At 43.3% G+C, this 1,104,584-nt stretch overlaps 9 protein-coding genes and 6 long non-coding RNA genes across 43 annotated transcripts; 9 read left to right on the top strand and 6 right to left on the bottom strand.

The window, feature by feature from the left end:
• Positions 1-93,557: 93,557 nt before the first annotated feature.
• TRH (thyrotropin releasing hormone) lies at positions 93,558-98,596 on the top strand. The gene is made up of 3 exons (XM_079964602.1): positions 93,558-93,704; positions 95,221-95,435; positions 97,720-98,596. The coding sequence occupies exons 2-3, from the start codon at positions 95,237-95,239 to the stop codon at positions 98,232-98,234; spliced, it is 714 nt and encodes a 237-aa protein (XP_079820728.1). The 5' UTR covers positions 93,558-93,704; positions 95,221-95,236; the 3' UTR covers positions 98,235-98,596.
• Positions 98,597-114,709: 16,113 nt separating this feature from the next.
• Positions 114,710-134,598, top strand: RBSN (rabenosyn, RAB effector). 3 transcript variants are annotated; one of them, XM_079964512.1, is made up of 12 exons: positions 114,710-114,843; positions 118,600-118,902; positions 120,264-120,404; positions 121,324-121,424; positions 122,023-122,068; positions 122,147-122,308; positions 122,740-122,981; positions 123,759-123,829; positions 125,137-125,223; positions 125,790-125,892; positions 127,472-127,576; positions 130,618-134,598. In XM_079964512.1, exons 2-12 carry the CDS (start codon positions 118,740-118,742, stop codon positions 131,770-131,772), a joined length of 2,376 nt encoding a protein of 791 aa, XP_079820638.1. In that variant the 5' UTR covers positions 114,710-114,843; positions 118,600-118,739; the 3' UTR covers positions 131,773-134,598. The 3 variants fall into 3 exon arrangements, with proteins under 3 accessions (XP_079820638.1, XP_079820636.1, XP_079820637.1); XM_079964510.1 differs by having other exon boundaries at positions 122,023-122,308; XM_079964511.1 differs by having other exon boundaries at positions 114,801-114,945; positions 122,023-122,308.
• A 1,241-nt stretch (positions 134,599-135,839) lies between these two features.
• Positions 135,840-142,534, bottom strand: MRPS25 (mitochondrial ribosomal protein S25). The gene is made up of 4 exons (XM_079964603.1): positions 142,307-142,534; positions 140,840-140,946; positions 140,551-140,638; positions 135,840-136,212 (listed from the first exon to the last, which is right to left on the bottom strand). The coding sequence occupies exons 1-4, from the start codon at positions 142,438-142,440 to the stop codon at positions 136,020-136,022; spliced, it is 522 nt and encodes a 173-aa protein (XP_079820729.1). The 5' UTR covers positions 142,441-142,534; the 3' UTR covers positions 135,840-136,019.
• Positions 142,535-144,163: 1,629 nt separating this feature from the next.
• On the bottom strand, positions 144,164-186,366 carry NR2C2 (nuclear receptor subfamily 2 group C member 2). 6 transcript variants are annotated; one of them, XM_079964544.1, is made up of 17 exons: positions 185,890-186,356; positions 182,992-183,075; positions 172,311-172,421; positions 168,752-168,952; positions 167,070-167,172; positions 164,986-165,165; positions 163,502-163,649; positions 162,430-162,523; positions 161,928-162,061; positions 160,231-160,408; positions 159,317-159,438; positions 157,835-157,974; positions 155,157-155,294; positions 153,500-153,605; positions 150,855-152,084; positions 149,415-150,772; positions 144,164-149,314 (listed from the first exon to the last, which is right to left on the bottom strand). In XM_079964544.1, the coding sequence occupies exons 2-15, from the start codon at positions 183,049-183,051 to the stop codon at positions 151,910-151,912; spliced, it is 1,890 nt and encodes a 629-aa protein (XP_079820670.1). In that variant the 5' UTR covers positions 183,052-183,075; positions 185,890-186,356; the 3' UTR covers positions 144,164-149,314; positions 149,415-150,772; positions 150,855-151,909. The 6 variants fall into 6 exon arrangements, with proteins under 6 accessions (XP_079820670.1, XP_079820669.1, XP_079820671.1 ...); XM_079964543.1 differs by having other exon boundaries at positions 144,164-150,772; XM_079964545.1 differs by lacking the exon at positions 155,157-155,294 and having other exon boundaries at positions 144,164-150,772; positions 185,890-186,366.
• On the top strand, positions 153,405-350,815 carry LOC307209504. The gene is made up of 2 exons (XR_013835623.1): positions 153,405-153,479; positions 350,499-350,815. It is a non-coding gene; the product is annotated as an uncharacterized lncRNA (long non-coding RNA).
• LOC307209489 lies at positions 187,697-189,797 on the top strand. The gene is made up of 2 exons (XR_013835606.1): positions 187,697-187,796; positions 187,944-189,797. It is a non-coding gene; the product is annotated as an uncharacterized lncRNA (long non-coding RNA).
• Positions 190,276-194,737, top strand: LOC307209482. The gene is made up of 2 exons (XR_013835598.1): positions 190,276-191,335; positions 191,713-194,737. It is a non-coding gene; the product is annotated as an uncharacterized lncRNA (long non-coding RNA).
• Positions 194,574-329,469, bottom strand: FGD5 (FYVE, RhoGEF and PH domain containing 5). 4 transcript variants are annotated; one of them, XM_079964490.1, is made up of 21 exons: positions 329,347-329,469; positions 308,972-311,936; positions 267,395-267,524; positions 253,088-253,146; positions 252,948-252,978; positions 239,177-239,328; positions 237,304-237,460; positions 230,758-230,845; positions 226,602-226,652; positions 225,044-225,102; positions 218,881-218,952; positions 217,643-217,711; positions 210,896-210,979; positions 209,154-209,233; positions 202,847-202,946; positions 200,453-200,590; positions 199,741-199,843; positions 198,936-199,066; positions 196,733-196,861; positions 196,216-196,364; positions 194,574-194,904 (listed from the first exon to the last, which is right to left on the bottom strand). In XM_079964490.1, the coding sequence occupies exons 2-21, from the start codon at positions 311,815-311,817 to the stop codon at positions 194,868-194,870; spliced, it is 4,665 nt and encodes a 1,554-aa protein (XP_079820616.1). In that variant the 5' UTR covers positions 311,818-311,936; positions 329,347-329,469; the 3' UTR covers positions 194,574-194,867. The 4 variants fall into 4 exon arrangements, with proteins under 4 accessions (XP_079820616.1, XP_079820615.1, XP_079820614.1 ...); XM_079964489.1 differs by lacking the exon at positions 329,347-329,469 and adding an exon at positions 327,468-327,849 and having other exon boundaries at positions 230,758-230,842; XM_079964488.1 differs by lacking the exon at positions 329,347-329,469 and adding an exon at positions 327,468-327,847.
• An 88,071-nt stretch (positions 350,816-438,886) lies between the features above and the next one.
• On the bottom strand, positions 438,887-487,719 carry LOC307209446 (uncharacterized protein C3orf20 homolog; the record flags this gene model as incomplete). 2 transcript variants are annotated; one of them, XM_079964508.1, is made up of 15 exons in its annotated part: positions 438,887-439,121; positions 442,777-442,824; positions 456,635-456,777; positions 465,842-465,949; positions 467,708-468,029; positions 471,398-471,599; positions 473,659-473,782; positions 476,817-476,948; positions 477,849-477,969; positions 480,461-480,613; positions 483,197-483,388; positions 484,672-484,744; positions 485,323-485,451; positions 486,285-486,395; positions 487,179-487,719. In XM_079964508.1, the coding sequence occupies 15 exons, from the start codon at positions 487,717-487,719 to the stop codon at positions 439,025-439,027; spliced, it is 2,496 nt and encodes an 831-aa protein (XP_079820634.1). In that variant the 3' UTR covers positions 438,887-439,024. The 2 variants fall into 2 exon arrangements, with proteins under 2 accessions (XP_079820634.1, XP_079820635.1); XM_079964509.1 differs by having other exon boundaries at positions 467,708-467,900.
• LOC307209481 lies at positions 469,496-501,496 on the top strand. Of its 3 annotated transcripts, XR_013835595.1 has the most exons (9): positions 469,496-469,613; positions 471,016-471,199; positions 473,730-473,787; positions 486,297-486,428; positions 493,687-493,769; positions 496,283-496,382; positions 496,593-496,736; positions 499,033-499,093; positions 501,094-501,496. It is a non-coding gene; the product is annotated as an uncharacterized lncRNA (long non-coding RNA). The 3 variants fall into 3 exon arrangements; XR_013835597.1 differs by lacking the exons at positions 471,016-471,199; positions 496,283-496,382 and having other exon boundaries at positions 469,503-469,613; XR_013835596.1 differs by lacking the exons at positions 471,016-471,199; positions 493,687-493,769; positions 496,283-496,382 and having other exon boundaries at positions 469,503-469,613.
• CCDC174 (coiled-coil domain containing 174) lies at positions 492,202-504,741 on the bottom strand. Of its 2 annotated transcripts, none has more exons than XM_079964570.1 (11): positions 504,581-504,741; positions 502,388-502,492; positions 501,516-501,616; positions 500,291-500,349; positions 499,898-500,078; positions 498,274-498,369; positions 496,751-496,887; positions 495,808-495,902; positions 495,507-495,630; positions 493,814-493,966; positions 492,202-493,235 (listed from the first exon to the last, which is right to left on the bottom strand). In XM_079964570.1, exons 1-11 carry the CDS (start codon positions 504,620-504,622, stop codon positions 492,910-492,912), a joined length of 1,419 nt encoding a protein of 472 aa, XP_079820696.1. In that variant the 5' UTR covers positions 504,623-504,741; the 3' UTR covers positions 492,202-492,909. The 2 variants fall into 2 exon arrangements, with proteins under 2 accessions (XP_079820696.1, XP_079820697.1); XM_079964571.1 differs by having other exon boundaries at positions 493,814-493,963.
• Positions 504,742-533,024: 28,283 nt separating this feature from the next.
• Positions 533,025-918,917, top strand: GRIP2 (glutamate receptor interacting protein 2). Of its 7 annotated transcripts, none has more exons than XM_079964500.1 (24): positions 533,025-533,655; positions 850,345-850,425; positions 851,926-852,061; positions 852,474-852,619; positions 853,858-853,944; positions 854,443-854,518; positions 855,547-855,692; positions 869,408-869,555; positions 871,921-872,090; positions 875,330-875,455; positions 876,179-876,331; positions 877,695-877,881; positions 886,516-886,661; positions 887,359-887,439; positions 896,047-896,110; positions 897,457-897,602; positions 898,688-898,832; positions 902,244-902,383; positions 907,089-907,265; positions 907,658-907,814; positions 910,763-910,883; positions 912,543-912,782; positions 914,331-914,477; positions 917,542-918,917. In XM_079964500.1, the coding sequence occupies exons 1-24, from the start codon at positions 533,601-533,603 to the stop codon at positions 917,731-917,733; spliced, it is 3,267 nt and encodes a 1,088-aa protein (XP_079820626.1). In that variant the 5' UTR covers positions 533,025-533,600; the 3' UTR covers positions 917,734-918,917. The 7 variants fall into 7 exon arrangements, with proteins under 7 accessions (XP_079820626.1, XP_079820629.1, XP_079820624.1 ...); XM_079964498.1 differs by lacking the exon at positions 533,025-533,655 and adding an exon at positions 718,088-718,256 and having other exon boundaries at positions 851,929-852,061; XM_079964497.1 differs by lacking the exon at positions 533,025-533,655 and adding an exon at positions 718,088-718,256.
• A 5,543-nt stretch (positions 918,918-924,460) lies between these two features.
• SLC6A6 (solute carrier family 6 member 6) lies at positions 924,461-983,072 on the bottom strand. 9 transcript variants are annotated; one of them, XM_079964514.1, is made up of 17 exons: positions 982,901-983,005; positions 973,821-973,856; positions 969,404-969,469; positions 956,075-956,314; positions 955,298-955,432; positions 951,838-952,072; positions 949,485-949,617; positions 946,432-946,566; positions 944,647-944,750; positions 944,410-944,534; positions 940,962-941,074; positions 939,395-939,532; positions 937,932-938,034; positions 936,189-936,289; positions 934,078-934,248; positions 930,123-930,259; positions 924,461-928,788 (listed from the first exon to the last, which is right to left on the bottom strand). In XM_079964514.1, the coding sequence occupies exons 3-17, from the start codon at positions 969,456-969,458 to the stop codon at positions 928,704-928,706; spliced, it is 2,010 nt and encodes a 669-aa protein (XP_079820640.1). In that variant the 5' UTR covers positions 969,459-969,469; positions 973,821-973,856; positions 982,901-983,005; the 3' UTR covers positions 924,461-928,703. The 9 variants fall into 9 exon arrangements, with proteins under 9 accessions (XP_079820640.1, XP_079820642.1, XP_079820648.1 ...); XM_079964516.1 differs by lacking the exon at positions 969,404-969,469 and having other exon boundaries at positions 982,901-983,006; XM_079964522.1 differs by having other exon boundaries at positions 924,461-930,259; positions 982,901-982,917.
• A 10,567-nt stretch (positions 983,073-993,639) lies between these two features.
• Positions 993,640-997,035, top strand: LOC307209496. The gene is made up of 3 exons (XR_013835614.1): positions 993,640-994,689; positions 994,798-995,054; positions 996,989-997,035. It is a non-coding gene; the product is annotated as an uncharacterized lncRNA (long non-coding RNA).
• Positions 997,036-1,003,170: 6,135 nt separating this feature from the next.
• On the top strand, positions 1,003,171-1,023,003 carry LOC307209756. The gene is made up of 3 exons (XR_013835750.1): positions 1,003,171-1,003,264; positions 1,004,212-1,004,339; positions 1,021,904-1,023,003. It is a non-coding gene; the product is annotated as an uncharacterized lncRNA (long non-coding RNA).
• Positions 1,023,004-1,104,584: the final 81,581 nt, after the last annotated feature.

Raw genomic sequence — 1,104,584 nt, 5'->3', positions numbered from 1 at the left:
AAAATGGATGCCAAGAAGGGGGGAGCCCTGCCTTCTCCACCCCTCCTGACCAATGACAATTATGCATCTTGGTCTATTAAGATGAAGGCCCTGCTGCAGAATCAGAGACTGTTTGGGGTGATTGAGAACCCCATCCCTGCAGCACCAACGCGTGCTTGGGAGTCACAGGATGTGAAGGCCAGAACGGCTATAATTCTGTGTGTGTCAGACTCTCAGCTTATCCATATACAGAATTTACAGCACGCGAAAGACGTTTGGGACACGCTGAGAAGGACACATCAGAGAGATGCAGGTTCTTCAGCGTTGCTGTATTTTGAAAAGCTGACCAACCTGAGGCTTGCGCCTGATGGAGATGTTCAAGCGCACCTGACGGAAATGAAATTTCTGCGCCAACAGATGGTGGAACGCAATTTCCGTCTGCAGGAGGAAGTGTTTTGCTTCATGGTGATAAACAGCCTGAATCGGACTTACAAATCCGTTGCCAGTCAGCTGGGGTCCCTCCCAGCAGCTCAGTTGACTTCGGAGAGGGTCTTTGCCGTGGTTCTGAATGAACAGGACAGACTTGCTGCACTGCAGGTCAAGGACAGGGGGAGGGAAGAACGGAGTTCTAACGCCCCCACTGCTGTAGCTACTGGAGAAAACGCTGTAGCTTTGAACGTTGTCCAATGTTACAATTGTGGACAGACTGGGCATCTTCAGCGGAACTGCAAGAAGCCACGTCAGAACAAAGGTGCCAAGGGAAGCTCCACGAAGTCTGAGGCACCAGGCAAAAGTCATACCAAGTCACAGGCGAAGCCTGCAAAGGCTTTGATGTCGAAAGGAACCACGCCAGAAGTGGAGAACGCTTTTGTCATTGATACGGGGTGTACATTTCACATGACAGCTCGCAGGGATCTATTTTCGTCGTTTAAGAAGCAAAGCTTCGTTGTTCAACAGGCCAACGGTCAGGAACTGAAAGCCACCGGAATTGGGACTGTGTACCTTGAAAGTCTGAACTTGACTATAAACAATGTTTATTTGGTTCCAGAGTTGAAGTACAATCTGCTCAGCATATCGCAGATTGCTAAGAAGGGACTAAAACTGTCCTATGATCATGAGTGCTGCGAAATCTACAAAGATGGAGAGTTGTATCTTTCTGCCAAAGAGAAAGATGGACTGTATTTGTTGACTTTTGATCAAAGTGATTACATGAATTGTAATTCTAACATGATCTCTTTTGCAGGTGTAGCCAAGAAGAACACCAAGCAGGTCACCTCGAGGGTCGACAGGGCATTTCAGTGGGTGTATGCTGATGTGATTGGTCCTCTAGCACCATCTAGAGGCAATGCAAAATATTACCTAATATGTGTTGATTCTTTCACAGGTTTTGTCTGGATTTATCTTTTGGAGAGACCAAAAGACGCCTTAGAAAGGTTTAAAGAGTTTTGTGACAAGGTTAAAAATATGCATGATGCTGACATAGGTTGTCTTTGCACAGATGAGAAGCCAATTTTTCTCTTACAGGATTTCCAGAGGTTCCTGAAGAAGAAAGGGATAAGACACAAAATTGCTACTTCTGAAGAAGCTTGGAAGAGATGTGTCTGTGTTAGGGTGAACAAAGAATTGCAAAAGGGAATGGAGGCGCAAGTGCTAAGTTCACATCTGCCACATGAGTACTGGGCTGAGTCGCTAATGTATTGTTATACGTGGTTGAGAAAATTTTCAAAAGAGTTGGGAAGTTCTCCTTTTGAGAAACTGTTCCACAGAAAACCTTCTGTTGCCCATTTCAGGGTTTTTGGGTCTCATGTGAGGACAGAAGCTCCGGGTGGAGTAAAGAATGCCAGAGGAATTTTTGTGGGTTATGAAAAGGGTCTCTACAGAGTGATTTTGTCTGAATCTGGTCAGGTGATTCTCACAAAATTTCTAGAGAGTGCTCCTGAATAGGAGAGAGTGATTGTTCACACATTTCCCACAGGAGATGATGATTCTGATGATGATGATGATGATGTTGATTTTATTGAATTCAGTAGTACAGATGATGATGACAGCGATAGCTCAGACAGCTCAGTTGTCACAGTCATTGAGAGGAAGTCTCACATAATGACTAGACCCTCAGAAGAGGAGGATGAACCACTGATTACGCTTAGTACTGGTTCTCCAGAGAGTCCAAAGGCTGAACCAGAAAGCAGAGAAGAGCAGCACCTCTTACGTAGGTCTGAGAGAGCAACGAAGGGTGTACCACCCAAGAGGTATTCAAAGGAGTTTGCCAACTTAGCTATTGCATGTGTTGCTGTTGTAAACGACAAAGGTCAAATTGAAGCTGTGTCTGAGTCAGAGACAAAGGCACAACAGAGAGTTGCTAACCAAGGTAATGCAGATGCACTCATTCCTTGGAAGTCACACAATCAGAGAGGTACATTGGTAAAACCAGTGGTGGGTAGTTCCAAGGGTGGAACTGAAACAACAGGGGAATGTTATACATATAACAACTCTTTGTTTTCTTCTCTGGATCAAGCATTACACGCTGCACGCATTGATTCTTTAGGGGGAGGATGTTACTATAAAGAAGCAATGCAGAAGAAAGAAGCAGCAGCTAAGCTAGCTGCTGGAGGCTGGAAAGCCAGACAGGATGTTTGTGACTGTTACCATGGCAATAAAGGGGCAGTCCATTCTCCGTGTTGAGCACAGGATGTGAGCTCAGTGTGTGACTTATGACCTGTACAGGATGTACAAGGGTGGAGTTATGATTCTCTCTGTTGTTTGTGAAAGGTGCAGACATCTTTATCTGTATGGCTGCTAAAGACAGGAATAAAGACATGTAAATACGTTTCTGTCTGAGTCTGATTCCCCTCCCTGGGGAGCAGGGAGGAGGGAGAACCAGTGGTGTGTTTTTCTCACAGTCTGAGAAGAATCGCCGATACAGACCTCGCATGTTTACCTGCCGGGAGTCGCAGGGGGAGGTCAAAAGGAATTCAGCCGGTGCCTGAGAAATGGTAGGCACATTCCTCTGACCGAGGCAGAATTCCAACACTTCTATACCTGTAATAGCAGCTTAATGATCAGATATTAAGGAAGCGAAACTGTTTCCTATCATGGAGAGAAGTAGCAGAGACGGCTTCATCTAGAATGATTCTTGATGGCTGCTGTCAGGGACAGACTTTGGGCTTTCAAATTTCATCGGCGGCCTGTCTGAGATCGACCCTTCTCTGCCCACTTGTGGCCCTCTGTGGCGATCACACAGGGTCCCCGGACATTTGACAGTCTATTGATCCCTGTGCCACCACTGTGATTGCTTCCCCGCTGCCACCAACCCGTTCCTCTCAGGTACACATGGAGTCCAGACAGTTGTTAACATTAAATAAGCGAGTTTATTTTATAAGCATTAACAAGGTTATGGTTTCAGATAATTTTTCTTGTCAGTTTCTTAATCTTAGTTTCTTTACTGACCTATACCTTCCTAATATGGGACGCGGGTGGCACTGTGTGTTAAACCACAGAGTGTAGGACTTGCCGATCAGAAGGTTGGCGGTTCAAATCCCCACGACGGGGTGAGCTCCCGTTGCTCAGTCCCTGCTCCTGCCAACCTAGCAGTTCAAAAGCATGTCAAAGTGCAAGCAGATAAATAGGTACCGCTCAGGTGGGAAGGTAAACAGCGTTTCCGTGCGCTGCTCTGGTTTGCCAGAAGCAGCTTAGTCATGCTGGCCACATGATCTGTCTGTACACTGGCTCCCTCGGCCAATAAGGCGAGATGAGCGCCACAACCCTAAAGTCGGTCACGACTGGACCTAATGGTCAGGGGTGCCTTTACCTTTTTTACCTTCCTAATAACTCCTAATGGGACACAGGTGGCGCTGTGGGTAAAACCTCAGGTTCTAGGACTCGCCGATCGTATGGTCAGCAGTTTGAATCCCCGCGGCGGGGTGAGCTCCCGTCTTTCGGTCCCAGCTCCTGCCCACCTAGCAGTTCGAAAGCACCCCTAAGTGCAAGTAGATAAATAGGTACCGCTTTATAGCGGGAAGGTAAACGGCGTTTCCGTGTGCTGCGCTAGTGCTGGCTCACCAGATGCAGCTTCGTCACGCTGGCCACGTGACCCGGAAGTGTCTCCGGACAGCGCTGGCTCCCGGCCTCTTAAGTGAGATGGGCGCACAACCCTAGAGTCGGACATGACTGGCCCGTACGGGCAGGGGTACCTCTACCTTTAATAACTCCTAACTGATTATCCCAACTGTCTATCTGACTCCTCCTAACAGTTTCTCTCACTCTCTCACAACAAAACTTGACCAACCCACAGACATATCCTCCCTCTTCCTTCTCCAACTCCCAACTCTCAACTAACTTCCCAACAACTCCAACTCTAACTCCTCCCCTTGGGTTCCCACTGGCCAATCACTTCACACTCATTTAGGAAGGCAAACCACACACCCTCTTCCCCAGAGGCTTGGGGGTTGAAAGGGTTAAATTAACAGGATCCCTCCCTGTTTTTTCACTGGAATTGCAGTTGTCTTCTCAATTAGTAAGTTGAAGTTAATTGCATCCATTGCCTCTGAGGGATGAGGGTCACTTTTTCTAAGGACTCACAGTTTTAGGAGGAGAGAATAAGGTACAGAGGGAGGAGAGGTACTTAACCCCTTCCCACCCTCTTTTTCCAGTGCAACCATGGCATAATACAAAAAGCTTTAAGTTTTGTAGCAATAAGTCTGGCCTTTTGTTTATATAATAAAGGCGGCTAAAGAACAGAATGCTACCATATATATTATGCCAGAATGTAATAGGTTATGTAATCCCAAAGACTTGAAAGAGTTTGTGAGATTTTCCAAACAAGGCACTAAAGATAGCAATAATGAGTCATGCTTATCACCTAATTACATGGAGATCAGCTCATAAAACATGCAATATGTTAATTGGCATGCACCAAGTCATCTTAAGCATACCATGTTTTGTGGATTTGCAGATTCAAAGCGAGATTGCAAAAAGAGACTTTCATTTTGTTCCAGATCAAGTCAGAAGTCGGCTGCAACAACTGTTATCATCTCAAGCTTACTCAGAAGACAATCATTCTGGCCACCAGAAAAAATTAAGAACGCACATTTTAGATTTCCTTCTGAATTGTTTGGCCAGGTTCATTGTTGCAAATAGCTTTGCCTTTGTTCTAACACGGATTCTGATCTTCAAGAGCCAGATGGGTGGGGCATGTATGTATGTATATACCGTATGTATAAATAAATAAATAAAATTAAAATGATACACTTGCTCAGCACTATTTGGCATCTGTCTGTTTTGGAAGACAATGGTGGAATGTGCCTTTGGGGGTGAAGTCAAACTGTTGGACGGTTGCAGCACCTGCTGTCTGAAAAGCTGTATGAAATTGAACTTTGACTATCATACAGCCATTTAATGGCACAAAACCTCTGTCTCAGTGCTTTTCCTCTAGAAATAAAGGGTGCTGGTACTGTGTACCCTTGAGAACCCACAGAAAATAAGCACTGCTCTGCGTTCAGTTACAGCAAGCCTAGAAGAATGTGAAATTGTGAGTGCTTTGTCGTAAACAGAGGTCTCTTAATGTTTAACCAAAATTAGGAGAAAGCCATATTCCTAAGGACTCCAGTGGATGAACTACCATTGGCATTTGTCATGACAAGGATTCCAATACAGGGCTACATGTTTTTTTATTTTAAAATGGTGCGTTTTAAGAAGAAATGTTTTAACCAAGCTGTACGGTTTAATGGGAAGAGAAGAAATCCAAGGGACACTTAGTAGCCTCGTTACCGTTAGATCAACTTACTGATACTTTTGCAGGAAATGTATAATTGATATCAAGAGCTCAGGAAGTCAAGCAAGTTATTTAGTTTCCACAGAAAGCAGACATGACAACTGAAGAACAGTCCTACTAATGAGCCAGTTCAGAAGTACTCTGTCATAGATTTAAGTATTATAAGCCCAGCATGTTCCCCAATATAACAACACTGCAATATGAAAGGTTCAAACTAACCTTACAATTCGAGCAGCCACACCCAGCCACACAATGCAGCTACTGGTAGCGATCTCCATTGGAGGCTCAGTCTTAATTATATAGCTTTCCCCATTCAGCATTCTTCCCAGCAAACCAATTAGCTTTCACTAACCTCTTCTAAAGGCTCTTTCTAGAAAAATACTTGCAGCCGCCCTCCTTTCTCTAAAATGTTCTCTACTTGTACCACAAAATTACTATAGAAGAAATAAAAAGCCAGATTATCTCTGGAGTTAATTATTATATGCAAAAGGTAAGCTAAGGGTTTAAGGAAATGAGTATAATATTAATGCAGCCTAAAAAAATTAAAACCTTCCCACATATTTCTGCATAATTAGTTGTACAGAAAGAGCTTGTTAACTGCAGCTTTTTGGTATTTATTAATTCACCGCTAGGTACGTGGTTTTGAAATCTTTTATATGGACCAGTCCAATGGACTTCTGTGGAAAGGCCTTTAAACTGTCATGTACACTTATGGCTTTGTTTAGAAACAAAGTGCACACATGAACATGGATTTGTGTAAAAAGCTCCTGTTTCATGTGAGATCTGTCATCTTAGTAATAAAGAACAATTGCCCCACTCTGCATCCCACTGGAAAACTACATTTAAGCAAACCAGCATTCTTCCCTGGTCTTTAATCACTATAGAAACCATCACTGGGTAACAGTTGGGATATGGATTCAATGCTTCCAAGCAGCGTCATCTGTACAGCTGAAAGTGGTGACTCAGATGCCGTTTGCTTCATGGGGTATCTGAGCAGAGCTGGTGTACAGTGCAAAAAAGGAGGAGTTGTTCTCATTGCACCAAGGTTGGCAATTCTAAACATGACATTCAAAGCATGAGCTACTTCCAACCGCAGGTATAGTCTATTCAGTGCCATTTTTAGTTGCTTGAGATGCACGTACAGTGGTGCCTTGGTTCTCAAACTTAATCCGTTCCGGAAGTCCGTTCAAAAACCAAGCCATGCCTTCCCATAGAAAGTAATGCAAAATGGATTAATCTGTTCCAGACTTTTAAAAACAACCCCTAAAACAGCAATTTAACATGAATTTCACTATCTAACGAGACCACTGGTCCATAAAATGATAGCAATAAACAATGTACTGCAGTCACACCATCAGTCAGTAGCTGAACTGGGTTCTACACAGTCACAAAAACAAATTAACCGAAAAAGCCTCAAAAACAAAAACGCAAAATAAATAGCAGAAAGAAAAGCCCCAAACATAATCTGTTTCAGAAGTCTGTTTGACTTCCCAAATGTTCAAAAACCAAGGCGCAGCTTCTGATTGGTGCAGGCGCCCCAGAAACAATAGCCGACAGCTTCTCCAGATGTTTGGCTTCTGAGAAACATTCAAAAACTGGAACACTTACTTCTGGGTTTTCAGCGTTTGGGAACCAAGGCATTTGAATATCAAGGCATTTGAGAACCAAGGTACCACTGTATTTGGGAAATGTGGGTGGCATTCAGCCAAGGCCATGTTCATACCGTATATTTAGAGCAGTATCTTGCTGCTTTAAAAAATCATGACTTTGCCCAAGGAATTATCGGGGCTGTTAAGAGGACGGAGAGTTGTTAGGAGACCCCTATTCCCTGCCTAGATGTACTGGAGAGGTTTAACAATCCATCCCTCTTCACAGATGACTCCAGTGGGGTCTCCAGAAGTTCCCTGCGATGAGGGCGAAGTCAATATTTTTAAAAGTGATTAGAAAAAACATCTCCCCTCAGTACAAAAGCTCTTCCTCTACTTTCTTGTATTTGAACTGTTACCACGATGCACTTGGTAAGCAACTATGCTGGAGTGACCAAAGAATCACACTAGGTTTCTTCAAAGGTGTGGATTTCGTGCAAGTATGTTTAGGCAGAAATACGCTCTTTATATTCACGTTGGGAAGCAAGGGGAATTATCAGTGCTTTTTTTCTTCTAAAAAAATGTTTAGGGGTACTCTCATTTTGATTTGAGAAAATCGCCATTTTATAGTTCAAATAGGGAAAAATAAAGACAGTAAATGGACAGAAGTACAAAGATTCGCAAAATGTTTAGGGGTATGCGTACCCTTGCGTCCCCCCCCCAGGAAAAAAAGCACTGGGAGTTATGATGTTAACTCTTCATTCCTTCATTTATATTTTTGCATCTGGCAAATCTGTATGTGAATTATATTTGTTTAAGGAAATGCTTACTTGCATCGAAAATACTTTAATTGTTTTGTCTTCTCCTTCTGGATCTTAGGTTATTACTACTACTACTACCACCACCATACCCCCCCCCCCCCAACATTTCTCCAATGAAACAGAGACATTCTCTTCCATAATAAAATAAATAAATAATTCCGCACTTTTCCATGTATAAGATTATGTTTTTCCCCCTTAGAAATCAAGCTAAAAACATGGGGTCGTCTTATACATGGGTAGTGCATAGGGTGGACGTTTGATTGGTTGCTGCCGTGGCTGTCAGCGGCTATTGTGCGTGTCATGGGTTGCTGCGTCAATGGGTGGTGTTGATCGGCTGACACTGCGGCAATTGGGTGGACGACTGGCAGCTTCTGCCGGCGAGGGGACTGTTAGGTTGTGGGCGAACATAGCAGACGACACAGCGATTTCTCCAGAGCAGCTCTTTATTTGTACGCTGGACAGAACTGAACAGCAAACAGCTCAGCCAGCCTGCTTTTATAGGCAGCCGGCTGTCAACATTGTAGCAACAACAACCCAGGGTTTCCCGCCTAAAATAACTGACGTGGACCTGAGTGAAAACTATCTACAGTATCCCCCTGCTGACCCAGGGTGAGAACTTCAGTACATAACACCCCTCCCCACCGAGATAAGGCGTTAGTTACAATCGTAATGGTTTCCTTATATACAGCACTACACGTAATGGTCCAATTAGGCACACAAGCATATTGGTTACATTTCCCATACTTAGACCAACAGTGATACATGTCCAACAACATAGTCCTTTAAATAAGTTGGGCTCTTGGAAACTCTGCCAGACTGCCGGGGACTGGTAGCTAAGTCCAGGGGGCCACACAATTCTTGCTGAGGCTGTGGTGCGACCCTAGGTGGCGTTGAAACCAAATCCCCTGGATCCGCTGCTGTGGGTGGAGCCTCCTCAAGTGGGGTGGTCTGAGTCTGTGGTAAGTCTGGCAGACCCTCTGAAGCGGCTTGGTTCGGCTCCACGCTGGCAGTTTGCGAGGGAGGTGTAGGTGGGGCCTCGCCATCTGTAAGTGTCTCTTCTGGAGCCACAAGTGCAGTTGGGGGGACCACGGTAGTGTCCAAGTCCCCAACCCTGCACCTAAGCTGGTCTATGTGCCGGCGCCACAAGTGTCCGTCTTCGAGTGCCACCTGGTACGAGTGAGGTCCAGTGACTCCCACCACTGTGGCTGGCACCCAAGGAATGTCCCCCACATAGTTCCGGGCAAAGACCTGGTTTCCTGGAACAAATGACCGTGGCGCGTTGGCACAGCCTGGGGGTTCGGCCACGGCAAAGTCCGGGTGCAGCCGGTCGAGCGGTGACCTGAGGCGGCGGCCCATAAGCAGGACTCCGCCCTGTGGCCGCATGAGGGGTGATGTGTTGCATGAACAAGTATTCAGCGACCCGCTCGTGCCAGTCTCCCCGGTCCAGGCGTGCCAGTGCCTCTTTTGCCGAGCACACCATTCTCTCTGCTTGCCCGTTGCTGGATGGATGAAAAGGTGCCGTTAGGGCATGGCGGATGCCCAGTCCCAAAAGATACCGCTCAAAAGTGCCTGACGTGAACTGCGGTCCGTTGTCGGAGACAAGGACATCAGGACACCCATGCGTCGCAAACAGGCCTCGCAGCACCCGGATGACGGTAGTGGTGGAGGGCATCAGGGCCACCTCCAGCCATTTGGAATAGGCGTCCACCACTACCATAAAGGTCCGGCCGTGAAAGGGGCCAGCCAGATCGATGTGCACCCTCAACCAGGGTGTCTTGGCGTCTCCCAGGTGTGTCCCTTAGCTGCCGGTGGTGCAGGCCTTGACTCTTGGCATGCTCGACAGGCGGACACCCAGGCAGTGATGGCATCGTCCATGTTAGGCCACCAGACGTAACACTGAGCCAACGCCTTCATTTTGACAATTCCCGGGTGGCCAACGTGCAGAGTCTCCCCACAGCAGACTGCCGCGATGAGCTGAGAGTTCATGTTGTCTGGTTGCAAAGGGCTGGAACTCCGATGCAAAAGGCCCTTGTGGCCACCCCCTCCACACCCAGTTGAGCACCTGGCTGATGGTGCGATCCTGGGCAGATGCGGAGGCCACAGTGGCAGCCGATACAGGCGCTGCCGGAAGATCCTCAATCAGGAGGAGCGATGAAGCTGGAGCCGGGTCTTCCACAAATGCTGGAAGAGGGCAACGGCTGAGGGCGTTGGCATGGCCCATCGATTTCCCCGGGCGATGGACGAGCCGGTAGTGGTAGGCAGCCAGGAAAACAGTCCATCGCAGCATGCATGGCGAGAGGACCGGTGGAGTTGGACGATCACCGGCGAGGAGGCCCAGGAGCGGCTTGTGGTCAGTGATGAGGTCAAAAGTCCTGCCATAGAGGTATTCATGGAACCTCTTCACTCCAGCCACAAGTGCCAGTGCCTCCTTGTCGAGCTGGCTGTAATTCCGTTCCGTCGGAGATAGCGTCCTGGAAAAGTAGGCGAGCGGTGCTTCTCTTCCGTCTGGAAAACGGTGACTAAGGACAGCACTGATGCCAAAAGGTGAGGTGTCACAGGCAAGGACCAGTGGCCTGGATTCACTGTACTGTACCAGCACACGGTCCGATGAAAGGAGAGCCTTGACCGCATTGAAGGCTGCCGTCTCCCGATGACCCTAGGACCAAGGCATCTTTGTGCTGAGGAGTCGGTGAAGAGGCTCAGCCACCGTGGCTTTGTGGGGCAGGAACATGTTATAAAAGTTCAGCAGCCCCAGGAACACCTGCAACTCTGTCTTGTTCTTTGGGATGGGGGCCTGCTGAATAGCGCGGATCTTGGATGTGGTCGGGTGAAGGCCGGAGGCGTCGATAAGATAGCCCAGGAACTCTACCTGTGGAACGGCGATCTGGCACTTCTCCCTCTTTACCTTGAGCCTGGCCTCTTGGAACCCGGTCAGCACGGAACGGAGGCGCTCAAATAGCTGCTGGTGTGAGTCTGCGGACACCAAGACGTCATCAAAATATGGTACCACGCCCGGAAGCCCTTGCAGGAGACGCTCCATAAGGCTTTGGAAGATGCCACACTCACCCCGAACTGCAACCGGCGGCAACGGAATGCCCCTCGGTGGGTGACGATCGTCTGGGCTTCAGCAGTGGCATCATCGGCGGGCAGTTGTTGATAGGCTTGGGCAAGGTCCAGCTTAGCGAAGACCTTACCCTCACCCAGGGAATGCAGCAAGTGTTGGACAATAGGAACTGGATAAGCGTGCTGCTGAAGTGCCTTGTTGATCGTGCACTTGTAGTCAGCACAGATTCTCACCGACCTGTCTGGCTTGACAGGCGTGACAATGGGGGTTTCCCACTTGGCGTGGTCAACCGGCTCCAAAACTCCTTGGGCGATCAGCTTGTCCAGTTGTTCGTCCACCTTAGCCTTGAGAGCAAAGGGAACCCGGCGTGGCTTTAGCTTGATTGGGGCGACTTGTGGATCAAGGCTAAAGGAGATGGGCGTACCTGTATATTGCCCCAAAGTGCCGTTAAAAACCTCGGCAAAGTCTTTAACCGGACTCTCAGTCTCTGCATTAGAGATGCAGCTGATGCCGGTGACTTCCAGGCCGAGGGCATCAAACCAGTCTAGCCCTAGGAGGCTTGGCCGCTGACCTTCGACCACCACCAACTGGAGCAGGCCCAAAAAATCCTTGAAGGCGATCCGGAACCGGCCAACGCCTACCACAGGTATGTTGTTTCCCTGGTAGTCTCTCAGGTGTACGTGATGAGAATCGAGTTGCCTTTTGGACACTCTGGGTACCAGTCTTTTGATGGTGCTCCAAGACATGATGGACAGGGCAGACCCGGTGTCAATCTCCATATCACATGGAGCTACTTCAATGAGCACCGTGACGTTCAGCTTGAGTCGCGTAGGTGAGTCGGTTTGGCCAATCGTGGTTCCAGACGGGCAGCGGCAGTTGGTGAGAGCGAAACGGCTTTCCTTGGCAGACTGGAGTGAAGACTTGGACTTGCGAGTCGGTGAAGGGGGGGTGTCAGAGGGAGCCGATCGGCAGACCTTAGTGATGTGGCCCCTTCTGGAACACTTCCTACAGATGGCATCTCTGAATTGACACTTGGCACGGGAATGGTTGCCTCTGCAGCCGGCACATTCCGGTTGGCCCTTGGACTTCTGTTGGAACTTCCTGCGCTCCCGCTTTGTCTGGTGCACATCATCGTCTTCACTGGAGGATGCCTCATCACTGCTGGCCTCTTCATGATGCACTGGAAATCGCTTCCTAGCAAGACGCGGGCTGCTGGACTTGCGGATCTCCTGGGCGGAGCGTTCAGCAGCTTCTGAGGCCACAGCCTCCTCAATGGCTTTCTGTAGCATGAGGTCTGGCTTGGCGAGGAGATGCCGTTGCAGATGGATGTCCCGGACCCCGCAGACGATTCGATCCATCAGGGCATCGTCTAAGTCTCGGAACTCGCAGTGCATTGCAGCCTGTCGCAGGGTGGTGGTGTAGTTGTTGATTGACTCCCCCTCTGCCTGGTTCCGGTGGTAGAACGCATGGCGGGCAGCAATCTTGGACGGCTTTGGTGCGTAGTGGTTGCAGAGCTTCTCTTGGATCGTGTTCCACGGTGTTGCCTGGACTGCTTCAGGCGCAACCAATGCTCGGGCCGTCTCAAACACCTCAGGCCCACAGAGGCTGAGGAATAGGCCCCGCTTACGTTCCTGTGATACTTGCGTCAGCTCGTTGGCTTGGAAGTAGCAGTCAAACCGAGCGAGGTAGGAGTCCCATGATTCAGAGGCTGGCGCAAAAGGCAGTAGAGGCACAAGTGAAGCCATGATTCCGATGCCGTGCTCTAGCCAGAACAGTCAGCTCTGAATTGGTTCTGTTCAGTGATTTTGCTCAGTGATTCAGCTCAGTGATTCAGCTCTGCTCAGAGGTGGCTGCATCTGGCTGTGCTCTGATGTCCATCGATCCCATCCTCGTCGCCAGTGTTAGGTTGTGGGCGAACATAGCAGACGACACAGCGATTTCTCCAGAGCAGCTCTTTAATTGTATGCTGGACAGAACTGAACAGCAAACAGCTCATCCGGCCAGCTTTTATAGGCAGCCGGCTGTCAACAATGTAGCAATAACAACCCAGGGTTTCCTACTTAAAATAACTGATGTGGACCTGAGTGAAAACTATCTACAGCATCCCCCCGCTGGCCCAGGGTGAAAACTTCAGTACATAACAGGGACAGTGGGGGTGAGCGATTTTCAGCACCTCCCCTAAAAAAAGCTCAACAACCCTCGGTAACCCCCCTGCCAAAAAAAGCTGTGCAACTCTGTGCAATCCCCTGCAAAAAAAAAGCTCAACAACTTTGTGCCATCTTCCCCCATTTTCTTAAATTTTAGTCCCCCCAAATATGGCGCATTTATACATGGGGGTATCTTATAGATGGGAAAATATGGTATATTAGACATCTTCTTTCACCGCAGGCAACTCTAAGTGTCTTTACAAAAAGAGAACATATTAGAAAGCACATGGTTGACTCTATGCACAATATTTTGCTACTCTCACAATATGGAGAATTAGGAATCATACGTTTGGTGGACACATATAGGGGTTTCTGTGGACGCATGTAACAGTGCCCCTCCCTCAGCTAGGAGGCAAGCCATCCTTTGAAATGTAATTTTACTTTTCTTGTCATGTAACAGTGCTTCAAGGCTGAGAAAAGCGATGCTGGAATTCTGCCTTCTGCACAGCTATTATAGGTGAGGAGCCCCCCCGGTTATTTATTTCCATTTAGTCATCCTGGGAAGCAAAGTAAAGTGATGTCTCTCTCAAGATTAATGGCAAGCTGCTTTGTGAAGTGCTTGCAAAGGCACAATCTGTCCACCTTCGAGGTATTAAGAACACGTCATCACCACTGAGAGTGTGTCGCAACAACAAGTCCCCAGTAGGGTTTTAGTAGAAGCTGTAATTTGATTTGCTAACTCCTGTGAATAAATTGAAGCAGATATCTATTTGTGGTTCAGATAGCCTAGTAAACCAGCAATGAAATTATAGCCTGTAATGCCTGGAAGGGTTCACTTTACTCGGCAGGTAATGCCGTTAGATTCTGCAAATGCGGTCCCTTCTGTGAGCACATTAGTGCTGCCATTAAAGCTACTAAAATAAAACACACAGTCTCCAACGCAGGAAAATATTCTATTCCCAACAGAATATGAAGTGCCTAATTTGATATTCCATGAAGGAAGCTATGGAGCAAACACAGGATCACATCCTTTTTCGAATGCAATACAACCGGAACCTGCATTACTTCAGCAGCTCTCTTGTTTGATCTTTGGATTAGTTTTGCCCAAACACAGGAGAAAATTCCGCCTCTAGTTAGCCTGGAGTTAAAACACAGCTCTTCAGTGATATCTTTGTGGGATAGGCAAGGCTGGATTTAGGTTTGATGAGGCCGTAAGCTATTGAAGGTAATGGGTTTAAGGATCATACAAATACAGTGGTACCTCAGGTTATGAACTTATTTCGTTCTGGAGGTCCGTTCTTAACCTGAAACCGTTCTTATCCTGAGGCACCACTTTAGCTAATGGGGCCTCCTGCTGCCGCTGTGCCGCCAGCACACGTTTTCCGTTCTCATCCTGGGGCAAAGTTCTTAACCTAAGGTACTACTTCCGGGTTAGCGGAGTTTGTAACCTGAAGTGTTTGTAACCCAAAATGTTTGTAACCTGAAGCATTTGTAACCTGAGGTACCACTGTAGTAAATGTTACAAATAAATAGACCAAGTCTTCTCATGTCATTTGCATATTGCAAAATAGCACAACACACTTGCAGTAATATCTACACCATACGGTTCATTATTAGTGGCCTTTGTAAAAGTTCTTAGTTCATAAATTGGTAGAGTTTAAGCGGTCATCTTCTTTCTTTCATGGCCATTCTCCCCCAGGGGCACTTTCTTCTGAGCAAATATGCACAGGCTTGCACTGTAGATGTTAACTGTGCTGGTCCGGGGGGAGGTTACCGTGAGGCGTGGTCAGGGGCCTGGGTCGAGGGTCTGTAGACTGTCCTCCAAGGGTGAAGCGGGGTCCAAAGTGAGGAGCCGGGAAAGGACGGGAACTCTGGGGGAAACAGGACTGGATGCTGGTCGAAACAGGTCTTCAACGACGTTGCTCCCGCAACCTGGGACCGGGCTGACTGGCCTTTATCTTCTCTGAGGCCAGGGGCGGTCCCGGCCCCCAGGAGACCTGCCTCTCCTGGCCTTAAGGCGAGCACTCCTCCTGGGAGAAACCAGTTCCCTTCGCCTCTCTGCCCTGAGCCTCTGCAGTTCAGGAGAGGCTGAAGGGTTACTGGGCCCAGGGGGAGACTCACCTGTAGGCACTGAGTCCTCAACCACCTCCGGAGCCAGAGTGGATTCACCTGGTTCCTGCTCCTGAGGATCCGGCACAGGTGCAGGCACTTCAGATTCAAGGCCCTGCCTTAATTCAGCCGGCCCTGGAGGCGGGGACTCCTGTGCAGGCTGGGATTCCTCCGGTTCAGCCTCTGAATCGGATTCCCAGGCCATCACATTAACATTTGTATAAACCCTCAAATCCATTTACTGGTAGTAAGACCTAAACTCTTGAGTGTACTCCTAAGTGGACCTACCTGATGAGCCTAGGGTTGCAGCCCCAAGTTGTATCTTGGGAAGTGAAAAGGATGTAATGTATCTTCATCTTACTTTGATTTGACACGGCTGCACATGAATATTCCCAGAAGAAAATGTGATAAATATAGATTTGAAAACATAGACCCCAAATCATGGGCGCCAACTCTATGGGGCCAAGGATACCTCAGCCCCCCAAGTATGTGGGGATGGGACTGAGCCCCCCAATATTGAGGGGCAGGGCCTCTCTGGGCCTCTCTGTGTTGGTGGCAGGTGCGGCCTCCTCCCGACGTGTGTGATGTCACACATGTGTCATACAAGGGATGTCATGCACACGCAACAAGCCCTCCCCCTGTAATGTTGGGTGAAACTCGGTGCCTCTGCCCCAAATGTACCAGTTAGTGTCAGACGAGGACCGGCACACCCAAACTCGGTCCTCCAGGTGTTTTGGGACTACAATTCCCATCATCCCTGACCACTGATCCTGTTAGCTAGGGATGATGGGAGTTGTAGTCCCAAAACATATGGAAGGCCAAGTTTGGGGATGCCTGGACTAGGATATGGTTAAAAGGGGTGTTTGACAAGCATTTGTTTTGTGCATCCCGAATTTCACCCAGAGAGAGTTATCATTCCATGTCGCAAGCAATGCAAAAAACACAAGGGGCACAATTCTTGAAAATTCTCGGTTAACTTTATTACAGTGGTGCCCCGCAAGACGAATGCCTCGCAAGACGAAAAACCCGCTAGACGAAAGGGTTTTCCGTTTTGGAGGTGCTTCGCAAGACGAATTTCCCTATGGGCTTGCTTCGCAAGATGAAAATGTCTTGCGAGTTTTTCCGACTTTTTCCCCTCCCCCCCTTTTTCTAAGCCGCTAAGCCGCTTATCCGCTAAGCCGCTAAAAGCCGCTAAAAGCCGCTAAAAGCCGCTAAGCCGCTAATAGCGCTAATCCGCTAAGCCGCTAATGGGCTTGCTTCACAAGACGAAGAAACCGCTAGACGAAGAGACTCGCGGAACGGATTCTTTTCGTCTTGCGTGGCACCACTGTATTTCTGCTCTTAGCCCAAATAGTCAGACTGTGTAGATCTATGCATGCTGGGAGTAAGTCCTATTAAATTTGGTGAGATTTGTGACCAGGTAAATATGCATAGGGTCACGCTATCACTGCATATTTCTAATAAATTTTCAAGACACTCTCTTTGAGGGCACACATTACGTTAAGTATGATACACATGTAAGAAGGACACTCTCGGCTCAAAGGATATCAGAAGTATCTCCTCTGTGCTAAGTCAAATTGTAATCGGAAAGAAACAGGTCAGTTGTCAAAGTGAAGGATTATCGTCTTCGCTGTGAGCATTCCACAAGTAAGGAACACATATATCATACGCTTTCTCCTTCATCTACCCGGTACTTTAAATAGGTTACAGTCTGCGTTCCAGTGAGCATAATTTGCTATTGTAATACTTTTGACTTTTGTAGCATTATGGTGGTTGCAAATTCAGCCCAGCATGTCCTGTATTTTTAGAACGCTGGTGTGTGCCTCAAAAGAATTGTACCTGCAAGACACCTTGCTGCTAACTAGGTCACAGTTAGAGGAGGCTGCTCATCAAATAGTTCTTCCTAGAGAGGTTGTATGTGGCTGACCGCATGGAGTGGTGGTCAGCCATTGGTGACTGAACCAGTTCCAGCTATATGACTGGTAGCACCAAACACAGATGTCACCTTAAGTACAATCTGAATCCACATGGCAATGCGGATTTGCATCTTCTTTTACTTCAGGTGTGAATCTTTACTGCTAGATTGGAGCAAATTTTGTTGCTGTTTAGTTGTGGCCGACTCTTCGTGACCCCATGGACCAGAGCACGCCAGGCACTTCTGTCTTCCACTGCCTCCCGCAGTTTGGTCAGACTCATGTTTGTAGCTTCGAGAACATTATCCAACCATCTCATCCTCTGTTGTCCCCTTCTCCTTGTGCCCTCCATCTTTCCCAACATCAGGGTCTTTTCCAGGGAGTCTTCTCTTCTCATGAGGTGGCCAAAGTATTGGAGTCTCAGCTTCACGATCTGTCCTTCCAGTGAGCACTCAGGGCTGATTTCCTTAAGAATGGAGAAGTTTGATCTTCTTGCAGTCCATGGGACTCTCATCATCCCTTATTGTACCTTGCTTTCTTCTCCTTCTTCTCCTTCTCCTTCTCCTTCTCCTTCTCCTTCTTCGTCTTCGTCTTCGTCTTCGTCTTCTTCTTCTATAAAGATCTCAATAAAAAAAGGCTTTCTCAGCTCAGGAATTTATTTTCATTGCCAGAACCAAGCTCACATTCCTGTCACCCCCAAAATCCATTCCTGGTCTTCCCCCAAGCTTTCTTGGTTTGAATAGCTTAAAATGGGCAAAACTTTGTTGCAATTTGTTATAGGTCTACTGGAAATCACTGGTGGATCGGGTCAAAGACTCGTCTAGTCTAGCATCCTGTCCTCTCAGCAGAAGCTTGCAAACATAACCTGAGCTCAACAGCACTGTTTCCTCCTGTGATTTCCAGCAAATGGTATTCAGAAGCATACCGACTCAAGACAATGAAGGCTGAACAGCCGCCCAGAGTGGCTGGGGAAACCCAGCCAGATGGGCGGGGTATAAATAAATAAATCATCATCATCATACTTGGCATATTAGAATTGCACTATTAAGGATTTAACAGTAGAGTTTTTATATTTGATATTCATTTAATTGTAATAAAGCACTTTGTGCCTCCCCCTGTTTAACTCAGTTTTTTGTCCCATCCCCCCACATTTCCCACCATTAATAGCTGTACAACAGAGACTATAGTCTGGGTTTGCCTTAGAATTTGGATCAGATTTAAACCCATTTAGGATTTTCCCTTTCGCGTGGAGCTGGCAAGAATGGATGTCTTTGCTGCACATCTCATCTAGGGCAGGCATAGGCAAACTCGGCTCTCCAGATGTTTTGGGACCACAATTCCCATCATCCCTGACCACCAGTCCTGTTAGCTAGAAATGTTGGGAGTTGTAGTCCCAAAACATCTGGAGGGCCGAGTTTGGCCATGCCTGATCTAGGGGGTAACTAAAATCAAACTGAATGTGATGCTAATGCATCATTGGAAAGCACGTCCAAGTTTTAAACACTTAACAACAGACATGGAAGAAAGATTTTCATTGGGCCCAGAGCATGTGGAAAGGGGAGATTAACCCTCTCCTTCCCATTTAGGAGCCCAGGTAGAATCCATCCCCCATGGCCACATGGTGGGTAGGGCCTTTTATGGCTAGGAAGTTTTAAACCGCCCCTTTCCGTAAGCTGTAATCCCAGTAAATATTTTTCCAAGCCTCCTATTATTATATTTAAAAATCCCAGCTGACTTTCAAATGGCACACTAGTGTTACATCTAATTTAGCCTTTAAGTGAATACACCATATAGGAATGTCTCCAAACCTGACCTTTCTGTAGGCAACTCCAACATCAACTATGGGGCATTCAGCAACTTCACATCTTACAAACTCTCCAAATCTCTTAGTTCATTGGTGGCGGAGATCAAGAGCTTCTCTGCTTGCAAACAGCCTTAATGATTAAACATTTTTGCTTCCGATTATCATTACAATTAGTTGAAATCCCAGCGATAGAGCATCACGCCGAGTTTCCTAATGAACACCATGTGGCTTTCCTTGCAGTTGTAATAACTTAATTAGAAACCTGGAGAAGAGAATGTGCTTGGGAGGGTACGAAGGAAGTCCGTTCCATTTTCAGCTGAAGCAGGAAGCAGCAGTTGCAGCATGCATGCCTCACGCAGTACGACTTAACCAGGAATATTGCCAATACTGTGGAACCTTGGTTTTTGAAAGTAATCCATTCCAGAAGACCACCTGACATCTGAAACATTCGAAAACAGAAAACTGAAAGTGGACGCCTCAATACAATAGGGAAACTCAAAACGGAAGCCATGTAGCATGTTTGGATTCTGAAAATTGTTCGAAAACCAGAGCAGTTACTTCCGGGTTTTTGGCGTTTGGGAGCCAAAACATATGACAACGGAGGCATTCGACAACTGGGGTTCCACTGTATTTACCAATAAAGTCGTACCTCGGAATTCGAATGGAATCCATTCCGGAAGTCCGTTCAATTTCCAAAATGTTTGGAAACCAAGGCGCGGCTTCCGATTGGCTGCAGGAAGTTCCTGCAGCCAATCGGTAGCCGTGGAACCTGTGTCAGACGTTCCGCTTCCAAAAGAACATTTGCAAACTAGAATACTCACTTCCGGGTTTGTGGTGTTCAGGAGCCAAGACGTTCGAGTTGCAAGGCGTTCGATTTCCAAGGTACGACTTTACTTCTGAAAATATGGATCTGGGAAGCATTTTAACCAGCTTCATCTACATTTGTCCATGCAATACCCAAAGGGGGTGGGGAATTAAATCTTACAATTCAAGGTTTTCGGGAATGAACGTTGCCAAGAGTCAATTCACAGACACTTTGCTTGAGGATTACCACTTTTTCTCTTACCTGAACTGTTGCACGAGTGCAGTGAACAAACTACCTCAAGAAGCCATAGCTTTGGGAAATGTAAAGAACATGAGGGAACATTCTTTCACCTCTGGTGGACCTGCCCTAAAGTGAAGGCCTTCTGGGAAATGATATATAATGAGCTGAAGAAGGTATTTAGGTATACCTTTACTAAGAAACCAGAGGCCTTCCTTCTGGGTATTGTCGGCCAGAAGGTGTTAAAGAAGGACCAAACATTTTTTATGTATGCAACAACGGCAGCAAGGATACTCATCGCTAAGAATTGGAAAACTCAAGATCTACCCACACTGGAAGAGTGGCAGATGCAGCTGATAGACTATATGCAACTGGCCGAGATGACTGGCAGGATCTGAGACCTGGGAGAAGAGAGGGTTGAGGAGGACTGGGGGAAATTTAAGACTTATTTACAGAAATACTGTAATTTGGTTGAATGCTAAGAAGGATGCTAGATCATAAATAATTGCCTACCACTGAATTAGATCTGATTTTGATGATAAGTGAGAAATAAGGAAAATATAAATTTATTTTGGAGAATTGTTAGATTTTATCTAAATGAGCGGTGATAAATATTGTAAACAAGTGGGTAATTTGCTTGGAAAAAATCTTTTGTAACGATGTAAGTGGAAGCGGGAGATGAGAGGGAGTCCAAAGAAGAGACGAAATTATGTTATGATATAAGTAACTTTTATTTATGCATTTGTATTCAAAAATCTTAATAAATATGAAATTAAAAAAAAAAGAAGAAGCCATAGCTTTGCACACCACAGCCATCCTTACACAATGCGCTTAGCAGCTATTGGCCTGTGCCTGTGACGTTCAGTGAGGATAATTCATTTACTGTGGGAATGGGTCAGTCCTGAGTGCAGTGGGGAGGAGGAAGCAATTAAAGTTCTTGCTTTTCTGATTGGCTTACTTGACTGATTTATACAGTCCGTATGTGTAGTGTGTGCGCACACGTCCATGTGCCTACATTGGCCCTACTCACCCATATGACCCTCAGATGGATGGCTGAAAAAAGGTTAGTAACCTCTGATTTATTTAGTAAATGGTCCTAAAATTTAACTGCTGTTTATACATTGAGGAGGCAATTGGAAAATTGTGACAACTCTCCAGATCCTGAATCATCACGATTAGCCAAGAGTCCACTTTTGGTCTTAAAACTCTAATATATGAAAGGGAAAGTGGTTTATAATCTTTTTTCTTTTTTTTTTAAGTTTCAGCCTTCAAAGAGGATTTGCCCGGAATTGGGGCAAAACCATTTAAAAATGAATGGAATGTAAGTAATGTTGCTGGATTATCCAAGGACCGCTGAGCTGCAAACACTTTAGGATTACGATAATAAGGAGGAAATGTAGTAACTAGAGATTAAGTGACAGGTTATGGAAAGGAAGGTGTCACTGCTCGCTCGGTCTAAAATGAACGATTCTATATATCAATACCGTATGCATCAATAACTATTAAAGCAAGTGAACAAGTTTTGACACCCTTGCCGTTTGTCCCTCTGGCCAATTCAGTCGGAAAATGCAGACAGGGAAGAATTGCACTGGTTTATTCAAAACCAAATACAGATTCATTGATGTGTGAAGTGCACCATAACAAGGGAACACACATTTTGCCACTGAAAAATTCAAGAAAAGAAAGCACTAGCTGACAAATTGGGAGTGGGATCAATTATTTATCCTATAGTGCCACCTGGTGGAGTAAACCTGCTAATGTTTTCTAACACGCTTTTCTAAATGTCCAGCTCAAGAAATACTATTGTCAGGGAATACTTGTATTACAGGGCACCTCAGAATTCTAAGAACCAGAAAATAAAAAGGGATGCAGTGAAAGACACAGCCCAACCCTATGCACGTTTCCATGGCACACTCTGATATAGACTTGACAATGCAGTCGTGCTTATTCTCATTCCTAAAGTACCTTAGAGCTCTGCTTGGCCTTCTGGAAGTTGCCTTTGCAAGTAAACATTCTTAAAGTTAGACTGATTGAGGTTATGGGATAGTCATGTGTCTCCAGGTGTGTCAGACTCCAGGGATTCTCTCCCCCCCCCCCCCCGCCCAGCCTCCAGGATCAAAGAAGAAACAAGAAAGTTCGAATTTATGGTTTTATTCAGGGAGCAAGACGAGGGGTCTAGTCCTGGATGCCATCATGACGTTGCTCACACTGAATCCCTCCTTTTCCTTCCCCAACAACACACCGTGTCCCTACGGAAAGTCTCAAGGATCTTTGCATTCTTTCCTCTTGAATCCGAATTGACTGGTGCGTCCTTGGAGAAGGAGGAGTTCCTAGGTTCTCCAAGGATGTGTCTGCTATCTGTTCTCCAACCCCCCTCCTTCTCCCAATACCTCGAAACTTGGCAGTTCTCTGTCCTATCATAAATCTAGTCCTGTCTCTGTCTCTTCTTGCAGCTACTGGAGAATGGGGGGGGGGTTCTTCCCACTCCCCCTCCTCCTCCAAAAGAGGCAGAGGGGAAGGACGGGGCATTCCCCAGCCCTCCTGTTCAGACCAATCCCTGACAAGATGTGATAATACCTAATTATAGTGGTACCTCGGGTTAAGAACTTAATTCGTTCCAGAGGTCCGTTCTTAACCTGAAAATGTTCTTAACCTGAGGTACCGCTTTAGCTAATGGGGCCTCTTGCTACTGCCGCCGCACAATTTCTGTTCTCATCCTGAAGCAAAGTTATTAACCCGAGGTACTGTTTCTGGGTTAGCGGAGTCTGTAACCTGAAGCATATGTAACCTGAAGCATCTGTAAGCTGAAGTGTCTGTAACCCAAGGTACCACTGTATTTAAACAGGCTCAGTACATGGGTTGTATCCAGAGTTAGTCGTTACTGGGTGCTGACCCAACTGAAGTTAATAGGCACAACTAACTTAGGTTCATTCATTTCAGTGGCCCTACGAACTTAGTTGGATACAGCCTCCTGTTGTAAATGCAAGAGATGAAAGGAGAGGCATGAGTAACAAGAGATAACCGAATCATAGAATTGTAGAGTTGGGAGAAACCTTGAAGGTTATTGGCTCCAATTCCCTGAAATGCAGGACTCTCAGCTAAAGCATTCATGACAGATGGACACCCAGCTTCTGCTTAAAAACCTCTAAGGAGGGTGAGTCCACCATCAAGGGACTCAGTAGCACTGTCAAAACAGCTTTTACTGCCAGAAAGTTCTTCCTGGTGTTGACTCAGAATCTCCTTTCTTATAACTTGGAGCCACTGATTTTTGTCCTACCCTATGTATGGAGCAGGAGAAAATAAACTTGCTCCATCTTCCATGTAACAGCCCTTGAGATATTTGAAGATGCCTATCACATCCTCATACGGCTTGACTTCCAGAACCTTCATCATCTTGGTTGCCCTCCTCTGCACACGTTCCAGCTTGTTCATACCCTCAGCACACCAGTAACATTTAATATATGTATTGGGACAACAATAGCAGTTAAATAAGCACAACAGTGTTTGTAATTAAAGGCCTTCAAATCAGATATGGTTGCCCTTTGCAACCACTGGGAGGCAGCAGCAGCCAAGGTTTGATTTCTTTGCATAGACACACTTGTGCCTATATCAAACCACAGACGCTCAGGTGTGCTAGGGATGGGTATGTCAATTGCAATTTCTTTCAGCTTCTCAGTTTTCCAATAAAAAATTCAGTTCTCCACATCAGTTTGCATTTGTTTTTTAAATGTCATCATGAAAATTCACCAGCTTTTGTGTGCAGTTTTCTTCTTCTTCCCCCTAAAACAATTCATTTTTGTATGTCATTTTCACCCATATATGGATAATTTACCCCAGCACATGCATTTTTTGCATCCATTACATGGCTGGAGAGCTGCCCTGCAAAATTCAGAGGTGTGAATTTTGAAGGATGGCTCTGTTCAGACTCTCATATCATTTCAGAAAGTGTGGATTAGGTGAGTTCACCTTTAAATGTGAGCCATATTGAATTTCTCCCCTCCATCCCCAGCTGTGTCTCCATCATTAATTGCTGCAGGTAATTCAGCCAAGCGAAAAGCTGGAGGGGGGAAGCTGGCAATGGTTAGGCCTCTGCTCATGTCCTGGAAGAATAATTCATTCTTGTCCCCAAATACAGAGATCGTCCCATCCTCCAATTCATCCAAAATGAAGTGGTGTGTCTCTATGTCTGCTTATATGATTGCAGACACTCACAGGTGGAGAAATGGTTCATCGCTATTTACAGTGTCATCTTCATTTTGTGGCACAAGGAGTCAGTGCATCTGGCTGTTATCCAGAAGGTTGGTGGTTCAAATTCATCCAGGGACAGCTGTGGACAGGACTCCTGCATTTCAGGAGCCTGGACCAGATGACCCTTCCATCTCTACAATTCCATGATTCTAACCCTGCTCCTGTGTCTTTAACAACAGCCTAAGATGCTGAACGCAGGTGGCGCTGTGGGTTAAAGCCTCAGCGCCTAGGACTTGCCGATCGAAAGGTCGGCGGTTCGAATCCCTGCGGCGGGGTGCGCTCCCGCTGCTCAGTCCCAGCGCCTGCCAACCTAGCAGTTCGAAAGCACCTCCGGGTACAAGTAGATAAATAGGGACCGCTTACCAGCGGGAAGGTAAACGGCGTTTCCGTGTGCGGCTCTGGCTCTGGCTCTGGCTCTGGCCAGAGCAGCGATGTCACACTGGCCACGTGACCCGGAAGTGTCTCCGGACAGCGCTGGCCCCTGGCCTCTTAAGTGAGATGGGCGCACAACCCCAGAGTCTGTCAAGACTGGCCCGTACGGGCAGGGGTACCTTTGCCTTTACCAATCTACCTACTTAATAGCCTTGTTCCCTGCTTAGAAACAGGGCTAGAAAGAAGATGCCAGCCTTAATTATATCATGTCTGTTCTCATGGGAGATGACACCTTTTGAACAACTCTTGTTCCTTTACCAGACATTCTACCGGTTTACTTTTTACCAAGCAAAGGTGCTCTAATGGGGTGGCACTGCGGTCTAAACCACTGAGCCTCTTGGGCTTGCTGATCGGAACATTGGTGGTTCGAATCCACATGATAGGGTGAGCTCCCGTTGCTCTGTCCCAGCTCCTGCCAACCTAGCAGTTCGAAAGCACACCAGTGCAAGTAGATAAATAGGTACCGCTGTGGCAGGAAGGTAAATGGCATTTGCCTGCACTCTGGCTTCCATCACAGTGTTCCGTTGTGCCAGAAGTGGTTTAGTCATGCTGGCCACATGACCTGGAAAGCTGTCTGTGGACAAACACCGGTTCCCTTGGCCTGATGAGTGCCACAACCCCATAGTCGCCTTTGACTGGACTTAACCGTCCGGGGGTCCTTTACCTTTTACCTAACGGTGGGAAAGTGCACTGTTGCCTGTCATGCATCTATTAAAACCACACAGCCCCTGTCAGAAATGGGGTGGAACCTGCAATACTTTGTGATGGCCATCAGAAAGCAGGAGGGATGACAGATGCATCAGACAACAATACTGATACAATGGAGAGCCAGCCACCTTTTGCACGAACGTGGGCCTGAAATTCCACAGAGAGTTGTTGTTCTCCGTGCTCCTCCTGGGAGTCTCTTGAATCAAAGTTTTCTGCAGACTTGAAGTGAATTGTCAGGAAATGACAGCATAATGAATAGCCTAGCGTAGCTGAGGGGAAACTTTGGCTTCTGTAATTGGGAATGTGAGATATAGAGATGCTGTTGGAAAGGAAATATTCTCGCAGCTCCTACCATTCCAAATGAAGAACACTGCTGAACTCAAAACAGCACTGGACCTGTAGTTTGGCAATTTGTCATGCGGAAGGATCTTTTGGAATATGCACGGAAAGGTCACTCATCCTTCTGAAATTGTTCAGCCACAAATACAGGATGTAGTTTGGGGTGGGGGGAGAGATAAATCCAGATCGCTTGCCTTTCAGTGTATTTTCTCCCATGTATTTCCTTTTTAAAATGCTTATGAGTTTGGAGTCTTTGGTGGATCTGCATGTCACTTTTAGGTGCGCTGTCTCTCTCTCTTTTGCATAGGAAGCAGCAAATGAAGGACATGGATAATCCTAGTAATGTCTCAAAGAAAAAATGGGCCACTTTTGACCATGCCTCAGATCTTCATCCCCTCAGTGCGTTGTTCTCTCTTTCTCCCCCTCCCCCTACATTTCATCTTCACAACTACAATGTGAGGTAGGTCAGGCTAAGAGATAATGGCTGGCCCATGGTCTTTCCGTGAGTGTCATGGCTGAGGAGAGATTTGAACCCGGATCTGTATATCTTTTGCTGCTTTGCAGGGAGTTGGACTAGATGATCCTTTGGGTCCCTTCCAACTACAGTGGTACCTCGGGTTACATACGCTTCAGGTTACAGACGCTTTAGGTTACAGACTCTGCTAACCCAGAAATAGTACCTCAGGTTAAGAACTTTGCTTCAGGATGAGAACAGAAATCATGCTCCAGCGGCGCGGCAGCAGCAGGAGGCCCCATTAGCTAAAGTGGTGCTTCAGGTTAAGAACAGTTTCAGGTTAAGAACAGACCTCCAGAACGAATTAAGTACTTAACCCGAGGTACCACTGTATACAGGTCTATGATTAAGCATCAGACTTAGTGCCTAAACTGTTGAAACATACAGGAGGACAGAGGCTTGTGTAGGGGTAAAGTTTGTGCCATGTCTGCAAATCAATTTCTTGCTTTTTTGTAATTCAGAAGCAGAGCACTTGCCAGCAACTTGCCAGTGTTAGTACCCATGGCTTATTCTGGAAGGCTGCTGGTGTCCACATGCCACACACAAAAAATCACCTTTTTTACAGTTCACTTTTCGAAATCTGCGTCCCCTGCCTTAATATAAACCTGCTTCTTTCTTTGGAGACTATTTCCACCGCCTTTCTGCAGTAGCTGAATAGAAGCGTCCCCCTCGCAACCATGCATGGCTAGTTCACAAAAACAACATTCGCGAGATGAAGCGGAAAATCGAGTCTAGTCTCCTGTGCTAATGATACATATACATTTAAAAATAAGAATCTTGCGTTTCTCAGACATGTAGTCAAAGCAGCAGAAAACTGCTCCAAAGCCTATGAAAAACCATATTATATAACCTCTGTAATTAGGCTGCCTTTAATTACACTGGTCCCTTTCCCTGATCAATTTGTGACTTTTAGGTCTGTAATTAATCTTTCAGAATGTCAGACAGCTCACAGCACATTTATCTCTTTGTCACAAGGCACACCCCTGCCAGTATTTCCCTGTGTCCTCTATGTAGGCTTCATTATTTTAAACTCAGCCTGTGTGCCTCTCAAAGTTTTGTTGTTGTTCTTAGTATTATACGGCTATATATTTTCTAAAAGTGTTTGTCCACTATGCGTTTGGACACCTGCTATGATATTGTAACCAAATTTTGCATGATTTCCCCTGAGAACTGGATTTTGCCTATGTTTGGGTGCCATTTTGAATCAAGATGGCGGATGGAACATTCCCAAACTGCACTGGTCTCAATCCCTGATTTCAAAACAGATCTGAATTGCTGGTTTCTTGGAATCCCTGAGGCACACTGTGCACGAGGCTGCCAGTACATTATAAAAGGAACTGCTAGAGATGCTGTCCTCTGAATTGAGTGCAAATGCTGCGGACAATTGGGAATTTGGGGAATGTTTCTTTACTGAAATGTACAGTTACTTTGACATGCCCCCTAAAGCCTTGGCAAGAATGGGAGCTGCTGCTTCTTTTTAAGTGCATGGGGGAGGGTGGGGCTGAGGGAGGGAGGCAGCTGAGGTGTGAAATGAGGGAGGGAGGAGAAAGGGAGAATCAAAAAGCAGAAGAGAAGGGGAGAAAGGGAAGGGAATGGCCGAGGGGTGTGTATGGATGGGGATGCCTGAATGGATAGGTGTGTGTACCTGGAAGAAAGAAAGAGAGAGATTGTGTGATGGCTCTGCCCCTGCCCACTTTTGGTTTTGCCCCACCAACTGTGGCTTTTGGATGACTCCCCATTTAGGGTGCTTCCAGACAACCTGTTTATTGAGCATTCATCCTGATTGGTTTGAAGGGAGGCTAGACAAAAGTGCATTAAAGCAAGCGTAATCTCCACCACCAGAGAGGAATGGCAAATTAAGCTGTTAGAAAATGCCGAAATGGCAAGACTGACCACAAAGCTCAGGAACCAAGAAGATAACAGCTTCAAGAAAGAACAGGGAAAATTTGTAACTTATTTGGGAGACCACTGTAAGCAGATGAAAACATTAACAGGATTTTAGTAACACTTGTAATGTAATGGACAACATGGAAAGATACAACATATGGATTAGGTAATAATATGCGGTTGAAAATGTTGACAATAGGACCCATGGAGGGGAAGTTGAGGGATTCAGAGAAATCTCTAAATGTGGATATCTATTTTGCATTGTTGTAGCTTTGCACTTGTAAAAATTATTTCAAAATAAAATAAAATAAAATAAACAAGCATTATCTCATACTTCCCAGTGCATTTCCTGATCACAAAAAGTCTGATCTTTTGGGGGAAGTGGGTTCATTCTACAAGACCTCTCCGTTTGCTACGATCACAAAACTGGATTTGCTGGCATGTGGCTGCAATCCATCCAAAAACAGCAAAAGTCATACGCACGCCTCAGGCTGAAAAGGTTTCTCTGCACTAAGGCCAAAGCAGTTGCTTTAGTTAGTTGTAATACGTGATCATTTCACTGAGTGGTGCTGTTAACCCTGTACTTTGGGGCATAAGGTCACCCCTTGGCACAGAGTGGGCCCTCCTAAATGGCCTGCAGTCTGGTGGCAGCTGTGGTAGGCCAGCAGCTTCATTAGGAAACCCTGCACAGGTAGCTGATACTGCACACCTGTGTTTTATTTCAACTTGCTTTCCCAAAGTGACTATGGTGAGATTGGCAGTGGGTTCAGGCACTGATGCCACCATGGGGATTTGGGGCGTGAATAAGGCATTGGAGCACTCCAGGGAGGTTGAGTTTCCCTCCTGTAGCAGCCACCTGTGCCCTCACACTGTTCCAGAGAGTTCTTCCATCATCAGGAAAGTTTTTGGGGGCCCACAGGGAAAGGAGTACAGAGGAGGAACTAGGAAAGTCCTTTTGTGTTTGTGGAACTGGGCTCACACTTCCTGGATCCAATCCATTACAGTGGTGCCCCGCAAGACGAATGCCTCGCAAGACGAAAAACCCGCTAGACGAAAGGGTTTTCCGTTTTTCGAGGCGCTTCGCAAGACGAATTTCCCTATGGGCTTGCTTCGCAAGACGAAAACGTCTTGCAAGTCTTGCGAGTTTTTCCCCTCCCCCCTTTTTCTAAGCCGCTAAGCCGCTAATAGCCACTAAGCCGCTAATAGTGCTAATCCGCTAATCCGCTAATAGGGATGCTTCGCAAGACGAAAAAACTGCTAGACGAAGAGACTCGCGGAACGGATTATTTTCGTCATGCGAGGCACCACTGTATTTCTATTGTTGCACTTATTCTTTCGGTTTGTTGTGCTTCTGAAAAAGCAAGATCTCTAAGAGCCATTGATAACAACATGATAGAGTATCTAAGAAGTGTTCTTACTTGGTTTATTTTCTAGGGCCAAAAGGAGGAAACTTCAGCAGAAAATGATTAGCAGAAGAGCATAATTAAAGGGAAGAAGTGATTTACAAGGATGGTGACAATCGATAGTAAGGGAAGAACACAGCAGAAATGATTGCTTGAGAAGGGAAGACAGAGAGAAATCGAAAAGTTAAGTAGCAGTGGGCACTGCGAGTTGTGATATTTCAATCAAACTGGATCATGATGAAATTTTGGATCTGTGGTTACATACCAAACTTTCAGAATGATCAAGTGAATGTTTGGAATAATTTCTTTTATGTAAATGACAGATGGAAAACCAGAAGTCCTTTTTACTTTTCTTTATTTTCCATTTTTCTTCTTTCTTCTTTCTTCTCTTTCCTTTGGTGTCCTCTGCTCTGGGGTCCGAGGATTTCACACACATGAAGGTGATGGTTGGTTGGTGAAGGACCTTGAGTGAGAGGCAGAGTAGAGAGGATATCCCAGGGTGAGAGACTGAGAGAAGAAAGGGAAGCTCCCAGGTGAGGGCTGCTGGGAGGGTCGACTCCTTTCTGGGTTAAGAGCTATCCTTGAGAGAGGACTCTGCATTTTCTTTTCTCTTTATCTCTCTGTTTTTGTTTCTATTTACACTATTTTATTTTATTTTATTTTATTTTATTTTATTTTATTTTATTTTATTGCAGTATGGAAAAGCTTTAATAAAATCTTATGGGGGAAAAAGAATGATCAGATCTAAGATCTGGGTTTTAGATGACCACACAGAATATTAGCAAGGTCAGCTTGTGCAATGGGAGAATGTATGAAGAATGGAGTCAGATTTACCCTTCTTGAGTTCCATCTACCAAAGAGAGTTGACTTCTTGGTTTCCCTCCCCTCTTCCACACCAGCACTTTATTAAGATGTTCATTATCTCTAACAATGCATCATAAAAGGAGGCACAATCCTGACATCTCCTGTACACGGCCATTGTTTCCCCTGTGCTGTCCCAACAACACCATCCTTCCTACTAGAAAATGGCATACCTGGTCCCTTTTCAGACATCCATTGTATGCTGTCAGGGATCCTTTCTCTCTTTTTTGGCAGAGTCCCTGATTGCATATATAGAATCTACATGTACACAGTTGAATACATGCAGCCTTTATTTACTTTCAGATGTATGTGCAGAATTTTGGAGGGGGAACAGGGAACATGATCCCAATCACACACCCACACCCTGCTGCCTGAAACCATATTTTCCATTTACGTGTTTGCATGTGATCAGTCTTTACTGAGCATTTCTCCTCCTCCTCCTCCTCCTTCTTTCAGGGCAGTTATATGAAAATGAGCATTCATCCAGCGGCCTCTATCATGAATTGCTTGTGGAATGTTTACCTGTCTCCCCACCGTTCACTCATCCGACACTTTTCAGTGCATTTCCATGTCACTTTGCAAACATCAAGAAATCAGATTCTTGTTCGAGGTAGATCTGTTATGCTAAGGTGACAGCATGCTCTAATCTGCTTTAATAGCATAAACTCAGCGTTCTGGTATATACTGGTATAAAAAGGTAAAGGGACCCCTGACCATTAGGTCCAGTCGCGACCGACTCTGGGGTTGCAGCGCTCATCTCGCTTTATTGGCCGAGAGAACTGGCGTACAGCTTCCGGGTCATGTGGCCAGCATGACTAATCCACTTCTGGCAAACCAGAGCAGCGCACGGAAACGCCATTCACCTTCCCACTGGAGCGGTACCTATTTATCTGCTTGCACTTTGACGTGCTTTTGAACTGCTAGGTGGGCAGGAACAGGGACCGAGCAATGGGAGCTCACTCCGTCGCGGGGATTTGAACCGCCGACCTTCTGATCAGCAAGTCCTAGGCTCTGTGGTTTAACTCACAGAGCCACCCACGTCCCCTATACTGGTATACACCCTCACTAAACACCTGAAAAGGTCTAGAGGTAGGCAAGGATTATAATTGACTTGTTTATAATCCTCTGGTTTGGAAAACCTGGTTTTCCTCCTAAGATGTTTTGGGCTGGCATATATAATGTTAAACATTCACACACATACACACACACACACACACACACACACACCTCTCTTTCCAAAAGCTGTTTAAGAAAATGACGGTCATATCGCTGTTAGACTGCCTTATTTTCACCCAACAAATGGAAATCTTGGTTCTGCGCCATTTAAATGGAGAGAGGAGGTGGCGGTGGGCTGGCGCTCTCTCTTAAATTGCACCTTAATTACAGAAACCTGCCACAATCGAAGGCGGTTACAGTTCTCTCATACAAAATCAGCTTCCCTGCTCGGTAAACACCTTCTCAGTTTTGCATGTCTTTCAGGATGACATGAAGAGAAAAAACCTTCCCATCTAAACATAGAGGACCATGAGAAGTTGATAATGGCTTTCATTATGGATGAAGATTGGGTCCAGATCATGCTGGGGCCCAGCTGAGACTTAAATGAAAGGCAGGCTGTTGGCAGCATACTCAGCGCTGCTGTAGATCATCTGCCTCTCTCTCCTGTTTCTGTCCCAAAGTTCTTGACAAACAGAAGTTGACCAGGGGGTGCTGAGGCATCGCAAAGCCTACAAGGGAGAACTGAATGCTGGAAGGCATGGATAGCAGAGTTACCAGGACAACTGTCAGGGACTGGGCAAGGGAAGAATGGGGAAGACTGCCTCCTCAGCCTGACCCTTTCAGAGAAGAAGAAGACAGTTCAGAATTACAACAGGGGTTTGAGGGAGGTCACAGCTCAGAGGACGATGAGGGGAAAAGTTGGGAAATAATGGGAGAGGAGGAGGAGGCAGTGCCAGAGCAGCTGGCTGACACGTTATCACTAGAAAGCATTCCAGAATCACCATCTCCCAGAACCTGGCAAGCCTTAAAAGTAGGAGAGCAAAGGGCTCGGAGACAGATGGCCCTAAGCTGCAACCATAAAGGGGTGTGTGTGCTGTTGATGAATGAGGAAGTGGGAGAAAAGGGGTGTGGAGATTTACTTGGGACAATGCCATTATTCCAAGAGGCTGCATTTCTAAGCCTCTCTCTGTGAATATTGAATAAAAAGCAGTTGGTAGGAACTTTCCTTGTCTTATCCGTTCCTGGCAACCTACTGGGGGGGGGCAGGGTTGGATCCTCTGATGCCTGACAACAACTGTATATGCATATTTTGATTATTTTGGATCAAGGGATCCGTGTAAATGTACATGAATGGGAAATGTGGCAGTGACTATTATTGCCCCAGCTTTGTCTTGCCGTGGTAGCAACATGAAGCTTACAGTGCAATTCTAAACATGTTTACTCTAAAGAAAGTCTCATTGAGGGTTCTTACTCCCTTGAGCTTAGGATGGCAGCCTTGTTTTCTCATTTTCTGTACAATCTTGTTTTATGTATATATGGCATACATACATAAAGAGGGGGTCGTTGTTAATTGTGCAATGCCTCAAGAATCGTAGGCATATATATATATATATATATATATATATATATATATATATATGCAGAACTGTCAGGACATAATCAAATCACAGTTAAATACTTCTAAGTCCTGTGATGGGTGAATAATAAGGGGAAATGTCTTGGGTCTGTGTTGGAGAGATCAACAAAAACATTGAGGCAGTGGGCAACTGCTATGTGATAAATATGAATTCTGTGCCAGGGATCTTTTTGGCAGGGTTGAAATTAAAACAACCAGCAGGGAGGGCCCTAGACATTTTGACACCTAAGGCAACCCCAACATGGTTATTTTTCCCTGCCGGGGAAGAAGGGGTGAGTGAAGATCTACATCAGGAACAAGTGGGGAAGACATTGGGATCCGCTGCACCTAGAGATTTTGCTGTCTGAGGCCATCACCTCACCTGGCCTCATGGGTGGGCTGGCCATGACTGCCAGTACTGTAACACCCTTATGCTAACCTGTGGTGCAACCACACTTGGCATACAGTGTATGGTTCTGGTCACCACACCTCAAAGGGGGCATTGCAAAAGTGGTACAGAAAAGCGCAACTTTGTTGTGAGAAATGACCACAACACCATTTGGAGCTTTTAAGTTTTCAAAATAAGTTCTACAAGAGGGAACCTGACAAGAGCAACTTCAGTCTCTCTATCATGTTCATACCAGTAGGTGTTCCCTTTTACGTTTGTCCCTGCCTTCTGGTTTGTTGTTTCTATTATGCCAATTCAGTACCAACAGGGCATGCACACAGAAAACTGTATGTGTGCATCCGTTTTTTTGAAAGCTCCCTGCCCAAAAGCACACAGTTGGGCAATTGTCAATTTGCTTGTGTGGTTTTCTGTTTTTGTGCAAATCTGAAGGATCAAAAGTGCCCAGGGAGGGGGAAGTTTCCTTTATTCAAGAGCACAGGTGAAATAGCTAAGGGTAATTTCATGTGGACTCTGCAAATTAAAAGGGAATGCAGGCAGCTGCAAACACACAGTAAACTCCAGTGTGGACAAGCCCAAAATGTGGTGACGGCTTTGAAAGGGGATTAGATAAATTCAAGGAGGATGAGCTTATCAATGCCTGTTAGCCATGATGGCTGTGCAGAGCCTCCAGGTTCGGAACTATTATGCAGAAAAAGGAAAAGGAAAAGCTTTTTCTCTTGTTATGATGTTTGATCAAATCAATATCAACCCATCTTTCTTGGCTTAACTATTGAGGCAGATCAGTAGTGTTCTTGCAAAGTAGGAAGTTTGTTCATATGTGCCTATTAAAGCAGAAAGGCATTGTGATCTATTCTTTACTGGGGTCTGCTAGGTCACAGCTAGCAGATACAAAGTGCCACGAATGGGGCTATTTAATTGGGCTTTTACAATGTAACATTTAAAGCACCTCATATTCAGCCCAAGTGTACTTTTCATTTGGCGGCAAGAAAGTGCATTAATTAAGCATGTTCTGCTTTCTTGATCAATAAAAGACATAAACAGGTTGTGTGCACCATGTTCTTTACATTGTTATGACTACTGCAAACCTAGTTTTCAGAAAGGCACAGTTTTCTTCTTATGAATGATCACCAGTTTGCATTTTTAGATAGCGCAGAAGTAGAGCTCAGTTGATCAGATTGCTAGACTGTTTGGCAGTTAGACTTCTTCCATCCACACACAAGCAGCATTCATAGGAAATAGGAACTCTATGGATTTATGTTCTTCATGAGTGAAAGATGCCAGCTGGTTTGGGGAGCAGCCCATTATCCCGGACCAGGAGACAGTCTTTTTAAGATCTTCCAGAGAACCTGGGTCTCCCCTAATCCTGAGCTCCAGTGTTATTTCCAACCAAGCTGGCTATGCCCAGGTCTACCATGAAAACTGGAATCTTTTGATGTGAGTGTTGTTGCTCCTCTCCAGAATGTCCTCAGCCTAGGACAGCAAAGGAGGCTGAGGGGGAATTCACTATATAAGTATCTGCTAGCCACGATGGCTGTGCTCTACCTCCACTGAATATTAGTTTCTGGGAATTGCAAGTGGGGAATTACAAGTCCACATGACCCGCTTGCAAGTTTTCAGTAGAAATCTAAAGTAGACTACACAGCCTCTTAGATATCTGAGAAAATGCATTGCTGTAGACCCAACTCTATGGAACTCCTTCCCACAAGAAGTTAAATAAGCACTGTCCCGACTGAGTTTCAGATGCCTAGTCAAAGCTGCTTTATTTCAGAAAGCTTTTGCACTTTGGAGGCTTCTCAGGTGTTTTATTTTCTTCAATTTTTTAAAAAAGGGATTCTAAATTCTTTACATTTCAGAGGTTTAATTCATGTTTTAAACTTTGTGTGTTGTACATTTAGCTGTTGAAAGCTGCTTTGAGACCTACATAGTGAAAAGCAGGATAGAATATTTTCAATAAATAAATAAAATAAATTGCTGTTGGCATCTGTCGGTCTCAAGAGAAAACGGAAGAATGTGTCTTCAGGGGTAAAATCAAGCCGTTGGAGAGTCGCAGTGCCTGCTGTGGCTGTAGAGACCAATATGAGAGAGACACGTTTTGTTGCAGCTGGGGCAGACGAAGGCATTCAGTTTCATTGGTGCAGATGCACCATGGCATTTCTTCTCTCTGTGATCCTCCCAGTGATCATTCCTCATCTTGTCACTGCTATGGATGCAAGACCTGACTGTCTATCTCCAGGCACTGCAGTTGTCTGCAAGGGTGGGGTTGATGTTGCCAGCCTCCATGTCACGTTTGCAGACATCTTTGTAACACAGAGTTGGTCTGCCAACAGGCCTGGTGCCTTAGACCAGCTCCTCATGAAGCACATCCTTGGGGATCCTGCCATCTTTCATGCTATGTACATAGATGTCGTAAGAATTTTTAAAAGTAAATTGTTCCCCATTAATAAAGATAATGCAGGACGGTTGTGTTTGTTTGTTTTTTTTAAAAAAGTTGATAGAACTTTTTTTTTATTCTTCTGCGCTAAATAATCTTTTCAGAGTGAAGCAGTGACTTCCTAGAAATTATCGCCGCTAACAATTAACTGCTTCTTTGTTTTCTGTTCCAAGACAAAGGCTGCCCCTTGCATGTCGCGTTTATATGAGCCCTATTAGATGCGGGACTCGCTACCCATCTGCCTCCAAATAGAAATTCTTTGCCTGCGCTGCATTTCCATTGCAAATGGAGAAGACTATTATCAAAGGTAAGGCGCAGAAATCAAAGAAAGGAATGCAGGCTCTCATCGAATGAAAGAGAAAATGGCAGGAGCAAAAGAGCACACAGGGAATGGAGAGAAAGAGACCACCTGCAGGTTCTCTGATGTCTAGATGACCTCTTTGCCTCTTGTGCATCATTACCATGCTCCCAGACACTACTCATTAACACGCCAATGACCCTTATTGATTATATGTAAGGTGATCGTTTTTACTAAATATTTTGAAGATGAAAAGCAAGAAGAAATGTCGAATAATTCCAAATGGACGTGTGCACTTGAAAATAATAATGAAATGCATATATTACAGCTAGGAATTGTTTCCTTTGCATAGAAGCAGGTTTTCAGTCATGTGTAGTCCATTGATTCAACTGCAGGATGGCTTTATGTTGAAGAGCTATTGTCTTTAAAGGCCTAAATGGCTTGGAACCAGGCTGTACTTAAAAACACTGCTTCTTCCAATGTGAGCCTGCTCATCTACATAGGAGAGACCTGCCTGAGTGTCTCATCACCACCAGATGTACGGCTGGTAGGAAGGCACAAAGGGAAGGCCTTGGTAGCGTCCATGTTGTGGAACTTCCTGTCCAGGAAAATTCACTTGGCAGCTCCTTTAATGGCTTTTTGATGCCGCTTAGGGTGACCACTTACACAACCATAAGTGGTTCCACCATATGTGGAAATTCATATGGGTGACCACTTACACAACACCATAAGTGGTCACCCATATGAATTTCCACATATGGAATTTCCACGTCCACTGTATAAAATATGCCAGCGACAGTTAATTAAATAAATGGTTGGAAGCTGCGTTTTTTTTCTTCTTCTTGTTAACAAATATTAATTCCTGCATTAATTAAGACATGCTTATAAAACACAATTAATTTAAAAGATGGATTCGGTGCATGCACCAGAGCGTTATGAGAGATACACCACTGAGGTTCATCCATAGTTCCAGCAGATTCATTCCAGTTAGCACCAGACACCCTGCCACATCCTTATTGTCCATTTGTACAATGAAAAGAAGACAGAGCTCCACTGGGGATCTTCTGCATTCCTAGATGAGCCTCATAATTTACCCCTGCTGAAATGGATGCATATTTATTTATCTACTTACTCACCATACTTTTCTGTGTATAAGATAGGTGTTTTTTTTACTCTAAAATAAGCTTAGAAATCGGATAGTGCATATGCTCCATTTTCTTAAATTGGAGTCCCCCAAAGTAGGGGGCCTTATACATGGGGGCGTCTTATACACAAAAAAATATGGCATTTGCTTCCGTTTATGAATCACTTCCTATGAAAGGCCTCAAAGCAATAAAAGCATATGTAAAAAACAATTCCATAATATATAAAAAAAATACAATTAGCAAATAAGCCCACTTGGAAATTAAAAGGGCTTGAGGAAGTAGGGTGTGTTTAGCCTGGGAAAGAGAAAACCGAGAGGAGATATGATTTGTTGTTGTTGTTTAGTCGTTTAGTCGTGTCTGACTCTTCGTGACCCCATGGACCAGAGCATGCCAGGCCCTCCTGTCTTCCACTGCCTCCCGCAGTTTGGTCAAACTCATGTTTGTAGCTTCGAGAACACTGCCCAACCATCTCGTCCTCTGTCGTCCTTGTGCCTTCCATCTTTCCCAACATCAGGGAGTCTTCTCTTCTCATGAGGTGGCCAAAGTATTCAGGATCTGTCCTTCCAGTCTTCAAATATCTAAAGGGCTGTCACATAGAAGATGGAGCAAGCTTGTTTTCTCCTGCTCCGGAGGCTACAACCTGAACCAATGACTTCAAGTTACACTCAGGGTCCCTTCCAAATCTATGATTCTATGAGGGTATCATCATAAATTCATCTCAGCTGCAAATGTACATCTTTGTTCCTGGAACAATAAGCTAAGTCCTTTAAAAGGCATTCATCCTAGAGAATAACATCATAGTTAAATGCAAAGTTGTTAAAGGACGGCAGGCATTAATGGATTCCCCCGCCCACCCCTTTCAAGCTATATGACTCTTGTCTTTGTCTAATTTACTCATTCACACCCCCCAGGAGCATTGCAACACTTCTCTGACTACAGATCAGAAGAACTATAAAGTGATATTTGTGTGAATAACACGTGTGTGAATAACACGTGTTGGGTGACCACTTACACAACACCATAAGTGGTTCCACCATATGTGGAAATTCATATGCAAAATTAGAAATAGTTACTCTAACTTAAACAGAAATACAACACCCCTCACCATAGTGGGGAAGACTAATGAGACGACCTGTGTGCTTGCTCAGCGTGATGTTACCAGGTGCTGATTGTTGGCGGGAAACTTCAAGGGGTCTTATCTTCCTTGCTATGGTATGTTTGTCTTTAAAAGAGACTAGGTCTGGCAATAGAAGATGTCTTCTAGTCAGGGGTGTACCTGGGCTGCCTTGAACCCTTGGCAACCTCGGGTTAGCGCGATCCGGTTAATGGCGGATTCCCTCCGAGCTCCGGAGGGAATCGGCTCTGTTGCAGACGGGTCTCACCGCGACGGCGACGCGGGGACCCTCAGAAACCGCAGGCGCGGAAGCCTGCGGACTTGGTGACTCGGCGGGCACCTAAAGCGCCCCCCCGACCCACGAAGAGCCTTTTTAAAGGCTACAGAGAGGGGAGCGGCGTGGTGCTGTGAGTAGACCGCTACTGCAGCGGAGCGAAGCCGCGAGCCATGGCCGGAGACCGCTGACTTTCTTCCCTGAAATTCGGACTTTAATTAATCCGTGAGTAGATTGGAATTTGGACTTTAAAATTTTTATTCTTGAATTCGGCACGATCGGGGGATGTGCTAAAGGGAAGTCCGCACCCCCCTGCTTACAGAAAATTTAAAGCAAGGATCGGAGAACTAAGGTGGAGAGTTTTTTCTTTGGTGTTTTGTAAAAGATAATATTTGCACGAATTTGACAGAAGAAGATTTGTGCTGGAGAGTAAGAGTGGAATTTTAGAAGCTTTTGTTTAAACCTCCCCAGACCCAGGAGTGTCCTCTATGTGAGCTGTAGAGAAAGGAACGAGGAGTTTGACAGCTGTCAAAGGAGCTGTCAAACGGGCAGCGAAAGTTAAAAACCTTATTATTTAACACCTTTCTGGACTTAATTTGCTATATTTGAACTAAAGTGGTTGGAAACAAAGTAGGGAAATAACAAGGTAACGGACTATTGGGAAAAGACTAATAAGTAACCAGAATCCCCCTAGGTGAAACATTGAAACACTACAATGGCTGCAGATGGAAAATTACAGGCAGAGATAGAAAGAATGTTTTTTCTTGTGGGAAAGCTGCAGGAGCAGACTACGGCTATGAGTAAACAACTTATAACCTTGAACTCTAAAATAAGTGACTCTGCTGAAGGCACAATGGACTTGACTGGGAAAAAATCTGCAGCTGAATCAGAAGAGATAACTTCGGAACAGGGGGAGAGTGAACAAGGGCCAGTACAGATGGAGAGTACCAACCACAAGCCTACATTGTCAGAATACAAAGAAGAAGACCCTTGGATTACAAATCTGCGAAAGATGTGAAAGAGGAGGGAGGAAGCCCCTGGAACATTTAGAATATTTGAATTTAAAAGAAACAAGAAATATGACTGGGGCTTCCTCTTTGAGTATGGATTAGCTGACCTTCCGCAGCAGCTGGTACTAAGTACTTTGGATGGAAGAAATTCTGATGAGACTGAGCTAGAACTCCCTCGAGACCCGAGGACCAACAAAGAGGGCTACCAACAAAATCGGCAAAGAGAGACTGACAGGGACTTAAAGGCCTCAGATGTGAGGAATCCAGGCTAAAAACTGTTTTTGTGGACATGGGGACATTGGGAAGGGACAGAAACCGGGGCTGGGGGGGGGGAGGAGAAAAAGAATTTTTAAAAAATGTTTATGACCTTTGTGTTTGATTATTATGACCTATTTTTAAGATAAAAGGGAAATTCGTGGAAGGAACTCGAGTCAACCTTAGAAAAGGTTTTAATATTTATAAGAAAACTGGATAAGTAAAATTTGGCCAAGTAAAAGGTTCTTTAAAAATATATATATACAATAATAATATGTAAAGGATGAGAGATATGAACTTGCTGAGTTAATTTAATTGAATTAGGATGTATGAAGGGGGGGTGGGGGGAGGTCAAGAACTGGGGATAGGAAAGTAAGGATATGAAACTTCATATGTGTTGTCTTTGTCTATATGTGAAAATTTAATAAAAAATTTTATATATAAAAAAAATGAACCCTTGGCAAGGAGCTGTATTGGCATCCCCTGTCCCTTTGCCCACCCCCGAGCAGAAGAGGAGAGGCTCAAGGAGCTCACAGATGGGTGGCTGGGGTCCTAGTCACCCTGAGAGCCAGTGTGGTGTAGTGGTTAAGAGCGGTAGACTCGTAATCTGGGGAACCGGGTTCACATCTCTGCTCCTCCACATGCAGCTGCTGGGTGACCTTGGGCCAGTCACGCTTCTTTGAAGTCTCTCAGCCCCACTCACCTCACAGAGTGTTTGTTGTGGGGGAGGAAGGGAAAGGAGAATGTTAGCCACTTTGAGACTCCTTCAGGTAGTGATAAAGCGGGATATCAAATCCAAACTCTTCTTCTTCCGAGCCAGAGTGGGGGTGCCAACCCCTAGGTAAGCCCCTGCTTCTACTAGATTACTGTCCTGTGATAGTTCTTAAAATAGACGACTGCAAAGTATGAGACTTGTCCACATCCTAGACTTGCCCTGCATTTTGTCTTTCATTTAAAAAAGACATTTATATGCCACTCAACAACATATGCATCATAAGCGCCCTCAGAGTGAGATGGCTAAGTTGTTGAAGTGGCACCAAATTTAGCTCCTAATTAGTGAAATCTTTTTTGACATACAGTGGCACCTCTGGTTACAAACTTAATTCGTTCCAGAGGTCCGTTCTTAAGCCGAAACCGTTCTTATCCTGAGATGTGCTTTTGCTGCGTGTGCGCCTCTGTCACACAATTTCCTTTCGCCTCCTGGGGCAAAGTTTGCAGCCAGGAGCAGCTACTTCCGGGTTAGCGGAGCTCGTAACCTGTAGCGTTCCTAACCAGAGGTACCACTGTACTAAGCACGACAACAAAAACAACCAATCACTTGCGCTGCAAATGTATCAGATTAGCAAATAGTACTTTTGTCCTCACATTAATAAGCAATCAACACATGATCACATTAACACGTGTATCAGATAAACATTGTTTCGTTCCTGGCACTTTTGTTCAATGGCAGGACTAGTTTGGAATCTGGGAGATGTTCTTTCAAGGGTGCCATGGGAAAGAAGATATCCTATGAAGCACCAGGGTGGGGAAAACTGCTGGTGCATGTTTTTCTATTTGCAAAGAATGTCACTTATCTAAATTAAATTCAAAGGCGTTAATGAAGGAATAATATTTATTATACACTTCATTACCCCCTCCGGTTAACTATAATTGAATTATGTACTTTGTCACTAAAAAAGGCTGGTGAAGAATGTCACAAAATTAGACCTATTTTACCAACCACGTCCACTGTATAAAATACGCCAGCGACAGTTAATTAAATAAATGGTTGGAAGCTGCGTTTTTTTTCTTCTTCTTGTTAACAAATATTAATTCCTGCATTAATTAAGACATGCTTACAAAACACAATTAATTTAAAAGATGGATTCGGTGCATGCACCAGAGCATTATGAGAGATACACCACTGAGGTTCATTCATAGTTCCAGCAGATTCATTCCAGTTAGCACCAGACACCCTGCCACATCCTTATTGTCCATTTGTACAATGAAAAGAAGACAGAGCTCCACTGGGGATCTTCTGCATTCCTAGATGAGCCTCATAATTTACCCCTGCTGAAATGGATGCATATTTATTTATCTACTTACTCACCATACTTTTCTGTGTATAAGATAGGTGTTTTTTTTACTCTAAAATAAGCTTAGAAATCGGATAGTGCATATGCTCCATTTTCTTAAATTGGAGTCCCCCAAAGTAGGGGGCCTTATACATGGGGGCGTCTTATACACAAAAAAATATGGCATTTGCTTCCGTTTATGAATCACTTCCTATGAAAGGCCTCAAAGCAATAAAAGCATATGTAAAAAACAATTCCATAATATATAAAAAAAATACAATTAGCAAATAAGCCCACTTGGAAATTAAAAGGGCTTGAGGAAGTAGGGTGTGTTTAGCCTGGGAAAGAGAAAACCGAGAGGAGATATGATTTGTTGTTGTTGTTTAGTCGTTTAGTCGTGTCTGACTCTTCGTGACCCCATGGACCAGAGCATGCCAGGCCCTCCTGTCTTCCACTGCCTCCCGCAGTTTGGTCAAACTCATGTTTGTAGCTTCGAGAACACTGCCCAACCATCTCGTCCTCTGTCGTCCTTGTGCCTTCCATCTTTCCCAACATCAGGGAGTCTTCTCTTCTCATGAGGTGGCCAAAGTATTCAGGATCTGTCCTTCCAGTCTTCAAATATCTAAAGGGCTGTCACATAGAAGATGGAGCAAGCTTGTTTTCTCCTGCTCCGGAGGCTACAACCTGAACCAATGACTTCAAGTTACACTCAGGGTCCCTTCCAAATCTATGATTCTATGAGGGTATCATCATAAATTCATCTCAGCTGCAAATGTACATCTTTGTTCCTGGAACAATAAGCTAAGTCCTTTAAAAGGCATTCATCCTAGAGAATAACATCATAGTTAAATGCAAAGTTGTTAAAGGACGGCAGGCATTAATGGATTCCCCCGCCCACCCCTTTCAAGCTATATGACTCTTGTCTTTGTCTAATTTACTCATTCACACCCCCCAGGAGCATTGCAACACTTCTCTGACTACAGATCAGAAGAACTATAAAGTGATATTTGTGTGAATAACACGTCCTTTATAATGCGCCGCCAATATCTCTCTTAACTCTCCTGTTCATAGAATCATAAGAACTGTCGAGTTTTGGGTATCTTTTGTGTGCTGGTCTGACAGACAGTGGGGAGATAAATTATGGTGATGCCTTCCATTTGACTAATGACTAGTTGTTTAGATTTTTGAGCTTTCAAGCACCTTGTTTTTGAAGGTGTATCTGATACGGAACAAAACATGTTGTGGGTTTCCATGTCCAGGATTGGAATTTTTGTCATAAGGTTGCATTGAGAGACTAAGCTACTTTTTGCTACTGTCTTCTAGAGAACTCCATGTGAGGCACTAGGAGCTGACACAGAATCCACACATCCCTCCCTCCCTCTCCAGCACAATGCAGTGAGTGTGTTTATAACCCCCAGAGGGAAAACCCAGAGAAATATTCATAAAAAAGAAATATGATATTCAAGACCACTTCTTGACAGCATATAATTTTGTGTAGGCTACACTCAGTTCTTCAAGTGTAACAATCCAATGTCTTTGGGACTGTTTTATTTTGCAGTAGTACAGTTACACTGCTGATGTATATAACAAATGATTTTTTAACTTTTAAACATTTGCACTTTGTTTTCTTTTCAAAATTGCTGAACCACAGTCTCAGCATGAAGAGGGGTTTGTGGGGGGATATGTTTAAAGAGGAATGTCTGTTTTACAATTCTCGGCAGTTTGTTTTCAGCACCATGTCACTGCTTTTCTCGTTTCGAAGACGGGAAGGATTAATGATTGTGTGAGAGCCTCGAATCAGAGTTGTCCTGTTTTCCCCATGAATAGACTGCGAGAGGATGCTATGGCTGCAGTCCTACGCACACTTGCAAACAACCAAGCCCCACTGAACACAGTAGGATTTGCTTCTGAGTGAATATGATGAAGGTTGTGCTGTAACTCTCCAACACTCACCTGCCATTGCTGCTTTTGATGGGTAAAGGAAATATGTCTTCTTAATGCTTGCAGACGTATTTTGAATGCCTGGGCTCAGCCCTGGTGTATGCAAAGCACTGATTGATTTATTAATTTAAAAACGTATCTTCCACTGCATGACACAATGATGCCTTTGTGATGGCCAGCAGCAATAGTAGGGTTGCCATATGCTCTCTTTTTCCAGGACACGTCCTCTTTTTCATGGGTAGTCATCATAGCGACCCATAGTTAAAAGTAGAAGTTGGCAAATGTGTCCTCGTTTTTTGCTCTTCTAAATATGGCAGCCCTAAAACATCCTTATATCAGTTGCACAAAAACATAATTTGATATATTCAAATCACAATGTAGAAGCTGGTGGGGGCCAGTTGCTCCAACCTCTAGATGCGACTCTGCTTAGCTCCACATTTTTCTAACATTTTCCTGCTTGTTCCAGGGCCTTTGTAACCCAGTTTGTAATTTTCCTTCTTTTTGAAAGAAGAGATGTGTGAAACTGTCCCTTCTTCAGATTTGAAGCTGTTTGAAACCAGTCTTCTCTAAGTCAGTTGCTTAGGACTGGGGCTTTGGCCCCAAAGCAACACTGAATATATTTTGATTTTTGCTTGTTCCCAGATGAAATTTATACACACCAATTTATTTTTTCAACCTCTGGATCCTACACATAGACTCTTGCATTGATCTTTCAATGCCACCCACAGAATCTGATTCCTTTTAATCCATTCATGGATAGAGAGCTAAGATATTCTTTCTTTCCTCTTCTCTTAATATTCTCTGGACTGGGGGAAGATTTAGGGAGGCAATAAAAGCAAAGCTGTATAATAGTTTAACATTATTATTGGTTTTGCATGCCATACTTATTGTTCGTAAATGTTAATTTGCATATTGTTCCTCTGAGTAAAGTTTAATAGTTGAGTTTCATATTCATGTTCTATTTTGCTCTTCCACATAATCGCTGTTTGAAGAGATGGTTCCTTGCTTTCCCCATCCCCCAGATTCGTTCACGTATAATGTGCTGTTGTTTTCTCTTTGATACTATTATGCTCATAGCTTTCATAAGCTGGAATGCACTCACTGATCTTCTGCTGATGTATTTAAAACCAAGCTTTCCAGATTTTAGCCTCTCAGGTTTTTATTTATTTGGCCACTACACCTTTGCCCATTGGGGCAAATTAAGAACCTCCCTCCCTTCTGAATGGCAGCAGGAGCAGTAGGCTGGAAGAAAGTTTAAATTCTACCCCAGTTCCCCCCTCTTCGCCCTATGGTGGTTGTTGTGCAGCAATGGTTTCAAGCCAGTTGCCAGGAGCACTGCAAAATATAATCTCCCCAGAAGTTGCCCTCTGGCTGTAGCACTGGGAAAATTTCATTTCTCAGCACTGTTACAGCTGTCTCTGCATGCCAGGCAGCAAGAGTGAGTCCCCATTTCTCTTTTTACATTCCACTGTCACCCCTGGAAGAGCAAGCCAGGTAAGCCGCCAGCTGCCTAAGTTGGTAGATGTGGTGGTTGGAGGCTCACCAAGGTGAGTGGGGGACATGATCAGACCCTATTATGTTCCCAGTGACACCAATAAAACTTCAGGTAAATCTGCTTTTACTTGGATTTCGGTTTGGGATAAATTGGGCTATATATTTTTCAATATTTTTTTTTGTCTGGGAATAGTTTGATAATCAGGGGTCAGCAAACTTTTTCATCAGGGGGCCAGTCCACTGTCCCTCAGACCTTGTGGGGGGGGGCAGACTATATTTTGGAAAAAATAATAATAATGAACGAATTCCTATGCCCCACAAATAACCCAAAGATGTATTTTAAATAAAAGGACACATTCTACTCATGTAAAAACACACTGATTCCTGGACCGTCCGCGGGCCGTATTTAGAAGGTGATTGGGCCAGATCCGACCCCCGGGCCTTAGTTTGCCTACCCATGGTTTGATTCAACAAGCCCAGTCCAGAGGCTGGTGGGTTTTCCCTACTGCTATTTAAATGACCAGCCCACTCCCACTATTGTCACATACACCTCCCCTGCCAGCTCAGAGAATGGTCTGAACACAGCACTCAATTCTTTCCATAAAGCCAAGGGGACGGGTGGTTGCTCAGGAACCATACATCAGCCGCACAGAGCTCCTCGATGGAAACAGGAGGCTATAAGTGCAATAAGTACCTTTCCAAAAATCTAGCCTAGATAACTGCAACTCCAGCAGCATTTGCCACCTGGGAGGGATCTCCCGGTGTTTTCAGCCTTAGCCAGAAGAAACCCAGCCATTTTTCTCTTGTGAAAGTATCAGTCCATTTTAATCAACTTAATTAGGCAGAGTGATGCAATCATCTTAAGCAGCTGATGCAGAGTGTCATAAAAGGTCAGCAAATTTATTGATAGTTTTATTTATTAGCATTGGCAGGGCCGTTACTACCGGGGAGGGGGGAAATGAATTTGTGGGGTTTGCTGCTTCAGGTGTCAAAATAGCACACAGTGCCAAAATAGCAAACTGTCTTAGGCTAACTCAGATTTGATTCTATTTTATTTTTATTTGTTCATTTGTTTTTGAAGTCATTCTGATGGCTAGGTTAAAGCCTAGATGACTATTGTTTGGACCCAAACCATCGTCCTTATTACGTTTGCCTTGATCCTGAAAAATATAACATAGTTGTGTGTTTTTTGAGCTAATGTTCCTGTGCTTGGGAAGATCCTAGATTATTCTCCAACCCACTTTTTGATGGAGACATCAGATGGGGTCTCTGATATTCCTTGTTCTGTGTGAGCTGATCTATACCTTTATTGCCGGGGTGGTAATTCAATGGCTTTGGCACTTCATTTTCATATGAGACAGATGCCAGGCAAAATCTTTAAAACCAACAGTTCCTCTGATATGCTAACATTGGAGACTTTAGTGTAAGGGGTATTTCGGACAAGTCTCCACTCTGTCCCAGCTTTCTTGCAATCCATTCTAACTCAGGTTAGAAATCTATTGAAAAGTCAATTAATTGACAAACCCATGCTTATAAAATAGCTTAAGCCGACTCCTGCATCCTTCCATTTAGCTGCTGTGTCCTATCTTAATTTTAACCAAGACTGAAGTCTTGGAATAGGCTGGAATTGTACCATTCACTATGGAGGTCTAAGTGCTTTTCGGGTAAATAACTGATTTGTTTGATGTGTTTTCAAGCATGCTAGTGATTAGGTGAACATGTGACCTTCTGCACAAGGGGAAGGAATGGTAGAACTTGCAGGCAATTGATGATGCTGAAAGCCAAGTACGGTTGTCACTCAATGCACAGGCAAATTTATACTTCAGGACAGCCTAGCCAGAGGAGGAAAAATGCCTATACTTTTGAAATAATGACTCACTCAGTTTGATAGAAGAGTTTGCATTTATCAGAAGCCAATGCCTGGTTGCATTTATTTCGTTTAGGTTCCTTTCTCACAACAGCACCCCAAACACCAGTCTGACAAATATGAGCAGGGCATGTCAAAGGTTTTCCTTCTTCAGCTATGGGCTCGTTTTGGAGCGGGCGCTTGGCACAGCTGTAATTCTCAGCAGTGTTTTTAATTTGCCAACATTGTGTGGGAGACTAGCAGCCAAACCTAACATATTCTTGCTAGTTAGCATGAGAAGGGCCTAAGTCCACAGTGCTGTATTGCTGATAGGCAGATACCTAGACCATAGAAATCAATTGGTGGAGAGGACTCTGTGTGATGTCACTTCCTGTATTTGGTGCATATAGTACTTCCTGTTCCTCTCCCCCCCCCTTCCTTTGACTAGCATTGGGTGCAGACATGCCTCTGCTTGCTCCAGCTTCTGGCACATACTGGTTATACTGTAAATATAAGTCTAGTGCCTGCATAGTGGTTACTGCTACTGTTGCTGTGAACCATTGCAGGATTATAAAGGAAGTGAATATTATTTTAAAACTTAATTCTCATGTTGTTGCCTGATTCTTTGTTAAGTGGGGTAAGAAAGAGGAGCTAGCTTACTTTATAGCTGGAGCTGCTCAAAGCAAGGCTTTACATCCCAATTCCTATACTTTTAATTTTGCTGCCAAGGATGAGATTTTGAAACTCTGCTCAACCCACACATGTGGGCTTCTGGAGGGACAAATTGCATTTAATACATATATCGCCTTCTACCTATGAAAACCCATCCCACACACTGTAAATTAATTCATACAGTTCACCAATTTATACTCTGGCTTCTCCTCAGAGCGTACAAATCTTTCTCCTTTTACCAATTTTAAAAAAGAGAAAGAAATAGCAGTGGAACCAAGGAGAGTCAGGTGGAGGGATGCTTCTGCCACATCCAAACCTCCTTTGGTGTAGCAGATTGGAGGTGGGGGTTCAATTGCTTGTTGATTAGTGATTGCAGGACCAGGCATTGGACTTCCCATACCCCAACGTGTATACAGTGGTACCTCCGGCTATGAACTTCATTCTGGAGGTCCGTTCTTCACCTGAAACCGTTCTTAACCTGAGGTACCACTTTAGCTAATGGGGCCTCCCTCTGCCGCCGCGCAACCGCCGCACGATTTCTGTTCTCATCCTGAGGTAAAGTTCTTAACACGAGGTAGAACTTCTGGGTTAGCGGAGTCTGTAACCCGAAGTGTTTGTAACCTGAGGTGATTGTAATCCAAGGTACCACTGTAATAAGAGAACAATAAGACTGGTTTTTGGTCAAAACAGGCCACAACTTTATTGAATACAGATGAAAGAGGTTTGGCTTGGGTATGGGGCAATCAAAATACTTCCAGCCCGCCTGCCAGAAGTGACGCGTTGTCAATCCAGGCGGGGGTTCCTAAGACTTACATCCAATAGGGTGACCCCTGCAGGGACAGCTGTCTGGAGGAGTGCCTTTGGCTCTGCCCCCCCCCCCCCCCGGGCATGCGGACATGGCCACTCCCCCCAGATCCTGTTAACAGGATACCCTAGTGTTTGGAGGGGCAGGCGGAGACTGCAACCACCCCTCCATCTATAAAAAGGATTGCCCCAATGCCCAACCAGTTGTGACGATTGCTATGAGGTAGGCAAAACCACCAGGTCAGTGCCAATTAGCCCAGTGGACAAATTCCTACCCGGCCCCTTGAAGGACGGCAACCACAGTAGCCGCAGCAAAGTCATTGACCATCAGCTTAAACCAAGGGTGGGTGGGTGAGGAAACCCGGTGCAGGAGCAAACAGGCTGAGCCCCAGGTGCTGGCTGCTTAAATGGGCATGGGGCGGATCCAAAGAAAGCCCTCCGTCGGCTCCATCGGTGCTGCCCCCGGCACAGCCCAAGTCCCAGCCTGCAGCCCCATTTGCCAAAGCAGGGTGCAGGCTAGGATTCGGTTCCTGATAGGCAGAGGGGGTTCATGCCCCCTCCACCTATCAGGAAGGGCACAGCAATTTGAATTCCCATGTTGGGGCCCCAGTGAAGCCTCCTCCGTCCCGCAATGCTGCCACATGCAAAGGGGTGAGCAGGCTTGTTAAACAGTGGAATGGGGGGGGGGGAATTAAGCAGAGGTTGGCTGGCAATTGGTCACATTTGATTCCTGCATCGCAGGGGATTGGACTTGGGGTCCCTTTCAACACTTGGCACAAGGGACCAGTGCATGGATAATAGAATCAGAAAATTCTGAATCAGAAAATGTCCCCAAAGGGCTGGGGGGAGAACCCTAACCCTAGAGAAAATGGCTTGGATGTTGTGAAATATTCCACTCCACCTGAAACAGTGAATGGCTTTTCTGGCTAACACCAATGAAAGAGAAGTTGACATTTCCCCCCTGAAACTTGAAGGATAATAAGCCTGGGGGAAGATTTGGCAGACACAGCTCAAGACAGTGACTGATTTCTGTTAACAAACTCCATGCTACTTCTTCCTCACCAAATAACCACCTCCTGGGTGATGTCACAGGATGGAACACAGTTTTGTTTCATCCTTTGGGAACGAGGAGGAAAGTAATATCTTTTGCTCCACTTGAAGCTCTTCTCAATTTAGAAATTTGCAGAAATGAAGAGATAGTTGCTCCCCCCCCCTCCTCCAGTCCCCTTCTCCCTCAGTTGCCTTGCGCCTGCAGTAAAAAATAAGAGACAAACACTCCAAGGCCATTCAGTATAAAAATTGGTTTTGAAGGTGTGAGGGTATTGTATTATTTCATTAAATTAAATAATATATTGAATATGCGAAATGCTTTGTAGCCCATAACATTCACTCATACAATAACCCTATGCCTGTTTTACAGATGGAAAACTGAGGCTGTGAGATGCCAAAATGTTTCCAAGGCACAGCTGGGGTATAAATACAGGGTTGTATCCAACTCATTTCTGCATAAAGTACACCCATTGAAATTAATAAACCCAAGTTCATAATGCCCATTAACTTCAATGGATCTTCTCTGAATAGGTAAAAAATGTAAGGTAAAGGACCCTTGGATGGTTAAGTCCAGTCAAAGGCAACTATGGGATTATGGCGCTCATCTCGCTTTCAGGCCAAGGGAGCCGGCGTTTGTCCAGTCAGCTTTCCAGTTCATGTGGCCAGCATGACTAAACTGCTTCTGGTGCAATGGAACACCGTGATGGAAACCAGAGCGCACGGAAATTCTGTTTACCTTCCCACCATAGCGGTAGGTACTTGCACTGGTGTGATTTTGAACTGCTAGGTTGGCAGGAGCTGGGACCGAACAACAGGAGCTCACCCTGTCGTGGGGATTTGAACCACCAACCTTCTGATCAGCAAGCCCTAGGCTCTGTGGTTTAGACCACAGCACACTGGAGACAACCTACAGATGCAAGCATGATGCTCTATCCATTGAACAACACTGAGGGCAATCTGTGGCCCTCAGCCTAATTTCATGCAGATGGGCAGGAGGGAAAGGGACAGGGCATACCTGCAGAAATGTGCATGTGTGCGCACGCAAAAATCCCTCCCAGTTTGTGAAATGCTTTCCCTTGGTTAGATGTATCTATCTCCCTCATTATTAAATTTCAGGAGGAATCTCAAAACATTCCTGTTTACCCAGGCAACCTTGAAATTATTAGTTGTGCGATGGTGTGGTCTTTTAAAAAGTTTTCAGATTTTTTCATTTTTTAAAAAAGGTTTCAATTTGTTTTGATTTTGTTTTTAATTGTTTTGTTTTATCCGTTTTGTGTTTCCTGCCCTTGGCAGGGTGGGATAAAAATCAAACCAACCCATCAAAAAACTTTACAGAATGCAATAAAAGGCATGTTCTGTGGGGCTTCCAGCCATAAAGTTTCCTTCTGTTAGTGATTTTCCAGATTTGTCATTTCCAGAGTTCCTTCCCCACATCTATAAGTTTATACAACTTAAAATACAACTTACACATGAATAGGAGTCATCGGTGTAGGATTAATCCAGTTAATGAGTGAGTCAATGCATCTTCTGAATGAATTGTTTATGACTGACTAGGCCATGCATGTTGTGCAGTGCGCTGATGTGATTCAGATGCTTACAAAAGATGGGAACTTTAAAAAACAACAACAGGGAACCTTATGCCTAAATGACACGGTAGTCCCTCTGTAGTTTGTTAACCGCTACTGAAATCTGTGGAGTTACAATAGCTTTATGATCAGGCCATAAAATTCAGTGAGCAGGGCTTTTGTCATGTTATAAATGAGAATTCAGTGATCTAGACAGTGAACCCCATAGAGAGAACCACATGACCATAAGTAGCTGGGACATCTATATCATCCTGTGTAGCAGGAGGCATCTAAGGGGAGATGCGTGATTTACCATATATTAAATAGTTATCTACATCCATTTGGTGCCTGTTGTGTTTTTTTCTGCTGAGGAAGTGAGCAAGAGCAAGAAATGAACTTTCATTGAAGTTCCTTTCAACAGCAATAACAACACACCATGGCCAGATAACAGCCTAGATGCCCATGAGTCACCTCATCTATTAGTGTTACTTTTCGTTAGGACTTAATCAGTAACACTCTGCCGGGTGGTTGAGTTGGGTCACCAGCCCAAAGCTGCATAAACAGGGGCTTGGGACTGAGTCATAGCGCCTGAATCACAACGCTGCACACTTTGATAAAAGGATATCTAGAAATATCTTTACCTACATCCAGGATGGCCAACAACTTCAGCTTGGGGCATATGTCAATTTCACCCAGGCAAACGTATTGGGGTTCAGACACCTCACCCCTTTACGATATTGTCATTTTACTGAATGCAGTAAGTTGATGGTGTCGTGATCCCTGGACCCAGCCCCTCACACTACCCTGAGGAAGAAAGAGGAAATACAGACTGAGCCAACTAGGAAGTGATGCTCAGCAGCTCCCCTCGGTCCCTCCTAGCCTAAGGACGTAGCCCCCCTGCCTGCCTTGAACTCAATGGATGAGCCCTCCTGATCCCTTCCACAGTGTAAAAATTAGCTCCTGTAGAGGTGGACAAGGACCCATTAAGTCAGCCATCTCCTTAAAGAGAGAGGGCCAACTGCTGCACAGACCTTGCCATCCTAGGTTAGGTTTCAGATAGTCCCCATCTCTTAGCTGGGGAAACATCTTCCAAACCTTGACCAGCAGAGCTTTTGGAGACATGCCTTGACCTTTTCATTGCCTCCACTTTCCCAGTGAACCTGAAGCCCCACAGTAGAGCAGCATAGGTTGCTCAGCTGAGAAGAGCCCAGAGCTCTCAGGTTAAAGAACCTATTCATTTTTGTCCTGGTGATTTTATTGCCACTCAGAAAATGCGAAATTTGTGTGTGTGCATCATTTGACCCCAATCCAAAACAGCAACATGCTGCTTTCAAGATTCATCAGCTAAAGAACTGATACTGGTACAAGTTCTAGTCTAATAACATTTGGTTCTGAATTACACCCTGGTTCAAGACCACATTTCTCCAGGAAATCCCATACATAGGAAAAAAAAATCTGTGGAAATGAGTGTCTTATATGAGAACTGCCTCACTGTGCAAGTTAGTTGTGGGTATGTCACGCCTCTAGTCGTGGCTGAGAATGTTTTGGCCAAGGAACTGAAACAGTTACAAAGCCTTCCCATAATGCTCGAATCCTCCTATGAACTATTCATAGTAATGTGAGAAGCAATTCTTCTTTGGGGCAGTCATTCGTACACTCGGTTTGAGTTGCCGAAGAAATCAGCACTCTGGACAGCACCTGTTACATTTTAACAAGCACTTAGGAGAGAACCTTGTTAAGACCCAGTTTTGTAGGGAATGCTTCTGGCAACGCATTTAGAGCAAAACTCTTGTTAAATCTTGTGATGAAACAAGACAAATTACAAGAATGGTTTCAGGTTACATTGGCCATACTTGAGCAAGACAAATGAGTCTATTAAAAGCCACCTGCACTTTGGGAGAGGGGTAGAGACATGTAAAGCCTGTTATCAGGGCTGGCCCAAAATATTTTTGCTGTCTGAGACTGAGCAACAACTAGCATCCTCCACCCTACAAAGTGAAGGTCTACTCTACAGCATCAAAGGCACCTGAGGCATAAAATCTCAGAAGCCCCTCTTTCCTCCTTGGCAGCAAATATAGAATAAGAAAGGTAAAGGTAAAGGGACCCCTGACTCTTAAGTCCAGTCACGGACGACTCTGGGGTTGCAGTGCTCATCTCACTTTACTGGCTGAGGGAGCCGGCATTTGTCTTAGACAGCTTCCGGGTCATGTGGTCAGCATGACTGACAAACCAGAGCTGTGCACGGAAACACCGTTTACCTTCCTGCCAGACCAGTACCTATTTATCTACTTGCACTTTTTGGTGCATTCGAACTGCTAGGTTGGCAGGAGCTGGGACCGAACAATGAGAGCTCACCCCATCGTGGGGATTCGAACCGCCGACCTTCTGATCAACAAGCCCTAAGCTCTGTGGTTTAGACCACAGCGCCACCCGTGTCCCTATTGAATAATAGTAACTAGTGATTTTTGTACAGTACATACACATCATATATGCCTTTCCAGTTGGTGAAAACTACTGGTGTACTTTATTCAAGCTTTTTTATGAAGGCATACTTTCATTAGTTTGGTGAAAATCTGAGCAGCACTTTGAAAGTTATGAAGCTTTCTTTCCCCATTAAAGCCTATGGCAGCAGCTATGAGCAAAATAATACAATGTGTCCACAGTTTAATATTTGATCTGGACTGAAATGTGACTTTGGCATGACTGCACCTGATTTTTGGTATGTTGGGCCCAAACTCTAAAATTATACTATCCATTTATTATTATTTTTGTTTCTAAGAAATCCCAGGCAGCACCAGCCATTTCCTGCTAGTCCAGGCACAGGCAAATTCCAGCTCTCCAGATGTTTGTGACTACAATTCCCATCATTCCTGAGCACTGGTCCTGTTAGCTAGGGATGATGGGAATTGTAGTCCCAAACATCTGGAGGGCCGGAGTTTGCCTATGCCTGTGCTAGCCCTTAATATATCAAGGATATGCTTAATGGAGAGCTAAACAGCCTAAGGAGACTCTCACTGACTACTGAAGGATGGGATATGTAAGTTATATAGCATATTGTGTGTGTGTCAGAAAAAATATGGCACCTGTCTTTGCCTGAACTCACAAAGCAGAGTAATTCAGGTGACACAAAAAATACACACACATAAAAACATACTGCAGCTAAGGCTGGCATGGTGGGGCAGAAATTTCCCAATTACTGGCAGCAGAATTCATGCTGGCTAAGAAATGTTCCTCAGATGACTGCTGTGACTTCCTTCCTCCAGCCAGGATGACAGCATCTTGAAATGAAGTACAGCTGGACAGAAATGTTCTGTCTGAGAGAACATCTCATACTGAACACTGAGAAAAGAATGAGCAGAAATGAATGCCTGGTGAGCCATTTGCACTGGTGACGAAAGAGGGGATCCAGCCTAAGTAAGTTGAACTTAGGTACCATTTGAATCAATGGGATGAGTTAGTCAGTGGAAATTCAGTTCAGCCAGTGACCCAGCACAGAAAGACATTGAAACTCAAATCATTTATTTAGGTGTTTCTTTAATAAGTCCCAAATCCTGTTCATTGCCTCCTAAAAAGAAGAAGATGACATTTTGGATAGAGAAAACAAATCTAATTAAATCTGAACATATAACATGGAGGGGGGCGGGGTGGAGAGCCAAACAGTAATAACCTGAAAAGATGGACTGCCTGATACTTGTTGCATAGTCATTTGCTCCTAAGGTGTGCATTGGAGATGGACCCTTGGGGAAGCAGAATACATATTTATTTTAGGAAAATTGTGCAAGGGAAAGATTAACTCTCCAGATCCAATCCACCCCACTCAGTGACTGCTTTGAAAGAAGCTAAAAACAAGCAAACAGGTGAGACATCTGAGCACAGACCTCCACTGTCTCATCTAATTTGGCTACTAAGAGTAAATAGAACAATGGTTTGATTTTGTGTTAAGCAGCTTCATATAATCCTATGGAAGCCTTTCCATGTGTGAAAGTTGCCTGAACCCCTCCTTGTAAATCTTTGCAGATGGGTGAAAACAATATAATAACCAGTCATTTCACCAGCCACTCATCTCTCATTTTATCAATATGTCAGCCAGTTCCCCAAGTTGCTGCTGTCAAACAGATAGGATTGACCATGCCAGTCATTTTTGTCGGAACTTGCATTTGGCCGAGCTACTCCTCTGGTCGAGCCCTCCAACGGTGAGCCTTTGATGAGGCTCCAGGCACGTTCCCTCATTATGCAGTGTCCAAGCAGCAGAAGAGGATGAGAAATATGAGCTACATTGCTAAGAGTTTTATTTCTAACTACGCAGACAGAAAAGAAACATACATCCTCTTTCTGTGAAAGCAGAGAGGCAACTGGAACAAAGGAACAGGAAACCAGTAATATCAACATCCGTCTCCCATGAGACTTCCAACCGTCTGGAATATCTGGAATGTAAACAGAGTCTTGTGACTCCAAGCACTGCACAGTGGCACAAATAGAAACCTAACAATTTTAGCCATCCACTTATTTTCATGCTCTTTCTTCCCCCTTTTTAAAGTGAACAGAGATGTTTATTAAAATGAGGTTTAAATGCTGCTTGTCAATTAAACAAAATTGTGAAAACGTTACACAGCGCAGAACAAAACAAAACAAGGCAGCCTGCACTATAATAGGATTTTTGTATACCATTTCAATGGCACCTATTGCATATTCAGGCACTGTGGGGTTTCAGTCCTTGAGGGAGACACTGTCCCACTTTTCAAAATGAAGTTAAAGACCAATGAAGAAACGGGGGGGGGGATGTCAAGCACAATTAACCCCCCGAAAAGGAATGGAAAATCTATCCCAAATGGATCTTCAAGGCAAGATTTAGAAACCAGCACGTAATACTGTGGATCTGTAATAACATGAGATGCTAAAGGGCCAAGCAATCCTAAATGGGTAGGAGCAAAGCAGTGGATTCATTGCTCCATCCTCAACTCTGATGGGTGGTGTTCTTGGGTGGTTTTTAAAAAAATGTGTTTAAGGCATCATCTCCAGATTGGGATAGCTGAGGGGCCAGAGGAATTGACAAGCACCACTGGATTTACCCCATATTTTCCCGAGGTAGGACAGAGATAAGAATTTGACCTGTGTCAAAGGTTGAAATTGTTATTACAAGTAGAGTGCATCTGGTTTCTTTTGAAAATGAGAACTGCTTGTGGTTTTAGTCTTTTAGTTAAATCGAATGAACAGTTTATTAAGGTCACTTTGAAATGAGAGAAGGCCATCAACTTCTTAATAAATGACAAAATGAAACCATGGGTAGCAGGCAGTTGTTGTTGTTTTTAAAAAAATGCCGAGTAGACCCATTGAAATTAATGAACATGACTACGTTAGGTCCATTAATTTCAACAAGGTTGCTCTGAGTAAAACCTTGCTGAGGACCACTCCATTTCTATCAGGATAAGGGGAGGAAAAGTGGCCCCTAGACGACCTGTCTGCTATCCTCTGTCTGTTCCTGTCCCTTGTAAATTTTACATAAATTTTACACATGACATAATACTTTCTGTGCAAACATCAATACACAAAAATAACATGAAATAAAAATATGCAAATCATGGTGATATACCAAACTCGACTCACAAAGACACTCTTAAAAGCAATTTTCTGCCTTTCTTAAAATTATGTCCATGTGGACTGCACTAACATAGACCATCACATCACTGTTCATTCAAGCCATTTAAACATTGGGCATCTTGCCCAAATGTACCACTGTTATTAGCCAGAACTATGCTAGATTTTACACCTGCAATATTACTTCTGCATTCATTAGTTTACTTCTGAACCATTTGGCTTACCTATTCCTTCACCCCAGACCCTAATTCTTAGTACAAGGTTTTTAAGACACGGAACTTGTGACAAAACACAGTAGTAACAAACAGGAATGTCTTTATAGGAAGGGACCACACACTCAGAGACAGAGGAGACCCCAGATTCCATTCGCAGCATCTGCAGGTAGGGTTGGGAATGCTGCCAGTCACTATAGACAGTGCTGAACTAGGTGGACTATACCAGTGGCCATATCAGTGGGGTGTCTACAGCTCAGTGGTGGAGTGCATGCTATGCTTGCAGAAAGTACCAGATTTGATTCTTGGCCTATCCAGTTAAAAGGATCCAATAGCAGACGATGTGAAAGATAGCGATGGAACTGGTATAAGACTTCTCCTAGTATTGACCTGAGTGTCTGCAGAATGCCTCCAAGCCCGCTACATATCCACCTGAGGACTTAGGTCCCGCACACATTTCGGACAAGGGCTTCTTGTTTAGAAGAGCTGAAGTTTAATGAATAAATAAATCAGCAAATAAATTGACAGGCACAGAAGTGACATGAAATTATTTTAACCTTACTCCGGGATTGATTTTAACAATTTCAGTTGATTTATTAAGTAGCTATAATAAATCAGACTTTATTTCATACACTGCATCTAAGGAATGTGGCTTTTGATCACCTACTGTTCACGGAAATCTATGGAAAAGTACAGTGGTATAAAAGGAGGAGAAGGAGAAAAAGGTTACTAGATACTTTTTGTCTTAAGGTGGGGTGGGGAGACAAGTTAGGGAGTGGATATGTTTGTCTGTATAGTTTTGGCTCTATAAAAAGAACAATAACCATAGGGGGTTTTTTTGAGGGGGAGTGTAAATAAATGAAATAAAGAGATAAATAAATAAGCAATTACACGATGGCCTGTATGGGTTTTCCTATTCCCACTTTGTCCAGCGTAAGTGGACCACACAAAATCACTGTTTCTCCTTAACATTTGAAATAGCTTCGAGCCACTCTAATGCTCGGAAATAAACCAGCAAATAAAGCCTCATTTAACTTTTTCTCCCTGCGTTATCTTGCCCACTTGAGATGTTGTTCATCAAATCACCTCAGGCCCTTTACTTCTGAAGCACTGGGGGGAAACTGAAACCAAGTGAAATGAAATTAGGGAATTGTCTCTAGTTCCAGGGCATCCACTTGAGGGAGGTGGGAAGACCTTCTTGTACTGGAGGTCAATGAATAATGAGAAGTGATGTTTAAATGTCTAAACTCCCTTTGCACTTAATGAGACTTAATACGTAAGTGGGCGAGTTTATAAATTTCTTTTCCCCACTGGCTGGTAAAGGGTTTTTTAACTACAGCTAGAAAATTGGCTGTGATGGTCCCTCAAAGCACTTGCCACATGAACCAGAGATGGTTCGATAATCTATTACTTTCAAACAGTGCTGAACAAAATTCTCCTCCTTTCTGTTTGAGACTCAGTCCGGGATAAATAACACCCGTAATTGACTACATTAGTGAGCTATGGAAGAGGCTTTACTCTGGAATGATGGTGGCAAGTCAAAAGATATTTGAGACCAGTGAGGCAAGAGCTTCTGACATTTCCTTTGGGCACAATTCACAATCCCCCTGTGCAAGGTTGTGTTAAAAATGCCACAAAAGCCCCTCCAGGGCTGGGAACCCCCTATTGTACCTGGAGTCTAGTCATTGCATGGCTAAACAGCATCCTTTCATACCCCTTTGAGTGGTCCGAAGAGGCAGCAGGGAAAGACCCACAAGGGCTGTTTAGTTATTTAATTGGTTGGGCAGAATTTGTATACCGCTTAACGGTGAATTAAACCTTTCAGCAAGCTTCGCATATCTGCCTGGGAATTGCACCTCCTCCCAGCCAGAGAAAGTAAAGAAGTAAAGTGGTTTTTGCAGAATGACTTTCCCTCTCACTCTGCCATCTCTGTGCTTTTCTTTCTTTCCTGTTTTTGTACATTCAGATTTAAGTTCAAATTCTGCCCATCCTAAGAAGCTGCAGTGCCTTCCCTCTTTGCAGCTTTAGTAACAGAACACAGACACATATTGGGCAATCGGAATTCTTTGGATGTTGGAAGGGAACAATTTAATTAGCAGTGCTAGAAAGAGAAAGTATTGAAGCAGGTGGAAATCAGGAAGTGGCCATAAAGAACACCTGCCCTGCTTTTTCTTCAATCCCCCCTGCCCTGCCTTTTCTTTTTCTTTTAAAGTTGGATATTCTGCAGGGTGGGGGCAGGAAACATAAAAAATGGTGGTAAAACTCAGGCTGGTCACATAAGGTTGGTGAAACATCTGTGGGACTGTTGAGGGTGGCAGGAAAGGATATATTGTTTATTAATATCCTTCCTAACTTGCGCTAGCAAGTTCCTTCACTTAGCAGAGTGCATTCCCCTTCTTATGCAGCAGAAAGCTGGTTGCAAACTCGTGCGAGTTTCTTAAGACAACAAGCAATTCAATCTGGCTTGTCCAGATTGAGATATGTTCTAATATTCCTGGTAAGACCTCTTTTGAATCCCTTCTAAGAGAATAAAGACACCACAGTTTTGTTCATAAGTAACAAAAAGTAGTTTTACTCATGATCAGGCAGAGCACAGTGTGATCCCTGAAGGCAGGCTTTAGGCTTAAAATCACAAACATGTAGAAACAGGTTTACCCCATATGGGAGATAACCTGGGGGACTGCTGTGGCAGCCAGAAGTACAGGTGATGCAGGAAGCAGACAGGATGAACAGCAAAGTCGGGGGGGGGGGGGAAGGAAGGTAGCAGCGTGACTTGGCCTTTTACCGGGTGTGGGAAGGTCATGCCCAACTACTAGTCACATGTAAGGAAGGATGCTCCAGGCCAGGAGGAATGGGAAGTTTTGACTGGCTGGACCAAAAATTCCCTTGCACGTCTCTCTCCTCAGTTCCCTTTTCCTGAGTCTGGCCATTAGTGAGAGTAAAATGGCTCTATCCTTCCCACCATCCCTTACCTGAAGGAGACTCCATTGGAATTCCTTAAGGTGAGGGGTCAAGGAGGTCACCAGGGTATGGGTTATCCGTCGCAGGGAGCAGACATTGGCAATTTAAGGTCATTCCAACAGCTACTCTTCCTCTTTCTGCCCTGCAGTGCAAAGGGTGAAGGTGGAAGGCTTAGGTGAATCCTACCAATGGGGCTTTTTCCTCCATGTGGCTTTCTAGTAGCAGGGAAACTTTCTTCCCAGGCTTTTGAGTCTTTTCCAGATGCATGGGTGAAATATGCATCCCTGAACTCTGTTTGATGTTCAGTTCAGAACTTTTACAGTGTCAGCTCAAGGAGGTCCAGCTGAAATTCATGGGTGGCTGTGAACCACAAGAGAACCCTGAAGCTTCCTGAATGTTTTCAAACTAGTCAATGCAGTTTTCTTGAAACAACATGGCTTTTCTCATTTGGGGGAAATGGGCCAGCCTTGTTCTAATTCTCGCTATGATGTTGATGGATTGAAAATGGTCCTGCCAGAAGTGACAAAGCCACTGGGAGGAATGAAAGGTACATTTTTAATTCCATCTTGTTCAGCTGTGTGCCATTTCGCACCATGGAACACCAGATTTGCAGAGTTAGCAGCGGTTGGGATATTGCAGGAAGGAAGTGGGGGTGGGAAGTGACAACTTAGTGCTGCAAACTGGCAATTAGCCTTAAACCATAGCTCTGTTTCCATTCTTGTGGGGGTGATATCTTCTTCCTTTAATTGAGTCCATAAAAAGAAGTGCATGTAGTGCAAGCATAGTTTTTAATATTTGTACACCTGTGGACATAGGAACTCACTTTATCTGAAGCAATCAGACACGGAAAAGATGTTTGGTGTAGTTCAGCCCACAGCATGCTCTCTCTCAGCCCCTGCCCTTCATGGGTAATTTGAGCTAGCTGAGTAGGGTCAACTTGGTGGACCCAGAAAGTGCTAAACGTGTCTTTCCATAGTGGTGCCTGTCTTGATGGAGGTGGTTATGCAACCATTCCCAAATAAAACCCATTCTGCGTTAGAACCAGGAACCTTTGGTTCTGTGTGCAGTTGCCCCATATGCTGAACAACCAGAACTGCAGGGTGGAACATCTTCCAGGAAGTGAAATATTTGCAGAGTTTGGATTGTTCTGCCCACCTAGGCGAGATGTTGGTTTCTCCCGGACAGGAAGCTGTAAAGACCTCCTGTTTGAGCTGGGACCTACTTGAGCAACAAGGTTTTGTAGCCCTCGTGTGCTTAGGTCTGGCTCCCTGGTTCATCTCATGCTGACTCATCTGTGTACACACAACATTTTATTCAAGAATCCTTTGATAAGTAATTGGTTTTTTCCTACGTAGCGTGCACACAATCTATTGTATACTTTTGGCGCCCCTGAAAAGCATGTCTCAATAAACGGGTTTTGTTCTGAAAATAAAAGCTAATTGCAAATTGATTCCGCATTACCCTGCAGTGTGTCCATTCGAAAACAGATGTAGGCGGTCCTGGCAATGGCTATTGTCTCCACACCTACCCAATGACATGAGCTGACGCACACCAAGATTGCAATACCACTTCTTCCTTCATTCACTGGGGCATCTATAGGGGAGGGGGTTGTGGCTAACCTAACCAAAGGGCGGGTTTTAAAATGAGTATTAAGTAACTACATCTTTCCTTATGGGCAGCAAGATCAGGAATAAATCTAGACTGAAAGCAGCATGTTGACGACAAGCATGAATGATTCTCTCCTGGGAAAAACTATGTGTTCAGCAAGTGTGTACACACCCCATGGCCATACCTTATCAGACTGTAAAGGTAAAGGGACCTCTGACCATTAGGTCCAGTCGTGGCCGACTCTGGGGTTGCAGTGCTCATCTCGCTTTATTGGCTGAGGGAGCTGGCGTACAGCTTCCGGGTCATGTGGCCAGCATGACTAAGCCGCTTCTGGCGAACCAGAGCAGCGCACGGAAACACCGTTTACCTTCCTGCCAGAGCGGTATCTATTTATCTACTTGCACTTTGACGTGCTTTCGAACTGCTAGGTTGGCAGGAGCAGGGACCGAGCAACAGGAGCTCACCCCATCGCGGGGATTCGAACCGCCGACCTTATGATCGGCAAGTCCTAGGCTCTGTGCCACCCGCGTCCCGCTGTAGTCTTGTTTAATTATTTGAAAGTGTCCTGTGGGGAGAAAGAGCAGCTTCTCGTGGTAGTAAGCTGTGAACTGAACAATTGCAAATGATTCTGTTGCCAGTTTGTTTAAACTGATGATCAATTTTCTTTTGGAAGGGAAAAAATACATAAAGCTACTGTATAAAGTCAGTGGGTAACTAACAACCCCCCCCCCCCCCGCCATACTGTTAGACAAACAAAGGCACATTCTTATAAATCACAGCAAAAATGTCACCTTTGCCATCCATTTTCCTTCAAAGCATCTATATCTCATAATCTCTAAAAGTAAAAAATGGTTTAATGCTCAAAAGTCTTAAACAGAATAGTAGTCTCAATTGAACCGCATTGTCTTTCTGAGTAATTTCTGTGGAAACGTAGGAACTGAATTGCCTGTGCATGTATGCTGTGAGGAGAGCAATAAAAAGCACTCTTGGCAGTAGTCTGGTACAAATAATAGACTGGTGTTGAAAGTCTATTAAGTAAAATGGGAGATAATATAGTCAACAAATGGCACAGTGCTTTGAGGTACACGGCAATTTCGGGTAATAAAATTGCCTCGGCTTGCACATGGGAACTGTTGCAGGGGGTGCATGTATAGATTTCCATTTCTTTAGATGAGAGGCACAGGGACTGATATTTAGAGTAAGGCAGGATGATGCTGGACTCCAGCTTCCATCACTCCAAGCCAACTTGGTCAATGGTTGGATGGGAACTGTAGTTTAACCCTTAGAGAGCCACAGGTTCCACAGCCCCAACAATGAGGAAGCTAAGGCAGCACAATTGCTCTCTTTCTCTCTCACCCCCCCCCCCACACCGGTCAAACATTTTGGAGAAGCTTTATTTCTATTTTTATGCTTATTTTTCTTTTAAAAAATTACCTTTACAAAATCACCTTTTAAAAATTGCCTTTGACTTTACCTTTGAAACCTTCATAGACATGAAGAGTTCTGTCATCTGCTAGGTTTGGAGAAAGGCTGTCATTTTAACCATCCTTGACCGTTCAAGATATCATGAAAATGGCAATTGCAGAATAAGAAGGCCCATTACATGCAAGCATCTGCTGTGAAATTTAGAAGATGCAACAAGTAACCTGTCCTCAGTTGTTGTTGTTTTGTTATGATTTGTCAATGATTGTTGAATTGCATGAGTTGCTTTTTAATTTGTTAAAATTATTCCTGGATTCTTCCCAACGTGCCACTGATGCATGAAATGGGATGGGGATTCCACCATTTCCTTTATATTTCATTTATTGGTGCATTCAGTCGCTGCCATTAGTTTCGAATCACTGATTTTGGCCAAAGTTAAGAAGTCCCATTGTTGCAGTGGGGCAATGAAATGAAATGGAGGTGTGCTTAACCTTTACAGAATCATGCCTATTTCCCCGGTTGTTTTCCCTTTCCTTGTTTTTAACCTTAGCTTTTATTATGTAAGTTACTTAGTTGGCTTATTGCATTTAAGAACATAAGACAACCCTGTTTGATCCGACCAGTGGCATACTCTGCCCTTCCCTCAAGGAGCTTTGGGTGATGCAGGTAGTTCTCTTTTGACTTTTATCCTTGTAACAACTCAGCCAAGCTGAGAAGCGCCCCTCATGTCTTGCAGGTATAGGGCAGTATATAAATTGAAATAATAATAATAATAATAATAATAATAATAATAATAATAATGCATGTTGAGTAGGCCTTTGTGCAGCCACTGCAGGTACAGTGTTCCCTCTGTTGCCCAGAAAGTCTTCATGGAGATGTTTCACGTAATGGGGGGATGGCAGGGAGCATGTCTGGGGGGTCTGGGGAGGGCTGACAGGGACAGTGGGTACATTTTTGCAAGCGTTGAAGCCAAGTTGTTTCTGGAAATAATTCAACTCATTTCCAAGTCAATCCAAGATGATCTAGGGTGAGGTCACCCACCGCTACCCATAACCTCCAACAGTTTTGTCCCCAAAATCAGGACATCAGCAGGGTCACGAACGAGCACTGGATCAAAGAAGGGGGGCATATTCTGGGATGCAAACAGAAGCTGGGATTGGATTCTGCAATTCCGAGATGTCTCACTTAAAACGGGACAGTTGACTGGTATGCCCTATCTACCTCACTTTGGCACACAGGTCTGCCACTGTTGGGTTTGTAGACTGTGTGGAACAAGGGAGCCATGAGCTCACTATGTATCATTAATCAAGCCACCATCTCACCTCCAGTTCTGTAATATGAAGGTATGTTACAGGGTTGCTGTAATGATATATTTGGTGGCCTGAACACTTTAGGAAAAGTGCTATATGAAAAGTAAGCAATGCTCCGTGCACGAAATAAGGCAAGCAAGCATTATCAAAATAAGACAAGCAAGTATTATCAAAATGTTATTTATAGATTTAACTTCTTGTCCGCTATCACTGTAATTTGCTGTATGAATGGTGACAGCGATGTTCTTCTGACTCACTAAATAATTTGCTGTGCTAAATAACGGGACGTTAAATTGTCAGATGTGGGAACCGATGTTGTCAAATGCGATCCTTACCTCTTTCTGTTTTCTGGTGATTCTTCTTTACTGTGGTTGAAATACGAAAGAATCTAAACAATGTGACAAAATTTGAGTAGAAGAAAAATAAAAGCTTAATAGGCTTGTGAAAAGCTGCTTGTAAGACTTAAGAACAGCCAAAGATACATGATGGACACATTTCTTTTTCTTATCTTTTCCCCAAAGAAATAACAGTATGAAATTATCTGCAATTTCTCCTCACCCCCTTTTTTTGACTTTTCAATCTTTATTTCATTTAATTGTTATAACATGAAATATGTACTCTAAGGCATACAGAATATACAGTGTAAATTATTACATTGATAAAATCCCTGTTTCCCATTCTGTGTCTATCTCATTCTATTTTTGTGACTTCCCTCCACCACAACACAACATCCTTTAATATATTTTGAACTTATCATTGTGTTATATATATATTAGTTACTTTGGCCCCCAGAACAATCTTACAATATTTTTTTCCACTCCTTTATGAAATTAGTCCGTGCATTTCAATAAATTTGTTTTGGAATGATGTCTTGTCATATATTCTTCTAAGCAGTTCCATCCCTTCTTGAGTTTTTGATTCAGCTGAAGTCTAATGGCTGCTATCATTTTAGCCAACTCTGTGAATACACATTATTTGTTTAACCAATCCTCTATTGAGGGGACGTTGTCCCCTTTCCAATTTTTAGCTATCAACAACCTGGCAGCAGCTGTGGTATATAAAAATATTCTTTTCTTATCATTAGGGATGTCTTTAGTAATGATACCTATTAGGAAGGCTTCTAGCCTTTTCTCAAAAGATGTTTTAAACATCTTTTTTAGCTCTTCGTGGATCGAACTCCAGATTTTTTTAATTTCTCGCATCCCCACTTGTTCCTTCTGCTGTGTTATCTGCAATTTCTTAACACGCCATTTGCAAATCTTCAGTCTTCAAGTTTATTCTAGAATGTAAAGAATGAATAGCAAGATTTGCTGTGCAATCCTATACACATCTTCTTAAAAGAAACTCCTAATGGTTTAAATGTCCAGCTAAGTGCAGATTGGATTGATATGGGAGGTAAAAAAAGAAAAGAAGGGCAAGCACCATGGCCCCCAGGAAACTGAATGGACACTCCCATATTATCTGCCTGCCCTGCATGTAGTATGGGAAGTGAAAGCCATCTCAGTCACAACAGTATATGCACATTTAATGGGTCAGAAAATGTGCAGGGGACAATGGCGGAATCTAGTAGAGAGCTTCCCCATTTTGCTTTTGAGGTTGAAAACAGACATTTGCAGCAGGGAGTGAATGAAACACATACCCTCCAACATTTCTCCAATGAAAATAGGGATGCCCTATTCAATAATAGTAATAGTAATAATAGTGATGATGATGATAATGATGATGATGATGATGATAATGATAATAATAATAATAATAATAATAATAATAATAATAATAATAATAATATACCCCATCCATCTGAAGGGGTTGCCCCATCACTCTGTGTGGCTTCCAACTTATATAAAAACATAACAAAACATTAAACATTAATAACTTCCCTATACAGGGCTGCCTTCAGATGTCTTCTAACCTAGGGTTGCCATATTTCAAAAAGTGAAAATCTGGACGCAAAATCTCCTCAAAAATGTTTTTAAACTATTTGTGGGGACGGGATTCGCAAAAAAGACAACAATTCTGGATGTATGACAGCCCTGTCTAAACGTTGTATAGTTACTTATCTCCTTGGCTCGAAGGTTGCATAACTCCATACCCTCCAACATTTTGCCGATAAAAATAGGGATATCCTAAGGAAAAGAGGGACATTCTGGGATCAATTCAGAAACTGGGATGGCTTCTGTAAGTCTGGCACTTGGAGGGTTTGGTACACATAATACACTTATAGCACATAACTTCCTCCTAAAGAATCCTGGGAACTGTTGTTTGTTGAGGGTGCTGGGAATTGCAGCTCTGTGAGGGATAAACTGCAGTTCCCAGGATCTCATGGGAGAAATCATGTGCTTTGAACAAATGGTGTGTACAGAGTCTCAGTCTCCAGGGCAGACAACCACATGATAGTTGGGTTCTATTGACCTCCATAACTTCACCAGCAAATTCATATTAGTTGACTGCATTCTTATCCTTCTTTTCCTCCAATAATGGCCTTACCATTAGACAGAATGAAGCAACTGCCTTGGGCAGATGTTGGGGAGGAGTAGTAGCAGCTCCCTGGCTGTTTCTCCTGAGCCCCCATGCCTGGTTATTCAGAGCTGTGTCAGCCACAGCTTCTGTTCTGGACCCCTGCTGTACCAGGTGCAATGGAGGATTCAGTTGCCAGTTCAGGTGGTTTTTGTATATGGGGAATGGGCAGGCAGACACCATCTTGCCCTTTGCCTCAGACAGCACAATGTCTCAGACTGGTCTTGCCTTCATCTGAGAACCTGAGGGTGTCATCCATGGTTTTCCGTTCCCATTTTGTAAAATGAAAATACTTAAGTACGATGGTTGCCTCATGATTTTGCAGAGATGCAGGGAGACAGCAGCGAGGACAGTGTGTGTCTCCTCTTTAACCAGAAAGCCGGCAATCGCCTCACTTGCACGTCAATATATTCTGAAGTTACTCAAGTGACGCTCGCAGACTCCCAAAAGAGTTTCAGAAAATGTTTCTTCATCAGTGCTGAACACGTTTGCTCCCTTTATTTCAGGACCTTAATCAACACCTTAGTTCTATTTACTCTGATTAACACAAAGCATGACTTTCATTACCTAAGAGGGAAAACAAACAAGAAAACAAAAAGTATTTTGTACAGAACTGTTTGTTACTGCATTACTGTTTTATGTGGGAAGAGACTGGTTGGTCGTAAGGGTGACAGAGGGAGAGTGGAGTGCAAAGGAACCTCCTCAGATTTCCTTACAATGGAAAGGGCAGAATTTGAGGCCTTGAATTTTGAGCAGTGCCGGATTTATGTATAAGCTAAACAAGCTGTAGCTTAGGGCCCCACTCTCTTGGGGCCCCCAAAAAAATTAAAGAAAAAAAATGTACATTTTCAATATATAAGTTAAAAAACAAATAAAATAAAACCTACATGCAGCAACAGTGGCAAATGGCTTCAGATACCTGTTAGGACCATAAATTGCCATATAGCATATATTAAACACAAAAAAACAGTGACAATTTGTTGTTGACAAAGGACAGCTGGACATATAAAGGACCTCATTACCTTCAGTGGTTTAGGGCCTCATCAAACCTAAATCTGGCCCTGATTTTGAGGATCATTCAGTTTATTTCTTGTACGTTTCAAATGCTTACTTTGAGGCTGCTCCAGAGACTATTTTACTAATGCTCCGTAAACAGACAGCATTATAGAAACACCCTGCAAACAAACCAAGACAAATGCTCAGTAAACTGGTAGTGGGGAAAAAAGGATATCCGTCTCTGATTCTAGATTTTATTATATATTGCTAAATATCATAAGGATTTGACACAGATTTTAATCTGAAAGTTTTCAATTGAAGCAGAACGTATTAGAGCAACTTTGATATATGGCTGCAAGCTGATTATCAGCACTTGGGAAGTACTTTGTTCTGGGCGTTCCCAGCAGCAATGACCAGCTGCTTGTCAGTGCTCGGGAGGCACTGCACACACTTTTCTGCCCATGTGGTTTGATTTGAAACCATGTGGGCAAAAATGGGTCACCTGGGGTCACTGTGATGTCAGATGATTGACAGGTGGGTGGCTCCACTCACCTGGCAAGTTTGGCCCATGGGATGTGCAAGGATGAGGATCAGGGCCAGATGCTATTTTGCACCCCTTAGACAATACTGAGCAAGATAGACTAAGGTTACCAGACGTCCCTGTTTCCCAGGGACAGTCCCTGGATTTACAAATCACTCTCCTGACAAAATCCATCTATTTAGTAGGAAGTTGAAAAGTGTCCCCGGATTCATTGGAAAAAATCTGGTAACCTTAAGATAGACCAATGGTCTGCCTCAGAAGAAGGCAGCTCCCTGTGTTGCTATGCACGGCTGAACTTGGTTTAAACCCACATGGGAAGGTGTTCACAAGATTTAATTTTCTTGGCAGAACTGAAGTTATACCCAGTGTTAATGTGACATACTGTATAAAGGAGGTCTCAGTGGAAATACAAAAGTGATCAAGCCATATTGGCTGGGGCAACTGAGTCAGATGGGTGGGGTAAAAATAATAAAATAATAAAGATTAATATTATGATATTAAAGGATTTCTTTTTGCCTCCAAAATTTTTATTTATGTCAATAATAAAAAATGCTAGCAAATCCGAAGATTTCAATGCCACCAATTCTTTCTTCTTCTGAGTTATGAGTTCAATGGTGCTAATAAAATACCAGGACTGGGCACAAGTGATTTCAAAACATCATTAATGCTCGTGTAAATGTGATGAGTTTCTGCATTTTGCAGGTTAATTTTATTTGTGAGTTCAGATTTATCCTACCGGTTTCTTAAATGCACAACGCCACTTGCAATTCTATTTAGTATGCTAATGTTTCTTTAAAAGCCAGAAACTAACACCATCAAGGGGGTTTGCCATTATCACCATGTAGCACCCTGCTTGTGGTTAACGCTTAGCTGGAATGAAATATTCAACGCAGCAATAGAGAAATTAAAATAATAATTTATTTGTCGGACAAATAAATATGAGGCACAGTGGTATATGGTTACCAAGCTCTGGCCTGGCCTCCTGCCATTCTGGCCAGCACTTATATTTCCTTAATCCAGCCCCCTTGCTCCTCCTGTGGCTGCCTCTGTCCAATCAGCCTGGTTGAAATTCCTATTGGCTGTTTGCTAGAACCAATCACAAAAGATACACCCATTTCCTCATGCCCTTTTATGGGAAACAAAAAGATATATATTCTTCTATCTATAAATGACAAATAAGTAGTAATATATCTTACATGTGTCTCAACAAGGAACCTTAATTACCAGCTCACCTCGCCCTATTGCCCTCCAAAACAGATGGTTAATCTTAAATTTTTATCTTAAACAGATGTCAAGGATCATCATTGAAAGATCTCCTTCTCTTGAAGGTCTTTTAAACAAAGGCCTGACAACCAGTGCTCTAATGATGTTTCCTGCTTGGCAGGGGGGCTGGGCTGGTGGCTGATGGCCCCTGTGATCTCTCCCAACTATATGAAATAAGAATCTAGCATAAGGATTTAACATTTCTTAGCTTCTAATTCCTTTGCATAATTACATTTAAGCCAATATATTTAATACATAACATAGATAGCTTTTTAGAAGAATAAACCTTTTCAAAGTAAGGAACAGTTTCCAGCCTCAAAAATAGAAAGAAAGAAAACCTATCTTCTCCAGCCAAGCCAGTTGCCTTTTTCACTGCTCTTGACCTTTCAACCTTAGGAAAATATGGCTCAAGTTGAATGGGAGGCACATGGTTTTATTTTACTATTTACCCACTCTTAATTATGTTTTTCTCTGCTTTTTTATCTTCTGTAATATGTAGGGTCAGTGTAACCTTGGCTGTCAGCCTGTAATTCCCTTTGACTTTGAGAATTGTTTTCTGCTATAAATCAGGGGGCCCCCTTATCCAGGAGAATAAACATCTTGCCAAGGTTCTTAGGCAGCTGGTCTTCTGCCTGGCATGAACATTTGAAAATCTTTAAGCTCATTTTAAAATACAGGCCCTGATCAAGCCTCAATAAAAATGCAGGCTTATGATTAGATGCCTCAACCACAAAAAGCACATTTAAAATGTAGAAGGAAGGATTTTAAACAAACCTTAGACTTTTCTCAGAAGAGCTGAAGCGTGGAGCATAGCAAAAGCAGGGGAAGAGTTGCGAGCCAAGGCAGATTAGGTGTTTCATGCAGAGGAATCAAAATAAGCAGATGGATTTTCAAAACAACCATTTGGAGAAGCATAGCACAGGGTCAGGAATAATCTGGACTGGGTGTCTGGAAACTTGGTGTGTGAGAGAGGGGGTGGGGTGGGGAATAGTTTTCCTTTCCTGATCCTTATAGTGCGGTTCTTTCCAGGGCAGTGTCTCTAAATCAGGGTTAGCAAAGGGGTTGTTTTTCAGTTCCAGTTTCCTGCAACCATAGTCAGCATAGCTAGAGACCGAGGATAATGGGAGTTGCACTCCATAAACATCTTGAAGGCCTAATATTAGCCCCCATCCCCACTGCTATTCTAAATCCACTCATCCTTCTACAATCTCCGTAATGACCTCTGCTTCCTTCCAGGGCACTTGCAAACAACTGATCTTCCACAGATTTCCATCCCCAAGCCAATGCAACCTCTCTCCCTTTAAAACTGAAAGACTATCTAATTTATAAGGTTCTTTCTCTGTAAAAAATTTCCATGGAGTTTCTTTGTTTTCAACAGGTCGCAGTAGTGGAAGCTATGCTATAGTATAGTTAATCTGATAAAGTCGGTGCTTCTTTCTAAAAGAAATGTTTAGAGGTATTCTCATTTTGACTCAAGGAAATCACTATTTTTTAGTTCAAATTGGGAAAAATAAATACAGTAAATGGACAAAAGTTCCAATATTCACAAAATGTTTAGGGGTATGCGTCCCCCCAGAAAAAAAGCACTGGATGAAGTTGATAGTTTTTACTTAGACTTTGCTATTTTAACTCATTCTATGCACCTATCTTATAGGTTTGTTTTTCATTCTTCAATTTTTGTCTATTGTTATAATTCTCTCTGTGTTAAATACATTATAAAATGAAATTATAACAATATACATTACATGCATACACACACACACACACACAGAGAGAGAGAGAGAGAGAGAGAGAGAGAAAGCTATGAAAATGGACTACTTCCTGTCTATAGGCATATTCTACTCGCCAAAACTCACGTGAAAGGGACAGACCTGTTCAGGGGTCTCTTGAATTTTATTATGTTATTGTTCATTGTTTATTTATTAAATTTATTCTTCATCCATCTCAGGGCAGTTCTTTTTAATTCATTCATTACTTGAATGTCTCCATTTTCCACAGCCCTACAGTAAAAAAAAAAGGGGGGGCAGAGAGGAAGCACTTCATTGTTTCCTTACTATCTTGCAGTTTCTTCCAAAGGCATTCAATACAGGTAGGTGATGTCCTGGGCTTTGAAGGACCATTTGTAGGACTCAGTAAGCCTTTTCTTCCTCTGAAGAGCTAAATGGATTTAACTTCAGGGATTAATTTGTCTTTTTAGCATACAAAGCACAAACAAACAGGGGCGTAGGAAGGGGGTGCAGCGGGTGCGGTCTGCCCCGAGTGTCATCCCTGAGGGGGTGACAAAATGGCACACTGTGGGGGGGGGGCACTTCCCACGGGGCCTGGCCTGCAGTGCGCCCGAACCACACATCTCTCCTGCGAGTGATGTAGTGGCTCGAGGCCCCCACACTGCCCAAAATGGCACTGTGGGGCTTGCGTCCGCCAGGCGGACTCCGTGGGCAGCTCACCGCGTCGCCCCCCTGAGCGGATCGCCACGGTGCCCCCGTGGGCAGCTCACCCCGCCACTCCAGGTGCTGGAGCAGCTAGCTATGTCCCTGCAAACAGAGCGAGGGTTTCAACTTTGTATGCATTGCTACCTAGACCATTGTTTCTCTCAAAGAGTTATAAGCCCACCATCTAGTCAAGCAATTTCCCCTCATACAAATTCATGGCTTTATGTTCTGTAATTTGCTATTTTACAATAGATCCATGGAAGAGCTCCGTGTGTAATATCCCAAGGGAGTCTTGTTTTGAACGTTGGGAGCAGAATAATGAATTTTAAAACAAGTCTTTAAATCTGCAGCCATCGTTATTCGCTAGAAAAAGAGAAGGAGATTTCTTGAGCCTTGGGCTATATTTTGTATTAAATCCTATGTTGAATGAGCTGCTGGGTCTGGGCAGACCCCACTTATATGACCAGAGAGAACACTGAGCCTTGGAGTCTTTGCTCTGGTCCATGCCATAAGCCATGCCCCTAGCTTGCCTGCTATTGGCTAAATTGCAGACAAGCTCTGGCAGCCCATGCGGCCAGCAGAGGGGGAAATGATGGCCCCCGCAGCCACACAGGAATCAGATGGCCACTTCCGCCCAGCCATGGCCACACCAGGCTGCGTCACCGCTCCCACCATGGAGACAGTAAGCGGTCCTTTCTTTCATACAGATTCATGGCTTTATGTTCTGTAATTTGCTATTTTACAAAAGATCCATGGAAGAGCTCTGCATATAATATCCCAATGGAGTCCTCTTTTGAACGTTGGGAGCAGAATAATGAATTTTAAACCATGTCTTTAAATCCGCAGCCATCCCTAGGGAAAAAGAAGGAGATTTCTTCTGCCTTAGGCTACAATTTGCATGATCTGGCACTCAGCTTTCCCTTAAGGGATTTGTGTTCTGTGATTTTTAATCATGAGTGCACCTAGTCACAGGTGTGTTTCTTTTCCTGGTGCAAATTGTAGCTTCCGTATTTTCTTTGTTGCCTTCGTAGGCTGGAGTCTGATGTATCCGGCTAGGTCTGCAAAGTTCCCAGTTCATTCAGCTAAATCTCTGCACTTCACTCCCAAAGGTGCTCTCCTCCATTGTCTCCTGAGACAGATGGATGCCAACAGTATTCTGCTTCAACAACCTAATTGGTGTGTCATTGATTCTCAAGTCCCTATGGGATTTCTGCAGCCTGTCCCACATACCAAGATAGAAACTTTGCTGATTTTGCCATTCTCAGGGGCTCTTTAGATAATCTCTCTTATACTCCTACGTGGCTGGGAGAACATTGAAATGATCTAACCCTGTGGGAAGTAGCTAATTGCACAGCCTTTCCCATGGAATCAACACCCTCTCCCCTGTCACAAGGCTGGCTCAGTGTGAAAGACCAAGCTGACTGCTCCCCACCCACTTGGCTTGGTCATTCAGATGATCTACTTCCTAAAGGCTGCTTCAGATATGAGCTCCCATGCAGCTGGGAAAATATCTGAAGTCCGCTGTGCAACAGAGGGGATTTGCCTCACTGCTACTACATGTTTCTCTCTTACAAATGATACCACTAAACATTCTATAAAATGAATGGTGCAAAAACCTTCAACGGCAAGGACATTAGCATGTCCTAACCCATCTGCTCTGAACCTCATCCAGTTGTTTAGAAGGCCACAAGACTGGCAATGCCACTTTCTCAACTAATCATAGTGCCAGCATGAATTTAATGGTATGCATGGGAATGGGCTGTTTGCATGACATAGCAGAAAGAAAAGCACATCAGATTTATTAAGAAAAATACAATGTAGCATTTCTGCAAAATTTCACAGAGCTCACTTTCCACAAAGATTATTCTTATCCCTTTGATGAGGGGGAAAACAAGACATATAATTTAGTTTCTACAGAGAGTTTCTTTTTCCAACTACAGTCTTACTTTTTTATGTTGTGATAAATAATTGCTCCACTTGATCCAAAACCTCAAAACCAAAGAGAAATTATTCCAGTAAATAGGGAGTTATTGCTGTCCCAAAAAGCTAACTACAGCTAATCTAATATGGACAATTGGATTTCTTCCACCAGTGGACTAAAGATAATTTGTTTCCCCACTGACATACATTGAGAAATGTCAATGAACACCAGTGCCATCTGTTTACAAGGTAATCTCCACATTTCCATAATGTCGTCTTGCAATAAAATTTGTCTTCTGCTGGTTGTTACTCAAACAAACCAAGACTCAAAAGCCTAAACTATTGTTGTGAAGAGCTCCCTGATGCTATTTTATAAACAGTCTGTGACAGCCTGCTTCTAATGATGGGATTTTTTTGAGAAATGTTGTGATACATGTCTTCCCATAAGTAGCTACAGAAATGGCAAGAAGGAAAGATTTAACCCCTGTAAATTTGCTTCTAACACTCCCAGGTCCTTAAATGGGATTGGATTGCATGGTACTGGGAGACAGAGCCAACAAGCCTGAAACATTACAAGACTTGGAAAGCGAGGCTCCTTGGCCTTCTCCACAAGAAGAAGCGTGTACTAGTTGTCTGAGTGCTGTATGGACCAGCTTTGCTAATATAAAAAGTCACAAGAGAGAAATGAGTTTTATGTGAAAACATACCCCATCTGTATACTTTGTTGTACCTTGCTTACTGAATTCAGACTCAAGTGTTGACGACTTAGTGTGGATTGAGAAGGAGGTCTGTCCATGGAAAGGAGAGTCATCTGCAGAGGAAAGCTCTGCCACTACAGCTGCCCTGTTGGTAGTGTTCCAGGGGTGGTAAGGGTGAAAAGGTCAGGGGTCAAGGGAGGCTTTGGGTCCAACAGATCTAAAAGCTCTTCATTTCCTGGATCCACCACTAAAATGTGTGTGTGTGTGTGTGTGTGAGAGAGAGAGAGAGAGAATTTGCCAGCCCTGGAGCTAATGCCATTATTTAAAAAAGAAAAGGAAAACAGCAAGGAAAAGTGAGGAGGTAAAAAGCTTCTGTCCTTGTCAGTGTAAACTCAGCAGGGCAACTGAAGGAGGAGAGTGAAGAAAGAGCTATGGGTGGAGGGGGACCCTTTCCCCATCCTCTGAGAAACTCAGCAAATTGGGTGTGGAGAGTGCAGCTGAATGGGACACAGCTGTGGGCAGCCTGAGGAAATAGCATCAAACATAGAGTGAGCGACCAGGGTGATGTTTATTGTTTCCAGGAATTTTTCTCACTCTGAGACATTTGTGGGTGAGATGAGCTAAAGGCTGATAAGAAAGGTATGTCAGAAGGAAAATGAAAGGAGATATAGATATATAGATATATACAGTATTTTTCTGTGTATAAGATGCTTTTTGCTATAAAAAATTAGGCGAAAATTGGGTGTCATCTTATACACAGATAGTGAATGTAGAGGGAGGACATGTGATTAATGGCAACAGCAAACAGGAGATTGGCAGCAGCAATTGGGTGAGTGATTGGTGGATGTGTCGAGGCCTGCTGGCAATTGGCTGTGGTTGCAGCAATTGGGAAGGCGATTGGCAGCTGCGGCAAGTGTGTGTGTGGGCTGTTTGTGGTGGCGAGCAGGCAGACAATTGGCGGCTGCGGCGAGTTGTGCGATCGGCAGTGGCTGTGGCAAGCGATCAGTAGTAGTGGGCAGGCGGGTGAGCGATTGGCGGAAGTGACCTCCCCTCCCTCAAAAAAGCTAAATAACTTACCGTAATTTCTTAATTTTGAGTTAAAAAAATAGGGGTCGGCTTATACATGGGGGCGTCTTATACACGGAAAAATATGGTAGATATATAGATATATAGATATAGATATATAGATATACATCTATATCTCCTTTCATTTTCTTATGACAAACCTTCCTTCTCTCTAAAGTAACTTTGTATTAATGCAACATTTTTATATGTAACTGTGTATTCTTTGTATTATTTCATTTAAGCTGTCTGCTGTTGCTTCAGTTTTTTTGCACACTGCTTAGAGATACTTTTAATATAGCGGGGTTGCAGCAGGTTTTACAGAAGAGAGAGTGGAGGCTAGGTTGTATGGGGCAGTGCACAGGCAAATCATCCCACCTGAAAACAATACCCTGTTCTTCTTTGCTTCTAGTCTGTCTCCATGAGCCGCCTCCTGTTCTATTTAGCATATCAGCACTATAGTTTACTCCCCAAATATATCTGTTGGTTTAATGAAGTCACTAATTGTAAGCAAGGCTTTCCAGTTCTAGCCCTTTGGGGGTGTTTGGGATACTTTAGAAGTGGAATCATTGTAATTACTGCTCATAAAAAAGGCTGCAAGATTAGCCTGACTCCTGGTTGCATCTTTTACTCCTACTGTGCATAAATGGACAGTTTTGTCCTTTGGGCAAAGTGGAGCATCCTAGCTGATAGGGACAATTAAAGTTAAGTATGCAGTGAGCTGCATAAAGTGTTCCTTGAAACATTTGTCTCTAGTTACTTCACACGTATATATCTTCTCCGTAAGTCATGCTTACCTGTTTTAATCTGCTGAGAAGGGCTCAGATGTTCAAACAAACCAGCCTCTGGCTAAGCAAAGGCAGAGGTGGACGAAGGGGTGTGTGGTAGGTGCGGTCTGCCCTGGGTGTCACTTCTGAGGGGGGTGACAAAATGCTGGGCGGCACTCACCGTAGGGCCTGCAGCGCACCCTAGCCATGTGTCTCGGGCGCGCACAGACTTCCCGCTGGCCAAACGGTCTGCCCGCTGCCTCCCCCCCAGCTGTAGAGCGGCTGAGTGGGAGGAGGCAGGCAGACTCCAGAGGCCCCCCAGGTGTGCCCCGCCCCCATGGGCGCTACACCCCACCCCTGGGTGCGCCACCCCAGGCACCCAAGCAACTTCCTCCGCTGCTGAGCAAAGGATTGCTGAATGTTCCATGTGAACCAGACGTTGGTTTTTAAAATGTTTGTTCTAGCTCCCATCCTCAGACACAGTACTCAGATTCTTGGCTCAAGGAAACCCAACAGTTTTATTAAAGAAATCAACACATGGTCTCAGCATCAGCTTAAGGTATAAAAGGTAAAGGGACCCCTGACCATTAGGTCCAGTTGCTGATGGGTTGCGGCGCTCATCTCGCTTTACTGGCCGAAGGAGCTGGCGTACAGCTTCCGGGCCATGTGGCCAGCATGACTAAGCCGCTTCTGGCGAACCAGAGCAGTGCATGGAAATGCCGTTTACCTTCCTGCTGAAGTGGTACCTATTTATCTACTTGCACTTTGACGTGCTTTCAAACTGCTAGGTGGACAGGAGCAGGGACTGAGCAATGAAAGCTCACCCCGTCATGGGGATTTGAACTGCCGACCTTCTGATTGGCAAGTCCTAGGCTCTGTAGTTTAACCCACAGCGCCACCCATCCAAGCACAGCGCCACCCTTCAAGGTATAGGAACACAGAATTCTATGGCCTACAGGCAGATTTCTAAGGTACATGGCTAGACAATAGCAGAGAGGTTGTCCCAACACTTCACATGTTCCTCCTGCTCTGCTTTTAAAGAGTAGGGAAGGACCAGTCATTTGTGCGTGCATGCAGTTCACCTCCCAAGTTAAAGACTACAGGTATGCTTGCAAGCATGCGCTCCTGTGGGGAAGGGAGGCAAGCCAGGTATATCTGTGCTGGAGCAGGTGGCAGCATCTCCTTGGTGACCACACCTGAGTCCAACTCTCTGACTCCCTCCGCCTCCAATTTGGCCAGACCTGCTGGTTCGTCATCCATCTCCTCAGCTACCACAGGAACTCCACTCTCAGAGGGTGGAGCTGAAACTGAATCAGGCAGTTCCCCTTCTGCGACATCTGGCAACAATGGGGCAAACCCCTCTTCCAAGTCACTGCCTGAGCTCTCCCCACTTCCAACTTCAGCTTCTCCGCCACATCTTGCCACCCCTGCTCTATCCCAGCCGATGCCGTGGGACTCATGACAATACTGTCCTTCTAATCCTTTTTAAAACATTAAAAAAAATTCAATCAAATAATAATGTACATTTATTTCAGTAATGCAGCATACAAACAAAGAAGTGTCCATGCATGTTGTTTCTGTGAAGATCTGATAAGATCTTAATTGCACTGGCCAGCTAATTGCTTTATGGCCCCAATTAGCCCCAGCATAATGCGGTCCGGCACGCTTCCCAGCCAAGCTGCGCTCAGACCTTCTTCTTCTCCGGTTTCGCCTTGCAGAGTAAAAACACAGCGGATCAAAACCGTTGCAGTCTGCTTCTGATCCAAACACACCAAGCACTGTGTATGTCCAAATTCATCAGTTCTTTATTGCAGCAAATATTTACAGCTCAGCATTTCCCAAATTCTCCTGGACTGCTAGCATTCATGGCGTCCTCTCTCAGAGACACAGAGAGAACAAAAAGTAGAGCTCCTCCCTCCTTTCAAACGTCAGAATGGGAGGCACACCTCAGAACAAAACTTAACCCAGTAAGTTCTGAATCCCAACACCCCCTCTTGTCGAGCATTCTGACAAGACCTGTGGATGTACCTTTGCAGACCTCTGTGAGATCAATCCCTTCCCCAATGCCTTGCGCCCTCTCCTGGCGTTCCTGTCAGGCATCTGTGGAACATCCTCACAACTCTCAGATTCGCACTGTGCGAAACTTACCCACGCACCTGTGGCCTGATACCTCTCAGGTGGAATTCCCTTCGTTGTGCGACTGGACCTCCTGGGCACAAACTCAGGCACTTCCTCTGACTCACTGTGGTCAGCAGGTGTGTCCCTTGCATCCTGGGATTCCCCCTCTGACTTAACACGTCTTCGAACCCTTGGAATTGCCCTCACAGGAGAACTAGGCTCACTCTTGGGCTCTCTTTTTACAACTTGCGGAGATGCCCCATCCTGCTCCTGACTTTGGTCAGTGAGCTGATCGTCATCAGCAGACTCAGCCCCTGGCTCTCCTTCCTCCTCATCAGAACCTTCCTGCTCTGAATCGGAAAGACATTCTGAAAGAATATCGCGTCTGGCAGGGGTCTTTGACTTTTCCTCCTGCTTACAGAACTCAGCGTGTTTACTGATCAGCAGCTTACTCTGATCACCTGACGGGTACGCAAACCTCCATGCACGAGCCGTTGGCTCGTACCCACAGAAGATCATTTTCTGGAACTTGGGTTCACCTGGCCCTCGCAAAGCTTCAGGCACCGGCAGCAAGGCCGTTGATCCGAACTCACGGAGGAAATGTACCTGCGGCTTCCTCCCGTGAAGCATGAAAAACGGTGTGTCTCCTACCACTGAATTGTAGGACCTATTCCAGGTGAAGCTCACATATTTAACTGCCTCCATCCAAAACCTCGGAGGTAACCCAGAATCTGACAGCATCACCTGTGCAGCTTTAACCAGAGCCTCACTTCTGAGCTCTGCCACCCCCCTCTTTTGAGGAGAAGTCACTGTGTGACTTATCCCTTTCTTGTGAAAGAACTTCTGCAAAGCAGACCCAGTAAACTGTGAACCTCTGTCACTAGCAATTTCCCTGACTCTGGTGGAGAACATTAGTTCCACCTCCTCAATCCAACACCTAATCAGCTGTGCTGCATCTTCCTTGGATTTGAGACCATGTGTCCAGGTGTTCTGCGAAAAATCATCCTGCATCGTCAGCAGAAACCTGGCCCCTCCCAAACTTGGTTCCTTCATGGGACCCAACAGATCTATGTGCACAAGATCAAAAGGTTTTGTGGTTACCCTCTCCACGCTGGGGTAACTGCACCCTCTTACCTTTGCCTGTCTGCAAGCCTGACAATCTAGGACTCTTGCACATTCTTCAATTCTACAGCCTTTGGAAACCTCAGGTAGCACCTGTAGTTCTTCAAGACAAGCATGAGCTGTCTTCTTATGCCACACACAAGAACATGAAACATGAGTGGGAACTGTAGCACGCAGGGCTTGTGCTTTCTCAACCTTCCCCTCACCCTCCAGAGACGTTTTAAGAATGAAGAGATCATTCTGCCCCTTTGCAACTCTGACCAGTTGCTTCCCTCCTTTGGAGATTGTACAAACATCGTGTTCAAAGCAAACCTTAAACCCCTTTTTCAACAAATAAGGCACAGATAAAATACAGTGTTGCACTCCTGGCACAATGCAAACTTCCATCTGCTCCTGCAAAACAGAAAACAATACATTTGCAATGTTATTTACATTTTTCTTTTCCCCACTTGCAAACTGAACAGTTTTCCCAGCCGGAATTGCCTTGCAATTCCACATCTCGACTGCAGGGGTCTCTGGGATCAGGTTGCAGTTAGCTGCTGAGTCGATTAGAAAACGAAAATCAGTGTGTCCCTCAGAGCTGTCCTCAAACAAAGCCATGCTGGCAACAAACGTATCGCTGCCCCCTCTCTCTGGGCTTCTGCAGCAGTTCTGTCTGGTTGTCTTGGCAACCAACTCCCCCTTGCTCAGGACCTTGGCAGCTTCCGTAGAAGTAGCCTCCTCCGTTGCCTTGGAGACCGGCCTGGCCTCTGCGTTCCCACGCGACTCTTTAGGCCTTATCTTCACTTTGTCCAGGTGGCCGACCTTGAAACGTCTAGCTCTCCGCCGCCTTCCAGACTTTGCCCGACGACAATCCCCAGTGGAAAAATACTGCCCAGGGCTCCTTTCAGCTGGCCTGGCCCCCCTTCTTCCGGAAGAGCACTCTGTGCCAGCCCTGCCCTCGCTGAAACTGCGTTCCACTTCAGCACTCACAGTGGAAAACTTTTGAAACTTGCCTTTGGAATTCTCAGCCCCCCCGACTTGCACCTCAGGGACTGGGGCTTCAGCCATTTCCATGCTTTTCATGACTCCTCCAGGGCTCTGGCATCCTGCTGAAGTTTCACACAAACTTCTCAGCACCTCCCAGGCAGCCCTTGCTGACTTTACGCCCTCCAAACTGGGCAAAAGTGATGCGTGTACGCATGCTTTTAGCATAGCAAGCTCTCTTTGCATTCTCTGCTGGCTATCTTCAGGCAACGCAGCCTCAAAGCCTGTAATGTCTGTCCCTTCAGGACCTGGATTCAGGGGAAGTGGTTCTCTCTGGCTTACATCCCAAAGCCCAGTAACCAGAAACCAACCCCTTACTCTTCTGGACCAGGTTGCCCAACTTCTTAAAGTGAGCTTCTCAAGCGGAACGTCCTCAAAGACCTGGCTGTCTGCCATTCTCTCCTCTTTCCCGGGGCCCCAGCTGCTGTACTCACGTTTCCCCAGTCAGCCCTCCGGCACCCGATTCCTCAGCTGCTTTCCCAGCTCTCTGCCTCAGCAACTCTTGCCTCTCTGCAGCAGGCAAAACACAGAACGCAGACCTCTGCCGCTTCAGTAGCGTCTTCCAGCTATTGCCAAGCTGACTTCAAACTTCAAAGCTCACCGGCAGACTCTTAGCAACAGTTTTATTAGCGCTAATTAGGTCCTCCATAACCTGTGACGAAACTGTGATAAGATCTTAATTGCACTGGCCAGCTAATTGCTTTATGGCCCCAATTAGCCCCAGCATAATGCGGTCCGGCACGCTTCCCAGCCAAGCTGCGCTCAGACCTTCTTCTTCTCCGGTTTCGCCTTGCAGAGTAAAAACACAGCGGATCAAAACCGTTGCAGTCTGCTTCTGATCCAAACACACCAAGCACTGTGTATGTCCAAATTCATCAGTTCTTTATTGCAGCAAATATTTACAGCTCAGCATTTCCCAAATTCTCCTGGACTGCTAGCATTCATGGCGTCCTCTCTCAGAGACACAGAGAGAACAAAAAGTAGAGCTCCTCCCTCCTTTCAAACGTCAGAATGGGAGGCACACCTCAGAACAAAACTTAACCCAGTAAGTTCTGAATCCCAACAGTTTCCATACCCCTAAGCATTATAAACAATGCAAAGGTGATACCCTGAACATATCAGATATTATCCCGGAATTTGCTGTATTACAGATTGATGGGATGAGATTCAGGTGACCTTCTATTCTGCAGATCATTGTTCATGAACAATATGATAAACAAGCCTGTAATGTAGTATTAACGCTATCAACTATACTATTGCACCATCTTTTCTCTGATCCTAGCAGACTGAATCTACTTTACTGAACACTCTGTCCACAAAATGCAACTTAATGAAGCCATCCTGCTTTTTCTTAGGGTGCCTCTCTGGCACAACGAGCTTGAAAACCCATGCGAACGACTGTGTATAAATATGGCATGTTTAACAATGGGATACAGAAACCTTTCAGTGAGCTCTGCCAAGATACTTAATTCTGAAGCAAACGGTGAGTTAGGCTGACTTTTAAGCAAACAATTAAGCATGCCAAGTGCCAACTTTGTAATTTGCCGTTTACCTACGGAGAAGTCTGTCAGGGAAGTGATATGGAGGATTAATGCTGTAGTATATTGGTTATTCTTCCTCATTAGCTCATGAATCAGTTTAGTTTTCTTAAATGACATGCCAGTGAATAAAGGAAGTTTCACTGACAGATTGTACAGATGTTCACACACACACACACTCTTGAGTATAACAGCCTGGTCTGCACTTTGTATGGATGTAAACAGCTCAGCCGATTTTGTTGTGCTCTGTGAAGAATTTGCTCCTTAATTCTATTAAGAGCTCCCTTGCTCATAAAATTAATGCCCTCATCTCATTCAGTAACAGTCCTCCTATTCATTATCAGAGAAAGGATATCTACTGCCTTTGAAGATTAAGTTTTCTCAGAGGGTTTCCTATTATTTTCAAGAAACTCAAGACATTAAAAGATTTGCACTTCTATGTTTGCAAAGCTACTGAATTGGATTATTTGCCGAACTGTGCTGTTCCTGTGAACTGCAAGGAGAGCAGAGCAGCAACTCGGAATTAGGTGGGTTGAGGGTGTTGGATTTATTTTTGCATACCATGTGATATTCGGAGTGAAATTAAAATTCAGTTCAAAACATCAGAATCAGAAAACAAAATGGAAAGTCCTAGGATTCTGGGACATACCAAAAGGCGTATCTATGGAATTATTTTTAATATGTGACATTTTAGTGTATTTTTCATCTTTGTTGGAAGCCGCCCAGAGTGGCTGGGGAAACCCAGCCAGATGGGCGGGGTACAAATAAATTATTATTATTATTATTATTATTATTATTATTATTATTATTATTTCATACGACTATGGCCTGGAATATTGCATATTTGGGTGACTTAAAATGGCTGGTGGGAACTGCGGATGTGACTTGAGCTTGGCTATCATTCAAAGGCAGCATCACCACCTGCTGCGGAAAGGCACCCTGGTGTTCAGCAGGGAGGGTGCCAAATGGAGACACAGCTGGGTGGGGCCAGTGAGGAGCCCTTCCAAGCCCCTGGGGACTTCAGCCAGTGTTCCTGACAAGAGCAACCTCTCGGGGGGGGGGGCAGGCCTGTCCCCAATAAGTTGCCTCCTGATCCTGAACTATGTCGTTCCCATCTTTTACAATAACTAAAAAAACAACAACCCAGAATCTGAGCCCAGCTATCTTCTCCAAAGACTGAAAAATGAGGTCATCAAGTACAGGCCATCAAAGGTCTTGGGTTTGATTGTTAAAATTTGGATCTGAAGGGGGGTTATTGGTTTGTTTTTGTTTTATTATGTATTTTGCGTTCTCATTTTATATTTTTATGTTGTGAACCAACCTGTGATCTTTGGATGAAGGGGGTATACTAGATGATAGATGATAGATAGATAGATAGATAGATAGATAGATAGATAGATAGATAGATAGACAGATGATAGATATGTAGATAGCCCAATCTTGAGGGAGATCAGTTACCGTATTTTTCGCTCTATAACACACACCCGACCATAACACGCACGTAGTTTTTAGAGGAGGAAAACAAGAAAAAAAATATTCTAAACGAAACAGTGGATGTATGATTTTTGTGGTTCATGCTGTGGCCACAGACATGTGATCTGACAGTGAGTTTGGGGTAGCCCAATGCAAAAATCCTGAGGATCCATGTGGATCCATGCTTTGTAACCACGTTTTTGCACCACTGTGGCCCCAGGCTACAGTGGGTGCGTGATTTTTTTGGTGCAAGATGTAGCCATGGACATGCTATGTGATCCGATGGTGAATTTGGGGTGACCCAGTGCAAAAATCCTGAGGATCCATGTGGATCCGTGCTTTGTAACCACGTTTTAAGTGGGGAGGGAAGGAAAAGCACTCAAGGGACAAGGAGCATGCGTGGAGTGTGTGGAGAAGGATGCTGCTAATAATGCAGAAAAGGGGTTTAAGGGGAGAAGGAACACACGTGGGGTGTGTGGAGAAGGATGCTGCTAATAATGCAGGAGAGGGGTAAAAGGGGAGAAGGCTCCTCTCCTCTCCCACTTTGCTCCTTTAAAGCAAGCGGGCTCTGCTTTTCTCCCTCCTCCCCGCTCATCCCCGGCTTAGCAAGCTGAAAAACTTTGCTGCTATGTAGCGAACTGAGTGGGGAGGAGAGAGGGACAGAGAGCCTGCTTGCTTTAAAGGAACCAACCGGACAGGAGCCGCTTACACTCGTGTAAGCGGCTCCTCTCCTCTCCCGATTTGCTCCTTTAAAGAAGCAGGCTCTCTGTCCCTCTCTCCTCCCCACTCAGAGGCTCTTCTCCCGCTTTGCTGTTTCAAAGCGATCCACGGAGGAGGGAAGGAAGGGGAACCATGGAACCTCTGCTCACGACTGCAGATCCCCCCCGCCACCTGTAGGCATTCCCTCCATAACATGCACAGACATTTCCCCTTACTTTCTAGGAGGGAAAAAGTGAGTGTTATGGTGCAAAAAATACGGTATATCCCCCGACTTATCTTCTGAGGAGATCATTGTTGAGGAAGAAGAGCAGCAGTATTTATTGCTCTATGGGAGTAAGGTAGTAGGGTTTCAGTAGGCGCTGAGGACTGAGGCATCAGTCAGTTGAGCAATGTGGTGTTCTAGGGGAAACTGCTTCTACAGGAAACTACTTTACATCTGGTGTTAAGTCTGTTTACCGTGGAGCAATTTTATTTCCATGTACATGAGAGTGAGAGAGCTGTCCACCCACTATGAATAAATACAGCCTTCCACATTGTCCCCCTGATTGGCCCCATGCAAGGAGAAAATTAGTAGGAAGAATGTAAATTACAAACCTTTTCACATCCTCCTGGCAGTGTGAAGAATCCTGATGCTTCAAACTTGTAGTAATCCCATGGATTTACATAAAATTTATGTGAAGGAGAGTATCAAACTCATTCCCATGAATTGGTGAAATACCAATAAAGAAATCAAACATGTGAACATTTTAATGTGGGCATACTACCGTATTTTTCACTCAGTTTATATCTAGCCCTTTATCCCAAAAGGAGCCAAAGGTGGCGAACACATAATTAAAACAACAAAAATTAAAATGTTATTTAAACAGTTTAAAATGTTTTTAAAACAATCACATTTTCTTGGGAACAGTGTTTTTCAGCCATCAAATGCCTTGTTAAACAGAATTTTTTTTTTTATGTTTCTCATGAAAGTCAAAAACAATGAGGACAGACACAGCTCATCAGGTAGGACGTTCCACAAACAGGGAACCACCACCAAAAAGGCCCTGTCACAGGTCAACATCAACTGGGCAGCAGCCAGGTGAAGCCATCCCCAACAAGACTTCACTTTGACTTTTACTAACACCTTCAATTGGGCCTGACAGCTCACAGTGCAGCTCTTTCAAGACAGGTGACACATGGTCACACAGATACATGAATATGAAGTTGACTTGTAGGGACTAAAACTTTGTTTCTATCTAGCTCAGTGACGGTAGCTTTCCAGAGTCTCAGCCTGGAGACTTTTCCAACCTTCCTCTTTTGAAGTGTCTTATGGGATTGACCAAAAGTTTCCAGTGATTGACCCTAGCATCCTCTGTAGCCAATCCATCAGAGGTCGGCAACCTAAGGCCATGGGCTGGAAGTGGCCCACGAGGGTCGCTTATCTGGCCCATGAGCCGTCCCCGAACCGAGCTGCCTGCTCAGTGAGTCCCTGTGTGCTGAGCTAAACTGGCACAGCGCAGTGCAGGGACTCTTTTCTGCGGCTCCGGAAATTGCTTCTGCACTTGCCCAGATGCCAGAAATCATGTCTGCGCATGTCTGTGGAGCCGAAAATTGCTTCTGCGCAGGTGTGATTTTCAGCATCTGGACATGCGTAAAAGCAATTTCCAGCGCTGCAGATATGCGCAGACGCACTGCACTGGCCCGGCCCACAGAGGATCTCTCTGGGAGTGATCCAGCCCATGCCCGGTAAGCCTTGCCGACCCCTGCAATACATGTATGCCACCACCAAGATATGCCCCCTCACTATTTAAAACAATAGAAGAAGTAGATTTCACACGTTGACACATTGAGCTATTTTGGGGCATTGTTGCCCCTGTGCTTAGGATTCTTCCCGTAAATATTTTTTTTGTACATCTGCAAACATGGGGGCTGTTAGTAAGTAAAGGTAAAAGGTAAAGGACCCCTGGATGCTTAAGTCCAGTCAAAGGCGACTATGAGGTGCAGTGCTCATCTCACTTTCAGGCCGAGGGAGCTGGCGTATGTCCAGAGACAGCTTTCGGGATCATGTGGCCAGCATAACTAGATGGCTTCTGGTGCAACAGAACACCGTGATGGAAACCAGAGCGCACGGAGACGCCAGCAACGGGAGCTCACCCTGTTGTGGGGATTCAAACCACCGACCTTCTGATCAGCAAGCCCAAGAGGCTCAGTGGTTTAGACTACAGCGCCACTCACGTCCCTAGGGCTGTAAGTAAAAAAAACTTAAATAACAGAGATGGAATCCAGAATGAGAATCAATCCCGACATTTTACTGAGAAAACTGAAAACCCTCCCCCAGTGTATAACAGAAACAAACAGAAAGCTTTTGTCTTTCTTACATGAGGCCTTGTACATAGTAGGGAGACATTCAACCACATATACAGAGGACGAACTCCTTTAGAACTACACAGCCAATCAAGGTACCCATTACCTCAGCAAACATAATTCAACACTGCCTGGCTGCTAATCAATACCTCCACTCCATAACTCCCTTGATTTACTGATAACAGAACTGACCCGTAAGTTACAAATGGAATTATTCTTGCTTTTGCACTTCTATCAGGGGGTGCCCCAAGCCCAATGATTCTTCCCTCTTGCTGTTTTGGTTACAGAAGGAGATATATTAAGAGAATAAGTATATAGGATGATATTCAAAGAGTGTTTACTTAAAAGTTCATGTACAAATAAGGAAGATGTGTATTTTTATCCACCCTCTCCGTTTATGTGAAACGTAAAGTATTTTTTCCCTCTTAACTTTTGCATGATTGCTGCAACCCTGGAGTGGCCAGACTGGTGCCGTAATGCCAACTGCCCCCCCCCCCCCCGTGGTGTTGCTCCTACTTATTGGGATGACGGGGGCACAGCAGCACCCAATGGGAGCAATGGATCATATCTGCTGGCGTGCTTGCACAGACCTGACCTCCCCCCTGCACTGTTCCAGTAAGTGGCAGTGATGCTGCCGTCAGGACGGTGGCAGTGCAGTAAAGCCATACCATGCCTGTATATAACTCCCAAGGAAGTTGGGAATTAGAGACTTAGTTGTTGCCCATCACTTTTAAGTGAAATGTCTTTCTGCACAATGCCCTGTGGGACTCCTCACGAACCCAGCCCATTACAAACAATATCATTCCAAAAGCTTGTGTACAAAACTGCTTACGAGAAATTAGTCACAGAGTGGGAAGAAAAGTGAGTTGTATATTAGTAAAATAATGGACCAGAGCACACCAGGCACTCCTGTCTTCCACTTCTTCCCGCAGTTTGGTCAAACTCATGCTGGTAGCTTTGAGAACACTGTCCAACCATCTCGTCCTCTGTCGTCCCCTTCTCCTTGTGCCCTCCATCTTTCCCAACATCAGGGTCCTTTCCAGGGAGTCTTCTCTTCTCATGAGGTGACCAAAGTATATAGGATGATATACTTCAGCTTCAGGATCTGTCCTTCTAGTGAGCACTCAGGGCTGATTTCCTTCAGAATGGATAGGTTTGATCTTCTTGCAGTCCATGGGACTCTCAAGAGTCTCCTCCAGCACCATAATTCAAAAGCATCAATTCTTTGGTGATCAGCTTTCTTGATGGTCCAGCTCTCACTTCCATACATCACTACTGGAGAAACCTTACCACCTCCTATACTCCTTACCACCTCCTATACTCATAGATCTCAAGGCAGTTCAAAACATAAAACTACAATACATAAAACACAAAATACATTATAAAAACAAAAAAACAAAGAGCACCCAATTATTTCCCCCTTCCACAACACATTTAAAAGGGCATGATTTTAAAAATATCTTAGGTGGGTGGGGCTGCCCACCTGTCAATCACCTAATGCATGGGTAAGCAAGCTAAGGCCCAATCCGGATCCGGCCCAATCGCCTTCTCAATCAGGCCCACGGATGGTCCAGGAATCAGCATGTTTTTACATGAGTAGAATGTGTCCTTTTATTTAAAATGCATCTCTGGGTTATTTGTGGGGCCTGCCTGACATTTTTACATGAGTAGAATGTGTGCTTTTATTTAAAATGCATCTTTGGGTTATTTGTGGGGCATAGGAATTCGTTCATATTTTTTTTCAAAATATAGTTTGGCTCCCCACAAGGTCTGAGGGACAGTGGACCAGCCCGCTGCTGAAAAAGTTTGCTGACCCCTGACCTAATATTACAATGATGTCATGTGACCTGTTTTCCTTTTGCCCCTGTAGCTTGAAATCAAACTAAGCTGGCAAAGGCACAGTGCTTTGTTAGTTCTGATGATCACAGATCCCTCCCCTGTGACTGACAAGCTAGTGCTACTCAGTGCTACTGACTAGTGCTCCAATCTAAGTGCTTGAGAGCAGAAATCCAGAAGACTCAGGGTGCCTGAGGTTGTGGTTGAAGGTACATAGGTTAACACTGTGATTCCACTGGTTCCTCCAGGCATACAGCGCATGTGTAGTGGAGATCTGAACTCTTAAGCTGATACAATATTGGTGGAGTTCTGTTAGAACCACTGGAACTAATTGTTTACATCAGTAAAGGATCTGGCTTTCTCTCTGTAGCATGCTGTGTTTTTCTTCTCCGGAAACCCCTTGTTCTCGGCCAGCATCTACTTGGGCTGCCAGCTCCTTAACAATTTTTAATGGCATGCACTTCCTAGAACTTTTTGCAGTCAATAGATTGGCTCCCACTGGAAAAAGCACTAGCTGGAAGTGCTTGGCACTGCTCGGGAATTCAAAAAAACATTAAAAGCATTTTTTTAAAAAATGGATAGCATAATAGCTATATTTTTACCTGACACACCAAAGATTGGACAAAGTCGCATTTTGGTCTGCCGGCTTGATTCAAAATGGTGCTCAGCACCCAAACATTTACCAAGATCACTGCTGCCACCTCAGGATTCCTCATGGAAAGTTTGGTGATGATATCTCAAAAGGTAACCAAAGCGATGCCAAAAAAATGTGTGAAGTCTTGCGAAAGTGAAGTTTCAGCCTGCCATATTGATTCAAAATGGCACATGGCACCCAAACATCAGTGAATATTCCCACCCCAAACCCAGGAACCTTTGTGCCAAGTTTGGTGATTATATCTCAATAGGGAGCCAAATCTATAGAAAATGGATAAATGGATGGATGGACAAACAAGTTGTTTTCCAAAATATATAGTAGATGGGTTTTCCGCCCCTATATTATCAACCCGTTGCAGTCTGATGAGCAGCTCTCTTGTGTTCTTCCAGGACAATCTTAAAATTACAACACAGCCCCAGTTCCCAATTCAGAAGTTCAGTTGTCACCTGAATTATTCTGTGTCAACCCCTCTTTTGTCTCAGTGGTGTGTGTCTCTTTCTAATTACTGGCCCACTAGAGTAAACTAAGTTGCAGATGCCCAAATCCAATTTTCTAGCAACGCAGACCCTGAGGATCTTGGGCCCTGATGTCTAAGGTCGTAAACAATAGTGACAGAGACTTTGATTAAAGTTGACAGGATCCTTATAAAGCCGTGAAGCTGTTGTGCTCCTATTTTCACCACCCTTCAAGTTTCCTTAGTTTAAAAAAGGAAGAGAAGATTTGAATCCCACTCAAAAGACCAAAAACATCTTTTTGTATGACAGCTTTAGAAACAATTTGTCTCTTCAGTGTAAGACTATGTCATGCTTGAAAATACAGCAGTTGCTTTCAGTCACTGGGTATACAATGAAGGCCTTGAAAGTTCACACACGCATGGACATCAATTGATCTCTCCCAGTTCATTTTTTCAATTTTGGGGGCCCAGTTTGCCCGCTCATTGATGCTACAGTCTAGTATGTATAATGGGGCCCTACTAGCACACATACTCCTTCTCCCCAATCTGCATCAATTAGGACTTGCTGATTAGAAGGTCGGCGGTTCGAATCCCTGCAATGGGGTGAGCTCCCGTTGCTCTGTCCCAGCACCTGCCAACCTAGCAGTTTGAAAGCACGTCAAAGTGCAAGTAGATAAATAGGTACCACTCTGGCGGGAAGGTAAATGGTGTTTCCGTGCACTGCTCTGGTTCGCCAGAAGCGGTTTAGTCATGCTGGCCACATGACCCGGAAGCTGTACGCTGGCTCCCTCGGCCAATAAAGCGAGATGGCGCCGCAACCCCAGAGTCGGCCACGACTGGACCTAATGGTCAGGGGTCCCTTTATCTTTTACAGGGCATATGGCCAATCTTGAGGGCCCTTCCATCTAAAAAAAAAAGTGAAAAGGACCATGGAACTGGACTTTAATACGAACATATGTAACATCCACACTGGACAATATACCATATCACCGGTGCTCAACCATGCACTGACATGATCGCTGAATTTGTGAGCATGTAAACTAGATCTTGAAGACTTGATGGTGAATGTGTGGACTGCTTCTTTTATTATTTTGGAAGGTATTGTTTTTAGGTGATGCAAAACATCTATCTGTGTTTTTTTAGGCAGTGATGGCACATTCACACATGTAGGTCATCACTTAATCTTGCAATTTATAATCAAGTGATATACAAGTATGTATGAAGAGGACTTAACAGGGCACTTCCATTGAATGCATTCCTTGTAGGACTGACAAATGGAAGGAAAGGTAAGGCTGATCACCAACAAAATAAAATCCAAATTCTGCATCAAGGTAGCTCAAATCTCCTCTCAAGATAAATGATTCAGCTAATAATGTGTATGTAATTTTGCATTGTTGAATGATCTGCATCCATAGCATTTGAGTTTGTGTCGCTTCTGGGGCAGGGGGCACAGAGTGGATGATAGATAACAAAAGGAGATATTATTGCCTCTGGATTTCTACTGTAGTCTGCAGTGAAACAAAAAATGAAATGGATACACTTGACAACCCACTCTCTATGGTCACAGCTATTTCTTTCTCTTCACACAGTGGAACATGAACTGCCACTTTTTAATTGTCTCATTGTCAGCATATAGTCCAAGAGAATTTAAAAAAATGCAGCAAAATTTTCTAATAAAAGCTTTACTGGAGATGCGTAGGCCAGATAAAGAAACTGCATGGGTTAAAACAACAGCTAGAAAAGCTTTGATTTTATTCAAGATATTCTGTGGTTTGGGGTGAGGGTGGGGCTTGTTAATATAATCACTGTACTTCAATTCAAAATGTATATTGGGTGGCGTTTTCTCAACCCTTGGTACAGAGTGTGCATTGCACATCGATGGACTGCAGGAAACTGCCTCCTTGCATGTGGATGATTTCACTTTCCACAGGAAGCAGAACCGAAAATCTGCCCATGAGATGGCCTCACATCAATACATTATAAACCTATCGTTTCTACGCCATATTTTTTTTTAGTTTGCTTTTCACTTATTAGAAGAGGCTGCTGGATCAGGCAAGTGGCCCACCCTGCATCTTGTTCTCACAGTTCTCACAGTGGCTAACCAAATGCCTGTAGGAAGCCCATAAGCAGGTTCTGGGCGCAAGAACACTCTCCCCACCTGTGGTTCCCCCAGCAACTGATTTTGGAAATATTACTGCCTCCAGCTGTGGAGGGAGATCATAACAGACATCATTGTTAGTGGCCATTGATAGCCTTATTCTCAATGAATTTGTCCAATCCACTTTTAAAGCCATCTAAGTTGGTGGCCAAGGGAAGCGGGTGGCACTGTGGGTTAAACCACAGAGCCTAGGACTTGCCGATCAGAAGGTCGGCAGTTCAAATTCCCATGACAGGGTGAGCTCCCATTGCTCGGTCCCTGCTCCTGCCAACCTAGCAGTTCGAAAGCACGTCAAAGTGCAAGTAGATAAATAGGTACCGCTCTGGCGGGAAGGTAAACGGTGTTTCTGTGTGCTGCTCTGGTTTGGCAGAAGCGGCTTAGTCATGCTGGCCACATGACCCGGAAGCTGTACGCTGGCTCCCTCGGCCAATAAAGTGAGATGAGCGCAGCAACCCCAGAGTCGGCCACAACTGGACCTAATGGTCAGGGGTCCCTTTACCTTTAAGTTGGTGGCCATCACTGCCTGCTGGCGGTGCAAGTTCCCTAGCTGAACTATGCACTGCATGAAGAAATCCTTTATCAGTCCTGAATCCACAGCAGTGTCCAAAGAAGGGATGATCACTGGGAAGAATGCAGAGGGAGGAACTCTATGGTGCACCTGTAGCAGCAAAACCAGACACCTTCATCTGCCTCAGCTGCAATAAAACATGTCTCTCCTGTATCGGTCTCTACAGCCACAGCAGGCACTGTAAGTCTCCAACCACTGAACTTCGCTCCGAAGGTGCACTCTTCCACGGTCACCCAAGACAGATGGATGCCAACAAAGGTTTTTTGTCCCAACACGCATCATTTTACACTTGTTTGCATTGCATGTTGAATTGAGCCCTTTAGACGTGACTCATAACCCTTCTCTAACATGAAGCTCATGAGCCTTTTATATAAGACACAAACTCCCCCCCCCCTCATTTAATGCTGTTTTCCAAAACAAAAGAAGAAACAAAAAAAGTAGCATCGTGAGGTCACTTAATAACTGTAGGAATTTTAATGTGCATTCAAATTTCAGATCACTGACATCAATGAAAGGGGAAGGGTGTATGTGGGGGAGACACACAACGCATCACATACGTTAGTTCCCTCACGGCTATTTGCATAATGTGTCTGGAGACAGCACTGTATAAGAAGGAAAGAGCTAACCCACCAAAGAGAACTCAGGGGCAGTTCTATTGGAGAGCTGATGTGATTCAAAGGAGAAAGGACAGTTTCAAAGCTCAGACGAGTGAATAGCTGCAGAAATACAGTGATCTCGGAAAAAACTCTTTGGTAACCTCAGCAAAGGAATAAAGCACTGGGGCAGAAGGTAATTTTCATTTAGATTTATTTGCTAGGCTGTCTGGCTAAAGTTCTTCCTTCTGATGAAGGCTGAAACTAAACAACACCTCACAAGTCTGTACGCTAAGATACAGATTTTCTTCAGTTATGATCTTCATTGTTATATATATATATTTGCTATTTATTTAAGGGAAATGCCTGCTCTGAATTTGAGTTATAGCTTTATAAAACTTTAAAGAAGAATGCATATATTTCATTTACTAGCAAAGCATTCTGTTGTTGTTTTTTAAAGTAACTCTGATTTGATTAAAGTGGGTGCCTTAAAATAATCATTGATAGTTTGCCAGATACCAGATTTAGAAATATAAAACAGTTGGCATTACATTAAAAGCAATCACATTATGTTTTTGTTACATTTTCCAGCATGCTAAAATGCATTTCATTAAGTTATTAGACAAAATATAAAATAACATCAAGGTGTAGTTTTTATTCAAGCTTTTAACGTTGCTTCATTAAAAAATGTTTTGAGGGCTGTTAGAAAATAAATGGCAAAAAGCCGAAATAAAAATGGATTTTCATTAAAGCTAGAACATTATACTGGTTTAAAACAGTCCTTTAAGAAAGAAATTTTATGCAAGCTATAATAATTATATGCTGATAATTGTATTTTAAACATTTTTGCATTTTTAAATATATACTACAAAACAAAATCTAAGCCACTGCTTGGAAGCAAAGGTTTTATATATAACTTTGGATAAGTGTAGGCAGTACTTTTTTCTGGGGGGACGCAGGGGTATGCATACCCCTGAATATTTTGTGAATCTTTTTACTTTTGTCCATTTACTGTGTTTATTTTTCCTGATTTGGAGTATAAAATGGTGATTTTCTTGAGTCAAAATGAAAGTATCATTTGGGGAGGGGAAACACTGTGTGTACGTTACATCGAGTTAGCTCTTTGGCCACTTAAAAATCTCATTGCTGGGGGATGAGAGAGAGAGAGAGGTGTGTGTGTGTGTTTTCCATCATTAAATGAATACAGTGGTACCTTGGGTTACAGACACTTCAGGTTACAGACTCCGCTAACCCAGAAATAGTGCTTCAGGTTAAGAACTTTGCTTCAGGATGAGAACAGAAATCGTGCTCCGGCAGGCAGCGGGAGGCCCCATTAGCTAAAGTGGTACTTCATGTTAAGAACAGTTTCAGGTTAAGAACGCACCTCCAGAATGAATTAAGTTCTTAACCCGAGGTACCACTGTATGTTAAAATACTGTACCACCAGTATTTGCTTTCATATTGAGTCAGTCCTTGTGTTTGCTCAAAGGCAAACATCCAAATTCATTTGAAGATCTTCGAGTAAAGTGAGAGTGCATCTAGAATATTTAAAGGGACAAGCACCCATTTCCATGGGCAACTTCAAGAGACCTGGATGACGGCAGGAAAGCTTACATTTAGCTCCCGGACATTCCATGTTTCTTTGCATTATCAGGAATGCTGCATTTCTTTCCATATTTGCTCCATTCTCTGCCACCCTATTTTACCTGCAGGAGCTTCCGTCCCACGATGACATCGGTCCAGCGGCTCCTGATGCTGCTCTCCTTGGCTTTTGCCAGCGTCTGTGTCAACGTGGGGCAGCCGTTTCCAGAGGGAATGGAGAACGAGGGAAAGAGCAATCTGGATGGCATCCTCCAAAGGGCAGAAAACATCATCTTGAAATCCATTTTGAAGAAGGTGGACGATGACAAAGAAGATCCCAACAAAGGTAAATGGTGTACCTTGTCAGTAGCTGAAGTTCATGGCTGTATTTGTTTATATGCCACTTCCCTGTCTGTAAAGGGCCTCAAAGGTGTGTGTGTGTGTGTGTGTTGAGGTTTAGGGAATTTAATGACAGTTGTTAGGAAGAAGAGGCACCTTCCTCAGTTGCTGCATGCTGAGAGAGAGCGATTCATTATTAAATCACATTTTTGCTCCCTTATCCACTCAGTTCCATTTCAGACTGGCCTCTCTAGGGAAGAGGCACTATTCCTTTCAGTATGTGCACGCTGCTCTCTGGTTCAATCTATGGCATATCTAGGTATGGCTGACAAAACCCTGGAGAGCCACTGACAGTCAGTAGAGACCAGGGGTGTGCAGTTAGTCGGCTGGGATCAACTGCACAGTCAACAATATATATGGTGACACAGGGAGACCTGCAGAAGATAAGGGCAAACTGACGGTTAAGAAAGGGCTTTTGGATGCTGCAACTGTATTTAGCTTGTTGTGTTAACGTTGTTGCTCACAGTGTCAGGGTAAACCCCTTGTTCTTTTCAAACAGTTGCCTTCCCGTCTTCCTATGCACTAACTAAATCATATTGCACATTGGATCATCAAGGAGTTCTGCCTCCATTTTTTTCTTCAAAATAGCAAGAACAAAAAGCCTCCCCTTCTAGCTTAGGCTGTGTTCAGGTGAAAGGAGGTTTTGAGAGTGTGTGGCACCAGAGATGGACTTTTGGAATAAGAAGACTGCTATCAGAAGTTTGATACTGAAAACAGATTCCTGTGCTGAGAGGGATGCTTCTTCTTTCTTCTGTGTTATCACACCCCCACATGACCACTATCACTGTTTTGCACCTGGATCTGGTTGGTTCTAGTAAAAAAACAAAGTAGATCCTGCCCACCTGAAACCTGCCCACCTCTGGTGTAAATACTACTGAGCTAGAGGAACTGATGGTCCGACAGTATAAAGCTGCATCCTATGTTCCTGGGAGAACATGAGTTAGCCTGCCTATGCCTGAGAGACTGCTCTGTTCTGGGGCTGCATCTGACTGCAACTTTCCAAATATGTTCTCTCAACAATGAACATTGGGCAGGCACCCATGCTATACTATTTTAAAAAGCCTTCCAAACACTTTATTATTTCAGCTAGCCTATCCAGACACTAGTATTGTATACTTGCTTTTAGTGTTTGCTGATTGGGGGTGTGTATTATTAATAATAGTTTTATATTGTTCAACGGACACTGCATAGATTTTTTGTTTTTTGGTCACTTAAGCAAGAACACCAGTTGGATCCAGCTAAGAGAAGGATCTTAACCACGGGGAAAGATGTTACTTCCACTTTAATTCCATTCCCAGATAATTGTGAAAAGGGAATATCTCAGGGAGCTTCCAGATGGGTGATTATTGTGGAATGAGTGCTCCTTGTGCATGCATGGTTTTTGCAGAATCCGTATAATGTGTCCCCAAGGTGTCATTCACACATACAAGAAGTCACCATGGGTTAGGTCTAAAGAAATGCAGAAGGATTATTCAGACAACACACTGGAACGACAATGGATCGTTTGGGAGCACTGAGAGAGAAAAGGGACAATTCAATTCACATTTACAGGCTAACTTAACATTTGCAGGTTCTGAATACAAGAACTGAAACACAACCATCCTTCAAATTTTCCCATTGTAGAATTTTGCAGTGCAGTTCTTCAGCCAAGTAATGTGTACACAAATGCATATACAAGGGGGTAATGTGTGCATTTAAATGCATACATTAGTGAAAACAGCATACAAAATGCATTACATAAGGGAAAATAACTTGGCAAAAGTGTGCATATTGTGGAAAGCTGCATATAAAAATGTGTATAGTAGGAAAAATATAGTAGACATCCCCAGATGCATATAAATTATATTAGATACATATAAATTAGCATATGCACATTGCAGGCAAATTTGCTGAATGTTTCGGGATTGTCTGACCCCCAAAATATCCACTTCACAGCTTTTGGGCAAGTCCATCCAGATATGTAGAATGCTAACATGCATTTTAATTTTCTAAGCATACTGTTGGTTTTAATTACCTTTTGAATGTTTTGAATACCTGTTTTTAACTGTATGTTATTGACACAGTTAATTTAATTGGTGTTAAATGAACGGTGTGGGCTTTTTTGAAAACTGTTTAGAGGTTTTATCACATTCAGGTGGCATCTAATAGGTGTTAAATAAATAAATGTTCCCTTTCAATCAAGAACAACTTTATTCTTGGAGTGTTTTAATGCTGTTCATTTCCTTGGGCAGAGCCAGGAGCTTTTCAGCCAGACTGGATCTTGAAAAGGCAGCACCCTGGAAAGAGATCTCTCTACGAACTAGAAAAGAAGCAGCATCCCGGGAAAAGGGAAGATGTGGATGAGGAATCTTACGGAGAACCTGTGAAGCGTCAGCACCCTGGGAAAAGAGAGGAAGAGGATGAATTTGATCCCTACTTGGAAGTGCCGAAGAGGCAGCACCCAGGCAGGAGGTACCTGACTTACAGCAAACGACAGCACCCTGGCAAGAGGAGCTGGGAGGAGGAGATCGATGAGGGTGAGCAGAACCTGGAGAAACGACAGCATCCGGGCAAGAGGTACCTGGTGGATGCAGAGAACCCAGACTACACTACTGTCCCCTGCGAGCCCCAGGATTCCTTTGAATGTAGCAAAGGCAGTTTGCTGCTAGAGTTGCTCGATAACGTAAGCAAGGGCCGCGGCAACGAGAAGCGGCAACATCCCGGAAGAAGGTCTTCATGGGATGGTGCGTTGGAGGAAGAGGAATAAGAGGTGGCTAGGGGGTGTGCTTTCTCGTTGTTTTCATTCCTCCGAGCGATTTCTCCCAACCATTCAATGTTCCATCCATAACCCTTTTTTCTTCTTCCTTCCTTTCTGCTTGCTGAACCTACTTTGCAGGTGATTCTTTATAGTGTGCTCCTTCCTGGTGGGCTATGGTCCAGATTTAGCAATGCATGGACATACGGATTTCATTTTAAGCATGGCCACCCCTTGAGAGGCACGTGGCCAGACTCACCCCCACATGCTTAAAATGGAACATGTTAGTAAAGGATGATTCCAATGTTTCATTTCTTGTGTGGGCCATAAGTTAATACGGGATGAAACCCATTCAAACGCAAGGGTAGTCAGATGTCAGTCTTCTTGATACTTGCAACTGGCATTCCAGCTCCAAAGAGTTTGCAAATAGCACGCTTCATACTCATCTCTGAGTATGTTGTTTGCCGTTTTTGTCTAGCATTTCCTTCGATGGGGCTTCAGTCAGAGAAACACAGTGCCAGAATCAGCTGCAGGTCCCTTTTAATCCTGAAAACTGGGAAGTGCTTCCATCAAACATTCGCCAATGGCCGTGCCCATGTGGAAGTTAACGTGAAAGCCTGTGGATAAAGGAGGGAGGGCTTAGAGCAGGACTCAGGCCACATGGACAGCTTAGCTTGTGTGAGCCTGCAGTAGACAGAGTGGTTTGCTTTTTCTTCTAAAAGGGAAACCATTTTATGCACTGACGAGATGACTTGTCATGCAGGCAGCAAGGACCATGACGGTCCAAACACTATTCTCCATGTGGCAATGCTGCTTTTAAGTGGTCTTGATGATAGGGGATTGTGAACAGCCACTGCCTTCTCTATTCTGCCAAAGGTGGATTGGACTGATATCTTGCTAATGAACAGGATTAATGTGCATAGAGAAATGGCATGCCTGTTTAGCAAATCTGACATTTGCTATTATCCTTTGCCCTAAAAGTGACTCATAGTAGTGCACGGTTTTGTTTGGAAAATCCACAGATGAGAATCCTCACAGGGCCTGGGTTCCAGTATGCTGTCTTTGAATCAATGCCTCACTTTGTTTCCAAATAAGGATTAATTACAATAAATATTTTAAATTGCAGCAAGCAGGCGTCTTTGTCTCATTATGTGGATTTTCATTTGTAAAATATGGAAAAGTTTGTCTGTTGTCCCAAAAAGGAATGTTTTCAATTTCTGTAGACAAATGGTGTTTATTTACCATAAACAAATCAATAAATATCCATCATTAACAGTGCTCCCCTGTTCAATTATCCCTTTTGGTCATACGAAAGCAAATAAACAATGTGCCAAATGATCAATGCCCTCCTGAATTAAAAAAAGAGAAAAAAATCAACCCAAACTGTGATGGAGGAAAACAGAATTTTTTTAAGTCAAAACTTGTGTATGGTGATGACTACATGTTTGTATATAGCAGTGGTTTATTATTGGTGTGGAAGGTTGCTTTGTGTAGAAATAGAGTTTTCTGAAACTTTCTGCTTGTGTATGATGAATAAAAAAAATCAGAATGAACATACGTAAACTAGTTAGCATCCTCCTTAAAAGAAATAATCAACATTGGTTGGGGGGGGGGTCAAAGCTTTTGAGAAGAAGGATGTTTTGCGGGTGGGGCCTTGTTATTATAGAGATACATAGATGTGTCTTTGTGAATATAATCCTTTGATTCACATCTGAGCTGCTGAACAAGGCAGAGGCCAATTAATGGGTTGTATCCAGTGCTGCATGAGTCGACTTCTGCTTGCTTCCCCTTCCTTTCCTCTCCCTGTGAGCCCCCAGATTCTGCTCCAGGATTTTCTGTGTGTGTGTGTGTGTGTGTGTGTGTGTGAGAGAGAGAGAGAGAGAGAGAGAGAGAGAGAGAGAGAGAGAGAGAGAGGGACTCCCTCAGTGAAGATGGGAGTGTGGCAACATGACTAAGTCTGAGGTGATTTCCCCTTGATCACTCCTTTCTAAAGCCACTGAGAATTCAGGGATTCTCTATATGTGGTAGCATAGAATGTAAACCTGCAGCAAGGACTTTTCATATTAAAGGTAAAGGTAAAGGTACCCCTGCCCGTACGGGCCAGTCTTGACAGACTCTGGGGTTGTGTGCCCATCTCACTTAAGAGGCCAGGGGCCAGCGCTGTCCGGAGACACTTCCGGGTCACGTGGCCAGCGTGACATCGCTGCTTTGGCGAGCCAGAGCCGCACACGGAAACGCCGTTTACCTTCCCGCTGGTAAGCGGTCCCTATTTATCTACTTGCACCCGGAGGTGCTTTTGAACTGCTAGGTTGGCAGGCGCTGGGACCGAGCAGCGGGAGCGCACCCCGCCGCAGGGATTCGAACTGCCGACCTTTCGATCGGCAAGTCCTAGGCGCTGAGGCTTTAACCCACAGCGCCACCTGCGTCCCCCAACCACTTTTAGCTTTCTTGTTAAAGCACCTCTAGCCCCTTTCTAGGTCCTTTCCCTCCACCTGAGGAAATTACGTAAACAGATTTGTTCTGCCTGACAAAGCCACTCTCGACCTAAAGGGCGGGGGTTGCGGGCTCACGCCCCCGCCTACATTCTCGCGGGGCTGGCGACAGCTCCACGGGACTCAGGGATTCCCCAGTCTCATTAGTATTCATCACCCTCGGGCCAGCCAATCAGCTGGCGGTAGGGGCGGGCTTACCTAGGTGCTCTTAAGGTCGGGGCAGCTCCGGCTTGCCCCTTTTCTTCTCTACAGCAGCAGCGGTCTTTCCCTCCACCTGAGGAAATTACGTAAACAGATTTGTTCTGCCTGACAAACCCTTAAGCACAACTAGCTACTTCTGTAGCCAGCCCTCACCTGCCTGTTAAACTGTCAAAATCTCCATTTACATCTTCACTCTCTCCTGATTTTCCATTTCTCCTCCCTGCCATGATTGGCTAAGGGTCTCCAGGATGATGACCCAGTGGTCTGTCCGTCACAGGGGATGCAGGAGAGAGGAGAGGAAAGTTCTGTTGTGCAAACGGAGAGCTACTGTGTGTGTGTGGCATGACGTTGCTGAATACAACCCAGCATCTCTGATTTGTCAGTAATTAATCTATTCCAAGAGGCAGCCTGATCTACGAGTAATGTCAATGCAGTTGGGGGGTGGTGGTGGTGACTTACGACTGGTTTTGATATTCTCCAAACACACACACACCACTGCTTTTCAGAGCAAAGCCACACACCTTTCCTGGTAACAGACATCCTTTGGAAATAAGAGGCTTGTATGCAGGTATGCGTCCTAAGGGACGCAGGTGGCTAAGGGACGCAGGTGTCGCTGTGGGTTAAAGCCTCAGCGCCTAGGGCTTGCCGATCGAAAGGTCGGCGGTTCGAATCCCTGCGGCGGGGTGCGCTCCCGCTGCTCGGTCCCAGCGCCTGCCAACCTAGCAGTTCGAAAGCACCTCCGGGTGCAAGTAGATAAATAGGGACCGCTTACCAGCGGGAAGGTAAACGGCGTTTCCATGTGCGGCTCTGGCTCTGGCTCTGGCTCTGGCTCTGGCTCTGGCCAGAGCAGCGATGTCACGCTGGCCACGTGACCCGGAAGTGTCTCCGGACAGCGCTGGCCCCTGGCCTCTTAAGTGAGATGGGCGCACAACCCCAGAGTCTGTCAAGACTGGCCCCTACGGGCAGGGGTACCTTTACCTTTACCTTTTATGCAGGTATACTCATATTTGCAGCTTAAAACAGAATGAAGTCCACTCCTCTTCTGCTGCATTTCAAGCTACATTTGCGCAGTCTTGCTCATATCAGAGAGGGGGAGAGGTGGGTGGGGGTGTCTTCACCTGACGTTCATGACCGTTTTGGTTTCTTTGACCATGCTACTATTCATGAAGTAATCTGCAATGTACACTCATCTGTGCATGTGTGAAGGCTCTCTCAAATGTTGACACCGTTCTGAAACATGCATCAAACGGCAGTATTTGTCGAGAAACTACAGGATCAATATGGATTGTGTATATCGTCGTGCGAATGAGGCTTCAAGAACTAGCACTGGGAATGCACAGGATGCATCATAGAAGAGGAGAAGGAATTTCAACATGTAGAGCTTTTCACATCCATTAAGCATGATGGAGGCACAAGTTGGAGGCCAGCTTTGATTTTTCTATGTGGGGGGAGGGGGCAGTGGGAGAAGCACACACACATACACACACACACACACACACACGTGGATAGAAGCTTGTAATTGAATAAATCCATGCCTTTTTTCTTTGGGCCAAAACCAGGTAAATATGCACAGAACCTTTACGTGCAACAATTATAAACATCACAGGAAGATAATGAAGTAATGCATAACCAAAGTGGCTTTCAAAAGACTCTTTCATGCAGGGATGGGTTGCTAATTAGAGGGAGATTAAAGACTTTCTTTGCTTTATTTTAGGCATTTAAATGTCCCAAGTCACAGAATTCTCCCCAGGCGGTGCAGTGCTTTTTTCTCTGTCCTCCCCACATTCTTAGAGGTCCATAGAGACGGAGAGCCACCCCCACACTGTTCTGAAATCCATCAGTGTGCAAAGGAGCATGGCTGTTCTCTTAGCGCCCCGGAAGACTGCTTCCATGCAGATAAGAACATGGCCACCCCACAGATTATGGCACCAGCTTTTTATTCACATGCTAAGGGCAACAGTCCTCCTTGCTGAACTGTGAAAAGTTTTAAAAGAAGTTAATGCTGAACTTAGCGTGTTGAAATTTGCCTATTTCAATTTCTCTCTGTTTCTCATTTCCCCCCAATCTTAAATTCAGTTGTCCAAATCGGTTTGCAATATATTTATATATTTAAATCTTCATGAAAATTTGTAAGCATTTTAGTGCAATTTTCTCCTAATATACACATTTTTGCGAAGCATTTCCCACTAATATTGTGCATTTTTGTTTCCTATTTCCACTAATATATGTATTTGTATGCACACTTTACCGTAGTATATGCATTTTTGTGCACATTACTTTGCTGGGAAAGTGCTTTGCAAAATTCAGAGAAGTGCCATTCTTCAAGGATCACTGTATTTTGGTTTGTGTATTGCTTTGGAAAGACAGAATTAAGTTGATTCACCTTTAAATGCAAACTGAATTTAATTTATTCCCCACCCCTAGATGAAACTCACCACGCAGGGTTAGGTAGGTAGCTGTGATCTCTAGAATGCTTGCCAGTCTCAGGTGACCTAGATTACTTCCCAAAATAGCCATCTCCCCAGCTTTTCTGCTGTTCTGCTCTGTAGCTTGCGTAGCATTTTGATTGATCCAATAGCACCATACAAGACCACCTGAAGTGGTCCACCTGAAGCATGCCTGAAGTTAGTTAACACTTCTGGACCCAGGCAGATGGGCTCTCATCCCCATCACCTCTCCTTCAAAATGGCTGATTCAACTGGTGATTGCCAACAGGACTGTAGCCCCCAAATGCCACCGAGAAACACACAGCAGGTATCAACATGCTTGGGAGATTTCAAGGGAACCCTCCTGCAAAAACAGCCCAAGGAGTGGTTCAAGTGGCTACCGCTGAAGGGGTTAAAGCAGAAAACCAGAGGTGAGGAGGAACAGAATGCAGCATTTTGGAAGAAGACCTGGCTGGCTCACTAGAACCCGGAACAGGAACATTCCACACTGCAACATTTTGTTGCAGGGCCTGCACAAAGAATGAAAATGATTCTGGGTCTTACTGGAAAGAAGATCCAGTAAGGATCTTCATAGGAATAATAGTTTCATAGGAAGCTATTCGGTTTTTTTGGGAACATAATTTTGTTAATCTAGATTTTCAAGATAGCCTACAAAAGAGAACCATAAACAAATATAAAACAGATCAAAAACATCAGAAACAAAAGCATTTATCGTAGCAACAGTAAAAAATACAAAAAGCAGTAGGTATAAAATCAGTTAAAATCCTGGGCAATCTTTCCCCCCGAAAATGTCTAAAACGTGGCTCTCTGGGCAACCTAGTCACATCGTGGCTTATAAATAATAGTAATTATTATTAAGAAATGCTACAGAGTGGCAGGGATATTTAGAGAAGGACCTCTGGTGTCAGACTTAACAAACAGGTAGGTTCCCTTTTAAAAAAAGAAAAGAAAAAATTAACATTTTAAATGAATATATCCCCTTTATAGATGATGTGATGATGATGATGATGATGTGATGATGATAGCATTCAAATATTCTGTTCTTCTTCAATAAAAGAGAAAAAGGGAGACCAAAGGTATTTTGGGGGGAGATGCCCTTGATTAGTCGCCAATGGTATGTGAGGTGTTCTGATAGAACAATACTCCAGATACTATTAACCCAAGCCTCTACTGGTATATTAGAGGTTATAGGAAGCAATTCATAAATGAACAATGGAGTGTGTTGTTAACTAAAGAACACAACATTTTGGCCTTCAAACTGTGTAGATATCGAGTGGGGAGGCCTTGCATGTTATAAAACTAAGATATACTAATTTAGTTCTAGTCTCCACTGACCACAAATGCCCTGAGATCAGCCTGGTACAAGGAAGGCACACCGATTGCATGAAAATATTCCATGTGATCTGAAAGAATCAAGTAATAAACCAAACGACACATTGCAGCCCCATTATAGTCAAGCTGCTACCTAGAAGCTGTTGCCAGCTGGCAACCTAAACCCCCAGAAAATAGAGGTGGGACAGTCTTAATCCATTCCGTTCCAATGCCTAATTAGTGTAATTGCATGATAATGGTTAAACATGTGCTCAGGAGCTGCAGACCTCTGTTTTCCGTTTATTAAATTGCCAACCTTCCACTGTAGGGGAAAGCAATGTCTTGAAGAAAAAAGATACTATGGCAACACCACAGCATAAGTGCATGCTGCTTTATTTATTTGTATTATTAACAGCCCGCAGGGGTGCATCTGTATATATAGAATAGCTAGGTCTGTTCCATCACCGGTGTTTTGAGCCATCACATTCAGAGAACATCAAAGAAGCAGGGCATTGAAAATTGGCTTGGAGGAGGCAATTCACCAAAGGTGTGTTGTGTCCTGTCTTGGCTATGATGAGAGTCCAAAGGCACTCGGGGCACCTTGAAAAGGGCTGACCTCTGAAGCAGACTACAGAGAACCGCAGGGGTGCAGACATGAGGCAGCAGGTTCACCAAGATCTGGGGATGGTCCCAGGCAAGACGTAAGAACCCAAGAAGAATCTTGCTGGACCACACCAGCCCAGCTTTAGCAATCAGATTTCAATTGAGCTGCTAATTTATGAAGCAGGCCTAGAAGCACCAGCCTTGCTCCTCAGGTGAATGAACTGAAAGGAATGGAATACTTGCTTGATACCACTGAATGGAAACCAGACATGTCCTCTGCCATAGAAGCCAACTCCTAGGGACTGAGGTCCTTTCAGCCCCCTCTATAAAATATTTGAGGGGACTGTCCTCCCCCAAGTTGATAGGCATTGCCATTCAAAAGTGTGTGTGTGTGTGCCATGTCTTGTGATGCAGGTTGGGGCTTACCCCCCCTCCCAATATTTTATTCAAGTTGGCACCCTGGAGAGCATGGAGGAGTGGACCCAAGTGGTTGATGAGCAGTCAGAGCTGTGGAAGCAGAATCCCCAGCCTCAGAGGGAACAACACAGTAATTAGCTATGGTAGATAAATGGAACTTCCAAACTGAGAGGCAATGTACTTTGGAATGGTAGATGATGTTGTAAGCTTCTCAGAAGCAACTGGTTGTCCACTCTTGAAAAGAGAATTGGAGAACCATCCAAGAATTGTTGGACTCCGTATCCCATCAACCCCAGCCAGCAACAATGACCAATGGCTGGAGGGGTGATTGGAGTTGTAGTCCAACAGCTTCTGGAGGGCCATAGATTCCTCCCTCCTGTATCAAGTGGGTGTTTGGTGCAACCCAGCAAGGCTCTCTTGATGTAGAGTCAGCTGTCAAGTCTTCTTCAGGATGGACCATGAGTTGCTCTTTCTCCCAGACTCTTAGCAGTCCTGGGAGAATGTAGGCTGCCTGGGACAAACTGTTGCTTTCTGTCATTCGTAGAGACTGCCACAGCCTCAGCTGCCATTGTCTGAAAACTGGGATGTAACAAACCTGGGCCCTAAACAGAGGTGGGTGGTGTCCACAGGGACTCATAGGGCAAAAGGCAGAGAGGCCAACAGGAGCCGGAACCAGAGCCAATCACAGAGAGAGCCAACTAATTCCCCACCCCTCTCCCTGCAAGGGCAACAATGAGGAGGAGGAAGGCAACAGACAGGGCTACCCTTGGACTGGGCATTTAGTGGGAGCAGACAGAGGTTTGTGAGGCAGTGCCCTATTTGGGCCAACCCCCACTAGATCTAAAGAAGCTGAAAACTTCTTGCTTGTGTCCTGATGTCAGACACAGCAAAAAGTGCCTCTGGGAAGAGGGGAGAAGGCGCTGGCTCCCATGTCAGTGTTGCCATGAAGAGAGGCAGCTGGGAAGATAGGAGAGGGACGAAGAACCTTGCCCCAGTCAGCACACTTTTGAGACACATAAATTATGGCATTAAAGGCACATGGAGTCCACTCAGCTGTTATGTTCCAACATTAATAAGTCCCAACCATACTCCTTCAGTCATGAACTTTGTTTCCAAAGAAGTTTTACTAATAGAAATTCCAGCAAAGGAAGCACTAAATAGTTAGGTTTCTTCACAGTGACCTTTATACATTTCTCCAAGCTCCCTGTTCCCCAGTTTGGTTAAGAAGACAGGGACAAGCTGTATAATTAGCACCTCTTGCAACTCACTTGAAACCAATCTTATCACTGAAATTGTGCCCCCACACAGGAAGATGCTGTCCTCCATGTTAAATCATTATAATTAGTATGGGCTGCACCTTCTTTAGGGTTGTGCCGCACTGAGTAACCCTTTATTATTATTATTTTAATGACTCATCATCTGAAGGAGTTTAGCAGAAATAAAACCCTAAAGCCTCCATTTCAGTTTATTATCACGGAGAGAAATAATTCTCCATGTGTGTACATGTGTAGAATTCCCAGAGTACCTCCAGAAGTCAGTTAAGGGTGAGGATACCATATTATGTGAGTTCTGACCACGATTGCAATGCATGCCTGTTAGCTTCCCAAGAATAAAAAAATAAGACATAGAACTTATAGCAGTGAACTTCAGGGCATTCCCCAGCTTCTCTTTGTCAGCCAGCTGCAAGAATTTAGCCTTGTTTCTCCTTTACCAGCTTTGCTTGGCTGGTACATGATACTCCAGACTGGATTACTGCAATGTACTCTTTGTGGGGCTGACCTTGGAGACAACTTGGAAACTTTTACTGGTCCAAAATGCAGCAGCCAAAATGCTAGCTGGAGTTCCTTTTAGAACTCCTAAAACAGCATTGGTTGCCTGTTTGTTTCTGGTACCAGTTCAATAGATTTGTGTTTAAAGCCCTGAACGATTTATGCCCAATATCTGAAAGATCCCCTTGTTCCCTGCAGACTCTCTTGGGTGTTAAGATCAGCTCTCCCAGGGCTCTCAGCAGTTTGGGGTGCATGTGCTTAACTCAGAAGAAGGCGTTGACTGTGGCAGCTCCTACATTGTAGATTTTTTTTCCTCCCAGAGGTTTCTGGCAGCTTCATTACACAGTTTTCATCATATCCTGAAGATGCACCTCTTTTCCCTGGTTTATTAACAACTTGGGGCCAGTTTACCTGTGGGATTGTCTTACCCCAAATATGCCCATTCAGAGGATCTACGGAACTGGCACTGTTACAGGTGCTACATAATCAGCAGTGGAGCAAGCTAATCGGGTGCGTGGGGCAGCGCACATGCCCTGCACCCTGGAGTGGGGCTAGCCACCCATGGAGCGGGGCCAGTCACCCGTGGGGGCGGGGCCAGCCAGGGCAGGGCATTCCACTGGGCCTCCAAGGAGTCTGCCTGCCTCCTCCCACTCAGCTGCCCTACAGCTGAGGGGGAGGCGGTGGACAGACTGTTTGGGGCAGTGCAGAGCCTGCAGGCCCCCAAGTCACCACGTCACTCCCAGGAGAGATGCGTGCCTCAGGTGCACTGCAGGCCCCGCGGTGAGTGCCGCCCGCCATTTTGTTAACCCCCTCAGTGGTGACACCCGCCCCTGTACATAATACTCATTCTGCATTTGTAAGAAATCAATCTTTCAGTGTGGCAGCACTTACACTTTGGAACTCTCTGCCTATTGACATCAGGCAGGCACTTTCACTGTACTTTTCCGGTGCCTGCGCAAAACTTTTTTGTTTTGGGAAGCCTATTCAGGTAACTTAGAATGCTGGAGCTTGTTTCAAGCTGTTTTTCAACTTACCATTCATTTTAATTATGTTTGAATATTTTAAATAGTTGCTTTTACTGAAAATCTCATTGTTTTTATTCATTTTGTAAACCACTTTGAGGTTGGGGGTTGGTTGGTTTTTTTTTTTTTACAATCGAGTGACATATCAGTTTTATTAAATGATGTTATTCTTATTTAAAAAAACAAAAATGAAACTTGATGGACTTCCCAAGAATGGTGTGCGTAAGCTGGCTGCTGATGCAAGGACTAAAAGGATTGCCCTGCCTGCCTCTGGTTCATTAGGGCGACCAGATCAAGAATTTGAAAATATTTGTTGGTTCATGCTCCATCATATACTTATTGCTAGAAAGTGAACTATGGATGGAGTAAGGACCCATGCATTATTTCCATTTGTTTGTTTAACAAACCTTGTGCAAAATCCCCAAAATGTTTTTGCAGCTTGGGAAGTTTAAATAGCCATTTTTAAGTTTACAAGAGTGGCTTTCCAAGACAGAATTCCTCTTATGTTCTCTTCAAATTGGCTGTAGCAATGGCCCTGGGGACAGAGGAAATGGAGGCAGTTTGGACATCTCGCATTCTGTGCTTTCCAAGCTTCAAGGGGCCCCCACACCACAGTCCTCAATCAACTTCTTCAAACCAACGTGGGACTGAAAGCCTGACAAATGCTGCAATAGAAACTTGAAGGCTTTTTAAGTGAACGTCCAGAGAAGCTGCAAGAGTCAAAGGCTTTTGTTGTGATCATGAAAAGTAGCAGAGTTGGAATGAGTCACACACACAATCTCTGAAATGCCAAAAATCACTGTTGCAGTTAATAGACAAATAATTTGAAAAGCACTTGACAAGTTCTCATTTGCAGTGCCTATAAATCTCCATAACGTGTCATTTTGACAGATGAGTCTGAAAACAAGACAGCTAAATCAAATGGGAGTTCTCCCCCGCCTTCTGAACGTGCAGTTACTTTGCCAAAATATTTAATATCAACAGGTACTTCTGGCACAGGTGTATTTTTATTTATAAGTCACAGGATCACTAGGCAGGTTCTGAGTTTAGAGGAGCATGTCAATTTCAGATGTAAACATACTGGCCATGCAGCAAGAGTCCTTGTGAATTAGCATTTCATAAGCCACCAACAGAAAAGCAGGATGTACAGCCGAGTGCTGGACTAGATGGGTCCTTGGCCTGATTGAATAGGACTCTTCTAATGTTCTAATGACACGTGTGGCGCTGTGGGTTAAACCACAGAGCCTAGGACTTGCCGATCAGATGGTTGGCGGTTCGAATCCCCATGACAGGGTGAGCTCCCGTTGCTCGGTCCCAGCTCCTGCCAACCTAGCAGTTCAAAAGCATGTCAAAGTGCAAGTAGATAAAATAGGTACTGCTCCGGCGGGAAGGTAAACGGCGTTTCCGTGTGCTGCTCTGGTTCGCCAGAAGTGGCTTAGTCATGCTGGCCACATGACCCGGAAGCTGAACGCCGGCTCCCTCGGCCAATAAAGTGAGATGAGCGCCACAACCCCAGAGTCAGTCACGACTGGACCTAATGGTCAGGGGTCCCTTTACCTTTACCTAGTGTTCTTATGATGCACTTTGCAGAGACACTCAGAGGAGCGGAGGAAGCTGGCTTATATCAAATCTGACCAGTGGTCCATTTTGCTCAGTATTGTATTGGATCAATCAAAATACTCAGTATTGTCTACACTGTCTGGCAGCAGCTATCCACGATTTCAGAGCTAGCTGCATATGCAAACATATCACAGCTCCTTTATCAGTTCAGGAATGTTGGATTCCCTAAAACTTTTTATCCAGCTCCCTAGATAGCTTTCCAAATTGCTTTTTCCTTCCACCCTGTCCTTAGCTTAGCACGTCACCTTATTGCTTCCACATTCCCATCTCCCTTCACTCCCGATTCATGTTTATGTATTTTAGCTGTCAATTCATGTTCATATTATTTATTTGGTTATTCATGTTGACATTTTGCACAAGACTGCTCTTGCACAAAACCTCTGTATTATTATTTTAATTAAAAGCTTGATGTATGTTCTGCAAATGTACCCTCAACATGCAGCAATTAGAAATAGCCACGCTTCTCGGGCTTTTGGCTCCAATCAGGTGTGGTATCTGTTCTTATCAGTTTAATATCTGATATGTCCTCTATTTGAGGACTATATATTTAATGGATTTTTTGAGCTGGGAGATGGAATAGGGGCTTGCTCCATCCACTCCATGCATCAACCTGGTATTGCAATACCTCTAGGACGGTGCATCCACACACAAAAAGTGCTCGCTTCGATAGAACATATACTACAATTGGAATGATACAGGGAAATAGCCACACCTGGAAATAAGCATTTATTCATTTTGACCACCAAAAGCTTCCCGAAGGGCCAATTTAATTTTTAATTTTAATACAGCTGTTTTTTGCACAAGAGCAGTTTGGCACAAAACAGCTGTTTTTGAAATTGAAAGTGTATCTACCGCAAATGTGCCCTGAGCAACAACTGGTAAAAATAGGCATGCTGCATCCTTTGCTTTGGGCTGGTGGAAAGAAAATGACTTGCGTTATGCTCAGGTGAACTGAAGTAGGGGACATGGCAGTAGATGGTACACAGAGAAATGTGACCACGTTAAAAAACAACTCTTTCACACAACACAAATATATTTGACATGCAAATATATATTGGATTGTCTTTCCTTAGCAGATTTTCTATGGACTGGGAAAATCTGGATTAATGGGGGGGGGGGGAGATAGGACACCTTTTCGTTTTTTTTCCTGGGAAGGAAAACATTTTTGTTCTTCTAACTTTCACTAATTAAAAATCCAAACAAAACTGTTTTCCTCTCCAAATTTCTAAGCAACTTGGGTTTTCTTTTGTTTGCCACTGTGAGTTTCTGCAGGACTAGCACTTTCTGACACTGTATTTCAAATAGATTCATAAAAAACACTCTTTGTTGTTAAATGATAATTATAGGAGGCAGACAATATTAGAACAGGTGGTTTACTTGTGTGTTCCAGACTGTTACGCAGGCCCCAACTCTGTCCCCTCCCCTCAAAAAGAGCAAGGTAAGTTTTCTCAAGCATCTCATTTCTTCACAATAAGTGCTCCAAGGCCTTTTGTTCATCTCCGGAAGAAAAAGAATTCTTATTTTAGATGAGCAAAATGCACCATCTAGTGGCATTTTCAGATTATATTTCCATGGGTTTCTACTTGTGCAATCACAATGTATTATTAAAGTATTGTTAACTTGTATTCAAGTTAGGTAGCTTTTACTCCGATTGAAAATACCACTGCGGACCTAGGGAAGCCTACAGAATTGTTTGGAATATTATTTCAAAGTGCAATGGTTTGTTGGCTTTGACTTTGTGGACTTGGACTTTGTTTTGACTTAGTATTTCTGTCTCTTTTGCTCCCTAATTCAGGCATTGCCCATGTATAAATGTCCCTGACATTAACAGCAAAACATGGGTTCTTTTTGCAAAAGAAAGGTTTGACAACCAATTACACTTCACATATCAATTTACATAGCTTAATGAGAGTTGCACAATTTCATGGAAGAATTCTCTCATTAAGGAAAGTGATCTAAAACCCTTTTCAGTGAGAAAATGAACATTCTGTGTGTTTGACAAAAAAATCTGACTGAATTTACATAGAACATTACTTTACTTATTCAGTGATTCACACTGTGGATGAACACTTTGTGCTGGCTGGGAAACATTTCAATAATAACACTATTCAGTCCCCTTGGGAGAGTGACAGTCAAATATCTACTTCATCAGAATATTTAAACTCTGGTGAATAATGCTTCTCCTCACTTAAGTATTCCTTATGAGGTTACATTCTACTGGAACAAACGGCTGCCCAGGTTCATTAGTATCTTTCACAGAGAACAATGGACTAGTTCATTGTCTCAGAGGTGCTTCTTTTATCCATCAATTCAACACAATGATTAAGGCTGCTTTTTATGCTTTATTCATCTTGTTTTCTTGCACTAAGTTCTATAGCACACATTTACTCCTAAATGTTAGGTTTGGTTACAAAATGGGATTACAGTCATACGCTTCAGGTTGCGTTTTTTTTTATTACGGACGCGCCAAAACCCGGAAGTACTGGAATGGGTTACTTCCGGGTTTCGGCGGTCACGCGCTTTGCACACGTGCAGAAGTGCCGAATTGCACCCTGCACGTGCGCAGACGCGGCACTGCAGGTTGCGAACACTGCAGGTTGCGAATGTGTCTCCCGCACGGATCATGTTTGCAACCCAAGCGTCCACTGTATTCGTATTGTCAACATGACAGAGTGAGCTCAGGCTTGCCAGAGATGTTAAAAATAATTTTAAAAGGTTTCTTCAGCTACCTTTGAAGCAAGAGGAGGAACAGGGAAGTAGTAGGTCCTCTGTATAGAGAAGAGAGAGAAATGCTATTGGGTGACAGAGAGAAGGCAGAACTGCTCAAAACTTACTTTGCCTCTGTATTCACCCAAAAGGAAAGCAGCACCCAACTTAGCGATAACAGAATAAATGATACAAAGAGGGAACTGCAGCCCAAGATGAGCTGTGGGGAGACACTGCAGAAAAGGCCAGCTGTCCTGTTGCCAGACTCCAGACCAGGGGTGGTAACTTGAATAAAATATTGGGGAGGGGGGCGGTAAGCCCTGCCTCACAACATTGATCACAAAACATGGTGCTCACAGACTATTTGAATGGCAATGCCCATGAAGTCTGGACCTCTTGTGGAGGAGGCACACAAAGGATAATAGAATCTTAGAGTTGGAAGGGACCCAAGGGTCATCTAGTCCAACCCCTGCAATGCAGGAATCCCAGCTAAAGCAATCCTGACAGATGGCCACCCAACCTCTGCTTAGAAACCTCCATGGAAGGAGAGCCCACCACTTCTTGTGGGAGTCTCTTCCACTGCCACACAGCTCTTACTGTCAGAAAGTTTTTCCTGATGTTTAGTCAGAATCTCCTTTCTTGTAACTTGAAGCCCTCGCCCTCGAGTCCTACCCTCCAGAACAGGAGAAAACAGAAGGGCCTCAGATGATCATCGCAGGGTCCAGGGTAGTTCATGTGGAGAGAGGCGGTCCTTGAGGTATTGCGGTCCTGAGCTGTTTAAGGCTTTATAGGTCAAAACCAGCACTTTGAATTGAGCCCAGAAACTAACCAGCAGCCACAGCCATCAGGCCAGGATGGGTGCAACATGCACTGGCGTAGCCCAGGGGAGCACCTGCCCGCCACCCCAATCAAATAATGATAATCTGCAGTGCCGGATTTACGTATAAACTAAACAAGCTATTGATTAGGGCCCACTCTCTTGGGGACCCCCCAAAAAATTAAAGGAGAAAAAAAACCTAGTTGTACATTTCCAAAATATAATATAAAAAACAAATAAAATAAAACTTACATACAGCAACAGTATTTTGTGTTGTGTATGCTCCTAGTAATGGGCCCCACCTGCTAGCTTGCTCCCTAAAATATCACTGGCTTGCTCATTTCTATATATAAGGTGCCTACATTCTGCTATTTATAATTATTAGTAGTTTGCATCGTATATTCACACCTGTTATTATTACATGTTATAGCAAGTTTCTAGAAACTAGATTATGAGTCTTCGTAAATTGTGTTTCTTAAGGAACTTTCGTTATTGCCAAATGCCAATGTGTTTGCATTATTTTGTTATGAATAAAAAATCATTGTAAGTTAGAGCTTAATAATTATTTCACTATTCATATACTTCTGCTTGATTGTATTTCAGTTCAAGAATTACTTTGATAAAATACATATTTTGTTATGTTCAAATGGCTTTAGGTCCATAAATGACCATATAGCATATATTCAACACAAAAAACAGCGATAATTTGTTGTTGACAAAGGACAGCTGGACATATAAAGGGCCCCATTACCTTCAGTAGCTTAGGGCCTCATCTAACCTAAACCCGGCCCTGCCCAGGGGAGTACCTGCCCGCCCACCCCAATCAGCTAAGAAGCTGCAAACCGGCTGCACCCCGTTTCCTCCTACAGAGCAGCTGTTCCAGCGCCAACAGCTCCTCCCCGCTGCCCTTTCCTAGCTCTACTATTTCTCTATCCTGAAAGCGGGGAGGAGTCTGCACGTTGCCCGTCATCAGCTCGGAAGGAGATGTCGCAACGGCCCTCTCGCGCCGCGTAGCTCCTCCCTCCCTCTCTCGCGCCTGCCGCGGAGCGATCCGGAGCCCCTCCCTTTCCCCCTCTCATCCATTGCTCGGCGCTCGGCACCCCCAGCCGCCTGGCCGCCGCCTCGGCGGAGAGCCGCCCCTCCCACCCGCGCCATCGGTGCCTCGGCGCTCGCCCAGCTGCCGCCCGCGCGAGGAGGAGGCCCCCTCTCCCCTCAGGTCAGTCGGGGCGGGATTCGGCCCTTCAGGTGCCGTCACTGAGGCCGCCTCCTCCTCGGGCGGGGAGGGAAACCGCCGCTGCCGCCCCTGCCCCTCGCGCAGGTGTGAGGTGGCCTCCTCCGTCCCACTTGGGGGGATGTCGCGGGGGGTCTCTGCGGTGCCGGGGTGGGTCGGGCGAGGCGGCTCCCGGGGTTGTGTGTGTGTGTGTGTAGACGTCGCTTTGGGTCCCCCGCCCTGCCTTCCCATACAGTAGTTCTCGTCCGTATTCCTGGGGTTGCCTCTTCATGGGGAGCGGCGGGTGTGTTTGTTTGGGGGTGAAGACGCCCCCCTCCCCCAGCAAGGCCACGGCAGCAGCTGGAGTTCCTCCTCAGGATAAGGATTTCGGTCGCCCCCCCCCCAAAAAAAAACTCCCAAAAGCAGCGAGCCCCTCTTTCCTGCCCCGCATTGGCTCCTTTCCACTCGTTTTTTTTAACGTCTGGGGTTAGATAAGAGCGGCGCTGGTTGGTCCCAAGGGATGCCGCTCCTTTCCCTGACAGGTTGGCATGTGTGTGTTCGCCTTTCACAGCTGTGTGATGCGAAGAGATTAAGGAGATTAAAAAAACCAAACCACCCCAACCTCTTTCTGCATCACCTGCCAGGCAGCTGTTGTTGCCTGTGCAGGAATCCTGCTTGAACAAACCTCCCCGCCTGCTGTTTCTTGAGAGGTGCCTGGGTCAGCTGTGTGGGTGTGTGGCCTGATTCGCATGCCCAAACCAGGAGGGAACAGCATTTCGGGCCTCGCCCACAAGGAGCAGGTTTGAGGTGGTGGCGTGCCAAGGTGGAATGCACCACTTCAGTTGGCGGGTGAAGGATTGGGTTTTTGGATGCTCCCCGGTGGGAAAAGGCCCTTCCAAATAGAAGACCAATCTAACAAGCAAAGGGTTGTCCTAAAACCTTTCCCCCTGATGTGATAGGTTTCTGTTTACACGGAGTCTTTTTAAACCGAGTGTTTGCCTGCAGTCCAAAGTGGTACAGGCTATTATACTGCAGGTGTAAACTCAACCCTTTCTCTTTTGTTCTGATGATTTGTATGGGGGAAGTAATTGGGAGATTCCAACTGGCTTGTAACAAACATGTCACAGGGGGCTGGATTATAACAATGATCTGAAGAAAATGGAATGTGCGCCGTGATTTGTGTGATAGCCCAATTACACAGAATGCTAAGTTGATGAGGGAGTCGGTGTTTGTGTGTTGAAGTATTAATGGATCTCTCTTAGTTGAACTATTCTTGTCTTACAGGCTATGATTCCTTTGAAACAGTGAATTGGTATCTTGCCTTAATATCTAGTTCTGTCAATGTGCATTTTTAATTTTATTTAAGTCATTTCTATACTGCTTTATATTTATTTTTGAAACAATCTTAAAGTGGTGTAAAACTTACCTTAAAGCATCAAATAGAACATTTCAAATTAAAACATTGCAAATTAAAGTCAAGTGCAGAATACACATTTAAAGCAGCATGATTAACAGGAAAACAAAACCTTCCCTTAAATTAACAAAACCCATTACAAAAAAATGCAGTAATACAATAAAACTCCATATATACAGCATCATTAGCAACTAAACAAAATAATTGAAACGAAATCTGCACCTATGCTTCCCCTGCCTCAGTAACCACTCAGAAGGACATCCATAGCAATTTTCTTTGGCAAGCCTCACTCTGCATTCCTACCAACCATACAGATAGCACAGCTAACCCTTAGCCAACCTTTTCTCACCAAGCGAACACCTTGTAGCAGATTATACCTTTTTACTTTGAGCTAATCAAACCTGGATGTTCCTTATACCACCCTGGTTTTTTCTCCACCATATCCCTTTTCTTGTGTTCAACACATGTAGAGAGAAGCATGATGAAAGAGGATGTGGGGCTTTTTGTTTAGCCTTGTCTCAAAGTCACACTGCTGTTCTGCCCCCACTGCTGCCACGTTACGCATAACCTCTACTCCATGGGTGCAATAAGTCTGTCATTCTGTCATTTCTGCTTGCCAGATGGAACAATCTCCCTTCTCTTCCCCTTGCATGCTGTTCTTGGAGTTCTCCCATCCACAGCAGATTTGGTGAGGGACCAGGAAGAGAGAGAGGAAAGTCTCATTGTGCTAGTGGGTGGGTTGCTGGGGTGAAGGATGACTTAAGCACAGCCCAAATTTACAGAGTACGAATATGTTTATTGATAAAGCAGTCAAATATTGTGCAAATACTTTGCTTTGGAGAACAACCTATAAGCTTGTACACAGCCCACCCCCTTCTTCCTCTCCTTTGCATTCCTTTCCTTTTGCACTTGCCAATCTTCCCCACCCTAATTGCCTTGTTTGTCTTGTCTAGTTAATGGCCTGGATGGAGCAGTTCAAACGTGCTGAATGCTTACTACACAAAGACAAAATGTTAACCTCATCCCAAACATCTTTGAGGAGGCTCACTTGGCTTATACACATGGGTTTCTTTTAATTGGCTTCCCCATCCTGCCCCATGCTTCACATTTTATCTAAGGGAAGCAAAGTTCTGGCAAAAATGTGTGTGTATTGCCTTCTTATTTCACAGTCATTTAGGCTGTGTACACTTGAGAGAAAATGTCATTGAATTCACTGGGACGTTCTTCTCTGTTAAAGCTCCCACATACAACACACACACATAGGATTACACTGTAAAGTTTTAGGAAGGTTTAGGCTGGTCACATGGGATTTTAGTGAGCCTTCTAAAAGCCCCCATAAAGGTTGCTGTTAAAAACTGGTTAATGGATTCAAGGCCACAAACAAAAAGAAGGAAGCAATTAAAAAACAAAACAAAAAGGAAAATCAATATCCAGAAGCCAACAGTATCAATGCCCAACGCATTTCTGCCCATTTTGCTTTGCAGTGATTTCTGAAATTGTTTTTGAATTCTACCAAGGAAACAGAAAACCTCCCAGGAAAGCCTATTTGGGCTGAAACACAATGGGTGTTAACAAAAAAGTGCATTACTCTTGAGATAGCTCTTCCTTTTTTGTCTTTAGAGTTGATTCAAAATAATAAAAAGAGACATGAAATAAAATTCCATGGGTCGTATCCAGCAAATAGAATGAGGTCCTCCTGTGCAATTTAACTTCCACTTCCTCTTTCCCCCCCAATGTTAGTCCACACACCCAAATCAGCTCAGGGTTTTAGCCCAACTCTCTGGAGCAGATTTGGGCATAGGGGGAGGAGAAAGGAATTATAATTGTGCAAGCAGCAGTTATTCTGCTCATGCAATGACTTAGCTGGATTCAACTCCATAGCAGTAGCTTTCTTGGTCTACTAAAGAAAAAAGTGTACCGTTAAAGTATTACTAAAATATCTGTTTGTTCATATGTATTATGATCGGTTTTATATGAGGATTAGTTTTTTTAAATTGTGGACGTTGATAATTTGAAAGAAACAAGATTTGCATTTTGAATGCAATATACTCTACATTAGGCTTGTTTAATAGACTTAGATGGAATTTTCACTTTCATAAGGTATTTCTAGAGCATCCTAATTACTGCCAGTGTTTATTAATTTTTTAAGCTGACATACTTATCAAATGTACATGACTTATTTATTTATGAAATGGATATGATACATGGTGATTTTTAATTATGTTACCGTTGGGTGTATATGCTAAATTTATAAATAAAGGAAGTACATAAGACTTAATAAAATATTAGAGAAAGTTACTGAGTTAAACAGGTCATCTTATTTAAAACTGTTCCTGGATCTCTTTCAGGGCAATGTTTTGCACAAGCAACAGGAGCAAAAGCTACTTTCTTGCTATTAGCCTACTTCTCTAGTGATGAATGGCATGCCATTGTTCCACTGCTGCTGAGACCTGGAGTGTGTCAGTATCTTTGGAGTCCTTGGACCACTATGGCAACAAGCTACACACCTCCATTTGATGACCCCGGGGAGGTGAGAGAGGGTTTTCTATGCCCCCTTTGTCTGAAGGATCTGCAATCGTTTTATCAGCTTCAGTCTCATTATGAAGAAGAACATTCAAGTGAAGACAAAGATGTTAAAGGACAACTTAAAAGTAAGGAAGGCAGTAGCTGCTGACTGTTATGATGTAAAATATAACTATCCACCATATTTATCATTTGACTTGCATAATTAGTAATATATTTTCTCAGAAAATATTATATGTAGAAGTGTATGTGTTTCTGAGTTACACAAAACTTCATTAGGAAGAATAGAAATGCAAATAATGTTCGGTTACACAAAGTAGAAAGTTGGTTACAAATGCAGAATTTTCATTCATTTCTGATAGCACAACTGTCTTTAGGCTGATATAGGGTTCCAAAATCTTGAAATGTTTTAGCTATTCAAAACTTTGGAGAACTTTTCCTTCATTAAAAGAATTTAATTAGCATTTACTAAGGATTAAATACATCTTGATGTCATAATTTGGATTTGATTTTAGTGTACAATTCCTTATAGAAGGCTTTACAGATCAATGTTATTATGGTCTTGCTGGTGTTAGCAACTGTTTCTTACTTAGGAAAAAAAGCTGTACCTTAAGGGTTTGCACATATTTCTGCCCCCAAGGACATATACGCAGCCATATTGCTTCTAGTTCAGGAGTACTCCTGATTGTCATAGTGATTTTGACGTATTCACCTTTGCTCAATGATGCTTTCAAACACTGAGATTGTCTTTTGGGAATGGCATGGGAACTAGAGCTTAGTAATCGTACCATTTCAGCCATTGAATATACAAATTAGTAGCAAGAGCTGAATAATAGCTTAAACTATAAAAATACAAAAGAAATGTAACGTGTTCAATCACTAATTATGGGGTACTTTTTCCTGTTTAAATAGCCAAGAACTCTGTAGTCAGTTCACAGTGAATTGCAAAAGCAAGCAGTTGTCTTGAAGTGCTAATTTTCCTCACTTGTTACAAGTTGTTTCCCAGTTCTTTGATGGGTTATTAAATGCGTCATTGTTCTACCTTTATAAAGTGCTCTTGTATTTCACTTTGTCCGGTGTTCTGTTACACAAATTGCTTTCCAAATTAAGGCTGTCTCTGGATACAGAACATTCCTTTGAGGTGCCAATAATTGGACTGACTGATTAACTAGCACATTTGTATTCTCGTCAGGTTGGGCCAGGTAGAAGTATTTTATTGGGATTGTATTCTTATGTGAAGCATTTACACAGGTCTTCTCACCTTCAGGACTTCCCCCCACCAAACTTGTAATTGCATTCCTCTGAGAAGGTAAAACATGATTCTGGTGGTCAACAGATGCAGGAGGTGGGAGGCAGAATGGTCAATTATATTGCTCAAAGTCTTAGAGGCAAATACCTCAAGGAAGTTGGGAAGAAGATGTAACTCTTACAAGGATGCTTAAATAAGTGTTTGTGTGTGTGTAATATGTAGCATTTGATCTTCTTTCAGATCTGGTCCAAAAAGCTAAAAAAGCAAAGAATAAATTGTTGAGACGAGAAGATGACCGAACTGATGGAGGGCCTCAGGAACGATATGAGTCTTACAGCTATGGTGGAGTGGATCCATATATGTGGGAGCCCCAAGAATTAGGTAAACAGTCAAGAATGATGCAAATAATGCACAACTTTCACTGGGAAGCCCCTTGATCTCCACTGGAATCTATGCATAATGATGCAAAGTTGTCAGGAATTAATAGATCTTTTAAATAGAAGATATAGGTGAAACACTAGGGCCACAATCCAGTGCAAAACTATACGCACACTTAAGTTCTATTGCTTAATTGCTTGCTTTGTTCTTAAACATTTTTGCTTAGTTTTGTATTTGATTGAAACCTAGGATTACATTGCAGTGCAAATAGAAAATATGTAATAGTGTTGTGCCATTGATTGTTTAAATGTAAGAAGCTCCACCATGACTGCAAGAACTTGTGGCATGCTAGTATGTGAAAAAATATATTTTTAGTAAGTTGGGCTTGACCAGTAATTGAGAGATGAAGACTGTAATCCTGTACCCACTTACCGTATTTTTCGTCCCATAGGACGCTCCGTCCCACCGACCCCTCTCGCTCTCCAAGCTTCAGTGAAAGCCTGTATTCACCCCATAGGACGCACACAGATTTCCCCTTCATTTTTGGAGGGGAAAAAGTGCGTCCTATAGGGCGAAAAATACGGTACCTTGGAGTAAGCCTGATTGAACTCAGTAGGACTTGCTTCTAACTAAATATGTATGGGATTGTACTCTAGTAGCTTGTAGTAGCCAGGGAATGTTTTTGCTGTTGTCTTCTGAAATCATATAGGCAGAAATAAAGAGCAGTATTTCATCAATAAAGATCACAACAGAATGTAGTTACACATGTGCACAGAACACTATGATGAAAACGTATTTCATTTTTTAACATTGAATTTCAGCCAAAGAGTGAGAGAGGAATAACAACATGTTAAACTGCCTTTTAACTAAGAATATAGAGTTGAATGACTTTGGCAAGTTTTCTAACAGTGTTTCTTACCAGGTGCTACGAAGAGCCATCTTTCTGATTTTAAGAGACACAGAGCAGCCAGAATTGATCACTATGTTGTGGAAGTCAATAAATTAATAATCAGGTTAGAAAAGGTAAATGGGTTACTCTTGCATTTTTCACATAAATGTGTGGAAGTTCATTTTAAACTATATGCTACTATAGTATTGCTTCTGATGTGTGGAGAATAGTTTTGTTTGGTTCACAATTTCAAGTGAACTGACTAATTGGATTAGAATCCTTTGGATTCCACATGTCTTCAAATATTGCTTGGTTGTAGCCTTGAAACTGCCTTGGTCGCTCTGGTAGAAGACATTTTTGGAAGAGAGATGGCTGGGGAGTGACCCCTGTTTGCTTGCCTTGGTCTCTTTGCAACTTTTGATACTGTTGACCACAGTATCCTTTTAAAGTAGTTGTGGGAGGTGGGGGATTAGGGACACTGTATTATAGGCATTCAGCTCTGAATTTTGAGGCTTCTTTTTAATTTTTTACTTCTCTGTTAGAAGGACAATAACATCTGCCCAATACCAAGATAAGTGACATAAAGGAATGCTCAGAGAAAGATACTGATTTTAGCGAAATAAACTTAGGAAAGCAGACTCTGTAATATTTTTGAGTCCTGTGCTGAACTGTTGTAAAGAGCTTTCTAGTAGAAAACTTGTATTAAGACCTCTGGTTTTAATATTTTTACAGCTTACATCCTTTGACCGAACCAATACAGAATCTGCAAAGATAAGAGGTAGGTGCAAGCATGTTCGACCTTTGCTAATTTGGATTTCATTAGTGATGTTTGATAGATTTTCTCATTCTATTCCAGCAATAGAGAAGTCTGTTGTGCCTTGGGTTAATGATCAGGATGTGCCATTTTGTCCAGACTGTGGTAACAAGTTCAGCATAAGGAACAGACGTCACCACTGCCGCCTTTGTGGGTCTATCATGTGCAAGAAATGCATGGAACTGGTCAGCCTCCCATTTGCAAGTGAGTACAGTGGTATAGATGTCTTGGACCCGAGTTTCTGATGCCGGAAATAACTTTCTCAGGTTGGGGGGGGGGTCTGTGGAGCTGAGAAGCATGGGGTGGGGGCAGGCCCACTCAGCATCAGCTTCAGGCAGGTAGGCATGGTTGTAGGGGGTTTTCTGGAAATCCTGGATTTACAGTTTTTCTTATAAATGGCTATCTAGGACATAAACCTCACTTAAGGGCTCTAAAGGCTAAAGATGGTGATGCAAGGGTCCTGATTTTGTTCTTTCTAGCAACTGTGCTATAAAATTGGCACTTGATAGTTCCTTTTTATGATGCGTTACTGTAGTTGAGCTGAACTGAATTTTTGAACCCATGTTCAAGACTAGTGTTCTGTTGATTGGACCACTGGCTTGTGACCATTATATCTTCTGAATGTATCATTCCAGGCAAACTCACCACTGCTAGCAAGGAAGCCTTGGCCTCTCATACTAGCCCAAACTGCTCACCTAACAGCATTCAGGGCTCTCGCCGTGGCAGCATCAGTAGTGTGAGCAGTGTGAGCTCTGTCTTGGATGAAAAGGATGACGATCGCATCCGCTGTTGTAGACATTGTAAAGATACTCTGCTTAAAAGAGAGCAACAGATTGATGAGAAAGAGTACACACCAGACATCGTGAAACTTTATGAGGTAAAATGACACTAAATAAACAAGAACTCGAAGTGAAGTGGGATTTTCCAGTTATCAATAACTTAAGCAGTATTATTATTATCACTATTATGATTATTGTACAATATACTAGGTGCTGTTCACTTTAAAAACAAGATAGCTAACTTCTGAGGAATAGAAAAGAGGAAGTAAGTTTAACTTTATAGTTTTAAAGAAAGTTTTAACCTGGTATTTTTAAGTGGGTTTCTTTTGAAGTTGGGTTGGCTGAGAAAAGATGTATTAAAAAATTATAACTGAAACTGCTTACTCTGATGCAGCCCAGATCCAGTTCTGGTCCTGGCGATTAACAATACAACTTACTCATCTAAGCATGCCAATAAATTGATTAAAACATTCCAGTTGCCTTATAGCCTCAGAGTAAACTGGTTTTGTAACTTTTCAGAAGAGAGACCAGTTATTGACAATGTTACCTTAACAGAGGTGCAATCTGAACCATATTTACTTGTAAGTAAGTCCTACTGAATTCAGTGGATCTTACTTCCAGGTAAGTGGGCAAAAATAGCTGTCTTGGAGATCTTAATTAGAAATGGTTTCAAAATCTGGAGTTCCACATTTAAAATCTGAGACCTGGTCTCCCGAAAGAATAGATCTTGATTCTCTGGGTAGCAACTACTACCAAATATTAAGGTGTTACACACAGAGGACAGGAAAAAATGAAGGCATGTGAAGCAATTGTGTATCTGATTTGTTGCTATAAATAACTTTATTTTAATCTATTAATTTTATTGATTAAAAAAGAAACTCCGACTTTGCATGGAAAAGGTTGACCAGAAAGCCCCAGAATACATAAAGATGGCGGAATCATTAAAGTAAGCCTCTTCATTTTTAATAAATATGTCTTTAATATTTAATGTTCAAGAAGAAAGAAGCTTGTGTTGTCTATACACACACACACACACACACACACTTCATTAAAGCCTGGTTGTAGTTTCATATTAATGGATGGATATAAAGAAAAAGGAAATTGTGAGGGGTGGGAGGATGCTTGTGGGCATGATGTATAAACTCCAGTCAGCAGATTAGAAAAATCAATATTTTTTTATTCCCCTCCACATTACGCTCAAGATGCATTCTAAAGTATTCAGGCAAACTTGAAAGCTCGCTCGCTACTTCGACATCTCAGTACATCATCCCCCCCCCCCCATTGGATCAAATTGGCTACCTAGAATTTTTGTCATATTAACAGTCTATGATCCAACACAGATGTCACTTCCAGATTTTGTGAAGTCCTTCTGAGGTTATTTTTAACCTCACCAACTTTGTGTGATGCATACACAAATGTATTGTCTGAATTTGCCCTTATCATGTGCTCCTACTTTTTCTCTGTGCTAAACTGACTTTTTTGTTTTATAATTTTATATTGGAAACCACCCTTTGATCCTTGGACAAAGGATAGAATTTTAATAAAATACATAAAATTCAGTGCAAAGTCCAGTGCTCAATAGTTTGATCTGAGATGGGACCAGTAACAGGTCTTTTAACATGATAAATTGTTCACTTGCAAGTTACTCATCACACGAAACTGATATGTAAAATTGTTGTTATGTAAGCAATTTTTACATTATCCAAAAGTATGAACTGCCCTTCAGATAATAAATGTAAAAAGGTATTGTTAATGCTTCCTGTGTTAGCACTGTCAGAAGAATATTTCCACATTTCTGAGTTAGTAAAGATGCTACATAGGGTTTTTCTCTGTGCTTTAACTTTGTTTTTTTTTGTAAAGTGTGTTTGTGTGTGTGTTGGATGTTGTGAGACAATGGTGTTGGCGGGCCTGATTAACATGAGGCAATTTTGCTTGCTATCAGATAAGGTTCTGCACATGCAACATTCCCTTTGTTGCCCCCAAAGAAGAGCCTTTGAAATAAATCTGTCCCAAGCTCCTGAGGTTTCATCTTCTTGTTAACTATGAACAATACATTTTCAACTTCTTGTGCTTAAAGTGTCATACCTAGAAAGTGCCACCTTGGCAAGCTTTTAACGTAGGGCCTTGGCTCAGTTTTGGTGATGGAACTCTGCCTCGTTTCTAAACACATTTGCTGAAACTGGTGCACTGGTGTAGGCTTCAGCAAAATCACTTGCCAAGGTAATCGTGGTAACAATGCATGTTTTCTTCCAGTGTTGGGGAGACAACTTACAGTCTGGAACATGCTAACAGTCTTAGGATGGAGGTGCAAAAAATGTATGAGTTAATAGATGCTCTAAGGTAAGTGACGGAACTCAAAAGAGGGGATTTCTGCATTTGTATTTTGATTTTTGTGCTTAATCTTTTTATATTGTTGCAGACTGCCTTGAAATCAATTTTGAAGGTGGTGGTGTATAAGTAAATTAATATGAATTGCCTTAGACCAAGCATACTTAAAGACAAAAAATTTCAGTCAATAAATTTTGAATGTAGTTTGTATTGTGATCTTAGTTGGGAAATATATGGCTCAAAGACTTAGTACGTTTTAATCAGTCAGTGCCCAAAAGAAGTAAAACTTATTTGATTGGGCTACTTTGGAAAACGCTTCAGTGTGCATTTTTTTCTGTGCGTGCGCATGACAATACAGTCCCGTTGTTGGAGAGTTCATGAATGTCAGTGACAAAATACTGTGATGAAGTGTGTACTGCAAGCAATGCTAATCTGTCCATTTAAAAAAAAATTACCAACAGTTTATATTATTGTAACGGGGACAACATAATTAGGAAGACTATTTCATATGCCTACATATTGCTCATAGTTGACTGTTAAGTTCATATTGCTGATACACTTGTGGTTTTTGGGTTCAGCAAGAAGATTTTGACTCTGGGACTGAATGAAGAACCACAACCTCATCCGCGAACGTTGCAGCTTCAGAGAATGATCAGATATTCAGCCACACTTTTTGTTCAGGTAGGTCATCTAGGAGGGAGGAGTAGCTCTTAGGTATACAGGACACAATATGACATACAAATGTTGCAGATAAATATTTTCAGGATGGTCTAAGTTAGGGGTGGGAAACTTAAGGCCTGGAGGCCAAATGCCTCTCTCTGTGGCCTTTGGAGTCTCACCAGGCTGCACTCTTTACCAGCCTTGTTCCACATTCTCAAGTTCTGTTGCTCTACTGGAATGTATTCTTTAACTTTGATAATTCCTTTTGCTTACCAGGATAGAGATAATCTTGCTTGCTTGCCAGGCAGCTAGCTTTACTTTTAGCTAACTAAAAGTATTTGAAAGTTACTTGAGTCACAGTGATTGAAACACTGGTACTTTATGTAAGATTGAAGCTGATCTAAACTTCACCCATGTTGCATTTGGGCTTTAGAGAGACACAGACAAACAAACCCATGACTTAACCCAATGCATAATTAAGGCTGCAATCTTATACACTTGTGCCTGGGAGTAAAGCAGATTTTGCTCTGAGGCTTACTTCTGAGTAGACGTGCATAGGATTGCACTGTAAGCTTCACAGCTCAGTGACCCAGATCAGTGATAGTAGGAACATCAGAGATGGTGAGTCTTTAACATCTTCTTTGACTGCTCCAGTTTTTAATAGATGAGCCAGGATCCACATTCCATCTAGCATGTGCAAAGGAGAAGCCACACTCCCTAGTGAAAAGTTGCTTTTGGTGCTGCCTGGGAGCACATATACTGGGAAGGGGCTGCACCCCCCCCCCCCGAGCTCAGTGGTAAGGACAGTGGTAGCAGGAACCCCAGAACTAAGCAGAAGTGTAATATGTCATTCTTTTCCTCTTGCCTCTTAGCTGTCACACCACTGTGTTAATATTGACTTGTAAGTCACATTGGGGATTTTTTAGGTCGAAAGGTGATATTTTATATTTATTTTTTTACAAAAGCAAGCTAAGATAATTAGGAGCTTCACTCCAGGTGCCTCTACCCTAAGAGATTTGGTGGGTGTAAGAGGCAGAGCTTCTTTACAATATCCTCCCCAGATACCTTTTTTCTGGCACTTAAGCTTTTGTCTTTTAGGTCTCAGATACTATTATATTTTTAAAAACTTTTTAGCTGAGTTGATTTATTAATTTTAATGCTTTTGGTCCAGAGATGGGCTGAATGAGTGGAAAAGTTGCATGGGAGACAGCCCTGCTGAATTCCTCCAAATTTCACATCATGCTGCTGACCTCACCCACACCCCATCCTGTACCATCCCAGAAGCCCCTCAATGTTCAGAAGCAGCCTTTTTTGCAGAGGGGGAGCACAGGGAGCTGTAATGTATAGGGGAAGCAGGTATGCCCTGTTTCCTGAAAATAATTCTACTCGACTTGTTTTTGATCCAACTTCTTGTATTGTAAGCTGCCTTCACCATATTTGATGGAGAAGTGTTTAATTTGCCCCCCCAACCCCCCAAACCAAATGTAAGTATAACTATGATATATTATGTGTTTTGTGCAGCTTCCTGTTTCTGAATAAACTTGAGAGCTTTATAGCCCATCCCCTTTTAAAAAACAATATTTTGAAAACATTTCCTCAGGAAAAATTGCTTGGTCTGATGTCGTTACCAACCCAGGAGCAATATGAAGAATTGAAAGAGAAAAGGAAACAAGAACTGGATAGAAAACTTCAGATGGAGAGACAGGTGAATATTTCAGTCAGTACTGAGACACCTTTCTAAGAGTTGTTTTATATCTGTATGTCGATTAAAACTAGTGCCTCTTTAATATCCTGTCTTGTATGCCATGTTCAATGAAGTTAGTGGGGCATACTTCCATATACAGTGGTATGGTACCTGGGGTTGCATACGCTTCAGGTTACATACGTTTCAGGTTACAGACTCCGCTAACCCAGAAATAGTACCTCGGGTTAAGAGCTTTGCTTCAGGATGAGAACAGAAATCGTGCTCCGGCAGTGCAGCAGCAGCAGGAGGCCCATTAGCTAAAGTAGTGCTTCAGGTTAAGAACAGTTTCAGGTTAAGAACAGACCTCCGTTAAAAAATCAAAATTTAACATAGAGATAATAGAAGGTAAAAACAAAATATTGTCCAGAATCTATGATATGTTACTAGAGTGGCATACAAAAGACGAGGAGGTGAAGGAGGCGATGATTAAATGGGCAATTGACTTTGGCTATAATATTGACTTCGAAAGGTGGTCGGAATTGTGGAATAGCAATATAAAGTTTACGGCCTGTATGACACTGAAGATGCTATACAGATGGTACCATACACCGGTGAAATTGGCCAAAATGTATAGATTAAAGGATAAGAAATGCTGGAAATGTGGTGAGGTGGAGGGTGACCTCTACCATATGTGGTGGACATGTAAAAAGGCGAAAGGCTTTTGGGAATCAATCTACAATGAGCTTAAAAAAATATTTAAATATACCTTTCCCAAAAGACCTGAAGCCTTTTTGCTGGGAATGATGGGTAAAGTAATTAAAAAAGAAGACAGGACGATATTTCTTTATGCCACCACGGCAGCAAGAATTATGTGGGCACAATACTGGAAAGTGGAAACCATTCCCAGCATAAATGATTGGCAGATTAAAATGGTAAACTATGCAGAACTTGATAGACTAACAGGCAGAATACGAGATCAAGATGAACAGAAATTCCAGAAAAATTGGAGTAAATATTGGAATTATATTGGAACAAATTCATAAAGTGAACTGGCGGGGTTAGAACAATTCTATCAGCGAGTGAATTTAAGACTTAAAGATTAAAAATCAAGTACGTAACAGAGGAAATATTTTCCTTTTTTTTTTTTATAAATACATTTTTATTAAAGTTTTGCATAAACAGATATACATCAAAAGGAAAAATACACAAAAGGTCATAACAATATGGGTACATAGGCTCTGGCTCTGGCTCTGGCCAGAGCAGCGATGTCACGCTGGCCACGTGACCCGGAAGTGTCTCCGGACAGCGCTGGCCCCTGGCCTCTTAAGTGAGATGGGCGCACAACCCCAGAGTCTGTCAAGACTGGCCCGTACGGGCAGGGGTACCTTTACCTTTACCTTAAAAGGGTGGAAGGGAGTCTAGGGCTCGGTTGAGCCCAAAACATTGTGGTTTTTTGTTTTTGTTTTTTCCTCTTTTTTTTTTCTTTCTTTCCTTTTTGACGATTTCATTTTACTTTATTCTTTTTTATATATAGTTGGGAGAAAGGAAATGTTAGCCTATGTACCCATATTGTTATGACCTTTTGTGTATTTTTCCTTTTGATGTATATCTGTTTATGCAAAACTTTAATAAAAATGTATTTATAAAAAAAAAAAAAAAGAACGGACCTCCGGAACAAATTAAGTACTTAACCCGAGGAATCAGCGAGTGAATTTAAGACTTAAAGATTAAAAATCAAGTACGTAACAGAGGAAATATTTTCCTTTTTTTTTTTTTTTTATAAATACATTTTTATTAAAGTTTTGCATAAACAGATATACATCAAAAGGAAAAATACACAAAAGGTCATAACAATATGGGTACATAGGCTCTGGCTCTGGCTCTGGCCAGAGCAGCGATGTCACGCTGGCCACGTGACCCGGAAGTGTCTCCGGACAGCGCTGGCCCCTGGCCTCTTAAGTGAGATGGGCGCACAACCCCAGAGTCTGTCAAGACTGGCCCGTACGGGCAGGGGTACCTTTACCTTTACCTTAAAAGGGTGGAAGGGAGTCTAGGGCTCGGTTGAGCCCAAAACATTGTGGTTTTTTGTTTTTGTTTTTTCCTCTTTTTTTTTTCTTTCTTTCCTTTTTGACGATTTCATTTTACTTTATTCTTTTTTATATATAGTTGGGAGAAAGGAAATGTTAGCCTATGTACCCATATTGTTATGACCTTTTGTGTATTTTTCCTTTTGATGTATATCTGTTTATGCAAAACTTTAATAAAAATGTATTTATAAAAAAAAAAAAAAAGAACGGACCTCCGGAACAAATTAAGTACTTAACCCGAGGAATCAGCGAGTGAATTTAAGACTTAAAGATTAAAAATCAAGTACGTAACAGAGGAAATATTTTCCTTTTTTTTTTTTTTTTATAAATACATTTTTATTAAAGTTTTGCATAAACAGATATACATCAAAAGGAAAAATACACAAAAGGTCATAACAATATGGGTACATAGGCTCTGGCTCTGGCTCTGGCCAGAGCAGCGATGTCACGCTGGCCACGTGACCCGGAAGTGTCTCCGGACAGCGCTGGCCCCTGGCCTCTTAAGTGAGATGGGCGCACAACCCCAGAGTCTGTCAAGACTGGCCCGTACGGGCAGGGGTACCTTTACCTTTACCTTAAAAGGGTGGAAGGGAGTCTAGGGCTCGGTTGAGCCCAAAACATTGTGGTTTTTTGTTTTTGTTTTTTCCTCTTTTTTTTTTCTTTCTTTCCTTTTTGACGATTTCATTTTACTTTATTCTTTTTTATATATAGTTGGGAGAAAGGAAATGTTAGCCTATGTACCCATATTGTTATGACCTTTTGTGTATTTTTCCTTTTGATGTATATCTGTTTATGCAAAACTTTAATAAAAATGTATTTATAAAAAAAAAAAAAAGAACGGACCTCCGGAACAAATTAAGTACTTAACCCGAGGAACCACTGTAATGCAAATAGGAGCAAACTAATCCTTTGCAACTTTAGATGTTATTTCCACACCTGCTTTATTTATTGGTTTGTTTGTTTACTTGTGACTAGGCAACACTTGAAACACAGAGGCGACTGGAGGAGAAGCACATGGACTATGCTTCCAGATCTTTGGTAGCATCTAACGGTGAGGTGTCCCGGCCAAAACGGGTTGCAGTAAAGAAAGCTGAAGGTTGGCTGCCCACTGCGAACTTATCTCGCCAGCAGGAACTCACAGACCCACTTCTGCAGCAGATTGACAATATAACATCCTTTATTAAACAAGCCAAAGAAGCAAATCGTCTCGATGAGGTCCAGATGTTGCAGGAAAACCTGCGACAACTTCAGGATGAATACGATCAACAGCAAACTGACAGAGCCATTGAGCTTTCTAGAAGGCAAGCCGAGATGGAGGAGATGGAGAGGGAACAATTGCAGATCCTTTGTGAAAAGGAATGGGAGAGGGAACATAAAAAACGAATGTCTCAGCACTCACGGACACGTTCCCTGGATTTCAGAGAAGTGAAGCACAGTAAGTTAGAGATTGGGAAGGAGAGCATAAACCAAATAGCACAGGCCTTGGACCTTGATACTACTCAGAATGCAAGTATCCCAGCCTCTAAAGCATCTTCACCATGTGGTGGTGACAAGCTCCAAGCGCAAGAGAGCCCAGTCTTTCCCGGGCAATTTCTAGAGATCCAAGAGCATGACAGCGTAATAGAGCAAAATAAAAATGTTCCCATAAACCCTTTTGAAGATGAGCCAGTAATTAGCACTCTAAAGAGGGAACCCGATAATCCCTTTGCTGAAGATTCCTCCACAGTGGCTTCCTTGCCCACCCAAACCTTGCACAGAGATAAAAAAGAATATAACCCATTTGAAGACGATGAGGATTGTCATCAAGCAAATGGAGTAGCTGTCAGTGCTCCGAATCCCTTTAAAGATGCTGTTGGAAATCCATTTCGTGTGCTCACAGATCGTCAGGAATCTGGAAATCCATTTGAGGAAATGTCTTCCTCCACGAATCCTTTTGAAGAGGATGATGATAATGAAGTGTCAAGGGAAGACATCATAGAAGAGGAGCTACTGCTCCAACAGATAGATAATATAAAAGCTTATATTTTTGATGCCAAACATAGCGGGCGGATGGATGAGGTTGAGGTGCTGACTGAGAATTTGAAAGAACTGAAACGCACACTAGCAAAACAGAAGGAGAAATCCAGCTAGTTGCTGTTTCCATGCACATACAACTTTACAGTTCTCTGACTGTCCCAGAGGCAAAGGCGGGCAGGTGGAATTAAAATGCAAGAGGGAATTTTGGGATTGACTCCAATTGTCTGCACTTTGGCGTGGGTATTTCCACTATTATTCAGACTTTGCTAATACTGTCCACACTATTATGATTTTGTAATAACCTAAAACTGTGTCACGGAACATTTACAAATCTAAAACGTATCACAACCAGTTTTTATCACAACCCTAACCTCTTAACATTGTCATGCTTCTTGGCATTCCTTTTATTTCAGATGTAAACTCTGTAGGCTAATACGGAAACAGATGCTTTAAGGTGCAGGAAAATACAATCCTTCCCTCTGTGTTTGGTTGTTGCAGTATTACAGACTGGCCTTCTAAAGCTGGCTTTTCCACTAATAAGGGATCCAGAGTGTCTGGTAAATTCTGTGTCAAGCATGAAATAAGATGGTGCCTTTAGCAAATGTGTGTAACTGCCATATATGCTAAGGGCAAGTGTTAAAAAGCAGGTTGCTGAGATGCAATGTGACCTGCACAGTACCAAGGCCAATGATCTGACTGTGCAATACAAAAGATAATATAAAGGGATTTTAAAGTATATTTGGGTAGATGTGATGTTATAGACATAATATCTGTTTTAGAAAATGTAAACTGCAACGAACTTCTGTTCCCTCCATCATCTGTTTTTCAGGGCTTTTTTTATTTTAATAGCTTTCTCTAGCGAACCCTGGGAACAGCACCTTTTGTTGAGGGTGCTGATTTTTCTTGTTGCTTTCTCTCAGAAGTTCTCAAAATTCCCTGGCTAGCGGAAATGCTATGACTGTTAAAATGATAACTGCAGCATATGCATGCAAAGTGTGTGTGGTGGGGGAGAAAGCACCAGTTATATACTATAAGGGAGGAAGTCTGATTTCAATGGAAAAGCAAACTGTTAGCCAACTATGATCTGATCATGTGAAGATGGCCTTCCCTCAGTTTTTAAACACCACCTAGCTACCTCTCTCAAGGTTTGACACCTGTTTTGAATATAAAATATACTGTTCCCTTTATAAATTCAGAATGGGATCATGGTGTGTGCTCCAGGAGAGCACAAAGCTCAGATGTTTGGGAGCTGAATCTACCAGCCATTGTTGCTGTGTAGTTTCTATTACTGCTGTGGAGGGTCTGTGCAAGCCCATACCCTGTCAAACTAGAAGCTGCGAAGCAGCATAGCTTGGGATTGGGTGGTTAATTTTTCCATATAAAAAACTGGTTAATTATGTCCTTTGGATATTTCTTTACTCACTGGATATTTCCAGTTCAAAATATGAACTGGAATTTTTGGGGAAAGTATAAAAATAATTGTATGTAACTGAAGGGCTATCAAACAATTTCTGGTTTCAGTTCTGCTGAATGAACATGATTTGGTTGCATTTGATTATTTTTTTAAGAATGAAGAGCAATTTGAATGTCACACATGGGGGCTGACTCCTGAGGATTATTATGGACTTCTAGAAATCAAATTTTGCTTCATTCATGAGTGGGGGAAAGGCCCAGCAGTTGGGACCTGAGTTAGCTTTGCTGTGTAAAAAAAATGTAGATTTTCACACATTCAAAAGCGTTGGCTTAAATACTACAAACAGAAACAAGGGATTAATCCAGGAGTAGCAAGACACTAATAGCTGGTTCAGGATTTCTAAACCTGAGCAGTAATTCAAACTGTTGGGATTCCAGAAAAAATGTTTACAGAGATGTGTTGTTCCTTGGGGGGTGCTTAATATGGTCAAGAGTTAAAGTAGCACTTTACGGAATCAATTCTATATATCTTCTTTATTTGGGGCATGGCTTTAGGCGATTTAGAAAAAACCCCATTCCTTCTAGTTTCCCTTTCATTTGATTTTTCTGTCTGCTGGGAGGAATGTGCTCAGTTACATAACTAATTTAATATACTTAGTATTGACTAAAACTGTTTCAGTGGTAGCTTTGGTGGGGCAGGGTAGGAGGAAAATGATCTCTGCTTCAAAATTAATTTGATTTACAAAGTATTGACTAAAACTATGCCAGCTTGTTTAAAAAGCACTCAGAATTGTGTTGAGCCATCCTGTGGAAACAGACCTGAAGATGGCACTTAGGGCAAGAGTAGTAAGGGCAGATGACCTAAGAATTTAAGGTCATCTTTTTCTTTTTCCTAATTGGAAATAACTGGGATTGGGCTTGCAGAACAGGTGCACCTAACAAATCTAACAGGACAGGCGAATATCGGGTAACCAGACATGTAGTAAAATGCAGTAAATAAAGAAATTTATGTATATAGCTAAAGTAAGCAAGCACCACAGCTTTTATGTGACTACCAGCTAAGGAGCAGTGGTTTGTCTAAAACAAAACCATTTATATACTTTATTCTAGGCAGCAAGACACCAGACTTAACTGGAATACTTTGTATATCCCAGCCAAAATGAATGTTTCAGTGGCTTTTTTTTTTACATTTAAAATATGTTTCCTTGTTACATCAATTCTGCCTTGTTTTTAGGTACTCTGTAGTCTAATACTCTTTAAAGACATAGTATTGATGTATTTTTACTAGTAACTATGTTGGTTTGTAGCTCCATGACTGCAAGTCAATGTGAAATGTAACTAGCCTTCTTGATAGAATGGTGGTAGACTCACATTTTGACAGCCTTCCATTTGTACTACTGAATTTACACTATGAAACAGAACAAAACCATGCCATTGTGAGAATTAACATTAAAGACATCCGTTTATACACTTGCATGCACTACTCTTAATTTGCAAGCTTTGAAGAAATAAAATAACATATTGGTTTGTATGTGTGATTTATTTCTCGTGTTAAATAAGAGGCCCAAGTCAGTTGCTGCACTCTCAATAGGTCCCTTCCCTTTGAGGTTTCAGCATCTTCTGTGGCCAGTGTGTGTATATGGGCCTCACTGGGCTATGGGGAGTCCTCTCCTGAGGATTTCCCCTGAGAACAAAATTAATACTTTTGTAAACTTATGCATGGTGCCATTTTAGCTACATAGCAACAGCAATTATAACTTGAACATTGCAAATAGAGGGAAGGGTGTGTAGCATCGCCTGCTTATAAGTTGGCAACCTACCTCTGAACTGGTTGTTGGCTGAAGATAAAGCTTCTTCGTAATCAACATATTTACACCAGCTTGAAATGATACTTTTTTCTTGTACAAACATAAAGTAACAAAATACAGAATGGTTCTTATTTACAAACGGGCCTCTTCATAGTATAGGCGATACATCTACCTATTGAGATTTAGCAAGGAGCCAAGAACAGCCTTAGCCAAAACTGGGGGAGAAATGCAGTAAATTTTAATGTCAAGTTTTCTCAAGGCCTTATGGTTTTGAATAGAAAAGAATATATTTTGACTAAACTGCCTCCACCCAGTAGCTCTTGCGTTTTTCATATGGGGCAGCTCAATCTATTGCCAGCAAAAGCAGTTTGGGAGCTGGTTCAGTTTTGTTACTTCACTCTAAACTTTAATTTCCATGCCGTGGCAATTTAATTCCTGCCACATGTACATTACACAAACCTGCCTCATTCATGCTAGTTGGATAGACAGGCAAGGAGAATGACCAGCCCTGAAGTCTAGCTAACCATTGGAGATCTTTTTAGCTACCTTTGTTGCCTGGGACTTTAGCAGGCATTATTCACTCTTTAAAGCATGTATTTGCATTTATAAACACTGAAAGCTTGTTTCTTTTAAAGACATCCTGTTTCAAGCTGGCACCCAATACAACCCATACCCTGCCCTCTTCCACTGCTCCTACAGATCTGCAGCATACCCAAAACCTGTGCATAATCCAGAGATTTGTTAAATCCAGAGTCTCCACCACTAAGAGCAGCTATTTGAGTGAAGGGGGGGGGGCTGTCCTCCCAAGACCAGGCACATATCATATAGACAGGATTCTGTATTTGAATGGTTGTATGTTGCACAAAAAAAGCACATGATTCATTAAACCAGGGTTCGACCAAGATGTGTTCTCCTTTGATTTAAAAACAAATGGCAAACATATATTCACAATCCAGTCCATCACAAGAACAATTCCAGAATTTATTTAAAAGATTCATCCTTACTTGTTTTAAGTAAGTCCAGATATTTTTCTGTTACTTAAATGGTGGTTTGTAAAAAGACCAATGTGTTGTCATCGGTGTTAAGATGCCCGCTTTCTTGGCATTCTGAATGCTTTACTCCCTGCTGTAGAAAGCTGGCTTAGGAAGCAGCACTCTCTTTCATGGCAGTTCTATATTTCCCAGTCATCTCCTTTGGTAATGGCACTTTACCAGGGCAGGGAATTTGGCCTTCAATTTCACACATGCATTCCCGCAAGTGGTACTTTCTGGGGCCAAACGTTGCGGGATGCCGTAGCTTCATTTTCTCTTGTGCTTCTCCCTGCAGTGTTTCCCTACAAAAGAAAAAGAAAACAAGAAAGAAATTTGGTGTAAGGACAAGAAGTGCTAGATAGTGATCAATGCATCACAACAATCAAACTAGTTGACACATAATTCTTGAAAGTACAGTTGAGGCACCTGTGTTCCTCCAGATGTTGGGAGTGCAACTCTCTTCACCAAACTGGCTATGGCTATTAGAAGTCCCCAAACCTGGAAAGCCAATGGTTCTTCCTCTCCTCTCATGCATTTAATAAGGTAAAGGTAAAGGTAAAGGTACCCCTGCCCGTACGGGCCAGTCTTGACAGACTCTGGGGTTGTGCGCCCATCTCACTTAAGAGGCCAGGGGCCAGCGCTGTCCGGAGACACTTCCGGGTCACGTGGCCAGCGTGACATCGCTGCTCTGGCCAGAGCCAGAGCCAGAGCCGCACACGGAAACGCCGTTTACCTTCCCGCTGGTAAGCGGTCCCTATTTATCTACTTGCACCCGGAGGTGCTTTCGAACTGCTAGGTTGGCAGGCGCTGGGACCGAGCAGCGGGAGCGCACCTCGCCGCAGGGATTCGAACCGCCGACCTTTCGATCGGCAAGCCCTAGGCGCTGAGGCTTTAACCCACAGCGCCACCTGCGTCCCCCTCATGCATTTAATAGCAAATTATAATTGCTAACAGTGACTTCCTCTATCACAGATGATGGTTTGGTGTTTGACATGCTGCCTCGCTTCATTTCATGTTTTATGTCAAAACTGCTGGGAACACATAACTGCTGTAATAATAGTTCTGCCCTTGAGTGCTTAGGGCGTCTCTCGGTATTAAAGCTGCTCTAAGTCTGCTGTGCTACTCATCTAGCCTCACAGGGCTGTGTAACCCTAGGACTGTATGGTCTGGTCCTGACCGGATGGATACTAGAATCAGCAAGGGATACCCACATGGCCTGAAGGTGCTGCTGTGCGGTGCCAGGTCAATGATTCATAAGACCACTGCCATCCATGACTTGATCATGGATGGAGGACTTGACCTGGCATGTGTAACAGAGACTTGGTTGGATGAAGCAGATGGGCCTGTCCTTGCCACTGCTTGTACACCAGGTTTCTCTTACGCACAGCAACCCAGGTCATGTGGGCGGGGAGGGGGGTTGCAGTGATTTTTAGGAAGTCATTAGTTTGCACCAGGCGTCCTATTGGGAAGACCCAGTTTTCCGAGTGCATGTTCTGGAAGTTGGGCAATAGGGGCAGTACAGGATTCCTTTTGGTGTACTGACCTCCCCGCTGCACCAAGAATTCCCTGCCCAAGCTGCTTCAGGTCGTGGCGGATGTTCTCCTGGAGACACCTAGTTTGGTCGTCCTAGGGAATTTTAACATCCATGCCGACACAACCTTACAAGGGGCCGTTCGGGACCTCGTGGAAAGCATGGCCTCCATGGGGTTGTCGCTGAATAAGTATGGCCCAACCCATAGCCGCGGACATGCCTTGGACCTGATGTTTACCTCTATGGATGTTGGTGATCTGACACTAAGTAAAAACGAAACGAAAGAAGTGCCATGGTCAGATCACTTCCTGGTGCAACTGGACTTCTCTGCGACCCATCCCCTCTGCAGGGAGGTGGAACCAATTCGGATGGTCCGCCCCCACCACTTAATGGATCCAAATGGTTTCCAGAGAGTGGTAGGGGATGCTTTATCCCATGTTGATGGCCTTTCAGCAGATTCCCTGGTGGCCCGCTGGAATGTGGAGTTAACCAGGGCTATTGACTGTTTGGCTCCGAAGCGCCCTCTCCGATTGCATGGAGCCCGGACAGCCCCGTGGTTTTCCATAGATCTGAGGGCAATGAAACAATCATTGAGACGGCTAGAGCGCCGGTGGCGGATAACTCATTCCGAATCTGACCGGACACAGGTTAGAGCTCAACGTCGAGCCTACCAAGTGGCGATAGCGACAGCGAAGAAGACTTTCTTCACCGCCTCTATTGCATCTGCAGAAAACAGCAACAGGAGACTTTTTCAGGTGGTTCACAATTTAGCGGAACCACCTGCAACATCGGGGCCCAGTACGGGCCACATGATCTCCTGCAATGATTTTGCAAAGTTTTTTGCAGATAAAATCGCTCAGATTCGGGAAGAAGTAGACTCCACCGTGGGAGCAGGGCCGGGGCAGGAGTGCTAGAGTTTTGTCTAGTCAAGTTGCGTGGGATCAATTCCAATCTGTTACCTCCGAGGATGTGGACAGGCTGCTTGGACGAGTGAAACCAACCACCTGTCTCCTGGATCCTTGCCCATCCTGGCTTATAAAAGCTAGCCGGGAAGGACTGGGTGATGGGCTTCGTGGGGTGGTGAATGCTTCCCTCCGTGAGGGAGCCTTCCCAGACCCGCTGAAAGAGGCAGTTATTAAACCGCTTCTTAAAAAACCATCTTTAGATGCGGCCACGATGGCCAAATATCGCCCAGTCTCAAATCTTCCATTCTTGGGCAAGGTGATAGAGCGAGCGGTTGCCGAACAACTCCAGGCACGCCTGGAAGAAGCGGACTATTTGGATCCCTTCCAGCCGGGATTCAGGCCTCATCACGGGACTGAAACTGCCTTGGTCGCACTGGTTGATGATCTCCGGCGGGCTAGGGACAAAGGTGAGAGCTGTTTCCTAGTTCTGCTGGATCTCTCAGCGGCGTTTGATACCATCAACCATAACATCCTTCTGGACCGTCTTGAGGGGCTGGGAGCTGGGGGCACTGTCATACAGTGGTTCCGCTCCTTCCTCCTGGGCCGTGTTCAGAAAGTGGTGGTGGGGGATGAGTGTTCAGACCCCTGGGCTCTCACTTGTGGGGTGCCTCAGGGTTCTGTTCTCTCCCCCATGCTTTTCAACATTTACATGCAGCCACTGGGAGAGATCATCAGGAGGTTTGGGCTGGGTATTCATCAGTATGCGGATGATACCCAGCTCTACCTCTCTATTAAATCAGAACCAGTGAAGGCGGTGAAGGTCCTGTGTGAGTGTCTAGAGGCGGTTGGAGGATGGATGGTGGCTAACAGATTGAGGTTGAATCCTGACAAGACAGAAGTACTGTTTTTGGGGGACAGGAGGTGGGCAGGTGTGGAGGATTCCCTGGTCCTGAATGGGGTAACTGTGCCCCTGAAGGACCAGGTGCGCAGCCTGGGAGTCATTTTGGACTCACAGCTTTCCATGGAGGCACAGGTCAAATCTGTGTCCAGGGCAGCTGTTTACCAGCTCCATCTGGCTGAGACCCTATCTGCCTGCGGACTGTCTCGCCAGAGTGGTGCATGCTCTGGTTATCTCCCGCTTGGACTACTGCAATGCGCTCTACATGGGGCAACCTTTGAAGGTGACTCAGAAACTACAACTAATCCAGAATGCGGCAGCTAGACTGGTGACTGGAAGCAGCTGCCGAGACCTTATAACACCTGTCTTGAAAGACCTACATTGGCTCCCAGTACGTTTCCGAGCACAATTCAAAGTGTTGGTGCTGACCTTTAAAGTCCTAAACGGCCTCGGTCCAGTATACCTGAAGGAGCGTCTCCACCCCCATCGTTCTGCCCGGACGCTGAGGTCCAGCGCCGAGGGCCTTCTGGTGGTTCCCTCATTGCGAGAAGCAAAACTACAGGGAACCAGGCAGAGGGCCTTCTCGGTAGTGGTGCCCGCCCTGTGGAATGCCATTCCAGCAGATGTCAAAGCGATAAACAACTACCTGACATTCAGAAGACATCTTAAGGCAGCCCTGTTCAGGGAAGTTTTTAACGTGTGATATTTTAGTGTATTTTTGGTTTCTATGGAAGCCGCCCAGAGTGGCTGGGGAGGCCCAGCCAGATGGGCGGGGTATAAATAATAATAATAATAATAATAATAATTATTATTATTATTATTATTATTATTATTATTATTATTATTATAACATTAATTGCTGCTCAGCTTGACTATTCTCTAAGCTCCCCAGTATTTGAACACTTTGGGAAGTGCTGCAAAACCTTTATCCGCAATAAGCATCTAATGTAAGCTTGTAATTAGCAGATTACCTGGAACAAGTAAGCATTGCCTCCTGGTGACCAGGCTTTTGTAAATTTAAAGAATGAAGGTGTTTTTTTCCAGCTTTCTCGGGCCATCAAGTGGTGCCCATAAATGACATAAAAATGACATTTATGACAAAGGATATGTGGGCTACATACCAGAAAGCTTATTTTAAGGTGCAGAACTCAAGCCTGCAGGAGGATGGAGTTTTAATAGCATGTTTGTGTGCATTTAAAACATTGCCCTTATCTTAGTCCAATTGAATGGGGTAGACTCAAAAGTTTGGTTCTACAGCCAAAAACAAGCAGAGCCATATATGTATTTATGTGCGTGTTTTACTTACTCGCTTTTACCAAGAACTTTCTTAACATGTTCTGCGATCTCTTTGTTAGTCTTCTCTTCCACATCAACCAGGACTTGCTCTCCAGTATCTGCAGAGGAGAGAGCATGACAGGGTATCTACAGGCAGGGGTCTCAACCAGGATGCTCTGAAGACATCGTCTCCTTTGGAGAGTGGCACTACCCATTATTTGCCCACCTGTCACCTGTCAGTCTTGGGAAGTCTTTGTCTAAGCAGAGGGTATTCCAATGCACTTCAACAAAAGTTAAACAAAACCATGCATGTTACTTACCTAAATAGAATTTTAAGAATGGCGATGGTGTCATGTTCTTAAACATCACAATCTGAAGCCAAGGGTTTTTGTACTGAATCTGAGGTATGTTGAAGAACACAAATTTTCTGTGGAAAGAGCAGGAGAAAAGTAAGGAAGACAGTGGATGCACTCGGCCTTTTAGAATATGAATTCAGTGAAACTTAAGACTCTTGCCAAAGAAAAGGAGAAAAAGGCAGCTCTGTGTGTGAGAGAGAAAAGGCATCAGATTCAGGAGGCAGAAACCCAAGCTCAGAGGTAGTTTCCCTAACCCTCCAGTATGTCTCATAGCAGATATATCCACATAAGCAATGCTAAAACAGTGGGCATATTAATCAGTTGCTGAAAAACCAAAATGTCCATGAACACTGAGGAAGAGTAACAAATTTACTGTGGTGTAAATAAAAGCCACAGGGAGCCAATATGATGCAGTGGTTATATTGAGCTAGGATGACAGCCCTGGTTCAAAGCCATGCTCAACCCTTTGAGGCTTTCGAGATGGTAACTGGCTCAAGTTACTTCAAAGGGTTGTTGTGAAGATAAATGGAAGGGTGAACTGCATGCACCACATTAAGGCCTTGGAAAGAAAGATGGGCTGGGCATTATTTTATTTATTCATTTCATAAAATGTATACACCACTCAATTGCTAAAAAATAACATCATCAAAGAGGTTCACAAAAAGGAATAACAATAACAACAACAACAGCAGCAAGCTGTTACTTCATCTGACTGTATGAGGAAACTGTGCAGTCTCAAAGCAGGCCGAGAAACATTAAAGGAACATTAAAGGTAAAGGTAAAGGACAGGTAAAGGTAAAGGTAAAGGACCCCTGACAGTTGAGTCCAGTCGCAAACAACTCTGGGGTTGCGGCGCTCATCTCGCTTTACTGGCCAAGGGAGCCAATGTCCGCAGACAGTTTTCCTGGGTCATGTGGCCAGCATGACTAAGCCGCTTCTGGCGAAACCAGAGCAGCGCACGGAAACGCCGTTTACCTTCCCGCCGGAGTGGTACCTATTTATCTACTTGCACTCTGACATGATTTTGAAGTGCTAGGTGGGCAGCAGCTGCCCAGAAAGCAGGACTAGATCTAATGAGCTTGAACTACAGGAAGGCAGATTTCAGTTGACCATTGGAAGAAACTTGTTGGTATCAGAGGAGCTAGGCAATGGAGTGGGTGGGTGGGTACACATCTCTGGAGGTCTTCCTGTTCCAGAATTATCCTGCAGCGGAGCAGGCCATGGACGTGGACGGCCTGCTCAGGACCAACTCCAATCCTGTATCTAGCAGTTCCCCTACGCCAGGGGGGCAGCTCGGCTTGCCTTGGGGCTCCTTCCCCAGTCCCTGCACGAAGCGCACGACGAGCGCTTCAGCAGCGTGGCGAGAGCGGAGAGATGCGCCACAATCCCTGGGACGGAGGGAGGCTCCTTGCTCGAGGGGTGCCTGCTCACCTGGCTCCTTCGCTGAGAGGCCCCCTCGTGTTGTAGTTCACCGTCATCACCTTCACGGCGTCCTTGAAGATGATGTCGCCCTGGCTCAGGTACTGCAGCGTCCTGCGGATGGGGAAGCGGCCTTTCATCGGCATGGCGGCGGCAGCAGGCGGCAGCCCCGCGCGCACCGCGAAGCCAAAGGCAGCGGCACGGGTCGGCGGCGCAACTTCCTTGCTCCCGGGCGGGAGAGGAATCGGAGCGCCGATCGCAAGGGGATGCGGGAAGTGTAGTTTCCGGGAGAGCGGAGGAGGCGGGACGACTCGGAGGGCATGGGATCGGAAGAGGAAGTGCAAGCATCGGGGGTCCGTTTACACTGCGATCCGAGAGAATAGTGAGAGCGAGATACCTAGAACTGCGCAAACGGAGAGGCATTCAGTAAAATGCACAAACGCGCATTCCAGACGTTCGGCTGGCGGTGCTGATTTGCAACCACCGGCATATACTATTTGAGTGCATGGGAAAGTTACGCAGGCTGTTCTCACAACTTTGCGCTGCACGAGATCCTGTTCTGCTGCTGCTGCGAGGAAACGCCGCCGGTGGAATGTCGAAATGCTTCGGCTCGTTTGTAAAGTTTGAAGCGGCGGCTTCAGTACAAGGCCGAGTTTCCAGAATTGAAGTAAATGAACTAGGAGGGCAAAGCTTTGATTTCCAAAAAAATCTAGTACCAAATTGAGTATGGCATCTTTCCCTTATGGAACCACGTTTTTTTCCTTAAGCATACACTAAAAAATATATATATATATATATAATAATAATAATAATAATGATAATTTATTATTTATACCCCGCCCATGTTGCTGGGCCTCCCCAGCCACTCTGGGCGGCTTCCATAGAAAGCAAAAATACAATAAAATATCACACATATGACCCTGATCATATGTGGAGTGAAGAAAGCCAGCTTCTGTTAAAATAAAAATCCAAAAAGCAAGGTTCTCAAAATATGGAAAAAAGGAAATGCATCTCACACAGCTCAGCACTCAGAAATGTTCAAATGCTTCCTTCCTGGCCAACAGGAATTGTATTGAACACAGTATTTTCACCATGTGGAGCTTCTTCCATTCTTGTTAAATATGTATCCCGCTGCTCCACCAAATGATAGTCAAAGCAACTAACACCACAAAATATACTTAAAAATAATCAAATATAATCAAATAACAAAACAGGTGTAAAAAGTCAACATATTTTCAATTCAGCCAATGGACCAAATTCTAAATAAAATTATTTATTTGCTGACTGTAGGTCATCAGAGATGCTCCTTTTGCAAGGAGTTAGAGACTGGCGTTGGCAACTAAGGCCCTCTCCCGCATTCCAACTGAATGCCCTTCAGAAGTAGGCAGGAAAGAAGGATCCTATGAGAACCAGCAGAGAGAAAGTGGTTGGTTTTTCAAATAACTCAGAAGTCAAATGGGGCTTTGTAGGTCGCAAGCAGTCAAGAAAACGGTGTTTTTCTCCATACAGTTAAAACTGCTCCAGTACTCTGGCCAGTATCCAAAGAGCTATTTCAGGCATGCCCAATGGAGATTTTTGATTTCCTCCACTTTTAGGCAGAAGCCAACCCCAACTACCGCAAACTGCTTTTAAAATCCTCCTTGTCTGAAAAGTCATTTCCCTATGGCAAGGATGGGAAAACATTCTTATGTTGAAGAAACACTTGGATAAAACCCTATTAGGCAGGCAAAATTACCGGTAGATGAACAATTCTTTGGAGCCTAACATTACTCTCAAGGCATTCTCAAAGAATATTGTGAACCCATTCAAAAAATTTTTAGTTATGCCATAATTACCTGCTCTGAAAAAAGAACTCAGAGGCCATAAAAGGGTCTTTATTTATTTTAATAGTATAAACCTTCTGTAGGCAGAAATATTAAGCCACAACAATATAATGCCACATTTAGACAGCATTTAATAAAATGCATAAGCATGCACTGCAATACTCTATATACACACACAACAATGCAAATTTCTCTTCATGACTGAAGACATTGATTAGATATAAAAATTCAGATAAAAAAGAACATGCTATTTTAAATGCTATCACATTTACAAAGCTGATTTCACAAAATAAACTGTGAGGAAGCAACAGCTTTTGTCAGGTTTTAAACCTTGTATTTAAAAAAGAAGATACAGAGACAATGGACAATGAAAAGCACAGGGTTACAAAAGATACCCCAGGGAATTATCACCTATTTTGTGGCAAATAGGTTAGCTTTAATAAGAGCTTAGCACTTGAAGGGTTTTCCAAATACATACAACAATTATATAATGGATAAATATGAGCAGTTGTTTTGTTACAAAACTATTGGGAACAATGGTGTTATTTAGAATTAGTGGTTAGTCACAGAAGTCTTTTCGGCATATGAGTTTCATAGATACTGCAAGTAAATATACTGTATTTTGCTCAACAGACTACTCAAAACTCCTCCAGCCTTATGGTAAGATTTCCATTTTTCACACCCCTGCCCCTCCAAATGTGGTACAGAAAGCAAAAGTAACATACTTGTTTCCAGAAACAGCTTAAATAATCCATTTACCAGAATCAGAAATCAGGTTAGTACCTCTATTACAGGGGATTGTACCTTTTAAGGAACAATAAAAAATGGGGAAATCATTTTATGATAGAAGTCTTCTATTCAAGAAAACTTCACTTTAATTAAAGCAAACAGAGTACCGATTGTCATAACACTAAATCAATGGAGCTTCCTGCCAAAAATGTTTCAAAAACATCCACAGCTGAAATATCTTTTTTTAAAAAAAACAAACAAACCCCCACTATGTACATTTATTAAGCAGCAGGTCAGGAAATGGAAGCTGGGCAGAAATGCTTCTCCAAGGATTGCGTGCCCAATATAAAGGAGCATTTATGAACTTTACAGTCAGAACTCAAATCCTGCAAGTGCAAGACTAGATGCAGGAGCTAGATTGTATGCAACTACTAGGAGCACTCCTTAGTTCACCAAAACTTTTAAAAGATCAGACCTAGAGCACTGACCAGTAGGAAAATGTGTGGAGATCAGGTCTTAGACTGTATAGGCATCAGGAGGATTGTTAAGGTGGTGAAGAGAACAGAAAGCTTCATTTTCCAAGAATTAACTTTGGGCATAGTTCTTCCTAATGTTAGTATAATACAGTTGTACCTTGGAAGCTGAATGCCTTGGCTCCCGAACAAATTGGCTCCTGAACGATCAAAACCCGGAAGTGAGTGTTCCGGTTTTCGGAAGCCAAATGTCCAGCACGGCTTCTGATTGGCTGCAGGACACTCCTGCAGCCAATTGGAAGCTGCGCTTTGGTTTTCGAATGGTTCTGGGAGTCGAATGAACTCCCAGAATGTATTCTGTTCAAAAACCAAGGTAACTGTATGTGCAGTGATCCTCACAAGAGACCAATTTCTCTTTCCCTTTCTGGATGTGGAAGGATGTGGATAGGGTGCCAAGGCACTGTGGAAAAAGCAAAGTGTGTAACACCTCCCAAGTCCTCCATCAATCTCCTGCCGCCCTCCATACTAAGCATGTTACTTCAATTCCAAAGAAAGCGAAGATTGGATGATGACATGGGAGGCACACACAACCTGCCATAGCCTATAATATCTTGGCTTCCCGCTTGGGTGTATGGCTCTCATCCACACATGCCAAAAGAGGAAAGGGAGAAATGTCTCTTTCTTGGAATGTTGACGGAGATCTTTCAATGTACCAGGAAGCATCTTGTCCTTTGTTTACTTCACAGATCTACTACTCTTTCATTAAAAGAAAGCGTCTCCCTTAAAATATGTTCAAAATTATCTCAGACCACATTCTATATGACTCGTGCATGCTCAGCTAGCTGTCATTCTTGACCAACTGTTTCTATCTGAAACCAAAGTTTCTTCCATGGGAAAAGAAGGAAAGAATGCCTAAGCAAGCCAGAGTAACTATATAAACAGGTTTTAGGGAAGGTAGGACAGTAAGAAATATTGTCTGTAACACACACACTATTTTCCTGCACAGGTTATCTGGAAACCTTCCATAGACTTTCACTAGTAGCATAAGACAATTCCTAAAAGCTTGTTTTTTTTAAAAAAAAATATTCCTTTTAGTGGTCTGTCTCTAAAAAGAAATGTATTTATTTTCCAGGAAAGATATGGTGCCATGTATCAGTTTGCCTTATGCTCAGTTACACAAGATGGTTGTCAATACAAAACTACACACATCTGTTATGCAGCAACCTTGTTCCTTCTCATTAGCAACTTCAAGGGACGTACAAACACAGTGATGAAGCTTTACATGCTTTAGAAAAGACTCTATACATCTATATTTTAAAAAAGCCAAACCTTTCAGAAGAGTTTTAAAAGCCCCCTTTGCATGTGTCAATAACATAGAAATGTTTATGGTCCACAGATGCAATTCACCAAACACTATCACTGCACAACCTCATTTCTTTTCAACAGGGCTTGGGTATATTTAGAAATAACATGTGGAACTATTAAATAGTTTCAGTATTTAAGAAAAAGTGCAAATACATCCTGGGTTTAGAAACAGGTACCTACTCTACCAAGGAAGGTGAGATGCAAATGATCATACCAGGACTGAGCTTTGAGCAAGAAATAAAATTTAGGAAGCTCAATCTTTGCAATGCATTTATAAATCTTTTTTTTGTTAACATATAGAAATCTGATATATATGATTACATGACTGTACATAGTTCTATATACATACATACACACTTTATATTACACTGTACATAATATACCAGACTAAGTTAGATACAAGCACATAAAACATCATACACACAAATAAATATGGCCGGGATCCAAAGCACTTCTTTAGGGGAGCTCAAGAGCTTGGGTAGACCTTATTTGACTCCTCCCCCATCAAAGGCATATTCTTCCTCCCTCCAATGTTACATCACAAGTTGGTTCTGAAGAAATAGGAACACCTACAGACACATACTTTTTAAATTATGACTCTCCTTTCACAGGAACTATTTGCAGAACTCAGAACCCCTGTAACTCATGGCAAGTGAAGCTTTGGGGGAGAACATGATGTTAGTTAGCTTGCCACATAAACTCTCCTATAATCCACTGAGGCTGCAGACTAATAGACATGCATGTCTAAGTCCCTCTGAAATCAATTAAACTCAAGATTGCCATCTTATTTAACAATTGGCAGGGCACACAGTAAATTTGTTTTAAATGCTTACGTTTCCAATCTTGTAGATAGATAAATACATGTATCTTACTGATCTCAAAACGAAGTTGCTTCCAAGGATGCTTACTAAGTAACCCTAGAGACAATCTGAACTATAATCAACAATGAGCAATTACATACACTTTTTTTCTTAAGAATATGCAAGCTAGGCTAGATGGGAAACAGTGAATGACAAAACTAGTGCCTTTTAGCAAAAAATTAAATATTGAAATATTTCATAGCAGTCATTAAATGACACTATTTAAAAACAGTACTTCAGCTGGATCCAAAATAAAGCAGAACTAAATTAATTTAAGGTTTGTGGATCCAGCTGTGCAAACCTGCAACACACAGATTTCAGTGTAGCAGACATCACTTTTAAAAGTATATGCTCCTCTGAGTTTCATTTTTGGTCTCAAAATTGTACTAAAATTATTTTTAGGATATTTGATCATGTAAATTACAAATTTCTTCATTAAAAGTGCACACTCAAGTCTTGACACTATACATACTCTAAAATATATGATTATATCTTAATTTGTTTATACCACAATAGTATAGTAGGTTCATCGTGTTGTGTCTTTTGTCATTTAAGACAAGAGTTGATTAATTTTAATCATGATTTTGACATTGTATTTTCTTTACTGAAAGATGTTTAGTGCTCACAGTACTATTGACTGCAAGTGCATAAATTATTTTAGGAATAAAGTCAGAGCTAAACAGTAAGTCAAGGAAACACAACACTGCTTCACTTCCTCTGAAGCAGTTCTTGTGTGAATTAAAGGAAGTGACACCCAATGTTGTCTGTCCACTTACGCAATAGAAATCTGCTTGCACAAGGGTGCTTCTGGATTCTCTTCTCTACCCTCCAGCCCCCTGTGCCCCCATAAAAACTGCTCCAGAGGGCCTCCCAATTCTCAAAAACAAGTTTTGGAGGTTCGGAATGGGGGAAAGGAAGAAATAGCCCACTGTGCAGGCCACTTGCATTACATTGTATCTCCCCCTGTTTTTTAAACATTTTTAAAAGTAGGAAGTGTAATTGATTTGGATACACCCAGGAGCTTACTAAGCGAATCATCATTTAGAGTAGTGTAGTTTAATGATCTCCGGGGCTATGCCAGCTTAAGTAATCACTGAATTCCTTCCTGAAATGTAGGTTATAAATGAAGATTCTTATGAATGGGGGTAAATAGGTGACTGAACTGTGCCTGGTCCTGTAAGACATCCCTCCAACATTCCACCAGAGAGCTTAACTAGAAAGACAAAAAACAACCTTGTTGGAATATGATCTCAAATGAAGAGAAATCTGAGAAGTTGTTTTCGTGTGATTAACAACACATTATCTTAAAAATAAAGCAACACAGATCAAACAGAAAATGTCCAGCCCTTGGAAGCATTTTGACAGGTTATGACACATTTCTTAGTACTCCAAACTTTAAAAAGAATCCACAAAATTATGTTATGGGAGCAGGGAGTCCCTTCATGCATGATACTTTTCCTATATAGAGGTAAGATCTGTATGGAAATATATTTCCATGAGCCTTGCAAAGTGGGGAAATCATTGAAATGTCTATTTTGTCAAGAGTTATTTATGTGTGTTTGGATACAGTAGAACAAAGCACACCTTAACAGATGCAAGCATGTGGTAATGGGCAGCTGTATGATACGCATGCAGCTGACTGCACACTTTTTGCTACAGAATTATGCCCAGGTATAGAAAATGCCATGCGCAAAGTGGCTCAGAATATAATATGCTGTATTGCAAGTGGAGGTTGGAAAATGGCAAACAGTGCAATTCAAACCAAAGATTCTCCAGGATGAGAGAGTTGGCTTTCCTAGTTGAGTGGCTAAACCAGCATAAGTCCCCCACTCTGGCTCAGCCGGGGCTCAACTATCATAAGTCCCCCCACCAAAAGGGACATGGCAGAGCAAGGGGAGACCTATTCTAACCCCCTTTCAACTGGGCCATGTGACCTAGCAACCTGGCATAATGTGACAAGTGAAAAAGGTGGCGTCAGTTGAATTCCTCCTGAAAGGAGTTTGGGATGGGGAAACTCAAGCTGTTTTAAGTTACACTGACTTACCATAGCTAGGGATTGCTCAGAGCAGCTATAATCCTGGGAGTAAGTTTCACTGAACCCAGTGGAACTTTCTCCTGAGTAGACACATATAGGATCTGGACCGTAAAAGAGAGTTTCCAAACTTTAAGAAAAAGACTAAGCCTCAAATTCTGAAGTAACCACAGTACTGGACAATGTGATATGCCAAAATAGTATTCTCAAGTGTCAGACAGAATGAATGAGTTTGAAATTATAATGTACTAAAGGACACATTTGCTGCTTTTGAAACTGATAGCATCCTCATCACTTAGCGACTGATGCAGCACAATAAAAAGGCATCTTATGCTACAGCATTTATAAGTAAACAGCACCAGGCTCGAAAATCTCAATGGTTACCCTTTACAAAGCCAAGAAGTTAGAATGCTCTTTTCTAGTGTGAATAACTTCTACGGCATCTTACTCAGCTGACAGCAAAGCCATAAAACTTGTGTCACTTATGCTGTAAACATTTAGTAAAGTTTAACTTCAAATAGTATAGAAATCTCATGGAAAGGATCACATTATTAATAAACACATACAATTGAAATTTTGTAGCATAAATGATTGTCTCCCACAGCTCTTCCATGTTTTCACAGAAATCACTAGCATATGACTGCATTTAAAACACAATTATTCATTTACCCTGAATGCTATTAATCACTTACCTTGCTCATACAAGCAAGAGGATGACAAAATCATAGCTTTAACAAGAAGTGCTTTGAAAGTGCTGATAATGACTACATCCTGGTAATTTTAAAATATAAATTAAAATATATAAAATATGGGCTTGGATACAAAGAACCCTTAATCAAGTGGAAAGCACTCCTGCTTGCTCAAGGGTGAGTGTGTTGACGGTTTTCTCTGCCAGCTGCCACCTTCCATGCGGCACTGCATAACACTCTGGAGTGTGACCTGACCCATAGGCAGTAGCAGCCCATGTGGTGGCATAGGTAAGGACACTACTGCTCTCCTGGCTTCTGAACACAGCGCATCACTGACGATTACTTGGGGGGTTTATTTATTTATATTATTAAATTTATTTATATTATTAAATCTATATACAGCCCTTCATCTGAAGATCTCAGGGCTGTTCACAAGATAAAAATGCAGGATAAAAACACAAAAATAAATAGTTGAGAAGAAAACAATAACTCCATCTCCCACAAATACTATTTTTGGAACTATTTTTGGAAGCCAAACGTCTGGCAGGGCTTCTGCAGCTTCCAATTGGCTGCAGGAGCTTCCTGCAACCAATCAAAAGGCCACAGAATATTGATTAGCCAAAGGCCTGATTGAAGAGGAACACTTTCACCTGGTGCCTAAAAATGTATAATGAAGGTGCCAGATGGATCTCCCTGGGGAGAGCAGTCCACAAACAGGAAGCCACTGCAGAAAAGGCCCGTTCTCGGGTTGCCACCCTCTGCAACACTCATGGAGAAGGCACATGAAGCAGCGCCTGAGATGATGATTGAGGAGTCCAGGTTGGTTTATATGGAGAGAGGCAGTCCTTGAGGTATTGTGGTCCTGAGCCGTTTAAGGCTTTATAGATCAAAACCAGCACTTTAATTGGGCCTGGAAACTAATTGGCAGCCAGTGCAATTGGGCCAGGATGCAGTTGGGCTCAAACCGTCTTGCCCCGGTGAGCAATTTGGGGCTGGGTGGTATGATAGAACCAATCAGACTTGCCAATCAGATTTGCATGGTATGACAGAGCCAAACACATGCCCTCCTGTGCCTACACAGCCCTGAGCTCCTCACCCCTCTCCATCCTGTGGAGAATAGAGAGTGTGCCAGTGGCATACTGTGTCTGAAAATCAAGAGCAGTGGTGCCCCACCTACACTGCTGCATTGGTTGTTACTGCTTACGAGTGACTTGGCGTGGCTGCATGAAGGAAGAGGGATTAAGAGAGAGACTCATTTCATGAGCAGAACTCCACCTGCAGTTCTTTGGATCCAAGCCAGCATTCTTACTTAAGTACTTTTTAATAAGTATTCTGATATTATAGAAGCTATTTTTGCTCACAGATAATTTCCAAATAAAAATCTTGCTCAGCAATTCCCTGTAACCCTTTCATCAAAAGGCATTAAAGTATTTCTTCTGGCAGAAGTGAATCCTAGAAAAAGCGTTTTTTGCAGGTTTTAAAATCTTGTTTTTCAATGTTGATAGGAATAAGTTGTTCTTTCAGTGTGGAAAAGAATAAATTTAACAAGAAAAGGGAACATAATCAAAATATTTATACACAATGCCAAGGTTAATCAGTGACTTATGATTACTTGGTTGATCTGTGAAGACGCACTGATCTCTTCTAGGAAGATGAGCCTGTTATTTGGCCATTATATTCTGCTGTCTCCATTTTCAATATGTAAGGGATGATACTGTCTATTGGAACATTTCCAATGAGCCCAGTAAAAAAGAGTTCTTCAGTAATGCTAGAGCTCATCAGTCTAAGTGCTGGCAGGCGAACTAGAATCCGGGCTAGTCTGAAATAAGAAGACAGTAGAATATGAAAAGGTATACATCAGGTTACCAGTTTGGCATCCACTTATAGCAACTTGATTAGGTGAAAAAAGAACAGAAGAAGAGCTTGCTGAGTCAGGCCAATGGACCATCTAGTCCAGCATTCTAGAACTCTGTGTTTTGTAACAGGGTTTTTTTCCAGGGGATGTGGGGACACACACACAGGAATGTACAGATATATTTATTTACAACCCCCCAAAATAGAATTTATGATACAGGCAAAGTGCTGTTTCCCTATCTTATCTTGAGAAGTTGCTTGAAACAGAATTAGCATAGACAGTTAGTTGTTTCACTGTTTCATTCATTTCTGTAGAAATAAATAGGATCCCTGGTAGCTTAGTAAATTAAATGCAATTTTTAAAAACGTAGATGAAGCACCACGGGGCAACTGATCCCATAACTATCGAAGAGCAGATGGATTATGAAATGATTCAAGTTTGCCAACATGTTTTTACAAATATTTTTAAACAGTTCACAGCAACCCCACTGGCTTGGGAGAGTTCAAATAATTTTTAATCCAATTTTGTATTTTCATACCTATCTGACTGTTTTTTGTTTTTGTTTTTTTTTTACAAATAGAGAATAACCTCATAAATGTATGAGGTTCTAAATGTAACTATTTACAAGAGCTTAAAACCATATTCTGCTTTTATATATGTAGCAATAAGACCATTATTTTTAATCTAAGTTTTCAGAGTTTTAACAGCTTGTATATATTATTATTACTCACAAATCCTCTAGCTAACAACACTAAATGTTGTTACACTTTACTTGTGGATTTTATCATCACTGGACACCTAAGCCAATTCAGGTCCCAATGGGTAACAGAGGGGGGAAAGAATACAACTCAGCACACATCTACTTGGAAACAACAGGAATTACCGTATTTTTCGTCCCATAGGACGCTCCATCCCATAGGACGCACCTAGTTTTTTGCAGGGGAAATAAAGGAAAAAATGTTTTCCTTTATTTCTCCCCCAAAACCAGGTCGGGGAAGAGCGGGATGGCGGCGCTGCGCCTCCCCGCTGTCCCCCGAGCTTGTGGGGCTGGCCGATGTCTGCCCGGCGCGAGGGGCGCTCTGCTTCAGGGCGCGCCGCGCGGCAGGCTACTATCCACAGCGTGGGGAGCCCTGCGGGACCTCCCAGCGCGAGGGGCGCTCTGCTTCAGGGCTGCCTAGGCTGCGGATGTCTTCCTGAAGCCTGGAGAGCGAGAGGGGTCAGTGCGCACCGACCCCTCTCGCTCTCCAAGCTTCAGCAAAAGCCTGCATTCGCCCCATAGGACGCACCCAGATTTCCCCTTCATTTTTGGAGGGGAAAAAGTGCGTCCTATGGGGCGAAAAATATGGTACTTCCAGGTAAGTGTGTGAGAGATAAAATACCTGTAAGTATCTTCTGGATACGTTTTTTGAACATAGTCTTGTAACTCCATCTGAGCTTTCTCCTGGAATTTTTCTATTTGGCTGGAGCTTGTGAGACCAGGGTGATCTAAAGAAAACACAAACATGTCATTGTGCATTTACTTGTATCAAAAACATGACATTTATTTTTAGAAAGAATCTTCTGGTGAAATACTTCCAAAGGCAATATATGCTATCGCATGACTTTCTGCTTTCCACAGAAAATAAGCAGGTTGGCCTCTACACAAAATAAATGGATACAAATCTGACATTAGAAATAGTAATATTTCAGTCTCTTGGGACACTCAAATGTTTGTGTGCCATTTATACATTCTTTTAAAGTTATTTCAAAATATTTATATACTGCCTGTCATATAAACATTATCAGGTAATATACAAAAGTAAAAAAAATGAAAATATAAAAAGGTAAAGGGACCCCTGACCATCAGGTCAAGTCGTGACCGACTCTAGGGTTGCGGTGCTCATCTCGCTTTATTGGCCGAGGGAACTGGCGTACAGCTTCTGGGTCATGTGGCCAGCATGACTAAGCCGCTTCTGGTGAACCAGAGCAGTGCACGGAAACGCCGTTTACCTTCCCGCCGGAGCGGTACCTATTTATCTACTTGCACTTTGACGTGCTTTCGAACTGCTAGGTTGGCAGGAGCTGGGACCAAGCAACGGGAGCTCACCCCGTCGCGGGAATTCGAACCACCGACCTTCTGATCAGCACGTCCTAGGCTCTGTGGTTTAACCCACAGCGCCACCTGCGTCCCGAATGAAAATATACAGTAGACTAAAAACACAAAAATATTTAATATTCTTCACTCTAAAGTCTATTCAAGATAAAAAATGATTACTATACATGAAACTGGGAGACAAATTACAGAGTTAAATATTAGGAGATGGCTGCACTGTTAATTTGCTTCTTAAACAGTACAAATTTATTGTAAGTGGGTGTAATAGGTAATAGCACTTTCCTTTATAATTTTTAAAATTAAAAGCTACCAGACATATTTCTGTTAATATTCCACATCCAATACAAAACATTGTCAGCTTTGCAAACAAAGCCTTCTCCCAAACTTTAGATGTCCCGCACAATTCAGCTCTTTACTCAAAATCAACAGCGGAGGGACAGTTTTGTCATCAAGTATTTCTTCTGGCACAAGGACAGGTAATGTCTCTGCAGACTGCATCCCACGCTATTAATGCTTCCTCCTGGAAAGCCTAAGTTAGCACAAGTGGTGTGCAGGCTGTGGAGAAACTGTAGCAGACTGGTTGCAATCCACCAGTCTTACACTGTCTGCTTTAGGGTTATCCTCAAGTGTATTACTGAGTATTTCATGCTGCTGAGGTTATTCCAGATGTGGACAGATGAAATAGCAGCAAAAGGGTGGATTGATGATATAGCTTTTAAGAAAGCATCTGGCTAATACCTTGATATTAAAGATAAGTAAATCCCAATAAAACCAAAAGGAAAAATAAACAAAAATATGTCAGTTAATTGAACTATATTATGAAGTACCTTCATTTGTAGCATTTTCTTCAGCATTGGATTTAACTGGTGTCAGAGTATTACCCTCTTGTAAATTGAGCACCAAAACAGAATTTAAGAGAAGGGAATAATTACCAAATGCCTTACCAGGACTAAAGAGGACTATAGCTTTAAGGTAAGCATATTCATATCCATCAATATCAAGCTTAGCCATGCTATTACAGAACTCCTGAAGCTTCCAGATGTGTTCCATCACTTGTTTTATTCGGTCTCCGGAAAGTTTATCTACAAGTAGACATTACACATTCTCTTAACAGAGCGCAAAACTGTAAGTCCACCAACTATCTAGACTTTTTCAGATGACAACCAGTTTTAAACTGTTCAAACGTATGCAGCCTTTCATGGAAAAATGTATCAAACTGCTACATTTTTTACACATGTCTGGTTACTCAGTGAGTTTTAATTTGTAAACCAGAAGCTTCCATATGTACTGAATTACAGAGGCTTTGGAATATAACCAAATGTTCACTGGAGACCTAAGTGACTGCCAAGTAACCTAAAATGCATTACCCAGACAGGTATGTTATCTAGTTATTTGAAAGACAAAGCTTAATGTAATGATGACTGACAGTTTCCCTCTATAAATGCATATTTAGAAATATATGCTTTATCTTGCAGACTGGAATCAGCAGCTTACCCTCATCTTTTTAATGCTTCATAGATTTAATTGAATGTTTCTATACTTTCCTCCATATGCCAGAAACTTACCCCTTGCTATTTTGTTAACAGTGTAGAAAATCTGAAAATTAATGAAGCAGTGTATGAGGTAAGGAGGTGGTTCTAGTTGGGAAACTATAGAATTGGTGCCAGGCTGAAGTGTGTCGGGGGAAAGATGGCATGGGTGTGATAACATTTCAAGACTGTCCACTCCTTCGTGCTATTTTCAATTCCTTCTTAAAATGATTGAGGAAAATCCAATCTTTGTTGTAATTTATCAGAATTTAAGAGCACTTGACATTTTTCTTTAGATGATAGGTATGTCAGGGAGTTTAAATTGTAAAGGTTTGTGGAATGATTCCTTCTCAGTATGAGGCATTTTTTTTTGTTCTTTATACTGTAACATTTGCATTTATGCAAGTCAATGCAGGAGAACAGATGCCTTTTGTAGAAAAAGATTCTGAACAGAAAGTTGCCATTCAAGAACTAGTTCCCCATTTTCCTCTGTTAAGAACTGCATGCTGCATGACCTATATATTAAAAAAGCAAAGTTCACTATGACTTAAATATTTTCCTTGGCCTGTGTTGGTAATAACTGTAGATATTTATGACTCTTCTGCCACCATATTGAAAACCTTTAATCTACATTTGTTAAACATTGCACAAATAGAAGGCTGCAAGTTGTTCTTTTCTCTTGATCAAAGAATAGCAATGATCTTGCTGTTTAATCTAACCTACACCCCAAACCTTGGGGCAAGAAACTTTGCTTTAATTATTCTATCTATCCATGGCCTTCAAAAATTGGTTTAAATCAAAAGGCTACAACCATACAGTTGCAGCAAGCTCTCTTATCTACTGTGATCCTTTGCTTTCCACGAGGCCAGTAATTTCACTGTGCCTGTTCTTTCCACAAATCTGGGATGCTGGAAAATCTTATAGCCCTACACTTAATCAAACGTAGGGCACCTACCTCTCCATGGCCTCTGAATATCCTGCCTCTTTCCTTGCCCAGAGGAACTACATCAGTTCTGTTGTTTTTGAGGGCTTTGCTTGGGGGCGGAACCTGCCTATTATAATTAAGTTTGAAAGGATTTAACAAATTAAATCAGTAAATGTTGGTAACTGCTAACTTTATTTTTCTAGACCCATAACAAGCACAACAAGACAGCCAAAACCAAACCCATCGTACTAAAAAGTTCTCCTGTAGATACATGAGCCTGCAACTTAGTAATATAGTATTACTGTTCTAGCAGATGGTTTTTGTACAACAACTGATATGTCTGTTATCTGCTGGACAAAGGCAGCATTCTTGGGACAGACTCTGCTATATCCAGAAATGAAAGTAGGCAAGAACAGAAAGGTATGGAATTCCAGATGTACATTTTACTCATGTTTATTACTAAACATTGACCTTTTTTTTGCAAACCATGTAAGGTATTCCACAGTTCAGAATCTCTACATCCAGTAGATACTTTCCAACTGGTACCTGTTCTCTTTGGAAAGAATTAAGCCAAAATTCATGCATGACACTGTTGTTTCTCAGATAGTTTTCTAGTGCAGTTAAGTGGCTATTCATTGGCTTTCATACAGTAATTGTTACTATCAACTGCCTATTAAATAGGCTACAATCATTGTTCCACATTTAGAGCTGCATTTAAAACTTCTGCCTATAATTTTAAAAATAAACACAAAAAAGCCAAAGGACTCTTGTGTTTTTCTGAAGAACTATTTGATTTGGTTTCATAAATCTACTATGAAAATCAGTAAATTCTTCAAGGAAACTTTTATGACAGAAAACAAATATGTGCACAAGAGAATAAATATTACAGTGGTTGGTGTATTCCCCTCTGCCTTGCTAAGTGGGCAAGGTTTCCTCGTCAACCACAATGTAGCAGCTGAATATACAACCCAACACATGTGCTCCATGCCTTGTTGTTGGTGAAACGTTTTTTCTAGAAACAACTTGGTAAAATTTTTATTCCCACCCAACAGATGCTTTTAGCACCTAGATTCTATACACATATACTTGGAAAGCAAGTCCTAATGACATGATTACAACTTATTAACTGTGCTTAGAATCACAGCCTTAAAAAATAAGCCACACATACCTTCCTGTATGCTGTTCTGTAGATGGTTGACAATGGCTGCCAGAATAGTTGACAAGCTCATCACCTGTGCACATTGTGCAAGGCCTAAAGTAAACAGTTCATTCCAGCATGCACGCACGAGGCTTGTATTACAGTCCTGCCTAAAGGTGCAAAAGCAAATAAATATAGTAAGATTTATCAGTATCATTTTTTCTGCATAGATTATAATTCTTTTTTGTAACTACTGAACATTAGGGCTCCATTAGGATTTTATTGTAGGTAAGTTTATTTTATGCAATAGTATTACATGTAATGTTTGACTGGCTCGTGTTGCTGTGCTGAAAAGAATGGTGGAATTTGTGTTAGCTTGTAAGAGGGCAAATGCTCCCATTCAAAAAACAGTTACAGCTGGAAGAAAAACTGTCCTGAAAAATGGACAATATGGCAGCTGCTTACAAAGTCCTTTGCTTGCTCCCCTCATTCCAAATATTTTTTGAGATCCCACCCCCATCTTGGTAGTCTCCATGCTGAACAGCAACACAGAAAATGTAATGTTACATACGAACTTACAGTTAAGAAAGAACCATAGAATCAAGAGAGGGAGAAAAGCAGTCACAGGCAAAATATCTGACAAACAGAATATCAGCAGTTATGCAATACACTACTTCATAGCCTGTGCCAAAATGCAATGTTCTCAAGTTCTACAGAAATCTTCAAAACACGATAAAAAGTCAGTAGAATCTTGATTACAGAAAGAAAACTGTAGAACCCTTATTTAAAGATAATGTGCTGGTTACTTTGAACTGCTTAAGCTCCCTCCCACAATAGACATAAAATATTCTAGCAAAATACACAATAGGATCTGTGTAAGATTTTCTGATGGTTTAACTGAAATTGATAGCCGTGTTAGGTCAGTTCTAAAGTGTGCATATAGATACTTTCTCGTCTGTGTGTGATTAGGAGGGGTGGCACCCCTAGCACTTGCTCAGAAATGTACCCATGGGTATAAAAATATTGGCAACCTTGGATTAGCACAGTGTTCATGAATCTAGCCTCTTACGGCTGGCACTTTCCCCTCCTCTCTTTTTTTCCAGTGGAGCTGGAAGGAGGACACTGGAAACCTTTATTTAGCTTTCCCTTCAGCTCAGCATATTGTTGCATCTGAATTTGGGGTTGTGGTTTAACAAATAATTTGTTTCAGCAAGCCAGCTTCATAACCCAGAAGCACATGCACCAATAACAAAATAAGGGTGCAAGGAATATGGGGTGTTGGAAAGGCTTTGGTACGAAGGGGAAACAGAGACTGGGATATATAAGGAGATGGAAAAGATTGAGTTGAGTCTAGTGAGAACTAAGTGGGGACATGGAAGAGTCAGGAGTCTGACAGGTGGAAGAGTAAGGTGTCATTTGATGTGTGATAATTTCATTCTTCACAGCTAGTTTAGATTGAGAAGATCCCTCGAATTCCTTATGTAAAAAATTAAAAATAAATCATCTGCTCACCCTAGTGCTTGAAAAGCAGGAATGGATCTAGCCCAGTGCATGGAAAGAAAAAGTAAGCGGGATGCTGACTCACAAATGTAATGCACATTCAGATACTCTGGCATTGGGCTTGGCATGGTTAACTGTAAGAGAACAGAAATGTACATGTATAAAAGCCCATTTTCATCAATTCTTTTAAAAATCATTAATAGATGCGTTTTGGATACAGAACATGTTCAGAGCCTTTTGTTATAGAACCATAAATATACATATGCCTTTATACTTTATAGTGTTAATTCTTTAAACATTCAAACTCTGTAACAGTTTAATCCAGCTATCTTAATACAAAGTCTGCCCCATTAAAATGACAGCTCAAATGAAGCCACACTTTGTATTCAGAAAGAATTGGTTTGAATTTAAAATAGGGTCTGCAATACAGTTAGGGATAACACTTCAAGACTGTGAATATAGAGTAACTCAGGTACAATGCATAAAACTATTAGCAATTTGAAAAGTCTGAAATTTACACATATATTGTGAATTCATTTTTGTACTTTACAGATGTGTGGCATTTGGTACATAGTCACAAAACTCTTCCAGTTTATAGTCAAGTAATGTGTCCTGCTCTCAAATTTTATGAAGCTGGAGAACTTTTTCAGTCAAAAGACTTCATTCGGTGCCAGAAAGCACGTGTGGTCACATGTATTTAATTTACCATTGGGGTTTAAGGGGTAACCCATTGCTCCCTCCTTTATAAATTGTAATATGGGCATCAGCTGAAGAAATTCCAATGAAATAGTTAACTCTCAAGGAAAAAAGACAGCATGGGAAGTGAAGATGATGTTCACTGACTTATTTTTGCTTGTTAAAAGTCGTGGGTTTTTTTTAGTGCTTCTTGGCATATTTGCCCAAATAAATTAAGGGAACACACACACCTTAAATGTCACATGAGTATCTGTAAGGAGGGGTCCTTCAACTTCAATGATTGGCGTAGACTGATCCCTACTGATTACATGAATGTTCCCACCACCTGTGGGATCCATCCCATCTGCCAGATTCTGAGGTGTTGCTCCATCTGTGGTGTTAAGTGCTTTAGCCAAAGTATCAAATGCACTGCAAATAAGAGTAAGTCTATTAAAACATAATGTCACTTATACTTCTGTACACAGATACATATCATATGTATCAATAGTGAATTAATTATCTGGCCTGGTTAACATGTCATGCATGGTGATCCAAACTATAGTTACCAGGGCTGTGCAAATGTGTGGGTTCCCAAGGAGAAACTTGCAGCTGCATTTCTCCTTCCTCTTTTTTTTTAATTATTATTCTTTTGTGGTGCTGAGCTGAACCAAAGGTTGGCTTAGTGTGTTATCTGAATGTACGCTCATGGTCAAGCTGTTTCCTCACTACTGAAGAACTATAGTCAAGATTTATTCAGGCAACACAGCAAGCCACAGGTTGGGTTGGGTTGGCTTAGCTCAGTGCAGCAATAAAAAAGTCCAGGAAGGAGCAAAGCAGCTCCAAGTTCCTCTTCAGGAGCCCACATAAGAACATAAGAAGAGCCGGCTGGATCAGGCCAACGACCCATCTAGTGGGCAAATGCCTGTGGGAAAGAAGGATTCAAGCACAAGAGCATTATCCCTTCCTGTTGCTTCCAGCAACCGGTTTTCAGAAGCACTACTGTCGCCAATTGTGGAGGCCAAATATAGCCATCACGGATAGTGGCCATTGATAATCCCTCTTCTCCTGTCTAATTCGTTTTTACAGCCACATAGGTTGGTGGTCATCACTGCCTGCTGGGGAGCGAGTTCCAGAGTTGAACTATGTGCTGCATGAAGAAGTACTTCTTTTAACTATTCTGAATCTTCCAATGTTCAACTTCAGAGGATCCCCACAAGGTTCAAGTGTGCCCTTTTCTGAACCTTTTCTAATTTCACAATACCCTTTTTGAGATGAGTCAACTAGAATGGTACACAGTATTCCAAGTGAGGTCACACCACAGCTTTGTATAATGGCATTATGATGTCAGTTTTATTTTCGGTGTGGTCCTGGTAACCCATAGTTCGGCTTACTGTGACATGCGAACCAGGCCACTAAGTATGTAGCCTTTCGTTACCAAAATGGCAACTTCTACACACAAAAGGGAGGTATAAAAACTCCAAGGGCTGAATTCCCCACCCCCACTTTCCAAAGACTGAACGTTGTCAGTGAATGAAATGAAACAAAATGGCTGAAACTCTGAATAGAAGCATTCCACACTGAAAGTTTTTGTTCTAGGTCACACTTGTATCCATTACAAACTTAAAAAGAGTCTCTGTAGTAGAATCCCATGACTAGAAAACAGCAAATTAGAAATAGTTTAATAGAAAATCCCTTCACTGTCATAGTATCTTCACAGCAGCATTCTGTTATCTTGCTATTTATAACCCATTCCCTGAAATGCTAAACAGAGTAATTAAAGTTATGCAGGTTGATGACAGAATCTAAATATAGAACTTGACAGTGATGCTTTAATATAAGACATTGCCTATTATCCATAGCCTGGCATGCTGCTGCTCTAGTTTATTCAGTTAACTAACTACATATAATGGACTGGGAGATAAGTAAGTTTTTAATATGAAGTACCTACCGAGTGATCTCACTTGCAGATTGGTCTTCTTGTGGAATTTCAGAAGTGTCTCCATTATTAAGCGACTCGTTGAGACTGGCAAGTGAAGTTACAACATTTGCTAGCGTCCCCAAGGCACCTTGGCTTGTCTCAGCCTACAAAAGAATATATATATATATATATATATATATATATATATATATATATATATATATATATTACGTGTTAAGTAAACTTATTTATTAAAACCATTATGCCACTTTCCCAACATGGCAATGGAGAGAAAATCAATTTAAAACTACATTGAAAAAGAAAAAATAAACAAAATATAAATTGGCCAATTGATTGAGCCAAGTCTTTTTTCTTCATTGCTGGGATATGCTCTACTCCACACAATCATCCTTCAATAGTTTTACTGAGCTGTGCTCCTTGTGAGGAATGATGTATTCATATATATCTGCACAGAAAGCACCTTATGGAAGCAACAAAATATGGACTGTACAGTGAAATCTACGGAAGATACCTTGGAATCTGTAGCCAGGAGAACTGTACCATCTTCTCTTATTAGCGGCTGCTGAATATTCACAAGCATCCCTGAATCAAGAAGGCCAGCTGATCTGTTCAAAAAAGGGGAGCATGAGTAATAATCTATTATTAAAGAACCACACCATTTCCCTTTCAGATAATCAAAAGTAGTGCCATGCCTTTCAGTTTTGATAGATTTCTCTATCAAAGTATCTTCAAGTTTGAAAGCAGGATAGCTAATCCATGGCACTCCAGATATTGTTAGAAGCCAATTCCTGTCAGCCCCAGCCAGGGATGACTGGAGTTGTCATGCAACAACATCTTGAGGGCCACAGGTTAGTCACCTCTGATTTAAAATGTGAATATTGGCTATTTTCCTATAGACAGGTAAACACTTTAGGACTTGGACCCAGATATCCTGTAAGCAGAACTCCACTCATGCAATGGCCACACTGCTGGGAAGGAGTAGAACGATTTTTACCAATTCATCCTCTACCCTGTATGCCCCCCCCCCCAATGTGGACTAGACGTTTAGGGGATCTTTCTGTTACAGGGTGAGTGGCTACTTGGGAGGGAGACTGCAGAAGGAAGAGGAAATTCAGCAGAAATCACTTCCCCACTTGCTCCAGCAAGAGCCTTTACTGGATCACAAAGCCTTCTGTGAAAGAAAGAGGCCCTTTCATTTTGCATGATACAACAGAGATGAGCACATGACAAGTCTTTGTCTCAGGGAGTTTACAATATCAGAGCCTCATTTCAGCCTGAACAGTACAAATCCTTTGAGGCAAGGTTCTGTCATACATTAAGCTGTATTGTGTCCTTTATAATAAGAATAAGAAGCTAAATTTCTTATTAACATCATGACTTAAGACAGGTAGTATCCAAGTAAGTATGGAAAGTTCCATACTGATACATTATAATAGCATTTGAACTCACAAGAAAGAACCATCTCAAAACTAGGGACTAATTAGAAACCAATTGAGTCACGTTTTAAATGCTATCCTCTATTTCTGTGACTTTGAAAGAGCTCAGAATTACATACACCTCAGTAAGATTCATTTGTCACATACCTAGCCCCATCTTTATCTGCTACAAAAGTTGGGGTTGCTATTAGAGGACTTCTCAAGTCCTTTCTGATATAGATTTTTTCTGTTGAAGCAGCACAGTTCGTTGGCTTCTCACGTTGCACATCAAATGGCTTCCTTTCACTCTGTACAGCTAAATCACATAAAGATACAGAGCTTTAAAAGTAAATCATTCATTTAAAGACTTGTAAAACATGTAAATTCTTAAAGCAGGACTTTAGCTTACATACAGTCTTAGCTCAATTTGGTTCAGTGAAAGTGAATGCTTTGCACCAGTTCCAGTTCTACCCAATAGTTCAATCTCAGAAATGTGGAGATGGCTGATTACTGGTGGCACTGTGGTCTAAACCACGGAGCCTCTTGAGCTTGCTGATTGGAAGGCTGGTGGTTTGAATCTGTGCAACGGGGTGAACTCCTGTTGCTTTGCCCCAGCTAGCCGTTCTGCCAACCTAGCAGTTCGAAAGCATGCCAGTGCAAGCAGATAAATAGGTACCACTGTGGTGTGAAGGTAAACGGCATTTCTGTGTGCTTTGGCACTATGAATCATACCTAAAGCAGGACTGGATACCTGCAGACATGGCAGCATTATTAAGCATAATAGCTACCTAAAAGCAGCTTCTATTCAGTTAAGAGTGACCTCATTGCTTCTACCATCGTATAACTTTCATGCCCATCCTAGACATTACTCATCACTCTCAAGTCATGCCATCTTACTTAGTAGTGTTCCAATGTTCTGCCTAGTTGTACTGTCAGGCTACTGGATCTCATGCCCTGTGGCTATTTTCTTATTTCTTATCATACTGCCATTTTTCAAGGTATCTGACCTTTAGATACATCTTTCACTATGAATAGCATCTTAGCTACAGTGGTGCCTCGCAAGACGAAATTAATCCGTTCCGCGAGTCTCTTCGTCTAGCGGTTTTTTCGTCTTGCGAAGCAAGCCCATTGGCGGCTTAGCGGATTAGCGCCTTTTAGCGGCTTATCGGCCTAGCGGATCAGCTGATAAGCGGCTTATCGGCTTAGAAAAAGGGGGGGGAGGGGGAAAAAACTGCAGGAACTCGCAAGACATTTTCGTCTTGCGAAGCAAGCTCATAGGGAAATTCGTTTTGTGAAGCGCCTCCAAAACGGAAAACCCTTTCGTCTAGCGGGTTTTCCGTCTTGCGAGGCGTTCGTCTTGCGGGGCACCACTGTATTTTTGTGATTGGAATATTATCAAACCTCAACCACTGCTGCTACATGGTTGAAGTAACAAAAAACATTATAAGTCAGTTAATGCTTATTTCTAACATTCACAATGCAAATGATCCCAAAACTAGGACTTAGAATATAAAACAGTAAATAAATTTTTATTTTGGATAGAAATTGATTTAACCACAAGCCTCTAAACTACACTTGACAGAACAGGCTGTTTGTCTATGCATATCTATCACTTGATAGACAAAGAACCACTCTGTGTATTTTAGACTCACATTCCATTTTCATTCCCATCTCAAGGCATTTTTTTAGCCGACAAAACTGGCAGCGATTCCGATGGTGTTTATTGATGATACAGTCCTGGTTGCTACGGCAACTATAGGTCAGATTTTTCCTCACACTCCTTTTAAAGAAGCCTTTGCATCCTTCACAACTGATAGCACCATAGTGACGACCTAAAAAAACCCAGAAATTAAAAATATACAACTAATGTGACAGGAAGATGGATTTTAGAACTACTTTTATAATATGCAGAGTACTTTGTTCAGATGTTGCTGTGGTTTGCTTTTCCGTTTTTTCACATTTTTAATATGCATTGTATTCCAATTAGAAGAAAATCCGCAACTATTTGCATGCATTTTCAGGTTTCACACATACACACAAAAGTCTCATGCTATTCTGTTAGTTAGACTGGGGTGTATTTTGTGCTTAAACCCATCAGTGATGTACTAGTATGGTTCTAAAATGGTTACTCATAGCATTTATTTTATTTAGAATATTTCTTATCTAGCTTTTCAGCCTGAAGGCAGACCAACTAACAGCATTCAAAACACCAAAAAACAAGGTTTAAAAGTAGAAAACACAGAACAGTTAAATATATGCCAGTGTAGGGCCAGTTTAACTCATAATCTAAGTCATGGGCAAATGAAACACATCAGACTCAGTACCAAGAGCACCACAGCTATAAGCCCAATCTCCTTGCCAGGGTGGAAGACTTGAAAAGGGGCCTCTGAGGATGATTGTAACATTGAGGCAGATTCATGAGGGAGAAACAGGTCCTTTACCCTGGTATTTGAGGCATCTATAGTTAATAAGCTGTGGGTTTCTTGTAAGCAAAAAGTCTTCACCATATAACCTTAAAGGTTACATCAATATTTTCAACTGTGACCAGAAACAGTTGATCAGGGCTCTAAGATTGGCATGATGTATGCTGCATTTGTCTGGCTCCCAGTCAGCAATTTAGCCACTGAATTTTGTGCAGGAGTGGCTGACATGGCAGAAGGGGGCTACAGCGCCCCTTGATGGCAGCAACCCTAAAGGGTGGGGCAGAGTGGTGGTCAGGTTGGGGCTGCACAGGTGCACTGATGCATCCAAGCAGTCTTGACCTTGCCAATGACCTTTCACCCCTGTCTAGGTAAAGAGCAGTGATGCTGCTGTTGGGTGAATGCCTACACAGCACCACCTCACCATGTTGGCCGCTCCTGATTTTGTGTCAGCATTAGGAGTCCTCATGTTGCATGGCACAAATTAACCATTAATAAGAAAAAACTTCTCTTAGGGGGATAATGCTGTTTGGCATGAGTTTTTGGTGCTGTGTCTTCAAACAATGTCCCTCCTATGATTGTTAGGCAGCAATGAATTGACTTAAACAAGCTGGACAGCTGAAGTAGCATTAATGCTGAATTCTGCATTAAAAAAATGAAAACTTAGCCCTATGCCAGATTTTCAATTTATGTATCTACCCACAGATATTCAGAAAGCAGAAAATGCTAACTATGGTTTCATTCAGCTCAGGAAACAAGAATGGCCTTGCTATTGCGTTTCTGTTGCTAACTGGTGTGATGTATGTAGGAGCGTCAAAATACTGGAATTTGAAGTTAAAGTAGTTGAGCAGACTATATTTGCAATAATCCCCAGGTTTACGCTGATGGTGATAAATACTTTATTTTCTGCGGGTTGTATATTTGGATTGCAAGCTTGAGTTTTGCTTGCATAAGGATCAAGATGTATAACAGCTCTTAGGGGTTGATTTTAAACTTCCATCTGTTGTGAAGCTGCTATGCCAGGCACACCCAAATGTGGCCAGGCAATTCATGTCATCAATCAGAAGCTTCCTCAACACCACCTATGCCATGTAGCAGCTTATTCTTCTCCAGGCCCTCAGAATATTGCTACTTACTCTCAGGAGAAAGTGGAATAGAACTACACTGCTGGGCAATATCTAGCTTGAGTTGTTTTGCCAGAACAATGTTCTAGAATCAAATTCATCTGTTTAACGATCCACAAGTGCCATTTTTTGACATCAGTGAGCACAGTCAATTTCTTGCACCACATCTAATAATTCTCCTACAGAACATACCTGATGCCTTGTCTCCACAGACAACACAATATTCTACTACTTGGGGTCGCTGGACATCAGTTTTAGCCAACAAACGTTCCACAGAGGCAGAGTCAGTCACAATCTAAAATGAAATATTTAGAAGGCTTACAGTGCCACTCTCCATCTCAAATTAAATAAAAAAGGAGCTGCCTAAATATTTTAAACACAGTTGTATCAGAAGAAGTCCCATTCAAGTTAACATAGAAGAAAAGTGAAAGTAATGACAGGATTTTAGGTACTTTGCAAGGAAAGAAAGGGGGGAAGTATGGAGACTCTGGAAAGGGAGATGTTCCATGCAGAAGTAGCAGCAGTGAGTAAGTAACAAAAATGCAGAAAAGTTGAGATTTAAAAAATAATGAAATGGACAAATATGAATACTGTGAGAAAAAAGGGGGAAAGGATGCAGAGGTGCAGGTGTGGTTTGAAGACAACGTGAAAAACCTTATATTGGATTAACAACAGGCCAATGGAAAGAGAAAAATCACATTAGTGGCAGCTCAACAACTAAATGTTTTCTGGCTGGCATCATATGGCAGGCTTGCTCCATACATTCATAATCAAGCCAAAAGTCTTGCAGACCGGCATGCCCTTGAGGCAATCTTCTAGAGGCAATTTTTATAACTCAGTTCTATATCTTATTGCCATCTCCTTCTGGAGAGCTGCTCAATTGGTGTTTGAAGTCAGTGATGGACTGACTAGCCTGAAATTAAATCTGGACAAGGCAAAGGTACTATCAACCAGTAGGCCTACTAGAATAGGGATAAAATATCAGTCTATTATGGACAGGATGCACTCCTCTTAAGATCAGGCTTGTGGCCTAGGAGTACTTCTGGATCTGATCTTGTTACAATACGTTCAAGTGGCCTGCAGTACTTTTGTGTGCAGCTTCAGCTGGTGTGCCAGCTGTGCCCATTACTGGTGCAGTCAGACCAACCATTGGTCCAACATGCATTAGTCGCATATTGACTGGACTACTGTAACATGCTCTATGTGGAGCTACCCTTGAAAAATTCAATTCAATTTAATTGGTGCTGAATGCTGCCAATAAAATATTTGCTTGTTACTTAATTTAATTTATTTATTGTTCTGGTTCTCATTGCTCTTGTTCTCTCAAGCTGCCTTTTGTCTTAGTTTTTTGGTAACTTGTTTTAATTATGGTTTGTTTTATTATTGTGTTTGTTTTTATATTTTGTTAGCCACTTTGAATGAAGAAGCAGGATATAAATTATTGTATAATTAAGTAAATAACCCTGCGAGGAGCTGATCAGTAGCCACCTCAACTGTGGCAGCACTTACATTTTTTTTCAGATAAAACAAGCAATCCTTCAATGGTAAATCATTTTATATGAATCAGATTGTAACAAGACATGTTATAACTGACCATTAAGCATATCCATTGAATCAGTATATATAACAATCCAGGAAAAACTATATACCTTCTGCCTCATATAACACATAATTCATTCTCAGAAACAATTATTTTTGTTTAGCATTCGTATTTATTTATTGTGTTGAATATGATTACTTTTGTTTCACGTGTACATCTTATACTCGCTGCATATATCATCCCATGAAACAAACATTTTATTTTTAATAAGCTATGTAATGTTTCCTTTTATTAATGGCTGACACATATACCCTTATTTAATTGCTGTGTTTACCTGTATTCTGCCTGGCACAATGTTATCTGTGGTGGTAAAGATAAGTTGCTTGGTATTAGAAGCCTCAGGTGCAGCCAATATCACTTTCCCTGTTCCTGTTCCGTCTGGACTAGCCAATATAAACTGCTGCTTTGGGGAGACTGATGAGTCCACTGCTGTTACTATTTGGATTTTCTGCCCTGTTTGCTGATCTGTGACAATCTATAACAAAAATGGAAATATTTTATCATGTGAGATTTAACAATTTAGTAGAATCATATTTTATAACTTCATAAAGTGATGCTTTCCCTCCATTGCTAGGTTATATGTGCAGTTAAGCCACAAAAGGGTATAGAAGAAGTAAAAAACTTTTATGTACATTTTATGTATGTGACAACTCAGAATGCAAATCAGTATGGAATATGAATTGGCTACATCCAATTGGTGCATTTGCACAAGTGCAAAGACTTCTGATCCAGTAAGAAGTGGATCAGTAGAAGAGACTATTTTTGTATGTTTTCTCTCCCCACTACAGCCCACAATTCCCCCTGAAATTTTGTTTTGAATGGTCCCCAAACCCTCCAAAACATTTTTTTTAGGGGGGTGCTGGACTGCAATAGAAAGGAGGAAACTGGCCTCCCCATCTTCATTAGCAGATGCCTCCTTTGGAACAACAGTGCTAGAAGGACCAACTGGATTCCACCCAGTGCACACAACCATCCACAGTGCACAAATAAGCAAGAATAATTTCTGTGGCAAGATGTAAACATAAAATACAGTTCCAATAATGAAACAAAATCTGGCAGTTGTTAAGTAATAACTATTAGTAATAATACTGTCTTCTCACTAAGGATGAAACTGAACACATAGAAGAAAGATCAAGGACCAAGAGACATGGATGGCAAGAAAGCTGCTGCAGTGGCCTGCAACATCTGTGCCATGCTTGTCTTCCTGCCTGAGAATGTGCAAAACTACACCTGAACTAAGAAAACTCATACCGGCAGAGATACTGTAACTCACACTTGAGTTATTGGGCAAGATGAGGATTTTCTTGATAGAGCAGAGTGGACTGTCCTGGAACAGTAATGCAGTGAGGGGTGCCCCTAGGAAGAATAAGACGAACCACTGGAGGAATAGGACATACAGAAGCAGGACTATCAGGAGCTATGCTCTGTCACTGGAGCTGCAAAATTGATTACATGCCCCCATCTCGGACACTGATTCTCGACCAGAGGAGCAAGGAGAGCAGTCACAGACCTCAGTACTTGAGGTGGCTATGTAAGGTACAATGTACAGAAGAATTCCTGTCACTCCTCAGATGAGGAAGAGAGATGTAATGGTGATTCCCTACTGAAGGGGACTGAGACAGTAGTGTGCGGAGCTAACAGGAGGTGTGCTGTCTTTCAGATGCAAAGATTCACGATACGACAGAGACGTCTTATAAAGCCTACTGACCTCAACCCTTTCCTGATGACTCATGTGGGTAAAAACAATACTGCTAGTATCAACACACCCTTGATGTATAACAAGGGACTAAGGGACTCTGGGTAGAAAGCTGACGGGCCTTGGGGCTCAGGTGTTTTTTCTGGTTTTCCTTCCTGTTGAAGGTTGTGGACCAGTAAGAGAAAGGAAAAAACTGGAAGTAAACCACTGGCTGCACATGTGGTGTCATCAAGAAAGGTTTGAATTCTTGTACCATGGTCTCCACTTTGTTGAAGGAGGACTTCCGGCAAGAGATGGATTGCACCTTATAGTGGTTGGCAAGAATGTGCTTGCTAAGAATCTTGCGAATCTGATCAGGAGAGATTTAAACTAAAACTTGAGAGGGAGGGAGACAATAGTACAGACAACAGGAGAACAGCTGGTATTGGGGATAGCAGCTTCACTGATGCACAGGAAACTGAGGTGGTGCTATAGCAACCTGTCAAAGGGCAGGAAACTATAAGAAGAAAACAGCTGGAGGGAATGACGCATGTCTCTAGACTACTGCACAGAGAATGGGAAGCAAGGTGAATTTGAGCTCTTAATACAGGATGGCAAATATGAGCTAATAAACATTAGTGAAACCTAGTGGGATGAGACACTTGGCTGGAATGCAGAAATTGAGGGGTATAAGCTATTCAAAAGGAATAGACCAAATAGGAAGGGATGAGGGGTAGCATTTTGTGTAAAGGATGTGTGCACTTGTGAAGAAATCCATTACTTGGAACATGCAAGGTGGATTGAGAGCATATGGGTAAAAAAATGTAGGGGCGGGGAAACAACAACAGTGACATTACTGTTAATGACCTCAAAGCTAAACTGAAGACATCTGACAAAGTCCCACATGATATTCTTGTGGAGAAGCTGATAAAATGTGGGCTGGACAAGGTTACTGTTAGGTGGATTTGTAGCTGGTTGACTGACCAAACTCAAAGAATGCTCATTGGTGGCTTCTCATCATCCTGGAAAAAAGTAACAAGTGGGAGCCACAGGATTCTGTCCTGGGCCCATTGTTGTTTAATGTCTTTATAAATGACTTGGATGAAGGAATTGAGGGGATGTCCATCAAATTTGCAGATGACACCAAACTGGGAGGGGTAGCAAATGCTGCAGAAGACAGAACTGGGATTCAAGATGACCTCAACAGATTGGATAACTGGGCCCAAACTAACAAAATGAATTCCAAAATGGACAAATGTAAGGTTCTGCACTTAGGAAGAAAGAACCAGCTGCACAAAAATAGGGGACACCTGGCTTGCCATGTGGAAAGGATCTAGGGGGGTCTTAGTAGACCACAAGCCTAACACAAGTCAACAGTGTGATGCAGCAGCAAAAAAAAAAAAAAAAAAAAAGGAAGGAAGGAAGGAAGGAAGGAAGGAAGGAAGGAAAGAAAGAAAGAAAGAAAAGAAAAGAAAAGAAAAGAAAAGAAAAGAAAAGAAAAGAAAAGGCTAATGCTATTCTAGGTTGCATCAACAGAAGTCTAGCTCCAGATCAAGGGAAGTCATAGTAACACTCTATACTGCCTTGGTCAGACCACATCTAGAAAACTTTGTCCAGTTCTGGACACCACAATTTAAGAAGGATATTGACAAGCTTGTAACAAGTGTAGAGGAGGGCAACCAAGATGATCAAAGTCTGGAAACCAAGTATGCTCAGCTGGAATAGGAGGCATCTGAGAGGAGACATGATAGCCATCTTCAAATATCTAAAGGGCTGTCACATGGAAGTTGGAGTAAGCTTGTTTTCTCCTGTTCCGGAGACTAGGACCCGAAACAATGGCTTCAAGTTACAAATAAGGAGATTGTGATTACATATCAGGAAGAACTTTCTGATGGTGAAAGCTGTTTGACAGTGGAACTGAGTCTTTTGGAAGGTGGTGGACCTTCACTGGAGGTTTATAAGCAGAGGTTGGATGGCTATCTGTCATGGATGCTTCAGCTGAGATTCCTGCATTGTTGGGGGTTGATGACCCTCAAGATCCCTTCCTACTATGATTCTTTTAAAATAAAATTGTTTTATGATTGAAAATACAGTTTTAGCAGCTAGAGAGAAAAGTCAGATGATATAACCAAATTCACAGGTGGGAAAACTCTTATACCTGAATGCGCTGTGGTGAAGCTACTGAAGAATCTGTGGAGATTATCTGGATGCGTTGGGAAGGGCTGGTCATCACTGGAGATTCAGATAATGTTGTCTGTACGGTTTGCACCTATATTGAATAATTTAAAAACTGATTTAATGCATGGCAAACAAAATTGTGAAAATGGTTAAAACTCAAATACTAAGTACTTCCAGCATGTTTATCTGAAATGTTTATCCGAAACAATTCACTATTACTCCCATACCCAAAGGACTAACACTTCCTCTAACAAGGATGATCAGCCATGAAATCGGATTTCCCAGTTTAGGACTATAGATAAGATGCTACTTGTCTAGTGTTAAGGTAGTAAGTGTTGCACTGATCACCAGAAATCATATACAGAATTAAATATGGGGTGGCACTGATTGTTTGGGCATTTAAAAAAAGACATTCACAGGCATTTCCATTTTTGAAAGGAAAGTTAGAAGTTTCCTTCTACAACCAACCAAATATTGAGTCATCATGATCACACTCTGTAACAGTGAACTCAGACGCTCGAGTGCCTGAAAATGAAATAGGGTCATTTAAAAATAAAGGAGTGGTTTCTAGATGAGGGCTTCCTGGGTATGCAGAAGTTTGTTTGTCTATTTATTTGAAGTAACAAAAATGCCTGCAAGGTTACAAAATGCAAACAACAGTTTGTATCAACAGAAGGGGGAGAAGGGAGGAGCAACGGAACCAGAAGTTACTGAGACTGTGTTGGAAGCAGTTAAGACATAGAATGTTGGAACATCAGTTGTTTGTGGGAGAAGAGGAAAGAAAACAGAGGTTCAGATTTGGAGCAGGCGACTCTGTATATGGAGTATTTGGAGAAGGCCTTGAGGAGGCCCTTTCCTACCCCTGAGCTCTTTGCCCAAGAGACCTGAAGAGGACTGCGAGACTCTTGTTCCTGGCTGTATATGGAGCCCAGGACAGCAGCACTCCACTTAGGAGGTAAGGATAGATTGCGGCACTGTGTTGCAAATCCACTTGTTTCTTCTAATACTGAACTTGGGACTGAACTTTTGGCAATGAATTGGGGCATATAAAAATAACAACAATGGTTCTGCATACTCAGGGGGCTCTTTGAGTATGTAGAATTATATAAAACATTATTCTGATTCTCCAGATGATACACCAGGAGCCTAAATGGTCTATGTCTACTTCCTTCCAGAACCCTGAGCTCATTTGAATGGCATATGGATGTTGTCAGCTGAGGCGAAAAAAAGAAAAGGAATGGGAGGAGGAATTGGCCAGGTTGTGATGCAAACAGCTTATAGGACTCTGAAGGTGGGGATTAGGTTTTCATGAATGTGTGTTGTGGCATTAAAATAAATCCCCCTCCCACCACAATATGGGGAGGTATTAGGAGTGGTGGAAGGAAAATGGCTACCAGTTTCCAGAAACATCCTGCTCACCTTATATAGCTATAAAATGCTTAGGTTCAGGGCTGGAAGTCAGCCTTAACCCTGTTCCTTTTAACACTATAGAGTCCAGCAGGGAAAGGAACAAGGACTTGAAGCCTCCCTCTCTGAAGATTGACAGGGACAACACTCCTTCCCTCCCCCAGTTATTCTCTCCACCCCACAAGCTAAATATGGTCAAATTCAAAACAAGGCAACTTAGAACTATGCTTCTTCCTGCTTGTGCAAGTTTTGCTAAATCAGTGTGTGACATGCAAACACAGCCACTGCACCTTACAGGTTGGCATGTTTCTGTCACTGAAATCTACCTCTTTTTTCTTACAATTACACACCTATGACCTGGGTTATAAATCTGAGTTATCTGCATTTTGATTTGTTTATTTGGTCCTTTGCCTCAGAGGACCTGCTGCCTGGCAACTGCCAGCAAGGGAAGACTGCTTCCATTACAATCCAGTTGCTCAGCTTGCCCGCCTTGCCTCAGAGGATTTCGGTGGGGCTGTTACCATATACAACATGGAAGAACTAGTTTGATGGCAGGAAATGTTGCCTGAATTAGCCTGGCTCCATTAGGATAATTTTTGTATCCGTACAGTACTAGATTTTTTTGTTTCAGTACTAGATTTTTTTGGTAGCCTCTTCAACAGCCTCTCAGGACTACTAATTGGATGTGGAAAAGAGGGCCCTTGCATAGCTTCAGGAGATGTACCAACTGTGCCCTTTTCTGTAAAAAGCAGATCTAACGTTGGTCACATAAACTCTATAGAAAGTTGCTTCTGAAAACTATTCAGGAACTTCAGCTGATACAAAATTTGGAAGCCAGAGTTTTGCTGCAGGCTTGTTTTTCAGAACAAATACTTTTCATACTGTTCAATCAGCATGGAGTACCAGTTCATTTCTGAGCACAATTCAAAGTGCTGGTTATCACTTGGCTGAGGCTGGAGTAGCATAGTGTGGAAAAGGGAGGATTAACCCATTGCTCCTCAACTGCTACCCACGAAATCCCTGTTTGCAGCAATTTAGTGGGGAAAGGCCCTTTTGTGCAAATGATGCTCCACAAGCATAATTTCCTTGTTGGAAATGGGCGAGATTGAAAAGGGGCCAGGGATTCCCCACCTGTGTCCCCAATGGTTGAAACCAAGATACATGAAGGATAGTTTAGTTCCAACATGAGCCTGCTTGCCATATTCATCAGAGGCCCTGCTTTCCATCCAATTGCCACTGAAGACTAAGTGGTCAGGGCATGAGAGGGGCCTTTTCAACTGCACAGCTGGGCTGTGCAACTCCCAGTTCCAGGAGGCTCACACTGCCCCATCTTTACCAGTGTTTTGGTGTGCTGCAAATTTTTGTTTTGCTGTATTTTTAGTTTGATTTAGTTTCTTTCTGCCTTCTATGAATTTAGCTGCTATTTTGTTCACTTGTTTAATTATTCTACAAACTGTATATTGCCTTAACTGATGTTTGGGAGCCACCATAGGCAGGATATTAGTGGGGGGGGGGCGGTTAAATAAAAAGAGTTCAGTATGCAGTTGTTAATTTTTGTCTTAATTTAAAATAGAAGCATAAGTATAATGTGGGGCAGGCATAGAAAAAGTCAAATATTTGAGTGATACCTGAGATGTATGTATGAAAGACCTCTCTATGGGATCTCTGTCAGTGAAGGACAGGCCATTCACCATCACATTGGTGTGCAATTGCAGCAGTTTACTCCTGCTCTGCTAGGCACTAATGGCAGTCATTCACTTTTATGGGAGAAAGAAAAAATGGATACTAAGGGCTATTGCTTAGGTTGTGCAAACAAGCCGCTGGTAAATGTAGCTTCTGGCATCAGTGATGGGTCCAACCCTTCACCCATCTGTAGTTGCCGCCTGCTTTCTTTCACCATACGAAAGTAATTGAGCCTCAGAATCATGCACTCCCTCCTCCACAACATGCTCAGATTCTTTCCATTGCCTGCTTAGTTCAGATGTTCACGGCAAACTATAGTTTGTCATGACTAATAGCACACTCCTGTACAGATGTATTCAGGAGTAAATCTCATTGAGTTCAATGAGGTTTATTCCCAAAGAAGTGGGTATAGATAGGACTGCAGCCAAAGTCGAGGATAGCATAAGGAGAAGGGAGCATGCAAGACCAAGACTAGTGTATATAATGCCAAACAACAACTTGGTACTGCATCTGAACCGAGCCATTGTGAAAGAACTATTTTTTCTATGTAAGAGAATCTAGGGCAAAAGAAAGAATGAGAGAGAGACACAGAGAGACTCCTCAGACAGACATGTCTTACAAATATGACAATATAAAGCATTTTGTAGCTATTATTTTGCAAATTCGGAATATGCATCTAGCAGTCAACCAAACAGAAAGTTCTGGCCACTTGTCATCAAATAAGTGATCTTGCTCAGTGTCCTTTCACACACAAGACAAACAGAAATTCTTACGTTCACAATTGTTCCCTTAAGCAAATATAAATTCTACAGAACGAAAAGCATGTAAAGACAAAACAATCCCTATTCAGGCTCAAGGTTCTTGTGTTAATTTACAATGCCCTTAATACCTTGGGTCCAGGATATCTCAAGGACCACCTGATCCGTTATTTCTTGAAGACACCACTAAGGTCTTTGGGGGAGTCACTGCCAGTGATTCACCATGGCTTTTATACACAGCTTGTATCTACCAGCAGCCATGCATTCAGAATTGTGGTCCCATTTTATGGAACTCCCTTCCAACTGAGGTAAGACAGATTACCTCCCTTCTGAACTTCCAGTGCCTACTGGAGGCTTTTCTTTTTGTACCTGGAAGGTATTCTGAATTAATTTTATTTTTATAGTTTTAACCAATGTTTATTTATATAGTATTGTGTTCCTTTTACACCACATTGAGACTATTGTAATTAAACAGTGTATAAATAAAAATAAATACAAAGGAATGATATTTAACACATGCAACAGCATTATCTGGTTACTAATTATTTTTTACATTAAGAACACAATTAACTAATTATTATTTCCCAAGAAAAATATCCTCAGAATGTCACTTGTAGTCTTACAGCTACAGGGAGTATCATGGGGAAAGCACACAAAGCCACCATATTAAAATTTTATGCAAAATGTGTTAATTAGGTAAACACAAATGAAATATACAAGTGGTTTGCAGCTCCTTAGCTTGGTCCTTGGTGCTGTACTGCCTACAGATCTTAGATGAAACAGACCAGCTATGTAAATAAACAGGTGATATCCAATAATGTCATACTCAGAACAGGCCCCCCAGTAATCAATGTTACTCTGTCTATGACTAACATTAGCTATCACCCACACAATAAAATGGTATAAGACTCGCAGAATGCTATTGTTATCCATAAGGAAAGAACATATGCTGAAAGTTCAAAAGCACAATGCAAGAGCTTTCTGTTTAAAAGCTAACTTTGCATTTTTGACACTGACAAAATATAGCAACCGCTGAGAAGATGCTGCATTATGTTAAAAAAAAAATAGGACATTTAACTTTAAATATTTAACTCCACTTTTAAAGCTACCCAACATGTTCTAACTAATTTATTTTGAATCCTATATATCTGTAGTTCTACAACTATTACAGTCAGTACCCATCGGTTTCTCTTTAAATCTCACCTTTATACACAGGTCAGAAAAAGGTTAGTCATCTGCAGCATTTGGCAATTGGTAGGTAAACAGTTTACTTGGTATCAGATTTATTCCTACTCTGAAATTTTAACCTGTAATAACTCTTAATTTCTGTTGAGCAAAAGGCTGTATATTCTAGTTTATCAGGAAATACAAACTAAATCTTAATACGCTTGTTGTAGAAACTGCTATAAACTGTGGATTAAAATTCTGTGCTAAAATACTGTACATACTATCTAAAGAGAACAAGTAGTGCTAATTATTCAAACTATTAATTAGAAGTCAGCTTCCAGATAAATGGCCATTACTGTGAAATTAGAATATTCTGAATTTTAAATCAATTTAAACTAGGAGCAGTATTAGCAATATACTCTTAGTTAAAATTGCTGTTAAGTTAAAACATTTACAAGGATTAGATAAGCAAAGTGAACGGACTATACATTTAACATAAATGTTTCTTCTTAAAAATAACAACACTCCCATCTTCAATAACCTTTGAATCATTTGCTTCCTGGAGCCTCTCGCCTGATACTGTACAGACTCTAGTACTTACAGTGTCAAATCCTTCTGCAGCTTTATTTACATTTTTCTTCAGCAAAGATCTTTGGCCAAAACAATCGAAGAGAAACGAAGAGATCAGTTTTAGTCTGTTCCCAAATGTTTGTATCCGAGCTCCATTTATAAAGATTCCAATCACAAAACCAGACAGAATTGTTTAAAAATGCCCTCTCTATGACCCTGCTCCTCTGAAGGTCAAGTACACTATCACTCCCTGTAACCAAGGAAGCAGAATCGACGTGTTCCTGCTGTTTTGCCAGCTGCTGAAGCAGTTTGTCTAATAATACAATTAATTTCACTGGGGGAGATGTACCCAGGTTACAAAGCTTTTCCTTCTCTTTGTCTCCCCTGTGCCCAACTACTACTGCTCAATAAAAACTACAAGGTAGCAAAATTCAAGAGAAAATAATTTGTCCAGCTCTTGAATAATTTTCAGACCAGTAAAATGAAAAAAGGAAACTATTTTGTTCCCTATGGGACTTATTTTATCTTTACAGTTCATTAACTTAATATAGCTAAACAAACACTACATTCTTGTGCACCCATCAAATATTTTGCGCTGGAATCAGTTTTATTGCACATAATGATAAATCCATTAATTTCATGGTATGTGTTAGAAGAATTAAGGCTACCATTTTAATTCTCTGGAGGAGCAACAACAACAACAACAACTAGATAACTATAAGTCTTGTAAATTAACACAACACACTAAAATTTCCGAAAATCACAGAAACTTCTGAAAAGGTGGGCGGGGACCACATTATGTTGATTCAGCTTTTTTAAAGTGCTGAAACCATGACATTACAAAAAATTATATGCAATATACTTTCACTGCATAAATTTATGCATAGCGTCAGGTTATTATTGTTCAGAAAGTGGTTAAATTAAAGATGGCACTTTCAGTGACATGCTTTGTGCTGAACTGCAATGCTTCCCCCCAGAACTGGGCGAATTACTGTATTATTAGACCAACTACGGTACTTCAGCAGCTAACAAGACCATCCTTTCCAAGCAAAACCCCAATCCACGTAACGTTTATGCTCATTTGTGTCTGAGTCTGTCCGCCTTCCTATTTTCAAGCACCTTACTGGTAGTTGGGATAGGCATAGTTTGGAAACTGACAGGAAGGGAAAGGTCATAGATCACCATTGGTGACAATCCTTCTCCCACATGCTCAATGCAAAACTCCAAGTTCCCTGCATCTTTTCAAGGGGTGTATTTCACTGTGCCAACCGAGAAACCAACCTCTTGCCCCTCTTCCGCACCCTGGATTAAAAAGAAGATTCAGGGGAGAGAAGCGTTTGGCTTCTGACTCCATATTTTAACTTGATAACAAAGATTCTCACTGCTCATGCCCCTTCCAAAGACCAAAGCACTGAGAGACAACCACTCCCCTGATTTTTCTATGTGTGCCAGAGGACTCAAGGGAAGAAAGAGGAGTATGGCAACCACAAATAATGGCAGACTATGTGAAGCCAATATATGTTGCCTCTTTAGCCATGGGATATATAGAGGTTTGAGTACAATATTTCACCTAGGAATAGAGGGTCCTTGTTACATGAGGAGTAAGTAGATAAATCTGTTCTCACCCTAAAGGTTAACATTTTCTTTCTCTTCAAATGAATGGAATACAACAACATTCACCTGGTGGTGTCCTAGTGCCCACTCAACGTCAGTCTCCTCCACTAATGCAAATAAGCAAATATAACATACATTCCATAATTTCATGGGCATTTTGCTAATCAGAAAAAATAATGTATATAGATGGATTTGGTTATTCTGAACTGAAGACTATTTCAGAATTAACTCAGTTAACTGGACAGCTTGGCTAGTGATATTGAAGAGTAAAAATGTAGAAACAACAAATGCACTACTGTACATGACAATGTTAAGCACAAGACAGAAAACCCAAATGTAAAAGTAGATGTTGCAATGCTACTGACAAAACAAAGGACTACAATAACTATATTGTGCAACAGAGGAAACTATTTGAACAATGTTACTTCAAGGAACATTTCATTAAATTTTAACAAACCTTAATTTCAAATGCAGATTTAAAAAAACTGGGATATAACCTTTATTAATAAACAGTCTTTTAGCCTTAAGATATGGTCACTGGATTTAAATCTGAGAAAAATGAACACAGTATTTTCTCTAGATGATGATGGTGAGAAGGCTCCTGGCCATTTTAAAAAGATAGAGTAAGCCCACAACCTACACACATTCAACTTCTGTGCATTCACCTTTATGTGCATGGCATGCATGCATGCATGCATAAATAAATAAATAAATAAATGGGGCAGGGTTCCAGGGAAAATGACTTTGGCAATCCTACCCGCCATTGAACCTAATGGGTTTTGACTATACACAATGTTGGCTTTAGGCACGATCCCCAGAACATAACCCCCACATAAGTTGAGGGCTTACTGCAAAGGATGCATAAATGAAATAGAACCCTACAATGCAGGTTTAAAACAGATAATGGGCAACTACTTATCAACAGCATAATCGATGACCTCCTTGACAGAAATACACAATCACTTAACACCCATTCTGTAAACAGTTCCTATATGTTATTATATGTTAGAAGCCTGGTGCGGAAATAAAAAATGTGTTGGCTGGGACGGTACAAGTGGATGATATGAGATTAGACTAATCAGAAAAACATAGATTAGTTCACAGCTAACAGCAAGGCGGGAAGGTAAACGGCGTTTCCGTGCGCTGCTCTGGTTCGCCAGAAGTGGCTCAGTCATGCTGGCCACATGACCCGGAAGCTGTACCACAGTTCCCTCATCCAATAAAGCAAGATGAGTGCCATAACCCCAGAGTCGGTCGCAACTGGACCTAATGGTCAGGAGTCCATTACCTTTACCTAACAGCAAATAGGTAAAGGTAAAGGTACCCCTGCCCGTACGGGCCAGTCTTGACAGACTCTGGGGTTGTGCGCCCATCTCACTTAAGAGGCCAGGGGCCAGCGCTGTCCGGAGACACTTCCGGGTCACGTGGCCAGCGTGACATCGCTGCTCTGGCCAGAGCCAGAGCCAGAGCCAGAGCCGCACACGGAAACGCCGTTTACCTTCCCGCTGGTAAGCGGTCCCTATTTATCTACTTGCACCCGGAGGTGCTTTCGAACTGCTAGGTTGGCAGGCGCTGGGACCGAGCAGCGGGAGCGCACCCCGCCGCAGGGATTCGAACCGCCGACCTTTCGATCGGCAAGCCCTAGGCGCTGAGGCTTTAACCCACAGCGCCACCTGCGTCCCTTATGCTTTTAAGCAAATAGATCTGCTTAAAAGCATAAGAAATATCTATATGGATGAAGCAGCAGAAGCCACACTGGACATGTTCAAAGACTTGCACATGCCTACAGGTCTCATCTAGGCCCTTCAGCCAGGCTGCTAGGAATATGCAGGATATAGGGGAATGGTTGCAGAATTAAGTGCGGCCCCACATTTTTTTCACCCAGCAGCACTGTATGACAAGCTGTCATTAGAAGGTGGAGAAGGGCATTACCCTCTGCTCTCCTGGTGGACATATTGTTATATACAAATGAAGTTCAGTACAAAACATGGGGATTGAAAAATATCGCTTTATATTTTCAAGTGGAATAACCAGCATTTTATGAAAAAAATCCACTTTAGATCTGACCATCTGTAAACAATAGACAATTACCGTATTTTTCCTTCTATAACACACAGATTTTTTCTTCTAAAAAGGAAGGGGAAATGTCTGTGCGTGTTATTGAGCGAATGTGTGGTCCCTGGAGGCAAATGGTGCAAGGGGAGGCAAAAAAAAGCAGGCAAAAATCAAACCGCGCGTCTCCTAGAAGGGAAACATGAAAAGAGGAAGCGGCTGCTTTCCTGCATTCTGCCTCAGGGTCTTACTGCCCACCCACCTCTGTTTCCTTGCTGTGTTTGCTCAAACGGAACAAAGAGCAGGGAAAGCCCCTCCCCTCCAGGCAAGCAGAGGGGAAAGCTGAAAACATGCAGGAGGGAGAGAGAGAGAGCGCGCGCCAGCTGGCTGGCTTGGGTGGGTGAGGGAAAACTTTTGCCTTCCTTTCCTCCCTCCCAGTTATACCCCTCTCCTGCATTCTTAGCCAGCTGCTTCTCTGCACACCCCTCTCGTGCTCCTTGTCCGTTCTGCGTTTTTCCTTCCCTCCCCACTTAAAATGTGGTTAAAAAGCATGGATCCACATGGATCCTCAGGATCTTTGCATTGGGTCACCCCAAATTCACCATAAGATCACATAGCATGTCCATGGCTACAGCCTGCCCCCCAAAAATCACGCACCCACTGTTGCCTGGGGCTGCAATGGTGCAAAAATGTGGTTAAAAAGCATGGATCCACATGGATCCTCAGGATCTGTGCATTGGGTCAGCCCAAATTCACCATCAGATCACATAGCATGTCCATGGCTACAGCCTGCCCCCCAAAAATCACGCACCCACTGTTGCCTGGGGCTGCAATGGTGCAAAAATGTGGTTAAAAGCATGGATCCACAGAATCTTTGCATTGGGTCACCCCAAATTCACCATAAGATCACATAGCATGTCCATGGCTACAGCCTGCCCCCCAAAAATCACGCACCCACTGTTGCCTGGGGCTGCAATGGTGCAAAAACGTGGTTAAAAAGCATGGATCTACATGGATCCTCAGGATCTTTGCATTAGGTCAGCCCAAATTCACCATCAGAGCACATAGCATGTCCATGGCTACAGCCTGCCCCCCAAAAATCACGCACCCACTGTTGCCTGGGGCTGCAATGGTGCAAAAACGTGGTTACAAACCATGGATGCACAGGGATTCTCAGGATTTTTGCATTGGGTCACCCCAAATTCACCATCAGATCACATGTCTGTGGCCACAGCATGAAGCACAAAAATGATACATCCACTGTTTCATTCAGAATGTTTTTTCCTTTGTTTTCCTCCTCTAAAAACGATGTGCGTGTTATGGTCAGGTGCGTGTTATAGAGCGAAAAATACGGTATATTTTCTTTTTAAAAACCAGTCAAGAGTTACTGTAATATCATCCTTCACTCACCTCAGCCACCTGCTGTGTCTCCACTATCTGCTGAGCCAGCACCTCCATATTGGTTGTCATGGTGAAGGAGGATCATTAGAGAACCTTTTTGGAGAGATGCCAATAACTTCTATCAGCAACAGAAAAATTAAAGCTTTTGCCATTTTATTACTAAGAACAATTAAATATAGTACAGTATACAGTCCCGTGCCAGTACTGAACACAGTTTCAAACGTTTCATTATAAAACAGTGATATTATGTTACAATCATTAAATTGCTTTATTCATGAAAAAAGTAAAAATAACATTTTTAAAAATAAAAGAGGCACTGAGCTCCATATATGCCATCACCAGACTGCCAAAAGGACCAGGAATCTCTTATTAGTAACTGTATTTGTGGATGAGCACAACATGGAGAGGCCCCTCATCTCTTTCAAGTTCTTCACACATTGCAGATATGTCTCTTATGCCAAGCAAGAGACAGACCCCTGACAGATTCACAGCTCATGCCACCATGGGAGACACTCACATCTGTTTAGAAATATTATCTCGTCCATTGAGTATCTCCCAGCTCATTCAGATGCCAAAGCACCAGTGCTGTGACCATTGCTGAATTGTAGCCACCACCACCTCTTTAGGATGTCCTCTTCCACTGCGCTGTGTCGCTGCCAGGAGTGATGAAAGCAACACAACCACCTCCCACCGAAGAAGAGGTATAGTGCAAGAAGGACAGGTGGCACAGGACAGCAGCATAATAATGTAGACTGGTAAACATCACCACATCTTCTTGTGCACATTCTCTTGGTACAATCCTCCCTGCAGCAGCTGTGCTGGCAAGGAGTTGGACCAAATTCTCCCCATCACCCCAGAGAGAAAGGATGCAAACAAAACAGAGCAACCATAATCTGAAGAAACAGTCACATTCTTCTCCTCTTGCTATCATTCCATCTAGGCAATGCAACAGGGAGAAATGGGTCCAGCAGGACTAAGAGCAATTTTCCCTTTAAAAACCTCATTTATTTTATTTGTTTATTTATTGAATTTATTTATATACCACCCTATACATTTATATACCGCCCTACACCTGGAGGTCTCAGGGCAGTTCACATACATTCTGAAATATGGCAACCCTAGTAGTGTCATCACTAATGGAACTGGGAAACAAATTTTAGTAATAGTAATGATCTAAACTTACAAATTACATTTGGTTGAAGTAGGGATAGCCAATGTTGTACCCCCAGATATTGATGGACCAACACTCCCATACTGGCTGGGGCTGATGGGAGCTATATGGAGGAAACTATGTTGGCTACACCTGGGTTAAAGGAATAAAGCACATTCAGTCTATAGTTGTGGCCCATGAGCTCCTCAAGATGATCTGTTTACTGAGCATTCATCCTCATTTGATTACACAGTTTATTTGTAAGTAAGGTCTATTCATTAAGCAGTTGCTCAGGTTTGTTTGCTGAAAAGTTTTAAGACTACAGTACGAGTCTTCATTCTGATTTGCTTGTAAGGTTACACATCAACAATTTACCCCACACTTCTTAGTGCATCTCCGTGTCACTTTTCTAACTGCAAAAAACAAGGGTTTTAAAAGTACATTTGTTGTGTCTGAGAGCTTTAATCCACTTTAATTGTGTAAACCCAAATGTCCAGTGACTGGATCCCTCACGCTAAATATTGACAGCCTAGGTTGACCTGTTTTTAAACTAGTGACAGGTTACCTTTTGTGGAACGTATGTTCTGCATCAGTTTTCCTGAATTTTTCTGTGGTTTTGTGCGACATACTAAAATCATTTTCAAAATATATATTTGAAACATATTTGCAACAAAGTATTCTTTTTAAGTCACAGGCTTCATTTTGTGACAATTTATACATTCCAGAAACACAGATGCAAAATTTGGTAAATTTCTGTTAGTGGGGACAGGCTAAGACCACAATCCTACTCAGAAGCAAGTCCAGCTGAATTCAGTAGCGCTTGCTTGTAGGTAAGCGAGATTACGATTGCAGTTTTAGCTCTGACACGCAATTAAAACGGTGTTCTTGAATTTGCTAAAGGCAAGAGAAACATTCCTAAACCTTGCGTTCCCACAGGATACTGTTGTTCAACGTTTTTGTGAAAAACGGGGATTAATTCAGCCAGGAACTACGATGGCAGGAACGAAAGCTTTGACGAAGGGTATAGCGTCGCCCTCCACAGAACCCCTTTTCGCGCATTCTCCCGGCCCAACCAATCGGCTCTCGTCACCAGCGGAAAGGAAAGCCCGCCCTCCCACCGCCTCAACGGGTATAATTGGCTAATGCGACCGCCCTTCAGGCCACTTCCCCCCTCCGCCCCCCAATTAAAGTTGCGGGGGGGGGGGGAGGAGAGATAAGGAGAAAAAGGCACTTGAAGCACAAGATGGCGGAGTTGGCAGGTAGCCAAGTCCAAAAGCTCCGCCATTAGTCTCCCCGCCTTCCCTAACGTTCCTTCGCCCGTAACTGGTCGGGCCCGGTGGCGGGCACCCAGAGCGTGGCGAGCGGCAGCCCAGAGCGGGAGAGAAGCGGGTGGTGGTAGTAGGGTGGGGGGAAGAGTCCGCTTAAGATGGCGACGGGCTGCCCCGTATGCAAAATACCCGCCGCCCCCTCCCCTCCGCCCTCCCGGTGGCAAAGGTAAAAGGGTCGGGTTCAAGCCACTGCCTCCGCCCGCTCAGACTCCATCTTCTTTTCTCCCTCACTCGGAGCCGGTGCAGTTTTCGCGGCATCGCGGCCACGGCAGACCCCGGGAAAGGAAAAGGCGCAGCGCCCGAAGCCCGCCGATCTCCGCCAGCACCCCCCCACACCCGTTTCGCGCCACCCTCTCTGCCTCGAGAGCACCGTCGCCCCTCCGAGCCCGAAGCGCGCCGCGACCCGCTAGAATAAGGAAGCTCATTTACCTCAGGGTTTGGCGCCAAGCAAGCCCGGCGGCGGCTGCCTCGCAACGGGTCTCTGGCCAGGCCTGGGGTGCCCCCCTCACCTTGCGGGCCCGGTGAGGGGGGGAATAAAGGCAGACGGAGGCAGCGGCACCGGATGGGTTAACGTCTTGCCCTGCACGGAGCAGAGAAGCGGGGGGGAGGAAAGGAGAGCCGCTCTGTTGTTATTATTATTATTGTTGTTTTCTGGGCGGGGGGGGGGGTGAACGGGAGTCTTGTGCCGAAAGGTCAGAGTTCGTGACCCCGCCGGGCGCCGCTGCCGCCGCCTCTGCCGCCTGGGAGCGTCCCCTCGTTTCCTCTTCCCAGCATTACGCCGGCCGCGGCCCCCTCCATCTCTTCCCCCCACCGCCACCCCCTCCGCCTAATGAGGCGGGGCCGGAGCTGGGGAAGCGGCAGAGAAGAGGGAGGGGCTACCTGTGGTGGCGGCTTCGAGCGCCCGCGTGCCTCCTGTCCCATCCCACACAGCTTCCTTCTCTCTCCCCCCCCCCCTTCCAGCTCTGCGATCCTTAAGGCGCAGCTGGCGGCGTCCGGGTTCCATGTGCGCGGCCTGTGCTTTGCAAACCGGGGTAACGGACTCCGGGCAGGGCTCTCGCGCGCCGCCTGGGACGCCGCAGGCGGAAGAGCCTTAACCCGCCGGGCGGCGCCCGCGCCATCCTCGGCAGCGGTATCTCGCGGCTGTTTGAATGCGGCCTCTCAAGGGGCAGAAGTTCCCCTCGGGGGCATCCTGATCTCAGGCATGCGAGAGGTAATCTCTTCAGGTATCCTGTCCTCGAGCATTGCTTAGAGCAGTGGTTCCCAAGTACGGCAGTCCCCGTGTTTTTCAAAACCCAAAGCCGTGGACTTTTGAAAAGTTCGATATCTCTGTGGTGCTTTTTCTTGTGTGAATGGTTTCACAGACGACCAGTTGGGAAGCAGTGGCGTAGCGTGGGTTATCAGCACCCGGGGCAAGGCAAGTAATTTGCGCCCCCTAACCCATGGATTTGCGCCCCCTAACCCGTGGATTTGCGCCCCCTAACCCATGGATTTGCGCCCCCTAACCCGTGGATTTCCCTAACCCCCAGATGTTGCGCCCGGTGCGGCCGGCCCCCCCCTGCACCCCCCACGCTACGCCACTGTTGGGAAGTGCTGACTTAGAGCTTTAAAAGTTAACAGCAGGGCTTTAAATTGGCCCTGGAAACTGACTGTAAGCCTGTACAGATGGCAAAGTAATAGCTTGATTGTATTGCCCAGTCCAGGTAAACAAGCTTGCCCCATTTTGGATCAGCTGAAGTTTTCTGCATCTTAGATGGGCCCATTAAAAGTACTGCCATGTTTTTTACTATGTCTGAAACCTTTTTAAATGCTTTTTTTGCAAAACTAAGGAGAGACCAATTTAGTAAGCTTCTTAATAAAAGTTTTGAGAGCACTTAGAGGTGTGGCTACCAGGACATTTAAGAGGGCACCTAAGATTTGTGCTTGGCTATGCTGTCTTCTTTATCTGTCGATCTGTAATGTGGTTTCCTATGCAGCATATCTATAGAAATTATCGTTAGTGTCCTGCCTCTTTCCTGTCTGTCAGTAGGTGAGAGGCATGCATGTGATTTTTAATGTACATTTTGAATAAACAAGTTTTAAGTTTTAAAATCTAGTAGTGGACACCACTGAATTCTACCATTGGGGAAAAATGTTTCCCTATATTACCTATTTCTCTCTATTGCTTTCTTTGGAAAGTTTTGTGTACATTATGTCTTTTTTCCCACCTAAAAATTATTTTCTGGTGTGGGGTTGTGTTGTCCTAACATAACATTTCTGTGAATGATTGATTTTTGAATTATATTTGCTGTAATATAGGCCCTTCAAAATAGATACATGATAAATGGCATGAGGTTATAGTTTTTTAAAGAAAGCCTTACTTCTCTGATAGCTTACTTACTTTTAAAAAAGCCTTACTTCTCTGATACCAATCTGAAGAAGTGTGCATGCACACGAAAGCTCATACCAAGAACTAACTTAGTTGGTCTTTAAGGTGCTACTAGAAGGAATTTTTTTATTTTGTTTTTTCTCTGATAGCATTCTCAATAGATCTGATCTACCCAATGGAGTTGAAAATTGCCAAGCTTTATACTTTTTCTAGAAAACTAGTATTCTTGGAGTTCAAACAGAGCCTAATCTGGGGGCTGCTTGTGTATATTCTCTTCAAGAGAACATCCCTCCCTCCACCTAGCTCACAAGGATAATTTTAAGTTTCCATTCTTGTTATTAACAGACATAAGTTTGCTGCTGTTCCTGAACTTGGCAAATGATGGATTGCTATTAAGCCAAGATATCAAACAATTATCCTAGAAACCAAGAACCCACTTCAATGAGAGTTCTTACAAATAGCACTCTAATCTAAAATTGATATTCTGCAGCAAAGATAGGCCACCAAATAGAAACAAATGCCAGCATTGTTTCCCTCAGATAATATCTGCTACACTATTAGCTCATTCACCTGCTTGTGTCCAAGTTGATATAGGCCATAACCTGCCAACAGTTCCTTTCTGCTCCCTACCTATGACAAACAAGTTTGTCTCTGAAAGAAAACATGGGCATACAATTGATATAAAAGATGGCAATATTCAGAAATCGCAACATTTCAGTGTCCCAAGACCCTCTGCCACTGATCTCAAGTCACCATTCTCCAACAAAAGAACAACAAAGGGACACTCAGGTGTGAAATTGCTGAACTAGAATTTATTGGTGAGTTTCATTCTACTGGTTTAGGACTCTTCTGAAACCAATAAGTCGTCTCTTCCAGCAGAATGAAACTTTTTCAAACCTCGTTGTAGGGAAAAGGGAATGGTTAACCCACTCTCCCCAGCTGCATTATCCAGGAAGAGCCCCTTCCTGCCAGCAGTTAGGCTGGAAAAAAGTTAACATTGTGTTTTCAAGCTCCATTGCCTGGAGGGGAGTGTGTGTACATGTGTGTGGTGTGTGCATACACTTAATATGTGTGTGATTTGTGTGGTGCATGACCACCACTAGATGCAGCCCCCAGAGGGTTGCCAAAGAGGGCTGCTCTAGCTGAAAAAGCTCCCTAGCCCATGTCCAGCAACCAGAAAGTTGCATTTTTGTCTAAATCTGGGTGTTAGATTGAACTTGTGTCAAGATGATAACTGACTGAAGCAGTTCAAGTTGTTATATTGGATGTAGTAAAAACAGGACAATGTGAAACATATTAAAAATCCAAACAGTAGCCTGTTTGGCCTTTGTGTCACCAGAGGTTGGCACAAATGAAAAGCTCTGTAGACTGTCTATGGTGCATGCACATGGTGTGCTGAGGGCTTTTAAGGAAGAACATAATCGTGGAAGTAAAGGGCATATAACATACCTGATTTGTGTGGTATGATTCACACCAGATAGACAACTTGTTGTATGATTACTTCCAACTGGTTGAGCTGTGCTTTATAAAGCTTTCAAAAGATGTTTAACCAACTCTTCATGGTAGAGGATCCTACAAGTATGAGGGGATAAAAATGCCTCTTGATAACTAATTCTGGCTTATGCATGGAGGATGCATGGCTGAACTTAGATTTAGAGATGAAATATTGATCCTGTTTCTTATAGTAATTTGGAAATATAGTTTGGGGTGGTTGAGAGAGCTGTAAGAACACACATTAAATGTGTTTTAGCAGGCACCTTCACTGTTCTCTTTTTGGCACCTGCTAAAAACATTCCTGTTTAGAGACCCAGATCTATTTTAGTATTTTAACTTTGTATGTTTTAAAGTAGTGTTGTATTTTTTTCTTGATTCTACTGTTTTATCTTTTGTAAACTACTTTGAGGTTTGTTTTTACAATCAAGTGGCATGTAAATGTTATGAAATAATAAACAATGAATAATGATAATAAATAGCCACAATGCATGGAGAGACATTCAACAGGATAGGGCTCATTCATGAGGTGAGTTCTTTGTGTCCATGTCTATATGAATACAGGCATCTCAACTTACCCAAGGGTTATGTTCTGGGGAGAACACATAAAGACAAAATCACATATAGTCAAAAGACATTCATTTGGTTCAGTGGCGGGTAGAATTGCCAAAGGTTCCCCCCCCCCCCGGGATGCCAGCCACCTTTATGTTCCCCCGCCCTTTATTTCAAATTGCTAAGTGCATAAAGCTGAATGCACACAAGTTAAATGTGCGTAAGTTGCAAATTACCTGTAGTATATAGCAGCCCAAATCATACAAGCTGCTGCTGATAGTAGTCTCATATTAAGGGGGTTTTATGCTACAACCAGCCCTTTGAAATATATACAGAATACACATAGAATCATAGAATTGTATGGTTGAAAGGGATCCCGGGGTCATCTAGTTCAACCCAGGAATGCAGGAATCTCAACTAAAGCATCCATGACAGATGGCTGTCCAACCTCTGCTTCAAAACATTCAATGAAGGAGAGTCCACCCCCTTCCGAGGGCGTCTGTTCCACTGCCAAACAGCTCTTGCCATCGGAAAGTTCTTCCTGATGTTAGTTGGAATCTCCTTTCTGGTAACTTGAAGCCATTGGTCTGGGGCCTAGTCTCCAGAGCAGGAGAAAACACGCTTGCTCCATCTTCCCATGTGACAGCCCTTAAGATATTTGAAGATGACATATCTCCTCTTTTCCAGGCACATGTTGGATCCCTGATATTTTAGACTTAAGCTTATACCAATCTGCACACAGCAAATATTGGCAGCAAAGGCATGCATGACCAATCAGTCCAGTGCCCATTTGCTAGACAGTATTGTGGCTTTCTCATTAGGTAGATGGAGAGTGCCACCACAGCAAACCAACATTTATAATGCAGAAAGAAGTTAAGCTTTTTATTTATATACAGTCTTTTATTTATATACAGCTATAGATTTCTTGTCTAGCTAGGCTGAGTCTCTTGCTCCTGGTAATTCAGGCATAGTGGAGCATGCATACATACATACATGCATGCATGCTTGCAGGGTGTTGGTTGGCTAAATGCCCCTGCTCCAAAAGAAGAGAGAGGGGGTATTTTCCCTGGGAAGTTTAGAATTCATTGCAAAGAGTATCTGCCAATTTTATAGGATCAGGATCAGGATTAATTTATGTAAATACTGATTTCCAAACCAAGAAGAAATGGCAACAAATTCCTAGGGACCTGGTATTTTCTCGTTTTATTTTTCCATGTTTCTTAAAACAAGAACTAAATAATTACTGTATTTTTACAAAGAAATTTGAGTAGTTGTTTGTTCTTTTGCGGACTTCATACAACAGTAGTTAAATGCTAGCACCAAAATATCATAATACTGTTATTCTGTAGTGCATTTAAAAACCAAAAAAACCAAAGCAAAAACATTTAGTTACTTACAGTGCAATCCTATATCTGTCTACTCAGAAGTAAGCCCCACTAAGTTCAGTAGGGCTTATTACCAAGTACAGTGGTACCTCGCAAGACGAAATTAATTCGTTCTGCGAGTTTTTTTGTCTTGTGATTTTTTCGTCTTGCGAAGCACGGATTTTGGAAAAACTTCAAAAATCACCAAAGTCTTCAAAAACCTCAAAAAAGGCTACCACACCGCGTGCTATGAGTTGCTCCTCGAAGTCAAGTCGCAACTGCACCCCCTGAATGCACGGTTTTAAGAAAAAGGAAACAAACTTGCAAGACAAAGGAAACAAAGTTGCAAGATGTTTTCGTCTTGCGAAGCAAGCCCATAAGGAAATTCGTCTTGCGAAGCAACTCAAAAAACGAAAAACTCTTTCATCTTGTGAGTTTTTCGTCTTACGAGGCATTCGTCTTGCGAGGTACCACTGTAAGTTGCAGTGTTAACCTGGGAGTCAATCCCACTGAACTGGCTTAGTTCTGAGTAGACAGGGTTGCACTGTTAGTGTGTTACATTTGGCATTTAACATTCTGTTCCTGTCAGTGCAATTTTTTCCCCTTCTGCGCTTCCACTTCATAATAGTATGATTTTAGCAAAGCCAAATTTGAAACCGGAAATGTGACTGAAAGTTAACTTATTTGAAGGTAATGTGAAAGTTGTGTTTTCATAATTCATTTTTATATACTATCTGCTTTATGAAATAGAAAACTTGATAGTGAAGTAACAAATCCATGCTACTGTGTTTATTTCCTCCCCTAAGACACATAGATTATAGAAACACAACAAATAATTGTGTGTTTGAATTGGTGTGAACCTTTATACAAATGGGGGAAGATCAAACCCAGTCAAAAATCTAATTAGGAGTTCAGGTCAGAGAACATAATATAAATACTAAGGTTATTATTATTATTATTATTATTATTTAACAAAAATTATTTTACTGTACATCTGAAATTTTTGATGGTAACTTTAAAAATGAATGAAAATCTGCTTTGCTGAAAGATACCACAATATACTGATGCTGTGTGTCACAAAGACTGCCACTAAGGTACCAGTCCTACTCGGATTTGCTTGCCTAGAAGATCTCAAAATAAGCATTTGGGATAAAGGTCTGGCACAGAAATGTGCAGCAGTGTATTGGTCTATGGTGGAACTGATAGTATTGACATTGCAATATCCACATGGATTATGATATTTGATTAACACAATGCTTAAAATCCCCAACCTAAACAGTTATTTGGTAATGCAGCATTAGCCTATGTCACTTTAGTGCAATACTATGCCTTTCCCTCTCCATTACTTGGGTATAAAACACAGCTTTTCAAGCAAAATAGTGCACAAACCCTTTGGATCAATGGGTACCATACTTAAAACATGGCTTCGCTCCGGTAGTCTCAGTGGCTTAAAACTGAGGCCCATCCTCATAAAAACCCTTGAAAGAGCAATCCAGTGTTAATATGCTCTGCCACTGGAGTTCTAAAATGCTTCTCTAGGCTTTAAGAGAGTGCTTTTCTAAAAGCAGTGTGGAGATGTTTATTTGTGTTACTGGCCCTATTACCTGACTTTATGACATCACATCAGCCTCTTCTGTGGGTCCTGCTACCATCACCTACTGATGCACTCTGATTGAAAGAATGGACCAAAGCCCAGATTTGCAAGTGAGCATTGAGGAAGACAGTATCTCATCCTGATAACCAGCTGCTACATTGTGTGAAATCCACTTACATTTTCATTTACTTAATTTCTTGTTATGTTTATACCCCTCTTTTCCTCCAGGGAGCTGAAGGTGGCATATATGCTTCACTCCCCCAGTTTTATCCTCACAACAACCCTGTGAGGTAGGTGAGGCTAAGAAAGACGGTGAGCATCATGCCTGAGTGGGATTTTGAATCCTGGTCCTAGTGCAATATGCTAACCATTATACCACATTGGCTATTTAAATACTTCCCGTCAGAGCCTGATTCAAGGTAGCTTGCAAACCCATGGAGCAGTATGAGTATGTGCACCCACTGGAGATACACTGTGAGGTGTAATGACTGCTACACATCTTCGTAATCCTTTGCTAGACAAGGAAGCATTAGTGGCAATGGCCACAGTATGCTTACATTTGCTCCGTTGGCAGAATACAGTGGAATACCAGCCACCATTCTTGAAGTGAGTGGCACAATTAAAGAGTGTAGTTGCGTATATTTCCTTGGATGAAGCAATAGCCCCACTAAGGCACTCAGATGCACATAGCTGCCATCATATGAACAGCGGTTGGCCCTGCTCTTGTGCTTGCTGCTTTCCCCCACCCTACACATTGCAGGAAATGTCTTAAGCAGGGAGCCTGCTTTAGGCTTGTAGGTTCCTAGATGTTTTACGTGATCAGGCTTCTAACTTGGCCAAGGAACCTATGCACATACAACAGGTTTGTGCCTTAAGACCTTCATGTATTGAAGATGGGGATGTAAGAGATTGCCACTCATGTTTAAAGTACTCCTGCACCACTGTAATAGTCATGGCTTCCCCCAAAGAAACCCGGCAAAGGGTTGTTACGAAACCCTTCACTAAGCAACAGTTCGCAATGCTCAAACTACACTTCCCAGGATCCTTGGGGGGGGGGGAGCCACAGCCATCAAAGTGGTGCAAGAGTGCTTTCATTGTATGGTGTGGGTGCAGCCTGAGTGCCGGAATAGAGCTGGTGTAAACTGTGAATGGAATATTTCTCCCAGCTTTCCTTATCTTTCCACCAAAACAGTTAAATGTTTTTCTGCCTTTGGAGTTAAGTGCTGCTGACACTAGATTTGGATTATGAATCTTATTACTATATTACTACTAAAAATCCGATGCCCTCAGCAATTAAAACAGTATAATAATTCTAGATATAGACAACCTTATGTGAAGGTTTGCAATTAATTAACATCCTCTGGAGTGGAGATGGATGTATTCTTCAGTAGAATCGGGTTGGGACTTGCAGAGGACTGATGAAACAGGTAAGAAAGAAGACTTACCACCATCTATGTAAATGCCAAGTTGAATTAACCTTTTTGTTCCTTACCATTGAAATGGTTTACCATTGTGTGGTTTGCGCACATTTTCTTTGGCAGGAATTCCAATAAGCATGACACAGTTTCACCCAGGCACTGTAAATGGATTAGTGGTATGTCAGTCCAGAATTCTTTAGATAAGAAGCTGTAATCTGAATAAAATTTAGGACACCATACTTCAGCTTCATGGCTGACAGAGAAACAAGCTGATGATACTCTCTAAGTAAATAGGACTGAACCAGTTGCTATGAGTGACTAAGCGTATCTTTTTGAAATAATGCATACATTTATTCTAAATCTTGAAAATATGCAACTGTATTATATGGGAGCGGAGTACAGCGAAGGATGAACTTGCAGAGATAGAAAAAAGGACCATAAATATTCCTTGTTTTAAAGGTTTCCACCTGTAAGGGAATAAGCTTGAGGAAGGAACAAAATAGTCTTATACAAGTTCTCTCCTGTGTGTTTAGCCACATAGGGATATATACAGTTTCTTCCAACAGAAGGGTGCTGTTGCAAATATAAATGTGTTCATTCAAAGTCCACTTGGTTGATAACTGCTATAATACAGATGCTTCCTCCATGGCTTCAATCCATCTAAGAAAAAAAAAAAGAGTAGAATCATAATCATCTTATTGCATGTCTCTGTTCAAAAACTCATGCAAGAATTAACACGCATATGCAGAATGATGCATAGCCTAGACTTGATTTTTGGAGTTACAGGAACATTGTTCAGTTTGCAACACTGGCTTTTCATCACCTGTACTATAGCTAGGATGCCAGATACCTTCCGCACTTCCCTGTTTGCATGGAAGATGGTTGCTATAATGTATGGACGGCTGTAGATACAAATAGGTTTCAGATTTGCAATCTTATACACACCTTGAACTCAGTGGTCCTTACTTCCAAGTAGATATGTGTAGGATTGTGCCGTAAACCTCCTGCTTGTATGTTCCATTGCTCCATTATTATTATTATTATTATTATTTTGAAAAACATAATATGCCACACAGGTGAAATTTGGAAAATACTAGAATGAGTTGCCTGATGCATTTTTCACCACAAGATCACTTATTCACACTATCCCTTATTTGTATAAACATTCACTTGTGTTTGCATAAGTGCATAGCTTCCATATCAACCTATGGCTGGCTACAATTACAGGTAAATGTAAGCTGGAGAAAGCACCATTGGACTTGCCTGCTAACAAACATGCATAGATCTGCACTGTAAATTACAAGCATTCATGGTTTGGTAGGAAACAAACCTACCCTAACAGAATATCATGTATTCCCATGTATGTTCAAGCACAGCAATTACAGGAGCATTCTAAGACCAATACATAACACTCATTGGCCCCGAGTAACATGGTATGCTTGGACTGAGCAACTCCCAATTACAGTGGTACCTCGGGTTAAGTACTTAATTCGTTCCGGAGGTCCGTTCTTAACCTGACACTGTTCTTAACCTGAAACACCACTTTAGCTAATGGGGCCTTCTGCTGCCGCCGCGCCGCTGGAGCACTTCTGTTCTCATCCTGAAGCAAAGTTCTTAACCTGAAGCATTATTTCTGGGTTAGCGGAGTCTGTAACCTGAAATGTATGTAACCTGAGGTACCACTGTATTACACCAGAAATTCATTTGTCTTCACAGAGCTTCCCTATCTGCATCAATCCAAACCATCTCAGACCCTTTGCCAATTCTGTTGTTGGGTTAATGCTTGCTGGACTGTTTGTGTTAACAGATTGCACTATGTAAAGCTAATGCAAAAGCAGTTGTGCGTATTTAGCAGCATTCAAAGAGCTTCAAAAAGGAAGTGAGAGCACATTAGAAGAGCTAGAAGCATTGCAAACAGTGTTTCCCCCCACAGGTTAGTATGTTATCGTGGGCAGATCAAACACTCAGTACCTCTGTGCTGAATTGTTATCCTCTGCTCGGAAGCTATAAAACAGAGTTTGCTTGTGGTAAAGATGGAAAACTGCATTCACATTTCCGCCTTCCTTTTCTGGGGCAATTGTGAAACCCAGCAAAGGCAAACTCTCTGTGGCGACTTTATCCTGAAATCAGTGCAGAAGGGGAGATGGGCTTTAGAGGGAGGGAGCGCTACACACAGAGATCTGAGCTCTGAGAAAGAGAGTAGGCCCGTTTCTCATTGTACAAGTGAGTATGCCCTGGGGCCTCCGCAAAATATAAACAAAGCTGGCTTCCAGATAACCATCTTCGGAAATCTCCCACTTGACGATCATAGCGAAGTTCAGTGGCACATTTTAACGATCCTGAAGTGTCCTACAGGTTTAAAATAACCATTTTATGCCGGTGGGGGATAAGAGTTATCAGTGCCAGATACACTTTCCAGTTCTGTGCATGTAATGTGCAGTACATGATAGATAGCCTAAGAATGATCTCAAATGACAGCAGACCTTACCTCACTCGCTGTGTAGGTGTAGAGCACTTTCCCTTTAATGACAAACCACAGCTTTTTCCAGTGCCTCTTCCCCTTCTTACATCTGCTGAGATAGCCACTGATAGAAGAACCCTCTCCTGAAGCTGCCACCTGTAAATGGGCAAGAACCAAACCATTCATGACAACAAATGCCTTGGAAAGGAACAGATTAATTTGAAGGACCAAGAATGTGCCCCTCCCCTCTGATTTAAATAGCTTTCCATTCAGATATGTACATACCTCTGAAACAAATTAAACAGATTAATTTGAAGGACCAAGAATGTGCCCCTCCCCTCTGATTTAAATAGCTTTTCATTCAGATATGTACATACCTCTGAAACAAACATCCAGCAGCAAGAATATTAAAAGCATACCGCTTTGCAACCAAATGGACCCTTTGCACAACCTAGGTGTGTGTTCCCAAATCTTTGGCCATGTTGCCCATTTATACTACTAGATTATGTCTACCTGGACAAGGGACAGTAGTTCTGAATAATGATGCACATGATGGGGTTTTGGTGTCCAGAACATTGTAGAAAGCACAGACCAATATTTACTTGGCAAAACAGCATTTTCCAGTGAGGTGGAAAGTAAGGTTGATGCTGCTAGATTAGGACAGTTCTAACTACTAATAATTTGAAACACAAAATGCTGTGGCACTCAGGTAGTTGGAAGGTACAAAACTGGAGTACAAGACCATTCTTGTGGATTATCCTAGTGATATTCACAGTGGCATCTCTTGAATCCTAGTGTCTGTTAGTCCCTATTTCTGGCAGGAACCCCCACATTAAGCAAAACGGCATATGACATTTATAATGCTGCACCTTGGATATTTTTCAAAGTGCATAGAGAGGCTGTAGTTCACATGTATTTTGCCACTGTACTGCAGTCCTTTGTTGAGGGGAGTTTGTTAATTGAAGAGATGCAAAGGGGTGCTTTGGTCTTTATTAGCATTGCAGGGATGAGCGTTCACAAGCCTTAACCTAGTGCACTTCCGTCACCCCTCTCTTCTTCTGTTGCAGCCACAATGAGGTCAGAACCAGCTGATTCCCATTTTTAAACCACAGCTCACTGTGGTTAGCTTAAACCCTGGTAAGTGAACAAGCAAGGGTGATAAAGCCACAGTTTGAACTAACCACAGTTCCCATGAGTTTGAATATAATGGAGCTGTGGTTAGTTTAAAACTAGAAGCAGATGCTTCTGATCTCACAACTGCACCAGATGAGGAGGTGGGGCAAGCTCATTCACTAACAGTAAACCATAGTTTAATGCTGCATCTGAAAATGGACTACTTACAGTTTATTTTTATTTACGCATTGAAATGTGTTTTCAATTCCTTAAAGCTACACTGCTGTGCTTATTTTATTTTAAAAGGCTTCCAACTGAATTAAAGGTAAATATGTCCATATATCTGAATTTTATTTGCTTTTATTGCAATCGGATAAGTTTAGCAGTGTGAATCTAGAAGTTAGTAAGGCCAACACATATTTATTTATTTGTTACATTTATATCTCCTTATTTCACAAAAATAAGAAATGCTCAAGGCAGCCAATGACACTAAAGTCCACTGCAGAGTCCATATATTCTTTTGACTGTGAGAAACTAACAGTGGGAAACTGTTTCAAGTGAGAAACCCTTGATCTGGGCTAGCTGGTCTTGCTTCTGCTTCACCCTCTGGGATTGTTGGGTGTAACTACTAATAAAATGCAGTACTGTTTTGATACCAGCTTTGGTTTCAAAATGGACAGAGTTTTGTCCCTAGAAGATTGTGGCAAGGTAACCTGTGACATTTCAATCTGTTCATGCTGCCCTCATTTTTATACATCTCAGTTGTGATCAATTTGACAAGGAAGCGTGTTGGCAAGAAAGTGAATAAAATATGGTTCCATATTGGGTGTTTGTGTGTGTGTGTGTATGTATGTGAAGTCTGTTTAAAAATGCTTTTAATTGTTTTTTTCAGATGGAAACATGAGAATTCTCCCCCCCACACACACACATTTTATATGTTTCCATTCTAGAATACCCCTTGGTACAACAGCATATCCCAGTAGACGCTCACAGTGACACAAGTGATGTGCAGAGCAGGCTAATTCTGCAATGGAGAAAATTACATATACTAATCATAGAACATGAGCATTCCTGTCTTTTAGTTTCCTTGCCTTTTCGCAGGCATCCTTGATCCTACCTCCAAAAGAGCTGAAGGGATTTTCTTTTGTCTTTTGAAGGATGAGTAGTGAATATTGTGGAAGACAGAAGAGAAGGCACTGCCTGAAAACCTGGATGAACTTGTAGGGAAGCTCACACTTAGTGGCCGCTCTGCAATAGTAGATACAGGAAGAAGGGGAAATAATTATTTGCTGTGTGGGCCGACCCTGTTCTGTATTCAAGTAACAGATCCAGTCTCAAAGCACTTCATTATTATTTCTTGCAGCTGTTTCCCACCCTTTCTCCAGAGTGATTAGGACAGCATGCACAGATTTCCTTACTTCATCTTCCCAATGGCCCTGTTAGGTAGGCTAGATTGCAAGACTGAATATAGCTGAGCTTAGGCTTTTCGGTTCAAGTCAAACACTCATCCTACACCACCAAATTGGATCTCTAAACTCTACACACGAAAGCCCATTGGTCTGACTAGGATGTGGCAACAGTGCATAAAAACACCCCTCAGTAATTAACGGCATTTCACACAAGTCAAAACTTCTAGGATATTCTTCTCTGGGAACAAATGTGATCTTTGTGTACTGACTGACCCTACATCAAGCACAGTATAATGTTTTCCCTCCAGGAGTGGCAGGGTATAGCTAATTGCTCCAAAGAGAACTGGTGCAGTAACCAGCTCATGCCTGCTGCCTGAATCACAATCTTGCTGAATGGCTGGTGAACACAAAATTAGTTCTGTGTCATGGGCCATAGGAAAGTATAATCAAAAAGTGCTGCTTTCCAGGAAGCCTTTTGCTTTTGGTATGTGAGGAGAGACAGAGGGGACTCACCTCTCCTCCTCAGTTCAGTGTAGCAGCCATCACAGACTTTTGCAAGCCGATCTTTGAGGTACTTCAGAGGATACTTGTTTCTTGAGCAATTTCGGCATATAATCTACAAGAACAGAAGATGTGGTATGTATGCATTCTGCAGACCAGTGAGACATGAGTAGAAAGCAACCAAAAGAGACTCAAAAGCTAATCCAGTCCAGGAACCATTCAGTCTCATCACTGTCACCACTGCATATTCATCCAACACTCAATGCAATTTGCCCTGAAGCAGAAACCAGGTACATTAAGCAGAGGACAGGATAGAGAGCTTGAGATGACTCATGTAATGAAACAAGTCTCTTTAATTCTATTTCCTGGATATAACCACATTGTTTGTCATCTTCCACTTATGTGTGGCCGTCATTCTTTATAGTAAAGCTACATCCTGCCCATCATCTTCTGAAATGAGTAACAGCAGCATCAGCACCATGTCAGGGATCAACCTCCACAGGCCTTCTGGAAGCACTGTAAAACTGATCTGTGCTTGACTACAGTCCCAGCTGTGTTCATGAAGCACAGGGCAATGCTGTTATGAAATCGTATGTGTAGAAACGGCATCTCCACTTTTGTCATAAGCTGCCAGAAAGTCCTACTTGGTGCAATGAAGATATTTTGAGCAGAGTGCTCTTAGTTGCTAAGATATGTGAAAACAGCCAGATTTAACACGAATTACCTTCCCACATGCATGGCAATGATGACGTCTCAGCGTGAGCTTGAAGTCACAACCGCAGTTCATGCACATCATTACGTGAGACACGGGTACCAGGGTTGGAGGTCTCTCACCCAAAGACATTCCCAGCCTTTCCCGAAGCTGAAAATATAATGCAAAAATGCACTGGCTTTATTCTTAGCTCTGCCATGTAGTACAGGCTATGCTTCACCTGAACTACTCACTGGCAGGTATGTGCATTGGGATTCAGTGCTAGCCCCAGTTTTTTCACCGTTCAGCATGAAAAGTGCAACCCACAAAAACCTGATCTGGTGGGTCCTGCTTCCTGATCTCTCTTGCAATGGCAGTAGAGGGGGTAGGCAGTGCCTCCAAGGCAGTGCTTTGCATGTGCATTATGTGCAGACTTCTAAAGAGTGGTTGCATTTGGGACGATGCCATCTCAAAGAACGGCAGTAGATGCAGACAGTGATGCAATAGATACAGACAGTGATGCCTTGGAGACATTCCCCCCCCCCCCAACATTCTGAGGATCAGTCAAGAGGGTGCCATTCCTCCAGTAAATGGAACATGCATGCGCAACACCATCTTTGAGTCACTTCCTCTTTTCTAGCACCATTGTAACAAGAGACCGAAGTCTGCTACCCTAGCATATTCCCAAAGCTTCCAAATGAAGCATGAAATGGCTGCATGTAGGGAGCTGGCTCTGGATTCACCCTAAAGATCCAGACGGAGTCTAGAACTGCTCACAGCAGGCGACTACCACAGGATTTAATTGAATGGAAAAGAACATTTTATTGCTCAGTCCCAGACAAGTATACTTTTGATGATTGCCTAAAAGAAAATAATGCATATGTTGTAAAGCTACACTTAGGCCAGATACACACTATTGTTTATCATGAATGAATGCATATCCATTTTGCTATATGTGCAAATAAAGAGGTGAATTCAGCACACATTTGTGTCTATATGCACAAAACTTACATCTAGGTAGGAAATTGTATGTGAAGCAGGCTTAAACTATCACTTTACGATGTCTTAGGACATCTAACAAATTGTATATAGATTTAATTTCATTAACAACCCCAAATCTAGTGTTCAGTCTGGATTTTTACTGAATGCATTGGTTCTTATTCCAAATCTTTATCTGTCCTCAAAAAAACGGAAGGGGATTTTTTTTTTAAAGAAGAAATGTTCCCAAGGTGCTAGTTTGCTTTCAGTTTGTACAATAGTGTGCATACAGGTAGATTCATCTGGAAAGGGGGATACTTACCGTATGTGGGAAGAAATATAGAATTGCACTGGAATTTTTTTTACTTATGTCCTTGCAAAACATTTTTCAAGCCAACTTTTATTTACAAGTTACAGTACAGAGAATCTTGTATTGTTCTTTTGTTCTCTATTTCTTGTTTTATGTGATTTTTGGTTTAATATTATCGCAGTGTCTGTTACCCTTGCATGTTATAAATATTTAAATTAAAACAAAACACATTCAAGCACAGAGAACCAGGGTTGAAAATAATCAAAAGTGCAGCCTCAGCAGGACCACCCACCCACCAATTCTAACATGAGTCCGAATCCTGGACTACTACATAATAGTGCTTTGCAAAAATAAAACACCAACTAATTCTAGCCTCATTACAGCAAGATACCTGCTCTGTATCTCATTGCACAACAATAAAACTGGAAAGAATTTTAAAATTCCAGGAGCAACCGCATGATGGATGAATATTAAACACACATGCTTTGGTGACCTTTGCTGTCTAGCCTTGGCAGGGCAATTTACATGAAAATAATCCAAATGCCTGGCCATAGGGGACTCTTCCTTGTTGTCGTTGGCATCCCTCTGTCTCCATAAATAATGGAGTACACCTGCAGGGGTGAAGTAAAACCGCTGCATTAGCAGCACCAAAGTGACCTCCCTGGGGCAGGAGCCTGGGCAGTGTGTATGAAGGTCCTGGGCTGCCCAGACGACAAGACCCCCCTCCCCTTTTGGCCTCACTGATGTGCTCCAAAGGAAGGCAGAGCAATAAGTTTGACACCAGCTTGGCTGCAGGAGTTGACAGAAGGAGGCGTACAAGGCACCATCCAGCCATTTTAGGGACTGCACTCCGAATTTGTGTAGGGTTTACGCTCCCAAAGATAACCTGCAAGGTTGAGCATCAAAGTTTTCCTTGTCCTAGGTGGGCTACCTTCCCAGGTTGACAAGCCCCATCTGCCTCTCACTTCTCTCTACAGTACATGCAGAAAACTTCCTTCTTGACCATTGGACCCACTATTGGTCTTGTCCACTCAATCTGCTGGAGCCTTTCTTCACATGCAAGGGAAGTCCCTAGCTCATGGAGGGTCTTCTTAAACCTACTCAAATAGGTCAGACAAGCCACTGGAACATGCTCTTACTTCAACACTGTTGTGAAAGGCAGCTGTAGTGTGAACTCTGTAGTCATCCGGGATACATCTACTGATGCAGCTGTACCACTCGTCCCTTTCAGAGCATGAGCTGTGGAGAGAAATGCAAGCAACTTGGTCAGAGTTGGGCATCCTGTTTCTTAACGGCAGGATTTTGTCCTTAAGATTCCTTTCCCCTTGCTCTTCTTCTGGCTGTCCATGGAGGTCATGCAAAGCCCTCCCATTCATGGCAGTCTGTCCATGTGCCCTTCAGCAGAGGAAATCTGCATTGAACTGGGGTGCTTCAAAATGAGTCTTAATTTGCAATGGGTTATGGAGATGTCACAAACGAGTCAATTAAAAAACAACAACAACAGAGTAGTAGAAGACACGTTTGTTTTACAAAAATACTTGCTGGATTTCCCTTGGGAAAAATACATTTCTGATGCCAACGACATGTCAAGGCTGCAAAAAATGACAACCCCAAAACTTGCATGCAAGAGCAGTAAGCCCATACTTCTGCAGGCTGATCATTAGAGGTCGCTGTTGCACTATGAAAAGCTTTCAAAGAGCAATTCTTAGGGAGTTAAAACTATTCCACCTGCTTTGCCAGGACTTCAGTAGGAATTGGCCCTCTGCAACTGGTATATGGGTATCTGTATGTTTCCCCTCATAGGGCAAATAGCAGCTGCAGGCAGGTAGGGTGTGAAGAAATAGATTTAGAGCACCAAAAATATGTGCAAGTAAGGGCTTGTCCACGCTTCTGCATGTCTCATGCCTAGAAAGCACAGGTCTTTGCAGTTTTGCACCCAAGTGGCTTTGCCTTTGTCCTGCTGCTTTCCCCCAGAAAACCTGCTCTTTGGTGCTAAATTGGAACAAATGACAAGCTGTGGAAACTTGATTGCTGTTGGTTCCAATTCAGTGCTAAACCGGGGGTTTTCCTGGATAAGCCCTAAGGACCCCTCACCTCCATTGTCGGGGATCAGAGCTGAATCCCCTTCCCAGCAAAACTGCATTTGCTTTTTCCCAAAAACATGGGAGATCTAATTACAAGTTTCCTGCCCTCTCATCTAGTTGTGAGAAAATGGCTCAGTGGTCACAAAACCCTGCTCCATTGGAAGTTTTGTCTTGCTGGTGCTCTAAACCTCTCTCTGTCTTGAAGCTGAGAGAGAGCAAGTGCCTGAAGCAGAAACTGCAGCTTGTAGGCTGAGCAGCCTTACGAAAGTTAAGAGTGGGCGAGGGTTAAAGGAGAGCCAAGATAGCAAGCTGAAGATCCCCTGATCCCTCCTGCGTTGCATTCCAGCTTCTTTCTAGTCTCATGTGAAATGCCATTTGAAGAGTTCTGCATTTCAGTCAGTTAGAAGTCCTAGATTTTATAAAGTATTGCTGGGTTGCATGATACTAATGTTGCAGGTTGGTTGGTGTAACCACTGGCAGGGAATGAGACCAATGGTTATTACAAGAAGCTAAATTAAGTTCCCCTTTGCAAAAAGACATTAGTTCCAAATTTAGACTGAGGGAATTTTGTATCAAAAGCATGCAGGATGCTGGTGACTTTGCTCCTCCATGAGTGTGCAGCTCCGAGCTCTCTGAACTTTACAAAGAATTGACACTTGAGATATATGTATTTTAGGACCCACCCTGGTCTTGTGACTGTAATCCGTTTTGCACTGGTTTTAATGCTGTGCTTTAAATTGCTGTAACCAACCCTGCAAATTTGTGGTGGGCATGGACAAAAATTAGAAATTAACAGGAGCAGCAGCAACATCTTAATGTGACCTGCTTTTTAGTTTCTGTATAAAATCACCACTAGCATCAGTGCTGGGCCTGCAGCATTGCCCCTGTTATCTCTCCAGCCTGTGCTCTTGTGTGCGGTATCAGGCAAAGACATCTGAGACTAGTTTATCTTTTGTGAAAGAAAACCAGAAGCTGATCAATGGTGCTTGACTGAGGCTGAATCCCCACACCCCCATGAGCACTTAACTGTGAAAAACATCAGCTGCTATAAAACTCAATTACCCTGCTGGTGAGAAGAAGGCCCAGGACAGAGGCATAATGAGATGAGATACCTTGCGTCACCTTGTGTCTGTGCCTCCCAGCTTTATTTACTCTCCACGTGCTTCCTGCACCCAAGTCCTTACTTGCAAGATGGCTTCCATCTATTAAAGACCTCTGACGTTTGCATTGCCAATCTTAGAGTTGAAAGGAGTCCAATGGCCATCTAGTCCAACCCGCCTACAATGCAGGAATCTCAGCTAAAACATCCAAGAGAGATGGCTATCCAACCTCTGCTTAAAAACCTCCAAGGAAGGAGAGTCCACCACCTCTCGTGGAAGTCTATTCCACTGCCGAACAGCTCTTACTGTCAGAAAGCTTTTTCCAATTGTAACTTATTTCCAGCAGGACTTTTGTGCCTTTATTAACAAACAAAAATTTCCCTCTGCCCCAGTACCGCGTCTGAATGCTAGGGAGAGCTTCATGCAGCTGATAAAGGCACAAGACCCCTCCCAACCCACCTGAAATGCTAAATCAAGTCTAGCCGAAATCTCTGGATATATACATGCATTTTGGAAATAATGGGAAGAATTCAGTGTAGCACTAAGGAGATTGCTCTGTCAGGCAAGCAATGCTTCTCTGATGGAATGATTCCCCCCCCCCAATATGCTGTACTGGGGTTTCTCTCAATCTTCTAAACCAATTAGGGGGGCACAGGAGATAGGTAGCCCTGTTGCACTAGCAAAAGCCCTTGCACTAACAGAAGACTGGCCCACAATCACAGTGTTCATTTACGACAGGGAGTAAATGAAAGAGGATTTGAAAAGAATTGCAGGTGAAAGCAGCAATGTGGATGGCTCTTTAGCTATCACTATTGTATATTGTTAGACAGGAGTGTCAATTGGATAAGATGCCTGTGTCTGTCTGTACAAAACATTTACTTGTTGCAAGGTGAACGACTTCCAACTACTGTCATACTTCTCACTTTTTATTATTCTTATTATTCTTATTTATTAAATTCATATGGCCCCCTTCACAGGATGGTTTTGATGCATGTGTGCCAGATATGCTCAGCATGAAATATGGGGCATCCCTCACATATATGCATAGACAAACTGCAGCATAGAATCACCCGCCACGAAGTTCAAAGCATCTTTGAGAAAGAGGGAAGAATGAACCCACAAACCAACAGTGTGCACTACAGCAAAGTTAGCCAGAACATCTGATCAGGGATTATATGCCAACAAAAGCCTGATCTTCCACAGACACTTTCCATCTGCTTTCTGCTCCATTAAACTGCTTCTGGACTGATATATTGCTTAAGTGAGGAGAGAACACTTGGCTGCTGCTTTGTTAATTGGCACTGATCTTTTCTGTGTAAGTAGCTTGCTGGGGATGAAGAAGGGCACACAGCTCTGGATGCACAAGCCAAAACTACCAAAAGTACCACCCAAGGTATCTTGCTTCTGATCTGTAAGCTGTCTTGAGTCCCACCAGGAAAACAGGCGGGGTAAAAATAAATGTATTGTTATCATAATCATCATCATCATCATCTTGTTGTGGCCTCCTGGGCTCTCAATGTGAAAGCTGGTTTGTTTTTAACTGTGCATATCAAGTGATGTGGGACGCAGGTGGCGCTGTGGGTTAAAGTCTCAGCACCTAGGGCTTGCCGATCGAAAGGTTGGCGGTTCGAATCCCTGCGGCGGGGTGCGCTCCCGCTGCTCGGTCCCAGCGCCTGCCAACCTAGCAGTTCGAAAGCACCTCCGGGTGCAAGTAGATAAATAGGGACCGCTTACCAGCGGGAAGGTAAACGGCGTTTCCGTGTGCGGCTCTGGCTCGCCAGAGCAGCGATGTCACGCTGGCCACGTGACCCGGAAGTGTCTGCGGACAGCGCTGGCCCCTGGCCTCTTAAGTGAGATGGGCGCACAACCCCAGAGTCTGTCAAGACTGGCCCGTACGGGCAGGGGTACCTTTACCTTTACCTTTATCAAGTGATGAGCAAACTGAAATATTTGTTTTTTTTTTAGCAGAACCCTGTTTCACCAAGTGCAAAAGAGATACACTTAGAATTCAGTAATGCTCAGCCCAGGAATTTGTTTTTTTTCGAGGACCAGAACTGAACTAAGCTTACAGTCCTTTCACACACAAAAATCACTCCTGGTTACCTCTTCACCCCTACCCCCAATTTCAACAGTATAATTACAGAGGGGGAGTCATACTGCTGTGGTCTTGTTCAACAGTTTGGGAGCCAGAAATCCTTGCCTATTCACTTCAAATTACCCAGAGATCCAACAGTTGATCTTGATTTATTTTGCCAATTCCTGGTTTAAGAACAGTGGAAACACGGACCCTGATTGCTACTGCACTGTGGCAGGCAGCAAGGAACATCAGTGCAGCATGGGAACTAGCCACGAGGAAGACCCTACAAATCTCAATGCTAAACAGGGTTTCACAGCAGCCTAAAGATAATTTTGCTGAATAGCCTCCTACAAGACTATCTAAAGTCCCGTTGTTACAGGGGCACTGCCTGGTTGGGCTTGTGTGTCTGACAGACACATAAAGCACAAAGAATCTCATTTGCAGTCTGCATAAGAGCTAACTCCAGCCAGCTACACAACAAAGATAAGAGAGATCTCAAGGCCAGATATACCACTAGCTCTGCCTACAGATTTCCCCTCTGATTTCTTAAAAGTTGCTTCTAATGGGTCCCTACGACCCATGCATTGATACAATTCTAATCTTTTGTCTATTTCCTTCTCATAGTGCTTAATTGCAACTCATGCATCTTATTCATTCCTACCGTATTTTTCACTCTATAGGACACACTTTTTCCCCTCCAAAAATTAAAAGGAAATGTGTGTGCGTCCTATAGAGCGAATGCAGGATGCGCGGCTAAGCCCAAAGCCAGAACAGGGAGACGGAGCGCTGCGCAGCACTCTGTCTCGCTGATCTAGCTTGGGGTTAGCTGTGCAAAGCCTCCGCAGGGCAGCGGGGTGAAGGCACCCCGCTGCCCTGCGGAGGCTACAAAGGCTGTCCCTGAAGTCAGAACAGTGAGACGGAGAGCTCTGTCTCGCTGTTCTAGCATGGGGATGGCTGCGCAAAGCCTCCGCAGGGCAGTGGGGTGCCTTCACCCCGCTGCTCTGCAGAGGCTTCAAAGGCTGCGCTCCGGGGGCTTCAGGCAGCTATCTGCAAGCCTTCCAAGCACAGGAGTTCCCGCTGCACTCAGATGGCTTGCGGATAGCTGCCTGAAGCCTGGAGAGCGAAAGGGGTCGGTGCACACCGATCCCTCTAGCTCTCCAGGCTTCGCTTCGCTGGAGAGGCACTGCATAGTTTTCCCTCTCTGTGCAGCGCCCCTTCAGTGAAGTGGGAGGAGAATGGAAGGCGCTCCGTTTCTCCTGCCGCTTCGCTGAAGGGGCACTGAGAAGAGAGGGGCAGAATTTTCCCCCCTCTGTTCTCCCCCTCCTATGGTCCGGTGCGTCCTATAGAGTGAAAAATACAGTACTTCATGAGAATGAACTGCTCAAAGGTAGGGAAAAAATAACTTTGATGAACGTGTGGTTCTAAACATGTGCTCTTCTGATTCCTACCTGAACTGCTGCTCTTTGCCAACTGAGGTAAAGGGAGCTAGTGGACAGGGTATAAAGGCAAAACCCTATGAATGTAGTTTTTTCTAAGACCTAAACTTTTCTTCGCTGAGCCCAGATGCAGTAATAGCAGCAAGGGTCCATTTGTGCTGCCGGCAATCCTGTGATCTCAATGCACTTTTTGGTTTTAATAGTTGTTAATTCATTAGGAAGGTTCCTTGTAAACAGAGACCTCCATTACGTTGTCAGTATTTTTTTAAAAAATAATCTTTCCTCTTTCATTTAAGCGCTATAAAATGCCCTAAAACCCACCAGGCAGAATTAGGTAATTATGACTTTTTATTAGCCCACCAGTTACCTCAGGGACATGACAAGTGAAGTTATAAGAAGCGAAAGAGGCAAAGCGTGACAGCAGGGAAGTTACGAAAGATCAAGAGACAGACCACAAGTCTATTAGAAATAGATTTTCTGCTCTCCGCTCTCTGTCTAAGATCTTCTGAAGTGCTGAGCTAAAGCCTTCGGCTCATTATAAGTGCTGAGACAGTTATGTCTTCTGAGCTATACGTTCAAAATGAATGCCTTCTTTATAGTTGAACACTTGCCCATTATCCACTAGGACACCATGGATATGAATGGAGTTTAAATATAGTGAGATGCCAGCTAAGTCTTGGGATGCAGTTGCACTCGTCCAGGGAGTCATTTTTTTTCAGAAAAACGAATAGTGCTATGATATTGCCTACCTTGCCGACAGAGTTAAGCAATTTTCAGCGTATTCAATCTTCAAGACATTTTGTGCCTTTTCTGTCACTGGACGGCTAACCTAAAAACAAATGACATTTGTCTGTAGGTAGGAAGGAAATCTGTTAAAAACCATCCATGCCCAGAGCATGTAGACACTTAAATCCCTTTTGTCATAGAGCTGGGGCAACGTGGTGGCCTCTGGTTCCCAAGAAGGTCTCAAAGCGTCCATCAACACAGACAGGCTTTCTTAGGTGTTCACATAATATAAAACTAAGTGATGGATTTTCCAAGGTGATTTTCCAAGTGAAATATACTCAAGAGAACAGCCATAGGTTTCATGGTGTTTATTTCAGTGTGCTGGTAAAAACAGTCAGTCATTGGCTGTGTTGCCTCCCAAACCCAGGCTATATATCCTTTATTCACACCTGATAGGCTAGTTCAAACTTCCCTTCTGAAGCCAGATTGGACGGCTCCAGCGGCCAATCAGATGCTACATTATAAAACCCTCCCTGCCTATTATTCAAGGATCCCAACTCCAGACATAACACCGAGTAAACACAGGAGGAAGGCCAGCCGAATGAGTGGAAGCCTTTGTACCCTGTTGGGAGCAATGCATCACCTCAGGCAGCTGCAGGGCCAGACCAAGACATTTTGGCACCTGAGGCAAACCTCAAAATGGCTTTGTGAGTGAAGGTCTACATCAGGAACAAAGGGGGATGGCGGGAATAAAGATCTACAAGTGTGAGAGGAGACCAGCAATGCTTCATATTCACCAAGAGGCCTCTGTAGAGGCAGAATCGGGGGGGGGGGGTGTTATGGGGGAGGCAGCAGATCAAGCCTCCAAAGAGTATGCTAGCAGATCTTTATTCCCATGTTATGAATGGGAAACTGAAGCTGAGAAACAAAGGGTTGAATTCTATTTTAGTCACACTGAAATCAGCACCATTGTAATTTAAATAGGTAGAGTAGAACTTAGTCGGCTACAATGCCAGGTCAAGACCACCTGGCCCACTGGATCCCACTCTCTGGAACTGAGATGGTGGAAAAGTGAATGTTCTTGAAGGATGAAAAAGAATAATAGACATTTAAAGGTTTGGATCCTTTCAGCAAGGCTTCGGACAGCAGCTTTCTAGGCAGTGTGGAGAAATTAAGCTAAACCGATATCGCAGGACTTTCCCTGTTGTTTAAATTTAAAATGTTCTGAATATTTCACAAATCAGGCATATACTCTGCCCTCTCACCTATCTCTTAAAGAAAAATTTTTGGCGAGGCACAGGTGCAATGAATAATTTTCACATTCTTCAGAAACATATTAATTTAAATTGATCCAAAACTTCTTACACTGCCACGTCCAACAGCACATTGCTTCATTACTTGTTGATGTGAAGGAGGGCGTCTTGTTAGTGCTCCAACATTAACCCCTAGCTAAAGCAACTCTCAGTAGCTGCAAAGAGAACCAAAGGGAATCCTGACTAGATAGTAAATCAATTTTGATTTACATTATTCAGGACCAGCCTCTTTGGAAACTGCCTCATTAGGACTTTATTAACATCCTTGCCCACTGCTGCTGAACTTGTTCTAAATTCCTGCGCTTCAAATACTTTTCTCATTTTATCTCCTGTAGCAAACAAAGGTAACCTGAAGATAAAACACCTCTCCTTCCTTCCAGCCAAAGAGAACTAAAAGGCTTCCAGCTGGATGAAAACGCGGTGCTAAACAAAAGAGAGGGTGTTCACGTTACCCTCATGCCAGACACAGCCAAGGTGTTCTTCAGGCGATACTTGCCATCCTTCTGGGGATACGTATACAGCAGAACATCATTCATCTGTACAAAGAGAAAGACAAAATCAATTACTTGCAACATACCTCACAAGTCTCACTGGCATTCTAGGTCCACTACAAGGAGCAACTTGATGAACTATCTGGGGAACGGTCTGATTGCCAAATTCCTGAAAGGACCAAATGGAAGTGTTTCAGATGTGGGTGGGAGGATTTGTCATGTGACAGAGTGGCTGAGTGGCGGCTTTACCACTCGCCTGCTTCGTAACCCGACTCACATTAGCCAAACACTGCGTAACTTCTACCAAGTGGGTCAAATGATATGGGGCATTTTCAGATTATCTGTTTATAATGCAATGAGCAGACAGTTCTTCTGGAAATTTTGTTGTGGGAATAGACATTTCCCCAGCATAATTAAATATGCAATATTTTGGGAATCTGTAACAGGGGTGGGGGAGAAATAGGCTGTAACCAGCCAGGAAAGCTACTGAATGTTTGCACCACAGGGGAAAGGTGTGCCACTGTTCTATTGTGTGTGTGTGTGTGTGTGTGTGTGTGTGTGTGTGTGTGTGTTTTAAAATCAAATGGGGAAACGGAAGCTGAACATGGAAAACATGAGAGGAGTATGTTGTGATTATGATGTTACACAGATACCCTGTAAAACTGAATAAAGCACAGCTATTTCACAGTAAGCAGTGACACTCAGCTGAAATCCTGAACTGCTGTTTGTAGCTTTTATATAACAGCACACACCTTTCTAAGTGCTGAATGTCACAAGTTAGCCAACTGTACCACTGTGTCCTTAATGATTCTATCTAAACGGGCTTGTTTTTAGTGTGCTTTAGCCAGTATTCACAATACATTTCCTTACTGTTATTACTTTTCTTGCTTCTTAATACTTTTCTATATAACTTTTGATAGTTAATAGGATTCGTGCTCTTGCTGGGTGAGGCTACTGTGTGAAACCATGGCTTCATACCCCACACTGGGATTTATCAGGTGTTAAGGGCCAAATGGCGGAAGATGCAGAAGATCTCTCTTTTAAAGTATAATCTGCTATAGGGGGAGAAGGCAAATCAGGGCCTTCCTCCCCCTGTACATTTTTTCAGGCTATCATTATTCCCTGAATAGTATCTGTATGATTCCACTCCATGAATCTCCATAGGGTCAAAACTTTTTTAAAAAATAAGCAACAATCCACTACTATGCCACTACTGCCGGATTATTTAATCAGGCTGCCAGAACGTCTTAATAAAATATCTGTATAAAAAATGAACCTCATTATTATATTGGGATAAGCCATATAAGCAAGAACCCGAAGAGGCACATGGATAGACAAATACTGAAGACTGAAAAGCACAAGTCACAGAACTGATATTAAAAAGGGTCTTTGTTCTGTCTGAGTTCTGTCAACTTTTAACAGCAGTTTGCCTTCTTAACCATAAAACATGCAGTCCTTTAACTGGAGGTATTAGGCATGCAACCTGGGACCTTACACCTGGCAAAACATGCACCATAGCTCTGAACATTGGAAAATAGAATTGGAATGCTCGAATCCTGATCATTAGTTCCTTCCATGCTATACACTCACCCTGCTCCCTGGGCATTATTCTTCGTCTATCAGATTTATTATGGCACAAGGAGAAATATATTCTTTTCTTATCCCTTTAAAGAGCCCATGTTTGCTTCTCAAACAGCCTCAACAGCAGACTTTCCATATGACAAGGTGACAAATGGCTTGTCAGGGAAGTTTTTGTATCATTTACTTATTGCTTCATAAATTACCCACCCTGCCAGCATTAATCTAATCATCTTGGTGACCCCCACGTTGTTGTGATCTCATTAGGTATCCCTGTTTAACAAGGGCTAAACATACCCACCGAGACAAATTCATTACAGCCTCTTGGAAATTGGGGATTGGTGAGGTTAGTAGAGGAAAAGCCTCAGCTATTAAGAAATGGTTCACTGAAATGAATTTGACTGTGGTTATTTATTTATTTCAAAAACAGATTAAATATGGGAACTAATGCCACAGGAAGAGTATCAAGAGAAATTAATTTTGTTACTAAGCCACAAAAATGCTCTTGGTTCATGCAGCTGGTAACTCAACCTCCCAAATGAAATGGTGCCGGTGCAAAAAATAAATTAAGAGAATTGGGCTGCAGCATCCTTTGCATATTCAAAGTTTGCTTAATTACAGAGAAGGCCATACATACACTTTCTTTGCCTGTAATGCTGCCACATTGTTCAGGGTCATTCCAAGTCTCAGAAAAGACAGCTAATGAAGGGCACCCCGCCAACAAAAAAAATATGAGTTCATGTGAGGCATTGTCAGGCTCTTCCCAGCATGCACTGCTACACCCCTTGGCTACAAATTCTGCTTATTTTATTTATGAGAAATATTTCCACGAAACCAAAGACACTGTATGGTTGGTGATGATTAAGGAAGCCACCCTAGCGCACTGTTGCTATGGCAGCCATGATTAGTATCCCTCAGTTTTATTAAACTTTAATGGTGGTTGTGTTTTGTTAATTGCCCATTAGAGTTATTTCCCATCTGTTTTGTCTTTACATTCAAGGAAATGTGTCTGCAGTCTCTTCTAAGGCCTCACTGGCCATGACTTGCCACTATGAAATTCAAATTAATGCTTCTCAGCTTACCAGGAGGGGGATGGTAATGCTAAATATCCATGCAGGGTCTGAATATCTGTATAAAAGAGCAGTATGAATGAGATTACGCTGGTGTAAGTACCTAACCGGCACTACGTACCAGCCATTTTTTCCCCATTGCTATTTCATTGCTACCATTATAGCAATATTTTAGCCAGTTCTTAACGGACTGAAAATGCTTCTAGGCATCCTTAATCTGCAGAGATACCAAGGCAGCATACAAATATATAGAAGGGGAAACCCAGATAATACCATTAAGGATTAGCTAACTAAGTGATGCTCAGACTTAAGTAATTTTGTAAGCGCCTATCAAAATGTTTTCCCTTTTCCCAATTTATAAGACAAAGGAGAGGCAATGTTTTCCTAAATAATGTCTGGCACGATGGCATTGTATCTGAAGTAAATCAGTAAGCATGTACACATGGTAAAGGTTAACTTCAGAATGGGCTGGTTGATAGCATTTCTGGGAAGGACCCTATACCTCATCTATGCTATTATATGTGGATGGGATCAATTAAAAAAGTTATTTCCATGAGATAAAACAAAACAAAACAAATTTACAGTGAGCTTTACTATCTGTCCAGTCAGATCTGCCAGGAAAACCAAGACATGGATTTAGCCTTTTTGTATAGATGAAAAGATTGGAATCGCTGCAAATACAGAAGATAGTCCGACAGGGTGTATATTGGTGTGTAGGTGTCTGCATGTGTGAAGAAGTATGCATGCACACGAAAGCTTATACCCAGAACAAACTTAGTCGGTCTCTAAGGTGCTACTGGACAATTTTTTATTTTTAAAAATTTACTGTGAAAAAGAAGTTATTTAGGATAAAGATGACAATATATTTGTACAGTATCTTCTCATGACTAAATTTAGGTTGGACATCAGACTTCTGGAGCAGTCTTCCTAGAGAAAGTGTGGGAAAGAACCTCAACAATTTTGAGATGTTCAAACGAGCTGCAGAAGAACTGTGGAAGAAGCGTGAATGATTATTTCCACGCTGTAATAAAAGCAGGGACTCATGCATTTCCTCTGATGCAAAGTCCAAAAAGAACAAGGAAACAGGAAACATAAATCACTTGGTGCTTCCTCTGTCACTGCTTGCTTCTTTCATCTGTGACCAGTTGTATCTAGTTCTTCAGATGAGGCCCTCTTCAGTTTCATCTGCAAAATGCAGCCTTAAAGGACACTGCCTTCTTGGTGGTGATCTCCCAGCGATGGAATGCCCCCCTCCTCCGCCCCCAGTCAGACTGGCACAGACATTGTATTCTTTTTGGTTTCCAGTGCCAGGTTAGGACATTTTTTATGTGCCCAGGATTTTTAATCCTGCCTGCTTGTAGTGCTCTGTGATATGAATTATATGCATGAGCTTAGTTTGTGCCTCTCAACATTTGAAGTTGGGCTTCATTCTAAGGTTATGCTCACTTTTCGGTGCTGGATTTTTGGGGTGGATGCAAATGTATCTCTTCCTCTAGTGTGTAGGGATCTCTGCATATTCACAAATCAGCATACAACCCACAAGTAGCCACCACATACACACAAACTTCTTAAGGGTTCGTTCCCATTCAATCTATCCAGGTACAAGCTTCTGAGAGATCAAGGTGCAGCCTGACTCATAATCTTGCACCCTGGAACTTGTGCCTCCTCCTCCAAATGTTCCAGCACCTTCAAATTTGATTCCAACCCCACAACTTGAGAACTACTTCATTAACTGGTAAGGGGAATAATGAATGGGGGAAACCTATGCTACGCTGGGAGCCTGGGTAGTTTTGTAGCCACAAAGTTGTGCAGTATTGTTGAATTTGGTGCATCCTGGCAGGATGTTTGTTTGCTCTGTTTCACTGGATGCCTGCCTGTTTCCTGAGTCCAATGACTGTTTACAGAGATGCTGGATCCTCTTTTCAAAGATCACCAGGGTACGCTGCTGAATTGACACTCTCTACCCCTCCAAGCTTAAACACCTTTGGAATATTCTGTAAGCATTGAACTGTCAGCCAATTTACCTGTGGGGCATGGAATGAAACCTGCATATGGATCACCAAATTATTTCAAATATAATAAAAAACTGTCTGTTTGCTGTGCAAAATGTGATTTCTAAAGGACCATCTTTCTGCCCCTGAAGATCCAGAAATGCCTTTTGGTCAGCAGCCCTTTATGTAAGGAAGTAAGTCCCACTGAACTCAATGTTACCTCCTTCCAAGCACACATTTACTCAGACTGTTTCAGTCCCACGCTAGAAAATATCACTGGGGAAGTTCTACTTTTAACGTAGACGCACAATACATGGACGCACAATCTACATATGTTGGCTCCGTTTGCACAGCAGGCTTCCACTTGCACAAAGGAACTTCCCTGTCTTCTTCCTTGCTCCTGCATCCCCACGCAAAGCCTCAAAATCTGGTAGAAACATCACAATCTGATAGCATCTCCATTCTTTACTACTCATGCAATGAAGCTTCCCCATCATCTCCTCTGCAGCTGCCTCCCAACCTCAAACTCCAGATTGTGATATTCCTACCAGAACCACTGATGGCTTTCAGTTCAATCGATAGTGTTGAGAAGTACATCACAGGTTTCTCAGGCTTTTATTTTCCTGGATTGTCCTAGAAATCTTTCCCTTTAAAAAAAAAATCACAAAAAACTACCAAAAATGGGGCTGCATGGCCCAGATGTTTCACTTTTTAAAATTGGTTGATCCCTATTCTTCCTTTTCAATCTAAACTCCAGCAGTTTTGTCTTTCGTGATACTACACATGCATGACCATATCATTCATTTCTGGCAGGCAAGCATTAAAAAAAAAAAAAAAAAAGAGTCACTGGTATGTCTGTTAAATCCCACAAGAATGAGCTCGTGCAGTATCTCCATATGCCAAGGGATTATTATTATCCCCCCCCCGCAGTGAGCAGCCAGTTTTACCCCATTCAACACAACGTTTAACAGAAGCCTAAACTCATGTCTCATGGAGAAATTGCCACTCCATAGCCCTTTAATGGTAAATTTACTCTCATTTCAATGCACACTTTGTTTCAACTATAACATTGCCTCTGTCTCTGCAACTTTTTATGATGAGGACAACTCTGAAAAGCATAATTGAAGCCGAGGCTGTGCTTACATCTCCCACTGCCTCTTCAGCATTGCAGCAAGAAGGGCGAAGGAACACTACTGCAAGGAACTATCCTGGTCCCTGGAAGATCTGCCTGCTAAAACTACAGCAGTGGCTAGCTGAAGCTCCTTAGTAACCAAAGGAAGGCACACTTCTCCCGCTCAGAGGCACCTCAGCCTTGGATATTACTTTGCATGCTCCAGAGCTAAGCACACAGGAAAATAGGTTTTAGTGAAAATAAGGTGTCAGCCTGATCTTATATAGTATTGGAAGCAAGATGGACATGATGTTGAATGTGCGTGATTGCATTTTACCTGTCTAGTTTTGTTTTGTTTTCCAAATAAGAGCCACAGCAGGACCAGGGACACCAGGGTTAGGACAGTAGCAGAGGTGGTACTGGACCTCTCCCCCAACAGTCCTGACAGAAATCCTCCTGCCCAGCAAATTTCTATTTGCTCCCAACAGAGGCACTTACATCAGCATCAAAGGAAGCTAATATATACCTAAATACATTGAAATCAATGGGTTGAGGGGGCATACCTAACTAACGCTGCATAGGATATAGCTGTAAAAAATAAATCCTGCTACAAATTAAAATATTGTCATTCCTTGTACTAAATAAACCATGAGACCAAAAGGGTGGCTTCTATTGGCCCATTGTTAGGGTATAATGGTTATGAGACAATTAATATACAGAGTCATATACTATGCCTGTTTATGCAGAAGTCTGCTAAGCAGATTGGGAATTACTTCAAAGTGGGTGCATGGAATTGCAGCTTTGCAGTGCCGTCCTAACCATGTTTGCTCAGAAGCAAATCCCACTGCATTCATTGTAGCTGGCCTCCTAGCTGGGATGTTTAGATCACAAGCCTCAGTCACCAAGACCCACTTGTCTGCATGTGTCCGCAGAGTGAAAGAGATTAAAGTATTCTTACCAAGAACAAATGTCGAGGGTGCCTATTTTTTCCACACACTTTCATCAGCGTCCCTTCTTTAAGAAACACCTGAGGAGGAAAACAGAGCCTTCAGTCAGTACCTCCTGCCTTTGAAGATGGGACTGCAGGCGGCAGCTAGCGCTGAATGTGGCAGCTAGGTTGCTTGTGGGGGGCAAATCACAACTAGCATATAGCACCTGGTTGCAGGATTTGCACTGCCTGCCAATCTGCTAGTAGGCCAAATTCAAGGTTTTGGTGTTGACATGTAGGGCCCTGTACAGCTCAGGACCAGGTTACTTGAGAAACCACTTTATCCCTGATATAGGTCACTGCGTTCTCCTGCAGAGTTTCTTCTTAAGGTCTCCAAAATATCACAACTCAGTTCCACAGTAACTTGGGGTAGGGCTTTTAGTGTCAAAACCCCTGTTCTATGGAGCAGCAATCCTGTTGAGATACAACAGACGTCCACTATCTGTACTTTCCAGAAACAACCAAAGACATTTTTGTTTTGACAAGCTTTCCCAGCTGCATGAAAAGATCTCTGCCTTAGGTGTTTGTCTTGTATTTTCTTTAAACCCATTTTGGGTTTGATTGTTTTTTTGGAATGTTTTTTAAAAAGAGAATTTTGCCTGTTTTTATGACATGCATATAAATTGCTTTGAGACTTTTATGTAAATGGTGATTCCTAAACAATTTAGTGGGAGTAGGAGTAGTCATTAAGCCTGGGTGAATTCAAAGTGTTTTTTGCTTTCTGCCTAGAAGTTGAAAATGTTGTGGGCAAGGGAAGCCTCTCCAACTATGGTACTCCATAACTGAGATGCTATGGCTGAAAAGACCTTCTCCCTCACCACTGAAGGAGGCCTTTGGAGAAGAGTGTCAGCAGAAGAGCTTAAAAGCACCAGCAGCTTTTTTCTTTGGGGTGATAACCAGTTCTAGCACAGGAAGCAGTCCTTGAGGTGATGGGGCTGGGGTGTTGCAGGGTGGAATTGAGGTTGTGCCTGCAAGGATGTGCTGCCAGACCCCCTGCTGATCCGTCTGTGTGTGTGTGGGGGGGGGGCATCCTTGCCACCACTCTACCCCATCCCAGGCCTGTTCTGCTAAGCTGCAGGGATGCAAGTGTCCAGAGGGCAGTTCAAGACTTACCATATAAGCTGCTAAAGATAATAGCTACTGGGGCCTTGACAGAAAAAAGGATGGCAACCTTACAGTAAGTGGAACCGAACGCAGGTGGAACTCACCCTTCCTGGTCGAAGGAGGTTGCTCTGCCCCTTGACACTGTGCTCTATATGTACCAGCTTCTGCAAATTTTCCTGTGGCAGAGAAAGGACCAAAAACAAGCAAGAAAGGTTTAGCTTTCGATTCTTAGAAGGTGATCAAAACATTCCCTTTTCAGTTCAAAATGCACCAAGACAGGGCATTTTGCTACCTGAGGCAGAACAGCAAATGGCACTCTCTTCCCTACAAGTCAAGGTAAATAATTTCCAAACCTCGCCAAATTATTTGGGCAGTTGAAGCAGGAAATGCCACAAACATCTCTGTCTAGCAGTTATAAAGAAACAAAGACTTAAGTCACAGTTTGCTGCCCTTTCATGACCCCCTAACCATTTTTATCCTGAAGCAGCTGTTTTGCTCTGCCTAATAATAGGGCCGGCTCTACACCTGGATTTCACTAACCAGCTGGGCCGAAGGTGGCCTTCCCATTAGAAAGCGTTATCATTGCTGAGGCATTAATCTTCTGAAGTGTGCTAGAAGCAGAATTAACATGGAGGCTCCAGACAAGCACATCAAAAAAAATTTCATTTATTTTCAAATATTTCTACCCTGCTCTCCAACTCCAAAAGAGGTTCCAAAGTGGCCAGCAACTGAGAACCAATAAATTTAAAGCAACTTTACAGAGCATTAACAATAGCAGGGATGTGAAAGGCAATTGACAGCTGCACAACTGTTAGTAGTCACACAACAGGTGTGGCACGGGTGGATTTGAGCAGAGAGTCACTAAACCCTGGAACACCTCAGTGTGGTCTTGTGAACCAGCCTTTATACAAGAAGCACTGTATTGCCCAGAAGTTAATGTGATCTAGATCATCTTATGATGATTAATCAAGAGGAAGCAGCATTCCACAAAGGTTCACTGCAACATGAATTAAAAAGTTTTTTTTCCCTTTTGGGTGCAGTATGTAGTCTGCAAACTATCCCTTTGAACAGCTTAAGTGCCTCAGTTTCCATTTCCAGTGTCACACCTACACTATACTTTTAAAGCACATGACTTCCCCCAAAGAATTCTGGGTACTATAGTTTACCCCTCTCAGAGCTATAATTTCCAGCACCCTCAACAAACAAAAGTTCTCAGGATTACCTGGGGGAAGCCATGTGCTTTTAATGTATGGTGCAGCTATGAACTATGTGTAGAAAGGAGAAGAGAATTGGTAATTTATGTTTTTATTCAGAAATTTGTGTATTAAAAAACAAGACAAAAATAATGAAAGGAAACTGCTAATTGTTTCTCCCACTTCAGAAACAGACATTTCTGCTGTTCAAGGGGAAAGCAATATGTAATTTTGTCACTCAGCTATCCTCATTGTGAAACAGTAAAACCTGCTGAATCTGCAAACAGGAAGTGTTTAATTAAAGACTCAGGAGCCCTTAGAAACCACAACAGAAGTTTGCCTGCCCACAGTAGACAGGATGGAGCGGCATCAGCATTTTATTGGGGGTGGAGATGTACCACAAATCAGGTCTGAAAAAGCAAATGCAAACAATACAGAAAATAATGGAATGCAACATCTGCCTTTTCCATAAAAAGTGAACAGAGAATGGTAATTCCAGAGAAAAGGGTTGTTGTGGAAGTAGCCTAAGGCCCCTATAAAGGAGTGTTGCCATATTTTTATGGAAGAAGAACTATATCTTAGGAACTGCATCAACAGAAGCTCAACATGTGAAACATTTCCTGGCATTGAGATGCAGTAATGAGAAATCAGCTATTCACTCACTGCCTGCCATCACAAAGACACACAACAACATCAGTATAGTTAACTGTTTTGTCTCTGTGGACAAACATTTCTTCCCTGGATATTTAGTTCTGTAACAGGGGCAAGGGATCTTTATGAGAGAATTTGCTGTCTACAGCATCACCAGACTACCATCCCAAAGTCTGCTTCGGAGACCAGGAGTATAAAATTACTTATATGCAGTCACAATATTTGCCACGTATCTGAAATGGTGGGAAGTAGTCTAGTCCATTTCAGATCTCCTCTAGGTCATATACATCACACAATCCATAGTTCATAGACTTTAAGTGGTTTAGTGCATTACATTTGTTATTACCGTAACTGAATTTTAAATAGGATATTTTATACTGGGGTGTTTTATTTTATTGCAGCTTTTCCTGAGCTGCTTTGGTCTGGGTTAGTAGATAAAAGGGAGTTTTAAATAAATAAATAAATAAATATTATGCAAATTCTTAAAAAAAACAAACACCTCAACAACAACCCACATTTGAATGTCATAGACTTGTTGACAGGATTATTTGTGATGCTTCACCTTCAGTAGCAATAGATATGTAGCTGTGGTCTTTACAAGCAAGGTTAAGTATTAAGTGAGTAATGAAATCTGGTGTCCTTTGCAGAGATTAGAGAACTCATTAACGGAGTCTGACCCTATTAACTGCCTACCTGCATTGAAGAGCTTGGACACAATCAATGAGTCCTGGCAAGTTGTGTAATCTTCCACAGTATGGTATTTAAAATGAATCTAATGAGACCTTTGTTCCCATTACAGTGACAATACTGGATGGCACTTCAGTACGAAAGGGATGAGTTTTTAATGAATTGCTCTCATTACATCCGCAGCATTGGTGTGTTTGGTCTCCTAACATCTTGGTCTGCATGTCTCCATTGCAGTGATGTTTTCTTGTTCCCATGAAACATTTTAATTGGGCAGATGGTTTGTTGAGGCTGCAAGCCTATATATGCTTACTCCGGTGTTAACTGCTTTTGAAGACACTGGGTCTTATTCCCAACTTAACACACACAGGATTGAGCTATGAAGGAGACTTGGAAAGGAAAAGAACAGTGCTAGTTAAGTTTTGCCCGGTGCCAATAATTATGGCTGAATTAATTGACTAATTGGTATGATGAATTGATTAATCAAAAATTAAAGGAGTGGACTGAATTTTAATCAGGACCCTGTCTGGGGAAATGGAAGTCCTATTCACAGGTGATGCTATGTCTCATGATACAATCAATGCTTTTAAAAGCATTTTCTTCACAATGCATCTTTTTTCGGGGTGGGTATTAGCTGAGAAAATTTGCTAGCTTCATTAAACAACAGAAAAATATCAACTGAATTGGGAGTAATTATTATTTTAATAGGTTAATTAAACAGCCAGTTAGTAAAAAGCAAGATATATAATTTATTTTAAAAGCCTTTCATTCAACCAAAAGTAATGTTAGGAAGTGAAGCGTCATTCATTTTTATTGCATTTTTCATTGTTGCTTTGGTATATATTAAATTTTACTTTTGAAAGAGATCCAAACACCTTGATTAGTGACCATAAAGCTTCATAAAGCAGTTTCAGAGTTGGAGGGCAGAAGATAAATACGTGGGTATGTTTAAGGGGAGACGGCCACTGGTAGACTTAGTTCATCTCTCCACTTCCCCTTTAGGCAGTTTTCATAGAGTTTGATAACAATAATAATCAGTTGATGGACCGGAGGGTTTCATGGAGGCAACTGATGAAAGGAAAATGGATGGCATAGCCACAGACTTCTAGATCATGAGCCTAGTCTTATTCTGAAAGGAATTAGATTTCTTGTCTAACATTTATTTTCAGGAAATGCTTAATAGCGATTCAGCTCCTGTGGGCAAAGTTAATGCAAAAAGAGTGAGACCCTTGGCTTTTCAGGATTTGTATCTTCAGCTCTTTAGAAAGTTGCCAGCTTTTCTGTTGTCCTCCCTCTTGGGCCTTTCACAGCAGTTGGATGTGCAAAAATTAAACATTCCCCCCAGCACGTCTATCACTATGCCAGGGGAAATTTCACCTTCAAAATTTATGTGTGCCAACCTTCAGAGAAAGGCACAGGAGCCGAGCCAGAAAGATGGCGGTGGGGAGGAAGAGGTAATCCTGCTTGCAGGTGGTAATGCACCCAGCCCCGCCAAATACATTTTCTTCCTCTTTAATGAAGTGGAAATGGCAGTGTGCAAATGCCTACAGACTTCGCAGTGCAAAGACCCATCTGTTTTTTGTCCACAAGGAAAACTGTTTCTGAAACCTGGACAGTAAAACAGACCATGAAAATGTTGGCCGTGCTCAGTCTTGGCACATGTTTCAGAGACATGGATTTTAAATCCCACAATCGGAGATTCCCAGCTGTGTGGAAATGGGGGAACATTTTTGGCCATATTTTAAGCAGCTGCTTTGACTTTCCATCTTGACAAAGCACATGGCTTCCTTTTTTAAATATATTTTTTAAAAAGTGGAAGCTTCGTTTCCTCTTCACAGGCACACAGCAGTCCTAAATTTCTGTAAAGAGAAGGTGGGCTGCATCTGACCAGGCGGAAGCTGTCGGGTGGATCTGGCTCACAGACACTTGGCAAGCTACCCTCCCCAGACGCTTCCGCCTTTCAAAAGCATAACAAGATTCCTTGCACAATCCCCCAGCAGCATATAAGAGCAGGTGAATTAGTATAACAGTCCCCACCATGTGGTTCCACGGAAGTGTCGGAAGTCCATGAATTTCCTATCTAAAAGCCATAGTTAAGAAGTGAATTAGTTTCTTTGGTGGTCATCTACTGTAGGGTTTTAAAAGCATGCAAGTCTCAAGGCACCTGTCCACAGGCACTTGTAAGAGTTGCCTCTATATCTTAGGATGCAAGAAATGTCAGTACAGTGGTACCTCTGGTTGTGAACGGGATCCGTTCCAGAGACCTGTTCGCAACCTGAAAAGAGCACAACCTGAAGCACCCTATCTGCGCAGGTGAGTGGTGCAATTTGGCACTTGTGCACATGCGCAAAGCACAATTTAGCGCTTTTGCACATGCACAAGTGGTGAAACCCAGAAGTAACCCTTTCCGGTACTTCCAAGTCACCACGGGATGCAACCTGAAAACATGAGGTATGACTGTATTTTCATCCCTCCCATTGCAAGGATCACCTGATCATCTTGTTTTACTTTCATACTGTGAGAAAGGAGGGGGCAGAAGCTACTTCAAGACTTCCATCTCTAGTACTGTTGCACTATTTTTTCCTTTGAACTGTCCTGCGACAGGATGGCTGCATGAGAGCTGCTCCTCTCGTACATGTTTGTTACATTCTTTCATTTCTTTAATTAGTAAACAGCTTTGCTTCCGTTTACTCTTCATTTGGGTGCTCACAAGAGCAGATGTGAGTCCACAGCACCAGGACCGATTCCTTGGAATGCTGCGTTGGTGTTCCTGTGTTCCTGTGATCGGAAGGTTGGAGAAGCTGCTCCCATCACCCAGCCCATGCAGGCGCTGAAGACGTGGGCTGAACATGGGTGTACGGAAAAGAAAATGTGTGCTGCCAAGTTGCAACCGTAGATCAGTTTTCTTGAAACAGCAAACTTTCATAGGAACACAGGATGGTGCCTGACACTGAGTGAGACCAATGGTCGATGTAGCTCAGGACAGTCCCACACTGACTTGCAGAGACTTCCTAAGGTTTCACAGTTTCCAGCCCAACTGAAGTTGCATGGGATTGAACCTGGGACTTTCTGTGTGCAAAACAGATGCTCTACTGCAGGTATTGTTTCTTTTTGGTCCCAACACTGGCTTCCATTTCCTGCCTGCTGAGAAACACCCCTGGAGCTCTGTTTGCTAGAACAGGTGGGGGAAGGAAGTGGCACAAGGGAAAGAAAAACTGCTACATTATGGAATTAAAAATTGCGATGTAGGTTTCCAGGTTGAACTCTATTTGTGTGGGAGCCAAACTAGATGTGACACAGCAGATCAATTGTTAGATCTCTGGAAATGTTTCAAAAGCAGCTGCCACGGAGACTTTGATGCCCTGGTGTTGGAAGTGTTTAACCTGAATTTGCATAGCTATTTTGTCTATTTATAAGCAATCCCCATATTATGTCAAACCACCTAGCTCAGGCATAGTCATATTTTGTTTTAACACTGGAATGTTTCATCGTTGCTTTAGAGCACAGTCGTACACATGTTTACCCAGAAGTAAGCTTGCAATACTAACCCCGCTTACCAGGGAGTAAACCCCACTGAATTCAATAGTACTTGCTTCTGCGTGGGCATTGGGGAGCTACCCTGTGCGGTAAGTTTTACACATTAATATTTATTTCTGACAGATAATTAAAAATACATGTTGATTTGAGATATATCTGAACTGGTAGCACTTAGGAGGCATCAGGGCAAGGTGGAACTCACCCCTTGCTGCATGCTGTCATTGGCTCGGTCCGCAACTTCGGAGACAATGAGCAAGGCAGCTGCGGTGGAAGAAAGCAGAACACGTTAACTGAGGTTCAGAAAGAAAAGATGTGCAGATTTTTAGGAGGAAGAATATATATCCTTCTTAGGTATGGAGTCTCGCTAAGACCAAAGTAAGTTGTACTGCCTAGGAATTAATGCTGTTCAAGAAATACATGTTCAAATTCCTGTTCAACCATTACTTGGTCTGGGAGCCTTAGACAAGTTGCTACAGCTCAGCCTCACTTCTACAAAATGAAAGCAACATTCCTATTGAACAGGGGGCTATTGCACACTTGTCTCAGTTACAGTTATTGCAAATATACATTATATGTAAGGTAAAGGTAAAGGGCCCCTGGATGGTTTAGTCCAGTCAAAGGTGACTATGGGATCTTGCTTTTCAGGCCAAGGGAGCTGGCATTTGTCCACAGACAGCTTTCCTGGTCATGTGGCCAGCATGACTAAACCGCTTCTGGTGCAACAGGACAACATGACAGAAGCCAGAGCGCACGGAAGCGCTGTTTACCTTCCCGCCGCAGCAGTACCTATTTGTCTACTTGCACTGGTGTGCATTCGAACTGCTAGGTTGGCAGAAACTGGTGTCGATAAACTGGATAAATTTACTTGAATAAATGTGAGTTAGTGAACAAATGCAATGGTAGAGTTCAGACTTTGGTGGGGTTTTTAAATATATATATATATATATATATATATATATATATAGCAGAATATTGTGTTTGCCTCTGCTCAAACAACGCATTTTGGAACCCTCTAGGTTTTGGATCTGGCCACAATCTGGTATATGTAACTGGCTATACTTTGCACAAATCCAGAAGACAAAACATATACACTTTGGTTGCAAGGCATTAAGAATGCTTCAAATGAGAACACTGCACAGTAAAATCCCTTTCATGGATTCAGTTTTCCATATAAATCAAACTGCGTAGTAACAAGCAGTTCTTGACCATGAATATAAAGCCAACTGCTTTTCAAAGTTGCTTTGAAAAGTCGCATTGAGTTGCCTGCAGCAAGAAAAAGCGACTAATAAATTTAACAAATAATAATAAATTATTACGAGGGCCATTTGCAATGCAAGCCTATACACATATACAGACAAATAAGCCCCACTGAGCACATTGGGACTTATTCACACTTAAGTGTATATAGGATAGCAGCCTGACAATTCAAGGTGTTGTCACTACTCACGATCAAAGTTTCAGATAGTAAAATTGTTTCATGTTAAGTATTTGGTAATCGCATACATTGTTCATTCTAAATATCTAATATGACCTATTTTGAGATCACAAGAAACTTAAAAATCAGAGAACAGTACATGTTTTGATGAGTGAGTGGCCCCAAATGACATGAACAAGAGAGGTAATTTATCTTAAAATCAAGCTGAGATCTGAGTACAGTGATGTTGTTTGTTCACAGACTTCTTCCTGGACAAGTAGAGACACTAGCTATTTATTAGGCAAAATAAATAGTTATTATTATCATTTTTTAAATTCTGAACTACCTTGTGTTTCTTCATACTCAGCGGAATCAGGACAAAGGTTATTCAAGTAATCTGTGGGGAATCAGATATAAAGCAGGTAGTAAGTCTCAAATAAATTCCTTTTGATCCACTCTAAACACTAAACCCTTAATCTCGGTGGGTTTTCAGCCCAGATCTCAGACTGGTGGAACGGATTCTGTCGCGCTGAAGGCAGCCAGCCTCAGGCTGCAATCCATTGCACATTAACCTGAGACTAAGCCTAAGGAACATAGTAGGATCTACCTCCGAGTTAACATATACAGGATTGTAAACCACACTAAACCTAAGGTTTAAGATCAGGTTTTCAGCTTAGGCGTGTTCTGGGAACATAAGAAGAGCCTGTTGGGTCAGGCTAATGGTCCATCCAATCCAGCAACCTGTTCTCACAGTAGCAACCAAGATGCCCGTGGGAAACCTCAAGCAGGATCCAAGCATATGAGTGCTCTCCCCTTCTGTTGTTTCCAGTAACTAGTCTTCAGAAGTGTAGAAGCACAACATAGCCTTCATAGCTAGTAACCATTGGCAGCCTTCTCCATGAATTCCTCCAATCCTCTCTGAAAGCTGTCCATCTCAGTGACTACTATGGTCTCCTACCCCATATTTTACCACTTGTAGACCTCAGTTTTCTGTTCCCAGGCAAAATGCTATCAAAGAGGGGGCCTGGCAGATTTCCCTAGGCAGAGAAGTTCTGCATCCTATGTCCCATAACAAAGATGGCCCCATTGCACTTCAGAAAGCAGCAGGAAATACGAAAAGGGTTCTTCAGCTGATCTAAGTGGATGGACAGGATCACATGGGATGAGATGCTCTTTGAAGTAGTGGAGAAACAGAATGCATGAGGACATGCATCATTCCCTATACATAAGAAGGTTGGAAGTTTCAGTTCATTCAAGAAGATACCAGTGCTAGGGTAAGAGTCAAAAGAATGGGATTTTTAATTGCAAAATTCCAAACTGCCTAAGATAATGGAACAATTTACCCCCGCTGACGCTCCCCCCCCGGATTAATTATATTCTAGTTTAGTTACAGTGGATACTCCTATGAAGGATTAAAAATAGATAAACACAAACTTATTCCAAATTGAGAAATTATGTTTAACTGAGTAAAGCAATATTTAATTCTTGACTGCATGCGACTTGATACAGATTACAACTGCGCTGAATTGATGAATATGAGTTGCGTTACTGATAGAAGTTTATACAAGAAGATGAGGGAATCTGTTATTTCTGGATCTCCCTGGACTAAGGGAAGAGCTGTTGCAATCACCACTTTGCAATATCTGTGTAGGCTATACGCAAAAGCTGTCGCTGGGGACTTGAGGCATTGCTTATCCCTGCCGGATGAATCATTGTGGTCTACAGTAATTTTTCCCAAATGTGTATGGGAAGGCAGAAGCACTGCAGCTGTAGTGCTTTGGCTGGTCCTCCTAAGTGTATCCTGCAATGAATTTTATTACTCTTGTTTGGTAATACGAATGAGAGCAACAAGGCTGGAATGATGGGCCCCTGTCAGGAGGAGATGCAACAGTCCTTTAAGTGGGGGAAAGGGGTCCTCTGAGCCCTTTTCAGCAAACAAACATTCATCTCCCTACTTGGAAAAAGAGAATTAAAGCAAGAGAATGTGGCTGCAAGCCACTAGCCAGTTACACATGCTTAAAGTAAATGGGGCATAAGGATCAATAGCAGATTGTACAGATGAGGAAGGTGTGGATCCAAACAACTGCAGAGTTCAAGACATTTGCTTGACAGGAGCAAGGGCAGCAGGTTGGATCCAGAGTCACAGAAGGAACTACAATCCAGCTGAGGTTCCCACCAGAAGGAGGAGGGGAGGCAATTTTTGTCTCCTTTTCACTGCAGTCCCCATACCATCTCCTACACTTGAGGATCTCAAAGCACTCTTCAGCAGCTTTTCAGAGAGCAGAGAGAGGCTACAGGGGAAAGGAACAAGCAGCAAATATCAGCCACCTCTCCCTCCAGCAGTACAGTTCCATGAGTGGTTCTAAGTCAATGATTTTTGAGGTCATTTGGGGTCATTGTTATGTTCTCTGGAAAGTTGACTAGGGATCAACCAACTAACAGTCTTCCCACTTACAGAGCACATGCACTCCAGAGTATCTGCATTTCTTGCTACCTGAAAACCTTTCCCCTCCCTTTTCCTAGCAAATGAAATTGACAGAAAACTTCTCATTGTAGTTGAATTAAAGTTGGACAGGGCAACGTAACATTGAACTAGTCCCCAAAGAATGATCCTTTTTTTTAGATCAGTGCAGACAAAGGAAAACCTTGTTAACACCCAGTGTCAGACCTGTCCATGTAAGCTGTACTGCTGCTCAGATCAGGAAGACATCTTATAGTATCTGGTAGCTAATGGGAGTGTGACATTCACAGGCAAGCTGTTTACAGGCATGCTATATGCCAGGGGTGGCTAGCCAGTGGCTCTCATTGGACCCTATTTCCCATCAGCCCTAGCACTGACCGATAATGATGAGAGTTCTGGTCCAGCAACCATTGGAGGGTCACAGTTTAACCACCCCTGCTATATGTGAATACACCAAAGTCATCTCACTACTACTATTACTAATTTTATTATTTATACCCCGCCCATCTGGCTGGGTTTCCCCAGCCACTCTGGCTGGCTTACAACATAATTTTACAGCAAACAAATCTGTTTAATGTACGAAACAGATGCATGGACCTATTAAGATAGTTGTAGTGAACTAACACCCTCTTGCTTAGCATCTGTGGAGGAAACCAAATCACCCAGCAAAATCACGCATTGGCATCTGGTAGTCACTTGTGCTGCTGTTCTTGCAAAAACAAAAAACCCCCCACAAAAAACAGGAACCACTGGGAAGACGGCATTTCTTTGGACTTATGATCAATGTTCTTGGACCAAGATGAAAGTACTTCTAATCAGTGCTGTGAAGTTCTCTTCGGGAAGTTCCCTTTGTTCTAGTCCATTGATTTCAGTTCTTTCTAATATGTTCTGAAGCTTTTTTTACCACTTGCTGAATATGGGTGGGATTTCTTCCCATTGCCCGCCCCCTGCAAACTTCATCGTATGTCACTCTCCACCAAAAGACATGGGCCACCCCCGCCACCTTCCCATCTTTATGCCTGAAATGCTCCATAGCTGGAATTCCTGTGGACTCATCTAACATGCTTTGCTTTGGGATGAGGTTGCTTTCAACCCAGCCTGCCAGGCTTTTCACTTTTCTATTCTTTTCTGCTATCCTGGTGGCTTCCAGGCTTCCAGCAGTGATAATGAAGGTGACATTTGGCAGGCAGAAACAATGGGGTTACAAATACAGCTTGACACAAAACAAGGGATGCTGAACATTCATGGGGAGGAGCGGAAGCATAGGATCAGGCCTTGTTCCTGACATACATGTGTTTAGTAGACTTTGGGAACAGATCCTATGCATAAGCAAGTGGCTTCTGATCTTGTATACAGAGCCTAGCCCATGTGCACAAGGTCTGTTCTCAGAGTCCATTGGGGATGAGATCAGCTACCACATTCTGTTTCCTTCCAATGCATGTTGGCTGCCCCTACATTTGTCTGAGAAGGAAGGGATATAGAGTTTAATACAGTATTTTCTGATTGGCATAAACTCTACAACATCTCAGAAGAAAGACTATCCTCACACTCCTGCAACCCGAGGCCTTTTAAAGTGGAGAAGACAATAATCTTACGTGTTGGAAAGTATGTTCTCTGCCACAGAGCTACAGACTCTCCACTCCATTTTTCAGTGGAGTTGCTGTCACTGAGAGAAATCCACGATAACATTGAAAACAAAAGGTTGAAATGTTTAAGTCAAGTGTGCTATGAGTCACAAGTTACTGGGATTCTCTCAGAGTGTATGGGATTCCTGCTCTAATTCATTCTGCCTCTGCCTCTTCAGATTCATTAGTATTGCTCTGTCAATGTTTTGTGGAAAATCCAAATTGTTATTTGCACCGACTGAGCACTAAAAAGCGGTTTTCCCTGGAGGAAGACAGTGGGACAAGAGGATGTGCGGATAAGCTCTAGGTTGACTTTCAAGGGCGATAATGCCTGAGAATGACTATAAGCTAGGAACAAACCAGGCAAAAGGAGGAGCCTCCTATCATGGGAGTGGCATGTTTTATATCTTGCTTACCTGTGAGGAGCACATGGTACTGGAATATGCGCTGCACCACTTTCAAGAGCTGATGTTTCACATTCAAGGGACTCCCACCACGAAACTGCTGTCCTCAAGAGAAGGAAAATAAGAAGGGTGAAGGTCAGAGCTCAGACATCCACAATCAGAAAATAATCAGTCATCCATCCAGGTTCACATGACTGGCAAGAGAGACATTTAAAGCGCTGTCAGAGAGAAGATGTGCCCAGGTAGTCTCGAGGAGCTGACCTTTTGTCCACAATGTTTCAAAATGAAACTAAAACCCAATATTAAATTTTCATGATTATTTATATTTTGGTCGATAGTCAAAATAGACTTCAGAATTCAGACTCCATGCGACTACAGATTTCAAGTGACCCTTGTATATTTTTGTGGCTACAGCTGGTTGACTGGAGCCAGCTGGAGGGTTCCTGCCACAAGCAGCTTGATATTTATAATGCATGAGTATCTCAAGGCTAATATAAAATCCAAGAACTTTCCCAGAAGAAGTTGACATTAGTGCTGTGCGCAATCCACAGGGCAAGTGTCTCTTCACTTGGGCTAAAAGGTCGTGAGTATACAGTGGGGGCCTGACATGAGCTCAGTAGCTAATCATAGGGCTAGCAGAGAAAATAGATGTGCCTTCATGACTATTTGACACATCTGGCGAGATATGGCCCATTGACCTCAACACTGTTCTTCTCTATTGTGACATGCTCACAAATGGTATTAAAAAGTGAAAGGACCACTTTCCTCTGGAAAAGCAGGCGGGGATTACCGAGGTAAACACAGAGCAGAAAGCAGGCTGCTCTTTTCCTTTTAATACAGAATTCCTGGCAGAAGTTTTAAGATGTATTAGCAAATGAAAATTGTTTCATTTCCCCCAAACAGCAGCTCTGAATATAACCAACTGCATGAAAAAGTATACACAGTCTTGGCTGGGGGAAAAACTAGACTTGCCATTGCATGGTTCAATTAGTAGAAAGTATTTTGTCACAGAGCTGAGTCAAGGTGAGGGGAGTTGTGTAAGGTATCACTAGCAGAGACTCAAAACTGATGGCAAGTGCCATATTTGAATTATCTTATTGTCTCGGGAGGGGGCGCGCTGTTTCTGCTCCTATTTTTTCTAATGTAATTTATCTTCTTTTTTGAAAACTATTTTGAAAATGTTTTTTGTAGACAAAGAAACAAATAATACATCGGAAAGCAGTGACATGCTCAAGAGCTCTACATATGGGCAGATTCATATAGGAGGAGATGGTCCCACAAGTGGCTTGGTCCCAAGCAATCCACGGCTATGAAGCTAACAATGAGCAACTTAAATTGCACTTAGAGCTGAACCAACAGTTAGTGTAGCAGGTACAACAATGGGGTCACATGATTCTGCACTGACTGAAGCTTCCAGCAGCCTGTTACAGTTGCCCAGTCATTGATGCAACACATGCATCTATCACTCATGGTAATATATGAGAGGGCTTTTTCTGTGAGGGCAGCACTCACTGCTCCAAGAGCTTGGATTAGCTCTTTCTCTGTGTACTTAGGTTCCACCAGCAGTTGAATCGTTTTTCAACAAGCCTTTGATCCCTGCCGCTGCTAAAATTATTAGATGTTTGTTCTGGCTCTCTGGATTGTTTTTCTACATTTAATTTTGGTCATGTGTTTATTATCTTAGGGTTGAGTTTGTGTGTTTTTGGATCCTCAGTGTTCTTTAATTGTACTTGTCTCGCTACGTTGTGGGTTGTTTTGTAAAGTCTCATGCCTTGAAAACGGAATGGAAATATCTCGACAGGGAAACAAACAAGTAACGTAGAAATAAGCATCTTGTTACTGCGACTCCTCCTCCTCCTGTTTCCAAGTCTGAGAACAAACTTCAGTCAAAAGTTAACAAGGGTCATCTGGCAATGGTGAACTATGAAACAGGTTGCGACAATCCAGGCTGCCTTGGCCGGCCCTGGAGCCATTAAAAATGAATAGCCATGTCTCTGATGGGACGTCGTTGCCACAACTTACTGTCTCATCCATTTGCTACTTTCCACCTAAGTTTCCATAGCAGCTTCAACAAAGAAAACGAAGGAGAAAGCCAGGGAGTTTGCGTTAGGAACCTTCAAAAGCCGCCTTATACTGAAATGAGACCACTGATTCATCTGAAGGAGCGTCTGCGCGCCCATCGTTCTGCCCGGACGCTAAGTTACAGCGCAGAGGGCCTTCTGGAGGTTCCCTCACTGCGAGAAGCAAAGTTACAAGGAACAAGGCAGAGGGCCTTCTCGGTAGTGGCACCCTCCCTGTGGAACACCCTCCCATCAGATGCCAAGGAAATAAGCAACTATCTTACTTTTAAAAGACATCTGAAGGCAGCCCTGTTTAGGGAAGTTTTTAATGACTGATGTTTTAATGTATTTTTAATCTCCTCTCGGAAGCCGCTCAGAGTGACTGGGGAAACCCAGCCAGATGGGCAGGGTATAAGTAATAAAGTAATAAATTATTATTATTATTATTATTATTATTATTATTATTATTATTAAAGTCAGTATTGTCTATAGTAAATGGCAGTGGCTCGCCAGAACTTCAGGCAGGACTTTGTCTCAGTTCTACCTGGAGATGCTGGGGATTGAAGCTGGGACATTCTGCATGCATAGCAGATGCTCCACCACTGAGCTGCAGTCCTTCCCTGAGATTTCCACCTGCTGCTGCTGCTGCTTTTCTTGTCATGGATTTGCGGTGAAAGGGGAAGCGGCGTCTGTTCAGTTTCTGATCCTCACCATCATCATGCAGTGATGGCCGCTTCAACACAGCTGTCTATTGTCCACTCGGTGCTATTCGTGCATGGAGGATCTTCTCAGCATGCACACAATGCTGTCCTCATCAAAATGTCACTCCATATTTTCCCCCACCTCATTTCATCCATATTTGCAAGTTTTGCAGATTTCTCTCCCCCCCCCCCCCCCCGGTCAAATTTTCAGTGGAAATGGCAAATACGGAGGAAAAGAAGGGGGAAAGGGGGTGTCATTTTGATGACGGTGTGGATGCTATGCAAAACTTCCATGCGTGAGCAGCACCAAGTCCCCCAAAAACCTGCCATATGGAGGCACCCTAATTACTAAAGATGCTGTAGGCAACCCTTTTTACTGACCAAGCCTTTGGCACCCCCATATTCAAACATTTCCAACTTTGTACACACACAAATATCCGAACAGGATCAGGATCAGTTTCAAAAGTGATACAGTGGTACCTCTGGTTACAAACTTAATTTGTTCCAGAGGTCCGTTCTTAACCTGAAACTGTTCTTAACCTAGGTACCACTTTAGCTAATGGGGCCTCCCGCTGCCACCGCACTGCCATTTCTGTTCTCATCCTGGGCCAAAGTTCTTAACCCGAGGTTAAGCAGAGCCTGTAACCCGAAGTGTTTGTAACCTGAGGTGCTTGTAACCCGAGGTACCACTGTACAGGAGAGATTTGCCTTTCTTCCATCACCATCCCTCGAAGTTACTGAGTGGTATTCCTATTTGGATACTGTTGTGAGTGGGGAGAAGATCAAGGATACAAAAACGCGAAGCAAAACCCAAACCCACAGGAAGCTTCTGAGTTCAGATTTACGACTCCAATAAAAATCCCATTAACTCCAATTGTAGCGGAACTGAGGGGCAACACACCAAGCTGAGATAAAAGCATTAACACGGCAACTTTTATCCCTTACTTAATAGTAGGATCTGTGACGTTCCTGTGAAATACATTCTGACCCTGCTTCCTGGGGCATTGCGAGGGAGATGGGGAAAGGGCAGAGTAAGAACCATTGATCTGAAACACACCAAAGGCATCTTCAGAAGAGCTGTACTGATTTATGTGCCAGACAAGAAGAGCAGGATTAAGGCAAGACTTTGCATTAGTCCCAAGGGAATAGAGCACATTCAACTGCCAAGCATAAACTCAAAGAGAGTCGGGACCTTTCTGGATATAGGGTCAAGCACTAATTTACCTCTGAATTGGTGAACTGGGAGGACAGTTTAGACATACATATCAGAATTAGGGAAGGCAGAATCTGAGAGTATATAACTGGGGCTAAGATCAAATCTCTCCCCACCCCCAAAAATGTATGTGGTGAAAATTGGGGGGTTGATCCCAGAAACAGTTAAATCTTCCTTTTTTATTTTTACCTTTTCCCCTATTTTTCCATTGCTGCCTATGGGGACATTAAAAATTGAACTTTTTTAAAGAGAGAGAGAGAGAGAGAGAGAGAGAGAGAGAGAGAGAGAGAGCCCACATTAGTTTTCTGGATCTCAGCATGCCCCAAACACAACATTCTTCTGGAGCATGGTGGTGGTAGTGAGGAAAATGGCTGCTGCTAAAAAAAATATGGCTGCTGCTATCTTTTTGTGGTGACAGCCATTTTCCTTCCACAGTGCCCCAGAATGCTGCTGTATCTAGGGTATTCTGAGGCCACAAAATGGCAGTGGATTGGTTGCTGAAGGAAATATGTTACTTTTGGCTGGTGACAAGAAAAGGAAGAACAAAAACAAAGACCCTACTACTAAAGGAGAGCAGCTCCCTGAATTTGACTCCTATTCAGGGTCATAATTTGCACCTGCTACCAGCATTAGGGTTTCCAAAATGATAATTACATCAATCCTGACCTAAGCTCTGGTATCTACAATACAAATTTATATAGGATTTATACCCTTCTAATTGTTATGGTTTCCACCAAAAAATGCTTTGAATTTTAGTTAGTGAAGGGCAGAGACAGAGAGCCATGCACCTGTCAGTCAGCTAATGTCATATGATTTAAATCACAACAGGTGAGTTAAACTTCTGGGAAGAACTCTATACATGCTCCCAATGCGTCCTTTGCAAGTCTCCCTTGAATGCAGCCGCAGCTGTAAAGGAAGATTGATTCCTCAAATTGAAATTGGCACCATATGACACTAGATGATGGACATGGTGGGCCAAACCATGTCCTAGGCCAAATGGGGAGGCCTGGCAGCCCCAATGAGGCCCATGGGTCAGACATTCCCCACTGCTGGTAAACGGACTGACAATTTTCTGTTACAGTAAAGGCGGACAGACTTAGTGGAATAGAAGTGTTTGGAACACATATTCTCTGCCCTGCAAACATTACCTTAGAAAATGTGTTTTCAAGTAAGAATCTATGTCTAGAAGGCTTTCAGATGAACCAACCCCATATGTTGCTGTAAGTGTAGAATCCCATAGTCTTCTCATAGTCAATGAATATGCAGCCCCTGAAGGAGCAGAACTAAGCCAGGTGCTGTTAGCACATCTAAACCTCCTTCCTGTCTTTATTCTAACAGAGAGTTCTCAGTTTCTTCCACTTTACCCCCTCACAAAATTATAGCTTACAAGGTTCTCTGGGGAAAGAGAGTAAGTATTAAACCAGATAAATTCTGTGGTATGAATATCAAACACACAGAGATGGGTTTTGTGAATATATCCCTGCTGGTGAGAATACTGTCATTGCCTTTGAGACAAGCAGTTTTTGACTCTAGTACATTGAACACCTGGGCAACAAGGAAGCACAGCCCACAGGATAACCAAGTTTGAGATAAGCCCCCCAAAACAATTATTGCAATTAGAAGTCTGCCTTTCCGATCAAAGCCTTCAGAGCAGCATTCTTAGACTCCATTTTTATATTTTTGGCCTCAAGGGTTCAGACAGTGAAATATCCACAGGCAAATGTTGACAAACGGTCATTTTAATGAATTATCATTATTAATATTTCAGATGTGCTGCAGAGGGAGACATAATCCATATCTCAAGGGCCTGACAGCCCAAGCCACATTAAAAATACAGCAGCCCATTTATCCTCGTAACCTTTTCTGTCAGATAAGTAAATATTACTACCTCTCCTCCCCTACCCTTTACAAATGGAGAAATGGATATATATTAAGGCTGACATTGTGTGCATCACCACCAGAAGAAGAAGTGTCACTGTGGCAGGAAGCAGAAGAGAGGGACAAAGTTTGCATTAGTCCCGTTCAGGGATTCTAAATTCCTTCTACACTGAGCATGAGCACACTAGCCCTATGGTTTTCCCTGTGACGGCTGGAAAGATAACCTCTGAGACTGTTGGCAAGTTAGCGAAGGCCAGGTTGCAGTAATGTGCAGGACAGAGGATGAAGGAATTACTTAGTTCCCATACATTTGGTGTCAGGTATGGAGTGCTCAGTAACAAGACAATCCCTGACCTAGAATTCTTGCTGCTTCCATCTCCCATAGCTGCCCACAGTTATGCGAGAATGGATGATCACACATTCATTGTTGTTGTTGTTTTATTATAGCAGCCCTTGCGTTCCATACATAAGGGCACAAGCAACCCCAATTCTTCTCACTTGAGGGTGTGCAAGTGGATCTAATAGGTACTCCTCCAGACTTAACCCTCCTCCAAAGCTATCCCTGAACTGAGTCATCATTAATACCCCCCTACATGACCCTTTCTGAGCTCTGAAGGGAGGGCACACAAGGAAGGAAGGAGAGAGTGATAAAGAGAACTACAGGACAGCCCTAAAGCAGTGTGAGGAAAGGACTGAGGGCCCTTACCTCAAATTCCCGAACGACAGTATCCAGCTGGGAAGTTTTAAGGCGGGCTTCATCCAGCAAAGCCAAATTCCTATCAAACTGCATAATATAAGCCGTGTGGTGAATGAACCTTGATTCCCTGGAGAGGAAAATGTCAGCCACTTTCTGGTGATCTTCCCTAAAGCCACATCAGGATAAACAAACAAACAAACAAATGAAAAGGTTACGACATTTGGGGCTTTTTCATTTAGGAAACAGGGAAGTAAGAGAGGTCATGATAGAGCAGGCATAGGCAAACTCCGGCCCTCCAGATGTTTGGGACTACAACTCCCATCATCCCTGACCACTGGTCCTGTTTGCTAGGGATGATGAGAATTGTAATCCCAAACATCTGGTGGGCCAGAGTTTGCCTATGCCTGTGATACAGGCATACGAAGATTATGCATGGTGCGGAGACAGTGGACCGGGAGGTGTTTTTCTCCCTCTCTCATCACGCTAGAACCCAGGGTCATCCAGTGATGTCGCATGGTGGAAGACTAGTGTGCAGACAAACGGAACACACACACATGGAATTCACTGCCACAAGATGTGGCTGCCATCTTGAGTGTTGTTGTTGTTGTTGTTTAAAAAGGGATTAGACAAATTCATGGAGGATAAGGCTGTCATTGGCTACTAGTCATGGTGACTGTATACCCTGTCTCCAGAACTGAAAGCAATATGTCTCTAACTGCCAGTTGCTGGGTAACATGAGCAGGAGGGTGCTATTGCCCTCATCTCCTATTCTTCGCTTCCCAAGGAAGCCATATTAGCCACTGTGGGAAACAGCCGAGGGGGTCTTTGGTTTGGATTTTTCCCACCTCTACTGGATGCTGCCCACAGCCATTCCCATTTATCAGCCCTGAGCTGCTTTGTGAAGAACAGGCCTTTTTAATACTCCAGGTCCACACATGATGCAACACACCTATCTGAAGACAATCCACTGGCCACATCTGGTGGCCCAGCAGAACCTCAACAAACCTCCTGTTCGGGGAGCTGGCCTAGGACTGTGAAAACAAGGATTTCGTCAAACGTCCCACAAGCACAATATATGGTTGGTGGGCTATTATTTGTCTTGAATGCAAATAAATAGGTTCTATATATTTAAAATGTTGATATCCCACCCTATCCATTCAGGCTCAGTGTGGCTTTTGCACATCTCTTTTCACTTACACAAATACTGCAGACGGTATCTGTGACTTACTATCTTGTTATCGGGATCCCAACCTTCCAGCAAAATGTACTTTAAGACAGAGGCCTGTAAGACAGAGTTGTTCCGCCTGGCCTTTGGCTTGGAGCCAGTTTGATTCCCTCCCTCCCTCTCTCTCTCTCTATTTTTTTTCTTTTCCTTCTCCTCCTGCGATGAGGCTACATTTTAATATTTTAATGTTCCATTATTTTAATGTTGTATTTTATTTTTGTTTTTAAGTTTGTAATCATTCATCTTGTTTTTATTATTGCTTGTAAGCCGCTCTGAGCCTGGCCTTGGCTGGGGAGGGCGGGGTATAAATAAAAAATTATTATTATTAAACAATGGTAGAGGAAACATATCTGGAATCTATTGAAAATTAGGTCATTCAGTAGTCAGATATATAATGCCTGAGTGCATAACATCTGGAGTTCTTACAGATCATGCTACCATGTTCTTGTAACAGATATAATGTAAAATCTCAGGGTGGAGGATAACCTCTTAGCATTCAGGGCGAGGCCATCACAGAGGCAAGCTGTCTCACATTCAGTTACTTTTGATTCTCCCTCTATTCAAAAGAAATAGGTGCTTGGTTTTCCTAAAGATTTCAGGATGTCGGGAAATGGATGCCGTCCTGAGATGGTATAAAGGCCTTGCTAAATCACTTACCAATTGAGAACTTTTTCTTCCAGCTCTTCCAGTATTTCTTGGTGTAGTTTGTAGATTTCTGGGATCTCATTCAATCCTTCCTTGAGCTTTGCTTCTTCATGGTCATTGTTATCTTCATCTCCCAGCACTTTTAAGACAGCTTCATAGAAATCCTGTGTACATACAATTCAGAATATCATCTGTAGGCTGTTGCCCAATCCTACTCACATGTTCCTGACTACCATATTCAAAACCTGTCATTCAGTGCCAAATTTCTTGTCTGTGCCTTGGTCATTTCTCTTCCTGACTAGCCATTTGCTTTCCTTACCTCTTGTTGCCTCACTTTTCTTCAACTAAGTTAAGGTTGACCCAAACCATAATTTTCTGATGCCACACAGTCCTCTTGTGGGATTCAAGCGCTCCCTTGTCAAGAGCTTGAAAACCTTTCAGAAAGACCCTTGAAACAGGGTGTGAATTTGACACAGAGGCACTGTGTGAAATCTGAGATGTCACAAATGAGAGAACTAGACCAGCCAGACAATGATTGTCTCCTTGTTTGTTGGTTTGAACCAATTTTTACAATACTAAAGAAAATCTTTCCCCATGAAAACAACTTGTCTAGTTTTGTATCACCACAATAACATTACCAAAACCTATGTACTAGTTTCCTTAATTTTATGCATCAATAAGAACCCTAGTCTTCATATTTAAAGACTTCCTACTGTTCTGCTCCAAGCTACATTTCAATTCCATCTTTCCCTTAATCCCCTTTGTAAAAAACAAACAAAAAACCTAATGCATTATGGTCACCCTTTGTTCACCTCACTGACACGCCCTTTTATACTTTCCTCAGTACTGCTTCCTTGCCTTACAACATCTGCCTTCGCTAAATAAACCCTTCCTCAAAACAGACTTCATTATAGTGTTGTTTTTCAAGATAACAAATTCCTTGCACATCCATGTGGAAAACTGGAATTTCAGTTCTGTCTGCCCTTATGCAATAGTCAAGGCACTTCAAAAAAACCACAAAACCCCTCCACTAAAAATTATGATAGTTATGCACTCCCCTTCGCCCCAATCATAGAGACGTAGAGGCAGCACTACTGGATTTAAGCTGCAATCATATTCCTGCTTACCTGGAAGTAAGTCCCTTTGGACTAATTGGGGCTTACTTCTGAGTAAACATGTACAGGATTGCACTGTTAAGGTCCCTAGCATGAGATGGAATCTCTTGGAACTGAACAGTGTCACTGTCAACACCACCAGCAAACACATCTGGAAAGGCACAAAGCAGAATGCATGCTATGTTAAAAGAGTGTGAAAGGCATGCAGCAGTTTGCTCCCCAGACTTTCAGAGCCCAGGGATCTGAGTCATCTTTTCACAGATGATTGTACGGTTTCTGCAGAGACCCGCAGGCTAGTGTCTATTGGAAAATATATAGCTCCAAGGCATTTCAATGGAACCAAATCATAAATCACTGTTCATCTGTCCTTTTTGTAATAAGCTTCTTGCCTCACTGCTAGCCCTTGTTAGTAGGGCTTGTGTTGTCGCACATCAGCAGGTCCATTTATTCCACAAAAGTCAGCAGCAAAAACAAGGCAAATGGGGGGAATGGTGCCCATCAACAATAACCCATAGCAATTGTTTTGTCATTGTTGATTTTTAAATTTATGTCAAATGGGACCGTGTTCAAGTTGTGCATGTCCTTTCATTGTGGTAGGTAAACGTAAAGGGACCCCTGACCATTAGGTCCAGTCGTGACTGACTCTGGGGTTGCGGCGCTCATCTCGCTTTATTGGCCGAGGGAACCGGCGTACAGCTTCCGGGTCATGTGGCCAGCATGACTAATCTGCTTCTGGTGAACCAGAGCAGCGCACGGAAACGCTGTTCACCTTCCCACCGGAGCGGTACCTATTTATCTACTTGCACTTTGACATACTTTCGAACTGCTAGGTTGGCAGGAGCAGGGACCGAGCAACGGGAGCTCACCCCGTTGTGGGGATTCGAACCACCGACCTTCTGATTGGCAAGTCCTAGGCTCTGTGGTTTAACCCACAGCACCACCCACGTCCCTATGCTGTGCATACATCTATATTAAATTGCTGTGCCTAAGTGCCCATGGACTTGATGTCCAAAACTGATCTCTGCTCCTCCTCTGGTATCCTGCATCATCCCATAAGCCTATGCCCTTCTGACAGTAACAAAACATGGCAGGGTTTGTGCAGAGAAGCTAGCCGAGTATTTCTACTGTGCCTGGCAAGTATCCTGAAGTATCCTATTCATGGGTATAAATCTTTCTCTTTATTCCCCTGAAGCGGATACACTTAGAGAGGAGTCTGAGCCAGGCAGCTGGGTGTTCCTCATTCTGGCCTGCGCTAAGGCTCTTGCAGGCAAAATGTCTTCCTTTCTGCCAATCTAATCTTTATGGGAAAAATAACTGGATCTTTCGTTGTCTACAAAAGTAAATGCACACCGGAGGGAACTGGAAGCAAACTGTAAGCTTCTGCTAGCAGTGGAGGACCATATGGAATCACTTAGAAAAACATCCAGCGCTTTCCCAATTCCTCCTCTGCATCCCAATAAACCATGGAAGTGCCTGGAGATTTTAATTGCACAAGAAAGAGGAAGGAATGGAGGAAGAACGAGCAACCGAGAGAGGAAGAGTGGGACCCATCGACTGGAAAGCCAGCATGAAAGAGATGTCCTCTGAAAATTGCAGAGTTTGAAAGCTCCCTGGGGTTCTTCGTTGATAGCAGCCGCAGCAGATGGGGATGTTACAAAGCTTCTTGGTTTCATTTTTTAAAAAAAGTTTTATCTGTCCTGATCTGACCTTCCTTTGCTGTTTCTACACACCAATAACTCTTGCAACAGACAAAAACTACCTGGAATATCACAATGACACTGTAGCTATTGCTAATACAGTCGTATCTCTGCTTACGTATCCCTCTGGATACGTAAACTTCGGGTTGCGAACGCAGCCAACCCGGAAGTGTATACTTCTGGGCTTTGCCACACGCACATGCACAGAAGTGCTCTGCGTGCAGCACGCATGCGCAGAAGCGCTCAATCGCGCTGCGTGCGTACGCAGAAGGGTGCCTCCAGTTACAGACTTTTCGGGATACAGCCAGGCCTCCAGAACGGATCCCGTCCGTAACCAGAGGTACCACTGTACCAGGAATATGCCTGGTAAGAGACATAGTTGGATTATGGGTGACAGGAATTCCAGCTGATCAAAGGATATCCTGTGACACACATACACACACAAGAACACAATGTTCTTGCACCTGGAACTTCCTCTCTTTCCCTCAGTGTCACTGTTTTCATGTGTCATAGCATTTTTATCCTGTATGTAGGTCTACACCAGGCATAGGCAAACTCAGCCCTACAGATGTTTTGGGACTACAACTCCCATCATCCCTGGCCACTGGTCCTGTTAGCTAGGGATGATGGGAGTGCAGTCCCAAAACATCTGAAAGGCCGAATTTGCCTATGCCTGGTCTACACAGTTGCTTGTACACTAGCCTTTTTCTCCAGAACTGATGTCCTCCCTTCCCTTACGTATTGGAATCCACACACAGCATCACTGTCCTCCCATGTTTTGTTTTGTTACAACATTCAACTGCAGCAAAGCACTTTTAGGGCTTCTGAGGGGAATTGTTCCTTGGAACTAAAAGTTACCTGTTTGCAGGCTCAAATTGTTTTACTGGTAGCCCAGCCAGCATGAATGACTTGCCACACAGTTTAAAATTAAGGCTGTAATCCCAGCCCTGCCTAATCAGAAGTAAATCCTAGAGAATTCAGTTGTTGCTGTTGTGTTCAAATCCTGCTTGCTGGTTTCCCATAGGCATCTTCTCAGCCCCTGTGAGAACAGGATGCCGAACTAGATGGACCATTGACCTGATACAGCAGGTCTCTTCTTATGTCCTTATGTTATGTCCAATGAACAAGGAGTTCCTGTTCACATAAATGCTAACCAGATTATTTATTTTAAATTATCAATTTTTTTAAAAAAAACAATTAACACAGCTGAAGCTAACTAAGCAGCAAAACCTAGCCAGAAATTAAACTTAAAACAGCCCACACTTCTGAAATAAAACCACCTTTGCCTGGCTCCTGAAAGCTGAGAGAGATGAAACACCGCTGTGAGGGCCTGTTCCCAAGGAATTTCCCATTCAGTCTCAGATGGGGAAGGCCACACACAGGCCGGGCCCCTGGAGAAAGATCTGAATATATGAATAAGTTCATATTATAGAAAGTGATCCTTGATGTGTCATGGACTGAGCTGATTTTGAGCTTCAAATGTCATGCTGAGTGCTTTGAATTAAACTAGGAAGCCATCTGGATCCAGTGAAGATGTTGTCAACACCAACATTATACTGGATGACAAACATGGATGGAAGTTCACTTGGTGCCTTTACCAGCCTGTGTATGATCCTCAACCCAGTGTTTACTCACTGGGCCAAACCCTAGTAAGACCCAAAGGGTTTATATTACAATTCTAGCCATGTGTACTAAGAAGTGATTCTTACTGAATTTAGTGGGGTTCCGGTGAAGATGAGGGAGAAAATCAATTCAGTTCCCATTTAAAGACAAATCTATTGAATTCACACTTTGTAAAACAATTATGAGAACCAAAATGTAGCCATCCATTGAAATTCACACTTATCCAAATATTGTGATGCAGGCCTCCAAACAAACAACGTTCACAAAAGTGAATACATGAGGTAAAAGCATGCATTAAAAATGACTATCTTAGTGAAAACAACGTACATTAGGAAAAAATTCTTGGGAAAATGTGTCTATGAGTCAAAACTGTAAGCAAAAAAATATGTTTATTAGGAGAAAGTCACGCTAAAATGCTGATGGATTTTCATGAGGATATTTTTAAAGTTGCTGATTGCTGCAGGAATATGGAGAGCTGAATTTAAGATGGGAAAAAGGAGAAACTGAGAGAATCAAAATGGACAGGTCTTTCCATCTCTACTCTCAGCTGAGTGGAGTTAGAATTGCAGCCTTAAACATTGCTTTTAATATCATTACACTTTTAAACTTGAGACAGGATATTCCATGTCCAGACATTTTGGATAAGTCCTGGTGAGAGTTTGTGTTTTTACAGACTACTGTACACAGAACAAGCAAAAATTTAGAATGTTACCAGCCAGAGTGGAGTACCAGGCAGAGTGGAGTGCAGCTGTTTTAACAATCCACCAAAAGCAAAGATTCAGCAGAGTTAATAGAAATAGCAGCCACCATCCTCCCAAAATTGTGAATGACCATTTCCCAGCCACACTGCATGCAGTATGGCAAAACATGCTATGAGAGTGCAAGAGAGTGCTTTAATAGGAAACTACCATGGCCATATATCTCATCCAAGGATGCCATTCATACATCATGCATTTAGGTACCTCTATAGATCGGGTTAGATGGAATGCAAAATCAAACACTCATGGTTTCAGTGAAGAAACTCGAAATTTTATGGCTGCTTTCAAAAACTATGTTGACTTTCCCCAGCAAGCACAAAGTAAAAGTGAAGTTTACACAGCACAGCCATTCTACTGCTACACCTTTACCACTGCTGGTAAATTAGCTCCGAAAGCTTGGCACATTATCTCCCTCCATCATTAATACTAGCACTGTATCACTTTGCCACTTTCCATTTCCACTCATGAAGAACTACACAGATACTCAAAAAATGTATAGGCACTTTCGAGCTTTTCCTCTTGAATTAATCTGGAACTTTTAGTATTTTCACCTCAAATTAATCGGGACTGTTACTCAGTCCCATGAAACACACCATACCAATCTAAGAGAGCATTGATTATTCGTCTTTCAAGCTCTGAACTAAAGGGATTGTATCCAACTAAGATCCACTGAAATGAAAGGACCCAAATTAGTCATGCCCATGAATTTCAAAGGGTATACTCTACTCTGAGTAAAACTAATGTTAGATACAACCCATGGTGTCCTGAAAATCTGCCTCCCCTTTTTTTGGGGTGGCGGTAAGGATCCATTCTATCCCTGAAAAAGTGGAGGTAGATTTTCTGATGGTTTGCGGGGTGGGATTAGGATAAATTCTGAGAAATATTTGAGGGTGGGTGTGTTTGGCTAACCCAAGTTAGACAAGGTGGTTGAGGGCTTTTTTTAAAAAAAATATCCCCCCTTAAAGAAAGATTTGGGGGGTGGGGGTGGGTAGAGACCAGTGCGGCTGCTGTGAGCAGCCACATAACCAACCAGGGTTTCTATGCTCTGTGCTTCCTGGAGCCTGGGACAGACTTATCATGGAATTCACTATGTGACATGATGCGATGTAGTTTAACTCCCATTGTAATTCTGTCACAGGCTACAGAACATGCAGTGGGGTGGCTGTGGAGTTGTACAGCAGCTGCAAACAGCTGTTTGGTCGTGTTTTTTAAATTGATAATGATAATCTATAAAAATGAAAACAATTTTGGCCATCTCATCTAACTAAGGAAACATTTTTTAATGCTGTATTGTTTTTAATACTCAATTGGGAGCCACCCACTGTAGCTGAGGAAACTCAGCCAGATGGGCGGGGTATAAATAATAAATTATTATAATATTATTATTATTATTTCTCAGAATTCCCCCTCCTGTGTTTTTTTTTTTTGGGGGGGGGTATTTTTGCCCCACATGAACTGAAAAAAATGGCCTAGCCCTATCCCAAATGGTCCCAGACATACGGTAATTACTTTAAGGGCTGTCTGCTTCTATATTGACCTGCTTGGGCTTTAATATCTGCTTTGTCCTCCTTGCCATCAACTCGGTGTATTAAAAAAGTGAGCATTTTCAATGATGGTGTCAAGGCTCTGGAATACTCTCCAAGTGGAGACAAGTCAGCTTCCTCCTTATTGTGTTTTCGAAATAGGCTTTCATGTATGAATCTGCTGCTCTTGATTTTAAAAGTGACTGCTGCTTTTAGATATTTAATGTGTATGTTTGTAATTGTATTATTTTCCTTTAATCTGAAATGTATTTTTTCTTTCTTTCTAACACAAACTACTCTACCTGAAAAAGAGCAAGATTTATCTAACAGGAGAATTTTCCAAAACATGTACCACTCTCCATGTGGGCTGGTGTTTGGTGGTTGAGGATTAAGGCTGATGTTCACGAGTCTATGTCAGAGATGCACTAAAAATTTTCAAATGTCAAGGTTCACTTTGAAAGCAACGCATTCAGCTGAACGAATCCTAGGTGGGAAAAATGCTCACCAAACATTCTCACTGCTTCAGTGCTATTTGGTGTCCTTTTTTGTCTTTCTGGCTGACACTGGTGCTTCTCAGCTGCATTTTCACTCCTCTCACAGTCCTCATTTGCCCACACTTCTGCCTTACTGACTGTGGTGACCCAGAAACTTTGATAATTTTCATCCATGATACCATCGCATTACACAATGTGTTGTGGTGTCACTGAACAGATCAAGTGGGTTATTAAAGCCACTGGTAACAAATGTGGACATGTGGACATGTGGAACCACATTGTGGACATGGCAATGTGGACATGTGGAACCACATTGTGGTGAAGAAGATTTAAGCAAAAAGAAAATGTTGCTGTAAAGAACACCACCGAAACACAGATGTGATCACAGGTGCTGAATATAGCAGGAAATGGAAGGTGATTGTGAACACTCACAAAAATGAGCATGAAATGAGGCAAGTAGTGTTGGCTCATTTATCTTCTCTTCTATTTGTCTTTTTTAAAAAAGCAGAAGGAACATTTGCACTGTGTGATACATCTGTTGCTGCCCTTTACCATTTCAGTTTAAAGGTTGACAGTATTGAGAAATCCAAGAATTTCTCTAGATTATTTCCCCCTGAGAGTTCACTACACATCATCACACTATAGCAGCCAAAGCTATGCCTCAAATCTGTAAAAAAAAAAAAAATCACTTAACGAAACTCAAGTTTTTCTTTTCTCATGGATTTCAAGCAAATGTTACTATATTATTAATTGCCTCAATAGATGTGTGATTATAATTAATTCTCAGACAAATGAATTAATTCCAGCAGCCAGGATGGCTAGCCTCGCAATGATTAATTCTGCAAAACCAAAGCCTAATAGTAATGCTGTAAGCATCCATAAAAAGAAAAAAAAATGCTGTTGCCTAAAGTGCTGAAAGCCTGGGAAACCATTAATCACAGGTAAAGTACTTTTGCAGTCTCAATAACTCTGATCAATCACAGTACCCGAAAGGTCTCCAAATTCATCATCTGAAAAACACAGTCCAAGAAAGAAGAGGGAAAAGGTACCAAATATTTTTTAGTTCATACAATTCCCTGCTAGATTCAGAACTGAGGAAAGAACTAGAGCCATCCAATTACATTCTAAGTGACTCGTGAGGCTCAAACCGGAGTGTATGCTCCTGGCACTATTTCTGCCATTAGAAAAATTGCAACTGTTATTTCACATTCACAGAGCGCCAGCTATTTTCTAGACACTGTGTAGAACATAAATGTGACATAGTCCTGAGACCTAAGCAAGAGAATTTGAATCCCAGCATTTTGTAGCTCTCTGTCTCTCTCATGAATGCTGGAAGTGTCAATTAGTCAATGGCAGCATTCAGATGTAAAAATAAACTATGGCTTATTACACTAATGAGCTTGGGACTTGTAAGCTCTCTCTTCCTCTTCCCTCCACCTGTGCAGCTGCACAATTGAAAAGTAGTGCAGCATTATGTCTGAACCTTAAATGCTGGTTAATCGCAACCAGGGCCAGCCCAACCTGAGGTGAACCACAAAATGGCACACATACTCCACCAGGGAAGAAGAGGTAAGTGAAGATCTACACCAGGAATGGGGGAGGGGGGATAAATGGTGGGATGAGATCAACAACACCTATTTGCCAAGAGGCTGCTGTGGAAGTGGCATTGCGGAGCTGGGGGGCTGCCAAGGAGAAAACAGGAGACCATGCTATCAGTATGGTCAGCTAACCAGAAAGCCTGATGTCTTCCTCATGTCATATGTACTTGGTGCACTGATTCAGCAATTTGCGCTGTTCTTAGCAGATTTAAGAGACCATGATGGCACACAGAGTACAAGACAGTCTCTAAGGTGAGCAAGGACCAAGCTACCACAGTCTGTGCTTTGAGCTAAGCTGAGGCATTTCTGAGGGTGCAGAATGAGTGGCCTTGCACGGCAGAGAACAGCAACGCTCTGAAATCTTTTCATTGCCCACCCCTGTTTTTCCAGTTGAAGATGAGCTGCAGTAAATTCTAACACAGCAGACACAATTTGCCTACTATCCTTCAACTGCTGGGTGGAAATTAGGTCATGGATTGTGAACTCAGTACATGCACTCACTCATTCACTCACAAACTTGCGCACACACCAAAATCAAATGAGGCTAAGCACTGGCAAACTGTACAATGCACGTTTCAAATACTGTACCAGTAGGCTGTTTGCAAAGTACTTGGCCAAAGGCCAAGAAGGGCTGGCACACATTCTCTCTCTATGTGTGTGTGTGCGTTTAAAGGAGGGACACTAAGTAGTTGAACAGCCATTTTGGCTTCCTGTTCCCTCTGTAAAGACCCATGAAGAGTTATTTTCCCACCTGCTGACTAGGAAAAAATGAAGACGCAGAAGAATAAATGAATCAGCCAATTGCAGCTGAAAACAGCCTATTGTTCTCAGATGTTATATCCCTCTAAGCTTTTGTCAAGTGCTTTGGGCACTGTAACATTCAACGTATTTTTTTCATTAAGACAGACTTCTCCCATTCATTGGGAGATTTCATTAGCAAAACAAGCACTTGATTAGTCCAACAGGACTTTCAATGCTGTCCAAGAAACCCAAGGCAGAAGAAAGTGTGCTTTGGCTCATTGCTCACTAGCGCTCCTAATCATTTCCAGTTAATTATTACTGGCTCAAATCTCATGATGTTTGCAACACATGTAGCATTGTATAGCTATATTCATTTTGGTCTTCATGCTTAGTGTCTAACCTATTTCTGTCTTTCTAGCAAACCACTGATGCAAAAGCAAAATGACAAATGGAAGGACTTATGATGGTACTGAAAAAAATCTTCTTGACAAAGAAGTTTCAGCTCAAATTCTGAGCCACAGTGGGGTTGAGGGGTGCAAGGGGGGAATCACCCGGCAAATTCCATGGGTGGGAGGAGAAATCTGTGGGAAGCTGAACCTCCCACCACTTCTGGAGCTTATCTCCCAGCAAAATTTCTTGGGCTTGCCCTGTTTGAAGTGGTGCCTAGTGACAGTGCAAGTTCTCTCTATGGTGTTTGCTTTCTAGTGGCATATATGTGAGTCAGCACTTGATTCTGCAGTCATCATATGATGAACATGGTATGGATAAACTCTCCACTTAGTTTTCCTCTTAATTTTGCCCAATCTCCTTTCCCCACAATTTGTTGAACTTCTTACTAATACACTGTGATCAAAGCTGGATGAAGAGCAGCTACACTTCCAGATTAACATCATACACTTTATTTTTGAGCCACACCAGCTAATATAAAGTTTGAGCTCACACAATGTTTCCACTCTTTCGGTTGAATAGCAGAGTGAGTATATGGAAATGTCATCATTTTGGCAATCAATCAAACTATTAAGGTCCCTGCTGAAAGGCCAAACTGATTCAGTTCTGCTGAATGGAGTGGGGCTCTGCTCCGATTTGCGGGGGTGGGGGGGGGTGGGGAGGGTGTCAGAGAAAAGATAGTGTTCCTGAGACTTTAAGGAAATAAAAAGGTTTTTTCTTTTTCTAAATGAAGGTTTGGTGCACTTTTGTTTGCTCTCTTGAGATGTAACAGAAGACACAAAGTGGTTTTTTTAAAAAAAAGAAGTGTCCCCCCCCCCCCCCAGAATGTTGAATTGACAGGAACAGTGATGATGAATCAGAAATAAGGGTGTCTAAGAGTGTGCCTGGGGACGCGGGTGGTGCTGTGGTCTAAACCACAGAGCCTAGGGCTTGCTGATCGGAAGGTCGGCAGTTCGAATCCCCGTGCAAGTAGATAAATAGGTACCGCTTTGGCGGTAAGGTAAACGGCGTTTCCATGTGCTGCTCTGGTTTCGCCAGAAGCAGCTTAGTCATGCTGGCCACATGACCCGGAAAAACTGTCTGCGGACAAACGCCGGCTCCCTCGACCTAACGGTCAGGTGTACCTTTACCTTTTAAGAGTGTGCCTAGTAAGGACAAAACTACCTATGTTAAAATAGCTGACAAGAAGAAGAAGGAATCCTAGGGGTGTCAATCCCCCCTCGATATGATACGATACAATAATCTTTATTGTCATTCCTCCCATACACAAAAACGAAATTGAAAAAATCTACACCAGACATTCAAAAACCAACAAGCCTGCTATCCCAGCTATCCCAGCCTGGATATCGCATTTGGATAGAAACTATTTCTCAGGTGGCTAGTCCTAGTCTTTATAACCCTGTACTTTCTTCCAGAAGGCAGAAACTGAAAGCGATCATTTCCAGGTTGCGCACTATCCTGCACTATCTCTGCAGCTTTCTTATGACACCTGGAAGCATAGATTTGATCCAAGGTGGGAAGAGTGCACCCAATTATTCTCTCCACAGTCTTTACAACCCTGGACAGCATTGTTTTCCCCCTGACCGTGCAGCTCCCAAACCACACAGAGACCATAAGTTAATACACTCTCAACAGTACAATGGTAAAATGCCATCAACAGGTCCTTTGAGAGATTATTTTTCTGGAGAATTCTCAGAAAATGTGTTCCTGTGCTCCTGTGTTCTTAATATCAATAAAATTGGGGTGTATGGGGTGAGGAAAGGGGTAGCACCTTTGGTGGGGGAACATTTCATTTCATGCTCCTTCTGGGATAGTTTGTCCACCTTTGGTTCTCACCCTGCGCTCAACTTTCACCTGTGGCTCCTAGAAGCTGTCAGTATGCTACAGCGGCCAAACCCCGGGAAACAGCTTTGACTGGCCAGCTAAAACAGATGAAGGTAGCCAATGGGTATCAAACCCTCAGTGACTTAGGGACATCCCCTGCATGCAAAGACAGGCTCCAGCAGATGGAGCAGACGAGACAAATAGTGGGTCCAATGGTCAAAGAAGGCGGTTTCTGCAAGTGCTGTGAAGTGAGGGGCAGATGGGGTTCATCCACTTGGGAAGGTAGCCCATCTAGCAGAAAGAAAACTCTGATCCTAGATCTCTGCTGCCTTGCAGAATATCGTCAGAAGCATACCCTGCCTACACAAATCCAGAGCAGTGTCCCTAAAACAGTTGGATGGCGTCTTGTACGCCTCCTTCCAGCAACGCCTGCAGCCAAGCAGGATGTGGTTTCCTTTGGACCACATTAGTGAGGCCGAGAAGGGGGTCTTGTGGTCTGAGCAGCCCAGGACCTCGATACACACTGCCCAGGCATGCACCCTGAGGAGGTCACTTTGGTGCTGCTAATGCAGCAGTTTGACTTCACCCCTGGATGCACACTCCATTGTCTCTTGAGACAGACCAATGCCAACAATGGAAAAAATAAAAAGCAGATGAGGCTTTTTTAACATCCCTTTCCCCTGCATATCAATCACAGGCTCTTAAGCCCAGGACAAGCCCTAACAGCAATGTTGATTGGAGAAAAGTATTGTGTAAGAAGTACGTGAAAAGGGAGAAAAATGAAACAGTCAGCTGACATCCCTGGCAGTGGGAAATAAGTAGCATGCTCTTCTAGCCTATCATTCCCCCCCCCCCTTTTCCTTGAGCTATGTGACATCTGGTCAACCCCATATTACACAAAGATTTCTGGAAAGTTCGTGAATTAAACAAGGCAGAAGTGAAGGAAGTGAGTGGTGAATATCATCAGCTCAGACTCAGACTTTCCACCAGAAGGACTTACACCACAACAGGTGGGGATTGTTTTGCGCAGAATGGTTGATAAGATAACAGGTTGAGGGAGGCCAGAGCATTACCAGACCACCTAGCCACTAGTTAATAGGTGCTTGTTCCAGACACTGGTACTTTAGGGTGACCTCACAGAGATTCACCCATTATTTCCCATAATGCCATCTCCAGTGAGAACTCCATGCCATTTACGTACAGTGCAATTCTAAGCTTGTCTATGCAGAAGGCAGTCCCAATCAACTCAACGGGGCTTATAGCCTAGAAAGTGTGATTAGGACTGCAGCAGTGGTCAGTTAATTAACTGACTTATTGGTTAACAACGAGCTATTCGACCTTGTAATTATAAATTTCCCCCACACAAAATGATTCATACAATAAATTCCCACTAGTGCAAAAATGAGAAAATGTCTTTTAGATTAAGAGATGATTTATGCTTTTGGCTCCACAACAGACCTGTGAACTGCAAAGGTCTGAGATCCAAGTGGGAGCTGACTGTATTTCTCAACCATACAAAATATTTGTTTGCACAGAGATAGGGGAAGAATTCGCTGGAGCCATCCCATGCTGACGAAAGCAGCTCTAAAGAATTATTCCTTCTTCCCATCCCAAAGTTGTAAGGAAATACTCATACAATGCCTCCAAATTTCTTTCTCTTCTGTCCATGAAATGGATTTCAAGAAAAAGTATGTCGTTTTAGACAAATCATCCTACCAAGCTGTTCGGTCAAAGTTCTATTCCGACTGATGAGGAACTCGAGAGTCTACACGTCTGGCACATACAGAGCAGCATAGCTTTTATCACAAGACAGATTCCTTTGCAATGGTCCAATGAGCATTTCTGCATGACAAGCCACTCCTGACAGAGTTCACCTCAGCCTCTTCAACTGCCCTTTCTGTCTCCTAAATTATACCTAAGTAAGAGAGCAATTAGGTTTTGACAATTAAAATGATTTACTTACCATATGTAACAGCCGGAGCATCTCCACATATCTGTGGAAAGAGACAGTTTTATTAATTGTCAACCAGCTACCGCTGAATAAATCAATGTGCAATGCACAGCCCAGCTTACTGCAAACCAAATTTTAGCTGGTGGACTTACTCTTTCTCTGAAGACACAAGCTCCTGGGCAATGAGGTGGGCTCTGGATTGTCCTTCTTTCTGTACAAAACAAAATAAACAAAGGTCAAAAATTCTCCATAACAGAGAATGTAAAATAACAGAGAATCCTCTCAGTCTGAACACTCTTTGGACCTGGTAGTCAAAGAACATCAAAGTACTGTGGAGGCGAATCTTAAACTTCAATACACACCTGCAAACCAACACAACATATACACCCCATCATAGTATCTGTCAGGTAGAGGAATGTGCAAGATCTTTCAACCATTTAATATGAAAAGGTTGGTTAATCTTTTCCATATGGGGCAAGCAGGCACAACTGATGGGCCACATCCTAGCTTCTGTCTGCTAAGAGAATGAAAAAGGTATTTCATCCATTTAATGCAAAATGTTGATTAGGTGTTCATCTTTTCCCATATGTGAGACACACGTCCAAGGGGATGACATACAGGAGAATGACTGCAGGAAATATAAAGTATGGTGTATAAATTATGCTTTGCACTTCTGATTTGCTTTTTCAAGGAATGTTAATTTCTAAAGATTACATGGAGCTGGTTCTCTGTACGATAATTACTGCAAGGGTGACATTTGAGAGCTATTGGGAAATTCAAAATAATCTATTAAAACAGCATGGTTAATTTAGCTATAGATTATTACTCTATACGTAAGGAACAAAGAATGCTCCAACTACCGCACAACTGCACTCATTTCACACGCTAGCAAGGTTATGCTTAAAATTCTACAAGGCAGGCTTAAGCAGTATGTGGACCGAGAACTCCCAGAAGTGCAAGCTGGATTTCAAAGGGGCAGAGGAACCAGAGACCAAATTGCAAACATGCGCTGGATTATGGAGAAAGCTAGAGAGCTCCAGAAAGACATCTACTTCTGCTTCATTGACTATGCAAAAGCCTTTGACTGTGTCGACCACAGCAAACTATGGCAAGTTCTTAAAGAAATGGGAGTGCCTGATCACCTCATCTGTCTCCTGAGAAATCTCTATGTGGGACAAGAAGCTACAGTTAGAACTGGATATGGAACAACTGATTGGTTCAAAATTGGGAAAGGAGTACGACAAGGCTGTATATTGTTCCCCTGCTTATTTAACTTATATGCAGAATTCATCATGCGAAAGGCTGGGCTGGATGAATCCCAAGTCGGAATTAAGATCGCCGGAAGAAATATCAACAACCTCAGATATGCAGATGACACAACCTTGATGGCAGAAAGTGAGGAGGAATTAAAGAACCTTTTAATAAGGGTGAAAGAGGAGAGCGCAAAATATGGTCTGAAGCTCAACATCAAAAAAAATGAAGATCATGGCCACTGGTCCCATCACCTCCTGGCAAATAGAAGGGGAAGAAATAGAGGCAGTGAGAGATTTTACTTTCTTGGGCTCCATGATCACTGCAGATGGTGACAGCAGTCACGAAATTAAAAGATGACTGCTCCTTGGAAGAAAGGCAATGGCAAACCTAGACAGCATCTTAAAAAGCAGAGACATCACCTTACCAACAAAGGTCTGTATAGTTAAAGCCATGGTTTTCCCAGTAGTGATGTATGGAAGTGAGAGCTGGACCATAAAGAGGGCTGGTCGCCGAAGAATTGATGCTTTTGAATTATGGTGCTGGAGGAGACTCTTGAGAGTCCCATGGACTGCAAGAAGATCAAACGTATCCATTCTTAAGGAAATCAGCCCTGAGTGATCACTGGAAGGATAGATCGTGAAGCTGAGGCTCCAATACTTTGGCCACCTCACGAGAAGAGAAGACTCCCTGGAAAAGACCCTGATGTTGGGAAAGATGGAGGGCACAAGGAGAAGGGGACGGCAGAGGACGAGATGGTTGGACAGTGTTCTCGAAGCTACAAACATGAGTCTGACCAAACTGCGGGGGGCAGTGGAGGACAGAAGTGCCTGGCGTGCTCTGGTCCATGGGGTCACGAAGAGTCGGAAATGACTAAACGACTAAACAACAACAACAACAACAAGGAACAAAGAAGGAAGGCAGAAATGGATAATTTCAGAAAGAACAGGAGCCCCTTCTTAGACAAAAATTGTTCCAAGTTCTAGCTATTTCTTAATTTACTATATGACAGAACAAACTAAGTTTATGATGTTTATTGTAACATATACAGAGGGTCAGCTCCGGAAAAGATGGGTAAAGTTATTGCCACCACATTCCTTGCTTTTGTGAGACATAGCATTCCCCTAGAATCTCTAGGGTAGGGTTCCCCAAACTTGGATCTCCAGCTGTTTTTGGACTACAATTCCCATCACCCCTGACCACTGGTCCTCCTAGTTAGGGATGATGGGATGGTGCCAATGTCACCAAAAGTCAAGGAAACACACACTAAAAAGGAAATAAACAGACTCTACTGACATCGCAAAATGCTACAGTGGCATAAGCTTTCTTGAAAGAGTGATGGGCAGGCAGACAGAGAGGGGCACATATGTATATAAATAATGCACACATCCACTTGGGTACAGAGGAAGTTGCTAAACAGCAGCGCCAGAAAGCCCTGAAATGCACCCTGGCCACTCGGCACGTCCTCTACTGATGGGCTTGGCTCCGATATGCCAAGAAGCGGAGCATATTTCACTACTGACCAAGGCCCCCTCTCTCTTCTTGTATACAGTTTGTCACAGTCAGCCATTCTATTAGTGATTGATTTGTCTTGAGCCAAAAGCCAAAACACTGGTACCCCTGGTGTCACATGGCCTGTCTAGGGCGAGTTCTGAGACAGTGTCTCTAGGCGTTGCCCCGTCTTGTGTTATTTAATTGCTGTTTGTTTAACCAGGAAATGAACTCTGAGATTGACGACAGTGTCCGGAGACAGACTTCTGGGAACAGGGAGATGTAGGGAGCTCAGGTCCTTCAACTATCAGGTTCCTAACACTGAACCCAAGCGGTGGTGAAAATACGAAGATCTGCCATTTCATTTTAGAGAACTTTGCCAGCTGCTTGCTTTCTAGCCTAGAAGTAAGTGCTTTGAATGTACGCTTCCTTCCCAGACTCGTGTTTCCCAGTAGCTGCAGAGACTCCAGCCCCTGCTGTTAACTTTGGTGAGGGAAGCAATGGATTTGACACAAAGTTCTGGCTTCTTGCCTAGTCAAGCCCTGTTGCTTTTAATAGCCTTATCTTTCTCAAGATCTAAGGGCCTTTCCAGATTTCCCCTCCCTCCAAATACTTTTACCTTTAGCATGATATTTGCAACGGCTGTGCCATTAATCCAATAAGGGATAAGGAGATAAGTCCACAGAGAAGGAAAATAGTACTGGTGGTGGTGATATAATATCAGAGGAGATATGGATTTTAGCATTGGGGAGGTGACATACCAAGACTTCCAGGGGGTGGGAATTGTTTAAAAGGAACAAGCGCAAAATGTGGGACATCGGGAGGTGGTGGTATGTGCTATCCATGACAGGTTGTTTGTGTTGTTTTGTGTTGTTTTGTTTTGTTTCCAAAAAGTAAAAATCCTGCTGACCCCTCATCAGCAGTTATGATGAAAGAGGAAAGTTGAAGATAGGGGGAGAGCTTCCCCTTCTGGAATTTGCTGCTAAAATGGTTGGTTATTATTGGTTAAAGATGGAGCCAGTTCAGAAGAGGTGGGTAGACTTTGTTATGTTAGCCACCTTCTTTGAAAGGATTTGAGGAGCAAGAGAGTGCTCAGCCTTTCTAAAATAAAATGTTATTTAAAAAGGTTTAAGTTTCAGTAAATGGTGTAGCCATGAATGCATGAGATACCGGTACCTTTGTGAAGTCAAAACTGCACTGCCGAATACACTGAACAACCACCAAAACATCAGTTGGTTCATAGAGAAACATAACTTGCAACTAGAAATTTATACTCTCTTAGCCCAAGTCCTATTTACATTTAGTTAGAACCAGAAGCGTTTGAGTAAAGAACAGGCTTAAGTGTGCATAAATCTCTTCATATATGCTATATGAGAGAAGCATGTGGTGGAAATTTCATGCCCGTGTCAGCCAGCACAACGTCCCTCTCAAGGCTGTTTTTCCCTTCCCTTTGTCTTCATCTCTGTATGCTCAGGTGACACCCCAAGCAGATAAGACAGGAAAAGGCACAGACAGCATGGCTATAACAGAGACTTGCCCCTATATATGAAACACATGTGTCTTATTGATATTGTGCCACTGTCTGCCAAAGGGATGAATAACAGAATAAATATCAAGGAAATGCAGGCTAGGGTCTGATGTGAAGCATTAGCAAGAGCAAATGTGTTTCAGGAGGCCATTAACGCTTTGCAAGCAGCTCTTCATTCATTCATGAGGTGCTTACCCTTTCTAGTACAGGCACTTTTATGGATAACATCCGTTCATCATTCTTGGGACAGGAGAGCCTTAGCTCACTAGTGACACAGCTTCCTGTTTTCCTATTCCAGCCTGTTCCAGGTAGCCATGTCTGAGGCAGCTACTATTTTCAGCTGCTTACTGATTTGATAAGAACCTGGAAAGCCACCTGCTCTGATGGGCAGCAGTTTTCCAGGGTTTCAGGCAATGCTCTTTCCCACCACCTGCTACCTGGAGGTACCAAAGATCAAAGCTCCAGCATGCAAAGCAAGTGCTCTGCCTCTGAGAGTTACTGTCACTCACCTAAAGATGATGTACATGCTAGGGAGGCGGCTTGCAATTCTGAAACAGTGCAATGCCTTAAACCAGCCTGTTCCAGTTGCCTTTTTGGTTTAATAGACCTGACATATGCATGACGGAAAATAAGAAGGTAAAAGTGCACAGCTCTCAGGGGCACCAGGCTGAGAGTCTGGGGCCCGAGAGTTGAGTCCGGGGAAGAGCCTGCCCATCGGTCGGAGCGCCGCAACGGGCTCTTCTGCTGCAGGTGGCTCTGCGCCACAAGTTCGGGGGCAACCGAGCCAGCAAGATGCTGAGGTGGCCAGCCGGCTCTGCCCTCCTACGCACCTGGGACTGGGCAACCGGGGGGGGGGCGATCTTTGCACCCTGGCGCCGCATGTGCTTAAGACAGCCCTGTGATCAGCCCTGCAATCAAATATAGGACCTGTACTTAGCCAAGTTATAGCAGGATGGGAGAGAGAGAGAGAGAGAGAGAGAGAGAGAGAGAGAGAGAGACTTCACAAACCTGTAAGTTTATATTGGGCAGTACGACAGTTTGGGAAACCCTCCATTTCTCGAGGAGTTAAAGCAAAGACAGCAAATTTCTGGAAGTAATACGCTTGGCTGTAGTTTTTTCTTGCCACTGAATCCAAGAGAGATAGGTAACCCTACCACTACCATTGGCCTCAATGCCTCTTCTGACCCCGAAAGACTGCAGCACTTTGATTTGGTGGCCACTGGACAAATATAATTATTAGAGGCCTGTATTTTATAAAAAGACATGCAACCAACCTACTCCACATATAGTAAATTTGCTATTTGTGTGGGTTTGGAGTCAAAAATGGCAGGGGACAAATCTCCAGAAGTTTCTTGTTTTATTGTAATGGGCGAGGGCATATAATGCTGGTGAGCCAATACCTGCAGTATTTCCACTGACCTTTGTACCTGCTCTACCACTCTAGATATCACAGTAGTGCTTTGAAGGCAGTGGTAGCATTATTTCTCTGGGTGCCATTACCCCAAGCCTGCTATCCACTGGTGGATTTAGGCTATGAAACAAGTAGTATTCAGAGGGAACAATTCAACATGGCACTATGGCAATTGTTCCTTCAGTCCAAGCCCTGTTGTGCTGGTGGAAGTCCTTGCATGGGCTTCATCTAGCGAGACTAGTTCGTTCAATCCCACTCGGAGAATTAGTTCACTATGGCAATACAGGATGGGAAATAATATCAGGACAGTAGTGCTGAATCACAGAAGGGTCAGTTGAACCTAAAACCTATGTGCCTCAAAGTTAAAAATTAAAAAATGCAAACTGGAAAATTATGTCTCCTGCTCCCTTTCTTGGAGGGAGGTATATCACACCATCTCCTGGGAAATCTGTTTAATTATACACATCCTCTTTGTGGGGTGGAGTAGGGGGAGAGAAGCTTTCTAAATCTGTCTCTTCCTTAAAGGGACGCAAAACAGTCACTCCCCAAATACATAGCTTATGCTCGAGGTTTTCTTTTTTGGATTTTTTAAAAGTATGTGGGCTTGCTTCATTATACGAAGGTTAAAGGTTTGCAAAACAGAATGATTAATGGAGCCTGGAAACCAATCCCACCCAGTAGAAAGATAAGAAACGGCAAAGACAATTTGACGTGCTGCAACAGTGAGGCTGTTGCTGCTTGGCTCTCTGCAAAATCTCTGTGGCCTAGCCTGCTATTTCCTCTATTTGCAGACAGATCTGTTCTGCATGCTGCAATTGTTCACCATCCTGTTCCTTGCTCTGTGTTGTTGCCATACATTTCTGGCAACTCACTAGGGCAGGGTGGGGGTTATGGTGTCTCATTCCCACTGATGACCACGTATCAAAGATGTGAAATTCTGAAGACCCCTCTATGCCTATTAAACCGTTGTTGCACCCAGGTACATTAAGGTTTTCTAAAATGTAGAGGTTTTCCTTCCTAGACAGAAGGACCCACCAAGAGGGGACACTAGTCTCAGGCTTTATTTTTAAAATATTTGGCACCAGCTTGTCACATTGTAAAGACTTTTCCAAATTTGAAGCCAACACAGCAGATAAGATGTTGACTGCCTTTCCCTGTAGAGAGACAGGAGAAGTTGCGAAAGGGAGCCTGTTCTTGCATTTTCAAGACTTTATTAAGAAGCCCTACAGCAGCATTTTCAAAGCTTTCCTTGGGAGGTGGACTAAGAGTGGTTTAAACGAACGGCAAGAGAATTGCCACTTGGCAAGTTTTAAATTAGCCTCGCTGGGTTTATTTTATTTCTTTTGTCTCTAAACCCATTAAACAGTTTGGCCTCAGCACTAGGAGGACAGCAATTGCAGATCAACATGCATTTAAATTAATTAGTATAGGTAAATGAGCATGCAGATAATAAGGGCCAGTATCTATTTTTCCCCCTAGCAGAGAGAAGTAGAAATAATATGATTTGAGGTGCACAGGGGTAGCACATGGATTAAAATGTACAGGACTTGAGGGGACAGCAGGCTTGTGTTTGCTGGCCCTGGCCCTGCTACTGCCAAGACCTCTACATACTGTATTTTTCCATGTGTAAGACTAGGTTTCCCCCCTAAAAAAATAATGTCCAAAATTTGGGGGCATCTTACACATGGGGGCCATCTCCCTCATTTTCTTAAATCAGATGGGGGTTGTCTTATACATGTGGGCATCTTATAAATGGAAAAATACAGTAATCAGGATTCTCAGTAATAGTGGGAACCTACATGCAGACCTTGCCTAGGGACGGCCCACCCATGAGGTGAGGTATGGCAGTAGCCTCAGGTGGCAGATCTGGCCTCAGAGAGCACATTGATCCCTGCTGCAGCTTTCTCTGTTGCCACCTGCTGTGGACTCTCTGGCCTCCTTTTGTTCCCCCACCACCTTCAGCAAAGTGGGGTGTGTGTGTGTGTGTGTGTGTGTGTGTGGAAGACGCACTGGGAGATGTGGTGAGGGATGTGGAGGAAGAAGAGGAGAAGGCATGCACCTCCCAAATAAGTTGATTAACTGGTACATAAAGGTACAGACAGGTTGCATCTTACATTAAGTTCATGTGGATCACTGAAAATTTAGAAATAAATAAAACTGAAGCTGAGGCTCCAATACTTTGGCCACCTCATGAGAAGAGAAGACTCCCTGGAAAAGACCCTGATGTTGGGAAAGATGGAGGGTACAAGGAGAAGGGGACGACAGAGGACGAGATGGTTGGACAGTGTTCTCGAAGCTACCAGCATGAGTTTGACCAAACTGCGGGAGGCAGTGGAAAACAGGAGTGCCTGGCGTGCTCTGGTCCATGGGGTCACAAAGAGTTGGACACGACTAAACAACAACAAAACAGGGCAGGAGAGCAAGAACCCCCCACCCCAGGAAGGTCCATCTGAGATCTCGGGGGAGCCCTCAAGGAAGCCCACACACAACTTTTCCATAGCTGGGTCTCTGCCTCGTGGGGCAGGGTGGAGGGCAAGGTGTGCTCAGCGCCAGTTTTGGACAGGTAGAGATGGTTGTGTGGGGCCCTTCCCAGGTTTTACGTGATTTTACTTATACACGTGATAGCCAGGAACATAACCCCCGAGTAAAATGAGGTCTACCTATACAGGCAGTGCTGGATTTACGTAGAAGCTAAACAAGCTATAGCTTAGGGCACCACTCTCTTGGGGGTTCCCAAAAAAATTAAAGAAAAAAAAATCTGGATGCACATTTCCAGAATATAAGATAACAAAACAAATAAACTTTGATAAAATACATATTTTGTTATGTGCAAATGGCTTTAGATACCTATTAGGTCCATAAATGGTCATATAGCATATATTCAACACAAAAAACAGCACAATTTGTTGTTGACAAAGGACAGCGGGACATATAAAAGGCCCCATTACCTTCAGTAGCTATGGGCCTCATCAAACCTGTATACAGGTGCTGATCTGAATTTAGGCTTCCCACAGTCTTTTGTTCAAACGGAGCAGCCTTTGCTGAAGGCCTTGAATTAACAAAGCTCCATGTTTGGGAAGTATGTTTATGGGGTTTGTAGATTATATGAGTAAAATTGAAATGGAATGTGCAAGTCAGATGCAGCTCTCCAACGCCTAAGGGTCCCTGAGGGTGAGAAATTTCTGGTGCTTGTAGGTGATAGTTACCCCACTGAAACCATTTGTGTGTCTACAATATACTCAAATGGGTATAAAGAGACACACAGGGAAGGATCTTAATGCTCCCCCCGCATTTTTTTGTTTTTTACTCTTAACATAAATGGGGCTTCCCCTTGGAGAAGAATCAAGCTGAGTAGACATGCAAGGGAAAACATGTGCTGCTCCTAGCTCCACATTTCACATTAACTTTTTGCCTTGAAACCCCAGGCAGCAGTTAAGTATAATGAATGTGACTTTTTTTTTATTTCTCCTGCACTGAGACTAAATGGCAGGCAGGGCCATCCTACAGCTGCAAACGACTTTCTATAAATCCAAAATCACGCTTAATTGCCTCTATTATGACCTTTAAACATCTGTATCCTGAGTTTTGTCTTTGTAAACATTAGCATTACTGCTGAGATCACATTAATCCGCTTTAATCTTTACCGTGAAATCGTTTTGCTTCCCATATATAATTTTCAGCTGCTCGTACAAATGTATGCATCTATTTTCTCCCAGATACAATGGAGCAGCCATGCCAGTTTTTATGCCTTCCCTGTTCACTGAGGATAAGAACATGTCACTTGTTGGACCAAACTAAGCTCAGATGTTTGCTGCTTGGTTGGGGGTGATTTGTGGCATTGACTGCATGCGAGGAGTAGATTTAGCTTGCCCCTGGTTACTATTGTCCATGTGCTTGGCACCTGAAATGACGAGGCAGCCCTCCCGCAAAGGGCTCTCCTTATCTCAGGCTGAAATGGTAATTTAATGAGAATTTCAGGGAAAGGAGGTGTTTTTGTGCCCCAATCTGATGCTTGCTTCCAGCAAGCTTTTTCTTGAACAAGCTGGAAAAAGGCAAGGTCACCTTTGCTCAGAGCAATGGAATAAATATATAAAAGAGACACACATGTGAAGAACGGCCTCAATATGCCTCTTAGGTAGTTTTTAGCTGGGTAAAAATCAGCTATAGGGGTCTATGTGAAGGGCACCCCTTTCTCCAAGGAGTAGCACGGCAATTTTAAAAAATGACAGCGTCCTGTTGGAAATTTGCTAGCCCAACACCAGCTGCCAGGGATTCTCCCCCTCCACCATGGATCCAACCTTGTTAAGAAGATGCAGTTTTAAACAAAAAACCTCCCCTAGAATACAATGTGACTCTGGGGGTGGGATGGGGGGGGGACACACACTATATATTATATAAGACAAACTACATATTATTATGGGGAAAATCCATGACGTTCTGGATGTCCCAGAATATTCCTTCTTTTTTAAAAACAAAAATGTTCTGCACGAATTTGCCAGGTTGATTGGAGTGATGGGGCTGCAAAATGAGAGGGGGCCCAATCCTTGCCCCAGCATCAGGTCTGGGATCAAAACTGCTCCCTGCAATCTGCTGTTTTATACCACAGGGGGAAATATTTCTTCTTTGCTTGTACAGTGGTACCTCGGGTTAAGTACTTAATTCATTCCGGAGGTCCGTTCTTAACCTGAAACTGTTCTTAACCTGAAGCACCACTTTAGCTAATGGGGCCTCCCGCTGCTGCTGCGCTGCTGGAGCACAATTTCTGTTCTCACCCTAAAGCAAAGTTCTTAACCTGAGGTAATATTTCTGGGTTAGCGGAGTCTGTAACCTGAAGCGTATGAAACCTGAAGCATATGTAACCTGAGGTACCACTGTATGTATGTATTAGCTGCCTTTAAACATAACAATGGTGTGCTGCATGCTTCATTTCAAAGAGGTTAGCTCAGAAGAGCAGAGATCCACAAGATGTAACCCAAATGTACACTCCAGACTAAGAATCAGCGGCAGAGCAAGCCAATCGGGCACCTGGGGTGGCGCACGGGCCCTACACCTAGGGGCGGGGCCAGCCGGGGCAGGACACTCCATGGGGCCTCTGAGGAGTCTGCCTGCCTCCTCTCACTCAGCCGCCCTACAGCTAAGGGGGAGGCAGCGGGCGGACCATTTGGAGCAGTGCAGAGGATGCAGGCGCCCAAGCCACCACATCACTCCCAGGAGAGACGCATAGCTTAGGCGCAGGCCCACAGTGAGTCCCGCCTGGCATTTTGTCCATGGTGATACCCTGGGCGGACCGCCCCCCCTTCCTCCACCCCTGCTAAGAATGTTGGGGTTTTCTTCATTTTTTAAAGTGTGATCAAGAGCCAAATTATGTCCCCAAATTTGCAGAGAGGTCATGCCTAGGGTGGCATAGTCAGAAGTGGCTGTTGCTTTGGAACAGTGTAGTGATTCTATGAAAACACAAAGGCACTATTCAGCCAAATTTAAGGGATGGTGCTTAAGTCTCTCCCATTCAGTGAGACGAAATTAAGTACGTTTCACCTGATTGTGCCTTTGGCTACTTTTAATATATATGCTTAGTTGTTTTTATTTTTAACAGCCCCATTCTAACCAGTATAAAATTACATGCAGAGACATAAGGGAATCTAAGCTCACAAAACTGAAGAGCAAGAATCTCTTGTATAGCAGATCCTTCCCACCCTCAGTAGAAGCACTGTTAATAAAAAAAAGTACACTTTCTGGATAAAACCATAGATCTTATCTGCTAGGTGATCTCATGCCTTTATTCAGACTGATTTTCCCCTGGGAGATGGAAACCATAGACTAACAAGCAAAACATTAAAAAAGAAAACCAAAAACTTACTCTTGCTTCCAGACCAGCCCAAATACTGTTTTCACAAGATTAGCTCACTTCCAAATCCTTGATACTATTTTTGGCATCCAAACCTACTCAAGTCTGCCAATTCTCTCTAAGTGACAGTGCACTGAAATTTGCTCTTGTTTTACAACTGCTTCATCTTGCGCTAAGGATTTCCCTACAAGAGAGAGACAGTACTTTTGCTGGGTACTTAGATTATTTACTTGCACTTCATCACTCAGACATGGCTTTTTGATAAAATGGCTAATATTGCAATCCTTCTTTACATGTGAACGCAGAAGGAAGTTCCACTTAGTTCAATGGAACCTTTTCTGAGCTAAGTATATATGGGACGGAAGCCTAAAATTCTCTCAGAGGGATGAGAGTTTTTTGTGTGAGAGCCTCAGAAAGTTGTAATATATAACCAACTATGACAAGCGCTACGTTATGGTATCAGTGACATGCCATCCTTCTTGTTCACTCCTGTCAGGAGTGTCTCTGACAGCATTCATCTTGGGAATTTAGAGAATGCTAAATTTTATCAGTAATTCTTAAGAACTGAAAGGTCTAGGAGGAAGTGTCAGAAAATTTGTGGTGGTGGTGGTTGTTAAAATTTGTATACCGCCCTTCATCTACAGATCTTGGGGCAGAATTATCACACTGACCAGAATTTCTCCAGTATTTTCCAATCCATGTCCATAACTTGTCTGAAACCTTAGGGGAGGCTGTCTCCATACAGACACATAAATACTAGACTAGCGAATGACAGTGTCTGGGCATGCTTCCTCCTCCAGCAGTGAGTGACACTGCAAGAGTCTTCAGGGTGAAAGCCTAAGGTGATCTCACATTGCGAGCAATTGATAGGGAGCATAGCAACCATGAGCAATGAAGGGGGTGTTTTTCAATTGTTGATGAGCAGTTTAATGGAAAAGATGGTTAGGCGCTCCTATTCTCTGCTATCCTTTTTTTAATGACGCCTGACATAAATAGTTAAATAAGACATTTTGCTGCCTGAGGGAGGCCACTCTGTTGGATAGCCTGGAATGCCAACTGGACATGCAGCTGAATCTTACTTCTACATCAGCAATGGGACAGCAACCTTCACCACACTTGTGGGCAGCAGGCTAGTTCAGGGGGTACTGGGCTGGCTCTGTGCCTGACGCACACAACTCTGTCTTCTAAAACTGAGGAATGCCTAAGCAGGGCTCAGAAGGAATGGCCAGGAGGCTGCTGCCATTGCTCCTCAATCTAGAATCTGTTGTCTGAAGTGGCTGCCTCACTCTTCTAATGCAGGGATAGCCAAGCTAATACCTTCTGGGTGTTACTGAACATCCATGGCCATTTGACTTGCTGTATGGGACTGATGGGAGTCTAATAATATCTGAAGGGCACCACCTTGTGCCTAAAGAAAAGGCTGGCCCTGCCAACTACCTGAAACCTCAGCCTAACAATGAACTAATTTCTGTTTTCCTGGTTCCTTTTCACTGCAGAAAATTGTATTTTGACTCACGTTGAACTTCTGCCTTTGCCTAAAGCAGAACAGTCATATATTTGGCCCAGGCATAAGACTCAAACTTCCAACATCTGCAGCTAATTTTCATTCAGCATCATATGTTTCAGCAATATCTTGCTTTCTACATGATTCCGTAACTGGGCTGAATGCAACAAAGGGAGATCAAAATTAAAATGGCAGGGGCACTTTACAAACGCTTCCCCTGTATTCTCTCTGTATGTCAGCCATCTGACGGCCTACTCAGTAGTGGCACCCTGGCTGTGAAATGCTCTTCACAGGAATGCTCACTTTGCCCCTACTCAGATTTCATTAAAGTGCCAGGCAGAAGCATTTTATTTTCCTAGGCTTTTTTTTTAAAAAAAAATCTTTACATTGTTCTCATTCTACTTTGTTTTATTGCTCCCAATGGCTTTTATACTGTAAAACCATCAGCTTTTACAATATGTTTTATTGCAATCTTAACTTTTTGCAGGCCACATAGTGAAGACAAAGAAGTAAAATGCGGGCATGAGTGGAAGAGCGAGTGGGAAAGATAGAAGGGGGCAGGCATACCCTCCAACATTTCTCCGAGGAAAATAGGGACTCCCATTCCAAAATGAAAATTTTACTATTTATGCCCCACACTTCTTATTGGGTTGCCCCAGCCACCCTGGGCAGCTCCCAACATACATGAAAACATAATAAAACATTAAACATATTTTTTTAAAAACCCTTCCCTATACAGGATTGCCTTCAGATGGCTCAGGAGTTGGATAGCTCCATACCCTCCAACATTTCTCCAATGAAAATAGGGACATCCTAAGGAAAAGTGGGACATTCTGGGATAAAATCAGACACTAGGATGGCTTCTCTAAATCAGGGACATCCCTGGAAAACAGGGACACTTGGAGGGTCTGAGCAGGCAGGACAATCAAGAAGGCTTCTTCCTTATCTTGCCTCCTTCATGTATACATCTGCCTTTCTCCTCCATCTAAAATACCTGTGGATGAATGGAGATCTGGTACCTGTGGTGCTGTGCAGGGCAGATGGCAGCTCCCAGGAGTCCAGCTTTGCCTCAGGGGTTGCCAGTTGCTATCAGTTACTTTCACAGCCCTGCTTTTGGCAGAACTGAGAGTACGATAGAGTGCAACTGCTTATAATGGGAAAGACACTGTCCAGTGCGTCTTCTGACCATGTAATACTGACACGCCGCTTGATCATTGATCCTGGCTGCAAGTTCAGACAAATGTGATGTGGGCACATCGTATGTTGTTGGTGTCCTGCAGGCAGTAGCTGAATCCAGTCAGTGAGCAGGGGCAGGGGTGGAATCTATTGCAGAAATGGCTCAAGACACCTCACAAGATCTATTGGATTTGTTGCAAGACCAGCCTCCAAAATTTTATTTACACACACAGCTTTAAAAATGGTGTTTTACCTTATGGAGGAGGTTGGACTCTCCCTGGTTCCCATCCTCATCTCCAGAACTTTTCTGTTCCTCATCTGATGTGACGTCTTCAATAGGAATCACAGAGATAGGGCACACCTTGTAAGGTTCTGTGTAGGCACTGTGGACAGAGGAAAGCAAGTTATTCTATCAGTGGATGATAACAAGAGAGGCTACATGCAACAGATGCTAGATTCTGGTCCTCTATCAGTATGCTGGGTCTGAATGCTAGGAGCTTTGTGCCATATTGTAAACAGCATCATCCTGCTAGATTCTACAACCTACAAATTCATATTTCATGTCAGTCATTTTGGTGTTGTAGAGAAGTTTGATGTCAAGCAGGTCCCGGTGTGTGTGTGTGTGTGTGTGTGTGTGTGTGTGTGTGTTTTAACAGTGAACGGCAGAGGAAAAGTAGACTATTCCACCTTCTTCATAAAGCAGTGAGGCATTCACAAAACAACCACTTTGAGTCCTACATTGTAGGGGGTTGAGGTCCCTTCCAGCTCTCGAGTTCTGACTCTATGAACCACAGAAGTGGGAAAGCATGACTGGCAGGAAAGAAAGAAAGAAAGAAAGAAAGAAAGAAAGAAAGAAAGAAAGAAAGAAAGAAAGAAAGAAACTGGTTTATGCACCTCATGAGGAAGGATTCTTTCAAAATGCACCAGATCTTACATCAAATCTTACTTCAAGTAACTGGAATTCATCCCCCCACCCCTAGCCTCCAGATCACTTGATGGGAGGAATTCGAGTGCATCTTGGAAATTGAGATTTTCATAGTTCAAAGAGCTCTGTCACCCTAAAATCCCTATCTATCTATCTATCTATCTATCTATCTATCTATCTATCATCTATCATCTATCTATCATCTATCTATCATCTATCTATCATCTATCTATCTGTCTGTCTGTCTGTCTGTCTATCATCTAATCTATCTATCTATCTATCTATCTATCTATCTCTATCTACCTACCTATCTATCTACCTACCTACCTATCTATATCTATCATCTATCTATCTATCTATCTATCTATCTATCTATCTATCTATCTATCTATCTATCTCTATCTATCTATCTATCTATCTATCATCTATCTATCTATCTATCATCTATCTATCTATCATCTATCTAAATCTATCCATCTATCTAGCTATCTATCATCTATCTAGCTATCTATCATCTATCTATCTCTATCATCTATCTATCTATTTACTTTTTGATGCAACAGTGAAATGCAGTGAAAAATATGGTATGGACAAATGATTAAGAAGAACACATTCAAAAAATACTCACTAAGGAAATCGGGATGAATGCTCGTTGTCATATAACCTCCCCACATACAAGTCAGAATAAAGTCTCAATGATCTTACTTCTGGTAAGGTTTTGTGAAAGCAGATCAGGATAAATGTTCAATAAACAGGTCACCTATGGAAGCCCAGTATTTTCTGAAGAGGTATTAGAGATATGGTGAGGAGAGAAGTCTTGATCATCAACCTTTGCTCTGCATTCAGCTATTGAAGGTACATAACAAATAATGGCTAGCGTCCTGACCTCTCCCTTTCAGATGATATTTTCCCAACTATATAAATGCATCTTTACCACACGTGTCTACTTTCTATGCTTTTAGTCTTGTTTTAAATGTATTTGTTGTTTTTGTGTTTTTAACTGCTTTTAATTATCTTCAGTGTAAAATTGCCTTGAGATGCTTGCTTAGAAGGCAATAAATCAATCAGTGAAGATGAGAATATGTTCATAGTGCTGCTGCCTTAAGATGTTTATCTCTGAGAAACGGTTAAATGTTATTGGAATGAAGAAGTTAATCTAATGTAACAGAATCTGGATTTTCTATTATTATTATTATTATTATTATTATTATTATTATTATTATTATTAGTTCATTACACATTAGCAAAATCTGATTAATTATTGTGAATTATATATGTATCCTAGCCTCCCTCCACATAATTAAGTGTAACCTGCATGTGAGTTATGTCATTTTTCTCATATGAATAACATAATGAACAAAGGAAAATGAGTTAAACCAGTTGGCTGTCTTACCAGTTGACTGTTTAGAGTGTTAAGGGAGGGGTAAGACCTTTGGCAAAAATGTTCCTCTTCAACCAGGCCTTTGGCTGATTAACATCCTATACCCTTTTTAATATGGAAGAGGAGGGTTATTGTTTTGTTCTTGTTTTTACTATGTTTTTTGTGTTTTCATCTTGCATTTTCATGCTGTGAACCACCGTGATATCTACAGATGAAGGGCAATATACAAATTTAGGAAATAATAAAAATTAAAATGAATGCAATATATTTCTTCTACCACTGGGTTATAAGCACTATCCATTCTTCACAACTATATGAAGTAACTTACATGGCTTAAAAGGTAAAGGTAAAGGGACCCCTGACCATTAGGTTCAGTCGTGACCGACTCTGGGGTTGCGGCGCTCATCTCGCTTTATTGGCCGAGGGAGCCGGCGTACAGCTTCCGAGTCATGTGGCCAGCATGACTAAGCCGCTTCTGGCAAACCAGAACAGCACACGGAAATGCCATTTATCTTCCCGCCAGAGCAGTACCTATTTATCTACTTGCACTTTGACGTGCTTTCGAACTGCTAGGTTGGCAGGAGCAGGGACCGAGCAACAGGAGCTCACCCCGTCGCAGGGATTCGAACTGCTGACCTTCTGATCAGCAAGTCCTAGGCTCTATGGTTTAACCCACAGTGCCACCCGCGTCCCACCCCTGGCAAATTGGTAGTAAATATGCTGCATACATATATGAGAAGACAATGTTTTGTGATCCTTGTATCTCTCCTGAATAATAGTTCTACTGACTCCAAGAGGCTAATAGGATTTGGTGCCTAAGCCAAGTGAGATCTGTCTATCCTGATTTTCAACTGTTGGCACCTGCTGTTGGAGCCCACATTCTGGTACTGCAGGGGTAACCAACATGGTGCTTCCATTTGCTGTTGGACTCCAGCCAGCACGGTCAATGGTCAGGAATGATGGGAAATAGAGTCCAATAGCATCTAGAGGATACCACACTGGGTATTCCTGCAGCAGTGTAGCTCAATCCCGTATTCCAAATTATGGTCCTATGATACCTCGCCTGTTCCAGTTATGAGGGAAATCAGTATTACTTTTTTTATTATTTACGTTATGACCGTAGCATGAGTTGACCTGTCCTGGATGCTGGGATGGGGCACAGCAACTGTGCCCCATGCCAACATTTGTCAGTATTACAACTAGGCATGCTTTGGAAAAGTTCTGCAGGAAGACTCAGCCATGATCATTCACAATATTAACATTCAGAAGACTTTTTTTTTTGCTTTTTTGGCCATATGTACTGAGATTGTCCCCAAAATGTATACAGCCTTGTATACATAGAAGCTGGGCTGGAAGAGCATGTGACTGATATTTCTTTTATCTCATTCCAAGCAGGCTCTAGACTAATCATCTAATACCTCCGATAACAGCACATAACAATTGTTAATAATGTCTGGTGTACACGATGAGGCCATAATGGCTTTAAAATGAACAGCGACTGCTTAAGGAAGAAACCTGTGGCACATTTTCACAGGCAGCTATGCAAATGCAAGTCATTATGATTCCCCTAAGCACTGCAATAGGAAACTCATCACCTTTATGATTCCCCCACTGCCCCCTCCCCGCTATTAGATATTTATAGCCTTTAATTCAGTAAATAGCTCCAGGCACAAGAACAGCCAAACTTTCCTTCACGTCATTGGGACCTTACGTGCATGGGCTGAGAACCATCGCTCATATACTATCAATTATGTGGTTGCCGTAAGCATTTTGCATTACTTGGTCGAAGTTTCTCACAGTTGCTTTTGACAAAAGAGACCCCTTTGTTTTCCCAAAGACCCAGAATTTTTCAGTCACTTTTTCTTGGTAACCATTTACCCTAAATGCTGCAGCAACCCAATTACACAAAAACAAAGCCCAGAGCTACACATTTTCATGCTTTTGTGTATTCATAGCCCATTTCTGGGCAATATATTTTTGGTGGTCAACCACAGATGTAACCTCATATGGTTCTCTACAGCCTTTCTGTATCCCCTCTAAATCCACTCACCACTGTTCATTTCCCTCCACTGTCACCACTTCCATAATTTTCAAGTCACCATAGTTTGGGGAAGCGGGATGATGGCAGCAGGTTGCACCTTGACTTATAAAGGCCTCCACACAAACAACCAAACACATAGAGGGTTCTCTACACCAGACCTATTGACAGTAAGAGCAGTTTGGCAATGGAACCGAGTACCTAGAGGGGTGGTGGGTTCTTCAAGGCTGTGAGTCCTCAAGCAGAGACTGGGCAGCCATTTGTTGGAGGTTCTCTAGATTTTCTGCTGCGTCAGAAGGCCTACAAGGCCCTCTCCAATTCTACGATTCTATGACTCTATGACTGACAGGCCTCGAAAAGCAACTGGATATATAGGCGCTCTGTAGATGTTGTAATTAATGTGTCAATGGGAAGAACCTGCAAAAAAACAACATGAGAGCCTGCCGGGTGGCCAACCAGTTGCCTATGGGGAGCCCTCAATCCTCCTCCCCACTCCCAGTTTATGTATTAGTATGTCTGAAAGGGGGAGATGTGGTCATGTAAGGATGGCGCAAGGTGATGCAAGGTGAATACATTTTGGGATTTCATTTTCTATCACAAAAGAAAGTTCATGAACAAAGAAACACGAAGGGAAAGTTAAAAAAAAACCCAAAATATAAAGATAAAACTAAATATAAAAATGGAGCACCATTCAAGTTTGGATCACTGAATCTGAATGGTTTTGTGAAAATTTATAAAACACAACAAGCATGAAGTGCAACCTTTTCATTGTGTCTTTTCTAACTCTGCATTATTATTTCTGATGAGACTGAGGCTGTGTGGGCTCAGGATCATTTATGCCAGTGGTTCCCGAAATGAATGATACCAGCAGAGGGGGCAGTGGGATTACCGGGGGGGGGGTGTTAAGAGGGTGGCAAGGGGCACTAAAGTTGAGCAAAGGAGCAATTAATTGTTACGATTGTGAATTTTATTCTTAATCGTGAAAACCATGATTCTGAACAATGTTTTTTATAGGGTAGGGAGCACTGGGGATGAGTTTATGGAACCAAGAGGACGGTGGCCCAAAAATGTTTGGGAACCACTGATTGACACCACTCAACACATGGCAAAATTAAAAATGTGTTAGGAGGATGATCAGCATGGCAAATTTCAAAAGGGGAAAAATACAGTTGTTTAAAAAGCAGCATCACACATAATATAAGAACTAGCCAAGCAAGGTTCCTGAGAAGAAAGGAAACCTGGTATTCTAACAGTTTCCTAAGGATTATAATGAAAGATGCATAGATCACATTAATTCTGTCAATACATTTTTAAATGGCATGTGATTTAGTAAGACCATCTCTCTGAATGGTCTTGGAATGAGATATGATATTTCATGGCATAGATATTCGGTGCACACAAAGTATATGATTGCAAATGCATCCCCTTTGCAAGCATTCATCTTCACCCTTGATTATTTATGATGGGCAATCTCTTCTCCACGTTGGAAGGCTATTATTCTTTACAATACAAGAATTTTAAGCAAGACCCCTTTCCAGAAAGGGCAGTAGAACTTGTCAACAGGCTATGAATTCCATTTGGCTGAAGGAGGGACAGAGTAAAAGCAGCTCTAGGCCACTGGTGCAGTTCAGAGATGCTTGGAGGAACAGAGCAGCCTTCTTTAGCTCTTCCAAAGAAAGTAGGGAGGGGTATGCATTCAGGCCCTCCACCTAATGCCCCTGCCTGTGTGAGCTCCTCTCCTGTGCATTGAGCATGAAATGAAAGTCTGTTAGAAGATTCTAACTACTGTATGTTCTGTAGAACATGGTTAGAATCCCCCTTGCAATGAGGAACCCTAAGCAATCAGGGTTCCCAACTGAAGAGAGGATTCTAACCACATGCAGCTGGACGTGGTTAATATCTCCCTGCAAGCCTTCTACACAAAGCTTGGTAGAAAAGTCCCTCAGGTGTTCAATGAAGAGGGATAATGTTGATGCTATTGCAGAACTTCAGGATTTGGCAACTGCTTCCACCTCAACTCTTAAAACAACAGCAGGCCTAATGTATGCTGCAGTCCTGGACTCTGGGGTGTAATAAATTCATTGCAATCTCTGGACCATGTATGGTATGATCTAAGTTTGGGAGATATGAAGTGGGAGCTACGGTCTGAAAATTCTGTGGCGCTCCAGTTACGTCAACAGGAATCTAACAGGGCTTTCAATGTGGAAAAAGGTGAGCTTTTAATTATAGATTTGACTTTTGGGGAAACAGTTTGGTTTGCAGAGCCCAAATACCAACTGAAGACCTAGGTGAGCTCACCCTTTCCAAGGGTTCCGCATATATGTCATGTATTGTTGCCCAAGACAGGAATAGGGTTTCAAAGGACTTGTGAGGGAGTTACACTGGGAAGAAGCTGGTGAGCTGCAGAAGACGTTGCCAGCAGTAGTGGACAATAGAGCCACAGCAGAAGCATCCTGACATTGGTCCCACTGCATAATACTTGGAAGGGGCTGGGGTAGGGTAGGGTGATGGTAAGGCCAGGGCTGTGTAGACACTGTGGTGGACCCAATTTGTCAGCTGCACTGTTTGTTGCATCCATCCAGTCAAATCAATCTAGGACAGTCCTAGAGTGGAAGAACACCAAGTGTATCTCCATGGAGGGGAGAACCCAGTTGCATTTAACATACCAGCACTTCAAAGGCAGGCGCTTTCTCTCGATACATGGGCTAAGTTCCTACAAGGACCGTGTTTATATGCAGCCCTCTATTTACCCAGAAGGACTCTACCACCTGCTTTTCACAAATGTGCATGTCTCCTCTTTATCCTATCCTAAGACAAAATCCCTGAGAAGATACTATCTGCTTAATGAGCCCGATCGTTACTTAGGGTTTCCCATGAAACAACACCATCACAAATGCCAAAATAACTTTTTGATGATACATTGCAGTGGGTTTCATGGCAAAAACAGAGCGGAATGACTTTATAGCATTGCCTTAGATTGCTCATAAAGGAACTTAAAAGTACACTCTGTTGTTGCTCTCTCAGTATCTCTGCTGATAACTTAATGAGCTCCAGTGGGACAGGAACTAGCTGTTCCCGCATTTAGAGGTAATGATGATGAATTATCTTTCAGCTTGTGTCTCTGAAAGTGGTACCAGTGTTGGTACAGCGATCTCAAGCAAAGCTCCATTTCGGAGCTCCTTATTAATGTGATCAGCAGTTTTGTGCCATGAAGTCATGACATTTGTCAAACACAGCAAGTATTCTGCATATTTCAAGAGGGGTTTGGGGGGGGCGCAGGGGTTGTGTGTGTTGCTGCTGATAAACAAAGACAAGAGTGCGAGAGAGGAACTGAGGCCAGAGTGTGCTTCTCTCCAGCTCTGCAGTCCCAGGGCAACACTATTTAAGAACAGTATCGAAAGATCCAAATGATTTCAGTAATTGCACAACTGCAAAAAGACAGCCAGTTCCTTTTTCTATCAACCCACTGAAAAGGAGAGCTGGTGCAGAACCAGAAACATATATGCTCCATCTCCTATCACAATGACACACTCTCCACAGGGAAAGCGAGGGGAGAGTCAGACAGAATATTATAAGGGCTCCTTCTAGCTCCATAGCTGGAAGACAGGTCTGTATGCCAAAAAGCTGAATCAGTTTTGCTCCTGTCCTTCAATGGCCACTACTACTCACACCATATTCTGCTCTTTTCTGGCTGGGAAAAGCATCCTCAGCTTGGCCCCTAAGAAAGGAGGAGGCTGCACCACTCATTCCAGTGATATGATGGGGCATGAGCAGAGCCATCTTTCCTATTGGGCATAGTGGTGCATTGCGCCAGGGCGCTCGCTTCTCAGGAGCGCCCCAGTGAATGGGGGAGCTACGCAGCTTTGCCGGTGGCCTCCCCTTTCCCTGCACGTCCGCCAGCTATGCCCCATCAACCATATGGCTGGCGGGCGTACAGCTTGCCTCCCAAGCCTCCGCGGGAGGAGAGCGATCCCTGCAGAGGCTTGAGGAAAGGTTGGCAACTCTGGGAAAGGGGAGGGGACACCAGAGGGATCTTTGCACCATGGCACCGGATATGCTTAAGACGGCCCTGGGCATGAGAGGCAATTTTAAGAGACAAGGTCTTCTTGTCTTCTCATCTGCCACTTGGCTGAAGGATGCTTCATTGATTGCCCTGCTTGCTGCCATCTTCTCCTCTGGTTGGGGTAGACAAGCAAGTGGTGACAAGGCTGACAAAGCAATACACAGCGCACGCCTGCCTTTCCCACTGCAAAGCCCTGAACACACCCCCTGTTCACTTATCCACCTCCCACACAGAGCAGGATAGTGCCTGCTGACTTTGCTCCAAACCTACACAGACACATTCAGTGGAAGGACCACGTAGGCATGTTCACACATAAGGTTTCCCACCTGATCCTGATCACATGTAAGAGATTATTTTTAAAACAAAAATCGAAGCCAGAATGCTCTCAAGAATGCAGCATGGGTTTAATTTAGGGGAATGGTGATTGCTGATTGGTGAATGATGGTTGGATGGTGAACGGTGATTGTTCATAAATCAGAAAATCTGGATATTTTCTGATGCCCTAAGGCAAGTGTCATGTCTACTCCTCTTTTTTTTTCCTGTAGGTGTCTGTAAACATTCCCTGTAAGCATGTAAGTTGTATATAAATGAGTTGGCATCCTGGGTGCTACAACCAAGAAGACCCTGTCTCTCACACCCTAGCCAACCATAGTTCCTATGGCAATGGAATGCAGAGCAAAACCTCAGTGACTTTTTCAGTGGGCAGGCAGGCTCCTGTGGAAGAAGATGATATCCCAATTCCAAGCTATGTAGGGCAGGGATAGACTCCAACCCCCATGAGCCCCAGGCAGCACAGTCAGGGATGATAGTTGTGGTCCAAAATATCTGGAGGGCCACAAGTTCCCAACTCCTGGTTTAGGACATTATAAGTAAACTGCTTTGAGGTTTTATTACAATCAAGAGGTATATAAATCTTGTGAAATAACTAATTAAATCAATAAATAATAAATAGGTAATGACATTTTCAGCAAATAGCGCCTCTGGAGTGCGGGTGGGAGAGGAATAAAAGCTTGGTGGGAGTAATTTTTGGTGAAAATGTGCATGGGAGGAACAGGTTAATACCTTCCTGTGTGCCACAGTTCTGTTCTGGATCAGGACCCTATACAACTGTCTTTATTTTCTGGGGGGGAAATGAATTGGTCCCTGCTGAGCACTCTTCAGTCTATTGATTGGTTGATCAATTTATCTCTATCACTGTGTAGATAGCAAACAACTAAAGCACCCCCAAAAGAATCATGGGAACTGTAGTTCACCCATCAAAGAGTTGCAATACTCAGCACCCTTAGCAAACTACAGTTCCCTTGATTCTTTGCCGGTGGTGGGGGTTGTTTGAAATGTATAGTGTGTATGCAGAGCCATCTATTAAATGCAATGTGTAGTTTGACCTTAACACTAAATATAAAATGCAGTGTGTAGTTTGACCCTTCCTATAAACGCTCAAGGACCAAGCCCTTCAAGGACCGATAGCACTTCATCCAGAGAGTAACTCTGGAATGGCTGCTTTTATAGCCATTCTGGGATGTGAGCAGCGCTGTGCATTCAGGACTTGCTTCCCTGGTTCCTTGCTCACCTCCCCACTTCACACCTGCATAAATTCTCCAGGCCAATAATGCACAAGCTATATTGCAAGCAGGGGAGAAGGAACGCCTAGAGGGAAGGTTGCTACAGCAGAGAAGTCAGCAGGATTCAGTGGAGGAGAACAGGGAAGAGCCCTGGGGAAAGCAGAGCACTTCCAAAGGATCTGGAGGGCAGGCAAAGATAAACGCTTTCCGAGAGAACAGAAATGCCAGTTTTCTCCTCTGGCCACCTCTGCACTCACAGTTCTAAAACGTGTTTTCTTTTCATCTGACGCAACTGCAGAAGACCATAAACAGACCTGCACATCTTAATAATAAATAACTACCATGTGAGAATTAACCGAATTTTGCTCAGTGAATCGATACTGGCACACAATCAGCCTTTTGTTTAATTAACACCCATATAACTTCAATGCAATAAAAATTTCATCATCACTTATTCTATGTTCCATGTTCAAGTCCAGGAAGGCACTAGCGCAGGAAAGGGGAACTAGCCACCCTCCAGCCATTTTTGACAGATGGGCAGGGCCTGGTGCAATAGAGCCTCCTTCCTTGCTCCTGTTGCAGTTCTTGCTCTCTTGGTTGCAATTTAATTGTTCTTAATATTGTATTTTTAAATGCTTGTAACCTACCCTGGAGCCTCACTGTGAAGGGCATGTAAGAAATCTAAAAACCAAGCATTTATAATAATCACTATATCAATAATATAGCTGATACTGTTCACATGGGATGCATGGCTAGGCATTTGCAAGCCACCATGGAAGTCTAGAGACAAGATTGGTCTTGACCGATGGGAGCTGTACATATAAAAAAGGCCTCCAGTTGAAAGAGAAAACCATGACGAGAGATAACATCAAAAGATAGAGGGCAGGGATGGGGAAACTGTGGTCCTCCATTTGTTGTTGGACTCCAACTCCCATCAGCCCTAGCCAGCACGACCAATGTCAGGGATGATGGGGGTTGTAGTCCCCCCAACATCTGAAGGGTCACAGCTTTCTCATCCCAATATAGGAGGAGCAAAAAGTTCTAGTTACTAGATCACAATCACTGGAAATGGGAGGTATATGGAGTTGTCAACACGGGGAGGATAGCTCTGTTGCAGAGCCACCCCAGCTTTCCCCATCCCCTACCTTTCCCCCCTGTAGTGAGATTGAACAAAATAGCATTTAGTTGCCCAGAAATGGGGGGGGGGGTTTGCTCTTCTCTACCAGATATGCCCAGTGAAACCCCCCCCCCAATTTTTTAAATAAAAAATGGCTTGGGCCTTCAAGCAGTGAAGATGCATTTGGAGATATTTTTTATGCAGGCACTTTCCTTGAGCTACTAGATGGCGGAGTTGTGGAGGAGCAGATTTTGCTAGCTCCCATAGCTTTCTCCTTATTTCATAGCTGTGCAAGAAATCAACCAATGGCAGGAGAGCACTGCATGTGTCCTCCTTCAGCTTTGATTCTCTCTTGTGACATGTTTTGTTTTTCTTAGGCTGCAGCATTCTCAGCCTTCCTCCAGCCCCTCTTTGTACTTAATGTACAAAAGCCACACGCCTGCCTTCACCAACATGGTGCCACCAGATGTTTTAGATTACAGCTCCCATCAGCCCTGGAGTTATGGTCCAAAACATCTGGAGGGCACCACGTTGGCAAAGGCTGCCAGTACATTACACATGCAAGCAATTTCGTAGCATATTCCTACTTGGATCAAACAAAAACCGACCATCTGATGCCATTCCGAGAGTGTATGTAATAATGATGACTAATGATCGTAAAATGATGTTCACCTCCTTCTGTTATCTTTCCCCATTAGAAGCTCATCAAAAGGAGACACGTTCGGAAAGTACCCAAGAGGCTGCAAAGTGGCAGAGCAAAAAATATGAGCCGCTTGCTCAGCACAGGCAAAAGCAGCAGCAGCAGCGAAACAGACTCCGGGAACCGATTGAGAGCCATTGCAACAGCTTTGCTGGTCTCTCCAGGAAAGTGCCTTTTTTTGCCATTTGTAACGGATTGTCCTAGCAGATGCCGAATTAGGTTTCTCTCTTTTGTTCCAAGACAAATGGCTGCATTGCACTTATGTAGAAGCACTTTCTAATCTGGGGAGAATGTCTCAAGTGTATTACGGCACTAATTATTCTGAATGGCGCTATTAATGACTGGTACAGTAGCAACACTTGCAGAAATGCCTTTCTACGGTGCTGGGTCTCGTTTTTGGGCGCAGCTCCATCGGACAGTGGTGGTTTGTCTTCACAGGGCTGGCAGTGTTGCTCACAGTATTTCCATGGCTCTCGGTCTACCCTCCAGATGACCTCCTTTCTTTCTAAGCCATTCAAAAAAAGCTTTTCTCTTCCAACAGATTAAGTCAGATCGCTGTCAGAGGGTGGTGACCTTGCGTGCTTCCAAAATGGGAGTTTATCGTGAGATTGGTACTCCCTATTCAAGGAAGTATTTTGTACCAACCAATATTACGTAACCCCCCCCCCCCATTTAATCCAGATGTCTCTGTTCCAAGGAAAATCTGATAAACAAGAAAGCCTGGCAAGCATGCCACATTCCAGGTACAAATGTTTCAGCACTAGCAATGGGACAGCACCCTTCACTGCACCTGAGGGCAGCAGGATAGCTTAGAGCAGTGTTTTTCAACCTTTTTTGGGCACACTTGTTTCATGAAAAAAATCACGAGGCACACCACCATTAGAAAATGTTTAATATTTTTTTCTTTAATGGCAAACAAAAACGTTGCGGACCGTTCTCTGCTCAGCGGGGATCGATCCGCTGATCCCCGCTGAGCCAGCGGATGACAGCTCCGTCTCCACACTGTGTGCGGAGAGGGAGATGTCAGAGCCCCGCTGCTCTCTATGGGGAATCGGATGAGAGCGGACCGATCCCATCCAATCTGATCCCCACCCAGGACGGATGGAAAATAGGGTGGACACAGTCCGGCGCCTGCATAGTGGGCAAAAATTTGACATTTTTTTAAAATCTTTTGAATTTTTCAATTTTTTCCACGGCACACCAGGCAACATCTCTGGCTTAGAGGAGCCTTTCTCAACCTTGGATGCCCAGACGTTGTTGGACTACAACTACCATCATCCCTACTGATGGTACTGCAAGCTAGGGATGATGGGAGTTGTAGTCCAACCATATCTGGGCACCCAAGGTTGAGAAGGCTGGCTTAGAGGGTGCAAGGCAGGCTATGTGATGCTCGCAGCTCTTGCCATCTCTCTCTCCATACCTAAGCATCTGCCACTCTGTATGACCACCTCATTCTGTCTCATAGCTGGGTCACAATAATTGCCGTGGGACTTGGGAAAGTTTCTGATGGGCTGACCTTGGACTGTTTGGATGAAATGAGAAAGCATCCTCAGTAATATTGGAAACTTCCTACTTGTAACCCAATTTGTCAAAGATCAGCTGTGCAAAATCCTGGTTATCAAAAATTCCAGTTTCTTCCCTGTGTCCTGAATAGACACAGTCTTATGAATTCTTTTCCATTTTAAATCACTTGCTTGTTTGTTTTCCAATTTCTCCAATATTCTTCACAGCATTTGCAGCATTAGGCACTTTTTAAAAAATTAACAAAATTTATATACCGCTTGATTGCTGCAAAACCTTTAACTAGTTTATAAGAAATGTTAAAATTATCAATAAAGATAGTTGAAAACAAGTAACTGCAATCGTTTTTTTAAAAAAATAAAATAAAATTAGCAGTAAACTAAAGAGAGATTAAAACGCATCAACTTCTATGTTTCTGGATAAAAGGAAAAGGTAAAGGCCCGCTGATAGTTAAGTCCAGTCGCAGACGACTCTGGGGTTGCAGTGCTCATCTTGCTTTACAGGCCAAGGGACCCGGTGTTTGTCCGCAGCCAGCATGACTAAGCCGCTTCTGGCGAAACCAGAGCAGTGCATGAAAACACTGTTTACCTTACCGCTGGAGCAGTACCTATTTATCTACTTGCACTTTGACGTGCTTTCGAACTGCTAGGTTGGCAGGAGTTGGGACCAAGCAACGGGAGCTCACTCCATTGCGGAGATTCGAACCGCCAATCTTCTGATGGGCAAGCTCAGTGGTTTAGACCACAGTGCCACCTGCGCCCCTCAAGTGTTTCTGCATAGGCTGGCCTAAATAAAAATATTTTAAGCAGACACTGAAAAGAATACAGCAACAGCATCTGCCTAATGCCAATAGGCAGGGAGCTCCAAAGTGTGAGAGCTACTAAAAGAATAATTTCTTACAAGTGTGGAATGAATATTGTGCCAATGCCGGTTCTTCAGATTGAAGCAACCAAGCGGGCATATATGGGGTAAGGTGAACCCACAAATAAACTGATCCCAAGCTATTAAGGGCTTTATATACCACCAGTAACACCTTGAACTTGGCCTGAAGCAGTATCAGGCAGTGCCCTGATATTTGCAGACTGTAATGACACAAAACTATTTGAAAGATAGCATTGTATAAAAACTCAATTGACATATGGCAAGGAAAAGAAAAATCTGTTGAATTGAGACATTTAAAGGGTCCCTCATGGTATAATATCTTCCTAGCCCAAACACTTTTTCAAAGGTCAGCATCGGTGATGTGAAGCCAGGTTAAAGCTGAGAATTGAAAAGACACCCTTAGGAGTTTAACTCCAGCAACATTTCCAGTGAGACTTCTTGGCAAAGCTTGGCCTTTGCAAAAGGTTCTGCAGCAATTTTCTCAAAAGAGACCTCTCAATTTCAAAATGAAAGCTGTTCAGAAATGATGGTGGTGCCCTGGGAAACTTCCTTCAAATTCTTAGACTAGGACTTGGTGATATGCATGTCAATGGGACTGACACCTCCACTCCCGTCCCAGTCCTTCCAGGAAGCTCATTTTCCTTGTGTGTAATCAAGGCCTTGCTGGGTAGGACTCTTTTATGGTCACAATATCTGTGCAAGGCAGATGAGAGAAAGGTAAATAATAATAATAATAATAATAATAATAATAATAATAATAATAATAATTTTATTTATACTCTGCCTTGCCCGGCCAGGGCTGGGCTCAGGGCAGCTAACACCAAACATAAATTACAATAAGTAATAGAAAAAATGGAGGGGGGAAAGTTAATTAAAATATGGCTTAAAGCATCCATATAAGCATCCATCTCCCTTTTTCGGGTTTACTGAATTTACAAATCACTCCCCACAAAAAAATAAAGTCCCAAAACAACTTACAAGAAGAAGAAAAGTACAGTAATGGACATACATAAATGTATTAAAAACATAGATTAAAAAAACCCAATCCCTGGGTGGAACAGAATGCAATCATTCCACTCTCTGGAAAAAAAATCAGTATAGGACTAAACAGCTTCCCACTCATCCCAAGACTGGACAGAAAAGCACTTAAGGGATTCATTAAAAAGAAGCACTTCCCACTACCCACTAGGAAGGGTATTTCTGGGAGCATGACACAGGCAGAATGCTTTAGACGCCTCTGAGAAGTTCTGGCAAACACCGTTAAATAAACAGAATTCCTGATTATGCACATCCAATGTGCTGTATGAGCACTCCAGTTTCCCAAACCCTTCCAGCAACTTATGCAGCCAATTCTTTAAGTGTATATAAAATGTGGCCACTTCAAAGTCATTATCTTAAACTACCGCTGCAACAAGGCTCAGATTTTCTATAAAATTAACCATTATAGGCTCATAAAACGCTGGAAGCCTATGCAAAAAGGGGAGTTGTGTTTCTTAATTCAGCTAAATGATATTCTTCCTTAGATCGTTAAAATCACTGCTAAGTAAAACTTACTGCAAGCAATAAACTTTAATGCAGCAGCCAAAGAGAGAGAGAGAGAGAATATGCCAGTAAAAGTGTATATGGGAAGGTGGGAAGAGATGGGACGAGAAAGACGCATAGCTGACAGCATCGCCGTAGACTCTCTAATCCTCAACTAATTTCCCTGCTTGTAGCAATGATATGGCTGAATGAGAGCAGATTGCAGACATTTTATCCCCTGCTCTTCTGATGATTGCTGGCAATCATTCCAAGAGTTAGCCAGCGCACCAGAGGAAGCAATAGGCCTTCTGGGACAAGCTAACCTCAAGCTGACTGAATCAGTACAAGTGGAGGCAGAGCAATGAAAACAATTATTTAGCAGTGCTTCCAGTATAACTAGTTATTTGGCAACATGAGGTAAGAAGAACCTCAACATGTCTGCTAACATCTGCTTATCAAAGAGACATTGCACTGGTTCACCGATAACTACAAACTCTTGTTTCTCTATCCTCAGGCTTGCATGCCCTCTCCTTCCTCTGGTCATTGTGCCCTCCCAATTGATTCTTCTCCTTGTTAAGGTAAGACAAACCATTGTTTCTTGAATTAGAAAACTGTGGCTTGCATTTGCCCTCCAAACCAGAACAGGAAACCACAAGCTGAAGTGGGCTTCCAATTCTGATTTCAAGGGTAAACACAACCATTCTTGTACAGTGGTACCTCAGGTTAAGTACTTAATTCATTCTGGAGGTCTGTTCTTAACCTGAAACTGTTCTTAACCTGAAGCACCACTTTAGCTAATGGGGCCTCTTGCTGCTGCTGCGCCGCCAGAGCACGATTACTGTTCTCATCCTGAAGCAAAGTTCTTAACCTGAGGTACTATTTCTGGGTTAGCGGAGTCTGTAACCTGAAGCGTATGTAACCTGAAACGTATATAACCCGAGGTTACCACTGTATAGCAAATAATGGCATGCCCCAAATCAGAGGTGAGAGAGCATATGAGGGAAGGATGAAATACATGGGTCCAAGGCTCAGACCCAGCAGACAAACCATGGTTGCTAAGGTTACATCCAAACAAGTCCAGGTTAGCAGGTCTCCTCCCTGATGTAAACAAGGAGTATTTCCTCAAAGAAAACTGGTTTTCAGTGATGCTATGCACCAGCCATATTTACTTGATTGCCTTGTGACATCTTATCTTGTCCTATCATTTTCCACTAACACAAACTGCCTACTTGAATTTGTACATTGCCAAATGGATGATTGCCTACTGATATCAACCATTCAGGGTGGTAGAAGGTGATTATTACTTTTTCTACCTGTGTAAGAGGTTAGGGGAAGAACTGGCCAGTTAGTAGCATTCATAAACTTTTTATATCCCTTATTTATTCTGCTAGTTAGTAGATTTAAAAAAATAATTATTAATGATTAAATGTTTTCACAATCTGCTACACTCTACAGCTGGATAAATATGGCTCATCTTATAAATCACTTGCAAAATTCCACTGCATCAATTGTTTAATAGATGAATATATGATTTAGGTTTATCTTTAATTATTTCAGCCAGCTCTGGCTAATAAATATGAGTAGGGCTTGCGTTATCAAAACATTAGCAAGAGCGAAATAAACCAGCAAATTAATTATGATGTAATTTGTAGGAAGTCAGAACTGAGAAAACTAGGAGTTCAATAAAGAATGAGCCAAGTGAAGGCAGGCACTCACAGCTGGAATATTTCCTCATAGCAGCCAACTCCTAGAGGTCACAGTCCCATGGGCCCCCCCAATAAAATATTTGATGGGGCCAGGCCCTCACAAACTTGTTATTCAAATGGTGTGCATGCACCACGTCTAATCTGCAGGGTGGGACTTACTTGCCCCATATTTTGTTCAAGTTGGCACCCCTGGCCTGAAGTGTACATTTCAAGAAGTATTCTGATTAGGGTATTATAAAATTAAGGGGATGACTAGAGTGGTGACAGCAATGATGACTAGAACCAAAAGCTCGGTCTAGCTTAAGCTGGTTGTGATTTAGCCTGCAACTGCAAGTTAATTCCCACACAGACTATCTAGATAAGAAGTCTCATTAAGCTGCATGATCTTTTAAGTCAAGGATGGTTAGCCTGTAGCGCTCCAGATGTTGCTGGACTCCCAACTCCCATTGTTGTTGTTGTTGTTTAGTCGTTTAGTCATGTCCAACTCTTCGTGACCCCATGGACCAGAGCACACCAGGCACTCCTGTCTTCCACTGCCTCCTGCAGTTTGGTCAAACTTATGCTGGTAGCTTCGAGAACACTGTCCAACCATCTCATCCTCTGTCGTCCCCTTCTCCTTGTGCCCTCCATCTTTCCCAACATCAGGGTCTTTTCCAGGGACTCTTCTCTTCTCACGAGGTGGCCAAAGTATTGGAGCCTCAGCTTCACGATCTGTCCTTCCAGTGAGCACTCAGGGCTGATTTCCTTAAGAATGGATACGTTTGATCTTCTTGCAGTCCATGGGACTCCAGGACCATAATTCAAAAGCATCCATTCTTCAGCAATCAGCCTTCTTTATGGTCCAGCTCTCACTTCCATACATCACTACTGGGAAAACCATAGCTTTAACCCAACTCCCATTAGACCCAGCCAATGTGACTGGTGATTAGGAGATGTTGGGAGATGGGAGTCCAAACCTATCTGGAGGACCGCAGTTTCCCAATCCCTGTTCTAAATGAACATGCTTTGAATGGCACTGCACATCTTACTGAAACCAAGAGTACAGATTCTTGACTAACTAAAGTCTCATTGCTTTTAATGACTTAGCCACAGCTATCTAAATTTCTAGACAGACAAGAAAAGCAGCTTAGGTCTCCTACCATATTTCTAGCTGTGTTATGATATACCCCACATCCCATTAGTGAATGGTTTTCTTGCATTCCTCCATTACATTTCACCAGCATCTTTAAAAATAATTGCAAAAGCAAATTCAGTGACGCTAATAATGTGAGTGATGTCAGCAACCCTGCAAGATGGGCTATTCTAAATATACACTGAATGCAGCCAACTCTTGGAATGAAAAACAAAGCCCACAGGCATTGCCAGAAGTATTAAGAAAAAGGAAAAACCAGGCACAATCTTGACTGGTTTCAGCTGCCCAGGATAATACATGGGATTCGTTGAGCCTTTATAGTTATGGCATATCTTATCAGCTAGCAAAGGACGTTCATCTTGCTTGTTTTCTGCTCTATGACTCCTGCTCCTACCACTCCTAGCCTGATACTTCCATCTGATAATGTCTTTGTAATACACCCTTCATGACCTCAGTTATGTTTTATGATGCATCTGAAGCATATAGCCTCTCCATCAAGAAGAAGAAAAGTCATAGAGAACGGGATGGTAACTGACTGTCAAAATGGAAAAAGCCCATTAGCTCTGTTATCTTAGTGCCAGCTTTTTCAAGGGTGTCCAGGCTGCAAGTGCCAGTATTGCTGCTGCTGCTGCTGCTGCTGCTGTACTTGCAAGCTGTAACACACAGCAATTTGAAATTAAATCAGTCCATGAGTGGGATGTCTGCAATCCATTTGAGCTTTCTGGGCCAAACCCAGGCAAATGTTAAGGTAGCTATCAGGCGAAGGAATTGTTCAAGCCAGGAGAAAAGGCAGACCTGGCACGACCCAGTGGTTAATAGATTTAACAACTGCAAGAATCTGATCAGGCTCCATAATGAAGAGGAGAACCTTTCATTTAGCTCTGCCAACTGGATTGTGGCTTCCTGGTACACATTCTGGCAGGCAGGAGATTCCTTCATCTCTTTCATGGAAAATGGATTATTACAGGAGGGCTGGGGAAGCCTCTGACCACATGGCCAGGGTTCTTGAAAAGTGAGGAACTGAGCCAAGCGTCAACTCTGGACAATTCACAGGGATCCTCTTCCAAATTTTTTCTTAGGCCGCTGTGTTTGGGACATGCACAACCACTGTTCCTTTAGCAGAGAGGCAGGCTGATGAAAATATTAAGAAGAGCAGGAAAGCAAACACCCAAGACTGAGAAAGTTCAGAGTCACTCCAGGAAGCAGTGGGGTTGATATGGCCCCAAGATACAAGGAGGTGGATACAGAGGAATGCTTTATACACCCTGTCCAAAGTTACAATTAGCAGTTTAGGGGTTACCTGCACATTGCATGCAAACAGATGTAGCAGAGCTCTAAAACAATTTATTGGAGGGATTCTGGAGTGGTGACATGGCAGAGAAGGTGGGCCTTAACTGTTTTCCACACTCATCACTTCTCTGTTCTAAACCCCATCCACCCCAAATCTACTTTTCTTGCAGTGGCAATCCAAACATGGGGCTGAAATGCATCTCTCTGAAGCTCCAAGCAAGTACTATGGTGACTTGCGTTTATAAAATTTTGGGTTTTCAACATGAAAGAAGGGAGGTTTGGGAAAGAAGCATCTCAAAGCATTCTGTACTTGGGACTCCTGGGATCTGCCTCCGTTCAATCAAAAGCTTTTACAAGCTTTTTACATCTCACTTTGCAGTTCGGCTTGCTGTCTGGGCCCCCGTCCTGCATTTCCTGTAAACAGGGAACACTTCCTCCCTGGAGATGACCTGGCAATGAACTAGCAATAGTTGATGTTGGATGCACCACACCCAGAACCTTGCTGTGCTGGAAGGTACAATTGGTGACTGTTAACATATAATAAGTTACTAAAAGCTCACTGAGCCTGTTATAGGATTTTCTGTATCCAGCACTGACAATGCTGGAAATGTTCATTCGTGCCATAAATGTGGTTTTATTCTAACAAAACAAAATGGCGGAAACACGATCAACTTAGGCTTTCTAGTTGTTTCAACGCTACCTTTTCACTGTGATGATATCTCCTGAACATATCATTCTGCTTAAGTATCAAGCTTAGACCAATAAATTCATATCCCTTCACACAGGGAACCTGTGCGCCCCCGCCCCTGAGGTTGCTTGACTACACCTCCCTTAATCCCTCAGCTCCATGCTAACTGGGACTGATAGGGCTTGGAGGGCCACAGGTTCCCTGTCTCTGATCTATGGGCATGCCTGCACTAGATACTTCAAGTGGTTTAACAGGTCTTCCATTTTCTCGGAAAACAGTGGGAATTGCAGTTCTTGGAGGGAAATTTAGGGATCTCTTTCAGAATTATCAGCACCTCACTAATCTACAAAGAACCAGGATACTTTGAGGGAAGCCATGCTAGTTAAAATGGTATGAAACCAATAGAAGCTTGGAAGGGAGGACAAAACAGAAGTTGGCAGCATAGTTTGGGGGGCAGTTAGTATAAATTGTAGAATGAATGTTTATGATGCTGCATTGGTAGTAGAGATTGGGAGGGGGGATTTGATTCATTTCACATTTAAAAGTGAACCTACATAATTCATGCATTTCAAAACAATATGATAACCCAAACACATTCCTCCTTTAAAAATTGAACTTATCCCCCCCCACCCAGTGCTGTTCTCCAGTCAAGTAATGTGTAAAAAAATGTATATTCTATGGTAAAGTATGCATAGGAAAGTATATATTAGTGAGAATAACATGCATTTTACTGGGGGAAATTGCTTTGCAAAAGTGCATTTGATAAAATTGCATTCAAACATATGTATATGAGAAATTCATTCCCGAAGGCTGGTAAATTTTCAAGAGGCTTTTAAAAAAATCGCACACTGACGTGGATGTGTGGAGAACTGAACTTATGTTTGTGAAAATTAGAAACTGAGAGAACCAACACTGTTAGATTCACCCATCTCTAATTAGCAGTGAACTACTAGATAAATCAACACTCCGCCCCACCCCGTTCCTTGGCTTTTATTATGTATCCTCTTCAGAATCTATTCTTCTCTGCCTTTTGTAGTTACACTATGTCAAATAAAGCAATGCAAACATTTCTAGGGTTATTACTGCACATCTCCTAGCCAACTGGAAAAATAATTCATACATTTACACGTTTTATTAGGATCCCACCCTATTTTATGGATGCTTAAGCCAGTGCAGGGGGCTGGGCAATTAATAGAAATTCAGTGGTGAAATGCTGCATGGACAGATCTAGAGCAGATCTTGTTGTAGAGTAATACCAGAACATTTCACCCACCTTCCTCAATAAATAGGCCCATATGGGCTTAAGACTAGAAATTCTGGGGAAATGGGGATACAACTCTCATTGCTGTAAGCAGCCCAAGGGCAAAAGCAGTTATCATGAAGCTTAAGCTGAGCACCACACAGGTTCAAGCCATCACTCACCCAAAACACTGGATGTGTAAACACCACCTTTTCTGCCCGTCTGTCAGAGATGCAAGAAAATTGTCTGGATATATTGCAGCAAAATTGGCTAACCTTCTTGAGCCTTTCTCCCACCCTACCCCCTTAGTTTTACAGTCGAGACTCCTTCCAAGCAGGCATTTGTCCTGATGGTTTCTGTACAAATACACACACCAGACAAGGGCAGCAACCTTGGAAGATTTATCTAGTGCTGCTTCCCACAGAATTGCAACTTGGGGGAGGGGGAGGGGAGACACAGAGAGAGAAAAGTAGTGAGGCATCTCAGTGAATACTAGAAAAGCATAATAATCTTGAGAAAGTGTCACCAGGCCACAAAGCCAGACAGACTGGAGCTGTGTTAATGGCACATACTGGAGATTGTTTTCACTGCTCAGGACTTAGAAGAGAATCCAATCATGAACTGTACTGCACTAAGTTATTATCATTCTGCGGGTCTACTATATACAGTACGTGCGAGGTACTTAAGATTTATAAAGTGTCAATGGAGGCTTAAATTTAGGGACTGCTTACGTATACATGCATAACACTCATGTACACACTTACCAAAAAGAGAAAACACTGAATAGCATTCAGCGGAAGTTCTACTCAAATTAGCCCAAAGGAAATTAATGAACCTAAGTTAGACCACAGTTACTCCATACGTTTAAAGCACACTGATACCACTTTCATGAGTTCCCACAAATTATGAGTTCCCACAAAGAATTCTGGGAGCTGTAGTGTCATACCCCCCAACATTTCTCCAATGAAAATAGGGACGTCCCATTCCATAATGATAATTTTACTATTTATACCCCACACATCTTAGTGGGTTGTCCTAGCCACTCTGGGCAGCTTCTAACATATATAAAAATATAATAAAATGCTAAACATTTTTTTTTAAAAAACCTCCACACAGGATTGCCTTCAGACAGCTCGGGAGCTGGATAACTCCATGCTTTTCTCCAGTGAAAATAGGGACATCCTAAGGAAAAGCAGGAAATCCTAGGATCAAATCTGAAACCGGGGCGACTTCTCTAAATCAGGGCCATCCCTGGAAAATAGGGACACTAGGAGTGTCTGTAGTTTGTTAAGGATGCTGAGAGTTGTTAGGAGGCCCCTACTCCCCTCAGAGAGCTAGAATATTCTGAGTGGTTTAACAATAAATCCCTCTTCAGAGGACACTGTGGGAATTGTAGCTACTGGGGGCGAATAAGCGTCTTGCTTACCAGACCCAGACCTGCTTGGTTTCAACAAGGTGGCAACTTCATGTGCTTTCAGACCAGCAAAAGATGGATCCCTGACCATTTTCAGGGCAGTTCCACATAAAACGGGCCACAGTAGTACGTAAGTTAAGTAAGGCATAAGGCTTGAGAAAACATTAGCAGAACTTTTTGACATTTCACACATTTCATAGGGCAGCAAGTAGGTAAGGCTGATCTGATCACAAAACCATAGAACAAATGAATATATTTCACATTATGGCCCCATATACAATAACCAGCAGAATTCCCCCATAACTCATCTCTCTGGAGAAAACAAGATCAAGGACGCCAGCTTAGAAACCAACCAGTTCACACCTAAGTCTCAAACAACAATTTCGGATAGTCATTTTTCAGTGACCTCCTTATTAATAGACTTTCCTGCCAACTAATCCCTGAGGCTTCAGGCAATGGCTTCGCTGGCTGAAGATGGAAGAACAATTTTACAGCAAAAGATGGTTTCTTTTATTTTTCTGTAACTGCTGGGAAACTTGCCAGTGAAGAGTTGCAAAGGTAATGCTCTGAACACCCTTACAAAATTGCTGCCGCTGGTGAATTTCAGCTGTTTTCAAGATCTCTACTCCAAATATGTTTGATGTTATAAGGGTAAATTAAAGGAAATTATTACTCAAAGTAAATAGAACCATAACTCCATTACATAGGATTTGTTTACTTTCTGAGATCCAAACCCAATCAAGGCTTCAATCAATCATGTTATTTGTATGCTGCCTTTCCAAAGTTAAAATCATGCTCAAAGTGGCTTACAACATGTAAAAAATTACATCACTGCAAACGTAACAAAAGTAGTCAAAAACAATAAGCAAAATATCAAAAGTACACAACCAAATTGAACTACAGTGGACGCTCGGGTTGCGAACATGATCTGTGCAGGATGCACGTTCGCAACCTGCATCTGCGCATGCGCAGGTTGCAATTCAGTGCTTCTGCGCATGCACAAAGTGCAATTTAGTGCTTCTGCACATGCACGGCTGGTGAAACCCAGAAGTAACCCGTTCCAGTACTTCTGGGTTTCGGTGGTCCGTAACCTGAAGAAACACAACCTGAAGTGTCTGAAACCCAAGGTATGACTGTGTTTCCACATAAATCAAAAGATCCAAAATAAAAATACAAAAAACCCAGCAACAACCTCATCCCAACCCTGCCTCCTAAACAACACCCCAGCCCAAGGTTCTGTTCAGCAGCCTCAGCTTTTGTAGCTGGCGTCTGCCCTCCCAGGCCAAGTGAAAAAAGGGCTGCAAGGCAGACAGCAGGTCTTCCACAGCTCGCAGCTCAGACGCAGCATGTTCACATGGTGCACTCATAGTCACAGTTTCTGTTTGGTGGACTTCTAAAATTACTGATCATCCAGAATGCAGACAATGTGAAAATTGCAAATCAGTCTGTGTGAGGGTGAATCATAATCAAATAACTAATGCAAAGCATTATCGCAAAAAAAAAAAAATATTGATTTCATTTCCCCTTCAGCCATGTGTAAAAAGGGACTAAAAACAGATAAAAAGCAGGAGAAGATAAGATATGGAGAAACGGAATCGGATCTGGATCTCTGAGAGAATGATTAAAAGGAAGCAAGAAATCCTTAGTTTGCTCTTTGCTGTTCAGTAAGGGAGATGAAGTGTGTGATAGACACTTCCTTCAAAGCAATAACAATGCCCAGAGCCCATGATTCTCACTTACACAGCACTTTTTAGTATTCAGAGCACTGTACGACTTTTTTCTCTCATCCAGCCTCAAAATGTCCCTATGAGCAAATAGCATTCTTGCAGCTTTGTTGCGGACAACAGACAAAGCAAAAGAGAAAGGGCTGGCCCAGAGGCAGTGTAGTGTAGTGGTTAGAGGACTGAGGAAACCCATGTTTGGCTCCACACTCTGGTATGAAGCTCACTGTATACCCACCCATGTATAACTCACATGGAGTTTACTGCAAATAAGAACAGTGTGCATGTGACGGCTGTTTTTAAAGGTGAAATGAACGCTGTTCAGTGTGCAACTACTGCGATGAAATAGGCTGTGGCTCATCCCTGCCTGCAATTTGGGTCATGTGATGCAAAAGCCACAATCCTCCTAGTCTTGGAAATGTTGGGTGAATGTCATGGACTGGCTGGGTGCAGAGGAATGGTGGGGAAACCCAGCCAGGGAACCCTCAAGGGAAGAAGGCTCAGAGCCCAGGGAGTGATGGTAGGGTGACAAAGAGTGGTCAGGGGGGAAAGAGACAGACGATTCGGAGGAGGACATGTCAGAAACTGAAGAGGTAACATGGCTTAGTGAGTTTGGAGAAATGGAAGTAGGAGAGTGGAGTGAGGGACGTCGACAAGCTCCCCTCCCCGCTGGTCTCCCAGAACCAGAAGAGGTATGAAAAGGGTGGAGGAGAAGTTAGCTTTTCAGAAGTGCAGTCTCAGATTGCTTGGGAAAGGCCCTGGGAAGGAGAAGACTTAGGCAGATGTGGAAAGGCAGATGTGGAAAGGCCATCTCCGCAACTGCCTCATAGGGGCAAGACCTACAGAAGAAGAGTTGCTGTGCTCATTTGGCCTGGCACTCGTATGCAGATCCTGTTTTTGCTAATGAAGGCTTGACTTCATTTATTCCATGTGATTTACTGCTGGCTCGCTCCTGGCAGTGAGAGAGCTGAAGTACTCCCAGTAAACTCTGTATATAACCAGAATCTTTCTTCTCTGTATTATTTCTTCACTTAATCCAGCCTGACCCCTAATACCTGAAGGAGCGTCTCTCCCTATACTTGCCTGCCTGTGTCTTAAGATCTTCTGCTGCAGTCCTACTCCAGCTGCCTTCCTTAGTGTTATGGAATCGCAAAGAGGAGGGCCTTCTCAGTGGCAGCACTATTCCAGCTTTGAAATACCTTACCTAAAGAGACTTGCCTAGCTGGCACCTGCTTTTTGCTCTTTTCAGTACTGGGTTAAGATGTTTTTATTTACCCAGGCATTGCATGATCCCTCAGTCTACCCTGTAATTCTGCTGTCTTTTATTATGGTTGTCACTGTTAGTATTTTATTGTGCTGTGTTAGGTTTTTGCACTTGGAATCTGAAGTGATGAAGGTGGTACAGAAATATTTTAAGCATTTTTTAAAAGGTTTTAGATGTGGATTTCCCCCCCCCCCCAAAAAAAAAAAACCCCACCTGGTTTTAAACTATATTTCCTTGTTTCTGATCCACTGGATTTATTCTTAAAGTGTAGCTTGCAGCCATTCAGTGACCTCGACTGTCTTCATAACGGGGAATTCCACACAAAGAATAATACAATTCATATACTGGGTGGAACAAAACATGGAATTTTCCCTGGCAGGGGGTGAACAACTTGTTGATATAAATTTGCAGACCAATTGGATGGAGAGTATAAAAAGGACAATTGTTTTGCTAAGATTATTTCCAGATTTTCCAGGCTGTTATGGGCCAACACAACAATCAAGAGCTGGCTATTCATAATAGGAAAAAAACATAGAATGAAAGAGAGCGATTCACAGATCAGTTACAAAGGCATCAGCCTACTGAAGCCAATAGCATTGCACTGGTGTGACATGGCGTGTGGAGGGTGTGCCTTGTTAATAGGTTTGCTGTTTCCTCTTCAGCAGAATTTCACATATAATGATTTCACATGTTTCGTGATAAATTGCTTGACTTTTAAGGAGATTTACAGAACAATGAAATTCTATACTGCTCATGTGGTACCATAAGAGGCAGCAAAGAAACAACAAGAAGTAGCAATATTAAGAATGAGAACTGATACTCAATAGATATAATTCTGCCACTGATTTTAACTCTCAAAGCCTGAATATAGTCTTTATTTAAAATAGATTTTTCTAGCATTCAGTTTTCTGACTATAAGCTCACTCTGAGTTATTGCTGAACTCATAACCCAGGAGTGAACAAATGAAGACAAAAAACTCTCATATGGACTGGTAACACTGTACGTATTGTAGAACCAGGACTGTAAGCATGGTCCTAATTTGTCTACATTTCCCCTTCTCACGTTCCCTTTTCTTTCATTTTAAAGCCAAATTATTACTTTTCCTTTATTTGTGTTCGGCAACATGACTTAATCATGAAACTTGAATCAAGGATCTTTACATTTTAGTTTGAATTTCTTGCCAGTCCATTGTTTCCATGGAATTCCTCACAATAAGGACAAGGAACAAGTTTCTAAACAAATACAGCACAGGAGAGAACAAGTTGGCTTTTCGATTTGCGGAATCCATGAGAGGACACTACCCAGTGGTACAGTACATGCTTAAAGGCTCAGGTGGAACCGTTGGAATCTCCACTAAAAAGCAGGGATGGGGAACCTGTGGCCTTCAGAGGTGTTGTTGGACTCCAACTTCCATGAGCCACAGTCAACATGGCCAACAAATAGTCAGGGATGATAAGAGCTGGAATCCAACATCTGGAAGGCCACAGATTTCCCAGCCGTAACTTGAAAACATATGAGTACAGAGCTGGGAAAGCCTTCCACTTGAGCCACAGCCAATCTTAACAGATAGACAATATTGATCCAGGTGGGCAAACAGTCCCACAGTTTTATATGTCGACAGTTGGAAAACGTTTGTACTTTGGAAATGTGATAACAAGTCAAAGAGTGGTGCATTGCCACCTACAGAACAGATCAAATGATGTACTAATGTACTAATGCAAAACGTGCCAAAGAATAGGAAGCTATCTCCCAGTACACATTTTCTGAGCCCGTCACTCCAGTTATTTGACTCCATGGTGAAGAACCAATATTTTGGACAGTGTATCTGAAAGCGATGTCCAATGGCAGAATAGCCACTGGCAGAGAGGCTGAGGAAATTCACCTGTACTAGCAGCACATATCATTGCCTCATCCCTTTCATGACACATTGCTTCAAGCTCTTCTCTGCAATGGCCTGTCCAGCACTGGCTTCACTATTCCCTCAAAAGGAAAATAAGGACAAAACTGGGAGAGTGCTTTACCAGGAACAGGCACCACTCCTTGAACAGGGTCTGTCCCTGATAAACAGGGGAAATTGGAACATCTGGAAATGGCATGGCGTAAAGTGAACTGAGCTTCAAGAAAGCTACTGAGGCCTAGTCATGGGATCTACTTCCTGCATTGGTAGACGGTCTCCACTAGAGAGAGCAAAGGAAACAAAGATGCAAGAAGGAACTATTCTTGCAATATGCTGTTGCTTTGATTATGTCCTACAGTATGTGTGGTGATGCCCCAGTGACAAACCCAGTCCAAGCTGATAGAAGTTGAGCTTGTGGCCTGTAGATCATGGAAAGGTGTTTGGTGGTGATAGGTCTAATTATGCTTACTTTAGGCCTTTGAAGAGATACCCCCCTAATTAATCCGACCAATTACCCAAGCGAAAGGGTCCTTTTATTGGCTCTTTAAGAGGGGTCCTGGCAAAGCAGACCGTGCCTCTTAAATACATTCTCCCATCCATTAACTCTAATTGGTCCATTAAGATAAAATTAATTGTTGCGTGCCAGTGAAAAGCCAATATTAAGGGGCTTTACATTAAACCCCCATGGGTCCCATCAAAGCACAGTTCTTGCAGGATAATTAAAAGTGGACTGTATGCTATAAATAACTGTGTCGGATTGAACAACAGACCATAAACTATTGAATTAGATTTGTAACAACTGCAACTACAACACCCAAAAGCAATTGCATTTTTAATGCTATGGGATATAGGCACTGTGTATCATTAAGTAGCAAGGAAAAGAAGATTCACGGGCTGCCTCAGAGTGGTAATGCACCATGCCTCATCCAATAAATCTTTGCAATAAGAGTCGGCAAACAGCATATAGAGAAGATAATGCATTCCTATGCAGGATAGAAGAGGAGTTGGTGATTTCTAATGTGAACATACGCTGGCCATATTCTCATTCTTCTTCCCATTACAGGCAATACCGGACTAGTTTTGCAGGCTGATGAACTCCTTTCCTATCTGTAACAATTTTTGCACTCTGGTGACGGGAGCAGAAGAGACAAATATTATAGCCAAGGTAGTATACAGTCAGTGTTGCTAATGGCACCAGGAAGGAATAAGCGATAATATGCTGTAGTAGTTACAGTTGCTGTTGTATACGGCAGTGTTTTGCTTGGATACCACTGGTTGTGATAAAGGAACAGCATCACGTACACAACTAATTGCTACTGGCACATCATGCTACCTTAGGCATTAGCTGGTAAAGGGGAATCCACACAGACATGTCTCTGATTATTACTGCCAGTATACCAATAATGGTGATGGAGTTACAATTTAGCTGGTGTGATCCCGTGAATGCACATACAGTGGTACCTCGGGTTACATATGCTTCAGGTTACAGACTCCGCTAACCCAGAAATATTACCTCAGGTTAAGAACTTTGCTTCAGGATGAGAACGGAAATTGTGCTCCAGCGACGCAGCAGCAGCAGGAGGCCCCATTAGCTAAAGTGGTGCTTCAGGTTTTAAGAACAGTTTCAGGTTAAGAAGTTTCAGGTTAACAGTTTCAGGTTAAGAACGGACCTCTGGAACGAATTAAGTATTTAACCCGAGGTGGGGGCCACTAGGTGGCGCATCGGAAGATGGCTGACAATAACATCTCTCCGACCCACACGAGGTAATTTGGAAGCTATGATGGGGGTAATTAGCCTCCTTAACCCCCCCAGGATTATGGGGGGGGGGCGGCCCTTGCCTGCTGTGCCCTATACCACCCCCGAATTTGTGGGGGTGGGGGCACTAGGCACAAAGCCCTCCTGTGGGATTTTCGGCACTCCTCGACGCCGTCCCCGATTCGCGCCGCTGGTTGCAATGATCTTTAAAAGAAATAATTTGGACATGATTAATTGCACATACATCAAGGAAAAAGGGGAGTAAATACTGCTGACAGAAGAGATCTCTGATAACAAGACAACAATAAAATATGAGAAGAACGTCAAGATACGGTAATGACTGAGGGGGGAGGGGGGGAAAAACCTGCCTCTACCTTTTTATGTGATTTAACAAGAATCCCCCCCCCCTAATGAGTCAGAAATTAAGGACTTAAGCTGTGGATTTAAGGCTGTGCGGAGATAAACTTTCGATCCAAAGCAATGTTTCAAGATGAAGCTGGAAAGCTAAGAGTTTTGGAATGACGCAGTCAGGAAAAAATGCCGTTCGCCATTTTGTGAGGCATTGTGGGAGCTCTTGGGTCTGGGAGGAGAAAGAGAGAAATAGAGTTGTTTACATATCGTGAATCAACTCCTCGGTGGGACTTAAGAGCGACAAATGCCAAAATTTACGATGGAAAAAGTGATGTTATCTACGAAGCAGATATATGGAAACCATCTGGACTTAGTGGAGGAACGGGAAATCCACACAGGATTATTACACTTGCTATCGGCTTAAGGAGACTAACAGAAGAGATCGTAAAGGAAAAAGAGAAATTATACGAACAAGATATGAACAAGATGTGGCAACACCAAGATAAGACTGGATAGAATTATGAACTTTGTTTGGACTGATTGGGACTGATTTGGACATTAACGCAGTAATAAGAAGATGATCTGAATTCCCCTTTGGATCTTGAAGTATGGGTTCCCCCAACAAAATTTAAAAATTTGGCTTTGTAATTCGGAATTTATATGATGTGATTTAATTTGATGTGATTGGCCAGTTAATAAAAATTAAAAAAAAAAAAGTATTTAACCCGAGGTACCACTGTACATATATACATAGTGCTAAACTTTTAAGAAACTACTGCATGAGGGGGTTAAGACTATAGGGTAAGCTGTCTTGTCAGGCTTAGCACCTTGAGAGGAAGGATTACCACTTGGTTCTCTCACTTCCACCATGTGAACCCTACCAGCAAGGAGGTCCAAGCAAATTACCGTGTTCTTCGCTCTATAAGACGCACCAGACCACAAGACGCACCTAGTTTTTGGAGGAGGAAAACAAGAAAAAATATATTCTGAATCTCAGAAGCCAGAACAGCAAGAGGAATTGCTGCGCAGTGAAAGCAGCAATCCCTCTTGCTGTTCTGGCTTCTGGAATAGATGCGCAGCCTGCATTCGCTCCATAAGACGCACACACATTTCCCCTTACTTTTTAGGAGGGAGAAAGTGAGTCTTATAGAGCAAAAAAATACGGTACTTAGAAACTCTTACCATTTCGGCACCTATGTTATATTGCCTGTCTCTTCTTTTTGCTATATTAGGGTATGAAACTTAATTTTTGCAAATTTATTCAGTGATGGGACTTAAAATAAGTATTTTGGGTGTGAGAAATTCAAATCTGCTATTATTTTTGTGATTTAACTTGGTAAATCTATGTTTGATGAAGAAGCACATAAACTGCTTTTGGAAAACCATGGAATTTTAATTTTACCTTCTGAAAGGTGATGCTAAATATTAAGAATAAGAATATATAATATAACTGCATGTACTTGGCAATCATTTTTAATTATTTCTATGCAATTTTACACACATTTTACCTACCAAGTAAGACAAAATTATATTAATTTAACCAAAATATATTTTGTATTTCCAAGTACTGTGGAATGCCCTCCCATCATACGTCAAACAGATAAATAACTATATGACTTAAGGAATGCATCTGAAAACAGCCCTGTACAGTTAAGTTTTTAATAGTTGATGTTTTGTTGTGTTTTTAATATTATGTTGGTAGCTGCCCAGAGTGGCTGGGGCAACCCAGTCAGATGGGTGGTATATAAAAAATAAAATGATTATTACTGTTATTATAAGTTGTGTTACAACTTTTAGCACCCCTCATTTTTGGAACCTGAAAGTTGAAAAATTCAACACGCCCTACTGTGTCCTGCCTTTGAAGCATTTGTAAGTAAACCATTTTTTAACTTACCAAACATGTGGTCTTTTTCTATGCTAAGGGAAGTGAAGAATTTAGAAGCAACTTAGAAGGAGATATTTTAAAAGTCTAACAGCCTATATTTCCATGCTTTACTTTGCTGCATGTTTCGCGATTTTAAATCTCTGCTGGGATTTTAAATCTCTCACCAATGAGTACTTACCCCAAACCTGGATCCAGGCTTTCAGGGAATATTATTTTTCTTTTACCACATCCAGTATCCATTATTCAACCAAACCGAATTAACCAGCACAACATTCAGTGGTATTTTTCTAGAAAAAGAAGTGCTGGGACTCACCATGAACTCCTCCCTTGTTCTCTTATAATGTCAATGGCGCCTACCTGAGATGTGAGGAAACTAAGTTCTGTCAGTTCCAGATGAAAAAAAGTCCTGACTCTATAATTCAACAATGTTCCGCCCTGAATATTGTTCATCTTTCAGTCTTCGGTTTCCTGATTTTATAAGGTAGGCTTCCCTTGCAACGTTCCTTATGATCACAGGATAAACACTGGGCGAGGTATTTTGCTCCAAGAAAGCTTTCTGCCTAAATTGTACTTACTCATGGATAAATTGGCTCATGTTTTATGCCCCAGTCTGACGTTTCAAGTGGCAAGCTGACAGCAAATGCCCTCAGCCAGGAAATCAGCTTGAAAGGGAGGAATTCAGCCAACAATTCCCACGCTGGCACTCGGCCTTGCTAGGCAATCCTGGCAGGCTGCCTTCTGGTCTAGTTATAAGAGGAACCCTGTGGATCCGACCAAAGAGGCATCTAGTCCAGCTTTCTGCTTCCACACTGGCTGACCAGAAACATCTGGGAAGTCCACAGTCAAAATATGTAAGCAATAGCAGCACTCTCCCATTCTTGTGTCCCAGCCTTTGATATTTGGATGTAGAATGCATTTGAGCCTAAAAATCCATCACAATCTTTTCCTTCATTAATTTGTGTAGCCCCCTTTTAAAGTCTTGTAATTCGCAAGAGCAAATTTGTACAAATTTGCCCTAAATCCCCATCTACTTTAATGGGATCAGTCCAAATTCTAGTATGATGTGCTGTGGGGTGCGGGTGGGACGGCGTCTCTCTGTCTATTTTCTGTACACTATGTATTATTTTATAAGCATCTGCCATGGCACCTACTTACTGTACTTCTATCCCCCCCACCACAAGCCAAATGTGTCTCCTTTACAGCCAAAGAGCTGATAAGACACAGCCCTGCTGCAGCACACTCCAAATGATCACTCTTAGTGCAAATCTATATCTTAATATTCAACATGGGGAAGGTGCTGAAAATGGCATATCCGCGTCAAATTGTCTCTCACTCTTCTGTAACATGGAGCACTCCCCGCACGAGCTGACAACCATCACAACCTGTGCATTTCCTACCCTTATTAGTTGTAGGCAATGGTGTGCAGTGGGGGAGAGGAAAACACACCAGACCATTATCTCATTATGATACAGGAGGGGGTGAAAGAGGATACCATTCTTGGCAACAGACCCATGGCCAGTGTCATGCATATCTCTGCCCTTAGGCAGGTTTCTTCCACACTACAGAAGAAGAGAAGAGGAGGCCAGTGTCATGCATATCTCTGCCCTTAGGCAGGTTTCTTCCACACTACAGAAGAAGAGAAGAGGAGGAGTTTGGATTTGATATCCCGCTTTATCACAACCCGAAGGAGTCTCAAAGCGGCTAACATTCTCCTTTCCCATCCTCCCCCACAACAAACACTCTGTGAGGTGAGTGGGGCTGAGAGACTTCAGAGAAGTGTGACTGGCCCAAGGTCACCCAGCAGCTGCATGTGGAGGAGCGGGGAAGCGAACCCGGTTCCCCAGATTATGAGTCCACTGTTTTTAACCACTACACCACACTGGCTCTCTACAGACCTTTTGTGGTGCATTATTTTTTCCAAAACCAGCTGGAAGTGGAATTAAACCAGAGGTTCCACACAGCACATAAAAGACCACTATATTATCCGAGAGTGCCCTTTGTCCCACTGCCAAAACCCTTCAGTAATGTCTGCTCAACAGTAAGTTGCAACCTGTTTTATTGCTTTCTGATAAGCTTAGGTAGGGGATTAGCAATGAATGGCCTGTTAATTACTTCTTGACTAACCTCTCTAGGACTTCCAGGTGGGAACTTTTCTCTTTTATTTTTTATGTCTTTTTTATAGCAAAATAATGCTATTTCTCTATTACGGGGGGACGGGGGGATGGACCTAAGTGATGTAAGGAAACTATTAATTAAAGTCACCTCTTTTTCCAGCAACAGTAACTGACAGTGGGGCAATTAACAGAGGCTATACAGAGGTTGAATCTGTAAACAGGAAATGTTTAATCAAATGTGCAGGAGCCCTTAAAAACCTCAGTAGTGTTTTGCTTATCTACACTAGACAGGACGGTGCTGCAATGAAGTATAACTACCCCTCCTTTTGCCACAATTCAGATATTAAAAACCAAAGGAGGACAGCACAGAAAACCATTTGAATGCAATGGAAGGACGACATCATCAGAATGCTCTGTAAACACTTAATGAATGAAGTTTTTCAAAAAGTGAAGAAACTTAGGAAGCCAATTTCAAAGGAAAGGGCTAGTGCGGAAACAACCATAGCATGCAGACCAGGACTTAACAGAGCTGTACAGCCAGGGCAGGCGAGATCCTACAGCAACATGCATCAGATACTGCATTGTCAAGGGGAAATGTAATATATTCATTCTCTGCTTCTATTAACTCAATTTCCATTCCACTACATGGCCCATTTGAGCTCTCAGGGTGGCTAACCATAATAAACAGACAATAAAACAACAATAAAAACCAACAAAATAAAATACCAATTAAAAGAAGTGTTGCCAAGATAATAGTAAGACAGATTTGCAGTCACAAATAGATAGTACTGAGCTGTGGAATGTAAAGCTCAGACCTAAGGAAAGTCAAGAGTGACTTGCATCAGAAAGCTCTTTCACGAAAGCTTGAAAAGTGCACATACAATATGCTCACAGCTGAAACTCCCTCATGCTGCTAGAAAGAGGGTATCAATCTGGGCCCCATGTTTTTATGCATCATCTGCTCCACACCTCTAGGTAGTTAAGGAGCCTGGTGGTAAAGATGGGAAAAGGGCTAGTTCTGCTCAAGAGAAGACCCACTGAAATGAATGAATCCCAATGAGATATGCCCATTAATGTCATTGGGTCAACTGAGTAGGGCAAACATTTGAATTAGTCCACCATTTGCACCTTTTTGTGTGTTTGTTATACATTGTGTGAGTTATGAAGCATTTCATAACTAATAATAATAATAATAATAATAATAATAATAATAATAATTTATTATTTGTACCCTGCCCATCTGGGCGGCTTCCAACAAAGATTAAAAATACATTAAAATGTCACACATTAAAAACTTCCCTAAACAGGGCTGCCTTCGGATGTCTTCTAAATGTCAGAAAGTAGTTTATTTCCTTGTCATCTGATGGGAAGGTGTTCCACAGGATGGGAGCCACTACTGGGAAGGCCCTCTGCCTGGTTCCCTGTGACCTCACTTTTCACAGTGAGGGAACCGCCAGAAGACCCACAGAGCTGGACCTCAGTGTCCGGACTGAACAATGGGGGTGGAGACGCTCCTTCGGGTATACTGGGCTGAGGCCGTTTAGGGCTTTAAAGGTCAGCACCAACACTTTGAATTGTGCTCGGAAACATAGACAGCACATCTGGCACAGTGGTTAGGGAATTGGACTGAGACCTGGGAGACTGAGGCTCTAGCCTTCACTCAGCCATGATGGTCAGGGGCCTGTGGATTTTTCTTAGCCTAAGCCTACCTCACAGGGTTGTTGTAAGGTTATAAAGGGGAGTGTAAGACTCATGTCTGCCACTCTGAGCTTCTTGGAATGAAAGTGGGATACAGACAACAGCTTTCAGTCAGTTTGTTTAACTTTGATCGCAATGATTGCCATTGCTGCAAATTAGTCCCTTTCAGAATAAGTACAAGTCCTGAATATCACCTCTCTTTTTTTTTTTACTTTGAAACCAATTAGCTTCTAGTGACAGCTGACAATCATCTCTGATTGTGCTGACAACTGTATAATAGGAGCCATAAACACAATTGGCTATTTGAAAACATTAAAGCAGTACAGTTTTCAGCTTGTTAAAACTGCCCAGCGCTCTCATCTACCTAATATTTGGAACGGCCTCATCATCATCCCCAGAATTCTGATCTCTTATTCAATACTCTTACACCTTTACCCACAGAAGAACTATCTCACCCCCTGCACCAGACTATTGGGAATTCAGTGCTAACTAGTGTTATAGATCCCAGGAAGCGTTGTCTTCTGTTTTGAAACATAGGAGTTACTCCCATAGTTCTGATGTTCAGAGGTCACCATCTATGGAGAATGGGGAGATATCAGCAGGTGGGGGGACCCCAAGGTTTACAGAAATACAAGCAATATTTTCTGGGGGGATACGTAGGTGGGAACCCAGCCCCCAAACAGGACCAGGATGAATGCTCAATAGATGCAGAATGCAGACTGCCAGGGGCAGGGCAGAAAATCAGGAGGGAGGGACAAGGGGATAAAATAACCTGAACAGGAAAATTCTACATTGCAACATTTTGTTCAGGTTCCACATGCACAGACTATAATCCATACAAGACTGTGTGACTTTTCAGAGACAATGGACAAAAACCTTCATCCATCACCACCACGCCTTGCCACTGGAGAGAACCAAGCGCTGACTGTGCAAGGAACAGAAGGAAATGACCTTGTACTAAATCTAAAAAACACTCCATCTAGTTCAGTATTTTCTGCCCAAACTGGCAGCAGCTGCCCAGGATTTGAGGCAAGCGCTACCTGAAGACCCTCTCTCCTGAAATTCCCGACAGTGAGTCAGGTTACTCGTGGGGAGGCCATTACAACAGAGGTATTTGTCTTTCTTTCTGAACACACTGCTTCCCATAATGTTGGGATTTCCCTGGGAAAATATAAAGTCTAGAATGATACTCCAAAAACAAGAGGTGAAAGGCAATATGCTGCTAGGCCACATCATGCAGCAGAAAACTCATCACTGTGGGGCCCATAGGCCTTCTCCACACAATATGACTAACTACTTTTCACGGAAAGAACAACCTTAACGGCATTTCTAATGCTGCATTACCAAATTATATTTTAATTATTAATGCTAGTTGGCTAAATTTTGGGTAACGCTGGAAACTGCCCTTCAGGGGACAATGTTCCAGTTACTAAGCCCCACGTCAGTAATTGAAAGGAAAGATTATCTCTTGCATGCTTTCATTACCGAGTTCTTTCACTATCAGTTTGATGGAATCTAATTAAAAAATATTAGCCAAGATATACCACACCCACCCGCACAAAGGCCTTTATCTCCCTTTTCTTTTCTGAAGAAAAGAAATTAAAAACCGAAATTTTCTCTCTGGTCAGTTGCAATAAACCCCTGCAAACACTGGGGCTTCCGAGGCATCTAAATGGTGTTGTAATTTGTTAGTGTTTTTTGAATTCTATTCATGTACCTCAATACAGAAAAACCATCGTAATGAATACTAGAGCTGGTGCAGTACAGAGGCAGGTAAGAGACTGAGGTGCAAATCAGGAAGTCCCCAGATCACATTCTGTCTCTAGTATGAACTCGCTGGTTGACCTTAGACAAACCTCTCACTCCTAGTCTTCATTTCCCAATTATAATACTGCCTCACCCTACAGGAGAGATGAAGATCCCACAAGCCTCCTGATGTTAATGCATTATATTAAAGAAAGTGTGTATAGAAGTGAAAACAATGTACAAAAGCATAATACAAAATTTCTTTCAATATTAGGCATAATTGCATACAAAACTGGATATATCTCGAAGAATGAAAGAAAATGTGGGAAGATGGGAGTCAGCAACATCTGGAGGGCCACCAGATCCACACTGCAGCATTACATAATGCTGTAAGGCTTGCAACCCAATAATATAAAGTGCTATACAAAGGGAAGTGCTTTGAACACTTGAAAGCGCTATACAAATGTTAAGTATTAAATATATGTTTGCAGTCATTATTTCATTCCACATCCTGATATCTTAAGAATCCCTTAAAGCCTACATTTCCCATCACTTATTACAAGAAGTGAACATTGGCTGGTGGCCACCATTTCAACACACAGCCTGGAAGAAATATGGGCGTGATGCCACACGATCATGTATTATGTTAGTCCCAAAGAACCTTTAGTGGGGAGACTGTCCTGGACACCCAAACAATGTACTGTACTGGACACCCAGCTCTGTACTGCCTACACCAGTGATGGCCAAACTTGGCCCTCCAGCTGTTTTGGGACTACAACTCCCATCATCCCTAGCTAACAGGACCAGTGGTTAGGGATGATGGGAATTGTAGTCCCAAAACAACTGGAGGGCCAAGTTCGGCCATCACTGGCCTACACTGACTGCCAACCACTCTTGAGGGTTTTGAGCAGCGTTCTGTCCCAGCCCTACCTGCAGAAGCTGGGGGCCCAACCTGGGATCTTCTACGTATGAGGCAGATGGTCTACCGCTGAGATGTAGCCCTTCCTCATTGATTTCAGTGGGTCTACTCTAAGCATGACTAAGTCTGGACCCAACCCACAATGCTTTAATTGTAGCAGGGTTTTCCAGAACCATAGAGGAAATCATTGTCTCTTGTCTTCTTTTTATAAAATGGGTGGTTTCATCCAGTGCTTTTTTTCTTTAAAAAATGTTTAGGGGTACTCTCATTTTCCTACTCATATTGAACTACTGCTCCTCAATGAGGCCAAACTTAGATTCACAAAATGTTTAGGGGTATGCGTACCCCTGCATCCTCCAAGAAAAAAACCAGCACTGGTTTCATCTGTTAAGTCTTTTTTATTAAAAAAAATCAAAAAATCAAAAGCAGCTGTCATTTTTTCCCAGAGTACCGCATACTTAGAAGCAGCCTTGAATACTGTGCTGAAACTTCCTAAACCAGTTTTGATTGGCTTCCCCTTAACAGACCCATGCTTCCATGGGAAGTTCATAAATGTGTCACAGCCATTTGTGTTGTTCCATATTTTTAACTTTTATCCGCAAGGAACACTCTGAAATTGCACTTCACTTGACAACAACAACAACAACAACAACAAGACATATCAGTTTTCTCAGTCCAGATGCAACCACCGAAAGTGCCAGAGATAAACACCTATAAAGCCATGTGTGTGTGTTCAGATATGAATTCATTTCTCTGTCTATATACTGCTGCCCAACCAAGGCTACCAGGCTGATAATAATGAAAAAACAGAATGGTGCATCCATTGACAAGTGAATCTAACTAGTATGATTCTTAAGATTTTTCTTTGGTCAGGACCCCAGAAAAACATGTTAAAATTTATGCAAAAAATTAAGGATTCAAATTTAGCTCTTGGAAGGCAAGACAGTTTTCACCCACATCCAAGGATAAACTACATGTGCACGATGTCTTCTATTAGTACTTATTTATTTATTGAATTTGTATACCACCCTTCATTTGAAAATCTCAGGGCGGTTCACAGCATAAAAACACAAGAGAAACACACACAAAATGCATAATAAAAACAAGGGCAAGAACAAAACAATAACCCCCTTTCCACAAACACATTTAAAAGGATATAGGATCCTTGATGTTACATGGATGTGGAAACTGGTCCTCCAGATGCTGCTAGACTACAACTCCCATCATCCCTAATTATTTACCATGCTGGCGGGGGTTGATGGGAGTTGGAGTCCAACAACACATCAAGCAGTGCTTTTTCTCAGGGGGCACTCAAGGGCACGCAGTACCGGCACCTCTTTTTGTTATTGTTAAAAAAGGTGGCATTTACTGTAACAACTTCATGGTGTGTATCAGCACCTATTTTTCTAGAAAAAAAGCAGTGGCCTTAAGGTTCACCAGTTCCCCTTTCTAGCTTTATTATGTCAGAGTATTAAAGCGTTCTAGTTTAGCTGTGCATAGTTCAGCTGCTAACTAAAGCCGTGACCCAAGATTATGGGCAACGTACAACAAATGGTAAATAAAGTGAAAATCCCATTCTTTCTTTTTTTTTATAGAAATGTGTGTGCATGTGTCACTGGCTGGTTGACTTGACTGCCACCAAATATAATGATGAGTTTGGCTAGCCCATAATAGCTAAGGATATAGATGCTTCTTTCCCACACAGTTGTCCTTTCCTCTTTTTCTGCCTTGACTGGTATGGGGACAGATTTGCTTTCAAGTTGACTGGTGTTTCCTCTGAGTTATAAACCTGCGTGGGATTGTTAAGATGGAATGTCAAAGCAAAAGAAATCTTTGCTTCGATAAGAGAAAACTAGTGAAATTAAAGGTTAGATCAAGATAGGGGTCCCCCCTCCAAATGATCAGAAAGAAAAAAGCCTCACTGATGTCTCAGATCTCACAGCTTTGGATGTGTTTTTCAAATGATTCGAAAACTGTCCCAAACATTGATCATGACAGACTTTGGTAAAAACAGTGAACTTCATATAGTTTGTAATGGCTGAGTTTGGGGGAAGTCTACAGATTAATCCTTTAACTTTTGGGAGCCAAAACTGACCCTTAGAGGAGCAGACGAGAATAAGGAGTGGCATAAAAGCAGGTAATGTAGAATGCAGTGTGGGAGCTAAGGAGGCAGGTCATGGATGAGCCACAAGCCCCACTGAAATGACAGCATCTAAATCAAACAAGCATGCAGACACATTATCCAGAATAAAAACAAGCAAGATTCAATCTAATCTCTGTCAAAGTTAAGAAGTTCCTTAAAGTGTGTTATGAGAAAAAAACTGCTCCTTTTCCCTTGTGGGGTACCCAAGAGCCCATATAGAGTCCTTTTGTAGGTTCTCTATCGGTAGGAGAAAATAACAGAGACCAACCAGAGACTATTGAAAAGCAAAGCAGCTAGTAAGCCTGATCTTTATTAAAGCTGTTGCAACAGGGTGTTTTCCCCCCCCTACACAAACACAGGAGGGGAGGAGGGACCCCAAGCCATGCGCGCAAGCCCTTATATAGACATTTTAAATTGCCCGCCCAGGAGTCCAAGACCATCCCCAGAAACATCATACATCCATCACAGAAGGGGTGTAGCCCAAGACCACCCCCTTAATACATCAGAGAAGGGGCGGAAATCGGGGTGTTTTGTTTCTTCCTGTCTGCCAGGTTCCCTGATTGGATTACCTGGGCGTCCTGGCCACTCGTTTGTTATGATAACTACTCAATTCCTAAATCCAGATCACAGGTCACAGGCTCACACCCTATGCATATCTTAAATGTGCCCTTAAGACAGGAAAGAGACAGTGGGGAGATTTCCCATTTCCTTCAAGCTTGCAGGGAAATATTTGAGGTCATTTTGGGAGAGAGAAAATGGTTTCAGGACTTTTCTGTGGGTTTCAGACATGTGCTTTACATATTTGTATGTGTTTGGTTGGTACATTTATGAACAACTATTTTATATATATATAAGACCATTATAAAACTCTTATAACACTAAGCTTTGGTTTTTCCAGTGCTTCTATATATGGGGATCTACAAACCAAGCATTTAGATTAGGGGACACTGAAACTTTCTAGTGACTCGCTTTTAAAAATATATACTATGCCTTTAAAAAATACTGTATTCTTCCCACTCTTCTATAGAGAGCATTTCCTGAAAAAGGGAGATAAGCCCAGCAAAGTTGAGAATAAGCCTACAACTCCCAATACACAGGAAGCCTAGCTTCTCCGGTCAAGGCTAGCAGGCCTTACATAAATATGTGTTACAATACCTTTCAGTTTCCTGGCTGGTAGGTTGCTGCTTGTTGTTCTCAAAGGCTGTAAAACTGCTCATATCCACATAGCCGTCATTCTCGTTTGCGGCAGATAATGCCCTGCTAGGATCTTCAAAAAATTCAGTAAAGGTCCCAGCCCTAGTTGGCCTTCGTGGGGGTATTTGTATGTTTTCATAATCAGAGTTCATAGCTGGGATGTTCTCATAGTCAGACGTATCAGCATTAGGAAATGAAATAGACCTGGGCTTAGTTAAAGGAAGGGGCATGAAAGGAGGCCTGGAGCGATCCTCAAAAGACTCCACCCGTGACACACTCCTACTAAAGGTTTTGGGCGTCCCTTTTCTTTTGCCGTCCTTGTAGAAGAGAACAGTTGGAGACTCAGATGCCCTCAGCTTGCCGGTCCGTGATATCAGCTGAGGGGAGCTACTCAAACTCCTCCTGTCGAGTTCCATGAGTCTGGAAGGCCCATGATAACTAGACTCTGAGGAGGACCTTGAAGAAGAAACATGAACGTCCACGTGGACTTTATTTTCCGTCTTCTTCTTGAACTTTAAGGTGAGGAACTTCTTGAAAGAGGACTTCTTTTTCTTGCAGTACTTATCAGGAGAGTCATTCTCAATTAAAAGTGAAGGCGAACTTTTCGTTATTGGCTTCTTGGTGATACAGGCTAGTTCAAAGGGAGGTGGAATATCCACAACTGAGGACGGGGTGGAGACCCCACTGGACGGAAGGTGATTCCTCTGGGAAAAACTACCTGAGGAACCAATGACGCAAGGCAAAGAGAGGTCTTCTGTTCTGTTTATTCTATTGTAATCCAACATGGAGGTCTCACTTTCTCTATATACAGAGACAGGGATATCTCTGCCTTCTACTGAAAAAGATCGAGGGTATAAAACAAAGCGCCTTGGCTTTGCAGGTAGGGCTCTATTCATTTCCATTGTCTTTCCTTCTGACAGAGAGAAGCTATGCCTTACATCTTCAGACATAGTGGAAGCAGAGGCTGAGGACTGCAGTTCAGTGTCTGGGCCTGTTTCTTCTGGAACTGTTTCTGGCACATACCCAGGCACTTTCCCGGAGAGGGACCTTGTTCTAGTAACAATGCTTTTCCGATCAATGGAGAGCAAGTGGTTTTCGCTGTCCATTCCCCCTCCCTCTCTGAAATCACTTGAACTATCTTGAACACAAGCCTCCCCCATTTCTTTTCCAGCACAGAGGATTTCATTTGCTGAAGGCAAGCTGTCTCCCAATACGTATGGGTCATCTAGGGAGTCACTGCTGATTTCTCCATCATTATCAGGAACAACCACCACTTCAGGGACTGCTGAAGTTCCATCAATCACATATTCACTGCCTGAGTCTATTTCCGTTTTTCCAGGGTGGCAAACATCCAGTTCTCCTGTGGACTGCCAGGTACCTTCAGCTGTACCTTCATCAGGTGTACTTGGGGCAGTATCTTCAACACTGCTGTGATCCACCGCAAGCATTTGGTTATCTGATTGTGTATCTTCCAAAGCACACCCACTTATGCTGTGATCTCCAGGTAAAACATCTGACTTGGATCTTTCTGCCAGCTGCGAGTCAGATTCGAGCTCATTAACTTCTTGAAGGCTGATGGGCTGGTTATCACTGTTCATTTCAGTCCCTTCTAATGGCAAATCTTCTTCAGAAGAGTCAGGAGCATCCTCACTGCACTCTTTTTCAAAGGGAATGATCTGGCAGCTGTCGTCCATGGTCTCTGTGTCTACCACTTCATCCTTTTGTTCTTTGGAGTCTTCCCTTGTATCACACGCTGCCTCTGATGTTTCCTCCTCGCTCTTCATCTCAGTGGTTTGGTAGCCATCATCTGTATTTTCTTCCTGTTCTACGATTGTTTCACATTCATCCTCTGGGTCTAGTTCCTCCTCCTTTTCAGCACCGGCTTCATTTGTGGCCTCCCCCAAAGCCTCTTCAGGATCAGGACCAGCTTCATGTAGTTCTAATCCAGTATCTACTTCTTCAGAATCATTAGCAAGGGGGTCGCTTAGGCTTGCACAAGCATCCTCTGCAAACTCTGTTTCTATATTTGAGGCTGATTCATCCCCATCATTATCCATTGGGCCCATTTCTGCATCAGCATTAGACTGCTCCTCTTCTAAAACCTGAGATAGACCTTCCTCTCCTGGAGCCTCATAAATTGGTGACTGATCCTCTGAAGATGATGTTGGCACCTCTAAATGCTGTAAAATAATATCTTCACATATGGCATCATTCAAAGCCTCATCTCCATTCAAAATCTTATTGTCCACATTAAACTCATTATTATCCTTTACCAGATGTGGTTCTTGGAGTGCTTCATCAGACTCATCTGCACAGTTCATCTTCTCGTTGGCATCAGTTTCACAATCCACCTTGTCATATCCACCCTCAGAAGCATCCTCCTTTTCAAGGGCTTCAGCGTTGCCAAGAGCTTGAATTTCGGATGGTTCAGTTTCATTGCTCTCCAATAAATTTATTTCAAGATCACTGATGTCATTGCTGTGGGTACAGCCATCCTCTTCTTCATGTGCTTCCACAGGAGTGTGCAAGATCTCGTTCTCTGCTGATTCGTGCTCATGTTCAAAGTCATAAACTTTATCAATCAATTCGTCTTCAGAAATCACTATATATTCATCATCGGCTTCTGATCCTAAGAACTCTGTGTTGTTGCACTGATTTCCTTCATAAAGCTCTCCCTCCAGTTTTCCATTGGTACATTTGTTCAAGGTATTGTTGGCATGAACACTGGATCGCTGTAGAATTGATGGATCGTTGTCAGCAGAGATTTTTGGCTTGGGAGCAATGGGTGGTTTTGGACCTCTAGACATAGAGTTTGAATTGTTAAGTGTGCCAGACCTTGATAGCGACGGAGGAAATTTGGAAGCAGCTATGGAAGCGAGATGACTGAGAATCTTTGGTTTTGGTGCTAATGGTGGCTTTGTAAGATCTGGAGAAGGAAGGAAGAACAGGAAAAGCTATATTAGCAAGCTTCGATATATATATTGAGTTGTTAGTACTACAGTACTTAAAATATGGAGATACAAAGTCACTGATACATCAGTTTAGATTGGTGGAGAAAAAATTGCCCACATCCCCCAAAAGGCATATGGTTGATCATCGTGGGAAACTGGACACTGGACAATATATCCAACAGGGCTCTGCTTAACTTATGACCCATCCAAGCTGAATGCAATTGCCCAGCCATATACTTTGCCACATGCTTGGAAACCCCATCTTTGTTTGATAACAAAGCTGTGTGATATTCATTTGAATGAGTTACAAATTAGATAAGCCTTATAGTTCATATATTTATATTTATAGATATAGATATAGTGACTGAATGTGGCAATAAAACTATGACAGCAGCATTCCCTGGATAACAATGACCTGTTTTATACACAGCACTAAACTGTGGTTTGTTTGATGATCTGAACCCTATCCAGACTTAACTATGGTTCACGTACTGCCAACAAACCATGACCTGAAGCCATAGTGGGCTGTTGGGTTACAAATCTTCTTTGTTTTAACTGTGGTTTGTGCAAATTCAGCAACCTTTCATAACCATGACTTGGCCGCTCCCAACCCTCATCCCTGATAATCAGTAAGCTACAGAGACATGTAGTAAGAGCATCGGGGGATGGACGGGGACCAAGCCTTTACAAAACAAGCCATGGCTTATTTGGCTGTCCGTGGGAATTGTGGTTAGCTCATGATTTATTAAACAAGCCATGGCTTTGTGTTCCATGAGAACCATGCCTATAAGATTACCCTGTTGGCAAGGTTATTTTTACAGTTATCTTTAAACAATGAACACAAATTTGGTTCAACTGATGAACCAAAACTCTTACTTCCACTGACTACCATAGCAAACAAATCCAAAGATATTCCAGTGGCAAGTCAGTCAATAAAGAATAATTGTCAATAAATTGTGGGCGTTTCATTAAAGAACTGCTCTCCTGGGGAAAGTGATGGAACTTAAAAGTGCTCGACTTTGGCTAAATGAAGCACCTCCCAATGGCTATGAAGTGGGCAATATTTGTGATCAAGACATGAGGCTGGAAATGGTGTCAACACAAGTTCACCTTCCCCAAATAATTCCTTCCGTTGTTTTGCTTCTTCTAAAGAGCAACACAATAAGGGTAAGTCTCCTTGGCAAGCAGCTTTCATTTGCTTTAAAGTTACTGTTGGTGCTCACAAAAGCTTTATGATGGATAGTCTTGGTGGCTATTGACTCTGTTTTAGTTGCAGAAGAGGAGGGAATAGTAGCTTTCTTTGCCACACCCCAGAGCAGGATATCACAACAAGACTTGTTTGCTTTCTGCCAGCTTGAGATATACAAGAGTATTCCTGCTGTTCCTGAACCTTGTTTATTATCCCAAATCACAATTTGGTGTGTGTTTCTCTTGCATTGCCGTAATGCCACATAAACAAAAATCCAGTTTATGACGGCTTTTGATTGTTCAAACACACTTGGGGAGTGCATGCCATTAAACCCTCCATCCCATCAACTCAGTTAAATACAACTAGACCCGTTTTAACAACAGCTTAAGAGATTTGTAATGCTTGGGGGAGGATGAGGAAAGGGTTAAATAAAGGGGAAATAATCTCTCCCAACTTGCCCAACACATTTTGCTTACTTTCTGAGGCTGGTAGTTCTCCATGACTATCCCTTAAAAAAAAACCACACCCTTTCTTTAAACAATATAGATTATGGGAAGGGTTTTTAGGAAAAGGTTTTCCCCAAACTATCTACAACAAGACAACCATCTCTTTGCTGGATCATGTAGCCAAAGAGATGCCTCTAGGAAGCTCAAAAAACAGCCTTCTCTTGCCATTTGTGCCCATTTTTCACATAAAGGCTGTCTCTAAGTTCTATTTTGATATCATTCTACTCATGTAAAAACACACTGATTCCCGTACCATCCGCGGGCCAGATTTAGAAAGCGATTGGGCTGGATTTGGCCCCCGGGCCTTAGTTTGCCTATCCATGTCATAGATGATAACAGCTATGGATCCTCCACAAATTTGTCTAGAACTTTTGTGATCTCAGTAGCTGGAATACAATGCCTTTATCCATTACTGTTTCTCTTTTCAATTTACAAATGTATAGATGAAGTCGCCAATACATAAGTGGGCACTGCTGTCTAGGAAAGAGATCCATGAACTGGAATGCATCCAGAGGGGTGTGCCAAAGATAGTTAGAAACCTAGGGACTAAATCCTACAAGGAAAAAAGGTGTAAGGAGTTGGAAAGCATGTTGAACCTGGAGAAGAGACAGGGCAGGTGGTAATCCTTCAGGTTTTTTAAGATAGTTGTGTAGAAATTGCTCCATCTACTACAAAACAGCCATGTTTAAATATCCAAAGGACTCTCAGCTGCCTCTTCTCTATCTTCTCCAGATGGAGTGAATTTTTCCTCAACTGATTTGGGTCCTACCTTATGAAGCAACAAGGTTGAAGTGACAAAGGAGATTTTGGCCATATGGTTGACAGTGGCCTTGCCTTCACTAGAAGATTTTAGACAGAGGCTGGATGTCCACCAACCAGGGATGATGTAAGAGTAGGTTTCCTGCATCAGGAAGGATGGATTAGATTACCTTTGAGGTCCCTTCCAATTCTACTATTTTAATTACCAAATAGGATTTAAGCTTTTGACTCATCTTTACGAGACGTATGGGAAATGAGCAGCTTGCCACAAGAACTTTATCAAAGGTTTGAACCAGATGGTACGAAAGAAGGGAGCCTTTGGGGAGCCATATGCAGCCAGATTCACAGTGTCTCACTGGCATTATCCAATATTCCACGTTCTAATATTTCTAAGAGTGCCATCTTCCCACGATTGCAAGATCTTTAATTGTTATGACCTGCTATTGACTAAGCTCATTTTAACCACTTTCCCATTTCTTCTGAGTACCAGTGATCAGGGTGTGCATGTGTAAGGTAAGCAATCAAGTAATAATAATCATAATAATCATAATCATAATCATAATCATAATATTTCTCCCAGGACAAAGTATCTCAGTGGCACTTTTGTCGGGGGCAGTTTCACCCCCAATACGTTTCTACCTCCGTTGCAGCTGGCCAATGCAGAGGTTTTCCACTGTGACTTTGTGAAGGACAAAATATACAGCACCATGAGAAGCATGGCTTTTAAAATGGTAAACATGCCTGTTTGTTTCAAAGATCTGTCACTGGGCTGCTGGGTTGAGAAGGGGGGTGGATCAGATCAGAGAAGAAAAAGACACCCTGTACCTATGGAAAACTGTTTTGGATCAGACAGTTTTTCTTGTGTTTCTCCTCCCCTTATTGTTTGAGGTTTCCTTGTCGGCATCTGTTTCTTCCTCTGCTTGTCCACTTTCCTCTGGGTGAGACTCTGTTCCAGCAGAGCTACATCCCTTTTCAGAAAGTCCATTCAACTGCAATTTCAGAGCCTCAAAGAAATTCTCTAATGAAGAGGCAAGCAATTCCCTGCCTTCCCCGCCCCCCAAAAAGGTTGAAGTGATAATGTTAGGATTTTATTTCTTTATTCTTCCTCATATGGGGCTCATCCAGACTTACTACTGTGCCAAGTTTCTAGTCTATGCTTTAAAGCGCCATGTCCAGACCCTTTTTTTTAAAAAAAATAAAATTGGTCCTGGTGTTTTCCCCATGAAAACTCTCTCTTTTACCGCTGCATTGGTGCAAACAGCAATTCATGGAAAACCTGAATTGCTATTTGTTCTGATTCAGTCTTAAAGAGTGGGTTTTCATGGGGAAAGCACTGGAGCAAAACAAAAAATATAAAAAGGCACTCAGACCCAGTGCTTTAAAGTGAGGGCCTTTGCCTAGGAAGTGTAGGGCAAAAGTTAAGTGTACATAAGCCCATGGTGGTAAGACCTCTGTTGCACAAATTCACATCATGGATCTGCACAATTATGCAAGGAACAGATCTGCAAAGCAGTGCCCGGACTCTAAAGTAGTCATATCTCAGAATGCAAACCCTGTTTGTGTCGTTCTGAATGTGGAAACACAGCAGAGGGAAAGTACACAGGACTTTAGGAGAACAGAGCAGCTCAATCATCACAAATGCAATCACTTTCAGGATATCCACAAGTCAATTGCCTTTGCATAGTGCTCGATTCATCTTGAAAATGTGCCCTAGGAACCAACCCAAGTATGACTATTGTGGCTATGCATTGTAGGGGAAGATCCAGTGCCATTGGGCAAGTTGTCTTTCAGGTAACCCTGGAACACAGTTGGAAAACCACCACTCTATAAATCATAAAAAGAGCAACCTCTTACATCTATCTGTCACATGGAAGAGGGAACAAGCTTGTTTTCTCCTGCTCTGGAGGGCAGCACTTGAACCAATGGCTACAAGTTACAAGAACAAACATCAGGAAGAACTTTATGACAGTAAGGATTGTTCGACAGGGGACTCCCTTGGGAGGTTGTGAGCTCTCCTTCCTTGGAGGTTTTTAAGCAAAGATTGGATGGCCATCTGTCATAGATGCTGTGACGGACAGCAGAGCTGGACTAGGGTCTGGTGATGCAGTCCCCCTGAAACTCCACCAGAGTGCTGGAGCCTCTCGCTGATGGGCTACAGAGTCAGCTAGCCACAGAGTGGGGAGGAACAGCACTTTAGGGGGAGGGGAATAAAAGGAGCAGTTTCTGAGGGAGAGAGTTAGATAGGGCTGCATTTAAGATGAGATATAGGGCTGGATTTGAGAAGAGGATTAGGATTTGATTTGAGATGTTTAGAAAGGTTTCAGGTTGGGAGATAGGGAGTGAAATAGGGAGAAATGGTTCTGAGTTGTACCATTTGGAATACCTCAGGTGTGGGATTGTGAAGAGAGTGGGTAACTGCGGAGAAGTGCCCCTCGCTCATGAACCAAAGTATTAAGTTGTGAAGGAAGCAGTATGGTGCTGAAAGTATTTAATTGTAGTATCTAAGTGACAGAAACTGAACTGAGCATTTTACCATCTATTCCAGAAAAACGAACATCTACCACCTGAAGTGTAACAACTGAAGTTTAAGAAGAGCTGTGCCCATAGTGTTGCATTTAAGCCTGAAACATCTTAGAGCTAGTTAAAGTAAACAAGTTAACTTCTACCTGAAGGAACTCATTTCCTGACCCACTTTGTTTCATACTTTTTGTTGTTGTTTAATAAAACTTTTCCTATTTGTTTGATTATTTTCTGCCTCAGACTCTAATCATCAAGTTTTCCCTCACACAAGTCCCCCACTAGACAATCTGTGGTAAATTGTAGAAATTGGTGTAATTGGTGTTCCTTGAGGTGGGTGCACTATAATTAATTGGGGGCAGTTAGCAGGAGTAGATCCGCCGTATTATTAATGGGTGGTATTAATTGGGAGGATTCGCTACAGATGCTTTAGCTGAGATTCCTGCATTGTAGGGGAGGTGGGGATTGGACTAGATGACCTAACTGTACAATTCTATGATCCTAAAGACTATAGCTGCAATCAAGTGCATTATTAGGAATACTTGAGTCACATTGACTTAAGTCTGAACCTCTCCTATGATCCCAAACCAAAGGTCCACTCTAAATGGGCTAACATATTCAATTTGTTCCTGTGGGTGGTTTATAGAGGCATTAGAACCAAAGAGTCTCTGAATTACTATGCATAGGCACAATCCATAAAAATTAAGATGTGACTAAGTCCCAGCGGGTGCCGCTTTGGGGCAAACCACTGTGTCGCTTGCGCTTGCCGATCAGAAGGTCGGCGGTTCGAATCCCCACGACAGGGTGAGCTCCCATTGCTCGGTCCCTGCTCCTGCCAACCTAGCAGTTTCAAAGCACGTCAAAGTGCAAGTAGATAAATAGGTACCGCTCTGGCGGGAAGGTAAACGGCGTTTCCATGCGCTGCTCTGGTTTCGCCAGAAGCGGCTTAGTCATGCTGGCCACATGACCTGGGAAAAAACTGCCTGCGGAAGTGGACAAATGCCGGCTCCCTTGGCCTTTAAAGTGAGATGAGCGCTGCAACCCCAGAGTTGTTCGCGACTGGACTTCATTGTCGGGGTCCCTTTACCTTTAAGTCCCATTAAAAATCATGGGCCTTTAGTAGGGCTGGCATCAGGGGTAGTCACCTGCCAATGCACTAGGAATCTGCCAAACAACTCACACCTACAGGGCAATTACTGCTAACCTCTGGCTTTGCTCCTCCTCCCGCCTGCCCTTTCTGAGCATGTAAACAGTGCTCAGAGTGAGGAGACAGAGAAGCATCCTCTATTTGCTTTCTGCTTTACCTCTGGGTGCTTGTGCAGACTAGGCCTGGAAGCGGAGGGCAAGGAAATTTCCAGAGGTGACAGTGAGAAGGAGGTAGGCTCTCTCAGACAGAGGAAGCACCCACTGTGAGGACACCTTGCCCAATGCCACACCCAAACCACCAGGAACCAGCAATGGTCTGCAGCAGGAGTTCCCAGACTATCGTCTGTGGACCGCCAGTAGTACGTGAGCTTCATTCAGGTGATCTATGGCATGTCTGTGGATTTATGTTTGAAGACAGGAGATAGCACATCCATTGCATCAAATATTCATATTGATTTTAATTGCATTCTCATTGCTTCTTTTATTTCTTGTATTGTATTTTACTGCATTGCAATCGGAATTCTACAGAATTCAAATTGTAATACAATAAAATACAATATACAAGAAATAAAAGAAGCAATAAAAATACAATTAAAAAGCATACAGCATCTAGCACAGGGCATTACAACAGGCATAAAAGCCATTACGTGGTCCACCAAGACCTTCAGCAATTTCCTAACACTATCAGTAAAGCTAAAACCAAAGGCTTGGCAATCCACTATTACTGACTATAATAATAAAAGATGAATATTTTTTTATCCTCATTTATTTTAGTTCATTTCAGAAGTGCTGCACTGAGATGAAGTCTACAAATGCTAATTTCTGCTCCTCAGGCTATCTTAACCACCCAATAAACCACAGTTTAATAGGGCTGTGCTGATAAGCCATATTATCATTTTTTCCCTCAGAATTTAGATAAATCTGGAGCATATGCTTTGTGACCTGATTCCCATATGTTATAGAGATTGTTAAATTGATGGGTTGGAGTGATTTACAAGGAAATAATTCCAGCAAGAGGAGCTCCGCTGACGTTATAAACCATCTGAGCTGTCATCAACGGTAACGCGGAATGAAACTGTAAATAATTTCAAGACGTCATGGATTTCACACCCCTGGGGTTTCGCTCTTTTTCATGAGTTGTGTCTATATATGAGGTCCAAGCTAGGTATCATAATTATGAGGGATGTGTGTACAACCAAACGTATCCATTCTTAAGGAAATCAACCCTGAGTGCTCACTGGAAGGACAGCTCCTGAAGCTGAGGCTCCAATACTTTGGCCACCTCATGAGAAGAGAAGACTCCCTGGAAAAGACCCTGATGTTTGGAAAGATGGAGGGCACAAGGAGAAGGGGACGACAGAGGACGAGATGGTTGGTCAGTGTTCTCGAAGCTACCAGCATGAGTCTGACCAAACTGTGGGAGGCAGTGGAAGACAGGAGTGCCTGGCGTGCTCTGGTCCATGGGGTCACGAAGAGTCGGACACGACTAAACGACTAAACAACAACAACGTGTACAACCCCACATCTCCCCAGCAACTTCAGCCACCATTGCTTCCTCAGAATTTCACCACCACTGCTCAGCATGCTTTCTGAAGAACAGGGGCAGGGCAGACGCTGGTCTTTCAAATTTCAGCAGCACCAAAAATCAGCAGTGAGGCATCCTTCATCTTTTACCTTCCATTCTGCTCAATTCACTACATCATAGTTATGATCACACTGCCCTAAATCCGACTCTGACAAGGGTTGGGGAACCATTCTCAGCCTGGGGGCTGCATTTCCTTCTGGGTAACTTTCTGAGGGTCAGAGGCCAAAGGAGGTGAAATAATGAATGATGATTCCCCCTTTGTACAGTGGGCTTACTTTTTACACACATTTACACACCCATCTGTATCCTCCACTCATGGAAGCAAGAGGCATTGTTAGAGTTCAAAAACATATTCTGGACAAAAATACTTGGCGTGTGAAGTAAGGGAGGGGGTAGCTGGATGGAGAGGCTTGCAGAAGTGGCAAACTTTGGGCTTTCATATCTTGGCAGCGCCCTGTGCAACACTAAAATTTAGCGCCCCCTGCTTCTCGCACTCTGTTCCACAGCACTGTTTTGGTGACCCCTGCAGGGAAGCATCCAGTGTGACCGCACCAGTCATGCCATGCTAAAACCGCCTCTGCTTGGAAGGCTACATTTGGCCCTCAGGCTTGAAGTTTCCCACTCCTGCTGCTGAGGGTGGCAAAACTTAGCAGACTTCATCACATTCTGTACTAAACTTCCTTTACTGGGAGGATTCAGGGAGGAGAGGTGTGGCTGCCAGTGGCACCATTAGTGCAGTATTTTGGGGTAGAAGCTGTAGGCCCCAATCAGCGAAATGAGTAGGAAGGCCAGCAAGTACAGCAGGGCTGGCTTTCCGTATTCTGAAGAGAAACACTACACATTATTGTCTAAAGGAGCCCATCTTCATCCCATGGCATCTAGAGGAGTTGGTCTTGAAAGGCCATTAAAATCCAAGCAGGTCTGGCCCTGCTATAGGGCAGAGTGAAGCAGTCACCTCAGGCAGCAGGTGGTGGTGGTACAGTGAGCAGTGGCAAAGGAATATTGTTTGTGTGTGTGCGCGCGCGCACACACACACACCTGGGAACCTGTCCTGAACCCCTTAGCTAGCTTGCTGTCCTCAGGTTCAGTGGAAGATCCTGCCCCAATAGCAGTGCTGAAGTAAAATTCAGCTGCAAATCTTACTAGTTTCTGTAAAATGCATGGGAGGGGCAACACGTCCCTTGCTTCAGAGAGGAAATTGACTTAGGCCAAGCCTAAGTGCCTCACTAGAGGCTGCTGTGGTACCCATAATGTCCCTCATAATGTGGTACCCTCATAATGTCTAGAAGTAGATATTAGATGGACCTTGAGAGATATCACAGGATTTTTACCTAAAGCAAAACAAAAACAAAGTGAACTTAGAGGTTTTCCCTCAGGTGAAATGAAGAGAGTTTAAATATGACTAATGCAGTTCCTCATGATGACATTTCTACCAAAACAAAACAAAAAATGCTATTGGATTTTGCCTCAAAACAAATTGTGCATCTAAATAATGTAGAAGGCATCTAAAATGGTGTGAATAACACTAACGGAATTAGTCAGGGGGTGGACTGGCTTTATAAGCTTCCTAGATGGTAGACCTCCAGAAAAACCTGCTGTAAAGTCTACAAGGGAAGAGCAGTGAAGAAGAATAAATGAATAATACATTTTGATCCCTTAGATCTTCAGTGGAGGCATTTCTTCTGTGCGAGCACGACTCAAGGCTACCTTGGAAACCATAATGGCAAGTCCTTCTTTGTGGTGATGCCATAATTATGAAAAGCTCTTTTTCACTTGATCCACTTAATCCAGTTTAGGGAAACTTTAGGAAAGCTACTGTTAGTGACTGTTTGGCAGGTGCAGTTGTGAAACAAGCACAAAAACTAGGGTAGCACCACTGACCAGCAAAAAATAAAAGGAAAAAGGAATCCCAGTTGTTATAAATATAGTTTATTCTTGGTCCAACATGAAAACTTAACAGTGTGTTCTGTATCTAATTTTTTGTATTGGGTTTTATAGACAAGAATAATGTTATACAAATAAGTACAGTGGTGCCCCACAAGACGAACGCCTCGCAAGACGGAAAACCCGCTAGACGAAAGGGTTTTCCGTTTTGGAGGCGCTTCGCAAAACGAATTTCCCTATGGGCTTGCTTCGCAAGACGAAAATGTCTTGCGAGTTCCGGCGGGGGGTTTTTCCTTCCCCCCCTTTTTCTAAGCTGCTAAGCCGCTTATCAGCTGATCCGCTAAGCCGATAAGCCGCTAAAAGCCACTAAAAGCCACTAAAAGCCACTAAACCGCTAATAGCGCTAATCCGCTAAGCTGTCAATGGGCTTGCTTCGCAAGACGAAAAAACCGCTAGACGAAGAGAATCGCGGAACGGATTCTTTTCGTCTTGCGAGGCACCACTGTATAACAAGTTTTCTCATGTCATTTGTATATGACAAAAATAGCATAATAAATGTGGAAAAATATCTGCAACATATGTTTCCTTATTAGTGGTCAATGTATAAGTTCTTGGTTCATGAATTGGTTTAAACAATTAGGAAGAAGGGAAAAAAGAAAAGGGGGAGAGAGAATGGTGAGTGGGGTGGGGTGGGGTGGGGTGGTTACGCTTCTATTATTCTACTTGGGGGGGGGGTTGTGTCAGTGCTATTCACTTGTATTTCCTTGGTGGTGAGAGAGGCCGGGGGTGGCTTAGGGTGTGGTTGGTTGGCTGTAGTGAGAATTGTTTTTGTATGTGAGTGGGGTGTGAGTGTGTATTTTTGAATCAGGTTAGCCAGATTAATTTGTACGCTGTCGTGTAATTCTTGTTGTCTTGTTGGGCTGTATATGTGATAAAGGGGAACCAAATTGGGGTGAAGGCGTCTTCTATTTGTCCCCGTGTCAGTTTCAGTTTATTGGTTAGTTTTGCTAATAAGGCTGTTTCCCATACTCTTTGATACCATTGGTCCATGCTTACTCCTAACAGGTCTCTCCAGTGTCTGGCTATGATGTTTCTGGCTGCTAAGGGGAGGTGGGTTCTTATCAGTGTATTCTTAGCAGTGTGTTCTAATGACAGTTCTCAAGTCCAAGATAAACTGCAGCAACTCCTGCACAATTGTGAACCCTAGTTTGGTTTAGCAAATGGATGGCGTTGGGACATAAGAATGGATGGATAGATGGATGGGTGGCTACTAATATGTTTATACCAATTAGTATAAACACTGACAACTGGGAAACACTGACCTGCGAGCAATCCAGTTGGAGAACAGCCTTTACCAAAGGTGTCATGGGCTTTAAAGACACTCAAACTCAGGACGCAAGGGAGAAACGTGCTAAAGAGGAAGGCACGCTTGGCAAATCCGCACCATGAACATCTCCTGCCAGGGAACCAATGTCCCCACTGTGGAAGGACGTGTGGATCCAGAATTGGCCTCCACAGTCACTTAGGGACTCATTGTTAAAACCATGTTTATGGAAGACAATCTTACTCGGCTACAAGTGATTGCCAAAGAAAGAAGACTAATTTGTTCCCCTCTCTCTATCCTTTCCCCTCCTTTCTTACATGCAATCAATGGTTCTTCTGCCTATTTCATTCTACTCTTTTTAAAAAACAGAAAGTGTTCCACTCATGTCAAAGATCCTTTGGTCAATCTCGAGTTTAATTTTCTGCTTTGTTCCTAAATACTCATTTGAAAGATTTGGCCAAGCATTAAAAAAAAGAAGAAGAGAGTAACAGCTTTACTGTAAAATTTTATGGGGAATTTGGACAGGAATGTCAGAGCAGGAAGTCACTTTGCAGAGATAAAATGAACTACAATGTAATAATTCAAATTACTCCCCCTTCACCTCACCAGATGAAACCAGTAGCCCAGAGCTACTGGGATGCCCAATCAATAGGTCAGAATTTTTACTGTATAAGTTTTGTTATCAGCCATAAATGTAATTCAGTAAAGTAATATCTGGCAGACATTGGCATGAGAGGATAGGACCTGGCCCAGTGTGTAGGAAGTGACAGTGGTTGACTCAAATCTGAGCGCCCAAAGTTCAATTACCTCGATCCAGCTAGGTCCATCTATTTAGAAGCCTTCTCTCCCTCTCTCTCCCTCTCCTCCCACCCCCCACAAACACACAAGCCCATGTAATTCCCTGCTGGGACCCTGCCCAGATAATGCTACTAAGATGCTCAACAATTACACTGATCAGCTGTTCATGAGATGGACAGATATCTGAGAATACGTGTCTACTATGGGCGTGATCTAACTAAAACACTCTTGTTCTACTAAAAAAAAAAAAAAGGAAATCTTGCAAGCCAGATGTATGTCTGCCCCTGCTGTAAAACTCTATTCTGAAAATCATCAAGCCTTAGAATTCAGCACCTGTCACATATCTGAAGGTTATCTACTCCCGCCTTTGTTTGCATTCAGTCATTCCCCTATGGTTGCCATTCAAAGCATTGCAGAAAGGCAAGGCAAATTTCGATCCATTTCCTTCAGAGCACAATGAAGCATTTAAAAAGAAAAAGAAAGAAAAAGTGTTGACTATCTGGAGACTGAATCAAAGTCAAGCAAAAGTGGCAGGACAGTTTGGAGAACGGAAGGGAGGGTACAAGTTGAAAGAGAAAAGTACCTGAGCCCATGACATAAGCTTCAAGGAAAGAGAAGGAACTATGCCCAAAAGCTCTTCCCATCTCAAGCCAATAAAGGACAATGACTTTGCATATAGGAACATAGGAAGCTGCCTTATACTGAGTCAGATGATTCTAGCCCAGTATTTTCCACACTGACTGACAGCAGCTCTCCAGGCTATCAGGGCAGGAGTCTCTCCCTGTCTTACCCGGAGATGCTGGGGACTGAGCTTAGGACTTCTGCAGACAAACCTTCTGTCACTGAGCTCCGTCCTTCCCTTTTAAGGTATATCTTGCATAAACCAAAGCAATCACCCACAAAAGTGTGGCAATTGAGAGCATCTCCCATTCCCCCAATACAAAAGCAGGAACAGCTAAAGACAGGGATGAACCCCCATAAGCCCCAGCTAGCAAGGCCAGCAGTCAGAGATGATGGGAGTTGTAGTCTACCAAAGTCCACATGTTTCCCATCCCTGCTTTGAGAGCAGCCAGAACAGGTTTTTTTTTTTTTTTAAATAGCAATAGCTATAACAAGCAGCAATTGGGTTCTGCTACAGAGAAATTCCATCAGTTACTAAGTTGATCTTAATATTTCAGAGATTACTTTTTTCTCTTTGTCTGTATGCTGCAGTTTCTTTCCCCTGAACATATTCTACAGTCTCCTTTCCTGGATCTCACCTTGGGGAACATACACGCACAAACACCACCAATTATGGCAAAGGTTAAGAGGTTCTTGGAGGACCCTGTCTTCAAGGAAAGCCTCTCTAGCCAATTATTTCTACTCTGGAGGATAAAGGTCTTTTACTCAAAAGCCTAGAACTATCATTTTTTGTTCCGCTTTCACACGAATGATTGAAATAGCTGCAATAACTTCATAACTCAGTCTTTATGAGCAGCACTGCTGGGGGAATCCCTGCAGCATGAATCCTATGGAAGCACTGCCTTTCCCCCCTGCCCCCCCCCCACTGGCAGTCCATCCGACATTTCCTCAGGGATGTATTATCATCAATCTATCAGGTGCCACACAGAAAAGCATTTGGAAGTGGGAAGGGGAGCAAGGAAAACCTGCAATCATAACTTAAGGAAGGACCTTATGGGGAGTACAGTGGTACCTCGGGTTACATATGCTTCAGGTTACAGACTCCACTAACCCAGAAATAGTGCTTCAGGTTAAGAACTTTGCTTCAGGATGAGATCAGAAATCGGGCTCTGGCGGCATGGCAGCAGCAGGAGGCCCCATTAGCTAAAGTGGTGCTTCAGGTTAAGAACAGTTTCAGGTTAAGAACAGACTTCCGGAACGAATTAAGTACTTAACCTGAGGTACCACTGTACTATGTTGCTCAATGGTAGAACATCTGCTTCACACACAGACTCCATGGTTTATGCATTCTCTTTGGTTCGTGAGAGTCTTTCACAGTCCCAGGTTCAATTTGCGGCATCCCCAAGCAGGGCTGGGAAAAGCTCCTGGAGAGTCACTGCCAGTCAGAGTAGGCAATACAGAGCTAGGTCTGACTCTGTACAAAGCAGCTTCCTACATATCCCAGAAGCAGCAAATGGTGCAGGTATTGCAATAATCATAGTGTTGCCCTCTGCTGGAAAGGGCCCAATGGGTCAAGTGATGAAAACCAGAGAAATAATAAGAGGCCATTGATCTTTGAATCCTGGCTATTGGAATATGGCACTTTGGCCCTCCAAATGTTGTGGGGAGTCCACCTCCCATCAACACCAAGTCAGCATTGGCAACGAATTCCTTTATTCATAGAATTATAGAGTTGGAAGGGACCACAAGGGTCATCCAGTCCAACTCCCTGCAATGCAGCAAAACGGGACTTGAACCCACAACCCTGAGACTAAGAGTCTCATGCTCTACCAAGGGAGACCATCCACATCTGGAAGGCCACATAAGAAGAGCCCCTGCTGGATCAGGCCGGAGGCCCAGCCAGCCCAACATCCTGTTTCTGGCAGCGGCCAAGCGGTTACCCACGGAAAGCTCGCAAAGAGGACTTGAGTGCAAGAGCTTGCTCCTCGTTCCCACGCATTGGAAAAACTCCTTCACACGGGCAGTTTTAACCTTTTGCCTGCCTGCCTGCCTTCCTCCCGCGTCGATTAAGCCTCTTTCGCTCTGCGGAGCCCGCCCTCGGCTGCCCAAGGCCGGCGAGTGCAAAGGAAGCGCCACCCCACTCCCCAATTAACCTCCGCCGCGAATGCGCTCCCCGGGCGCACTGCAACGCACACACACACATACACAAACTGCAGCGAGACAGCCTCAGCATAACAAACAGCGCACTGTGTGTCACCCGGGTCCTCCAAAGCTGCTGGCTCCTCGCCGGACCGGCAGGGCTGTGCCAGCCGCGGAGAGATCCGTTCAACCGGGTTGTGTGGAGAGGGAGAGAAAATAGGGGGGGAAGTTGGCACAGCCGATCCTTCGGGTCAGAGACGGAGCCCGGGGAGCCCATCATCCCTCTGGCGGGTCAGCTTGGGAAGATGGCCAAGCACACACCCCTCGACACACACACACACACACACACACACACACACGAATCCTGGGAACTTTAGTTCCTCCCCTCACAGAGCTGTAATTCCCAGCACCTCTAGCAAACTACAGTTCCAAAAAATCTTTGGGTTGGGGAGCTGGACGCTCTCTAGACGCCCGGTGCGTGTCTGTCCAGCCCAGGCTGGGAAGGGGAAAGTCTCCAGAGAACCACAAACTCTCAGCTCCATAAAATTAGCAGGTCGTTAAGAAGAGGACACTTCGGGCGCGGAGGACTCGGGGGACCTGGCGAGGCTCCGCTTCCCGCTCTTGTGTGCGCGCCCGGGGCGCGGGCGGAGAAGAAAAGAGGGTCTTTCCTCGCCAGGGCAAGAGATTCAGCTCCGCTCTCGCCGACCCTCCCCTCTCTCGATTCTGCGAAAGAAACGACGGACGGACTGGAATCGATTACCAAACCGGGTAGCGGGATCGATCGATCGATCGGATATAACCCTGGCGGGGTGGGTGGGAGAGGAAGAGTAAACGCCTCCCGCAGGAATGAGAAAAAGGCAAACTCTGCTTGAGGAATCCCTGTCCCTCAGCACTTCTGTTTCGGAAGGGAGTCCCCCGGTCCCCGCCAGAGTTTTCCCCGGGCTCCTCGACTCGCGCCGGGCCAGGAAGTATTCCTCAGGCGCCGGGGTCGCCCTCGGGAGCCCCTTCTCCTCTCCGGGTCGCGTTCCAGGTCCTTACCTGCGTGGCTCATCTTCCGGAGTCTCCGCCAAAGCGCTCGACTGGCTGCGTCCCACTTGGCCGCCTCCCCGGCTTCAAATCATGTTCTCCGCCTGGCAGGCGCTCAGGGTTGCTCCCTAAGCCGGAGCCCCCGGGCTGCTAAAGTTCAGGTCGGGGCATGGAGGGACTGGGGAAAGGGGGCGGGGAGGAGATCTCTCCAGCCAAGTTGCAAGCGACGGGAGGGGATGCGAGGAGAGAAAGAGACGCGAGTTGCAACAGCAGAAATCTCTCCCCCTCTGTCTCCAAAAGTGTCCGGACGGAGCCTCTTGGACAGGGATTAGGTGTGGGAGGGATCAGTGCCTCGGGGAGCCGTGGTGGCCCTGCCCCATCGCCGCTCTCAGCTCGCTGCAAGTGGACGGTCCTTGGTCGCTGCGCGCCGTGCGATGCCCAGGGCTGCTGCTGCTGCTGCTGCTCTTGCTGGTCTCCCCCTGCTGCTGCTGCTGTTGCTGTTGCTGCTGCTCCGGCCGGCAGGCATTTCCCTTCCTTCCCTGCAGAGGAAGCCCTTTTGCTCACGCAGAGATTGAAAGGCAGCAAAGAAACAGAGGCGGCGGCGGGCGGGGGAGAAGAGCGCGGGTGCCAAAACAAGCGGAGATTTAAAGAGACCGCGGAGATTAAAAAAACACACCAAAACCCACGAGGAGAGGGAGAGAATAGGAGGAAACGACAACGCCGCCGCCGTCCCACTGCTAAACAGACGCTGGGCAGGTTCAAAGCAAGCGGAGAGGAATTGTGCGCGTTCCCAGTCCCGGCGACTGTCTCGGGTTGCTCCGCGGAACTCCCCGCGACAGGATTGTCGATTACTATTGCTAAGGAAGCAATATTTGGGAGGGGGGACTAGGGGTGGTCATTGGCTACTGGCAGCAACTCCGTCTTCAGATTAGACAAGACGTTCGTGTTCATCTGACAAAGAACCCTGTGTGTGAATATGTAGGTGCATAGGCACACTAATATATTTTTATCTTCTTATTCTCCGCCACCCCACCAAAAAAACACCTGAGGAGCTATCTGTGATGTCACCCCCTGCGCGCGCACACACATTTCCAAATACACTCGTACTGACCAATTTTAGTACATAGTATACTGGCGGAAGAACATTTTTGCAGGATTTCCAATAATCCCCAAAAGTCGCGGCCGTGAAATCCCCAAGCCCACTCAGGAACGTTGCGGCTCGCCTTTGCGATCCTAGAAGCGCGCTGTGCTGCGATCCTCAAACGTCCTGTTCTAGATGCGCCCCGTTCCGCCACCGTGGCTTGTAGGCTGCTCAACCGCGGTCCCGAAGCCAACTAAGCTGCTCTCACCGGGTCCCTGATGGACTCCTAGGAGCCGCATTCCATCTAGTTCTTCGATTTCCTCACCCAAAGACGCGCAATCCCGTGTGAACGCGTTTGCTCCTTTTCTTTTTACAGACGCGCTCCTTTAAAACAAGCCGCCTGCATTGATCCCGATCCTGTCCTCGTCAACACCGAAAGTCACCAGGCTCAAGCCTAACACGCCTACTCTGAAGTAAACCCTACTGATTTCACTTACTCCCGTAAGGTCTCCCATAAGGTCAGTTCCTTATTTCAGTGAGATATTGCCTCCTGGGGCAATATGTACAGGATTACAGCCTTAAGCGCCTCTAGGATCGCAGCCTACAACCGAAGTGTAAAAAGCCGAAGGGACGTGACAGTCGTCTGAATTGTTCCCCAACCGCATCCCTTAATAGTAGGAGGCGCAGGCCCAGGGACATAAGCCGGAGGTGCTTTTGCGCTGGTGGAAGTGGGAAGGGCAAGGGCAGCCGCCCTCTACGCCAGAGGAGAGCATCTCCGTTGGGAAAAGGAGGGGAGACAGCGGGATTTACCTGGAAGCCGATCTCTCCTGCCACAGCTCCCGGGGCGGGGTGAGGAGAGGAGAAGGACTGGAAACAAGTGCGCAAAGTGAAGCGTCTCTCTTGGAGAGGAGCTGTTCCTTGCGCCCCATCAGCCCCGGGAAGGGCGAGCGAAGCGTTTTAAAGCGCGCTTTGGGGCCGTCGCCGCCCCCACCCGTTTCGCGCACTCCTGTTCTTCCCGAGGATGACATAATTTCCTCCTCCTCCCATCACCATCCAGCCTCATTGACAAATCCCGACTGTCAATCTGGCTCCTGCCCATTTCACAGAAATTTTGGAGAAATTTCGCCAGAGGCTAAGGGCGCTTCCAGACTCTCGGATTATTGACTATAGCTCCATCCTGATTCCTTTCGAAGGAGAAGGCTGTTGGCTTGCTGACCACTCATAGAATCAGAACTGTCGAGTTGGAAGGGACCCGACGGGTCAACTAGTCTAGCCTCCTACAGTGCAGGAATCACAGCTAAATCACATTCACTCTGATTTGTTTGCGGAGAGGCTAGACGGCTTAACTGTTCGATGAGCATCAGCTGTGATTTCTTTGCCCCATCTCCACTATAAAGTAGTAGCACAGCACAGTCATGACTTCTCCCCAAGAATCCTGGGAACTGTAGTTTGCAAAGGGTGCTGAGAGTTGTTAGGACGCCCCCCCCCTCATTCCCCTCTCTCACAGAAGAGCTACAATTGCCAGAGCTGTTTAAGGATCAATCCCTCTTGCTAGGGAACTTTGGGAACTGTGGTTTTCCGAGAGGAACAGGAACCTGCAACTTCTGAAGTGTGGGGAAGCAGTAATTTAAGAGAGGCAGCAACCACACAAAGCACAAATACATTCCATCAAGCATCACCTGCTAGTGTGGACAGGAAATGCCATACAGATTTTAATGGAAAGTGCTCATGTGTGGACAAAAGTGCACACAGAAAAATAACTCAGAAGAAGAAATAATTTATATGCCACCCATCTGGCTGGGTTGCCCCAGCCATCCTGGGCAGTTTCCAACACACAAAACCTTTTAAACCTCCCTGTACAGGGCTGCCTTCAGATGTCTTCTAAAGGTTATACGGTTACTCATCTCCATGACATCTGATGGGAGGGTGTTCCACAGGACAGGTGCCCCCACTGAGAAGGCTCTCTGCCTGGTTCCCTGTAACTTCACTTCTTGCAGTGAGGGAACCGCCAGAAGGCCTCAGAGTTGGACTTAAGGGTCTGGGCTGAATGCTGGGAATGGAGACGCTCCTTCAGGTATTCGTGGCCAAAGTTGTTTAGGGCTTTAAAGGCCAGCTCCATCACTTGATGTGCGAGTGTACTGGGAGCATACACATCCTCTCAGTGAGAGGCCAATAGTGGGCAGGGCACCATTATTGATCAGCTGTTCACTCATGGGGGCAAACCACTAATGTCCAGTCTCAGTTCCCCATCTTAAAATGGGATTAATCATGCCAATAGTGAAGGTAAACAGAACAAGAATCCTAAGGAACCAATGGCAATACACTTTGAGGGAATGACTGCTATTGGGAGTCACCAATTTGATTGTTGTCTTTGTCCATGGAGTTTTCTTGGCAGGGATACTGGAGTGGCTTGCCGGTTCCTGCTCCAGGTGGATCACGTTTGGCCAAAACTCTTCACTATGACCTGTCCATCTTGTGAGCCCTGCATGGCATAGCTCGCATGAGTTTGACCAAACTGCGGGAGGCAGTGGAAGACAGGAGTGCCTGGCGTGCTCTGGTCCATTGGGTCACAAAGAGTCGGACACAACTAAACAACAAACAACAATTTGATTGTGGGAAACAGCTTAAGACCACTTGCTATGCATTAGATTTCAGAAGTATGGAAGTTTCTTTGAGTGTTTTCTAATTATAATGATTTGGGATTCCCCATTCATTCCCTTCTGTTCTTTTCCTCAATTTGCATGCTTGCTTAACAAAACTTCAAGGGGGGGACACTTTCATTTTGTCTAAGGATTGCTCATGCGAATAAGGACCTTCCTATGCAACTGGTTCTAGCACAATAAGTGCTCATTTCTTGGGTACAGTCTATGTGGTTTCCTAAAGGATATGCTTCTGTTAGCACATCCTTTTTTAAAAAATAAAATGTGATCACTAGATGGAATGTGGTTGTGGGAGGCTAACAGGAACCTACTGAATACCATTTCCAAGGCAATTAGTGATCAAGTACTTCTCCCCCACCCCTGTCCCTGCACCATTGTTGAAATGAAACTCTTTATTAATATATATATATATATATATATATATATATATATATTTGCAGGCTGTTTTCCATTTTCCTAGCCCCAAGTGACAGATTTCCTGTTTGCCTATTCAGATTTTGGTCAGTGTCATTTGCATTGCTGTTTCTCAGAGGTGCCAGTCGCTTCCTTCAGTTAGACTCTATATAAGCATTTTTCATCCATTTGTATTTTGCTCACAGCAACCCTGCATTATGGTTTCTATAGTCTTAAGGTTGTATAAACAGCTACTTGTTGTGCATGCATGAGTCATCTGTGAGTACGAAGACATTTTAATACAAAAATATTGAAATGCTATGAAAATGCTGATATAGCGAGAACACACCATGCACGTTCATGTCAGCAGACGCATTAAAAATGGCAGGTGTCAGAAAAACTGCCAGAATGTGTGGATCAGGATCCTAAAGTGATGAAACTTTGACTTGCATTCCTTTTTTCAATGCCAATGTCTATTGGGTTTGTGAATTATATTTGTAGTTTTAAAATTTGCTTTTCACCTTGGGTGCCTTTGGCTACCAGTGGCTTCCTTTTAAAAGGTGTGGGGGTTGGAAAGGACAACTTCCCACACTTGAGTAAGAACAGCAGGAAGTGGAAGAAGGTTGTGCCTGTCAATCTAGAAAGGGAAATTTATTATAAGGACCAATGAGTCATTTGGGAGCATCTGATGCTGAGCAGAAAATCAACTAGGAAACTCCATAAGAGTAGGATACAAGCAGAAAGAGATGCTCACTTTAGACGTAATTCTAACAGAATGGGCATGGCATGGCTGCAGCTTCCCAAGGGCTTTGGCTCATACTGTACCTCTCATAGGAAGAACTATGCACATTCAGAAAGCAGAGGTCCTAATACTGATCGCGGGGGAACTCCCAACTTTTAAACCTGCTCATAAATGATCTAGGTGTGGGCACTGAGGTATCCTAGTTTGCAGATGATACCAAATTGTTCAATGTGTTTAATAATAATAAAAATATTCATTCATTCATTCATTCATTCATTCATACATACACTGCCCATCTGGCTGGGTTTCCCCAGCCACTCTGGGCAGCTTCCAACAAAATACAAACAAAAATGCAATAATCCTTTAATACAAAGGATTGTGAAGAGTTCCTAAAGGATATCGTCAATTCAGTGTGAGCAAATGTAAAGTGACACATATTGAGGCCCAAGAAAAATCACATATGTGATCATTTTTGTTGGGAAAATGAGTTGAATTTTTGCGAATGTCCATGTCAAGACTTTTTTTGGGCAGGCCTTCACCTCAAAGGAAATGATCAAAGCACCATCATTTTCCCACAGAGATGATTAGACTGGTGATCCCAGGCCCATTCCTAATGACGAAACACACTTTAACAGCATCACTGGAATGCCCACGACCAGTTCCCTCCGCCCCTTCACTAAGGTATGTAAATGGATCCTTGAGAGACGTAAAGGGGGCAGGAAGCAGTGGTTGGCGCTTGCAGATTCAAAAGCAAGCCTGCTCTCCTAAGATCTGTTCACAAGCCTTCAAACATGGGTGCTCTTCCTTCTATCTCAACATCCATAAACCTAAATATGTTAACTTAGAACTATGTCCGATTAATGTCAATGAGGCTTACACACCAGTAAAAACCAGTGTGGTGCAGTGACCAGAGTGTTGGACTAGGCCTTGGGAGACACAAGCTCTAAATGTACTCCCAGCCTTGAAGTTCACTCGGGGACGTTGGGCTGGGCATAGTCTCTCAGCCATACCTGCCTTACAGGGTTGTGAGGGAAGATGAGCTGCAACTATAACAAAATAAGTGTGCTTTGGAACTCGGCCTAAATTTCCAGAACAGGCTGGGATGAAACCACTTTGGAAAATGAAATATTATTTTGAAGAATGGAGGATGAAGTTAATGGACTATGCAGAATTGGATAAACTAACAGGAAGGATTTGAAACCGGTGGGACCAGAAGTTCACCAAAGACTGGAGTAAATTTACGGATTATTTGAAAAGTATTTGTGAAGACCTGATGACGTTTGTAGGTTTTCAAGAAGTTTTGTGGAAGTATTACAAAAATGGAGAAGGAGGGATGATATGTTAAGAGAGGTAAAGGCAATATAAAGTTAAGAAATGCATAAGAAGTGGTTAAGAGATGGAGGATCATCAGAGGTGCTGATGGACGTCCAATAAGATTGTATAAGTGATAAATTGTGTGGTACGTTTTATAATTTGTATGTTAAAATCAATAAAAAATTATATATATATATAAAAGGGAAATGAAATATTTTTTTTTTCTTACCTAACTTTCAGAAATGGAGCTTTTGATAGCTTGAGAGATGGTGCTATTTCATTTGTTTCATGAAGGCAGAATCAAGTGAGGGCGCTCGCATGGGGCTAGATATGTGTCTTCTGTAACACAAACGCTTTAAAGAGCCCATTCTGCTCACAAAAAGCCCTACAGCAGGTGGTTTGGCCCAGGAGTTAGTTGGCTCTCCACTTGCTTTATTGAGGTGCTGAATATGCAGGCGGAGGGTTTGCTTTCCTTGATCGCAATTCCACCGACAACAACCGAGTTTACACAGAGCTGTTAGAGGTTCAAAGAAGCCCTGTAAATATTTTATGTGCCTGGAGATTATTTGTGTTTGGCGGATTACGCGCAAGGTGATAAGAATCGCTAATAAGGAGAAAATTCTTCGGCAAGGTGAAAATGTAGCGCAGCCCTGCTTCTCTCGGCAATATTTCATGTTTATTTCATTCTAAAATACGGAAAAAGCATGCTTGTCGCCAGCCCATTTACAGCGCAGGGGCAAAGGAAGAAAGACCATATAAAACTATTCATTGTGCTGCTTTCATTATAATCCTGATTAACAGCGTTTTATGGAGAGATGGGAAAACCAGGGAGATGAAGGCAAAAACATAGAGCTGGGACACAGATAATTGAACTCCATATGTTATATTTTTAAAGCTCGCAGGTGGAACCACCAAAGCCTGTTTAACAATGAGGGTTTTTATTCTGTGGGTCTTTGTGGCACCTGGCTGCAGGTCTTCCTGTTGCCATTACTTGATAGCACAGGGTTCTCTCTCTCTCTGCCTGTCTCATTTCTCATACTGATAATCTTAATGCAAAAACCTTCATCAACTAGAATGTGCTTTTGACTGTAGCCCTGCTCAGGTGTTCACCTGTACATGGATTGTGTTATGCCAGAGGTTGGGATAGGGGCATGCATGCAAGTCCTAGCCCCTATGTCTCCAGGCACACAGGCTCCTCCGTAGACCTCCATGTGTTTAGTGTGAAAGTCTGCATGGTCTATGTTTTACTGTGGACTCAGCTATACAGCTGCTATATATGTGTGTGTGTGTGTGTGTGTGTGTGTGTGTGTGCGCGCGCAATATATAAATGTGGCACTAGATGGCGATGGTGAGCTATGGCAAATTCAATATATATTTTTCGAAACGGTTTTTTAAAAAGCATTTTCACAGCGTTTTTTATATGTGTGTATATTCCACCTATGTCTATATATATTGTCATTCTTACATGCATAATTCAAAAAAGGTCTCCTCCTATATAAGCATTGTGAGGATGTTAAGGAAGGTAGGAGAGGATATATTGTTTTGTTATTATCCCTCCTCACTCACGCTAGTGAGTAAACAGCAAAGCACATTCCCTTTGCAACTTATTAGAGGCAAGTTGATGATCGTTAGATAATCCTTTAATTTAAGGTTACCAGATTTTTTTCAGTGAATCCGGGGACACTTCAGTTGGAATGATTTGTAAATCTGGGGACTGTCCCCAGGAAATGGGGACGTCTGGTAACCTTACTTTAATTAAGCAATCCCGTCCGCTTGTCCATTCTGGATTGTTCCTGGTAAGTTTCCCCTTTATTTTCCTCTTAAAGCAAGAATGGATTTTTACTCACATTTAGTTCACAGCAGTAATCTGAAGGCAGGCTTTACCTTGTGTTTACAGTGGAAAGGAGTCTGAGCTACACCTCAGACTTTCTGCTTGAGGGCTCCATCCTATGTGAAGGTTGAGCCATGTGCTGGCTAAGAACCAGGAGAGCCCAAGAGTAAGAGAGTAAGAGTCCAAGAGATATATGGTTGCATGGCCAACCCTTTTATCTGGTCAGCTAGGGTCACGCCTGGTCACACACAGGGGGAGGAAGCTCCAGAGCAGGTATAACAGGAAGTCCTCCCTGTCTGAAGCCACATTCCCCTGGGTATCCATTCTAGGCAACAGGAAAATGTACTTGACTGCTCAAGCAATAATACAGTGGTACCTCAGGTTACATACGCTTCAGGTTGCATACGCTTCAGGTTACAGACTCCACTAACCCAGAAATAGTGCTTCAGGTTAAGAACTTTGCTTCAGGATGAGAACAGAAATCGTGCTCCAGCAGCGCGGTGGCAGCGGGAGGCCCCATTAGCTAAAGTGGTGCTTTTGGTTAAGAACAGTTTCAGGTTAAGAACGGACCTCCGGAATGAATTAAGTACTTAACCCGAGGTACCACTGTATTCCCACAAGCTATATCATCTATATCTATATCTATCTTCATACTTATTTTTACATCCTTAAAATCTTCCTTGCCACTCCTGCTTCTGCCAGAAGGCTGGTGCTTTGAGCCACTTCAGTGTAAAAACCCTCTCAGGTTAAAAAACATGTGGCATCATGACAAGACTTGGGCTGAGGGGAAGGGAAGCTGTTTGAGGCGGCAATTCAGCACACTTCCCTGGGAGTAAATGCCATTGAGCTCAATGGGGCTTGCTTCTGACTGGACATGAATTGGATTGCATGGCATTGTGACGTAAGCCCAGGGTTTCTGGGTTAATCAAGACAAAACCTTGACTTCTGACGAAACTTGCTTTCAGTTCTTCCTCATATTGACCCTTAAAATCGGCATCAGAAGTGCCAAATTAAATGAAATGTGGGTGACCACATTCTCCACTCCCTTCTTAAAAAGGAGTTGTCAGCAAGTGTGTTTGTTACTTGTTTTAGAATGAAATAGACATGAAATATCTCACCCCCTTGAACCAGTGGATTGGAGGTATGATTCTGGGGAAGGGTCAGTTAACCCCTCCAATGCTTTATTTTAAAAATTGAGCTTAATTTCCAAACACTGCTGTTTGTCCCACTGTAAAAAAAAAATACAAAAAATACAGCCATGCTCATAAGGTTTCTCGAGCTGAATTTTGCAAGTAATTACAGCTGACAGATTCTAAATCTTAACACAGAGAAAGAAAAACTGCAGATAGCGTAAAAAATCTGAGGCAGCCCACAGACTGTATTTACTGGGTACCCATTCATACATTCTTTAATCCAATGCAACGCTATCTAACTGAGACAGTTTGCTGATGTTCAGGCACTTCATTAGGCTGGTTATGAGATTTCATTTGTCCATGCTTTTTAATTAATTTAGGAGCCATATTCTCTTTTATTGTTATTTCCCCCCTCCAAGTATTCATGCAAAGGGAATTTGTTCCTACTCTGAGCAGAGGGGGTTTTATAGGTTGTTACATACTAATGTGGCTCTTCATATCCCCATGTTTATTCTTTATAGCAGGCGTCCAATAAAGGAAACTTGGCTGCAGCTAGACTGGGGATAAGGGCATCCCACACAGCAAAGATGATCATAAGCAGAGCTGGCGGTGGCAGAAAAATCATAACAAGTTTCCTGCCCCCCCAAAAAACCCAACAACTGTAATATCCCTTGCATAAAATACTCCTCTAATATAATTTTATTATCTTTGTCCACGGCGCCCAGTACTTTTGTGCTATATTGGTATGTAGCTAATGATTTTCTACATGACAAAGAAAAACAGTTGCGGTTCATAATTCTGTTCAAGGTTTCATTTTTGTTTTGCTGGTTTTCAGTGTGTGGAATGTATATCATTGCTTTAAATGTCTACCCTCCCCCGTCAATATACAGCGGTACCTCAGGTTAAGAACTTAATTCGTTCTGGAGGTCTGTTCTTAACCTGAAACTGTTCTTAACCTGAATCACCACTTTAGCTAATGGGGCCTTCCGCTGCCGCCGCACGATTTCTGTTCTCATCCTGAAGCAAAGTTCTTAGCCCAAGGTACCATTTCTGGGTTAGCGGAGTCTGTAACCTGAAGTGTCTGTAACCCGAGGTACCACTGTATAGAATTTCAGTTTGCAAGGACTGGACAGAGTCTCTTTTCCTAACAACTCTGTTTGGGAAATGGTGGTTGCTCTTTGGCAGCCTGGCAGCCATTTGCCCAGGGCCACCACATACACGTGCGAACCTAGAAAGCTTGCAGTTCTGAATCATGATCTTCACCCAGTGGTCCCTAGTGATCATTTCCATAATGGAATGGCCTGAAAAGGGATAGCTGAAAGGTCTGTTCGTACAAGAAGGGGCAGGGGAAATGTGAGTGCACCAGCTAGTGCCAGGTTAAGCTTAGACGAGAATAGTTGCAGTCATGGTCTGCTCAAAGAACAGACCTCAAAGAATAGACCCCAAAGACCCAGTACTATTGTACTGTGAGCCTTAGGAGAGCAATCCTAATGGGCCCCACAATGCCGACCTGTCAGGCTGAACAGTGTGGCAGGGTCACTGCTGCGTCTGCAGCCCTGCCACTCATGGTGACCTGGGTGGAAGGTGGATGCGCAGTGCAGGGAGCAGGAGCCGGTGTGGTGACTGGACCCCTGTTGGGCCCCGTGCCACTGGAAGAAGGTAGCCAGGCCAACTCAAGAGTCAATGGCTCCTAGGCTGACTCAACCCCTCTCTGCTCTTGGAATGCCCTGGGGCTTTCCACTAGCAGCTGGTGGGGATCCAGCCAGTGTCACTTCCATTGGGCAGGCAGAAAGGAAGCACCACAATGGTGGAATGGGGCTGGTGTCACTCTGAAGGCAACTGCTGGTGAGACTCTAGTGGCAGCTGGCAGTGCTGGGCAGGGCAGAGGACATTTCATCCCATCCATATGCACACACCCCAGCCTGGCACAAATGACTCTGGATTGCTCTGCCAGTTTGAACCCTGCACACCAACCAGACATGGATATCAGCTTTCTGTCAACATTTCCCCCGAAGTTTTCAAAGGTTTTTATTTTAATTTGAAGCCCCAGAAATGTAAGCCTTAAAAATCACCCAGGCATTTAATGGGTACTGATGTCTGAGTCAGTACTTGTGCGTTTTAGCTTCCTTTTCGTAATATGAGACAATATAGACATACAGATATAATTTCATATATTTCCATACCACCCTTCACTAAAATGGTCACAGGCAGTTTACATCAGAATAACGCAATGCAACATGCAATCAACTAAGGCATTGAAACAATTCTCATAAGTATAAAATCAGCAGCACCAAAAACTCGGAAATGACTCACTCTGACAAAAAGCCACTACTTATTTAATACATCTATACCACCTTCCAAGAATAAAGTTCTTCCCAAGGCCAGACTTAGATAGGACTGACCTTGTGCAAGAATTATTCATCACAAGGAAGCAGCTAGTGGCTTCTAGGAAGCAACTCAATCACTCAAGATTCCAGATTGCTCATGTGAAATACACAATGATTACATAGTTTAAACCTGTATCTAAAGTGTCATTCTGGAATATTCTAGGTTCTAAAAGCACAATCTTAAGCATGTCTACTCACAGTCAGAAGAGCAGCCTCTTGAAAATAATGGGGCTTACTCCCAGGTAAATGGGATTTGGGTTATAACCTAAATTCTCACATTGATCAATATTAAAACAGTGGGTTCTTTTCTTAAAGTGAGTAATACACTTTTAAAAACCAGCACCTTTCTCTTTTTCAAAGCCACCTACACTGAGATTTGAGTAACATGAAAATGTAAGTAAATCCTATTAAATGGTGACAAATTATTTATGTTTAACTTTCTGAGGCTGCAATCCTAGGCCGTTTTTTGGAGTAAACCTCACTGAATGCAATGGGGCTTACTTATGAATAGATATGCATAAGATTGCCCTGCTGGCAGTCCTATTGACATCAGTATGGAAGCTCTGCTACTGGGCTTTAATTCAACAAATGTTTAAAATAGTTTTCCTTGGCTCTCTTCCATTTAACAGAACTAGCGCTCACTTTTTAAAACCACTGTCACATCAGTATAACACATTTACCATTTTAATGAACGTCTAAAGCCTTCACCAGTCTTCATCATTAATAGCTTTTCTTTGAAACATGTGCTTACTTTTGCTGATTGAGTAGTTTAAGATGACGTCTGCCTCATTACAAATAGGTCTACAGTTCTTGAACAACACTCTCCCACACTGCTGATTAGACTTTTTGGACGTCTGCATCAAATGCTGCTCAAAGTTAAAACATAAACCAGCCTCTAAAAAAGAACAAAAGGAAGCTATATGGCACCAGAACACAACATCTTGAATATTTCATTTACTGATTTCCCATTTCTTCCTGGATAAGCTTTTGAGTCCATTACTGCCCCGTCAATCTGAGTTTTGGGCGGCATGAAAAATGTGGGAGGCAGGACCCCATATCTTGTTTTGTCCAAAGGAAAAACAGGAGTGATTAAGGGGGACAAATGATTTCTTTTTAAACCGTGAAACGCTGGTCAAAAAACGGGAGGGAGCAATAATGAAAAAGGAGCCTCAGTGAAAGGAAAATCAGAAGAAATGCATAGGAAAGCAGTTCACCATCACAGTGTCATGTTGAGCTGCAGAAGATAAAGTCTATTTGTGTCAGCCTTACTCTGACTTCCCTGGGTGTGATACATTTCTGTGTGAGTTACATCTGTGGAAGATGGAGGGGGGGGGATCCCACTTCCACATGATGTTCAGCTGTGTCTCTGCCTTGTGTTGCTGTTGTTTTGTAGTCACTGTCCTTCCCTTAACCACTGTGTAACCCACATATGCCTCCTGATTTAGGTGTTGCAAATGCTGTGATTATTTATTACAAAAGTTTAAAGATAGAGTGAGCAAAGAAAGAAGAAAGAAACATCACTTAATATGCCCTTGGCAGCTGTGTTCTCCATTTCCAGTTCACAAATCTGCTTTCTGATTGGAGAAAAACAGCCCTTAAGCCTTCTTGAAAACAGGAAACTGCTCCCCCTGCTTCCTGAAGTACAGGAACAGTTTCCTTGGCAACCTCTGGACAAAGAGAGCTCCTGTTAACCACTGGGGTGCCATAACAGATACAATGGGAAGGCGATAAATTACATGGCATTCCTATCTTGAAGGATTGAATAGCTTTTTTTGTGTACTCGCCAGTTGTTTTTTGCGGTCCTAGTTCACTTTTATTTGCTAGCAGCTATTTAGAAGTCAAAGGTGTTGAAATGTACTTTTGTTCTAGTTTATGAAACCTCCATGTCCTTTCACCCCACAGAAATAAAACATTATCTGTGTGCATGGCACATTGCAGACAGATGCATGTCCCAAGGAGCTTACATTTTCCTCCCATCATGTTTGGTGCTTCCTCTAGATGTTGCTGTTCTGCTGCTATTCCCCCCTCTTTCTTACTACTTCTATATCCTACCTTAATTAGTCACAATGCTGATCCCAGTGAAACGGAGATCATATGAGGAACATGATTATTCCAGAATGGGAATGATGCCAGACTCAAATGTGGTGACATGATGGTATCTCTGAAAAAGTGGGGAATTCTTCTGAATGAGGCACATGGATGATCCTAGCCAATTGGGTATCATAAAGGGAGCAAAATAGCATATCCATACCGCATAGCCAATCTGTTTTGGATACGTGTTAAAAGCACTGAGAGTAAACAAAATTGTGAGGGATGGCAGTGGGTAGGCAAGGGCAAATTAGTCAACTTAGGTTTCTCTCAGCTTCTTATTTTACTAATCTTAAATTCAGTTCTTCACATCACCACGTGAGGTGGTGGGTTTTTTTAAAGTCCTCATGAAAATGCATAAGCATTTTAATATGAATTTTCCCTAATATATGCACATTTGTATGCAATTTTGCCTAATGTATACATTTTTTGCAAAGCAGTTTCCCCTAATATACAGTACAATAATGCATTTTGTATGTTATTTTCACCAATATATGCACTTTTATGCACACGTTACCCTAGTATATACGTTTTAGTTCATGTTGGAGATCTGCATTGCAAAATTCAGAGAAACGCGAATTTTGAAAGATGGTTGTGTTTTAGTTCTCACATTGGTTTGGAAAATCTGAATTGGGTAGTTTTAGCTTTAAATGCAGACTGAGCTGAATTTCTTCCCCATCTGCATCAGGGGTAGAGGACATACAAGACAGGGCATGACTGTGTATTATCAATGAATAGGCAAACATCTTCCAGGCATGTCCAAAATATTGTCAGAAGCATATTTGGACATTGCTGATAATGCACCTGAAAAACAGGTATAATCTGACCAGGATCCAAAACGACAAAGCTTGCCATGCAACAGCAGCCCTGACAGCACTGATATAATCATGAGGGAAGAAATGGGTATGCAGAGCCCTTTTCTCACATCCTGTATATTCTTGGAACTGACAGTGATGAAAATATCTTAGGTTAGGTGCTCCACATCAACCTGTCAGTGTGTAGCCATATTTATTCTGTAACAAATACCTAGTGTTTCAAATCTTAAAAAACAAAAACAAATCAAAATTTAATTAAGATACGCACTAAACTGACAACTTAACTCTCTTGGTTTCCTCTTGGTATAGTTATGTTTTATTTTCACTCTGAAGGGAAACTATTCTCAGAATTTGTTCCTTGTCCTGCCAGTGACCTGTCTAACACTTCACATTAACTTCCCAACAATGATCAATCTGTTGGTACTGATGATGTCGCTGGTACCAGCAGCACCCATCCCTTTCCTTCCTGTGTTCTGACCAGCCAATGGCTTTTCCAGCATCTCTCTGTACTTCCAAACCAGTCATGATGATGTCATTTGTTCCAGCACATACCCCTTCCTTTTCTGTGTTCTGGTTAGCCAATGGACACCTCGTACTTGTTTGCGGCAACGGATGTTCCATTGGCATTCAGTAGTAGCAACACCTATGCATTTCTTTCTGGGAGTCAAGTTCCTTCTGTCCATCTCAGCCTGAAATCCCATTAACACTGAGAGCAGGTCCTATTGAACTCACATGGGCTTACTTATAAGTAAACATACCTAGGACTGGACTCTGAGATTTGCTTTGTCAGTGCACCTGTCTGTACGACATAAAACAAGAAGCCTTAAGAAATTATGGTTAAAATCTATATAACCTGTTGGGAACAGCTGTACATGCAAATGGGTAGCAATGTGGAGACATTCTCATCCAGGGGCCACCACTGGCTGTACATAGGGAGCAAGCCTGATATCAACATTCCATTGTAACTAATGGCAGGATCCAGTGATAGCAAGGTTCGAGTTGCCTTAATTATTTCAGATGCAGACTGGCTTATCAGACGCAGGGCTATCAGAGGATGCAATCAGCCACCCAAAAAATGTGCAAGCAAGAATACATGCCACATTTTAATTATTTTAAGGTGAGAGAGGGAGAGAGAAATCCCTGTTCTTCCCTCTTCATAAGGGATTATGGAGGGAAGTGAATCCCATTTACTTGCCCCACAAAAAGCTCCTGGACCCATTTGTTTGCAATTTGGTAGGCTTAGCACATTCTGGAGGAGGTCCTGTGCTTGCAAATTTCATCCACTTTGGCTAAAAGGTGAGGAGGGAGGTATAGTCCTTTTTAGATTCCCCATTATGGTTAATGGGGAAAGAGAGCTTTGTTTTATACAAAACAGTTCAAACCCAAAACACAGATTGAAGTGGAGAGATTTTTAAAAAGCTGAATTTTGGGGCCCCTGCTCACTCATACCATTGACTACCCCACCACTGGGACAGCTCTGGGAACTAACTCTATTATCCTTTCACCTTGAAACTTACTCACTATGCTTTCTTCCCATCTGTTGCTTCCCCTATACAGTGGCACTCTTCAATACCCACCTAATAACATCTCACAGCAATGTTGGCCAAAACATGTCATGCAAAGAAGACACATTGTAAAAGAAAACTTTAAACGCTCATTAAAGGTCCCTTTGGTCTTAAGGGTTGGTTTTGTTTAACTTGGATTTTAAATGTGCAACTTTAAATTCAGTTTTGGACAGTAATGGGTTTCCTGCCATTGCATCCTGCCCTATTTGTTTGTTATCAGCTACACCTTAAAAATCACTGGTTTGTATTGAGTTAATAATGGGTTGAGTCACATCACTGCCCAGTGCATGACTGTTAAGTGGGGAAGCTACTGAGGAAGGGTGTGAAATGTTATAAGAATGTCGACTCCCTCCTTACTGCACTTGATAACACCGATGTTTTGCCACCCCCTCCTCACCAAATTGCTCTTGGCACTGATAATTAATTAATTCGTGTAAACGTTGACCAAGTCATGCAGAGTAAATGGAGAAAATTTTATGGGACCAATGCCAGCCCTCCCTTATAAACCTCTTGAGCACCAGCAAATTGTTCTATTCTGCACAGAGAACGCACCATCTCAACTTCCAGCCATTCATAGTTCCTCAGCTACTCCTAAGGCATACCATTCAAATTCTAGCAGAACTGAAGTCCCTTGATTCAGAGAAAGATGCCTGTTGATTGGCTGGGAGCAACTCTCAATAAACATATGGCATCAGGTGTGGGGTAGGAGGATTATGTTGGGGGGAAATGGCACCACGGGCCAAATTAGGGCCACGAGCCAGATAGTCCCCAGCACTGCCTTAGATTGTGTCATCTGGACATGTGCGCATGCAGATAACCTTCTCTCTGTTCCTTTATTTTAAAATTTATTGGCATTATCATCTAAAGCCAGAAGTACGTTGGACACTGGGTGTAAGGGGAGGGGGCAATTTAATCAAGCAATATTGATAAAGGCCATTTAATTTCTGTGAGTGTTTCTATTTACCAGAAGACGAGATGACCACCCTAACCCCTAATTATTGATGTCCTGAAGTGTTGAAGACTTAGCTCTCTTTTCATATGCCAATTAATAAATTGTACCTAATAAACTGTGGGCTCCCGTACTTAGCAAGGGCAACATACATCTCCCGGTGCTGCAGCACAATCCTTTCAGCCCTCATCACTTTATGGGGAAAAGATTGCAAGATGACTGTCACCAGGACCATCAGTTGTAACAACCATTCACAATCCACAAGTGAATAAGACAGTGCATTCAGTTCAGCTTCACAAGAACTTAAGCTTACTGTTGTTTGCTTCTTGCATGACTAATCAAATAGACCCTGGTTGTACGTGTAGCAAACTCCAGACGTGCTTTTCCTGTCTGTAGTGTGACTTCCAAAACTTGCATCAGCAAATATCTCAAGACCTCCAGACTTCTGATTGTTAAATCTCAGTCTGTAGTGCATAGTGCCTATCAAATAGCGTGTTATGCATTTCCAAGCTTTCCAATCCTTAACAGTAGGATTGCTGACATGTCTGCTTAGCAAATTAGGCAAAAGATTCCTGCATTGCAGGGGGTCGGACTAGATGACCCTTGTGGCCTCTTCCAACTCCACAATTGTATGAATCTACAGTGTATGATCCCTTCCATTGCCTCAGTGAAGAGTGAACAGCTTCCACCATCCATTGTAGGGAAGGGTGACGAGGTCCCCATCCAAACTACAGCCAATCAGGAAGCTGCAATGGCCCCCTGCATTCACATTGCCTTATGAATAGCTTCCTTTTGAATTGCCAGTCTTTGCTCACCCAGAACATTTGGTTGGGGTCATAGAGGAGAGGGTAGTCACTGGTCCCTCAAACCATCTGGGCCATGGCCCAGTGTCCCTTGGGGTGGGGTGGGGGGCTCTTGGCACCGACCTGTTCCAGCCCCAGGCATCATATGAGGCAGAATAAAGGGGGGGGGGTGGCTCACTAAGAATAGCTTTCCGGACCAACCTCTGAGGCTTGGCAGACCTCATTAGGCCCATGGGGCAGATGTTGAAGAACAGCGTGCTATCGGCTGGCTGGAGAAAAGTCTGTGGTTTGTTTGTTTTTTTAAAAAAATGTTAATGTCAATCTAGAAAGCCCTTTTCATATTTGCGGAAATGCAAAACATCTGTTTGTTTTAATACTGCAGAACTCTAAAGGCTGCAAATTTTGCAAAATATTCGGCAAATAAGGACAAATGGATGATTATCAATCTTCATTCATTGCTTTCAGTCCTAGTAGAGAAAAAGCATTGGGCAGAAGCCAGAATAAGAAGAGGAGGCTTTAATGCTATCTCTCTAAATAGCTCTAGCTGGCCGATACAGTGGTTTCTTTTTATCTGTTTTACCACTTAGCTAATCTCTTTTTTGCCAAAGCCATTAAAATGCTGGGCATGGCAGCCCTGGCTGGGAGATTTAAGTCGTCCTATCCCTGCTTTTCATGTTCAGAAAGAGTTTATTCTCTCCTGCAGAGCGAAGTACTCTCCAAAGTCTCGAGGAAAGCGGTAATTTCAGAATAATGGACCCTTAAGGCAGCAAATTGGCAGTGGGAACAGAAACACAGAGCTGGTTTTGCTATCCTATGTCAACGTCACCAAGAGTCAATAGTAAGGAGAGTTTGTGACTGCTTTGATATGGGAGGTGGGATTCAGCTAAAGTGTCCTGCCAGTGGAAGGGTTTCCGCTTGTATAATGGGGCTTTCCTCCTTCTCTTTCCCCTGCATGCATGCTGCACCTCCAAAAAAATATGGCTGGGGGGGTGTCAAGAGAACCCCAGAACAGTGTATGCAGGGAGGAGGGGATACTGTTCCATCTGGCAAGCTGAAATGCTTCCACTGATGGAAGATTCAGAAGAGCACAATGTTGAATTCCTCCCACGCTCTTTAGGAAACATTTACAGTGCATTTGCATTCTTTCATCCAAATTTGTATTCTTTCCTCCCTGTGCAACCCCAGTCACACTTTAAGAAAGTACACTTCTGCATGACTAGCGGCACCCGAATGGTGGTGGGGATACAAAATTAAATGGATGTCCTGTTGAAAAACGCACGCTGTATGGATGAGCAGCAATGACACTCCAGGGCAGTTTTGGACTTTGCCACCATCTATGGGCCAGAAGACCAGTAGTGATGTATGGAAGTGAAAGCTGGACCATAAAGAAGGCTGATCACCGAAGAATTGATGCTTTTGAATTATGGTGCTGGAGGAGACTCTTGAGAGTCCCATGGACTGCAAGAAGATCAAACCTCTCCATTCTTAAGGAAATGAGCCCAGAGTGCTCACAGGAAGGACAGATCATGAAGCTGAGGCTTCAATACTTTGGCCACCTCATCAGAAGAGAAGACTCCCTGGAAAAGACCCTGATGATGGGAAAGAAGGAGAAGGGGACGACAGAGGACAAGATGGTTGGACAGTGTTCTCAAAGCTACAAACATGAATCTGACCAAACTGCGGGAGGCAGTGGAAGACAGGAGTGCCTGGCGTGCTCTGGTCCATGGGGTCACGAAGAGTCGGACACGACTAAATGACTAAACAACAACAACAGCAACAACATGGGCCAGAAGAAGTATGCCTGGCCCAAATGAGCAGTGTGCAGGGTTCAGATTTTATGCCTACATATGGGATGCTGCTTGAGGCCATGTAGCTTCTTGGCTGCATCAAGGAAATTGGGAAAGGGAAGTCAGGAAGTGCACCTGCTTCACTGAGACATGGGCAAAGAAAGAAGGCAAATCTTTCCTGCAGGGTGAGAAGGTGAGGAAAGAAGTGGCGTTTATACCTGGGTTTTGCATTGATATGGCAACAAACGATACACAGAGCAAAGCAGAAGAAAACCGAAGAGCTAAACTGATGGAAAATCAAATGTCACTGAGACATTTATCAGAAACATCAGTGGGCTTAACAAGTGGTTAGACTGGACTGTGCTGGACTGTGGTTCTCCTGTTTAGATCAAGGGGAAACACATTCCTCCTTAGTTCTTTAGAACCTATGGTCCGTAGTTGTGCTCTTCTGAATACCCGATTTCAAACTGAAATGCAATATGTAAGAACATCAGTGGCTTTCAGCAATGATTGACATTGAGGAATCTTAAGTTGGTTGCATTTTAAAATTAATAACTGTAGAATTGGCTGCCAACATTGCTAACTGCCAGTGTCCACTTACAGCGACCTGACTTCCATTTAGATTGTACAAGCTATAGGTGTAGCAATAACATTAACGTGTAACTCCAATGAATCTTTAATTCTGGAGGATTGCCCAGGCTATAAATCTAGATCTGTGAACTGCACATCTTGCAGGCTGTAAAGTAATGAATTAGTCATCATAAATGGGCATCATTGCCACCTACTGGACAGCACTGGGAACAGATGTAATCTAACATGGGTGCTCCAGTGAGGTTGACTGCAGAAGGTGTTCCATGGATACAAGCAATAATGGTGTCTGCTTTCTTTTAGAGAATCAGGAAGCTATGACTTGTGATGTCATTGTTACCCAACAGCAATGTAGGAACTAATGACCAATGTGAGATAATAGGCAGATGTGCATTTGATGCAATAATACATAAAGTAAAATGGGTTTCAGCCACCTCTAAAATGCAGGAAGTATTAAACCATATTACAGTAATACAGAATTTGCTTTGGGCATTATATTTTTAATCTCAGGGTCAAGGGTTCAAGCCACATACTGGGCAAAAGATTCCTCGATTGCAGAGGGTTGGACGAGATGACTCTCGTGATCCCTTCCAACTCTACAATTCTACGATTCTATGATTCTAATCTAACCCAGAAGTTATTAGAATCTGCCCTCGGAAGTTCAGGTTAGAGATTAAAGCCAAGGAAAACTATCTGTCTTTGTGTTAATATAGTCATGCCTCTCATTTTTTGTAATTCCACAGTTTGGCTTTACCTGAAGGAATGCTTCATCAAAATCTGCTTTCCATCATGATCACAGCAGATGCATTTATCTTAGCTTTGAGGGTTACAGTGGAGTAGTTCTTGCTACAGTATAATTAGTTTCTAGCCAATTTCTCTCTTTCTGAGTCACCTGGGTTATTAAAGAGCTCACTTCATGCTCCGAAAGAATATTTAAATTCACTCCATTTAGTTTTATTCAAAAACAGCAAACTCAAAAACATCTGTCAGTTGTTAATTCAGAAAACAGGATTATATTTGATGCTCAGAGCTTTCATTCTGTCGCTGTTGCATCCAGATCTATGCTCCAAATCCTGGCAGCTTGAATTTTGCAAATGTTCAGACTGGGAGACACAGTTTCATCCCCTGTTCCCTCTAAATGTATCTGATATATGATGATTTGGTTCTGCTGGGGGAAAACTGGTGGTGGGATAAAAACTTTTTAACACTCCCAGCTTGCTGTTGCAAACAGGTGGGGATGATGTCCATCAAACATGGTGTTTCACAGAAGCCTCCCCCAAACCCCAACCAAGCATCATGCTTCTACACTCAGATGCAAAATAAAAGTGATGTTGCTTCATATGCATTGCCCCAGTGATCCTCAGTAGTCAGGGAGAAGGAATAAGCTTTTATGGCATGCACCTATTAGATAGGTTGAGCCACAACTCATGGATTGTGACTTTGATCAAGCTTAAGAAGTGATGAGAAATACCAGTGTTGCAATGCTATACATAGGGCCAACAGACCCCCACTTTCATATATTTCATGGAAAGCAGACAGCTAGTCTCACTACCAATACGGTTGCATAGCATCTCTACCTAAGAAGAAAGGGATATTGTCTTGTGCAACTGGCTTATTGGAATCCCTGGACTCAGCCACATTAATAAACATGCAACACCAGATGGTGCTGGAGAGCAAAAAAAATAAAATTGTGATTTTCCATAGCATTTTTTTCTTTTGTCATAACCATTTAATTTCTGACTTTTTTATAGTGATTCTCCCCCCCCCCCCCCCCCCGTGTGCCCTAGATAGCAGTGAGTTACTTGAGCTGGAGACTGTCTTAATAGTGTGCTATCAAACTGCCAATGTTGATGTTTTCTTGATAGATTGTTTGGGGTTCTGTGCGCTAGTCAGCCCATTCACTTGTTGTGGCCAAGCACACATGGATCCCAACCAGGCATTTGTACAACACAACTGTCTTTCTTCCTGGTTGTAGATATGTCGGGGAAACCAGTCATGTGGCCTTAATTCACATCGTGTCCATGGCTCTACCAGCAGTTTGGATTGGTTGGTTGACCAAAAGTTAAGAAACAATTTAGCTACTGCAATGGATGTCAATAGTTCAATAGAGGCTTCCTCTCTGGATAGCTACTGTGCTGGTTAGATAAAAAGAACTGATGCATTGTAGTATTAATAGGGTCTCAGCTACCTGATAACAGAACTGGGAAGCAGAAAAATAGCTTCCATAACCTTTAGCAAGAGGAAAATAGATGAAAAAACCGAGCAAATCCAAAACATGTTTTTGCTGCGAAAATGGCAAATATCCGATGTTTTGGGAAACGTGGGCATACTTGTTTTCCTTTTCTCCTTTATGGTTTTGGTGTTTTTGTAACAACTTATAAATATTCCTATGGCAAGATTTTCAAAGCAAAACATGTTTTCCAGCCTGCAATAGCCTTCCTCTTCCTTATTTTATTTTATTTTTCATAGGACATAGGAAAGTGTAGGGGTATGGCGCCGAGTCCCTTAATGATATTTTTCCCCAGTCCAATTTGCTTACTGATTATAAGACAAGGCAAAACATGTTTTCTCCCTGTGCAATGAAAGGAAACTAGATTGGTTGTTTTCTGACTTCTTAAAAACAAAACTACTCTCCCGTCCTGGAAATTTCCTTGAAGGCCAGCTGGTTCATAGGATATGCAATGTAAAAGCAGCTCCATGTGATGTGTTTATACTTAGCAGGTAAAATCTTGCTCTCTCTTGTGGCATTGCAAACTCATGGACTTTCAGGAGAATCCATTTAAACACAGTGATGCCTTGGTTCTCAAACTTAATCTGTTCCGGAAGTCCATTCCAAAACCAAAGCATTCCAAAACCAAGGTGCGTTTTCCCATAGAAAATAATGCAAAATGAATTAATACGTTCCAGACTTTTAAAAACAACCCCCAAAACAGCAATTTAAGATGAATTTTACTATCTAATGAGACCATTGATCCATAAAATGAAAGCAATAATCAATGTACTGTACTATAAAATAAATAAGACAGTGTTGTAGATGATAAAAATTAAAATTATTATTATTTTTTTACCTGCGCTGATGATAGTCATTGTTTGGATGGGGGGCTTTTATCCATTTCCGCAGTCACACAATCAATCAATCAATCAATCAATCAGTAGCTGAACTGGGTTCCACACAGTCACAAAAACAAATTAATTGAAAAAGCCTCAAAAACAAAAATATAAAATAAAGCGCCAAACTTAATCAGTTCTGGAAGTCCATTTGACTTCTGAAATGTTTAAAAACCAAGGTACAACTTCCGAGTGGTGCAGGTGCCCTGGAAACAATATCTGACAGCCATATCGGATGCTCGGCTTCCGAAAAACATTTGAAAACCAGAACACTTACTTCTGGGTTTTCGGTGTTTGAGAACCAAGGCGTTTGAGAACCAAGCTACCACTGTACTCATGAAACTGAATGCAGAATTCATATTCATACACACTCACTGTTTCCTATAGAAAGTATGTGGAATTTCAAGAAGGGAGGCTTATTAATGCCAGTTCTGGTCCTTGCAATCACAGGGAGCCACTGCTGGGCAGACGGGGAGGGAGCGCTATTTAATGCCATCATTTGGAATCTTCCACAACTGCTGTGTGGATGCCTACATTTGTGGGTGGAAGCCTAGAACAGGGATGGAGAGCCTTTGCCCTCCTGATGTTGTTGGACTCCCAACTCCTGTCATCACTAACCTTTGGTCATGTTTGCTGATGGGGGCTGGAGTCCAATAATATCAGGAGAGCCACAGGTTCCCCATCCCTGCCTTGGAATATCAATTGTTTATGCATAAGCAGATAGATGGATATTGGTTTATTGATATCCATCATTCTACCTTTGTATGCATGTACGTGCAAAATTATTATTATTTGTCATTATCTACAACTAAACCAGATGTACACGATAAAGGTAATCAAATATGCTAACATTTAACCAGATCTTAAGGATGCAAACATCTAGGGTGGCATTCAGCTAAGCTTTACTCAGAGTAAACCCACTGAAATGAATGAACATGACCAAGTTAAGAGCCATTGATTCCATGGGTTTACTTTGTGTAAAACTCAGCTGAATATCAACCATATAAATTTATTTTCACAGGTGTTGTGCTTGAACTTGTTTATTTTTATAGCCATGTTTTGCTTGCAATTTTGATTTTAAAAACCATTAAATTTAATAAACAAAGATGGTCGTTTATTAAATTTCATAGAATCATAGAATCATAGAATCATAGAATCATAGAGTTGGAAGAGACCACAAGGGCCATCGAGTCCAACCCCCTGCCAAGCAGGAAACACCATCAGAGCACTCCTGACATATGGTTGTCAAGCCTCTGCTTAAAGACCTCCAAAGAAGGAGACTCCACCACACTCCTTGGCAGCAAATTCCACTGTCAAACAGCTCTTACTGTCAGGAAGTTCTTCCTAATGTTTAGGTGGAATCTTTTTTCTTGTAGTTTGGAACCATTGCTCCGTGTCCGCTTCTCTGGAGCAGCAGAAAACAACCTTTCTCCCTCCTGTATGTGACATCCTTTTATATATTTGAACATGGCTATCATATCACCCCTTAACCTCCTCTTCTCTTAATGGTTTACTACTACTACTACTAATACCTTCCTTCAGGATCTTCATAAGGCATATCCACTGAAGATAAACACAATCCTAGTAGCATTACTATATATTTATGGGTCTCTGGGCACACTGAAGATTGCACACAAATGACTCAAGAACATTGAAAATAAAACAAAACGTTCTGGCGACAAGAAATTTGGGATTATCAGAATGTGGACTGTACTGTGTATGAACAACTTAACATGCTGTAGTAAAGCAGAGGCTAACATTTCAAGTTTATGCAGCAGATGCCGTGAGAAAAGATCTTTTCCTGTGCAAATAATTCACAGTGTGTACATGTGTCTTCCCTTTGCCACTTGACCTATTGTCTTCCACTTCCACCAGAATTAACAGATAGTATTTACTTGTAGTTAACTCTTTGTAGTCCAGTGTGAAAACATAATTCCAAAGCTGAGAACTCATGAGTCTGACTGTCTGAATCCATTGCATTTATCACATCCAAACTTATTTCCCCCCAGTCATGCTGCTTTGATTGGTGATAATGTGTTAGTACAAGCCCTAAATTGAAAGTGGCACTAATTGCATTTTACTCTGCTCATTATCCTGCCTTCACAGAATACTTGTTCACTGTTCACCTGCTTCCCATTTATTAACCTGTGAATTGTGTTCTACAATCCCAGCTACTGAGTGGCTCTTGCTTGGAGTGATTCCTGAGCCTTGGCATGTGAGCCATAGCTGTCAACATTTTCCCTTTTTTAAGGGAAATTCCCTTATTCCAAATAGGATTCCTCACAAGAAAAGGGAAAAGTTGACAGCTATGATGTGTGCAAGCAGGTTGTGTGACAAGCCACACATACAGTCTGCCTTCTGATTAGCCCATGACTTGCAAGTTAGGACAACAGAACCATCAAGAAGGAAACTCCCTGAACTAAGGTTCTGACAGTTGACTGAAGGTTGAGGAAGAACCGAGACATTTCAGGTATTAACCAGTTTTACTGGTTGCAAACAATTATTAATGGCGGGAGAGAGGTCAGATAAGAGAGATCTTTCGAGAGAACTGAATAGTTATGGTTTTGCCACCTGCTGTGCTACCAGACTATGGTTTTCTTGATGTCTTCATAGGAGCAATATTTTTTCTCATCCTTGTCATTAATTAATCAACTAGTCACATGTTATGTTCCTTCACAGAGTCCTCTGACAACCCTGCAGATTGAAGGCATTGGCCCCTCTACCCTCTGGCCACCTGCCTGGATGGCATGAAGCACAGGAGAGAAAAAGGTGAACATCTCCCTCTTCTGCCAAGCTAACAAGTAGTACCAAGAGTAAGGCACCTGTATCCTGCTACTGCCAGAGTCCCCAGCCACTGTAGGCCACATGGCCTCCAATGAAAAAGTGACCATAGTTGTCACAGGTAATAGCTATAGTGTCTCTGACTCTGCTCTGCTCAGAGTTGCTCAGTGATGAATCTATCTGCATTTTTTGGAGAAGAGTATAAACCCAATATTGTGGGCCATTTCCTCTAAAAAAAATTTAGACACCTCCCATGATACGTTCTTTAGAAGGTATATAATATTATAAGAATTTTAAGCTCATATATCTCTCTCTCTATATAGATAGATATCTATATCTATATCTATCTATCATCTATCTATCTATCTATCTATCTATCATCTATCTATCTATCTATCATCATCATCTATCTATCTATCTATCTATCATCTATCTATCTATCTATCTATCTATCTATCTATCTATCATCTATCTATATCTATCTATATCTATCATCTATCTATCTATCTATCTATCTATCTATCTATCTATCTATCTATCATCATCTATCTATCATCTATATATATATATTAGAAGTTCATAAATGTACCAAACACATACAAATATGTAAACCACATGTCTGAAACCCACAGAAAAGTCCCGAAACCATTTTCTCTCTCCCAAATGACCTCAAATATTTCTCTGCAAGGTTGAAGGAAATGGGAAATCTCCCCATTGTCTCTTTCACAAATCCCGTCTTAAGGGCACATTTAAGATATGAATAGGGTGTGAGCTACACCCCTTCTGTGATGGATGAATGATGTTTCTGGGGGTGGTCTTGGACTCCAGGTTGAGCAATTTAAAATGTCTATATAAGGGCTTGCGCATGGCTCGCCCCCCCCTCCTGTGTGTGTGTCTGGGGGGAGCACCCGGTTGCAACAGCTTTAATAAAGATCAGGCTTACTAACTGCTTTGCTTCTCAATATTCTCTGGTTGGTCTTTGTTATTTTCTCCTACCGATAGAGAACCTACAAAAGGACTCTATATGGGCTCTTGGGTACCCCATAAGGGAAATGGAGCAGTTTCCCCCCTCATAACAATAACAAGCCCATGCAAACTGATGTAAATATTGTCAGCCGTCAGAGGCTGTCTCACAACAGGCCTGCTGTGCAGGTTTTTATTCTTAGCCACATGTTACAGGAAAGAGGTGGCACTCAAAAATGAGAACCTGTGTACACCTTCTCCCCTCTTTGTGCTGGATGATCTACTTTTGGGATGAACTTCTTACCCATTTGGGGGTTCTGTACAATTTGTGCTAGCAGCCGAGAGAAACAGAAGTTTTGAAGTATTTTTAGACCTCTGGCACATGACCATTTCTGCTGGCTGCTCTCCTTTAAGCTTAAGGTACAAATGCAGCTGCTGTTTACCTTCTCGTTGTTGTTTCTCAATAGAAGCACCCAGAACACAGAGCTTCTAAGGACTTGGGCTTGGCGACTCAGGGAATTTCCATTATGCTTCTCAACTCTCCACACACACACACCCGGGGTTGGCCTCTGGAAACACACTCATTGTGTTGTTTTGACGCAATTTCAAGCAAATATTTTGCCACCAAGAGGCAGTGCTGGGTCACGGAGGTCCCGAAGACTTTAGTATCTCGCTCCACTCGAGTAAACAATGGTCTATAACTCATTAAAACTCCCTCTTGATTACCTTTTCCTGTTTCTGATTGTTTTGGAGCGGCAGAGATGGATTCCGTAACTCAACACACTTCCCCCACCCCACTACTAAATTTAAAGTGCCTTAAGAGTAAAAGAAGGCTTTGGGCTGAATAGACTTTGTTGTCAAGACTGCACAAACCGAAATTAAAAGTGTAAACAAAGGCAGTTCTGAGAGGGAGCCTGCATCAGACACAGCAGTTAATCCAAGACGTGCTTTTTGCCTCAACTACAGTCTTGGCACCAGGATTTAAGTGCCCCAAGCGATAGAAAAGGGGCATAAATTAAATTCAGATTGTGTTTATAGGTGAATTTACCTCATTCATACTTTCCAAAACAATATGTGGACCAAAATGCAGCCATCCTTTGAATGCAGTTCTTCACCCTTTCCATGGTTCTTCCTTGTCACTTTTATCTTCAGAACAACCCTGTGAGGTAGGTTAGACTGAGAGATAGTAACTGGCCTAAGGTCACCCAAGTATAGCTCTATGGCTGAGTGGGGACTTTGACCTGGGTCTCAGCCCTACCCTGATACAATGCACTGCTGCATCCACACAACCTTATTGTGTTCAGGCAACATTGCACCTGGCCTGACCACATCAGGAAATATGTGAACATGCATGGCAGTGAGAGCCTGTATGTAGCTGGACAATACAGGTCTGTCCACCCCTAGGTAGTTGCTCTCGATTTTAAAATATTGGAATACCTGTGTGAACATCATTTGACTTCTCATCACTTGATTACTTAGCACTTGAGGATGAATAGCTGCCGAATGTGTCAACTGACCCCAAGGAAGAGGATTGCATTTTAAGTGAAGTGAACAGCCCACTGTTGGGGCGGGGAGCATCTCCGAGATTTGTAAGAGGGAATGCATGAAAATAAGGAACTGGCATTGAAACAAATTGCACAGACTCTGTTTTCCTCTGTACACTAGTAAAGTATTAAGACACAAACAGCTCAGCAAACTCTGTGCTGTGTTGCAGGTATGCCTGGCATAAAAATAAAAATAAAAGGCTGTGATACCTTCCCTGAGGTCTCAGGATTCAAGAATAATTGACATTGCAATGCTGGGTAATAATATCAACTCTGCTCTTTGCAGACATTGCCCATAAACCTCCCATCCCATTATGGAAGCACAGGAAAATGAATGCGAGTGTAAATTCATTCTAGAAGCCAGAGGGTGTGATTGACTCTACCAGTGACCCTTAGACAAAGAAATTTGTGATCCCGCTGACATAATGGAACATCTTCATCCTTGGTGTAACCCCGCTCACGCTGGTGTAATTACACCAGGCATAAACTGATCCTAGTGTGCACTGTTGTATTATCACCTTTCAGTTCAATGGCTCTGTAATTGAATAATGTTGAGTGGCACCCTCAGTTTATTGAATTAAAGTGAATTGGTCAGTTGATTGCCCATTTGATTGATTATTACATTAAAGCCAATGGTTCTGCTTGCACTTAAGCAATAGTCTCAGCCAATACCTACCTGATCTCCCATAAACATGTCTGAAACTCATTTATGTTTCTAAACACATAAAAATTAACTTTCATCCAAGAATGAAAATGTCATTATTATTATTATTATTATTATTATTATTATTATTATTATGCATTTTATTAAGAATGACTCGCATGTTTTGGTGGAACAGATATTGTTTTTAAAACATCAGAAGTGAGAGATTAATGCAGCAATTAAGTCAAAAACTTTTTTTCCAACATGACACCATGGAAAGAAAGCGAAGAACAAGAGCTGAAACACAAGGCAGAAATAATGTTTTTCCCCCCACTTGCTAGACCTCTCCTCCCTATTTGCATTTTCTATTTTGATTGGAGACAGGACTATTCTGAACACTGCTTGACTTGTTAAAGATAGCCGGGCACTTCCTAAATGTCTTGGCAGCATCTCTGGCTGTGTATAAAGGTGACCTTCTCAGCTGCTTGATCCAGATGTGAAGGTCAAACATGTTTTGAATTTTTTTTAAAAGGTTGCAGTGTTTGCGTCTTTCTCTAGTTTCCTGTTGGCTTTTCACCTAGATGGATGACTCTAGACTTCTCTATTATGGGGCTTAACGATAAAAGCTTTCTACAGCTGGAAAGAACTTTGCTTGTATCGTTTATTTCAAACAGCCGAGTTCATGGTTTGCAGGTCTAATTCATGATTCTCATGCCTCTTAGCAGTCTTTTGGGTTCCTGATCATGGCAGGTTTGGGTACAGGTGAAATAAAATCATAAACTGCCTTGCACTTTCCCATATTCTGTAAACATGGCAACTAGTTTGAAATATTTGATTTGATGGACTGGATCGCTTTAAATTGATTCACATCCAAATTTCACCATCCACAAGAAGGTGCTATGGACAGGAAAGTAGCCATAACCAAGCTGAGCAGAATACAGCTCACGACAATGAAGCATTAACAAATAAGGGAAACACTTCCTAATATAGAAAAAGAACACAATGAAGATACAATATATATAATAAATGAATCAAAACTGTATAAATCACAAATTATGAATCAATCAATCCTGCAACAAAAAGCCAAACAAGTCACCCACACATCTCACCCACGATGCACAAATTCGCTTTCCCACCTTTCACCTGGGGGTGAACAGGTGTCACAAACAGGCTCTTACCCTGGGGTACGAAACCAGTTCTCTGAGAGCAGCCAGGAGACAAAACATTCACCAATCACACATTGTAACAACCAGGGTTGGGAGAGAGAATTTGATGCTGGTAATAGTTTTCGTTAGTTAACTCAAACAACTTCCTTATTGTTTGGACAATCACCTTGAGCACATCAACTGCATGATGAGAGGTAGATGGATGGTTTAAATTGCAGCAGTTCTGCCATACCTTCTCATAAGGGACAGCTCAGATTATAACTGGCTCAGTAATAACCCACATACTAATCTGTAGGAGGTGAGTTAACCAATGTTTACAGCTTTATATACCTGGTATATATTTGTGGTTCTGATTATGTTATTCCCCACCCCCTGCCCCCAAATTTTGGTCACTGTTTTGTGGGAAAGTGGTACATATTTCAAATGAAATATATAAAATGAAACTGCCTTGAGGTCCAACTGCCTCAATTTAGCCGGGAAGGCTACAATTTTCACCTGCAATTGTCGGGGGGAGGGGGAAATCCCACCTTCCAATTTTCCTTGTTTTAAAAGAGGAGGCTGTTTATCTTTCTCTCTGTATTATACATGCCTATGCCTGGCGTGCTCTGGTCCATGGGGTCACGAACCTGAAACTGTTCTTAACCTGAAACTGTTCTTAACCTGAGGTACCACTTTAGCTAATGGGGCCTCCCACTGCAGCTGCACGATTTCTGTTCTCATCCTGAAGCAAAGTTCTTAACCCGAGGTACTATTTCTGGGTTAGCGGAGTCTGTAGCCTGAAGCGTATGTAACCTGAAGCCTCTGTAACCTGAGGTACCACTGTAAAAGGAGAAGCTGCTCTTGTAAGGGAGGGGCAAAGGATTGGTGAACATTTTTTCTCCAAGAGCAAGTGCACAGGAATGGACTTTTCTCCTATATAATTATCTCTCATTAATCTGAAACTACTTTCCATACTGTGCTGGTGCCCGTCATCGTATGCAACACAGAGAGGAATGATTAGTAAAAAGTCTTCTTCACCCTACTTTCTCCCCATTTCATGTTATTAATTAAAATGACTGTGAGAACAGCAAATAACATAAAGTAAAACAATAATTTAAATGAAGATTAAAAAGAGAGAGAGTGCCACTTCCCACAGCTAACAATTTAAAGGGTTCTAATTAACAAAGTCATACTCAGAGCAGACCCATTGAAATGAATGAACCTAAATTAGTAATGTCCATTAACTGCAATGGATCTACTTTGAGGAGGACCAGCATTGAATGCCACTTGAAATCTATACATTGCACCTCTTGAATGGTATGCTATTGGTTGTTCATCCCTTCAGCAATACTTGTTCTTTACAGACCCACTCACACATTAGCAATTTGTTTTGTACACTTTACTATTTAAATTTGTTTCTGATTCTTGACTATCTATTTCTCTGTCTCACATACTGCCTTTTAAGTTTTCAATTACCAGCATGCATTCATTTAATTCTTCTGCAACGACCCCATCCACAATGAGTTATCATTTGACTCTGGTTATTTACCAAGCAGTTTAATTTAATTCTTCTTCTTCCACATCTTTAATAATTTAGTTCTCACACGTATATCTAAGGAATATGGAAGAAAAATGGAAATCTCTTTTGCTCTTGTAGCTTAGAATGTCTTAAGCCAGGCATAGGCAAACTCGGCCCTCCAGCTGTTTTGGGACTACAACTCCCACTATCCCTAGCTAACAGGGATGATGGAAATTGTAGTCTAAAAACATCTGGCGGGTCTATGTCTGCCTTAAGCTATCCACCAGGAATTTAAAATCTCTCCTTTTTGTGTGAAGTGACTGGTTATGTCAGATTAAAAAATATGAATCTACCTTAATTCCTAGATTCCCCCCAACTACATACATTGTTTATACGAGGTTGAATCCAGACTAGGGATGCACATGAAGTTCACAGTTTTTGAAATTATTTACAAAATATCACACAATTTCCTATTTCATTCCATCTTTGAAGCAAGTGCACACTGAATATGACCCCATGAGTGTTTGTGGGGTTATGGTGCCCTGGACTGTCCTTGCCTGAAATTTTCATAAATATTACCTTCAGAAAGGATGGGAAAGTTGAAAAGTGTTCCTCCGCTCTCATTTCTGCCCTGCTGGTGAAAGTGCAGCAGGGCTTTGGGTGGCTGGTTCAACCATCTTTTGCTTCTCCCTCTCCTCCCCGCTCCACTGTAGGATTGTGTGGCTGCATTTGGTTACACTTAGGTCCTATTGAAGTCCACGTGAAAATGTATCATGGCACAAGAACCACTTGTTTCAATGCAACGTAAGTTCAGTTAACATAGTCTAGATCCAACCCGTGTTCTGTATTTCAGATATAACCTGAGAAGCAACCATTATACCCTTCATTGTTTTCTTCCCCATGGCCAATTATACAATAATTCTACATGAAATGTTAATTGACTCATCAGAATCTGATTCCCAAACTGGTTGTTAAAAAAAACAACACAACGAAATGTCACTTTGTGCTTTGCTCTTCAAGCCTCAATGTTTTTTTTTTTTAATATTGGACTTCTTGCTGTTGTTGTCAAGGGTTTCCTCTTCAGTTTTAAATGAAGATTGCCCATATTCATTTTTAGAAACAGCTAACACATCCATCTGGAATCTGTATTAGCTATAGGACTGCGTTCCTTCAGAAAGATCCTGCTTTCAGGGGACAAAGAATACTTTTTTTTTTTTTTGCAGAGATTTTAACAAAGACATTATTGTCACTGCTTTAACTGTAGAGTCACTAAATATAGCTGATGGCTGTCTGGAAAGAGAAAATCTGTGTTAGTAATCACTAGTGTCATATAAAACTTGGATGAATGCATGCTGTAAACCATGTTGTAGCCATTCCAGCCCAACCAGAGCAGCCAAATTTCACTTGCAGGAGCCAGAATAAAGTGTATGTATACTCCATTGTATAGCAGGGGATTCCTTGGCATTACGTGACTGCAGCAAATTTGTTTGAACCAGCACCTCAGTGGGATTTTGCTAATTTCAGCCTCGCCAACTGGCTCCACGAATCTAATTAAGACATGGCTTGGACAGCATGGCGATTGTGCTGATTATATTTATTGACTTCTGCAAGCCAAGGACAGAAAGTATCATTGCAAAAGATGAAATGTTAAAAGAATCATCTCTTTAAAAGAAGGCTTTAATAGTATTCTGCACAGTGTGACGAAGATAATTAGGTTATCTTTCCAGATATTTTTGTCCCTGCTAAATTTGTGAGTTTCTGCTCATTCTGCAGCACTATGTTGTCCAGAACATTTTGCATCAGTTTCTACAAGACTTTAGTGTGTGTGGAAAGAATACATTTACAGTGGTACCTCGGGTTACATACGCTTCGGGTTACATACGCTTCAGGTTACAGACTCTGCTAACCCAGAAATAGTATCTTGGGTTAAGAACTTTGCTTCAGGATGAGAACAGAAATCGTGCTCCGGCGGCGCAGCAAGAGGCCCCATTAGCTAAAGTGGTACCTCAGGTTAAGAACAGTTTCAGGTTAAGAACGGACCGGAACAAATTAAGTACTTAACCTGAGGTACCACTGTATAAATATGGGGGCTTCCTGCATTTTTTTAAAAAAATAAACACAATGCAAGCAAACATTGTAGTGTGCATGGTTGCAGCCATGAATGATAATGCTTCCATATCTGGTGAGGCATAATCACTTGACCGGTCAAAAAGATTTAAGCATTATATTGGATGGGAAACTGGTTCAACGAACCTACCAGGATTATAAGGCTGATCCAGCTTCGCTCATACTTGGTTGTAAGTGAGTAGTGACTTGGGTTGGGGGGGTGTGTTCTTTCATCCCCATATCCACCAAGTGCAGTACAGATTGTGTGGGCATCACATTAAATGTTGCGTTTCTGCCTCCAGATGCCCTTCCACATCAGCTACATGGGAACTAATCTTTGCTGGAGCAGATTTCTGTCCAAGGAAATTGCAACACATCATTCCTCTGCAACAATAAATGGGTACCATTATTTTCTCCCGTTTAGTGGTTGAGTGTTACTGACATCTTACTGGAGTTTGAAAAATTCTAGACAGGTGGTAGCCTAAACGTTCAAGATCAGGAACAAAGGTTTTTGACTTTCCCAGCTTCCAGCTTCTCTCCATCTGTTCGATGGATGGTGTTTTACCTCTTGCATACTCTGTATGTCCAAAGAATAACTGGTACAAAGCCTGTGGTTCCTCATTGTGTACATCAGGAGCATCATATATCCAGGTAGCAATGTTGGCAAACGGCCAGATGGTCGCAAATGGGAAAGCTGATGATTGAATCAGTGGTCAAATTAGTGCCGGTTTTGAGAAGAGGCTTATATTAGAAATGTCTCCATCTGCCTAATTTAGGTTGATCTGAATCTTACATGAAGCTATGTGTGCACATAGAGGACCATTTCTGCCTTTTCTTTATGGTACTCCATCAATTGTCATCTGCACTAATAGTGGTAGGAAAAGAGTGAATCAATAATCATAATTTTGCACCAAAGAGCAGGGCTGCGACAGTTTTCTGGATGATGTTCCGTGCCATTTCCAGCTGCAAGGCAGCTCCATCCTGGAGAAAGCACCGCCAAATGAATTTCTGCAGCTGTCCAAGGCACACAACATCTGTCAACGGTAATAAGAACTAGAAACCCTACCATTTCCTCCCCACAGGAAGCTTGTTCTGCTGTCCAGCTGGAACCAAGCATTTACACAACGTTACATTTATATATCCCCTTTCCTCCCAGTGAGCTCAAGATGGAGCACATGGTTCTCCTCTTCCCCATTTCATCCTCACAACAACCCTGTGAGGCAGGTTAGGCTGAGAGATAGTGACTGGCCCAAGGGCACCCAGTGAGCTTCCTGGCTGAGTGGGGATTCGAACCTTGGTCTCCCAGGTCATAGTCCAATGCTCTAACCACGATGCCACACTGGAAGGGTAGTGATGGCGGAAGCTGGCGTTCCCATGGGCTTCCCGCATTGCAAAGAAATAGAGCATTTTTGAATTATGGTGCTGGAGGAGACTCTTGAGAGTCCCGTGGACTGCAAGAAGTTCAAACCTCTCCATTCTGAAGGAAATCAGCCCTGAGTGCTCCCTGGAAGGACAGATCATGAAGCTGAGGCTCCAATACTTTGGCCACCTCATGAGAAGAGAAGACTCCCTGGAAAAGACCCTGGTGTTGGGAAAGATGGAGGGCACAAGGAGAAGGGGACGACAGAGGACGAGATGGTTGGTCAGTGTTCTTGAAGCTACCAGCATGAGTTTGACCAAACTGCGGGAGGCAGTGGAAGACAGGAGTGCCTGGCGTGCTCTGGTCCATGGGGTCACGAAGAGTCGGACACGACTAAACGACTCAACAACAACAGGACACTTTTCTGGTGTGAGATGCCTCCGAAGAAGAGCTGCAGCAACAATTGTGGAGCAACAATAGTACCAGTTGTAATGGACCTAGAGAGAATTAGCACTGGATCACTTCCTGCTTTGACAGGTGCCAGCCTGGCTTTGCCAAATCTGTGCTGATAATTATCCCCCCAAAAGCCATTAGGCAACTAGCATGGATAAGCTATAACCCAGGAATGACAATAATTCAGGGGACTTTTGTTCCGGCATCTCATTTGGTAGATGCATCACATATGCTTTTAGCAGTTCTTTGCTGAAGAAATGTGCTTGTAACAGAGAGGAAATCATTTCATGGATATTTTAGTAAGGGGTGGGGGTTGGAATCTTTCAGTTCTCTGGCCTGGCTTTTTCTCCATCCTCTCATAAACCTTGCTCCCGTGTCCAGATATGCTAGGGAAGAGAACGAGAGAGATTGCAACACTTTCGCCTTTCCTCATCTTCTTCTTGCCTAACAGCCTTGGGTTTTTACCCTTAGCCATCAGAAAAAAACCAGCTGCAGGGGTCTTGCGATCTTCTTGTTCCTGGCAGCTGGATTTTTATTTCAGGCCCTGAAACCCCAGGCACCTATTCAGATTATGCAGCTGTTTCACCTGTAGCTCTTTCCCTTTCTTACCAAGGCCCGAGCATCATATTTTGGGGTCCACGATAAGCATGTAGCATGGGGCCCCTCCCACACGCATACCACAATCCTACCTCCTATGATCTTAAAAGCCATGTAAGAAAAGTTTCCATCTTAATTCTGAAATTACATTTTCTACATTTCTCAAATTATACCATGACTCACAATGGGGTTTTTCTTTTTATTCCATACAACACCACTTACCAGCATCTCAAACTACAGTTCCCAGGATTCTTGGGATGGGGCATGTGCTTTAAATGTCTGGCGTGTGCACAATCTTAGACTGTTGCAATGCACTATACTTGGGGCTTCCTTTAAAGATTGCCCCAAAGCAGTGTACAGTTCTCATCATAAACCATCCTCTCAAAAGTCTTATGAAACAGAGCCGTGTTACTCTCATTTTGCAGATGGGGAACTGAAGTTTTAAAAAAGCGGTGCATCATGCAGTCTCATCACAGAACCTCAGTTTCCCCAAACCAACAGTTTTTTTCTGCTGGATTGATGTCGGATTTATTTGTGTTCAATGGCACAAATATTGCTACAATGCATCTAAGGAGCAAAATTACCTGTTCAGCACTCAGATGGTAATCCTCTAACAACATTGTACTTGTCCTTTGTCCAATTATTCAGCCAAGGGCTCAAGTCAATTAGCTAATCAATTGACTTTTGAAATAGAATTAACTTACATACGAAGAGCTCAAGATCTCCCAGGATGCAACAATGGAATTCCACTGATGTCGCTGTGGCTCCTGTCAGCACCACACAGGGACAACCTTAGCAAGCCCTTCCTACTCCAGAGGGTCCATTATCTGTGACATAATTCAAGTTGCTGGATTTCTTGTCAAGTAAAAGCATTAGCCAATTCATCAGTGCAATTAACCTATTAGGGGCCTGATTGCATATAAATAGCCATCTATCAGCATTTCTCCATTGTCAAGAGATCTAACTGGCTCCTTTACTATCTCTTCTTCTCTGCTCTTTCAGGTGCATGAGGAATCTTATCACAAACCCCGTGGGGTAAATGAAAGGAGAAGGAGCAAAGGGGCAAGGGAATTTACCTGGAGAACCATAACCTTCTCACTTGTGTACTTGCATACTGATATTGTCTTAAACATAGTGTACAAATATCTCTTTCATAACACTAGAACTTGTGGACATCCAATGAAGCTGAATGTTGGAAGGTTCTGGAAAAACTTGTGTCTTCTTCACACAGTGCATTTCCAAACTATGGAATGTTGGGAATCTCAGGTGAGATCCCCATGCAGTGGAAGTTGCTCCCAGTAGAGGTCACCACACAGAAGCAGAGAAAGGTTCAAATAGGTTACTGGTGCAGAAGATAAGGCTAAGCAAAACAGCTGTGGACATAGATATATACAGCTTTTGCAGATACAGATACGTACAGATGCATACAAGGACAAAGTATCTCTGTTGCTCTAAATAAGTTCAGCAATCCAAGGCATAGCACTGGACAAGAAACTCTGGCTAACAGACAGACAGACTAGCTGCAGACAACAGTCTACTGAGCTGACATACATTAATCACATATATAGTCTGGGCACTGGGCTGTTGTCATAGTAACTGGCTTGGCTGTCCTTGCACCTTCAATTAGATCATCCATGGGATGATGTATGTTCATGAAGGAAACTAACCCCTTCTCATGTCCAGTTACTCTAACAGGAACTCACTCCCACAGAAGGCAGTAATGGCCACTTCCTGGGCTAGCCAGTGTGGTGTAGTGGTTAAGAGCGGTAGTCTCGTAATCCTGGGGAACCAGGTTCGCGTCTCCGCTCCTCCACATGCAGCTGCTGGGTGACCTTGGGCTAGTCACACTTCCTTGAAGTCTCTCAGCCCCACTCACCTCACAGAGTGTTTGTTGTGGGGGGGGGGAAGGGAAAGGAGAATGTTAGCCGCTTTGAGACTCCTTAAAGGGAGTGAAAGGCGGGATATCAAATCCAAACTCTTCTTCTTCTTCTTCTCTACCCTGCCCAAGCTTCTGAGGGCAGAGGAACTACCAAGAGGCCCCCTTCTGCCAATCTTAACAACTGAGATGGTATGTAAGGAAGGAGGCAGTCTTTCAGATATTTGGGGCCTAGTTTAAACAACACCTTGAATTCAGTCCAGAAACGAACTGGCAACCAACTATGAGGGTATACCACACTTAATTTAACATACCTCTATGTATGAGCAAAGCACAGTGGGTGCCTGCACAAAATAGCTGCTATGAGCAGTCAAAAAAGAGACAATGGCACTCCAAGTTCCCCATCCCCTTACCTACCTTATCTTCCTAAATGAAATAATCCCAAGCATTGTAGTCTCTTCCAGTAGGGGAGTAAATGCCTGATCATTTAGGCTGCCATTTTATGCATGTTTTTTTTTTTTATAGCTCTATATGTTTCTTTGTTTTGTTTTGTTTTAGATGCAGTGACTAGGACTGGAGATAGTGTTTCAAGGATGGTCACAGGATAGATTTGTATAAAAGTATTAGCATAAAGACTATCGGCATGTCTCTGTTGTGGTTAATTTGACATTTTGCCTTTTCATCTCGAGAGATGAATACATTTTACCTTGCTCTTGAAGAAAGAGGGGTTACCCTGATGACAACCTGCCTACTTATTCCTTAATGGTGACTGAAATGTCACCCTGATACTGCTCCTGTTTCTGAGATGCTGTTCATCCAGATACAAACTGTGCCCCCTATTAATGTCAGCTGTTCTTTCTTTCTTTCTTTCTTTCTTTCTTTCTTTCTTTCTTTCACCAGCTCTTTATCTTTCACTGCATGTCTCTCTGATTCTTTCTGTTTTTAGCCATAATATACCGCTAAATACACAACTAATAAGTAGCCCCCTGAAGTCTACTGCTGCACTGTAAATATAATGTTAGAATTTGGTGTAATAGGTGATGGATGAGAATTAGCTGGGCTTCTTGGGCAAGGTTCTTGAGCATGTGGTTGCAGGCCTGATCCAGGCTCTCTTGAATGAAATCAATTTTCTAGATCTATTTCAACTGAGGTATAGGCCCATTTTTGGCCTAGAAACTGCCTGAATGATGGACACTTTGTATGTTGGCCTTTGTTGGGAGAGGGAAAGGGGGACTGTGTCTCTACTAATACTCATTGATCTCTCAGTGGCTTTCAATCCCATCAAACATGGAATTTTTCTGGACAGACTGTTTGCGTTGGGAGTGGCACTGCTTTGTGCTGGTTCTAGTCCTACTTTGATGACCATCTTCAAGGCCTTGAGTAGTTTTGCTTGGCCCCATGGAACCTTCAGTGTGAGGTGCTGCAGGGTTTGATTTTATTTTCCATGCTGTTTAACATTTATATAAAACCACTGAGTGGGGTCATCCAGCATTTTGTAGTGATAATAATAATAATAATAATAATAATAATAATAATAATAATAATTTATACACCACCCATCTGTCTGGGCTTCCCCAGCCACTCTGGGCGGCTTCCAACAGACTATTAAAATACAGTAATCCATCAAACATTAAAAGCTTCCCTAAACAGGGCTGCCTTCAGATGTCTTCTAAAAGTCTGTTAGTTGTTGTTCTCTTGGGCATCTGGTGGGAGGGCGTTCCACAGGGTGGGTGCCACTACCGAGAAGGCCATCTGCCTGGTTTCTGTAACTTGGCTTCTCGCAGTGAGGGAACCACCAGAAAGCCCTCGGCACTGGACCTCAGTGTCCACGTAGAACAATGGGGGTGGAGACGCTCCTTCAGATATACAGTGGTACCTCGGGTTAAGAACTTAATTCGTTCTGGAGATCTGTTTTTAACCTGAAACTGTTCTTAACCTGAAGCACCACTTTAGCTAATGGGGCTTCCTGCTGCTGCTGCGCCGCCGCTGCACAATTTCTGTTCTCATCCTGAAGCAAAGTTCTTAACCCGAGGTAATATTTCTGGGTTAGCAGAGTCTGTAACCTGAAGTGTATGTAACTTGAAGTGTATGTAACCTGACGTACCACTGTACTGGACCAAGGCCATTTAGGGCTTTAAAGGTCAGCACCAACACTTTGAATTGTGCTCGGAAACATACTGGGAGCCAATGTAGGTCTTTCAAGACCGGTGTTATGTGGTCTTGGCGGCCGCTGCCAGTCACCAGTCTAGCTGCCGCATTCTGGATTAGTTGTAGTTTCCGGGTCATTTCAAAGGTAGCCCCACGTAGAACGCATTGCAGTAGTCCAAGCAAGAGATAACCAGAGCATGCACCACTCTGGCAAGACAGTCTGTGGGCAGATAGGGTCTCAAATGGAGCTGGTAAACAGCTGCCCTGGACACAGAATTGACCTGCACCTCCATGGACAGCTGTGAGTCCAGAATGACTCCCAGGCTGCGCACCTGGTCCTTCAGGGGCACAGTTACCCCATTCAGGACCAGGGAGTCCTCCACACCCACCTGCCTCCTGTCCCCCAAGAACAGTACTTCTGTCTTGTCAGGATTCAACCTCAATCTGTTAGCCACCATCCATCCTCCAACTGCCTCCAGGCACTCACACAGGACCTTCACCGCCTTCACTGGTTCTGATTTGAAAGAGAGGTAGAGCTGCCAATGATGAATATTGTTGAGTGCAGAACTACCCTGGAAATGAATGGAATGTTTTACTCTGGGTAGATTGTTCCTCATATTGATGCAAATAGCATTTAACACAGGCAGATTCCCCTGACTTCAGTGGACAGCAATGTGTTGTGACGCCAGGGTTGGATCCCACAAAGTCTTAACAATTTCCACCTCTTCCTCTCACTATGCTTATTATTTGGCTGTTTAGTAGCTCTGTTGCTGAGGCAAATTTCCATTCAGGCTCTTTCCAGACTAGCTGATTCTGAATTTATTTACCAAGGTCTCCTGTCTCTTGTGTTGACAGTAAAAATAATGAATTACTCTATCGGTGAATTAGAAAAACAGCAGCTGTCCTCATTAAAAGTTAGTAAGGCAAGGGAGCAAGTGCAAAATGGTTTTCTAAACTAGAAAAAAATAAACTAGTAAACAGCAACTAGAGATATAAAATGTGGAGATATTGGAGCCAATGTGGTCAGGCTGACATAGGGTTGGTGCCTTATAAAAGACAATTCTCACCATAATTTGTATTTGATGGTCATTTTATCCCATTTTATGTGTTCTTTCTGTTCCTGCTTGCATATAATGAGAGGAAGCCAGATTTGATTCTCTGTGATACCACCATTTTCTCTGACAGGGACTCAAGGCAGATTTACAGCTAAGATAGAAGCTGCTAAAAACATTGGGTGTGTGTGTGATAAAGCATTAAAACACACACACACACAAACACACATATATGTGAGAATAATAATAATAATAATAATAATAATAATAATAATAATAATTTATTTATACCCCGCCCATCTGGCTGGGTTTCCCCAGCCACTCTGGGTGGCTCCCAACAGAATAATAATAATAATAATAATAATAATAATAATAATAGAGTGATAAAACATCAAACATTAAACACTTCCCTATATAGGGCTGCCTTCGGATGTCTTCTAAAAGCCTGATAGTTGTTTATTTCCTTGACATCTGATGGGAGGGCGTTCCACAGGATGGGCACCACTACCGATAAGCCCCTCTGCCTGATTCCCTGTAACCTCACTTCTTGCAGGGAAGGAACCACCAGAAGGCCCTCGAAGCTGGACCTCAGTGTCCAGGCAGAATGATGGGGGTGGATCCTATGTTAACCTATACCGATCCTATGTTAAGTTTTGCCTATACTTGTTGATTTGTCCAGGTCTGATGTATATTTGCTGCACTACAAAGTCAAGGTAACCTTTATCATTTCCTTTAGAGACTGACATTTTGTGACACCAGAAAGTCTGATCACTCCCCCTCCCACATCCCCCCTACCCCAAAATCGCTATTTGAAATCCACAGAACATGTTCACCAATCAATCAAGACAGACATTATTCCAAAATCTAATGATCTGATTAATTTCTCCAACATGTGTTTCTCAAACAGGGGTGTGAGAAATTAGTCTAGTGTGAGAATCTGAGATAGTTGTCTTGTGCTACTAGTTATCTTTCTATACATTACCCTTTTTTCTGTACTGTATACATAATATAGTTTAGGTTTTCACCTAAAAATGTAGATGTGATAGATGCCCATTTGCACACACTTGCACCACTAGGGATGGAGGAGAGATTCAATTCAGTTCACATTTAATGCTGAATTGATCAGATTCACACTTTCTGAAAAAAACACAGCTATTCTTTTCATTTTGCACTTAACTGAATTATACAACGTAACACACACACAGAGAGAGACACGTTAAATTTTTTTTTATTAGAAAAACAAATATATTGGGGAAAGGGTGCATAAAATCAAATATTTTAAAGAAAATGCCATGCCAAAACGCATTATATGAGGGGAAATCGTTTGCAAAGATGTGTACATTAGTCAAAACTGCATATAAAAATGTATTTATCCAGAGAAATTTGCACTAAAACATTGGTGAATTTTCAAAAGTATTTTTAAGAAATAGTCACAAATTGCTGCAAAATGTTGGGAATGAATTTAGAATTGGGAAAATTTAAGCCCCTGTTCATACATTCAGCCACAGGCTGTGCTGAAATATTGTGGTGAATGAAAAGCTGACAGCACTGTGCTCTCTACCATGCAGATAGCTTCCAGTGTGAATTGGGTTCACCAGGTGCACATATGATTGCATGGTAGTCTGGTGTGCATAGGTTCTTTTCCTCAGTGAAACTAAAACACAAAAACAAAACTCAGCTGATCCATGTAACATGTATAAATGCTTTGCACATCTGAAAGAATGGGCTGTGATCTTTGAGAAATTATGCAACAACAAACCTGTCGGTGGCCTCAGGACACTTTATTGGTAAGTACTGGGATAGTTTCTGGAGACTTTGAGTTCAGCCTATCCAACTTACCATGAGTTTATCCAATTTCTAAATCAGGATTTTACCCGCTAAGTTGAAGGAGCCATACTCTGGCCACATTGCCCCATCTTGTACCCCACAGAAACTGCTGATGATCTGGAAAGTGCCTTAGGTGTTGGACACACCTTGACTGTCTGGTCCAATTGGTGAACGACCCAACCCAGGCTTTACTGAGTGTCTGAGCTAGAGGATTTCCTAAACTTTTATAGAGTGTTTGAGCAGCATTTCCTTAGGATTAAGGGTCACTCAGTAATTCCATTATAAACAGTGCTTTCTTAAGAGTTTACAATTTAGTTGTAAAAATGTGATTCAGACCTAAATTTGGAATATGTAATCATGGCACAGCAGAAGAGCTATAATCCTGTTTTGGAAAGTCACCTTGGTTGTCCTTGAAAGGTAGAAAAGAAGGCAGGAAGGCTAGTGGACTTCCTGGAATGTGGCAGAGCCAACATTCAACATCATTAAACAGCAAAACAAATTTGATCGCATACCTATAACTCCAGAGCTCTACCGCATAAGTCACAGTCACACCAAACACACACATTTAAACGCACATTTAAAGCACAGTTTCCCTGAAATAATCCTGGGAACTGTAGGCTCTTAAGGGTGCTGAGAATTGTAACTCTGTGATATACAGTTCCTCGGATTCTTTGGGGGAATCCATATGCTTTAAATATGTGCTAGATGGGCTTTAAATGCATGTTGTGGATAGGACCATATTTTTCTTCCCAACTGTCCACTCCTATCGATTTTTATCACAACTCGCTGTTTTCACACATCATGAACCCTGTGATAACTGTGAGAGGTTGGGAGATGAGTATGCATGATTTTGTTTGTTTGGTTGGTTTCCATACCAACTTCATATTCATTATTAAATGCAACATGTCTCTTTTTTTTGTAGAAATCACATCGGTTGTTATCCACATCCATCTTTGTTGTTATTCTTGTCTATACTGTGGCAGTGGTAGCAGCACAGCTAAGTTCAGTGGGCCATTTTCAATCCAAGTCATTGGCAGTGGTGGGGAGAGGGGATGGCAGCCATTACCACAAAATGGCAGCCTCCACTCGTGGCGGCTTTTCTGCCTGTGGAATCAGGATTAAGATTTAATTTTGATAGAGGACTTTGCAATCTCCTTTTCCTCCCCCCCTCATTCTTTTCTTCTTTATTCTCTTCCTTTCCTCATCTTTTTTATCCTTTCTATTTTTCTTTCTTAGATTGTTAGTGTGATTTTTATTGTATCTTATGTGGAAAACTTTTTTTGATAGAAATTGAATATAAAAAGACCCACTGAAATGAATGATCATGACTAACACGGGTCCATTGTTTTTCAAGGGTTTACTCTTAAGTAGAACTTAGGTGGATTCAATCCCCAGGATCCTGTCGGTGAGACAGAAGACTCTTCTTATGTTGGGCTTAGTAGTTCTGTTTATTTAGGTTCTCATACCAGCATAGTAAGAAAATCTGCACAGAGTTTATATACACTTTAAGTGTCCGTGCCCTATGGATGTGCTTAAAATTATTAGATCCTGTGCTGTGAATGTGCCATGTTGGCTGCTGAAACCACCTTTTTTTCCCTCCTCCTTGAAGAATTATGGAGCCATGGGATCATTCTGTACTGGAAATGCCCTCAAGTAACTTAAATACTACTTTTGTATCCTTTCCCGTTTTCTCACTCTCTTTGGTACAAAAGCAGTCTGGCCAGCTTTTCGAACGCCATATAATCTGTCTTGTCTCACTCTGACCTTGCAATGTGAACAGGCTTGGACTACCTCTATAAAGATCTTTAGGGCGAAGAGTTCCCCGGGGGGGGGGGGGTGAGAGCCCATCTACATAATCTGCAATCTATGCATTGTGTATACAAGCTGTCAGATGTCTTTAATGCTTTGAAGAATAATGTTCCTATGGATTTTCTGTAGAGTATACTAGGAATCCAGGTGCCTAATGCAGTCAGCAGCTATGGCATTTATGGCAGGCACCTTCAGACTTCATCTGATGGGGAAGCCAAACTGGCAAGTTGTTGAGCACAACAAATGCAGTGCTGATCTTTAATATGGACACACCTCGTGCTAGGAGGTTACAACAATAGCACAGTGTATGGTTCAACCTTAAGAAGGTAAGAAGCTTAAGATGGTTTGCATCAGGCCAACGGCCTTCCTAGTTTCATCATTCTGTTTCCACAGTGCCCAGACAGATGCCAATGCTGTATCTTCTGTAACTCAAGCATTGTGACCTTAAGCATGTTTAGTCAAAGTCCCACTAAATTCATCAGGAGTTATACCTAGCAGTGCATTTAGGATTGCACTAAATTTGTTAGTGTGCCCAAAGCAGCACTCTGGATTATGGCTGTTGCTGCTGCTGTTGTTTTAAACACTGGTGGATGGAATGAGTAAAACAGAATACCTCTATTCCAAAACTGTTTAAATGGACTATGGAACTGACTCCATGAGCTTGTTCTTACAGCATCTACTGAACAGAGTATATGAATGGTTGTGATTGGAATTCATTTCTTTCATAAGTCTCCAGAAAGGTGTTGAGAATGGCTGTTGTAGTGTTTTGACCCTCATGACCCGCCATACAAGGAATGGCCCAGGTCACAGAATCATAGAGTAGAGTTGGAAGGGATCCCAAGGGTCACAAGCTCTCAGATATTGTCCTTTCAGTTTCGGTTCTGTGTTATAAGCAGCAGCATCCTGCATGGTCTCCCCCTCCATTTTGCATTAAAATTGTTTCCGTTGTGTATGCTCTTTACAGCCTACTGTTCTTCATGATGCTTTTCAGCCATATATAGTGAAACATCCTGGCCTAAAGGCATGGCACAGAAGTTCTTTATGAATTCCTTTACTGGCCGCTTCCTAGAAAACGCAGCTTTGCCACCCACCGCCATGTGGATGGAAAGATGAGGGTGGAGAGAAGCCAAGCTGCTCAAGCGCCCAAGCAACAATAACTGGGACGACTTTTCTCATTTCCAAGATCTGAATCTATCTGCATTCGGCCGTGTTCCTAACTGCTTTATGAGGCATCTCAAGCTGTGTAAACAGTAATGCAATAATGGCAGATCACAATGCACTTATCACAGCCGATGACGAATGGCCTACCAGCCAAGCAATATGCTCTCTCTAAACGATATAATGCCTCTTGCCGACAGGAATATTAATCACCTTGGGAACTGACAGGATCTGATGGAGCAGACTGTTATTAATACTATCTCCCCTGGAAGCATTTGCAATGGTAATAGTGATTTTAATAATGCCAAGGCAAAATAATCTGGGCTGGGCTCTTTCGTGGCCAATGCGAGGGAGGGCAGTTATAAGAGAGGTAATACATAAATACAATGACTAATTCATAGAGGGGATGGTCTAGAGATCTCTCTTCAGGCATTGCTGCAGGCTGGGGAGGCGGGGAGATTTTCTTTCAAAGGCCAGAGGTGTTCCATCAATCGTCAAAATCTTGTTAAAAGTATAATTCAGTTATCATCCTTACGATGCCGTCCAAGGACTGGATGTATTAGACAGACTTTATATACAAATCTTGCCTTGGGCAATTTACTATTATTTTATTATTCTAATTTTCCTGGTTCCCATGGAGCCTCCAAGAGCAAATCATATCAAAGGCAGATGAATATTAACAGTGCCTCAAAACACACTCGCCGTCCCTGGAGGCCTAATAAAAAAAAGCACAAAGTAGGTCAATGCAGAGTCTTTGGAAATGGCCACTGCAACATCAGCATAGTTATTATTACCATGATCATTGCTTTATTTATTTTGTGGCACTGGAACAAATATGGGGGCTCTAAGAGATGCCTATGAGGATTATGCTCTGACCTCAAGATAATAAGCTGTATGTCACAACTGTGTGAGCTAACTAACGAGGACCATCATGGGGGAGAGAGAAGGAGATTTTTTTTCACCTGGCATGTCATAGATCTTAACACACCCGAGGAACTGGATAAAATTCTCACTTGCAACATACACATTCTGAGCCACACAATTCAGAACTGTAGTTTGGATGATAATAGTGATGATCATGTTCACTGAGTTAGACATCAATAGACTATAAACTACCATTTTAACATCTGCCAGATTATGGAAAGTTGTTGGTTAACTGGCTTTAGAGTAGTAATTCAATTAATGTAACTATCACAGTATTTGCAAGTTTGAAATCAGATGGGTAATTAACATAACAATCTTCCCGTGTCAATACTGTGCTACAAAAATGCAGTTTCATAAATTATGTCAAAATGCATTGCTTGCATTAACAGCAGTACATATATATGAATCTGTGTCCTCAGTAATGAACCTCTTCAGGGGGAGGTTCATTTTAAAATCTGATCAAAACACCTTATTTTAAATCTCTAGTTAGTGAATGAATGAATTCATGGAGTTAATCAGTCATTCAACTCTGCCATTTTAATCATTGTTTCACTAAACCTTCTATGGATTTGACCACCACTAGCTGCATATTTGATGGGAGGTTCACATTAATTCATTAATGCCAATGTTAAACATTTTAGAGGTGTGGAACATGCACACTGCACCCCTTTCATCAATGTTGCGCAGCATAAGTACATGTAAATCCACTAGCTTAGCTCTAAAGGGGTGTGGTGAGATTCCTATTTAATTTCTTCCTTGTTAAGACTCTGAAATGGGATTCCTGAAAATTCCTGTCTTGTCAAGCAGTACTATCACCACCTAAATGTTAAATATAATGGCTGTCACTGACATGTTGTAACTATTTCCCCTGTGTGTGGTCTTATGTCCATTAAAAAGCAGTGGATTCCAGTGAATAATATTCCATATGTTCCAACAACAGAGCTGAAACAAATTTAGAGTGGAATTCTCTTTTAAGTCTTCCAATATTCCTCTTTAAATATAATAATCTGAGTTTTGGAATTCAAATTTGAAAATGACATTTGGAGGCAATTTGGGTGTCTTGTGTGACCAATGACCACTCCACTTGAGTTGCATTCTTGGGATAATACTGACAAAACCATAACCAGAAATTTGTCAAAAATGTATCTATGTGTCATGACCCAGGTCTCAGATTCACCATCCTAAGGCCATGAGTTCAGAGGACATCTTGGATTGGGAGGGAAATGTGCCCTCTGAACCAACCTTGGAAGGTCTACCACCAGAGGAGACCATAATGTCAGCACCTCTTTGGCATTACTATCAATCAGCCTCCAGGTTGGAAGCCATAATAGACCACAGCCTCCCCACACCACAGGAGTCCAGTGCTCTTCAAACAGGTTGGACTTCTCTTAGTACTCTTTCAAACTCCATTAAGCAGAAGCAGAGCTAGCTGCTCAAAGGAAGCTGCAGGCCAGTCTAAGATTGCTGGTTTTTTGGAGCAATGCTCAAGCTTGCCTTGTCTGATGAACAGCCCAGGTGCCACTTATTTTTAAATACTAAGGGTGGAATGCAACGTGACACTAAGTGTGGTATATGCAAACAGAATGAGAAGCCCTGTTGCATGAGTAGACCTTGTTTTGTGCATATGATAGCTTAGTTAAATCCCACCTTTATAAACTTCTTGCATTATACATTTTCAAAGTAGTATACAGAAAACCAAAAAGAAATATTAAATATATGCCAGTAAAAATAACAGTAGAACACCATAAGATGACCAAAATATTACACACACACACACACACACACACAGAGAGAGAGAGAGAGAGAGAGAGAGAGAGAGAGAGAGTCAGAAATAAGAAAGTTTTAAGCATGGAGCTGAAAGAGTAGATTGTTGGAGCAGAAGTTAATGATCTCCACTTTGAAAGAGCCACTACTACTGGTCTCATCCAGGAGATGCCCTCTTCTTGCTTCTTTGCTTGTCTATCTGGATTCACCCTCTGCTGTGTTGTTGTTGTTCCTACCTTGCCTTCACCTATACTTGACCTTACTCTGCTTCATGGATTTGGAACTGGTAGTAGTTGTATGTGATCTGGGGTTCCTGGACTCTATGCTGAGTACAATCCCCCACTTGGCTGAAATCTTGTCCCCTAGCTAGAACCACTGTCTGGGACACAACACTATGAAGTCTGGGGTGAAATTCTGAAGCCTTTCTTTCTGTCAGTGCTCAAACATTGCTTGAGACTTAGCTCACAAAAGTGTGGCTTCAGTTTGGATTGAAAGATTGGTGTTTTTGATTCCCAACTTCTCTCTACCATCTGAACTGAGGCAGGTAATAATCCAGAAAGGGCTTTCTAGTCTCAGCGCCACATCTGTGGAATGCCCTCTACTTCTCCACAGAGGCTTGTCTGATGCCAGCTTTGATATTGTTCTGTAACAGGCAGAGCTCTTTTTATTTGCCTGGGCATTTTGGCATATGTGCAAGTCACAACAATCATAGCATTATTTGTTCTGTGGAAGAGTATGTCTTTGTTTTAATCTCTTCACCAGCTGGCTTATTCTTTGTCATTATTTTATATATTTGTTGTTTATATCGATTGTACTGCACACAGAGTTTTCAAAAGAAGAGTGGTGTAGAAATTTCCAGGTGTCTGACTGCAGGCCTACTTAAAATTGAAGACCCAAGAAAATTTTGGCTGAAAGCAAAACAAGACTTACACCAGCCATGACTAACTTTAGTCCATTTATTTCAGTGGGTCTACTCTATGTATTACTTAGTCAGTTGCAACCCACTGCAATAGATAAGAAAAACTGAATCGCAGCTACTGAATGATTTAAATACACAAAACTGGTGCATTCACTACACTGCAGAACTGTCAAAATGATACAATTGTGCATTATCCAACAGCATAATACAGATAAGAAATAAAAAGAGAGTACACTATTTTCTTTTGAGTCTCAAAATGCTTTCCAAACAAATCAGTTAGAAGGCATGCTACATATTTTCTAGGCAAAGGCTATCAACCTGCAGAAGGAGCATAAAGAAAACAATGTGCTATTCAAAAAGCAAACATCTGAACTCCAGGCATCCAATCCATCAGCATGGAAATCACCAGCTGATCATTCGCACCATTTCTGATGTTCAGCTTGTGAGTGCCATTTCATATCCAAAATGGCACCCATCCTCACATGAGGGAGTATCAGCAGACTCAGGCTGCATGAATACAAAGAATCATTAGGGGACGTCTTCGGTGGGGGGATCCCCCAAAGAGTTCAATGAGGCCTGAACATCTTCCAATAAGGAAAATTGAGGGAAGGAGGGTGGAATGGAATGGATTGGCTGGAATCCTGAACAAATATGAGTAAATAAATCTAAGTAACTACTGGCCAGTTGCTAATCTCCCCTTCTTGGGCAAGGTTCTTGAGTGAGTAGTCGTAGGCCAGATTCAGGAGCTCTTGGAGGAAACTGATTTTCTAGATCCATTTCAATCCTGGTTTAGTGATTCCAATTAGCTTCAGCTGATGGCCGAGCTGCACCCCTATCTGGACACGGATAGCCTAACTACTATTGCCTATGCACTGGTAACCTCTAAGTTAGATTGCTACAATGTGTTGTATGCAGGGCTGTCTCTGAAGACAGTATAGAAACTTCAGGTGGTGCAGAATTCAGTGGCCAGGTTGCTCACCAGGGCAAGATGGTTTAAGCATCTTAGTTTCTGGGCCCGATTCAAAGTGCTGATGGAAAGAAGATATATTCCGTACCAGAGAACAATGGCAGATCAAGTTGCTAGATTATGCCGAAATGGCTAAAATGACTGGAAGAATCAAAAATCAGGAAGACCAAAATCTTAATAAGGAATGGGGAAATTTTATAACTTATCTTAAAGACAGTTAAAATTGTTAGTAGGATTGGAATATCACTTGTGGTTTAATGGTGAATTCTGGATACAATGGAGATATAAAAGATTCAGATTATTATAAAAGATGCATGAGGAAATGATTAACAATAGGACCCACAAAGGGAAGGAGGGAAGTCCAAGAGATTCATTGGAATCTTGTTTTTATGTTGTTTGTGGGACATGTGATTATAAATTTTTAATCTGAAAAATGAAATAAGTATTTTTTTTAAATAAGAACAACAACAAAGTGCTGATTTTGAACTATAGAGCCTTCAATGGCTCAGGACCACAATATTTCAAGGACCAGCTCTCTCCATATGAACCTGCCCAGACCCCGAGATCATCTTCTGAGGCCCTTCTTTTGTATGCCCTCTCCATGAGAGGTCCAGAGGATGGCAACGGAAGAAAGGGCCTTTTCTGCAGTGGCCCCCCATTTGTGGAATGCTCTCTTCTTGGAGATTCATGTGATGCCTTCTTCATACACCTTTAGGAGCCAGGTGAAAATGTTCTTCTTCAACTGGGCCTTTGGCCTACGCTCAATGTTCTGTCTGTCCAGAGCACAAGCAATCTTTAAAAAAGTGAGGTTCCAACTGAAAATGCACCAGGCTCCATGAGGTTCCCCTGTACATTCAATATTTACCTGTTGTTTGTCCCCATCCAGGCAATGAAGTTGGAGAGGAGGCAGCAGCAATAAAGTGGGGGAAGAGATGGGAGGCTGCTGCTAAGTCTGCTCCTGCCACAGGGATGCAAAGGGGAGATGAAGCCCACACTGTGGCCAAGTGCGCCCATTTAAAACCTATTGATTCTAATGCGTCCAGACACTTGGCCATTTGAAGAGCAAGGAGGCTGTGTAATTGGCTTGCGCATCAAAACCATCAAACTAGATTATTTGTGCTGCAGCTTGTCTCCTCTGCAGTGACATAGAACCTTGGGAGTGTCATAGCCTAGCTTCTCCTGTATGAAGGTTAGGGACAGGGGAGCAGCAAGTTGGCCTTTTTCAGCACTGCCTTGTGTCAAGAGCCTCTGCAAACAGATAAGCTTCCTGCATATGAGGGACTTGGTGCACACACTGCAGTATTTTCCTACCTCTTCTCTTCTACTATGAGCCATCCTGATGTGCAGTGGTGCTCAGAGAGGCACAGCATTAGTCTTGCCAAACATCCTTTGCCTCTACATGTGCCTTTTGAATAATAAGTGGGAACTACTAGAAATCCACAGGCAGCATGCCTCAGTGCTGGTGGCTGCTGTCATCTCTCAGTGAATTAGTCACAGCTAATTTACCAGCACTTAGAAGCTGCAAAAGGGATTGGTGCATGCTGGAAATAAGTCAGAAATTGATACCTTCACATCACATTGTCATTGTGCACGTTATATTGTAAATGTGCAACTGCCGGCATTTCTTCAACATTCAAAGAGCACACATGGCCTCTTTACATAAACCATGCACATTTGGAGTTTTTAGGAGACCTGAAGCCAAAGATTCATATTATTTTCACTTTTTATTCACACATCTGTACTGCTGGGGAAGGTAACAGTGCTAGAGGTTTGTAGCTTCACTTCTTTTGCGTTTTCAGAACCATTACAGTTCATAGCAGCATCAGGATAAATTAGCTTTTTGAACAGAATAGATCCGTGGTTGTTTTTTTTAAAAAAGCTATTTTTATTAAAGCTTGAGAAACAAACAAAGAGCAACATACAGAAGTCAAAATCAAGTACCAAGCATTTTTAAGCATAAAAATAAAAAATAAAGAAAAAGTTGAAAAGCAAAACTCTGACTCCACAAGAACATCCAATTCTTCTACTTTCTGTAAATCAACCTTTTTTTTAGTCTTCCAACCCAGATATCACAAGCTCATTTTCTTTTTCATGCAAAAAAAGAGTTTCCAATCATTAATAAATGTCAACAATGATTTTTTTTTTCTTATTAAACACATCAAGCAATTGTTTTTGAACATTCAAACTTAAGAGAACTCTTCCTGCATTTATGGCTGAACCTCAGTGCTTGTTCGAGATTGCACACGTTCAGTTCCCATGATGTACTAGAAAGGTTTATTAGGCCTTGTCATTGTCCCACAAGAATGGAGAGTGTGCCCTACCTCTGTGCAACATCCAACTTCTGTGGTTGAACATTGCTGGAGAAGACTGGTAGTGATGAGCAAGTTTTTTTCCAGGGAATTTTGTCTATTACTGATCATGTACACATAACAAACTGGAGCAACCAGCTCAAACCGTTCTCCTTTCAGTCTACCTGAGAAGCTCAAGGTATTTCTCAGGTAGACTGAAAGGAGAACAAAAGCTTGTTTACCTAGTTTCCCACAAGGTGAGGGGAAGTGGATTTAGCTAAGCCTGGCAGGACAGCTTATTCTATGGTATTAACCCCTTCATGCATTAATTAGACTTAAGCATGTTGGCTATACGAGGCTGCTTATCCCACAACATCAGCTACAGCCAGTGTAGCCAGTGCTTGGAGATGGCTGCACTTTCCAACCTTTTAATTTTATAATAATAATAATAATAATAATAATAATAATAATAATAATGCCATGCACATAAAGCTGAATACACACAGGTTAAATGTGCACAAGTTGCGACCTTACTGTAGTAGATAACTCCTCCTATTTATGGTCTTACCACAGCAGGTGATGTTACTAGCTTTTAAGAAGCACAATGTTGTCTAGTGTTCGTAATGAATGAGCTAACTGATCTCTTGAAGCAACAGTTAACAGATACCACAGGTAGTCTTAAAGAGACATCTGCAATGATAGAGCCGACTACAGAACTAGGATTAACATTTCAGAGTGAAGTCTGTAGTAGACTTTGCACTTAATATTGAGGAAATTAAGAAGAAAGAATCAGTACTTTCTTGGGTTTCCAGAAACATTTGTTTAGCTAATTTGATTACTGGTTACTGCATTGAATGCACTTTAGTAGAAGGTAGAATTGGATTGGCTGCAGAACATGGACACGATATTGAGGCTAAAGATGGTACATGTCCTGTCAAGTTGCAGGAGTATTGGCCCACATTGACTGCTGGTTAGAGAGTTTAAAAACCTGTAGGCCTTGTTTCACTCAGTTCCTCATGACCTGCTGCATAGGGAAAACAGAGAGAGAGAGAGAGAGAGAGAGAGAGAGAGAGAGAGAGACTTTCTCATATAAAGCAGACTTCCTGAGTGTCTGTTAGCTGTCCAATCTACAATGCCCACATTTGCCTCTTAGCAGAGTGTAAGGGATTTTTTTATTTATTTGTACTTTGCATGTCTCTCATTCTTTATCCTGGGGCGCCAGAATGACAAGTTCAGACAAGGAATGTAAAAGCAGCAAACTTGGCAGAAAATGAGAGCATTTTCCTTATTGATCTGTTGTAATGTATTTCCCCCCCGCCTCTTAAACACAATTGCCTCATTGGGAGTTTCTGTCTTCCGAATGAGAGATGCAGTTTAATTAGCACCCCCTGCTAGAGTGCCATGTAAATTATCTTTTGGCAGGATCGGAAGACATGCAAGGCAGCTTATATACGGAAATGAACTGGAAGAATAACACTGAAGAAGTCTGGGCCAGTTTGTGGGTCAGTCTGCTTTGTTGAGTTACCTTTGTTGTTTAGTTGATTAGTCATGTCTGACTCTTCGTGACCCCATGGACCAGAGCATGCCAGGCACTCCTGTTTTCCACTGCCTCCCGCAGTTTGGTCAAACTCATGTTGGTAGCTTTGAGAACACTGTCCAACCATCTCATCTTCTGTCGTCCCCTTCTCCTTGTGCCCTCAAACTTTCCCAACATCAGGGTCTTTTCCAGGGAGTCTTCTCTTCTTATGAGGTGGCCAAAGTATTGGAGCCTCAGCTTCAGGATCTGTCCTTCCAGTGAGCACTCAGGGCTGATTTCCTTCAGAATGGATAGGTTTGATCTTCTTGCAGTCCAGGGGACTCTCAAGAGTCTCCTCCAGCACCATAATTCAAAAGCATCAATTCTTTGGCGATCAGCCTTCTTTATGGTCCAGCTCTCACTTCCATACATCACTACTGGGAAAACCATAGCTTTAACTATACGGACCTTTGTTGGCAAGGTGATGTCTCTGCTTTTTGAGATGCTGTCTAGGTTTATCATCACTTTTCCCCCAAGAAGCAGGAGTCTTTTAATTTTGTGACTGCTGTCACTATCTGCCATGATCATGGAGCCCAAGAAGGTAAAATCTGCCACTGCTTCCATTTCTTCCCCTTCTGTTTGCCAGGAGGTGATGGGAACACGCTTAGAGAGAAATGGACGTGCACTCACAGTCTTGTGAGTTTGCTTAGAGCGCCGAAAGGAGGAGTGCAGGAAAGAGATTTTCTCAGCATTGAATTACGGTATTGTCATAAGAAACTTGGCAGGAGAGGTGGAGATGGGCAAAATGAGAGATGCCCAGTTCTTCCACATCACCACCTGAAGACTGGTTTTTGGCCTTCCCAGGCATGAAGGTATATATAAGGTTTTCTTTGTGGGTGGTGTTTTTGCCTGAACAACCATAGAATTTCTGGCGCTGGTTGGTTTCTGTTTGTTTTCTGTCTCCTTGCCACCTGCACCTCCAGCACAATCACTTGGCCTTAGCCCCTCAGCATGGTCTCTTAATTTTGGCTCCCCAACTCTTGAGCCCTTCAAATAGCTCACCTGGAGTTCATTCCTGACTTCTGACATTTATTGTAGAATTACCAGTGTGCTGGGCACTGTACATGGTAGAGAAATTGCATTGTTCCTCTTTAGTTCCTGCAACTTAGAAAGGACAAAGATGAGCAAAACAAAAAAAGAAAACGGCTTGGATTAGACAATGGAAGGAAGGATGGGGGTGAAAAGCACAGGAAGCAGGCAGCACAGAATGCTGCTCTGCAGCAGAAGAGGGTTTTCAATGAGAAAAATGTGTGATGTTGCACAAAAGTTGCAAGCTGTGGAACTGAGTCAGAGTACGTAACAGATTCTATGGATAAAGTTGCTGGCACCATGGCTAGACCACAGGCACCCCCAATTTGTCATGCTTAGGCTACCTGCTCAGCCTGCACCACCCATTGCTGCCTCCATGGACAAACACAAGCAGACAGCGAATATTGCTGCCTTCCCGACTGGTTCCAACACTCAGAAATCCCATTCATTCAAAAATGAATAGAGACTTCTGTGTCAACAACCATTGCAGGAGTAGCTCTGGCATTGTTGACAAGTTATTAATGTATGTATTAAGAGATTGTTGCTGCATAAATAAGAGCAATAAGTCTGGGGAGCTGAGAGTTTGTCCCTACCTTGCAGTAATTTATTATCCTATTATCACTCCTTGCAAACCGCCTGCGCTCAGCACTTCCTCCCTTGTAGCTGGCTCTGAAATACTGCGGCACTTTTGCAAAGCTTAACCAATGGCAATAAACTGCTGCGTGCACTAACGTGGAATTAAAGCCTTTATTTTGGGTGATTTATGTTAGCCACACATATGACAGGGGAGGCAATAAAAATCACCATCAGCTTGATTTTATTTTCTTCTCCTTCTGTAACACTTGCAGTTATTAGCTGGCATATTAAATAGGAGACTTTATAATTTGGGTATTCGCCACAAACAAAAATCCCACCAACAACCTAATAAAAACTGATAATGTAAATAACTGTCAAAGTTATTACAGCCAACGTTTAAGTCAACAACAGGCTGTTTAATTGGCCGGAAGCTTATTGTTGCTTCACACCTGGGGTAATGAGGAGGTGGTTGTTGGGTATGCCAGTTGTTCATACCAAAGGAATGAATACAGAGAAAGGTTGGCCACCCAAATGGAAATGAAGAAAATGTGGTGCAAAGAAATCACAGAAGTTCAAGGCATTTAGGTCAACATTTCCAGCCCAAAAGCAGACACCAGGCAAAATACCTTGACTAGAAGGAAAATGTGAAGATAGGGATACAGATTAAAATAGTACTTCCCTACCTGAAGCACTGGATCCAGTTCTGGGCACCACGGTTTATTGAAAAGCTGGAACAAGAAGTCAAAGGATCTGGAAACCAAGCTTTATGAGGAATGTTTGTGGGAGCAGAGTATGTTTAGCCTGGAGAAGAGAAGACTGAGAAGTACCTCAACTATCTAAAGGGCTGTCACATGGAAGATGGAGAAAGCTTGTTTTCTGCTGCTCTGGAAGAAGAAGAGAAGAGTTTGGATTTGATATTCCACTTTATCACTACCCAAAGGAGTCTCAAAGTGGCTAACATTCTCCTTTCCCTTTCTCCCCCACAACAAACACTCTGTGAGGTGAGTGGGGCTGAGAGACTTCAAAGAAGTGTGACTAGCCCAAGGTCACCCAGCAGCTGCATGTGGAGGAGCGGAGACGTGAACCCGGTTCACCAGATTACGAGTCCACTGCTCTTAACCACTACACCACACTGGCTCTGGAAGGTAGGACCCAAACCAATGGATTCAGGTTACAAGAAAGGGAAATCCAACTAAACACTAGGAAGAACTTTCTGACTATAAGAGCTGTTAGACAGTGGAATGGACTCCTTCAGGAGCATAGCTGTCAAGCGTCCCTTATTTGGAGGGACAGTGCCTTATTCCAGCGCCATGTCCCGCTGCTGTCCCTTATTGATGGATGTCCCTTAAATGTCCCTTAAATGATGTCCCTTAAATTTCAAAGGAAGCAGCTCCTCTCCCTCCCTCCCTGCTGGGCAGGGAGGAGGGAGGCTCCAATTGTGTTGCTTGGCTGTGTTGCTCACCCAATAAGAAGTCTAAGAAAGTCTGGGGGGTGGAGCTTGCATGCCTTGTGTGTGGCTAGTTAATGCAAGCTGAGGGGTTTTTTGAATGCTGGACGCCATTTTGTTGCACGTGCTGCTGCAAACTTTGCAGTGCAAAGCCAGGCCGAAGAGCCATCTTAAGTTGAGGCTGCATAGGCCTAGTGGTGCATGTGATTCAGATTCTATTCAGTTGAACCTCTGGTTACAAAGTTGGTTGGACAGTGTTCTCGAAGCTACCCAGCATGAGTTTGACCAAACTGCAGGAGGACAGGAAGACTGGAGTGACTGGAACGGGTGAGGCTGCTGGTCCCTTATTTTGGCTGCTGGTCACTTATTTTCAAATCTGTAAGTTGACAGCTATGCTCAGGAGGTGGTGGAGGTTTCTAAACAGAGTTTGGATAGCCATCTGTAAGGGATTCCTTAGTTGTGCTTCCTACATTGCCAGGGATTGGTGTAGATGGCTCTTGGGGCACCTTTGAATTTTACAATTCTATGATTCCATTATTCTAATAGACAGGAATAGCAGGAAAAGCTGTATTCAGGAACTTCAGCTGGCTATACCACACTTATCATTAGCCATAGAAGTGTAAGCATTAAACCTGAAATTTGATTGCCTTCACGCTACGTGGGCTCAGTAAGTGCTGGGATCCCTGGTCTGGTATTCCACAGTGATCCAGGAATCACAGCAAGGGTTGCACTAACCATTTCATTGAGCCCTATTAGCCCTGTCTTCCCTTTGTGTTGCTAATGTTCCCGCTGCTAGATAGCAGGTTCCTTGCAGTCAGGAAGAAGGAAAGCCAGAGAGGGAGACACGAAGGGGAGATTTATTATCTTTTTTCTTTTTTTCTTTTTTGCAGCAAGTTCATTTTTTTTCATTTATAAATAATATTTATTAAAATTTTAAAGGTTACAAAAAGAAAGAGTAAAAACACCATATCAAACAAGAACAAAACAACGCATCACAATAAGAAAGAAGAAGAAGAAGAAGAAAAAAACACAGCTAATCTTCCCATAACTTGTCTTTCATTTGCTTGTTTCCTTGACCTCCTCACACCTCCCTTTTTTGTATTCTAGTTCAGTTAACTATTTCAGCAAATCCTTTCCATCTTTTCCACTTTTTGTTCTGTAATTTATCTTAATATAATGTAACTTTACTTTCCCTCCTTTCACCAATTAACAGTCTATTTTTTCCTAAACCCTTATAACATTTCTGCTAAAACCACATAACTTCATTCCAACATCCTTCTAACATTCATTAATTTTACAATGTTTCTGTAGATAGTCTTTAAACTTCTTCCAATCTTCCTCCACCGACTCTTCTCCCTGGTCTCGGATTCTGCCGGTCATTTCCGCCAGTTCCATGTAGTCCATCACCTTCATCTGCCATTCTTCCTGGGTGGGTAGATCTTGTGTCTTCCAGTACTTTGCAATAAGTATTCTTGCTGCTGTTGTAGCATACATAAAGAAGTTCTATCCTTCTTTGACACCAATTGGCCGACCATGCCCAGGAGAAAGGCCTCTGGTTTCTTCAGAAAGGTATATTTAAATACCTTTTTTAGTTCATTATAGAGCATTTCCCAGAAGGCCTTAACTTTTGGGCATGTCCACCAAAGGTGAAAGAATGTTCCCTCAGTTTCTTTACATTTCCAGCATTTGTTATCAGGCAGGTGATAAATTTTTGCAAGCTTGACTGGGGTCATGTACCATCTATAGATCATTTTCATAATATTTTCTCTTAAGGCATTGCATGCCGTAAATTTCATACCTGTGGTCCATAACTGTTCCCAGTCAGCCATCATAATATTATGTCTGACATCTTGTGCCCATTTAATCATAGCAGATTTCACCGTTTCATCCTGAGTGTTCCATTTCAACAGCAAGTTATACATTCTTGACAAGTTCTTAATTTTAGGATCTAACAGTTCCGTTTCCAATTTTGATTTTTCCGCGGAAAAAGCGATCGACTCTCAGCACCGCGCCAGACTTCCGTTGAGCTCCGGAGCCCCTTCGCAAGTCCGGGGGGCGCTACCGGTGCCCGCCGAGTCCCACGGTCACAGGCTCCTTCTGCCTCTGATTTTTTTGCAAGGGTCTCCGCTTCGCTGTAGCGGACGACCCGTTTCCGCGGAGCTTCCCCTCCAGAATTAGAAGGAGACCGCCATTGCCGCTGGCGCCGCCTCCGTTTCGTTTCCAATTTTGATTTTTCCACCTGGAAGCCAATTTTCTTGTCCAAATTGTAAGCCTCCATTATTTGATAATAATGAAGCCAGTCTCGCACTTTGTTTTTTAGTTTTTCAAAACTCTTCGGCCATTTGGCCTCCATATTGAGCTTTTTCTGAGCCTTCGCTTCCATTGGTGACAACCACCTTGGAGTTTTGTTTTCAAGCAAGTCCTTATATCTTATCCAGACATTAAACAGTGCTTTCCTGACAATATGGTTTTTAAACGCTTTATGTGCTTTGACCTTATCATACCACAAATATGCATGCCACCCAAATACGTTATTAAAACCTTCTAAGTCCAGAATGTCAGTGTTTTCAAGAAGCAGCCATTCTCTCAGCCAACGAAATGCGGCTGATTCATAATTAAGCTTAAGGTCTGGCAGGGCAAATCCACCTCTTTCTTTAGCATCAGTTAATATCTTAAATTTTATTTGAGGCTTCTTGCCCTGCCAGACAAATCTAGAAATATCTCTCTGCCACTTCTTGAAACATTCCATTTTATCCAAAATTTGCAATGTTTGAAACAAAAACAGCATCCTTGGCAATACATTCATTTTTATCACAGCAATTCGGCCTAGCAATGATAACTTCAAATTTGACCATATTTCTAAATCCTTTTTCACTTCCATCCAACATTTTTCATAATTGTCTTTAAATAAATTCACATTCTTAGCAGTCATATTAACCCCTAGGTATTTCACTTTCTTAACCAGTGTTAATCCTGTCTCCTTCTGAAACCTCTCTCTCTCAGTCACTGTTAGGTTTTTCTCTAAAACCTTAGTTTTCATCTTGTTCAACTTAAAACCCGCTACCTGACCAAATTCTTGAATTAGTTCCAATACTCTTTTAGTACTAGATTCTGGCTCCTGTAATGTCAATACCAGTTCAATTTGTACTGTTTAGCTCCGACTTGTATACCTTTAACCAATTCGTCCCTTCTAATCATGTTTAAAAGGACCTCCAGGACTGATATAAAAAGCAATGGAGAGATTGGGCAACCTTGTCGTGTTCCTTTCTCTATCTTAAATTCTTCCGTCACTACATTGTTCACAATTAATTTTGCCTTTTGTTCTGAGTAAATTGCACCTATACCATTTTTGAACCCTTGACCAACCCCCATCCCTTGTAAATTTTTCTTCATAAAACTCCAAGAAATGTTGTCAAAGGCTTTCTCGGTGTCCACAAATATCAGAACTGCTTTGGTGTTAATATTCACTTGTAGTTTTTCTAAAATGTTAATTATGTTCCTCGTATTGTCAGACAAATGTCTGCCCGGGAGAAAGCCCGCTTGGTCTTTATGAATTTCTTCTACTTGTACCTTTTTTAATCTTTTTGCCAAAATATCTGCAAAAATTTTGTAATCCACAGTAAGCAAAGAAATGGGGTGGTAGTTCTTAAGCTGTGTCTTCTCAGACTCTATTTTCGGTATAAGTGTGATATAAGCATCCTTCCACCACTCTGGTGCCCTTTTCCCTTCCAATATTTCATTACAGACTTCCTTTAAAGGTTGTACTAACCAGTCTTTCAGGGATCTATAATATCTTGAAGTCAAACCATCCGGTCCTGGAGATTTACCTAGTTGCATGTTCTGAATGGCCCCTTCTACCTCCTGTCCCGTTATTTTGTAATTCAACATTAGCTTATTTTCTTGAGAGATTTTTTGTAGTCCATTTGTTTTCAAAAAACAGTCAATGTCCATTTCTTTCTGCATCTCCTGTGTATATAATTGTTTAAAATACCTCTGGAAGCACTTTCTAATCTCCACTGGATTCTGTATATTCTTTCCTTCCACTTCCAGATTCAATATGGTATTAAGTTTTTGTCTTTTTTTCATTTGCCAAGCCAGCAGTTTTCCGCATTTATTTGCCGATTCAAATGTCTTTTGTCTCATCTGTTTAATTTTCCATTCTATTTCCTGGTTCATCATTTTCATATATTGTACTTGATATAACTTTATCTCTTTCAAAATCTCCTGCGACTTTGGTTTCAGTCTCAGTTTCTTCTCTCCTTCCTTTATTTTCTCCAAAATCGTATCCTTTTTTTCATTTTGAGCTCTCTTTTTAATTGCGTTCTGTTGTATCAAAAATCCTCTCATAACTGCTTTACTTGCGTCCCATATTACTCTTTTTTCAACAGTGGTGTTCATATTTGTCTCAAAATAGTCTCTCAAGGTTTTTTGGGCCTTCTTAGTCACTTCTTTGTTCCTAAACAAAGTGTCATTCATCCTCCATCTAAAGGAACCAATTGGTGTTCGTTTCATTTCCATCTTCACAGCATTATGGTCGGAGCAAGTTTTAGGGCAGATTTCCACTTTTCTAGTCTTCGGAGCCAGCCCTCTAGTTACCCAAATTTGGTCAATTCTTGTCCATGTCATTTTGGCCTCAGAGAAGAAAGTTCCCTCTCTTCCCAAGGGGTTCTTTGTTCTCCAAATGTCAACTAAATCCATATTGTCAGTCATGTCAAAAAAAGCTTTTGGTAGTCTACCATCCTTAGTAACTACCTGTCCGTGTGCCTTGTCCATATTTGTAGACACCACTCAATTCATGTCCCCCAACAAAATCATATTATATTCCATATAATCCAACAGAGTCTCATGTAACTTCTTAAAAAATTCTGATTTTCCCTTGTTTGGTGCATAGATGCCTACTATCAAAAATTTCTCTCCTTGTAATTGAATTTCAATTGCAACAAATCTTCCCTGGTCATCTTTAAATATAAATTTCAGTGATAGGCTCTCCTTTGCATAAATTACTACTCCTCTTTTTTTAACTTTGTCTGATGAAATAAATTCATGGCCCAGTCTTTTATTACTCAATACCTTCCTATGTAGCCTTATCACATGTGTTTCTTGTAGACAAATCAAGTCCAATTGTTCTTTTTTTAATAGATGAAAGACTCTTTTCCTTTTTTGTGGGGAGTTCAGTCCATTAACATTCCAGCTTAATACTTGCAGTGTCATGATGTAGTTACTCTGATTTTCCTCCAACAGCACCCAATGCTTGTTCTTGTTCTGTCGGTGGTGTTGGTATCACTTTCTCTGGACGGTCCAGTCCAAAAGGTAGTCTTGCTATGTCCAGTATTCCTCTTTTTGGTGATCTTCTGCCCAGTGAAGGGGAGATTTATTATCCAAGTGCTGCCCTCCCAAGTCGTTCTGCTAGAATTGTTGGTTGAAGGGGAATAAGGATTGTCACATCATGAAGCTTAAAAAAACCCCCACAACCCAACACCCTTTTTGTCTGCCTCTAGTCAGTAGTATTGATGGAGAAGCCTTTGGGGGGGCAGGGATTGGGTACAAATCACAAATTCTGTAGAGCAGAGATTGAGAACCTGTGCCCTTCCAGATGTTGTTGGACTTTTAGTCAGCACTTCCATCAGCCCGAGCCAGCAAAGTCAGTTATTATAGATGATGGAAGATGGATGGACTACACCAACATCGGAAAGGTCCTAGATTCCCCATCCTTGTTTCTGAATACCAGTTGCTGGAAACCACAGGAGGAGATAATGCTGTTGCACTTAGTAAATATTTCTGAATTATTTGTAAAGAAACACAAAGATTGCTTGCTTAAGCGACGTGGTCTAAGCTTGGAGCATCTAGCTTAGACCTCCTTTAGTGGTAGAGTTCACATGGTAGAAGGAGAGAGAAAACAAAGAGTTTGGTATCCCTTGTTCCCCATGTGAGAGTGTGTGACCTAGCTAAGCATGACAGGACAGCTTACTCTATGGTCTTAACCCCTCCCTTCATTAATTAGAATTAAGCATGTTGGTTAGATGAGGCTAATTTACCCCACACAGGGTGAGTAAATGCAGCATATCTCCTAAAGCAAGGAGGCTGGCAGGTCTACTCTCCAAATTATGACATTAATTTTTACATACCACCCTCCCCAACCTGGTAGCATCACTGTCCAACTAAAAAGCAAACCACCCTTCCTGAATTTTGTCAAAATCTTCCTTAGAGAATGAAGTAATAATCTGAAAAGCCATTATTATTATTAGCCATTATTATTTTAGCCATTGGTTATATTTTAGTTCAGTTCTGCATTTTAAATAATTTTAGCAAAATTCATCTTTGAAAAAGTGTGCATCTACAGATGAAAAACATCGAATCCTTGAATACTTAATCCTGGTGTTCTCTGATAATTTCCCCTTATTTGACATACATACCATTCTGAGTTTGTCTTCCTCTGCAGGTGTGAACTGTTATCTCCATACATGAGCAAGAGGAAGGTCAGAAGAATGCGAGGGCTCTCTAACGAAGGTAGCAGCTTTGGCAATCAGAGCAAATAGCATCGGTGCTGACTTCAGTTTTCATAACGCTTGCTTTGATATATGGATGTGTTTATGCTGTGGAGATATAGCTGAATGCCATGAAGGACAGCAGTCAGGGCTTCAGGCATTTGGCCATGAGCCTTGAAATAAGACAAAGAAGCTTTAATGAAAGTACAAGCAAACTTGGGGGGGGGGGTTGAAATCACTAGTCCACTCTCTAGGCCATTGGCTTGAATCCAGTGGTGCACTAAATACATTGGCTCTTTGGGGAAGGAGGGAGAGATAAAAATAAGTAAGTAAGTAAGTAAGTAAGTAAAGTAGCCATCCCATCAGTGCAAGGATTTTCACTTGTGCAATAGAATTTTGTCTCCCTGTCCTCTCCACATGCACCCTTTAAATCTGTTCTCGGTTTTCCTCAACCCCCTAGAGCAGATTTGGGAAGTGTAAGGGTTACATGCTGAAGGGCAGGGGATGTTGTGTTGTGCAAATGGAAATCCACGCACTGACAGAATGGTTGCTTAGCACAGCAGTGTTTAAAAGCTATCATTATCACTATTTAGTTCACATATAAGGTCCTCTGCTTCAAGAAACTGATTATTTAATTGTTGTTATTTCATTTGGGTTTAGGATGTCGCACTGTACCTAACCTTTGTAGGTTAGGCTGAGAAATGTCTTACCAAAGCCCATCCAGTGAGACGAGCATGGATTCACATTCAACATTTTGGTTTTGGTTTTCCAGTTCTCAGCGTTTCTTCCATCACCTTCAGTTGCTGCTCCTTAACATAATCCAAAGATCTGCTGCACCAGTACTGAAATATTTAACATGGGATACATGAACAGCTCCACCTGTGCAGTAGCATGAAACCTGATCATATGCTGGCACTAGAGGCAAATATGCCAGCAAAAATGTTTAGGGTTGAAAATGGAAATTTCTTCTCTGGAGTGTCTCTGCAGAGGCTAAAAACTTTTAAACAAAACCTCTGAGCTATTCTTCTTCCAGCCTCAACATTTTCCAAAAGGATCATTTCATAAAGATGCTTTGCACAGGAGCATCTGTTATGCAGGGTTGCTTCAATAAACTCTGCCATAATTCAGGCTGCAAATGTTTTTCATTTACTGGGTAGGCTACTAGTGCACCAGACAGTAGCATAAATCCTGCTATCATTTTGCATAGTAGAGCAAATGAATTCCTCTTGCTTTGCAAATTAGCTTAAAGATGGGAGGTATCAGTAATTGATATTTATTGATACTTATTTATCAAGCCCTCCCAGAATGTTGACTGCATATCACTATGCAAATCTCGCACTTAGGAACAGCAATTATATTTCATAATTATTCTTTTACCTCCTTCGTATTCAGAGAAACCTTATCGGATAGAATCCCCCCCTTCTTTTAACACAGAGGAAAAACTCACATGGTATTGCACCTTACATCTCAATCCCACTGCTCTGCATTATTACATATGAAACTCTGAGAGGAAAAAGAAGTGATGATTATTGTCCTTCCAGAAAGAGAACTCATTGTGAAGCGTTGTCAGTATAGGGAGACAATTAATATTATTTTTGATAGTGAAATGGCAGGTGTTTTTGAAACTGTTGATAAGCATTAATTAGGAAAATGAGCAAATATCCTAATGAGCAAATACCAGGGAGTCTTTCTTGAGACATGAGGCGTAGACATCTGGTAATCATCAAGCCCATGGTTCTTTCAAAGCCTTGGAAAAGAAATTGCTCCTTAGTCTGAAGAGACCCTAATTGTTCTGGAGCTACCAAAGCTAGATTAAGGGACCCATAGCTTGGTACACAATTGCCTTTTTAGGTGAGCCCTCAGAATTATAGGTTGGGATATCTGCCTAATTGGCAAAGGGTTCCCTGGTCTTGAAGTGTCTCCACCCACCTAGGCTGGCCATTGGTTCACCTCAACAGGAAAGGCTATAAAAACCTTCTGCCATGGCTTGGACATTGGACATCTTTACTGACACTGGCTTGTTCCATCCTTTTGCTTGGTCTCTGGCTCTAACCGTTCCTGACTCTACTCCTGCTCCTGCCATAATTCCTATGGTTCCGTTCTGACACATGAAGAGACAAGCAGCAATGTAAAGGATTGGAAATGTTATTCCAGAATTCTAAGTTGAGGGATGAAGTATTTTACTTGTATCACAAACCTGCCAGTTCCTGTCTACTTGGAGTATTGACAGATCCACTGTTTCTAGTGAAAGCTGTGATTGTACAGGAGGTCTTTATTATGTAGTAAGCATAGGGCTTAAAACCAGAATAGGTACCGTTGCCAGCCGTATCTGCAGAAATAGTAGCTTTACGGTCATGATTTATGCTTTTGCAGAGCTCCTGCTCATTTTAATAGGGCTTGCTCGGGAAAGCATCCTGCTGGATTGTACCCTTAGGTTGTAAACAGCCCACTTTGCTCACTATATAGCTAGTAAACACAGTACCTATTTTTATTTCTGCTGGAAATTGTACCCATACAATGTTCAGTGTCCAAATACAACCTTGTTCAAATACAGCCTTGAAGGAATTTGAGTGCTCTGTTAAAGAGTTATACAGAAATAGATGATTGCTGGAATGGGAAATGCAGAGGGTTGTTTCTTAGAAGAATGCTGAAGGAAACTTAAGCATTTATATCCCAGCTTGTCACTGGGATATAAGGAGGAGCCAGCCGACCTCAGCTAAAAGCCAGGCATTTGGTATCACCTATCTCATGCTGTGTGCAATGCTCTTCCAGCAGAGATTCAGCAGGTGTTCTTGCTTTTGACTTTCATCACCATAGTCTATTTCCACAATATTGCAGTGCTCATGGAAGGACAATTACATTGCTACACTATTCAAGAACTATCCCATAAGTATCCAGGTTGGGAGTGGTTTCTTAAGGGATTGTTTTGAGAGATGGACTAAAGTGCAGATACCCATGCATAAAAAGCATATGCTGCCCATCTACTATGTATTTATGAATTTAGGATACACTCCCCTTTAAATACTATTGTTATGGGATGGTGTAACACAATTGAGGCATTATAAAAACATTCATTACTCCCAGAGTAATGCTTTTTAAAAAAGAAGCCTTTGGCATACTTGATGAAATCGATGAGACTTAAGTGCACACTTAAGTTCTTCAGATTTTATCGATTTCTATGGAACCTTCTGGGTCATTGTGCTCAAGCTTTTGGGTTACATTAAAAGTTTAAGTCCTATTGGGCTTACTGAACTTCTAATCAGTATTTAAAAATGACAGTACTTCGAACAGCAATTTGATCCTACCTTTCTCCACTCTGTGTTTAAGGTGGCTAACAATACTAAAGTTAAGGGCATCTTCTTCACACAGGTTGACCACCAGCCTTTAAAAATTCACCAAGGGTATCCTGTCAGGTTCCCCAAAGCCACAGGGAATTCCAGCCCCCACCTGCTACAGAGTGCAAAGTCTATTATTGACTTTCTTCCATGTGAAATCTGACACTGATGACAAAAGCTCCTGTAGAGCATTTACAGTTGATCTTTCACACATCACTAAAGCCATTTCCCAACAACCTTACTTCTTTGGCTAGGCGGATTTATGGCATGCTGCAAGCTATGTTTGCCTGCATCATAAGTGCTACATTTGGATGATGAAAAGCTAAAGCAGGTGGAGTGTCATTAATTGGTCTGAGCAAGTTGTTTACATGGGTATGGAACCATGTCCATAATCATCTTGGACACACAGCATTCAATTCATTGTTAAATATTGACCCAGGGCTGTATCCTTGCAGATACAGGGTGAGTGGGGAAGGGATGCTGAGTACTATCAAAGGGGGGGGGGAGGTCGTACATTGGTGGCCACAATTCTCAGGCAGGAAAGGCTAAGGCAGGGGTAAAGAACCTAGGTCACTCTAGATCAGGGCTGGGGAACCTTTGGCCCTCCAGATGTTGTGGAACCCCAACTTGTGGAATATTCAAAGGCCAGTCAAACCAACGTTCCATGTTTGCTAGATTGGCACATGATAGAAGCTGAAGCTCACAGAGTTTCCCTGTAAGATTGCTAGAGAGCCACTCCCACTGTGCCCTGACAGAGGGAGGGCTAGCCACATATAATCTCCTCACCTGTCTGAGTATTTCCTCTCTGCTCTTTGCTCTTTTGCCTCTTCATCTCATCACCAAGCCAGAAATATGAAGAACAATCTGTTCCATCTGAGCTCCAGTGCTCAGACTCTATCTTAAGCTAGACTTAAGCATGTCTTTGTAACTGAATTATGATTTTAAGCCCGCCTGAACAAAGCTGCTGTATCTGATATTCTGCAACAGAAACGCTGAGTGAGTAAATGTTATTTTTACCTTTTACAAGACTGTGTGTGTGATTGTTGATTTAAGGGGAAGAATCGGGGAAAATACCAGGAGAATCCAGTCTGCCTTCCAGATTTCTAAATTAATTAAACTAAAAACGTTAAAACTAGCATATCTAAGTTCCCATTTAAGCTGCCAAGGGATGCCCTCTGTTGAACTCACAAACACAAGGAAGAAAGGATAATATCTAACAAATATATCCTTTCTTAGCATCTATACACATCCCTACACAACTCTCATTAGTCCCAGCCAGGACAGCCAATGATGGGAGTTGTGGCTCAGAAATATCTGGAGGGCCAACATTTCCCCAGCCCTGATCTAGAGGTTGCTGGGCCACAGCTTCCATCTTCCCTGACCATTGGCCATGTTGACTGGGGCTGATGGAAGGTGGAAGTCTAACATCATCTGGAGGGACACATATTCCCCACTCCTTGTTAAGTCAAGATGGAGGAATCCAATGAACGTAGGATGATGTTTCCAGCTTTTTCTTATAATTCTCTTCCACACGGGCTGTGTCGCAAGGCATAAAAAATACAAAGGCTGAATAGTAAATTCCCTTCTGAGCTGTCCCTAGAAAGGTCATTCATTGCATAAATGCTTAGCACTCCAGATCTGCCAGTCCGTCACCAGTTCCCCCCATCCCTCCCCACCCCCCCATCCCCGCATCTAACTCACATTGACCGGATGCTGTTTTCAGCCAAAGCACATAAAGCCTCCTATGAAATTTTAATGAGCATGGATCACTGAGGAGAAGACGACGAGGAGGAAGAAAAAGGAATAAACTTGATGAATGTGTCCCTTTCCAGCTGATGCAGTTTAAAGTGGAAAAGGTTTGTATGTTTTCATGCTGGAGTGCTATTGGAGATCTCCTCCACAACTCGGTGTTCATCATAGCAAGCACAGGCAGAGGCAAGGCAAACACGGCTACTGTGAATGAGCCCTCGGGCACGGGGAGATTGCTTGTCCCTTGCTTGTAGCCAGCAAATGACCTCAGATGGAGCAGCTATTGGAAAGTTCTCCTGTGTGTGTTTTGTCACTGAATCTGATGTGAAAACCTCAGGCATTCTAAGAGCAGGCGTGAGGACCTCATCAAAGAGGTACTGGCCATTATGCTGCAGAGAGGGATAGGGGTGAAATTCAATTCACATTCAGTTCACACTTATGGGCAAACCTACATGATTTCTGAAACAATGTGGGAACCATACAGCCATCCTTCAGAATTTGCACTTCTCCAAATGTCTGGGATGCAGTTTCTCCAGCCAAGGAACGGGTACCCACGTTTATGTAGTAGGGCAAAGTGTGTGTAAAAATGCACATTGGTGGAAATAACGTACAACATTGCATTCAGGGAAATGGCTTTGCACAAATGTGGAAAAGTTGGGCAAAATCACGTAGAAAAATGCTTATATTAGGAGAACTCTGCCCTGAAGTGCTGATGGATTCTCATGAGGCAAATAAAACAGAATGGCAAACTGATGCGGAAATGTGGAGAATGGAAGTGCTCAGATCCTGCTTGCGGTTTCCCCACAGGGATATGGTTGGCCATACTGAGAACAAGATGCTGGACTAAATGGGCCATTGGCCTGATCCAGCGGGCTCTTCTTATGTTCTTAAGACAAACTAAATTTGACAGATTTGCCCATAGCTGTGGTTCATCCTGTATTATTCAACCCCCACACTGCACTGCTTCTCAAACTTCTGATAGCGAAGATCACACATTCCCCTGAATTAAAACTGGAAGTCCAGCTATCACATGGCAAAAGTTTTGCTTTTGGGGTCCAAAAGACAGGTGGTGGGATCTCCTTCCTTGGAGGGTTTTAAGCAAAGGTTGGGTGGCCATCTGTCAGGCATGATTTAGCTGAAACTCCTGCATTGCAAGGGGTTGGCCCTAGATGACTCTCAGGGCCCCCTTCCAACTCTACTATTCTATGATACTATAGGAAGTTGTTTTATACCCAATATGACCATTTGACCCATCTTCCACAGTATTGTCTACACCGACTAGCAGTAGCACTTTTCAGATGGTGGACATCCCCAGCCCTACCTGGAGATGTCAAAGATTGAACCCAGGAGCTAATACATGCAAAGCAGATGCTCCACCACTGAGCTATGGCCCTTCTAAAAGAGGACCCATCGCCTCTCTCTGCATAGGTCTCTGATCTGGGCATACTTTTCCATTTTAATTTAGGAAGGCAATCTCCACTGATTGTTAGGGGTGGCCTCAGGAAGTGACAGAGGTGGGGGAGCCCTAGGTCTTTTGCACTATTTTCTGGATCTCCTGCCCCTCTCGCTCTCTTTTTAAAAACTTAACAAAAATATATGTTTTTTAATTCTTTGCTTACAGGGCAGCTGGGCATACTGCAGAAGCACATCTTTATCTGCCCAGAGGCATATCTCTCTATAATCCATCCATCTGTCTATCTATCTATCATCTATCTATCATCTATCTATCTATCTATCTATCTATCTATCTATCTATCTATCTATCTAATCTATCTCTATCTATCTATCTATCTATCTATCTATCTATCTATCATCTATATCTATCTATCTATCTATCATCTATCTATCTATCTATCTATCGTCTATCTATCTATCATCTATCTATCTATCTATCTATCTATCTATCTATCTATCTATCTATCGTCTATCTATCTATCTATCATCTATCTATCTATCTATCTATCTATCTATCATCTATCATCTATCATCTATCATCTATCTATCTATCATCTATCTATCTATCATCTATCTATCTATCTATCATCTATCTATCTATCTATCATCTCTATCTATCTATCTATCTATCTATCTATCTATCTATCTATATCTATCTATCATCTATCTCTATCTATCTATCATCTATCTATCTATCTATCTATCTATCTATCATCTATCATCTATCTATCTATATCTATATCTATCTATCTATCTATCTATCTATCTATCTAATCTATCTCTATCTATCTATCTATCATCTATATCTATCTATCTATCATCTATCTATCTATCTATCTATCATTTATCTATCTATATCTATAATCTATATCTATCTATCTATCTATCTATCATCTATCTATCTATCTATCTATCTATCTATCTATCTATCTATCTATATCTATCTAATCTATCATCTATCTATCTGTCTATCTATCTATCTAATCTATCATCTATCTATCTATATCTATCTATCTATCTATATCTATCTATCTATCTATCTATCTAATCTATCTATCATCTATCTATCATCTATCTATCATCTAATATAGCAATGCATACTACATGCACATTTGCATCATGGGCCTGTGGTTAGGTACACGATATCATCATCACCATCGTGATCATCCTAATATATTTTCACCTATTGTTTTGATGACCAAAGTTGTGGGCCAGCAACTGGGGAAAGCTGCACGCTGTAGAAAATCACAAAGAGCAGGATGGGCAAAATGACCAGTAAGAAAAAGAGAAGGGGCAGAACTGACTTTGAAACATCAAAGAACTCATGAACAACTTGACCCAGCACTTTCCTGCTGCTAAATATGCTTGGCACTGCTCATACACTCCGTGCAGAATCCTATTCCTCGTCAGCACTGGCCTCCCAAGTGAGATGAAGACAGTTGCCCTTTGGGGGCCTGGCATTATAATGCACTTGTAATTAAAACATGAGTCGAATGATAATGTGGCTAACGTGGCCCACTGATTGAAAAGTTGTGGGTTTTTTTGGAGTAATATGCCAAAAGTGCATTTTCCTTGCCCTCTTCACCCTAGTCCAACCTATTTCTAGGCAATTGGCATTTGTATTTCAGAGAGAAGGAAGAGAGATCTCAGATCAATAGGTCTGCAATCTCTGTGCCAAATTATGGATGATGAATATGGAAAAATGCAAAACGAAACACCCCAAGCTCTTGATGCATAAGGTAGTGTGTTTATTGAGCTGCTAATGTGAGTGATACTAGCAGTTCTTTAGGGTTTCCAGAGGGGTGGCTGTGTCAGTCCATTTCACTGCAAAAACATCAAAGGGTTGTATCCAACTAAATTCTGCTCAGAGCACACCCACTGAAATTGATGGAGGTAAGCTGCTCATGCTCCTTATTTTCAATACAATCCAAAGAGTCTCAGAGTATCCTAAAAACTTATACATTTGTTATAGTATAAGATTTTGTGGACCACTTCCTATACATCACAAGCCTAATTTGACATTAAGTGCCATATAAATTAATAACTAAACTATGGCTTTGGAGGTTGGGGGGGGGCTGAGAATCTTGGGAGGACTATGCCCTACTTTGCCCAACAGAGAAGCAGGTAACCCTTGCCAGGGCAATGAAATCTCCATTTGCTCCCTGGCTGTTCCTGTAGTTGCAAGGGAGCCTTCATTCATTCTCAATGAGACTACATTCGCACCGTACATTTAAAGCACTATGATATGACTTTAAAGAGTCATGCCTTCCCCCAAAGAATTCTGGGAGCTGTGGTTTGTTAACTGAGAGTTGCTAGGAAGCCATGTTCCCTTCACAGAGCTACAATTCACAGAATGGTTTAACAGCCAATCCCTCTTCCCAGGGAACTCCATACCTTCTAACATGACATGGCCCCAATCCAGGATGCCATCATCTGGGTCCACACTCCTAAGCGAGCCACATGACTCATGTGAGATCGTGCCCCCCCAAAAAAACACCTTTTATGGTCACAGTGCTCCAAAACACATGTTTGGGGGCACCATGCCCCAAAGAAGTGAGAGCTGAAATCGTGCCAGACTGCGGCAGCCATTTTGGCTCTTGTCCTCTTGTGAGAAAAAACCGAGCATCCTGTTTCCCCCCCAGGGAAGTTGCTGGGTATGAAACTCTGGGAACCATGGTTCTTTGAGGGGAATAAGGGTTCTCAGAATTCTTTGGGGGAAACCATGACTCTTTAAAGCAGCATCCTAGTACTTTAAATGTGTGGTGTGAATATGGCCTGAGGCAACCAGCCTGCCGCCTCTCATTTCACCACATGGCAATGGCTGCTTGTCTCCTTCGTGCTCTCGACTATTGGGCCTGATTGTGCTTCTTCTTGCTCCACGGTCATGCACAGTGTCTTTGTTTCATCATGGCTCTCCTACCCACCCCACATCTCTGCCTCTTGCCACCCCCCTTGCCACTCCCAGGCTGACAGATGTGCTCTTTGTGGTGAGGCTTCACTGCCACAGGCGCAGTACGATAGCAGAGTTTCAACTGGTTCACTTGATTTGTCATAGATCATCAAGCACGCCGGTTTCAGGATTTTGTTCATTTCCTCACAATGAGGGAAATGGAAGAGATCTGTCTACACATGCTATCAAACTCTTGTTGCCTGAAAAGCATTTTGAGAGACCTGGATGGGAAAAGATGGTATATAAACAAGCTTCTTTTATGTTGGCATTAAAATAAACAAACCTGGCGAAAAGGCCTATGCTGGGCTTGAGCAGCATTTAAGAAAGGTGAGTGACTAGGTTAGCATATTGCATAACTTTAAGTGAAGCAAGCATTTGCCGCTTCAGCCTCTCAAAACATCCTAGCTCACTCCCATGGCATTCAGGGACACACAATGACTCTCATTGGCTGGGATTAAAATTTCAAGGGAAATATTACATTGGCAAGGTGACACGTTACCTCGGTGACTTTCTACTCGTTGGGAAGCCCAATACTGGCGAATGTGCCTCCCTTCTGGAGGCCTTTTCAGCTTTGGCCCAGGAGCTGGGAGTTCCCCTCGGTGACTTTCTACTCGTTGGGAAGCCCAATACTGGTGAATGTGCCTCCCTTCTGGAGGCCTTTTCAGCTTTGGCCCAGGAGCTGGGAGTTCCCCTCACAGCAGATAAGGCGGACCATCAACGGATCTTACTTGCCTGGGTATAGAGCTTGACACAGCAGCTCAATCCGCCCGCCTGCCAGTGGGGAAAATGGTTGCCCTTAAGGAAACAATTCGTCAAACCCTTCCTGAAATAATAATAATAATAATAATAATAATAATAATAATAATAATAAAAAGTCGCTCTTAGACAGGTCCAGTCCTTGCTAGATCATGTCAACTTCGCATGTAGAGTAGTTTCACCAGGCCGCCCATTTCGCTCCCGCTTAGCCAGGTTGTCAGCGGGCCTCAAGCATCCGCACCATAGAGTAAGACTTCTCAAGTCGGTCAAGGCGGATTTTGAGACGGGGATCAGATTTCTGGAACACCACAACGGAGTCTCCCTATGGCTGGAAATCCTTAATTTAGCCTCTGATTTCCAGGCCCACTCCAATGCGCCTTCTGTGCCCGCCTAGCCAGGCTGTCAGTGGTCTTAGACACCCGCACCACGGGGTCTGCTTCCCCAGGTCGGTCAAGGCAGATCTGGAGGTATGGACGACTTTTCTGTAGAACTACAATGGGGTATCTCTATGGCAGGATGTCTTGAATCTGTCATCAGACTTCCAGGTCCAATCGGACGCGGCTGGGTCCTTAGGCTTTGGCTTGTACTTCAAGGGGCGCTGGTGTGCACTACGATGGCCGACGGCATGGCAAGGTCAGGCCATCACGCGGGATCTCACCTTTCTTGAGTTCTTTCCAATAGTGGTGGCCGTTCACATCTGGACGGAAGATTTTCGAGATCACCGCGTGTGCTTCTGGACCGACAACCTGGTGGTTGTGAACATTCTAGCCAGGCAGTCATCTCGGTCTGAGAGGATCTCCTCCCTTTTGCGGGCATTCGTCCTCCGGTGCCTTGAGTACAACATAATACTTAAAGCCAAATTCGTACCCGGAGCCAATAATGACATAGCCGATGCCTTGTCTCGATTTCCGATACCTCGCTTCCGGTTGCTTGCACCTGGAGCACAACTGTTGCCTTTCCAGAGCACCTGTGGAACGTGGGAGACGCTAAGTGATACAGGGAGTATTGGCGTCCGTGGCACCCTCCACTCTCAGGTCCTACAAGGAGGCCTGGTGTGATTTCCTTGGTTTCAGGTCTGGGTTATCTGGGCTCTCACATGACGTACCTCCTACCACTGACGCTGTCTTGCAGTACCTTTCCCATCTCTATGATCTGGGACATGCTCCTAAAACCTTAAATATTCACGTAGCCGCCATCAGCTTCTTTTCAAAAGCTACATTTGCTCATGACCCGGGTAGCGACTTCTTGATCCATAGAGCCATTGAGGGTTGGGGCAGGTTACAACCTCACAGGGCCGAGGGCCGTAAGCCGATTTCTTCCGAGTTGTTATCACAGATACACATAAAACACAGGTCAATTTGCTACGCTATCGCCTTTTTGGCACGCTTAGAGTTGGTGAGGTGGTGTTTGAAGTTAGTGCACAAGGTTCAACACGCGGCCTCCTGTGCGAGGACGTGCAGTTGTCCGATTCTAACATGATAGTGCGTATATGTCAGTCCAAGACTGATCAGGCTAGTAAAGGTGTCCTAGTTAAGCTCACAGCGTCGGCACAGCAGGGCCCATGCTCGGTAGAGGACACTAGGCGGTACCTCTACCTCAGACCGCCCAGCCCGGGTCCGTTTCTGGTCCATGAAGATGGGTCACCCTTGTTGAGGCATCAATTCACCAGAGTACTTCGCAAGGCTATTGAGGCTTGTGGTCTATTCTCCCAGGAGTACGCTGCACATTCATTTAGGATTGGCGCTGCAACCACGGCCTGGGTTGCACCTGGGGCTACTGGCGGACAGGATCAAAGAAATGGGCCGGTGGGAAATCCAATGCTTATAAGTCTAATATGCGACTTGCAGCTTTACCCTACTTATCCGCCTTTTCTTTTCTGTCTTTTAACCCCAGCTATGCTCAGGAGAAGCGTGTGGATTTGCGGCCACAGTATAGTTCATTGGGCCCGCGTACAAGCGATGAGCTGCGGCCTTGCACACAATCTTGGCCTTCCACATGGTGTTCGAGTTTCCTGGTTTTCGACAAGAGGCATGTGTTGGGAGGAGCTTATGCCATTGCTGTGGGAGAAAGTAGCCAAGTTCGGCCCTCCCGACATCCTTGCAATTCATTTGGGGAGAATGACCTCGCTAACAGAAGGAGTGTGGACTTGTTGTGGAGCATAAAAAGAGACTTGAATGCATTTGCAGCCTTGTGTCCCAGAACAACGGTGTTCTGGTCCTCCTTCTTGAAAAGAACTGTTTGGTATGGCCATTATAAGAACCAGGAAACTCGTAAATCGGGCGGTAGCCCGTTGGGTGCGCTTTATGTATGGCCGAGTCATTTATCATGACCGTATCCGGATCGGCGACCAAGCTTCATACCGGAATGACGGCATCCACTTATCGGATCTGGGGAACGACATTTGGTTAGCTAGTGTCAGCAAAAGCATCTGGGATTGGTTGCAGCTTTGAAGGTATTGGCGGCGAGCCTTTAGCTCGGGTGGCGGTTAGGCATTGGAATAATGTGTTGTGGTGTGTCGAAGTGCTAGGTGTGGCCATCGCCTATGCCTTCAATTTCTAGGGGTATTCCGTTAATGGAATCTGGCGGTCGTGTATTCTGTCCGAAGCCTGCTTGGCGGGAGGCCATGGCACGACCCTCGGTGACATCAGGGGTGAGCCTATAGTTGGATTAGCATCAACAGGTGATGAACCCCTGGTGAATAAACCCACTTGTTTCGCGATCCAATGCCTAAGCCAATACCTTTTCATTGCTGTAATCAATAAAGTTGTGGCCTTTTCTAGCCCATTAACCTTATATCACGTGTCCCTGTGTCTTCATTTTACTTCGCGGGGGTCGGGTCCTCGAACCACAAGCTTCTTTTATGTTGGCATTAAAATAAACAAACCTGGCGAAAAGGCCTATGCTGGGCTTGAGCAGCATTTAAGAAAGGTGAGTGACTAGGTTAGCATATTGCATAACTTTAAGTGAAGCAAGCATTTGCCGCTTCAGCCTCTCAAAACATCCTAGCTCACTCCCATGGCATTCAGGGACACACACACACAAAGTATTGAGAATACATGCAGTGGCTCGAGGTAAAGGAATATTCAGCCACAGAGACACCCTTAGCTGAGTGTAGTGCCTTAAATATTTCACTGCTCACTTGGTATTATGCATTCAGCTCACATTGCAAAAGAGGGTAGGATCAGTTGCAACAAGCAACTTCTGGCTTGTTTTCTGGTGCCTTTCTTTTCTGATCTCATATTCATGAGCAGGCTAATGCGATGCAATGGGCTCACTTAGAGAAGGTGAATTGTGCTGAGAATGTATAAAGGTGCTTGCGGGGCAAGCAGGGGCATTGTGTGTTTTAAACATGTGATTTAAAATTCAACTGGGAAGACGGAGGAAGAGACCTTTAACTAGGAACGAGAAAAATCTGTCAATTTTGGTCTCTCCCAGTTTCACAATTTTCCAGGCTTAAATTCAGTTCTCTACATTTCTGCAGCAATTTGCATTATTATTATTATTATTATTATTATTATTATTATTATTATTACTACAGTGGTACCTCCGGTTGTGAACAGGATCCGTTCCAGAGGTCTGGCTGCATCCTGAGGAATTCACAACCGGAGGACCGCTTCTGTGCATGTGCGCAGTGTGATTTAGCACTTCTGCATATGCGCATGGCACGTAGAGCATTTCTACGTATGTGCACGCAATGAAACCCAGAAAAATACTTCTAGGTTTGCCGCATTTGCATCCCAAAGTTTTCATATCCAGAGGGATACGTAAGCAGAGGTACGACTGTATTATTATTATTATTCCTCGCAGTTTCAACAAATACATACATTTTTCAAAGCAGTTTCCCCAACTATGTGCACTTTCTGCACGTTAGTTTCTCTAATGTTTTTGTCCACTTTGTTTGGCAAAGTCCATCGCAAAATTCGGAGAAGGGTTAATTTCAGAGCATACCTCGGTTTCCATTTGCCTACTTCTGTTTCCCATAGGTGTCTGGGTGGCCACTGTGAAAATAGGATGCTGGACTAGATGGGTCATGGGCCTGATCCAGCAGGCTCGTGTAATGTTCTTACTGGTTTGAGAAGTGCAAATTAGGTAATTTCTCATTAAAATGCAAACAAAATCGAATTTTTCCCTCATCCCTAGCCTTCTATACATGGGTGTCATTTCAGATTTTAAAGGGGACAGAGGAGCTGCATTTTAGCAGAGAGGCAAGAGTTAGCAAGGTCTTGTGATCTGCTATATTTAAGGCTAGATTGGAGAAGCCGTGTATTTTAAAAGAATTTGTTATCACTTTCTTTGACATAGTTCATGATAACTCGAGAGCAATGAACAAAATGGGACAAGTACCCTTAGTTTATATGCAGAAGTATTTCTGAGTTTGATAATCATACCTAAAATCTAGCACCATCTATAGCGCAATGCTGTTCATGTCTATGCAGAAGTAAGTCCCATTGAGTTCAGTGGAGCTTCAAAGGTAAAGGGTAAAGGGACCCCTGACCATTAGGTCCAGTCGTGGCTGACTCTGGGGTTGCGGTGCTCATCTCGCTTTATTGGCTGAGGGAGCCGGCGTACAGCATCCGGGTCATGTGGCCAGCATGACTTAGTCGCTTCTGGCGAACCAGAGCAGCGCACGGAAACGCCGTTTACCTTCCCATTGGAGCGGTACCTATTTATCTACTTGCACTTTGACATGCTTTCGAACTGCTAGGTTGGCAGAAGCTGGGACTGAGCAACGGGAGCTCACCCTGTTGCGGGGATTCAAACCACCGACCTTTTGATTGGCAAGTCCTAGGCTCTGTGGTTTAACCCACAGCGCCACCCACGTCCCTTCAGTGGAGCTTACTCCCAGGTAATTGTGTATATTAGTAGTAGTAGTAATAGTAGTAGTAATACCTCTCTTCATCCATAGATCTCAGGGTGGTACACAGCCAAGAACTGAAGGATACATATTTGTGCAGATCAAACTATGCTAGCCATTGTGAAACCAATTCCATGGTATTATATGATACAGTTAATCATGATTATGAGAACGATCTAGTGGAATTTAGTAAGTATCCAATTAGGAGAGCATTGGCACTTCTTTCCACAGATGCTGTCTGCTGCTTTAGATGGACATTCAGTCTGAGACATTGTCTAACTGGTGAAGGTGTAATGGATGATATTCTTTCATTTTCATTTCATTTTATTTTTGTTGTTGTAATGATCAGTCTACAAGGGGATTAGACACAAATCTACTGACTATTGTTTTTATTTGTTTGTTTTAGTATTGAATCGTGGTCTATGCAGCAGAAAATATAGAACTTTTTCTAAGGAATATTACCCCAAAGGTTGCTTTTTATGTTTTGTGTCACTGAAATTTTTAAACTATGGATGGAGTAGATTGTTTCAATGATAGGTAATTGCATATTTTATGACACATATGTTATGTGTTTTTATACCGTAAACAGCCCTGTGATCCTTGGATGATGATATAATAATAATAATAATAATAATAATAATAATAATAATAATAATTCTATGGTTCATGGCAGGGTACCTAAAGTGGTGTTATAGCTTAACAGGCTCAACAGATAAAAGTTTTCATTTATTTGTTCAAAGGAGTGCAGGGGTTATTTCCCCCCAGTTTTCAAATTCAAGAGCACATGTGATTTTTTCCAGCATGGTGTCTTATTTTAAAAGGGGGGAGAGAAGAAACATTGCCATTGTAGAACGAAAGAATGACGGGTTAGAAGTCATTAAAATTCACAGACACCTCACATCCAATTTCAGAAGGCTTCTGTCATTATTATATATACCTACATATACTGCTGTTGTTGGGACTGTTTCATTTCCTACTGCTTTGATCTACTGGGAGATGCAGTGATTATCCACAGATACAGGAACATGCTGACACCTTGCTTGTTTTAAATGCTGTTGTGTGCAGCCCAGACTGAGAATTTTAACCCTTATGGAGGCAGGAGGACTTGGCATAAAATGTGGCTATGGGCAAAAATGCAGTAAAGTTTGATGGTGGTATTGGGGTGACTAAAAGATCAAATTGGTGAAATTACAATGTAACACCCAATGCATGGCTAACCCTCTAAGTAAGCGCACAAGACCTCATTGGGTAGAGGGTTCTTGAGCACCAGCTTATCCACAGCAATACCTGACAGAGAGATGCCAATATGGTTCAGTGCAAGCCATTTGTTGTTGTTGTTTAGTCGTTTAGTCATGTCCGACTCTGCGTAACCCCATGGACCAGAGCACGCCAGGCACTCCTGTCTTCCACTGCCTCCCGCAGTTTGGCCAAACTCATGCTGGTAGCTTCGAGAACACTGTCCAACCATCTCATCCTCTGTCGTCCCCTTCTCCTTGTTCCCTCCATCTTTCCCATCATCAGGGTCTTTTCCAGGGAGTCTTCTCTTCTTATGAGGTGGCCCAAGTATTGGAACCTCAGCTTCAGGATCTGTCCTTCCAGTGAGCACTCAAGGCTGATTTCCTTAAGAATGGAGAGGTTTGATCTTCTTGCAGTCCATGGGACTCTCAAAAGTCTCCTCCAACACCATAATTCAAAAGCATCAATTCTTTGGCGATCAGCCTTCTTTATGGTCCAGCTCTCACTTCCATACATCACCCCTGGGAAAACCATAGCTTTAACTATACGGACCTTTGTTGGCAAGGTGATTTCTCTGCTTTTGTGCCACATCCTATAGAAGAGAGCGCTGATCAACGTCTACGGAGGGCAGATTTCCTGTACTTCTAACAATTTTGTAGAAGAGAGAACGTTAGCAGATTCATCTTATATTACAGGGATAATAAAATCTTCCCCTCCTAAAATATCCTCTTCTATGTACAGCTTTTAAAAGATACAGGAACCCCGTCTTCCTTTGTATCTGATCACTCTGGCAATATGATATAGGAAAAGACCCTCCCCTACTCTAAACTGTGTTTGACATGTTTGTTAGTCCTTCACTTGACTTCATCTATTTCCGTTTTTTCCAGTCCTTTTCCATAATAACTCCTTAGTTTGCACCTCCTCTGTCTACATTTACATTTGCATTCTAGCATTCTTCATATCTTTGCATATGCAAATGGAAGTGAGGGGAGATGGAAAGCTTTTAAAATGCAACTACCACATCACAGACATTGAATTCCTTGTGGACAAAGGAGCTCTGACTGGCAGAGTGAATTTCCCCAAACTCAAGGGGTTTCTCCTTTATACACAAAAAGATGCCCCTCCACTGAAGTAAATAAGGAGGAGGCATGTTTTGTGCATTCGTGGAGCTCTGAACTGGCCGTGAAATAGCTAGTTGCCTTGTGTGTATATAAGCAGATGGGCTGCAGTTGTCCACACAGCCTCAGCTCTATCCCATGGCTAAGTCAAATGGTCAGAACACACAGCTCTCTGGTGGACACTCCTTCCTTGGAATTTTTGAAGCGGAGGTTAGTTAGCCATCTTTGATGGATTGTTTTGCTGTGATTCCTGCATTGTGTGGAATATGACCATGATTAGATGACCCTTGGGGTCCCTTCCAACTTTACAAGTCTATGATTCCATGAAAGTGATGAGAACTTCCAGTGTCAGTCCTATCTGGGTTTGGTTTCCTTTCAAAGAGAGGTCACAGGAGGCTCATGGCTTCTGTAACAGTTCGTTGTTCTTGTTTGCAAATACAGTGGTACCTCGGGTTAAGAATTTAATTCGTTCTGGAGGTCCGTTCTTAACCTGAAACTGTTCTTAATCTGAGGTACCACTTTAGCTAATGGGGCCTCCCACTGCCGCTGTGCCGCCACCGTACGATTTCTGTTCTCATCCTGAAGCAAAGTTCTTAACCCGAGGTACTATTTCTGGGTTAGCGCAGTCTGTAACCTGAAGCATCTGTAACTTGAGGTACTACTGTATACCACTAACAAAAATTGGAGGCAAGCGGCATTCACACTCTTGTCAAATCCACTAAAGGTAAAGGTAAAGGTACCCCTGCCCGTACGGGCCAGTCTTGACAGACTCTGGGGTTGTGCACCCATCTCACTTAAGAGGCCAGGGGCCAGCGCTGTCCGGAGACACTTCCGGGTCACGTGGCCAGCGTGACAAAGCTGCATCTGGCGAGCCAGAGCTGCACACGGAAACGCTGTTTACCTTCCCGCTGGTAAGCGGTCCCTATTTATCTACTTGCACCCGGAGGTGCTTTCGAACTGCTAGGTTGGCAGGCGCTGGGACCGAGCAGCGGGAGCGCACCCCGCCGCAGGGATTCGAACCGCCGACCTTTCAATCGGCAAGTCCTAGGCGCTGAGGCTTTAACCCACAGCGCCACCTGCGTCCCATGTCAAATCCACTATCTCACATCATATCCCTTGAGAGAGGTATTAGCCCACCAAGTGCCTTCAGGTCACAACTCACCATTTGCCTCTTCCTCTTTCTGTTTTGTAGACTGCTTCATAGAGTTGGAAGGTACTATAGATGCCATCTAGTCCAACCTCTTGCCAACACAGGAAACCTACTGCTAGAGCATCCAGCTTCTGCTGAAAAGGATCAGCAATGGAAAGTCCATCACCTCCCAAAGCAATCAGAAATCCAAGGCACTCTGTTCTATTGTCCCCACATGTGCACCACCATAACCATTACACAGTTGTGGGGGCTATCCCCTTCTCAAGTGGATTACTTTCTCTTTTCAGTGAGATTTCTGCAGTAGGAAACCATGCTCTAACAATCTGTTCCCATTCAGAGATATTCCCCTCGTCTTTAGTTGCTGCTGTGAAAGCAACAACCACCCATCCCTAACCATTCATTTCCTTTGTCTGATCCCGGCTAGTGATTCAGCATTGCTTCTGAGCAAACCCAAGTGATAATTTCACTCAAAGGGGAGAAGGGACTCAATTCTACCTGCTCCACCTTCCTGCTATAGAAGAGAAGAAGAACCCCCTGAAATGCAGGAATCTCAGCTAAAGCATCCATGACAGATTACAGATGGCAAGGTCAAACCACTGGGGAATCCAGCATGAGAACTGAATTTCAGACTTTTTCTTTTTTAAGCAGACTAACTGTTCCATCTTACCACTAAACTTCACTTGGCTTTAACTCTGCGGTGATTGCAAAAGGGGGGCCACTAGGTGGCGCATCGGAAGATGGCTGACAATAACATCTCTCCGACCCACACGAGGTAATTTGGAGGCTATGATGGGGGTAATTAGCCTCCTTAAACCCCCCCCCCAGGATTATGGGGGGGACGGCCCTTGCCTGCTGTGCCCTATACCACCCCTGAATTTGTGGGGGTGGGGGCACTAGGCACAAAGCCCTCCTGTGGGATTTTCGGCACTCCTCGACGCCGTCCCCGATTCGCGCCGCTGGTTGCAATGATCTTTAAAAGAAATAATTTGGACATGATTAATTGCACATACATCAAGGAAAAAGGGGAGTAAATACTGCTGACAGAAGAGATCTCTGATAACAAGACAACAATAAAATACGAGAAGAACGTCAAGATACGGTAATGACTGAGGGGGGAGGGGGGAAAAAACCTGCCTCTACCTTTTTATGTGATTTAACAAGAATCCCCCTCCCCTAATGAGTCAGAAATCAAGGACTTAAGCTGTGGATTTAAGGCTGTGTGGAGATAAACTTTCGATCCAAAGCAATGTTTTAAGATGAAGCTGGAAAGCTAAGAGTTTTGGAGTGACGCAGTCAGGAAAAAATGCCGTTCGCCATTTTGTGAGGCATTGTGGGAGCTCTTGGGTCTGGGAGGAGAAAGAGAGAAATAGAGTTGTTTACATATCGTGAATCAACTCCTCGGTGGGACTTAAGAGCGACAAATGCCAAAATTTATGATGGATAAAGTGATGTTATCTACGAAGGAGATATATGGAAACCATCTGGACTTAGTGGAGGAACGGGAAATCCACACAGGATTATTACACTTGCTATCGGCTTAAGGAGACTAACAGAAGAGATCGTAAAGGAAAAAGAGAAATTATACGAACAAGATATGATGTGGCAACACCAAGATAAGACTGGATAGAATTATGAACTTTGTTTGGACTGATTGGGACTGATTTGGACATTAACGCAGTAATAAGAAGATGATCTGAATTCCCCTTTGGATCTTGAAGTATGGGTTCCCCCAACAAAATTTTAAAATTTGGCTTTGTAATTCGGAATTTATATGATGTGATTTAATTTGATGTGATTGGCCAGTTAATAAAAATTATTTAAAAAAAAAAAGCAAAAGGTCACTGTGGAGTGAGAAAATTTGTTTTCTGAATCCACCTGTCAGAAACCCCATGGAGCATCAGTCTGTGATTAATAGGTCACGCGTACATCTTAAAAAAACAACAACACCTTGCACCACATTGAATATCTAATGAAGAACTTTATCCTCGCTTGTTGGCAGTTGAGAACAGTTACTATGATCTAGGAGGCCTTTTCGATCTCTGATATCTCTTATCTGGCAATTTTCCTGGGAAGGGTTGGATGGCTTCTGAGTAGAAGCCATTACATGCTGCCTATGAGGCCAGCAATAACCAGGAGTTTATTCATGACAGAGTGGGGGAAAACACCAAAGTAATAGCTGTGACTTTGAAATATGCCAAATGATGCTCTGTATGGAAGCTTCAGGTAGTAACAAACTGCAGGGTTTGAATTTGCCTTGAATTCCAATGTAATTTTCATTATTAGCATTATAAACAAGTTCATGAAAAACCCAGAGAAACACCTTTCCAATAAGCATGATAGGCTTTGATGTCTGTTGTTGTTGTTCTTTAGTTGTTTAGTCGTGTCTGACTCTTCGTGACTGCATGGACCAGAGCACGCCAGGCACTCCTGTCTTCCACTGCCTCCCGCAGTTTGTTCAAACTCATGCTGGTAGCTTCAAGAACACTGTCTCGTCCTCTGTCAACAACAACAACTTTATTATTGCATTAGCCGTGTGGCCATAGCATAATATACATAGAAATAACAGCATAAAATAGGGGGGGAGGTAAAGGTAGATATCGTCCAAGGCGAATACGAGGATAACAAAAGTGACAGGGGATTTAAAACATCGAGTGACAGAGAATGCAAAAACAGGTCCGATTGTGCGGCATATCGACTACGGCTGTGGTGTTAAAGAAGAAGTTGGTGCCGCTTTCCTCTTCATCACACTAAGCAGGAAGTTAGCTGTCATCTCGGTAATCCAACAGTCTGAATCCTGCAGAAGAAGGGACACTATCCAGGGCTGGATTGGGAGATGAAGCTTGTTCACGAGAGGAATTAGAAACCGAGATCTTTCATCTGTCCAGTTGGTACAGAAGAGCATTACATGTTCCATAGTCTCCAGAGCCGTGTCGTTGCAGGTGCATGTTCTATTTGCGATGGGAGCTCTGGAATAGCGACCCGACAAAACTGCTGTAGGGAAACAGTTGAGACGGGCACAGGTGAAGGCCCTTCGCTTAGCCTCCGAAGGAATTGTAAAGCAGTATGGAGGGATCCCTTCAGGGGGTGGAATAGCTAGGGCTAAGCCTGAACACGGCCCTCTTGCATGGGAAGCTGTGTTAGAGAAATCAAGTTGCTGTAACTTCTTTTTGATTGAAGGTAGGGCCGCCGGGCTAATACACTCTAAGTTAAAAACAGTTTTGCGGGTCAGATTGAGAAGAGAGCGGAATTTGAGATTAATTGTAGTTTTCCAAGGAGAATTATGAATATCTCTTAGGATCAGGTTGGAGAAACCACCTCTAATTCGAGCATCCGATGCTAATAGAAATGGCTCGACTCCATGCTCGTTTTTCAATTGAGGGCTGGGCAAACTCAAGTCATAGAGCTGCACCTGAGACACATCTCGGGACACAGGAAAGAGATCTCAAAAACATGTGAAGTGGGCGATCCAAGTTACCTGATATTGCTGTAGTCCATACTTCGCAGCCATATAGTAATTTAGGGACAACTTTAGCATTAAATATTTGAATTGCTGCTGGAAGGTGTTTGCCGCCCTTCTGGTGGTAAAATCGGACAATGGCATTAGAGGTCGTGGTTGCAGCAAGAGAGGCAGATTGTAGATGGGTGGTCCAGGAGAGATTATAGGTAAATATAGTCCTCTGTCCTCCCCTTCTCCTTGTGCCCTCAATCTTTCCCAACATCAGGGTCTTTTCCAGGGAGTCTTCTCTTCTCATGAGGTGGCCAAAGTATTGGAGCCTCAGCTTCAGGAGCTGTCTTTCCACCCCCAATTCCATTTCCTGTGGAGCATGATCAGAAAGTGATAATAACATGGGAATAAAAGCCGACAGCAAGCGATCAAACCAACAGTAATTATATACAAATGGCTAGATGCTTTGATTCTTCACTGTGGTTTGATCTCACAACAACCCTATGTAGCAGGGCATGCTCTCACCCCCATTTTACAGCTGGAGATTTGAGGCAGGGCTACCTTATAAGGCAGAAAATAGGCTCTGTTTGGCAACCAAGGGACGTGGTTCAGGGAGAAGTGCTACGGCATGATCCAAAAGCCCATTTAAATGGGGTGTGCTACAGATTGTGTTTTTAACTGCAGCCTTAGTTAAGAGTTGACATGAGCACTATTTTACGGAGCACAGTTCTCTATTTGACGTTGTCCTCTGTTTGAAAGCACCATATGAAGGGAGAGCAGAGACCTTGAACTTGCAACTCAACTGTTGCCCATCAGTTTTTAGCGCATGGTTTACACATTGCCACAACCAGTGCCCAATGATTCTGTCTGCATCAGCTTGCCCTGCAATTCTCTGCAACTGAGATCCTCCATACACGTGATGGTGCATGAAAGTTTGCATGGAGAGAGTTGCAGAAAACCAAGCGGCTTTCCTCGAATGCATTATACTGACCTCAAACAGAAGCGAGGTCATTGAGAAGATAATTTTTCACCATCATCCTACAAGCCATTTCCTCCCATATAAATTAGGCAGCTTGTTGGCAGCCTGACTCCTGGCTATTGTCCAACACATCAAATTAGAATGCAGTGATTTGTAAAACAGAATGCTTTCTAGTCATACAAATGGAAAGCCACACTAGCCTGTGGTGTTCACTCTGCGTGGGCCGGGTGCCTTGCTTATTGACAGGGCAGAGGGCAAGCAAATAAATATACTTTATTGCTCTGGATGGATGCAACATGCATCATTAATTCAGGACTTGCCAACTTAATTAGCAAGCGGTAATGACCGCACAAGGACAGATATCTGCCACGTCCATGGAAAATGCCCTTCATATTTCCTTGAAGCATCCCAAGTTTCACACAAAGAAATACTTGCAAACTAGTTTATTATTATGGTTATGGTTATTATTAGGAATCCACAAGATAGGTTTATTGTGGGCTTGGTGCTGCTCATGCCAGCAGGTTTGGCACAGGGGCCACACAATGTCATCCTCATCAGAACGCCAACCAATATTATTATTTTTGCCATTCAACCTGAATTAACCCTTTCCATGGAAAAATCCGAGGAGTGAGAAAGAAAATGTGGGGAAATTGGAAGGTGGTGGAGATATGGGATGGGAATTTGATGATGATGTCTCATGTGGATGCTGCAAACAAATATGCATTTTAACCTGTTGTAACTCTTATGTATACCAGTGACTGCTATGTTTCGGTGCAATGTTTTTGGACCTCTTGAGCTCCAGTAGTTTGTATACCACAGAGCTCCAGGGTACAGTTTCATTTCCAGTCTTGTTTTGTAGCAGCAGGAGGACTGTTGCGTTTGAGAGGCCTGCTTCCTCCTGATAGGTTTTCCTTCTATCCCAAGACAACCATAAACCATTCTGGGACCTTAGGGCAGGTAACAAATTGAAAGAATAAGAATAATAAGCACCAAATCCACAGAAAACTGGAAGAGCCCACCCAGTCCAAACAGAAGCAATATTAAAACTTATGGTTGCACATGACCACCTTTTCAGCTGTGTTGCTTTGGCAAAACATTTCAATTCACTTAGAGGAGCATATTCGAGTTTTGCATGAGAAAGTTGCTGCATAATTTCCTAAAGGATACATGAGCCCAAGAGGTAGAAGGTAGAAGACAAATTGAGGAAAAACAGACAAAAATACACTTTATGTTTATTGTACAAGAGTAAAAAATTTCCTGGCTCCTTCTAGAAAGTTTTTGTAAGTATGGCTGCAATCCTACACACAGTTTCTTGGTAGTAGCAGCACAATAGAATGCAATGAGACTTAGGCCCTCTCTGCACTACACATTTAAATCTGCATCATACCTGTCAGGGAACTGCCATCGGAGCCAGAGGTGGAGGCAAGGCTCCAGAGGGATGCCGGAGAGGGTCCCAGTAGGGAGAGAGGCAGCCCATCCGCTGGGGAAGGAAATCAGCGTAGCACCAGTGGAGGAGGGGGGCAGATGGGGGAATCGGAGAGAAGGCTCCAGGACTCCTCGCAGGAGACCAGCGGGCAGAGCACGGGTCCTCCGCTGCCCACACCCTCCCTGCGCAGAAGACTTCCGCGCAGGGAGAGTAGGAGGAGACTGGGCGTCAAAGAACTTCTTTGCTGGAAGAAGTTCAAGAAACGCCCACTGATGGATTCTGCCAGCAATTGAGACAGCCACGGATGGGTGGCTGTCCAGACAGAAAGGGTTCACCCAGGTAACCCAGCCAGGTGTGGCGCCAACTTACGCACGAGCAACCCCCTAGAACCATTACAGCACCATATTCCCCTAACAATTTAACAGTCAATGTTCCTGCTGCTCCCGAGGAACTCTCTGAATTGTAGTTCTGTGAGGGGAATAGGGTTCTCCGAACACCTCTTAACAAGCAACAGTTCCCAGGATCCTCTGGGGGAAGCCATGACTGTTTAAAGTGGTATGCTACTGTTTTAAATGTACAGTGCAGGTGGGGCCTCCGTGTAGAGTGAACATACATAGGGTTGTGCTGCAAATGAATTGTTCAGGATTAAGCATAAGCGACTATTCCACACCTGGGATGGCATCACTGAGGATGCTGAGTCGCTTAAAACCACCCGCCTCACTTCATTTGTAGCAAGGCCTCTGAAGAGGATCTCAGCTGGATGATTTTCCAGTTTACTATTGAAAGGATACTGTCTGCATGTGAACATATTTAAAGGAATGATAGGAGGTGGAGAGGGCCAAAAAATCTGATTGTCAGGGGAAGGATGGGAGGGAGATCCATATCCTGTAGACTGCTGTAATGAGAAGATGCTGTGGGTTAAAATTTTGAGAAGAGCTAGAATGAACAGATTCTGCTCTTTGCTCATTGGCTATGTAGCAATCTGGCCAAGCAGAGTTTTGCCTCTGCAGAGGACAGAGTCTTGAGGGAAAGATATTCAGCCTGAGAAAAAAACAGAGGAAGTGGGAGCGGAGAAACAGGAGCAAGAGATGATATCAGCCTTTATTCTCTCATATGAAGATGAGCTCCAAGCTTCTTTCCCTTCAGAAAGACACCATCAAAACATTGGGGAGGGGGGAGTAGAGAAGGGGGGGGGAGATGCTCCAATTTCAGATCAAAAGATTTAAGCGAGGAAATTATTTCCTGCAGAGCAATCAGATATCAAGCCTTTTACCCAGATGGTTATGAATATTAACCACTGCTTTTGTCACATTTGAGCTATGCCAGCTCAGCTTCACATTCCCTGTACAACCCAAGGAATCACAGCAAGTCATAAACCAATGGCACATGCCGCTGATTAATTCCCTTCCTTACAGTTCATACTGCCTGCATTCTTTTCTTTCTTTACATTTGCTGTAGGATGTCACCAAGAATAAAACATGTCTGACACTCAAGAAGATCCCATGTCCTTCATTGTGGCACCTGTGAGAGAAGGAGGGGGGAATGGCAGCTTTGATGTGATTATCGTTACGGAGACAGAGCAATTAATTGTTTCATCTGTCAGCTCTGCCTCAAAATTAAATAACCTGACCATCTTCGTGACAGATTTTCTGATGGATTTTAGTGTGTGTTGTTCATAATGGTGCAATCATAGTAAATATTATACATATTAATAAGATCAGCAGCACTGGCGTACCCATAATGTTTTTTTCATTACTATAGGCAGCATTCAAATTGCATTACCGGGAAGCAAAGGACTCCACTTGGCTTTCTAGTCTTTGTTGCCCATAGAAATCAAGCCACATTTTGTATCTAATTTATATCTTGCATCTGGAAATATAATCAGCCAGAAAGAGTTCTGCCAGTATATCTTGTTAAAGCATTATTGTGAATGGGCCGATCACTATGATTTTTTTAAAAAATGATCTGTACCTTGATTGTAGACAAAAGATTTTAAAATGGTCCATGATTGCTGGAAGTCTCTTTCCAGCCTTTGAAGTGTCAGATTCTTTAGCTATTTGGAGGAGCAAAGAAACAATTTCATTCCACTTTAAATTTTAGTGGAGAATGAGTCAGACAGTGAACATGGAGTTTAGCTCTAGTTAGCTAAACTTGAAGCAGCTTTGTAGTTAATGCTTTTGTTCTTTAAGAATCAAATACTCAATAAGCAGTTATGCTGCCTGATTAAGGAGTTTGCAGACTTCCAATATGCTTTGTGGTTCGAGGACCCGACCCCGTGAAGTGAAATGAAGACACAAGGACACGTGATATAAGGTTAATGGGCTAGAAAAGGCCACAACTTTATTGATTACAGCAATGAAAAGGTATTGGCTTAGGCATTGGATCGAAATAAGTGGGTTTATTCACCAGTAGGTGGAGCCTGTTGATGCTGATCCAACTATAGGCTCACCTCCTGCTGTCACCGAGGGTCGTGCCATGGCCTCCCGCCAAGCAGGCATCGGACAGAATACACGACCGCCAGATTCCTTTAATGGAATACCCCTAAACATTGAAGGCATAGGCGATGGCCACACCTAGCACTTCGACACACCACAGCACATTATTCCAATGCCTAACCTACCCACCAATACCACAAAAGTTGTGACGATTGCTACGAGGTAGGCGAAAAAACCCAAAAGCCTAATGCCAAATGGAAAAACTCCTACCAGGCCCCCCGGACAACCAGGGTGACCAACCTAAGGTCCATAGCAAGGCCAATGACCTAGGCCCTAACTAAAAGGGAGTGGAGGGTGGGTGACTCGCAACGGGACGACGAGGAATGAGGCCAGGGAAAGGCTGGCGATGCAGCAAAAGGCTGCTGAACACGCCCCCTCCATGGCACCTGGTTGGATGGCCACAGGGGGGGCGTGAGCGCCAGCCAGGTGAGCTGGAGGCAGGGGGCAAATGCCCCCTGCTGGGCGGTGCTCGGGCTCCCGCCCACAACCACTCCCCTCTCTTTCAGGGAGGAGAGGCTTTGCCTGAATATTTGTGAATATAAACAGATATTATTCATTATTCCATATTATTGTGTTATTTTAGGGGTGAAGCTTAATTTATGCAAATTTCTTCAGTGAAGTATGAGGAATTCCAATCTGTTGTTGTTTTTATGATTGGACAGCATTTAGCTTGGTAAATGTACGTTTGATGAAGAAGCACATAAACAGATTTTGGAAAAGCAAATAATTTTAATTTTACGTTCAGGTAATGCCAAATAATAATAAATAAAAATAATGTTGCTATATAATATAACTCAAGGTACTTGGCAATCATTTTTAATGATTTCTGTGCAGTTTTACACACATTTAACTTAGCAAGCAAAACTAAATTATATTAATTTAACTAAAATTAATTGGCTCCCAGTACGTTTCTGAGCACAATTCAAAGTGTTGGTGTTGACCTTTAAAGCCCTAAACGGCCTCGGCCCAGTATACCTGAAGGAGCACCCCCATCGTTCTGCCTGGACGCTGAGGTCCAGCACTGAGGGCCTTCTGGCGGTTCCCACATTGCGAGAAGCAAAGCTACAGGGAACCAGGCAGAGGGCCTTCTCGGTAGTGGCGCCCGCCCTGTGGAATGCCCTCCCATTAGATGTCAAAGAGATAAACAACTACCTGACATTCAGAAGACATCTTAAGGCAGCCCTGTTCAGGGAAGTTTTTAATGTGTGATATCTTAGTGTATTTTTGATCTGTGTGGAAGCCGCCCAGAGTGGCTGGGGAAACCCAGCCAGATGGGCGGGGTACAAATAAATTATTATTATTATTATTATTATTATTATTATTATTATTATTATTATTATTAAAATACCTTTTGAATTCCCAGGTCATGTTGCAACTTTTTAGCACCCCTCATTTTTGAAATTTGAAAAATTCAACATGCCCTATTAAGTATTCTGTGTGGTCTCCCATTACAAGAAGAAAGATCCTGTATAGAGTGCATTTCAGAACATCCTTCTTGATGAAATGGAGTGAGCCTATGCATAACAATATACATTTCTAGTTTTGATGAAGTAGGATAGCATCTGTGGAGGTTCATGCCTCAGTTAATCAGTCTAGTCTCTGAGGTGCTACACCACTTTTTGTCTCATTTATTTTACTGCAGTCCTTATTGCCATAAAAAAAAACATATAATTAATTGGGATTTTAATGTATGTGATTATTTCTGCTGCTATCTTCAAACTATAGAACATATAAAGTATTCCCTGCAAGATTCCTTGGAGCCTGGAAGAGAATGTCCAACTGTCATTCACTAGAAATAACAGACTTGCCTGTTGTAAGATTCTTATATAAATTAGCTGGTTTTGATCTAAAGAAGAGATTATCTGTCGGGGCCCCATGCCAACTCTGGGCAGAGCAGATCTTTCTGCCATGCATATCTCTCTCTCTCTCTCTCTCTCTCTCTCTCTCTCTCTCTCTCTCTCTCTCTCTCCCTCCCTCCCTCCCTCCCTCCCTCTATGCTGGAAGAGAGACACGTTGTTGTTGCCAGAGATCTAAACTGATTGCTATCAGAAGGCTACAGAACTGGGCAAAGGGCTGCAAGATTGCAGTTGGAAGTGTGGAACTGGAGTGGATTTCTGGTTCTAGTGCATAGATATGTGGAACATAAAGGAAGACAGACATTTTAACTTCCCTTTCACCCAAACAATTAGACTCTAATAATCAGAATCTAATACAGGTGTGGGGAATCTTCATATCTCCAAATTGGCCATGCTTGTTGGGGCTGATGGGAGTTGTAGGTCAGCAATATCTGGACCAAAGGTTCCCTACAGCTCATCTAATGTAGCAGAAATCATGTTCAGAAACATGCCCCATTGCATGGAGCAATGCATATCCCAGTATCTATTTGTCTCTCACTCGCACACCCTTGTATGTTGTTGAACATACACAAATTCTATACAGATGACCAATAAGAGGTCTTATCCCAGGGCATTTTCGTCACCTTCTAGCAAACATATTACGGCACTCTGCACCATCCTACCTAGTGGTAAGGAGAACTTTATCCCAAATCAGGTGCTGATGTGCACTCCATGTGTGGCAGAACAGCAGTCTGCATAGACTCATGCACAATTTGGTTTCTGCCACTAACCTACACAGGTTAATTATCCTCAAATCACATGGGAAGTTCAATTGGCTCTAAAAATAAAATGCAAGGGAATGTGTTTAAGCTTCCCTTACTGTTGCTTGTACAGAGTGCGGCAAGATAGTGCATTGTAATGTGGAATGCATTGATTTGCTGTTAAAAAGACTTACAAGAAACTTTTGAATGAAGTGTAAGCTTAATGAACTGAAGCTGGTTTAATGGTGGACACAGAACCGTGAGCAGACTGCATTCAGAAAGAGTATTGCAAGTTTCGTGTTCACAGGATCAATAGATCATAATGGGGAATGGGGTAATGGGGAGAACGTTCCACAGAGTATTAATATAGTTAATTAAAGATGGCTGTCAAACTTAAACATTTATGTAATGAGGAACCATCTCCAGTACAGATACGAACAATTTTAAATTGTATTTATATATAGTTAATACTTCAGGTTCTGTCTTATGAATGGTGAACCATAAATATTTTCAGTGGAAAGAGAGGTGTCATTTAATGAAGATGGCGCCATCTTTGCCTCTGAATGAGGGAGAAACTTCATTCAGTTCATATTTTGAAGTGAATGTTCCTCATTCACAATTTTCAAAGTGATATGCAAACTGAAGCATGGGCATACTTCAGAATTTTTTACCCATCCCCATTTTGCAATGCCATGTGCTACTCCTGCTAAGTAATGTGTAGAAAAATGCATATGCTACTTAAAATATAGGGACGCGGGTGGCGCTGTGGGTTAAACCATTGTGCCGCTTGGGCTTGCCGATCGAAAGGTCCACGGTTCGAATCCCCATGACAGGGTGAGCTCCGATTGTTCGGTCCCAGCTCCTGCCAACCTAGCAGTTCGAAAGCACGTCAGTGCAACTAGATAAATAGGTACCGCTCCAGCAGGAAGGTAAACGGCGTTCCTGTGCGCTGCTCTGGTTCACCAGAAGTGGCTTAGTCATGCTGGCCGCATGACCCAGAAAGCTGTCTGAGGACCAACGCCAGCTCCCTCGGCCTGTAAAGCAAGATGAGCGCCACAACCTCAGAGTCGTCTGCGACTGGGCTTAATTGTCAGGGGTCCCTTTACCTTACTTAAAATATGCATAAAATGCATATATTAGTAAAAATAAATACACAAAATAATATATAAAAATGTAATATATTCAGGGAAAATGAATGTTAGGCAAAAAGTGTATTAAAATGCGTATCTTGGGTGATATTTGTACTAAAATGCAAATGAGGATCTTTTTGGAAAAATCATAAACTGATTTGCATCTAATTTGCCAAATTAGCTCACACTGGGTTTAGGGGGATACTTCAGGCCTTAAGTGGGATTATGAGAGCAAAGGAAAGGAAGATTGGGGATTTGGTAGTTTATAGTCAGGTTTTGGAAGTCACTGAGTTGAAATCCGAGCCATCCTTAGTTATAAATAGTTTCAAATGAAGCAGCATGGGAGGGTAAGTGAAACTGTCCATTTGGGTCTCTTTCAGGTTCCATACCCCCCCCCCCAATCTTAAATTCAGTTCTCATCAGTTTGCAAAGTTCAGCTCACCAACCCCACACCGCAGCCTCAATTTACTTCAGGCAGCGTTTCCCTTCCTGGGACAATATTGTCACCCCTCTTCCTGCCTCAGTTTACCCCCGGGACCACCTTCTGTCTCCATGCCTTAGTTTCCCTTCCCAAAACTACGATGCCTTTATTCCTCAGTTTCCCCACCCCCATGTTAACCCTCTTTCCTACCCACAGCTTCTCCCTCAAAGAGCAACAATATCTCCTCTTGTCACTGCTCCACTTCTGTCTCTCTTTCTTCCTTTCTTCCTTCCTTTCTCTCTATCCCTCTCACACACAGACACACACCCATGCCACAGTGCCTTCGTTGTGAGTGTGGGGACATGGTCACAGAGCGAGCGAAGTGTGTATAGACCGGCCAGCCGCAGTTTGGATTCTCTCTCCCCTTAGCTGCTGTGGCAGCCAGACAAACAACCAACAACAAAGCACCCTGGATCACAAAAACCTTTGCCTGACCAACATCAGGTAATTGGAATTACAGAGGTGGCTTTTTCCTTTTTTGCAAAGTAGGCAGAGACAATACACAGATGCAACCATTCCTCCTTGCTTTGTTGCTGCTACTGTTGCTGTTGTTGTTCAAGTTATCTTTGCTTGCTAGTACAAATATTGATAAGGGGAAAAGAACGAAAAGCCTGCTGAATCTGCTAAGCAGCTCCCTGAATCCTGCAGACCTCAACACCTTGCAAGCACTTAATCTCACCCCATCAACAACGGCAAAGAAAAAACCACCTTCAGCAGAGGATTCATTGCTGCAATTTCCCAGCAACTTGGATAAAGGGGACTCAGCTTTCTTATCAAGGTGACACAAACTGACCACAGTGGAATAGTTAGATGTGCCCCCTGCCCATCACGCCTTTACAATGCGCATAAGCTGCCATCTGCCAGGTTGATCCCTTAGTGGCAGATTGCATAGCAGGGAATGCGCTGTGCTTGCCTCCCCCTGCTCACCTCCTACTGAGACATTATTTCTGATGGTCTCCCCTTTCCCCCACCCTCACCACTTCTGTGAATGTCACTGAGGTTGGGATTGTGCGTAGGAAACAGCGCAGCTCAAGGAGCAGTAAATAACCACGGGGATATTTGCCTAACTGGAGCAGAAACATGTGGCAACAGGGGCGGCAGGAATCATGAGAGAAGCAATGACCGGCTTCACTCCCCCCCCCCCATCATGATTGTTTACGTAGCACACTCACACGTGGCGATTTGCGATTTATTGCCATGTTGAATATTATGAAATGGTTACCATGATGTGGACTTCAAACCGATTTCAGATGATGTACAGTGGTACCTCTGGATGCAAACGGGATCTGTTCTGGAGCCCCGTTCACATCCTGAAGCGAACGCAATCCACGCCTGCGCATGCGTGGGTTGTGATTCACCACTTCTGCGTATGACATCATTTTGAGCGTCTGTGCATGCGCAAGAGACGAAACCCAGAAGTAACGTGTTCCGTTACTTCCGGGTTGCCGTGGAGCATAACCTGAAAACGCTCAAACTGAAACATATTTAACCCGAGGTATGACTGTATTAGGGACGCGGGTGGCGCTGTGGGTTAAACCACTGAGCCTCTTGGGCTTGCCGATCAGAAGGTCGGTGGTTTGAATCCCGGCGACGGGGTGAGCTCCCGTTGCTCGGTCCCTGCTCCTGCCAACCTAGCAGTTCAAAAGCACGTCAAAGTGCAAGTAGACAAATAGGTACAGCTCCTGCGGGCAGGTAAACGGTGTTTCCGTGTGCTGCTCTGGTTTGCCAGAAGTGGCTTAGTCATGCTGGCCACATGACCCGGAAGCTGTAAACCAGCTCCCTCAGCCAATAAAGCGAGATGAGCAAAGCAACCCCAGAGTTGGTCACAACTGGACCTAATGGCAACATTACCAAATTACCTTTACCTTATGACTGTATTGATACATCGCTCAGACCTAGTGCCATGGTAATGGTAAGAGCATATGAAAAACCTGCTAGGTCAAGGCCCCTCTAGTCCAGCATCCTGTTCTCACAATGGCCAACCAGATGCCTGTGGGAAAGCAGAATCTGAACACAAGAGCACTCTCTCACCCTGTGGTTTCCAGCACCTGATATTCAGAAGCATTAATGCCTCCATCTGTGGAAGTGGAGCTTAGTCTTCATGGCTAGTAGCCATCAGTAGCCCTCTCCTCATTTAACAAACAGTGGTTGAGAATGCCTGAAGACAGCTGACATTTGTCCATTATTTCCAGCAACTCCCCAACCATGTAGCACCCCATAAAAGAGACACAATGTCTCCTAAGTGTTCCTTTTTCATTGAAAAGTTTGATCCGGCAGTTCTGTCTGGGGCTGTTAGGTTTTGTGGCTATTAGTAATAGCACATATAACCAATTGACTCCACTTCTGTGCTTGCCAGCTGCACAAATCCTGGGCTCCTCCCCAGAGCTGCCACGGTGTTTGCTTGGAACATTCCTCTCGTTTTTTCTCTCCCCTCATATGTGTGCAGATGAAGTGAGCCCTATAATAAAAATAAAGATTTATTAGCCTTTCCCCCCGTGTCCCCAAGGCTCAAGAGAGATGAGATTATTGGAGCTACCACATCAGACAGTCAATGTTCTTGCAACAGTCATAAAACTTCCATTAGATGCTGAGAGGAGGAGGGAGGTTGGGGAAAGATATTTACTCCTGCAACCGCTGCAAAAGCCTGGAGTCAAATCCAGAGATATTGGCTCACTTCACAGTGCTTTGATTCGACAGTGTATGAAATAAATAATGTAGAATTAAAGTGAATCCCAATAAAAAAACATACGATGCCCAGGATATTGACGATCCTATTTCTCAAATGGCAGGTTATTGAACGTACAGGGTCTGCTACACACACAAAGAAGAACACGCTGTCGACTCCCCCCCCCCTTTTTAATTTGGTCTATTTGCACGGAGCGGATGTTTTCAGGCGGAGATGAATTTAATATGTTATTTATATGGTTTATTATCTAAACAGCTGGGTCTTTTGCAATGATGCTCATCTTTGTAATCATCTCCTGCACTTACTAAATGCCCCATCTGACTCCCCACCCGGCGAGGGCTATGTTGCTGATTTAAAAGATGCAGGATCAGTTCTTTAATCAGAATCAGGGCTCATATTCAGAATTGCTGGAAGTGAAGGCTGGAGAACATAGAAGTAAGCAAAACGATTAGCGTGAATATGAACAAATCCACCTGTTGTGTCCTATTATGGCAAGAGAACAGCAAAAATCATGTAGAGTGGTAAGGATTTTCTTTGCCTTATACTTTGTATAACCATATATTACAGACTTTGTTTTTTAAAAGTGGAATAGGCATTCACTGGCCCAAGAGAGCCTCAGAATTTTTCACCAAGCAACAAAGATTTATGTAACGCCCCCATCCAGCACCCACTCTTATGCACTATACCAGCCCTACCCAACATGGTGCCCTCTAGAAGTTTTGGACTACAATTCCTATCAGCGTGGCCAATGGCCAGGAATTATGGGAACTGTAGTGCAATTTATCTGGCAGGCACCACAATGGTTAAGACTGTGCTATATCGCCAAACAAGTGTATTCTCATTTTGGGGAGACACTGTTTTTGGGCCACTAAAGCAGGCATCCCAGGCACACTTAAGGGCCCATTAAACACTATAGGGATTACTTTGCATTAAACATGCATAGGGCTTGGCTGTATTGATGGATACTTAGCCTTTTCAACAGGAACAGAAGGTGACAGTGGCTTATGCACTTGCAATTGGGACCATATTGGCCTTCTCAATCTCTCCACCAACCACTGGCTCCCTGAAGGGCGGATTTGGACAGCAGGACTAAGCGAGGCTGACCAGAGGTCTTTAAGCAGAGGCTTGACAACCATATGTCAGGAGTGCTCTGATGGTGTTTCCTGCTTGGCAGGGGGTTGGACTCGATGGCCCTTGTGGTCTCTTCCAGCTCTATGATTCTATGATTCTAAGAAAGGAAACTTCCTGATGATCTGCACCTGCTATATTTCAGTGCTGGCTCTATTGGGCTACCCAGTTGCCTTCCTCAAAAGAAACATCCAACATCTATTATGCTTAAAACCTCCACACTCAATCTGATTAATCGGATCATCATCCCCCATGGGGATGGCTGAATTGGTAGAAGCACACCAGACCAAGAAAGCTGGTCAAGACCCATAAAAACAGAAGAACAGAGGCATTAAAAATGGTTATATTGAGCGATTCAGGGGCAGATTCATTATAGGTTGACGACTGTTTTGTGCTCTTCCCGGGATACGGCACAGTCATAAACCAGGGTTAACATGCCAATTAAACTGGGATTTCTGATGCTTTACTTTGTCAGCATCACCAGTAGAATGATGTGATGGGGCTCTAGAGTAGAATATGACATGTACCACATAGCCTTAATGCCGGCTCAAAATGCATTCAATTTCATTAATGGAAGTTGTTGACACTGTGATTAGATCATAGCTGTCAACTTGCAGATTTGAAAATAAGGGACTAGCAGCCAAAATAAGGGACCTGCAGCCTCACCTGTTCCAGGCACTCCAGTCTTCCTGTCCTCCTGCATTCTGGTCAAACTCATGCTGGGTAGCTTTGAGAACACTGTCCAACCAACTTTGTAACCAGAGGTTCAACTGAATAGAATCTGAATCACATGCACCACTAGGCCTATGTAGCCTCAACTTAAGATGGCTCCCCAGCCTGGCTTTGCACTGCAAAGTTTGCAGCAGCACGTGCAACAAAATGGCATCCAGCATTCAAAAAACCCCTCAGCTTGCATTAACTAGCCACACACAAGGCATGCAAGCTCCACCCCCCAGTCGTTCTTAGACTTCTTATTGGGTGAGCAACACAGCTAAGCAACACAGTTGGAGCCTCCTTCCTCCCTGGCTGGCAGGGAGGGAGGGAGAAAAGCTGCTTTCTTTGAAATTTAAGGGACATCATTTAAGGGACATTTAAGGGACATTTAAGGGACAGCAGCGGGACATGGTGCTGGAATAAGGGACTGTCCCTTCAAATAAGGGACACTTGACAGCTATGGATTAGATATATGGGAATCTGTTTCTGCTGGACTAGAAGCAAATGCATGCAGTTTGTTGAGAGAGAGGTGGAGTCGTTTCTCAGTAGCAATGTTAGCATTTAGAAACCTAATTCCCAATTGATTTTTCAATAGAAATTCATCACCCTATAGCCAGATTACATTTCATCTGCAGAAGAAGGTCTGTAAGGCATTTTTTTTAAAGGTTACATCAGAACTGGGCAGGTGGTTTTTGCCTCTGGGTAGACTGTTACAAAGGGCTATACAATGTACTGCCCTTCAGATGTTGCTGGATACTAGCTCCCATCAGCCCCTGTCAGGATGACCAAATGCCAAGAAAGATGGGAGTTGTAGTCCAACAATATCTGAAAGGACACAGGTTAGCTGCCCCTGCTGAAATCAGTTCTGGGATTGCTGAGGCAAATGGGAGGAGCATCTTCTTGAATGTGATGGTGGTTGCTCAGAACTGTAAGCCACTTTGAAGACCTCTGGGTGGAAAGGCAACGTATAAATGTTTTTAAAATAAATAAATAAGCTGAACCTGAATGTTTGAGGAATCCTAACGTTCTCACCTTAGGGATGTGGGTGGCGCTGTGATCTAAACCACTGAGCCTCTTGGGCTTGCCGTTCAGAAGGCTGGTGGTTCAAATCCCCATGACAGGGAGAGCTCCTGTTGCTCGGTCCCAGCTCCTGCCAAAAACATGCCCAAAAGTGCAAGTAGATAAATAGGTACCGCTGCAGCAGGAAGGTAAACGGCATTTCCGGGCACTGCTCTGTTTTGGTGTTCCCTTGCGCCAGAAGCTGCTTAATCATGCTGGCCACATGACCCGGAAAAACTGTCTGCGGACAAACACCGGCGTCCTCGGCCTGTAAAGCGAGATGAGCGCCGCAACCCCATAGTCGTTCGCAACTGGACATAACTGTCAGGGGTCCTTTACCTTTTTAAAAACCTTTTATTAACGTTCTCACCTTACATATCCGAAATTCAAACTCCATCAGAGCTGCAGCTGAGAAGCAGATAGGAGCAGGAAAATGGTGGTGGATCAGCATCTCTCCATATTTGGTTCCAACTCAGGCACCTAGTATGAATGCATCCTTGATTGATTCAGTTGCCCCAGACTGGGAACTCCCCATTACTAGGCATGTTGGAAGAACCAGCGAACCAGCAGAAATGTTTTTTTTTCCTCTTGAGAAAGAAAAACAATAGGATTTTAATGTGACAATTATTCTGGTAACACTTTACTCGTGTGAGATATATATATATATATATATATATATATATATATATATATATATATATATGGCTGTTCATTACTGCTTCTGAACACCTTTCATAATTATTGACCTGACCTGAATCAACCTATTGGATTTCCTCCACAGATCTGAATTTATTATGTGCATCATTATCATAAACATTAATGGCTGGTTGGAGTGGCTGGGAGAGCAGCCTGCAAATTGGCACCAGCAACCTCCATGCATCTATCATTAAAGGGACAGACGTCTCAGCCATTCACATTTATTCCTGTTCATAATGCATGACACATGTGTACTAGACAACCAATGCAGACAGTTAATTCAACACGAAGCTTCATGGGCAATTCTCAGTGACACGGAGAGTTGCCATCCAAAACGTGTGGAGAGCAGTAGGTTAGGGAAGGCGGCATTAACATGCAAGCTTGCATTATGAAAACTTACGAATGTGCACTGGTGAAAAAACAAGAAGTGGTAGCCCAGGAAGGAAAGAGAGTAACACTTCCTTGAGCTTTGTTTCCAGTGAAGAAGAAGACTCGAGAATCAAGAAGGTAATATTTCACAAGTCAGCAAAGTCGCAAGTCAGTTGGTCGCAAACCTTGTTGCATTTGCCATAAATGGGACCATGGGAACTGGCCCTAAATGACAAATGAGACAAATAGGCTGTGGGATCCCTGCCTACAATGTCTGTGTGGGCCAGCCATGCCCTGAGCCTTTGTGATCAGTCTGGCTCCTGGCTGAGACATCGAGGAGCAGCGATACGCTGGCAGAGGCAGCAGCTGTGACTCGACTGCCTTTCGGGATGACATTCTAATCTATAAATCCAAATAGATAGCTTCCTCCACAGCTGCTACAGGAACCATGTGTTTGTGATTAATGAATCTTTTTTTAACTGTCCACTATTAATTTTTCCCAGCCTTATTATAGCTAGTAAATCTGTATGGCGTTTTTGTATTCCCCCTCCCCCACCCCGGTCTCAGTCCAATCTTATTGCATTCAGTAAATCTTTTTACTTTTTTCCTTACCTTGTGGTTGCACAATTCTGCATACACAGATGAGGAGTCATTGTTCACCACATCTTTTTCTATTGGGTTAATGTCTCCAGCTTCACATGGATCATCCATCACTTGGGCATTATTGCCCTTGAACCACAGCACTTGCTTTCCCTTTCCTTTTTAACATGCACAAATAAAAAGCTTTGGTCTGATGTCTCCAAGGCACAAGTTCACAACTGATTCCCCAAAGTGCAAAGCCCTCTTGTCCTGCTAGACCCATCATGTTTTGATTGGGTTTGGGGCTTTGCATTGCAGATGTGTTCCAGATGTACTGCAGCATTGAAAAACAACAAGATACATACATTCAAAACTCATGGAGACATTCTGAGACTGAAATGCATTTGATATGTAACACCTGAATTTGCCTGCTTCAAAATTCTGCCTGAGGACACCTCCCATCACCCCTGACCATTGACCATGTTTGAAGGAGCAGTTGGGAGTCGTAGTTCAGTAATAGCTGGAAGGCCAAAAGGTTCCTCACACCTAGTTTGCACGTATTCACATCAAGTATTTCTGCTGTGGTCTGTGTATGGTGTTTTCCACTGAGAACTCCATAAAGAATGATTTGGATGTGTGTTTCTGTCAACACACAGGGATACAGGCTGGAGACAAGATGGGGAGCCACAGTTATGCATAAGCTCACAACATGTTCACTGATATGCACCATCCCTGCAAACATTTGTTTCCTCTTCACGCTTTATGCTGCCTGTTTATTCATCTACTATTTTATTTATTTACTGCACCTGTATCCCACCTTTCGTGAAGGTGGCATAGGTGCTTCTCCCATCTGTGTTTTATCCTTCCAATAACCCTGTAAGCTAAGAGATAGTGACTGGCCAAGGGTCACCCATTGAATGTTATGGCTGAGGTTTTGAACCCAGGCCTCCCAGGTCCTACTACCCTACACTTCTTCAGGAGACACACACAGCCAATTCACCTATTTCCTGAACCATGAGTTTGTTCTTTGTTAGATGTCAGATAACTGTGAGTTTAAATACAATATGCAGTTTAAAGTCAGTAGATCTGGGGAATGGTTGTCTTCAAGTGACGGCAGAATGCCAATACTGGTGTGGCCTCTTGTATTTCAGCAGGGAATGTATTCCACCACACTGGTTCCACCAGTAAAAAAAGCCTGCTCCTGTGTTGCCACAAGCTGATGATAATCACCAGGCAGCGGCAAAACTAACCGGATTCCATTTGTTGATCTTAATGCCCCTACAGACAATGGAGGGGAAGACAACATTTCAGGTAAACTACTCCAGAGTTGTTCAGTGCTGCATATGTAAGTAGCAGGACCTTAAAAATGGTTTGTTAGTTAATAGGCAGCCAGCTACTTATAATCAATATACAATCAATAACTAAATTATAGCTCTGAGTAGGCTTGCTGAAATACTGTAGGGCAGTGAATAAACAAATGCAGGAGGAGGAGGATATGAAACATCTGCCTAAATCATGCCCGTGTCTTTTGAGAAATGCCTGAGTTCATGTTTGACTGAATAAACCCTCACTTCCACACTGTCCTTTATATGAATAGGGAACTGATTCCTTGAGAATGTGCATCCTTATGTAGACAAGGCAGCACAATCCACACCCAAAAATGAGGTATCAGCACCAATTCCAATGTGTGCAGAAGTACAAAAAATATTTTTGGGGGGAGGGAAACACCAGGAAGGGGTAGCCCACCACAACAGCTTAGTGAGGGTTTATTCAGTCAAACATGAACCCAAGCATTTCGCAAAAGACATACTTAGTGGGTATGGAATGCTGACTGATTATTTGGACAGCGCAGGGATAGAACGGAGTCTCTTGGAGGAAGGCATGGCTGGCTGGCACTTTCAACCAATGGCCTCCACAACACAAGATTTCTGTTGCAGGTCTCATGTACAGAGACTTAGTAAGCACATTTGAGATTCTGGCCCTGTTATGGTAAATGGCAGCTAAAATTTGTTATACACCAAAGATTTATCAAGATAAATTAATCTTCTCTTTGTAGAGAACATATGGCCAGGACAGGAACCAGATGGGTTTGAGCTGCTGAGGCGGTAAGTTACATTCTCCCTGCCGGAATTAGGTCCCGTTTACAAGGAGCAGATTACCAGGTAGCACAGATTGCAGGTGTCCCTGTTTGGGAGAGGTGATGTAGCATGCCATGGTCATAGACGATGTGTTTTCCCACCAGCACATTGGCACGTGGACATTTTTAATGGTTCCCTCTTGATTCCTGCTTCCGGAGCTCTTTCTGTTCAGTTTCAGCTGTTTTAAAGGACTTTTTTATTTTTAAAAATCAGGGATTTTGATTGCCTTTCTTAACCAGAGCAGTTCAACCAGACAGGCAGGTGAGGGATTGCCTAGGGCAGGGGTCTGCAACCTTTAAGACAAAAAGAGCCACTTGGACCCGTTTCCGAAGAAAACAAAAAAAACTGGGAGCTGCAAAACTCGTCATTATAAAAATAACTTTTTTGTCACTTTTTAATTATTTCTTTGTTTGACCCCTCAGAATTACTCCTCCTCATAGAAATAAACGTTAAATTAACAAGTTACCTTTTTTTTGTGTGTGTGTGTTCTTCACTCCCCTTCAAAACAGTGACCAGCGTACATGCCCCCTTTCAATGCAGTGACCAGCATACATGCCCCTTACAATGTAGCGGGCGGGCAGGAAGGTGATGTCGGGACGGTACGTGACTAACGCACGCACTGCCCCCATGCGACGTCACAGCCAGTACAGCGCCCGCCACAGTGGGGAGTGTCGGGGCGCACAATGCACCTCCTCCCCTCGCTAGTATCCGCCCCGGAGCCGCGGCAAAGGTGTAAAAGAGCCACATGCGGCTCCGGAGCCGCGGGTTGCAGACCCCTGGCCTAGGGCCACACAGTTCAAGGGGTGACAGATAGCCAGAAGCATCAAACGACTTTTACCCTTTCAAGTACGTACTTTCTACCATGGACAGCTCCCCATTCCATTCTTGCAATATTGTTTGTGCAAGAGAGATTGAGGCACATTGCCCGGTCACTTTCCAGCCCACCAAAGGTGGTAAATCATCAACATCCTAATAATAGATAACCAATACAAGCCACTCAGACTGATCTGGAAAACAAGCAACTTGCAAGGAGAAGAAATGTACACATACAAAAGTCTATTTGATGTGAACATAGCGAAGATTGATGGGACCTGTCTGTTCCTGAGTTATGTAATGCACAGGTCAGGCACTCATATTTCTCAGCCAGAGCCATTTCCACATTTTTTAGGTTATATTTTGGGAGGTTTGGAGACACAGAAATTGGCACAGCTGATGCAAAGCTTCCCTGGAGCATCCAGATGGCCACAGTTATAGGCAGAGAGCCGGTCTAGACTGACGCTTGGTCTAATCCAGCAGGACAGTTCTTAGGCTGAAACCAAGTGTGTCTTTGTAGTTTGCTTCATAAATTTTTTTGGATTCAGTAGTGACAGGCTCTTAAGAGAAAGGAAACGAGAGCAAAAGAACAACACTTATTCCCATATGACCCAATAAAACCATCGCCATCTAGTCTTCTTGCTAATGTTCTTCTTGTACAGAATTCATATGACATGATTTATGTCAAATTCATGCAGTGTCTTCTAGATAATGGGAATGAGTCTGCACGGGAAAGACAGGCAGCAAGCCTAATAAAATGTCACTTTGACTATGGCAATTTTCAAACCCATATTAATTTATTGCAGCCTCTGGGGGACACTTTGTTCCAAAGCTATTACATCCAACACTTGCCCATTTTATTGAAAGGTGATGAACCAAAAACAAAAAGTCTACAAAACACACACAAATTCCCAGGCTTGGTAGGGGGATATTAGAACTTTGTTTCACAATCTCAGTAAATTATCCTATACATATCACAAAAATGTATACATAAAAGCAGTATATTATAACTATGGTAGAGATGTAATTTTGCTGCATGATAATTTTGCAGACATTTTGATTGTGAGAACCATCATCTTGATTGTAAAACCTGCTTACAGTTAAAAAAAATGCACATAAAAGTACGAAATCCTATATACTTTTAGTCAAATGTAAGTCCCATAGAGTTGAGTGGCGTTTGCTCCAACATAACTAAGTTTAGGACTCCAGCTTGGCATATGATGTGGGCTTGTCCAGTATGAAGTTGTTATCTGCATAAATTTTGTATTGGTGAAATTGATATTTACACATGTTTATGCACTTTTAAATTATATTCCTGTAGTATGGGGATTAACAGCAGGACAACTCTTTGGCCACTGTGACAATAGGATGCTGGACTAGACAGGTCATTGGCCTCATCCAGCAGGCTCGTCTTATGTTCTTGGGTACTTACAACCAAAGTGGACTTTGATCCTTTGGTTGGATAAAGAGCTAAAAGCAGTGCTTTTTTCTGGAGGTACGGAGGGGTACCTTTCCCGCCCCGACCTGGCCACAGTGATCCATGCGACGGTCACCTCCAGGCTTGACTACTGTAATTCGCTCTACGCGGGGCTGCCCTTGAAGCTGTCCCAGAAACTCCAGCGGGTGCAGAATGCTGCAGCGAGGCTCCTCACGGGGTCTCTGCCATGGGAGCATATTCACCCAGTGCTTTTCAAGCTGCACTGGCTCCCGGTGGAGTACAGGGTCAGATTTAAGGTGCTGCTTTTGACCTTTAAAGCCCTTCACGACCTAGGACCCTCGTACCTACGGGACCGCCTCTCCCAGTATGCCCCACGGAGAGCCTCAAAGTCCATAAATAGCAACACCCTAGTGATCCCGGGCCCTAAGGAAGTTAGATTGGCTTCAACCAGAGCCAGGGCCTCTTCAACTCTGACTCCGGCCTGGTGGAACTCTCTGCCTCATGAGACCAGGGCCCTGCAGGATCTGATTTCTTTCTGCAGGGCCTGTAAGACAGAGTTGTTCCGCCTGGCCTTTGGCTTGGAGCCAGTTTGATTCCCTCCCTCTCTTTCTTTTTTCTTTTCCTTCTCCTCCTGCAATGAGGCTACATTTTAATATTTTAATGTTTCAATATTTTAATGTTGTATTTTAATTTTGTTTTTAAGTTGTAATCATTCAACTTGTTTTTATTATTACTTGTAAGCTGCTCTGAGCTCAGCCTTGGCTGGGGAGGGCGGGGTATAAATAAAAATTATTATTATTATTATTAAATATTTTGTGAATCTTTGTACTTTTGTCCATTTACTGTATTTAATTTTCCCAATTTGAACTATAAAATAGTGATTTTCTTGAGTCAAAATGAGAGTACCCCTAATCATCTTTTTTTTTAATAATAATAAAAAAGCACTGGCTAAAAGACATTGAAAGATAAACACCCACTGTCTATTATACAACGGTCTGAAGACCTCACTGCCCTGGCTACATCTTAATTTCATGAGAATACCTACTGGATAATTGGAGGGCTTGTGTTAACCAATAAATGTAACTTACAATACATGTACTGATGGATACTTCCTTAAACTTCTGGTATCCATGTGAATTGCTGCTGGTTTTTTGTTACTATTAGTATTATTTGTATTGTATTTATTTTCCTCTATATTATGTTTCATTTGTTTCCTCCCATAATTTTTGTTAACTTTTTGAATAAATGAATCTTTCAAAAGGATTGCAACTCTTCTTTCTGAATATATCAAACCAATTACAACAGATTTATATGGAATTTATAGTTCCATTTTGATTGGTTTTGTTTTATGATTGGAATGGTTTCCTCTATTTTTATCCTCTTCTTCTATCATTCAATAGTCTATTGTTTTAACATGGGACCTTAGGGTGAAGGATGGGCAAGAAATTTATACCTTTCACTTGGAATTGAAATTTAAACTTTTCTGTTAGGTGATCTGAATGGCAACATTTGGACTCATAAGATTCTTGAGAAGTCCCATTCCTTTCTGGTTACCTCAGTAAGTTCACCGTTAGCTCTGGAACCTCAATGGTCCTAAAAATCAATAAATTGTTGATATGAGGTCATGTCTCACTCTACTTTAAAGAACATTTTGACTTAGTAACAGATTGGTCTTCCTAAGGTGTTAGCTGTGACTGATTCTTTGAGCAACCTCCAGCATATACGTCTCCACAGGCTGGGAAGCTGACCTTTCACTTTCTTCTCTTTGAGGATTTGGATAAGCCAATACAGTGGTGCCTCTGGTTGCGGACACAATCCGTTCTGGGGTGCCGTTTGCACCCCAAAAAGTCTGTAACCAGAGTGGCGCTTCTCCACATGTGCGAAGCGCGATAGAGCACTTCTGCGCATGCGCGAACCACGCAGTACGCTTCTGTGCATGTGGCAAAACCCGGAAGTAAACACTTCTGTGTTTGCTGTGTTCTTAACCCGAAAAAAACGCAACATGAAGCGTTCGCAAGACGAGGTATGACTGTATATGCCTTCTGTGGATTTTAAGAGCATTTTCACATAAAGCTTATGTGAAAGTATCTGGGGTGCTATTTGTGTCATGTGGCAATGTTTTTGACATGAGACAGGGTGTAGAGAAGAAATTGTATGTACATTTAACCCAGAAGAGGTTTTTTAGTCATAGCTGGCATTTTGTGTATGTACTTCCTACATAAGAACAGCCTGCTGGGTCAGGCCAAGGGCCCATCTAGTACAGCACCCTGTTCTCACAGTGGCCAACCAGATGCCTGTGGGAAACCTGGAAGCAGAACATGAGCACTCTCCTCTCCCGTGGTTTCCAGCAACAAGTATTTGGAAGCATGGTTGCCTCCAACTTTGAAGTCATCATAGCTAGTAGCCTGCCAGGTCTCAGGGAAACCAACCCCCACAGCAGGGTGCCAGGAACGGTTAAGACAAGGAAAAATCCTTACCATCTGCTTTTATTAAATATTTACAGAGAGAGGCTTGGGAATGCAGCCTCTTGGAATAACGGTGTTGCCTCAGGTAAATCTACACCCTTCTCTCCCACTTCCTCATTCACCATCTATTCTACAGGTGGCACTGAGGGCCTTTTGCTTCTGAGTCCTTTTCTCTCCTACTTTTAAAGCTCGCCAGGTTCTGGGAGGGGGGCTCTGGAATGCTTTCTAGTGTCAGCCAGCTGCTCCATGGAAAGGCGGTCTCCACCATTCTTCCTCTGTCCAGTCCCTGACATAGCCTTTGATAGCCCTCTCCTCCATAAATTTCTCTAATCCTCTTTTAAAGCCCTCGATGTCAGTGGCCATCACTGCTTCCTGGGAGAATGAGTTCCATAGTCTGACTATAGTCTGCGTGGAGAAGGCTTTTAAGTGTCCTACATCTTCAAACATTCAGCTTCATTGGATATCCATGAGTTGTAGAGTTGTGAGAAAACCTTTCTCTAACCACTTTCTTCACACCATGCATAATTTAATAAACTTCTGTCATGTCACCTCTTGCTCACCTTTTCTCTAAACTAAAAAGTCTCAGCCAATGCAACCTTTCTTCATAGGCTATCAGAACTGTACACAGTACTAATTTCAGTTCCTTTCCTAAAGACCCCTAGCCTGTAATGTGACTTTTTCATGGCAGCCACAAACTACATCAGCATCTTCATTCAGCGATCTACTATGACCCCAAGGCCTCACTCCTGGTCCATTCCCTCTAGTGCAGACCCCATGAATGTGATGTGAATTTAAGATTTTTTGATCCAACATGCATCACTTTACACTTGTTTTCATTGAATTGCATTTGCCATTTTACTGCTCATTCACTCAGTTTGGAGAACTACCACCAGTTATTGAAGGTCTGGTGTAGCCAATACAATTCCAAGATTAGGAAGAACTTTCTGGTGGTAGCTGTTGTTTGACAGTGGAACAGACTGCATCAAAAGGTAGTGGTCGCTCCTTCATTGGAGATTTTTAAACAGAGGCTGGATGGCCATCTTTCAGGGATTCTTCAGGTGTGATTAATGCATTTCTGGGGCTGGACTAGATGACCATTTTGGGTCCCTTCCAACTCTACAATTCTATGATACTATGGTTGCAGCTCCAGGCTGAAAGGCACCTGACCTAGTCTCTCTCATGACTCTCAAGGGTTTTCAGAAGCTCTGGCCTCCCAATGATGCTTCCACCCACTTGATAAACATGTCACTTTTAATATAATGCAGGAAAGAGGTTATAGGCAACTAAGAAGTTTACAGACATATGACAATTCTACTCCATGCTGTTGTGTTTCCACAGGAATCCTTCTGTCGTTTCTCAAATGAGCTTGGTCTAAGCACAGCTTATTCTCATTTGCCATCTGAGAGCCACATGCAAGTGGAACATTCAGAGCAGAATTGAGTGATAATATTTCCCCCTAAATTGTAACATTTTAGGCTGTGACAGGGAAGGTGGTGGAGGGGAGCTCATGTCTGAATGCTTTGGGGGTGGGGAAGAGAGGGACCCTCATGGCACACAGAAGAATAGCATGTGGGGGAGGATACTAACCCTGATATCTTCTTGTGAAAATGAATACCGGACCCTAAATTTCAGCTGGGCCAAGTCCACACTATTGCAGTTCTTTCTTCCTCACATGTAAATGGAAAACTAAGAAGGTAAATTCACGTCTAGCTAACATTAAAACTGATATCTCATTTTCCTGGTTTTGGCTCATCTTCTCCATTCCCTTGTCATCCTGAGGAACCCGCCCTCCTGTCTTACATATTCCAAATTTGGATGATACCACTCTGACTTTGCTTCTATTTCAAAATGTTAGGACTTTGGTACCCCGGGAAACCAGACATTTGATGCAAATGATTACTACAAGAACTCTCACTGCAAGTTTGGAGAAGTGATTTCCATATGTTTTAGAAAAGCAACCTTCTATATGGAATGAAAGAAACCAAGGCTGTCCATTGTGGGCTCTTTCTTCATAATGAATAAAATATAGTTAGCTGCATCTATATGGGTACATTAAGTGTGTGTGATACTATATATATCTATATACACAATGTCAACAACAACAAAAAATCTTTCCAGTCTCAGTATGCTATTTCTTTGATTTTTTCTTTCCACGTTTTGACTTCTCTGTCTCTTTCTGCTGCTCGTGAACGGGCTCTTCCAGAGGCAAAGGCTCACTATAAAAACTATATATAGGGGAAAAGAAAGTGAGAAGTTTGCAGTGTGAGTTGTATCATAAGGCCAACTGAAAACCACACACAATGGGAACCATAATCATCTTGCAGGTAGTGTTAGGTGTTAAGCGTCATGTTGCAACATTCATGATAAGCTTGTGAACTCTGGTTTCTATTTCAAGGCAATATAATATATCAATCTGGCAGCATGTTCCGAATGCCACTATGGTGAATTCACATGTGCCTCACTGTGTGATCATCCCATCACTGTGCAAAGGTTCTGTTCTAATGCAGCTGTGTTAATGGTAAGAAACTGATAAAAGAGCATTAATACAGCAGACCCAATGTGTTTTTAGCCAAAAACTTGTCGCAGCAGCATTTGCGAGAAGCAAAGCTACAGGGAACCAGGCAGAGGGCCTTCTCGGTAGTGGCGCCTGCCCTGTGGAACGCCCTTCCAGCAGATGTCAAAGCAATAAACAACTACCTGACATTCAGAAGACATCTTAAGGCAGCCCTGTTCAGGGAAGTTTTTAACGTGTGATATTTTACTGTATTTTTGGTTTCTATGGAAGCCGCCCAGAGTTGTTGTTGTTGTTATTATTATTATTATTATTATTATTATTATTATTATTATTATTATTATTACAAACCAGAATCCTGCATATTTATCATGTCTGCCAACACTTCATTCAGGTATGGAATATAGAACATAATTTGGCACCTTGAGAATATCGGGTAGTATGCAATACTAGTCCTACTCAAGAGTAGACACATTGAAGTTAATGGACACGACTAAGGTCACATTCACACCATACAGCTGAAGCATTATAGGTTCAAAAAATTCAGTGGGTCTACTCTGAGTTGGACTAGCTGACTACAACCAATCAAACCGATCTTTTAAAAAGTAAGTTCCTGGCAGAGAAAGAACAGAAATGTGCAAGCAATGATTTGTGAAGGTTAAAACAATGGAACCTCAGTGGGTTGGATTTCTGTTAACAAGTGAGTAAAATAATAATGCCCTGAAGCCCATAGCTGCACTATTCTGCAGTCGTCGTCCCCCTGCTCTACTCTATAGTATTCATATTATTCTTTCCTGTTTGCACTCTGACAGCCGTCTTGTAAAGAAAAAAGGAAACCTGTCTTGAAAGCAGAATATATTATGCAAAGTATATACAGTATATGTAAATTTAATTTGCATAATTTATTAAGGATGCATAATACGGTTTTTGCTAGGCTGTGGTATATAAGTCTTTAAATAACTCTAGTAAGACATCCAATTCAGAAGAGATTCTGCAGATTTAGGCTCAGTCCCATACATTAACCTGTGACTCCCATGCTCTTATTTTAGAATATCTCACATCCTAACCATGTCTACTCTGAAGTAAGTCCCATTGCAATCAATGGGACTTACTCCCAAGTAAATGTGTGGGGATTGCAGCCTTGGCAGATGTAAGAGAATGTAATGTAATTCTGGTGGCAAGTATCACAGGCAGCGTTTCTCTGCCTGAGATCTTTTAACTGGAAATTTCAGGGACTGAATGTGAGCCTTCATATATACAGAGAACGTGCTCTGATATTAAGCTTGCTTCCTCCAAAGGAAGCACAGGAAACCTGCCTCCAGATATTTTTGACCAAAGATCCCTTCAGGCCTGACCGTTGGCAGTATTAGTTGTGGCTGAAGGGAGTTGGAATCCAACAGCTTTTGGGAGACTGCAAGGTTCCCATGTCTGGTTTAGAGCATCATAATTGCTTTGCATATCAGGCTAAAGTCAGCATCCTCTAGTTTTTAAACATGACCTGATGGGCACATTCAGCACCAAACACATGTCCTAGTAATGGGAAATGGCCTTTTAGACTCTCTGCATCAATTTTATTTATGTCAGAGGCGGATTTAGAGGAGTGTGACTGGTTCAGTCACACCGTGCGCCTCAGAGGCACTGCTGGGGACGCCACAACTATACTTTAGAATAGAATACAAGAGGGACGCTGAACTTTGGTGTTGAACAGGGCACCGCTGAAATTTGAGACCCCAAGATCTGCCACTGTTTATGTACTACATTTTAATTTTGGGAAAAAAATACAAAGCAGATTATACTAAGATGGGACAGGTAGAGCTTTAGATTCTGGGTTTTGTTTTGTTTTTAAAGGTAGATTCCAAAGCCTGTAGAGAGACAATGACAGGCCCAACTAAACTTCATGCCTGAATGAATGTGGGTGTCCCTGGTCTAAGTGCAACATGGCAGCTGCCACACTATGTGGTCTCTCATTCAATCCTTTTGTACCTTCAAAGGATGCTTTAATTGCCTCTAGTGTTTTACGGACATGCCCCAGCGTAAAACGGTTACTGCATCACAGGAAAAAGACACGGGAAAGACTCCATACTCCCACTCCCATTCTGTCATTGAGGATTACTCTTCTGCAGAATCTCAACCAGCCTTCCCCTTTACCAGGTAAAGTGAAATGGCTACAGGGGTGGAATTAGCATAGCCTAAATGAAATTAGCATGCTCCTGACAAGCTGAGAATTTCAGGTGTGTCCTAACGATAAACTGTAAAGCTGTCAAAGCAGCCAGGTACAGTTTAGTCGAGGAAATGAGCCCATTAACTTGGCATCCTTGTTAGGAGTTTGCTTATAAGCGTATCCTGGGTTGGTATAACTGTCCCCCCCCCCCCAAAAAAAAAAAACACCAGCCAATAATCATCATATAGAGCTATGAGAATCTACAAACTTAGAAATCTCTCTGACAGTGAGCAATTAACAAGGGATTAGCTCACAAGTTATGACATCCACATAAGTAATAGTTTCCCACTTCCTGATTCAGGAAGCCATCATGGATTATTGCCCCCTGTCATATCAGCCTATCGCTCAACAGCAGGAACTCTGAGCAAGTTAGCCATTGGCTAAATTGCTCAAAATGTGAATTCACCATAAGTTGGACAAAAACTGGGCACTGAGATACGATGGCAGGAAATCAGTTAGTCAGATGATCACCCTGGGTGCTTCCAAACAGTGACAAAAGTAATGTAAATACATTGGCGGGGGGGGGGGGGGGGTTAATGGTATGCTAACACTAGCTCTGTTCTGTGGTTATTGCAGCTTTATCTTGTTTCCATGTGGGAAAGCAGCAAAGAAAGGACCAAAAAGGGAAATGGAAGCTGTCAGATCAATAATTATTTGAGCAAAAGTTGTGATTTTACTGGATACTAGGGATGACCAGTAACAGGAAGAGGGTGCTGTAGCCTCCCAGCCTCCCAGTCTTTCTCTTAGTACCAGGTTTTTAAAAACAAGAAAAGGTGTGCCAGTCTTGAAAGCGGGTGCTTTGGGGAGGGAGCAGTGTTGACACAACTTGCTTTTAGGTGCCAGGTGCAGCATTTAGTGGCCGCCATCTTCTTTCCCCAAAATACCTCTGGCTCCCTGTATAGCTTCACAGCCAGCGTAGCTTTGCTGGGACCCAGTGGCATCGAGGGTGGCGGATGGCAGTCATCGCAGCTGTGCCAGGCCTGCCCTTCTCCTCTGAGTGCTGCACCCTTGCAACTTGACAAAATGATTAACAATAAAATACTCCTAGCATCAATCACCCCAGCATTTGCCCCACCATGCCAGGTTCTGATGTCGGGCTTGGTTTTTATTATCATAGCCCCAAATCCCACCATTTAAAAACACAAACCTTTCCAAGGCAGGGACAGAGAACTTCTTTGGATCTTCGAAAGTGGGACTGGCAGGAGAAATGAAAGAAGTTTGTGTCAATAAACACATGTAGGTATTCTGCACCACCTCTTATGCACATTTTTAATAGAAAGTTTGAATTTCTTCTCTTTTTTTATCTTAAGCCAATGTTGCAAATGTCTGCTCATCTGGTGTCAGTTGTGAATTCCTCCTGGTTAACCAATTACTCACTCCATTGCTTTGAGGCCCATATATACACACATGTCCAGAGGAGGAAAGTAAAGTTTCTGAGGGCTATTGCATGGTTTATTTACCAAAAAACCCCACAAAAAAACAGGATTGAGCTATTTTAGACTGTGTATGTATAATACATGCCAAAACCATTTTATGAAATAAATTGGATTTAATGACTCAATTAATTCTTCATGACAAGTTCCACTTCCCTATTACTAGTTGCAATTATTATTTACTACATTTTTATTTTTGTTTATTAAATTTATATACCGCCCTTCATCCAAGATGGTTTACAGTATTAAAAAAAATACGCTGCCTTTTGTGTATAACAAACAAGCAAACAAACAAACCAATACACACACACACACCGTTTAAAAAATCATAGATTGTTTACTTAATCAAAGGTCTTGGAGAATAAGACTGTTTTCACTTGGCGTCTGAAGATATGTAATGAAGACATCAGGCAAGCATGCCTGGGGAAAGCATTCCACAAATAGGGAGCCCCTGCAGAGGAGGCCCTGTTTATCCCACCCTTCCCCCAAGGAAATCAGGGTGGCATATATTTTCCTGCTTTTTCATCTCAGAAACCCTATATGGTAGCTTAGGCTGAGAGTAGGTGACTAACACAACTTTACTCAATGAGTTTCATGGAGATTTGAACTCTGAGAGTCCAACACTCTCACCACAAAATGACATTGACTCTCTTTTTAAATGGCAGGCATATGCAACCTGCAGACCTATCATGTGTGTCTTAATCAACTCGTTTGGCACCACATCTGGGACTATACAAACTATGGAAGTTGTTAAGCACCTGCATGCCACAAAAGGGAAAGCTGGTGTGTTGTGTCCAGCTTGCTGGGTCTCCAGTTTTGCAGGCCTGATTTAATGCTTGCTGCTCTCAGTTGACAAAGTCATTGTCAGGGATATCAAGACATTAGATCAATTTCATCACCTGACCCAGCCAGAACTCCCCCAGTGTCACAAGTAAAGGGAGAAAGATCAGAAGATCTTCCACTCAAAAGGAAGTGTTGCATAAATCTCATGAATGCAAATGAGTAATAATCTTAAGAGGTTTCTCGTGTTTGGGGGCACAGGAATCCTGTAACTAATTCAGCAAATGTGAGTCAAGTTGATTCCAGCAATATTGGAATCCATGCTTCAGATTGGTTTAAGGCACCATGTACAAAGGTAAGAGGTACAAAAAGCTAGCCTACAATGAGATACATGTACCTCGGCAAATATCGCTTATTAACTGCTAAGGTCTATGGAGAAATGTAAGAGCTTTAGAACATGCAAGCTACAGCTTGTTCACTTAATTATTATTTCTTAATTTGAGAATTCAATCAACACAAGAAGCAGGAAACAGATGCACATACTGTACTGATTAGTTGGTGATGATGGATGGGGAAAAGTCATTGCTATTCCTCCCCCTGGGAGGAGTCAGAAGCTTGTACCTCCCGTTGTACATCTTGAGCTTTTCTAAACAGGCCTGCCCAACACTCTGAAACCCCCTGCCCCTAAAATTAGCACTCTGCTACAGTCTGAACCACCATGATAGTGTACATACACCAGCTGCTATTAGGCTTGGACCTTCCAAGTTCTTAAGCAGTGTACTGCTTGGCAAAAGTAGTTTCTTTCTAAAGTACAGTACCATATTTTTTCATGTATAAGATGCCCCCTATTTTGGGGGACTCCAAATTAAGGAAATGGGGGGAGATTGCCCAGAGTTGCTGAGCTTTGTTTGGGAAGGATTGCCCATGGTTATTGAGCTTTTTTTTTAGGGGGGATTGCCGGAAATCGCTCACCCGCCTGACCTATGCTCCTGTTCCCTCACCAGCAGAAGCCACCAATCACCCAATTGCCGCAGCGACAGGCGATCATCACCAGCCCTTGCCGCAGCCACCAATAACATGCTCAATGACCACTGATAATCTCTGGCTCATGGCAGCAACCTATCCCATGTCCCCCCCATGCACTATCCATGTATAAGACGACCCACAATTTTTAAATTTAAAAAACCCTTGTCATATACAGAGAATAGTATGATAGGTTTTATCTTAAACAATTGCAAACACAATAAAAAAAGAGTTCAATTGTAATATGATATATTACATCAGTGTTTCAGTGCTCATTTCTTCTCCTTCCAAAATAGATTTTATCTTGAACAATTGCAAACACAGTAATAAAGAGTCCACTTGTGATATACCCGTGGTTCAGTGCTCGGACGTCATTCCGGTAATCAGGCATTTTGTCACTAAAGAGCTTAGTCATTGAGCTTTGTGGTAAATAATATACAAGAAAAGACAATATTTAAATGACTATATCTGTCCCCATCTGCATGTTTCCATCAGGAGGAGCATAGAAAGAGGACAATGTTAAACCTCCTAGGAGGTTTAAGAAACTGAAGGACATCATTTATAGGCTGCCCAGAAGCTTCTGGTTGGCCACTGTGGAAAATGGAACGCTGGTCTAGTTGGACTTTTGGACCAGGCCTATCCCGGAAAAGTAGTGGGTAGGTTCAGTCTATCTGGGGCCATCCTGAAAGGAAGAGACCATAGCTTTGCAGGCAGAATATCATAGGTTCAATCCTCAATATTTCCAGGTAGTCTGGAATAGACTCTCTGGAGCTCTCTAAAGGGTAGTAGGCAGTAAGCAGCTAGATGGACCATTGGGCAGCCTCAGTATAAAGCAGCTTCCTGTGTTCCTAATCTCTGCCAAAGCTAAACTGGAAGCAGTAATGGACAGAGACTGCCAGATTCAAAAGGTGACGCCTCTCCTGTATAGCTAAGGAGCCTACACAATGCAAATTTTATTCGGCGCCAGCTACTTCCATCACAGAGCAGTAATGATGGCAGAAGGCATGCTGGTTGACATCCTTCCTTGTATGCAGTTGTGAAGATGGTATTGCCTGCATTTCATCCGGTTAATTTGTATTTAATCTTCCACTGATTCATGGAAGGTCTTGAAGCCTCTCATAACTACCTGCACTTTAGGAAAGCTCCTCTTAGACTTTGGTCCTCACAGCTAAAGTCATATACCCAACAGAATCCACACCTTTTAAAGAGAGAAAGATTACAGCAATGACTCTTGTTTTCTTTCGAACTTGTGCTCCTTTGCTTGCAAGTTGTCTACCAAATAAAGGCAAGGGATTGCATCTTGATCTAAAGGGACACCATTAATTTCTTTTTTCTTATCCCTGCACAAAGTCTAAGAAAGATTCCGTTTACAATTGGGTTAGATAAGAACCAGCAGAAATCCCAAGAGGGTCAGCAAAGTAATTCACTCCTGTGACCCATCCTTCTCTGAAGCCTGGGGCCTTGGTGTACAAAAGAAAATGTCTATTGCAAAAGGCTAGTTCTACCGATGTTTAGTTTAAGTGGGGTTATGGGTACAGAGGCAATAATTTATGGCGCTAAAGAGATAGGTCTTTTAATTTTGAGAGAGAAGGTGACACAGAAATATATTTTGGCAAAAATTCATCTTTATGTTACTCTAATATGTTAACTTAGCTCATCGCCTTAACAACAGGGCCAGTCTGAAGACCAGTGATAGAGGGACAAAGAAAGCTATTAGCACCAAAATGAACTGGATATTCCAAATTTACCCATTTATTTATTTGTATTGTGACCTGGATCTGTAAGAAGGTAGGGATGCTATAGTTCAATGTTTGCCAGGACGCCACATTTCTAATCTGTTTAATTTAATATATGTCACCACCTATGTTTTACATTTTTTTTCTGGCTTTTCACAAGTTTGTCTATTATTACAGGGCACCAAATGTGCACCACACACATCTGGATGCCGCACACAGAAGTGAACAACATCTGTTCAAAAATGCAATGTCAGACTTGGCAAGCACCATGGGATGGATTTGTTTGCTAGTGTGACTGGTTATGAGTGTTAGCAGCTAGATTTGCAGTCACTAAACACCTGTCACAGACTTTGAAAGTGTTCGAACTCAGGATGAAAGGGAGGAATGTGCTAAGAGGAAGGCATGCTTGGCAAACCCTCACCATGATCAACTCCTGCTCGGAAACCTATGTCCCCACATTGGAAGGACGTGTGGATCCAGAATTGGCCTCCACAGTCATCTATGGACACACTGTTAAGACTGTGTTCATGGAAGACAAATGAATGATCACCAAAGAAGAAGAAGATTGACTCTTCCATCCAGCATTACTTGTAAGTTTCCCCTAGCAATTCTTCTATAATCAGGGAAATTAGTTTTCTGCAAGTCACCAATAAAAATTCTCCAAACAATTTTTTAATGCTTGATATGAACAGAATGAATTCCGCTACTGGTTTGGGATCATCTGATTTAAACAGGAGCCCCATGCTTAATATAACCTGGTGGATTTGCTCAATATCCTACTGGGAACAAGGCTCCACGATTCATAGTATAAAAGCAGTGGTGACTAAAGTTCCTGGATTCTGAATTTCTGTTGTACTTGTTACAGCTGTACTGGGAAGGAAGTTCCTCCATAGGACAGTATTAGTTGAAAGGTACATTAAAGGGGCAGTGGAAATAAAGCTTATAAAAAATAGGACTGCTGAAACAAGTGAGTCAGCCCAGTACCCATGAACCTTAGCAATTTCCCTAACTACCTTCTTTTACAGCTCTTACTTTCTCTTTACACTGCTTCTCACCTCAAGATAAGGCAGTGTGGCTTTACAAGAAAATTAATTTTGAAACGGCAAAAGCAATACGGAAAAATTCTTTATAGCAAACTGGGGTGATGGCTCTACATAACGAAGTGCTCAGCAGAGCCTGTTAAAAGGCCCACCTGCACACAGATCTCTTGCTAAGCCTGAAAGTTGGCTCATAATTCTCTTATATTAGCTCCATCATTTTTCATTCTCAAATATTTTTGGTGGAGAGATACATTTAAACCATAAACTTGACTGCTTGCTGAAGCCCAGCAGATTACAGCTGTAAGGCAGCTACTAGAAAACAGCTAACAGGGATCATATATATCCAAAGTACATCAGTGAATAGAGTGATATAGTTGTATTGGCAGCAGAACAGGCTCATATAAATGTGCATCAACCGGTAGCAATTTAATGAGCGAGGGACCATTCCCAGTTGAGTTGGGTGAAATCTTTGAGGTCTGGAAAGCTGCACATACACTACACACACACCACACACACACACTGCTTCTCCATCCCAAATCCACCTCTTGAAGCTGCCTCTTGGACTTTTGTTAGATGTATATTCACACAGTGTGTTCTTCCACCCTGAGATATGATTCTGAAATTGTATTTTGGTCTTTCTATAGCTCTCCCTCTTTCTTAAAAAAGAATAAGATCTGATTTTAGTGCAATTGATTTCCCAAGCCCTTGGGAAAAAGTGAGCTAGAAAATCCAGCTAAGTAAATACCATTGCTTGAAAGGTTTAGTGATGGAGTGATAAAGTGTGGCTAAGAAATGAGTGCCATAATGAAAAGATTAACCCTCTCTGGTTTTTTCAAAGGATATTTGAAAAGCCTAGGACCACAGTCCTTTCAATTTGTTTCAGTGGCAGAAATAATGATGGGCTGCTGATCCTATACTCGGAACCTCTCCTCTGGACCAGCTCCGTCACATATACTGCACTGAAAGGACAGGAATAGTCCAGCTCCTCTCCCCACCTACACTAGAGATGCAATCTGACTGCATGATATGTGGGCTGAGACGGGAGCATCAGTGCAACAGCACCAGAGGAAGTCAATACCTGAGGTTGTGGGCTTGAGTCCTAGCACTGGTGCAGGAGGAATAATAAATTGTGCCTTCACAGTGCTGCCAAGATCTTTGTGCAGAATCTCCTACTAGCAACTCAGAGTACAGGTTTCAAGTGCTGCTCTTTATTTCGAAGGGATGGAGGGGGTTCATGCTGGGGAACTCCACAAAAGCAATATATGTCAAGGGCTGTTTGTAAAAACTTCCAAACAGGCAGCAGCAAAGGTTCAAATGCCTTGGGATCTGGACATGATTTACAGGCCGTTTCCTTGTTTCTTCCATTACTTGATTTAATTCAAAAATCATTTTAACTATTAGCAAAGTTCCAGTGTGTGTCACTGCGCTCAATTATTCACAGCAATGGACAGAGACGTTGACCAACTGCACAAGCGTGAATGCAATTTAGGAATGGGGACTTGTGGCTCCCCGATAATTTATTACGGCCGATTATGCAGACCAGGAGAAAGGCAGGGGCTTACTTACAATAAATGTGCAATCCACAATCCATCACAAACTGAAAGACACACTGAATACCCAGGTTCCTTAGCCTCCTCTGGATTTAAGGCCTTATTAGCAAGGCAATTTTGTTCTTGTTACATTCTGTTGTCCGGGATGCTTAAGACAGCCAAATGCATTACACATCTTCCTATTGGACCGTACGGACATACAGCAAGCTGGGCATTAGCAGACCCAGGAGGCACATTCAGCCTCCATTACAACATTTGTTCATAGCCCACAGCTATCAAAGTTAATCTTGAGCAGGTTTCTAACTGTCTCGCTTGCAGAAAACAAAATGTAAGGAAAAAGCAGAGGGGCATCTCATAGGACACTCAAATGCACATTCTCCAAATTGCTATATTTGCAGCACATTTCTAAAGGGAGTATGCTGCAATGATAGAAGTGGATAAAATTATGCATGGTGTGAAGAAAGTGGTTAGAGAAAGGTTTTTCTCCCTCTCGGGAGCATCCATTGAATATGAATGTTGGAAGATTCAGGACAGACCTTTTCATAATCAAACTATGGAACTCGCTCCCAAAGGAAGCAATGATTGCTACCAACACAGATGGCTTCAGAAGAGGATTAGACAAACTCATGGAGGATGAGGTAGCTTCTGACTCTGGTGACTATGTTCTACCTCCACTGTTGTGCTCAGGTCCTCTTTGTGGGCTTCACATAGGCATCTGATTGGCCACTATGAGAGGAGGACACTGGAAAAGATGAGTCACTGGCCTGCTCCTCTTATGTTCCTATGATATAGCAGATGCTAAGCCTGATGGCACCAGGCAGCATTGCAGGGCAGCTACCAACAACCTTGTACCACCTCCCTGCCGCCCTCCTCACCTTGCTAGCCATGCCACAGCTTCTGCTTCCTCCACCCATGGCACTGGTTTTGTTACTACAGTTTCCTCTCCTTGCCCACTGTGGGTGGGGCTGTCCCGCCCTGCTTGCCTTTCCACCAGTAGCAGACATAAGGCAGAGGATGGGAGGGCAAGAGGAGCCAGAGCTGTCCACCCTGCGGGCCCATGCCAACCTGGAGCTGGCCTAGACAAAGACCATGTGCCAATCACAGAGCCAAGGCAATGGGTACAGTTTTGTCTCACCATGTCAGTCAAGAAACTAATTAGGCAGGAGGCAGCTGCCCACATCCTGTATGTTGTATTCTTTCAGGGAATTACTGTATTTTTCGCCCCATAGGATGCACTTTTCCCCCTCCAAAAATGAAGGGGAAACATGTGTGCGTCCTATGGGGTGAATGCAGGCTTTCGCTGAAGCCTGGAGAGTGAGAGGGGTCAGTGCGCACCGACCCCTCTCGCTCTCCAGGCTTTGCGCAGATCTCCGCAAGCTGTGGGAGCCCGCGCCGGGCTCCCATGGCTTGCGGAGAGTTGCCTGCATGCCGAAGGCTGGTCGTGCTGAGCTCAGCACGTCCAGACTTCGCGCAGCTCTCGGCAAGGCGCGGGAGCCCGGCACTGGGCTCCCGCGCCTTGCGGAGAGTTGCCTGCATGCCAAAGGCTGGGTGCGCTGAGCTCAGCGCGCCCAGGCTTCACGCAGCTCTCCGCAAGGCGCGGGAGGCTGGGGCCGGGCTCCCACGGCTTGCGGAGAGTTGCCTGTTCTGGGGGCTGGGGTCGGGGGAAGCTTGGGCTTCCCCCGCCCCAGCCCGCGCCTGGGGGGGAAATAATTTTTCCCCCCTTTATTTCCCCCCCAAAAAACTAGGTGCGCCTTATGGGACGGTGCGTCCTATAGGGCGAAAAATACGGTAACTGTTCGCTGTTCACTTAAGCGCAAACAAAACTCTTCCTTCTTTCACTTCCCTTGGACTAGCAGAAACTTTGCAGAATTAACAGACCTATCAGGGTGCTCTATATAACCCTGTTGTTTAACTTGTATATATAACCTGCATGGAGTCTGAACCAGCAATCAAGGTTCAACATATAACACATTGTGCTCCACTTGTCCCAGGCCTACTCCTGTGCCCCTCTTCCAGCTTCTGCCACCAATTCACCCCTTGTCTGCTCCAGTTACTGGCTTTTTTAACACTAGAAGATAGGAATGGGGAGAAATTGTGTTCCAGTTCACATATAAAGGGGAAAATCTCCCTAACTCACTGTTCCCCAAACAATATGCAAATCATAATCTACTCTTCTTTGAATTTTGCAGTGGAGTTCTCCAATCAGTAATGTTTATTAAAGATGAATTCACTAGGGTAAAATGTGCATTAAAATGCATATAAGTGAAAATAACATTAAAATGCATAATGTTAGAGGAAAATGCTTTGCAAGAATGTGTGGATTAGGATAAATCTGCTGGTGAATTTTCATGAGGGTTTAAAATTGCAAACAGATATGGAAATATGGAGAACTGAATTTAAGGTTGGAAACATGAGAAACAGAGATAAACCAATATTGACAGGCTTGTCTATCCCTACTAGAAGGGGGAGGGCCACGTGTGCAACCCCCATAGCTCTGCATTTAATGCACAGCAGTACTATGAAGACTGCATGAACAAGACTCTCTTGTGTTAAAGAGCAGTTTCTGCACTCCTACTCTTCACTTTGTGGTACAGAGGTCTGGCGCATGAATCATGAGCCAGGTGGAACCCTGAACAGATACAGGAACACTCCCGACTGTAACATTTTGTTGCTGGTCTCACTTGTTTTGCCTGTTTGTCTTTTGATGGAGTGTTTTGTGTGTAACTTCCTCTCACTCCTATGAACTGCCTTGTTTTAGCAAGAAATATATTGATTATTCACTATAAACACTTAGTCATCTGAGCAGAGGACAGAATGTGGTATGTGTGTGTTTTTTTAAAAATGGTGCTCCTTGTAACAAATTCAGCTACCTTCAACTTTTCCTGAAAGCCAGTGCCAGAGTTTTGTCTTGCTGACCTTTGAACAACAGACTTTCCTTTCTGCTGCTTTCTAGCATTCCTTTGCTATGTCGAATGCATCCTATTTGACAGGCCATCAGCCTGCTTACCTGCCCCCAGCCCTGAGCAGTTCATAGTGGCAGGCACAAAAAAGAACACAGCTGCTATGTTTTCATATATCTGTGAGTCATTGGTTGGACTCAGATCATTGCCCTGCTTAGGGTAAACTGTACAATAATAAATAGCATCAACTCAACAATATCTGCAAGTTGCTAACTTGTTGCCCTTACTCTCACTCCTCTTAGTTTCCGGACATGATCATTTGACTGTTGTTGGTTTGTTTGTTTTAATGCAACTCCTCTCATTGACTGTTCACACACCTGCAGTTATTTTTGACCCTCAACTCAACAAAAGTGTTAATTGCCAAAATATGTTTGGCAAGAATTAAAGTTAAGTCATGCTCATCATGTGCTATTGCTCCCCCACTGCCAGTTCATCCACATTAATGCCTATACGAAAGAGGAAAGTGCAGTTGGCCATAGCCTTCTCCATTTTCACATCTTTGCCCAAATGGCCGCCAGTTCTTCCTTATCCATTGATCTTCCTCTCCACTTGTTAATATTTGTGATCCTCTCTAATTTACACCCAGCTGATTGACTTCCTGGACTCCAGTCCATATACATGTCTACCCTCCCTGAAGCTGGTTTCTCATTTTCCCCCGCCATGGGTGCTGCATGGGTGGTATCAATGGCACTGGTCTAAAGGGTCACTCAGTAGAGCATGAAACTATTAATCTCAGGGCCATAGGTTCAAGCCCCACATTGGGGAAAAGATTCCTGCATGATCCTCATAGTCCCTTCCAACTATGAGTCTATGAACTCCATCCCTTGTCCTGACATCAGGAGTTCTGAATAAGGCTGCAGAAAGGGCTCATTTCAAGCCGGTAGATGAAATACAGTTTCGGCACTTTGCTATGAACAGAGAGCAGGTTTTGCTGTACTATCAAGCAAAGTGCAATACAGTAGTAGATTCCCTTAGCACTGGCTGTCTTGAGATGGATGAGCTGAGAATTTAGACCTGTAATACAAAGGTTTTTTGGGGGCAGGACTTGGTATGTTACCGTTACAGAGTTTCAATAAAAAGAGAGGCTATCACATGTTTTCTCTATATTACTGAAAGTGCTAGTAGAGAATTCTGATACAATATTGTTCAATGACAGCTCAGGTGGTCTGTAGATATCAGATCTCTTAAAATAAGGAATGTCTATAACTACCACCTCTTGGAAAATATTGCCAAGACTTGATTGAAGAATGTGTATATGATATATGAATATATGTGGATCATATGTGGATACATGAATGAGTATAGTCTATATGAATATATTAAATATTACTGTGCTTCTAGAGATAGGATTAGATTCATTGGTCAGTGATTGTAAAAATTAACCAAGCAAACAGGACCTTGATCCTACAAATGTTCATGGAATGTTCATGGAAGAAGTCATGAAGGAAAACATTGCACTGAAAGCATCAAATCCCACTTCCTTTCTTTCGATATTTCGATTATTTTGCAGAGAGAACAGATATTTGCAAACAGGGTGAAAATGCTTCCTGACTTCCCCTCTTATCTTTACTTCATTCTTCAGTGTATGTTAGTTAAGATCACAAGCAAGCTCCAGTGACGCATAAAGGGTTTCCTAATCCCTCCAGTTCACACAGAGGCATCTTGTTATCAGCAAGGAATGGATCAGTTCCTAGACTCCACAGCCACAATCCATCAAAACATTAGTCATCATGACTAAATCCCAGTGAAAGTGATGATGGGATGGACATGACTTGAGTCCCATTTATTTCAACAGGGCTTAACAATGGGTTGTGCCTGCTTTCTTTAAAGACTCTGAGATGCCTGGCACTGTGTGTATGTGTGCTTCGAAGCACTTCAAAGTAGAGGGAACACAACAGTGGTGCCATATATTTAGGATGTGAAATATCTCACCCTTAGAATTCCTACACACAAAGACAATGAGTTTCTAGCAAAGTCAGAGTCCACAGCCCTTGGTCTAGGAATCTGACACTGCGCTATAGTTTAAATTCCAACAGCAGCTAGTTTATGGGGTGGAGGGAGGAACAGAATGAAGTCATGTTGCTCCCAGATATCAGTGTTGCTCCAGTAACAAGACTCTAGCCTTCTTGAACGTGACTGCGGAGAATACCACAGGAATGAACAGCCATTAGTCACCCCTGGCAAATGGTTTAACAGACTGTAGTGGAGCTGATGCTATATCCATCCATTGAGCACATGCTTTGAATGGACTTTCTTCCTCCAGTCTCCTGAGCTGCTAAAAACAGACTGTAAATCTTGCTCGGCGCGGGAGTTGCTGCTAAAGGCGCCCACATGACATAAAATAATACGCACCAAAGCACAGGACTGGCAGGTAGGGACAGCCTCACATCGCTGATGGATAATCAAGGCCGCGTCACTAGTTCCAGAATAAATTCCAGGGGTGGGGTGGAGAGGCAGTTCAAAATGAATTAAGCACATTTGGGGAACATGTGTCCATTTGATGCATTTGTGTCTTTCGTTCAGTTTCCTCAATTTGGGCTGTCCATAGAGTATAGGACACGCAACTGGAATACAGAGTAGGATGGAGGAGAAGGAAAATACGCAGCACGGCATAGTCATACAGAGATGGGCTGGGAATAATAGAAAGGAAAGGGAACAAGATGGGGACAGACAGCTCCCCCTCAAACATCAACAACAGACTCTCAAGAGGGCTGCGGAAGCCCCATTCTGCGAACATGCACTGTCTCTTTTGTGCAAGGGAAGTTAGGCTCCAAAGCCACATTAAGGATGAAAAGGGGATGAGAAGGCAGAAGGAGTAGAAAGTGAAAGGGGCTATAAGAAAGAATGGATGGAACTTGTCTTGTAATTCAGTCTGTTACATTGACATTGACCCCTACAAGTTTAAGAGATATGTAAGGGGTATGGATGGGCAAATCTCAAATTTATTTTTCTCTCTGCTTATTTTCCAAAGGTCCATCAAGTGGCGAACTAGATGCTTTGCAATGGCAAACTAGATACCTTCAGGAAGCCCACAAGCAGAACCTGAGTGCAATAGAACTCCCCACCACCACCACCTTATGATTCCCAGCACTAGCATTCAAAAGCATAATGTATCCAATAGTGGAGTTATAATGCAGACATCATGGCCACTGGCAGCATTATCCTACACAAATTTGAATTCGTCTAATCCTCTTTTAAAGCCATCCAGGTTGGTGGCTCCTTACTACAGCCCATGATAGCACTTTCTCCACACTTAATGATCTTATATTCCTCTACATAAATGCCTGCTTTGCTTGTTCCATAGGGCTTGCTCATGTTCGTTGCCCCTTTCTGAACCTTTTCCAGCTTTACAATATCCTTTTGGAAGTGAGGCAATCAGAACTGTACCCAGTATTCCAAGTATGGTCTCACCACAGACTTATATAATAGCATTATAACACTGACAGTTTTATTTTCATTTCATTTCCAAATGATCCCTGACATGGAACTCACCCTTTTCACAGCCACCACACATTAGGTTGACATCTTCATTGACCTATCCATTTTGACCCCAAGGTCTCATTCCAGGTCAGTCATCACCTGCTTAGGCTCTATTAGTGCACTTGTGAAATAAGGAAAAAAAATTGCCCCAATGTGGCACACATGCATACACTGAACTGCATTTGCCATTTGGGTGAAAAGGAAAATGATGGTGCCCTTTCCTAAGTGATGCAAGTCTATTAACCCAAAAGTTCATTTCTCTCATTCTTAATGGAAACTTCAACAGGCTAAAAAATGAGTCTCTATTAAAGATTTGGTAATATGCAGATTTATATAAACATAATCCATTGATTACATGTCAGTTGAATAAGCAACAACAAGTATCCAACTGACTTTCAAGTTCTACTGAAAGTAGACTAATTGAAATTAAGAAACCTAAGTTATTCATGCCCACTAACATAATGGGCTAACAAACACTAACTCTGAGAACTAGCTTTGGATACAACTCTAAAAACTTAATCAGTCAACAGGCTTAATGTTAGGAACCTGAAACACAGCAAGGAAGAATTTAGAATTCAACCTTTTTTCTTTTTTAAAATTATCCATCTTGTTCATCAGTTGCCAACATGGTAGCCCTGGGTGTTCTTTAACTACAACTCCCATCATCCCTGACGATTGGCCAAGTTGGCTGAGACTAATGGGTGTTGTAGTCCAAGAACATCCTGTCAGTTGGATTTTTACAATCAAGTGGTTTATAAATTTTATGAAATACATAAATAACATCTGGGTGGTATCCAGTGGCTACCCCTGCTCTATGTATATACTTAGCAGCAAGAACAGCTAACAATGGAGTTTATGGGCACTTCGTACTTCTTATAACAGCTCATCTCTGGTCACAGTGCACCAGTTCGTCCAGTTCTTGTTGCAAACACAGACCTCTGCATGACACTGCCTCCCCTGTCCCCATTCCCATCTTCCCCTTCCCTTGGACTTCCTGTTTTACCTAAATTTGAAGCTCTGTGGCAGGAAGTGACCCATCTTGCAGTCAAGGCAAACTTGGTTGATCTGCTTCAGCAGGTCTTTCTTGCTGAAGCTGTATCCGTTGAAAACACAGCCCCCAAAGACTGGCTTCCCTCCAGCATACATCTGTTGACAAACAGGCAGGAAGGAGGGGAACAAAAATGCTTTGCAACAATATATATATATATAAGCGAGTTGGAAGGCTTGGACCAAATGGTTTCCTTTTCCTGTTATGCACAGGAGGCTTAAATGTTTTCACCCAGACATGAAGGGGCTTTGACAGCTCCCTCCCTCTCTCTCTCTCTCTCTCTCTCTCTCTCTCTCTCTCTCTCTCTCTCTCTTCTCTCCACACACACACACACACACACACACACTTCCTGCACATCACTTAACACTCCTGATGTTGAATGAAACATCATTCACTTTGGGAAAGCAGAAACAGTACAGGTCTTACAGCCTGACCACAGAAAGGCTTACTGCAAACCCTTTTCGGCTGTTGTGTCCCTCGCAGGCAGTGCCTGCTGACCACACCCCTATTCCCCACAAATCACAGGAGGTTACCAGCTCCTTTTTGTGTGTGCCAGATATCAAGACAGCGACATATTTTCACATTTCTGTAGGTGTGTGTGGTTGCAGCAAAGTTCAGTGGCTCGCTCTTGGATATATAGAAGATTAAATTGCCAAAAGTCCTGTATTTTAAAACTATTTGGTGTGTGTTTGTGTGTTGGGGGAGCATTATTGCCTAAAAGAACTACTGTACAGAAATATTGCTACCACAAGGCAAAGAGTCCACTTTTCTTTTCTTTTTTAAAGGAGGGTTTGTTGTAATTAATTTTAAAATTTATGGTGGGCATGCCTCCCTACTACCTAGGGCCAGTTAAAAAACTTGTTTTGTTTTTGTAATAGATTCATGTACACAAATAAATAATATTTCTATTCAATGTACAGCAATAGCAATATGTAATGTACATATCTGCAGGCAATGTGCTATTGGATAGGGGGCTCTTATTACAAAAGGGTGTCAAAACTATTATGGAACTTGAGCTTTCTGGGCAGCAGGGGAGCACAGAGGAGAAGAGAATTTGTTTGTGCAGCAGAATGTCCTTCGGCCTCCAGACTGGAGAGGAGTGTAGCCCTTCAGAGTAAATAAGCTGGCCTTACCTTACTACTAATGCAGTACAGTAGTTTATTTTTTATTTTTTTAAAAAAAGCGTACACTGTAAAGGAAAATTCATTGGGCAAGAATAAGATTACAGAATATGGACATATCATGCTGGATAGAAAAGGCTCAAAAGCAGGTGGAGGTCAAAGACAGGACACTGCAAGTGCCTTACTGATGTTCATATGGGGCAAATGAATCCATGATAGGGGAGCAGCAAAAGTAGCCAAGTTGCTGTCCTCCAGATGTTATTGGACTACAACACCCATCATCCCTGACCTTGCTTGCTGGGATTTATAGGAGCTAAAGTCCAACAACATGTGAAGGGCACCACCTTGGCTATCCTTGCTGTTTGCTCAGAAGCATCAGCTTTCCTGAGTTCTCTACATCTCTCGTTATATGTATGGGGGCATATCAGTACTGGTTAAAATGAATGCATGTAGGTTAGGATGGAGCAATGATGCTTTTGCCAGCTCCCCACATTCATTCACTTAATGGATTCCATTTACCTGAAATAAACATGTAAAAGGTAAGTATCCCTAGACTTAAGACAGGACAGGGGGTGGTGTGTGCAAGGCACAACACCACTAGGCAGATAAGTGGAACAGCAAGAGATGGGCAGTGAGGCTAGGTGGAGTGCTCATGGAGAAGAAGGAGGGGGTGCATTGCAGGGGTTGGACTAGATGGCCCTTGAGTCCCTTTCAACTCTAAGATTCTATGATTCTAAGTCAGAGCAAGAAAGGAAAGTCTCAAAAGGCTGACTGGCCAGGAAGGGGTGAAGAGGGTAAGAGAGGAAAGAGACGTGGGTGGGAGAGAAAGCGTGGCAGGCCACAGAAACAGGCACATGAGCCAGGAGAGAAGGCATAATGTGGAATTGCACAGGAGAACTAGGAGGGGCCACGGAGAGAACAAGGGGTGTGGGTGGAAGGCCTGAGGAGGCAAGGATATGAGATCAGGGAGGTGGGACGGAGGGGCTCGGAAATGGTAAGGGTCCCTATAGGAAATGGGTGGCTGGCAACCACATGCTCGCCCTGTGTGATTTAGCGTTGCTTCCGTGCAAGGAACAAAGCGTTCATTGTGAAGCCAAAGTTCTTTGGCAGCTGTAAGTTGCAGCCTCTTCTCTTCCCAGCTCTGCCTATTCAGAGCATCAGCAGTTCCCTCTAGTGGGCTACTGCTTCAAGTGCCATAGAAAGCACGGTATTACTAAGTTTTAAAAGTCAACTTTACGTAGGAAGTAATGAAGTTTCAGGTGGTATTCACTATTTTCCTTTTTTAAAAAAACAAATACCCAGCTGGACAGATGGGAGTTGTTGCTGTCATTGATATTGTTTGTTATCTTTATTTTAGATTTATGCAGAAATTGTTGTGTACTTTTTGATTAATTTGGTCATGTGCTATATTTTTATGATTATTTTGTTTGTAATTATGTAATTTCTTATATGTTGTAAGCCGCCTTGAGCATGGTTTTACCTTTGGGAAGCGGTATACAAATAAAATGATTGATTGATTGATTGATTGATTGATTGATTGATTGAACTACAGTTCCCTGGATTCTTTGGGATAAACCATGACTGCTTTAAATGTATATTACAGATGGGGCCTTAGTCTGAATATGTAGTCGGCACCAGAATGATTCATTAACCCTGTGAATGTCACAGCCATAAGATATCGACAAGGCAGTCTCAAATACACCTGCTGGGCTTGCCCATTTTTATCTAGAGAAGAAAAATAGTCTCTATGCACTCATTAATTTACCTCTGTATATTATGGCTGACAGTGCATAGATGGTCTATGGCCATGGGTTGCAATTTACAATTTCTTTCAGGTTGGAAGAACAAATCCTTGTGTGTTCAACAAATCTTTCCAGCTGATAAAAACACCCCAGATATTACTGTTCTTCTAAGTCATTTTATAATCCGGTTTTTGCCCCCTGTGTACAGACTAAGATGGCCAAATAAATATTCTATGCTTGATTCTTCATATGGAGTCAGCCTGCAAGAGTACAAGAACCCTTGTATTCGCTCTTCAATAGGCAATATTTCGATACAAAGAAACAATCCTTTTCAGGATAAAGGCATGGATCTATTTATTTTTACTTATAAAAATATTTATAGGCTACCCCATCACATAAAATATCAGGGCAGTATACAAGTACAATAAAATGTGACATAAAAAAGATACAAAACAATCATAAAAATAGCTGGTTCATCTTGGAATAGTTTGAACAACTGAACAGACCTGTCAGTATAAAGAGGTCTTCAAGAGATGTCTGAAAACTAGCTGTGAGGATGTGTGCTGAATTTCTGCTGGAAGTAGGGCTGTCATATATCTGGATTTTCCCAGATATGTCCAGGAATTGGAGTGTCAAAATAGCATTTGGGTGGATTATTGATGAATCAGCAAATATCTGGGGAAACCTAGACATATGACAACTAGGGCGAAAATGCTTTAAAAATCCCTTTCAAGAAAAGCTCAACAACTTCCCCCCCCCAAAGAAAAAAAAAGGTCAACAACTTTGTCCAGATTTTCCCCTTTGGGAATATGGCAAGTCTAGCTAGAAGAGTATTCCTCAGCAATGAACTAGTGAGAATAAATGTCTGACTTCTAGTTGAAGCTTCTTCTGGCCGAAGACCTTTTGGCACCTGAGGTGAACCACAAAATGAGACTCCCTTCCCCACCAGGGAAGAAGCGTTGAGTGAAGATCTGCATCAGGAACAAAGGGGCGAGTGAAGATCTACATCAGGATCTGCTGCCCCCCGTAGATCCTGCTGCCTGAGGCGGTCACCTCACCCTGCCTCATGGGTGGGCCAGGTCTGCAGGGGAGGGGGCAGCTAACAGTGCTCCTCTGGATGATCTCAGTGACTGAGCTAGATTCTAAAGGCTCAGGTGGTCCTTAAGGACTCAACTTGTTCAGGGCTTTGCTTATGAATACAAGAAAGTTGAACCCGGTCTAGTAGCATATAGGCAGCCAGTGAGGGTATTTTAGCAGAGATGCCATATGCTGTTGGCCACCTGCCCCTGCCAACAGTCTTGTTGCTTCTTGCTGCACTTAACTGGAGCTTCTGGACCAGGCCCAAGGATAGTGCCACACACAGCACAGAGCAGTATTCCCAAGGTTAGCAATGCATAGACTACAGTGGATGCTACCGACTGAGTTTTTAATAGTATTTCAATTCAGTTTTTTAAATTAATTTGTTATCATTTCATTGCTTTATACGGTAGCTTAGTGTTGCATTTTATTTAATTTTTTGCTTTGCGAGCCACTCAGAGAAGTCATCACAAGACGGCTATATTAATGCAGTAAATAAATAAAATAATCCAAGGGAATGCTCACCAGATGCTGCTGCCTGGCACCCATCCATATTCAGCCAGTTATTATGTAGATTATTTGCACATGTCACATGCAAATATTATAGTTGCAATTCTAAACATATTTGCTTGGAAGTAATAGCATTTGCTTGGAAGTAATTAGCATGCCCCTTCATGGATCACTGCCTTGCCGTGGCGAAGGGGCTTGAAGAACTCAAAGAAGCTATGAACTATGCCGAGCAGGGCACCCAAGATGAACAGGTCATAGTGGAGAGTTTTGACCAAACGTGATCCACCTGGAGGAGGAACCAGCAAGCCACTCCAGTATCCCTGCCAAGAAAACTCCATGGACAAAGACAACAGGCATATAAAAGTTATGACGCTGGAAGATGAGCCCCTCAGGTCGGAAGGCGTCCAACATGCTACTGGGGAAGAGCGGAGGACAAGTACAAGTAGATCCAGAGCTGATGAAGCGGCTGGGCTAAAGCCGAAAGGACGTTCAGTTGCGGATATGCCTGGAAGCGAAAGGAAAGTCCAATGCTGTAAAGAAAAATATTGCATAGGAACCTGGAATGTAAGAACCATGAACCTGGGTAAGTTGGATGTGGTCAAAAATGAGGTGGCAAGAATAAATATTGACATCCTGGGCATCAGTGAACTAAAATGGATGGGAATGGGTGAATTCAGTTCGGATGACCATCATATCTACTACTGTGGGCAAGAAACCCGCAAAAGAAATGGAGTGGCCCTCATAGTCAACAAAAGAGTGGCGAAAGCAGTACTGGGATGCAATCTCAAAAATGATAGAATGATCTCGATACGAATCCAAGGCAGACCTTTTAACATAACAGTAATCCAAGTTTATGCACCAACTACTGGTGCTGAAGAAACTGAAATTGACCACTTCTATGAAGACTTACAACACCTTATAGAAGTGACACCAAAGAAGGATGTTCTTCTCATTATAGGGGATTGGAATGCTAAAGTAGGGAATCAAGAGATAAAAGGAACAACTGGCAAGTTTGGCCTTGGAGAGCAAAATGAAGCAGGGCAAAGGCTAATAGAGTTCTGTCAAGAGAACAAGCTGGTCATCACAAACACGCTTTTCCAACAACACAAGAGATGACTCTACACGTGGACATCACCAGATGGGCAGCATCGAAATCAGATTGATTATATTCTCTGCAGCCAAAGATGGAGAAGCTCAATACAGTCAGCAAAAACAAGACCTGGAGCTGACTGTGGCTCAGATCATCAGCTTCTTATAGCAAAATTCAAGCTTAAACTGAAGAAAGTAGGAAAAACCACTGGGCCAGTAAGATACAATCTAAATCAAATCCCTTATGAATACACAGTGGAAGTGAGGAACAGGTTTAAGGATTTAGATTTGCTAGACAGAGTGCTTGCAACATTATACAGGAGGCAGCAACGAAAACCATCCCAATGAAAAGGAAATGCAAGAAAGCAAAGTGGCTGTCCAATGAGGCCTTACAAATAGCAGGGGAGAGAAGGCAAGCAAAATGTGAGGGAGATAGAGAAAGATACAGGAAACTGAATGCAGATTTCCAAAAAATAGCAAGGAGAGATAAGAAGGCCTTCTTAAACGAGCAATGCAAAGAAATAGAGGAAAACAACAGAATGGGAAGAACCAGAGATCTGTTCAAGAAAATTGGAGATATGAAAGGAACATTTCGTTCAAAGATTGCCATAATAAAGGACAAAAGTGGTAAGGACCTAACAGAAGCAGAAGACATCAAGAAGAGGTGGCAAGAATACACAGAGGAATTATACCAGAAAGATATGGATGTCTCGTACACCCCAGGTAGTGTGGTTGCTGACCTTGAGCCAGACATCCTGGAGAGTGAAGTCAAATGGGCCTTAGAAAGCACTGCAAATAACAAGGCCAGTGGAAGTGATGGTATTCCAGCTGAACTATTTAAAATTTTAAAAGATGATGCTGTTAAGGTGCTACACTCAATATGCCAGCAAATTTGGGAAACTCAGCAGTGGCCAGAGGATTGGAGAAGATCAGTCTACATCCCAATCCCAAAGAAGGGCAGTGCTAAAGAATGCTCCAACTACCGCACAATTGCACTCATTTCACACGCTAGCAAGGTTATGCTTAAAATTCTACAAGGAAGGCTCAAGCAGTATGTGGACCGAGAACTCCCAGAAGTGCAAGCTGGATTTAGAAGAGGCACAGAGGAACCAGAGACCAAATTGCAAACATGCGCTGGATTATGGAGAAAGCTAGAGAGTTCCAGAAAGACATCTACTTCTGTTTCATTGACTATGCAAAAGCCTTTGACTGTGTCGACCACAGCAAACTATGGCAAGTTCTTAAAGAAATGGGAGAGCCTGATCACCTCATCAGTCTCCTGAGAAATCTCTATGTGGGACAAAAAGCTACAGTTAGAACTGGATATGGAACAACTGATTGGTTCAAAATTGGGAAAGGAGTACGACAAGGCTGCATTTTGTCTCCCTGCTTATTTAACTTATATGCAGAATTCATCATGCAAAAGGCTGGGCTGGATGAATCCCTAGCCGGAATTAAGATTGCCAGAAGAAATATCAACAATGTCAGATATGCAGATGACACAACCTTGATGGCAGAAAGTGAGGAGGAATTAAAGAACGTTTTATGGAGGGTGAAAGAGGAGAGCGCAAAATATGGTCTGAAGCTCAAAATCAAAAAAACGAAGATCATGGCCACTGGGCCCATCACCTCCTGGCAAATAGAAGGAGAAGAAATGGAGGCAGTGAGAGATTTTACTTTCTTGGGCTCCATGATCACTGCAGATGGTGACAGCAGCCACAAAATTAAGAGACGCCTGCTTCTTGGGAGGAAAGCAATGACCAACCTAGACAGCATCTTAAAAAGTAGAGACATCACCTTGCCCACAAAGGTCCGTATAGTAAAAGCTTATGGTTTTCCCAGTAGTGATGTATGGAAGTGAGAGCTGGACCATAAAGAAGGCTGATTGCCGAAGAATTGATGCTTTTGAATTATGGTGCTGGAGGAGACTCTTGAGAGTCCCATGGACTGCAAGAAGATCAAACCTATCTATTCTCAGGGAAATCAGCCCTGAGTGCTCACTGGAAGGACAGATCGTGAAGCTGAGGCTCCAATACTTTGGCCACCTCGTGAGAAGAGAAGACTCCCTGGAAAAGACTCTGATGTTGGGAAAGATGGAGGGCACAAGGAGAAGGGGACGACAGAGGATGAGATGGTTGGATAGTGTCTTCAAATCTACAAACATGAGTCTGACCAAACTGCGGGAGGCAGTGGAAGACAGAAGTGCCTGGCGTGCTCTGGTCCATGGGGTCACGAAGAGTCGGACACGACTAAACGACTAAACAACAACAACAATAGCATTTACTCCCAAGCAGACATGCATAGGATCTAGCTCTTTTAAAAGGGTCTTGGTGCTTAAATTTCTGGTGAACTCAGAGCTAACTAAATTAAATCTGGGGTATAAAGGATAATATACATCTATGAAAAAGTTGAAAAGAGTAGATTAATTATGTCAGTACTAATTATGATCACAACAATATTGTGGAAGAGGGGAGAAAGTTATCTTATTTTCCCACTATTTCTTTTAACTATTTCTTCCCATGTGAATAATCTTGGGTGCCAGCCTTCTGCTGAGATGAATCAAAGTTCTTACCAGTGACCCACACCCCACCTCTGATTCACTTCCACCCCCATTTTTATGCAGTTAAAATATTCTCTCCTGCTATTAGAATCAATGTTGCCTGTACTTCAAAGTGGTATATAATATGATTAACTGCACTGGGACAGAGCAAGGGTGAAGTCAGCCAATAGATTCTTCTGTGCTGAAGGGAATGAATAATATCCTCCAAATCCTTTGAAACTCTGAACTTGACTACCCAGTGTGTTAGACTTCCATGGTCAGCGGTTTACAAGCATTTAATAGAGCACAGAAAGGCTTTCATTATCTGATTTGGCGCCTCTGTCAATGGGTCTAAATAAAAAACATCTCTCCTTATGTGCTTAAGGCTCCCAAGAAGAGAGCAATATACTGTAGGAATAACTAGAGTGGGAGCCCCAGTCATTCAACACAGTAGCACATTTTCTGTACAAAACATGAGGTTTGGGGGAGTCAACTGAATTCCAAGCTCTATTGCTCACTTGTTATATATAGACAGATATTAAAACAGATCATGATGCTGAGTTCACAGGTCAGATGATGAGATTAAATCAAGCGGAAAGAGTGCTTTTAAATCTTCTGTTGGAAAAGAAACCAAAGAGAGGAGACAGGTATTTTACAGTGTATTTATAGGGATTGAGAATACAGTGCATAATCATTATGTAACTAGGACTACAACCCTAAACATACTAGGGAGTTCTGTGAAAGTCAACCAAGAGTCTCGTCAGCACTGGATATAGGGTACTTCCCCTGCACAGGGTGCTGAGCTAAGGAGCCACATAATCAGCTATATTTATATGGGTACCTACTGAAAAGATCAACTGTACCAAAAGGAATTACTATGAAAAGAAATATTTGGGGGCCCACCCAATTTTGTCCTTGTTCAGGGCACCATATTACCAAAATCCACCCCTGGTCTAGTGGCACCTTATAATAAATTTATAACAGCAAAAGCATTAGTGAACTCCTCAAAAGGTAGCGGAGTCTCATTTATTAGAAGTTTGTGTGTCTGTGAATTTTTGCTAGAAGAAAAAGACCAGATACTTACTACCACCATTCCAGGAACAACGGCATGCTTCTGCACCAGCAAAGGAGGATTTTTGTTTAGAGGGCACTCAAGATCATATCTCAGGAAGCGGAAGGGATCATGCTTGCACTGGGAATGGAACAAGTGATACTGTCAGTATATTGGAAAGGTACTGGGGGTTTCTGTTCTAACCAATCAAATATGTGTAACGTTTCTGATGCTAGGAAGCAGAAACAGTCTAGCACAGGAACTAAATATTGCCAACTCCAGCAGGCAGGCAAATGAAGTGGAGACAGTGAGGGCTCTAGCAGACCTCTCTGTTTTCCTTGCATATGAGTAGGGTGTTTTTCGTTCTCTTTTCCCACCCACTGTTTGAAAACCTGACTGAAAGCAGGGAGAACCTGTAGCAGAGACTTATTCCAGCCATTGGCCATATGAAACTGCTAAGAGACTATGAGAAAGGCTGAGATTATCAGCTTCACCGTAGAGCCCACTGAACCCACATCTCTCTTCCCCAAGGATTGATTTGCCATACATTGCTTCCTTCATTCCAAAGTCACCAAAGCCAGTTTGAGACTGATATCTATCTACTGCAGGCACCTCAACTGTTGCCATGCCCTGGTAGCTTAAACTGAGGCAAAGTCCAACAGCAACAGTGCTCTAAGGAGTACTAGGTTTCTGAATCTAGCCTCCATTTTGATTTCTCACAATGTGCTGATGTAGCGTTAATGTGGCACATTGTGGGGAATTAAAATGGCAGCAAGATCCAACCATTGTGTACTGGTCAAACAAACATTTTAAGGCGAGTCCAGGGCAGACATCAGCAATGAGCCCTGCTGAGATGCTGTGGTCCTGGCAACTGCCCATGGATGACAGATACTGGCACAGGCCCTGAAAATGAATGTGTTGCAAAACGATATCACAGCCTGGAGGGATCATTGTGGGGAGGGAAAATGTTGTGGCTGGAGTTCCTGTGCCTGTAACAAAATATAAAGCCCTCTAACCTCTGTGTACATTTTTCTTGAGGGATACGAGAAATTCACAGAAGATAAATACATAACAGTCACATTGCTAAATTGCTATTCGATATTCAGAGGAAATAAATACCACTAAATACCAAATTCTGAGGACAACTGGTGGGGGATCTGTTTTTCACCTTCTTGCCCTGCCTGTGGGCCACAAGATGGCTGCCGTGGGAAGCAGAATAGTAGACCAGATGGGCCTTGGCAGTCTGTTCTAGCAAGGCATGTTCTCATCAGGCAATATGTGTCTGTGTGCGCATGAGCTGCCTAAATGACATGGAGCCTGTCCAATACCTTTAGTGAAAAGAAGCCAAGTAAACAGGGCCTCATATCTAAGGTGTGTATATGCTTCACCAAAATCCAGTTTAAGTACCAAAGTAGTCCTATTCTTATGACAAGGAAAGACTGGTAGGGTGTTGTGAATCAAATATGGAAATAAGCAGAAGCTGTTTATGTGTATGACTTTAATTTACAGTGTAATTCTATGGATGTTTTGCAGTTCCATTGTGCCTATTGGGGATTAGAAAGTGGGCATAACATTGCAGCTTTATCTATTTTGAGAGGAGTGACAAAGAGCTTTTGGTGCAGAGAATAGAAGGGGTCACCCAACCATTGGAAGGTCTCCTTTTGGCTTCCACCCTCATGTTCCAGAGTTTATCTTATTCTCAGCTTCTATACGCTCCAGAAACATGCTTTTAAACTTAATTAAAATGAACAGGAAGAAGACTTCTGTGTCAGATATCAAATCCTATGCTCACAAAATACAAACACAGATGTACAACCAAAACAACATGTCTGTGTGTGTGTGCCTGCGCGCGCGCCCGCGCGCATGCGCACACACGCACATGTTTAGCAGCTAGCTTACCTGAATACAAGGTGAGGGACGGCCGTGTTGCATTTGTATGTACAGATTTTCGATGGACCACTCAAAGAAAGGGGAGTAGGAATGATCTTGAGGCGAGATCACACAGATCACAATGACCTGATCAGGGTCTCTTGGGGCAGTAATAAACTTTTCAAATTCCAAGTCTGTAATCAACGGGATCTTCACCACACACCTGCAGCATAAATCATCTCCATCTTTAGACATAATTTTGTGTAGCACGACTGGACAGTCAGCAAGAGAAATTGCCCAAGGTTCTGGTGGACGAACTGCATCCTTAGCTGCAGACACCTCTGCTTTGCTCCTGTGAGAAGCACGTGATGCGGTTGTGAGAGAAAGAGAGGTAATTGTGTGGGTGGGGGGCAGAGAAAGCAAAGTAAAGTTGCGACTTGAACCCTAGTCAGAGGTTGGTTAGTTATTTTAAGCATTTTCATACTGCTCTTCAATTGTATTCACGAGGGTGGCATACTAAAAGCACAGAACCATTAAAACATAAATAAAATAATAATCTAAAAGACACAGAATTAAAAGAAGTAGCATAAAACAGCCAGCAGCATTTAAACTGTATCTTCCAACATGGGGATATAAAAAGTTATTTCTGCCTGGGACTGAAAGGACAATGAAGTTGGTACATATGGAAACAGGTGGTCCTTGGGATGCTGTCTTGTATTGAGTCAGGCCAACTGTCCACTGAGCTCAGTGGTGTTTACACAGACTGGCAGCAGCTCTCTGGGATTTCATAGAGGGCTTTCTCCCAACCCTACCTGCAGATGCTGAGAACTGAACTTGCAGCCCTTTGCACACAAAGCAGATGCTTTACCATAGAGATGTGTCCTTCTCAAGTACAGTCCTGTTATGGTCCATCAAGGGCAAAATGCCAAACATGATAGAAAGCAGGCTACATAGTTGAAGACCTGGTCAGCAACTAGTTAAGGAGATGAAGGAATGAGTGGTGGGCCGCAGCTCCAATCAAGTCTATCATCTTGCCAAGTGGCTTGCCAACAATCTCTCTTTCCATAGCCCTTATCCCAGTTAATGCCTCTTTAATTTTGGGGCTAGCTAAGGAGGGGCAAGGGAGAAGCTGGGTTTGGTTTTGAACTTCCCAAAACAAAATGTGAACCAAAAAGCAGCAATCTTTTGAAATCTGCAGTTTTCTGAATTTTGTGGTGCAGTTCTCCAGGCCCCCTCCCCCCAATGTTTATTAGGGGAAAGCGTGGACAAAACTGTGAACACACAAAACTACATTATAGCAGGGAAAACAACATGCAAGCCCATTAGGATAAATGCACACTAAAATGCTGGTGAATTTTGTGAGGGCTTCTTTTGAAAATAATCAATCAGTCAATCACAAGCTGGGGTAAAGGTGTAGTGAACTAAAGATTGGAAAAAGGAGAAACTGAGAGAAACCAAAATGGACAGATTTGTCCAGGGTTGGTAAAACAGGTACTGGGTTTTCTACAGATTGGTGTTTGTCAGCAGTAAAGAGAAGGTTTTGCTGGGGAAAATGGCCTGACACAACAACAAGAACACTCCAGCCCATGCTGAGAATCCACAAGCAGAAATCTGTATGAGGAGTAATTCTCCCTATAGTTTCTCTCCTGTTTACGTTTTTTGCTCTTTTAGTGCTCCAGGGAACATTTAGTACAGCAGTTGTCAATTTAGTGACCTTCTGATGTTTTGGACTAAGGCTCTGTGATGGACAGAGCTTTGGTCAGCCTCCTGAAGACTTCAGAAGCCAATCAATGAAGAGGGAGTGAAGAGTTCAAAATTTGAACCTGACAGTTAAACTGTCAGATTGGGATGCACTATAAAATAGGAATCAGGCTGGGAAGGGAAGGGCTGAGTTAGGGCTGAGACAGAGATAAATGATTTTTAATAGATTTTAAAAGTATGTGATACTGTGTTTTAGTATTAATGTTGTGTTTTTATTGTTGTAAACAGCCCTGGGACCTTAGGGTGAAGGGCAGGAATAAATTGTAGTAGTAACAACAACAACGATAATAAATTGTCAGATGGGAATCAGACTGGGATTAAATTAGAGCCTGGAAAGGGATTAGCTAGGCAGGGCAATCCTGATTATTTCCCTGAGGGGAAGGTAAAGCTTTTCCCAAAAGGGCCTGGGTGTGTTTTATTGGCTTAGTAGAACAAAATAGCCATCCTAGGAGGAATCAGTTTATTCAGAAACAAGTTAAAGTGAGAGTTTTACGTAAAGTTCTTAACTATCTCTATAAAGAGCTTTTGACTGAAACGAAGGGTTGTGCCTTATCAAAGTAACCATTACACTATAACCCTTATCAAGAGTGTATAAATGAAATTCCAGTTCAGTTTACAAAGTGCCTCATCGTTACTTGGATCCTCTAGTTGAGGGATAACTGGCCACAGGTTTTCTCTTCACATTATTAAAAATCCTTGCGGCTGGATATTAGGAAACACTACCACATACAGATAACATCAGACCTCTCAAATCTTACTGACGACAGGGAGTGTCTAAATTTCAAAGAACCCAAATCTGGTCACATTACCTCACTCTCATCTTTATCAAGGGAGGTTGCCACAATGCCACAGGCTCCATTCAGCCCCGGCCAGGTAGAAGTGGAAGTCCAAAACCATCAGGTGGGCACAGGGCCAGATTTAGGTTTGATGAGGCCCTAAGCTACTGAAGGTAATGGGGCCCTTTATATGTCCAGCTGTCCTCTGTCAACAACAAATTGTCTCTGTTTTTAGTGTTGAATATATGCTATATGCAAAACAAAATAAAAGAAAAAAAATTCCTTCCAGTAGCACCTTAAAGACCAACTAAGTTAGTTCTAGGTATGAGCTTTCGTGTGCTTGCACACTTCTTCAGAGCACACGAAAGCTCATACCTAGAACTAACTTAGTTGGTCTTTAAGGTGCTACTGGAAGGAATTTTTTTTCTTTTATTTTGTTTTGACTATGGCAGACCAACACGGCTACCTACCTGTAACTGGAAATATGCTATATGGTAATTTATGGACCTCATAGGTATCTAAAGCCACATAACAAATAGGAGCCTACACAACACAAAACACTGTTGCTGTATGTAGGTTTTATTTTATTTGTTTTTTATCTTATATTCTGGAAATGTACATCCAGGTTTTTTCCCCTTTAAATTTTTGGGGGGGCACCCAAGAGAGCAAGGTCTCAAGCTACAGCTTGTTTAACTTATACGTAAATCTGGCACTGGGCGGGCACCAAGTTGGCAAAGACCGATTTAGCATCCGTGTTCATGAAAATGCACCCATTATGGCAGCTTTTTTTTCCTACTACAGGATGCTTGCCAATTTGGGCATTCTTTAGTGCACCTGAGACCAAGCATCTCTGCATCCTGCACCTTCTGCATCCATTTCATGCCTCTGATGCAATGTGCCATGGCCTACAAGTCAGAAGCAGCCTGCAGGGCAGTGTTGTCCATCCAGTTTCCCACTGCTGCCAGCTGAGAGGCAGATTGGCACAGTAAGGGTGCATGAAGGGAGCATCAGAATGGCTCTAGCGCTGCACCCACACCACACCTTGCCCCTCTGTCCTGATTACTGCTGCCCACTGAAATGCCTGCTTACAAGGATCATATCTGCAGCTGGCTAACCCACATGATTAGTCCTGCTTTTCTATAGAAACTAAGACACTTCCCCCACAAAAGATAACCTCACTGACCTTGAAGAAGGCCTATATTTCCCCCTGAAAGGCTTATCAAAGGCAAGATTCCGTGTAAGATATGGCTTGACGACTGATCTCCGTTTAGCAGCCAAAGGTCTGGTATCAACTCGATCCCAGGCCAGAAGTACTGGGTCCTTTATCAAAAACTTCACTTGCTTTGAAGGGGCAAGGTCAATTGGATAGTCTACACAACATATCCCTGCCATAGAAACCAGAAGACAATTGTCAGTTATTTTTGGCAAGGCAGGCCCATTGGAGCTACTGGGGCACAGCTCTCCCAATGAGAATGTCACACTTTAAGAAGAAGAAGAAGAAGAAGAAGAAGAAGAAGAAGAAGAAGAAGAAGAAGAAGAAGAAGAATTTATTATTTATACCCCGCCCATCTGGCTGGGCCTCCCCAGCCACTCTGGGCGGCTTCCATAAAAACCAAAAATACAGTAAAATATCACACGTTAAAAACTTCCCTGAACAGGGCTGCCTTAAGATGTCTTCTGAATGTCAGGTAGTTTTTTATCGCTTTGACATCTGCTGGAAGGGCGTTCCACAGGGCGGGGGCCACTACCGAGAAGGCCCTCTGCCTGGTTCTTTGTAGCTTTGCTTCTCGCAATGAGGGAACCGCCAGAAGGCCCTCGGCGCTGGACCTCAGCGTCCAGGCAGAATGATGGGGGTGGAGATGCTCCTTCAGGTATACTGGACCGAGGCCGTTTAGGGCTTTAAAGGTCCGCACCAACACTTTGAATTGTGCTCGGAAACATTATTATTATTATTATTATTATTATTATTATTATTATTATTATTATTATTTACACACAAGCACCTGTGCAGATATGGCGCTTCAGGTTGCAGGCTTTTCATGTTGCAAATGGGCCTCCGGAATGGATCCCATTCGTAACCAGAGGTACCACTGTACATGAATTTTGAGTATCAAGACTGCCAGCTTTTCAGTCCCAGTTGTGAAGGTTACCCCTCCCTCTTGTTGTTACGAGGGCAATTCCAGCACCTGTATAGGGCAACAGAGGGCTGATTGAAGAGCAGTCCTTCTTGCCTTCTGAGCATGCTCAGAGCTATTTCTTTGAAGACCCCATCTCCAAACAGTGCAAAGCACTTTATACTAGTCAGAAGAAAAATGTGGTTGCTAGCTTGAGCTATCTTTTTGACTAAGAGAGTGCAATGGGAGACACAGTGTGAGTCTCTTTTGATAATAAATATCAATAATTCTTATTTAGGTTTTAAAATGCTTTGTGTGTGTGTGTGTGTGAGAGAGAGAGAGAGAGAGAGAGAGAGAGAGAGAGAGAGAGAGAGTTTGGTAGGCTACTGCAAGAACAGGATGTTGGTCTTTGGTCTGATCCAACAGGATATTCTGCTGTGGGGATTCTATTTGTACAAAGGATACATGTTGTAATATCGCCAAATTAAATACAAAGAGCTTTCTCACTGGTGAGGCACTCTGTGCATGCTCATTTCATTTATTTCGGAGTCTCATAGTGCCTAAACAGGTTGTGGTTTGTGGGGCACTAACATCACACTTTGATTGAGTTAGCTATTGTCTACACACTTTCCTTCTCAGTAAGCCAAAAATGGTAAGAGCCTCATTGTCGTTAAAAAACAACAAGCACACCAGTTTCTTGAGTCTTTCCTTTTTAGGTTATGCTTTCTTTTGTTCATTATTCCAAACGTGGTCCCCTTCACTCAATACAAAATTGGGGCAGGCAAACTGGACAGAGACTGTTTTTTTTAAATTATTTATCGGTTTATATCCATTCTACTTTTCCTCTGAGGAGCTCAAGGTGGCATTCATGAGTCTCCTTTTCCCCAAGTTATCCTCACAGCAACCCTGTGGAGCAAGTTAGGCTGAGAGCCAGATGGGCCAAAGGCCACACAGTGAGTTTCATGGCTGATTCTAACACTGCAGATATGAATATAAGCACAAAACCTTTTAAAAAAAATAAAAAATCTGGTTCCACATTCTGAATTTTATACTTTTTAATGTTTAGATTTTGAACTTTTAGTGGAACAAGTGAGAATCAAGAATTTGGCCACACCAAGATTCAGCCTTTACTGGATGAAAGACCATTTCATTCATTCATGGGGTGTGTGTGTGTGAAGCTTGTACAATAATTCATTTGAGTTTTAATTTGTATCATCATGGTGGGTGTGGGTTGGTTTAGGTGTGTAAGAGAGATAGAGAGACCTCATGATGCAAATTAAATTACATGCAATATGAATACCACATGACCAATAAGAATTACTATACCTACCTGAGACCATCAAAATGCCATTTATAAATTGTCTCACTATCTTCTCAAACCTCTTCTTAATCTCTGTTAAGGCTCTGACCCATTGTCCTTCCTGGTCACCACTATCTGTGCTTTTCCCAGTCGGCTGCGGTAAGTAAAGAGAAAAGGAATTATTATTATTATATTTGGGCAAATGGAAATTTATCCATGGGAGAAGTGGCCCTTGCTGCACTTTGTGCTATTAGGAAATAAGGCAATATCCCCTGCTAAAACCCACAATACCAGCGTGCACAGTTCAGCACCTAACCTTCCCCTGAATGCACAAGGCACTGCAGTTACAAATTCTAGCAAATTTTACAAATATGGATTTGAAATTTTTTTTTGTTTTCCTAACACATACATCAACAGTTTTGCTCTCAACGAGAAAAGGGAATTTAAAATATACATACATATCTATATATCTATATATTGTACACACAGACACAGACACACACACACACACACACACACACATACACACACACTGTATTTAAGAAGTGGAAGCAGTAGGGGGGAATGCCAGCTGGGACAACAATGAATTCTTAATCTAAAGAATGGCCCAATTAACACCAAGTGGCTGAGAAATATGTCATTCAGCCAGCCTATGAAGGCAGCCTGTGGGGTAATAAAGCATTTTAATGCAAAGGCTGTCTTTCCACAAAAGTGCATTCTCAAAATAAATATTTAGAAGAAAGACCAGGAAATAGGCTCTTAAAGAAAGAAGGTTGCCTTTAATGCAGGTTTCAGTGCCGTTCCTGAGGGCTACTCTTCAAAGGTCAATGGCACTCCAGGGAAACAATTTGAAAAGAGTCAAATGTGGCATACCTTCTTTTTATTATTATTAAGAAAGAGGCAAGCATAGTTTGCTTACTCGCCTTCATAGAAGAGTTAGCTTTTGCTGATAAGCATAAAACCCGGCTACAGGGATGTGTTAGCTAAAGGGCACAGCACTCTAATGTGTGAGGCTTAAGGCAATGTGCTGGAAAACTTAGGACCAAATAATGCATGAAACCAAATGTGCTGTTAGGAATCACATTGGTGGAAGCGTATGCACAGTCTGGTCACCTCACCTCAGAAAGATTGATGCAGAGCTAAAAAGGGCTCAAAAAGGGGCAACCAAAATGATAGAGGTGGTTACTGCTGAGATCTGTGATACAAGCATGAGGCATCCCTTGTGATGAGACATCGCTAGCAGTACAATGTGCGATAGCGTAACACAAAAATATCACCGCAAATGTTAAACTCTGCCTTTTCTTATCCGGAATGGAAACAACCAGACTAAAATGATACTCCTTAGGCTTCCTGTTTCCAGCGGTGAGAAATGTCTGACTCCCACACGATCGGACCCCAGCCATGCGGGTAATTCAGGGTTAATATGGGGGTAATTAGCCCTGGCAGACTCCCGAGGGTGGGAGAGGACTGTCTCGTAGACCCACAGACCATCCGAGATTGTCAGCTTGCATCAAGGTGCAAGCGGCAGGACGCTGGGTCCCACAGCACGACATGGCTGGCACTCTCCGAAGTCACTCTCATAAGCCGGAAATATCTATTTGATAAAATTATTAGATTTGGACAATAAACAGACATAGTTTGGACCGAAGAAAATTGAGAAAAACCTGCAGAACTGTACAGTCCCTGGTGTTTAAGCTCAGACTTCAAAGAGATTCTCATCATGGCATTTGGATTATGGAGGTGATTGGTATGTCCTTTTTTCTCTTCTCAATATCTACAATTGGTTTTCTATGCCAAGCCTCATCAAGAAACCTTTTTTTTTTAAAGTACAGATGGACTTCTATTTATAATTAAGTATTTAATTGCACAGCTTTACTTAGACTTGAAAGACTTGATAAAGATAAAAGAAGAAACAAGATGGCGCTTGTTAATATGACACAGCACGGAAATATAAGAATTCCTCCCTTTTGTGAGGGAAGTAGGAAATATTTGCTAGCTGACTTTATAAAGACTTGAGACAATAATTTGGGATAACATACAGTGCATCTGTGTGCAGAATTTCTTCATTATGAGCGAGAGAGAAGGCCAAATGGATGTCTCACAACCCCCCTTCTAGGGCCCAGAGGGGGGATTGTGTGGTCTCCGGGAAGACTGATCGATCATCAAATGACTTATATCTGTGGAATACAGTTCATTTACATTGCAACATTGCAAACATTATGCTCAACAATTTAACAATTAACCACATGGAAGTTACTTCGTCATCAAATTTCAAATGACAAACTTGGACAACAGCCTGGATTGGACTGATTTAACAACTTGGAAGTTGCTGCATCATTAAACTTCAAATGATAGACTTGGACAACAGCCCAGATTGGAAGACTGGAATGAAATCAGGAAAAGCTGCGCTGGCAAATCGATAGTTGAAAAAATATATATACATAAACAAAGCTGAACTCAACGGATGAAAGGATATATGATTTCTGACATGACTGAGAATCGCATAGCGAGGGACGGAGAACTTTAAAGCGTTAAGATCGGAATGTGGAAAATATGAGAACAACAAGAAGAAGGCAGGAACGAAGATATTGTAGATATACTTCAGAGGTCCAGACTATGGGAAGCCCAGAAAAAATTAATAATTAGGACTGTAATTTGGTTGTTTTTTATTGGATTATAATTGGATTGTGATTATGATTTGATGGATATGTTAATTGGCTGTTTTTATTGGAAAATTAATAAAAAATATTTTTTAAAAAATGATACTCCTTCATCGAGTGGATTGTAGTGGTAGCTATGCAGTTTGTTGTATGCTATCTTAAATGACTATTCCATTTTTAATGCTTTGTGAGAATTTACTATGTATATGTGATTTGTATGTAAGCTGCCTTAGGAACTTACGTTGAGGGATGATCTGATAGATAGATAGATAGATAGATAGATAGATAGATAGATAGATAGATAGATTCTATCACAATCTACAGTGTACGGAGGTAAGACTTTTGTATCCCAAAAAGAGAGATAACAGAAGAGGGATTGCTGTACTAGAGAAAATTAGACCTAGGACACGTTTTCAAATGTTACTTCTAGAAATTTCCCTCAGGGTTATGAAAAAGTCAATTGACCCACAGTTACTGGATATCCTATTGTTATTTGCAGCACGTGGTTTCCATGCTGTCATTTCTTACCTGCCTATCAGATTTGGATCTATGTGTGCATCCATCTCTTACCAAAGACAAGGTGATGCTTTCACTTTGTTCGGTGAAAGTAATTGTCATTGAATTTTGATTAAGAACCTTGAGTTTTAGCTGTTCATTTATCTAAGGAATAAATGAAGATAATGAAAGTCTTAGGGTCTGATTCACACAATTGGCATTTGCCACTGTCATCATGCTTACAGGATTGTATCCAGGGTCAGTCCTACTCAGAGCAGTCCCATTAGTGGACATGACAGACTTAATTTCAATGAGTCTTACCTGAGTATAATTTAGTTGGGTGCAGTGCAAAGTGTAAAAGCCTTCTTTCCCACATCTAAAAGTTCCCTCAACTAGTGGTGATGAATTTGTGGGGAAATGTTGCCCAAATTTGGGGTGCAGGCTCCAAATTGTTTAGGCTTCACGTTACTGTGATTCTGATGGGGAGTTCATTATAGTACTTTATGTCCACAGCAAACTCAAGTCTTGGACAAATGGGGCATTTGAGTTCCAAGCTAGATGACATTAGTTGTGTGAGTGCACTCAACACGCCATGAGCTAAGCCATGGCCTGGCTAAGTGTGTTATCCAAACCTAACCTCATGGATTCTCATCCAGACAACTCACAAACAAATCTTGATTACAGCTCATGGTTTATCTGGAGCAAGACAAACCACAAACCAGGGTTGAGATGACATACTAAGCCAAACCAAACCATGTATTAGCCCCCAGCAGCACAGCAGAGGGAGGACCAAGGGAGAAGTTCAGCAGCTGTGATCTTGTCTCTGGGAACCCTCACACAAGTGAGTTTGTGGCAACTAGCCCAATGCCTGCTGGCAGTTCTGGGATTTTTAAAATGTGACTCTGGAAACCAGCAGGAACAAAGCATAATCTGGAATCTCTGCCTAGAATTTCTCTCAGCTAGAAGAGCACACTTTTAGAGATATTTGTAGAATTCTAGAGAGACAGCTATTCCAAAAATGTGAGATGTTAGTGGATTCTTTGGTCTGAGAGTTTCATTTGATACCTGATAGTCCAACGACTGCAGAACCTGGTTTTTGGAATACCAGCTCCAGTGCTGGGTTAAATAGCCATCCTTGTCTCTAATGCTCCCTCCTTCATTATTCATCATCAGTGCTATTGAACAGCTGGGTGAGAGGAAAAACAGTTAAACTATGCAATTTAATACTAAGGGAGAAGTTGGTGGGAATACATACATAATAAAGATTCTGACTGTAGCGATTGCAGTAATATTGGGAAATTCATAACAAGGAACTCAGTGGCCCAGTTTTTTAATATCTTGAACTGATGTGATTGAACCATGATATCCGTAGCCCACAATAGATGTTATAATACTGTTGCACACCTCCCCAGTCTCCAAGCAGTGTGAGATTCCAGAGGTTCCAGGCACTTACCCAGGGTTCATGTTTCTTTGCGAATGAGGCACAGCAGAGATTGTGGCACCTTTATGATAGAGGGTTTATTTGCATATATATATAGCCTGAGCCTACAATGGAGGAGTTCACAGCATCAACACCCTAAAGGGTCTTGTTTCTCCCATAGCCAGAGCCTTAGATTCAAACAAAAGCTTGCTGCTTTACTTCTAAGTCACATCACTGCCAACTCTCAACTCTCACATTTGTCTTTTTTCTAACTACCAGCCAGCTGGGCCATTACTTTTCTCTGGTGTGGAACCTAAGTCCTTGCAGGCTTTCAGAAATTACCATATTAAAACTGACTAGTTGCATGCATTTACATCATTGCGTGAAGTCAGGTGGTCAGTCTAATGATCCCTTTCCTCATTCCCACAGGCACACCAGTTGGTCTCCCCCTTTTTAGGGGTCCCTACTTTCTTATGGACAGAAGGGCCTGCCAGATCAGACTAGTTAGCCCATCTAGTCCAGCACCCTGCTCTCACAGAGGCCACCCAGATGCCTGGGCGAAATCCTCAAGCAGCACCCAAGCACAAGAACACACTCCCCTCCTGTGGTTTTCAGCAACTGGTATTCAAATGCATTGCTGCCTCCAGCCATGGCCTCTTTAACCCTGGCCTCTCAGTTTCCTCAGATCTCTCTATAGCTGCTGTGCTTTTGTTCTGGTTGCTCTTTACTCCCCAGGAAATATCAGCCTGCCCCTGTCTGGCTGCAGAACCATGTTAGCCCCCCTCTTTCCAATCCCCTTTCCAAATCCTCATCACTCCAATGACCTTTTTCTCCCTGAGCAATGCCATGTAGCGTAACCATTAGTTACACCCAGTGGGGTTATGCTTTTAACATCTGCCATTAGCAGCTTCCTATATCACACGCTTTAAAGACTGAGAAGTGAGATAATTAATTAATCCTCCCATATAAAAGGAATGATGGATGCAAATCATGACAATAAATGACCAGTAGCAGATCTACACTACTTGGTTTTAAAAGTCTACCATGAACGATAAGGCACATTTGATTTAATTGGGGTTATGGCCCTTGGCTTTTCCATCCATGTCACTGGCTAGTTATGTGACCTTGAGCTTTCCCTGTGTTTCTTGTTTATTCATCTGTAAAATTGAGATAATGCCTCTCTCACATGATACCTAAGAGGTCCAGGAAATGAAGGCATTTCTATAAGCACTCATTAATATCTTTATAATCCTGAAGTTACTACCACCACCCAGTCAGCAGAGTTTAATGTTCTGAGCCTATGAGACACTTGCAGGTATCAATATAAACAGTTTCTTCTAGCATGGCTGGGGTCAGGATTACGGTACCCATGTGTGCTACTTTACAGAGGACAGTCCTCTCTTTGAAGGGCTTTCACAGGATGATGGTCCTCTACTAAAAGTAGTCTTCTGTTTGGGCCGTTTGGTTCAAGTCCAGTTTAAAGAAAAGCAAGCCATAAGAAGGGAGAGCAGCGGCCTTGAAACTACCCATCAGCAGTGAGCCCCTGAACAGCAGTCTGAACAGGTACCCAGGTGAGCTGGCCACAGCCTCGCCCACAATGGTGAGATGGATTGTGGCTAACATGTGCACCTCCAGATGTTGTTATACTACAACCTCCACCATCCCTGATCATTGGCCATGGAGACTGGAGCCAGTTAGCGCTGGGGTCCAACAATGTTTGGAGGACTGCAGGTTCCCCATCCCTGATTATAGTAAATTATAGTAATGAGTTCTAAATTCGCATCTATACATGTGTAAATTATATGCACATTTGCGACCTTTCTGGTGATGCCCATCATTTTTGGCCTAAGCAGTGATGCCCATGTGGTGGAGCAGTAGTGACGTCGGGGCATGCATGTGCACCAGTGGGAGTGCCAGATCAGCAGTGTCAGCCCCACCCATTCACCCGCACAGCCCCAAGACTTTTCTAGGTAAGCAGAAGCAATGCCAGTGCCAGTTGTGAACAACTGAGCCAAGGTCAGTATAATTCAATGTGGGCTTTTTTAAAAAAACAAGTAATCTCTCAGTATGCTTTCACCACTGTTTTGAAGGTGTTGCTCCCTTCTTGTTTAGACATTTGGAAATAAGGAGAGTCCTACTGGATCAGGCCAATGGCCCATCTAACATCAGTACCCAGAATCCACTGGGTACTCAGCTGTTGCACTTTTCCCCACTCCGCCCCCTGACCAAACATTTAGGATCAATAAGGGACACTCACCTGGCCTTAAAGCAATAGCGTATCCACGAATGGCCCTGAGACGTAATTGTACCTAGAAGCGTTTGACTAGGAGCATCCTGAAACAGAAGGGTGATGGTTTTTCCTATACAGCATATGGGAAACTGGTAGACGGCAACACTTCCTGATGGGTAACTTTGACATGGGTCAAGTAATATCACACTTTTTTAGAAAGAAAAAGAAAAGAAAGGCATTTATCTAGTTATCCGTTGTGGGAACTTGTATTATTACAAGTTCACTCAGCTGGATCTTTGATGAGGGCTGTTTCCAGTGTTACAACCAAGACAAACTTGAGCAATAAACTGTAGGAACTGCCTTAAGGCAAGTCCTCAAATTACCAGCTTCTTAATACTAAGGTCATATCCAGTGCTTTTAAAATAAAACTAAAAAATAAATAAGGTGTCAGCACTCACCATGAAGTTGTTACAGTAACTGCACACTTTTAACATTGGGTGTGTGTGATGGTACTACGTGCCTTTGAGTACCCCTTGGGGAAAAAACACTGGGCATATCTCTGAATTATAAGGTCTATGGTTCTGATTTACTCTTGAGTCCTGACTACTGGCTTCCTCCTCTAACCAGCTCCTTGTTTCCTGCAACTGATTCACCCCAGACTCTTGCCCATGGCCTGGTAGTGGAGGGCAAGGGCACCGGGGGGGGGGGGGGAGGAACCACTTTAAAGTCCCTGCAAGTGCAAAACTAACACAATTAATTAGCCTCGTCTGATGCACTAGCTTTCCCCATGAAGGGAGATTAGCAAGTGCGTACTCTATATCTGAAATCATTGTCCTCATCATTCTAGGGCTTTTTGCCTTCTTGTATCATTTTCATATGCAGATCCTTGCCAAATTGCCAGTGGTGAAGTTTTATTCAAGGCTTCTGAGTGTCTGATGGAGCATAAGGTGCCTCTGTCTGTGAAGCAATCTGCCTCAGAGGAGTTATTTCCCTGACATGTTCATAAGCAGCACAGCAAGGAAAAGAATCTATTAGCCAAAGTGATCAGCTAGAAAAAAGGGGGTATGTAAAGGTCTCAAAATGAGGCTTTTGTGTTTAACGCACTGTGTTAGAAAACGGAGACTGACAAACGGAGTCAATTGAACTACAGAAGTGATCTGAAAGCCTGCACTGTCAGAGTCTTTCATTCTTAATTCCCAGTTTGGTGGAAAGATCAAATGGAGCATGTGCTTCTGTGAAACAACTCCAAATGAACTGCAGCCAAGGGGCTGTCAAGGAAGTTTGGGGAGGGAGGGAGAGAAGAGAAAGCAAATAGCTTAGCTCTGTGCTCTTGCAATGCAAGCAGAGAGGCTTCAGCAGCACCAGCTAAGCTAGCAGTACTTGAATTACATCACCCCCTTGCTTTTTTGTGCCATTGCTCCCTTAGCTACTGATCTTAGAAGGCTACAGTGCAGCCATTATTTGGCTGGCATTGGGGGGGGGAGGTTCTTGGAGTGTGGCTGTAGATCTCATTAAGGCTCTCTCCTCTGACCACTTTTCCTGCCCCCAAATTTGGGGTATGGTAAATTGACATCCTACAGAAAGTGAGTCCATGTCCTCTGCAAGCCCTCACACAACGGTGAGGAGGGGATTTCTGATAGTTTATCATTCTGTGGGTTTGCTCTCTCCTAAATTCTACAGCTCTCAGATGCCAACTTCACTAGGAATCTCAAATTAATTTCAGAACTGGAACGGGCACACTTTGCTGCATCTTTTCTTCCATTCACTCATTTGCATCCTTACATCCACAAGTGCAATGAAATTCCCCCTTCCCTCCCCCTTTGTGCAGCCCCCACCGCCAAATCTACTCTGGGTTCCCCCCAAGTGGTGCCTGGTGCCTATTGGTGCTGGTAGGGTAGAAGGCAAGGAGAACAAAAGCAGGTGGCGGTAGAGACAATGACAGGCAGAGCCACCCCTGACTCATTGATTGTAACAAGGCAAGCAAACAAGGGCAGACTCAGGTTGGTGGGGCACCGCCTCATTGGACCTAATGGAGCATCCTCCACTGGCTTCCCCCATCACTCTTTGGAGGAAGCCCTGCCCCATTTGTCCTGCGAGGCCAAGCCATGTCCACCTACTCTGTGCCTGATGTCACATACAGTGGTGTCATGTGTGACGCAACTTAAGATGTAGTGTGCCAAAGCGTGAGGGTTGCAGGCACCGCTGATCAACTGGTCAGTGGCCCTTGCAAAGCCCAGTGCATCACACTACATCTTTGCAGCAAGCCCCACAATCAGCTGACCTTTAAACATTCCACTCCAGCACAGGAGGTTTGGCTTACAGAGATAAACTGAACAGTCCAGACCCATTAAAAGTCTGAAAAAACTGCTAATCAAGAAGTCACACTGAATTTTGTAGCTGCACTCAGAAGGAGGAGGAGAAGAAGAAGAAGAAGAAGAGGAGGAGGAGGAGGAGTTTGGATTTCATATCCCGCTACCCTAAGGAGTCTCAAAGCAGCTAACATTCTCCTTTTCCTTCTACCCCCACAACAAACACTCTGTGAGGTGAATGGGGCTGAGAGACTTCAAAGAAGTGTAACTAGCCCAAGGTCACCCAGCAGCTGCATGTGGAGGAGCAGAGACACGAACACGGTTCACCAGATTACGAGTCCACCACTCTTAACCACTACACCACACTGGCTCTAATCCCTGTACAGTAGGGATGGAAAAGAACAACAACCAATCCTATTTCCCAAACTCGCTCCCCATACATTCCTAAGGATACAACATCAGGGATGTTCCATCAGGAAAGGAAAAGAATAATTTCTTCCCTTTCATACGCCGGACCTCGGTAGCTATTAGGGACACTGAAGCCCTTTTCAAGGCCTGAGACGGTGATCTGTGGACTGTCATGTAATTTCTCAGGATTAGGGGCCTTGTATGGCCTTTTGTTATGGCTGCATTCCTCTCTTCTGCTCTAAAAGGAACGGAAACAACAGCAGTGTCTCTTATTAGATACCTGTGTGTCAGCAGAGTTGGAACTTCAGTAGGTTTTTTTAGTTAGTTAGTTAGTTAGTTAGTTTACCACCTTTCATCCAAAGATCACGGGGCGAGGGGGGGGGATAAAAAAACAAAATGAAATCACAAAATACATAATAAAACAAAAACAAACTGATGTCATTCTCAGGATTATTTTTTTCAATAGCTCTCATGTTCGGGCTGCCAGCAACTTTACAGAGCAAAATAAATGAAAGGGGCTGAAACTTAGAATTAATTCACACATACGTAAGTGCCACTTGGGAGAGGGAGTCTGAACAGAAGGAGCAGGAGGGGACCCCAACACAGCAGGGCTGGCTGGCTACATTTTCAAGAAAAGGCAACATCCACACAATCCATTTAAAGCACTATCATACCACTTTATCACTCATGACTTCCCACAAAGAATCCTGGGAAATGTAGTTTGTTAAGGGTGCTGAAGGTTGTTAGGAGACCCTGTTCCCATCACAGAGCTACAATTCCCAGAAGGGTTTAACAGCCAAAGACTTTTATGAGTGAACTCTAGGAACTGTAGCTCTGTGAGGGAAACGGGTCTCCTAACAACTCTGGGCACCGTTAACAAACTACACTTCCCAATATCCTTTGAGGGAAGGCATGAGGCCTGTGACTGTTTAAGTGGAATGCAAGTGAACATAAGAAGAACCTGCTAGATCAGGCCACGGGCCCATCTAGTCCAGGATACTGTTCTCATAGTGGCCAACCAGATGGCTGTGGGAAACCCTCAAGTAGGAACCCAGCAACTGGTATTCAGATGCATTACTGCACTTGGTAACTAGTGGTGTGGATGGGGCCTAACTGAGTAATACACATTTCCATCTGAAGATGATGTAGCCCTAAGACCATTCCAGAGTCAGTAATGGCCAAAATGTTTTGAGCTAGGTTTGAGTTAGGTTTGAGCTACATTGTTGGCTACCGGTGCAAATCCCCAGTTTTGTATGTATAAAACCCACTGATCAATCCCTGTCCTCTTCAAGTAAGTCTCTCATAGTGCAGGGTAAGGAAAGGCCAGTTCCTGGGACTCTGGAGAGCTACTGCCAACCAGAGAACCAATTACATGCCTAGATGGACTCTATATAAAACATCGGTCTACATATCACCCCACTGCAGATGTGGGGTTGCGCGCTGAGCTTTCAACCTATTAAAATAACCCGTGAGATTACCCTATAAAGGCGTGTTGTATCCTAAACATTTGAAGATGCTTACATAGTCCGGCAAATTTCTCGGAGCAACTCCCTAGCTTCAGGACACGGGTCAAGTCTCTCATCATAAGCTTTACCTGGAAAACATACATACATACATATATATATATGGAAAGAGCTCTCCTAAAGTCTTCCTGTAAATCCGTCAAATATTAAATTTTATTCAACACAACCTACTGGATACTTTTGACATTTCCACATGGTGTTTTTGTAAGTTGCAAATAGCCTTTTGTACGTTATACTTCACATCACTTTATCAAAACTGGAAGTCAAAATTCATTATTAAATTCTTTGCACTCACCAGTAAATCTCTCTCTCTCTCTCTCTCTCTCTCTCTCTCTCTCTCACACACACACACACACACACACACACACAAAACCTCTCTGTTTGTTTATAGGTAAATAGTCACGTGGATAGCCCTGCTGTACCAGCTCAATAGCCCAGTTACACTAATGACTGCTACACCATGGTTATGTTGGCATATTATAGTCATGATCCTGTGCTCCTCCAGCAGTAAAGTCAAATGCAAAATGCTACCAGTATCTACAAGGGCTAACACAGCAACAGCATTGCAACATGGGCTCCCACAGCATCTGTGGAAACTCTGCCCTACGGAGCATTTAGTATTCTCTCATTTTCTAGAAATTGTATCTACCTGTGCTCTTTTGCTGCTTGGTGTCTTTCATAGACAACTGAAAGCAAAGACAGTTCATTGACATTTGCTGTATAAGTTGGGTGGTGGAAGAAATAGGAATCGCTGGAAGTATTGGTGCCATACCACGTCCTGCGCCAATAAAACACAAACTGATGAGTTAAGAATTCCTTTCAATTTCAGATTGTTTAAAAAATCAAAACACTCTGGAGAGCAGGAAGTAAAATACCTCAGAGGTACCACATCTGTGAAGAAAACCTGAAATGGCAACCGAAATGGGCAGCCTGATGGAGCAGCTGCTTCAGGAGGAAAGCTTACAATGTTTGGGGCTTTTTAGTTCAGAGCAGAGACATGATAGAAATTATGTATATACAGAAAATGGAAAGAGAAAGGTTCTTCTCCCTCTCCTCACATACGAACTCAGGGGCGTTCAGTAAAGCTGAATGTTGGAAGATTCAACTCACACAAAACAAAGTACATCTTCACACACTGCAAAATAAAACTGTTAAGGGTGCAGAAAGTTATTAGGAGATCCTCATTCTCTTCACAGAGCTACAATTCTCAGAGTGGTTTAACAATCTAGTTATATGGTGGAATTGTTCTATCATGCATTTCAATTACGAGTGGATATTTTATAATTGATTTTGTCCTTAAGAAGCCATTTTGTCATGTAAGTAGTATATATATATATAAACTAATAAATAAGAATAAAATAATGTAAGAATAAAATATGCTGGCCTGGACTCTGCCACTCATTCGCATCTTGTTCTGGTGCATGCATACACCGAGGCCGAGGCCCAAGTGTTCTTGCTACCATACCCACTTGTTGGCCCATCTTCTTGACACATGCAAAACTCCTGGGAACAAAAGCATTTCCAGCTGCAAAGGAGACTAGAGTATAAACAGTTAAAGGAGCGGTGCTATCACAGAGTCCAAACACCTGACAACACTGTTTCTTCCCCAACCTCTCCTCCTAGGTTCTTTGGGTGTGAATTCAGCTGCATCTTCGCGTGTTTTCGGGATCAGATTTTGGCCACCTTCCAAAAACCTCCTTGCAATCTCCTCAACACTGGGGCCTGGGAAGGAGACATGATGGTTAGAAATTAAAGGTAATATCTGAACAATTGGGGTGTACATTTAGATAGATATAGATATTACAGCAGCTACCATGCATAAAATAAGAAAAGTGTGTGTTCATAGCGGCAGCGGAATGTAATTTCCCATTAACCAGTGTGATTAACTGCAGATAAAAAATGCTGCCGAGTGAAACCATTGGTCCCACTACCTTGGTGTTGTTTAAGTGGAAGCAGTTTCCCAAGGTTTCTGTTATTATTACCAAGCACTTGTTATTATTAGTGGGAGAGACCAGAGATTGAACCTAGAACCTCAAAGCAAGAATGAAAGCACTAGCCCAAACAAATCTGGACTCTTTACAGTCCCATGTCAAAAAATTGCATATAATTCATGAATGCTAACTCAACCTCTGAGTGCTAGCTCAGCCCAACTCAGATCTTACAGATTTCATCCTGTACACTCAAATATAAGGCAAAAGCTGACATGGTCTGCCCATGCAACACACATGTTCAATCAGATATTTGCAACGTGCCTACATTCACACAAGGGTACATGAGAAGGCAATAATCCACATCACCAGGAACCCTGGTTTTTGGTGTTTCCAACTGCAGGGACCATAGCATGTGCTGGTAAGCACATGACAGATATGTGCTGCCTTCCACAACACTCAGTTTCATCCTGCAGGATGGTGCCTACTTGTCTGATAAGGTTCAGGATTTCCAAAGAGATTACTAAATTCTGTGTAAATTGAAGCTGGCAGGAACACTTAGTTTAGATTATCTCACCAGCAGCTGCTTCAATCATTAGTTTCATCTTCATCTTCAAGAGTTCAGTGAGGAGATGGACAGACCGTTTTTGGAATTTGAGAAGCATCTGTTGGTCTTCAGATGAAGGGGTCACATAATTCGCTTTTAACCTTGAGGGTGTTGGACCCACCTTCTGAGCTCTTGAAGTAGGAGTGGAGGAAATATCAGCGTCCTCCGTGGAAGCAAACTTGACCACAGGACAATATAAACCAGCAAATGATTTTCTCGGTGGTGTCACCAGGAGCTCATCCCATGTAAACTCAAAGATATTCTTGACCCCTCGTGGCACATGGAAGCCCATTTTCCGCCAAAGGATAAGCATTTGTACCATGTCTGCCAGAACTCTTGGTGCCTTGGCTTTGATTTGTGCATAGTCTACACTTTTCACTGGGGAGGCCCTTGGGCTGGGCTTCTGGTCAGCCTTTTGGTCACCCTTGTGATCAGTCTTTTGGTCTCCTTTGGAGCTACCCTTTGAGTCGCCTCTTTGGTCAGTCTTTGTGTCTGGTTTTGGGTCATTCATATCACCACTTCACCTATTCCATGGGCTAGAGTTGATGTGAGGAGATCTTTAAAAAAATGTGGTGGAGAAGAATGTGTTATTGTGTTATGAATGCCTTCTACAACTAGCACTAACACTACTTCACTCATATTTATTTCATTTATATCCCGCCTTCCTCCCAGAGAGCTCAGGGAAGCATGCCTAGCGTTCCCAGATGGTAATTCTATTCACATCAGCCAGATTTGCTTCCACAAGATTTCTGCATCTTTAAGAGCACACCCTGGGACCCACATGGAGCTTGGTCCTTTTCCAGAGGACCTGCACTCTACAATAGCTAAACAAAAAAATGTGGTGGACAAGAAGAGGTTAGGGTTTGCCAAATGGATATTAGGGACAGGACATGGAAGAATCAGGTGACAGAAGGGGCATAAACTAGATTTGGATCATCAAGAAATGGTTTGCTAGAGGAGGGAAATATGTTGATTGACAAAGAGAAGTGCATTCTAGACAGATAAACAAATATAAATGTTTTGATTAGGGGTGTGTGTTCTTTGAGATTTTATTCAGCTTCGGTCAAACCAACCTAGACTGTAATCTTTACAGGACTCTTACAAAGTGGAAGCCTTTCTGAATCATTTGCTTTTTAATCCTGGGAAGACTATGCAACTATCCCCAGCCCAACCAGGTTATTTGTCAATACTGCGGACTCATTTCGAGAAAATGCTTTCTTCCCCTATGCTTTTAAATCACCATATTCACCACTCTTGGAGGATGAGCAGGAAACACATGCATAAGAGAGAGCTAGATAAAATATGTGTGTGAGGGGGGTGGGAGCTCAAATTTGGCCATGTCTCCTAGAGTCAAGCTACCCCTCTGCAGCAAGGCTTCCACCATATGGAGGTAGGAATGCTGCTTTGGAAGGCCCCAAGCACAAATGCCTCATGCTTAAAGAAAGCCTGCTGTGATAGCTCAGATGGTAGAGCATGAGACTCTTAATCTCAGGGTCCTGGGTTCAAACCTCATGTTTGGCAATAGATTGCTGCATTGCAGGGGGTTAGACTAAAATGATCCTCATGGTCCCTTAAGATTCTATGATTCTGTGCATGGTGAAAACGATTCACAGGCTTTGGTGGTTTGGTTCCATCTGCAGCCCTCATACCAGTCATACTCTTTTTGCTGCGACGGAGAGATTAACCAGTAGATTAAGCACACACAATCTTTTCTGTTTCACTTAGCTCTTTCTTCAGCAGTCAACAGGTATATTAAAGCTCAGCTCCAGGTTACAGTTTGAACACTGTGACATGAAATGAACCAGCTGTAACGAAGGAGAACAGGATGTGCATCTCTTCTGCTTCCTTAAAATTTAATCTAGAGATATGTATAAACTGTGGGTCCAATTCAGTCAAGCCACACTTAGAACCACTTTGTTCTGGTACTCTTAGAAATACATCTTAAAAGAAACTGACTGCAGTGGCCTAAAGACAGAAGCTGGCACAATAGGCTTGAAGGACAAAAAATGAACTGAGTTATCATGTATAATTGAAAAGGCTATGAGAATTAAAACATGGAATTCAAGAGACATTAAAACTTCCCAGCATAATCAGGCAGCCATGCTTGTTTTTATTGCCCCTATGTTCACCAATGAGAAGTCCAAAAATAGTCCCAGGCATTTCAAGTGTGACAGATAAATTACCCTTGATTTAATTAGAAAATGCATCTGAAGCACTTTCTTAATTACAAAGTAAACTTTCAGCTGGAACTAATAAACTGTCAGTCTAAGTTTTATGGAAGTTGAGGTTTCTACGGCTAGCTAGAGGCTAATACCCTCTACGGAGGAATGGCTAATTAAGTTCAGCCTCCTTCTCACACAAGTCAGCTCAGTAGAGACTTCTCTGCACTCATTTAGGGCTTGCTTTGCGATCTCAAATGGAAAGAAGCAACCAACATATTAGACGGGCTGTCCAGTCCACCCACCTGGACCACGAGAAAACAACATAGTTCCCTCCAGATGTTGTGGACTACAACCATAATAATTTTATTATTTGTACCCCACCCCATCTGAATGGGTTGCCCCAGCCACTCTGGGTAGCTTCCAACTGATATAAAAGCACAATCAAACATCAAACATTAAAAACTTCCCTTTACAGGGCTGCCTTCAGGTGTCTTCTAAAAGTTATGTAGTTATTTATCTACTCTGCTTCTTATATACAACTCTCATCATCCCTGGTCAGCATGAAGAAAGTCTTCTCAGTGGTGGGTCTTCACCATTGTAATGCACTCTCTAGGAAGGCCCACCTGGTACCCTCACTTCTCCCATTCAGACACCAGGCAAAAACAGGGGACGCTGGTCCATTAGGGAAATGGATTGCTGTCCCAACCTCCATCTGCACTTAGCCAGACCCCACCTGCTTTCCTACTTATGAGTCCAGGTGGTGTCACTGTCATCTTCTTCCTACTTAGCCTCAGTGTTGCTGTTGTAGAACTCAGGAGGGAGATGGCAGCAGCCAAAACTGGAATTAGCTAGCTATCCTTGTGAGTGGCTCAGGCTCCATCTACTGTTGGTCTCCCTGCTTTCTGCTCCCCTCCAACAGCCCTAATTTACCATCTCTGATTGGACAGTTGCTGTGTCAGCACAGGGATCATAAATTTATGGTGAAGGTGTGGGATGGAAATGTTGTAAACAAGCTAATAAATGCTATTGTCCTTTAAAAAAAACCAAAATATTGCCCCCCCCTCCATACCTGATAAGCACAACTACTGCTTTTTTAAGAGTGTGCCATCTGCCCAGTCCCTACAGTTAGACTGGGAAGAACCACATGGTCAGTTCTACTTCTGACTAGGGATAAGCATGCAGGAAGCCAGCATAATTTGTATTTTATTTTTAAAATGCATTTGTATCCCACCCTTCCTCAAAAGGAGGTCAAAGTGGTGTATATAGTTCTCCTTCTCCCCCATTTTATCCACACAGCAACCCTGTGAAGCAGACTAGGCTGAGAGAGAGCGATTGGCCCAAGGTCACCCAGTGAGCTTTGCGGCCGAGTGGGGATTTTAACCCTGGTCTCTCAGGTCTTATTCTGATGGGCCCTAGATGGTTTGGAATGAGAGAGAGAGAGAGAGAGAGAGAGAGAATGAACTGCAATGCTTTCAGTGAAATGCTTTGGATTACCTACTGTTAACCACAGATGTTCCAAGAGTTGCAGCAGCAGCAGTTGAAAGTTGTGTGGCCATGCTGCACATTCCATATGACATGCCCATTCTTGCATCATAATAGGAGAGAGCACCGTTATGTAGATTCTCACAGTGAGGTTCAGGCCACTTACGCAAGGCCACACTCTAGGCAAGAATGAGCTGAAGAAGCTCAACTTATTGTTTCTAGAACACAATGGACACTTACCCTTCCCAGGTGGGTGGCAGTTACAGCCCCTCACTCTGCTGCCATTCCGTCAGACAGCTCTAACATGGTGGCTGGCCATTTGAGAATTCCCCCGGCTGGCGTGATCTCAGGGCGGGGCTTCCCGATTGAACACCAGCTTCAAACGGACCAATCAGAGGCCCCACCTGATGGGCAGTGCCTTGCTGGCAGGCCAGGCATTGGCTACTGCCTGCTGCCATGCGCGGTCAGGCAGCAACGCTTTAAAAGGCCAACTGCGCTTACCTTCCGCAGTGCTGTTGGCTGAAGTGCTTTTATACTGAAAATGTCAGAAGTGAAATTGAGAAGCATCATGAGATGGGGAAGGGCCAGAGCTCAGTGGCAGAGCATGTGATGATATGCATGAAAAAAATATCCCACATCTTGTGCTTGCCATCTTCATGCTGGTTGGGAAGGGCTTCTGCCTAAAACCCTAGAGAGCAGCAAGCCTGTGTATACATTACTGAGCAACACCCCACATACAACTATGCTAGAAACTGAAGCCTGCAAACCATTATATATTCCTAGCAATGCTATAAGCCACAGGGTGCCAGCTGCTGGAGTCAGAGTATGCTCTCATATTCCAGGGTTTCTAAAGAGATTTGTCTTTAGATTGGTCTATGTTTTTCTAACACCCCTTCAACCTATTAAAGCTCCTCTTAAGTACTAGAAATCAACAGTTGATTAAACTTTTGGGTACATAAAACAGTTGTCTGACCCTTGTGCATAGCTTGTTAATATTTTAGTAGTCTGTTGCCATCTAGTGGGCTGTAGCTTTGTTAAGTCTCAGGAATGCTTTGGAGGATAGAAGTTGCCACCGTTCATTGGGCTTACCTCTTGAAGAGAAATGTGATCTTGAGACACATGGAATTGCTGTTCCCTTCCACCAACACACACACATTTGCACCCACTCACCCCGCTTGTTGGCTGCATCCAATGTAACACTGTTGTTCCTGTTTATATCACTGAGATAAGTAAATCAGGAAAGGGAATACACAAGTGTTGCCTTATTTTTTAAAGCAATTGCAAATCTATGTGCCCCCCCCAGATCCTACATCAACTGTATAGCTCAAACTAAAATAGACACTGTAGAATTGGAAAACCCATCCAGTTTTATTTTACTGCCAGTTGTCATCCTAATCACTCTGCATCAGTGAAAGGGACAGCTTTAAATATTTAAGTAACACAAAACAACTGTTCGGGTTAGGGAGATGGGTGGAAAAAACCCACTGAATCTTTCCATTATATTAAAATAGCAGCTTCTGGTAACACTCACCCACATGAACTGCTTGCTTTGTCAGCACTGTCAGAAATCCAGATGATTAATGGGATAGCAGAACCAGCACCATACTAATCTTAAGAGGCTTCCATTCAACGCACTATTTTGCTTGGTATGTGAACAAAGGCCAGCTGCCACGGGGTGAACATGGTTTATAATTTAGAAGACCTTTCATGGAATGCTGTTTACTATACCCTACAAGTTGGCACTAAATTACTCTTAATGCTGGGATGCAAAGGCCTGGACAACTAATTCTGCATGCCAAACGGTGTGCTGTGTTTCTCAAAGAATAGCCTGTCATGCTAAATAATAAACTATATTTCAAAAACTAAGGGGATTTTCAAAAGCAGTTTGCAAAATAGCATGGTGACAGAAGTAGCACAAGGGCTGCAGTAAGATGCATACATGACAAAAGACATGTGATACCTATCCTACCAAGGTACCTTTTCTCTTGAGCTTAAAACTAAATGAAAAGTGAGAATCCCAAACACTGTTTTCTGATTAATCTCAAAACATCTAAAGCTCATGTTACTTGTTTATAGTATGAAAGCATGTCATCTAAAGTTTGGTAAGCTGGCTGTTGATTTTGCAGTTCACTGTCATGTTCCTGAGAGGGGGGGAACTGATTGCTCTGCGAGCTGCTACTGTAAGGTTCAGTTGATGGGGGTGGCAGGTTTCTTGTCAGGGTTTCTGTTTTTTCATATGAGGTTCCAGGCTTGTTCCAATTCTGGCTTCTAAAGTCATGTGTTCTCTTTTGACCCATAAAATAAGCAGAGGGAGGTGCAAATTCCGGGTCTCGTTCATTTCTGAGATCTTCCTGCTTCTTTGACCACAGTCCAAAAGTGAATTCTATTAACGGGAAGGAGGGAAAAAAGAGCAAGCTCAATTTTATTTTATTTTTTTACATACTATGCTTAACCATCAAACTCTTCCATTAATCCAATCTTGGTCACACTGTCGGATGGCCACAATAAACCAGAGAGGCAGAACTAAGGAAGAAAACACATTTTAACACTATGAATGTGTCAACATTCCTCTTGCATGGTGTGCCCTCTAGTGGCTTTGGTAGGGAATAAATATCTTGAGAACAAAGTCACCGGTTGAAATAAGTTCTTTTTTCAGGTGACAATTTTTCACTAAAAAGTCCTCAGGGGAATCAAGGAGCACAACAGAGAGAAGGTAAGGCTAAAATGTTTTCCATTTTTGCCTAATGAATAGAGAGGTAGCATAGCCTTCTCCCCAAACACCTGAGATTCAAATCCACAGGAAATATGGTGCCTTCTTTTTCCCCCCTATGCAGGACTATTACAACATGAAATTCCTTCACCAGCCCACCGAAGCAGAGATTATACTGACACAGTATGAGCAGCTCACCATTCAAAGGTTTTTTATACCATGCTAAGCTGATGCACATTTCAAATCTTTACCTTTGCCTCTATCCCACTCTCGGACATAGGGCACGCCAGGCTTTGTATCTTTCCTTTCCTGAATGATCACTTCCACTTTTCTATTTTCCACGGAAACCCTTGGCACTTCAATGGGCTTGGATTCAGCTGCTGCTGGCATAGAAACTTCTTCTTCTGTTTTAGTGGAGAATAAAAATTATTAAAACAAATGTTACTCTGAGCCAGGAGATAATTCAACAAGCTACTGCCATGCTACAAGTTGAAACTCAGAAGCATTACCTAATCGGGGGGCGGGGGGGGGAGCATCTCACTGGGACGTTCACTCCCCACCCCGCAAAGAAAACTGCTATAGATAAAATCACGACAAAGCAAGAAATTGAAGAAAAAATAAATTAAACCCCTAGCATTTCAATAGATAGCTCAAATGTTACTTAGCAATGTATCTTTTAAAGGCTGCATTGGAATAACAAGGGGGCGGGACTAAGCAAGACTGAAAATATTTCACTATAGTTTCCTAGACTTCAGATAACTTTTGGCCCTGCAGATGTTGCTGAACTACAGCTTCTAACAGCCATAGCAAGCATGGCTAATGGTCAGGGAATTGTAGTTCAGCAGCATCTGCTGAGTCAAAGGTTCCTTCTTACCCCAATTGTTTTATATCACAGGTGGGGAACTTCCAGTCCATGGGCCCTTCTTGGCCTGCCATGCCCTGTCCCCATAACTACGCCCACCCATCAGCATGACAGTGTTGAATCCTGAATAGGTTCCACGGCCCTGTTCCCAGGTTCAAGCACCATCATGCAGCAGGATTTAATATGCTGAAGAGCAGAGATTAAAGCCCTTTCCTTTCTCCTTCAAGCAGGGAGCGAAGGGGCATTACTGCTACTGCCCGCCCACTTAAAGGAGTAGAACAAAACACCACTTCAACCAGGAGGGGAGAGACTGATTCAAATAGCACTTTGAAAAGCTGCAGAGGGGATTTTGATGGGTGGTCAGTTTTGTGTACCTGTCAAATTTTACTCACAAGGTTGATACTGATAAAAATCTGGACCATGGAGCCAAAAAGGTTCTCCACCTGGTTCTATATTGAGCATGCATCATGACCTTCACTTTTCTAGGCTTCACTAGTCTTACAGAAGCCAATTAACATTGGCAGCAGAAAGTGCCTTGAAGTAGGTGGAAATAATCCCAATAATCTTAATGAAGACTAACAAAGGCTTCTGAATATCTGACAAATGAGAAAGTTTGGAGACTAGGCACAGATGGCATATATGAGCTCTGAATTGGGAAAAAAAAATTAAGTTTAGCCGTATCAGTACGTCCCACAATCCTCTGATTCCCAACTACTTCCCCCTCTCTAACATGCATTCTCTAAGTGAACATCTTTCTCTGCTCTTCTCAAAAGCTGCAACATCATATTGGATTCAAGGTTTTATCTGAGCAAGCCATACTCTGAGAAGTCCCACAATGAAATCAAGGCTAACTTAAGTCAATTTATTTCAATGGGTCTTCTCGGAGTGTTACTTAGTCAGATATAACCCTCAGAAAATGGATTCTGAATACCATCTGGGGGGAAAATGCAATACAATAGAGATGAAATATTGGTCTTATGATCAGCGCTTAACGAGGTCCTCATTAACAGTTCAGTTTTATGAATACAAATGTGGATCCTTTGTTCTCTGCATTTAAGGAAAGTAATTTATAGAGAAAGTACCTCCATTTTCCTTTGTGTCACCGTCTTTCAATCGCTTTTTCGCTCGAAGCTTGGACAGCCTGGCTTCCAGAACAGCCTTACGTTTCTCTGCTAAATGTTCACGTTTTGCTCTCTGGTCTGTAGTCTGAGAACAGTCAATGACAATTGATTTATGTAGTCAGTAGCAAGTGATTTATGTTGCTATTTCCAATAATTCACTGCTTACAATCACACACAGACACTACTTAACAGCCATGTAATTTATTTCAACCCATCTCCCCCCCCCCATATTTTTCAAATTGTGAACACTTAAACTTCATACCTGTTCTCTTAGCATTTCTAAGGTTTCCATTTGCTTTCTCCTCAAAGCTTGATCACGGGCAAAGGCAAAGTAACCAACACCAAGCTGCCTGGCCTCTGAAAGGAAGATTTTTTTGTACAGTGTTATGAATTCATCCTACATTAAACTACAGGGATATTGGGACACAGAGTTGCCTCTTAGGATGATATTCAACACTAGTCACAGGAACACAGAAGAGTACTGAATCAGATGACCAATCCATCTAGCTCTGTTTTACCTAGAGTGATCTGCCGTTCTCCAGGGCTGCAGATAGGAGCCTTTCCTATCCCTACCTGGAGATGCCAGGGAATTAAGCAGGGATCTTTTGAAAAAAGAAAGCATGTGTTCTACCACTGACCTACAGCCCTCCCTAGGCAAAGGAAGACAGTGCTTGCTTAAGTCAGTTTTTAATGAAGCGGAATAGTAACCTGTTTATTACACCTCTAAATACACACAGATCACTCACATCACAACCATCTTAACCATCTTTTTTCAATGGATTTTCCCCACTTTCAACAGATGAAGAATGGGGACAGAGAATTTCTACTCTTCTGACAGTAGTCACTCTGGATTGAGTTTAAACTTTTTATGATTTTATTGTATGGCTTTATGTTTTTATATATTGTTGTAAACTGCTGTGATATATTTTATGATACAGCAATATATAAACATTTTAATCACTAATTAGGTAAAGGTGCGTGATGCATTATTATTATATGTGGTATAAGTTCACTGGACTTCCTAATTTCCCCCACATTTAATTATAGCATCCTCTGAATTCTGCACGCTGATGATCACCTTGCTAAAAAAATCAGGATATGGCCTTGATCGAGGAGATATCCTGAACTGAATCTATTTATGCAATGGAAGTAGAAGCGCATCTCATTTCTCAAGGCAGATCTGCATGCACAGTAAGAATACACACCATTTTCTCTAATGTCCTCATAATGCATTGGTCCCATAGGTTTCTTTAGGGCTTCTTCTTCTTCCCTTTCCCACTGCTGACGCTGAAGCTCCTTTCTCATATCTTCAGACAACAAAGTCTTCTCTTCTGTCATTTGCCTAAGGGGGGAGGGGAAGCATCCCTTAAGAGTTTGTGAGTGAGAAATGGTTGTAATCCTACCAGTCCCAAAACCAATTAAGTATATCCTATCTAAAAGCACAATGCTATATAACAGCAGCTCTCTAAGAGCCTTAGAGCACCTCTGGGTAGATATTCTGCTGAACTGCCAAGACACGTTCAGAGCAGCCACCAAAAAGCATTTCTCTACATGTCCTTTGAGTTGTACATTCTACAATATAAATGGATTGTAATTACTCGATGCTGTAAATTGATATATAGCTTTCAGAAACTATTTCGAGGGAGCAATGCGCTGCTGACACAGTACTGTAAAGTCCTGCCTTAAAAAGCATTTCATTCGTTATCTAAAAAATAAAAAATAAAATGTTAAGAGAAAAAACTGGAAAATTCCTAAAAATATAAGAAATAGCTCCTCCCACTGCCAAGTGTTCACATTTCTCTGCAGAAGGCATTCTCTTGATGGGAAGCAAAGACGGAAAAAAAAGAAGATAAAGCAATTGGCAAGCTACCCTCATCAGATCAACAGACTTACATTTCAAGATCTTTTTATTTTTCCTACTTAGCTATGGAAAAAAATGAATGAGCCAATTACTTAATAACTCATGCGATTAGTTTCCCTAAAATGCCCATTTTGCCCGGTTATCATAAGACTTAATAGTGGAAAAACAAATCAAGTTCTACTTAATAGAACATTATGTCCTTGACTTGATCAAGAAGCTTTGAAATGCATTTATCCAAGAACAGAAAATGCCAGACTCCTCTAGGTTTCATTAGGACACATTAAAATTCAATTTTATTGCCTGTGGACTGTCTTACCAGAGTGGTGCATGCTCTGGTTATCTCCCGCTTGGACTACTGCAATGCACTCTATGTGGTGCTACCTTTGAAGGTGACCCGGAAACTACAACTACTCCAGAATGTGACAGCTAGGGAGTGGCCGCAGAGACCATATGACACCGGTCCTGAAATACCTACATTGGCTCCCAGTACATTTCCAGCCAAAAAATTAGTCACCTCTGATTTCCCCAAGCTGATCATTGACAAGAAGCATTATAATATTGCTAACTTGACTGCAAACACAGATTTGACCAGAAGGCACAGACAAATTTGTCAACTTGCTCATCTCCTAGAAGCTTTTTCATGTATTTATGTAGAATTTGTTCTCTACAAAAAAAATCAAATGTCCTCTTAGCTCAAACAAAACAAGATTCTTCAGGAACCTGTGCCGGGCTTAGGACATGGGGAAAAGAAGCAGCTGGATGTACTCTTCTGTGAACATAGAACATTTTCCATCAGAGTCCAACTGGCCAAGTACCATTCCATATGTGAAAGAAAACAACAGCTATTTAATTTAGTACAAGCATCACCTCTTCCCCTGAAGCTCTTTATCCATTTGAAGCAGATGTGGCAAATCTTTCTTCATACAGCGTCTAGAACGGCCCAAGGAATCCACATAATCTACCCTAGAATTAAATGGAAAATCAGCTTTATACAAAATTAACAGTCTGATTTATAACTTAGAAAATAATGAAACAAATACATACAAAGTTACCTCACCATAAATGTTAGCAGTCACAAATTTAACAGAGCGTCATTTCCTTTTTTTTCAGCATTCCCAACATTTATGAGAGTCACCATTTATAAAACTCACTGTAATTCAGCTGCTAGCTTTTGTGATAAGGTAGTTAAGAGAACCATTAGAAATGTACAATAGCATGCATCTAAACTGGCACACTGTGCCTGCTCCCTGTGGCGAAAATAATGATGCAGCATTGACTTCCCACACAAGTATTAAATTTGAAACAATATTTTTCAAGACTCATTTAATGATCGCTTCTGCATTTGTTCCACTATTTTAATGAAAGCTGAACACAAATGCAAAGCAGAAGGTCTGTCAATGTTCTTTTTATGTAAAACGGTTTCTCGGTTACTTCTCTTATCGAAAACTGTTCAAGATCCAGACAAGTACAGTAGCAGCAAATGCTGCCCATTAAGAGTGGCAGTAATATTTGGTATTTAATGCTCCAAATTATTTAGAGTGCACAGACCCATAGCTGTCCAAAGTGCTGATGTGCCAATTATTAGCTATCAATGAGTTATGCTTTCATTATGTTGCTTTTTCCAAGAATGCCAAGGACCCAGGAGTAGCTCTCTCTATCTCTATCCACCCCCCAGGAGCACCTACTGGTAGGTATCCAATTCCTGTTTATCAGAGTTTTTTTCAACTCTGGGGGCCGATTTTTTTGGGGGGGGGGAGAGAAACCTTGCAGCATCTCAACACTTTTCTTACACATTCACTGACTGTCCAGAAAACAATTTATGAGTTGTTTGTAGTACTAAGATGACTGTTTGCAAGATGCATGCTTTTACAACTAAAGTAAATTTAAATATCTAGAAATTTAACTTCTGTAACACAAGCTTAAATACAGCAGCTCCAGGCAAGCCAGGAAAATAGCAGTTGTGATCTTATGGGCCAACAAGTTCACAGAAGTCTTAAGAGAGACTGACAAATATCAATGCATTTAAAAAGTATGCACTTTGGTTTTATGAAAATATTGCTACTAAAAAGGGAAAGGCGGCTGTTTATCTAAGAGATGTGTGTACATCTGATAGGAGAGCAGTGAACAGAATTTCAGCTGGTTGATTTAATGGCTTCTGCATATGAATCAAACTTAAAAATGTTGTTCAAAACAATATTATGACTGAACTCTATTCTAAATGGAGGAGAGGGTGAAATTCATACAATATCTAACCAAGGAAAACATATAACTGAATCACCCTTAATATGAAAAAGCATAGTCTACTGGAAATTATTTTGCAAGGAAAACTCATGGAATACTGTTTCCTTATAGGTAAGAAAGTTAACTATAGATTAGTAGTATCCTTCACTTAAGAGATGTTCTCTGTGTGGGAGGTCGTATGGGAATGATGGAAGTAATTGCAGAGAAATCATATAAAACAAGATTGAACCACCACAATGCTACCACAAACCATTCTTCAGTGGGGTCCTGAGGAGGTGGAATTTCTGCTTCAGAAAGTCTCTCTTCCTCCCTGTTTGCCTTCTCTGCTGCCTTTCTAGCAGCTTCATTTGCACACAGCTCCTGTACTTCTCTCCGTTTGTCTATAATCTTCTGGGTGAAATCCACAAGGTACAAATCCTCAGTTTCTTCATCTAAAACAGAAAAATCAATCTGTAAATGACAGATATCAAAAGGACCCAGCCGAGAGAGGAGTCAATATAAAATTGCAGCAATCAGCTCTACCGCTGCCAACAATGCCCTTGACTACGCTACATGACAATGCGCAGAAAACAGAGTCTGACAAGCAATCCTAGGGAGATAGTTGCCAATTTTGCTGTACATAAAGAAGAAGGCTTTCACTCACCTGGAAAGTCTCCTTTTGTCATCTTCTCATAGAGCTGTGCTTTCTCTTCTAGTTTTTGCCTACAAAACACAGCAAAACATCCCTTTCAGTTAACCATGAGAAAGCAAGAAGTCTTTTGCTATTACGGATATGGGAGAAAGATTTCATTTCTTACATCTTTGCCTACAGTCAAGGCTGCTTCCTCTTAAGGCAGCCTATGCGACCTAAACTAGCAGCAACAGGGGCATTTTTGATTCCCAAGCGTGGAATGCTGAGAACACTGGATCACTACTGCTGTAGCTGTGGACAGAACAGCAACATCCTCCACGCAATCATGGGCATGCATATATACAAGGACCTCTCAGGAGGAATCACATGGAGGCAATTTTACTTCTTTTAAAAAGAGGCTATAGTGCTTTCCTAGAGGCCCAGAAGGCAATAATCAAAGCCATGGGCACTATCAATATGTAGCAATCCTAGGGAGAAACTTTGTTCAGTTTAATAAAGCAACTTATTTTGGTACAAACAACTGGAGCCCTAGCTGAAAGCACAATTCTCTCTTCTCTGTGCACATTGCTTCCTTCTTTGTTCCTTCCTTTTCTGTAATGCCAGTTTTTAATGAATTTGCCTGTGCGTTCCAAGCCATTTGTTCCTTAGCACCCCCAGGAACAAGGAGATGGGAAAAGAGGGATACTACTAGTTCCAGTTGGAAAGACACCAAACCTCCAAGAATGTGATGCTGTACATAATTGTCGAAATGCAAAGAGTGTTACCCTCCCCTCACATGGAGAATGAAGGACATTACTTATTCTTCTTATTTGCAGATAGACTTCAATCCTGAGCACTTCCTAGGGACGAATGACCCACTGAAGTGAACTAAGACTTCTGAGCAAAAATGCTTATGAGCATCCTACAAAGTTGGGGATGTATTTCAAGGGAGCATATGCCTGAATCTGAACTCTCTCATGTGCAAACTGTCTGATAAATCACACCCTTAGAAATGGACTTCAGATGTATTTTAACAGACAACCTGTGGCATCAGATGCACAAATGGTTACACACTTGGTGTCAGATAAATTATTGTCTGTAGCACAGGCATTCAGGCCTGGGGCTGCAAAAGTTCAGAACTAATTTCAGAAGCAGAAACTGAGCAGCAGCTCTGAAGCACACAGTCCTATTTTACATTTGTTCAGTGTATAATATGTAACCAGACTAATAAAATTTTATGTCTTCTCAGAAGTATTACCTTGATTTGTCCAATGTTTGTTGCTCTTCTATCTTTTGTTCAGCATCTTTCTCAGATCGATCTGAAACACCTTTATTCTGTTTAGTCCAAATGCTCGGCTTCTGCAATATTAAATTTTCAAAACGAAACATAAATACTATACCAGAGTTCAGTTATCACAAATAGTCGTAGAACATCCAGCACCTCCACTGTCAGAGGCAGCATGCTTTTGAACACGAGTCGCTGAAAACTGCAAGAGGGGAGTGTGATGTTCTACTCAGATTCTACTTGTGTGCTTCCCAAAGGCATCTGGTTGGCTACTGTGAGAACAGGATGCTGGACTAGATGGACTTTTGACCTGATCCAGCAGGCTTTTATTTTTTTGTTTTTAAAAAAGATAGATCTTTCCATCATCTAGGCTCCAGTACTGGCCAGTTCTAAATCCATCAGAGCTCAGGTGTGTGACATAAGGCCCCTAGCCTATATCCAGTGCACCAAAGCTTTCCATCCCTACAAAACTCTTCCTAAATGTAATAAATGGTTTGCAAGTAAGTTGCCTAACAGTAGCATGGGGTTCTACAGGCCCTCCTTCTTAAAACAAGAAGGTCTATTCTGTAGTATAGAGAACTACAGAATTATTGAATGTCAGTTTACACAATTCTTCAGATTGCGTCTTTTTTGCCCATTAGCCTTGAGCCTGTTACATTTCTGGAAACTACTGTTCAGAATTTCAGGCAGCTGTTCAAGGAGAAGATCCCTCTTGAATTAGGGTCCCACTGAATTCAACAAGATTATTAAGTTGTAGGCTGCAATCCTATGTACAATTCCCATTGAATTCAGCAAACCTATTTATGAGCAGATAGTTATAGGACTGAATTGTAAACAAACTCTACCTTGTTTGTTGCTTTAGGTTTTACAGGGACTCCAGCATCTTTCAGAAGTTTTTCTTTTTTGAATTCTTCCTGTTTTCTGAAAAGTTCAGCTTTCAAGTCTATGAGCTACATCAAGCACAGTGAGAAAGAAAGACAATTTTCCATTTAGCAAGACAATAAAGAACTTTAAATGAGTCTCGGTGGAAAAGAACATAAATTTGCAACTACTGTATAGTCCAGCAACTGAAATACTTACAACCTTGAGAAATTAAAATACTGGTAAGGTGACCAGCGCAAATGCATATAAAGTGAAGGTTGACAAAACTTTACCCCATACGATGTTTGGTTAGAAATATACCGAATATAATATAGGAGTAATAAGCAGTTCTAGATTCAGATGTTCTTTAATCTATAGCCTTACAAAAAGACAAGGACTGGTATTTGATTACCTCAGATAAAACTTGATTATTTTGAAAACTCAATTGATATGCCACACTTGCATTGACTGGGATCATTCTTGGCAGCAAAGGAAAAATGGGTCACCTGATGTTATTTCCCTCCTATCACAGTGGTTCTTGGGGGAGGGGGGGGAGGATGTAAGAACACAACTTACCAAGCTGAAAAGGTTTCCAACCTCCAATTTAAAACTTTAATTTAAATTGTAACAGTTTATTTTATGGAGCATTATAGCGTACACTGTCATTTTTAATCAGTCATTTTAAAAAGATTTGCACAGGGGATTGATGATTGTCAGTCCCAGCTCACTCACCCAATCAATATACTTGATCAAGCAGAATATTTATACTCCTAAGAGAATATCCAACATCATCTTATCAGACATTGAACATTCCTACCCAAGTGTTTATTTTATGAAAAAAACCCAACAAATGTGAATAAAAATTTAACCGAGCATTCTGCAACGCAGCAGTGGGATAGCCCAGATGTCTGACCAACTGCTCAGAATTTTCATGTATAATAATTATTATTATTATTTTTATACCCCACCCATCTGACTGGGTTTCCCCAGCCACTCTGGGTGGCTTCCAGCAAAATATTAAAATACAATAATTCATCAAATATTAAAGCTTCCCTAAACAGGGCTGCTTTCGGATGTCTTCTGAAAGTCAGATAGTTGTTTATTTCTTTGACATCTGATAGGAGGGCGTTCCACAGGGTGGGCGCAACTACTGAAAAGGCCATCTGCCTGGTTCCCTGTAGCTTCGCTTCTCGCAGGGAGGGAACCGCCAGAAGGTCCTCAGCTCTGGACCTCAAGAATAATGGGGGTGGAGACACTCCTTCAGGTATACTGGGCCAAGGCCGTTTAGGTCAGCACCAACACTTTGAATTGTGCCCAGAAACGTACCGGGAGCCAATGGTGGGATCACTTCTAAAAACACTGGTCTGTACTTCACTTAAGAGTAGTACATTCTGGTTGGATTGAATGAACAGGTCCGATAGCTGTCTACATCAACGGCATAAAAATCTTATTGTACTCTGGGTAGCTAAAACATTTTTAAATGAAGGAGTGAGCTAGACCTAAAAATGATCCTAAAACCTAATTGGGTTTCCACTCCCCTTAACAATGCTTTCTGAAATATTTGAATTATCAGGACACGGAAAGAGCTGGAAAATTACATTCTCATCAGGACCTCTTTGCATTTAAAGAGCCCAGGAACTGTCAAGATGGCCTTGACAATCTGAAAGGTTCGCCTTCAAGAGAGGCCCTTGGGATTAGCAGAGGAGCTGAGGTGTATGAGAAAAGGTGCTTAACTTGTACCTGGTGCTCAACCCTAATGTCGAAAGGTAGATATTCTTACTACACTCCCCCCTTCAACCCTAAGGTCCCGAGGCAGGTTACAGCATTAAAACCACAATATTAACAACAATCTAAAGCAACTTATAACCATAAAAATTAAAAAAGACAAGTAAATTAGAGCTTAAGGGCGCATGTAAAGTAGCACAAAGAAACCATTTGTTTCCCACAGCTAAGCCAGGCTGGCTCACAATCTGTGCAAGGGCGGCAACTTCTTCTGTCATGCCAAAGGTAGTAATGCTGGGTTTTCCAAGTACCCCCGAGCATGTGCAGAGCGGCCCCCTTCCAGCAGACGTTGGGCCTTCCAGCTCAGCCCCTTTGCAGGGGAAGAAGGGCAAAGGCGGCGGGGTGCGTGTGCCCCCCCGGGACCCTATGGGCTCCCTCCCCGCTTCGCCACTCACCGAGGAAACCGTAACATCCAGCGGCTTCTTCTTCCTGTCCATGCCGCCGCCGGCCGCCCCAGCGACAGCCGAGAACAAGCGACGCGGAGACAGTAAACAAAGCGAAACGAAACCCGGTCTCCCGATACTTCCGGCTACAGGCGCGACGTAAAGCGCGAACCCGACTTCCGGGATGGAGACGGCTGCTTTAGTACCGCCGCTTACGACAGTGTCGTAATGGGGCAGACAGGCTTTGCGGCGCGAGGTGTAGAACGTTGCGGGAGGTGCGCTAAGGGAGCAGCGCGGAGCAGAGAGGTTGGGTGGCCAGGGAAGGAAAACTAAGGCTTGTTAACATAAGAAGTAGCTCTGGTGGGTTCATTCAAAGGAATGTCCAGCTGACTATAATCAGTTGCCTCTGCAGGGTCCAAAAGCCTGGCATGGAGGCAACAGCCCTGTTGTACCTCTTGTTGCTTCCAGCAGGTGGTACTTGCAGGTTACACCGCCGCTGAACCTGGTAGTAGCGTATAGCGCAGAAGGCAGGTGGGGGCGCTCTTGGACAGGTTGCGGGGTTATCTACAGTAGAGGCTTTCTTCTGGCTCCTAATTATTTAACAATAACTGTAGCGGAGAGTGCACGGTAATTAAACCATAGGAAACTCACCTTGTTCGTAGCATAGACAGAAGCAATAAACAGGACCTGATGTTCAGAGGACGAGGATAATTGCTTGCGGAGCCAAAAGGGCACCCCTCGCGTACAAGGGAGAGATAATCAGCAGGCTTGGGGAAGCATCGTATGCAAAAAAATCCTTAAAGCGGAAAAGGTCTTAAGCGGGAGGGGATATAGTTCCCTGAAAAAAAAAGTCCAAAGGAGCGAGTGTGCTTAGTAGTCATAGTATACTTACTTACTATTAGGGGAGAAAGGCAAGGAATAGCCCTGTTCAGATAGTCTTATATTTGTATGTGTGCAGGGGGTGCATGGATATGTGTGCTGGCACATCCTCCTGTCCTTTTAGTACTGAGAGGAAAGGTCTGAAGGCAGACTCTTAAGTGTGTTTGGCTGAAATGACAGTCTTCTTCATGCTCCAAATTCCTGATAGTAATCATGTAGGGAGGTTATGGTGAGGTAGTCATGCTCCCCTGCACATCACCTCCATGTGCAGAATTTAAGAATGCCAAAGGTAAAGGGACCCCTGACCATTAGGTCCAGTCGTGGCTGACTCTGGGGTTGTGGCACTCATCTCGTTTTATTGGCCAGGGGAGCTTCCAGGTCGTGGCCAGCATGACTAAGCCGCTTCTGGCGAACCAGAGCAGCGCATGGAAATGCCGTATTCCGGCCGGAGCGGTACCTATTTATCTACTTGCACTTTGACATGCTTTCGAACTGCTAGGTTGGCAGGAGCAGGGACCGAGCAACGGGAGCTCACCCCATCACGGGGATTCGAACCGCCAACCTTCTGATTGGCAAGTCCTAGGCTCTGTGGTTTAACCCACAGCGCCACCCACACCCCTTTTAAGAATGCCTAAATAGGGCTAAATAGAGAAACTTCCCTTCTCTACAAAGATCCTCATGACTCCCTATTATAAGAAAAGTAGCATGTCTTTGGTAAATCTTCCAGCTTCTAATTTTCCCATAATTAGGGTTACTCTGAGTCTACATTAATTTGTTAGTAGGGTTTGAGGTTTGATCAAATGAGCCCTTGATGGACTTATTGATAAACTGAGCTAGGGTGGCATAGTGGCTAAGAGCCTGAACCAAGAGCCAGGGAGTACCTTGTCCATATATAACACCTACCTTGAATGTCTTGCGTAGCTGTAGCCTCTCATTCCACCCACCCCAAGGCTGACTGCAGCACAATGCTTCTAACTAAACTGCCCAAAGTGGAGGAAAAGCAATGTTACAGAGATGCCAATTTGAATGGAAGTTCCAACTATCCTATGAGGTTAGAATTAATTGGCGTAATAGACTGTTACTTAAGCTCTGATTTGGCTGGGAAGCCACACTGGCTCAGGCTCACGCTTCTATTCTCTCAGATGTGTATGAGTCATTTTAATAAAGGAGAAATGCGCCTTGGTTTGACATGTTTGAAATGTGGTGTGTAACCAGTCAGTCAGTTTCACACTGTGATATTGCATAATTTATGGGCTCAAGCCACGAGCGTAACCTTTCGCTGGCATTCCCTTCCTCAATTAAGAGAAAGAGAGCAACAGGCAGTAATGAAAACCTGTTCAGTTGATGAGCAAGCGGGGGCTATGGAAATCAGACTCAGCCCCTCACCCCACCCCTGTTCCTTGATCTGCTATTGGCGTGTGATTCACTGCTCTGAAGAGTGGCCGAGACAGATAGTTTCAAAGGCTTTCCGTTCATATCAGTCCAGTACTGTCTAAGGAGTGACAAGCTTTTAACGTACGGTTCCATCAAGGAGGGCTGTGCCTAACACAAGTACTGCAGATTTGCTTCGCTTTGTAAAAGCGCCATGCAATTGATCAAAGTATTTTAATGATCAGAGGTATAGAGTTCTGGAAAAGCCTCTCTGGAACATGCCTAGCCTACTAAAATTGGAAAGGTGCACACTCCTCTAGCATGGAGTGTTGGATTTCCCTTGCCTGTTCTAGCACAGGGTGGAAAACCTATGTTGCTGGACTACAGTTCCCATCGTGCCTGACCATTGGCCATGCTGGTTGGGGATGATGGGAGTTGGAGTCCAACAACAATAAGTGGAGGTCCACAGGCTGTGGAACTCCTGTTCATTATCCTAGCTTACATTATAAAGTGGATATTATAATACACCTGACCAGGCTCTTTACTTAACAAAGAAACTGGATCGAACTTTTTAGTGGTCTGTTTTTCTGTAAAATCCAACTTTAGCAATATAAAAGCAAAGGATTGGAGGGGTTTATAAGAACTCATTAAGTTCAATCTCATTACATTCATTCACACAGAAAGTTGGCCTCAGTGAATGGATTTTAGTGACAGGGTTTATTGGGCAAAAATTTTCTGCCACCTTATGTTTGCTAGATAACCTTGAAGGTCTTCCTTTTGCTACTGGGTATGGCTTGATGGTTTGTACTTTAGACCACATTGAAAGCAACCCCCCCCCCCCAAAAAAAAACACCAATTCAGGGCACCAATGTTTGTTAAAGCTTGCTGTGAATTGTAACTCTGTGAGGGGTAATCTATACTGCCCAGAATTCTTGGAGGGAAGGAACGTGCTAACCGTGTGCTTTAAGGGTGCAACGTGTATGCAAGCCTTTCTTGAAATACCTGGGAGCATTTGCTTGGTAGTAACCTTTTATATTGTGCACATGAATTTCAGATGATGCTCTGCTGCAGTCTGTAGATTTGATTGACCTTAAAACAGTAATATTGATTGATCTGATGAGTGCATGGCCCTGCTTATGAGGAATCAGTTGACTAAATGACCTTAGCCCCCCAAGATTCTACCTGCCCATTAGGGTAATGAGCCTAAAATAAGAAGCACTCTTGCTTGATCAGAACATAAGGCCAGATTCTCCAGCATATTTTATGCCTGGCAGCAGGCAAGCAGGTATCAGTCGGACTGCAGAAGCAAGGCAGCAAGGTATGTCCTCAGGAACTGGTAGTTAATTAGAGGCACACTGTTCTGAGCAAATATCTATGGTGCTGTCTAATCAGATGGATAATCTTTTTCCTTCTGAAGGCCATCCCCATACGGGTAATCTAGGAGCCTCATGCTGACAGTGGACAGGGCCACAGCCAGTGGTGGGCAGGGCCAAAGTGGGCAGGGATGCCCTTTCTCTTTTTGCCATTCCTTTCTCTCCACCCCCCATCCCCTACTGAGAAGGCTGCTTGGGAAGGGATATCTTGCCAGAGATCTGATCATTTGCAGAGAACGCCTCTTTCCATCACTCCATCCATTTTGTCCATTTCTCCCCTTCCTCCTCTCCCTCTGGGCTCCCCTGTCACATGCATTTAATTAGGCTGAGCCCTCTGGCTGCAGGCTTCTCACCCTTGATGCAAATCACAATCTGATGAGCCAGTATAATTAAAAAGAAAGGAAAACAATGTTATTAACTTTTCAGCTTGCATATAGCTGTCATTAAGTGTGTGTAATATACTTTATTAGAGATCCGTGAATGCTAAGTAAGCCATTGTGTTTCTAATCTAATGTCGCTGATAACTTAGGAATAATTGATTCAGTACTTCTCACTAATATGCTCTAGGTTTTAGCACAAAATTGTCTGGATAAAACACATGCACACACACACACAATTATCACCTAACATTTATTAAAGGAAATAAGTTAAGGAAATTGTCCCCAAGATTAGGAGGTATTAGGTTCCTATCATCTGATAGACCTGAAATATCACAAATATGTCATTATGAGGCAATTTCTCAAGATGAGATATGTGGAAAATCACAGACATACATCATAAACCCCTGCTTCCAAAAAAAGGGAGGGAAGAAGAGAAGAAGAAGAAGAAGAAGAGTTTGGATTTGATATCCCGCCTTTCACTCCCTTTAAGGAGTCTCAAAGCGGCTAACATTCTCCTTTCCCTTCCTCCCCCACAACAAACACTCTGTGAGGTGAGTGGGGCTGAGAGACTTCAAAGAAGTATGACTGGCCCAAGGTCACCCAGCAGCTGCATGTGGAGGAGCGGAGACGCGAACCCGGTTCCCCAGATTACGTGACTACCGCTCTTAACCACTACACCACACTGGCTCTCACACTGGGAACACCATTGCCTTGGAAGAGGTGACTTTTAAGAAATAATTTTAGCAAACTAATTTGATGGACTTGCTATTTTGAGAATAATTCTTGTGTTCTTTGTAAGAAAAAAACCTAAAAATAGAGCCTCTCAGTCTTTTGGTGTGACATTGCTTCAGAGAGAGAGAGAGAGAGAGAAGAAGAAGAAGAAGAAGAAGAAGAAGAAGAAGAAGAAGAAGAAGAAGAAGAAGATGCAAGCCTACAAGCAGATGTTTCAGCCTTACAGACAGCATGTGGACTGATAGAACAAACCCTTGGAACAAATATCACAGGAAGGGAGGAATTATGCTTCAGAAAATTCATCTACCCCTTTTAAGCATTTGCCTTAAAGATGCCCACAATAAGTACTATATCCCTAACAAACAGCAACTGCTTGCATGCTAATAGTTTCAGATTGCCTTCGGCATATAAATTTATTTGCAGTGCAAAGGAACGATGTATCTGATTAGTACAAGGTGCAGGAATATAAATGTAGCAGATACAAAGCATTTGAATTTTCCACAACTGAGGAAAGATTTAGTAATAGCCTGGTTCAATCAGTCCAAATACCTATAAAGTCGAGCCTTCTGTTCCCTGCAGTTGCCGCATGCAGACATGAGCGCAATAGCCCCTCTTCAGTATCAGAGGCCGTATGCTGATAAACATTAGTTGCTGAGGAACAGGAGCAAGACAGTGCTATTGTGAGACTTGTGGGCTTCCTTATAGGCATCTGTTTAAAAAGGTAAAGGGACCCCTGACCGTTAGGTCCAGTCATGACCGACTCTGGGGTTGCAGCGCTCATCTCACTTTATTGGCCGTGGGAGCCGGCGTACAGCTTCCAGGTCATGTGGCCAGCATGACTAAGCCACTTCTGGCGAACCAGAGCAGCGCACAGAAACGCCGTTTACCTTCCCGCCAGAGCAGCACCTATTTATCTACTTGCATTTTTGATGTGCTTTCGAACTGCTAGGTTGGCAGGAGCCGGGACTGAGCATTGGGAGCTCACCCAGTCGCGGGGATTCGAACCGCCGACCTTTTGATCGGCAAGTCCTAGGCTCTGTGGTTTAACCCACAGCGCCACCCGCGTCCCTAGGCATCTGTTTAACCACTGTGAAAATCAGGATGGTAGAACAGATGAGACTTTGGCCTGATCCAGCACAGCATGTCTTATTTCTTATGTTTTAAAAACTATGCATTGTGATTTTGAACCAAAGGAACCTAATAAAGACCATATTAAGCTGCAGTTTCCAACAGCAAAAACAAGTGCAGCATGTAACTGGAAGTCTGGCAAGCAAATCTCTAAACTATTTTGAGGTGTGTGAGAGACAGCTGTGTGTGAATCTTTTCCCCAAGATTAACTGTACCACAAACCCACCCATTATGTACTAAGTGCTGCAATCATTTCCTTTTCCTTTTTGTCTTTTAATTAGTGGTTATATTGTATTTTTATTTGATGTTCTTGCTTTTGTTCAGTTTTTTAGTTTATTCCAAAATAAAAAGAACTCAAGTATTTTCCTTTTAAGGGCCCCATACTAGCTTCATTAAGCTTGATGGTGCTTCAGTTGCAATCAAAAATAAGTTTGATCATGAAGCCAGAGGAGACACAATTAGAAAGTTATGTGTATGTGTATGTATTTTCACTCTTATGAGGAGAGTGAGGTGAGAAGTATTGGATTAGTAAGTGGTTCATGTAGTTGATGGGCCAGAAAAAATCTTATCTTTTGTTGATCACAGAGAACCAGAAGTTAAGGTAATACTTTTCGTTTTAATTTGGCAAGGATGACTTGTGAGAAATCTTTTTGAGTAAATCAGTGAAATATTATCCTACACATGGGGCTTACAGAAGAATAAATGGTTGGCTTGTTTGGTAAAGGCTAGGATTACAAACTGGAGAAGGGGAAATCCCAATTGAGGGGTGGGTGAAGCAGAGGAAAGGTTTAAATCTATTACACAAGCCTCTGTTTACTCCCTGATTCTGGGCAGAAAGACAAAAAATCTCTTTCAAAATGGCACATGGGAATTGATTGTCTAATATCTATTTCGGGGTTTATCAAATCTCTTCCCCTGAGGGTTGATACCCCATCTGTACACACACACACACACACACACACACACACTTTCAGAATTTAAATAGGGCTGAAAAGGAAGTATATTTGTGAAAACAGAACTTGCCACTTAGGACTCAGGGGCAATGTAGTCCATCGCACCCTCTCTTCTACCCCCGCCAAATAACTAGTTTCTAATCAATTGACAGGAAATGTTTGCCTTGACTATCAATCCTAATGTCCATCTTCTGTGAAATTTTATCTCCCCCCTTCTCCGCCCCCAATTCACTGTAGCTGATCTTAAAAAATGAAAGGTGCATGTTGCTTTTTTGCAAACTGAGTAGTGAGGAATTGAAAGGTGATGATTTAGCCCTGAGAGATTCCATTTTATTAGGAACTACTTCATTACTGAGCACTTACTTTGCGGAATGTTATAGTGCACTCCGTTAGCATAAGCACCAGGCATCAGTAAGAAGATGTTCTGCCATATTTTCACTTCTTGAAGATTTTATCAAGAAGATCTTTGGAGTATGTTGTAAACTGCCCACACATTAAGATGTCTATTGCGGAACTCAGCTACAACCAAAAAGCACCTTAAAATTGCACTGCACAACAGTTTTGACAACGATTATTATTATTTTAAAAAATCATATCCGATACACATCGATAGAATTTCTATCAAAACTGAAGAACACTAAAGCAAATTCCATGAAATGTTGCATTGTTTGTTGGGTATAATAGGAGGGGAAATATTAAAAGCTGACCAGAAATAGTTTATGTATGACACTACGGCAGCTAGAACTTTATTAGTCCAAAAGTGGAAACAGAAAGAATTACCGACGATGGAAGAATGGCAGACGAAGATGCTGGACTATGCGGAATTAGCAAAGCTGACAGAAAATCCGAAACCAGAGTGACCAAGCGTTTCAGAGCGAGTGGAGTAAATTTTTCAATATATAGACAATTATTGTAAACATATAAAAACACTAGCAAAACTGTGATAAATCTTGCAATGTTTATTAGATGGAATTTTCTACATGTGCTTAAAGTTTAAAAGAACATTAAGAAAAAATGTAGAATTGTGAAGGTATAAAGGTGTGGAATTATGATGTAGTTATTTTAAAAAAAAACACCAGATGAGATGGAGGGAAGTCCAGTGGCTCAGTAGAGCTAAAATATGTAAAAGGAAATAAGAGGTTATATTAATGTTAAAAATGGAAAATTAATTTTAAAAAATTTAAAAAATGAAATATTGGGTTGTGTGTTTCTACAAGTATTCAGTGACGACGTCTTGAATCTACATCTGGCTCCTAAATATTTTAAAAATACAACTATAAAATTCTATGCACCTCTACTCAGAAGTAAGATTTATTATGTTTAATAGGATTTAATCCCAGTTCAGAACATAAGAAGCACCTGCAGGATTAGCTCAATGGCCCATCCAGTCCCACATCCTGTTCTCACAGTGGCCAACCAGATGCCTGTGGGAGGCCTGCAAGCCGGACAGCGCTCCTGCGATTCCCACAAACTGGCTTTCTGAGGCATACAGGCGGTGACCATTTTGTGTGGGGATTCTGTTCCCAGCCCCTGTGCCTGTGGCGGAGCACACATGCCCTGCCCTGTTATGGTCCTGTTAGAACCTCTTCCGTATCCAAAAGGACCCTTGCATCTGCAATCACACATCAATTGGAGGCGCCTAAAATGTCTGCCGCCTGTACTGTCTCCAACAATGGAGGCTGATCACAGCCATTGTGGCTGTTAGCAGTTGATAGCTTTATCCTCCATTAATTTCTCTAATCTTCAGGTTGGTAAGGATGCATAGACGTGCAACATGCATCTCAGTTACATGCTCAGTAACATGAAATAAATTTATTTCGTGTGCTTGTAGCCCTTGTTGGAGTTGAAGACACGGGCCACTTGTTTCAAGTGCCATTCAAGTTTAGCAACTAAAGGAAAACTTATGTTTGTGACATGCAGGACAATTTTTTTATTCATGTATTTAAATTTATACTGCATCCAACGCCACAGGCTCAGAGTGGCCTACATTTTGCGTATTTGTGTGAATGCTTCTCTTGTCTTTCTTGCATCTTTTCCCCACTCTCCGTAAACCTGATGACATGTGCTGGGTTTTTATGTTTTATTTGTTTTGAAACATCATTTCATGTGCACTTCCTTCTCTGTGTGTGATAAAATGCAGGGCAAAAAAGCAAAACAAAAACCTGTGATTTTCCTATAAAATAAATAGAACTTGGCCAAGTTGAACGTTTTCCAAAAGGGACTTGAATATAGTAAATACTAAAATACTAAAGTCCCCTTCATGGATCACTGCCTTGCCGTGGCGAAGGGGCTTGAAGAACTCAGAGAAGCTATGAACTATGCCGAGCAGGGCACCCAAGATGAACAGGTCATAGTGGAGAGTTTTGACCAAACGTGATCCACCTGGAGGAGGAACCGGCAAGCCACTCCAGTATCCCTGCCAAGAAAACTCCATGGACAAAGACAGCAGGCATATAAAAGTTATGACACTGGAAGATGAGCCCCTCAGGTCAGAAGGCATCCAACATGCTACTGGGGAAGAGCGGAGGGCAAGTACAAGTAGATCCAGAGCTGATGAAGCGGCTGGGCCAAAGCCGAAAGGACGCTCAGTTGCGGATATGCCTGGAAGCGAAAGGAAAGTCCAATGCTGTAAAGAAAAATATTGCATAGGAACCTGGAATGTAAGAACCATGAACATGGGTAAGTTGGAGGTGGTCAAAAATGAGATGGCAAGAATAAATATTGACATCCTGGGCATCAGTGAACTAAAATGGACGGGAATGGGTGAATTCAGTTCGGATGACCATCATATCTACTACTGTGGGCAAGAAACCCGTAAAAGAAATGGAGTGGCCCTCATAGTCAACAAAAGAGTGGCAAAAGCTGTACTGGGATGCAATCTCAAAAATGATAGAATGATCTCGATACGAATCCAAGGCAGACCTTTTAACATCACAGTAATCCAAGTTTATGCACCAACTACTGGTGCTGAAGAAACTGAAAGTGACCAATTCTATGAAGACTTACAACACCTTATAGAAGTGACACCAAAGAAGGATGTTCTTCTCATTATAGGGGATTGGAATGCTAAAGTAGGGAGTCAAGAGATAAAAGGAACAACTGGCAAGTTTGGCCTTGGAGATCAAAACGAAGCAGGGCAAAGGCTAATAGAGTTCTGTCAAGAGAACAAGCTGGTCATCACAAACACGCTTTTCCAACAACACAAGAGACGACTCTACACATGGACATCACCAGATGGGCAGCATCGAAATCAGATTGATTATATTCTCTGCAGCCAAAGATGGAGAAGCTCTATACAGTCAGCAAAAACAAGACCTGGAGCTGACTGTGGCTCAGATCATCAGCTTCTTATAGCAAAATTCAAGCTTAAACTGAAGAAAGTAGGAAAAACCACTGGGCCGGTAAGATACAATCTAAGTCAAATCCCTTATGAATACACAGTGGAAGTGAGGAACAGGTTTAAGGATTTAGATTTGGTGGACAGAGTGCCTGAAGAACTATGGATGGAGGCTCGTAACATTATACAGGAGGCAGCAACGAAAACCATCCCAATGAAAAGGAAATGCAAGAAAGCAAAGTGGCTGTCCAATGAGGCCTTACAAATAGCGGGGGAGAGAAGGCAAGCAAAATGCAAGGGAGATCGTGAAACATACAGGAAATTGAATGCAGATTTCCAAAGAATAGCAAGGAGAGACAAGAAGACCTTCTTAAACAAGCAATGCAAAGAAATAGAGGAAAGCAATAGAATGGGAAGAACCAGAGATCTGTTCAAGAAAATTGGAGATATGAAAGGAACATTTCGTACAAAGATTTCCATAATAAAGGACAAAAGTGGAAAGGACCTAACAGAAGCAGAAGACATCAAGAAGAGGTGGCAAGAATACACAGAGGAATTATACCAGAAAGAAACGGATGTCTCATATACCCCAGGTAGTGTGGTTGCTGACCTTGAGCCAGACATCCTGGAGAGTGAAGTCAAATGGGCCTTAGAAAGCACTGCAAATAACAAGGCCAGTGGAAGTGATGGTATTCCAGCTGAACTATTTAAAATTTTAAAAGATGATGCTGTTAAGGTGCTACACTCAATATGCCAGCAAGTTTGGAAAACTCAGCAGTGGCCAGAAGACTGGAGAAGATCAGTCTACATCCCAATCCCAAAGAAGGGCAGTGCCAAAGAATGCTCCAACTATCGCACAATTGCACTAATTTCTCACGCTAGCAAGGTTATGCTTAAAATTCTACAAGGAAGGCTCAAGCAGTATGTGGACCGAGAACTCCCAGAAGTGCAAGCTGGATTTAGAAGAGGCAGAGGAACCAGAGACCAAATTGCAAACATGCGCTGGATTATGGAGAAAGCTAGAGAGTTCCAGAAAGACATTTACTTCTGCTTCATTGACTATGCAAAAGCCTTTGACTGTGTCGACCATGGCAAACTATGGCAAGTTCTTAAAGAAATGGGAGTGCCTGATCACCTCATCTGTCTCCTGAGAAATCTCTATATGGGACAAGAAGCTACAGTTAGAACTGGATATGGAACAAGTGACTGGTTCAAAATTGGGAAAGGAGTACGACAAGGCTGCATTTTGTCTCCCTGCTTATTTAACTTATATGCAGAATTCATCATGCGAAAGGCTGGGCTGGATGAATCCCTAGCCGGAATTAAGATTGCCGGAAGAAATATCAACAACCTCAGATATGCAGATGACACAACCTTGATGGCAGAAAGTGAGGAGGAATTAAAGAACCTTTTATTGAGGGTGAAAGAGGAGAGTGCAAAATATGGTCTGAAGCTCAACATCAAAGAAACGAAGATCATGGCTACTGGTCCCATCACCTCCCGGCAAATAGAAGGGGAAGAAATGGAGGCAGTGAGAGATTTTACTTTCTTGGGCTCCATGATCACTGCAGATGGTGACAGCAGCCACGAAATTAAAAGACGCCTGCTTCTTGGGAGAAGGGCAATGACAGGCCTAGACAGCATCTTGAGAAGTAGAGACATCACCTTGCCAACAAAGGTCCGTATAGTTAAAGCTATGGTTTTCCCAGTAGTGATGTATGGAAGTGAGAGCTGGACCATAAAGAAGGCTGGTCGCCGAAGAATTGATGCTTTTGAATTATGGTGCTGGAGGAGACTCTTGAGAGTCCCATGGACTGCAAGAAGATCAAACCTCTCCATTCTTCAGGAAATCAGCCCTGAGTGCTCACTGGAAGGACAGATTGTGAAGCTGAGGCTCCAGTACTTTGGCCACTTCATGAGAAGAGAAGACTCCCTGGAGAAGACCCTGATGTTGGGAAAGATGGAGGGCACAAGGAGAAGGGGGCGACAGAGGACGAGATGGTTGGATAGTGTTTTCGAGGTTACCAGCATGAGTCTGACCAAGCTGCGGGGGGCAGTGGAGGACAGGAGTGCCTGGCGTTCTCTGGTCCATGGGGTCACGAAGAGTCGGACACGACTAAACGACTAAACAACAACAACAACAAAATACTAAAGTGACTAGAATGTATTATTAAGGCAATGTGGTATACATTATTGTGTATAATGCATCCTGCAAATGTAAGCCAGTTGGCAAGTACATTATTATCATGTATCTCTCTGCAGTAGAAATTACCGAAAGGTAAGCCAGCTCTTTAAGGAACAGCATGGAAGAGCCTTGCAATTTGCCCTTCCACCTCTTCAAACCTTCCCTTCCACTCCCAGCCATCTGTTTCTTTTTGCTGTGAGCATGTGAGATTGCTCTATGCTGACAGCAAAATTAGGTCCTGACTGATGCTTTGCAACGAGGTTTTCACATAGTGTAAACCAGAGTTGTGGATTTTTCTCCCCGTCTTAGGGACCATTTATGGAGCTGCCTCAAGTGTCTAGATAGAACTGTCAATCCATAGAAACCAAGGTGGATTACAATTTCTACTGCGCATATACAGACCCCTCCAAGAGGCTGACAACTTGCAGTTTCTTTGTCTCTCTCCAGCGCCAGAATGCCATGTTGGAAGAATAGTCTTGCTTTTTGTCTGCAGGGATTGCAGGATAGAGGTAAGGCTGGAGGCATATATCATATGGGAGCGGTGGATTAAAAATATTTGACGGCAATGGAGGTAAAATCGGACTCTGTCCTCCCAGATTTCCTCCTGTATTCATTGCTAGAGAAAGGGAAAAGGGTATACAACCCATTTTTTAAAAAAATGTATAAATGTGGTGCAACCTAACACCTGACAGAGGAAAATAAGAATATTCATTGTTTCATCCCCACTAATGGGAATGAGGCTTATAGAATGGCAGCATGCAGGTCAAATGTGTGAATCACTTCCACGAAGCCTGTTGGCACAAACTCGGCAAAGATTTGCCAAAATAGTCAATGAAGGGGTCAACAGCTGGTAACCCTCAGACTAAAGCAGGCTTCTGGAATGGTGCAGGCTAGCTTTCACCCCAGGTGAAAGTGAGATGTGGTAGGAACAGTGGCTGAAAAAAGAATGGGTAAGGCACTTGGCCCATCAATGTCCACCTTCACAGAATGGGGCACTCAGCAAAAAGTCATTGGCTACAGGGTACTCAAAAATTCCCAACCACCAAATGCAGTTGCATATTATATCCTAAACCATATCAGATAGTACTGTGCCAGCCAAAATAGGTATGTTTAGAAGGAAAGCTGTGGTATTTACTACATGCTCAGAAACTACAAGCCAGCAGCCTGTATACATAGTGAAATAATAGCTTTGGTGTTAAATTTCTATTATGCATCAATTAAATAAGTACAGCTGGAAGGTAAGATTGAGTAGTCTCACTGCCACTATTCAGATCTCTATTTATTCAGACTTTAAATGCCTACTGATATCTGCCCTCTTCTCTCGTGTTTTTCTCCCGTGGAATTGTACCTAAAGGGTTTACTTTTGATCTTAGCAAAGAGGTTATTTCCTTGTCTCAAAACATTTCAGCTCAGCTCTTTGTGTTCCTTCAGAGTCAGTTGATGTCACAAAACTGTACATGTCTCTAGCACTGTTTGCAGAATTATTCTGTTTGCATCCCACTGTGTTTGAGATGAATTATTTTTAAACCTGCCAGCTGATAGCAGCTGGCACGAGAGCTCAGAGCACCCGTTCAAAATGGCGGAAACATTTGCTCCCGCACAGATTGAAAATGGTGTACAAGCTAAAACATGATGAATGTGGGAAATGTGGGAATAAAGGAAGTAACTTAGTCCAGATTTGAAGGCATTTTACACAACTGTATTGCTTTACAACATTGACACTGTTAAGAAAACTGCTAGATAGGATATTCCATTAGACCCTGTATTTTTCTAGTTTCCATGGGAAGAAAGGGAAAGATAAAAATACAATATGGAGTTTATTTCTAATCTATTACTTGTGGCAAAGTTGTCTGCTGAGGGTAACGGAAATACAGTGCTTCACCAGATTGTTTTCACTGAAACCAGATTTAGAATATAGTGACTGTAACAGAACTGACTGAATTTTCAGTCCTAAGCATATTTATTTACTTGCAAGCAAATCCCGTTTAAATAAATTGGGGTAACTTCCAGGTAAATATGTTTACCACTGAGCTGTAATTTTGTACAAGTGAGAGAAGGCAGACAAATATTGAATAAATTTACAGAGAATTGGGTATTATTTGTTCAGTAATTGAATAGGGAATGCAATTATCTCAAACTATTTACAGTGTTTTCCTCCTATCTGATTTTCAGTCAGTTACTCTCAAGATGGGGCCTGCTTGTTAATGAGTGTTAATGTGTTAGTACCTCTTGCTTAATTGTGATCCTGTTTGTTAGAATAATTGCTAGGATAAGATGAATAAAATATTTTATTAAAGAAAAATAGGTCGGAAAGAGGGGCATGGGTTTGATTCCTAACTGATCCACCATGAATGGAAGGGCTGCTACTGTTACTGGAAGGGACTGGGACCCAGTAGAGCTTCCACTGGAGTACTGGCATGGGGTGGTGTATTTTTGCTTATCTCTCATTCCCCCTTAAGCCCCCTGCCCTGCCTCTCATGCTGCTCCAGAGGGTCCCTCAACCCTCCACAGCAGATTTTAGAGGGGCAAATGGGCTACAAGAAGAAAGGGACATTGGGGAAAAATGCTGCCACACTTCCACTGGTGAGAACATCCTATTGGTGGAGGCAGTTGAAGGAAGGAATGCCGCTGAATACCAGTTACTGGAAGCCACAGGAGGGGATAATACTCTTGTGCTCAGGTCCTGCTAGCCAGATTCCCACAGACACCTGGCTGGCCATGGTGAGAACAGGATAACGGACTGCATAGGTCATTGGCCTCATCCAGCAGGGCTGTTTTTATGTCCATATAAAATGCCACTCACTGAAAGCTCCCAAGAGCATAACCTAGAAACAAAGCCATTATCTGTTTCAGCAAGCTTCCTTCCTGTAAGCTCCTATCTTGCTGTTGTTTCCTGAAACACTAGGTTTAAGTTTTGTTCTGTTATTTAATTGTATTGCTTTTCCTACTTCGATGGTGGGATAGAAATTTAATAAAATCAATTAATTGGAAACCAATACTTGCTTCCATGGATGTTCGTGCCAAGAAAACAATGGAGCAGCGCTGCTGCTAAGGATGCTGTTTTTATTGAGCAGTAGCTAATCAAGTCACATGTGGAGCCCTTGCCTGAGCAATTATGCCAGCCCACCTCCAGTTCACTGAACTGCAACAACCTGTAAGAAACAAAAAATAATGGGCAGAATACATAGGTGTTTGTACTGTCTAGGCATGGATTGTTTCAGGGATAGGTGATGTCACTGACATCTTTGTGCTTACTGTTTACTTTTTTTTTATTTGCATGTGACCCTTCAGTAGAAATATCCCCAGGTAGAGAGGCCAAAGTACATAACCTGTCAGTACAGGGCTGACAGTAGGTTTATTTTATTTTATTTATTTTATTTTATTTACATATATTAAGATCAAAAGGATCAGAAAATAATTAATAATGTCAAGCATTTTCACCAGAAATAATTGCTGCTGCTGTTTGTTGTTGTTATTTTGAATGCCCCATGTTTGCATTTTGAGGTCATATCTTGCCTGCATTGCACATGCCCAGACATTTACTCACTTTATCTCCTATATTTTGTTGTTCTTTAGTTGTTTAGTCGTGTCCGACTCTTCGTGACCCCATGGACCAGAGCACACCAGGCACCCCTGTCTTCCACTGCCTCCCGCAGTTTGGTCAGACTCATGTTTGTCACTTCAAGAACACTGTCCAACCATCTCATCCTCTGTCCTCCCCTTCTCCTTGTGCCCTCCATCTTTCCCAACATCAGGGTCTTTTCCAGGGAGTCTTCTCTTCTCATGAGGTGGCCAAAGTACTGGAGCCTCAGCTTCACAATCTGTCCTTCCAGTGAGCACCCAGGGCTAATTTCCTTAAGAATATCTCCTATATTTAGTGTGGGATTATTCATGCCCCCAGAAGAAAAGCGCGGATTTCTGAAAATTATGGCAGGTTGCCAAACTATAACGGTATGTAGGGTTCTCAAGTGTTTTTACTAGCCTTTTTACTGGCCTTGCTCCTGTCTTGTTGACAGAAGCTTGTTGTTTAGTCGTTTAGTTGTGTCCCAACTCTTCGTGAGCCCATAGACCAGAGCACCCCAGGCACTCCTGTCTTCCACTGCCTCCCACAGTTTGGTCAAACTCATGTTAGTAGCTTCAAGAACACTGTTCAACCATCTCGTCCTCTGTCATCCCCTTCTCCTTGTGCGCTCAATCTTTCCCAGCATCAGGGTCTTTTCCAGGGAGTCTTCTCTTCTCATGAGGTGGCCAAAGAAGCTTAGCATGCAACAATTATGCAGATGATGCTGTTCATAGCTTGCAGATAAATGGATGAGGAAAGCTTCGTGGGTTTTGTTTCTGTGGTTAAAGGCCCCAAGCAGAGAGCCATCAGCAGCGTTGGCAAACCTAGCAAGGAGCATAGGAATGATTTTGCTGAATAGAAGAGTATACTTCTTCAGGAGGGTGTAAAAGTTCTTTTTGAATAGGGATGGGCAAATCCATTAATTTCAGTTTCTTGGATTTTTACCATTAATTTTATATTATGTATTTTCATATCGGTTTGTGAATGTGTACTTTTGTTTTTTGAAAGCCCCTCATGAAAATTCATCAACACTTTACTGCAAATTTTTCCAATATGCACATTTTTGCATGCAATCTTGCCTAATTACACAAATCTGCAAAGCAATTTCCCGTAATATAATGCTTTTTGGGGGGTATATTATTTTCACCGATGTATGCATTTTATGTACATTTTACCCGGCCTAGTGTATTCATTTCTGTACACATTACTTGGCTGATGAACTGCTTTGCAGAGATGTGTGAATTTTGAAGGATAGTTATGCTTCAGTTCATATATTATTTCAGAAAGTGTGAATTAGGTTAAGTTTGCCTTTGAGGGTTAACTGAATCAAATCCCCCCCATCCCTATTCTTGAATGACCCCAAATGGCAACAAATATTTCCTGCTACCCTATTCACTCCTCTAGGTTTTACCATATTAAGGCACCATATTGTATAAGTACAGGGTGAATCTTTTAAAAGAGGCCAATGGAACATGTGTACTCTGTATCCACGGGGCCTCTTTTAAAGGACTCACCCTGTATAATGTTGCCATAAACTAGATTTTATGGAATCTGTGTGGCCTACAGTAGCCCCCGTCAATAAGGGCTGAGTGAGCATGCTGTGGCTATGGGAACTGCCAATACTGACCTCCTCCCCATTCTTGGGAATTCTGGCATAAGAATGTGCAGAGGGTGTGTTCTTCTGGTTTCTTTCTAGCCCTGTAATAATACGGCATTCACCTTTGCTACTTGGAATTGGTACTTTCTCAGTAGATGGCAGTAAAAGACTGTCGCTGGAGATTCACAGTTCAGATGGCTCAGCAGGGTGGCAATCGTTTAGCAAAACATGCGGCTTATTAATGAGAACATCTTTCTACCCCTGTAGCCCTATCCTCTCTTTAAATTGCTATACTGTATTGTGAGAATTAAATTGGTTTTTGTAGTTTTATTTTCAGAGTGCCGGAGGCATAGTTTCACCTCGCATTTAACAAAGAGAGCCACCTATTCATGCCAAAATGGAAGGGATGAAAGGCAAGAATTGCCAGTCTCACAGGGGCTGGCCCCAGCTGCGAGTTCAAATCCATGCTCAGGGATGGGGTAGAGGAGAGAGGTGAACGTATCACATTCTGATCCTTCTGTTCCTGAACTGATGCAACTGACCAGAAGATATTACGAATAATACATGAAATCAGCAGCAGTGGATGCACAGTTACCATTGACTTATTCAAGAAAGGCATTCTTAGCAGTGAGGTGAACCCTGTGTTTGGAATGAAAACTTCCCCCTCTTTGAGGAAGCCCATTGAATAAAAGTAAACAATATAGTTGGGTGCAGCTTATTGTACTGCTGCCTCAGCCATTCCTAGATCTGGGTGCGTCTCTGATTTCAGTCATTTTTGGTTTTCCAGATCTCATGGCTGAGAAGGTTCCTGGGTCTTTTAGGTATTGCACATCACATCACTTTAGCATTTCCTATCACTGCAGATCAATGCTGGCCCAAGACATTTTGTCACCTGAAGTGAATCAGAAAATGGAGGCCCCTCCAGGAATTGTAGTTTCTTTATTCCTTTTTTAAGAATACAGGAGGTGGGACTGAACTGGGGGCAGAGCATATGGGTCCCCCCACACCAAAATGAGTCAAGCATTGGCTACAGCAGAAAGAAAGCAGCCTTAGCCACATCAGTGAGGCAACTCCCAACTCGCCTGGCTCCTCTCCCCAGCCCTTCAAACAGAAGACTTCCTTCAAATAGAGGACTACCCTCAGTAAAATAGGACACATTGCGCTACCCTAGTCTTCTACTACCTCTGTATATGCAGACCAGGCCTATGTGATGCTCTCTTTGTGTAGAACATGCCCCAGAAAGTTGGTGTTTCTCACATAGCGGAGAGGCACCACAGCTGGGAGTGGGAATTGGTCTAACTGATGAGGAGAAAAATGCACATCAAGTGTTAAAAGCAATACTGAAGCTACCATGAAGATCAAGAACACTTGACTGGTGGTCCCATGTGGTAATATGGCAAGAGAAGGGAATCAATAATCATAACTGTCAGAATACTAGAATTTTAGGCGTATACCAGGCTTCCTCAAACTTGGCCCTCCAGATGTTTTGAGACTACAATTCCCATCATCCCTGACCACGGGTCCTGCTGGCTAGGGATCATGGGAGTTGTAGGCCAAAAACATCTGGAGGGCCAAGTTTGAGGAAGCTTGGCATATAGAAAAGGCTGGACAGGGTTAAAAATGTATTTGATAAATTATTTTTCCTGGATTAAGGACCAGAAAAAGACACATTATCTGATTAACAAAAGGTAAATAACAATTTTGCAATTAAGAAATGTATGGAGTTTTCTTTTCATACTGAGGATTATACAGCAGCACACAATTCCTTGTGAAGTCAATAGCAAACTTGGCAAGGTACAGAATGCACTTAACACACACGCCACTGGGTTTTAATGAAGTCCCCAGAGCAAGCCTGTACACACACAAAGCGTGGAAGGACTTGCTTACATTACACACCAAGTTTGCAGATCAGCCCCAGATGCCATTGTATTGAAATGCCAGCAAGATTTAAGCAACTGCTGAAAACACCTGCACTTGATAAAGCAACAGTATACACCAGAGATGTGCAATAAATGCTGTATGTTAGTCACAGGTTAGCAGCACAGACAAGGGGGAAATAAACACCAGCCATGACTGCCCAGAAAACTTGACTTGAAATAGAAAATTAGTTGGTCGGTTGAGAGAAAGAAAGGCACCTTAAATTTTCTGGGAGGTTTTTCTCATTTTTTGCAGGTAGGGACTTTGTGCAATTTAATTGCCCTCTCCATCTTAGTGCTCCCAAGTGATAAAACGAATAAACAAATTGAGGTCGAGGTTTAATTTCAAAGATAAAACAATGGAAATTGCTCATGCCATGTATGTATGTGAGTTATATTTCCTGTACTGGAAACTTGCATGGGATATATGTATGTCACATCCAAGGAATCTGTATTTGAAACTTTCAGTTGTATCCTATGTTAGTCCTCCTCAAGGTAGACCCATTGAAATTAATGGGCATGGCTAACTTAGGTTAGTAATTTCCTTGGGTTTACTTTTAAGTAAGACTACCATTTAATTCCCATGTGAAATTTAACATGGAACTGAAGTTTTTGGGGGTGGGGGGTGGGAAGAATGATGAACAAACTGGGTCTTGTCTTGAGCTTCATTAGCTGGATTTGTTCAAGAAAATTAGGACACCAAGATTTATGGGGTTCTTGGTGGAAATTTGCAGAGGAGCAAATTTACTCAATCTGAACGATGGTAAAAATGTTTCCAGTTGCCCCACAAAGGGCTCCGCTGCTATGCTGCTGAATAAATCTAGGCTAAATTAGCCGTGGAAGACATTGCATCACATCTGCGGCGTACCCACGACTGAGATGCCAACTGCCAAGATTTTGGAACTCAAAATTGATCCAGTCGGAATGAATGGCGGAACAGCTGTTGTCTCCTGCGTTACACAATTACAAGCACAAGTTAATAGCATGAAGCAATTGTGGAAAAGGAGCTTGTGCTCCTTTGCTGACAACTTGGAATAGGAGACTATGCAGGGTCGCATGGTAACGTGGTCAGTTGTACCAGTAGATTGAATTACGAGCCAAAGATTCCATCAGCGGATCAGAAATCGATACGCGGCAGCGGCTGTGGAACTTGAAAGCAATCCTCTGAGAAATACTAGAATGTGAGAAAGGGGGCAATGAGGCACAGTAGGGCTGCCTTTGGAAGCTTAGGTGGTGGAATGCTTTTTACCAGATTTGGCTGGTACGCTAGCTGCACCCTATCCTGGGGAAGTCAGACCTAGCCAATATGGTGCTGCAGTTAGAATGTTGGACTAGGAGCCAGGAGACCAAGGTTCAAGCCTCTACTTGCCTCTGAAGCTCACTGGGTGACTTCACTGGCCATATACTGTCTCTTAACCTAACTTCCTTCACAAGGCTGTTGTGGGGATTAAAAGAGATGGGAGGAGAACCATGCAAGCTATCTTGAGCTCCTTGGAGACAAAGGTGGGATATAAATGCAAGCAATGAATGAATGAATGTTGGTCTACCTCCACTGTTAATATGCCTCTGAGTGCACGTTGCTGGTAAAAGCAGGTAGAAGGGAGCACTCAGGATCTGCTCAAGTTTCCCATAGGCACCTGATTTGCTCTTTGGCCTGATCCAGCAGAGCTCTTCTTATGTTCTTTAGTAACCTTCAGACTGGAGTACTCTAACGTGTTCTGTGTGGGTCTCCCCTTCAAAAGCACCTGCAAATTTCAACTGGGGTGCTGCTGCCAGAATGTCGACTGAGATCAGCCATCTGGAGTGTATGACCCCAGGTGTTGTTCAATCTGCAGCTATTATGTTATCTGAATCAACATCTGAGATTTGCATACCCAGCCCCCATGACATAGAGCAAGTGGCTCCATGGAACAGGGGTCTTTTATATCATCAGTGTTTGTAGTTCTAGAGGGGGGAAATACCTGGTATTCAGACTTTTGAGAAGTGGGGAAGGAACAACCTGATCCAACCCTTTTGTTATATACAGAAGTTTGCAAATCCAGGGAATTTAAATGTGGAAATACTGTTAAAGCATTCAATACTGCTCCTCTGAAGTTGCTAGCTACCCCATAATCAAATTAATACACTATCTTTTATCAGTGCTGCTCTTAAGACTGTGTCCTTTGACAATGCTGATTCCTGACATCAAAGGAAAAGTCCAAACTATTATTTATTATTAATAGAAATATGTTGAATTACTCTTTGCAAAGGTGAAATGTACATGCCATTTATAGGACTGATGGTCATCCGCTACCTTTATACTACAATGAGCAGCCCTTGCAATTACTCACAACTAGCTTTAAAACAGAAATCATTTCCTCTAATACAAAATTCCAGTGGTGACTGCTGACAGACATAAAGATAAAATGGGGTCACTGAGGGCCAAACTCATGTGGCACAATTCATATTATTTGGCCTTCCACTGTTGTTTTAAAACTAAATAGCTGTCATGACCCCAGGATCAGATTCTCTTTCTTCAGGGAATGAGGTAGAGGATTTGAGTCAGAAAGCTGGGACAGATGAAGCTGTAATCTATTATCACATCCACATCATACATTTAAAGCATATTGCTCCCCCCCCCTGCAAGAATTCTGGCACACCCCCTGACAGGACTGCAGTTCCCAGCACTCTTAATAAACTACAGTTCCCAGGATTCTTGGGGGAGGGAAGTCATGTGATTGAAAACGTACTTTAAGTCTGTGAATATGACTCTGTGGTGCGAATATGACCCACAACATTTAGAGAGCACCATGTTGACTACTCCTGGTGACAAAACAGGATGGGCCATCCCTGAGAACTTTACTCATAAAACACTGCTATCGCACCAACTGCCAATTGAAAAAGAGGGGTGGGACTTCCTACAGGCCATTCTGTGTTTGAGAGTTGGTGGTGGTGCCTTCACCAACTCCTTCTACTTTCTCAAAGTGGCCATGGGATGCAACTATCCAGTAGCTCTGGACCAGGGTACCTGAAATATTGACTTCCCTTTCATTGCTCAGTACCAGCATTATGATAAGCAAACGGAACCAGGTTACTCCTGCCACAGCCTAATGCTGATTAGTTGGCAGAGGTGGGCCTTTTTGCTAGTGGTCCCTGTCCTATGAAGTCTGCTCCCTGCTGAAATACAGGAGGCCCCAGCTTTACTGATGTTCCATCAGCTTTTGAAGATGCACATGTTTACACGAGCATTCTCTTGATCTCTAGCCTGAGCCTCTTGTTTTAATTACCATGTCAATTTAATGGGGTTGTGTTCTTGCATATTTTAATTACAGATGCATGTATTTGACTGGGATTGTTTTACTGTGTGTTGTAATTATGGATGTTTAAATTTTAATGCTTGTGTAATTGGTTTTTATACTTGTACACCACTTGGAATCCTACCTGGGTACTGAGTGGTATATAAATTAATTAACAGAAACAGAAACAACTACGGGATGAAAAATGTGCCAGCTGTCCAGTGGTTATGGGGAAAGTGTCTGCAGCAAAACTTGGCCAATCTGCTGCACACTTTTTGCTGGTATGAGAGTGAGAGTTTACTCTGCAACCTCATAAAGGTTATCTCTCGCTGCCGACAATGTAATCAATCCTACAATAGAGAGAGATCCATATTGAGACCTACCGGTCTGCTAATAAAGGCCTGGCAAAGTACAGGAAGATCTGCCAGTCACTGCTAAGAAATGTCGTCCTCCAGGAAATTAAAAAACCCTGCAAACTTTGTGTCATGCACGTCTCCTTTGTTATCCTTATGTTATGGCTCTGCTGAATACTGTGAAATCAGTGAGATATTTTTGAGGCCATAGGCATAGATTCTTAACTCTTTGTGAGCAGTCATTTAAAATGAAAAGAAAAAAACCCTATAAAACTTAGACTGAGTTCTGCCACCTTATTCACACAAGTGTGTATGTGTCATCGAGACTGGAGACAAAACTACTTTGCTCACCTAATTGCGTACTTAGAAAGGCAACCAACTGCCAAATACACTCAGTGAAAAAAATATTTTATGATCCTTTATTCTTCCCACCACCATGTGTCTGTTTCCTTGTCTGTTTCCTTCTTTCGGCTTGGACCATGAAAACCAATGATGCGTGCTTTACTTCTGCCTACAGACAGCTTGACTTCAGGCTCCCAGTTATGGCTGAAATATGTTTACTTGCTGAAAACTAAGTCATCCGTATCAGCCAAACTTTTGAAAAAAGGCCAGATCATGGAAGATCTCCTTTGGTTCTAGGTCATCCAGTCTGAAAGCAGGAAAAAGCCATCTTTAGAGGTCACACATAGTCTATGACCATTAAAAAATAGTGAATGGCATTACTGGTTCCATTGGTGCAATGGGTCAAGTGCATGTGGCTGTTAACTAGAAGGTTGGTGGTTCAAGCCCACCCAGGAGTCACTGTGGGCAGGATTCCTGTGTCGCAGGGACTAGATCCCTCCCAATTCAATGATTCTATGAAGGGGAGAGCAAAACAAGCAAAGATGCTATCTTGTGATGTGCATATGGCCTTGATGGACCATAGCTGGAACACATGATGTGCAGTCAACAGATGTGTGTGTGTGTGTGTGTGTGTGTGTGTGTGTTTAAACTTACTAGATTTTCTGTTGTTGTTGTTTTAAAAAATCCAGATTAAATGAGGCTGACATTTTGATGCTGATGATGAACTTATTAAGTGCCCTGTTGGATCAGTCCAAAGGTCCATCTAGTCAAGCATTCTTTTTTCACAGTGGCCAACCAGATTTCTGTGGGAAGCCCACAAGCAAGACATGAGTTCAACAGTGCTTTCCCCATGTGTGATTCCTAGCAACTGATATGGCAGAACCTTGGCATATGGCAGAACTTTGCCATTGTGGCTAGTAGCTATTAATTGATTTATTGTCCATTAAAACTGTCAAATCCTTTTTTTAAAAAATAATATTTATTAAAGTTTTGAAAGTTCCTTTTTTAATGCAGTCCAAGTTGGTGGTCATCACTACATCGTGTGATAATGACTTCTATAGTTTAACTGTGGAAAAGGACTCGCGCTCTTGATTTCCAGCATTCAGTTTCACTGAGTAACCCCAGGTTCTAGCTTTGTGAAGAAGAAAAACTTCTCTCCACCCCCCCTCCACATTGTGCATAATTTTAAATACCTCTGCCATGTCCCCTAATACTTGCCTTTTGTTTTAACTAAAAAGCACCTTTCTTCATAGGCAAGTTCCTCTACCCACTTGATCATTTTGGTTTCTTTTCTGCACCTTTTCCAAATCTACTGTATTCTTTGAGGTGAGGCAATCAGAACTGTACAGAGTATTCCAAGTGTGGTGGAAGCATAGATTTGTATAATGATATTGGCAGCCCCCCCCCCCCAGTCCCTTTCCTAATTATCCCAAGCACAAAATATGCCTTTTTCACACTGGGTTGACATCTTCATTGAGCTATTCACTACAACTCCTACATCTCCTTCCTGGTCTCACCTCCAGTTCAAACCCCCCATCTATGTATAAGTGACATTAGGATTTTATTTTTGCCCCCATGGGACCACTTTATACTTTCTTCCATTGAGTAAGATGTGCCCATGAGGAAGATGGACATCACCCCCCCCCTTGCTCCCTTGGCCATAGAAGGAATAACAAACAAATCTGTATGATCAGGGGTGTAGGAAAGGGGGGAGGGGTGGGGGTCCGGCCCAGGTGCCATCATAGAGGGGGGTGACAAATTATCAAGGAACAATTACTGCCCTACTAGGGTGGTTCATGTGACGTGTGTGGCACTGTGGGTTAAACCACAGAGCCTAGGACTTGCTGATCAGAAGGTTGGCGGTTCGAATCCCCGCGACGGGGTGAGCTCCCGTTGCTCGGTCCCTGCTCCTGCCAACCTAGCAGTTCGAAAGCACATCAAAGTGCAAGTAGATAAATAGGTACCGCTCCAGCAGGAAGGTAAACGGCATTTCCGTGCGTTGCTCTGGTTTGCCAGAAGCGGCTTAGTCATGCTGGCCACATGACCCGGAAGCTGTACGCTGGCTCCCTCGGCCAATAAATTGAGATGAGCGCCGCAACTCCAGAGTTGGTCATGACTGGACCTAATGGTCAGGGGTCCCTTTACCTTTACCTCGGGCAGTTCATAAAAAACTTTTTTTTTAAAAAAAATGCCTGCTCCAAAGGTCTTCTCTTACTGCACTAGGGATTATATAGCTATATATGAAATTTCATGCATATCAGTTAATATCTTGACCCTCCTCCACAAAAATAGCTGTTTACTTGGCCGTTTTCCTATGTTGTGAAGGCTGAAATTTCAATTCAGTGGAGCAGGGTCAAGATATTAACTGATATGCATGAAATTTCAGGTATAGCTATATAGCCCCTAGTTTAGTAAGATAAGACCTTTGGAGCAGGCATTAAAAAAAAAATTATGAACCACCCTACTACCTTACACTCTGCTGGGCTTCCCGGGTCCTGGAAAGTCAGCCTATGTGAAGAAAATGAGTCTAGGCCGAGTAGATTAGGCCTTGCCTTGCCTTTGCCCCGCCCCCTGCAACAGCCGATTTTTCTTGATTTTACTGCTGTGGTGTTTTTTTGTTTTTTGTTTTGGTAAACCAGTTTGCAGGTTTTTAAAAATAAATTTTATTAAATAAATAAACAAACAATAACTATAAATAAAATAACGCAAGCCAAAACATAATCAATCCTGTAGATTTAAGTATCTGTCCATAGTAGCCTACTTGTTATCAGAGGCCCAGAATCCACATTCCTTTGTAAGAAAATATGAAATAAGGAAAAACAATTTTTGCAGGCCAAAAAAAAAGAAAAAATATCAATGTGTGTGGGGGTGTGTGACAAAAAATTCTCCGTACTGACCTTCCTACACCTCTGTGTATGATACAGTGTAGCAGCCTTGGAAAAACTGTGGAAACAAGTCAGGGGGAATGCTTAATAAATACATCACCTGAAAGTGAACTCTATGACTCTGAATCACACATCTACCTTGCAAATCAATATTGCCATATATGTAGCCTTCCCTGAACAGGAGTTCTGCGCCTCTTCAAGTTTGTATCCCTCTTTGGCAAAAGTAGGTGGTCCATCCATTTATACTGGTAACTTGGTCATTCTTCCCGCCACTTAAAGTAGCATCACCAAGAGCACAGACCACACACCTTTTCTATCCCCTCATGCTCTCTTTCAAATAACCTTCCTTCAGCAATAAGGCATGTGCACCGGCAGCAATGCAACAGATGTGGATTTAGGAGGCACAACCAGTACAGCTGCACTGGGCACAGAGTCTTGGGGGGGGGGGAAGGGCCACCGCAGCTATGATACAGAATGGAAGGGGAGAGGCAGGGGGTGCTGAATTTTTGCATCGCAGAGGGTGCCACTGAAATTTGACACACCAAACACACCTATTGACTGAGGCATTTGCTGGCTGCTGATGTGGGCCAACTGCCATAACTTTTAAAGTTACAGTAATTTTTGTAGGGATTAGATCCAGGTAGGTAGCCGTGTTGGTCTAACGCAGCCAAAATATATAAAAAATTTAAAAAATTGTCCAGTAGCACCTTAGAGACCAACTAAATTTGTTCTGGGTATAAGCTTTCGTGTGCATTCTTCAGGTATCTGAAGAAGTGTGCATGCACACGAAAGCTTATACCCAGAACAAACTTAGTTGGTCTCTAACGTGCTACTGGAGAATTCTTTTATTTTTGTAGGGACTGCTACACTCTGCTAAATTTCTTTTGTTGTCTTTGTAGTACAGTGGTACCTCTGGTTGCGAACGGGATCTGTTCTGGAGCCCTGTTCGCAACATGAGCAGAATGGAACCCACATCTGTGGGTTGCAATTCGCCACTTCTGCACACGTGCATGACATCATTTTGCGTGTCTGTGCGAGTGGTGAAACCTGGAAGTAACCCTTTCTGGTACTTCTGGGTTGCTGCGGGACGCAACCTGAAAACGTGCAACCTGCAGCAAAGCAACAAGAGGTATGACTGTACCTCTAACCAGGGCTCTTTTCAGCTCAGCCAGAACTCACCAGAACTCAGTTCCGGCACCTCTTAGGGGGGCGCCATTGCCATTGTAAGAGAGCATGGTTTATGGTGAGTTCTGGCACTTCTTTTTCTAGAAAAATATATAGCACCGCCTCTAATGGATTTTGTTTTAAACGGCCGTGAGATGGGTTTCCCTAAGAAGCAGCACATAGACATTTTAAATAAGTTTGAAAAGGGGAAAGAAAGTGGAAGTGTGCAGGGGGCGGTTGGCGGGGAAAGTGAGGTGTGCGCGCGCGCGCCAGACGCGTCTCGAGCTTCGCGCAGCTCGCCTGTGTGGGCTGCTGAAGAGCCGGCCTTCCGCCCCCTTCGCGGACCCGGCGTCGCTCGCACCTCCTAGGGGGGTGGAAGTGGAGGCGCAGGCAGCCGCCCAGCCATTAACAAGCGCTCCCCTTCGACGTGTTGGCTAGCGCCGTCCCCCCGCGCGCCTCTTCCTTCTCCGTTGCAGAAGCGTACCCTAACATACCCTCAACCCAAACAGGGAAAGCGCGGAGGGTGGGGGGGAGGCCGCCGGCCTCCTTTCGGACAGCCTTGCTGGGGTGAGGCGCCCCGAGCTGGGAGGCAAGGAGTGCGCGTGGCTGCCCCCCCCCGCCTCCCATGTGCTGCCTAGCGAGACGGGCAAGCGTCGCCTCTCGCCTCAGCTACTTTCCCTTCCTCCTTCTGGACCGCGGGGGTCGCCGGAGAGACTCCCACCACGTGCGAGGAGCGGCGGCTGAGGCGGAAAAGGTCGAAAGCGCGGGAAGGCGGCGGCGGCGGCGGCGGCGAGCGAACCAGCTGCTTCTCGCTGTCGCCGGAGGAGCCCTTCTCCTCCCGCTCACCTGCGCCGAGAGAGGATGCCGACCGAGCGCGAGCAGAGCCGGAGCGCGCGGCTGAAGCCTGAGCCGGCGGCCTGCACTCCCTCGGCCGGCGGCGCCTGCAGGGAATGAGGCGCGAGCGCCCGGAAAGAAGGGAAGGCGCGCGCTAGAGACCTGGGCGCTCGCGGAAGCCCAGAAGCCCGCGGCGGGATCCTTCCGGACGTCGAAAGATTGGACTGGGAGGCGAACTCCCCTCCTTTCCCTCCGCCTCCGCCTCCTCCTCCTCCCCTGGCTTCTCTTGTCACATAGTACGGTCCCCACACATTAAGAGCTGCGGCTGCTGTGGACGTACCTCACTCACTCCAGGGCAGGCGGGAAAGGTTCGGGGGCGCCGCTAGTTCCCGCGCACCTTCTGTATCTCGAGCTATACACGGGGCCCTTCCGCGCACTCGCCTCCTCGGCCCATTCCCCGCCCGCTCCCCTCCTTCCTTCCTTCCTGCCGGCCCCAAACCCAGATGGAGCACGCGGCGCGAATCCCTGCCTAGCGGGGCCGAGCAGGCAGCCTGGCTCCCCCAGCGCCTCGCTGCCCGCGCTCGCCTCTCTGCGAGCCACAACACTTTCGGCGTGCTGTGCTGGGCGGGGGTGGCGTGGGGAACTCTCCGCTTAGCCTTATTCTACTACCCAGGAGGGGAAGCCTGCCGCCGCCGCCGCCGCCGCCGCCACCACCACCACCTACGGGGCTTGTGCACAAGCGCGAGCAGGTTGACCCTGTGCCGGGATGCCGGGCTGGAGGAAGAACCTGACTCTGTGTCTGCAGAGGATGCAGGATGACGGTAAGGCTCGCTGGCTGGCTGCAGGAGCCCCTCCGGGGCAAACGCTACCGCCGGAGGGCATGCGCCTGCTGTTGGCTTGGGAAAGCGCCCGGGAGCTGCCTTCGCATTGGGTTGTTTTTTTTTTTTTTGTCTGTTTCTCTTGTCCCTGGTGGGGGGCATGCTTGGAAATGCAAGCCGTCTTCTGAGGCCCCCTGCTGAAGCTCTTTATGTTATTATTGTTGTGCATTTATTGTGTGCATAATGATTTTAAATAAAGTACAACGCTCTTTCAAAATGATTTATGTATCAGGAATGGAAGTCACCTTTCTAAACTGGGGGCGGGGAGGAGGTGGAGGGAATCCTCTTTGCAACACAATCGGCAGCATCGTGAGCTTTGAATGCTCTTTCTTGGTCGATGATGGGAAGAGGATTGTTGAAGTGCCTGATGTGGTTTTACCCTCTTGTCAGAAAATGTGGGGGGGCATATGTGGAGAGGTGGAGGAATAGAGGCAAGGACCTAGAAAAAGCTAAAAGCTTCATTGTTGATGTTTCAGCTGGCAGGGGTCTTTTTTTGGGGGGGGGGATGTAGACTAAAGTTCATGTGTGTGATTTTATGCTGGTCCTGTGAGATTTCCTGCTCTCCTGTTAGATCTCAGAGGTAGGGGATGAAGATGTTTGCAAGATCTGCAGGGGAGGGACAGTAAATGAGTGCTGCACCCGGAGCTCATAAAAGTTTGAGGAAATGTCCCACCAGGTGGCGGAACATGAAGGATATGGGAAATCTTGCACGTTTGCTGGTTTCGCTTCATGTGCTTAAGAGGCTGAAAAACTGCACTCCTTTAAATCACCAGCCCCCCTTCTTTTACTTAAGTAGCAAAGTCTCAACTGATAGACATGGATTTCATCATGCGTATGTGTGTTTGTCTGATGGAGAGTTTATCTGCCTTTGCCTCATGCTTGATGTGACTTGAGAGTTCCTCCAACATGCATCCTTTTATGTGCCAACTTTGCCACTGAAAACATGGTAACTCCTAAGAGGGATTAAGAATTGTGGTTAGTCAACCATTTGCACACTTTCCAACTAGCAACAAATTAGGCAAACAACTTTCTGCTTTCCACACTGTATGCATTAGATAAGGTTTGTGTAAATAAATAAACCAATGGTGTCAGGAAGTCCCATTTTTCCTGTGGGTTTCCACCCCATAAGCCACTGGGTTACTGCCTATGTCTGAGCCACACATTATGATTAGTTATTAAATTTGTATACCAGCCTTGCCATCTGAAGATCACAGACAGTTCACAACATAAAAATACAAAACGAGGACACAAAATAAATAATAAAACTAAAACAAACGAATAAAAACAAAACAAAAAGAAACAGCCTAACTAGCTCAGTTGGTTAGAGCGTGATGCTGATAATACCAAGGTCGCAGGTTTGATCCCCATATGGGACATCTGCATATTCCTGCATTGCAGGGGGTTAGACTAGATGATCCTCAGTGTCCCTTCCAACTCTACAATTCTATGATTCAATAACCCCCCTCCAACAAACACATTTATAAGGCCATAGAATGTTAATCAGCCAGCGGCCGAGATGCTATGGCCTGGTGCCTAAAGACATGTAATGAAGGTGCCAGGTGAGCCTCACTGGGGAGAGCATGCCACAAATGGGGAGCCACCGCAGAAAAGGCCCGTTCTCATGTTGCCACCCTGTGGACCAGACCCCTCGAGGAGGCACACAAAGAAGGGCCTCAGATGATGGTGTCAGTGGGTGCCACAGCTTCTTCCCTGCATTTTAAACTGAAGGAGCGTCTCCTCCCCCATCGTTCTGCCCGGACACTGAGGTCCAGCGCCAAGGGCCTTCTGGTGGTTCCCTCACTGCGAGAGGCCAAGTTACAGGGAACCAGGCAGAGGGCCTTCTCGGTAGTGGCGCCCGCCCTGTGGAACGCCCTCCCATCAGATGTCAAAGCGATAAACAACTACCTGACATTCAGAAGGCAGCCCTGTTCAGGGAAGTTTTTAATATGTAATATTTTAGTGTACTTTTCATCTTTGTTGGAAGCCGCCCAGAGTGGCTGGGGAAACCCAGCCAGATGGGCAGGGTACAAATAATAAATTATTATTATTATTATTATTATTATTATTATTAACACAGGAATTGAATACTTTCGAGAGAGATAAATGCTGCTGAAATGCTTTTGTTTGAAAGCATCCTATTTCACATTGGTATTCTAGCTATGTTCAACTTGTTTCTCTCGCCAAGATGCAACCTATGTGCCATCGTCCACTGTGAGTTGGGCAGCAAGTCCGGTGACTTCAAGTTGTATACAGACATTGGCAGTTTTGAGCCATTTCCTGAACTCAAGTGTGGCATTAGTGGTCTTCGCTTGTGTTTTTGTTTAAGGTTTTCCTCCATGACTTTCCCAGCAAAGCAGCTTCCTTTTAATTTAATCTCTTTGTCTTTCGATGAACAGTAAGTAGTTGGGCTATCGGTTGGCCATGTATTGTGCTTGCTACTCCAGTTTGCACAGGATGTGCCCAGAAGCCAAATAAATAATGACACAATTATTAAAGGATCTAAAATGGGCTGTAGACCTTTTCTTTAGCTGTTAGGAAATTGAATTGGAGGAGTAGGGGAGCAGATTATCTGGCATCTGGTAAAGAGCTGGCAGATGTTGCTTATTTTGACTTGCTGTCCATTGATTCCAGAACTTCGCAGGCTCAGAGGACGTGATCGGCATATTGGGAACATTGCATTGTTATACTTGATAGAACAAGCTCTTGCACTGCTTCCTGATATTGAAATTTTGATCTTGTGGTTCTATAGTGGCTACTGTCATGCAACCAGAATTAAATGAATTACAGAATGGCAAAAACAAGGCAGTTTCTACACTGTTCTTTTTATTTCTCCTGATAACATTGTCGTTTCCAAAGAGTGCTCTCCAGAGAAATAAGCCTAACCAATTATATGGTCATTTCCAATGCTTTAGCTGTGTATGAAAATTGGAAGAATATCTTGCATAAGAGATTCCTAGATTTGGGGCCCCCCATAATGATTACCTAAAGTTAGAAGACAATATGAATTATGTGCTGAATCTCAGGAGAAGGGATTCCCTCTCATCTTTTGAAATTACATCCTTCTTTCTTCTTCACAAAAAAGCACTAAGCAATAATGTTTTTATATTACAGACAGAGACGGTGCCTTTCCACTGGGAAAACAAGAGATAGCCCATCAGTATTGCACTGAGAGTACATTGTTCAGCTAGGCTTCAGAAAAAACTTTCTGCGTCTTGTCCTGATATAATGGCATCACAAACTTGCAACATAGCTTTGTTCAGATATTTCTTTTGAAAGCCCAGCTCTAAATACAGTCTTCTTAATGACTGTTTCCAATTTTCTTTGATGCCTGTTGTCACTGTGTGATGGAGGAAAAAGATGGCATTCCTAGTTCAGTTATCCATGGCTTGAAGCCATTAGACTAAAAAAAAACAAACCCCAAAACCTTTTGGTGAAGAGAAAGTGTACATTATGCTATAAGTGAACGTGGCTTACTGGGCTTATTTCTGTCTGCAGAGCATTCGTGTGTCAGTGGCATGTGTTTAAAGGAGTTAAATGTGCCAATTTCTGGTGGGATGCTTGAAGATGTCACCCTAGTGAAAACAGGGAAAACACCAATTTTGCAGATGTAAAGTCATCAGTACATCACAATACTGTGCATACTTACTCAAAAGGAAGTCCCACTTAGTTCAGTGATACTTACTTCCAGGTAAATAGGATTGCAGCCTTGCAGCCTAACCTAAGTGTCTTTGCTAAGAAGTAAGTCTTCCTGTATTTAGTGCAGCCTTCTCACCTAGTAATTGTGTTTAGGGTTGCAGCGTTAGTGGTGTATGTTATATTATTTTACATGTTACGTTATTATATTATATTATATTATATTATATTATATTATATTATATTATATTATATTATATTTTATTTTATTTTATTTTATTTTATTTTATTTTATTTTATTTTATTTTATTTTATTTTATATTATGAACCACAGTTTCTAGTTTCTGAAGTAAGTGTTTTGGAAACCTCAGTCTACTTAGGAAGCACACCATCTTGGTTACTGGAGAGTCTTGTGATCAATAACATTTAGTATATAGTCACTCTTCATTTTGGCACATCACAAAGATGCTGCCCCTTTCTGGGAAAGATCCTTGAGAGGGTGGTTGCCAGCCAGATCCAGGTACTATTGGAAGAGACAGATTTTCTAGATCCATTTCGTTTTGGATTCAGGCCTGATTTTGGCACAGAAGCTGCTTTGGTTGTCCTGTGGTGGGAGAGACCTGGGGGTGCATGTGATCCTTTTGATCCTCCTTGATGTCTCATTGGCTTTTGATACCATCAACCATGGTATCCTTCTGGAGCTGCTATCTGTATTGGGGGTACTGCACTGCAGTTATTCCACTCCTGATTGCATGTCTGACTCCAGAAGGTGGTTCTTGGGCATCAAGTAAAACCTTACATTTCCCCCAGGAAATTTATGGACTGAGTGGGCTGCTAAATCTTTCCACCATTCTTGGGAGGGACTGTTTTGAATTATAAAAACATTAATGTTTCATATAAATTTATTTGTCCCCCCCATTTCATTTATAGTATAATGTATTTGCGTTTATGTTTTTACAGGTTAAGTTGCTTTTACGTCAGTGATGGGTGGGGGTGCTGGGGTTGTAGACTCAATGCTTGTAGGTCATCATGGGGTAAGTTCATACATAGCATTCCATATCTATGGGATGATAGAGTGGTGGAATTTCCTATTAATTTAACACACCGAATTCCTTTGATAAATAAACTGTGATTTTTGGAAAGGGTGCCCAATTTGGTGCTCACTTTGTTATAGAAAAAACTAAAGTGTTCACATACATTTTTGTGAGGCACAATGAGGGTTATGAACCATGAACATTCAGTCAATGGTTAAGTAGTAACACTGCTTCTTCTCTGTACCCCCAAGCCCATGCTGTGGTTCCTGTTATTCCCTATCTAAACCACTTTGGGGAGGGCTAGGATAGCCTTACAAGGCATAATCGAAATGCACAGTGAAGCATTTCGGACTGGAGCAGCGGACTGGAGGAAGGGGTGTAGTTCAGGGGTTAAGCCTTACATGCTGAAGGTTCCAGGTTCAGTCTCTGGCATCTCCAAGTAGGATGAGGAGTGATTTCTGCCTGACAACAGTCATGAGCTAGATGGACCCATGGTCTGTCTTGGTATAAGGCAGCTTCCTGTTCTGTTGGCTGCTAGGCTGTGGTAGCTCTCAACAAGTGGCACGCATGAAACATATTGATGTCATGTTTTCATGTATAGTCATCTGCAGGAAAATCATCCTGGTGTCAGCCTGTCAGGGCAAAAGATTCCATGTCAACCAGCCAACAGTTTCTGCTGAGCAGCGTAGCCTCAGGGCAGCTCCCATCCAATGTCCTCATGCCTGCCTTCCTGCCTGCCTGCCTGCCAGTGAATTGGGCTTCTTCCAGGTTCTCTCAGCCACTGCAATCACATGAGTGGACTTCTCTGCATTCACTTCACCTCAGAGATACTGTGTGATATTCGGCAATGGCACACAGCCCTTCCCTAACTCCTCTTGTGATGATGCTGAACAAATAGAAGCGTTAGGGGGAGCACAGATCCCTCAACTTTGTGAATAACTTTCTCTGCATGAATCAGCTTGGGAAGGGGGGTGGGCGGGCGGTGGAATCGTACCAAGTGAAAGCTGTTCTTTAAAAGCAGAGATATTGTAGGATTAGGTTGCTGCTGCATTGTTCCTTTCTTTCCGCTGCGTCTATCCAGTTTATATGGTTCTGTGGTGGTTACCTAGGAAACAGCTGTAGGAGTGTACAATGGAATTTTATTGGCTGTGTCATTAGGCTGACTGTTAAGGTTGTGGGCAGAGGTTCCTATTGGTAGGTCTGAGCAAGTGAATCCCTGATATTGTTTTGGTTTGTAAGATGAAAGAATGTGGCTAGGTCTTTAATAAGCTATACCAATAACCCATCTTTTCACTGTGTAATGCATGGCCTACCTTAAGCAACCAAACTGGGAGGGGGGCAGTATTTAAATATAAATTAAGTTGATGATTGATTGTTTTTTTGAAAAGGTTCTCACTTATATCCCATGTATGGTTCTAATATTGAACTGCTTTTCATCTGCGGTTCAGGTTTTTTTGAAATTTGATTACAGACAACATAATTTCTTTAATTACACACTTACTTGTGGGCATAATTCCAATCATTTCCCCCTTACTACTTGTTTAATATGTTGTCTGTGAAAGAAGAACAATGACTTAATGCTGGTATAGATTTCACTTTTTGAAAATGCAATACTTTTTCAAAATGCATTTGATAAGATGCTTGTGTTGAAGGTGCTGGAGCAAAGGTAGATGAAAGTGCATGAGCAAAAAACAACAACCCATGGGTTGTATTGTACCCAAAGTTTAAATTCTGCTTGCACAACAGACTTCCCCTCCTGCCCCTCCCATTCTACCCCCTCTTTCCCCATGCACCTTCAAAATCTGCTCCAGAGGGTTGGGGACTCACCAGAGCAGATGGGGGGGGGGGCATGCAAGAAGCAGAGAGGAAGGGGAGATTCCATTGTGCAGATGGAATGTCACTCACACAGCATTGTATATAACCCAGTATCTTTGGTTCACTGAACTGAGCTGCTTTCCTGCTAATTCCTCTCTCTAAAAATGTGGAGCCAATTTCTAACATTATTTGTTGTTCATATTCAAAGTCCTGGCTTTTTCCTGGTGCATGCACTTGCAGGAAAACAAAGTGGGCATTTTCTGTTGATATTGACCTTTTTTTGTAAACCGCTTTTACAGAGGTGTATAAATGTTGCTAAATAATAAAAAGGGTGCTTTCACGTTTCAATTTATTGTGCACTTGGTGCTGCTCATACTTGGAGGTTTTCCACAGTGTCCACATGGCCGTGTCTTTATCAAAATGCCAATCTGTACTTTTTCTTCATAAAATTGGGATTTTCCCTCTCTGCAGTAAACCAGCTAAATAAAAATAGCCCGCAATACACCTGCAGTCTGTCATTCCCAATGCAGAAGCTCCTTGGGTGGTTTGATGTGTTGTGACATTTCAGTGGGTAGCCTCTATTGCCACACTCCTAACAAGAAGATCCGTGGAAAACTTGTAATAATAGAAACAAATGTTTTGGGCTGCTTAATGCTCTGGATGGAGATAGGCATGTGTGTGTCAGTCTTTCTGCAAATCGGGATAATTCCTCTCTCCTAATCTTTTCCTACTCACAGCCAGCTTCAGCATAAAGCACCCAGGAGCTGTGTTGTGGAGAGGCAGGAGGGGAATCAGTTGAGTCTTGGGGTTCTTCTCACTGTTCCCCCCCCCCAAGCTTCTCCACACATCTCCTGAGATGGGAGAAAAGCGTTGTGCCTGGATATAGCATGGGGAGATGCAGTGGGAAAAGGAAAGCATCTCCATGGAGCAAGAAGCCCCCTCACTTTCCGCGCTCCCCCACAAACCTCCCTAATACTGAAGGGGACTCCTGGAGAGGCTTGAAAAAAAGTTGGGAAGAGGCTTAAGACTGACTTTGCACAATCCTGTAAAATCACGATTGTCCAAAAAAGATGAGGCAAACTTCTTTTTAATTCTCTAGGTTAAGTGGTAGAGGAGAGAGGAGTGATTCTGGGTGGGGATGGAAAAAATTAACACCCATAATATTTTTCGTCAAGCTGAGCCTACTGGGGTGGATGGCAAGAAATGGAATAGCAATGAATGTGGTGGTTGAAAAAAATGGAAGTGGGTGGATCCTAATCTGCCAGTTGCACACACAGGAAACTTGGGTGGGAATGACCAGTTTACGAGATGACACCTCTCATATATGTGATTACCTGGGCCATACATTACACATTATGTTTGCCCATAGATGTGTGTAGCTCAGGAAAAGCAATGCACATGAGTAATAGATGTAATATGTAAATCAGCCTGTAGAAATCGAAACTATTAGAAATGTGGCAGTATATTTTAAAAGGGATATGCTCCATTGTAGTTAAACAGATGAGCAAATATTTGCAGGATCAAGTCAGGGATGTTAATAAGCCACGTGCCCATTAAAGGCATACTCAGGCATCAGCTATTTTGGAAAACTTAGATCTGAGCTATGGCAGTCGCATTTAGCCACTAGGGCCAAATGCTAACTTAAATCCTAGAAATTTTTGCCTTAACTGGTTTGGTTGATTAGATTGCTAGTTTATTCATGAACTTTAATGAGATCCTTTTATCCATTACCCTGAAGTCTCAAGTGGATGTTATAAAGTACTACTTTACCGTTAGCCAATAATGACCTGGCTTGCTTTTAACCAACCAATCAATTAATTAACTGATTAAAATAAATTGCACCATATCTCAACATAGTGGTATACTTGGAGGACATTTAATGAAGGCAACAGTTTATCTTGATTACATAACACATAGATAACAATTTTGTCAGAATTTCTCAAAGTGGGGGCTGAACTGTTGGTGTCAGTTTCTAGACTTCCCAGAAGGAAACTCAGTGTGGAGCCTGACTTCCTCAAAGAGGTGCTTGGCCAAGATCTACTTTGGACGGTCATAGTCAAAGCTAAGCACCCTCAGGTCCTATTGATTTCAGAGGGAAGAAATCTAAACGTAGGTCATGCTCATTGATGGCAAGCAATTTCCCAAAGCACAGCTTTCATTAAAATCTAGTTGAAATTCATGTTCTGAATCAGACCAAGGGCCCATCTGCATTTCCAGTTGTGGGCATATGGTCAGCCCCATAAAGCAGGGCATGAATGCCAAAACCCTTCTCTCTTGTATGCCCCAAGCACCCTATATTCAGAGATACACTCCCACTGAGCATGGAGGTTTATTTCACTCTCATGGATAATAGCCACTGATAAACTTCTCCTCTGTGAAATGGTCTAATCTAGAAGGACTCTGAGGGATATTTTGTAAGTCACACTGGCTGTTCGAGGTGGGTGAGCGACAATGCTATCTTGAGCTAAATTGTCCCTTTTCTAATTAAAAGCCATCACTTCTATTTTGTTCCAGTTCAATGTATAGCCTGAAATTTTTCTGTAGATCTTTATGCATCGTTAAAGAGCTTTTCTGGAACTGACTGGATTAGTTAAATAAAGAATATTGTCATCCACATAAAGGCTTATTTTCCATTGAGAGTCTTTCATCTTTATGCCTGCTATTTCATTACGTCGTCTGAAAATAGCTAGTGATACAATAGAGGTGGGAAAGCAGACAGCCCTGTCTTATCAAGCTTGCTTTGCTGGGGAGTGTTGTCACAAGCTTTTTTCGATGTCCAAATCTATAATGCAGTCTTTTCCAAACTTGCATACCCAGATTTTGTCTGATTTCAGCCCCTGTCATCTTCAGCCAGCATGGCCAGTGGTCAGGGATGATGGGAGCAGCAGTCAAACAACACTGAGGTACCAGATGTTGGGAAAGATTGCTCTGATGTCTACTAGACAGACCTATTTATAGGCTTGCATATGTCTCTTGGCATAAGCCTTGCTGGTTTATCATCAGCATGGCTTATTCTTCTATGCACTTAACAACTTTACCTTTAATAACACTGCCTTTGAAATTACCTTGGACAGACATTAGGTTGGTAGATGTGTAATTTCCCAGATTCTCCTTGGCATGTAATCTTTCTCTCTCTCTTTTTAAAAAAGGTCATTATTTGGCTTCCAGTATGGGTATTTTTCTTTTGTTTTTTAAAGTTTAGCTCTTTCACATCTGAGAACTTTAAAAAACTCTTGGGTGAATGCCATCTGGCCCTGGTGATGTGTTAATTTGTAAATTGTCAATTAGCTCTCATCTTTATCCTTTGCCACCACAGCTTGACATAGGTCCTCAGATCCCCCCCCCCCCCCGAAAACAATAGCTCAGATATGGGCAACTCTCCAACACCTTCCATGGTGAAGGCACAGTGCAAAGAATTTATCTCGCCTTTCTTCAGTCTTCCTGCAGTTAAGGAATTTACTGATTAATAGCAGCAGTTATTCAGTGTTTTACCTTTGGCACTCATTACCTTGGGGCATCCAGTATACAGTAGCTGGCACAGCACTTTTTGCTCGGAAATACAGGGTTGCTGTTGTTTAATGTTACACACAGCTGGGCCAGGAGTGGTGGTGTTCACTGCCTGCCTGCCTGCCTGCCTGCCTAAAGGAGGGATTGGTAAGGCCACTCCTTAAGGCACACTTCACAGAGCTGGAATATCTAAGTAATGGTCAGCTGCTATTGTTCCCTTCTTGGGCAAGGTTCTTGAGCATGTGGTTGTGAGCCACGCCCAGGCTCTTTTGTTGGGGTTTAGGCCTAGGTTTGGCACAGAAACTGCCTCAGTTGTCCTGAATGATGATCTTTTTGGAAGAGATCTTCCCAGGTGTTTCAGTGGCTGCCGGTGCCATTGTCCATGCTGCTCTTCTGGAGTGCTTATCCAGCTTGATGGTGGGCAGCGTTGCTTTGCATTGGTTCTGATCCTACCTGGATGACTGGCTGCAGAAGGTGGTCCTTCAGGCTGCTACATTCACACTGAGACTTCCTGCAGTGTATGACCTGCACCTGCATTATTCACAGACTCCTGTGTGAAGTAGCCCCAAAGTCATTTCCAAAATAGCCAGTATTATAGCGGTCTCTCAGTTAAGGCAGCAGAAATAACTGAAGGGAGAAATGCTACTCCAGATTTATGCTTCTATGTGAGAGGTGAGAATTTGTTACAGTCTTGCCCAAGGCTTATGATGCAAAATACTCCGAAGGGCTGCATTTTGCACTAATGCTCTAATCCTTATAGAGAGTGATGAGTTTCCTCCTCAATAGTGATTGATTTCGTTGAATTACAAGCTACAGTAAAAAGAAAAAGAAAGAAAGAAAGAAAGAAAGAAAGAAAGAAGATTGCATTTTTTGTTCAATTTTTTAAATGCTTTTCTGGACACATTTTATGAGAAGGAAGAGCAATGAAACTTTCTTTTTAGAATTCAAGAGTCATATCCTTCCCACCCTCGGCACCATTCCTCTCCCTTCCAGTCTCCTATATATCCTCCTTCTTCTGAAGGTGACGGTGCTGAAATAGGATAAATGCCACATCCTCAAAATTGTAGGTTTTATGATGATTCCCATTTTGCTTGACTTTTTCTTTCATTAACATTAGATGTTTTTGGCAGCCTGTAATTACCAGCTTTGGATCTGTAGCCAGAGCTGTCTTCAGCTCAAGCAAAATTCACTGATTCCAATGACAGTGTTTAAAACATTGCCTTCCACTGGGGAATTCATTCAGTCAAACACACTCTGCTCTGACACATTTAGCTCCAGGTACTCTGCATTCTGACCGCATGGGATGTAAGCAGAAGGGGGCCACAGTGCACCCTGCGAAGTTCAAAGGACTTTCCCCCCCTTGGATCAGGCAGCGATTAAGTTGATGCATTAAGTGAGAGATGTTGCTGACCTTGCCAAGTGAATAGCTGCCTTCTGGCTAGCAGAGGGCAAAGGTGATATTGTGAAGACACACACTGCCTTCCAAAGGCTTGCAAAACAATTTCTCTCACAAATCTCTCACACTGGCAGGAGTCGTACTGTTAATAGAACCATAGAGTGTTAGAGTTGGAAGAGACCCTGAGGGTCATCTAGTCCAGCCCCCTACAATACAATCTCAGCCGAAACATCAGTGACAGATGGCCATCCAGCCTCTGCTTAAAAAGCTCCAAGGAAGGAGAGTCCATCATCACCTCTCGTGGGAGTCTGTTCCTCTGTTAAACAGTCCCTGTAGAATTTCATTTTGTTAGTTTGGGCCCAGCTCTCCAATCTGTTAAGGTCATCTGGAACCCCGATTCTGTCTTCTGCAGCATTAGCTACCCCTCCCAGTTTGGTGTCATCTGCAAATTTGATAAACATCCCCTCAATTTATTCATCCAAGTCATTTATAAATACATTGAGCAACAATGGGCCCAGGACAGAAGCCTGTAGCACACCACTTGTCACTTTTTTCCAGGATGATGTGGAACCATTAATGAGCACTCTTTGGGTTCGGTCTGTCAGCCAGCTACAAATCCATCTAACAGCATGCAGATCTTTTGGAGAATCAAGACTTGAGAGGTACATTTAGACATTGTATTTTAGCCCAGTTTCTTGGTTTTCATATTGCTGATCAGTTCTTTGAATTGCAGAGCATCATATATTTATGCAGCTGCAAAGCTGGAGAGCAATATGACCACATTCCAATTTAGTGTAAGTTAGTAGAAGTTGTGAAGGGATGCTCAGTGAACACTGGTGCCCATTTACGTCAGTGCTTAAGAGATGCAAGCAAAGTCAATCAGAGAGCATTCAGGACCTTGAACAGCTCCAGGGGACTCTATTATAGCAGTTAAAGACATTCTGTCTGTACAGAGAGCTAGAGACATTAGAAGTCCTATGTAGGCTGACAGGGAGCATAGCAGACTCTACCTCCATAAAGGAGCTGCCTGGCTGGGTAAAGGGTAGTATTTAGCTTCTATGAAGAGAGCATGGCTGGTTGGTTGGAACAGGAACATTCAACAATGCAACATTTTGTTGCAGATCCCGTTTGTTATTCTGTGAAATAGAGCAGAGTTCTCTCCACGCATAGCAATCCAGTGGAGCCCTGGGGTTCAATCAGCCATTCTTACTGTTTCCGTTTTCCTTACGAAACCTCTTCTTAAAGGGGTTCATGAGATCTTTCTGCAGCAAAATGATTTGCAACCAACTCAAACTCAGGATATCTTCTTAGTTTACGTATATTCCATCCTAAATGCTTATCAAAATGTGTGAGAATTGATAACTGGCAGAAACTAAGTCTGCTTTACTCGTTCGTGCTCTCAAAGTGCTGTGTGGATAATTTGCTTAGCCCCCCAACAAAAGCTCATTTAAGGAAAAACAAGTATCATTCACATCTCTGTATTTGGATCATCTTTGAAAGCTGCATCGGTCCATGTTTTGGTGTGTCAAAAACTGGGCACACTGAATCATTCAGTACTAGGCTTGTGCATGCAAATTCCCTGAAAAAGTCAATCCATGTTTCCTTCCAACACATTTTTTAGAACGGTTGTAAGAAACAACCTCGAGGCCTGAGTGTTTGTTTCCTTTCGAGTAGCATTTATTAAAAGCAGGACCTAGAAGAAAGCATAACCAAGAGCTAATATTTGTCCCAACAAATAGAAATGAATAATTGTGAAAGCTTTCCCCACTGAATCAGGATGAAAGACAACTGTCATTTCAGCCTTGTAATGCAGAAATAAGTAGCAGCGGCTGGAAAATGAAGATTTTTTTTTAAAAAAAAAGTTTAGGTTTTCAGCTTTTCTTTGTTGGAAAAATATGTATATAAGCCTTGTTTCAGCCTGCTTTTAGCAAAGGTAGCAAGATTATGGTCCTGTCAAATACTAGTGTTGTAGACTCTTGAGCCTCGAGCTCTGTGTCTGAATGCAGACATCACATATCATTGCAGTGCTGAAGCAGCATCTTGCCCTGGTGCTTTGGAGGCTGGGAACTGCAGGTTGCTTGCATGAGCACCAAAGTTCCCAGAAGGGCGAAAAATATTTAGGGGAAAAACTCTCAAAGACACAGCACTCCAAAGTATGCCCCAGATTGATCCGAGACTGCATTTGCATCTGTGCCAGTGTATTCATTATCAAGAAGGGTTCACTTCATCTTCTTGGAGTTGGTTTAATTCTTCTGTTCAGAGTGTTTTGAAGCATTTGTGACACTCTTGCAGTTGCCATCTCTTATTGTGTGATATCTTCTGCTGCTTCTTGTTTACTACATGGACCACAAAGACATGGTACCATGCAGCCACAAACCATAAGCCTTGGTGTGATTTCTTATTGTGAGATAAGTATGAGTCTCCTTTCCATTCATGCTTACTGACTTTCACATCATTCAAAAACTATTGTGCAGAGGACTGTCTTGAGATTAATTTTTCAAAGAACCTGGCCATCACAATGTTATGATCAGCGATGAAGTTTTCTGTAAGCTCTGTCATTATACATGATCAAAATGAGCCTTAGGTGAGCTTCATGCTAAATAAATATTAAAAATCATATTAAAGTTATTACATTAGTTTTTAGTTATCATTTTAATAGCAATACAATTATTTATTATTAGAGTTATATTCCATCTTTCCTTTGGATATTTCAGGGTGGCATAAAGGGTTCTTCTCCTTGTTATTTTATCATTACAGCAACCCTGCAAGGAAGTTTAGGTTGAAAGAGTGTGACTGGTTCCAGGTCACCCAGTGAGCTTCATGGCTGTGTGAAGATTTGAATTGTGGCCTCCCAGGTCCTAGTCCCACACCTTAAGCACCCTAAGCACCCTCCTGAAATTTTGTGAAACACACTTTGCTACTGCAATGAACTGCTTGCTTGCCAACTTGCTTCATTTACATGCAACCTGTATTGCTAATATTATTTGTGTTGGGGGTGGTTGGAGTGGCACAATGATGATCCAATTTTATTTCATTTGTTTTTTCTCTCCATTAACTCCTGCCAGAAATAGCCAGCATTTATAAAGACAGTTTCTGACAGTCTGTTAATAGTTTGGTTTTTTAACTGGCCTACATGCTGCTGATTGCATGTCATTTTTGAACATCCCCAGATTTATGGAGGAAATTGTGGAGAGCCAAGAGCAGAAGGGGATGCCAAAGAATTTACAATGCAGAAATCAGAATGTAACCAGAGAGTCTCTCCCTCACTTCTGTTACAGATCTTGACAGCCAACAAATGGCCATTCTCTTGTTGGCTTCTTGTGTTTGCGCCTCTTTGGTCTTTCCTGGTGGCTACAAACTCCAGATGCTTTCCTTGCCCTGATTGTTTTACATGGGCAGCCAATTGCTTCACTTCTTTGTTGAGTGTGTGGCATTTGCCAGAGACCATGTGCTGCAGGGTTGAAAGGCAGACGTTAACAAAACATCAGTGAATGATAGGCTTTTAGTGGTTTTTAAATAATTAAAGGAAAAGAGGAATTTAGCCTTGAACAGGGAAGGGAGTTGGGTTGGTTTTGTTTTGTGGCTTTGTTGTGTTTTGTTTAGCCATCCCATCTGCCATCTCAGATGCTAACTGCCATCAGCATCATTGCTGAGAGAGCAGCTGTGGCCAGTCGTATGCACATTGCAGTAGAATCCTCTTCCACTGAAGAGGGCTGCCAAAAGCATGTTTGCTGCTCCAGGTGAAACAGCATCCCTTTCTCTCCTTTTTCTGTCCTTCTTAAATCTGGTGGCCTTTCAGGTCTGGCCCAAGAGCGTTTTGCTGCCCACAGCAGAGCCAGTACGTGGACCAAAGCACGACTATCATTAAAAAAAACAATTCTTTGAATTTTGCAGTGAGTTCTGCAACGAAACAAAATGCATGTACAAAATATGCAAAAATACATATACTAGGGTGACATTTTCATTAAAATGCTTAGATTAGTAAAAATAACATACAAAAATGCATTATATGCAGGGAAATTCCTTGCAAAAGTGTATATGTGTGTTTGAGAAGAAATTCACACTAAAATGCTCACACATTTTCCTTATAACAGAGAGAGAGAGAGAGAGATATCATTGCAGAAATGTGGAGAACTGAATTTCAGATTGGGGCAGGGGGAGGAATGTGCAAGGGGCAAAGGCTGAAGGGGACCAGGCCCAGAAATAGAAGGGCTCAACTGAGAATCTGAATTCTTATCTGAAAATGTCTTCTGTTCATGGGGCTCTGTCCAGGGTCCTGAAAGACCTGCATTTGACTGTGCTTTCTCATTTCTTGAATCATCCAACATTCAGTTTCATTGGATGTGAGTTCTAGAGAGAGGGAGAAAAACCTCCCCAAATATAGTGCACATTCTTTGTTTGATTTGCTCCAGGAAAAATATTCAGGCCTGGATGTTGGATGCCTCAGAATACTTTGGAATGGGTAAATTTTCCAAAGACAAAACAAACCCAAACATGAGAGTCTGTCACTTCCACACTATTTGTTGCTTTTGAAAAATCTCCCCCATAGATTTTCTGCATCTTCAGTCAATCATCTCCTTCATGTGAGATTCTAAGCATGCATATTTCTTTCTAGCTGCATCTAAAACACAATTTTAAGTAGTTATGGTTTTCTCCCCAATAATACTGGGAACTCTGGTTTGTCAAGGGTGCTAAGAGTTGTTAAAGGTAATGGGACCCCTGACCATTAGGTCCAGTCGTGACCGACTCTGGAGTTGCAGCACTCATCTCGCTTTATTGGCCGAGGGAGCCGGCGTACAGCTTCCGGGTCATGTGGCCAGCATGACTAAGCCACTTCTGACGAACCAGAGCAGAGCACGGAAACACCGTTTACCTTCCCGCCCAAGCGGTACCTATTTATCTACTTGCACTTTGATGTGCTTTCAAACTTCTAGGTTGGCAGGAGCAGGGACCGAGCAACGGGAGCTCACCTCATCGCGGGGATTCGAACCGCCGACCTTCTGATCGGCAAGTCCTAGGCTCTGTAGTTTAACCCACAGTGCCACCAGCGTCCCTAAGAGTTGTTAGAAGGCCCCTATTTTCCCCCACAGAGCTGCAGATCTCAGAGTAGTTTGACAATGAATCCCTCTTCCCAGGGAGCTTTGGAAATTGTAGCTCTATGAGCGGAATAGGGGCCTCCTTAACAACTCTCAGCACTCTTTAAAAATTATAGGTCCCAGGATTATTTTGGGGAAACCATAGTGGTATCAAAGTGCTTTAAATGTATGGTGTAAATGTGGCCTGTCTCCCCCCCCCTCCCTGTTTGTGGTTACCAATGTCTGACATTTTTTACTGTTTCCCATTTCTTACAAACCCATTCCCTTCTACTAGCTGAAGCAGCAAAGTGTTGACTGGATTTTCAGGGCTTGGGAAGCTATACCGAAGTGAATTTACTTTCTGAAAGAATGTTACAGAAATATTCTGGCACTTTTACAACTCTCTGCTGGATAACAGCATGAGAGTGTTCGCTTTACAAATTCCAGTTAGGAAATAATACATTTTATCCCAATAGATCTATTCTGTGGCATCCATTTTCCATTGAAATAAGTAAACAGTTCTGCCCATTTCCTGTCTACACTGTTATTTATTCTAGGTACATAAAATGAAGCCCAGCAAGCAGGTAGTCTTCTGAAGTACGCATCTCTAATTTACAGCTTCTGTTCCAAGTGAAATGGAGACCTAAACATCCCATTTTGGGTCTGTAATATATGTTTTCAAAATATTTACAGTTGTTATAATTCAGGGCTTTTATGAAGTCCTGAAAGTGGAGCTGCTTGGCTTTAGTTATTTTTTAAATATTGGCTCGCCCTCTAGAAGTACAAGTGAGATTATAAATTACTAGAAGCCTCCTTTTTTAATACCGTACTTGCTGCCATCTTAGTATCTATTGAGATTGTAGGCATGCCGTGCACTTCTCTGTGCTAAGATTCAGATATTGATATCAGATGCTTTAATTTTCTACAACAAATCCTCTTAAAATTTCCCTCACTTCCAGAAAGAAAAAGATGTCCAGGTGCTAGCAAAATAATACTAATTATTTCTGCCACCATCAAAGCAGAATGCATTGCAAGCTTTTTGATTTCATGCTTCTGACCAAAGATGCTGACCAACTAGAACAAGGTGATCCAATGCAAGGCCCTTGTAGTGTTTTTGGTGGCCCTCAGCAACATCTGAGCCCCCCTCCCAGCCTTCACACTGCCTTACCAAAGCCAGGTAAATGAGGTGCTGGGCTTTGTGAAGGAGGCATGAGGGCTCTGACAGGTCCTAGAGTCCTCTCACTTCCTTCCTAAATCCTAGTTAACTCTTTCCCATCTTTGGGAAGGAGGTGGGAAGGCTATAGGACCCTGCCAGAGCCTCACACCTAATTCCCAAAGCCCAACACCTCGCTTTACCTGCCTTTGGGAAGGCAGCACAAGAGCAGGGTGGGGGTCGTCAAATTCTGGGCTCCCCATCCCCATGCAACACGGCAGTGTGCAGCCTGCAGGTTCCATGTCAAAATACTCTTGCTATGAAAAGTTGGGCCACCTTGAACTAGATGTACATTCCACTTGAATACAAACAATTACTGTTCAAGCATCTTTTTCAAACTTGGGCAATATCCTCCTTTTATTTTGATTACCTGCATCAGTTTTCCTCTCCCATAATGAAGTTTAAAGATCTAATAGATTTTGTCTTTGGCTTCACTGTTCTTCCTACAGGTAGGTGTGTGTGTGTGTGTGTGTGTTTTCTCACAGAATTTCACAAAAAGCTTGGACAGTCAGAATGTTTCCTATTTTGAAGAATCAGTGTGTTGTTGTTTTTTGGCGGTGGGTGAAAATTAAAAACCTAGCTTGCACATTGAGTTCACTGTGCATGGACCTAATGTGTGGAATTGTTATTTCCAGATTTTCAGTGGAAATGGTCATGCCAGTGGTGGCTGATGCCCATTGGCCCTAGTGGGGCAGAGTGCTGGGAGATGGACAGGAGGTAGAGCCTGTGCCAATGATAGGCAAAGATAATTAATTCTAGTTTTGTCTCCATCCTTTTCCATGTTGAGTTATGCAAAGGCAACACTGAGACTCAGGGGGAGGAAGCTGGCAAGCAGTGCCACCCCTGTAAGTAAGAAGGCAGACAGGTGGGGACTGGCCGAGGACAAACTGAGGTTGGTGGGACAGTGCCCCGTTTGCCCTAAAGGATCAACCTCCACTGGGCTATGCATCATTAAGGCTTCATGCATTGGACCCTCTTTGCCTGTGAACCAGTTAGATGTCACATGCAGTGTGTAAAGGCAAGCCATGCCTGTAGCAAGGCCAGGTGGGCACTACCTGTTGCCCTGCTATTGCTTCACTGTGTATTAAATTCATGGCAAGTACAAAAGTGTAAGCAGATGTGTCGGGCCTATGGCTGATACAACCTTCTCCTCACTTCTGTGCTTTAGTTTGAAATCCACAGCTGGCTGCTAATTCCCAAAGAGATGCTGCTGCTTATTGTTATGCCTGCTCAGAAGTAAATCCCACTGACTTCAGTGGAACTTAGTCCCAGATAAGTGGGCATCGGATTGCAGCCTTAATTACATTCGTAATTATTCTGATTCCCATCTCGCCTTCAAGAATACCTCTCTATGTACTATTTGAGTCTGTATTTGCAGTTGGAAAGCTTTCCCCAAAGGCTTCCCTCGGTTCACAGTGGGGCTTACTTCTGAGTAAATGTGCATGCATGGCCATCTTTGTGAAGCTTACTGAGCCATCTCTCAGTTTATTCAGCCTCACAGGGCTGTTGTGAAGCTCAGACACTTTTTGACATTGTTGTAGGAAGGTCAATACAAGCAATACAAAAAACATTAAAACTTTCCCTGATTTCATTAAATTTATTATGGGCCATACAGATCCAAGTAAACAAATTCTAATATTTTGTATTTGGTCATTCCTTCCATTCCATTCCCATTCCCCAGTCTTGTTGTAGGGCATTTATGCCACCATGTTGTGTGGAGTGTGGTTGTGTAGAGAGAAAATGAATGAGTGTATATATTTGAGGAAATCAGCTGGCCTGGATTTATTGGCCTGACAACACTCCTTAAACCTTCCCTCTCCTCTCTGTTTCCAGAGGTCCTGTTACACCATGTTACCTTCTGTGCATATTTTCCTCCAATATGCTGCAAGCATCAGTTTAATTAGAAATAAAAATTGATGAGGGTATTCTCAGTGGTTCTGTTAGATTTTGGCAGCAAATGCAAATAGCATGTGTGAAGCTGTTTACTGAAGCAGGGAAAAGAAGTGTTATCCCCTTTAAAAATTGATCAGCACCAGTTCTGCCTATTGATCTGCACAGCCTGAGCTAGCAGTTGTGATGCCAACCCATTAGGGGCAGGAGGAAAGGTGGTGAATAGGCTGGCAAGCAAGACTCAGGGAGGAGGGTTGGCTTAGTGACAGCATGGCTGTCTAAAATATTTCTCAAAACCATCAAACAGAATAACTCTCACAGTTTGATTTAAACAAAAAACAAAAATGTAGTCACATGATCTATTTGCTTACAGTATTTATATAAAGAAATAAAATGATAGGTACGTGTTTTATTTGTCCACGGGAAGCATGGCAAAATCTGTGCCAGCTCCTGTACAGCTAAGAGATGGACAGCTGTCTTACACACAGTCGAGTTCATCTATCCCAGTATTTGGGGAAGGGCCTTAGCTCAGTGCTACAGCATCAGCTTGGCATGTAGTAGGTTCAAAGTTCAATCCCAGACTGGAAATGTCTCCTGTCTGAAACCCTGGAGAGCTGTCAGTCATTGTAGACAACACTGACTCGCCTGAGTCTGCATAAGAGAGCTTTTTGTTCCTGTTGTGTATATTGGCTTGCAGCTGCTCTTTGAGCGCTCAGGCAGAGGCCTGCCATGTTTGCCTGCTATTTGAAATCTTTTACTTTGAGTGAACCCGGGACCTTCTGCATGTAAACAAGTGCTTCACCCCTGAGCTGTAGTGGAATGTTTTTCTCCTCACTTCTCAGACGTATTGTTGAGCTGGGGTAGTCAGTGGATAAAAGTGTTGGATGTCAACCGGCAGATGAGGAATGGAGTTCACAGGGCAAGTAACAATCTCTCTTGCCAAACGGGGGTGAACTATTAGGATAAAGTTCCACATATACTACCCTGTGCTCCTTAGGGAAAGGGTGGGACACAGCTGCAGTAAATAGGTAAATCAATAGTGGTCAGATGGACTTGCTGATTATGCTGCTGAATTGACCATGCCCATTCTTTTGAGATAACGGATGGAGGTGTTCTTTTTTAAAATGTACTGAGCATATGTCTTGGCCTGGAATACAGCAATAAGTGGTAACATCACACCTGCAGCATGTCCCCTGACTTTTTCATTCCTTTAATTAATTGTTGCCCTTTACTGAGCCACAGTTTCAGGAAGCTCGGAAAGTAACATCCCAGTCCAGTTTGGCAGCTGCAAGCACCAAGTTACAGATATGATTACTACTTTTTCCATCGCAGGCAGAAATGCTCAGTGCAAATGGCTGACTGTCAGCTTTTGGCTACAGCCTCTTCCTACTTGCGTGGAATTCTCAGTGATGATGTTGATAATGATAATAATAACAACCACAGAGACCTCATTCAACCTTATGGACTTAGAAAGTGTGAACAGATTCTAAAGAGGAGCAGAAGAATGGGATAGACGGAGGTTTCATGTCACATTTCATTCAGGCAATGCCATTGCTCAATGGTAGAGCATCTGTTTTTCATGCAGAATGTCCCCAGTTCATTCCCCAGCACCTATAGCTAGGGCTGAACATGCCCTCTGTATTATGAAACCCGGGAGAGCTATACCAGTCATTGTAGACCAGTGGTAGCCAATGTGTTTCCTAGATTAGGAAGTAAGAGCTATTCAACAGTGGAATGGACTCCCTCAAAAGGTGGTGGACTATCCTTCATTGGAGGTTTTTAAGCAGAGGCTGGGTGGCTATCTGTCAGAGATTCTCCAACTGTGATTCCTGCATTGCAGAGAGTTTTGGTCCCTTCCAATACTACAAATCTATGATTCAATGAAGATGAGTTGGTAGAGGTGGTAAAGTTTCATTGCTTGTTCACATTAAAATGAAAAGAAAAGTAAAAAAACCCCACAAAGCTGCAAGTTGAATGAACAAGCATAGCCGTGAGAGATCTCAAAACAAAATAAATTTTTTTCCTTCCAGCAGCACCTTAAAGACCAACTAAGTTAGTTCTTGGTATGAGCTTTCGTGTGCATGCACACTTCTTCAGATACCATCCATCTCAACCTCACCAAGAAACTTGCACAGGTATCTGAAGAAGTGTGCATACACACGAAAGCTCATACCAAGAACTAACTTAGTTGGTCTTTAAGGTGCTACTGGAAGGAAAAAATTTTTATTTTGTTTTGACTATGGCAGACCAACATGGCTACCTATCTGTGAGAGATCTCATTAGAATTTTTCTTTGTATGCTAGCTTTCTACTTGCAGGGAGCTTAAAAATAAAATAAAATCTGAGAAGCAGGCAAAATAGAACCACCCCACCTGCAGTCTGAAGTTGTGCTCCATGAGCCTCAGATTTCTGCTAGCTCGTTTTGCTGCAGATGTAGATCTTACTTTACATTCAAAGTATAGCATTTTCATGGAATGAAAAAGATGGCTGGGACATCTGCAGCCACACGTGTCTCTTTAAGGCACTTAGGTAAGTGGAGATCTTTATCCTTTATTCAGCATAGGAATCCATCACTTTATGCATACATAGTGGCAACCTTATACTGTCTCTTTTCCTGGACCATTTAGATTAAAGCAGCCCACAAAATGAGAAAAACTGATAAAAATGAATGTTAGTCTTCAACCTGCATAAAATAGCACAGAACCCCACATGTGTCTCGCCTTTGACCAATATTTTTATGGCCTCTCTGCTTGGACCAGCCAGACTCCTTTCTATAGCTTGATAGGGTCAACCCTCTTATTTTAGGTTTTTGTCCTGTGAACTGATGCACAACACCAGATGGAGCAGTTAGCTGCTCATTTCTGTTCTTTGCATAGTGATACTGATGCCTCCTATTCCTTGGCAGGATCCATTTGCAATAACATTGATAGGGCTGAATGTTGGAATTGCTAAATCCTTTTTAGCAGTAACATCCTTTGCTACCCATTTCACTGCATCATTCTTTTTTATCTTTTTTCTTTTTAGTTTCAGGATGCCCATAATGATAAAGCAGACAGATATATTTTCCCCTTCTTCCTCTCTCACTCTCTTTGGATTTTAAAAGGATGGTGGTGAATTTAAGAGTTAGGAAACAAGATATGCAGTTTTTTTAGACTCCTATGCTGACGGTATGTCACTCACTAGGCTAAACAGAGGTTGATTAAGACCAAAGATGAATTTTGCCATGCAGAGTGATGCTACATACCAGAAATCTGATGCTGTGGGAGTTAGGGAATTTCCAGAAGCTTTGGACTCTTAACTCCCAATGTCTCCCATCATTCCCAACAGCCATGGCTAATGGCTGGGGATGATGGAAGTTGTAGTTCTGCAACATCTGGAGGACCACAGATTCCCCACACCCGATCTAGAGACCAAGAGGTTCCCAGTGTCTGTAGTAGGGTGTTGTGGGCTAGGGAGAAGAATGCAGAGATAAAACCAGTACATGTGCATGCACACACAAAGAGAGAGGGAGAGAGGGCAATTAATCAAGAGGCAGTTGGACATGCCTTCTTGTATCTCTTCATGACAATACTGGGGCTTTTGTAGTGCAGTTGCTGAGCACTTGACTGGTGCCCTGATGCTGTCTGGAAGCAACCTCCTGTACTCATATTTTTCCTGCTGCCTTCATTCCACTGCAACATATGTTCCTGCACATACTTGGTACCCGCCCCATGCCACCACCTCATCAGACTGCTTTGGGAATGCACACCTATGGCAGCAGAAAAAGGGCACATGCATTGTATACCAAACAGCCAAGAGTTTCATGAAGTCAGCTGTTTGAATGGCAGGATAAGAACCTGCAACGCATCTGTGGGGCAGGCTTACCGCCCACATTGGTGAAAGGCAACACAGGTCAGGTAAGTTATGGCGGGAAGTAGAGCAGGATGTGAATCCACAGCTGACACCATCCAGCAGAAAGGGCTGGTTGAGTACTTCTTCTGTCTCTCTATGGTTGCACCCAGAATTAACAGAAGGGCAGTGGTGGCTGGTGCCTGTTGGAACTGGTGTGGTGAAAACAGGGTACCAAGGGTTGCTGCAGCCAGAGCCTATGACAGGCAGAGCCTGCTAATTTTAATTGCATCATCAACCTCTTCTCTGCTGAGTCCTGCAAGGGGCAACAATGAAAAAAGCTGCTTCTGGAAATCTAGAGGGATATAATAGAAGTTTAGTGCTCGTTTACATGTTGATTCCAGGAAAAAATCCATTTGCAACCCCATCGACCCAGAAGATCACAGAAGTAAAGTGACAAGATTTGGGGATGTATACAGTTCTTTCCTGCCATTTTCATGGATGAATTATGGAGTAGCAGAAGCAGATGTGTGGAAAGGGTGGAAGACAGCCACATTGTGCAGTGGCATTCGTTGTTGGGCTACATCACTCCCATTGGTGTGAAATAAATTTAGTGTGCCATGCTGGTATATTGGTGAAAAAGCCACTGCTCTGTAATGCAACAGGTACTGCAGTTTGAAAGGAATGTTAGAAAATGGGACACCATAAGCATGGAAACTTTCAGTATTCCCCATGTCTTGAATGCACCCTAAGCTGATACGCAGGGCCACCCTCTGGACTGGAAGGCAGGTGGGGGCTAGCTGGGAGCATACTGAGGTTGGTGGGGCAGTGCCGCATTCTCGGACCTGCCTTTGCTGCAGTAGGGTGTAATACCTGTATGAAGATACTTAAAATGCCACCAAGTGGTGAGTGAGCTATTTGAGTTCTCCAGCTGGAGGCTCTTGTGGTTATGGCTCCCGATCATGAATCCATCTCCCTTTCAGCATATTCTCTGAGCTGGACTATACAGATGGCTCTCTCTAGAAGCAAAAAGGTACCCCTGCACCTTTTATGGCCAACCCATAATGCTAATGGCCGTCGTAAGATCAGAGGAATCAAGCTGGCTTCATCCTTGGCAGACACGGGATTGTAAAGCTAGTTTATAACAGTTTATATAAAAAAGTATTATTAAATTTGCCATCAATCAGCAGCATCTGTGTCTGTGGGCATGAAAATGCAGACATTTATTTGGGGATGTGTCTGTTCTAAGGACAAAGTGTTTGCTCTCAAGGGCCACTTCAGGCTCATTTTTTATTCACCAAGAACTGGAGCGTATTTAAAACAAAACAGATCAATTCCAGGCTGACAATCTCAATAAGAAACATAGGTAAGTACTAAGTGGGGAGTTGAATGATACACAGAGCATTTATAGATCTTTGGAAGTGACAACAGGATGCCTTTTTTTTTTTTTTTTTGAGGGAGGATGCTTGCAGCCCTCTGTCTCCTGAAATGTAGAAAATGCTCAGTACTGTATTGAGAATCAGGCAATAGGAGCACCCATCCTGGTATGGAACAATCAGGATAGGGGAGCAAAACAGGCATATAATTCAATGTTGCACTATTATGAACATCTTGTGAACACAAACATTTCAGCTTTCCAGAAAGAACAATTCCCCTTCTCCTCCCTTTGCTTCCTGTTCTGGGGGAGTCCTCCTGATTTCCCCTGAGACAATTCTGGGGGCACACAGGATAAGGAGAGAGAGGAAATCCCCACTGCACAATTGGAAGTCCTTCTGTGAGGCTTCTGCTGACAGGCTCCTTTGATGAATTCTGGCCCATGTTTTTCCACCTGAACCATTTATGTCAAATGCGAAGCTTGGGTGATAGTTGTAGGTTGGATCCACGGCTTCCATAGAAGTGGCTAGTCAATGTAAAAGAGATCACCTTGCAAAAGTTGCCTATGAAAAACTTGCAATTCTTTATCTGGGGACTGTGTGTGTTCCCTGTTGTCCTGAAAATCTGACAGTACTAAAAGCTCCCAATTAGAATTAAACATGCACACAGAGCTGCAAGTTAATTTGAGGTAAGTTATTTAATGCTCACCAAACCACAGCACTTTTAATCATCCCCACAAACTATCAGCTGTGCTTCTCCCCTCCTCCCGACCCCTGAATCAGTCAGTCTGCAGCTGTGTGGCGGAGGATGACTTTCTGAAATCATGACCTAGAGCCAGTTGACTCTGAATGTACTGATCAAAAGGAGAAATGTCAATTGTGCCGCGAACCTTGTTGGGCATGCATTTTTTAAAAGGGGAAATCACAGATAAAAACTGATTGCATGTGACAAAGTAAGAAGTTTGACTACAGCACATACATGAAAAAGGCAGGTTTTAAACGTCAAATTGGGGAAAGGGCTAGATACCAGTTTTCAGCCAAAATTGGGAGACTTTCTTGAAACAATTCAGATGTCCTCCCTTTGGGGCACAGGGAGACAGGCAGGACAATGACAGAAGAGATAATTTTCTTTCTTAAGCCAATCTGTTACCCCACTCTGGAGGCAGAGGACCTCAGCTTGAGCTCCTTGAGTTCTGTCAGCAAATAAATGATCTCACCTCATCTGGTCAGGGAGAGCAACACACTTTTCTCAGAGGTGTCTATGAGATAGAGGAAGATCACCATGAAGTACTTTCTCCTCTAGGCAGAGAGAGAGAGAGAGAGAGAGAGAGAGAGAGATGTTGAGCAAGTCTAGACTGCTTGATTTTCTCCCACCAAGATGAATACCTGAGACCTGAAAACCGAGTCGTTTGCTATGGCCTCATCTTACCTTCCGAACACTGCTTCAGCAGCCAACATCACATGAATGGGAATGTTTCTGAACTGGCAGGCACCATTTTGAAGGCACAAGATTCAATATGCCTTTGAGTCCCTGTGTGGGGCCCAGGAAACCATGGCTAAACAGAAGGACAAAAAGCAGAGTGATCATAAAGGCTAAAGCCAGATGACTTGGCCCATTTTTCCTTCTTTCCCTCTTGGGTACTTTCACTGCAAATGCAAGGGATTAAGCAGAGCAGAGTTATCATGGCTGGTTGCCTTACTTTTCATAAATTTGTCCAATCCTCTTTTAAAGCCATCCAAGTTGTTGGCCATCCCTTTCTCCTCTGGGAACAAGTTCCATAGTTTATCTATGCACTGGACGAAGAAGTACTTCCTTTAATCTGTCCTTATTCTTCCAACATTCAGCTCCATTGGATGTCAGTGAGTGCAAGTATTATGAGAGAGGGAGAAGAGCCTTTCTGTATCCACTTTCTCCATGACATGTATACTTTTATAAACTTCTGTCATGTCACCACTTAAAAATTGGAATGATGCAAACAAACCTGACTGTACCAGTTACAATTCTGGCAGCCGAATTCTGCACTAATTGAATCTCCTGAATTGCCTTCAAGTTAAAAAGTCCTCATGAAAATTTGTCAGCAATTTAGAACAAATTTCTCCTAATGTTCACATTTTCTTTGGATGCATTTTTGCCTGATGTGCACACATCATTTTTGCAAGCAATCACCCTAATATAATACATTTTATATGTTGTTTTCATGAATGCTTTTGAATGTACACTATACTCTAGTATACACATTATTGTAACACATTATTTGGTTGGAGAACTGCATCACAAAATTGGGAGAAGTGCAGATTTTGAAGGACACCTGTGTTTGTGTCCGCATGCTATCCATCAACCCAACAAGTGGAAAGCTATGTCCCTCTTTGGGAATGATGGTGCAAATGTAATCTAAGATGTGTTGTAAAGATAATTAAATGGAGGAGAAGCATCCTATGTGGCCATTTCTGTGGCATTTTAATATTATGTGCAATTATAAATCTCCCTGGCTAGCTATGCTGAATTAAATTATCCTATGGAAAAGTAAATTGGTTTGAGTATTGCTGGTAAATCTAAGCTAATGACCACGTCTTTCTTCCAGTATGTTTAGTTACTCCTCATTATATTTGCATTTAGAGGATCCTGTACAGTACACTATGGAGTTTCTTTACTGCCCTTACAGTGAAATCCGTCACCTGAAGCTCAGGTGAAATGGCCACTGCTGCCCAATCTCAGGACTGTGGCAGGGACTTGACAGAACACAGTCAGTGGATCTTATTGGAAGATCCAGTACAGTGAATGTTGGACATGGGCTGAGGATCCGTGGGTTCAGAAGCCTGGTTGGGCATGTTTGATGTTAAGCCAGTCAATACTGTCTAGTCTCATCCAGGTGTAGCAAATGGGGTGCCCTTCAGATGTTGGACTACAACTCCCATCATCCCTGTTTTGGGAGTTGCTGAGTCCAACAGTATGTGGAAGGCACCACGTTCATCACAAATAACTACCTGACATTCAGAAGACATCTTAAGGCAGCCCTGTTCAGGGAAGTTTTTAATGTGTGATATTTTAGTGTATTTTTGGTTTCTATGGAAGCCGCCCAGAGTGGCTGGGGAAACCCAGCCAGATGGGCGGGGTACAAATAATAAATTATTATTATTATTATTATTATTATTATTATTATTATTATCATCATCATCACCCCTGGTCTAACCTATCCATAGGTACATTCATTCTTTCTTTACCCTGGTTCTTGACGCTTGAGATGTATGTTTGAGGGACCCACTTTATTTAAGTGATTGTAAGTTGTTTTAAACTATTTTTGATATTGTGTTTTAATAGTAATGTTGCGTTTTGCCGATCAGAAGGTCAGTGGTGCGAATTCATGCAATGGGGTGAGCTCCCATTGCTCTGTCCCAGCTTCTGCCAACCTAGCAGTTTGAAAGCATGCCTGTACAAGCGGATAAATAGGTACCACTGCGGTGGGAAGGTAAACGATGTTTCTGTGCACTCTGGCACTCATCATGGTCCTCCATATGCCAGTAGCGGTTTAGTAATGCTGGCCACATGACCCGGAAAGCTGTGTTTGAACAAACGCCAGCTCCCTCAGCCTGAAATTCTGAGATGAGTGCTGCACCCCATTTGACTGGACTTAACCATCCAGGGGTCATTTATCTCTTACCTTAATAATAATAATAATATTTGCAGCAGAGGGTCAACCAGGATAACCCCATGTAGGCTTCTCTAAGCTCCTTGGAGAAAGTGTAGGATACATACGTAATAAGTGGGATCAGAGAGTTAGAGACGTCTTTGGAAGCCATCTGGAGCAAAGCCCTGTTTGATGCAGGAATTGCAGTGCTGCAGCATCCCCAACAGATGGCTATCCAGACTTTGCTTGAAGCTACCTTCCATTCTTTAGTGATGGGCTCGCAGTTCTGTTCATGCATTTAACACTACATTATCAGCAGGAGCAGATCACCAGGTGTGGGTGGAGCTGCAGTCATCTCCTGTTGGCAGAAGCATTACTGAGAGAAGGGAAGGGAGGTCTTAAGTCAGGGCTGCACAAGCATGCTGGTGGAGCAAATCCAGCATGCTTGCTACTACGCCAGTGTAACCCAACCTCACCACTGCCTTACCTCTCCCCCTCCCAGTCTGTGGCAGTGATACTTCTACTGGGAGGTTCTTGCTCTGCTGTTCCACCCACCAGGTGAGTTCTTGATTAATTGTCCCCAAAGACAAAGTTCACACTGTTCGCATTGGACCATTAAAGCTGCCTTTGTTGCTGAAAGAGCAAAATTAGATGTGATGTGCTTGCTGTGCCAGGTTGATGTTCCGACATTGCTGCTTGCCAGTTTGCCCTACCTGGGATAAAGTCTCCCTCTGGGCCCTGAGCGCAGTGAAAAATGTAGATTGTCTGTGAAATGCTGCCGTCCTTCAGGAGCTCCAAAGTGCACCACCAGCACATTCTAGCGCAAAAGCAGATCTGGACTGTGTGTCAGACTCACTGGTAGTCAGAAATGGCTACAGATCAGGATTTCTCATGAGGACTGTTATCTCCCAAGGAGCAAAATACTTATGTCAAAAAACTGTTGACTGCCATGCTTTGCAAGTGGACTGCTAACCTTTTCTTCTGTTCCAGAGTAAGCTCTTGCCTGCTGGTGGGGTCCCTGTGGGCTTTTCCTCCGCAGTGATAATTGACCCTGGCAAGTTTTGCTTTTGCTGCAGGGCCCACCTTCACTCTGAAGGGATTTCCCCTGACATATTTTGAAAGAGCGAGAACCAAGTTGTTATTTGTTTGCTAAATGCAAACTGAAACCTAGCAAATTTCATTGAATTCTGTTGGGGGGGGGGACTTCCTTCCATCTTCCCACAGCTGTTTTGCCTGAGCAGAACTTTGAACGTTTGCCTCAAATGCCAGTTTAAGTGGCAGCTTGAGTTGTAAGCATGCATGTTTGGGCAGCTGGGTTGGCAATGCATTTGTCTGATCAGATGAATGCTTTTCTTTCTAGACTGAGCCTAGATGGAGCAGTTTCAGTGGTCCCTGTGATAGGTTGCTTCCATTCCAGCGCCTAGGGCTTGCCGATCGTATGGTCGGCGGTTCGAATCCCTGTGGCGGTGTGAGCTCCCGTCGTTCGGTCCTAGCTCCTGCCCACCTAGCAGTTCGAAAGCACTCTTAAGTGCAAGTAGATAAATAGTGGGAAGGTAAACTTTATAGTGGGAAGGTAAACGGCATTTCCGTGTGCTGCGCTGGTGCTGGCTCGCCAGCTGCAGCTTCGTCACGCTGGCCACGTGACCCGGAAGTGTCTTTGGACAGCGCCGGCTCATGGCCTCTAGAGCGCGATGAGCACGCAACCCTAGAGTCGGACACGACTGGCCCGTACGGGCAGGGGTACCTTTACCTTTACCTTACAGCCCATAAATTGGGTGGATTCCAAGGGTGCCCATGAACTCACGTGGCCTCTGTCCACCACTGTAAAGGGTGAGGAGACTCTTTTTGAGTCCCACTGTGCAAGAAGAGTCCCATGCTCTTCTGGTTTTCATGGGGCACCAGGAGGAAGAAGGACCTGTCAAAATTTTCTCCCCTCCTCACCCTCCATTGGGGGGGGGTGGTACCAAGAACTCTGCTTAGGATCTTAGGATCCAACTCATTGTGTTTCTACAGCACTTGCCCCTAGATTGTTTATATTTTAGTTTGCCATCTACCCCCACATTGTCTTTATACTAGAGACAGACTAGAACAACTATCCATGGGCTATTGTTTACCTCTCTTGAATTTCTTTCCTTGAATTGCTAGGGTTAAGCAACCAAAGATTAAATATAATGGGTGTGATCCAGGAAGGAGCATAGTTTTTAATGTTTCATGTTGTATTATGTTTTTACATGTGTTGGAAGCTGCCCAGAGTGGCTGGGGCAACCCAATCATAGGGGTGGGGCATAAATTATTATTATTAGTAGTACTAGTACTAGTACTAGTAGTAGTACTCATTTGTATAGCAGCTGCTTGGCATGCAAAGGTCCCAGGATCAATTATTGGCCTCTCCAGTTAGCTCTGGGGTTGTCCCCTGTCTCTAGAGTTGGTCTGAGTTTATATTATACACTGGTACCTCGGGTTAAGTACTTAATTCGTTCCGGAGGTCCGTTCTTAACTTGAAACACCACTTTAGCTTAACATCTTAAGGCAGCCCTGTTCAGGGAAGTTTTTAATGTGTGATTTTTTAGTGTTTTTTTTGGTTTCTATGGAAGCCGCCCAGAGTGGCTGGGGAAACCCAGCCAGATGGGCGGGGTACAAATAATAAATTATTATTATTATTATTATTATTATTATTATTATTATTATTATTATAGCTAATGGGGCCTCCTGCTGCCACTGCGCCGCTGCTGCATGATTTCTGTTCTCATCCTGGAGCAAAGTTCTTAACCCGAGGTACTATTTCTGGGTTAGCGGAGTCTGTAACCTGAAGCGTATGTAACCCAAGGTACCACAGTATTTCTAAAGCTCTAGTCACTGTGCATATTTGAGTTCCATGGGAAAAGGGTTATACCTTCCTTCTTCTACTGTACTCAACCCACTGTAGAGTTCCCACTGAACCCATGGAGAACTCCTGTCTTAAAAACAGGGCAGTTCCCCGATACACACAACTTCCTGTGGGCACTGGAGACCCTGCATGTGCACCAAAGCTGCTAACTCACAGCCACAAGCACGTAGAGACGACCCAAAAGTTGGAAACTTACCTGAAAAAGGACATTGGTTTGCATAGGGGGTACTGACAAGTTTCTAACTGCTGTGTTGCAGTGCCTGGACCAGGTAAGTAGCTGCTTTTTCTGGGTAGGAAGCCTAGAATCACAACATTTGAGGAGGAGTAGGGTATAAATTCAGTACATCTGCTCTCATTCTATGTGAACAGGTTATCTTTGCTGGCAGAGATACCTTTGTAAATGAAAGAGCTACTGAGACAGAAAGAAAAGATGCTGGTTTATCCTGGCAGATTTGTCTCCTGCCGTGTCATTGGATTGCTCGCCTGGTGTTGAAGCGGGGAGGAAGGGAGAGAAGGAGAAAAGTGTACAGACGTCAACCCTACAGGCTGTGGGGCAGAGAGGTGGGCAGGGAAAACAGCTACATGTCTCCTTTCTTCAGCAGTATGTTTCCAGTTCAATTCCTGCATTAAGAATACATTAATAGTCCCTGATGATGGTTTCACGCTCTGTTTGGATTCTTTCTAACAAGTTCCTTTCATGTTTTTCTTTTTTTATGGGAATATTTTCTCGGGGGGGGGGAGTGCCATCTGCAGACGAGCTGCTAAATTGCTGCCAAAGAAATGCAACATGAAAACCTCTCTCTGGGATCAACGCCAGTGTCCTTTTGCCACATGCGCTGGTCTCTCGAGAGCCCAAGGGCACCCAAAGAGGAGAGAGAGAAATGCCTTTTATATCAAGACATTAGTGGAAATGAAGAACTGCTCGTGGTCAGTGACGATCCAGCATGGAACGAGGCCATCCAGTGTGAGATTTAGAGCAGAAAAAAGAAAACACGTCTTCACATGTGGCACATAGTTAGACTGTGGATTTTGCTCCCACAAGAGGCCGTAATGGCCAGCAGCTTGGATGGCTTTGAAAGGGGATTAGACTAATTCATGGAGGATAAGATTACTGACTAGAATGACTATGTTCTCCCTCCGCTGTTGGAGGCAATATGCCTTTGATTACCAGTTGCTGGGAATCCCAAGTGGGGAGAGTGCTGTTGCCCTCAAGTCCTGTTGCTTGTGGGGTTCCCATTGGGATAGGCCACTGCAAGAAGAGGATAGTGGACTAGATGGGCTCTTCTGGTGTTCCTATGTAGGCTGGAAGCGGACACCACTACAGAAGCGCTTGCACTTGTTTTGATGTTACATTGGCAGGAGAAAAAAGTGTGACTACAGTGTTAGAAGTAGATCAAGGAGTCCTGCGTTCAAATCTGCACTCCTCTACAAAGCTTGCAAAATGACTGGCCCAACATCATTATCTCATAGCGTGGCTTACTTTACATAGTTATTATAAGGATAAATGTGTGTGTGGAACAGTGAGTTCCTTTGAGAAAGAGTCTGCCTTGACATCCAAGAAATTTAGACAGCCTTATCAAGACTCCTTCGGCTTTCCTTGAATTCTTTTGAGGTTTGGCCTAAGAGGAATCTGGAGGTAGACATTTAATTTTGCTGCCAGGAAAATCAGTGGCAGCTGGGGACAACGTTTATTTTTCCTTCTCTAGAAAATGTTTAGGTGCTTCGATTGAGGAGGAGCCTCCAAGTTCACTTTGAATTGGCAAATGAAGCCAGAGACAACCTGGAGCCTTCTGATAAAATATATTTGGTGTACATTGGAATCCTTCAAGTGTTTTGCCCTGATGTATCTTACAGATCCATTCCAAAGGGCTGTATCTTAGCAGGAGAGCAGATGCAGAAGGTCCCAGGTTAAATCTCTGGTATATCCAGGTAGGGCTAGGAATGTCACTGCCAGTAAGCATAGAGACTATCCTGCAGACAATACTGAGCTAGATGGAAAAGTGGCTTGACTTGGTGTAAGACAGTTCACTTACAGTAGTCAACAACTTTGGCTCCCCCTCCCTCAAAACAGCTCAACAACTCTGGTCAATCCAATGGGTAGATCACTGCCCGTTTATAGTGGGAGTAGATCGCTGTCTTTTGGAAGTTGGACGTGCCTAAGGTAAAGGTAAAGGTACCCCTGCCCGTACGGGCCAGTCTTGACAGACTCTGGGGTTGTGCGCCCATCTCACTTAAGAGGCCAGGGGCCAGCGCTGTCCGGAGACACTTCCGGGTCACGTGGCCAGCGTGACATCACTGCTCTGGCCAGAGCCAGAGGCAGAGCCAGAGCCGCACACGGAAACGCCGTTTACCTTCCCGCTGGTAAGCGGTCCCTATTTATCTACTTGCACCCGGAGGTGCTTTCGAACTGCTAGGTTGGCAGGCGCTGGGACCGAGCAGCGGGAGCGCACCCTGCCGCAGTGATTCGAACCGCCGACCTTTCGATCGGCAAGCCCTAGGCGCTGAGGCTTTAACCCACAGCGCCACCTGCGTCCTTTGGACGTGCCTAGAGTATTGCAATGAATTTCAGACTCCCAAGACTTAAAGCTGAGAAATTGTGCACACAGGTTTATGGAGCAACTTGATGTCGGAGTCTGTCTCATCTGTCGGTAGCTGTGATTTCTTCAAGTCTGGGATTTTGCCCTGCTGTTCATGCCTGCCTGGAGAGCTGGTGCATCCTAATGACTGCAAATGCGAACTGTGAATTAGAAAGCTCCCAGTTCATAGCTCACCCCTGAGGATGGTGATTCAGATGCCTCAAGGAAGGAACCAGAATCCCCATCACTAGCAGCGCACCACATCCACTTACTCCTCTGAAGGCTGCCAGCAGAGAAAAGAAAATGCACTCAGAGGCAGCCCAGTGAATCCAGAATGTATCTGCTATCTGTCAGCTGAGACTTTGGGCGTTGGTAGGTCTGCTTCCATTCTGCTTCCATTCTGCTTCCATTCTGAAGGAAATCAGGAAATCAGCCCTGAGTGCTCACTGGAAGGACAGATTGTGAAGCTGAGGCTCCAGTACTTTGGCCACCTCATGAGAAGAGAAGACTCCCTGGAGAAGACCCTGATGTTGGGAAAGATGGAGGGCACAAGGAGAAGGGGGCGACAGAGGACGAGATGGTTGGATAGTGTTTTCGAGGTTACCAGCATGAGTCTGACCAAGCTGCGGGGGGCAGTGGAGGACAGGAGTGCCTGGCGTTCTCTGGTCCATGGGGTCACAAAGAGTCGGACACGACTAAACGACTAAACAACAACAGGTCTGCTTCACTTTTGGGACTCAGGGTTTACCACACTTATCTTTCCTCTGCTCTTTCCAGGCACAGTCTATGATTTAAAGCTCTGTTTCCGAGCACCTCCCCCCCCCCCGGAGTTTCCCTACAAAACCTGCTCTTTAAAGCACAATCGGAACAAACTGCAATCCATGGAAAGCCCAAACTGATGCTTGCTCTGAGCTCTAAAGAGGGGGTTTTCGTAGGGGAAGTTCTGGGGCAAAAAGCAAGAATGGGGCAAAGGGTAAGTGTGGATAAGCCATCAGTTATGTGCAGATGACTTGTCAATGCAAGGTGTGCTTGCTGTGAGCTTTCCATGGTTCTAAAGAACCTGGTCCTGCTCTGTTATCCAGATTTTGCCCTTTGCAACCTGCTAGCCTGACACAACACATGGTACATATCTGTTAACTGGAACCAGGCAAGCTGATGACTAATCAAACCTTGCTTCATGAGCAGGGAGGTCTCTGACTGGCTTGTGCAGGACAGTTTTATGGGCAGCTGCTTCTGCTTCTGTTGTAGCATAACATTCAGTGCCCAGTTACAATGCATTTTGCAGCCCAGCTGGAGATTTTAAAATGTTTAGATAAAATTTTTTTGGGGGGATAGCCATTCTTATTTGAGAGGTCATTAGGGCTTGGTTAAGTAGCAGCTGGTGTCGTGGAGCAGAGCCACAGAGCTCATCTTCCACCAGTAGGGTTGCTGTAGCTTACCAGAATAGGGCAGGGGAGGTCGACGCTGTACCAGAGCCCATCCAGTGCTCCCACTTTTGCATCTGTGCAGCCCTGACCTCACTGCCACGCCACCTCCATCTCAGTCTAGGTGAGCTGTAGAGTCGCCAGTGACAGGAGGGCAGCTCCACAGTTCTGCTCTACCAAACCTTCTGCTGCAGGTTAATTCCCAAAGAGGATCGCACTAGTTCTGGATTCAACTCCCCTTCACTGTCCAGATGCAGTAATTCAGGTCCATCCCTCAAGGGCTCCTTGGCCCCTGTCTTGGCTGGCACCACTATAATTTTTGAGCCACCGGCACTGCAAGCTAATCCCAGGAATATGTGTGCATATATGAAAATGGATGTCATATGAAGAATGGTCACAGTGGCTCCTAATGCACAGTATCATGCTAAAGTGTGTCCATCCCTCCAGGGCAAATAGACAGGGAGGAAGACAGATAAGCCTTTGAAAGATCTGTTTCAAGAGGCCAGGTTCACAGAATAGGCACACAGTGACTATTGTGTATAGAGGGGGAAATAAGGGAAAATAAAAAGGTTCTTTGCTGTATTGTTCATCAAAAAGGACAAGGGGCAGATGCCAGGAACAGATTTTTCTAGGGCATGATTGAGTTAGTGAAGGAAATTAGGGTCAGGCTGGAACAGCTGATCACAACAGCCAAATGTTTGAAGGCTGCAGGGGGTGGAGGAGAAACCTAGATAGCTGAACAATGTAGAAAAGAAAAGAAAAGAAAAGAAAAGAAAAGAAAAGAAAAGAAAAGAAAAGAAAAGAAAAGGGAGCTCCTGGCAGATGTATGCTGTGAGGAAAGATCTGGAGTTGGTCCAGGCATGCATGGACTGCATTGAAGCTGGATAGAGAATGGCTAGAAAGAGGGAAAAGAAATCTAAAAACCTGCAAGCAAAATTTAATGAGAAAGAATGTGTGTGTGTCTGAGAAATGTTCCTAGAGCCTGCAAATTTCTGCAGGTTAAATATTCCAGGGCTGTTGATATAGTCTGATGGAAGCAGAGGTAAAATAAACTCTGTCCAATTCAAATATGAGGCTTTTGGAACCTGTAACCAAGATCATATGTGCCGTGGCTCATAAGGGCTCAAGCCTTTTATTTTGAACAGCTTGACTTACGTCTAGGACATGTCTACAAAAAGAAAAGAAAAAGTGTGTTACCTGTAGGTGCCCAAGACGCAATGCAGAACCACTGGGTAACCAAAGCCAGAGACTATATGCAGCTAGGAATTAAATAAAAGGGCTTCCAAGTTAAATAATGTGTCTTCTTGTGAAGTCTTAGCAGTATCTTTTTTCTTTTAACATAAATTGAGTAATGCAATCTCTATTCCAGACAATCTAGTTAAGGGACGTTGCTTCTGGGGACAAATGATATTCCTAGAGAATTCAGTTTGTACTTTCTGTGGCAAAAGAGTTTCTGTGCATTCTGTGTCTGCCAGGATTTCAAGGATCAGGAAGGCCACGTGAAAGAATTCCAACTGGGCAGGAGATAATTAGCTGGAAATGTATGCACGATTGTGTGTGTACACACACACACGCACACGCACACGCACACGTACACGTACACGTAAAGGAGCAAGTAGGCATACAGAAGCAATTGAGTTTTAGATGCAATTTTCATTCCATTAAGTGTAAAGACTGTCTGCTTTACATTCCTCAGCTACAGAAGGTCTGTGCAGGAGGCATTTTCCTATTTTGATGCTTGGTAGACTATGAAATGTACTTAGTCACACTGCTCTGTCGTTGATCACAAAAATTGCTCTGATCTCCCACTAATAAAAGCTCCTTAAAGACAACATCTTAATTCTTTTCAGAACATGAATACCTCTTTTCTCTTTTGCACATTTTTGATGCTCCTGAATGCAATCATTTTTTAGGAGATGTGATGTTGTTGCTGTTGTTGTTGTTGTTACAGTCTTTTCAGCTACTATATTTACTTTGTGGGTGTTACTAGCCAGCAAGGGGTTCTGTGCCCAACATCTCTGTACACCATGATTACCATTTCATAATTGATTTGCCTGGTGTTTTGCATGCTAAAAACTATATACCATAGGTTTATAAAGGAGGAATGGCATTGGTGTATGTGATCTGATTATGGACCTCCTTTCCAAGGGAGATCTACCTGGTTCCTTCTTTATTTTTTATTTGTTTTAAAGCAGCAAGTGATTTATCCTCTTAACATAAGTGACTGGTGGGTGATTTGTTTATATTGCTTGACTCTGCTTTCACTAGACTGGTCTACTTGGTTTAGTTAATTAACTTTGCTTTCTTGCTGTTAGGTTTTTCTGGCTGTTGGTTCATTTGTTGCAGTTTATTTTAAGTCTGCTTACCTTAACTGGTGGGAGGCTTTGTGGCCGGGCCACAGGCCCTGCAGTTATCCAGTGAGGGGCCAGAGTGTGGCTGCCTGCCTCCTGGTGATTGGCCAGGGCAGCATGCTTTGGGCGTGTATGGATGGTATTGTGTTCTAACTGTCTTTCTTAGGGTACATTAGAAATGAGGATCTATGATGGGTCTGGACTTTGACTGTTCAAAGTGGTGTTGTGTGGTTATCCATACAGTGCAAGTATGATCAATAAAACTAATAGCTAGTGACCAGTCAAGCACCAGCGCTTTGATTTAAAGTGCTCCCTGGTTGCCATGGCAATAGGTTAGGTGGTAGACACCTGCACAATCTGACGTAGCCCAATTTTATAGGCATAGAGTGGTACCTTGGTTTATGAACTTAATCCGTTCCGGAAGTCCGTTCTTATCCCAAAACCGTAGTGAAACCGAGGTGCGCTTTCCCTAATGAGGCCTCCCACCGCCTGTGCCCTTCCACCGTTCAGATTCCATTCTTAAACAGAGGTAAAGTTCTCAAACCAAGACACTATTTCCAGTTTTGCGGAGTTTGTAAACCAAATTGTCTTATACCGAGGTACTACTGTAGTCTCTTCTCAAGAACGCTCAAGTCTCGCACCTGATGTGTGAAGCTCATGCATATTCAGCCTCTCTCTGAGTTTCCTGAACATTTCCTACTCACTGATAGTAGAGGCAGGTGACAAACTGTGGCACAAGATCAACCAAACAGATGCAGATGCATTCCTCTCCATTTTCCATCTCACTGCAAAAAAAAAACAACACAAAAAAAACATGCTGTCATCACATAAGGTGGGTGCTTGTTGGTAGTTACATTTAAATCTGCCTTGCTTAGGACTCAGCTAAAGGTAAAGGTAAAGGTACCCCTGCCCGTACGGGCCAGTCTTCCCAGACTCTAGGGTTGTGCGCTCATCTCACTCTATAGGCCGGGAACCAGCGCTGTCCACAGACACTTCCAGGTCATGTGGCCAGCGTGACAAGCTGCATCTGGCGAGCCAGCGCAGCACACGGAACGCCGTTTACCTTCCCACTGGTAAGCGGTCCCTATTTATCTACTTGCACCCGGGGGTGCTTTCAAACTGCTCGGTGGGCAGGCGCTGGGACCAAACGCTGCAAATAAAAGGTTTTAAGTTTGTTTCAAGTGCAATATACAATGTGACACTAGATGGCGATGCATTTTTAAAACTGCTTTTTAAACAAAGCATTCCAGAACGGCTTTTATATGTATGTAGATTCCACCTTAATCTCAGTTTATTTACCCTTGATGTCTCTGAGCATAGGAGGCATAGAAGACCAGAGTGGCAAGACTGAGAACTACAGGGATGTATTCCCCCCCCCCCCCCCGAAGATATCCCAAGTCGAAAGGAGTCATATGTGGCTGAAGGGAAGGGAATTAGAGGGCATCCCTGGAGGTGGGATGTAGTGTGCCTGTGGTAGATCATGGCTCTCACCACTCGTGTGACTGGTGACAAAGATGCATGGAGCCTCTGGGGTGTGAGGGTGACATTTGTTTGATGTGGTAGATTAAAACCGGATTTATGTCTCAATTATGAATACTCTTAGGTGTCAAGCAGCTCATCAGTTCTCCCCCAACTCATGCAATAGGGGGATAATAACGTTGGCTTGCCTTACAGAGCTTCTATGATTGCTGGGATAACGACCTAGCTTGCATATAGTGCTAAGCTAAACCATGACATCGCAGTCACCTTGCTCCTCCTCTGGACTTTCTGCAACAGTGCTGCTGTGAGCTAAGCCATGCTTTGGCTTGGTGAGTTGTCTGAACCTGGGCTCATGGTTTACAGCTGGGTATAACAGCTTGTGCTTGTGGTTTACAGTTTGTGGAAGACAAACCATGAGTGTAGTTTGCAGCAGCAGCAGGACCAGGAGCAGAGGAGGGACAAAGTGGCTACAACCTCTTCTCCAGGAAGCCGAATGCCTGTGCATTCACACTAAGTTACGTGCAAACCAACCATATGTACATGAAGAAATCCCAACAGTTGAAAAGTGTATAGAAATGTCATGAAAACGATATTTGTATTTTGCATGTGTGAAATAACACTGGTCAGCAATTCCTTCCTCTGAAGCCCTATCTTTAGACCCTTACTGGGAGAAATATGCATTTGTCTCTTATGCAGAGGTCGGAACAGACCATTGTGTGTGCAGAGAGTAATAGAGTGTGGAGTTCCATGTCCTAAAGCGAGAAGCTGTAATCATTCTGTCGCTTGCATTAAAGGGCATCTTCTGCCTCACACAAGGCCTGGCAGGCTAGGAGCAGAAAGGTTGAGAGTCCTTGCTGCAGACTTCCCCGCTCAAAATTAGAATCTCCAGCGCAGCCATTTAACCTTCAGGCAGAAACTTAGCTATGAAGGATGTCTTCCCCCTATTACAGTTGATGCCTCTGGTTTTTAATTTCACTCCCCACAGAGGTCGCAGAACCGATCAAGTTGTGTCTGCCGCTCCCTCCTTGGGGAACGTAATTACTTTGGGAGGGTTGGTGATGGGCAGGGAAGACAGAAGGCAAAAAAAGTGCTGCTTAGCTTTAAGGCTAGGGAGAGCGACACATGCATCGTACTCTTGTTTTAATCCATCTCTGCATCTCTGCAGGCTCGCCACTGTCTGTCCAAAGCTAAGGCCAAAGGAGGAAGGAGATTTTATCACAACCGTATCTCTCCTAGGGACCTGGCGGGGGAGCTGGGGGAGTCTTTTTTAAATGCAAAGACATGACCTTACAAAGAAAAATGTTGCTGCTGGTGAAATTTGGGGGCAACTCTGATAGGGATTCTGGGGGTTAGAAAGTGCTGAGGATCTGCTAAAGTCTTTTGGGGGGTCAAGTTGCGGATATGAGAGGAAAGGTACCAAGAAAGTGAGGTGGGATTTTCAGACCAATTTATGTAACTTGCTGTGTACTAATAATTGCATCATTTGTTGGCCTTTGGGAAAGGTTCTGAGGCACTTTTCTTCCATCTGGCTGTTTGTCCAGTGGGCTAGGCTGTTGCATTTTGGGGTGGGGGTATTGTTAGCAACTTCTGTCTTACTGTCCTTGTTTTTATTGCATCTGTAAAGCCTCCCTTGAGCTATGACTATGACTTTTTTTCTGGATATTTTGACTTTTTTAAATGGACTTCCCACACATGATGAAGTGCCATGTGTTGGGCAAACTGGCTTTTACGTGGCTATATTGACAGATCTCTCCGTGGTTTTTAAGACAGCAGCTTTATTTATACACATACCCAGGAGTAAATCCCATTGATCTCAGTGGTCTTACTTCTGCATTGACATGCATAGAACTGCACAAGTCGGGAGCAATTGAGACACAAGATCCATTGGGAGGAATGAGTTTACTAACCACTGCTGGGGAGAACAGGTTGTGGTCCTGCAGTATTTCTGGCATCCACAGACTCCGTGGGGTTCTGACATTGGTGGTTTAAGTATTTCTTTAGTGCTTACTTTTTGTTTTTGAATTGGTTTTAAATTCAATGTCAAAGACGCTCTGAGCCCTTGGGTAAAGTTAAACTCCTGTTTTCGAGATTTATTTGCCAGTCGCATTTACGGAACAATTTCCAGAAAGGTCTGTAGAGTTGACAATACAAATCAAGAATCTGGTGTGGAAACGTAGCAAGGTTTAGAGTCTGTAGGCCTTCATCCTGTGAGGACAACTGCTTTTAATTGCTCTGCTACAAGATGATTCAGTTAATAGGCTCAGCAAAGTAAAGACAGGCACAGCTGCTGAAACTCCTCACTGCTTTCATCCATTCTTTATTTTCCCCTCCTCAAAATCCTTTTCCAAAACACTATTCCGGTGTTTGCACTGTGTTAATTATGCAGTCCTTTACAATTCTCAACAGCCCTTTAATACCACATGTTTTCATCCAATGTTCTTATGCCTCCCCTGTCTTCTTAACACCAACAGATGTAATCTGCTGTTAGGCTTTGCCCTCTCTCTTGATTCTGACTTTTCTCCTCTCTGATCTCATCAAAGGTGCCTTGATTGGCAGTAGGAGATTGTGCAGCCAGTGCTACTGGGACAGTACTTACTGGGCCATCTTCCATCACTTTCAGTATGTTACTTCTAGGTTATCTAAGACAGGTTTGGGGGACCTGTGATCCTCCATATGTTCCTGGATTCCATATCTCATCAGCCCCAGCTAGTGTGGCCATGTGAGGTCTGACTGGCTCAGTAAGTGCTCACCTTTGGTTGAGGAGGGAAAATGGCTATTAAGTAAGCCTTTTGGAAGAAGTTGCTATTTGGCTGCTGCTGAATATAGGGTGGAATCCAATGCAGTGTTAAGTCTCTCACTCCAGCAATGCAAACATTTCTCCCCTCACAATGGAATTTGTTGTTGTTTAGTTGTTTAGTCATGTCCTACTCTTCGTTACCCCTTGGACCAGAGCACGCCAGACACTCCTGTCTTCCACTGCCTCCCGCAGTTTGGTCAAACTCCTGTTGGTAGCTTCGAGAACACTGTCCAACCATCTCGTCCTCTGTCTTCCCCTTCTCCATGTGCCCTCCGTCTTTCCCAACATCAGGGTCTTTTACAGGGAGTCTTCTCTTCTCATGAGGTGGCCAAAGTATTGGAGCCTCAGCTTCACGATCTGGAATATTCTCCTTCTTTTGCCTTTGCCCCTCCCCCATATCTGTTACTGGAGCAGATTGGGGAAGGGTGTGGGGTGTGTGCAGGTGGAGGAGAAGGGGGCAGTCCCCTTGCACAAATGGAAATCCTTGCACTGATGGAACACGGTAGTTGAATACCACCTACAGTTCCCAGTGTTTATTATCTTATTGTGTTGTAGCATGTTTAGGTTTGGTTGCTGTTGTTATTTTGCTTGCTGGGGGTGGGTTAAGTTGGCTTGGTGAGTTCTTTTGGGAGTCCCTAAAACGCAAGAAATGAAATAGCTTGCAGCCATTCACATCAACCTAGAAATTTATGGCTAATGGCCACAGGAGCTGATCCACTTCTTTAAATGGATATATTCTTTAAATTGCATATATTGCATATATATTGCATATATATATATATATTGCATATATTGCATATATATTGCATATATAAATTGCATATATTCCAACGCTAACCTACCATTGCAGTCTGAGGAAGGGTCAGAAAAATATTTCAAATCCCAAAGCATCTGCAACAGATTGAAACTAGCTTCAACATTTTTAAAGTCTAGTACTCTGAAAGACCCAGCTAACTACCAGGTATTTTTCCATCTGCGGCCTTAAGGCAGCATCCATCTCCTGATGCGATTATCAGTATTCATTCATTCAGAAGATTTGTGTCCTGCCCTTCCAATGCATTTGCATTGCTTAGAGTGGCCTATGACAACAGAGAGGCAACTATTGTATAATAATATACAACATGAAAACAAAATAGGCTCAGTAGAAGCAAGCTCAGAAGCTAAAAGACAAAAATAGAGCCCATCAAGACAAAAAGCCATCTATGCCTTGAATTCCCCACCGCAGTGCCCTTAGGCACCCACCAAGGTTCCCTGTCCTCCAAATCTCAGGAAAATGGTGGGGTGGTGTTTTTTTTAACTTGTTCTACTTGTTTCTGTGCAACACCAGTGCCTCTTCTGTGAAATGGGTATTTCACAGTGAAATGGTATATTTCCAAACATGTCCTAGGGCCCCCAAAGGTTAGGGAGCCCTGCTTCCCATTTCTAAACGTAGGCAATGTTTTTCATGGAATCTCCTGTCTTCCTGCGGGCACTTTCTATTTCCCAGTGGATAGGAAAAGGCACATTTAGCTGCAAGATAAGAAATTGAGCAGGTGCGGCTATTACTGGTATGACAATACAGCAACGTGAGAAAACCATGCCTGATGAATTTCTGTCTTTCATAAACCTGTTGAAGCTGTTGCTTCCATGCTTCCTGTGATCATGTGTAGGGGCAGAGCAGGGTCATGCCTGCTAGCCTCGCCAGCTCAGCCTCCCCCCCATGCATTGAGAAGGGGGTTACAGTGGTACCTCGGGTTAAGAACTTAATTCGTTCTGGAGGTCCTTTCTTAACCCGAAACTGTTCTTAACCTGAGGCACCACTTTAGCTAATGGGGCCTCCCACTGGCACTGCACGATTTCTGTTCTCATCCTGAAGCAAAGTTATTAATGCGAGGTACTATTTCTGGGTAAGCGGTGTCTGTAACCTGAAGCATCTGTAACCCGAGGTACCACCGTATTTGTAAAAAGATTCTAGCTTCCAATCCTAGGAGAAACCTATGTGCATACTGTATACTCCCCTTGACAGAGTTACCTATTTACAACATTTATACTTTCCCCTTTATCAAAAAAGGCTCTTATAATGGCCTTTAAAAATTAGTTTTAAGATGGTCCCTGCCCTCCGGTACACAATCTAAAAAGATACAAATATGGCTGATGCAGTGAGTCAGGGTATTTGAATACTTTAATTACTTCTCCTTGGTATAACAGGTTCTGTGTTTTGTAACCCATTTTTGTTTAACCATTATGTCTGTGCTATAAATACTTCCAGTCACTGCCTCCTATGCATTCGCGTACCTGTGGTTTATCTATTTTTGTTTTATGTCTGCTTTTGTTCAACAGTGATCTACAATTGTGCATGGAATATGTATATTGCCATCATATCCTGTCTGATAACACTTTTGTAGAAATTGGTATAACCTTTAAAAAAAGAAAAACAAAAACAAAGATACACAACACATGAGGAAAAATGAATGGGAGGGAGGAAGAAAAATAATAATGCCCAAGTACAAGTTCTTAAAGTTACAATTCTTAAGGGTACAGCCAGTGCCAGTGGTGGTTCTGGCAGTCGTGACAAGATGCCCTCCCTCAAGTACAAGTTCTTAAAGTTACAATTCTTAAGGGTACAGCCAGTGCCAGTGGTGGTTCTGGCAGTCGTGACAAGATGCCCTCCCTCAAACAAATGGACTGTGAGGGATAGGACAAGCAAAGATCTGATGTGGGTATAGCCCCGCTCTTCCCTGCCATGCAGTTGCAAGTGCAGTGGACGAACACCTGAGTAGGGCTAGTTTGATTTGTATTTGTATTGCCATTTGCACTAATGGCCTGCTAAGGTAATTTTGCAAATATAGAGAGAGCCCCCCAGGATTCAGGCAGCAGAGAAGCACCCCTTCTCATTTAAAAACGAAACAAAAGCAAATGGCTCTTACTAATGACATGAAAAGCAAACCAAGGTCCTAAGATGAGCCATTGGAATACCTTGCTTTGGTCCTGCGTATGTGTGTGGATGCTTTATGAAGTACCCAGAGGCAGGTTTGGGGGCTGGTATCCCGTATTAGCAGTGGGTGAGCTTATGCATAGATCACTGGGCAGATCAGGCGGAGCTAACCTTTTCGTGCCAGCTTTTCCAAAGGAGGAGAAATGCTAAGAAGAGCTTTGCAAGATCTGCATGTGGCGTAATGAGACTTGGACAGCCCTTGCTGTTGCCTCCAGAACTATGGGTGAGTTTGCCGCTCCAGATAAATGAATATAATTACATCACTGCAGACTGTGGCAGAAATCAAGACCAGCTCCTAGCCTGCTCCAGAATGATAAAAGAGCAAGACATTAATAGTTCCCCATCTTAACTTCAGATAGACCATATTAATTAGGGGGAGAAAGGCAATGGGGGATTTGAACTGAAGGCTGCTGGCTCTCACTAATGGAAGCTTTAATGTGTAAGTTCAAGGCAGGACCGAAGCAAAAAATTTCCTCGTTTCTTGTGCCAACTCATTTTCATGGCAGGTACTCATACTGAAGGGAGCCGTTGTGTGATTAAATTGAAAGGGTCTTCAAACTCAATTTCCCTCAGAATGGCAACACATTATTTATCCCAAACAGGGGTAGCCAGTGTGATACTACTCCAGATGTGGTTGGCCTTCACCTCCCATCATGCTTCACCATCGACTGCTTTGGCTGGGGCTGATGGTATTTGTCGCCTGAAACATCAGGAGGGCGACATGATTGCTACTCCTGATCTAAACATTTATGCCCCTTGCGTACCACTTGCATGATGTGCAACTTGCAGCAGTTAAAAACCACTATATGAACTGTAAAACACATTGTTATTTGAAGTCTGTGAAATCAGAACCACTTAAGTTGTGGTTCCATCACATGGTCAGAAGATGCCCAAGGCTACCGATTTGCTGAAGCTAAGCAGGACCAAGTCTTGTCAGTGCCTGGACGAGAGTCTGGCTGAAAACCTCAGCTTGGCCTGCTATTTTCACTACAAGAATCCACACCTCGGTGTAAAATGTGATAAAACAGTTTTCTGGCAGTGCCATTAGTATTTGGCACGTGTAACTCTGCGGTGCTCGGAGAACGGGGAAGAAAACGATGAGGTTGTCATCAACTCCCAGCAGTGACAAAGCCCTTAGGAGCAACATGTTGAATTCTAAGAGCCGAGCTATTTCCAAGACTCAGCAACAAACAAACAAAGATCCCCTGGCATATGAATGTGCCCAATAAATTTTTTTGTGCCATCTCTGCATGTTGCCATTTCAGACACCAAAGCTTGCAACTTGTTCTTATTATTTTTTTAACTCAGAAAAGAAGAGGACCAATTTATCCTGTAAGTAATTTCCATTTAAAGCTGTAATAACACTGCAGGTGAGTTTCACATACAAGTGCTTTTTTTCCTTTTCCTTTTTTGCATGTGAATGTTTGGAGAATCATTTTTAGATCTCCAGGAAGAATCTCTTGAGAACTCCTGTAAACAGAAATCTCCTGGGCATGGTGTAACCACTTCAGAGAAATGCCATCCCAACACGTCGGTTCCTGGAAAGGGCAAAAGTAGTTTCCCAGGTCACTGACTGTTTGTTGTTAGGTTGCTATGAAAACTCAACTTGTGACCAGTCTAGATGTTCCTGGGTGCTGAACTCTGCTTGAGGTGACATTGTTTATGGACAACTACATCCCCCAGAATGCTCAGCATGAGCAAGCTAGCAAGTTATGTGTGTGTGTGTGTGTGTGTGTGTGTGTGTGTGTGAAGTGCAGAAAAGAACAACAGCGGTGGCAGTGGTAGACTCACAGCTGTTGTGGCCTCAGAGTTTAATGCTTCCACTGGGATGCTTGATCGATAACTGAAATCACAAGAGAAGCATAATAACACTTGAAATTCATGCAGTTAACTTTATTGGAGGTCCTTGTCATTCAGGGGTAATTCTGAAATCAATACTAATGTGACTTTGCTGCAGCATACAGACAATTCAAGTAGGTCTGGCCATCCGTGCTTTTTGTACTTAAATGCATTCCACTCTGCAGTGGGAAATCATTATTTCCCACCAACCTCAGCAGTGGGTGGCTGAACACCAGCCAAACTGAACAATCCCTTTCCCCTCAAAGTAAGCAAAGGAAGTATCTGCCCTGCTTCTTCACCCTGTTGCTCAGCTTCCTGTGCTGCATAAAAGTGCCAATCTATATTGGTGGCACTGCACAGCACTGTTATCTCTGACATGGCTTCTAGCGACATGGATCATCCTAAGAACCTCAGTTTTCATTAAGAAGATCAAGTCTCCAGCATGCTTGGCTTGGAATCAGAGACTGGCTCAGCATTAAGAAACCAAAGGGAAATTAGAAAGCTACCTGGTTATACAGGGCACTGTTTGCTGCACAGGGTCTTGTCTTCCTCCACAGTATCCAACCCTATCCTCCTGGCTTTATGAGCTGTAGCTCAGTGGAAGAACATCTACTTTGCATTCAAAAGGTTGCAGGTTCAATCCATGGCATTTCCAGGTAGGGATGGGAATTGTTTGAAACCCTGCTGTTGGTCAGCATAGTCAAAACTCTGCTAGGTTATCCAATGGTTATCTAATGCTCAGTATTAGGCAGTTCTCTATGTTCAGATTGCCCTGGGCATCTTTTTCCTTTTCCTAAGCCAAAGTCTGGAGGCAGATAGTAGTTTTTAGGAAAGCCTAATAATGGTTTGATGGAGCCATAGCAGCATGCAGTTGGACACAGGCTTCCCCTATGTGAAGGAAGGACCACTGCTTTGCACTGAGAAGGCCTCAGGTTCATTTTCCACCATATCAAGACGTGGCTGGGAAAGGCCCCCGTCTGAAACCCTGGAGAGCAGCAGCCAGTCTACGTGGAGCCAGGTTGGAGTTAGCACAAGGCAGCTTCCCACGTTCCTTGCACAACGTTCTCTCTCCTCAAGCAGACTTGGCAGGTTTTATGGAAGTGCTATACAGCTTGTAAGCAGAGACAATAGGCGCATGAACCTGGATCCATCACAGCACCTGCAGTTCTTGAGAGATGGCGGGCTTGCCTCTCTCTAATCAACATGGATAGGCGAAGAAGACATCTTGCTGCCTGAGGGAGAGCAGCAAATGATGTCCCCTCCAAGTCAAGATGCATAGCACTCAAGGGCTTGTCAAGCTCTTTCAGCACTTGAGGCAGAAAATCCCATAAGCGCCTTTCCTGCTGCCTGGGTGCGCGCGCGCGCACACACACACACACAATAATAACAGTACATTAAATAACTAGCAATTTTCTACCCTCCCATGACATCCAGCTGTATTCCACGACCCCTTCAAGTGCAGTAAGACCAGCATTAGCAGCTGGGAAATTGGAGAGGCTGGGGAAGAAGGCTTGCCATCAATGCCAGACCCCAGTGCTTTCATTTTTTACTTCTGCCTGCCTCCTCTGGGGGAGAGATGAGGAATTCAGCTGTGAACCATCCATCCCAGTGAAATGAACCTCTCTCCTTCAAACTGTGGGAATGTTCTGGGGTGCAGGAGAGGATATATTGACTAATTATATCCTTATCCAACTTGTGCTAACAAGTTCCCAAAATATCAGCAGAGTTTATAGACATTCCCCTTTAAGTTCGCAATGGTAACGTGTGCACAGGTTCGCTAGAACCTCTATAATAATTACTCTGGTAATTTCCCCTTTTGTTCCCTCTTAAAATACAAGACACGACACAGTCTTCATAAAAGTATAAAAGAGTTTACTCACGTTCTGTTCACAATATGATCCCAGAAGGCATACAGCTTTAAAAAGGTTACATACACTTAGAATCTATCTTGTAGGAAGATAGTACTGTCCTCTCTTGGCTGAGAGCCAAGAGGGCATGTTGCTCCTTCAGAAGATGAAGATGAGAGAGAGGCAAGAGAGAGAATGGCTTCCTGCCCTGTGCTTTTATCATTACCTGCACAGGTGAGACCACACCCACCTCTGGTCACATGCGGAGGAAATCCGTCCCCAGGAAGTTTACCTGCTTGCTGGACAGACATCCCTCCCCATGTTCTAACATGTACACTCTAGGAATGTTGTCATTGACTGCTCCTGTGTTTACATACCACACAAACCATATATAAGCCATGGCTGTTGTGGCTTCTTAAGGGCAGCAAGACTAGAATTAGCAGTGCGGGTCATTTCTTTATTTAGTGCCTGGTTAATTTTGATTTTATTCTGTCCTGTGGAGTCTAGAGTCATAGTAATAGCTGAATTTATCCTACTTTTATTGAGTTTACAATTTTGTCACCATTTGATAAGCTAGGTAGGGTGGAATTCAGCGTGATGCTAAAATGATGGTTCTTTCGGCGCAGGCATAAATTGTGTTCCATCAAGAGCAGAAATACATTCCACCAACCTTCTGTAATGGCTTCTTGTGTTCTGATTGCAAGAGGCTCACTCTGTTGGCATATTTACCCTATGGCCATTCAGTCCAATTCTATGTAGAATCATAGAGTTGGAAGGGACCATGAGGGTCATCTCATCCAACCCCCTGCGATGCAGGAATCTTCTGCCCAACGTGGGGCTCAAACTCACAACCTTGAGATTAAGAGTCTCATGCTCACCTGAGCTCTCCAGAGCTTCAAAGCCCTATACGGCCTAGGACCCTTGTACCTACGGGACCGCCTCTCCTGGTATGCCCCACAGAGGAACTTACGGTCTTCAAATAAAAACATCTTGAAGGTCCCAGGCCACAGAGAGGTTAGGCTGGCCTCAACTAGAGCCAGGGCTTTTTCGGCTGCGGCTCCAACCTGGAACGCTCTGTCACAAGAGACAAGGGCCCTGCAGGACTTGACATCTTTCCGCAGGGCCTGCAAGACAGAGCTGTTCCACCAGGCCTTTGGTCAGGGTGCAGCCTGACTCCTTCCTTTGGCAATCTTTACAAAACTTTAGTTTATGGTTGCCATCAATTTTTATTTTAATTAATTTTTATAATGTTTTTATAATGTTGCACTGTTTTAGTGTTGTTAGTCCGTCTTCGGCTGGGGAGGGTGGGATATAAATAAAATTATTTATTATTATTATTATTATTATTATTATTATTATTATTATTACTTTGGTTTATGAACTTAATCCGTTCTGGAAGTCCATTCTTAAACCAAAGCCGTTCTTAAACCAAGGTGCACTTTCCCTAATGAGGCCTCCCACCACTGGTGCCCTTCCACCGTTCGGCTTCCGTTCGTAGACCGAGGTAAAGTTTGCTAACCAGAACACTACTTCCGGTTTTGTGGAGTTCGTATACCAAATAGTTTGTAAACAGGGCTGTTCTTAAACCAAGGTACCTACCACTGTATGTCTGAAGATGTACATTTCCCCAGGGGTTTGTCCTACTGAATCCAGGGTGCATAGGTGAGCAACAAGTTTGACAGTCATTCCCTCTCTTGAGGCAAATGGTGGGGGTGCAGTTCTGTGGTGGGCATTAGGGATCTCTAATTGACAGTGCCCACAGGATTATTTGGGAGAGGCCATGGATGTGAAAATTGCATGAAACCAGTTGTATAAATAGAGCAGGGGTCAGCAAACCTTTTCAGCAGGGGGCTGGTCCACTGTCCCTCAGACGTTGTGAGGGGGGCTGGACTATATTTTGGAGAGGGAAAAAAATTGAACGAATTCCTATGCCCCACAAATAACCTAGAGATGCATTTTAAATAAAAGGACACATTCTACTCATATAAAAACACTGATTCCTGGACTGTCCGCAGGCCAGATTTAGAAGGCAATTGGGCCGGATCTGGCCCCTGTTTGCCTAGCCATGAATAAAGCCTTCTGTATGTCAGGTGTGTGCTCAGAGAGTTTTCAGTCAGTGGGGTTGATCAATGACCAGCCTTCTTCATGCGACCCAGGTGTCATCTGTGAATTTAGAGCCCCAAGGCATAACTTGCAAGTCAAAGTCTTTTTCACCCAGGCATATTTCTCTCAATCTGTGCTGTGTCTTACAATGTCACCACCATCTCCAGGAACTGGCAGCAGCCTGGTCTGCACTATGTGGTCCTGTATTAATTGTCACCAAAGTAAAAAAACTTATTAGGCATTCAGGATATAAATGTGAAAGGCATGCCATTGTTCTTAAATCTGGCTATACATTATTAAATTAAGAGAGCAGAAGAATGTGTATGGTATTCACAAAGGAACGGTTCAAACCAGACTCTTATCTGAAGGGGATTCTACAAGGAATGAATGGGGGGGGGGGGAACCATCTGTAGTGGCTGTTAATTAAAAGTATTTGTGTAAGTTAGCACTCAATTCATTGTGGATGAACGCATGCTGGGAAATAGTCATTGGTTAAGGTTGGAACAGCAAGAGCCCTGCTTTGCTTTATAAAATAGGATGTGGGAAGGAGAATTGCCCAGGTGCTTTTAAACAAACTCATACCAGCACTGATAACATTGGCTCCAGAAGGAATATTCTAGGGCCAGCGGGTATGAGAATCAGAGTAATTTAGCACACTGCAAAGTAGCAAATCTTGCTAGGCTACAAATAGAGCCACGCTCATTTATTAAATTGAGCAAGCCTGAAGAAAGGTATGAGAGATGACAGAGGTAGCACACTTGGGGTGGAAGAAAAAGAAGAAGAAGAAAGGACTAATCAGATCAGGTACTTTCTGCGCATAGGATGTTCTTGCAAGTGGAACTACCTGTGTGGAGCTCTGCGTTTGTTTTGCCATCTGTTTCCAGCTAAATGGGATTTATGCACATACTGTCAACAACCAAAATTGGATTAGGAAAAAAATAATTGTCGGTGACCCTCGCTTCCAAAAGGGACCTGAACCACTTCAACTTGGCAAAGCAGAAACGGATGAGGTAATGCTTATCCTCAGCAATAGCTGTAGTTCTCCGGTCAAAAGTTCCTCTCTCCCAATTTACTAGAGGATCGAGATAAACTTGGTGCTTTCAAGATTGTAGTAACTGAAAAGTGAAATTAAAACTTGTCACGCTCCAGTCAGGTATATATTAACGGACCTCTCATTTCCACTGGGGTCCTGCTGTGGACCCAAACCCTGAAGCTTTAATGTTTTACATTCATGTGTCAATGACCTCAGTGAGAGTTCCAGTGAAGTTAAATTATCCTAGGCTATGATGTGGATTTGTTCAATAGGTGCTTGATTTAGTTGAACTATATAGCACAATGAAATCCATTGTGTGGTTATTTGTTTAGCTAGCAACAAAGGAGAACTCCTGCTCTTACTTTATTTTGCCATATTCGGAATTCTGATTGAAGGAACACAAGATCTGGTGTAGGACTGGTACATTTCCCCCCTGTTTTCTGAACCTTTAGCTGCAGCATGACTGGCAGAAATTTAACAGGTTCATAATTTCCCACCTTTAAAGGTAAAGGACCCTAACCGCTAAGTCCAGTCGCGAATGACTCTGGGGTTGCAGCGCTCATCTCGCTTTACTGGCCGAGGGAGCCGACGTTTGTCCACCCGCAGACAGTTTTTCTGGGTCATGCGGCCAGCATGACTAAGCTGCTTCTGGCAAAACCAGAGCAGCGCACAGAAATGCCGTTTACCTTCCCACCGGAGCAGTACCTATTTATCTACTTGCACTTTGACGTGCTTTCGAACTGCTAGGTTGGCAGGAGCTGGGACCAAGCAACAGGAGCTCACCCTGTCACGGGGATTTGAACCGCCGACCTTCCTACCAGCAAGCCCTAGGCTCAGTGGTTTACACCACAGCGCCACCTGCGTCCCTTAGAGGTGCACTAATGAGGAATGCCCTGCCAAATGCCTGAAAGGCCACTTCCTTCCCTACAGACAACCTCGGGTGTTGCGATGGGCAAAGCAGACCCTATTGGCTGTTCTACCACCCTCAGAAGTTCCCTTTTGGTGGGAGTTGGAGTCTGACATCTAGAGAGTGTAGTAGGTTGGGAGAGCTGCCTTAAATTGTAGAGCTGGGTTAAAGATAATTCTGGGAGTTCCTCTTCCCTAGCTGTTGATCTCTTGCCCTTGTATCAAGGGAGAGAGGCCCCAGGAAGGAGTAGACAACAGAAGAATTGGACCATGTGCACTGCAACTTCAGACTTCCTTGACACTAGAACAAGGATAGTGAATTTGCGGCTGTCTAGATATTGTCATTGGACTGCCACTCCCATCAGCCCCAGCCTGCGTGGTCAATGGCCAGGATTGATGAAGGGAGTTGGGAGTCTAACAACAGCGGGAGGTGCATGAGAGTGGTGTTTTGTTTTTGCACTGGATATTGCTGAGTGGCAACTTGAGTTCCCTCAGTTGTAGAAGTGCAGCTGAAGTTCATTTGCAGGTGCGGTGACTAATTAGTGCAATTGAAGCTGCCTGCTGCAGGAAAGTGGGGGAGGGGGCTCCCAATGCAGCAGAGCCTTGTTAGTGAGTCACCAGTGCAGTTCCATCTAATGAAATTCAGAAAGAGCAGGTTGAATTAGATTAGCTAATAGAATTCTTCACTTCTCAATTGAGAGGGTTTCTGTGCAGTGCTTATTAATTTGCTGGGGAAATGACAGCTTGTTTGAGATGGAACCCAAGCACAATACACAGCATTTCACTAAAGCCCTGGAACTTTGAGGGAGCTTTCTCACTGAACATTTTAGTAGGAATGCTTCCCCCCCCCTTTGACATATTGAAATGGTGCCCCTTGGTCCCAAGAGATCTGCTGGATATAGTAGTACCACTGCTCCCCTCCCCACAATAGAGCTAGTGGAACTGTGCTGGGGTCTCCCTTACCTGACTCTACCTATTGTTGGGATTCTTAGCTCTCGCCTTTACTGCCATCCTGCCAACTTTTTAAAACCAGTCCTTCCTCTTGTACTTTTACAACTGGTTTGTTCTGCAGACTCTTGCATGTACTCATGTAAATGTCACAGAAATCTTTCAGCAGATTACACTGCTAAAGGCACATGAACAAACAGGGCAATTTTTATAATGATAAGTTGGCAGTCCTACGATTTGGTGATTCCTAAATCAGGATGTTTTCGAGGTTACCAGCATGAGTCTGACCAAGCTGCGGGGGGCAGTGGAGGACAGGAGTGCCTGGCGTTCTCTGGTCCATGGGGTCACGAAGAGTCGGACACGACTAAACGACTAAACAACAACAACAACAAATCAGGATGGACTCTTTCTGCTTGCCTATTCTTCACATTTGGCGAAGTGTATGTCAAGGGCAGAGCTTCTCTAAGATTCTTCAAGTGATGAAAGGACATCGTTGCAAGAGCAGATCATAGAATCGTAGAGTTTGAAGGGATCCAAAGGTCATCTACTCCACCTCCCTACAATGCAGGAATCTCAGCTGAAGCATCCATGACAGATGGCCACCCAATCTCTGCTTAAAAACCTCCCAGGAAGGAAAGCCCACTGAAAGAAAATCTACTATCTACTGCCTTCCAATTTATCATGCATTAGGTACAACACCACATATTGTTGACCTAAAGGAAACTCTGAACGATGACTCATTTGACGATGAAGTTGCTGAAAAATAATATGTACAACAGTGTCGTGTGTGTTCTGAGCTAATTACTCAGGGTGGGCAGATGGAAGAGAGAACAGGGCTTCTGTACCTTTTAACAGTTGTATAGAAGAGGAAATTGCAACAGGGGTAGCTTCTCTACACAGCTGTCCCCTCTTCTATACAACTAAACATCTTCATGCCATTTCTGCTGTAAAAGGAAGAGAAGGCCACTTTGGGTCAGGAGCTGTGATTCCTTGCACTTTCCCCATCCCCTCCAGATCTGAAATAGCTTGCATGTAATTACTTGTCAAATGCCATCAAATTACTGCTTATTTGACAAAAGTCTGTAGGAAAATTGAGAATGGGTACTGAGAATCAGAGGACTGCTTTGATTCACTTGCTTTCAGGGTAACCTTATTTTAAGAGAAGTGGTTGATTCGTTCTTGACAAGTTATTTTGCTTAAATGTTAGCATTCCCTAGGGGTGGAGGATGTGATCGGATTACCATTCCATTGCAAGAAACTGGTGGCCTGCTCACCAGATGCTGGGTGGTTCGGTGAGAAAATGGGAATGAGGGTGAGAATGATAAAAATAATAGCTTTAAAAAATATAGCAAAATGGAGAGATGCCCCTGTCCCTGATTGATTGCAGACAGTGTATGCTGTCATTAAAAGGCCATCACTGCCTCAGCCTGTACTGCTGTCCATAGCCATTGGGGAAGTTGTGAAGTCTTGTAATATCTTTGACAGCCACCTGCATCCCAAAGGGTGATTCTCAAAGTTTGGCAGCTTAAGAACTTTGAATGTAGGAAGCTGCCTTTACTGAGTCTATCTGGCTCAGTACCACCGACACTGACAAACTCTCTAGGGTTTCAGACAGGGAATTATCCAGTCCTTCCTAGAGATGGCAAGGACTTGCACATGCAAAGCATATGCTCTAACACTGAGCTATGGCTCTTCCCTTTGTTCTTCCCAACAGTTCACTAACTCGTCTGTTTACTTGGTTGAACTTTCTCTTGTCGACAGCTTGATATTTAAGCCAAGCAGAGCTGCCATCTGCCTAAGGGAAGGAAATCACCCAGTGCTAACATGCATATGTTTGAATGCTAATGTCTGTAAATGTAGAGACAGGGATGGTTCCAGGTTTTTTTGTGGGCCTTCAAGGAAGGAGGGCATCAAGGGGAGGATGGAAACCTTGTGTGTATTTCTGTGTAGCATTTATTCACCACAGTTGGCTCTAGGGTGGCTTACACAATTAATATCTCACAAAAGTAAAATCTTTGCAGAACACATAATAAAACAAACCAGTAGATAAAAACAGAACAATGGGCAAGATTTTGAAATGGCTAAAATACTTTAAAAACCTTGGATTTGTTTAAAAGGTTTGTGCCTGGCACTTCTCAGAAAGCAACATTGGCACTAGGTGAGCTGATCTGCATGGAGAATGGGGATGTATGTTTCCTGAGTGTGAGTGAGAAAGTGTGTGTGTGTCAGTAGGGGGATGCCTATGCCACTGCTGGTATTCATTCCCTGTAGGGTTGGCCAAGGGTGAATGCAGCCCTCGAGTCACAAAACATTAGCTCCTCCTCCTTCAGAAACTCTCCTGCACAGAAGGGTTGAAAGTACAAGGCAGTGTTTTGCATACAAAGGTCTAATGTTCAGCCATTTAAGTTCCGCCATTAACCAGAAGTCTGCTCTCTTTCTGAATGGCCAAAAAGTTGGAAAGGGTTTGAAAATGTATATTAGCTGGGCTAAAAGATCCAGTAGTTAGTTAAACAGACGGAAGAAAATGTGGAGTGAGAAACTAGAAGAGTGGAGACAAAGGGCTGAAATGCTCTTAAGTGCTGGAACACTGAAACAATAAGATGAATGGAGGGATGCAAATGGATAAGCAGTCTTTTGGGTAGAGAAACAGCCAGAAAGAGGTATAGCTAGATGCTTTTATCTCTGTTTTTAAAACTTTACTTTTATAGATAACTATACAAACCGTAAAGTTAGCTTCCCTCCCTAAAACCAGTCTCTTAAAAACTGTTTTACTTAAGGTTTTAGTAAAGCAAGTTAAAGTATTGTTTGTTTTGGGGGGGGGAATAGTCTGAGGCCTTGTTATTCACCCCATGGCTAAGTGCCATACCTCTTTATCCAACAGAGGGAGTAGGCAGGGCAGTTAAAGGGCTGTTTAGTGGAGGCAGCCAAAGAAAATAATTATCTCCAGTTGGTGGAATCAAGGAAGTTCATGAGAAGGAAGGGGTGGTTCAGCTGGTTTGTTTGCATCCCTTTCCTCTTGTGGTGCTGGCAGTAGCCGGTGCCATCACATCAACATTTAGGTATGGGAAGGAAATATCCTGCTGTTACCTGACAAAATGTCCACGGGTAAAAACTGAGGATGGGTCTAATTTTAAAATGCCCACAGTCACATACCTCATGATACAGTGCTATTTGAATTGCATGATAAAGAATGATGTTCAAATGGAACCCATCACAATTCTAATTAGGACCTGGCAAAAAAGTGAGAGAAAAGCGTACGAAGTGCAACTGCAAAAATGATTTTTTCCAGCGAGCTTTACACAGGTCCACTGAAAAGCAACTCCACGTTTTATGTTGGTTGCAGCAACAACAAAAAACCTTGGAGCAACACCAGTCATGGCAAAGCAGTTAAAATGATCTCTCTGCCATTATCTTTTCTGTAATCAGCAAGGAAGATGGCAAGATGGAGTGAAAGGTCTCCCAGCTACCCATCACCAGCTCAGTAACACACTGTGCCAATGGGAGACAATGAAACATCACAGAGATTTATCAGGGATGGCAGGCTACCAAAACCTTGCTGGGGCTTGTCGTGCTGACTAATGACCCATAGTTCATGGCTGCTGTTAATCTCAAAACGAACAGAACACTTGTGAGGGGGTTGTTGCATCATCCCGTCGTGGAAATCACCGAGGCTGCCTCTTTATTACTTATAAAGCAAACAATGTGATGGGGACAGATTTGTGATTAAATCTAGAAACCTCATGTTTACAGAAAGATTGAAGAGAGTGTTTTGCTAGGCTTCCCAACCTCTTTAACCAGCCTCTCTTCTACACTTTAAACCACAGTAAATCCAACACAGGAAAAAATTAAGCAGGTGGTGTTTTTTCTTAGTGTGTTGACATGCAGCACAAACCTATACATATCTGCTCAGAAGTGTGTGTGTGTGTCTGGCCCTGTTCCACCCCACTATACCACCTTTAAGCTCTAAAAATGGCATGTGCGTGCCTCAAACATGCATGAGTGGGTAGTTGCCTGTATTGTAAACCATCCTGTGAAGGATGGTATAGAAATTTTAATAATAATAATAACAGTAGTACTGCGAAACAAAATAAAAAAATTCCTTCCAGTAGCACCTTAGAGACCAACTAAGTTTGTTATTGGTATGAGCTTTCGTGTGCATGCACACTTCTTCAGATATGCGGTAGTACTGTGAGTTGCATATGTGCACCTGTGGTGCATAACATTGACCTGCTCAAGTTCAGACTGTTTCTCATCCTTTAGAGCTTGTTGAAAGTCTTAAAAGGTTAATGAGTTTTCTTATTGGCTGTGTAGTTCGAGGGAGTTTTGCTCTGTGTGTTTAGTTGCATGCCTCCCTTCTATGTGCTTGAAGTAAGAAAGATGAAATCTTTCTGCTCCTTTCTCCTCAAATCATAGACTGTTTTTGTGTAAAGTGCTGTATTGTTATAGGTATGTAGGTGCTAAATGCTAGGGTTTAATAAATGTTGGGATTTCATTAGAACAGGGATGTGAAAATGGCATGTCAGACCATTGTGTCTTAGGATGTGTGTATTATAGGTTCTGTAGGCACACTTCGAACCTCCTGAAATTAGCATGTGAAAAGACTAATTAAAGAAGACCCAGTGTGCTGAGTAGGTGCCAGTCATGGCTAATCCCATATAATCAACAAGTGTAAAAGTTAATTAACTCAGGTAATTTCCTTGTGAGGTGACCGCCTGGGGATAAGCCATTTAGGCGACACAAAGGGGTGAAAGGTCATATCTCATTTGCAAATATGTGGGTTTCCTCCCTCTCTCAATTGAGGATTGAGATTAAAAGACTACAACCAGTGTTTTTCAGGGTTAGTTTTAGAAGGGGAGTTAGGTTAGAGTTTAGTGCAGGGGTGATGTAGTCAGGAAGCAGGGGGGAAACAGTGACACTTGGGTGTGCTCTGTAGAGCAAGAGAAGCTGCAGAGAAAAGATGCTGATTCTGCTACTATGGAATAAGCTTGTGTGTTGTTGTTTTTTTTGGGGGGGGGGCTGCTGCTGCTAATTTCCTCCATTGTAGACTCCAGGTTGTAGATATGTGTAAATAAACCATATCATGAAGATACTGCAGTCTCCTCTGTGCCTGATTTTCCAAAGGGAACAAACCCTGGGTGAGCTCCTGGAATCTCTGAAGTCTCACACACCTCTTGGCGGAGATCAGGGTGGCATTTGGCAGAATCCTTGGGATTTTTCTCTCAGTTTGTGTAATTTAGGTACCTTTGCTAACACCCCCAACATCCTATCACTCTCTAAGGTTGCTAAGGATCAAAATCTAGCACTGGCTTGGGCAGAAATGGAAGGTGTGGTCCCCTAACTGGTTCCACAGAAGTAAGGAGCAGACTTTTCTCTTAATCCAGCAGCGTCCCTCACTGCAGACCTTTTAATTTCACACTTCCATGAAGAAACATAACACATGGTTCTCGAGAACACAGTTGTGGGGTGGGCAGCACCAATTTTGAAACCCTTTGACACTAAGTGGCCCAGCCTTAATTTATGGGATTCCTTGGGGTATGGGAGTAGTGGTTCAATGTATGTGGTGGCGAGGACCCACAAAGACTCACTGCATTCATGCTCTCCAATGATCTTTATGGTGCCCAAGCCCTTCTTCTACACTTGAGGGCATTTTGTGAATGCAGTTTAATCTAGCAGGCTGTAGCAGGCTGGTGAGATTAGGAATTGATACTCCTATCTGAGCTTTGCCTTCTTAGTTGTCAATGCCCTTGTGAGTAAGATAACGGTTTGCAGTGCTTCAGTGAGTATAGTGAGGAAAATGTCTTGAACAGATCTCGAGAATGTGTAGCCTAGGGAAATTAAATTCTTCCTTCCCCTGAATGGAGTAAGGCTTCCAGGGGTTTTTTATGTATATACCTTTTAAGGCAGAGCGGTGTGTTGTTTTACAGATGAACCTGTGATCTGTTTCCTTTTTCTCCGCTGTACAGACACAGTGACAATGTCCTCTTCATTTTTTCAAGTGCCTAGAAACCCGGCTTCAATGTTATTCAGTTACACCTCACACAAAGCCAACCAATAAATAGTTGCTGAATTCAAGGATCAGTCTGTAAATGTGCATTCGGTGAAAGGCTATCCATTCTCATAAATCCTGTGATCAAGGTTGCTGCTGTGAAAAGGTGTTTTTTCTCTCCTCTTGGTGTGTTTCTTTGTACTTCATGTTTTGAGTGGAAGAGGAAACAGCTTCTGAACATTTGCTCCTTTTATACACCAGAGAAGTGGGAAACACATTTCTACTACTACTATGAAAACACTGGATGGTATCCAATGCTGCTGTTCTGCTTGCACAGCAGACTTCCATTTGCACAATGGGATTTCCATCTTCTGTCTCCTACAGACTCCTGTACCCCCTCAAGATCTGCACCAGAGGGATGGAAGACCCTCAGGAGCAGATTGTGGGGTGTGGGGAGAAGGCAACGGCTCATCCAACCCATAAAATGGTAGTAAAAGAGATACATAGAGAAGGGCACAGCTCTTTCTCGCGTAATGACCACATGATGTTTTTTCTGGATACAACCTCCTCCCCAAAAAGAATAAAAGAGGGAAACATGCTGTAGAAGGGAAGTTTTATTCTCAAAAATGGTCCAAAAATGCTACCAAAATGCTATCTGGTATTGCCCAGTTGGGCAATACCAGATGAATCATTAAGTGTCAGTAGTAATCCAGGTCTTGGGCATGAGACAGTCTTTTGCTTCCACTCCTCATCTCTTCAGTCCTTTCCAATTGCCACCAGGTAATGCCCTCTAAATTTTGTGTTGTTTAAGTTGACTTCCAACTTGGTCCGCATCCTTTTCCTGTCACTGATTTTTTTGCATTTCTGGAGTGTCAGATTAATATACATTTTCTCTGCCCCCCAGGTTCATCCCATTTGCCTGCCTTCCAAAAGGACGCTGGCACATCCCATCTATAGCAACCCCTAATTTGAAACTCCTTTTCAGGCATCTCTCCCATAGCCAGCATGCTTTGATCGTTCTTGCTCAGATGGGGTTGGGGTGACTATTTGAGAGATTATTGTGAATCCTCAGTTAGCTCAGCCAGAAGGGCCATGATCTCCTGCAGAAAAAATATATGGCTCATTGCCACCAAGGAGCAACGTAAATAGCTGGTGTTTTCCATTCCACCTTGCATTCATTGCATGCATCACTGTTTCCATTCCACAGCAGTTCTGCCAAAACCGACATTGTTCATTTTGCTGTCCACTGTGGTGTAATTATGTAACATATTTAATTAATTACATATGTTACATTGTCATAACATTATTCCTTGTGCAAATGAAATATAGTGCAAATGGGGGCAGGAAACCTCAATTACATATCAGTTGCGGGCTGAAAACAACAGCAACAACAGATACCAATATTTGCTGGTTTGATTTCCATTCCAGACTTGGGGTGAATAAGCAAGCATTGTCAATTTCTGCTCCCATTTCTGTTTTCGTTGGAGTTCTCCAACTTCCCTCCTGCCAGTTATCCCCTCCCACGTTCCCTTTCTGCATGATTAGGGCCAACGCTACCATTAGGCATACAGTGGTGCCTCGCAAGACGAAAAGAATCCGTTCCGCGAGTCTCTTCGTCTAGCGGTTTTTTCGTCTTGCGAAGCAACCCTCTTAGCGGCTTAGCGGCTTAGCGCTATTAGCAGCTTAGCTGCTATTAGCGGCTTAGCGGCTAAGCAGCTAAGCGGCTATTAGCGGCTTAGTGGCTTAGAAAAAGGGGGGGGGAAGCGGAAAAAAATTGCAAGACCCGCAAGACGTTTTCGTCTTGCGAAGCAAGCCCATAGGGAAATTCGTCTTGCGAAGCGCCTCAAAAACGGAAAACCCTTTCGTCTAGCGGGTTTTTCGTCTTGTGAGGCATTCGTCTTGCAGGGCACCACTGTAGTAAGATGACAGACTCGGGTTGCAGATGCTGTGGGGGCAGCAGTGGCATCCCCCTGACTTCTTCTGTACTCCCTGGCTGTACTGTTCCATTGGAAGACATCTCTATGTGTCATGTGTCCTCTCCTGCACTCCCATAACAATCTTACTGTCCTCAGGTGGAGGGCACTCTCCTGTTCTTCTACTGAAATAAGATTTGGCTGCCAATCCAGTTGGCTTGGGTATAGGGGAATGCCACCCTGTCCTTTGCCTCAGGAGCAAAGCATCTTGGGATGTCCATGGTAAAGCTTTGGGACATCTTGGGATGTCCCTACCTTGTAGCTAAAGGCTACAGTGGGACTTATGAGTATTTATTTTGAACACTCATAAATCCTACCTTAATTTTGTGGGAAGCAGGAGGGGGCAAGCGACAACTTTAGTCATTATGTGTCCTCCCCGCCCCCGCTTGACTGAGTCTGAAGCCAGTTCATCTCATCAGTGTTTTGAGCATTTCTCATTCATTCTGGGGGGTGGGGGGTGGGAACCCCCTCTGATTCCCAACTTGTATCTGTCTTTCTTTACAAACATCCATATACATGCAGCAATTTTCTGCAAGAGCCATCTGGGTATGACAGATGCCTCAGTCTTTTTCTAGGCCTATTGTTAAAGGGAGGGAATACTGTGAATTGGAGGAAATAGCTTTTGATAGCCGTCTGCAATTGCATGGGCTATGAAGGAGCTGCCTCCCTTTCAGTCAATTGCCATCAGCTCCATTCATTGCAATCTGCATTTACTAGATGGGAAGCTTTCCCTTTCGCTCGACAACTGTGCTTTGGAGATTCCATGTTCCTTAAGGAAGCGTTTACGCTTATTACAGATGTTGTGTGCCTGCATCAGGGTTATATTGTGCAGAATTCTCTGCACCGTGCCCTAAAAGCAGTGCAAGAATAATTTGTGTGTGTGTGTGTGTGTGTGTGTATACACTACAGTTGGTTCTTCAAGGCTGCCTGCTCTAGAGTTCTGCACTAAAATGCCCAAATTCTGTGACCTGACCAAACACCATCTCCAAATCATATGATGGAACAAATTGTTTTCTCAATTGGCCTTTATGTAATTTGCATAGACCTGATTGCAGTCTAGGGTTTTATGAGGAGCACATGACTTTTTCCAGCTCAGTGAATATCAAATCAAACAATTTTCGTATCAGAAGAGGCCTCGGAGGTCGTGTAGTCCAATCTGCTGCTCAGTACGCAACCTTATAGCACTCCTGGTGGATGGCCATCCAGCCTCTGCTTGAGCACATCCAGCATAGGACAGACTACTACTTCCAAAGGTGGTTTGTTCCATGGTTTAGCAGCTCCTAGTGTTGCAAAGTTTCTCCCACATATTTAGAGGAAATCTTACTCTTTTCCATTTTCATCAATTGATTGTAGCCTTTACCCTCTGGAGCAACAGAAGAACAAGTCTTCATCCTGGCAACCTTGCTTGGTTTATTTGTTTATTTACTTGAATCATTTGTATACACTCAATTAACAGTGTGCTTTGGCTATTTAACTATAAAAGTTATGAGTTAAGTGAAAGACAGGTTAATGAGGAATAAGGGATGGGGGAGAGATTCGGTTCCATTTGCACTGAAAGGTGAACTTTCCTTCAAAATTCACAGTTCTCCAAATTTTGCTATTCAGTTCTCCAGCTAGGTAATGTGTTCAAAAATGCATATATTAGCATAAAGTGTGCATTAAAAAACTCACAAACCTTGATATGCAAAAAGGCATATTATATTATGGTAAAGTATGGTAATACTGGTTGTTTACTTTTGTGTGGAGGGGGGATCCTTTTTGGTTTTGGTATGTAAGATTCTTCCCACTCCCTGCACCATTCAAGCAAATAGTTAATGTAGCAGAGCTGACTGTTATTTAAGACCATATTCAAAATTAAACACTTCAATGTCTGACTTAGCGGTTTTTAAATGAACATACTTAAAAAGCCACTGTCTGCATGAAAGAGATGATACTCAAAACCACAAGGCCTTTGCCTACCATAAAGGTCACACACCAGAAGTTTCTGCCAAGGAATACACAAACAAGACAATTGGAAGAGGTAATTAAGGTATCATATACAGATGGACTTTAAAGGAGCAAGAACCACCAGCTACTATGGGAAATAATAGCAAAGGAAGATCAGTCCTCCATATTAAATAGCACCACACATGTAAAATGAAATGTCAGACTGAAGACCTCTAGCCAAGCTGATGTATTAGTTTTGCATGTGCATCGATTATTATCTTTTCACGGGGAAACATCCAGCCATTTCTCTGGTTCTTTAGATTTCTGATCAGCTGTAGAAGTGTGCTTTAAAAGGTTGGTTTCCTCTGGGTAGGGCAATTCAATTGACCAGACTGCCAAATGATAATGTGTACCCCATTGTAAGCTATGACTCAGTAAAAGCTCAGCTGTCCTCATTCACCTGCATATCTTATCACATACTACATTTCTAAAATGTTGGGATTTTAATATATTCTATAAGGAAGGATCATACTGGTTAAGCCTTGCCAGAGCTATTGATGACCTGGTAACATTCAGACTTCCAAGTCTGCAATGCTTTGCAGATGCGGTTGCCTTTCAAGGACTTCTCAAACCTCTTCAAAATATGGTGACCAGGCTAGTGGCTGGATCTGGCCGGTAGGAATATATTTTGCCGCTAATAAAGCATCTCCACTGTGTTCCAGTTTGTTTCCAGGCACACATTAAGGTGCTGGTTTTGATCTAAAGTTCCTCAGCTATTTGGGATAAGACAATCTGTATAAAGCTGTCTGTCCTTTACCATTTGCCTCTGCCTTTGGAGGTTAAGTAGTTGGCAGCCTGCGTTTGGGCCATTTTGGTGGTTGTACCACATTTGTGGGATACAACAATTGCCTACTTTGTGAGCTTTTGTTCACCAGTGGAAGACCATTTTATTCCTGCGAGCTTTTTAATGGATGATGTTGTAACTCTGCCTTTGCTATTTTATTGCTGCTGATTGCTCTTATTGTTGCTTTTATAGCTTGTGTTATTTTTACAGTTTGTGTTTTCTGCTTGGAAGTTTTTTTTTTTTCTGTTTGAAAGGCAGGATAAAACTGTGTTGCATATCATTCGCATTTTAGTTCCTTTGCACCTGATTGTCAGGGAGCAGCTTTAGGAGGAGGATCTGAGGAGCCCTGGCAGGAAGCAACCAAATATCTAGTTGCTTCCCTCTCCACTTTGGTGGGATTTGCTACTTTTGTGTTTAGGAATTCATCACCTTGAAAGGAAAAACAAATTGGAAAAAGGCCACTGAGTTGCAATGAATCATAGTTACAAAACTTTCTGATCACTTTGACGTCCCATACATCATCCTGACACAATATAATACATAAAATCAAGTTTATATTCATTTGAATAAATGGTGCTTGTCGGCTTGCTGCTTAACTTCTATCTCTCGCTTAACCGAAAGCACCAAGTTGCCCTTGTGTTATTTAGCTTCTTTGATAAGACATGGAAAGGACACAGTTTCTTGGACTCTCCACACACTAGTATTAGGGGGTTGGGACTGGAATTTGGGATCAGTAGGAAGTGAGAGCTGGACCATAAAGAAGGCTGATCGCCGAAGAATTGATGCTTTTGAATTATGGTGCTGGAGGAGACTCTTGAGAGTCCCATGGACTGCAAGAAGAACAAACCTATCCATTCTTAAGGAAATCAGCCCTGAGTGCTCACTGGAAGGACAGGTCGTGAAGCTGAGGCTCCAATACTTTGGCCACCTCATGAGAAGAGAAGACTCCCTGGAAAAGACCCTGATGTTGGGAAAGATGGAGGGCACAAGGAGAAGGGGACGACAGAGGACGAGATGGTTGGATAGTGTTCTCGAAGCTACCAGCATGAGTTTGACCAAACTGCGGGAGGCATTGGAAGACAGGAGTGCCTGGCGTGCTCTGGTCCATGGGGTCACGAAGAGTCGGACACGACTAAACGACTAAACAACAACAAGTAGTAGTAGTAACCCCACGACTTGCTCAGGAATTGTGTTTCAGGGATCGCGCCTAAAGCCAAAATCACATTTGGTGCAACCTGCCCTTTTCCTACCCCTTTCTAATTTGCTTATTTCTTTTATTGCCAAGCGCATAAAGTTGAATGCACACAAGTTAAATGCTCATACAGTTGCTGGAAGCCACAGAAGAGTAATGTGCTCTTCTGCTTTAATCCTGCTTGCCGATTTCCCACAGGCATCTGATTGGCCACTGTGAAAATAGGATGCTGGACTAGATGGGCCATTGGCCTGATCCAGCAGGCTCTTCTTATGTCCTTACTTTTAAGCACAAGTCACACACACACACAGCAGATGGTTGGAACTGACTCTGTTGACATTGTGGCTTTCTCTTGATCGCCTCAGCTTTTCATCTTTCTTCCATAACTTTGATCAATGCTGAGAGCAAACAACTCTTTTCTAAGACTTATTCCCCCCCCCATGCCCCATGTTTGTCAAATATGTATACTTGCATTCACCCTGCCCTCTTGACCTGCCCTCTCTCTGCTTAACATCCTTAGTTCTTAAGCTTCAATCACATCCACTCATTCTGAAAAGAATGGATGCTGTCTGGCTGAAAATGAGCAATATAATTACTGTATAATTTTAGCTCTGATTTGATCCCCCTTTTTGCACAGCAGATATCAGATGGCCAGCAGATTTTCCAAGCTGTCTATCAAATGCCATGTGTTTTTATTTATTTTCAGATGCACACACATATATTTGCCCACGCTTTTAAAGCCTGCATGAAATCTCACTGTCAAAATCAATGGCTGCTGCATGCAGTGTAAATCCATGAGGCGATGCCGGATAAACTGAATGTGTTTATTCTACGCTCCAGAATAAATTGTCTAGAACACGCATAGGCAAACACGGCCCTCCAGATGTTTTGGGACTACAACTCCCATCATCCCTGACCACTGGTCCTGTTAGCTAGGGATGATGGGAGTTGTAGTCCCAAAGCATCTGGAGGGCGAGTTTGCCTATGCCTCGTCTAGAATCTAGAGAGAAGTAACAGTTGAGAGAAGGGAGGCAACTGGAGTCTTAAAAAATATTTGAAAAGTTGCTCTTAAGAGATACTCTTCTCTGGGGAATATTTCCATTCTGCTCTTGTGTAAAGGGCAATACAAAATGTTTTTAAGTTGCAGCAGAGTAGATTTAAGGCCGGGCATTATGGGAGAATTTTTTTTTGTACTTGTTCCATGTATTGTGTTTAGAGTGTCATCATATAGTTTGGTTGCTGGATGGCACTGGCTGTAATTATAGTTGGGTGGAGTCAGGCATTTTCTGGCACTGGTCCATTCTTGTCTGAGAGAGAGAGAAAGACCATAAAGTTTTTGTGTAGCTTCCCGACTACTGTGTCCCCCAAGCCTTCCACAACACCTGTTACTATGAAGGACAACATTCTGTGGTTTAGTGTGTGCACTCACAAGTTCCTTTTTATCCATTTCAGAAATAATAATAATAATAATAATAATAATAATAATAATAATAAACCTTTATTGTCACTACACCACCTGTGTGCAGTGAAATTAAACGAGCCCCCCCCCCCCATACACTCAGTCTTGTTCACGCTCTGTGTGCTTGTCGGAAGTCAATTACACCACTATTTTTTCCATTCTTCAGCCCAACAGCCCATAGATAAAAACTGTTCTTTAACCTGTTGGTGCGGCTGACTATGCTTCTGTATCTCCTGCCCAAAGGTAGGAGATTAAAGAAGTGCTGGCCAGGGTGTGAGTCGTCCCTAAGAATTTCCCTCGCTCTCCTGAGGCAGTGGTCTCCCGCGATGTCATCTAGCGAACTCCGAGGACAGCCCATGATGTCATGTGCTGATGTGTCCTCTCAGATAGGAGTACCTTCTTCCCAGAGGGGAAAGATTTGCTGCCATGGGTTCTTCCTTGAAAACCTATCATTCCACTCACCACCATCAACATTATTACCCCAGTATACACCCCTCCCTTCTGTTCATAATTAAGAAATGCTGCTTCGTGTGCTAGTTTTAAGCGTGCATTTAATAGGGTTCAATGTAAGACCCTTGTGGGTTAGATTCTGGATCCCTGCCTCCTGTGCCACTAGGCATCCTAGTCTGAAGAGGACACTTCAGGCAGCTCAAGCCTAGATGCTGTCATGGCTGTGTGCACTCTCCACTCCCAGTTCCAAGCACAGCAGATTTGTTGAGGTTCCCAGGGGGTCCAGAAATGGGGAAAGGCCTCCTTCCACTCAAAGCTCTTTCTTCACCATCTGTCCTCTCCTCCTCCTCCTCCTCCTCCTCCTCCATCTTCCTAGATGCTGGCTGCTGCTGTGACACATACATGCATCACAGCCAAGATGGTCTACTTTGGCTCTGAGATCCTCCCCCAAAGCCTACCTCCTCCCTATGGCTCTGGGTTGTAAAAGTCTCATTTTTTCGTTGCCTCTTGCTCTGCAGTAGTAGAGCTCTGGTTCAGACACTTGCTGCATCCCTTGGGAAATAAGTTTTGATTTTGTAGCATTCCTGCAAAGGGCAAAAAGAAAGCAAACGGGAACAGAGAGGGAATGCACTTTGTACAAAGAATTTCTCACATTTCCTGGTCTATATACATATAAAATATAATTTAAGGCAAGCCTATGTCCCTTAAGGTCACACTCTTCCTTTCTGTCTCTGTCTCTTCCAAACACATCCAGCCATCTGTGATAGTCCCTGCAGCCTGGACTTACAAGTTTACACGGGCTTTCTTGGGAAACAGCTTGAGGGTGGGTGGCCTTCTTTCTACTATGAATACCCAGTACTGTAGCATTGGTAAAACCAGGTGGTTTTGGACCTGGTTAGTTCTAGAGTTGGAATGCCATAAAAGCTACTGTAGATTTATGCAAAAAATAACACTGGATCTTAAAAATCTATCTTGAAATGCCTCTGCCAATTGTAGCCGCCACCAAGTATTTTCAGATATGCAAATGCTCTCTAAACATTATTGAAGAATATTGAACCATTCAATTATGGTGGAAGGTATGAGGATCTATATTTTCTCTAATATGTGAATTGGCCCTTGGAGATCAGTCCGTATGGCTTTTATTGCATCAAGTGATGCATGGGAATCACAATGTTTGGTTGCAGCAAATTGGAATTCTGTGTTTCTGCATCAGCTCAAAGCTTTTAAGTTTACACACACACAGGAATAATTGATTGTTGATGTTCAGAAAATGCAAACTAAATAACTATATTTCACAGCTACAAAGAACAGTGTTTAATAATTGTTTTTAAAAACTCTTATACATAAGGCCCTAAACTGCCATGCTGCTTCCTTCTACCCATTTAGAGGCTGCCTCCCATTGGAAAGACCCCAAAAGTCCATCTCTGATGGGATGGCCAGGGAAAGTTTGGGAGGACGTTAGTTAGAGGCCAAACTAAACACAGTCATTTTGACGAGATATGGTCCCCATATAATAGCAATGTAAATAGAAGCCACGTTAATGTTATACCTCCAGCCACTCATCCTTCCATATAGTGAGGCTATGTCACGGGTAACGAAGCCTTGGCGATGCAGTCAGTGATTCTATTATTTGACAGTGTCCCTGCTCAATTTGTCTTTTCATATGTGATCGATATATGTGTGTAGGTTTTGTAGGAACTGATCAAAGTTACCTTACTATGAAATTAATAAAATATTCTAAAAAAGAGAAACCTCTAGGATTAAACCTGTTTCTCAGACTACCATCATTTTGCATAATTCTCAGTCTGTAGATATTGAGGAGCTGCTCCAAATGGTAATATTATTATTATTATTATTATTATTATTATTATTATTTAGATTTATATACTGTCCTTCCTTGAAATATCTCAGGACAGTTCACACGATAAAATATGGGACAAAGTCCATCTTAAGAACATAATTTCATTGGTTTCCCATCTTAAGAACATACAGATAAACCCACTGGATTAGACCAGTGGCCCATTTAGTCTAACATTCTGTTCTCACAGTGGTGACTAGATGCTTGTGGAAAGCCTTCAAGCTGGACATGAACATGTTAAGGGTGTTGGGAAATAGAGCTCTATGAGGGGTAAACTACAGTTCCCAGGATTCTTTGGCATTAAAATGTGCTTTAAATGTAGGGTGTGCATACAGCTGCACTGAAACCAATGAACATATTAATGCTTAATGGTCAGTAAACTTTATTCATAATGGAAGGTATTAAGCTGATCTATTCTGAATATGACTAAGGCTGGATATTGCCCATTTTTGTGTTTGCAGCTTAATCTGTTTGTGCCAGCAGAAATTGCCTGAAAGGTCAGTACCCTAACTGTGTGAGTTTTGGCTGATCAGAGCTCCGATTCAGAAATTCAATCATTCAATGTCTGGATACGTTATAATTTCTTATAGAGTCACCTGAGTGTTCAGAGATTGCTCTTTTTGGGCTGAAGGTGTAAACATGTTGGTCCTGTTGTGGGGAGGCCAGTGGCGGAGCTTCATACTCCAGCACCGGGGGGGGGGGCAGAGAGCAGGTGGGGGCTGGCGCACGTCCCAGGGGCGTGGCACGCCGCCTGTAGGGGCGTGGCTCCCAGCGTGGACGGGGGGGCAGCTGCGATAGCACCCCACCGGGATCGTGCTGCCAGGGGTGGTGCGCTCCCCCCCCACTCCTCTTCCTCTGCCAGTGGGGGAGGCACAGATTCAAATCTCTTCGATGGACTTCATTGCATGCCCTTACGTTGCATGCTTGCTGCCTGTGAAATAGGAATAATGGCTTACAGTCATCTGACTGACGTAAGAAAATGTTATTTCTCTCATTTCAAGCCTATATGAATTTTGAAAGAGTAAGTTATTAAGAAGAGATGCCTGGTAAAGGGTATTGTTTTGTTTTCACCCTGTTGCACTTTCAATGTCTGATAAATAATTGTGTAAAAAAAGATTAGATAAATAACGAAGACCCACACACCCTCAGGAAAAGTCAGAGGGAATGTTGGATATTTTGAAATGTCATGTTTTGTTTTGTGGGGTTTTTCTTGCATTAGTAATAGGAAGTAGACCTGGCCTGTTCATGTCAGTAAAGAAAACGGGTTCTGAAACATGCAGGAAAGAAGAAAAAAGTTTTGATTCTAAGGACTCTTCCTTAGAAATAAGAACCATTGGGCTGGCTCAGATGTAATGTTCTTGGCTTCATAAACCCATGTTTATGATGCTGGCAATGAGCCCTGGGCCTCTGTGCACTCGTGCACGAGCTTCAGTGTGCAAATCCTGATTCTGGGAACTCTGATTCAGTGTAGATTTACTATCCAGAATATTAAATCGGGATTTTGCATCTTTCAGCATCTCTTCAATGCAAGAGTCATAGGACGGGGAAGCGCTTATTTCCATGGGCAACATGCTGCCTTCTACTGCGGCTCCCATAAGCCCCAGCCAGCATAGCCAATGGTCAGATTTGATGGGAGTTTGTATCCAATAACATCTGGAAAGCTGCAGGTTCGCTGGCCCTGCTATCTGTGCTGAGCAGGAAAATTGATGGGACATGAGCAGGTAGCCAGAGGTATTGTTCAGGTGCAGTTTGTCTTGAGGGGTGGGAAAAGCTTCCCCTGCTAAAATTCCTTCTCCTGATTGACTGCGAAAGGGTCATCAGCATCCTTACCTTCCTTTTTGCCTGGGCAAACTTCACAGAGGCATGCAAGAACACACTTCAGATAGAACCCCCCATAAACTTTTATTCCGCCTCCGTTGGATGTGATGGATAAATCACAGCAGAAACAGCACCCTCTCTAAAAGCCAAACAAAAAAAAAAGGAAGGGGAAAAAAAACCTATCGTGATCTGACTGATAAGTCAGCTGCAGCTTTTCTGTTTACAGTTTAATTAATTACTTTCCCTCTTTGCACAGTGTTCCTTAAGATGAGTTCAGTGACTTTCTTCTTCAAGTGTAACAAAACAAGAGAAATGTGTGCCTGTTGTAGAGGAGGCAATCTGGTATTCTTGGCTGTGCTAAATAGCCTACTGTTATGATTGATTATGATGGAACTGGGTGGAATAACCCCTCTAGACACTGATGCTTGGCAATAAAGAAAACAGACTTTGGGCATCACATAAATCTTATCACTTCTGAGCAGCAACAAAAGTAATATCTTGGGATAGCCCAGTAATGGGAAACTTCTCTTAGAAGCTTTAATTCAGGAGTGGGGAAACCCTTTGTCCCTTCAAGTGTAGCTGGGCTATAACGCCCATCACTCTCTGACCATTGGTCATGCTGGTGGGTGTACATAGGAGCTGGAGTCAAGAAACATCTGGGATTTTAGTAAGATTAGTTAGTAGTGTACCTTTATTGAAATACACTGGCAATCTGCCTTGGGACAGTATGAAAATGTTCTGCATGAATACATTGGTACCTCAGGTTAAGTACTTAATTCATTCCGGAGGTCCGTTCTTAACCTGAAACTGTTCTTAACCTGAAGCACCACTTTAGCTAATGGGGCGTCTTTCTGCCGCTGCGCTGCCGGAGCACAATTTCTGTTCTCATCCTGAAGCAAAGTTCTTAACCTGAAGCACTGTTTCTGGGTTAGTGGAGTCTGTAACCTGAAGCATATGTAACCTGAAGCGTGTGTAACCCGAGGTACCACTGTACATAAAAAACCTGCTACTTCTAAACTTTCTATTTCTCTATATATAAGCTAAGCACACGGCACTTCTTGTAAGTTGTAAAATGAATAAATGGCATTAGGCCCTGTGCATCAAGCCAGAGACACAGATGGATGGAATGAAGGAGTCATGAATTGCCACTTGGCTGTTCTGACATGGGCCCATGCCTCCACTTCCTTCACAAAAGCTTATGCAAATGATGGCACTGATGCGATCTGATGCAGTCGCCCTGACTCCACCATCACACACCTACTCCCAATTCTTCAATTCATCCCCCACCCCACTTGAACCATCTTTTGTTGCATCCTTGATGCCCAACCCCTCTCAGGTCACAGGAGATACTGTACCACTTTACAGCGGATGGATTTTCTCCATTGGAAATTGAGTGGGGGGAAGTCACTTCAGGAATGATTAGGTGACTTGGCTCAGGAGAGGACGATCTTTGGTTGATGATATCACTGGGCTTTGGTGCAACAGCAGTAGTTTCCATGAGTGCTCCCATGAGGCCTTTCTTCAAATATATGAGGTCATAGGGGGCTCCGAGGCATTTTATGGAGTTGGACTTCACACTAAGGGCTGTACTACCCTTAGTTTATGGCATCTCTGGATGCTGCTACTGTTGCATGTCCTAAGGACCCAGTTGCTGTAGACCCAGTTGGAAGTTCAGATTAATATTTAGAACATCCAGCAGATGGTAATTGATACAAGCTGTTTATTTTAAAGTTTTTGCGACTTACTGTATTGGATCAGATTGTTATTATGTGTGTGATCTTTACCGTCTGCTGTGTTGTTTCTTCAGCTTGTGTATAGTCATATAGAAAGGCGGCACACAAATTAAAAGTGAAATGAAAATGAAATGAAATAACCCATTTCCCCCCAAATTATTTCTGGAGTGCATTGGGACAGGCAGCCCATTTCCGGCATCTGTGTTTGTACTCCTTATCACAAAACAGGCTGAGTTGTTAATCTGTGTAGGAATTGCATAGCTTAACATGTGAAACATAGTTGTTTCCTACATGAAGGAGCATACACACGCATGTTAGAGATCAGCTTCTCTGGGGAATAAGCACATAACAATGCTTGCCATTTTGTTATAGTTCATTGTAAATGAGTGGGAAACCTTCATCCCTTGGTTTTTTGTTTTTTTTAAAGAAAACCCTTTATCTGGTTTCAGCCCAAAACATAAATGCACACACTCCTCTTGCTGATGACATTTGGAAATCAGGATGAGCTTTTCCTAGTTTTCGCCAGAGGCTCCACTGCTGTGTGTTTTGACTTGGTACAGTAAGCAACCACGAAATTGCTCTGCAGAGATTTGGTTGGAATCCTCTGCTGACAGTATAAGCCCTCCTCCGCTGCTTTTATTCTTGGCCAAGCAAAATTAATGTAAAGAGGCAAATCATCTGGCATTAAACCCAGAAGGCTCCTCATGTTGTTCCTCCCTGGAAGCCTTTGAAGGTACTGGTTATTTGAAGGTAATGTTTGCCTTAGAATATTGTCAAAATGAACTAGGAAGCTTGGCGGATGCTACTGCTCTAGACACACAGTGAGCAGAAATAAGGTCCCTCCCTCTCCTTGCTTTTGAAGGAGCTTCCTTTTCATGGACGAGGCTGGGTGGCCACGTGTCCTATTTTACAGAGGAAAGCCCTCTGTTTCGAGGCATCCCTTATTTGAAGGGTTGCTCAGTCCAAGTCCTGTTTAAAGATAAATAAACCACAGGAAGGGAGAGCAGGGGCCTTGAGGTCGCCCATCAACCACACATCACCTGGTCACAGCATTTCACACTACGGTGAGGTGAATCTTGCATTTCCTTTTAAATTATAGTCTTCGTTTCTAAATTTCTGTCTACACATATAAATTAGCACATGCATGTTTTGTGCAAATTCGGGTCCTCCTTTGTTCTTTTGTTTGTAGGGATAGTGTAATGGTTCTAGGGGTTGCTCGTGCGTAAACCGGCGCCACACCTGGCTGGGTTGCCTGAGTGAACCTTTTCTGTCCGGACAGCCACTTGCCCGTGGCTGTCTCAATCGCTGGCAGAATCCGTCAGTGGGCGTTTCTTGAACTTCTTCCAGCAAAGAAGCTCTTTGACGCCTAGTCTCCACCTACTCTCCCTGCGCAGAAGCCTTCTGCGCAAGGAGGGTGTGGGCAGCGGAGGACCCTTACTCTCCCCGCTGGTCCCCGGCGAGGAGTCATGGGACCGCCTCGCCAATTCCCCCATCTGCCCCCCTTCTCCACTGGTGCTACGCTGATTCCCTTCCCCAGAAGATGGGCTGCCTCTCCCCATCCCGGGACGCTCTCTGGAATCCCTCTGGAGCCCGCTCTCTCCCTCTGGCCCTGATGGCAGTTCCCTGACAGATAGGGATGGTGATGCATAAGCAGCTAATCTTTTGTTACAACTACCCAACTGGGTGAGCCACTCCTGGTTCTTGAGAAGGAATTCAGTGTAGCACTATGGTAATCATTCCATTTGGTTTGCCAGATGGAACTATCCCCGCTCTCCCTCTGTAGGTGCTGGTAGTTCTCCTGACCCTTCCAAGAGCAAATTTCTGGATGTGTGGATGGCACAGAGGGAGGAAAGCCTCATTAGGCTAGCAGGAGCACTTGCACTTGTTTCCGTCAGCAATACTCATTGATGGAATCCTGCTCTGTTCAACTCCTGAAACTGTTTGAAAACTGTCAGGGAACTGCCATCGGAAGGACAGGTGGTGAGAAGGCTTCAGGAGAATAGGAGAGACACTTCTTCAGCTGAAGAGGGAACCAGTAGGGGGAGTGCGGGAGCTCCAAAGGAAAGGGAGTCGGAGGGGAGGCTCTGGGATACTTCCAGTGAGAACAGTGAGGAGGTAGCAGGGCAGCCTTTAAGGACCCCCACCCCCCGCCGGAAACTGTCACGCAGGGAATCCAGGAGGCGCATGTCCGTGAAACAGCTTTTATGTTGGAAACGTTTCCGCAAACGCCCACTGTCAGATTCTACCAGCGACTGACGGAGCCATGCTGAAGGGCTCCGCTCAAGGCAGGGCTTCACTACACTGAGTGAGCTCTGAGGGATCCAGTTTCAACGCACAAGCAGCTCATTATCCCACCACAGCAATCTGACAGTCCCCGAAAGCAGCTTGTGCAAAGAGAGGCATCATGAGCAACCCAGCCGGAGCCGGAGATGGGGGAGCAGCTGCAGCCGGTCCTAGCCTGGAAGAAAGGTACAGGATGTTGGAGGTACAGTTAGCTCTGCAAACGGCGAGGCTGGAGGAGAGGAGGGCTCATGATGCAGAAAAGGGGAAAGCCGCCCAGCTCTCGAGGAAAGTGCCTGGACTGGTGCAGAAGTTTGGGGGTGATCCCAGGAATTATCAAGCCTTCAGGACAGAGATGCAATATGCCCTCAATCTGCAGTTTGATGATTTTCCTGATGAGGAATCGAGGGTTGCTTATGTGATTGGGCATCTCGAAGGCGGGGCAAAGCATTGGGTGAGGCCACTAATGGCAGCCAATAATGAAGCCCTAAGGGACACAAGGAAGTTTTTTCGCGCCATGGATCTGATGTTTTCCAGCGAGATTGAGCAGGGAGTGGCGCGCAGGCAGTTAATGGCGTGTAAACAAGGGAACCGATCTGTCCGTGAGTACTGGACTGAGTTCACCATGTTGATCCATAAATTAGGTTGGGATTTGTCAGCGGAACCGATACAAATGCTGTTCGAAGAAGGACTATCTTCGGCAGTGAAAGACGAACTTTCCCGGGGGCCCAGGGCGGAGTCTATGGACCATCTGACTAAATCAGCGCTGGCCATAGGATCACGCCAGGAGGCCAGAGCCTTGGAGAAGCGGGAAGGGAAAGGGGAGAGTTGGAGGGATTTCCGCATTCCAGAGATGCCAGAGCAGCCTTCTCTGCCAGCAGAGCCGATGGAAATCGGAACAGCGTGCGCGCGCGCAATTTCAAACCCCAGTGAAGGGCGGAAGAAGGAGGGAAAAGGCGCCAAGAAATGTTTTCTCTGCCAACAGCCAGGTCACTTTGCCAGAGTTTGTCCGCAAAGAAAGGAATGGCAAGGAATGGCGGGAGCTGTTGGGGAGGAGGGAGAAGGAGCAAGTAAAAGCCAACGCCTGGCTGCCACCGACGGGGCACAGCAGCCAGGCCAAGGAACAGTAAATGTGCCCACGCCAGAACCCCCAAGACCAGCTCTTGTAATAGAGGTATTGCTGGAGCTGGCAAACGGACACCCACTAAAAGTGAAGGCGCTATTAGACTCAGGCAGCTCCTGCAACTTTATGAGTAAGGAGTTTGCAGCCGCACATCAGATACAGACCATCCCTTTAAAAAATCCCCTGCAGGTGACCACGATTGATGGGAGGGCGCTGTTGGGGGGAGAAGTAGACCAGCAGACTGTCCCCATGACAATGCGGGTGGCGAGACACACGGAACGAATAGCGTTTAATATAGCCACGTTGGGAGGAGCGCCCATCATTTTGGGGATGAGCTGGCTAGCGCTGCATGATCCGCTTGTGGGATGGCATCAGAGAGTGGTTTCCTTTGGGTCAGCACATTGTATGGGACACTGCACAGAAAAAGGGGGCCAAGTAGGCACTCAGGCCACGTTAGCAAAGATAGAAGCAATGGATCAAGGTAGGGTACCACGACAATATGCAGATTTTGCCGACGTCTTCAGCGAAAGGGAAGCAGATAAACTACCCCCGCACAGACCCTTTGACTGCCAAATCAACTTACTCCCAGGAGCGCAATTGCCAGTGGGCAAGGTGTATGCAATGTCTGACAGGGAGATGCAGGAGCTAAGGGAGTTTATTGACAAAAACCTCAAGCGTGGGTTCATCAGGGAGTCACGAGCGGTGGGGGGTAGCCCAGTGTTCTTTGTGGACAAAAAAAACTCGGACAAACCGAGATTAATTGTGGATTTCCGGGCCCTGAACGCAGTGTCCGAACCCGTGACTTTCCCTATGCCCAGAATCGATGACATTCTGACCCGGGTGAGAAAAGGGAAGATTTTTACCAAGCTGGACCTGAGGGGGGCGTATAACCTGATACGTATGAGAAAGGGAGATGAGTGGAAAACCACTATGTTCACCCCCTTGGGGGCATTTGAGTACTGCGTTATGCCTTTCGGCCTCCAGGCGGGATCAGCAGTATTTCAATCATTCATGAATCACGTACTAGGACCATTGCTGTACAAGAACTGCGCTGCGTTCTTGGACGATGTACTGGTGTACTCAGAGGATGAAGAGCAGCATGTGCGAGATGTGCGAGAGGTACTGAGCAAACTGCAAGAAAACCAGCTGTGGGTGAAACTGGAGAAGTGTCAGTTTCACACCAGGGAGGTGGAATTCCTTGGGTACCGGTTGTCGGACAAGGGGCTGGCCATGGATCCTAGCAAGGTGCAAGCGGTGCTGGAATGGAGGCCACCGAAAACTAAGAAAGATGTGCAGAGGTTTTTGGGGTTCGGAAACTTCTATCGGAAGTTCATCAAGAACTTCGCCCATTTAACAGCCCCCATCACGGATTGTCTCAGCAGTAAGAAGAAATTTGTCTGGACGGAAGAAGCGCAGCGAGCTTTCGAAAGTTTAAAGAGGGCGTTTGCTTCGGAAGAACAACTCTTACACGTGGATCTGCAGCAGCTGATGAGGGTGGAAACCGACGCGTCTGACAGAGCGGTGGGCGCCGTGCTCCTGCAGCCAGGAGCGAATACGTCAGAATGGAGACCGTGTGCCTTCTTCTCGAGGAAATTGAACAAGTCTGAGAGGAATTATACAGTGTACGACAGAGAATTACTCGCCGTCCACGAAGCGTTCAAGAGATGGAGACACCTGTTGATTGGGGCGCAACACAAGGTTCAAGTGCGGACAGACCACAAAAATCTAGAATACTGGAGAACAGCCCGAGTATTGAACCAGAGACAAGTAAGATGGGCGCAAGAGTTCTCCAAGTTCAATTTTGAAATTCGCTACGTGCCAGGGGCTGAGAATGTCAGGGCGGACGCTCTCTCCAGAAAACCTGAGTACTTGGAGGGGGAAGGAGGGGCGGAAGAAAGACATATCATCTCAGAGGACCACTGGGTTTGTGGGGCGGCATTGGTGGGGCAAAGAGAACTGGTAGAGGGTATTGAAAACGATGAATACGCCCAAGAAAAACTTAGGGAACTCAGGGAGACAGGTGAGAACGCAGGGGGGTTTGAGGAAAAGAACGGAAAACTATATTACAAAGGGGCGCTCTACATACCAGATGGGGAACTAAGAGGGCGGGTGCTTAAACAGTTGCATGACAGCCCCACGGCGGGGCACTTCGGGCAGCACAAGACCATGTGGTTGGTTACCAGGGAGTTTTGGTGGCCCAAGGTGCGGGAAGACGTGCGGGAGTATGTCAGGGGATGCGACAGGTGCCAAAGAGCAAAGGGAGAGAGGTTGGCGCCAGCAGGGTTATTAGAACCCTTACCCACCCCAGAAAGGCCATGGGAGATGGTATCCATAGACTTCATGACCGATCTACCGAGATCCAAAGGGAAAACCGCGGTCATGGTGGTGGTAGATCTACTAACTAAGATGTGCCACTTTATAGCTTGTTCACATGCAGTGACAGCGGAAGAAACCGCAAGGTTGTTTGTGGAGCACATTTTTAGGTTGCATGGCGCCCCCTTGAGGGTTTTGAGCGACAGAGGAAAACAATTTACTTCTAGGTTCTGGAGGAAACTAATGAGCATGTTGCATGTGGAGGTAAGTTTTTCCACCGCCAGGCACCCAGAAACAAATGGGCAAGCAGAAAGGGCAAACGGGGTTTTGCAACAATATCTGAGGTGTTATGTAAAGGACAGAGAAACTGATTGGGTAGACTGGTTACCTCTGGCAGAATTTGCCTACAACAACGCGGAGAACGTGTCCACAGGGATGAGTCCCTTTCTAGCCAATTATGGGTGTCATCCTCGGGCGTTTCCAGGAGAGGGCGGGGGAAGGTGGAGTGTACCTGCAGCGGAAAATTTTGTTGAAGAGATGGAAGCGATCCACCGTCAGCTCCAACTCAACTTAGAGAAAGCCAAAGAAGAATATAAGAAGCAAGCAGACAGAAATAGGAGGGAAGGCGAAACCATAAGGGTGGGTAACCGGGTGTGGCTATCCACCCAAGGACTGCCGTTCAAGGGAGGGTGTAAGAAATTGAGACCCAAACGGTTGGGACCCTTTGAGGTCATACAGCAGGTCAACCCAGTAGCATTCAAACTCCGATTGCCCAGTCACATGAAATTGCACCCAGTATTTCACAGGTCATTACTGTCGCCGTACAGAGAGGGATGTGAGTGGGGGGAACATGAGAGGGAGGTCACCCGGACACCCGTCATAGAAGAGAGAGAACACAACATGAATGTGGCAGGGATCATCGATTCCAGGTGGAAGGGGAATCAGGTGGAATACTTGGTAGAATGGGAGGGGGAGGAAGAGTCAGAAAACACATGGGTACCGGCAGAGGAAGTCAAAGACGAGATTTTAATAGAAACGTTTCATCGGCGTTTCCCAAGGAAACCACAACCAGTGGCAAGATTTAGGAGGGAACACTTCGGGACTACAGATGAGGAAGGAGAGTTTGAAGGGTTCCCAGAGTCGGGAGTGGAGGTGGAAACAGATTCCGACGAAGGAGAGGAAGAGGGGGAAAGAGACGGAAGGCCGTGGTTAGAAGTGTTTGAATCCTCGGAGGATGAGGGGAGTTCCTTCCAGGGATTTCCGTCCTCGCCGCCAGTAAGAGAAGAGGCGGGAGGGGGTGAAGGGGGCCCTGGGGGGGAGGTGGATGTCAGGGAACTGCCATCGGAAGGACAGGTGGTGAGAAGGCTTCAGGAGAATAGGAGAGACACTTCTTCAGCTGAAGAGGGAACCAGTAGGGGGAGTGCGGGAGCTCCAAAGGAAAGGGAGTCGGAGGGGAGGCTCTGGGATACTTCCAGTGAGAACAGTGAGGAGGTAGCAGGGCAGCCTTTAAGGACCCCCACCCCCCGCCGGAAACTGTCACGCAGGGAATCCAGGAGGCGCATGTCCGTGAAACAGCTTTTATGTTGGAAACGTTTCCGCAAACGCCCACTGTCAGATTCTACCAGCGACTGACGGAGCCATGCTGAAGGGCTCCGCTCAAGGCAGGGCTTCACTACACTGAGTGAGCTCTGAGGGATCCAGTTTCAACGCACAAGCAGCTCATTATCCCACCACAAAAACCAAGGCGCGGCTTCTGATTGGCTGCAGCAGCTTCTTGCACTTAATCGGAAGCCACGTTTCCGAAAAACATTCTCAAACCGGAACACTCACTTCTGGGTTTATGGCGTTTGGGAGCGGATTTGTTTGGGAGACAAGCCATTTGACTACCAAGGTACCACAGTAAAGAGAAGATGGGACTGGGGCATTGTAGAAAAGCCCCAATATGGAAAGTGCAATTTCAGAATTAAGACAGAAACTTGCTCATGGCTCATGAGACTGAATGTATGGGATTATTATAGTAGATCATTATATAGTAGATCAGATGATCATTATTATTATTATTATTATTATTATTATTATTAAACTAAATTTATATACTGCTTGCATGTAAAAAGAATCTCTGGATTACAAAAACAAAACACCAGAACAGACATTAAACTTGTCAAAGAAAGACAAAATTAAAAACAGGCATTTAAAAAAAATTAAATCAAAATATAATTTAAATCAACAGTAAGATAAAAACAGGTTAAAATATATGCCAGCTGCTGCATGTCTACATATTCTTGCCTAAACAAAAATGTTTTCAGTATCCCCACTGAAAAGTGTTCAGGTGCCAGGCTGATGTCAATAGGCAGGGAGTTCCAAAGCAGCATCAATATAATGTGGCGCCTGTAATGGTGGCAGTTCCGCAGATCAAAGTGGCTGAGTGGGCATATATGGGGTAATGTGATCCTTCAAATAAAGCTGATCCTTCACTTAGGGATGTAAGGCGAGGCAACCATTCAAGTGATGTGTACATAGGAGAGGTCCCAAATTACAAGTTTGTATCAAATGATGCTTAGGCCCTGAACAACCCTGCTTGAATACATTTGTGGCCCATCCTATTACTGAAAAGCACCTTTTCCAGGAACAATTCCAATACTGTACAAATACATTGGAAAGTGAATTTATGGATTGTATACTGTTGAAAGAGAATTATATGAAAATGATGTATAGGTGTTATATTGCATCATTAAAATTGCCCAAAATGTACAAAACAGAACAAAAGAATTGTTGGAGATGTAAAGAAGGGGAGGGTACATTTTATCATATGTGGTGGGATTGCCAGATTATTTTAAAAAATTGGGAAATGATATATAATGAATTAAAAAAATGTTTAAAATAACTTTTGTGAAAAAAATAGAAGCTTTTTTGTTAGGTATTTTGGGGCAAGAATTGCCAGAGAAAAATCGGACATTATTTATGTATGCTACTACAGCAGCAAGAATCCTAATAGTACAAAATGGGAAGACTGGAGAAATACCATCTAAAGAACAATGACAAGAAAAATTGATGAACTGTGCATAGTTGGCAGAGTTAACAGACGAACTGTGTGAAAAGGACAATAGTGATTTTGAAAAAGAATGGGAACCTTTTACAACTTATTTGCAGAAACAAAAAAAAACCATGGACTCGTTGGCAGGATTTAAATAAACATTTACAACTTTATTTACAGAGAACAAGAAATCTAACAGTGATAACAGAACATTATGCATAAACAGCAGAATGTAACATTTGGTGTAACAAACCAGAAATGGAAGTTGGGGGAAGTCAACAGGGAGGGGGGAGACTAGAAAATGATGTTAAATGATGATATTGAATATTTGTTATGAGAAAAGAAAATTAATAAAAAATATTTTTTAAAAAACAAAACAAATACACATTTGATTTCTCATCACAACACCCACTACAACCCCTGAAAGAGCCTTCAAGCAAAATCACTCTGCTTATGCCAAAAAATAGATAATTCTCCAAACATGGTTGTTTGATGGGAAAGCGAGGGACAGTGGTGTAGCGTGGGTTATCAGCACCCGGGGCAAGGCAAGTAGTTTGCGCCCCCTAACCCGTGGATTTGCGCTCCCTAACCCGTGCATTTCCCTAACCCCCAGATATTACGCCCGGTGCGGCCGGCCCCCCCTGCACCCCCCACGCTACGCCACTGGCGAGGGAAGTAGAAGGGGTGGGAAGGAAGAGGAAGGAAGAGTATACAGAACCGAAGAAAATTGGCACTGCTATTCCAGCAGTCCTGGTGGATCTCAAGAAATACGGCCTGTGATCTTATCTCTTAATGAACTAGAGGATTATATTGTGCATTCTTGGCAGCAAGGGCGTTTGATAAGATTTAGCACTGTGATTCCTGCTTGGCCCCAATGAAAATTGGAATAGCTTGCCAGTAACACGAGTGTCAACATCTTATGGAAATTCCACGGGTAAAAATACAGCCACTGCTCTGTGAAGGGTGTTGAAGAATCTAAAAGACCTTGGGCCATCCCTGTTCTGTAGAGTAATACAACCGGGCTGCTGATTTGAAGCAGCAAACTTCCCCACCTAAGAAAAGGAAGTGGAATCCTCTGCCACCTCCTCTCATAAACGTAAGCTTCCTGCCCTCAGAAACAACTCCCTTCCCCCATAATGCAGTTTATCATTTGCCCATTTTGCAAAAGTATCTGGTGGACACTTCTGTGCAGCACTAGATCAACCAATGATCCACATGGTTTCCTGCATGGTCCCACTGAATCAAATGTTTGCCACTACATCGGGTGGTCAAACACTTCAAGCTTTATACATCATTATAACCAGTATAACCATTATGGCTTGCCCCCTCCCTGCCCAAGAAACTCAGGGTTGTGGTTTGGTGAACATTCTGTGAGTTCTCTTCTTAGGGAGCCCTGAGCCACCCTTGCAAAACGGCAGAGCCCAAGGTTTTCTGGGAAGAGGGTAAGACCGCTGAACCAGTTTAAACATCTTAAGTGTGGATATGACCCAAGCAGTCAATGTAGTGGTTACCACTTGGTCCTCCAGCCAAGGGGCAAAGCAGGATGTGCTTTTAGATTTGCATCCAGCACACATAAGAAGTCTACAGACACGATTGCTGTGGCGGTATGTCCGATAATGGTGCCTGCCTACACTCACTGACTGTTCCAAAACCTCACGTCACAGCTTTGCTTATTTAGCAAGGCATAGATGTGGCTCCTCAAGCCATTTCCCCCCTCATCATATTTGCAAGCACAGCAGAGCTAGTGTGAGCAGGAAAAAGAGGTGTCGCTGCATTTTGTTTGAACTTCTCTCAGGGCCTGGATTTTCTCAGTTCATCTTAATGGCTGCTCTGTTCCAGAAGCACTTGTCCTGTCATTGCCTCAGCGGCTTAGAAAGCTTTTCATTTTAAAAGCCTAGTACCAGTCTGTGGCCCAGTCTATGGCCACCAAGAAGGCCCTCAATATTCAAGGGACATTCCAGCCAGGCAAAATTACTCAGGGTGCAAAGCAGGGTGCAAAGAGTTTTGGGGGGAATGAGGTTCCGAATTCTTGAAATAAATTATAGGCTTACCATTGATCTTTCATGGTACAGTGGTACCTCGGGTTACATATGCTTCAGGTTACATACGCTGCAGGTTACAGACTCTGCTAACCCAGAAATAGTGCTTCAGGTTAAGAACTTTGCTTCAGGATGAGAACAGAAATCTTGCTCCAGCAGCACAGCGGCAGCAGCAGGAGGCCCCATTAGCTTAAGTGGTGCTTCAGGTTAAGAACAGTTTCAGGTTAAGAACGGACCTCCAGAACGAATTAAGTACTTAACCCCCGAGGTACCACTGTACTTTGATTTCAGACAATTCTTCATGAGATCAGCTTAATATTCAGACATGTCTACCCATCCTGCCCTCTCCTCTTCCTACCCCAGCCTACATTACCCTTCAGTTGTATTGGAATAACTCCAAAGTCATGTTCACCAAAGGCTCTAAGATGACAGGTGGGGGCCCTGTTGCCCTGTGGGTTTTGATATACTTCAACTCCCATCATCCCTGACCATTGGCCACACTGACTGGGGCTGATGGGACCTGGAGTCCAACAACATTTAAGGGGCCACAGGTTCCTCACTAAGATAAACCAAGCCAAGCACAGTGGTGTACCAAGGAGCAGAAAACAGCAAAGCATAGTTTTGGACAGGGGTTTTACCCTCCTAAAACTCACTGGCTGGAGAGAGAGAAACAGCCTATTGAAGTGGCAGAGGAGGAGAACTCTTTACTTACTTTTTAAATTATTATTAAAGGAGGGCAGATGGGTTGTGTGGTACTTCCTGAGCACTCAGGAAATTTAATGGAAAGTAATATTGAGTATTGCGTTGGATGAAATTTATGAAAAGATGTTTCAGTAACTTGGAAATTAATTATTGGATTTTTGTGCACTGGTAGGCGTTTCATCATGACAGGCCCAGGGATCGTCTGTGCTGATCCATTGGAATACATTTCTTGAAGGGAAGCAAGGTTAAAGAGCTGCAAGTTAATAGCCACCTGTTCCTTACTTGCCTAGCAGATTGTGGGGCAGCAGCCTGTAGAGATTTTGGATCTGGCAAGACTGGAGTCACAACTGTAAATGAAATCAATCTAGGTGCAAGTGCATGAGGCTATTATTGTTTAGGAAGTGTTTTCAAATCTTCCTTCATAATATCATTTGAAGAGTGGGAAAACTGAACTGCAGGAGTGACACATCATAACTGAAGTAAAGGTCTATCAGCTGAAGGCCGAAATTTGCTCTTGTGGCACTGATGGTCTCTCCTTCCACCAGCCATATTGTCTGCCCACCTCTAGCTGCATTTGTTTGTTTGTTTACCCAGCTTTCCTCCAAGAAGCTCAAGTGGCATATTTATATGCTGTCCAGTAACAACATATGCTCTCTGAGTGGCACACAGGAGATTAAATGAACAAAATACAATATCCAATCCGTAAAAAGCAAAATAACCACTGTTCTTTCTATCTATCTATTATCTATCTATGGATCTCTTTCCACACACACACGTCTCAAGGCAATGTACAAAATACAACAAGCATAGCTAAAGTGCATTTAAAAACAACACAGAAAATAGCAGTGGATAAACAGAAAAAAGTAGACACCCATGGCGGAGACCTATTCATCCAGCTGGAAAAGCCTGTCAACAAAAATGACTCCAATTGCATCTGGAAAGTGCAGATAGTAGGCACTGTATGTTGCATTAAGTATGTAGCAGCTGCTAGGTATTGAAAATACAATATCAGAACAATAGAAAGTTGTATAGAATTGCTGGTAAAGAAAGAAATACAACCATTATTAAATGTGGATAGGCAATAAGAGTCAAACAGTAGTTTGAAGCTTAGATTGCTTTTTGTTGCTGTTGTTTGCATGACTTTATTGAGCAAAAAGAATGTGTTCACCTGGCAGCAAAAGTCTATAGACAGGACAAAATGAACTGAGTAAGCTGTTCCATAGTCAAGGGGCCACCACTAAGAAGGCACCACAAAGAAGGTATACGACCAGGACTTTTTTCAGCTAGAACTCACTAGAACTGGATTCCAGCACCTCTCAGGTGGGCACCATTGCCATTATAAGAGAACAAGGGAAGCATTCATGGTGAGTTCCGGCTCCACTTTTCCTAGAAAAATAGCACTGTTTACGACACTTTCATGACTTACTGCAGCTTGCACAATGGAACTTTCTCGTCCTTCCCTTCACCCCTTCTGGCAGCCCCCTGCATATGCTCAAAATCTGCTCCAAAGGATTGAAGACCCTCTGAGGCAGATTTGGGGGCGGGTGGAACATGGGGGAGAAGACGCAAAAGTCCCACTGCACAGCCAGAACTCCACTCACACAGCTCTCTCTCTTTAATAGTCACCTTCCTCATGTCCTTTGATGTGGGCACCAGGTCTTCCTTACTTGCCTAGCAGATTGTGGGGAGAGGTTCCCAAAGAATGGGAAAAGCATATGGAGGAGAAGCTGATCTGCGAGGTAGTTCACAGGTGGATGAAGTGTGTGCACTTCTGAGTAATTTTCTTAGAGCTGACTTAATTTTTGGCAGAAGCAGTTTGTGGGCATGTTTTATTTTTGATATAGATATACGGTAGATATTTTAAACGTTAGCAAGCTTGTGTGCAGACCAGTTCTTAGAAAGTAGAGGTTTAACTCTGACCCACTAGATGTCACTGTTGCTCAAAAGACACATGATTGACACTATACTGTTCTGGCAGCCAACAAATGTGGTCACCTTATGTAAACAATTTTGCACATAGTGGGCCTTTATGATCCCTCAGTTTGTGGTATGGCAAATCACTGTGGTTGCTAGTTCACAGCTCCTGTCATAGTCAACACTGGCCTTGATGTGTGCTAAAGAGCAGCAGTTGCAATGCTGGTTGCATTCCTAGTGGAAGCAAAAGTCCAGTGAAAATTTAAGGAGATTATTTGGGGGCTCTCTGTTATGACACCCTCATTGGGCCCCCTAACCTAGAAGGGAATCTTTGGTAGCATCTAATCACTTTGAACTGTGTCTTCTTGTAATCTCAGTTACTGTTTGCTGGGTTCCTACTTGTTTGTGAGACCACAAGTCAACTGAAGCGGATTGGTATGCAAGTGTGCTGATTTGGGCCACAGTCCTATGTGCATTTACAAGGGAGAAAACCTCATTGAAATCTCGCTGTTAAGAGGTTCCTGGATCCAGTCTTTGACCAATCATTCAGACTGAAGTTTGCAATCAGGACGGGTCAGATCTCATTGCATCTCAATAAGTAATGAACAAATCCCCAACATGGAACATTAATCATTGAGGAAATGTGGCACTCTGCTTTTATTATTCATTTTATATTATCACCAATAGAGCTTTGGGTAATGCAAGGCAATACAGAGCATTTGCCTCAAAGTAATCTTGATCCTTGCTTCTGATTAGCCAGGTCTTCTTCAAGGTGTTAATAATCAACTACCCTGTTTAGGAAAGACATGTGAAGGTGTGTCTGCATGAGTGTGTGTATGTATTCTTAAAACATCTCAGAATTTGCCTGGTTGTGGTGATGGAGTTTCATGAATCTGGCAGGAGCAAACTGCAGACGAACAGCCTGTCGAATTAGGCAGGGGCACAGAAATGAGCAGACAATGACAGTGTGATTAAGCATCCCTGCTCTCATGGAAGTTTCTATTGAACCTTCTGAGCGCAGTAGGTAGCTCATTGGGCAAAAGCTGTATTCTAGCTTAGGTTCAAATCACTTGACATCATAGGACATTGGGTGGCTGATACAGGTTGGCTGATACAGTTGGGCTCTGCCCAAAATGGCTCTCAGTAGGTGGGCCAGTACTGGATCTTGGCCTTCCTTCTGGATCCAGTTCCCTGCTCCTGTAATAAAACAACCACCGAAGAAACAACCTCAACCCAAAGCCAGCAAAAACACATGGGACTTTCAGGCTCTCCTCCATGCTTAGTGATTAGGAATGATGACTGTCCCCTTCAAGCAATGCATTCCAGAGGTGCCAAGCATATTATTAAAATGTGATAACCGAAGAAAGGCATTTCAAACGTTGTGAATTATTAGGTTGGTTGTTTTTGCTGCATCACTATAATGGGCCAGTTATGGTTTGGAATAGAAGTGGGATGGCAAATGAGTAGGTCGCCAGGTGTTGTTGGCCTCCAATTGCATTTGGCCTCAGCCAGCACTGCCAATATCCAGGGAGGATGGGAATTGTAGTCCAAGCAGGGTCAGATTACCAAATAGGCAAAGTAGGCACCAGCTTATGGGCCCCACACCTTTTAGGGACCACACGACAGTGGATCAAAATAATATTGATTTGATCTTGAAATAAAATTGGTTCAGTAAAATGGTTGGTTGATAAAAAAAAAATGTATTAGGAGATAATTTCTGAGCCCCCCCCCCCGAGACTTTGACTTTCTAGGGGCCTCCGCAGGGTTTAATCCAGCACCTGGCCAGTGTTTAACCACCCCTGGCAAGGGTTCTTCCAATTGCACACACAGGGGATGCACCTCTCTTTCCCTGGTGATCCCATGGCAGTTTCTTTGCTAGTTGTTGTTTTTTCCCTCCATATTTTTCCTGAATCCTTTTTTCCTATCTGGAGAGAGAGTGTGTGTCTAACAGATTGGTATCTGACAGTTGTTCCTCAGCTTTTGTTCTATTTTTGTCTTGTTTGAAAAGCAATCAAGCATGATGCTGATATCTATTGTGGGCAATGTTACACGGCAAGCTATTCCTTCAGTCAGGGAAACGAGTGCTCATTATTGAGAACCAACCATTATTGGTCATCACACTTTTGTTAATAGGTGCCTCTTGTAGGTGAGGGGAGCAGCTTGTTGCGTGGGAGACCTGGATTTGATTTCAAGCTCTAGTAAGCTCTCTGGAGAACCTTTTGACATGCTGCTTAATTTCTCAATTAATTTCTAGCTGGTGCTTCCCTGACATTTAGGGGTGATGTTGCCATAAAGCCAATAATGGGAGATGATCAGGTGCTATTGAGTCAATGGCCATCTTGGGAGGGGGGAAATAGCTAAATGCCAGAGCAGTTACCAGAACTGAATATCAACCTTAAGGCACTGGTTTCATTGTGAAAAGGTGAATAGCTTAGGCCAGTTCCTTTAAAAAATTTCTGTCTCCAGGGAGCTTTTTTCTCCATTTCCCTAGATTAGGAAGACTGGAGCTCAGAGATATTGCTTCAGCAATAGAGAGATATTTCTTCAGCAATGGAGCAACTGAGGCTGGGAGTTTGTACAGGAGCCAGAGGGGCAGTAGGGAACCTGTTTCTGCCAAACGGCTGCATTGTCTCCTGGGCCACCTACCAATGGTCACATGCCAGTAGTGAGTCCAGAAGCAAAAACAGGCAGTGCAGTGGGTGTACATTTTACCTGTGTACAGCAAGCAAGTTTCTACACATCCCTCTCATTCCGCCATCCAGATAAGCAAGAAATATTGTAAAACTTCAAGGACGCATTCCAGCCAAGGAAAACAACAACAGCAATAACTCACAGGTGAGAGGGTATGCCAAGGGCTGCATTTGGCCCTCAAGCCTCAGGTTCCCCACCCCTGAGCTAGAACCTCAATGCCTTCCCAGCTCTCAGCCAGGTCCCTGACCCAGGAAGGTGCTTCCAAGTGCTCCCTTCTTAACAACAGCTCCACCGCCTACTGGTCTGTTTCTAGGCACAATTGGAAAATGACCCACAAAGCTTTACATGCTGCCAGAGGTTACTGTATGGGAACCACCATTAGTTTGAACTGACCCATCGTTCATAGATTCGCTCCTTCCTCCACCCTTGACTCATGCTCAGTCTCCATGTTTTCAGTATATCAGGGGGCATGTGTACAATATTTATACAGGGGGCTTCCTCCACACAGTTGAGAATTACGTTTACTTGCTTGCTTGTTTGTTTTTCTAAAAAGTGATAGATTCAAAGCTGATGGGAGAAACATTAACTTTTGAGGAGGATGCAAAAACTGGAAACGTGAGGCGAGGAAGGTGTTTTGTGTAATATTTGTGCCTTTGGATCTGGATGTTTGGGGCAGTGTCTGTGGAGGTTTCAGAAGCTATGGACAGGATTAATTCAGGAGAAATCCACTGCAAGGCCCTGAGTTGTATGCGAAGTGACCCTGTAAGCAAGCAGGTCACAGTAGCAGTGTTCTACTCTGATCGCTTCAGCTCCAAATGGTTAGGAGAAGATGGAAGCAGCACAGAGAAAATGACTGGGCGTGTGGTATTATTTCCACGCTTGGAGGAGCTAAGAATGTAAAGACAAGCTTAGAATGAAGAGACCAAGGGGGAGAGGAGAGTGGAGGGGGGGGGCAGGGGGAGAAGAAGCAATAAACAGCTTAGGACTCAAGACACTGAGAAAGTTCAGTATGAAACTATTATTTTACTTTTTCCACAATATTAAAGCATAATCCCAAGAAATTGGCAATGTGAGATATTTCATTTCATTTTTTTTTTGTTTTTAATCTTTTTCACATGCTGTGGCGCTAATTGCTGTTGAGACTGAGGGAAGATTAATAACCTAGCAGGGTTTAAGAAGAGATAAAGGCAAAGTTGTGAGGGAGAGGTGGGCAGGTGATGTCACCTTACACTCTGAATGTCCCTAAAAGTATTAGACGGTGGGAGGACAGGAGTGTGTATGTGTGTGTGAATTATAAATGTAATAGAACTGATAATTTTAGCAAGGTTCATTCCCTTTCCTCCCTCCCCTTAAAATCAAATAACAGGCAGGATTTAGCCCGCTCTCCACAGAATTAGAAATATTATTCTCAGACTCACTTGCTGGACCTGTTAAAAGATCAGGTGTGTCATCTCTGCTGTCGTCAGGATCTGGCATCTCTGTATATTGATACGTTAATTCCTAGTCACGGCCCATTTAAATATGCAGCCTGCTTCTAACAATGTTCTTTTGAAAGTCTCCCAGAACACCCCGTGTTTAGCACTGATGGAGACAGTGAGTAAGACCATCAGTCTCTTGGGGAATATTGATGTTGGTCTGTAGAGCCCCCGTCCCCACGCTCTGTTACATGGCAACAGTGCCTGCCACAATCAGCTTCTCAATCTATAGGGAAATGCTTTGAGGGAGAAAGCAGTGGCAATCCGACATGAGGGTTTTTTTTTCCCAGAAGGTGGATGTTGAGCTACCCATGCTGAGCTACTTCAAGCTACCCATGAGTGCTGCAAAGTAACAAAATAACAAACTGGATCAAAGCCACAACACATATCCTGGAGGGGGTGTGAAAAAGTAATGAGAAACAGAATTATGGTATTCTGTAAAATGTTAAACTTGTGCTTAAATTCTCCAGGCTCAGATAAATTAGCATTACTTACATGCACTCTCTCTAACCTCCTCAAGAGAAAGCATTACTGGATCGGACTGTGAGGTTGTGAATATTGCTGGTATTAGTCACAGTCTTACTCATCTTAAAATCACCCATCAGCTACCCTCTCTTCCTCACAAAGGTAGCTAAGTAGTCTAAGGAACTTTGTCCCTTAGAAGTCAGCTCTACTTTGCCACCAACCCTTGGCTATTTTTCTGTCCCAAATCGCCATCCTCACGCTCCTTTTTCACCTTTAGAGATAAACACTCAGGAAAGTTGTGGAAATTCCACCTCTCTCTCCTCACCTGAAGTTGGAACAGCCAGCTTCTGAGTGGGCAACTGAGCAGAAATGTTAAGATGCCACTAAATTTTGCAGATGATGTAGATTAAGAAAGAATCTCAGAACTCCATGTGACATGCTGTTTGAGACTTATTCAGAAGAAATTGCTTTCTCCTGTTTGGCCCAGGAAAGGAATGGATTTCTGAATGCTCAGTACTCTCCCTGTTGCTTTCAATCAATTATTTACTCCACAAAACTAGAATCACTTTGAATTTCCTTTTTATTATGAAAATGATTGTTGTGGTGTGTGGTTTTCTTTTCTTTACTGAAGCAATTTAGCATAATGACTTTTTCAAGATTATTCCCCAGGGACAGGATCACTTTGTTTTCTCTTTCATGCTCTCCATTCTTCTCTCTCTCTCTCTCTCTCTCTCTCTCTCTCTCTCTCTCTCTTTTCCCCTCTTCTCCTTTCTTCTTTTCGAAATGATGATAATTTTCCAAGCAGTGAATGGCTGCTTTCTTGCTGTATTGAGGCTGCTGATGGGACTGTCAATAACAGTGTGTGATATGAGATACAGTGAAGGGGAAAGTTTGGTTTTGTGAATGGAATCCATTCCTGGAAATTGATAAAATTACATGGGTGCTATTTGACAAAACATCACTGAGAGAAAAGTTCTTTTTGTCCTGGATTTGTATTCCATGAAGCATCTTTGTAAAAAAATAATAATAATCCTGAACTTGAACAGCATGAATCTTAACCTCTGGAACTCCATGAGAGGGAATGTAAGAGCATTGCATATCTGCAGAAAAACAGGCACTGAGGGGGATGCTGTGCAAACTTTCTGCCTTCAGAGAACCATTTCTATTCTGGCTTAGCTGCTTTGAACTGCAGGCAGTTATATCTAAATTAGGAAAGTATAAAGCTTTTTAAACAATGGTTTAGAACTCAATTTGGGTGGAATGTTGTCAAAAGGTTCTGTATGTTTTAAGGAGGCTGGGGTGCCTTACGTTCCATGATAAATTGAATGTGCCAGTCTTTTGTAACAGCTAACAAACTATATAACTAACAAACTAACAAATTATATAGATTAATTTGTTAAGTACAGCCCTATTTGGGTGTTCAGGGAACATATATGTGTGTGGGATAAAGCATGCATGAGTTCGCACTTGCTGGCCGTACTCCCAAATTTCCTCTGTGTGCCAGCACCACCAGCTCCACCCCTGAGCTTCTTGCATTGAAGGGGAAAATCTGAAGGGGGAATTCCAGCCTCTCTGGAAGGATTCTTAAGTATACAGGAATAATTCCCCCTTCATACCTTCTGCCCAGTGTGCAAAGGTCTGAGACTGCAGCCAGCAGGGACAGGAACATTGGGAGTGGGGCTGGCATGAACAGCCAACAGGTTTTCAGGTGAACACTTGATTAGGCCTTATGTTTAAAAATGTTTCAGTAAAGTAGAAACTTAAGTTGTTCTACAGCAGGGGTCCTCAAACTTTTAAAACAGGGGGCCAGTTCACTGTCCCTCAGACACTGTCAGGGGCCGGACAGGAAGTTTTGGAGAGTGGGCTGGCACACTCGCTGGAGCTGGGTGCCTCAGAAGCCGGGAGCCTGCAGGAGCTGCCCAGTGCACCTCTTCAAGGAGCACAGAGATGGAGACAAGGACCAGCTGGTGCCTCATCTGCAGCTGCCGCCCCACCCCTTCATCCTCCTGCTCCCCGGAGGTGAAGGCTGCTGCCTGGGCCACTTCGCTGCCAGCTTCATCTTCCTCTACCATCATGTCGACCGCTAATATGAGTGCGACCACGGTGGCTCCGCCGAGCCCTAGCCCAGACTGGCTGTCCTCCTCCAGGAACGCTGCTGCTGCCCCCCTCACATAGACGAAGAGTGGCAGCAGCTACAGGAGCACCAGGGCGGTGAATGTGATGGGAGGAAGAGGCCGAGTGGTGGCGGCTCTGCCAATCAACCGCCGCACCTGGATTACCTCAGCGCAGTGTGGCTTTTGATTGGCAGAGACATCCCTGTGCTGAGGTAAACCAGGCATGGTGTTTGATTGGCAGAGCCGCCGCTGCTCGGCCTCTTTCTCTCATCGCCATCTCTGGGAGTCTCAGCTTCATGGTGGGTTCTTAAATGGCTGGGCGGGCCGGATTTAGAACCCTGGTAGGCCTGATCTGGCCCGGGGACCGTAGTGTGCCGTCCCCTGTTCTACAGGGTGAACCTTTCAATTTCGGTTTCTCTCCATTTCTAGTTTCTCCAATCTTCCCACGTTTCTGCATCAGTTAAGAAAAGGCTTTTCTAAAAAACACAAAAAACAATCAGTCCCATGAAAATTCACCATCCTTTCTGTGCACATTTCTCCTAATATACCCATTTTTGTGTGTGATTTTGCCCACTATACACAAGACACCATCCAACTGTCTCAGGATTTGTGTAGGGTTTGTTCCTTAGCCCTTTCTTCTCCCAAATATATCCCACAAGGCAGTGGGAATTTAGGGACCAGAGTTTTCCTTCTCCTGGATGGGCTACCTTCTGAGGCTGAGGAGCTCCATCTGTCCTTCACTTTCCTCTACAGCACGTGTAGGAACTGCCCCCTTTAGCATTGGACCCACTATTGCTCTTGTCTGCTGAATCTGCCAGAGCCTGTCTTCACATGCAGATACAAAAAGTACACACAGGTGAACAATTATGTTACAAGAAATTACAGGAAGCGCTTGATCTCAATGTGCAAGGAACTGCAAGGTGAAAATTTGGCAGTGGAATAACAAGGATGCAGCCAACAATTTGCTGCAGCATCCTCCCTATGACCACATTTGGAGGGGTTTACCTGCCTGTTTTGGCTGTCAGGTTTTTGAGGGGAAGCGTGGGAATAATACATGAGAGGTATCACTGATCCAGAAAGCTTATTCAGGGTCACAGAAGAAAGGGAGAAGCTTTGGCATAGGTGGACTGAAGCAGACAGCAGGCAATTTATTTCTTTCCTCTTCTGATAAATATGCATGTCACATAAATAATATATCAAGCATAACCTTGTAGCTAAATAAATAATGGTCTACGTACAACATGAAGAGGTATGTGAGCTGATCTGCTTTCCCCCCTCCCCATTGAACTGCAAGGAGAATTGATGAGCACGGTTCAGTTTGCTCTTATCCACTTGGCAATGCAAATCTCTTGTAGTCATACTCTGTGTTCACAAAGGAGCCACCTCACTTACTATGCATATGTATGTATATAAAGGCAGTAGCCCATGTAGCCTGGAGCTCTGCTTTCTGCATGAAAATCATTCCACAAGGAAGGCACTCAAAATGTTTGGCATTTACCCTAAAATAATAGATGCATTTGGTGAGGTGGGGGTGAATATTATTTTTGTACTAGGACACCATAGTCCTGCTTCTGTTTCATATTATGGTATACTAGTGAAATGGATATTATTATGGAATAACTGTGTTAGCTGTTTCTCAGCACTATATATTCATTCTTGACCCTTTGCTTCTGAAGGCTTGCCAAGGATGGCAGTGTTTTGTATGTTTCCTTAGATGATCAGGTATGGTGGTTTCTGGACATGCAAATCCCCAGATGATGGTGGTAAAAGGTACCCCTGCCCGTATGGGCCAGTCTTGCCAGACTCTAGGGTTGTGCGCCCATCTCACTTAAGAGGCCAGGAGCCAGCGCTGTCCGCAGACACTTCCAGGTCACGTGGCCAGCGTGACAAGCTGCATCTGGCGAGCCAGCGCAGCACACGGAACGCCGTTTACCTTCCCGCTGGTAAGCGGTCCCTATTTATCTACTTGCACCCGAGGGTGCTTTCGAACTGCTAGGTTGGCAGGCGCTGGGACCGAGCGATGGGAGCGCACCCCGCCGCGGGGATTCGAACCGCCGACCTTTCGATCGGCAAGTCCTAGGCGCTGAGGCTTTAACCCACAGTGCCACCCGCGTCCCAATTGCTGTAATAGACAGACTTGCTGATTATGGCATGGTTTCCACATCACACTATACCAAACCATGAGCAATGTGGGTCCCTGGATATAAGATTATGGCCCTTACATCCCTCCTCTGGTCCTTGTGCTGCTGTTCTGACATAAGCTAAGCCATTGTTTAGTCAATGTGTTCTCCAGATCTGGTAACCAAGGTTCGTTCTTGGGTTCACATCACATGATTTGTCTGGAATGGACAATCCACAAGCCTGGCTTCAGATGAGAGGCTAACTGAACTATGGATTAGTTTGCAGTGGCACAATGACCAGGGGAGGACTGGCGTGGTCATGATCTCATGGCGCAGAGTGTGAACCACCCCAATGTCTCTCTGTAGGGCACTGTTATGGAATAAATTTTAGAAAATGCTCCAGGTCTATTTATCCTTGTAAGAGGTGGACCAATCATTGCACTGACTCCCCACTTCCATGTGGCACAGCAAACACACTTGGGAGCCAAAGTATCTCCAGTTCACAGTTGGAAGCAAATCTCACAGGGAAGGCAGGGAATTTATTTTAGTTATTCCTAATTTCTAAACTGTTTGGGGCTACATTGCAGCTTGCTCTAACTTCTAAGACTGGCTGAACAGCTTCTATTGTCATGTAACAAAATGGGTACCAATTTCAGTCACAATCTGTAGCTCCAAATAACCAATGTGAGCTAGATAGACCTACCAAATTTGACAGCCATTTGCAGTTTTTAATGGGTTTGGGAGGGGACATAACTGAATCTGTTTTAGAAAGATATGGAGGGGAATTTTGTTCAGTTCACATTTTAAATGAAAGTGACCTAATTTGTAGCTCACAGACTTATAGCCTTATTAGAACACAGCTGACAATTGAATTATACACTTCTCCAAATTTTGCAGTAGGTCTAAAGTGTGTACAAATGTATACAATTTAAATGAAAAAAATAATGCATTTTCTTTTCTTTCCTTTTTTTAAAAAGAAGGTGGAAAAAGGGCAGAACAGACTTATGATGGAACACATAAAGTAACATGGACAGAAACAGGCTGGCCATCCATCCCTAAGTTTAGGGTCCTAAAGTATCTGGAGGTGTTCTAATAGCTGGTTGACAGGTTACAGAGCAGCTGATCCACTAAAACTATTGAATACCCCAAACAAGAAGAAAATAGAAATGAATTCCTTAGTTGCCCAACACTTTGCACTCAGGTTCCACAGGTGGGAGATTTGATTCCCACTGTAACTGATCTCTGTACATGTTGATGAACATTAGTCTGAATGTTCCATTGTTCAACCCTTAATAAAAAATGTGAACACATCACAGCTCTAGGGTACAATCTCTATTTTCATGAGTGGATACTGAGGTCAGTAAACTTGTGTACTTTAATCCAAGGTACTAAGATTATATGGCTAGAGCGTGATAGCAGTAGCTGTAGATAAATATATAGATATCTACTGCCTGACCCTAGCCCCCTAAATCCATTCTTGGCATGAAAATAAATGGCTAAGTTTGTGAAAGTGCTGAATACACATTTGTGACCACTGAAGTCAATGGAATCTATTGGCTACTCAGAACATTTAAACTAAGCACTTATTTAGGCTCTTGATGATGTTTACGAGAGCCTGATTTTTATTAGATGAGGGCTTTGGTCCTATGCACATTTCCCTGAGTATGCACCAATGAAGTCTGTCCAACTTACTTCCAAGTAAACATGTTAAGGATTGCACTGCATGCTTGTCTTGTAGTTAGGTTTGGGGGAGAAATTAATTTTTTTATTTAAAGACGAACCTGCCTAATTCTGTGCTTTCTGAAAGAATACAGAAACCGAAACGGAGACATCCTTCGAGATGCAGCTTATATGATTATTGCAATTCGGTTCTCCAGTTGAGTAATAGGTACAAAAATACATATATTAGGATGAAGTGCGTATACAAATGCATATTATAGTGAAAATAGTGTTGAGAATGCATTTTTTGGATGAATTGCCTGTAAAACTGTGTTGTTGTTGTTGTTGAAGTAGTAGTAGTAATATTTATACCCCACCCATCTGGCTAGGTTTCCTCAGCCACTCTGGGCAGCTTCCAGCATCATAATGAGATGTGTATTTTAGGCAAAGCAGAGTCTATGCTGTACATCACCCAGAAATCAGTACCCAAAAGGCACCAATCTACCTTCTGTTTACCCCTGGTTTAGAGTGGCCCATGACCATATTGCGGTCCTTCTTAGAGCAGCTCTTTTAAGGCAGATCAGTTTTATCCTTCCCATGTTTCAGACTGGGAGTGGCTGCTGAGAGAGCAGTTTGCCTAACATAATTGCCATGCCTGTGAAAAACTGTGATAAGTACATATGTATAGCTGCCTAAGTTAACAGAAGTCCTTCCCCTGAAATCCTCCTAAAGAATGAGAGCCATGACGAAATCAAAGGCGGAAATCTGGGCCTGCTCATAAATTCACAAAGCAGAATGACGCCTCCCTACATCAAATCCATTGTGCTGCAGAAACGTTGCTGGTTTCCCCCGTCATTTTTTTTAAAAAAACCTTCCCCGGGTCTTAGATCTCCTTTCAAATTTGCTTTCACGCGTCTTTACTGTACTATCTGCCTTACATCCAGGGCTGACGGCACTAACAGATGTTTTAAATATTAATGCCTTTTAAAAAACTAATCACATTAGTAATACCATCCCTGCTACTTAGGAGTAATCTTGCCATCGTGGCCAAGCAAGATACATTAGGGTTCCCCGTGGAAAGCAGTAATTCTTTAAAGAAGCATGGACAATATGTTGCGCTTGTCTGCTATCTCCTAGCAAATGTTCTCTGCTGATGACTGTGCTTTGGGGAAATTGAAAGGACATTTCCCCCCCTAGGAAATATATAAAGTGCCTGTCTATTAAGGACGTGCCGAGAATTTGACAGACCTGCAAGAAATTTACTATCCTACCTACAGCATCTGCTTGAACTGTGGCTGTAGTGGATGGTGCCTGTCTTCTTTCAGGGAATCTTTCCACATTCAGAAATCTGCTGGAGAAGCCATCAGATTCTGGAACATGATGCAATGTTGACAATCAGCTCACACATTATATTGGCCAAGCCCTACTGGGTTTCATTATTTGTTTGTTTACTAAAATATCCATGTTCCACCTTTCTGTCCATCCCTCCAAAGGGAAACCTCAATGTGCTTATCAACCACCATCTCCTAGAAAGCTGTAATTAGTTTTATGAACCCCAATAAAAAGCAGCAGTAGCAGGGCTGACACCACCATTAGGCAGAGTGAAAGCAAGCATCTCAAGCTGTTTCTCCTGAAGCCCCTGAGTTGGTCCATCTGGCTCAGCAATGGCCTCACTGACTGGCAGTGGTTCTCCAGGATTTCAGCAGGAGTCTCTCCCAGTCTCTCCTTACCTTGAGATCCCAAGGATTGAACCTATCACCTTCTGCATACAAAGCAGATGCTTTGCCATGGGAGGACAGAGCTATGTGTGCTGTGTGTCCTGTCTTGCACTCATAACTAGCTTAGTACCCTCTGCAGCAGTGCAGGACACCCTCCTGCTCCAGTGTTGAAATATTAATTCAGCAACCAGACCAGTTGGCTTCTGTACACAACTCAGGCAGCAAAATGTCTTAGACCAGCTCTGAGCAGCAGTGATAATAAATCAAGAACAGGTAAGGCAATTTTTCCAAGGAAGTCTTTCTGAGAAGCATGTTGAAACAATATTGGTTTTAATTGACGTCTAAGGGCACAGAGAAAGGGAGCCACCAGGACTGTCTCATTCCAAGGTGGAAGATGCAGAACCTAAACTTATTACAGGAGAGCCCATGGATGATTCAGGAGGCAGCTGTACCTCTGCTGGTTGTAAGACGCAGAGCAGGACCTATTTGAAGTCCAAAGTTCATGGACAGCTTCATATGGGTAGAGGTGCACTTTTTAGAATGACTTTAGAGGGTGTCTAAACACGATTAATAAGAAGGTGCCAAATGGATGCATATTGATTAATTAATTGAAATCCTGTTCCCCCAAAATAGTCTCCCCCTGCAGAAAGATGGGCTAATTTTCTGCTGCTTTCTTGGATGTGGGATTTCTCTGAATAATAATAATAAGAAGAAGAAGAAGAAGAAGAAGGCTGGCTTTCAACAAAACACTAAAATACAATAACCTATTAAACATCAAAACCTTTTCTAAACAGGGCTGCCTTTAGATGTCTTCTAAAAGTTTAAACAAAATAAAAAAATTCCTTCCAGTAGCACCCTAAAGACCAACTAAGTTAGTTCTTGGTATGAGCTTTCGTGTGCATGCACACTTCTTCAGATACACTGAAACAGAAGTCACCAGACCCTTCTATATAGTGAGAAGGTGGGGAGGGGTATTACTCAGAAGGGTGGTGGGATTGGGTGATTGGCAGATAGCTGTGATGAGCCTGTTGATGACTCTTAACGACAGCAATAGGTCTTACAGGAAAAAGCAAGGGGTGAGAAGGTGAAAAATGGCTTTGTCATGTATAATGAGATAAGAATCCAATGTCTTTGTTCAGACCAGGTCTCTCCATGGTTTTAAGTTTGGTAATAAGTTGCAATTCAGCAGCTTCTCTTTCCAGTCTGTTTCTGAAATTCCTTTGTAATAGAACAGCTACTTTAAGATCTTGTATAGAATGTCCTGGGAGATTGAAGTGTTCTCCTACTGGTTTCTCTGTCTTGTGGTTCCTGATGTCAGATTTATGTCCGTTTATTCTTTGGCGTAAGGTTTGGCCTGTTTGTCCAATATAGAGAGCTGAAGGACACTGTTGGCATTTGATGGCATACACAATGTTAGACGATGAGCAATTAAATAGTCCCGAGATGGTATGTGTGATGTTGTTGGGGCCAGTAATGGTGTTGTCCGGGTGTATGTGGCAGCAAAGTTGGCATCTGGGTTTATTGCAGGCTCTGGTGCCAGTGTCCGTGTTAAGTCTGGTTGTAGTATTATTGTGGGTTAGGAGTTGTTTAAGATTGGGTGGCTGTCTGTAGGCAATGAAAGGTCTTCCTCCCAGAGCTTGAGAAAGAGAACTGTCATTGTCCAGGAGAGGTTGTAGATCTCTGATGATGCGTTGTACTGTTTTAACTTGGGAGCTGTATGTGATGACTAGAGGTGTTCTGTTATTTTCTTTTTTGGGTCTGTCTTGCAGCAAGTTCTCTCTGGGTATCAGTCTGGCTCTGTTGATCTGTTGTCTAACTTCATCTGCTGGGTATTTTAGTTCTAAAAAGGTTTGCTGTAGATCTCTTAGGTGAGAGTCTCTGTCTGTAGAATTGGAACAGATGTGGCTGTAACGTAGTGCCTGGCTATATACAATGGACTGTTTGGTATGTTTGGGATGGTAGCTAGAGGCATGTAGATGTTTGTCGGTCAGTTGGTTTACGGTATAAGGTGGTGTCTATGCGCCCATCCTGTATTTTTATAGTAGTGTCCAAAAAATGTATTTCTTGCATAGATTGATTCATTGTTAGGTTGATTGTGGGGTGAAAATCATTGAATTTCTGATGGAAGGTGTCCAGGGTCTGTTGACCATGTGTCATCTGAAGAAGTGTGCATGCACACGAAAGCTCATACCAAGAACTAACGTAGTTGGTCTTTAAGGTGCTACTGGAAGGAATTTTTTTATTTTGTTTTGACTATGGCAGACCAACACGGCTACCTATCTGTTCTAAAAGTTTGGTAGTTATTTTTCTCTTTGACATCTGGTGGGAGGGCGTTCCACAGGGCGGGTGCCACTATCGAGAAGGCCCTCTGCCTGGTTCCCTGTAACTTGGCTTCTCGCAGCGAGGGAACCGCCAGAAGGCCCTCGGCACTGGACTTCAGTGTCCGGGCAGAACAATGGAGGTGGAGACGCTTCTTCAGGTATACTGGACAAAGATGGTTGTCACTTCCTTTACAGGGTCTTAGCAGGAAATATGGCTAGTGGTAAGGTATGGACAGAGCCCCACGCCACTTCATGCCAGTCACATCACTTCCAAGATATTCTAGGTGGTGCAGCTGACAGGAATCTGTGAAGAGAGCCTCACAGGTCTAAAAACTAGAAAACCTTGGCCACCTCCTCTGGTAAAAGCAACTCTCTCCTGAAAACTTATCTCCCTCTCCCTTGGGTTGCCTGTACCCAGCCTGAGTGGCTCAGCTCCACTGGGAGCTGTCCATGGTCCTGCTTCTTTGCCTGAACTCTTTGCTCTGCTTTCCCAATTCTCTCTGTGGCTTCAGCTTGGATCCCAGATGTCAATTCAATATAGAATGCTCCGAAAGAAACTCTGTGTTCTTTGGAATGACTGTTTAAAGACAAGAAATGATCAAGGGACTGGAAGCACATCATCATCATCATCATCATCATCATCATCATCATCCCCACACGAACAGAGCCTTTTGAAAATGACAGGGACTCTACCAACCTATGTTTAAGGAATGTAACAGAAGGATTTATTGCATGATGTTGCATGCTCAGATGTCCTATACCTTATCAGTACCAAATAGCATGGAGAGAAAATTCTGAGAGATTAGGAAAAACCTTTTTGTGTTGCCTGCCTCTGCCTATTGTGAGGTTTGTGACTTTCTTTACCTACGACTGCTTTGATTTTCAGCTCCAATTATTGCTTGTTTTCCCTCATTCAGCTCATCACAGACATTGTAAACCTACACTATATAAAACATCAGATCACACTGCTGTCTGGCATGAAGAAACATCCTGCCACTACCATTAGCATCCTGAGGGGGGGAAACAGAGTGTACAAACAAAGGCAATGAATTTTTTAACAGAGGCCTTGACTTGATCTTTCAGTCGTCTGTCCCTCAGGCAAAGGGGCTCTCCGTTCAGTAGCCTAGCAACAAATCCCTTACTTTCTCAGGCATTTCCAACATTGGCTTGGATGAAAGTGCACCTGTATATGTCAGCAGCGACAGATCAGATCTACAAACTCCTAAGACATTTCACCCAGAAAGGAGAGCCAGACAGATAAATGGCACAATGTTTTAATAGCCTTTGGAAACCCTATTTAGAAGCCTGTGAGGGTTGATGTGGCATTGTAGGCAGCTCTTATTGGAGGTTGGTGGTCTTGGCCACACACAATCTAATTTTCGTGGTAAAGAATTTATAGTATAAGCTATGAAGATAAAACAAGCTAAGGCTCCAGTATCATCAAAAGAGGGATTCTTGCCATGTTATTGAAGTGTGTTCCCTTTCATTCCTAGGCACTGGGAGCTTAAAACCTGCATTAATCTGTCCTGTGGGAAAACCAAGATGTAGAAGTAATACACGGCCTGATCCAAATAAACCCTTTTATCTCGGTAGGATTTGGATCAAGGCCAGGGTTTAATTTGAAGCAAGGGAGGATCACCAGAATGTAGCTCCAGAACCTGTTTTCATTTTGAGGACTATGCTCTGAAGTTTATCAAATTGTTTTTCTTAAGCAGGGGAGGGGGGAAGAGACTTTGATTAGAGTCCTTTCTCTCACCTCCTGGTTTCCAAAATGTGCGAGGATCCTCCAGAGATCTAAAAGGCACCCTACTGCAAAAAGTTGCTTTCCAACTTGTGGAAAGCAATTAAAAAGGAGGATGGAGGTGCAGAATTTATAAACTTGTCCTCATGCCCCCCCAATGTGATAAATTCCATTTTCTCTAACTCCTGAGCTCTCACATAAGAGAGAAAATACTCACTTAGGAGAGAAAATGTGGAGGGATTTTGTCAGAAACTAAGTGTGGTCTATTGTGAGCCTGATGAAGGTGGAACAAGTGTGATGACGATCCAGAGATGAATAAGAAGAACTAAAGTGGTAGGACAATAATCTGAAGAAGTTTATTGTCACAGAAGTCTAGTCAAGAAGAATGGAATAATTGGTAGTTGAAGGTTGTAGAAGGGTCAAGAAGAAAAGGAAGGAAGGAAGGAAGGTTGAATTTGGTGCAAAGAGAGACCATTGGCTCATGGTCTTTATAGTCTGTGCCTGGTATTTTTGTCTGTTGAGATAACCGATCAAAACATTTGGGAATATAAAAGCCACATTTTCACAAGAGACACTAGAGGCCGCATCTGCGTGAGCTCATTGGTTTCATGAGAATGAGGAAGAAGAACTTCACAGTCCATGTCCCATTTCACAGGCTTCCTTGCCCGCTTCCCCCCAGACAGATAAACCTTTGTATGGTGTGCTGGATGCATTTGAATGTCAAATGGCTGCGCTGTAAGCAACTACTGCAGCTGTATCGATCAGTTGTTTGAGAATGTGCATGGCTTACTGAACCGAAGTGACACAGAAAATAAAACTTTTGATTGAACAACAAGCTGTGAGAAATAAACATCTCTCCCAGTGGAAATCAGAAATGAGTAATTCAAGACCCTAAGAACCTGCTGATGGCATGCCTCCAAGACCCTAGCTAGAATAGGCTTGCGAAAGCAGAGGAGCTCCTGGGAGCCTCTCTGGGCCCACAAACCAAATTAGTATTTTTCTTTGGCAGATGAAGATGTTATAATTTATTTGTGCAAACAGCCTTAATCCTGAAGATGGGCACTGGGCTTACCCTATTCAAGGGAAATTTCACCTGTAACAAAAAAGAATGGCAGATTTGTTCTTTGTGTTTGTTTGTTTGTTTGTTTGTCTACCTGTTTAACAATTAATGCTGCAGTCTTAAACTGATTGATCAGGTCGTTAGTTAAAGCAACCTTTTTCCACCTAATAATACAGCCCAGATTAACCAAGTTGCATGTTTTTGAAAAGTTGTATATTTTTCTAATTCTGTGAGAGAAAAGGGTAGATAAAAGTTACAAGTAAAATACATAAAAATTAATGCAAATACTGATAAACACTGGAAGGTGGAAGGTATAGTCATAGAGTGCTTCCAGGCAGCGGCTTAATTTGCAAATGGTTTGTTGAGATGTTCTTTTTTCTTTTCTTTTTGCTGGAGGTGCTGTTGTCCAGAAAGGGTAAATCTGGATTAAATGGGGGAAGATACTGCATGGCCTCTTGATGGCAATGATACTGTGTGAATGCCACAAAAAAGCTACATGCATGAGGGCCACCAGTCCCACAATAAGCACCCAGCTGGAAGCACCCTTAGAAGAGGCATCTACCAGAGGGAATGCCTTTCCTCATCATCTCAAAGTTGTAGTTGCCAGAGGAGCAGGGCAGGATTGTCCACCTGCCTTTCCCAATGCTGAGCATTGCCTGCCAGAGTTAGGGGTGGGGGACATGGTGTGACTATACTTGCACCATACTGAGCTTTAGGAGAGCAACAACACTTGACATTGGGAAGGCAGAAAGATGCTGTAGAAAAGTAAGTGCTTCAAATTTGTGTGCAGCAGCTGAGTTGGCAGCCTGGCCGCCATTTTGAATCTCCCATCAGTCAAAGATTTTCACAATTGGGAAGCTTTCGTAAAGCAGGCAGCTTGAATGCACTTGGATGTAATGTGTCTATCTGTTTAATCTCATTTGTAAACTAATTATCCAGTTCCTTTCTCTTGCATTAATATTTTGAAAAACAAGTCCATCATTAATAAACTGAGGGCCAAAGTGGCTTAACTGAACAAAAACAGGAGCTCCAATTGCCAGCCAGAGAGATATTTGGCTGCCAGGATGAGGGAGGGAATTTCCTCTATAAGTGCTAAATCATAGAATCATAGAATCATAGAGATGGAAGAGACCACAAGGGCCATCGAGTCCAACCCCCTGCCAAGCAGGAAACACCATCAGAGCACTCCTGACATATGGTTGTCAAGCCTCTGCTTAAAGACCTCCAAAGAAGGAGACTCCACCACACTCCTTGGCAGCAAATTCCACTGTCAAACAGCTCTTACTGTCAGGAAGTTCTTCCTAATGTTTAGGTGGAATCCTTTTTCTTGTAGTTTGGAACCATTGCTCCGTGTCCGCTTCTCTGGAGCAGCAGAAAACAACCTTTCTCCCTCCTCTATGTGACATCCTTTTATATATTTGAACATGGCTATCATATCACCCCTTAACCTCCTCTTCTCCAGGCTAAACATGCCCAGCTCCCTTAGCCGTTCCTCATAAGGCATCGTTTCCAGGCCTTTGACCATTTTGGTTGCCCTCCTCTGGACACGTTCCAGTTTGTCAGTGTCCTTCTTGAACTGTGGTGCCAAATCATTGGTCATATGTTTCACTGTGTGTGTATATATATATATATATATATATATATATATATATATATGTCTGCAAGAGCATTCTGATACTTTGTCCATCTTTGCTCTCAGTAGACCCATCATCCCAGTTAGCCTCTCCTGCTATTTGGCCCGCCAGTTCCACAAAGCAAATGTATACAGCTGTCCAGTGGAATAGGCTAAGGGAATGCTAAGCATTTCATGGCCACATATTCATTCATGGCCAAAGACAGTGGAGAAATTGGAAGAACCTGCAATGCTCATCACTTCCAGATAACCTGTTTACTAAGCATTAATTCTTATTTGTTTTCAGGGAAGCTAGATAGCACTGCATCAAGCAAGCATTATTCCACACTTTGCAGCACATTTTCCTGTCACTTTCCTTATTGCAAAATGTATTGGGGGGCAGTGGGTTTGTTGCAGAAGGCTGCCAAAGCAACTTTAATTGTGCAACATGTATCACACACAATATTTGATTGAATCCCACCTGCAAATAGTAAAAGTCAGGAGTGCTCATTGTCCATTATCATTAAAGGAGGATGCTGCCTTCCCTTGTCTGCCTTTCTTGCTCCTTTTGTGGTGGGGGGCTTCAGGGTCATGACTGGGCCTTATCCAAGAACGCCCTTCTCTTTGGGCAAGTAGTGCATTTCATTATGGCTTATATTCCTTTTTTCCGCCTTCTCAAGGGACAGCCAAAGCTTCTAACAGCACAATGGAAAACAAAAATATCAGAAAGACAGTCAATATAGCAAAGCATAGTATATACCGAAATATAAAACAAATCTGAGTTAAATTAATGCCAAAGCATTCTCAAACATATATACAGTGGTATCTTGGGTTTACAGACGCTTCAGGTTACAGACTCTGTTAACCCAGAAATAGTGCTTCAGGTTAAGAACTTTGCTTCAGGATGAGAACAGAAATCTTGCTCCGGTGGCTCAGCAGCAGCAGCAGGAGGCCCCATTAGCTAAAGTGATGTTTCAGGTTAAGAACAGTTTCATGTTAAGAACGGACCTCCAGAACGAATTAAGTTCTTAACCATAGGTACCACTGTAGTGCACCTGTTAGAGCTGCAAGAATTTATTCACCAAAGATCTTCCTTCTGACTCTAAGGTCCATGATGCCATGCTTGGCCTCCTTTGTTCAGTGATGGGAGCTGCTTCTTCCTTCTCCTCTTCATTCAGGTTTACATGCCAGTACATGCTGTGGTTCAAGATTTGCAGTTGCACCTCCACTTAAATAGAAAAAAAGAGAGAGTTTAAAATAAAAACCAGGCTCCTACCAAAACCCAGCATCAGCATTTGTGATCTGTATGCTGTGCCCATGAAAGCGAGGGGAAATGTGAATTGCCCTGATAACACAGCTTTGGCATCCTTTCATTAGAGTGAATGCAGTCTATAAAACCATAAAGAGATCATCAGGGCAGGTTTAATGCCATAAAAGCTTTCACGCTGCCATTGTAATAGCATCAAATCTGAATATATGTGTTTATATCCGTACCGGCTTTGAGGCTCATAAGTTGTTGCTGCAAGGAATGCAAAAGCAGGGAAAAGGAAAATGTTGAAAGCTCTGCCCAGAAATGAGATTGCTAACATTTTAAGATCTGTACATCCTTGTCTCTTCTGCATGCAAAAGAGGTGTGAATTCCCAAGAAAAAAAATGTGTGTAGGGCATATTCTACAAGTGAGGCCAGCGGTACCATGTTAACTTAGGAACAGACAACCTGTAGCCCTGGCCCTGCAGATGTTGTTCCTCCTTGACCATTGGCAGTGCTGACTGGGGCTTTTAGCAGCTGGAGTTCAGCATCATTGGAGGAGGGGGGCACAATTTCCTCTTGTTTTCTTTAAAAATATATCATTGCCCTGAGGTACTGGATCCCAGAAACAGAGCATTTAAAAATTGTGTTACACAATCCATAATGCCCTATAGTTTAAAAGTATTTTTTTTTGCAGTTGATCTGAAAATTATTAATGTATGAGGATTTTTGTATTTGTGGTTGGGTTTTTTTGGTTTTAAATTGTTTTGGTTCTGCCATAGTACCCTGGGACCCCAAAGGCCGGGTAATGAACCTAAGGCTTGGAGTATAGGACATTTTAGCTAGCTATATATCTTATTCAGTAGTTTCTACACCAGTCTAAGTACAGTGGTACCTTGGGTTAAGTATTTAATTCATTCTGGAGGTCCATTCTTAACCTGAAACTGTTCTTAACCTGAAGCACCACTTTAGCTAATGGGGCTTCTTGCTGCTATCGCGCCGCCGGAGTATGATTTCTGTTCTCATCCTGAAGCAAAGTTATTAACCTGAAGCACTATTTCTGGGTTAGCGGAGTCTGTAACCTGAAGCGTATGTAACCTGAAGCGTATGTAACCCAAGGCACCACTGTATTTGACTGGCTAGTCTGGATCTGTTAATATTAGGAGGATTCTTATATTCTGGCAGGGTTTTAGGGAACAGATCGCTCCTATGCACCACCGGAAAATCCATTCTTGCGATGTCTGCTCAGAATGTTTATTACAGATTTATAATAATATTGATGCAGCCCATTTCAAGTGTTCAGAGTACTTTTCCATTCGTTCTTAGCAGGATTTGAATCAGGCCAATATATTTATTCACATATTGCAGGCAGGGACAAGAGCCACATCAAACATCTGGCTACGTTCTGGCAGCCAGATTTTTCTAATGGGCAGAATGACATCTTTCAGCTTTGGGGGCTTGGTTTCAGTTCCCATCTCTGTCATGAAAATACTTGGTGGCCTTGGAGGAGTCAACTTCTACCAGTATCAATTCCCTTCCTGCAAAATGGGGATAATAATGACTCATCTTGCCAAGCTATTGCCTCCTGACTGAAACCCTGGAGAGCCACTGCCTGCCAATGTTGACAATGCTGGGCTAGATGGATGTATGGTCTGGCTTCGTATAAGGCAGCCTCCTGTGTCTCTAATGAATTTTCCTACTTAAAAAAGGCATAAAAATCATAGTATTTGAGTTTGGCCATGCAGCACCTCTGCATTACATTATTTGCAAGTGCTGTTGTCTTTGCAACAGCCTTCTCTGACAAAGAACCCTGCTAAAATTATACTTAATACTGCAAAGTCTGGATCAATGCAAGTTTTTTTCATTTTCCAATTATTTATCACCAAACAGCATGGGCAGAAGCCAAGCACAAGTGCTCCTACTAAAGCAACAGGTCTTTCCCCCTCTGTGCCCCCTATACACCTCTGTGCCTCACTCATATCTGTTCTGGAGGGTTGGGGGGACCCCCAGAACAGTGGAGTGGGGAAGGAGAGGGGAGATTGTTTTATCCGGCAAGCGGAAATGCTCGTACTGGTGGAACAGCTGCTTTAGCAAGACATGGAATGTCACCCATTGCTTTAAAGATGGCCTGTCCGTAGCTGGGAACAATCAATGGATTTAAAAAGACCTGAAGATGATGTAACAGAGGCATAATTTCCTGTAGTATATTAGAAGCCCGCATGAAGAAGGCCATGGCAACTTCAGGTGAGGCTGAAGCAAACTCCTATCTGAAATGCTATAGAGAGGCTGTCAATAGGTGGAGACAAGGCTGAGCTGGAATGACTCCTTCTGACAATGTAAAGCAGCTTCCCATGTTCCTCCTTATACTCTGAGTGCTTCTGTTTCATTGTTGTCTGTAGTCAAACAAGCTTTGCAGGTTTTTAGAGTAGTATCAAGACCTGTAGCACCTGTGAAATAACAATGGGATGTAATTCCACACAATTATTATTACCGTTATTATGAAAGTTATGGTGCATGTCCCGCCTTTCCCCCAGACAGGGACTCAAGGAGACCTACACAAAATAAAACAGCACAGACCAGATACAGACATTTAAAAACGTATAATTGTTAAAAAGTAACCGAGCCCTAAAAGAAAATGATAACAAATCTATTAAAATACAGATAGTATTTCCTTCAAGAAGTTACCAAAAGCCTGTCAGAATAAACAAGTCTTCATCTGCTGGCAGATGGGCAACAAGGAAGGAGCCAGTCTACCTTCTCTAGGGAGGGAGTTCCAAAGTCTGGGAGCAGCCACCAATAAGGCCCTCTCCTGCATCCCCATGAAATGTGCCTGAGAGGGTGGCAGGACTGAGAGAAGAGCCTCCTTTGAAGATTTCGGAGATGAGGCAGGGACAATATGATCCTTCAGATAGCCTGGGCCTAAGCTGTATAGGGCTTTAACCCTATACAACACCTTGAGTTGTGCCCAGAAGGCAGCTTGTGGGTTTGCCATTTGTTGGGCTGCTGATCAGCAGTGTCTATCTGTTGGCCACTAAATAATAACACACTATTCATTTTGATCACGGCAAGTTGCACAAGCCCAATGGGGAAGGCTGGATTAGAGGAGGGCCTGACCAACATGGTAATCGGTCACCTTGGATCTTGATGCCAGAAAGAGTAGATTGATGTGTGGTGCAGATATATTGAGCTGCCTAGTTTCATTCCATTCATTTAATGGTGAAATCATTTCACAGGCTCTCATTGAGATGCCAACCAGGCAGAGAGTTCCAGCCCACTGTGCTTTGCTTTTTCTTGCACCACAATTATAGACTGAAACTGCCCGTTCTCATTAGTGGAGCCGGCATTAAGATGTATGGCTAAATTCCCTGCCTAGATCTTGGTCAATTTATGCCTCTTAAGCATGCTGTTGACTTCAAGGTTGCCATTTTAACTACACCGACCACATTGCACCCGAGCTTCTGATGGGGCCAGTGGGTGACATTGACTTAATGCTGCAAGACTGACTGTTAGGATTAGGCTGTGAGCAAACGTTTATGAGAAGCAGATTTATGGGCGCTGAGCTGTGCTTGGGAAATGGCTTTTGCTGCATTTCAATCGGCATTGGCTTGACAGTTTGGAAGGGCTTTGCTTATCCTTCAGTGAATAAGGGAAGGATCAATGTACAGCTGCAGTCAGGCACGTTAGAGGGAGAGGCAGGCGCAGCTGAGTCAGCCGTTCAGTCATTGTTTGAATTGGGCAGAAACCAATGACCCAGGGATAACACTGACATGCGCTGACTTAGAACATGGCGTTTTACTGTGGACTCAGAGCCAAAGTTTGGCAGCAGTGCACACAGGCTGCCCAGTGGCAAGGAACACGGAATAATATTACTGTTTCTTTTCTAATCTAAATTTTCGCTGCTGACTTAATCTAGGCTCTGGCTGCCCTCAAGACCCCACCCCTTCTGATCTCATCATCATCATCAACAACATTTTGATTTATTTGTCTCTTTCTTTCTTTCTTTCTTTCTTTCTTTCTTTCTTTCTTTCTTTCTCTCTCTCTTTTTATGGAACTGACACTGTTGCAAGTGCCACATAATGCCCATGCCTCATTTGTAAGAAGTAGATCCTTTAGTGCGGCAGTTGTTGTTTTCACTTTTCCTGAAAGTTTTATTGTTTTATTCTGTCTGTAAACCGACAGCGTTGTTGTTTTTATTTTACAATCAAGGAGTATCTAAATTTTATGAAATAAATAATAATTAATAGAAGTGGCCCAAAGCAACATTAAAAATAATACAAACATTAAAACCAAATATTCATTGACTCCCTGTCCTCATTTGCATTGAGCACTGACTCCTCTTGCAGGGGCAAAACTATGGTTTATTTCACCTGAGTCAAAGACCCAGTTGGAGCGCCTACCATGCTCATTTGTGTACACACACACACACACACACACAGAGAGAGAGAGAGAGAGAGAGAGAGAGAGAGACTGGAAGCCTCAATTGCACCCCTCTGAAAGCCAGGCCCCCCCCCCACAACTTTTCATTGCGTTCAAAGGCATTTCATTGTACTGGTTGAGGGCTTAACTACATTAGAGGGGCTCCAGTAACAGAGGACAGTTCTCTGTTTGAAGTAATCAGAACGTCGGAGGCTGCCTTATGCTGAGGCAGATTCTCCCATAGGAAGCAGTGGATGGCTTTCAAATAGGATTAGACCATGCACGTCCAAGAGGTAGATCGTGATCTACTGGTAGATCACTGGACGTCTGTGGTAGATCACTGGTAGAACACTGCTCCCCCCCAAAGAATCTCAACAAGCTTGGCTCCCCTGAAAAAAGCTCAACAAAATAGGACTTTCCCCCCAAAATAGGACTTTCCTTCCTAAAAAAAGTTTGACCTGAACCCCAAAAAAGGGGTTCTTTAACTCTGTGAGTAGATCGCAGTCTCTTGGGAGTTGGCCACCCCTGGATTAGACAAAGTCACATAGGAGAGGACTATCAATGGCTACTAGCCACAATGGCTATGCTCTGCCTCCACAGTTCGAGGCAGCAATGCTTCTGAATTCCAGTTGCTGGAAACTACAGAAGGGTAGAGTGCTCTTGTGCTTGAATCCTGCTTCCTGGTTTCCCACTGGCAGCTGATCAACCACTGTGAGAACAGGATGCTGGACTAGATGGGCCACTGGCCCTGTTCTAGCAGACCCTTCCTATGTTCTTACCGCTGAGCTATGGTCCCTCCCAACCAGGTCCAGTTTAAAGATAAAATGTCCATAGGAAGGGAGACCTGGAAGTTGCCCACCAACAGTTTGCACTTTGGACAGAAGACTGAGCAAGGAGACAGGTTACCTAGTCACTATCTTCCCTACTATGGTGAGATGTCATGCATTTAAATTGTAGTATTTATATCTAAATGTGCATTTAGTTATATGAACTAGCACATGCAGATTTTATGCAAATCAGTGCCCTTTTTTGTCCTCTTTGATTATGCATCTCATCTTTTCTTGGCTACCCTAAACTACATACATAACAATCTCCCTTACTATAGCCCCTATTTCTAAGCCAAGCCCCTATTGGGAGGGTGATTTGGGACAGAGGGAAGGGAGTGCTTAATTATTTTCCTGCCTGCCATTTCTCTGCTCTAAACGGTGCTGCTTTAGCTTGGAAATAGTGGCTGCCAGGAGGTTGGCTCGGCCCAGAAATGTTACTGTTTTCTAGCTCCCGTAACATTTGTTCTTCTCATTTCTCATAAGCATTTTGGAAATGTGCTATGCCAGATGTTCAACACACTGGGGGATGGTGTCAATGTGAATTAAGTGGATGTGTCTGGCTAAACCCAGTTCATTCCAGCCTTTTCCATTGGCTGACCAGATCTAGCAGAGGACAGGACTTGAGCACAACAAATTCTTATAAAGAGGTGAGGCATGTATCAGAGATGCAGTCGTATTCCTTCCCTCCCCCACTCCCCACTCCGTCCTCTCAGTGGGGAAGTAGAGCCTAATGGCAGTAAGAGACTGTCTGGGTTCCCAGCTTGGGTTGCAAGTGGGAATTGCAGGAAGTGGAGAGTGGAATTTAGACTAGGGCAAGGAACCTCACATTCACAGATCTGCACTGAAATTCAGCTACAGGGAAGGAAAGACAGTTTAGCACTAGAGGCTAAGTGAGTGCTGGTTGTTTGCCAGCAGTGGCTACTGGCCGTATGAGTCCATTCCAATGATTGCTTTCTACAAAAGCAGGACATCAACTCAAAACACACCCCGTTGTCAATTTTGAATGGAGCAAAAGTTTCATGGTAAGGGTGCTCCGTTCTTTATTATGAGAGCTTGTTATGCTTTTACAACACTATAATAAAAACAGGTGTTGTAGCTCCCCCACCCCCTCAGGTTTATCAGCATTATGTGTCATGCAATGTGTGGGATGGACAAGGTTCCATTTGGGCAGGGGAGAGAGAATGCCAGTGGTCAGAGGCCATTGCACTTCCTGAAGTCTCCCACTTGCTTCTGCTCATTGTTCCAGCTTTCCAGGAGGGTCTTTGAAGGTCTCAGTAGTGGTAGCCTGGGTTGCCTCACTCATCCCAACTGCCACAAGTGTCACATGCTTCCCCCAAACACCTCCCATCCCTTCATCTCGCCTTGTGGTTCCATGGACCAAGCTGCGCTGGGTGGAGGGGACTCTGCAGGGCAAGAGAGTCAATGATGGTGTGAAGATTTTTGCCCAGTAAGCGTAAGTCTGGTGTAGGGAGGAAGAGTGGAATTCTTTTTTTTCTTTTTTTTTTGAAGAATAAGTAAATCTGGACTGCCATACCAACAAATATTTCTCAGGTTATTTATATCCAACAGGCTTGATACACTTCAAACAAGGCTCAAGAACCCTAAGTTGCAGGAGGCACAGGTGGCCTTTAAGATGCTGAAATTATTTTCCAGCCTTGACTATACATTATCGGACATTTTACTGGATAGCTTGTGGATAAAGAAAGGGACATTGCTACCGCCTCACAAATGAGTTTGTAGCAGCTTCTCCTTGAAGTGCAAGCAGATATGAACCACAGTAAACTGCTTCAGAGCTGCCTGTCTGGTGCATATTTTTCTTAAGATTTTAATTGAAGTGTAGTTCAGAATACAGTTGTAAGTTTTGCATATTTTGATGTTTAGATTTCATTACACCAACTCATTCCATGAAATCCTGTCCCTCGAGGGACGTGTAGATAAAGTTAATTAATGAGATTTCTGGTTTAGAGATACTATTGTTTCCCCCCAAGATTGAATTTCTTTCTTTCTTCTCTTCTGTTGTACATTAGGCATCCTGAACTTCAAACACTCTGTCAGTGCAAACCCCACTAAAATTTAATTTTACTTGCGTCAGTAGGGAGTGTGAGGATCTTGGTCTTATTATCAGGACTCTCTCCCTCCCTCCCTCTCAAACATATGTGGTGCCACCTCTCTTCCTTCCTCTTCCCCAAACCTACTTTTTTTGCATGGTGACGGACTTTTTCTCCAAATCGGCACCCCCAGCTGTAACCAAGTTTTAAGCACATGTGGTGGCATTTCCCCACATTAGCCTTTTCCTTCCTTCTCTCCCTCTCTTGCTTTCTTCATTGTCTGTTTTAGGCTGTACATTCTCAGGGACAGAGACTTGTCCGTCTTTTCGCCTCTGTAACTCTGGTTGGTACTGGATCAGCAACAGCCCAGAATGCCTTATGAATAAATATGTTTGCTATACCAAGAGGGGCGTGGTGCACTGGGTTTATATGAGAGGTGGGTGAACCCAAGCAGTCTTTTACTGCCCTTAGGCTTTAATTCCACAACTGGAAGGGCTAAGTGGGGAGTGGGAGAGGCATAAAACTGCATCTCTGATCCATGCCTCCTTTCTTTATAAGAATCTGATACCCACAAGTCATGTCCTCTACTTGATCTGGTCAACCTATAGGAAATTTTCAAAAGAACTGGGGCCATAAAGGTTATGGGTTTAGCTAGACATGTCCACTTAATTCACATTGATCCAAAATCCCAGTGTGTTGAAACTTTGGGAATAGCACATTTCCAAAATGCTTATGGACAGATGTAATGAGAGATGGGAAATGTAGTATTTTGGGGACTCAGTAGCTCTCTGGTACGGAGGAGATGATTTCTCCTAATCCAAGTCCAGGCTGGTGCTCACAGTGGGATCGGACACTACTTGCCTCTGACCCTGTTGGATAAGACAGCTGGCTCACCACCACCTGAACCCAGGCCCTTGGCAGACTCCAACAGCTTCACATAGAATGAGGCAGCTTCACATGTTCAAAGTCAGACCATTGGTCCATCAAGTCCAGTACTGTTGGATGGACTGGGGCTGTCCAAGGCATCAGAGGCACTTCCTAGCATTGTTGCCTTAGATCCTTTTAACTGGAGATGCCAAGGATTGAACCTGGCACTGTGCTTTACCCCTAAGCTTTGGCTAACCAGAGCTATGGTGAATTGTGTGCCATTTACAGCCCCCCCCCCCGATGTGCACATATTCCTCCAACCCAGGATTTCTTGGCTTGTTATTACATTATTTTATATCCCCATGCTTCCTCCACTCAAGTGATAAAAAATGCATTTTTTAAATAAATAAAAAACATTGAAAAACTCATTAACGCTTCATACGTCTGATGAAGTGGACTGTTGTCCACAAAATGTGTGACGTTTTCTTGTGACACTGTGCTGCTTTTGCTGCAACAGACTTAAAACACACATCTGCCCCTCTGGAAATTACATTCAAAACTGAGTTTGCAGCCAAACTGTCTATCTATAACATCCATCCATACCCATAAGCTTGAGTGAATTATTATGTGCATAATTTGTAAACCAATCCACACTCTTGTGTGAAACAGAGTTGTTGATAACTGCCAGGTTTTGTTTGCTTTCGCCTTTTCTCTCGCTCTTCCTTTTGCATAATGAATCGAATTATGCCTTTCCTTAGAAACTCCTTCTCAAGTGATATGTGATGGTAAATCCATGTGTGCAGGGAAAGACTTGCCAGGAGGGAAGACTTCTGTTGCTCACATGCACTGGGTTTATGGGGAGAGATGGCAGCTGATGGCATGAATGAAACATGGCTCTGTGATTCTTCTCAACAGTTGAGATCACAAGCAGAACATCTTTTTTTTGGGGGGGGGGGAGCAAAATATCTCTTTACCACTCATCACTCATTTTTCTGACTCTCTTAGGAAGAATCTTTCAAATATATTAAATGCCTGTTCTGAAGGCATCCTCTCAGAGGTGTGTTCCTTATCATAAAGGCCAAACGTTTCTGTTTTCATTCAAAAGACAACCCACAGACTTGGCTGCTCATGCTGTTGGCGAAGGCACCAAGAATTGGTAGTACAGTGGTACCTCAGGTTACAAACACCTCCGGTTACAAACACTTTGGGTTACACACTCCGCTAACCCGGAAGTAGTACCTCGGGCTAAGAACTTTGCCCCAGGATGAGAACAGAAATCGTGCAGCGGCAGCAGGAGGCCCCATTAGCTAAAGTGGTACTTCAGGTTAAGAAGGGACCTCCAGAACGAATTGAGTTCATAGCCAGAGATACCACTGTAGTTGGATGCATGCCATCTAGAGGTGGGGCTAGGTAGTGCAAGGCGTGCTGCTGGGGGCACTGTAATATTTTTGCCAGAATAATGTCCTGCAATGGTAGGATTTCTTGCAGTTCTCTCTTCTCCACAAACCACTGTTGGGCATTCAGGACCATGTAGCTATATCTTCATGAGCCCCACCCCTACCCTTCCCCCATTACTGTCCATGAGTGTGCTCAAGGTTAAAGTTTATGGGGACAACCTGTGTGTATTTAGCAGACTGTCCCACTATAGAATGCCCCCAGTGTTGTCCTACATGCCCAAATAGGCCTCTGGTTGGCCATTTTGAGAACAGGATGGTGCACATGACAGACCTTTGTTCTGATCCAGCTGGGCTGTTTTTACAATGTGCTCATACTCTTATTTCACATACAGTATTCCAGTTATTCTCGCAAACAGGCCTAGGAAAGAGGATAAGATATTTTCCCACCATTTTCTCATTTTGACCACTACAAAACAAGAGGTCTGGAAATAAGCCAATGAATACAGGAGCATCAACCAATCTCTGTCAGTCCAAAGATGCTATTAGCTAGGGATAGCACCCCTGCTGTGATTAATGTAGTCACCCACCCACCCCAGTAAATGTGGTTATTTCCTTCCAATGCTAAGAGATGAAGAACTGGACTGAAAAGGAATTTTTGAATACTGATAGATGTAATGTTCTAATGTTCTGGGTGATAAACCTTTTGCCTTTTTAAAATAACACAGCTTTTGAGCTGAATGTACTTCTTAATGTAAGCATTAATATTGCATAATTTGGATTTGAAAATGCCATTTGGCCAAGTGAAAACCCCATCTTCTCTGCAAGCTCCAACTGTCCCCTCTGAGAGTCCAAACATTAGACTACCCATGCAAATATTTTGGGTTTATTATAGATGTTTCAGGTGGACTGCACCATCTGCTAAAATAGCGAGGGAGGGGAGCTGATCCATTTATTCTTGCACTGTTCATTTGGCAGGCATCTGCAGCATGTACAGGCAACACTTCACTCAAGTCACCTCTGCAAAAGAGAATAAGGAGGCACCCCAAAGTGTAACGGTAAAGGAACCCCTGACCATTAGGTCCAGTCGTGGCTGACTCTGGGGTTGTGGCGCTCATCTCGCTTTATTGGCCGAGGGAGCTGGCGTACAGCTTCCGGGTCATGTGACCAGCATGACTAAGCCGCTTCTGGCAAACCAGAGCAGCGCACGGAAACACTGTTTACCTTTCCACCAGAGCGGTACCTATTTATCTACTTGCACTGGCATGCTTTTGAACTGCTAGGTTGGCAGGAGCAGGGACCGAGCAACGGGAGCTCACCCCGTCACAGGGATTCGAACCGCCAACCTTCTGATTGGCAAGCCCTAGGCTCTGTGGTTTAACCCACAGCGCCACCCACATCCCTAAATACACCCCAAAGTGTAGGGGTGCATTAATATGGTGCAAACATTCACAGGGGCATTTCTGTAGCTGTAACAAGCACAGTTGCCACAACATGTGGGGGCGGTTCTGTGGAGACAGAGTGTGTGGCAATGTAATGCACCTGTAGTTCTGAGAAACCTGGCCTTAAATTGCCTGTGTGGTGGCTGAATGGCAAAGAGGTGCCATAAAGCTGTCTCTGTTTGTTTTATGGACCTAAAGCCAGTAAAAAAGGCAGCAAAAAGGGGGGGGGGGAGAATTCACTGTGCAGAATTTAGTATTATTGAATTGATGCCACAGACTGAGCTCGCATATGGTCCCAGAGCAACTTTGGCCAGGATTTCCAACTGGGGAGTGTGGGTGGGACTATCATTCATGCAGTAGTGTGGCTTTATAGTGAGATTTGAGGCAGACCAAGAGCGTCGTTTTCTGCTTTGAGGCCCCAAGGATGAGCTTGTTAATGATTAACCCCTGAAATAAATCTGTACTTCTTTCCCCAATATAAAATTCACGATTTCACCCAGGCTTCAATAATCTCCGTTTGGCACAGGCCGCTTACCAGAGGCGGGGAAGTTCCAGCGAGAATGAGACAGCTTAGTTCACTATCCGCGACACTTCCCAAATGAAATAAATCATGTTGCAAAGGTTCATTGAGAAACTCAATTCAAACAGCTCCCAAGAACAGCAGCGGAATGTAACACAGACCAAAAGTCAGCAGTGCGTGCTGCCTGAGAGAAAAGTTGCCGGGCTGGGGAGTAAATGCACCTAAGAACAGATCCACTCAATGTTTATTCTCTTTTATTTTGCACAAGGAACAAAAGAACATATGAAGCTGCCTTAAACCAAGTCAGACCGTTGGTCCATCTAGCTAAATATTGTCTACACTGATTGGCAGTAGCTCTCCATGCTGTTACTCAACATGCCACATAGCATGACTGACTCTTGCCACGTTTGCAGACATTTTGAAAGATGCTGATTGGCCTAAAGGTTAGGGCTAGAAGAAGCTGTGAATGCTCATATCAGGAAACATGTTCAGCAGAAACAAAAGAATTTTATTTCTAAGGTGGGGAAATTGTTCTGGCCTGCCTTGAATCCACAAGATCCCACCACTTTTCACAGTATTTACCCAAGTGGTGTGAGACAATAAAATCAACCACATTCAACTCTCATAAATATATAGTGGTACCTCAGGTTAAGTACTTAATTCGTTCCGGAGGTCCGTTCTTAACCTGAAACTGTTCTTAACCTGAAGCACCACTTTAGCTAATGGGGCCTCTTGCTGCTGTTGTGCTGCCGGAGGACGATTTCTGTTCTTATCCTGAAGCAAAGTTCTTAACCCGAGGTAATATTTATGGGTTAGCGGAGTCTGTAACCTGAAACGTATGTAACCTGAAGCATATGTAACCCGAGGTACCACTGTACAGGGATCTTGGGGATTCAAGGCAGGCCATAACATTTTCACCACCTCTGGCTAGCAACAACAACAAGGCCAATTGCTTAGCATAGAGATAAAGGGACAGGCTATGCTGCTGAATATTGGGATTAAGTGCACCTTCTTCATAGCTTTGCATTTTTTTTATTTATTTTAAGATGGAATAATTAAAGTCCCCCTCCTCTTGGCTTTCTGATGAAATCATTATTGGATTTACTTAAGTTGGCTTGTTGATATGGGGTGGCTGTGCTGAAGCATGTCATTTTGGGAGTCTTTTCATCATCAAACAATTTGTGGATGATAAGAGCTTAAACAGAGGGAATCAAGGAAACAATAGTGAATTGTTTATCTTCCATGGGAAGTGCTCTCTGTTTCCAAGGGCAAAGTAAGGTACAATTAAAGTAATAGCATCTGACACATAAATGGAGGGACGCAAAGGTTTCTGAAGCAGTGGAAGTAATTGCTTTGACTCCTGTGCTGAAGAGCCAAAGGAGCTGAAGCACTGAATGATGTCTCCCGCCCCCATACTTGCCTTCTCATCCGGTTGTGTTATATAACACCAAGGGTCACCCTTCTCATCAGAAATGAGGTTTGAGAACTGTGGTGTGTTGTCTCTTGACCATTGGCCTGAAACAGCTCAACTCATTTAGTCATTCTTCTGAGGGGGAATCAGTTGACTGAAGACCATGTGGCCCCTTCTCTGTGTCAAAGACTTTGATGAGCATCCAAATTTCCTATAATATGTTTGGGAATGTGCTAAAGTGGGAACCCTGAAGCTGCCTCTTGCCACGTCAGACCAGTTAAGTTTTCTTTATATTGAAATGAATGTAAATTACAGAAATAGTTATGTAAAGTGTATAACTTACATTAAGTAGCAGACAGCAAGACAAATGACGTAGAACTGGGCAGAAACTGAACTGCAGCCAAATGGAAACAGCGCTGATTGTGATGAATGCAGGTTGGAACAGAAATGACTATCTTCTTTCATCTCTAGTTGTAGTCCAGCTGGAGGGCATCATATTGGCTAATCCATAACTAACAGGGAGTGATACAGATTGAACCTTGAACCATCTTCTTGGGTTTTTTTGTTTTGTTTTACCCCCACTGTGTAATGCTCACTCTCTTGAGCCATATGGTGATGCACCTACAATTTGAAGAATACCCCTTTATTTAGCTCAGTTGGCTGTTTTTTGTATAGGAAACCCATGGCAATAAAAAATGATGGATTAAGGATTTCCCTTAAGTTGCTGATTAGGCACACAGTGATGTTTTGCATTGTCTACCAGTCCCACAGAGTGAAAATAATAATACATTATTCTGCATTTTGTTGGTGTGTTTGTGAAGAGACTGTGCCAGATAGATTAAAAAGAGGAACAGGAAGCTTTTCATTTTGTGTCCAGTTAGCTTTACTGTAAGTATTGCCATGAATTGTGACTTGTGTATTCAGACACATCTTCTTGGGGCTGAATTTAAATGCTTCCATCATGTGTGTTTCAGTTGGGTGGTATTGTGCACAAGTGGTATTATTTTCTTGGTGACATCCTGAATTCACTTTAGGAAGCCAGTATGCAGAATCCCAACCATTGGTCTCTGGTATCCATGTGGCCAACCACTGTTGATGTTCTTCAGAATGATTTTAAAGTTTGAATATTTCCTATGTCTACAACATAAAGAAACTTGCCTTGTAGTTCTTGGATTACAGTGGAGTCCAGTGCCTGTACATATCTGCAGTATTGCAAGCAAAGCTTCCCATTGCGTAGCAGAGCAAGGCATTTTCCTATATAGCCTCTGCGAGAGAATATTTCATTTCTGGCAGATTAAAAGGCTTCATCCAAATAAATATACAGCCCGCTTCTACAAATCATCACAGTCTGGGCTAAATAACCTCTGACTAATGGAGGAAGCAGACAGAACCCACAAATACTCAGATCTGTAGACTGACCAAAAGCTGAATCACGCACAACCTTCCCAGCATTTCTTAAATAAGATGCTGTGCTGGGCAAATTTGGGTGGAAGTTAGGGAGTTGTGGAAGTTAGGGAATTATATCTGATTTTGTCTATGCAGCTGAAACTACTAAATCTACCCACCCACCTCGGATATTGTGGTTTGACCTGTTGAGGTGTTTCTGTTATAATATGGAATGAATGGGCTACAGTCTCTGCTATGTGGGTTTGTAAGAACAGTGCTCTAAGGTGTATTTTAAGAGATGATTGTTGCTTTTCCCTTTAATTAATTAATCTATCTATCTATTCATGCCTGCCCAACCCTTCCCCCCAGGGACCGCAGGATGATACAGATGGGGTTATCTCAAATACTATTAGAGAGCAAATTTCATGTGCTGAAAAATGCTTTGTTGTTCTGTTACTCTGAAGCAAAGTGTTTGGATGCCTATTTTTAATTATAGTACTGGGGTGTCAGACAATGTTATCTAGTTTAAACAGGAAGCTTTAGAAGAAGAAGCCGATTTTACAAGCACATCAGCCCTGGGTGAAAGATATTAGGAAGCCCTCGATTCATTCTGAACACAAGTCTTAGTTTTATGATAAAGAAACACATAGGCGATGATTATCCAGATTATAGAATCCCACAGAGAGCAAGGGAGGCCACTATGCCAGACATGGAATATGTTTTCTAAAACAAATTCACATGGTACAAGCAATTGTTCCTTGAGAATAGATTTAGAGGAAAATTCCTCTTCGAGTCCTTTTTTTATTTTGGTGCTTAATTAGACCCTAAGAACACAGAAATTTCCTTGCTTGATCAGACTGTAGCCAGTACCAATCTAGCATTTTGTTTCCAGCTCTGATGAGCTATGACCACCATGACAAGAGAAGACTAACAAGGAAGAAAAGAACTGCACAGCTGCATGATGGAGTGGCCTGTGGAGGGGTGCTGGCAAGCAGGCCCCACTTAACTAAGTGAGACTTCAGTAGTTGTATATGTTTATCCACTATCATAAGACATGGGCCTTTATTACTCCCATTTTACAGATAAGAGAACTGTGGGCAACGAGTACTGTTAATGAAGTCCTGGGTCACATTAATAGAAGCATATTATCCAGAGCATGAGAAGTAACTGTTCCAACCTCTTCTACAGAGGTCAGGATATCTCTGGAATACCGTGTCCTGTTCTGGGCATCACTATTTTAAGCAGGTTGCAGACAAACTAGAAAATGCCCAGAGGAGCGTGACCAGGATTCTGAATAATGGTTGGCATAGCCAGGGTATGGTTAGTGTGAAGAGGTTTAATGGAAAACATAATAGCTGTCTTCAAGTACCTGAAGGGTTGTCACAGAGAAGATGTGAATAGACTTGCTCTCTGTTGCTCAAAAGGTTAGAACTAAAAGTAATGGCTTGAAATTGCAGAGAAGCAAATTTTTGGCTAAACTTTTCGAGAAAGTTCAAATGAAAAGAACTTTTTGATGGTGGAACAGTCCTCTAAAGCTTTGGGGCAGAATTAGGCAATATGGTGCTCTCCAGATGTTTGGGACTATGAGATGGGTAAATTTGACTTCTACCTCCTAATTATATTGGGCATATCCTTCTTATTCTTCTTGACCTTATACAATATGCTGCAGGGGCCTTTCTTTGGCTGAAGAAGAGTGTAAAAATCCTTCAAATAAACAGAGCAGCAAGCAAAAGTAACAAAGGTGTCTAGGCGCACATTTTAGTTGACATAAATTCACCATTAAAAGGTGCTCTGATAATGAAGAAGTGTGCAGTAGGATAAGACTGGGGTGGAAAACTTTATCTGACTCTCGGGCTGCATTCCCTGTTAGCTGAGTTGTAATTGAAACCAAGGTGTCCTAGAATGCATATTCTGCTCACAACTAGTGAACCCTTCTCTTTTCAGTTGCGGGGGCAGTATAGAGCTTTCCAAGTTCCCTGCAATATGGATTCTATTGTCATAAGCATTCCTTAGTAATCATTAGCAGGTGATGAATGAAACAGGAAACATGATGTACCAGCGAAATAAGCTGTGGCCTCGCAGGTTGGATACCAAAGCTGGGAGACCTCTGTGGTCTCCGCTATCAAATGTGCTGCAGTGGCAAAAGAACAGATTTATCTGGCTTCAGAGTCATCTTCAGGGGGACAGATGAATCAGCTATGCCAAGGTGTGGATTTCCTGTGTCTGTTTTTAGGACTGATGATTTAATTCATTGTGATTGAACCCCAGAGGGACGCTTGCATTTTATGTTAACAAGCTTATAATCTATAGTGACACCACTGAAGGTCTGGCCCATTTTTAACACCAGCCAGAATTATTCCTGGCAGGGTTTTTCCTCCTTTTCTTTTCCTGGCAGGAGGGTGGATACAGAATTCCATAGAGTTGATTATTCTGATGCCAAAATCTATTCTTACTGTGGTGATTGGTGTCGCTACTCAGTACAGAGGTATGCCCCATTGAGTTCCAAGTGACTTCCTCTTAAGTAAGTGAGAATAGGATTGCAACTCTGTGTACATGGCTCTTTGCAAAGAACAGGTCTGACAGCTCCCTGTCTCAGGGGGCTTACAATCTAAGAAAATGTCCTGTCCTGCAAAACCAAGCCAGCAGCTACAGGAAGATGTCCTGGCTCAGTGACAGAGCATCTGCTTTGCTTGCAAAAGGTCCCAGGTTCAGTCCATGGCAACTGAAGGTAGGTCCAGGAACGTTCCTCATCTGAAACTTTGAAAAGCTGCTGGTGGTCAATGTGGAGAATACTCAGCTAGATGGACCAGTGGCCTGACTCAGTCAATGGAAGCTTCCTGTGTTCCCATGTAACAGGTGAATTTTGATGCTTCCCATCCAGAGTGTTGAGCCTTGACTATACTGATTGCCATGCTATGAGAAGCCAGCTCTGCTTAATTCTAATTCATCATCCAGGAGGAATAAACATTAGCTGCTCACCATCTGACTTCCCCTTGACTGGCAGGAGTTTGAAAGAATAGCTGCTTAGAAGCATTATCCTGCCTCGAACAGTGCCTCGATGCTGCCTCGATGCTGCCAGTCCCAGAAATTTTGAAAGCCATAAATCAAAACAGCTGCGGATGCACCACCAGCTCTCTTTCTGGATTAACGTCTGTCTCTAGCATACTAGCAAACTGAATGCTCATATGTCATTCTTCCCCTTCCCTGTTTTGCTCAGACTTCAAGCAGGGAAACAAAGCGCCCTTATCTGAGAGACGTTGTTTGCAGATGACACTGCCTTGACAGCATACTTCGAAGAAGCTCTACTACAGAGTCTCATCAACAGGCCCAAGCCTGTATAAAGTTCGGCCTTACCATCAGCCTGGGGGGGGGGGAGAGGATCCCAGAGTTTTTTCATAGCCCTGTGCCAATCCTTTGAACTGGAGATACCATGCATAGTATCTGGAATTTCTGTTTGCAGAGCATGATGTCTACCAGTGAGCCACTGCTCCACAAAATAAGGTACAATGTCAGACAGTGCAATTTGGATTATTTTCAAGTATAGATTGCTCCTCTCTGAGCCTTTCTAGGACAAACTGGGAGAGCATTAGAGCCCAATCCCAGGAATTTCCCAGTCCCTAACTGCATTCTAATGGATTTTGTCTCAAAACATGTGCAGTTCATTTAACGGTTATTCATGCTCAAGACCCAGCAAGCAACACTTAGGCGTTTGCTGTTGGATGCAAGAGTTCTAAATTAAATTAGACACTGTGTCCCCTCTTTGACTTATTGCATGGAATCCTCACATTAGCACTTACTACTTTGCTTCCCAGCTTTGGGGAATCGCTTGAACTGTGTTGTGGCATGTGAAAGGACAACCTAGGGTCACTGCAAATCCCTAATGTCTTTTCCAGCAGAATATGAACACAGAAAGTTTGCCAAGAAGCTTGTGGCTCAAGCAGAGAATTACTTCTGAATGCCTGGCTTCTCTTTTTGCTGCTGATGTGCTCTCTGTGAGCTTACTTAACCTCGATTCCCCTAGCTATAAAATGTGGGTAATGTTGTGTTTCTTCCCAGGATGCAAGTAATTAATTTTTTGATCCTTGGATGAACACCGCTACAAGCACTGGCGTTTTCGTTTTCATTTCAGATTCATAGTGAAACAAAAAGATTATTTCAAAGGCAGTTGAACTAAATCTGGCTTCGTTGTGGAGGGCCAGGTCTGATAGAAATTGTGTTTGTCAGGTTAAGATGTTTTTGATGCAGGCAGGCAGACAAGGCTAACATTTTGCATGGTGTGTTAGAAGTCACTCTGTTTTTCTTGGGGGCATTGATCTGTAAAGTTATTTCTAGAAGGAGTGACAGCAGTAGACAAGGTGTTGCTTTGACCTCAACATGTGTGGACTTTTGAGAGTGACCAGACTGAAAATATGGAGCGTTTTAAACCCTGAACCTTTATTTCTACTTTTAAATTATAAATTTAAATGTTTACATTAAATACTGTAAGAATTGTGGGTTTAAAAAAACACACAACCCCCCACCACTTTTATAAACACAGCATGTACCTTTTATAGCCTGCTGGAAATTTGCATTAATTTAGCATGCATGGATATGTGCAAAGAGGAGCTTTTTCATTACTTATCACATTTATATCCTGCCTTTCTTCTGTGGAACTCAAGGTGGCATACATAAGTTTTCCAGGGAGTCTTGCACTTCGGAATTGAACACACTAAAACTGCAGGAGACCTTCTTGTGAAATGATTGCATCGTATGCTTTCAGACCATGCACACAGGAGTAAATCAATCTACGTCTGGTCCAAGTCACTTTCACAAGCTTTCATTTATAAATTTATTTCTTCTCATTTCTGCATTGCGCTCTCTCTCTCTCTCTCTCACTCTCTCTCTCTCTGTGTGTGTGTGTACACACACACATCTGCACCAAAATTTGCATTTGAACACACATTATTTATCCCTCAAAACATGCATTTTAACTTATTAAAAAGGTAAAGGTACCCCTGCCCGTACGGGCCAGTCTTGACAGACTCTGGGGTTGTGCGCCCATCTCACTTAAGAGGCCGGGGGCCAGCGCTGTCCGGAGACACTTCCGGGTCACGTGGCCAGCGTGACATCGCTGCTCTGGCGAGCCAGAGCCGCACACGGAAACGCCGTTTACCTTCCCACTGGTAAGCGGTCCCTATTTATCTACTTGCACCCGGAGGTGCTTTCGAACTGCTAGGTTGGCAGGCGCTGGGACCGAGCAGCGGGAGCGCACCCCGCCGCAGGGATTCGAACCGCCGACCTTTCGATCGGCAAGCCCTAGGCGCTGAGGCTTTAACCCACAGCGCCACCTGCGTCCCTGACACTTTATTTGAACAGAGAACTTTCTGAACACTTCAAAGAGTTAAATAGCTCACATTTGATGCGGATGCTGGGTTAGGGAAATCTCTGTGGATGTGTTCAGAGAACACTGCTTGGTCTGACTTTCTGGGATGTGCTGCAGTTGTTGCAGCCTGATGGTTTTGGCCAAGCTCCTATTTTCTTGATGCTTGCCCATTATGAGAGGTGACCAGTGCCACCTCCCCTGTTGAGACCACTACAGTGGTACCTCTGGATGCGAACGGGATCTGTTCCGGAGCCCGGTTCGCATCCTGAGTAGAACGTAACACGCAACTGCACATCTGTGCATGCGCGGGTCATGTTTTGCCACTTCCACGCATGCGTGTGACATCATTTTGAGTGTCTGTGCATGCGCAAGCAGCTAACGCGTTCCGTTACTTCTGGGTCACCACGGAGTGTAACCTGAAAATGCTCAACCTGAAGCATATTTAACCCGAGGTATGACTGTACTGTTATGACAATTGACATAACAAGATTTCAGCAGACTGTAATTCCAGAAGCCATGAAACCTACCTTCAGATTAACTAGTCCCCAGAGAACAATAGGCGCAAAGGCAGATCTTTTTCTCTTACGTATGCACCTGTCTTATACTGAGACAGGCTGTTTCTTAAGCCCATGATCGACTGCTCCAATAGGCAGTGGCTCTCCAGGATCTCAGAAAGTTCTTTCCCAAGTGAGGTAACAGAGACCTTCTTAACCACAGATATCAGGATTGAACCTGGGGACATCCTGCAATGCAATCCATATGTTAATACTATTGAGTTACTCTCCCTTTATAGGAGGAGAGGATGCTTATGCATTAAAAGCCTGTCCCACTGATGGGGGTGGGGGGCTGCACCATTTTGTGGCCCTATCTCTTCTGCTGCTTTTTCAGAGGTGGCAGCCATTTTGTGTTATGTCACACCCCCAAGGCAGCCATTTTGTGTCTTGCACACTCAAGACTGCCACAAAATTCTGCATGTGCCCACTGGCCCCCCAAAAGTTTCATTTTTCAGCACAATTCCCTACTCATCCCCAAAATCCCCATTATCCTTTTTCCAACCATGGTCACATTTTTGATACTTCAATGGGTTCACCCATGTTGGGGGTGAGGGTCAACCTTGGGCTCAAAACTAACTTCTTACCTAGTTGCCTCTGACCATTTAAGAACCAACCACAGGAGGCTTAAGCAGGACGGAATTTTGAAAGTGGAAGGTTATTGGTTTTCTCCCCCCCCCTCCCCGCCACCTTTTAGTTACTATGCCATAAACGGCTAACAAAAGCACATGTAACCTAGTGAGAATACTTTTGTGAGTGGCTTAACTTTTTGTGAATTTATTTGCAGCCCAAGAAAAGCAGGGAATGGGAGGGGAGAATTTGAGACACATCCAGTTAAAGGATGTGAAAGTTCCCGAAATTATCAGCTTGATTTGCTGAAACATTCATTATAGGTGCATTCATCATGATAGGTGACTTGAATCAGATCCCAATACGAGCTCCCCCATTCCTCCTTCCTCTCCCCCTCTCTGTTGAACTGGCTTTTTATTTGCCCGCCTTATTTTTATGCCTGCGTTGCGGCACTTCAGATCGCTTTAGAAAAGCATCCTTGTTTAATCTGACTGCTGGTGCCATGTGCATCTTGTTGATTAGAGGCCTTTTTAAGACACCGTTCATGAGTGACTCTTTGCATGCCTCCCTGTCAGCAGCTTTTTGCTTCTCTTAAGCCTCTTGAACGTCTTGCTTGCCAGATTACAAAACCTTTTCAGCAGAAACAGTGTGATGACTGAATGGCTGTGAACTTTACTCTGGAAGTGCCAGTCACGTAGGGGGTGGAGGAGGGGGTGGGAGACAAAAAGGACACCTGTATTTTGTCACAAGAGGCCATCTGGAGATGCTGTAAAAGAAATGCATTACTTATATAATGCCTGCCAATCAATGGGAGAATCCAGTGCTGGAGGGTGGAGATTATCGTGGCTAATATTCATTTTAAGACAAAAAAATTCCTTCCAGTAGCACCTTAAAGACCAACTAAGTCAGTTCTTGGTATTCATTTTAAGAAAGGAGAGGGAGGGAGGAAATCAAAAGTAACCTGATTACTAAGCACCCCTCCTTATGGGTGGTTTGTTCCATTCCCAATCGCAAGCTGCAGATATGGTGAAATGGAAGGGCTTTCAGTCAGTGGAGGAGGATGAAAGAAGCTGATTGGTTGTCTTCTATGAATCATCAGTGAAGGATGGAAATAGTTTTGCATCGCTCAGCCAGAGTGTCCTGAGGGTGAAAATATCCTCTGTGTTCATTGCATATTATACTTGCTTTGACATCAGTGTGTGTGAGAGAGAGTTTGTGTGTGTTTTCCTGCTTGCATTTTAAAATTGCATTTCAGAAAATGTGTGATTACAAAGTGACCAAATCTGCATGTCTTTTAAAAACTGGAAATGTCTGAGCACCAGATGTGTGAGCTGCAAAGAAGTGCTATTTTATTTAAAATATTTTTAGACCACTTTTAAAAAAAGAATTAGCTTTGCCTAGCTCTTTACCACCACTGAGCACAATACAGTGCCTCTTTGTGATGTGAATCTAGTGGTGTGAGGTGAGAATGTTCTCCATAGAATATTCTCCAAGAACTGTAAATTCTCATGTAAGAACCAGTTTTACACTTCACATTTTAAAAATCTAGTAAATAATCAGTCAAGCTGTGATATTGCCAGTGTAAGTAATGAATCATGATTTTTTTTGATCCAGTTACATTACCGGGCATTGTGTCATTCACCATTGGCAGTTCTGAAATGTGAGCTACAGAAAACATTTTTCTTTTTACTTTAAAAAATGCTATTCATTTAATTTAATGAACATCTGAATTTGTATGTATTTCAACTATATTTAATAGCATTTTCTTCTATTTTGGTGTGACCTTATTCTTAGCAATTCTATACCCTTGGCCATACAGTGTGATTTTTAAAAAAGAAAGTAGCTTTAATGCTTTATACACTAAAAGTACCTAGGCCTATACAATTAGGTGTAACAGCGTGTGAGGTGGCCTTGATTTAAACAGTTGACATTTCTATATTTTATTTTATTTTATTAGTCTTGCGGTGAAAATACTGTACTATGCTTATTATAAATACATGCTTATTAAAGAACGTATTCATGTAGCGGACCTGAGTTATATATATATATATTCCTTTTACTTTAAAAGATACATTACATACATACACAACATAACTAGAATTCAAAGTTGATGGTAAATATATGGTTAGTGGCAGGCTTAGTGATTAACATGAGTCATTCACGTTGAATTTTCAATTTCAGATTTGGTGCAAAAAATCAAAGAATGGGAATTCACTGCATTGCCCCATTGAATAAAAGTATCTGTACAGTTTTTGGTTGCCATCTGAACAAGTTTACCCATGAATAAACATGTATATCAACTAATTCTATCATTTTCAATGCATTAAAATTATTTCATTTTCAATGCTTTAAAATGAATATTCTCCTATTTTAAATGAAAATTCTCTAATATTCTCATTATTTGAGAATATTTTCCAAAAGATTATTCTCAAGAATTTAACACCACTATGTGGTGAGCCATTTGGAGTGATGGAGTAGAAGGCAAAGCTCTGCCTGGCCCTTCAGATTCTTCCCATGACAAAACCTTTCTCTAGCCACACACCTTCATTGGTCCTCCTCTAGCGTTTGTGACTGACTGGGATGTTTCCTTGAACTCTGATAATGCCTTTTGCTTACCTGGATGCAGGATAGAGTGTGTGCAAAAACTAATCTATTGCAGGAAGGCACAGTCTCCCCCCCCCCTTCCACTTTTGCCTCTGTCCTCATGTACCACTGTCATGTGGCTCTCAGAAGGTTTCCCAGAGGGGAATGTGGCCTCAACCTGACACATTGAATAGTGATGCCTGCCAAATGAAGCTTTTCCCACTTCTTTTTTCTGCATAGTGGGAAATCTCATGCTTGTCAAATATCAGTAAAATGTCCAGAAGCCTAGCCAGAACAAAAATAGGAGCCCACATGGATCTTATAGTCACATTTGCAACAGAAGGTTGTCCCTTTGCCCATCTTCTGGCATCTTCTATACATGCCCCCCCCATGCAATAAAGGGAATATATTCTTAAGAGTGACCCGCACTCTGAGGGACTATGGTACCAGAATGCAGCAGCTAATAACTAAACACTGCTGGAGAAAACTAAACGTCTAGCATAGAGAATTAGCACCAGCAGCAGAGGTTGGTTTCTTCTTTTTTAAAATCAAGTCTGTTTATTTATTTCCAATATTTGGCATGCCACTCTTTAGTCTCCCCAAGCAGTTTAGATAAACATTATGCAATGAGCGATAGGATGATAAATAAAACAAGAACAGCAGCAGTAAACCAAATAACAGCAGAGGTTCAAAATAAGGAGGCATTGCTCTAGAGAAGCCAGAGGAAATTAAAAGTTCTCCACATGACACCAAAAAGCCAAACAAACCATCCTGCTTGGTGCTAGATAAGCCTCCTAGGAGAGAGCATTCTAGAGGTGGGGGCGCCACAATGAAGAAGGCTCTCCACCCGCTCCCCCATCTGGGGACCCAAAGAAGGACCTCAGAGGAAGGTTTTAATGCTCAGGCTCATGTAGGGCAAGGGCTGCAAAGCAGTGGGCAATCTATAGTCCTCAGTCTGTATGTGGACCCTGGCCTATTGTCAGGTGGGTTGCAAAGAAGCAGGAAAGGGGTATGCAGAGAGGGCAAAAGGAGTGACAGAAAGAGAGCGAGGGAGAGAAAGAGAATGATAATAACTCCCATTTGATATTTGAGTTCGTAAGTGACTGTGGAGGCCAATCCTGGACCCACACGTCCCCACTTCCATAGTGGGGACATTGGTTTCCGGGTGGGAATTGATCACAGTGTGGATTTGCCAAGCGTGCCTTCTTCTTAGCACATTTCTCCCTTGTGTCCTGAGTTCGAGTGTCTTCAAAGCCCATTACACCTTTGGTAAAGGCTGTTCTCCAACTGGAGTGCTCACAGGCCAGTGTTTCCCAGTTGTCAGTGTTTACACTACATTTCTTTAGATTTGCCTTGAGACAGTCTTTAACCTCTTTTGTTAACCACCAGCATTACACTTTCCATTTTTAAGTTTGGAATAGAGTCCTCGCTTTGGAAGACGATATTCAGGCATCCGCACAACATGACCAGTCCAATGAAGTTGATGTTGAAGAATCATTGCTTCGACACTGGTGATCTTTGCTGCTTCCAGTACACAGATATTAGTTCACCTGTCTTCCCAAGTGATGTGTAAAAATTTATGGAGACACCATTGATGGAATCTTTCGAGGAGCTAGAGATGGCATTTATAAGTGGTCCATGTTTCACAAGCATATAGTAAGGTTGGTAGTACAACAGCTTTGTAAACAAGCATTTTGCTTTCCCTGTGAATGTCCTGGCCCTCAAACACTCTGCACTTCAATTGGGAGAAAGCTGCACTCGCAGAGCTCAGGCGATGCTGGATTTTGGCATCTTTACCTTTGGCACAGAGATAAAGTGGATGGTGCTTGATTTCTAGAGGCCGGTACTGTTCGCAACTGATCCAGCTTGAGAAACCTTGCTTGCGTGGATTGCAGGCTTCAGCAGCTCTGTATCTCTGTGTTAGGCTGCTGTTAAATGCACAGGAATAAATTATCTACTTTAGCTCAGCTGCTGAATGCTGAGGTAGCCCAAGTGGTACCCTACAGCTACTTTGAACCAAAACTAGCATGGCCATCGGTCAGAGATTATAAGAGTTTTAGTCCACAGAGCACTGAGGGTACCACATCCCTTATCTCTGAATTTCTGTCTTTAATGCTCTTTAAAAACCAGGCTGAAACTCTGGGTTAACCACCACAGCCCTAACCAGGTAGGGTGTGCTATTGTGCTTATGCTTATCACTAGATTGATACAAGCCAGGGTGGATTTTCTACACAAGCCTTTCTTGGGGAAAGTCTGCACTGGTGATTTTTGCTGCAGCAGTCTCTCTGCATGACGGTGTTTCATCTCCCCCCACTTACACAATTTCCTAGAGGCTCTTGTGTTCAGAGCTGATCCAGTCTGAGAGCATTGCTTGCATAGACTGTAGGCTTCAGCAGATGGCGTAAAAGCCCTGAGCAAAGGTAGCGGGAGAAAAATGAACCAGGAAGGAAACTGATGCAATTTAGATTAGCAAGTAAGTAAGCTAAGTACTAATGAATACCAGATGCAGTCTGGAATGCAATATTATCCCTTATTTCTGAAGTTTGGCATAGGAACAAGCAGGTGGCTTTAATGGTGTTGTGCACAAAGGAATGCAAACAAGTTTTTTTTTAAAAAAACAAACAAAAAACAAAATTGCATTCTGTTATATTATATAACTGAGGAACTTCAGATGCAGCTCAGCTCATAAATGAAAGCTAGTGTCTACAAATTCCTTAGGTTTCAATCACTTTGCACAAACAGAATATTCCTATTCATAGCTTACTCATGTAGAGCAGGGTTCCCCAACCTTTTTGGACCCAGGGGCATATTTGGAAATCTAAGAAATGGTTGTGGGTACTGCAAAATATCCATTTCACAGAAAAAAAACTGGCGATGCTCAGAATACCTACCCCTCCAAAAAAACCAGGCAAATCACCTATAAATATCCTAAAGCAGGAAGCCCTTTGCTCCCCCCAAAAAAACCTCTTCCAAATTGTCAAAGTGAGAACAAGTTAGCGTTGAATTTGAATCTGTAGACAGTGCAGCTCTTCATCACAAGTGTTACGTGTGCACAGTAGAAAATCCCACAGGCCAACCCTTGCTACTATTGCATTCTGTGCCGGCTGTAGCTTCCAAACCAATCCTAAGGGCATCCTTAGTTGAGATTCCTGCATTTCAGGGGGGTGGACTCTATGATCCACGGAGTCCCTTCAACTCTGTAACTCTATGATTCTCACATGAAGTGCATTATGGTTGGTGATCCAATGGTGAGTTTGCCAGTGCAGTGGCTAGGGTATCCATGCCCAGGATTGGTTGTAGCAGATGCATCTGCCAAGGCTAGCAATAGGTGTACCTTGCTCCCAAGGTAACGTCATGCCACTGTTGGCTAGGATGGATTCAATAGCACATCCAAGCTCCACTCTTTTTCCTTCAGAGAAGGAGTGCAACCCCACCCAGAAGCTGGTAAATTGCCAGATTATCAGACTTATTCCAACAGGTGACATCTGGTAATAATGCAGAGATCTAGGCCTTGGTTAGCCAGTGGTGTACCAAGAATTCCCTGTGGGAGATCCTTTAGCCTCTTGTAGAACTACAATTCTTAGTGTTCGCTAGGATAGACTGCCATATATCAATTACATATGTAAACTGTATTCGCACTGAGGAGATACTATGCGAAAGGAAGGCGTGTCATAGGGAAACCTCCTTTCTCATTTATTTTTATTTTCCTTTGCTGTGGCCTGAAAAAGGTTTGTGTGTCTACACCCAGTCTTTGCCCTTGCATATATGAAAGGGTCATTCCCATGTCCCGGGATGTTTACAGGCTTTCTGCCTTTAAGATAAACCAAGGCAGAAATTCTGTAAAATCCCTTAATCAGTGAAGCCAGTGTCACTATTTAAGTGTACAGCCATGCCACAAAACTGGTAAGAAGCATTTTCAGAGGAACCCAACTCTGACTATTAGAGTGAAAAACAACTCCAGATAAGGTAAAAGGAGGGCTCTGCACATACAGTAAAAAAAAGGGGGGGGAGGCTGAGAAATTGTTCTCAAGGGCTGTGGTTGGATGAGAGATGGTGCTGGGGTGACAGAAGCTGAAGGGCTCGACAAGAAACCACCTAGATGGCATTTCTTTCCAATATAGGGTGTGTGCTAATGCTCTCACAGACTCTTTTGAACTTTGCCCAGTAATGCATTACAGTGGTACCTTGGGTTACAAACACTTTGGGTTACAAACTCCGCTAACCCGGAAGTAGTACCTCGGGTTAAGAACTTTACCTCAGGATGAGAACAGAAATTGCGCACCGGTGGTGCAGCGGGAGGCCCCATTAGCTAAAGTGGCACCTCAGGTTAAGAACAGTTTCAGGTTAAGAATGGACCTCCGAAACGATTTAAGTTTGTAACCAGAGGTACCACTGTACTGAATAAGGAGTGAGCCCACAAAGGGAATTTTCTCCCACAGTACCCAATACTGAAGAACACCTCCCTGGTTCTCCTCTCGACACACATTTGTTTCTGGTGGTCCAGAATTTTTTATCCTAGGAACTGGGTCTGACAACTTGCTAGCATGAACTGATTTATTTATTTTTTACATTCTGAAGTACGGTACTGTAAGGGTATTGGGGGTTACTCGAGAGCAATCAGGCAAATGCCTCCCTGGTCTGTTGTAAAGCCTTGTTATTGGTGAAAAAAAAACCTTCACCATGCAGAGCGCCATTATTCCGTGGCTCGCTCATTCACTGGCAGAATCTGTGAGTGGGCGGTCCTTAAACCTTCCCCAGCAGAGTAGTTTCTGCACCTCCCCTCTCGGCGCGGAAGCCTACTGTACAGGGAGGGTGTGGGTAACGGAGGACCTCTCTCCTCCCCGCTTTGCCCAGGCAAGGTGTCCTGGCACCGCCTTGCATCCTCCGAGCCCTGAAGCTCCTCTCCACTGGAGGCGTGTCTACTCTCCTCCGCTGAGGAGGTGCTGCTTCCCACAATCTTTGGGGGCTCTCTGTAATCCATCCGGCTTTTCCCCTCTCGCTCCTGAGCTGATGGCAGTTCCCTGACAGGTACTTTTGGAATGAGCAATGTGTTGCAAAATGACAACTGTGCCCACGTATGTTACCTGTGCACTGCTTCCAGGCTGAAAATGCATGCCTGGAGGTTTATGTTTTGCCAGAGCCCATGGACCGTTCTGTCATCTCCTTCTACACTTAATTTAGCTGTTAACCTCATCTGTTGTTTGAAGAGGTTGTAAGTGGCTCAGTCTCTTCATTACATGCCACACATGTTTGTTCAGTTTCTTCGTCAAAACGAGTTGACAGAATTGTGACTTATGCAAGCACAAGTTCTTTTCCCATTATTCTAATCATATATCAATCGTTGGATTTTCTGGTAGTTATAGAGTAGATGTCACTCGGAGAGGATGGGAATTATGCAGACAGGGTGTACATCTCGCACCAGGGAAGAAGCCCGCCTAGTGCACTGCAGATAGCTTGCTTATAACACATGCTGATCCTATCCAATGGGCTACTCTGCATGGTGACATTCCCCTCCCCCTTTTGCTGGATCTCTTCACAATTACTCTAGTGTCCCATAGGAGCATAGGAAGTGCCCTAAACCAAGTCAGACCATCTAGGTCTGTATTGTCTACACAGACTGGCAGCAAGCCTCCAGGGTTTCAGACAGGATACATCCCCATCCCTACTTGCAGATGCTAGAGATTGAACTGGGAATCTTCTGTATGCAAAGCAGATGCTCTACTAATGAGCTACAGCCCTTTCTCTCTCTCTCTCTCTCTCTCTCTCTCTCTCTCTCTCTCTCTCTCTCACACACACACACACACACACACACTCACACACACTCCAGGGACATCTTGCATTTCTACTTTGCGTCTAGTGCTTGGAATGGTAAAGGAAGGTCCATCTAGTCTAGCATTCTGTCCCCAGCAGCAGTAGGCAGTCAAATGCCCTTGGGAAACTTCCAGGCTTGGCCACGTGGGAGAACCTGTAATGCAGATAAATGGTGGTTTGGAGCATAGAGCAGGAGCGGGTAACCTTTTGCAGCCCAAGGGCCAGATTCCCTCAAGGGCCACATTCCACATGGGTCACATGGGCAGAGCATGGTAACAGCTGGTGGGGTGGGGCAGCTTTGATCACCAGCCGCCATCTGTCTTAATGTCTCCTGCAGGATCTTCTCCTAAAGAAGACATTTGCTTGGAGTTTCTGCTGCCTCTAGTATTTTATCCCACTTCTGTCAGCAGAGGCATTCTCTTGTTTTTATGTTGATGGTAGTATGCATGGAAGTGGATGATCATTGGTATGTGACTGTAATGGTTCTAGGGGGTTGCTCATGCGTAAGTTGCCTCCACTCTTGGCTTGGTTGCCTGGTTGAACCCTTTCTGTCTGGACAGCCCTTCACTGCGTGGCTGTCTCAGTCGCTGGCAGAATCCATCAGTGGGCGTTTCTTAAACTTCTTCCAGCAAAAAAGTTCTTTGATGCCAAGTCTCCTCCTACTCTCCCTGCGCGGAAGTCTTCTGCGCAGGGAGGGTGTGGGCAGCGGAGCACCTGTGCTCTCCCCACTAGTCTCCGTTGAAGAGTCCTGGAGCCTTTTCTCCGATTCCCCCATCTGCCCCCCTTCTCTCCTGGTGTTACGTTGATTTCCTTCCCCAGCAGCTGGGCTGCCTCTCTCCCTGCTGAGACCCTCTCCGGCATCGTTCTGGAGCCTTCCTTCCACCTCTGTCTCTGATGGCAGTTCCCTGACAGTGACAAACCAGTATAACACAGTATCACTCAGAAGGCTACAGCGCATTTAGGTTGGTTGAAATTGTCTTCAGTCAATTGCAATTGTCTTGCAAATGTCTTAACACACCCAAGCTGTTGGTTTAAGTTTTAGTTGTCGTCGTTCTCTGAAACTTTCTTTCTTTTGCCTTGGACATAACTTATTCAAAAGTGCTCCCTTTCCTCTTTGCATAGTGCAAAGTCAGCTCAAAGTTACCTGTCTTAATCTTCACCAGTAATTAGAAAAGGTAAAAGACTGCTATGTTTTTGGAAGGATGCGTGCATGCTTAACAGCAAGCTGAAGAGATTGGTCTGTCTGTCTCTCTGTCTTTCTCTCCCCAATTCAGCAATTGATTTGAATGGTGAAAAATAGTGTCTGGGGAGAAATAAAAGTGGAGCCAGGAGTGATGCTGAATGATATAGAAGATGTCCTGTAAGCAGAATGCCCAAAGTTGGGCTGTGCCTTCTGATTCAATTAGTTCAGTATTTTGGAGCCAGTTGTCACTTGACACCTTGCAAAACAACACAAAAGATCCTCATGGAATGGCAGAGTCTAGAATTGGTCGTGACCAGCTACTTTCTGCTTGGGGATCTCAGTCTGCATAGGATTGTGCCGTTCTTATCTAGCCCCATTTCTGAGTGGCCATTCATCACTCTTATCCTGCCAAAAGCTAATTAAAACAGTGGCCTGCAGGTGAGAGTTTTAAATGAGCCATTTAGGCTTGAATGGAAAAGCTTCCAAAACAAATCCTCCACACAGGACGAAACCTGGGGTTGGAATGTAACTTTTTAAACAGATTTAACATACAGTAAAAGCAGGCAATTTGGACCATGGGCTTCTTCGATCTGAGCTTCTGGAAAGGGCTTATCTAAGAGCATACCTTCCAGATAAATATATGTGGCAAATGAGAGAGAGGGACAGGCCTGGTTCCACTTTCCATTGCAAGGCTGTCCAGGTGCAGCTGCAGCCAAATGCATCGCTTGGGGTGGTCCCAAGCAGAGTGGGGCAAACAAGGAGCCTGGGTGGATGATGGAGTGTGATAGTCAAGAGAGCAGGCCAGCAAAGGAAGCAGAAATCTGGCCTCTGCCCACCTAGAGGGAACGGAGACTTAAAACCTAAGAAAAGACAAGTAGGCATCTGGTGCTAAGCTTTACCTGAGGAAAAGGGCCATAGCTCAGTTGTAGAATATCTGCTTTGCATGCAGAAGTTCCCAGGTTCAATTCCCACCATCTCCAAGTAGGGCTGAGAGAATCTCCTGCCTGAAACCCTTAAGAGCCACCGTTGGGCTGCGTAAACAATGCTGAGTTATGAACTTATGAGTCTGGTTCGGAAGAAGGCAGCTCTCTATGTTCCTAAGGTCCATGAAAAGCCAGCTTTTATTTATTTATTTAGATTCATATATCACCCTTTGCACGAGGCAGTTTACAACTAAATCAAATCCGATGAAAAGAATGAATAAAACAACACAACCCTTAAAAATTACCAGCGCAATAACTTGAAACAGTTCACTAAATGACAGTTACTAATAACACCAGCAACTAATCTGTTGTCTTGTCTCCTTTAACCATCCACCCCCCAAAATATGTCTTGTAACCAGCCACCTTAAAACTATTAAGAGATGGGGTCAGGTGCAGCTCAGCAGGGAGAGAGTTCTGCATGTGAGAGATGCCACTGAAAAGATGCTTCCCTGGTGGCCCCATCAAATACTGCAGCCTATGTAGGGACCACCAATAGAGCCTCATGTGTTTTATCTTAAAGCACATGCAGGTGGATATGGAAGGAGGCGTTCTTGCAGATATTTTACCTGCAAACAGCAGCGTCCAAGCCATACCTGGAATGAATCCCAATCCCCAGGTATAGTTCAGAATTATTTCCAAGAGTAGCCCAAAGTTGATAGAGAGGCCACTGAAGTTGAGTGGTTGGGGGACCAGGGACTCATTCTCCTAAGGAAAGGGGACACAACACAGAAACCTGTGAGAGTACCTGTAATTTCTTTGCAGGAAGGAGTTGCAATCTGCTGCCTATCTTGAGCTAGATTGTTTAAGGAGACTGGTGACTGACACCAGCTGGCATCATGACCCAAGGATACCAGCATGCACCATACTAGTGGAGCAGCCAAAGTTTCTGAAGGTCAATAATCTCCTGCAGCTGAGACAGTGCAGAACCTTCCCTGGACCACATCCAGGCTATTTTCCTCTCGAGAACTTTCTTTTGTAGTATATATGTTGCATTATGTTTATGCTTTAGGGTTGCTTCAAGGGATGCGAGTTAAACCTTAATGAGTTTCTGTCCACGAGGCATCAGGAAAATAAATGCCGTTCCACCTCCTTTCTCTCTCTCTCTCCTCACTGTGCTCTTGCTCCCTCCGCCTACCTTTCATCTGAGCAATCATATAATCATATGTTACTGAGTAAACAACAAGGCCTTAATGTTCTAAATGGGGTTTAAATGAAACCATAATGACAAACAACACAGATTTCCCCCCTTTTGCAATAAACAAATGTTTGCAGAGAGCTGTATTCATTTGTTAAGAGAGGTGGAACAGCAATCCCACTTGACAATTTAGCTTGATGGTGTTTCATTGCGTGTCAAGGCTTCCACTATAGGGTGGTGGGCAAAGGAGTGATTTTCCTCTCCTTAAGGTCTCCAGTGTGTCCATTGCATTTGAGTTGGTGAAAAGGCTCCACAGCGCTATGGGAGTGCAAATGCTTTACATGCAGAAGGTGCCAAGAGTCAGTCCCTGGGAATACTAAGTAAGGTGGGAAAAGTCCTTTTGTAAAACCCTAGAGAGCAGCTGCTAGTCAAGAGTGGAAAATATTAAGTCTGATGGACGAATGGTCAGACTCAATGTAAAAAGCAGCTTCCTAAGTCCCTTCCTTATCTGGCTGCCTATCCCAAACCCTAAGGCAAAGTAAGGAGTGTTGCCTAATAGTGATTGCACAGTTTCAGCATTCTGCATGCCATTTCAGAGAACAAGCAGCCCCAGAGGCAACTGTTTTTTCTTTCAGCATGCACAGTATAACTTTTTTGAGCCCGTAAGAGTGTTTCTGGAGCGTTCTCTCTGCAGAGATAAGAAGTGCTGCCATGGAACTTAAAAAGACTGCAGTGAAAACCTATGGAGTATTTATAGCTCACAATTGGTTCCTGCCTGTCTAAATGGCTGACAAGTTATGGCACAGGTTCACAGTGGGCTATGCATATGTTCCCCAGGGAACACAGGGGTCTCTTAGTGCAAGCCGAGGATTACTTAGGTGTTCCACTAGTTTAGTATGTTTACAACAGAAATGTTGATATTTGGGGGTGCTGATTTATTATTTCATATTACCACATATTTTAAAAACGCTGTGGTGGTTCCTATGGGAGGGAGGGAGTTGGAAAGAGAAAAAAGACTTCAGATTTTAAAGGGAATATCTAAATTCAGAGTACAAGAACATAGGAAGAACCTCCTGGATCAGGCCCCAGTAGCCCTCCTAGTCCAGCATCCTGCTTTCAGAGTGACCAACCAGATGCCTTCAGGAAACCAGGAAACAGGACCCGAGCATAAGGACACTTTCCCCTCTTGCAGTTTCCCGGACGTGGTACTAGAGGCATATGCTGCCTCTGACAGTGGAGGTAGAACATAGCCATCATCTCTAGTAGCCACTGATAGCCTTGCCCTCCATTTAAAGTCATTTGTGTTGGTGGCCATCGCTCCCTATTGTATGACTAGGTGCAACTATGCATTATGTTAAGAAGAAATACTTTCTTTTGTCTGTCCTGAATCTTCCGACATCCAGCCACACTGTAGATCCAGCCAGGCAGCAAATGTACATGTAGAACCGCCCTGAAATGGCACAGGTGGGATTGGCGGGTGAATGCTGCCTGACACCAGGTTAGACTATTTGCTCACGCAGCTCAATATCCTGACTGGCAATGACTCTCCAGGGTCCAAGGCAGAGGAAATCTTTCCCTGCCACAGTGATTGATCCTTGGACCTTCTGCATCAAAGCATGAACTCTATCACTGAGCCATCTCCTAATGGTGAAATCCAATCCTCTGAATCACCCCCTTCACTCCAATTCTCCCATTCTCCTCATTAGGGGGTCCAGCCTTCTCCCCATGAAATATGTTTGTGGCCTGCTGATGAGTGCAATGCAGGCAAGTGGGGAAGGATTACCGGCTTTCATGAGTTTTTCCAAGGGGAAAGAGTGGGCAGCCTTCTTAAAGACTGATTGGCTAGCCAGAAAGCTCTCTTTTTCAAACTCTGTGGCTTGAGGTTTTCCAATACATTTGTGGCCAACGATTGCAGTTTGATTTATAAGAGGTTGAGAAATGGTCAATACAAGAGCAGACATTTACTAAATTATCATGGGTTTCATTTTTTAAAAAGAGCCTAAGACTTCCGCAAGTTGCTTTTAACCATTATTTATAGCCATAAGTAAACACCTCACATTGATACTCTTAACCTATCTTTAATATTTGATTGGGATTTCTCTGCTTGCCTGCCCACTTGCCTGTCTCCTTGCTTAGGTTTAGATTTATTAAATAAACAAAGTCCCAATGTGATTTACAACTAGTATTAAAAAGCAAGTAAAGCATCAACATATTAAAAGTATAATCAAAATTCTAATGTTCAATCAGTTGTGTTGCCCAAATGCTCAGGGGGCAGGGGACTTCATTGCTTGGCACCAAAAGGATAACAATATTGGGGCTAGGTGGGCTTCCCTGGGGAGAGCATTCAGTAGATAGTGAGCTACTACAGAAAAGCCTGTACTCTCATCACCGCCCTCTGGCTCTCCTTCAGAGGTGCGTGCCCATTATTCTTCCTATTCTATCCTATTCTTATTCAAGAGCATGCCCCTTCAGTCCTATTTCTAGAAGATCCTGGCCTGTAGTTGCCTTGGGCTCTGGATTCAGCCATCTTGTGGTTCTGCCCCAGAAATTCATCCAACTCTTTCCCCTCCTGGGACTCTGCTCTTCACATGCTCAGCTGTCTACATCCCAAATGCTAACAGCCAGGAAGAGCTGAGAGCATCTCACCATCTGTTTTGTATTTAGCTTCCTTTAATGTCTGCTGAGGCCTCTTCTTTGAAAGGATTGTCCCTTGTTACAAAACATCACAGGTCTATGGAACATAATGGCTGTCATTTAACTTCAGACCAGCACAAAACAGAGACCACAGCTTTGTCTTGTTTGCTTTTGAAATATGTATAGATCTGCCAGATCAGTTATTCCCCAGCACTTGTAAGATTTCAAGTTGTTGCCTTTGATTTCCAATATGTTCCCTGGCTGGTAGAGATGGAGGGGAAAAAATTAGTTATCAAATGGGTTTAATCCTGCTTTATCCCTCCACTCAGAGCACATGAATGTATGAAATGTTTTATAGTCCTAATGACTCTGAAGGAAAATATAAATTTTAACTTTCCAAATCAATCATATTTCCTAGATTGATTTCCATTCTAGACACGAGAAGAATATGCGAACATTGGCTTATTTCATTCTCGTTTCTGTTTTCATCAGAATTCACTGGCATCCCTAGTTAAGTACCAAGCAAATTGAAGGTGGGAGGAAGAAACAGTTTGGTTCAGTGCCCTGTTCAGTGCCCAGCTTGACCTTACAGTTTGGAATCCTGTTTTGTTGTTGCCACCCGTCTTTCTTGAGAGACAATGGGATGTGCCTCCAAGAGTGAAGTCAAACTGCTGTAGCAAGCTTGAGCAGTGTGTGTGGAGGTCCTGGGCTGTCCAGATGACAGGAACCCCCTCTCAGTCTCACTGATGTGCTCCAAAGGAAAGCAGAGCAATAGCTTTGGCACTAGCTTGGCTGCAGGAATTGCTGGAAGGAGGCATACAAGGCGCTATACAACTGTCTTAGGGACTCCACTCCAGATTTGTGTATGGTTTACTCCTTAGCCTTTTCTTTTTCCAAAGATATCCTGCAAGGCAGTGGAGGTTTAGGGCTAGAGTTTTACTGCTCCTAGATGAGCTACCTTCTCAGGTTGACAAGCCCCATTTGTCCCTCACTTCTACAGCATGTACAGAACTCACCTTCTTGACCATTGGACTCACTATTGCTCTTGCCCTCCATTCTACCAGAGCCTTTCTTCACATGCATGGGAAATCTCAAAGAGTCTGAGGCCCATTGGCTACCCTCACCTGGTTTAGCTGGCCAGTCAAAGCTGTTTTAAGGGGTGTGGTTGCTGTTCATAGAATCATAGAATTATAGAGTTGGAAGAGACCACAAGGGCCATCGAGTCCAACCCCCTGCCAAGCAGGAAACACCATCAGAGCACTCCTGAGATATGGTTGTCAAGCCTCTGCTTAAAGACCTCCAAAGAAGGCGACTCCACCACACTCCCAGGCAGCAAATTCCACTGTTGAACAGCTCTTACTGTCAGGAAGTTCTTCCTAATGTTTAGGTGGAATCTTCTTTCTTGTAGTTTGGAACCATTGCTCCGTGTCCGCTTCTCTGGAGCAGCAGAAAACAACCTTTCTCCCTCCTCCATGTGACATCCTTTTATATATTTGAACATGGCTATCATATCACCCCTTAACCTCCTCTTCTCCAGGCTAAACATGCCCAGCTCCCTTAGCCGTTCCTCATAAGGCATCGTTTCCAGGCCTTTGTCCATTTTGGTTGCCCTCCTCTGGACCCGTTCCAGTTTGTCAGTGTCCTTCTTGAACTGTGGTGCCCAGAACTGGACACAGTACTCCAGGTGAGGTCTGACCAGAGCAGAATACAGTGGCACTATTACTTCCCTTGATCTAGATGCTATACTCCTATTGATGCAGCCCAGAATTGCATTGGCTTTTTTAGCTGCTGCGTCACACTGTTGGCTCATGTCAAGTTTGTGGTCAACCAAGACTCCTAGATCCTTTTCACATGTACTGCTCTCAAGCCAGGTGTCACCCATCTTGTATTTGTGCCTCTCATTTTTTTTTGCCCAAGTGCAATACTTTACATTTCTCCCTGTTAAAATTCATCTTGTTTGTTTTGGCCCAGTTCTCTAATCTGTCAAGGTCGTTTTGAAGTGTGATCCTGTCCTCTGGGGTGTTAGCCACCCCTCCCAGTTTAGTGTCATCTGCAAATTTGATCAGGATGCCCTTGAGTCCATCATCCTAGTCGTTGATAAAGATGTTGAATAAGACCGGGCCCAAGACAGAACCCTGTGGCACCCCACTAGTCACTCTTCTCCAGGATGAAGAGGAACCATTGATGAGCACCCTTTGGGTTCAGTCAGTCAGCCAGTTACAAATCCACTGAGTGGTAGCATAGTCAAGACCGCATTTTACCAGCTTCTTTACAAGAATATCATGGGGCACCTTGTCAAATGCCTTGTTGAAATCAAGGTAGGCTACATCCACTGTGTTCCCTTCATCTACCAGGCTTGTAATTCTGTCAAAAAACGAGATCAGGTTAGTCTGACACGACTTATTTTTCAGAAATCCATGCTGACTATTGGTGATCACAGCATTCCTTTCTAGGTGCTCACAGACTGTTTGCTTAATGATCTGCTCCAGAATCTTCCCTGGTATTGATGTCAGACTGACTGGGCGGTAATTATTTGGGTCCTCTCTTTTCCCCTTTTTGAAAATAGGGACAACATTTGCCCTCCTCCAGTCTGCCGGGACTTCGCCTGTTCTCCAGGAATTCTCAAAGATGACTGCCAGTGGTTCTGAGATCACATCAGCCAGTTCTTTTAATACTCTTGGATGCAGTTCATCCGGCCCTGGAGACTTGAATACATCTAAACTAGCCAAGTATTCTTGTACTATCTCCTTAGTTATTCTGGGCTGTGTTTCCTCTGCTGAATCATTTGCTCCAAATTCTTGAGGTCGGGCATTGTTTTCTTTATCGGAGAAGACTGAGGCAAAGAAGGCATTGAGGAGTTCAGCCCTTTCTGTGATCCCTGTTTGCATTTCACCATCTTCTCCTCTGAGTGACCCCACTGTTTCTTTGTTCTTCCTTTTGCTACGAACATACCCATAAAAGCCTTTTTTGTTGCTTTTAACTTCTCTAGCAAGCCTGAGTTCATTCTGTGCTTTAGCTTTTCTGACTTTGTGTCTACACGTGCTGGCTATTTGTTTGAATTCCTCTTTGGTGGTTTCCCCCCTTTTCCATTTTTTGTACACATCCTTTTTTAATCTTAACTCAGTTAAAAGTTCTTTAGATAGCCACCCTGGCTTCTTTAGGCACCTTCCATGTTACCGTCTCATTGGTATCGCCTGAAGTTGTGCTTTTACTATCTCCTTCTTAACAAACTCCCAACCATCATGAACTCCCTTTCCTTTTAGTGTTACTGTCCATGGGATCTCACCCAGCACTTCCCTAAGTTTTATGAAGTCGGCTTTCTTAAAGTCAAGAAATTGAGTCCTAGTATGCTTGGCTGCTCCTTTCCGCTGTATAGTAAACTTCAGAAGAGCATGATCACTCGCGCCTAATGATCCTTCCACTTCTACCCCACTAACCAGGTCATCAACATTGGTTAGGACCAGATCTAAAATGGCTGTTCCTCTTGTTGCTTCTCCCACTTTCTGGACAATGAAGTTGTCTGCAAGGCCAGTGAGGAATCTGTTTGACCTTATGCTCTTGGCTGAGTTTGACGTCCAGCAAATATCTGGGTAATTGAAGTCCCCCATTACTACTATCTCCCTTCCTTTTGCATGCTTGGCCATCTGTTCCAGGAAGGCATCATCTATGTCCTCCGTTTGGCTTGGGGATCTATAGTAAACTCCCACAATGAGGTCACTGTTATTCTTCTCTCCCTTAATTTTGACCCAAATGCTCTCACTTTGGCTTTGAGGTTCTGAATCATGGATCTCATCACAGGTATACACATCCCTGACATATAACGCCACTCCTCCTCCTTTCTTGTCTGGTCTGTTTCTCTGAAATAGATTGTATCCCTCCATTATTACATTCCAGTCGTGGGACTTATCCCACCAGGTTTCAGTGATGCCTATTATGTCATATTTAGTTTGCTGTACCAAGAGCTCAAGCTCATCTTGTTTATTTCCCATGCTTTGCGCATTAGTGTACAGACATTGAAGTCCATTAATCATTCCCCCGTGTCTCTTATTTAAGGATTTTTTCCTCCCACCACTAGGTCTGCGTGCTGTTTGCTCCATTTGGTCTATGACATTTGGATGATCATCTTCATCAATTGATAGACTCCTACCTTCAGGAGCACTGTCTCCCTCCCCCACATTAGTCAGTTTAAAGCCCTCCTGATGAGGTTTCTGAGATTTTTGGCAAAAACATTCCTCCCAACCGTTGTGAGGTGCAGCCCATCGCTTGCCAGAAGTCCATCTTCAAGAAACTGCAGTCCGTGATCTAAGAATCCAAACCGTTCCTGTTTACACCATTTGCGAAGCCAGCTGTTCACTTCCACTATTTTTCCCTCTCTCCCTGGGCCACGTCGTTCAACTGGGAGGACAGATGAGATGACAATTTGTGCATTTAATTGCTTCAATTTCCTGCCCAGAGCCTCATAGTCTCTTTTGATCTTCTGGAGGCTATTGCTTGCAGTGTCATTGGTTCCCACATGAACCAAGAGGAAGGGGTATTTGTCAGTGGGTTTTATGATTCCTTGCAGTCGTTCAGTTACATCTTGGATCCTAGCCCCGGGGAGACAGCACACTTCCCGAGACATTTTGTCAGGCCCACAGATCACTGCTTCTGTTCCCCTCAGTAGGGAATCCCCTATCACCACTACACGCCTCCTCTTAGGTTTCGTTGGGGTTCTTCCGTGAGCTGTCCGTTCCAAGGTCGCCTGCACATTCCCTGAGGACTGACTTTGCTGCTCATCTTCATATACCTGATCGACTGTAATGAGGGAGAGATCCTCAAATGGAGTCTGCTCTTCGTCTTCCATGCTAGGGGAGAGGACCTCAAAGCGATTGTGTAATTCTAAACAATCAGAGTGAACCCTGGGCCTCCTACTTCTTTGAGTCACGTTTCTCCATATATCTGGCTCCTGTGTTGGTGAACTAGCCTCCTTCTCAGGGGAGTCCCCTGTCTCCTCTTTGGTGGAGACGGTGTGTTCTGTTGCTTCCAAGAAGAGCTCCAGCTCTCTAATTCTTTGGAGCGTAGCTACACGTTCCTCCAGTTGCTGGACTTTGTCTTTTAAGAGGGCAACCAACATGCAATTGCTGCAGGTAAAGCTGCCTGCAACCTTTGGCAAGATGGCAGACATTGTGCAGGAACCGCAGGCGACTGCAGCTGTTCCCTCACTCTCCATCTTGAGAACCTGTCGTTGGGGGTGGCTACAGTGGTCCTCCATCATAAGAAGCGTGCAGACAGGACAAATAACTCTCCCCCCAAAAAAACCCTAGGTCTCACCCAACAAACGTTTGAGACTAGCTCCCCTAAATCTAAAAGATGGATTAAACTGTGCGCGCCGCTAGGCGCGTGCCGCTGCCCTGCAAGCTCTGATAAGCTCCTCCCACAGGTAATCACCTACCTCAACAGAAACCCTGCCCCCTCTGACTTTGCACAGGGAGAGCAACTAATCAGCCACAAGAAACACACACAAGAAAACCCCTTTTTTGCTCCTTCTTCAGCTGCTGCCCTGCAAGCTCTGAAGCTCTGATGCTGTTGCATGCTGGCAAATTCTAGCAGCCACAGGTGAGAACCCGGTGCAGGTGGGGACCAAAGGTGGGCAAACTACCACAAAAGGAGCACAACAAGAGGTACTACCTCTCCCCTAACACCCCGTACACTCAGCAGCAGGAAATATAAATATGAAAAATATCTACATGTAAGCCCGATACACAATCATTTGACTCCTTGGACCTCTGTGGCTGCAATCCTACTGCTTTAAAAATAAAAACAGAGATAGCCTAATGATTTCATTAGGCTCTTTACTTCTTCACTGCTAATGGTTATTGGGTTAAAGACTTGTGCCAAATAGATACTTTATTCTAGATGAGCATTATGAAGCAAATACAAAGCTAGAATATTTTTATCTTCAAATATCTGAATACATGTGACTAAACTGTCACATCTGCAAGATCTCTGCTGTTACAGCCTACAGATGAAGTCACCCAGAAACCCAGCCATGGAAAACCCAAACAAGTTAAGCGCACCCTAAGAATTCACTGAGGCTGGATGAAGAGAAAGCCTGCAAAATAAATGGACCTACCTGACGGCTATACGGCTTGTGTGTTGATTGAGCAATAAAGAAATAAAGAATTTTCCTAACCAATAAAAATACAGGCACTTTAATAATCCACAGTGAAATTGCTTTGAATCCCAGAGCACTTTCTGCACACTGTGTGTCTCCGGAGAACCCATACGTTATTCTGTCAGATTGAGTGATACCCTATTTTGGTAATAACAACAAGAGTCATTCATTACTTGTGGAGTTATTTCACTGCTGGAAATATGGCAATGTGAATTTACAACACCCTCCTCCCCACCCCTACACAAAAAGACTGAGATTAACTTTATGAGGGGTAGAAGATGCAGGTGAGAGGAACAAAGGAATGAGAGAAAGACTCTTGGTTTGGTAAAGTCGCTTTCAGATTTGTTTGTGCAAGTGTGGCCACATCCACACCATACATTTACAGCACTATGATAGCACTTTAAATAGCCATAGCTCCCCCCAAAGAATCCTGGGAGTTGTAGTTTGTTGAGGGTGCTTAGAGTTGTTAGGAGACCCCTATTCTCCTCACAGAGCTGCAATGATCTGAGGAGTTTAATGATCAATCCTTTTCTCAGAGAAATCTGGGGACCGAAACTGAAGAAGCAAGGGAAAGAAGGCAGACCTCTGCCACCATCCAAGGGCCACCAAATCTTGGTTGTACTTTTAATCTGTTGTAAGCCTCTTTAGAGAGTATCAGGAGGGCAAGGTAATAAATAGGGGGAGGTGGAATACTGTTGAGGAGGAGGCATTGGGTTGTATTCAATAAATCATTGCAAAAACAGAACGACCTTCTGCTCATGCAACATGAATTCCCCTCCCTCTCCTCCTCCACATGCTGCCCAAATTCCCTCAAGCTTATGCCATGGATGCTTTAGTTGAGATTCCTACATTGCAGTGGGTTAGACTTGATGAGCCTTGGGGATACCTTCCAAGTCTATGATTCCATAAGTCTATGAAGAAGAGTGAGGGGAAAGTTCCATTGCACAAATGGAAGACATTCTGCATGTGACTACATTGGATTCAACCCGTTAGTTTTAAAATAGATGGGTAAAACTAAACCGTCTGCACAGGACACTGGTTTATCCATCTCTTACTCAAAAATAATCTTTAAAAGTGTGAGGCAAGATTTACAACATAATATAGTCCTATCACAGAGTGTAACATTAATAAAGATAAAACTGATATGCCAGGAATAAATATAGATAAAAGGTTAAAAGGGCTGAAACAAAATGAAACTGTTTGTGGAAGGAGAAGCCAGATAATGCTAACTAGGAGCATGAATGATTTGTATAAATATAATTATGTGCTATTTTTATATAAGTGTTCATCATTAATACAGATGTGAGGAAAGAAGTAGATTTGGGCCTTTCTTGATAGAATTTCAGCAGTGGAAATATTGTTGCTGCCTGAACTAAATTTTCTTTTTCTGTTTTCCCAATTAATTTGAAAGATGAATGGGTTTTTTTAAAAATGGCAAAGGCTAACAGTAAAGTATATCTGGAAAAATAAAAGACCACAGTTGAATCAATAGTTCTTCGAGAAGATGAAAAGGAATCATCACTTTTCCAAATATTAAGATATATTATTGGAGCTGTATCAACTTGATGGATCATGGATTGGATTTGATAATTATCAAGAAACATCCGTCTGTACAAATGAACAAGAAATCAGTGGTCTCCTGCTGCTAGCCATGTTAGTGGGTAAATAGCAGTGTATGCTGAAAAAGATTAATGATCTGCTTTCAATTCTGTTTAGAAAATCTGGCAAGGTTAAAAGCTACCAATTGCCTCACAAAATTTAGTTTTAAAAGCAGAACAAATACATCTTAAAATATAAAGCAGATTGGAAGTATATGAGCTTTGATCTCACCCCCTTCTTCATTTGCAGGTGGCAAAATGGGTCTTTTCCTTTCCTTTTCTGTTTTACTGGCAGGGATGGGGGTGGATTTTGTTTGATGAGCACTAGGATATCATAATATAATGTTGAAGGGCTGAATTCAACTAAAATCTTATATCCATATTCAAAGAGAATCAGGTACAGTAGGTATATTACTTCTCTCAACTTGAGCCCATTTTAACATTTTATCATACGTGTGTGCATATAGATAAGGGTTGCATTCACAAATGGAGTTTATTCTGTCCGTTTTGCTGATTATAAGGCTAGCGCTTCCGTCCCGTTTCTTAACATTCACACTGCAAGACCTCTGCACTGTGTGTCATATTCAGTTTCATTCAGGCTAGCAGCCTGTACTGCAGTGTGAAAGGATGGTTAGAAATCAGGTTTCCAGCCTCAGCTCAGCAGGCTCAACTGTGGAGGAGAGGAGCAGATCCTGGGGTGTGTGGTGCTCCACAAGCAGCTTTCTCTCAGGGTAGCCATTCATGGAAACTCACCCAGAACCTGCAGGATCATCCCTCCCCTGAACAGGATCCTGAGGGTGGAGTGAGGCTTACCTGGATCCGGCAGGTGAGAATAGATGGACGGAAAGGAAACGCGAAGGGTGATATCTTTGCCTCCACTGGTGGTGCTGGTGGACAGGATGGTAGGTCCCCAACTGCTGCTCCCCATTGCCCATCCTCAGCTGGAGAGGAGAAGCAGCCGACATGGTGAGATGATTGGCAGGTGCAAGGCTCCAGTAAGCCCAATGTCTGCTGCTCTGCTTGACAGCTGCATAAGACAGCAAGGAGAGTCCAAAGTTCTCCTGGACCCTGCACAGCTCTGCCAAAAACTGCCAGGCTTGCAAATGGATCCCAGGCCTTGGAAACAGATTCTCCCCTCCCCACCCCACTCCCCGCCAAAGCAAATCATATGGAAATGAGTGTTAAACTTGCCCTTTATTCCACTAGATTTCCAGATGTAGCTTTTATGTTATGTGAAAGCTCAAGCATAACGCAGAAATCAACCGATAGGGAAATGGATAAAACTGCAGTGTGATATAGTTACCCATAGTTAGAGGTAATATTTGTACACATATTTGTATACTGAAGTTAAGCAGGTCTCGGACTAGTCAGTGCCTGGATGGGAAGCACATCACAGAAGAAAATTAGAATATAAATGTTAGAAAATTTATAAAACAAATGCCCTGATTTTATTTTTAAGCACATAGCAGCTTACGTTACAAGGAAGCGGATTTATTGGGGTGGAAGGAGGTTGGATTTCAAGCCCTCTCCTCTTGAACACTTTCCCCATCCATGTTTAATTAGCCCTGTTAGAACATAGGTTGCAGGCCTTCGTGATGCCACAGCTGCACTCTCCAAATATCTTGCACATGCAACTATATGAATGTTATAAATATGATATACTACTGTATTTTTCCATGTATAAGATTTATACATGGGGGCATCTTATACATGGAAAAATACAGAGGACTTCCGGGTTGGCGCCTCCAGCAATGGCTGAATTCCTCTGATCGGGAGGAATTTGCTTCGTGGAAATTAGGGTCTGGCCACCACGGCGAAGGTGGGTGACCCACCAAAAATCACAGGCGGGAGAAGCCTGTGAACATGGGATTCGGCTGGCACCTTTTGCGCCTCCCCTACTCGCGGGGAAACCCAGTTTCGGGGATCTGGAGCGATGTGGGGTGAGTGGTGTGGTGCTTCGAATTGACTGCTTCTTTCACGGAGTGAAGCCGCATAGCTGTTGTCGGAGAGCGCTGACTTTTTCCTGTGGACAATTTGATCTTAAAACAACTACCCGTGAGTAGAACGGAAAATTGGATTTTTAAACATCTTAATTTGGCACCGAAACGGGGAGATTTAAAACAGGAAGTCCGCCTTCCCCTTTTGTAAATAGACTGAAGCAAAGAGGCTGCAAGCTAAAGTCTTGGAAAGTCTTCTGTAAAGGATTAAACCTCCATCGGTTAAAATCATTAACCCCCCCCCCCTTGGAAGCAGGAGAAGAGGGGGGGAAATTTTGGATCGTGTAAGCCTGCAGGAGAGCGAGCGAAGAAAGATAAATTACCACCGCTTTGAACCTGGAAAAGGGCTGCTAGTAAGACTGACGTCTTGGGAAAATTCATTGACTGTGAATAAAACGTATGTGGACAGATAGCTAAATAAGAGAAATATATTGTTTCCATTGTTTCCTTCTGCGTTTAAAAAGGAGTAAAAGTAACCAAAAATTGAAACTAATTTTGTTGCTTGAACTGTGTTTAAAAGGATTGATACAAATAGAAATTGTTTCCCTCTAGAGGGAGCCTTTGAAACTGTTACAGGAGTGGAGCTGGGGAGATTACCAGCTGCAGAGATAAAAAACTGTGAGAACCAGGGATTGACCTTGGATTGGTAAGAATGTCGACAGAAGAAGCCTTGGTGATTGCATTATGCAAGATAAGTGCCTCATTGGAACAGCTTCATAAGAAGACGGATGTGATGACTATCAAAATTGACATTTTGGGACAAAAAGTGACTGATTTGGGACAAAAAGTGAACATCTATACAGAAACTATTCAGGAATTGTTTCAGGAATCTACTTTGACATGGCAAATTGTTGAGAAGGCAAGGGAGAAAGTTGTTGTTGAACCTAAAGTAATACAAGTGGAGAGAGTCCCAGTCTTACAGAGGCAATTTGATGAATATAAGTTGTTGCCTTCTATGACTGAATAAGGAGTTAAGTATAAATAAGTATTATGGTATTAATGGAAGATAAGGTTAAAAGGAAGATAAGGTTAGGGGCGCAGGTGGCGCAGGGGCGCAGGTGGCGCTGTGGGTTAAAGCCTCAGCGCCTAGGGCTTGCTGATTGAAAGGTCGGCGGTTCGAATCCCTGCGGCGGGGTGCGCTCCCGCTGCTCGGTCCCAGCGCCTGCCAACCTAGCAGTTCGAAAGCACCTCCGGGTGCAAGTAGATAAATAGGGACCGCTTACCAGCGGGAAGGTAAACGGCGTTTCCGTGTGCGGCTCTGGCTCGTCAGAGCAGCGATGTCACGCTGGCCACGTGACCCGGAAGTGTCTCCGGACAGCGCTGGCCCCTGGCCTCTTAAGTGAGATGGGCGCACAACCCCAGAGTCTGTCAAGACTGGCCCGTACGGGCAGGGGTACCTTTACCTTTACCTTTAAGGTTAAAATAAGTTAAGATAATTATATGACAGAAAATAGAGAAAGAGGGAAAGGAATTGCTGAAATAATTAATAGAAGTGGAATACAAAAAGGGAGGTGAGAGGAGGTCGATGAAACGAGGGAATGAAAGATAGGGCATTGAAACGGTATGATGTATGTTTTTTAAATTTTTTTATGTTTAGTTTAATGTGTTAATGTTGTGTTGTGCATTGTGTATTGTATTGTATTGTATTTCTTTTGCCTTTTTTCCTCTTTTTTCTTCTTTTTTTTGTAAGATTTAAAAGTAATAAATATTATTTTTTTTAAAAAAATCTTATACATGGAAAAATACGACCCCTATTTTTAGAGCCCAAAATAAAAAAATTAAAAATTGCAACATTCTCTGTATAAGAAGACCCCCCCCCCCAATTTTAAACTTTAAAAATTTGGGGGAAAATATAGTCTTATACATGGAAAAAATACGGTATCTTGTCAACAAGTTGCAATGGCAGCCCACCTAATCCAGGAAGGTTTCTGGGCAAATTTAAAAGCAAACTCTTCTATGAAATCTACATCTTAGAGCGATACACAATGAACCAACAAACCTACGAGAGAGCACTTTGACCTTCCTGGCCATTCTTATCAAGGCCCTGAAAGTAACCATCCCCAAGCAAATCAATTAGGGCTGAAGGATGGAACACAAGGAGATGGAACGAGAACTGATACAAAAAAACTGAACTGCACAAACCAAGGTTTTAACAGGGACTATGAATTCCTCACTCGCTATAAAATTTGATAGAAGAAATAAAGGCCTATCTCTTAAAGAGGAAGATTGCATAGAGGTGCTTCCTTTCAAAAGGAAAGCTTGTGAAAGTTTGTGCTCTCAGACACATTAGGTTGCAGTCTAAACCCCACTTACCCAGGAGTGATTCCCATTGAATTTAGTGGACTCATTTCTAGGTAGAAATGGTTACGACTGCAGCTTTTGACTTAAGACCCAATCCTTCTGCACTGGATAGATTAAGGAGGGTAGTCTTGATGCTGTTCACTGTTCTCCCCACATCTTGCCGAAGATATTGAAAAAGTGTTATAAAATGAGACCATAAATTGGTGAGATGTTATATGGAGGGGGAAAGATTTTCTGTACTTTTGCCACTTTCAAAAAATACAAATAAAAAGCAGGAAGGAAGACCATATGGGCGTTCCCTGTAGCAATTATAGAACAGAGGAAATTGCAGCCACCAAAAACATTTTAAAAATGAAAAACAACAACTTGAAAACATGTTCACAAAATGGTGAAAGCACCGAGGTGGGTAGGAGGTTATATAGCATATTCACAAATCATGTCACAAAATGTATCTGACAGGTGTTCATAACATCCTCTAATAATCACATTAGCAGTGAATACTGAAATTGCAGAAATATAACATTTTCCCAAGAATAAAAACATTGCCGTTTAAGTGTTGGGAAAATATGCTCTCCTCATAATAAAAGCAATATCAGAAACTGTACCCAAAACCAGTACTTTTTCTATATAAGAAACAAGCATTCTTTTGTACAGTGGTACCTCAGGTTACAGACGCTTCAGGTTACAGACTCCGCTAACCCAGAAATAGTACCTTGGGTTAAGAACTTTGCTTCAGGATGAGAACAGAAATCGTGCGGTGGCAATGGGAGGCCCCATTAGTTAAAGTGGTATCTCAGATTAAGAACAGTTTCAGGTTAAGAATGGACCTCCAGGACGAATTAAGTTCTTAACCCGAGGTACCACGGTAGTTCAGAAATGATTTCATGGGAAAGTCCTAATATTGCATGCTGGTGATAATTGTGCTGCAACAGCTGTGTTTGCATCTACACTAGCTGTTTCCCCTAAGTTATGTAAGGAACAGATGGTGCAGTCTAGCACATCTCGTAGGTGGTGTGCCAGTGGCTGGAATCTAGGTTCAGGTAGCTTCTCTTCAATGGACGAACTTCAGCAGACCACAGAGAAAAGGATAAAGATGGGCCAGTATCATTGGCTCATATTGGGCAGCAGTCGCTGGAAAACCCATTTCCATATATTCTTCTGTTGATGAAACATCTGAATCATCCCTGCAGATGCTACTCTCATCCACAGCCTCCTAACCAGCAAACAATGGCATGGGAATTTCCTGAGACAAGAAGTTGCAAATGGAAAAAGAAAAGTGATAATGATATTTGATAAGGATACGCCACATGCTGACTTTTCTTTTTCTATCCCACACCATATAATCTAATTAGCTATGCACTTCTAGTTGCGCAAAAACGAATTCAACAATTTGCAGTGAAATCCTATACATGTCTACTTAGAAGGAAGTCCCATTGATTACAGACTTAATTTACAAAACTCAATAATCAGGATGTCTAATTTCTAAAGCCCTACAAAGTGCTATGCTTTTGAAGCTAGTACTATTATTGATTCTCAAGACAACAATAGTATTTGCTATTTTGAGGAAGAACCGGAACCGGAACCCAGCTGTTTTCATCTACCTAATGAGAGGCATCCTAATTCTCCTTCCCCTCTCCATGTAGAGTTTGTGATTTGTTTTTAGAAATAAAATGCCTTGTTTGTCCCTGAATTGGGCCTAGTTTTGAAATGTCAAGCTAGCTAAGACTGGTAGAAGAATATAATTTAGTAGGATACATTGACATGATGTATCGTAAACACTTAATTTACCTGTCATGATAGGGGAGGCGGCGGGGGGGGTGCACTTAAGAATTTTGTAAGGTATCTTGTATTGCCTGCAGCTGATGTCGGTTTCTATCTTTATTCGATAAAAAAATAACTGCTCCTTGGTTAGGAGTGAATGAACTTTGAAATGTCACATCAAGAATCTATGAACATCCAGAGAGCTGAAGGCTTACCTAAATTTTTATTTCACCCTCCCTGACAAAGAACACATGGGAAACTTCAAACCCAAAGAAATCCTTACTAAACTAGAAAGGACTGCTCTTAACATAGTGGGAGGGAAACTTTTGGAAACTCTTAACAGAGCAATCCTATGATTGCCCGAGAGGCAGGGATTCTGGGAAGCCACTTCCAAACTCCTGCAGCAGTTTCTGCTTTTCAAATTCACTGGTAAAATGAAAAAAAAACCACACAACTGTAGATTACAAATAAAATGGAGCCAAGTGCCAAACAAAATTAAAAATTAAAGAAAGCTTTGTTCATAGGGAACATAGTTCGTAGGGAAAGGAGGGAGAGGTTTTTTCTTATGGTTTTCCAGATTAAAGCAGCCAGAGTTAAGTTCATGTGCAGCATCCGTGTTTTTGTTAAGTTTAATTTGTATTACTTTTCTCTCTGTTCTTATTGAACTGAACACTGAGTAGTTTTGTCACATTTATTTCTGAAAACCCCTCTGGAAATGTAAGACCATATCATAGCTGCTTCCCTCAGGCACCATCAGATAGAGAGGAGAATGAAAATGCAATATATCAGATCCTTCTTTACACTGGAGCAGAAATCCCACACAATTTTTTTTTTTAACAAAAAGAAACACGGATCAATCATGCCATTATATTGCATTCTATAATCATTTACTACAGCAAGGATTAGGGAATATGTGATTGAGCCTTGTGCTACATAAGAGGACTGAAGTAATCCTTCAGATGCATCACACCTGTGTACAAAAACAGTTGAGTTGTGCACTTGTACAGTCTGTACACCTATATACACAATAGTTGAGTTGTGCAACTCTGCAAGTGTATACCGTTTCACACAAATACTTGTACATGAGTAGAGCCAGCCCACAATCGGCTTCTTTGCACATTACACTGAAGTGATAGCTTGTACCTGTGTTCAGTGTAGTGTGTGAACAAGCCAATTGTGAGCTTTAGGGGTGGGAAGTGTGTGATTTTGCTCCACAAAATTGCACCACAAAATTCAGATCAGCATGAATTTTGAAGGATGGCTATGTTTCGGTTTGCATGTTTCTTCGGAAAACAAGTACCGTATTTTTCGCTCTATAGGATGCACCCGACCATAAGACGCACCTAGTTTTAGAGGGGGAGAACAAGAAAATAACACTATCCCTCTCTGCGCAGCGCCCCTTCAGGGAAGCGGCAGGAGAAACTGAGCCCCTGCCATTTCTCTTCCCGCTTCACTGAAGGGGCGCTGCACAGAGAGGAAAAACTGTGCAGCGCCTCTCCAGTGAAGCAAAGCCTGGAGAGCAAGAGGGATCGGTGTGCACCTACCCATCTCGCTCTCCTGGCTTCAGCGAAAGGTTGGTGCACTCCAACCCCTCTCACTCTCCAGGCTTCAGGGATAGCCGCCTGAAGCCTCCCGAGCATGGCGGGAGCGCTCCCACTGCGCTTCAGAGGCTTCGTGTTGCTTTTGCTGAAGCCATGGAGCCTGTATTCGCTCCATAAGATGCACACACATTTCCCCTTAATTTTTGGAGGGGAAAAGTGTGTCTTATAGAGCAAAAAATACGGTATTTGATAGACTCTTATCTAAATGTGAGCTGGTTCCTATTCCCCCCCCCCACCCCTAGTTCAAGCCTTGAAATTCACAAGTTCAGCAATGGAATCGAAATTGTATGTGGGTGGGGGGGGGTGCTGCCTCCTTCCTTTGCCCCCAACCACCACACATTCAGCCAAAGGTGAGAATGAGCTTCATACACACATAACTAAGTATATGCATGTAGTATCTTTAGATGTACTTGGGGAACCTTCAGGGCCTGATCTGATTTCCTGGTTGTATATACAGATCATACGGGTATGTCGCCTGTTCTCTTGCTCCCTCACAGATATGTATTGAAGGAGAGGAGAGGAACAGGTATGATCTTGCTTTCTCCCCATGCATTCACTCAGTGTGTGGATACAAATAAGAACTGGGCTATAGCCATTTCCTTTTATGCTGCTATTCTGCAGTTGTTAGAATGCCAGCTGTCTAAGTGAGTAGACATGCAACATGTATGGGTATATAGACCGGTGGTGTCACCTGGTGAGAAGCGAGCCATGGAGAAGTTTGTAGTAGTCAGGGCAGTTGTTGATCAGGCCATTTGACAAGAGGAAGGGTTATATTTTCCCAATGCTCCTGAGGAAGAAGCAACATGATTTGGCGACAGACTGAATATCTGGGACAAAATAAGAGTCAAGGAGGGGACTAATAGTGCCATCTACATGCACAACACTTGGCAGGGGACAAGAGGACCGAGCCCTGCCCTGAGAAGCTTCCAAAATAAATATCATCACAGGGTTACAAAAGAAGGGGAAGGAAGCAGAGGCAGGTGTGAGCAGAGGAGCATTGTGTGTTTGTTTCAGGAGCACATGCTTAGTGTTGCTTATAGACTCAGTTGTAGGAGGGCATGAGAACTAATGGGATGAGCCAAAGGCTCCACAGAAAAGACGGAGAAGAGAAAAACAAGGCTTCTTGTGTTATTAGGCATCTGAAGAGTGCTCTCCACTGAACACCAAAATGAAATTAAAGGGATGGATTTCCCCCCTAAAGGAATGAACTGGAGCACACTATTTGCTAAGCACCAAGGGCTCCTCCTTCTAACCTGTTTATTGAGCATTCATCCTGATTTGCTGGCAGAAAGCTTACACAGAGGTCAGACTATACACAGTCTTTATTGACCATTTGTTCTGATATGTCTGCCGGGTGGTTATAGAGCATTCATCCTGTATTCATCATGATTTGCTTCTGGGGTTTTTCTGTGCCTTCCTGTTAGTTTTCCATTCGTCCCACAATTTTCAACGCATTTCCCCATCACTTTCCAAAACTGTAAAAAAAAACTGATTCCTTTGGGTTTGCTACACTAGGGCAACAGAGTCCTTTAATTCACTTCAGTTGCACAATCCTAAATGCACTTGAATCCCTCCCATAGAATAATGGCAGTCTCCAAGCATCCCAGATACTTTAATGAGGACACCATGCCATATATTGATATAGATTTAGATGAAGAAGAGACCTGCCCTGATGTAGGAGTAATGTGGTTAAGTAGCCCTTCAAAAAAGCAAAACATTATTCAGGTAGAATAATAAAGAAGTGACTAAGAAGAAGTGGGAGAGAGTCAAGGTTGATGTGGCAGGTTCACTGATTTCCTTCACACCAGCTGGAAGATTCATGTTCAGCTCTTCTGCCTTCTGAAATCACGATGGTGAATGTTCCACACAATCCCCTCACTGATTTCACAAAGGCAATGGATAGGGTTACCAGATGGCATCAGACATTGATGGGGACGTCTGACAGGTGTTCGTAGTCACTGGCTGTATTGATGGAAACCAAGGTGTTTAGAATGGCATGAAGCACTTAAAGTAATGGGTACTTAGAAACTGGCACTAGCCAACTGTTTTCATGTCTGTAGCAGAAGAGAAAAAGCAGAGCTCCGGATTGTTTACGTTAATTAAAATTGTAGGACTTTCCTAGACTAGTTTGTTGAAATGCATTATCTTTTAATCACTTCTGCGTGCAGAAAGTCATAGCCTTAGGTCATAAACTGAAAATGTGTGTTCTCTTGTCCTGACATCACTGAGCCATGAAGAAAGACAATGCCTTCAAGGAGCAAGATCCTGGCCTGAAACTCTGACCCATGAAGTTAGTTGTGCAGTAAGGCAGCTCAGTATGACTGACAAAACAGATTAGTTCTGATTATTTCCCCCTATCAACATACAGTGGTACCTCGGGTTAAGAACTTAATTTGTTCTGGAGGTCCGTTCTTAACCTGAAACTGTTCTTAACCTGGAGTACCACTTTAGCTAATGAGGCCTCCCGCCACCGCACGATTTCTTTTCTTATCCTGAAGCAAAGTTCTTAACCCAAGGTACTATTTCTGGGTTAGCAGAGTCTGTAACCTGAAGCATCTGTAACCCGAGGTACCACTGTATTCTTGTACTTATCACTCTGTACAGGTATGTTCAGATATTCCCCACTTCCCTTTCATCCTCCATTCCTATGTAGTTCATTATTACCTGGTTTAATCAAATGACTGTTAGCTGTTACATACAGCTTGGTATCATGGACTTTGAAAACACTCGAACTCATAACGCAAGGGAGAAACGTGCTAAGAGGAAGGCATGCCTGGCAAATCCACACCATGATCAACTCCCACCCGGGAACCAATGTCCCCACTGTGGAAGGACGTGCGGGTCCAGAATTGGCCTCCACAGTCACTTATGGACTCATAGTTAAAACCGTGTTTATGGAAGACAATCTTACTCAGCTACAAGTGATCACCAAAGAAGAAGAAGAAGAAGAAGAAGAAGAAGAAGAAGAAGAAGAAGAAGACAGGTTGGTAAACTATGGTTTGAGTGAGAGAATGGTTCAGGTTGATTCTAGTTTGCAATCCTGGTTGTAAAAGGTAAAGGTAAAGGTACCCCTGCCCGTACGGGCCAGTCTTGACAGACTCTGGGGTTGTGCGCCCATCTCACTTAAGAGGCCAGGGGCCAGCGCTGTCCGGAGACACTTCCGGGTCACGTGGCCAGCGTGACATCGCTGCTCTGGCCAGAGCCAGAGCCAGAGCCGCACACGGAAACGCCGTTTACCTTCCCGCTGGTAAGCGGTCCCTATTTATCTACTTGCACCCGGAGGTGCTTTCAAACTGATGCTGCAAGTGTTGCTGGAGCCATAACTTTGCAAATTCAGTAACTATGTTTTGTTTGAATCAGCAAAAGGGATGACTTACACCCCACATGCGAGAAGAGGAGGGAAATGGGAAGGAAAGGAAGGATGGAGCATGTGAGCAAATGAGAATTCATAACATAGCTGGGAGGACTGTTTGTATTCAACCATCAGGCATTGGAAATTTTCCCAATGTACTATAGGCATATAGTGCATGCATGCAAATGGACATTATTTAGTGTTCTTAAACCAAGTTCAGGCCCACAGTCCTGAAAGAAAGAACTGTCTATGTGGCATTTACAAGAAATGCACAGAGATTAGTACTGGGGCAAGCAGGGATGAACTGAAATTTTAAAAGAAATGGAAAAGTCCTTGGTGCAAATACACACTTACAATAAACATGTAATACTATCAGTGGCCTTGAACCTCCATGCTGTGTGTCTCAGAAGGGCATGTGGTGGCCCACTGGAAACTCCTGCTATAGAGTGCTGCAAGAGATTGATAGCATAAAGGGTCTGGCTGAGGATCAAATATGCTTTCTTGGCAACTACAACATTAGTCCTCCCATATTTCTCTCACTCAACCATTTCATTCCATTTTAAAGTTATTTCCCCTTTCCTGATCGCATTTGCATGCCCTACTTTGCTCCCTAACTCTTCCTGAAGGTGACGTTCTATGGACCGTCCCTTGTTTCAAAGGTTCTACCTTGGGTGAATATTTCTCTGCAACCACAGCACCCAGCAATGAAATAGATTGCAAGGGCTTTTCTTTTCAGCATCCTAAATCAATTTTGACTAGCAGGCTCCGCCATGGCCAAGAACAACAAAATGGCCATGAGCAGCAAGGAACCAATTAGGTATAATTTAGAAATACAGTCGCATGGAAGTCTTGACACCTATTTTTGGGAGTGACATCTCTGGAGGAGAGAAGGGCACAATTCGGAGAGAGGCTGGTGGGGAAAACAAGATAATCCTCACATGGCTTGTGGCTTCACACCCTCTCCACTCTTGCCTAATTAGGTTGTTGCAGCTAGCATGGATTATTTGCAAATTTGGTATTTCTGTTGTTTTAATATTCCTTCTGGGTGATTAATTAGAATCCTTCTTTTCTCTGTGGTTCTCGTATCATTCTTTCTGCCATTTTTTGCAGATTTCGGCAGGCAGCAAAATGATATTCATTTCCTCCCACATCGTCCAACTCTTTGTGATGCTCCTCTACTCCCAGCATTTAAAATAACTATTATAATGGCTTATGTGTAAAAAGCAATTGTCCTTCCCCCCTCCTTTTTACTACCTCCAATCTGATTCCCTGGCTGGTTTGCAGCCAGGACTTTATAATGTCCATCTGAAGCTGCTGTAATAATTTCACAGCTTTTTTTTTTTTTTAACATACCAATGCGACACATCTCTCCCTTAGCCTCATTCTCAAAAATAGCTATTCCAGGTTAGCTGAACTTTAAAAGGAAAGTTTAGCCGGAGGCAGCTGCCGACACAATGAATTTATGTTGAAAACTATTAAAGTTATATCTGAAAGTTGGGTATTATAAAGAAACACATTACGGTAAATTATAGGTTTTGGTATCAGCCCTGCATCTAATCTGCCATCATTGTATTTTGCATGTATTTTGTTCACTCGGGGGAGCGGGGAGACCGCTGTAAGCTTTCCCTGCTGTCCAATCCCAGTCATCATTCAGGAGTTGGAGAGCAAACTTCTCAATCAGTGAGCTCCTTGTTCTGCTAGGCTGAGGCTCCCTGCATATGAATGGGCCACATATTTGCCATAATATACGCAGAAACAGTGTGACTATCGGGTATCAACTTCTAGGTATGTGGCAGTAAAATCTATGAAAAATGCATGTGTCATTCAGAGTTGATGCACCATCATGGTGTGTGTATTTTGCAGTTATGTATTTCAGCTGGCCCCTTGGTGGCACTGGAAGATTTTCTCCCAATACTACAAATACTGCCTTTGTAGTATTTATTTGAATTGATTATTTAATTTCTATACCACTTAATATGTTTAAAATATCTCTAAGCGGTGTACAAAAAACTGAAGCAACAACAGACAACTTAAACAAAATATTACAAGAAAATTCACAGTTAGTTACTGTCAGGGGCTCAGGAGCAGAGGCACAGGGAAGAGAGGAGATGGAGAGCGAAGGGGAAGAATCCGAGGGGAGCGTAGGAGAAGAGGACAGTGGACCGAGGGATTCCATGAGCCTCTCCAGCGGAAGATTCACAGAAGGGGGCACCGGTGGCCAGGGCAAGGGGGGTCCCAAGGGGGACACCCCAGAAGCAAGGGGCCAGCGGGGACTCCCAGAGCAGCAGTTGGAAATCAGGACCAGCTTCCCCACCAGAGCATAGTGGGGGGGAAGAGTCACAGGTATCGGGAGTAGCGTCTCCCCCAGCAGGGAGAGGAGAGGAGTCAGGGCTGACCACGCCTCCATCGGAGAGTCAGACAACGGAGGGGAGGTCAGGTCCGGCTAGCATCCCGGAAGAGGGAAGCAGTGACAGAAGTAGTGTAACGGTCAGGAGGAAGGTCACTGGGTTGGTGCGAGAGGCAAGTTCAAATGTACAGGAGCGTGGGACAGCAGAGAATGAGGATTGGGAACCGGGTCCTAAAGCCCGCCGGAGGCAGGGGGAGGAGCTAAGCGACTCAGCGTCAGAGGAGTCCAGAAAGGGGAATGCCCCAGCGGGCAGGAGGACCCAGAGGAGAAGAGAGCAGCGGAAAAGGTGGAGCAGGGCTAGGATCTTAAACTGGTGTCAGAGGGGAGGAGATTCAGACGGGACTTCGCCGATCTAGGGTTTAAGACGTAGGGCTGCGCGCTGCGGCTTTGAAATGGAAATTGAACTTCAATAAAGACTTTTGTACATTACGACAGCCTAGCGTTGGTCCTCTGTGAGCTGGGACCTAGAGGCAGCTCTGACAGTTACGTATAAAAATGTTACATTAATACAAAGGTACTAATACATACAAATCAGTATCAATTCATTTTCCTTCTGACGCACCCTCCCTCTCAGCCTCCACATTCTCCACAAACAAACGCTCAGCTCAACCACATATGTCTCACAGTGAGAAGAATTTCTGGAAACAGCAGACATCACCCTAGTCTCTCACTTTAGGCTTGCTTTTTATGGGCAGAAATCAAGGTGGATGCTACTTCCTCAGGCTGCCCACACCTGTATCCCATTCATCTGCACTCTCCACACCCAGTTCCAGGTACAGCAGGTTTGCTAGGTTTCCTGGGGAATCCAAAGGATGGGGAAAGGGCCCTCTTCTTTCTTCACCCTCTGTCCTCTCCTCCTCCTCCAGATGCATATTTATCTCTTCTATATTCTAACTCTATATTGCTCTATATTCTAGAGCAAGGCCTAGAAAAGTTGCCTGATCCATCCTGTGTAATTCTGCGAATGCTGTGTACGTCCCTTGGAGTAACCCTTTAATGTGGCAAATTGAGACTGCCCTCTTAATAGACGGATTTAATGAAAAATAGAAGGGGTTTTGAAAAGCATAACGGGGGCCTGTCTTAAATGGCTGGGGGGTATAGAGTTCAGTAGTTTTACAAACATGAACATGCTTGGTAGAGCCTACTACCTGGATATAGTCACAGGTTTCTGGTACTTGAATCTCAGGTGCTCTCTTAGGAGTTTCTTCACAGCTCAAAGAAGCTTGTAAGATTGCATCAGCCATGAGCCAAGGCTGCATATTATTTTGTGTGTGCATTGATGAGCCGTAAACACATCTTTTATTCCTAAGCAATGAAAATTTCTGAGTGAAGATAAAAAGGCTTTTCTAGCTATCCCTTGAGGTTCACATTGGAATTAATCTTCAGTTGAATTAGCTGGATGTACAGTATGTAAATGGAATCACACCCTTAACTGGTGTGTGTGTGTGTGTGCCTATGCACATACACATATGTTCAGAATGTGTTTCCTAAACAGATTTGCTAGGGAATAAGTCCCAATGTGGAACTAGCAACTGAGTAGGCAGTCTTAGGACTGGGATGTCAGCTAGGTTCTTGGCAGATTGATTGACCTACCATAGGGCAAAATGGTTCATACACAATACTCCGATCAACTGTCTGCCTACAGCTTTGTCTCAAAACTATTTCTCTGTTGCCTCCAGCCCTCTAGTCATCTCACATTTAAATCAGCTCTGTTTCTGTGAGACTCAAGTGTGTGTGTGTGTGTGTGTGTGTGTCTGTCATTCAGTGAAATGCAAGACTTGTGAAATCTTTGCAACATGTCAAAAATGGTATGTTTGCTCTTAATTTTAAAAATACACATAGGAGGGCGGTCCTTGATGTCATCCCAAAGCTAAATATGCAGCAACTGTTCTGTGGAGTCTGTCATAAGCTTGGAAAGCAGGTTGGTCTGATTCTGGCTGCTGCTTCTTCCCAATGTCCATCACTCACACCTTTCTGTAACAGAAGGGTTAACACATTGAGAGTGCAACACCATGCATTATTATGATTATTAAAATTTCTATGCCACCCTTCATCCAAGGATCAGGGCAGTTTACAATATAAAAACACAAAAATACATAGCATAGGAACAAAACAATAATATCTCTTCTCTCCCCACCCCCCCATTATGAAAGGCCAGACACTGTAGATTGTTTGCTTGGGAGGGTACCCTGGCAAAAACAAAGCCAAAAAATAAATAAAATGGAAATCTATTCATTTTATTATTATTATTATTATTAGTAGTAGTAGTAGTAGTATTTCCCTGATGTCACTATCATAGACTTTATACTCTTTTCTCTCTTTTTTCTTTTTTTGCTCTGGGAGCCTCTCGACTGTAGGCTGAATCATTTTGTACTGTGTATATTAACTGAAAACAGGGGACGTCTCGGCAGACTCTGGAACAGATGCCAAATGTCAGACTTGAAGGGTGATGTTTAATTGCTTCTCACCCATGTGTTGTTGCTCCAGAAGTGCTTTCCTGACTGTGCAAAATGCCCTTTCTCTGTCAAACATCAGTACAGACATCCAGCCAGGGGCTCTGCTGGACACTGGAACAAGTCATCAACAAGATCATAACATACATGGAAGCATGGCAGAATAACTGGATGAAATTTTATATTTTGTTTTAGCATTCAGTTTTGTTTAGGGCCACTTTGTTTTCTGTCTCTGCTTTGTTGAAGGTCAGTTTTTGTCCAGCTTTTGATATTAACTCAGTAAAATCCAATTACCAAAACATAAGGACCTAATAATATTAGGATGCATGTTTACCTATATGGGCAGTGACTGTTTTAGGTGTGTCCAATATGTGTGTGACCTCACCAAACTTGGAAGTGACTCAAAAACATCACCCAAAGGGGTGGAGCAGGGGGGGAACAGGGTATTTGCAGACTTTTACAATGGTGTTTCCAATATATGCATTTTCACTTAAACATGTGGTACCTTGGAACATAACCCACATGCAAATTTGTAGTTGCCTGTATCTGTCGAAGCTTTTATTGGTAACCAGGTGAGGAATGGGGCTTTGGCTCTGAGCTACTACTGATTGGTCTCTGTTCTGCAGATGGAAGAGATGGCTGCAAATGAGGGAGATGTGATTTGGAGAGAGGCCTGTGGAAGTGTGAGTGATGTCTGCTGAAGCGTGTAGGCTCTAGAACAGGCATCCCAAAACTCAACCCTCCAGATGTTTTGGGACTACAACTCCCATCATCCCTAGCTAACAGGACCAGTGGTCAGCGATGATGGGAATTGTAGTCCCAAAACATCTGGAGGGCCGAGTGTTAAGTTGTGGGTGAAAATATCAGACAACACAGCGATTCTTCAAACAGTTCTTGTTTATTCACAGGCCAGAATAGAACTGAGCTGAAGGGTTCAGCCAGCCTGCTTATACAGAGCTCCAGTACAATGCAACTGTAACAACTTTCCGTAACTATCCAATCACTGAAGGTCACTTTCAATCCCTTATTTGCATATGTGGACCTTAGTGAAAACTATCTACAGTATCCCCCTGCTGGCCCAGGGTGAGAACTTCAGTACATAACACCGAGTTTGGGGGTGTCTGCTCTAGAAGGTATTGCAACTGGCTTCCTATGGTTTGGAGTACCAGACCTTTGCTATCTCTAAAGTCCCCTTTCTGGACTGGTCTAGGTTCAGATGATCCTCCAAACCATGTGCCACCTGGAGAAAGCTCTGTCACAAGTAGTAGAAGAGACTTCCACTAGAAATGGACCTCTCTTTTCCTCCATTCGGCAGATTTGCAAGGATTGTTGCAGGGCAGGCAGGGGCACTATCTGAGGGGGCAGGGGCCAAGGGTCCCAAAAAAATTTCAAGCAAGGGCCTGGGTCCCCTCAAAAATCCATGACATCTGTGCATGCCTGCTGCATGATGTGCTCACCTCACTCATGCACACTGCAGGATGTGCTGACATCATTTGCACAAGCCGCATGGTGTGTGCACAACTCATCAGCATGCCCCACGTCAGTGTGGCATGTGGTCCTCACCCCCTCAATCACGGGGACAAGCCAGAGGACTTAGTTGCAGTTCCACCAGCTAGGGAGATCTCAGTTTCAAGTGAACGGCTCGAGCCTTTCTAAACAGATTTTATAGCTGAAACCAGTGCCTTTCTGCAGGGGCACTCAAGGCACGCAGTACCATCGCCTCTTTTTGTTGTTGTTAAAAAGTGTGGCACTTATGATAACAACATGGTGAGTACCGGCACATATTTTTATGGGGGGGGGGACACTGGCTGAAACTATTAGTTTGGCATGAATTGGGGGGTGAAGTTATGGAGTATCTCATTTATATTTTCATGTTCATTGGAACTCCTGCATTCTGGGAGCTTTCCAGTCTGAGTTTCCCCAAGGACAGTTCTTCAACATAGACCTCTAGACAAAAAAGGGGGGGGGAGAGAGAATGTTTCTCTTACTTTTCTAGAGGACTCCCCCATGGTGGACCCTTAGGCTAATTGGCTTCCTGGGGGGGGGGTTGGCTCCCACCACCACCTCAGTTTTCTCAGGGTCAGCTGGGAAGTCTTCTCTAACTCAGATTTTAATCCAAGCTAATAGAAGAATTTAGCACACCTGATGCTCTTCTCTCCTGGGGTCACTACCTTTAGCCTTCAGCATAGTGAGGTCAGGTGGAATGTTGATTCAGTTAAGAGCATAAGAAGAACCCTCTTGGGCTAGCCCAGTGGCCCCTCTGGTCCAGTATACTTGTTCTCACAGTGGTGAATGAGATGCCCACAACCAGGACCTGAGTACAGCAGTCTCACAGAGTGAGCCAGCAGTGAATTACACCATTTTGTTTTATTAGCAAAAACACGATCTTCACATACTTGGCTGGGTGTCAGGCCTAATGCACACAGCAGCTCACCCACGGTAGGTCTTAACACATGAATCAGTTGCCGAGACTGAATGTCCCCTTCCCCACAGCCATCTAAGTCACCTCCTCGCCAGAGCTTTTTCCAAGCAATCAGACTGCACCTGTGTGCAACCTGTCACTGCCTCACCCATTTCAGCCCTCTTCTGGTTCTGAGAGACATCGGGGAGGGGAGTTTGTTGCAGCAGGAGGGGGAGACAGCCTAACTCATCACTGCCTCTTGGCCTCCCTCCTCTCCTGCTTCTGCTTCTACTTCTTTTTCTGGACTTCTCTCTGCCACAGACTCTCCCAGCTCATTAAGCCCTGCTACCTCTTCAGTTTCTGACAACTCCTCTTCCCCATCTTCTCCCTCTGACCACTCATTGTTGTTCCATCATCAGTCTGTGGGCTCTGAACCTTCTTTCCCCTGCTAGTTCCTCCCACCATTTCTCTGCATCCAACCAGTCCAGGACTCTCTGCCCTGGTGACTCCCAGCCACTGGCTGATCCCCAGCAACAGGCTTTCAGTTCAGGCAGAGCATGCTATGTTTTTATACTTAACCATCTGAGGATCAGAAGTGTTGTCTTGCTTTTTATACTCGAGCTATGGCCGGTCTTGTTAGTAACAGGGCATTGGCCAAGGCAGGACCTGTCAGTGGCAGGGCCTTGCCCTGTCATATTATGATCTGAAGTGGCTGTCCAAATCCCCCACCTGGGAATGAAATTTCAGTTCAGGTGTTTCCTCCCACTGGGCCTTTTAATGTTTAGAACATTTGCCATCCCTTCTCTAGAAATAAACCATAGACTGTTTTGCTTTGATGTGTAAAGAGTGAATTAATTAAACGACTGAATTAGCTCTCAGAGCCTCTTGAGAAGGAGAGCCCGGGGGAGCCAATTGGCCTATATTTCATGAGAGCAATTGAGCCTGGGGCTGCAGGTAGTTTTTTCTCCCTTTCCTTTTGTGTGTATGTGTATGTTTTTGCAGGCTCTCAGCCACTCTTCCCTGCACACATTTGCATTTCTGCTCCCTCCTCCAAACAAATCACAATTAATTATAGTTCTGGCAGATCAAGCTCTCGACCACCTTTTGCAGTGTTTTTGCTGCCTGGCTTCCTGTATGAAGGTTGGTCCCTGGTGTATTTAATATGGGCAGATGACACAGAAGGCACAACTTCCTAGTCCTAAGACATAAGCCCACAAAATAGGATCTTCAGTTGCTGTTGGAAGGTTGCCTACATGTCTATATTGCTAAACACCCTTGATGCAGCTCCTGTGTAGAGAGATGTGGTTCCTATAAATAATGGAGACAGGCCGCCCCCACCCCGAAAAGAAATATTAGTGATTTAGTTGGGTACAGGCTGAGGGAACCTGCAGCTCATGTCATATACAGTTCCTGACTCATCTATACCCCTTGTAGCTTTTAATATTTTTCCTGATATTTCTCCTGGGTAATTGAAACTCCTGGACTGTAACAGACAACAATTCCTTACACAAAAATACATTTTTAAGATCTCTCTTATAGGACAAATGTGTATGATATTCTGAGCCAGAATGTGAAAATGTCAGTTGCTCTCAGTTTCTCATTTTTCTAATCTTAAATTCAGTTCTCCACATTTCTGAAGCAATCAATGGAAATTAGCGTGCATGGGGTTTTGCAAGTACTGCTGGTCAACTGATCGCTGGGTTGTGTGAATTGCTGGGCCTTTTCCATAGTGGCCTCCTGGTTCGAGAACACCACCAGCCCCCTCCAGGGTATCCTTTAGGCATTTTTATTTCTGGCTGCTTTTTATGAGGATGTGCAAAATGTAGAAAGCTCTGTTTTTACTGGACTGGCTGGCTGATGGAATTAGATTAGAAAAGTGAAATATTTTACTGCCACTATTACTATTGTCTTCTTTGATCCCTTCCTCCCGCCACTGGTTTTAAATTGTTTTTATATGCTGTGAGTTGCCATGGTAAGATTTTGACTAGCAGAACTAAAATTCATTAAATAAATAATAATACACATATGAATGTATCCATTTCCCGCTTTTCAGAATATAAATCATTACCAAGGGGGGGATTATAATGATGAAATCCAACAGCAGCAGCAGCAGCTGCATTGAGAGTCCCATGTCATAACTCTCACTAGGACCTGGCTAATGAAAGAGGACTGTGTTGCCTTACTGCCAAGCAATACAATCCATGAAACTGACCAAGGTGTCAGGATCCTTCTCTCTGGCAACAACACCATTCCTCAGGAGGTTATTATAATCAGGGGATAATCACACACTGGAAGGATCAGAGGCACTTGCCTGAACCTTGTGCTTCAAAATACCCCAGAGATGCAATTAGCTTATGGCTCCCATTCTCTCTGACAGACCTTATTACTTAAATATCTCACACATGGATATACAAAAATATTAAATATTCATTTGATGTTCCTGTTGCCTGTAAAGCTGTAATTTTGTGTTTGGAGTAACTTCTGTGTCAATCAAATCTCCAGTTATGGGTACAGCTGGCCGTAAAGTTGAAGTATATGCAACTCCACCCACCATTTTCCCTGACTGCCATTAACTTTAATGGCTTGAGGCTTATCCAGATGCATGGCCCAGCCACATGATAGATGATGTGATAGCCCTGCAAATCTTTCATCCAGATCTATTTCATTAGATTAAAGCGCTTGCAGACACAAGACCAGAGGCGACACTACACCGTGTTTCAACTATGCTCTGATATGTTTGTCCCCACCCAGCAGCCTAAGGCCAAAGTCCATGAGACTTTCCTGCCCAAGACCTCCTATTCCTTTCCCCCAACTACTCCCCTCTCTAGAAATTGAGCCTCATTTCCTAAGAACTGTATCTCACAGGTGGAGCATCCCTATGTTCAGTCCCTGGAATCTCCAGGTTGAACTGGGAACACCCCCTACTGAGCCCCCTACTGAGGTCAGTAATATAAGAAAGAAAGAAAGAAAGAAAGAAAGAAAGAAAGAAAGAAAGAAAGAAAGTGTGTTGACTGCACAGTGACCATTTTGCCGTAACACTGACATCATGGTCTCACTACGATCTATACTTTATATTTCAAATATTACCCTTGCCTTCAGTATACTCTGGGCCTACACTGCCCCACATCCTAGAGGTGGCTAACAATAATTAAAACCAAGCATAATATGTCATATTCTCCCCCAAATACATAATAAAAATAGAAAAACGCAGAAGAAGTTTTAGGTGTTAACTTAAACAGAGCTGGGATTTTTTTCTCAAGTGACCTCTTGGTCCCATTAGTTTCAGTCTCCCTGCTGCTTTTACTACAATTTCCATTTGCTGTGGTGAACCTGTGAAGAAAGCTAGCAAAGTTCAAATCAATCATCAGTGCCAGCCCAAAATGGCACATCTCAAGGGCACTCTGTGATTTGGCTGTCAAAACTGTCCACAAACGGAGCAATTAAAGACAATCTTTCAGTGATAAACCATGAAGGACTTTACCTCATGACTGCTTTCAACAAGACCTGTGCAAGGCTCACCACCGCTGCTTTGAAGCCAAGAAGAGAAAAATGGGAGCTGGGGGAAGAATGGAGAATAACTGCTGGTGAAGCGCTTTTGAGCAGCCTGGCTTGGAAATGTTCTTTTAGGGCTCCAGAAGCTGACCTCAAACAAGAGGTGAGCTTTTAAATCCCTCATTTTTTTCTCAAGCTCTGGTTGAGTCTGAGGCAGACAAGAATTCCCAGTTGCCCAGCAACCCTCCCTGATCTGCCACCTCCAAACACACTCCCAGGGGAAAATTGGTAAGGGCAGACGGGCTGGTTTTCATGAAACACTGAGCCCCTGATACCCTCCTATTAGGGTCACAGCTTTTTACATGAGAACTCTGCCACCACCTCCCTTGTTGTGCTCCATCTCAGGGCTTTGAACTTTGAAAAATTGACCTGTAAGACATAACTCTGACTTTTATTGTGGTTTCAGCTCTGGTGGAGGTAAAAATTGGATTGTTCTGTTGCTACTGTTTTGAATGGGCTACCCACTGAAAATGTGCTTAGGGCTGATCTACAGGTTTTTTTTTAAAAAAAGCATGTGGTGTAGCCCACCTGAAAGTATGCTGTTCTGAAATGCTGGCAAGCCTGAGTCCTTCTCCCTGATATATTTACTTTCAACAGGCAATAGTTTAGTTTTAACACAGAAGAGAACTCCGTCATATGATCTCCTCTGTATAAATATTGCACGCTGGCACTGTCCTAGTTGAGGAGTATGTGTGTTTCTGAACATGCAGATCAGTCCTGAATTCTGTTCTAAGCTGTGATGAAGTTGGCTGCATCAGAGGGGAGAATGTTCCTTGGCTGACTGCCATTTGCTGAGCTTTTCAGCAACAGCAAGAGTGGTAAAATAAAGGGTTAAAGATGTAGATTTTGCTGGATTCCAGTTCGCTTCAGGCTTCACTATTGGCCATGTGGACTAGGGCCAATGGCAGCTGGAGTCTACCGACAGGTGGACAACCACAGATTCCCCAGCCACGGTGTAGAGGATTGAGTTAACATTTTGTGGGATCTGCATCCCTCTTGCTGCTTTATCTGGAGATGTCAGCTACTGCGAGCATTTGGTGCAAGGCAGTCATCATCACTAATTGCTGTGCTGTTTTGACATTAAATTCATGACATTACCCTTGAGGTCCCTAGTCAAACAAATAGAACCCAGAGCAGAGCTGAACTGAATCTTCAAAGCAAATTTACCAATATTAAAGTTCACGTCTGTCAAATCTAGCCATTTCAAATGCCCCCAAGTTCAGACACAAGTCTCCTGATGTCTGCTGTAATTTTAAACATGTTTACTCAGAAGTAAGTCTCAACAGAAAGTTCAGTACTATGTCATTTGGTAGGACTGTTATGTGGTTGTTTGGGTAGTGATTCTCTGTTTTGGCCACAGGATTGGCATGCATGCTGAAATCCAAGATCAGAAATTTAGAAGCTGCTGTGGGTTTCATTTTTCTGAACCTTGAATCCCGTAGTGGAACAGAACCAATCTAGACTTAATGTTAGGTGACAATACACTGAAATCATGTGCACTCAGAAGTTCAGTAGGACATACTCCTGGATAAATGTGTATAGGAATGCAGTCTGAAGCACACATTGGTGTATGATTCCATTCTTAGCTTACTTGGCCAAAGCTTTATTAGGCTTTACAAGTATAGACCATCATAAAACATTCATAAATAACAAAATTTAAAATATATACAAATAAACAGCCATGTAAAATATATAATAATGAGGATTTTCATTGGGATTTCTTCCTGCTAAATAGTGCCATTCACCACTCTTAAGAGATACTATTGACAAAAACTCAGCCACCCTTGCAGTCACTTCTGGGTTAGCTCTGAGGGCTCTAGGAGGTGGAACTTTGGTTTACGAACTTAATCCGTTCCGGAGGTCCATTCTTAAACCAAAGTATTCTTAAACCAAGGCCTGCTTTCCCATAGCAGCGGGGGACTCAATTTACAAATGGAACACACTCAACAGGAAGCGAAACATGTTCTTATTCCAAGACAAAGTTCACAAACACCTACTTCCAGGTTTGCAGTGTTCTTAATCCAAGTTGTTCATAAACTAAGCTGTTCTTAAACCAAGGTACCACTCTATTGCTTTGTACCCTAACCCTAAGCTACATAGTAGACTAAAGAGCATGGAGAAGGTGGATAGAAAAGGGTTTTTATCCCTCCCTAACGCAGGTGGCGCTGTGGGTTAAAGCCTCAGCGCCTAGGGCTTGCCGATCGAAAGGTCGGCGGTTCGAATCCCTGCGGCGGGGTGCGCTCCCGCTGCTCGGTCCCAGCGCCTGCCAACCTAGCAGCTCGAAAGCACCTCCGGGTGCAAGTAGATAAATAGGGACCGCTTACCAGCGGGAAGGTAAACGGCGTTTCCGTGTGCGGCTCTGGCTCGCCAGAGCAGCGATGTCACGCTGGCCACGTGACCCGGAAGTGTCTCCGGACAGCGCTGGCCCCTGGCCTCTTAAGTGAGATGGGCGCACAACCCCAGAGTCTGTCAAGACTGGCCCGTACGGGCAGGGGTACCTTTACCTTTACCTTTAATAATACTAGAGCTCATAGACATCCAAGGGAGCTGAATGTTGGAAGGTGCAGGACAGATAAAAGAAAGGGCTTCTTCACACAGTGCATAGTCCAGCTGTGGAACTTGCTCCCCGAGGATGCGGTGATGGCCACCAACTTGGATGGCTTTAAAAGATGGTTGGACATACTCGTGGAGGAGAAGACTATGAATGGCTACTAACCATGATGACTCTGCTCTGCTTCCACAGTTAGAGGCAACAATACTTCCAAATACCAATTATTAGAGACCATGGGAGGGAAATGTGCTCTTGTGCTCAGTTCCTGCTTTAGGCTTTGCCACAGGTATCTAGTTGGCCATGGTGAGAACAGGATGCTGGACTAGATGGGCCATTGGCCTGATCCAGCAGGTTATTCATATATTCTTAAACCGAGAAAAGGGAAAGTGGCAACCTATTTTTAATCAGTATTCCCACAGTCCTCTTTGATTGCACCAGCCATATTGCTAAATAAGGCGTTGTACCAGTTTAAACTGGAGCCCAGTTTAGCCCAGTTCCTCCAGCTTTGCTTTCTTCTCTTCATAAGGTGTTTGTTGCTTTAATAGTCCATTCTGAAAGGGGAAAGATGCTGTGGAAGTCATAACTGGAAAGATTTGAAGTGCGTGACCCCGTTTTGCAGCCTCATCTTCTTCTCATTATTATAAAAAGAAAATCCCATCAGCTCCAAACCTAGAGAGCAGAGCTTCTGATCGCTTGCATTAAGCAGCCACATTCATCTCCTAATGTTCTCTCCTACGAACGTTAATAGCAGCACGGTGTTTTACTGTGGTGAACAGGCAATATCCCAGCTGCAAGATGTGGGCTTTGGCATTCAGGCAGTGTGTTAATTAATGGGAAGTGGCAAACCAGCTGGAAATCATGCAGCTCTAAAGGAAGACAGTTTGATTAACAGAAAGGAGAAGAATTGCTACAGAATAGGACCACACATTTTTTTTAGCTACTGATCTCTTGGAAATCAGTGGTTTGTCATAAATCTTTTTCTCACTGTGATTGCTCTTTCATATTATTTACAAAGACAGTTCCCATTTCCACTACAGTTTCAAGTTTGTTTATTTATTTCAGTCATCTGATGAAAACAGGTTGCCATGTTGGCTGCCAATGCAAGTGGCAGCTAAATTCTTTCAGAATAGCAGCAGAAAGCAGGCATAAAGATCATTATTAGCTCTTTGGTTCCATAGCAAGGTGCAGCAGGCCCTGGGACTGGGGGTTGAGAGTTGGAGCTGACCCATGCTTCCTGGTTCCACCCCTTCTTTTGAATCACTGACACTAGCCCCTCTCACCCTCCATGCTTTGGGGATTGCCCTTCTGCCATGAGATACGGCCTTCTCTGTGGTGGCACTCCAGCTATGGAACTCCATAGCCTGGCAGTTGTTGCTTACACCACTAACATGCTTCCCCCCTGCAGCTGAAGAACCATCTGTTAATCCAGGCCTTTGAGGAAGCATGAATGCCACTGAAGACCCGTTGTTCCTTGTCTGCTGTACTCTGAATTCCATCTTATATTATTCTGTACGGCGCTTTAAAGTTTTTGAACTGGTTGGTATTCTGTTAGCCACCTTGGACTCCTAAGAGAGGAGATGTAATAAATAAATAAATAAATGCTAAATAAATAAGATTGATTGGAGAGTAATGAAAAGAGAGTTGATCTGAAGTCTTTGTGCACAGATTAGTATGCTTTAAAATTAATCAGCAGATGTTCTCTTCAGCTGTTGTGCGTCTCCGCTGTTTTTCATTTTGGACGCCAGGCACAGATGCCCTGTACACTTGTGCAATTGTCCCTGTATGTTGTCCCACCATTGGAATTAATATTCTGCAGAGCCCCAGAGTAGGAAGAATTTTCCATGTTCTATAAAGAGGCTTATTTGTATACCTGCATTGCTCAGTGAACATGTCCCTGTTCCCCTTGCTGCTGGTTTATTCCCAGCTCTGGTGAATCCTGCTCCCAAGGTGATAGTCAAGGAGTCAAGATATTTCTCTGCTCTGGACAGGAAAGGTTAGTCAACTGACGTACTCTGCGGGAGGAAGAAACTGTGGAATCTGCAGCAGGCCAAGTATTGATTATATGCTTTCATATTTCTTTTTACTCCCCTGACAAGTAGGGGCTAGTCTTTCAAGGAACAAATCCCCCATTGGGCTTATTCATAGTAAGAACCACTCAGAGGAATTATTGCCTTCCTCTGCCTTGTGCTAATACAGGAACAACAGCAACAAAAATTGCAGGAGAGGCAAGCTAGACTGAATTTGTGTCATTCCTTGATGGAGTTATCGGAACTACCTGCTCTGATGTCACTTTTGGTGCCTACCCTTCTTGGTTGTGCATCAGGATGAAATTTAAAGACTATAAGAAGAGCCTGCTAGGTCAGGCCACTGGTCCATCTAGTCCAGCACCACTGTTCTCACAGTGGCCACCCAGATGTCTGTGGGAAACCTGCAAGCAGGAATCAAGCAGAAGAGCGCTCTGACCTCCTGTGGTTTCCAGCAACTAGTGTTCAAAAGCATTACCGCCTCTGACTGTGGAGGCAAAGCATAGCCATAATTGCTAGTGATTGTGCTGATCCTGGGGGGCAGGTTACCGTAGGCGTAGTCAGAGTCCGGTCCTGGGTCACTAGCCTGGAATCAGTCCACAAGGAGCGGGGCGAGGTCCGAAACAGGAAGCCGGGCGGGGACAGGAGCACTGAAGAGTCAGGCCTGGGTCCAGGCATGGACAGGAACTCAACAACGACGTTGCTCCCACAACCTGGGACCGGGCCGACTGGCCTTTATCTGTTCTGAGGCCAGGGGCGGTCCCAGCCCCCAGGAGACCCGCCTCTCTTGGCCTTAAGGCGAGCACTCCTCCTGGGAGCAACCAGTTCCCTTTGCCTCTCTGCCCTGAGTCTCTGCAGTTCAGGAGAGGCTAAAGGGTTACTGGGCCCAGGGGGAGACTCACCTGTAGGCACTGAGTCCTCAACCACCTCTGGAGCCAGAGTGGGATCACCTGGTGCCTGCTCCTGAGGCTCCGACACAGGTGCAGGCGCTTCAGCATCAAGGCCCTGCCCCAATTCAGCCGGCCCTGGAGGCGGGGACTCCTGTGCAGGCTGGGATTCCTCTGGTTCAGCCTCTGAATCGGAATCCCAGGCCATCACAGTGATTTTCCGAAGATCTCAGCGTTGGTTGATCTCCTTGATCTTGATGAGAAGTGAGTTATTTTTTTAAACCAGTTCTAAAATTAACAAAAAAATATTGCCTATTATTTGCATTATTCTACACCCATTGTTATATGCCATTTATGTGCACTGCAGATCCATACAACAATGCATACACTGTACAATTAGAAAAAAAGATAATGGAACTTTGTTCCAATATATGATTATGGCAGTGAGACTTTTATATATATAAAGATGGAAAGGCTCATCACTAACAACAATGGTGGAATGGTTTTTTAAATTATTGGACTTAGCTGAGATGGAGAAATTGACATGTTTAATTAGAGAAAAGTCATTGTTAACATTTACTAAAGATTGGAAACTTTTTGCATGAAAATGAAGTAATGTCATTTGGATTTGAAGGCTAAAGATAATGTTGGTTTATAGAAAGTAGTCTTGCTGGGTGTTATATTGGAGTGGATGAGTTGAATAATGTTTATATATAGCTGATAGATGAAAAATTGAAAGTTCTTTCATTTCTTAACTTTAATTGTCTTTTTCTCTCTCTTTCAATGTTTTTTCTATCTATATCTCTGCCTCCTATCACTTTTTTCTATTTTCTGTCTTTCTTTTTTCCTCTGGTTCAGAGTGTTTATCTAGATTAACATTTTAGTTTGTATAAAAAATATATTTGATAATAATCTTTATTTCTCTTTTTAAAATCTAATAAAATTTATTCAAAAATAGAAGTAGGCTTGTTGGTAGGGACGTGACCTCGAGGTAATAATATCAATAAACAAAACAGAGAGCTCATTTTGTTTGAAGGCCATCATGTTGGAAGTCCTCTCTTATTAGGTAAGAAGGAGAGGACCTTTTTGATAAGGCCACTTTGACTCTGGAAGACGTACTCCAAAGATGTATTTCTGGTACTGATGCAGAAACACATGTAAGAATTCTCCCACTTCCCCTCCCCCCATTGAATTCTCAGAGTAACCAGAAGTTGAACACACTCTCTACCAGATGCTGAGCCAACCCTGCTGCCATCATGGGATAGCAGTGGACCTGATCTGGGTTTCTCTGTTGCACCTAGCAGCTGGCATAGCATAATGGCATTTTCCCTGAGTAGTGTGCTTTACTCCTTCCACACTGGCTGGTACAAGTGGTGGAGCTGTGGTTGCAGCAGTGGCTATTCTGCTTCCTTAAGCCCATGGCCAGGACTTGTTCTGCCCCTCAAATAAAGAGCATTGAGCATCACATTGAGACATGCATTGACTTTCTGGCATACAGAACCCTTTCAGGCACTGCCAAAGCCCTTTTAGTAAATATAGAACCTTCTCTAAGGAGAGTAGGGGGGAGTTATACATTTTTGCTGCAAGAATAATCATTAACTCTCCGCCTTGTCAGGCAAAAGCCTACCCTACAATCTAGTGACTCACATCATGGCGTTTGTGTCAGTGCTGTTCCTTTATAATTTAACCCCAAAATAAACAAGTTAAATTGAGAGTAACATGATAAGTGAATGGTTTGCTTAAAAAGCAAAAAGCAAAAGGGGCTCAACTACATGGTCTGTTCACTTCAGATGATGATGGAGGTTTTCAGGAAAATTAGGCACAACCAAACTCCTCTATACCACAATTTTCTACCTATCCAGATGTACTCTGCTCTTCCTTTAATCTTATATCCAAAGTTGAACTCAGCCAGACGTCCCTTCAAAGCATTCACATAGGGGAGGATGTCAAGAGAGTCAGTGTGATGTACAGTGGTACCTCGGGTTACATACGCTTCAGGTTACATACACTTCAGGTTACAGACTCCGCTAACCCAGAAATGGTCTTCAGGTTAAAAACTTTGCTTCAGGATGAGAACAGAAATCGTGCTCCAGCGGCGCGGCGGCAGGAGGAGGCCCCATTATCTAAAGTGGTGCTTCAGGTTAAGAACAGTTTCAGGTTAAGTACGGACCTTCAGAACGAATTAAGTACTTAACCTGAGGTACCACTGTAGTGGTCAGATTGCTGGACTATGCCCTGGGAGGCCAAGGTTCCAATCCCTGCACACCCATGCGACTCACTGGGCGACAGCCACATTCTCCCAGCCTAACCTACCTCACAGGGTTGTTGTGAGGATAAAATTGGGAGGGAGTGAACCATGTATGCTGCCTTGAGCTCCTTGAAGGAAAGGTGGGCTATGAATGTGATAGACATAGAGATATATCTTACCAAATGAAAGTGAACTTCCATCAGGGAAAAACAAGCAAACAGAAACAACACAGAGGATCAGCAAAGCAAGCTTTCTGACCAATGCTGGAGGGGACAATTAGAAAGCTCTGAAATTCATGGAACAGCTAAACCAGCCTTCAGCAGCCTGGTGCCTTCCAGTTGTTGTGGACTGCAAGTCCCATCAGTCCCAGCCAGCAGCGACTGGGAGTGATGGGAGTTGTAGTCCGGGACAGGAGAGGAGGCACCCAGTTAGTGAAGATTGTGATAAACTAGAAGAGAGCTGCACTTACTGAAACCTCAGTATTATTGGGGAGGCAGGATCTTTCCTTGCTGGCATTCCTGATGACTGCTTACAGCACAGCATGATTTTGTTTCTTGTGCTGCAGATTCCTAGAGTCTTGCAGCCTCGTTCTTTACTAAGGCTGGGGAATTCTCTGCTACTTCCTGCCCTTCCATTACACAAGCTGTGATTACAACCCTGCAACACGATATTTATATCCATGGAATAAGCAGCCACAAACTGAGCATGAATCATGCACGTAAATGAGGGGAACTTCAGTGCTGCCCTAATTCCATTGCAGGAGATCTGTTATGAGGAGATGGGCAGGCCTCCAGCACACCCAGAGACACAAATCCAAGCTGCGGCTTAATGGACTGCAAACAATCAGTTTCAGAAAGCAAATACATTCTGGAACCAGGAGTTTATGGTGGAAGAAACCCAGGAATTGTCTCAGTGATGCAAACCAACCAAGACTGGTGCTTGTGCATAGATAGCTGCCTTCTGTTGACTCATAATATTGGTTCATCTAGCTCCATATTGTCTACAGCAGCTAGCAGTACCTTTCCAGGGTTTTCTGGCCCTGGCAGAAGATGCAGGGGACTGAACCCAGGGGTCTTTCCTTCACAAAGCATGCTCTTATCATTAAGCTGCAGTTCTTCCTCAAATACAGCAGATGCATTTCTACATAGCGCAACTCATACTATTACTTAACACTTATTTAATGCCAACGCTGGCTTAGACAAGCTGGTGAGATTATTCAGGGTAAATAAAATGGCCTGACCCTTGACATGATCTGCTGAGCAGAGATGGTTTTAGGGTAGCTCAACCAGTTTGGCCACACTGGGCACCGGCACCGCAGGGGGTGCCACAACAATGATGCAGAACAGAGCAGAAGAGACTGGGTGTGTGGGTGTGTGCTGAATTTTAGTGTCGCACAGGGCACTGCTGAAATTTGAGAGCCCAAAGTCTGCCACTATGGTGAGGCCTCGCTCCTTGTTTCTCTGCCATTGGCTGGTGTTCGCCATAGTGGCTCTGCTGATCTAAGGAAGTTTGCCTGGCGTGATCACAGCTTGTCTTTCCACAGGTAGCTAGGATTTACCTCTTTCAGCACTCTTTTTTCCCAGGTTTAATTACTTGAATCCTTTGCGTTATATTGATTGCAATTTTTATTACGCTTTTTTATCATAAGTCATTGAATTCGGATATATCATTTTTAAATAGTACTGTTATTTGGACTGCCAGATTGACTATATTTTTTCATAAAAAGATGGGCTAGAGCGGGTGGAAGTATCTAAATAAAATAATGTGGGAAAGAGACAGGCAGGTGGGTGTTGCCGTTCCTGACAACACAGCCTTATCCGACTAGCACTCCCAGCTTTCAGTAGTGTGTGGATAGAGTGTTCTAGTGTGTTTGAAATACTTTGCAAAGTAGTGTCAGTTATAATTTTCACAACAAGTCTGTAAGTCAGTGTTATTTTTTCCTATATTGTAGTGGCTGAGAGACAGCACTTTATCTCAGGTCACCTACTCCATGGTATAGTGGTAAAATTTCTAGTGCAAGAGAAATCATGGCAAGACCCCATAGCAATACACAGGCTATGGGTCCAAAATGCAGGCAGCTGATAAACAGAGAAAGAGGGAGAGGGCGAGAGAGCAACAGTAAACGGTATAAAATCCATTTTATTAGGCTCACCAGACAGTCACAGAGTAGTGAGCTGTCAAAGGGTGGTGCAATGCAGGGTTGGGGAACTACATAAGGCTGGGGGGGGGGGTCCTTTCCTCCACCCAAGCAGGCCAGTGATGTCACATAACCATGTTACTTTGCCCATGTCATTTGAAATAATCACTTGCGAAACCTGATGCCTTGCAGGTGCTGCCATGTTCATTAGTGCATGTAAAGTACAGGGCTTTGCAGCCTCCAGCAGTCAGTCAACTGATGGTGCTTACAACGTGCTGTACCTCCTTAGCTACATTAAGGAGCATACAGTGCTGGAATAATCAGGAGTGTGGGGCATGTGGGCGTGGCTTGGAAAACAGCCTCATGGGACCCATGCTGGAGCTAATTGTACTTGTGAGTTGGAGTCCCCTATTCCTGGTGTATTTGTGTCATGTTCTGGCTCCATGTGTCATGTTGCTGGCAAGGGGAAGGGGACAAGGGGACAAAGGGAAGGAGACAAGGCTGATCGAAGGTTGTTTCTTGGACCATGGACAGCTCCGAGGAAGCAACTTGCTCTGACAAAAATTGGGAGCAGCCTGAGGGCCTTCAGAAACCACAAATTGGCAATTGTGACCAAAAAGTGGAGCAACCTGTAGCCAAACACTGATTCTAAGAACCTGTTGAACATATCAGTAAGTGCAGATTTCAAAGGATAGCTGTGTTTCAGTTTCTATATTCCTTCAGGAGGTGCAAATTTGGTATGTGCTAACTGATCCAGTTTCCTCCTCCATCCCTGATTTGCTGTTCTCGGTTTAGTCTCTTAGCCACTAGACTACAGCAGCATAAAGAAAGCAATTGAAAATTTCAATATCTCCCATAATAATATGATCCCTGATTGACAGTTGCCGTCTTTTCATGAGATATTTCATCTCAGGCTGTGGCATGCCTGGGGTTTTTTTGACAGGTCATATCACTGCCATGTTCCACAAAGCTCTCTTGCCTAATATTTTATCCTGTGACAGCCCCTGACCTTCAACAGACACCTGTAGAACAGCTTGCTCCTTACTTTGTATATGCATATTCACTTGCTCCACCATGCAAAGACTGGAGATCCTTCTAGGTAAGAGGAGAACGATTGACAGAGCAGGATCCAGAGCTGACCCTACAGTCTGGATTTTCTATTTCAACCGGCTCAGCCATGACAAAGGAGATGGTTTGTGTGTGTGGAAAAGCAGACGGATTCCAACCACTTTTTGAAAGTTCATCAGTTTTAAGTGCTTGTACCACCACCACCCACCTCCTGGAGGAATGAAAAATTTGGTGTTGTCCCACAGGAAGCAGGAAGAGAGGGTCAGCAACAGAACCAAGGTTGACTCCAGAAGGTAGGACAACCAGGCAGAGGCCTGGAGTCCACAAGTGAACGGGATTACTTTGGGTAAATGTGGTTAGCTCCATCCACGTAAGCAAAATGCTTAACTGTAGAGTGAGTGTGATGGTCTCCAGTCCAAGGACCAGAAAAACTTGGTTCCAGTTTTTACAGGACCAGAGAGGAAGAGAATATAGGAGCCTTATGCCTCTTACCCTACTAAAGTGGGCAACTTTCAAATAGTTGGAACCTTCAGGCACCCTCTCAGGTGTTTAGTATTTCCTTGGGATTGGATGGTGAACGTGCCAGCATTGCAATAATATTCATTATGAGTGGAGCTGCTCCTTCAGGCATATCCCCTCCTGCCCCCAGTTGGAGAAGGAAATTCCTGCCCTGCTGCAGCTCCCCAGGTCAGCTTTCGTTACACATGGAAAGTGCTGCTGCTGCTGCTTGGGCTCAGCTAGTGGCAACATGAATTGATTATGTCAGCTCTGACTAATGAAGCCGGAAGCTGATAAAACGACTATTACATTGGTTTGGCATTATTAGACTCATTGCTAATTATGTCGACACAACGGCACTACTAGCTTTAGAAATAACCATCAAAATAAAGTGGAGTTGTACTCATAAATCTTATTGATGGGGAATTTATGAAGGATTATAGGGAGCCAAAAAAAGAAAGCCAACCAAAACATTGGTACGTATGGAAGGGACATTTTGAATCGATGTGTAGGAGAGGAGATTTTGGCACTTGTGACGTTGGCTTCCAGTCTGTTCCCAAGCACAGTTCAGAGCAGTGGTGCTTTCCTTTCAAGCCCCTGATAAATGTGTATGGGACTGCACCCTGAATTGCTTCGTCTTAAAGATGTCCCATGGAACTGAAAACCGGAAACCACATAAAGGTCCAACCCTATAGAAAAATGTTACATCTTTTCCCCAGAATGCCTGCACAACCCTAATCTCACTGCTACCTGCCCCACTCTCTGTCAGGGTCTGGATGGACGGAGAGATAGCCAAACATGGATGAGTGGGCACTAGAAGGAGGGTTGGAGGCTGACTTGGAAGAAAAGATTGGTGATCTGGGTGAACTTGTAACAGGTTTGAAAAGCACAACCCAAAGGCCAAGGGGCCAAACGCAAGAGTTACCTTCTAAGACCTCTCCACAAGACTGGGCTGGAGGCACTGCACACTGGTTCAGAACATTACCATGATGGATGGTATTAAAAGCCACTGAGAGGCCCAGCAGAAGCAGCACCCACCCATCTAGCTCCCCGTGAAGATAATCTAGTAACTAGGGCAACCAAGGCTTAAAGCTATATCATGATGGGCCCAGATAAGCAGCTCCACCCACACATTCTTAGCCCTGCCACCACACACACAAAACACCTTACCCAAAAATGGAATGTATGACATTGGCCAGAAATTATCCAACATATTAATGTCCAATTCTAAAGGGCCCATTGACCTTACCACAGAAAAAGATAAACAAAATAAATGTTTAAGGTTAGAAACAAAAACCAAAAAAAGGTTTGTTGCTAGAGATAAAGAAACCTACTTGGAAGCTTTTCTCGGGTTCCGTACTGGCTATTTCTGATCCTTCAAGCCAATGTTGTGTTTTGAAGAGTCACTGCTCTTTCTTCACCAGTGTTGACACTCTTTGCCCGGAGAGCATTTCAGATCTGCCAGAATGCATCTAGCATTGAGAACAGAAATTGGAAACCTTGTAAAACGAGCTGCTGCCCTTCTGAGTTATTTGCTTGCACAAGTTGCCAGAGATGAGCTCTCTGTGTGTGCATGTGCGTGTGTGTGTCTGCTCACACTTTTGAGAGCACCACGTACAGGCTGTGGTTTCATGCCTTCCACCTTTTCTTCCTCCTCCCTACATGCAGGGAAGGTTTTGTTTTATTTTTACAACCACACCAGCACTTGTGGGTGTTGCTGAAGGACCTGGTATATATATATATATCCGTTCTTCTTTCAAATGAAGAAGCTAGGATTGCTCAAATACAGGAGTTCAAAGGATTTGTAGACCTTGCACTTTCTCTTCTACCCTTTCTCCTTGGTGGTGCAGAGAAAATGAAGAAAGTTATCAAGGTTTTCCAGATGGTTAAAAAATCTTCAAGAAGGAGGAGGAGATGGAAAGAGGATTTCAGGGTGGAGGAGGAGATGGAAAGCCAGGGATCCTGTGACCACCACATTGGCTTATGCAATCTGCATCTCTGTGTAAGGGGTAAGGAGACTGTGTGAATGAGATTGCTATGTGCCAGGAGCTGAGGGGAGGAAAGGAGGGACTAAGGATTGTTCAGTAGCCAGATGGTCATCTTTGCTATCTATGCTTTCTAGGGACATTCATACAGACATTGCTTAAATCCAGCTTTGCAGTTTGGTTTTGGGTTACATTACATTTCCCACCTCTGTAATTTGAATGTGAAAATGTCAGTCTGATTCAATCATTCAAAACATGTTCAGGGAACAAATGTGGGTGGGAGGAGCATTGTGTTGGCTCAATCTGTCTAGGAATTGGCAAACCTGTTGATTTCAGTTTCTCCCAGTTTCTCTTTCCCCCAATCTTAAATTCTGTTCGCCACAGTTTCTGAATTTTTCTTAAGGTTCTCATGAAAATTCACCACTAGGGAATAGTTCTCCTAATAGATTAAAATTTGCATGCAATTTTGTATGCACTCCCCCCCCTTGCAATTTTGCCTAAGATTCTAATATAATGTATTTTTGTAGAGGTTTTTTTATACTAATATGTAGATTTGTGCATCCTTTTCTTTGGTACCTGCATTTTAGTTCCCATTATTTGGGTGGAGAATTGCATCTCAAAATGTGTATTGAAGAACAAATGTTTTGAAGAACAAATGTTTTTCATTTCACATATTGTTTCAGGCAGTGTGAATTAGGAAGGTGGGCCTTTAAATGTGAACTAATCAAATTTGTATCCCATCTTTAATAATTTCACAGCCTATGCACATTCATTCAACAGAGCCCACACCTAATAATAATAATAATAATAATAACCACAAAAACAGAACAAAAAGAACAGAGCCTACATCTGTACAGTTGTATGCACAACAGGCTCTGCACACACTACCAAGAACCCTTTCATGCACCTGCTTAAATGTTTCCACTGGTGAATGTGCTTTGCAAAACAGAAAAAATAGAACTGAGTCTACAGTATCCATGCAGTGCTAGCTCCAAGTTTGTTTTTGTGTGTGTGGGGGGGGTGTCCTTGGGTGAGATGTTGTCAGTCGGACCCCCTTTCTGAGTGCGCCCACTTCTTTCTTGTCTAATATCACTGCACTCCATTCACTTGCAGTGTCTCTCTGTTCCCAATCCACACAACCACCCAGAAGAGAAGTGCAAGGTGACAAGACAGTGCTGCTGCATCTTTTCAATGATTTTGTGCTTAAAGGGGGCAAGTTAACACATGGCAACCACAAGGAAGAGGAGCAGGAGGCTCTGGTGATCAGCAGTGGATCTCCGAAAGGAGTACAGTGGTACCTCGGGTTAAGTACTTACATAATTCGTTCCGGAGGTCCGTACTGAACCTGAAACTGTTCTTAACCTGAAGCACCACTTTAGCTAATGGGGCCTCCTGCTGCCGCCGCGCTGCCAGAGCACAATTTCTGTTCTCATCCTGAAGCAAAGTTCTTAACCTGAAGCACTATTTCTGGGTTAGCGGAATCTGTAACCTGAACCATATGTAACCTGAAGCGTATGTAACCTGAGGTACCACTGTATAGGCACCGGCAGATGTCTGATAATGCCGACCCCTGACGCTGACCCTGCTTCCATGTATGGTTTCAGTTTTGTTGCAGAGTACAATCATGCATTTTGTGGCAATTGTTATGCTGGGGACGTTTGCCCATGCTTGTTTGTAATCTGAATGGAGCAGCCGTCACTGCCATCAGCGCATAAATTATGCACTTACACTAAAGCATGCTGATGTGAGTGCAGCATGCCTTGTGCTTGTTTCTGATTTATTTGGACTCCCTGTGCTGATGTTCACTGACATAGTAATGTCATGGGTCACCAGGCAACACCACACCATCTTCTGTGTCTTACCTGATTGGTTGTGTGGATCTATGAGACTCCATGTAAGGGAGGAAATTGATTGTGGCAGGAAATGTGATTTAAAACTGATACCATGTGATGTCAAGGAAAAGGACGAAATCTGATGAAAGACCACAAAACCCCCATTCAAATGAAAAACAGCTGTTGTTGTTTTCTAAAGGGATGGCATATATGGCCCCCAAAAGGTAAGCTCTTTGAATAAGTTAAAGATCAAGAGCTATGGAGAAACGTCCAGTCTCTTTGATGGGAACAATTTATACCATTAAATGAATGTTTTCTCTAAATTACATATTGAGTGATAAAAATACCTATGCATGTTCAACCCATTACTCTAGTAAATGTGGGTATTAGATTTCATATGGGCCCAAAAATCTCCTAGTGAGGCCACAAACGTATGATATAAAGAAAGTGAGATCCATTTGTTTGGGATGTGGTGCAACCATTGGCATGTTAGTAGTAGTAGTAGTAGTAGTAGTAGTAGTAGTAGTAGTTCCTTTATTGAATATGAGACTATGCAAGGAGATAAAAGACGAGTTCCAGGCCATTGCAGATCTGTTTGGCTCTTTTAGGTATGTGATAGGTGCACACATTGAATCCCTTTTCTTTAATCTGTCTCTTCCTGCTGTGACCAAGTATTTTGAATATGCTTTGGATGTGCTAGTGCAATTAAGCTCTCTGGGGAAGGGATGTGAGAAGGTCTGTGGTTACTAAGTGGAAGGGCGGCTGATGTTTTTGAGTTCAGAATACAGTATGTTTTTATTCTGTATATTGTTTGTGTTTGTTCTGAAACTCATTACTATATATATATATATTCAACTCCCTTCCCCAGTACCCAATAAAAAGCAAAACCAGGAGGCATTGGTGTGCCAAATATATTCAGAAGTGGCTCGTTAGGTGGAGCGGAGCCACTACACTAGCTTACTGGTAGGAAGAGGGGTGAGGTGGTGGTTATGGTATGGTATAAGCACACTGGCAGAGCTGATCCAGTTCTCCTTGGCAGTATGTTTGCATCCCTGTCACCTCACCCTTCCCCGTCTCCCTTCTGGCAAGCAACAACAACCCTCATATTAGAAAGTTAGTGTACTGACTTCACCTCATCTGCTGAGTCACTTCTGCTGTTACCAAGCTGCAAGAATAGCTTTTATGAAAGGATGGCAGTACCCAGATGACACAATAAGAGCAGAAGTTAAAATGGTGAATGAGCACCTTAAAAGTATGCTGTGGTTTAAAGAAGCAAATTGGATGGAGGCAATTAAAAATCGCCATCAGTACAAGCATCCCTGGAGGTTTGATATTAAATCAAAGGAAAGCTATATCCATGACTCTCGTCCCAAATCTCCCCTTTTTAATAATGCATTTTTATCTTATGCCTCTGGGATGACTGGTGACTTATCTATATGGCACTCATTGTGTCTGGATTCTATCAACGGTTTAATGAATTGGTGGGATATTATGACGGTTGAAGAAGTGGTGGAGGCATTGGATGACATGGCCATTTTTATTCCAGTACTTTCCAGCAAGAGGAGCAGTAAGTGCTCTGATTAGAAAATATGGATAAATTATAAAAGAAAACGAGCGCAAGAAATTTCTCCACTCTACCAGCTTTTAAAATATAGGCCAGAATCCAATGAAGTACTTCCACTAGTGCAAGGATATTGGTTTGTGCAACAGAAACTGCCCTCTCTTGCCTCTTCCCATGTGCCCTCCCCAAATCTGCTGTGGAGGGTTGGAGGAAACTTAGAGCAGATTGGGGAGAAGCACATAGGGAGTGTGGAAGGGGGGGGGAGGTTGCGTGGCGAGTTCCCGCCTCCCACCAGTATGAATAAAGACACCAGACACCATTATTTTAGGTTAATGGGCTAAAATTGGCCACAACTTTATTGGTTACAAGTAAAGAACGGTATTGGCTTAGGCATTGGTTCTATCCGACTATCCGGCTTCAGCCTGTTTGCTTGAAGACCGGGAAGGGTTAACACCAGCAGGGGGAGCCCTGCTGATGCACATCAACTAGGTACACCCCCGGGGTCACCGCTCGGGGGGGCGCTTTAGGCCCTGACCTCCATAGGCTTCGGATGAGGCCATGCCCCCCGGAATCCTTTACCGGACTACCCTTCAATATTTGGGGGAGGTTATGGCGCTCCCCCCCAACATATCTACATAACAATACCCCTACCAATGCCTAACCACCAAAACCAACGGAGTTGTGACGATTTGCTAAGAGGTAGGCGAAAAACCAAATGGCCGGTGCCAAGTGTAAAAAATTCCTACCAGCCCTCTTAACGGCGACCAACCGAGGTCCATAGCAAGGTCAGAAGGGGAACCTTAAAGGGTGGGTGGGTGGGAAGCCGAAGCAGCTGCGCGGTCCAAAGAGGGAGATCCCGGGGCTGCGCTTGCCTTAAATGAGGCAAGCCACACCCGCTGAGCCAGCCGATTGGCTGGCTCAGGGGATGACATGGCCCAAGGATTCCCCAGATCGCATGGGGGCTGGAAGCCAGCCACCACGCTTGTGTTGGGGGTGTGAAGACCGCAACACCACCTCCTCCTGAGGTCGGAAGTGGCTTTCCATCGCACAGACAAATGTCTTGCATTAGCATAATTATGCAAAACCTCACAAGCAGACTTTATTCATATATTTTGTAGTTGTCCAATAATTAAAACATTATTATTAGGATACTAAAACTAATGGGGCTCAGGGTAGGCATTGCTGTCTGCAAGTATGACTTCCCACAGGGAGTTCCAAGATGCCATGGCTGTCGTAGAGTCAACCATATTAATTATTATTGTTATGTATTTATTTATACCCTGAAAGGACTTGAGGCAGCTTACAGATAAAAACAAGAACCACCAAAAACAGAAAAATCAATCATCAAGATACAATTAAGCGTTGATAGAATTGAAACTATTAACTACATATGTTAAGGGACATAAGTTGAGTGTTGTACTTCAGTTAGGGTGGAAGATTGGGGTGGGAGTGAGAAAAATGTTTAGAGAACTGCAGCCTCTCTAAAGCATGATGGACGAAAACCAAGGAGACAAAGGAAGACAGGCTGTTTTAGTTTTTTGTTTTGTTTTTTAATTTTTTATTAAATTTTGACATAAATATATTTCACAAACATACAAAAGACAAAATGAAAAAGAAAAAACAGAAAAAGAGAAAAAAACAAACAAACAAAACATGAAATACATACAACTTTGATGACATTGATCGACTTCCCTTTATCTCGATTTCGGAAATTATTATCTTGTTTATCTATCTGCTGTGTCTATTCCTTAATAAAACTTTTTACGTAGTAAGCGTTATCTCATGCCTACTGTGATTTCTATAAGTACATATGTGTTTCTGATCAACATTTTAATTTTCCCCTTGTCTCTATTTCCATATATATCCTAAATTTATCCCATTCATTGTTAAATTTTGCACTTCTTTGATTTCTTATTTTCTGTGTCAATTTAGCCAGCTCCAAATAATCGGATAATTTAAGTTGCCACTCCTTTAGTGTTGGGATTTTTGGTGTTTTCCAGTACTGTGCTATGAGGGTTCTGGCGGCCACCGTTGCATATTGAAAAAAGGTTCTATCTTCTTCTTTGATATCCTTACCAATTATCCCCAGCAGGAAGGCTTCGGGTTTTTTAACAAACGTGTATTTAAGAATTTTTTTTAATTCATTATAGATGGATTCCCAAATTTTTTTGAGAATCTCGCACGTCCACCACATATGAATGAATTCGCCCTCCTTGCTCTTACATTTCCAACACAGTTTATCGCCCGTTCCATACATTTTATGTAGTTTTACCGGCGTTATGTACAGGCTGTTTTAGGATGCAGTGTGCAGCACATGCAACTCTGTCCTTATTCCACCACCTCCCTGTATCCAGTAGTGAGCAGTGTGGTGGGGCAGAGGTGCTTTCCTGACCTCCCAACAGTGGAGTCACTGCTGCTTACAGGGAAGGGACAAGGCTGTGGTGAGGCTGGTGTGGTGCAAACTCAGCAGCAGAGCTAATCTGGTGCTTCTGCTGGTGTGTTTGCACTATACTGCCCTCTCCACTGCCTCCCACTCTCCCTCCTGGTATTCAGCAGCAGCAACTGTGCCAGGAGGTCAGGTAACCATCTCCACCCCTCCATGGAGTCTGTATCCCAGGGCTGGCAAGACAGATTCACAGTGCAGTACTATGCAGTCCGAAGTCCCTTTGAGATCAATTAGACTTGCTTCACTGGGAGAGCAGGGGGAGTTAGCAAACAGGTCTGTCTGCGGCTTTTCCTTCTTCCATTCAGCAAGGATATTAGTGGGTCAGGCAAAATTTAGCTACAGACACAATGCAGAGGAAATTGCAACTGTTCCTGATATGTAGGTCATTGCTCCTTTCAGCATTCACATTTAATGGTGTGCTTTGTAAAGCTTTATATGCTAGCTTATTTCCACACACGCCCCTTATTATGCAGGGAATGTCTTCATGCAGATCTTCCCTATGTACCCGTTATCTACATAATTAGCTCTGGCCATATTTATTGCCCTGGAATCTTATCATACTCGGGAACGTGCACATACTAATGCACATTGTTGTACAATATCCGTTTTGACACCAGGTAATATGGTTGCCTTCATTTCACGGGGAAGCAACGGAGGCATAGAGACGATAGAAATTGTTGATATGGATATTGTCAGGCAAATGTGGGGCTGCTGTCAGGAGTCCTGTGGATCAGACACTTTCTGCTTGCTCCTTCTGCAAGTGGGGCTGCGGGTGAGAGACGAGACCTATAAGCAGTTTCATGTGCAAGAGCTATGCAGTGCTTCATAATCCTCCTGGCCTGGAGAATCCAGGTGTTGAAGGGCCAAGCTAGTACCAATGGCTGATGTATAGCCCGCCTCATGTGTTATCTCCCTTCAGTCTAAACAGTGACTTGCTGCTGAGGGAGGCCACCAGAGAGGTCTTCCCTCTTTGCTACTGCTCTTTCACCTGCCTGCAGCCAACTGTCACAAGGGATTCACTCAATCTTGAGCCTGAGCAACTGAGGTATATGAGCTTCTGGGTGCCTCACCTTCTCTCCTCTTCCCCCAAGTGCTGTACATATTGATACTAGGTTGAATCCAGACTAAGTTACTTGCACTTAGTTCCCATGGATATCCATGGGACTTGTGCCATGATTGAATCTGCATTGACACCATACATCTAAAGCACTATAACCCCACTTTAAACAGTTGTGGCTTCCACCAAAGAATTATTGGAGCTGTAATTTGTCAAGGGTGCCGAGAGTTATTAGGAGACACCCTGCTTCCCTCGCAGAGCTACAATTCTCAGAGTGGTTTAACAATCAATCCCTCGTCACAGGGAACTCTGGGAATTGTAGTTCTGTGAGGGGAATAAGAGTCTCTTAATAACTCTCATCTCACTGCACAAACAACAACTCCCATAATTCTTTGGGAGAAGCTACGACTGTTTAAGGTGGGGTCATCATGCTTGAAATGTATAGTGTCAATGTATCCTATCTTGTTGCACTGATTTCAATGAGACCTCAGTTCATTTAATGTATGATGAATCCAATCAATTATCAACTTGAAGAATATTGCACAGGCAACTTAACTTCTGTATATCCTGATTTGGAGTGTTCCAGTCTATATGACTACAAGACCGCATGCACAATAATCAGAGATTAGTTTCTACTTCTAGAAGCCAAATGCCCCAAACATACAAAGAAAATGTATCAGAAGTTACTGTAGTTTTCCTCTAGCTTAACAAGTGGACAGATGGAAACCACAGGCAGCAGCATCATTGTTCTAATTATTATAATTATTACATACAGAGAAAAAAAATCATTATCTGTCAAAGTGCAATCGAAGTGACACAAGGTCAGCAGTAATATAGATGAAATTTTATCAAGAGGTCACAAAAATTAATTAAATGAATCAAAATGATGAATAATGCATCATGTGCGAGTCGTCATTTCTGCAAAATTATGTTGGCCATTGGGATATCATTTCTTATGAGGAATAACGTGGCAAAAAATATATATGGACTAAGTCCATTCATAATAATGTTTCTACTGATCATTACGACTGCCATCCATTAATGAAACATATTATTTCATTGTGAAACTCCTGATATTCTGTCACAAATAGGGATGGGAGGGGGGGAGATTCAGTTCCGCTCATATTTAAAGCCGAATCTATCAAATCTGCACTTTCCAAAGCAATATGAGAACTGAAACACATCCATCCTCCAACATCTGTGCTCATCCAAATTTTGTGATGCTGTTCCGTAACCAAACAGCTTTTACAAAAATGCATATATTAGGGGAAAGTGTGCATAAGAATGAATATACGGTATGCATGAAAATAACATACAAAAATGCATTACATTAGGAGGAATTTATTGCCAAAAAAATGAGTACATTAGTGAAAACTGCACATAAAAATGTGTTCATTATGAGAAACTCACACTACGGGAGCAATCCTATACACAAGAATCTGGCATATAAAGCAACTCTGGCATAAGTTAAGTTGGCATGAAGTACACCACCAGATCTAAAACCCATTCAGGAGTGGGGCTATCGCTGAATGAACCGGCCTAAGCCTGGCAGAGGGAAAACAAACCTTTAAAATAGTGTTCAAGTTTCACCACCCTTTTTACCGACTTAACTTATGTCATGTTGGTAGGTCATGTGGCAGAGCTGATCCAGCCCAAGTCCTGCCTCTCTGGTCCTGCCTCCACCACACCCCAAGAAGGGATCTTTTTCTCTTTTTTAAAAAATAATATTTATTAAGATTTTTAAGGGTTACAAAAAACAAAAATAAAAGTAATAACACCATATTAAACAAAAACAAAACAACACATCACAATAGGGGGGGGAACACACACACAAAAACAAAAACAAAAAACACAACTAATCTTCCCAACTTATCTTTCATTTGCTTGTTTCTTTGACCTCCTCACACCTCCCTTTTTTGTATTCTAATTCAATTAACTATTTCAGCAAATCCTTTCCATCTTTTCCAATTTTTGTTCTGTATTTTATCTCAATATAATGTAACTTTACTTTCCCTTCTTTCACCAATTTTTTTAACCTTATTTTAACATTAAAACTAAAATACTTATATATGCTTAACTCCTTATAACATTTCTGCTAAATCCATAAAATATCAATCCACCATTTTTCTATCATTCATTAATTTTGCGGTATTTCTATATATAAACTTTAAATTTTCCAATCTTCTTCCATCAACTCCTCTCCCTGGTTTCGGATTCTGCCAGTCCTTTCCGTCAATTCCATATAGTCCATCAACCTGGAGATCTTATGTCCGAGGCTCTTAACTCTTTTCCAGGTCGCTTCTGCAGATCTTCTTCATATTCTTTAATGCTAGAAAGCAAATCTCGAGAGAACTCCATCCTAACATTACTTTTATTCCTTCTGGACAGTTTGACCAAATTTCCATAGTTGAAGCTAGAGTCTATACAGTGTTTCAGGACGTATTTCCAAATCCAAAGGCCCCCAAAACTTCAGTCTCCTTCAAATCCAAGTCCATGTCCCAAAAGTCAATTAATCCCTTAATAGAGAGATCTTTCCAACTTTCCTTCTTCAGTCCAAGCCGGGATCCAATCCTTAAAATCTGGCTTTTTCTAAATTCAATCATAAAAGGCCTCAATTTATAGCCCTCAATTTGCTTCTGTAGAACTAAGGGTCCCGCTTGTGTTATTTTAGGTTCAAAAACAACGACTTTCTCCTTTTCCTCCACCATTTGTTCTGCCAAGGTAGGTTCCTGTGCCAAGTCCTGAATTATTTCTGTGTTGGTGCTCGCTTTTTGTCTCATATTAGTCACTTTCTGTTCCAAATTATCAGTTTTAAAAGTCATGTCATCCATCTTTTTATGAATCTCTTCCAGCAAATAGTTTGTCTTACATAATGCAGTCAAAATAACTTCTCCTATCAACATTTTGAATAGTCCAAGGTCAATCTCTGGTTCTCAGAATCCTTATCTTGCAGCTGGAGACCTCCCAGTTACACTCCTATAACAATTTCAAAGGCTCCCTCTAGAGGGAAACAGTCTCCACTTGTATCAGTTCTTTCAAGCACAACTCAGGCATTAAACATAGTTTCGATTTTCAGTTACTTTTCCCTCCATCTTAAATGTAGAAGAGGACAATGGAAACAGTATCTTGCTCTTATTTTTTTGTAATGATATTTATTGAAGTTTCCATTAAAACACAAAAATACACAAACACAAACAGACAAAATACAAGTATAATTTCAATCCTTTTTTTCTCTTAAACCTTATTTCCTCGACCTCCTCACACCTCCCCCTTCTGTATTATAATTTCATTACTATCCACTTGACAAGTTCTTATCTTATTTCTCAACCTAAACTTAACAATTTGTTATGTCATGCTATTATTTTCATTTCCTTCTTTCTTTCATTCCTCAATTTATTTTTAAAACCTTATATCTATTTAAATTTTTTTAAAAAACCAATTTTAACTTAATCTTAAACCTTTTTCCTCAAGTCGGCCCAAATTTCCCTTCCACGATTTCTCCACATTCCCTAAAAGTTATAAATAAAGAAATAAACATATAAACAAGATCTAAGCAGATTATATCACCCTTCGGATTTTCCTTTCCCACCCTCCCTTTCCCGGTTTTGATCCCCAAACCAGTGTCCATAAATGCGTCCATTTCTCAGCCTGGATCCCAAACACCTGAGGCTTTTAAACCTCTCTCAGTTTCTCTGCCGGTCTTTTTGACAGTCCTTTGTTTCCAACACCCACTCTCGAAGAAGCTCTGTCCCAATAATGTCCATTTTTCTTCCCAGCAGGCCTCTATATTAAAAAATGGAGCTCAAATTTTGTTTCTTAAGTCTTTTAAATCTATATGTCCCAAAAGCTCCAATTTCCATCTCAATCAAATTTATGCTACCAGGCCTCTGGTCCAGCTTTGTCTTTTGCAACATTGTGGCTTCATCTTTAATTTCCAGCAAGTCCTCATATGTCTCTTGGGATTTTTCAAACTTCGTTTCCCCAGCTGCTGCAGTTTCTGTTTCAACTTCAAGGGCTATTGGTTCAGAGATGAAAACTTGTGTCAAGTCTCTTCCTGTTCCCACAAGATTGTTTACTGTATCATTCAGTGCTGTTGCCCTTGTTGTTAAGATGTTGCTCTGCTCCTGGAACTTTCCCAGGAGATAAAAAGTCCTGTTCAGCTCAGCGAGTATTTTTCCACTTACAGCCATTTCTTGCAGTATTCCAAAACTCCCCTCTAGGGGGATTCTGTTTACTTAGTGTCTTTAAAATTTCAATCCAATAGACCAAAATATAACTTATTTTCCTTTGCTTCCGACAATTAAATCCAAATCTGAGAAAATCTAGCCAGCAGAATCACCAAAAGCAACGTTTCCTTTTATTTCCCAACTTTGACAGCTAGTTTGACAGCTGTCAAAGTCCGTATCTTTCCAGCAGGCTCTTTCACAGATCGCACCTGGGTCCCGGGGGGTTGCACTTTAATTTAAACCAATTCTTTTTTTTTATAATATTTATTAAATTTTAGTTTAACAATAAAATACATAGGTAATAACACAATCTTTTCCCAAATTCCACATTTCATATTCATCTTTGGACTTCCTCACAACCCTTGTTCCTGCTTTCCAAACTCATAAATTTTACCAGCAAATTATTAACTTAATTTAATTCATATAACATAATTTTTCAATATTAATATCTCAAATTTTAAGATTTAACATACTCTTATCGAAACTTAATTATAAAATGTTACTTGTCCAAAATTTATCTTTTCATCTTCCAATTAGATTTAAATTTATATTCTTTATAACTAGTTTGTTGAAGCCATGTTTTTGCTAATCTTACATCTTTCTTAACAATCATACAATTTACAATATTTTTGTAGATAGTCCTTTAAACCAATTCTTATCCTCCAGCAAAATCAAATATACTGTCCAATCGCGAAGATAGTAATTTTTCTTCCAAAAAGGCAACTTTTTCTCCCAACTTTAGTTGGCTGGTCCTTGCTTTAGATTATCTACAAGGCGGGGGGGGGGGGCGGACTTCCTTTTTACACTTCCCCCGATCGTGCCGAATTTTGAGAAAGAATTTCCCTTTTAAGTCCAATTTCCATATTACTCACGGGTTGTTGCTTTTAGTCCGAATATTGAAGGAAAAAGTCAGCGCTCTCCATCCATGGCATGCGGCTTCGCTCAGCAGGGGAAGCAGAAGACTCTCAGCACCGCGCCGCTCCCCGCCTCCGTTCTGCAGCCTTTAAAAAGGCTACTTTGTGGGTCGGGGGGTGCTAATGGTGCCCGCTGAGTCACCACGTCCACAGGCATCCGCACCTGTGGTTTTTTAGGGTCCCCGCGTCGCCGTCGCGGCAGAACCCGATCCCTACTGAGCCGATTCCCTCCGGAGATCGGAGGGAATCCGCCATTACATGTTGGCGCTAACCCGGAAGTTCAGTTACTTTTCCCTCCATCTTAAATGCAGAAGAGGACAATGGAAACAGTATCTTGCTCTTATTTTAGCTAGCTGTCAAATCCGTTCTGTCAATAAACTTTCCCCAAGCATCATCTGGCCTGTTCCCAGGTTCAGAGCTGTGGTAATTTGATCTTCCCCTCACTCCTGCAGGCTTACTAAGTTCAAAATTCAAAATTCCCCCCCTCCAAGGGGGGTTTTGTATTTTTAACCAATGGTTTATCAAAAACTTTCAAAGACTTTAGCTTGTAACGTCTTTGCTTCAGTCTATTTACAAAAGCGGAAGGCGGACTTCCTGTTTATGACCTTCCCGCTTTCAGCGCCAAATTAAGGTACTTAAAGATCCAATTTTCTGTTCTACTCACGGGTAGTTGTTTAAAATCCAATTGTCCACAGGAGAAAGTTAGCGCTCTCCAGCAACAGCAATGCGGCTTCACTCCGTGAAAGAAGCAGTCGATTCAAAGCACCGCGCCGCTCACCCCACGTTGCTCCGGATCCCCAAAACAGGGTTTCCCCGCGAGTAGGGGAGGCGCAAAAGGTGCTAGCTGAATCCCAGGTTCACAGGCTTCTTTCCGCCTGTGATTTCAGTGGGTCTCCGCCTTTGCCGTGGCGGTCAGACCCTATTTTCCACAGAGTAAGTTCCTCCCGATTGGAGGAGCTCAGCCATTGCTGGAGGCGCCAACCCGGAAGTCCCAGACGGGATCTTTTTCAGGGCTCATGCCAGTTTAAGGGCTCACACCATCTTAAGATCCACCAGGCTCAACTCAGCCAGCCAGTTCTGAGCCAGGATGGGGGCAATACATTGGCATATCTCCAGCTGACCAAGGACAAAGGTGTTAAGCCAGAGTAGCCTGTGTGTGCCAGGAACCTTGCAGCTCACCTGGAGATTGGCTGGATCTTAACCCCACAGTTCCTGCTGGATCTTGCTATAGAATTCTGCTCTAAAATGCTAATAAACTTCCATGAGAATTTCTTTTAAAAATGCAAATTGTTGCAGAAATGTATAGAACTGAATTTATGATTGGGAAACTAAGATATTGAGAGGACTTTAATTGACAGATCCATCCATCCCCACAAAGCATTTAGCTGTGATGAGGTTTGGCAGCCAGAATTTCAGTAAGTAACTGTATAAGAAATATTTAAAACAACAAACAACAAAAAAACTGTATTATTGACCACACATCTTTTGTCAATTATTTAAACCGATATATCAATTCCAAGCTGCAGCTAGAGATAGGTTTAGTCTGTTTCCAGACTTTGCTGGAATTTTGCACATATTTATCCCATTCCATCCTCTTTCCTCTTCCCACAATCTGCGGGGGGCTTTTTAAGTCTACACACACAAAATCTTATTTATATACATACTTAAATATGTATTCCATTGCAAAATGTTATTTAAATTCACATTTTATCTCAATATACACATTTCTGAATGTATTTTATCCTAAAATACACTTCGGGTTTTTAAATACATATTTGGGTCCTTTCTTGAGGCAAGAACCATATCACAAAATTCAGAGAGGTGCAAAATCCAAAGGATAATTACATCCCCAAACCATGTATTCGTTTGGGAGGTGCAAATCAGTTCGCTGTGGCCCAAACAACATTCTCCTCCATCCCTAGTTTTCCGCCCTATTTATTTTTCGCCTGGCTCCTGAAATATGAATAATCTATACAAATTTTGAATTGGTGACCATGCATCATATTCTTCCATAAGATACTGCTGCTGAAAGCCCTGGGTTACACCACAAATGCCCGCTTCTTCTCATTTCAGTCCATCTCTGATATATTCATGGCTCCTTTGGCCATGGTCTACAGGCAAGAAGAGGATGGTAGTCTCTATGCCTCCACCCCCCAATCCCTTAAGATGCTTCAAACAATCCAGGAGAACTCTGGAGGGGCTGTGGAGGTATTTATTTTTTAAAAGTGAGCTAAGGAGTGATTTCGTGCACCCTGCTGCTTCCCAGATTATGAAAATGATAAAGAGGAAGTGCCGTGTAGGCAGCAGCTAAAGCACATGGGAAGAGAACAGCAGCATCTATGCCTTTGCATTCATGGAGCAGAGTTATTGTAGCCAGCTGAATCTGGCAAATAAAATGTAAATTAATGCAAAAATGTATTTTGCAGCCCAGAGGCCTGGTGGTGTGAAAAGATAAGGCTGCATTTCCCCATTGTCTGCATAATAGAGGTGCCTCTTCGGCATCTGCCTGGCAGATAGCTTGCAAGCATTTAAATATTACTTTTTTTATTTAAAAAAAAGCATATAAGGAAGGATAATGTTTTGCTGCAGATTAGCATGGCATCTACATAAATGTCAGTTCTCCAGTGTCTCTGCCTTCATATAGTTTCTTCAGGAGCAACACACACACAAAACCCCCCCAATTTAATTGAATGGGTACGGTTTGGAGGGAATAGTGCATAAGGAAGTGAAAGTGAGGTCAGGACATGATGAAACCCTATTCATACAGCCAAGCAAACTAGGTGTAGTGATGCGCCCCACCCTCCACAAATGAATTGATGCTTTTGAATTATGGTGCTGGAGGAGACTCTTGAGAGTCCCATGGACTGCAAGAAGATCAAACCTCTCCATTCTGAAGGAAATCAGCCCTGAGCGCTCACTGGAAGGACAGATTGTGAGAAGAGAAGACTCCCTGGAGAAGACCCTGATGTTGGGAAAGATGGAGGGCACAAGGAGAAGGGGGCGACAGAGGACGAGATGGTTGGATAGTGTTTTCGAGGTTACCAGCATGAGTCTGACCAAGCTGCGGGGGGCAGTGGAGGACAGGAGTGCCTGGCGTTCTCTGGTCCATGGGGTCACGAAGAGTCGGACACGACTAAACGACTAAACAACAACAACAGAATTATGATAAATTAGGGAAGTGGCTGTAACTCAGAGCACGGTCTTCACATGCAAAAGATTCTAGATTCCGTCTTTGGCACCTCCAGTTAATGGTGGGGGAGACCAACACCTGAACACCTGGAAAGGCACTGCCATTCAACGTCCAACCTAGTGCCATCCAGATGTTTTGGACTACAACTTCAACCTGCCCCAATGGCCAGGGATGACAGAAACATAGGAAGACAGACCATTGGTCCATTTAGCCCAGTATAGTCTACTGGTAGCAGCTTTCCAGCATTTATGGTAGGGTTCTCTGTCCCAGCCCTACCTGGAGATGCTGGGGACTGAACCAGGGACCCTACTGCAAACAAAGCAGATGTTTTACCACTGAGCTAAGGCCCTTCCCCATCTTCTAACGATTGGAGCCGCAATGAAAAATATATAGGTTAGGGGAAACTGATGTAGACAGTACTGGCCTGGATGGATCAGTGGACAGATTTGGTTCAGTACAGCTTCCTGTATCTTCATAGACTCAGAGTTGGAAGTCACCCTGAGGATCATCTAGTCCAATCCTCTGCAATGCAGGAATATGCAGCTGGGATCAAACCTTGGCGCTATCAGCACCACGCTCTAACCAACGGAGCTATCCTCTTTCTGTTTTATTTCCAGTGCCTTTTGCAATAATTCCTCACCATGAATCTGCTTTTTCTACTGCTGCGGTGATGACCGTTTCAGTGAGTGTTCAGCTATTATTCCAAGATCTCTTTCTTGGATAATCATAGCCAGATAAAAGACACCATCAGCTTATATGTGAAGTTAAGATTTGTATTTTTGTCCCTAAGTGTATCTCTTTGTAATGCAATCTCCCCACTCCACCCCCAGCTCCATTTCTCCATTACTCTGTTTGGAGAGATAGATCTTTCACAGAATGTCTGTGGATTTTCCACCACTATATTGTTATAAACCTGGGGGTTGAATTGGATGACCTCAGGGTCCCCTCCAACTTGCTGTGTGTATGATTCTCAAATTGAGGTCTAGCCAAGAGCTTGCTAAAGTGGTCCAACCAATTGGAAAGTTGGTTACACTAATGGGTGTAGCAAGTACCTCCTTTGTTGGGGAGATTGGCTGATTGCTATCAACAGCAGACCTTTTGGATTTAAGATACTAGGAAATGTGTAAAGCACAGACTGAGAAAGGACAGTCAGAGAGCTGAGTTTGGGTCTTGAAAAAGCACCTTGGGATCCTAGCTGTCTCCCTAAGCTCTGAGAAGTGAATTTGGGGTGTTCTGTTGCTTTGTTTAGCTATACCTCTATCTACTTGCAATCTGTGTATTTGTAAATAAATGCAAATATTGCTAAAAATAATAATACTGCAAGCCTCATTTGATCTCTTTACAAGGAAGAACCAACCCTCAGTAAGCACGTTGCCCCTGGAACTTATCCCCACTTGGATAATTGGCACGGATGCAGTAATAGAGTTCTAAAATAAATTCCTTGTGTGCAGATGACCTAAGAGCTCAAATTAAATGGTGGTGGAGTGGAGGTAGGAGTGTGTCTCTGGTATTAAGGGAAAAAATATTTGCAGGAAAATATTGGGGCAACCTCCTGCCTCCCCATCCCCACAAAATAAACTTTAGATGCATTTAACGTCATGTCTAGGTTGGCTCTGATTTTCCTGTAACACTAGTTAGGCTGACAGGTCTGTAAGATAGGCAATCTTCCCTGGATTTCTCTCCCCTCCCCAAAATACCTTAGAAGGTGGTGGGGTTTCCTTCACTAGAAGTTTTAAAACAGAGGTTGGATGGCCATCTGCCAGGGAGTCTTTAGCAGTGATTCCTGCACTGCACGAGGCTGTACTAGATTACCCTTTGGGTCCCTTCCATCTCTACGATTCTATCACCCTATAGTCTGGTTGAGCAAATGGACTGCAGCTCCTGCAGTGTTAACCAAAGCCTTGCAATGCACTTCAGACCCCTGCTACCTATAGCAAGAGAAATTAGCTGTTCTAGCAGGTTGTTCCATTGGCTGCTTTCTTATGTGCCTGCTTGTGGGTCTTTCAGTCAGTTTCTTCCAATAAAACATTCTGTGTGGCTAATTGAGTTTTGCCCCTGGGTGATTTAAGATGTTCTGACCTACTTCTTACATTGCATAAGCCTAACTACTGCTGGTTTAAGTGTGATACTTGACAACTATCGTGTATTTGAAAGGTGGATGTCAGTGGGGGAAGGCAAGACCCACTGAGGAAAAAGAGGGTGCAGTGAATTCCCATACCAGTTCCAGTTTCCTTGTTTTCAGGTCTTCCCATCTTAGTTATAAACATGGTGTAGATATTGGCAGTTAATAATTGATTTAAAACTGGTCAACACACTGGCTAATGAATGGAGGAGGCATAGCAGCCGGAAGGAGTCTGGACATTTGCTGGAATCCATCTGTCTCAAGAGACTATGGAAGAGTGTACTATTGGGGGTAAAGTCAAATCATTGGAGAGTTACAGCACCAGTTGTGGCTGTAGAAACCAATATGTGAGAGATATGTTTTATTGCAGATAGGGTAGATGTACCATGTCTGTCTATGTTCCTCTAAGCAGTCATTTCTCCACTGGCCACTGCTGTGGATACATGACTTGACTGTCTGTTTATTATGAATCAGCAGCTTTCTGCTGGTTGAAGGACTGGCTGCTTCTTGAGAACACAGACATTTTAGATTTGGAAGGCTTTAATAATTTTTTTGGGTGGCATGCATATTTGTGGTATGACAAGGTTAAGGTTCATAAAGGCTTTAAAAACCATATTGTCAGGAAAGCATTGTATAATGTTTGGATTAAATACAAAGATTTGTTGGAGAACAAAACTCCTAGGTGGCTGTCACCAATGGAGGCAAAGGCATTGAAAAAACTTAACACGGAATCTAAATGGCCAAAATACTGTGAAATCTTAGAACAGGAGGGTGATAAGTGGAAATTGCAGACTTTTGAGAATCTAAAAGACAAAGTCCGAGATTGGCTTCACTATTATCAAATAATGCAGGTTTACAAGCTGGATAGGAAAATTGGTTTCCAGGTGGAGAAGTCAAAATTGGAAACAGAATTGCTAGAATCCAATACTAAAAATTTGTCAAAAATGTATAACTTGCTGTTGAAATGGAATACGCAGGATGAAACGGTTAAATCAGCTATGATTAAGTGGGCGCAAGATATTGGACACAATATTATGTTTGCTGACTGGGAAAAGTTGTGGACCACCGGTATGAAATTCACGGCGTGTAACGCCTTGAGAGAAAATATTATGAAAATGATTTATAGGTGGTACATGACCCCAGTCAAGCTTGCAAAAATTTACCACTTATCAGATAACAAATGTTGGAAGTGTAAAGAAAATGAAGGTTCATTCTTTCACCTCTGGTGGACGTGCCCAAAGATTAAGGCTTTCTGGGAAATGATATATAATGAAATGAAAAAGGTATTTAAATATACCTTCTTGAAGAAACCAGAGGCCTTTCTCCTGGGTATGGTTAGCCATGTGGTGTTAAAGAAGGATAGAACTTTGTTTTTGTATGCCACAACAGCAGCAAGGATCCTTATTGCAAAGTATTGGAAGACACCAGATCTACCCACCTTGGAAGAATGGCAGATGAAAATGACAGACTACATGGGACTGGCGGAGATGACGGGCAGAATCCGTGACCAGGAGAAGGAGACAGTGGAAGAAGATTGGAAGAAATTCAAAGACTATCTTAATAAATACTATAAGATTAATGAATGTTAGATTGACAGGGGACAAAAAATAATGTGGTTTTCAGAGATCTCGATTAAGAAAAGGAATCTAATTAGTAAAAAACCTTTGGGAAATAAGGGAATGGATTTGCTGATTAAATAATGAAATTAGAATACAATACGGGGAGGTACGAGGAAGTCGGGGAAAATAGGTTGAGAAAATAAGATTTGAAATTATACTTGTTTTGTTTTGGTTTGTTTGTTTTGTCTTTATTGTTGTTGTCTGTATTGGTATTTGTATGTTTTTATTGGAAACTTTAATAAATATCATTTAAAAAAAAAAAAGATTGTCTCAGCGAGTGACTACAATCTGTTAAGAACTACACAGGCAAAGGTTTTCTCCTCAGTACTCTGCAGGGAGATGCCACTGTAGTTGTTACAGTCATGGCATAGAGTTCTTGTAGAGGTTCACAATGCTGGAGTCGTGTGTGTCTTGTGGCATGAATCATGTTTCCCAACATTTCAAGGAAAGGCCATGGAGGTGCATCATGAGGCCAGCTTTCAGCACTTCTGTTGGAATTATGTCCTGTCCTGGGGATTTCTCAAATGCCTGAAAGTTGATAGCATTCTTCAGCTCATCAAGGGAGTGAGGGACATCCAGTTCTTTAAAGACAGGCACAGTCAGTAGCAATTTTGCTATACAAAGTCCTGGTCTGGGTCAATATCCCTCCTACATCTTCTGCTTAAGACTGGTGCAAAGAATAGATTTAACTTCATACTTTTTGTCATTTGTTTGTTTGTTTGTTTGTTTGTTTGTTTGTTTGAAGTATACTGACCCTGCTCTACAGCCTTTCATCTAAAGGTCCCATTGCCACCAGGGCTGTGTTCCTGCTTCTGATATACTTAGAGCAACACAACTACAGGTAGCTCCTACGGCTCTTTCTTTCTCACTGTCCCACCACCAGCAAATGTCCCCAGAAGAATTAGGGAATAGTCTAAAAGAAAGCCAGAAAGGCAAATGAGCAACTTTTGAGCAACACTTCCTGTTCTCATTTCTCAGGGAAATGTTTATGTGTTTCCCCCCTTCTATGCTTTAAAAAATTGACAGGTGAGATTTAATGCCTTGCCTTGGTTCTTCCCTCTGTTTAGATCACATTTGTCTTTTTTGGGTTGTGGCTGATTACAGGAAAGTTGATAGCTTTGCTTCAGACTATAAATCAAGACTTTGGGGGAAAGATAGGTTCTTTTGTTCTAAGCCAGCCTGCCATTTAAAATTGTGTGCATCATTCTGTAAACAATCATCCCTAAGTAGTCAACTGTGTGACCAATACATAATAGCATCAATCTTAATTGGATGTCTTTTCTGCCATAAGCCCTCAAGAGTGGTTTGTGAAATGGTAGGGTAGGTCTTCCCCCAACAATTGACCTACAACTGCCCCCTCATATATGGGTTCTCACTTATACTTGAATCCTGCTCCTCACTCGCTTATCAAAATGTTGAAATAAACATTTATTTCAGCAGCCTTTTAAACTGAACTCTGATTTTATAGTTTTAACACATTTTTAGTCATTCTGTTTTGGGTCTCTTGTCGGCTGCTTAGAGACGACTGGGGCTAAGCAGTATGCAAACTGTTGAAATGAAAAACAAAATATGTGTACTGTGATACTGATCACCCCACCATTTGGACATGATACCACTTGCTGGTGTCCTAGCTCAATAGTCAACGAAGCTGAATGCTGGAAGATTCAGGATGGGCAAAAAAGAAAGTACTTCTTCACACAGCACATAGTTAAATGATAGAATTCACTCCGCAAGAAGTAGTGATGTCCACTAATTTGGAGAGTTTTTAAGGAGAATGAGACAAACCCATGGAGGATAAGGCTATCAGTGACTACTAGTGGTGTTGTTCTGCCTCTACTGTTGGAAACTGTACGCTTCTGAATACCAGTTGCTGGAAACTGATGGAGAGAGAGTGTGCTGTTGCATTCAGATCCTGATTCCATGCTTCCAATAGGCATCTCACTGGCCGCTGTGAGAACCCGATGTTGGACTAGTTGGGGCATTGTCTTGATCCACAAGGGGTTTCTTACGTTGCTAATAAGGGCTTGAACAAGAAAGGAAGATATGCACAAAAATGCGGGGGGTAGAAAATATGGCAAGATTCCCTAAGTATAAAAAAATATGAATCCTTTTATTTGGCTGCAGTCGTCCTGATGCTTAAGTATGAGTCTCTTGCTCTGTCCTCCAGGCCCGGAGGGGAAAGAAGGAAGATCCTTCTTTCAGTGTCCCGAAGATGAAGGATTGCCATAAAACTGAGTTTGGAAAGATTGTGCCAAATGAGTTTTGTTGAATTGTGTCCTTCCACTGATTGAACATTATTTTATACAGTGGAGGCTTCCAAAAATGTAAAAGGGAGAGAAGATGATTTCCATAAATTTCCCATTTTTCCAGAAACCCCCTGTGCCACCTCCCATGCTTTCTGAAAGGGTGCCCTATCCCTATGGAGCATACTTAGGAGCAGAGGTACTTTCAGGGACTGCTGCAGGAAGAAAGAATCCATGCAAACCACCTCCCTCTCCTTTCTGCCCATAGAAGCCACTGCTGGATCAAAGAGACTTTCAACAATTGAGGGACACAACTGCATGTAACTCAAAGATGTTCAGTTCCAAAGAGAAGGTTTTTGGGAGAGGGGGCTGCAATGTTCTCCAAAACCTTTGCTTTTTTACACCTATTTTCTGCTGTAATTTTTGGCTGCGTCTTGCTCTAAGTGTGATTGATCCTAGCCAATCAAGGATCTTGTAGTGGATTGGTCTTCAACTGGTGGGTCAGAACCCACTAGTTGGTCACAGCCTGATTTGAGTACTACCACCACGCAAATATATGATAAAAGATTAAGAAATGGGTCCCCAAATGCAGGTCTGGGTAAAAGTGGATCCTGGGTCTGAAAAGGTTGCAGAGATCTGAGATAGTGAATGTGATCATTGTAATGCCATGTAACCAATCTGTAATATCACTGAAGGCAAACCAAGTCAATATGGAGTTAGGGCAATGGTTCCTGAACAGGTGAACAATTTTGAAGCAATTACCAACAAATTGTGGGAGGATTCCCCCCCCCCACTTTTTCCCCTTTCCATGAAATAAATTTTTTTTTGAGCCCCAATTTCAGCAAATATACTGCAACTGAGAGAGATCAAGGCAGTTCTGTTAGTGGAGCAGCTGCTAAGGGAAAGAGGAAAACTGCAAGAAAGAAAACAGATCAGAGAACCAACGTATTCCATGAAGATAGATGCACGCAACATGGTTTCCCCCCCCCCCACCTGAATGTCTGTACTGTGAATTTTCTTTTTAAAGAGTTGGATTCATGTCACAAAATGTTAGCTGAACCAGAAAAAGTTGGCTGCATCAGCTCTTCCAAAATGATTTCCCTTGTGGCCAATGGAAAGAGAAAACATTTCCTTAACAAATCATGGCGCTCTTTCCAAAACCCAAACCACTTAGCTCTCCCTCTTGAGATGTTTGAGCACTAGGTTATTTACAGGTCCTTGTGGGGCTACTACTCCCATGCCCATAGCCGCTGCTGTTGCCAAGAACAAATGGCAAGCGCGTGCTAGAGAACACAGGGATTTGAAAGCTCACTGCCACCTGCAGTATTGGCAGCTTCCGCACGAGAGATAACAATTGTACCAACAAAGCTGTTGATCCAACACAGGCTGTCATAGCACAGGGCAGATTTTGTTTTGAAAATATTCTCCAGCTTTATATTTCCTGCAGTGCAGCTCTTCAGGTTGTACCCTACATAGTGGCAGGGAATAATCATCACATGCCACTTCCAGGTGAAATACAGCAGGACTTTTTATTGTCTTTGATTAAAGCTAGTATTTGCTAGAAGAGCACAACAGTTTGATCCTTAGCAGTTTCCTTACTGAGTTGAAAGATCTCCTTTTTGGATCATTACTGTTGCACCATGTTGTTAAGGAAGGATTGGCCTTCTTTGCCAACCACACCGCATGCCAAAGCACCTTCTTCTACGTGTTCCTGAAATTATCTCCAAAGATAGAAAAAGGCACTTCATAAAATTCAGCAGCTTGCCACAAGAACAATATAAATCTCAGTGTGAGCCAAGTTTATAAATGATTAACATGCAAACCTGTGGCATGGCACTTGGTTGCCAAGTGGGAAGTTTAAAAGGCTTTCCCCAGTTAAACACAGAAGCAATTGCTGGCTTTGGTTCACTGCAGGGAACGGAGAACAAGAGCTTCAATAATACTTCAAGCAGTTTAAATGAGCACTAGGAAGCAGTGCTGTAAGACTTTCCCCCACCTTCCGCCTCCATATATATCGCAAGACAAAAGAAACTTAGTTTTCAATACTGCCAGTTTGCTTGGCACAGCATGGAGATAGTCCATGGCAGATGCCTCCTGAGAATGACACCTACCCAGACCAGTGAGCTCATTGGTCACCTGGGCTTAATTGGCCGGGGAGGGGCAGTTTCCATTGGAAAAATAATGTGGGGATTGACTCTCCACTGTTCCCTAATAGCTGCTTTGAAGAGGAATTTAATGGAGAGTTTAAGATTCACAATCTCTCATGTGTCTTATCATTAGAGACATAATACATTATTCTGCACAGTGCTATTAATATCAATTAGTTACCAGTGTTTGCCCAGTATAACAGCTACTTCAAAATAGACACATTTTAAGAAGGATATTGACAAACTGGAATGTGTGCAGAGGAGGGCAACCAGTATGATCAAGGGTCTGGAAACCAAGCCTTAAGATGAATGGTTGAGGGAGCTGGGTATGTTTACCCGGGGGGGAAAGGAGACTGAGAGGAGATATGATAGCCATCTTCAAATATCTCAAGGGCTGTCATGTGGAAGATGGAGCAAGCTTGTTTTCTCCTGCTCTAGGGCTCTAAGCAATGGCTTCAAATTACAAGAAAGGAGATACTGACTAAACATCAGGAAGACCTTTCTGACAGTAAGAGCTGTGGAATGGTCTCCCTTGGGAGGTGGTGGACTCTCTTTCCTTGGAGGCTTTTAAGCAAAAGTTGGATGGCCATCAGTCATGGATGCTTTAGCTTAGATTCCTGCCTTGCAGGGGGCTGGATTAGATGACCCTTTGGGTCCCTTTCAACTCTACAATTCTATGCGCAGTATAAATTAAACATGCAGTAAGGCACTGTAGGTGCATCTGACTTGAAGGGGGAAATATCTTCCCATTCCTTCTAAAAATAGCAAATCTGTCTGACCCAGATTATGCAAGTATAGCACATGAAACAATCTCCCATCCATTCTTCCATTGTACTCCAGTACCAGGCTCCCGTCAGTCTTGCCTTGGAGCTTCAGAAGCAAGGAGTTTCAGACCACAGAGAGAAAAATATTCCATTCATAACATTTCTTTAATGTTTTAAATCAAAGAATCATGGCTTTTCTATATTTAGATGCCTCTACCAATGACAGTCTTAACTCTTCTCTACATCCAGTGAGTTACTATGGAAAGGGTTGCAGGCATATCTGACCTGATTCCATTTTTGACTCTTTCATTTCCTCAAAACTAGAGATGGGGGAGAAATTCATTCCAGTTTGCATTTAAAGGCTGGCCAACTGAATTCATACTTTCTGAAACAATAAATGAATGGAAACACAGCCATCCTTCAAAATTCACCCTTCTCTGAATTTTGCAATACAGTTCTCTAGTAATGTGTATAGAATGCATATACAAGGCTAATGTGTACATAATAATGCATACATTTTTTAAATTGTGTTTTTAATACAGTCCTATATTGGAAGTCAAACAGAATCCATTCCAGAAGTCTGTTCGACTTCCAAAACATTCGGAAACCAAATCATGGCCACGTCAGACGTTCGGCTTCCAAAAATAGTTTGCAAACTGAAACAGTCACTTCCAGGTTTGCGGCATTCGGGAGTCAAAACGTTCAAGAACTAAGCTGTTCGAAAACCAAGGTACGATTGTATTCTGTTGGGAGTCGCCCAGAGTGGCTGGGGAAACCCAGCCAGATGGGCAGGGTATAAATAATAGTAGTTATTTATTATTATTATTTACAAATGTGCATTATATTTGCAAAAATGTATATATTCATGAAAATTACATAAAAAAGGGGTCTATTGAGGGAAATGTCCTGATGAATTTTCATGAGGATTAAAAACAAAACATGGCAGAGTGTTGTGGGAATGTGGAGAACTGAAGCAGAGATTGGGGAAATGAAAAACTGAGAGAAACCAGAAATAAAGTTTGTCTATCCCTGTTTACAGTTCTATTTAATTTGGGTTGAAGGTGACTCATTTACCTGCATGTGGTGCTGACTGTGATATTTTTATTTTACTGTTCAATTTCAGTAACGTTGCCTCAATAGCAGCCAGAGCAGTCTTCAATCCTGTTCAGTTTGTCACATTGACACATTCTCCCTAGGTGTGAGCTTGCCAACCCACACATGCATGGAGTAATGAGCTCCTGTTTGTGAGGTAAACACCGTTCATCCCTTCACTTAATATCTTCCCCGGGCACAATTTTGCTAACATATGGCTCTGTTAATATAATCTGAAAGTGGAAAATACAAACAGGCAGCTATTAGGAATAATACATGAGGGTGGCATGACCACGGTCTGGGAAAGTCGTTTGTTCTCCATTGTAGCAATGGAGGACCTCTTGCCTTGCCTTCCAAAACAAATTGGCAGTGAACGCAAGCAGCAATAATGCAGGTGGAAGATAAGGCTTGCTTCAGGAAGCTCAGCTGTTTCCTTGGAAAGAGCCGCTGAGTCTTGTACATGGATTTGTGGATTGAGCAAACATACTGTACCATTTAATTATTAAAGGAGAGCAACACCGACGTCTGCCACTTTCTCATAATAGCAGCATGCATTTTTCAAGCTGAATCCACAGCGCTGCTTTCTACCTCATAAGCTCCTTTGCCTCACATGGAAAGGCCTTTAATATCACGACCCATGTAATGGGCTGTTTAGTGAATTGTCCTGGGAAGGGTGCCTTAGAGATGGGTGTACTCTGATTTTGTTAGATAGATTAAACTACACATTCAGATATCTCTCTGATGTTTAGTTTCAAAATGCCTAGACTGTCCTGCATTTGAGAAGAGATGAAGGAGTCATGGAACTTATAAAGACATGTTTAGATGACATTGGACATCTCTAGACTGATGGTGTGCACTATATGTTTTGAAATGGTTTAAGTGAAGAAGTTGAATGACTATAGTAGTAGTGACAAGGTGAAGAGGGGATTTAAAAGGATTTAAAAGTGCGACATAATTTGCAGATAGCTACTTCAGAGCTTTCTCATAATCTGTTGAGTTTCATTCATATATCGAACGAAGATAAGTGTCCAAATAATAATGCCCAATATATATTGCTGAATATGGATTATGATCCCATTGACTTTCTCTGTGCTGCAAATGGATGTGCACATTCTTCTTTTCATCGTTACTTTACTTCCTCCACCTTGTTGGAAACATTTCAAACACCAGCCCTGATGAATGAAAATGGATCTTCTTGCAAAATTGTGTTTTAATACACTTCATTCAATTGCTGCCCCATTGTGCGTACAAAGGCAGCTCTTTCTTTAAATGAACTATGAAAGGGATGCATATGGCCTTGAGGCGAGGCCTATTATTGTGTCATTTCATGACAGCGTTCTGGGGACTATGTGATCTCTCGTCTTTTTTTGTAGGGAATAGCCTTCCAGCATGGGAAAGAGTTTTTGGTTTAATAGCAGAGAGCTTGTGAAATTCTAGGTCATTTTCAAGCTTTATGGCACATATTCTGCTTATGACTTGGGAGTTTTGATGAGAGTCTGACCTTCTTTAGTAACTGTTGTAAAATAAAAGCAGAGTGTGAATATGTAAACAGGACACTACATTTCTTTACTTTGGAAATCATATGCAGGGCACATTGTAAAATAATTGTGAGTAATCACAGGTGTCTGAAAGGCAAATTTATAAAATGTATGTATTTCATTCCGCATGGTCTTCTTAAAATCACTTAAAATATAACACTGAAGTAACACTGAGGCTGTAAACTTGGATCCGCTTACTTCTGCAAAAATCTATTGATTTCCTTTAGTAAAGCTTTAGTCTGAATAATTGTGTTTGGGAATGAGGCCTTGATCAAATAGACCATACAGCAGCCGTTTACACCCTATAACCCACAGGGGAGCATTTAGGTGTGCCTTTGATAGACATTCTTGGGAAATAAGAAAGATATAAAGGATGCAGCTGAAACAACTAAAGAGTTGTGTGGATGCTAAGAGGGTCAGCCAGATGCTGTTTTGTGTTGTGCTAAATGTAGAGCACTTTAAAAAGAGGTGATAAAAATATAATGTGGAAGCCATAGGTCAGTGGTAGAATACATGCATTGCATGCAGAAAGCCACCTGTTCCTGGCATCTTCAATTGACAAAACAATTTGAGAAAGTCCCTTGGTTGAGGCCCGGAAGAGCTTTTAGCAGTTGCAGAAAAAAGGAGCGGGCACATCATATCGTGCATAGTGCAATAGAACGGTTTGAATTGTAATTAATGGTAGAACTCAAAGTCACCCATGACCTTTCAGCCAATGTCTCACTCCTGGTCTGCAGCGTGACTTGGGCTGATAGGTAATATAAGGAGCATTGGCTCCATTTTGATTGTTTGTTTCTGCTTTGAAGGCAAGGAGAAAGAAGCAGATTCTATGGTATTTATTTTTTAGGTGAATTGCCTGCTCTGTCCTGTGGGTTTGCAGCAACTTTTTTCCCCAAACACAAACATTTCTGTGCCCTTCTCAGAAGATGAATGCTAAAACTTGTTTCTCAATTGTCCCAATAAAACTCAGGCACCCCCCTATTTTGTGAGCACAGTGCCCATTTTGGGTGCCATGATCTCACCCCGAAAAAAGTGTGAGAGCATGGACCTTTAAAAAGTGCGTCTTTTGAGGCCACAATCTCGTGCGGGTCAAGTGACTTGTGTGGGAAGGTGGCCCCGGAAGACACTGGTGGGTACAAAAAGGTGGGTACAAAACCAGAGTACAGTGGTACCGCAGGTTAAGAACTTAATTTGTTCCAGAGGTCCGTTCTTAACCTGAATCTGTTCTTAACCTGAGGTACCACTTTAGCTAATGGGGCCTCCTGCTGTGCACCGCCAGCGCACTATTTCTGTTCTCATCCTGAAGCAAAGTTCTTAACCTGAGGTACTATTTCTGGGTTAGAAATAGTCTGTAACCTGAAGTGTCTGTAACCTGAAGCGTCTGTAACCCAAGGTACCACTGTACTGTATTCAGAGTGCTTCCAATAAAGGAACAACAACAAAATCAGCAGAGGTTAGTGGAAACCATTCCATAAGGCAATTGTTATTAGGACGGGTGAGACTGTTCTTGTGAGCACTGGCTTCAGTGGCGATGAGGTTACCTTGGACAGCTTCATGCAAGGCTCAGGCTGGAGACTTCATTAGAGCAGAACTCAGACCTTGCTTCAACTGCACTCATCCTTAAACGTAAAGGGACCCCTGACCATTAGGTCTAGTCGTGACCGATTCTGGGGTTGTGGTGCTCATCTCGCTTTACTGGCCAAGGGAGCCGGCATACAGCTTCTGGGTCATGTGGCCAGCATGACTAAGCCGCTTCTGGTGAACCAGAGCAGCACACAGAAACGCCGTTTACCTTCCCGCCAGAGCGGTACCTATTTCTCTACTTGCACTTTGACGTGCTTTCGAACTGCTAGGTTGGCAGGAGCAGGGACCGAGCAACGGGAGCTCACCCCGTCGCAGGGATTCAAACCACTGACCTTCTGATCAGCAAGTCCTAGGCTCTGTGGTTTAACCCACAGTGCCACCCATGCCCCGCGCTCATCCTTAGACTAGCTTTAAATAGCAGATTCAGCTCTGCCTTGTAGCTAGCTTCTCTGAGAGGCACCTTTTCACTGAAAGGGCCCCAGCCTGTGTTAGCAGTCATTGACTCAGGCAAACAGGGGGCTCCAGTAGGGTTTCTGAGTCAGATGCAAAGCATCCTTAGGCCAGAGGCCTAAGGCCCAACAGGCTCCTTGCAGAAGTTCTCCCAGATAGTTAGGTGCTACTAAGGTGGGACCTGAGGTCCCTCACCTTCTCTAAATCCATAGCAACATCCCCTGAAGAAGGGAAGTCAAACCCTTGGGGCAGGACAGCCAATTAGAACTAGCCATTCTGAAATTAAGTAAATTAATCCAGGCCATTGTGCCAACATAAGTAGAATTCATCATGATATTTGCCACATATGTATTCCTGACTCTAATGACCAGGCGAATAAATTGTTTTTTGTTTCGTTCCCATGCTATCTTTGCAAATAAATGGGATGGTGTGGAGTTTTAGTGGAGCTCCCATGTTTTTTGATCTGAATAATATAATTGAATAATAATCTAAAATTCACTTTTCTTTTTCCTGGAACCACAATGGCTTATACTGTATGATTCACAGGAGTATCTCACTATAGAAGTGATATTACAGCTCTTTCTAAATGTAGCTGTTGAAATGTTATCTCTTACAAAGGGAAAGCCCAGACCTACGCTCTATTCGCATCACATTTCATATCTAAAAATAGGAGCTAAGTGTGTCCCGTAGGGCTTGTAATGTGTCTTCCTCCTCTTAGTGAGAAGGGAGTAGCTGCAAGTTTGAATGAGAGCCAAATGGTCACTGAATCCTGGAATCGGTGAGTTGAAAGGAACCCTGACATCTTGTACTACTTCCCCTAAACTAGCGCTCTCCAGATGTTTCAGACTATATCTCCCCATTAGCCCAATGGTCATCATAGCTGTTGTATCCAAATCATCTGAAAGGCACCAGGATGGGAAAAGCTGCCCTAGGCTAATCCTGTGCCGCAAGGCAGAACCATTCATCCACTTATCAACTCAGCTTGGAGTAGAGGTCTGGACAGCCATCTCTTGGGGGGTGTTGCTCTAGCTCCTCATTGGCTGCATTAAACAGAGGCGGAGCTAGATGGCTTACAAGACACACGTCTGCCCAACTCTATGATCCTGGCTCTTGGCTGCTCCAAGGGCAGATCAGATATTACACCCCATGTGGAGGAAGGCAATAAAAAGTTCAGCAAAATGGAGCCTTGCCAAATGGATGCGATTTGTGACATTTGTATGTCATGCCAGTCATGTAAAGCATACCAATACCAGTACTCTACATCCCTGGCAGGGATTGTGAGTTACAGAAGGCCACCATGTGCAAGAGTTGTTTTTTGTTTGGATATTTTTTTTTACAGCCTTGGGTTATGTGCATGTGAATTTTAAATTAGTCCTTACATGCCATCTTTCAATTTAAACATTCACAAATATTTCTTTAACATTTCCTTAACCCTTTGGGTTTGGGTGGCAGGACCCTGCTGTTTCATAAGTCTCACCCTTGGATTCATGTCTTCAAAGGCCTCTAGTTTATAAATAGAAGTGACAATAATTCACTGCCTGCCAATAAGGATATCAGGATTTTATAATGTGACAGATACCTTCATTTAATGGCAGTGGGAACTGCTGGAGAGCCATGGTATATATTTACGGCCCATGTATAGAACCAGATTTTTGTGTCTGGCTAAGTCTGGATAGCGTTGGCAATTTTACACTTCTTGCGTGTTTGTACACTGGATTGCAATGAATTCAGCTCATAGCTCTTTCATCTTTTTGCCTTTTGCCAGCTGCACAGCGATGCTTCAGTCCACTTTTAGCTAGTCAGCAATGTTATCCTGTTCTGAAAAAGTGGACACAGAGCTGTTAAGAATGCCTGGCTGATGGATAAACTAATTTTACAAAACGATTTACACCACTGGAGCTGCAGAAAAATGTACTTTCATTTTTTATTGAGGGTTTTGAGATGGTTTGATCTCTCCTTGAAAGTACTACATGAGATTCACCCCTGATGAAGCATAATCATGTTTTAAACACTTTGGGCAAGTAAATTGGCTCCTGGGCACCTTGGAGATATTCTCATATTTTGTTCTGACCCTTGCTTCCTTTGCTGCCAGCTTGATCTCTGGACAACTGGGTTTGCAAGTTTTCAGCAAATCCCCAAAAGTGTGACCAGGTCTCCTAGCTGGTTAATTATTGCAGAATCACTGTTTCATTTTGCCGGTTTATAGTGATCTGACTTGGTCTTCACCATTTGGCTGCCTTAGCCAAGTCCCATCCTGAGCCACTGTCTCTTATTTAGGGCAGAGTTGCCCAGTTGCGTTTTATGACATCACATGGTAATTTCGACCCATGAAGGGTATAATAAAGTGAGTCCCTACTGCCAGCTGAAACTAGAGCAACATTTTATAGATGGGCTGCTTAACTCTCTTACTCCTTACTCTTCACCAGCTGATGGGCAGAGCAACCCAAACACCAAGCTTGTTGAGCTCCACCCAGCTCTCCTGATAAACTGGCCACGTGTGCTGGGGCTGATGGGAATTGTAGTCCAAAACATCTGCAGGACACCAAGTTGAGCAAGACTGATTTTAATAATTCATTGTTATTCTCCCTTAACCCCATGGCAAAACTGTGAGACATAACCTTTATATTTCTCAGATCAAATCCTCACATCTTCGGGTTCCTTGTTTGCAGTGGCTTTTATCATACACGTTCTTAGTCTTATTCAACTAAGTTTTACTCAGAGTAAATCTGTTGAATTTAATGGTCTTAACATAGCCATGTTTATCAATTTCAGTGGGTCTACTCTCAATAAAATTTAGTCAAATACCCCCCTTTTCCTTATTTGCTGAGAACTTTACAGTGAAATGGAGAGCTCTTTCCTGTATTTTAAAGTGTTGTTTTTATAAGGAGACACATGTGGATAAAAATAACCCTACAGTTGCTAATGACTATGTTAATATCTTAGACTCTAGGACTTAGAAAGGATTCTTAGAATGATAGGGTGTCTGCGATATATATAAATAATTTGAGGGACAGAGACAGAAATGTAGAGTAGCGATTTCACATTCACCTAGCCTGAGTGGCACAAATAACAGCTAAACACAATCCTGAGGAATTCTTGAGAAGGGGGAATGTTCCCCTTCTCCCTTCCCCTCTTCCCAGCTCCTTCCCTCTCACTCCTTTCTGCCAGAACATGAAGCACAACTCCATTTCACAGTAATCATAAATTAATTTAAAGCCAGCAGCCCCTCACGGAGCCAGGCAGAGGTGTTGAGGGAGAAGCTATACAGAGAGAGCTATGTGAGGCAGGCATTGGGAAGACTGCGATCCAGGGAAGATGTTTGCTGTTTCCCTGAAGTGCCGGCTTGGCGTGGTGAGACGCCGGAACAAAGGTACTGCCGGGGTCCTGGTGGGGGCAGGGGGGCTTAGGGTAGCATCTTAATGACTTTCTCAGAGACATTCCCTAAAGGGGAGGCAAGCAGAATGGTGGAGCGATTTCTAGTTTAGATGCTTTACTTTTGGGTTGGCCAGACAAGAGGAAAACCGGGCTGCATACCTTCAAGCTGCTGTGTGTTTGGGGATGGGGGGAGGGGAAGCTCATTTCCCCCACCCTCGTGATAATGCAATTATGGGGGAGGGTTTTTTGGAACTTTTCACACACACCCCTTCTCTTAATTGCCAGGTGCCAATGCATAAGCTGTAATGAAAGGTTTCCATACATCTCTACTTCCTACAGAAGGGTTCTTAGTGCACCTTGCCAGATGCGGGATGGACAGTTCCATCCTTTGTTTCACAAGATCGCAAAGTTGTTTGACAATTGTGTTCTCGGAAGGTTGGGCTGAGAGAAGAGAGATTGCAGGGTGGGAGTGAAGATGAATCACAGGTTACAGGGGAGATGCTTCCAGTAATCATAGGATAAATCTATTGCGAGGCTGAAACTCATTAATAAAGTCAAAGAATTATTGGCACAAATTCACTTCCCATCACCTACAGCATACCGCTACACAAAATTAATCAAGTTTTATCCATGGAGTGCAAGACTGCCAGTGCTGGTTGCAGAGCTTTTAATTTCAAAAGTCTTTGGGGGGGGGGGGAGAGACTGATTTCAGAACTTTACTGCTGTGGCAAAGCCCTTTTGTTTTCTTCTGATATGATTCTTGTGTACTCTTGTGCTGACCCTTGATCGGTGGGGTTGTGATGAAAGGGGAGCACTGCAGAATGCAAAATGTAATAAAATGGAGAGAGAAAACGAATGTAAAGAATTGGATTTGTTTAGCAATGCGAGACATTAATGTGATCCCCAGTACCAGGCATATCTAAGTGTATGTCATTCATTGCTAGGAATGGAGCAGAAAATGGATTCAGTTTGCTTTTAAAGGGGAACCCACCTAATTTGCACTTTCTGAAAAAATAATAATATGTGAACTGTAGAGCTCTTTTAAAATCCACACTTCTCTGAATTTTGCAACAAAGTTCCAAAGCAGAGTAATACAAAAATACATATACAAGGGGGTTAATATTCTATTAGGGAATATTGCTTTGCAAAAATATGTTAGGCAAAACTGCACACAGCAACACACACACATGAACATATGCATATAGAAAAAAATGCACCAAAATGCTGATGAATTTTCATGATGACTTTAAAAAAATGTAAACTGATGTGGAAATGTGGAGAACTGAACTTCAGATTGGAAAAATGGAAAACAGAGGAAAAACAAAAATTGGCATAACATATAGGTGTAGAAAGGACTAAAGCACACACACACAAAAAGTTATGGACCTTTTATAGAATAATGATTGTCACAGTCTAGATGTAGGTTGTGTATTACTGATTTTCTTAAAGAAACAAGCTCAGCTTCTTTTGCTTGGGTACATCAAGCCTTCATGCTTGATGGAGAGAGCTTGGATACTGCTTGAAACTCATTCAGAAGAACAGCAAGCTCCGAACTTCAGTATGATAAAGAGAGTCTGATATCAGCTCTGCATGTTAAGACTCAAGCATGTTTATGTTTCTAAAGTGAAAGTTGGCAGGGCCCAACTGTGTCTGGAACTTGTGTTTCACAAGATGGTTTCTTCCTTGGTCTTAAATGTATAGAAGCTACTTGTGGTGGCAGCTTAGTGGTGAGAGAAAGGCTATGTGCCCAAGTTCAAAGGCACTTTGAGACTTTCCGAATTCCAATCTTATTATTTCTGCTGGTAAAATTTTCAGTCCCACTCCCCCTCATGGGGGCAGTAAATGCTACACTTTTGCCCTTCATAAAGTCCCAAGGAAAAAATCCTTAGCTGAGAACAGCACAGGAGTCTGACGATGAGAACCACCAAACCTCCCCCTTAAGTGAACGGCAGTAAAAGGAGAACAGCTCAAACTGGGCCATTGATCACTGCATGCAAGTGAAGGCATTTTAGCATCAGGCTTTGGAGTGGTGCTCCTTTGTATGTTTTCTGTCATTCCTGATGTACCCGTTAGGAAGAGAAAGGCAAGCCTGCTCTTTCAGTTCCAAATCTTATTCATTGTCTAATGCAAACATCTGTCTCCCCTCTCCTCCCACTCAGGATTCCTGCACTGCAAGGAAAGGATTTTAAAATAAAACGCTTAATTCTGGTTATCTTTTCCAATACTACAATAACTGGAATATATTTGCAATCATTCTGCTAAAAGCAATGGGCACCTTTCATGGTTCACACACAGTTCCCCGGTCTATAGAAATTAGTTTTGAACTGAAATGGGGAGAGTTAAATTACATGAATATTCCTTACCTCTGTGAAACGTGCCCACCACACCTTTTACAATTTCCACTGTAAAACGGTGTGAAATTGTTCACACAGGGCTGAGCGTTAGGAGAGAAATTATGTTGGTAACGGGGCTCATAAACCTCCCTCCAATTCAGCTGTACATATATGCCTTGTTGAGGAGAGATGAGGGTCAGACAGGGCTTGTCAGCCTGGGAAGGTAGCTCATCTTGGAGAAGGAAAACTCTGGCCCTCAACCTCCACTGCCTTGCAGGTTATCTTTGGGAGAAGACAAGGCTAAGGAGTAAACCAGGAGTCAGCAAACTTTTTCAGCAGGGGGCCGGTCCACTGTCCCTCAGACCTTGTGGGGGGCCGGACTATATTTTGAAATGAAAATAATGAAAAAATTCCTATGCCCCACAAATAACCCAGAAATGCATTTTAAATAAAAGGACACATTCCACTCATGTAAAAACACGCTGTTTCCTGGACCGTCCACAGGCCGGATTTAGAAGGCGATTGGACTGGATCCGGCCCCTGGGCCTTAGTTTGCCTACCCAGGGAATGAACCCTACACAAATCCTGAGCGGAGTCTGAGGTTCCCCTACTTGTATCATATAATTTCCAGCAGCACATTTACTGATGCCAGTAAAAATCAACTTCTTTACCGTAGTGTGGGATCAGAAATCAGTTGACCGAAAATTGTTGGTTTGCATATACATCCCTATGTATGTGGCAGGGAACCACTAAATGCATACAAAAATTGAAAACTTGTGCCTCTTAGATGAATGTGCAAATCTACCCAGATGGGTTTTAAAAATAAAATAAAATAAAATACAGTTTTCAGCATTATCTGAAAGAGTTTGCCTGGCTTTGTCTAATATATTTAACATTGATGTGGATCACCTACATTTATTAGTGACAGCTTTAAATATGGGCATTAATCCAGTGCTAAATTTTGCTACTTTGATCAAGGATTAAATTGAGCTGGAATTGGGTTTCAAATGAAGTGCTAGGAAGGGAGAAAGGATAGCTATTATCCAACTTCTGCATATTTAGCTATCGGATACTCCATTAAATACTTGCATTATCACTATTTTTTATGAACTCCATTTTCTCACAATCAAATGTTTCATTTAATGTGTGGCATCTGAGGCTGAGGTGATCTGCAAGAACGCATGAAGTCTTCAGGGTTTTCTCCCTGATCCATAAATATTCTCTTCTTAATATACTTCCGCCCTTGGTTATCTCTTGTGTTGTACAAGCCCAGAAGAGACATCTGTCAGTTGACATATAAAAAAAGCAAACCAGGAACCCAATCATACGATGCTTCCAAGAACTAAATCTGTGCAACTAGGACGAGAAACAAAGTTGTACAGAGGAACGTATATAAGCAAAAGAATCAAAATATGTCTGCGATCCATCACGAGATGTTTGCTAATGTTTGTCACAGTCTAAAAAAACCAGACATTTGTGCATAAGGCACCTTCAGTTTGGTTACACACGGCTGATGCACATAAAGCTGTGCATCCACATCACAGTGCTATATGCCTCATTTCCCACACTTCCCTCTACAGGCAAAACTGCCTCCTTGACCATTGGACCCACTGCTGGTCTCGTCTGCTCAAACCGCTGGAGCCTGAATTCGCATGCAGGGGAAGTCCCTAAGTCACTGAGGGTTTGAGACCCACTGACTACCCTCACTTGGTTTAGCTGGCCAGTCAAAGCTGTTTCCAGAGTGTAGCCGCTGTCGTGAGTGCAGGGTGGGGGCCAAAGGTGGACACACTACCCCAGAAGGAGCACAAAGTGTCCTCCACCAGGAGTACTACCCCCCAACACGCCACACACCACTGCAAATATTAAAAAGTTTAGTTTAGCATCATTTAATGACCCTAGATGCAATTGCCAGGATGTTCATAGAAAAGTGCAGATAAGCAAAGTTCCCTGGGCTCAGTAATAGAGCACACTTTCTACATGCACAAGGTCCCAGGTTCAATCCCTGACATCTCCCTTTAAAAGGATTAGGTGATCATTGATTATAGGAGATTTCTACTACTGCAAATGTATCTATCTCACACTGGTTCCATATGACATCCTTTTAAGTTTAAATTATTGTCTCATCTAATATGACCTGAACACCGGTCTCATTTGTTTTGTTTTTACTTATAGTACTCAATTTGCTCAAGTGAAAGAAATAAGGAAACAGGACGGAGTCCCTAAATTATTAACACAGTACATGTGTAAGCTTTAAAGCTACAAATGGATGCAAACAAGAGAGGTGAGCAGACAAGCTTCCTGCAGCATTAGCATAGAGATCTGGGTTAGCCCTGCAGGAGCTGATGAATCACTAACACCTTGGTCAGAAGAAGCAGAGCATGCTAAGTGATGTGTGCATGTGTGTGCGTGTGTGTCTATCCTCATTCTTACTGATGGGAAACACCCCCTCCAAAAATAAAATAAAAAATAAGCTGATGACTGGGGCTTGGACAGCAAAGGCACAGTGCTTTGCCCGCACAGTTTCATCTCAGACTGCACAGGCAATAACATACAGTTAATATACTGCTTGATTGCAAACAAACAAAACACAACCATTGCGGCATCAAGTGGATGACAATTGGGTGGGCCTGCCCACCTGTCAAAATTGACCCATAAGGGGACAGATCCAGCTCCCCACCACTACTGTAAGGTATGGAACTCCTGTAATTAGGGGTAAACACATGTCATGGACAAATCTCATTCCACTCAGCTGGGATCTCCATTTTTACCCACCGAGGGTCCTATTTATTTAATAGCTATGGGTGTTGGAACTTTTTGGTGTACCTTACCCACACCCCAAAAGAGCAATCAAGGAGGGAGCAGTCTCACCACTATGTAAACACACTGAGGCCTCCAGTGGTCTGTTCAGATTGTGTTACTGGCATTAGGACTGGGGATGTAAGAAGGCATCCTTTCCAGTTCTACCCTGTATTTGTTGCATGCACCACTTCTTCCATTCTGCTGCAGTTCTCCTTCTCCCCAAAACTGTGTTATTCCTATTGCTGTTAACTGTGCTGAAATCACATAAATTTCAAAATGAATTACATAAGTTACACTCTCATTGTGTTATTCCACCCCATTCATTTCAATGCAAAGGAAACACAAAGCTAATATGGGGGGCGTGTTACCATAATCAGTTACAGATTGTTTGGAACAGATTGATTTCTGTTCCAGACGTGGAACAAATGTGCAAATACCAGCAATTTCTGCTCTCGTTTCTGTTTTCATCAGAATTCCCCAGCAATCTTAGCTGCAACAAACATTCTTAGTCCACTTGGAAGTGTACTGGGGTGAGAGGAGATACATTTTTTTTGCTCTTCTTAATTTCTTCCACCCACCATCTCCTCAGTTGCTGTTCAGCTCTGTCTCAAGGATATGGAAAAGTTCTTGGATGGCAACTCTTAAAGTAATGTATGGCAAGCCCTACTCCCAACTCATCTAGAGTATGGTTTGTAGACAGAAAACCACCTTATCCTTTTCCCAGTTTCCACAGAATGTTTTCACTATAGTAGCCTGTATCTACATGAAGTAGCCCATGACCATTACAAATCATTGCGGTATGAAGTATAATGATAATAAATAAATAAATAATATTAATAATATTTTTTAAAATTATTTATACCCTGCCCATCTGGCTAGGTTTCCCCAACCACTCTGGGTGGCTTACAGCACATATAAAAACATAGTAAAATATCAAGTATTAAAAACTTCCCGACACAGGGCTGCCTCCAGGTCTTCTAAAAGTTGTGCAGTTCTTCATCTCCTTGACATCTGAAGGGAGCCATTATTTTATAACGCACACACTATCGCCCATTAGATTATTCCTGAAAACTAATGCACACAACCCCACTAATTGCACTAGCTGCATTTTCTCTGCCTGACATGGGTTATTGATCAGTTCACTGTAAGAAGAATCTGAAGGTTTGCTTGTAGCAGAAATCTGAACTGTGGATTTAAACATTAGACATCAGCAGGGATGGTACTGGGCGACCTCTATAAATGCTGCTGTTGCTGCTCACAATAACAACATATTTATCTATAATGTTAGGTATGGATGCAACAACAGCAGCGTATATGCATGCAGCCTTAGGCATGGATGCAACTTGCAAGACTGCACCTGGATTTTTAAAATATATATATAATGTCAGACACTAACCTTATTCGCAGCTGTGGGTTTTCACCAACAGAAAATGGCCGTATACATAAGCAGATTGGTTTTCACCTATAGCAAACGACGTAGGTTTGTTTCATGGTTATATGGTTGGATTCAGATTTATTTATACATAGAGCAGATCCACTGAAACCCATGGATTGTCATAATTAACTCCCATGGATTTCAGTGGGTCTGCTTTTAGTTTGACTAAGTCTAGACCCATGATCTAGAAGGTTGCATTGTAGTAAATGACTGAGAAATCCATAGCAAAGTCTATGGGAAACTCTCTGCTCACCTTCAGGCAAGTTCCTACCACACTGGGTGGGAGGGTGAGGAATTCCAACAACAAACTGTGCTGGTGAGGCCCCATCATGGTTCCCTTATATTATTAAAGGTAGACTTGAGTGGAAACCACATCCACCAGGTCCACTGAGGAAGCCACATCTCCCAGCTTGCTCCCTGTTGGCTTGTTGGAATGGCTAAGGAAGACGGCCCCTGCCCGGCTGTGGCTGCACAGGGCAGCAAGCCACTGCTCCCCAGCATGACACTGGAAAGCAGCCATTTATGGAAAGCGATGCAAAAATCCAGGTGCCAACGCAGTAAACAATTAGACTGGGTTGTCAAAGAGGACAGGAAGCAGGTTTCTGCTACTCCCATCTGGGCTGCTGCCTATGGGACTTGGTCACTTCCTCATCTCACTTCCTTAGTGCTAAACCAGCATTTTATTCATTTATTACATTTATATCCTGCCTTTCCTCCAAGGAGCTGCTGCTGGCATACGTGATTCCCTCCACCCCTTCCCATTTCATCCTGCCTGAAAGCCAGGTTAGGCTGAAAGATAGCGACTGATCCACGGTGGCCCCCTAAGTTTCATGGCATAGCAGACATTGAACCTGGATTTCAAAATATTTTGGTGGTATTCTGAGAAGGCCGGGCAGTCCAAAACAGCACCCTTCTGATTTGGATTTTTGCCCTTGAAGTCTGCAGTACTGGCAAATTTCAAATACATTTTGATTAAGAGAATCTTTTGTCTAGGGAGTTAATGACTAGGTAGTACAAAGACCAAACAATTCTTTCCCAAGGACACCCCCCAAGGGCTATGTGCATTATGTTTCTCTTATATTATGGGTGGGAAAGGAAAATATGTCAATCTGAAGGGATGAAAAAGCATTTCAGGTCTGCAAACCAGTTGCTCAATAGATCAAACTCCTTAAAGCTGAGCATTTTGCCATGCCTTGCTGTCTGTCTACAATTACCTGTTTTAAAAGGCCATGTTCTACATTTGAGCTTTGACAGGCTGAGTTTGGATTTCATCTCAATTCAAAGTTCTAGCTTTAGTGCTGAACTTTCTTCTTTTTGATTTCACAAATGATCCCGAGGGTTTTTTTAACCTACTTTTTATGCTGTTATGTTTCGCAGATTAATTATGAGAAGCAGGCAACTTTTGAAATACTATATAAATCAGCATTTATTTGAATGACTTACCTTCTTAAAAAAACAAAAAAACCACTATAGGCACTCTCCAAGATTCCTTGACTATCTCCCTGTTAGGACTTGGCATTTGGTTTCTAAAAGCAGAACAATTTGGCTTGTGTGGAGCAATAGCACTGGCAGACACGAAAACTGTAATATTCCTCATTGGGAATAATCAGAGCAAGGAGGGGAAAGTAAGATGTCAAGGGCAGATCATTGCCACAGGGGCAGGTTGAAGACAGATTATAAAATGGAGACCAGCGGGCTGGCTGAAGGTATAGAGGGAGGACCACCACCTCATTATAAATTGTACAGAGAAAACAGCCAATATTTGCATTCCTCAGTAGTACCCAGTTGGCCCTGGACCATCACTTAACTTCCCAGGCTTGAATAATAGGATTCCTGGCTGAAATGGCCTATAGTTCTTTCCAGCAACCAGCATAGATCCTAGTTGGAGCCCCACAGAATCGAACAGAAGAAACATTGTGGCTTAAGCCTTTAATTGGCATGCTCAGAGATAAGGAGAATTCTGCAGGTTCAGGCCAAAGTTGCGCCTTGTGAAGCACACTCTTTCCCACAATGGTTCACTATATTCCTCTGGGAAGTCTACCAGCAGGACATGAAGGCAAGTGGCTCTCTACCTCTCTAGAATTCAGGATTTGGATGGGGTATTTTTGTTCAGATCTGGTCATATATGTCTTTACCCTGGCCATCGGTGTCTGAGATGTGGGTTTTCAGGGCCCCTCCTTTTCCTGTGACTCTACTCTGTTTTAACTTTAATTCTGTATTTTAAATTGTTGTAACCCTAGGACCTGCTGGTGAAGGCTGTGTTATAAATTTAATACTACTACTAATAAAAGCGGTAGTTGCTAACTTTTCATGTCAGTCTGGCACACAGAGAAGACTTAGGCTGCTTTCAGATAGGCGTTTTCAAAAGACAGGCTTTTAGGAGATCTAGACAAGGACTGCCGCGTTGTCAACTTTGAGACCTAACAGAAGACTAAAGACTATCAGCTTCAAAGAGAGACTGTTGTACTCCATCACAGTGTCTCAACCTTCCTGCTCTGCCAGCAATATATCAAAGAGTAGACCTATATATTTCTTTTCAAACTAGCAGTGCTTTCTCACTCATTGATTCCAGAAGTTAATGACTTCACTTCTGCACTTCTTGCATAGCTACTCAAGTGATGATGTTTCCTTTGCTCCCATAATGAACAGCAGGAACTGTTTCACTGAATAAGGATGAATGGAAGGCAGAGTTGGTTACATCCTAGGCCAATAAAATCTTCTGGACGTGTCCTAGTTTATTTGTATATGTCAGGGCTGGGCATGGACAATGGTCTGGAGAGAGCCAGGCACCAAAAACTGGGGGAAAGGACCCAATAGGATAGGCGCCAGCTCCTAAGGGCCAAAGCACTTGGGGGGAAGTTTTTTTTAGGGGGCAGGCCCCCTCAATGTTCAGATGGTGTTTGGCTCCACCCCCTGGCTCCTTACTACACACACAATGTCAGGACGTTGCATCGGGTTCCCTCAATCCTCCTGAGAAGCTGGTGCCTCTACCCAAGAGGTAGCAGGATCAGAAAGCAAATCAGAAGCCAGGACTGGAGAACAAGTCAAGACTCAGGATAAGACCAGAAATGTAAGAGACAATGGAGTTCAGGGAGCTCTTCTCACTCAGGCAAGGCTCAGCTGGGAAAGGAGGCCTTTATTTCTTCCTGTCCAGGAGAAGCTAATGGCTATCCTGGAACCCAATCAGATCTGGAAGATTCTGCTAGGAGAGTTATGCAATTTCCAGCATGGGCCAGTGGTCGGTAGTTCTTGACCTTTCAAGCCCCTTAACAGATTGGGATCAGGTTATTTGAGGAACCACATTCACATCTATAAACTTCCCCAGGGCATAAAATAGATTATGGAGCTCCTGCTAGTGTGCACACAGGTTAGATTCATCAGGTTGGTGAGAACAAGAGAAAGGGGCATTTCTGCGGTGGCCTCATCCTTATGGAATGCCCTTCTGACTTCTCACAAGGCATGCCTGTCTATTTCTAAATGGGCCTTAAAGACCCAGTGTTTCAGTGGTGGCTTTATATTTTACAGTTTGCAATGCAAAATATTTTACAGTTACTGTCCTCCAACCATATGAAATAGTCCCACTAAGTTTTGCTCAGAATAGACCCATGGAAATTAATGGAGCCTAGCCACTCATGCTTCTTAATTTCAGTGAGACTTCTCTGATTGGGACTCACAGTGGATTCAACCCAGTGTTTTCCTAGAGGTTCCCAGTGGAGATTGCAACAGGCTTGGCCTTAGGACATCAAACAACACCACAGTTCACAAGTATGCTATAGCCACATGTAATGGTGTGGCAGGATAAGAAGATGTCCTCAGATTCTCCCTTCGTCCCCCTAAATGGAAGAGTATCGTCTTCTAACAGTGCATGCTTGCAAGATAGACCTTTGCAGTTTTATGGTGGATCGATTTGATGCATTTCTTAAGAGTTCTGGGACGAAGGAAATCTGTCCCCACTCTACCACAAAGTTTGTTAGTCCTTGGTCCTAACACCACCTCCCAGGCGTCTCTACCTCACTGGCTTATTGTGATGGTGAAGGGAAGAAACTATAAACACCACCCTGAGCTTTTGTAGGAAGGTTGGGGTGGAAATAAAATAGCTCATGGGGAACCCAGTCTGGAGGACATACCTTCCCTGAAGGGTACTGAAATTGAGCAAATTAACTGCTTTTTGCAATGAGTTTTCCAGAACTGGAAGGAGCTTTTCTCCTCCTTGCTTACCAGGCAAGTCCCACTCAGTGCACAGGCTCTGCAATGCTCTTGCAAGATGTCAGATGACCCTGCAATAGCTCCTAAGAGCATTCCAGAGCCTGCACACTGAGTGGGGCTTGCCTGGTAAGCAAGGCAGAGATCATATTGTATATAATGAGAACCCTACCACCTAAGCAGACTATTCAGAACTATTACTGGGAGCCACAATATTTTCTTTTGATGAGTTTACTCCAGAAAGGAAAAGCAGAGCGAATGAATTTCTTTTTATTCCTTTGATCTGAAGTTGATAATTGTAAGCATCCATAAACATGAGAAAACTGTAGAATACCACTTATTTAAAGATGGATGTTATGAATGTGTTTTCTTTTGCAAAGCAAAACCTCCATTTGCTGTAACAACAGAAATTTTAACATTCTTTTTTTAAAAAGAAGAAGAAATCCTGCTTATGCCTTTTGAGGATTTTCTTAGTACTTTTCTTAATATCTTGAAAACAACCTTAGTTTCTTCTCTTGAAATCAGGCCAAGATGAGAATAAGCCGCTTTGACCTGAGAAACTCTTATGATTATATAGTTTGCAGTCTTGCTGATTTCTGGAAGCAGAAAAATTAGGGAGCAGCAGAGACAGGCAGAGCGTTTATCCTAAGTAACACAATGGTGTATCAAATGTATTGGTTTCTGTAGAGTTACAAATTAACTAGTTATCTATAAATTAATTGATATATATTAGTGTCCTGACTCCCATTCCAACTGTCACAAAACCACAACAGGTTCATGAAAAAGAAAATCTACAGCTGACTAAAGCAAAATAATCTCTAATTATATACCCTAGGGCTAGTATCCTAGTGTCCTCTGTACAATCCCAGTACACATTTCTTGCTACCTTTCTCTCCAAAGCTTACAGAAAATTTTAATGTCTTAGAAATCCCACCTTGAACTGACTACAGGTTAGCTACCTGTCTTGGTCTACCTGCCCCCTCATAGGCAACAGGATCCTTTCAATTTTCCCACCTTCAGAGAAGAGATGTGTCATCTCCCATATACGCAATTGAGTCCTCTCTGCTCAATTTAGCTGCAGAGTGGGACAGGCCAACCTAGCAGTTTGAAAACACGTCAAAGTGCAAGTAGATAAATAGGTACCACTCCGGCGGGAAGGTAAACGGCATTTCCATGCGCTGCTCTGGTTCGCCAGAAGTGGCTTAGTCATGCTGGCCACGTGACCCGGAAGCTGTACGCTGGCTCCCTCGGCCAATAAAGCGAGATGAGCACCACAACCCCAGAGTCGGCCACGACTGGACCTAATGGTCAGGGGTCCCTTTACCTTTACCTAGGACAGGTACAGAAAGTTAACCCTATAATCCTCACCCATAGAAGAAAAATATGCATTCCCATATAATACGCAACAGTGTATAAAAGCAGAGCCCATGCAAACAGTCCATATCAGTTTCCTCCACCCAGCCTATTTTCTTACCATCTCAAGAGCGACCTCACAATGATTGGAGCAGCAAGGAAGATTCCTTGTCGTCTCCCTTTAGGAAGTGGCCAGGCTGGGCGCAGAGAGTGTGGCAAGCAAATGAGCAAATGGAGAGATGGCAGGAGGTGGCCCCACTGAGACAGATCAACGCCACTGATGACAGAGAGGAACTGGTATAAGTAAGAATCATGACTCTGGGGAGAATCTGTCTCCTTCTTACCTTGTAGACACTCCTCCCTGGGTGAGCATGTGCAAATTTTATCAAAAGCAGGAAGTGTAGCTGCCCCTGGCATGATGGAGATCCAGCTGTTTCAGGTGGGTTTTTTTTTTTTTAGAAAACCAATGCTTGAGCACAGAGAATGGCATTCTTGCTTGTCCATTGTTAGGTCACAACTTATTGGGCTGGTCAAGTCTTGTATCTTTCACTTACACAAAAGTCCTTTAGGGCAATTTGCTGGGGGAAAGAGCTAGCCTCAGGGACACTTGAGGGCTATAAAAATGTTTAAGTCTGTAGAGGATCATACATCAGTGTTGTGCAGAGACTCATAGCCTCAGGTCTCCTCCATTAAAGAAGACTCGACAGTCGTATTTCAGTAGGAATTGTGCAGGAAGTTGATACACAGATGTGCTAATAGGAGGTAGCTTTTGAAGCACCATGTATATTGATGGAACTGTGGGCTGTTGTGATGATGATAGACACCCTCCTCTAGGAAAAAAAAGCCCCATATATTGGGAAATCACTAACTTAATGCATTTGCTGATCCTTCTTGTAGGACTACCGTTAGCTAGCATAGACATTAAGGCACTTTATTTCTCAATATGTTTGAAAAAAGTGCATCTAACCCAAGCCTTTCTCACTTCCTGAAGACAGCCGTATACATCTGGCCTTTTACTTTCCCATTCCCTAGAATCCACACATCAAATACTATTTACCACATTTACCTACTATTTTTTTATTTCCTTTGGCTGTTATTCAGGATGAAGTGTTCAGCTCCCTCTCTGGCACTTTGGGGACTAATTTAGCTGCACTGAGTCTCTTTTGGAGCTTAATTCCCTATTTTCAAAGAGAAACTATTTCCACATCAGTTGAACCCTTCTTGTACTGGAGTCTTCCAGACTGCCAGCTGTGTGAAAACTTAGGAGGGCTGCCTGTGCGCACACGCACACACGTACAGGCACACACACACTTTCCTTTTCTCAAAAGCCCCAATTATGCAAACAGATTGAGGGACTTGAAAGTAAATCAGAGAAGCAGGGGAGTTTGCAATGTAAATGATTTGCCATAAGGGACATGACCTCATTTCAATATTCGGAGGAGGGGGATGTGTACAGAAGAATCAAAACAAAACATGATGTTAGTGCAGCTTGAAAGCTGGGCATACATACCACAACCCTAAACACATTTGCTGGGAACTTAGCGCTACTAATTTCACTAGAACTTTTTTCCAAGTCCATCTGATGATATGAAACTGCCCAAAACCACCCCCCCCAAACACAAAATGATGGGTAAAAATAATATTCTTCGTTTACTGATTGACTTAGTAGATTTAGATTCCAAATCTTCAATTCAAAATGTTCCCAGGATGGCAATTATATGTAAAAATATAAAATGAAATATTTAAATATAAAATATCTAAATAATTATCAAAACTCTGGCATCAGTCATTCTATTGAGTGATTAAAATGGAAACAATCTAAGAATGATTTAAACATGACTAAAAAGCTGGGGGCTATTAACAGTCTTTTGTGACATCTAAATGGCATTGCCATAGGTGCACTGGATAAAGGCACTCAAAAGACAAGGTGCTACCACAGAGAGGCAGTCTTGCTTCCTTTTGCCGGCTGCTGCAACTCCAAAGGTGAGATGTGATAGCTTCACATCAGAAGTGTAACTCAACTATAACTAGAAACTCAAAAAGTTGATCTCTTAGGTTGATGAACTCAAAGGTGGTGCAGGCCACATCACCGCCATGAAATGAAAACAAGCCATCAAAATGAATGGCCCTTCAGTACCCTAACCCTAAGTATCAGCTTGGCATAAAGTTTGAACTTTTGTTTGACTTAACTTTTCACAAGAAGCTTGCCTATGTTCTCTAAGCTCAGATGGGACCAACTGTGCAGGTGGGCTTATTACTGAGTCAGTTTGATTAAAGCTGGAGAGAAGTGGCCCAGTAGAATATAAAACAGCTTATTTTATTTATTATTTCTATTTATATACCGCTTACTATCTAAAAGATCTTGAAGCCGTTTATAATACATAAATATGGGTATATATACACACAATAGGTACAATAACACCATGTCATAATACAGAAACAGTATCCATATCCATAAACATAATATAAACATAATATAAAATGGATAAAACCTGAGAGCATTGCAAAGGAGTATTAATTTTGATTTTAATTAATTTTTATAATGTTTTTATAATGTTGCACTATTTTAGTGTTGTTAGCTTCGGCTGGGGAGGGCGGGATATAAATAAATATTATTATTATTATTATTATTATTATTATTATTATTATTATTATTATATAATATAAAAATTGAAACAATACAGCATGTATACAGTCATTTATCCAATCCCATTCATCATCCATTCCACACAATCACTACAACCAACTTCAAGCATCACCTCTATCAACCAACCACACTCAACAATAGTGCAGCCCACATAAAACACTCACTGTCAAGCATACACATATTATATATATTCCTAATACCAGAAGCAATAATGGATTCATGCCCCACTTCCACTGGACAGTCTAATACTCCTCTCCCTTCTTTCACCTGAGAGGGACCCAGATTTAAATCAGAGCAGACTCTCACCCTGGAGGGTATAGAACTACTGTCTCTCAATTACAGAATCACAACATACTGTACATAGTACGACACAACCTCTGGAAACACGGGTGTGATGCTCCTGTGTTGGGGACCGTTAACCATGTGTAAAGTAGCTAAAGCATACGATCCAGGGGTTATAGTACCAGAGGTTTGGAAGTACTGAAATACCCAGTCTTCTAAATGAGGAGGTACCCTGTACTAAACAAGGAGTGGGATGTTACCAATCACATGCTAAACTTAGGAAGGATGTTAGTAACATAGATAAAATAAAGGAGGGGGCAAACTTTTTTAAAAAAAGAAAACAGCATGGGGGGGGACGACCCACCTTTCTACATTGAGCTTTTTCCTTTCTCATTTGGGATTCTACTCAGGTCTGCCTGTGCAATGTTCTCATATTCATGAAGGGTTATATGTAGAGATGGTGATGATTTGTAAATAATGGGCTCTTGACACAGATGTCTGTTGCTTCTAATATTCCTTTAGTACAAGTTAGGTACTCTTACCTTGAAATTCTTTCTCTGTCCTTGATTAATAACAAGGTGCTTTCTGAGCTCTTCTGCCTATGCAGTCACCATTCATCAGACCAGGCCAGTAAGGTCAGGAGACACCGCTGGCACATGCTCAGAATGTGATTAATTTAGTCTTTTGCTTGGACTCAATGAGAAACTGTCCTTTCCTGATTGCTCCATTTTAGTCTAGCCTCATTATCCTCATTGCCAACTGGAGACGTGTTTCCCAGTCCCAGTCTTTGAATCACCAAGTCCGGCCAACTTCCCTGAGATTCTTGCTTCTACCAGGGACTCATGCTGGTTTTTTTTTACCAGGATCAGGTTCCACCACCACATTGGGATGGTGAAAGAAGAAAGCCACTGGAAAACGTGCCTTCTCTACAGTAGCAGCTAGCACCTTGCTGTCTGCTGTCTGATCACCACCACCAGTGCCAGTGTCGAACTCCTCTTCTGCATTTCAGGGTCCAGGGCAATGGGACTCAGGATGACACATAATGAGCAGGAGTGTCGCACAGCTTCTTAAGCAATGCACTGCTCTTTACTACTCCACACTACACTTCCAGCACTGCTTTGCTAGAGCATGCATGCACTAAAACATTAGGCCACAATTTAGAATTCTGCCTGAAAGATAAATCATTTTCCAGTTGGGAATGAGAGTAGGTTGGTGGTGCCAGAGATCATGAATGAGATTCCTCTTCAATGGGTGATGGAGAAAAACACTCCAAACCTGAGGGAGAAGGGCATGGATATAGCACTGCCCTTCTCAGACTCTACTGCAGAAGTTCCAGAAAGACCTGAGGCTGCCTGCTCTGCCACAGGAAGAGGTAACTGGGGAAGGCTGGGTCCCTTTAAGTAAAGTGGCACCTTGCAGTGGGGACAGAACTAACAATTATGCTGCACCTGCTCCTAAGGACTGCATTTCCATTTCTTCCCTGCTGAAATAACTTTAAAGCTTTGTGTCTGCTTCCCAGACTGCCTTTCCATGCATCCTAACTTGGCTGCACTGTCGGTCAGGTGTAGGGTTTGCCCATCACTTGTTATGGGTGTTACAGGGTGGAGCCACTATGAGCTGATTTGTCCTTAACATTTCTTGTTGAAGTCATAGTTCACCGCTTCCTAGTGTTAGGAAAGTTTTACAGGACGTCTTGTGAGCTTCAGAGATAACACACATCAAAAAATGCACAAGTGACTTCTGTATATAACTCTCTGTTAAAGAATGTTATTGTGGATTGGCCATCTGCCTTTCCCAATCAGAGGTACGCTGACTAAGAGGTCTAGGTTCAGTGTCTCCTTTTCTCCGACCTGCAAAATGGCATCAGCTCTCAAGTTCTGCTTAAACAACACCACCCTTCACTGCTGCCTCTAACCCTTCATACAGTTACTAAAGGAAAGATTTTTACTAGTCCAATTAGCAGAGGTTTTTGCGACTTTGTGTGTTTATATTATATAAATGAGCTTTATCGGTATATCGGAGATGAGGGAGGAGTGAGAGGGAGGTAACTTTTCTGCCATCTTTCATGCAGTTTGATCCAGCTTGTTAACACACTCGGTTGCTATTGTAATTAATTATTTAATCCTTCTCCCTCGGTGCTATAATATCAGACCCCATTTCTGCTGAGATTCACAGTTCTTAAGTTTTCCTGTGAGCACTTCATGCTATCTTGAAATGCAGCGTGGACTAGAGAGCTTAGAAATTAGGATTTAAAAGGGACCACTTTGGCATCCGCGGTTTCCTGGCTTTTCTATTTATCTCTTTCTAAGGCAGCCTGAGGGGTCAATCAGATCCAGATTGTGATGTGCACCAAATATGGACTGAGAGCTGCAGTACAACTCTCAAGTGTGCAGTCGTTCCTGACGACAGTGGGGAATATAGCCAGTTTTTATTTTATTTTCCTTTTTATCAGTCCATTACCGCACTGTATCTCCAGTTTTCCCCAGCATATTTTTTCTGCATTCATTCATTCATTTAATTTTTTAATCAATATTAGCCTGGTTCCAGGGAGCTCCCTTTTCATTGCCTTAGCATGGGGGTAGTGAACCAGTGGCCCTCCAGATGTTTTTGAAGTCCAATGTTTTGAAGTCCAGTTCCAACGAGCATGGCCAGTTTTCAAGGGTGATGAATGCCATGGTTCAGTAACATCTGGAGGGTCGCCACCTCTCCTCATGTTTTCTGTCAGTCTGTATCTGGGCAGATTTTTCTAAATTAGGCAAGGACAAAATTCTAACCTCTGAGATTATTACAGACCCTCCAAGTGTCCCTATTTTCCTGAGATGTCCCTGATTTAGAGAAGGCTTCTCGGTTTCTGATTTGATCCCAGAATGTCTCACTTTTCCTTAGGTAAAGGTAAAGGGACACCTGACCTTTAGGTCCATCATGGACGACTCTGGGGTTGCAGCGCTCATCTCGCTTTACTGGCCGAGGGAGCCGGCGTACAGCTTCCGGGTCATGTGGCCAGCATGACTAAGCCGCTTCTGGCGAACCAGAGCAGCACACGGAAACACCGTTTACCTTCCCGCAGGAGCGGTACCTATTTATCTACTTGCACTTTGACGTGCTTTCAAACTGCTAGGTTGGCAGGAGCAGGGACCGAGCAACGGGAGCTCACCCCGTTGCGGGGATTCGAACCGCAACCTTCTGATCGGCAAGTCCTAGGCTCTGTGGTTTAACCCACAGCACCACCCGCGTCCCTCCACTTTTCCTTAGGATGTCCTTATTTTCATATGAGAAATGTTTGTGGGTATGGCATCATCCAGCCTCTGAGCCATCTGAAGGCAATCCTGTATAGGGAAGGTTTTTCATGTTTAATTATGTTTTTCAATATGTTGGAAGCTTCCCAGAGTGGCTGGGGCAACCCAGTAAGATGTGTGGGGTATAAATAGTAAAATTATCATTACGGAATGGGATGTCCCTATTTTCATCAGAGAAATGTTGGAGGGTTTGTGTTTACTTCAGCCTTCAGCTACTGAACAAGCACTGTAAATAATAGAGTATCCCTGTGCTTTTGATCGAGTCATTAGACCTTACATTCACAGGGGGCCTTGGGCCTTGGCTGTTAAAGCTTTGCCCCTGCTTGCTTCTCCCAAAGGCCTTTGTACTATGTCAGAAAGCCTGTGAACACAGCAAGTTCCCCCTCAGGCTATGTTTGAGGGGGAGTTTCTTTTCTTCCCCCATGCCTGTCAGATCCATTGTAGGCACGCTGCCTGACTTCCAAGACTCTGCTTCTGCAGAAGTTTGTGTGAAATATTATCTCCTAAGGCCTTAAAGCAGACATGGAACCTCGAGAGGCCTCAGCACTACCTACGATGTGTTGCATCACGATGTTCGCACCAGGTCTTGCTGTTCAGAGTGGGTGAAGATGCTTAAATCTGGCCCACATTCAGCCTAATAATAACAATAACAATTTTATTATTTGTACCCTGCCCATCTGACTGGGTTGCTCCGGCCACTCTGGGATGTTTCCAACAAATATAAAAGCCTTATTTTAAAAAATCTGGACTTCATAATATTTTGCACTTGTTAAGCAAGTGGTTGTGAAAGGTGGAGCTGACGACCAAAAGGAAGACATGAGTCACTCTGGCCTGGGCCCAGATAGGACTCTTAACACAACAGCAGGGGCAGCCTTATTGTTAGGCAAAGAGTGAGTAGGCTGCCATAATAGGCCATTGATTTGGGGCATCATAAAATGACAGGAAATTGCTATTTGTTTTATTTTTATTGTATTCCCCCCCCCGCCGGGTATAGGCAGGGGGTTACATTTACTACTCCACCTCAGGCAGGAAAACGTCTCAAGCAGGCCCTGAGGGCCAGTAGAAAATTTGGCAGCCATTACTGCTGTTGGGCAAGCAAATGCGAAGGAGTCGCGTAACTGTTTGCATCTTGTGTGGAAGAAAGCTTGAACTTCCTGTTTTGCAGAACAGGCACTGTGGGGGAAAATGCAGGGGAGCCAAAGGGCTCGCTGCAGCTGATGCCTCCACCAATTTATTTTAGGACCTGATGCTTAGATGGGGGCTACAGCTGCCTAGCCTAACACTTCTCTTCCCAGAGCAGGGCTGAGACTACTGGGCAGCTGGAGCTACACAGCTGCACTTCCCTGAGGCTGCTACCGCCCATTCTCACCATTGCTCACTGTTCCTTCTGCGCACAAGAGTGGTGCTCTGGACATGGGAGGGCATTTGCTGAACTGCAACAACCACCAGCCCCAGCTGTTGTAAGCCAAAAATGGCTTATCTTCTGAGTTTACACCAATAAAACTCAGAGACAAAAGGAGTTAGGAGTCCATTGTTGTTTATTGCTAGGCAATAGGTTATAGTTGAATTGTTTCGCAAAACTGCAAGCCCACCCGGTGGTCCCAGTAGGGGTATTTATAAATTTCAAACAAAGCATTTCAATTTCCACCAATCATATACATCATTACCTCATTTCATGTTTAATACACATGCACAATAAGCATTAGCAATTTCTGCTGATTCAGTTCTGATTCCCACCGCTTTCTGTTAAAGTTCTAATTTCTCTTACAATGTGTTAGTATGCATGTTGGGAACCTGTGTTACCCGTAGCCATTTGCACCATGTATCAACTTATGCTCTAGCTTATGAGCTGTATCTTTGTGATTCACATATTAGCTGTACTTCTGCGCCAGTGTGTGGGGGCCCCCAGCAACTTGCAAAATCATCAGTTTCATAAAGCAATAGGTTACCATAACTTCTCTATTAGAAGCACACTCAAGGATTTATAGGGGTTCACATTATCATATTTATTGTGGCCCTTTGGGCCACCACCACACAGCAAACATGGCTAATGGCAAGGGGTGATGGGATTTGCAGTTCAGCAACATCCAGAGGGCCAAAGGCTCCCCACACCGGGTCTACGTTGACTGGTAGTGTCTTTTCATGTGTTCGGACAGGGCCTCTCCCAGCCCTACCTAGGGATGTCAGTGACTGAGCCAGAGGCCTGATTGTTACCTCCTGATTTGTATCTGGTCATCCTAATTATTACTGCTGTTACTACTTGGGAGATGGCTCCAAGGACAAAATTTGCGCCATGCCAGAACATCACTAAGGTTTGTCTTGTCCTGGTTCCATGCAGGGCTTTTAGAAGAAATCTGTATGAATCCTTAAAAATCCACACCGTTGTTTGTTTGTTTTTTAAATGTACACTTTAAAAACAAACCAAAACCTTACAAGTTGGTACTAGTTGTGTGTGTTTACGAGGTGGTCCTGAGTTTTGAGGAGGAAATTGAAATGTAAAATGTGCATAGGATTCCCACTTGAGAGTGAGGGAACGTCAGCAAGATTTGTCATTCGCAGGAAAACTTGATGCAAGGATTTCAGCACACATGGCAGCAGGAAACATCTGTTTCACCTTGTCATTGTATACAGGCTGAATGTGCTTTTCAGACAAAAAGAAAAGACAGACAACCCTCAGATCACCTTGTATGCAAATCTGTAAGATTTGGGGATACTTCAGTGTGCATGTTCCAAACTGCCCCTCTGCTCCAATCCTCACATTACTCTGGGCCAGGCATAGGCAAACTTGGCCCTCCAGATGTTTTGGGACTACAATTCCCATCATCCCTAGGTAACAGGACCAGTGGTCAGGGATGATGGGAGTTTTAGTCTCAAAACATCTGGAGGGCCGAGTTTGCCTATGTCTGCTCTGGGCAGATTAGATCAGTTGCATTCACTTCCGAAGTATGGCTTGGCAGATTCTGCCTCCATCCTAGGCTACCACATGTGCCAAAAGTGAGTTGAACCAGGGCCTAGGGTATTATTTCCAAAATATCAGAGATTCCTACCATGGTTGTAACAATAGCACTGTTATAACCAGGACAAATGAAAACATTTAAATGTATGGATAGGCCTTTGTAGAAATGAATCTATAACCCCAGCTGCTTGTTGATTTCATGGCACTGAATATATCTATTTACAGCAAAATGACAAAACTCTTAAGTGAGGGTGAGGTTTAAAATGCCAGTTCTGTACAACAGCATTCTGAAGACCTACTTAGAGAAATTTGAAATTGCTCACATTAGTGTCTAAATATTTTATTGCATTTTAATTTGCTTTATTATGTTGTATGATTGCCCTGAGTACCTTGGCTTCATAAATAAAATTAGAGTTGTGCTGAAAGACTTTGCTGCATAAAAATTAATGTTTTAATGCTTGGGGACTTATAAAAATTCAGCAGAGGGTTTTTTTAAAAAAAATAAAAAAATCTGCTAATGATGGGGAGAGGGTCCAAAAATATATGACTTCAGGTAATCAGATGTGTTAGGTCAGCAATCTCCAGTACACATGTGTTTTAAATGAAACATTATAGTAATATTAAAATAGTTCTATATTCCAAAACAGCAACAACAAATATGAACCCAAATAAATTTCCTCAAAATTAAATTTGAGGAAAACATACCCATGGGTAATCATTTGGATTGAGACCTTTGGTCATTCATTCCAGAACAGTCCTATAACCTTCAGCCTTTGAGATGACTACAATAATGTACTACAGTATTCTGTAGACTTTTGAATTACGGTGCTGGAGGAGACTCTTGAGAGTCCCATGGACTGCAAGAAGATCAAATCAGCCCTGAGTGCTCACTGGAAGGACAGATCGTGAAGCTGAGGCTCCAATACTTTGGCCACCTCATGAGAAGAGAAGACTCCCTGGAAAAGACCCTGATGTTGGGAAAGATGGAGGGCACAAGGAGAAGGGGACGACAGAGGACGAGATGGTTGGACGGTGTTCTCGAAGCTACAAACATGAGTCTGACCAAACTACGGGAGGCAGTGGAAGACAGGAGTGCCTGGCGTGCTCTGGTCCATGGGGTCACAAAGAGTTGGGCACGACTAAACAACAACATTCTGTAGACGTATAAAAGCAATACTTAATTCTACAGCAAAGTTAACTTGAGAATGGACAGGGGTACTACTTAGTAACATTCCAGATGTTAAAGAGTTCTTGTATCTTTAAGTGCATAGAGAAAGCAATTTCATCAGCAGCAATTCTCTTCACCCTTGCCTGATGAGCAGCACCTGCTTAAATTCCATCTTCTTCTCCCAACTATAAAGCTGAGGAGTCATTATCTAGCTCTACTCTACGCTAGTAACCCCTTTTTAAAATGTAGATCAAATAATGCTATGGAAGGTCTCCATTTTCCTATGGCTATCCCAAAGTTGCTGTGGGTTGGAGTATGGAGTGCTGTAGAGTTGAAATACATGCGTATGTATTGCAGTATGTTTGTATATCTAGAAAGTGGGTTGTGGGGTCATCTTTGTTGTTTGCTGTTGGCTGTCAGTGAGGAGGATGGCGATAGTCTCTTGGCTTTCCTTGCTAGCGTGGTCTTTTGTAGGCTACCTAGTCTCAGCCTACCTGTGCCTCTGCTACCCCAGACCCTCTACACTGTACCAATTATGTGTATGATCCCCATAAATCTCATTACCCTCCAATGCTGTATCGTCCATTAAATTTAGTGGTTATAAACGTTTGGAGAAGTGACAATGCTTGTGCTGAGACTTGTGTCAAAGTCCTGTAACCTGGACGTGTAATGAACCATTTGCAAGTGTGCTTCAGTTCAACATGCCAGAACCACTGAGGGCAAAACAAATCCTATTAATCCCCCTTTATTTATTTTAAAAGCGTATGAATTTGTTCTTTGAAGTGCAGCACTGTGACTTACCTTCATACAAATACGTTGCCTTGTAATGTGCTGTGTGGTAAATGTTTTGCACAATGGACCCCCTAAGCTATTTTCTCCTTTCCCCAAGTCTACTGAACCTGCCTTCAGTAATTAATACACAAAGCTCTGCATATTAGTCTTGGCTTTGTCTCCCTCACACCTATTTGTCTTGGCATTAGAGCACTCTCCCCAGCAGTAGCTAAGCTGACCTGTGATATTTCACAATCTGCTCAACTGATCTCTGAGAAAGAGTTAATTATAGTTCCCCCACCCCACCCCACCCCTTCTTGCTCAAACTTGGTTGGGTATTATAATCAGAACTGTAATTATTCATGCTAATTGCTTGTTTGGGGAGTTGGAGTGAGGAAGGGAGAGCGCTAGTCCTTTACATGGGTGATTAGCTGATTGGACCAGGTTGCACTTCAGTAGAGCTGGACCTACTAATCTGAGGGGCTGCCCTGAGCTTGGGCGTGGGGAGATGCTGAAGTAACCCAAGTCCTGTGAAGGTGGAACGCGCCAGGTCAGACTGATGTTGCTTCCTCCCCTGGGACTGAAAAAAAAGAGCATGCACTTCTTTCAGACCTTCCTCCGGTGGAGGGCACTCAGAGGTATTTGCACTTGTGACGGGCCCTTTTCTTTTTGTTCTGGTGGCTTAATCACCTTTGTAATGAAGGGATGGGATGAGCTGCTCAGTGTTTTGCCTGAGACTTCCTTTTCAAATGTGCCGCAGCCTCATACTGGAGGGCTGTATGTAACAGGATAATACGCTCCTGAGGTATTGATAAACCAAGGGTGCTTATATTTTGTTGATGAGCATGGCAAATTAGCATGTCGTTTGAGCTCATTGAGGCTGTATTGAACAAGCATGGGGGTCCTGTTCTTTTATCACTGTAGACATCTGGTGGGCTCCTAATGGTTGTAGATGGAAAAACTACCTGAATTTCTCTGTGACTTTATTGCATCTCTAATGAGATGATTAGCTGTACGGGTAGAGGAGGAAGGGGGAGAATTTGCTATATTAGTTTAATGAGGTTTTTTTCCCTCTTGACAATCTCTTTATGTATTTCATGGCTGAACACATGAATGTTTCTGTGTATTGGCTAGCATGAAAGCTGGTCGTCTTGTAAAAATGGTAGCTTATTAACGAGAAAGGGGTGGTTCTTCAGGTTCTAGTCAAAAGCAGAGAAGCTATATTAAAAGACTTCCTGCTGGATTTTTTTAAATTGAAACATTGCAGTGTGTATTAATAGTACTCATTTTCTCTTTATATCTCAAACTGAGAAATAACTGTGCATGGTCTTAAGAACACTGAGTGTGGGGCAAATGTCTCCTGCCCTCCCTAAATGGTTCCCCTGGTAAATAAGTGTCTGCTTCTAGTTGGTACATAGAAACTCTAATGCAGGCTTGTCATTGTTAGTGGGTGTTACTCTGCCTAAAATGCTTAAAGCTACAATTAAAGCCCACGTACCTATTGAACTCAATCAGACATACATAGGAGGGTTAGTTTTGTGTGTGTGGAGAGAGAAAGAGAGAGGGGTTGTGGAAAAGAAAAATTATTTGGGCATGCATAAAACTACATGGTAAGTCTAACCCTTAAACAGTTTACTCAGAAGTAATGATTTTAAAACTGGTGAGAGACTATTCTGGTATGCTTCAAGATGCAGCCAAAGTGTACGGTTTTGCAACCCATATTTAGTCCCGTCAATCTCAATGAGATCTAGAGTAATAGTGCTTGTGATCTGCAGCCAATACCTGTTATCTAGAAACTATTTCAAGCTTATGGTGATGAAGACGGTAATCGGGGAGGGATATATAGGACTGGACACAAGAGAAAATGTCATTATTTGTTTGGAACAAGAAATACTTGCAAACAGGTTCTACTTGCCTGCCTCTGCTTTACCCTTTCTTCCTTTTTAAGGTCTTTGAATTGCCCCTGCACCTTTAGGAAAAGTCTGGTGTTTATAAACTAAGCAGATGAGGGTTTTCTTGGCATGCAGAACCAGAGATGGGGAACGCGTAATTTCCTTACCTTTTGTATATCTGACTACTTTTCAAGCACTGAAGCAAGATCAGAAACTTTTTCTTGCAACTGCCATTACTTTGACTGCTGTGATTGTGTGTATTTTATGGCACAAATTATGGATGTATTCAACATAGAGGCAGGGTTAGTGAACCTTCTCTAAAACAAAATAATGGTGGGGTTTTTCTGTGCTGGAAATGCCTGTGATGCCTTTTTAAAAAGGGATGCTCTTTTATTTTCTGTTCATGAGAATATCTGAGTGGTAAGCAATCCATCAATTCCCCCATAAAAATGAAGCGTTGCTCTTCTTTCTAGAGGTTAAGAATTATTACACCTGTCACTTGACTATCCAATCATTGGAGTGACTTGCATAATTATGTGTTAATGTGCTCCATAACTTTCTCAGAATTTACTGCCTAAATAATACAGCCTTTCTTCAGAGTTCTAAGACGCTCTTGTCTCTCATTTTCCTAGTAGCAACACTGACTCTCCCAGGGAGGTGTAGAGCAGTGGCTTTGTAAAAACTACAGACAGGAACATCAGGCTGCGTGCAAAGGTCTTGAGGCTGCATGACACAAATTGTTGTTCATATGGAAAGAGATAAAATGTACAGTTCATGTGTTGGTAGGAGAGCAGAGGATGATGTGTTTGAGGAGCCATGCTGCAACTTGGTTTGCCTTGAGGCAACAGCGTTTCAGCCATATCCAGGCGTTCTGAACAGGGATTAGGTAAATGTACAAGGAGGAAAAAACATGCATGAATGCACCAATTTCACCCCCATCCACATTGCCCTCTGTGTTGCAGGGTGACAAGCTATCCACCTACGATTAATGGTTTGCATGCCCTGGCTAAGCAACTAATTAACTTCAACAAGGCGAAGGGGTCTTGCTGCTTCCACTTCGTAATGCCAGGAAATAGAACAAAAGGCTTTATTCCTGGTTGTGTTTGGAGAGTGTAGCTTAACATTAACTATGGTTGGTTTCAACAAGCAAGCTGTATTAATGAAGGGTTTGAAGTTGGTTGTAGGGGATGGGGAAGGCCAAGAGGACGTTGAAGCTCATTCACATAAAACTAAACTAGGTCTAGGACACTAACTACGGAGTAGAGATAGCTCAGTCGGTAGAGCATGACACTCTTAATCTTAGGCTATTCCACATTGGGCAAAAGATTTCTGCAACACAGGGGATTAACTAGGTAACCCTCATGGTTCCATTGAACTGTACTGTTCTATGATTATATCTAAACATGACGTTAATATATGGTTTGAAGTTGACTTGTTTTTAAACTAACTTGTTTCTTGTGCTTGTTTATGGAGTATGGAGCTCCTTCACCCTGTTACTTGGAAGGAAGGAAGAACTGTCTTGCTTTTTAGAGCAAGAGGTTGAAGAGACTGATTCTTCTATGATTCTAGTTGAATCCCTGCCAGCATTGGCTCTATCTGGAAATTAGTCAATCCCACACTGAACAGCATAGGAGCAAGGAGTGAGCCTATGCCGAGCAGTCCTGTAGGCAGTCTTCTTGTGTCTAGTACGGCAAACTGATGGTGGTTTCTCCTCCTGGGCAACTTGGCTCCTTCAGCAGAATGAGAATAGTGTGAGACAAGGCTGCCCTTGCATCCTGTAGCAAATTCACCGAGACCAATATATTTGCCTGAAGATGTACATGAAACTTAAGATATTCTCATTGGTCCCATTATGAAGCATGCGGATAAGAAAGCTTATGCCATGAACTCTTGTGCCAAACTAAAGTTTGCTGTTGAAATATTGAACTTTAGTTGGGATGGGAGGCCTTCTGATAGCACTGATAACCCTTGAAATACTTCTTCATTTTGTGGCACCCCATACAGTGTAAGTTCTTTGCATGCATGTTGTAGAAATCATAGAAATGTGTTCATCTGGCTGGGGGTGGCAGCGCAGGAGCTGAGAAAGAGCTTCCTTGCCCAATGGCAAAACGGTAGGAAGGTGGATTTTCAGAGTTATGTGAAACATTGACTCTACTTGCTAAATAAGTCCATTACTAGGATGAAAGTCTTCTTGCATGCTAGGTCTCTAAATGCACCGCAAAGGAGCCCAAATAAAGCTGATGAAGTATTTTGAATCAACTGGAGCTCTTTACAGAGCTGTGACTTAGAAGAGAATCTACTTGAATTTCATCGGGGTGACACCAAATTTGACACGCACCCTTTACACCTTAATTATAACTGTAGTATTGAGACGGAAGTATTCATGGATCTCTGTGCCTTAGGCTGACATTAAATAGTGCTTTGATGAGTTTTAAGGGAGATGTGACTTTAATTGGAAAGGAATAAAGGACATTCCTGTTAAGTATCTGCAATCCCAAAGCATCCAGTCTATTGCTGGCCTGTTCCCTGTAGTGGTTGTAAAGGCTGTCTTTTCAAATAATAATGAGAGGACAAACAAGTGGCTTATATCCCTTGCAAACATATAAAGTAAATGATAGCATCCTCTTGGTTCAGCTATTAAAAAATACTGTGAAATTGTAAGTGGTTTGGTAAAGGGGCTCAAGCAATATGGTAAGGAAGTAAGCTACAGCATATGGGAAGGTACTTCTCAATGGCTCAGGTTCTACCATTAAGAACGCGTGGGTTAATAAAGCCCCTTTCACACATCAATCATATGAGGCATTTCCACATGACTATGGGGCAGTGATGCACTAGTCATGCAGCAAGCCCCACACACTCTTCCACATGTTGGGCATAGCCATATCCCAGTGGGAATCCCATGCGCTTAGAGTTCATGAGCCGTAGAAGCCTATATAAATAGAGCTCAGTGTGTTGGCATCAGGGAGCATGGCAGAGACCCTGGTGACCTCAGTGGCAGGACTTGGGGTACAGCCCTGCTGTCCTGTGAGCATGTGGAGACTTCTTCAGGCAATTAACGTGGCACAAATGAGGCTTCGGGTTTTGCTCACATCAGTAATAAGGGCTTGTTCAAACAGTTTGTCTACGTAGCAAGCAGCTGCAGCCCTCTTTTGGCTATTTGCACACACCTGTGATCTCATGGGGGAAGTGATAATCTGACTCCTTCTGTACACAGATACAGCCAGAGCTATTTCCTGTGATCACGACAGCTGGAAAGAGAGTCATTGGGATCATGAAAACTGTTGCAGGCACCTATGCTTACAGCCTGGCTAATATGCCTCCTGAGGCTGGAAGCTGGGAGTCCAACGACATCTTGAGGCAACCCTGGCTCTTTTTATCCACACACACACACACACAAACACACACACACACTATTGTCTCCTGGGACAAACGGATGTCAACAATTCCTTTGTCAGCTGTCGGTCATGAGTGTCTTTTCACCCAAGGAGGTAGGTTGTGAATTCTGCCCCGACAGCAAAAGAAGCATCCTGGACTTCTTCATTTGAAATGTTTTGTCTGTCTGCCAACATTCAGTCAGCACCATCTTCAGGACCTTTAGAAGTTATCTCTCTGGTCGTAGGCAGTATGTGAGGGTGTATTGTTTAATGCACATATATGAATGCACAACTGCTATTTCACATGGTTGTGAGGCTTATGTTGTGAATTGTTAAGGCTGTAGGATAAACGCCCTAGTGTGTTGTTTTTTTTAAAAAAAACAAAGCAGAACAGGCTACCTCAAAGTAAATGACTACAACAGACAATAATCCTTGATTTGAGAAGATTGATTTTAAAATCAATGTCCCTAGTTTTCCATCCATTATATTTTTATGGTATGCTTTTCCATTTAGGGTAGCTCTTCAGCTACCCTAAATTATTTCATTCTAAATTAATGGAGAATCTAGCTGCCATCTTTTGAGTTGTTGGGCAAGGTGTGTATGTGAGAGAGAGTGTGTGGGGTCTTATTGTCTAATGGAGGGAACCCTCTGCTTCTGACTTAATCTGAGAATGCTATAAAGTGATTGTTGATGTTGGAAGACAAAAGATGCCTTACGGGTGGGAGAAAATTCCATAGCCAGAGAGAAAAGAGGAGAAGCTGCGTTTAAATCTCCAATGGCTTTTTGCAGTCTGAATTTCTTCCTTTTTCCTGGCAAAATTAATTAGATGGAAAGCTATGTTTGTCAAGAGTTATTGAGTTTGACAGGCCTGAGACAGTGCTAATTTATGTAGTTACTTTTATATTTAATGGTCTTGGACATCTATTTTTAAAAGACAGGAAAACTGCCCTACAACAATGCAGTGGACCAGAAGTGGGGGACAGTGTAGCTTGAGGACTCTTCCTCCCCCCCACCCCACAGCAGCAGTAATCATATCATCTACTGGAGCCCCAGCGTACTTGCTGTACCAAGTGATTGAGATGGCAACAAGGCTTTCAAGTTTTACTATTCTTGTGACCAGTTAGCACTGAGGAAACTGGAGAATAAGACAAACGATCAAGCAGGGGCTGGATGCTTCTTTCCTGTGATGGCTTTCCTACGTAGGTCAGTGGTACTTATGTACTCCCAGGTAGCTACAAATTAGATTGCAATAATGTCATATGTGAATCCCGGGTCTCTCTAGTCAAATTCCGACATGGCATGTATCGTGAATCGTTCTTGGGCACCATTGTTGTTGTTAGCCGCCCGATTGTTGTTAACCGCCCTGAGCCCAGCTTTGGCTGGGGAGGGCGGGATATAAATAAAGTTTATTATTATTATTATTATTATTATTATTATTATTATTATTATTATTATTATTCCTAAGGACATTGGAAAGTGTGCCTGAGGTTTCCAGTGCTCTGCTGTGGATAACCTCCATTTTAAGGGCAGGCTTCAAAGATTCAATTCTCATGGTTTCTCATAACCAACAGAACATTCTGTGATATCTCTCCAGCCAAACCATGTTGTTGTTGTTGTTTAGTCGTTTAGTCCTGTCCGACTCTTCATGACCCCATGGACCAGAGCACGCCAGGCACTCCTGTCTTCCACTGCCTCCCGCAGTTTGGTCAAACTCATGCTGGTAGCTTCGAGAACACTAGTGTGCGTGTATTTCAGTGTCTACAAATTGTTGGCATCAGCCATGCAAAAGTTGAATAAGAGTAATTATTTTGAAGTGTGATTGCAATGGCCACCTTCCCAAGAAGACAGGTCTTGATAATAATGGTTTTGCAGGTGCAGTGAGGGAGGCTATAAACACTGTGTGTAATGGCAAACTGATTAAATGCTTGGGATGAAGAGTGTACGTTTGGAACTGAAGATTTCTTATCGTACTTGGTGAATAGGAGGTACTCAATTGCCTTTTTGAGTAGCCAAAAGGTGTAAAACAAAAATGGCTTTAAAAAAAAGGTGAAGAAATGACAGCTACTTATTTTCCCCAAAATAATCTTTATTATATATTGATATAAACACCATGTAGAGAAATGGGAGTAAGGACAAAATCCAGATAGTTCAGCACTCTTCAAGTCTCGCTTATTTTCAATGGGAGAGTGATGCTGCATATAAGTTTGAGGTGGGAAAACAACTTGGAAGAAAATGCCTTGTGCCGCTATGCACACATTCTGAAGCATAACATGAGATTAGCGGTGTTTTGAAAAGGATTTATACATGAACTTGGGTCGTTTTGATCAAGAATCAGACTGCCTCCTGCATCAAGTGCCTGCTTATGTCAAAGCTGCTGTTCATGCATTGCTGTCTTACGTACGTTAAGCACACGAAAGTATCAAACTCCATGTTGTGTTCCATTTCTGCAGCACAATTTTATAAGCATTGATTCATAATAGTTTTTATTCAGTCATATGCACTGTTTGTAACTGTATTGGTGCCGGTTCCTTTAGGACCCTTGAAATATGCATGCATATATTGTGTATAATACGCAGCTGACTTGTTAGCGGAACTGGGAAAATCTTAACCCTCTTCTCATCGGGATTAAGGAATAAAAACAAAATCCATGTGGATAAGCTTGACATCGGAGCTTTCAGAAAATGCAATCCCTAATGGAGACAGTAGCACGGGAAGTGGTGCCAGGGCTGTCTTAAGCATATCCGTGGTGCCAAGATCCCTCCAGCGCCCCCCCCCCCGTTTCCCAGAGTTGTCAAACTTTTTTAGGGAGGACAGCGCTGATGATGCACCCAGCTTTGTGGGGCTGGAGGAGGCGGGCAGCAGCTGGAGGGCAGATCCTCCGGCAGGGAAGAGGCAGAGGCAGAGGCAGAGGCTGGACACGGCGGCTCCCGGCTCAGCTGGCTTCTTCGTGCCATGGTAGCCATGGCAGGCGGTGGCTCTGGGCATGGTGCTGCTTTGGTGCGGCATGGCAGAGAAGGGTGAGGGCGGCGAGCTGATGCCGGGAGGCACCACGTCCAGCCTCCGCCTCTTCCCTGGCGCCACTAGCCTCTATGGGTAAGACACCCCTGAGTGGTGCCTATATTGGGCACATGCAGCTCTCGGTGCGAGCTGGGGAATGCAACACATGTGTGCAGTCTGCTACCCTAATCTACTACTTAGCAGAGTTGGGAAATCCTGGAAAGGAATGGGAGGCATCAGGGCTGCTTCCTACCGTGCAGGGCCTATAGGGAAGGTTGTGCAAAGGAGGTGTGGATCCTGAAAAATCCCCACGGGCACTCTGGAAATAGCGGCTAAACTAAATGTGGAATTTTAAAATGATAACTTAAATATGTGCTTGACCAGCCTGCCTCTTTGATGCAGAAATGTAGTGCAGCATGGAGTTTAATTCCTCCATATGCTGAATAAAAAAATGGCAATGCGTGTCCAACTCAGACGTAAACAGGCACCCGATGCTTGATCAGAATGGAACAACCAGATTCAATGTATGAATCATTTTTGCCACTCAGTTTCATAGGATGCTTGGCTATTTGGTAACTAATTTTCCTTCAGGCTACCCAGCCCTACTTCTGTTCAATCACCTTACCATGCTCATAGCAGTTAAAGGGAGATTTACGTTTCAGGATCTGAATGCAGATGAGCATTTGTCAAAATAAATTTTGGTTTGGAAACGGCAGATGAGATGGCCTGTGGTGGTTGTTAAACTCATGGTACAAGCAACTTGCAACTAGGATGGTGGAGAAAATTGATTTGGTCCTCATTTAAAGGTGAACTTACAGAATTTGCACTTTTGGGGAAGACTACACGAACTGAAACATTCATGCTTGGAAATTGACACTTGCCTGAATTTTCACAATGCTGTTCTCCAGCCAAGTAATGTGTACAGAAATCCATATGCTAGGATAAAGTGTTAATAAAAATGCATATATTATTTAAAATAACATACAAGCATCCATTATATTAGGGGAAATTGCTTTGCAAATATGTGTACGTTAGGAGAAATTAGCACTCATTATTCCTTTTGCTTAGTTTTCTTTCTTGAACTTAACATTTTACCCAGTGACCTATTTGAGCTCGTACAAGATGGCTGCTCAGGTCACATTCATTTTCACCTCATTTCATGTGTATAATGCATACCCAAAGGCTCTTCGGCTCCCTCTTGCTCATCAGGAGTTCCTCTTTCTTTACCAAGGCTAAATGAGACTGCTGCGTGTCTGTGTGTGGGTTTAAAAACTAGAATAAATCTAATCTCCAGTATAATAACATTAGCCATTTTAATAAGTACTCAGTAGAGTAGACCACTTCTTTCCCAGCTGAAGGCATATGCTGCTCCCTAGTGGTGCATGAAGTACTGCAATGAAAGAAAAACACGAGGGAAGAATTGAGAATCACTTTCTATCATAGGCTACCAGATCAGAGATGTATTTGGGAATAACATTTTGGCTAGGGATATGAATGAATGACTAATACAAGCTGTCAGAGCTGCCCAAGGTCCCAGCTCACAGAGGACCAACGCCAGGTCGTGGTTATATACAAAAGTCTTTATTGAAGTTCAGTTTCCATTCCAAAGCCGTAGCGCGCAGCTCTACGTCTTAAACCCTAGACCGCCGAAGTTCCATCTGAGTCTCCTCCCCCTAGACACCAGTTTAAGACTCTAGCCTTACTCCACCTCTTCCGTTGTTCTTTCCTCCTCTGGGTCCGTCTGCCCGCCGGGGTGTTGCCCTTTCTGGACTCTTCTGATGCTGAAGAGTCCCCGGATTCTTCCCCCTGCCTCCGGCGTGCTTTAGGACCTGGCTCCCAATCCGAGCTCCCTGCTGTCCCGCGCGCCTGTACATTTGAACTTGGCGCGCGCGCCCACCCGGCCACCTTCCTCCTGACCATTACACTGCTCCTGTCACTGCTTCCCCCTTTGGGGGGGCTAGCTGGATCTGACTTCCCCTCCGTTCCCTCACTCAGCGATAAGGGCGTGGTCAGCCCTGACTCATGGGACTCTTCCCCCCCGCTACGCTCTGGTGGGGAAACTGGTCCCGATCTCCAGCTGCTGCTTTGGGAGTCGCTGCTGGCCCCTAGCTTCTGGTGCGTCCCTCCCCGGGCCCCCCTTGCCCTGGCCATCGGAGCCCCCTTCTGTGAATCTTCCGATTCGCTGGAGAGGCTCATGGAATCTCTCGGGCCACTGTCATCTTCCCCTACGCTGCCCTCAGATTCTTCCCCTTCGCTCTCCATCTCCCCTCTTCCCTGTGCTTCTGCTCCTGAGCCCCTGACACAAGCCATCTTCTTTCATTGTTTTGTGGGGAGATTGGTTGGAGGAGAAACTTGCAAATGGTACGCAGCTTACTTCTTCAGGATGCTCTTTCCCCACTTGACTAGATAGCATCCATCTGTGAAGAGAATTTTGAGAGATTTTCCTCTATCCCACAATTCCTCCCATGAGAAATAACATACGTTATAGAAGGGAAGAGGGAAATGGGTCTGGAAAATAAATGTATGGCAGGCAATAGTAGCCTTGCACTCTTGACCTGAACATTGTCACTGCTCTACACCTAAATATTTGGGTGTGGGGAGAGAGAGAGCTTCTGGGCATATTTTGCCATTTGCTGAGGGACAATGTAGCCAGAATCACCACTGACACAGGTGAGGGAGGAGGACAATTCCATCAACTTTCTCTTCTGCAGGTCAGCTGTCTAAGAGGAAAAACTGTCTTCCTGGTCCTGATCTTTTACCATTTTGGAGGTGTGGACGGGAGGGTTTGCTCTCCCAGATAGAATCATTGAGAGGGCCATTTTGCTACTGATTTTTATAAACTATTATGGGCATGGTTCTAGCTAGCATGTGCAGGGTAGGAATGTCTTTATATATATGGCTGAGATAAATATGACACTCTGTGGCGATCACACAGGGTCCCCGGACGTTTGACGGTCTATTGATCCCTGTGCCACCACTGTGATTGCCTCCTCACTGCCACCAACCCGTTTCTCTCGGGTACACACGGAGTCCAGACAGTTGTTAACATTAACAAATAATCAAGTTTATTTTATAAGCATGAACAAGTTTATGGTTTCGGTTAATTTTTCTTGGCAGTTTCTTAATCTTAGTTTCTTTACTGACCTATACGTTCCTAACAACTTCAAACTGATTATCCCAACTATCTATCTGACTCCACCTAACAGTTCCTCTCACTCTCTCACATTAAAACTAGACCAACCCACAGACTTATCCTCCCTCTTCCTTCTCCAACTCCCAACTGACTTCCAAACAACTCCAACTCTAACTCTAACTCCTCCCCTTGGGTTCCCACTGGCCAATCACTTCACACTCATTTAACCCTTTCCTTATGACCCACCTAGGAGGGCAAAAGCCACACACTCCTTTTTGTCTTTTTTTTTTTTTAAGCTGCAGGATATTCAAACTTATTTATCAAATTGGTTAATTGGCTAACACAGACCCGTCTTTACCTAACTTACATTCAAGTTACACAGCAATGCCCTCCAACCCAGAACAGAATGATAAAAAATGTGTACCTTTCTGGGTAAAGATTCTACAAAGTCCCAGCCTATCTGTTAGGCCTTTTAACTATATCATGATAAATTGCTAAAGTTCATGGAGAGGAAGCTGCAGACCATATTATTTCTGAGCCTTCTTAGGATTGTGAGCTCAAGAGACAATTAAGATACCAGGAACTGAGCCTTATTAATGATACCAAATCTTTATGAGAGAACTGGTCACCCTTTTTTATAGATTCAGACTGAACTGTAACAGCTTGAGCCCAGTTTGAAGGATTTCGGACAAATGTGTTAATAGTCTGAAGATGTAAAGGATTATTAACAGTAAAGATAATGACTGAGACAGGTGTGCGGAGAGCCTCTATTCTGGAACTCATTCACTTTTAAACTCCAGTTTCTGATTGATTCTTGCCTTATATTACAGAAAATGATTCAAAAGTGGAAGTTGGCTAAGACCACTAGTTACTTCGTACACAAATTTGCAGATAGTACTCATCTTCTCAAATTCTTCAGGATGCTCCTTCCCCACTTCACTAGATGGCATCCATCTGTGAAGGGAACTTTGAGACATTTTCCTCTAACCCTCAATTTCTCCCATGAGAAATAACATCTCTTATAGAAGGGAAGGGGAAAATGGGTCTGGGGAAAGAACAATGGCAATCTTTGGCAATCTCTCTTTCTCCAGTCTGTACCCTGGTGGCAGATGATAGTTCTAGTTGCAGTGCTTGCTTATTCCTATTAAGAGAGCCCGGTTGGACTTCAGTCCCAAGCAGCCTTCCGTCCCAGTTAAGGGATATCTACTGGTACCAGAGACCAGAATCCACTCATTAGATTTCACTAGTATCCAGATGTCTCCCCTTTTTAGCTTAGTCACAGTGTTCTCCTCATTTCGTTCTTTTGTTTAAACCCTAATAGTCACAAGAGGGCAGAGTTGTCATATAGCTTCTCCAAGTTCTGTAATTTCCATGGAATCCGCCAGCTATTACCTGGAGTATGGGTAGGCAAACTAAGGACCAAGGGCCAGATCCGGCCCAATCGCCTTCTAAATCTGGCCCGGGAATCAGTGTGTTTTTACATGAGTAGAATGTGTGCTTTTATTTAAAATGCATCTCTGGGTTATTTGTGGGGCATAGGAATTCGTTCATTCCCTTCCCCCCCCCCCAAAAAAATATAGCCCGGCCCCCCACAAGGTCTGAGGGACAGTGGACCGGCTCCCTGCTGAAGAAGTTTGCTGACCCCTGAGGAGTTTCTATAAGAATGGCCATAGCAACAGCCAAATGCCATATTGGCCCCCAAAAAGCAACTTTATTCTTCTGAGTGAAATTTGCATAAAACAATTAAGTGCTGACTAAAATTTTGGCTCTTTGTTTTTTTCCAAATATGCCAACTGATTTTCATAGTGTGTACACATTCTTGCCCTGGCTAGTCTCCTGTGGGAACATAATGCATAATCCTTATTCACAGCCAGGGCTTGCAGTTGAACTGCACACTTCCACAGTGATATATCCACAATGAAACAGCTGGGCAAAGTCTGCACCTATCCGATGAATGGCTGCTAACTAGAACAGGGTGCTCTGTATATGCTAAGTGGGAGCATAATTGTCTTAGGAAAATCATGGAAAATTCCTCTGCCAGTTCAGCTTCTTTGAACCCTATGCTGCTAGTTCATTTCTCAATTTCGTTAATGTTCTTACTGGTTTCCCCTTGTCTGCTTTCTCAGGTTTTTTTTTGTTCTATTAAAGCTTTGTTGTTGTTTATACAAGAGTAAAGATGCTAGATAGTTTTGGCGCTAATGAGAATCTGGGTTGTTTTTAAAAGACATTGATAAAGCTTTTGTGCATTTTGTAAAAGCAACATTGAAGTTGCTTATTGTGACATCCTCCATGTGTTGCTTGCAGATAATATCAGATAATATATGGAGAGTGTCCCATGTCACTGCCAGACATTTTCATGTAGAATGAGCTGATCATCTACATCTTGCCACAATCAAGGTTTGTCAAAGGGGAGCTCTTGAGCCTGCCTTGTAATCTGTTAGGTTATTTAGTGCCTAATAAGGTAAAGGTAAAGGTACCCCTGCCCGTACGGGCCAGTCTTGACAGACTCTGGGGTTGTGCGCCCATCTCACTTAAGAGGCCAGGGGCCAGCGCTGTCCGGAGACACTTCCGGGTCACGTGGCCAGCGTGACATCGCTGCTCTGGCGAGCAAGAGCCGCACACGGAAACGCCGTTTACCTTCCCGCTGGTAAGCGGTCCCTATTTATCTACTTGCACCCGGAGGTGCTTTCGAACTGCTAGGTTGGCAGGTGCTGGGACCGAGCAGCAGGAGCGCACCCCGCCGCAGGGATTCGAACCGCCGACCTTTCGATCGGCAAGTCCTAGGCGCTGAGGCTTTAACCCACAGCGCCACCTGCGTCCCATTTTAGTGCCTAATAGGAATTGACTAATCAAGTCTGTTCCTAGTTCTTGTTGCTTTCAGATATAATTCACCCATAAGTCTGTCCTATCATACTTCCCCGCCCCCCCCCCCGCCCCTTGATCTGAACAAAATTCCGCATTTAAACAAACATTTGCCATCCAAGTGTATTTCTAAATATCCCCGCCCCCCGAAAATACACATTTTATTTTGTTTATGTAATATTAGGCATTTTATTTTGATACTATTGTGTTTTATCCAAGGACTCTGTAAGAACATTTGGGACATGCAAAATCTGAGTTCTGATGGACACATTTAGTCTGGGAGATACAGATCAAGTCAATTTGTATCACAGTTCACATAAATCAAATTCCTCAAGGAACCCTAGTGCCTACTTGCATTTTAAGCGAAATTAGTTATTGAATGCAACATGGCAGAGTAAGATGCAACAGCTCTTCAGTGGGTCCTGCCCCATTCTTGCCCCGAAATGGAAAACTGAATTTGGCTCTTGTGCACCAAATAACTAAATGGTTTCTCTTACCTTGTTTCACTGACTGTTGGTATGGTATGGCTAGGATTCAGAGATCCTTCCCACCCCATTTGGTTTGTTCTGCAGTTGGGTCTTCTGCTACTGTCACATTTAACTCCAGCTGCCACAGTTAATCTCAGCTGAAGTCTGCTTACTTGGTCCATCTAGACCCAAATGAACCTTGGCATATGTGCATATTCCATCCCTGCATCTCCTTATCACAGAGCAAAAATGAGCATGGAGCTCCTGACGTCTGGAAATGAGAAATCAATTGGACATGGCAGGGCAGAACAGGACACCGAATCTGGGATTGCTGCTGGCAGGCAACAGGCACCTTCCCAAATGATATTTCAGTATGCCATTTGCTCACGCATGAGGCTTTGAATCTCTCCTCTGAGCTGCTAATGTGCACATAGACTTGGAGTATATGAAGCCTTTCACATTGGCTCTGAAGGAAGATATGTGCGATGAACTAGGTAGTTCAAGGGGGGACGGGGGTTGCAGAGGTAAAGGAACAAAATTGGTACAACACTGTGCAAATGTGTCTTGAAATGCAATGTGGGAGAAGGGAGAGGGGACAATCTTGCTGCATTTTAAGCTATTAATATGTACATAGCCTTCGTGTGGCCGAAGCCTTTCACATTGGCTCTGAAGGAAGATCTTGGATAAATCTGGGCAAATCTGATTAAAACAGGAAAGTATGGCCTCCAGAACTTCATTCCTAGCAATACCCAAGGTCCGTGGTTTATAGCCTTTTAGACCTGCCACTAATTCAACTGAATCACTTCTCTGATAACTATCATGGCTTCACTTCGATTGGGGAGGTCTAAATTTGGTTGCTTGGTATGTGTAATGCTTGCAGATAACTGTGCTCCAACTAATCTAGCTGCCAGACTGTCAAACTGGTCTCTGGTGCATCGGTGCTAATCAGGCATAATAAACAGATGAACATTTCAGATTTCTTCTTCTAATGAGGTGACAGTGGATGTATCTTGCCATTAACCTTCTTGCCGCACTGTAATTATTCAGTTTTTGATCAGCTGGATGCTAATCTATTAGAAAGTAGGAGCTGGGGGAGGAGGAAACAAGGGTTTTAATAGCATTTTGGGAATTGAACCTGCTTTAAAGCTGAAGCGTTAATCCACTTGCATAAGAAGGGCAGTATGGCTAAAGAATCCTTATTTGCCAATGAACTGAAGGTAAAAATTTACTTGGAGAAAATGGACAGTTGTTAATTAAAATGTTCAGTATTTCTACCTATCCCTGTTAAAATGCTTATCTTAATCTCCCTTATAATTTCAGTGGAGAGCTTTTGAGCAGTATTATCTCCCAACTTGGGCTGCATCGTTCTTCATGTGATGTTTCCTTTCAGAGCTTGGCTTGAAAAACACCAAATTTCTGTACAGTGCAAGCGAAGTTAAGTTCTTCTTGTACACTAGAGAAGTTGATTGAAAGTTTATAGAAATTTTCGGTGTCTGGTTCAGTCGTCACCAGTCTGTTTTGGGCTAGAAACCCCATCAGCTATAGCCAGCACTGGCACTGATGGGAGTTGTAGTCCAAAACATCTGGCAGGAGTACCAGGATGGCAAAGAATAATATGGAACACATTTTTATGGCTCCAATTTGGCAAGCACCATCATCGCCCAGAAAGCCACTAGGACTGGTTGGCTGGGTGAAGTGGCGGTAGGCCCTGGTGGGCAGCACTTCTGCATGAGGGAAAACTTGCTCTGTCTGGTCTGTTCCTGGGCTATTCGGCCTGCAGCGTCAGCATCACTCTGCTGTCACCATCTTCCCACCCACCCTTCTTCTATGTTTTCAGTTGCTGTGGACAACTGTTGATCACCAGTTCTCAGAGCTGGGAAATAATTTTACTCGTACCTTAATTGGCCTTGTGCTTTGAGGTTTTCTCACCTTCCCAATAGCAAGGATGTGCATTCACTTGTAACTATTTACTATTCTGGCATGAGAAAACACCAGGCAGTTTCCTTAGCCTGGGATCCGCTAAGGTGTGGCACCTGGATAGCCCTAGCAGAGGGGTCTGGGGCAGGCTGCCACATACCCAGCTTATAGGCAGGGCCCACGAAGAATGGTCCATGCTTCTGGTTGGCCAGTGTGTGAGCAGGATGCTGGATTAGATTTTGGCTAATCCAGCAGGGCTCTTTTTGTGTTCTAAATAAAAACCCTATGTTCTTATAGCAAAAGTCCCATTTTCACTGCTCATGCTTGCATGCATTATATTTAGCTGAATAAGAACTGAAGGTACTTTCTCCCTCCTTTTTAAAAGGAGGTGTTTAGGGAAAGTTGCCTAGGGATTTAAATGGTAATGTGATGGGGACCTGAAAGGAAAAGACTCTGCAATTAGTAAATCTCTCCTATTGTGACAGCTCTATTATTAAACTGTCATAAATGCAAGTCTGTTAATCAGCTGTCTGCTCAGTTCCCCCCACGCTCACTCTTTGCTAACCCCCTCTTGATTTTGCACTCTAAAATATAACCTGCTTTAGCGCTCGACTCTCCTGCAGAGGGAATCCTTTGTGAAGCTGAAATGCATAATGGGGAGCAAGAAGGGGAAAGCCCCATGAGCTGTCAAACTTCTCTCTCCCCTCTGAAGCTTTCAGTGTCTCCCTTTGAAGCTGGAGGAAATACAGTGTAGGAGCCTGGTCTGTTTAAGCTCAAATTAAGCTTTTGCCCTTGAGGAAGAAAGCGGGGAGGAGGGACAGGCTAACAAACTGATGGTCTTTACTATATTATACCTTTTTGCCCGAATGAAATAAGTGAGTTCTACCAAGGCTATGGGTGTTAATAATCAATCTGACTTAATGAAATGTGCTAACAAATCTCCTAATCCCCGGAATAAAAACAAAGCAAAACAGAGGAAGCGAAAACATGCAGCATCATGGCCAGGAACACAAATGAAATCTCTGGTTTCCCATTCCAGCTGATGGGGTACAGTTATCAAGGAGCATATTACTCCCACATGAAAACAACGCAACTATGCTGGCTTCTGTTGTATTTCTGGCCTCAATTCAAAGTGCTAGTTAGGGCTTTAGAAGTCATTGCTCCTACATACAGCCTGCTCAGATGTTGGGATCTGTTGGAGAAGTTCTTGTGTTCTCTCAAAAAAACAAGGCAGACAACAGGAAAACCTGCATTTATTCATCAGCCCTGAGTGCTCACTGGAAGGACAGATTGTGAAGCTGAGGCTCCAGTACTTTGGCCACCTCATGAGAAGAGAAGACTCCCTGGAGAAGACCCTGATGTTGGGAAAGATGGAGGGCACAAGGAGAAGGGGGCGACAGAGGACGAGATGGTTGGATAGTGTTTTCGAGGTTACCAGCATGAGTCTGACCAAGCTGCGGGGGGCAGTGGAGGACAGGAGTGCCTGGCGTTCTCTGGTCCATGGGGTCACGAAGAGTCGGACACGACTAAACAACAACAACAATGGTATTTCAACATTGCAGGAGGGACATCTAATGAGCCTTTGGCCTGTCACTGTTTTGTTTTTTGTTTTCAGTTTTTAATTATTTTTGCTGATCCTACCTGCCCTTTGTGTGCTATTGGTTTTTGCATTTCTGCTACTTTAAGATGTCTTGCTTTCCTGTTGCATGTCTTGAGCACCTATGGTTGGAGGCAAGATATAAATTGGTAACAAATAAATAATGAAAGGTATATTTTAAGAGAAATACTACTACTAATGATAAGTTATGTCCCCTTTCCCCCTTTTTCTCTGAGATGGATATGCTAATTGCAGCTGTTTTAGTGCCATATCCCAAGGAAAATGCATTAGTCTGGTTCTGCCTCATTTTTGTCTCCTTTTCTTAAACAATCCTACAAAAGACCATAATGGATGTTCTTTGTTCTCATTCCCATGCTTATATAAATATACAAAAGAGCTCTCTTATTTCAGAAACCAGAACTGCCAGCATACCTTAGATGGTGGCAAGGTGGATGCAAATGAGTAAATGACTCATCTAAATTGTCCATTGGGGATATAGTTGCCCACTTAAAACCATTTGCATAGCAGCTTACCATATTGAACCTTCGAGTGATGTGCCATACTGCCTAATCCAGGCTGGCAACTTGTTCAAATTCCCTGTAAATGTGAAAGCTGTGAATAAAGTCATGCCAGCACAATTTTGTGACTAGTATGTGGGCCACTCACCCTTGTGTCCCAAGGAAGATCATTATCTGCCACTCCATTTCTCACATGAAGGTTTTGAGGTTCCTAAAGATGTGCCTCAAAAATGTTTATGTGAAGCTCTATGCTTGGCGAAAGATGATGCTTCTGTGGGGATTTTATTTTAAGGCCCACTATAAAATTAGTGAGATATATGCAGCTGTCCTTAGGGCTCACCCAGGAATCTATGCTGCCTGAGGCGAAGGGAGGTGTCTCCTTCTCTCTCTTCCTACTGCGGCTTCCATATTTTCTCCCTCCGCCCCAGCTGCTTCTTCTCCTTGGCTGCTGCTTCCAACCCTCGCTCTGTCCCCTTCCTGCTTTTTCTTGCAGCTGCAGTAGTGGTAACGACATCATTTAACCTTTCTCCTTCTATCTAGTCTTGGCTCATTCGGAGAAAGGACCAGGGTGGGGATCCTTCATTAGAGTGGCAACATACATAATTTTATTTGTATGCCTCGTTTCCACAGTATATACCATGCTCAAAGTGTCTTACAACATAAAAATACATAATTACAACATAACAAAAGTAGATAAGGTAAAAAGGTAAAGGACCCCATGACAGTTAAGTCCAGTCAAAGGCGACTGGGGTGTGGTGCTCATCTTGCTTCAGGCCAAGGGAGCCGACGTTTGTCCACAGTTTTCCGGGTCACGTGGCCAGCATGACTAAACTACTTCTGGTGCAACGGGACAGTGTGACGAGTGCCAGAGTTTACCTTCCCGCCACAGCGGTATCTATTTATCTACTTGCACTGGTGTGCTTTCGAACTGCTGGTTGGCAGGAGATCGACTGTAATGAGGGAGAGATCCTCAAATGAAGTCTGCTCTTCGTCTTCCATGCTAGGGGAGAGGACCTCAAAGTGATTGTGTATTTCTAAACAATCAGAGCGAACCCTGGGCTTCCTACTTCTTTGAGTCACGTTTCTCCATATATCTGGCTCCTGTGTTGGTGAACTAGCCTCCTTCTCAGGGGAGTCCCCTGTCTCCTCCTTGGTGGAGACGGTGTGCTCTGTTGCTTCCAAGAAGAGCTCCAGCTCTCTAATTCTTTGGAGCGTAGCTACACGTTCCTCCAGTTGCTGGACTTTGTCTTTTAAGAGGGCAATCAACGTGCAATTGCTGCAGGTAAAGCTGCCTGCAACCTTTGGCAAGATGGGAAACATTGTGCAGGAACCGCAGGCGACTGCAGCTGTTCCCTCACTCGCCATCTTGACAACCTGTCGTTGGGGGTGGCTACAGCGGTCCTCCATCATAAGAAGCGTGCAGACAGGACAAATAACTCCCCCCCCCAAAAAAAAACCCCTAGGTCTCCCCCAACAAACGTTGGAGACTAGCTCCCCTAAATCTAAAAGATGGATCAAACTGTGCACGCCGCCAGGTGCGCGCTGCTGCCCTGCAAGCTCTGATAAGCTCCTCCCACAGCTAATCACCTGCCTCAACAGAAACCCTGCCCCCTCTGACCTTTGCACAGGGAGAGCAGCTAATCAGCCACAAAGAAACACACACACAAGAAAACCCTTTTTGCTCCTTCTTCAGCTGCTGCCCTGCAAGCTGTTGGAAAAAGGTCTGCAAGGCAGAGAGAAAGCCTTCAGGACTCACTGTGAAGCTGTGGTCTCGAGCTTCTTCAGCAGCCTCACCAGGGCATTCTGGTGAGGTGACTAAGAAACCACCTGCCCCACAGCCACTTTAAAGTTTTCATTAAAGTTTGATAATATTTTAAAGTTAGTTTAAGCTTCTAGGTACTGCTTTTCTCTAAGGAGCTCCCATGTGTGCCTTGATTCTATCTCGGGGTGAGGAAGGCTAGAGAGGGAGGAGGAGAGTCCTGCAGAAGCTCATGTGCGCGGAAGCCAGATGCTGTGAGGCTTCTTTAGACTTGTCCAAGCCAGCGGTGAGGCAAGTGAATAGGGCCCCAACTGGGCACCACGTTGCCACCCCCTGAGATGCCCACCACCCGAGAGGATTGCCTCAAACTGCCTCATGACTGAGCTGGCCCTGGCTGCCTTTTCCCCCACACTTCCCCCAGTCCTTATTTTTAAAAGGTTGTGATGGAAAAATAAGCTGTCGGACAGCACAGACCCATCGCTCTTCCGAAAACACAAGACTGAGTGGTGGTGCTGGTGATTACAGCTCTAAAAGCCAGTCCAGTCAACTGCAGTTCCCCCCCCCCCCCCAGTCTGAATTACTGAAGTTGCTCATGAAACTTTAAAAAGATCTTTTCTGGTGGGTAAAAAAGGTAGGAGGCAGAGTGGTTGGAGAGCAGATACTTTCCAGCGACTTATTTAAAGTCAAGATATCATTGTCTTGGTTCCTCGAATGGGCTGGCATAAATCAGCTGTGCTGTGTAAAACACTTGGGTTACATCTGCATTGCGTTACTATGGTAACTTAACTGAAAGGCATGGGTAAGTGACTCCAGGCAATGCTGCCAAGCCGGAGACTGTCTGGTCAAGGGGAAAAAAGCCTGCTATGTGTTTTGGGTCCCTTGGTGCTAATAAAGAGAAGCTAGTGGCAGCCTGCTCTTCTTTTCCCCCCTCTGCCACCCAGACTGAAGCCTGTGTTCCACATAAAGCCCAAAGTTCATCTTGAAGAAAACACAGTACCTGCTTTCGCCTGCTTTCTACTTGGATCTCATGCTTTTCTGGTGTGTGTGTGTTGTTTTTATATTATTTGGATCGATGCTGATGTCGTGTTAAATATTCACCTTGAGAAACCGCAGCTCCGTTTCTACTCCCACACATAATCCTGAAAATGGTAAGTTTGTGAGGGAGCTGGAAATTCTGCTTCCTCTTGCCTAGGCACTTTCACAAAGTGAAGGCTCCCAGGAGTCCCAGTACTTGGGGCACCAACCCTAGCTATTGAAACATCTTAAATCTGTAGCGTTGATAGGTTACTAAAACTTTGCTTCTGGGAAAATCTGCCACAAATTATGTGGCTATATATTGTGGGCGGGCAGGCTGACAGCAGGATTGTGCCCCTTGGCCCCTGCTCATATGCATTCAGAGACAACAAACATTCCACCAGGACGTGGGGCTTGAACCCACGACTCTGAGATTAAGAGTCTTATGTTCTACTGACTGAGTCGATCTATGGAACTGGTACTGTAACAGGTGCCACAAATTACTTGTTCCATATCTGTAAGAAATCATTCTTAGCGTGGTGGCACCTGCACTTTACCTATTGAAATCAGGGAGGCACTTTTACTGTACTCTTTTTGTCACCTGCTAAAAACATTTTTTTTCCCCTTTTACACAAGGCTACCCAGATATTTAGAATGCTGGTGTTGTTTTTAGTTTATTGCTGGTGTTAATTTTCTGAAGAATTATAACAATAATTTTATTATTTATATGCCATCCATCTGACTGGACTTAAATTGTTTTTATTAATAATGTCATGGTTTCATTCTTTTTGTAAACCATTTTGAACTTTTTCCGTAATCAAGCAGTATATACATTTTATGAAATAAGTAAATGATAACTGATACAAGGAGGCCTTGGGCTTCATCAAGTTCCCTCTTCACTTCAGCCATCTGACTAGTTCTCCTTTGCTAGAGGTCCTCTGGAAGCTGGTCTTAAAGGAAGGTGAAGCTTGTCGGAGGATGGGCTCTCTTGGTCTTGGGTTCCTTGGGCTCTTTCAGGAAGAAGGGCAGGATATAAATTGGAGCAATATAGGATCCTATTTAAAATTTGTATACTGCCATTCATCACAAGATTCCACGATAGTCTACTATAAAGTCAGCCAACATTACTGAGTATTTAAAACTGTCAGGAAAACCAGAACAGATAAAAGTGATTGAGCTTAAATGCAATAAAAGGTCTGGAGAAATAAAAAGGTCTGCTCCTGGCACTGAAAAGAGCAGTGTAGCGAGGCTATAGGCTATATTAAGTGTTGTGTTGAACCACACTTTCAATTCCAGGGCCAGCTCATTGTGGAAGAAACAGCTTCAGCAGTGCTAAAAGGCCTTGATGTCTTTATTTAGTCGTTCCTTAATTCAGAGCGCTCATTTGCATTACAAATGTGTCTCCTTATTCTGAAATTATTTTAAGTCTTGTGTAATTATTTAAGTCTAGTGAAATGTAATTATTAGCTGTGCAAAATAACAAGCAATGTGCATCTTTGCTCCATGGCGAAAGCAAATGTGTCCAGTGAAGGGGTGGGTGGGATGCATGCAAAATGTCCTCTCCGCCCCCCCCCCCCCAGGAAGAAAAAGTGCCCAATAATGCAGGGCAGTTGACAGGATGAGGATTGCTTCAAATCGGTGATCAGACTGGCCGCAGAAAGCTTAGTAAATTAATGGAGGATGTGCATTTCACCCACTGACTCCAGGAAAGAGCTAATTGGGTACAGGAAGCAGGATGAACTGTAGACTGCACTAGCTCTACATGCCATTCTCTGTTATGAGTTGCATTCAAATCTTGTGTAGAAGCTCCCATAGAGTTGGAAGGAGTGGCATGGGCTACTTAGGTATAGAATTCATTGAAAATATGCCTGCAAAAGTCTTCTACCAACATGCTCCAGAGGCGGATTTAGGGTTCACCCACATTGGGTGATGAGCCAAGAGGGTGCCACAGAGGGCACTGCCTGCTCACCTTTGGGCAGGGGATGTACAGACAGGATGGGTGGGTGCTAAATCCAGTGGTAATCCAAGAGGGGGTGGGCTCTGGGTATGGCCCTCACTTCAAGGGGCTGGAAGCCCGTCCTCTCCAGGGTTACTGGTTGGCTTGTTTGTATGGGCCAATGCCTGCTCGGTCGGGAGGGAAGGGCCAAACATCCCAACCCCCACTGCGCAGGAAGTGAAACATAGTCCCCCGGGGCCATGCCACAGCTGCACCGAGCAGCAACGGCCACCCTCCCAGTGCCCCAGGTAAGCGGTTACTGTCTTTATCCATTTTAGTTATTTGGGTGTGGAGCTGCTACCACTTTCACACACTTCAAAATAGAACCTAAACGTCTTGGGCCAGTTTCAGCCAAACTAGTCATTATGTGAAAGTAGCCTTTGCTTTCACCTTCACAGGATTTTAAGAGGTGAAAAATACTTTCATGGTTGGAAATCAGAAAATTTTAAGGTTTTACTTCTACAGGCACTATATGATAGAATCTTGGGGGGTGCTAATGGAAATGGCAGGAATCTTTCTATTAAATTTTATGTCTTGGACACCGTTCAAGTTTTCCAGTAAAAACCTGTGAGCCTTATACTGATCTTGAGTCTGCTTGAAGGATATATTGCTTGCTTTGCCTGTTGCAACTTAAAACAAAAAAAACAAAAAAAGGGCAAGACAGAATCTGCATTTTAAACTGTGTTTTTTTTTTAAAGTATGGACAAAAGTGGTTCGCAAATACTTGCTTTTATCTGTGAGTAATCTAAGAGTTATGCAGGCTCTGTATCTGCAGGCTGATACCCAAGATTCTTGTTTGATTCCCCACCCCACCCTGCAAAAGTTCTTCTGTGTGCATTTGAGATCATCTTATACCAGGGATTGGCAAGCTTACTGAATGATGGGCTGGTCCACGCTCCATCCGTCGGAAGATGGGCCAGAGCGTGTGCACACGCACACTCCTCTGGGTCAGAGGAGTGCCCATGTGCACACGTTATTTCCAGCGCTCCTCCAACCCGGATGTGTGCCAGAAATAGTGGGTGCGCATGCGCACGGGCGCTTCTCCGTCCCACATGTCTGTGCACAAGCTATTTCTCGCATACATCCGGGTTGGAGGAGCGCATGCGCACAGGTGCCATCAACCCGGAAGTCTGTCCCTGTGCTGCACCATGCCAGTAAGAGCGGGGGGCGGCAGGGGTCACCATGGGCCGGGTAGACAAGCCCCATGGGCCACTACCTGCCCATGAACCTTAGGTTGCCGACCTCAGTCTTATACCTACACCCATCCCTCTATGTCTCTCTTAAACATTTCACACTGCAGGGATGCAACAGCACAGGAATAAAGGGCCAGACCACACATTTGCAAGCAGGTGTCAACTTTTCTTCTCTTTCTTTTCTAAAAAAGGTAGCCACAGTAGTTGCCATTGGCCAGAAGATCTATAAAATTATGCCTAGCGGAACGAAAATGAATGTGGAGGTGTTTGCCTCTTGTCTCTCACAATGCTAGGACCTGGGGTCATCCAATGAAGCTGAATCTTGGGAGACCCAAAATCAATGTCTTCGGTGGGAACTTAAACTGGTGGGAGCTGAGTTGAGCTCCTGTTCAAAAACAGCATCCCACTCGCCACTGAAAAGCATCCAGGAGCCTGGGAAGCAGGCCTGTGATTGGCTGCTTGTGCTGGGCCTGTTTCTACATGAGAAATAAGGTTGAGTAGTGTCCCTGCTCCTGATTAAAGAGTTTGTTGCAGGCAGAGACCGCAAAAGTGGCATATGCTGCCCTGCAGTCATTGCAGTGTGAATACAAAAGAAAACTCAGACCATTTGGCTTATAAAACCTTCAGCAACCTGCTGGAAGATTAGTTGTTTTCAATTAAAGTATTCCAGCTGAAATGATAATGACTTAAAATGTCCATATTTGTCTCTTTGCAGTTTCTTAGCTGAATCTATGGCTTTCATTTTACAGAGTCCCTGCGTCCGTAGAGCTTGCCTAAACCAAGCATACTTGGTTCCCGGTTTCCAACTGCTGCTTTTCACACCACTGGCAGAAGAGATGCTTTATCTGTCTTCCAGTCCTAGTTCCAACCGCAAGCAGTGCAAATGCCACTGTTGTGCATTTATTTTACCTTGATATTAAGATGCACCTTTGTCTTAAGATTTGTCTTAATTAAATATAGTCTTCATCAGTTTTCAAATAACATGCACCAACAGTGACACAATTTGGACCAGCACAACAATGTGTTCCCATGAGATCAGAAAAAAAAAGGTACGGTCATCTCTGACAAGCAAGTCAGAGCCATTTAGGTTTACTCATGGTGAGCAGAATGTTCTGGACAAACAGGTTAAGTACATGGGTTTGTCGTCTGGTGTGGATTCCTCCTGTCGCACTGAGATTGTGTTTGTGGATGCTAAAGTGACTTAGTTGGAGTCAACCTTTTCCTTCCTGATCTGTTGGCTGAGGCCAGGAAGCACTTTAAAAGCTGCAAACTGGGCATGTCTCTGAACACAAGCATTGAACAACTTTAGACTAAGGGCTCATCCCCACTTCCACTTTTCCCATGCCCTGAAAGGAGGGGTTCAAGTGGTTTTCCGCTTGTCCCAAGCTTTTCTCGCCATGGGTCTGAGCAATTTCACCTTTGCCCCCCTGCTTTTCCCCAGAAAACTCGCCCTTTAGCCCTAAATCAGAGCAAACTGTCAATTCCAGAGAAAACCCAATGGAAGTTTATTCTGATTCAGTGCTGAAGATAAGGTTTTCCCAAACAGAAGTGTAGATGAGCCCAAAGATAGTATTAAATTTGAAAAGAATTGAATGTTAGTTCGAGCTTGCAAAAGTTCTACAGGTGCTTGAAACTCCTTTTATGGATCAAAAGATCAACCTACTTCTGTTCCTTTTTAGTTTTACCTGTGGTCATTCATGAGTCCATTTCTTCTTGTTTCAGCATTAATCTGTGATTATTATTATTTTTAAAAGGAAACTTACAAAAATTGGGGGTGGGGAATCACAGAAAGCACGGGTTTGTAAATATTTTTTTCCCTAAGATGTGCATTTTTATACATATTGTTTTCCAAGCTGGGAACTGCATTGCAAAAATTCAGAGAAGTCCAAAGTCCAAAGGATGGGATCATTCTCATCCCCATATTAGTCCAAGAGGTGCAGATTCACTTCAGAATGAATTCTTCAAGTGCCCTTCCTCTGTCCAAACCAGCCTTTCTCAACCTGTGGGTCCCCAGATGTTATTGAACTACAACTTCCTTCACCCCTAGCTAGTAAAGCCAGAGCTCGGGGATGATGGGAGTTGTAGTCCAACAACATCTGGGGACCCACAGGTTGGGAACCGCTGGTCCAGACCCAAACAACTTCCATTGAGGCCAGGTGAAGATGGTAGCAGTACTTTTGAGGCTCCGTCGGAGCATGTTGCTTCGCTTGGGAGAGGCGGTCTGATGAGAACTGATGAGAAAATGAGGCTATCATGCCACATTGCAAAAATGGTGCATGCAATGCCATTTTTTCCCCATTGGAAATGATATGACTGGGAGTCCTAGTCCTATGGACTATTGGTGGGGAATAACCTTATCTGAATTTGTTGTGCAAACTCCCTCAATTGGAAAAAGCCCCCATCACTAAGCTTCTCCTTCTATACCCACTTGGACTCCCCACACCCCCAGGCCCTAGCCATGTTCTTTTTGTTCTGTCTGCTTCATAAAGTCCTTCCAGGGAAGCTAATGTTCACTTTGTATTGTGAGCTGGTGTGTCATGGAAGCTCTTTATGCTACTTGTGTTTGAGTATTTCTACCTTCCTATGCCCGGGATATTGCCTGTTTTATCATAATGCACACGTTTAATTTTTTATTTCCTCTTTTGCAAAATGTGGCAATTGGTTTTTAAAGTGTATCCTGTTGCAATGCTTATTAAAATTAAGCCCCGGGAAGATATGTTTGCATTTGAAGTAGCTCAGATATAGCACCTTGGAGAAAAGGTGTCTGATGCGCTAGCGTAAAAATGAAGTCTTATTAAGCAGAAACGCAGTGCTTCTGTTGAATATTCCAGCAATTAAATTTTATCTTGATTCGTATGCAGGTCAGGATGGTTTCAAAGGAGAACGAGAAAGCAAAGCATCATGGTTTAATGCTATGCAAATTAGTGTTAACATGCTGTTTCATTTCTCGTTAATGCATTGTTACACTGTTACTCATTGAAAAGAAAGTATGTGACACCTATTAAGAGTGATGACCTACTCACTTAGTTTTCCATTTGGCTTGGCAAAGTGTCCCAGAAAAGATTCTGGTGCCAAGGGATTGCATGAAATCGGAAGAAAAGATAAGATTGACGGCTTTGCTTTCTTTAAAGCCTTGTGTGGGTATTATTTACCATGGTAGCGTATCTTACATTTATACTAGATCATGTAACATGATGAAATCCTTTCCTACAGTAGACAAAGGAGTGTGTGTGTGTGTGTGTGTGTGTGCACGCGTGCGTGTGCATGTTAAAAAGAGGAAATACTTAAATGTGCCGCATTTGTACCACTTCCCCATAAAGGGCTCAAAAAGGCAGTCAATAAGTTTTCCTTTTTGGCATTGCAACAACCCTGAAAGGTATGTTAGGCAAAGAGAGAAGGGGGTTCAGATGAATCTCCTGGTGCATTAATGTAATAGGTGAAGGGGGCTGTGGAACAATGTGCACAAACACACCCCACCAGCTGCAATCTTGAGCACCCCTAGAACAACCGGCAGAAAGTCTCTTGGTGAATGCATGGCTAAACAGGAATTTGAGCCCCAGTTCCCTGAATGTCCAAAACTGTTCACTGACACCATTATTATTATTATTATTATTATTATTATTATTATTGACTGACTTCAGGTCCAGTGTTGGACCATTTCGATCGGATACTCCCTGCTGATGTGGATAGATTCCTCCAAGTTGGTAGGCCCACCACCTGCCTCCTTGATCCATGCCCATCTTGGCTGATTAGGGAGTGTCCAGATGTTGTGCGGACCCCCCTGGTTGAAATTATCAATTTGTCCCTTGACAAGGGGACATTCCCAGGGGAACTGAAGGAAGCAGTAGTGTGTCCACTCTTAAAGAAAACTTCATTAGATCCCTTAGACCTATCCAATTACCGCCCAGTTTCAAATCTTCCATATCTGGGTAAGGTAATTGAGAGAGTGGTTGCTGAGCAGCTTGGTAGGTTTCTGGAGGAAACATCGGCTTTAGATCCATTTCAGTCCAGTTTCCGTCCTGGTTTTGGGACCGAGACGTCTCTGGTTGCCCTAACAGATGATCTCCGTAGACAACTGGATCGAGGCGGGTCAGGACTGCTGATCCTTTTAGATTTGTCAGCAGCCTTTGACATGGACGATCATGATCTTCTGGACCACCGCCTCACAGACGTGGGGATACAGGGCATAGCCCGTAACTGGCTGTGCTCTTTTATCTCTGGTCGGGGACAGAGGGTGGCACTAGGGAGGGAAATGTCGTCATGCCATTCCTTGGTGTGTGGAGTGCTGCAGGGCGCAATTCTCTCCCCGATGCTTTTTAACATCTTTATGCGCCCCCTTGCCCAGATTATCCGGAGCTTTGGGCTGGGCTGTCACCAATATGCTGATGACACTCAGCTCTACCTGCTGATGGATGGCCACACCAACTCGGCCCCGAACACACTGACCAGATGCTTGGAAGCTGTGGCTGGATGGTTTCGTGGGAGCCGATTGAAACTAAATCCTTCAAAGACAGAGGTCCTATGGCTGGGACGGGATGGCATGGGGATGAGGGACCAACTCCCTTCTCTTGCGGGGGCCCAATTATTGCCATTGCCTTCCGTTAAGAGTTTGGGTGTAATCCTTGATGCCTCCCTTTCCATGGAGGCGCAAGTTACAGCAACAGCCAAGGCGACATTTTTCCACCTTCGCCGCATCAAGCAGTTGGTCCCTTACCTTTCCCGCCCTGACCTGGCCACAGTGATCCATGCGACGGTCATCTCCAGGCTTGACTACTGTAATTCGCTCTACGCAGGGCTGCCCTTGAAGCTGTCCCAGAAACTCCAGCAGGTGCAGAATGCTGCAGTGAGGCTCCTCACGGGGTCTCTGCCCTGGGAGCATATTCACCCAGTGCTTTTCAAACTGCACTGGCTCCCAGTAGAGTACAGGGTCAGATTTAAGGTGCTGCTTTTGACCTTTAAAGCCCTTCACGGCCTAGGACCCTCGTACCTACGAGACCGCCTCTCCTGGTATGCCCCACGGAGAGCCTCAAGGTCCATAAATAGCAACACCCTAGTGGTCCCGGGCCCTAAGGAAGTTAGATTGGCTTCAACCAGAGCCAGGGCCTTTTCAACTCTGACTCCGGCCTGGTGGAACTCTCTGCCTCATGAGACCAGGGCCCTGCAGGATCTGATTTCTTTCCGCAGGGCCTGTAAGACGGAGTTGTTCTGCCTGGCCTTTGGCTTGGAGCCAATTTGATTCCCTCCCTCTCTTTCTTTTTTTTCTTTCCTTCTCCTCCTACGATGAGGCTATATTTTAATATTTTAATGTTTAAATATTTTAATGTTGTATTTTAATTTTGTTTTTAAGTTGTAATCATTCAACTTGTTTTTATTATTGCTTGTAAGCCGCTCTGAGCTCGGCCTTGGCTGGGGAGGGCAGGGTATAAATAAAAAATTATTATTATTATTATTATTATTATTATTATTATTATTATTGAATATTTATACCCAGCCCATCTGGCTGGGTTGCACCAGTCTCTCTGGGCAGCCTCCAACATATATATATATATAAAATGATAAAACATCAAACATTAAGAACTTTCCTATGCAGAGCTGCGTTCAGATGGCTTTTAAAAGTCATATACAGTGGTACCTCGGGTTAAGAACTTAATTTGTTCTGGAGCTCCGTTCTTAACCTGAGATCCCACTTTAGCTAATGGGGCCTCCCGCTGCCACTGCGCCGCCACCTCATGACTTCTTTTCTTATCCTGAAGTAAAGTCTTAACCCGAGGTACTACGTCCAGGTTAGCAGAGTCTGTAACCTGAAGCGTCTGTAACCCAAGGTACCACTGTAGTTGTTTAACATCTGATAGGATCACAAGGGCATTCCACAGGATGGGTGTCACTAACGCTAAGGCCCTCTGCCCGGTTCTATGTAACTTCACTTCTCACAGTGAGGGAACCACCAGAAGACCCTTGGAGCTGGATCTTAGTGCCTGGGCTGAATGACACGGTTGGAGACACTCCTCTAGGTATACAGGGCTGAGGCCGTTTAGGGCTTTAAAGGTCAGCATCAACACTTTGAATTGTGCTCAGAAATTTACTGGGAGCCAGTCTAGACTCTTTAGGACCTAATAAGAAAGCATTAGGCCATGAGACATAGAACAGATTTCCTTCTCCAACTCAGAAGATCACTGTGTTCTAAATTTGGTGCACTGTCTGAGGTTTTGGGTGTCTCTTCGTGTCGCATACCATTGCATGGAGCACATAACTATCAACTCATTTGCGTATCTCTTAACTATCAGAGGTTGTGTGTGTGCCTTTAAAATTATGTTCCTCTCTGTCCATCTCCTTTTCACAATTTTTTTAAGAAATATGGAAAGAAAATAGATCACTGTAAAAGCAATTCCACATGTTATGCTGTGACAGTAGTTTCTCTCAAGTCTTTAGTGAATACTGTTATCTGATAAATATCTCTGGTCCTACGATGCCTTCAGTTTCTTTAAAATAAGAATAAGGATAATTTCCCACTTGCTCTAAAGTGCTTCTTGGAACTGAATATCAGTCTGTTATCTTGGCTTGCATTCCAGTCTGATTAGGTGCAGATGTTATACATGTTGCATAATCCTGGAACTTCAAAGAGGCCGGTGTCAGATTGAGGGTCACTTTGGCACCCTTTCTCTCCCATTAATCACAATCCTATGTGGTGCTCCTAGCTGACTGATTCTTCTTTTTTAAGCCTCCTAGCTACCGACTCTGCCAATGCTGCTGTAGCTTTAGTAGGCCCAAGATGGATGTGGTTGTTTACTGAAATATTGTGTAGCCAAACATGTATGGTAATTCTCATTGGATTCCAATTCTGAGGAAGACAGAATGTTAATGAGGACGACTCTAGACAAAAACTCAACGAGAATATTCTCCCTTCTTTTTGTGCACTGGCAGCTTCTCTCTCTGAAGTAAGAGCTATAATTGCTTGTTGGAAAGGTCCATTTATCTTGCAGTGCCAATTATTGATGATGAATTAGCTTTTAAGAATGCCTAGAAGAATCCCATCTTTATGGAAAGATACCTAGAGAAGCCCTATGGGTCTGTGTTGTGATGAGATCCTGGTCTTGAAGGAAATATTTTATCAATTCCTATAATGAACTCGCAGGCTTGGGCATCTGCAAGCTTTCCTGACTTTCCTCTTTCAATGCTCCTTTGCAATGCCCTCCAGGTGCCACATATTAAGGGGTGGTTTGGTCAAAGAACGGGGATTGCTTTTATGGTGGATAAAATACCTGTGCAGATTAGGTCTATCCTAATTTGAATGGTGCATTCTCAGAATAATGGTTCCCATTTTTGGCATTTAACTCTTTTTGGTGTGTAGTTGGTATATGTTTACTCTAAACAGGAGAACGTGTAAGAGGCCTGACGTTTAAATATATTGTGTGTTATGCTTTTCAAAGAATTTGATCTCTGGTGACTCTGGAAGAAAAATATGTAACCGTAAATTAGTGGTTAGGCTTTAAATGAGTGCTGAATGTAAAGCTGGTTAATGAAAGTCTGACTAGCGAGCTGCTCTTCTGTAATTGGAAAAATCTTCAAATAAACAAATAATTATATATACACATATATACACACCTTTTCACATTCTAGTACAGGTGACTCCAGTCCTGCTTCTGGAGCAAGCCTGAACCTAGAGCTTCACCCTGAAGTCCTACACACTCAAAAGATGGGGCAGATCTGAATGCAATTGACATATGCTAACCTCATAAGTGTAAATTCAGAAATAACTTCTCAAAATTATATTTAATTTTTAAATAGAAATACAAGAAATCTCACCCTAACAGACCTGCGCAGTCTGCTGCCCAGGTGGTATTTGCTGAAGGGCCTTTGCTTTCCTTCTTACTTATTTTATTTTTCTGTTTTAGCTGGTCTTGGACTGGACTGTCATTCGAACAGAACAGGGGTGGGGAACTTGTGGTGCTTGAGATGTTGTGGGACTTCAACTCCCATCAACCCCAGTTAGCATGGCCAGTGGTCAGAGATAATGAGAATTTCAGTCCATCAACATCTGGAGGGCTACAGGTTTCTCATTCACGATGTGCTGTGTTGCTATAACCTCACTCTGGACATTCATTATACAAAAGTTAATTGCAGGGCTAGTTTGAGGTATGCTAGGAAAGAAACAGACCTACTATGTTTAATCCAATTACCATGATGGTTCAGGTTTCTTAATGCATATATTGGGGGGGGGTGCAAGATTAAAAAGAGTACGCTATTAATACAATCAACTTCATTGTCATTTTTAACTAATGCATTGTACCTACTCCAAATTAGCAGTTTCCAGCAGTGTCCTTTTTTCTGAAAAATTTCCAAAGCTCACCCAATGATTTTTCTTGGGAAATGCTATACAGTGTGTGAAGGGATTCTAATTGCAAACTCAACTCTGTTACTAATTGCATTTATCAAAGACAACTGTGGTGTTTTCCCCTTAATAACAAATTACAGGGTATAATTCTCCTCTGTGTGCTTTGGTTTTTTGATTTTGCTAATTTTAGCTTTCTGCTCAAGGCACTTGAACCCTAAGCAAGTGACTTTGTCCCAAGGTAGAGATGTTACTGTGCATAAATCATGGTGTCGTGGTTAATTTCCACTGTCTGTCACAATTGTCTGTTTCATCTTCTTTTTTAATGGGTTTAATGGGTATGACCTAAAAGCATGTGAAGCCACTATCTTGCTGAAGTTAAGCAGGTCTGATTCTGGTCAGTCATTGCATGGTGACTGCTTGAGAATTTTATGCATGTTGCCTTGTGTTCCATGATGGAAGAAAGGCATGATATGAATGTTAGAGTAAATAAATACATAAAGATTCATTAGGTCTGGCAAACACTTCAAAACCCTCATTTGGAGGCAGGTGTTAATGCATACATGTGGGTTATTCTGTATTGTATCTCTCCATTATATTGAAATCAAGTATTAAGGCAAATGGTAAAAGAATAGAAGCCTCTGGTGGCATAGCCTGAATCATGTCATGAGCCTCCATGCATGATGATTACCAATATTTGGAGCAATGAGAAGAGAAGACTCCCTGGAAAAGACCCTGATGTTGGGAAAGATGGAGGGGCAAGGAGAAGGGGGCGACAGAGGACAAGATGGTTGGACAATGTTCTGGAAGCTACCAGCATGAGCTTGACCAAACTGCAGGAGGCAGTGGAAGACAGGAGGGCCTGGCGTGCTCTGGTCCATGGGTCACAAAGAGTCGGACACGACTAAATGGCTAAACAACAACAACAAAGCCATAACCTGCTATTTTTAGGTTATCGATGATTGTGCGAGAAAGGGAAGTATCCATATCACCATAGAATTATAGAATTGTAGAGTTGCAAAGGATCCCAGGGGTCATCAGGTACAACCTCCTGCATTGCAGGGATCTCAACTAGATCATACATGACAGGTGGCCATTCAACCTATGCTTAAAAACCTCCAGGCAAGGAGACTGCCACCTTCTGAGGGAGTCAGTTTCACTGTCTCTTACTGTCCTGATATTTAGTCAGAATCTCATTTCTTGTAACTTGAATCCATTGGTTGAGGTCTTACCTTCCAGAGCAGGAGAAAACAAGCTTGCTCCTTCTTCCTTGTGACAGCCTTTTGATATTTGAAGATGGCTATCATGTCTCCTCTCAGTCTCCTCTTTTCCGGACTTAACATACCTAGCTCCTCCAACCGTTCCTCATAAGGCTTGGTTTCCAGTAGGTTTATCATCTTGACTGCCCTCCTCTGCACATGTTCCAGCCTGTCAATGTCCTTTTTAAATTGTGGTGCCCAGAACTGGACACAATACTCAGCAAGGTTCTTCCATTTCTCCATTTCATTAAAGAAAGAGACTTCCCATGTCTAATGAAGACAAAAATTTGCACCTCCATTTGTGGCCATTGTCTTGTACAATCTCTATCACTAGCTTTATTTATTTATTTATTTATTTATTTATTTATTTAAACACATAATACAACATTTCCATCGTTCTACCCATGCTAACTTTCAAAGTGGAAACTTTTCCAGTTATGCAATCAAGCATCTTCATCACCCCATTTTCAGGGTCTTATTTTTGGCACACTGCATTGGATTCGTTAGTGTGAGTTTGGGCATATTGGTGTAGTGTTATAAGAATTCAGTGTTATTAAAAACTCAGGCATGCTGTTCTGAAGCACATCATGAATGGGAAATGCTTGGGGATGAATTCCAGGACAGTGAGTGTCAAGAATGTTGGGCTGGGTGATTCCTGGCTCTCTGATCTTTAAATAAAGAACTGGCTGGAATGTGCCTTCTTGAACCTCTTCCCCTCAAGCCTATCCTAAAGGAAGACGAAAGGGGCAGTTGGATAGCACAATGTCCAGCCATTTATTATAGACACAAGCAAGCCAAAGTCGAGCAATTTTATGTCACTCTGGTTTCAGTGAGAGATTTTAAGTATATGCTCGGCTCTCTCAAGAAATCAATATGACATAAAAAGTGTTCACTTTGGTCAGATCATGGCCAATATGTTATGAAGTGTGGAAAGACAGGGTCGTGCAGGGTGGCCTTGCAGGGTTGCCTTGTGGGCTTGCCTTGGATCTGTGCCTTCCTTTTGCAATATCAACTCTTCTCCAGAATCTGCCTTGCTACTTTTTGTATGTGTAGCAACCTCAAGGTTTGCTTTCCTTAAACTGGGCAGCCAGTTTGAGGATAAAGTGTTGACACCATGGTTGTAGTACTGCTGGAAAGGTGGGAAGTAAGAGATCATAGGATCATAGAAGTGTAGAGTTAGAAAGGGCCCTGATGTTTATCTAAGTCCATCCCCCTGCAATCCCATATGAGGACTGAACCTGCACCCTTGGTGTTATCAGCACTACGCTCTAGCCAACTGAGCTATCCAGGTGCCAAATTCCCAAATACAGTTGTTGGGCTGAGAGCACTTTTGGTCATTCTGTAGAAGGATCATTGCTGAATGATAAGAGCATCTACTTTACATGAAAAAAAAAACAACAACAACCCAGGTTCTATCCCTGACCTCTCCAGTTTGGACTGGGAGAGATTCCTGCCTGAAATCCTGGAGAGCTGCTGCGGGTCATTGTAAACAATACTGAGATAGAGGGACCAATGGTGTGCCTCAGTATAAGGCAGCTAAATATATTTCTACATGGACATTGACTCCTAGGGGCCAAGGTAGTTTCGGCCCCATGAATGTATTGGGGCCAAATTGGGCCCCCTCAATTTTCAGAAGGCGTTTGGCTCAATCTGCTGGCTCCTTGCGATGGCGCATCATGCGCCCCCCCCCATCCTCTGGAGAAGCCAGTGCCTCTATGAGGTTGTGGCAAGCAGTCAGATAGAAAGTTCCTCTTTTCATCTTCTTTGCATGTCCATGACATTTTAGTACTGAAACCAGTGCAGCAACCCAGCGCAGTGTTTTCTCCATGAAGACTGCAAGCATTTGCAAAGCCATAGACTATGGGCATATGCAGGTGGAGTGGTGCGCAAGTGTCCGGCACATTGAATCAGTGCACTGAATATATGTAGCTCAGTCAATAGAGCTTGAGATTCTTAGTCTCAAGTTTGTGGGTTCAAGCTCTACGTTAGGGAAAAGATTCCTGCATAACCCTTGTAGTCCCAACTCTTAAGTCTAAAATGGATTAGTAGCCCCAGCTTGAGTGACCACCGCCCAAATCTCTTCCTGTGCCAGTTGGTACTTCTAGGGAGAAATACCGCTATATCCCCAAGGTTCAACACTGCAATCTCTGTTGTCCAGCAAGGTGCAATTGTATCTGCTCCTTTTCCCTCCTTCATATTAGAGTCCATATTCAGCTTTTTGGTGCTTATTATAATTAATGGGCGGACAGACTCTGCAGAGTGGTATTCAACTATGTCTTACTCAGAGTAGGCCCATTGAAATTAATGAGTATAACTACATTAGGTGCATTGATATAAGATGACTTATTCTGAGTAAAACTTAGCTGCCTACCATCTGAAGTCCGCAAAGCAGGCAATCCGAATCTGCACACGGCTGGCCAGTTTGCCCTGCAAAGAAGGGTTAAATTGAGTTATCAGGCGACATAACTGCTGCTTCATGCTCCTGTGCCCTGGCTCTGTGTTTAGAGAAGGGAGCATAATGCTTTGGCAGCAGCTTGACATTGCCTTGAAAGGTGCTGGAGGCCGTGCAGTTGTCGGTTGACAAAGGGGGTGGAGAGAATGAGAGAGAGAGAGAGAGAGAGAGAGAGAGAGAGAGAGAGAGAGAGAGAGAGCAAAGAGTAGCGTGGAGCAGTATTGCAGCACTTGCGGTCTTCTCCCTCACTCTGACAATGTTGCTGCCTGCAACTTAGAATATTTTTTCTCCTCTTTTACCTTTAAGTCATCGCTGCTGCCTTCCAACTTGCACTTGTGCCGCTGGATTGAGCAAAGGGAGGGAAAGCATTTTGGCTTAGAAACACAAAGGAAGAGGTTTAAATCCAGCCTTCTGGGGACTGCTATGGATTTTCTTTTCCTGGGTGAGAGCAACAAAAGACTGCCTGAAAGACGAGAGCGCACCACCCATGTGGGCTGATGGCTGCTCTCCCCCAGCGTGCGCTAAGTTGGAATGCAGATGGGAGTGAAGTGCCTGCTTTGCCTTCTCTGCGGAAGCTGGGGAGCCACTGTTCAGTTTTGCCCATGCTGCTTCACCTTCAACCAGAATTTCTTCATTAATGCCTGCGTTTAGAAACTCTTGCCCTGTTCTGCCTCGTGGCGAGCCAGTTTGACAGATCTGTTACTGGATTTTCTTAAGGGAACATATCAAAGATCTGTTCACCTTTTTAAAATAATAATAATAATTACCTGCTTTCCAAATCTAGAGATCTCGACTGACATCGCTTTTAAGTTTTATTTCAAGGGAGTGTACCATTTGTTGGGTGTCAGTCTGGTAGAGTCAATAGGACTTTGTTCCGTTTAAGTGGAGGAGTGCAGCAAAGCCCTACTCTCTTGTGGGAGACAGCCTGAGAGAGCGAGGCTGCTGTAATGTGATTCCAGTGCCATCCAAGGCGGAGAGAGAGGAGTGCCTCTTGCAATTTAGCTGAATGCTTTGATAGATAGAATAGCAGACATGCTTTGCGGGCTGAAAAAGGATTTGCAGTCAGACTTCGGTGAGTGAGACTTAAAATATTACCTTCCATTTCTTTTCATTTGATCTGATCTTCTTTGTGAAAGAAACTTGATCCTTCGAACTTTATTTCATTTCATTTTTTTTACAAACGTGATTCCCACCTTTACTAAAAGTCTCTCAAAATCTGTTTTGCTCTTTCACTGTGGTTTCCATGCTTTTGTTTTAAGCAGCTGTGTTTATGTGTTCACTTGCATGTAATTAATTTGACTTTGTCACCTTGGAAACTGTGGGCTGCTATACTGAACACCTCTTTTAAAAGTCTTTTTGTAGCTTTCATGTCTCCCCCCACCCCACCCCGTGGGGGATTTGTGTGTAGCTCCATGTAATTTTGTATTTTCCCTTTTACTATAAAGCTGAGCTTGCATAGAAAAGACTAAGGAGGAGCTTTTGTGAGCAGTAAAGGAGCATGCTAAAAATAGGCAGCCTGCTAACTCTGTGCAGTGGTCTTCCTAAGATCAAGCAGTCAGTCTAGTGTAATAATATAACACATTAATGATTCTGATTCACTAGAAAATTGCCTTATGATGGAGGGCTGCTTCGCACATTGCAGATTAAGGGTGTGTACACAGGTAGACCCAATGTACACCACCACATTTGAAATTGGCTGAGTGCATCTATTTTACCGCGTGTTCACACTGAAGCCATAAGCTGCAGGGTGGCCCTCAGGAACTGCACTCTGATAGTTTACTTTCGCAGAAAATGACCACACTTATTTCTCACTCTGTTTCTTTTCATCTCAGAGAAGAGGGCTAATGAGTATTCATTCCACCGTGATTTTGCAAGCTGAATAGATTTTACAACAACCTATTGTTAGAGAGAGCTGGCGGTGATAACATGTGATTCATGCTTAATTATGCTCACTGAGTTCCACTGTCACCCTTGGGTTTTTCAGCTCAGGCAGGAAGGTTGGTCTAGGTGGTCTCCTTGTAAAAAAAAGAAAAAGAAACAAAAGTTCAGCACTTTGAGAAAATGGACTATCTCAAGGAAGAGTACCCATGTTAGTTTGTTGTAACAAAGCATCAAAAAATGAATCCATGTGTGTTTGGACACACATGTGGGTTCAGACACATACTTGTAACCAACCCATGTAAGTGTGTGCATGTGTGCACATCTCCCAACTGAGGATAACACTTCATCAGATGAAGTGAACTTGATCCAGTCACAGCTTATGTCACATTAAACTTGGGTGCTAAGGTGCCACTAGACTCTTTGTTAATCTTTAAAGGGTAACTTCTTCTTGACCTGCCTCTCTGATCTGATTGAATAAATGAACAAGGAAAGGCAAACTAATAATCCTGTGTTGGCTTCTTCCACAACTGCCCTCTTAACCCTGTTTTATATGATAAAAAGATGCAATTTGGATATATTAACCTAGTTTTGTCTGCTCATGTATTCTTTACGGCAATTAGCCACGCTTTAGGCCAGCTACTTAGTTTCATAAGAGAAGTTCACCCTTTGACTAGGAGAGGACACTGAAAACCCAGGATAGTTTGGCAAAAACTGATACTGTAGACTTGTCCCTGTTACTGACAGACCTTTTTAAAAGTCCATCCACTTCTGCATTGGTATGTGAAAGTTTAAAGCTTCATAAACTCCACTTCAGGCAAATGGAAAGTTAAGTTATTTTTAAGCTTGTTTCTCTTCACCTGTATCAACATTCACATGCTGAATGCTGATAATCCAAGATGCCTGGCCATGCATATCTGAAAATGGATATTTTTGAAGAATTAATAGGCTGCCCTGCCATATAAATACTTCTAAAATGGCTTACAACTTAGTTTCTTCACATTTTTGTCATATACCAGTGAATGTGGACTGAGCATGTTTCTGTTCAACATTCAGCAAGGTGCATCTCAGTTTTTAGACGTTACAAAACTGATCTGGAATTGTAGATATTTAAATGTTAATAATAACACTAAGTTTTAGACATTCAGTGTAGGCACATGTATGTTAGAGGCAAATATTTATATAAGTGGGAGCTTTCAGCTCAGTAAAGATTTCACTGCCTTTTGTAATTCCCAGGACCAATATGACAACCTTCTACCAATTTCCCCATTACTGTATGCATAAGTTCTTTATTCCCTCCTCCTACTTTTTGTGAATTTTAGTACAACCTATTTTATGTTGGCTGTTTTGTTTCTTATTAAAGTATAGTTACATTAAAATCTTTTATATTTAGATGTATCATGTACAGGCATAACTTTAAAAAATAATTAACCCGAGCCTTTTTTGAATTAAATTCTTAAATATCATCCACCGATCATCTTCTAGTTTTGTACTCTTATTTAAGTGTATATTTACTGCTTATTTTTCCTTTTCTGAACACTGCTCTGATATGTTATAATGTGAGTGGTTTATAAATATTTATAAATAATCACATAGAGATTGCGTTTGGATTTCTGTGCGAACCATTTTTTGAATTTGTGTAAGATAAACAGTGGAATAGCGACAGAAATCATGGTGACAGGTGAAAGACAAATTTGTATTGCCTCCTATTCCATTGACTGCTGCTAAGTCCTGTTACCACACACAAAACTCCCTCCTTCCAAACTCAATCATCACGTATTCAACTAAGTTGGTACCCCATGATTGGGCCTGGGTACTCCAGGTGCTGATCCCTATGTGGAAATGCCTCTGGGCAGGACCCACCCATCTTTTAAGTCTGAGGATGGGATGTTCCCTATCGGGTAGTGTAGGATTATGTACTATACCTTGGTGCCTTTTTTAGGCATTCCAGGCTGTGCTGACTTGGAGGCCTTTGAAGATACCATTGCCCAATTTGGCATGATAAGGGAGGTGAGAAGTGGGTCCAGGTCAGGCAGAGTAGCAGCAGCCATTGAATGGGAAGATGTGGTGTCATCTGTGGCTGCAGGGATGAAAGAGAACTCCAGGTAACTGGTACTTGAAGAGATTCTTTGTTGCCTCCATCCCCACTGCCTCATAATAGGCACAGTTGTGTGCTTCGCAGAATGTCCCTTCATTCTCCGTTCATCTTCTCAGTAAGTCTTATGCCATTGGCACTCTAGCCATTGTCAGCTTGTTTCATAGCTTCCTGGAATAGCAGGGCACGTTGCAGATTCCGCAGCATTTTCATAGATTCCTTGAAAAGAAACAATCAGTAACACCTCAGTATTTCCAATTGACAAATCCTCCACCACCTTGTATTTAAGCACCTCTTGGCTGAACTTTCCTCTTGCCTTCTGATCTTCTTCCCCCATTAGGTGCCTTCTGCTTTGAGTAAGGCTCTCTGTACCTAATGGACCAAGGTCTTGACCTGATTGCCCCTTGCACCTGTACCCGACCACATATGCGTGCATGTAACCATTTTATACCCCATAGTCTGGAACAGTACCATACTCTACCGTGCAGTGTACACTTCTTGTAGATTTGGTGATAAAGTGGTTTATTTTTCTCTCTCTAAAGAAATAAGATAAACATAGTGTGTATTGCAAACATAACAAAGGCAGAACATTCGTAATCCTCTATATAGGATTTGCTTACCACAAGGTCTGAAAGCAACCTTGGAGGACAAATGCTAGTGTACAGGGCCATGGATATAACAGTGGCTGAGGGAGAATGCAGCTGTGCTCATGGCCTCCTTGTGAGCTTCCCAGAGGTATCTAATTGGGGAAAAGAATGCTTGGCTATATAAGCCTTTGGTCTGATCTGGCAGGGCTCTTATGACTGACCCAGGAAGTCACTGGTTCAAACTCACAAGAATGCTTTCGGCAAGCTGCTATTCCCCAACCTCTGCTCCCCTCCTGCAGCAAGTGAGTAATACTATACACTCTGTGGGTTGTTGTTTTTTAAGGATAAAATTAATGTAGGTGAGGATAAGGTTAACATTGTTTTTTTATTTCAACACTCTTATAAATTTCCACAAAATTGCTTAGAATAATTTTATTAGGAGAATCGGAAGTACTGAAAATATGACCTTTATTTTTGCCTGGTTCTGACAAGCCAGATGTATGCTCTCCCCTAAAGTGTATTCAAGGGATTTTTCCATTAGACTGCTTTCGAACTCTTATGTGCTGTTTGACTTAGCAACAAAGGCCATCACCATTAACCCTATTGACAGTACTTAGCATGGCTAATGGAACTGTTGTCTTGTCAGGGCCAGCAGTTCAGTAAGAACAACACAGTCCAATTTCTATTCCTTTCCCCGCTCCCCCTGCCACCTTTCAGCAGAGGAAAATGTACTTCTCGACTTCCCTCAAACTTACATTTCGTAGGCAGTGCAATTTCAGTGATGATAAGCCATTCCTAAGTTTGCCTGTTTTGATGTTTAACAAAATGGGAAGGGGTGGGTTTTATCTTGTCACTCTGATGATAAGATCTATACTGGAAAAAGCCATGAATAATTTTTTGCTCCTGCAGGCACTAATCTTAATGATGCTACTGAGAATCATGATCTTGATTGTCAAACGCAAAAGCAAACAGTTCTTTACAAAGCCTAGAGCAGGTATCTTCAACCTTTCCAGACCCAGGACCCATGTTTAACCCAAACATGCATTAGGGGATCCATTCCTTAATCTTTTCCCACATACTTGAATGGTGGTAGTGCTCCTGTTGCAACTCACGTTGGATCAGGCCACAACCCACCAGCTGAGAGAGTGGTGACATAAGAGTATAAAAACACTTCACTGTTGGTGAAATGGAGATAATATTAGGAGGATAATATGAACCAAAGCTGTGATGTCATTTCTGCAAGGCCATCTTCAAGGTTTATATACATGAATCTTTGCAAGACTCAAAATTTCTCTTTTTGGCCCAAAAACCAAAACACCAAGATGGCCTTGGTTCAGTCACATCTTCCATTTTCCACCCCATCTTGATTTTTTACAAAAGAGGGGACCACTGAAAGAAAGTTTTCTCCTGTATTGACCTGCCTGTCTCCTGTGGTCATTTGCTGATGTTCGTCTCCAGCAGTCCCTGTCAGTAGTATAACATCTTAAGGGCAGTGGGTGGCAGCCAAGGAGGGCTCCTCAGCTGTGGTGCAATGGTGGCCTGAGACATGCTTGTTTGCATGAGGCAAAGGGCCAGATGGCAGCGCTGCCATTCCATTCCACGTACACAAACGGATGCTTCTGAGAGTTGACTTTTACTTCAACACTTGGGATAGTGTCTACCACCACACCTGAGGAAAGCGGATTAGATTAGGGTGTGCAGGGCCCAACGCTTTCCTCCTCTCTTTTGTTACCACCCCTCCCAAGTTTGCTGCCGTGATGAAGCTGCCCATAATCAGGCCAGACCAGCCTGGGACCCTCTCTCATTTGGGAAGCTTGCCTGGTGTTTACCAGCACTGAAAGGATAAGAACATAGTTAAACTGTGGAACTGAAAGCTCTCATAAGCCGTAGTGATGGCCACCAATGCAGATGGCTTTAAAAAGGGACTAGGCAAATTCACAGAGGAAAAGGCTATCAGTAACTACTAGCCACAATGGCTATATACTATTTACATTTTTGGCAGCAGCATGCCTCTGAATCCCTGTTGCTGGGACAGCACTGTTGAAGTCAGGCCCTGCTTACTGGCCTCATACGTAGGCATCTGGTTGGCCTCTGTGAAAACAGACTGCTGAAGTAAATGGGCCTTTGGTTTGATCTGGTAGGACTTTTCTTTTGACTCCTTTTCCTCCTTCCCCAGTTTTTAGAAAGTCTTTTAATTGACTTTTTTATTCTATTTATACATAACAGCTGCTGAGTTTTAGGCTGTCTTGATTCTGTTCTTTGTTGTTGTTGTTTTTGCACTGATGTGCTTTTTAATTGTAAGTAACTCTGGAAACTGATGGTATAGAAATTTCTTAATGAGTAAAAAAATAACTTTAAGCACAATAGGTTTCGGTATATTGGGCCCAACAACGTTGCGAAATTTCCTAATGTCACCTCAGTGTAACTAACCTATGTATTTTAGGCTTCTCTAAAACTAAATTGTAGCTCCAGCCACAGTAGTGGTTCCTTAATGTTGCAACAGGTGTGCATCCTCCAGGCCCCCAATTATGGAGGACATCACTTATTCAGCCAGAGAAGGAGGACCGTGTGCTTTGTATAGCTGCAAAAGAAAGACCCAAAAAGGATGCCTTTCTCTTTGTGCTTGTTCAGGCCTGATAAAAAGAAAGTTAGAAAGTGTGGATCAGAGAAGAGTTTTGGATTTGATATCCCGCCTTTCACTCCCTTTAAGGAGTCTCAAAGCGGCTAACATTCTCCTTTCCCTTCCTCCCCCACAACAAACACTCTGTGAGGTGAGTGGGGCTGAGAGACTTCAAAGAAGTGTGACTGGCCCAAGGTCACCCAGCAGCTGCATGTGGAGGAGCAGGGAAGCAAACCCAGTTCACCAGATTACGAGTCTACCGCTCTTAACCACTACACCACACTGGGTTGGGTGCTAAATTTAGGTCCTCCGTGATGTTGAATGCCAGCGTTATATCTGGCAATATTACTTCACGTTAGTCACACGTCCTGTACTTTTTTTGTTGGGGCAATTCAGATAGCAGTGATACACAAAGTTGCTCTCCTGTGATCTCTACCACAATTGTAGGCTGGAACCTAGAGTCAGGGGGAGCTAGTTTTCAAATCTGCATGTCAGCAGGAGTGAAGTTAGCAACTGCCCATACTACACCATCCTTTTCTTGTTGCTTCTTCAAATTTCCTTTCCTTACCAGTTTTATTTTTCAGGGCCACATAATACTGGTACATTTTTTTCCAAAAAAAATATTGCTGTGTTTTTTGTAGCCTTGGGTGTTTACCCTTCCAGCAAACCCTTCATCATTTGTTATTCAGATCTTATTTATAGGAAATTGTGGGTGAGGTAACTTCCCAAGGCTATATAGGGAGCTTGGTCCTAGATCCGTCAGAACAAACCCAATTTTCTATCCTCTGAATTCCACTGGCTTAGTAACTTGTGAGCATCCCTTCTGCCTAAGTGAGCATCTCCCTTCTGTGGAACAGAAGTTGCTGCCTAAAATATATATAATATAGAGTTCACACAAGTATCTACTGTCAAAACCCATTAAGCTCACCCCCATTTTTATTATATTAATAAGAATAGAGCTTTTTTCCCCCCTACTGGCTCTCTGTGTGTGATATCTATATAAATAAATTGTTCAAGGCTGTAGTAATTATATGCTCACATATGAAGGCTTTTTAAAAAGTGTCTTTTCCCAGCCATTTTCAGCTGTAGATGCAGATAAAAATATCTTTCTCCCAGATATTTTTTTTTAAAGAAACTAGAAGTCTACAATTATGCGCTCAGCCTTCACTCAATTCATCCTGAAGGAAGTTGCTTCATGGGAAATTTATATCCTAGCTTCGGTAGATGCCAACGTACTTGGCAGATGTGGGCTTTTAGGAAGAAAGAAATGAAAATTGCCTTGTAGCAAATTGGGCCCCCACACCTGGGAACCATGAAAGGCTGGCATGCAATTTTTTTTAATCACTGCTAATTTGCCTTGCATATTTTTGGTTCCTGAAATGGACTCATGAAAGTGATTAGCCTTGTCAAGATGTGAAGAGATGTGCACACTTAATCATGCCTAGCAATTGATGTGGCACTTAACTTGCACGTTTACGAAAGGGCACACGCAACATGAAAGGATTTGCCTTTTCCCCCCTCAACAAGTCACCTGCCCTTTTTACCCAAGAGCTCTGGTAACTACCAACCATGTCTCTGAATGGAACTGAGGGATGAAAAGGAGAGGCGAAGCTTCAAAGCGGTGCTGAAAAATATATTTATCAAATAATAACAGTCCTAATGAAATGAAATGAAACCTATTTTGCCTGATGATATCATCCCTTGGAGGAACAACACAATGGTTTTCTGGTGAAGGCAACAACTCTCTTGTTTTATTAGGACTCTTTTTTATTTAACAAAACTATTATCTAGCAGTTGTGAGGCTTTGCTGCCTCTTTTGCTTCTTCTTCTAAATGTCAGGCTAGAAAAAGAAGAAACCTGTGTTATGCTGGCTCTTAACATGAATGAAATTGTTGTAATTCTAAACTTCGACTGCATAGTTTTTAGTGTGTGTGTCTGCCCATTATAGCATTGACTCCACCCACTTCCACCGTCATGTGACACCCCTCACCTGCAAGGTTAACCTAGGGAATGCAGTCTTCAAGTCCTCCACAACTGCTCTAATACATTTACTTAGCCATAGTAATATTTGAGATTTTCTGAAAGTTCCCACTATAGTTTAAAAATAGGCTGAGAGGCATTGACTAAAAGGATTGTTGCGAGGATTAAGAAAGGAGAGGGAGAACCATGTACAAGAGGTGGGACATCATAAACTTTTTAAAAGCTAGTGGCCATCCTCATCACATCTTTGAACAATGGGTCCTTTGTTGATATTTCACCTCCAATCTGGGGGGAGGGTGCTGGCCCCCGGCCCACAAGAAGCCTTATGCTCTTCTTCAAACGCCTTGTGGTTCTCCAGCTGCTATTCCAACAGAGCCTTGCGAAGCCACAGAATCACCAAGCCCCCATCAATCTCCCTAGGGACCCACCCGTTTTAATCTCCCACACTTCAATAATCCAATCCTCTGGCATGCTGTGTTCCTTTTACAAATGAAGGCACCTAATTCTCACAAGTGCAACAATTATTGCAGTTATTAATAGTCCACCTTCTAGGATGCAAATCCTTCCAAGGTGCCTTCCAAGCTGCATGCATGCATTTGTTTTATTTCAAAGATTATTAAGCAATATCAAGATACATCAAGCCATCAGGATGCTTCTGGCATCAGATGTTTCTGTCGGAAAAGATGGTCCGGGTATCACAGGAGCGTTGCTGTTATCCTTCCTAGGAGGCCATTGGCCCTGTGGCAGCAGGGAAGGCAGTGCAGCTGAGGGAAACTCTGATAACTTCTCTCTCTGCCCTTCTCACTTGCTGCTTTCAGTCTGACAGATGCAATGCAAGTATAATTTGCTCTCATCTCTCTTTTTGTTTAGCAAGTTGTGTTAAGAGCTTTCCTTGTTCACTCAAGCCTATAGTCAAGGGTGTTCACACTCCCTCCCTCCCTTTCTCTCTCTCTCTCTCTTTCTGAATAAGGGTAGTAATTAGGATGGAGACCAGGATTACAATGAGAGTCTAGAAAGAAAAATACAGTGGAGCCTCGGGTTATGTACCACCCTCCTTACGAACGCTTTGGGCAACGAGCTCCGCTAACCTGGAAGTAGATGCTCCAGGTTGCGAACTTTGCCCCAGGATGCGAACGGAAGTCACACGCCGGTGGCAGTGGGAGGCCCCATTAGCAAAATTGTGCTTCATGTTAAGAACAGTCTTGGGTTAAGAACGGACCTCCGGAACAAATTAAGTTTGTAACTGGAGGTACCACTGTACTTAGCACTTATTTAAACTGGGTTGTATCAAAGCCATTTCACTTGCAGAATGACTCACGCTGGCACAGTGGAACATTCCCTTCCATGCCTCCCCCCAATATGCTCTGGAGAATAAGGGGAATTTCTCTCTCTTATTTCCTTCAACACCTCTACCCTTTCCCCTCAGAAAAGGAAGACTTTCCTTTCTCTGTCCACCACCTTGGCTCTATTCCTACTGAAATGCTATGCAGCCCATCAAGGAACCTGGGATCCCTCTCAGTGTGGTGTAGTGGTTAAGAGTGGTGGACTCGTAATCTGGGGAACCGGGTTCGCGTCCCCACTCCTCCAAATGCAGATGCTGGGTGACCTTGGGCTAGTCACACTTCTCTGAAGTCTCTCAGCCTCACTCACCTTACAGAGGAAGGGAAAGGAGAATGTTAGCTTCTTTGAGATTCCTTCAGGTAGTGATAAAGCGGGATATCAAATCCAAACTCTTCTTCTTCTCAGGCTGCTACTAGGCAACAGGGGCTCATGCTAAGCACACATGTGAATTTCTATATTGCTTCTGCTAAACTTGTAACTAACTCAAAATATGTAATTTATTATCAATTCTATTCAAATTCAGCAGGGAACATCCTCAAATCTTCTTCTGCTACACTGCCAAGTTTCAAATCAACCAGTTGAACTATTTTCTAACTATAAGCCATCTGCTGCCCCCACCAATTTTCTCATGAGGGCAGGATGAGGTTCACCCAACTCACCCTTAAGTTGGGGTCATGACTCTGGCTCTGTAATTCATATTTTGCTTTGATCTGCTATTTCCACTGATAAAAGAGTATTCCACTTGCACAAGGAATGTGTTGCAATGGGCAAACCTGCCCAAGACTTCTCTGGAATTCATCCAGAAAATTAATTCTAGGTATAATAGGGATGAATTGAACCTGCTGATTTTAATTTCATTCAGTTCGCCACATTTCTTCATTTTGTAAAGTAGTTTAAACTAGGAAATTTGCTTAGGGAAAAAAGCACAGAAGTTAGTCAGCATTTTAGTGTGCATTTCTCCTAATATAAACTGCCCTGAGATAATGCATTTTTGTATGTTATTTACATTGATATGTCTTTTTAAGATCACACTGCCTCGTATATGTATTTTTGTATATGGAGAATTGCATTATAAAATTTGATGAAGTGTGAATTTTGAAGGATAACTATGTTTTCATTGTATATTAGTTTTGGAAGTGTGAATTGGGCAGGTTCTCATTAAAATGCAAACACCCAAATTTGTCCCCTCCACCCAAAACTCTATATTACATACTTGAATGAGGGAGGGAGAAGTATGGGATCGCTTCCAGGGATTCTGTAATTGTGATTTTCCACCTGCTATTGCCTTACTTTGTCAATACTGTACCTGCCCAGTTTTCAAGATCTTTGTGCAAATGTCCGTGTTCCAATGTAGATGAAGCGGTTCCTATCCAAGCCATGTACCATTGGGCAATGGATGGTTTTGCTGCTTAAATCTACAAATGTTTCTATCAGTTCTGAAGTGCTAACATCTGTGCTGCATGTTTTCATTTTCTAATGACTCCTGTTTGCTTGGATGCATAATCCACACACAAGCTGGTATTTATTTTTTTGAAATACAGCTACTTTGCTGAACGCTGGTGAGAGAATAATATTTTGGGAATTACTGGTAAATCTTCATAAGGTTTAGGATTGATTGAATAAAAAGGTAAAGGTAAAGGACCCTTGACAGTTAAGTCCAGTCCCTAATGACTCTGGGGTTGCAGCGCTCATCACGCTCTACTGGCCGAGGGAGCCGATGTTTGTCCGCAGACAGGTTTTCCGGGTCATGTGACCAGCATGACTAAGCCGCTTCTGGCAAAACCAGAGCAGCGCACGGAAATGCCGTTTACCTTCCCACCGGAGTGGTACCTGTTTATCTACTTGCACTTTTTGGCATGCTTTCGAACTGCTAGGTTGACAGGAGCTGGGACTGAACAACGGGAGCTCTCCCTGTCGCTGGGATTTGAACTGCTCACCTTCTAATCAGGAAGCCCAAGGCTCAGTAGTTTACACCACAGCACCATGAGCTTTGCAAATTTGAAAGGGGGTGCGCAGGATTGAAAGGCTGTAAGAACCCTAAAGGCAGCCACTTATATACAACTTTTAGACTATGTTGGAACCTTATGTTCTTCATCTCCCATTGATTTAAGCTCATTATCAAATTCTGCCATAATCATTTCAAAGTATTTTTATGCGGCATCACCTGCTGTAGGTATGGTTCTGTTCACTCACTGCCAGTTTACTTGTGCATAAGGGTGGGGGGAGTTTTGGCAGGCTCACTAATAACCTCAGTCCTTTTTAATATTGTACCTCTCAAAAGGCATTGGAGTAGTAGTTTAAACTTGGAAATTGTGCTTTCCAAGTGCAAAGACACTGAGGCATAATGTTTGCAAAGATAGGGTTGGGAGAAAGTATGAACTTGATTAAGTCTACTTCCATTGTGAGCCATGAGCAGGTGCTTCTCAGCCCCAGAAGCAGGATAAAGGGCAGCCAGACCAATTGTGGGGGAAACAGGCCACATCGAATACAACAAGTGCGCAGGGTTTGCTTGGCATAGGGCATGGATCAGTGATCTGACAACTTTTCTACTGCCCGATGCCTTGCCCAGCCCAGTTTCTGCTCCTCATCACACTTTCTGGGGGTTGCCAGCTTAATGGTCACCACTGTGGTACTGGCAAAGCACATGAGTTCCAGTTTGCAACCTGGGCTGAGAAGTGAAAGCCAGTGTCACACACTGCCCCCAAGGCCTGCCTTGGATTAAATGATTCTGACTGGTGCCTTGCCCACCAAAGTTGTGCTAGAAATAGAAACGCCTGATGACAGTAACTGCTCTCACTAGGGGGAAGGTGAAAACCTCACTCAACATGGGGTGAGTAAAAATCCTTTCCGGCCCTGTCAATCAGCAACCAACATGTTCCCAGCAGAAGCCCTAGCAACAAAGGAACATCATTTGGTGGGCCACCTTTTAGAAATCTTAACAGTACCACCTTCCCTGGCAGATTTGCAAAACTTTGGAGGCTCCTGAGGAAGCCTGCAAGATCAGCCAGCCAGGAAATGGTTGTTGCCTCTTAGGTGCTTTCCACACAAGTTGCACAAGACAGCAGCAAACTGGGAGTTGTCCACTGTGGAAGGTGAACAAGAAGCAGAATCATAGGATGGGAGGTTGAAATCTGTAGCCTTCTTCTCATGACATGTGCAGGGCGAGGAAGTGGGGCAGGTTCAGAGCCGCATGCTGCCTACATGCTTTCACTTGAATTTCTGTATGGCATCTACACATGGGAACGCATGGAGCTTTCTCCCTAGTCCTGTTCACTTGTTCTCCCCCCCCCACACACCTCGTGGATTACAAGCTTGTTGGCCCTGCCCCCAGATTGCTGGTTTTGTTCCTGCAGCCCCCACCCCCAACATGTATCCTCTGAGTTCCCTGCAAATCTATTTTTTGCACCTGGCCTCGGAGAACACGTTCAGAAAGCTACAGAAGTTTGTCTTTTCCATAAATGCGATACCACCTGAGTTGCCCTGGTGAAGGATTTCCTTAATTCCAAAACACGTTGGGCATAATAAAACATCTTGGCACTCTCTGGGCTTTTGCTGACAAAGGACTGGCACCAACTAGCTTTATTCACAACCCTTATAAGCTTAGCTGTCTGGCTTAAGCTTGCCGAACTTGCTTCCTTTGTTGCTGCCAGTGCCTCCTGGTAGGCACGATTATCTGCTTGTATCTGCGCTTGGTCATATTCAGGGCAAGATTTCCCCCATTTTCACTCCGGCCATTGTCTGGCCTGCTTTATTATCCATAGCTCAGCAGAAAGCCATGAAGCTGCCCAGGTTCCACAGCAATGGAAAAGATGAGTAAGCGTGGGGGAGAAAGTTGTTTCAGTTCACATTTTAAAGGCAAATCTACCTGATTTGCACTTTCTGAAGCGATATGTGAACTGAAGCACAGCCACCCTTTGAAATCTGTGCTTATCTGAATTTGGTAGCGCAGTTCTCCAGCCAAGTGTACAAAAATGCATATGCTGAGGTAAACTGTGCATAGAAATGCATATATTAGTGAAGCTAATACACACAAACGCATTACATTAGGGGAAAACGCTTGCAGAAATGTGCATGTTAGAAAAATGTGTGTGTTGGGAGAAATGAGCATTAAAACGCTGACACATTTTCATGAGGGTTCTTTTAACAAAAGGATGGTAAAGAGCTGTGGATATGGTGCAGACCTGAATTTAAGACTCAAGAAAAGACCACCTGAGAGAGTGACGGATTTGTTCATCCCTACTTAAGAGAAGGAGGGGACGCAGGTGGCGCTGTGGGTTAAAGCCTCAGTGCCTAGGGCTTGCCGATCGAAAGGTCGGCGGTTCGAATCCCTGCGGCGGGGTGCGCTCCCGCTGCTCGGTCCCAGCGCCTGCCAACCTAGCAGTTCGAAAGCACCTCCGGGTGCAAGTAGATAAATAGGGACCGCTTACCAGCGGGAAGGTAAACGGCGTTTCCGTGTGCGGCTCTGGCTCGCCAGAGCAGCGATGTCACGCTGGCCACGTGACCCGGAAGTGTCTGCGGACAGCGCTGGCCCCTGGCCTCTTAAGTGAGATGGGCGCACAACCCCAGAGTCTGTCAAGACTGGCCCGTACGGGCAGGGGTACCTTTACCTTTTACTTTACTTAAGAGAAGCCCTATTAATGTCCCTGTTCATCTCCCCATTCAGTAGAGTGTGAGTAAGGCTTCAACAGGAGCACTAGATGTCCTCCCTAAAAGAGGGCACGTGTTGCGGTGAGACCTGAAGACCGACCTCTTGTGTTGTGGGTGGGTTAGATTGGTCAGCCACAACACCCCGATTGTTAGGTCCCTCAATGTTGGGTTTAATCTGGCCAATGGGGCCCAATCCAAATGGATCGAGGTACCTATATATACCCATGTACGTGACCCAGAGCTTCCTCTTTCAGCTTGTGCATTCGGAACATCCGCCCACCTCTCCCTACTCTTTTTTGTGATTGACCTTTTGTGTCACTGAGACAGGAGCATAGCAGGAATTTCCCCACTTGGCTGATTGGCTGTTGCCATTTGGGTTTTGTCTGCCGCGTAGCAAATCGTCACAACTTGTAAGGTTGCGGATAGGCACTGGTTCAGATGATAGGGATGGAAGAATGGTCTCGCCACCCTTATGTGAAGGGTATTCTGTTAAAGGAATCCAGGGACTCAACTGGTTTGGTCAACCCCCAAGAGGCGGTTGTACCTGTGCCTGAGTCCAGGGGAGCATTTGGGGGGGTGAACATAGTCTGTTCCCGGTTTTTTGTCTACTCAGGTGTTCACCCTTAGCTGACCTATGCTGGTGCTCTGGGTCAGCGCTGCCTGCAAGGGTGCAGGGAGCTAGTCCAACCAGAGCCTATGCAACCACACACCTTCTGTAACCAATAAAGTTGTGCCCCAAATTCTGCCAAAAACCAAAACTAAAATTTGAGTCATATGTGTGTGTATTTAGGGGGAAGGTCTCTGGGTCTGAACATGCAACTGTGTAGCTAAAAAAGCATTCAGGAATCTATTGGATTCCATTAATGTTGCTGTCCTATTAATTTAGCCTGCAGTTCTGTGCCCCAGGCCTATAGCCTTTGCGGGGGGGGGGGCATTTCAGGGCAAGGCCCCACTACTGGACCAGACTGGCCCCTGTATGTAGGCCAAGAGTGGTGATGGAAGGTGATGGGAGTCAGGTAGATAACTGTGCCAGCCTGAAACTGGTTCACCAGCTGGCAGCAGGGCCAACTTGGGGTCCAATAGAGCCAGGACCAGCTCAGCCTCACCCCCTCCCTCCCACCCCAGAAGCGGAGTGCTTCAGGCCCCACATTGCAGGTGGTGACTGGCACGAGTTGGTGGAACTGGGAAGGCTTGATGTGGGCACATTCACCTCTCAGTCCACCACCATGGCCAAGTACAAAACAGGTTTGGATTGCTTTGCCAGTATTTCGCTTGAAATGTATGGATGTTTTCAGATAGGTGTGGTGGGAGTCCTGGGGTAAAGATGGAGAAGGGAATTAACTGCCTAGGTGAAAAGTGGAGGAGGTCTGCTGCTTACCCTACGCTGTCTGCTTCCAGCGGGAACTCACTCCTTTTCTCCCGCTGCTTCTTTAGTGAGTTATTTTGTAAAGACTTGGAATGATTAAGCTGTGGCGAGAGTTTCTTGTCATGTGCATTTGAGGGAGAATGGCTTTTTTTAACAAAGTTGGGAATCACTTTGTGTCTCTTAACGTGGAGCAGCTTCTGTGTTTTAAGCAGACTCCCCCCCACAAGTGTTCCTTAGAATTTTGCCTTTTCCCCCTTCCTGTTCTAGAGATCTGTTGTGGAGAAATGAAACACAGTTTATGCTGGAGTGGATTACAGAAGCAATTTAATTTATATGGAAAGTTGAGAGAGAAATGTAATTATAATAAATAATAATAGAAGAGGAAATGAGTAGATTAGGGGGTAATTTGAGAGGAATTGTTTGGGGGGATTTATTGAGGGGTAATCGTTCCATTAATTAAAAAGAAATTCTCATAAAGCAACAAACTTTCCTCAGCCTTCCAGCACTCTATTGTGGCCAGGCAGATATTTCTGAGGACAACAGCACCCCCCCTCCCCTTTGTCTTCAGCATATGGCATTCGGGGGGGGGGGGGCGGCGGATAGGTGTGTGTTATGACTGAATGTTATGAGCCCTGCTTGTGCCAGTACTTGAAAAATTATTTTAAAAAGCAATTAATTCATAATCTTTTCTGTATCTACCTAATATGCCTTAGAACGTTGCTTCCATGTTTTGCTTTCTAACTTTCCTTATAGAAGGCCGCCTGAGTTTCCTTTATCTTTTTTTAATGGAAGCAAAGAGTCCCCCCCCCGGGGGGGTAGGGAGAGAGAATAAATGTGAAAAGGAAGTAGAAATCATACAAAGTTGTACCCCCAAATAAACTTATTAAGCTTTAGTTTACCCAGCAACTGTGGGAAATACTTTCAGGTGTAGTTTAGAGTCCCTAAGTTGGTTGGATGGTGTATTGTATGCTTCCTTTGGGCAACTCCTGCAGCCAAGTTCTGCTTTGGACCACATCTACAAGGCCTGGGGAAGGGGGTCTTGTCATCTGGGCAGTCCAAGACCTCCATACACACTGTCCAGGCTTTTGCCATGGAGAGGTCACTTTGGTGCCATTAACACAGCGGTTTGACTTCAACGCCCAGAGACGCACTCCATTGTCTCTCGAGACGGATGGATGCCAACAACAAAACGTTTCGATCTTTTCAAACTAGTTCAGTGAACCGAACCAGTTTATCCTAAACACTAGTCTGTGTGTGTTAAAGAAAGCAGGCTCTGTGTGTTGTTATCTCTCAGGTGATGGTATTACGTACCTATCTCTAAAATGGATGCTCGTTTTTCTATGGAACCGTCTACATAATTCATTCCTCCATCAAATGAACTATGGGTGTGTGTGGCAATCTGTAATCTGCTTTGGATCACTTTCTTCAGGTTTCTGCTCTCTATGTATATAAGTGATTTCCTGCTTTCTTATTGTAGCACAGCTGTGGTCTGGATTATGTTGATCTTTGGAGTCTCATGTGTGTGGATGGATTGTATTGTTTTAGTATTGCAGGGGGGTTAATAATGGAGAGGATTTATAAACAGATGCTCCCAGTTTATAGTCGCAGTGGAAGGCCTTACCTGGAATCTGTTTAGGCGGAGGTTTTTTTTGACAGAAACAAAATCCACAGGTGTGTTGTAGGAGTTCCCACTCAGTTCACAAATTACAGAATGTGTTATAGTGGAGGGTGCAAACTATAATAAACTGGAGGAATTTCTGGAGCCTCATTTAGAAAGAAAATCCTGGTTTAGAATGGGCCCTAGTGAAATCAGTGTGACTATTACTTCTGAGCAGACTTGCATAGAATTGTACCTGTACTTTTCAGGTGGTCGAGGAAAGGATTTTGAAGGATGGGAGGGATGTAAATGCCTTGGAGGTCACCATCCAGCCTCAAAGGCAAACAGAGGAATAGGGGCATTGGTACTCACTTGGAGGCAGAATAATCCAGGGTGCTTCCAAGCCTGTTCTCCCTCAAGAAGAAGATGCTATAAGCCCACACTGGACTGTTTCAAGCAATAAGATGCTACAGTGGTGAGCCTCTGTAAATAGAAAGTTATAAACAATGGCTATTTTAGTTTTTAGTTTTAGTGCTGGGAGGGAGATAGGCGAAATAAAGAAGGATATAAATACGGTGAAATAAAGAAGTCTATAAATATGCTGTCGTAAGACATTGCCAAATAAAGAAGTTCTTTATTTGTTTGGGATTGCCATCCAATTTCTCCTCTTATGCTCCCAACGGAGCCAGTTTTGGACTCTGTCAGACATGCATAAAATAGCTCCGCTTGGGAAAATAATATTAATCCTGATAAATCAGAGATGCCAAGTGGTCTTCATGGAACAAAAATGGCTTCCACTAGTTGCAGCTGGGTTGCAAGTAGGGATGAGTGAACCTAGCAACCTCAATTTCTAATTTTTCAAGTCCTTAAATTCAGTTCTCCATATTTCAGCATCAGATTGTGATTATTATTATTATTTAAAATCCTCACGAACATTTAATCAGCGTTCCTTCGTTAGGGGAGAAGCAAATTTGTCCACAGCTGTCTCCCTTCCTTCTGCAGCAACACTGCGGGTGTAACATCCATTATGTGTAGTATGTTGTTGGCTTTGACTTGGGACTCGCAGGTCTGTCCAAGAGGAAGGGGTGGCCTTTGAGTCCACACATTTGGATACACTCTGCCTTTCCTGACAAAGGTGCTTCCATTTAATTCTGCAGCAGGGACCCAAATTCGGCAAGGGGGTGATTTTATATTGTGCTTGAAATAATGGTTAATTCAACTGTGCTTCCCACACAACCTCTGGGTTAGACGGGGCACACTGGACATGCTGAGCTGTGTACTTTGCACATTCTACAAAAGATTCTGTTTGTAGCAGGGTCAAAGGGCTTGTCGGGTGGCTAAACGATGGGTGCATTAGCCTAGTAGCAACTTGATGGAGAGTTTCTAGCACCTCAGGAGAGGTTAAAAGGAAAAAGTAATGTCTTCTTCTTTTAACTTTCTTACTCAGGGGTGTGTGTGCGTGTGCATGTAAGGGAGAGAGCGTAAGGTGCAGAGCTTAGCAGATAGAAACGATTAGGCACTGAGGCTGTAATAAGCCAAAAATCCAAAGCACTGGAAGGAAAAACCTCTAATTTCAATTATGATGTGCCCTGTTGCAGCAGGTGGAACTCTGTCAGCATGAAGGCTTGATCAATTAGGCAGCTATCTGGTGTTCGGTTAAATGCTCTTAAATCCCATTGATTTTATATTTTTAAAAATGGAATTAAGTATGTTGCAACTGCAGTCTCAGAGCATTTTCACACATGACAGGAAAAAGTGGATTTGATCTGCTCTCATGGTATTTGTGCCACATGAATGTCATTACTGGAGGATGGAATGCCAATGAGGACTTCAGTGTGCACTCAAAGTTCTTGATCAGCAACTAGTTTTAACAGAGGCATGTTTTTATATAACCTCCTGATACAGCAGGGAGAGCTTAGCAGCTGCCTTGTATTGAGTTGGACCTTTTGGCCATTCCACCTCTGTATCGTCTATGCCTGCCTTTGCCAACCTGGAGTCCTCTGGATGTTTTGGAATACAATTCCCATCAGCCTTAGCCAGCACGCACTAGTTGGGGCTGATGGGAGTTGTAGTCCAAAACTATCTGGAGGGCACCAGGTTGGCAAAAGTTGGTCTACACTGATGGGCAGTCGTGCTCCAGAGTCTCCCAGTGCTACGCAGAGAAGCTGGAGACTGATCCTGAGACCTGCAAAAGTACAAAAAATGTTTTCCAATTGAACTATGTTCCTAGTAGCATAGGAAGCTGCCTTCATGCTGAGTAAGCCCAATAGTCCATACTCACTCAGTATTGCCTATACCAGGAGTAGACAGAGTGGTGCCCGCAGGAAGGTTGTTGTACTGAAATGTCCAACATTCCTGACTATTGGCTATGCTGGCAGGGACTGATGGGAGTTGGAGTCTAATACCATCTGGAGAGCTTCACATTGGCTGTCTGGTTTACACTGCCTGGCAGAAACTCTCCAGGGTTTCAGACTGGGAAACTTTCCCAGCCCTACCTGGAGATGCTGCAGATTGAACCTGAGTCTTCTGCATGCTAGGCAAATGCTCTTCCACTGGGCTGTGGCCTTTCCCCTAAAATTTAAGGGCCTAAATCTAATCAACAATATATATTTGTGGAAAACTTTTTAGAAACTTTAGTAGAGATGCAATGCCGTGTGCCAGCTGTTGACAGGTGTGGTGTGGTGTCCCCCCTCCCTTTCTTGCTTAATACAACTTTTAATACAAATTGAAAGGAGGGGGCAGTTTCCTTTGATAAATCACCGCAGATTAATTCCTTCTTTCCCTTTACCAAATTTGATAGAATATGTGGCCGGTCCTCTTTTTATAAAGTAATTTCCCCTCCTGTCTGCCTCTTCTTCTTTTTAAACGTATTTTTAAAATCTATTTTGTGTTAGAACTTGATAACTTATAATGAAAAATGTATTATGTATTCTACGAGATAGGTTGATTAGATAAGTGTGGCTGCTCAGGGGGCTGCCTGGACTTCAAGGCGATGACAGACTTCAGTGTATTCTGGAATGGCTATGACATGTAGCATTATTCCACGTTCCAGGATGTAGTGCTGGCTGTAAAAATTGCTGCAGCAATTCCTGGGGTGGGTGACAATGGAGTGCTACGGGGTTCTATCCTGGGCCCATTGTTGTTCAAGGTCTTTATAAATTACTTGGATGAAGAAACTGACGGGGTGCTCATTTTCAGATGACACCAAACTGGGAGGGGTTTGCTAATGCCACAGAAGACAGAATCAGAATTCAAAATGCCCTCAACAGATTGGAGAACTGGGCCCAAGCTAACAGGACTCTTCTGTAATGATGGAGTCTGGTGGACTTAAAGTGGTAATGTGTTCCAGAGATGCAGGGTTCAAGCCCCTGGTCTGCTAGAGAATTCACCAAGAACTTGCCAACTTGCATTTTTCAAAATGTTAAGCAGTGTCATGCCTCTCATGTCTTTTTATATACTTGCAGTGTGTGTGTGTGTAAGTGGGGTAGGGGAGACTTTTGCCCCTTTTGCTTTCTGAACAGTGCTACACCCCTCACTAACCAAGTTCTTCTGATTTCCCCCCCTCCAGAGTTCTTCTATAATTCATTATTACAAATGGCTGCTTATATCAAATCTAAATGCACCCGGAAGTCAATTTTCTTTTGGAAAATCTCACAAAAGAGATTTCAAGTGCACAAAGAACGGAGCTCTTAGCTGAACAATGAGCGGTCGTGTACCTTACAGATATCTTTCTCATGAATAAAGCAGCAGGTGGTTATGAAACTTGCATGCCTCGGTAGGGTCCTTTGGAAAATGGATAATGGTGTCAGAATTGATGGGGGGGGGGAGGAACCTAAATGTGTGCTGCATGTACTGAGAAACAGAGTCTTGAAAAGAAGCGTAATGTGTGACTGAAGTTTGCTGGTCACTGAGAGTGTGGGGTTTTCTGCCTCAGGGGCCCTGGTTAAAGAGATGGGACTGTGAAGTATCTGAGACAACCCCACCCACCAGTTCCCTGCAAAAATATTAATACTGTACCTGAGGACATCAGTGAGGTGTCTGGTGAAGAAGTCTATATACAATTGGCTTGAATGCTTTATTTCTTTTTAAGGGGCAAGATTATGATAAGAGGAGTGGGGCAATGGAATGCAGTGAGGGACATTGCAACACACTGTTGTAACGCTTTGTTTCCTAAGCTGGTCTATGGGCCACCATTGGTCCATGAGCTTCATGCAAGTGGTCAGCAATGTGTTTGTAAAGAATGACAGGCAAAGCAGTTGCTCCAGCCTTTTGCCGTTTGCTGAAGATGCACCTCTTTAGCCTGGCCTTTTGACACCTTTAATGCATGTTTTTAGGACTCAAAACTGTTCATTTGATTTTAAATTGTTTTAACTGGTGTCAATACTGTATTTGACATTGCTGTAACCTGTGACCTTAAAGTGAAGGGCAGGTAAGAAATCCAAGTAATAAAAGGAAGCAGAAGGAAAGCTTAAGATGCCCTTGTAATTTCTGGAAAGTCACAGAATCACAGAAGGGAAGTGTTGGAAGAGACCACGAGGCTCAGCTAGTCCAGCCAACTCCCTGCAGTGTAGTCATTTATTTTTATTTTATTACATTTATATCCCACTTATTCTTCCAAGGAGCTCAAGGGGAGGCATATGTGGTTCTCCCCATCTCCATTTTATCCCAACAACCCCACTGTAAGGTAGGTTCACCTGAGAGGCAGTGACTGGCCCAAGGCCACCCAGTGAGCCTCATGGTCAAGTGGGGATTTGAATCCTTGTCTTCCAGGCCTTAGTCTGACATTCTAACCACTATGCCACACTGACGAGTTCTGACTAGTCTTGCCTGTGCTTCCACCCTTATGTACAAACGGTGAGAGGGACAAAGAACAAGAAAGCTTATCAGAGACAAATCCTTAGGATATCAGAGAAGCTTTGGGTTGTGCTCGTTCTCCTGCCACTTTCAGTGAGACGATCCCATGCTGTCCTTTTGTGCTTGAGTATGAGATTGTGCTAATATTGTGCAGTGGAGTCTTTTAGAGAGGGGGACTTTTCATGGTTGCTTCGTTCATTGATCCACCAGAAGAGCTAGCATTCCTGCTGGTACGCTCATTGAGTTCTGGCCAGTCTCTGTGGCTCAGCAGAGGGGCACAGGTTCCAAGGCTGTATGCAGATGATAAATTCTCAAAGGTTTGACGGTATTGATGGGCTATAATTGCCTGGAGCCCAAGTGTTGATTTCCTATATCTCACCATGGTTGCTGTTCAAACATCTTTTAACAAGTTTTGTTTTTACTCACTTAGCAAACTTCCATCCCACCTTTGGGGAAGCTCACAAAAAAAGAAAAGAAATAATAATAATAATAATAATAATAATAATAATAATACAATATAACACAATAAAAGTGTCAGGATAAAACAGGCTTTCATAGTCTTTAGAGTGGTAATTTGGAAGAGCCAAAGCAAACACCTCCATACACGAACAGTACTGCTGCAAAGAGATATGAACTCCTCAAGTTGTGGTTGCCTATTGGATTAATATACTATTCAATTCTACCTGGCTCAGCAGTCTCAAGGCAGTGATGCCAGGTGATTATTAGTCTAGCCTAATGGGTTTTCCCTGCATGGTCTCACACGGTAGTTTCTCATTCTTCCTTTGCACATTTTTAAATCATCATCATCATGAAAGTTCATCAGTATTTTATAGAATCCATTTCTCTGGATGTACACATTTTTGCAGACTGCTTTGCACATCAATGATGCGTTTTTCAATGTTGATTTCAGCAAAATACGCATTTTTTTGCAAACTTCTACTGATATAAGCATTTTTTGTAGAAGAATGCTTAAGGGTTTTCTGGTTGGAGAACTCCCTCAGAAAATCTGGGGATGTGCGACTTTTAAAAGCTGCTTTTCAATTCCTGTATACTTTCAAGAAGTATTGCAGAGGAAAGTTCAGTGCCTTTTTTTCCAGAAAAGGGGTGCTGGTACTCACCAACAGCTCCCACCCTGCCCTACCCATCATGAGCTCTGCCAGCAAGTTGACCAGAATGCACACAGAAGAGCACAGTGCATGGCAGAGAAAGTGTGCCACACACCACTTTCCACTCTCATACTCCTTGGGGAGCAGGACTTGTGGGCTCTGGCCAGCCCCAAGGAGACAGTGGTAACAGGGCCCTGGAGGGGCTTTGCTGATGCCATGGCTGCCCATGCAGTTGAGCGTCTCTGGGTGGGGGAAGAGTACCGCCAGAAAAATCACACTGGGTATGTTCCTTTTAAAATGAAAAACTGAACTCCCCTCTTTATCCCTACAGGAAAAGTCCCTTTTCTGTAGCTGTTTTCTGTTTGCTATCTCCATGATGCTCACGGACGTTGGAATGCAGTATCATTTTATGCTGTTGAAAACCAACTCAGTTTGTTTTTTAAAAAATAGTATTGTGAAATTGGCCCAAAATTCAGTTACTGAAAAGCGACTGCCAAAAGGTCTAGATAAAGGTTAACAATTTAGGCTGCATCCTGATAAAACAGAGGAAGTGGTGATTTGGAGTTGGGCCCAAGCAAGCAAAGAAGTATCTCCTGGCCAAAATGAGATAGTGCTTCCCCCAGGTTAGTGTGTTTGCAATCTGATAGTGCTCTTTTGCTTTTGGGGGGCAGTTACACCTGACATGATGGCTGGCACTCTTCTTTGCCACCCTGATCCAGGCCTTCGTTGACTTGAGTATTGCAATATGTTTTATGACAAATATCTTTTGAGAACTGCCAAAAGCAACTAGTATAAAATGTCAGTGTTTAACTTCTGATAGGAAGTTAGCTTGACAACAATTGACAACAGAGGGCACACAACTCCATTACTTGGCAACAGCCTTCTCTTAGCTTCTGGGGACAGTTCAAGGTGCCAGTAATTATTATCTGTAATGTCCTTCCAGCCTGTCATTATTTTGAGGTGGGACTCAATCACATGCTGGCAACATTCAGGCTACGCAATTAAAGTTGATTTGGCACCCTTGTTAGGTGGAAAAAGGAAAGGGTTGCCATGTCCTCCCCTCACCCTCATATTCAGCTGAGGAGCTTTTCAAGTAGCTGACTGCTCTATCAGGCAGCAAAATAAACACAGCAGCAGAGAGACAATTCCCATATTTCTTCCTCCTCTACCACCCCCTTTTTTCAAAAAGTCCCTCAAGTCGCTGCCTGCCACATGGCGGTCAGGCAGCAAAATGAGTGATAGGCGAATTCTACACTTCCCTCCTCCAACACACACATTTTTAGTAGCTGCCTGCTGTTGCATCATGTGACCGGCAGGCAGCAAAACAAAACAGATAGAGCAGCAAACAGATGGATCCTGTGCTTCTTCCTCCACCAATCCATACACACACAAACACCAAAGAAACAAACAACTCTCTGTGGCCAGAGCAGTTGCCTGCCTCGTGCTCCACAAGACCAGCAGGCAACGAGGATGAAAATAGGCCCCACACTACTTCTACCCTCCTTTTTCAAAGAAAAGCCCCTCTTTTCTAATGTCCCCACTTTTAAGAAGCCCTTCCATGGGCAGCCAAAGCAGAGGAGGAGCTCCCCCCACCCCGCAACTTTCTCCCAATCCCAAAGGGATGGCAACCTCTCCTTGCCTCTTGTAACCAATTACACTGATAATCAGTCTACCTTTTTTTAGTTCTCATGTATGTGTGTGCACATGCATATTTTCACAAAGCAAGCATACATTTTTACACCTCAGTAGTAGATGTTGCCAATTTTTTTGAGAAAGGGGTGTGTGTGTGTGTGTGTGTGTGTGCATGCGCGCACACACACCATTTCCAAAACCTGCATCCTTCTCTTCAATTTTCATACCTGGTTATATCAAGCAGAAGGGAATAGTTGAGGGAATTATCAGTCACAATTTTTCTCCCCTCCTCACACAAAATGTAAATTACTAGTTACAACTCTTCTGTCTCACCCTGCCCCCCTCCAGTAAAGGAAACCTCTGGAAATGGCTATTCATTTTGTCCTAAGCAATTGTAGCTTCTGAAGGCTTTTCTTTGAGAAAGGGGGCAGGGGGAATTCTCTTTCAAAACACCAATTCAATCTGGACAGCTTCCAGTCGGAGAATTGAACTGATAAACACCTGCCTGAGCTTTGAGTGTGTAGGCACTTTCTGAATATAATTGTATATATAAGATTTGTGTATGGTCCCTCTTTGGAGATGGCAATAGCCCAGTGACGCTTTTAATTCTCCCGACATTCCGCTTGGGATAAAAATACTCACTTCCCCTCCTAATTTCTTTCAACAAGTTTTCTGATGTCAAGAGCAAAGAATTGGGGAAACAGGATGAAACTGCCCTAGAATAGCTTTGTGATTAAATTCCATATGAAACTTCAGGTAGAATCTAGCATACTCTGTTGGAACAATCAATATACTTTTAAGGTCTCTCTTTTAGTAGTGCTGCTAAACCATCAGTGTGACAGTGATTTTTCTCAAGGATAGAAAAGCGGGTTGCTTCTAGCAAGACTAGGAAGCCATACAGAATTATTAATCTGCTGAGAAGAATTGTTTTTGGAAACTGATAAAAGCAAATAAATGAATTTGGACTGAAACGCAGGGGATGTTTAATGTGGATGCTCTGGAAGGCATGCCATCCTATATATTCCTCATCTTTACTTAGCATAGGAAGCAAACCAAGAATACCATTGGACTGCTGCTTTGCTTCCTGGTATGTGTCTGCGAAACGGGGTGAGCTCCCACTGCTCTGTCCCAGCTTCTGCCAACCTTGCTGTTCGGAAAGCATACTAGTGCAAGTAAATAAATAGGTACCACTGTGGTGGGAAGGTAAACGGTCTTTCCATGTGCTCTGGCACTCATCACAGAAGTGGTTTAGTCATGCTGGCCACATGACCTGGAAAGTTGTCTGCGGACAAACGCCTGCTCTCTTGGCCTGAAAAGCAAGTTGAACACCGCATCCCATAGTCGCCTTTGACTGGACTTAACCATTCTGGGGTCCTTTAGCTTACCTTTACCTTTTATATCCAGGAAATATGTCCAGGTCAATATTATAACTCCTCCCCTGTATTCTTCCCGCTCTTGAATTTCACACATCTGCACAGGTTTTACTATCCTGCCCATTTCCAGGAGTGGTGCAAAAAAGATCAGGGCTCCTAGCTACCAGCCAGCTTCAAGCAGAAATACAAAAGCGATGCCATTGCAATGCTCATGGTGATTTATCACTGGATTGAGATAAATGTTATGTCTAAAATATGTGGTAGTGGTAAATTATCAAAGGAAAATTCAAGCCGAGCGTTAGGAGGCAAGCTTTGTGTAGTAACATCCTCAGTGGTTTTGCAGGCATCTCCATTGTTATGTACTGCTTTTAAAGGGCTTTATATGTTATTATATTGCTATGCTCTGTTGCTGCCCATATATTTTATGAGCGGGTGGTGCATATAAATACTTTTGTAAATACAAATAAATAAGATCCCCGACAACATTTGATGAGCCTATGGCAGATCCGTGTATTTAAAAACTGTGGCAACCCAATTGCCTAGAAAGAGAAAGAACAGCAGATCATTATTGACAGTGAAAATGGCACTGGAGCACAGACTGTTCTCTCTTCTACCTGTCCCTCACCCACACATTGTGAGGGTATGCTTGACCCAGGTGAGCAGTTCTTGGCAAGAGGGCCTGCAGGAAGTTAGCAGTGTATCAGGGGGCAGGTGGGGAGTTCCATACTTCTCATTTGCAGATCTTTCTTGCTGTTTGGCTTCCCATATTAAACTATTGTGTTAAAAATAAAATAGTACTGACAGTGGGGAAAGGAATATGATCAATTGTGTTAAGTTGTATGGGGCTTCCAAGAGACACAGTGCTTTACAGTACAATATAGTGGATATAATACAGAATTTGGAATGGAAAGATCTGAGTTAAAATTCCATGAAGCTCAGTGGATGGTCTTACTTTAGTGTTTTCATGAAGTAAACCCCATATGTACAGTGGTGCCTCACAAGACGAAAAGAATCCGTTCCGCGAGTCTCTTCGTCTTGTGGTTTTTTCGTCTTGCGAAGCAAGCCCATTAGCGGATTAGCGCTATTAGCGACTTAGCGGCTTAGCGGATCAGCTGATAAGCGGCTTAGCGGATCAGCTGATAAGCGGCTTAGCGGATCAGCTGATAAGCGGCTTAGCGGATCAGCTGATCAGCTGATAAGCGGCTTAGCGGATCAGCTGTTAAGCGGCTTAGCGGATCAGCTGATAAGCGGCTTAGCGGCTTAGAAAAAGGGGGGGGGAAAACCCCCGCAGGAACTCGCAAGACATTTTCGTCTTGCGAAGCAAGCCCATAGGAAATTCGTTTTGCGAAGCACCTCCAAAACGGAAAACCCTTTCGTCTAGCGGGTGTCAGAGCTGCCCAAGGTCCCAGCTCACAGAGGACCAACGCCAGGTCGTGGTTATATACAAAAGTCTTTATTGAAGTTCAGTTTCCATTCCAAAGCCGTAGCGCGCAGCTCTACGTCTTAAACCCTAGACCGCCGAAGTTCCGTCTGAATCTCTTCCCCCCTGACACCAGTTTAAGATTCTCGCCCTGCTCCACCTCTTCCTCTGCTCTCTTCTCCTCTGGGTCCTCCTGTCCGCTGGGGCATTCCCCTTTCTGGACTCTTCTGAAGCTGAGTCCCCTGACTCCTCCCCCTGTCTCCGGCGGGCTTTAGGACCCGGCTCCCAATCCTCGTTCTCTGCTGCCCCGCGCGCCTGTACTTTTGAACTTGGCTCTCGCGCCAACCCAGTGACCTTCCTCCTGACCGTTGCACTGCTTCTGTCACTGCTTCCCTCTTCCGGGATGCTAGCCGGACCTGACCTCCCCTCCGTTGCCTGACTCTCCGATGGAGGCGTGGTCAGCCCTGACTCCTCATCTCTCCCTGCTGGGGGAGACGCTACCCCCGATACCTGGGACTCTTCCCCCCCCCCACTATGCTCAGGTGGGGAAGCTGGTCCTGATCTCCAACTGCTGCTCTGGGAGTCCCCGCTGGTCCCTTGCTTCTGGAGTGTCCCCCTTGGGACCCCCCTTGCCCTGGCCACCGGCGCCCCCTTCTGTGAATCTTCCGATTCGCTGGAGAGGCTCATGGAATCTCTCGGGCCACTGTCATCTTCTCCTACACTGCCCTCAGATTCTTCCCCTTCGCTCTCCATCTCCCTTCTTCCCTGTGCTTCTGCTCCTGAGCCCCTGACAGCGGGTTTTCCATCTTGCGAGGCATTCGTCTTGCGGGGCACCACTGTATTCATATTCTGGAGAACATTGCTTGGAAGGGTGGCGCACAAATGTAGTTTTGAAAATGTTGTGAATCCAGTACAGGAGCAGTCATTGGGGGTGCCTTCCAGATGCTGTTGGACTTCAACACCCATCAGCCCTAGACAGCATAGCCATTGGTCAGAGATGATGGGACTTGTAGTCCGACAATATCTGGAGGGCACTACGTGATTCTGAACTGGTGAAGGTATTGTGTTTCCTGTTGAATGTCAGCAACAGCAGCCGCTTTATTTGGCTGCCTGTTGGAAACGGAACAAAATTCTTCTTAATAGGCTAAAGTCTGGCAGTGGTTGCTGTTAGCATTTGTAGTTACTTGCACAAGATAGCTTTCTTAATGTTCATCCGCTCTGACAAACCTTTTTTAAAAAAATAATAAAGAAAATCTGATCTGTGGATTAATAAGACTTTCATGTTAAAACTTCAGTCTTCAGTATGGCTCATATCATGTTCCCTTCCTAACAGTCTGACTATCTGTTTAAGAAAAAAAGGGGGGGGGGAATTCCTCCAATAAGAATATTGCGCTAAATATACATTCCCATGAAGCAGTCTTGTCTCATGGTCTTGGTGTTTTGTTTTTTCAAACTGCAGCATGTAGTTATTCTGAAAGAAGCATTTTGTAAACAACCTTATTTTATGTGTGTGTGTTTTAAGGAGAAACATTTTTACCTCTGCTTTTCCCCCCTCTCTCTCTCCACCTGGATTAAAGGATTTGCCTGTTTATCTGGCACTGGACTCTACAATAAATCCAGGTTTCGTGGGGTGTTGTTTTTTTTAAATAAAAAAGCCTAGCTAACTGCAGCTCTTTAATGGAGAACTTTAGAAGTGACATTTTAATAGTCAGATAAGGAAATGCCAAGTTAGTGTCATCCCTAAATGAGCTTACTCCTTCTCAATTGTTGGTCTGATAAGTAAGCGTGACAGGAGGTTTCTTTCCCCAAAGGCTTAACAGTAAGAATGTTAGGTGGTTCATTTTTCAGCCCTTTCCTGTATTGTGTTAGGAAGCCACTTCCTCCAAGGCATACCGTATTCTCAGAGGACAGCTCTTTTGCTTTCAGAAGATTTTTTTTCCTTTGCTACATTTCTCAGTAGATCCATTTGCATGGGGCTTGGTCCACTGGATAGCGTGGGGCTTCTTCTTGTTGTTGTTTCATTGTTGTAGTTGTTGCTATTTTATTTATACCCCGCCAATCTGGGCGGCTTCCAACACACACACAAATAATAATAAAACATCAAACGTTAATAATAACAATCAGATCCTTTATAAAAGGTCACAGTAACTTTAAATTTAACAACTTATACCAAATAAAGTAAAAAGCCCCCTTGCTGATGCTGCTGAGGAAGCAAGGGGAGAGGCAAATGGGAAGGCAGGTAGTCATTTTTTATTATATCTAGGACACTGCTGACAAGGATGTAGCCAATGTCTACAGAAGTAAGTCTGATCTATGTCTGACTTTATGGAGCCTTAACCACTCATAACCTGAGAGACATTTGCAACTCCTTGCAAAAAGCCTCCTTTGCAACCAACCAAGTGTTGCTGCATGCTGCTGGGCTTCTCCCTAGCAGCCACCCACAATAAAAAAAGAAATGGCATTGGGAATGGAGAGAAATGCCCAGAGCGAAGGGATGAAGTTAACTCTGTCCTACAACTTTAGAAGCTGCTTTGATTTGTAATAAATTCTTTGTTAGGAAGATGTCGGAGCAGCAGGCTGCCCTCTTTATCACACAGTGCAAAAGATGTCAGGTTTACAAAAGGCAGGCAGACTGCTTAATTTGACTCATTACAGAATCAAAGACTATCTGGTTTGCCAATTGCAGCTGGCACACTCACCACAAGGGTCTGTCTTTCAAATGGACTTTGAGAGCAGGATCTGCTCAATGAGGGAAATGAATTGTTATGTGCTTTGGCATTTTTCTCTCTCTCATTGGTCTTTCCTAAATGGTCTCTTGCTGGCTGAGTGATTTGTCCGCTGATTTAACGGCTGTGAGTAAAATTGTTCTTGCTGCCATAAAAAAGGCTAAAGAGATGTGGTGCAACTCTTGTTTGCTGCTGACCATTTATATAGCCCTCCATTTGTTCTGACAACAACCTACTGAAGTGTAGGTCACTGTTCCCCCCTTTTTTAACCTTGTAAGAACTGAGAGAACTTTCCTGAAGCATTCAGTTTTTGGTACATGATAAAAAAGGGGAGCACTTGAATGCAGGCCTGGATTCAGTTTTAAATCTGCTGGAAAGTTCGGCTGCCCCAGGTCCATTTCCTTGGCTCAGATAATGAACAGATTAATTTTACTTTATGACAGATGGTGCCCAGAAGTTGCTTTGTTCTGAGTCTTTGTCTTTCCCTGGCCTAGTTCTGGCTGAGGTGGAAACCCTATTTGTTTTATTTCTTTATTTAAGGATTTATAAACATAGATAGAGTTAGAGTGTATACATAACAATCTAAATAAAAGGTAAAGGACCCCTGACAGTTAAGTTCAGCCACAGATGACTCTGGGGTTGCGGCGCTCATCTTGCTCTACAGGCCAAGGGAGCTGGCGTTTGTCTGCAGACAGTTTTTCCAGGTTATGTCGCCAGCATGACTAAGCCGCTTCTGGCACAACGGAACACTGAAACCAGAGCAGCGCACGGAAACACGGTTTACCTTCCTGCTGCAGCAGTACCTATTTATCTACTTGCCCTTTGACATGCTTTTGAACTGCTAGGTTGGTAGGAGCTGGGACCAGCAACAGGAGCTCACCCTGTCGCAGGGATTTGAACTGCCGACCTTCTGATTGGCAAGCCCAAGAGAGGCTCAGTGGTTTAGATCACAGTGCCACCTGCGTCCCTAACAATCTAAATAGCAGATCCCAAAAGCTTCAAATTATCTATAGTATATGTAGTATAAAATGGCCAATAGCTCTCTTCAACACTTAAATTTCCAATAGCTAACTAAAAGCAAAAACGCTAGGGAAGGTGTTCAACATCGCTCTTTTCTTGTCATTCCATCAGCGGAAGCATGTCAGCTTGCCAGACAGAACAATCCTCCCTCTTCTTCCCCTTGAGGCTGTTCTGAGGGTTCCCCTCACCCGTTAGAGCCTATTTCTGTAGGCACAAGGGGCAGAGGAGAGGGGGGAATGACCCGTTGTGCAAGTGGAAGTCCTAGCACAGGGCTTCCACTGACATTAGTTGAATCCCAGGCTAGGCATTCATCCAAGTTTGATCGGTAGTCAAATTCACAGAGCAAAATCAAAGGTCTGGTTTCTAGTATGGCAGGAGTACCTATGGGGAATACTCTTTTAAAAAAATATTTTTATTGATTTTCCAAATTATTACAAATCAAACCAAATTGCTTTAATTTAATACAATTTCTTAAAATCGGGTTCCCCACTCTCATTGCAATCATATGTCCAATATTTTCTCCCATAGCTATGGGGAATAGCCTTAACCATAGCCCATCAGAGGAACACACTGTTCCCAACTGGGATATGTGGGGCAAGATGGTCCTTCAGGTAAAGTTATGACTGGGCTACACCCCTTCAGATGATTGAATGCGGGGAGGGGTTCTCTTGACCGCATGGTCCTCCAACCAACTGGGAGGAAGGGTTGATGGGAAAGCATCTGTGTGTGAGGTAAAAATAGAATTATTTCTGGAGGAAAGAGGGGAAGACTTGAAAGGAAGCAGAGCATGAGTGCTAGAAGGCACCTTTGTGGGTTCAAGTAATTCTTTTTCCGAGGTGTTGAAAAGGGCCATCTGTTTTGCTGCTTATAGGAGTGCTAAACCACTTATTGCCTCCTGTGTTCTGCTTGTGTATATTTCTAAATGAATGAAATAATACAAACACAAGTATCCAGTCGTCTCTCCTCCCCTTGAACTTCTTACCACTCAGGGAAGTGGAGGTAAGGCTTTCTCATCACTTAACAGTGACAAAAGAGGCTGGGTTTTTAGCAACTTGAGTACTGTCAAGGAAAGTATAGAAGTGTGAATGTGTTGCTACTACAAGGGGCAGAGTACAATGGAATTGTAGGATTTATGCTGCCTTCCGTCTTCCTCCTTTAAAAAAAAAAATTAAAATGCAAAAACACTTTTGGTACTGCCAGTTTCTGAAACACGTACCTGAATAATGCAACTGCTCCTCTCTTTTTGAGATTCTTCTGTATACCTTGTGTTACTAAGTCAGGTTCCACATGGATTTTTACAGATTGGGGAGGGGTTTTTTTGCCAGTGTTTTAACATCAAGCTTGCAATTGGATTTCTTGATGTTGCTTATGGTTTCACTCAGTGCAGATGCAAAACTTCAGGAGCTTGTCAAATGGAACAAATAAGACCATTTATTGCACAGGGTAGGGATGTTGCTGCTATCTACACAAAGCTGTTATTCTTCCAGACACTTAGCTCTGCATAAGTAGACTGTAACGCTATTGAAAAATATTCAGATGATTGGCACCTGAGGATGTAGTTGTGGGACAAGAATGCTTTAACAATGGGCAGCTCTTCAGTATGAAGAGCATGTCTGCCTCCTGGGTGGATCTTCCTTCCTGAAAGCCAGTTCTGACAATATAGCTGATTTATTCTGTTACCATTTATTTATACACCACCTTTTGGCCCAGAGGCCCTCTAAGTGGAGAACAGTATCAAAATACAAAAGAAACATACAATAAAAAAATACAATAAACACAATAAATCCATCAAAACGATATAAAAATCGCAAAATACCTCTCCATCGTGCTGAATATGTGTTGGAACACTCCTTAACCCCCTCAAGCAAGGGAACAGGAAACCTATGGATCATTATACCCCTATCTCTCACCTAGGGTGTACACACTCCCCTCTCATCGCTCTCTTCGAAGTGGGGCAGGTTCCATCCTGGGGCAGAAACTGCTCTCTCCCCCTGCTGCCAACCTGCTAGTATTATAATAGCCAAAGCCTGAAGGAAAAAATAATTCTTACAAACCCTCATGTTCACAAAAACACTTCCTGTCCTCCTCACCAGCAAAACCCCCAAACTGCTTAGGTATGCATTCTATTCACACACTGTGATTCTTTACGTTGAAGATGAGCTGCTATCCCATGTGAATTTGTGCCTCCAACATTAATTACGCTTGTATAAACATCATATTGTGTGAGGAAGTCAAGCAACTGAATCTGGACTGAATTGGGCAAGGTGTTCCATGTGGAACACAGGAGGGGGGGCACCTTTCATGGGCTGGAAATCACTGAAATGTCTAATGGTATACTTGTTAAAAATGCCCTGTTCCTTGTGGCTGGTTATCTCAAACAACCAGGCCGGCTCTACCATTAGATAGAGCAAGGCTCCAGTGATGTGATACTAAGAATCAGAGCTCTGCGTGCCCTTCAGCCTGCCCTGCATCCCTTCAGCTAGCTTGTCGCCCTTCAGATGCAGTGGAGGAAGCTACCCTATTGAAGTAAAATTCAATTGCCATAGAACCAGGGAGGAAAGTTGCCCTCATGCTGTTCACCACAGGTGGCAAATAGTCTTGGGCTGTTCCTGCAAGCAACCACAGTGCTCAGAGAGGTTCATACTAGAGAAGACACTCTGTTGTCTCCCCATGCAACTCTGACCCTCATCAGTTACCATTTCTAGAGCTCACCTGCCCTTTAAACAAAAGTTTCAAACCTGTGGATGTCATAGTTTCCCAGCCAAGAAACTAAGGGTATTGTTGCTCTATTGGCATCGGGGAATTTCTTGATAGCCTGCACAAGAGTAGTAGCCATATAGGCATATTGGAAGCTGCCCATCTAGATCAGCGTTGTCTGCAGCAGCTGACTCTCCTGGGTTTATGGGGAGGGATATTTCCTGGGCCGTCTGGAGATGCTGGGGATTGAACTCAGGATCTTCTGCATTCAAAGCAAATGTGCTACCTACCACTGAGCCACAGCTCTTCCCCTGCAGAGATATATCTATGTAGCACATAGTATCTTTTTGTGCAGGGTGTCTGATGTGAATGCTCCTTTCTGCACATCTCATGATATGCTGAAGTTATAACCATCAGAAAAAGAACTTTCCAGTGGTAGACATGGGCGCACATGTCCTAATACACAGTGCACTTTTAGTTGGAGGTTAAAATTTGGAGAGGTGTCAGATCTCCCTTTTTTTATCTCACACTTTCTTTTTCTGGAGGGAAAGCTCTTAAGAGGCTATTGTTCCCATGAAGCTCCTAAGATGACATGCTAAGAATGAGGACAGGATATTAACACACAATATAAGAGACTTAATTGAAGATGGAGTAGAGAAGGGAGGAGGGAAATATATCTAATAAAGTAAACCTGATTGACAAAGCAGGAAGCCAGCCAGATATGAACAAAAGGCGCACAGCAGGGAAATGAATGCAAGCAAATGCCAATTCACACTTCAGCAGGCACCTTCCTTGACTGCTCAAACATTTTCAGTCAGATAATGAGCAAAAACAAACACTTTAGCATCTTCCCCTCTGCTGGGGAGAAGAGCTCAAAAGGGATGGAGGGGGGAGAGGGAAAGTCTTGGTGCTAATTGTTTGCCATCTGAACTGTCAGTGAAATGCCAGAGGTTTTTGTTGACTGGCACCTTTGTTGAATGATGGCTAATTGTGAATGGTGAAAGTGGATTTATTATTGCTGGCTCAGGCCATTTAGCTGTTTTGCAAAAAGCTCTTGATGATGATGAGCTGGTTTACCTTGGGCCACACTCTTGAGATGCTAGCTTAGCTGTCAAGCTTGTTTGTTTGTCTGCACCACTTGCACTTCTGGGGCAGGGTGTTACTGATGCTGAGGGTGTTACATCAGATGTTGCTTTGGGGTTACCAGAAGGAAATCTCAACACTCTCTCTTGGTGTTCGGGGAAGGGATTGCTGAGGTGTCTGTAATGAAAAGCAGATGGCTGATGGCATGTCTGGGGCATCCATGTAATTGTGAAGTCTGCTTCCGTGGCTCCCTAGTGCAGTCAGTCTCTGCTTCTGGACTAGGAACTCACAGTGGCAAAATTGTGTGCCTGCCTGTCCCATAGAAATGCTTTAGGTAATTTCTCACAACAACAACAAAATCCCCCTTATATTGCCAGATGCCACCCTGAGCTCGCTATGGCACCCCAAAAGATGTTATGTCAGTTTTTATTTTTTATTTTATCTTGGAACTGCTAAGGCAGCGCTCTGGCAAGTATCCAAGGCATGGTTTGCAAATAGGAATGGGGGAGAAATTTGATTCAATTCACATTTAAAAACTAACTTACCTAATTTGTACTTTTCCAAACAACATGTGAACTGAAACACAGCCAGCCTTCGAAATCTGCACTTTTTTGAATTTTGCGATGCTGTTCTCCAGCCAAGATATGTACACAAAAATGCATTATCTTAGGGTTAAATGTGCATGGAAATAAAGATAGTGAAAATAAAATGCATTATATTAGAGAAAAGGTTTTGCAAACAGTGTGTGTACATTTGGCAAAATAGCGTACAAAATGTGTATATCTGGGTAAATTTGCTGATGAATCTTCATGGAATTGTAGCATTGGAAGGAAGCACAAGGGTCATCTAGTCCAAATCCCTGCAGTGCAGATATCTTCCACCCAACATGGGGCTCATGCCCCTGAGATTAAGAGTCTTGTGCTCTACAAATTGAGCTATTACCTGCGTAATAATTTTTTTTTTAAATCACAAACTGATAAGAAAATGTGGAGAACTGAACTTGTGATCGGGGAAATATGAGAAACTGAAAGGGACCTAAATTGACAGATTCACCCACCTGTAGCTTTAAGTGCTTGGGGAGGTGCTTTGGAAGCCATTATCAAGTCCAAACTTTTGTCAGACTACCTGGATGGTTGAAATGAATGTTATTATTATCATTTTATATTCATATTAGGCAGGCTGTTTCCCGACTAAACGATAAAATTGTAGACCATTAACCATATGCATCTTTGCAGTTTACTAAATTAATTTGAATATGAATTGAAACAACAATAACTCTGAAGCAAGAAGCATAATTTCTGTATGCTTCCGAATACCACTTGCTGGGAACTGTAACTGGAGAGGTCCTCAGGTCCTACTTTGCACGCTACTGATGGGTTGGCTGCAGTGAAAACAGGATTCTGGCCTCATGAGCCTTTAACCCTAAGAGCATGGCTCTTTTTATGTTGTTAGTTGACACACATTGTCAAGCAGGCCCCCATCTTAGAGACATTCCAGACAGGATGCTTTTTAGTTTTGATCGTACTTTTCATTAAAAAACAACAACATTGCTACCAAATTTCATTGGGGGGCATCTTTTGGTGTCAATGGAATATATAGATTATATTCCAGAGATTATATTATATAGATTGGTAGATTAGCATTTTCCCTAAGCTCCCCAAGAGAAATAATGTACTGTGAATTAGGTTTAACTTTGACACATGCAGCTGTTCTCCAGTATGGGTTCCACAGTTATGGTATGCAAAGTGACTGAAATTTAATAGTGCTTCCCAAGCATGTTGCATTTCAAACAGGTATTTCTGTACGATTCCACCACTCTCAACTATGCAGCTGATCTGGTTGATTTTTTTATTTTATTTTTTACTTTCCAGTACAAACCGAATATCCAGTGGGTGCTGCAGTGATCAGATACTTGATAAGTACCTATTAGAGACTGAATGGGTTTGGGATACTGGGAGTTAACTCCTTCTGTGCAGTAAATTATAGGCTGCAGTGAGATGCATTGCAAGTATTGTACCCTTGGGTTCCCTTAAAACGGTTTTCGTTCTATCAGTATTGAAGTTTCTGTGATTTGATACAGTCAGTAAATGCGGGAGGAAAAGAGATTTGAGAGTTCTTATTTCCTGGCAAATAAGTATCTCCTTGGGGGGAAAATGCACATAAGAAGTGAAATCCATATTTAATTATACCATTAGCATTTTAAGCTGATACTCTTTTATATACTGTTTCTGTGCCGCCGCCCCCACCCCCACTTTGAAGTTGCAGCAAGGAGAGGTGACTTTGAAATAAAAGGATGCAAGGGAACAGGTGATTGGATTCAAGTATAGTGATTTAGTGCTCTGTTGGTATCCTGATGTATGATTCCATTTCTGGGGACCATGAGTTTCTGTGCAAGTATTATGGCATGCTTAAAGCCATATTGGAATGATGTTCTTTCACCCTTAAAGGGTTATCTCATGAAAAATAAATCAGATTGTCCTTTTATCACTGCTGTCCTGGAAAAGTGCTACCGAAGTAGGGAGGTCATGTTTAGTCTTAAGTATAAAGCAGTCTTCCACATGCCTCACAGCATTGCCCTGCCACAACATTAAGTGGCCCTTATGCACACTGCACACTCCTGCAATGGAACGTCCCCTTCCTCTCCTCTGTGCACTCCCTGCACCCTTCAAATCTGCCATGACGATTTCCCCAACTCTCCACAGCAGGTAGAGGTGTGGGAAAACGTGGCACACAATGACATTGTTGGATTCGATACATTGTAAGTCACTTTACTCTTCCACCAATTGCCAAAGGGGATGGAGCAGGAGTAAGGCTGCTTGCAAGATGGTGAGGCCAGCCTCCAAAGCAATATAAGGTAAAGGTAAAGGGACCCCTGACCATTAGGTCCAGTCGTGGCTGACTCTGGGGTTGCTGCACTCATCTCGCTTTATTGGCCGAGGGAGCCGGCATACAGCTTCCGGGTCATGTGGCCAGCATGACTAAGCTGCTTCTGGAAAACCAGAGCAGCGCACGGAAACGTCGTTTACCTTCCCGCCAGAGTGGTACCTATTTATCTACTTGGACTTTGACGTGCTTTCGAACTGCTAGGTTGGCAGGAGCAGGGACTGAGCAAGGCTCTGTGGTTTAACCCACAGCTCTACCCGCATCCCCCAAACACTATAAGAAGCCTCTAAATGCTATGGTGGGTGGTAGAGAAGTCACCTAGGAATGCCATTTTCAGCACTATCTCTACAGCCACAGTAACATGTACACTAATTCTAAAGGTTATAAAAGGACTTTGCAAGGAATTTTACAAAGCCAGAATTCAGATAACCAGAGTTCCAAACATTTATTTGTGAGGGCCCTATTACATGAGGGTTAAGTGAGCTGATGTTGTTGTTTTGCATGGAGAGACAACTTTGTGTTAGCAGTGACATCACTCAAACTTCTCTGATTCCTTCGCAGAAAAGTAATAGTTAAATGTTGGTATGTATTTGAAGAAGTGTGCATGCACATGAAAACTTATACGCAGAACAAACTTAGTTGGTCTCTCAGGTGCTACTGGACAAATTTTTTTTATTTATTTAGTTAAATGTTGAGTAAGCAAAAATTGAAATCACCCTTAGCTTAACTCTGAGGGTTGTTCTTAGTGACTATTAAAATTTACCTGTGATGCTCAGGCACTGCTAGCCAGCAACGTGCAGTTCGCAAGTGTTAAAATGTGTGAGACTCAAGATTTTCAAATGCTTGGTGTCAGCACAGCATTATAAAATGTCAATGAAACAAAAAGTTGTAAGAAATATTTGTCATACCTGTTAAGAATTAAAAGCAATGATTATTTGGGGCTTGCTTATAAAGCCCGCAGACCACTCGTGGGTTGTGACCTACAGGTTAGGAAGAACTTGTTTATAATTTGCACATCAGTCTGTTGCGATTTTTGTTTTGGTAGATGATGGCCCTTACTCGAAAGGGAGCAAAGACTCAGGTGGACTGGACACAGCCCTGGTTTCAAGAAGGCAAAGTATACCAGGTAACTGACATTTTCATTTAGCCATGTATACCTTTTTGAGGTCAGTAAGGTTTCATTCTTAGTTTGGTAACCACCAAAAGTGCTTTGCTGGGTGTGGTAGAGCCGCTTTGCTAACTTTCTGGCAGGTGGGTTGCTTACTGGAAGGGACTGGTGCAGTGCTCACATCCCAGCAGAAGTTGGGTGGGTGCTCCTGACCATGGGCTCACCTGGTAGCTAGCTGCAGTCGTAGGTTTTAATTTAAATATTTCCCACTGTGTCAACACTACATCAGGGTCATAATGGAAAATTAAAATTGCTGCTGCCAGAAATGCATGTGTCTTGGGGGGGGGGGCATGTTAGGACAGGGATCAATGTTGCTGAGCTCTAATGGGGGCACTTGAGCCCTGGAAGCTGCCTGCAAATGCTAGTTCCTGGTGCAGTAAACCATGGTCTGCACCAATGGCAGTAGAGATGTGTTGCTGCACCAAGGTTAGCTCCAAAAATTAAAAGGAGGGAAATTGCATCTGATGAAAAGGCATGCAAGCCCTGCAGCACTCCTGACCTCATAGCCATAGTTAAGAGATGGGACAGCATCAGGCTCAGGTAATTCCTGTAATAATAATAATAATAATAATAATAATAATAATAATTATTATTATTATTATTACAAAGCCAAAAGGAGGAAATGGAAGAAAATGTTGAAGGTGGGGAGGAAGAGAAGAAAAAAGCTATTGAGGAGCACATCCAAACTACTACTCATTTTTATTGTTCCTTCAGTTTTGATTGATCAGCCACATGAGATGCGATACATTCTGTAGCAGCTTGAGCCCGTAATAGTGAAGACTTGTAAAACATGCTCTACTCGTATGCATTACAAGGCTGGAGAGTGATAAATATTTATAGGGGGACCATTATGCAGCACTTATTCGCCTTCATTCATGCATTAATGTCAGATTATCATTTAAATGACACAGGTGTGATATTCTTCATTCTTCCATTACTGAGTGTCCTTAGGTTTAGGCCCATTTGCAGTCACCTGTGGATACTGTGGCACCTACACCCGTTTGCCCCATGGAGACGTTCAGAGTCATCAATGCAATCCAAAGCAGAAAATGCATAGAAGAGAGAGGAGTGGATCCTGAGCACTTAAATTGACACATAACATTATACAAGAACTAATATACAGCTAGCCTTTTCCTCTTCTGAAACAGACAGCAAGTAATAAGACTTAAAACAAAACAAAAAAAACAAAACAGCCTGGCACACTATCGACCTTATTTTTGGAAACGTGTGCCAAAGATGTTGGGCAACCCTTAGCAGAGACTCACCTAGCCCACCAAACATAGGTAGCTTGGGAAAAATAAAGTAGGAAGGATTGGGGAGTTATTAAGCACTTTGAGCATCTCCATTGTCTGTGATGTTGTTTATAAATGCTGAAATGTATTTTTCACTGTTTTACTTACGAGATGTGCTGGGTAGCATAACAATGTCCAGGGACCTCTTCCTGTATTTTCTCCACAGAAGAATTCAGAGGAGTCACTATTGTGGAACTGATTAAAAAAGAAGGAAGCACCCTTGGCTTAACTATATCTGGTGGTACAGATAAAGATGGTAAACCAAGAGTTTCCAACCTGAGACCAGGAGGGCTGGCAGCAAGGTAAACCAATCACATTAACAAGGATAGATTTCATTGTCTTGGGATCATGCATCACCAGGGACCAGCAATTTGTTCAAAGCACTTTTTGCATGTTGGATAGCTAAAGAATAACTTCTTTCAGCCTCACCTCCTAACACAACTTTACTCGTTATGATTCAGTGGGTGCATATTATAAACCCTTTTCTCATTTCCCTGAACCTTCCTTATTAAAAAATAAAGAAAAATGCTTTTGTGCACGGTTATCAAGTAATATCTGCTGTTACTTTCCATATGGAGTTTAAGTTCACATTCCTCATTATGTAGGTAGTTCTCTCTATTTAATAAGCCAGTAAGGATGTAATTGCAGATCATGCAAATTATGAAAAGGGTGCTGGAAAGATGCAATTGAGATGTTTTGTTGCATTTATTACAGGAGCGACCAGCTAAACGTTGGTGACTACATCAAGTCAGTGAATGGGATTAACCTGACAAAACTTCGCCATGACGAAATCATAAGCCTGTTGAAGAACGTGGGGGAAAGGGTGGTGCTAGAGGTAGAATACGAGCTGCCACTAGCGGGTTAGTACCTCCTGGATGGAGTTACTACTGTAATGTTTCAAGATGTAGGTGGCTTCACCTCCCCTCCTTCCCTCTTCTACAAAAATTGGTTTCAACCATCAGATCATTCAGCCATCTTGCTCCAGTTAGTCTCCATTGACTGGCGGCAGCAGCAGCTATCTGTAACATTTCAGGCAAAGGTCCCTTCCAGCTTTGTTCTAGGAAATTCTTTTAACTGGAAATGCCAGTGATATGAAACCGGGAACACTTCCAGTGACTAGGTTGGATCCAGAATTCTGGATGCTGTTGCTTGTAAACATTTAGCAATCCTCAAGATTTTACAGGCAGTAGCAGATGGAGAAAACAAACTGTTTCCACCTGTAACTGGTGCCACAATTCCACTGTCTATGGATATTTGAGTAGATGACCGATCAGATTCTTATTGACTCACAAACTGAAGCATATGCTCTTGATGGTGATATTATTACCATTCTTTGCATTAATGGCCCATCTTTGCTCCAAGGAGCTCAAGGTGGCATTTTTTTATTTATTTAGGTAATAATTTTTTTATACTGCTTGGTAGTAAAAAACAACAACAAAGCCCACTCAAAGCAGTTTTAAGTATGACTAGCATCACATTTCCTTTAGGAGTGTTCAATACAGGCAACCTTCCTGGCCCTGCGTGCACCAGCGGAGCATGCATAAGCCTGCCCTCCTGTCCCCCATCCCATTCCACCCCATTCTGCCCTCTTCTGGGTCCAAAATGACCCACGCATCAGTGGTCATATGTCAGTTGAATGTGCACAAAATGGTCACTGCCTGTACTTTAACCATGCTTTCTACTTTATAATCAAACTATTCTTTTAGCTGTGAAGATTTGAACATAGTCATCTAGGGTTGCCTGCAGGCTTTTTGCCTAAGATACCTGACAGTCCAGTAACCACTGCCAGCTTCTGAAAGGTGCAATCAGATTTGAAGCTTCCAGGAAAAGGGCAATGGTTTGCTTTAGTACAGTATTATGTATGCATTAAGAGAGCTTGAGGGCAGTCTAGAAGATTGGATCTTGATTTAGCCATATTTTTAATTCTGTTTAATAGCTTCATATACTTAAGGCAAGCATTCTTTTTACCTGCTTCAAAAGCCCCTCATATTGCAAGATTTTTGAATGTGATTAGGCAAATTTTCGTATCTGATGAATAATTTTTTTTAAAAAAAAGGTTTAAGGATGTCAATTCACCCCTTTTCCTCCCTATCTCTAGCCCCGGATAATAGTGCCGGCATCATTCCAAAGACCATTGAAGTCACCCTGTACAAAGAAGGCAACAGTTTTGGATTTGTACTACGAGGTCAGATTCTCTTTGGTTAATGATAAAACTACATTGTTGGGACATGTAAAAGTGGGGGCGGGGATAAAGCCAGCTATTCTGTATAAATCAAAATCCTAAGCTAATAATCATACAGGACAATCTTCGAAGAATGCTGACAAATACAGTTTTGGGGTTCCATCTTTATTTCAGAGGTTCTTTGGGTTGCATCCATCAGAGTCACATGGTTCACAGAATGACTTCTGCTCAATGCAACAGAATGTCTCCCCTCTGAAAGCCCCTCAGATCTGTTTGCGAGAGTTGGGGTAACCCCAGATCAGATTTGGGGGTGTGCAGTGGGAGGAGAGGGAAGGAAATTTCCATTAGCAGATGCCTTTCCATGCTCATAGTGACTCATTGGATTGAATCCTTTAATAGCTGGGCTGGAGAAGGGTTCATGTCTTCTGCTATGGTACAGATTTTTCCTATCTCAGCATTACAGCATTTATTTGTGTGTGTGTTTTTGCAAATTTGTTACAGGAGGAGCCCACGAAGATTGGCACAAATCCAGGCCATTAGTACTGACATATGTTAGGCCAGGTGGTCCAGCAGACAGGTAATGTTCACATTTAGCAATGGAGCTTAAACAAATAGGTGTTTTCCCAACCAACCTACCTGAAGCTCCTAGTACAGGGATGATGGGAGTTGTAGTCCCAAAACATCTGGAGGGTGGAGTTTGCCTATGCCTGTCCTAGTAGGTCTGCATACCAGCTGTATATCTAAGTTTGATATCTGGGCGTACTCTCTACATGTCTCTTTTTCTCGACTTTCCCCCAAATGATCACTAGCTAGTGTTTCAAGAGACTGAAAATAGTTTCAGGCCAAATTCAAATACTGATTTCCATGCTTACCACTAATTTGTGCAACTGATTTTAAAAATAGCTGTTATGTATGCTCTAACTGAGGCAGATGGTGGATAGATTGTTACAAGATCCCTTGTCTCAGCCTTTACCAATATGGTGCCCTCCAACTGTTTTAGATTACAGGTGATGGAGTAATTACTACTACTACTAACAACAACAACAACAACAACAATTTATTTATATGCCGCCCATCTGACTGGGTTGTCCTAGCTACTCTGGGCGGCTTCCAACAAACACAGGAAGACATCAAACGTTAAAAACTTCTAAACAGGGCTGCCTTTAAATGTCTTCTAGAAGTCAGATACTTGTTTATTTCCTTAACATCTGATGGGATGGTGTTCTACCTTGGTCCAAAACAGCTGGAGACCAGTATGGGGATAATTGTTCAAGCAGCAACATCTGTGCCATTAAGTGTACCTGGAAAGGGGGCCAAAGAAATATTTGTCTTGGTAAGCTAGTTATGAACTGACTTCCCCACTTACTACATTTGAACGGCTTCCCAATTACACATGCTCCCTGGGCGACTCATAAGAATGAAATCCAACATAATACAAAGCACTAAAGGTAGCAAAGAAACATTGTTCTTTCCGGCAGATGTGCAATAAACGTAAAAACACAAGCTGTTTGAAAAGCTGGTTTTCTGGTCCACATATGCTTCATTTGGGGGGTCTGTCTGTCCTGGTTTTGGATGTGTTAAGAATTGTGTGCAATTTTCCTGCAGGGAAGGGTCTCTGAAAATTGGGGACAGGCTACTGAGTGTTGACGGGATTCCCCTTCACAGTGTGAGTCACGCTGACGCATTGAACATCCTTCGCCAGTGCAACCAAGAGGCACTTTTCCAGATTGAGTATGATGTCACCATAATGGGTAAGGGCTTTTGGATTCCCTCGGGGAGGGGGCACAGGCTTTGGCCATGGGGAGGGAGGAATTCATTTGCATTTTCTCCTCACCCAGTGCAGAATATACTGATCTGTAGGTAGTGAAAATGTAAAAGTTTAAAATTACCACAGCGGCCAAGAGGAATGGGCTAAAACTTTGTAGTTTTTTAAAGCAAGCTTAGGATAGATAATTGAGTTTGGAGGTGTGCTCCTGGAGGCATACAGTAAATCTAAACTAGGTATGCTTTCTAAGGGACATTCAGTACCATTCCCAAGTTCTGCTTCCCAAATTTCATGCACCAGTTTTCTTAAGCAACAAGTGCATAGGCTGAGACAAGTTAGCTGATCGTTATCAACATCACAAATTAATACAAAATGATGGAGTTGCAGGCAAATACTTTGCTGCAAATGTTACAGTTACTACTGAGAAAGAGCAGCGAAACAATGGATTGTCTTCTCTAGGAAAGCTGTAGGGTGTTTTGCAGAAGACATATAGACTTGGAGGTGGTTATAGACACAGAAAGATTGGCTCTGATGGAATGAACCCTGATGTCATTATGAAACATGGCTTGATGTTTACTATATAGCAGAGAGTGTAAATTTCCCCCAGAAATTTAAGCCTATTAAGCCTTCCATTGTATGTTAGGGGCAGGTGACTCAGCTGAACAAAGAGAACATAAGCCAAGCTTGGTGGATCAGGGCAATGATTTAGTCCAGCATCCTGTTCTCACAGTAGCCGACTAAATACCTGAGGGAAATGCAGTGCCCAATGCATAAAGGTCCCAAATAAAGTAAAAAAAATGACTTGAAAAATAGAAAATTATGCTCTTTGGCACATGAACATTAAACTATTGCGGGGTAAAGGAGAGCAGATAACCTGCCAGGTGAATATTCCAGACAGGAAGATCTAGTCTCCTGTCCCCATATCCTTAAATCACCTGAAATGCCAGTAAATGCAAGAAAATATTTGTTTCTAGGTTTTAATGTATGCCTTCATTCAGATCACATTCTTCCATCTATGTTCAAAGAAGAAGAAAAAGGAAAGTGCTTTGTGTTCTCATGCTTTGTATTCACAGACCGAACAATATAATTGAAACATTCATTTATAAATTGTTATCTATAGTCATCTGCTGCTTATCTTGTTAGCAAAGGAGAAATATGGGAGTAGAGAATATGCAGAAATTGGCTATAGGAGGGAGCATAAACAAGGGATTTTATGGTGTCCTTACGAAAGGATGTGTTCCCCACTCTCTGGCAAAATTGTTCAAAGACAAGAATATAAAGTAGTGCCTATTAAAATCGATGGGGTGCTTGAGACTTGCCTGAATTTAAATCTGCTGCTGGCCCCTTATGAACCCTGTTTCCCACCCTGCACAGCCTGTATGTTTTCTCTTCTCCTGGTTTTCCTAATGCTAGAGCACATACGTTCAAAAGACCCTCAGTGTTCGCATCTCTGGCTTCAGAGCTGGACGTCAAAAACTAAAAATTGAATCTAGCTGTGATGAAGTTACAGTAAATTTTAGACTCTGAACTTAATAATCTTACCCTCTTTAGATCTGCATTACTTCAAAACGTGGCAATGTTAGCTGACAGGGGGTGGCTTCCTCCTGCTGCTCATTCTGCTGGGTTGGGGACTGAACTTGTGCCAGAAAGTCCTGCGCTGACACGACTTCAGTGGTTCCTAATCTCTTCCTGGTGTACGTCATAGCCAGAAAGAGCTAAAGCCCCTTGCTGATGCTCAATGAGAGAGGCAGATTTGTCTTATTCGTGTCTGTTCCCTGAGTAGAAGACAGGCAGTGGTGGCCTGGCCTGAGCAGAAGATTTGCTTGATTTGTATTGTAGGCTTTTGCCGGAGATGCAGGAGCCCAATGCAAAGTGTTTTATAGGCACAGCATCTATTGAAGCCTTTGAATTTCACGGAATTTGTGTAGGAGGATGTAGCTGCTGTGTGGCAAATTAGAGCAGTTCATGCCAGAAAATACGGAACAGAATGTGCAGATGATGGGTTTAAGGGTTACTGCTGAGTCCAAAGCTGTGCTGGCTGCAGAAGCGCGGTGAACTGTCGCAGAGTGCGATGCCTCTCGGGGGTGGGGGCAACAGACTGGACTGCCTATTTTTAAAGCCTTTCCCCCTGCACTTCTCATTGTAAACAAAGGAACCGCATCATCCTGTTTAAGCTCTGGAGCAAAGAAAGGTGGGCGGAGGGAGGGGAGAGAATGGTACCCGGTTATGGTTTCGTTTTAGTAAATTCTGCATTTCAGAATGCTTCAAGTTGTGCCTAGGGACTGTGGAACGGCTCCCCACCCCACAAATTGAACACTGTCAATGTGCAGCTAGATTGTGCGTGTATATATAAAATTGTTGGAGAAGTGTTTAGATATTTTGCATGCAATATATTCCAAACTTGGAGGGGGGGTCAGAACTAAGCAATTTTTGACCTTTTAATGGAGATAACAGCATTACTCTAACCCAGAGCTTTCCATACTTTTCATGCTGGTGACACACCTTTTAGACACGCATCATTTTGCATCACAGTAATTCAGTTTTATTATCCAGCCGGAGGTTAAACTAACATCTTTCCAGCCCCAAGAGGAGTGTGAGGAGCATTCACACAACACACCTACAAACTGCAGTGGACACACTAACGTGTCGCGACACACAGTTTGGGAAGCTCTGCTCTAACCAAAATCAAGGGCCAATTGATAACTCAGATAACTCGGATTACGTGTCCTTGAGTTCATGTGCAGATCAGAGAAGGCAGGAGAAAGCAGGCCCATGCAGAGCTTGTCTGAGGCCCAGGGTGGGAATCTGGTTCTTGGCATGACAGTGTATGTCTGGCAGGCCCCTGGTGGATCACCCTCCCCCTCAGACAGCTTTGCCTTCTGAGGCCTGGGGCAAGTGTACCCGGCTGCCCCCGCTCCCTGCACAGGCCTGAAATAAAGGAACTTAACCCTTTCTCCCCTACTACAGTCCTGAGTGGGAAACACTTTCCTGAAGCTGATATTTGCTTTTGAGAGGCAGGGAATCTCATATCAATGTCAAATTTAGGGTTTTATTCAGGAAATCAGCTGAGGAACAAAGATTTTAATTTCCCCATCTGCACCTTTTCTGATCACATTAAGTACTACCTCATAATATTTTTTTAAAAAAGCCTGCATGCTTTGGGGGAGGGGTGCACAGTGGTACCTCGGATTACAAACACTTTGGGTTACAAATTCCACTAGCCTGGAAGTAGTCCCTCAGGATGAGAATGGAAATTGTGCAGCGGTGGCGGTGGTGGTGGCAGCAGCAGCGGGAGGCCCCGTTAGCAAAAGCGTGCCTCAGGTTAAGAACAGTTTCAGGTTAAGAACGGACCTCCATAACGAATTAAGTTTGTAACCCGAGGTACCACTGTAATATTATTTTCTTGAGCTTTCATAGCTGGTCACACACAGAAAAAAAATACACAGCATCACACCACATGTAGGTCACTGTGTGTTAAACTGGACTGGAGCACATCATGGTGTAAGCAGGAGAGGACCATGTTTTGCTTGGTTCCTCCATTGAGGGGGTAGGAAATCCTACATATGTAAAACTAGCATGTCACAAAGAAGGCTAGGTGAGACCTCTTCTCCTTGATGTGTGGTGGAGCAGTATTTGATCATGCATTCCCACTTACACGTTCTGATGTGCTGCAGTCAAGTACTACCCAGATTATAAGTTGTTTGTCTACACCTTAGGCCCTGATATAGTGGCCATGTGTCCTAATTTACAGAGCCCAGTTCTCTATTTGAAGGGTTGTCCACTTTAAAAATAAAGAGCCAAAGGAAGGAAGGGAGAGCAGGGACCTGGAGTTTGCCCATCGACAGTTGGTTACCCACATAGCAGACTGAGCAGGCATGCAGGTCACAGCCTTTCACACTGTGGTGAGATGTATCATGTTTCTATTTTAAATTATAGAAATTGTTTCTAAATTTGCCTCTGTACATGTAAATAAGCACATGCAAATTGGCACCCAGCCTGCATTGTTGTTTGTGCAGCGCATCATTGTCTTTGGGTTCTTAATTGCCAATCTGTCCAGCAGACATTCATCTCGTATCTACAAGGGGGAAACTCCCCAGCCCCACAGTGCAGATCAATAAAGTACAGGTGTAGCAATTCAGCCTGACTTCTTAACTTGGGATTTCTGCTTCCAGAATCTGTGTTGTCTCACATCAAAATGTGGAACATGCATGTCCACCCAAGAGGCCATGATTTAAAGCCGACTTTCCTTCACCTCCCTGGTGCCCTCCAGGCAGTTTTGGACTACACCTCCCATCATTCTCTGCCAACACAGCCGTGCTGACATGGGCAGTTGGGACTTGTAGTCCCAAACATCTGGAGGGCACCAGGTCATCAAAGGCCAGAGTCGTTCTGCTTGCCAGTTTTCCAACTGAAACTCAGATGTGATTTTCAGTAGCTCCTCAATGATACCTGGAGTTGGAAAAAGAAAAAAAAGCACTGCAGAATATAGAGCAAATACGCATTGACAGAAATGAGGAAAAAAATATTTTGCAGATTGCAAACAACTGACATAAGAATAGTCTTTCGAGACATCGGTCTAATTCATGTTTACTGTATATGGTTGGGTGATGCTGATAGGAGCTGGCTTATTGAAGTAAAGCGCATCAGAGTGAATATTTCCTTGCTTTTCTGCCTTGTAGGCACATATATTTCTTTGGGTTTGCTTGCTTCTTTATATCCGCCAACATGTATTCCCTTATTGTGACACTTTTATTCCTGAAGTTTTCTGTCCGGGGTGATGGTGGGGTTAGATGCCTCATGCTTCTAAGCTTTTGTTCGTAACACAAGAGCTCTTGACATATTTTGAACGGGACAGAAAAAGTGCTGGGAAGCTGTTCCCTGTGAAGGAAAACTTTTTCTTCCCTATTAGAAATTCTGGGTTGTACAAATTTCATGGATAATTTGGGGGATTCTGATCTGCAGAGCTGGTGCCATAGCTGGCAAGTCTCTTTGAAGAAGGACCAAAGAAGGCTTACAGCCTTCAAATTAAAACAGAACTCTTACCCCAGATTCGTTCCAACTGCCTTTTTATTTGACTTTTCCCAGTATATCTGAAGGGTGCATACCTGCTTCTCTCTCCTAGCTCCTATGTGTCCACCCCTCAGTGGACACAAATTAAGTACTTAGTTTTAAACCAGTCACTCAACTGATAGCTCCTAATCCATATGTTAAAAGGTGGAATGAAAAGCTTCCTAGCCGTTACTTTGAGAATTAAAGTGAGAGACGGCTCCTGGTGTGTCTTTGATCTGGGAACACAAATGTTCAGCTAACCAAGTAATCCTATACTTGAGTGAGAAAGCTACATGTTGATATTTTCCCAAATGGAGAATGCTGTCATTTATCAAGGATCTCCAAGGTGTTTTGTGGCGGTGGAATAATGGGGCATGTTCACATTACTGCCTTAGAGCACAGTGATGTTGTTCCTCCCTCTCCCAATGCATTTCCTAGTTATTCAACATCAGCACAGCTTCATTGGTGTCAGATTCATTTCTGTTTGTGTACACACCAGGAGGCATTGATGGGCAGGGATGTTGTTGCCCCATGAAAAGGTGTGCATGCCATACTTCACATGCCCTCTGTCATGTTGCATGAATCTGGTCCTTCCATCAGAATCCTAATTTTTGGCAGTGGCTGATCAGTTATGCTGAGCAACTGGGTTGTACCTTGCAATGGATTGTATGGCGCATCTCCTGTGTTTATATGTATCCTCTGCCCATACCAAATGCATCTGGAATAATATTGGCTGGTTTTGTGAATTTCGAGGGTCTTGTAATGGAGGCATTACATGATCCTGTCTAAAGCGCAGAAGGGGCATGGAAATCTGAATCCTCCGACAGAAATCTGAGCCCTCCACCCCCACGTCAACATCAGCTTCAGCTGGAGCTCCAAAACAAGAAGTGAGGTGACTGAGAGAAAAGTAGGAATCTTTATGTTTTGGGGTAGCAGACAAATGTCAATAAATATTATAAGTGTGCAGTGATGAAAGGGCTTCAGGGAAGTAAAGCCAAGAAGGATTTATCTCCTCTCAGCTGGGCGCCCCTACTTTTTCCTTAGGTGGGCTGCGTTCTCTCTTCCTCTCCCACCTCACTTCCCACATGATTGCAGTAGGATTTAGCGCTGTCATGTCTACCTTGGCCTTTAGAGAAGCAAGGGGAGGAATGGCAGCTTGTTGTCTTAAGTTGTTTGGTGGAGTGACACAATCAAACATGAAGGATGCGGAAGCTTGTAGTATCCTTTCCAAGGGAACTTCGGTGTCAAAGCCAAAGAAGAAGAGGGATGTGTTTGTGAGCAGCAAGAGGAACATTTTGAGTGCATGTATGTGCAATATATTGCTATGCTACCCCTGCTTCTCTGAAGGATAAGAAGGTCCAGGGAACAATGCTTATCCCAGTGGTGTTTCCTCTGGAGGCAGATTACTAGAGGTTTGTGGCTTTTGCAATATCCCAGTTTATTTTACATAATAAACAGGTTGGGCATAGGAGGCATATCCTTCTATTGTTTGCTTTGATTCAGCAGTAAAATGTGGGTTTTCCTGGGGAAAATGCCAGAAGAAACAAAAAACAACCACCATTTGGGCACGGAGCTCCAAATCCCAAAACTGTTCCTGCAGATGCAGCACAAAGGAAAGTTCAGAGGAGCCCTTTAACACACCAGCAGACAATTAGAGATTCATTGCTTTCACATTAGATCTCCAGAGACTGAATTGGATATATGTGAGGGGTGTCTGAACTGCTTGTCCAGCTAAAGGGGACGCCCTGTCTGTTTTGGGGACCTGCAGAAATAGTCCTGCTGAATGTTACACAGCAGGACCCCCCTCCCTCAGCTAACCTTCAAGCTGAGTTGGCAATGAGAATCTCACCTAGGTGACAAGGTTCAAGTCAAGTGGTGTTGCCCAAGACCAGAGATAAGGTACCTGGACCTGTATGCCCTCCATTCTCCATGCCAATTCCAAACATGCACTTGTTTGTTGCGTCTTCCTGCAGATCTTTAAGCATCTTTAATAAAGCACACCAAATACACTTCTCAGAGTCTTCGCTTGGGAGTGGGGTTGTGCGTGTGCAAAACTACATCACAGCAGTCCATCACTAGGCCATGGGGAAATGATTGATATTGGAGAAACGTTAAACAGATCTCTTTTCCCAGCTCCCCATTCTTCTTCTTGTTGAAAGCTGGGTGACCTTTAGGGGCAAAGTATATTTCTGTCGGAGTGGTTTGATCTTCCTTTGACCCTCTTTTGCCGCTCCTAGTATGTTTCTGCTGCAACTGTTCATCTGCTGCTTTTCCTGTTTGTAATTTGCAGGCAGACCCCTACCCTTCCTAATGGTGCTGAGAGGCCAAATTCATTGCTTGTAAAGCATTTTGCAATTCTGACGGTGTAGTCAATACAATCGTGCAAGATATTATTACCCTTTCAGGGCTAGCTTCCTTTTATTGATTATTTCTACATGAATTATAAAAGCTGCTGCTATGGTGGGGTGGACAGTTTGCGGGGGGGGGGGCGGGTTAGCTGTACATCTCTGCCCTTAGCTCAGCAGTAAGAGATGTCAAGCTCTTGATCGTTCACAGTGCCATATTTAAGCAGACCACTGTGCCTGAAAACAGTTGGCTGAAGCTTTTCAGTAAGAATTGCGTGGACAATATGTTAATATGATGTAGCTTAGCTGTGGCTTCTCCTGCTTCCTTCCAGTGTTCCTGTGTTGGAATGCACCATTTAAGAGTTCATGGGGTCTATTTAGAGTCTGTTACTTCCCACTGGCCTGTCCGCACTGATGGATTTATGTACTGCCAGTAGATCTTGAAGTCCCTGCCCTAACACCATTGCTCCACCTTCCTCACCCCAAATAAGCAAACTGATACAGACTTAACTCAATTTGCCTTTAAAACAACAACAACAATTTCAAAATAGTACTGACAACACACCTTGCTTCTGCTGCCTAGACCCTAATTTGAGCCAAGTCAGAGATGTGTCTTCTGTAAGTTCAGAACTCTATATTTAAACCTGGCACAGAACTTACCCCACTCTGTGACCTCATTCAGACATCACAGTTAACCGTGGTTTCCTTCACTGGGAATGAGCCATGGCAAGCCTCATGGCAAGCCTTATGCTCGCACAGCCCGCTCTCTCCTTTCCTCTTCTCCTTCTCCTGTGAGGTGTTTGGAAGTGGTTAATACAAACCACAGTTCCCCAATACATCCAAACTCAGGGAATTCATTCAACCTCTACTTAGGGAACAAACCAGGATATGAAACTGTGGTTTAGCCCTGGCTCATTTTTGCTTGGTCACATAGTGGCAACTCACGGTTTCCCATTATGTCTGACTTCTGATGGCCTCTCCCCTAATACAATACAGTGTGTGATGCCATTGCCTTGTGCTCGACACTGCCCTGGTGCTGACGGCTGATTATGTGAGGCTGTGCTGGGGGAGCAGGCAGGAAGTAAACAGCGTTATTGTAGCCTGAATCTGGCGATTGGTTCCTCTACTCTGACTGTCAATAGCTCTCAGAGGTCTCAGGCAGACGTGTTTTCCAGTCCTGAATGAACCAGAAATGCTAAAGATAGAACTCTGGGCCTCCTGCATGGGAAGCATCCCTTCTAAGCGATAGACCTTTCCCTAAACTATACTAGACGTTAGCAGGAGAAAAAGACATGGAGAAGAGCAACAGCTCGATGGCACCTGGTTCTGCCCTCAGTGAGTTCTGCCCCCATTTGGATGGGAGATCTCTGCTCAGCATTGCACATGGGAGTCAGAGCCAGAGGAAGAATAGCCGCCTTGTTCACTTTACCTGATGTCAGCAGCATGTGGTGTCTGATACTCCTGGCTCTTGGCAATGTTGCTAACGCAAACGTTGCCAATCAGTCTGGATCTTCTGGCTGGGGGAAATGAAAGCATCTGACGCCTTTAGGTTTGTTGCATATCTTTCTATATTCCTCCCTGGAGCTAACACTTCTCTTTTTTTAGTTCCCTCTTAGCTTTTCAATGCAAGCTGAAATTTTAAAATGAGACTTGAATTGGTGCTGTTTTTATTTATCCGGCATCTTTTAAACAAGACAGCTTGCAGCATTTTAAATGTGGACCTTTCCAGGCAACCAATAAAAAACCCCTCCATCCTTGTTTACAGTCACACCAGTGATAGCTTTGGGTTGGGTGCTAGTGGTAGAAGATCTTGCAGTGGATTAAGTAGGGTTGCAGTCTGGAAGGAGATTATAGCTCCCCTGCAGGGCTGATATTTGCATTTTTTTTATTATTATTAAACAGCAGAAGTAAGTGCTGAAACATCAGAGTGGGGAACTACAAAATTCATTCAAAGCGTTGGAAGAATGGTAGGGAGGCCAAAGGAAATTCACAAAACAGTAAACCAATGCAAAAGGGGAGGGAGGTAGCATGAAGAACTTAATTCAAGACCTTCCTAATCCCCCAATCTGTTTTCATAATGGCCAACCAGATGCCTATGAAAAGCCTACAAGCAGGACATAAGCACAATGGCACTTTACTGCCTTGCAGACCGTAGACAATAGGGACCCATGGCACACATGTCCCCGTGTCATTCACAACCGTGATTGAAGTGCTGGAGGCAGGGGGAGAATGCCATGTTCTCAACAGCCAAAAATATGCAGGTTTTGGGTGATGAGAAAATGTGGCTTTCCTGCAGGGCCAACATTGTGGTGGGGAAGTTGCCTGGATCCCCTGAAAACAGCTGAGCACCAGCTGTGCCTTTATTGCTCAAGACAATATTCTGGGAAGGCCCCTAGAAGAGGCAGTAGGGCCTGACCATGCAATGCTTTTCTGATATACGGATGAGGTTGGGGTTTTTTTTGGTTTGTTTTGCTAATTATTAAAAAGCTAGCTTAGCTCTGTAGTTGTCATGAATAACACCTTAATTGCATGGCTGCCATTTCCCCTCCCCTCCGCCCCCGTAATAAACTCTGAATCCGTATTACAGAAGCAACATAGATGCATCTTATGCCTTTTGAACTATATTTGTAAGGTACACAGCAAAATTGTGCCTAATGAGCAGTAGTTACCATGCTCTGTATATTTTGTATATGTACTCACTGATCCATATGACATGGAACCTGGAACATGAGACAAAGTAAAGGGCGCCTGTTAGTATGTAGGACAGGGATGTCCAACAGGTTGATCGCAATCTACTAGTAGATCCCCGGGAGGTTTTGGTAGATCGCGGTCGATCGCTGGGTCCTTTTCCTTAGCGTTGGTAAAATAGAATTCACCCCCACCCCCTCACCCAGGTCTGCATTGTTGCACGATCTGCAGAACGGAAGACGGGGTTTACTTGGCGAGGTTGTTTGTTTCCCCAGCGATCTGTTGGTGAGTGGTTGTTCCCCTTTCTCCCTTGATCTTAGGCTTGAATTCTCAAAAACTGGGGCTTTCCTTCTCCCTAAGAAAAGTTCAACAACTTTCCCCTGCACCCCAACAAAATGGGGCTTCCCTTCCTTAAAAAAAGCTCAAAAAAGGGGGTAGATCACTGCCAGTTTTTAATTCTGTGAGTAGATCACAGTCTCTTGGGAGTTGGCCACCCCTGATGTAGGATGTAGTTTTGAGATGCATTAGCCCAGGGATGGAGGACCTCAGGCCTGGGGGCCAAATGCGGCCCTTCAGGCATCTCTATCTGGCCCTCTGGATTCTCCCCAGGCCCCACCCCTTACTGGTCCTGCTTTTCCCCCTCTTGGAGTTCTTTTTTAACCTGACTGGAAAATGTCATTGAACTCTGATAATGCCTCCTGCTCACCTGGATGGAGGATACAGAGCGGGGAGTGCAAGTGAGTAGAAACAAGCCTACTGTGCAAAGGTAACGCTTTCCTTCTTTGTTCTGCCCATGTTGTCTCTGGCCCAGCCTACAACTGGCATGTGCCCAGAAGGAAATGTGGTGGAATGAAGTTCTCCATCCGTGGCTGGGACGTAGGGACCGATGGAGCTCTGAATCTAACAGGTGCAGCACACCCTGCAAATGGGCACAGACTTTTAACACCCTAATTCCAATGTCAAGGATCACTTTCTGAACTCCTACATACTCATTGCTGCACGGTGGCTGGCGAAAGCTGTGCTGTATCTCCTGTCTCCTGTACTCATTTCTTCTACAATCACCCGACTGAATAGTTTACTCTTTTGGTTAAACAATTATAACTTACAAAACATTGTTGGCAGGCAGTATGTCATCGACAAAGCATAGCTGCAGTGTGACGAAATGCCAGGCTGTGGGCACTGCAGGGTGCCTGAGGTTTCCCACGCGTGCATTTACATGGATATGTGCCCTAATGATAGGAGTCACTCAGGTGAGGTTTAACTCTTATAACCCATGAAGGGAAGCAGCTGGACCCTGAGGAAGGGCAATGCTAGCAACTCTCACTGCAAACATTTTCACAAAGCATCGGGCGGGGGGGGGGGGGCGGTTACCAAAAAACAGGGACCGGCTGTCCTTGAGGAACAAAGTCTGTATATACCAGCATTTTATCAGAATGGAAAGGAAATAGGCATGGTGGTGTGGGAGTGAAAAGCCTTGCTCTGACTCATCAAGAAGCAAAGAAGGGACTGCAGGATTTCCTTGAATTGATTCCATCAGCTTTTCCTTTGAAGTGACAGAACAGGTTAATATAGCACTTGCTGGCCTCTGTGTATCTGAGGTGCTCTGAACTTCCTGATTGCAGGCTATGTGGTGATTCATTCATTTTTTATCTTTTTAATGAATACTACTGCTTTGTGATGAGTTTCTCCTGCCTTGAGGGGAAGAGGTTTTGTGTTTCTAGGCTGATAGGTATTTCCTGTCTTGGGGGTGTTACTTTATCTGCCCCCTAACTACCTTCATGTTAAAAAAAGCAATTTCCTGTATTATTGAAAGGTATTGGATACTGATGTGTGCCAAGTCATCTGTCCTTTGATTTCTAAACATGCACTTATTGAATAAGTTCCCACCTAAGGTGGTAAAAGGTTGGCAATGACATACAGTTTGAAGCACATAAATTGAACGGTAATAATTTTGCAGAACAAGGGGATCACAGTTTCATTTTTTCTGCTCACAATAGTGGTTTTTTTAGATTTGCAAATGTCCCCCTTGGCCCAAAGAGGCTGGAACTTTCTTGAATTCTGAAAGTTTTCCTTTCCTATCTGTTGTCTCATGGAATAGAGTTAATTGCCAAAGAGCTGAGTTGCACTTACTAGGTCAAAGCAACAATCACTTTCTGCAAACTTTGAAGCTCATTTGCATGCCAGTGTAAGCTAACTTTACTAAATTTGAGCAGCTGGAAAGCTCAGATCTAAAGTCTTGCAGAGCTTAGTCTGATGCTATCTTTCTAGCTGTTCAGCTTTAGCTTAAGTAATACTTAATTAGATCATTTGAAACCAATCTAAACAGGAAATGCCAAGATTACAATTTACAAAGAGAAGAGAATTATGTTTGTATATACAGCTTCAGTCTCAATACTTAATCTCATAATGTGAGGCTTTAAAAATATGTTTTCCTATAGCCTTCATTTAGGAATGTGATCTGAATGAATATTAGATGTTCTTGTTTCTACTTGCATAATAGGTGAAGTAGTGAAAAGGAGAAATAAAGAACTATAGGAAAACTTGGAGCTATAAGAGACAGAAAAACATAGAAACAAAGTGACATGAGGCTTGGGGGGGGCATGAACTGATGGGGGGAGATTGACATCACACTTTGACTTGGTGATTTGAGAAAGCACCCCACTTGACCTTGTAATTCGTCCCCCATGCAAAGCTGTTTGCACACCCTAGTGGATATTATATCTGACTCCCAGTACACATCTAGATAGCAACATGGAAGAAATGCTGTTGGGAAATCCCTGTAGCCTTGGTGAACCTGCAGTCCAGTCTGTAAGTCTTTCTTACAAAGATGTGTGGACAAGCAGTCCAGACTACTGAGGAACAACCCCACCAACTCTCGAGGGTGCCATGTTCACCTCAGTCCTTCTTGTCTGAGATGCCAAGAAGCCACAGGGTGCCAAAGAAATGCTGGTTTCAGGGCCAGAGCATGACTCCCCAAACCCCACGTGTCTTTAATAATAAATAAATAAATAAATAAAGCAAAAAATCTACCAAGGAGGGACAAGTCTCGGTTCAGACTTCTGAGCAGTACACCAGAATAATAAAGGCTCAGTTTAACTCTAGCAGTTGATCTGTCCTGGAGCTATCCATGGTCCTAGCATCTGGCTAATCCCTTGGCCCTGAACCCTGCTTGCTCCAGCTGTTCTACAGCAGCTCCCCTGCAGTTTGTTCAGCTTCTGGTTTCTGCTCCCTGTTACCTTAAGCCTCTCTGCACTGCTCTATCCCGTTCTCAGCAGACATTGTCTTTTCACTGTTGACCTCAAGCCGTCAGGAAAGGACGACGGCAAAGATGGAGGGGTGGAGGGGGACACTGTAAGCACATTTGCCATATCGCGTGAAACAGCACTGGAGGTACCCCTTCCTTTTGAATTTTCAAGGGTGGCATAGATGTATAAAGGTTTGGCAACAGAAACTTCTGAATAAAGTTGGGGATATTGATGTGCCCTGAGTGTCCATATGTGTTTGAGCAGAGCATGAACACAACAGCACGCACTTTGTAGCCTGGCCAGTGTCCTCGTTGGGACGACTTGAGCAGAAGCAACTTTAAATGTTTTTGTTTGTTTGTTTGTTTGTTTTATAGATACAGTAGCCAATGCTTCAGGTCCTTTGCTAGTGGAAATTGCAAAGACTCCCGGCTCCGCACTAGGAATCACACTAGCAACAAACACCCATCGGAATAAGCAGGTCATAGTCATTGACAAGATCAAGCCAGCCAGTGTGGTAGACAGGTACGAAGCCAAACTCTGTTGGGTCTTCTCCCATCTCTACTTTGTTTCCCCTTTCCTCATACTTTAAATCTTTCCATCTCTTGAAACTAATGGGGCAGCAGAGGGGGGGGGGGGGTAGGGTGGTATTTGAAAAATGCATCAATATAAGGAATATGTGCCATGAATAAGGAATATCCAGTATATTCAATGGAGTTGGGGTGTTCAACAGCATAGGGGCACGGTTTTCAAACTGTGTCCTGGCGAACTGTGGATTTTTGGATGGGATGAATAACGGTAGGCAGGTTTCTCTGAAAGACCAGAGTACCAATTTTCTAACGCTATGTGCAGACACAGGGGGGTGTTTTAGGGCACTAGTTTTTGACCCTTTCAGTTTTGGGACTCACCTTTTAGCCTAAACAAGTCCTTGGGGACCCACCTCATGTTTTTTTAAGCCATATATTTAAGTGGTGGACAAGTGTACCTGAGGTTAGGCTGCAACTTGGTAGTGGCTCCCAACCTATCAGTTGAAGACCAGCGGTCTAGAATGCTTACTCAGGTAACATAGGACAATGGCAAGGCCCAGCAGACCCAGGCGAATATCCTGTGTATATGCCCCTAGTGTATATTGTGTTTCTTAGCAGGCAAGTTATTGTGGAAAATTGTCATTTCAAGACTGAATATTTGCAAACCACTGACAGAAGTCAAAAAGAATAAAGAGTCTTTTGGTACCGTAAAGGCAAACACCCCCTGCCTTTCATTTTCCTCTGACCTCAGTGCTTTTTTTCTAAAAAAAAGTTTAGATGTACTCTTATTTTCCTACTCATATTGAAATACTGCCCCTCAATGAGGCCAAGCTTAAGATTCACAAAATGTTTAGGGGTATGCGTGCTCTGGTCCATGGGGTCACAAAGAGTTGGACACGACTAAACGACTAAACAACAATGTGTACCCCTGCGTCCCCCCAGAAAAAAGCACTGTCTGACCTCATTGTTGACACTCCCACTTGCTCAAAAAAACCCCAAACCTATGAGTGTATACACACTTTAACTCAGGATAGCCCTTAATCAGAAGCATGAAGTTGACTTCACTCCATGGAAGTACTCTTTCTTCTTTCCCCCTTCTATAGCAGTGATTTTCAGCAGTTCCACCTTGGAAGAACACTCTTTCTTTTTTGCTGCAACAGACTGACACAGCTACTGCTCTATAAATTGATATAAGGCCAGCACTGTAACAGAAGCATGTGACAGTGCTGCTGCAAGTGAATTCACCATACCATCTTGTTAAAGATAACCAAATTCAGTTTGTTGGAGATTGAATTGTTGTTGTTTAGTCGTTTAGTCGTGTCCGACTCTTCGTGACCCCATGGACCAGAGCACGCCAGGCACTTATTCCTATTCAGGAGATTGAATAGGCCCCAGTGAATGTGTCTCTATGAGCATAACTTAAAAAAATTAATTTGGGAGTTTCTGTTTGAGATCCCAGTTGATGCATGGAACAGTGGTTTTCCGGCAAAGACTGAGCTCCCATTCAGTATGTCTTCTTGTACACTTTATTTGGCCCTTTACAGGTGTGTTTTTGTTTTGTGTCCCATAAAGAAACTCATCATTTGTTGTTCATGTTTCAGAGTTCTTGTCTCAAAGTATTTTAGTAGGGGAATAATTTGTTTCCCCAGTGCTTCACACTTCTTTACCTTTCCCCCAACTTTTTGGTGAGAAATACCATTTCCCCAGCTACCACCCCTTTTGCTGTTTTGAATGCTAATTGAAATGTGGTTGTGTGAGTATACAACCCCCACAGCCTGGGAGTGCTCCTCTATAGCCCTTTTAGGCAACAGAATGTAGTATCTAGTACCAGCGTGTGTCATTTCACAAACATTTTGTTTTCCAAAACGTTCCTTCTGAAAGGCTGTAAAAGTCCCTATCTCCTATGCGGAACTTGTCTGCCCTGATCACTCAAACTCTTTTTTAAAGTGCCAAATGGCAAAGAATAAAAGCAAATGAGGAGAAAGTTTAGGATATTTATTGCCTGGAAAAGACCCTTGGATACTTAAAGATAATTCTCAGACTCTGTTTGACACATGAATGTTTTCGCTTCAGTTCATAGTGAAGGGTAACTTCATTTCGCAGCCAAGCCATCTTGATAGCCTTTTGGATGAAATCTCTGTGCTTTCATGTGTGTCCAACCAGATGGATCCAAGGCTGGACCCCTGGCATTCTAAATTTTGACTTCAGCTAAATCCCAACAGAGAACATTGCAGGAAGCAGGTTTCACGCAACGGTAAACAGGACTTGGGTGAGGCGTGTGTGTTTGTGTGAATCAGTTAGGTTGTGAATTGTTGTAGTAGCAACAAACCTCTGTTTGTTTTGCTCTGTGTCTTCTCCTGCAGATGTGGGGCCTTGCATGTTGGCGATCACATTCTTTCCATTGATGGCACCAGCACTGAACATTGCTCCTTGCTGGAGGCTACCCAACTGCTAGCTGCAACGTCAGAAAACGTCAAGCTGGAGATACTACCTGCACACCAGAGTAGACTCCCCCTCAAGCCTCCAGACACGGGTGTGTGCCAAGATTGATTGTAAGATATGACACAACACTGCTCCCTCTGGGAACTGGCGTGTAATAGCCAAACTGTGTCCGTCTGGCCTTTGCAGAATATCTGTTAGGTTGTGAGAGTTCCTTGGTTGGCATTGTGATCCCATAGAAACATAATAGACTATATTGTGCATTTTTATGGATTTAACTGTTTTATAGGCAGTTTTATTTGTACACTACCTAGGGATTTTCTTTCTTAAGCACTTTATACATCTTCTAAATAAAAAATTGGATAAGGATGCTAAAAGCAGGTGAGAGGTGATTGAAACCTGACCTTTCATTGGATCGTGGATCTTCCAAAAAATATTCATACCCAATCAGCTGGATCCAGATTTAATCTGTCTACAAGCATGAATGACTCTGGATCCAACACAATAGTTGTTATTTAAAGCAGCGCTTTCCCCCACCGCCAGCCTCAAAGCCGGGTCGGAGAGTAGTGGGAAGGCGCCACGCGCCTTCCCGCTGCCCCCTGATCCTCTGGGGCTGGCGATGGGGGGAAGCGCTGCTTTCCCCCACCGCCAGCCTCAAAGAGCAGACTCTTCTGGCTTCAGTGAAAGCAATGCGAAGCCTCTGGAGTGCAGGCTTCCTAGGCTTCGCATTGCTATCGCTGAAGCCAAGAAGCCTGCATTCACCCCATAGGACACACACACATTTCCCCTTCATTTTTGGAGGGGGAAAAGTGCGTCCTACAGGGCGAAAAATACGGTATGTAAATATAGATTTATATTTATTGAAGTGAGAGCTAGGCCCTTGGTCAAAATGTGTGCCCCCTGCATGCTAAAAAGGACTTTGGAATCAGGACCAAATATTCCTTGACAGGACTAACACTAATAAAAACAACACCCAAAAGCATAAGGCACCAAAAATAGAGTGAAACCTAGTTGTTTATGTATTATTATTATTATTATTATTATTATTATTATTATTATTATTAAACAAATGCTTTTCGAGATGAGAGGGCGTGTCTCAATTCAGTTCTATGTCCATAAAATCAATTTGCGGGAAAGATAACAAAATGCCAAGTGTCCAAAATTGAACCCCATTTGAGCTGGAGACCCTGGGCTAAATGGCCCCTCCTGCCTGCCCCACCCTCTCTGATTGGCCCTATCCACTGGCTTCTGGTTGGCCACTGTAAGAACAGGATGCCATTGGCTCTTCTTATGTTCTTAACTTTCATCATCCCACACCATTGGCCATTATGGCTGGGTCTGATGGAAGTTGGAAGGCCAGAAACATCTGGAAGGCCACAGGTTCCCTATCCCTGACCTATGGAAATCCTGGCATTAGGGTGTTGTGTCCAAGGTGAAAGTTCACACTTTCCCATTCCTCTTGACAGTACCACTTCTTTGTGTGCTAGTGGCATACTTCAGAAGTATTGGTTTGACAGTTTATATGTGCAGGTGCTTGCAGACAGCTAGGAACATTATTACAGAAGTTATTTAGAAGTATGGCTTAGTAAAAATGACTATAGTTTCTCTGGCAAAATTCTCAGCGATTTAGGAATAAATTTCCACAATTCCTGTTTTTCAGCTGATATTGCAGTGAGCAATCTCTCTTAGCTGTGGTTAAACTCCAGTTCTTATAACCTTGCACAGTCTGATAACCATCCTTCACGGATGAGATACTCGGCTCTACAAATTGAACTTTCAGAGGCAGCTTAAATGCTGGCAGCGCATGGAGGGCATGGAGTATTTTGGAGGAATAGCACCCCCACGACAAGTGACTCCACTACATGCCTCTGACCTAAAAAGCCATTTCCCTGCGTGACTTTAAACATCAGCAGTCTATTTTCCCTTCGTCCACTCTCCAGTGGATGCTAAGCTTCTGGGGCCAATTTATAGAAATATAATTGCCTTGAGTCAGGTGTTTGCAAATGTCTCTGCACTCTTGTTTCTGGTTACACCAGGACACACAGGCAGCTGCATTCACTATGAAATCAGCAAAAAGAGAATAACCTCAAGCATTTTTATTTTTCAATGAAATGATGTTGAAGAACACTCTGTTCCATGTGTGTATTGAGAGAGCATTCACATGCTCTTCTTTGCTAGTTTTAAAAGTAAGGGGGGGATCTTTAACATGGGCAAATAATGTCTGTTGCCATGAACGATATCTTTTAAATTCAGGCATGGAAAAGATTTCTTCAATGGCCAATGAGCCAGAGTTGCTGTTTCAGGCCTTAGCTGATAAGCAAGAGAACGGTATTCAGCACCTTGTGGATGGAGTGGTGGAGCACATCTCCTAAATGCAGAAGATCTTATTCCTAGCTCCCTCACTTAAAACGAACATAGGAAGCTACCCTATACACAATCAGATCATTGGTCTGTTTTGTCCCCACTGACTGGTAGCATCTCTCCAAGGTTTCAGAAAGGAGTGCTTCCCAGCTGCACCTAGAAATGCCAGGAGCTGAACCTGGGCCTTCCGGTCAGGTAGCAGAATTAGAAAGGGCCCCTCCCTAGAAATATATTGATGAGTTGGGCTACAACTCCCATCATCCCTAGCTAGCAGGACCTGTGGTCAAGGATGATGGGAATTGTAGTTCAAAAACAGCTGGAGACCAAGTTTGGAAAACTCTGGGTTAGATGATACTGATAGTACAGTAGATACTATGAGAGCCAAGGGTCTAATGTAGTATAAGGCAGCATCGTGAGTCATACATGCATGCGACCTTGTGATTTCCATTTTGAGTTAGCAGTGACTTCTTGCTTCTTGGCTTGCAGATGATCTCTTAACTGTGTAACCTCCTGATAATTAAAGCAATGATTCTCCCACAAATGCTATCCCCAGTGACAAGTTCACATGCCCACAGATGAGCAGCAGAAATATAGCAGAGAGGATGGTTAAGTCTTTCCCTGAGGAAAGGAAGTCATGTGGACTGGTCAATCTCTGCTGAATCTGGTTAGCCCTGCAAAGGGCCCTGTGCTCTAGGATGAAAGTCACAAACAGAACTTGTGCAGTCTGTAGACTGCTGTAACCTCTACCAGGATCTTTGAAGCTGTGTGGCTGTGGGGAGGAGGCTTTTAATAGCATATACTTTAGTCCCCCAAACAGATGAAGACTCTGTCCTGATAGAACCACCTATCCATAGTCTTCTTGACTTTCCCCCCCAATAGTGCGATAACCACAAATTTGCTTTGCATGCCATGTATAATTACGCTGTCCTTTTTTCTTTTTTTGTCATATTTCCTGCATCATGCTGGACAAAGTCAAAGTGCAGAAGAGCGACCACCACCATTGCTGGGATCCCTGCGTCAGCTATTGCCACACTCACCATCCAGGGCATTGCAAGACACCCACCTGGAACCAGACATCCAGCCAGGATTACTGCAAATGTAACACTCTCTTGATTTTCTCTTCTCTGTTGATCTGCCCGGCCACAATTTTGCATTCTCTGCAAGCAGCACTGAATCTGCCACATTTTTTGCTCCTGTGGACAAGCCTTGCCCCCTTTCCATTTGTCAAGACATCTCGTACTTCTCCTGTTCCATCCAGTAGACCCATGTCTTCAAACAAAGCCATTATGGAAGTTGCCTAGTCTTCCGTCAACTTCTCCTGACTCTACCCTAGCACACCCTTGGTATTCATTGTCATCTGTCTCTCTTCTACTTTTACCTCTCTTGTCCACTGAAAGGAGATTAGGTCTTCAGCCAGGACCCCTTCTGTGCTCCTTATGAAAGCACAGTGAACCACATGGTGTAGTGATGCAATCTTCCACTTAATTCTTTTCTAAAAGAATGTGATTGAGGAGTGAGGGAGTCCCTATGATGAAAGCTCCAGAGAAACTCCTTCAGCAATGTGGAATTTGGCAGGTTTAGCAGTTTGTAGGCCAGCAAAATACGCTGGCATCCTGCAGAGGGGTGGGGTGAAGTTTTAACATAACTATGTTTTTAATGTGCTTTGGGGAGGGGAAAATAATTACTAGTAAGCTACTCATTTTTGGTATATGTTCAGGCATGTGCATTGTACACAAATAGGCACATGTGGGATAAAGGTTGGGGCCAACAATGATGGCAAGAAAGGCTGATTTCTGACACTAAGCCTGCGTTTCTATCCAGCTCTTGTAGCTGCCAGCTTTGCATCTCCCACGATGAACACGTCGGCGTTTGCCTGCCAGAATTCTAATACTCTACCTCGAAGCAACCATCCCATGAGCCCACGGGCCACTATGTTGAGGAGAAGACAAAGAAAGAAGGAGCACAAAAGCTCATGTAAGGGTCACAGGCAGTTGACTAATGGGGGGTGGGTAGGTATGTAGGCTTTCTCTGTTCAGGGTTACTTGGAATTAAAGTATTCATTACTTAAACTACTGTTGCAGTTCTCTGCTCTCTTTTTTAAAAAGTAAATAACAAAAGGCGAATGCATATCCTTTCAATTCTTCCTCCAGTTTTTCTATTGGGGGTCCCTTAAGTTCCCTGTGGAGCTTTCAAATCCCCCTCAGAAATTGCTAGAAACTTGAAGTTCCTGCCCCTTGCCTCAGTGGTTCCCAGAAGCTGTGTGTGGGAGAGTTAGAGACATATTTTTTAATGACTGGAGGTGCTCAGAGTTAGTATTGGGATCTTTTCTCCTTTCACCTTTTAAAGAGGGTGTATCTGGATGTTGGTGTTTCCAAATTGTTGAGCACTATTTCCTCCTCCATCACGGGGCATGCATATCAAGCCCAGGCCTACTGACGGCATTACTTAATTCACACACTCCATTATGTGCGCAGTAGAGCTGAACATGTGTTTCTGTCGGCCCCCCTCAACCACAGTCTTCAGCCTAGTGAATGTGCAGTTGGGAACTATCCCAAAGCCATTCATCAGTTCATCTGTATGGTAAACAGTTTATCTGATGTTAGTTTTCCTCTCTTTGGGTTTCCCTTCCCTCTTTGAGCTGATCTTTCCTACTGCAGCTAGTCGAGGTGGATGTTGTAACCACAGCACTTCTTATATGTTCTGTGTGCATCTCTCTTGGAGCTCAAAACCTGCCTTAGCTGCATATTTCATCTCTCTGGGCCACATGGTAATATGATGTTGCCCTCTATAGACTTTCTCTGCACCCCAGACTAGGATTGAAAGGGGTTTGACCAAACAGTTAAGAAACTGGGTTCTGGTGGCAAACTTCCAATGGGTGCAAGCTTCTGGGTTGTTCAGTGATGAATAGTTTGGGTCATGATAGATATAAAACCTAGGTCCATCATTTGGGGACTGGAAAAGCCTAGTGCTCCAGTAGCAAATAATGTACAGTGGTACCTCTGGTTACGTACTTAATTCGTTCTGGAGGTCCGTTCTTAACCTGAAACTGTTCTTAACCTGAAGCACCACTTTAGCTAATGGGGCCTCCCGCTGCCGCCGCGCCACTGCTGCGAGATTTCTATTCTCATCTTGAAGCAAAGTTCTTAACCCGAGGTACTATTTCTGGATTAGAGTCTGTAACCTGAAGCGAATGTAACCTGAAGCATATGCAACCTGAGGTACCACTGTACTTCAAAATGAAGGAAGGGAGGTGTTGTTTGTAGTAAAAACAGAGCACAAATTGCAGATGTTCCGAAAAGAGTGTATTGCTACCTTGATGCTGTCTCTCTTCTTTCAGTGTCATTGGCCTCTAGCACTGTGGGACCTGGAGGGCAGATTGTTCATACGGAAACAACAGAGGTGATTCTAAGAGGAGACCCCTTGAATGGCTTTGGACTGCAGCTGCAGGGAGGGATCTTTGCTACTGAAACTCTCTCTTCTCCACCTCTCATCCGATTTATTGAGCCTGACAGCCCAGCAGAGAGGTTAGAGACCTTGCTCTTGGGTTTCAAATGATAATGATAGCGTTCCCTTTTGTTAATAGAGGTGTCTCCCCACACGCAGAGGTCACATCTTTATTACCTTCCTCAGAATTCTAATTGTTTGTGACTTTGGGCTGGCACATCCGTCAAGGGAGTAGTAATAGGTAGGAAGCCCGTGCCTGCCACAAATTATCTATCAGAGAGACTACCTATTTGTGCTCCGTTTCGACACAGCTTGCTCTATTTCCTCCTCAAGACGAAACATCATCATTCTAGAGGTTTGATGATTTCTTGCTGTGTTATTCAACCTTCTAACAATCAAAAGCATCCTACCATGAAATGGTTACAATCCATTAAAATTGCACTGTAATCATCTTGGTGAGCCTGCAGCTTGATTAACCCAAAGGGCGCACTCTGCTTTATGGTCTAAATTTGACCACCCCTCATATAGCGCCAGAAGGAATAGATTCCGTTGATGTTGCATCTGCCGTCTGAGGAGCAGCAAAGAGCTTGCATCTTCTCTGGAATAACAATTCATTTAGTTCTTCTCAGAAAAGACACCTGTCCTCATATTGGGTGCAGTTCCAAGAGGCATTAGCCAGCAGGTGAGGAACCTCAGGCCTAGGGTGGAGGGGTAAATGTGGCCCTCCAGACATCTCTGCCTGGCCCTCGGAGTCACATTCCTCACCAGCCCTGCTTGTGCCCTCCGAGAGTGATTTTTGCCTGGCTGGAATGTGTCCTTGGACTCTGGTAATGCTTCTTGATTGCTTCTTGGGTGGAGGATAGAGAAAGGCATGTAGAGGAAGCAACCTACTGCTCAAAGGTACCAATTCTCATTCATTGTTCCACATTGTTCCACCTGCCTTTGCCTCTAGCCTTGCTCACCACTGGAACGTGGCCCCCAAAAGGTTGCCTGAAAGCGAATGCAGCCCTAGGACTGGAAAAAGTTCCTCCTCCCTGCATTATCTGAACCATGCACAAATATATTTTTTCTTTGTATTAGATTGATATGGGTACATGAACAAATAGAGACATGCTGAATAAACGTAGGCTGAAAATGAGAAAGGTAGCAACATACAGGCAGCGACTGGTTTAGGCGCATTTGATATGTGTGTGACCATGCATGCGTGCATCATGTCAAACCCAAAAGTGACCTGAAAACGTCACAAAAAGGGGAAAAACGGGGTGTTTGCAGGCTTTCTCAATGGGTCTTCTGATTATATGCGATTTCCCATAAGTGTGCAGTGCCTCAGAACAGAAGCCCCACACGAATCGGTCGCTGCCTGTACCTAAGTAGTAACCAGCATGATGCCCCCCTCCAGATGTTGTTGGATTAGAACTCTGATCAGCCCCTGCCACCCTTGTCAGTGGTGAAGGCTGTTGAGAGTCAAAGTTCAACAACATATGGAGAGTCACAGATTTTCCCCACCCTTGCTTTAGGAAATCCGTTTGTATGTGTGTTCCTTTTGTTATCCATAGCTCCCATTTTGCCCAAGTAGCCATTTTGGCACAGGATATCATTATCAAAGTCACCCACCCACAGTCCTAGCGCAAGTGTAGTGCAGACTGTAATTGCGGTGTAGAATGTGGTTGCATTGTGTCGCCTGTAGTTGTTGGGTGAAAGGAATGAAATCTGAGCTGGTTTGGTTTTTGCTTGTGAGTTAATTTACACAAAGTCAGCCATTGAACCCCAACTGCATTTTTATCACACCTTTCCTTGAAGGAGCTAAGACCAGCAATAAGATCTGAAAGAAAAGAATGGACCCAGGTATTGCTGCTTTTACTCCCGGCAGTTTGGGTGAACTTCATGGTTATGAAATCACCAGTTTGTTTGCTTTAAAACAACACACAAATAAATAAACAGATCAGGCTTCAACAAAGCTTGCAGTTCCAGAGGGCTTGGAATCAGCCCAGGTTTTTTTATGCTATTGCGAAAGCTCCAAGCAAAAAAAAAGCAATGTGTTGCTATATGGACTTGCCTGAATTGAATGAGTCATGCATTTAGCTTTTTCCTTCCATGCCTGCCCAGCAGGATTCTCTTTGTTAGTTGTTTGTTCCCTCCACTCATGTGGAGATTGACAATATCTGCCCAGCTAAGCTGGGTACAGTTTTACCTGGGGTCTGGAACATCACTGGTAACCCCAAAGGGTAGCTTCTGTAAGTTACACTGCACCACCTGTTCAATCAATGCAACATCATCCTTTGGAATTGTTCATTTGGGACATATTGTGTAAGGCTCCTGGGTTTTTAATTGAGGTTATGCCTTGTGGCCAGCTATATCTGGCAGCGCACAGAAGGCCCAATCAATTTCTAGGTTTTGTTACTTGTCCAATAGATTGTTAAGCACAAAACCCATAAATGGAGGGCCATGCTCAGCGTTGTGAGTCACACATTTGCACAGGAGTGGTTAATATTCATGCCAGGTGACTTCAGACCCCAGACTCATCAGCAGGAATCAGACTGGAGGTTGGGATGATTAGATTCATTGCAGAGGGCCAAGGAAACGTTGCCACAGAAGTGTGAAATGGGCAGACATTGCTTTATGCTTTTTTGGGGGTCTGGCTGCCATGTTTGTTTGTTTGTTTGTTTGTTTCATTTATATTTCACTATTTCTCAAAGGAGCTCAAGGTGGCAAACATGGTTCTCCCCCTCCTTATTTAATCCCTGTGAGGTATAGGTTACGCTGAGAGGCTGTAACTGGCCCAAAGTCACCCATTGAGTTTCATGGCTGAGTGGAGATTTGAACTCCAGTCTCTCAGTTCCTAGTCTGGCACTAACCACTACACCCCATAGTGACCAGGTTTCTAGTGACCCTGGATGGCTTTGCTCGTTTTCTTGCTCTACCCACACTCCTATTTCTTCTACCTTCTGGATAGTTTTGTTGAACAATACAAAACAAAAAAACAAAACAAAACCCCCTAACCATTAGTGATATTTGCAGTTTGGTAAACCTTTCCTTCATTCTTCCCCTAGGTTAGCCCATATAAAATCCTTTAAAATCCAGATTGCAGCAGACACCTTGAATATTCTTTTTTTATAGGAAGGCAGGATAGAAATATTGAAAATCAATTAATAAATACTTTTATCTCTAAAAGACACATTCTGCAAATACTGACCTTTCAGATCCTGCGAATGATTTTTTTTCCCCTTGAGAAGGATTCAAACAAGATAGAGTAGCCAGTTTGCATCAACAAATGCTGGTTAAACACAGAGATAAAAACAGGGCAGTATCAGAGATGAAACAGATTTACTCACAATTTCCCCATCTCCCAATTCCCCTTTGCAACTTTTGATATTAGCACTCTCCAGTGAAGTTAGTAGGTAACTTTTTTTTCCTTCTTCTGTTGAACAGTTAATATATCTTTGGCAGACACTGTGTTTAGTATTTTGGTAGTCCAGACTGTTTTACTCTGGGGTTTCCCAGACTGTGTCTTCTTCTCTGCCCCTTTTGAGGGTGGAGAGTGTTGTAATTTTGTCATAAAAAATCAGTGCATTTAACAGAAACTCATTCTGGCTTTCCCCTCATGCTCCCTGATGCATAAGCAAGGGAAGGAGCTCCATATTAAAAGTCACATGCATGCATGCTATTTAAAACCCTATTTTGATGCCTCCAGCTTTGCTGTTGAACTCATCCCACCTCCAGGAGGTCAGTTTTCTTCTTCACCTTCAATGCTAGCATCCCTTGACTGTGGCCTCCAATTCAGTACGGATGCCATTATGTGTACGAGCATTGCACACATTTCTGCCTATGGAAACAAATCTGTTGACCCAATTTTATGCACAGTGCAGAGAGCTTGTTCTGGCAGTCACTATTCATGCGTGGTGGTCAGCGTGAAGACAGCAAATGTTTGAATTTAAAAGGCTGTCATTTTGAGAAGGGGGAGGTAAACAGGCCCATTTCTCAGCTTATGCTAGCTGAATGAGAAAACTGAATATTTCCTTTCAAGATACTTCAGTGAGTCTCCACTTCAAATTCTCCCCTCCTAGTCAGAATATGAACACTTATTCTACCTCCTCTTTTTCTTTTTAATAATTTTAATAATGTCATATTGTTTATAATTTGTAGCCAAAAAGCAGTAGCAGATGCAAGCATTGTCAAATCATAGAGAGGAAAAATAAAATCAAAGTGTAATAGAATCAAAGTGTAGATATAAGAGGAGTTCTGAGAATTTCTGGATCACACAACCGAGGCTCCCCTGAGTCTTTGTGCACCTCGGGAGTCAACACTAGACATTTCTGATTTGTACATTAGCAGGAAGTATGGGGAACCCATGGCCCTTTGCATCTTTGTTGGACTCCAACTCCCATCTGCATGGCCAATGGTCAGGAATGATGGGAATTGAAGTCCAGCAAGAACTGGAGTGTCATCAGTTCCCCATCCCGTTCTATAGTGGTAGTAGATAAGCTTTATTGTACTAGCCAAAGGCCATGACGAAACCATACAGACACTATCAAAGAAATGAATATCTATAAATCTATTTAGCAAAACAGAACCTCTGCCTAAACCATCAGAATCACAAAATGTAGGAGCACACATAAATTAGGGGTCTCCACACACCTCCGTTCTATAGCAAGATGCTAACCCTTATTTCTCTCCCAGAGTCAGATGCAGTCTCTGCTCACCAGTTTTGATGGGGACTTATGACGCTGCCATTCAACTTGCTTGATCTATCAGTTCATCCAGATGTTTTCCAGTTTTGGTTGTCCAATATAGGGGAGGGGGTATTGTTTTACACGATGCCTCATTGAGCTTCAGAGGTGATCATATCACTTCCAACTTGCAGCATGAGGCTTGCGGTGACTCAGGAGGAAGACTGAAACTCATCTGTTTCACATGGTGCTCCTGAGGTGCTTGGAGTCTCTCCAAAGCAGAGCGCAAGGCAGATGAGTCCTACTGCCCTTTCCTGAGCATGGAGTCATCTCCACAGTCATGTGGTCCCACTAAAGCATTTGGATCACCTCCAAAGCGGTGCAGGCAACCCCTTGGCTCCTTCCCCAGCTCTGAGCATTCATCACGCTCACTACAGCAAGGACGAAAGCTTGCCGGGGCAAGTCAATGGAGCTCTTGCTCCATGTAACCTAGTGCTATCTATTTAACTGGAAGTGGCTTCAAAGCACGTCTTTTGCTGCCGAGCGACAGCCTCTCACCAAAAGTATGTAGAGCCGCTGATAACGCAGGGTGTGCTTTCAAAGCACAGTTTACGTTACGTGGAACTATGCCCTAATCTTGGTAAAGAGGCTAATATGTTTTGACTGGAGGTGATTTTTTACCTCAGCCCACCACACATATGGCTCCCATTTTGTTTCAGTTGTGCTATAGTAATAGACCCTTAATTCTTTTGCCACCACTTCCTCTCCCCTTGACTTCGCTTACATGTAACAGGCCAGAATGTATATTATGTGAGGTAATTCAGAGATGACCACAGAGCGAGAAATGCTCCTGCTGCTGGGTAACCACTGAGAGCCCAAACAGAGGCCATTTGATTCCTTTCTCCTCAAGGGTACCTTTGTTTCAGGTCATTGCTTGCAACGATGAGGCTGTGGTTAGAACTAATTTAGTGTGCCTTCCAGTTAGTAAAGAGAGGAGGCTCGCCATATTATTTTTCCTGCTGTCTTTAGAAATTAATTTGTGTCCCATCTGTTGTCCAGTTGGAAGGACTGTGTGGCTGCCCTTTTTGAAGAAGAAAAGGCCTACCCCCGGCCCCTTTCCCAGCCAGAAGCACCTTAAAAGTGCAATTATTTCTTGCTGCAAGCTTCCAAGCAAGGGCCAAACTAGATACCCTTTGCCCTAACAGCTTGCATTTTTAAATAAAAACAAGAGCTTTCCCTGCCATTCTGGATTTCATTTCCTCACTTGAAATCCCCTTCCCACCTTCTTTCCAATCCATGGTAGAAGAGAACCAGCATGACCAGTGGTCAGGGATGATGGGAGTTGTAGTCCAACAACATCTGGGGACCCACAGGTTGAGAACCGTTGCTCTGTACCATTAGCCAGCAGAAATAAAAATTGCCTTTTGCTGTTTATTTATTTATTTCTAATGTACATGACTTGTAGAGTTTCAGGTGCCACTTATGCAATTGGCTCATCAAGTAGCTCTTCATTAATAGAATCATAGAACTGTAGAGTTGGAAGAGATCCCAAGGATCATCTGGTCCAGCCCCCTGCAATGCAGGAATCTCAGCTAAAGCACTAGTAAGTTTCCCCCGTCGCATCTCCACAGCAGGACCCTGACTTTGCATGAACTATTATTTTAATTTTATTTTATTGAATGTTGCCTTTCTTTAAGAAATAAAAAGGGCTGCAATTTATCCACCCATCACACAAGCGCAACTTCCCACTGTTACATGTGGAATGCATGTTGAGCCACTGTCGCTAGCGTAAGGCTCCTATGAATATAGTCCTAAAAAGTCTCAGTTTGTGTGTGTTCTTTTAATTTTATGGATTCCACAAAAGCCTTAGTGAAAGAACTGGAAACAACAAAGGAAGAGGAAGCCAAATGCTTGATTAAAAAACTAACCAAAGCATTTTTTCACAAGAGCTGGTCACATTTTCAGACTGTCCCTGTAACAATGGCAAGTGCTTCATGCACATTCGTTCCCATGAACTTTGCACTTGAGAACCTCTGGGTATACAAGCCATTATTATTATGAAATTGAAAGGGAGTGGTAGGTCTCAAATTCCCCGGGATCACAGAAAAGTAGGACTTGGTTGGGCTCATGTTTTCCATGAGTCTAGTACAGCAAAGGGAGGCCAAGCCGGGGGCAGAGGGGAATTCATTGATTTGAATTCTGAATTTACTTTTGAAGAAGTTAACTGTGGCATCTCATGCCAGTGCCTTTGTTAGGTGATCATGGTTTCATGTCACAAAATTTTATAAACCTGCAAAATTTGAGTGTGAAACATCCTGTTAACTCTGTTCAGTCTACTAATAAGAGAGATAAAAAGCTTTTGACTTGGCTTATTAAAACTATCTAATGCATAGAGCAAAAGGATGTTAATATATATGTATAACCGACTTTCTCCTACTTATCTGTACTCCACAAGATGGTTTGACGATATTGCCTAGAAGCACGGTGCAGTGGTTATAAAAATAGCAGTTAAAGTAATGGATCCTTTGCAGTCCTGGATGGATACTTTAGAAACATCTCAAATTGATAAAAAGAGCAGCTTCTGCAATTCCTCAAATACTTCTCCAGCCATTCATCATAACTACTGGACAGAAGGGAGTTTACGAAAAGGGAGGAGTGTGACTGTTGTCTCTTTAACCAGAAAATAAGAACCTCTGGATTAAGGCAACTAAGTGACTGCATGAGTGGAACAACCTTTGCTCACACAACTGAACTTCTCCCTCACCTATACCCACACCATCCACAAATCTGTTCCAGAGAGTTGGGGAAAGCCTCAGAGCTCATTCATTAAATTGTTGTATGCCACCATAGTGTCAGTACATAAATGACAATTAACAGATTGATGTCTTGTTTCATACCCAGATCCTTTTTGCTCAACAGTTTTTATTTTCTCTTCATTTCTTGCTGTGCCCTGCCTGTTGCTTGACTCCTCCTTGCTCTCCTATAACATCAGAGTTAGTTGTTGCAAAACACCAAGCAGCAGTTGCCTTATGCCAAGTGCATGCCAAGGCAATCCTGGAATTGTGTCTTATAATAATAATGGCTTTTCAGCACTGTTAAGCAGCACCCATGTGTATTTGGCTTCAAGAGAGGAAATTACAAGGGATAAATGATTACCCAATTTGTTGAGACATTGAGGTGAACCCACAGACTTCTAGCTTGTGCTATTACCCACATATTAATCAGAGCAGTGTGTAATGTTCAGTGCCATTAGTCTGGGCGCCAGTGGGCTCCGGCATGCTTAATGTGACTTTTGTAGCATTAGACATGGTTTCAGAGCAAGGGCACCTCTCAGTTTTTCTGTCTTCAATGCAGCTTTGATCTTAGTTGTAGTGAGATACATAATATGTACACACACACACACACACACACACATGTTTAATCTAAGAATAGAAACAATTTCAGCAGGAGCTGGCATTAATTTGCAGAACACATCTTAAAATTCTCCAAAACATGTCAGGCTCCATCATCCATGTGCAAAGATGATTCTGTGGGGCATCTCAAAACTTCACACCAGGAGTGTGGGACCTCTTCAGCCAAAGGGGCACATTCCCTTATCGACATTCTTTGGGGATGGGGCACCTGCTAGTAGTGGGTGTGGCCAGAAGCAACAGTGGGTGGAGTGATGAATGTGATTCATAGCTTTGTACAAGAAGCTGCATTCAAGCCACACAGAAGTCAGGGGTTTTGCATACACACAGGCACGTTCCTCCCTCCAGGCAAGCAAGAGACATCATTATCACTTTCCAGCCAGGCAAAAGTGCTTCAAGGTGTGGAGCCAGCTTGCGAGTAGCATGGCCTGGGGTGTCGCTTGGGGAGAGTCCCAGTGACCAAACATAGAGAGGCCTGGGGGGCTGAGGATCCCCACCAGCGCCTCACACTCATACTCTGGTTGCCCACCTTTATTACTGCTCTGACTGGCGTCTTTGAAAAAGGAGCCTGAGGGTCTCTATGAGTCTCTTGCCTTTCCTGATCTCTCCCATGTTTTTCCTCCACTCTGGACTGCAGGTGTGGCCTCCTGCAAGTTGGAGATAGGGTGCTTTCCATCAACAGCATTGCAACAGAAGATGGGACAATGGAAGAAGCCAACCAGCTCTTGCGGGATGCAGCACTTACTAACAAGGTTGTGCTGGAGATTGAATTTGATGTAGCAGGTATGGAAACAATTGTTTGATACAGCCCCAAACTCCCTTTTAATGGTGCTTCTTTGTCTTCAGACAATGTCTTAAAACTGCAGATTTAATGAATTTTGGAGGCAGCACCAGGTTGTTTTCAGCAGTTGAGAAATTAGATCAGGCTCATGAACTCAGTTGTTTCTTAACAAGTACTCCTTCTTGCAGCTAGAAACAGAGGGTTTCACTCAAGCTTCTAGCATCGCTTCAGTATACTTTTGGAACAGCCTTTGGGAAAGCCTCAAGCATACCATCAGTGGTATTGCAACTTTAGTGGAACTTAACTAGGAGAGGGACTGTGGCCCAATGGCAGAGAACATACTCTCCACACACATACACACACACATATACACATGCACGCGCGCGCACACACACACAAACACATATACACATACAGACACACAAAATACCTGGTAGATGTTTTAATTGTTTTACCATTTATGTGTTGGCTACCCAGGGCTCCTTTGGCAGGAAGTCTGGGATGGAAATAAGTGAATTAATTAATACTATGATCTCCTCTTCAAATACCATCTTTGTGTTAGGGATGGGATGTTTGAAATAGCTCTTAGCTGCGTGCTCCCACAATTTATCTTCACAAGTTGTGAGTGATGCAGCACAGCTCAGCAAAGCAATGTGGAACTGCATTATCCTTTCTTGTCTAATCTTCTTGGTTCTACAGAATCGGTCATTCCCAGCAGTGGTACCTTTCACGTGAAGCTACCCAAGAAAAGAGGTGTGGAGCTTGGGATTACTATCAGCTGTAAGTATGGCTCAGGTTACAGCTGCTTACTTAGAAGTTGTATTCATGTCAGGTTTTCTCCAGGTCCACCATATGTGTGGTGCTGCCCCTTGAAAATAGTTTCAAGCTGCAACTGCTGCAAAATGCTGTGGGTGTTACTGCTTTTTATTTATAAACTCAGTATTCCAAAAGATATGGGATGCGGGTGGCGCTGTGGGTTAACCCACAGACCCTAGGACTTGCCAATCAGAAGGTCGGCGGTTCGAATCCCCGCAACGGGGTGAGCTCTCATTGCTTGGTTCCTGCTCCTGCCAACCTAGCAGTTCGAAAGCACGTCAAAGTGCAAGTAGATAAATAGGTACTGCTCTGGCGGGAAGGTAAACGGCATTTCCGTGCACTGCTCTGGTTCACCGAAGCGGCTTAGTCATGCTGGCCACATGCCCAGAAGCTGTACGCCGGCTCCCTTGGCCAGTAAACCGAGAAGAGTGCCGCAACCCCAGAGTCGGCCGTGACTGGACCTAATGGTCAGGGGTCCCTTTACCTTTTTATTCCAAAAATTAGTAATTTCAATAAATCCTAATAGTTTCACATTTTGAGATTTATCCCAAGTTCACACTTCAATCAGTCAAGGCATCTTAGTAGAATTACATCAGATTAGTTCCTGGCTGCATCTAGTGTTGTGACCATTATATTTAATATTCAAATTCCAGATGAGTGCATACTTAAAAATAAAACTAAATAGCCATAGCTACATCACCACCTCTTGACTATAAAATGGAACCAATAGTGGCTGGCATCATAGGGCTTTTGTGAATATGAACATAATTATGAAACAATTAAGAAATAATAATGTAACTGATGATGGTATGTCAAGTGCAGGTGATCAAAGCATGCGATACTTGCTGCAAAACAGATACTTGCTGAGTTTTGCAGTAAGTAAACAACTGGTCCTTTTAAAATAAGTTGTGTAATATGTAATGTGCCTCTTCTGGCCTCAGCTGGAATACTTTAATTCAAATACTTTAATTAAAGTCTTAGTTAAAATAGCTTCTCCGAGGATTGCTTGAGAGGGTTACATCTTGCAAGACATCATTTTGTCTAATCATCATTAAAACTCTTCCTGTACTGTATAAATTTCACAAAATATTTTGAACTTGTAAGCAGGTCAAGATCAATTCATATGTTTCCTTTCAATGTGATGAAAACTTTTTTCATTTGGGTCTACGTTTTACCATGTGGTAGAATCTACCTCAGGAGTTGGCACAAGTTTGAAAAGGATCTGTGATCTCACCAAATGATTTGTGGTTGACACCAAACAGTAATAGCAATGTCAGTAAGTCCTTTTCCTCCTTTGTAAATTAAAGCGCAATCCTATGCATATCGACTCAGAAGTAAGCTCCATTGAATAGAATCATAGAATCATAGAGTTGGAAGAGACCACAAGAGCCATCGAGTCCAACCCCCTGCCAGTTCAGTGGGATTTATTCCTAGGTCAGTGTGTTTAAGATTGCAGTCTGAGGCAGCTGAAACCAACAAAACTTGGAGGGGAGGAACACCAGGAGTAGATTTTTATGGGAAAAGACTGTGGTTTTAAGACTAGCACTGAAAACCATGTTAGAAGCCCTGATCTTACTACCGCGGACAGGGGAGACTTTCAACACATGTACATTGGTAGTATGTGAAGCGGAATTTAACCCTCCTCAGAAATAGCTTTGTGAATTGTTCTGTTCTGTATTCAGGATTTGGAGGAGAGATTGAAAGGAATATCCTGCTAGAACAATGTTTAATTTATAAACCCTGTCTTAAGTTAATGGATTCTACAGAAGTATTCTAGTAGTAGTAGATTTTTATGCTGACTGCTCCTCTTTTGTAATTCAGACCTGAAATGTATTTTGTCCTGTGAATATTTGTGTTCCTCAACTATCCTTGAGTTCTCACGGCTTTTTTAAATCATCTCTCTCCCCCCACAAACCCTTATAAACACTTTGTTTCTGAGATGTGGCTTCATAGCTGTATTAGTCTTTGTTTAATTACGCATTTCCCAAATGCTGCTTTGTCTCAATCAATAGTTGAAGATGTTTTATAACCGGCAGAGTCACTGGTGCATGTGAGTTATGTGCTCAAGCTCCTCTGAGGGGAATAATTTCCCAGTCCAAGTCATTATGCATCCTATTAAAAACACAAAATGGGCATGTGTTTTGAGACACTTCATCTATCATACCATAAAGCAGAAGTAGACAGGCTCCCTGCAGATATTGTGGGAGCATGCCTACGAATCAGGAAAAGTAAATAAGAATGTTGAACATCCTTCCTCTTTTGTTGTGCTGAGACATGAGCTGGTACCCTCAAAACGTGGAATCACCCTTAAATGCCCCTTAGTGTGAATACTGTGATCCATACAAAGGCACCCAGCTGACCGAGTTGTGGGCTCAATTGGTGCAGTTACTAGCAAGACTGACATCTCTTTACTTGCCAGCTGCAACAATGAAGGAGAACAGGGCGCAGGAAGGGTAGCTTGTGAAATAGTATCAAGTTGGTTTGAGAACAGCTTGCATTTCTGTTGTCAAAATGCCTGGTTATTGATCTGCAGAAATGTCACAAAGCTAAGCGTGTTTAATGTAGTAATACCTAAGAAAGAGAGTGTTTGATTGAGGTTTCTCCAGATTTCTTCTGCGGAGAATATTTTAACTTCTAAGCCTCAGACTCAGACTACAGTGAAACTTTGGATCAGAAGCCTTACATACGCAGACATACGTACACATGAGTCTTCTGGTGCAATGAAGCATTATATAAGGAAGTTTCTTTTTAAAAAAGAAATTATAATTCCAAACAGGTGATTAGCCTGTAGTTAGCAATTGGTGGGATGGTGAGCCTCAATCATATAGACTGCATTCAGACATCACACTGAATTTTGGTTTAGCAAGATGTGAACAAAGCTAGCCTTCTTCCAGGCTGACTCCCTTCTCTTTCCTTCTGTGTGACCAAAAGTCTGCAAGCTTTAGCTTCTACTCTTGGATAGCCGCAGTTTGTTATGTTGAATAACTTCAGTTTGTCAGTCTGGGCAACCTGACAAGCCATGGGGTGCTCAGTGGTACAGCTGATCCCTGCAGAAGACAGCTTTGATAGTACTGCGCTTTGCACTTGGGAAAGTCATAGCACCATAGAGTTGGAAGGGACTGCAAGGGCCAATCTAGTCCAACCCCCTACAATGCAGGAATCTTTCCCCCCAATGTGGGGCTCAAACCCACGACTCTTGAGGTTAAGAGTCTCATTCTCTACTGACAGAGCTATGCCAAGTTCCAAGCAGAAAGCCTGCAAAGTCGCTTCCGCTGTGGTTCTCAAGCTTTGCGCAAGGGACTTTTACATGAGGGCAAGACAACTCACCTGTCAATCACCTGATGTCATAACAACACCTAGTGATTGACAGGCAAGTTGCCCCACCCACCTGTAAAAATTGACCTATGGGAGTGGGATCTGCCTGCCAGGCCAAAATGGTTTCCCACCCCTGCTATAGTACATAGAACCATAGGAAACAAGGACAATGTCATTTTCATTCACAACTCAAGAAGGCATGGTGGAGTTCTGGTAGAATAGAATGGAGATATACATGAAGCCTTTAATATGAATTGCCAGATAATAAGCCTGAGCTGCATATAATGGCTCTATGAATTAAAAACAAAGCAAACCCATTCCAATTTCAGCATTGGATTAAAAGGCCAGCTGAAAGAAAACCTGAGTAGTGAACAGGAAGAGGTGGCGCTTGCCCATGAGAGTTTAATTTGGCTAATAAGATTTAGTAGGGTTAATTGAATACTAATTGACTGCTGATCAGTAGTCCCCTAAATTAGTTTGTATGATTTGCATATTGGGAGGAGCATCACAGAACAATCAGTACGATACTGAATTACTTTTAAGAGGAGAGTTTGCCTTGTTTAATATTATTAAGCTTTTTTTTTTTTTTTTGTAAAGTGTTCTAATTATATGTGACTATTTAAAGCAAATTGAATTGTTACCAGTTCTGTTGAATTCTGGGCTGGAAATTCTTTTAATTACCGGTATGAAGAACAGCTTCCTAGACCTATGTTGCTACATCCAAATTAAATATCATTAAGCCTGTTTTGAAAAGCGTAATTCAAATTTTGCCATTGACAAACCAGCTCCAGAGACCGAATTATTTCTTCTCTGATGGTATCTTCTTTTGTGCTTATTAGTGAGTGGGTTGCTGCATTCAGCAATAATGTGTGTTGTACCAGGACAAATGTAGGCCTAGTGTGCATGTCTAACTTTGATGAGAGAAGTGTTGTTTGGGGCAATTACAAGGCCAATTCATGGAGAGTTGGATTATTTTATGCCTCTGCTATCTGTAAGAGCCCTTCAACAAGTTACCGTATTTTTCGCTCTATAACACGCACCTGACCATAACACGCACGTAGTTTTTAGAGGAGGAAAACAAGAAAAAAATATTCTAAACGAAACAGTGGATGTATGATTTTTGTGATTCATGCTGTGGCCACAGACGTGTGATCTGACGGTGAGTTTGGGGTAGCCCAATGCAAAAATCCTGAGGATCCATGTGGATCCATGCTTTGTAACCACGTTTTTGCGCCATTGCGGCCCCATGAAACAGTGGTTGCTTGTGTTTTTTGGTGCAGGCTGTAGCCATGGATATGCTATGTGATCTGATGGTGAATTTGGGGTGACCTAGTGCAAAAATCCTGAGGATCCATGTGGATCCGTGCTTTGTAACCACGTTTTAAGTGGGGAGGGAAGGAAAAGAACTCAAGGGACAAGGAGCACGTGTGGGGTGGGTGGAAAAGGATGCTGCTAATAATGCAGGAGAGGCTCCTCTCTGGCTTTGCTCCTTTAGAACAAGCAGGCTCTGCGTCTCTCCCTCCTCCCTGGCAAGGAAACCATGATAGTAACCACTCTGAGACAAATCAAGAAAAATTGCGACCAACACTCTCCCCCAACAAGCGCAGTGAGGTCAAAACACACACACACGCAGAGAGAGAACTGGCCCTAAAGTCGCAGGGTGCTGGAAGTCGCAGGGGCGCTGGGGGAGTGAACGGGAAGCAAGAGAAGGAGAAGGAGCCCTCACACACAGAGAGACACACAGAGTGTCGATTCTAAAGTCGCAGGGGCGCAGGGAGAGCGCAGGGGCGCAGGGAGAGTGGGAAGCAGGAGGAGGAGAAGAAGCCCTCTCTCTCACACACAGAGACACACAGAGTGTCAATTCTAAAGTCGGAGGCAGAGGGCAGGGAGAGTGAACGGGAAGCAGGAGGAGGAGAAGGAGCCCTCTCTCTCACACACACAGACACACAGAGTGTCAATTCTAAAGTCAGAGGCAGAGGGCAGGGAGAGTGAACGGGAAGCAGGAGGAGGAGAAGGAGCCCTCTCTCACACACACACAGAGACACAGAGTGTCAATTCTAAAGTCGGAGGCAGAGGGCAGGGAGAGTGAACGGGAAGCAGGAGGAGGAGAAGGAGCCCTCTCTCTCTCACACACACACAGACACACAGAGTGTCAATTCTAAAGTCGGAGGGAGAGCGCAGGGGCGCAGGGAGAGTGAACGGGAAGCAGGAGGAGGAGAACGATAGCTCAAGCACACACACACACAGCCCCTACAGTGGCTAATCCAAAATCGGACAGCAAAAAACTGCAGGCAGGGACAGAGAGCAAGGGGTTGTTTTAAAGCAGCCAACCCCGCTCTGCTTCTCTCCCTCCTCCCGGCTAGGCTGGCTGAAAAGCTTTGCTGCTACTTAGCAGCTCAGTGGGGAGGAGAGAGGAACATAGAGGACGGGGTTGTTTTAAAGCAGCCAAGCCCGCTCTGCTTCTCTCCCTCCTCCCCAGCTCGGCTCGCTGACAGGAGCCGCTTACACCCGCTTTGCTGTTTCAAAGCGAGCCACGGACTGCTCACAACTGCAGCAGATTCCCCCGCCATCTGTAGGCATTCGCTCCATAACACGCACAGACATTTCCCCTTACTTTCTAGGAGGAAAAATCTGCGTGTTATGGAGCGAAATTTACGGTAACCTTAATAAATGCTGGGAAATGGCTGGGAGTAAGATCCATTGGACTCGGCTAGCTATACTTCTGAGTACATGTGTAGAGAATTGCAGTGCTAGACCTTTCTGCCTACTTCTACTATTGCTGATATGCTATAATAATGGTTGATTGGACTATGCATAAAGGTAAAGGGACCCCTGACCATTAGGTCTAGTTGTGGCCGACACTGGGGTTGCGGCGCTCATCTTGCTTTATTGGCCGAGGGAGCTGGCGTACAGCTTCCGGGTCATGTAGCCAGCTTGACTAAGCCGCTTCTGGCGAACCAGAGCAGTGCATGGAAACGCTGTTTACCTTCCCACTGGAGCGGTACCTATTGATCTACTTGCACTTTGACGTGCTTTCGAACTGCTGGGTTGGCAGGAGCAGGGACCGAGCAACAGGAGCTCACCCTGTCGCGGGGATTTGAACCGCCGACCTTCTGATCGGCAAGTCCTAGGCTCTGTGGTTTAACCCACAGCGCCACCCGTGTCCCTCTAGGACTATGCATAGGTACTGACTAATTGCATTTTTATATTATTCAATAGAGGCAAATTTGTTCAACTAGGAAGGGGGAAAAAACAGGAGAAAGATCTGAACAGCTTTGGAACCAATTCTTGCTATCTCCCTCTATACTATTTATGTGGTAAAAATGCCCTCAGTTTTAAACAGGTATCGGATGTCCTGGTCTGCCCACAATCAGATGTGGCTGAGAAAAAGATAATGAAGTGAAATGCTTCCTGGCAAGAAGCCGTACTCTTGGATTCTCTCTACAGTCCTATGTGACAGGGCTGGGGGAACCTCAGGCCAATGGATTGAATGTGGCCCTCAGGCCTGCTTGGGATCTGTCCGTGAGCTGCAATAGTGCCTGCTGCTTGCCTGGAGGGAGGACGCAGTGGGTGGACATGTGTGTTGGAACCTCTGGATTTTGTGTGACTGGAACGCAGCCTGCTGTGCAAAGATAATAGTCACATGTGTTGCTCCATTCACTTTTATCTCTGGCCTTCCCCACAACTAGCATGCAGCCTCTGAAAGGTTGCTCACAAGGGAACGTTGCACTGGAAAATGTTTCCCGTCCCTACTCTATGGGTACATCATCTTGTTGTATGTGGAATCTCTAGGACACCTGCTCCGCCCCCCCCCCTTTTACTCTTATCTATCTTTGTGGATCTGTCTGCTGTGATACTCCTGCCACAGGAGAAGGAAAAGGTTGCACCATCAAAGATAGCTGAAGGGTGGTGGGTGTTCCACAGTATTTCCTCTTACCCCCATTCACCACCTCTCCAGCTTTTGGTCACTTGGATTTCTTTATTGCTCTCCTAATAATGGTTCTTGCCACCCCTTTGCTTCGCTTCCCAAGCCTAGTTTTTCTGGAGCCATCTGCGCTCACCCTTTGTTAGGGATGTTGGAGGATTCTGACGGGAATGGAAATTGCTTCTTTTTGCTTATTCGTCCCACGTCTGGAGCAGAAATCAGTCCAGCAAATATGATCAATATTTGCTTCTCTTGTTCTTTTCAGTCCGCAAATGATGCATAATCGATAACTTCCCCTCCCTGAGCTGCATTGCATTTCCTTTGCATTGAAATGAATGGTATTTGTGTTTAAATAAATGGTGTGGAGTAACGTGATGATAGAAGGGACGCAGGTGGCGCTGTGGGTTAAAGCCTCAGCGCCTAGGACTTGCCGATCGAAAGGTCGGCGGTTCGAATCCCTGCGGCGGGGTGCGCTCCCGCTGCTCGGTCCCAGCGCCTGCCAACCTAGCAGTTCGAAAGCACCTCCGGGTGCAAGTAGATAAATAGGGACCGCTTACCAGCGGGAAGGTAAACGGCGTTTCCGTGTGCGGCTCTGGCTCGCCAGATGCAGCTTTGTCACGCTGGCCACGTGACCCGGAAGTGTCTCCGGACAGCGCTGGCCCCTGGCCTCTTGAGTGAGATGGGCGCACAACCCCAGAGTCTGTCAAGACTGGCCCGTACGGGCAGGGGTACCTTTACCTTTAACGTGATGATAAATTAACCACGTAATGAATTATGTAAGATTCTACTGTATCAGACAATTCATGAGAGGAATTGTATAGCTTCTGTTGGCAGTCAAACTGCAGTGGAGCAGAAACAGTGCTGCATGAGACGAAACAAGGGTCTGAACAGAAATCGATGCCTTCTTACTCTTCTCTTGTCCAGGTCATTGGTCTCTGTGAATACGTCTCGGTTGTTTGGATCATAAGCTAAATCAAGTTGTGGTAGTTCTCCCGCCTCCTACTCTCCACAGCTGATTGGGGATTCAAGCCTGGGGGTCCTCCAGTCTAACCATTGCCCCACACGGGCTTATGTTGTTGCCTTCATCATGACGCCATGAAAGGCCAGAAAGATATCTCCTGTTTGGGGATAAGTGTGTAGAAATGCGTTGTTCTTAAAGTGCCTGTCAATGCCAGTTTAGGCCAAGTGTTAGGCTTTCTCAGCATGAATCTTCCATTCAATTTTGAATTCCAAAGACTTGTATAATGCCTACTTTGTGAAGTTAGTGTAATGCTAAAGATTATCCTAGAGGTACAGATTGAGTTTTGACTCTGGTATCTCTCTCACAACAGCAAGCAGAAAGTCTGGGGAGCCTTTAATTATCTCTGATATCAAGAAGGGAAGTGTAGCACACAGGTAAGTGAAGAATCTAATTTTCCACTTACAAGTCTCAGACACTAAATCAGCTGAACCCAGTTAAGACATATGAAGACCCTTATATTGGTTCAGACTTCCAAGCCACCTGTACCCATATTGTCTGCTCTGACTATCTGCAGTTCTAAGAATATAAGAAGAATGAGGAGAGGAAAAATAGATGTCAGAGATACAAAGAATAAGCATAAGAAAAGCCCTGCTGGATCACCCTATCCAATCCAATGTCCTGTTCATACAGTTGCCAACCAGATGCCTATAAGAAGCCAGCAAGCAGGGCCTGAAGGCAACAGCAAAGCTCTTTCCCAGTCCAGCCTCCCAAGATCTTTTCAGCTTAAGATGTTGGGGGTTGAACTGGGACGTTCATTGTGCAAAGTATGTGTGTTCTTCCTCCAAGCGATGGCTCCTTCCCAAACATCAGGACCAATGAACTGTAACGCCAAACATTTTCCATGTCTTCCGAAGTTCACAGATGTTTGCATATTCTCCTCCTGTGCATAATTAGACTTGCTGAAGTTATTCACAAGGTGTGCCATGGCCTGACATTTCCTTTGGCCTCAGCATAGAAGTAGGTCTAATTAGAGTACAGTGCTGGCTTTAATAAATTAGTATTTTATAAGCATACTGACTCCTGGAATCTCACTTAAGCCTACTTGATTCCAGTACAAGCAGTGTTGCCAGCACTGCCTTGTTATATAAAAGTAGAACATGCATGCATTAAGAGTTTGCTCTGAGTTACGTACAGTATAAACTGGTCTATATTATTTTGACGTAGCCAATATGGAGGCTTCCAGATGTTGTTGGACTACAACTCCCATCAGCTCCAGCCAGCAAAGCCAGTGATCAGGGCTGATGGGAGTTGTGGTCAAGCATCTGTAGGGCAACAAGTTGGCTACCTCTGTTCTGGATGACGCACCATGAGAGATGAGGACAGCCAATAACAGCACCTCCCTATGTCCTTTCGTGATGTATGAAAACTGTAATTCACAATACACTTTCTTGACACCAGCTTCCTTCACATTTACCTGTGACTCGTTTTTTTTATTTTCTCACTTATTTAAGGTACCCGTTTTTTTTTCTTCTCACTTATTTAAGGTACCCTCAACTTTCACCAGTTGAGGGAATTCCTAATAATGAGGTGTATTCTCAGGCTGGATTTTAGTTATTTGAACCTGTTTCTATGCAGAAATATCTTGTCTTTTTTTAATCATTAACCTGGGCAAATTCTCTGCTGCAGAAGAGTTGCCATATCAGCTCTTGGAGAAGAACTAAGTATGCAGCTATTTGGAATGTGTTAAACACAGGCTTGTTTTCCCCCCCATTGCTCACAGGACTGGCACCTTAGAGCCCGGAGACAAGCTGTTAGCCATTGATAATATCCGACTCGACAATTGCTCAATGGAGGATGCGGTGCAGATCTTAAAGCAGTGTGAAGAACTTGTCAAATTGAAGATCAGGAAGGATGAGGATAATTCTGGTACGAAAGCACTGAATCAAGCTGTTTCTGAACCATTTTAATAAAACACTCCAATACTTAAGAAAAGCCTGGCAGAGAAAGTGGAAAACCATTATTCAAGTAATGAGTGTGTACATGTGCCTGTGCATTCATGTGTTGGTGCGCATGCGCATACAGCAAGTGCCTACAAACCTACTCTAAGGCTTAAAAGTTACTTACTCTTTTGCTAGGAAATACTTTGAGGTTTGATGCATACCATAGCTGTCAACGTTTTCCATTTTTTAAGGGAAATTCCATTATTCCAAATAGGATTCCTCGCAAGAAAAGGGAAAAGTTGACAGCTATGATGCATACCTTGAAGATTCCTTATCATTATTAAATAAGTGTTTATGCATTGAACAGAGTACCAGTATCTAAATGGCCTTATTAGAAACATAGGTATATTAATGGAAACAAAATTGCCTAGCTAATAAATGCAGTTATGTACGGTCCAATACTTTCAGATTCCACCTGTTTTCCTTCCCTTATTGTTTTTCTTTGTGACATCGTTTTTATTCATTTTCATCTTTAAACTGTTTTAACATGGTTGCATTGAGATATATATTTGTTTGAATTACAGCATGTGGCACGCAGCAATTCCTTAAAATTAAAATCCAAACGGCAATAAACACTCAGATAATTGTTTCTGGATATATTAATTAGCAAAGTTGCATCAAAGCATATATACCAAAATTAATTACAAATACGAATTGATGCATTACTTAGATCAGTGACTACAAGTTAAAGGTATTTTGTATCAATAACAATTAGAATTCATGGGAAATTGTAGGAAGCGGGGAGGAAAAAAATTAAAATATGCACTTCATTCCTTCCTGTATTATAATGGAATTAGTAACCACATGCTACTAGCTATTAAGCAATAAATGATCATTTCCCAATCCTCTTTGGCGGTTACTGGGTTTTTTTGATAACTGGAAAGAACAAGCAGTAGGTCTAATGGAAGTTTATAATCAGCCTGTATCTTCTAGATGATCTAGGACTAATTTCAGGAGTTCCTTTAGTTTAGGGTGATTTCTATAATCAGAGCCCTCCTTTCCTCTTAACAGATGAGCAAGAAACAACTGGTGCTATCATCTACACAGTGGAGCTAAAGAGATACGGTGGACCCCTGGGAATCACTATTTCAGGGACCGAGGAGCCTTTTGACCCAATTGTCATTTCAGGATTGACAAAACGAGGGCTGGCGGAAAGGTGAGTTGCAATTTGCATCCTAATGGGCAGGCATGATATAATGATACTCCGAGTGTAATCCACTGGGAAGCTCTTCTGCTCATTTGTACCACTGAATTAAATAGAGCCTGCATACGTGGGTGGTGTAGATCTTTCTGCACAGTTACGTGGCTGTGCATGTAAGGAAAGAGAGGAGAGAGAACTTGGTTGCACGTGATCTTGAGAGGAGACATGAGAGGTTTGTGTGCTGAATGGCTGTCACAGTTTCTGAGCTCCCAACGGGCAATTTTGTGTTGCTTGGGGAAACTGTGAAGCTTCTTCCAGGTAGTATATTCAGTGCTATTATGTTTATGCATTGGTGGATATGTTTGTGCAAGGTGTGTGTGTGTGTGTGTGTGTGTGTGTGTGTGTGTGACAGTTACAAGCAAGGAACCAATCAGGAGTGCTGTCTTCAAAATGTGCAGCCACATAACCTTAGAATCATAGAGATGGAAGGGACCCTGATGTTCATCTAATCCAACCCCCCGCAATATAGGAATACGTAGCTGTAGCATATGGGGATTGAACCTGCAACCTTAGCATTATCAGCACCATGCCCTAACCAACTGAGCTATCCCGCTTGTAATTTGTGGACTGTTTGTTTACATGCTTGTGAAATTGCTGGAGGTACATGACATTTTTCCCCACCTCAGTTTTTCCTGCGGATCCTTGTTCTTTTCACCACCATCACCCCATTCACATGTAACCACTGCAAACTGGTAAAGTCTGTCTTTGCAGGAGAACCCCTGCAGCTATCATTCTGAAATTGGGCAGGCTTCATTTCCTCAGAAGGGGCGGCCGTATTTGCAAACAGCACCCATTTTTTATATTTCCCAGTTGTAATGAATGGAGAACGCAGAACTTCACTTTATACAGAATGGATCGGAACCTGGAGCACAGATCGAAGTGTAAAAAGCATAGTGCAATTCAGAAACGGATCAGAATGTTTAAAAACAAAATAGATACAAGGTGAATCTTTGGGCCCATGCACATTCCCTTCCCATAATTTTTAAGCCAGAATTTAGACCAATCCATTCAGCTGCTAGAGAAAACAGAGGAATTTTATAATTTCAGTTCACTAATCCACTGTTTGGAAATAAAGTTAACTTTGCTATTTAAACTGGCACCATAGTGACCTCTAGTGGATAGTTGAGAAATCAATATCCTGACTCAAAGGAAAAAGCGGGGGGGGGGGGGAGAGAGAGCATGAAATATAAAGAAGTTGAATTATATCCTTATAAGCTGCCAACAAACAAGGTTTCAAAAACTGATTGCTGTTCTGTGTGCTAAGTTTTTGTTTTCTGTGACTGAAAATAGACAGTGTTCTTTTGTTTGGGAGATCTGCAAGCAAAAGTAATTTACTCTCGGAAGGGAGTGGAGTAGCTAAGACAGACTCTTCTGATGGGAAGATAAAATATGCTTAAATGACAATTCTTGGAGATTTTACCACAGCTTCTGGCTAGAACAGCAGAAGGAAAGGGGACATGGGTACAGCAAGCATTCTGAAACTGGTCGGCCATTGGTCTCTATGTACTTAACCAACGTTTGAGTTGTAGTGCAATTTAGGGCATGCAAGGAAATGAATGTCTGTTGCAGCTGTAGCTTAATGGAATAACTGTGATCTAAATGGAGGATATGACACAATTGGCCTTCGCATCCATTGGAAAACAACCCACAGTTGAGCCGTACCTTGAATTCCACCTGTGAGCTGGATCGTTTACTTACGTCACGCAAAGGCAGCCTTTATTATTGTGGTCTCCGTGTGCAGCACCCCAAGGGTCAGGTGAAACTCACTGTGCCCTTCGTAGTTCACAGTCTATTTAGATGAATTACTAAATTCAAGCAAGCCCAGATCAAACTGATTGGGTCACTTCCCTGAGGAATACTCTTTCTTTATAGAAGAAGAGTTTGGATTTGATATCCCGCTTTATCACTACCCGAAGGAGTCTCAAAGTGGCTAACATTCTCCTTTCCCTTCCTCCCCCACAACAAACACTCTGTGAGGTAAGTGAGGCTGAGAGACTTCAGAGCAGTGTGACTGGCCCAAGGTCACCCAGCAGCTGCATGTGGAGGAGTGGAGTTGCGAACCCGGTTCACCAGATTACGAGTCTACCGCTCTTAACCACTACACCACACTGGCTTTATACCACCTTCACTCTGTTTTGTATGTTTTGTAGTATCTTTTTGAATCATATGTTTTATTATGGGCACCATACATTCTGTAATGCAACTCAAAATTAGTCTATTCACCATAGCCAGACAAATGACAAGGAAAAATATTGCCCTCACCAAACATTTGGATTATGTTCTGCTGCTTGGCACATTTTTGTTCCTCTGCCTGCTACTCTGGGGCAATGTTACCCCCCCCCCTTCTTATTTGACATCGCTGTCTTCTGCCTTCTTTGACTTCACTGCCATTTCATCTGATTGGCTATGGCAACCCATTTTTTTTTAATAGGTATTCTTGACATCATGATGTCAGACATTGGCTGTGGCTTCTTCCCATGGCAGTGAGCGCAAAGGGACTTCCCATTTGCTGCTCACATGGCATCATAATGACTGCAGGTGGTTGAAACCAGTCACAGTTCAAAGGAGGTCACTGGTCAGCAGATTGGTGGTTACAGCAAGTCACTCTGAATGCACCCTCTAGCACCAATCAGCTGACTATCGCTGAAAGGGCATCTTCAAAGGAGATTGCTGTAACCACCAAACAGCTGATTGGTAACCACTTTGAAGTCTCTGTAGAAGTAAAAACACAGTATTAATAAATGGAGCATTTTCCCCTCTGCAGATGATGCAGCTTGGATTCAGAGCCCAATGGGGAGCTCCCTAGTGTAGCTGATCCCAGCATGGCTCCCAGTCAGCTGGCCAATGAGCAACTGAGAGCTCCCTTAAATCCATGTCCATATGACATATGATGTCAGGTGTGCAGATGGTTTGTGAGAAACCACTCCATGGGCCAATTTGGGATCTGTGCTGGGCCTAATGGGGCCCAAGAGGTGAAGGTTCCCAAACCCTGACAGATGGTCTGTGCAGAGATATGTATATACAGGTCTGGGGTTTTTTGTTTGTTTGTTTGTTTGTTTGTTTGTTTGTTTGTTTCAATTGGAATTCATGGATCAGCCTTTATAGATGAATGAGAAGCATTATGTGTAGTATGGGTGAAGACATGGGCTTCTCTTTCCATTATAAATCACTGAATTGGGAGGAGTGCCTGCTAATCTGTAAATAGTTGTGCATTTGTTTTCATGTTTTTCTTCTGATTACCACAGAACTTTAAATCTTGCCACACGTGCATCCATCAGCTGAACATGCATATCTTTATTTATGGGCTGGTTTAATGAAATTACTGTCTTGCATAACAGTTGGAATTTTCATTTGCTTGTTCTTTAGGACTGGAGCTATCCATGTAGGAGACCGGATATTAGCTATTAATAATGTAAGCCTTAAGGGGAAGCCTCTGAGTGAAGCCATTCATCTACTCCAGATGGCTGGAGAAACTGTAACTCTGAAGATCAAGAAGCAAACCGAAAGTAAGTTCTCATTCTAAAAATCTGTGTGTATCATCTGGAGCCAAAATCAGTACAGATCAATGTAGCAATCTCCACTTCTTGGACAAGGTTCTTGGGCAGTCACTGGCCAACTGCAGACTCTCTTGGATGACACTGGTTTTCCCAGATCTATTTTGATTTAGGTTTAGGCCTGCTTTTGGTGCACAAATTGCCTTGGTGGTCCTTTGTCGGAAGAGCCGCAGTGGGAATGTGTCCCTGTTTTGTTATCCTTGATTTCTCAGTGGCTTTTGATACCATTAACGATTGTCTTCTTCAGGAGTGGCTGTCCAAACTGAGAGTGGGCACCACCCCTGCGATGATTCCAGTCCCACTTGGGTGGCTGTTTTCACAGGGTGATGCTTGAGGGATATTGTTTGGCCTCATGGAGCCTTTCTGTGTCGGCTTCTGGAGAGTTCTCCCCTGGAGAGTTCTCCCCTGCTATTCAGCCTCTACATGAAACTGCTTAATGGGGTCATCTCGAGTTTTGGAGCACATGGTTAGCAATTTGCTGGTGACACACATCTCTGCTTCTCCTATACATCTTCAGGTGAGGCAGTGGGTGTGCTAGATCAATGTTTTGCCCCCCGGTAATGGATTAGATGAGAGCCAATAAACTGAAGCTTAATCAGACAAGACTGAGGCCCTGTTACAGCAGTTCTCAACCTGTGGGTCCCCAGATGTTGTTGGACTACAACTCCCATCATCCCTGAGCCTTGCTAGCTAGGGGTGATGGGCGTTGTAGTTCAACATCTGGGGACCCACAGATTGAGAAAGGCTGTGTTAGTGGGTGGTTCCCTAAACCAGATGGATGGGATGTAACCTGCTCTAGATGGGGTTGCACTCCCTCTGAAGGAGCAGGTAGATCCTATAGCTTGAGGATGCTTCTGGATCCATTACTGCTACTTGAGGCTCAAGTGAACTGGGCAAGCCAAGTCTGTTTTCTATGCTCTGGTAACATCAAGGCTGGATTACTTCAATGCACGGGGCTGCTTTTTAAGACAATTTGGAGACTGCAGCTGGTGCAGAATTCAGAGGCCAGACTGTTAACTGAGGCAGAAAGGTCCAAACATGTAACACCAATTCTGTCATGACTGCACTGGCTACGATTAGTTTCCTGGCTGTATTCAAAGTGCTGGTTTTGACCCATAAAGCCTTAGGACCCAAACCTTCACTGCCTTGCAAGATATCTTTGGGAGAAGAAAAGGCTAAGAAGTAAACCCTACACCAATCCGGAGTGGAGTCCCTAAGAGACTGGATGGCGCTTTGTACGCCTCCTTCTGGCAACTCCTGCAGCCAAGTTGGTGCCAAATGTATTGCTCTGCTCAGAGGCACCAGCTTCTGAAGGAGAATTGGGGGGAGGCGATGTCACATGGTGCATGATGCCGTATGAGTGACATCAAGACATGGGGGGGGGGCTTTAAAAATATATGAGGTCAATGCATAAATGCATTGTATAATGATTGCATCCTCTGTCTACATTATTAAACTGCTGTTCCCTTTAATACTATTCCTGTTAATGCCCCTGTTGTGTTGGACTACTGGATTGTGGGGAAATGTGTTAGTTTCCTTGGGAGACTTCTTTAAAACAAGGAGAAGGAGGTGAAAGCACCAAGATCAATAGGTGACTCCATTGACAGGTATAATCTCAAGCACCCACTTGAGATTCCGTTTAAGAAGCTGACTAGATTTTGAGCTGTCTGCTTCCCTTTAAAAAACATCTTCAGACCTGCCAATGTGGAAAGTGATTTTTATTTCTCCTCTCCTTCCTTAACACTGTTTGAGCAGCCCCACTTTGACGCAGCATTAAGTTTCTGAAAGAATTGCTGAAAAGCCAATTGGGGGAAAACTTAATCAGCATCCTACACTGCCAACCACCTGTCAGTCAAGCATCTCACATCAGACTCTGTGTCTCTGCAGAGTCCCTTACTTTTGAAATTCTGATGCAGCAGCAACCTTGCCTGCCAAACTAAGGAGCTCAGCCAATGTCTTGAAAGGGCTGAAGTTCACTTTAAAGTCCTGACTGATGTTCATGTGTAAAATTGAGAAATAGGCCTCTGTCCTTCTGTTCTTTGCTTTTAATGAAGACAACTTGACAGTGTAACCATGCAATTTAATTTTCATGCTCGAAGGGACCATTAGATTTCAATCACATCCATTTTCCTCCCTCTCTGATTCAGTCTTTCAGCTCTTCATGAACACAGAGGATTTTCCGGGTGCAGTCCCTCCTACTTTCCTTCCTAGCCACTGATAAATTAGATCTCCTACTTCCTCAGAGTGTAGCTTTTTCTCTTGCTTTCTTAGCACTTTTTACTCTGGCAGAGATAAAACACCTCCCTCACCTCTGATCTCCTTTAAGTCTCTTTCCTGCTGCAAGGAGTTGTACGGACATCCATAAACAAAGACAGCTGCAATACGTTATTGTACTTCTCTCCAGTCTCACTCACTTTTCTCTCTCTTTTTCTTTTCTTCAAAAGACCTGCCTAGAGCTAACTTGGGAGGAGGGAATGAAGTATTTGAGGAGAGAGGTAGTTCCCAGTTTCTGCTGGAAGCAGAAGCTACCACTAAAATAGTTGTGCTTTAAAAACAACCAATCTGAGATTTGCAGGTCTTAAAACATCCTCTTGAAGTCACTCTTCTGCTGTGGAACTTCCTCAAGAGGTTGCAGAGGCAGCACTTTTCAGGTTTGACTTGCTTTTTGAGGAGACCAAACTTGAGACTTGTGGTGTTTCTAAAAATATTTAATTTTACAACTATAAAAGTAAAGCTGTGTGTGTGTGTGTGTGTGTGTCTGTGTGTGGAGTTGATCAACTCCTGACAGGTGGGTCACCTCAGATCCCCAGAGAGAAATACCTTCACCTAAGGATGGTCAAATCTGTCAATTTCACTTTCTCGTTATTTTACTTAAATTCAGTTTGCCATGTTTCTGCAGCAATTTGCAATTATTGTTTTTTTAATCCCCATGAAAATTTGTCAGAATTTCTCCTAATAAATACATCATTTTGTATGCAGTTTTGACTAATGTACACGTTTTTGAAAGCAATTTCCCCTAATATGATGCATTTTATTATCTCTTTATTAATATATGCATTTTAATACATTCTTTCCCCTAACATATATTCTACACATTGTTTGGGATGGAGAATTGCATTGCAAAATTTGGAGAAGTGCAAATTTCAAAGGATTGGTGTGCTTTGATTTGCACATTTCATAGAATTGTAGGGTCGGAAGGGGCCTCAAGGGCCATTTAGTCCAATTTCCCTTTTTAAGAGGTGCACATTAGGTAGTTACTTATTAAAATGCAAACTAAATTGAATTTCTCCTCCATCCCTTCATCCTCTCCAATGTGCCTTCCAATCTCCACGTCAGTGCTCTCTTTCCTGCTCACTCCATCATCCTAAAAAACTGCCGTTTCTTTCACACAGAGACCCAACCTTAGCTGAGTCTGGGAATCACCATCCCCCAACGTCTCTCACAGTCCAGAGATGATCTCTGTACCTCTCAACCATTAGCTATTATGGTGTGAAACACGTTAATAGTCTTTCGCAGAGCTTTCCCCAAGAGAGGATATAGTTGGCACAGCTCGTCCAGCAGTCATAATGATATTTTTACTCACAGAAGCTCTTTGGAGCACTTTCTGCATATGACACATGAGTCAAAATGAATGGAGGAGAGTGAATTCCTATCAATCATTCTAAGCCTGAGCTATTTGAAATTGGAATTCCACAGCCATCTCAAGTACTCCACCATAAGCAATTTAACCCATCCTAATTTGGGGAGACTATAGTGGGCTCCCCCCTTTCTTTAAAGTACAGTCTTTATCTCAGGAGATGTCCTAAGGTGAAAGAGAAAATTGTCAAGGTGATGTGGTTTTAAGTGTTGAGTAAAGAATAAATCACTTTACAGTCACTAAATCAGAAAAGCCACTTACTTGGAAATAAGTCTTTTTACTTGATTTCACTGAACTTACTTGCAAGCAGATGCACTTAAGATCACACGCTGGCAGTAGTCGTGATCTGTGTGATTTTTACACCTGGAAAGCTGCTCCCCCACTCTTAATTTCACATTTGGTTGGTGCAACTTGAAGCTGCCATGGGTCAAAAAGGCTTACAGGATGAAGGGGAAAGAAGGGCAGCACCCCTTGCTACAGGGCTAAGGGAACATCAGTGTTCTGCACACCAAACCCTACATCTTCTGAAAAACACAACATTGGGCCTGCAACCTGATATGAGACTTACCAACCATTAAGGTAAAGGTACCCCTGACCGTTAGGTCCAGTCGCAGACAACTCTGGGGTTGTGGTGCTCATCTCGCTTTACTGGCTGAGGGAGCCGGCGTACAGCTTCCGGGTCATGTGGCCAGCGTGACTAAGCCGCTTCTGGTGAACCAGAGCAGCGCACAGAAATGCTGTTTACCTTTCCGCTGGAGCGGTACCTATTTATCTACTTGTACTTTGAAGTGCTTTCATACTGCTAGGTTGGCAGGAGCAGGGACCGAGCAACTGGAGCTCACTTCATCATGGAGATTCAAACCGCCGACCTTCTTATCAGCAAGCCCTAGGCTCCGTAATTTAGACCACAGTGCCACCCATTAGCTGGTGATTATAACATAACAGAAAGATAGCAGGCGAGCTTCACAGAAATGTCTCTAACATTTTGTGCATACCTGTGCATCTTTATTTTGACCCCAGGGACTTACCCGAAACAGTCTGGGAGTATAAATGAAGTGAGCGACCCAGAAGATGACCTGACTGATTCCCAGAAAACTAGCAAACTCTCTGAGATTTATTCCACCACAATCCCCAGTGTGGACAGTGCAATGGAATCCTGGGACGGTTCTGGCATTGATGCTGGTTATGGAAGTCAGGGTGAGTTGCCTTTAATGTGCGAATGCATTAGTTTGTCTCCTCCCTCCCAACTCCATTTTGAATTGCTGAGGGCCAGTTCATACATTTATATCTGAGGGGATAAAGGTTCACGCCATGGGGTCAGCAATTACAGCGAGCCCCTTCAACGTCCATTTACAGGTGTGGTTTGGCTTCAAACCTCACCAGCAAATGGACAAAGCAGGGTGCTTTGTCCATCTGGTTTCACGATTAAAATTCCCCCTAGACATATAGGATGTCTACTGCAGAACTAGAAATGGGAGACAGACTTCCCATCCAGCTAACTTAACCATAAGATTGTCTTTCCTCAATGTAGCCATGTAAAAACGACCTGATCCTTCCTGTTTGTCTCTCTGCTCCCCATCGGATCCCAGTAGGTACATACTTGCCGCAAGCTGTTGGCATTGCGCTTCACCCACATGAATGGAGATCCAGCAGACAGAAGAACAGTACCCCTCCTGGTGATCCCAGGAAGAGTTACCCCTTTATGGATGGCAGTTTCAGTGAAGATGACTGGGAGAAGCCCAGCAGGTATGTGAGGCTTGTAAGAAAACAAAGGAGAAGGATGGGCGTGTGGGTGGGTGGGTGGGTGGGTGGGTGTGCAGTCATATGGATCTCAAGGACGAGGCATGCCTACATGTCTTACCTGACTCCGTTTGATTTGTCTCCCGTCCTTCCTCCCAAAGGAAGGGGTCAATATCAGCTTCAACTATTCCTGAAGGAATTTGACATGAAAACATTCAGATCTATTTATTCATCCACATTCCAAAAGGGACATGTCGTACAGAAAGCCCAGGCCTCACCTGTGTTTTTAGAGAAGAAATGGAACTGCAAGTGGACTGCTGGGCTAGTCTGATGAGTGGTCATTTTATTAAGTTGGATTTCTAATTGGAATGAAATAATGCTGGCATTTAGAAGTCGGCGTCTTTTCTGAATGCCCAGGCTTAAGTTTCATTACAGCGGGGTGTCCGCTTAACAATGGCGTTCAAGCAATGGAGAGAAATTAAAAAACCTTTAATGTCTGGCCCACATTTGGTCTTTTGGGTGTTGACTAAATGGCAGTCCAGAGCTGCTAGGTATGTGAAAGGCCATATATGAAAGCAATCTAGGGTGGATGCTTATACATGACGCTGATTTTTATCTCTATCCTATCTATCCTCTGTTTGTCTGATTACCAGTAGGTATACAAGATCACATGCAAAAGTGTGTCCTGGTGATGTTGTCACCAAAAAGTCATTTCTAAGTTCCTTTTTCACTGGTGCAACGTTTTTCACGTGAGCAGGAATCCAGTATTGCAGATCTGGAATCTGATCTATGGACTAATGTTGTTAGAAGAGCTGTGTGTGTGTGCGCGCGCGCACGCGCATGTACATACGTACACACACTCGCATGCGTAAAATGGGGTTAAAATAATACTAAGGTGCAGCATGTTAGACATCTGTAAGAGTCTGTTTGGATGAAGCCCAGGGTTCAGCATTAAATTAGCAAGTATTACATGGGAATGAAGGGCGAGGGGAGAGGTACCAATTCCATAAGGTTTTGAGTGGCCTATGCAGCCTGAACTAATCCCACTAATTTTCCAGTTTGAACTAGAAGGGATTGGCATAGTCCTCATATGGCTCGTGGGTGCCAAGTGACCCGAATCTGTTTGCTGTGATAACTCAGGAATCTGCCACCTGCAGATGGCCTAACTGCTCATCACTCTGCTGTCTTCCACACCTCAGCAGTTCATCAAAGGCTGCCCAACCACAGACCTTGCAGGTTGCTTTGACCTTAGACTCCTTGCCATTCAGTTGGGTTACCTGACTTGCTGTGGTTTGTGATGGAATTCTGAAGTGCTGGCTACATCTGGGTTGGCAAGCAGCTGTGAAAACAAAGTCAGTCTTGGTCCAAAGGATAAACAAGACTCTGTCCAAAGGATAAGGGAAAGTGGGCGAGGATGGAAGAAGGCATAAAATTAAAAGCACGAACCTTCAACTCAACATTCCCTCTGTTTGTATCACAGTTCTTTGTAGTGTTGACTCATTAAAACAATAATCATTTCCTTGGCATGAATTTCCAAAACCATTTCATATGACTTTAGTTCATTTTTAATTGCTGCTCTCCCTTTAGCAATCTAAGAAGTGACATGGAAATGTCCACGCAAATGAGAAGCAGGTGTCGCAGTTATGCACTTAGCCATTTTTTAAGTGCCAACAAATGATAATAACCTATCAAAATGCCCATCATGAGAATAGCTTGTTTGTGTGTGGAGAGAGGCATTGCACTGCTCTGTGGTCTTCCTGTCATTCAGTGTCAGGGTTGGAGAACAGACTGCACCTTCCATACCGCAGTGGCACTAAGTGCAGCGGTTTGGTTTTCCCTCAAGGGAAGAAATGGCAACGAATCACAGAAAGTAAGGTGGCACACCAGTAGGCTCACCCACTTCTTGTCCCAAGTGAATGGAGCCATTTGAAACTCAAGCCTGCTTCACTCAGTGGAGCCACTGGCAGAGGAAGAGGAGTGCAGGAGCAGCATACCGCCCCTGGCAGTGTGATCCCAGTAGGGTGCCATCGCAGTTGCCCCCCTGCCCCCAGGACGCGCGCCAGCCCCGCCCCTGCCTGCTCTCCACCACTGAGTGGATCCCCAAACTGAGTTCAATATGTCTGGGTTTCCCAGGAGTGTGGTTGAATGTTAAAAGCATGGGGCGGAACGTGGGGAACTGACTCTTATATACAGGGGGAAAGGACTGTTTTGACCTCTTTTTACCCCAAAAAGAGAGGGTGGTTGGGCAAGCACAAACCTCTCTACTTCTTCAAGGGAGAAGTATATAATGAGCAGGGGCAGCAGAATAGATTAGCATTTAGATTTATTGAAAGTATAACTACAGACCCGCAAAAATGAGAGATATAGGTCCTGTTGAACCCTCTGTATATTTCTGCATTTAGTGTTTAAATTGCTTGCCTAGTCTAGGGGAAGCCATTTTATATACATCATTTTTTACATTATATACTCCCACAGATACCTGATGTATTTCTCATTTTCTCACCACGTCTGTTACCCTCTGTGTTTTTCTCTCTCTTCTCAGGTGTTCTGTGTCTCAGATCTGAACTCTGTCCCATCCGCCTTTGTACTAACAGTCTCTGAGGCTCCTGGTTTACCCATAATGCATCCTTTTTTTCTTTTACTTCTCTATTTCACCAAAACGTCTTCCTAAACCTACAATCTTCCTACAGGCACTTTTTATTTTACCCTTTTGAACGTGGCATTACTACACCAGTGTAATTCTTCCTCTTGAAGGACTTTTGCCCTGTTAGTGAAAGTGCATGGAGGTTTTGTATTTGGACTCTCTCTTGCCTGAAAAGTTCATATTGTTTGCTTTTGTATATGAAGACTCTGCCAAGTCTCTGCTTTTACTGGCGAGCCACTTGCTGTAGCCTTGCGGCTTCCACCCTGCTCCAGAAGAGTGCTGACAATCTTTGGTTCCTACGTTACAACAGATATCCCAACCGCCAAAATGGCCTTGAGACCGCACATGAGGATAATTTTTGGCGTGTTTTTGGAGAAGCTTTGGAGGACTTGGAAACATGCGGCCAGTCTGAGCTTTTGAGGGAGATTGAGGTAAATTAACCTTTGAAAGCAGAAGGGGTGTCTAGCTGTACCACTTCTAGTAAGTTTCCCTCTTGGTTCTTCTTGAGCTGCGTCTTTCTGGTTGTGACTGATGGGAGCAGGAGCTAATGGCAGGGTGAACAGAGCACTCTATATTCCCCCTTCCCTGCATAGTCAGAGTGTCACCCTTTATATAGTGCACTTTCTTTCAAGGTAATATCACTAGAAGCTTATAGTACACATCTTGAGCAGGTTGAACAAGTATTACAAGGGTACAGGCACACAGGAAGGTTAGACCTGTTTTCCCCAAAATCTATATTAGCCTTTGCCAGCCTAATCCAAACTAGCACTGCTCTCCCAAGCAGAAAATTGGGATTTTCATCTTTTTTTGTTTGTCAGAAGCATGGCTCCTGCATTTCAAGTGCTTGAAGCGGTCAAATTATCATCCATGTGTAAGGCTAGGTACATAACAGTTTAAAGTGGATTAAATGTTTATTGCATTGAACACATAACATTGTCCCCATCTAAGTGGCACTTCCCTGTTTAGTTCAGATTTTCCCAGTAATGCAGTAAGGAAACAAAAATCCTACATAAAATTGCTTATTGCCCATCTGTGGACATACTGAAGCACATGATGGAGGTGGGTTGGATCTCTCAAGGTGCGTGGTGACTTTTCTGGGTGTCATCTATCACCACACCCCCTACTTCTGTCGGTGAGGTGCTCCTTGGTGTGCTGTTGATGGATCTGTCATGACACACACTTCATTTGTTCTTAACTCACTGTTTTGTGCAAGTCTGGTATATCAGAAAACTTGGATCTCAAAAACAAAATTTATAAAAAGGTCACAGGTAAAAGTAAACAAATACCTGCCTGCGTGTCCAATATGGACCTCAAGTTTTTCAAACTCAGAGAGGATGAGTTGCTGGTGGGGCTCAAAATTCAACTTCTTTCCTTTAACCTACTCTTTTGTGCAAATCTGGTGTATATGAAAACTTGTAACAATTTTTGTTAATGGCCACACATGCAGGTAAACATATAATTTTGTGCACGTCCACAATGGGCCTCATGTTTCCAGAACTCTGGGAGGGTGTGGAAGTATTAATGGAGATGAGGGAACAACAACACACACTGCGAATTCATCCCACCAAGCACCACCCACTAGCATGGATGGGAAACACTGAGATAGCATTCAGTTGAAAGTGCACATAGAAACAGCAAATGTGTTCAACCCAGCATGCACCTGACACTGGTGTGCATCTAGCATTGGCCAAAAGGAGAATCATAATAGGGAAGTAAGTCTTGCCATGATATTGTGGTGTTGTGGCCAGTTCCCATAAATTGTAAGTGCATGGCCAAAATTTTGTTGTCCATGCGGGCTGGCATATCTCATCTATGCCAATTCAAGCGAACTCATGAATCCTGAGCAGAGTTTGCAATTTGGCAGCATCCCATAGTAAAGAGTCCTGAAGTGTCCTTGAGCGATGGCACCCTGTTCTCTCTCTGAACTTTGTCTTGCCCGCGCTTTGTTTGGGTGGGAGGTCCTGGAGCAGAGGCTGAAGGAGTTGGGACATTCGTCTTGTTCTGAACCTTACTGTTCATGCTGCTTCTTGCACCGAGCTTACTGTGTTCTCTCTCTGTGTGTGGTTGTTTTTTTACTTACCCCTCCATAGGCATCCATCATGACAGGGAGTGTACACAATCTAGACCTTGACGGGGGCAAGTTGCTCATGAACTCTGTCAACCAATCAGGACTGAGCCCACCAAGAAAAGGGAACACCAAGAGCTCAGGTGAAGGGAAGGGCAATGCCAATGTCACTCCCACCAAGAAAAATGACAGGAATTTGGAGATTAAGATGATGAAGGAAGAGATCCAAGAAATCATGTCTCCCACCCCTCTTGAGCTGCACAAGGTTTGTGCTGAAGAATGGTCTGGTTATGGGTTTTAAGACTGTAGGGTAAAGATAGGATAGGGGTGGGTAAAGGACTGAAAAAATAATAATCTCCAGAGGCGGATTTGCCCCATTACTAAGTTTCTGGATAAACGTCTTTGAGCACAGGATGGCAGGGCATGGACTGTTCTACTGATGTTAGTAAGCAGCTGGTGTCCTCTGGTGGGGACAGCGCCCTCTTCCTGCCACTCCCTTGCAATGCACCCCACACACCTAGCAAAACTGGAACGGGCTATAGTTCAGGGGTACAGCACATGCTTTGGATGCAAAAGGTCCCATGTGCAACCTCCAGCATCTCCAGGCAGGGCTGTCTGAATCCATGGAGAACCTGCTGCTGCTAGTCAGTGTTGGTGATACTGAGGTTGGTGGACCTAATAAACTGGCTTAGTAGAAGACCGCCTCCTGTAATAGGATGGCTTTGCAGTAAAGCAGATGACACACACAGGTAAACAAGAGTCTCAGGGCAGGAGTAGCACAATGGCTTCTGCTCTCATTTTAGTGGTGGGGAGAGGTGTAAGCACAGGACTCATGGGGGGGGGGGGTTAGACCTTCCTGTTCTCATTTCCTATCACTTCTGAAAGGCCTATGGAAAACGTGAGGTTCAACATGCAAATGCAGCATTGCTGTCAGGGATATCTAATCTTGCCTAATAGCAATGGCATGCAATCCATGGACACACGCCCCACCTCCCGTGCAGAGGAATGCTTACCATTGCACCAGCTTCTCCAAAAAGGCTTTTGGTGGTTCGGAAGTCTTTCAGGCATTTTGCTAGAAACCAAACATTCCTGTTTAAACAGCAGAGCTTCATTCTCAAGGCTGACGAGGTAGTCGATTTAAAGTTGGAACAGCGCCTGCCCCCCCCCCCAAGCAACAGCATTGCTGGTTCGCACGGAGAGCCTGAATGTGTGCATTGTGTCTGACCAAATGACCTTTTCTGATAGCAATGTTGATGCTCTCCCAGTAAAGATTAGTAATTAAGACTACAGTACTAACCCCACTTACTTGGGACCAAGCCCCATTGAATTCAGTGTGGCTTGTTTCTGAGTAGGCATGGTTAGGACTGCACTGCAAATGTGTTCTGTTCCTGACCCCACATTCCAACTAGGGATCATTATTGGGAGGGGTGTTAGAGCAATGTTATCACCTTGTCCTTGTTTGTCCTGTGCCCTAGTTCTGCTACTGATGCTTTCTTGGAAAACACTGGCCATTTTCCTACTTCTGTGCCACATGCCCACACGTTCACTCTTGTCGCATCAGCATGGCACTCGGTTCCTGTGGCTTACTGTGCTGCTTGAGGAGAACACAGACCTGAAGCTGTTGGTTTACATTCACCATAGCTACTTAGTGACCGAGTTTGACATTTTAAGCTGAAACAGCTGAATTTTTCAAAAACTTCAGAATGAGACCCTCATTTATTCTTGAAGCACCGGGGGGGGGGCACTTTCTCCTCATGCTTTGTCCTCTGTTTTTACTGTTCATGCCAAATTAGACTTTCCTTTTCCTTTTCAGATAACTATTTATAAGGATCCAGAGACTGAAGACTTTGGATTCAGTGTCTCAGATGGCTTGCTGGAAAAAGGTGTCTATGTGAATATGATCCGCCCAGATGGGCCAGCTGATCAGTGTGGACTCAAGCCCTATGACAGAGTCCTTCAGGTAATAACTATAAATAACAGCAAAAGGTTTAAGAAACCCAAATGGGTCTGTTTCTTGAAGAAGAACTTGCATCTGGGGCAAACCACCTGGGTTCATACTAGTGGCTGCTGGAATAGTCTGTCTAAAACGGTACACCCTCTTTTTCTTTCTGTCCTACTGCAGCACAATTTCACTGATGGAAGGGTTTCTGTTTTCCTTAACCCAGGGGATGCAACCCTTTTTTGGGCCAGGGGGCACATTTGGAATTTTGACATAGTGCCATGGATGCCTGTCACAAAATGGCCGCCATAAGATGGTGCAGGAAAGGGCAAGCCCAGTGCAAACAGGAATTGTGAGCAAGAGGAGCAAACAATCTCACATGCATTGTGGGCTTTTATAGAGACCTTTCATGGGCATTACAGGAGGTACTAGCAGGCACGCTGGCAGCCAAGGGCACTGCGTTGGCCAACACTGCCTTAACCTGTCCTCCAGCTCTGTAGCACAAGCCATTCATACCCACACATTTTCCCTCAGGTGGCGGCTCCCTGAACTCATTGTAGCTACTCCACAGGAAAAAGCCACCTAGACCTTCAGGAGCCCCGGTGAAGGCTCTTTATTAATGCATTGGCACACCTCGCTGGCGTTTCTGGTGGGGCTAGGAAAAGAAGTGACAACTTGAGGTCCAAACTGTTTTGTTGGCCTCTCCTGTTCGGACCAGAAATGCTGGAGGCAGTTGGTACAACCCCCCTCCCTGCTCTGCAAGCAGTTACGTTCATTATTTTAGAAGTCTTGCAATTCCCTGAAGGATTCTTTTGCTGTTCCCTTCAGCATTTAAAAAGACTTTATTGGCTGTGCCACAATTAACTCTTACACATGTAGGGTCAGTAACTGAAAATCTGGCAACAATAAGGGGGAGGCTCATTTGTGCTTGTTATGGTCCGTAGCCAGCTGGCCTGCTGCACCGTTGTTCTTTCTCAGCCTCAAATGAAAGACCAGCAGAAAGAAGGAATTGGGGGAAGAGCGGAGAGGGGGAACAAAAAAAAAGTGATTAGGCTGCCGGCCACGTTTCTGCAGAATGTTGGCAATGTCACAGCCTGCACAAGCACCAAAGCATTCTCCTTGAACGCACACTAGACCCAAAGAGGAACCATGAGAAGAGGACTTCAGTATTTCTGCATGGGACACCACTGAGGAGATGACCTTGTCGTCACTTCTGTATGATGGTCTCAGCAGGACTGTAGCTTGAGGCGGTGGGAAGAGAATCGGCCTTGCATACAGGAAGTCCCAAGTGCAGGGGTGAAGCAACCGCCTCAGGCGTTGTCTCTGCGGGCACCCTGTCCACCCAGCTGGTGGCAGAGAAGCAGTGCTGGTTTGCAGCAAGATCTCACTGGACTTTTGCGAGATCTCACTGGAAACCACTGCCGTTGTCACCTCAGGTAAGGGAGGGCATGGCAGCACATTTCTGTTTGGCCTCAGGCATAGAAAGGGGACGTTGCAAGTGCAATGCCAGCATCTCCAGGTGGGGCTGGGAAACCCTAGAGCACAGCTATCGGTCAGTGCAGACAGAACTGAATGAAATAGACCAATGGTCTGACTCTGTAGCATCCTAGTTAGGGGAAAGTGTTGAGCCGGGAGTGATCTGTAAAGGGCTTTCTAAAGGTCAGAAAAATATAGATGGATTTGTTTGATGCAGAGGAAATCAGATGCAGAGGAATGGAAGAACTAACCCTAGAGCCGATTAACCTTCCTTGGCCTCAGGGTTGCGTTCAAGGTTGGGCAGCCCTTCAAGGGTCACGTGCCATTTTCAGATGCACCCACTTGCAGACACTAATCGCACAAACATCTCACGAAAACCCATATCTGCAGATCACACAGAGACACAGAGACACACAATGCGTTCTCTCTTACACCATGCTTTCTCTCTCTCTCTCTCTCTCTCTCTCTCTCTCTCTCTCTCTCTCTCATATGCACCGTGCACTCCCCCATGTGCTGACATACCATGCTCATCCCCATGGCAGCACTGGGCTGAGAGGAGCTGGGATGGAGAGAACATCCCTTGTTTGTCTCTCAGGCTACAGAAACAAAAGGAGTCACCCTGCCTCAACCACTTGGGGTTTAGAATATAAAGTAGCCCTTCATTGACTCCAGATGCTGTCGCTTCCGAGTGTGTGCAGCAGATCTTAATATCCACATCTGTGCTTACCGTAAACTTAATTTAGATCCCACCTGCCAGTTTGACTGATTGTATACCCACCTTACACTGTCAGCTAAATGCAAAAAATGTTGATCCGTGGGTTATCTGTCCCTGGTAGCCCTAATGAAACTTTAATTGAGTTGGGATAAAAGGTTTGTCCACAGTTTCATCAGGGATGAGGAAAAAGTAAATATTTTTAAGACAAAGAAATCAGAGAGGCTCCACCCTTAAACAACCTCATCATAATCGGGGAGCCTTTTCTGCAAGATGAAACCCAACTGCATTATGGCGCCTGACCACTTGGGTTTTACAAAATACATTTCTGGACCCCCCGAATCATTGGCTGGAGAATAGAGTAACCCCACAAGGATACAACAACAGCTCACCATCCCCGACTTAATGCTTCTGGTTAGAATTTTGTCAAAAACTGTGTCCCACAAAAAGAGTACTGTTTGATCGGATGTCTTTTCCATTCTCTCACATAACTGAGGAATTTCCTGGATTTTTCTGCCATAGCATAGCACAGCATAGTTTTGTTTGGCCTATGTTTTATATGTAGCAGAACAGCTCCCAAATTACAATCTATTTGGTGTTCAACATTGACACAAGTTTAAGAATATAAAAACACAATAGGAGCCTGCTGAATCAAGCCAATGTCCCATCTAGTCCAGCACCCTCTTCTCGCAGAGGCTGACCAGACAGATAGATGCCTGAGGAAAGACTACAAGCTGGATGTGAACGCAACAGCACTCTCACCACCTGTGATTTCCAACAACCTGTTACTTTTTTAAAAAACAACACCACAGTAAAATAAAATGGTCTCATTATCCTGTTTTGCGTGTGTGTGTTCGTTTCCCATAATCCACTGTGAGTTTTCTCCCATCCCTTCAGGTAAACCGCATTCGAACCCGGGACTTTGACTGCTGCTTAGCTGTCCCTTTGATATCTGAAGCAGGAGACAAACTGGACCTGGTAATCAGCCGGAATCCCCTGGCCTTCACTGCCAAAGCCCAGCTCGATGAGGATTTGCCAGGCCGGCAGACTCCTAGTGTGGAGGTCAAGGCAAACACACAGACGCTCTGAATGCTGGGTAGGCTTGGTGTCAACTGTTCTTGAGGTCCTGGGGGGGGGGGAAAGGGGTTGATGGGTGTCTGTAACACTTTTTTCGGTTTTACTTTTGCACTGGTATTGTGATTACTCTGTGTAATGTAATTTGCCATGAAGAAATGGGTTTCCCTTTTGTCGCATCTTGAAGCCAGTCAGCCTAGGCCTTGAAGGCCCAAGCTGAGACAGACCGGTGGAAATGGTCCCTCTTTGGCCAACTTGGTGGGTGAGATGGGCCGCTGTTGCCACTGAAAGCAGGAAGCAGTGCCCAGCACAACTTACCTGGGAGAGAACATCCTTTGCTCATGGTATGAGCTTCTCCAGCGAACGGGGTCACAGGGCACCAGATCATCATCTTTGCCCCTGTCTTCGAAGGGCTTGGGTACATGGTGCTATTTCTTGTTGTTTGCTTTGTTAAATCATGTACAGTGAAACTTAATATTTAACACACACACATATACACACACACACACACACAGCTTTGTTTCTGTGAAAGGCCACCCCTGCACTACCCCATAGCTTTTCCTTAGCCCACGGCAAGAAGAGCCTTGTGTCCTTTTCCCAATTCACAGCCACACTCTCACAGATCACTGTGGTGCTTGGGATCAACCGAGAGCAGAGTTTCCCCTCCCAAGTTTTACGAAGTCCTGAGCCATTCGTCACAAAAGACTGGGCCCAGACATGTGATTTTTTTTCTCCCCATCTCAGGCACTCATTCTTTGGGGTGCAGCCTAAACACATCCACCACTATTTGACTTCAAGACAACATGTGCTTGTTTTCTTCCTTTCTTTCTTCATCTACTGTGTTTTTCTTAGACAGCACTGATGATACCATACACAAAGAGCAGGAAACTGACTTTTCTGGGTCACCAGTAACCTTGTGTGTGCCTCCCCCTACACACACACACACACACACACACACACACAGCACCAAGAATCTTTCTCTTGGTTGAACCATGAGTCTGTGAGTGGGCAGCTGAATGTGAGTCACTCACATAACCCTCTTTGCCCTGACCCTCGTTTTTTCCCCCTATGGGAGTGGGGAAACCCTTGTATCTCCTTGTCACTGTTAAGCATGAGACATCCTCTGCGAGATTGGTATTGTGTCTCCCAGTGCACCCCCTGTGGGTCGTCCTAGTGCAAGTGCGTGCGTGCGTTTGTTTGTTTGTTTAAAAAACCCCCACTGATGATGAGGGTTGACGCCCTGTTGTAACCGGTCATAGCAGCAGCCCCATGTTTTTAGTAGTTACCTTCTCCTCCCTGGCTTTATGAGCACGAATTTATGAATTCTGTTGTAGTGATCATGGATGTGATATTCACATTCTTTGGATGATCTGCCTGCAGCAGGTGAGATGGACTTGCAACTTAAGGCCATGATCTCTTCCTTTCCACATGGCAAAAATGCCGGGGCTTGCAAATCTCGCTCCGGCCAGTCCAATGGCCTGTCCCAGGGTTTCTGGAATAGCACTTTATTGTGGTGGTTTTTTCGACTGTCTCCCTACAAGGGAACTTGAGTAAGACCCTGGAAATGGGAAACTGGCTCCTCTCTTCCTTTATATGCCCTTTTTTTGGGGGGGGGGTACCGTTCTGATGCAAATTAAGATGCCATGTTTTGGTATGGGTAACCTTCTCCGGTAGATCAGTAAACCACAACTGGTTTTCAGATCTGAGCCCAGATTAAGCTGTGATTGCATCTACTTCTCTCTTTTCCTCTTTCTTTCTTTTTAATAAAAAATATGCTTATTCACTTTCTGGGCCACATCAAAGTTTCTGTGCTTTCCTTAAGATGTGCATGGAGTCCCTTTGGGGCTGCATCTAGCTGTAGCCATTTTCTCTTCTCAAAGTATGCAATATTCCATACCATGGCTGCCATATAACCTAGATAATGTGCCATAAAAGAAACTGGAGGGTATTGACAGTTGAGCAGAAAAAAAGGGGTTTTATATGCAATATTCCCAAAATGGTGGAAGCTCAGCGTGGCTTCAAATGGGTTTTTAATGAAGACTTTTAATAAGGCTTTAAAAAAAATGGTCCTTGTATCCCTTCCTATGCATTTTGAATGATACGAAAATGAAATGCATTACTTAAATGTGTATTTTTATCCATATATTAGAGTGTATTCCTTGTAAAGTATTTTTATACGCTAATTTTCTTATGTATCTATGAAAGCACAATATTCAAAGAATATTTTAGTCCTGTTTTGGACCTATTTGTAAATCTATGTATTTAAATGGTATTGCAATTACTTAGATTTTTTTAATTAAATAAAAGCAAAACAAAACAGGTTTCCTGTTTTCTTTGAAAAGTTGACATCTCAGTGATACTTTGCCTGTCTGTGGTCTATCTCTGCTTGCACTTGGATCTCTGCTGGGCTGCCTGCTTGAGACCAGAAAGTAATCTCTGGATCATCTCAGAATCAACAGAAGAGAAAAGCAAAAGCTGAGGTTTACTTTAGCCAAAGGAACCACTTTTAAATACTTATTGATTTTGAATATGAGTTTTAGTGTGCAATCCTCTACAAGTTTACTTGGAGGCATGTCTTATTGAGTCTGACAACACTTACTCTCAGGTAAGTGCTTGCAGGATTGCTGCCTTAAGCACATGCTTAGGTGGGCAGCTCACCTCCTTCACTGACAGTCTCCAGCTTCTTCTGCCTCCCAGGGAACAAGAGCAGGCCTCCAATCAGAACCATTAAGACATAGCTGACGCCATGTGGTAAGTCTGGGGTTGTCTCATGCTTGTGGCTGGATGGAAGCAAAAATGACTGTACACTCCCTAATTTTGTATTGTGCCATGCTCCTGCGACAGCCATTTTGTGACTGGTGCCCACAACACATTCTCAAAATCCAAAATACATTTGTTGATCCAAACCAGCTGGCAAACCCTTCAGATTTTACATTTGCAAACGTGGAGAAACAGCCCTTATTGATTCTTTGTCCTGGTAGCCCTGGGTACATTCTGAAATCTATCTTTCATCTCGTGATACTGTTCTAGTTGTATCTGTGCAACCCTCCTGCACAGCAGACTCTGGGGCAGCTGAGCTTCTGCTACATCCTTAACCTTGTTTTGTTTAGCATCCAGCCTGATTAACTCAAAAGCTTGCTCACAATATTGTGACACTTTGGTTGGGTCCCAGTAATGCGATTTCCATAGTATGCATGTAAACAAACAAAACACAATACTTTCAATGCATCAGCACTGCTACCCAACTTTGAACACTGATTTTGAATGCTCTTTGTTATAGAATTTAGCATAATAGTTGAGAGAACATTGGAAGAAATGAGTTATTTTTTGTTGATCTTCCATTGCCATCAGTGGTATTTTAAGCACTTTGGGTTGTGGTCAACAGTCTTCCATGTAGCACAGTAGTGGTTTTTTAAAATAGGGAAGGAACCATTCCTGGTCGTTGTATAACTCATTCCTTATAGAATTTAAGAACACAGAGGCATTCCATCAATGTTTAGATATGTGAGACTGTTTGTATGGTAACTATGAGGCTGTAAACTCATACACAAAGGGGCAATAAAGGGGGGGAGCCTCTGTGTTGGACACACACTTTCTCTCTCACCTCTTTTCCCTGACCTCAACACCCTCCCTCTCTTCTGGTTAATGTTCAACAGGGAAGATTTCTACTTCCAGTAAACAACTCTTTATCTGTGATCTTTGGCCTGCTTTCTAGGCTGGTATTTGTAACTGAGCAAAGACCTTTGGAGGTTTGGCACTTGGCAGCAGATTCCTACTGGCCTCCTGGAGAGCTGTGTAGAATGCTTGTCAACAGTTAACCTGCAGCAAACATGGTTCCAGCATTTGTGGAAGGTGACTTGCTGGCTTTCTTTCGCAAACACTGTTTCTACAAGCAGAGGACTGACTGACTTGCGGTACAATAAAAGCAGAGTGTGTTGCACAACAAGTACAAAGGCATTTTGCTGCAAAATGTATAGGCAAGGTCACTTAAGGACTTCCCAGATTGGAGAAAAAATGTGAGACAGCAGAGATGTGAGATGCATTGCATGGCTTCAACTGACACTTCATCACCCACTAAAAAAAACCCTGGTCTTGCTGCTGTGGGATTTATTTATATTTTTTTAAAAAATTAAAATAGCCAATCCTGACTATGCAGGATTTCTAGACTGATAGCTACAGTAGTGTGTGTTTTTCTTTTTTAAAAAAACCCCTGAAGGTGCTCCCTGCATATGGAAGATGTGCTTTAAATTCTCCCCATCCAAATCTTCCAGTATGTATTAGGTCAGGGATTGGATTTGGTGCAAAAGCTTCGCAATGCAGAAATATGAGTGCCTAGCACCAATTGCTGCCTTGAACATCTCAAACTGCTTTCCATGTCTGATAACAGGAAAACTGTGGCATTACCACTGATCAGAGATGGTCCCTGGGTAAGATCCAGCAGAATTCCCTTCTCATAACTGATGGGCCCTAAAAGTAGCAGGTTGGCATGAAGTCTTCTGTAGTAGGAGCTTCATTCTTCTGTTTTTGCATCATCACTGCAATATATGACAGCATCTATTCAGTAAGAGCTGTTCGACAGTGGAATTTGCTGCCAAGGAGTGTGGTGGAGTCTCCTTCTTTGGAGGTCTTTAAGCAGAGGCTTGACAACCATATGTCAGGAGTGCTCTGATGGTGTTTCCTGCTTGGCAGGGGGTTGGACTCGATGGCCCTTGTGGTCTCTTCCAACTCTATGATTCTATGATTCTATTCACATGCGATGTGTAGTGCATTCAAGTAATTTAGAAAGATGAGGGTAGCATCACACTCTCCCTTTGACTTGCTCCAGGAACCAGAGATGAGGGGTTCTTCCACACTGGAACTACTTTGGGGTGGGATTCAGTTACATACCAGAAAAGTCAGATTGGGCAATTAAAGTTGTTGTGGCAGTCTTGTGCAACAAACTCATTTCTCCCTCACAATTTTTTTTGCATTGCACTGAGGTATTCACTCTTGGATGAAGGAAATGGATTGTCATCAATAAATAGAAGTCTTGCATGTAGGCTTGTTTGGAGATTGTGGGATTGACTTTTTAAATGTGAACTGCCTGGGGGATCCAATTGGAAGGTGGTAGGAATAATCATTGGAGGATGGTGCTTGTGGCACACAAGCAAAGGCTGCTGTTGGAAAACACACACCTCTAAATTCCTAGAGTGCACATTCAGGGATGGGGGCTGATTAAGTAGCATCCTGGTGAGACCACCTGTGTCATTAAATGCTTGTCTCCCCAGTAGAAATTCAACTAGTAAGCTGTTTCCTGGCATGCTGGTGCAGTGGTAAGTTGCACCAGAGGAATTTCCACATGTGTTGCGAAGTTTCAAAAGGTACAGAAGCCCTGCCCAGGGCAGGATCAAAAATAGATAACAGCAATTTGTATTGCTAATATTCTCCATCCTGTGGGCTGAGGAGGAGCAGGCTTGGAGACTGACTGATAACTCTGAAGACGTTTGGCCCCAGGCACGAGTTGCTGTGCTGGAGAGGGAGGGAGATTTTCCTCTGAAGAAAATATTAGCAGGCCACATAATAGGCTGCATGGGTACCTGGCTTATATTTTATGAATTTCAACAATGCAGCACTCAATAGAAAGGTTTTGCTCATTGCATTGTAATATTGGTAAACTCTCACCAGAAGCTAGAAATAACGAAGGCTTGCTCACTTTATAAAGGAAAGGCTTTTTTATTTTTCTGTTTGTGATGATTACAAACTCATCTAAAAAAGCAAAAATGACTTTTAAAATATCAATATACATTTTCTTTATCTAAAAAGCAAAACAGATAAAACTGCAAAATACAAACATTTACGGTATACACAAATAAAACCTAATTTTTTTCTGGGTTGAAGTACACTCCAAATTCTTATTCCTATACAAATATTTCTTTCTGGAACAATAAGAATGACAAACGACAACAGGTTTAAAATGTCTTCTTAAAAAATTATTCTCAAAAATTATTTTTTAAAAGGAGGAGAGTCTGGTGTCCTCTCCAATCCACATGGCTACTCCTGACAGATGGTAGTCACAAGTGTGAATTCAAATAATAATTCCAAAATGCTCACCACTGTTTTCAGTAGACTAAAGAGGCTGTCATGTCTTGTTTTTATAACTGTAGAGCCCCTGGAGATGCATTCCTTTCAAAACCGCTACAGCACAATACAGCAACAACACAAACAATGTTCTATTACAACAGTGAATGTATCAGAGCACTGCACTGACTGCTTCGAGGGGAGGTGGGAAGAGACATTTATGAACAGCCTCAGACTGTCCTTTGGTTCCTGCCATCCAAACTTGTCCTTCCTTAAAATAAGTCACACGCTCACATACACACAGACAGACAAGCATTGCCCTTCTGCAGCTGATGGTTAGCCATTTGGCAGCTCATCTGTTACCCTGTCCTTCCAGAGAGTTTTTCAACTCAGTTGCCTGGCTGCCCATAGGAAGGGGTTGGCTTCCAGCATTAGGCCAACTTGCTTGCGCAATGCATAGGGCTCAGCAAACGCATCTGAGCTAGAAAACTCATTCCGGCCCCAACCCTAACTTAACAATATTCCAGCTGCAATCCTAAGAATATAGGAAAATGAGCTCCCTTGAACATTTTGAAGAGCAGGCTGTGTGTCTGCGTATCTGGGTTCATCTTTGAGCCAGACGGCTACTAAGTAGATATCAGTTAAGTGGATTGCAGAACTTGAAAATATCTTTTTGTGTTTAAAAAAAAAAAAGAAAGAAGGGGTTAGTTTTGTTTTAGCACATTTTACTTCTCTTCCCCCCCAAAAAATTAAACTGAACTTATCATGGGAATTTTCAGATCTAGTTCCATAGCTAGTATTAGTGCTGTCAGTGGAATTCCTAAGGCTATCGTTTAAAAATAAGCTACCACGTTTTATTTCCTGACAAAGGAATGCACATCTTATCATTTTTGCCCACCCCTCCAGCCTTCCATAAAGTACTAACAGGCAACCAACAGCCTAATCCACAACTTGTTCATGCTGTAGGACTGGGACTTCTATGGATTTAGTACCATAGAAGACAACGAGGCAGAATTGGCTTAAATCAAAATACTTTGGCTTAACTGAATTGCAGACTAGACTGTCAGCAGATACTTTTAGAGATTTAGATAGAGACAGGTGGAATACACAGCTCCTTTCCAGAAGGAACTAGGAAACCAACATGTGGTCTAAAATTACATTCTTCCTGCCAAGCATTTAGCACAATTTGGACTCCCACTCTAAATTTAAGCAAACCAATGTGAAACTGTAGAGCTTGAATCTGGATGATTTCCAAGCTTCCTTGTCCATTTTCAATATTATTTAATCATACATTGGAAGGTGGTTTCAAATTCTAACCATGGCTGAGATTGAGCTCTGGACAAAAGTGGTACAGTTCAGAGACTGGCATCTGAACATTTGGTCACTTGTGTGCAGAAAGCTGGGTTGTGCTCCTGGATTTCAGCTTGGATTTGGGTTCCAACCCGCCTCCAGTCCCAAACAGATGGCATCCAAGTTTGGGTTCATCATTCCATATGATAAAACAATTTTTTTCCTTTAGTGTACAGTTCTTGCAAAAAAATCAAACACTGCAAGGTAGTTCAGAACATCACTACCTTTTCCCATACAGGAAAGAACCAAGTTTTTATTCTGCACTGATCACTATTAAAAGAAAAATAATGCAGAACCATTGTGCCTCAGTGGAGATGTGATTGTTCCTTTAAAATCTTATTTGAGCTTCTGTTCAGCACAGTTTCACCAGTCAATATGATTTACTCAATACAGCATGGAAATCACCTTCAGTTTATAACAGGCTAGCAACTATAGACTTCTAAAAAATGCTAGAGGAAAGGTGTTTTTTTTTAACTAAATGCTTTGAGTTCAGGTCCTCTCAAGCAAAGAAAGCTGTGCAAAGTTTACAACTGTCTAGTGTCCTACTGGCTGATGGATAGAGAGGCAATAATAGCTGAGGGTTGTACCCAATGGTGTCCCTCTGTAGACGGAAGTCTCTTTGATCCACTGAAGGTTTACACATACAGAAACAGGAGGACAAGCAGGGAGAAGATGCAACTGCTGCTGATTCTCCGTTCCCTCTGCAGTCCCCTAAATCTGATCCAGAGATTTGGGGAGCGTAGTGCAGGGCAATGCAGGAGTAAGAGGGGACTTGCAAAAAACAACCTCTCACTTTCCACCATGGAAGCAGCCTTTTGCCAGTCAGGAGAGGTACAACTGGATACAACCCTGAAACACTTCTTGCCTCTTTGAAATTGTTTCCTGGTGGCATTTGGAAGTGGAGACCTTCTATGTATATTACTCAGAAGCATGCCCCATTGCACATGATGGTGCTTAACCTCCAAGTAAACATGGGTTAAGGTCACACCATAAAGGAAAAATTACATCACTCTTTAAGGCTTAAAGCAAAGCACAGTAATTTCTGTTGCCATAGCAGCACACACCTTCTCGTTGCACAAATTAGCTGCAAGTTTCCTTCCATCAGCCTTGACTGCTCACCTATCCTCCAGCCATTCCTCTTCCCTCTGCCTCCCTAGGCCTGCCTTAGCAGCTGCCCAGCCCAGCTGTTGCTGCTTAAATAACAAAACACCCAGGTTTTTGGTTGCTCAAAACATCCATGCTCTGATTCTGATGCTTATTCTGCCTTGCGGATTCAATCTGACCAGAACCACATACATAGTTTTGAAGCAAAGTGTAAATAATGAGAGTTAACTCCATTTTTTTTTTTTTCTAATTTACAGTATGTATAAATATTTTGTAAATGTGTACTTCTGGTTATATTGTTATTAACTGATACCTCTCAACGAGATTGTGACTAATGCTGAAAGTTTGGAAGATGTGTCCTTCTCTTAAACAAAAGTTACCAGACAACTCTGGAAACTGCTTTGGTCAGAACCAGATCTGCAACTGCTGGCTGCAGGTGTCTTGAACGTCAAAGTGATCTGTAACTGGACATTTCTGGAATTCATCCAAATCAAGAACACTGTTTCAAGAACATGTCCCTTTTCCAAACCCACAAAGCAATCAAGGTATGCTCTCATTCTCTCCCCACTTTTTTTTTTTTGGAAATGCAATCACTTATGTGAACAAACATTTATGCTATTCCGCCCTCCCTCCCCCATCTCCCTGAATCCAAACCAGTTCACCAACAGTTAGTCACAATACTGAATATTTAACTTCTTAGTTACAAAATAACAGATAAAATAGGCCACAAAGTTCTACAAAGTAAATTAGAAAAAAACCAGTCTTTCTTTTTTTCAATCATAAATAAGTAGAAAATACAAACAGTTGTTTACAATGACCCCCTAACCCTGCCCCCACTCCCACCCCATGCCCTTTAATTTGGCAGAATCTACTGTTGACATTCAGATTTACCACATTCAATTATTCAGAGATTTTGCGGTGTGAAAATGTGCTCCTTGGAACAGAAAACCTAGGGATGACAGGCTGTGTTAAACTTGATTGAGGCTTTGCTCACCCCCACCCGCCCCCAATTACACTAACTAGCTAGCATAACTTTTTAAGGTCACTGTGTATATGCCTATAAAACCCTTTCACCCTCAACATGGAAGCTACTGATTCAAATGGCACACCTTAACCTCAAAATGGGCTGGGTACTTGTCTTCTAGCTGGAACTCTAAAGGCGCAGGACTGATTCTTTCTGGTTTTGTTCTGGAAATTCATCCTCCCACAATATGTGCTTAGAGTATCCCCTGGTTGATTATATTTGCACTGGGATCATCAGTTGCTTTGGAAAGCCTGAACTCATTTATTTACTTGCTTATCAAAATATACACTGCACTGTATTTAGGTCAATGTGCACCAGGGAAAGTCAAGGGAATTCAGTTAAGATCTGCTTCTGGCCTAACTCCTCATTGCTTCCCAATAGCATGAAAAGAGACAATACAAGTCTGACCTGTGCTTATTAAATTGGAGTCCTACTTTGGCTAGCAATGAGGCTTGGATGAGAGAGCTTTCCCTTGGCTGCCTTAGCCCTCCAGGTTAAGCTTTTCAGCTGGTAGGGGCTAGGATTTGAGAACGATGCTATCATGTCATCGCATATTATGGAAGTGTTTGGCTTAAGGCTCTTCCAGTAGGATGGTCACTGGAAAATGAAAGCCCTGACCCTGACCACCTGTGTGTACTCAAAGTTCAGTTCCCTCGCATAAAAATAAATTTGAGACTCTTACCTTAAAAAAAAAAGTCAGCTATACAAGAAACTTGAAATAACTGTGCTTTGGTCCTTTTTTATTTAAAGTTGTTGTTTCCATTTCATATAAAACCTGACATGACTTAGCAAGCATTTGTAAAGCCAATACGCTGTGGCCAATGAGAGCATGGGACACACGTAGACATTTTCTTAGGTTTTCTTTTTTCTTTTAAAAAAATGTAACTAGGAATGTTTTTAAATACTGGCTAGGTTCCAGTTTAAACTACAGTATCTGTCACTGACAGACTAAACTGGCTACAGGTACTCAGGTAAAGGCTTTGCTGCCATTTCTGGCTTACAATCCTGCCCATATTGCGTTTAGTGCCAATACTCACTTAAAAAGGGGCATCACCTCCCCCAAGATCAATGCCCATATGGGAGGGTCTAAGAGCCTTTATCCAACATCATCTTATTACCTTCCATAAGAACCAGGGCTTGGTCAAAACTGAGGTGAGATTTCCAGAAGCAAATCCTTATTCCTGAGGTAAGTGGGAAAGTTCTGTATGCTTAGTTCATTGATGAAAAATCTTTTTCAGATGTTTCATGCCTCATCCAAACTAAAATGCCTTTGTAGCTCATTTCATCTTCTTGTGCTTCCTTATCTCCATACGATACAAATGATGACTCTACTTAAATGGCTGTGAGGATCAGGATCTAAGTCTGCCTCCTGCATCTCCTTCTTTCTCTCTCACACTCAGCTGCATGTCCTGAATAGTCCTGTGCTGCAGTAGCTTCCTCAGCAGTGGGTCTAGAGGTCCATTTCAGGTTTTACAGTGACCGATATGCTACTACGCTGCTTTGAATGATACAGGCCCAACACTCCTTTCTGTGAACTAGAAATGATAAATTTTGGCAAGTTTGGGGTTTCAAAAATGCTTCAGAATTGCACAGCGCTTTTGCAGCATCCTTGCAAATGCTGCACTTCTATACGTGCTCTTTGACAGCAAGCTACCTTTCTAAGAAAATTCAAGTCAAAGCCAGATCATTTCTCGAGTACAGCCTGCGGAAGACGGGCCACTCCCCACATCACTTTGCTTCAGTCCACTCCGCCGACCTGTTAAGTTACTCTCGTGTCTCAAAAAGTAACCCAAGAAGGGATCTGGGACACATGGCGGCTTCTCAGAGAAACCCTTCTATACCAACAATAGTAGTAGAGCAACACAAAGGTCTGCATGTCTTTCTCAGAAGTCTACATATAAACTCTGCCTGTGTTGGGATATTAACACAGAACTGGCTTAGGGAAGACGGGACTCGTGGGATGTAGAAAAAGGCCCTGAGAGGGTACTGCCTGGCAAAATGCCACCCAAGCAGGAATGACCTTGCCACCCTCTTGCAGGCTTTTCGCACAGAAACCGTACTCGGGAGATGGCTGCTGCGTGGATTGTTCCCTTGGTTCCCAACTGCTCCCAATTCCCACCCCATATTGCAGCTTTTCCAATTACAAGCACACAAATATATATCTACAATCTCTCTATATTTTACATGGACCACAATAAGCATAAAAGCATGTACCCTTTCCTGCTTTAATTCTCCCCACTTGAACCAGAGGAAGATAGTGCCACACCTTTGAAAACCAGTTTCTTAAAACAACATAAGCATTAAAAAAGCAAATGCCTCCAGTGAGATATTCACTTTCTTAAGTTTTGGTTTTACCCTGTTCGCAACCACACCAGCACCTAAAGAAATTTGAAACGCGTATATGCATATATTTATATATGTTGTGTGTTGGCATAATCCTATATATGTTTACTCAGAAGTAAGTCCCACTGTGTTCAATGGGGCATAATCCCAAGAAAATGTGCATAGGATTGCAGCCCATGTATATATTGCTGGCAAGAAAATCAACTCAAGTGGTAAAGTGGTATCATGAATAGGCGTTAGATAGATATGTTGTGTGGAGAGAGAGAAAATTAGTAAATTCCTGCAGTGTGCCTAATTTGATATGAAAGCTCTGCCTCTAAATAGAGCGAGAGGCATCCACTGTGATTTACTTTACAAAATATTAAAAAATAAAAACTGAACACACAAAAAATAACTTTCTCTGTGAGAAATAAAAATAAATCCTAGTGCAAATATAAAGCTCTGTAAACCTGGTCCTATGAGAGATTCTATGGTTAGTAAACGGCAGTTTTAAAGCAGGCGTCTTCCTCTCATAGAGAGAGCTCACATCATTGTCTCCACGATGATATGAGTTGGCTTGATCAGTTCTCCATTGGCCATTCCAGGAGGGCAGAAGGGGGCAGCGCTCTCTGTTTCTTTCTCCCACCGAGTTATCTCACGAGGGGCAGCCACTGCCTTCACCCTCTGGAAAGAGAGAAAGGGAAACATGGTATTTGAAAAGGCTTCCAGATCATTATGGAGTGAAAAATTGGAGTGAAAAAGCCTAACTTTACGGATACATGAATGTGGGCAGAGTTCAATGTAAGGCTTAGCAGGATGCTTGTGTGCACAGAATGGGGTGTGCTCAAGATTTTCCCTCCTTTCCTTATAAGAACATAAGCAAAGCCCAACCAGATGCCCCCTAAACCTGTTCTGGGGGCTTCCCCAATGCTCCAGAGCAGATTGGAAGGAAAGGGCATGTGGGAAGAGGAGATGGAAGCATAATTGCATGAATGGACCTTGTTCTATGCACAATTTAGTGGAATCCAAACGTGTATGACTGAACTGGCAGTGATGACCAGAAAAATATCACCGGCAGGGGCAAGGTGGGGAGAGGTTATGGTAGATATGCATCAACTCAGCCTGCAGCAGCTGTAGAAAAAACCTGAATATCATACTAGGAATTGTTAGGAAAGGGGCTGAAAATAAAACTGCCAGTATTATAATACCAATACCTATGATGTAGCACACTTGAAATAGCACACTGGGTCATATTCAGCAAACTCATTGCACCAGCAGAAGCTAGTACAAGGATTCCCACATTAATTCCTTCCTCCTCCTGTGCTGTTCCCAAAACAGCTCTGGAGGGTTGGGGCAACCCCCAGAAAAGATCAGGGGGAGGCACAAGGGAAGAAGGTCCCATCATGCAAGGAAAATCCTTGTACTGACAGCACCTTAGCAGCAGCACTGCAATGAACACAAGCCAATGCCAACAGTTCTGGTTGCTGCATCTCAAAAAAAAAAAAAAGGGGGGGGGAGGAATATTGTAGAACAGGAAAGGGTATAGAAAAGGACAGCTCCGCTGTGTGGAAAGATTAGAACACCTGGGGTTTTCTGGTTTAGAAAAAAAGGTCAGAGAAGACATGACAGAGTTGTGTAAAATGATGCATAGTGTGGAAAGAGAGGAGAGACCTATCTCTTTCACATTCACACACACACACACACACACACACACACACACACAGTCATCCAAGAGAACTTAATAGGTAGCCTGTTTTCAAATATTGCATTTTAAATGGATGTAACCTGTCCTGGGACCTTATGGTGAAGGGTAATTAATAAACTGAATAGATTTGGCTCAAAGGAGATGGAGTATTTCTTCATACAGCACATTGCTAAGTGAGGGAATTGGCTGCTGCAAAATGTCAGCGGCACAGTGGCTGCTGCCTTAGATGGCTTTTAAAAGGGATTAGACCAATTGATGGAAGGTAGGGCTATCAGTTTCTATCAGTGGCTACCCATCACGATGCCTGTATGCTTCCTCGGGATCAGAGACACCATGCTTCTGAGTTATTCAAATCACTAGTGAACAAATGAAAGAGGGCGCTGCTTGTGGGTTTCCTGCAAGGATCTGACTTTGGGGGGGGGAGGGGGTGTTGAAATACACATGCCTTTGGTATGATTTGGCAGGGCTGCTCTTATGTATTCACAGTTCAAATGGCAAAAAAATGTTGCAGTTACAGATAGGTAGCCGTGTTGGTCTGCCATAGTCAAAACAAAATAAAAAAATTCCTTCCAGTAGCACCTTAAAGACCAACTAAGGGTGGTGGGATTGGGTGATTGGCAGATAGCTGTGATGAGCCTGTTGACGACTCTTAACGACTGCAATAGGTCTTACAGGAAAAGGCAAGGGGTGAGAAGGTGAAAAATGCTGCAATTCAGCAGCTTCTCTTTCCAGTCTATTTCTGAAATTCCTTTGTAATAGAACAGCTACTTTGAGATCTTGTATAGAATGTCCTGGGAGATTGAAGTGTTCTCCTACTGGTTTCTCTGTCTTGAGGTTCCTGATGTCGGAAAGAGAAGCTGCTGAATTGCAACTTATCACCAAACTTAAAACCATGGAGAGACCTGGTCTGAACAAAGACATTGGATTCTTATCTCATTATACATGACAAAGCCATTTTTCACCTTCTCACCCCTTGCCTTTTCCTGTAAGACCTATTGCAGTCGTTAAGAGTCAACAGGCTCATCACAGCTATCTGCCAATCACCCAATCCCACCACCCTTCTGAGTAATACCCCTCCCCACCTTCTCACTATATAGAAGGGTCTGGTGACTTCTGTTTCAGTGTATCTGAAGAAGTGTGCATGCACACGAAAGCTCATACCAAGAACTAATTTAGTTGGCCTTTAAGGTGCTACTGGAAGGTATTTTTTTATTTTGTTTTAAAAAAATGTTGGTTCATGACCATGAAGTGGATTTAGTTTGAACGTCCAAGCCACTGCTCATGAGACGAGATGAGATCAGAAAACTGATTTTGTTACTGGGAGAAAGTGTGATAATGCAAAGAACAAGAAGGCAACACAGAAGAAAGGTTTTGGGGGAAGCCAGTGTGAATAATATGCAGTGAGCATCATTTGGACCTGAGGTACTGATAAGTTACTGCTTCCACTAGGTGGCTCTCTTAACTCAGTAGTGCAGCTGATGCAGGCCGGATCCTTCCACACAGCACACTATGTAGCTAGGATGCCCATCTATGGTGCAGCACCTGGAAGGGAGGCTGCACACTCAACATGTGGACCCCACAGGTGGATCTTCACGTCTTTACTAGGGCTCTTGTCAAAGTACAGTCATCAAAAGCTAGGCTGACTTGTCTGAGATTCCAGTATAGAAACTAGGCAGAGGACTGCTACTCATGCAACTCTTCTACTCAGGCAAAATAGTAATAGCGCAAAATAGATGAGTCCTGGATTTATTTAAAAAGGATAAATATTTGAAGCTTGCCCCTTTAGAAATGTATGAAAATAGAAGTTCTATACTGGGGGGAAAGCCTGCTACACAATGAAGGAATTAGTAAGTTAACTGTATTGACACCTGATTGTAAACTATTTATTAGAATGAATATATTTGAGTGTTGTTATTTAAAATACATGTTGTTTAAAAACGGATAATTAATTAAAAACATATTAATATAAAAAGGCCTATATTATTGCCTGATTACTGTTTCTGTGCATTTGATTATTACAGTACCAAATGCTTGCACACTTCCTATGTGCTAGAGTCTCCACATTTTATACCTGGGTATCTCCACTCCAGTAAGTACAATTGCAAAGAAGTCCTTTTAAGAAATGGTGTGAGAGGCAAGCAGTGGGCCCCCATTTGGATAATGCTTAGAATATTGGTCTCCTTTAACTAGATGGTCATGACCACTACTGGCATGCAACAGCAGCACTACCAAGATTGAAAGAATTAGGAAGCGTGTCTTCAAATGGATGTTTGGGCTAAGTAAGGTCCCAGGTTGGGAAAGGTTGGAAATTACTGTACTGGCTTAGAGGGATCAACTTGGATAGAGAGGGCTTTGTGGTTTGTAAATGGACACCAGTTCTTTTAGCAAATATTACAATCCCACGCATTTCTAACTTTGCTCTATACTGGCCGCGTTCCAGCTGTCGAGAAGCTAAAATTATTGAGCACCTGTATTCTTTTCCAGAATGTAAATATGACTAAAGCAACAGGCATCTTATTTAATTGCACTGAACCTTGTCCAGTTCAACAGAGGAACTATGCTATGCCCTGTTTCAAGCATTGTGAACGCACCCAAATAACAGGGCCTGTAAAATTGCCCTATCCATTGAATGAATGACCGGGAAAACTTTTGTAGATGTAGAAATGATGTATGTGTGCTGGAAATAGCCTGGATCCTGCAGCAAAGCACTGAAGTTGATGCTGGGAAGGCAGTTTCGGAGGAAAAAGCCTGTGAGGGCCAGTGTGCATTCTCATGTGCTTCCAGGTTGTTGACTTACCTCAATGAGAGAGCCATCGGACTGTAGAATACGGATAAGCATTACAAGCGGGATGCAGACCATAGAAGAGAGGGCAAGTATCCACCCCAGGCCAATGGCCCACTGAGGATATATGTACACCTTGTTGTAGGTCAGTGGTGTATACTTGGCCAGAGAAAAGATAAAGCACCCCTGCATTAGGAAAAGAAACAAAACAAAACAGACAGGTTGAAGATTTGTTGGAAGAACTGTATGCACCTTTCTGCTACTAACACTAGTAGCTGCATGGATTTACAGTATCCAATGAATGTACAGTCTACAGAAAAAAACATGAGCTTGACAATTGATAAGCTTGACAAAAGTTGAGCTTCTGCTGTAGTTTTTGCAGTTATTTGCTTTCATGCCTAACTCTGCACATGCCTAAGTGTGTGTTTACAAGAAGCTGTGGAGTGGGAGAAAATGACATTCTAAAAGCTTTCTCCACTTCTTTTTTGGAACTTAAGATTCAGAAAACAACATCAACCTCATTCCTTCCTTTCCATTAAGTACAACCCCTTAGCGCTTCCTCTGCCCCTGGAATCACACTGCTAGAGATTTTGGTAATAATTGGTAATAGCAGGGGGAGGGGGTGCCAAATTTGTTCTGCATCCTTTCCCCATTCAGTAAGTGTTGTTTTGTTGTATATTCTGTGCAACCAAAAGTGAAAAAGTGTAGCATACTGCACACCAGGAGAAGCTGATGGGGTGCACACCAAGCCTTCTGGCAGCTGTGTTATGATGGGGTGGGGGAAAGAGGTGACAGGGAAATAAGCCCTGTGTACAGACACACCACTGGGAGTGCTGGCTACTCCTGTGCTGCACTGCTATACACCAAAAAGAACAAGAAGGCTTTGATGTATTCATCGTAGCACTGCCCTACTTCTTTTCACTTGACATGAATGCTTCCACATTTTAGCCTTTGTGTAATATGCAGTGCAATCTTGTTCATGTTTACTCAGAAGCAGATCTTGCTGTGTTCAGTGGGGCTTTCTTCTTGGTAAGCCTGCAGAGTAAGCCATCTCAAAATACTAGTATTATAGATCCACTTCTCTCTCACGCTTCCTGTGTGCTAAAGTATATAAAGTTTAACTGAAATAGCTTGAGGAACCATCTAATGGCAACGGCCCATCACATTCCAATGCCTTCAAACAATGCTTGATTACTGTTCTGCTTACTGCATGTTTATTTATAGAATTTATAGCCTGCCTTTTGCTGCAGATGCCCTCATGGCAGCTTACAAAACTGAAAGCAGCAAAAATGCAGCTCTACGCAGCTACCAGTAAGATAAAAACCCTTCCACAGGCCACTTTGACAGCTGAGTAGGACAGCCAGGTGACTGGAAGTTCAAGTAGGGACTGCAAAAAGAGGCACTAGAAGCACACTCTAAGGGCCTTCATGCTTCTTTTTTCACAGCTCCAGCTTCAACTTTCACGTTCTGAATTCAAGCAGTGGCTGCAAAAGAAGATTCAGGAGTGTGCTTAAAAGTGCACTCCTTATTCTTCCTTTGCAATAGAATGGACTTTGCGTAGAGAAAAAAATGTCATTAATAGAGTGCCAGGCAAATAGGCACATAGCTTGGGGTTGCTTCTGGATTCATTGTTGTTTCTTGAGGCTCAGGCAGCTTCAGTAGCAGGGGGTGCCTTCCACCCTGTGATCCTCAGATGAAGGGCGGTACAGAAATTATTATTATTATTAATGATGATGATATCTGGGATGAAAATTTCATCATTTGGGCACCCTATAATACATTAAAAGCCATTTCTGTTAGCTGCAGCAGAGTGGTCCACAGGAAAGCCTCTGAAAAAAATCTAAATTGGTAGGCAGGTTCACGTGGGAGAAAGATGGTCTTTTAGGTTCCCCAGCTGATGGTTTTACATGCAAAAGTCCAGCAGTTTTATGTGGGCATGGAAAAAAATGGAATACCAGTGGAGATGTTTTAACATGGGAGCAATTCCTTTACACATTATACATTTTTAACTCAGTATCTTAACTCATGAAGCTACTGTTGGAGAAGATGAGGAGTAAAATAATAAAGCAACAAAGTCTACTACAGATGCAAAACCATGTTTTAGCCAAGCTATTTCAAGCACTCACCACACAGAGAACTGGTGTGATTATAATCCAGCTCCACTTCATCCAGGGACCGGGCCTGTAACCAATCATATCTTCAATGGCATCGTAAAAATTATCAGCGCCTAGAGTTCGACAAAAGGGAAAGGGAATGTTACTGGACTGGCTGAGATGCCTGCTTTGGCTCTAACCTCATAATGGGAGCTATGCCACATTTTTAAAATTCTTTTTTATTAAATGCAAAATCAAGTGTAGAACAAAACCATCACAGAAAACAGGTACCAAAAAGGGGGGGGGGGGCATTTCAAACCTTTATTATAATAGAAATTATAACAAGTTTCTAAAAATATCAACATGGATATCACTTAATTTCCAGGGGGATGAGCTGCAGATCCAGCAAACCATAGTTTTATTGCATTATCCACAGCCATTTATAGGCTGGGAGGGATAGGACTAGGGAGACAGGCTATGTTTAACATAAACACTATCATACCAAACAGAAAGAAATTTGTTCTTTTTTGACCTCAGTAGGGATGATTTCCACACTTATGTGAACCAGAGTTTTGAAATAAAAAGTGTGTTTTCAAGAAACCTGAAAAGAGTGCTGAAAAACCCACACCTTCTATCTTACTGTTAAAACAGTGATTCTTCCTCAGTCTACTACTGGTCCAGGATTTTTTTTTTCAGCTTTAAAAGTTAAACTTATGCTTTCTCCTTCACAATGGGATTCAACTAAAAAGACACCACATTGTAAAACTGATGGCAAGCCAGACCCATTCCGAGTTGGCTATGTAGTGCCGAAGGCAACAGAAGTTGCACCGCCTTCCCTCTGAAGTTCCAGACCACTTCTAATGGTGTCAGCACAGGCACAGGCAACATCTGCACTCAGATGAACATGCAAAGTCTATCTGGGCAGATGCTCCCTGTTTGCTGCACTGCAGCACTTTCATTGCCACAGAGCAGCATAGCAAAAGGGAACATTGGTACAGGGGCCAAGCCCCAGTAACTTTCCTCTCAAAAAGCCCACCCATGCCTTTTCAATTGCCCCCTGAAAATCTTGCTTTTGGAAAAGGGAGATACTTTTTGAAAATTCCCCAAACCAACCACCGCATCCAGCTTGATTCAGCCAATGTCTCTCGCAATGTAATGTGTATTATAAACACTACTTCATTTTTCAAGGCTGGGACTCAGGCTCACTTCCTAAGAAAGCCAATATGTTGTTTCAATTAGGAAAGTGATTCTTAGCTTCACATTCACCAACTCTGTTCCCATACAGCAGGGACGTCCAACTCCCAATAGACTGCGATCTACTCACAGTATAAAAAAACTGGCAGTGATCTACCCATTGTCGTTGGATGGGCCAAAGTTGTCGAGCTTTTTTGGGAAAGGCAAAGTTGTTTTTATTAAAGATTTTCACAGTTGTTCATCTTCCTCCTCCCCCTTTTTTTTTTGGGGGGGGGGAGATCTCTGAGGGGCCAAAGATCTACCAGGAACACCCGGTGATCTTCCAGCATATCTCGATCTACCTGTTGGACATGCCTGCCATATAGCAACCTTTTTTCCCCTGTCAAGGACTGCATCTCAGGAAGCAAAGTAAAAAAATTATATTTGTCACTTAGACCCCTATTTTAGCTCGACCCCTATTTTAGCTCTGCCTCCCTCACAATCCCAACTCCTGGGATCCAGGAGCCTAATCTTCCAAGACCCTGCAATGTTTAGTTGTTCCTGTAGGAAAAATACCAGGCCAGATATTTACAACTTACTCACCATAAACCCAGGCTACAGCAATGCATTCAAAGAATGCAACCCACAAAAGGCATACACCACTAGCTGCATAGTAGTCAAAGAGTTGAAACACATACATGCCACCCTGAAAATGAGCAAGAGAGAAAAAGAAACAAGTGCTATTAATAAACCACAAAGAAAACCTGTGGCAAGCAAGATGACCTTCATCCCTATCCTTCACATCTATGACTCACTCTGGAGAAGATTACTCATCTGCAAATACAACTGTCAATCAACTGTTGGGGAGTTATAAGCACATGCTGTTGTCCTCCTCAGAACATGCACTTATTTCTTATGTAGAAGGCATTTTTGAAAGAGATTGTGATTGGCCAAAATTAAGCCATTTAGCTTATTCTACTCCAACACTGAGCTATTTCCTTTCTAAAGGATAGTATTTTAGGATGGGCTCTCACAAGAAAAATATGGTGGGAGAAAACAATTGGTGTTCAACGGAAATTGCTATAACAAGACCAAAATATATGGAAGCAATGCTTACCAAGGAGCTTCCTCATATATGGGCTGACACTGCTTTTCCCTTAGCATGATATTTTCTTTCATGCACTGTATTTCCCTCTGCTCCATTTTCTAGCACCTTCTATAAGGCTCTCTTGTAAGGGTAAAGGGACCCCTGATAGTTAAGTCCAGTCGTGGACGACTCTGGGGTTGTAGCACTCATCTCGCTTTACTGGCTGAGGGAGCCAGCGTACAGCTTCTGGGTCATGTGGCCAGCATGACTAAGCCGCTTCTGGCAAACCAGAGCAGCGCACGGAAATGCCATTTACCTTTCCACCGGAGCGGTGCCTATTTATCTATTTGCGCTCTGATGTGCTTTTGAAGCCCCAAATATAATGAGATAGGCTTCAACCTGCACCATTTCCCACATGTTTCACATCTGTCTAGCTTTGTTTACTCCAGATCTACAGCACAACGGAACACGCTGTCTAGGTTCTTCTATAAAAATAAGCTTGGGGGAAATGCAGTGCTGTTTAAAAGCAGGACTAATAATACCCAGGGCTGCAACTGGCATGGCCTTACATTGACACCACTGGAGAACTTAAGAGAAATGAAAGCTTTGAATAAATCAGTTCTCAGCTGTTCTTTCTGCTTTAAAAAACAACAACGATAACAACAGAGTAACCATTTTACAGAGCCAGGCTACTCTCTTAGGTACCAAGGAATTTCCCCTATGCTCAGGCCAAACTATTTGTATATCCAGCCCAGTACTGTTAGCTCTGGCTGCTACCAGCTCTCTGAAGCTCTAAGAAGGAAAAGTTCTCCCAATTTTATTTTAACTGGAGATGCAGGAAATCAACCTGGGCCCTTTTCACATGCAAAGCCTGTGCTCTGCCATTGAACTGTGATTGCTTCCCTCTTGCACTGTACTATTTGACTTCACAGAATGAAATCAAAACTCAAGCAAACCCACACCAGCTCGTCTCACTTACTTCAGTCACCATAGATAGTCCCAGAAGATAGCTGACGAAACATATTATAGCGATGAAGATTTCCCGTCGGTAACCCTTCCTTAGGAAGGATGGGTACAGATCAACTAATGACGTGATCTGTCCTTCAACTTCAACAAACTGGCAGAAAAGGAAAGAAAAAAGAACCCTGAACAACTGCCATGAATGTGTTCCATTCTTTCATACAAGGCATGCCTTGGAAACAGTGCTGGCACTCTCACTGGAGAAGCTGAATCCATTTACTTGCTTAACCTTTCAACAAGTCAAGGTTACAGCCTGTGAGTGGTGTCCAACTGGGGTTTTGCACTTAGAATGTCCTCCTCCCAAGTATTTAAAAATAAGTCCCTATCTTCTTCTTTCAGTTTATTATGCATGGGGATATAAGCAATTTTCTTTACACACATAACATATCATATTTGTTTCTGCTAACAAGCAACAGCTGCACTAGTACTGTGCTCTGTAAAGCTAACTCACAAGCTAATGTATTAAAATCTTTCTTTAACCCAGGGCCTTAAAATGCAGTACACTTCCAGCAGTTTTTTCTTCTTCTGTTGCAATACAACTATAGTCTAGCTTGCTCCTAAGCTATTCTAGCATTCCAAAATCCTGCCTGACAGCGCTCCAAAAGCAAACAAAACATTAAGTGCTCCAATTAGTTTTAATTATTCGACACAGTGAGAAATGACTTAAAATTACTAGGCAACCCTCAATTTACATAAGTACTTGGTTGCAGAACCACAGCACCAAGCATGTTTTAACATTCAATTTGGAAGTGATTAAAAGTCACTCACTGGAGTTCAAAGATTAAGCACTAAAGAGCCATTTAGAACAAATGGAATGCTTTGCCAGTTTAAGAGATCAAGTGAGTAACAGCCAGAGGGAAAACTCCACTAATCGCTGCTCATATGAGAGGTTTTGAATTCAGTAAACTTTCTGCCCCTGTCAAGTAGATTTATTTAATGTTAAAGCTACTTTCCCAAGGAATAAATAGAACCTTGTTAGTTTAAATTCTTAAACCAACTCAATGAAATACTCCCTAAATCCCTGGTACATCTGTGCAACTAGCAATAGCCTACAAATTATTAACAGATTTATTTGCGTCATATAAATAGGTCTCTTTGGGGAGGCGGGGCAGCCGTCCATTTCCTCGAGGAATAACAACACCACCAATGTGTACTACACATTTAGTCTAACTGTTTTAAAAGAGAGCTTATCCATGGTTTCAGTTTTCAAGGGTGCTGAACTGTAAGAGACCTTATGAAAGGCAGGACATGCAAGGGTACTCAACCCCACATCCCAAGGATGGCTTTGTCCCTTTCTGATTTAGCTGAAAACTTCCTGAATAACTTAATTAGCCACTTCATACACTTCAAAACAGTGCATAGGCTAACACTGATTAACAGCTTTCTCTGCTAGAGAATGAAGCAATCCTTTTCTGCAACGTTTATGATGCATTTGCCCCAGAGCAGAAAATGCAACAAACCCAATTACATTGTTAAATTTTCCATCATACAGTATGGATGCTGTGTTTGTTGCTATGGTTACTCACCTGGCTGTCCAGGCCAAGCAACAGAAGCATAATAAAAAAAAGAATAGCCCAAAAAGTTGGGAGTGGCATCATGGACACAGCTTTCGGATAGGCAATAAAGGCCAGGCCTGGACCTAAAGGAATAAAGGGAGAGAAAGAGGAGAAGACATAATAAGTAAGCAGCTCATTCTCAAAGGCAAGACCCCCTCTGCCTCTCCAGAACAGATGCCTGATTCGATTCAGATAAACCAAAACCCAACTGAAGATTCCAGAATGGAATTCACTTGGATCCTTTATCTGACAAAGAAGCATGCATTGCTAGAACAGGAACTCCAATAATCAAATTCAAAAGCCATTATTTATCCACTATCAGTCTCAGCATCTGCCTCAACATGCCAAGAATAGGTCAAACTCTACACGCATCATGCAGAAAGTGAATAAGATAGAAGATGAGCAGCTGGGCTTATGGTGTAAATGAGACATAGTTATAGGATGACCGGTTCCTGTGCTCCTTTATGAACAGAGGAGGGGGGAAATGCCATACGTGTTCTCTTTGTTTTCGCAACCCCCAGCCCCTCCTTGGACAAATAAAACCAACAAAATAGCCTTCAGGGGTTTGGGATTTGTGCTCCACAGGCCAGATTTGGAGCTGTTATACCCCTCCACAGTTCTATCAATGCCAACAAAAAGCATTTCCATACCACAACAAAGGAAGTCGAAAAACTGACTTGACTATCTAATCAATCCTCTGTCCCTTCCTATGAAGGGGTTGGTAGCTGCATTGTGTTAATGGCTTACCCAATGTCTATAATGAATCAATTTGCTGCTATCAGTAGGCAGTATTCTTTTAAGATACAAAGCAATAGCTGCTGTTTTTTCATTCTGAAAACAAGCTGGTGGCTGAAATAAGGCTAATGTCCCTCAACTAGTTTTGTTAATAATCATTGGTACATTATTCCATATCTGCACTGTGGATGAGCCACTAGAAGCCAAAACCAAGCTCATTTCCATGGCACGTGACAGTCATGCATACAATGAGATGAGCTTTCAGTTTATATTGGTGACACTTATTCAGGGGCAATAAAGAATCATATAGGGATGAAAAAGCCAAAAAGCGCTATTGTTTATGTTTAAAGTATTTGGGTAGTTTTAAAGATGACTGAAAATATTACATCAACACTTTTCATACAAGCTTTTGTTTAAAGAAAATACACTGGCATTCCAGTTTATAGCTCTACTTTGTTTTTCTTCTTTTATATGTTACAAAGTACAGCAAAAGAATTCTCTCCACAGATTAGTCCTTGTCACTCACCACTGAATGCCTCTGCTACCTTCCATTTTCCATGCCATTAAACTGAATGGAAAGGCAGATCGGTGCAACAAAATGAAAAATGCTGGCACCCCAATCCTGAATCTATGGTCTTCACCTCAGAAAAAATAGTTGAGCATGACCCACTAAAATAAATGAGATTTAAGTTAGACGTGCCCTTGATTTCAATGGAAATTAAGTGCAGCCACTTTTCTCTGAATTGGTGGCACTGGGGCAAATGCATATTTAAGGTTATTTAAGGTCATGACAAACATCTCTTGCTGGGTAAGGAACAAAATGTACAAATGGATCTTATCCACATTATTCCCTCTTGTGAACCAACTGCTGTGACTGAATACATTATTTTTAAAAAATAAAAATTGCATCAGTCAGTTATTTAGGAAGGGAAATAGAACTGAATCCAGTTCCTCTACTTCCCCTTGAAAATATTTTAACTTTTTTTAAAGACAAAAAGGGGGGGAGGCTATGCTCACCTCAAGCTGTTCTATGCATACAGAGCTAAAAAGTACTGGTTTCCTGGGCTCATCTCTCAATGGAGCTCACTATGGCCAACTATTGTATCCTGCAGTTGCTTATCTGCTCATAAAGTTACTTAGGCTGATTCTCCTACCCACATGTACTTGGAAGTAAGTCCAACTGAACTAAGTGGGTCTAAATTAACATCAGCCTTAGCCACTTTTTCATTTAAAAAAGTGCTGTGTAAGACTAAGGCATCAAACATTTAGATCTGATGGCTACAATCTTTCAACAGACTGACAAGCACATGCTTACTCAGAAGAAATAAAACCTGCTGTGTTCAGTGTGGTTTGCTCTCAGATATGTGTGCACAGGATTGCAGCCTTAAGCAAGCTTAAGCTAATTGAAATCAACAGGGTTAAGCTCTGCATTGGGATGCTAACAGCCATTCCCAGCTCCCTCATTTTCCTGCCTGCCTGCCTTGAAGAACTAGCCTTGTTTCTTAAATAAAGAAAAATAAAATTTGAGGGAATATACAAATCTCCATTGGCATTCCTTACCACTATTAAAATGGCACTATAGGAAGAAAAACCAATCTGTTTGACAATATGGCACGGCAAAATCACAGTACAAGTTTTCCCCACAGCACCCGAATGGGTGACCTTTGTCTGCTGCCTGAGGTGTGCATTAATATTACTGTAGTCACAGCCTTTTAACGGCTTCACATCCAATGCCGATGCACATTTCTTGCCTTTTCAAGCTGTTTTGAACCTCGCCCAACCTGCACTCACAGAGAAAAATAAAATGTGTATAATGGATATGACCAGCAGAAACCTCTGGGGTTCTACAATACCCTTTTTACTAGCTAGTTGCAGAAATTGCTGCCAGCCAGTCTAAGTGCTATCGTTTTAAGTAAGTTCACATAGACTACAATGAAAAGAGCATTTGGTCTAGCACGTCTGGGCTTCGAAGGCATAATTTGAGTTGCTGTGCTTCCTCAGGTGTTACAAGGCAAGTCCAGAAAAGTATGCATGCTTTGTTCGAAAGTAAATGAGATAAGGACATATTGTTCTTTTAATGCACATGTATCCCAGGGAAATATGTGTAGGAATCAATCCACTGTTTCCTGTACATGGAAGTGCTCTATGCACAAAGGTAAAATATGTTGGGAGGGCAGGAAGGGTACAAAAAGGGGGACTCCTCTCTTCCTAGTTTCTATACAGCCTTGTCATGGAAAGCTATGGCCCTTCACTAAAATATACATGGTGCAATAAAACTCAAGGCATATCCTAGCACAGCTATAATCTCTTGAGGTCACTTGCTGTGGGTCTATGGAGCTTTTGGCGATCATATCTATTCGGAAATTGATTGAAGCAAATGGAGAGCGACCACAGAGGTTCATATATTTATAAACTGTTTGCATCTCACATATTTTTGACTCTGTTCTGGGCATTTCTTTTAAACTCAATTCCATTTTATGTTTCTGCATGTTTTCAATTTGTTTCAAACTGTCACACCCATTGAAATAAATTAAGACTTTGTCTCCTGAAATGCTGAGTAATTTTACTTTTCAAAATATCTCCTTTTGGGGGGAGGGGAGAGGGGCGGTTGATTTGGTTTGTATTACTTTGCTCACACACTGGGTGGCAGTGCCCACCATCACTGCCACCGACACCATCGTACCTGACTCTGCCACATCAGCAATGTCCACCCCTTGCTCTTGTGCCATGAAGCCCAGGACGGAAAAAATTGCGAAGCCAGACACAAAACTGGTACCACTGTTCAGGCATCCCAGCAGCAAACAGTCCCTAAGTCACACATATGTCATGGAGGAAGTTAATTGGAGAAAAAAATTGAACCCATGGTTCCCTACACATCAATTAGCTAACATGTACTAAACCCCTTTGGTAGGAAACTTGCCTATAGCAGTTGTATTTGTATTTATTGTAGCTCCCCAAGGAAGTCATTGCACCTAAGCAGATTGCATAGGAGAAGAAGATTTGCGTCCCAGCATCTATCCAGACCTAAAGAAAACACGAAAAGGCCCATTAGAAGGCTGCATTTTGCACCAGCACCGGTCATTTATCTAAAGCTAATACAGACTATGTAACCCCCACAATGTGACAACAATAGACGTCTCTTTAAAATAATCCGCTCATAAATGCTAGCTATTGAATGCACCTACACTGTTCAATATCATATCACAACATTTTGGCATAAAAGTGAATAAAAACTCAATCAGTTCTTTTAAACAAAAACAACAGAGCATTACATATATACAGTCCCAGTTTTGAGCATCACCCATTGTAGATTCCAGCAAACTAATATACACAGAAGATACATTTCAAGATCAGTTCAGTGGTTTAAGGATCCCAGGCTTTTTGGTGGATAGCACTATGCTGCCTCCCAAAACCTCTTAGGGTTTTTCTTGCTGTGGCCAACTATGTCTTCCAGTGCGCTCTGCTTAGGCCAGTGGTAGGGAACCTCACCAGATGGCAAAACACTGCCCTCCAGCCCTCTCTGTCTACTGCCTAGAACACTCTCAAGGCCATACCCTCCACCAGCACTATTTCAGATCCCCCTTAAGGGTTTTCCCTTTGTTGGAATATGTCTTTGAACTATGACAATGCCTCTTGGTTTCCTGGACGGAGGATAGCAAGGACTGTGTGTAGAAATGAGTCCCACTGTACAAAGGTAAAAATTGCATTTGTTGCTTCACCCACTTTTGCAACTGTCCCCTCCCACCGCTGGCACATGTCCCCTGCCCCACAGAAGGCTGCCCAGGTGGGAATGTGACCCTTGGCCTGAAAGGGGTTCCCCAGCCCTGGCTTAGGCTAACAGAGAAGAGTTTAACGAATCAGAACAGGAAAGAAGCAGCAACTTCTCCCATAGCTGCTATAAATGGTGTTCCAGATGGATTGTACTCAGTGGCATTTTCATCCGGCTTGTATCATAAGTTGCTTTTCATTTACTGCTCATATCACAATATTACCATAGTCTTATGTGCATTCCCCACCCCACCCTACTTTAACAGTTTTGCATTTCCCCATTGCTATGGGGTAGAGCTTGTGGCTGACCAGATCATAAAATAAACTGTCACATAATTTGTAAGCAGTTGAAGATCGAACAAATAAAGAAAAGAAAGTGCTGTACTCCTGAGTTTTACTAAGGGTGCTATCTTCCAAACATTTGCATAGAAGCAAGTTTCTACAAAGAACGTGAAAGGTATTCAGCATTTCCCATTTTATTTCACTGTCCTTAACTGCCTTCCCCCAAGGGCGTCCATATGACATGGACATTTGCAAATACTCACAAGTGCTCCTTACCGTTCTGTTCGCTGCTCCATAATTTTGCTGCCTTTAAGAGCTAAAGACTGAAGCAAAAATTATCTCCCTTACCTTGTCCACAGCCTAATATCAACAAAAAAGCTGAGATGCTATATTTGGACAGAGTCTACAAGCCTCAGAATCCTTCTGATATAAAAAGATATACACACATGGAAAATGCATTAACACATTAACAATAATAACCTTTTTGACAAGATACGGTGGAAAGGAATAACACCATGGAGGTAATCTTCAATTAGGTTTTGACTGCTTCAAGATTACAAGAAAATCTACTGCACAATCATCCCACTGCCCTCCTCACAGTTTGTTTAGAGCATAGGAAGAAAAGTATCACCACTTCCAGTTTTTAGTAACCCACCTGTGGATCTGCTAGCCGAGAAATGTCAGGGTAAAGATAAAACTTGATGCCCGTTGAAGCTCCAGGTAAAGTGACACCACGGATTAACAGTACAAGAAGCATGATGAATGGGAATGTTGCTGTTATGTACACAACCTGGTATTAAAAATGAAAAATGTTATCACTTTTTGACAATAAAAAGCTAGAATTGTAATTGTATACGCCTAGTATTTGAGGTTGCAAATGGACTCATCTCTTATCTTAAATTCTTATCCTCCTGTTTGCTCTCAGCTTTCATTATTCAGTGGATCACAGCAGGTTCCCCTTAACTGCATGCACATATATCCATCATGACAGAGAAAGTACATTATCGGACTTTAATGCTGACTTTAATACTGGTCACATTTCTGTTTCCAGTTCCCCCAGATCACCGCTATGTATATGATCGACATGGTGCTCTCCAACTACCATCATCTCTGACCATTGGGCTGTGCTGGTTGGACCACTAGTGAGGCCGACAAGGCAACACACTTCATTCTCATTATACAGATGTCTACAGGTGGCATTCACCACAATAATGAAGAATGTAGTATTAAAATAAATAAATCACATATACAGCAGTGAAATTTGAGGACTGGAGGTGTTCCTTCCTTCCTTAGTATGCTCAATAGAACTTATGTATTTATAATATCATTAAACACTCTTCATCAGGAGATTCACTAAAGACTGGAACTAATGTGTGGCACCCCATGTAGATCACAACCACCCACCCAATAAAGAGCTGTTCCTTGCTTATCATCTGAAGCGCCATAGCTCAATGGCGAACATTTTTTTGCCACAGAAGGTCCCAGATTCAACCCCCAGCACTTCCAGGTAGGACTGGGAGGGACCCCTACTTCAAATACTGGAGAGTTGCTGCCAGTCAGTGTTGTAAACACCAAACTACTGTATCAAAGGCACCTAACTTTGTTCCTATTGTATCCAGCACAGAAAAAGGATGAACCTGGGCATGATCAACTGAGAATGTCTTGTAACACAAGCTGAATAAATAGAAGGTGATGTATAAAATCAGTATGCACAGGAGATTACCCTAGCAGAACTGTACCCCTTGCTTACCTCTGAATGATTGTCCCAAAGTACATGTGTGCCTTCTGGAAATCTGCCTCAAACTTATGTTTATTTATTTATTTGGTTCCTTTCTTCTGCTAATAGGGTCAGATGATGCCACCCAGCAATTACAGCTCTGCTACTTTAATATAGCTTTGTTTTTGTGAAATTGGTTTAGCAAGATAAAAGCTCCTGAGATGCATCTTCCTGCCTTTTAAGTGAACCTCAGGAGATTTAACAGGCAGATATCAAAGCCTGTTGCACCATAATAATTTCTGCAGCCAGTCTGATCTCTAAATGCAGCACCCTTCCATATCATGCCCTGCTTTTCTTTTGGTAAATTACATTTCTCTGTGTGTAATTTTTTCCTGAATTTTTCTTCCCAAAGTATTTTGTTTTGCTTTTAAATATAATCCTTGCCTTTGTTATTTCCCCTTCTTTTCTTGCCTTTGTTATTTCCCCTTCTTTACATTAAACAAGTATTTGTAAGTAGGGTTTTTTTTTTTTCATCACAATTACCAACTTTAACTGTTACTATTGCTACATTCATTAGTCACTCCCCCCCCACAAGTGACTCAAACTGACTTAAAGAAACAAAACTCACCAGCTTTTTTCACCCCAAGATTGTTACTGAGAAGTTATTTCAAACTAAGCCAACCTAGCATATTTTGCCAATGTGAATTAATTGTAAGAGAAATATTTTCAGTCAGAACAAACACTGAGCTATGCAAATTGCTTTTTGGATTAAAAAAGAGAGAGAGAGAGGTTGGACATTCAAATTTATGTACTTTTTTCTTTTTAAAAATGTTTAAAATGAAGGGAGACTTGACTGCTATCTAATTATTATCGTTGGGCAAGGAACTATCTTCCAGAAGTACACTGTTGACAAATATGGAAAATCAAAGAGGCCTGTTCATCAATTCAAAGAAAAAGAAAAAATCTAAGAATGTTCAACAGCTATGACCTTGGAGAAACAACTAAAAAACAGAAGCCAGATGTTATGAGAGTTTCTGAACTTTTTCCAAGTTTTGAGAGGGTCTAGCCAAAGAGTTCACAGAGGAAACAATGTAATAAATAAATGCATCCTCCATCCTTGGATAAACAAGGAATATGTTGAGGTGCAATAATAAAACTGCTAGCATATTTGCAGGGCTCGGTATGGCTTCAGCCACGTTGTGAATCCTACATTGCAGGGGTTAGACTAGATCATGGGCAGGCAAACTAAGGCCCGAGGGCCGGATGCGGCCCAATTGCCTTCTAAATCTGGCCCACGGACGGTCTGGGAATCAGTGTGTTTTTACATGAGTAGAATGTGTCCTTTTATTTAAAATGCATCTCTGGGGGGCATAGGATTTCCCCCCAAAAAATATAGTCCGGCCCCCCACAAGGTCTGAGGGACAGTGGGTTGGCACCCTGCTGAAAAAGTTTGCTGACCCCTGGACTAGATGACCCTCAAGGTCCCTTCTAACTCAACAATTCTATGATTCTAGGAAAGGTTCAAAATAACATTGGGAACTTAGCCTTTGCTAAGTAAGAAGGCAATTCAATCATTTTAAGCCCAAGATGATGTGGAGAGTGTGCAAAACCACTGCATAAAACTAACTTCTGAACCTATTTAAACACTTCGGCTATAAACCTAAAGTGTATGTGTGTAAAGAGGGTGGAATTCAAAGGCAGATTATGCTCTGCTGGTATCAAACAGAAGTTAAGGCAGAGTAATGTTTTGAATTTCTCTGGCCTTTTTAACACCTCATTTTCCCTCTTATTGGAAACTATGGAGCAAAAAGTGGGGGAAAGATTAAGCAAGCTTGGAAGTTTGTTCAAGTTTCCCCCCCAGTTTGAGATGCACTGTGGGACTGAGAAGAACTTGGATCCAAAGAGAACATTTTCTTTTTGGACTTGCCAATACCAGCGCTCCAAGAAACAAGGCAGTTATAATTGCAAAGGGAGAGGCTGAGAGCACTTACTTTCCCAGTGGACTTTACACCTTTCCAAATGCAAAAGAAACATATCACCCAGACAAGGAGGAGACATAGTGCCAGGTCCCACTTGACAACACCAGGCTCATCAATTCCTGAAGACAAGCTCAATACGTTGTGCCTTAAAGGATTAAAAAAAAGGAAAGAAACAAGACAAAAGGTGTGATGAAACAAACTGAACAGCTGCTTCACAAGAACCAGTCTTTAAAAGCAGAATGATACTTCCCATGTTGCCTAAACAGATTAACTGGACACATGGGAAAGGCCCATTGTTCTATTTGTAGTCTTCCAAAGAGCTGCGAGTGATAATTATCCCTCAGCTTGTTAAAACTATTCTGTTCACTCTGGAATACTTGGAACTGAATCCATTTGTCTACAGGCAATCCTTGCTTTGCACAGGAGTTACATGCTGGACTCCTGAGCATGTCGGTGGGGCCCACGTAAAGTATTCCATTCCGCCCCTTTAGTGACATTTTCTGGTCACTTCCCGGTTTGGTGCCATGTACACGTGCGCATGCTCTTTGAATCTGATGGGGCTACTCTAAAACTAATGAAAAGAATTGATTTTTTAAAATAAAAAAATCAACCCACAAACCCACCTTTACAACTTCTTAGTATTTCTATTCATAACTAGTAATTTCTGTTGTGCAGGGAAGGTATAAATACACAAACCTCTCCAACTTTGTTATATATTGCCTTAAATTGTAAACAAATCAATCATCATTATTTTAGATAAATTTAGTTAAGGGGGGTAAGGGAACAGGATAGCAGCCTGCTTCTATCACAGCACTATAATCACACAGACATCCATTTTAATAAATAAACAAAACACAGAACTAGGGGAGTTGTGTAACTTCTGAAGCGTGTCCCATTTCAGCTACGGTGAAGAACTGTTTAAAATAGAAATGGGGGATAATAAACTAGCTGTTCCCAAGGATCTCACTCATAAGAAGGAAAAGAGCAAAAACATTTTGCTAGATTTATGGCTAGCATCAAGTGTACATGAGCCAAAAGCGGATTTTGCTTCGTTTTATTCAGCTCTTATTAGATTTGCATGTCTGAAGCATGTGATCAGCTTCCTGAGATTTCACATGAACCAAGCCTGCTGAGTCCTAAGCACTTATAAGCTTTTGGTTGGTAGCAGGGAACAATCAAAGTTCTTGTTTACTGGTAATTGCCCCCTGCTTCTTACTGTTTCATGATGTTTGCAACCATATACTATGAAATAAAATCTTCACAACTAAGAAATCAAAGCATGTGATGTAATCCCAAGAGGTAAGACTCTGGAAATAAAGCCAGATTTGCTTATCCCCTATGACTGCTGCTCAAACAAGCATGAGATTTACACAGACCATTAGCTCAAATAAGATATAATGATGGCCTCCAATGCGCAATCAGCAGCACTGCTAAGAGGAAGATGTCACTTAGCATACAAAGGTGAACATTTCAAGAAAGCCAACCATGCCTGAGAAGTTTAGTGTTCAGCAAGTACAACTGATAAAGATTTCAGGAAATATTCCACCTAATAAAGAGCACTTGACTTCATAATTCAGGCATTGTAACAGCTCCTAAGGATTATTTCATTCACAGTAGGACTGTTGTCTTCTGAATGTACCAAACTCAAGTGAATTAACACATGATAAAGAGGTTTACATATTTACAAGGCAACATACATTATTCTGAGTTATGTAACTTATTAGCTAGCTCAGGGCAATGCAGTTGACCTCAATCTGTTAATACATATAGCATATGGTAGTTATAAGATTACTGAATGTTTATCATTAAGGTAAGATGCAAAAAAAAAACCCAATAAAAAAAAGTTATTTTTAAAAATTAATGTAAAATGCAAAGTTCTTTGTTAAGGCCTTTCTGTGTAATAAGTTAACAAATACCTCCCACATAGATGACATTCCTTGTGCAATGATTAAGTTAAATATCTGTATAAAATGCATGGTAAATCAAGGCCATCATTCACAGAGTCAACTTGAAACTTTATTTGAATAGTGCTAAATCACATAATCATAATCAAAACAGAAATATCAGGTGTGTGCATTGTCTCTGAGACTATAACCTGACTTACTCATTTATTATTCTTATACTCTGCCCTTCCTCCTTGCAGAATCCAGAACAGTAAATAGAGATGTTAAAAGATACCCAAATATCATAAGACGACAATAATTAAAATTAGTAATAATTTAAAAAATGCAATAATAACCCAAAACTCCTACAGAAGTAGGTAATACCCCATACTTCCCCTTACAATTTTAGTCAGGCACCGTTTTACTCTCTGTTCTATGTCTCTTATAAAGTTCTCCAAAGAGCAACAATTAAAATTGCTTACTCCCAAAACTCTGTCACAGGAGAAGTGAAGTTAGTGGTATTCAGTGACAACCAGAGGGTTTTGTTCTTCCTGAGAGTGTCTTCTATGCAGTTTTTTGTGTTCCACTCTTGGTCGCAGAAAGCCCAAGGCAGCTTACTTGTAAAAGAGTGGAATAGATAGTACAGTCCCCAAGCCAGGATGATGATGTAATACACATTCAAAAGCGACACGATCACTATGGAAGCATAACCTATTCCTGATTTTTTTAAAAAAGAAAGAAAGAAAGCAGAAGAAAGGAACATATGAAATTACACACATAAGTAAGGCTTGCTGGTATTACAGGTGAACATGTAATATTCACTAATTTAGGAATCTCTATGTCTAGGGTTACAAAGGCAACAATTCAACATCATATATCTGCTGCATTAAGCGGAGATGCATAATTTCAAGACTCAGATAAGGTATCAAGGGATTCCCCCTCTTTCACCAGTTGCACCCATGTTTCCAGAGAATTCAGTAAGGAGTAGTAGTTCTTCCTAAAACACAGTTGTGAGGTTGCAAAGGTATGCAAGCAGTGGCTATCACATTTGGACTGCAAACATATAGACCATGGAAGGGTAACCCGTGGCCCTCTGAATGCTTTTGAACGTCATCTCTCATCAGTCCCATCATAAATTGGCCAATGCTTAGGGCTGATGTAGTCCAGCAAGATCTAGAGGGCCACAAGTTGCCCACCCCTGTTGTACACACTTACCTGGAAATAAGTCTCATTGAATTCAATGTGCCTTTCTTCTCAGTAGACATACATATGATTGCACTGTTAATATTTAGGAACACCCTGCTTAATAACAACAAAAGCACTGAAGCTACAACACTTGAGCAGAAGGAAATGGCCATGTAAATGAGGTACAATTCATTTCTTGTTAGGTTTGTAGTCTACGTTTCCCCCAAATGGTACTCAAAGCAGCTAACAGTAATTAAAAACAATACAATAAAATACAAAGAAAAGAAAAGCAGATAAGGCATAAATAAAAACAACTAGCTAAAACCTCATTTTGTCTCAACAAAATTACAAGTTATGGGCCAAAGGGCTATCTAAATAAAAATGGAAACCTAAGGACATGATGCAGTACCTAAGGCTCTGTGGCTTGTGTCCTGGTGGACTATACCTACTCGCAATAGTAGTAGTAGCAGTAGCAGCAGCAATAGTAGTAGTAGTTTCCCTCCCCGCCTCCCAAAGGAGCCAAGGGCGGCAAGCATACAAACAAGAAAACATCTAAAACCAATGCAGACTAGGAAGGAGTCCCAATTTAAAGCAGGTACTTGTTGGAAGAGAATAATTATTCCATGTGCACAAGGTAAAAATTGCCTTGTGTTTCTCCATGCTACATACCAATATGCTTTTGAAATAAAGGAGAATTTCAAAAGCACTTTGTGATGAAGTATTGGAGGGGAGACGTTCTGCTCTTCAAAGAAAAAATTCCCACTGGGGAACATCACACCCAAGAAAATAGTTTGAAGTAGTTCTTTAAATCCTGGCTTGTATTATGAAGCCACTATGAAAGCTTTAAACATATTTCTGAGTATCAGGAGCCAAAGCTAAATCACAGGAGATGGTTCTCTCAATCCAGATCTGCTTATGAGTCTCCCTGAGTCATTGTCAAATGCAGACAGTGGACAATGGAAGTGTTGGCCTAACTTAGGGTGACAATCATTACATATGGAACAGAATTCAGTGAAATGCACTTTCTCTGCAATGCAGTTATAAACAGTGTTTTTTTACTTATCCCTCTGACTGCAATGTATAGCACAACTAGAGGAAGGTATACTCAGAATTAAGTCCTACTGTGTTCTACCTGTGTACAGCAGGGCTTGTTCCCAGGAAAAGTGTGAATAGGACTCCAACTTTACAGTGCAATCTTATACATATCTACTCAGAAATAAATGCCATTGAATTCAGTGAGGCTTACTCTTACGTAAGAATGTATAGGGTCACAGTCATAAAACACTGGTTACAGCAACAGTAATAACAATATTCTGGGAAGGAAAGACAACATGTTTGTGCAAAATAAAACAAGGTCAAAAGAAGGTAAGCAAACTGGATTTTGTAATATATGTACACATCTATCTTTTTTCCCCCAAAAGGTATCATGCCTGCTATTTATAAAATAAATGTTTAACTTGCATATCAATGCTTGACAACAAAAAAATACTGCCCTGTTTGCTTTGTAAGCACAGGGTCACTAGCAGATAAGGTCATGTCCTTTGCTGCTCCAAATGGCATGCACACAGCTAATGAAGTGCAAATTGGCACAAACCTTTAGTTATAAATTCCAATCCAAGCCCCGTACACTTGGCAAGAAGTCCTATTGATCTCAATGGAACTTCCTTCTAAGTAAGTACTTTGGGAGACACAGAACTGGTATAAACTGGCAATCACCTTACAAAACACCAAACTGCCCTGGAACAACTTAATGGCCTGTGAACACACCAGCTCCTTATTAAATATTGAGCTTTGTTGGACGATGGGAGCCATTCCACATTCTCCTGATGCAAATACCCATAGTAAAGCATTTCATAGTCATTAAAGATCAGAAATCTCAGAGAAGTTGTTCCAGAGAGTTTCATGTATTCTGAAGTCTACTATTTGAAATAATAGTAAATCCTAAACCTTCTATCAGGAACACATCAATTTCAATACTGCTCTTATATTTTTTAAATAGAAAAGTTGCATTAGCAGAGCCCAACCAAATTTTTGTTCACATCAGGATCCACCCCTGCCAAGCTAAAGTTATGTTTCAAACACAATACAAGGTCAGGGGGAAATTTGCTCCGCCTTCCAGTTCTAAACTTGGAGGTGGAAGGGAGGGCAGGAAACAAGACCACCTCCAATAGCTCAGAGCTGGAGGGGAGGTGGGAGAAAAAGCTTTTTGTACTTCTGTGACTAAAGTTTTAGCACTTCACTGCCCCCTTTTTCAGGGTCTATCTCCTTCTCCTCCTCAGAAGGCAACACTGTGGATGTGGAGGAGATGTTAGAGGGAACTGCCCACAGAGGCAGCTTCAAATCTTCACTGTCTTGGACACTCTCTGGCATAGTAGGTCATTCTCAAGCTGGGCCTTGCATCCTGCTGTGGAATTCCTGCCAGGTATGGCAAGCAGGTGTTGCCCTCAGTGCAAAAATGTCTCCAAGTCCAGTACTGTTTAACTTTTCCCCAGAGAGGTGTGTGACAACCATTCAGCTGGATGGGAAAAAACTAAAAGCATAGGAATTAAATAAAATCAGAGTCACCAGCAAAGTTAAGGATAAAACCTGTTTCCTGCCCTGCTGACCCCAGTCACAGGCAGCCATGCCTCTGCATAGTCTCACCCTTTCCTTTGCATAGCTGCAAGGTGAAGGAAGAATGTCACAGAATTTTGGGAACTAACTTAGATGTGTGCATGTACATATATATATCTATAATGAATTAGGCAGATAACTAACCGGTGAAGATAGGGCAGATCTTTTCCCAGCATGTAATTCCTCCTTCAGAGGTATACTGTCCTAGTGCCACCTCCAGGAAAAACACAGGAAGACCTCCCCCAAACAGAAAAATGAAATAAGGTATGAGAAATGCACCTGTAGAGAAAACACAGAAGGAAGATTAGGAAGATTCTATGACTCAATGATTTTTTTTTCTTTATGGAGTAGCAGCTGATGGTGGTATATAAGTATCACTATGGCCCATGCCCTTGTTAGCATGTTCTGAAATTGCCACTTAAGAGCAGAGATTAATAATCAGACTTTAAATATGTTACACAAATGCCCTGTTATTTTCAGATTAAGAAATGGGGAACAATAGGAAAGAAAATGTGCAACAGAGTGGTTTCATTTCATTGCATACTGGAAGATTAGGTAAAATCTCAAGGCAATTGTTTTCTTGTTTTACAATGTCTCAGAATTTAATGACCTACTGTTTACAAAGTGTACTTCATGTAACAGTTGTAAGAGTTTTTTTTAAAGCAAATTAAATGCAGTGAAATGCATACCGGAAATATGTGACTGGCTTTCACTAATATGAATCAAATTTCCCCTTTTCCAAAAAAAAAAAAAAGCAAAAAAAGCTGAGAAGTAGTTATTAGTCCAATAGCACTTTCGGTTGTTTTTAAATCTTGATCTCATTCATCTTCAGAGCAGCCCTGCTTCCCCACACACCCATTCACATGAAAGGGAGCTGCTATCCACATCCCAAACCATTATGGAAGCGACAGCAATACTCACCTCCGCCATTTTTGTAGCAGAGATACGGAAATCGCCAAACATTGCCTAATCCAATAAATCCTCCAGCCACAGACAACAGAAAGTCAATCTTGCTGGCCCACTTTTCACGCTGTGGTGGCTTCCCCTCTGCCTCATCCTCAGGGCGTGTCCCAGGGCTCTTGCCAGGGGAAGGTTTGAGAATGTCCTTGTGGAAATCTTTCAGACACTGCAGTTTCTCCTTTGTTGCCATGTTTTTGCTTTCTAAAAGGAAGGAAATTACAATATAGGTTTTATAATCCACGTTACTTGGAAGACAAATAGGTACCTGTGCTTACAAATCATCTCGGCAAACAAAAAGTTTCCTTCAAATTCACCCACTTTTTCAAGCCAGTATATGCAGAGGAAAGATGCAGCTGACAGTTATTCCTGTCTTGACCCCACAAATGAGTTTAAAATACACCTGTGCCTCTTTCGCATTGACACCTATTAATGGTCTTTTCACAATAGAAGTTTAGCATTCCAGGTTCCTGAGCAGTCTGGAAAAACAATCCTTGGATCCTAATGACAGTGTTAGTAAGATACTTTGTGTTAGAGAAGAGGCGGAAGCATCTTTGTTACTCAGAGTATTAAAAACAAAAGCAGCATTGCCATGTATTGCGACACCTTTTCAGGCCAGCAGGAAGTAAAATGGATCCTCTTTTTGCACAGAAGAGATGTAAAAGTCCATCTGAGCCAAGCCTGTAAAAACAGGCGAACTGCCACTGCTATGCTTTTGTTCCCTTTCCCTCTCAGAGCCACCCTTCAGACTGGGGGGCTCAAGCACTTGTCAGGCTTCTTCCTAAAGCTCCTTTGGAAAGTGGCTGTGGATTAAGGTATAAGAGTGCAGAATAGGTAATGTGTGCATAACAAAATTAAGAAGACAGGTAGAGTTTCTAGGGAGAGGGCAGAGGTGTGTACCCTGGGGATGAATGGCGAAATAGTGAAGGTGTTAAGGAGGGAGGGAGGGAGGGAGGGAGGGAAGAAGGAAGGAAGGAAAGAAGCAAGGAAGAAAAGAGCAGTGTATTCTGCATTGGAGATGCCAAGCACACACCCAGCCACTGGGCATTCTCTTGAACGTCCTTGCCATTTCTGGTGTGCAACCCCAGATTTTGAAGTACTCTTTACCTACAGTTGTGAACAGATTATCAACAGGCTTAACTCCTGTTTAGGCAACTAGCAGATCGCACTCTGACTTTATGTTTACATCAGCTTAGTAAATGGGAGAGGACCACTGTAGAAAATCTGCCCTCTATTACGTCACCACGTTACTTTTTCTTTGCACTGACCCAGTGTCCATTCCAAGCCTGTAATTTCTCTCCAGAATCATCATCAGCTGAAATATTAAGGCTTTACGAAGAGAGTTATCATGGAGCTTCTATTAAAAGTGATCCCCCGCCCCCCCGCTTTAAACATAGTGATTTATCCTAATGAGCGGAAGGATCTAAAGCAGCAGTTTCTTTCTTCTTCTATTTTTATATCTTGGTACTGATTAAACAACAAAACCCCTGCATAAATAAACCTTTCTGTTCAGTTCAGTTTCAGCATACACCCCCGCCTCATTTCACTGCCATATCAGCATCTCACTTGGATTTCAAAATAAATAGGACTGACTCACTCCTGAGACGCAATATAATCATGTTCTTTGCCACAGCAATGGCTTTTTAGTTAATGAAATAGCCAATGACAAGGCTTGCTTTATGAAAACTCCAGGGCAAAGTGAACCCTAGAAGGTCACACTGGCTTATAAATATTGCTGTCAGCTGTTAAATTGCAAAAAATATGACATATATATATATATCCACGTGCACATGCGCACGCACACACACACTTGTGTTATATATGTTAGATTTTAAAAAATGGAAGATAAACACGCACAAGATTTCATCCAAAGCGCATGTTCAAAACAGGCCACATTTGATTAGATTTAAATGTGGAAGCTGTGGGAGGTATGCCATTTACACTGGAGCGCTAAAGTAAACTTCCATACATTGCAGAGACCAGGCACGCATAGGCTGCCTAGGTTGTCCTCATTTCTGCATACTTGTGCTCTTATATATTAGAAGGGAAGTCAATCCAATCCAGTCTTCGTATCTGTGTCACATGGCTTATTTTTCCTCCAATCAGAGAGTTATTCTGTACCGGGTTGTGTGAATGGAAAGGCACGTAATGGACTTTCCATCATTTTTTAAGCTTGCATGATGATCCTACATTGGAATCAACACATGCAAATAATCCTACCAACATGCAGAAGATGACTGCTGGATGAGGGCAATGATTTAAATCTAGAAAGTTTAAAATATAACACTGATAGAAAGAGATATAGCTAGTAAACTCTTAAACTTAACATTCATGATAGAATACATTAATACCCCCGTGCTTAAACCATCTAAATAGATCATGCTGGACACAATAGGACTTATTTCCGAGTAAATGTGCATAGGACTGCACTGCAGATCTGTTTGTATTTACATGGTACTTTATTAGTGAAAACACCTAAGTTTTTATTGGGCTTATGAAAAGAAGTTCATTTATTTAAGGCTGCAACAATGTTTTTATTTGTTTACGCAAGTGTCACCACAAAAACTTAGTTCATATTATCACAGTGGAAACCTGGAATTAATTTGCTGCTTTCTGATTTGTAAACAGATTTAGCTTGTATGGCAATGACCTGAAACTAGGGTTGATATTAGTTTGGCAGGAAATCTGCAACTGGAACATGATTCTGAGATTGATATGCATCAATGTAACCATGCAGATGAAAACCTTTTCATAAACCATGCAGATTAGCTAAACCATATCTGGAGGGAAACAATGGAACTTGCCTTACTGCCTCAGGTCTTGCTTACAACCAACAATAAGACACCCTCATAAAAAAATGTTAAATAAGGTTTGGAGGGAAAATATATTTGCTTTTCATGATGCTATTATCTGGAATAAGTTTATTGGAGCCATTTTAATCTAATCTTTTCAAGTGTGCCTAAACAGACCATGTGCAACACTGAATGCCAGGTAACAGATTGTCAATTAACACGTCTAGCCAACTTGTTTCAAAGGGTTGATTTAGTATGAGAACTATGATGTTACAGAATAAGAGCTGGCAGGCTGACATATTAGACACTGAATCTTAACCAGTAATTAAGTATGTAATAATATGTAATAATTATAGCTACACTAGTAGATATGTAGAACAGCAAATTGGAACCTCTCATTTGCAATGGTCCTCTTCAAAGATTAGTTTCACTTTATTCAATACATTTGAATTTTTAAACAACTTTAAAGTAGAGATATTATAGAAAGTAATAGGTCATGGCTTTGTATAACTGAGACAACAAGTAGAAGAAATATATGTCCTACAATAGCTTTCATCTTAATCAGAGTTCAGTGTGTGGCATGAGACATCCCCTTCCTCCTGAGGTTGAGCTCTGTCACTATTCTGAAATTTCCATCTACCCATATAAATTAGCATAAGTGAATCAGTGCCCTCTTTTATAGTGAGGAATTTTCTCTTTTGGGCAGGTATGTGACTGTCCACCTTAATCTTGCCTGCTGAACATCTTGCCTACCTCTGCCTACTCCAAAGCCCAAAATGTATTCGAGATCTATCATCCACCACCCTTTTCTAGGGCTGCCATACGTCTGGATTTTCCTGGACATTTACCAGGATTTCAAAGGCAATTACAAAATTGCGTGGTTTTTTGTGTTTCTGTAAAAAATAATAATGGGGAGTGTGTGTTTTTTAAGTCAACAATTTTGGGGTGTGCTGGTTTTTACTTTTTGAAATATGGCAACCCTCCCCTATTTCAGTCTTTTGGAACATACAGTGGACTTTAAGGGAGAGGAAGGTTTAGTTGGGAGGACCACACTTAAGTTTGTGGAGGCCCTGCCTAGGTAAGAAATTTAAAAACCTTGCAATGACTTTGTCACATCAAAAATGAATGCCAGAACCTAAGCTTTAATAAAATCTATTTGCGGGGGGGGAATCAATGTAAGAATCTGGGTTAAATTAGCAGGTCCTTGATTTTAAAAGTGGGCTTTTTCAGATTGATTGGATGTTCTTACTTCTTGAGTTAACAGGGAACATTTGTTTGGACTGAAAAAATATGGTGAAACTGGCCAGAATAAGTTCACTTCAACAAGCATCAAGTGCTTTCGGGCATCACAACACAAATAGAACAATGCTTGCAATTAACTCATGCTAGTTGTGTGACTTCTTGGTGTAACTAAACTAAAGTGTCTAAGGAGTCTTCAAACGGATTCCTGCTTTGAACTGACAAGATCTGAGGGCCATTTTTTTTCATAAACTGTTTTGCAGATCACCCCCATAACAATTACACTGAGCAGTATCACAATTCTATCTTATGACATAAACAAACTTCTTAAAATGCTACCCTTTATTGTGCTCATATCTCAGACTTAACCCTATGGCCCACCCATGGTCTCCTGACTATTGCCAATTACAGGAAATGCCAAGAGAAGATGAAAAGGAGGTGGTTCAAGGCACTGCACAGTTGAGGAAAATTCCAAGAAAACTGTGTGTGTTTAATGAAAGGCATTGTCCTGAACATTAATAGGATTTGTTTTTAATTTCCTGTGATTTTATTCCACTGCATTAAACTACAATGCCTTTTAAGAGATAATAATCAACAAGCTGATATGAAGCTGGAAGGCATTTTGCATGCTGGAAACCAGAGCTATTATTTCAATATCAGCTACTAATAGGAAACAAAGTAATTCAAAGACAGAAACTCTATGTTTAAATATAACTCAAATTCATGGAGAATAAAATGGGCAATTCTACTTCTAAAGAACATGCCAGCTTCTAGGAGACACATGTCTGCTTTCCTTTCAGAAAACAAGGGCTTGGCCAAAAACACTTAAGATGGCTGAACAATGAAGAGAGCCAAAGCCACCATTTATAGAAGCAAGTCTGAGTGCAGCCAAAGGCAAGTTCCTTCCAAAACAAAAACTGGGTGGGGGGGGGTGGAATATCCAGGCCAAATCCTGTTGTTGCTTTACTGGTGAGTATCCAAGTCTGTTCATCAAATTCAGAGCAATTGTCCAGAACTTTCAATGACATTACAAAGAGGGATTATTACATAATCAGTAAGATATGGCTTTGTTTCTCTTTGGCTCCCCAAACACATACTTATTCTTAGTAATAAGACGTCATCTCTGCTTCCAGGCTCTAAGCAAACCATTCAATAACTAGCAGTGTCCCACTAAACTATCAGTCATGAGCTCTGAGAAATGCTCTGAGAAAATCTGCTGACATTACCTCTGTCAGTTCTGGTTTGCATTGCACCCACAGGCTCATGCTCTTCTTCCCACCTTCAGCCTCTGGCACAGCCATGAGATCAGAAACTTTCACTTAACTTTTCAATTAACTGCAGTTTAGCATTCATCACAGCCAAACCCAAAACTTAATCTCAACTATAAGTGGGACCTTCAAAAAATGTTGAAGCATGGAGTGCTCCTTCTTCAGGATTCTCACCCCCATTTTCAATTTATCCTTCTGTCAGTCAGCTTTCCACAGCCGATGAGCATGCTCAATCCTCATCAGACTGGGCTTCCCACCCTGTGTGGGGCTCCCCACTCCTTAGATTATTTCCCCCTAAAGAATCAAATCTGTGTACAGTGGTACCTCTGGTTACGTACTTAATTCGTTCTGGAGGTCCGTTCTTAACCTGAAACTGTTTTTAACCTGAGACACCACTTTAGCTAATGGGGCCTCCCACTGCTGCCACGCCACGGTCACACGATTCCTATTCTCATCCTGAAGCAAAGTTCTTAACCCGAGGTACTATTTCTGGGTTAGCGGAGTCTGTAACCTGAAGCGTATGTAACCCGAAGCGTATGTAACCCGACATACCACTGTATTTCTGCAAACCATGAGGTTCCCCCAAGCCTGCTGATTATTTCCTTTTGTAAGTGGATAGAACCATTTTGGCTACATAAGCAATGGCATCTACTCCTACCAAGACTGGAATTGGTATTTGGTTGAGTGAAACAACACAGCTTCATAAACCATGGTTTGGTTGGCTTGTCTCGTTAAAGCATAGCTAAGCCTAGCCGGTTTATCTACTTTCAAGCATAATGCTGAAATATGGCCAACTAAAAAATGGAACTGAGGATAGTTGAAAATGGAAGCTCAAGCTTCCTTGCAACTGCACCAGGGAGAGAGGCACGCATGACCCCAAGGCACATTCACATAATTTGGTAATCCAAAACCTCAGTGATCAAAACACACACTAGAACCAGGATGGGTGGTCTCTAGGTCTGCCAGCAATTTCTTTTGCCTCCTAGTAATTTTGGGAGCCAGAGATTTTAAACAAAACATTAACTACTAAGCACACACATTACTAGAGGACTCACTCCTTTCCACTGTATAATGAACAGCAAAAACTTCTGGGCTTTGCTATTTTGAAAGAACATGCTTCAGTTTTACTTATCTCGTTTTTCTTAATGCACCTTTCAAGCAGATTGCCACATGCCATTTATACTGCCTTCTGCTTATCTGTTTTATTTTTCATTATGTGCTGCTCTGCAATGAACTGAGGATGTTTCAAAGTACAAGCAAAGTGTACTATGAACTGCAAACTCCTAGAGTGAAAGTTGCTTATATCACAATGTCTCATGTCTTTGAATGTGTAGAAGCAGTGGAAAGGATTAAAAAATCTTCAATTGTGACGAAATGTAAAGAACTTACGGTACATCTTAATGAGCAAAATGGCAATGCAGACTGCACCAGTATTTGAAATTATCTAGACATGGGTAAGACCCCTTGCCCTTTTTATCTGTATAATTAACACACTATGCTTTTGTACATATAAGCAGGGGAAGTAATGAGATCAGTGTGATCATCTCACAGAGGTGTGTTGGTTTAGTTAAGCCAGTACAAGCACAAGATACAACTCTTTTTATTTAGCTAGGTTCTCATCATTTCAGCTTGATGTTACATGAAGGCTTATACTGTAAGATCAGACACCAAAATCTGACTGGCTAATAATGCTGGAACAGAACAGTGCTCATAAATGAGTAAGAGGCAGAAACGAGCAAGTAGCACTTTCCTGTAGCAGATAGCACAGAGTCATCCTATCTTGCCTAAAGTAGCACTTTCCTGTAGCACAGGGGTCAGCAAACTTTTTCGGTAGGGGGCCGGTCCACTGTCCCTCAGACCTTGTGGGGGTCCGGACTATATTGGGGGGGGGGGAGAATGAATGAATTTCTATGCCCCACAAATAACCCAGAAATGCATCTTAAATAAAAAGACACATTCTACTCATGTAAAAACTCACTGATTCCCGGACTGTCCGCGGGCCAGATTTAGAAGGCAATTAGGCCGGATCCAGCCCCTGGGCCTTAGTTTGCCTACCCATGCTGTAGCAGATAGCACAGAGTCATCCTATCTTGCCAAACATGTTTAGGCTGCAATTTAGCCAAAAAGTGCAAAGCTTGCAGTGTTAAACTGAGGCTCTTTAGTATCAAAGCTGCCCACCTGTCACCTCCAGATTGACCCTACCATGCTATGGGTCAATTCATCTTTTCATTGTTGTCTGCATGTAGTATTACCTGGGATTCCCTAAAGACACATTGTGTCTCAGTTTAATAACCATGGTTTAAGATCCTGGCTTGTTCCAAGGCTGATAACCATAGTTTCCCAGTTAATATGGGAAACTGTGGGCTAATTGGAGACCTGCAGCTTGCATAAAAGGAGGTGTTATGGGGCTACCTAAGCAGGCAAAAAGCTTCTTCATATCTTGGCCAAGTCATGATCACCCAAACAAACCCAATGTCCCATAAAAACTGGGCTCTTCACAGGTGCAGTACACATTTTTAAACCATCATGAGATCCCAAGAATTGTTCCTGAGAAAGTGTGGGTATATTAAGTGGAGACAAAATTCACCACATAAATCTGTTTGAAGACATGTTTTCCATACCATGAAAGGAATGGATCTTTGAAGTAGGCGTGCTTGGAATACACTCACTATCAGACTGTCCCAGAAACAGGACATCTAGGCCTCCCTTTCATTGCTCTCTAGAGTCAAAACAACACCACACTCTTTAGGCATCAGGACTGCTTTCATAAACTAACAGAGCAGGAAAGAAATGGTGGCAGGCATCAACAGAATACAGATGAAGGACTGAAAGCTGTTATATCCTGCTGTAAGTATTGTTAATTCAGTAAGGAGAAGTGGCCTGGTTAAAGGTTGTTTTTGTTCGTAACAAACCAACTTCTGATCTCAATTAACACCCCTGGGGGTGAGCTAGCTAAAAGGCTAATGATTGACAATAATCCAGAAAGGAGCACAACCTTCCTGCTGCTTTCTCTTGATAAACTGCTGCTTTGATCATTACATCATCACTCCAGATGCAAGAGTGCAAAATGTTACTGTTTGGTGCTGGACAGAATTTCAGAGGCGACTAACTGCACCTGAAAACCTTACAGTATTAGGTGCAATTCAAATGACAAGTGCCTCTTATTTAAAATTCTGGGATACACAGAAGGCAGGCGTTCACAAATGCTATTCACACACATTTAATATTGCCTGGAGTACATCTGAATGTCTTCTGTTTCTACTTCATTTCAGCTCGTTATGTGCCGCCATCGACTATCTGCATCAGTGATTTGTTCTTCAGGCCACTTTCCCATCCACAACCAGAGCACACTTTGCCTGACAATGATGTCACAGCATGCAACGTCAGAATCATTCCATTGCCCTGACAATCACAGATGGAAATGTATTTTGTGTGGCACAATGGGAAGAGGTGCAGAAACAATGTGGGAAGGCACTGTTAACATCTTCATGTTGGCTCCTATTAAGAGCAACCATCCCAGGTTACACAGTACAGTTACACAGCAAATCTAGTGTATTATTAGAGATTTCATTGCATCACTAACAATGTAATCTGCTCTAAAACTGGAAACAGGGCCATAGCTCAGTGGTTGGTTGGCATCCATCGGGAAATAATGAAGGAGTGAGTCTTCAGGGATGAAGTCAAAGCATTAGAGAGTTACAGCACCTGCTGTGGCTGTAGAGGCCAATAGGGGAGAAGCATATTCTGTTGCAGCTGGGGCAGATGAAGGCATCCAGTTGTGCTGATGAAGGTATACCAGTGGTAAAGCACATAAAAATGATTATGGATTCTGCCCCTGGGATTTCTAGGTGTGTGTGTTAAATATCTCAAGTGGCATGGCTAAGGACGAAAAGCCATCTGAGATTATGGATGGCTGCTACCAGTCAGGAAGCGAAGCTTTGAGGACTAGCCGCTTCACACATTCATGACAACTAGGATACGTTACTTCAGTTGCCACTCAGTCACCAAGGCAAATGTCATGGTTTGTGGGTACAGACAAATGGAAATACAGATCAGAGCTGCTGGGATGATAAAAAGAACCAATAACAGCTAATGGATATATCTCGAAGGTGTCTGATAACATCTTTCTTTATGAAGTCTGCTACAATCTGCTTCATTTAGAGTTGGGCTTCCATTTAGGGGAAAAGAAAAAAGAAACAACTGAACAGAAACTAGATTTTATCATATTTGAAAGAGGAAATGAAGTTCTATGGTCAGTCACCAGAATGCTGGGAACAAAAGGTGAAACAGAAAGGGATCAGGATGTTTCTACAGAGAAAATGCTCTAAGCTACATAAAACTGCTAGTGAGGAAACTCACACTGAACTACTTGTTCTTTTCTGAGTGGCAAAACAGCAGAAACACCCCCCCCACACCCCTCAAAAAAACCTCTCATCATCTGTTGTTTCCTTACATTCCTAGCCACACACATGCACGCTGATGGTGAAACAGCAGCAAAGAAGACAGAAGTCTACTGTTTATGCACTTATGTGGGTACAGAACAGACTGACTCACTGCCTAGAGTCAACGTTGATTTCTCACTCTCCATAGCTCACCCACTCACTGGATTCTCCACTGCACCTTTAGCAAGATGGTACATTAAAATGGCTACTCCTGCCCTGATTTTAGACAAGTAGCATTCATAGGGTGCCCTCTGACATGCTAAGTGAGCCCCTGCTACGGCTTCAAGACACTTTCTCCTCTTATTTCCAGTCTCATCAACCCCCCTCCTTTCTTATGCGGCAACAGCATCATGACTAATTTAATTACTCCAGAGACTACTTAAGTAGCTACTTAATGGGTATGTGAGAATGTGGCTGAGAGACTGGCTGGTTGCACATGACAAGTTAAACCAAACCTTGACTTACCCAGACCAAAGGAGTACTCATTCCTGGAGAAGGGTTTGCAGCTGCTTTGCTCCTTCCTAGTTCTTTTGCACCATGCCAAGCAGGCTTAGTTTATCATGCCATCCAAACCAGGACTCGTGGTTAAGCTCCTATCCTCACTAACCAAGAGCTCTAACAAAATACAAGCCTTGATTACAACTTGTGGGTAAGTGGAACCTAACCACAAATCCCAGTTTGGATGGCACACTAACTCAAACCTTGGCTTTGCTCAGCATGGCAGGAAGAATTTGGAGGAGAAAAGTGGCTAGGGGCTCTTCTCCAGCAGCCCACACAGTTGTATGGTCTCACTAAACCAAGTTTTGGCTTAGCATTTCATGTGCACCAGGCCAATGTCTGCATTGCACACTAGAAATGGTTCTGGCATGACCTTAAACCGTATCCAAATAAATCCTAGAAAAAGCACTTCTGGGATCACCAACAGTCAGCATCAATAAGATAATACTTGGCTAAAGCCATGGTGCCCAACAACAATTTATGACTGTGGCACAGATATGCTCAAAGTGGTGAGGGAGTAGTCATCTGTTACATATGACCACTGCCCCAACTGAGCACCTGCCGCTACTTCCTGAGGCACACACTCCACTACAACTTCCCCTCCCTAGTCAGAAAGTGTGCCAACTGGCATCTCTCAATCCTTTTTATATGGGAAGAAGCCAGGGAAATCCTTTGGGACCAAGGGATAGCAATACTATAAACTCTCCACAAGCCTGGGAAAAGGGAGTAGGAAGGATGGATAGCTGAATGGAAACACTGGATTAGTAAGGAAGCTGGTTGTAGAGGAGCCTAGGACCTGTGTATGTGTTGTTTATCTGAAATCCTATGCATATGTACCTAGGAGCAAGTCCCAATTAGAAGTCAATGAGGCCTACATGCATAGGGGTGCCCTTTATGTCTATAAGCATTTAAGATTAGGAAACATTTATTCTTATCGTTAAAATGATTCTGTAATAGGAATATATTTTACTATACTTATGGGTCTACCAGTTATTTCCAAATTTCAAATCTTCTGCATATAACCTTGGGGTCATATAAGTCACTAGCCATCTGTGTAATTCTTAACAGTTTCCCTGAAGAATGTGTGATAGAAGATCCATTTTTAAATCAGAAAATTATTTTCAGCACAATATTTATTACCAACAAAAACTTTGGCAATCAGATGCAAGAAAATGCTACGCTGTTGCTTTTTGCAAATCCTTCTGTTGGCTAATCAGATCAGGATTAAAATAAGCATTTCATTTCTCTAAGAAACCGAAACATGCAGCCCACTTCTATATATCATGCTTTGCAAAGCAGAATTTGCAAACAGAGAATTTAACCTACACTTTCACCTATAGACAACAACAGCAACAAAGCCACTGATTTTAATTTTGACTTCAGTTAGGAGTTTCACTTGAGTGAATGTGGAATCAGTTCCTGAATCAAGAAAAAGAACTGTCTGTCTCTGTCATGGTACATGGAGCCTACTTGCCCTGAACATTCTTACCAAGAAGTGGTAAAAACCTATACTGAAAATTACTGTGAAAGAAAGAAAGCAAGAAAGACAGAAAGAAATTGTTTATCTCTTCCATTAGTTGCCACTGATTTCAGACAATGCTTTTGATACCATTATTTATATTTAGTTTGTGTTAATCTCTCACACACTTTTTGCACTTCAGAAGCATGCAGAACCACAACATTAATTTGAAGAGGGTACAAAGCAACCAGTCTGAACAAAATTAATGGATATCCATGGTTATGGTCACTCAACCTTTAATATGTAATTTGCATTTTGAATTTTTATTCTTTTACCTTGTGGCAGAAAAATGAAACTATGACCAAGTGGAAAATGTTTGCAATTTCATACTACTACTACTACTACTAATAATAATAATAATGCTATGGAGATGTGAATGAAGTTTGCTATGGCAACATCTTTAGAAAAGCAAAACAACAGAAAATGAGACTTTAAAAAATAAAATTAAATGCATATTTTTCCAGTTTGCTTGCAGAACAGGGAAATAAGACAAAGCATGAGCGATTGGGGGATGACAGCAGTTTTCAATAAACATGGATTTTGTGCTGCTTTTTAAGGAAGTCAAAGGTGCTTTCAATCAAAATTCAGAATAAAGCATTCCTCATTTTGATAGTATCCTTATCTGACTCCAATGAGGTGAACCCAGATTTTAAACAAAAGGGTGAGATTCAATGCAGTGAGTGTCAGCTTGCACAACAAAGCTTTCCCTTCCTCTCTCCTCTCCCCTGCAGCCTCCCCCCAGAAATGGCCCCAGTATCTGCTCTGGTGTGTTGGGGGAATCTTCTGGAGCAGATTTTGGGGGGGGGGGGGCTGCAGGGTGGAAAAGAGAAAAGAAAGTGTTAGTCCTGTTGAACGAGCAAATTTCCATTATGTATGTTGCCCAATAAATCTAATCTGAAGTGCTGTAACAGTAAATTATTCTGAGTGAATTATTCTCCCAAGTAGAGAAATTATATGTGTGCCTTCTGTAATAGGTAAGTAACATTTTCTGCTTTAAGCATTTGTCGGTTTTATTATCTTCCTATGTTCCCCTACATATGTTCATTATGACAGACAATTTCTCAGAAAAGACAGAATAAAGAGCAATTATTCAAAATTAAAGGAAGAAAACTATGTCATCTACTGGAATATTTGTAAAATATTGTGAGCAATCCAGGGCAATTTAGACATTCCTATCAATGGGGCCACATACTCTGGAGTGTACCTCATTCTTCGCAAGCTGAATAGTTAGAAATGTCCACACCCCTTAGACTGGCAATAAAATTATGAGAGCTGCAAAGTCTGGATGTAATGATGGGATGTGGCAGAGGCATAGTGGGTGACTGGAAATGGTGCGACTTTTCTGTAGATCATCTGAGGGCTGGCACTGCCAACATAGCACATTTGGGAGGGGGACAAAAAATGTTGTAAATGTTTGCAGATAACATTCCTAGAACTCTCAGTGACATATGGATAAACACAAACGAGGCATCAAGCTCCATGTACAAACATGCCTCCCCCCCATTTCACAAGCATCCCACCTTAGCTGCACTCACCCGTTGGAACTTCTGTCCCCTCCTCAATGCGGATGGGCAGTGCTGGTTCCTCCATAGGGTGAGGCACTGATAGAAAGTAATGAATGATGGTAGTATTTGACGCAAAATGATTACAGTAAGATGGTTCCTTCTTAGCATTATAGTTACAAATGAGACTGGCGATAGCTATGAGCAATCCACTTTCCATACTAAGAAATGACCTGCTTCAAAAAACAATCCTAAATCCTGACAAAGACCATCTCTGAGAATGCATTTCTGTCTGAAAAGGCTCAGATCATTCCACCATCTCTAAAATACTTGAGCACAACTGCCTTAAGAAGTAATTATACTTAAGGGCTATACACTACTCCCTCAAAATTAACACTGCTGCAGAGGATTTAATTCTGTTAAATGTCAAGTTTAAAAAAGGGAAAAGTATCTTAACTAAGAAGAGGATACTGTTCCAAAATTACTGTACATTTTAACAAATCTAGTATTTGACGATGTGCCTGTTTTAACTCTCATGAGAGCATTTAACTCCCATTTAAAAATTCATGCTGCAGCAGTCCAAAAAGCCAAAGCACTAAGCCACAAACACTATAGAGATTATGAGCAAAAATAAATGTATACAAAGATGTACATGAAGAAGAGTCTTCACAGGCTATCTGGAGATGCAGAAAAGGAAGCATCAAGACTTCCAGTTTTACTTTACTGATACATGCCTAAGCAGGTAATAAAAGGGCACACTGTTATATATTATATGCACACCCAGGTTTGTACACATATGAGATACATATGTGTACAAATCAAGACCCATGGCACTTTTTGCAGTCTGTGTATTTATCTCCCTTTTTTGTTGTTGCTATATCGCATTCCTTTTCTACATGTAGATCTGTGAAAGGTATTCACAGAGTGAGAAGGAAAAGGGCAAGGGGGGAAAGGAGGAAAATGCCCTGCTCAAGCAGAGGGCTGTAGAGGAACTGGGCTTGGAGAATGGACACCTGTTCTTCCTTTCTCTTGTCCTCTGAAGCACAACATGGCATTCCTCCTTGCTTTTTAAAAAACTTGAAGGAGGGGAAAGTTTGGAGCTAATGCCTCCTCTGCCCCCACCTTTACACAATGAGGAAGCATTACATTTTGCAGGTTAAATGGCCTTTGCAAAGAGCAAATTGAGCCCAAGGAATGGCTCAGAACAGAGTATTCTCTAAAGCCAATTCCTTTTCCCAATCCAGCGATGGGTACAGAAAATACACACCAGACTGGCCTTTAGCCTACCTCCCAACTCCAGGGGCCGAAAACTCATGTGTGGGTGCTGCTCTATGTTACTAACATTTCAAGGTAGCTGGAGGGCAATGAGCATGTGAAAACACTGTCTTCAGCCTGTTTTTGAGGGTTACTGGGAAGGCATGTGTGTAGTAGGTCATTTAAAAACACAAGACCCACAATTTCCCTGCATACCTCAGTGGTATGTAGGCATCCAGTCTGACCCTTTCCCTTCACTAGTTCTGCTGTCCAGCACATCCAAAGCACATCCACATGCAGCTAACCCTCATTTGAAAATAGGAACGGTGATAGTTTAATAGTTTAGAAACTCTGTCTCTCTATCATGCTAACCATCCAGAGAGGCCATGCACCTTACTGAGCTGGCCAATTATGACATCCAATGAGGCCAAGGGGACTGAGATTCTATGTTATGCTTGCTCCTCATTTCATGGGTTTGCCTGTCTAGGCTGGGAGTTTCCTCCAAGAAGCTAGTAGATCCCAGTTCTCCCATTCCTACCAGTAAACTTTAATTTTCTCTGGACAGCACCATTTTACCCCTAACCACTCACCAAAGTCCCTGCATTCAGTTGCCATTAATATTACTGCTATCAGGCTCACCAGGCGCAGAAAATGCTGGATCAAGAGGTGGCAATAATGACAGTGAGTGAATCACTTTAAACACTGCTCCCATGGAGAAACATCTTATTAAATGGCATCTGTTGGGACCCTTGCATGTTGCATTGCAGAGGATGAAATGTGCAAATGGACTGTGTGCCGCTGTACTGTAGTAGGAAAAACGCACAAAATGGGGTTCTATCGTCCATTTTTCTAATTTGGCTAACCATGCCCTGGGATGTATGGTTAGCCTTTGGCAGCCTTCCCCAACCTGGTGTCCTCCAGATGGTGTTGGCACTCCAAATCCCCTCAGCTCCAGCAAGAATGACCAATGGTCAGATGTTCAACTACAACTCCTCTCACCCCTGGAGGGTACTAAGTTGGCAAAGACTAGCCTATGGTGTGGCTGGCAGGCATCTCATACATCCCAAGAGGCAGAGGCAAGGAGGGAAATCTTCAAAACCTATACCCACATCTGTTGAGAATTAAGGCAGAAAGGAGGAAATTCTTCCATTTTCCTCATCGCAATATTTTGCAATGTCCCCTTAAATCTGAATGCACTGCAATTTTATCATGCAAAACAAGGCTATGGCTTGAAGGGAAATGATGTTTGCAATCAAATTTGCCTCTACAAATGGAGGTACTCAGTACAGAAATGATTACCTATGGAGAGTGTGCTGCACAAGCTGCTTTTTATTCTAGCTCAACTAGTACTCCAGCCCCATAAGAACATTTGTTACCATAGCTTTTAGCTACATGAACCCATTGTTATGCAAACATAAGGCAGCACTATAGCTAAATACTTACATACTTTTAAAAAACCCCACTATTGTTTTATTAGACCTTTACCCAGGGCTAACATTCCTGAGTTTGCCACTGAGTTAGTGTGCACAGAGAATGTCATATAAAACAGACTCCATACCACAAAGGAATGCAATAATTTTCCTCTCCAAAGCAGATTCTGCTCCATCAAAACAAAAACAAAAAACTTAAACTTAAGTGAATCCTTACTTTTATTAAATTTACAAGTTTAATTAAGTTTTTGAACACAGAGACAAATTTTCAAAAGAACTGTGCAGCTAGTTCAATGTGTCCAAGGGGTTTTTTAGTCCTGTGTTTCGCAAACAGTAGCCCTCTCGATGCGTGGTGAAACTGAAGGGAAACTCATAAGCAGTTTGAGATACGGCATGGTTATTACTATTAAGAAGGGTATGTGTGCATGAGTGTAAAGTCTCAGTGGGTGTACCCAAACTTATGGGCTTAGACAACGTCTTTGCAAATAACCAGCCAGAATTTGCAAGTAAGCCAAGTCCATGAGCAGAATATATAACTGTTTTACCGCAACCTGCTGCTCCATTTGGTCTGAGAATGATGCTCATGCAGAGGAAGGGAACATTTAGTAAAAGGAGTTGCATAATGCAACTAAAAAACAACATTGATGGCTGCTGGGACTGGCTCTCTAGCACAACCTAGTGGTTAAGACTCTTGCTCATTCATCCAGGGTGAGTCACTGTTTCATGTAAATAAATAGTTTGCCAGACCTCAAACTGCCCTGTGATACATAGATCAGCAGACTGACTGCATCCTGTTGCTGTTCTTTGAAGGGGAAGGGGACTGGTAAGTGTCTATATATACTTATATTCATGGCTGTCAACAAGTAATGCCAAGAAATCGTAGAAAAAGCTTACAATATCTACATACTATCTGAGGCCACACGCACATATGCACACGCCAACTTTGCAAATACTAACTTGGATTATGATATATAATCCAAGAAAAACAAAGTGTATTTCAGCACAGGAATGGCAGCAGGAAAATTTACACTGAGCTCGTACACTGATTTGCTCTATGGCCTTGGAGAAATCTCTTACAGTGCAATCCTAAGCATATTTACTCTGAAGTAAGTCCCATGTAGTTCAAAAAGAGAGAAAGGACTTACTCTCTAGTAAGTGTACCTGTGATTGCAGTGCTGATTACTCTTCAACTTCTATTTCTAAAATGAGGGCAATAGCAGTTACCTACTTGTTCACATGAAACCCAGCACTTTTGTCAAACTGCAAATTCAAGTCAGAGTTTGTTGGCTATTAATACTACGACAACGACAATAACTACTACTAACAGCGGCATTTCTAGTTTGGCCCAAATTGCTTGCTCTCTCAACCACTAAATTTGTAAATTTGAAACAACAGGAACCCCACTTCACAAAGTTGGTAAGAATATATGCAAAACAAAACACTGATCCAGAATGGGATGATCTGTGCACATGTTCTGATCACAGATCACCTTAACTATACACAGGAGTAAGAAGAGGCTCTGCTAGAGGGAGCAGACATCCACCTCCAGCAGCCCCAATTCTTATGTAGTTCCCACCCTCTAATAATAACAATAACAATAATAATAATAATAATGCTGAGTATTTATCACTACATGACAGTAGCTTATTTTCTGCAAGCAGTTTTACTCTCCTATGAGCAGATGGTGAACATTTGGAATTCTGGAACATTTGAGCTGCACTGCTATTATTTCTCTATTTTCATTAACGAGCGTTAATAACACTTACATGAAGAAGAGTCTCTCCAGAATGGATTTTCTCTTCCTGTTTCAGAAAAAGAAAAAATAAAATAAAATAAACAAAAACAAAACAAAACAAAAAATAAGATGCTAATGGAGGGGAAAATATGGACATAATCCTGCCAGATATGAATGCCACATGTGTGTTTAAGAACTCCAGATAACAAAAGAGTCTGCACTACCAGGCAACTGTTCCTCCCTAATTTTCTGCTTTAATCTTTCATACGTGCCAGCTTTTAAAAAATGAAATTCTGGCAAACTGTCTCAAAAGTCAAACTTAAGATCCAGAAAAATTAAGTTCCTGCAGCAAGACAGGAAGGCTTATCACTTTCCCTGGGATTTGTGCATCATTGTCTAGGATCTCCATTGTTTACAGCCATTTTCTAGCACAGAAAGGTCCTCTGTGGCCTACAATGAAAAGCTGGAAAACAGCTTAGGAACATAAGAAGCTGCCTTAACCAGGTAAGTTTGTCCAGTTAGCCCAGTATTATACACTCTTGACTTGCAGTGGCTCTTCAAAGTCTCAGGAAGAAGTATTTCTCACAACCTTCTACCTGGTCCTTTTTAATCTAGAGATGCCGGGGTCTGAGCCTCATACCTTCTGCTTCCAAAGCATGTGCTCTACCACTGAACTCTATTTCTGGCTTTGGGGCACAACAACTGTTTCTGGATCTCTTCTTGCCAGAGATCTAGTCTGCAAATAGGTAGAGGGATCAGTAGAACTCTGTAACGGTTCTCAACTACCTAGTTAGATCCTGCAAAGCAAATACTGTACCCTCTTCTGGGTCCTATAGTGGATTCTGCTGGCATAGGGCAGGGAGCTGGCTCAAGTATGAGAGGGTGGACTGAAAGGCAGAGAGAATGGGATCAGAAACTGAAGAGTACCAGGGCATCAAATTTCTCCCCAAGTCTGCAGTTTTGTCCTAAAGTCTGCAGTTTTGACAGGCCTCTACTACAGTGTCCCTTCTAATGCCCACATTCTGGTAGCAGCCTGAAGTCTTATCTATAAGCAAGAGTTAAAATAACCTGTGCTAAGGAATTTGTGCAGTTCTGCAAGAGATGGGGAAGAAGTAGAGATAGTAACAAAATGTATTTCGTGTCCTGACAATCTCTAACTGAAAATAAGCTGCATTCTATTAAAATAGCTAAACACCTCTTCTGTACTTACCAAGGCAGGATGTGGTGTATTGAGTCACTTCTGCAAGTGCACACCAAACATTTAAAGCACATCTGTCCAAAGAATCCTGGGAATTGTAGTTTACACTTCACAGAGCACAATTCTTGACATCCTTAACAAATATCTCCAGGATTACCAGGATTATTTGGGGGTAGAGGAGAATTTGCTTTAAATGTTTGGAGTATACACAACATCAGGCTGAAGTGTAGTTTCAATGCTATAGTCGAACTATTGTGTACTTAAGCATGGCTTGGATATAGGCTGAGGTTTGGATATAAAGCTGGGTTTCGTTAAGTCTAAAGGCAGTCCTAATATAGAAAACAAATTCCTCCAGCTGCAACTGGAGTTAACTACTATAAAATTTGTTGTGCATGCCAGGCTAAAGCTAAAGTAATTCATACAGGGGGCTAGAAGCTACTTGTCCATTAAAAATACACTTTGTTTCTGCTAGGCAAGGGGATATATGTGGGAATGTGCAGTTATTCTACATTCAGTTTCAACAGTTTAACAGGTCTATTAAACTTGGCAGTGTGTATAAAACTGAAAAAATTCAGAACAATTTGAACACAATGCTGTATCACAAAGCCACAGAGCTGGGCTTCTCATTCTGTGGACATTGAAACATTGTAGCTCTTGGTGTTATTTTTATCTTTCTATAACTTGCTTTAGGTGGAAAATATTTTTAAGTCTAAGCTACTGCAAGCTCTTAGATCTTGAACCTCTGCAACATCTGGAATAACTTTCTGAATTAACAATAATTAAATAAAATGATAATGGTGGTGGGGTGGTGATGATATTGTTAAAACTAAAAGTAGTTGCATTAGTAATAACAATAAAATTAAAAATAATGATATAAATAATAATTTAAAAGAATCAATTCAGCATTGAAAAAAAACAGTATTATTACTTCCTCTGGTTGAACAAGCCAACTTGCTCTTAAAAGGAAAGTCACAAGTCAATGATAAAATATAATTAATATTCAAACCCCAATTTATTCAGAGATACAGTACAGGACACATCTTGAATGAGAATAGATGGCACTGTTTTTCAGACATTTCATTCCCCTCAAGAAATCATTTGACATTTAAAAGTACCACTGTAATTTAAAACAAATAGATTTAACATGAGTTAAACAAGCTCCAGTAAGTTCAATAAGGCTCCCAGCCCATTGAAGAGACTGGCATACCTGTGCATTGTCTCTTATGAGTACTGGGACAGTTGCACATCTTACACAATGGCAAATGAAAGTTTCACACCATACACATATGAGTTGGAGACCTTGGCACTGGTGTATATGTTTTTGAAAAGTGATTATTTGTAAAGCAGCCCTTAACAGTAGAAAGTGCTTTAACTGGGATTAGACAACAGCCTCTGCTTGAAACGTTAAGAGTATTGTTAGGGACAGGGCACACATGCAGTGCTTCTATGAAGCAAAAGTCTTGAGGCAAGCTGCATCTACAAAGCAAGCTCACATTCACAGCTGCACTAGCAAAGCAAAGTTAATTTTGTAAGGATGCTGAGACGGGGAAGAAGTATATAGAGAAGGCTGCCCTAAACTATATATGAACAGGCTTTAACTTGCCACAAGGAAAAAAATAATCAATCCCTGCTAGAATCATGTTTGAGCTTGAAGGCAAAAGTAGAAAATAATGGGACAAAACTGAAATGCACCAGGAGGGGGTGCCCAGAAGTATATAATCATGATTATTACTACTGCTACATATAACGTATTTTGTACTGCAGACAGACCTAATTGTCCTTTGAGTTACTTCTATGAGCAAAGCAACCAATAAATATTATTAATAAGAGCAGTGCAGTAGTAGATATTTGCTTCTGGCCTTTAAGCCCTGCTTAACTGAGGAATACTTACATATCTGGTGGAAAGGAAGCTGGTTAGCAGAGCTGGAGCATCCTGCTGCCATGGCACTTTTGTGTAGCTTTGCCTTGCTAGCTTTGCCTTGCTAGAACTTTCACGGCCCCCACCCTATAGTCAGCTTTCATTTCCCCCCTATCTAAAAACTGTTATAAATGCTGAGGATGCTTGTTCATTGGTTGATGAGACTTACAATGGGAACAAAAAGACCATATAGAAAGAAACAGAGGCAGGCTAAGTAGATAAATGTTAGGCAAAAATACGAAACAATGAAGCTAAATGAGTGGATCAAGCCGTGTCGGATTTCTAGCTCCTTTCTTCGGCCTTTCCTCCTCAGTCACTAGGGAGCTGGAGCTTTTGCCTCTGCCCACTGCCTCGCCTTTATCCTTACCTCATGTCTCTGCTTACTTCACCTTCCTCTGGGCAGCCTGTCCCTGTTCTAATGTTAGCTACAGGTGGGAGGGTAGCGGGGAAAGAATGCCCTTGTGACATCAGCAGCCATTGTCTCAGGCTTCTCTCCTCTGTTCCTTAGGTGTGCAAAGAAATCTGAGTTGAGGGCAGGCTGCTGATGCCACAAAAGAACTGTTCCTCCCCCTTAAGCAGGGACACTTCCCGCTCTCCTGCCTAGTTACTAGAGGAATAGGGCATTTAGGTGGCGCTGTCTCCCAGCTCAAGATCACAAGTTCCCCAAGCACAGTCTTTAGCCTTCTCCCTCTCAGTTTTCTGAAGAGAAGTTGTTCAGGAGGAGGTTTGAGCAGAAGGAGGGACTCCTTCTCAGGACACTAGTCCCGCTCCCCAAATCTCTTGCCTTCCTAATCCCCACCCCTTGCCACCTCCACTGAAATAATTCAAAGGAAGGAAGGGGAGTGGGGAGAACCAAGCATATGTTTACAGAAGCGTTAGTGCTTATATGCTTATCATCATACTACACGTGACATTTAGTGGTCCTTTTGACTCCTATCGTCTTCTCCCACAACTTAACTTGCCTTCATATTCCCCTCCTCTCCTTCTTCTGTCCTGTCTCTCTTTATATATTTGTGTGTGTGTGCCTTTTCTATGGTAGCAGGGTAAAAAGAGGGGCATTCTATATGGGGAAGATAACATTCTTTCAAGAGCAAGAACAACAAGGTTCCTTCCTTTCTCTCCAACCATTCTTACCATATGCAACAGGATTCTGAAATATTTGGATCTGAACATCCAGATGCTCCACATCCCCTCTACCATTCCACCACCATTTCACCATTTGTGTCAAGCACAGTATCTTATCTCACTACTTCAGCACTTAAGTCATGTGATCATCAGACGATATCAAAGACTAGCAGCATCTTGAACCATTTCCATAGAACAGTTTATTTTCACATTCATTTACAAACATTTACCAAAACAACGCTAGCCACTTTCAGCACTGTGTAACGGAAAAGTGTCTTGTCCTACTGAGATGTCCTGAATTTATGGTTTGGTAAATTATATACAAGATTAAACTCAGATCTGTATCACAGGATATTTCATAACCTCTTTCCTCCCCAGGGCATAATAGCAATATGATGCCTGTCTATGCCACATCATTATTTTCTTGAAGATCAATTACTTCACAGAGTCATTTACACTACCACACTGAAAACAAAAATGTGTTTTTTATTCTGTTGGATATGACAAATAGAATTTTGATATGGATATTAGAAAGGTTTGTTGCTGACTTGACGGATGGCCACACAACCCCATTGATACATGTGGGGAGCTGATTGTAGACATTAAAACAGTTGTGTGGAGCCCCAATTCCACAGATGCATTTCAACAGCACCCCTACTGCTATGTCTTAATTGGGCCTCACTTTGTAAAAGATGTGCCACATGCACAGAGAAGCAGCAAACATAAGTGATGATGCCTTCAAGCAAGTACAGAACATTTTCACAACATGATGCTGCTCAGACATGTAATCCAATCCATGTATTCCAAGGGAAGGAAATCACTTCCCTCCCACCACGTTCACCAGCCTGGAAGTGGGGGAAATCCTTCCCATTCCCAAGTGTAATGATCAATTAGAACACTGACAAGCAACCTTTATGGCAAAAGCACCACAAGTCAAGCACAAAGTGTGAGACAGTGCAACACTAACATACCTTTCAAGACATAGGATACTTCCAGGGTTTGGGGTGATTTTGGCTCCTTTCAATAGTCAAACCTAATAGTTCTCTACTGGACAGTGTTCTCGAAGCTACTAACATGAGTTTGACCAAACTGCAGGAGGCAGTGGAAGACAGGAGTGCCTAGCGTGCTCTGATCCATGGGGTCAAGAAGAGTCAGACATGACTAAACAACAATAACTCTCTGGCTATTGTCCAGAAATGCCACAAACTCTAACACTAGGTGCAACCATGCCACAATTTGGCCACCCACTTATGAGCATGAATGCCTCTCCTGACATTCTAACATGTAGGCTCTACTCAACAAAAGGCTTCTAGTTACACTTTTCTAGATACAGCAGTTTTAAATGCCTCAAGAAATCTTGGGAGGCAGAATGAAGGCTATATATATCCCACTTTCCCCCTCCACAAAAGGAGGTGCTCAAACCAGCTTTCACAAACAGAAATGCAAAACATAAAAATAACAATAATCCAATAATTAAAACAAATGATCAAACTAAAAACTGCACCAAAAAACAAAGCACAAAACCACATCACTCACAATACTACATTTTATAATGCCCTTATTTCCCATCACAGAGCAAACAACAGCATAGGATGTGTGCTTTTGACTGAAGTATGGTGCAGTAGGAAAAGGGGTGAATAGACTTCCCAAGTGCTGCTTGACCAATCCAATTGGCAGCCTCACTTCAGTTACATTACATTAGAAAATAAAACATCAAAAGTTCCAATCACACAGCTCCAAAGTCATGCGTAGCTTTGCCCTCATTACCCTGTGGGCCATATTTGAGAAGTCACTGTGGGACTGGAAAACCTTTGCTGAAATAACCCTGAGAGAGGCAGGCTTATAGTTCACCCAAGCCCTAATAAAGCAACATGATTCTGATAGGTCTATACCCCATTCACCTATTTTTAGTATTCTCATCAGGCATTTCTTCATTTCCCCCATTAATCAGTTATCAGACTCTTATGTCTCAGTCCATTCTCCCCTTCCCATAAGAAAAGAGGAACAGAAGAAATTCTAATGATATTTTATTCCATCATGGCAAAAAAACAATACCTAAATGATATCACATTGCACTCAGTTACTCCACTGTAAATTAGCCTTCGGAGAGTTGCTTCAGCTTTACACCAAAATCTCCTGCTTATATCTCTTTAACCAAAGCTGCTCATTTTATGATCAGCTCAAAGACCAAGACTTCCGGCCATTTGTTCACTTACTAATGCTCTAATATTCTATAGGCCTCATCCTGGAATTATACAGTTCTATCCAATGCAATTAAGAGATTTCTGAAGATAATTCTGTCTAAGTTTGCATACTGGAGCCCATCCATGATATAGCCCAGGGGGAAAAGCAACAACCTATTCCCCCCACCCATTACCATTCTGTAACAATGTCTTTGCTGGTCCAGTCTCACATACTGCCCCCTACAGGATGGGATGTTATTTGCCACACTTGCTTTTGCAGGCTGCCAAAGGTTATGTCATTCTTGGGTGCCAGTGCTATAAGGAGATTAGTGCAGAGGAAAGTGGGAAAGGAAAATGAAAGACCTTGGGGGAGAGGGTATAAGGTGACTGGAGGGCAGAGGGAGGCGTGAAAAGCAAAAGGGAGTGACAGATTTAAAAAAGAAGAGAAATCAATATTGGGAAGATTAAAGGAGAAAGAGGTAAAATTGAAAACAGAGAGAAGCAGACCACCACAGCAAACATATAATTTCCCCCTCTGAACAGTACATTCACCTTCAGCATTTGCCTTAAGTAAATGACATTGTTATTACAGTAGATCCGTCCCTACTGTAAAAGATCAGTTTCCAAGCAATGTCTTCCAGGAAAATATTCCCACCACATTCCAAAGTCAAATGGTGCTAGAGAGATTATTTGTTTATTCAAATATAAATCTAGACATACAAAATCATTTGCCAAGGACACAGAGGTCTGGCCTAGACTGGGCTATATTTCCCTCCCCTCAACCACTGTGTATGAATAACCCCACATTTTTAATAAGCTCATTCACTAAAAACAAAATATCCTTTTAAAAAATAAGAGATTCCAAAATCTTAGCCAGCAGCAACTCCAAATTACTATTAACATGACAAACCTATTTGGTTCTTTCAGCCCAACCCTTAAGACAGTCTCTAACACAGAGGAACAAGAAAGTACAGTGGATACCAAAAGAGCCCATTAAGCACAACTGACTTTTCTTGGCACACTTTCTTAATGCCTTTCTTGATACGGTTAAAAATTAGTCACTATGAATGTTTTTTTTAAAAAGAATAAGCAAAGCTCTATATCCACATTGGGAAGAGCGACAAGGACGTTCAAGATTTCAAAACAGGCAGCTCTGTTTCTTCACCATCACACCTGGCTCTTCATTTCACAGTATATATTACTTATTTTTAGAACACTAGAGACAGAGAGCTTAAAGAATACATACTTAGAAATAAGGTCTGTATTAAAGATAATGGTCTTTTCTCCCAAAAACATTCAGCATTAGGCAGCAGCAGTAATAAGAATGTCTAGTTCAGACATTCACCTTGGTAAAACGCAGGTTGTATAGGTAATGAGCACTTTGTTCTCCTCTAAACAAAACAGTATAAAAAGAGAAGCATATCCTCAATTGGCCATCTGCTGATCTTTACACGTATGCAAAGTGCCTTCCTCCTCATGCTCTTATATGGAAATTTAGATGGTGCTGCCTCAAAAGTCTGTATCCTTCCCTTTTGTTAAACGATCACACACAGAGATGAATATTCATCACCTTAGTGCTGCCTTCTGATCCCAGGAACAGCGGTGGAAATCCAGAATCACTTTATTGACACTGAAGTGAGCTGGAGATTCGGTTCTTGCCAGCAAACTTTCTAAGAGTATCACAATCCCTTTCCTTTCACCACTCCAAACCCAAAGAAAATGAATGAACGAGTGCACAAGAGGGCAACTGCAGTCCAGTTAAAGATGTACTAACACCAACCCTGTAGCAATGCTAGCGCTTGCCTTTTCTGGTAGATTTTTAGTAGCAGAGAACAGCGCTGCTTAAATATAATTTAATCGCACACTGCACGGAAGAGAAAGGGAGTGAGGAGGGCCAAGCACATGCTCATCACACATACAAAGGCAGAAAACGCACTAAAACCAGGAGGAAAGCGTTAGCCGCACCAGCAGACAATTCCACTTAGCTGCTATCTGTTATTTAAAAGTTAACACAAGGTGTCGGAGGGCGGCGGCGGGGAAGAGAGGTAACTGCTGAGAGACCCCATACAGCCAAACCAGAAAGGTGCACATGCACGCACGTTTTAAAGGGGAGGGGGGACACCAGACAAAAGGAAAACCGCCATGCGCTCGCTCACTCCCTCGCTCTCAAAAAAACCCCCCAAAAAAACAAAACACAGAAGCAATGCATCCTAAAAGTAAATAGCAAAGGACAAATACAAATCTCTAAGGAAGGGGAAAAGGGGTGGGGGTCGGATAAGGGAAGGTAGGTGGGTGGGTGGGCTTCTCAGCCTACGGTGAAACCTGGCCAAAAAAATCCCCGACCCCCTGATGGCCAGGATTTCTTGCTTCCCACCTTGGCTGAGGGATGCCCCTTAGAAAGAGTAAGAAGCGTTTCTTTTCTTCAGAGTAGCTCCCCGTTTTCCAGTAAATGACAAGAGGCGATCCATATGCCTCCGACTCCCTTTGTTCCTAAACGCTACGAGAGCGGAAAAGAGAGGGAAGGAGAGCGAGGAAGAAAGGGAGAAAAGGGAGCCACCGACAGAGAGAAAGCAGAGCCGCGAAGGCTGGGCTTAGGTCCTTCCCTGTGTGCCTTTGCTCTCCCAATATATATGTAATCATATATATATATCTATATCAAAAATCCCTCGGAAAAGAGCCTCGGGTACCTGTAGCAGCGGCACCCCTCTGACCAGGTATCTGTCCAGCGCCTTAGCTGCCCGTGGGTCTGTCCCGTGTGTCCCGGGGAGAGTGCCAAGGCGGACTAACAGGGCTGCGAGGGAGGAAACGGTAATTTATAAGCGCTTTCTTCCTGACCTCTCGTGTCTGTTGTCTAATGAGCGAGCGCCGAGCATCACCCATCCTGCTGAGTGGAAAAACACCAGCTCGGCCTCGTCTTTGGCGGGGGAGGCGGGGAGAGGGAGGAGGGGGGAGCGGGAAGGAGGGGCCATCTTTCCGTCAGTCCCTTTCGACGCACACGGGGGGGGGGGGACGGGCGAGGAGAGAGAGGAGGGGAGGCTCGGCTGGCAGGCGGCCCGGAGGGCTGCGCGAGGCGGGGAAGGGCCGCCACAGGCGCGGGGAGGAGGAGGAGGAGGTGGGAGCAGCTGCCTGGCCGGGAAAGAGAGCCAGCAGCTCCGGGCGTGTGCCAAGGAGGCGGGAAAGTCGCGTCTTTATTCCCCCCCACTCCTATTCCCTCCCCCTATCCACCCGCACCCCCCCCCCGGCGGGTGAGAGAAAAGGAGAAACGGCGCGCGCGCGCTCGACAGGAAAATGGGGCAGATTAACCGTCGAGACTGCCGTTGTGAGGGCGCTGCAGAAGGGGGCTTCCTCCCTCCCTCCCTCTTTCCCCCTCCTCAGGCTGTGAGGAGGCGCACCAACGCTATAATTTCGGCTCCCCATGCTCTACAACGCGAGGGTTTCTGCCTCCTCCCCCCCCCCCCCAACTTCCCAATCCCAGGTTAGAGAGAAAGGGGAGCGGGGTGAACAGAAGAAGAAGAGGGCGCCATTTCGCAAACGGTCGCGAAATCCCGGTTTGCCGCCGGGCGTCGGTCGCCTCAGCGCGGAGCGGCCGCCCCAATGCAGCTCCCCCATTGGCTGAGCCGGGCGCGCGCCCGCTCTCAAACACGTGTTCGCCGCCTTCCTTGCTTCGGTGGGGGGTGTAGGCTTGAAGCACCGAAATGTGTGGGCTGTGGAGCTGAGTGGGCTTCAGTGAACCCGCTCCAATTATTATTATTATTATTAAAATTATATACCGCCCTTCATCCGAAGATCCCAGGGCGGTGTGCAACATTAAAAACAGAATTTGCATTGCATAATAACAAAAGACAATAAAACAATAAGGGGGGGGATCTAAATAACACCCCCCCCACATATTTAAAATGCCATAGACCAGAGGTTCCCAATTAGCTAAGTACAGGAGACCCTGATTTTTAAAAGCCAAGCCATGGGCCCCATACTTTTGAAAATGTTATCTCTAAGGTGGTAGTTTTGTTATTTGAATGGTAACATGGATCCCCTGGGTGGGTTGCATGTCCCTCCTGGGGTCTGCGGACCACCAGTTGGGAACCACTGCCATATATTGTTTAATGGCCTGGATAAAGAATGTTTTTGCCTGGCACCTAAATACCGGTACATATAATGATGGCTCCAGGTGAGCTTCTCTAGGGAGAGCATTCCACAGATAATTCCAATGCTATAAAATGAATTGTATGCAAAATGAGTATGTGTTTTAAGTGCATTTTTTTCTGGGGAGAGGATCTGTAGCTTTCATCTGATTCTCAAAGGGGCGTGTGACTCCTACCCCCCCCCCATGTTAAGAACCAGTGGTCTAAAGTGTATGTCCAATAGTAGTGAGTTGACATGTATAGTTGAAGGAAACTGGATGGCCACCAACTTGGGTGGTTTAGACAAATAACTGGAGGATAAGGCTATCAACAACTTGCCATGATGGCTATGTTTCACCCGTGTTGGAGGCCTCTAAAGACCAGTTGCGCAAGTAGGGAGAGTGCAGTTGTGCTCTTCCCTTAGCTGGCATCCTACGGGTGTAGGGTTGGTCACTATGAGAACAGGAAACTGCACTAGATGGGCCTTTGGTCTGATCCAACAGTTCTCTAATTATGTTTCTTGCATGCTAGTTCCTTTTTAGCTGTTGTAAGTGTTGGCTTTTTGCAGTATGGTAGCGCTGCAGAGAGCTTGCTGGGGAGACCATGCATTAAAAAGGGACTCAAAAAGTACTTAAACAAGGTTTTAATTACAAAAACAAAAACTCCATTTACACTAAATACATCAACAACAAACCAGACCCAACCACCAACCCAACCCCCAGGGTAATGGGAGAGCTAGGTGCTGCTCCTTATATACTACACCCAAATGCTGACACACCTTAATCAATACAACTCAGCAGCACCTGCTATGTTTCACAGCTGTAAAGCTGGGTCTCGTTATTTTGCTCTGGCCCTTGCTCTGGCCCCTTAAAGACATACACATCGGGTGGAACAATGATGAACCTTTGCATTTAAAGAAACCATTCAACAGTAAGACCTTGGTGGGCAAGTCCCTCTCTCTTCACTTATCTTACCTCGCAGGATTATTGTGGGATTGAAACTTGCTCATTGGAGGACTGAGAAATCACAAATAATAAATCTGTTTTAAAGTCTTACAAATAAGTCACTTGAAACTACAAGATTTAATTTGAGATGATCCTGTTCTAAGAATTTTAAGGTCATATATAAAAAAATTAAATGTTCATAACTGTATATATAAACCACATGCCTGAAACCCCACAGATTAGGTCCTGAACAAACTGACCTCAATTTCTCTGCAAAGTCAAAGTGGGAAACCTCCCCATTGTCTCTTTCCTCACAAATCTTGTCTTAAGGGCACATTCAAGATACGAACAGGGTGTGAGCCTGTGACCTAGATTCAGGAATTAAGTAGTTATAATAACAAAAGAGTGCCCAAAACCCAGATAATACAATCAGGTAACTTGCCAGACAGGAGATAACACACTCAGATTTCTGTTGTAGACCGCCTTTTCTGTGATGTAGGTATGATGTATCTGGGGGGTGGTCTTGGGCTACACCGCTAATGTGGTGTATGTATAATGTTTCTGGGGATGGTCTTGGACTCCAGGGCGGGCAATTTAAAATATCTATGTAAGGGCGGGCACACCTTTGTTCTGGGTCCTCCTCCTCTCTCCTGCGTGTGGGGGAGCACCCTGTTGCAACAGCTTCAATAAAAATCAGCTTACTAGCTGCTTTGCTTCTCAATATTCTCTGGTTGGTCTCTGTTATTTTCTCCTACCGATAGAGAACCTACAAAAGGACTCTATATGGGCTCTTGGGTACCCCATAAAGGAAAGGGAGCAGTTTTTTTCTTATATCAATCCCAACCTTGGTTCCTATTTTCAATACCATGGCTCAGTCCTGCAGCATGTGATTTGTTTATTTTTTAATTGCCGTTCATATGCCCAACCAAATATTCATATATTTTTATTAAAAAAAATATTGAAGCATAATGACCATTACTGACAGCCCAAAAGTACAGTAGCAGGCTATTACATCATGCCATAGTAGTACACCAATATATATTTCTTGAGCTGACATGAATTATTGTTGGGCACTGGAATCTGAAGCATTAAAAAATAAAATCCTACCACATAACATTGAAGCATTCTGGGTCCTCTATCCCTCTGGAGACCTGAAATTTATGTGTTCTTTTTCCCTCCAATAACCAAAGTTCATAAGTTTTTATGCCACAAAGATAAATGGCAATTTTTCAAAGTTTTCCATTGCTGGCTTATTGGAATCCTATCAGCAGCTAGCATCCATGTCAAAAGTTCTTAAGAGCAACACACTTTCCTGTTATCAAGACTTCAATAATGACAGTTGTGAGGAAGCCAGAACAGGTGATATAATTATTTTAGATGTTTCATGACAGACTTGAGACCAGAGTAATGAAACCCAAGAGCATTCCCACTAAAGATAGGGAAATCTCCTTCAGAGGCCGCATCCCCACCAACAGGCAGAAGCTTTGCTAGATGCATCACGTAACTATAGTCCACACACATCTGGGATGACAGCTTTCGGGGAAGAGGGTGTGCAGGCATGGACTTGACATCAGTTCAAATGAATCATTGTTTGAGATCACCCCCCTATATCAGCCCTTTCAGCCTCACTCAGTGATGTAAGGGACATCTGGTAATTTTGTTGAGATCAGGCCAATAAAGGGGGGGGGGGCATCAGTGCCCTGTACCTTTACTTAGAAGACTTTGCCAGTATGTGAGTGTGACAAAATGGGAAGGACAGAGAGATGCAGTCCGCCACAGATGCAAATGTGGAACACAAAAATAGGGAAGCAGCCTTCTTCAGAAAAATGAAAGTGCAAAGTTACCACAATAAACACAAAGGCAAACAGAGAAAGCTGAATTTTCTGATAGAACACAGAATGCTGAGGAGTAGATGCACTTCTCCAGAGATTACAATAATAAAAGCTTGCAGGCCTTTGCTTGAAAAACTCCACTTCAGCTCTTTACAAAGGGATGGTCCCAGCGCTTGGATTAAGGGAGACGTATTTTCCACAGAATCCCCTTAATATTTATATCAGCCGCCTTAACTACTGTTTTTAGAAGGTCGTGTGTGTGAATGAGAGTGATAAATTGGCTAAAGCAGGAGTGAACCAGGGATTGGATCTTGTCAATGGTATTAGCTTCATTCTCCCCTGCCCCCCCCACAGTAACCTCGGCACTGAGCAACCATCAAAAATAAATAAACGATGTAACCAGACAAATCAGAAATCATCTCTGTTTAGGTGATGGATATGGTCAGAAAGAAAGCAGTCGAGATCAAATCATTAGGATTTCAATCTTGCTGAAAGATGAAGAAAACGACAGCCGAAATGATCAGGGGGTTGTAGCAAACTCCCCTGAACATTACACTGTGATCAGAGTCTTACCTAGACAGCTTTCAAATGGTAGACAAGTGAATGAAGGACTTTGTTTATTTTTGATAGAATGATTCTTATTTAATAGAATTTACATACCACTTAATCACTAAAGCCTCTAGGTGTATGCTAACTCCAGGATCGGAGATCCTGTGTCTGAATACCAGCAGCTGAGGAATATTAGTGAGAGTTATTGCCCTCGTGTCCTGCATGTGGTCTGATGTAATGGTTAGGATGTTGGGCTAGGAGTTGAGAGACCAAGGCTGAAATCCCCACTTGACCATGAAGCTCACTGGGTGACCCTGAACCAGTCACTGCTCTCAGCCTGACCTACCTAACAGAGTTGTTGTGAAATAAGGAGGGGGAAGAACCATGTGACCACCTTGAGCTCCTTGAGAAAAGGGTGAAATATAAATGCAATAGATAGATGGATAGTCCTTAAGATCTCTTAACCCTTTGCTCTGGCCTTGGAGATGGCTGCAGCCCTGCAAGAGGCAGATATGATTGCACTGAAAAGGCATCACGGCATGCAGGAATTTTGCTGCGTTGAAAAGGCACAGATCTTACACACACACACACACACACACACACACAAACATACACCCTTAACTTTGATTCAGTTCTCTTGTTTCATTGAATTCAACATGTAGATGTAAAAAACAATCAGGCTACTTTGGGGCACCAGTGCATAAGAGGAAACAAAGATGTTTTGGAATCAAGAGTGCATAATAAACAGTACCTGGAACTGAGTAAAGTAATAATAATAGTAATAATCAATCTTGTATGACACAAGATTGGGTACTGGTAGTCCTTGTTTTGTTAAACAGAATCACACAGCGGAGTCCTTCAGGATGATAATATGAGTGTCGACTTACATTGTAGGGCTCCCATTCTAAAAATTCATGTTCATGAGTACAGTGGTCCAAATCAATAAGGCCGAGAACACTAAAGTGCTTCCAATTGAACCGTGTCCCATTAATATTTGCACCCTTAAATACCACCAAAGTAGTTTAGGAGTAATTACCAGTAATTCCTACTGGGTTGTGCTTGCTTTACAATTCGTCCATCAGGTTGTTTTGACCTGCAAGGCTGGAGCATTGACACACATTTCCCAACAATGTCAGATTACACCATGGGGAAGCACCTCCTACATGACTGGGCATATGTGGAAAAGGGGCCTGAGTTTCCCTGAAATGTATAAATATGTTGAGTGGTCCCAGGGCCGGACCTACTGTTAAGCAGAGTGAAGCAGTTTCTTCAGGCAGCAGGTGCATTGTTTTTGCTGCAAGAGACTTACTTGATTTTAAGTTGGTGCCTAGGACCTGGTGTGAGATGTAAGGGTTGTTGAAGTGATTGGGAACAAAGACCATAGTGCTATAAAATTCAATATATATGTAAATGGACAATTCCAAACCCTGCATAGAATCCCAACACGGTCACATTTGACTTCAAAAGAGGAAACTTCCCAAAAATGAGGGAATTGGTAAAAAGGAAGTTGAAAGGGAAAGCCACAAAGGCCACATCTTCAAAATACTTGGGGGTTGCTTAAAACCACAATATTAGAAGCTCAGCTAGATGGTATACCACATGTCAAGAAAGGTACCACTAGGGCCAAGAGGATGCCCACTTGATTAATAAGGAGAGTCAAAGAATCTATTAGAAGCTTTTCCTTTAGAAAACTGATGTTTTGTCCAAGTGAGAAGAACAAAAAGGAACACAAACTATGGCAAAAGGGAGCCAAAAGGGAGGATAAGGAGATTGAAGGCAAACAGAATGAATTCTTTGTATTTGTCTTCACAGCAGAAGATACAGGGCCAGAATTAACTGTCACCAAAAGTGAGTTGGGAGAACTGAGCCAAATAGTGAAGATAAGAGATGAAGTTCTAGGCCAGGGGCGGAGAGCCTCTGGTCCACGTGCCTATTTTCACCTGCCATGGGGTCCAGTTGGGTTCACAAGCCCATTTTCCTGAAACAATGTCCACCTGTCAATCAGCTGATGTCACTCCCACAGGGAACTGGGCTAGACAGGCTTTTGGTCTGGTCCAGCAGCTCATCCTCTGGGAAATATTCCTCTAGAGTAGATTGAGCCCATTGAGTGAGCCAAAGTAGCTCCTTTCCTATGTGATCGGTTTTGATAGTTGTGCTCACTTTGTTGATACCATTATGGATTTCCAATCACATGGACCCTGCTCTTCTAAAAGATTATCAAAGTAAGCAGCTGACTGGATTCTGTTGAAAACAGCAGTAAAAACAAGTCAAATACTATGAGCAGCAAGATAAAAAGCAAATATGTCTTAAAGCCTGTCAGTATAAAGAGCCCATTGAAATAAAAGTCTTCACTTCCTGCCGAAAAGCAGATAAAAATTGGACTAGGCAGAGCCACCTTGAGAGCGTGATCCAGAACCACAATAGAAAACACTCTGCCTTTGCTGCCCAGTGGCGTAGTGTGGGGGGTGCAGGGGGGGCCGGCCGCACCGGGCGCAACATCTGGGGGGGCGCTCGCCGCCTCCGGAGTCACCGAAGAGCCTGGGGCGCAGGCTGTAGCAGAGCCCCATGTCTCGCAGAACCGACGAGCTGTGCGCGCGTCCGGGCTGAAGGCGTCTGGCAGGCAGCAGCTCTCAGCGGTCCCCACGCGTCAGGGCCGCGGAGGGCGCACCAGGCAGCCCCTCCTCACAGCCCTGACGCTGCAGCTGCTGGGCCATGTTGCATTTTCCTCGCCTCTCTGCCCTCCGCCTCCTCCGGGCAAGCGGCGTCTGGGCAGCAGCGCCAGCGGCAACTCGCCTCAGATCACCTGACACGGACCCGCCGCAGCCGTGGCTACCTTACCGTAAATACCCCAGCCCTGGCAGCGGCGGCAGGTTAGGGGTTAGGGGCACAAATTACTTGCCTTGCCCCGGGTTAGGGGGTGCAAATTACTTGCCTTGCCCCAGGTGCTGTCAACCCACGCTACGCCGCTGTTGCTGCCGCTTATTAAATCAGTCACCTAGATTTCTGTTTTTGGTCAGAATGTGAAATGTAAGTAAATAAAAGGTAGGATTTATTTGGGGTAGTGTGGGGAGTCTGTACCTCTTGAATATTCACTAAGCAAAAGGGTGTGTGTGGAACGTAGTAAACACTTATCTTGGTGGAATCTAGCCACACAAGGCAAAAACAGAGTTTGTTGCAGGGATTACATTCCTATGGAGTCGGTTTAGGTGTTGAGCTACCCCCAGTTACAACAAAGTGGTCTGTATGAAAAGGCTTCCAGCTGACTGAGGTTTTTGCACCATAGGAATGTTCTTCGAAAGGTTATCCTAGGTCAGCGCAACTGCATGGTGGGAGAAGGCCACCAATCCTCCCCAAATTTAAGCCTCCCCCCTCAAAAAAGTGTTTTGTTACACCTTGGAAATTTCAATTGATTGACTCGAAGGACTTAACGTTTTCAAGGGTAAGTATAGAAAAGTCACCTACAGCTGTGTTCTGAATAGTTTTTGTTAATTTCCAAATGTAGTTATTTATAGGTTATCATAAAAATATGGACTACTTGGAAGCTTGCCTAATGTGTTAATGAACTTAGATTTTTTAAGGACAAGGGCTTTCGCCTGAGGGAACAAATTGTGGCAATGCATTGAATTGCGGGTATGCATTGAATTCAGCTTGGCAAACAGGGCTTTGCAGAGCAATGTGACACAGTTAACTCTTGCATAGTTACGCCTTCTAGCTTCACTTTGAAATAATAGCCCCTCCCTCCCTGTCTGCCATCCTACAAACACACATACAAATCTGGAAAGGAAGGACATCCATTTGATGAAATGGGCTCTGATTTATGAAAAATTATGGTATATTACAGTAGTTGTTTTGTGCTGTAATTTATGGCTATCCATATAGAATTTAATAAATTGCCTTTACTACAATGACAACTACAGCAGCATACATTTTGTGCGTAAAACGTCCCAAGATCAACACCCAGATACTATAATTAAATTATTATTATTTCATTTTTTTATAATAATTTTTATTAATTTTCCAATTTTAAAACAAAACAATAACAACGACATAAAAACATCCACCAATACAAACAAACACACAAATATAAATTCTTAACCTCATTTTCATAAGCCTCCTTTCTCGGACTTCCCCATACCTCACCTTTTTTGCATCCTTGTTTTACAATTTTTCAGCAACCCTTTTAGCCAATTAAATTTAAATTTGTTATCTTTCTCAATTTCACCTTAAATAACATTTTCAGCTGCAATTCTGCATCTTCCTTCCCCTTGACATTTTAGCACTCATCAATATTATAACAGTTCTTAAGATAAGCTTTGAACTTCTTCCAGTCTTCCTCCACCGTCTCCTTCTCTTGGTCACGGATTCTGCCAGTCATCTCCGCCAATCCCATAAAGTCAATCACTTTCGTCTGCCATTCTTCCAGTGTGGGGAGTTCCTGTGTCTTCCAATACTTTGCTAGAAGGATCCTTGCTGCTGTAGTGGCGTACATAAAAAAAGTCCTATCCTTCCTTGACACCAATTGGCCGACCATGCCCAAGAGAAATGCCTCTGGTTTCTTGTGAAAAGTACATTTAAGTACCTTCTTAATTTCATTATAAATCATTTCCCAGAAGGCTTTAATCTTTGGGCAGGTCCACCAAAGGTGAAAGAAGGTACCTTCAGTCTCATTACATTTCCAACATTTATTGTTGGGCAGATGATAAATCTTCGCAAGCTTAACTGGGGTCATGTACCACCTGTAAATCATTTTCATAATATTTTCTCTTAGGGCATTGCATGCCGTAAATTTAATACCGGTGGTCCATAACTGTTCCCAGTCAGCAAACATAATGTCATGTCCAACGTCCTGTGCCCATTTAATCATGGCTGATTTAACTGTCTCATCTATTGTATTCCACTTCAGCAACAAATTATACATTCTTGATACATTCTTAGTATTGGGTTCTAGCAATTCTGTTTCCAATTTCGATTTCTCCACCTGGAAGCCAATTTTCCTGTCTTGTTTAAAAGTTTCCATTATTTGATAATAATGAAGCCAATCTCGCACCTTGGGCTTTAATTAAATTATTATTATTTCATCTCTATACCACTTTATATTTTCAAGAAAAAAAACCTCAAAGTAGTTTACAACCTACATTAAAACATCAAATAAAAGAATCCAGAATAAAACATTGCTGAAGAAAGTCAAATACCTGTATAAAGTATGCATTCAAAGCAACATACTTCACTCTGATGGTGTTTCCTGCTTGGCAGGGGGTTGGGCTGGATGGCCCTTGTGGTCTCTTCCAACTCTATGATTCTATGATTCACAGGAAACTAAAAATTTTATCTTAAAGATATCAAAATAAAACATTACAAAGGAGGTCAACTACAGAATGCACATTTAACACAGCAAACTTAGCAAAAAAAAAAATTCAAAAGAAAATAAAACATTACTACTGGAGCTCCAATAAAGTGCACATTTAAAACAGCATAATTAGAATAAATTAGGATAAGATATCACCATAAGCACAGAATATATCTGGTGCTGTTGCTGCAAGTCCTGCCCATGATGGCTCATGGCAGGCTGCAGCTGTGGAAGCTCAGGCTCGATGACCTGGGTCTGCACTAAGAGACAGCCAAGGTGGTCTCTGACTTCCTCAGTAGCCTCAGCTTTTGCAGCTGGAGTCAGTCAGGGCCCTGCCCTCCCAGGCCAGGTGGAAAAAGGCCTACAAGGCAGGCAGCAGGTCTTCCAGGACTCACAGCCCAGATTGGGTACAGAAAGATTCTTTTCTGGAACCTTAAAGGTAAAGGGACCCCTGACCATTAGGTCCAGCCGTGGCCAACTCTGGGGTTGCGGCGCTCATCTCGCTTTACTGGCCAAGGGAGCCAGCGTACAGCTTCCGGGTCATGTGGCCAGCATGACTAAGCCTCTTCTGCCGAACCAGAGCAGCACATGGAAACGCCGTTTACCTTCCCGCCGGAACGGTACCTATTTATCTACTTGCACTTTGACGTGCTTTTGAACTGCTAGGTTGGCAGGAGCTGGGACCGAGCAACGGGAGCTCACCCTGTCGCAGGGATTTGAACCACTGGCCTTCTGATCGGCGAGTCCTAGGCTCTTTGGTTTAACCCACAGCACTACTCGCGTCCCCTCTGGAATCTTAGAGAGCCACTAAGTCAGTATACATAGCATGGAGCTGGATAGACTAATGGTCTTCCTTCCATATAAGCCGACTACTTGATTTCCTTATTCTATATGAATCTCCATAGGTATGGATTGCAGACAGAGCCCTCTGGAAGTGCCCGTTATGCTTTCATCTTTAAAATAATACATGCTTTCTTAACTGCTTTGTTAGGCTAAAGTAGAATTGCTTTTACAAAGTGGTTTGTGCCCATGCGCTGTTGCCCTAACATTACAAGAAATCTAAATCAGCAAATGCCATGATCCAGTGGGCACTAGTTATGTCTGTCACACTGGAATCAGTGGAGCTAAACTCAAGTCTATCTGTACATGTCTTTCCATGCAACTGAAGAAGGGCTGTTTACTGTTGCAGATTAAATGGTTGCATTGAATTGCTCTCTTCTTTGTGGAGAAGACAGGTTGTTAATAAATACCCCCTATTGCCTTGCCTTAAGTGAGGAGAAATGCAGGATGCTGCCTTTGAAAAAGGCACTCTGCCGACCAATTAGAACAGAAGGAGTCATATCCTGTCCTAGAGCCATCCAGCAGTGTGGCAGCATTAAAATGTCAGTGCTAATTTATTCCCAGAAATCCTTTTATGGAAATGGGTTTCCATGAAAACTAGAATAAACTCTGCTGTTCTGGAGTTAGGCATTTGTTTTGTGTTGTGTGCATGTTTATTAACTGAATGTTCCATCCGTGCTTCTTCTTCTTGTTGTTGTTCCCTTTTTAAAAAATCAAGTCTTCCTTCCTCTAGGCGCCTGCTGGGTTGCTTAACAAAAGGCTTGAGAGCTTTTCTGCTACGTCTGCAGCACCTGCGGTTCAAAGATGTACCTGCCTGGTGAGAAATGGCTTTTTGGAACAAAGGTGCCAGGCCTCCATTAATTCTTTTCACCAAGCTTATGCCCTGCTTTTCCTAATTTTCCTGTATTTTCCATGACTACCAAGGTCACACCAGTTATATCTCCCCTCCAGGTTATAAAACTAATCACAGGACTCTGAAGTGGAAGGAAGAATTGCATATGCGGAAGGAGGATTTCGTAAGAGGCGGGTCATCTGCGGTCCCCTTGTCTCCTGCAAAGGCAGCTGCTTGCGTGGGAGAGCATGGCTGCTGCTGTACGAAGTATTAAGTACCTTATATTTTGTAAAATGGCATTTTAAGACGTGACGGCACTCAAATGACAGGCGTCCCTTTTTGAAAACATGATGGGAATGCGGAATCGGTTGCATTGGTGAGAGCTGCTCCCTGCTCTTTCTCACTTCACTTTCAGAATGTGCCTTTTTATTTATTTATTCCTGCTTCTAGGAGGTGCTTGTGGTTGCTTATCTTAAATACAAAATACCGACAACAATAGCAGAAATCTGCAAATCCAGTAAATGCTCCACACATCATCAAACCTGAACTGGAGAGAGACATACAGGCCCAACCCAGCCTGCCTTTGACAACTGTAGTGGTTTTTCCACTTCCTTTAAAAAGAAAAGAAGAAGAAAGACCAGCTGAGATGTTCACAGCACAAACGATACAGTGGTACCTCAGGTTAAGAACTTAATTCATTCTGGAGGTCCGTTCTTAACCTGAAACTGTTCTTAACCTGAGGTACCACTTTAGCTAATGGGGCCTCCCGCCGCCGCCACGCCACCGCCGCACAATTTCTGTTCTCATCCTGAAGCAAAGTTTTTAGCCCGTGGTAATATTTCTGGGTTAGCGGAGTCTGTAACCTGAAGCGTCTGTAACTCGAGGTACCACTGTACTGTCATTCCATAGCTTTAGGGCTATAGTTGTAAAAGACCTGTCCCTTGCTGCCTATGACCTAGCTTATTGTGAAAAGTGGAAAGGCAATGCAGGGTCTTAGACCATCTGAACAAGTTGGGTGTTCAGTTGGGATACATCTTTATCTCACCAGGGGGGGAGGAGATTAACCTTGCTGCCTCTGAACATAACAATAAAATCCTCAAGTGGAAGGACAGGGGGAAAAGTGCTCCACGTGCCTCCCTTAAGTTAAGAGAGGTAGGCTTCTACAGTTAACTAGGGGGAAGGGCCTTCCTAGCAGGGGCACCCAAAATACAGAATACAGACTTCTGTGAGGGCCATGTAGTACTCTCCCTGTTGACCACTTGGAAGCTCCTTAAGGCTTACCTTATTATAACTTGTTCTATTTGGCCAGGTCTTCAGGCAGCAGATTTTTGTCTTCTATGCTTTAATTTCTGCTTCATAGACATGATAATATTTCAGTAGACTGCATTGATATTTTAAGAGGTTTACTATCCTGTACACAATAGTTTTAGATCAGGCTGGGGAACCCGTGGCCCTTCAGATATTACTGGAATCCAGATACTATCAGTCCTAGACAGCATCGACAACTATCAGGAATGGTGGGAGGGCCACAGTCTCCCCATCCCTGGCCTACAGCTTCTGACAGACTTGTCCTCCTTTCAGTTTTCCTAATCTTCTAAAGCCATGTAATCCAGGGCCATCAGCACACCTTGAAGCAAATTCCATAAACGAACCATGCTTTGTTTGAATAAATATTTGGGTCTGTCCTGAATCTGCTGCTGACAAAATCTGGATGGCCAAAGTTTCCTCATCGTTTGTTTTAGACAAATGATTTAATAAGCCATCTTGTGCACATAATATTATTGAGTGAAATAACATAAATATACAACGTTTACACAATATAAATAAATAAATGATACCGGGTTAGTTATGACTCCTTCCCTTGGCACCTCTTCAAGTACTGTAAGACCAGACAATCACCTGAGTAGGGGTGGGGAGCCTCTGGTCCTCCAGGTGTTTTTGGACTACCACTCCCAGAAGCCCCAGGTAGCATGGACTACTGTCAGAAATAATGGGTGGGCCACACTTTCCCTACAGCTTTGGATAGATTTATCCTGCATTCAGTTTTCCAAATTTCCTTTCAAAGCTATCTAATCCAGGGCTATCAGCACATCTTGTAGCAAATTCCATAAACAAATGGTACTTTGTTTGAAGAAAAGCTTTATTTGGGTCAGTCCTGAACCTGCTGCCCAACAATTTTGTTGGGTGACTCCTGGTTCTAGTATTATGGGGAAGGGAGAGAAGATTATCACAATTTGCTTTCTCCATACTGTGTATATCTTCATCAACTTATATATCCTTGACTGAATATGCCGTTCCATTCTCATCCAGTCGCCCCCTTTCAGGATATATCTGCTGACCCGTTAGCTGTCCCTACAACACTGAGCTGTGGACTTGTGAACTAATCAAACTCCCAGAAACCACAAAGGAGCAATTGCCATGGTAATCCCTGGTGGGCCCAATGACGGACCAGTGATCATCACAGGTGGCACAGTCCACAAGAATGACTGCCACGTATAATAACTGCACTAAACCAGATTCCTATCTGGGTGAGACTTTAATTCAGCTATCTGGCCAGTAACCAACAGTTGTAGTGAGCAACGGTGGACTTTAATCTGTCACATTCACCGCTGCCTGTTGAGCTGATGATGAAACTATCCTGAAAGCATGCTTTATACGTGTAAATGTCTTATCTCCAAGAATGAGAAAAGAGCAGCAGTGATTCCTTGAAATCAATTAAAGCTTTGCCAGTGGGCTTCAGGCTACACCCATACTGCATACCAGCCAGTCAGGGGTATGCAAAAGATTTGGACAAATTCCAAATCAGGAGCCAACATGGGATTTCTCCAAAGTACACAGAAACAAAGTGGGGATGTGAGACGTTTCAAAATGGCTGCAGGCAGCGTGTCTGCGAAAATGGCTTGCCATATAAGGAAAACACCAAGATGGAGTAAGAGGGGCAAGAATAGCTGTTGTGTGACTGACAGGTCTAGTTTCCAATCAGAGTGGGTGATTTTTACCAAGGCTCTCCAATCAAGGTGCTTATCACCTTGTTCTTGTCTGCTCTATACCCTTTGTTAAGTTCTGATAGTGGTGCCTGCTTGGAAGATGTTGAACATTCCTGAACAAGTCCTTCTGCCTCTGTTCTACATGCTCACACATCCACTCCTGTCAAATCAGCTTTAGAACATAAAAAGAGCCCTGCTGGATCAGACTAAATGCCAATCTAGTCCACCATCCTGTTCTCAATGCCCAACTAGATTCCTGTGGGAAGTCCATTATCAGGACATGTGCAAAATATCCCCTAAACATCTTTATTAATATAACCATTTAATCAACGGAGGCTGCGACTAACCCGGGAAGGTACACATGACCCCTTCTACACACTGAATGAATGTGCAGAAGAGGCTGCCCAGAGCCACCACTGCAGACTGCACGCCCTCCACGACCCCCCAATTAATGTCTGTTTGTTGTTCCTCAGAAGCAGTTCTTCCTAGTAGAGATGCATCTGTGACAAATTACACTTATTAATATGGAAAATTCTGGGGTGAGAGACTACTCAATAGCCCAGCTCGTTGGGGTACAAGTCCCCCGCGGGTTCATGCAGTCAGTAAAAGAAGGAAATTCCAGCCAAACTGCGGTCAGTTTGGCTGGACCAGCAAAACAGTGGTTAGTAGACCATGATATTTATTGTTGCTCAACAGGTCCCCACAGGAGTAAGGAACCCAGAGCATGGGGCGACATTGTCTTTTAAAACTTCCCACAATATCCCAGAATACAGTTCGCACAGCATCGTTGATACATCATCTTTACATCACTGACATGTCACAAAAGGGGAGGGGTAGATAGAGGTTACACTAGTTCAAGCTTGGCAAACATGCCCAGACAAGTCCTTGGTACAAGATTAGCATAGGCAAAACATGTCCAGGCATCTCTCAAGTACCCACCATCAAAGGGCAATAGAGCGCCCTTTGCACATCCATAACCTGGGGCAAGTCCAGTGATGGGTTTTTGGAAACTAACAGCTCAGCATTTGTCACCCCTGGGCACTTCCCTGGGTGGGGTGTGTGAACATGTCCTTACGCTTGAGGGATCATGGCGGGAGGTGGCAGGGGAAAGAGTCCTTTTTCCAAGGACAAAATGGCGTTGGAATGGAGGAAATTGGCAAAGGGATTGATTTTATATTATTTATAAAGCTAGGTTTCTTCCCTGAGCTGTCAAGTCGAAAGGATACATTCAGGCATAATATTTGTAACATTTAACAACTTCAAAGATATGTCCCCCCCTCCTTTTATTTCCATAACAATATACATTAGCTCTCTCCCATACCTTGGGAGAACTCTTTCCAAAGAACATCAAACTAATGCTTGTTGGAGTAACATGATGGACAGTCAATGAGAGCAGACAAATGCAGGATTACACAGTCAGGTCACAATCATAAACACATTTAGCTGGGAGTAAGTTCTATGGAAAAAGGGACGCGGGTGGCGCTGTGGGTTAAACCACAGAGCCTAGGACTTGCCGGTCAGAAGGTTGGCGGTTCGAATCCCCACGACGGGGTGAGCTCCCGTTGCTCAGTCCCTGCTCCTGCCAACGTAGCAGTTCAAAAGCACGTCAAAATGCAAGTAGATAAATAGGTACCGTTCCGGCGGGAAGGTAAACGGCGTTTCCATGTGCTGCTCTGGTTCGGCAGAAGAGGCTTAGTCATGCTGGCCACATGACCCAGAAGCTGTACGCTGGCTCCCTTGGCCAGTAAAGCGAGATGAGCACCGCAACCCCAGAGTCGGCCACGACTGGACCTAATGGTCAGGGGTCCCTTTACCTTTACCTAAGTTCTATGGAACTTCTGAGTAGACACGTATAGGATTGCCCTATAAATGTTGCATCTCTACTTCATATATGACAGCTTGTGGAGATGACAGAAATCTGTTGTTAAGGAAACATCCTATTAATTTAGACCTATATTCCTAATTTAAAAGCACTGCTCACAAAAAGCATAGTGGATGCCCTGAATTCCAAAGTGGCACCACTTGAGAGAATTTGCTCCAAGCACCTTCTTGCAATAATGTCTCTTAGTTCAAATTTTGATCTGGCAACCTTTTGGTGTAACGCGCTGGAGCTACAGTCTAGTTTCAAAATGCAAAAATGTAGACTCATTCTTTTATCTTGAATTGCACCATTGTGCATCACCAACGAAAAATTCCTCTCGATTCAAAAGGTTCTTTGCACATATTTTGCTTTCATGTGCACAGACGCACACTAAGGCGTATATAAATTCTCTATAAATTAACCAGATTCCCTCCGCCTTTAAGTATGAAAGGAATAAAAGAAGGATATTGTTGTTTTGAATGCTTAATATGCACTTTGACATTGTTGTGTTATTTCATAGATGCCCACTTCATATAGGAAAAGCGGTAATAAAAACAAACTCACATTATACAGAAGTGCAGCAACCATTGGCAATTCACTGGAGAGCTACGCAACATTGCCTTCTTAGTGTCTATTCACATTTTAGTTTTAAACTTGGGTACAAGAAGTACTGGAATTTGAAGCATAAACTACACCTGCAATGCAATCAATTGGGTTAAACAATTTTGGACTGTAAACTCCTCTAGTTTAAGCTCGCAAGCTCCAAACTACCAAACTATCAGGTTTGGTGGACTGTTTGTAGGGTTCATATCGTGTCATACTCTGGGGAAAGAGGTAGTTGTCTGGGGCGCTGGTGAGCTCTCACTGGCAAAAGCTTCCGTTACCGAGAAAATCACCTGGTCAGTGCTAAAAACAAGTCAGTGTTGACAGACCAAATAACAGAAACGCTCTAGGTAGCTGGGATATATTGATTCAGAAGGGTGTTCAAAGGAAGCCATTGTATATACAGCTAATTCAAACAGTGTTAAGAAAAGGGCTTATTATATGGGTTATCGGGGAAGTGTATGTAACAAGAGTTCCTGTATTACTAAGGTGTGATTTCAGTGGCTCCATACCCTGCTGCTTATATCCAGGGGAAATGGTGGCAGCCTGAGCAGAGGGGCTGCCCTGGGAGAGTGCCCTCCGCCTTATTATAACTTTCATATAACAATGTTCAATATGCACAGTGCTGTAGAACTGTAGCCTCTTTGCCCTTGCTTCTGCCAGGAAGGTTACTCTTGTTCTCATTATGCAGATAGGGAACTAAGACTGGTAAATGCTGACTCATGGAAGGCTGCCCAGCTGAGCAAGGATTTGAATGCAGGCCCAACACCAAATTTCTGTGATTAATTTGGCCTAATGTGCTTATACACAGTCACGTGGCATCGTTGGCATCTGCCAGCGTCCCGGCGGCTTAAAGGCCAGGGAAGGGTCATTTTGGATGCTGAACGTACCCACTGTGACACCTCGGCATCCTGAAGTTCTAGAGAGCCACTGCCAGTCAACGTGTAGAGCATGGGTAGGCAAACTAAAGCCCGGGGGCTGGATCCGGCCCAATTGCCTTCTAAATCCGCCCACGGAGGGTCTGGGAATCAGCATGTTTTTACATGAGTAGAATGTGTCCTTTTATTTAAAATGCATCTCTGGGTTATTTGTGGGGCATAGGAATTCGTTCATTATTTTTTCCAAAATATAGTCTGGCCCCCCACAAGGTCGGAGAGAGAGTGGACCGGCCCCCTGCTGAAACAGTTTGCTGTCCCCTGGTGTAGACAGTACTCAGCCAGATGATTCAGTATATAAGGCAGCTTCCTGGAGTCAAGGGGTCTCTCTTAGTCCAAGGTCCACATTCCCTCGTGAGGATGGGATGCCAGAGGTTGGCAGGGCCAATGCACACAGCCTTTCTTTCTCATGCACGTCCACACTCATACAGGTGACTAACAAAGCAGAAATTTAAAATTCTTATAGGAAAACATTTCGGCTTCCGCCTTCATCAGCTGCTCTGATAAAAATGATGCTGTTTCCAAGGATGCTCAACGCTCTATAATTGCCACCTTCGGAACAGCATCATTCTTATCAGAGCAACTGGTGGAGGCGGAAGCCGAAACGTTTTCCTATAAGGATTTAAAATTTATGCTTTGTTAGTCTCTGTAATAAATATATGGTTTTAGTGCTTAACTGCATCCTACCCAGATCCAGAACAAACGTGTCTGACGTGCTGTTTGATGTTTTAGTTGCTATCTGCACACACAGATCCATACGCAAACCCTCCCCACAAATCCATTCTCATACCTAACACATAACACACAGCCATTCATGTGCTTGAATGAATGAATGCATGCACGCATGAATGTGTGTGTGTGTGTGTGTTATGTGTTGGGTATAAGAACTGGGTGTGAGGTGTGTGCTATGTACTTATGGGTATACAGTGGTACCTTGGGTTAAGTACTTAATTCGTTCCGGAGGTCCGTTCTTAACCTGAAACTGTTCTTAACCTGAAGCACCACTTTAGCTAATGGGGCCTCCTGCTGCTGCCGTGCCGCCGGAGCACGATTTCTGTTCTTATCCTGAAGCAAAGTTCTTAACCTGAAGCACTATTTCTGGGTTAGCGGAGTCTGTAACCTGAAGCGTATGTAACCCGAGGTACCACTGTATATGCAGGTATGTGTATGTACTGTATATAAATGGGTGTGTGTAAATGTACAGTGGTACCTTGGGTTACATACGCTTCAGGTTACATACCCTTCAGGTTACAGACTCCGCTAACCCAGAAATAGTATCTCGGGTTAAGAACTTTGCTTCAGGATGAGAACAGAAATTGTGCTCCGGCAGCGCAGTGGCAGCAGGAGGCCCCATTAGCTAAAGTGCTGCTTCAGGTTAAGAACAGATTCAGGTTAAGAACGGACCTCCAGAATGAATTAAGTACTTAACCTGAGGTACCACTGTATAGGTATATTATTGTAAAACACGTACAGTATCAGGATGCGTGGGGATGTATACGGCAGAGAAAGTGTGTGCAATTTTTTTGCAGTGGCTGTGCCCACCCATAGCCCATAACCATCCTCTCCCTCCCCAGGAATTACACATTTTCAAGCCTAACTGCCAAAAGACTGTGTGTGGTCTTCATGGAGACAGCAACTGTTTAGGGAAGGATTAACCCTTCCTCGCCCAGCTGCAAACTCCACAAAGATCCACACATAGCTACAGGCCAGATGAGGATGCCCCTGGCCACATCTGTCCCCGGTGCTAGTGGTTTCCCACCCCAGTTAGAGGCTGATTATGTTGGGCCAGTACTTCAGAAATGGCCCTTCTCTGAACCTTGGGGCTTGTAGTACACATAGATGGACCAGATGCAAAGGGAAGGAGATGTGGAATCAGGGCTGGCTTCAGCCCCTGGCATCTTTGAGCAGCTGGCATGGCCCACTGCCAATGTCTGCCTTGCCCCACTCCTATATTTCCCCCTTTCCTAGCACTCTGAGCAATAGCAGGCGGTTGGATTTGGCCATCTTTTTAATCTGTCCAGCTTCTGACCCAGCACCACTATGGGGCATTGTGGGAAATTTTAAAGCTGCTTCGTCCCAGCCAATGCAGCAAGTAAGCCCACTAGGGTCCACCAGCAGAGGAGAGGGCCCACCAGAGAATGCTTTGTCCAGGACCCCTTTAGATCTGGAGCTGACAGAGGGCACAGTACAATCCTTGGAGGTAAGTCCCCATTGTGTGCAAAGGATAGCATTCTTAAAAATTGTGCCTCAGAAGGGCCTCAGCAGGGAAGCTCCTTGAGAACCAGTGTGGTGTAGTGGTTAGAGTTCTGGACTAGGACCTGGGAGACCAGGGTTCAAATCCCTGCTTGGCCATGAAGCTCTTACCTCACAGGGTTGCTGTGAGTATAAAATGGAGGGGGCAGTATGTAAGTCACTTTTAGCTCCTTCGAGGAAAGGTGCGATGAAAATGAATGAATGAATGAGAGGAAAGCCTGTAAAACTCCCAGGGGTGTCTGGCTGGCCACTCTTGGAGGCAAAATTACTTGTGACATTTATAGCCCACCCTTTTGCCAAAAAAGACTCTCAGTGCAGCTTGTGCAAAATTTGGTTCTGAAATGGTCCCTGCCCTCAGGTGCACTATCTAAAAATACAAGCCGCAGGAGGAAAAAATCATGGGAGGGAGAAGGGAAAAGCAAGCTCAAGCACTAGTTCTTAACATGGACAGTCTTAAAACTTATAACCAGTATCAGAGGCAGTTCTGGCAGTCTTGCTCTAGATAAAATAGCAGGCCCCACTCCCCAAGCACTCTTGCCCACCAGATCTGGTTCTGGAGCAAAGCTGGAGACAGTGTCCAGGCCAGGAGGACAAGCCAGATCCTGCCGCATAGAATGTCAGACTTCAGTGGACTGGCTAACTTACATCTTGTTGACTTCAACAGATCTATTCGTAAGCATGACTAAGGCTGGGCTCAGTCTCAGCCTGAGGTGCTTATTCTCACAAGACAAACATTAAACGAGCATGGTGTGTGTGTGTTGAAGCTCATGCCTCCCTTAGCAACTGCCAAGGCCAGCTTTTCACTGATTAGATAAAACTGCTGTTTTGAAGAACTGCAGCAATATGGAGGCAGAACACCTGCTCCTTCCTTCAGCTCTCTGCATCCCAAAACAGGTATGCCCCCCTTCAGAAGACCTGAACCACTTGCTGAACCTGTGGCACTCTCCATTTCTCCTTCGTCCAGCATCCCAGACTGGGCTTTGCAATCCACACGGACTCAGTGACTCTCTCTTCAGTGCTCAGTAGGTGCCAACCATATTCATCCACTTAGCATGACCTTGCACTCTGTAAACTAGGCTCCCTATGTTTGTTTAAATGGCAGATTAAGGTGTTTTTGTCCTTGATAGTTTAATTGCTGAAGCAGGCAAGTACACACCCGTTTCTTCCTTTCTGCTTTGAAACCAGCTTAGCTATTCACGCAGGCTTACTGGAACATGTAATATGAGGGCATAAACTGATGGCATGTCAACACAAGAAACTGACGCATTGTTTATTATTTATTATCGAAAAGTGCAGCTTATCTCCTTTCACGGGAAACACCGGATTTCGGTATATCTATTACTTCTGCAGGGTGGAGTTGTTTTTTAATGAACAAAATCATATAATCATGGTGTTCCAAAAGGATCATCAGTAGGATAAGACACCACCTGTGGCAGAACTGCTTCCAGCAGCAAACATGTAGCTGAAGACTGCAGTCTTCACAATGACCTGGGAGTAAGTCCTACTGAATGCATCTGAACCTCCGAACAGGCTCCATAAGATTGCAGTTAAGTTGAATGTGTCTCATGTAACTGTATGTAGATCTGTCTACTTCCCACTGGATCCTCAGTTTCCACCCATCGTGTAAGGAGCCATTGACATCTACGGGAGAAAATGACTTCTATGAAATGTGAATGGATACAACTTCTTTTACAAATTTGTAAATCACTTCACAGTCTAAAGCCATCAAAGCAGTGCACAAAGTATAAATAAAATAAAATACAGAAAAATACCAGTTCAAAAAACAAAACTATTCCTGCAAACTTTAAACCATTCCTATAAGTACAGTTTATAATTCATAAATGACTGGGTCGGACCTCAGGGAAAGACTTCTTGAACAAAAACATCTTCAGTGAGCCCCTAAATGCCATAACATTAGTATCACACCTCTTTAAACAAGAATCCTGGGAACTGTAATTTGTTAAGGATGTTTATAGTTGTTAGGAGACCCCCCCCCCCACCTCCATTCCCTTCCCAGAACCGCAATTCCCAGAGTTCCCTGAGAAGAGGGACCGGTTGCTAAACTACTCAGGGAATTTTAGTTCTATGAAGGGAATAACAACTCTAAGCATCCTTAACAAACTACAGCTCCCAGAATTCTTTGGGGGAAGCCAGTTTGTGTTCCACTTCCAGAGCAACTAATTCTCAAAACAACTTTGTGGGGTAGATCAGACTGAGAGTTGGTGGTGAGCCAGAATTTGGATTCATGTCTCCTTTTGAGACTTCTGCGAAACTAATTAAATGGCAGAAAATCAAGCTTTGAACCCCTCCCATAGCAAACACCAGCACAAACATTGTAAGCATTGTGGTCTCTCACTTCTGAGAAGCTTGTAAAATGGCCTGTGAATATTCTGTGCTTTCTCTTTCATTTCCCCAGCTCTGAAAATGTTTATGAACGTTCCAGCATATCACATGAGCTCAGATATTAAGTAACACAGGCATCAACAAAGCTGCCTCTACAAACTCTCTTAAGCACACTGCAGTACAGTGCTTGTGGGCTATCACTCTGAAGGAGGTGCTTGAGTTGCTCTTCACTCACCTATTATAAACTAGAGCTGCCAATCAATTAGCTCATCTTTAACTGATATTAAATCTCATTTAGCTGATGCCTTTAACACAATGAATGGGTTAACCTTAAATAAATTTGCACATTATGATAAACCTTATTGTATTTAATTGCACTCTTGACAACCATATGTCAGGAGTGCTCTGATGGTGTTTCCTGCTTGGCAGGGGGTTGGACTCGGTGGCCCTTGTGGTCTCTTCCAACTCTATGATTCTATGATTCTATGAAAATAATTAATTATGCGATCATTTTTACTCCCAGAGAAACTTTCATAAGAGGAATAAAAACAAGACAATGACTGACCACAGCTTTAGAAAAGGAAAGGGTGATAAGGAAGGAATAGGAAAACTGCAAATTCATTCAGCATCTGTCAACTGTTCCGGATAAACCAGGACATCCTAGTTTTTCCCCATGAGAGCATGGTGGCCATTTTGGGTGCCATGATCTTGGGCTGCGATCTTGCATGGGTCATATGACTCATGCAGGAGTGTGTCCCTGGAAGCAGTGCCCTGGTTTTAGGCAACATCATGTTGGAGGGCATAGCAGTATTTTATAATGACCAGCAGGACCGGATAGCAGGAGGAGCAGCCAGATGGAGTTGATCTCATCTACGAAGAGGCCTTGCTTCCCTTCTCAGATGGAATAAATGCTTCCAGGTGACAGGTGAGGGAGGGAAAGCCCATTGGAGCTGATTATTCAGCAGAGCCATTGGAGAGGCCCGGCTTCCCATTTCTTCTGAGTGCCTTTTAGACGTATTGAAGCATGTATGAGATTGCTTGCAACTTAATAAACAAAAAGTAAAATCACATGCCATTCGGAGGAAATGCCATATTTATATTATCCAGCTCACTTCCTTTTACAGTAGCATACCAGAACCGAAAGAGCCTTGAAAAAATATTAAACAAACAAGTCCTGCCAATTAAAATTGACCCACCCTGTTAATCAACTAAAGCTTTAGCCACTTAATTTACAGTTTGCCCGATTGAACATTGCAGTCTTCCTTTAAATGAATCAACTGGAAAGGTCCTAAGGGTCCTGATGGAAACAAATGAACGAGGGCATAAGAAGGAGCGGGTCATTGACACACAGAGAATGCCGGCAACCGGCTGATATCAACTGGAATTAGCCTTTCAGATTAAATTGCAATTAATAAAAGTAGAAGGCGGCACTAATTGCAGTGCTGAACACTGTCAACAGAGGAAAGTGGATGTCTTGTCTTGGATACTAAACAAAGTTAACAATAGGAGCCTATGTGTGTCTTTGCAGAATTAAGGCCCACTGAGTTGAACTGTCTTTACTTCCAGGTAAGTACACGTCCCAGCGCCTGCCAACCTAGCAGTTCGAAAGCACCTCCGGGTGCAAGTAGATAAATAGGGACCGCTTACCAGCGGGAAGGTAAACGGCGTTTCCGTGTGCGGCTCTGGCTCGCCAGAGCAGCGATGTCACGCTGGCCACGTGACCCGGAAGTGTCTCCGGACAGCGCTGGCCCCTGGCCTCTTAAGTGAGATGGGCGCACAACCCCAGAGTCTGTCAAGACTGGCCCGTACGGGCAGGGGTACCTTTACCTTTACCTTTTAAGTACACGTAGGACTGTAGCCTTAAGGAAGTTCATGGAACATCTCTTCCTCAGAGGCGTACCTAGCCGCCCTTGGCAAGGAGCTGTATTGGTGCCCACTTCACCGTCCCTTGACCTTTGGCAAGGAGACATATTGGTTCCCCCCATCCCTTGTGCCCTTGCCAGAGCAGCCATGCCAGAGTGGACATGCATGGTCAACCTGTGCCATTGAAGGGGGTCAACCAGGCCAACCCCAAAGCATGCCCCTGCTCTTCCCATCCCACATTTTAAAGAAAGGGCCCCACCTGAGGGAATTTTTTTCTGGGCACGGAAGAGGGCAGGAAAGAGGGGTGGGAAGCTTTCCTTTCCTGAACTTCTCTCAGCTGACTTAGCTTAGGATCTAAGCCCCTATTTCTATTTCATAATGAATGCGGCAGAGACGTGGATTTGCTGCTGAGCAGACTGGCTTATCACTAGGGAGGGTGGGAGAACTGCTCATTCACAGCAGAACAACTTTTGTTTTGTTTCAGAATGAGCCATGTCCCAGACAGACTAAGGAAACAGATATGAAAGCACGAGAAGCTGGAAAGTCCCTCGGCACAACTATTTGGGCTAGGAGTGGAAAGATAAAGCTTTCTAATAGAAACAGTTCTGTCCTGTCAGTACCTATTATTGAACTCACTAGTCTGTACATTTCCCCCTGAAGAAATGCCCCCCCAGGGGTTAAAGCACAGCAGCTCTTTACAGGGTTTCCAGCTGGAATGATAGAAGCCTGTTATATGCCTGGATATTTTTCAGCCCAGATTATTTGCGGCAGGAGGCCATTGTTTTTTAGGTGTGCGGGGCTCATGGGATTTGAACTTGTACAGCAGATTGGTTATGATCCATGGACAGAACGCACCCGCTGATCTTAGCGGCAGAGCTTTGGACACACTTCAAACGGGAGAGCGAACGTGCTTCAAAGTATAATGGAGGAAATGTTCTGCTAAGTAGGGAACTCCGCCTCATAAATATCAAGCTGAAGCCAACATGAAAAAAAAAAAGTCAACACAGAAACGAGTATGTTCTGTGAGAAAATGTTCCGTTGGAGGGTTTTGAGTATCTGGAGTATCTTCCTACCCTACTGAACTGTTGTCTCGTATTTTTGCTCAATGATGCTGATTCACTTTTAGCAAGAAGGCTGAGGCATGGCAGAAAGCCCGCAGCAGAGAGTTTGGAAGAAGGCCGGGCCAGAACAGCAAATCATACAGAGATGGAGTCGGCAGCCTCCTCTGAGCAGGGCTGGCCCTGCCATTGGGCAGAGTGAGGCAGCTGTCTCAGCAGGGCACGATTAACCATTCAGCAAAATAAGCATGTGCTTAGGGTATCAAGGGAAGGACGGCAACACAGAAATTTTCCATTGCCGGGTTTTTAACATCAGTGGCCACAAATTGCTCAGCTGAGCGTTCATTTTCTCAGTTGAAGTAGATTAAAAATCCCAAAAGAACAACTATGCAACAAGGCAGGGTGGATGCCTTATTTCTACTAAGTACAGAAATAGGTGTGTTATGTAAGATTAGTTCTGAGAGTTTGATCAAAGACTTGGCATTTAGAAAATAAAGGAGATTCCCCTCCTCCAAATATAAAGTGAAAGTATACAAAAATAAACATCGCTTTCCATCTTACTGTAGGTTTTGTTTCATTTTGAAAAATAAAAACTTATTTTATGGTTTATTGTTGTTTATATTTTGAATGGGGGGCAACATATTTTCAGTGCTTAGGGCCTGCGCCTCAGGCAGATGTTGTGGATGGGGCAGGCAAACAAGGAAATTGTGCAGCTCTGTGTGTGCACTGGAGTCTACCCTAAGGTCAGCCAAGCTGTGGACCACCCTGTTTACAGTGGCAAAGTAAGATTTCTACAGCTAGTCCGGTCAGCTTTTTGTAAGTGGGAAGACAAGAGGCACCAACATGTTCGTAATTCGTTGATTAAATAAATTTATATCCCGCCCTTCCCCTTGAAGGGGCGCCCAGGGCCACAAACAGCATCTTAAAAAACAATTCTGATACAGACACAGAGTGAGAAAGATCTCAACTGAAAAGATCTTTGCCTCGGGCAGCAAAAAGATTTTGGGCCTGCCCTGCCTCTGCAGGTGGATAAAGTCTTTAATTGCTTAAGCCTTAAGTAATTGTTTATTTGCCACAAGATGCTCACCTGTTCTGCCCGACACACAAATGTGCCCAGGTGAACCATCCGAGGATCCCTGCTGTAAAAATCTTTTGTGTACTCTTAAAAGTAAAAAATAAAAAGTGAATTCTGAAGCAGCTGTTATACTGGGGAGGTTTCAGGCTCCTCGTGGTTTGAATCTTCGCTTAAAAAGGGCACTAAAGCAGGAGCTAGAGCCAGGACTTGGAGAGGGGTTGCCAGCCCAAACAGGCAGTGCTGGACCAGTTGGACAAATAGCCCGGCTTGGCATAAGACAGCTTCTTATGTGTGCTCAGGCCTAACATCAGGAAGTGTTCCTTGCCCTCCATGAAACCAGAGCAAGGCAACTCCTGCCCTCTATTCAACCTGAGTGAGCCAGGCACATAATTCCCTCCAAGCTTTCAAATCCACAGGTTCTAGATTAGGTTGTCTGGCACAGAGATGGGAGTTCCAGGTGGTCCTTTTCTCCACCAATAATCCTCCCTGCTAATCCCCAGATGCAAATTCTAATGGCACACATGGCGCCCAATGCTTATCCGGGGTGCTCCTGCTGCTGCTGCTGCAACCGAGGCATCCAAGGCTTGCTGCTGCAGCCAGGGGGTCATTGAAGTTGGTGCAGGCCCACCAAATGGCACTTAGCTGAGCACCCCCTCAAGGCTACCCCTTCCTCTGCACTTGTTTTCTGTCTGTGAGAGGGTAAGAATTACCTTCCCAGATTTCTGCTCTGGGCATGCAGTCAGATTACAAGAAGGCCACCTCAGAGTAAGACTGCAGAAATGGTCAGCCTGAATGCAGGAGCTAGGCTGCACACCCCAGACATCCTAGCAGTGTCCCTCCTGACCAGGGTGGCCCTGCGGACATTGTTAGACTCCAACTCCTGCCATCCCCTCCTCCCCCACAATCCACTTTCCTTTTGGGTGACATCTATTTAGATCGGGAACCTGAGGGCAGGGACCTGTAATTTGCCCAGTGATCCTTAAAAAACATAAAAATAAAAATTGAGGAGCAGGATAAAAATTCTTTAAATAAGTTGAATAAATTCCAGCCCATTTCCCATGCAGGCAGGGGCTGATGGGACTTGGAGTCCAACCACATCCAGAAGGCCAAAGTTTAGTCACTCTGTTTTGCCGGGCAGGCAGAGAACCTTGTGCCTTTGTTTTGAGCGTTTTCATGAATGCCAGGGGCTGCATTCTCGCCAACTCATGCTAACCTTATGCTGCTGTGTGTGATCATGTGACTTCCACCACAGAGTTCCCTAAGAGGATTGGGTGAATAAAGAGGCAACCAGCCCTCTTTTGAGACACAAATAGCCATGTTCATTAGCAAATAACACACTGCGAGGCAAATTATGGTGGGGAGAGGGAAACAGCAACAACCATGAGGAAAGCCAATAGATTTGCTAGTAAATCGGATAGACATGGACATTTCCCTCAGCATGAAAGTCCTTCTGTAAAGCTGAGGGAAGCTGTCTAGCGGCCTGAGCTCCTGTAATTCCTGGATTCCAATCCCAGCTCTGACATTAACGCCGCGTAATCCTCTGGCTCTGACATTAAGGGCAAGAACCTCAGCTGGCACGGCTTGGCACAGCTCCACCAACATCCGTGGCTTAAAAGTGTTAGCTCACTAAGGCTGCAATCCTGCACACACTTACCTGGGAGCAAGCCCCTTTGAATGCACCAGGACATCCTTCTAAGTAAGATGGCATAGAGCAGGGGGCAGCAAACTTACCGCGCCTCGGGCTGGTGTCTCCAGCGCCGATTGCGCAGCAGGCTAGAGGGCGGGGGAGCGTGTGCCCAAACACACGCACACACACTATTTCCGGCGCACTTCCAGGTCGGAGGAGCACTGGAAATAGCTTGTGCGCATGTGCACAGGCCTCCTCCGCCCCGGATGTGCACCAGAAATAGCATGTGTGCATGCTCAAATAATGCTTGCGCATGTGCAAATAACGCTTGCACATGCGCACAAGCTATTTCCGGTGCTCCTCCGACCCGGAAGTGGGCAGCCGCGCAGCGCAGCGCCGGTAAGAATGGGTGGCGGCAGCGGGCGGCGGCGGTCACCGTGGGCCAGATAAACAAGTCCCTTGGGCCTTATCTGACCTGCGGGCCTTAGTTTGGGGACCCCTGGCATAAAGTCACTATTTAAAAAGTTGAACTATCTTGCCCAAGCCATGCTTCTTGTTCTGTGGAGGCGGCATGGCAACAACTGTCCAATCCACCCTGGAGAATTCTGGGAGTTGTGTTGAGAGTTTTCAGGAGAAAGCATATTCCTCACACAGAGCTGCAACCCCAGAATTCCCTGGGAAGAGTGATTGGCTGTTAAGCCACTCTGGAAATATTACCTCTTTGAATGGGTAAAGGGGTCTCCCAACAATTCTCAGCATCTTTAACAAACCAAATTACCCAGAATTCTTCAGGGGAATCCATGACTGATTCAAGTTCATAGTCCTTTAAATATATGGTTTGAATGAGGGCAACACGAAATTCAAAATACCATGGAAGTAGTATCCCTTCCAAGGAGCCATCGACTGTCTGAAACAGGAAGGAAGGAAGGAAGGAAGGCAGGAAGGAAGGATAGACGAATAACTCCAAATCTGCACATGGCTGTTCCTTTTCCTCCCACACCTCCTTTCTTCCCCCTTAACAAACTGTTGGTTTGGCAATGGCGTAGAACAGCTGAATACCCATGGCAGGACATCAAGAGAAAAATACTAACAGACGCCTAAGTGCATTGCATAATGCCCCAAACCTTAACTCACTGGCTGTGCATTACTGAACAACAATCAGATGATCTCTCTCTAACTTTGGAAAATAAGAACCGGCTGGGCTGGGAGGAGGGGGCGCAGAACAGCAGCCACAAGGGTTTTAATTTCCATATGGGTTTTATTTCTGCATTGTTATGCATTTCCTGGTTTTTATAACATTCAGAGGTTTGTGCTGCTTTTCATGTTTTTGTTATCTTGCTTCCTACGATATGCTTCATCGCAGCGTTTCCCCAGAGCTTTATCTACGAAGGACGCCAGGGCAATCATATTTTTTTCCAGTGGTGCATCTAGAACAGCCTTGGCTGGTGCCCTCCAGATGTTTTGCTTTGCAAGTGAGCATGCCGGCCACTGGGACAAAAAGCAGTTGTCAGCCAAAACATTTGGAGGGCATCAGGTTGGCAAAGGGTGGTCTAGAGACACACACCTGGTCACTTGCAGCAGGGGAACTGGGGTCCTCTTTTCTAAGCTGTGAGTATGAGACGATTTAAATGTCTGTGGGTGTTCAGCACACCATCATATACGAGGTCGTAACAATCAGTTGCAGGGCACACACATAACAACAACACATAACAGCATGTGAACAACCCCCCCCCCCCAAAAAAAAAAACACCTGGAAGAAGCATATAAACGTATTGCACACTCTGTGCAATGTTGAAATGGTAGCACTGATAGGCCAGTGGGCCCTCCACTGGTTTTGTGGCCCTATCAATGAATCCCACAGCTTGCCTTCCCCTTTCCACCCAGCAAACCTCAGTGTCAGTCATCCAGCAACATAAGAAGAAGAAGAAGAGTTTGGATTTGATATCCCGCCTTTCACTCCCCTTCAGGAGTCTCAAAGCGGCTAACATTCTCCTTTCCCTTCCTCCCCCACAACAAACACTCTGTGAGGTGAGTGGGGCTGAGAGACTTCAAAGAAGTGTGACTGGCCCAAGGTCACCCAGCAGCTGCATGTGGAGGAGCGGAGACACGAACCCGGTTCCCCAGATTACGAGACTACCGCTCTTAACCACTACACCACACTGGCTCCACCACACTTACTCCAGAGCAAAGTCAACTTGTCGGCCTGGCTTGCACTAAGCTAAACCATAGTTTAGTGAGAAGGCATAAATGTGTGGATCTCTGAAGAGGAGATCACAGCTGCTTTCCTCTTTCTCCTCCTCCCCTGGTCCTGCTGCTGGTGCTTAGAGTCTCATCTGAAACCCAGGCTTGCCATTTGTCTTGCTCCAGACAAATCGCAAGCTGTAGCTATTTTCTATGGCTTACCTCTTGTGGCTTGTCTGCAGTAGGCAGGTGGAGAGGACATGCTGCACTAAACCAAATGACACATCCGGACTAGAGAAGGAGCAAAGCAGTCTTGAGAGTTTGCCCACCCACACCAAACCATGGTTTGGCGTAGTCTTACATGCAAACTGAGGAACTATTTTACTGTCATGAGCGTCAGTCCAACTTTCAAACTTTCTAGAGTACTGCCACTCTAGAATAAGTGGTTTGGCGATTAAAGGTAAAGGTAGAGGTACCCCTGCCCATACGGGCCAGTCGTGTCCGGCTCTAGGGTTGTGCGCCCATCTCACTTAAGAGGCCGGGGGCCAGCGCTGTCCGGAGACACTTCCGGGTCATGTGGCCAGCGTGACGAAGCTGCTCTGGCGAGCCAGCACCAGCGCAGCACACGGAAACGCCATTTACTTTCCCGCTATAAAGTGGTACCTATTTATCTACTTGCACTTAGGGGTGCTTTCGAACTGCTAGGTGGGCAGGAGCTGGGACCGAAAGATGGGAGCTCACCCCGCCGCGGGGATTCGAACCGCCGACCATACGATCGGCAAGTCCTAGGCAAGGCACTGAGGTTTTACCCACAGCGCCACCCGCGTCCCGGTTTGGCGATTAGGATGTAATAAATCTTCTTCCAAGTGACAAAGATGTTGAAAACGGACATAGTGAGGATTCTTGTGATGCTTTTTCCAAGCAAGCATAAAGACGCAGGCTCTCTAAGGTTCATTCTCTATTGTCTCCACCCCAGCAGCAAATGCAGCTGTGAAGATCCAAGTGTGCCACACCTTTCCCAGACACAAGTGCTACCAGGCTGTTGGGACTTATATAGAAGCACCTCCAGTCAACACTGAAATCAGTAGGGAATAGAGAGTGCTGATGTGGTCACACCCATATCATACACTGAATGCCCATTTCCTCCCCAAATGAATCCTGGGAACTGCAGTTTACTCCTCAAAGAGCTACAATTCTCAGCACCCTTAACAAAGACAGTTCTCAGGGACACTTTAGGTGAAGCCATGTGCTTTAAATGGACGGCACGACTTTGTTTATCTCCTCACTTGTTCTTTCCATTAGTTTTTTTTGTTTTGTTTTTTCAAATGAAAAGCTTTGCCTCAGATTCCAGTTACTTCTTATCCCTAAGTACACTTGTTGCCAAGAGACAATTCAGCGCTGCTTTCAGTTCCTCCCTGCAGCCATTGAGGAACCAAGCAGTAGACTGTAGGAAATAAACACTCTTCATTATTATCTTTTTTTATTTTCAACCAATATGGCCATAGCAACCAGCAGTGGTAATGCAGGAGAAACGCGTTGCCCACAATCTCACCTTTCTTTCTTTATGAGCAAGTCAACTACAAAGCTCACAGAAAACAAGAGGAGAATAAGAGAAACAGTAATGTCCAGTCACAGATAAAATAAAGTAAAATAATGCAGACTGATATTGTACATACTACACAATTTCAGAAGCGGCATGCTAGCTTCCCAGTAGGTGCAGCGCTGCTGCTTACCAGGAGGGGGAGAGGTGAGGTGGTGGGGAGGTTGGAGGGGCGCAAACTCACTGGTGGAGCCAAGCTAACACTCTTGCTGGTGTGTTTTCACCATGCTGACCTCCCCAGTGCTTCGCCTCTCTTGCACCTGGTAAAGAACAATGACTCACCAGGCAGGAAAGCAGCGTAGCAGCTCCATAGCACTCGCTGAGCTGCATCTGCATAACCCTATAAAAGTCCACCTTGCACGTGTGATTTCAAATCACCTCTAATTTTCACAGCCGCTGGGTGCCAAACCTCTCAAAAAAGTTCTACATTTGGGGTGGAACGTAAGACAGATGTGACATTTTAAGTGTGGACATAAGAACAGCCCTACTGGGTGAGGCCAAAGACCTTGACCTCATGTAGCACCCTGCTTCTCACAGTGGCCACCCAGAGGCTCCTGAGAAAATCCCAAGCAGGTGATGAGGACAATAGCCACCTCCTCATGCTGGTAGTCAGAGGCATTCGGAACTGATCCTGGAAATAGCATATAGATATCAGGACAACCCATTGATAGCTTCAAGTGCTTCATGATCACTTTAAGGGTGTTGGGAAAGATCTGGTAGCACTGCAGCTATGCTTCAGGACATGCCTCTATCCTGGGGGAGCTCGGACTAAAGAATAATAATATAGTTTCAGCCTGGTTCAGTTTGAACGAGAGAAAAGAGAGATGTGTTCACATCAGGGATATCATACCACCCTTCACTCACTTATCCCTAGAGCAGTTTTGCAAAAATTAAGTGAAAGGTAAATGTGTGTATGCATCATGCATACATGCCATTTTTTCATAAATAAAATAAAATAAATGTGCAACCTGCAAGGCGTGGAGCATGCTTATAGGCTGACACACCTAGGCATGGGCAACAAGACCCAACATTCAACTTACTGGTATTGATGCCTATAAGACAAGTTCTGAAGCTAGAGTCACCCTGTTTGTGAAGAACCACCCTCAGAATGATGTGTCTATCTTCCTCCATAAACTGACTTGCACCATGAGTAATGAAACAAACTGCAGAAACTCAGGACCCAGAAGAGGAAGTGGTTGAGAAATTCAAGAGGAACTCTGGGGACCGGATCTCTGAGCGGGTCCCTCACTGAAGCTTGCTAAGAGCAGGCTTGTTTGAGGGCACACCAAGACCCAACTCAAGGGCAGGCTCAAGGGCAAAATTCATTTTCTGACTTGTAGATGCATTGGGACCAGCGTCACTAACCATCAAAAGCAGCATGTTAAATGTTCCCTGGGGACCAAACAAGAACTCACATGGGAGAAGCAGATTGTCTTGATTCCTAATGGTTATTTTCACTTTTACTGCTGTGAGATTCAATTACTGTACTTCTGCATTGACGAGCTTTCCTAATAAGACTCCAGAAGGTTCAGAACATTGCTGGTGCTGCTAGGATCTCAGAGAAGAAGGGACAATTGTCACTCACTTTCTGCATGTGTGTGGTGGGGGACCTTTGTCTTAATGTTAGGCTGTAGATTGATTTCACAAGTTTTCGTATTTAATTAATTCAATGAAAATTTTCTGAGAGGAACCTTATAATCCTGCTTGGATAGATTACTTGATTCTAGAACCTTTTTCTTCATTTTAAGGAGGCCCAGGCAAGACAAAACCAAGAAAAAAAATCAGAGCTGTGGAATACCTCTCATGCAAGGAAAGGACAACCAGGATTAGATCTCTTTAACCAGTTTAATAATATACAAATGAAAAATTTTGTACACAAAGCACAGGTGATTGATGGATGCAAATAAAAAAGAGAAGTCACTTTTATGTATCTATAGGCAGTAGTATGCTGGTATTTCAGAAGATACCAGCAAATAGGCTGCCCATGTTATATAAGAAGGGCCTGCAGGATCAAGCACATGAGAAAACAGGGACAAATATTTATTATAATAAACATGTGAACACACTAATACATAACCATACAAACAATAAATGAACCAAATACTTCGCATATTTTGGCCTTCTGGCGGTTCCCTCGTTGCAAGAAGCAAGACTACAGGGAACCAGGCAGAGGGCCTTCTCGGTAGTGGCGCCCGCCCTGTGGAACGCCCTCCCATCAGATGTCAAAGAGATAAACAACTACCTAACATTTAGAAGACGCCTGAAGGCAGCCCTGTTCGGGGAAGTTTTTAATGTGTGACATTTTAATGTTTTTTTAATCTTTGTTGGAAGCCACCCAGAGTGGCTGGGGAAACCCAGCCAGATGGGTGGGATACAAATATATTATTATTATTATTATTATTATTATTATTATTATTATTATTAACAAATTATGGAGACACAGTTACATATAGCCAGGTTTTAAAGATGAATCTATATAGCCCAACCACAACGGGGAGTGATTAATGGGAGGCGTACTAATGCAGGACTTGCATGCACACCCTAAGTTTTATCTTTTTGTCACACTCTGGTGTGACCTGTATTTGGCAACAGGGAAATATTAAAATGTGGCACCAGGGGACAACACTGCAGTGTGGGGGAAACTTGCCTCCCACCTGGAGACAGAGCTCCCGTTTGCATATCACAGAGTAAATCATAAGTAATGATTTCCTTTGAATGTGTCTATCTGAGCTGATTCTTTTCTCTCTGCTAACATGTGGAGGAAACAAACCATAATCCCTGGCTTAGCGCTTCCCGCGAAACAGGGCCTGTGGTTTGCTTTGCTCCAACGCTATCAGGAAGCCAAGAACAAACTTTGGCTACACGGTATAACTGGTTCGGAAAGAATCCACAATTTCTGGTTTGGACGCAATGCTAACAGGGATCATAGTTTGTTTCCTCCCAGCGCAAGCCAAGAAGAGCAGAAAGAAACTTGACTGAGATTTTTTAAAAAACAAACAAACGACTGTTTCCCCGTCCAGCTCTCAGAAGGAAACCTAAAATACATGAACCTAAGTAAGGAGGAGAAATATTTATATCTTTGTAAAGCTTTATTCTTCTTATCTTTGTTTTTAAGGATGGCGGGCAGCATTCTGCTATGTTTTACTCAGAGGAGGCCCACTGAAATCAAAGAACATGACTAAGTTAGGTCCACTCTATCTATCTATCTATCTATCTATCTATCTACCTACCTACCTACCTACCTACCTACCTATCTATATGGCATTTCCATCCCACCTTTTTCTCCAAGGAGCTCAAGGTGGTACACCTGGTTCTTGTCGGAATCTCCACTCGGCCAAGCTGATAAAGTTCATCTTCCGGCCGAGTCCTTCGAAATCGCCCTCCGACGAATAATTAACGACCTGAGCCTTTGATGAGGCCTCAGGCGCATTCCCCCATTCAGCAGAGTTACCAAAGCAGCACATGGAAGTGATGAGATTTATGGCTACATTGCTATGCTTTATTTCTTACTACGCAGACAGCAAAGAAATATACATCCTCTCTCTATGAAAGCAGAGAGCAACTGAACAAAGGAACAGAGAAACCAGTACATCACATCCGTCTCCCTTCTCCTGTGAGACTTCCAACAGTCTGGAAGGTCTCTGGAATGTAAACAGAGTCCTGTGACTCTAAGCAGCTGCTCAGTGGCAAACAGAAACTAACAGTCCCCCCCCCCTGTTGAATCCCCACAATAACCTTTTGAGGTAGGTTAGGCTGAGAGGTTGCGACAGGCCCAGGGTCACCCAGTGAACTTCATGGCCAAGCGGGAATTTGAACCCTTGTCTCCCAGGTCCAACACTGTAACCACTACACCACAATGGGCCTTATCTGAATAAAACTGAGTTGATGCCATCTGATGGTTCTCTGCTTATTTGTATTTTAAAATAAAATAAAACATGAGGATACTATTATGCATATTTGTCATAAATTGGATTGTTGATTTACGCTGTGCTTTGTCTCTCAATTTATTTGTGCCCTGCTTAAGAGAGCTTTTTTGATCCAACGGTTTATAGGACTTATAAATGAATGAAGTCAAAATGTGCCAACTTTTCTTCTAAAACGACAAGCCGAGGAGGCTGCATACCCACTGCAAGCTTCCTGTGACATGAGCACATAAGTGTGATTCGGAGAGGAAATGGAGCACTGTACCTGCATATCTGTTTTTTAAAAAGGGCAGCGTGAGATGCCTCGTTGTTTGGAAATCTGGCCCGAAATGTCCAAATGAATCACAGCAATAATAATTTCGTATAATTAGCTTTCATTTGTAGCAGTGTTGACTTAGGGAAGAATTACGATTCAGGCTCCCTGGTCAAGAATCTCCCAGTTGAGGTAAGCTAGTCTAACTCTACAGGAAGCAATGCTAATTTACACCACCGGAGACTCTGGCTCCCTTAGGTATATGTGTATGTATTCAGCTACACCAAGAAAAGGCAGAGCTTCCTAGGAGTGGGGAAGCTGTAGCTGTTTAATGAGAACAGCTCTAGTACCCCACAGAGCAGGAAAGCAATCTGACTAATTGAAACTACGGGGAAGTGTAAGTGGGGCATTGCACTTCATCATCACCTGCGCTGGAAATTAGCCAAGAAACAATGGCTAGTCTCTATTTCTCAGTGAGACCAGGAAGGACCCAGAACAGGCGAGACTTCCACCTTTGCCTATGTGATCCTCGCCATTTTTTATGTAGAAACAGAAATATTTCTGAGCCGTTACAGTTGGTGGTGGTGGTGGGGTACAGCAGGCCCACAGGTTACACAAGTTTCGGTTCCGGGGGTTCACACACAAGTAAAGCCAGGAAACCCCCAGAACCAGCACTGTCCCCTCACACACAACCATCCCTACCTCTCCGGAGCAGGCCTTGCTCTCCGCCTCGCTTTCTGGGCTCTGGGAATGTTGTGCGAGGGCCCTGGGAGTGTCCCAGAGCCCTCGTTCTTCCTTGTTCTCTTGTTCTACCTCACACTTTTCTTTATGGCTTATGGCCACTCTTTCCTTATAATCTCCAGTCAGTGTGAGAGGGTCCATTGTTCACACCAACCTCGAGCAAGGCCATTTGAATACAGTTGGGATTTATGCATCTAAACACACAAAACGATCAGGCCATTTTACGGTATACCTTCTTCAATATCTTCACAACACCCAAGTGAGGTAGGTTTGGCAGAGAGCTCGTGACTGGACCAAGTCAGGAAGTGAGTTTAAAATGTAAAACTGCATAAACACACAGACACATATACATGGTTGGCAAACTGGTTTTTGTTTGCTGTAAAAAAAACGGAAGTGAAAGTGGAGAGTGTGGGGGATGCCTGCTTTCCTAGGTCTGGGAGTGTTTCTCTAGTGTTTCATCACCTCTTTTTTGCCTGTGCTACATTGCAAATTATGCAGTTGAAGGTGTTAATTTTATATATTTATCAAGTTCCCTAAATGTTTTGCTGCTGTTGCTTTTACAGCATGGAGTAGATAAAGGTGGGGTGAAGAGAAATGTTCACTGTGTTTCCCAACTGGAGTGTTGTTGCTGTTGTTATCCAAGCTCTTGGTGCGTTGTTAAGTTTCCTAGGAAAATGCAGCAGTCAAGTGAGGGCTGGTTGATTATAGCAGCAGTATGAAAGGGGCGAGGGACGCAGGTGGCGCTGTGGGTTAAAGCCTCAGCGCCTAGGGCTTGCTGATCGAAAGGTCAGCGGTTCGAATCCCTGCGGCGGGGTGCGCTCCCGCTGCTCGGTCCCAGCGCCTGCCAACCTAGCAGTTCGAAAGCACCTCCGGGTGCAAGTAGATAAATAGGGACCGCTTACCAGCGGGAAGGTAAACGGCGTTTCCGTGTGCGGCTCTGGCTCGCCAGAGCAGCGATGTCACGCTGGCCACGTGACCCGGAAGTGTCTCCGGACAGCGCTGGCCCCTGGCCTCTTAAGTGAGATGGGCGCACAACCCCAGAGTCTGGCAAGACTGGCCCGTACGGGCAGGGGTACCTTTACCTTTACCTTTATGAAAGGGGCGGGGGGGGGGGTTGATTCACTGCTTTCCAACCCACCTGAAGTGGGTTGGTGCTGCTGCTGATAGACACATAAATGAGTTCTTGATAATGCTGTTATTCAAAGAGCTCAAGGTGGTGTACATGGCTCTCTTCCTATTTTGTCTTCACAACAATCCTATGAGGTAGGTCAGGCTAAGAGACAGTGACTGGCCCAAGGGCACCAAGTGAGCCTCATGGCTGAAGGGGGTTTTCAAATCCCTTTTGCTTAAAAAAGAAAAGAAAAAAAGTTTATGATGAGGTATTAATAAACGATCATACAAAATGAATTTGTATTCCAGTCTCAATTTATGGATCAGCACCTGAGCAGAACTGCTTTGACCCCTTTCATCTGAAATAACACACCTGGTCTCAACAATGAATGTAGCATTGCCTTCCTAAGATGACCAGATGAAAGACCTATGAAAGTTGAGTTGCTTGCATGGTTTAGGGTTGGCAGTGGAGAAGAACAGGAGCCTTGTGTCTTCAGCTGCTACATGGCAGGCAGATATTAAACACCAAGGTCCCAGGTTCGATCCTCATAAGGGACAGCTGCATATTCCTGCATTCCAGGGGTTTGTACTAGATGATCATCAGGGTCCCTTCCAACTCTACGATCTTATGCAATTTGTAGTCTGGATCTACAGCTGGGGGGGGGGAGTTTCACCTGTTGATATTCTGTCCATTGCAGATCTTATTACTTGGGTGTGACCCCTGATTTTTTTGGAGGCTCACTCCGCTTGCAAATAAAAAAGGGTACAAATTTGCATGCGACAAGAAAGTGCATGCACTTTTTTATTTGCAGATTTGCGTCTGCTTTTGGCGAGTGCTGCAGAGGACCCAGGGTAGATTATACCAACATACAATATACTGGACCCAGCAAATCCTATTGGCACGGCTGACGGGCAGCTTCTCCAACACAAGCTCATTTGGAACCCCTCAGCAAACAATCCTACATCCAATGACCTCTCGTTTCCCACCTCTCCAGAGAGGTTCTCTGTGGGAAAGAGCCAGGTGGGTGCCACACAAGGCACGTATTTTCTTTGCCCTCCCAAGTCCTGCTGAACATCAATAGGCAAATGCCTGAAAATTACAGAGCTACAGTCTCAGCAAAGAACAAGCAGCAGCCAAGCCTCAGCGTTTAAGAAACAGCGCGGCTCTGCTATTGAGTTTCCATGTATTGTTTTGGTTCTTTGTGCTCCGTACCAAAGAGCAAGGAGCCCTTGTTTCACAGAACATGCCAGCTGAGAAGTGTTTGAACTGCTTACCAAGAATAATATTCATTGTATGTTTAGCTCTCTCTCTCTGGTCTAAATAGGAAGCCATTTGCAAAGCAGTCAAACATCCTTCACATGTAGTTATCGGTCCCAAGCGGTTGCTGAGAGACGGATGGAAATAATTTCACCTTACATAATGTTCCCCAAAGTGTTGACTGCTGTGGCTTACCATAGGGGAAGCTAATTGTCTGTCTGTGCTCTGGACTAGAGGATATAAAGTGGCAGGAAGGGGGATAACCTCCAGTTTGGGCACCTTATCCACCCCCCTTTTAAGTAAAGAAATTAGCAAAATTTGCATATCGCTTCATTGTAAAAACCTCTAAGTAGCTTGCATAAAATACTTGCCTGGCGCCAGGGCTTTTTTTCTAGAAAAAGAGGTGCCTGAACTTGTTGACCGCTGCACAGCCCAGAGCACTGTGAAGGGGAACAGTACCGCAATGCTACAGAGGTGCCGGAACACACCAAAGAGGTGCCAGAACTCTGTTCCGCTGATTTCCGGCTGAAAAAAAGCCCTGCCTGGCATCATCAATACATCTCTTTAGGTGCCAGGTGAAAGCATTTCTCTTTACCCAGGCCTTCAGCCATTAAACGATCTATGGCCTATTAAATGTGTGTGTGTGTGTTGGGTGGGGGGCTGTTTTTCTGATTATTTTAATATTATGCTGTGCATTATGTTTTTGTTTTTATACACCACAAAGGGTGGCATACAAATTGAACAAAAAAAATAAATTAAAATACTTGATAAATAAAAGATACATTAAATTATTCGTCAAAGTCAGGTGTTGACAAGTTGGCTGAAGCAAAAATTCAAAATACAAAATGAAAGCAGCAGTTCAAAAAAAAATCCATTATATAAAATTTGCATATTAAAATGCAGGTCAGCTTTACATGTCTGGGTAAGCCTGCCTAAATGAAAAAGGTTTTTAACAGACATAAGAAAGAATAATATAGGAGTCTATCAATGGGCATGGGACGCAGGTGGCGCTGTGGGTTAAAGCCTCAGCGCCTAGGGCTTGCCGATCAAAAGGTTGGCGGTTCGAATCCCTGCGGCGGGGTGTGCTCCCGCTGCTCGGTCCCAGCGCCTGCCAACCTAGCAGTTCGAAAGCACCTCCGGGTGCAAGTAGATAAATAGGGACCGCTTACTGGCGGGAAGGTAAACGGCGTTTCCGTGTGCGGCTCTGGCTCTGGCCAGAGCAGCGATGTCACGCTGGCCACGTGACCTGGAAGTGTCTCCGGACAGCGCTGGCCCCTGGCCTCTTAAGTGAGATGGGCGCACAACCCCAGAGTCTGTCAAGACTGGCCCGTACGGGCAGGGGTACCTTTACCTTTACCTTTACCTATCAATGGGCAGGGAGTTCCACAGTGTACAGTAGATGTTGTCATGCTGAGAGGCTGATTCCTTACAAGTGCGGAACGAACTTTGTGTGCCACTTGTAAAAGTACTAGCGCTGTCAGTCAACCACACTGAGCTTGATGGGCCAATGGTTTGAATTAGCACTGGTGCAGATTTACAACACTGCTTTGGAGAGGCCAAAGAGCCAGCCTCTAATTTGCTACATGGCTTGGGAGCTATGCGGAGTGAAAGGCCATCTGTAATCACAAACCATTGCCATGCTCTCTTATCAGCAAGTGATTTGTGTTAGTCAGACGCAGGGAGGCTCTGCAGGCTGACAGGCTGACCTTGAAACTGCACCGCTGGCGCCATGACATAGACATGAATGGAGCAGAACTTTTTGAGGAATCATGCTGCCCGTTTACGGACATCAGCATAACTGCGTAACTGGAAGATCCTGTGGTTTTTCTATAGACAACATGATCCAGGTTATCATTCCTCTCTAAAGGCCCTTTGAGTTATGAGACACACAAACAACACCCCATTTTGAAGTGATCCGATGAGCTCACTTTCTGAGCTCATTAAGGAAATAATCACACCTCTGCGCTGCCCAGGACGTTCATTTTTTACTGTGAGAAGCAATGAAGTTATGGCTGGCTGGAGTAGTGCTGGGTTATGTTATAGCAGTCAGTGCCAGAGAGAATTCTTTAATATGCAGAGAGAGATTGCAATGGATGCTCAGGGATGTTTAAGGACAGGCTTGAACTCACCTGGTCACCAAAGGCATCAAGGAACTGCATGTAGGTGAATGCATTGAATTTGATCCTGGCAAGTGAGCAGGCTGGCAGAATGGGGGGGGGGGGCACTCTGTCCCTCCTCTGTGCCCGGCACAGAAACCAAACAGGCTTCCAGAACAAAAAAGCCTTCTCCTTCGTGCCCATCACAGAAACACATTGTGGTGCTGGAAGAGGCACAGATCTCCCCATTCGTCCCTATCATCCTCCAAGAAGGCCAGAAAAAAAAGTAGAAGAAGAAGAATGTTGTGGGCTAGTAACTTTTCTGGGGTTATTTACAAGGCTTGTTCCTGTTTACACGTGTTCTTGATCAATTTGGTTCAGGACTCACCCCCACTTCCTTGCATCCTGCTGCTTTCCTCCAGGAAAATGTCAGAGCAAATTGAAATTTGGGGTTGCTTTAGTTTGATGTTTGCTCCAATTCAGAGCTAAAGAGTGGATTTCCCCTGGGAAATGGCAGGGCAAGAGGTGAACCACTCAGACCCATACAGGAAAAGCATGGGTTAAGCAGAAAACCATTGGGACCCATGCTTTCTAGCCATGGGACAAGCAGAAAGATGAATGAGCCCTCAGTTAAAGTCTTGAGCCTTTTACATTGGTATGATTTCCCCCACAAGGCTCTTAAAGCACAAGTTTGAACCCAGATCAGATCACGAAATCAACAACTTCCTTTGGCTTCATTGTGTCAGCTAGATTTGCTTCGGGTACCATCATCCCGAGAGGGCTTTGAAAACATCAAAGGGGGCAGTTCCAGATCAAAGTTTGATTTTCATGTTCTTGGCTTCCACTTTGAACTCTTGCCGAAAAGAAAATGGAAAAGAAAACACTCCCACACTGTATCATTAGCAGCAAATAATTTTTTGCAGCACTAAGGTTAGTTTTCCTTCCTTGTCTAAGGCTGTGTACGCACTGGCGGCTTAAAACACAGTGAGGTCATTTCCCCCTGCTGTGTTTCAAGTTGCTTTTGTACATTGTTGTGCATACCAGAGAGGAAGTGGCAGCGTCTCCTCTTGATTCACACCACCTGATTTATTGCCCTGCACCTGCGATCCCCACTGCCGGAACTCCTATTCAGTGAAGCTGCCATTTGTGCGTGTGCAATGGCTTTTCTGAACTGCATGCACCGCAGTCAAACTGTGGCTTGCATTTTAAAATCGGATGGAAGCTGGTTTGAGGGGCATCGCAGCAAAGAAGAGCATTTCTCAAGAAATTATAGGATATACTTATGGACTGTGACTAACATCATGTGTATTCAGCTGCAAACACCAGCAATGGGAGCACACTGGAGCCAGACATGGGCATGACCAAGGGGGGGCAGGGAGGGGCAGCTGCCCTCCCCAAAATCAATAAAAATACATAGGAAACTGAGGTTCTGCCCCTCCCTGTAACAAAAGGCTCCCTGTAACAAAAGGCAAGTAGATAAATAGGTACCGCTTTGGTGGGAAGGTAAATGGCATTTCTGTGCGCTGCTCTGGTTAGCCAGAAGCGGCTTAGTCATGCTGGCCACAAGACCCGGAAGCTGTACGCCGGTTCCCTTGGCCAATAAAGTGAGATGAGTGCCGCAATCCCAGAGTCGTACACAACTGAACCTAACGGTCAGGGGTCCCTTTACCTTTATGCATGATGTTAGTTATATTCCATACTTTTCCTGCAACGTCTTGAGGAGTGCTGCTGTCTGATGCTTCCCCTCTCAGTGTGGGGAGCCATGGGCAAGTCACCATCACTCAGCCACACTTCTCTGTGTGTAAAATGGGAATGCTAAGGATCTCCCTCTTAGGATTTTTTTCTTTGGGAGGTTTACTGAAATCAGCATTGTTAACCATTCCTGACACAAAGGCTGCAGTCTTATTCACCCTTACTGGAGTTGGGAGGAAGCCCCATTGAACTCAACAACATTTACTTCCCAAGTGCACCGTCAGTGCACTACATAAATGATTACTCACAGAGTTGCACATGCAACTGTAAGTCTGTGCCCTTAACAAAACAAACAAAAAGTAATCAAGAGAGTTGACATGTACATTAATAATAGAGAGCCTGATGCTCTTCCTAATGCTGTGCGCACAATTATTATGTGATCAGCATTATATATATTGCCTGCTTTTTAGTTTATCCTTTCTAAATGGCCCAAAGGGGTGGGCACTATGACTGAAAACTTTCCAGCCCTTTAACTTCAGGAGAGCGGGCACAGCACTCATGAGATAATTAAGCAATGCGGAGTGCATCAAGTGCATTCAGTTATTGGCTAATAAGGGTTTGTGTTGTGGCACTATCAGGATGGATGTTGAAATAAGGAGGAGGAAGACAAACATCACTTTTGGAAAGCACTTAAGTTCATGCTAACCTTGGAGCTGCTGCAGCTAAGGAAGCTTAGGGTCCATTCCCCCCACCCCCAGTGATGAGATTCAATCAACACTATGTACGTTCCAGTGATGGATCAATTGCCCATTAGTACCCATTGTCCTCCACCCCATTATAGCCAGAGCATATCAAAAAGCCATTCTCTACTTTGCACAAGAGCACAGATGGTTTGCTGACTCACAAATCTCCCATATTCAGGGGCATACTCAGAGAAGCGAGCTGAATTTATACAATGATTCATCTCACGGTTTCTAACAGAAAAACAGTCCCACCAGGGGACCTACTCATAATCTATGAAAAAGGTATGATATTTTACGTGGGGGAGGGATGACTTGCCAATGCTTCCTGTCCCTTTGCCTTTCAAATCCTGAAGCAATTTGTGATACTGCATTCAGCTACCATTTGCCGCACCATTGGCCATGCTGTCTGGGAATGATGGAGTTAGGAGTCCCAACAACTTCTGAAGGGCCACAGGAATCTGCCCACCTTTGAGCTTCTGTCTGGATTTGCCACAAACTCCTGCCATCTGTTCAGCAGGTTAGCCACTGACTCTGTCAATCAGGGTTAAGGAGTCTTTGGCTCTCCGTCACTAGTACAGAAGCCAGGTGGACTAGCAGAAGACAGCTGGAGAGATCGGTCCCTCTTAGCCTATTCACATGCCTGCATTGAATTTCAGGTGCTCACCTGCATTTGGTTTCTGGTCACCTGTGGTGACCAGCAGTGGAGACTGGTCCTGTAGGGAGAACAAGGTGCTGTCCCAATCTGCCCTTGCTCATCTAGCCTACTTAATTACCTCTAGTCCAGGGGGTGTCAGCTCTGTCTTCCTTAGGCTCAATGTTACCCCTTGAAAAAATTAGGCTCAATGTTACCCCTTGAAAAAATTAGCAGGGAGGAGGATGGGGGCAAAACCAGAATTAGTATGTTCTGCTTGTTATTGGCTCTGGCTCCATCTACTGCTGGCCTCTCTGCCTTCTACCCCACAATCCCTCTTGGCATCACTACCAGGTGAGCTCTTAAATTCCAAGATGTACAAATACATATGGAGGAGATAAATAGGATGGCACTCCTAGCCAGGGCAGCAGGTTTGCCCACACCAGACCCCCCACAGAGAGAGACCTGCATCCTAAGAAGCTTCTTCCTTGCCATCCCCCAACTGGCCTCTGCTGTTATCTCAGACACACCTGCCCCCTTCCTTTGGGGTCACCTCCTGCAATGAAGGGCTCTCTGCATTCAGAATATTCCAGAGCTCTCTCCAATTACTTCCCAGGCGTTTGCTCCCATTGAGGACCATTCACATTATTTTATCACATCTGAGGACTTGGCCAGGTATTGCCTTCAGGCAGTGATGGGAAACCTGTGACCTTCCGGATGTTGACATACTGCCCTTTGGAATTCCCTCTCATTACACATCAGAGAGGCTCCCTTCTTTATTGTCTTTTCAGCCCCTACTGAAGGCCTTCCTTTTTCAACAAGCCTTTTAAGTGGAGATCCTTATCCTAGCCTGTATCTGCACTAGGTACAAAATTGCTTTTACATATGAAATTCTTTTTAATTGTTGTTGTTCTACTACTGTGAAATGGCTCTGAGGCATTTAAAGGGAGCAATTACTACAACGAAGCAAATAAACAGTTAAATAACCGGCTGCTATCCCAGACCATTGGCCATGTGGGCTGTGAGGGCTGATGGGTGTTTGAGTCTTCTGGGGGAGCCATCTAGGCCTGAAAGTGAAACCTTCATGACAGTCCCACTGGCAATGATCAAGTAGAGATCTCACAACAATACTTCAAAGCATGGCTTGGGTGTCCCACTTGCCTTCCCCCCAGAAAGAGTGGTCACTTATCGTCTATTTACACTGTCAGCAGATGCTGACATTGGTATCCCAATCTCCCTGCCTGGAGCTCACAGGCTAGAGTGCAAAAGCGTGATTGGCTGAAGGCTGCTTAGCAGCTTTCATGCTTGAATAGGAATTTGAACCCAGGTGGTTTGTTAAGGGCTGCTGGGAATTGTAACTGGGTGATGGGTAAACTACAGTGCCCAGAATTCTTTGAGGGAAATAACATGTTTTGAACACCCCTTAAAGGTTTAGTGTGTTGGCCTACCTCTGTCCTGGGAGTGACAATGGAGTGCACCTTTGGGGGTGAAGTCAAACTACTACATCAGGAGGGTTACTTCCACAGGGCACAAGCATGGGCAGTGTGTCCTGAGCTGCCCAGACAACAAGACTCACAAGACAACGAGACTCTTGGCCTCACTGATGTGGTCCAAAGGAAAGCAGAGCAACATGTTTGGCACCAGCCTGGCTGTAGGAGATGCTGGAAGGAGGCATACAAGGTGCCTTAGGAACTCTACTTTGTGTTGGGTTTTCTGCTTAGCCTTTTCTTCCCCTGAATATGTCCTGCAAGGCAACCAAGGTTTAGGATCAGAGTTTTCTTCTCCTAGATGGACTACCTTCCCAAATCCAAAGAAAGAATGAAGACTGATTAAGCATTGTGGCAACCACTTACGGTATATGAATCCACATAGTACCATTGAAATGAAGTTATCAGATACTAGATGCAGGAATCACAAATGCAACTGTGGTCCTGCACAGTCAAATGCTCACTGCGTCACAGCTGTGGTGCAATCTGAATGCGGGGCCCAATGTGTTTTGCCACGTATCAGTCCTCTTTTTAGCATTTCTGTGCTTTCCTAGTCCTCCTCCTCCTTCCCCCCCTTCTTCAAGTACATTGGTTACTATGGAAACCAAGACATCATCCAAAAGGGCAGAACTCAGAGGCAACCACGAATATAAAATGCACACAATTTATATAATCTTTCCCAATGCTACTTCACACATAATTTGAAGGTGGTGATGGGCTGATTATGTGAATAGGTGGGGTTTTTTAAAAGTGTATATTTATATGTGTTCGTGTCTGTCTGTGTGTCTGTGTGTCTGTGTGTATGCATAAGGGTGTCTGGGTGTATGCATAAGGTTGCCAGCCAGCTTATCACAATGTCAAGAGAATGTCATATTTTTGACCAGTTGCCCAAACAGGACGATTTAAAGCTAGGGTGAGAATACATTTTAAAAAAGCATGTTGGGCCTTTAAATGGGCCTCTCCTTACTGTTTAATCTGTATGATATATTTTGCTTTTTTTTTTTAAAAAAAAAGCTGCTTTACATTAGAGGGGGAAGGAAGTTCTACACATGCCTTTCCCCATATCAACCTCTCCCTATTAAGTCAACCTAACTGTGCCTTAAGATCTACAGGTGCGGCTGTTTTCTGAGTCCCTGAGTACGTTATTATGTGAAAGAGGCTTTCCAGTGATGATATTCAGGTTGCCCAGGATCCTGCTTCCCACATGGCCAACATCATGCCTTTTGGAAGCCCATAAACATGAGATAAGCACAACCGCTTTCCAGGTAGACCAGATGTTGCTGAACTACAACTCTCAAGCAAGCATGGCCAATGACCAATGGCCAGAGGTGATGGGAGTTGTAGTTCAGCAACATCTGATGGGCAAAAGTTCACCACACCTGCCAGAGACAGACTGTGAAACAGGTATGACTGGAGCCAAAATGATAATCTTTTCAGCACCAGGTTACTTTGTTATTTGACCAGACATTTAAAGCACTATATACACCCACCTGGAAGTAAGCCCACTGAATTCAGTGCCTTTGACTTCTGGACAGGCTTGTACAGTCGTACCATGGGTTAAGAACTTAATTCGTTCTGGACATCCGTTCTTAACCTGAAACTGTTCTTTTTTATATATATACATATTTATTAAAGTTTTTTGAATACAAATGCATAAATAATAAACAACATTACTTATATCATAACATAATTTCGTCACTTCTTTGGACTCCCTCACGTCTCCCGCTTGCACTTACATCGTTACAAAAAAATTTTCCAAGCAAATTACCCACTTGTTTGCAATCTTATCTCCGCTCATTTAAATAAAATCTAGCAATTCTCCAAAAAGTTTGTATTTTCCTTAATCTCACTTATCGTCAAATTCAGATCTAATTCAGTGGTGGGCAATTATTTATGATCTAGCATCCTTCTTAACATTCAACCAAATTACAATATTTTTGTAAATAAATCTTAAATTTCCTCCAGTCTTCCTCAACCCTCTCCTCTCCCAGGTCTCGGATTCTACCAGTCATCTTGGCCAGTTGCATATAGTCCATCAGCTGCATCTGCCACTCTTCCAGTGTGGGTAGATCTTGAGTTTTCCAGCTCTTAGCGATGAGTATCCTTGCTGCCATTGTTGCATACATAAAAAATGTTCGGTCCTTCTTTAGCACCTTCTGGCCGACAATACCCAGAAGGAAGGCCTCTGGTTTCTTAGTGAAGGTATACTTAAATACCTTTTTCAACTCATTATATATCATTTCCCAGAAGGCCTTCACTTTAGGGCAGGTCCACCAGAGGTGAAAGAATGTTCCTTCATGTTCTTTACATTTCCAACATTTATTATCAGACAAATTGTATATTTTGGCAAGTTTAACTGGGGTCATGTACCATCTATATATCATTTTCATTACATTTTCCTTCAGAGCATTACATGCAGTGAAGTTCAGCCCAGTGGTCCACAACCTTTCCCAGTCCTCAAACATAATATTATACCCAATGTCCTGAGCCCACTTTATCATAACCGATTTAACCATTTCATCTTGTGTATTCCATTTTAACAGCAAGTTATACATTCTTGATAATACCTTAGTCTTTGGTTCTAACAATTCTGTTTCCAACTTCGATTTCTCCACCTGGAACCCTACCTTTTTATCATTTTTAAAGACTTCTTTAATCTGAGCGTAATGTAACCAGTCTCGCACTTTATCCTTCATTTTCTCCAAACTCTGCAATTTCCAATTGTCTCCATCTTTTTCTAATATTTCCCAATATTTTGGCCATTTGGCCTCCATATTGGGTCTTTTTCGGGCCTTAGCTTCCAGAGGTGAAAGCCACCTCGGAGTTTTGTTTTCCAATAAGTCTTTGTATTTTGTCCAGACATTAAATACTGCTTTCCTGACAATATGGTTCTTAAAGACCTTATTGATCTTAACCTTATCATACCATAAGTATGCATGCCAACCAAAAGCGTTGTTAAAACCTTCCAGGTCCAGTACATCAGTGTCTTCGAGAAGTAGCCAGTCTTTTAGCCAGCAGAAAGCTGCGGCTTCATAGTACAGCTTTAAGTCTGGCAGGGCAAAGCCCCCTCTTTCTTTCACATCAGTTAGTATCTTAAACTTAATTCTGGGCTTTTTGCCCTGCCAGACAAATTTAGATATATCTCTCTGCCACTTCCGGAAGCACTCTGTCTTGTCCACAATCTGCAATGTTTGAAACTGTTCTTAACCTGAGATACCACTTTAGCTAATGGGGCCTCCTGCTGCCATTGCGCCGCCTGCGTGCGATTTCTGTTCTCATCCTGAAGCAAAGTTCTTAACCCAAGGTACTATTTCTGGGTTAGCGGAGTCTGTAACCTGAAGCGCCTGTAACCTGAAGCATCTGTAACCTGAGGTACCACTGTATAGGATTGCACAGTTAAGCATTTTAACTGTTGGTCTTTCATCCACCCAGTTGTTGTTGTTGTTGTTGTTGTTAATTGAATTTATATACCACCCTATTTCATTGTTCTGCATGGGACAATGACAATAAAGATATCGTATATTGTATACCCAGAGGTCTCAGGGCGGTTCACAGAAAATATCGACATTAAAATCACAATATATATAATCAAAATGAAAACAACAACCCAATAACCCCCACCCAAAGAACCACATTTTAAAAGGGCATAGGATTTTAATTGTTCTGAAATGTGGTTTATTTGATTGTGGGATGATCATGATGATGATTTCTTAGTTGCTTTTCTCTCAGAGTGACTAAAACAGAATTACATTAAAAGCAATTACGTAGTAACAACCAATTTATTTTATTTTGGCATGACCAGTTGGTCAAGCTTAGGAATTTGTAAGAATACAGGATGGCTTAACAATTTTTTTAAATAAACCAATTAACTTGCCCCCAAGGGCAATGTGGGAGCTTCCAGATGGATTGTTTTATTGAGCAGTCATACTCATATGGTCACACAAAACTTGTGCAGAGATTATATGACAGTTCATGCTGGCATCATACAACATTGCCAGGTAGTAGAAGTTTTCCCGCACTTTCCAGTGTGGTGATCCTTATTGGACTTCTTTGTGGTTAGAAAAGTGATGGGATGTTTGCACTAGCAAGTGTGGGGAAACAAACAAGGAATGTTTCCAATGAAATTGTCCTATTTGTGCAAAGCCTTCCGCCTGTGCCGTAGGACTTCTTCTCCCTCTCTCCCCTCCCCAAACATTTACCCCCCCCCCAAAAAAAATCTGCCCCAGAAGGTTGGAGGAAATCTCAGGACAGATTGGGGGGCAGGAAGGGGAGAAGGAGATAAACTCCTATTGTGCAGGCGGAAGTCCTTGTGTCCGGATTTTCACTTTTTGAAATATGGCAACCCTAGGATACTACTAAAGATTTTGTCCGAATAAACAGCCTGTCTGGAGGCACCCTGTGCCCTCTGCTTCCATTATTTCAAATGGAAGCCACTTTCTTTTCAGAAAGGAAACTTCTACAAATGCTCAGGAGCACGATTTCCATACGCACTTACACAAAACCATCACCTTTGCCTCAGAGGGAAGGCTTGATGAGTTTGTGGAGGCACATGCTTGGAACTTTCATTGGGAAAACTAAAGTTGGCAATCTTATTTCTTCAGGTGCACACACATACCTCATGCATTAAGACTGAGAGCAAATCCTTAGCATCCAAATCCAGCCAACTGGTAGCAGCGTAATAGCATGTTTTGTGGTCCTGTGCTGTTCTAGATATCGGTGTTGGCACATTCCATTCTAACCACCAGTGTTCTGCATTGCAAATCTTGGGATGAGTCACAAGACTGTGCTTGTCAGTTACGCACAAAGCTTCAATCAGCACAGGGTCTCGTCTTATAATCTGAGCGAAGCAGGTTTGGTCCTGTAAATTGCCTAGTTGGAGACCCACCTTGGAACCATCTGTAAACCACCTCGAGCTTTTCAGAAGAAGAGTGGAGTAGAAGTGGAGCAGAGAAAGCACTTGCCCTCATAAGAACATGAGAAGAGCCTTGTGTGGGGTCAGACCAAAGGCCGGTTTCATCCAGCAGTTTATTTGTGGGAAGCCCACAAACACAACATGAGCACAGTAATATCCACTCCAGCAACTGCTACATAGAGACACCCGGGGCAAAAGAGGGTCATTATCTGACTGCTACAATGGTGTCCTCTCAACACACTGAATTTACAAGGTACTTGTTTTCAGGCCAGTCCAAAACACTCAGTTCGAAGTGTATTAATGAAGTGTGGGGTAAGCAGCTGAGAAGCATCTTTAACTGTCATGGATATAAGCGAAAAAAAGCAGTCATAACTGCCCTGAAGAGGTAACCTCAGCACACATGGTGATTGTGTTGAAGCACAGTGAGCCAGTCAGACCTCCGAAGGATGTCAGAAACCAGCCAAATACCTTGGCTGGGCAATCCTCTAAGCCAGGGATGTGTCACCGGATGTTGCTGGACTCCTGTTCCCATTAGCCCCAGCCAGCTATATCGAGAGCTGTAGGCCCACACAATCGGCAGACTCCTCATCCATGTCCTGAGCAGAGCTGAATCCTTAGTCTATCCCGAACCATCAGCGTCAGCTGTACATATTCAGCGTTGACTAGTTTGCCACTTGATTCCCTACTGTACAGCATATTTGTCCCCAGTGCTTTGGGGCCACAGATTTGGAGGCTTATGTGCAAGATGGAAGCAGAGTCCTCAGCCTATTGTCAAAGAAAGTGGTTGTAATTAATTCAGTACATTTGATGTGTTTCAATACAAAACATGCAGGAGCTGTTTCCTTTCAATCAATATCATAATTCTCTCTGTGTTGTCCAGGCTTCTAATACAGTTGTACCCTGGAAGTCGAACAGCTTAGTTCCCAAACTATTCCAGTTTGTCAACTATTTTTGGAAGCCAAATGTCCGACAGGGCTTCCGATTGGCTGCGGGAGCTTCCTGCAGCCAATCGGAAGCCATGCTTGGGTTTCTGAAAGTTTTGGAAGTCAAATGGACTTCCAGAACGGATTCCTTTTGACTTCCAAGGTACGAATGTATGTTTCTTCCTCCTCCAGGAGCTCCGAAAGATTATATTGTCTGTATTTTCAGTAAAAAGTAATTTTTTTGAAAAAGAATAGCAGACCAAGCAATGATGACTCCCTGTGAGAAGCAAGTGTGATGTCCTTTTCTCCAAGCCTAGGATGTGGGGTGTCCCTCTTTCTTAAGGACAGAGATTCCTGAGCCAGACCCCTGGGCCATCTAGTTCAGTATTATCTACTCTGACTGGCAATGGCTCTCTAGGGTTTAGGTTGGAGCTATCCCCAATCTTACCTGGAGACTCCAGCAATTGAACCTGCACTAACACTGAGCTTTGGTCCTTCTCTTTCACCATCTGTAAACAGGACAGTGGTGCTCGTTCCAGTGATCATTTTTACCCTGCATTGTACTGTAATAGTTCTGAAGATATAAGCATTTCCTAAAAGATAAACAGGAACTTCATGTTCCTCTTATTCCTTTTGACTATGCTTCATGATCAGATGACTTAAAGATTGTGGCATGGCCATCTAAATATAAAAAAAAGAAGCAAATCTGTTTTGGAAAACAACACTATAAATTACATTGCGAGTAACACTTTCTGTGCCTTTTTCTTTTTCCTGTTATGCTTACCAGGGACCATATCTCCACCACGCCATAGTCTAATCTGTTCATTTCACCTTCTGCTACCATTACCTCCCACCATTAAAAAATCCAGTTTTATTTCACTAATGTTTTTTATTTTTATGATTTTGCTTATCTGTCACAGATTGCGAGGCTGCTCTAATGGCACTAATATGCCTCTCACATTCAGACCTAGCTCTGGGGAGTTCACACTGTGGCCTCATTCAAAGTGGCCACCAACACTTTACCACGCATGTATTCTATCTGTGTGGACAACAGCAACAAACGTACTGCGCAATCAAGTTTAAATCAGAATGCAAAGCTTAAGTTTAGAATTACAAGTTTTAAGTCATTGATTCCAATGGGGCAGGTAAGGATGTGCTTAGCTTTCTCTCATTGAAATCACTGGGATTTAAAAGTCATGAACTTTGGTTGGATCATGCCCCTTGTGAAGAAAAAGAAGAAGAAGAGGAAGAAGAAGAGGAGGAAGAAGTAGCAGCTAAATGGACATGTTACTTCCTTTAACACAGGGAGCTTTCTACTGGCTACCCTAATAATGATTAATATCCCAGTAGTTTTGAACCGAGTGGAAGTCCTGTTTGGGTTCAGCTCCTGGTTTTGAGTAAATCTCAAAAAGTATTTTATTTGGTAAAAACAAATTGCCATTAGATCAAGCATAACCCCCCCACCCCACCCCAAAGAAAACAGCAATAAGGGAACTTAGCTAGATTTGGAACTACTTACTGCAAACAAGGGAAAAGACTAGCAGTGTAATAGTTCCAAGTGAATTCTTTTATTTTACTTTTGTATTGCGTGTGTAGCAAAACTGCATTGGACTGATGGTTCATATTGTTGCCAGGTAAATAGGGAAAGCTACAGCCAAGCCTGACATGCCGCTACCTGATTTGCTTGTGTTTTTGCCAAAACAGCAGTGAGGAGGTTATTCTGCATACTCATCCCGACAAGTTCACAGCGATGCAAAGAAAGTTTGTAAAATTCCATTGCTGAGCTTTGCTTCTCTCTCCCCCCCCCCCCCCGCCCCGGCAAGTGTCCGCCTCTTGTAATTCGGCTGAATCATCAAACACACATCTGAATCATTGTGGTATCTGCTTTTCCCTCATGATCAAGAGAACAACACACACTGTTTCTGCATGGAGTCCTTGAAGTGTGTGCTTGCTTATTTTGCATACATCTGAGCTTTCCCTAAAAATGTCACAGGCGTCTGTCCTATTTAGACTCATCACACAGGGGGAATGGGGATGAGAGAACACTAGATCCATCCCTTTCACCAACCCACTTGACCCCCACCCCTGTGACTCTCCATGAGTCGGGGGGCTATCTTCTAAGAACATAAGAAGAACCTTGCTGGATATGGTTAGTGCCCCATCTATTCTGGGATCCTGTTCTTACAGTGGCCAACCAGATGTCTCTGGGAAAACTTCAGGCAGGAGCTGAGTGCAGCAGTGTTCTCTCCCTTTGCCCATCCCAGGAACTGGGATTAAGAGTCATAATGCTTCCAACTGGGGAGGCAGAACATAGTTATTTTTACTCATGTAAGCTCCCTGCACACTTTGGAACTTTGGAAGCTTATAGATGTAGAGAAGGTTCCCCCTTTGTTTCTTCATTCTATCCCTCTTTCTTACAGATCAATACAACGCTTCTGAGCCTGAGCCCATCAAAGTGGTGCACAACGAGATACAATGCAACCAGAATACAACCTCTAAAAACAATCAAACCACTTACGCAGACACTAAAAGCAATCAAACCATTTTTACAGGTGTACAGTTGACATCCCATTATAACTTGGAGTGGTAAGCAGCACAAGAGGAGAGTGATTTTGGGGGGCGGGGAGCAGAGCTAGCTACTTTCTCCTTCATGTTCTTCTAACTGCACAGGGGATTAGACAGTCCCAACAGGGCTTGCGATCCTTTCATTTCATCGCCTTTTGACTCCATTGTCTACATCCATATATAATAATAAGTGCATCTGTCAACTGAGGCCAACAGTTCATGTACCCGAGGAACTGGGATTCAGTCCACACAAGCGTAAAGGTAAAGGTAAAGTGACCCCTGACCATTAGGTCCACTCATGGCCGACTCTGGGGTTGCGGCACTCATCTCGCTTTATTGGCCGAGGGAGCCGGTGTACAGCTTCCGGGTCATGTGGCCAGCATGACTAAGCCACTCTGGTGAACCAGAGCAGTGCATGGAAATGCCGTTTACCTTCCCGCTGCAGTGGTACCTATTTATCTATTTGCACTTTGACGTGCTTTCGAACTGCCAGGTTGGCAGGAACAGGGACCGAGCAACAGGAGCTCACCCCGTTGTGGGGATTCGAACTGCCGCCCTTCTGATCAGCAAGTCCTAGGCTCTTTGGTTTAACCCACAGCGCCACCTGCATCCTGTCCACACAAGCATACATCACAGTAAATCTATTTGGGTGCAGTCCTAACCCCAGCTGCTGCCTGGTGGGGCTTAATAAGATGGCAGGGTCATTGCTGCATCTGCAACCCTGCCAAGCACACCAGTCCAAGTCGGAGGTAGAGGCGGGACTGTGAGATCACTGCATCAGCCTGGAAAGTCTGACTTTTGAGTGTGGGTGTTGCTGGCTGCAACATAGCAGTGCACAGTAGAGAAGCTCCATGCCAGCGAAGGTGCCACTCTGCCCAATCCACCCGCCCAGCACAACCCATAGAAGGCTTGGATTACAAGACCCTTTTATTCTCTTTGCATTTGACTGTAATAAATTAACAGGGTGATCTGTTTTTGTATCAACCAGTCTCTTGTTATGCTACCATTTTACATAGGAATTCACAGCGATTTCCCAGAGGTTTTCTATCTCCAGTCAGCTGTTGTAGATCCCCCACCCCCACAACCCTGCTTCTGGAGATTCCCAAAATGTAAGGATTAGGAGAGACCAATATCAGGGAGAACATGCACACCACTTGTTTCCTTGTGAAAATCCTTAGGTGCAAAGTGCTGGTCTCATACTCTACCATACGGCAGTGTGTGCTTGTAACCTGGCTGCCGGCAGCTAACAGCCCCTTGTGCTGGAATAAAGTCTGTGGGAAGCCCTCCTCTCTGGAGCTTCAGCAGTGGCGCTGCAGGAGACCATGCAATGAAGAAGGTTCCTTGCTGTGCTTATAACGATGCAATCAAAATTCGGCACTGTGGCAAGCGGGAGAGCGAAACTGAGGCTTAAGAGGTTAGCACCGGCTAATGCAGACCATGCAGAGCTCCCTTCGAAGTGTGACCTTCTGCAATGTCAAACGGGTAAAGGCAAGAATACATGATGCATTTCTTTACACTGCTGTATCATGGAGCTTCATCTGTGCAATCCTACGGCACCGGGTTGTCCATCTGTAACAGAGACGTTCTAATTCAGAGCTGATCAACACATAGAGAGATAAATCATGTGGCACAGAGTTCCAGGGACTATACAAGGTGGGACTCCAGGTGGGGGGTTCCAAGCCTGAATCCTTCCTCACACAAAAGTCCTCCTGACTGTCAAGGGTGAACTGGGAATCAGGAGCTGTAAATTGGTGGCCATTGCTGCCTCTGGTGAGAGCAAATTCCATAGTACTTCGTGTGTGATGAAGTACTTTCTTATGACTGCCCTATAGCTTCCAGCATCCCCTGTCCCTGTTGTGCATAGCTGTGTGAAGGGGCTTTCCTTCCAGGGAGGTTGACCCACTGAAACGCAGCACCTGGTAACTCCTGTGACAAGAAAGGTAGGCAGCTGAGCCTGAGAGGCTGCTTGCCTGGATTTTCCACCAAGGCCTCTAGACAGCCTCTCCCTGGATTGGATCCAAGGTTGTTTCTAGAACATGCTCACTTTAGAAATCCCCTGGCTAAAGAGTCAGCCCGGCTAAGTACTTTCTCTCCTTAGACGAAAGAGATACTGAAAGAGGTATCTCTACGACCAAATGACCTTTGATAAGATTAAGGCAGAAGCCACAGAGCGGTTAAACCAATTGAACGAAGCTGCAAATCTTACATAAATTCAAAGTTGAGCTTATTCTGCTTTAGCACATGCATGTGTGAAGGGAAGGCTGAGATAAATCAGACTAGTTATTTGCTTCATTTTTTATATATTATAAAGAATTAAGCAACCCCCATAAGATATCTGAGTGTTTCTGGTTTCTTTTTTAAATGATGATGATTATTATTTGTTGTTGTTGTTTCCTGAGCCTGGTTTGTGGCATTTCTTAAGGTCACGCTTTGATGCATCCAGATTACCATCCATTCAGAGGGGCTGCATGGACAGTCTCCCTTACCATCGCTGCAGCAATGTGAGAGTGGCCAGAACTAGAACGGAACCTGTAGATGCTATGAATCACATGTCATATGGCCTGGCAAACTGGCATTGCTGCCCTCTGCAACCGGGATGGCTTTCCCAAATGCTCAGCCTGAAAGTTAGCCTAGGGTTGTCAAAAAGATAGCACAGATGGCTGCTGCCTGATATTTAGTGGGAGGGAATTCCAAAGAGTAGGTGCCATGACAGTATGTACACACCCTGAATGCATGATTCCTATAGCATGCAGAACAAACCTCCTGATAAGAAGGTCCTCTGCAGGAGGCCTTCACCTGCAGAGCACAGTGATCGATAGGATATAAAGGGAGTGAGATGGCTTCCCCCCCCCAGATGTTACCATCAGCACAATTGTTCCTTGTAAATTGGAGCACCTCCTGCATGCTCAAGAGACAATAATGGTGGCTAGGGGTGCCTTTTCTCCAACTGTGGTTGGTATGGCATTTGCACCCTTCCCTAGGGACACCCAGTCCAGCCAGTTACATGCGCTTTGGTAATGTGCCAATTGTATTATTGCCATGTGCTGTATGCTGAGGACTGCTTTTGAGGAGCTTCAATTTGTCAAAATGCATCTGCAATGGGTCTCACTGATGACCTTTGTATGGGGCATATCGCTCCAAGACTTGGCTGGTACCCTAGGCTGCGGATGTCTGCCCGAAGTGCGGGGTGCTCTGCTTCGGCGCACCCTGCGCTCCGTGCAACAGGCTGCTATCTGCAGCCTAGGGAGCGCACCGACCCCTCTCGCTCTCCAAGCTTCAGCGAAAGCCTGTATTCGCCCCATAGGATGCACACAGATTTCCCCTTCATTTTTGGAGGGGAGAAAGTGCATCCTATAGGGCGAAAAATACGGTACTTATGCACACTTTGCCCTCGTATTCACATTTTGGTGCACTTTATTTGATTGGAGAACTGCATCACAAAATCCAGAGAAGTGTCAATTTTGATGGGCGGCTGTGTTTCAGTTGATGCATTGTTTCAAAAAGGGCAATGTAACGTAATGCCTTCTTATACACGTTGTAGTTTCAAGCTGCAAGCTAAATCCTGGCTGTTACACAAGGCCTTTGAGGTTCAAGTGTTGTTAGTTCTGGTGCTGACTTCTTTGGTTTCTGTTTTGTGTGGTGGTGGTGGTGGTCTGCCCTACCTTAGTTGACTGTTTGATTTCTTGTTCCTGGTTTAATTTCTTATGGTTTTTAATCTCTTATTACTGGTTTTAATTCCTATTGGCCAGGGATGTCTGTCTGGTGCTATATAAGTCTTATCGAGAATCAACAGGCATACATGAATGAGGTGTCTGGCAAAAATAAATGCAAGATAGATCACAAGGGCTCATCTGAGGAAGGCAAGACATTAACATTCCAAGGTAATGGATAGTCAGTGAATCATACAATCAATTGGTCAGAGACAGCGTCAGATAAAGTGGTATTTGAAAGGAATTTGCCATCCATGTGACTGTGCTGACAAACAGGTCACAAAAAATCATGGTGCTAACCTTATCATTTTTGGCACCAGGCAAATATATATTTCCCCCACCCTGTCATTTGTGCAGCACTAATAATATCATGCAGGGACGCAGGTGGCGCTGTGGGTTAAAGCCTCAGCACCTAGGACTTGCCGATCGAAAGGTCGGCGGTTCGAATCCCTGCGGCGGGGTGCGCTCCTGCTGCTCGGTCCCAGCGCCTGCCAACCTAGCAGTTCGAAAGCACCCCCCGGGTGCAAGTAGATAAATAGGGACCGCTTACCAGCGGGAAGGTAAACGGCGTTTCCGTGTGCGGCTCTGGCTCGCCAGAGCAGCGATGTCACGCTGGCCACGTGACCCGGAAGTGTCTCCGGACAGCGCTGGCCCCTGGCCTCTTAAGTGAGATGGGCGCACAACCCCAGAGTCTGTCAAGACTGGCCCGTATGGGCAGGGGTACCTTTACCTTTACCTTTAATAATATCATGTTATATCTTCAAATCTGTTTTAACCTATTTTTGAAATTTTATTGTGTATTTTGTTTCTTCCTTGTAGATCATTTTGGCACTTTTTAGTGGGAAGTGAGATACAAATTTAATAAACAAAACCTTTTTATTGACCCTAGGAGTTTTTCGGGGGGGGGGGGAATTTGAGAAGGGTCCATATTCACCCATTCTTGGCTTATCGTATGGTTTTATTGCATGTATTGTTAGCTGCTGTGTGCTGTTTTTGAGAAGAATGGCAGGATATACATTTTCAAAAGAAAGGGCTCTGTTTTAAAAGCACAGAGGTGAACGTCACAGAAGACTCTCACCTGCAAATATGCCTCCCTGGCTCATGGACACATTTTGCCTCTGAGTAGAGGCATGTGACTCCTCTAGACATTTGACGTGCCATTAAACACCTGTGCATACACCACAAAGCTAACTGTCATGTCTCGTATGAATCTGGCTTTCCCTGGGAAGAAAGAAAAACCTCGCCCCATCTTTTCCGATTGCGAAGTTATTAAGCAACGCAAGAATCTGCCTTATCCAGCCCATCTAGCACAGTCTTATCGGCACTGTCTGGCAGGGGCTCTCCTGGATTTCAGAGTCCCAGCAACTTGGAGATGCTGGGGACTGAACCTGGGGAATTCTGTGTGCAAAGCAGATCCTCTGCCTCTGAGCTACAGGAAGGAAAGGATGATCTTATTTTTGTCCTCGCTCAGACACGCTCAGTACTATTCCATCCAGCGTGCTGCTGGGACCCAGGGGGATCTTTATAGCATCACCATGCAAAAATGTTTTAATGTGCACTCCCTTGGCAGGGTAAAAGGCCATTTCATAAACAGGAGATTGGTAGGGAATCCCTGTGGTGCAGCGACAGCTGCCTCTGCTGCTCTTGGGGGAACGTTCAGCTTGGCGCACTGTGCAGCAGCAGCAGCATGTGGAATTCTCTCCGCACAGCTCAAAAAAGGTGCAGCATTTCAATGGGGAATGGTGCTAATCTCTCCATCGTTGCGGCTGAAGCTCACTTTCTTTTATAAACCCTGATGTTGCGTGGCAAACTCCAGGGCCAACAGAATTAAATGGAGCCATCTGAAAGTGGCCTCTGCAACACAGATAAAGAGGTCGCAGGATGTGAGGGGCAAACCCCCGCTATGCTTTCACAAATCTTCTCTTGAGGAAAAGATGTGGAACCCCATGGAAAAGCCCAGCACACCTGGGGACTTGGATAAATCTGGGTTAGTCCCAAAAGAACCCAAAGTACCCCATCTCATAGGCATCTTGCCTGCTTCTCACCCCAATAACATTTCTGACCATGTCCTGTGCTGTGTTTGGCCGTATGGGCCCCACTCCATCCAGTTCTCAAGTGAAAACATAGAAGCAGATCTGATGAGAAGATGGTAGAAGGACCTGATTAGTTCGCCTTGGTAGGAAGGGCCTACTCAGGAAGAGGTCAGAGTGGATTCAGCTATGAGCAATGATTCAGCCGATAACTGAAGGAAAGGGGTGAGGAGAAAAGGCTCCCAGTCACTGCTGGGCCTTTGTTGGGAAGACAAATACCTGTTGAGCTCTCTTGCTAGGTGCTCAACACTCAGTGCTCATCATCCGAGGCAGCCAGCTAGTTTTCAGGGAGTGCAAGAACATGCCCTGTAGCATATACAACACTGCCCTGCAACGGAAGTGAATGACCAGAGGTCCTTATGGGAAACTGCTGCCCCACACTACCACAGCATGTCCTGCCAGAGGCGGTCACCTCACCTTGCCTCACAGTAGCCTCACAGTAGGGCCAGCCCTGCTGCTCCCATGTCCTCTGTACGCTGCAGATAATGCAGAGGGGTGAGAGAATACGTCACTCTTTCCTTGTATGTGTGGTGCCAGAGGTCTTGGGCAAGTGTGCAATCAGTGGCAGTCACAAATGGTGCCTGATTACAAAAGCTAATTGCAATCTAAGAATCCTTGGATTCCCCATGGCAGTTAATGAACATTCTTAGCTGAATCCAAGCTGTGGTGTTGCTTTGGCTTTCGAGGGTAGGGCCAGGAGCACATTTCTGACTTTAGTACTGCCTTCGAGCAGAACTACGTGATAGAGAAATTGCTGAGGAGCTCAGGTGATCTAGCGAGTACGAAGGTGATTATGGGACCACAGAAATAAATCAGCCAAGAGAGCTGAACACACCCTTGGCAGCTGCGTCTTACCACACCCTTCAGTCCTTTCTGCAGGTAGGTTCATGTGCAGAGTGTAAACACAACCCAGAACTCACCCAAGGAATAAATAAACTTGCACATGTGTTCAATGTCACACAAAAAACACTCTTTTCAGTAAGCTGCAATTTTTTTTAAAAAAAGAAACGGGTAAGTGAAGGGCATTTTGGGCTATGTAATGGACACAGTTTTGTTCATTTGACAAATTATAATTGCAGTTATATTTAAGCCACAGCACTCAGAAAAAGCCCTCACTAAAAACTTCTGTAAAGTTTAGCAAACATGGGATAATAGGAGAAGTCCCCTGATGGAACAGTAACTGGTTAAGGAATGGGAAGCAAGAAGCAAGAAGTTGGAAGAACTGGACAGTCCTCCCAATGGACGGATATAGAAAGCATTGTTATTGGGACCTGCACTTTTTAACTTTTTTGTATGTTTAGACATCTGTTTGGCCACTGTACGAACAGGGTGCTGGACTTGATAGGCCTTTACTCTGATCCAGCATGGGTTTCTTTAGTTATGTTCATAGTTTCTGGGTAGAATGTTCTTACTGATGCAATTGCGATCTCCTAAGCAAAACTAAAATAGCATATTTGAGGAATGTCATCTTGAAATTTACTCTTAGTGCTTTTATTTGGGTTCCCTTCTCCCTGTTAATACATTATTATTTGTTTTAAAGAAGAGCAATTTGAATGATAAACACAGCAGCTAAACTCTGCAGCATGAGAGACTTACTAAATCCTGCCTTGAAGTTCATAACCGCGCTCAGCTGTGCATTTTGAAATCAGTACTTTTTGGGAAACGTACAATAAAGTCATAGCACAGCAATATAGCACATGTGTGTATTTCTTACACAAATTTCCCCTACCACAATCCCACAGAACAGAATGTTCTTATCAACTTTCTTAAGTTTTACAAAAGAGACAGAAACATAACAAGATACGTGTGGGTTTTAAAAAATCTTACTTATTTCACATTCCACACCCCCTTGACATAATCCCAATTTGCCTGTATTCATAGCTATGCAATGAAAGAAAACACCTCCTCTGCTTATTTCCAGGGCTTGTAGAGGTCATGCTAACCTACTGTTTTATCTTCCCTACTGAGCTCTATTGGACATGTTAGTAGTGTGGGTTAGCATATAGTATTAGGAATGAGGACATCCAGGTTCAAATCTCCATTGAGCCCCATAGCTTGATGGACTACTCATTCTCTCTCAGCCTGGCTTCCTTCACCCGTTTGTTATGAAGCTAAGGGTGCTGGATGTGGGAGCCATATTTCACCCACTGAGCTCCTGGAAGGAAGGCAAGATAAAATGGAATAAATCCACAGTGAACCACTTCTAGAATCGTTATGTGGGAAACATATGTACTAGATCTCAGAACAATGCCTTTTAATGTTGCAGTGCATGCCTTCTACATTTCTAGCTTCATTTCTAGCTCCATTGCTTCAAGGAGTGTAGATTCCTAACACAGAGAGGGTCTTGGGTCTTCACAGTAGCACACTGATAAACATCATCATGTTTGGTTTTACCCCACAAAGGGAAGCTGCACCACTGAACCATTCTTTGCTGATAAGCTCTTAAAGGTGGAGGCCTCCATTAAAGGCAAGGCGAAAGGCAGTTTTCACAAATCTGGTACCTTCCACATGTTCTGGACTATAACTCCCACCAGATTCTGGTTGAAGGGAGTCACAGTCTAGAAAATCTGGAGGATGACAGGTTGGCTAAGGCTGGCCTCAGCAACTCTGATTCTGATTTCCAATTGGGTTCCTAAAATGAAAAGCAGCATGCAATGTATGGTACGGTGCTTAACTTTCTCTGCAATCATGTTTTGGATGTTTGGACAAAAAAGGAACGAAGCAAGCAACTCCAGTGGTGCCCTCTATTATCGTTAATTACTTCCCCCTCTGACTGTGTTTCACAGCAGAGCAACTGAAAGAGTATAAAGCCCATCACATGCCATTGTTTTCGCTTTGTTCCTTTGGATGGAAAAACAGAATGTCCTGCCAATCTGAAACATACAACTTTCTAAGAAAGTTACATAAGTACTTTGTTCTTGGCACCTGGGGATCAAAATTATCCCCTCTCTTTCCCTCCCCCCAGCCGCCCCCAACACACCCCACATCCCAAAAGAGATACATGAGCAGGCCTGGGCTGGAAATGTCTTACACACTGTTTTGAGCATTCTCTACCCATTAATGAGAAAAGGAAACTACATTCAAAAATTACCAAATTGGAGAGAGAAAACATTCAGTGAAATTCCCCATGGGTGGGATGTGCTGGTTTTGTTGCGCTTTCCTTACTCTCGGGGTGGACAAGGGATTTTGGGAGGGCTTTTTCTTTCATTCTACAAATCTTCTTTCTAGTCGTCTGTATGCTATGGCCTGACTAGGGGACCACACTTCCCGAAAAACCTATAGCGTTGGTCACATCACTTGGCTCCACTCAAAGAATTCTGGCAACTTTGAAGGAAGCCATGTTTTTTAAATGTGCTTTAAAGGTGACCCTTGATTGTGCTTTCCTGAAAGTGTGGAAAGCCACAGAAACTGGTGGGCCTGACAGCATTTTTTTTTGTGTGTGTGTGAAGTAGTTTTTAAGTGAAGTGGTGCTAAAATGTTTTTAAAAGGTAAAAGGAAGGACTGCAGGATCCCTCAGCTGGCTATAGAACCACAGTACTATCTGCCTTCTGTTGCTATGCTGTGTTTACTAGCTCCTTTTTACCCAGTGAACCGCCTCACAGGCCTGTCATAAGTGATATCCCAACAGATTTTTTGGGCTCTCTAGGTTGCATAGAACAACTGAAACCACTTCGGAGTCCACACCAAAGAGTTCAAGAAAGGCATGTATCTAGGTATCCTGTTTTCTAAGACATTGGTTGGGCTAAAAGTGTACCAGATTTCAGGTTTCAGTACCATAACATCACCATGTTGGTACCAGTACTACAAGGGAGCGGGGTGCTGTGGTCTAAACCACTGAACTTCTTGGGCTTGCTGATTGGAAGGTTGGCAGTTAGAATCCGCACAATGAGGTGAGCTAACTGTTGCTCTGTCCCAGCTTCTGCCAGCCTAGCACACCATAAATAGGTACCACTGTGGCAGGAAGATAAACAGCGTTTCCATGCGCTCTGGCTTCTGTCACAGTGTTCCGTTGCGCCAGAAGCAGTTTAGTCATGCTGGCCATATGACCTAGAAAGTTGTCTGTGGACAAATGCCGGCTCCTTCGGCCTGAAAGCGAGATGAGCGCCGCAACCCCATCGTCACCTTTGACTGGATTTAACCATCCAGGGCTCATTTACCTTTACCTTTTACCTGCCATCACTACAATTATTATACCCTATGAGTAAGTGCATAATCAAATCAGTCAATCAAGCCCAAACATTTTCATATTATGTAATGCACTTTGGCAAATTCCTTTTCAAAATGCCTGGCAATTCTCTTAGTGTAAGCATGTTTTGCTTGGCTCACCCGAAAAAAAGGCAGAGGCGGGCGAATCAAGAATTCTGAGGAGAAATGCCATTGGTTCAACCTGTCTTCAAGTTTATCTTCTCCATGCTGAATGGAAAAACACTGTTTCCAACCGTCATGCTTCACAAAATTCTACCAGTCTAGCTGACATAAAATAAAAATGGTGACATTCAGAAAACCAGCAGGAAAACATTTCAGTCTCCCAAGACACTATGGTGCTGACCTGAAAGTCACCATTCTTCCACAATGGAATGTCAATGCAAGACTTCAACAGATAAATCCCCCGCCGCAGAAAGCAAAGGTGTTCTCTCATTTTTATTTTTATTCTTAAATCCAGAATCCACATTGGGGTGGTGCCTTAATTGGGCCAATAAAAATATCAAAAAAATGGTGTGCAAGTGTTCTCTAAAACTTCACATCAAACTAGATGGTAAACAAAGCAAGGATGGAGGCAGAAAATGATTGGGTTATATTCTGGCCATGGTGTTGTTACACAAACTGTTATGCAATCGTTAGCTAAAGACTTCATGCGTAGGGCTGCCATATTTCAAAAAGTAAAAACCAGGACACCCTGAAAGCTGTTGAACTTTTTTTAGGAAGACTCCAAAATTGTTGACCAACAAGTTTTAAACAAGCCCCAAAGTTTTTGGTTCTGAGCTCTCTTTTTTTACAGAAACGCCAAAAACTCGCAAATTTTCAATTAACTTGCCTAAGATCAGAAATTCCCCCCCAGATGTCAATTCCACCTTTGAAATCCCAGTCGTCTGGGGAAAACTGGATGTATGGCAGCCTTAATCATGTGACCTTAAGAAGCGCTGTAGTACAGTGGTAGGGCATCTCCTTTACATGCACACATGAAACCCTAGAAAGCCCTGGGTAGTCCAATACTGAGCTAAGATGGACTAATGGTACAAGGCAGCTTCCTGTATTCCTGTCTTGAGATCTTGTGCAAGAGATTGTGTGAGGCTTGGTTGTAGCATGCATCTTGAGAAGTTGCGCAAAACTGTGCAAGAGATTGCACAATCTTGAGATGCCGTGAAACATCTTGTGATATGAAATAGGGCAATGGAAGTGGAAGCACATCTCTGGATTTCAGTTCTCTTGTCTTCTGCAAGAATCTTACAGGATCTGGGGAAGCATTCCACTCATGGAGGACACTTCTGTATCCATTCCACTATGATGGGCTAGAAGAATGATTTTTTACTTTGATCCGGGAAAGTAATTCTTAACGTTCTTTTGACTTTAACAACTAATGTTGTCCAATTCTCTCTCCCCCCCCCCCCCGTGTGCCTTTCTGAATCATCGTTATTGTGATCATCAATGTTTATTGTTGTACCAAAGGTTATCATAATATAAAATTAGAATATAAAAATCATATACCATGGGACTGACTTCTGAGTAAATATGCTTATGAATAAAAAGTAAAGGAAACAGGACTTTTGAAAACAAGGTGAGAGGTCTCCTGTATTTGGACAACTATTCCATTTTAAAAACCAAAGCAGCCTTTACAATTAATCAAATATTAGTTTGTCCAATTGCAGTGTTTGAACTGCCACAGCAAATACAGTGGCATGACTGGAAATGTATTTTTCTGTGTTTCCAAGGGACTTCGAAACTTCCGCCGTTCATTCACCATGGGAAATCTATCCAGAAATATTCTCATTATTTGTTGGACAATACAACAAATAAAGTCCTCTGTTGCCTGCAAAGAAATAGACAGAAACAATGGTTTACACAGATCCCAGTATTGTAGCTTTCAGTAATCTTGTAATGACTGAGGTCTGTGTAATCTGAGGTCTATGCTATATTTTATGTATGTGAGACTCTTTGCACCCAGCAGCTTGTGGGGTGGTGTGCACAATTTAGGACTGGGATGAAACAGAGGAGTTGCAAATAGCAAAAAGGCTCCCTCCTTTCTATTTTTCCACTCCCCTGTCCATTGCCAATAGACCAACCCACTTATTGTACTTACATTCCAGTGGTGAAGTCTTACAACTTGAAAGGAAAAGTTAGTTAGGCATGGAATGTGGCACCTCAAATAAAGAATTGCAAAATGGTTAAGATGCTATTGCATAGTGATAGGGAACCTCTGGCTCTCCAGATGTTGCTGGACTCCAATTCACATCAGCCCCAGACAGAGATTATGTGGATTGTGGTGCAGTTACATCTGGAGAATGACAGATTCCTCTCAGCTGTTGCAGATTGGGTGGGTAAGGTCCCAGTTCCCTTGAAATCAAATGCAAAACCTAAGTAACTATATCCAGCCATGGCAGTTTAACTGGACTCTGCATCAAAACCAATGCCAGCTTTTTCACAATATATTTTTCACACTTCATAATTTTAAAATATCTGATCTAATAGTCTTGTCAGCTGCAGGCTTGTAATAATTGGATATGAATAATTTAAAAAATCTGAGCTGGCTATATAAAGGAAACAGAGACCCGTGGCAATATGATGCTCGCTCTACAATTGTTTAATATGTGAATCGGTTTGGCATTGTTTACAGATGCCTGTTTGTTCAAGAATGGCACAGTGACAGCTCCAAATGCATTGCTGCTTCAAGAAACAGAACTTGACAAGAACATTTTTTTTTGCCCATGTGCAATCATCTCTACTTGACTATAAGAGACTGAAATAAACTCTTATGGATTCACACCTGTGTTCACACAGCAAGAATCTTGGGGCATATTCTGTTCTTGGAAGCACACATATACTGTTAACAGCAATGTACCAATTGAACTGAGTGGCAAATATATTTTTACTTATTTTTAGGATTCCAAGCCATTGTGTGCCTTTGGGGCAGCACTACAGCTGGTGGAGAAATCCAACAAGCTTTGCATTTTACTATGAAGCCGCCAAATTCAAAATTCTCAAAACAACAAGTGAACAGAAATTCAGTTATCCTTCAAAATTCACCCCGATCCAAATTTTACGGGACTTTTCTCCAACCAAACAATTGTGTGCAAAAATGCATATGATGGGGGAAATGTGCATAAAATACATTTATCACATGAAAAAACCCAAAGAAACATGCATTCTATTTGGGGAAATTGCTTGCAAAAATGTGTATATTGAGTCAAAAATACATACATACAAAAATTCAAGGGAAATTTGCAGTAATGTGCTGACAAATTTTCAAAAAACCTCAACAAATTGCTGCAAAAATGTGGTGAACTGAAGATTGGAAAAATGAGAAACCGAGAGAAATGAAAATTGGTATTTGTCCAAACCTAGGCAGCCCCATTCATTTTGATAGGGCTTGCACATGATAACTTGAAAGATTGTGTTATTCATGCTGTGTGTACATAAAGGTTATGTTTGGCTTTGATGGTGAGTAGGTTTCTTATCTAGATTTGTGAAATTTGGCACAATTTGAAATTCAAAACTGAAAGTTGCAAGGCTACATTTTGGAATACGGTATGGATTCTGAAGTTCAAGTCTTATTTAATTTTCCAAAGCGTTATCAAATCCAGACTGAAGGGTACCGGTACTTTCCAGGTTGGGTTAGCGGAACACACCCGAGTAAGTCACATGTGAGTTTTCTCTGCAATAACTGAAATGCAATAATTTTGAAGGGCAAATATTAATTTGAGATCAAACACCAAACTTGAATCCCAGTGGCCAAAGTGATATTTGCATTCAGAGGAAATATAATCCTGAGCATTCTCTTGCAAACAGATAATGTAAGGATCATATGATGATGATTTTGTATCCAGCATTAATTTCAATGATACTAGAACAGTACGCAGTTTTTAGGACCTATCTACACATTAGTTTTAAAGCTCTTTGAAACTGGCTTCGCTATCATGGCTTCCCCTAAAGAGGGGTTAGGATATTTAGGTTTGTGAAATGCTGAGAAGGTTGCTAGAGATTGCTATCTACTTAATGCAACTGAAATGACCGCCCCCCAACTCCCCACCTCCCCCCACACAGAGAGACAGACAGACTCTCTGTACAGGAGACACCTTTCCATGGTGAGGGTCTTTCTCAGCTGAATTGTGGCTCACCAAATGGGAGGATGCTGACCAAAGTGGGAAAATAAGACATGATCAGCCCTTCCCTGTGCCTCCCTCTCTATGGGGGTGAGAATTCCAGGCGGACAGTTCTGACACAGCTCAGTGAGAGGGTGACAATGATCTTTACAGAGCTGTTCCTCCCCCATCGCTCAGGCATATACTGTACCATCTGAGTTCTAGGAAAGAAAGAGGGATTGAGGTTTCATATTACTTAGTAATGCTAATAACAATGCAGGCAGTCATAATGCAGGTTTTATGCAGGGATTACTTTGCACTTTACAAAGATTAACCGAGGCTCACATTTAATGATATATTATGATACCTATGTTCCAAGGGTGGGCAACAGAACCAAAAAGAAATGAAATGAGCCGCCAAGAATAGAGTTAACCGACTTGCACAGCAGTCAGGACATTTACTTATTTGATAAAATATTTCAATTATATATATATATATATATATATATATATATATATATATATATAAAATTCAAGTCTACAGCACATCCACAGATATGAAGAGAGTGAGTGCATAAAAAGAATTTTTCCTCTGCCTGGTGATTTTATTCCACAAACCTGTCAGCACTTGGTGGAAGGTATCTGGACACTGGAGCACATCAAGAAAGAGAAAAATAACCTGATGACCTATTGGCTTAACTTCAGTGCCAAGTAAAGGAAATACAAATGGTGGGTACTTAAAGGGCTTCAAACCATCTTTGCCAACCTGGTACCCTCCAGATGTTTCAAAACTCAACTACTATAAGTTCCATTTGTAGTCCAAAACATGTAGAGGGTTGATGAGTGAAAGCTGATTTAAAGATACAGGGGGGATGTCTTATTAAGAGATTGAGTTCCTTGAAGACAGATCATGCTGAACTAATCCAATATCCTTTTCCAAGCAGATGGCTGGTCTCAAGAAAGAAAGACAGGCAAAGGCCCCGTACAGACCATCTCTATGTATTATATGTAGAGAAGGAGGATGCAGGCCTGTCTTGCAGGCCCTGCCCCACATACCAAATTATTATTCATAATACTATATTAATAGTGTTTATTAAATTTGTACACTGCCCTTCATCCAAAGATCACAGGGCAGTTCACAACATAAAAATACAAAATGAGAACACAAAGTATATGCTAAAACAAGAACAAAAACAAACCAATAACTGCCTTCCAACAAACACATTTAAAAGGCCATTTGTTGTTGTTGTTGTTTAGTCGTTTAGTCGTGTCCGACTCTTCGTGACCCCATGGACCAGAGCATGCCAGGAACTCCTGTCTTCCACTTCCTCCCGCAGTTTGGTCAAAGTCATGCTGGTAGCTTCGAGAACACTATCCATCCATCTCATCCTCTGTCGTCCCCTTCTCCTTGTGCCCTCCATCTTTCCCAACATCAGGGTCCCTTCCAGGGAGTCTTCTCTTCTCATGAGGTGGCCAAAGTATTGGAGTCTCAGCTTTAGGATCTGTCCTTGCAGTGAGTACTCAGGGCTCATTTCCTTAAGAATGGAGAGGTTTGATCTTCTTGCAGTCCATGGGACTCTCAAGAGTCTCTTCCAGCACCATAATTCAAAAGCATCAATTCTTTGGCGATCAGCCTTCTTTATGGTCCAGCTCTCACTTCCATACATCACTACTGGGAAAACCATGGCTTTAAATATATGGACCTTTGTCGGCAAGGTGATGTCTCTGCTTTTTAAGATGCTGTTTAATTAGCCAAGGGCCTGGGAAAAGAGGAATGCTGTCACCTGCCACTTAAAGATCTGTCATGAAGGCGCCAGCCAAGGTTACCTCCGCTATCCTTTCATGCTATTTTATATATAATCTAACCTAGATTTAAGCAGGTTCTAATGTGATGCTGGTTCTAATGACAACACCCGAGGACGCTCTCTCTGATCTGTCTCCAGTGTTTGCTGCAGAAGAAGAACAATTATGTGTTCACATTTGACTTTCTGGATGAGATGCTTGGCTGCCCACATTACTTTGCCAGGAGGCTTGAGGAAACACAGTACTGCATATCATGCAAGCTTAGTCTGTGGTATATTCAGGTCTTTTGGCTGTTTCACAAAGGAAGAGGCATAAAAGCTTCCTGGGACTGCTCCTCTACCTTATATGGCATAGCAGTTCTTGAGAAATAGCTCATGTTGATCCCCAGCACAGGTTTTGCCAATCTGCTGCCCTCCAGATGCTGTTGGATTGCAATTCCCATCAGCTCCAGCCATCCTTATGATGGTCACTTCCAGATGACCTGTTTTATTGAGCATTCATCCTGATTTGTTGACACAAGGTTTGCAGGGAGGTTAGACAATGGCAGCAATTTATTGAGCATTCATTAGGATTTGTTTGCTGGGAGATTAGATGGCATTGTGTCGAGCAACCGTTATCCCATTTTTGCTGTCATTTTGCTTATTGCAAAAGTCCGATTTCAGGATGGGGAAACAAACTGGTTTGTCATGCAAGAACTCCAAATCAACTTTTTAAAAATTGTGCAACCTGAATTTGCCAGAATGGTGGAGTTGGGGGCAGGATAAAAGAGAGGATCTGGGTTCACCAATTCTTCATGGTTTGTGTGTATGATGCTGAAGGATCTGTCCAAAACTGAACTGGCCCTATCTGCTGAATAGGGGTTGAATGATGGATTGGGAACACTGGTAGGGATGCCTTTGTCCCATCATAACTTACTGCTTATGAATGCAGCAGAGCTTATGTTCATATCATGAAGCTTTCCTGCCTCCCCTTTCCATCTTTCCATCTGTGTAGGGTATTCCAGACAGAGGGAGAAGCAGATGGAAATCCCCCCTCCTTGAAAGCAACGTGGAATCCAACCCATTCTTTGTTTCATCACCATTTTACCCTGCCCTTTCCCCAAAGATCTCAGGGCAGAAGACACAGACAACTTGCACCATCACATCATGGAGCTACTGTCCACGATGGCTGGGCTCTGACTCCAGGGTCAGAGGCTGTATCCTGAGAATCACAGGAGGGGAGAGAGCTCTTGTGCTTGGGTCCTGCTTGTGGGTTTTCACACAGGCATCTGGTTGGCCACTGTGGGAACAGGATGCCAGACTAGATGGGCCATTGGCTTGGTCCAGCAGGGCTCTTCTTCTGAAGTCCTTCCCATGAGGGTCTCTTGCTTTGCCTGCAGTTGAACTTGATCCTGAAAAGCTGAGTTGTTGGAACTGGCTTTTATAGTAGTTATCCAGCCCATGCATGTTCCTTCTTATTCACAGTGCAAACATTTTGGCTCCTCTGCCCTCCTAAGTCAAACTCCTTCCAAGTGTAGTCAGATATAATTATACAGCCGCAGGGACTTTTGATGTCTGACTTCAGCTGCTCTGCCCTGCATCTGCTAACAGCGTAATGTGCTACTTCTAAGCTGCTGCACTGGCCAATAAAACTGGTTTGAGTTTCTGTCACTACAAAAAACTCAAAGAAGGGGGCTTTGGGTGTTTCGGCTGGATTGACAGAGATAGGGAACTGCTTTCTCCTTTGCTCTCCTTTCGTTGTATTAATAAGACACACATGGAAATGCATAAATGTGCTGCCTGTGAGGAGGCCTGTCAGTGTTGTCAGCACACTGGGAAGAATATTTTCCATGTTGCCTGTCTCCTTATAGCCCATCTTTCATCTGCATGTGACCTGGCCGAATGTGTCACCCAAACTGATGCAGTCATCTGACTGTGGAAAAGCATTGGAGGAAGCTGACAGCACAGCACAACCCTATCTGTGCCTATTCAGAATCAGGTCCCATTGAATTTGCAGCAGCTTACTCCCAGGTATAGCTTAAAGTCACAATGCCCTCTCTTTTGTTAATGATGGAACATACTAGGTGATTTTGAATAACATGCAAATAATCGAAACGGCACGTTTCTTTGCGCTATTTATTTATTTTAACATATTCCCACCCTCCTTTTTCAGGGGAGGAGAGGAACCCAAATAGGCACCCAAAGCAATTTACAAGAAGCGTTAAATCAGTCTATCAATTGCAACATGTACACCAGTTACAAACCAATTAAGCAACAATAATACATAATCAATACAGGAATAAATGATGAATCAGCCTGAAAAAAAAAGAGAAAGACATTCTGAAACAGAATCACAGAACTGTAGAGTTGGAAAGTACCTCGAGGGTCATCTAGTCCAACTTTCTAGTCCATCTAGTCTTGCTTTGTTTTAACCAACAAGCAAGTATTACCTTGTATGAGTGGGTCAATCAAAGAAGAAAGTTCTGGGCTTCCTTTGGGCATCTGTCTGGTCACTGTGGGGGACAGAATGCTGGACTAGAGGGATCTTTGGTCTGGTCCAGCAGGACTCTTTTTCCATTCATAAGATTAACCTCAAGTATGGAGGGACATCATTTGATAGGATGGAACATGATACCCAGCCCAGCCCATCTTTCCGACTTTCTTCTGTGGTTCAGGAACAAAGTATCATTTTCCTTTCCCACCAGAGTGTAGTCTGTCTGGCCATGTAAGGCAATGGTGGCAGCTTGCATTCTAGATGCACCAGAGTAGCATGCAACTGGAAGTATGGCTACAGAGTCCTAGACCTCTGTATAATGAACTGCAAGGATGTGCTGGGGAATGGGATGGTCTGTAACACTAATGCCCACAATGTGTGGGTGTCAGATGTTCCACTTGGGTGTAACCTAGTTCCAAGATGAGCTTTGCACAGAAATGTTTTAAATTGCTCAGGACAGCTTTTTCAAATTCTCCTTTCCGCAAGAGCGGCCTGCTAAGAGACTCAATCCCAGCTGGTCCTACTATAATATTGATCTGTAATATTAAAGTGTGATTGATACTCTTGGCCAATGATTTACAATGAATTTATTCTAATGGATCTATAGAAGAGTATCAGGCAGTCTACAGTAAGATCAAAAGTGGCAGGAAAGTTGCCCAAAGGTGATCTTGCTCGTCATCATCACCTAGTTTCCCCCCTCTGCAAGGTGCAATTGTAAATGAGGCAAGGGTGCCCTGGACTCATTAGAGCATACTCTCTGTTTGTGTGGCACTGTGCTGAAGCACTGTGTCATTGCCGGCACCAACCTGAGGTCCAATGAACTTGCAGGCACCTGTGTCCCAGTGTTGTCTTCACTGCACAGCTTGACTACAGCAAGCAAACAGATGCTGACCATGCGGCCCCCTTTGCCTAATGCATCAAAAGCTGCCACTACAAAGGCTGAAAGATGCTTCTGCACATCAAACCCCCATGCAAAATGAACAAGCCAGGGAAAGGCTGGTGTATAGCAGGTGTTATCAGACTCCAACTCCCATCAGCTCCAGACAGTAGAGCCAATGATTAGGGGTGATGAGAGTTGGAGTCCAACAACATCTGGCGAGCCAAAGGCTACCGATCTCAGCATGACAGCATTTGATCCCTCATTTGCACTCGGAAAAGGCACCGCCAGCAACCAATACATCACATGGGGCTTCTGTTCATCTGTTTTGACTCCAGTTATTGGCAGAATAAAGTTCTGGAAGTACATATAGCTGGGGATGTTGACTGACTGCCTACAGGGAAAGGCCAAGAGCTCTGTGGTGGACCACATGCTTTTCATGCAGAACGCCCCATGTTCAAGCCCTGACTGGGAAAGTTCTCTGTCTCAGAGAGTCATTGTAGGCATTACTGACTTAGATGGACCAACAGTCTGACTGAGTCTGAGGCAGCTTCCTATGTTCAAGGGGAGATGTGCTGCAGCAGGACAATTGCTGAAGCAGTGTTTCCTTCAACCATTTCTAATCTGTATCTCTAGAACCTGCTCTCCTGATTCCCTGTTGCAATAGCTTTGGACAGGCTTGCTTTTTTGGCTCGATGCCGTGCCAGTTCCTCATGATACATTCTTGGTTAACCACCACTGTTTTCCCTCTGGAACATCTGAGCACCACCACTGGCTGGCATGTGATGGTGGGGGCAAAGAATAGCAACAAACAAGTGGAACAGGCACAGAGGATGATGCCTGAAACAATTTCTCCCGTAGATCAGGCCCTGCCTCTGATAGATCTACATGAAATTGAAGCCTGTAGCCAGGACCTTATCAAGCTTCAGATCGAGCTGGAAAACCGATCCAAAACCTCTCTGTGCAAAGTGAACTGAAAGCTCCTGATAGCATCAGTTAGATGAGTTGACGGCAGCCTTAATTCCTTACAAATGTGAAACTGTTTTGTTCAAGGGCTGACTCAGAAATTAAGAAGCTTGCCAAGTTGGAGAGCCCAGGGATGTTTGGTTCAGATGGTATCCCTGGTAACCAATTTAGATGTCACATTCCCATACACGGTTCCTTACATACATAATGAGACTGAGAATGCAGCCCTCAGACCACATGCTTTGGGGCTAAGTCCACGGGGATATCTCCAGCAACACTGATTGAAGATGGTGACCTAAAGGTCATTGCTCTTTAAGAGAAGACCAGTTTCTGGATGCAGTGTTTTGAATCATACGCTGCCTCTAAACCACACTCGCATTCCACAAGGGTTTCATAAAATGAATTCACTGCCCGATTCCAGTAACAGATTTTATGACTGCCCAGCTCCGTAAGGAAGTCTTGCTTATTCCCCCACTTGCACTAATTTATCAAGTATTTTTACTGTAGCTTGTTGCTGCTACCGCTAAGTTACATTCCATATACAAGCACCAAAAAGAGGGATTGATGTATGGATCAATGGATCAATAAGGAAATGTTCAAACAAGGGCCTTATTTTTCCCAGACATCAGCATGTGCTGTGTACGATTCATAAAAATCTCAGTTCTTGCAAACCTCAGCTTTCATTTAAAGAAAACTCTTGTCTGCTCCTGCATCTCTACCTGAGATGTTGCTCATCTGTGCAAGAGAGGCCCCATGCTCATATGTCTTCACCCAAAGGAACTGTAAGAGAAATGCCCCCTGAAAAATGTTAGTAATTTCTCTCATCACGATACTCATTTACTTCCTGTTTCTTCTCTGTTTGAATCCATCTTATTTTCTTAGCCTTGCTCCCCTTATCTCATTTTCAGTGAATGCAGCAGCCGTCATCAGTCTGGTACCCTCCAGAGAGTTTGAACTAAATCTTCCACCACCCCATTCGTCCATTGGATATGTTGGCTGGGGCTGCTGGGAGTTGTAGTTCAAAAGATCTGGAAAGCAAAATATCAAAATGTCAGTGAAACTCCATACATGCTCAGCTCTAGTTTTCAAGGGGTCCTTGATGGCCCCTCCAACTACCAACCAGAGCTTCAAAGTACCCACTGTCACCAGCTTCCTCATTCGAGTGCAGCTGCCACTGAATAAGCCCACCAACTTGCAAGTGCTATGGTGATTTCTTTATTATCATGCATTGGTTCACGGCAATGGCAGCAGTAAAAACAATGCAGGCAAAATGGTTATATTTACATTATAACCAGCTTCAGGCTTATGCTTAATGTTGGAGCAAGAGGATGCATATCTGCATCCAACACTGGTCAAAGGAAGAGACAGAAGAACTGGAAATACTATACTATACTGGAAATACTCTGGGAGAGCATGGGAAATGACATCACATCGAGCCCTCTCTACCAATTGTACTTCTATGGTTTGCGTATCTGCCTATCAGCAAAACAGCTCTGTGGACTTGGCCCCTTCTTGTGCTAACTAGCAAGGACATGCATTTGTTAGGTTTGACTACTAATCTCGCACAATTGCAAGGAGCAGGAGTACATGACTGCAAACAAAGGCCCAACATTTTCCATATGAAATTGAAAGCCGGCTTGAGCTGGACTGCGGCAGGCTGCACATAAATGCACTTTGCCCTCAGTTCTCCACCAATAAAACAGGAAGATCTTTGAACTATCCCCCTCCCTGGGGTGTTGTGTGATTCAGACTGCAATCATGCACACATTTATCGAGAACTATGTCCCACTTAATTCAATAATAGGGATCACTTTAGAATAGACAATATAATGAGTGCATTGCTAGACTGCAATTCTGGGCACACTTTCCTGGAAGGAAGTCCCATTAAACAGAGCAAGAATTTAACTAGAGTAAACCAATCCAAATAATTTTATTGTACTAGCCACTGGCCATGACAGATCTGAATCAAAAATAAATACAAGCAAAAGGGGTGTTACACCACAAATAATGGTCTCTGTTTAGATCTCTGCATCTCCCTTACAGTTCACTGCTATATCGTCCATTTCTATATCTTCTTTCTGATCCTTTTGGCCGCCAAAACAAAAAGGGAGACTTTATGAGTTTACATCACTAAGAAGCCATAGGACCTTCTCTGCCATAGAGAGACATAACTAGAGTAAGCATAACTAAGAATTGTAGTGTTAGTTTAATAGTAGCTGTAAAGCATTTAGGTCTTCTGAAAGGTACTATGTACAGCACAATATTGCTGTTGTTTATATGCTTCCAAGAAGGACACAGTGCTTCGGGTGGGGATAATGAATTTTGGTAATATCTGGCAGATCTACCTCCAGCTCTAAAATGAAGGTTGACCAGCCTGCAAGGCTTTTTCTGGCTATGTGACTCAAAGACCATAATCTCTGTGCTTATTCCGGCACCTTTAGGGTTTAAGGAAATGGCCACAGTTGTCTGAGAATGTGTGGTTTCATCTCCCAAGGAATCTTGCCACCTTTCCAAAGATTTCGTCACCTTTCCGTCATTCATACAAGTTATAATGGATGACATTAAAAATAGCAACGTTAGTAAGAATAGCAGGCACGCATGGGTATAGTCACAAAATCTTCAGGCTCGTTTTAAGAAAAACAGTGCCGAAATAAAGGAGGACAGCAATTTATGTTTAGTTAATGCTGAATGTGCAGGCACATAAATGTCAAATTAACTCATCATCCATCTCGGATTAGACCAGAACATTAGTTTGCTAAAGAAATTCCCATGGTTGGTCCTCGTCTCTGCCTAACCTGCAAAGCAGGGAAGAACTCATGTGCCTGAACAGACTGAAACAAGCTATAAAGCCAACCCACCTTTAATGGTTGGTTTTAAAGCTTTTTTATGACCCAGGTAGCCTAAAACAAACTGGACCTTGGAATCTGACAACCTTCCTTTCTTTTTTTTCACAAAAGGAAGCTAAATGGAACACCTCTGAGTTCACCACCTGCTTAAGCTCAGTTGGTAGAGCATGAGGCTTTTAATATCAGGGTCATGGGTTCAAGCCCCACACTGGGCAAGATTCCTGCTTTGCAGGGGGTTGGACTAGATGACTCTCAGGGTCCCTTCCAACTCTACAATTCTACGATTCCATTAACTGTCACCTGGTGCTTGGAAAGTAAACATTTTGCGTCGTGTGACAACATTGAACTCCATTGTTCAAAACTCCTCCTTCAAGTCTGAGCTTTGTCAAATTCATTTCCCACAAGCACAAACAATTCATGTTTGCTGGATTCTCCAACACTTTTTGCTTATCAGTTTGTTTCTTTTTCTTCTTCCAACCACACTCCGGCAGCCCTTTCTCCCCCTGTACAGCTGGAGTGTGCATTTCGCAGCCACTCATCAGGCCTCCTCATACTCAAGACGCATTCTGCATTCTTTTTCTTCAGTTGTAAAATAAGCTACTCAAGATAAATTGCAGGAAAGAAGCTGGTCTAGGCAGTGCAATTTCTGCAATATTTTGGCCATAGTAATTTCTATTAATTTAAGGTCAATGCCAATGTCCAGTGAAGATGGCCATAATGCCTTGTCAGGACCAGCCCTATCATTAAGGAGGGATAGTGTGGGATGGCTTCTTCAATCCAAGGATTGCATTTCATCACAGAGAACATGCCGATTGTGGGTGGGGCCAAAGAGATAAGTGGGCAGGGCAATGTTACAGAAGTTTCTGCACATGTATCTATACTTACCTGCACACCTCCATCTTCCATAAAGGCAAGAAATGGGTGTTCTCCTGGTTCAAGGTCACATACCACGAAGCCAAAAGCACTTGAGGTCTCAGAGCAGGGCCAGTGAGAGGGGTGGCCTGGTGTGTGGCCTGAGTGGGGGAGGAAATGGCCGAGCAATGGTCCTGAGGGCCAGCCAGGGAGACCTAGAGGACTTCGTTTGGCCTAGCAATAGGCCTCAGGTTTCCCACCCTTGAGGTAGAGCCATGCAGTTGCCTCAGGCAGGGAGTGGCTGAGTGGGCCACATGGCCTTCCTTGTCCCCTCCAAGCTATCCTGCTGCCTTTAGGTGTAGGAGACAACTGCTAGTGTTGGGATGATTTGACTGCAAACTTGACTTTCGCTTCAGGCGGTAGAATGTCTTGGGCCAGCTCTGCCCATTATCACTAGACGTTAGTATAGTGCATTGGCCCTCCTGGCTTGCCATACCATATAAACTGCCCAAGTCAGCCCACAGGCCCTGTTTCCATTCTTCATTACAAGCAGCCGCCTCCTGCGCGGTTCCCCGCCTCCAAGCACCACATTGCATTGCAGTACTTTTTGTTTTGTGGCCTCCTCTTCATGTTACTTCTCGGTTTGTATTGGATGCAATGCTAGTGTGAGCTTTTGATGGTTGTGATGATGGGTTCTCTCCCCGCCCCCCTTTGAAAGGACGACCAAAGCCTTGACCCATGAAAAATAATACCTTAAAATAAAAAAGAGCTCAGGCAGGATTTCAAATGCAAGAATGTTTTAGCTTTCAAATCCAAAGGGCCTCCACTGCTGCCCACATAGTCTATTCTCGGACTGCTGCTTCCAGGCAGCCAGAGTTTGAATAGATCTACAGTTTTTCTAAATTCCCTCCACCCCCACTCCAAGGGGGAAGAAAGGAATCAAACAATTGTTGGGGATATTTGTAGAAAACAGACCCTTTGGGCTTAAACCAGCTCATTGTTCCTGGAGGCTTATAAACACCACTGTCCCCACGGCCAGCATTAAAAGGTGGAGCGGTTCGCCCAGTTGCAATTAGCACACATTCCTTCTGTCACAGATGAATAAGGGTTCTTTCACAGTAGGATTGGAGCCCAAGAACTAAGGCTCCCATTGTGCCCTGCTGTTTATTGCTTTCAACTCTGTGGCAAACATGTCCACACTGACCATTACCCAGTAATGATTGCTGCATAGCTGGGCCTCCCTTTTCTTTTCCTAAACAGGCCCACACCTTCCTCCCAAGATGCATTCTGTTGCTTCCCATGTTCTGCAGAAGATCTCCCTCATCAAAGTTCCTTCCACGTGCACACCAATGGCCTTTTCTTCAAGAAACGCCTCTCTTTTCCCCTAGACCTGTGATTAAAGAACTCTCCATATTGCAGAGCAGCGCTGATGCAAAATGAGATGGGTGCAACCCTCACTGCACAGGTCAAGAGCTAAGTGCCCAGCTGCATACCTGCTGCTCACCCATCTAGTGAAAGAGGCTTTTAGTCTGAGATGCACAGTGCCAAGCATGGTGTATGTGGGCATGGGCATTTGCATCTGAAAGAAAGGGAAGCATAATGCATTGCGGACTGGTGAGTAGCTTTCCTCCGGAATACATTGTTGGAAGCACTGCAGCCCTTTTTGGCAGAAGGCTGCGGCGAGGAGAAGGAATAGCACTTGCTCTCTCCGTGGGGATCACCAGCTCTTTCTGTGTGCAGAATCTTTCCATGGACAGAATGTCCATCCATATAGCCTTTATATGCCTTTCTCCATATATGCCCACTCGACATATATGCCTACTGACATGAGCCAGTGTGGTGTAGTGGTTAAGAGCGGTAGTCTCATAATCTGGTGAACCGGGTTCGTGTCTCCGCTCCTCCACATGCAGCTGCTGGGTGACCTTGGGCTAGTCACACTTCTCTGAAGTCTCTCAGCCCCACTCACCTCACAGAGCATTTGTTGTGGGAGAGGAAGAGAAAGGAGAATGTTAGCCGCTTTGAGACTCCTTCGGGTAGTGATAAAGCGGGATATCAAATCCAAACTCTCGACTGCTTCGATCTGCAGAACTGGCGCTGGTGCTACATAATACTTGTTCTGCACTTGTAAGAAATTGATATTTTTTTTATAGAACTGCAGCACCCACACTTTGGAACTCCTTCCCTATTGACGTCAGGTACCTTTTTGGTACCGGCTAAAAGCATTTTCTTTCAGACAAGCCTATCCAGACACATGTACATGTCAAGATGCCTTTTATTCTGTTTTCAGCTTGCCTGTTGGTTTAATCATATTTTGTTTGCTTTCAAAATACCTGTTTTTAACGTGTTTTAATGACAATCTGGAGGTTTGTTTCGTTTATTTTTTGTAAGGCGCTTAGAGGTTTTAATTACAATCAAGTGGCCTGTAAGTTTTATTAACTAAAATAAATAACTGCACACTTTCTATGTGTTTTGGGGGCACTCTGAAATTGGAGCAGAAGGCATGACCCCACCCTCCCATGCTTGGGGGCAGGGTGTTGGTGGACAAGGGGCTCCTCCAGACAACCTGTTCATTGAGGATTCGTTCTGATTTCCTTGCATGAAGCTTACACAGAGGTTACGGCATGCCCATTCTTTATTGAGCGTTTGTTTTTGTTGGTACATCTTCCCATTAATCATTCGCCCATCCCACACTAAACTCAAGAAGCCTGCTTTGTTTTTAAAGCGAATCTGTTGCCCTAGGTCAGCAAAACACATTGTGCAAACCTAAATTTCTTGCATGTGCTTGAATCCCTCTTACAAAATACTGACAGCCTGGAGGTGACCAGGTGCCAATCCACACCATACTGTTGCATGCCACCCCAATGTCTGAGCAGTGCAAGATTCCCAGGCTTCATGTTTCCTTTTGGAAAGGAGGCACAGTGGAGACTGTGGTGTCTTTATGATATATGGTTTGTTTACACATACAGTATATACAAGGGAGATGTTCACAGCATTGACACCCCTAAAGGGTCTTGTTTCTCCCATAGCTTTGGCCTTGGATTCCATTAGAAATCAAGCATGGCTTTCTCCATCTGCCTTCTCCTAGCTTGCTGCTTTACATCTGGCCCACAGCACTGCAACTCCACTTCGGCCTTGTGTTGAGGGAGGGAGGGCTTACCCATTTGTCCTCTGGCACAGAGCCACTCCCGTTGTTACCTTAATGAACCCTACTTAGTGGGCCATTACTAAACTGGCCTGACTATTCCAGCAATTGAATCTGTGCTGGATCCAGGAATCCTGTGCTGGATCTACTGCTGGATCCAAGAAACAGGACTCATGTATTAGAATCGGCCTACAGCCTAACTCCCTCCCAAACTCATGACAATACATATTGAAGCACATCCAGCACACATTTAAAGCACATGGCTTCCCCGAAAGTATCTTGGGAATTGTAGTTTGTTAAGAGTTCTTGGGAGAAACTACAGTTCTCCAGATTCTCAGGGCAGAGAGGGAGCCATATGTTTTAAAGGTGCACTGGGTGTGCTTTAGATGTGGATCACCTCTCCAATGTTCTCAATGCCCCCCCCCCCCGTTGGGATTGGGCTCCATGATGCTGTCCATTCACTTGTTGCCTTCCTCCAACTCTACTCTGGACATCTTTCCAGAGGGAGAAGTGAGGAGCAGCCCCTTCTCCTCCTTCCCATTCTTCTCTGAGCACAGGGAGTGACAGCCAGGAGTAGGAGGTTCAGGGCTAGAGACTCTCCAGGGGTTGTTCTGATAGAGGACTCATAAGAGCCTGACACTGATAACATTAACCCTCTGCTTTTCCTCCATAGACAAATTCTACATGATGCTTTCCAACTGTGTGAAAAGGGCTTATGTTGATAAGGAACAGGAAGTTCGTGCTATTTTGAATGGCAAAATAATTCTGCCACCTGTTTGTTGTCTCCTGGTGTGCATGTGGAACTCTCTCTTAAATCTCCCTTAAAAAAATTGTCCTGAAATTTTTTGCTTCATGAAGAATAGATAGCAAGGCAACCAACCTACCACCTGCCATCAAAAAACAGCCCTTCTAGCTCTGCCTCCATGGTCCAGGAGGACCCAAAGTGCTCAGGCACCCAGTTTTTTCTTGGATATCTATTACTGAGAATCAATTCACATCTCATTTAGGGAGGGGACATGATGAGAGAGTGAGATTGAGTTTCACTTAACTTCAAAATGGTCTTTTCACACTTCAGTTTAGAGTAGCTCAATGCAAAATCACATGGGACTCCTGCAGCTTTGAAAGAATTCTCCCCCCAGCCCCCTGCACTGCAGAACTACTGCTGGAGGTAGAGAAAAGACCCACGCATTTGTGCAGGCTCTAAGTACCAAAGAGACAGAGAATGAAATATTTTCTAGCACTTTGGATCGGAATTTTTTTTAGCAGTGCCATAGTCAACAGCAGAGCACATCTGAGGGAGGACAGCACATCTCCCACATGCATAGAGTACATTGCAATCCTTTGGGTACCTCTGGCCTCACACAGCTCGCAGTGAGAGCCACTCACAGGGCTGTTCTGAGTGACACACCATTTGAGAATCGCTGGTCAGGGGAGAAAAATCTGGGAAATGAGCTTAAGGAGAGCTGTAGACTTGTTTTCTTCACTTGCCTCAGATAAGCACATAGCATTAGACTTTGGTAATCGGTACAAAAGAAAGAACACATCACTTATATTCTGCCTAGGTACAGTGCAAGTCTGCATCTGTACAGAGGAGAAATCCGTCTCGAGTGGGATATTTACAGAGGCAACCGCAGGAGTTCAAGGGTTGATGTTTCCACTTTCACACGCCCGACCTGCATTTCCTCTCCCCATGCTTCTCTGGCTTCTACGTGCACGTGAGGCGGTTGGGTATAATCCCATATTACAAGGACTCAGCCTCCATGTGAGGGTCAAACATCTGACTCAGGTCACTGCCAAAAGGAGAGATTAGGCTGAATTTGTTCCAGGACAAGGCAGCCACTCAAGACAGTATTGGATGACTGGGGCGGGGGGTGGGCAGGAGCGGCGTCTTTAAAAACACAGGGGAAAGCTTTGAGGTATAGAAGCACAGAGCAACCCCCCTGCCCACACCAAATACAACCAGAAAGAAACCCTGAGTGACATTTAGTCGAATGGGACAAATGGAGAGGAAACATACATGAGAGATAAGCAGCAGCGATAATAATAATAATAGTAATAATAATAATAATAATAATAATAATAATAATAATTTGGAGCTGTGGGGTGAAATGGTGTGTGTGCGTGTGTGTGTGTGCGCGCGCGGCCATTAAGCAACATATCAGAGCGGTTTACAATAATAGTACATAAAACCATATAGTGAAAACAATACAGTAAAAACCATACTATTTGTCATAGGTGCCAGGACTTGGAGATTTGGGCCCCAGCTGCACTATACATTTAAAACAGTATCATTAAAACTTGAAACAGTCACAGCTCTCTTCCCTCCTCCACACCTGCCTAAGAAGCCTTGGAGTTGTGGTTTGCTAAGGGTGTTGAGAGTTGCTAGGAGACCCTTATTCCCCTCAGAGCTACAAGGATGGGTTAATAGTCAATTCCTCTTCCCAGGGAACTCTGGCTCAGTCTCAGCCCAGATTGATGCAGACCATGTGGATTTTGTATTTAATGCAAATTAGAAGTAGACCTATGGGATGCCGTGCCCTGCTGAAAAACAGACATCCCATGATTATCCCTTACTTTCTTTCTAGAACCGAAGTTCCCAGCTCTTATAGATGCAGTTATACAGGCAGTGTCCGGCAAAGGCTCTAAAGCAAGAGAGAGGGTCTGTAGTAGCTGGATGGTGCAGCAGAGACTTTGTATACAGAAGGACCTCATGTGTTCGGTCTCTGGCATCCGTGGGAGAATCTCAGGCAAGGATTCACGGCCCTGCAACCTGACACCCAGGAGAGCAACTGGCAGTCAAAACAGATAACCCTCAGCTGGGTGGACCAATGGTCTCTGACCCTGTAGAAGCCACCTCTATGTATGCAAGGAGACAAGCTGACCTGGCTGCGGATATTGTGTTCCTGGTCACAGCTACAGTCCTTGCAGTTGCTCACATTATTCCCCTCACCTCAGCTCTGCCTCTTCTTCTCACTGCCCGTCTTTCCCCTCATCAGCTTTCAGTGGGATTTCAGAGCCCCAGTCACTCAGAAGAATGTGAGAGCTTAAACTGGAGGGGGAGGGAAAGCAAATGTCTGCATGCCAGCCCCCACACCACTAGCAGGCATGACCACTCCACCCCAAACTCTCTGTGTTGGGGGTGGGGGCTGAAGGGGTCTTGTAAACCCATTCAGCTGAACAAACACAGCTTCCTTGCAGAAATCCTCTTGTGGGGAGGCTTCTAAGCCCATCCAGCTGAACAAGCTCACCTTGTCAGACCTTTCCACTCAATGGGATGGAAGGTGCATACCTAGTCTGCGCTTGCCTGTTCCCCGGGGCTGGCCCTGAAGTGAGGCAGAGTGGAGCAGCTGCCTCAGGCAGCTTTGGTGCGGGGAGTGAACAGAGCTATGCATGCCCTGTATCCGCTATGCTAAGCTGCTGTCCTCCAGTGCAGTGGAAAATACTGATACTTCACTAGTACTGGAGGAAGTTTTAGCTGCCAGTCCTATTGGCTTCTGTACATGCCTTGGGGAAGGACGCCATCTTGCCCACCACCTCATGCTGCAAAATGTCTTGAGTTGGCCCTGCTGCTCCCCCTTTCCACTTGAAGCACACACACACATTCCTTTATGTGCATGAGTGGTGGGTTTTGAATGAATATCTAAGAAGCACCATTGATGTTAAGAACAAATGTCCTCTGGGGAATGAAGCATCTTCCTCAAGATGAATCCCACATTGTCAGTGCATTACCTTGTCACACTGGTACACACTGAATTTATATTTATTGCTTGCCTTCCAACCAAGCTACCTGCACTGTTGCTGCCTCACTTGGCAGTTGGTCTCACAACATGATAATGCATGTTGGATTTTGAATTGGAGAAGAGGAGGTTATGGGGTGATATGATAGCCATGTTCAAATATATAAAAGGATGGACTTCCGGGTTAGCGCCATTGGCAATGGCGGAATTCCTCTGATCCAGAGGAACCCGCTCCGCGAAAATCGGGTCTTGCCGCCGCTGTGAAGGCGGAGACCCTTTAAAAATCCCAGGCGGAGGAAGCCTGGGAATGTGGGATTCGGCTGACACCAGGAGTGCCCCCCTACACGCAAAGAAACCCGTTTTTCGGGGATCCGAAGTGACGTGGGGTGAGCGGCGCGGTGTTTTGAATCAACCGCTATTTTTGTGGAGTGAAGCCGCACAGCCGTTGCCGGAGAGCGCTGACTTTTTCCTGTGGACAATTGGACTCTAAACAAGTACCCGTGCGTAGAACAGAAAATTGGGCTAAGAAACATTTTAATTTGGCACTCAAGCGGGAAGGTTCTAAACAGGAAGTCCGCCTTCTGCTTTTGTAAATAGCCTGAAGCAAAAATTGTGCAAGCTAAAGTCTGGAAAGTTGCATATAAAGGTTTAAAATTCCTCCTGTTTTAACCATCTAAACCCCTCTTGGAAGCAGGAGTAAAGAGGGGGAATTTTGACTGTTTAAGCCTGCAGGAGAGAGAGTAAAGAAAGATAAATTTCCACTGTCTCAAACCTGGGAACGGGGTGTCAGAGACAGAGATTTTTGGTGAAGTTCATTGACTGTGAAAGGAGCATTCTTTGACAGATAGTTAAAGAAGAGAAACAAATTGCCTCCAATGTTGCCTTTTGCATTTAAAAGAAACAAGAAATCTGAAAAATGAAAGTAACTTTTTTTTGTTGGATCTGCTTTCAAAAGATGGATACAAATAGAAATTGTCTCCTCTAGAGGGAGCTTGTTAAATTGTTGCTGGAGTCGATCTGGGGACTCTACAGCTGCGGTGATAAGGATCGTGGGATCAGACTGTGACCTTGAACAAAAATGTGTTTGGAAGAAGTTTTGGTGCTTGCCTTTTGCAAGACAAGCGCTTTGTTGGAGCAGATGCATGAAAAGATGGACTTGATGACTGTTGCAGTTAAAAATTTTGGACAAACAGCGAATACAGAAACCATCCAGGAGCCAACTCAAGAACCTGCTTTGACAGAGCAAGTGCAAACACAGAAGATAATGGAGGAGGCTGCTGTTGAACCCCAAGTAACACAAATGGAGAAGCCCGAGGCCCTACAGGAGCATAAGCTGTTGTTGTCGAAGGTTGAATCTGGAGTGGGCCGGGGCGGGGGGCTGGAGTTGTGGGGGCCCTTAAGTTTGGAGGGACTTTGAAACATGCCTTTAAATATTTTATGGACTACACTGTTGATTGTGGGGAATGGGACTGTGGGGAATGGGCCAATCTGCTGAGGAGAGACGGAGATATCTTTGAGTTGGAACACCCCGAGACCTACCCTCAATGAGAAAGGAAAGGAATTAAGAAAGAGATCAAAAAAAGAGATCTGCAGAAGGGACATGGAAAAGACTTAAGAGCCTTGGACATAAGACTACCAGGTTGATGGACAGTAAGGACTGACATAACCCGAGACCAGGAAGAAGAGACGCTGGAGGAAGATTGGAAGAAGTTAAAAAAAAACTTATATTGGGAATTAATGTAAAATTAATGAGCATTAGGAAAATGTTGGAATGAAAATATTTGGCTTTAGTAGAAATGATATAAGGAATTATGTACAAATAAATATTAAGTTTTAAGCTTTAAGGTACTTTATAGAAAGATAAGGTTAAAATAAATTAAGGTAAATTGAATGACAGAATATAGTGAAAGATGGAAAGGATTTGCTGAGTTAACTAATAGGTTAGACTGTTAAGACAAATTACTCAATAAAAATTGAGAAAGATGGAAAGAATTTGCTGAAACAAATAACTAAACTAGAATACAAAAAGGGAGGTGTGAGGAGGTCGATGAAACAAGTAAATGAAGGATGGAGATATGGAATATTGGATGTGTGTTTCTTTTTTTATTATTGTTATTGGTGTATTGGTTTTTATGTGTGTTTTTTTCTTTTTTGATGTACTGTTATGTATGTTTTGTTAATTTTTTGTTGTTCTCTCTTTTGCTTTGGTTTTTTTTTTGTAATTTTTGAAACTTCTAATAAATATCATTAAAAAAAACACAAATATATAAAAGGATGTCACATAGAGGAGGGAGAAAGGTTGTTTTCTGCTGCTCCAGAGAAGCGGACATGGAGCAATGGTTCCAAACTACAAGAAAGAAGATTCCACCTAAACATTAGGAAGAACTTCCTGACAGTAAGAGCTGTTCGACAGTGGAATTTGCTGCCAAGGAGTGTGGTGGAGTCTCCTTCTTTGGAGGTCTTTAAGCAGAGGCTTGACAACCATATGTCAGGAGTGCTCTGATGGTGTTTCCTGCTTGGCAGGGGGTTGGACTCGATGGCCCTTGTGGTCTCTTCCAACTCTATGATTCTATGAATTTTAGGGGATTTGAATTTTAGGGATTTGAGGGTAAATGTCCTGTGTGACAATAAACACAAAGCACGTTAATGACTCCCAAACATGAAAATTTCTGTTTCAAGGTTAATAATAATAATAATAATAATAATAATAATAATAATATTTTTATTTGTACCCTGCCCTCCCTGGCTGGAGCCGGGCTCAGAGTGGCTAACATCATATAAATAATACAATATGCATAAAAACAAGCAATCAATTAAAATGCATCCCAAAATTAATTCAAATAAATTATAATTATAATTAAAACTGGACAAATGACAATCCTCAGATTAAAATTGAAAGTGGTTAATACACGCCAGGACCAACTGTTTCCACTGATATTATGAGGACCTGTGAGCGGGCTAAGTCTTCCTTCGTGCTTGTTCTTATACATGAACCCTGACCAAAGGCCTGGCAGAACAGCTCCATCTTGCAGGCCCTGTGGAAGGATGTCAAATCTCACAGGGCCCTGGTCTCTTGTGAGAGAGCATTCCACCAGGCCGGGGCCATGGCTGAAAAGGCCTTGGCTCTGGTCTAGGTCAGTCTAATCTCCCTGGGGCCCGGAAACTTCAGGGTGTTGTTATTTGCAGACCGTAAGGTCCTCTGTGGGACATACCAGGAGAGGAGATCCCATAGGTAAGAAGGTCCTAGGCTGTATAGATAGATAGATAGATAGATAGATAGATAGATAGAGATAGAGATGATAGATAGATAGATAGATAGATAGAGATAGAGATGATAGATAGATAGATGATAGATAGATAGATAGATAGATAGATAGATAGATAGATAGATGATAGATAGATGATAGATATAGATAGATAGATAGATAGATAGATAGATAGATAGATAGATGATAGATAGTTGTGAGGAAATGTATTGATAAGTGTAGGATTATTATTATTCACTAATTTCTATGAGGAATGGTTGCAGAAATATTGCAGAGAAGATTATGAAGAGAATTGTCAGTTAAGGATAATTAAAAGTAATAAGGAAATTAAGAAATGTAGATTGATAAAGACTGAAAAATTGTCAGATGTGGTTGGTGGAAGTCCAAAACATTGTTATATGATTGTTGTTGGGAATGGTGTGTGTGTGTGTGTGTGTGTGTGTGTGTGTGTGTGTGTGTGTGTAGGATATGTTTAGTCTGGAGAAGAAAAGAAGAGAAGTAGTATGATAGCCATCTTCAAATATCTAAAGGACTGTCACATGGATTATGGAGCAAGCTTCTTTTCTGCTGCTCCAAAGTGTAGGACCTGAACCAATGGATTCAATTGAGAAGAATGGAAATTCTGACTAAACATTAGGAAGAACTTTCTGGCTGTAAGAACTTTTTGATAATGAAATGGACTCCCTCAAAAGGTGGTGGACTCTCCTTCTTTGGAGGCTTTTATACAGTAGGGGCTTCTTTAGCTGTGGTTCTTGCATTGTCGAAGGATCTTCCTACAAACAAATCAGAACAGATGCTCAATAAAGAATGGATACTGTGTACAAGCAAATCAGGTTGACTGCTCAATAAATAAGTCATCTGAAGCAGTACATAGACAGACAGACAGAAAGACAGACAGATAGATGTGAGACAGATAGCTGTGCCATGAAAATTTAGTAAAGGGTGGATTACACTAACATATGCAGTCATTTAATGACATTTATTATTTTATTAATTATTATCAGTATGAAAAAAAGAAAATACTTCTCTCCACAAAATGCGTAAAAATCATTCCAAATACTCCACTTGAAATCCTGATCCTTATCTTGCAATGGCGTTAACATCATTTATACAGATAACCCCAAGAGCAAAGAACAATTTTTATTATCTGAGTGCTGGGTGTTGGCAGGAATTATGTAATGTAAATAGCAGCTGTTGGCCAGGATCCTTTTCCCCCTTCTTTTTTTCTATAAAATCTTTCTCAGCACAAAGCTTTCTAAATGGAGATTAAGACCTTGCTTTATTAAAATGCACTCCAATCTTTTAACCTGAAAGACTGGCCACTGCTTGTCAGCTGAATAATGAGCTTAATTCTTACATCACACTTGATTTGTGGTGTACAGTGTAGCCGGTGGTGACTGCAGCTCTAAGGACAGAAATGTGAAACCAGGCAACCTTAGAGCAGTGGAAACCTTCCTGTCACCAACAGCTTTCCTAGAGAATCATGTTTCTGAAATCCAGTTTACCAGAAGACCATGTAAAAGAGGGGAGGCCTCTGCCTGGCACCATTCTGGTCCCAGGTTCAGTCCCCCAGCATCTCCAGATGGACCCCAGCCTGCAGTCCTGCAGAGCCACTGCTAGTCAGTGTATTGAGCTGGATGGCCCAATGGTCTCACTCAGCATAAGGCAGATCCTGATGTTCCCAATTGAACTACTGCTTTTAATTGCAGGTCTTTCCGTTTGCTTTTGTTCCCCCCAGTAATTCAAGGTAGTGTTTTTAACCAGTTTGATTATATGTTTCAACAAGTTGCTTATATGTCATACATATGTACATACAGTGCTTTTTTTCTTTAAAAAATTTTTTTTAGCGGTACTCTCATTTTGACTCAAGAAAATCACCATTTTATAGTTCAAATCTGAGAAAATAAATACAGTAAATGGGCTAAAGTACAAAGATTCAAAAAAATTTTAGGGGTATGCGTTGTTAGTTTCTGTTTGCCACTGAGCAGCTGCTTAGAGTCACAGGACTCGGTTTACATTCCAGACACATTCCATACTGTTGGAAGTCTCATGGGAGACGAGAGACGGATGTGACGTTACTGGTTTCCTGTTCCTTTGTTGTTGAGTTGCTCTCTGCTTTCATAGAGAGAGGATGTATTTTTCTTTGCTGTCTGCGTAGTAAGAAATAAAGCATAGCGATGTAGCCATAAATCTCATCACTTCGCGTGCTGTTTTGGATTCTCTGCTGAATGGAATGTGCCTGAGGCCTCATCAAAGGCTCAGATCGTTAATTATTCGTCGGGAGGGCAATTCCGGAGGAAAATGAGCTTTATCAGCTTGGCCGAGCGGAGATCCCGACATGCGTACCCCCCAAAAAAAGCACTGTGTATACATATGTACATAAGGTCAGGAGTATCCCAGACCCTAAGATTTCAGGGCTTAAACCTGAGACTTAGGGGTGGCCCCTGTTGATGTCCCAGGGGTGAATCTTCCTCTGCGCTCCCTCCCACCACTGAACCCTGGAGATGGAGGTTAATTGGGAGAGGGGAGGAGTGAGCGGAGGAGGGCACACACCCCTGTTCTGAGTCTATGCAAGAGTTTGCAGCTAGAGCCTCCTGGCCTGGAGCTTGCCAGCTGCACACATAGTCATTCATATGGGGGGGGCACTCTCACCCACCTGGATATTCAAGCCTTTCCCCACCACCTGGAGTGGGCCAGGCAAACCTGCAGACTTCAGGCTGGTGATGGAGGTCTGTCAACCTGATCATACATGAACACATAATATTCTTAAGGGGGAAAGATTGCAACAATTGGATGGATGGGAGAGCTTTAGCTTGAAGGGGGCTGGTGTAATGGTGTTCCCATTTCCTCCTCCTCCATCTCTGATCTGAAGGCCTTTCTCAGTTCCTTGTGACAGCGAGGGGAATTTGTGCAATATAACCATGTCCCTTTGGTAAACGCTAGCATACGTGAACGAGGCAGTGTTTTCTTTCACGGCAGCCTCCAGTTTTCCGAAAGCAAGAGATGTGGAGGAAAGCTGTCAGCAAGCTGCATCATGGGAAAAGAAAGACTGAACTGTTCTCAGAAGGGGAATGTCATTGACACATTTAGCTGGCAGTTGTTGACACTATTATTTATATGTGCAGTTGCTGGTGTGTGTGAGAGAGTGTGCGCTAACAGATAATAAAGCGATGCCTCCACTGCAATTGGGTGAGAAACCCGAGACTGCTGTGGAGCTTAAAAGGCTCCGGTGTGCCACGCTCTGTATCAGATCAGACATATCCGCGACAGGTGTGCATGAATTTATTACTAGCAAAGCACATCAAAGTCACAGCCTCAAAAGAAAATGGCAGGCAATGGAGAAATCAAGCAATCCTTGGCAACCTGAAGAGATTTACCCTGCTTGCACTGAATGGGAGGGTGGAAGGGGGAGAACACTGGGGAAACTCGACGCTGCAGAATTTGTTAACCTATTCGTTAACTAATCGCGTCTCACCGACTGAGGTTCTGCTGCTTTCAGTACGTCAGCAAACAGGCTCTTGAACAGAAGGCGGAGAGGCTGGTTTGGAAACTGCAGCCAGGTGGCTCAGCAGGGCAAGACAGTCCAAGCCTATAACACCAATCCCGACTCAACTGCGCTGGGTAACAGTTAGTCTCCAGGCCTAATTTAAAGTGTTGGTTTAGACTCTACAACCTGATAGGGCTCAGGGACCTCATTACCTCAAGGACTGCCTCTCCGCACATGAACCAACCTGTGTTCTTCATCCGAGGCACTTCTCCATGTGCCCCCCTCTGAGGGAGTGCAGAAGGTAGAACAGGCCTTCTCAGTAGTGACTCCCCATTTATGGAATGGTCTCCTCAGGTGCCAGGGGAAAATATCCTCAATCACCTAGGCCTTGGGATCTTAATTTTCTTTTAAATGGGTGGGGTGGTTGGACCTGGTTTTCATACATACATATTTACAAATTGTGTATTTTAGGTGATTGTATCCTTGTTTTAATGTTCATCTTTGTAAATCACACTGAGTTTCTTTCTTTCTTTGAGAAGAAAACAACTAATAAATATAACAAACAAATTTGCTTTAAATGTATGGTGCGGATGTGACCCCAGGCCTCAGACAGAGCAGGTATTTTCAGATGGGCATTTCTGTTCTGCTGGAAGATACGACAGGTATTGCAACTGAATTTTCTACACCACTGAGCGTATTGCACACCCTCCAAGTGTCCCTGTTTTACAGGGATGTCCCTGATTTAGATAAGCCATTCCAGTTTCTGATCTGATCCCGGAATGTCTCAGTCTTCCTTAAAGGTAAAAGGTAAAGGTACCCCTGCCCGTACGGGCCAGTCTTGACAGACTCTGGGGTTGTGCGCCCATCTCACTTAAGAGGCCAGGGGCCAGCGCTGTCCGGAGACACTTCCGGGTCACGTGGCCAGCGTGACATCGCTGCTCTGGCGAGCCAGAGTCGCACACGGAAACGCCGTTTACCTTCCCACTGGTAAGCGGTCCCTATTTATCTACTTGCACCCGGAGGTGCTTTCGAACTGTTCCTTAGGATGCTCCTATTTTCATTGGAGAAAAGTTGGAGGGTATGGAGTTATCCGACCCCCGAGTCGTCTGAAAGCAATCCTGTATGGGGAAGGTTTTTTTAATGTTCAATGTTTTATTATGTTTTTATATATGTTGGAAGCTGCCCAGAGTGGCTGGGGCAACCCAGTAAGATATGTGAGGGTATAAATAGTAAAATTATCATTATGGAATGAGGTGTCCCTATTTTTATTGGAGAAATGTTGGAGGGTATGCGTATTGTGCTTATTCCATTTACAGACCCCACTATGTCCCATCCCACGCTAGTAGGCCTATCATAGCTGTGCAGGGGATAATTTTTTTTTAAAAAAAGCTAGAAAATACATTAAGGCATGTTGTTAAAATGGGAACCCAGAAAGGATTGTTGTAAGCATGAATTGTGGAAATGATCACACCCAGTGCTATTTTTCTAGAAATATAGGTGCTGGAGCTTACCGCGAATGCCTCCTTTGTTCTCTTACAATGGCAATGGTGTCCATCTGAGAGGTGCCGGAGCTGAGCTCCGGCTGAAAAAAAGCCCTGATTACACCCCTTCCCTGGAACCACTGGCTGTAGATTGCAAAGAGGGTTGGTCTGCAAAAACTTTCCTCATGGTAAATAATGCTTTGTCAAAAGCGAATGAAGGAAACGCTGAAATATAAATGTGGGGTCAAGCTGAGAGGTGACGTTTTGGCAACTCAGGAGCTTGTTGGACAAAATCAACAAGCGTTCCATTGTTTTCATTGTACAGACCTGCCTGCAAACTCATTCCATGCAATTTTCACCATGTTGACTTGAAAGTGTACATGTACCTGCCAATTTTTTTAAAAAAAAATATCAAAGGAGATTAAAGTGCCTCTCGCAATCTCTGTTACTTGAGCCATGATGAAAACAACGCCAAGGAAATTCATTGGTCTCTATATTTATTAAATTCATTCAGATTGCAATCCTAATTATGTGCCGAGAATGAAAATCTTATTAATGCTTGACAGATGAAAGTTAAGCCTTAAGTATCATTAGCGTGCTCTGTTTGTTTATCCTGATTATGTATATCCTCCTTACTTGCTGGCAAAAGGAAGTAAGGTCCTGCAAAGTATTATCTATCTAGCAGCTCAGGTCTAACAAAATATGCCCCTAATCCATTCAGCTAGTCTTAGTTGTGACTAAGTTCTATTGAAAGCAATGGGGTGTATAGGAACACTTATTATCTTCTTCCATTCGTCTTTATTGGAACTAAAATGTAACAAACTTTAACTGGTTTTGGTCCTATGTTTTCATTACCTTGTAGAAGAACTGAAACCTTGTAAGGAATAGCAGCAAGAATATTATTGGCCCAAAAATGGAAGCAAGAAGAACTACAGTACCAACATTAGAAGAATGGAGGATGAAATTGATGGACTACGCAGAATTAGACAAGCTAAACAGGAAGGATCCGAGACCGGCAGGACCAGAGGTTTACCGAAGACTGGACTAAATTTACTGAGTATTTGAAAAGTATTTGTGATGATCAGATTACGTTTGTAGGACTACAAGAAGTTCTGTGAGGAGTAATTTAAGAAATATTGTAAAAATGGAAAGGGCGAAACGATTTGTTAGAAAAGCTAAAGGCAATATTAAGTTAAGAATTCCAGGAGAAATAATCAAGACGGAAGACTATCAGAGATGCTGAAGGAAGTCCAAACAAGGACATATGTATAATAATTTGTGTGGTATGTCTTAAAAAAAATTGTATGCTAAAAATTAATAAAAAATATTATTATTATTTTTTTAAAAAAAACCTTGTAAGGAACTCGGATTTGGTCTAGCATGGCTGTGTTATTAGCTATGCATGGAAATAACAAGTCTCAAAAAGCCCTCCATGCCGGTGAAACTGACCACGATAACATACCCTCCAACATTTCTCTGATAAAAATAGGGATGTCCCATTCCATAACGGCAATTTTACTATTTATACCCCACACATCTTATTGGGTTGCCCCAGCTTTGGACAGCTTGCAACATATATAAAAACATAATAAAACATTAAACATTTTTTAAAAAACCTTCCCTATACAGGATTGCCTTCAGGGCAGCTTCTCTAAATCAGGGGCGTCCCTGAAAAATAGGGACACTTGGAGGGTCTGTGATGAAAGCGGGTGGGGGAGAGAGGAGGAGATAAAAGAGTTCAGTTAGTAGGGGAGAGGGAGATCAATCTAAAACTCTAGTGCTTCCCGTTCCATCTTTAGAAATTTTCTGTCTCTGTGCATGGGGTGAACCTTTGCCCAACTTGTGATATATTTAGCCCTAATAAAGTTGGGGGGAAGTGGGGCGTCCCACTAATATTCATAGCTTGAGAAGCAGCATGTCTGTAGAGAGAAGTTCTGTGCTTCCTTCATGGTTTACAGCCCTGAGTTCTTATCTCAGCCTCATTCATCTGGACCTCTTCTTCCCACAGTGGCCCTTCCTAGTGTGGTGTAGTGGTTAAGAGCGGTCTCCGCTCCTCCACATGCAGCTGCTGGGTGACCTTGGGCTAGTCACACTTCTCTGAAGTCTCTCAGCCCCACTCACCTCACAGAGTGTTTGTTGTGGGAGAGGAAGGGAAAGGAGAATGTTAGTGATAAAGCGGGATATCAAATCCAAACTACTCTTCTTCTTCTCTCAGTCCTGTTCTTCAGGTTTATCTGCCTGCCTGCCTTGCCCCTCTGTGTGAGCAGCCAATGGCCATGCGCCCATAGCAGTGACCAGGTAGGAACACAGAGAGAAGAAATACCATGGTGCATCTGCATCAGTGCAAGCAGGTTCATCTGCTGCAGGTGCAACAAAACATGTCTCTCCTGCATCCGTCTCTACAGCCACAGCAGGCACTGCAACCTTCTAACAGCTTGACTTCACCCCCAAAGGAACAGTCCTCCATTGTCTCCTGAGACAGACGGATGCCAGCAAATTTAAAGTCAGAAAGACATCCCCTTCCTCACAGTTCATAATGGATGGCGACCATGCTTTCTCCATACTTCTCTGTAGCCTGTGGCACTGGTTACTTACGCAAGCCATCTGGGTTTGTTTTGCTAAACACATTTGTTGTCCAACAAACAGTTCTGGCATGGCACCTTTCCATCACTTCTGTTCAGAGTTGACCCCACTGCCTTTGAGCAGACAATTAGATCAAATGATCCTAATGTTTCTGCCACAATTCCACAATGGCCACATCACACATTCGGTGATGGCAAACATGTAGCTGCTGGAGGCTATACAGTGTCTACTGTTTATTGGGCGTTTGTTCTGCTTTCCCTGTGGGCAGGTTAGACGACAGTGAGCTCTCATCCTGATTTGCTTGCAGGGTGTTGATATGAATTCTTGTCCCTTTTCATTATCCCACACATTTAAAAAATGAACTTCCCCACCACTTTCCTAACAGCAAAAAGTCCATTTTTTATTTTAAAAAGGTAGATTTGTTCCAGAGTGCTCATTCCAGAGTGCTTTAATCCACTTTAAATGCAGAAACCTAAATTTCTGGTATGTGATAAAATCCCTCCTGTAAAATAGGGCTGGCCTTGAGGTGACCTAAACCTCACTGAACTCAGTGAGACTGGCTTCAGAGAAGACATTTTATTTATTTCTTTTCCATCCCACCTTTTCCTCCAAGGAACTCAATGTGGCATGCATGGTTCTACCTCTCCTCATTTAATCCCCACATTAACTGTAAGGTAGGTTGGGCTGAGAGCCAATGACTGCCCCAGGGTCACCCATTGAGCTTCATGGCCTAGTGGGGCTTTGAACCCGGGGTCCCAGATCCTAGTCCAACTACTATAACCACTACCCCACGCTGGCTGCCATGTTTATGACAGGTGTAGGACTGTAAATTTAAGAATCCTGTAGACAAAACTGGAGTTTCACTGAGAGGATTCTCTTGAGGCCGAATAATGCAAATCACCTTTGCACACAGTACATGTTTACTCAGTACAAACTAAAACTGGCTCTGCAGTTCTGGCTTTCTCAAGGAGCTGGAGAATTAATAGTTCTGGGAAAGTTCTTGGTATCCTTAATGAATTGGTTTCTTAGAATCCTGAAAGAATTTGTAGCACACTCAAAACTAACTTTCCCATGGCTTGAGGGATAGATGGATAAATGTGGTATCCCTTATATTAAGCAACTTAAGACCAGAACATTGCAGAAAGGCTTCTTTGATGCCCTGAAACAGCAATACTTCCCCTTGCCGCCAAAAAACATCTAAGCTGAATTGTTCAGCAAAATTCTTAGTGTAGAGTTCAGGGGCAGGTACGCATTCAGGTACTATGAGTCAGCTTGCTTCTAAGTGCAAATAAGCCACCATTAAAAATATTAAAATGATGCTCCCATCAAACAGGATGTCCGAGAAGACCTTGTGTTCTGTTTATTGGAACGTCGTGGGATTCTCTACCTGACTTATGTCTTGGCTGATGATGCCTGGAAATACAATCGAACAGGGGGATGTACACACTTTCTTTTTTCTCTTTGGAAGTTAATGAATGTTATTAAGAGTTAATACAAATGGGACCTTCAACAAAACGTTGCAGTGCACCAGGTTTCTGGCCAGGGGTCTAGCCAGCCATGCCCTCTTGCAGGGTACTTTATTCCCTTTGTTTCCAACCCTGACCCCTCTGCAACTGCTGCTCAGCATGCCACACACACAGTCCTTACTGAGCTGCTTTTGGGGGGTGGAAATTGTCACTCCAAACATTAGAGTTTCCCCAAATCTGCTGATACCTGACCTGCTCTTTGTGTGTAGAGTATGGTTGCATAAGGGTCCATACTCATATACTGAGTTCACTATTAAAATGGTACAGGAGGGTTTGGGACAGCAGGCAAAGACCTTCCCGCTTGTTTGTTTGCATTCTTAACATGCGTCAACAGCATAGTTGTCAACTTACAGATTTGAAAATAAGGGACCAGCAGCCTCGAAAATAAGGGATCAGCAGCCAAAATAAGGGATTTTCAGAGCACAGGTATGTTCAACTTCTGAGCCCTTCTGAGCCAAAGGCAGAAAGCCCAGCCAGCAGCCGAAAGAACCCTCAAGCGGTGGTTCCCACAGCACAGCAACCCGGCAAATGGGATGCAGCAAGGAAAATCACTGTCACCTCTCAGCTGGGAAGCACTGAGCAAAGGCGAGTCCCCAGGCAACGCAGCCAATTTGATTGGCACAAAGCATGCAAGCTCCACCCCCCCAGTCGTTTATAGACTCCTTATTGGGTGAGCAAGGCAGCCAAGCAACACAGTTGGAGCCTCCCTCCTCCCTGGCCAGCAGGGAGGGAAGGAAAGAATCATAGAATCATAGAATCATAGAGTTGGAAGAGACCACAAGGGCCATCGAGTCCAACCCCCTGCCAAGCAGGAAACACCATCAGAGCACTCCTGACATATGGTTGTCAAGCCTCTGCTTAAAGACATCCAAAGAAGGAGACTCCACCACACTCTTGGCAGCAAATTCCACTGTCGAACAGCTCTTACTGTCAGGAAGTTCTTCCTAATGTTTAGGTGTAATCTTCTTTCTTGTAGTTTGGAACCATTGCTCCGTGTCCGCTTCTCTGGAGCAGCAGAAAACAACCTTTCTCCCTCCGCTATGTGACATCCTTTTATATATTTGAACATGACTATCATATCACCCCTTAACCTCCTCTTCTCCAGGCTAAACATGCCCAGCTCGCTTAGCCGTTCCTCATAAGGCATCGTTTCCAGGCCTTTGACCATTTTGGTTGCCCTCCTCTGGACCCGTTCCAGTTTGTCAGTGTCCTTCTTGAACTGTGGTGCCCAGAACTGGACACAGTACTCCAGGTGAGGTCTGACCAGAGCAGAATACAGTGGCACTATTACTTCCCTTGATCTAGATGCTATACTCCTATTGATGCAGCCCAGAATTGCATTGGCTTTTTTAGCTGCCACGTCACACTGTTGGCTCATGTCAAGTTTGTGGTCAACCAAGACTCCTAGATCCTTTTCACATGTACTGCTCTCAAGCCAGGTGTCACCCATCTTGTATTTGTGCCTCTCATTTTTTTTGCCCAAGTGCAATACTTTACATTTCTCCCTGTTAAAATTCATCTTGTTTGTTTTGGCCCAGTTCTCTAATCTGTCAAGGTCATTTTGAAGTGTGATCCTGTCCTCTGGGGTGTTAGCCACCCCTCCCAGTTTGGTGTCATCTGCAAATTTGATCAGGATGCCCTTGAGTCCATCATCCAAGTCGTTGATAAAGATGTTGAATAAGACCGGGCCCAAGACAGAACCCTGTGGCACCCCACTAGTCACTCTTCTCCAGGATGAAGAGGAACCATTGATGAGCACCCTTTGGGTTCGGTCAGTCAGCCAGTTACAAATCCACTGAGTGGTAGCATAGTCAAGACCGCATTTTACCAGCTTCTTTACAAGAATATCATGAGGCACCTTGTCAAATGCCTTGCTGAAATCAAGGTAGGCTACATCCACTGCCTTCCCTTCATCTACCAGGCTTGTAATTCTGTCAGAAAACGAGATCAGGTTAGTCTGACATGACTTATTTTTCAGAAATCCATGCTGACTATTGGTGATCACAGTATTCCTTTCTAGGTGCTCACAGACTGTTTGCTTAATGATCTGCTCCAGAATCTTCCCTGGTATTGATGTCAGACTGACTGGGCGGTAATTATTTGGGTCCTCTCTTTTCCCCTTTTTGAAAATAGGGACAACATTTGCCCTCCTCCAGTCTGCCGGGACTTCGCCTGTTCTCCAGGAATTCTCAAAGATGACTGCCAGTGGTTCTGAGATCACATCTGCCAGTTCTTTTAATACTCTTGGATGCAGTTCATCTGGCCCTGGAGACTTGAATACATCTAAACTAGCCAAGTATTCTTGTACTATCTCCTTAGTTATTCTGGGCTGTGTTTCCTCTGCTGAATCATTTGAAACCCAAGAAATTTAAGGGACATCATCAATAAGGGACAGCAGCGGGACACGGCGCTGGGATAAGGGACTTTCCTGCCAAATAAGGGACGGTTGACAACAGCCTACAATCCCAAAACACACCTCAGGATGGTATACAAAGTCTGACCCAGGCATTTATTTAGGATTTAACATGATTTTTGGAATTCTGCTCTGTTCTGGGTTTCTTCTTCTTTCAGAGATGTGGTGGTGATTTTGCCCTGTTGTATATTTCTGTGCATATTTCTTGGATTTAAACTGTAATAGTATATGTCTTCTTTGGCAACCACTCAAAGCCGAGTAAGATTGTCTTCCATGGGAAAAGAGTAGTTGCTTTGGAAGACGGTAATCAGGCATCTGCACAACATGACCAGTCCAACAAAGTTGATGTTGCAGAATCATTGCTTCAACACTGGTAATATTTTCTTCTTCTAGTACACCTGCATTAGTTTGCCTGTCTTCCCAAGTGTATACATGCCCCTGGAATCCTTTGGTGAAGGGGAGTTTAAAAGTATTTCACATTTATTTATTTTATTTAATATTTATAAAAATATATATTTATTTTATTTGTTATTTATCTGTACACCACCATTCATTCAAACACCAAAGTGGTTTATGGTAATAGAACATAAAACCATACAATAAAAAACATACAAAAATTAAAACCAGACTTCAGTTAACTATTGTGGGAAGATGTATTCTTAATTGCCTGCATAGGCCTGACGGAATAGAAGAGTTTTAGCAGGCGTTTAGAACAGAAGTATTAAATAAAATAAATAGATCTATAGTGGGGAAGTGATACTCTGGTTTTTAGGAACAGGTGTGGAGAGGGATTACGGGTGGGGGAGGGATTTGTTTCGGTTCACTTTAAATACAAACCTACCTGCTTTGCACTTTGCGAAAGAATATGCAAGCCCAAATGCAGCTGCCTTCAGGAAGTCACACTTCTTCAAATTTATTGACCTACCCAACCAAAAACGTGCAGGGAAATGTTTGCATTAGGCAGACACGTGCATGGAAATGTATATCTAAGTGACATTAACATACACAAATGCACCGGGGAAACCTGCTTGCGGAAATATGTGTAAGAGCAAGATTGCACAGGTGCGCAGATGTGCGCTAAAATGCTGACACACTCCCATGAGGAATGAAAGGGGAGGAAAACTCAAAGTGATGCATGATTTGGGCAAGCTGACTGGGAAAGTGACCAAGAGAAAATGAATCAGGCAGATTAGCTCATCCCTCGGAGACATGCCTATGGCGCCAGTTTTGTAGTGCTGTGCTTATATGTGTGTTAGCTTTAACAAGGGGTGCAGGGGTATGCAACCCTCCACGAAGTCACTGGTGCAGGAAGCATGGGAAATAAAACTAATGCAGGGCTCTGTTCTTACGTAAGCATTGGTTGGACACACCAGTGAGACTTGTGACCCCAGTTTCAACGCCATGTTCCCTGGGGTAACCTTAGGGCATGATTTCCATGACTGGACATGACCAGCGGTTGGGGAAATGAAGCTAACCTCAAAATATGAAACTGAGGCACAGAGAAATCTAAAGCAAATAGTATGACTTTGAGGGAAGGCGTTGCAATGGGAGCAAGCAGATTAGAGATGTGTTGGCGGAAGACAGGTCTGTCTCAAACAGAAGAGCCAATGTAATGGTAAGCACTGCACTTGGACCATTGGGTCCCTGCTCAGACATCAGACTCATAGGTGAACTCGTGCCATTTGTTATTCCCAGCCTAGCCTACCTCACCGGGTTGTTTGGAGGGTACAAAACAAGAGGAAAACATGTTATTTCGTGGAAACGTTCAGGTTCAAATGCACTGATATCTTAGTGGCTGCTTGACACGATAGGCAATGTGTTTGGGTAGATGGAGATGCAAATACCTCCAGAGTCCATGACCAAATGACCTTTCCTTTACAGCATAAAAGGCTTGCTCCCGCGTTACACTGAACACAGGCACAAGCTCTCTCTACCCACGTTCATGTGAAAGAGTGCACTCTCGTTGACTTGTGCAGATCTGTGCACACAGACCCTACACCCACTGAATGTTATGTGTGCATAATTGTACACGTGTGCAGCTCAGCACAGGTACACAGATTGCATGCCCCTTGAATGTCATGCGTGGAAACCTCTACTGTTAGGTACAGCTGAAGCTGCTATTGCATAATCTTCTCCTTTAAGATCACCTCCAATTTTGCTGCAGGGTCAGCTGGCGATGCAAGCAGGTTTTGGTGGTGGGAGGCAAGGCTGGGGCTATTTTTAAACCCAAGGACAGGGCAATCTGAATCTTGGCAGATTTACACTGCAGTCTTTTTAATTCAGCTTGATGAGTCTCAGGCCCCTGTGCCAACTACCCCCTTGCAGAACACAGATGCTTGGATTTCATCAGCTGTGGCGGCTGACACATCCCACTGCCATGTGCCCAGTAATGCTGCCTGCGTGAGCTAGACTGCCATCTGCCAAGGAAGGCTGGGACATGCTGCTCCTGAAACACTATGCCTCTCTTTTTATAGCTCCGGGTGAAAATACTCCGATACTTCGATCGGCAAGTGATCCAAGCTGCCTGAGCTTGTACAGAGTGGGAGAGGCCTCAGACCAAGGAGTTTCTTGCAAGGAAGCAGAATTAAAAGGCAGTGATGTACGCGGCAAATAGACCCAGTCATTTAGGTTCACAATTACCTGGTAAAAGGCTGCATTTATCTACTGCATTATTCTGTGTTATGCATACCCTTCCCTTTTCTCCAGTTAGCGCAAGGTGGCTGGACATTCTGCATGGTTCTTCGCCCACCTTATATCCTCACAACAATCCTGCAAAGTAGGTTAAGTTGGATGAGCTTCGTGCGGCTGAGCAAAGATTTGAGCCTGGATTTCCCTAGTCTTAATCTGACACTTGGACTGCATGGCAGTGAGGCCTTTGAGCCTCATTTCAGATACTCCATTACCTCCTTCTGTTTTCCATCTTTCTCCTCCCCCGCCTCATGCCCCAGTAAGCGGTTACAGTGGTACCTCGGGTTAAGAACTTAAGTCGTTCCGGAGGTCTGTTCTTAACCTGAAACTGTTCTTAACCTGAGGTACCACTTTAGCTAATGGGGCCTCTTGCTGCCGCCACGCGATTTCTGTTCTCATCCTGAAGCAAAGTTCTTAACCCGAGGTACTATTTCTGGGTTAGCGGAGTCTGTAACCTGAAGCGTCTGTAACCCGAGGTACCACTGTATGGACTTCAGATGGAGAATTATGTTATGAATGTGCACACCAGCATCCATGATGATGCCCAAGGAATTGCACCGTGTTTTGTGTTTTTCATTACTCTCTTGAAAGTGGTTCAGAGGTTCTCCACACTTGGTATAAGAACTCTGCATGGAGTTTTACTTGATGAACCAAATGACCATCACAAGGATGGTGAACCTGTGCCCCTCCAGTTGTTGGAATGCAACTCTCATGATCCCTGACCATTGGCTGGTGGGACTGATGGGAGCCGGGAGCCCAGCATCACCCAGAGAGCCAAAGATTCCCCGTTCCTAATTTAGGACTTGTGGCAGGCTGCCTCCAGACATGGCTGGATTCCTGGGAGAACGTTGCATTTGTGCTCTCACCATCTGCGCTGGCTCCTGACAGTCTTCTGCGTTTGTTTTGGCCTCTTGACAGTTCAGGATCTGCATACCTAAGAGACCACCTCTTCTCCTACGTTACATTAAAATCTCTGAGGCTACAGTCATGTTCATGCTTGGAAGGAAGACAGTTTCAGTGAAATCAGTTTTATTTCCAAATAAATAGGAGTAAGATCTAGGTGCTAGATAATGCTAAAGGGCTTAGAATTAGGGCTGGCTGCCAACACTGAACATGAGCACTTTTATTTCTCATGAGCAGGGAGGGTATCGCAGAAGAAAAAGAGCTATTTAATCTCATGGCGCACATCCACCCCCCTGCCCCCCGCCAGGCTCTAATGCTTACCTCCAAGATCTAGACACATTAAAAAATGCCTTGTAAACTTCATAATGGGAAATCATGTTGGCAAAAGACGGAACTCCACAATGCCATCTGGTGTCACAGTGTTATTAAGTGCTTTTAATTGTTATTAAGTGTCACATATTAAGTGCTTTTTCTTTACTATTGTAGCTGAGTGACTCTCAGCCTAACATACCTCACAGGGTTGTTGTGAAGTTAAAATGGGGAGCAGGAGAAGTATGCATGCCACCTTGAGCTCCTTGGAGGAAAGACCGGATATAAATGCAATCAATCAAATCTGCCCAATATCCAGTTCATTTCTGTCTTCAATCTTGTTGCTGGACTACAACTCCCATCATCCCTGGCCAATGGGTAAACTGGCTGAGGATGATGGGAGTGGTAGTCCTTCATCATCCAGGAGGCTCAAGGTTAAAGGGCACTGCTGTAGATCAGCCCAGCCCAGCCCGTAGTGAGATGGCCTAACCACTCTGCCCCACATGAGTGATTATTTAAGTTACAATTTAGATGGGGGTTCTAGGAGGATCTTGGGGGTTCCTAGTCCAATCCTCTGCTCAACACAGAACGTACAATATAAAATGCAGCTCCACCACCCATGACGGTTGGTCATCCAGTCTCTGTTTAAATACCATACACACCTCCCTTGCGTGATCAGCTTGAACACAGTTCTTGTTGATTAAGTGAAGCCATTTCACCGGAACTTTGTAGAAGGCTACAAAAGACAATGCAAGCATACTAGGTGGTACATCTTACTATGTTCAATGGGCCATACCCTCAAGGAAATGAGAAAAGGTTTCCATCAAACTAGACTGGACAGCATCAGACCCATTTGTTTAAACCTGAGTGGGGAAGCCCATGTCCTGTAGCCACATGGATTCCTCAGCCTAATTTCAAACGGCCCATAGTGAAGGACAGTGAGTGAGCTATACAATCCCAAAATGCCACAAACTCCACCCAATTTGGGTTCTGGCTCCACTCACCATTAGCTCCCCAGTCTCTGCTGGCCATCAGCTGCAGCCTCGGATCAACCTCTCCCATGGAAAATCTTCCCCATCCATTGTTTAAATCTAGGCCTGCCCATGAAATGGGACAAAAATCAACTTCCAAATCTCAGACCAAAAGAAGTCTATGGACGAAGAGTGCTGGGACCCTCCCCACTTTGGCCTCCTAATTCCCTTTCCTTGCAAGCATTTCTTTCCATCCCAGCAGAGGTCAGATGAGAAGGAAAGTGTTTAAGAGGACTAATGACAGGGAGGTCAAGCCATGATCAGGAGGAAGACTTAGAATTGTCTCCATGCATGATCCTTTCGCTCAAAAATAAGATGAAAAACAAATCCATATTTAAATGTGATTGGGGTGGATCTGAGTCCAAACAAACTGGCTTGCTGCTGTCACACATAGTCTGGCTCTCCAGTTGGAGTCTTAAACACACATAAGGATCAGAATGTTATATATAAGAGAAACAAAAATTGAATGCCACTGCTACAGTGTTTCAGATCTTTCAGCTGGTTTGCTTAGGGTGTATTAAGCAGGAGCAGATTGGCAGATTGGCACCATCAGCACTGCCCCCCCCCTTCACCAATGTTTATATTTTTCATGGCTGCCCCATTCTTGAACCATGCTTGCTGTGCACTGTTGTGTCATAAAACATAATTTCCTTTCCTTTTGCAAATAAATATTCACCCGGGCTCATGGTGGTGAAGCCAGTGCTGATGTTTATTTTAGATGGCTGGTTGGCGATTTAACTGCCTTGTTTTTACTCTCTGAAACGGTTTTGGTTGTAACCCACTCTGAAATTACATTTCTAATGAAGAGTGGAGAAGAAAGATTTCAAAATAAATAAATAGGCAAGCAAGCAAGCTATATAGCCATCAAAATACTAACTTTGAGCTTAGCTGTTTCGTTAAGGCATGATTGAGTGGATGGGATTATATTGGTGCCCATCATTATGACAAAGACTACAAAAAGACTGTCAAGTGTTGATGATCATGTTGCAATCCTGCCGTTGATCACCTGTTATGTATTTATGTCCCAATGATATTTATGTTGATTGCGGTCAAGGACTGGATTGGCTCAAACACCAAACTTTCCACTGGAAGTAAGCGTTGCTCTGATGTCATAGTGAACCAAAATGCTCTTACCACCTGGGCTAAACCTTGATGGATGGTGATGAATTTAAACCACAAGGAAAAAAATATATTTAGTCAAGATCAGGTTCTCTTAAACTTTGCTGAAGCTAAGCAGCTCTGGGTCTGGTCAGTGCCTGGATAGGTTATTGCTACAGAACCACAGCTATGCCCCAGGAGAAAGAAGATCTAAATGTGATAAAGAAAAATAACATAAATAAATTCCCCCCAATGCAAAATGTATTTACTGTGAAGGGGGAAATGAATGAGATCGGTGTGACCCACGTGTGGGTTATTAACAAAAGAATCAGCTGGGTGCATATTCAAATCACAGAGTTAAACAGCTGTATAGCATGGGAAAACAGGTTGTTAGAATCCTTTTCATATCTCCTTTTAGTCTGCTTACAACTCTTGCCCCTCTCCCCCCCCTCTGACAATAAACAGACCACATAGTGTTAAGTTAGTTTACACTAAGTTACTTACAGAATTCAAAGGTCTGAATCATGCGTTGTTTCATGCAGCAGCAAGGAGAACACAGGTAGAATACGCTTGGGTGTAAAAATATAGTAAGATAATTTCAAGCATGGAGTCTGAACTTGGAGCAAGTCCATACACATGTTTCCATACACATGGCACAATGAGAGTGAGAGAAAGGAAGGGAAGCAGCTTCACATCCACACTGGAGGAGAAGGAGTGCAACTGAACTGAGTCTAGGAACAGAGCTCTGTGGTCTTAGCCCCTTCATGCATTAACTAGCACTCAGCCATATGTGTGACAGCAATTCCCCAAATTTACTTGGGATTCTCCCATTGATTCCCACTGGCCCCAATGAGACGGCCTTCCAGCTAAATGCAGGCAAAGTCTAAAAACTTCCACTTTTTGCATTTCCTAAAAAGAAGAGCTGGCTGGCTAGAACCCTGCATGACAACATATTGTGGCAGGTCCCACTTGTCCTGTGCTGTTCACCCACTGCCCACAGCTGCCAGGGATGCTCAGCCAACAGATATAAGCTCAGGTGTTTGCTTCTCAGAGAGACAGCAATGGAAGTGATAGAGTCTCCTGATAGCTACAATGGGAGAATCCATCTCTGTGTTTGAAAGAGGTGACACATCAATGTGCGGGGCAAAAGCTAAGTGTGCATAAACCCTCAGTATAAGGCAGGTTTCTATGTTCTTAGTGGCCAACTAGATGTTCTGGGAAGCCCACAAGCAGGATATGGAAGGCTTTTGTACCCCGTGACTGATATTTCAAAGTGTTCTGCTTCTGTTCCTGGAAGTAGCATACAGCCATCCTGATGAGTAGATGTGTTGTCCCTAGAAGTTCTCACTGCTCTGGGCAGTGGGAAGCATGTAAAAATATTCTAAAAGACCCCATAGTGAGAGCTGGGGGGGTTGGGGGGGAGGGAAGAAGACAAATGAGCCATGAGAATGCAAGATGAGCGCATAAGCTTGCAGGAAAGGAACAGGAAAAGTGATCACTCAGTAAAATTTTTGTAAGAGGAGCAAGTACAAATTCATACAAATCTCCAGCTGGTAATGAGGCCCCTCTGTTCACTTTACTCATGCTCATACAACATCAACCCACTTTGCTTTTCATTTAAAGGATTCAAAGGAACGTGATGTAAGAATGTAACCTTTGAGCATGCACAGAGTGCCTTTCCCTCACATCACTGAGCAACTGCCATGCAGAGTTAAGGGGCAGATTCCTTTCAGCACGGTTGCTTGCACTTCCGTGCAGACTTGAATCCGGAAACTTTTTTTGTTTAATTGACCGTGTCTCTGATTCAGATACCATAAGAACACACACATACATACGTCAGGGTTAGTTATTGAAACCAATTCCACGGGTTATCTTTAATTCACGTTTGTTTTTGCAAGCTCTGAAGGATGCACATTCATTGCATGTAAGACTGATATGCCTGAAGGATAGCTTTGCCTTGTTCACCGTTAATGACCTCCTCTGTGGGGGTTTTGAACAACATGCAGGGGGCGTTTTGAAACATGAAAGGCTCAGTGGAAAATGTCAACAACAATATCGGAGGAAATAGCCGGGATGGAACACTTGTGAACAAATGGGCTGTGGTTTGTAACTTTATATTATGATGTTGCTTAGAGACGCTGGAAGAATAGCCTCACTTCGTGGACATAGGTTGGTTTAGTGTTTACTGTTGAAATCTGGAATGCAATTCCCCAGTTGTTTACAAATGGAGAGAGCAGGGAAGGAGAGCGCCAGAAAACCCAGCTCAAAAATACCTTTTGTTCTTGTTTTACTCCTCTTCGGTCAATGAAGTAATGTTTTTTACTGTTGCACACCATTCCAATCTCCAAGCGGTCCAAAATTCCAGGGGTTCCTGGCGCTTACTCAGGGCTCAGTTGCCTTGGAATGAGGGACTGCGGAGACTGGAGTATCTTTAAAATATATGGTTTATTTACACAAATACCACCCTGAGCCTACAGCGGAAGAGCTCCCAGTATTTACCCCCCAGAAAGACTTGCTTCTTCCATTGCCTGGCTACTTCAACAATGGGATCCTCCGTTAGTTTTTAGCCCTTGCTCGATTTAGGATTCAGGCATCCTATGGCCTAATCTCCACCCAAACTCACAACAACACTATACAGGACATTTAGAGCACCTGTTGCCAAGGATGAAGGTTTCATGGGGGCATTTTAAGCATATATACAATGGAGTTTATTTTGTGGGCTTCTGCGTACTATGACTGGAGAGTCAGTGTGGCATTGGGTGGCATGCTACATGTCAACAAGGGGGGGTGAATTCATGCTCTCATTTGGCTATGGACTCAACCTCAGTCACCTGTCTGTAAAATGGGGATATGACTGGCGTGTGCTGGGGAAATTTGGGAACTGCCCAGCAACAGAGCCTTTGTCTCGTTGGGAATCAGCTTCTGTTTTCTGGCTATCACCCAGGTCTTTTTCCCTTCCAGTCACTGGCCTAGCACTTTCACAGCCTTGTCCGGTTGCCAATGGAATGGAGAGGCAGAGCTGGGTGTCCTCAGCTTGTTATGGGATACTTCACCCCAAATCTCCAGATGACCCAATGTTGAAGGGCATTCAACACAAATAAGACCTCTGTGGCACAGTTCCGCAGCACAACTGCCATGGGGCCAATCAATCATCCCCCAATCTGGAGCCAATTAAGCTTGGAACCACCATATTGCTCTGCTTCGAACTCCCACCTCACAAAAGCCTTTCATGATCAAGGTATCAATCCTACCAGGTATCAAAAGCTGCTGGGAGAGCCAGGAGAATCAACAGTGCCACACTCCCACTGCCTCCCCCCAATGCATGTCATCAATCAGAGACAGCAAGTGCCCGAAACCCAATTAAAATATGTGCCAATAATCAGTCTCTTTAGAGAACACCTGCCAACATCTCCATCACATTACCAAAAAATGTTGGCTGCTGGGCAATAATTGCTTAATACCTCAGGGAGGGGCTCTTGAGGAAGGGGCACACCAACACCCTCTTTTAAGGTCACTGACACATCCCCTTCCCACAACGAGACTTTTACCACTCTGTGGACTCACCCCCACCAAGCCCTCTTACTAGCACGTATAAGCCAAGATGGGCAAGGTGTCCAGAGTGCAGGTGGCAAAAGGATGAACACCTTCAGGTTTCTTGTCAACATCCTCGAGCCACAATAATTGTAAACTGACCCATGCAATTGTCCCCTGAAAAGAACCTGGACACCTCCACTCATACCGGCATCTTTAGTGGCCTCCAATTCAGAGTGATTAAGAGTGACTTTGAATGAATACAGGGCAGCGAAGACTGCCACCACCCATTCAAAACAAGGTGATTCCTGTAAAGCAGGGGTCAGCAACCTTTTTCAGGCGTGGGCCGGTCCACTGAGGGACCTCAGATCATGTGGTGGGCCGGAGTATATTTTGAAGGGGAAAAATGAACGAATTCCTGTGCCCCAGAAATAACCCAGAGATGCATTTTAAATAAAAGGACACATTCTACTCATGTAAAACATGCTGATTCCCAGACCGTCCATGGGCCAGATTAAGAAGGCGATCGGGCCGCATCTGGCCCATGGGCTTTAGTTTGCCTACCCCTGCTGTAAAGCATTTCTCTGCATTCAAAACTGATAAATGCTTTGTTTTCAAGTGTTACCCGCTAATTCCAAATGTAGCAGGCTAAAAATAGTTTGCATTGGTTCACCTCTGCAGCAGCATCTTTTTCCTTGAGCTTCCTCAGAGAATTCTCAGGAAACGTGTGGAGACTTTCCAAGAATTTTCTGAGGAAGCTGAGAAAGACTGAGCCTAGGGAAGCTCTTCCCCCAAGCTCTTCCTGCCAGGCCTCCTTTCCCCATACTTGCCCTGGGGAAGGAAGTGGTGGTGGTGGAAGACAGGCAGGGTTGGCTTGGAAGCTTTCAATAATGTCAGAAGCCTTTATTGGCAGAATAATAATGGCGGAAGTCATCAAGGTGCTCCTGTGGAATGACCTCTGCCCCTGGAGTGCCCAGGGCTTCCCTACCTCAGACCATTAAGCAGAGGTATTGGGAACTGTCTTTTCCAGGTTTCCCTTATGGAATTGGAGCTCAACCTATCTCCTCTGAATTAACAAGTAGGTGTGAAGCTCTGAGGACTTTTAAGCTTCTGGAATCACTCTTACCCCTGGGATATCTGACACCACTTATAACTCTTTTCAAAATGCCTTTTCAATATGGGGAACCTCAGGCTCATGGGTCAAATGCAGTTCTGCAGGCTTCTCCATCCAGCCCTCAGGAGGACTCTCCTCAGGTCACGCCCAGTTATCTCCCTTCACTTGCCCTTCTCCACACCCTCTCTGGTTCTTGTCCTTGAACTGTAATGATGTGGTTTGTTTGTTTGTTTGTTTGTTTGTTTGTTTGTTTTTGCTTGCCTGGGTGGAGAGAGCTTCATTTAGAAGGCCCCGCCTTTTGCGTGGCTGGACTGTGGCCTTCAGTACAAAAATAAGAGTTGCATCTGTTGCCTTACGCATCACTGGCAAGCAGCCCCTGGAAGGCTGCCCATGAGAGAATGTGGCCAATGGGCTGCCACCCCTGCTCTGAAACGATACGCACACCTGCTGCCTAACATCTCTCTGAAATGGTGGCCCATGTATAGAAGAGGTTCCTCCAGAAGGATTCCCATAATGGATGTGGAACTTCTGCTCAGTGTTTGTTCTGCAGGAGTGGCTCAGGTCTTCCAGGGTCTCCTATAGTGGAGTCCTCAGAGTAAGGGGATGGCAGTGGCGTGAGGGGGAGCGGAATGGCAATAGCTTCACAGGTTCCTCTCACAGTAGCAGCTCTTGGGTTTGCACCACATGACCTTCCCTTTCAAGCTCAGAGTCTTTGCCTGCATCACCGGATGAAGAAGAATCCAACTCTTGGTCCCTAACAATATAAAGTTGTTTTAAACTATTTTTTTAAAAAAAATATAGTTTTTTTTTAATGTTGTAACCCAGCCTGGGACCTTAGGGTGAAGGGCAGACAATCAATCAATCAATCAATAAAATTTACTATATAATCCACTGGGAGATCAGAAGCATCAAACCAACACCAATTATAATTGTACTTAAAAAAAAAAAGAATCCCTTCCATGTTCCAACTTCTTCACATACATTATCTCTGTAAAACCTATATCTACCCTGTATAGTAAAGTAGGTTACTATTATCCTAGTATTTCAGGTAAATGTGCAATGGGGCCAGAGCCAAAGGATAATTGCTTCCTTATAGGCATCTCATGAATACATGGCGAAAGGGAACATTTGCAGTCTTTGCTGGCCTCGTGCCTTCCAGATGTTTTGGACTCACTGTCTTGCTCCATACACGTGTTCTTTTGCTATGATAAGACCTCCAATATCCCCTGAAGCTAGTCCTTTCTGGGAAGCAAATCTCACAGGAAATTGTGAAAACAAAGCAAATTCAAATCCACCAGACCCAGGGTTTTGGAGGAATTATTTCTTGCTAGGTCTTTGACCTTTTTTTGGGGGGGGGGATGAACACAGACCTTTTTCCTTTTTTGGGGGGTGAACGCAGACCAATCCCCTGAATATCGTTTTGAAAAACAAGAGAGATTTGGGGGCTTCTAATCCAAACTGTTTAAAGCCATAAAATGTAGCTAGGCCAGTAAAAAAAAGAAAAGAAAGGTTCATATGTTGTTCACAGCAGTCCAAAAATCACAAAGCATCAAGCATGATACTAGGAAATATTAGAAAGGAAATATCACAGAAAAGATCTCTGCAAATATTTGTGAAGCATCCAATACTGGAAAAATACAAAGAAAAATCTGGTAAAGTCTACAGAAGAGGAAAATTGTTACATATATTGTTAAGAGTTTGGTTGCCCTGAATACTGTGAATGGGTCTATCACTGGGTAGCTAGTAGGTAGTGGGAGACTTAAAAACAAACAAAAAGAAAATTAAGTCATCATCCCTGACCACTGGTCCTGCTGGCTAGGGATGATGGGAGTTGTAGGCCAAAAACATCTGGAGGGCCGAGTTTGAGGAAACCTGTCATAAAGTGACATTTCAGCTGGTCTGAAGGGCCAAGAAAAAATATTCTTGCAGCTTGACTTGGGGCAGAGACGAGCAACTTAGCATTTGTAGCTGGAGTGGGGTTTATAGTGCGGCTGCTATTTGGAAATCTAAAGCAGGATTAGTGATTGGGCTTTCTGCTTCCAGCCAGTGGCGTAGCGTGGGGGGTGCAGGGGGGCCGGCCGCACCGGGCGCAACATCTGGGGGTTAGGGTATATCCATGGGTTAGGGGGCGCAAATCCACGGGTTAGGGGGCGCAAATCCATGGGTTAGGGGGCGCAAATTACTTGCCTTGCCCCGGGTGCTGATAACCCACGCTACGCCACTGCTTCCAGCTATGATGGGCTTGTATATTTGTAAATAAAACAGTAATGACAAAGACTTTATAAATCTCCCAGGCTCTGTGGGGAGAATGGTTTCTAAACGAGGAGAAATCCACCCTAGGATGATGCAAGTTGAAAGGGCATCATAAAAATATATTAAAGCTGCAGAGAATGTACCTGCTATACACCCATCCTTTCCAGAAGCTAAGTGGGTCTGAACCTGTCCAGAATTGTTTGGAGAAACAGCCTGAAAAAAATATATTTGATGCTCTGATTTCCTTGGATGAAGGTGGGATCCAATAGTTATATAAAAAGGTCTTATGATTATTGGGTGTGAAAGCAGCCCTCAGGATTCCATGGAAGAATCTACCCTCTGACTTCTATTGTGTGTGTGTGTGTGTGTGTGTGTGTGTGTGTGTGTAGTCATCTCTATGTAGGGAGAAGAAGTGTCCAAAATGCCTACTTATTCAGGCGTGAAGAATACCTGGGTGCGTGTCTTGCTATTCGTAAATATATTGGGTAAGCACATTGTTTCCCACATGCAATCTTTTGTACCCTACTTATTTTTCTTCTTAATCATCTTATACTCTGCTGGTTCAAGTGTAACAGGAAACCATTGTTTGGTTTTACATGACCAAGCCAAGGATACACATTCTTTGGGTAAGCCATAATGACTGTTTAAAGTGATATAAGAGTGTTTTAATTGTACAGTGGTACCTCAGGTTACATACGCTTCAGGTTACAGACTTCGCTAACCCAGAAATAGTACCTCGGGTTAAGAACTTTGCTTCAGGATGAGAACAGAAATCGTGCTCCAGCGGCGTGGTGGCAGCAGGAGGCCCCATTAGCTAAAGTGGTGCTTCAGGTTAAGAACAGTTTCAGGTTAAGAATGGACCTCCGGAACGAATTAAGTTCTTAACCCGAGGTGCCACTGTATAGTGCAAATGGGGCCTTGGAATACATCTAGGCCCCTCTGTAATTTGTCCTTCATACTCCAGGGACAAGATAAATGTTTTGTCTGGTTCTCAGCATCTTAGATAAGGAATGGAATACATTACTTAGTAATCAGGGAAATGACATAAAACTGACACCTCAAAACATAGAAATTTAAAGGTAGAGCTGAAATCGTTACCACAATCCTGGATTAGGGATAGATAAACTTGCATTGCATGCCAGCAAAATATCCATCTGTTCATCCATCTATTCTGGTGAGAAGTATCCCCCCCCCAACTTTATGGATTTCTTTGGCTTCTGTTATCTGTATAGACTTAAACACTTCCCACGCCTCAGGTTTTTTCCCTCAAAGATGGATGATTGGACAAATCCCATCTTCCACAGCCAAATGAAGGGTGCTGTTCCTTGTCAGAAACTCAGGGTAGAACTGATGCCCCCACAGGCTCTCTTAGGCCTGTTTTCACAATGAGTGAGAGCAGCAAAGACAGAACAGATGGTGCACTGGTATCAGAAATAGCTTTATTGTTGTTTTATAAAATAAAAGACAAAGCCAACAGTCCTACCCGCTCATCATTACCCATTTCTTTTACATTATCAGAAATGTGTTTTTGGAAATTGCAGTGTGGGGTTAACTCAGTCTTGTAATAAGCCCAGAGGTGTGCCAGAGTTCTTTTCTAGGTCCACGTATACCTCCATACGTCCCATTTGTTAGCTTGCAATTGACAGTGGTGCTGCCAAAAATTGTAATTACCAGATCCGGAATGCAAATTTGCTCAGCAAACCATGCTCAGATTTATTATGAGTCCAACGGCATTTCCCCGAGAAACTCTTCTACAGCTTGGAATGTAAAGTGAGGTTCTGCGCATGTGCAAAATGTGCTGTTAGTTTTAAGTCTAAATTTTGCCCAGGTCCTGGGTGCTAATCATCACTTAGGCAAAGCTGAGCCTCAAAGGGGAAAATTAAGTCCAGAGAAGCTCTGAAGTCTTGGAGAAAGGAGAGTGACTTGTAACCCAGCTAGAGGAGCATAGCAAAGACCAATGGGTGCTCTCAAATAAATATCCCAGGCTTTGTCAAGCTGATATGGACCATCATTATCTAATATACTTGGAGAGCCAGAACCCCATATAAGTGTGCAGAGGAGGAAGACTATAAAGAGCTGCACTTTGCTGTAGGAAACATTGCCTGTCTTTGCCTCAGCAACTGTAATGTGTAAAACTGCCTAAAGGCAGGGCTCCTAAAACTTGTAGGGTTTGTGTCAAGGGTTAGTGTGGTTGGACATCTGCTGGGGACCCACAACTCAGCAGTGGGCCTACTGGCAAGACACCTCCACTCCCCAACCTACTACTTCTCTCAACACTGCAACCTGGTTGTTCACCTGCCCATTGCTGTGGCCCAGACAATGATGGTGGTGAGAAGAAGTAGGACATACCACCATCTTTTTCCTCGTTGGCTCTCAGCCTGCAAGCAAGCAGGAAGAAAAGTTATGAGGAAGAAAAGGAGCAGGAACAGCTGGGGGAGATTCACTGAGGGAGGGGGAGGCCATGGAGAGGACAATCTTACTCAAGGGTCTTCTGAAACCTGGAGCTGACCGTCTTGGTGTGCTGCCTTTAAGCGGGCCTCTCAGATCCTTTTCATCCAGAACTTTGACATGGCAGTCAAACACAAAATGTGAACCACATTTGAAAGAGAAACCATATCTCAACATCTCCCCAGCATTCAGTATGTTTGGGGCACATCTCCATGACAGATGTAGATGAATGATGTATAGCCATTTCAGTGTTCTTCAACCTTGGGCCCCCAGATGTTGTAGGACTACAACTCTCATCAACCCCAGACAGCTTAATCAATGGTTGAGGATGATGGGAGTTGGAGTCCAACAACATCTGGAGGCTCCTGGTTGACCAACAGGCCTATCTCAAGGGAACTCAGGGAATTCTAATTTGGTGGAGTGTGGAACTGGGAAATTGTCAGCATCTCTCCAAGCTACGTTTTCCAGGGTTATTTTATGGGTCTCATAATAAGCATGGGTTTGCAGCATAGCTATGTCCTTAGCTTCTTCCCAGGGCTGACTGGATTCCAGTGTTGTGACAACAAATTCTGCAAACTCACCAGAAGATTTTTCAGCACCATAACAGAGCTTATTCAGCTTTCTTTTGGTTTTATTTGTTGTTGTTTTAAAGCAAAACTGGGAGTAGGTTTCTGGGAGAGGTTTCTGGATGTCCTGTCTATTAAATGGTTTAACCAGGTGGAAGAGGATGATATGAAAGTGGAAGGCTTTTGGGAAACAACTAAGCAGTGAAAATATATTTGGTGATCCTGAATCATTAACAAGACATAAGTGGAGACTGCAACACTTTCCTTACTTCAGGTCTCCTGTGAACAGAGAGTGTTTTTTATCTGGACTTGCTTGACCAGGATTTTATTTTATTTTAGAGAAGAACATTGTTGGCAAAGCAACAGACAGAGCACAATAAAGCTGCTTCTTTATAACTTGCATAGCCAGAGTGAAGAAAATGGCTTTGCTTGCACTTGAAATCTAGCATGTCAACAGCAATTCAGCAATTTCTTATCTTTAAGCAGATTAGTCATTCATCTTCTAATAGAGATCCAGCAGGCATCTTTCACACTAACTTTCAAATGCTTGCTGAAAACTTTTCTTTGCTGCCAGACTTTATGCAGAAAGTTAAGGAGAACATTCTCCATAACAGCCAACCACTGATCTGCTTTAATTGTTTTGGGGTTTTTGTTGCATTATAATTGTAAATTCCTTTGGTTTAATAATAATAATAATAATAATAATAATAATAATAATAATAATATTTATATCCCACCCATCTGGCTGGGTTTCCCCAGCCATTCTGGGCGGCTCCCAACAGAACACTAAAAACAGAATAAAACTTCAAACTTTAAAAACTTCCCTAAACAGGGCTGCCTTCAGGTGTCTTCTAAAAGTCAGATAGTTGTTTATTTCCTTGACATCTGATGGAAGGACATTACACAGTGAGGGAAGTGCCAGAAGGCCCTCGGCGCTGGACCTCAGTGTCCGGGCTAAACGATGGGGGTGGAGATGCTCCTTCAGGCATACTGGATAGAGGCCATTTAGGGCTTTAATGAAATTGCAGTATACAAATCTTCATTTAAATAAGTAATCACACTATAAGTGATTGGAGGCAAATGAGGACAAAGAGGAAAAGAGAGAATTCCAGGACATGCAACTTTTCTTACATGCTCTTGCAAGATAGGAAGTTGCCTTAGATAAGGTTGAATTATTTGCCCAACATCCCAGCACTGCATTCTCTGCCTGGCACTGGTCAACTCTCTAGGGTCCCCAGCAAAGGACTGCATCCCATGATAGTCCTACTCAGAGTAGCCCCATGGAAATTAATGGAAATGGCTAACTTGGACCCAGCCATTTAAATGGATCTACTGTTAGAACAACTCAAAGTGAATGGGGCTTAGTTGGCAGATTGTGCCTTGTTCCTCGATGGACATATTGGCTGGCATCCTTTCAGAATTTTGTACCTGCATTTTGTGCCCACTTCTATTGCATTAGCAGTTCTTGCTTGTTGGTTATTTGCAATGGCTTCCAATACGTTATCGCTGTGTCTGAATTTAGTTTGCCTACCCTTTTTACTGCCAACCAGATCATTAATATAACCCATTAGCAGTAAATTGAAAAGACTGAGCCGGGAGCAATGTACTCTGATAAAAAGGATTAGGCAATGCAGGTTTTAATGTAGCAGGATCAAATGTAGGAAATTGTTCTGCTGCAGGACGAGTGCATCCCGTGTTAGGTCCACATGGAGAGCATTTTAAACTTGAACTGTATGCTTTTGATGCCAGAAGGATGCTGGCAAGCTATGAAGGATTCAGAGGAGACTTCTGCTGCTGTTTATGTCAGTACCTTGTGTGTCCAACCATTTTTTGTTTTTGTGCTATATGCTTCAATAGTATCTATTTACCAAGAACAAAGTCTGGGACCTGAGAATGCAAAGCATTGCCCCACAACTTTTGTGTTTCTTCAGGTGTATTAATGAGTCTCATTTTTCATATTCTACCCCCTTCTCTAGGATCTCTAGAAAGGACATCTATGAATGAGAGGCAGATGCACCATTGTGTGGATACTGTCATTATATGGTTTAATCACTAGGTGGAGCTGGACTTAATTGTACCTGGGTGTACTCAGGAGTTTCTTTCTACTCTTCTGTTCTTGTTGGTAATTTGTGGGTTTAACACTGGAAAAGTCAATCAGGGAGCATAGCCAGATCTTATGGTGGGTGGTGTCAGAGCTAAAAGTAGGTGAAAGAACCTAAGAATAACCTGCTGGATCAGACCAATGGCCCATCTAGTCCAGCATCCTGTTCCCACAGTGGCCAGCCAGATATCTGCAGGAAGCCTCTAAGCAGGACCTGACTGCAATAGCATCCTCCCCGTTTGTAATTCTCAGCAACTGGCATTCAGAGGCATACTGAACACATACATATTTTCAGTAGAGGCTGAAAATAGCCATCATGGCAGCTAGCCATTGATAACCTTACCATCCATGAATTTGTCTAATCCTCTTTTGAAGCCATCTAAGCTAGTGTTCATCACTACCTTGGGGGTGCCCCCTGGGCTACAGATTCCCTACCATTGGCATATAAGGCACAAAAGTCAGGAAGGAAGACAAGAACTTTCTTGTCTCTCTTAAACAAGAGCAATAATGGGAAACTCACGACTCCATCCAGATAGTTCAGCATAAACCATGTTATGACACACTCCAGGTCCCTGCTTATGTGGCATGAGGCTTCCTTGTACAGGGGCATGGAAAGGAGGGCATGAGGCTGTTACACCCCTAACAAAGCTGAATACACAATAACAAAGAAGGTAGAGAATGCTAGAAAAATGAGGAAGCAAGGGGAGCCAAACAGAGTAGAATAGGAATGATCTGGGCCCAGAGAGATTGCACAAGTACTGAACTGGATTAGAAACAGTCCAGGTGAGGTGAGTATCCTAGAGGACTGACCACTGGTGTTTTAGGGAAGGCAAACGTTAGTGTTTCAGCTGCCTAAGGATGGAGTTTTCCTAGAAAACAAGGGGAGAAGAACCAGGAGAAAATCCACATGCGTGCACCATTAGGATTCAAGTTTCTTGTCACAGGTGTCAGAGTGCAGAGGTATGTGGTGTGCAGTTGACTACCATGTGCAGGTATCTGCTGAAGGATTCAAAGCTTATGTCTCACTAATGACTGTTAATGTGTTTACCAGTGGTAGTTGTGCCTCAAGCACAGAGCTTCCTCCTTCGGGGCTCTAAGTAGACCAAATCAGGATGACTTAATTGGTTAGAGGCCAGACAGAAGAGGTCTTTCCACGTCCCAGAGGTCCCATGCAGGTATGTATAGCTTGTGAACGTCCCCCATTGACCAAGTGAGGTCAGCAAATAGAAACTGCAACCTTCATGCTCTGGATGCCTCAAGCCTCTGCTTGATGTATCACTTACAGGCAACATGGGAAGCTAGGGCAATGGTTGCCAATGTTTTCAGGCCTTTGGGCACTACCTGCTCTGACTGCTTCTCTCACCCATTCACAGACAGATAAAAAACACATATATGGGCACCCATTTTTCATAAAAGTCAGATCCAGCACAGTTAATATGGGGCGTATAGAGTTCATATGATTTTATATGGGGCAAATGAAAGTCTAGGGCAGTAGTGTGGAGAAACAGCTGTGAGTGGAGGGGGGAGCTTTCTCCATCCTCTGGACCCCCTGGGAAACTCAACAAACCTGCTGTACCTGCAACTGGGTGTGGAGAGTGCAGCTGAATGAGACACAGCTGTGGGCAGCCTGAGGAAGTAGCATCCATCCTGTTCAAATAAAGGAACCCTTAAAACAGAGAACAGAGTAGGTCATCAGGCCCCATTTTAAGATTCCTAGTGTCTGTTGATGTTCATTAGACTAATTTTGTGAGCCGCTGCATCTTTGATGGAGAAAAGCAAGGTACGTGCTGTCAAAATATTATCATTACCTTTATACTAGCAGAAATCACCTTGCCAACAAAGGTCCGTATAGTTAAAGCTATGGTTTTCTCAGTAGTGATGTATGGAAGTGAGAGCTGGACCATAAAGAAGGCTGATCATCGAAGAATCGATGCTTTTGAATTATGGTGCTGGAGGAGACTCTTGAGAGTTCCATGGACTGCAAGAAGATCAAACCTATCCATTCTTAAGGAAATCAGCCCTGAGTGCTCACTGGAAGGACAGATCGTGAAGCTGAGGCTCCAATACTTTGGCCACCTCATGAGAAGAGAAGACTCCCTGGAAAAGACTCTGATGTTGGGAAAGATGGAGGGCACAAGGAGAAGGGGACGACAGAGGACGAGATGGTTGGACAGTGTTCTCGAAGCTACCAGCATGAGTTTGACCAAAATATGGGAGGCAGTGGAAGACAGGAGTGCCTGGGGTGCTCTGGTCCATGGGGTCACGAAGAGTCGGACACGACTAAACGACTAAACAACAACAAGCAGAAAGTGCTTATGCTCATGCAAAGCAAGTCATCCAATATGTGGTTCCTTCTGTTCCTCCCCATTGGACCCCTCTGTGCCATATCACCACGCTCTGTTCTGAAGGGTCCTCCAACCCTCAAGAATAGCTTTTGGTGGGGGGCAAGGGAACAAACCATGTCTGGGATTGGACCGCAAGGAAACTAGATGGTATTGTAGCTTTTTAACATGCTCAAAAAAAATTACGGTCTGTGTGGGGAAACCCCAGTATCTTTAATTAATAGAAGAAGAAGAAGTTAATAGAAGAAGAAGAAGAAGAAGAAGAAGAAGAAGAAGAAGAAGAAGAAGAAGAAGAAGAAGACCACCTTCAACCAGGAATCTTTGGCAGCAGATGATGGCAGGATGAAGCTGATCAAGGGTAACTCTGTGGATACAGCGTAGGTCTGGGTAGACTTTTATGATGCATAGCAAATGCAAGATGTCCAGCCCCCATCTTGCAATGACTCAATCACTCTTGGTGTTAGTTATGCTGAAAGGGCCGTCAGTTGTCATTATATTTTAACAAGATAATATTTTCACACACATACAAGCCCGCACACTGGCAGCATGTCCCTCTGATCTTCTGGAAAGCAAAAAGATGTGATCGGCACTAGCTAAAGACCTGAAGGGAAAGTTTCAGACTTGGCTTCCAAATATTTACAATGGTACCTCAGGTTAAATACGTAATTCAGAAGCATGGCTTCTGCGGGCTTTTCTATGAGGGCCGCTCTTGGGGGCTTTTCCCCAAGGAGGGAGAAGGGACTGACCCCCACCTCCTGCAAAAGCGGCTTCTGCTGGCTTTTCTACAAAGTGGGCAAATTCCCCCACCCCGTAGAAAAGCCTGCAGGATGCCGCGCACCCTTTAAAGAGCACGCCACTCTTGGGGGCTTTTCCCTGAGGAGGGACAAGGGACTGACTGGCCGTTTCAGTCCCTTCTCCCTCCTGGTCGAAAAGCATGCAGCCTGTCCGCTGCTCCCAGAGCTGCGGGGGGGGGGGGGGGTGTCATATTTTTTCCTTGATTCCCCCCCCCCCTGAAAACTAGCTGCGTTCTATGGGCCGGTGCGCCCTATAGGGCGAAAAATATGGTAAATGATATAAAAGGAAAGAGGAAAGGGGAGGGTAAAGAAAAGAAAGCATCAAAGCAGTTGCTTATTCTCTGGCTGATGGAAGGGGACAGGCTGCCTTCCCCCTTGCTGTAATGATTTTTCTGGGAGGCAGAGACTCCCAATAGCCCTTGACGCCCTGGCTTGTGGCAGAAGCCAGAGTGTACTTCCTT

Source organism: Podarcis cretensis (assembly GCF_951804945.1).
Source record: "Podarcis cretensis genome assembly, chromosome: 2".
In the NCBI taxonomy this organism is placed as follows: Eukaryota; Metazoa; Chordata; class Lepidosauria; order Squamata; family Lacertidae; genus Podarcis; species Podarcis cretensis.
The sequence above is the reverse complement of the archived record's forward strand: the minus strand, read 5'-3'. Positions and strand labels throughout refer to the sequence as shown.

Excerpts from the sequence above, each read along its gene's own strand:
- TRH (XM_079964602.1), top strand. The coding sequence starts at position 95,237 with ATGACATCGGTCCAGCGGCTCCTGATGCTGCTCTCCTTGGCTTTTGCC. Across the intron at positions 95,436-97,719 it reads CAAAGAAGATCCCAACAAAG|AGCCAGGAGCTTTTCAGCCA; the intron begins GTAAATGGTGTA and ends TTCCTTGGGCAG.
- RBSN (XM_079964510.1), top strand. The coding sequence starts at position 118,740 with ATGGCAACAAGCTACACACCTCCATTTGATGACCCCGGGGAGGTGAGA. Across the intron at positions 120,405-121,323 it reads GTGGGAGCCCCAAGAATTAG|GTGCTACGAAGAGCCATCTT; the intron begins GTAAACAGTCAA and ends GTTTCTTACCAG. Across the intron at positions 121,425-122,022 it reads TAATAATCAGGTTAGAAAAG|CTTACATCCTTTGACCGAAC; the intron begins GTAAATGGGTTA and ends ATATTTTTACAG.
- MRPS25 (XM_079964603.1), bottom strand. The coding sequence starts at position 142,440 with ATGCCGATGAAAGGCCGCTTCCCCATCCGCAGGACGCTGCAGTACCTG. Across the intron at positions 140,639-140,839 it reads ATTCTTAAAATTCTATTTAG|ATACTGGAGAGCAAGTCCTG; the intron begins GTAAGTAACATG and ends TCTCCTCTGCAG. Across the intron at positions 136,213-140,550 it reads AAAGTTCTTGGTAAAAGCGA|GGAAACACTGCAGGGAGAAG; the intron begins GTAAGTAAAACA and ends TTTCTTTTGTAG.
- NR2C2 (XM_079964543.1), bottom strand. The coding sequence starts at position 183,051 with ATGACAACCAATATGGAGGTGCTGGCTCAGCAGATAGTGGAGACACAG. Across the intron at positions 163,650-164,985 it reads GATGGGAATGAAAATGGAAT|CTGTACAGAGTGAAAGGAAG; the intron begins GTGAGTCTAAAA and ends TATGTGATTTAG. Across the intron at positions 152,085-153,499 it reads TATCCAGAAGATACTTACAG|ACTAGCCCGGATTCTAGTTC; the intron begins GTATTTTATCTC and ends TTCTTATTTCAG.
- FGD5 (XM_079964488.1), bottom strand. Across the intron at positions 253,147-267,394 it reads AGTCCAACCTCCTCCATAAG|AAAGAAGGACAATCCAGAGC; the intron begins GTAAAACACCAT and ends TGTTTTGTACAG. Across the intron at positions 196,365-196,732 it reads ACACCTACACAGCGAGTGAG|GATAAAGTCGCCACAGAGAG; the intron begins GTAAGGTCTGCT and ends CACTGATTTCAG.
- CCDC174 (XM_079964570.1), bottom strand. The coding sequence starts at position 504,622 with ATGGACAGGAAGAAGAAGCCGCTGGATGTTACGGTTTCCTCG. Across the intron at positions 500,079-500,290 it reads GACAAAAGGAGACTTTCCAG|ATGAAGAAACTGAGGATTTG; the intron begins GTGAGTGAAAGC and ends TTTCTGTTTTAG. Across the intron at positions 495,631-495,807 it reads TAGAAATGCTAAGAGAACAG|ACTACAGACCAGAGAGCAAA; the intron begins GTATGAAGTTTA and ends GACTGTTCTCAG.
- GRIP2 (XM_079964497.1), top strand. The coding sequence starts at position 718,103 with ATGAAGAAAGTTATCAAGGTTTTCCAGATGGTTAAAAAATCTTCAAGA. Across the intron at positions 855,693-869,407 it reads GTATGATGTCACCATAATGG|ATACAGTAGCCAATGCTTCA; the intron begins GTAAGGGCTTTT and ends TTTGTTTTATAG. Across the intron at positions 869,556-871,920 it reads CCAGCCAGTGTGGTAGACAG|ATGTGGGGCCTTGCATGTTG; the intron begins GTACGAAGCCAA and ends CTTCTCCTGCAG.
- SLC6A6 (XM_079964514.1), bottom strand. The coding sequence starts at position 969,458 with ATGGAGGAACCAGCACTGCCCATCCGCATTGAGGAGGGGACAGAAGTT. Across the intron at positions 956,315-969,403 it reads GGGGACAGAAGTTCCAACGG|AAAGCAAAAACATGGCAACA; the intron begins GTGAGTGCAGCT and ends CCTTCCTTTTAG. Across the intron at positions 938,035-939,394 it reads GACTATCTATGGTGACTGAA|GGTGGCATGTATGTGTTTCA; the intron begins GTAAGTGAGACG and ends GCTCATTTTCAG.